The 1083438-nt window shown below is 45.9% G+C and overlaps 7 protein-coding genes and 2 pseudogenes across 22 annotated transcripts in view; 5 read left to right on the forward strand and 4 right to left on the reverse strand.

Moving 5' to 3' along the window:
* The first annotated feature begins 32826 nt into the window (after positions 1–32826).
* Positions 32827–405539, forward strand: MGAT5 (alpha-1,6-mannosylglycoprotein 6-beta-N-acetylglucosaminyltransferase). Of its 4 annotated transcripts, XM_062199298.1 has the most exons (18): positions 109279–109326; positions 111341–111503; positions 169663–170045; positions 188277–188441; positions 254093–254169; positions 254843–254932; positions 276409–276480; positions 278039–278200; positions 281488–281657; positions 284791–284925; positions 294535–294668; positions 316121–316254; positions 357723–357872; positions 366830–366976; positions 376918–377034; positions 383164–383238; positions 397062–397219; positions 404944–405539. In XM_062199298.1, exons 3-18 carry the CDS (start codon positions 169805–169807, stop codon positions 405140–405142), a joined length of 2226 nt encoding a protein of 741 aa, XP_062055282.1. In that variant the 5' UTR covers positions 109279–109326; positions 111341–111503; positions 169663–169804; the 3' UTR covers positions 405143–405539. The 4 variants fall into 4 exon arrangements, with proteins under 4 accessions (XP_062055296.1, XP_062055282.1, XP_062055301.1 ...); XM_062199312.1 differs by lacking the exons at positions 109279–109326; positions 111341–111503 and adding an exon at positions 32827–32844; XM_062199317.1 differs by lacking the exon at positions 111341–111503 and having other exon boundaries at positions 109310–109326.
* Positions 405540–411156: 5617 nt separating this feature from the next.
* Positions 411157–875913, reverse strand: TMEM163 (transmembrane protein 163). 7 transcript variants are annotated; one of them, XM_062185914.1, is made up of 12 exons: positions 875778–875913; positions 830808–830898; positions 828938–829150; positions 714580–714682; positions 709693–709808; positions 671254–671373; positions 507733–507776; positions 506275–506366; positions 451648–451744; positions 422496–422607; positions 413244–413385; positions 411157–411862 (listed from the first exon to the last, which is right to left on the reverse strand). In XM_062185914.1, the coding sequence occupies exons 7-12, from the start codon at positions 507763–507765 to the stop codon at positions 411802–411804; spliced, it is 537 nt and encodes a 178-aa protein (XP_062041898.1). In that variant the 5' UTR covers positions 507766–507776; positions 671254–671373; positions 709693–709808; positions 714580–714682; positions 828938–829150; positions 830808–830898; positions 875778–875913; the 3' UTR covers positions 411157–411801. The 7 variants fall into 7 exon arrangements, 6 of the variants coding, with proteins under 6 accessions (XP_062041898.1, XP_062041889.1, XP_062041921.1 ...); XM_062185905.1 differs by lacking the exon at positions 830808–830898; XM_062185937.1 differs by lacking the exons at positions 828938–829150; positions 830808–830898.
* On the forward strand, positions 761158–778488 carry LOC133762830 (ATP-dependent RNA helicase DDX18-like). The gene is made up of 2 exons (XM_062195792.1): positions 761158–761177; positions 776109–778488. The coding sequence occupies exons 1-2, from the start codon at positions 761158–761160 to the stop codon at positions 778312–778314; spliced, it is 2226 nt and encodes a 741-aa protein (XP_062051776.1). The 3' UTR covers positions 778315–778488.
* On the forward strand, positions 799579–864837 carry ACMSD (aminocarboxymuconate semialdehyde decarboxylase). 3 transcript variants are annotated; one of them, XM_062185872.1, is made up of 10 exons: positions 799579–799752; positions 807793–807837; positions 820598–820694; positions 822001–822050; positions 823683–823919; positions 828990–829083; positions 831108–831203; positions 832323–832495; positions 858986–859084; positions 863544–864837. In XM_062185872.1, exons 1-10 carry the CDS (start codon positions 799696–799698, stop codon positions 863604–863606), a joined length of 1011 nt encoding a protein of 336 aa, XP_062041856.1. In that variant the 5' UTR covers positions 799579–799695; the 3' UTR covers positions 863607–864837. The 3 variants fall into 3 exon arrangements, with proteins under 3 accessions (XP_062041856.1, XP_062041848.1, XP_062041867.1); XM_062185864.1 differs by lacking the exons at positions 799579–799752; positions 807793–807837 and adding an exon at positions 817335–817473; XM_062185883.1 differs by lacking the exons at positions 799579–799752; positions 807793–807837; positions 822001–822050 and having other exon boundaries at positions 820620–820694.
* Positions 875914–876026: 113 nt separating the features above from the next.
* CCNT2 (cyclin T2) lies at positions 876027–918457 on the forward strand. Of its 5 annotated transcripts, XM_062185963.1 has the most exons (10): positions 876027–876203; positions 877020–877101; positions 895882–896010; positions 898548–898608; positions 900708–900770; positions 904290–904335; positions 905803–905966; positions 911582–911652; positions 912155–913313; positions 913415–913573. In XM_062185963.1, the coding sequence occupies exons 1-10, from the start codon at positions 876046–876048 to the stop codon at positions 913480–913482; spliced, it is 2001 nt and encodes a 666-aa protein (XP_062041947.1). In that variant the 5' UTR covers positions 876027–876045; the 3' UTR covers positions 913483–913573. The 5 variants fall into 5 exon arrangements, with proteins under 5 accessions (XP_062041947.1, XP_062041938.1, XP_062041956.1 ...); XM_062185954.1 differs by having other exon boundaries at positions 912155–918457; XM_062185972.1 differs by lacking the exon at positions 876027–876203 and adding an exon at positions 878962–879094 and having other exon boundaries at positions 912155–918457.
* A 5366-nt stretch (positions 918458–923823) lies between these two features.
* Positions 923824–974923, reverse strand: MAP3K19 (mitogen-activated protein kinase kinase kinase 19). Its single transcript, XM_062199322.1, has 11 exons — positions 974750–974923; positions 972506–972694; positions 970397–970551; positions 967396–967511; positions 962072–962187; positions 955803–955899; positions 936940–936983; positions 932530–934971; positions 930397–930546; positions 927969–928666; positions 923824–923890 (listed from the first exon to the last, which is right to left on the reverse strand). Exons 1-11 carry the CDS (start codon positions 974921–974923, stop codon positions 923824–923826), a joined length of 4248 nt encoding a protein of 1415 aa, XP_062055306.1.
* Positions 974924–998268: 23345 nt separating this feature from the next.
* On the reverse strand, positions 998269–1000632 carry LOC133755860 (small ribosomal subunit protein eS17-like; annotated as a pseudogene).
* Positions 999895–1083438, forward strand: part of RAB3GAP1 (RAB3 GTPase activating protein catalytic subunit 1) — a 115207-nt gene continuing 31663 nt past the window's right edge. Inside the window, exons 1-17 of the mRNA XM_062185999.1 lie at positions 999895–999944; positions 1000050–1000105; positions 1006346–1006421; positions 1023325–1023457; positions 1029618–1029696; positions 1048611–1048730; positions 1050534–1050699; positions 1059183–1059282; positions 1066676–1066757; positions 1067853–1067921; positions 1070138–1070211; positions 1071592–1071684; positions 1072149–1072318; positions 1076257–1076346; positions 1077320–1077492; positions 1079805–1079859; positions 1080097–1080468. Of these exons, the coding sequence (XP_062041983.1) occupies positions 999927–999944; positions 1000050–1000105; positions 1006346–1006421; positions 1023325–1023457; positions 1029618–1029696; positions 1048611–1048730; positions 1050534–1050699; positions 1059183–1059282; positions 1066676–1066757; positions 1067853–1067921; positions 1070138–1070211; positions 1071592–1071684; positions 1072149–1072318; positions 1076257–1076346; positions 1077320–1077492; positions 1079805–1079859; positions 1080097–1080468 (1926 nt within the window). The 5' untranslated portion in view covers positions 999895–999926. The remainder of the gene's footprint in view (positions 999945–1000049; positions 1000106–1006345; positions 1006422–1023324; positions 1023458–1029617; positions 1029697–1048610; positions 1048731–1050533; positions 1050700–1059182; positions 1059283–1066675; positions 1066758–1067852; positions 1067922–1070137; positions 1070212–1071591; positions 1071685–1072148; positions 1072319–1076256; positions 1076347–1077319; positions 1077493–1079804; positions 1079860–1080096; positions 1080469–1083438) is intronic.
* Positions 1025498–1028137, reverse strand: LOC133767449 (zinc finger CCHC-type and RNA-binding motif-containing protein 1-like; annotated as a pseudogene).

The following is a 1083438-nucleotide window of genomic DNA, read 5'->3' on the forward strand; positions in this document are numbered from 1 at the left end:
TCACAGACGCTGAAAATGAGGTCCATAGAATTAAATGATTTGCTGCAAGTGACCCACTCCGTGGAAGAGTCTGGCTACTGGACCAGGGCCTTTTCAAAAATAACTATTTTGGCCAGCGCCGTGGCTTAACAGGCTAATCCTCCACCTTGCGGCACTGGCACACGGGGTTCTAGTCTCGGTCAGGGCGCCAGATTCTATCCCGGTTGCCCCTCTTCCAGGCCAGCTCTCTGCTATGTTCCGGGAAGGCAATGGAGGATGGCCCAAGTCCTTGGGCCCTGCACCCGCATGGGAGACCAGGAGAAGCACCTGGCTCCTGGCTTTGGATCAGCACGATGCGCCAGCTGCAGCGGCCATTGGAGGGTGAACCAACGGCAAAAAGGAAGACCTTTCTCTCTGTCTCTGTCTCTCACTATCCACTCTGCCTGTCAAAAATAAATAAATAAATAACTATATTAATGCCGGCCTCTTCCAAACTCTTCAGACGTAGAGGCCTGAGGCTTCTGATTTAGGTCCAAAGTGGTTTCCAAATTCCAATTCCAGAAGCTCAATAAAATTCAAAGGAAAGTTTGTAAAGAAAGTAGAAGAGAGTGAATCTCGTTTCCTTTCCATTTAGAAAGTGAATGGCCTCCTCCCTTTTCTGATATTCTAGCCCAGATATCCCTCAGATACTGTTTTTTAATACTCTACATGCAAGAGGACCTCAAATAATGTGCAGTGAACACTGAGTCTTCCATGGGTTCCTCTATCATTCCCTCCTCCTTAGTCCCATAACACATTGCCCTTACTATTTCATGATAGTTTTCATAATTTCTCCTGTAATAGCTTATACACATTCTCTTCTTTTTTAAATCTTTATATACAGAAGATCAATTTAGTATATATTAAGTAAAGTTTTCAACAGTTTGCACCCACACAGAAACACAAAGTGTAAAGTACTGTTTGAGTACTAGTTATACCATTAATTCACATAGTACAACACATTAAGGACAGAGATCCTACCTGGGGAGTAAGTGCACAGTGACTCCTGTTGTTGATTTAAAAATTGACACTCTTGTTTATGGCGTCAGTAATCACCTTAGGCTCTTGTCATGAGTTGCCAACGCTATGGAAGCCTTTTGAGTTTGCCAACTCCAATCTTATTTAGACAAGGCCACAGTCAAAGTGGAAGTTCTCTCCTCCCTTCAGAGAAAGGTACCTCCTTCTTTGATGGCCTGTTCTTTCCACTGGGATCTCACTCACAGTGATCTTTAATTTAGGGTTTTTTTGTTTGTTTGTTTGTTTTGCCATAGTGTCTTGGTTTTCCATGCCTGAAATACTCTCATGGGCTTTTTAGCTGGATCCGAATGCCTTAAGGGCTGATTCTGAGGCCAGAGTGTTGTTTAGGACATCCACCATTCTGAGTCTGCTGTGTATCCTGCTTCGCATGTTGGCTCATTCTCTCCCTTTTTAATTCTATCAGTTAGTATTAGCAGACACTAGTCTTGTTTATGTGATCTCTTTGACTCTTAATCCTATCATTATGATCAATTATGAACTGAAACTGATCACTTTGACTAGTGAGATGGCATTGGTACATGCCACCTTGATGGGATTGAATTGGAATCCCCTGACCCATTTCTAACTCTACCGTTTGGGGCAAGTCCAATTGAGCATGTGCCAAACTGTACATCTCCTCCCTCTCTTATTCTCCCTCTTATATTTAACAGGGATCACTTTTCAGTTAAATTTAAACACCTAAGAATAATTGTGTGTTAATTAAATAGTTCAACCAATAGTATTAAGTAGAACAAAAAAAATACTAAAAGGGATAAAGTATTAAGTTGTTCCTCGACAGTCAGGACAAGGGCTGATCAAGTCATTGTTTCTCATTGTGTCCATTTCACTTCAACAGGTTTCCTTATTGGTGCAAAGTTAGTTGTCACCAATCAGGGGAAACATATATTTGTCCCTTTGGAACGGGCTTAATTCACTCAGCATGATGTTTCCAGATTCCTCCATTTTGTTGCAAATGACTGGATTTCTTTTTTTTTTTTTTTTTTTTTTACTGCTGTATAGGAAAGAGCTACTTTAATCAGCTATCCTATAAATTAATGTGCATCATTTCTTATACTATGTTAAAACTGAGCAGATTGGATTTACATTATAGTAACAGCTTCCAAATCTCATTGATGCAACCCGATAAAAGTTTGTCATATGTGTTCCATGTCTTGCATAGATCAACAGAAGGCTCTATTCCATACAGCCACTCAGGGTCCAGCTCACCATGGCTTGACCAGTCATCTTAGTTGTAGCAGTTACATAAAACAGAACAGGAGATCTCATACTGCTTATCTTATACATTAACTCAGAAGTGACACAGGCTGCTTCTGATTAAAGCCCATTGATAGAACTGCTTTTGTGGTCCTTCCCATAGACAGAGACATTTAATCATCTCATGTAAATAGAAGGAAAGGAAAGTCAGATGTGGGTGCTCTGTAGACATCTCTACCATAGAGTAGAATTGTAAAAATGAAGCTAGCTTGCTTGCTGTGGTTGTTAATTTATTTGAGAGGTAGAGAGACAGAGACAGATGAAGAAAGAGCACCCTATGTGCTGATTTACTGCCAGATACCCACAGTGGCCAGGGCCAAGGCTGAGAGCTAGAAACTCAATTCAGGTCTCCCATGTGAGTGGCAGGAACTCAGTTACTGGAGTCATCATCACTACCACCCAGAGTGTATGAGAAGGAAGCTGGAATCAGGAGCTGAAAGCCAGGTATCTGATATGTGTTGTGGCTGTCCTAAACAGTGTCTTAACCAATAGCCCAAACAACCATTTCTGAGCTTTATTTCTAATAGTGATATGAAGATAGATGTTTTAAAATAATGTTGAATAGGATGGAAATTAGACATATTTCAAAGTCAGTGTTCAGTGACTAAAGTACTAGATTATAGTTCTAATCCAATTTTGCTCTCTGATCTTTAGCAAGTTCAAGGACTCAGTTTTCACAGCTATAAATAAATAAAAGATGGGTCTGGGAAGGGTATGATGGGGAGAGGGAGGTGGGGGCAGATTAGCTAATGAGTACAAGGGTGTAGTTAGGTGGGAGGGAGAACCCTGATGTCTGTGGTACAGTAGGACAATAGTGGATGACAACAATTAATTGTGTATCTCAAACTAGTTAGTAAAGGAGAGTTTGTTCTCAACACAAGAACAAGATTAATGTTTGAGGTGATGGATATGCCAGTTATCCTGGTGTGATCATCACACACTGTAAACATGTATTGAAATGTCACACTGAACTCTTGAAAGATGTACAATTACTGTATGTTAGTTAAAATTTTAAAAATACATATTTAAAATGTATGTGATACACAAAAATAGGAGGTTGGATTATATTATTTCCAAGACCCAATCTAACTCAGATATTCTAATATGCTTTAGTAGAAGAGGGGCATTCATCCCAAGAATTAAGAGAGAGCCTATTAGCAAAGACCCCACCACCCAGCAGAATTGTCCCTTTAACACCAACTGGCTTTTCATCCTAAATAAATGGAGAAGCCACAGAGCAGAGAACAAGGCAGAGAAAAGGATCCAGAAATAGCCTTTCATTTCAAGCCAGAGTCAGGCAGGAGCCTTCAGCCGACTGGAGATGTTCACTTAGCTTTTGAGAGATGCCAAAGTCATCTCTTCAATCAAAGAGGATTGTAAGAGAAGCACAGAAATTCTTTAATGTTCTCTGAGCCACTCTCGGGCCTGGGAGCAGGCCCAGGAAACAGTGTTATTGTAACTGAGATGCCAGGACATTTGGCAGTGTTATATTCTTGTTTGGCCTGGTTCGACTCTTTATTTATTGAAGCCTCGGATCTGTCCAGGCCAGAGTTCAGTGTATTAATGTATATACTTTGTCTCTCTAGACAGAAGCCTAAATTGAATACCTTCAGCTTCAGGATAACCCAGTTTGCAACTGAGATATTAACTCTGAAGTTTCCCTTCTTTCTTATTACACCCATCAAGGCATTTTTGGTACCTAGGCTCTTCTTTCCAATGTGATTCTCTTCCTTCACTATCCTAATACCAATTAGACTCTCAATTTAATTCAATGAGCCAATATTTCCTGAGTGCTGGTTATAGGCAAGTTATATGCTAGCCTGAATTGAATAAGACCCAAGTCTCTGTCTCAAGAGGCTAAGAACATTCTGGGGAGACAGACATGGGGATAGACCTCCTCCCCACCCCCACTTCCCACTCCCATGGAGAGAATGGCAGGTGCAGAATTAGAGGTAAACACAAGAAGAGTGCGGAGGTGAGGGTGTGCATCACTGTAGGTGCTGGGCAGTGATGGGCAAAATGGAGCAGTCCCAGCCACTGCCTGGGCCAAAGCATGGTAGGATAAAATGACATTCTACGCTTGGGAACATCAAATAATTTCAGTTGAGTTGAGCATGGAATGAGCGGGAAGAGGTGCAGGGATGAGAAAGGACAAGATCACGGTTGACTTCCAGAGCTGGATCACAGTTCACCTGTTCTCCGAAAATACTTGAAGCTACTGCCCTTCCCCAGGGTGTCTGGAGAATGGATTTCTGAAAGCAAAATGTCTCGTAAGGCTCTAACGTGGACTTTGATGGTGTCAACCAAGGTCTCAAAAGATAATTATCACAGTAAGATAATTCAAGGACGTGTTTACTAACGAAGGGACTCTTAACAGAGATGAAGGTGTGGGAAAGTCTCAAGGGAGAGGGCCATGGGCAGGGGCCAGAGGCAGAGGAGCTATTACCACCATCGGGCCGAAGGGATGAGTTTTGGGAACTCAAAAGGAGAAAGTTGTGAAGGGGTGGATCCAGGGAGAGATAAATTCCCTGACTTCCTTCCCTCATCTCCTTCTGACCTTCTGCTAAATCTCCCCATAGGCCCAAACTCAGCAAAGCTCCAGAGCACACCAACAATGTCCAGAAAGATCGGTAGGTCTGCATGGACAAATGGAAAATGTCCTGTAATTTGGAGCTGGCTTGGCTGGCACTGTTGCTGACTGCAAGAGAGATATTTATGGTTAGGACTCTCCTGCATCACACTCCCCAGCACTCATCCTTTCCTCATGGTCCTTCCTTTCTGGTCCTGGGCAGTGCCTACCTTATCCTTCTTGGCAGCAGGTGTCTACTCTATGGGATATGATACAGGATATGTGCGGTCCACAAGATGGACCAGACAAGTGGAACAATGGTTATATTCAGAGAGAACATCCCTGGGGGAGGAATTCTAAAAGAAGACAGAGGGCTTGGGGTTTTATAGAGGCAAATAAATAAGGGAATCATGGGGGCATGGAGGCAGGTCTCATCTAGGTCCTAGGACAGGTCATTGGTTTTGGTTATTTTCTGGAACACAAAAGGGAGAGCATGGAGCTGGCCATCACTGTTTGCTAGGAACTTAGGGCTAAGGTACAGTTCAGCATTACCAGTTTCCCTTTTCATTCAGGCTAAGCAATTATCATTCGACCCTGAACAACTCAGAAGTGATCACAGACCTTCTGAGAGGGGGAAGCAGGATCTAAAGAGTGGTCTCTGAAGACTCTTGTTGGCGTTGTTCCCGCAAAATCAGTTGAGCCATTTGTTGAGAGGTGGTGACACAGATCAGCCTTTTACAGACATGAGTATCAGGCATCTTACATGGAAAAAAAAGCAGAAATATTATTAGAAATGGTTGTAGTGAAGAGCCAAAGAGTTCAATCTTGAAAGGAATCATTATGGTAGATTGCACGTCAGTGGAGGAAAATCCTTCAGTCATCCTGCACCACTCACTGAGTTTGTTGAAGTCTAAATATTGGTTCTCTGTTGAAGTTATCCAGTCACGGATGGTTCTCAGATAAGGCTGTGTGTGCCATGAGCATTTCACTGGATTTCCTCCCTCAATGGCCCAGACAGCAGACGTCCGGGGGTAAATGTGGCCCATGGGTGTGTGCAGTGATGAATCCTTTGTGGCGTTTGAGTTCGGTCATCAAGAGCTTTTGCAGATCCTGGAAAGAAGGGCCATAGCAAGGCAACCTAGCGTCCCAATCTATAGGAATCTGGGTGTCAGCTTTAGCTCTCCATGGCACCAGGTTGGGTGCGAGGGAGGAAAATTGGAAATATGAGTATGGAATGCTATAGGCAGATACTGAAGGAAACAGGAAGAATTGGAAATTTGGTATGGATTGACAGTTTTGGCAAGGTAATAGGATCCAGTCCAGTTTGCAGGTAATTACCATAAGTGGTTTTTCTACTGAGATAGGGAAAAGGGAAAGTCAAATGAATCTCAACCAGATAAGAGTTTGCCTGTCCATCAACTACCTGCAATTTACAGAGAACAGCCAGAATCCGATAACTTGGAAAGGTATGCTCTAGGCAATGCAATTTTCCACACACACAAAAAAAATCACCTGACTCCTGATCAAAATTAATCTCCAAGAAAGATTATTCTTGAACATAAAATAAAGATGGCGTCATCAGATTTGACCTGATTATTTACATAGGTGCCACAAGAGTGGTAATTTACCTTATATAAATCTTCTCAACTTTGCTTTACTGGACATCCTGAAGGAATCTTTGATTGAACTTTTTTTTGAGAGATAGAGGCAGAGGAACAGACAAAGAGAGGGCAAATAGACAGAGTTTCTATTCACTGTTTGATTTCCCAGATGCCTACAATGACCAGGACTGGACTGGGCTCAACCCAGAATCCAGGAATTGAATCCAGTTCTCCCAATGGATGACAGATACCCCATTACTTGAGCCATTACCGGCTGCAGGCAGCAGCTTTATCTGCTACGTCACAGCACCAGGCCCCCTAACCAATGTCTTAATCACTAGACCAAATATCACCCCCTCAAACTGGACTTTACAAAGACTCTCAAGGGTAGAAAGCCAAGCCAAAACCTTACCACCAGAACTGAACTAATACTACTTAAGATTTGGGTAAATGGCACTCTTTCTGGAGTCCTCAAGATATTCTGTTTCCCAAGCCCCCAGAATGTAAATTTCTTACTTACCTGTAGTGCTAGGAAGGTCAAAACAGGTTTTCTCAAAAGGGCTTTGTAAGCATTAGCTCCACAAAGTCAGTCTTCACCCTTAAAAATGTTTAGCCACATCTGATTAAATAAGCACTGTTCTCAATATGATGTTCCAGGCACGGCACAGTGGCATAACCCATGTTTCCAATCGTGTCCTGCTAGCAGACAGATCACTACTTGAACCTACTGAAATAGCCATATTGCCATGAAAAGAAGATATTTCATAGTTCTGAATTCTGGAGGTGCCAGGTGGGAAGGAAAAAAATAAATGTTTCACTTCTGTTTATAAATGATAATCTACTAAATTATTATGAGTACAGAGAGCTGAAGGAGTTCCTGTATCCAGCATTAAAATATAGCATTAAAAATCAACAATATTCCAAACAAAAGTCACTCATCACCTCATTCAGGATATAGGTAGTTAATCCTTGTTCCTTCTTGCCTTCGGTCAGCAAGTTCACAAACCTACTGGTGTTTTTGACTAAGGCTCCATCCACTGATACATGGTCTCTAAGTCATTTAAGCAAGGCCTCCAGAAGCCTGTAGCCCTAAGCACCTCACAAAGTTTTGTCCACAGGGCTTTGAGACAGTCGTTTTTTCAGAGAAAACCCACTCGGGCCTGTAGTTGACCGGAAGAGCATCAGAGGAAAGCATAGGTTACCTGCCATGACAAAGACCTGACATGGTTGTGATGAACTTATTTCTGATTCTTTTCTTTTTTTCCCAAAGAAACCATTTATTTAAAGAGTACAAATTTCATAAGTACAACTTTAGGAATATAGTGAATTTTCCTATCATACCTGTCCTCCCACCCCCACTCCCACTCCTCCTCTACTTCCTCTCCTATTCTCAGTCTCATTCTCCATTAAGATAAAAAAGGGGGGCTGGCACTGTGGCACAGTGGGTTAACACACTGGCCTGAGGCGCTGGCATCCCATATGGGTGCCGGTTCAAGACCCAGCTGCTCCACTTCTGATCCGGCTCTCTGCTGTGGCCTGGGAAAGCAGTGGAGGATGGCCCAAGTCCTTGGGCTCCTGCACCCACATGGGAGACCTGGAGGAAGCTCCTGGATCCTGGCTTCAGATCTGTGCAGCTCCAGCCGTTGTGGCCATCTGGGGAGTGGGCCAGCAGATGGAAGATCTCTCTCTCTGCCTCTTCTCTCTCTGTGTAACTCTGACCTTCAAATAAATAAATAAATCTTTTTTTAAAAAAAGATTAAAAAAAAACTGTTTCACGACAGGACAAGTGCTGTTCAAATCATTGCTTCTCAAAGTGTCAATTTCACTTCTACAGATTTCTTTTTAGGTGCTCTATTACTTATCACAGATCAGGAAGAACATATGGTATTTGCCCCTTTGTCACTGGCTTATGTATGATGTTTTCCAGATTCATCCATTTTGTGTTGCAAACAACTGGATTTCATTTTTTTTGTACTACTATGTGGTGTTCCATAGAATATCCTGTCTTCAGTTGATGGAAATTTAGGTTGATTCCACATCTTAGCTATTGTGAACTGAGCTGCAATAAACATGGAGACGTAGATAACTCTTTTATTTGCTGATTTCATCTCCCTTGGGTAAATTTCCAGGAGTGGGATAGCTGGAACATATGGTAGGTCTATATTCAGATTTTTGAGGTATCTCCAAACTGATTTCCAGAGTGGTTTTACCAGTTTACATTCCCACCAACAGTGGATTAAGGTACCTTTTCCCTCACATCCTCTCCTGCATTTATTGTTTGTTGACTTCTCTATGAAAGTCATGCTTTCTGGGGTGAGGTGGAACCTCATTGTGGTTTTGATTTGCATTTCCCTGACAGATAGTGATCCTGAGCTTTTTCCATGTGTCTGTTGGCCATTTGGATTTCCTCTTTTGAAAAATGTCTGTTTAAGTCTTTGGCCCATTTCTTAACTGGGTTGTTTGTTTTGTTGTTGTGGAGTTTCTTGGTCTCTTTATATATTCTGTCTATTAATCCTTTATCACTTGTATTATTTGCTAATAATTTCTCCTATTCTGTCAGTTGCCTCTTCACTTTCCTGAGTGTTTCTTTTGCAGTACAGAAGCTTCTCAATTTAATGTAATCCCTTCTGTTGACTTTGGCTTTGATTGCCTGTGCCTCTGTGGCTTTTTCCAAGAACTCTTTGCTTGTGCCTATATCTTGCAGGTTTCCCCAATGTTCTGTATTAATTTGATGGTATTAGGTCATAGATTTAGGCATTTAATCCATTATGAATGGAATTTTGTGTAAGGTGTAAGGTAGGGGTCTTGCTTCATGCTTCTGCATGTGGAAATCCAGTTTTTCCAGCACCATGTGTTGAAGAGACTGTCCTTGCTCTAGGGATTGGTTTTAGCTCCTTGGTCAAATATAAGTTGGTTGTAGATGCTTGCATTGCCTTCTGACATTTCTATTCTGTTTCATTGGTCTATCCATCTGTTTTTGTACCAGTACCAGTTTGTTTTGATTATAATTGCCTTGTAGCATGGCTTGAAATCTGGTATTGTGATGCCTCCAGCTTTGTTTTTGTTGTATAAGATTACTTTAACTATTTGAAGCCTCCTGTGCCTCCATATGAATTTTAGCATCATTTTTTCTAGATCTGAGAAGACTGTCTTTGGTGTATTGATTGATATCACATTGAATCTGTAGATTGCTTTAGGAAGAATGGACATTTTGATGATATTGATTCTTCCAATCCATGAACATGGAAGATTTTTCCTTTTCTTTGTATCTTCTTCTATTTCTTTCTTTAATGTTTTATAATTTTCATCATAGAGATCTCTGACATCCTTGGTTAAATTTATTCCAAGGTATTTGAATTTTTTGTAGCTATTGTGAATGTGATTGATCTTAGAATTTCTTTTTCAGCCATGGCATTGTCTGTTGTTGATTTTTATGTATTGATTTTTAAAATTTTTTTTTGACAGGCAGAGTTAGACATTGAGAGAGAGACAGAGAGAAAGGTCTTCCTTCCATTGGTTCACCCCCCAAATGGCCGCTACAGCCAGCGCTGCACTGATCCAAAGCCAGGAGCCAGGTGCTTTATCCTGGTTTCCCATGTGGGTGCAGGGCCCAAGCAACTGGGCCATCCTCCACTGCCCTCCCAGGTCACAGCAGAGAGCTAGACTGGAAGAGGAGCAACCAGGACAGAACCGGTGCCCTAACTGGGACTAGAACCCCGGGGTGCCAGCGCCACAGGCGGAGGATTATCCTAGTGAGCCGCGGCACCAGCCTATGTATTGATTTTATATCCTGCTTCTTTACCAACTTCTATGAGTTCTAATAGTCTCTTGGTGGAGTATTTTGGATCCCCTATATATAGAATCATATCATCAGCACATAGGGATAGTTTGACTTCATCATTCCCAATTTGAATCCTTTGATTTCTTTTTCTTGCCTAATGGTTCTAACTAAAGCTTCCAGGACTGTATTGAGTAGCAACGGTGAAAATGGGTATCCCTGTCTGGTTCTGGATGTCAGTGGGAATGCTTCCAACTTCTCCCCATTCAATAGGATACTGGCCATGGGTTTGCCATAAATTGCCTGGACTGTGTTGAGGAATGTTCCTTTTATACCCAATTTGCTTAGAGTTTTCATCATAAAAGGGTGTTGTATTTTATCAAATGCTTTTTTCTGCATATATTGAGATAATCATATGGTTTTTGTTCTTCAATTTGTTAATGTGATGTATCACATTGATTGATTTGTGAATGTTGAATCATCCCTGCATAGCAGGGAAGAATACCACCTTGTTTGAGTGAATGATCTTTATGATGTGTTTTTTTATTTAATTGGTCCGAATTTTGTTGAGGATTTTTGTGTCTATGTTCATCAGGGAAATTGGTCTGTAGTTTTCTTTGTTGCATCTTTTCTGGATTTAGGAATTAAGGTGATGCTGGTTTCATAGAATTTGGGAGGATTCTCTCCCTTTCAATTGTTATGAATAACTTGAAAAGAATTGGAGTGAGTTCTCCTTTAAATGTCTGGTAGAATTCAGCAGTGAAACCATCCAGTCCTGGGCTTTTCTTTGTTGGGAGGGTCTTTATTACTGATTCAATTTCTATTTTGGTAATGGGTTTGTTTAGGTTTTCTATGCCTTCATGGCTCAATTTAGGTAGGTTGTATGTGTCCAGGAATCTATTCATTTCTTCTAGGTTTCCCAGTTTGTTGGCACATAGTTCTTTGTAGTAATTTCTGATGATTCTTTTTATTTCTGTGGTGTATGTTGTTACATTTGCTTTTTCATCTCTAATTTTATTGATTTGGATATTTTCCTTCCTTTTTTTTGGTTAGTTGGGCCAAAGGTGTGTCAATTTTGTTTTTGGTTTTTTTTTTTTTTTTTTCAAAAAACTAGCTCTTTGTTTTGCTGATCTTTTGTATTTATTTTATTGTTGTTGTTTCAAATTTGTTGATTTATTCTCTAATCTTAATTATTTCTTTTCTCCTACTAGTTTGGGGCTTGGTTTGCTGTTGTTTTTCTAGACCCTTGAAATGCATTGATAGCTCCTTTATTTGGTGCCTTTCCAATTTCTTGATGTAGGTACCTATTGCTATAAACTTTCTTTTTAAGACTGTTTTTGCTGTATCCCATAAGTTTTAATATGTTGTTTTGTCTTCATCATTTGTTTCCAGATTTTTAAAATTTCTCTTTTGATTTCTTCCATTGACCCACTGTTTATTCAGGATCATGTTGTTCAGTGTCCATATGTTTGTTTGCATATGTTCTAGAGATTTCCTGAGTTGTTGATTTCCAGCTTCACTGAATTGTGGTTGGAGAAGATACAAGGTATGATTCCAATTTTTTTTTTAATTTGTTGAGACTTGTTTTATGGCCTAGAATGTCGTCAATCCTAGAGAAGGTTCCATGAAAAGGTGAGAAGAATGTGTATTCTGAAACTGTAGGATGAAAAATTCTGTAGATATCTGTTATGTCCATTTGATCTATAATGTCAATTATATCTGCTGTTTCCTTGCTGATTTTCTGTCTGGTTGATCTGTTCATTGCTGAAAATGGGGTATTGAAATCCCCCATTACTATTGTATCTGAGTCTCTGTCTTCTTTTAGATCCCTTACCCTTTTTTTAAATAGCCAGGTACCCTGTAATTAGGTGCATATACATTAATAATAGTCACATTTTCCTGTTGAATTGATTCCTTAATCAATACATAGTGTCCTCCTTTGTCTCTTCTAACAGTTTTTGTGTTAAAGTCTATTTTGTCTGATATTAGGCTGCCTACACCAGCTCTTTTTTGGTTTCTGTCAGCATGGAATTTCTTTTTTCATCCATTCACTTTCAGTTTGCATGCATCTTTGTTGGTGAGATGTGTTTCTTGTAGGCAGCAAAGAGATGGTTTTGTTTTTCAATCTATTCAGCCAATCTGTGTCTTTTAACTGGAGAGTTAAGGCCATTTACATTCAAGGTGACTATTGATAGGTAACGACTTTGCCCTAACATTTTCTCTATAAATATTCCCATTTTTTACTTTGGATTTCCTTTGTACTTTTACTGGGAGCTTTCCTTCTTTTACCTTTTTCCATAGTGATAACCATGTTTCTGTGCTTCTGTGTGCAGCACATCTTTAAGCATCTTCTACAGGGCTAGACAGGTGGTAACAAATTCTTTCAGTTTCTGTTTGTCATGGAAGGTCTATATTTCACCTTCATGCATAAGTGAGAGTTTTGCAGGGTGTATTAATCTGGGTTGACAGTTTTTTTTTTTTCTCTTAAGACTTGGACTATATCTCTCCATTCTCTCCTAGCCTGTAGGGTTCCTGATAAGTCCACTGTAAGTCTAATTGGAGATCCTTTGAAAGTAATCTGGTGTTTCTCTCATGCACATTTTAGAATCTTTTCTTTATGTTTTACTGTGGAGACTTTGATTACAACATGTTGTGGGGAAAATCTTTTCTGGTCATGTCTGTTAGGAGTTGTATGTGCTTGCTGTACTTGAATTTGCTTTGTTTCTCCAAATTTGGGAGATTTTCTGTTATTATTTCACTAAAAAGGCCTTCTAATCCTTTCTCTCTTTCCACACCTTCAGGAACTCCTAGAACCCATATGTTGGGTCACTTGATAGTATCCTATAGATTTCCAACAATGTTTTTTAGTTTTCTAATTTCTTTTTCTTGTGTTTGGTCTGACTGTATAAATTCCTGTACTTTGCCTTCTAAGTTGGATATTCTTTCTTCTGCTTCACCGATTCTATTGTACTTTTTATCTGTTCTATTGAATTCTTCAGATTCTTCATTTCTAATATTTCATTTTTATTTCTCTTTAAGATCTCAATTGCATGGGATAAATTTTCTTTCATGTCACGTATGGATTTCATTAGTTCGTGCATTTCCATCTGTTTACTTCTAAGTAATCCTATGATCAATTTTTTGAATTCTATTTCTGGCATTTCTTCAGTTTCATCATTTTCACAATCTAGTATTGAGTTATTGTGTTTTTTGGGGGTGTCATGTTGTCTTCCTTGTTCTTGTTTATTGGATTGGTATGTTTGTTACTTGGCATTTCTGGGGATTCTCGTTGGTTTCTTCTTTAACTTTTCGCTGTGGCGGCTTTTATCTTTGGACTATGTCTGATTGGATTAGTGGAGTGTCTGGTTTCAGGGAATATCTAGAGGTGTGTGGTCAGTATGGCCAGGGAACTCTGTTGAGTGCTCCTGGTGAAGGGCGTGTCTGAGGTGACACACCCAGGTTTGGCATGGTAAATCTCTCTCTTTTTTTTTTTTTTTTTTTATCAGAGGGGAGGTTTCTTCTTGTCTGTTGGTGTATACTCAGCTGAGCTTCTCTCCTTGATGGAGACCAGTGCCTGGGTGCTAGCCCAGTGAGTGTATTATTCGTTTGCTTGCCACAAGGACCATATAAAGGATCTGTGCAGTCCTCAGTATAAGCTCAGATTCCCCAGCAGTGTCTCTCATAGGTAAACACAGCCCTGATCGTGTGAAGCCTCCCACAGTGACTGCCCAATGCCCCAGCCATCCCTTGAGTCCTCCAACGCAGCCTCAGTGTTTTCACAGTCTTGGCACACAAGCCTCCCTCAGTTGTGAGTGCCCAGCCCCGTCTGTTTTCCCCACCAGACTTGGGAGTCTCTGCTTGGCTGGTTGCTGGGCACGTACACAAGTTGGCACAGCTGTTACATGTATCCAAAATGGAGCAGGATGATTGGGGAGAGAGAAAATGTACCCCCTTTGTTTTTTCTCCTCTAATTTGGCAAGTATACTATCCTCCCTCAGGGCTCCAAGCCAGATTCTCTCTAGGTTCTTCCCGCAGCTTTTTCACCAGTGGCTTGGGCTACAGCAGTCTGATCTCACCTTGCTCTCCAACACTGGTACAGAGATTCTCGGCTGGTGGGGTCCTAAGTTGTGTGCATCTTCACCATCCACATAGGTCCACTGTGTCCCTCCAATTTATGTAGAGTTTCCTGTGCTGTTTTCTCCCTAACTCTAACTCTTCCCTGAGATTGCACTCTTTCCACTTTTTAAAAACTATCTCCTCCTAGACTTGAGCAGCAACTCCCTCCCCACTCTGGACCTGATTATTTTCAAAAATGAAAATTCTGATGAAAGTTTATTAGAATAATGAAACACAATGTGCATGTTTCTATGGTGTCCAAAACAAAATACAGCCAATCCAAAATAAGCTTTAGATAAAATATCTATAAAAATAATGATTAATCCTGTTGTCAAGGAAGAGTGGATACTATACCTACTTTATGAAAATGGATGAACATAATCTTTACAGAGAAAAATACCTTTACAAATAGCACATAATAATCTTGAGATGTAATAAACAGTGAGTTTAAGCACATTGTTAGAATATACAGGACTCTATTGAGAACATCAAGTAAAGAGATCCAGTGGCCGGCGCCGTGGCTCAACAGGCTAATCCTCCACCTTGCGGCGCTGGCACACCGGGTTCTAGTCCCGGTCGGGGCACCGATCCTGTCCCGGTTGCCCCTCTTCCAGGCCAGCTCTCTGCTGTGGCCAGGGAGTGCAGTGGAGGATGGCCCAAGTGCTTGGGCTCTGCACCCCATGGGAGACCAGGATAAGCACCTGGCTCCTGCCATCGGAACAGCGTGGTGCGCCGGCTGCAGCGCGTCTACCGTGGCGGCCATTGGAGGGTGAACCAACGGCAAAAGGAAGACCTTTCTCTCTGTCTCTCTCTCTCTCACTGTCCACTCTGCCTGTCAAAAATAAAATAAAAAAAAAGAGATCCAGTAAGTCTGGTCCTAAACATAAATGATGTAAATCCAGTCTTGCAAACCACTGGCCCAAAAGACAATAGATTCAAACATGTGAAGTAGGGACCAAGTAAGCACATAAGAAAACAAATGAAGTGATGACTGATGATGCTATTGGTATCTAATTGCAGATAAAGCAGCAACAGGACCCTGATGAAATACACCACAAGCAGCCAGGGCACCGACCTTTCTCCAGAAGCTTCCCCCACAGCCCAGCATCTCAAGATATTTCTTCCTTTTTTTAAAAAAAGATTGTATTTATTTATTTGAGAGTAGAGTTACAGACAGTGAGAGGGAGAGACAGAGAGAAAGGTCTTCCATTTGCTGGTTCACTCCCCAGATGGTAGCAATAGCCAGAGCTGGGCCAATCTGAAGCCAGGAGCTTCTTTGGGGTCTCCCATGCATGTGCAGGGGCCCAAGCGCTTTGGCCATCTTCCACTGCTTTTCCAGGACATAGCAGAGAGCTAGATTGGAAGAGGAGCAGCCAAGACTAGAATCGGCTCCCATATGGGATGCTGGTGCCACTGGTGGAGGATTAACGCACTGCACCACAGCGCCGGCCCCTCAAAACATTTCTCCTAATAACATCTTACCCATACAATTACTAAGGGGAGGCTAAATGTCATTTCTGATCCAACAGTGCTTTCCATGGAAGTTGTCAATAGTGGTCTATCAAATGAACATGATTACTTCCTGAAACTTGCATCCTACACAGTAAATGAACCTCATGACTTCCAGGGCCTCTCTGGGAAATCCCAGACAGTCTTAGGTATAAAAGGTATCATTTAGGAGCCAATAGAAGAATGGCAAATAACAAAAAGTTATCAGGGTATTTGAACACTGATCAAAATAGGATCATGGGTTACTGAGAACTATGCTTGGTGACCAGTTTCATCAAAGTGATAATAGGAGATTTTAAAAGCACAAAACTGATTCTTGTGGTTAAGCTTTGCATGTCCCAGATCAAAGTGCCTAGGGCCAATGCCTGGCTAGGCTCCTGTCTCCAGATTCTTGCTAAAGCAGACCCTAGGAGCCAGCAGTGACAGCTCAAATAATTAGGCCCATGCCACCCACATGGGAGACCTGCATTGAGCTCCCAGCCCCAGTCTGGGCCCAGCCGAATCCCAGTCATTGTGAGCATTTGCAGAGTGGACCAGTGAATGGGAGCACCCTGTTTCCCTACTTGTGTATATAGACAAGCACATGCCTGCCTGTCTCTCTATCTCTCAAGTAAATAAAAATCTAATAAATAAATCACAAAAACATGATGGTAAAGAACCTTAAGTTAGCTCTTTCGAAAGTTAGAAGATTTAGTTTTCTTAAATAATCAAGGACATGACAAGGTCAGCACAAAGCAAAGCATAGTCTCCTTGTAATACACAGATTTTTTGTTTTCTAGGCAGACCCACTACACAAAATGTAAGAATCACCTTTTACAACCTCTTATCAAGAGCAGGTCAATAATCTAAGAAAATTTTGTCATTTTAGCAGAGAGAATAACTAAAGTCTGGTTTTGAATCAGTGTAATACTTGATGCTGAAACTCTTTTTGAAAATCTTATAAATAAATCATAAAACATGGCCAGCTTTGATCATGGCATAGAAAATTCTATTTCTAGAACTTTCCATAACCATTTAGGTTTTTATCCTAAACTTTTACATTTCTCTTTTTGAAACAACAAGTCATTTTACTTTAGAGCAAAAACATTCTATTTTTTCCTTAATTCAACTTCTCCAAGTGGCCCAAAATGAATTAACAGGCCCACAAAATAGCCTCTCAGCATCGTGAGTGGGAACTTCGGGAGTATCCCACTTATATTAGCAAAAAAAAAATTGTGGAAAAATAGAATTAAAAATTCATTCTGGTACAAAGTATATTAAATCCATGTATAGTTTCTCCACAATATGCATATTCCATGAACTTCTGGAAGCTCCCTCACACAAGCACTTGCCTGTCTCTAAACCAATCAGAACAGAGCTCCTTTAAGAGATTTTATTATCAAGTTGTATAATAGGATCCAGAGGCAGGAAAGTACTACAGACTCACAGACATGTCTAAGTACCAATACGGACAGAAGGCTTTTAGCTTGAATTATATCATTTCAACTATGAATCAAACATCAGCAAGAGACATGAAACTCTTTTAGTTCATATCAAAGAACTGTTCTCATTGCATTGGGTATGAATTTTTAATAGACTGAGCTCAAAACAGACAAGAGACACAAACACACAGGGAAGAGTAATAAGCCAGATTGTTGTCTCTCATACAGCAGAGCTCACAAATGGTCAGACTATCAAACTAAAAAGCAGTTGTCACTGGAAGTTAATCAAGTACTCAAAAAGAACCAACTCAAATGCTTACCGTGCTACCAAAGGACAGGAGCCTGGAGCAGGGCACCTGGAGGCAGCCTGGCCATGTGGGGGCCCCAGCCGGCAGTTAGGAATGGGACACAGTGAGCCAAGGCCTGCTTGCTCAGTGGGGTAAATGAGAATCTGAGGGAGAGGTGCAGCCCCATCTGGGCCACGGTACCCATCACCAAGGACAAAATGCACCCAACGTTGGCGCAAGGAGATGGTTTCATCAGGCTGTTGGTATTGCAAGAGGGAAAATGCCCATCCATGAGGAGTCTCCAGGAAAAGGAAGGGAAGCTGGAGTTTGACGGAATCGGGTAGGTAAGGGGATTGTCAGGATGAGTAGAGGTAGGTCTGTCCCCTAGGGGAGGCTTCTTTGTTTCCTAGAACCACGAATGGTGAGAGGCTTTGCAAAAGAGAATGACAGAGGGATTTCAGAAAGCAAAAAGCGAGGAAGGTTTCTTAGCCGCTGCTGTTTTTCTGGAAGACAGGGGTCAGGTAGAGGTTCATATTGTTGAGGGCTTGTCAAGCAGCTAAATGGAATCTATGATTATTATGGCTATTTTAGTGGCTTTTGACTTCAGCCAAATCCCATTATGGCTATTGTAATCCATTGGAAGATGCATCACAAGAATTCTCTTTTTTTCTTATTGTGTCTAAGACAGATATTAAAGTTAGAAATGATTTGTCTTTTAAAATGCAGCTTCAGAGTGAGTGGCATTCTTACTCACTGGCTGGGCCATGGAGAAGAGAGCTGCTTGTGCAAACGCTGTCACCATCACTGCAGATTCAGGGTGCGAGTTCGCAGTCAGCCTGGGGGAGTGTGGGTGTGGCAGGGGTGCGAGAGAGATGGGGCCAGGGAAAGGTGGCGCTGAGGAGGCGGCCTGGGCCTCTCCCTCAAGTTGGAACCCAACATACACAGGGAGAGGGGAAGATTGTTGGGCTAGGAGTGTGACGTCATGTTGCTGGGAGCCTGAGCCACACGGCCCACTTCTTTGGGTTTGGATTCAGACTGTGCCATTTAGTGACTGTGCAGTCTTGAGTAGGTTACTTAATCTTGGTTTTCTTCTGTTGCAAAATGCTGTTTTTAATGGTATCTGTGGGAGGTCTCTGAAAAGTATGTGGAAAATGCAAATTGTAAAAAAATGCAAAGATTTTAAAAAAGTCTTTTTGCACCCAAATAAATGCATCTTGTACTTCCATTTTCCAGTGGATTTTTTGAAATACTCCAATACTTCAAAGAAGTTTTGTGATCTCTTGCAGGTAAACTGTCCAGAACTCTGCATGGTATATAGTATTACCTGTGACTACTCCTAGAACATCAGCTGTTCCTTTCCGGTACAGCCCTCAGCCAAGTGTTGCATCCTGGGAGCACCAATAGATACTGGGGACCTCCAAATTTCCCAGAGGAGTGGCTCTGTGACACCAATGAGCTTGGAAGCTGAAGGGGTAGGGAAGCGCTCGATTTGATGTTGTATCTGCCTAGCTACTTAGGCAACAGTGACCAGAGTCAGCTGATGAAATGAAAACCATGAGGTTCCAGAAGTCAGTGTGTGATTGACGTCTTGGGGAGAAGATGAGAAATGAGACAGGACAGAGGGCTACAGAAATGATTGCCATTCTATGGCACCAGGAAGTTTTCTTGCAGTGACCTCTTTTTGTATTTCTGCCACAATGAAAGTGGGGAACTACAGTAAAATGGACAGAAAGAGTCGCTAAGGACCTATGTGTGTCTGAAGCTTGGGCTGCAGAAAAAGCCATACAGCCAAGGCAAAGGTGGAGCATATTTGTGTGTTACACCACAATATAAGAAATTCAAAGGGCGGCATCTCAGCCTTCTCACTAGGAGAGACTCACAGAAGTCAGTTTTAAGATTCTTGCCTGGCTCAGACACTGTGCCACCCCTCATTAGCTATGCTAACTTGATTCACTTCTAGGTCCTAGCCCAGTTGAGCAGGGGGATTTTTCCAGAGCATTAGGCTTCTCAAGTGCAAGCGTCTGCTGGTTGTCGACAGGCCTACTGGCATGGTTCAAGGCTTCATTTAAGGGTGGTACTGCTGGGTCATGTTTTTTGTTTTGTTTTGTTTTGTTTTTTTTTGAAGGTTTATTTATTTGAAGGACAGAGACAAGAGACATAGAGGGAATAATTTGTGGGTTCACTCTCCAACCACATGCAACAACCAGAGCTGGGCCAGCCTGAAGCTGGGATCCAGGAACTCCATCTGGATCTCCAGTGTGGGTGGCAGAAGCTCAAATACGTGGGCCATTATCGACTGCCTCCCTGGATGTGTGTAGGCGGGAAGCTGGATCAGAACTGGCTGCTGGTCTCGATCCCACATACTCAGGTAAGGGATGCTGGTGTCCAAAGCAGGGGCTTAACCGGCTGCACCGCAACAACAGTCCCTACAACCATCCTTTGAAGTCATGCAATCAAAATATGCATTCTTTTTCCATTATTCCATTCTTTTTTTAAAGATTTAATTATTTATTTGAAAGTCAGAGTTACACAGAGGAGACGCAGAAAGTGGGGGGAGTCTTCCATCCGATGATTCACTCCCCAATTGGCCTCAATGGCTGGAGATGTGCTGATCCAAAGCCAGGAGCCAGGTGCTTCTTCCCAGTCTCCCACATGGGTGCAGAGGCCCAAGGACTTGAGCCATCTTCCACTGCTTTCCCAGGCCATGGCAGGGAGTTAGATCGGAAGTGGAGCAGCCAGGTCTCGAACCAGTGCCCATATGGGATGCCAGCGCTTCAGGCCAGGGCATTAACCCGCTGTGCCACAATGCCGACTCCCCATTATTCTGTTATTGACATTTACTTTAATTCATGGCCTGAAACCTTTCAATGAAATACCACATACATGCCCCTCACATCTGGGTAGAGGACAAAGAGAACACAGCATCTGAATACCCATGGCAGAAACAGCCATAGGAAAACGCCTGTTTCGAAATTAATTTGGTTAGTGTCATCATTTACTCTGCTGCTGTGTCAAGCCTTGCTTCTGGGGGCAGAGAGGTTTTACACAAATAGATTGTTGGTCCTGTGGGGAGTTGACGTTTACTCAATCACTGTGAGATCCATGACTTTCAGAGCTTCTGTCCATGACCCAGAGTGAGAAATAAACTTTCTAGTAGGGCCCAATGCACACACCCAGCCCTGGAGCTACATCTCTGTGGTGTAAATACCTCTAGCATGGCTCATTTCTAGCTATCGACCTGATGTCACTGATCCTCTGGACATGGGTTTGGAATATACACAATCAGCTGTCAGGACACAGCTACTGTGCAAACACACACACACACACACACACACGAGCAACAACAATTAAGAAATTGCTGAACTTGCAATGCAAAGAGCACATTTTGGGAAGCCCTTTCTAAACTGCCAAGTTAGTAAATCAGAAGAAAGAGTTGATATGCAATATCTGAATGTTTTCTTTGCAGGTTTTCAGAATTTTAAGGTCTTCGGAAGTCTGTCTCAGCGAACACACTTTCTCTTAATTTAATCTTCCACTGGTGATGTAACAATAAAGGTGGTCCTTCTATTTTAAATCACCACCTTCCCCTCTTTTTTTTTCCTGTGGTTCAAAAAAATTTTGCTTCAGGCAAGATGAAATTTTCTTGGGAAGCAATTTTTATAAAACACTAAAAGATTAAGTCTGATACATACACTGTAAAATGAAGGGTTTGTGTGTGCACGTGTTTGTATTTAAATTCATTAGACTCTAGGTATCCTGAACAGCTGAATAGACATCAGTAATTTTCTATTAGGCCTGAAAGTTATTGTATAAATAAAAAGGTTGTATTGTTGCATAACAAACCACCTTTAAGTCATTGGCATTCAACAGAAGGTGTTTACTCATCACGTAGTTAAGGGTTAACTGCAAGAACTACTGGCTCTTAGCTGGGTTTATTCTATTGTAATGTTTAATTTTCTGAAAGGCAGAGAGACAGAAAAAGAGAGATCTGTCACCTAGTGGTTCACTGCCCAAATAGCCTCAATAGCTGGGGTTGGGCCAGGCTGAAGCCAGAAGCCAGAAGCCAAGAACTCGATCTGGGCCTCCCACGTGTGTGGCAGAGACCTAACTACTTGAGCCATCACCTGCTGTTTCCCAAGGCACACATCAGCAGGAAGCTGGAATCAGAAGCAGAGCCAGGACTCAAACTCAAACCCTCTAGCACGAGATGAAGGCCTCCCAACTGGTGTTTTTTCTGCTGTACCAGACACCTGCCCCTGGGTTTGCTCTCCCATTTGGGTTGCAGGTAGGGACTCTACTCTGAGCTGGGGTTGGTTGGGACTGTTCTCTGCTCCCTATAACTCTCATCCCACTCATGGAACCAGTGTAGACCTAGATTGATGGGGGCATCCCTTCCCATGCAGTTGACAATATTCCTAGAGAACAAGAGGTAACTTGAAAAAACCCTTGAGAACATCATTTTGCCTCTGTGAAATAGCCAAAGCAAGACACAGGGCCAAGGCCAGAGTCTAGGGGAGGGAAAGACACCACACTCTCAGAACAAGGGCACTGCATGCTTTCATGACAAAGGTCACTGTTCCAAGGAGGGAGGCAAAAATTTGGAGTGTGTAGCAGGCTGAAAATGCACTCCAGTGTGTCCATACCCTCATGTCTGGTGCCTGTAATTACTACAGGGTCTTTGCAGGTGAGATTAAATTAAGGATCTTGAGATGGGGAGAGTATCCTGGGTTTGCCTATAGGTGCAAACCCCTCGCAAGGATTCTTGTAAGGGGGAAGCAGGATATTAGAGTTGGGAGAAGCACAGTGGATGATGGAAACATAAGGGATGTGCACAAGGTGATGTGATGTGGGGCCAGAAGCCAAGGAATGTGGACTACATCTCAAACCTGGAAAAGGCAGCGAAACAGAATCTCCTAAGGAGGCTTCAGGACAAAACACAGCTCTTCCAACACCTTGATCTCACATTTCTGACCCCCAGAACTTTAGGGCAGCAAATTTACTATTTTAAGCTACTAAGTTTGTGGTCATTTGTTATAGTGGCAATAGGAAATCAGTGCAGATTGGTGTCAGGAAGTGGGGTGCTGCGGTAACACACACCCAGAAATGTGGAAGTGGCTTTGGAACCCTGTCACAGGCAGATGCTGGAAGAAGTGTGAGGAGCATGAGAGCGACAGCCTAGATTGCCTTGGACAGACTATTAGCGGGAATCTGGATGTTAAAGACTGTTGCTGAGAGTTTAAGAGGAAATAAGAAACACATTATTGAAAACTGGAGGAAATCGGATCCTGGTACACAGAAGCAGGAGGATTGGCTGAATTGTGCTCTGTATTTATGTGGAAAGGAAAAACTTGTCAGCAATGTGCTTGGCTAGTTAGTTGAGGAGGGTTCCAAGCAAAGCGTTGAAGCTACAACCTGCTGTATTCTTTATTGCTTAGCATAAGTGTGAGAAGAAAGAACTAAATTAAGGCAAGGACTGTTCAGCAAAATGAACCAGGACATCAGGATTTTGGAAACACTCAGCCTTTCCAGATTGCAAAGGGGGATAAAATTAGGAGATTTTTCTGCCAGGCAAATGCACTCTGGAGAGAGAGCCAAGGATGTGGCAGGACAGTCTTTTGTTAATGCCTGGGAAGAAACAAAATATCAGACTTCTGGCACACAGAGGACTCTTTAAAGAGATTAAACATGTGACTGCTGGATTTGCTCAGCCAGCTCACGGGACAACGCAGTAGAGAGCTGTAGAAGAGTCTCTTTTTCAAATGGATTTTTAAAAGGACTTCTTTATTTACTTGTTTTAAAGGCAGAATGAGAGAGAGAGAGAGAGAGAGAGAGAGAGAGAGAGAGAGAGAGAATCTTCCATCTGTTGGTTCACTTCCCCAAACAACTGCAATGGCCAGGGCTGGGCCAGTCTGAAGCCAGGATGTCAGAACCCCATCTGGGTCTCTTACATAGGTGGCAGGGTCCAAGCACTTGAGCCATCTTCTGCTACTTTAACAGGTGCATTAGCAGGGAACTGCATCAGAAGTGGAGCAACGGGACTTAAACCAGTTTTCATACAGGATACCAGTGCTGTAAGTGGCTGTTCAACCTGCTGCACACAACCCCAGCCCCCAGAGAGGCCTCTTATCTAATGAACTTGATCCCTGTGACATACGCAGAAGATCGACAAGTCTTTTTTTAAAAGGTTTTTATTTAATGAATACAAATTTTCATATGTACAGCTTTTAGGAATATAGTGTTTCTTCCCCCCATTCCCACCCTCCCACCTGACTCCCATCCCACCTCCCACTCCCTTTCCCATTCTATTTTCCACTAAGATTAGTTTTTAATTGACTTTATATAAAGAAGACCAACTCTATACTAAGTAGAGATTTCAACTATTTGCACCCACACAGACACACAAAGTATAAAGTACAGTTTGAAGACAAGTTTTACCATTAATTCTCATAGTTCAAATCATTAAGGACAGAGGTCCAACAGGGGGAGTAAGTGCATAGTGACTCCTGTTGTTGATTTAACAACTGACACTCTTATTTATGACGTCAGTGATCACCTGAGGCTCTTGACATGAGCTGTCAAGGCTATGAAAGCCTTTTGAGTTCACAAACTCTGTCAGTTTTTAGACAGGGCCAGATGCAAATTGGAAGTTCTCTCCTCCCTTCAGAGAAAAGTATATCCTTCTTTGATGGCCCCTTCTTTCCACTTGGGTCTCACTCACAGAGATCCTTTATGCAGATCCATTTTTGCCACTATGTCTTGGCTTTCCATGCCTAAAATACTCTCATGGTGTTTTCAGTCAGGGCTTAAGGCTGATTCTGAGGTCAGAGTGCTGTTTAGGGTGTTTGTCATTCTATGAGTCTGCTGTGTGGACTGCTCCCCATGTTGAAACTTTCTCTCCCTTGTAATTCTATCTATTGTAATTACCAGGCACTTGGTCTTATTTATGTGATCTCTTTGACTTATGGTCCTACCTATATCATCAATTCCATACTTAATATGATGACTTTATCACATAAGATGGGATTAGTGCCACCCAGCTAGAAGGGGTTTGGAGTCCTGTGGCAAGTTTTTAGGTAACCCTTAGGGGTAAGTCTGTGGGAACTGTGTGCTGATCTGTACAGCTCCTCCCTCTCTCATTCTTATTCTTATATTTAACTGGGATCTATTTTCAGTTGACTTAATGCATCTGTGATTAATTCTATGTTAAGTAAGGAGTTCAGCCTGAAGAACCAAAGTGACTCCATTTTTAAACAACAAAAAAAGCAGCCTTCCCATAGCAGACCCGGGTCCTTGTAAAAGCAGGCATTCAGGCATTCCGGAGATGTCAAAGCTCACCAGGGACAGCTAGCTCGGTAGACCAAGGACAGCACAGTAAAGATTGCTAACCAAAGTAACTCCCTGTGCCCAGAGCTTCTGTGCTGTAAGCCCCCACTGTAACTCCCTGTACCCAAAGCTTCCACGCTGTATGTAACTCTTTTTTCCTGCTGATGTAGCCCTTTTTTCCTTTAAAAACTCTCCCATACAAAGACTGGGGCCTCACTCCTTCCTCCGCTGTGCCGGTTGGTTGGATGGGGTCCCTGTCGCGGCTTGTACTCCCGAATAAACCTTGCTTTTGCAGTTCTGTGTGATCCACTCCCTGGGGTCTCTGCGGGGATCTAACAATCTGGACACAACATATTTTTTTGGTGCCCAACAAGCCAGTGGTTTTAAGTAGAGAAAAAAGAAAAAATATAAATAAAACAAAATAATAAACTGTTCCCCAACAGTCAAGACAAGGGCTATTCAAGTAATTGCTTCTCGTAATGTCTGTTTCACTACTACAGGTTTCCTTTTAGTTGTCACAGATCAGAGAGAACATATGATATTTGTCCCTTTGGGACTGGCTTATGATATTTTCCAAATTCATCCATTTAGCTGTAAATGATTGGATTTTGTTTTGTTTAATCTCTGTGTAGTATTCCATAGAGTACATATCCCATAGTTTATCAAGTCTTCCATTGATGGACATGTAGGTTGATTCCATGTCTTGGATATTGTGAATTGAGCTGCAATAAATATGGAAGTTATATTTTATTTGCCAATTTAATTTCCCTTGGGTATATTCTGAGGAGTGGGATGGCTGGGTCGTATGGTAGGTCTATATTCAGATTTCTGAGGCATCTCCAAACTGTCTTCGTAGTGGCTTTACCAGTTTACATTCCCACCAACAGTGTAGATTAGTGTGCCTTTTCCCCACATCCTCGCCAGCATCTGTTGTGTGTTGATTTCTGTATGAGAGCCATTCTAACTGGGGTGAGGGGAAACTTCCTTGTGGTTTTGATTTGCATTTCCTTAGTGATCCACAAATCTTGATGATGTTATACTGGCAGAGACATTACCAGCTTAAATGAAAACAGACAAGACAAAACTTCAAAAGACTGTATGACTTCCAAAATTCTACAGGCAGAAAAAGGGTTGATGAAATTAGTTAAATGAAAACATGTGCTACTCCTTGTTGTTAAAATGAAATATGACAGGGCCGGCGCTGTGGTGTAGCTGGTAAAGCCACTGCCTGCAGTGCCGGCATCCCATAGGGGCAAGGTTCGAGTTCCAGCTGCTCCTCTTCCAATCCAGCTCCCTACTGATAGCCTGGGAAAGCAGTAGAAGATGGTCCAAGTCCTTGGGCCCCTGCACCCATGTGGGAGACCAGGAAGAAGCTCCTGGCTCCTGGTTTCAGATTGGCCCAGCTCCAGCTGTTGCAGCCATTGGGGAGTGAACCAGTGGATGGCAGTCTCTCTCTCTCTCAATCTCTCTCTCTCTCTCTCTCTCTCTCTCTCTCTGCCTGCCTCTGCCTCTCTCTAACTCTGTCTTTCAAATAGATAAATATCTTTAAAAATGAAGTATGAGTTAGAGGGTGGAGTATCCATTTCAAAGAGTGGAGCTGAAAGCCATGGAGGATGAATCTGGGGCCTTGAGATGGAGTTTTCACAGCTAGATTTCCAAATTGCTGGAGATTAGGGATTCCTAATCTTGAGTCTTAGAACCAGATGACTTTCCTCTAGTTTCATGGATCCACAGAGGGAGAGGAATTTTGCTGCAAGGTAGATAATACCCAGAGTCTCATCCATTCTTGATTTAGATGAAGTGATTTGGGGCTTTGGAACTGATAACATCCAGAGAGAATTTGGACTTTGAATTGGTACCCTGATAGGTTGAGACCTGGGGGGATGTTGGGAAAAACTGAATGTACTTTGATGTGAAATGGGTGTGATCATTGAGCTGCAGAGGGTCTGTGGTAGGCTGAATAGTGATTGCCCAAAAGGTCGTCACAGTTGAATTCCTGCAACTGTGAACATTATTGTATGTCCCGGAAAGGACTGTGTGGCTTTGATTGTTAAAAATTTCGATATAGAGAGATTATCCTGGATTTTCTTGGTCCGCCCAAAATAGAATCACAAGGATCTGTACAGCTGAACACCAAGTAGGCGGATATGATGTGATGGCGGAGCAGAGCTTGGAGTGAGGCATTCAGGAGACAAGGAGGCCACTAGGAGAGAAGAGGCGAGGAACCAGAAGGAACCACCTCACACTGATTCCAGCCTAAGACTCATTCCTGACTTTCGACCTAATATTTTGTTGGTGAATTTGTATAATTTTAAGCTCCGACATTTGAGACAATTTGTCACAACAGCAATTGGAAGCTAACATAGGGCTAGTAATACAATCTGTAGGAATAAATCTGCTCCCTGGTTTTACATGTATTGTTGTTTTAAACATGATCATTATTTTTAAACTATTTGCTAGTATTTCAAGACCTGCAGTTTGCAAAGCTTTAATATTCTCACATGCGATTTGATCTCATGTTGGAACCAGCTTGCCTTCCGGAAAGAAACATCTTCACCTTAAACAATGAAAGCCAGTCCATGGTAGCAGGTAAAATACAGAAACGTTCTATAGAGGCAGTTGAAAAAGTTAAAGTGGTGCGTGATGAGGCAGTAATTATTAGTGTGGGAGTGTTGGGAGTCCCTAAACGAAATCTCATAGCTCCGAGTGACCCCTGCTTCCCCCTTCAGTTTTGCTGGAGAAGATCCAGGAAGTGTGCATTGTGAACATAGAAACAGTGGGGAAGGAGAAAGGAGGAGAGAAAGACCTAGGCATCGGTGCTCGTGCAGCTGCGCTGTGTTACCAAGGTGGAGGGAAGGGGAAGGGGATTTTGAAACAATGTATCACTAAACATTCTTCTTTTTTTTTTTTTTAAGATTTATTTGAAAGTCAGAGTTACACAGAGAGAGAGGAGAGGCAGAGACAGAGAGAAAGAGGTCTTCCATACGATAGTTCACTCCCCAATTGGCCACAATGGCCGGAACTGCGCTGATCTGAAGCCAGGATCCAGGAGCTTCTTCCCGGTCTCCCATGTGGGTGCAGGAGCCCAAAGACTTGGACCATCTTCTACTGCTTTCCCAGGCTATCAGTAGGGAGCTGGATTGGAAGTGGAGCAGCCGGGTCTTGAACCAGTGCCCATATGGGATGCCAACCTGGCCCCTGAGGAAAACCACAGCAGTGCTCTTCAACAATACTGGCATTCCCCTAACTGGAGGACTTCTTAGGGCTGCAGCTAGTGTGTCTTCTTCTCGGGGAACATGTTTTGGGATGGACAAGTGCATCACGCTTGAGAAATCTCTTTGAGTATTAATTCTTGAACACCTCCCACTGCATAATACCAACGTATTTCTGGCATCTCACCTTCATGAGAAATTTCACACAGACTCAAACACACAAGACTGGCATCTAATTGGAATCGCATCTCTATCATTTACAGGGTGCACGAGGAAATTGAACTTCTTTGTGCCTCAGTTTCATCTTTTATGAAAGAGGGAGGTAACACATAACTCACAGGTTCCGTATTGGGATTGACTACCTGAATGTATGAAAGTACTCCATAGGAATTTTAGGTGTGCCGGCTACCACTGTTATTTATCCCAGACCCCAAGAACCCCGATTTCAGCAGCCAATCAGGTAGCTGATGAATACTACTCCCAACTTCGCAAGTGAGCACGCTGAGTCTGGAATCCTTGGTGACCCCTCCACAGCCTGATGGACAGCCACATCCTCCCTTCCTTGGTATAGCGCTCTCAGGATCTCTCTCCAGATGTGTTTCTGAGCTTGGCCTCTACATGTTAGGACACTGCCAGTCCTGTGGTGGGTAAGTCTTTTCCTCCAGAATTTGCCTTTCAGTTGACCTTCAGAGGCATGATGGGATTGCACTCTCTGCAGGAGACAAATAAGGGAGGTTTTGGCCTCAGGTATGAGGTTTCAAGGCGACGCCTCAGCCCAGGTCGTTACCGGATCTCAGTCAAGGCAGCAGGCACCTCGTGACTATCCGCACTTGGCAAAGAAGCCAACAGTAGGCTCTGAGGGTGTGGAACACACTAAGACATCGGAATCTCCCATGTTTCTCCATTCACCCCTCGGGGTTGTACTCCGTTCTGTTCTACTCAGTGCTCTGGGTTTCAGAGTGGTCAGGCCACACATTCAAGTGACTGCAAAATTTGGTAATCAGCCTTTGTTTTGAGTTTTTGCCTGTTGGACTTCCCTCTGCTCACAATTAGAAGCTTTCTTGCTGTTGTTTGTTTTCCTGTTTGTGTCAGAAGTCATAGAAAACCCTGGGCTATATGTACTTTCAGTTGAGGATTTGGGAATTTGAATTTGTTAACCTCTTTCTTTAAGCTGTCCAGTTCCATGAAAACAAGAACCTTATTCCTGCAGTCCCTACCTCCTTCAGCTGCCACCTGGGCTCCCAAAAGCTTGATATCAATGCGCACTTTATTCCGGGCCAATACAATTGATAATGTATTTTTGCCACCTAATGCCTGTAAACTGCCCGCATCAAAAACCTAGAAGCAGCAAGGCTGTCAATCCTCAGCCTTGATCAGACTAGATAACCCATCCCTGATGTCTTTTGCTTCCCTAGGGCTTATACATCTATTTTGTAAAAGAAGATTTATTTATTTTATTCAAAAGGTAGAACATTGGGGGTGGGGGATGGAGGAGAGAGAGAGAGAGAGAGAGAGTCTTCCAACTGCTGGTTCACTCTCACATGGTTGCGTCAGCCATGGCTGATCCAGGCCAAAGCCAGGAGCCAGGAGCTTCATCCAGGTCTCCCACATAGGTGCTGGGGCCCAGGGACTTTGGCCGTCCTCCACTGCTTTCCCAGGCACATTAGCAGGGAGCTGGATCAGAAGTGGAGCAGCTGGTACTCAAACTGACACCCATATGGGATGCCAGCATCACAGGTCCAGTTTTACCTGTTTTCCACAGCACCGACCCCTATATATCATACCGTAAATAGCTCTTTTAGAGTAGTGGCTGCTCGGATCTAACACTTCCCCCCTGGTTGTACAGCACGAGGTAGGAGAAAGATGCTGGGCTTTGGAGTAAGAGAAACTTTGGAATCTTATCAACAGTCCCTACTGGTAGGTGTATGATTTAGTTTGTCTGAGTCTTCACTGCTCCTTCTATAAAGTGGGTATGGTAAAATCTGCTGCCCTGTTATATTTCTGACAGCTGAGGATCTAAGTGGCCAACACTTTCAGGCTCATCTGATGTGTGAATTGTAATGAGGGTAATTACAATTCACATAGAGCCTAGTAAGAGATGCCAGGAAACAATGGCCTTGATTGTGTGGCTCGAGTTGTGTTTTCATGTGTCTAATTGAGTGATTATCTGAAGTGTGGTACATGGAACAAATACATGGACAGAAGTGGAGCAATACCGTTAAGAGCCAACTTAGCCATCCCGACAGACGCTGTGGCGCTGTCATGAAATCATCCCCCACAGCTTTCTTCTTTTAACCTAAGCTCCATTCTGCATTGGTAGTGGAAATGCTAGAAAGGAAGAGATGTCCCCCATGGACACATGACCGTGGCCATCAGCTGCCAGGGATGTTGAAACTCCAGCCTGTTATTTGCTTCCTCTTAAGTTTGTAACACACTCTCTCTTGAGAGAACATGATGGAATACATAACTCCATCCAGGTGAGCATCTGTATGTGTACAGTGTTATTTAGCAATGATCGTAAGTTACAATCTTAACTGTGGGAAAAACAATCAAGGTAGAATTGATTTCTCTGAAAGGCGTTGCAAGTATATTATTTATGTAAGTTATTGGAGTATATACTACTAGTATAGAAAATGCATGTATTTTCATATACACGTGAATTTGTATCCTTATACTGTATATTTAATGTACACACACACTTTTCATCAAAATGTTCTGAAATAACCATCTGCAGCATGCTCTGAAGTGGCGGATCCATAAAGTTGGAATGAGTGATGTTTTTCAGAAGTCTTTGGACAGCCAGGTGGTACAATTATTAACCCCCCGTGAGATCTTGGCTTCCAAGTGAGTCTGTTTTGATCGGAGCCTGTAGGATCCAGCTACAGCACAGAGAGTCCTGGCCACCAGATGTCACCATTCTTCTGTTTCCCTCCTGGCGCCTGAAGCGAGCTCGAGACATTTTCTTCCAAGGGACTGAGAGAAATATGTGCCTTGAAATATTCCTGGGATTTCACCCAATGGCCTCAGGAGGAGGAATCCTCTCATCTCTGCAGATTTGCTTGTGGGTTTGGCCCCGCCTGGACAGTTCCCGAGAGCTGAGGGCCCCCAGGCTCAGGTCTTTGGAGGCTTTTGATCAGAAAGTGTCAGAGCCACTTCTTTGAGGCTGAGGTTAAATGCAAGCCTTCCCTGAACCTCCCTAACCATCAGTGTGTTCTTGAGAGCTCATTTACAGCGAGAGAGAGAGAGAGAGAGAGAGTCATTTCTAAGGTCTAAAAATTCCCTGGATCCTCTGTTATTACACGCTTTTGCAGGAGTGAGTGAGCATCAGGGTGGGGTGATTGAAATCTCAGAATGAAGACCCCAGAGAGGACAGTAAATGAAGGTGGTGAGATCCAGAGAAACCTGGACATAAACCCTTAGTGCTAAGACTGGAGGTAAGACTGGTTACAGCACGCCAGGAGTTTGCTGGGGCTACCGCCCTTGCTATTTCCACCCTCGGGTAAGGCACCAGCCCACTCTCCCTGCAGACAGGTGTTACTTAAAACGGATCTATAATGCTTACCAATGTAAATGTATGGCATCGCTCTGGACTTGGTTGGATTTAATATTTCATGTCTGTCAATGTTCTTTGTAGTGCCTTTAGGGCATGAGATGTGTTTTTATTTCTTTTTGAGCTTCAAACAGTGTAAGCGTTCAGCTAGCAAGTCCAGAGGGTTCATGAAACCTGGAGTTGGGGGAGGGACGGAGAAACACAAACGGGACTTATTCACTGGACGCCTACTATGTGCTGGGTCTTGCTGAATACTTTAATACGTTTCTTCACAATAACCTCAAGAAGCAGCATTTATTACACCCATACTTAGGAACTGAATTCCCATGGGTAAATGGCTTGCTCAAGGTCACAAAAATCAAGCGGCAGGAACTCACACGGTTTTATATAATCCGTTCTACACAAGAGGAACACTGAGCCTCGGGGCGTTCATTAAACTTGCTCGCACCCCTCGATGGCTGAGCCCACAGTCTCACTGGGCTTCCTTGGTGGGAAGCCTCGGGTCCCAGGAGGCTTGGACTGCGCCGCTCTGGCGGATGCATGGTCACAGCAGCCCTTGCACTGCCCAGGACCTTGCTGGAGTGCTGGGTTCGGCCGCGATCGGACTGTCTAGCTCGCTGGTGTCTCCCCTTGGGCTGCGGAATCGGGAGGCTGAAGGTACTCGGCGACAGGGTTGAGAGTTTGCAGACGGCCCCTGAGAAGCTGGCGCGCTCCGAATTGGCTGAGCGCTCTGCCGGGGAGGGCGGGGAGTTTGCCCAACGTCCCTGGCCGGAATCCCTGCCTCCGAGAGCTGCGAGCTCAGAAGCCAGAGAAGTTGGAGAGGTCGAGTAGGGGAGGCTTGGGAGAAACTGCGGACAGAATCCCCCCAGCCCTAGTCCACAGAGCCCCGGAGGAGCGACCGCGCGGCGTCCGGGCCGAGTGTGGACGCGCTGCGCGCGGCCCCGCCAGGGCTGGGAGTTTGCAGACCATCCCTGCCGCGGCCCGCTCCGCGGCGGCCCTGCGGCTCCCGCGGCGGCGGCGGCGGCCCCGGGCGCGATCCAGCCCAGGTAGCCGCGCCGCAGGCTCGGGGCCCCGCGACCCCGCGCCCCGCCGCGCCTCCGGCCCCGCGGGCACGGCGGCCGGCGGGCGCTCGCGGCTGCTGCTGCTGCTGCTGCCGCCCAGCGAGGAGGTAAGAGCTGCTGGATCAGGGCGATCGCGTCGGAGGCTCTCCATCCCGGCCGGGAGATGCACGCAGAGGGGACCGCGGGGGACGCGGGCGGGCGGACAGAGCCCGCACCCCGGGCTGCGCGGCCGGCAGCTTCCGCCCACCACCCCTCCGCAGCCTGCGTAGGTGCCCTGGCCGCGGCCGCCCTGAAGGACCCGGGAGTGCAGCCGGGGGTGCATCTTGGGGCGCCCACCTGCCTGGGGCAGCCCATCCCGAAGGGAGGCTGGAGTCCCCCCAGGCCCTATGACTAGGGCGCTTCTGGGCTTTTCAAAGGGGCTGTCCAGAGGCGGCTCTGGCTGAGCCAGCTGGATGCGAGCGGCCGGAGGTGGTAGGTGGGCTTTGGGGCCCCGGAGGAGCGGGTTGGGGTCACGTTGCTGGCGGCCCGGTCGGAGGAGGGGGTCCCCGGGACCTGCGTGCGCAAGGCGGGCTGGGCCGTGGGCCAGTGGGAAGAAGAAGAAAGGCTGGCTGCGGTGCCCCGGAGAGGAGAGATGCGGCGGGCGGGTGCTGCGGGCCGGGGAATCGCCGAGGTCCCGGGGCGCCCCCGGCCCCTCTGCGACTGCCCTCGGGATCGCTACCCCGCGGGCGCGTGAGACAAGGCTGCGGGAGCGCAGAGCCCACACCCGCGCACACACTCCGGGAGAGCATGCTCAGTGCGGCCCTGGGAACTTCCTGCCGAGTCGCCAGCCGCCCCGGCCCCCGCCTGGCCCCGCTGCTCGCAAAGTTGGGGGTGGGGGTGCGCGGGTGACGGGCGCTGCGCCCGCTTGTCGCGGCTCGGCGCCTCCGGCCCCTGCCCTGCCTTTGCCTGGTCTGAGCGCTCTCCCCGCGGCCGCCCCCGCGGCTGGGCACGGGGGCGTGGATGTCATTCTGGGCTCCTCAGGGCCCGGTGGCCAGAGGCCTGGCGGCACTGCCATTGGCCGGGTGCCCCCGCTCGCGGTGCTCCCGCTGCGCGCACGGCCGCTGCTGGGCGAGCAGACGGGTGGAAGGGGGTGTGTGAGCCCGGGGACGTTGGCGCGCACACTCCGGCTGTCACACACAAAGCCCTGGTTTCCTAGCCACGGCGCCGAGAGGGAAGGGGTGGCGCTTGCCTTGTGCAGCGGCGTTTCGAGTGCCCACTGGGTGCTGGGTGTCCCGGGGCTGCGGGAATCAGGCGATGCGTATGGTTTCCGGAGATGCTGGAGTTGAGGTCCGGGGTCTGGCGCTCTGTGGCCCTGCCCAGGGCGGTCCCCGCTGTCTGCCGCCCTCTTCACCTGCTCTGGCCACCCTGGTGGGGAAGGCTGGATGCCCCTGGGACCTTCAGGTCGAGGAGAGGCAAGCAGGTTTTTGTGGGGCCGATGGGGGATGGCAACATTGCACCTGTGCACCCCCAGATCCAGGAGATGCGGAAGGGGAGCCGGTGCCTTGAACTGAACTGCCCCCGTTCATTGCCAGGATCTGAGCCGCTAGGTTGGGTTTACGCCGAAAGACTCCCTATGGTGGCCAATGACGCTGGGTCAGAAAAAAATTCTGATCTGAGATCATCACAGGACGCCCTTGAACTGGGCACCTTCAGGGTTAGGGCAAAGCTTCCCTTCGGAGAGGCCTCATTTTCTCCAGTTTAAAACTTCATGCCCGCGCAGTCCACCCAAAGTGGAGAGACCCTGGAAATCCAGAGGGTCCTCTTAACTCAGCTTCAGGACTGGGACGAGAGGAGAGGACGTTGTTGTTGTGCTTGGCACCTGATGGTGGCAGAGCTGAGGACCTGGGCATAGGGTCTGGGCTTTTTCTTTCCCTTCCTCCTTTGTTCCAGCTGCCTTCCTTGCTTTGGGACGCCTGTGACTGGAGTCTCCGGGAGCCAGGAGTCTGCAGTCCCAGGCTGGAGCTCTCCAGGATTTGCCCCTTACCCCAGCGGCGCACACTCAGTGTTAGGCAAACTGCAATACCAGGTGGGCTGGGGCCTCTGCCAGGGGCATCTGTGCGCTGCAGCCGCTGTCACCAAACAGCTCGTGGGCTTTCTGATCTTCAGAGCAGTGTGCTTTGTGCTTGGACCTGTGACTCCTGCAGTCGTTTAAATATAGCTGCACATCGCGTACATTTTTATAAAACGGCGTGTGCATATGCATGTGCATATGCAGTGTTCTTGGGTGGAATCTGGAAGCTGGAAGGGACCTCAGGAGATCATAGGAATTCATTTTCTCTCTCTTCCCATTCAGTTTTCTCAGTTTAAAAATAAGCAACCAGCCTTCTGCCCAGCTGGCCTCCAAAAGCATTGAAATGCCAGAGTGCCCCGTGACTGTGGCTACTCCCCTGAGCAGGGTGGCTGCTTAGCGTTCGTTCTGGATGCCACTCTGATATGTGACAAGACTTTTCCTGATGCTCCCCGGGTCTCGGAATCTAAGCCGATGCAGAGTCAGGCAGGGCTCATTTGGGCAGGGGATGAGCGGCGACCAGTGTCTGGAAAATTACAAAGAGTAGTCATGAGTAAGATCAGGGCAGCAGAGTTCACGCCCCCTGTCATGCTGTGGGCATTGCAATAGATCCTTGCTCTGCTTTCCCACACCTCTCTAGAAGGTTCCAAGGGGCTCATTTGCCTCCCTCGTCCTTATGCATGCCTGCCTCCTTGCTGTAGGCAGGGTGGAGGCTGGGGGTGGCATCCTGTTTCAGTGCTGTTGGGGCAGCTCCCAGGGAACCCTATGCTGGGCTTTGTCTGTGGGGTGCGCTATGGGGAATGTGAACATTTGGGGAAGGCTCCTGGTGAACAGCTGGTGACTAGTTTTGACTGGTGATCCAGACTTGAAGTTCTTTAAAAATGGAGGAGATACTTTTATATCTGACGGGGGTGGTGTTTGCTGTGCGTGTGACGGTTGAGAAGTTTGGGTGAGAAATAAATAAGCATTTGGAACTTGTCAGTGCAGGTTTTACCAGGCTGCCTTTAAAGTTAATAGTTGCTTTGAAGTATAGAGCCTCATTCTTAATTGCCAGAAGATGGCTCTACTTTAAATTTCTGTTTGAAATTGAGTAAGTGTCTCCCCCAACCCATAAAGCTACCCAAAGTTTCTAATCCAAGTCCCGTCTCTGAACAGGCTTTATATACTGTGTCGATATCAACAGCCAAAGTGCGGCATGGCTGCACCCCTGGCAGCAGTGTGCTCATGAGCGCTTATCCAATGTCCGCCTTTGCACCGTGCCCTGGCTGGAGCTGGGGACAGAGATATCCCTCTTTTAAATTTCCTTCTCCCTTTTAATTCAGCTGACCTTCTCTTTCCCTGTGTTAATGCAAACTAATAGCTCTTGGAAAGCTGTCAGGGTGGTTCCCAGGAGCCTTAGTACCATAACCATGTTCTCAGTGCGGGAGTTGTGACTTGAGCTGTGTGTTTGCCCATCTGGGCTGTGTTCATCTTTATTTTTTTACTCCACAGTTAATTTGATTTCATCAATGGCCTGGAAGACTCTGTGTGTGTGTGTGTGTGTGTAAGGGAGGGGTTCAAAGAGCCCCTTTACTTCTTCCAAATCCCACAGCTCTGTGGTCTGAACACAGAACCTTCTGGAAGGAGACTAGGGCTTTCCTCTTGGGCTGTTTGTCCAGTCTCAGAAATCTGGACAAGTAGGGGCATTAGTTGTGGTGACAGGGTTTGGTGGGGACAGCTGTCCTTGTCACCCTCACTGCCAGGTCTGTGCTAATGCTAGCTGGACGTTGGCCCCCAGGGGTGCTAAGGAGTCTTTCCATAGGCATCTGCCTGTGAACGCCAGTGAGGTGTGCTCCAACGTGCTTTGTTACTAGTGGAGGTTAAGTACTGGTTGCCAGTAGATTTGCCTTTAACTTGCCAGCCTTTCAAGGTGGCCCTAGGGTGAGAACAAGCTCATTTATGGGCATCCCTCTGCGATTTCTGTGGCTGGCCCTTGAAGGAGCCGGGGCCGCCCACCCGTTGCTGTGAGAACTGCCCAGTGGCTCAGTTCTGGGCACAGACTGCTTGTAAGTCCTGTTGCTGGTCGAAAGCTTTTCTTCCTGTATCCCATCCACAAAAGTCCAACTCTAATTGTTGGGGGGGGGGGGGTTCCTTGGTGTCCCGGACCCTCCGGGGGAGTGTGCCAGGCTGGTGCTCATCAGAGCGTGTATGCTTGGGGAAACACTGAGAACATCGGCATACGGAGAATGAAAAACTTCCTCTATCCTTCACATGATGTCACATGTTTCTGTGCCGTCTCATTTCATCCCTATTGAAACACTGAGCCAGACACTGCTCTTCTCAGTTTATACACAGGGAGACTGTAACACGTGGTTGTGAAATCTGGCCAAGGTCATGAACAGCTAGCAGGTGGTAGGGTGAGGGTTTGAATTCAGGTGGTCGGAATCCAGCGCCCACGTTAGCATGTCCCGTGCTAGCCAGCACCTTCTTTCCAAGCCGGCAGTTGGGAGATGCCCTCCGGGTCCCTTGTCTGCCTAAGCGAGGTCATGGAGTTACTGAGAGGGAAAAGGACTTGCTCCTGGTCTCACCAGCAGGTGGCAATGACAAATCAGGGCCTTAATTCTCACCCCTGATGCCATGGAGCAATCCATCAACAACTGATAACAGATATGCGTCTACTTTACAGAGATGGTCTCAGAAGGAGATGTGCAGTGATTTGGCGTCTGTACCCCTTGGCGCCCTCAGTAGGCTCACCCCCAGCTGCACCGTGGAATGAGCTGGGCAGGGGGCTTGGTGTGGCCAACTTCTGTCCCCATCCTAGGATCAATGAACCTAAGCCACTTATGTCCATTTAAGTGAAGTGTTTCCTTCCTCATATCACCCTTCAAGTGTAACATGTTAAGGTTGTAGTCTGGGCTGGATCTGACATTTCATTCTTATGAATTCTGTGGGTCTTAGGGTGTGTGGCCCCACTCAGCACAGATTTCCATTCTGTAGGAGTGCAGGGTGGGTCAAGGGGATTTGACAGGAGTCTCAGGGCTGGCCCTTAACAGTCAATAAAGGGGGCTATGTGGACCTTCCCAAAGGGTCTGTGCAGTCCTAGAAAGACAGCTGACCCCTGAGATTGCCAGACTCCCTCGAATGTTCCTGCTGGGCATTCCGGTGAGCCCTGTTTCTGCTCCTTTTATCCAGTTATACGCCCAGGATTGCAAGAGGCACCCCAGTGCTCTCTCCTGCACCTCATCCTGAGGTTTTCTGGTTAATAAATTCTCTAGCTGCTCCAGGAGTTTAAAGTCTAGACCTTGGTAGGGCTCACGCAGAAGACTGAAGTTCATTTATAGAGGAAAAAAGCAAATAAAGGACACAGTAATTCAGCCCATAGGACCATGCTGGGTTTCAGTTCTTAGGTGGGGAAAGAACAGAGGCACTGAATGAGCTCCAAAGATCTCTTCTGTCCTACTGTTGGATCTTGTATCTGTGGCAAAAGGAGTGTAGAATAAAGAAATAAAATAAAGTTTCTTCAGTGGATTAAAAAAAAAAAAGGTTGAGGAAACATCCTAGTTGTTTTTGGCCTTGTCGATAAACCCTTTGTAGCAGGTAGCTAAAATACGTGCCTAGGAACCGGCCCATTAGTCTCACTCTGTTTGGGGATGTCTCACTTGGTGTGTTTAGAAAGGAAAAGCCTGGGTCTTTAACTTTCAGTCTCTAAATAACCCGCTTTCCTCTAGCCAGCCTGATGTTTTTTTTCCCCTCCTGGGAAATTGAGATTCGAAGGGTAGAAGGTGACCAGGCTCACCGGGCTCTGTGGTTACCTGGCTCAGCACCCTGGGGAGCTCGGCCTCTGTTTACTACCAGGCTTCTCTCTTCAGTTCTGCTTCCTAATGGAGCCCCTACGTTGCAAAAATACGGGAGTTTGCTATCAATCTCCTCGCAGCTGCTTTTTTTTTTTTTTTTAAGCCATCTGTTATTTTCAACTCCAATTTTTTTTTTATTTACTAGTGTTCGTGCTGATGAATTTTCTAAATGACCAATTCTTTTCTCATATACATCTTGCTAGCGATGCCGCCGCCTCGTGCTAAGTGTGATGTCTCTGTTTTCCTGTGGCGCCTTTCTTAGGATTTGTTTCATGAACTTCCTTCATCACCTCTGCTGTGATTCTGTAGAGCAACCCCAGGTGGGGCTGCGATGCCCTCCGTCCCCCCCCCCCCCCCTCAGGAACCTTCTTCCCGGGGTGTCCCCAGCCCTGAGTAAGATCTTTGCAAACACAGCCTCAGACTCCGGTGTCTACCTGGGTTGCCTCATCTCCCTAACAGAGTTCTAGCTGCCATTAACCAGGAATGGCACATTCTCCCCCTCTGCCTCTGTTTGATTTCAAACTATAAATCGAATGTCCCGTAACCCAAAATACTTGCACCCAGAAGAGTTGTAGACCTTGGAAATTTAGGGAGATATTTGCAGTGAGCATCTTGGGGGATAGGACGCAATTCTAAACATAGAATTCACTTCCCTTCATGGGTGCCTTAAACATAGAGCCTCATGGTAATTTTATAATACCTTTAGAGTACCTTTATTCTAGTGTGGCATCTTCCACTTACCATGTCGGTATTCCAACACATGTCAGATTTTAGGGTGTTTCGGACTTAGGTTAGGGGTGTTCACCTTGTATTAGGTTTGCCAGATTAAAGATGAGATTGTCACATGGGCAGGCTTCCCTGGGTGTGATGTCCTATGTACACATGTAACTCTCTTGGGCAAATGGGATTAACCTTCTTCTACAGGGTCACTATTCCCTGTTTCCTTATTTGCATTTCTGGTGCCTAGAGAGCACCAGCTAGGGGAATTGTTTTCCCCTTAGTTTGTTCTAAAAACAAACAAACAAACAAAAACCAAACTCTGGCCCCCAAAAATGCTCAGCAAGGAATATGGAGCTGTCCAGCAGGCAGAGAGTGCAAGCTGCCTGCTTGGCACAGAGCCCAGCACACGGCAGTCACGAGACCAGCTGGGCAGGGTGGACAGTGAGTGACCTTGGACTCCAGCTGGTGAGACCGCTCTGCAGCTGGGTAGCTGTCTTCACATGGGCTACCTCTGTGCTCTGGGATTCCAGTTACTCCTCTGACAACCCATCACTTAGCTTCTCCTACACTTGGGGATTCTGCTGGTGTTGATGCTCCACTGGGCTCAGCACACCCATTCTCTCCAGCTTCGTTCATTGACCCTTAAGAATATTCTTAGATGTGTTCCTCACTTTGAGGTCCTATTTGGTCACTGTGCTTTATTAGAATTCTCTTTTTGAAAACCAACTGGTAGGCTTAGGTAGACATATTTACCCTCACGGGTCCATGAAGTTCGGCACACTGGGACTCAGTGTGTCCACACACTACCATGCTTGTTACTTTATTGTCATCTAAAAAAAAAAAAAGTAGGAATGATCAGGATTCTTGCAGAGGAGGGGCAGCCATCAGTTACATGACGTCTCCTGAGGAAGCTTTGCGGGAAGGATTTTGTTACTGTGGCTTCCCCTGGTACCTGCGTGCCCGGGCTATATGTAGGGGGATTCTTGAAGATACTGTGGATGATTTTATTGTCCTTTTCCATAAGCTGCAATAAAGTGTAGTTCCCATCATAATGAGTTGCTTTGTCTACCTTTCTGCCTTTTGTCCAACTGCCCCTCTGACCAGCTGCCCATCTGGGACGCCATGCCTTCCCGCGTTCTCCAAGGGCCAGAGTTACTTCATCACAGTACAGTGGCTTCAAGAGAGACTTTTCTGTTTCTCCGCTGCCAGCCTTGAGCGGGAGTAGTGCAAGGTGACATCACTCTTCTATTGCTGTTGTAGCAAATAACCCCTCAGGAGTAGCGTAGGCTATACACATTTTGGTTTTTGATTCCGTGGGTGGTGAGTGGCTCACATGGGTCTCCTTGGCTAAGGTCGGGGGCCTCCTTTCTGGAAGCTCTAGGGGAGAGTCTGTTTCTTCTTTTCCAGCCCTTGGAGCAGGGGTGGGGAGCATTCTGCCTGCGGGCTGTATAAGACCTGTGGAATCACCGGTGTGGCCCTGCCAAGGCAGCCACAGGCCTGGAATTCAGTGAATCCACAGCAGAATTATTTTTAAGTGGATGATTCTATATGGCCTGTGAATGATGTTATAAATAGCCAAATGGCCCCTGGCAGAAAAGAAGGAGAAAGGTCCTCCACACCTGCGGGCTGCCCTCCTACCTGAGCTGCTGCCGCCTGCTTTAGCACCGACCACATCAAGCTGTGTCCTTGTCCCGCTGCTGTCACACGGATTCTCCTCCTTCAGCCGGGGAAGTGTTCTGTGCTCCAGGGCTCCATGGGATTAGATTAGACCAACTGGGATAATCCAGGATAATCCCTCAGCTCAAGGTCCTTAATTTAATCACACCTGCCCTGTTTGGTGGCATATTCATAGCTTCCAGGAATCAGGATATGAACATCTTTCCAGGCCATTTTTCTGCCTCCTACATCTTCAAAATTCTGTGTAAGGAATTGGTTCTTTATTCTTTATGCAAAGGAGCTGGTCTATTTTTGCAGAGGAGTTTTACTGTTACAGGAAATTTACCTGTTTGCTTGTTCCTCCCCTATTTGGCAGCTGCTTGCAGAACGCATTCGTATCTAAATAAAGCTTGCGTTCTCCTAAGGCCACACCTTGAGCTGAGGACTTACATATGTCCCAGCGTATGTCCTTGTCAACAGTGAGATTATTACAGTTAGGAAGCCGAGGAGCGAAAGAAACTTGCCCACGGTCACAGAGCCAGAAGTGACAGAGTCTCCGTATGGATGGAAGCTTGCATTCCTAAACGCCTGTATCCTTTTCACTCCATGTTTCTGCCCTACAAGGGTAATGGAAAAACAGAATGAGCAATGATAATGGAAAAACTTAAAATAATGCAAAATCTCTCTGCTTCTGCCTAGGTGATGATAAACAGTAAATATCGCCCAGGGAAATTGATTGTAGTAATGACTCCGATTAATGGCCTGCCCACCTCCACACCCTTTGCTCTGGAACTTCGTCGTTTTTCTTGCCTTTTCCCACTATTCTGCCACCACTGGGGTTGAGCGTGTGACTTGCTCTGGCCAGTGGGATGTTAGGAAGTTCCGGGTATAGAGCATTAAAAATCACCTGCTTGTTTCCCATTGTCGTCTTCTTCTTCTTCTTTTTTTTTTTTTTTTTAGATTTACTTATTTGTTTGAAAGGCAGAGTTAGAGAGAGAGAGAGAGAGATGGAAGGTGGAGAGAGAGAGAGACAGACAGACAGAAGGTGGGGAGAGAGAGAGAGAGAGAGAATCTTCCATCTGCTGGTTCACTCCCCAAATGGCCGCAATGGCCAGAGCTGGGCCAGGCCAAAGCCAGGAGCCAGGAGCTTCTTCTAGGTCTCCCACACGGATGCAGGGGCCTAACCACTTGGGCCATCCTCCACTGCTTTCCCAGGTGCATTAGCAAGGAGATGAATTGGAAGTGGAGCAGCCAGATCATGAACTGGCACCCATATGGGATGCCAGCATTGCAGATGGCAGCTTAACCAGCTGCACCTCAGGGCCAGTCTTTGTGCTTGCTCTCTCAAACCCCTCTTGCCACCATGAGAGCATGCCCAGGCTAGCCTAGTCCCCCCGCAGCTGACCTGTCAGCTACTGTCAGTCTCTTGAGCATGTCTGGCCTAGGTCTGCAGAACTACTGTGTGACCCGCATAGTCCTGTTTTTTAAGGCACTGAGTCCTAGGCAGATGGGCTCTGAGCAACTTTCCCGGTACAGCTCATGCAAGATACCTGGATACATGAGAAGTGATTTTAGTATCCTTGTGAAGATCATTTTGCGTTGTAACAGCTCATTCATGTTCCTTTCAGATGGTGCTTTCCATTCAAGATCTCACCCCTAACACCTGCCCTTTTCCTCCTCTCTTAACTAACATCAAAGCCTTACAATTCTTACTAGCTTCACCCAGCAGTAGACTTGTTTCCCCCTCGCCAACAGTTTATCATCCTCTACTGTGGTGGGATTTGACCCTGCTGGCCAAAGTAAGGGGTTGGGACAGATTATGTGCCTTGCAAAGCCGAAAGTATTTCCTGTCTGCTCCTTGAAGGGAAAGCTCTCTGGCCCTGCACTGGGGTGACGTCACCACGCGTCAGCTTTCCTGACACCCGTCTTGAAATTGCGCTACCAAGCCTGGCAGCTGTGAAAACTGACCCTTCTCCAGTGTCAGGCTCAAACTTCATTTTCTGTTTGCTTAGCTCAACAATACCATTTAGGCTGTTTGGGGTGGGCCTGTGGCCTAACCTTGGAGATGCCTGCATCCCATATTGGAAGGCCTGGGTTCCAGTCCCAGCTCCACTCTGGATTCTAGGTTCCTGCTAATGCTCACTCTTGGAGCAGCAGAAGATGGCTCTAGTACTTGGGTCCCTGCCACCCAGGGGAGAGCTCTGGATAGATCTCCTGGTTCCAGCTTCAACCTGGCCCAGCCCCAGCTATTGTGGGCATCTGGGGAGTGAATCAGAGCACGGGAATTCACTCCCTGTCCATCTGTCTCTCAAATAAACGCAGTGACAATAAATATTTAAAAAATCTTTTCCTATTTAATACCATGCTTGATTGGCTTCTGCAGGAAACTTGAAGCATTTCTAAAGTATTTCACTCTATGTAGGGTTAAGCCCCCCTTTTAATTTAGGGAAGGCTTTTTGATGGAAACTAGCTGGGATTAAAATGGACACAAATTCCAAGGAAGTACTAGTTATTTATTCATTAGACTCCTGCAGTGCCTTTTTTGTGATATAATGGAGCCCATTAGTGGAAGAGGTAGAGAAACTGCCATTTTGACTTTTTTAAGAACACCTTCCTGGCCAAGGGTCCCCATTACCACATTGCTGAATTCGGGTGGTATTATTTCTGAGCGGAATAACATTTAGAGACACTACATCTTTTGCAGTTGAAAAGGTTTTTGAAAAAGATTTTTTTTTCCCACTTAGACTTAATTGGGCCTCCAAAGGCCAAATTTCTCCATTTCCTACATTTTCCAAGCCTGTTGGGAAAGGACACCTTGTTATTTATGTTGAGTGACTTGCAGGATTGATGGGAAAGAGCTGAGGCAGAAAAGGCTTCCAGTGGTGTGGATGCGTCTTCTTAGAAGCTGAAAGGTCAAGTGAAGAATGGTCCCTGGCCCGTGTGGCAGTGAGGATGGAATCAAAATAAATGACCTTGAACTGCAGCTCGAAGAGCCTAGGTAAGAGCTGAGGGATGTTGCCCGAATAGGGTGCGGTCCGAGTGGCTTCCCTGAGCAGTTTGGATGTTGCTGCCTTGCTTAGTTCAGGTGATGGCCATCACTTTGGGTGGCTGGTGGTTGGATGCCTGTAGTTCACAAGCGTTCTTTTCAATCCCGTTGGATGCGGAGGGCATCTGCGAGCCACCTGCTGCCAGGGTTTGAGGCTCTAGGAACTCCGAGGCCCTCTTTGCACTCCTAGCTAGCTGCTTGCTTCTCCTGCTCCTTCGCCTCCTTTTCTTGTCCCCAGGTCAGAACTCTGGGTAAGGGTTAGCCACGTAACACGGTTACTGTTTCTCTTGAAATGCCAGTTCCACTGGAAGTGTCCCCGCAGTGCCCAGTTTGAGCTCAACCAGCAGCAGACAGGGGCTGGGCCCGGGGAGAGGACTGTAGTGCAGGTACAGGTCCTACAGTGCTTTTTGGGGATATTTCAGGAATGTGTGTGGGCAGTTTTCATTGTCTGTGATGGAGGGGTGCCGTAGCATTTGTTGGGTAGGGTCCATGGACACTAAATCTCTGTCTTGAGTGGAAGAGTTGTGTATGCAAAGTCATTCCACTGCCCTATGACTGGATGATCACAGACAAGCAAATAATGAACCTCGATCTAACTTACATATAAGCAACTTACTCTTGCAAATTTAATTTAAACCAATTTGTTTGAGATAGATAGAGCATGCACTCTCTTTCATCAGCTCACTGTTCTGGTGCTCTCAGTTTCCTGGCCGAACCTGGGAACTCAATCCAGGTCTCTCACATAAGTGGCAGGAACACAACTATTGGAGCCATCACTGTGGCCTCCCAGGGTTTGTATTAATAGGAAGCTGAAGTCAAAAGCCAGAGCCGGGCATTGAACCCAGGTTCTCTGATGTGGAATGTGGCTTCTTTAACTGCTAAGCTAATTGCCTACCCATGTGTATTTTAAATAAGTGTTAGTTCTTCCAGTCAATGCAAAAAGACCTTGCTTTGTTTTGCTGGGAAATTTAGCATTTGGAAACATACCACTCAGAAACTCACACCATTCATCACATCGCCACGCCACCTGCGCTATTGGAAGACAGTGTACATTTGTAGCTGACCCATTCAAAAAAATTCATATTAAAGTGCAAGCATCTAATGACTCCATTATGCCTTGTAGAGTCATTGTCCAATGAATTGCACATTGAAAAATGTTAGGTTTGTCCTAAATTATTTTGCTTTTGTTCTCATTTATGTTCTTAGGGCACTCAGGGTACAGTTGGACATTGTGTTGATATTTCAGGTAGTAAAGGGATGTTGGAAGTTTACTGCATGCTGACGGCTTTGGGGCTGATAGAGCTTAGAACACGGCTCTGGGGGAATGCCTTGTGAACTACAGTCAGTCCTCTGTATCCATACGTTCTGCATCCTGAGCTCAGGCAGCTTCAGACTGAAGATGTTCAGAGAAAAACTGTCTGTACTTCACTTGTACAGACTCGTTGTTTCTTGTCATTATTCCCTGAACAATACAGTATAACAAGTGTTACAAGCATTGACATTGAATTAGGTGTCACAAGTAATCTAGAGATGATTTTAAGAATATGTGAGTGTGTGCGGTAAGTTCTATGCAAATGCTTTCCCATTCTGTAAGAAACTTGAGCATCCTCAGATTTTGGGGGTCTTGCAGCCCATCTCCCAGGGATGCTGAGGGATGACTGTGCTTTTCCCCAGCCTAATGATTTAGCTGAATTCATTCTTTTAACGCTAAGCATTTTTTAGAAAGCTAACTGTGGCACATCCACTGGATATAGCAGAAAAAAGGAGTTGAGATTTTAGTTCCAGTCATTCTGCTTCTCTCCCACTCACACTCCTGGGTGGTGGACTCCCCCTAGTGCAGACTCCTCCTCCTCCCCATGTGGTTCATTGCTTTTCCTGGACCCAGGCTCCCTGTAAGTCTCCTTATCATTCTGGGAAAAAAAAACAAAAACAAAAACAAAAAACCCAACAACATAGGAATAGGTGGCTGTTTTAGCCCGTTTTGAGTTGCTGTAACAAAGTACCTGGTGCTGGGTAATGCATAAAGAAAAGAGGTTGTTTGGCTCATGATTCTGTTGGCTGCAAGGCCTAACCAGCCTGACACAAGTTTCTGGTGGGGGTCCCCTGGCTGCATGCCAACACGGCAGATGGCCTCACTTGACAACAGTGGATGGCATTGTGGGAGCACGTGGGAGAGGGTTCTTGTGATGAGAGAGGTAGCAAGAGAGAATGAGCTGAGAAAGTCACACTGGCTTTCTAACAACCTGTTCTTGTGAGAACTATTCCAGTCCCATAAGTCCTGGCTGACTCCTACAAGCCAGGGTGGGTCTCCCCAGGACCAAACCATCCTCCTCATACATAGCTCCCAGCTATGTATCTGTGGGAGACAAACTACTCCAAACCATCACAGTGCAAAAGCAGCTTATGGTCAGTTCCGTAGAACGGTGGCTTCATGGGGACCTGGGAGCTTGTGAGGGCAAATACTATACCTTCATTTTCACTAATGTCTAGCCAAAACATAGCAATCCCTTCACTTCAGAATGTCAACGTCCAATTGCTATAGTATCAGCGTTGCTTTTGACTTTGTCACCACTGGGTATCCACTATTTTCCTATCGTGTTATGATTGGCTAACAGTTGAAATATCACATCACTACACCACTGCTGGAAAGTGATATTTAATACACTAGTGAACAAGCACATCTATTACTGTATCACAATTGTAAAAATATGTTACTAACTGAATTTAAATAAAATTGATTTCCTCTGCAAGCCTTGGTATTTTTATTTTGTACAAAAAAAAAAAAAATCCTTCTGAGAAGGGGTCCTTGTGGTCACCCATTCAGCTCAGAGCTCTGTGGTACAGAAGCTGAGTGACAGAATGGTAGAATGTTCTGGACACTGCCTGTCCTTCTCCCTCCTCCGCATCAGGTGTTGACCTCCCCGGCCCCTCCCAAGGCTCTCAGACATGCATGTGAGTGTATCTCTGGTTGGCTTATATTCTTAGACATGAGCAAAGACCTGACTTCTGCCCATGGCTTACTCTTCTGTCACACACGAGGAAGCAGTTTGTCAGAACATTCTTCCAGCAGGGCTGTGTGAATCCATACCATGTACATGATGCACTGAAAGCCAAAATCGGGGATGGCATGTGGCACAGTGGTTAAGGCAGCATTTCAGATGCCTGCATTCCACACTGGGGAGCCTGGTTTCAAGTTCTGGCTCGGTCCCAATTCCAGCTTCCTGCTAATGTACATCCTGAGAGGCAGCCAGTGATGGCTCAAGGGCTTGGGTCTCCGCCACCCATGTTGGAGACCTGGATTGAGCCAAGCTCCTGGCTTTGACCTGGCCCAGCCCCAACTGTTGCAGGTTTTTGGGGAATGAACTAGAAGATAGAAGATTTCTCCATCTCTCTTTTTTTCTTTCTGTGTGTTTCTGCCTTTCAAATAAATACAGTAAATAACAATTAAAATAAATAAAGCCAAAAATAAGTGATTATCTGAATCCTAAAGATAAGTCTGACATCTGCTTTGGTTTTGAGAAAAACCACAGACATTCTCCAGGAACATTCCCTCTGTACAGACAAGCCCCCTGTTTTCCTTTGAATGGCTCAAGGTTACGTAATCACCAGCACCACTCTAACAGGTGCCCCATTGCCCAAGAAATGGGTTGCATAAATGGCTGCTGGGGTGTTTGCCTGTTTCCCCAGGCTTGTGGGGGAGGGGACATTCCCCAGAGGTTAGGGCCTGGGCTGGAGGCGGGCAGCCCCTCAGGGATGGGTTTCACCTTGGTTGCCAGCTCGCCACCTGGTGAGTCCCGCCTTGAGTGCTGTGCCAGAGCGATAGCTGCGTTTCTGTGTCTGGAGACTTCTGTCTATAGGAAGCACCTGCCCTGGGAGAACTTTGTGCACTGCCCCTTGCTGTCTTCCCGGCACAAGGCCACTGCCGGGCTCCCACGTGCGTCTTTCTCTTACAGCATGTGACTCTGGAGCGTGAGGATGCTGCTTCCCTGCTCGTTGCTTCCTTAGGGGTCACGGTGGAGTCATTCTTCCTAGGTCGTCAACACTCACGTCTCCGGCAACCACATTCAATGGTGGTGAGAAGCATACAGTTTTTTGGTTGTGGTTCTTTGTTCCAAAAAGCATTATGCTGAAGGTCAGAACCCAAGTGTCTCACGTGTTTTCTCTTTATTTTCTGATGGGTGTGATGACTGATTCTACTGCTTGTTGAATCTGAGCTACCCCTTGAAGGAAGTGGGTGCAGGCCTATTAAATCATGTAATTTCTGCTCATAAGACCTAAAGAGAACTTATGTGTATTTAACAAGCTTATTAATAAAGTGACAATACCTCATCGTTGAAAAAAAAGAAAGAATCCTGTTAACTTCCCGAGCTGCTGATTGGTGCTACATATTCGTGTACAAGAGTGTCATGGATTAGACCTATTTTTTTTTTAAAGATTTATTTTATTTAGTTGAAACGCAAAGTGACAAAGAGGGAAGGAGATCTTCCATTTACTGGTTTACTCCCCAGGTGAATGTGACATCTGTGGCTATGCAAGGCTGAATCCAGGAGCCCCGAGCTCCATCTGGGTCTTCCACCTGGGTGGCAGGGGCCCAAGCACTTGGGGCATTTTCTGATGCTTTCCCAGGCACATTATCAGGGAGCTGGATCAGAAGTGGAGCAGCTAGGACTTGAACTTGTGCTCTTATATGGGATTCTGGCACTGCACACGGTGGCTTTCCACACTGTGCCACAATGCCTGCTCCTGGAGCTAATTTTTAAAGTGAGATATATAAGATTCCTTTATCTAGCAACTGTCTGTCTGTCATATCTCTAAGTCCATCATTTTTTTTTTTTCCTTTTGGCTTGCAAAAGCCAGAAGTTCACTCAATTCATTGGCTAAGGGATAGTGATTTCCTGAAGTTGGAAGAGTCCATTGCTCCCCCTGAATGCTGATGGCGTTCACCTGGCCTGCCTCCTGCACGTGTGGCTTGGGGTGGATTTTGATCTTAGTCCTACCTCTTTGGAAAAAGTAAATGATGTCCAGAAGATTGAGAATATAGGAGCTTAAATATCTGTGAGTGCTCATCTCTAGGTCATATGGATGACAGCTGAATTGTGGACACAGGTAGATCCTACTACCACTGTATGGGCCTTATCCCAATAAAGTGTGGAAAATGTAGGTGCTGCCTTCAATGTGGTGGCCAAGAAGATGAGGCCTTCCTATTTGGACATACACTTTCTCCCAAGTGGACCTCTAGAGCCTGGTAGCTGGGCGGTCCCGGACCACACCTTCTGTGGACTGTGAGTTCTCATTTTCACTGAGCAAGCGTGAAACTGTCATGTGGAGCAGTGACGTGTCTTGTCTGCAGTGACTCACATGATATGCAGGGTTACCGTAGGACTGATCATCCAGACCCAGACACGTGGGAGAGTGACAAGTAATGGCACAAGTGGGGGTGTGAGGTCCCCTGCTGCTCAGATGTGGGTCGGGAGTTTATTGCAGGGCTCTGATTCCAGAACCTGCCTGGTTTTTCGTGACAGGCTGTTGGATCGGGCTGCCCTGTCTCCAAATGAAGTGATGAGCCATGTACATGTATTTTTTTTTTTCTGACAGGCAGAGTGGACAGTGAGAGACAGAGAGAAAGGTCTTCCTTTTTGCCGTTGGTTCACCCCCCAATGGCCGCCGCGGCCGGCGCACCGCGCTGATCCGAAGCCAGGAACCAGGTACCTCTCCTGGTCTCCCATGTGGGTGCAGGGCCCAAGGACCTGGGCCATCCTTCACTGCCTTCCCGGGCCACAGCAGAGAGCTGGCCTGGAAGAGGGGCAACCGGGACAGAATCTGGTGCCCTGACCGGGACTAGAACCCGGTGTGCCGGCGCCGCAGCCAGAGGATTAGCCTATTGAGCCGTGGTGCCAGCCAGCCATGTACATATTAAATAACCTTAAAAAACTTTTTGAGAGGCAGAGAGAGTCAGTGAGAGGGGAGAGAGAGAGAAAAAGAGAGAAAGAGAAAAGGAGAAAGAGAGATACCTCCCTTTTCCGGGGTCACTCCCCAAATGTCCACAATGGCCCGAGGCTTCAGCTGGAAACCAGGAGTGAAATCCAGGTCTGGCATGGAGGTGGCAGGGACACCATGACTTGGACCATCACCATTGCCTCCCGGAGCCTTCATTCATTAGTAGAAGCTGGGGCCAGGAGCACACACGCCTTGGTCCTCTGAGGTGGACTGTGGGCGTTTTAGCTGCTAGGCTAGAGGGCCACCCCTGAGTCAGCTTCGGAACAAGTGTCCTGCAGCAAAGAGGAGTCAAAGAGAAGTTGCTTTGAGGCTTTGTAAAAGTTTCCTTTGGCAAGAGCCATGATCCTCCTTCTTGGCAAGACAGAGAATGCGTTTTGCTAGGAAGGCAGGTGGTTTTCCTGTTTTTATTTTAAAGGATGCTGTATGTGAGCATTTGTGGGAAAGACAAAGTATGTTTTGTAAGATTTCCTGTCCAGCGCAAACATCTTCCTAGCCAATGGCTGTTAAGACACAGGGATACCCAGTGGTCCCCTGAGATCCCTGGTGGATTGACTCCTGGTCCCTCCTCGGCAGCTGTGGTTACCCAAATCCACAGAAGCTCAAGTCCCTTATGTATAGGGGCATAGTATTTGTCCATAACTACACACACCCTCCCATATGTTTTAAATCAGCTCTAGATAACTTATGATACCTAATCCAGTATGGATGCTGGGTCAGTAGTTATACCGTCTCGTAGGAAATAATAACAGGGAAAAAAAAAGCATGTATGTGTTCAGCACACATTTTTTTTCTTGACTATTTTTGATCTTTGGTTGATTAAAGCCACAGATGTGGGACCTACAGTTTGGGGAAGATGACTAAGCAAATGTTCAGTAGCGAAAATTTGTCATCACTCTGCCTGTGCCTGTTGCCATCAAGGCAAACATGTGTGCTGTAATCATTCCAATGAGATGTTAAGATACAGAATCCCGGGCTTTAGCCAGATTGCCGTCCCAGCGTTGCCACCCTCTGGCTCGTGACACCATTGCATGCCCCTGTGAGCCTCAGACGAGCGTGTGAACCCGCCGGCCGGCCGAGGCTCAGACTCGAAGATGCCTGCAGTGCAAACTGCTTAGAAAGGGTACTGCAGCCCCCCCACGGAATGTAGCACAGAGCATCGCCTAGCACGCCAGGGTTTGTTTTTTCACAGTGTCATGTTCTCCTGCTCCCTTGTAAGCCAGCTGAAGTGTGAAAGCAGAAGTTTCATAACAGAGCCATTCTGGAAATGCCACAGCCTCTGAAAGTGTCCCGCTAGATTGCCATTTGTCATCAAGTCAGCGGCGCCAACGCATGCCAGGCCTTCCAAAGGCCACTGCCCGAAACCCAGAGCAAGCAGGCGTTTGGGCGAGACTGGTGCACCTGGCTGGACATTTGAGATCCGATGTTCACTTGAGAGCTGTGACTGGGCCTTCGTGCTATGCCCAGATTCATGGGGGATTATGAAGCTTGGCACGTTCAGAAAAGATTGAATGGCGAAGTAGCCCAAATGCAGCTGTCCAGGGATGAAAGCCCTCCTCCCTGTCCCAGCGGCTAGCAGGACTGAAGAGGAACTAGGGGGCCAGGCTGGGAGATTGTTCTTGCGCGTGGGGTGTGTTTGGGCCAACCCCTGGAGGAGGCAGCCACCTCTGGTTGTAGTTGTGAAGGGCTGGGCTCCTCCCCGGGGACATGAGAACCGCTGGCTATGAGACACAAGAGTGGCAGGGAGGCATGAGAAGGGGAAGTGAGGGGAGAAGAGAGGTGGCCTGGGTGGCGAGGAGTCACAGACTGGGGGTACAGGAACCTGTGCTGCTCTGGGCCACCCGCTACTGCTGGGGACGTGCAGGCCGCCAGCCGAGCAGTCAGGAGATCCGAGGCTGCTGCTTTCCTGGCCTCTCGCTTGCGTTGGGAGCCTCTTTCTCTTCTGCAGTCATGGGCGAGTGGTGTCACATGCTCTCCAGTGTGACTCCTGGCTCTGGAAGAGTCTTTGATGCTGAGCCAGTGCAGTATCCTTGTGAGGCCCACCGGTGTGGCTCAGCAAGTACTTTGTGAGGGCGCTTATGTCAGGCATAGGGCTCGCAGAGCGCTCACTCCCACGTCCAGGGAGTGGCCCTGGCAGGACAGAGGAAAGAATGGCAAGTCTCACACAGCCCGGACTGTGTGCCTGTCAGCGTCGGGGTCCTTTCCCTCCACTTTCATCTCTGAGCACTTGGGATCCTCCCAGCCCTGTGACATAGCTGCGACTCTTCTCATCTTACTTCATTTTAAAAAAGGTTTTGTTTACTTTCACTTTATTTGAAAGGTGCAGGTGCAGGGACAGAGAGACACGTAGAGAGATCTTCTGTCCACTGATTCACTCCCGGATACCCACAATAACTGGGGCTGGATTAGGGTGAAGCCAGGAGCTCCATCCAGGTCTCCCATGTGGGTAGCAGGGACCCAGGTATTTGAGCCATCACCTACTACATCCCAGAGTGTGCAATAGCAGGAAACTGGATTGGAAGCAGAGGTGGCACTGGGACCTGGCACTCTAAACGGTATGCGGTTGTCCCAGGGCTTCCTAACTGCTGTGTCGGATGGGTGTTTTGGCCACAGTGTGAAGGGTGGAGGGAACAGAATGCCAATACGGCAGAGGGATCATGGAATTGGAGTGGAGGAGATGGGGAGAGGTGGCCCACACGTGTGAAGACTTTCTAAGTTGAAGCATGTGGACTTGGCTACTGTGCTGTGCAGGTGTTCCCAGGTGGGGACAAAGTGACCCTGAGCCAGCAGGGTAAGGACCAGCATAGATGTGGGTTTAGGCCTTGCCAGAAATTAAGGCCAGGACAGTGGAGTGCTCTACCTTGAAAAGGTGTTAGCCTGGAAAAGCCAATCCTTGGGAATTTTTTTTTTTTTTTTTTTTTTTTTTTTTTTAGTTTTTTTATTTCTTTGAAAGGCAGAGGGACAGAGAGAGAGGGAGAGACAGAGAAGCAGAGAGAGAGAGATAGAGAGAGAATCTTCCATTAGCTTGTTTATTCCCCAAATGGCTGCACAGGCTGGGCTGGGCCAAAGCCAGGGACTCCAGCCAGGCCTCCCACATGGTGGCAGGACCCTAAGTGCTTGGACCATCATCCATTATCTTCCCAGGCACATTGGCAGGAACCTGGATTGGAAGCCGAGCAACCAGGACTCGAATCAGCACTTCAGTATGGGATGCCAGGGTCCCAAGCGGTGGCTTCTCCTGCTGTGCCACAGTGCCAGCCCTAGGAAATTCTTGCCTTTACAGACTGAACAGGAAGAAGTCCTGAATGTCTAGAGAGGCCTTGTTGTGTCCAAGCAGAATAGAGGGGCATGGGTTTTATGGGACAGAGATGCCAGACCATGGTGGTGACATTACTGAGCCTCCAGCACGCCTGGCACAAGTGGGACCTTACACTCATTTTCTCTCCATTTCAGGGATGAGGGAAGGGAGGCATGGAGAAGCTAAGTCTCTAATTACCCGAGGTCACATAAAACATGTGGCCAGAGGCCTAACGAGATAGGGCCACCTCGGTTTTTATTGCTCTGGTCAGACTGCTCTGCAAGGCCTTTGCACGTCCCACCCAAGGAAGCAGAGGCTGGGCTGCGGTGGTCTCGGGGTTTGGATGTGGGGAAGGGTCAAGAGAAGCGTGTGTGTTGTTCAGAGGACCAGAGAGTTGCTCAGGGTCAGTGGAAGAGGGAGCAGAGGCAGACTGTACAGATTCAGGCAGGAGGGAGCCTCGGGGTGTCCAGGGCCGATGGGAGATGAGGATCAGAAGCACAGAGGAGAGGGGAGGCCTCCCTGGAGGAGGCTGTGAGGAATGAAGCACACAGGGCAGAGTGTCTGTGCGACCCGGCCGATGGGAAATGGCCCGGGCAGATACATCCAGAGAGACAGGACGTCAGGGGCTGGGGGCAGTGGGGAATGAGGAGGACTGCTCAAAGCATCTGAGGTTTCCTCTGGGGGTGACAGAAGTAGTTTGCAACCAGGTAAAGGTGCTGACTGCACCACAAAGTGAACGTACTACGTGTCCCTGAACAGTACACTTTTCACAGGATGTGCGTTTTGCTTCAATTCTAAGACGCTGGAGAGGGCAGAAGGGGACAGAAAGTAGTGGTGGCGTCATAGCCCTGTCCCCACCGGTTCCCTGTTGTGTGGCAGTGATGTGGTTATCATCTTCCTGTTCACTAGATTGTAAACATCGCCAGCTCCGGTCCTGTCTGGGTGATGCGGGGCCAGTGCGTGGAGCATCGTGGGTGCTCGGGGGCTTGGTGAGGTCGGACTGGGTGGAAGCCTGGCTGATTGACAGATGCCGTAGTCTGTAGAGGGGAGTGGGGTGAGCGTTGTTGGCTGAGGATAAAGGGAGGTAGAGCTGGCTGAGGACAGAAAGAGCTCCAGTTACTGTGTTAAAAGACCAGGCCATGAAGTAACCTGGTAACGCTGTTTGTGTGGTTACTATGTGTTCTATTTTTTGTTTTTGTGTTTTTTTTTTTCTTCCTGGAACTGTGTCATTGCCTGAGTGCAGAAGAGAAGGTGCGAGTGAAATGAAGCCACCGGTTGTTGTTACAAGGTGGGGATTGTGCTGGGTGATCAAAGCGGTAAGAGGAGGGTGTGGGGGAGAAGATGGCAAATAAATGGCTCATGGGAGGGGGAACTGGGAGGGAGAGGCACTGGCCCGGGAGCGTCTGGACAGAAGAAACGGAGAGGGCCATCAGCATTGGGAGTTGGGGCCTGGACGGCTGGCAGGGACAAGGTGTGCCAGGGCTGTGGCTCGTATGGGGTGAAGGTGAAGGTCGCTGGGCTCCAGGCAGACACCATGTTGTGAGACCAGGGTCTTGACTTCCCACATCTGTGGCTCAAGCCCACCTTTTGGGGTATGGGAAAAAAATTGGAAAACTTTATCTCATACTTATTTTTTTTTCCACTAAAAATTAAAGTCTTAGGTTTTACTAATATTTAATGTTGGCAGTAGTACATGTTTTCTCATTTTGAAATAAATGAGCATATGTTAGGGGTGTATTCTTATTTCTGACTGATGGGATGTTGACTGAAATGGTTTTCCAAGGCTGCTGGTTTGGGAGGTTGGATGGGTGGGTCCTGGGTGACAACTTTGAGTGATGCCACATGGGGGACCAGGTCAGAGGGTGGTTCCTTGAGACAGAGCCCTGCCTTTCGGCACCAGTCCCTTCCAGAGAGGGCAGGAGGTTACCTTGGTGTGCCTGGCTCTTTTTTTTTTTTTTTTTAAGATTTATTTATTTATTTGAAAGTCAGGGTTACAAAGAGAGAGAAGGAGATGCAGAGAGAGAGAGAGAGAGAGAGAGAGAGGTCTTTTATCTGCTGGTTTACTCCCCAATTGGCTGCAATGGCCGGAGGTGCACTGATCTGAAGCCAGGAGCCAGGAGCCAGGAGCTTCCTCCAGGTCATCCTATGCGGGTGCAGGGGCCCAAGGACTTGGGCCATCTTCTACTGCTTTCCCAGGCCATAGCAGAGAGCTGGATCAGAAATGGAGCAGCTGGGTCTCAAACCGGTACCCATATGGGATGCCGGTGCTGCAGGCAGCAGCTGTACCCGCTACCCCACAGCACCCGCCCCATGCCTGGCTCTTTCCCAACCCAGGCCGCAGCACAGATCCCTTTTTAAAGTGATCACAAGCTGTTTGCTGAATGCTCCCCTGTGGCACTCAAATGCTCACCGATGTCAGTAGTTCCTGGAATCCACTCCTCTACCCCACCTTGTTTTGTTTTTGGAAAATTGAGCTACTTGTTTTTTTTTTTTTTTTTTTTTTTTAATTTTAACCTCCTCAGCTACTTCTTGGATGTGCATTGATGTTCCCACCTTTTCTCCCAAGAGACTGTAACTTGGGCAAAGCATGTTTTAGACACTGGGGATGCCATGCTTCTGAGATTTGAAATGTGGCCTGAAGCATAATGAACAAGGTCTGAGCCATGAAGGGCAGGGCAGGGAGCCCGGCCCTGAGCTGCCTGCCCTCTGACTTGGTGGGAACTTCGCAGGAGCTCCTGAGGCCTGTGAAAGTCCCTTAGGCTGCAAGGCCTCCCTGGTGCTGGTTCTTTCTCCTCTTCACACTCCCCATCCCTCCCCCAGTTTCCTCTTGTGCCCCACCAGCCTGCAAAGGCTGCTGGGAAAGATCCCGGGGAAAATAGGGTCTTTGGCTGAGACTTCCTGTTGGATGGTTTACAGAGTCAGCTTGCCCTTTGTCCTGTGTTCTCTCTTCCCTCACTTCCTTTCCTCAATCATCCTTCTACTTTAAGGAGCCTTGGGGGCATTCTTCCTCAGGTTAGAAATGGTTCAATGGTGTGTTTTCATCCAAACTTAGCCTAGCCTCATTATGGCCGGCTGTGCTATCAGGCTCCTTCGCACAGGAGGTTAGCTGCTAAGCTTGCTGCACAGTCTTGCACGTTTTATTGTTGTTGTTGTGTTGCCAATGCCCCCAGCTCTGTCTAGAAAGTAAGGACAGGGTCTCTGTTTGCAGCAGACCCCACATCAGTCAGAAGCAAGCCCCCCCCCCCCCCCCTTCTCCTATCTACCCAGCACCAGGTCTGGATACCCACTCCTCTCTCATTACCCCCCTGGACCTTAGGCACCATATCAGGCTAGAGGGTACCTCCCAGCATTCTCAGCCAATGAGAAATAGCGGAAGGGGCCTTTGTGTGGCAGGGGAAAACAGGACTGAATGTCTGGACGTTCTGGCTGCTTCCACCAGCTGCTCACCGCTCTCAGGACCGGCATGGATAAAGCCTTGTTTTCTACTTCCTTCGGATTTCTGAGTCCATCCTTTGGTGGGCAGGTGGTCTCAGGTGGGCTTATTTCTCACAGTGTTTGGTTAACATTGACACAGCTCATTCATTGTGAGTCTCATCCCACCCAATTAAATGCCTGATTGAGGAACTGATTTCATAGGAGGCAGAAAATGAAATACAAATGTCATCACACTCTCTTCTACCCATTTCACAGATTAAGGTAAAGGAAATGAGTTCCAGGAGCCTGTAGGATAAGATGTCTGGGCGGGGTTGTTTCAGAAGCCCCTCGCTGCTTGTGGAATGAGAGTCTTCCTATTTGAGAACACGGACCTGTTTGGCACATGCCCTGCTGGGGACCTGTGTCTGCGCCTCACCTCTGCCCTCCAACAGCTGGGGCTGGTCACTGCCTCTGGGTTGCCACCTGCCTGCGTGTCAGGTCACCCCGTGCCATTCTCACTTGCATTTCCTCAGAGCGACCTCTTGCTTTGCAAATGCAAGAAATATGAAAACTCATTCTGGAGTCACCAGAAAAATTTTGCTAGTAAGAAAAATAGAACTGCTAGTTACTCAGCTCAGTCTGTTGCTAGGGTAAGTGGGTGTGGTGTCTCCACCCCAGGAAAATCCTTTATCATTTAGCTAAAAATAAAAATAGCTTTGTATTTATAACAGAATGTCAACACATGTTAATGGCATTCTCTCTCTCTCTCTCTTTCTCTCCTTTCCCCTCCCCCTACTCCTCTTTTTCTTTCTTATGATTCTGTAACCTCAGTCGGTTTTGATGTTTTTCATCAATTTATTTCTTTATTAGTAAGATGGGAAAATGGCACAGCATGGATGTGAACATTAGAATAATTCAGGAAAAGAGCCTAGGACTGTACCAAAATGTAATGGCCATTCAACACATGGTAAATGCTGCTTTAGATTCAGATTAAAGGGGAAAAGGGCACTCAGGTTCTCTGCAGGCAGCATAGCACTGTATGAAAAGAAGCCTATTGATGAAACACTTAGAAAGTTTCAAAAAGCCCCTTTTCAATCCCAACATATTGGCACTCATGTGATGGATGTCTTGAGGCAGATAAAACAGTTGAGTCCTTTTAGTGGAAGACACAGGGATCTTTTCAGATGAGGTGGCACTTGAAAAATATTGCTATAATTAGGATATACAGTGGAGTTGGTAGTTGGTTTTCAGGAAATGTACATTTTTCATGTCTTTGAGAAGTCTTACAGAGTTCCTTAAAAAGGGGGGGAGGGATAGGACTCTACTGGAAATTAGCATGTGATGAGGGGGAGGTGATGGGGACTTTCTGTCTGAACCCTTGCTCCTGGTGGTGGAATTCATGCTGGGCTGAGCCAGGCGAGTAGCTCTGTTTATTTTCCCTCTCTTCCTGGGAGACTGTGAGCTTGGACCGGGCAAAAGTTCTGTCTTGATATGCCCCGATTTCTAACTGAAATTTGGTATTTTCTTTGTGAGTATGGCCAGTTGCTCCCTGGAGTCCACGCAGAATTGGTTCCTGGGCCCCCTCTTCCCCTCCCTCTCAGTGAAGGGGGTGGATTCCTAGTAGAGACCCAAATCTGAGGATGCTCCTGTCCCTTGTATAGAATGGCATCATATGGACATATAACCTGTGTATGCCCTCACACATACTTCAGCCTGTTTCTGGGTTATTTATAGTACTTTTTTTTTTTTTTTTTGACAGGCAGAGTTAGAGAGAGAGAGAGAGAGACAGAGAGAAAGGTCTTCCTTCTGTTGGTTCACCCCTCAAATGGCCGCTACGGCCGGCATGCTGCGCCGATCCGAAGCCAGGAGCCAGGTGCTTCCTCCTGGTCTCCCATGCAGGTGCAGGGCCCAAGCACTTGGACCATCCTCCACTGCACTCCCAGGCCACAGCAGAGAGCTGGACTGGAAGAGGAGCAACCGGGACAGAATCCAGCGCCCCAACCCGGATTAGAACCCGGGGTGCCGGCGCTGCAGGTGGAGGATTAGCCAAGTGAGTTCGTGGCCCGGGCCTATTTATAGTACTTAACACAATGTAACTGTCATATAAATAGTTGTTACAGTGTATTTCTTAGGAAATAATGATGAATTAGAAGCCTGTATCTGTTCAGTACAGATACAGTTTTTTCCCCCTGAATGAGTTTTAATCCACAGCTGGCTGGTTGACCGCCTGGACACAGAACCTATGGAATGTTGATTGTTGAGGAAGAGGCTTCGGCATTCCTTGCGATTTCACATTATCTTTTGATTCCACTTTTCTCTGAATTCATTGAAATCCTCTCATCCTGGAAGTGCTTCGACCTTGCTCATGAATAAATCCACATCCCATTATGGCTGCTACAGAGATCTCTCAATGTTTGTTACATTCAGCACTATTTCAAGTGAGATGGGGGTGGGTGTTTGGCCAGTGGGGAAGATGATGGTTGAGACACCAGCTTTTCCAGTCGGAATGCCTGGAGCGAATCTCTGGCTCCTGCTCCTGGCTCAGCTTCCTGTTAATCCTGAAGACTCTGGGAGGCAGCAGGTGGTGGCTCAAGGAAGTAGGTTTCTCTCACTTGCTCGGGACACCTAGATTGAGTTCCTGGCTCCTGGCTTCCGTCCCAACCCAGCACCATCATTGCAGGGGAATGTATCAGCCGATGAGAGCTCCTTGTCTGTCTGTCAGTCTTCCTGTGTCTCAAATAAATAATTTTTAAAAACAATAAAAATTGATTTTTTAAAAAACAATAAAAATCAAATCTTGCTAATTCGTGTATTAACAGGGAAGCATTTATATTAGCATATCACAGTCTAAAACTATTGTAACCAATCCAAGTATGATTTGCTTGATTTGTGTTTTATTTTATGCATTTAAAAATGTTGTTTGGAGGGAACATGCACGGGCCTCCCCCAGATTGATGGGGGATCTAGAGCATACAAAAGGTTAAGTCTTCTGCTCTGGTACTGGGCCCAGATTTTGTCCCAGTGGGTTTCAGGGGTTTCTCAGCCCTCGCTGCCCATCAGAATTACCGGAGGGAGTTTGAAAGCTCCCAGTGCCTAAGCCAGACCCTAGACCAGTTGAATGCACACCTCTGGGGATGGGTTGAGTGATTGCTGTTGCTTCCAGTGGGCAGCCGGGGTTGAGAGCCACTGGTCTAAATGTTCCTACAGACCCATGTATTTCCCTCCCTTCCTTTTTTCTTATCCTTTAAGAAATTAAGCTTCATGTTCCTAGTAGAAAATTTAAACTATGGAGAAGAAGGACACCTTTCTAGAGATAACTATTGTTGACAAAGTTTGTGCATGACCATTATCAACACATAGGAGATACTTCAACAAGCTTGTTGAAATAAAAAGATAAGCGTACTTTGGTACAAAAAATTTTTGAAATCCATGCATAGTTTTTCATGCAATGATTTTCACAATATACATTTTCTGTGAACTATTTGAAGACCCCTTGTATTTTGATGATGAGATTGTGCTATACCTGTTATACCATATAGACATAAATGTTTTTTCACCTGCATCATATAAAGCTTTTCTAACCAATTTTAGCTAAGTTGGTCCTAAGATTCTCAGGGCTGGCATTGTGGCCCGGTTGGTTCAGCCTCTGCTTGTGATGCCACCATTCCATATCAGAGCACTAGTTTGCATCCTAGCCACTCCACTTCCACTCCAGCCTCCTGCTAATGCACCTTGGAAAGCAGTAGTTGATGGCCCAAGTACCTGGCTCCTGTGATTCATGTGAGAGACCTGAATGGAATTTCTGGCTCCTAGCTTTGACTTGGCCCGACCCTGGCCATTGTGGCCATTTGAAGAATGGATAGAAGATCTCTCTCTCCCTCCCTTCATTTCTCTCCCTCCCTCCCTCCCTCATACCCTCCTTCCCTCTTCCTCTGTCACTCTGCCTTTCAAACAAATAAAATAAATGTTTAAAAAGATTAAGATTCTCTTTATTTACCTAAAACTGGGGAGCCTGATCCCTGTGGACTCCAAATAGGAGTGACCGGGAGACTGTGGATCTTGAGTTCCGTCTTCTACTGCGTGATGCGGTGGAAGGGCAAGAACAGTGGCCTTGACATTGGGCCGGCCTGTGGTGTGGGGCTTGGGGTGGTGGATTAGCCACATACATTTCTTTGGATGTGTTTGCTGCCTGACTGCTGGAGATAAATAATGCCTGTATACAGGGCAGTTGTGTCATGTGTGCAAGGCCAGTGGCAATAGCTTTTATCATTGTCCTCCTTGTGGATTGAGTTCCCCGGAGGAACCTGGAATGTTCCATGGGCCCCTCCGAGTTCTTTTTCCTGTAAGTGAGCAGGTGGCAGGAAGCAAAGAAAGTAACAACAGCAACAAAAATCATGTGCACTTATTGCTGGCAGGGCTTGGAGGCCCTAAACCCGTGGTCTGGGTTTGTTCTTGTCATCTGGTTGGATTGGAGTCGGGTTCATGGCCACATGAGTATGAAGTGAGCCTTATCAGCTCTTCTCCGTCTGGTACTTGTACTAGGCTTACAACTTGTAGAAAGGCCCCACATGCTTCCAGACCCACATTGCTGCATTCATCTCGCTTGCAAGATGAGAGCCAGTGTCACAGCTCCTGGCTGGCAATGGCCTTCACCCCCAATGGCTTGAATGAAGACTAAGAAAGGAAACAGTTACAGAGGTACAGGCTGGGTTGGGGGAGCCACCAAGGCTTGGGCTGACAGATCAGTGGAAGACCAGTTACTGGAGTCCACTGAGAGCTGGAACCAAGGAACAGAGGCTGCCCAGCAATAGTAAAGAAAGAATGGTGCTCAGAGAAGTGGCACGCAGGAAAGGTGGAGTCCCAGAGAAATACCCTGACTTCAGTTGGCTGGACCAATGGAAAGCCAGCAGGCAGGGGAGCCCAGGTGATATAGGCTACAGATAGTAGCAGGTCAGAGAGCAAACAGGATAATCAGATGATGAGCACTGAGGTGTCAGACTTCAGGGCTGCAGAGGGCTGAGCCCTTATGGGTCCATGGTAAACCTCTCCTTTCCCTGACCTCGGAGGATCTGGAGAGTTGCTTGTTTGCACCATCTTAAAGAAGCATCATTGAAGCTGGCACTGTGGCATAGCAGGTAAAATTGCTGCCTGCAGTGCCGGCATCCCATATGGACTCTGGTTCGAGACCTGGCTGCTCCACTTCCAGTTTAGCTCTCTGCTGTGGTCTTGGAAAGCAGTGGAAGATGGCGCAAGTGCTTGGGCTCCTGCACCAGCGTGGGAGACCCAGAAGAAGCTCCTGGCTCCTGGCTTCAGATTGGCTTAGCCCCAGCCATTGTAGCCATTTGGGCAGTGAACCAGCAGATGGAAGACCTCTCTCTGTCTCTGTCCTTACCTCTCTCCTCTATAACTCTGCCTTTCAAATAAATAAATAAGTCTTTACAGAGAAAAAAAAAAGCATCATCATCAAGGCCAGTGAGGCAGAGAGAGGAGGAGGCATTATGTTGCACATAAAAACAAAGGGGGACAGGTGTCTGGCCTCGTGGTTAAGACACTGTTTGAGGTCCTCACCTCCTACTCTGAAGTTCCTGGCTTCAATTCTTAGCTTCAATTTCCTGCTACTGCAGACCCTGGAGGCAATGGTGGTAGCTCAAATAGTTGAATCCCTGCTACTCATGTGGGAGATTTGGGTTGAGTTCCTGGCTCTTGGCTTCAGCCCAGTCCAGCTCTGGCTGTTGTGGGCATTTGGGGAGTGAACCAATAGATGAGAATTCTCTCTGGCTCTGCCCCTATAAATAACAACAACAACAACAATACTGCAAAGTCTCTTTCTCTCAAATCAACAACTATTAAAGAAGAAAAGCCTCTCTATTGTGATGCTAGGTTTTCCTGTGCTCTGGCTCCCTTGGGGTCCATGCCAAGTCGCTCATCTGCAGGATTCCCCACCCCATGCCCACAGGCTGTGCTGATCACAGTCTACGATTGCGACTGGACAGGCAAGATGCCAAAGCCACAGGTCAAAGAGATGTTACTTTGGAAGCTCTCTCTCATTGTTCTTGACCCTCTTGCCTGGAGCTTTCCCATCCTTGTCAGGGCATAGAGCTTGCTACCACACTGATGCTCGATAAGCTTCACCAGCCACTCTGCGGCTGGGATGCCCAGTGCTCAAGAGAAGACCAGGGCACTTCCATAATTGGAGTCTTTTAGTCTATGGATTTGTAATTACATTATTTATTTCCATTTTTATTTGAAAGGCAGAAAGAACAAGAGAGAACTTCCATCTACTGGTTCACTCCAGAAATGCTTGCAACAGCCAAATCTGGGCCAGGCTGAAGCCAGGAACCCATACCTCTGTCTATGTCTCCCACATGGGTGACATCGACCTAAGCACTTGAGCCACCCTCTTCTGTCTGTGTCTCCCATGTGTGGCAAGGATCCAAGCATCTGAGACATCCTCGGCTCCCTCTGAGAGTGTGCATTAACTGGAAAGATGTTGGTTTGGAAGTGGAGGAGCCAGGACTTGAACCGGGCACTCCACAGTATGGGATATGTGCATCCCAAGTGGCAGCTTAAGCTGTATACCAAATACCCAATCCTCAGTGTATTTTAAAAAGTGAGCCAGTGTACAACCAGTATTAGCAACACCCTAGAGAATTTTCAATGTTTACATATAAAAACAGAACACTTCAACATACAGAAACATAAGGCAGTAGAATCATGCTTTTTCTGAATGCTACAAAAATATGGGGATGTAGCACACTGTAGGTGGTGTGGCACAGTAGTGGGATATACATGAGCTGGACTCTGCTTCCAAACCCTGGTGTGCGTCTCTGTGAGGTGCAGTGGCTGCACCGGGAGCAAGCATCAGCGGTCAGAATCTGAGAGTGCAGTGAGCCGGGTGCTTGCCAAAGTTGCAGCTCCCCCCACCCCCTGCCCCCTGCTCCTTGCTCTGCACACTTTGATGCTTTTTGCCTCTAGGCCTTTTTAGTTACAGATTTGGAAACATTCAGTGCTGGCTCGGGCTGCATTTTGCATAAATCTGAAGCCCACAGGGCATGGGAGTGGGAGGGACGCTCTCAGGCCCCTTTGTAGAGCAGAGGGCTCCTGCTCACCATCTTGGTGACGACTGAGTCTTCTTTCTGTTACCAAATCATGACATTGTTAGGTCGTTGCTAGTCGGCAGCAACCTCTGAAGAGAAGGAAAGCAGATATAAAATCAGTGCATCTTTATTTTTTTTTTAAATAAGGAACCTTTTTAAAAATGATTTAGTTATTTATTTGAAAGTTAGAGTTAGAGTGAGTTAGAGTTAGAGTTAGAGTGATTTTCCAGCCACCGGTTCACTCCCCAGATAGCTGCAGTGGCCAGAGCTGGGCCAGGCTGAAGCCAGGAGCCAGGAGCCAGGAGCTTCTTCCAGGTCTCCCCCGTGGGTATAGGTGCCCAAACCCTTGGGCCATCTTCCACTGCCTTTCCTAGGCCATTAGCAGGGAGCTGGATCGGAACTTAAGCAGCCAGGACACAAACCGGCGCCCATATGGGATGCCAGCCTTGCAGGCGGCAGCTTTACCTATACCACGACACTGGCCTTTAAAATAATGAACTATTTTTTTGTAAAATCGAGAAGGCAAGAAACTTGACTGATGGACATGGTAAACCATGTTTATCTCCAGGGTACGTGCAGGTGTGACTGAGGCTATCCTGGTAGTTTTGAATGCCTGATTTATTCTCCAGCTTCAGCCGTGTGTCAGCCGGGCATTCATTAAATAGGGCAGTGCTTTGCCAGCCTCACTTGCACAGAAAGGACCACAGCAGCTTGTTAAAAAGGCAGGTCTCTGGGGCCTGCCCTCCCTCTCCAACACCCCGAGTAGTTCCAGAAACAGCTTCGGAAATGCCGCCCTCTTGGGAAAACACATCCCCTTAAGCCTCTTTTAAGGTGCCGGGGCCCAATCAGGAGACATTTGATCTTTTTGTTGTTGTTGTTGTTGTTGCTGGGTTGGAATTCTAACAGTTTTCTGGACTTTTTCCCCACCCGTGAGTTTGAGCCTTGTACTTCCGGCATTGGCAGGAAGTGATTTCCCTGGAGAGAGAGCAGGCTCCTGAGGTCACATGGTAGAGATGCTGTGTTGTGTGAAAACAAAGAAAACCAGCCATCCATCGAGGTGGGTGGTCCCCCGCAAGAGGCCAGCGTCTGCCTGTTTGCAGCCTGTGTTGTTATGAATCCCGTTATAAATGGTAATGCTTCCATTTACTGGCGTGCTGTCTCGGGGGACTTCTCTGCATTGCCTGCTGGGCTTGCTGGACGATGAAGCTCTCACTGAGCCTCCCAGGCCACCCGAGGGCTGTTTGCTTGCAGCAGCTGACTCTACCCCTCTGAGCCTTCGCTTCGTGGCGTGCTGACATGTACGGCTCCTTGGGAGGAGAGGGTGTGCGTGCTGGGAGTGTTGAGGCCTGGATACAGGTTCTCCATCCTGTCACATCCTCCCTCATAGCATCAGAAGCTTCTCAGCCCCTTTTAGGGCTGTAGCTCTTCCTTGCTTTTTTTTTTTTTTTTTAATTTATTATACTTTATTTTTTATTGTACAGAGAAAGCTGCCATCCATTGGTTCACTATCTAAATACCTGCAACAACTGGGACTGGGCGAGCCCAAAGCCCACAGCCAGGGACTCAATCCTGGTCTCGCACATGGGTGGCAGGGACCTAAATTACTTGAGCCATCACTTGCTTCCTACCTGGGGCTGCATTGGCAGGAAACTGGAATGGAACGAGAACCCAGGACTTGGGAGTGGATCGGGAACTCCAGCTGAAGTTCTCTGGGGTGTGGGTGTCCCAGCCAGCATCTCTTGTACAAGGCCAAATGCCAGCCCTGGAGCTCTTTCTTTTGTGGAAAAAACAAAAAATCAAGAGCCCCCCCCCCCCCAAATGAGATGTATTTAATTTAATACTTTCGTAAAGAGGAGAAAGAACATTTTTCACCCACCGGATTTTACAGTATCAGTCTCACAGTACAAAGACTTTGGGCCAGTGAAGGCAGCCAGGGAAGGTGGAGGATGGAACAGTGGCCAGGCAGCCAGCGGGTCTCAGAGGGCAGCTTGCCTGCTTCTCTCTTTTAAGGGGAAGGCTTTGAAAACCCCCAGACCACCTCTTCTCCTGCTGCCCCTTCCTCCATCCCAGCCCGGGACAGGCAGCTCAACGCTGCTGCCCACGGTTCCTCCTTGAGAGGCTGCTCCCGGGGCTGCTCCAGTCTCGTCTTCTCCCTTCCTCTTCCTTCCCTCCCTTCCTCCCTCTGGGGATGTCCTCCTTCCAGGTGAACCTCTGCCTGCTCAAGGAGCCACAGGCATCATCAGCGTCGTCGTCCAGTGCACCACTTGCCCCTTTGCATGGGCACCCGTGGAGGTTTTCAGAGTCAGAGAGACACTCTCAGGTCTGGACAGTAAAATGATGGCAGCTACTTTGGGTTCTCTGTCGAATCAGGCACCACTGCAGCCACTTCCCAATGTCAGTGTGTGTGGTGCAAGTGGGAAAGGTGTGTCCTTCTTGGAGGTGACGCTTGTACAATCCCGGGTCACGTTACAGTCTGTGTTCTCTACCGCATTGCCACCTCCTGCTTCATGCTGCTCACAGAAACAAACTTCCCACTGTCGACTTTGCTGTTACTTTTTTAAAAAGATTTATTTTATTTTATTTTATTGAAGGGAAGAGAGAGAGAGAGAGAGAGAGACAGGGAGAGAGACAGGGGGAGAGATGGGGGGAGAGAGAGGGAGGGAGGGAGGGAGGGAGGGGAAGGATATCTTCCATCTGCTGGTTCACTCACCGAATGGCCACAACAGCCAGAGCCAGCCTAGGGTGAACACGGGAACCTGGAACTCCATCCAGATCTCCACCTGGGTGGCTGGGGCCCGGGCACTTGGGCCATCAGCCACGGCCTTCCCAAAGCATTGGCAGGGAGCTGGATGCAGGGCAGGTAGAGCAGCCGGAGCTGGAACCAGTGTTCATATGGGATGTCAGCGTTGCGGGTGGCAACTTCGCAATGCTGGCCCCTGCTGTTCTTGCCACCGATGTTTGGGGGTTTTGTGTGGCTGGTAGACACCCCAGCCTGGGCTATAGCTGCTAGTCACATGTGGTTCAGAAGCTCCTGCCTTGTCCACAGCCAGCAGGGCTGGGTTATTGTGGCTGTGTTTCTAGTAGGGGGCCCCTGCATGTAGCTGCGAACTTCGGCTTTCTGAACACGGTACTGTGGACACAGCCCATCACATATTCCTGCTTGCCACTGCCGGGGATCAAGTGGGAGCTGCCCACTTGCCAGCTGCCCCGGCTGCTGCTGGAACATGACTGCGGGGACAAATCTGCTCTGGAAGCCCTGGGCCTGTCAGGGGACTTGCTTCGAGCTCCCGGAGAAGTGCTATTGGTTTCGAGTAAAAGTAATGGCCTTTTCAAGAAATTGAAAAGGTGGGTTTTAAATGTTGCTTTTTTTTTTTTTTTTTTTTTTTTTTTTTACATAAATCTTGTTCCTTTCCTAGAAATTTAAGTTGCAAGTAGATTCTCTCATGTGAATTTATAAGTTCCAGGGCCTATTATGAGCTGATATACGTAAGCAGTAAGCATTTATACCGTAGGCCTTAATGTGTATCTTCATTCAGAAAACATTATATTGTCATACCCTAACAGGAAGGAAATCTTTTAATTGCAAAAACAGCAGCAGCAGCCCCAGCTTGGTGAGGCCTTTGCCTTAGTGGTAAGGGAAGCTGTGACTTACTTACGTAAGGAAGTGGTCCTCCCTCTGCCCCGTCCCCCTCTGCCCTCTGGGGCCTGCTGGGCTCCATGCTTGGGCTGTCCTTGCTGTGTCCAGGCACAAAGGGCAGAGGGCACATGGAAGGCTGGCCTTGGAGCAGGGGGCACTAGTGGGACCGGATCAGTTAGACCTGCATGGGAGCTGCAACACCCACTGGCTTCAGTGGCGTCCTCACTGCCAGCCCAGATCTGCCAGTGCCTTTGATTCGTGGACTCCATCCCCACTGGTCAGCAAACGCACACATGTACATGTATATGTACACATGCACACAGATAGGCAGGGCACACACATGTCCACACAGGCATGGCCCTAGGTATACCTACACACATACGCACACAAACACCGCTTGCATACACACATGCCCCCCCTTTTTAATTTTTTTTAAGATTTTATTTATTCATTTGAGAGGTAGAATTACAGTCAGTGAGAGGGAGAGACAGAGAGAAAGGTCTTCCTTCCATTGGTTCACTCTCCAAAAGACCGCAATGGCCAGAGTTGCGCCGATCTGAAGCCAGGAGCCAGGAGCTTCTTCCAGGTCTCCCATGTGGGTGCAGGGACCCAAGCACTTGGGCCATCTTCTACTGCTTTCCCAGGCCATAGCAGAGAGCTGGATTGGAAGAGGCCAGGACTAGAACTGGCACCCATATGGGATGCTGGCGCCGCAGATGGAGGATTAACCTGCTGTGCCACGGCACCGGCCCCATGCCCCCCCCCCCCTTTTAAAAAATTTATTTATTTATTTATTTGAGAGGGAGAGACAGAGAGAAAGGTCTCCCACCTGCTGGTTCACTCCCCAAATGGCTGCAATGGCCAGAGCTGGGCCAATCCAAAGCCAGGAGCTTCTTCTGGGTCTCCCACGCAGGTGCAGGGGCCCACGCACTTGGGAAAACTTCCACTGCCTTCTTAAGGCCATAGCAGAGAGTTAGATCGGAAGAGGAGCAGCCAGGACTTGAACCGACACCCATATGGGATGCCGGCACCACAGGTGGAAGCTTAACCTACTACGCCACAGTGCCAGCCACACACATGCCTTTTTTTACTTAAAGTCCAGTGACGCAGGCCACATCTCTCAGCATAAGTCTAACCCAAGGAAATGGTTGCAGGCCAGGCCTGCCCTGGCTCCTGTTTTATTTTCCAAGCCACAGGTAGGACTTTTCTAGGAATACAAGCCATTCTGACAAACACACTACCGTCTTCTCCCTAAAGAGCCATGAGGCAATCGAGGCAATTAACATGCAGATGCTGCTTGTTCAAGTTTGAGCTGGAATTGTGTTGGTGGAGCTGAGTTTGAGTGGCCGGTGTATGAGGGCATGCCCTTGCGAGCTGTCTGAACCAGCTCTCCCCATGAAATCCTGATACGGAGCTATGGAGAGGCAGGGTGCCGACGTCTGGGTCCCTGCCACAAGCCTGTTTCAGGTTAGTCCCACAGGAGAGGGGAGACTTTAGCGCCTGTCCCCTGTCCTCTGTGGGAAGGTGGGGTGGGGCGAGGGATGACATACTTGCTTCGTTCACAGCCACGAGGTGAGAAACTCATTCAGCAGCCCCCGGGAGAGTCCAGTCTCTCCCAGCCACCCAGCCATTTCCATCGTGTGGACGTGGACGTGGACGTGGACTTGGGCTGTCCCTACCAGCCTCCATAGTGGAGCTTTGGAAGATGCAGTCCTGGTCGGTGCCCTCCATGTCCTACACGATGATGAGAAGGCCGAGAGCTGAGGCTCTGAAGTTGGCCCCAGCAACCTGGCCACTTAGCCCATTTCTGTCCATCCGTAAATGAAGTGATGACACAATGGGGCCTGCTTTTGGGGTTGTTTTAAGGATCACCATGTTTGTTTGTTTTTAAGATTTATGTACGTACTGAAAGAATTACATAAAGAGAGGGAGAGACAGAGAGAGGCCTTCCATCTGCGGGTTCACTCCCCAGAAGCCCACAGCGGCCAGGGACTTCATGCAGGTCTTTCATGTGGTCGCAGGGACCCACACACTTGGGCCATCTTTTGTTATTTTGCCAGGTGTGTTAGTAGGGACCTGGATTGGAAGTGGAGCAGCCAGGACTCAAACTGGTGCCCATGTAGGATACTGGTGTCATAGGTGGCGGCTTTACCCAGTATGACACATGCCCACCCCCACAGCTGTTGTTTTTTTTTGAAAATAAAACCAATTATTTATTTAATTTATTTGAGACAGAGAGGCAGGCACCCAGCCAGCCAGAGGCCTCCTATCTCCTGATTCGCTCCCCAAATGCTCACAACAGCTGAGGCTAGGAACCCAGAAATCTAGAACTCAATGTTGGTCTTCTTTGTGGGTCGCAGGGTCCCAAGTACTTGCACCATTGCTTTCTGCCACCCAGGAGGTGTATTCGAGGAAGCTGGAATTGGAAGTGGAGCTGGGATTTGAACCCAGGTACTCTGATGTGAAACACTGCTATACCAAACACCTGCCCTGTGATCACATTTTTTGGGGGAAGATTTATTTATTTGTTTGAAGAGAGAGAGAGAGAGAGAGAGAGACCTTCCATCCTCTGGTTCAGTCCCTAAATGACTGCAACAGCTGGAGCTGGGGCAGGCTAGGAGCCCGGTCTCCCACATGGGTAGCAGAGGCCAAGGACCTGGGCCATCACCCGCTGCCTTCCCTAGTGCATTAACAGGGAGCTGGATGGAAAGGAAGGCAGCCAGCACGTGAACAAGTGCTCTGATACGAGATGCTAGCATCACAGGCAGTGCCTTAACCTGCTGCACCTCAATGCCTGCCCCGTCCAGATCACAGTTTCATCTGAAACACTTAGGACAGTCAGTGCCTGGCTCATGGTGAGTGCTGAGAATAGGCTATTTCTGTTGTCAGTATGCTACGTACGATTTCAGGGGCGTCCTCGTTAGCTTTGGACTCTAGCACACACTGAGTCATACCTTCAAGGTTCAGCATGATCTGAGGCCAGGTGATGGCTCCTGCTTATCTTGCAGCCCTATTCCCGCCTCCCTCCTCTCTCTTTCCCAGCAGCACTGACGTCTTTCAGCATCTCCAAAGCCCCAATCTCTCTCCTGCCCCAGGGCCTTTTCACAAGCTTTTCCTGTACTGAGCTGTTTGATTCCTCCCTCCTTGGGTGACTCACTCCTGCTCCTCTTTTCCATCTCAGCTTCATTGTCCCTTCTAAAGGGGGCTCCATTGACCCCAGAGGTGACACGCATGCCCAATAGTCTCTGCTTTAAGTCTCTTCCCTCTCCCAGTCCTTTTCTTTCATGGCATTTGCCACAGTTTCTAATCCCCTGTTTGTAGGTTTGCTTGCTTTGAGCTCCTTGAAGGCCAGGTTGGTCTCCGCACAGCACTTAGCAGAGGCCTGCGCCTGCACTGCTCCCCAGCTGTGTGAAGATGAGTGCTGGGGCCCAGCTGAGCCTGTGAGCAAACCCCGTGGGCCCACAGGCTGTATACGATGGCATTGTTTTTGGCAGAGACCCTTCCAGATACATTTCTGGGTCACAGGCCAGCCGTGGAGAGGGTGGGGGTTTCTCAAGCTGCTGCAGGCAGGCAGCAGAGACACCTGCGGACCTGTTAAACCCAGGTGGTTCAGCTGCTCCCAGTGTTTCTGGTTCTGCAGCCCACGGATTTGCATTTCTAATGAGTTGCCAGGTGATGCATCTGCTGCTGGTGTCGGGACCACACTTAAGAGAAGCCCTGAGAGAGCAAAGCAGTTACTCTGCCGTGGCGCAGCGACTGGCTCGATCCTGGAACGCCAACAGGGAAATCGAAGTGAAAACTTGTCTTGGTCTTGTGGGCCATGCAGACTTAGTCTCTTTGCCACTGGTCCCGGTAAGTGTGTGTGAGGTTAGCAACCTCAGAGTAGAAGCTCTTTCCCTGCTTTGTTTGTTGTTGCTCAGGTGCTAAAATCTTGCTGCTAGAAACGGTTCAAGTGCAGCATCTCTCAGGAGAGCAATGTTTCATTCATTCATTCATTTGAAAGGCAGACAGACACACACACACACACAGAGACAGAGATTGTCCATCACCTGGTTCACTCTCCAAATAGCCATAAGGGTCAAGGCCAGGAAAGGCTTAGGCCAGGAGCCTTGAACTCCATCCAGGTCCCCCGCATCGGTGGCAGGAGCCCAAGGACTGGAGCCAGGCTTCACCTGCTGCCTCCCAGAATATACATGAGCAGGAAGCTGGATCAGACGCGCAGGAGCTGGCACTGGAACAAGGCACTCTGATATGTGGGCGTTCCAGGGGACAAGAGCCTCTGCGAAACACCTGTCCCAGGAATGTTAAAGGAGTCCTTGTTAAGGCCCAAAGCCGGAATCTCAGAGGTGGGATTGCTGGGAGCTCCTGCTACTCAGCGCCCTATCAGTGCCCCTGTCCTTGGCCCTTGCTGTCCCTTTGGGCTGACTGGAGCCACGGGAGAGCTCTTACATTCGCCATTGGCCCAAGAATAGGTAGGCTGTGTCTGGGGGGTAGGATGCCTTCTCCATTGTGGCCACCACAGTTGTCTTGGATTTCCAAGACTTTTCTGGGGTTGTCACGCACCTTATCCCACTGTGTGATGGCGTTGGGGGAGGTGGTAGCATTGCCAGAGCACAGCTTTGACTTTGGGGTCCGACACACCCCTGTTTGATGTGCTCCTCCTGCAGGGCAGCACCCCTTCCGGGAACTCGCTTTTCCAGCTTTCTCCTATCAAGGGGGGCGGATGCTCTCTAGGGAAAGGTAGTCTGCAGGGGGCAGGCAGAGCCTCTGGATGCAATGGGACTGAGCTAAAACCCAGGCCTTGCTAGTTGGTGCTGTTGGTGAGCAAGTGATTGAATGTTACTTAAAAAGCCGCAGTATCTTTCATCCTCTGGGGATAGGCTGCCCCTACCTCTTAAGCTTCTTGGGGAGAGAGAGAACTTCTGAAGACTGGTGGGACCCGAATAAAGTCTGTAGCTAGTGGGCTCGGGCCAAGGTTAATTTCTTGGCTTTGACAGAAGATTCGTGGTTACGGAAGGTGTTAGTTAAACTCAGGGGATGCATGTGTTCCCGTGGTCGTGTCATGTAAAAGGGCCTAGGATTCCTTTCTTTCTTCCCTTCCCTCTCACTCACAGCGCACCTGCGGAATGAGTCTCTGGAGGTGAGAATGTTGAATCATCTGATGCTCACACGGAGAGGTGCCTGGTGCTTGGCGCCAGCCCACAACCCTCTGATCGCACGGGAGCACGCACATCCGGAGTGCGCTGTGGAGTTAGTTCAGAGCACTTGCCCGTGAGCAGGGGTCACTGTCTTCACAGTAAGCCAGTTGACTGCAGCTGGAAAGACATGGCTCTGGTAGTGCGGGTAGGAGAGGGACTTCTACAGCTCCCGCTCCTCTCGTCTCTTCTCCTGATTGCTCATGCCCTAGAAGATTCTGTTTGGGGGTGGGTTGGGGCAGCACATCTTTTTTTAAATATTTATTTATTGTTGAAAGCCAGAGTTACAGAGAGACAGAGAGAAGTCTTCCACCCACTTGTTCGCTCCTCAAATGGCTGCTATCAGCTGGAGCTGCACCAATCGGGAGCCAGGAGTTTCTTCTGGGTCTCCCATGCGGGCACAGGGGTTCAAGCACTTAGGCCATCTTCCACTGCTTTCCCAGGCCATAGCAGAGAGCTGGATTGGAAGTGGAGCAGCTGGGACTTGAACTGGCGCCCATATGGGATGCTGGCACTGCAGGTAGCGGCTTTTACCTGCTATGCCACAGCGCCGGCCCTAGGGTGGCACATCTTTTTTAAAGCTCCTTAAGGGATCCTAACATTCTCCTCCCAAGCTGCCTGCTCAGGAGATGGGTGGTGGTTGCATGGCTGCTAACCTCCCTCCCATTCGGCTGAGGAGTGAAAATGCAGATTCCTGAGCTCTGGGGTGCTGTGTTTTCCTAGGAATGGGGATGGATTTGCACTGGACAACGTATTTGTCAGCTGGTGTGGTGGGACAGCCTGGGGCAAGGGTCAGCCTCAGTGGCAAACTGCAGCCTGGGGCTACTGAGGAGGAAGCTGGCTGCAGCTGTTGTGTAGGGTTGGGGGGAAAGCACCGGGCTCCAGACTTGGGTGCACAAGCCTTGCCCTCTCTGCCTCCTGCTAGCACCGGATGACTTGCTAGGCTTAGAGAGGCCATTCTGTCTTCCCTAGAGGTCAGCAAAGGGTGAAGAGGTCAGGGACAGCCGGCAGGTACAGGCCTTGTAGTTGGACGGTCAGGGTTTGTCTACTGGACGACCTCAACCTCTGCTTCAGCACCCTTGGCCGTGTGTGGGGTTCACAGTGGTGGCTGCTGACAAGGGCTGAGGCACACACGGCCTGACCTCAGGCAGCACGCTCTGGTCATCCGCATCCCCCTACACCTGTGCTGAACTTCAGCCTAGGATCCGCTGGGAGGACCGCAGCCGGCTTAATGGTTTCAGCAAGGAACATCTGCGAGCCCCAGGCTGACCTGCCCCGGAACGGAGGAGTGCAGCAGGAGATGGTGGAGGGAGGGAAGTGAGGGCCCGGGGAGCCATGGAGCTGCGCACAGTACTTGGGGCTGCCCAGGGGGGTTGCAGGTCCTTCCAGAGTTTCCAGACCCTGGACAAGGGAGGGTCCCCTCCCTGGAGCTCCGGTAAGCCTCTCTCAGCATGCATCCCGCAGGAGCGGCCATCCATGCAGCAGCTCGCCCAGCAAGTGGCTCTGGGGTGAGGTCTTGTGCAGTGCGTGGCCTGGGCTGTGGGCCTGGGCTCTGGGGACTGGGGACAAGGCTGGGTCTGGGAGCAGGAGGAAGGAAGTGGAGTCACATCTCAGCTCTGTAGGTGCACGCTTCTGGTGGGGACCTGGTTACCTGGGAACTCGCTGAAGTCTGGATGCTGGCCCCTTGCCCTCCTCCCTCCCTCCGTCAGCAGTTGAACGAACCCGAGCCAGGGAATCCTCTCTGGGCCTCCAAGGCCCTGGAATCCAGGGCCCCCAGGATGGGGGTGGGTGGATGGAGGTTGGAGCCCTTGGGTTCATTTCTACTTTGACTTCTCTCCCCTCTGAGTGTTCAAAGCCTTGTAAATTGGACAAACTTATTTTTCTTCCCAGAAAGTGAGGCCCTTGGCTGGGGCTGCCTGTCAAGGGGTTGTCACATTTCATCCACTTGGTTGCATGAACGTCCATCTGCAGTGTGTGGGGGTTTTCTCTCCAAAGCACCGTGGATGCATTTGGAACGACTTTCATCATAGACTCACTTTGTAAGAAAGCAGCCGGTAAGGCCGGTGTATTTTCCTTTGAGGAGCTATCTTGCTGGTGTTTCGTGTAAATTATGAGTTGTTGGGAATATTTGGAGACTGGAAAAGCAATGACATCGAGGCTGTCCCCGGGTTCCTTGAAAGAAATCGGTCTCCTGGCAGCGGGTCTGGTAATTGTCTTGTGCTAATGGTGCTGGGAGCCTTTGCTGATGGCTGGGGTTTTCAGCTGAAATGACTGCCACCTGGCTTTGCGCCGCCCATTAAACAGTTGACTGCAGGTGATGCAGTGATGGGAATGAGCAGCGTGAGGACTTGTTTTTCCTCTCCGGTTGTGTTAGGGATTGGATCAACTGAAAATTGTTCTTAGGGGTGGACATTTGGTGCAGCTGTTAAGACTGGGCTTTGGACTCCTGCATCCCGCATTAGAGTGCCTGGGTTCCAGTCTCAGCTGTGCTCCTGATAACAGCTTCCTACTGATGCGCATCCTGGGAGGTAGCAGGCGAAAGCACCATATTTGGGTCCCTGCCGCCCACATGGGAGACCTGCATTGAGTTCCGGGCTCCTGGCCCAACCTGGCTTCTTATGGGGATTAAACCTGTGGATGGGAGCTCTGTTTCTTGAGAGGTAGAGCTATAGACAGTGAGAGGGAGAGACAGAGAGAAAGGTCCTCCGTCCGTTGGTTCACTCGCCAAATGGCTGCAATGGCCAGAGCTGCGGCGATCCCAAGCCAGGAGCCAGGTGCTTCTCCTGGTCTCCCATGTGGGTGCAGGGGCCCAAGCACCTGGGCCATCCTCCACTGCCTTCCCAGGTCACAGCAGAGCTGGATTAGAAGGGGAGCAGCCAGGACTAGAACTGGCGCCCACACGGGATGCCGGTGCTGCAGGCTGAGGATTAACCTGCACCACGGCATCAGTACCTATAGATTGTTTTTTAATAAAGATTTATTTATTTGAAAGTCAGAGTTACACAGAGTGAGAGAGAGGTCTTCCATCAGCTGGTTCATTCCCCAGTTGGCTGCAATGGCTGGAGCTGTGCCGATCCGAAGCCAGGAGTTTCTTCCAGGTCTCCCAAGTGGGTGCAGGGGCCCAAGGACTTGGGCCATCTTCCACTGCTTTCCCAGGCCATAGCGGAGAGCTGGATCGGAAGAGGAGCAGCTGGGACTTTAACTGGTGCCCATATGGGATGCTGGCACTGCAGGTGGCAGCTTTACCCACTACGCCACAGTGCCGGCCCCTCTTAAAATAGATTAAGAAGTCCTGGCCGGCGCTGCGGCTCAATAGGCTAATCCTCCGCTTGCGGCGCCAGCACCCCGGGTTCTAGTCCCGGTTGGGGTGCTGGATTCTGTCCCGGTTGCTCCTCTTCCAGGCCAGCTCTCTGCTGTGGCCCAGGAGTGCAGTGGAGGATGGCCCAAGTGCTTTGGCCCTGCACCCGCATGGGAGACCAGGGGAAGCACCTGGCTCCTGGCTTCAGATCAGCGCGGTGCGCCGGCCGCAGCAGCCATTGGAGGGTGAACCAACGGAAAAGGAAGACCTTTCTCTCTGTCTCTCTCACTGTCCACTCTGCCTGTTAAAAAAAAAAAAATGTCTTGTGAATATCTCTGGCTGGGTTGCTGACCCTGTATTGGCAGCGTTAAGTGTGTGAAGGTACTTCAGGTTCATGGGAAATGGAATCCAAGGTTTATTTTGGTGCAATAACTTTGAAACGAACGTGTATCCGTTTTTCCTAAGAACTTGCTGTAGTCCCTCACTCCTTACTCTAATCCTTCGAGTGTGGTTTAGGCAGCCCCTGCTGAATGAGTGAATCATTTCCCCAGAGCCTCAGAGCTGGGATTTGAACACAGGCCCATGTCATCTGGCCCGCATGTGGTTTCTTCTGTGCTGTTTTACCTCTTTAAGGAGACTTAGCAGTACCAGGAGCAGGAGGGGAGAAGGTAGATGGTGACACTGGAGCCCGCTGTGCGCCCGGCACTAGGGCTAAGTGCTTTACCGTTATCTCCTCAACCCCAAAGACCTTGTGGGGGAGGCACGGCCATTACCTCTGCTGCACAGAGGATGAAACCAGGCTTTCGAGATGTGAAGTGCCTGGCGGACTGTTGAAGTGGTGCGACCTTCGTGGATGGAAAAATCTGCTGCAATGATGACTTTCGGAGAGGGAATGGGAACTCTGTTTTCAGCAGATTGTCAGATGTGAGGGCGCTTCAGGAAGGGGGTGGAAAATGAAAAGACCAGTTTGTTTTGGTATGCACAGAATCTATGCATGAACAGCTCTTCAGAAACTTTATAGAGCAATGAATGTTGTGAAAAAACGCATAGATCTCAGAGATTTTCATTTGATTGTCCACAGACACGTTGAGGTACCCTGAACGTGCGGAGGATGAGTTGTGTGTAGGGTTCTGGGTGCTGAGTGCTCTCCCCAGGCCCCACTCCTGGAGGAGCTGAGAGCTCAGGGCAGTTACTGCCCTGGGGAAGGGAGAGTTTCCACGGGCCAGGTGGTTATGCAGAGGTAGGTTGGGTTTGGGTCTGTGGAGGATTTAGGAGACGAAAAGGTCATAGAAAAGGGGCCGGTGCTATGGCGTTGTAGGTAAAGTTGCCGTCGGTGATGCCAGCATCCCATATGGGCGCCAGCTTGAGTCCTTGTTGCTCCACTTCCAATCGAGCTGCCTGCTAACGCACCAGGGAAAAGCAGCGGAAGATGGCCCAAATGCTTAGGCCTCTGCCACCCACACGGGAGACCTGGAAGAAGCTGCTGGCTCCTGGCTTCAGCCTGGCCCAGCCCTGGCTGTTGGAGCCATTTGAGGAGTGAATCAGCAGATGGAAGGTCCATCTCTTTACCTCTCCCCTGCTTCTCTCTCTCTCTCCCTCTCTCTGTAACTTTGCCTTTCAAATAAATCAGTCTTAAAGTCTTAAAGTCATAGAAAAATGTATATGATGAAGCAATTGCATGGATTTCTGAATGTTTTGCATCAAGATTTCCTTACTTTTTTAAAATTTGAGAGCGCCTATCCACTGGCTCACTCCCCAAACACCTGTGACAGCTGAGGCTTGAACCAGGAGCCTGGAACTCTGTTCAGGCCTCCCACGTGTGTGGCAGAGACTTGATTCTATGAGCAGTAGAGGAGTCAGGAGGTTGACCTGGGATATGAATCCAGACACTTGGGTATTGGGTATGGGTATCCTAACAGCTAGGATCGACTCCCACTCCTACTCAGTTTTAATTCCGCTTTGCATGAACTGTACGCTCCTATTAGGGGCAGGGAATGTGACCCGAAGACAACAGGGACAAAAGGTAGACTGTCTGGCTTGACTGAGGCCGTGGATTGATCTCGGGATGCTGGGGACTCCACCACCTGTATGAAGTGGGAGGGCCCGGGGCTGCCGTGGGTGGCTTCTCTGGCAGATGTTCTGCAAAGGGCTGCGAAGGAAGGAGGGGAATGAGGCTGGAGCGAGGTCGGCTGGGTTAGAGAGCTGTTGCAACCGCTGGGTTGGGGAGCAGGGCGGCTGCATTTAGCTGCTGCTGCTCAGGAAGTGGTTAGGGCAAGAAGGCTCTCGGGGTCCCTAATTCAGTTGGCTGTGAGCCTGAAGTGAAGGTGTGAGCGGTGCCCGGAAGAGGGGCAGGAATCTTATCAATAGGACTGAGATCCCAGAGGAACCTTGATTCAGGAAGAGCTGACTGGCCTGGGTTCTGAGAGGAGCATGTTAGTTTCTTGCCCCCCAGTCAGTGTTCAGAAGAATGAATGGTTTTGCATTTTTCATTAGAAAGCTTGGAATCTTGGTCTTGTCCTGACTCTGCCAAGTTTCTATTCATTATGTTTCCCTTGGAGGCAGAAAGGCCTGGGTCTGGCCTGTATACCAGTTGGAGTCTGGGACTAGGACTGGGATTGCTGGAATTATCTAAATGACTGCTCCCATGGAGTTGGCAGTGGAGGTGGCATTCTGACTTGGGCCTAGCACTTGGTAGAAGAGGATTGGTGTTTAGAAAGCCAGGCTTATTGTGGGTGTGGAGTCCATTGTTTGCATGCATGGTGGGGGAGGGGCGCAGCAGGGAGCAACCGGGGAGAGAGAAGGAACACCACGTGCAGAGAGCTTGTGGGTTTTAACAGTGGAAGGTCAGATCATTAACCTTGCCTGTGAACAGCTCTGCCTGCCTCACCCTGGCTGTTCTGTTTCAACAGCAGCTGACTCTGTATTTTAGGATTCTTCCCCAGATTGGAGTAATTACCCAGAGTGTCTCAGGTTTTTAATTCCTGGAAGCCTATTTTATTAAAAAATTTAAAAATTTTGTCTTTTGAATTGAAAGTGATTGCATATATTATATATTTGTGGGGTACAAATTAATGTTTTGATTTATACTTATATTGTAGCCTGGAAATCTTTTAAGTAATTCTTTGCAGAGCAGATGTTACCGAGGGATGTAAGGCTGTCTTTTCTAGCCTCTTGTGAGACTGTGATTGCCCCAAACAAGCTTGTCTGCTTGGTAATTATTCTAGCTTTTAGAGAAGCAATTTATTGAGAGCGATTGGTAGGAAACAGTGAGTTAAAAGTTGGTTTCCTAGAATTGTTCTGTGCAATGATTACAAACAAGGGACCAGATCTGGGGACCCTGCCTTGGCCAAGGAGGAATGACAGAGGTGGACTTCTCACCTGGGGAGAGCTTTGATGAAGATGTGCATCCTCAGAGATGCACCTGCCTGGGGGGTATGTGCCTGAGTCTCCGTGTGGTCGGTGGGCATTTCCTGGGTTGTGGTTACATAGGGTGATTTTTCCTGAATGGAAGGACTCCTGATAATTGCTTCTTAGCACTGTCAGTTCGGATGCTGTCTCCTCTACTGTTACCCTTCTAAGTTTGCCAGGTGACTTAAGGAATGTTTAACTTAGGAGATTAAGGCAGGGGTGTTGGTGCTGTGGTATAGTAGGCTAAGCCTCTACTTGTGTTGCTGGCATCCCATATGGATGCCGGTTTGTTTCCCAGCTGCTGCTCTTCCGATCCAGATCCAGCTCTCTGCTATGGCCTGGGAAAGCAGTGTAAGGTGACTCAAGTCCTTGGGCCCCTGCACCCATGTGAGGGACCCAGAAGAGGCTCATGGCATCAGATCGACCCAGCTCCCATTTCTGGTTCACTCTGGAGTGAACCAGTGGATGTAAGATCTCGGTCTCTCCCTCTCTCTGTAACTCTGCCTCTCAATTTTTTTTTTTTTTTTTTTAAGGCATAAAGGCACATGGGCATGGCCGTAGCCTGGCACAGTCTTTAATTAGATTTGCTGTGTTCTGTACCGTGTTGGTAGGCATAAGATGAAAAAATACTGCCCTGAGATATCTATGCCCCTGTGCCTTTGCGTGGAACCGTTGGCCCATGGTGGAGATGTACCTGTCCTAGCCAATGTGGCAGCCACTAGACTCAATGTGACTATTTAGCTTTTGAAATGTGGCTGGTGCATCTGAAGAACAGAATTTTAAATTTTCATTAATTTAAATTTAGGTCACCCTATATGCTAAGGGCCTACCATACTGGATACCACTGAGTTAGCTGATGGCCACAGTTGCATTACTTGTCGCAGTCAGCAAGTCATAGTACTTGGGTCAAGGTCCTGGTGGGTCAGTGTTGTCTGGGAGAGGAGATTTAAGATACAGGATATGCGAATAGAAGTTAGAAAATAAAATTGAGAGCTAGGATAGGATGGTAAAATGTTCCTTAAATGTTGGAACTCAAAGGAGATGAGTGAGTTGGAGCTGGAAGCAGGCAGAGAAGCTTTGGAGGAAGATGCTACGCCCTTCGTGTTCAGGCTTTTTTTTTTTTTGGACAGGCAGAGTTGGACAGTGAGAGAAAGGTCTTCCTTTTTCCCTTGGTTCACCAGCAAGTGGCCGCCACAGCCGGCACTGCGCTGATCCGAAGCCAGGAGCCAGGTGCTTCTCCTGGTCTCCCATGGGGTGCAGGGCCCAAGGACTTGGGCCATCCTCCACTGCCTTCCTGGGCCACAGCAGAGAGCTGGACTGGAAGAGGAGCAACTGGGACAGAATCCGGCGCCCCAACCGGGACTAGAACCCGGGGTGCCAGCGCCACAGGCGGAGGATTAGCCTAGTGAGCCATGGTGCTGGCCCATGTTCAGGCATCTTTAACCACTGTGCCAGATGTCTGTCACCGAGATCCTGAGCTTTCTGAGCCTCCAATCTTCCATTATGCTGTGATATAAATAAGAGTACCTCGGAAGAAGAGGCATTGCTGTGTTACAGCTTTCACAAGGCTCCCAGTGTCTTGGCCCAGGTTCTCAGTACGGGCATTGTTAAGGGAAAGAGGATTAGCTTGTTTACACAAAGCCTCCTGATCCTTGCAGATTGACCTGGTGAGACTGGGTTCTCCAACCTACTCTTAATGGCCCTTGATGAGGAACCTGAGATGATTAGAGTCAAGAGGAGGGAGTGAAGAAGCTGAGTGAGAACACAGAGGGACTCTGGGAAAACTAAGCATTGCAGTGTGAAACCCATGCCTTCGGTCAGAGGTAGGGACCCCTGTTGGCTGGTGTGGAGTGCAGTCCTCGGTGTTCCAGCTTCCATTCTTCCTCCCTGCACTTGACAGCTTCAGCCCTGGGTTTCTGAGCATTCCTGTGTACTTGGTGCTTGGGGTGCCTCCCAGAACCAGTTCCGTTATTGTTCTTATCTGGATTCTGTGTACTTGAACACTTGAGGTTGATTTAGTATCTTACAAGGACTGAGCATTGTCTCCCAGACATCATTAATCTCACCGCTGTTGTCCAGCACAAGTGTGAAATTAATCAGAAAGGGAAGGGGATTAATAACTTGTTGATACCCACAACTCATCAGGCGATCTCACCACAGGCATGGCATTAACTTCTCCAAATTAATACACACCTGAGCAAACGAAAGACATGGAAAATGTTTCATTTGTTTATGAACTGCTCCTTAATTCTTCCTGCTTTTATAATTAGTGAAGTCTAGAGGCCATTCAGTATGGTGAGGTCACCTCAGGACCCATAGAAAGTGCAAAATCAACTATTTTTTCTTTATATTTTACTTAGATGATTGAGATAAAAGCCAGATAGATTGTTGAGATAAAAGCCAGCTAGATGGTTGGTGTGTTCTTGTTTCTTGTTGATTGAAAAAGGTTTGCCCAAACACATGCAATTGTGATCTCTGTTTACAATCAAATAAATTTGATCCCAGGCTCTGTGTTTCCTTGTTGTGACATGTGGTAAGATCAGTTTCAAAGCGTGTGTTGTGATGAGCACATTATGGGAAAGGATGGGGTGTGATAATTACAGCTCTCCATTACGGCTTTTACCCGAGGTTGATAAAGGACAAGCTTTTATTACTGAATTGTTCCTGTAATTACATCAGAAATAACAGGCGGCAGTCACCTTCCATTAGGGGTGTGAGAGAAGGCTCCTCACTATTTAAGTGATCACATAAGGTGCTGAGTGAATCATCTTCAGCCTCATCGTGAAAGATTAAAAATAGGAAGGAACAGTTGACATCATCCTATAGCAGGTTTTTAAGGAACGGGAAAATGCCAGATTGTTTTTGAGCTGTGTGAAGGACTGGCCCAGCCCACACGGTAATAGCCGGTTGGCCGTGACCCTCGAACTTGAGCAGGCGCCCTGATCACCTGGGAAGCTTAGTGGAGCAGGTGCCTGGGCTTCACCTGGGTTTCTGATTAAGTAGCTGGGTGGTGGGGGCTGGATTGTTGCATTCCCGACTTCCCAGATGACAGTTCAAGGGCTTTACGTGGAGAACCATCGGGCAAGAAAAGAGGTAGAACTTGGGGATGGTTCCAAGGATGGAATTTTAAGATGAATTCCTGGGGTAAGTGGTTGCTGGAGCAGTAATGATGCCCTTGAGGCGGCCTCCGTCTGAGTTCCAGTTCTGCTTCCAATTCTGGCTTCCTGCTGATGCGCAGCATGAGAGCCAGCAGGTGATATTCAGGTACTAACATCCCAGCCACTGATGGGGCACACCAGGGTTGAGTTCCCAGCCCCTGGCTTTGTCTTGGCCCAGCTCCAGCTGTTGCCAGTGTTTGGGGGAGGGAATTAGTGGATGGAGCACTGTGTTTCCTGTCTGTGTTTCTCTGCCTTTCAAATAGATAAACTAGAAGTTTAAAAGAGAAGATTAATTCCGTAGTGCCTACTAACATTAATTTGGTGAAAGACTTGAATTTCATTTGGGATGGTTGTGTAGGTTTTGTAAAGGGGAATCTGCTCTTTGTGATATTGTAAATAAACATTAAAAATCATTGTTAACATGTGATCTCCCAGACCTGTGTCACTGAATGTGGTAAAATCTGGGATACACTTAGTTGACAGAGTACTAGAGTTACTTCAAAGAATTCATGGAAAAGTGGAATTCAAAGATACATTTTGGTACAAAAATTTTTGAATTCCATGCATAGTTTTTAAATTACATGCATTTTCTGTGACCATCTAGAAAACTTGTATTATCTACAGTCCGAGTTAGTGATAGTTCAGATGTTTGGATATTTTTTCCTCATCTGTAAATGATCGTTTTTAGGAGAATAGTCTTTTATTGTCTAAATTTCGATTGTGATGCAAAGAGAGACAGTGATAGTGCAAGTTGCCATCTGTTGGTTCACTCCTCAAGTCTCCCGACTGCCTGGACTGGACTAGGCCCAGACTGGGAGCCAAGATGTCAATTTGGGTCTCCTATGTGGGTGGCAGGAACTAATTGCTTGAGCTATCCTGCCTTCCAGGTCTGCATTAGCAGGAAGGGGGAGTCGGGAGCCAGAGGAGGATACTGAACCCAGACTGATGTAGGATGTAAGCATTGTAACTGCTAGGCCAATGCCTTCCTTGAGCAATCATTTTAACTAAGTGTGTTCTAGGTCCCAAGCCATTAAATCGTCATCCTTGTCACATGTGCCTGGCAGAACAGCTGTCGGGGGAAAACAAAGTGTAGTGCATGGGGCCGCACCTGCTACTGTGGTTCTAGAGCTCACACCGGTTCCAGAACCATCCTTCTCCTATCCTGGTACTGTGTCCCAGCTGCTGACTGTTGAGGAGGACTTGCCGACTGAAGTCTGACTGTGTTTCCCTTGCCTTGGCTAGCGAGGCCCTGCTTAGACACAAGGTCACTTCAGAAGCTTGCAGGGTCACTTGGCTGCTATCATGCAGGCTGTGAGAGTTGGAGCCCAGGTGGTGTGAGCACATTGGGGCAGAATTTGATTTGGGGGTACTTGCCATGTAGAGGCACCTTGCAATGGAAGGATGTTGAAAGCTGTGAGTGTTGGGAAACCAGACCTAATTAAAGTTAACATTGTGTAGGTGCTGGTGTCAGAACCCTCTCTAGACTGTTGTACCTGTGCAGAATTTCACTGGGTGGTCAGTTTTGCTGCTCTGGCCAGTGAAAGATGAAAGTTGTGTGAAATTAGTGTTGTGATGATCGGGGTCTTTTTCTGCATGAATATCTGATGCTTGGTAAGGGAGATTGAATGACTTAATAGTCATGATGTGTCTGGTGCTCTGCACACCAGGTGGTCTTACTTGAAAGCTTGCTAGGCGTGGAAATGTTTTGATTGGAACTGTGGACTCCATATTCATGTCCAGGACAGTTTTGTGTTCTTAATTAACTACGTTTGTGTTAAGTATGAGAGAGGAGAGAGGGCAAGCCTGCTTACGATGTGTCCCTCTGTGATGGTTTTTGGCATCTGAGAGTCTCCATCTGGAGAGAGATTGTCCATGGGGAATAAGGGAGGGAAACCTTGAATGTGAGAGTGGGGAAGGCATCCGTTTTGCAGGTTCCAGAGCTGGCAGGCAGGTCTGAGTCCCGAAGGATTGGAATGAGCCACCAAGGTTCTGTGGGATCAGATCCTGAGCAGGTGCTGCGCAGGTGAGCTTTGACTCACCTTGGAGATGCATTGGAGGGAAGGGGGAGAACAAGTCACTGCGTTCAGAGCTTAATGAGCAGATTCTTGTATTTGCAGACTGTTGACAATGTCCTTCATCCAAAATATAAAATGAAGGAGACCCATGTTGACTGAACGTGGGATTCCAGTTTTTTTGGGCTGCTCTGTCACTGTCCCCTGGAATTTCTGCTTTATTCCTCCTCTAAGATTGAATTGCGTTCTCATGATTTTTATTATAAATGGTGTCACAGTTTAGGTAGAATTAAGAAGGGCAGGAAAATCAAAGCACCAACCCAAGAAGTTGAGGGAATTTATTATTCCCTAGAAACGAGACAGTTGGGTGAACTCCTGATGAAAGCTGTGCTGTTTGGTAACTGGGTAGGACAAAAGACCTCCTTGAACATTTTCTTTGTATGTACACCTAGATAGGGCTGCAAATTCTCATGAAAGTTAGGTTCTTGACTGCAGGAAATACTATTTAAGATGAGTTGAACATTAAAGCTTTGCCAAGGCTAGAAGTGAATGGCCTTTTGGTTTCTCAGTGACCATGAATTTTGCAAATGTGCAGAACCAGGGGTTTTGCAGAGGTCTTCATGTGACTCAATATCTTTCTGACTGTTAGGTACAATTGGGACAGAGTTCTTAACTGTGTGGCTGCTGTTAGAGAAATGTAATCCAGAGTTGAAATCACTGGGGAGGTAAAGGATGATGGACTTTTTTTCCCCACACATATCATGAACGTTTTTTGATTTCTGCAGTCTTATCACTGATGTGATTCATAAGTCCCCTACCACACATGGACATGATCTCAGTACTTAAAAAGATTGCAATGCAAAACACCAAATGGAACATCTGTGAAACATCAGTAAGGGCACTGAATGTGCGCTGAGAGCGCTTAGGCCTGAGACACAAAGGAATTTGTTCTGTTTGCCCATGCCACCAAGATTGCTGTCTAGAAACACATCTTGATGACTGACTCGAGTGAGTGGTTTTTTCTGTATCACGATAATCTGTTTTACAACTGATCACTTTCTTTCAAGCTGTCTTGGACAGAGGCCAATATAAAGAGGGGAGCACATGACCACCAGCTTTGGTCATTTCCTACCAACCGTCATCCATCCTGTAATAACATGAACTGAGTGAACCTAGGCTGTTTGCTGAGGGGTGGACCTGGAATGACAGCGGGTTGAGCCTGCAGGTTGCTGTAGGGCACAGCCTTATGGGATGGCTCACAGCTTGTTGACACAGACAAAAAAATGCACACTGTGTTTCTGTGCTCATGGTCAGATAAAGAAGAACATGGCTTCATTTCTACTGTACAATAGCAAAACTCTTTCCAAAGAAAATTGTATGGGGCCTCCATGAAGTCTGAGAAAAAGGTAGGCCGGTCAGTTAGTCTTAGAAGACTGATTGGGTACTCGACTTGTAGATGGTCCCCAGCAGGCCACGTGGTTTTGATTTTTTTTTTGGTCAGGCAGAGTGGACAGTGAGAGAGAGAGGAAGTGCTGGATCTTAGTCCACCCGTACAGGATGGACTGGGTCCGAGGAAAGGTAAGTGCACCGCCGGAGACAATCAGACGCAGCGGGGAGCCAAGTCTAGTAGCAAGGACTCATTCACTTTGTGCATAATAGTACCTTTTATAGCACAAAACTGCAGAGTCATTGGGGCAGGGCTAAGGACCAACCAATCACTTAAAAAATCACCTTATGGGGGGATTTCTATAGGACTAGCCCTATGTCTATACACTTGTTACTAGTTTTGTTACCTCCCCTGATATTGCACAGCCAATTAGTTTTAGTGGTAAACAACTTTGGATTCCGCCCATCTTACTTCCTCTGGGCGCCATCTTACTTGGCTCCGCGCGGCTTCGGTCCGCACAGCTCGGGCGGGGGCACCCGGGGGCAGCTGCACATGCGGAGCCCCCGGGCCTGGCCTGGCCTGGCCGCGCTCATGCCCCACAAGAAAGGTCTTCCTTTTGCCATTGGTTCACCCCCCAATGGCCGTTGCAGCCGGCATGCTGTGGCCGGCGCACTGCGCTGGAGCTCCGAAGCCAGGAGCCAGGTGTTTCTCCTGGTCTCCCATGTGGGTGCAGGGCACAAGGACCTGGGCCATCCTCCACTGCACTCCCAGGCCACAGCAGAGATCTGGATTGGAAGAGGAGCAACCGGGACAGAATCCAGCGCCCCAACCAGGAGGTTCCTCTTGGTTTTATGCTTCTCTTCTGAAAGTCCCACCCATATCAGAAACACACTGCGTGAATCTGCTGAAGATGTTATCTGCCTCTCCCCCCCTTATGGAGTTTTATAGAGGGAAAATATTAGGGAAATCAGAAGCACGTAGTACATGTCATTCAAGAATGGCTTTTCACTGTTTGCTTTTCAAGGTGAAGTAGCTACAAGTAATCTGTTACATTTGAGTGAACAGGCTTCTAATTGGTTTGGCATTATCTCCTACTGTGAACTCCTTGGGTTTTTGTAATAGAAATGTCCATTTTATTTTTTTAAGGGAAAGTGTTTATTGGGAGAAACCCAACAGACCGGAGGGAAGGGGCAAAAAAGGAAAAGAGGGAGAAGGAGAGAGCGAGAGAGAAAGAGAGCCAGGTCTTCAGGAACAGGTTCTCTTAAAACTTTGCCAGGGGGAGGGCAGGGAAGTAGGAGCAGTGAATCCCATTAGGATTGGGGTAGAGCTGACACCGGTGATTGGGCTATGTGGCCACCTGGCTTCCAGCCATGGTGGCGGGGGCTAGAGCCTAGGGTGGTGTCTGGAGTGTAGACTGTGCCATAGATAAGACTGTGCCATTTTACTAACATTCTCCCCTTTTGTTTTTTATAAAGCAGGAGTTGTATGGGATTACATTATCCCCAAAAGTCCAGGAGGGGTAGAGGGAAGTTGATCTGACCTTAGAGCTACTTCCTGCGACATGGGGCGACGAGGTACTCTGATAGCATGGGGTGATGTCTCAAGCCTCTGTCTCCTGGATGGGGAGCCAAGTATATCTCTGTAGCAGCATTTGGCTGACCACTGTGTTGCTGAAGGCCTTGGTTCGTTCCATTATCAACTCCTGTAAGCACTTAAACAGACACTGTAGTATAAAAGACAGCATGAGAATAGCAACCAATGATCCTAAGAGTGGCATTAACCAAGTAATGAGAGGATTTCATAAAGGAGAGGAAATGAGGAGGATCTCTGGACCCTAGTGAGGACTGTTTGATGGACGTGGTTTAAAGCTGATCCCAACCAAGACTGGGAGAAAGGCCACTCATCTTTTGCTGGCAGAGGGGTTTGTCTGTAGAGAAATTCTGAACAATCATACAATATTAAGTGGGGGTGAGGACCATCAATACATATGGGTCAGGAGTAGAACCATTGATGTAAGAGTAGAGGCTATGATTACAAAGGAATGAGGCCCCAAGCGGGCTAGACAGGGTCTAGAACAAAAGACAGAGTCATTATTAGAGGACCTAAGAAAGGTGCTATCTAAGCCACGACTAAGTTCTCCGATTGAGAGGCAAATAGAAACTGACAGAAGGGGCCTGGTGATAATTAGGTGGGCTTTAAGGCCTTGTCAGTTAGGAGGCCCAGACCTACCTATCTCTTCACCTGGGGTACATCCTAAGGGAGGTGTGAACCTCTTGGGGAAGGCACCCTGTTGACTCCCATTACCTAGCTGGCCTGGGAGGAGGGCTGGCCAGGTAAATGCAGGTGGCATCTTCTGCCTGCAATGTTACTGATCCTACGTGGCTGTCCCCTCAGCAGCAGTGGTTACTTTGGAAGCTAGACCGAGAGAAGGGCTTTTCAGCTAAGAGCCAGCAAGTTCTGTGACTCTGACCTGGGCGTCCTTCGACTCCAGGGCAAGAACTGTTCATTTAAAAAACCGTTTGCATGTACCTGGGACTGTGTGTGTATTTATTAGCGTGGTCTAGTTGGGAAAGCATGAAGATTGGTAAACGCTTTGGTTTTAATGCCTCATGAGACTTGACATGAAGAACAGTCTGGAGAGACCTCCTGCTGAACTAATAACTGATGGGTTTGGGTCCTAAACAGCTGGAGCTAGGCCTGGCTGAAGCCAGAAGCCCAGAACTTTATCCTGATCACCCAAGTGGGTGAAGGAACCCAAGTAGTTGGGCGTCATTTGCTGCTTCTTGGGTACCTGAGCAGGAAGTTGGATCAGAAGCTCAGGGTAGCCGAGACTCAAACCAGGCACTCTGATACGGGATGGAAGAGTTCTAAGTGCTGGTACCTGCCGTACCACAGTGCCCACCCCAGGTAGACTGTCTTCAGAAATAATCAAGTTCCAAACCGGGAGAATCCAGAGTTCAAACAAGGTCTTTGTTACTCTCTTGTGGATCAAAGTCCTTACAAAGGAACTTCCAGATGTTCTTGTCCCGGGGATTTCGGGAGCAATTCCTGTTCTCAAGTGGCATATTAATACTGTAGTAAGCAAATACTCTCCATAGCTAGGCACAGAGTCCAGGATACTTGCTCTTGGGAGAGAAGACCAGGAGCTGAGTCAGTTGTGATCCCTAAGGGTAGGGATTGACTCTCCCAGGACCACCCATTACCCTGAAGGTATGTCTCTGGCTGTCTGGTTAAGGCTGTGTGGTGAAATTGATCCTTCAGAGAAATTGAACAGGAATGCTTTATCTGTACAGAGTTAGTGAAGTGACTGGAGCACAAGGCTATTTATTATTATTTGATCCATTCATTATCAAATGCAAATTAATGGGGTGATCCTTGCCAGAGCGGCCTGACCCAGGCCTGACACCCAGGATCGCGGTCGGAGTCTCCGGGAAGCCGTGGAACTGGAGACTGTGCCTTGTGAAGGTTGCACAACACAGATTGCCCTGTGGCCGTATGGAGGAACTGTTGCTCAATGAGCCTGTTTTCCTAAGTCGGCCGTGAGGGGCATATCTTATGGAGGAGCAGTTTGCTAAGTACTTCCGTATTGTGACTGTCGGAATCCTTTGTAGAACATGTTTTCACCACACAGGCTACCCTAGAGAGTTACGTTGGTAAATTAGACATCGAACTTGAATAAGACATTCAAATTTCACAGGCTGAAGGGATTTGGGTGTCAAGGTTATGGCTCCAATAGAATGAAGCATTACATATTCCTAATTCTTGTTTCTTTTATGTGTGTGGGCCTTTGAACATACTTTGTCCGTAACGATCTCACAAGAGAGCAAATACCCCATCAGCCACAAAGCAGCTAAATGTCTTTGTGAAGGAAAGCTTTACTATTAGAACTGGAATGTCATGTGGCTTTTGTGTGCAGCTCATTGCCAAGCTGTCACCTTGAGAATCTGTCCTCCTGGGAGAAGCCAGAGAAACAGGATGTGTCTCCTTGTGAATATCAAAGAGATGGTGACTCTGAAAAGTGGGACTTTTAGTCTATGCATGCATCCCACCCACAGCTTAATGGGAACCAGACAACTGAATGATCTGTGTTCAAGGTCTACCCTCCCTGAGACTGATACAGTGCTGACTGGCAAGGAAGTCGGTTTTCTGCCCTCCAGGGGTCGCCTGGAGGTGTGGCAGCTGGGCGCGCAGGCTGGCACCGCGAGGAGAGGAGCTGGCTGACGGTCCCTGCGAGCCAGTTGCCGTGGCTCGTGCTGTTGGAAGGGCGAATGTCTTTGAGCATTTACCATGCTGTGATTTTTCTGGAAGTATCTGCACCTCCTTCCTGCTCTCAGCTCCGCACCGTGTGGGTTTGACAGCCTTCATGGATCCTGCAGGCGTGTTGGCGTTGTGTGGGCCTCCCGGGCTGTGTCTTTCTGCCACCGAATGTGTTGTTGCTTTCCCCCGTCAGCACACCATACCTAGCTGCCTTGGGAGAGGCCTCTTGGCTCCTTGCGGAGTAACTAGCGAAAGAGCAGCTGTCTGGCAGCCTCCTCCAGAGCCGTCGGATCGGGCTGTTGTTCGCCCTGTTGTTGGAGCTGTTCCCAAGGCAGCAGATGAAGCTGTCATTGACATTTCTAACTTGAAAGTCGTATCACAGATGACTTTACATTTCTTAGGCTCCTTTAAATAACCTTCAGCATGTAAAACGTGTGGCCCGTATACACTCTGGCAGTGCCCCTGAGTGGAGAGTGCTGGACTGCGGTCTGGTGAAGGTGTTGAAGCGGCTCCCTTTCCTCATTTCGCTATACTACAGCATCGTCTCCCTCCTGACCTAGGGAGGAAGCAGTTGTCCTGCCTTTGTGCTTAGTTTATGAGAGGCCATGTGGACCCTGTTTAGATTTGGAAGACCGTTTACTTCCAAGACCAAATACCTTTTGACCTCTGATGGCCACAGAGCCTGGGATGATAGAGGGTACCCCTGGGAGATGGGTAGCACGAAGTTTGTCACATGGGTTGATGGAACCTGTGCTTGATCGGTTGTGCCCTGGTTTCTCAGAAATCCAGCATCTGAGCCTCGTTTCTTGAGACATGACTGGAAGGGAAAGACGCCATGTTGCCGGTGAGAATCAAAGTTCCAGTGCCCAAGAAAGTGGAGAAAGGGCAGGAGGGAATGCAGTGCGTGTCTGTCAGGACTGCAGATTTGGGAGACCTAGGACTGGCCCTGTTCCTCTTGATGCCTCAGTGTCGGGGGTGCGTCGGCGTGCACGCTCAGTGCATGTGTGTAGAGCAACCTTATTTTCAGGTAGAAAAGGTTTTGTTCACTTTGTCCTTATCTGGTTAGTGCAGATATTGAAATACATTAATCAACGAATCCAGATTATGGGATTAAAAGTAATGGAGTTTTCCCATGGGCAGAAAAGGTGCAGAATTTGAGATAAGAAACGGGAATTAGACAGCAGGTGGTAGATGTGACTAACACCCCTTCATTGCACTTGTTCAGACTTCTTCCTGTGGGACCCAGGACATGGTCACAGCGTAAGAGCTGCTGGTGCCTGATCTTGCCTACACAGCACGCACAGCTGGCTGCTTTAGTTAGAGCTGTAGGTTTCCTGAGCCAACTTGAGGGTGTCCACAGCCTTTGGCAAACTGGTAAGCTGCAAAATGTTTGCTGCTGCTTCCCAGCCCTCTGCCTGTGGTGCACATGCGTGTTACAGCACGGGCCTCAGCCCTAGACTCCATCAGATTGCACTCATGTAAGCCACTGTGCGTCAGTGGGGATGGAAACAGCCAGGTAAGACCGTGGGCCAGCTGCAGGCCTCCTCATCCGGCCAAGGGCAGAGCAGCAGGGCAGTGTGTTTGCAAGGAATGCATGGTGCATCTAATCAGCATATTGGTTCGTGGCCAGAGCCTCCCACCTTTGTTCTTTAGCTTTACTTGAAAATACTTCTTCATCATTATTATTATTATTATTATTATTATTATTTGCGAGGCAGAAAGGGGGGCAGGGAGAGAAGAGAAAGGTGAACAGGAAAGGAAGGCTGCAAGATGGTGGTTCATTCCCCAAATGCCTCCAGCAACCGGGGCTCATCAGGTTCAAAGCTGGGAGCTCAGTTCGAATCTCCCACATGCCACATGGGCAGGAGCTACCCAACTACTGGAGCCATCGCCACTGTCTCCCACTGTTGCTGCATTGGTAGGAAGCTGGAGTTGGGGGTCTTGAGCTAGGACTTGAACCCTGGCACTCCTGTGTGTGTGTCTCAGCCACCAGTGTAAACATTTTTTGGTAATATTTGCAATCTCCAGACAAATGCAGAGCCTTAATAAGGTGGTCACCCAAGAACCTACCGCCCACATTCCCTGCCTCTCTGATCTCTCCGTTGACAGATGTCTTCCTAACTTTCTTGTTTGGCTTGATGTTAAGATTATTGCTCTTTTATTCTTGAATGTTCTAACGTATCTGGACTGCCTGGGACCTGGAACTACTACAGACCTCAGCATACCTGCCTTCTGAGGAGATTGGCCTTGCCTTACCTATGGTTTCCTGTGTTCATTCTATGGTGTCGTTGATGTCACGTCTGTCTACTTGGGTACTTCAAGAAGTTTGTGGAAATTTGTGGAAAATGCATATTCCAGCATTTTTTTTTTTTGGTACCAGAGTGAATGTCTTTTCAATATTTTTTCCCCATGAAGTTTTTGTGACACACATGAATTTGCTTTCACTCTTGGTTCAGTGTCAAGGAACTGCGTGTGTGCGTGTGTGTGTGTGTGTGTGTGTGAGTGCGCGCACGTGCATGTGTGAGCGAGTCCTCTTGCCCTCACTACCTCTTGCAGCTGATCAGTCTCTTGGGTCATGGGTAATTCTGTTGGTTCTGCTTCACAGAGGCTCATGCCATCTCCACCCCTTGCGTCATCATGCTGTGGCCACAGGTGACCCGTTTCTTTCCCAAGCCAAGTGGGTGTTTCTCCATGTCTGGACTCCTTGGAGGTATGAGGCAAAGGTCATTGTCCTTGGAGTTTCGGATTTGGAGTGAGGGACAGACGGCGTGTCTGGCAGATCTCCCTCAGGTTAACATAACTGATGTGCCTGAGGTACACCAGCAGGTTTCTCGTCATTTCTTCTGCTAACTGGCCGTCTTCCAGAAGCAAAGTCCTGTGTTACTTGAACTTGGGACCGACCATGTTGCTGTGGCATGACAAATCGTCTACTGAAACCTTCGTTTTGGTTGTAGCCTCGAGGGGGCTTACGAGAGCCAGTGTCCACAGTCGACTCATGTGGGCTCATGAGCGGCTCATGTGGAATCTGACACCTCCTACCTGGAGACGTGTCCCCTCGAAAGGAGGGGTATGAGAGGACTTCCAAAATTTCATAAAAAAAAATGGAATTATGAGTGAAAGTTAATTTTGGTACAAAAAGTTTTGAAATATGTGCCATGGTATTTTCGTAATACCCATTTTCCATGAACTTTTTGAAGCTCCTTGGCTCAGGTGACTGCCGAGCCAGCAGGATTGAGGGGAGGTCCATCGGTGGAAGTAGAGGAACAGTAGCCTTGGGAATTTGGCTGTAGGGTTTTGGGGCTCTGGGTGGCTGAAGAATTAGAATAGTTTTTTTTTTTAAACCTAACTCATCATTTATTGCCACAGTACAAAGGAATTACTACAAAAATGAAATTAAAAAATGGAAGTAAAATATGAGTGACTTTATTATTAGATTAAAAGGTATGATAGTGGGGCCAGCATTGTGGCACAGCTGGTCAAGCCTCTGTCCTCAATACTGGCACATCCCATGAGTGCTGCTTCGTGTCCTAGCTGCTCTGCTTCTGATCCAGCTCCCCGTTAATGCACCTGGCAGGGCATTGTACGATAGACCAAGTCCTTCAGCAGCTGCCACCCATGTGGGAGAACCAGAAAGAGTTTCTGGTTCCTGGCTTTGGTTTAGCCCAACCCCCACTGTTGGGGCCATTTGGGGAGTGAATCAGTGGATAAAAGATCAAAGATCTCTGTCTTCTTCCTTTCTGTAACTCTACCTTTCAAATAAATAAATACATCTAAAAAATGACATAATAGTAACCCCCAACAAATTGCTATAGAAGTTTCTAGAACAGTTACCTTCCACTTTGGCTGTTATCTCTTCACAAACCAGAAACACCTTGTGTGCTGCCACTGCCACTGCCCTGCAGACCCCCTTGTGAGTGGCGTTGACCTTGGCACTGTGGTCTCGGCTCTGTTTCTGCCCTCACGCTGGGTAGTCTACCCTGACTTCTCTGGTGTTGGGTTTTTATGCTACAGTGTAGAGGTGCTGGCTGGTAAATGTGTTGCTGTTCCTCCCAAAGACACGTGGGACTGTGAGCAGGTGCTTGCTCCTGAGCGCCTCACACAAGTGGGTTCTTAAAGGATCTCTTCTGGGAGGGACATGCTGGGGAGTCCACCTGCTCCTGTTCTTTCCCACAGAACCTTACCTGGCTGCCTGAAGAGCTCATTTGAAAGGCTCATGTCCTGCACTGGTGACCTTTCAACAGTGAGCGCGTGTGTGTGGGTGGGTGGGTGGTGTGTGTTTATCTACAGTCATTTTGAATGCTGTGTTTCTTGTCCTTAGCTTTCAGCTGGTACACAGCTCTGTGGTGGGAAAGCAGAATGACCTCATTAAAGAAGCCCTTTAGGGATCTGGGTTAAATAGCCCGTTACTTTTTGAGCACAGGTCGCCCAGAGTCCTCCTGTAGTAACTGTCACTCTAGCTCGCTGGCTGGGAGAGCAGATGGAGGAGCCAGCATGGGACGCTGTGATGACCAGACCTGGCTGTGGTTACTGGCACTTTGTGCTTGCAGTTCACAGCCTAGAGTGCAGGGCAGCTGGCCGCCCCTGGCTGGGAATCGTGCTAGCACTGTGCCTGGATTTCGGTGAGTAGCTGGCATTCCCCTCCTCTGCCCTTTGACCTTCCTCTCATCTACTGACGGGAATCGTACTCCCTGCAACCTTCTTTGATCCAAAGGAACTTGTCTGTCCACCTCTCAGGCCTGGGTGTGATTACAGCCAGGCATGCTGCTTCTCACCCTGAGCGTTAGGGAACAATGGAAGGAAGAGAACGGCCGTTCCCTGGGAATGCATAGCCGGTGACGACACAGGTCCGCGGTCAACTGCCCAGAAGTGCCGACGCGGACTGTGGCAGTGAACTGGCTCTGTTCCCTAGGCTACGCTTGGGGATTTTTATTTTTCTTTTAAATCCAGGTACTTAGGAGTTGAAAGTAATGCTTGATCTTTAGAAAATAAATGGCACTTAAGTGGGTGGAAAAGCATCACCCCACCGGTGTGCGGCAGCTGGTTAGTAGCCCGCGTTAAAAGGTGGCTGAGGTAATATAAGTTGATCAGAATAGTTTTGCCCATGGGCCGCCTCTCTTCTTGCAGTAGAGAATGAAAAACAAAGCAAAACCTGTGTGTGCTCTCCAGGAGAGCAGCATCAGAACATGAGTGTGGACAGAGCAGGTGCATGTGTGGACGAAGCAGGTGCCTGTGTGGGGAGGGTTTTGGGACCGGGTGCCTTCTAGAGCCAGTGTTTGTGGGCTCAAGCAGGGGTCAGTCTGCAGACAGCCAGCCTCTGTGTGGAAGAACACAGTTTGGGCAGCAACCCTTTGTGCAGCTGTGGGAAGGTGTGCACCCTGGCGCCCACGGAGGAGCTGGTGATGTTCACAGAGAGAGCCACCTTCCTGGCAAAGATCCCTAGGAGCTGGAGAGAGGAAGAGAGACCCTGGCTGCCTCCTCCCTTGTGCCCTCCCCAGGTCTGTGGCTGCCTCCCACAGACTGTCCCTGGGAGGGACCATGGCCAGGACAGCCCTGGAAGCATCATTTCCTGCCAGCGGCCAGAGGGCAGGGTGGCAGAGAGTAGATTTGAGAGCGAAGAGGGAGGTGGCTGGCACTGGAGTACAGCCTATGGGTGAGAAAGGAAAGTAGAGCGAGTGAGAGGTGGCTCTGGGAAAGGAGCTTCAGTGCCGAGTCCCTTCTGCGTGTCCTTTTCCCTCTTGGATCAGCCTGCTTGGAATTATTTTCCAGCCCTGGAGAGGAGCAGCTAGGGAGTTGACTTTGGCTTATAGTCTGGAGGTGCACAGGCTGAGATGCGGAGGTCCCATTGCTCCGGGGTCTGACGGAGGCTGGCGGTGGAGGGCCAGTCCGGTGGTGAGGCAGGAAGCAGACATGGGGAGTGCGCTCCACAGCTGCCCTCAGTGTGAGTCTCCTTAGGAAACCACGTCGCTGTCACGGTGCCATCCCAGGCTCTACCCTGACAGCCTCATCCACTCACTGCCTAGAGGCCCCGCCTTTAGGTGCCGTAATTGGATCGCACCTCCACCCACGTCCATCAGTCCATACCGTGAATCTGGTTTTTTAAAATTTATTACTTTCCAGTTTTTTTTTAAACATTTTGCCATATTCACTTCACATGTAAATGTTATTTGCATACACATGTATACTATTTTTTCTTAGACAATATTGGTATCACAGAATGAGGGATTCACGACAGTGACCCTAACATGGGGAAAGGGTGTATTGTCATTTACATGATATGATTTAGTGAAGCAACGGAACTAAATACCAAATGACTTTCCATCCACCCAATTTTTGTACTCTGCGTTAACTTCCACAAATAAGAGAGTGAACAGCAAATGGAAGGTCTCTCCCTGTCCCTCCTTGTCTCCCAACTCTGTAACTGCCATTCAAATACAGAAATACTAACAAAAAATTCATATCTGTGTTTATTGAAAATCATTCATGGTATGGTATGACCTTTTTGGAAATTTATGAATTTTTTCTGTTCATTAAGGAAGTCTTTGAAAAGAAGTGAAAAGCAATTTGAGAGGACTGCTGGCCCCTTCTCCATGCTGACTCTCTCATCTCAAAGTGCCCTGCTTGGTTTCTGTCTCCAGCTTCCTTTGGGCATGTAAATGTGTTTGTTGAATAAGAAATAGGCCTGTGTGTCAAGAATTCAAAGAGTGCTTTAAACACCTGCCCCTCCCCAGGCCCTGCGAAGAGGTGAGCAGTTGGCCTGATTGCTTGTGTCCCCATCTCAGAGGTTCTGACAATGATTCTGAACTGGGAGCATGTTTGCTCCTTTTGGGACATTTGTCAGATGCCAGTGGAGGTTGCTGGAGTGTTGTTGGCATCTAGTGGGTCGAGGCCAGGAGTGCTGCTAAGATCTTACAATGTGGGGACAAGCCCTACAGCAAACACTTCAGTAGCCCAGATCTTTAGTACTGAAGTTGGCAAATCCTGCACTGCCCTCCTGTGTAGACAAGAAGGGTTCTCCTAACGTGTCCAGCACAAAAGCCCAAGCTCGTCCTTGACCTTGTGTCTTAGAAGATTTGTTTGCTGGTTATTTGGCCACTGGTGGTGCTACAGCTGCCTCCTGAGGGTGGGATGCTGAGAAAGGACCTCTCCCAATGCAGCCAGGAGGGGCTGCCTTGTCTGTTGAGACTAGAAACAATCAAACTGACAGCAGGGCAGGCTTTTTTAAAAAATTTTTAACATAGCTATTGCAATCCATGGGGGTAAACAAAATAATTGTTCATTGATCTGAGTTCTGAATAAATGCTGCTGTTATGGTTCAGCTGAAGATTTTTCTGCCATGGTACGAAAGCAAAACTGGCTTTTGGATATGGATCTCTTCCGAGGCTGGGGATACAGAGACATGGCGTGGTACCGCAGCTCCCAAACAGGGGCAGCACCCTGGCAAACTGCCAGTGCTCTACACTGTGCTATGCTGCAAAGGATGGTGCTTGGTTGGTTGAGGAAATGTGCTTTCCAGAGCCGGCACCGTGGCTCAACAGGCTAATCCTCCGCCTAGCGGCACCGGCACACCGGGTTCTAGTCCCGGTCGGAGCGCCAGATTCTGTCCCGGTTGCCCCTCTTCCAGGCCAGCTCTCTGCTGTGGCCCAGGAAGGTAGTGGAGGATGGCCAAGTGCTTGGGCCCTGCACCCGTATGGGAGACCAGGAGAAGCACCTGGCTCCTGGCTTCAGATCAGCGCGGTGTGCTGGCCGCAGCGCGCTGGCCGCGGCGGCCATTGCAGGGTGAACCAACGGCAAAAGGAAGACCTTTCTCTCTGTCGCTCTCTGTCCATTCTGTCAAAAAAAAAAAAAAAAAATGTACTTTCCACTTAGGATTCTGCCAGTTTATGGTGGGGTTATTGGATCATAATCCTGTTGTAAGTTGAACATCTGTATATACACAGATGAAATGGGAGATGACTCCCTAAAATTCTTACAAAAATGTGGCCCTTTAGAGTTCCCCAGAAGTGCTATCTGGGGTGCCACATATGCTACCGTATTTTGGGGTGCCATACAATTTCACCATATGTTTATTAATAAGTCCCCAGTATTAATAAGCCCAAGAGGGTTCTTGCCTAATATTTAGAGAAGAATTCTAAATACCGGCACAGATAAATGAGGCAGCATGGTACATTTTAAGCCTTTATTTAGTGAGAAAGGTGCATAGGAGATTGAGAACTTCATTTAAGAGAGAGGTAAATCTGTGTTCATATCGAGCACCAGGAACCAGCCACGTGGAGGAGCATCTAGGCCAGGAAGCCTAGGGCGTGTGGGAGGCACAGGGCTATAGCCAGCCCCACAGCCAAACAGAAGGGTCGGACATACTGTGTCCCAGGCTTTTAACCCACTTCCAAAGGCACTCCAAAGGGGAGTGGTTAATTAACTTGATTGGCTGGTGGGCACCCAGGTGTGGCCAGGTAGGGGGATGAGGTCACACAGGGGTGTGGCGAAGGCGTGGTCTTCCAGCTCACAAACCTAATCGATTTTAACCTATATGCCCACCTACTTCACAGATACTAAAAAAAGTTTGTGGAAAAATAGAATGAAAGGATGTATGTATTTCAGCACAAAACCACTTTTTGAAATGCATAGTTTTTAATTTTTATTGTACTATGCATTTTCATGACCTTTTGAAGACCTCTCCTACGCATGGGTTTCAAAGATTTTTGCACCAAAATAAGCTTTTTTAAATTACATCTTCCACAGAGTTTTTGAATTACCGTCATGTATTTATAGACACACACTTCAGTTAGCACGCTTTTTATAGCTCTTTAATAATCGTCATAGTCTGCCTGGAAGTGAATTTGGAGAACTCACCATTACAAAGCTGCCCCTGACACATGGACTTGGGCCACATGTTCCTTTGAGAATGAGATGCTAACCATTCAGAATTGCAGGGGCTGCCGCGGCTAACCCTTTATGATACAGAATATTGCTATGTTAAAAGAGAAATTTTCAGCAGTGATAACACAGTTGAAGACAAAGAAGCAGAACTTGAGTTTTTTCGCTTTTACTATTCTTTGTGACCACTGGGAGTTTGTATGTGTGATTAAAATTTTAAATAGTGAGGAAGTGAGAACTTTGTATGTGAAACTGTTTGGTAGGCACAGGTGATAATTCATGGAGGAAATATCTTATTGGACTTTAAAATTGACATTCTTTATAAATTGTCTTACAGTGGAAGAAGGATTCAAGAATGCAATGAGTATTGGTTAGTGTGTGCTTTGCTGTAAATAGTTTTGCGTGGAAGAGGGTTGTCACATAGTGATCTGTCCTGCTGGCACCAGCACTAGGCAGGCCACTGTTAGAGTAGTTGACATCTTTAAGAAAAAGGAAAGAGAATGAAAGCAGACCCAGTTGAGCAATTAGTTATTTATGTTGGTCTGGTTTCTGTCCGTGGAAAACTGCCGCTCTTTGAAATGTCAGGTTGAAATGAGTGCTGACCTGTTATGGTCCTGGTGAGTAGACTGTTGCCCATTGCACCTGCAGTGAGTTATGCTTTTGTATTTGTACAGAAAAAACAGTGCCTGTATCGTTAGTGAATAGCTTGGGGAATCGTGTCAGTCAAGCACACCTGTGCTAGCAGGACCCAGCTGAGAAACAGGACACGTACAGTCTACAGGAGCTCTCCATAGGGCCTTGCTAGTCATTCTCACCACGATACCCACCCCAGGAGCAGCTAAACACTATCCTGACTTCTAATAGAATGCATCCATTCCATCTGTTTTTGGATGTTACATTAATGGAATTATATGTACAGAAAAATAAGATTTTTTTTTTAGTTTATTTGGGAGGTGTGTACACACACACACACACCCGTTCCACCTGCTGGTCTAAACCCCAGTGACTAGGGCAGGGTAGACTGAAGCCAGGATCCAGGAACTTAATCCAGGTCATCCAAGTCTTCCATGTGGGTGGCATGGATCCAATGACTTGAGCCATCACCTGCTGCCTCCTAGGGACCTCACTAACAGGAAGCTGGAATCGAGAGCAGGAGCCAGGTCTCAAACCCAGGCACTCTGAAGTGGGACATGGGCACTCCAGCTGCTGCTTAAGCACTAGGCAAAACACCTACCCCGATAAGACTGGTTTTTAACCTAGCCCTTGATTTTGATTCCAGTTGAAGAGGATGGAACTACTCTAAAACGTGGCAATTAAGCATGTTAGTGACTTTGGGAGATTAACAGGAAGTTTCTGTGTTGTGGATGGTTCACTAATAGAAACATTGGCCTGTAAGGGAATAAAACATAATAGTATGGTGGCTTCTATAATGAAGAAAACAACCATCGTAATGACAACATCGCCTGGTAGGCTTTAGAATTTTCTTTGGAAGGCAGGTGATTGTATAGAAATTGAGTTGATGTGTGTCTTGGAGCAATCAAGTTCATTTGAATTTGGAGTGACTTACAGGGTTAAGGTGTTGCCAGTAAACTGAATACACTATATGGAAGCTTATAATTGGATTTGGGTTGGAAACCTTAGCATTGCAGTACATTATATTTAGGGTATCACTTCTGAGTAGTAAGTGCATCTTAGCTATAGAAACCGAATAGGAGGTTTAGTTGTTGAAGTTCAGACGACGGAATTCTGAACTTGCCCTTGATGATACGGACCAGTTCAGTACTTGGAAATGTTGAGTCATTAAGTTACCTTCAAACTGTTATATAAAAATGTGGCTTTCTTAGCAACCGCCATCCGTGGTGAGAAAATGTATTATCGCTCCCTTCTGGATCTGTCAGGGGCTGGCTTGCTCTATGTGAGCCCTGGCAGCCAAGTCTGGAGCATGGTGTGGCTCCCGTTGGGGTGTTCTGTGGGCAGCAGGCCACTAGGATGTCACAGAAATTGGCCGTGCAGCTTCTGTTGGTCCCGGCAGAGATGGAAACGAACAGTTACATCAAAATTGCAAAGTCAAGGATGTTTGTCTTTGGGAAGCTGCATTTTGGCTCATTTTTTCCCCCTCTTTCTGCAAAAAGCCTTCTCTTTTTTCCTTCTCTCCTGCAGTGGTTTAAAGTCCTCTTTGCTCATTAAAACAGGGAACTATCTTTTATGTCTTACTCTTTGAAGCATATTTGTTTGCAGTTACTAAATCTGCAGTTTGTTTCCTTTATGCATATGCACGCCCATGATGAGGGAGAGGGCATGGTTGTCTACAAAAACAAGGTCAGGAAATGAGACAGGGAGTGGGAATTGTATCATGCTGCTCCGGGGCTTCAGAACTTTGAGTCACCCTTTGACTGCAGAGTCCCTACTCCTGCTGTGGACTTCAGGTCCCCTCGTTTGCTTGTCACTGCCTCCCTAGGGGCCCATAGGCCACTCTCTGCTTCCATTTAAGTCCTTGAGGGTGACAGATGCTGCTGGTACCTCTGCTCTGTGCACCTGCTCTTCTGTCTGCTGGGGATGCCCTTCCTGCAAACTTATTTCCTCCTTCAATACCCCTTCCAGGGTCCTGGCTGCCTTCCTTGATCCTCCCAGATGGGATGAGAAACGCCCTTGTGTTCTTGCACTGTGATGTGCAACATGGCAGTCATGCACTGTGGCATTTGTCCATCACTGTGTGCCTACCCTTTAGAACAGTGTCTGGCACACAGTATGAGAACCTGTAGGCACCAGTAGGTGCCTGTTGGATCAATGGATGGATCCCGTTTATTGTATTATATTATCTATTGATGGATCTGCCTCCCCACTAGTTGGAGGGCGGGGTTCATGCCTCTTCATCGTCACGTACTCAGTGGCTGAACAAGGTGCAGCAGAGAGTCTGCACAGGGCAGGCAGGGCTGGCCTGTGGGGACAGCATTTCAGAGGCCACTGCTCCTGGCCTTGCAGTGGTTTTTATTTAGTCTTGCGGGTGAGGGCAGAACCTCATCCTGCAGCCTAGCGGTCAGTGACAAGGAAACTCTAGAATCTGCAGAGTAAGAATTATCCATGCTTTTCTGATCCCCCAACCCCTTATTTTCCAAATTGACATGCTGCAGTGTATGTGTGTGTGAAGGAGTTGATAAAAGCATTTATGGCTCAGAGAAAATGCTTGACATTGATGTTGATTGCTGATTGCTGATGCAGGAAGACATCAGTAAAACAGAAAATTTGAGAACAGAGGGCCATGCAAAGGCAGTATTAATCATTCTTTAAGGGCACTAATTGCCATTTTGCAGGATTACTGTGCAGCTCAGCGCAGGTCCTGTGTATTGCTTACCTAGTTTCAATTCTGGAGGAACTTGCCTGTGAATGTTTAATTGATTCAGGTACTTGGCCTCTAGGATCACATCATAGCTTGATTTTTTTTCAGTGTCTAGTAAAGAAATTAAGGGTTGGTATGGAGCTTTGAGAATTTTTAGCTTCTCTCCCTCGCCTGCTCAGATCTTTCACTTACCTGCCAGTGAGGGCCAGAGGGTGGCAAAATGATGAACCAAGGAAAGATGGAACCCTGAGCTGAGGGGCGAGCTGGGCTCTGTTCTGCGGTGTTGGGAGATGCAGGTGCTGCTGTCTCGCGTGGGGTGGTTTTCTTAGTGCAGTGGTGCCTGGGCCAGAGGAAGGGACTTCATGTTGGGGGTTTCCCCAGATGTCAGGCTCTGGTCCCTGTGCCAGGGAGAGGAACTCTAGGTAAGCAGCAGAGGTGCCTTGTCTGCTCTGGATCTAAGGCAAAGGAAGCAAAAGACAATGCAGCTACAGCCACAGTCCTTCACACTGCCTATCTCCCCAGATGGGAAAATAGATCTTTCTTGTTTTCAAATATTAAAGAAAAGAGTTACAGAGAGGCAGAGAGAGAGAGAGAGAGAGCAAGCGAGCTACAGAGAGATCTTCCATCTGCTGGTTCACTCCCCAAATGGCCACAACGGCCAGAGCTGAGCCAATCTGAAGCCAGGAGCTTCTTCCAGGTCTCCCAAGTGGGTGCAGGGGCCCAAACACTTGGGCCGTATTCCACTGCTTTCCCAGGCCACAAGTAGAGAGCTGGATCAGAAGTGGAGCAACTTAAGGGGCAGGGCTCTAGGCCAGGGTGAGGGTCTCCTTCCATCTCCTTCCCCTTCAGCGCTGAAATTGAGCTCTAACTCCGACCGGAATCCCGTGAAGGGGGCCGAGCCCTGCCGCCACCCAGCTGGCAAAGCTTCCAGTCACCCCTTGCGTCATGGCAGTGCACCTGCCCCTCGGTAGCTGCGGGATTGGTTGCAGGGCTCCCCACAACCCTCCAGTCTTCAGGTACTCTGGTCTCTTGCTGATGCCACCCCCATTCTGTCTAAAAAGCTCAGTCACGTCCTGTTGTGCACTTCATGTCCTCTCAATGACTTACATCTAATCTGTCATTGCTGTGTTAGCAGCCTGTGTTGTTTAGGGACAGTCTCTTCCTGAACATCTTTATGTGGTCAGGTCTGCGCTTGGTCCTTGTGTGTTTTCCATAATCCACATTTCCAGGGACTTTCCAATGACCCTCTATATGCACAGTTTCAAAATCGGCTCCAGACACCACACTGCACACCCTATCTCCTGCCTTTGCTGTGCCTTCACACCTCAAATCTTGTGTATCTCCTACATCTTCTCTTGCCCATTTTGAAATATCAACATTTCCTGAAATTAAATGCATGTACACACACATGTTCACTTGTTCCTCTTGGACTCTTGCCCTAATGAAGTGTAGGGACCCCAAGGGCAGCCAGGGAGGTGGCCAGGTTTATTATCATGTCTAGAATGTGGCTATGCAAGTGGCAGGTGCTCATAATGTTACTGCATGGCTGAATGAGATGACAACCAATTGATGTCATTATTATGTAGTTTTTATTTGAAAAATGATCACCAGGACTGCTTGAGGTTTTCATGGCTTCATTCACCATGCTAAAGGCATCGACTGTAGCATCAGTTTAATAAACATGGAGAGGTTAACACCCAGGATTTAAATAACAGGGAAACCATGGGAGAGAGGAGATGGGTGCCAGCCATGGAGAGGTTCTGCCTGTGGCAAGGGAGATGATGATGAAAAGGAACAACTTGGAACCTGTTCATGTCTTGCAGGGAAATTTGTCACTTTGATTTACACTCAGAATCCTCTGGCTGTTAATTTGTGCTTTTGTGGGGAATGACATTAAGCGACATAGTTAACCTGTCCCAGTGCTGTGTTCTCAAAGTGTGCTTGCCTGAGCAGGATAATTCTGGCATCGGAGAGCAGCTATTTCCCCAAGGAAACCAGCCTGAGGCCATCCTCAGGATGGAGAATGGGAGCCAGAGGGAGTGGAGAGGAATGGCAGGTGGGGGCCTTGGGGTGGGCAGTGGGCAGCCACAGCCTTGCCTCTGGCCTGGCTGCTAAGGGGCAGCCTCTGGACATGGAGGAGCTGCTCCTGAATGCAGGTGCCTTCCTTAACCTTTGTGCATCTGACTGCTGTGCCCTGTGAAATGGGAGTAATTAGAGGACCTACTCTGTGAGGTTACTCTAAGAATTAAGGCAGTTAGTGCATGTAGAAGGTCTCAGAACCGCACCCAGGATAACAAGTCATCAAGATTTTATCCCACATGGGTGCTGGTTCGAGTACTGGCTGCTCCACTTCGATCCAGCTCTCTGCTGTGGCCTGGGAAAGCAGAGGAAGATGGCCCAGGTCCTTGAGCTCCTGCACCCACGTGAGAGACCTGGAGGAATCTCCTGGCTTTGGATTGGTGCAGCTCTGGCCATTGTGGCTAATTAGGGAGTGAACCAGCGGATGGAAGATCTCTCTCTGCCTCTCCTCTTCTCTGTGTAACTCTGACTTTGAAATAAATCTTTTAAAAAAATTTTTAGCTACGGCACACAGTGTAGTGGGTAAAGCCACCACCTGTGATGCTCGAATCCCATATGGATGATGGTTTGTGGCTTGGCTGCTCCACTTCCGGTCCAGCTTCCTGCTAACGACCTGGGAAAGCACTGACAGATGGCTCAAGTGTTTGAGCCCCTGCCATCCACATGGAGACTCAGATGAAGCTCCTGGCTTTGGTCTGACCCAGCTCTGGCTATTGTGGACATCTAGAGAGTCAACCAGTAGATGGAAGATCTCTCTCCCTCGTCTTCCAAATAAATGAATCTTTAAAAAATGTTTCAGTTACTAAGTAGATTTCCAGTTGTTAACAGATGTTACAAATTTTGTCAAAAGTTGTTTGGACCTGGGTGTTGAACCAGTGTACAGCACTTGCATTCATTGAAAGTGGGGTAGGAGGAGCCCATGACACCTGTTGGTGTGCTGCGACAGAGTTCTTCGGCAACTGTCTAGAGGTGGTGCAGAGCCCTCAACGTAAAATGGATGTCTCCCCCCTTCACAAGCGAGCTGCGAGTAGGGTCTCTGGGCTGTTCACATTTCTGAATGCACAAATCTGCGGGTGCTCATGGGTCAGTTTTATGATCAAAGATGTAAGTCAGGACCAGCAAAATGAAGAGATGCAGGCGAGGTCTGGGAGGGCCCCAGAGGCAGAGCTGTCTGTACTGTGACAGTGAGGTAGAGCATAGCCCTTTGTGCCACATCATGGTATTCACCATCAGAGCTGCACTGAGCATGGTGTCCAGAGAGGTGTTTGTCTTTGGGGGAGCGGTTCATGACGTAGGTATGAGTGACGGAGCACATCCCTGTGGCCAGCGATGCAGTCTGCAGGCCCATCCTGCTAACCCTTGGATCATGCCATAGAGCATCCTGGTGAGCAGCCTCCACCCTGAGCCGCCTCTTAATATAAACCCAGGTGTGTTTCCAGGGTCTCCTGAGTAACAGAGACGCCCCTGTTACTCAAAGTCCGAGGATTTAGTCTGCCCCGGGAGGAACCAGTGGCAAAACCAGTCAAATATTTTATTACACAATAGGGGATTCAGTGCAAGAGAGCAAGACATAGGAAGAACCTGGGAAGGGCCGCTTGGGGCAGGGGGCTCCCTCTTTGCCTCTCTTGGTGCTGTTGATCTAACCCAGTGTCGGGCTGGGCTCCTGGTTAGGCAGTGGCATGTGATTAGCCTTGGTGCCTCTGGCTTTCCTTTCTTTAGAACAACTTTATTTAGTCACATAGTAATTAAGCTGTCTTTGGGGATTTTACAGTGACCTTCTATTAAGGAAACCACAAAGACAGCATTTCCGAAGTTGAGTCTTTTGAGCCTGTGGCTTTGAAACTGCACTGCAGTGTTCTGAGCGCAGCGAGCTGGTCACAAGCTGTTTTTCTGGTTGCCAGATAAACCCTTCGGAGTCAGTGCCCCTCTGGATCCGAAAGGCACGGGACTGTGGCTGGTGCACGGGCACACAGTGCTTTCTGCACGCCATGTTCTTGACTGCCCAGGGGCTGCAGGCTTGGGGCAAGGTTGTTAGCGATTGCTCGCCTGGCGTTCTCCATGCACTTGGATTTCTCAATGAGTGTGCTTCCTGTAAAGAATCTCTTTTTTTTGCCTTTGTTCCTCCAGACTGCATGCTTAGATGAATTCCATGGTCTGCCTTGGCCCATACAATCACAGGCTGTTTTGCCAGAGGCATTGTCATTGTATCTGAAGAGTTTGTAGTCCTTCTCTCCCACACCCACTACCACCCACTCCCCCACCTCCCACTCGTGCACCACTTCTGTGGAGTGGCATTAGCAGTGCCTGACACAGTGAGTGGGCATGGTAAATGTTGCGACTGTGGTTTTTGTTAGTAGTCATTTATTCCCATCTGATTGGCAGATAGGTTACTCAAGAGACAGTGCAACACAGGTGATAGAAAATTTGGTGATAGCGTGGAGTATACAGGCGTTCTTAAATCTTGCTAGTGGCAGTAGAGATTGGTACTGCTTTTCTGAAAGAAACCCTGCCAATGGGACTGCTTCAGAAGTCTAAAATCCTCTTGCTTGGTCGGGTAGTTTCTTTATTCTTTGAAATAACAGTTTTTCAAGTTTTCATTCGATTTGGAAGGCAGAGACTGAAGCCTTCCACTCTAAGGAAATTCATGAAATTACGAAGTTAAGAGTGGAAGACAGTTCTTATTATGGTTTTAAATAGAAAAATTGAAAGCAAAGTGAATGCATAATACCTTGGTGTCATTTGAGTAAAAATTGATCTATATGTGTAGTGGAGTACTGTTTAGTTTTAAAATTGTGGTTAAAAATATTATCGTTGGAAAACATTTGAAATGCGTTAAGCCACAAAAACAGGCTACAAGAAAGCAAGTATGCTGTTTGTGATATCAATGCATGACTAAGTTATACCATACATCCATTTATATGGGTGTGAGTGTGTGTGTGTGTGTGTGTGTGAGAGAGAGAGAGAGAGAGAGAGAGACAGTGCAGTCGAAAGTTCATGGCTAATATAATTAAAAGGAAATTTGATTTTGATGCAAGAAATTTTAAAACCGTGCATAATTTTTTTTGTAAGACATTTTCTGTGGACTTTCTGATGAACTCGTGTGTGTGTGTGCGTGTGTGTGTGTGTGTGTGTGTGATATACCAGAATCTTAGTGGATATCTGATGACTGGTAGCTACAGTTTGTACATTTCCAGTATTTACCCAGTGTTTGATATCGAACACGTGTTCTGTTTCTATTAGAGAAAATAGACTGCAACATCAACTCGGACAAACAAGACTCCAGTGGGTTATATGAAGTTCCAGGAAAGCCAGAACCCAGTGAGGGACCTGTCTCAGGGTGGTCCCCAGCACACAGTGATGGGCTGCCCGTCCCCCTCTAAAGGCTGGCCTCGCCTGCAAGCCCACAGATCCCTCTGTCTGCCCAGCCCCTTCTAGAGCCCCAGCCTGATGGGAGGCCCTGCGGGTCTCTTGGCCTCCGTGGCTACAGAGCAGCCTCTCCTTGACGTGCCCGGAGGCTTTGTGGCTTCTGAAGGAGTTTTCAGGCGGAGGCCCTGTGGGATTTGCTAAGAGGGTGTTTAATCTGAAGTGATGAAAGCTGGCTTCTGCCTGATCCCGTTTTTGGATCCCGTTTCCCATTCTCCTTCAGTCTCCCTGGCATGCTGAGCACAGTCGCGCGTGTCCTTGGAGTTCTGTGCATATCATTTTAAAGGGGTAAAAATAAACTTTGCTTGCTGCTCAGAATTGATCCTGAGCAATATATCTTCTGCCGGACGTGGGTGCCAGATGGTGTCGCACCCCCTGCCAGGTTAATGAATTGGCGTTTGCTGAGAACCTTGAGTTGTTCTTGAATCCTTCCCTGTACCTTCAACACACAATTCTGGGGGTGGCCATTTGCATTTGATTTTTCTCTCCCTCTTCACATTTGAGTTAGGAGAAAGAGGTGACTTTGTAGAATAATTTCCTAGGAGTGGAATTAGTGTTATCTCTCATTGTTGAGAATGTATATCCCTGAATTAATATATGTTGTGCCAACTTCTGAGAACAGTCCATTAGAGCTGTCTGGTGGCGGCTAATACCCATTGGAGTTGGCATTGCATTGTGGGACAGTAAGTTAAGCCACTGTCTGTGATGCTAGCCAGATCCAATCCTGGCTGCTCCACTTCCAATCCAGTTCTCTGCTAATGTGCCTGGGAGGGCAATGAAAGATGGCAAGTGCTTGGGCCGCTGAGCACATGTGGGAGACCCAGATGGAGTTCGAGGCTCCTCACTTCAGCCTCGCCATTGTTGCCATTTGTGGAGTGAACCAGCAGATGGAAGATCTCCCTATCTCTGTCTATACCTCTCTCTGTAACTCTGCCTGTCAAATAATCTTCAAAAAAATACACTACCACTTCCACATTAGGTGGGGCAGGATTATTTACAGGAACTAGTTTGAGGAGGGCCGGAAAAAAATTGATGCTCATGGCTGTAATACCGCTTGGGTTGTGGTGTTCTACACTCCTCCTCAATTATTCATTCTTGCTACAACCTTGGGCGGTAATAAGCAGACAGAGAGTAGAATATTACCTCTGTCTCCACCCATTATTTGGTCAGCAGCTTGGAGATAAGGTGCCTGTGTGCTGTGCAGAAATAATAAACATTGGACTCAATCTAATCCTTTGCTCACATACTATGAAATAAATCGTGGTGCGTGTTGCGGATCCAAGAGTTCAGGCCTGCCAGCGTGAATTTGTGTCTTCTCCCCAGGAGGTCTGGATACCTCGGGGTACGTGGAGAGAATACAGCCTCGTTCTGGACATGAAAGCAAGTTTTGAAATCCTGCCACCAGGCCTTCCTTGAGAGGTAGGTGTCCTTAGATCTGCCCTCAATGTAGTGCTGGCATTGAGGCCCTGGTCGAGTGTCTTCCATGAAATTTTCATGCCTGTCCTTGCCACAGGCGATGTTTGATCATTCAAGTGGTCCATGCTTAGCACAAGAACTTTGTTTCAGGGAGATGATAAAGAAGTTGAAACAGGTGTTTCACCAGGCTCCAGTTCTTGCTGTGCAGTCCGCAAGGGCTGCCCAGGGCCACAGGGGCTAGCAGTACTTTGGCGATCGTGGCTATGCAGGTGACATCTGTTTATTCTCATAGCCTCTGCTCTCCAGTGTCCCCCAGAGCACAGTTGGCCTGGGTGTTGTGCATGATGGAAGTTCTGAGCCTCCAAGATGGAAACAGCCTTTGTCCTGTTCCTGTAAGCTCTTCAGCTTCCCAAGCCGCAGATGGCTGCTCATGCACCTGGGGAAGATGATTTGATTCTGAGTTAGCAGGTGCAGGCACAGACTTGATTCCTTGTTTGTCAATGCCTTGTCCATCTTTGCACTTGGGAAAAAGTTGCGAGTATAAGTTTCCCTGTTTTGGAGGAGGATTTATCTTTTCAAATGTTCTGAAGTGTTCTTTTGATCCAGTCTGGGAACTCTATGTAATAATTCTTTTTTTATCCTCTTAGAGTACAGTTTACTAAAAGAGACCCTAGAAATTACAGAGGGAATAAAAACCCGAAATGCTTAAGCGTCCTATAAATGCTCTTCTTGTCGCACTTGTAGGGTGTGGCATGCAGTGTATATGAGTCTGTTTGCTTCCTAAGCTCCTGGTGGAGTGAGTTTCCTTTAGCCTCACTCTTTCTTGAGTTGCTAGTACAAGTGAATCCCATCGTAAAGCTTGCTTCAAGCCTTTCTGATGCCCGTAATCTCTTCTGTATTTGATCACCGGAGTGTGTGTGACTGCAGTTCTGTGGAAAAACTTCTGAATGGGCCAGAGTCGCACATTTCCCATGGCAGGTTTTATTTGTGATGGTTGCAGTAAGGAGTGAACTTTGATTCTGTGGGCTGGGCTGCAGGACAGAGCAGGACCTGGGAGTGGCGGCTTTGCCATGCCCATGACTGGCTCGTGTCGTCCAGTCACTTCACATGTGTGGCCATCTTGATAAATGGTTGTGGAAGTCCCTCTGGCTTTTAGATAAAGCAAGTCTAAGAATGAGCTAAGCCGTCCTTCTATTTCGGACGTTTCCAGGTGATGCTTATGAAACTATGAAATGAAAACCATATTTTCCCCTGTTTTTCTCTTGGGGCAGCTCCTGCTTAGTACCCTGGAACCAGTATTCTTCAGAGTTGAATTCATTTGTTGCTGAGCGTCATGTTACTCCTTGTTCCACGCCCGAACACAGGGAAATTTCTGTAGAGCAGAGGAGAGGGCGGCTTTGAGAAGTTCATGGAGAAATGAGAGTAAAAGATAACACATCTCCCATGCATTTTTTTTTTGAAGCCTCCTTGTAGGTCTAGATAGACGTTACACTTAAATTGCTATCTGTGATTTAGCCTTGATCTCTGAAAGCTTGTTTGTCCCCTAATTTTTGAAAAGAGATTTTAGGGTGTTGCTTCTAGTACAAGAGACTAGTATGGGGTGTGTGTGTATGTGTATATAGTTTGTTATCTTCAGATCTTAAGGTTAAAAAATCTATATAGCATCCAAGGGAACATTAAAAACTGTTTAATGTATATGCATTTTCTTTTGTATCCAATGTAGGGTCCACTGTCAAAGTAAAAAGATTATTTAAAAGGTGGCAATTGAGATATTTCCAAGTGAGATAGCTCATTGTTTTTCTGTTAAATACAAAACTTTTCCATTAGCTGTGACTTCTAATAAATGATTATTGATGCTCCTAAGTGTCCTTTGTAGTACAATGGCTGTGTCTTCTGTTTAACAGACTTAAAAATCTTAGGGGAATGTGTGTATTTATTTCGTTTATAAGATGTCCTTAACTTAGTGGGTCTGCCTTTGATTTTTAACTTTTTTCTTAATGGTTCATTTACTTGAAAGGTGGAGTGACACAGAGGGAGGGAGAGACTGACATCTTCTATGTGCTGGTTCTCTCCCCGAATGTCCATAACAGTCATGGCTGGGTCAAGCTGAAGCCAAAACCAGGAACTCCATTTGGGTCCCAGGAAAGCAACTAATTGAACCATCATCTGTTGCCTCCCAGGTACGCTGGCAGAGAGCTGGGTTGGAAGTCTGGAGTACCTAGACTTGAACCAGGCACTCAGATGTGGGGTACGGGCATTCCAAGCAACAGCTTAGCCTGGTGCACCACAGCGCCTGTCACTTAATTAGCAGTGACACTGTTCAGTTTCACTTGTTAGTTTCTCATACATTTTATTCTTACTGTCCTGGGGACTGTGCTGCATGGGGTCAGGGAGACCAAAATGAATAAGCCCTTCTTGCTATAAGAACTCGACAGGCTGCTACATTAGCAGGAATATATACCGCTGTATGCTCCGGTCTTTTTCAAAGTCCCCCAAGCCCTTAGGAGTTGGAACATTCTTATTTGAACTTGCCCGTGATGGAGAGAAATTTTCTAGGTCAGGAAGGGCCTTGAAAGTAATGAGAACAGCATTAGCATTGGCAAGATGATGCTGGACTGATTTGTTCCAGAAATTGTGAATAATGTATAGGAGAGAGGACTGGTAGAGAAATTTAACTTGAAAGGTAGATGGGAGGGCTGGCATTGTGCTGTAGCAAGTAAAGCTACTGCCTGCAGTGCCAGCATCTAATAGGGGCACAGCTTTGAATCCCAGCTGCTCCATTTCCGGTCCAGCTCCCTGCTAATGAGCCTGGGAAAGCAGCAGAAGATGGTCCAAGTGATTGGGCCCCTGCACCCACATGAGAGACCAGGAAGAAGTTCCTGGCTTTGACCTGGCTCAGCCCTGGCTATTGCAGCCATCTGGAGTGAAACGGTGGATGGAAGATCTTTGTGTCTCTTGCTCTAACTCTGCTTTTCAGATAAATAAATATTTAACAAGCAAACAAAGGAAAGAGAGATGGGGCATTGATGGCCCAAAACAGCAGAGTTTTTATTTTGCAGGTTCAGCTGTTGAAATGAGAGAGATTTGAGCCTCCTGGTATTCCAAAGAGGAAGATGATAGTGTCTACTGTGTGGTCACGCAGACAGGGGGTTGCAGGGGAGAAGGTGGGAAGGGATTGCTCCCGGATTGTTTTCTCTGCAGGATAGAAGCCCCTGCATTAGCATATAGGTCCCACCGGAAATAATAGTGACTTACCTAAGATAGAGTTGAGTTTCCTTTTATATTACAATGAGCTAGGAGGACTGTTGTGTATTACTCAAGTCTTGAGGGAGCAGATTCCTTCCAAGTGGTGGCTCTGTGGACTCTCATGTCGCTCTCCTTGGGTGGCCTAGGATAGGGGGAAGAAAGGGTGGGAGGAAGGCAAGGGGAAATGGTTACCCAGAAGTTGTATGTGTTACTTCTGCTTACACGCCACGGGGCAGGACTGGGGACGTGTCCTGTGTAGCTGCGTGAGGTGCTTGCCGTCTGCAGCCAGAAGCGCTCTGCTGGATTCCTAGGAATGTCTGAAAGAGAGGGAGAATGGTTTTGGGAGGGCTGTAGCAGTCCAACACAATCCTATTTGGGCCTTGTCATCTGTCGCAGAAGCTGACAATAAAAGGTTGTTTGAAACTCGAAGTCGCCAACGAGGGTAGCCAAGTGCACGTTTTCCAAGTCCTTCCTATCAAGAATGAAGTACTTATTAAAAGCTCTGTCTGCTACTTCCGGCTCACTGAGCCTTACGGCCTCCAGCTGTCTGCTGTGACCTTTGCCCTGGCAGGCAAGGCACTTGCACTGGCCGAACGTCACAGCCCTGGCTCCCTAGCTCTGTCCAGCCCTGCAGATTGCTGGCTTTCCGACCCCGCACTCTGCAGAACTACCAGACAACTGACAGCAATGCCCAGGAAGTTGGCTGGGGGACACCTTTTGCACTTGGTCCCAGCTGGATATGAGACTTGGCTGTCTTAGACCATCTGGACTCCATCCAAAGTGGCTGAGTTAATGAGATCTTTGGGGCATTTCAGTACCAAGCAGCTTGTCAACCTCGGGTTGGGTGAGTGCTGTCAGTGCGCCTGGCCACGCTGCTTACTGTGGTTGCTCCCAAACCTGCCTGCTGGTCAGAGGCACCTGGAGAAGAGGCTACTTAACTTTGTGGGATTCTTTGATCCACTAGATGTAATGCAGGTTCTCAGGGCGATGCCCAAGCAAAGATTTTGTGTTTAAATTTTTATTTATTGACTTGAAAGGGAGAGAGACAGGGGGATCTGTTTATTCACTCCCCAAATGTCTGCAGCAGTCTGGGCTGAGCCATGCTGAAGCCAGAAGTCAGAACTCAATCCAGGTCTCACCACGAGTGACAGAGAACTAACTATGTGCGGTATCACCTGCTGCCTCCTCGGGGTGTGCGTTAGCAGGAAGCTGGAACGAGAAGTGGGATCAAATGAGAACGCAGGGGCTCTGATGTGGAATGTGAGCATCCCAGGGGATAACTTAACTGCTGCACCAAAGGCATGCCCCAGGAATGGACGATTCAGCACCAAGCCTCCATGGGGGTTTGGGGATGGCCAGACTTCCTAGCTCTCCTGTTGATACTTAACAACTCTTGGCAACTGCCTCATGATTTCCTGTCCATGGAGGGGTTTATATTACAGTTTAACTTGTAAATGGTGGGTACTGGGCTGTGTCTGACACTCCGCAAGTGTTCAAGAGACAACAGCGTAGTTTCTGAATGAATGGCATTTGTGTGCAGCTCCGCAGCTCCCTGGAAATGTTTTCTCGTAGCATATTAAGTTGTCTTAAAACATTTCGGTTAACAGAAGGTAAAAATTAGCACACCAGGAAATGTCGCGTGTGTACCATTTCAGAGAAATTAAATACTTTCATATCTTCCAAAATGGTTTATATTTGAAAGTCAATGTTATTCATTCCGGAGTTCTTAGGCAAAGCTGGTGTTTCTTCAGAAAATCCTTTCTACAAAATTTGAGTTCTTTAGAGTGCTGTCATTAGGTAGGAAGTTAGAAACCGGGCTGTGTGTGTAGGAGGGGCCTGAGGAGGACAAGGCACCTAGGAAAGGAGATGAGGAGGCGTTAGTCCGCCTTGGAAGCTGTCCAGTATTTGACAGTGCAACGTCCTGCCCACATGCCTTCACAGGTGGTCCCAGCCTTCCTCCCAAGGAAAGCTCCCCGCGGGAATTCTCTCTGCTCGGCACCAAGTGGGTTATCCAGCCTGATAATATTGGGCAATAAAGCCATCACAGCCAGCCCTCCCTCAAGGAGTGCACCCTGCCAGGATCTCTCCTGCCCAGCCTGCTAACACCGAGTGGTGAAACCTTGGGCGACATTTTTCCTAATTCACACTCGGCGAACCCTTTGTCCAGGAGAAGAGGGAGGAGGGGAAGGTGAAGACCTGGACCCCATTCCCTTAAAAGCCCTGAATACAGACTGTGCTGTCCACTATGAACTCTTTCCTGACCCACCCGCTGCTGGGTCTGTCAGCTGTATTCTCTCCATTAAGCCCTGGAATCTTGCCTTCCTCGGTCAGAATGGCTGGGCACTCTATGAGATCACGTGCAGAGCGGTGCCCTTCCATCCCGACGGAGGCCCTACCCTCTTAACCCTTGCTATCCTGCAGAGCACTCCTCTCTGTCTCACGTCTGAATTCTTTCTCGTGCGATGACAAGAACCTATCCCACTCATCTCTGCGAACGCTGTCTTCCTGAGTGTGCATCTTCACCGTGCTCCCCCAGTTCTCCTGAGGGGTCCCTCCGTGTGCTTTCCTGCTTCCTGACAGGATGCGAAAGCATGCATGGGTCAGGAGACCACCGCTTCTCCCCTTCCCTCCCCAGCATGCAGCTGGAATCTTGAAGTCCTGACCCAGGGGTAAGAGCCTGGGGACCAGCGACTGCCTGAAGGCCACCCTCCTCCCTGTGCACTGTTGGTCAGGTCTCTGATGGAGGCCGGCATCTCAGGGCTGGGTGTTGCTGTATTGTGCTTTCTTGCTTTTATACTTTTTATTAAAACAGTAGCCTGTACCTGTTCTTCTGTTTACTCTGTGGTGATGGAGTGTCAAGTCCCTGTTGAGAAAAACAGCCATGTTTGCCCTCTCCAGTAGGTTGCTCCAACAAGTGTCTTAAGCCTGATGCCCTGTGATTCCCCCCAACTCTGGGATTTTTCAGATACTCAGTGTATATGGTTGTGTTGTGCTGTCATTCAGGGCTGTTATCTTAGGCTTTGCCTAGAATCCATGACTTGTGCTTCTCTCCCCTTATAATTTAAACCTTGAACGTTGGGAAGCTTCTCCCCAAAATCCTTTGCTCGGGAAAGGACTGCATCGTGACTGGCACCGACAGTGGCTCACCAGTTCTCTTGGAGTTGAGGGCACCGTGCGTTGCTCAGGTGCTTTGTAGGTGGAGGTGGTGTGCAGGTGTCAGACATGAACATGGCCTTGCCCCGAGGCAGCTTCAGTAACCCAACAAAGAGGTGTACCACCCCGAATTCACGATGGATGGGTGTACGGAGGTACAGAAGTCTGACACATTCAGTGGAAGCTGTGCTGAGAGTTTGGATTTTCAGACTTCTCCCAGGGGTCACCCTCACGGCATGCTGGGCAGAGGCAGCCTGGTGAACCCTTACACCCTGCAGTGTGCCGTGTTGCTGAGCGGTGCTGTTCAGTAGGTCCAATGTGTCCATTGCATTTTTTACTTAGGCTGTGTTTCAGCTTCTGATGGATTTATTAGGGTGTCACTGCACAGGAAGTTGAGGAGCATCTCCAACACCCATAATCATTAAGAATCTTAAAATTATTTATTAGAAGTACATTTTTGGAATGCCCAAGGATTTATCTTCTCCTTCTCTGATTAATTTCTTTGAAGGTCAGAATGAATAAGGCAGTAATTAGCAGACAGTAAGTCTTTTATCTGGGCATCAACGGCTATTTCTGCTGACAACCTCCAACGAGTGAGCACTCCCAGCTTTGGGGAAGTATCTGAGGATTATGTCACTGGCCGACCTTGTGGGGCGCAGTGGCGGTCATGCAGGAAGGGTTTCATGCCAAGGGAGTGTGGCGTCCGGCCTGAGCGCTTCAGGCAGGGCGGTCTGGAGGCCCCTGGTGGCTTCCATTCCTGTTCTGGAAACTGCTCTGCTCTCTGCACCAGCACTGCCCTTGGGAGGGCGCAGCTGTTCTGTCTGGGAGGCGGCAGCTGTTTGCAGTCCGTGGTGCGAGCGGCTTGCTTTGTTCTCCTCTCTCTTCAGCCACTCTATGTCCCACAGCCTCTGAATGTGGCCAGGCAGGCTCCAGTTTGGTACAGGTCTGATGTCTTTCCATGTTACCTCGCCTGACATTAGCCTTGCTCCATTTATTCAGCCCTTCAGGGGACAGTAGCCCACTGCCAGTGCCCAAGGCCCTGCTTTGAATGGTGAGGATGGAGAAGTTAGGGGTACAGAGGCCATCTCTGCCCTCACTGGGCCTCCCTCCCGCTCAGCTGCAGGTGCTTGTGACAGCCGTGGGGGAGAGGAGTGAGCAGGTGCCTTACAAGGTGGTCAGGGCCAGCTGCATCCCTGCATTCGGGTTGTGACTTGGAGGCTGAGGAGCCAGCCCCAGAGAGAGCTCGCCAGGGAAAGCAGGCAGAGAAGGGAGACCGGCACTTAGGGTGGTGAGAGTGGAGTGAGATGAGCTGGGTGAGCAAGCGGAAGGCCTATCGCCCTGTGCTGTGTTTGGTCAGGGCAAGGAGTTGTGAGTTTGCCTTGGGTGCTCTGGGAAGCCATCAGAGCCTAGGAGAGCCCTGGGAGGCTGCGTAACTAGCCTTGCCTGTCTGTGACAACACTGCATTTTCTACCCCTGTGTGTGCGCTGGACCTCCAAGTGTCAGGTTGTGAATCTTCTTTCCTTGCTAGAGGTGACAAGCCATGCCGTGTCCACTGACCATCGTGCACGGTCAAGGCATTTCGCTGCTGCAGCAGCAGCTCAACTCGGGGATGGCCTTGATATGGGGCTGCCGGGGGAGGCAGGTCCTGGCTGGCTCTGGCTTGTGTTGCCATTCAATCGGGGTTCTTTCTTGATACTTGCTTGTGAAGCAAGGAGCAGGGACGTGGGATAAAGTATTCCCAGGGCCCTTTGTCTCTCTTCCCTTCTCGTTTCCTTGTCCATTTTGGGGCTGTACCGAGAGTTATATCTCTTTACTGTCCTCAAAGAGTATTGCCAGACACCATAAACACTTGAAAGTCCCGTATTACGTAAAGTAATGAGATGCACACCCATGGACTCGATGTTACACAGTGCCCGGATTTCCTAAAAGCTACTTTGGATTTTGAACGCTGATCAAAAACAATATACATTTCAGTTTGAGGGGTAGCTTATATCTTCTCCCTCAATGACCTTGACAAGGGCCCTGTCTGGGCTTGCGCTTGCTCCGGGGCCGTTCCCTACAAATGGACAGTGTGGCCTTCATCTTCTAAGGACCTCTCTGGTCTGGGTGAGCCGGAGTGGCATGTGACCCAGTAGGTACAGCCGAGTGTTAAGTGATCACACAAAAGTAGGTCCAGGGCTCAGCGGGAGCACAAAGAAATGTCACTTGAGAGCGTGAAGAGGACACCACCCACTGTCTTTGAGCAGATAGAGTGGGAGGGGTTTTTTTTTTATACCTATTTTTAAATACTTTATTTGGAAGGCAGAGTGACACAGAGAGGTCTTGTTTTAACTGCTTCCCTCCCCAAATGGCTGCAAGGCCTGGGGTGAGCCAAGCTGAAGCTGGGAGCCAGGAACTCCATCTGGGTCTTCCATGTTGGTGGCAGGGACCCAAGCGCTTGGGCCATCTTGCGCTCTTTCCCAGGTGCATTAGCAGGGAGCTAGATCAGAAGCAAGGCAGCTGGGACTGCAACTTGCCCATGGGGCCACTGTGCCATCCCCAAGGCTGGGATGTTTTAACTCCTGCTTTGACCCATTAAATGAATTGCTTTTCTTTGGCTCTCCTATTGACAGCCTTGTTCTTTTCCTGTTCTTTAATATTCGGGACCCAGTGGACAAGAGGAAAGATGATGTATGATGGGGAGGAAGCCAGCATCCTCGGCAGCACTGGGGTGACCGTGACAGCTGCAGACAGGGTGGAAGGATTATCATGATTTGTCTTCAGATCATCTTCTCCTTTTGCCTTCATAGTGACCTGTGCTTGTGGGATTCCCCCAAGGCGGGCCTTACCATGAGTGCAGGAGCAGCTGTCCTGTGCTAAGCGAGTAGAATGGTTGTCCAAGGTAGTCTCGGTGGCCACCAGGCACCAGCATCTTTATCTGCCCTGGTGCTGCTCAGAAGGCCAAGTGCATGCCAAGTGCAGCCTTTAAAAAAAAAAAAAAAGTTCTTTACAAACAGTGATCAAACCTCTCTCCATACACTTTTTTTTTTTTTGACAGGCAGAGTTAGAGAGAGAGAGAGAGAAAGGTCTTCCTTTTTCCGTTGGTTCACCCCTCAAGTGGCCACTATGGCTGGCGCGTTGCAGCCAGTGCGCTGCGCTGATCCGAAGCCAGGAGCCAGGTGCTTCCTCCTGGTCTCCCATGTGGGTGCAGGGCCCAAGGACTTGGGCCATCCTCCACTGCCTTCCTGGGCCGCAGCAGAGAGCTGGACTGGAAGAGGAGCAACCGGGACAGAATCTGGCACCCCAACCAGGACTAGAACCTGGTGTGCCGGTGCCGCAGGCGGAGGATTAGCCTAGTGAGCCACGGCGCTGGCCTCCATACACTTCTGATAGGCACTGACAGATAATGTGGATTGCTGGCATACAAGTTCGCACTGTTGGGTGTGGTTGCTAAATTAATTACCTCTGTGATTATTCCTTTTCTAGTTGGTTGCCACCAATGAATACTTGCAACTAGTACTGATGAGTATATCCAAAAAGTTCCTAGTATTCTTTTTTTTTTTTTAAATCTACTTATTTGGAAAGTAGAGAGACAGAAGAGTGAGATTTTCTGTCTGCTACTTCAATCCTAAGTACCCCAAAGGCCAGGGCTGGGTCACACCAAAGCCAGGAGCCAGGAATTCCATCTAGGTCTCCCACATGGGTGCAGGGGCCCAAGCACTTGGACCATATTCTGCTTTCCCAGGTACATTAGCAGAGAGCTAGATGGGAAGTAGAACAGTTGGGATTTGAACCCGTGCTCACATGGGATGCTGGTATCATAGGCAGAGGCTAAGCTCGCTGGGGCACAACACTGGCCACTATTGTTGTTATTGAATATCTTCAGACCACTCAACCCAAGAACTTGGCCTTGCCGGTGGCTCCCATCCGTAAGTTACTGTCCTGTTGCATCTCCTTCCTGCTCCTGTGGCCACTGTCCAAGGCTTTGTGTTCAGCTGCTCTCCGTGTTGCTACCTGCTGAGGTCAGGCTGTGTCCTGGCAGGATTTGTGTGCTAATAGCATGAGGACGTGGGGCCTTTGGGGGCTGGGCCGTGATTCCCTCATGATGGTGGGGCCCTCCTACACAAGAGGGAGCTTGATGCTCGCCTCTCACCTGCAAGGACCCAGCTGGGAAGCCCCAGTGGTAAAGGTCAGAGCAAGCCCTGACCGCGCACTAGATCTGCTGGTGCCTTCGTCGTTGAACTTGGCCTCCTCTGAAACTGTGAGAAAGAGATTTCTGTTGTCTGGAAACTGCCAGGGGAATGTATCTTGTTAAAGCAGTCAGGGCAGACTGCCAGCAGCCCAGGGTGCAGGACCCAGGCAGGGGTGCTGCTATGGGCGGTAGGTGCTGGCTGCCGGCCTCCATAGTGGGGTGTGTGTGTGTGTGTGTGTGTGTTGGGGTAGGGATGTCCTTAAGGATCTCCCTTATGAGAAAAGCAGTGTCTGAAGAGCATATTTTAGCCATGATCTTTTGGAGTCTTTGTCAATCCTATTGGGGCCTATTGTCTCCTTTTATAGCATGATTTTGTGATGCTCTCTTGACTATCCTGAGAGTTAAAGATAATGTAACCCAGTGCAATAAGCAATTTCAAAAAAAAAAAAAAAATGCCGTTTCTTAACTTTGTTGTAAAAAAAAGAAAAGAAAGCAGTGCATTCTCAAACAGGTGTTCCCGTAAGGGCATAGGTGAGGTGAAGTACTCAGATCCTTATTTACCTTAAAAAAAGATCTATAAAGGTAATAACTTCATAAACAGTGTTGATTTGGTGACTCATATCCAGGGAGCGTCTTTATAACCAGGGATTCAGCTTTTTTTTTTTTTTAAATGCTTAATAGGTTGTGGTAAAGTTCAGAATAAAACAAAGTACACTCCTTATCTCACTACACTCATATGCGGTAGTTGGATTCTGGGAACATTTTAAATATGTTGAAACTAGGCAAAAGGTAGTTCACCCCGGAGGTCTCCTGGGCCTCCAGGCTCTGTCTCTGCAGGGGTCAGAATAACCTGGTGTGCAGGCTGCTAAAGCAGGATTCTGAGTCCCACCCCTGGGGACTGAGCAGGTATGAGCCTGGGCTCTGCAGTCTGCCCTTAGGATGAGCATCCCTGGTCGTCCCAGTACTGTTGGTGGATCCCGGGACAAGCCCTGAGGATACTGTTGGCAGCTGGTGGTTTTCATTCTCCTCAAGTGTTCTCAAAGGCAGGTCCTAGAGAGAGGCAGCACCCAGGGCTTGCTTACCTTAATGTTTAAAAACTGCTAGCTTGCCAGGTAAGTTAAGCATCTGTTTTAGGAAGAATGATCAGAGTTTTTTTTTTTTTTTTTTAAAGATTTTTTTTTTTTTTTTTTTTTTTTTTTGAGAGGCAGAGTTACAGAAGGAGGAAGAGACAGAGATCTGCCATCTGATGGTTCATTCCCCAGGTGGCTACAATGGCTGGGGCTAGACCAGGCTAAAGCCAAGAGCTTCATCTGGGTTTTCCACATGGGTACAAGGGCCCAAGCACTTGGGCCATTTTCTGTGTTTTTCCGAGCAGGGAGCTGGAACAGAAGTGCAGTGGCCGATGGGGTCAGTTCTGTAGCATAGCAGGTTAAACCTCTGCCTGTGGTGCCGACATCCAGTATGGGCACTGGTTTGAATCTTGGCTGCTCCACTTCCAATCTAGTTCTCTGCTATGGCCTGGGAAAGTCGTAGAAGATGGCCCAAGTGCTTGGGCCCCTGCACCCTTGTGGGAAACCCAGAAGAAGCTCCTGGCTTTGGATTGGCCCAGTTCTGGCCATTTGCCACCATCTGGGGAATAAACCAGCAGATGGAAGTCCTCTCTGTCTCTCCCTCTTTCTGTCTGTAACTCTGCCTCTCAACTAAATAATAAATACATCTTTGAAAAAGAAAGAAAAAAAAAAAATGAACAGCTGAGACTTGAACTGGCATGCCAGCATTGCAGGCGTTGGCTTGACCTGCTACACCACAGTGCTGGCCTCCAGATTTTTCATTGTAAAAACTGCGTGTTGAGAAAGCCCAGGTGCGTGGGCATTTGGAACCCCCGGAGCTCCTCAGGGCTTTATAAAGCCTAAGAGTGTGAGGAGGCCAAGTGATGTTACACTGGAGGGCAGGGGTTGATCTAGACTCCATATGTGACTGCTGCTCATCACCCTGGGCAGGTCGTACTACCTCCACGGCCACGTCATGACTCTGGACGGCCCAAAACTGAGTTCAGTATGACTGCTTCCTCCAATTAAAAATATAAATAAATCTGGGCCAGTGCTGTTGCATAATGGTAAAGCTGCTGCCTGCAGTGCCAGTATCCCTTATGGGCAACCAGTTCAAGTCCTGGCTACTCCACTTCTGATCCAGCTCCCTGCTAATAGCAGGGAAAAGCAGCAGAAGATGGCCCAAGTACTTGGGTCTCTGCCACCCTGGTGGGATACCAGAAGGAGCTCCTGGCTACTGGCTTTGGCCTGGCCTTGCACTGGTCACTGCAGCCATCTGGGGAGTGAGCCAATAGACAGAAGGTCTCCCTCTCACTCTCTGTCTCTGTTTCTCTCTCTCTCTCTCTGTAACTCCATCAAAAATAAATCAAAAATAAAAAGCATAGAAATTCCATTTCCATGACTGTATTCTGGATCAATTTTGTTCATTTTTTTTAACTTTTGATTTTAAAAGAAATGGAAGCATTTTTCTGGGCCCCTGCAGTTTCATGGGTCCTAGGCATACGCACAGGGATTTCTGAACATTCGTTACTGCACCTGAACAGTGCAGTAGTAGGTGCTCTGCAGCTGTGTTGTGGGGGTTTATTCTGGTAGGAAGAAAACTGTGTCCTTACTTGTTGTCTGTGGGTTAAGAGGAAGCAATCCTTGAAGCAGCAAGCCTTTGTCCTGGTGCCCCTAGCAGAATCTGATTTGGTCTTTCCATGCATAATTTTTCTTATTAATTGTGCTGTGTAGATGGAGTTTTTTTTTAAGATTTATTTACTTATTTGAAAGGCACATTTTCAGAGAGGCAGAGGGAGGGAGAGGGAGGTCTTCCATCCACTGGTTCACTCCCCAGATGGCTGCAATGGCCAGAGCTGAGCTGTTCGGAAGCCAAGAGCTTCTTCCTGGTCTCCCACATGGGTGCAGGGGCCCAAGCACTTGGGCCATCTTCCGCTGCTTTCCCAGGCCATAACAGAGAGCTGGATTGGAAGAGGAGCAGCCAGGACTCATACCAGCATCCATGTGGGATGCTGGCACTGCTGGCAGTGCCTTTACCCACTACACCACAGCACCAGCCCTGTTGGATTTTCTTTTCCCTCCAAATTGTCATTCGTGCCAATGCTGGTTTCCTCGTGATTTCACCATCTTTTGGGGTTGATAGCCCTCCTACCCCTTGGGAGACCCATGTGGTCATGCACTCATCCTCCGAGATGCATTTGGGCCTTTCTGTTGCTGGGAGGATGTCTTCCTCACAGGGCCAGAAATCCCGATGTCTGCCTGGGGGCCCTTGTTTTCCACCATGTCCCTTTCTTCCCGGAGCTGTGAGGCTGTTTCAGGAAGCTGGATTGCACCAGCAAGTGACGAGATGCTCAGAGGTTAAGTGAGGGCCTTTGCAAGCTAGGGCTATGAAGCAACAGAAACGAGACACAGCTATGATGCAACAGAAATGAGACACAACGGAAGGCAAGGGTGCCAGCCAGTTGGGGGATGGAGGAGTACTGGCCGTGCATAAAGAGAAAGCAAAGAAGCCTGGAGGAGTGAGCATGAGGATCATGCTGGAACCCAGGAAATCGCTCTTTCTTAAAGAGAAGGTAAAGCTTTTGACTCAATTTATTTTTTTAAAGATTTATTTATTTATTTCAAAGTTACACTAAGAGGAGAGGCAGAGAGAGAGAGGTCTTCCATCGCTAGTTCACTCCCCAATTGGCTGCAATGGCCAGAGCTGTGCCTATCTGAAACCAGGAGCCAGGAGCTTCCTCTAGCTCTTCCCATGTGGGTGCAGGGGCCCAAGGACTTGGGCCATCTTCCACTGCTTTCCCAGGGCATAGCAGAGAGCTGGAGCAGAAGTGGGGCAGCTGGGATTCGAACTGGCGTTTACATGGGATGCCAGCACTGCAGGCAGCGGCTTTACCCGGTGCATTATAGCGCTGGCTCCTTCTCAGTAGTTTACATACTGCATATTGGAGTACCTGGTTTGCATCCTGATCCAGCTTCCTGCTAATTTGCATCCTGGGAACTGTAGGTGACGCCTCAGGTACTTGGGTCCCTGCCACTTACCTGGGAGACTTGGGTTGGATCCTGGGCTACTGGTTTCAGCTTGGCCCAGTCCTCGCTGTTGTGGGCTTTGGGGGAGTGAACCACTAGATTGAAGATCTCTAGCTCCCTCCCCACCTCCCTTCCTCCCTCCCTCCCTCCCTTTCTACCTCCCTTGTTCTCTGCCTTTCAAGAAAAAAGGGAGGTGGAGTGAAACTAAGGAAAACTGCTACAAATATCCTACTCAAAATGACTTGGCGTTGCTCTTGGGTGGTGAAACCACTCAGTCAGCCTCCGGACAGGTATTAAGCTCCTGATATGCATTGTACACCGGGATACTGTGGTGAGAACCGTGATCTCCGTGAACATAGATTCTACTAGAAGGGATCTCATACTGCCTCAGCAGTTAGGACACTCTCACGTATTCTTAAGTATTCTTAGAAGACATTCATTCACTTAGTATGGGAGTATGTGACTGAGCGGTACTCTTGCTAGTGAGGGTGATCAGTTAAACGCTGGAGATGAGGCTTTGGGAAGGGAAGGAGCAGCCGTGTACACACCTAGAGAGGAGCCTTCACCATAGAAGGGGCAGCAGGTACCAAGGCCATGGGTTGGGAATGAGCCTTGTCTTGTTCCAGGAGAGGCTGAGGCCAGTATGTGTCCTGTGTAACAGAGGAAGACTGTGGCGAGGAAGATGGCAGGTGGGCACTGGCCAGATCACGTTAGCCATGGTCTAGTTAGCAGTCTGAGTGCAGGTGGAGGCCCCTGGATCATTTTAAACCTGGGAGTGACATCCGGTTTATGCTTGAGAAAGGAAGATGACTGATGGCATTGTGCACAGGGAAGGCTGCCTGGGGACCACGGTGAGCCAGGGCAGGAGGATGAGCTGGGAGGCTCTGGGCGTAATCCGAGTAGGGGTTGAGGTAGTGGACACTGTAATACATAGATTTGGGGTCCATTTTGAAGGCAGAGCTGCTAGACACTGATGTACATCTAATGAATGTGCATATAATGGCTCGGGTTGGGTCTGAGCTGTTCGGCAGATGCTGATGCCTTCACAGAGGGGTGTGTGTGTCGGGGGGAGGCTCTTTCTGCAAAGTAGAGGCCATGCATCGATCATTGAGCTCATGTGTAGGCACGAGGCACTTAGGACTTGGACCCTGAGCTCACTCGGGGCTCAATCTGTGAATTTGAGAGCCTCGGCTCACACCTGGTGCTCGAAATCACAGGCTTGGGCACACTCAAAACGGGAGAGAATCCAAGCAGACAGGAGGTCCAAGGACAGAGCCCAGGGGCCGGGGGGGAGGGACATGCTACCTCTGGGAGAAAAGTCAGCCCAGGAGCTGCTGCGGTGTTCCGAAGGCAGAATCAGTGGAAAGGAGCGGTTCTATAAATAGAACTCCCCACAGAGATGATAGAAAACCAGCAGTGTCACAAGCGCAGGGAACGAGTGGTGATTAACCAGTGCCTAAAAGTATCTGCTGTGCCCCTGGAAAGCGAGGCCAGCTTCCTAACTGCGGAGTGTGGCCTAGTCGTCCTGTTGCCTATTGCTTGTGATAAGGATCATTGGCTTTGTGGGCCAAGCTCTTGGACGTCTGTGGACGCAGGGTACTCGTTATTAAAAGGAATTCTCCGAAATGATGTCTGTCTGTTGCTACCCCGTGGGCGTTACTTTATGAATTACTCTACAGGGTATTTCAGAAACTGGTGAGAGGTGAGAGACGGGAGGGGGTGGGGGGGACTGAGGAAGCATTCAGAGGCCACCTGCTGCTGCTGCAGGGCATCCTGTCTTAGTAGATGTGGGTCGTGGGGCGGTCATCTCTGCAAACAGGATCCCAGGGCGTTCACGAGAGCGGTATGGATGGGCTGGCTCCATCCGCTCACTCAGGCAGTCTCCTGATCCGTAGCACATGTGTGGGAGGTGGGAGGGTGGCTTACAACCACACACAATGACAGTGTTCTGGTTCTGAACATGCTCTGGAGTAGGTTGAATAATGCTCTTCAAAAAAAAATCTGGCTCTAACTCCTAGTACCTGTTGCTGCTACCTTACTTGGGAAAAGGGTCTTTGCAGATGGGATTAAGTCAAACATCTTGACATTGGAGGGCTCATCTTGGATTATTAAGACAGGCCCCAAATGCCACCAGAAATGTCCTAATAGAGGGTACAAGAAATGTGCTAATAGAGACAGAAGAGGAAAAGGCAGTATAACTCTGGAGGCTGGGGTTGGAAGGATGTGGCCACACACCAACGAATGTGGGCAGCCTTCAGAAGCTCAAAGAGGCCCAGGACAGGTCACACCTTGGAGCTTCTGGAGGGAGCTCGGCTCTGCTGACACCTGGTGTCTGCATAGTGGCACTGATCTAGAACTTGTGGATTCTGGGACAGTGGGAGAATAAATGCCTGTTGTTGCGAGTTAGTGAACGCTGACTTGTTAGAGCAGTTCTAGCGAGCTGATCCCGAGTCTGCCTGGGCCACTTCAGGGCCAGCAGATGTGTGTTCCCTTCTGCAGGCTCCAAGGAAGAATCTGTGTCCTTCCCTCTGCTGCTGCCGGGGGCTGCGCCAGCCTTGCTCCACACGTTTTAGATAACACCTCTTCTGCCGCCGCCTTCCATGTTTAAGAGTCCTTGGGTTCAAATGGGACCTACCTGGAAAATTCTCTTCCAGAGTCTCTGGATTACCTCCCTTAACTCCATGGGGACCTTAATTCTGCCTTGCCAAGCAAGGCAACACATTCAGATGCTAAAGTTGCAACAGGGTCATTAGGAGGTCATTGTTCCCCTACCACAGAGGCGGTTATATAGCAATAGTGTATAGGGTGCAGAAATAATCTTTCTCTCCATAAAATGTAACGTGCCCCGTCTGAGGTTCCTAGGCCTCATCATCTTGTTCCTCTAAATACCCACACCAGCCAGACTTCCACGCTGGAGCCTCCAGATTGGGCTTTGTCTCTCAGGGCACGTGGCAAACCCCGTGATGGCAGCAGAAGGTTACAGAAAGACAGACGTTGACCAGAGATACTGATCATCTGCCTCTGCTGGGCTCTGAAGAGATTGGAGGAGCCCAGCAGTGAGACCCATGTTGGGGGAGGCCTGTCTCCCTGGGAGTGTTGCACACAGCTGTTAGTGAGGTCAGGCACGAGCCTGCGGGGAGCTGTTTGGTCTGTGCGTGTGCCATCGTGCAGTCTCCTGCCTGACAACCAGCTGACCTCAGAAAGTCCGAGCCTTACGGGCTTGGAAAAATCACTTTGCACAGATCAGGGAAGTCTGAGGAGAGGGATTAGCTTTGGACTCCATCGTCTTGCTGGTTTGTGTGTGATAACTCAATGAAGGATGGTGCATCGCAGCTGGCCAGTGATCAGACCTTATTTGAAAGTGAAAAGGGCTTGGCATCTGTAAAAGATGTCACCTTGGCCACACTGTCCTAACCCTGTGAGCTTTGCTGCTGTTTGTCTGACGAGGCCAACCCAGGGCAGGTAGGTGAAGGGCCCCAGGGACACAAGAAGACAACGCTTGGAATCCAAGCCTTCTGGCTCTTGGGTGAGGCTTTGTTTTTTGTTTTTTGAAAGCAGACTGGTGTTTTGCAAATTCCAGGCACAATTCTTAGCATATTCATGTTACCACCTGTACCAGTTATTTAACATACTTGTCTTCGAATGATTTCCAAATCAACTTGAGCGTTATAATTTGGTGTCATTCCATTTGACACCATACACCCAGTGATGCACTTGATGTGCTTGTGCATGTTGCGATAAACACTTGACTATTTGAGCGACAGGAGTATGCGTAGATGACCCACACTCAGAAAAAGCTGTATCAGACCATGCCAGCTGCTCAGGGGGTTTGGCACCCAAGGGTGCTGGCATCTTTGACCTTCATAAAGCTTCAGCAGATGAAATATCTGAGAATCAAGGATTAGATGTGCTTTCATTCCCAGCCTATGGGAGAGAATAAATACTATTTAATTAATGAATTTATTTATTTGAGAGAGAGGTAGAGACAGAGGTCTTGCATTTGCTGGTTCACTCCCCAAATGACTGCAATGGCTGGAGCTGAGCCGATCCGAAGCCAGGAGCCGGGAGCTTCCTCCAGGTCTTCCACATAGGTGCAGGGGCCCAGGAACTCAGGCCATCCTCCTCTGCCTTCGCAGGCACACCTGCAGGGAGCTGGCTTGGAAGTGGAGAGCAGCCAGGACTTGAACAGCACCTGGATGGAGTGCCAGTGCTGCAGGCCAAGGGCTTTAATGTACTGTGTCATCACACTGGCCCCAAGAATAAATACTACTTACTCAACTATTTGTAGCATAAATAATGTAGATATACCATAAATTTTGGTCTGTATCTCATTTAAAAACAGCAAAGGAATATCTTGCATCACTTCTGTATGAAATGCCTAAGGAAACCATGCCTTTGTTAGCACCTGGACAAGTCATAAACCTCAATATCCATGAGTAGCAGAAATGTAATGAATAGAACACGACCCCATGTACCTATTTTGACTTTAAACTTTTTTTATTTTTATACCATATTCTTTGTTTTAATAAAACTTGCCTTACTCTTAGCCTCTGGGGATAATGAAAACAAATATCAAAGAGAACCAATAAGGAAAGGCCTCATTGTGGCATCCTGAGAGCAGGCTGCTGGTGCGCCCTCTGCCGTCGCCTGAGAGAGGCGCTGTGCATGGAGAGACCCCAGCCTCCTCTGCGAGCCTGTGTCACCAGAAGTCGCGCGTTGTCCTCTGTCTCTTGTTTGGCTGTATCTGTTGGGAGGTAGAAGGGCTGTGTATGGAGTTGGCTTACTGCCATCACAGCACGAAACCCCTTGAGATGATTAAGCTGATTCCGGGCATCCCTTGCCCAGCTTTAAGAGGCAGTGGAACACCTTCCCCTTATTCAGAAAGCAGGAATCTAGTTTCACCTGGAAAATCGTAGGGGACAAGTTGTGTTTTCCTCATGCTTCCAGTCTGTTCTTTGTTCTCCATTACCTTCTCAGACTTGTTCGGAAATACCCTTTTATAATTCAATTCCAGTGTATCAGATGGTTATCTTCCAGAGCAAGGGAAGATGCCAGTAAGACCTTGAGACTCGCAAGTCTCCGCAGTGATAATGGTGCACGAACCAGCCTGAATGCTGAGCTCCACGGGGCCTGGGGTGCTGACTGGCTCAAGTCGGTATATGTCCGTGTTATCTTCTCCTTGACCTTGAGATACGTTTTTTATCTTTTTTTTTTTTTTTTTTTTTTTGACAGAGTGGATAGTGAGAGAGAGAGAGACAGAGAGAAAGGTCTTCCTTTGTCGTTGGTTCACCCTCCAATGGCCGCCGCAGCTGGTGCACTGCGACCGGCACACCACACTGATCCGATGGCAGGAGCCAGGTGCTTATCCTGGTCTCCCATTGGGTGCAGGGCCCAAGCACTTGGGCCATCCTCCACTGCACTCCCTGGCTATAGCAGAGAGCTGGCCTGGAAGAGGGGCAACTGGGACAGAATTCAGCGCCCCGACCGGGACTAGAACCCGGTGTGCCGGTGCCGCAAGGCGGAGGATTAGCCTGTTGAGCCACGGCGCCGGCCAACCTTGAGATACTTTTGTGTTCTTTGGGAGGTCTGGACAGGTCTGCATTTTGTTTTCTGAGTATCTTTGCTGAGTGGCTCAAGTTGGTATATGTCCGTGTTATCTTCTCCTTAACTTTGAGATACTTTTGTGTTCTTTGAAGGTCTGGACAGGTCTGTGTTTTTTGTTTTCTGAACATCTTTGCTGACTTGGGTAGAAGTCCCACTTTTGCATTTCCCTTGTACGTGTTTGCTTAGAAGAAAGGAAGACAGTCACGTAGCAGGCTGGTTGCAAACTGGTAGGTTGATAGGAGGTGGCCCAGGTAGCAAAATGCTGGTTTAATCAGATCCTGGACTGGCTTTGCAAATGTCTTGAACACAAAATGTATTAGACACGTGCAAATGAGTTAGGCTCACATGAAGGTCAGTGTGAGCTGCTCTCCCTGGTCCCCAAGCTATCCCTGTCCGTCTTCCACCTGTGATCCTGACCTACCCTGTGAAGGCCAGGATTGAGGAAGGAAGGAGCAAAGTGATCTTAGAATCTTCCAGAATTAGAGCTGAGGCAGCCTGAGCCAACATTGTGCCTATTTTCTTTCTTTATAAAGACTGATGGATTGCTTGGTTGATGGATTGGTTTGAAAGGCAGAGAGGGGAGAGATCCTCCATGCGTAGGTTCACTCTCCAAATGACTGCCATGGCCAGGGCTGAGCCAGGCCAGAGCCAGGAGCCTGGAACTCCATCTGGGTCTCCCACGTGGGTGGCAGGGACCCTAGTCCTTGGACAATCATCCGTTCTCCCTGGTGTATTATCAGGAAACTGGACCAGAAAGGAAGCAGCCAGACTAAAATCAGTGCTCTGTGATGGGCTGCCAACATCACAAGTGGTGGCTTAGGTTGCCGTGCCACAACATAGGCCGCACTTTTTTTTTCCTAAATAAATGAATTGAGGTCCAAAGGATGAAAGAATTTGCAAGCTACACAGCCAGCTGGTGCCTAAGTTGACAAGTTGTCTTTTCAAGAGTAGCCATCACCAGGAACCCAGATGTGGGGGACACACTGTGGCACAGTGGGTTAAGTCTCTGCCTGTAGTGCCAGCATCCCATATGGGCGCCAGTTCTAGTCCGGGGTGCTCGATTTCTGATCCAGCTCTCTGCTAATGGCCTGGGAAAGCAGCAGAAGATGACTGAAGTACACTTGGGCTCCTGCACACACTTGGAAGCCTCCAGAAGAAACTCCTGGCCCAGCCTGGCCATTGAGGCCATTTGGGGAGTGAACCAGTAGATGGAAGATCTCTCTGTCTTTGTCTCTCTCGTGCTCTCTCGCACTCTCTCCTCCTCTCTCTGTATGTCTGCCTTTCAAATAAATAAATAAATCTTAAAAAAAAAATCCCATATCTAGCTGTACTCAAAATACTGGGATTTGAACATAGACCCTACAAGTTCATGAACGGATCTGTGCCACAAGGCTGTCCCCCACCTCACACACTAATCACAAGTCCCTCCTTGTCATTTTTGCTTCTGAGCAACTGGCTATAAATCCAGGGCTCCTACACCTTCCCCCGACAAAGGCAACATTTGCAGGTTTATTATAAAGGATATTTCAGAGGAGACAAATGTGCAGCGAGATAAAGAGGAACAAGGGGTGGACTCTGGCAGGCTCCTGCAGCTCCCATTCCTGTGGGGTGGCACAGGGATGTGTTCACCAACCTGGCACTTCCTTGTTACGTAGGTTTTTTCTGGAAGTTTCTTGATGTGGGCCTGCTGGAGCGGATCACTGGCCTTTGGGGAGCAAGTCTATTTCTTGCCCCTCTTCCCTCTGCAGGGGTTGAGAGTCCAGGCCAAGTGGAATGGAAGATATCAACCCTCCTGGGTACTTTGGTTTTTCTGCCCACTGCCCTGCATCCTGAAGCTATCCAGGGACCTTGGCCACTGAACATCTCATTAGCATACAAAGACTTTTACCACTCTGGAGATCCCAAGGACCTTAGAAGCTCTGTAACAGCAACTAGGGGTTAGGGCCAAATATTGTAGGGGTTAATGGTGTGGCTCACTGGTTTAAGCCACTGTTTTCTATGCTGTAATTCCATATTGGAGAGTCAGTTCAAGTCCCAGCTACTGTGCTGCCAATCCAGTTTCTGCTAGTGTACCCGGGAAAGTGGTGGAATCCTGCGCTCCTGCCATCCACGTTAGAGACCCTGATGGAGTTCCTGGCTGCAGGTTGGCCCAGTCCCCATTATTGCAGGCATCTGGGGCGTCAACCACTATATGGAAGATAATGTGGACTCTCTCTCTCTCTCTCTCTCTCTGCCTTTCAAATATTTTTATTTTTAGAGAAAGACCAAATATTGTAACAAAATGCTTCTATCACAGAGAAATTACAAGGGTTTTAGGAGTTGTGTGAAGAAATACAAAGGGATGGGAACGAATAGTTATTTTTCATATCACATGCCAACAGCCAACCAGCATTTTGATGGTGAGGTGACTTATGCAAACCAAGACCTTTGCTTTTGTTCCTGACTTTTTATCCACATGGAACGTGCATATGGAAATGCACACGTCACAGGTGTGCACACTGATTTGCCATGCAGTGTACCTTGCCTACCCAACCAGGCAGATGAACAAACTCAGCATTGTCAGCCCTTTCTAAGCCCCATCCTGCCTCCCATCCAGCCAACCACCCCGCCTCCAATCCTGACTCAGCTGGTCTGTTTTGTATTCTGTATAAATGAACTCATACAGTACAGGCTCTTTGTGTTTGACTTCTTTTGTTCAGTGTTGTGTTTGTGAAATTCATCCAGATTGTGTGTACAGTGGTAAATCATTCCTTCTCCCAGCTGTATGGTATTCCTTGTGTGCCTGTGCCACTATTGATTGTCTGATTCTACTCTCAGGGCATCTGATTGGTTTGCATCTTGGGGCCATTATGCATAGTGCTTCGGGAAACATTGTAGTGTATAGTGAACATAAATACACATATGTACATGGGAACTTCAGAAAGTTCATGGATAATCTAATTTTGGTGCAGAAATTTTTGAAGTGCATATACAAGGTCCTCAAATTTTGTGGAAAACTGATATTAAACTATGTGTAGATTGCAAAAATTTTTCATATCAAAATTTTTCTTTGAATTTGTTGTTTCCATGAACCTGTTGAAGTACCCTTCTAGATGCAAACTGAAAGTTGAGTATATTCTTAGATGTGGAATTTCAGGATCATGGGGTTACATGTGTTGAACTGTTTTCCTAGTGGTTGTGCCACAGAGGGATTCCCACCATCACATTCTCAATGCACTTGGCATTTCTTGTCTTTTGCACCTTAGCCATTCTGGTGGGTATATTGGTATCTTATGTTGTGGTTTTAATCACAGTCTTTATACTTTAATTTGACAGATGTGATGTGCTTTTTCTTTGTGCAAATAATGGGTGCCATAACCTCCACTGTTTAGACGGTGACCTTAGAAAGGCATTATTTTAAATTTTCAGAGAGGCCGTTATGTTCCAACAGGCTGCATCATCTCAGCCGTTGGGCAAGGGAGGAGTTGGTGAGGTTGGAGTATTGCGCTGAGTGTGACCACGTTCGCCTCTGCGTTTGGTTTGTTAGAGCGGGATCAGCGGAAACAGAGGCAGCTCTAGATCAGGCCGGCTTCCTGGGCGCAAGCTGAATGTATGAGCAGTAAACCTGCACGTTTACAGGTTGATCAGGGCAGCCGGCAGGGGCCAGATGGAGTCCGAAGCTTGCAGGTGCTGTGGTCCTGTGAGAACAGACTTGGTTTCCATGGGAAATGCCCATGTTGCAGTCTCGCTGTCTTCCAGGAGAAAGGATTGTCAAGAATGAAGGTGAAGTCACTGCCAACCACTCGACAGCTGGAAGTGCAACCACAATGCTTCTTTCTTAACACAGGGCTCAGGGTTTTCTGTTAAGTCGAAGCAATTTCATGATCCACAGAATTTACTGTGAAAACCCTGAAAGAATATTACAGCTTGACTAGAAAATAGTGCAGGTGCAGGAAGCTTGCCCCAGACACGTGGTCTTCCTAAGCGGGAAATGTGATTCATCCGCACGCTATCTGCGATCGCCCACAGCGACACCGGACGGTGATTAATGAAGACAGAGTTGGCATCATTTTTTAATGCCTCTCCTCTTGCCATTTCTGCACTTCATCTTGGGATGACCCTGGTGCTTTTTGAGGTGCTCAGTGAAAGTGAGTGGTAGCTTAGGGGGCTGGCATGCCCATTCCTGTGCTTGACAGTAGAGTGCTGTTTGACTGGTTTGGAGCCCCATTCTGTATACAAGAGAAGTCTTCCTTGGCACAGAGATCCTTCTGCCAGAAAATAAACCTGTGATGGGCTTGGCTGAAGAGCATCTTGGGAAGGAAAACAGGGTGCTGCTGCTTCCTGGGACCCCAGGAGCCTGTTTGTCTTGAGCTACCTCAGTGGGTTGTCGAAGGAGCTTGACAATCCACCAAGGGAGACAAGAGCCCTGGGAAGTGGGTAGATTCTCAGAGTCAATCGTGGTTGGTGTGGGGTCGGGTGGAGATGCGTTGAAGAATATTGGCAGGTTTTGGATATGGCTGTCAGAACTTGATGCTATTGCTGCTACTATGGATGTTGATATCTTTTTGGGATGGAAGGGGACAGGTGTGGTCTGGAGGGAGAGAGAAGTATAGGATAGCAAGCTTGTTTTTATAGCTGGCAGGAAGGGAAACAAAATCTGCTTTGAGCACTTATAAGTGTCCAGGATATGCCCTGTGCCAAAACTCTGAACTTTCACACTAGACCAGCATTATCTAATTTGGTCTCATTTCACTTCCATTTTATGTACCCGAAACTGAGTCTCGCAGGACTTGAAGGATTAGCCAGACAAGAGTTACTTGTGAAAGTAAGTGTGGGTAGCTGAAAACTGAACTGAAAGACGGCCTCGGGAGGAAGGGGCATCATGGAAGGGTGCTGGGGCCACCCAGGCATCACTCACCCCCAGCGAGAGCAGTCATTAGGGTCCTTCATTTCAGGAACAGGGCTGAGTTTGGGTATTTCCAGAACTACCGAGGCTATAACCAAGATAGGTTTGGTTGACTGGATTTTGTCATTTTCAAAGGCGTGCTCTGGAGCTCACCACCTGCTGTGGGTTTCTGACTGTGATGGTCAGAAAGAGTAAGACCAGGCTCTTAGCTGTTCTCTCGAAGCAGGAAAACATACTGATCCTTTGATCCACCAGACCAAGTGCCCTCAGTGAAAAAGGCCATTTCTTTTGTATCCTGAATACTGAGCATGGTACGATAGCCATTTTGTTGGCCTAAGGGGGAAGAATGTGGAGAATTGGTGGGAGAAAATGGGATGTAACTTTGAAAGATGTTTTTATACCTTGCTCCTTCCGAAAGGGTTTGATGTTGCCCAGAATTGAGATTCCTTGAGAGCTGGTTCATGGACAGATGCCTATAGGATGGTTAAGATGAAACATCTGTAGATGCATGCTGTTGCTATTCCTGTTGCCTGCCAGAGGTATAATGGGAAGCAGGAAGCAGGCCCCCCCCCCTTTTTTTGGGCAGGCAGAGTTAGAGAGAGAGAGAGAGAGAGAGAGGTCTTGGTTCACCCTCTAAATGGCTGCCACGGCCGGCACGCTGCACTGATCTGAAGCCAGGAGCCAGGTGCTTCTCCTGGTCTCCTATGCGGGTGCAGGGCCCAAGCACTTGGGCCATCCTCCACTGCCCTCCAGGGCCACAGCAGAGAGCTGGACTGGAAGAGGAGCAACTGGGACAGAATCTAGTGCCCCAACCTGGACTAGAACCCCGGGGTGCTGGCGCCGCAGGTGGAGGATTGCCAAGTGAGCCACAGTGCTGGCCAGGAAGCAGGCTCTTGGTCCTGCTCTTCCACTTTGTCTCCTCCTTAAGAATGCCTTTTGAAGTACCCAAGTGCCCAAGGTGATGAGTGATGGTGTTATAGATAAGGGTGATGACAAATGCACATTAACTTAAAGCCAGCTGCTTAGGGAATTCAGAAACAGGGCCAGGCGTTGTGGCTCAGTGGGTTAAGCTGCTGTTTGGGACGCCCACATCCTGAGTGCCAATTTGAGTCCCAGCTGTTGGGCTTCCAGTCCGGTTTCCTGTGGATGCATCCTGGGTGGTGGACTCCAGTACGTGGGCCTCTGCTACCCAAGTGGTAGACTCGGATGGAGTTGCAAGCCCTGGCTTTGTGGGTGTTTGGGGAATGACTCAGCAAATGTGAAATCAGTCCATCTCTCTCTGCCTTTCAAGTAGATGAAAAACATCATGAACATCTAAAACACCAGAAACTCAAATACTTTGTTTAAAAAGCTCACAGTGGGTCACGCTCTATCTCATGAGTTACTGCAGTGCCATGTTTAAGACCTTCTGTTGTCAACGTGGCATAAAATGAAGCCTTACAGCCCTGGTCCCTGAGGAATGTCTCTTGGTAAATGAGGATGTATCTCCATTCGTCACACCCAGTAGCTGTGGCCACGTGATGAGCTATCCCAACACTTCAGGGCCTAACACGGTGAGCCTTTGGTGGTGGTTAAGTCTGCAGGTCAGCTGGGTGATTCCTCTGGTCTCAGTTGGCTTCACTCATGTGACAAGAGGGGCCAGGCTGCTGCCTTGGCTGGCCTTTCTCCCGCGATTGGGTGGTTGGTTGCCTGAGTCCTGTATAGGAATGCTACAGCTGAACCCCCTTCCACGAGTCTCATGTCCTTGCCAGGCTAACTCCGTTATCTGTGTGTCTGTGATTCTAAGAGGTTAAGTAGAAGTATGTAGTAGTTTTTTTTTTTTTTTCTTTTCTTTTTACTTATTTGAGAGGTAGAGTTACAGACAGAGAGAAAGGTCTTCCATCTGCTGGTTCACTCTCCAAATGGCCACAACGGCCGGAGCTGAGCTGATCCAAAGCCAGGAGCCAGGAGCTTCCTCTGGGTCTCTCACGTGGGTGTAGGGGCCCAAAGACTTGGGCCATCTTCCACTGCTTTCCCAGGCCACAGCAGAGAGCTGGATGGAAAGAGGGGCAACTGGGACTGGAACTGGCGCCCATATGGGGTGCCGGTACCACAGGTGGAGGATTAACCTACTGTGCCACAGCACTGGCCCCAATATGTAGTAGTTTGTGAGCGCAGGTTGGTACCTGGCGTACCATGGCTTCTGCATTGGCCAATCTAGATTAAAAGGGTAAGGTTACAATAATTCTTGATGAGAATTGTTGGAATCTGTTTGCTAGGAACTTGGATACAGAGACACTCTTAATGAGGACCACCAGTGCACTCAATCTGCCTCCTCTGCTCACTTATTTTCCTATAATCCTACGTGTGACTCCTGAAGCAGTCCCTCATTGTCTTGTTCCATTCTTTGTTAATTAAAGTTCCTGAAAGACTAACCTTGCATGATCTGTGAGAAGGCTACCAAGGTACATAAGGTACCAGCGATACCTTGCAGAGAGCTGAAGGAGATGGACTTGCCGGTGACTGGCAGTAACTGAACTTGAGGAAGCCTGAGGAAGTCTGTGCAGAGTGGCTTGGGGAGCCAGAGGAAGGAGCAAGCTGAGTCTCTGGGGAGAACAGCTTCCCAAAGGGGGACCTCACTCACCCACGAACTGAGAGCAGAAAAAGACTGAGAAAGAAGGCAAGGAGAGAGAGAGAGCATACAGCAGGTGCAAGGCTTTGTGAGGGCCCAGAAGCACCTCTGTGGCTTGCAGAATGCTTAGTGTACTAAGCGGGGCAACAGAGGCAGGTGGCGAGGCCAGAAGCGTCTACGTGGGGCCCGGAACAGCCTGTCCCGAGGCTCCGCGGCCAGACGGGACTATGTCCTTGAAAAAGGAAGTTCGTAGTGGGTTTCTTTTTCTCTCGTTCCCATGTCAGTGACTCATCCGTTTGAAGGAACAGGCAGCATGGTTATTGCATTGGTCATCAACCTGACCAGCGGAGTATAGTTGGGTGGACTCCACACTGTGCCCTGCCATGCCAGAACGGCTGCCAGGAGATGGTTCCGAATGCTAAGGAAAACTCAGGACATCTAACAGGCACCGCTCAACTCTGCAATGGCTGCTTGGTAGGCAGAGCTTTCGTTTGTTGTGTCTTTAGGCATCAGCGCACCATGAAAAAGCAGAAGGATCACTAACAGCACAGTGGAGTGAGCATGGTGGAGTCTGAGCAGTTCCGGTGGCACTGGTCAGGGTATTGGGTTTGAATTCTGCTTCTGCCTTTTCAAGGTGTGACCGTGGGCAGGTGAGTCAGTATCTGGACCTGCCTGAACCTCGGTGAAGTGCAGCTGGTGCGAGTCTCTCCTGGCACCAGGTTTTTGAGAGGACTAAGTGCAGCCTGGCAAGGCACGTGCATCAGTAAGCACTAGCTCTTGGGTTATGGTCATTAACTCAGTAACGTGGTAATGCCTGGGTTCCTGCTGGGTCATTGTGACTTGGTGAAGGCGGTAAAATCACAGCACAGGTAGGTGCCCACCCCTGCTGGGGTAAGGAGGATTGCAGAATGTGAAGAGCGCTCTGAAAAGTTCCTGGAAGGTGGAATTACAAGTTAAATTTAGTGCAGAACATTTTGAAATCCATGCATAGTTTTTGTGCAAATGCATTTTCTATGAAATTTGAGACCCCCTCATCCCTCACCGCCTCTTTGTGATAAGCAGCGTGGGAAGTCACACGTGACGGTAGTGCACAGCTTTGTGCCCTGCCGTGGAATTCCAGTTCTTCCTCAGCCTCTCTCTTCACCGAGCTCCCCTTTGAAACGCAGCTCTGTTGGGTGCATTCGTTCTCACTCTCTCTTCCCTGTGTACCCCCATGAAATGACCTGTCTGTGCCCTACGTGACTCGGACAAAAGGAACACGCCTTGGGGTCTGCCTTGTGTTCTGCCCTCCTGGACGGGAGCAGGGTGGCTTGATAATGGGGGAGGGGGAGCGCGTGTGGCTCGTGCAGGGGCTAGCAGATCTAGCAGATCGTCTGCACGCAGCCGGAAGACTTCTGTCTGATAAGGAGCTGACTTAGAGGCACACACAGCTCGGAGTTCCCCCATCTCTTGAGTTGTTCGCTTTCCCCTGAGAGGTATCTGCACTGAGTTCCTCTCGAGGCTGCCCTGCAAGTGTGTGTGTGTGTGTGTGTGTGTGTGTGTGTGTGGTGTTTGGCTTTGTGTGGCAGGTCCCTGTCCCTCTTTCCTTGCCTTCATTCTACACTGTCTGCTCCCCTTTTGTTTGGGGATCTTTCTCCTTTCTGCATTTTTACAAATGTTGCTCGCCCTGTTTGTCTCTTGACGTATAGCTGGAAGTCAACCATGGCCTCATTGTTCATTCTGAGCATGTTCTTTTTGGATCCTGCCAGATCTCTTTTGCATTTTTTTTTTTTACCTTACCACCCTGTGCTGTCGGCAGCTCAGTGAGCTCTTTCCAAGCTATTTTTTTCCCCTCATTTTGCCTTTTAATTAGTTTTCCTCTCCCTCATCTCCCCTCTCCCCTCCACGGGGCAGCCCTTCTGTGGATAATCACCAAGATGAGCCCCACGGGATTTTTTGTGTGATTTTTAAGAAAAGGTAGGTCAGAGCACTGCCAGTCCTGGTTATGGTTCCCAGGGTTGTGACTTTGTTTTGCAATTTTTGGTTTCATTTGTCAGCGAGCTCTCTAGTAAGGCATACATCCTGTTGGCATTATCTGCTCTGTTTCGAGGAGCAGGCACCTGGTAGCTCCCAAATACCATGGGGGATTTGTTGCAAAGGGTTTGTATTTCTTTTAACAGAACTTTGAGAGTTAATGTGTGTCCTTTTAAGTCTTTTGGAGGAAAAGGAGCTGCCTTCCTATTACGGATGAGGTTCAGGTACAGTCTTTGAAACCCCTGAAAACACTAATACTTAGTGTCTGTGAATTTGGGCCACGGAAGAGTGTTCATGGATTTTATCAGATTGCTATACGAATCTATGGCCCCCAAATATTAGGATCTGCTGCTGGGGTTGTTTAGAAAGTCTAAAAAGATTTGAATTTATGATGTGCAATCTAAAATAAAACGACAGAGGCTGCAGGCACATAGACACCTGCTTCTAATGGAAATTTGCAGGTGCAAGGAAGCCCCAAGAAGCTATGGAGCCGAGCAGGTTGGAGATTTGTTCTGGGGGAGGGGGTGGGGGCTGTTCCCCTCCAGTGCTCATCCTTACCCCTTAGTACTGAGTGCTCATGGATGGTGACATGCTGGATGCAAGACAAGAAAAAGGCCATTGCCCTAGGACTTTCGGATCTAAAGACACCGCATCAGGCCTTGTCCTCCGTGGCAGGTTGCTCACTCAGGGAGCACGACGTAGATGACAAGGAAAAATGTAGTTGTGGGTTCTTGCTCACAGCCCCAGATCTTTGCTGGTCAAGAGCCATCACAGACCAATGGCACCCACAACCCCGATGGCACCTACAACCCCTGCAGACCCTTCAGCCCCACTGACACGGAATCTGGGGACTAACCAGGGCCCCTTGACAGACACATGGGTGGTCAAGGGGCAAATCTCCAGGCTTAGCATGTTTCCTGGGCAGCAACAGTCGTCACCTCTCTGAGGCCGTGTCCTGTGCATAACCCCTCCAAGTGTCGGATTAAGATCTGATTTCCTGTCATTTTTTTAATGACAAATTCTAATGCAGAATGATTTAGCTATATGAGGGCACTACAAAAATTCGTTGAAAATGGAATTATGAAAACATTGTTACCTTTAATTCCATTCTTCCATGGGCTTTCTGAAGTGCCTCGCATATCTGTATGTCAGTATATGATTTGGTTTTGCACCTGCCTATGTGTGTTCACAGGCAGATACATTGATCAGGAAAAAAATGCTATATTGACTAGTGCTGCCTGGTGGCTGAGGACTGGGACACTTGCATTATGAAGTCAGCAGATGATGTACTAGAGATTGAAGCAGTAACATGCTGCTTCTGCATTTGAGATCTTTGCTCCAGGGACATAAACCTGTAATGGGGGATTTGTATCTCAGTAGATTAAATTTTGTGATAGCATATGGGTTCAGAGGAAGAATGGGTAGCTCTGTGTCCTACTGCTGGGGTGTTCTGTCAGTGTACATGGATAGATGGATAACTATGTAATAAAGACATTTTTAGAGTTTCATCAGATACCTGATCTCCTAGGGGGGTGGGAAGTGGTTCTCATTCCTCCTCACACTGAATGGAGAGCATTTTTGTGTTGTAGTAGCTTAAATAGTCATTTGTTGAGCCAGCAACGTGCTGGAGTCCTGCCTGAGAGTGAGTGTTGACAGTTGGGTGCAGTTCCACTGCTCAGTGCCTTGGCTAAGGATCCTTGGTTCGCACGAAGTGGGATGACGTCCTTCTGTGACTTCTGTCTTTGTGAGCTCCAGTGGAAGGCATGGTGTATTTAAGCGCGGTACTGTGTCTTCCTAATCACTTAGCTGAAGCATGATCAGTTACTGGCAGCAGAATTAGCCCCATTTGAAGACTTAGAATATAGATATTTGGTTCTTCTGATACACAGTTCTTAAGAGTTTTGCAGAAGAGAGAAGTAATAACTCTATTTTCTGTTATAAGAAAGGAACAAAAACTACCCAAGAAACGAGAAAATGCTTGCTGTTAGCCTATTTATTGTCTTTTTTTTTTTTAAACCTCAAAGCTGTTTTCTGCACCATGACTTGCTTTTCCATGCTCCTTTGCTATGGGGTCAAATAAACACAGGATCCAATTCTGTAATCACTAGCTGGGTGAGCCTCGGCAGTGTGGTTGGCTCATTCTCTGACTGCCTTGGGTAGAGTGGGTGCAAAGTGATATTAAGAAGTGAGATACAGCTTGAGCATTCTGAATCCCAAAAAATGAACTCTAAAGTGATCCAAAATCTGAAACTTGAAATGCTGACAGGATGGCCCATGTAGAATATTCCACTCCTGACTTCATGTGTGATGGGTCACGATCAAAAATAAAGATGTATCTAAATTATCGTAGAAAATGACCTTCGGACTCTATATAAGGTAAATATGAAACAAATAAAATTTGTGTTCAGACTTGGCTCCCATCCCTAAGATGTCTCATTCTGTATATGCAAATATTTCAAAAGCTGAAAAAATCCAAACCCTCAAGCATTTTCCATCCCGAGCATTTTGTATGAGGGGTATTCAACCTGCAGTGTAGACAGAGGGTCTGATAGGGTTCATGTGATCATGTTGAGGTCCTAGCATCTCGCAGGCACAGTTGCTAGGGATTGTGAGGGTAGCTCCTGTGGTAAAATACACTGAGGAAAAGGCGCAGGGCTGAGCTGCCTTCCCAGGCTTCCGGTCCTTCAGTGTGACACTAAACAAACTCCAGCAGGGCTGGGCAGCTTCCCTGGATTCAGAAGACAGCATGTGTGTTCCGTGGCAGAGTGGAACGGCAACCCCGTGCTCCCCTCTTGCCAACATACTCTCCCAGGCAACAGTTTGGTGTCAACCACATAGGCCTGTGTTTCAGGAGAGACCAGAAATCCAGGCTTCTTATGAAATCCCCCTGGTTTTCAAGCCAATTTAAAAAGAACAATATGCACTGTGTAGTTAGCACAGCAGTTAAAGACACTGCTTGGGTTGCCTTCATCCCGACCTGGAGTGTCTGAGGTGTAGTCCCAGCTCACTCCTGATTCCAGCTTCCCACTCATGTGCACCCTGGGAGGCAGCAGCGATGGTTCAGAACTCCAGTCCCTGTCATCCATGTGGGAGACCTGGAGTAAGTACCTGGCTCCTGGCTTCAGGCTGGCCTGCTCACGGCTGGTGCAAGCATCTGGGGAGTGACAAACACGGTGGAAGATTCTGTTTCTCCTTTCAAATCAATATAAATGACTCAATATTAAAAAAAAAAAACCCTTGCTGACCTTTGACTTCTAGTTGAACACCAAGTAAGAAGGGTGTGTGTCCCTAGCAAATGTCGCTTTGATGTTCTGGCTCATCAGTGGTGCCCCAGAGCGTGCCTGCGATCGCCCACCCCATCCTCTCTCTGGGCAACAGAACGAGTCCTCCAGGTCTGTATCCAGGGCCTCGCTTCCACTCTCCTGCTTGTGGATGACAGCAGTATGGACCTTGAACCTGCCAGGGCTGTTCTCTGTGAAACAAACCAGTGTCAAAGGCCCCGGCTAGAGTGAGCCCTGTGCACGGCCGTTTTCCTGCTCAGTTCTACTCGCTGCTTCCACACGAAGCTGGAGATGAAAACCTGGAGTCGTAAGATTTAGGGAGCAGCTATCCCTGGCAGGCAGGGCCTGCATGCAACTTGTTCTCAGCAGGGTTTAGCATCTATGAGCACTCGAATGCTGAGCTACAAATTACTGCCTACAACACACACACACACACACACACATAGTACCTCTCAAAAAGCATATTGGCCCCGGCTCCTTTGTTAGATGGCTTTTTTTATAGGCTGTGTTCTGGAAAAGCTGAACTCAGTATAGCACGTATCTTTGAGTTGCATCGTATGCATCCTGGAGTGAGGCTGGCAGGGAAGGCTCCCCTGAGGGGGAACGGCCCTCTGTTGACTGTAGGATTCCCCTTTAGCTGTAATTTCCTTCGGTGTCTGGGATGTCGTGGCTCTGATTCCTGCTAGGTAGGGACCCTTGTTTTCTGACAGCTCCATGTGCTTTGGAGTGGCTCCTGCTGGTGCCCACAGGGTGGAATTGCCAATGGCCATGGAGTGTGGTGGGGGCGCATGAGCTGTCTTTGTCCTTGCGAGACTGGGACCCCACTGCAGAGCTTTGCACCCACCTGCTAGCCAGTAGATACAAACTTACAGCTTGATTGCAAAGTTCCAGAGAGGGAGGAACTGAACCCCCAAATACCAGCCTCATGGTGGTGTCTTCCAAGTGAGAATATTAGCATAGAACCAGAAAGGATTTTACAGAGGGAAAAGTCTTCCTGATAAAAGAGGAAAAGCTAGGATATAATTAGTTGTTTTAAGACCTAGTTGTGAGAAGGTCACAGCATTTGCTTGGAAGCCATTATAGCAGTATCGACACTGTGTGTACGTGTGTGTGTATACACGCATGTGCACACATGCACACACACGTGTATATGGTCAGAACATAGGAGAAGAAGCCTACTGTGGAAGGTTAGAAGGGTGTGGTAACTCAAGGGCCAGGTGAGGAGGATTCTTGGCATTTAGAATCTGGGCGCCTAAAGGAGACCTTTTTCCTTTACTGCTTGTCAGGAGAGGGCACTGGAGAGACATTGCAGGAAGTAAGGCTCTGTTTCCAGGGTCCCCTGTGGTTTCTGGGAAGGCCTTGCCGGAACCTGTGAGGTCTCCAGTCTCCGGTCTCTCTGGCGGTGTGTAGTGGCCAGCAGCTTCCCCTGGTGGTCGGTTGGGCAGTTTTGCAGCAGAGTGCCTCTGAGCAGGTGCCTCTCCATGAACAATTATCCTGGAGCCCTGGGCGGTGCCACAGTGACTTTCTCTGCCGTCCAGTAATTGGGTTTCTTCCCTCTCCTACAGAGCCAAGATTTCTAGCTGGAACAGGTGCTTCTTCCCCAGGTGCCCTTGCTGTGTGCCTCATGGCCACGATGGCTAGGGCTGGGCCAGGCCAGAGCCAGGAGCTTCTTCCAGGTCTGCAACCTGAGTGGCAGGGCACAAGTACTTGGGCCATCTTCTGCTGCCTTTCCCAGGTGCCTTAGCAGGGTGCTGGATTGGAAGCAGAGCAGCTGGGACAGGAACCAGAGCCCATATAGGATCCCAGTGTTGCAGGTGCCAGCTCTATCTATTCCACAATGCTGACCTCGGTTCATGTATGACTTCTTACTAGTCAATATCTTGTTGGTGTAATCCTGGGCTGTAATTAATAACAAATATTCTACACTTTCCTTGTTCATATTTCTGTGTGGTTTCCATCTCCTTTCTGGACCATGACTGACTTGACATACCTTACCCCCCCCCCAAAAAAAAAAAAAAAAAAGTCAGGGCTGGCTCTGTGGCGTAGCAGGGGGACCGCCACCTGCAGCATTCATATGGGTGCTGGTTTGAGTCCCAGCTGCTCTACTTCTGATCCAGCTCCCTGCTAATGCACCTGGAAAGCAGCAGAAGATGGTCCATGTTCCTGGGCCCCTGCACCCATGTGGGAAACCTGGGTGAAGCTCTTAGCTCCTGGCTTCTGACCAGCCCAGCTCTGACCATCGTGGCCACTTGGGGAATGAACCAGTGGATGGAAGATCCTCTCTCTCTGTATTTCTGCCTTTCAAATAAATAAATCAAAAAAATACTATCCAGAAAAATTGAGAGGGACTCTGAAATACACAAAAAAGATGACTTAGTATCTAGTACACCCTTCTGGGCTATTGATGTCTTTCATTTTCTTTGACTCTTCCACAGTTTGACATGATACAGAAAAGTGATAGTGATGGTAATTTCTTTAATTCCTAGAAATGCAAATGAATTTTGCCCAGTGGATGCCCCACCAAACCCTCCCAAGAAACTGTTGTTTCACTTACAGGCTGAGTGTCTTTATCTGAAAGGCTTGGGACCAGACAAGTTAGAGATTTCCCAATTTTTTGGTCTGTGGAATATTTGCAGGACGTAATGTGAGATATGTTAGGAGTGACATTGGTTTGTCTCATTTAGTGTGAAGGTGATTTCAAGCAATATTTTTAGCACACCTGAGTTTGGATTGTGACCCTGTTGGGTGAGGTCAGGTGTGGAATTTACCACCTGATTTAATTCCAAAGGTTTAGGACTTTGGAGCATTTTGGGTTTTTGAGACTGTTGAGGCTTGGCCTGTAGTAATAAAAGGTTTCATTCTTCTTCATTGCCTATATCTTGGGCTATGTTGCATCATCTTTCTGGTTTGTTCATTAATGAGCTGTATAACATCTCTGATACATTCATTTTATATTTGAAAAAGGCTCAGCACTTTAAAATACTCATTCTATAATAGGTATTAAGGAGCTTTTGAGATATGCCTACTTACATTTAAAAATGCCAGAGAAAATGGTGACACAAATGGCTGGAAATTAATCAAATGCATCTTAATACTTTATGACTCGACAGAAATGGGGAAATAGTCATTATCTTCAGAGCAAAAAAAAATTAACTTAATTATGCATTGAAAGTGGAAGATAAGTTTCCTAACATAGCCACAGAATTGGAGAAAATACTCAAGTCACACATCTGATAAAACAATTTATTTAGAATGTGTAAACTTACAAATTAATAACAAAAAGATAACTCAATTAAACATGGGCAGGTATGGTCATTGTGTTGCAGTAGGTTAAGCCTGGGGGCATCCACATCCCATTCAAGTCCCAGTACCATACCCTTCTGATCCAGCTACCTGCCAATATGCCAGAGAGGCAGAAGATGTTGGCCCAAATATGTGGTCATGGCCACCCACATGGGACACCACAATGGAGTTTCTAGCTCCTGGCTTTGTCATGGCCCAGCCCTGGCTGTTGTAGACATTTGGGGAGTGAACCTGTGCATGGAAGATCAGTCTCCCTCCCTCTCTTCCCCCACCTGTCTGTCTCTATCACTATATCTTTCAAATGTGTGTGGGTGTTTGTGTGTGTGTCACACATAGAGAAAGAAATGGGCAAAGCATCTGAATAGGCATTTTCTGAAAAAGAAAAACGAATAGCCAATAAGGATATTAAAAGATGCTCACCATCACTAGTCAATAAGAGTGCAAAGCCACAGTGAGATACCTTTTTTGCACCTACTGGGTGGCTGTAATAAAGATAATAGCAAAGGTTGGCAAGAATAGGGTGAGATTGGAACCTTCATACACAGATGGTGGGAATAAAACATAGTACAGTCCCTGTGGAAAACATTATAGCAGCTATCCAAAATGTTAAGCATGGAGTTACCATATGATCCAGAAATTTCACTCCTAGTTGAAATGAAAACAAAAATACATGAAAAGTTACACACAAATGTTCTTAATGACCTTATTCATTTTAGCCATCAGTTGATGACTAGAGCAACAAAATGATACCTATTCATAGAGTAGAATATTATTGAGCTATAAACAAAATAACATACTGATACATGCTACAATATGATAGAATCTTAAAAACATGCTAAGGCAAAGAATCTTTTTTTTTTTGACAGGCAGAGTGGATAGTGAGAGAGAGAGACAGAGAGAAAGGTCTTCCTTTTTGCCGTTGGTTCACCCCCCAATGGCCGCTGCGGCCGGCCAGGAGCCAGGTGCTTCTCCCGGTCTCCCATGCGGGTGCAGGGCCCAAGGACCTGGGCCATCCTCCACTGCCCTCCCGGGCCACAGCAGAGAGCTGGACTGGAAGAGGGGCAACCAGGATAGAATCTGGTGCCCCAACAGGGACTAGAACCCGGTGTGCTGGTGCCGCAAGGCAGAGGATTAGCCTGTTAAGCCACGGCGCCGGCCTAAGGCAAAGAATCTTTACAAAAAGACCACGTGCCTGATTGCATGTCTATGAGATGTCCAGAATAGGTATGTCTATGGAGACAAAAACGTAGATAGATGGTGGTTGCCTAGGACTGGAGGTAAAGATGAGAGATCAGGAAATAACAAGTAAAGGCATGCCTGAGTCTCTTTTTAGAGGTGATAGAAATGTTCCTGGATCTATTGTTGTAATAGTTGTATGAGTCTGAAAATATACTAAAACCCATGGCATTGTACACTATAAATGGGCGAATTGTATGAAATGTGAATTACATCTCAATAAAGTTACTGAAAAGAAATGTTTATGACCTAGATAAGCGATCTTCCGATAACAGCCACGTTCCTGCGGGGTGAGTGGCACAGGCTGCCTGTGCGCTGGTTCAGAGCCCAGTGACGCTCACGTCAGAAGCTCATCCTGGGCTTTGCTGATAGCTCATCGTAAACATATTTTTCCACTTTCTCATTTAAAAGAGAGAGAGGGAATGAGAAAGGTCTAGCTTGCTTCAAAAGCCCAAAGCAGTCAGGGCTGGGCTGGGCTGGGCTGGGTTGGGCCGGGCCAAAACCAGCCACCAGGAACTCCATTTGGATCTCCCACCTGAGCGGCAGGGGCCCAAGGACTTGACCTATCATCAGCTGCCTCCCCGGGTGCCCATTAGCAAGGAGCTGGATTAGCAGTGAGTACTTGGGCATCCTTTCTACTTGGGGGACAGTATTTCTTCCAGGGAGAGCACTGCAAAGTGACCTGAAGAGCTGCAGGATTTGTTGCTGGTTGTTGCTCTCTCCCCTCCCAAATGGGCCCCCTCCCTCAGGACTCTTTGGTCCCTGTGGGCAATGTCTTGACCCCACACAGGCACTGGGGGCCAAACAGCTGGATTTGTGTCTGACAGTGCGAATGTTCTGCCTACAGCAGGGCTCGGTGGCTGTTGTGGCTCAGCTGTGCCTGGCCCTTGTTGGCCACCCTGCCAAGGTGTTCATCTCCTGGCACTTCATGCCCAGTCACACGAGGAGGGAGGGCTTTGCCTACCAGGCAATGAAGGCTTCTCTCTCAGCTCTGTGTGCTCCGGCACCTCTGGCTGCTGCTTTCTGTCCTCACAGCCCAACTCTCCCATGTTCCTGTCCTGGTGTCTCAAACACCTTCTCCCCAGCTGCCCAAGCAGGAAGCCTAGGGGTCACCTGAGGCTCCTCCTGTTCCTGCATTTCCTCGTCCGCCGATTTGCCATCTGTCGTGTTTCTAGTTCTTGCTCTCTATTTAACCATGACTGCCCCTACACTTGCAGGTCTTAGGGGACTCAGTCCTCACCCAGATTGGCGTGAGTCATCCCACTGGGCTCCTGGGCTTCAGCCTTGCCTCCTCATGATCCGTCCTTTGCATAGCAAAGCGGTCAGATAGGACAGTCTTGTCACTCTTGAATGTCTTCCGTGATGGACGTCAGTAGGGGCTGGTAGCCCTCCCAGAACAGGGGCAGAATTGGACAATCATCTGGGGGACCCTTCCCAAAGTGTCCAGATGGTGTGGACCCCACTTTGGACCCTCCAGCAAGAGGAGGACAGAGGGATTCAGTACCCTGAGAAATCTCGCCAAGCAGGAAGATTCCCAATACGTTCTGCTAAAAAACACAACTTCATTTTGAAATAATTATGTGACTGGAAGTTGTAGAAATAATAAAATAAATCCCTTGGATTCAGTTTCTGCCAGTGGTACCGTTTTCTATATCAGTCCCATCCTGTTTGCACTAGAAATGTTCCAAGTCCCCCAGTGGATGCTTGGGTCCATGGACAGTGTTGAACTGTATCTCTGTGAGATAGTTTGTAAATTAGCCACAGTGAAGGTGAACAGTAACTAAGGAGAAACTAGGAATTTCTATCACTAATTCTAACATACACTAATGAAAGTTATATGATTCCTTAAAATACCTTATTTTACATTTTCCTTTAAAGTAAACACTTTATGGCTTCTCTTAGGCATCTCTTGATTTGTGCTTTTGAGCCAATATTAAGTAAAAGAAGGGTTACTTGAATACAAGCACTGCAGTACTGTGACACTGGGTCTGATGGACCTCAGATGGCAACTAAGTAACTAATGAGTGGGTGGTGTGTGCAGCATGGATACACTGCAGGTGGGGTAGAGAGGGATGGTGCCAGATATCATCATGCTACTCAGAGCAGCCCTGGAAATGAAACCTAACAGTTGCTTTTTTCTGGAATCCTCCATTTAATGTTTTTTGAGCATCCTTGACCACAGATAAGGGGGAATTCTATGTGCTTCAGTACAACATCAAAGCAGGAAATTGACATTGATATTTTACAGTAGACTGAAGACCTAAGAAATGCTTTCTAATGATCATTTTCTCTTTCTGGGTTAAATCTAACACTTCTTGTTACATGAGCTGTTGGATTTTTTTTTTTCTTGACTTCACTGGGACACATCTTAATTTAGGAATGGTGTGGATGTTCTTGATTCTATAAATGGTGGTGGTCATGGTGTGCATTTTGTGTGTGTGTGTGTGTGTGTGAAAGAGAGAGAGCGAGAGAGAGTGAGAGCTTGATAACAACCACTTGTTTATCCTTGTAAAATGTATTACGCCCCAGAGAGCTTGTCAAGAATAAATTTGAGCCATGTAATTCTATCTAGTGACCCTGGGTCCTGTCTTATGTAAAAAGTCGGAACTGCCACAGCAGGTTTTATGCTAGAAAAATAAGACAAACCTTGATTCTTCTTGAATCTAAGATTCAGTTATTTTAAAATTATGTCAGAGTGCATTGTTTCCCAGGCATGTGGGCATCTTGTTTTTTTTTCCTTGTAAAACATCAAGGTACAAAGTTGTCGTGTTTCTGGGTCTAGCTGTGGTCCTCATTCTAAAAGATAATGTCTACTCAGGGTGGGGGTGGTGGTGTCGGTGGCTGTGGGCTGTGAATCCTGAAGAGTAGCTTTGCTATGGAAATGGAATATTATTATGGCCATAATGAATTCAGTGGAACAGCTTGCAGACTCCTGGGGGCTGACCCAGGGCATTGTTTGAAGTAGCAATTTTGACCAGTCCTGCGAGACGAGCTCGGTCACTAAGGGGGGGGGGGGGGGGCGGGCTGGGCTTTCTCATCAAAATGATGGACAAGATAGAAAAACCCTTTGTGTCCGTCACTCTGACATTTTGCTGACACTTGCCTGCGTGATTTGGATTTCACCCAGATCAACTCTCTTTTGAGAAAAGGAACTGAAGAACAGGGTGAAAAAACCAAACAAAACCACAATCTGCTGCTGAATAAAACTGGGTCAGAAAATGCAGACTTGGCTTTTACAGCAGGCGGGAAGGTGGGTTCTCACCCCTGGGCTGGCAGAAACACCTCTGGGGCTTAGAGGGACTCAAGGGACTTTGGCGATCACACCCAGAGCTCATCAAGCATCAGGGACTAGATTTGTCCCATGGAAAATTCAGTCCCTGTCAGATAGATGTTTGACAGAGCAGGGAACTGGATCTCCATTTCTGGAACTTTCCAGAGTGGGCATAGTGCTGGTGTAGGTCAGTGCTGGGATTTGAACCTGGATCTCAAGCCTGTTGGCTATGCCAGCTTGCCCATCTAACCATTCAAAATGAACAGGGTTTAGCTCTTGGCCCTCCTGCATAATTTCGGAGCAGGCTTCCGGTGAGCCACTGTCACGGCTGAGAAGCTGCCTTGTAACCACACTAGACGCTGTGTGCTCTTGATGGTGGGTGATAACCTTAGACCAGGAAGCAGATGGTGCAGACAGTGTGGTCCAACGAGATGAGGAAGTGGAGGGCTCAGAGTTGCTCGTCTGGTTGGTTTCTTGGTGTTTCTCATGTTTTTTTATCTGAATGGGCAAGCGGCTACTGGTGGCTGACGAGGAGGGAAGGGGGAGGTAACAGCTTGAGGTTTTGCAGAGCCATTTCCGAGCAGGGGTACCAGTGGTTTTCATGGGCTGCTTTATTGACCAAAGGGAGCTTCAAGGGCTTTGCATCTTTTTAAGGAGTTTAAATCTTAGTGGAGAGTGTACTGTAAAGCTAAAATTCAAATGTGTGTCTTATTGAGGAATTACAAGGTTTTTGGGATGTGTGCTAAGGGACAGAAATACAGCTATTCAATGAAGGTGAGCTTTAGCGAGGGTGACCAGCTGTCCGGCTTGGCCTGGGACAGGAGGCTTTCCCAGAACAGGGCTTCCATTGCCAATGCCGGAACGAGTTGGACTCTGTAACGTCTTGGTGGCTTTGGTGGTCCTGGCAAGTCATCTTAGACTTTCTGCTTCTGGGAGTCTGCATCTCTCCCACCAGAGGAGTTTTAAATTCCCCTCCTGTTTCTTAGGGTTAATAATTAGGTGTGAATAATTCCCAAGCTTGGCCTGGGTAGAGAAGGAGGGCTGGAAGCCCTTGCTCTTCCAGGTGCCTTGTTGATCAGAAATGAGTACTTGCAGGAGAACAATGGCAGCTGCTGTGGAGAAAGTTGCAACATGGTTGAGCAATTAGGATAAATAGTTGCAGACACCTGCAGTGAGTGGACTGAGGCGGTGAGCAAGATTGTAACCTTCTTGGAGCTCAAAGTCTTGTATGTTGCTTCTGCCTGTCTACTGGAATCCATTGCTTCACTGTGATGACCTCAGGTAAGGTGGTTGTTGCTAACAGAAGGTTGCAGATGTGTTTGGTGTGACTCACCCAGAGTGTTTTTAAAAATTCTAAATTAATGCCAACATGGACAAATACAGAGATATGACCGAACCTCTGGGCTTCTGGCTTTCCTGGAAGGATCGGATCACTCAGGTTGTCTTCCTTGATGTTGTCTGGTGGTTGGGACAGAGAAGTGACTGTCCTTCCTACATACACGGTCTCCAGTTCAACCCAGCCCCTGTCCTCTCCTCTACAGGTTCCCTCCCCTTCTCAGCCCCTCAATTCTACACTTGGTAGTGTATATACCTTGCCATGGTCGTTTTCTACCCTGGTCATACCTTACAATGTTCTGGATGCTTAAAATTATGTTAGCCCTACCCTGACTAGTGGACTCATGATAGAGGGCTAGCATTTGTAATTTGAAAGCCTCCAACGTGATTTTGATGTGCCCGAGCCACAGCTAGTTCTTGGGGTGGGGTTTGATGGAGGGTAGAACCAAAGAAGAGAGGAACTGGCTGAACAGTTGATCTGATCCAGCTCACTGGAGCAATCCCAGCAGAAGCCTTAGCGGAGATAGGTGGAATACAGATTCTTGTCTTTGTGCAAGAAAGAATTCAGATGTGAGGCAGAGAGTAGTAGAAGGCAAGGTAGCAAGGGTCAGTGGATTAGGACATCGGACAGAGCGGATGGGTGCCTCTGCACATGGAATCTGAGTAAGTGTCTGGTCATTCAGACTGGGGGGAGCAAGGTTCTGGAGTTTGATGAAGAGAATACACCTGGCAAGCCAGGCAAGCATCTGAGAGAATACACCTTATAGACCAGGCCAATGTCACACTTTGTATTCAGACTGGGCCTTGGAGAGGGCCATGGGGTCCGGTTCTTCCTGCCCTTTCTGCTTCTCCCCAGCCTCTTCTCCTGAACAAAGGATTTGCTGGGTGCACAATAGGTGAAATTCCTCCCATGGCTTTGTGACTCCCTGTTACCACACTGAGTAGCTCACTTGGAACAGGGCAGAGAGCATTCTCCTAGGGTGCCTGCCTTGGGAGAATGCTGGGACCATCCTTGAAGTTACTGGGGTATGGGCAAAACTTCAGTAGGGTAAAATACTGGCTGCTTCCGAGGCTGCTGGACTCAAGTGGTTTATTCAGGGCACATTATCCTAAGGTGTTAATAAACTCCCCCCCATATTTGTCTGCCCTGCTGGAGGCATTTAAATCATTAATACAATGGCCATAGCTCTCTTTTGCATGGAGTGATTATAAAAGTATTTTTTGTGGCCTTATAAATCCAGTGGTCATGAGAAGCAACTGACATGGATTTAGTGTATTTGAGGCAAGAGATAAAAGGGAGGGAGCAGAGTTAAAATTGACTTCGGTTTTCTGTTGTGCATAATAACTTCATTCACCCATAATTCTCACCGTAAATCAATGTCTGTCATCTGTTGCCTGCTTCCCCTCCCTTCCCTACCACGATCACATTCTAGGCTGTGAGTGTCTTCATCCTACGTTATTTAAAAAGAAGCGGCTGGTAACACACCTGTTCTCCTTTGGCACTCAGAATGGAAGGGACCTAGACAGCACCTATTTGTGCTGCTTAATTTGTTTTGAATATTTATTTATTTGAAAGAGTGACAGAGAAGTAGAGAGAGAGATCAGTCTTCCATCTACTGGTTCACTCCTCAAATGGCCACAGTGACCAGGGCTGCTGAAGCCAGGAGCTTCATCTGGGTCTCCCACATGGGTGCATGGGACCAAGCACTTGGGCCATCCTCCGCTGTTTTCCCAGGCACACCAGCTGGGAGCTGGATTGGAAGTGGGCTGCTGCTGCTGCTGCAGGCTACCCGCTGTGCTGAAATGCTTAGCCCCTCTTCTGCTTAACTTTATGGACAAATTGAGGGTTTTGAGATGTCGGTTGGCTGGCTCAAAGCTATGTCCCCAGTCCTGGATCCCCATGTGCTTTCTGGCGGTGGGAGGGAGGGTGTGTGTGCGTGTCAGCCTTCACTCTGTTTCCCTGCCCCTGCCCCAGCTCTAGGAGCAGAGTGGTATTGCTCACTGCTGGATTTTCCCCAGGTCTGGTGTTGTCTGTGCAATGGAGTTCCCACTACAAGGATGCCCACACGGCCGTGCTGGATTCTGGCCCCTCAAAGCCAAGACAGTCCATAGCAGAGATCTCCTCTGGCAGAGCTGGGGCACAGGTCCTTGCAGGTGTTCACAGGGTCACCTGAAGCCCACCTGAGGATGACAGCATCAGAATCTGGGGAGGAGGACAAAGAAGAGGCTGTTCGGGCCTGTGTTTTTCCTGGGAGAAGTCCCAGCTGTTTTTCATACACCTGCTGACTCCTTGTTTGAAAACAGCAGGCCTCCTGCAAGCTTCCTTGATGAAATGGGGGTGAGGGGTGGGCAAGACACTCAAACGAAAGCCACTTGCGTTTGTTAAAGGCGTATTTATTATGTGCCAGATGGAGCAATTTTTCTCCCTGTGTTGTTGCTGGCCTTGCTCCATTTATTCATTCATAAGTAGGGGCCCTTCTCAGTGTTGAGCTCTCTGACAGGCGGTTAGGCCTGGAGGAACACTGGGGGAGAAGCCAGATAGCAGTGTCACCGACAGCTCTGCGACCTCCTGGCTGTGTGGCCTTGCACGATTGCCTGGTGCTGTTTGTGCAGCAGCTTGCATGCTCTGAACGGAGACAGCACCTACATGTAGGCTTGGAGTGAGCCCCACAGGAGCCAAGGTCTGGTAAGGTCACTGTTACTGCAGGAATTGTTCAGGTAGCCCTAGAGTTCAGAGCACGCAGCTCAGTGAGAACCTGGGACCAGAGGAGCCGCAGTGTGATGAGCCAGTGAGTATGTGGCAAGTGGCCCTGTTTGTGCCTTCCCTGTCCTACCAGACTGTCATTCCTCCCTTGCACCTCACCCCTGTAATGCCTCATTTGTCACTGTCACTTACCAGCTCAGCTGTATGCGCTATTTTTTTTTTTCTAGAAATACTCAGATGTCTGTATCCCCTCGTATTCATGAGTGGTGAGATGTCATGGCTGTGAGACTCAGTTGGGTCTGTCCCCAGGCAGACCTGAGATGCATAGGCCATTTCTCCTGATGCCAAATGTCCCTTCACTTCTGTCCTTTGCTGCTCCGTGTCTCTTGGGCTTTCTTGACAGTTACTTTCTGGTGCTGTCACCTTTATCAGGACTCCCCCCTACCCCCCAATTCTTAAATTCCTAATCGGATTACTCCTGGAACAGAATGACAGATTACCAGGGGAAACCAGATAAGCAGGCTGTTAAATCAATACCCTTGATCTATGCTCAGCGCTAAGTACACAGTCTGGGGGCTCTTAAGGGAAGTTGGATGCTACCGAGCTCCCTTCTGTCACCCTCTCCTGGTGCAAAGACTGTGTGACCATGTGGAGCCCCAGGATGACTGAGGGTCACCTATCTTAGGGTCAGCTGATGGTGACCTTAATTCTATCTGATTGATCCCCTAACAATTCTCCTTTGTCAGGCGGCGGAGCCTACTCCTTGTTGCTATGACAGAATATCTGGAACTGGGTAACTTACCCAGGAGAGGTTTATTTAGTTCAGGGTTCTCAGGCAGGAGTATCTGTGCTGTGGGTTGTAGATCACCTTCCGTGGCAGGGTCTTGGGCCAGAGAGGCAAGCAGAATCTCTGGGAAGGGATGGGGGAGACCAAGGAGACCTGCCGGCGTATAGCAACCTGCTTTCTCCTGAGCTAATCCCTCCCTGTGAGAACTAACCCAGTCTCTCCAGGGGGAGAAGAGTCCATTCACAAGGGCAGTGCTTTCGTGACCCCACCTCTCTCTACCTCCCCATTGGCCAGTTTCAACAAGAGCTTTGCTGGGAATAAACCTCCCTCTGAAACATGGCTCCATTCTGAGTGACTGTGGGGTCTCTAGAAGCGTTTCTGTTTCTGATGGTCATTAAATAAAATGCATATTTACCAGTATGAACCCCATCTTCCTTTCAGATGGAAGAGGTTGGAAGTCAATCAACGTTTACCAAGAACTTGGGTCAGGCAGTTAGTGGCAGTTGAGAAAGTGTTCTCCTGTAGCTACCCATGAGGTTTTTGATTGTCATGTGTTAGGTTATAATAAAAAAATTATATCCACAGTGGATCGTTGGCCAAAGACACGGTGTATTAGAAAAAGTGAGGTCGCCGGCGCCACGGCTCACTAGGCTAATCCTCCGCCTTGCGGCGCCGGCACACCGGGTTCTGGTCCCGGTCGGGGCGCCGGATTCTGTCCCGGTTGCCCCTCTTCCAGGCCAGCTCTCTGCTGTGGCCAGGGAGTGCAGTGGAGGATGGCCCAAGTCCTTGGGCCCTGCACCCCGTGGGAGACCAGGATAAGCACCTGGCTCCTGCCATCGGATCAGCACGGTGCGCCGGCCGCAGCGCGCTACCGCGGCGGCCATTGGAGGGTGAACCAATGGCAAAGGAAGACCTTTCTCTCTCTCTCTCTCACTGTCCACTCTGCCTGTCAAAAAAAAAAAAAAAAAAAACAAAAGCGAGGTCAAAGTATAAGTTGTTGAGGATTAGACTGAGAATTATGCCAACATTGTTCCAAGTTATCCGTTATTGAGCTAAAACTTGTATTTATTGAATCAATATTCTTTTGGCATTTCTTATGGTATTTTAAAATATCGATATTTAGAAAGGGAAAATATTATGACTGCTATAGTCATTTTGTCTTTCAATTTATGAGGATTAAAGATTCCTACACCTGCAGTGTGTTATTTGTAGAGAAAGTGCTTTCAAATAACTGCCAGAAACCACCTGTCTTATCCTGATGCTTAGAAACAAAACAGGAAAACAAACAAACAAACAAACAAACAAAAAAACACCGCCCGGGAGCATTTGGAGTTACCAATTAATCGCACCCTGTCTGCCTTCTGGGTTCTGGACGAGGGGAAGCCCAAGCAGCTAGATGAAGATTAAAACAGTGCCAGTTGTGTCAGGGACACACGGGTGGAAGATGGGGCTTGGGTGTGGGGCTCCCAGCTGTGCCACAGGTAGAACCCACACTCGCACAGGTGCTGGCCGGGCAGCCAGAGGTGGGCTCTGCAGGGGGTTACGGACACTGTCCACTTACCTGGTGGGAGCAGGAGCAGAGTATGTGTCTCCCTAGTCTCTCCCCAGACTAAGCTCCTGTCCCTGTGAGCCCAACGACAGGGCTGTGGGCATGGCAGTGGAGGGGCAGACCCAGGCCCCCTCTCTGATTTCCTCCTGGGAAATGGAGCACATGTCCTGTTGGAACCGTGTCCAGGGGAAGTAAGGCCTTCTCCCTTTATAAACCACTTGATTTGCTTTACAATCCAGATCTGAGAAAGCCAAACACTGGGCATTTTCTTGTCTTGTTTCAGTGCTGGAGCCGGCGATTAGTTCATTGTCTGGCTTTGAATATGCATTTAGTCTGCACATCAAGTGCATACTAATAAGAATGTGAATTTGAAATTGATTGTATTGACGAGTCATGCTTCTTCTAACCTAATTAAATACTACGTGTTACAGGTTAAATGCGCAAAAGGTAATTTGTCATTAGTCATTTTGAACATCAGCAAAGATGGTCTTGGAATGAAGTAGACTCCGTAAGCTTTACTATCTGACTTTCCAAATGAATTATAATTTTACTTAAATATCCTATATTTATTAAATGACTTGAAAAATTAAGACGTGAATAAAGTTGCTGAGGTGTGAGTGTGGGAGACAGAAATTGCTGTTATCATTGAAAGAGCTCATTGGTTACAAAAGATTGGACAAAGCTCACCCCTGAACAATGGATGGCTTGTGTATCCATTAAGTCATCTTTCAAATATAGTTCCTTCAGCACAGTGTTGAGAGGCTGTCCATGGCCATGAAGTCACTCTGATGTGCCCTGGAAAATCCTGGACCTAGAGCCATTTGCAGAGACCTTTAGCTATTAGTTGACAACTCCTACTGCAACATGAAGGCATCTAATTGAGGATGCTCGGTTGAAGACTGCTCCACTTTGAAGCTAACTGGGAAAGTATTTGCGATTGGTAAGCAGGTGGTCTAAAGTGAACACTTCAGCAATTATGAAACAGCAATAGAAACTCTGTCACCCCTCAGTCACAAGCCAGAAGCCACCGATCCAAGTTATATCTTCAATTTTAGCCTAGTGAATCGAAACCCTTTCTTAGTGTCAGCGACCAGAGAGGAGAGCCAGTGGTTCCATGGGCACTCCTGGGTTCCTGATGATAATACTGCGCCATCTGGTTGTATCCACATCCTACTGTCATGGATCCAGTGTTTCAGAAGCACCACTGACTCATTACGTCCTGTGTATGTGATGAAAAGTAGGGGAATTATGCGCTCCATGTCCTCCCACATCCCCAGTGGAAGTTAGCGTCTGATCTGCCTCAGCTCTTGAGCTGCGGGATGAGATCCAGGGTGGTGCTTCTCAGACTGAAATGTGCAAATAGCCTGGCCATCTTGTTCCCATCCCCAGTTCTCATTCTGTTGCCCTGGTGTAGAACCTGGGAGCTCACAGGTCACCCACCAGGGTTTAAACAGCCTGGTTGTGGAGTTGCTGGGTATTAGAAGCATTGGAGGCATTGAGGCCATGACGTTAGCCTCTGCTCATCTCTCATCTTGGGAGCCAAATGCCCAGGAGAGGTTAGTGAAAACTGTCATCACCCAGCCTTATTCTTAACAACCTCTTCCAGGCTGACCTCATGGGGCCGTGGCGTGGACTAGTTCTTCCTGAAAAGCTGGCCGCTTGGGTAGGACATTGGCCTGAGAAGACAGCATATGATTCCTGAAGGAGGAAAACAGCCACCTTGCAGATGGGTTATGTGATGAGCCAGTGCACCTGCCACCTCACTGGGCGGCAGAGAATTTGTCTCCTGAGATACTTAGAGGGATCACCTTTTGGGTCCCGTTAGATAGAACCCATAGGATTGATACAAGGGGCATCTTCTAGTCGTTGTTGTGCCTGATCATGTGTGAAAATGATCTCTGTAGCTTAAAGCAGCTCTGTTGGGCCATTCTTCATATGGAGTAGAGGAGAGCCTCTAGGGGAGGGAGCTGGACACCTGTTTGGAAAAAGCTACCCAGGTGACTGTTGAGAGGCCCTGGGTTGGACAGTCCTGAGCGCTGGAGGCAGCAGGATTTCCTGAGTCCCTCCATTGTGACTTGCGGCTAATTCATCATCTGTGGGGTAGAGGGGCTTGTGATCAGGTAGCAGTCAGCTGACTGACACGCTGGCAGTGTTGGGGAGAGCTGACTTTGGCTTGTGAATCAGGGCACCAGTGCACTTACCAACCAGCATCTGACCACCGAGTGTTGCCCAAGGACAACTCAGACCTGGCTTATCTATGACACAGGATGTGCCAAAGCTTGGGGTAGTGGACACCCCATGGATTGATGGCATCGTTATTTGCAAAGCAGTGAGAAGTTGCCGATCGCGTTTCACTATGGTAAGCCTTTAGTGGGTCACATCAAATTCTGCGCACATGTGTGCATCTCCTTGCTCATTAGCTAGTTTGTGCAATAGCTGACCCCGCCGGTCTTTATCATACCTAGCTTTGGGAGGGCTGTCTGACCTCTGTGGACCCTGCATCCAGAACACTCAGTGCGTCGCTCAGCACCCAGCCCTGGGGCTGTGGGCTGAGACTGCTTGGGTCAGAGGGCTCAGGGGCACTTGCTGAATAAGGAGCTTTATCAAGGGAGCGTTGTGCTGTGTGTTTGAAATGGTTTTCGGGATTTCATTTGACTGGTTCTCCTCATTGCTGTGGCCATTTGGGGCCTGCTGTCCTTTCCGGTGCTTTCTAGATGTGGAGGGTCGCCAGGAGTCTGATCCTGGAGGAAATGGTGTATGTTAACGCTTGCCATGGCATTCCCTTGTGGCTTTACTGTTCTCTGAGTGGGCGAGAATCTTCTGTGTGTTTGGATTCAACATCCTGGAGACACACCCTGTGATCCTTCCCAGACTGTTCTTTGTTCTTAGTCATTTCAGCCTCTCCTAAGCCAGAAGCCAGATGAGAACCCTGATTTTTTTTTTCTTTTCTAAGATCGATTGATTTATTTTTTTTTTTATTTGAAAGGCAGATTGACAGATCTTCCATCTGCTGGTTCACCTCCCAGATGGCTGCAACAGCCAAGGCTGGGCTGGGCCAGGCCAGGCTGAAACTAGGAACCAATAACTACATCCTAGTGTGCCACAGGAGTTGCATGGGGTCCACGTACCTGAGCAATCTTCCACCGCCTTCCCAGGTGCATCAGCTTGGAAGCACTTACATGGCATGCTGGTATCTCAAGTGGTGGCTTAACCAGCAGGATCACGATGCTGGTCCTTTTTTTTTTTTTTTCTTAAAGACTGCCTGGGACTGGCACTGTGGCACAGTGAGCTGAGCTGCCACCTTCAACACTGGCATCCCATATTGGAGTGCCAGTGTGAGACCTGGCTCTTCTGTTTCTGATCCAGCTCCCTGCTAATGTGCCTGGGAAAGCAGCAGAAGATGGCTCCAGATGGAGTTCCTGGCTCCTGGCTTGGCCTGGAGCAGCCCTGGCTGGCTGTTGTAGCCATCTGGGGAGTAAGCCAGCAGACAGAGACTCGGTTTGTCCTCTCCCTCTGATTCTGCCCTTCAAATAAACAACAACAACAAAAATTCTTAGAGACAGAGCAACATGTACATTTGGTCTTCTCTCTGCCTTCCCTGCTGACTTATGCCCTAGGGGCTTTGTGGAGCTGAGTCTCATTGCGACATTGGCATTAGTATGGGCACAGCTGAGGCTTCGCAGTGCTGGAGGGTGTGGAAGAAGAGGATATTAAGTGTCAGCCAGCCTGGGAATGAGTCAGGGATGGGCTCTCTCTTCCTTCTGGGACCTCCACAGCCCCCACTGTTCTTCTGGGCTGGTGATGAAGTCCTGCCTCCCACTTGGGCTTTTCTCCCACTCTGAGCTGAGGTGTGAGTATGCTGTTCTGAGCATCTTTGTATGCCAATAAGATCCTGCTGTTTGCCTCCCCATCAGGGTGGTTTATTTTCCTTGGAACATTTGGCAATGTGGGGAGATATTTTTGTTAAATATTATTGATGATTCAAAATGTGTTTTGAGAGACAGAAAGAGATAAGAAATGATCCATTTGCTGGTTCACTCCCCATATGCCTGCAACAGCTGGTGCTGGGCTAGGGGAAAGATAGGAGCCCAGAACTCCATCCAAATCTCCCACGTGGATGGCAGGGGCCTAGGTTCCTGGAGCTATCACCCACTGCCTCCCAGGATGTTCATGAGCAGGCAGCTGGAGTGGTGGAGCCACAGCTGGACACAGATGCAAGCACTGTGGGTTTGCACAGTAAGCACTGTGCCCATCCCAAGGAGACGTTTTTGGTTGTCCCAGTTCCATAGCTGTGGAGGGTTGTCAAGGTATTTAGTCGCTAGGGATGCTGGCAGGCATCTAACAGTGTGCGCAGGACCACCCTCCAAAACAGGAAGCAGTTACACTGGGAGGGAGGAGCCCCTGGATCGTAGGGATTTATTTCCTTTTTTGGGCACCATGCTTTTTGTTCTTGCTTCAGTAGATTTTTCAGAATTCTCAAGGTTGCTGTGGTGTCATTTTTTTGCCAATGGGAAGTTCTGTCCGCTGTGAAAAAACTATGGACTTGTTGAATGCACCTGTTCACAGACACAGGGAGAGCTTATGGGGTCCAGCAGTGGCCCTTTCTGCTCCCTCCTGTGTTCTCTACCGCTTTAGCCCACCTCCCAGTAATGTTCACTACCAAGACTAGGTCTGGATGAAATCTGCCCAGGTTTTTCTAACTGCTCTCCCTTTCCTCTGCGCCCTCTAGTGGAGACCGCCGCACGTGATATGCAGAGGCCAGGAGGGATGGGAGTGGGGCAGGTTGGGATTCCAGGGAGCAGGAAGGCGTGCACGTTCAGGATTGAGATTCCTCAGCTCCGTTGCAGAGTTTGGAAATGTATTTTGCTGTGGATGCCAGGTGGGGGACCGTGAACACCCACTCAGTGGACAGTCACTGCAAGGCAAATGTTCCCCACAAGTGGGTGGAGTGGGCGTTTTCCTCTCCTTGCAGATTGCCTGAAACAGGACTGTCTGGCTTTGATCCCACGTCTGGGCTGTCTGAAACCCAGACAGTCAAGCAGCCTCATACCCAAGGTGTGTTGTTCTACCTAGTGTCTTGTTACTGGCTTGTTAGTGACTAAAAATAAAACTAGTTGAGCAAGTTTTAAAGGGCGTAGTTTTCACTTAGCGATTTTCCTGTTTCACTTTATGACTTTTTTTTTTCTTTAATAAAGTAAAAGATCTGTGCACCTGTTCCTGGGCAGCGCTGCTGTGTGCCCCTGAGCTCTGTGCTATCCACAACTGGAAGCGAGTGCAGCCGCGGTCACAGCTGTCCGGGATTCACACGCGAGACTCGGCAGCTGCTGCGTGGGCCCTGTGTTGAGGGCCATGTTGGTGTCTGTGGACCTGTGCATTTGGACCATCCAGGGCAGTGCTCCACCTCAGGGCGTCATCCCAGGAATGTGCCCTTGTGGCGGAAGAAGCTGCTTTGCTTGATCCTCCCTTTTTCAAACAACAGAAGATACTCAAGCTTAGAGCTGGAATCTTCCCTCCCTAACTCCCCTCCTACTCCATCTGCCTTCCTTACACCAACCATTCTGTAAGGGTGTATTTGCTTCCCCATCATCTGTGATTCTTCCAGACCCTTTAGGTTGTCGGGACATGGCGGTGGACCCACAGCTCCTTACTATCACCAGGCTGTGGTGCCTAGTTTGTTTCCTTTCCAGAGTTCTCTTCCCCTCTCAGTTTCTGCAGGTGGCTGGGAGACTCAGCTTGGTTTGGGCGAGACCACGTAGTCTTAGGAGGCAGGCCTTGGATACTGGCTTGATGCAGAGTCAAATCAGAAAGCACTTGGTCTTGTGGACCTTATCGTCCCCTGTTGATGGAGAGTCTGCTCTTGGTTATATTTTATTTTCTAAATAAAATTATAAGTAGTCTTGTATCCTGCACGGATATTTTATACAGTTCTATCTGCTTTAAAGGTGAGTCACAAGGCTTGCGAGCTGCCTTGGTGAGAGCAGAATCGGAAGTTTGCTGAGTGACTGGGTTGGCACCCTGCTGACGACTGTATCACATTTTGATTCAAATAATTATGGTGGAGAATGGCTACTACTTTGAACACACTTTGCCAATGGCTAGTATTTGTTTTTAACATTGATACAAAGGCTGGAAAGAGAAGTAGTAGACACTGTTGCAAAGAATAATCCTTAATATCTAAGAATGTTAGTTACTTTCAATAGGAAAGTCAGGTGAGAAGCTTTGAAACTTAGGAAGTATGATCAACCTCGCCCTAACATTTAATTAGGGTGGTGTTCTTTGTCATATGTATGGATATGTGGGACTGACAGTAAAGCATGAGCAAACAAAGCTGTTAAGTTCAGCACTGATTTGCTGCCTGGTAACGTAGAAACCTGAAATTGAAACTCCATGGCAGAAGGAGCCAGGGAAGTTTTGTTCTGAGTCTGTGTAGTAGAAATCGCTGTGTACCAGTACACTGTTGGTCTCCAGTGTCTTGAAATCTGGCATGAAAAAACTGGTTTTAAACATCTTAGAAAAAGAACATATTTTAAGCAAAGAGAAACAAAATTCAAATGAAACATTTGTAGAACCTCCGGGACATCTCTGGGAACCTTTGAAAACCTTGAGAACATGGAACTCCAATCTGGTACTCCTACTCAACCAGCTCTAACAATGTTCTGTGGTGCTAGAACTTTCTTTGTATTGTACGTACAGAAACTGAGATAGGTGGTCTTATCTGGGATCATAAAGTATCAATGGGTAGACACAAGTTGGAGAGCAAGGATTTCCAGGCTCTCAATGCCAGGTTCTTTGAGCTCTTCATCCCCTGTGTTAGCATTTTGTTCCTACAGTTAAAACCCCTGAGAAAAGCTACTAATGAAGGAAGGAGGTTTATTTTAGCTCAGGGTTTGGGAGGATCACGATCCAAGACTGGGTGGCCCCACTGGTCTGGCGTCTGATGAGGGTAGAAGCTGGCAGGGGTGGAGCTTGTGCAAGGAACAGCTATGTGGTGAGCTGGGAAGGAGAGATAGCAGACATGGGGAGAAACGCAACTGTCCACCCTCCATGTGGTCCATCCTCGTAAGTCAATGGTGATTTGATCACTGGGGGGAACCCCAGCAACCTAATCCAATCTACTGTTTCCAAAGGCCCCCTTCAAATACCCTACGTGGGTTAAGTTCCCCCTAATCCTTTAACATAAGCCTGTGATGAGCAAGCCTGTAACACATGGGCCTTCATGGGACACCCAAGCTGTTCAGACCATAGCACCCTCTTTCTGGTGCCCCTGTTGGCATAACGGTGATGAAACAAGAGGCCTTCATGGAACGCTCCCCTGCGAGTTTCCCTCTTGTCTCTTGTCTGGAGCATCTTACTGTTCTCGGGTTATCCCTTACCTTTCTAAAAAGCTGTTTCTGGATTTTTTTAAAAAATATTTTCCAATTTGTTTTTTGAAAACAAATGTTTGAGAGGTAAAGAAGCAGAAAGAGCAATAGCTGGGCTGACAGAAAGCTCCTATCTGCTGGTTTACTCCCCAGGTGCCCACAACAGTTGGGGCTGGGCCAGGCCAAAGCTGGGAAAAATCAGTCCTGGTCTCTTATGTGGGCGACAGGGATCCAGCTACTTGGGCCATCACCTGCTGCCTCCTAGGGAACACATTAGGAGAAAACTAGAATTGGAAAAGCATCCAGGACTCAAACCCAGGTACCCTGACTTTGACTTGGGCGTTTTAAGCGGTATGTTAGCCAGTAGGCCAAATGCTCACCCCTTGGGTCATTTTCCCATTTTCTTTTAATACTTGTCTACCACCATAGCTGATTAGTTTAATCTCATCTGTTCAAGGAAACAGTGATTTCTCACCGCCATGGGACAGATGTTGGGGTGAAATCTTCCAGAGAGTAAGGTGCAAATGCAGCCCTAGAATACCTGGGTTCTGCGGAGGGTCATGGGAGAAGGCATTCTTGGGGGTGCTTGCTCTTTTGTGTGTCGTCACCTCCTTTCTACCTTGCTGTCCTCCTAGTTAGTGAACACTCAGTGAGCCCCTGCTGAGTCAAGGCTTGGCCATTGCTGTCAGTGCTTGTCTTGAGGACCTCACAGACCCCGCGGGAGAGCTGAGCCGGGTGATGCTATAGAGCAGCAGGTTGGAAGTTCCTCCGCGGGAGCGCGAGCTCTCTTCAGTGCGGGGTGGGGTGGGGTGGCGTGCGAGGCTTTGTGCAGGACGCAGGCTGCGTTGTGAGGCTGGAGAAGAGGGGGGATTTCCCACAGGAGCAGGTGAGCGCGTCTCATGAGGGCTCCTTGGGCATTCCTGCTCAGGGTGGGAAGGTGAAGGTAGGCCCTGCCAGCCGCCATGGAAAGACAGAATGCAGTAATCCGGGTGGTACAGGGTGCGGACCGAAGTGAGAGCAGCATGGTCATTGTCCTGTGGGTTGGATAGCAAAGGCTGGGTCTCTGCAGTTGGGGCTGGAATTGTTTCTGAAAGGGGTGAGCATCTCCACCATCTTTCAGCCTTTGAAGCAGCAGTTCCTGGGGGAGGACAGGGCCTCTGAGGACAATCTATTGGCACCCGCAGGCATTGCTTCAGCCATGTGGCTCTCAGTCCCTGGGAACTTGGCTGTTTTTCAAAGGGTTCTTCTGTGGTTTGCGAACAGGCATCCACCAGACACGGCAGGCCAGCAGGCATCTGGATGGAGGTGGATCTGAAAGAGTGGCCATGTTGGGAGCCCTGGAGGCAAACACCTGTGATTTCTCTCTGTCGCCCAGCCCCTGATCAGCCTCGTGCTGGGTGTAGCCTGGTGCTGGCTGTGCTGTCAGGGGCAGAGGGAGAGGCCGCAGTGAGCCTAAGAGGCTCATCTGCCTGCTCCAAGGAGAACTCCTCCGCCTCCTCCTCCCTCCAACTTCCAGGGTGGCCTTGCTTTCTTCTTTGTCGAAAAAGTTTAGTAACATCGGTTTACACGTTGTACTGTTCTCCCATTTCGGGTGTAGAACTCGGTGGCTTTCAGTACATCTACAGAACTGTGCCTATATCACCACGGTCAATTTTGGAACATTTTCGTTACCCCCAAAGGAAACCCTGAGCGCCTTAGCTGTCACCTCCAAATTGCCCTCTTTCCCACTCAGCCCAGAGCTGAGCAGCCGCCAGGGTACTTCCTCTCGCTGCAGCGTTGCCTGTCTTCCACATTGTGCACGGACAGAACCATGCGGTAGGTGGTCTTGCATGAATGCCTTTATTTCACTTGGCATAGTGTTCTCTAGGGGCATCCGTGGGGTCGCATAATCGCTCTTTGTCCTTGTTTATTGCCAAATGATATTACATCGAGTGCATTTACCACTTTGGCTTATTTATTCAGCCCTTGATGGGCATTTGGGTGGTTTCACTTTGGTCTCTCCTGAGGGATGCTGCTGTGAACTCTCTGGTGCACGTTTTTATGTGGATGTTACATTGTTATTCTCTTGGGACAATTCCTGCAAGCAGAATCACTTGAGTTATGGAACTATTTGCAAGATTGTTTTTGGATCATGGCTATGCCAGTTTACATTCCCACCAAGATTTGTTATTACCTGTGTTTTTGGATTCCAACTATCCTAAAGGATATAAAGTGGTATCCCATTGTGGTGCTCATTTGCATGTCCCTTAATGACCACTGATGTTGACTGTCATGTGCTTTTCTTTTTTTTTAAAGTAGGAGAACTCAGACATTTCCTTGCCCAAGATCTTTGACTATGCTTGGGAAGGTGGAAACCAGATTTTTACTATGTTGAGGAGGAGGTGGCAAATAAGCAGTGAATGCTTTTTTATTAAGTAAGGAGTAGCGAGCATACCTGTTGGGGCAGTTAAAATTCTAAGCAGACTCGGTGCCCTTCTGGAGTTGGGTTGATGAGATGATGGCTCTGGGCTGCTCTCCTGACTCTGGTTGCCACCAATGACTTCTGAGATGCACTCTCAGGTCCCTTTTGTGTCCGCTGGGTCCACTTGGCTGGAGGACTCAGCTGGTAGACGATTCGGAGGCAGGCAGATGCTTAGCGTAAATAGCTTCCTTTGAGTCCCTGTCGGCCAGGGACCTCTGTTAATTTCCTGACCATTCCCGGTGATCCCCATGAAGTCCTTTCACGGTACCAAGGCACTCTGTGAGGTCGACTGTCCTGTGTCCTCCTCGTGAGCTCTCCTGGCTGCAGGAGGTGGGGGCATTTCCTCAGTAATGTTGATCGAGCAAGTGGAGCGTGGCTTCCTGTCTGAAAGTTGACGGATGATTCCTGCCAGTGACTGGGGTCCGGTCAGAACATAGAAACAGAAAATCACCCGAAGACTCTGTCTTGGTGTAGCACCTCACTTAGTCAGTCTGGGAAAATCCCTTCAGGCCTGAAGTGAAATTGAGTACAGCGTTATCGAAAAGGAAGTACAACCACAACCCGAGGAAGTGGGCACAGCACCCAGTTCAGGGACGGCCTGCAGGGTGGAAACTGCCCTTGGTTGTGATTCAGTCTCAGGGTCAAGTGGCAGCAGGTGTTGGGTCTGCACTTGCAGAATGCATGAAGGAAAGAACATGGAAGGTGCAGGAGAGAGGCCGCATACAGTGCTGCAGTGCCCCCGCGACAAGCTCACTTAATCGGTGGTTCGCTGTGCCCCTGCGATCATCGTTGTCTTCCAAGATCCGTGCAGACTCCCGACTTGAGATGGTACGGCTTTACGATGGGGCGAAAGCGAGCTCATGCAACCATGCTGTTTCAAGTTTGAATACAGTATCTTATATACTACATGAGATATTCAACACTTTATTATAAAATAGCTCTGTTAGGTGTTTCTGCCCAACTGTAGGCCAGCCTTGTTATGTGAGCATGTTGAAGACAGGCTGGACTAAGGTACAATATTTGGTAGGTTGGATGTGTTGAATGTATTCCATTTTTGACTTAGGATGTTTTCAACAGGCGGTGGCTTTATTGATGTATACTCCTATCATAAGTCAAGAAGCATCTGTGTGTGTGTGTGTGTGTGTCCCTTATAGGCTGTCATGGAGTTCTGCATAGAAGCTGATAAATAGTCCAAGGTGGACACGTGCCTTTAGACTTGGGGCCAGGAAGAGCATACTCTGGTTGGTGCCATGGGGAGGGAGGTCTGAAGTGCAGGGACTGTAGCTGGGACTTGGAGAACAGGCAGGCTGCGCATTGTCATTGTAATCCAGAGAGCGTGGGCAGCCCAGTGGGAGAGCTGCTTTAGGAAGGATGTGCAAGGTGTATGGTGGTGAAGCGCGCAGCAGGGCCATGGCATCTGACTGGACAGGAGCACCTGTACTGTAAGGGCTGTAAGTACTACAGGATGGAGACTGAGGCTCATCCTGTGGCCATTATAGTGGTGTTGTCTGCGGTCAGAAATATATATACCTCAAATCCAGCCTCCTGGGCGAAGGGCTGTGACACTTGACCATCCGAATCACCTAGAAGGCTTAGACGCACTGGCTGCTGGGCCTCACTCCCCAGAGCTGATGCAATGGGTCTGGGGTGGGGCCTGAGAATTTGCATTTCTCACCAGGGGCTAAGTTAGGACCCGTACTTGGAGAACCCGTGGAACCCACCACTGGGGCTGCGTAGTCAGTGTTTGAGGCTGTCTGGGTGCCTGTGATCTGCGCTGTATATTCTGTTGCTTTCTCTACCCCTTCAGGTATGTGTGCTTCATTCCTGGCTGTACAGGGCAGGAGGAATGGTCAGGGGAAGTTGGGCATGGCTTACTGGCCCTGGGGTGACCCTGGAGGATCACCCTGCCACGTGGCCGGCTGTCCCGCTGTCCTTTGCCACATTAATCACCCTGCCCCTTTATTTGCTTATCTCATTGGTTTCTCATAGAAGACATGGTACTAGTGATACAATACTTCTTACCATGTGGGACCTTGCTGGGGATTCAGTCAGCTAAAGCCCAGAAGACGGTTGATCACAGTGCCTGGGGTCTCCCTAGAAATGACTTACCATTTACCGTTAGTTGTAGTGGAACCACCCAGTACTGATGGCTGTGTTGATAGACAAGGGGAGATGGTGAGAGGCGGCTAAACAGAGAGCCACCGTGTTATGGTATTGGGTAGCTTCAGAAGAAGAATCCTTAGGCCTGAAATGTACACATCCCCGTAAAGACATCGTGGTTAGTCTCTCCTTAGGAGCCTGCTCAGCCTCTCCATTGAGTGGTACTTTGTTCCGCAGCTGGATGGTTCCAGGGAGAGCTCTGGCTCATGGGGTGGAGAGCTCAGCACAGCGGTGACCCACATGTAGGTAGCTTATGCTGGGACCCCACTTGGTGGGGAGCCCTGGGTGAGGACTTCATGCCAGCCTGCAATGGTATCAGATAGGATCTGGCTGTGTTGGTATTGAAAAGCTGTCTTTCGACTTCACATTTTGCTTCTTGGTGGGAGTGAAAGTGAGAACCTCGGCAGCGCAGACAGCCGTGTGCTGTGTGTTTCCTATATTGCTACTCGCACAGAGCGAGTGAGTGAGTGAGCTGGGAGCTGCAGCTTGGGCTCCCCGTAGCAGGTGCACAAAGACTATCTCTGTCATATCTTCTCAGTGCCGGGGCACCTGCGAGAGTCATCCTGTCTGCACACCGAGAATGAAAGCTGGCTGTGCTGAAGGAGGACGGGGACCCCCTCCCCGTTCGCCATCAGCCACCCCGGAGGAGTTATGCACTGCCATGCTTACCTCCCCAGCTGCAGACACTGGTCTTTGCCAGATGCACGTTAATAATGACTTTGCGAGCTTGAGTTACAGACACAACACGTGTGCTCCGTGCAGATAGGAGACCGCCCTCTACTTGGGTTTTTGCTGACATTTGGCAAAATAGCTGTCCTTGCCCACACAACCCCCCCTCCCTCCACGTTGCAGAAGTACGTTCCTGTTTTGAATGTGGGCCAGACGGGAGCAGCCGCAGTACACCTGTCGGCACGCTCAGACGCTCACTTCCCTTCCCCTCTGTGTTTGCACACGTCTTGTCCTCCGGCCAGATTTCCCCATCCATAATGACAACATGAGATGCTCAACTGGCGAACTGAGCCAGAAGGAAGTTCCCTTTTTATTTAGAGCTGTTTGAGAAAAAGCACGACTTGTGTCTTACTTGGCTGTGTGTGGCCGTGACCCCTGGGCTAACTCGCCTCTCTCTTTATAGCAGAATGGAAGTGAGGAAAGGAACTCAGCCGATGCAGGAGCCGGAGTGAGAGCAGCGGACTCGCACGCCCCAGCCCGCACCATGAATTCGTGTCTCCCTTCTACGCGCTAGGAGCCAAGGGCAGGTGAAGCTGTAGAGAGCAATGGCTCTCTTCACTCCGTGGAAGCTGTCCTCGCAGAAGCTGGGCTTCTTCCTGGTGACTTTTGGCTTCATTTGGGGTATGATGCTCCTGCATTTTACCATCCAGCAGCGAACACAGCCTGAGAGCAGCTCCATGCTGCGTGAACAGATCCTGGACCTCAGCAAAAGGTACATCAAGGCACTGGCAGAAGAGAACAGGAACGTGGTGGACGGGCCGTACGCTGGCGTCATGACGGCTTATGGTAAGTGCAGCAGTGCTGCCTGGGCCTCTCTAGTGAGTGTGCCTTGATCCCAGAGAGGCCCGCAGAGGCTTGGTCTTGTCCTGGAGTGAGTACCCCTCCCCACTGCCTGCCTGGGCGCTGAATTGGGAAGTTAACGGAGCGCCCTCTGGGGGCAGCTCTTGTAATAGCATGCTTGTTCCCTGGGAGCGATGAGTCAGTGACCTGAGAGTTTGTGTTGATGGGTGCAGCTGAAGTCTCCTCCCTCACACTTTGCTGGTTGGAGTGGTCTCATGTGGGTGTGTGCTCAGGGAATGCTCAAAAGTATTCTCATTATCATTCCCTAAACAGCACTTACTGAGGTCTGGTGGAGGGGAGGAGGGGAGGGTGGGGAGGAATGTTTGATGGATGCCAATGGGCTTCCAGCCACACGAGTGCCTGTGTTCAGCCAGTGCACGGTCATTGGAGCTTAGGCACTCACTAATAGCTTTCATCTTTGGCTTCTGCCAGTTTACTGCTTTTGCTCTTTCAAATTTGAGAGGCAGAGAGACAAAGAGGGAGAGAGACACATACTGGTGAAAGAGAGAGCTCTCCCATCTGCTGGTTTACTCCCCAAAGGCCCTCAACAGCCAGGGTTGGACCAGGCCAAAGCCACGAGCTGGGAACATGGTTCAGGTCTCCCACATGGGTGGCAGGGACCCAACTAGGTGAGCTGTCGCTGCTGCCTTCCAGGCTATGTTAAAGTTAGCAGGAAGCTGGGTTTGGGAGAAGAGCTGGAGCTAGGACCCAGGCACTTTGATAACCGGACTGTGGGCGTTCCGGGTGGTGACTTAACCACGAGGCCAAAATGCAAGCCTCAGATTTTTATGTGCGCACACACACACACATACATGCACACATGCAGATACACACACAGAACTTGGAAGTGCACTTTGGAGTACAACACGTTATGGAAAACCCCAGCCCTCCTGTTATTGGTCCCATGATATCAGGACAGGGCTTACTATGTAGGTGGCCGCCTGTACATATTGTTCAATGGCAAAGGCTGGCCATCGAGTGGCGCCTGCCATGGCTTTGGTGTTGGTGGCATAAAGTGTCGATGAGATGCAAGAATGGGGTCAGGTGAGGTGGAGAAAGATCAGTGTGTGGCTTAGTGACCCACTTGGGAACAGGCCCTGAGGACACAGTGTTCAGGGATGACTCCAGGAGACGTGTAGCAGCTGTGGGTTCAGTTCTCTGCAGCTGGAATTCAAACATGGGAAATCGTATCCAGTTATAAACAGATTTTCCTTTCAAAAGGCTCCAGGAACCTTTATTGTTTATTTTATGTGAGGGTACTACAAAAAGTTCATAGAAGACGACATCAAAAGATAAGTTTTTAGTGGCACAAACATTTTTGTAATCCATGCATATTAAGGGTCATCAAAGAGTTAATGAGAAGGGTATATTATTAAAAAATGTATGAATTTCACATTTTTAACACAAAAATAAACTTTTAATTCCATTTTCTCTATGGACATTTTGAAGTGCCCACATATGTAAATATTTGTCGAGAGCAGATAGTTAGATTTATTTATTTATTTGAAAGGCAGAGTGACAGAGAGAATCTTCCATCTGGTGGTTCACTTCCCCGATGGCTGCAACAGCCAGGGCTGGGCCAGCCCCAAACCAGAAACTCTACTTGGGTCTCCCACATGGGCAGCAGGGGTCTTGGGTCACCTGCTGCTGCTTTCTTGAGTACTTGAGCAGAGGTCTGGATCCAGAAGCAAAGCAGCCTGCAGTGGAACTGGCACTCTGATGCCAGCATCACAAGAGGTGGCTTAGCCCGCTGCGTCACAGAATGACAGTTTCTACAGAGCAGTGTGGAAATTCATTCTCAGTGCTTGCTGCGTGAATGATCACACAGTCCACCTATAATCTACTCATTCCTCCAAGATGGGGCAGCGTCTGATGGATGTAAAAGTAAGACTGCTTTTTTTGAGAGAGCCAAGGCTGCACGGTTTTAGAGTGTGCCCTGTAGGACTGCACACCGGTTTACAACTTCTGTAATGTTCCTGGAGTGGTCTAAGTGAACTATCAAGAAAAAGAGGGAAAAACAAGCACCCAGTGTTGTCTGCTAGGACCACGACAACTTTATCTGCTTAACTCTGTGTCTCACAAAAACTGCAGAAATTATTTATTCCAACTTCCTTTTATCGATAAACCCTCACACGGGAATGAATCTTTGACTCCAAACAACCAAGGAGCAGTTCAACAGGCTGCATCAGCAAGTCTGTCTCTCCATGCTGCTTTTCTCTTGTATCTAATGAAACTGACATGTCGGTCAGTGTGGTCTTTGGGGCTGAGCTTCTGGAATTTAATGGAACTGTGTGTGCTTGAAGTATGTGGCATCATCCCATAGGGGGTTACCTCTGAGCTAGGATGTCTCACCCAGGGCCGCTGACACTTGTGGTCGGATAAGTTTTGGTTGTGGGGGGATCCGTGTGCATGACGCTGGTTTTAGCAGCATCTCTGGGGTCTCCGCCCAGTAGATGCTGGGGGCACCCCCTCTTTGTGACAATCCAAAGTGGCCACAGATGCGCCCTGTTCCTTACCACCTTGGAGAACCAGGGCAGTCACAGTAGAATCAGTGTGTGTTACCTAATGCTGCGCTTTTAAGGACGTTCTCACGTATGTGACTGGTTTCTCATTTCAAAGTTGACGTCTCGCCCTCTCCTTGTTTCCTGGTGTGGGCACTGAACTTGAACTGAGCAAGATTGAACCAGGGGACCGCCAGTCCTGGGAAGCCGGAGAGCCGCTCTACTGCCGTGTGTGCATGGACTCCATCAGCGTAGCGTTGACAGGCAGGTAGTTGTGGCATTTGGTCTCAGATCAAGGTGCAGGATGGCCAGCGGTTTAGCTGGGCTGGCACAGCAGCAATGCGCATGCACCTGTCATCAGTTTGCAGCCTCTTTTCTGCCACAGATGTGGCCCACGTGCAGGACACTGCCTGGGTGCCTGCTTGGGAAAGAGCAAGAGTGGGTCTTGGTGTTAGGATCTGTGTCTGGTTTGAATGGATCCCAGTGAACAGGCAATCTCCACTCCTCTCGCCGCAGAAAACCCTTTCCTTCTCTCATCCCCACACTGGCCTAGTCAGAGGCTCTCAGAGGTTGTAGATGGGTCTTTGCTGTCTGTGGCAGGTGTTTGAAGAGTTGGGGTAGCTGATTTTAGGTGGTTTCTGATTTATTGGAATCGCTGGTTTGAGCAGTAGGGTTCAGCCCTGTGGCCCATGGAACAAATTCAGGCCTCTGTGTGTGTCAATAAAGTTTAATTTGAACATAGCTGTTCTGATTCATTGATGACAAATGCATGATGGAGAAACATGCAGTACCGGTGTTCATTCCACAGAACATCCCAAACCATCAGCAGTCAGCGTGGATTGCTCTGAATTCTGCTCTGGTCGTGGTCCTCGCTGACTCAGCTACTTCCCTACACACCCATGGTGTCAGGCAGAGGGGGCAAGCCTTGCACCCTGCCCCCTGCTCCCTGTTTCTGTGGCTGGAGAACTAGAACACAGCCATGCACAGCCCTTTCCTGTGTGCAGTGTCTGGGGCTGCAAAGCCTGAAATTGTTGTATGTGCTGTCTGGTCGTTCACCAGAAATGTGTCAATTGTGGCCCAAGATCTTTCTACCTGTGGGCGTCGGGGGTGGGGCCTTCATCCTGTCTGTTTCGTGTCTGCACTTGGATTCACTGACAACATCTTCAAATGGTGCCTATCCAAATGCAGTGGTTCTCTGCCCTGTGGTGTTGCTTCCTCCAAGTGGCGGGTTGGGAGTGGTCGTGGTCAGGAGGCTGGGTCATTTTGCCACATCCTGGCTATGTGGCCTGGGCCCCGGAGCACAAGCAGCTTTTTTTTTTTTTTTTTTTTTTGAGAAGCAGAAAGGGGGAGGTGTGAGCACATCCCATCCCATCTGCTGGTTCACTGCCTGCAATGGCCAAGGCAAAGCCTGGCCAGACCCAGGAGCATGGAGTGGATTTGAGGCTTCCGCATTTGGGTGGCAGGGACCCAAGTTCTTTGAATCATCACTGGAGCTGTGCCAGAAATAGGTCATGGGGGTCTGCACCAGCAGCTTACCTGCTGGGCTAACTGTCCGCCCCACAAACTACTTGTAAAGTGGGGTGTCAGTGGGTTTCATCAGCTGCTGAGCCGGGTCCTGTGTGTGTGGTGCCTGCCATGCACTTGCTGTTGGTTGTTATGTGCTCAGACAGTAAGGTGGTCTAGCTTTCCTGTGTTTTTGGTGGGCTGGGTATATTAAATGTGGTTTTGATTTAAAGATCTTCTCAGCTAACAGTTCGGTACATGTAACACCGCGGGCGGTGGAGCGTCGGTAGAAGTTGTGATGGACTGTCTGGCCTCTGGCCCTGCTGAGCCTAGTTGTGGTGATGTGACAAGAATCGTCTTCTGAGCATCTCTGGTATGTGATGATTGAAGGGTGCAGGCAGCCTGTGTGCGGAGACGGAACATTCACTTCTAGGGGGTGTGTGTTGAGGGGGTACTCGTGTGCTTCTCTGTCAGTCCAGAGCGAGTGTGGCTCCCGCCTCCAGCCTCAAGGGGAGCCGGAGCCCTCTGCGGCTGGAGGCCTGTGATCCCAGCCGACATAGCCGCCGTGCCTGCCAGTGACATCGTGGGGACTGCGTCACAGGTGGTGCCACTCTCGCCTGTCAATGGCGTTCTTGTTTCCGAGGTGAAGTGATCCCTGTCTCCAATGGCCTGACCCAGATTTGGATCCCTGGTGGTCACTCTGTATCTAACAGGACAGGCCTGGTTCCCCTCTGTTCTCTGATGGTGATCTGCCCGCTAGGGGTCCAGACTTTCCTTTGGAACCCTGCTTGCTCTGCTGGGCTTTGGGGTGCTCTGTGCTGGGAAAGTGACCAGTGTGGGCTGGGAAGCAGCTGAGGTGCACAGCTTCTCTCTGCCATCCCACCCCTCCTCCTGTCTGTCTGCCACCTGGCTCCTCCTTGCCCTGTGGGGTTTGTGCACCTGTTCTTCCTTACCTTCTGCTGACCCTGGTTCCCTGAGCTGCTTTGGCCTATACTGTCCGGTTTACTGGCTGTGCTCCTAGTGCTTGGGGAAAGGTCTGTGTCATTGGCTGGTATATGCCAGGTGCTGCCTGGGCTCTGTGCATATGCTAGCGTCGAAGCCATTGGCTCCATTTTGGGCTGCTGTGCATTGCTGTGAAACAGTAGTGGCTGCCCTGTGTTGCAGACCCAGATGAGGTTCTTTCTTTCTTTCTTTTTTTGACAGGCAGAGTGGATAGAGAGAGAGAGAGACAGAGAGAAAGGTCTTCCTTTGCCGTTGGTTCACCCTCCAATGGCTGCTGTGGCCGGCGCACTGTGGCCGGCGCACCGCGCTGATCTGAAGCCAGGAGCCAGGTGCTTCTCCTGGTCTCCCGTGTGGGTGCAGAGCCCAAGGACCTGGGCCATCCTCCACTGCACTCCCGGGCCATAGCAGAGAGCTGGACTGGAAGAGGGGCAACCGGGACAGAATCCGGTGCCCCGACCGGGACTAGAACCCAGTGTGCCAGCACTGCAGGCAGAGGATTAGCCTAGTGAGCCACGGCGCCGGCCTCCAGATGAGGTTCTGAGTTCCAGGTTAGACCTCTTACAAGGATTTCCTTCTACCTCTCCTATGAAAAAGAAGGGGAACATTCTCTTACGTTCAATTTCATCAGAGATGCAAGCCTATAAAATAGTTTTGATCTTTCTTTTCCCCCTCTTTTTTCTGGTCTCTGTTTTACAAATAAGGTCAAGGGGAGTTTTCTGAAAGGCTGGCACCTCTATGGGGCAGAACAGGAGACCTCCATGGCCCAGGAAGAAATCCACTGCCTTTGAAGACTGCACCATTCCTGGAGTGAAACTGGGAGGGGAAACCAGTAGCCGGACTGTTGCAGGTGGCCTCGGGCATGGGGCTGGTGTGGTTCAAGAAAGGGCTTCCTGCTTTCCACAGGTTGGAACCCAAAAGCTGCCTCTTGGAAGCTGGAGACTTTCCTAGCCGTCTTGAGGTGGAGATCCAGCCCGCCCAGCATCCCCAGCCCAGCCAGGCCAAGTTCACAAGCATGGCCAGCCTGCTGGGGAGGGCTGGGGAGACATCGGGAGAGTTTTAGACAGGAGGAATCCAAGAAGATGATGGAGCTTGATTCTTCTCCTCCCCTCTGCCCCACTTCCAGTGTGGGTGGCGGAAGGAGCGTGGGTGTGGAGTTTGTCCCTCATCTTGCCTGGCATCCATAGCTTGGTGCCACCCTCTCCCTTTCCCCCCTGTGCCATGTGTGCCCCTGCCCCCATCCCCAGGCAGCCCTCAGCGCTCCTCTATCTCCCAGACTCTGCATTTTCTTCCCTCCACCTCCCCTCCTTCTCCGTCTGTCCCAGGGAAGCACACCTGACCCCTTCCCAGGAGGGCTCAACCTCACTGTCATCTCCATGGTTCAGGACCCTCGAGCTACCTGGGTGCCGTCCTGAGCTTACTCTCCATGCCTGTGTTAGCATCTGTTACTGCAACAGGATGCCTGAGATGAGCTGCCTCTGCAAGAGACATTGATTTAGCTCATAGTTTGAGAGGCTGCCAGTCCTAGTGGCACAAAGCGGGCTCTGGTGCAGGCTCCTTGATGGATGGCAGAGCACATGCATTGGAAAGATCGTGTGGCAGGCCGGGAAGTGGAGAGTGTTTGGGCCCAAACTCAGGTTTTCATTGCAACCCTCTTGGGAGAACTACCTTACTAGGACACCCTTGGCCCTTGACCTGAGAACCTGTCAATGGGCCCCGCCCCTTAAATCTTCCACAGCTTCTCCATGGCGCCACCCTGTGAGCAGCCCTGTAATGCATGGGTGTTTGGGGGCATTTAATGTTGAAGTCATTGCTGAGCATCTCTTTCCCTGTCTCCCAGGGAAGTCTCCCAGGAGCAGGGGCTCCAGTCTGTTTTGCTCCCCACCATGCCTTAGGCTTTGCACGTCATGCCCGGCACACAGTAGGAACCACAGATGGATAGCACCTGTCCGCTGGCAGGATGCTGTGGCTCTCTGTGGGCACACTCACAGCTGTGAATTGGAAATCGCAGTCCTGTTTTCAGTGAAACGGGAAATGAGAAGCAGTCTCCTGTGGACTCTACAGCCAGGAGGCCCCGAGTAGCTGTTGTACTTGATCCTGACGTGGGAACTGGGGCTGGTTCTGGAAGGCGGTTAGGGAGTGTTCCTGTGAGGAGGGTCGGCGAGTGTGCTCCTTGCTAGATGCATGGTGGTGAGCGAGTCGCTGGTCTTTGGGCAGCCTGCTTCCTCTTCTGGAAAGCAGAGGATGTCGCGTTGTGGTCTCATGGGCTCATCACGGGTGTCAGGGATGACAGTGTGCAGAAGCATTTAGGTGAGTGAAGCGTGTTCATTGCATGCGGGTTGTCACTAGCCCCATCCTGTGTACAACCTGCCTCTCCCCACCCACCTCGAATCGTCTATGCAGATGGTTTACTCACTCCAACACCCGGCTCTGGGAATCTGTTCGTGCAGCTGCCCTTAGCCTTTGCAGGGATGGGGCCTAACCAGACAGGAGAGGAAACAGGCCCTGCTCCAGAGGAAGCAAGGTGGCATTGTCACTGTCATGTCCAAAGAAGCTTTCCTTTGTGGGCTGTGAGATAAGCCAGGTGTGTTCTGATTCACTGTTTCATGTAAACAGGGCGTGTGCATTGTTGGATGTTTGTGGTATGGGGTGCTGTGTAGGAAGAAACAATGTACAAGGGAAGGTGGTCGCTGGAGGCTGGTCAGGGCTCTTGGGTGACAATGGCCTTGATGTCAAAGTACCTCTGAGTCCTCGTCCTATAACAAGAGCTAACATTCTTCCCTCCTACTCTGTGGAGCTGGCTTGCTGTTAGCAAAATTCAGAGAAGGGCCCAAAAACTCTGTCCTGGGTATTTACAGAATCCATAAAGCACTTGATGGCATCACTGGCCTGGAAATGATCTTTTCTCAAATTCTGCGGCTTGGAAGATTCCCTGAAATGCTGATGCCGCCTCCTGCAGTTCCCCAGGAATGACATTCACTGCTAAGTACTCAGTCAAGTTCTGATCAAAGCATAAACCTGCAGTTCTAACCCGGGAGAGACATGGTCCGAGATCCTGAGCAGCTGAGCGGTGCTGCTTCTGCTGGGTCAAATGTTCAGCACCTTTTTGTGTTCAGTCTGTTGCTGCCTCAACTGTGGGGGTGGGGTGGGGGGGGTGAAGGCCCATTTGTCAATTCTCCTGCCATGCAATTATCCACTGGGTGGCTTTAAAATTCAAATGAGAGCATGGAGAGGATTCTGGTGGGCATTGGCTTACCGGAGACGAGGACACTGGGTCTAGATAGATCATTTTATGGTATCTGTGATTAACTAGTATTGAAAGTCTTTGTGACCTAGAAAGTAATGTTTTTTTTTTTTGTTTTGTTTTGTTTTTTTTTTTTAATGTGAAACAGATTGTAAAGAAGAATGAAAGGGCTGATATTTAGGGTTAACATACCACTTGGGACTCGTGCATCCCATGTCAGAATGCCTGGGTTCAAGCCTGGGCTCTGCTTCCAGTTTGCTACTAACGCACGTCCTGGGTGCATCAAGCAGTTGCGTCCCTGCCTCTAACAATGTGCATTTGCAGGAAGTTGGAATTAGCAGTGGAGTTGGGACTTGATCTCAGGCTCTGTTACGGAATGTGCGCATCCTAACCAAAGCTGCTGTACCAAATGCCCACTGTGGGATCATATTTCATACTCAGTTTTTAAAACTCACCTTCTGGGGCCTGTGCTGTGGCATAGTGGGCTAAGCCACCTGCAGCACTGGCATCCCATATGGGTGCCAGTTTGTGTCCTGGCTGCTCCACTTCCAATCCAGCTCTCTGCTCATGGCCTGGGAAAGCAGTGGAAGATGGCCCAAGTGTTCAGGCCCCCTGCACCCATGTGGGAGACCTGGGGAAGAAGCTCCTGGCTTTGGATCAGCCCAACTCTAGCCATTCAGCCATCTGGAGAGTAAACAAGCAGATGGAAGACCTCTCCCTCTGTCTTTCCCTGTATCTGTCTGTAGCTCTGCCTTTCAAATCTTAAAAAAAAACAAAAACCAAAACCAAAAACTCACCTTCTTTGTATTTCCTCACTCCATTAGGTATTTTTGATGACTATATGGTTTTCCCTGTAATCCATCCATTCAGTAAATACTTACTGAAATCCTAGTATTCATAGCAGTGGGCAGTAGAGAGAGATGACCACGTGACCCGGTGTCTCTGCCCGCTCTGAGCTTACAATGAGGTGCTTTGTTCTGCTTCATGAAGGGGTGACGAGATGTAATCTAACCTTTTTGTTGGCGCTTTGGTAGATTCCAGTTCTCGTCTGTAATAAATAACGCCATTGTCTCTTACAAATAGCACTGACTTTGGACTCCCTTGATCAGAGTGAACGGACTGCATCCTGATGATCACCGTAACCGCGTTATCTTTCCACGGAAAGGTCACTTTAGCATGAATTTTACAATGTATAACTGATGCGACTTGACGTTCCTGGCAGTGGATGGCAGCAGGAGGTTGAGGTTAATTCTTTTTTCATTAGCACCTTCCTTTCTCATTAACGCCCTGCCTTTTGCTGGCTGCCCCACAACAGCCGATGAAGCTACTCTGTGGCACTGTTGTTCACGCTCTGCCCCTCGGGGCGGCCGTGGTGAAAAGGGATTGGAGTCGGGAGCAAGCACAGATGAAAATGACTTTGGGCAGCTCGCTTGTAGGTCTTTGTTCCTTGCATGGTTGGTTCTGCACTGTTGAACCATGGTAGCCACACCTAACAGCGGAACGCACCCTTGGCTGAGCCAAGAATCCTTGCTCGGTGGTTTCTGCAGGTTCGGAGGTAGTGTTCGTGATGGGCCATGGTGACGATGACTCCATCTTGACTGTGAGTTTGCACAGTAGTGCTGAGAACTGCTTGGGAAGGGTGGCCCAGGGCAAAGAGGCTAGGAGATAGCAGTAAGCCCCACCGTGGCCTTGCTTGGAGATTGCTCATCTGGGAAGTCCGTGTTGACCATCCAGTCTCATAGCTTTAAGTGATAGATCTATAAACTATTTCCCATCTATAAACTGTTTCCCATCAGTGGGGCCATTTTTCCAACTGGAATCCCTTCTCCTTGGATTCTGTATAGGGAGCACAGCAAGTGTCCAAGCTTTCTGTTGCTGTAACAAAATACCTGAGGTTGGGCGGTGTATAAAGCAAAGATGTTTGTTGAGTTTGTACTTTCATAGGCTGAAAAGCCCAAGGTTGGGCAGCCTCCTTTGCTTTGGCCCCTGGTGAGGGCCTTCTGACCACATCCTGACCTGGTGCAAAGCTTTGTGGTTGGGGGGCCTGCCAGAGGGAGGGAGAGCAGAGTCATGTGGTGGGACAGGAGGGGAGAGAGATTGGGGCCAGGCTCCCTGTTACCAGGCAGCGCTTGCAGAACTGAGAGATGAGTGGCTTCTGAGGGCAGTGCCCCCAGGGACCTTAGCGCCTGCATCTGGCTTCCCGGTCTGCAAGCTTCCGCCGCCCCAGCACTGCCACAGTGGGAACCAAGCCTGCCGCACGTGGACCTCAGGGAGACAGGCTTACGCAGTGTTGAAGCCACAGCGGTGTGGACAGGGTAGAGATACCTCTCTGAGTGCTGCGTTCAAGGTCATGTCAGCACCTTCCAGTCCTGTAATGCCATGGCTTTCTAGAAATGGAAGCTGACAGAAGCTGTCAGGACACCTGTCCTCATGCAGTTCAAGCGATCTGGTCATCTATCAAAGAACATCTGGATTGATAGAAACCAAAGCTTACTCCCCCCAGAGGGATATTTTAAAATGTTTCAACTGCTTTGATTTCATCTTTATCGTGTACGGTGAGTTTTAGGAACACAGGCTCGCACTTGTAATGTTGGGATTAAATTTTTATTGGTAAGGCTTTAAAGCACAAACAAAACTTTAGGAGCTCATTAGTAATTGAAAATTGTAATCCTGCAGAGGACACGTTTTACTGCTGTAACAGCCATAAAACACAATGATAAATATAAAATGTTATGCCAGAATCTGGAAGAATGTTTTCATCCTCATTTTCTTATTAAACTCTGTAGAAACAATTCTTCGGTGTACAGTCTTCGTGGATAAATGGGTTACTATTAAGACTACAGCGCAAACAGAAGTACGGCAGTCTTGGTTTACAGTTGTAATAAAACCGTTAGCAGTTTCTGCAGGTTTATCTGGAAAAGATGATGAGGAATAATTTCATCACCTGGAAAGAATTTATTTAGCTTTTTACTTATACAGCTGCTATGGACTGAGTACTACCGTGGGCTAGACACTGGTCTTGGTTGGTAAGGATACAGAGATGGGCTTAGCACCCTATGTCTTGCATGTCTCTTATCAACAGTGTTAGTCTTGTTTTGGACTGCTTTGAAATGGCAACTCAGATAGCAGCTGGAGTTGATCATGAACTCTGCCAAAACAGTGGTTCCCAGCGCTGCTGTTGTGTCAGACCAATAGTCCCAGCAGAGTCTCGGTCTCCAGGTCCCATCACCAACACCACCTTAGAACCAACACTGGCCTCCCCAGTGCCTAGAGTCCAAGGTTTATGGTCACCTTATATTCTATCTTTATGTAAATGCATATGCTATACAAAGTCAGATTCTTTGCTGGTTTTAGCCTTAGATCACTTGATTTGTGTGGAAGTTTCTAATCCAGTATCAGCTGGATGATGCTAATGGTACTGGGTCAGATGGATGGAGTTGACACAGGAATGCTCTTCCTATTGTTTTAGTGGGATTGGAGAGCAAATTCATTCCGAGGGTGGTGGTCATGATAAGCATCCACATCCTGCCTCAACACCATGAATTCCCTTGTTCGTACCATGTCAGAGTCCGAGAAGACCAGTCTGTCACAGGTAGAGCCAACAGCAGAGAGTAGGTCACAATTTCTAATGCACTATAGTTTGAGACTGGATGGAGAATATCTTAATTGTTGATGTTACAATTGCATGGCTACCTGGAGTGTGTTCTGCCTATGACCACCACCAATGGCTATGGGTCAGGTACTCTGTCCAGCACTCCTGTGCCTTTGAATGTGTTTCCTAAAGGTTCCTGCCCTGAGCACTCCCCAGTCCTGGTCTGGCTTCTCCTCGTCTCCTCTAGGGGTGAAGGTAGACTTCCCACTTGACTGCTACCTATAGTATTGGTGGCAGTGCTTCCACGGCATGGAAGTTGCACCTAGAGCAAGCTCCCTGAGTGGACTAGTCTTGGCTTCCCTGTCCTGTAACTGCTCTACCAGTATTCTGTCTCGGTATTTCTGCAGTCGGGCCATGGGACCACAAGGGCTGGGAAAATGCATCTTTCTTTGGTGGTTCTCAGATGGGGGCAATTTTGTCCCTCCAGGGGCAGTTGACAATGTCTGGGGACATGTTTTGGTTGCCACAGCTGGAGAATCACTGTTGTCATGAGGGTAGAGGCCAGGCATCTGGCCTAACAGTTTACAATGCCCAGTCCCCACAACAAAGAATTAGTCGATAAAGCCAAGGTCAGGAAACCAAGTTAACCCAACCCACACCGGAGGGCCGGGGCTCCTGAGGCTGGCTCACTACCATTGCCAGCAATAGCTTGGTGCTGTTTTAACAGGGATTCTGATTGGCTGGTGATCTGGCCTTGAGAGAGAGGCTGGAGCTGGGACAATTGATAGTCTGCATCTAAGGAGTGTTTGTTTTCTCCACTGAGCACGGTTGCCTCTCCTGGTGTGGCTGGCCTCAGGCAATCTTCACTCTGGGAGCCAGCCGATGCAGAGCAGGTAATGAATGGCTGCTGTTCTCCCTGCTAATGACGTGCCAGGGACAGACTGGATCCTGCTGACCCAGGGGCTGCAGCCCCAGAGGGATCTCTTGGGATAAAGCGCTATTTTCTGGGGAGAGACTTCTTTTGGAAGGATGAGAGCATTGTCCAGAGGGAGGTTTGATTTTATTTATGCATAAGGTTACTTTGAAAAGTTCATGGAAAATGAAATTAAAACGTGAGTTTATTTTCATCCAGAAATTTTTAAAAATTTGTGAATAGTTTTTCATACTATGCAAATTCCATGAAATTTTGAAGGCCCTTTGTGGATTTTAAAATTGTTTTGCATAAAAATATTTTAATGTGAAGGAAGGAGAGAGACAGTTTGTGTGATAAAGATTGCATCAATTGGTTCACTCCCCAGATCCCTACAAGAGCTGTGGCTGCACCAGGCTGAAGCCAGGAGTTGGGAACTCAAACCAGGTTTCCCATGTGGTTGGCAGAGACCCAAATACTGCAGCCATTAGCTGCTGCCTCCCATGGTGTGCATTAACAGGATGCTAGAGTTGGGAGCCAGAGGCACGCCCGTATGGAATGTAGGCATGCCAAGTGGCGTGTTAACCATTGCGCCAAATGCATGCCCCCAAAATAAAATTGCAATTTCATTTTCCACAAACTTTCTTGACATCCTCTTATATTTAACAGGCAGTTCTGCAGTGCTTACTGTGTCCCAGGCAGTGTTGGAGACATTCTATAAATATTAACTCATTAAGCCCTCATCACAGCCTAAAAGAGGGAGCCTGCTGATACCAGTGCTTCACACAGAAGCAGACAAAAATGGAGAGAAGGACTGCAATGCAGAAGTCTGGCTGCGGAGTCCAGGTCCCTAACCCCTGTGCTATGCGTGAGAGACCGAGCCTCATCCCTGCTTGGTTCTGCTGCCCAGGTCCTTGACCTCTGAGTGGCCCCAGGGAGGCTCCAGGGAGTCCTGCAGGCCAGAGCCTGGCACTGGTTCTGATGGATTAGCGTGCTCCCTTTTCCCATCTGTAGGATGAGCTCATCTGTACCTGGGGGAGAATGAGAAGGTCCAACAAGTCTGCTTAGCTGCGCCCTGGGCTCACGATAAGCCTTCAGGAAATATCAGTCGCTGTCTTCTACCTGGGTTCCAGTCACAGTTTTAATCCTCTTGCTCCACTGCTATGGCTGGCTGGTGTGTGTTTTCTAATGCTTTTGAGGTGGCCAGTCCGATGCAGCTCCAACAGTACACAGGACAGGCTCAGGAAAATAAACAGTGTTAGACTCAAGTCCTGGGCTGGGATGGTTGGGGGAGCATGGCTGGCCACACGGGGCCACCTGGGGAAGATGGCAGGAAGGCAGGAGAAGATAGGCATCAGGGGGAAGTTTCAGCCAGAGCTTTTAGTGGGGATTTCTATTGGGAAGATATGCCAGGGCAGTGGGAACAGATGAGGCATGGCGGCTTTGAGGATTTTGAGGGCTCTGAGCTCTCGCAGGGTCTCATTGCCTGGTACCTGGTGCACGAAGGCAGAGTGATCCGGTAGGTGGCGGAAGCCGGAGAGGGGAGGTGTGGCTCTGGATAAGTTAGTTTGCATATCATAGACAGGATTCTGGGGCTGGATCCTTCATTATCTTCAAGTATTAGCCCCTGAGAGGCAGTCTCTTCCCAGCCACAAGGTTTTAAAGGGGTCAAAACATCATAACATGTAGAAAATAAGAAAATATTTGCAGGGACCTGCAATGTGGCACAGAGGGGTCAGCGGTTGCCTGCAGTGCTGGCATCATAGTCCACGTCTGATCCAGCTCCCAGAAGATGGCCCACGTATGTTGGCCCTGCCGCCCTTGAGAGAGAGCAGGATAGAGGTCCAGGCTCCTGGCTTCAGGCTGGCCCAGCCCTGGCCATGGCGGCTGTTTGGGAGTGAACCAGTGGATGGAAGGATCCTTCCTCTCTCGTCCTGCCCCTCTCCCTGTCACTCTGCCTTTCAAACAGTAGTAAGAAATAATCTATTTCCTAGACAGCTAGTAACACCTAATTATATAAAAAAAAAAATGAGTGAGCTGTTGCAGATCATTTTGAAGAAGCCCAGTGTTTGATGTGTGAGGTAAGATTATGGCAAGAACGAGACTTCAGGATACAGATGTGAGTTTATTTCTGTTGGAGTTTTCAGTCTGCTCAAGTGTAAGCCACCAAGAACACAAACCTCTTGTTAATTCCATGTCTCTTTGGACCTGGGAAGAGGGGCCAGCCTCAATGCAGCGTGGGTGAGGAGTGCTGGCTGTGGTCTGGGCTGTGAACCCTCCGAGCAGGCGTGTTTATTTCCTGCCCGGATCTGAGCACCTGCTCAGAGGCAGGTAGCCACCTCCCGTGTGTCCTCGTTGAAAGCTCTCTCTCTGCTGCTAGCCACTGGACACTTCTCTAGTCACCCACTCCCAGTTCCTTGTAAATGGATCTGGATTTTATTCCCATGGGTGCCTTTCTGACGCAAGTCAACATCTCCTTTCCTTTTTTGTTTTTTGTTTGTTTTTTTGAGGGGGTAGGGGAAGATCATTGATGCAGTTGGTTTTGATGTTTATACTTAAGAGAGCCACTTCAGAGTGCCGAGTTAGGAGTCAGGAAGCATCAGTACTGAATTTGGAAAGCATCAACAAAGATCCACAGTATTGTTGCGACTGTGCAACTTTCTATGATGCTAGGCATTGTGCTCGTAGAATGGAATTCAAGGCAAGCTGAAGTGTGTGTGACACAGGTTCTGAAACTCCAGGGGCTCAGTGAACCTGCTCACACCACACCAGCTGCTGGGTAGTGTATGTGCGTGTGTTTTCTTGGGGAGGGGTCTCCAAACTTTAATCAAGGAACTCAAAGGGGCTAAGGAACAGTACACAGTAGAGTTCTAGTTTTCTCTGTGTTTTCAGTAAGATTGCATCTGCACCTCCAAGAGCTACTTTTAATGGAACAAGGAGCAGAAAACAAAAGGCATTTTGCAAGGATTGGGCAAGGAAAAACCGCCAAAGTGTCATTTCCTTTATGAAGTCGGCAATGTGTTCCAGTTTGCAGGGAAGAAATGGGGACATAAGTGGCCACACAAACTGAAAGCAAGCAGACTGCTATGGGATGTTCCAAGTCCTTAGAAAAGCCAACCTCTAGTCTGAATAAAGCGATAGCATGCATTTGAAATGCAGTTCCATTCAAGTCCGATATTAGATTTCTGAATAATGCCAACTTCTAAATTGTTTTAATGTCACTAACTTCATTTAGAATAGTCTAAAAATTTTCATTCTGAATGCCTTTCACAAATCTGACAAAAGTAGCCTGTTTACTTCCATTTTAACTGTGCAGTTTTTTTTTTAAAAAGAAAGTCAGAGTTACGAGAGAGAGAGAGAGAGACAGAGAGAGAAAGAGAGAACGCTTCCATCTACCGGTTCACTCCCCAGTTGGCTGCAACAGCTGGAGATGTGCCGATCTGAAGCCAGGAGGCTCTTCCAGGTCTTCCACATGGGTACAGGGGCCCAAGGACTTGGGCCATCTTCTGCTTTCCCAGGCCATAGCAGAGAGCTGGATCAGAAGTGGAGCAGCCATGACTTGAACCAGTGCCCATATGGGATACCGGCACTGCAGGTGGTGGTTTTACCCACTACGCCACAGCACTGCCCCAACTGTTTAGCTTTAACTGGACAGCCAATGAGTATGATGAAAACATCATTAGGTACAAATGACAATGAGAAAAGCTTAAGTGCATTACATTGATGACCTCCGACCACTGTGCACGTGTTCATGTGAGACTACTGGTAATGACCCTGAAGCAGAGGCAATTAGAGATGGAGGACGCTTCCCATGGGTCACGTTGAAGGAGGTCAAATATCACCATCATCATCACTATTGAGGACAAAGCTGCTGCCTGTGGCCAGGATCCCTCTTCCTGAACATTCTCAGAGCCACCTAAGACCCCTCCCGCCGGAATCGTCGGATAACTTTTCCTCCACGTCACTGTCTCCCTTCACCTCGCATCTTCCTCCTCCTGCTTTGCACCAGAGGCTTCGGAGCGTTTTCCTCCACATCATTTTTCTCCTTTCATCAGCATCTTCAGGCCTCTTTTCATCTGTTTTTTTTTTTCCCCTTCGTCGTCTCATTGGACTTGGAATCATCAAAACTATTTTGTGTGTGTCTTCCTTTTCGTCTGAATGATCTCTCAGAGCCTTCCTTTCTTTGAGTCTCTGTCTTCTTATCAGCCTGTATGTGGTGCACAAGATCGTGAACTGCTGCATGTTAATCAGCTGCTGCTCACTGCACTGCAATAGCGAGGCAACTCACTTTATAAAGAGAAGAGGTTTATGCAGCTGGAGGTTCAGGTCCAAGACGCGGTGGCCTCCCTGGTGTGGCAGCTGGTGAGGGCAGCAGGTAGCAGTGGCACGGTGTGTGCATTGGAAGGGTCACATGGCAAGCCAGGAATGAGGGGAGGGCAGAGGGAGGGAGGGAGGGAAGGGGAGGGGGTAGGCCAGATTCAAGCTGTTGTGCCAACTGTCTTATGAGAACTGAGGGCAGTGACCTAAGGCCCCTCCTACTAGGCCTATTTCCTGAACACTGTGGTTGGGTCCTGTCTCCACTCATCCATTTACATAAGATGGAGGGTGCAGCCTTTAGCGTTTAAAGTTAGTGTGGAGTCCCCAGGCTAATTTCCAAACATTGGGGGCTGCCCAAACCACATCGCAGCCCGAGTGGCTTGTGTATGATGGTGTTCCTTTGCTTCCTCCAGAGAGGGTCCCAGAGAGGGCCCACTATCAGCAGGTAGCCGATGCAGCATGCAGGCTGCATGAGACAATGTGCCTGGCAGATAGAGCAGTGCCAGGCACACGGCACATGTTTCATAAATATTTGTGAGTGAACAAATGGCCCTCATCTTTATTCTTGGTATTTTTTCTGAATCTGATTACAATCAACTCTGGCTTTTCCATTATCCCTGGAAATCTGGAACTGTAGCTTTTAATAAGTACTACCACATGTAACCAACAGAAATAAGCTCTTTAAAAAATGGGACACGCTAGAGTACACAACACCAAAAATAACAATGAACTTGAGCCAGAAGCTACTTTGGGGCCCTGTTGAACCTTTGGGTTGTCATTTTGTGTGTTAGTAACCATAGTGTTGGAAGGAAGGGGAACTTAAAACAGCTCAGTGGTGGAAGGCTATGTCATAGAGTTTTCTCTGTGGGCCTCAGAGCTGGAAATAATTTTTTAAGGTGACTCATGTCCAAACATAGATTTTGCCCTAGGCAGATTCGTTGTTGAGTAGGGTCTGAGCAGGTTGACAATGTGATTTGTTAGAATAGGCTTTTTGGGGAGCCATTTGAGAAACGTGGGAGAAGTTTTGATGTCCATGTTAAAGTGGGAGAGGTGGCCAGACAGGTGGGCAGAAGCCAAAGGCGTTTCAGACTATTCGCGTTTTCTTTTACAGATCTGAAGAAAACTCTTGCTGTGTTACTGGACAATATCTTGCAGCGCATTGGGAAACTGGAGTCGAAGGTGGACAATCTTGTCATCAATGGCACAGGAACAAACTCCAGCAACTCCACAACAGCTGTCCCCAGCTTGGTAGCACTTGAGAAAATTAATGTGGCAGGTAAGAATGACGATTCTGTGTCCCGGCATGGTGTCACTTCCTGCTTTGGGAAAAGATGAAAGGAATAATATACATCCCGCCGGCATGGCACAGTCATTGTAAAGTAAAGTTTAAGTCGGTTTATTTTTGAGTAACATATGTTAGATGGCTTTCATGGTCTCACCACGATGTGTAATATCCAGTGTTTTCTCTGACACATTTGCATATAATGAGCTCCTAGAACTCATTGGTATTGAGAAGATTCGTAAGCATGGATTAAATGATACACCGAGGTGATCAGAGAGGCCCCCACCAGTTAGAGTTGCTTCCTGCACCCCGCTCCCATCAGAAAATTTCAAAAGTCTGGTTCTCTGCTCCGCATTGTTAGCGAAGAGCCACCGATGCAGACAGTACCTCCAATGTGTATATGGAGAGAGAAATTCCAGATTTGCCATTTAGGGCATAAATGGCCCCTGTATCAGGCTCACCGCATTATTGTCACCGTGCACTGCACCATGCAATTCCTACAGGGCTGCATTTTGCCGGGCCCCTTCTTGAAACCAGAATGTTGAAAGAGAGAAGGGAAATGGGTTTAAGACCACACCCAGATCATTGCAACCTGTTGCTGTCTGCACTTGACATTGAACTCTCATCCCTGTCAGGCCACTACCCCGGGGTCAGCCCCTGGGCCTGTGCTTGAGAGCCGCCCTTGTTCCAGGGACCACAGTCCCTAGGGACCGTGGACAAAGTGCAGAGTTGGGATTAGGGATAGATGCTTTGGGCTAGTGTTAGAGGCATACTTCTGGTGAATGGTAGCCCCTCTTTAGCTAGTGGATGAAGTTACTTTGAAGTTTTTGGAAACTCTTCTTGGATGCTTCCTGGCATCTTTTTTCCTCTCTCCCTCTTTCTGGTCAAATTTCTCAGCCCCAAATGGAAGATAGCCGCTTGCTTTCCTACCTCCCAATGTCAACGCATTAGGTTGTTACACTTGATGCAAGCTGGTTGTGTTACCTTTTTTGTTGTGTGTTTTGCCTTGTTGCAAAATATATTTTGAATAATCCAGAGTATCCAGCCAAACAAAGGTATTAAAAATAACTTTTAATTACAACACAGAGGCAGTGTCATCTGGGCCATAAATCCCATCTTCCTTGCAGTTTCCAGCAGCTTCTGTAATTAGACGAGAAAACCTCCCACTGTGGTGAGCTGCTTATTAATAAGTGGCAGCCATGCCTCCCCAGCCTCCACTCCCCCGCCAGTGGGAAGTGCTGTTGCGGGGGTCCGATCTGATTCCATCGTGTTTCTACATTATCAGATTTCTGGAAGTTGGAATGGAGAGTGCTCCCCCTAACTTCGCTGCTCCCACTGCCTCTGTCCGAGAGCGTGAGGACCCGTGTGAGCATGGCCGCAGCCTTTCTGTCCTCTGGTAGGGGGTCCTGCTGCCTCTCGCTGTCCTGTTTGTGTGCCAGGCTCACGGACAGAGACTGCCCACCCTGCGCTTCAAGTCGTAGGCACGGGATCGTGGGCAGACCTTCAGGAATGGGAGGGACTTGATGTCTGCTTTTTCACAGGAGATATGAGCCCTGTGTAAGGTGTTAGTCTCACTCAGTTGACAAATAGCCTTGAGCTCGTTCTCGCACCTCCTTTTTCTGGGTGTGCAGGTGCATCCTGCTCTGATGCGCAGCGTTGGCCGGAGTAGGTACAGCTGTGCTGTGCATCCTCTCTCTCCCCTCAGGGCTGGAGGGTTTTTTGTATCTTGTCAGGTAGCCCTTGCATATTTTGAACTCTTGGCCATGTCTGTAGATGAGGGTAGCAAGAAGAAAGATGCAGGTGTAAACTGATCATCCTAGTTCATGAGCAGCCTGCCTGGCTTTGCTGCCCTCGCCCTGATCCATGGCCATGCAGTGCATCCTTGGGGCCTCCTGTCATCTCAGGGATGGCTCCTGAGCTGTGAGAGAGTTCATTTTTATGGGATTCCACTTCTCGCTGAGAGAGGGTTTTCTTCCTGCCTTCCTGCTGTAAGACATGTGGTAATGGCTGAGAAATGTCCTCCCTGGTGTGTCGGTGCTGTTTTCTCTGGTGTCCTATTGCTCACTGATGTTCCTGAGTGCGTACTGTTGTCTCATTGCTTGCTGATATATCTTCTTCTTGGCTATAAACTGCTTCTAGATTGGGTGCTATCGCAGTTGAAGATGGATTCCCTAAATTTGTTTTCTCTAAAGGGACAGCTGTGTGTGCCCTTCATTTTCTCTGTGTAGCTATGTTCTGTGTGGCCTTTACCCCAAGTGGCTTTTCTTTCCAAATTTATCACCCTTGGGCTTTCTGATTATGTGAAAGTGAATGTGCCTTGGGAGAAATTGAGGTGGAAATGAAATTTATTAAAAATCAGGCATCGGCTTACACTGTATTTTTGAGCTCTGTTATCTTGAGGGAGGGGAATCACAGAAATGACAAAGCATATTTTAAAAGGTCCCTTTCCTCTGCCAATCAGCAGTCAGTTTCTCCAAATTTACGCCCTGAAAGGGCTTCACTGCTCCCTTGTCAAAATTACCTACTTTAAGGATGATCCATTAAAAAAAGAATTGTGCCTCTGTCTAGTTTTGATTCCTTAAATGGCCAAGTGGAGTGGGCAGGATGGGTCACGCACCTGCTCACCTAAAACTAAAAGGACCTGCTTTCTGAGGACCGAGACCCAGCCCACATCCTCTTTGTGCTGCCGTTGGTGTCACATTCAAAGCCTTACCTGCTGCAGGTGCACCACAGGTACTGCTCAGGTGGATTGCGTTCCAGGGGAGGAGACTACATTTGCTTTGACTACAGAAGGCGTTTCTCTTCTCCATTTATATTTTGAAGTACTCAGTATCTCATTGCCTTTTCTCAGACCTCAGCAGCTAAGTAGCAGGACTCCCTTTTGTGTTGGTTATTCTGAGCTTCTGTGCAGTTGGACTTGCACCGATTGTGATCCTTACAAGTCCAGATTGTGATCTCTGGGAGGATGGAAGCATTGTCTTTGCTCTCTGTGTGGGGGAGGGGAGTGTCTGTGTGCATGTATTCACTTTATTCTCAGTAGCCTCTTGTCATTTGACACCAGCTGAACAACTGACCGATGTTGACTATGTGCCGAAAGTCAAAACGGTATCCAGTTTATGTATTTCATTGTAATCACTTAGAATTGCAAGGTCAACATGCACACGATTAAAGGTGCAGGCAAAACTGAAGGGACTGTTTTCTGGTGTTTACTCCAAATTGCATGTTTAGCAGGCCTGTATTTTTCAAATACCACTTGTGGCATGCAGCATCTTCCTGTACTCACAGTTGAAGTAGGGTGTATTTGAACTTGACTGCTGTTCTTAAAAACACAACCATATTATTATTCTGACCATCTGAAAATTGAAAATGAAAAAAACGTCCCTGCTGAGTTCCAGGGCTTGCATTGGGAAGTGTCATTTTCTCCCCTTTGTGCTGCTAATGGACCTTGAAATTAAGTTGCACCTGTGCACTTTCTTTGTGTCCCTGTGTTATCATTTGGGTACCTGAAGTGTCCCACCTCTTGGCCTAGGCAGTGGCTCCGCAGGTGCATTCAGTGGGATCCCAGATGAGACACTGCCCGGGAATGGGAGAGAAATGATACTGCAGCATGTAACCCTGTTTGAGAAAGAAATAAACAGGTTCCCTCTGCAACCTGTTACTTCCTGTTTTGTTCTTTGCAAAGGTGGCAATGAATATCTTAATGCTTAATAGAAACTATTCTTGTTGTATTTAAAAACAAAATTATTTTACCCATTTGAAAGGCAGAGTGACAGAGAAAGAGAAGAGAGATCTCTCATCTGCTGATTCACTCCCCAAATGGCCACAACAGCTGGGACTGGGTTAGGAGGAAGCCAGGAGCCTGGAATTCCAGCCAGGTCTCTCATGTGGGTGGCAGGGGGCCAAGTATCTGAGCCGTCTTCCAATGCTTCTCAGGTGCATTAGCAAGGAGCTGGATCAGACGCAGAGCAGCCGGCACTGGAACCAGCACCCATACAGGATGCTGGCTTTGCGGGTGTTGGCTTAACCTGATATGCCACCGTGCTGGCTCCAGTATTTCTGTGTCTTTACAGAACATGCACATCTTTGTTGGTGTGCTCTTCACTTCCTGTGGTCAAGGGTGTTTTGATTTTTATTAAGAAGATGGAAGTTACAAGTTAGCAGCAGTGATGCTGAGCCGTGAAGCGCACGCGCGCGTGCGTGTGTGTGTGTGTGTGTGTCTCACAGGGACCCTCAGTTCTGGATGATTCTGCCCCTCAGTGAACACTGGGTGACATCTCAGGATATTTGTGGCTGTCACAGCTGGGGCAGTTTTATGTAATAGATGGAGGCCAGGGTTGCTGCCAGATGCCCCACCACATGCAGGGTAGTCTTGACTGCCGGGAATTCTCCAGCCCCAGTGGCGATCCGCTGTGGTGAGAAACCCTGATCTACAGGTGGTGTTGGAGTCCGGTGCGAGCTGAGCCGGGGTTTCCCGCTGTGGTCAGTGCAGAGGGGTACCTGAGACTGACACCACGGTTGTCTGATGGCTCTGCTGAGACCTCAAGTTGTTTTTGCCCTAGCAGGGCCGTATACAGGCCTCCCAACCCCCACTGCACTTAGCTTTGCAACTGGACTTTGAGACCTCCAAGGAAAGAGACTTCATGAACTCCCAGAAGATTATTCTGGGATCCTGACCTTAAAAAACTCCTCTCCTGGCCTGCACTCAGTGCATTATTGTATTATTATTATTATTTTTTTTTTTTGCAGTGTGCGTTTCCTTCTTGCTTATAGCAAATATAATTATTTTCTTTTCACGGAAGAGCTGCTAATTCAGAATAATGACGAAGCAAAGTAGTCTCAGAATAGATTTAAATTGCAGAGTGTTTCAGAACAAATGCTATTTTATTATTTTGAAGTAGAGTATATGTGATTATCAGGATATGAATGACTAAATGGAATACATTACAGAAAACCAGACAGGTCCCCAAAGGTCTACTTTACAGCGTGAAATGTATCCTCCACAGCTTGCTTGGAGCACAATTGAAGGAGCTGAGACTGGCATGGTGGGTCAGGGGGATTTGCAAAGCATCTTCAAGGTCAAACTAAGGAATTTGTGGCTCATCCTCCAGGTACTGGTGGCGGAAGAGAGGTTTAAAGGTGGGGGAGGGTGGTTTGATGAAGTCTGTGTTCTCAAGGAATAATTAATGGTCCTATGAAGGAGAGGCACGGGAAGAGAGTGAGATGAGGAGTCAGGTAAGGGGCTGGCAGTTGGTGTAGCAGTTAAAACTCCCCTGGGATGCCTCCATCTCCTATAGGAGGAGTGCCTGCACTGGAGAGCCTGCATTTGAGTGCGGCCTGCACTTTGGGTGACAATTTTTGCTAATGTGCGGTCCAGGAAGTGGTAGGTAATGGCTCAAGTTTTGGGGTCCCTGGTACTCATAAGGGAGTCCTGGGGCTGGCACCGCGCCTCACTAGGCTACTCCTCCGCCTGCGGCTCTGGCACACCGAGTTCTAGTCCCGGTCGGGGCGCTGGATTCTGTCCCAGTCGCTCCTCTTCCAATCCAGCTCTCTGCTATGGCCCGGGAGTGCAGTGGAGGATGGCCCGGGTCCTTGGGCCCTGCACCCATGTGGGAGACCAGGAGAAGCACCTGGCTCCTGCCTTCGGATCAGCGCGGTGCGCCAGCCGCAGTGCGCCGGCCGCAGCAGCCATTGGAGGGTGAACCAACGGCAAAGGAAGGCCTTTCTCTTTGTCTCTCTCTCACTATCCACTCTGCCTGTTAAAAAAAAAAAAAAAAAGGGGGAGTCCTGGACTGAGTCTCAGCTTTGACCTGCCATGGCAGGCCTTTGGAGAGTGACACAGCAGATGGGAAATCTTTCTGTGTCTACCTCTCTGATAAACAAAAATTAGAAAATGAAGTATCAGAGAGTTCATTTGGCGCAGGCAAGAGGAAAAGATTTGAGAGTGGATGTGTGTGAGGCCCAGGGAGACGGGAAGGCTTTGAGACGGACCCGCAGCAGGGTGAAGCTGATGTGAAGGGAATGCTAGCAGATCAGCGCAGAAGATGAGGACGAAGCCGACATGAGTCCAAGGGCGTGGCAGGTGGGATGAAGGGGTGGCCCATTGGTTGAGGAAACAGTCCAGCAAAGAGACGGGGAGCTGTGAACGTGGCAGCCATGCATTGATGTGACCCTGAGGAAAACAGTATTTGGCCTCAATCCCTGTGCTGTGCATCATCACAGGCAGCTACAACTTTGGTTTCAGCATCAGGAGAGGAAGGACCCTGGAAGCATTTGTGAGGCCGGACTGCCCTGGTCCACCCTGGCCTCACCACTTGAGAGCCGTGTGACCCTCCCGTGGCTGTTGCCCCATCTGTACAATGGGGGAAATAACGGTAGTGCCCGCTGGTGTGGCGGTGATGAGGATTCAGTGAGACAAGGAGAGTGCTTAGGAACGCACCTGCCGTGATGTCAGCACCGTAGGAGCGTTTGTTCGTTACAGCTGGGAAGTTACGTGTTTGGGATGTCGACATCAGAATACAACGTTGCAGTGACTAGTTATTCAGATATAGCCGCTGACAGTGAAATTAACGACTGGTGTTTGTGTAATGCTTTATCCGTGAGCAGGTCATTTTGTTGATAACATTTCACTCGCCGTGCTTAAAGCTTGTTTCCAAATTAGCCTTGGTGTCCCTTTGTTATCAATACCGAGAGATTTATCAGGAAGTGCAGGTGGTTGCCAGGAATCTCTGGATTGCACAAGGTAAAACACGTAGAATATATTGGCCTAAACAAAGATAGAGCATCAGGCTCACGCTATTGCCAAGTTCAGAGGGTGCTATCCACAACCTCAGCTGTACCTGGCTCCATCCTCAGGCCGTCTGTTTCGGGTGGAGGTGGAGATGGTCCTGAGGAGGCGACGATAGGTTTTCATCGTTAGCTCCAGTGAAAAACCAGTACTGCTGTGTTCTGGGCGTTCTGCTCATCATCTTGGGAAGGGCTCTCATTGGCTGGCCTTGGGTTCTGTGCTTTTCCCTGACCCAATCAGAGTGCCCAGTGATGGATGCCTCGCTGGTTGGCTAGCCTGGCTCATGTGGATCACCCCTGAAGTGTTGTGGTGCTGCAGAGGGTCCCTAAAGAGATTCAGGGAACGCAGATGAAATTTGTGTGACTGTGAGAGACCCTTGTCACGTCACAGTTTAGACTTCCAGAGGCTTCCTCAGCCTGAGTCAGTCTTTTCTTTCCTTGGGGTTCAAGAATCAGACTTTTCTGCTGTCATTTTAAAAAATCCCTTTCTTTAGAGGGAGGTAGAGAGCAAGAGAGCACACTTCTCATCTGTTGATGGACTCCCCAAATGCTCACAATACCTGAGACTGGGCCAGGCTGAAGGCAGGAGCCAGGAGTTGGAAACATAACCCAAGTCTCCGTATCTGAGCCATCACCTTCTACCTCCCAGTGCGTACATTAGCAGGAAGCTGGAATGGAAAGCAGAGCCAAAGCTCAAATCCAGGCCTGTGAAATGGGATGCCGGCATCTGAACTGCCAGGCCATACGCCTGCCCCTGTGCCACCACCTTAGACACTCCCATGGCTGAGCAGGCCTCAGCCATGCCAGCAACCAGCCCAGCCTCATGTCCTGGTGTGTTTACAGGGTTTATGCACAGCCCCACGTGTCCTGCCATTGCTCAGGCCCCTGCTGATCATCTCCAGGCTTCATCTCAAGGCCTGTCTCCGAGGAGCCTTCCTTGCCCCTCTGCCCACTCAGGTTCTCAGTGCCCTTGCTGTGTGTTCTCAAAACCACCATACACATCTGTGGACTTCTCCATTCTTTGCCGCCCTGCACTGCTGGCCTCTGAGCTCAAAGTCACAGGCAACATCTTGCGTTTCTCTTTGAAGTCCAGGCCTGGCTGGCGGCCTTGGCCAGTGGCGGGTTCTCAGTAAGGGTGTGTCCGTGTGAGTGCACTTCCCGTCTCTGCTGGCTACCCAGTGAGGCAGCCACTGTGTCCTGGAACCCTTGTCTTGAGAGTGACAGCTGTGTTGTCACTTCCACATCCCTGCTTCTGCACCGTGCCGCGAGAACGGCTCCCTGATGCTTTGGGCATTCCTGAAACCTCCTGGAAAGCTGGCTGCCCTGTTATTTAAAGGGTAAATATTTTGACTTCACAACACTTTCTGCAAACAGATCCCACGATGAGATCAGCTGTTGCGCTATTGCATGGTGGCTAAGGATGAAAAAGCACTGTGTACTTACACCCCATGTGGGATCTGTCCCTAATGTGTCGTCTAAAGCCAAGTGATGCTATAACTAGTACTGAAACAGTATTTTTATACTTTGCGTTTCTGTGTGGGCACAAACTGATGAGGTCTTTACTAATTATACACTGAAGTGATCTTCTGTATATAAAGAGAATTGGAAATGAAAAAAAAAAACAACAACCTGGTGTTAAAATGGAAATGGCATAGAAAATTAATTAATTTGAAAAAAAAATTATGTAGGATCTCTGTCTTTAATGTGCTGTACATTGCTATTTAATGCTATAATTAGTAATCCAATGGTAGTTTTTTTCACTTTATGTTGCTATATGGGCAAAATGTTGAAATCTTTACCTAATATATACTAAACTGATCTTCTGTATACAAAGAGAATTGAAAATGAATCTTTACATGAATGGAAGGGGAAAGGGAGCGGGAAAGGGGAGGGTTGCGGGTGGGAGGGAAATTATGGGAGGGGGGAAGCCATTGTAACCCATAAGCTATACTTTGGAAATTTATATTCATTAAATAAAAGTTTAATAAAAAAAAAAAAAAGCAGGTAGGGTTTTACGTAGAGCGGGAGCCACCTACAGGACAGAAGTAGTTGCTTGGAATGAAGCATTCTTGTAGGGCAGAATCGAGGACCCCGTGATCTTAACCCCTGTGGACTAATTGCTGACCCTTCAGGGATACATGGCCTTTTTCATTTCCGAAGGTGAGAGCGTGGAGCCCTGCACGGAATGCTGCTCCCCTGCAGCCATTTGGTGGGGTCTTCCAGGTACACGGCACCCTCAGTGGCGTGCGCTGTGGCGCTGGCCCAGGGAACTCTGGTGCAGCTGTCATTGCTGCTTGGACCATGCCTCTGCCTGGCGCTGTTCTCCACATCGGAGACAGGACAAGCTGCAGTGAGACTTGCTTGTGTTACTCAGAGGCGGCAGATCCCACTTTCCGTAATTTGGCTTAATGAGGTGTGTGTCTCCAGTTGTGATAGCAGCACACAGACGGTATTGATTCAATAGGCCCAGCGCAGCTCCAACATAGCATATGCTTCTCCACAGAGTCCCTCGTCTTTGCCTCTTCATCCTCTACCTGTTTGCCTTGACGGATATTGTACAGCCTGAGACTTAAAAATCCAGGACAGAACCTGAGATTGAAGCTGTTGGGTGGGGGCAGGGAGAAGTGCCTGCCTCCACGTTCTGGAAAAGGTTTTTTTTTTTTTTTTTTTTCTGTTAGGTTAAGGCATTTGTGGGGTGTTCAGAGACTGTCCTCTAAGCTATGCTTTTGACTGTGTATGTCCATGGCTTCCATAATTAGGTGGCCTAGGTGAGAAAGCATTGTTTGGTTTTTATTTATCCATTCCTTTACGTCCCAGGAAAAGAAGAGAGGAAGCATTCAGGGTCAAGGTGGTGTGAGGTGCTTTGCCAAGTTTCAGCATTAGGGAAAGAGGCATCGGTTAGGTTTGTGATGGGACAGGGGTGGAGACCACGGAAGGCTTTCTCTCTGCCCCATCTCGGGAGCATGGTCACAGACCCCAAGTTCACTTTTGTCAAGTGGGGGCTGTGGCTCCGATAGAGCCATCAGGAACTCTGTGTCTGGGATCACTGCCTGTTGGTGCCTTGTCCAAGTCAGACGGCTAGGTCCTGTCTTGGTGTTGTGTTGTTGGTGAGCTTTTCAAGTCAGCGTTGTCACAGTGGAAACTGTCCCATCACCCTGGTGCAGCCGGAGAAGAGCCCTCGACCCAGCACCATTGTGGAAGAGCCACAAGTGAACTTCCAGATAGGGCTTGGGCTGCTGCTCCATGCCCCTCCGGTGGGAGGACTTGGCTGACCAGCACCAGCAAGTTTGTGGGTCAGACACAGACTCTGGACCCTGATTGCCTGGGTTCAAATCCAAGCTCAGCCACCCCTAGCCCAGTGATCTGGATAAACCCAGTCAGTTTCCCTATATGTGAAATGGTGAAGAAGCACCCATGCCATGGTTTTGGTAGGATGGTGAGTCAACACATGAGGAGCCCTCGAGGTGCCAGGCTCAAACTCAGTAAGTTTTGGCCATTGGTTGGCATGATTTTTTTTTTTTTTTAATTTTTGACAGGCAGAGTGGACAGTGAGAGAGAGAGAGAAAGGTCTTCCTTTGCCGTTGGTTCACCCTCCAATGGCCGCCGCGGCTGGTAAGCTGCGGCCGGCGCACCGCACTGATCCAAAGGCAGGAGCCAGGTGCTTCTCCTGGTCTCCCATGGGGTGCAGGGCCCAAGGACTTGGGCCATCCTCCACTGCACTCCCAGGCCACAGCAGAGAGCTGGCCTGGAAGAGGGGCAACCTGGACTAGAACCTGGTGTGCCAGCGCCGCTAGGCGGAGGATTAGCCTGTTGAGCCACGGCGCCGGCCTGGTTGGCATGATTCTTAAGAACTTGAGAGCTGGGCATTGTGGCATCCTATATATGGGCACTAGTTCCAGCTGCTCCACTTCCAATCCAGCTCCCGGCTAATAGCTTGAGAAAGCAGTGGAAGATGGCCCAAGCACTTGGCCCCTGCATGCGTGTTGGAGACCCAGAAGAAGCTCCTGGTCTTGAATTGGCCCAGCACTGGCTGTTGTGGCCATCTGGAGTCAACCAGCAGATTGAAGACCCTCCCCCCCACCTTTTCTCTCTCTCTCTCTGTCTAACCCTGCCTCTCAGATGAATAAATAAATCTTGAAAAAAAAAAAATAAAACTTGAGGGGCCAGGCACATTGTGATGCAGTGGGGCCAGCAGCCACTTGGGATGCCCACATCTCCTACAGGAGTGCCTAGTTGACTTCCTGGCTTCTGGTAGAGCTGTGACTTGATGCCACTGGAAGGCAGTAGATGATGGCCCAAGTGCTCGGGCTCCTGCATTCGCTCTGGCTCAGTTCCCACTCTGGCAGGCATTTGGGAAGTGAACTGGTGGATGAAAGATGTGTGTCTGTGTGTATGTCTGTCTCTCTCCTCCTCCTGTTGCTCCCTCTTTCCCGCTTGCTCTCCCTTGCAATCTGTCACTCTGCCTTTCAAGTAAATAAGTCCTAAACAAACCAAAACCCAACCTTGGGTCTGACCCCTGAGCCGGGTTTGTAGCTTTATACATTTGCTTGTTGGGTGTATAAACTACCCAGTCCTAATATTGCGTTTTATAGAGAAAATTGGATCTGGGAGAGGGGATTTCTGGAAGCACTGGGCAGTCACAGGTTGGAAACAGTGCATGCAGAAATTCCCGTATTAGCATCGTAGCCCCTGACCTCCTGAGCCTGCCCTCTGTGACTAATACCCTGTGGTCAAAGGCGTAGTGCACTCACACTGACATAGCCCTTATCCCGCCAACATGGATGGAACAGTGCCAGGCCTGTGTCGGGCAGTGGAAGTGCAGCTGGCTGGGAAGCCAGGACTGGGTGTGTGGCTGGCAACGTAGAGCTCTCTGTCTAGGAGAGGAGGTGGACTGGGAGCACTGGCAGTGCCCACAGGACCTTTCGTGACCCTCCACCCACAGCTGCTATCAGCCTAGTCCATGAGAACCTGTTGGCTTTGCTTGACTTTAATCATGGGAATGACCTGGGGTTCGAGGGAGGAATGACCTGTAAGAATGTGCAGTGTGACTTTTCACCTGTCACATTGGTGGTGTCCTCTGGTCCCCGTTGTCCCTATCATCACCAATTTGAGTAGATTGGGAAACCGTGTCTGACTTCTGGCTGTACCTACTCCAGAAGAGGAAAGGGGATTCCTGTGCGGGAGTGCTGAGCTCTCCAGGGAAGGGCACATTAACCTGTCTCCACTCTATGCTAATAGACCCTTCGCAATAATTGCTTTCATTAAGTGTGGTTAACATGCGCAGGAAACCTTACAGCAAGATTTGCAGAATAGAGTAAATATTTAAGATTTTATTTCTGGGTGCAGTTGGGTTGGGGCAAAGAGAGGATCAGTAAAAGCTGTATAAGGGTATTTTAACAAGTTTATAGAAAATGGAAGAAAAAGTTAAGTTTAAGGAGTGGGTTTTGCTAGTAGTTAAGATGGCTGTGGGGGGCTGTTGCCGTGGCTCACTTGGTTAATCCTCCGCCTGCAGTGCCGGCATCCCATATGGGCGCCGGGTTCTAGTCCCGGTTGCTCCTCTTTGAGTCCAGCTCTCTGTTGTGGCCTGGGAGGGCAGTGGAGGATGGCCCAAGTGCTTGGGCCCTGCACCCGCATGGGAGACCAGGAGGAAACACCTGGCTCCTGGCACAGTTCCAGCCGTAAAGGCCATTTGGAGGGGTGGGGGGTGAACCAAAGGAGGGAAGACCTTTCTTTCTGTCTCGCTCTCACTATCTATAACTTTACCTGTCAAATAAATTTAAAAAATATTTTTAAAAAAATGGCTGTGACCCATGTTGGAGTAACTGGGTTCAATTCCTAGTTGTGACTCCAGACTCCTACTTCCTGCTAATGCAGACCCTGGGAAGCAATGCTGATGGCTCAAGTCATTGGGTTCTTGCTACCCATATGCAGTAACTGAGCAAACCAGTATACAGGAGCATATTACTTGCCTTGTCCCCCCCATAAGAAAAATGCCATAAAATAGCAAAGATAAGTTTGGATGCCAAAAAACTTGAACCCCATGTGCAGTTTTTTCTTATCACATGCGTTTTCTATGGATTTTTGGGAGCCCACCCCTGTCTGGTGGCACCTGCCATCTAGACACTGTGTGCTGCTCAGCTGAAGTTGCAGTGAACTGGTTGGTTTCTCCTCAGTGGCTCTGACCCTGGGAGGTGGGTGACCTCCTGGAGACACTTCCGAGTTCAGCTTCCACCCTCCGTGCGTTCTGGTCAGACGTGAGTGATGTCCTGACAGAGATAAAAGGTCTTCCCTGTGCTCGCCGGGAGTGCCGTGAGGATTAAGAAGGTGCCCGTTGGCCCAGGGTTGTGCTGGCTGGGAGGCCACTCCTTCCCTGGGGGCACAGGGCCATCAGTGGCAGCTGAGTTGGCTTGGAATGCCCATGGTGAGTGCGTGCCAGGCCGGGCCCTGGGCCTGGGCCTGCCCGGCTGTCATCTGGAGCACCTGGGGATTAAGTCAGCAGTGACGGCCATGGCCTCCAGGCTTCTATCCTGTGTATCAGGGAATAACAGGACTGTGCTTTACAAAGGAAACACTTGGGAAACAGAGCGCTTCTTCCCTGTAGAAAAGGGGGTGCAGTTTTACTGCTGAGAACTTGGAAATGACAGCTATGTGGAAGCTTGACATAGGGAACAGCTTCCTAGGCACCAGAGAAGGCATGCAGCAGGACCAGGGCTTTGCTCCCATGGAGATCATGGCCCAGTGAGCAGGTGCACGCACATTGGCTGGGTCCAGTGCTGATCATACAGAGGGATGGGTGTTTCCAATGCACGGTGGCTTGTCGACGAGAGCCTCTCTGTGGAAGAGACCCACAGCAGAGACTCACTGTGTGGGTTGTCTGGGAAGGTTGTTCCAGACTGAGGGAATAGCCTGCATGATGGCCCTGAGGCGCATTCTTCCTGAGTGTGCTTCAGAAACACTGTTGTGTCCTTTCAGTTGCATGCGTCATATCAAAGCGATAGCTGCACCACCATGTTTATAGCAGCACTGTTCACAATAGCCAGAATGTGGACTCAACCACAGTGTCCATCAGCAGATGGTCACATGGAAATGTGGTATATAAATACAACGGGATTTTATTCAGCTGTAAAAAGAAATGAAATTATATTGTTTGCATCAAAATGGACACAACTGCAACACATGTTGAGTGAAATAAGCTGAACACAGAAAGACAATACCACATGTTCTCCTGTACATATGGGAGCCAAAATTAAAAAAATCAGAAAACAAGAATAAAAAGAAATACCTGTGTATAGCAGCTTTGTGGCAAGTACAGTATTTCATCAAACACGGTTTCAAAACCTTGTCAAACAAATTGTTAAGAATTATATACCACTATAGTTTTAATGGTTTTGTGACTCTTAATGTTCACTTTATACGAGTGAACTTGAACATCATTTCCTTTAAATATTCCAGATAGCCCTTACATATTTTTCTGAACTGTGACCTTGTTGCTTTTTAGTTCTCAAACACTTTATAGTCAAAGGTGTAATGCTCCATTAAATAATGTAAATTAAAAATGTGTTAAATCATAAAATAGTAGGAAAAAATGTATTGCTGTACCTATATAAAAAAGAAAGAAAAAGAAAACCACTGAAGAGAGCATTTTCTGCCTGACCATATCATCTGCCACTGATGCTGGTGGTGGGCTCCGATAGGACACTTGAGAGAGCAGTGTCCCAACAGTGGGAGGATGTGAGGGTGTTGATGTGATGGCGTGAGACTGCAGCGGGATTCGTGTACAGAGACGAGACACCAAGGCCATTAGCAGGAAGTAGTCTTTAACTATCATCTTTATGCTGGCATAAGGCCTGGGTGGATTTCTATCTAAAAGCCTGAGCCGCAGACAAATATATATATATATATATATATATATATATATATATATATATATATATATGGTTTTGGCTTCTTTGTCTCCCTTATGGCTACATACATACATTTGATGGATGTTACAATGTTGCATAGTGGCCACAGGTGTTGATACGGTACTGTGGATGCGTACAGAGTTACTGATGTTTAGCTGTCTAGCAAAGCTAAACACCATCCCTTAGCAGCAACCCAGGCAAAGAGTGAGTTCACAGGCAAGCAGATAACAACTACATTGACCAAGTTTTGTTCCTGGGACAGCTCCCTCCCCTTCTCTTCTTCTGACCTTGGGGAGGCCTCTACCACAGCTTTAATCATGTTGGTTAGAAACAAGTTGAATTAAAAGACAAAGGCCTCTGCCATAAGACCTCCGTGAGGTTGGCAGCTGCTGTGATTGGAGTCTGGGTTCCACCGGATGTGTGCCTTTGGCCGTGTCACGTAGAGAGGTCGGGTCTCAGTTCTGTCATCTGTGGTAGGGAAACGGGCTCACGGGAAGATTGGGAGGCCCACAGCAGAAAGAGTGGTGTAGGACCGGTGTGCGCCAGGGCTCCGTCAGTATGGACTGCTGGCGTGGTGATCAACCCTGTGGTGTCAGCAGTTTAAAAGGCTCCCCGTGTGCCTCTCTTGCGTGGGCTTCTCCAGCAAAAGCACAGGAGCTCCTAAAATTGTATTAGAGACCCCAGTGAGGGGGCCAGTTCTATTCATTTGCCAAAGAATGATCTAGATGGGCTCAAAGCTCTAAAAAAAAGGGTTGCCGTTTGGGGTCGGTCTGGGCCTGCTTTCCTGAAGTGGGTGCGGAGTTTGTGGAGCCCAACTTGTTGTCTCTGTTTGCATTTAAAGCCATTGTGAAGGAACTGGGTTTGCAGATCCAACAACCACTGTTCTCAGCTTCAGGGATGTCGCTGGGTGACCCTAAGCCACTGTGAATTTGTCATTGGTTCCCAGGCTATTTCTGAGCCCTGACCTACATTGGGTCCCAGCTTTCAGCTTAGGGCCTCACAGCAGCGAGTGCTTGGTGACTGAGTCATCATGGCACGCCTGGGCCCAAGATGCAGATTTTGTCATCTGTGCCCTTGACCCAAGACAGAAATCTGGGACACATGGCATTGTGGGGTGCAGTCTGGTCATGTTACTCAAATTCTACCCCTCTATTCCTTTTTTTTTTTTTTTTTTTTTTTTTTGACAGAGTAGACAGTGAGAGAGAGAGAGAGACAGAGAGAAAGGTCTTCCTTTTCCATTGGTTCACCCTCCAATGGCCGCTGTGGCCGGCATGCTGCGGCTGGCGCACTGCAGCCGGCGCACCGCGCTGATCTAAAGCCAGGAGCAAGGTGCTTCTCCTGGTCTCTCATGCGGATGCAGGGCCCAAGGACTTAGGCCATCCTCCACTGCACTCCTGGGCCACAGCAGAGAGCTGGACTGGAAGAGGGGCAACCGGGATAGAATCTGGCACCCTGACAGGGACTAGAACCCAGTGTGCCGGCGCCGCAGGTGGAGGATTAGCCTACTGAGCCGCGGCGCTGGCCCCTCTATTCCTTTTAATTATTATATTTATTGATTTCAAAAGCAGAGAGAGAGAGACAGAGAGAATGAATATGTCCCATCTGCTGGTTCCAAATGCCTACAACACTCAAGTTGGGCCAGGCTGAAGCCAGGGTGTAGAAACTCAATCCGGGTCTCCCCTGTGGGTGTCAAAGACTTGCACATTAGCAGAAGTTAGAATTGGGGATGGAGCTGCAACTGAAATCCCAGCTTTCTGATAGGGGATTGGGTATCCCAAGCAATATCTTAACCATTATCCCAGATGCCTTCCCCTGCCCCTCTGTTCTTAATGAGCTCTCCAGGGAGTGATGGCCGAAGTTCCCCTGGCTGCCCAGTTCCCTCTGTGATGTCAGGGGTGCACAGACATAGCCAATACCACAGTGAGGCCTTTGAGAATGCGACTGTTAGGTCCTGCTGGAGCGTTGGGACATAAATAGTTAATTCCAAAAACCCTGGTAATATGGGGCCCGAATAGTTCATTTCAAGCCAGACAATTTTACTGCCTGGTGCCCCATCAGGCCAGCTCCAACTGCTGCAAAAGGGCCTCTCTCCAGACATACCACACAGACATACCACAGAGACAAAGAATGAGAGCGAGAGAGAAAGATTTTCCACCTGCTGGTTCACTTCTCAATTGGCCACAGCAGCTAGGGGTGATCCGGTGTAAATCAGGGGTCTTCTGCCTGTTCAAAGCCATCTTACCACAGTGGACATGGGTCTCTACTGGTCCACGTGGCCCCCTCCCAACAAGCTCCATAAATGGGCTGTTGCGCACTGCCTGGTGGGCTGAGTCTCTTCTCAGACCCCTGCTTACTGTCCAGCATGAATCTTACTTGCCCTGCTGTCTTGTCTTCAATAAAAGTCTTTTCCACTTTAACTAGTCACCTCCTTGCTGCTTTGAACCCTAAAAAATCCTAAACCTCACAGTGACTGGTGATGCGGCTGGCTGTCATGTGGCCTTCAGCGTGTCTGCTGACCACAGGTTAGGAATGTGAGCCTGGAAACCAGGGACTCCGGGAAGGATTGCACGACTTGGCCCAGGAGGACTGGGACAAAGTCTGCTGCTGTCAGGGCTGATGGGGGATCTTTGCCAGGCCCCCAACCCTTGTTGCTTCTTTCATGGCTAGAGATTGATGGACTTTTAGAAGTGGAAGAGATTGAGATGTTCTAGCATTTCCCCCTAAATACAGGGAATATAACTTCCCAGAATCTGTGGTGGGTGCTCCTCCCGCCTTCTCTGAACAGTTCTGGGGGTGGGGCTTAGCTATCACAATAATCACATAGCCTGGGTCATTAATGAGCCTGCAAACTATGGCCCCTGGCCAAATCTAGCCCACTGCCTGCATTTGTAAATACAACTTTATTGGAATATACCCTTGCTCATTTGTTGACTGACATTATCTATGACTACTTTTGTGCTACAACTGTAGAAGTTAAGGTCATCTTAAAGGCCATTTGGTCCACCATGCTAGAAATTCTGACTCAGTGGCTCTTTGCAGAAAATATGTACTGAGCCCGGATCTAAATGATTGGTGTGTAGTGCACAGTACACTTTGGAAGGGCAGTATACAGTCTGCTGACCCTGTGTGCTGAACCTGTTAGATTTGTGGGGTATTCATAAAATAGAAAAAACAGCCACTATTTATTGAGAGATTCCCATGTCCCGGGCACCAAGATTGATTTTAATTTACCATTTCTTTCCTGAGAGCAATCCGGCAAAACAGTTACTGTGATGGAAGGGGTAGGGAGTGTCAGGGTGGGAAGTACTGTGTAATCTTCCAGTGTGGGTGGAAGACCGTGCCAGGGCTGAGCTGGTAGGTCCGTCTCTCCAGTCCACATTCTCACATGCTGCCCATGGCTGGGATGGTCCAACTTCACTGAACATCACACCCACAGCTCACCCATGGGACACTGTATTTTTAGCTTGCTTTATTTATAGATGTATCTATCTGTTGTTAGAATGATTAGAGAGAGAGCTTGCATTTGCTGATTATCTTTTAAAATGCCTCCTTTAGGGAGACAAAAGTTTCAGATCCGAGAATAGAAGGTAATCAGAGTCTGTATCTTTTTGATGATTTGGATGAAATTGAACATGTTTTCTGGTGCCGAGTATCCATCGTGAGTTTTGATTTTGTTGTTGTTGTTGTTATTCCTTTGTGACTGGTTTTGATTGTCCTTTGATGTTCATTGTAATCAATACAGATACTGTGTTTTTTTTTTTTTTTAAGATTTATTTATTTATTTGAAAGTCAGAGAAGGAGAGGCAGAGAGAGGTCTTCCATCCACTGGTTCGCTCCCCAATCAGAGCTATGCCGATCCTGAGCCAGGAGCTTCTTCCAGGTCTTCCCACATGGGTGCAGGGACCCAAGGACTTGGGCCATCTTCTACTGTTTTCCCAGGTCATAGCAGAGAGCTGTATTGCAAGTGGAGCAGTTGGGTCTTGAACTGACGCTCATATGGGATGCCGGTACTGCAGGCAGTGGCTTTTATCCACTACGCCACAATGCCAGCCCCAGATACTGCTTTTCTAAATAAATAAATAAATAAATAAATAAATAATTATTTTAAAGGCAGACAGATTTAGAGGGAGAGACAAAGAATGAGAGCGAGAGAGAAAGATTTTCCACCTGCTGGTTCACTTCTCAATTGACCACAGCAGCGAGGGGTGATCCAGAGCAAGCCAGGAGCCAGAAACTCCAACAAGGTCTTCCATATAAGCAATAAACACTTGGGCCATCTTCTGCTACTTTCCTAAGCACATTAGCAGGGAGCTGGATCAGAGTGGAGGAGCCAGGACTCAAACCAGCATTCATAAGGGATGCCAGTGGCATCACAGGCAGTAACCCACTAGACCACAACACTGGACACAGGTGTTCTTTGATGTATGATAAAGCCATTTTGGGTATAAATATCTTCAGTCAAAATGCATTTAAATACATAATCTCCCAAACATACTTGAGTAGCATAATGCACTGTAGAATGTTGCTGTTTAGACTCATGATTGTGAGATTGCATGGGAGATGCTGTCACTGTGCAGCATCAGGAGAGAGAGTTAGACCACATATCACTAGCCTGAGAAGGGAACTGCACTGAAAAAGTTCTTTTTACTGAACACATGTTACTTTTGTACTACCACAAGTTGAAAAGTCATTAAATCAAGCCATCATATGTTGGGAATATCAAAAGGTGGGGAAATGGAATTAAAAGCTAAGTTTAGGAGTGTCTGTTGTGGTACAGCCTGTTAAGCTGCCTCTCAGGGTGCCTGCATCTTGTACCAGAGAGCTGGTTTGTGTCCCGGCTCCTCTACTTCCCATCCAGCTTTCTGCTAACGTGTACTCCACAAGGCAGCAGGTGATGGCCCAGGTGCTTGGGTCCCTGCCACCCATGTGTGAGACCAGCATAGAGTTCCAGGCTCCTGTCTTTGACCTGGCTCAGCCAGATGGGCATTTGAGGAGTGAACCAGAAGTCTGCCTTTCAGTAGATGAAAATCAATAAATATGTTTTAAAAAGGTAAGTTTGTGGTACAGTGTGTTAAGCCGCCACTTGTGGCACTGGCATTCCATATCAGAGACCCAGTTAAAGTGGCCCAGCTCCACTTCTGATCCAACTTGCTATTAATGCACCTGGGAAGGCAGCAGAAGTGCTTGAGCCTCTGCCACCCCCTGGAGGACAAGGATGGAGACTGTAGCTTTAGCCTGGCCCAGCCCTGGCTGTTGCGGCCATTTGGAGACTGAAACACTCAATGGAAGATGTTCTGTCTCGCGCGCTCTCTCTCTCTCTCTCTCTCTCTCCAGCTCTGCCTTTGAAATGAATACACATTTTTTTTTAAAGGAAGTTTATTTTACTGCAAAACAAATTTGAAATCTGTGCATGGTTTTCAGAATACACATTTTACAACCAGCACTGTGGCATAATAGGTAAAGCCGCCACCTGCAGTGCCGGTATCCCATATGGGCACCGGTTCTAGTCCTGGCTACTCCACTTCTGATCCAGCTCTCTGCTTTGGCCTGGGAAAGCAGTAGAAGATGGCCCAAGTCCTTGGGCCCCTGCACTTGCTTGGGAGACCCAGAAGAAGCTAATGGCTTCTGATCAGCACAGCTCTGGCTGTTACGGCCAGTTGAGGAGTGAACCAGTGCAATGGAAGATCCCTCTCTCTCTGCCTCTCCTTCTCTCTATGTAACTCTGACTTTCAAATAAATAAATTAATAAATATTTTAAAAATACACATTTTACTTGAACTTTGGAAATACTTTAATATTACAAATGAGGTTTTTCTCAAGAGGAACATTTCAAGAATTGTTTTCTAATTTGAATTTTCTGATTTTAAAATTTAAAATACTCCTGTGATGTTTGATAAACAATGCGTATTTAACATAGGAGGTTTGGACAATACAGAAAAGAATAAAATAGATGACTTACCAATGTGTTATCTAGAGGACACCCCTCTTAACAGGCTTTATTTCATGTTTGTGTTACAGAAGCAAGTGATAATTATGCTCTGTACATAATTTTTAAATCAGTTTTTAGGGGGACATCTTATTTTCCTCTAAAATCTTTACTTTTTAAAATATTTCTTTTATGAGCTTGATCTCCATTATTGTGTTTTCCCTTTTTGTGCTATAAAGATTATAGCAGGGAGCATAAATCTTTGCATCTCTCTTTTCTGGGGAGAAGTTCTTAGGTACAGAATGGTTAGGCCAAATAGGCCAAAGAGTCTAAGCAGTTTTTTTTTTTTTTTTTTTAAGATTTATTTATTTATTTGAAAGTCAGAGTTATGCAGAGAGGAAAGGCAGAGAGAGAGAGTGAGAAAGGTCTTCCAATCCGCTTGTTCACTCCCCAGTAGGCCACAACGGCTGGAGCTGCACTGATCCCAAGCCAGGAGCCAGGAACCTCTTCCAGGTCTCCCACACGGGTGCAGGGGCCCAAGCACTTGGGCCATCTTCCACTGCTTTCCCTGGCCATAGCAGAGAGCTGGATGGGAAGTGGAGCAGCCGGGACTAGAACCAGCACCCATATGGGATGCCAGCGCTTCAGGCCAGGGCATTAACCTGCTGCGCTACAGCGGCGTAGTCTAAGCAGGTTTTAAGTGTACTCTTTATCACATTAGCGCATGGGCAGAATTTCAGAAGTCAAAAGATACAAGGTTGTAATGGAATCAGCCGTCAGCCTCACCCTGCACATTGGTCCTCTTTACCCAGACTTAGGTTCCTCAGATGTAAGTGCTGTGGGCATCGATTCTCCGAGTATTTCCATGTTTCTTGGGAGCCTGTTCATGTTGCTTTGCCTTACATTGCTTTTGTTACATTATGTTACATTTTTGGTCTGCTCAGTGGTCCATGCTTACCCTATGAAGATACTCCTTAACCACCCGGTGCAGTAGAGTGATACTGACTTGCCTTTGTTAGGCATCTTTGTGTTTTTCTCAGAGTTGATGATTTACTTTAGATACTTGTTCAGTCCTGATAAATCATTAAAATAAAAACAGTATCTTACCTGTGGCCTCTGCTGATGGGATTAAGCACAGTCCAAGGCTACTAAATGGAAAATACCAGAAATAAACAATTCCTGGATTTTAAGTAACTTTTATTACAGTGTTTTGATATAATTGTTCTCTTACTGTTTTTATCTCTTACTGTACCTAAGTGATGAATGGGACTTTATCATAAGTACATATGCATAGTGTATATGTAGGGTTAGATAGTAAGTCCACTGGAGGCCTAGTCATAGAGCTGTGTCTAAGGAGGGATGACTCTATTTAGTATCATTTTCTGTGTGCCAGGTGCTTGCCTGGATGCTGGGACTAGATCAGTGAGGAAAACATAATAATCCATACTCTTAACAACATTCAGCCCTGAACTTTCCTCCAGAACGCCTCTGACCATGGCTAACAGGTCCTGGTCTACCGGATGCCCTTCTCACTTAGCCTCTGTCTTCCTGGAGCCTGCTGCCGGCTGACCTCCTGCTTCCTGGGCCTGCTGGGCGGTTGATCATGGGGCTGTTCCCAGTGCCCGTTTCCTCTCTCCTAGGCTGGGTCTCCTGTTTCCTGAATCCCACACCTTCCTCTTTGTTGGTTTATTGCCTCATCCTGTCGTCGTTTCCTGAGAGAGAAGGTAACTGTGGCAGAGAGCTTTTGAGAATTCTTGAATGTTGGAGAATGCCTCCATCCTACCACTACACTGGGCTCTTACACATGTCACCTAGAAAATTCTTGACTTAAGTGGTCATCTCCCTGCAAACATGGGAGCACTTGCTCTTTTGAACTCTGATTCTGAGTCATTTGGCCAAGTCCAGTAGCAGCTCCATGCAACTCCTGTTGGTCTGGAAGTCGTGAGGCGTGCTTTCCACCTTGGGTTCTGGCTTTTCTCCTGTACAGTTTGGTCTTTTGATGGACTCTTTCCAATGGGATACTTACGTCATTCTTGTCTGACAGGTTTTCTCTAATGACTAATTTGATAGTCCTGTCTCTACCACTCCCTGGCCTGACCCACTTTTCTTCTAGAACTCCTTAGCTGGATCGTGTACACCGGCAATAGATTCCCACTCCTCCTTATGTTTAGTTTTTCTCTCCTGTTACCATTCTGTTCATCTTTTTACTTGGCTTTCCTGGAATGTTTCCTCAACTATAGCTGCTCTACACATCCTGTTAATTCTCTTATTTTAGTTTTTATTTCCAAGAGTTTGTATTCTCTGGTCGTCCCCAACTCTGTTACAGCTTAGGTACTAATATCAGTGTCCTCCAAAACCGTGTGTGTGAAAGGTTTGGCACTCCCAATTTGATTTTTTTCTTTTTAAAGATTTATTTCATTTACTTGAAAGAGTTAAAGAGGTAGAGACAGAGATCTTTCATCCACTGGTTCCCTCCCCAGATGGCCACAATGGCTGGAGCTGTGCCGATCTGAAGCCAAGAGCCAGGAGCTTCTTTCAGGTCTCCCACATGGGTACAGGGTCCCAAGGGTTTGGGCCATCCTCCGTGGCTATCCCAGGCCATACCAGAGAGCTGGATTGGAAGAAGAGCACCCAGGACTAGAACTGGCGCCCATATGGGATACTGGCTCTTCAGGCTAGGGCTTTAACCTGTTGTGCCACAGCGTCAGCCCCCCAATTTGATCTTAATGGTGGTCAGAAAATAGAAGCACAGCCCAGCAGTGTTTGTGGCGGAGGGGGAAGATGCTTTGGGGTGTGGTTAGATTGTACTTGGTTGTTAGGATGGAGTCCTGTGATACAGCCATGGTGACTTACCAAGGAGAGACATGGACACATGTGCTCCCTCCTGCCCTATCACCCCTGTGAGTATGTAGCAAGAACGCCATCACCGGGTACCATACCAATGAGGCCACCCAGTCTTGGACCAAGAACTGGGAACCAAAACCAACCTCCTTCCTTCATAAGCAGCTTCTCTCAGGTATTCTGTTGTAGTAACAAAAAGCTTTCTAGCCCAGCATCCAATTGTTCTTGTTCTGGTTTCATGAATCAGTACATTCCTATCTGTCAAATACTACTTCTAAAATATTAAAATAATTTTCTGTTGACCATATCATCTCTTTGTCCTCTGAGTGTTCTTCCTCTTTCTCACTTTCAGTTTGAGTTCCTTTGAGTTCTTTTGTGTTTGAATGTTTTCTCAGGTGCCTGGTGGTCTTCGGGTGCTCGTTCAGGTTTGAGGGTGAGATTGGTTGCACTACTGTGGCTGGCTGGTGGTGAGGGCTGACACCTGCTGGGCTACCTGACAAGGAGGCATGGATGACGCTGGAGGACCTCACAAGTGCATCTCAGTCTTTTCTGTCTCTGGGCATTGCTCAGACGTGGCTCCTTCAACCTTGAGCCCAGGGCCAGAGCCTTGCTGCTCAAACTTAGCTGCAAAGCTAGACTGGAGCCCTTTAAACTTTGGAGTGCAGACCTCATTTCCAGTTCCCTACCCTCTCACTGTTCTCTCCAGTGAGTGAACTCTGGCTGTTTATAACTAGAAGGCTCTAATCAGCCCCGTAAGATTTGATAGACATTAAAATTATACTCTGATCAGGAAAGCATGAGTATCCCGCTTTCACATTCTCTGGGTAAATATTTGATATTTTCCTTGAAAAAAGAACTTTGCCAGCATAATAAATAAATGATCTTTGAAATGTGTTTCCCTGATTACTAGAGAGGGTGAATGTTTTCCATATGTTTTTTTGGGATTTGTGTATTTTGTGAATTTCCTGTTCATGACTTTTTTTTTTTTTTTTTTTTTTTTTTTTTTTTTTTTTTTTTTTTTTTGCTTTGCTTTGCTTTTATTCTCTGAAGTACTCACTGAAGTTTGAATCCTATTGCTGGTGTCTGCAAGTGAAGGTTTCCTTTAAAAAAATTTTTTTTTCCTTTTTGTCGTTCTGTGATTCTGTCTCCTTGACATGTCTTTGGTAGACTCCTGTGATAGTGGAGTAGTGGAGGCTCATAAAGTACTTTTTCGGGCATAGGATAGACATTTCCTGTAGAATGGATCTGTATCGATTTTGCTAAAAGCCTAAATGCACAAGACCTGTTTCTACATTTTCTAGGTTCCATGCAGGAATCAAACTGGTGATGAGCCTAGGGGGTGTTGGTATAAATAAGGTTAATTTGCATTTTCCTCATTGCTGGTTCACACCACATTGGCAAAAGCTGCAAAGTTGCTACAAAGGCCTTGTGGCCTGCCTGGCTGGAATAGTCACCATCTGGCTCTTGGAGAGAAAAGTGACCAGATCAGAGCTACATATGGGTGTGTGGGTGCCTCACACCATACAAGCAACAATTCTGTGAACGATGGAATTGAGAGATGCGTATGTTGGTCAAGATATTTTTGAAAGTCACACATATGAGAGGTCTTGAGAAAGTTCTTGGAAAATGGGTCTTATGAACAAACTACACTTGGGTTTCAAAAGTTGTACCTGAAATACTCTTAATTTGAATTGCATTTTCCCACAAACATTTCAGCAAAAGCTCATAAAATGCAAATGGCTTTTACAAGTAAAAACAAGTACGAGGTCCGGGCAGTGTTTGGTGTGTTTAAGACACCATCAGGGACTGGGGATGCCCACATCCTGTGTTGGAGTGCCTGAGTCTGAGTACTGGCTCCACTCCCAATTCCACCTTGCTGTTACTGCACACCGTAGGAGGTAGCGGATGGTGGCGTAAGTAGTTATAAGCTTGCCACGAGGTGAGAGATTGCATAGAGTACCTGGCTCCCGGTTTTTAAAACAAATAAGCAAAAATAAGCATGATTGTCATGCCTTCTATGAAAGCTGATAGGTAAGACAAGGGCAGTGCCAGCCATCTCCTTGAAGGCTCCATATGAATGTGATACCTGTGTGAGGCTGTCCTCCGGTAGCTGGCTTCCAGAGTGCTGCTGTGGTGACCGCATCCTCCCCTGAAAGCCACAGGTCTCGCTTGCCTCCCTACTCTCCTTCCTGTCTTCTACCGTCTGAGAATACTGGATGCACAAAGTAGGCTTTACCTGCTCAGACTTGTCCCCGTCACTGTTGACACAGTATTGCGAAACAAAATAGGTTAAACACAGGCAAACTATGTTTACCTCTTCCTCCCCCCTCCCCATCCTCCTTCCTTCCTCTTCTCCCCTCTTCTCCCCCCCCCTTCCTTTCCCTCTCCACCTCTTCCCGCTCTCCCCAGTTTATTTGAAAGGTAGGGTGAGAGATCTTCCATCCTGTGATTCAGTCCCCAGATGGCCACAAGAGCCAGGGCTGGGCCAGGCTGAAGCCAGGAGCCAGGAGCTCCATCTAGATCTCCTAGGTGTGTGGCAGAAACTCAAGCACTCAAGTACTTGGCCATGCTATGCTCCTTCCCAGTTGCATAAGCAGGGAATGGGATCAGAAGCAGAGTAGCCAGGACTTGAACAGGTACTCCAATATGGGATGCGGACGTTGCAAGTGGTAGCTTAACCTGCTGTGCTACAATGCCTGCACCTGGCTCTGGAGTCTCTAACCAGCTTTCCTGGTAGACAGCTTTTCACGTGTGTCATCCCAACGCATAGCAGGGGGAATGAAATACGTCCAATGTGACTTCACTGCCAGGAGCTTGTGCCCTATATTTTCTGGCTTCTACCATGTGTGCCTTCTTCCTCTGCTGATTTGTTGTCTTCCTTCTGCTGTAATGAGTTGACTGACAGGTCGTATTGGTGTTCCTTCTATGACTACAGATGCTAAATCCTGAAAGTCCTTCCAGAGCATCCCTGAACTTGGGAGTAATCTCAGGAATTAACTCTCTCCTTGCCCCTCCACGCCATACAGACTAGGAGGTGTCCCAGGGTCCTGCATGCATACTTTTTTTTTTTTTTAATTTTTATTTGACAGGCAGAGTTATACACAGAGAGAGAGACAGAGAGAAAGGTCTTCCTTCCGTTGGTTCACCCCACAAATGGCCGCTACGGCCGGCGCTGCGCCAATCTGAAGCCAGGAGCCAGGTGCTTCTTCCTGGTCTCCCATGCGGGTGCAGGACCCAAACACTTGGGCCATCCTCCACTGCCCTCCCAGGCCACAGCAGAGAGCTGGACTGGAAGAGGAGCAACTGGGACTAGTACCCAGTGCCCCAACTGGGACTAGAACCTGGGGTGCCAGTGCCACAGGCGGAGGATTAGCCAAGTGAGCCGTGGTGCAGGCCCACATGCATACTTTTTAAATTACTCTCATCGAAGGTTCTGCAGAGACTCACAAAACAGACATGGTCCTCGCAAATAGAAACAAATAAATAGGATTGTCATATCTTCTGCAAAAACTGGTCAGGAAGAAGACAGTGCCAGGGGTCTTCCTTGAAGGCGATGTGTGGCTGTGATGCCTGTGTCTGTCTGCCTGTTAATGCCCCTGGTAGCTGGCATGCCCCCTGTCTTTCAAAAAGCACACACTGGAAACCAGTGGGATGATTGGGTGAAGCACCACTCCCACCACCGTCTTCTTGGCCAGCAGATCCTTTGGTGTATGTTCTTAGCTTTGATCTTTTGACTGTTTCTGCCCAGTTCTCTGCTTTTTCTTGCTCAGATGAGACTGCCCTCCATAGTTCCTGGGAGGCTTTGTGGCCAGTGAAGTGGGGAGAGACAGCAGGTGCACTTACAGTGCACACGGATGGACTGGTGGCTTGCTCATCTTCTTCCTCCCTTACACTCTGCCTTCCTGTGTCTTGTCCACAGGCAAGCAGGAGGCATTGCTTGCTCTCTCTGGTCTTCTAGTGCAATTTGGTTTATACTCATCTTAGATCTTGTGAGTGGCTTTTGGAAAACCTCTACAGGTCACCCTTCAGTTCTCTGTCACCTCCATGTCTGGTTCCATGAATTACTAGGGTGCCACCATGAAAAGCTGGATGGTCACATAGTTCTCACTGTGACCCAGGGCCTGCTGCTTCTGTGGCTTTGTCTGATGTGTCCTGTCAGGAGAGCGACATCCTGGAGGAACTGGGTTATGAAACAGAAGCACTTGAATGTGAAGGAGACAGTCCAGAAAACACCCTCAACCATTCCCAGGCCATTTTCAATTTTGGTTGAAATCGTGGTGCAGTGGTTATGTGCCCTCCTATTGGAGAGCTTAGGATCCAGCTTCCTGGTGATGTGCGCCCTGGGATGCAGCAGGTGATGGGTCAAGTACTTGATTCTCTGCCGCTCCCAAGGGAGACTCAAACTGAGCTCCCAGTTCCTGACTTTGGCATTACACCACCCTGGACATGTGCAGAGTGAATCAAAGGATAGGAGATTGTGTCTGTCGGTCTCTGCCTTTCAACTGAAATTTAAAAAGAAGCATGGCAAAGAAGACTTTGGTCAGCACAGCCACACAGAGCGAGCCCACTTAAGACTTAGACTGGATGTGAAGGCTCTTCTAGATGCCAGGTGTGTCGTTCAAAATGAGCAGAAGGCCTAGCTGCAGGGAGCTTGTGATCTCTGGAAAGAGACTTGCCACAGACAAGCAAGTGTACGTGCAGTAGTAACATCAAGTAAGTAGTGGCGTGTGTGATTAAAGAAACAGCAAGGTTATGAGAAAGAAAATTGCCTGGGAATGGTTGAGAGTGCTTGATGGACTAACTGTGTCCCCTCCACAGCCAAGTGCTGAAATCCTAACCCCCAAGGTGAAGCTGTTAGGAGATAGAGCTTTCGAAGGTCATTAGGACATGAGCTGGCAGCCCTTCCCATGAGATTAGTGACTTGATAAGAACAGACCCGGGAGCCTGCTTCTTTCTCTTCTCAGCCACGTGATGATACAAGAAGACCCTCACAACATAGATCTGCTGGTCCCTTGATCTTAGACATCTGGTCTGCCCCACTATGAGAGACAGCTGTTGTCGAGCCCCTAGCCCCGCCCCTAAGCCTGTTGCGATGTGTTGTAGCTGCCCAAGTTTAGGACGGTTGGAGCAGGCTCTAAGGGAGTGCTGTTTGAATGGAATCCTGAAAGGCATTCCAGACAGAAGCAGCAGCAGGAGCTTCTGGGATGTGGGGCGTTCTCAGCACCTTTGTGTGCCAAGGGGAGGCCGCATGGCTGGAGTCGAGTGAGGGGGTGTGAGAGGCATGGGACCCGAGGTTGAGAGTTCTAGGTAGGGTCACCCGTTCGATGTGATGAGAGTGTATTTATGCCAAGGGTGTAGCAATTACTCTGACGAGCTGTTGAGTTTTTTTTTCCCCTAGAAGCTTATAAAACTTAGGTCCTGCCAGACTCTTGTGATGTTTGACATTTGGTTGTCCCTGGTGGCTTTGCCTCTCCCTTTATAACAGCTGTTGTAGAGTCTGGTCCAATCTGGACCCTTCCATGACATTTTCTCCAGAAGATTCCCCCCTACCCCACCCCCAGGCAAGTTCATCCAGCTGCCAGCTGTCTCAGGTCAGGCTGGGTTGACATATTGAAGCCTATCTTCTTTTCTGGTCTGGAGAGTTTACAGGGAAGAAATGAGGGCAATAGAAGGAAACGTTGCTTTCCTTTGGCAGGATGCCCGATGTGGTGAATTTCATCACAGAGCATGTGGGTTTCAGATTCCGTGTGAGTCCTGGGAACTGAGTGTCCCCTCAGGAAAAGTAGAACAGGAAGCAGCAATCCAAGTGCCCACCCCTGCCGGCCGCCTCATTCCCTGGTGGATTCCATGGAAAGGAGCTGGGATTCGGAGACGGGAAAGCGCATCCTGAGACTTGCTCCTGTTGGTTCAGCGCCGACTGCTGCTCCTGCAGCGGCTCCTGTGGTCCTCAGGGCGGATTTCTCCTGTTCTGGAGGATTGTGATGTCCCCAGCCCTGACCTGGAACAGCTGACACCCTTCAGTGCAGTGTGTAGCCCTGCGGAGCAGGAGAGCCTGTTTTTTCCCCAGCCCTGCTACTGATGGATAGATTGCACTTGGGGAGAGGAAACTTAAGTTTGTCCCCTCTTTGCCTTTGTCTCTGCCGGAGCCTGGCCAGAGCCCCAGGCATCACGGGCTGGTCTTTTTTTCTCTACATTAGGATTCACCTTCTCTCTCAGCCTTAGACCACAGCTGGTGGCTGAATGTCCCTCCTCAGCAGGTCTCTGTCCCCCGGCTGATCCTGTAGCCAGGGTTGTGCTGTAGACCCACTGTGAGTGTGAAGAGGTTGCTATGCGAGTGCACCGTGCCTCTTCCTGTTGCTCTTTCAAACCCCTGCATTTGAGCCAGGCCCCCAGGCTGATGGGAGCAGGCAGGTACCTGGGAGGCCGAGCTTTAAGGTGGTCTGCAAATAGCTTTCAGATGAAGGTCATGGGCATTCACAGATGAGTGCCTAGCTCAGGATGAATCCATTGTTGTCACTGGTGAAAAAAAGAAATTAGCGGCCAGCCAGCAGGCGTTCCTCTGGGGGGCCGTGGGTCCTTAATAGACCTTCACACATGACAGGCAGCTCCTTCTCATTTCACAACAACGCATCTTGGGTCCCACTGTGTCCCCGGCCCCTCTTGCCTGTTTTCATAACATGTATATGATAATGAGTGTTACTATTCAGTGAGTGGAAAATATGAAAATTGAAAATGGATGGAGGATTCATTAAATTGTAAATGAATACATTATCAGTGGGCACTTGGTTCCAAGCACTAGGCTGCTTACTCGGGCTGTGGTTTTAGTATTGGTTTGGGGGCAAATAATACAAGCCTTGAATGTTCAAAGAGCTGTGCTGCCTGCCTTTGCTGCTGCTGCTCCTTCCACTTCCCTACCTTTCTCTTCTTTTCTCCTCGCCTGTTTTTATCCTTCTCTTTGCTTCCTGTAAATTGAAGAAAAGCTAAGCAGGAAGAATGTCCGTAGTGGCAGTGGCCAAGTCTCCGGTTGGCAGGCCTGGGGGTGGGTGTGCAGCAGCTCCCGGGTCTCTGTTCCTGACTTTGCTACAGTGAAGTGAGACCACCTTCTGCCTTCGCCCTCTGTCCTTTCTCATACAGAAAACCATGGAGGAGGTGCAACACAGTGGGGGACGAGGCCACAGCCTCTGACATGTCACTTCCTCCCTTTGCTCCTCTGCAAGGTTCCCGCCTGTGTATCCTCTGGATGTTTGGTCCCCACATGATGGAAGCCATGGCGTGTCAGGGCAGAAACGCTGTCCACTTTCCTAATGGCCTCAGGCCTTTGTCTCTGAGTGAGTGGGGAAATCGAGTAGAGAGATGCAGTTCTGCTCTGCTTTCTCTCAGGGACGCCTGTCGGCAGTGCCTCCTGCTGTAGCTGATGGACAGGACGACCCCCTGTGTCCTCCCTGGTATAGCCCCAGGGACCTTATAAGTCCTGGAAAGATCTCCATGCTGGCAGTCAAGTAGCTGTCGTCATTTGCAGTGTTTGCATTTCTTGTTGTTGTTTCCAGGCCTTAATATAGGGATTTTACTGGGATAAGCATTCAGGGTACGATGTTCAAATTTCTGATTATAAACTGACTATGATCTTAGAAATACAAGGGGTCTTCATAGAGTTCATAGAAAATGTACATCAGGGGAAAAAAACACATGGATTTGATTTTTTTTGCCCAAACATAAACTTATTTTTAATTTGATTTTCCCCAAACTTTCTGAAGTACCTTCCTAGACAGTATAACAGAGTTTTAGCCGAGGTGTGTCCCACTTCAGGTCACGTGGTTTTGTCGTCCTGCATGATGAGGGCTCTGGTTTTGGAAAAAGCAAGTCTAGGTTTATATTCTCGGGTGCCCCACATGTTGTTTGGTATTTGTTGGATGTTCTCTGATTTGAAGACAACAGCAAAGAACTGTGGAACTATCCAGAAAAATCTGGAACTGTTATTAAAGTGCTTAGGAGTGACATGTTAGCAGGTAGTTTGAGTAGCACTCCACCAGGATGTTCATTCCGCTTCTGACTTGGCATCCAGATTCTGTCTGAGGACTACAGCGGTACTGGCTGACGTGTGGGTTGTCAGTGCTGCTCCTGGCTTCAGCCGAACAGGGAAGGGCTGCTGAGCGTTTCTGTTGGAACCATGAGAAATTCCATTTGGGCAGCTTCCGTACCCAACAGGAGTGGTTTTGTGATGCTTGAATGATGCCCAGTTGTTTCCCTATTTCAGTTCAGCCTTGTCACATAACAAGTAACTCTCTCTGTCTTAATCTAAATTCTGCTTCAGGGTAGAGGAATGGGTTGGATGATTTCATGGTATTCCTCCAAAATCATAGAAACTGATGGGCTCATGATTTTTACTGGGACCCAAAAATGACTACACTGGGGAGGTAGAAGGAAGGTGGGAGTCTTTGGAATGGTAGAAGGTTTTATCTGGTAGTGTGTGGCAGGCTCATGCCCTATGTGTCCGTCTTGCATTTTGACTCTCAGATAAAAGAACTACTATGGTCTTGGCATTATACTCCCAGAGGTAGGGTGGAGAACAGATTCAATCCATTTCATTTTATGGAGCTTGGTAGACCAAGTTGATTGTGTTGGAGCAGCAATGTTTTCTGTGTGGCTGTGCTGCGGAGAATTGGGGGTGGACATCTGATGTTTGCAAATCACACCCAAATTAAAAGTTGCCTGATTGTATATCTAGCTGAACCTGGGCGTCAGTGTCTGGAGTTCATGGGCACTGAATAAACATCGAATATTAAATTACATGGTTAGGTTAAGAGGGAGTGTCTGCCTGGCTCATTCAATTTTCCTGTTCTTAATATCCTTGGCTTCAAGTTTCTATTGATGGAAGGTTCAATGTTCTTTTTACTTTCTTTGTGGCAAACAACTCAGTCTTACAGTTCTGTTTTATTTCCTCTTCCTTTTTGCCCTTATCTTATTTTTCCCTTTTACCCTGTGAAATTAATTTTAATACTTGAAAAAATTTTTACAGAAGTTATAAGATACAGTAAAAATGAGAGAATCTCCTCATACACTTGACATTAGTCTGCAGATGTTGTCATCTGTCTATCTCACATAACCCTTTCTTCCCCCTGTTTATTTTACTCAGCTAAAATAAGCTTGGTATTAGATTAGGAAGACAAAAAGTCTGTATTCAAATGATAAGAGCCGTAGAAGCCAGAAAACAGAAGATAGATAAAAATTATGATTTTCCCCAACTAATTGGCAGGAAGAAATGACACTTCCGTGTTGCGTATTTCTGGTTCTTTCTTGCAAACACAGTTCAGTTCGGGAGTAAAGATGTTCACTATGGCAGAGGGGTAATAGCTTGGCAAATCTTCTCCAGAGAGATAATGCTAAAACTGGACAAAGTTGTCAAAGACAACCATTTTAGGACTTTGGAGCTTACCCAGAAGCATGTACCACGCTGAGAAGTAATTTCTTGTGAAAAATTCATGAACTGGATTAAACGGCAGGGGTTGGGAGCCCTTTTGCCTGAAGCTGTTGCTGTTCTCTGTGCTAGCTCTCGCCGCGGCGTGGTTCTGGCTGGGTAGGGTAAGCTGGAAAGGCCAGCCGCTCCACTGACAGATGTGGTTAACCTCATTTGGAGCAGAGCACAGACAAATCTCATGTTTGGCAGCACAGTCAGTAGCAGCCATGGTTCTGACAATCGAACGGGAATTCCACTCTGAGCTAGACCAACGATGCCCTCTGCTCTAGGGTGAGCAGTGATCCAGAAGATAAGCCAGACGCTTAGGGTGGGCATCTAAGAGGTAAGACAGTTGCGTGGGGCTTAAATATGCTCTCCAAAAACCTGCTCAGGAGAGAACCGGGCCTGAGCTGTCTTTTCAGCCTAAGCTGACCGTGAACCTGTGTGCACACACTGACAAATACAAGAAGACTCGGCAGAAGATAAAAGCCAGGAGGGAATGACATGCTGCTGAATATTGAATGGGCCGTGAATGGACACACAGATCCGTTGGGAGAGTTGGGAATCTTACTACTTGAGGTATTTGTGTACAAACTCTTAGCAATCATTGACCAACCACTAAGCTGTGCAAACACAAAGAAGATCCAAGCTTAAAACTAAAAACCAAGGATTAACAAACACAAACCCAAGCCCCTGAGAAGAGATAGCAACAAACACCCTGGAGGAAACAGAGTCCACAGATTTAGTGTAGGTAAGTTGCTAAACCAACCAACCAACAAACAAAATAATGACAACATTGTTATTTTGGGAAAATCAGAATCCATGCTTGTAAAAATGTATTCCAAAGTTCATAATTTAAGCCCAAAATTATGAGATAAGCAAAGAAACACAAGTGTATTCTATGGTCAGAAGGAATAAGAGCACTGAGTAGAATAGAAACTCTGTGGGTGGGCCCAGTTGCTGAATTACCAGAGAGACACTCAGATCTGGTATTAGGTGAACCAAGGGAACCCATGTTTTAAAAATTAAAGGTCACTCAACAAATAGACACTTACAACAAAGGTAAACTTTCTAATAAAGAACCTAATGGCTATTAGATTGTTTTTTTAAAAAAAAATTTTTATTTACTTGAAAGGCAGTGTTAGCGTGTGCAACAGAGAAAAAGATCTTCATCTGCTGGTTCACTCCCCAGATGGCTGCAAAGGCTGAGGCTGGGCCAGGCAAAGCCAGGAGCTGCCTGGTGTCCCACGTGGATGCAGGGACCCAAGCACTTGGGCTGTCTTCCATTGCTTTCCTAGGCTCATTAGCAGGGAGCTGGAGCAGAAGTAGTGCAGCTAGGACTGGTGCCCATATGGGAAGTCAGTGCTGCAGGTGGCAGCCTAACCCACTGCACCACAACACCAGCCCTGTCTGTTAGGTTTAAGAAGAAAGTCAGGCCAGCACCGCGGCTCACTAGGCTAATCCCCAAGTTCTAGTCCCGGTTGGGGCGCCGGTTCTGTCCCAGTTGCCCCTCTTCCAGTCCAGCTCTCTGCTGTGGCCTGGGAGTGCAGTGGAGGATGGCCCAGGTTCTTGGGCCCTGCACCTGCATGGGAGACTAGGAGGTAGCACATGGCTCCTGGCTTTGGATCGGTGCAGTGTGCCTGCTGCAACACTGGCCGTAGCAGCCATTTGGGGGGTGAACCAACGGAAAAAGAAAGACCTTCTCTCTGTCTAACTCTGCCTGTCAAAAAAAAAAAAAAAAAAAAAAAGTAAGTTGGAAGGGCTGACATTGCGGCACAGTGGGTTAAGCTGCAAGTGGGAGACCTGGGTGAAGCTGCTGGCCCAGTGCTGGCCATTATAGCCATTTGGGGAATGAACCTGTGGACAAAAGATTCTTTCCCTCTGGCTGTGCCAACCTCCCTCCCTAAAAACTCTGATAATAAAAAATAAATCTTAAAAAACATGAGTAGGTCCAAAGAGGGCATGAGACTTCAGTTTAGAGAGGACCGTGCAGTGGAGTAGGACGGTCGCCTGCCTGGCCAGCAGGCGAGGAAGTCTGAGGTAAGGTTCAGCCTTGCCCCGCCAACCCGAATCCAGGTTTGGGCGGTTGCCCTTTTATGCTCGTTGCCTGGGAAAGGGCCCTGTATTCTCCGAGCGAGCCACACGCATCGGGGTCAAGTGGGCCTGGATGAGAAAGAGCCCCCGCTGGCAGCTATGCACTCTGAGGTCTTAGCAGCCCAGGTCCGAAGCCAGAGTCCAGTGGGCAGCATCTCAGGCAGTGCACAACCACAGGGTTGTCCTGGGGTCATTGTGTCAGGTGCGGAGGTAACCGTTTGTGTCCCAGCAACCTAACAAATCCTAACAATGAGGATTCTAGACAATATTTGAGATAGCAAAAGAAAAAATGAGTCTGGAGTACATAGAATCAAAAGAACAGATTGTAAAACAAATGATGACTTCAGGTAAACAAATATATGTGTAATGGGCCAGAAAAAAAAATTTGAGGAAGTAATGGCTGAAAGCTTCTAAAATTTGACTTAAAATTTATAAACCATGAAGCTCAATGAATTAGAAGTTGTGCATACACAAGGAAATTGATACCTGAATACATCAATTTTTTTAAAATTTTAATGGGTTATTTTAAAACTTATTTTTTACTTTATTTGTGTGAGAGAGAGACAGAGAAACAGACAAATCTTTCTAACTGGTTCACTCCCCAAATGTCTGTAACAGCCAGGACTGGGCCGGTCCAAAGCCAGGAGCCAGGAACTCAGTCTGTGTCTCCCAGGTAGGTGGCAGGGATGTGAGCAGTTGAGCCATCTGCTGCTGTCTTCCCAGGCTGTGCATTGGCAGGCAGCTGTATCAGAACTGAAGCCAGGACTTAAGCCAGGTACCGGGGTACAGGATGCAGGCAGCCCAAGTAGTGTCTTAACCAAAACGCCCAAAAAGCCAAAAGCCCATCATAGTCAAACTCTTGAAAGACAACGAGGAACTGTTAAAAACAGAAAGAGAAAGCCAGCTGATCTCATTAGAAACCATAGATGGCAGAAGATACTATTACAGGAAGTGCTGAAAGAGAAAAAAGTGGCAATTTTTTTCCCCCAGCAAAGCTGTCTTCAAGACTGAAGGCAAATAAAAGCATTCCCAGTCAAAGGCAGCTTTGGAATTTGTTGCTAAGCAGATTTGCTTTGTAAGAAAAACTGACAAAGACTCTTTAGGCTAAAAGTAGATGACAGAAGATAGTAACTTGAACAGAAATCACACAAGGAAATCAAGATTACCAAGGGAGGTGCAAGTGTGTGTAAATAGAAAAGACGGTAGATAGATGTGATGGTTTTCTACAAGATTTCATAAACATAATTCTATTGTTGTTGGGCTTATAATGCATTAAGCAATTTATAGGCTTAGGCACTTAGAAGTTCCAGTTAGTAACTTAAGCTTCTCCAGTAATAAGCTAGAAAAAGAAGAGCAAAGAAAAAACAAAGCAAATGGAAGCCAAGAAATAATCATTATTAGGGTGGAATTCAATGAAATAGAAAACAAAATAGTAGACAATCAGTTGAGGCAGTAGTTAGTTTTTTGGAAAGATGGAGAAACTTCAATATGTATCTACCTGATGAAGTGAAGAGAAGGTAGCTAGGAATTACCAAAATCGTGAGTTTAAGAGTACATTGCTACCAACAACAGAATATTATAATGAAGTCTGTACAATCAAATCAGAGAGCTTTGATGAAGTATACAGTAAGTAGAAAAAACCTCCCTTTCAGACCAAAGGGAAAGAAAGTTTTAAAGTGAGAATATAATTTTCCTCATGGGCATTGTCTACCTTAGAAAAACTACTACAGAACATGCCTGTGACTATAGACTTGTAGTTCAGGCCAACGAAGATTAGAGATGGGACTTGGGCACTCCCTTGACTTGCATCCTTTGGTCTGCTTTAACACAAACCAGGAGGAAAAGAAAGCTAGGCATCAGAAGCAATGGGTGGCAGGCCTATTAATGGCAGATCTGTACAGTGATCTGCCCTCAAGCAGACCCAACAGGCCAGTCCACTGCAGTGGCTTTCAATGTGGTAAGCCTGGGCTTCAGCAGAAGTCAGCTTGTGAAGAGCCCTGGCAGCTCTGCCAAGAGTTGGATCACTGGAAATGGACCTGCCCTGGAGTCGAAGGATGCCCAGGTCAGAGCCACAGATCTTATTGGCTCTAAGCTGAAAAGCCCTTCACTCAGCCCAACTTCCAAAGTGACCACTGCAGCTGAGGGGATGGTCAAGTAGGGTCAGCAACATTGCAGGCAGAACTGTAAATTTCTTGTTAGAGATGCCCCCTGCCTTTACCTGGCCAGCTCTCCTCCCAGGCCAGCCAAGTAATGAAAGTCAACAGAGTGCCTTCCCCTAGGAGGTTCACACCTCCCTTAGGATATACCCCATGTGAAGAGATAGATAGGTCTGGGCCTCTGAATTTACAAGGCCTAAAGCCCACCAGATTATTATCAAGCCCCTTCTATCAGGTTCTATTTGCCTCTCAATCAGAAAACTTAATTGTAGCTTAGACAGCACCTTTCTTAGCTCCTCTAATAATGACTCTGTCCTTTGTTCTAGGCCCTGTCTAGTGCACTTGGGCCTCATTCCTTTGTAATCATAACCTCTACTCTACCACCAATGGCTCTACTCCCAACCTGTGTGTACTGATGGTCCTCTTCCCCACTTAATGCTGTATAATTGTTCAAACCTGGTCAATGCCACTCTTAGGATCATTGGTTACTATCCTCACTCTGTCTTTTATGACCTTGTCTAAATTTGATCAGAGTCGGTAAACTTAGAAGGCCTCCATAGCCTTGGCAACTCATGACGACAGCCTAGGATGGTTACTGGCGCCATAAACTAGAGTGTCAATTTGTTGGGTCAACAACAGGAGCCACTGTGCACTTGCTCCTCATGCGGGATCTCTGTCCTTAATGTGCTGTACATTGTGATTTAATGCTATAACTAGTACTCAAACAGTATGTTTCACTTTGTGTTTCTATGTGGGTGCAAACTGTTGAAATCTTTATACTAAATTGATCTTCTGTATATAAAGAGAATTGAAAATGAATCTTGATGCAAATGGAAGGGGAGAGGGAGCGGGAGAGGGGAGGGTTGCGGGTGGGAGGGAAGTTATGGGAGGGGGAAGCCATTGTAATCCATAAGCTGTACACTGGAAATTTCTATTCATTAAATAAAAGTTAAAAAAAAAAAAAAAGAAATGAGCAGGTTCCTAGAAAGACACCATCTGTGTCTACTGGGAAATCCAAATGGATAGTTTAGTAAAACATAATTAAAATAATCAAAACTTCCCCCAGAAAGAAAAACACAGCTTCGATGATTTCATTGTTGGGTTCCACAAAAATTTTTTTTAAAGATTTATTTATTTGAAAGATAGATTTAGGCAGAGACAGAGAGAGAGGTCTTCCATCCGCTGGTTCACTCCCTGATGGCCACAACGGCCGGAGCTGCGCCAATCCAAAGCCAGCAGCCAGGAGCCTCCTCCGGGTCTCCCACATGGGTGCAGGGGCCCAAGGACTTGGGCCATCTTCCACTGCTTTCCCAGGCCCCAGCAGAGAGCTGGATCAGAAGAGGAGCAGCTGGGACTAGAACCGGCGCCCATATGGGATGCCAGCACTTCTGGCCGGGGCTTTCACCCACTGTGCCACAGCGCCGTTCCCTCTACAAAATATTTAAAGAGACAATAATGCCAATTTTTCACAAATTCTTCCATAAAATATAGGATGGAGTACTCTGCAACTCATCCCGTGAGTCCAGCGTTATTACACTGATACTGAAGCTAGACAAAGATATAACAGCAGACCGTAAACACAGAAGAATATCTAAAATCTTAGTACTGCAAGTCCAGTAACATCTAGAAAACGGTGTGTATTAGGGGCTATGTATCATGGCCAGTCTTTATTTATCCGAGGAATGCAAGGTTAATTTAACATTAAGATATCTATTAATACAATACTTCATATTAGTAGGGCAAAGGTCAGAATCATATGTAGAAAAGCATTTTGAGAAAATCCAGCATTGTCTTGTGAAAAAAATTTTCAACAGATAGGAAGAACCTGCAGGGCACATCATATTCAGTGGAAAAGAACGGAATTGGCCGGTGCCGCGGCTCAATAGGCTAATCCTCCGCCTTGTGGCGCCGGCACACCAGGTTCTAGTCCTGGTCGGGGCACCCATCCTGTCCCGGTTGCCCCCTCTTCCAGGCCAGCTCTCTGCTGTGGCCCGGGAGTGCAGTGGAGGATGGCCCAAGTCCTTGGGCCCTGCACCCCATGGGAGACCAGGAGAAGCACCTGGCTCCTGCCATCGGATCAGCGCGGTGCGCTGGCCGCAGTGCACTTACCGCGGCGGCCATTGGAGGGTGAACCAACGGCAAAAGGAAGACCTTTCTCTCTCTCTCTCTCTCTCTCTCTCTCACTGTCCACTCTGCCTGTCCAAAAAAAAAAAAAAAAAAAGGAATGCTTCCCCCTCAGATCGTGAGAAAGAGAAAATTTGCTGCACTTGCCACTTGTACTCAACAGTGTCTTGTTAACTGTGGAAGCTAAATAATGGGTAGTATGGACTTAATCTAATCAGATCATTCTCCCAGTGTGTAGAGCGATTTCTTAAAATAAAAATTTAAAACAATGCAGATTGTAAAAAAAAGACTGCAAAGTCTTTTTCTGTTTTAAGCCAAATTAAAATCATGAGACCAATTATTTTCTTTGGAATATGGATGAATATTTTTGTGTTAATGTCAAATTGATTATAGATAATATAGTTAAATTTAGAATTATAGTACTATTTCCATTCATAGTATGTTGTGACACATTTTTTGCCAGCTCTGCAGATGACCACACAATCCGAGGAGCTATTTGTAAGGCGAACTGGACATCATACAGGTCAAATTCTCTTGTTATAAGTATTTGATTATCATAATTTAAATCCAGCTACTTAGAGTTTCCAGGTCCAGGTGTTAGAAGTTATTTTCAGTGTGACATAATCTCAAGACCATAGATGGTGTGGGTGGTCCCAGTGAGTCTGTTCGATTGATGGGATTGGTAGAGACCAAAGTACTGTGTCAGGGATGGGAATGGGGGCAGGGGTGGTGGTTCTTGATGGTGGAGGTTGAGTATGTGTGTGGGAGTAGAGGCCCTGGGTGGGAGAGGGGCTGGGTGAGTGTCAGGTATAAACACTGAGATGATTCCAGACCAGAAGCACAAAGGCAGTGTCCGACTCTGCTTCCCCCCCCCCCCCCAGCAGAATGGAAGAAATAAGTGACATTTAAAAGATAATGATTCTTCCCCTTTCCTGGGAAAGAAAAATGTCCCCATTTAAGAATAGCATTCTGACGTAGGGCTTCCCGACAGTGCTTTTCCATCTTGTCCAGAAACACATGAGCTCATTGTGTCTCCTCCTCTCCTGGAGTTCCTGTCTGACCTTTGCAGGTGTTAGCACCACTGCTACCTTCCTCACTTCACATCCACTGTGTCAGCTGTGTGACCCTGTGCTAGTCTCTTTCTCTGGAGAGTACATGTGGCCAGTAACCTTGTGGAAAATATTCTTAATCATTTTTCATTTTATCGTTTTTTTTTTTTTTTTTTTGGTGGGGGGGGAGGGTAAGTCATATGCATCTGAACACAAGCGTGTCCCAATTAGGAGATGGTCAAAATGAAGACCAGATGGAGTTGTAGATGGTTGGGTGCAAGGTAAGAATTTTGTAGGCAGCCTGAAGGTTTCTGTGTGAGCTGGAGCTCCTTTGAACTTTGATGCATAGTGGACAGTTGGCTGAGTAGTATTTGGAGCACTATTGATGGGATCTTCATTAAATGATAAATGGAAAGAAGATTCATATTTAAGGTTTTGTAGCTGTTTGCTTTCTTCTGAAACTTTTATTTGAGAGGGAGACGGACCAATAGATGATGAAGGTCCCATCCGTCGGTTGATTGCTCAAATGCCCTGATCTTGGTTGGGGCTGAAGCTGTGAGCCAGGGTCCTCCACATCAATGACAGGGACCCAACCACTGCAGCCGACACCCACCCGGTGCCTCCCCAGCATCTGTACTAGCAGGTAGCAGGGCTTAGAAGCTGGAGCTGGGAGTCAAACCCAGGTACTCAGTCTGGGCTGGGAGCATCGGAACTGGCCTCTTAGCTGCTAGGCCCCACGCCTGCCTCGATGTTTCAGATTTTTATTTTTAAAGTGTCTCTTTCGGAATGATCTTCATTTCAGCAAGATGAAATACAGGTGTTGGTGAGGATGGCCGCACCTTCTCCTCTGATTCTGTGATGGTAGGGTCAAGCTAAATATGAGCGACACCTAAAAGAACTGCCTTGAGTTTCTCTCGCTCTCATATAGTATTGAGAAAACATGCAGTATTTATTCCCTGTCTCCTCTTTGATTCCTCAAGAGCTTCTTCACACTAGGTGTATATCCACTCCACCCCCTAGCCCCTAAATTTCCCAAGTCAAAACTGGCTTCTTTAATTCTGCCCACAGGCCTCCTACCTCGGTGCCCCCATCCTGCAGCAAGCACTCCCCCTGCCACTTGGCTGGGATTCACCAACCATGGATCTTCACAGCCAGTTCCTGCCTGGCTTCCCCGCTGCCTTGCGCTGATCTTGGGTCACGCTGCCTACCCCTACGTGAAATTCTGCCAGAGTTAGCAAAGTCATTAGTGATGATGAGGAAGATGATGATGATGATGATGATGATGATGATGGTGATGGTCCTTTGATCCACAGCTCTGTTGCAGAGGTTGCTATTGAATCCATTTCTGGGTTCCAGTGTGACCAGAATGGCAATAGAGTGAGAACTGATTCCCTGTAGCATTGTGTGACAGCTGTTTTACTGGAAACAACCACTTTCTGACCATTTAATTTATTAGCTCTGCGAGAGGCTGGAAAATAAGAACAACTTCTAATTACTTCTCATTGATGCCATTTCCCCCACCCCCACTTTTTTTGTTTTTTACCTAGCCGTCTTTTCTTTTTAATTGCTTTTTCGGAGCTTACCCTGTGAGGCAGACGGCCAGGTGCTGCAAATAAGCTGAGCAATCAGGGTTGCGTGTTGTAAGTGGAAGCTGAGTGATTTCCGTCAAAGCCTGCAGGCTGTAGTAGCAGTGAAATCACATCACAGCCTTTCTTCAGTTGGGGGTCTTGAGGGTGAATTACTTCCGGGTACCAGTGACTCTGTCCTCTGGCCTTTAGCTTTTGGAGCCAGTGCTATTATTTAAACCTCTTCAGCTCTGGCCCAAGCACTGTAAGTACACAATTAGCTAGTCATCTCCCAGTACGCGAGATCTGGATGTAGTTCTGAATGTAGTGACAGAGACAGCCGTGTTAGCCACAGGTTGTGCTTAACCTCAAGACTAGCATCTGCAGAGCACGATTCAACTTGGTTTCTGATTACATGCTTGTAACCAACCTGAAAGGGTGCTGTCCTTACCCTGTCAGCCCAAAATGATGTGGGGATTCGTGGAATTCCTTGAAGCTGTTATTCAAGGTGCTTAGGACACACATGAGCTCATTGGAGATGTTCTTCCCCAAAGATCATTGGCAAAGGATTAATAAATGCAGATGAGCAAAGGAAAATCACATTTCTTTCTTTGTATTTGTCAGTTGCATACATTTTTCAAGAACTTAATTTTTATTTGAGAGCAACATTGTATAGAATGCAAGGCACAGATCTTAAGTGTACAATTTGATGAGTTTTGATAAATGTATATATCCATGAAAATAGCACCGCAGGCAAGATATAGAACATATTCATCACTCAGAATGTTCCCTCGTGCCTCTTTGCATACAGTCTCCATCCTTCACAGGCAATCACTGTTTGGATTTCAGTCACCATAGATTAATTTCGCCTGTTCTCAAGCTTCATAAAAATAAAGCCCTACAGTCGGAACATCGTGGGGAATCGGCATCTTTTCCCCCACATCATGTTTTGGGATTCATCCATGACATTACATATATCAGTGGTTCGTTCTGGTTTTGTTTAAAATCACAGAGGAGTAGCACGTTGAATGAACATAGCATAATTGATTTATCTCTTTTCCTGATAGGAACATGAGAGTCATTTCCAGTCTGGGGCTATTATGTATATATGCTGCCAGAAACAAATGAGCCTGTCATTGTTTCTAACTAGTAGACTGTATCTTCATAAAGTTGTTCATAACACTCTTATTACTCTTTGAAGTCTGTAGAAATTGTAGTGACAGCCCTCCTTCATTCTTAATATTGCTAGTTCTTGTTTGTTCTTTTTTTTTTTTAAAGATTTACTTATTTATTTGAAAGATGGAGTTAGAGAGGCAGGGAAACAGATATTTCATCCGCTGATTGACTCCCCAAATGGCTGCAACGGCCAAAGCTGGGCCCATTCGAAGCCAGGAGCTTCTTTCAGGTCTCCCATGTGGGTGCAGGGGCCCAAGGAGTTGGCCCGTCTTCTACTGTTTTTCCAGGCCATAGCAGAGAGCTGGATCAGAAATGGAGCAGCCAGGTCTCAAATGGGCGCCCCTATGGGATGCCGACTCCGTAGTTGGTGGCTTTACCCACTACGCCACAGCACTGACCCCTCTCTTTTTCTTGATCACTGTGGCTTGGGGTTTATAAATTTATTTTTTCAAGGAGTCAGCTTTGACTTTTTGAATTCTTCTATATTTAGGGCAGGTAGTTGGTGCAATGGTTAAGGCACTGCTGGGGATGCCCAAATCCCATATCAGAGTGCCTGGGTTCAAGTCCTGGCTCAGCTTGCCGCTTCCTGATGGTGTAAACTTTAGAAGGCAGCGTGTGATGGTTCAAGTAGTTGGACTCCCACTGCATCCATGGGAGATCTGGACTGAGTTCCAGTTTTCTGGCTTCTATTTGGCCCAAGCTGGCTGTTGAAGGCACTTGGGGAGTGAATCAGCCGATGGAAGATCTCTCTCTGTGTCCCTGTCACTCTGCTGTGCTGATACATTAAGAATTAAACTTTTCTCTATTTGGATTGAATCAGAGGAGCCACATGACTAGGAGGAGCGTGTATGTTAAGGATTTGTCAGGACCAGCATTATGGTACAGCGGGTTAAGCAGCTGCCTCTGATGCAGGCTTCCCATGTGAGTACTGATTCAATCCTGGCTGCTCCATGTCTGGTGTAGCCCCTGCTCTTGCACCTGGAAAGGCAGTGAAGATGGCCCGCTGAACATGGGAAACCTGGGTGGTGTTCCAGGCTCTGGCTACAGCCTAGCCCTGCCCTGGCTGTTGAAGCCATTTTGGGAGTGAACCAGTGGATGGAAAATCTCTGCTTCTATTTCACTGTATCTCGTTGAAAAATAAAGTAGGATTTGTCAAGGAGATTTGACAGTCTGCACTTGGGGGAGAGGTTTTATCAGTTTCTCCAAGGCTGTTGTCTGCGTCTCAGGGAGTTTGAGGTCCACAGGGTGGGTGGCCAGGAAGAGAAGGCAAGAGTGAAGTGGGGGAGGGGAAGGCCTTCAGCTGGGGGCTCCAGGCCATGATCACACAGTGACCCCATGTCTGTCTGTCTGAGGTGTATGGCCCCAAATTGGGGGTATTGGTCTCCTCCAACAGCTGGAGGCTTTTGTCTCTAAACAAAAGAGGCTTGGGAGGAAGCTAATAATTTTAAGTCCTCTCTCATAGATGCCAGAATATTTCTGTTAAGTAGTAAGACTGAACAGGAACTTTATGGGAATGGGGGCTGATATTTATGTTCTCTGTAAAGGGTGAGATATTAAGTAGTCTGGCTTGGCTAATCACATAGTCTCTGATCTCTGCTGTAGCCATTTCATTTGCTTTTGCAGTATGAGTGCAGCTGTAATATGTAAATGAAAGGTGTGCTATTGTCTAGTAACACATGATTGCACACATAGGCAGTGGACCGAGTGTAGACATTAGCCTGTACTTTGCCATCCTCCGGCACAGACATTGCAGTGTGCTGCCTTCCCTGATCACCTTGTGGAGCTCATATTCTGGAGTTTGTGTTTAATCTTGATCCTCCAGGTTTCATAGTCCAGTATCTTATGTCCGCTAGGGTTTTTGGATCAGGCAGTCCAGTTCATAGTATGGACTCTCAGTAACATCTGTGACTCTCTTCATTCCCTTCTGGGGTTCCAGGTTTCCATCTGACGTCCTGCCTCTCTGAGCACACAGCTTCCTTTGTCGCTTCTCGTTGTCCAGGTCTGCTGGGGGTGAAATCTCTCCACTCATTTGTCTGAACACGACTTTTCATTTGGCTTGCGTTTCTCAAGGGCACTGATACAGAAATCTGAGCTGGAAGTTGATTTTTTTTTTCTCAGTACTTAAAAATAAAACTGCTTCTTCATTTTTCATCTTTTTCTAGTGAGAACTCGATTGACTTTTACCATTATTTTCTCTTCTGTAACATCTCTTGTTTCCTCCGGGTGCTTTCAGAATTTTCTCTTTGGCTGTTAGCAAACTTGACTCTGATTACCTTTCTGTTTATCTGGAGTGTGGCTCACTGAATATTGGATCTAAAGTTAATGTTTTTCACCAGATTTGGGAAGCTGTTGGCCATTATTTTATCAAATATTTTTTCTTCTCTTGTCTACCTCTGGGTTTCCACTTACACAAAAGTTATCCTGTGTAATCTTCTCTCCTAGGTCCCTAAGACTCTTGTTTTCCTCAATCTTTATTGTTTCTGATTTCAGATTAGATAATACCCATTTTTTCAAGTTCACTATCTCCAAAACTACCATTAATTATCTTCATTGGCTTTTCCAGTTTAGATAGTAAATTTCATTTCTGCAATGTCTTTTTCTTTGTCCAAGAATCCTGTTTTATTGATGAGAACTTTGTCTTAAATTTTGTTTGTATTTTGATTTAATGCTATAACTAGTACTCAAACAGTATGTTTCACTTTGTGTTTCTATGTGGGTGCAAACTGTTGAAATCTTTATACTAAATTGATCTTCTGTATATAAAGAGAATTGAAAATGAATCTTGATGCAAATGGAAGGGGAGAGGGAGCGGGAGAGGGGAGGGTTGCGGGTGGGAGGGAAGTTATGGGAGGGGGAAGCCATTGTAATCCATAAGCTGTACACTGGAAATTTATATTCATTAAATAAAAGTTAAAAAAATTTTTGTTTGTATTAGCTGCTTTAAATTTTCAATTCTCCAACATTTACATCATTTTGAGATGAGAGGGTATTTCAAAATTTCATGGGAAGTGAAATTAAAAGATAAGTTTACTTTGCTACAAAAGCATTTGTAATCTGTGCATCATTTTTTTTCCGTAACACGTATTTTCTGTGAACTTTTTGAAGATCCCTAATATACTTAGATTTCAAAAACTTTTGTACCAAACATCTTTTCATTCCATTTCTCATGAACTTTTTGAAGGGACCATGTATATTTTTGTAGACTATTTTCCTTGACTTTGGTTCACAACATCCTGTTTATGTACAGTGGATAGGAATGCTTTTTTCTTTTCTTTCACATTTTCTAAAACATCTTGCACATTCACTTCAAGTGTAGACATCATATACATACCCATGTATACTATTTTTTCTTGAAAACAGATTGTAATTCTCCGTCTTCTACATTGTCAGTTCTGTTAAGCTATCACAGGCTTCTCCTTTGCCTCCGCTTTGTTCTCTGAAGAACCCTTAGTTAAGCTGGCACAAGGAACGGGGTGCGAGTCATCTACTGCCACCACCCTGACTTCTGCCACACTCATGGTACACAAGCCAGCGTCTTCTTGCTTCCCACACAGTGACCGCTGTTTGAGGATGGCGAGGAATGTACGCTTCTTGGGTGGTTTTCCCTCTTCCCTGCAGGCTGTAGCCGGAGGGTGGGTGAGTCAGTGTGGTTTATTCTGGATGCCGGAGTGGTGGAGTGGATCTGCAGGTAGTATCCCACCACTGTTCAGGGGCTGACTAAGAAACCAAATCCCGCTTTCAGAACAGACTCCTTCCTGAAACCAATAAATCCCCTGGCAGTTGCAAGCCTCTGTGTTTTATTCTTGGAAAAACCTGAATTTACATTTTTATTAGCCATCGCTGTGAAGTTGAGGAATAGCAGTCCAGTGTCTTAAGAACACAGAGTATAAGAGTGTGCACCCTAGACGTGCACATTACAAGTTGAGTATAGGCTGTCCAAATGTCCATGGTCTTAGCAACAAGCATGTTTCCTTTCTACAGAAAGGACACCTGCCAAGGACTAGGAGAAATTACAGAGAATTAAATTAAAGATAATCTTTTAAAAAATATTTATTTTCATTATTTTATTTGCAAGGCAAATAGAGATCTGGCGCCATCTGCTCATTCTCCACATGCCAACACTAGCTAGGGCTGGACCAGGGTGTAATCAGGAGCCCCAAACTCAATCTGGGTTTCCCATGTATGTGTCAGGCACCCAAGTACTTGAACCATCACCTGCTGTCTACAGGATGCACACTAGCAGGAAGATATAATGGAAGCAGAGAAACTAGACCTCGAAATGAAATTACACTCTAGTAAGGGACATGGGTGTCCCAAGCAGTGTCATTACTACTGCACCAAGTACCTTCCAAATACTTGAGTTTTGAGAGACATCTCTAGCAAAAGATGTTAGCAAGCAGGCTTGGCATCTATGTCTTACACCAGTAGATCTGAGTTTTGTGCAGCTCTCAGTAAACCACAGTAAACCTACAAATGAAATAGTTCTCAGTGTTTCTTCAAGCTGAAATGCAAGGTTTGGTGTGCTTGGGATGTCCATAGTATTCTGTCCTCTGGCTTCTTCTATGTATATTCTCTAGCCTGCTTTTTCTAAAATCAAAAACTTATCTTCAGTAACTCATTACTACTTAAAATTTTACTCTGTGAAGCAAGATGGGAGGTTATAACCAAGCAACCAAAACAGGATGCAAAGCCAAGTTTATATGAGAGTGAAAACAAATTTCTCTTGCTCTCCTATTAAGAGAATGATCCAAGCATTTCCTCCTTGCTTACAGGTGTCTGAGTGGCCATATAGAGTTGTTGTCCTTTTCCCTTAGCTGCACAAAGAGTAACAAATTATTTTTTAGTTTACTTTTAAAAATACTTATTTATTTGAAAGACTGAGTTACAAAGAGAGGAAGAGACAGAAAGAGAGGTCTTCTGGCCACTGGTTCATACCCCAAAAGGCTGCAGCAGCCAGAGCTGGGCTGATCCAAAGCCAGGAGCTTCTTCGGGGTCTTCCCACCTGGGTGCAGGAGCCCAAGCAGTTGGGCCATCCTCCTCTGCTTTCCCAGGTGCGTTAGCAGGGAGCTGGACTGGAAGTAGAGCAACCTGGACTGGAACTGGTGCCAGTGTGGGGTTGGGGCACTGCAAGATGGGGCTTTAACCTGCTATGCCTCAGCACTGGCCCCTTGAAAAATAATTTTTATGGTTATCCTTTCATTTGATTATTGCTTATAGCCCTTGGCCTATATTCCTACTGAACTAGAGTATTTTTAATTTTTACTTGTTGCACTCATTATTTAATGGAATGTTAAACCTTTGACTAATCATATAGTTTTTGTTCTTCAAGTTGTTAATGTGATGTATCACATTGATTCATTTGCAAATGTTGAACCATCCCTGCATACCATTGATAAATCCCACTTGGTCTGGGTGAATGATCTTTCTGTTGTGTTGTTGGATTCCATTGGCTAGTATTCTGTTAAGGATTTTTTCATCTATGTTCATCAGGGAAATTGGTCCATAGTTCTCTTTATCTGTTGTATCTTTTTCAGGTTTAGGATGAAGGTGATGCTGACTTCATAGAAAGAGTTTGGGAGATTTCTCTCCCTTTCAAATGTTTTGAATATCTTGAGAAGAAGTGGAGTTAGTTCTTCTTTAAATGCCTGGTAGAATTCAGTGAAGCCTTCTGGTCCTGGGCTCTTCTATGTTGGGTGGATCTTTATTACTGATTCAATTTCCATCTTGGTAATGGCTCTGTTTAGGTTTTCTATGTCTGCATGGCTCCATTTAGGTAGGTTGTATGTGTCCAGGAATCTATTTCCTCTAGGTTTCACAGCTTGTTGGCGTACAGCTCTTCATAGTAATTTCTGATAATTCTTTTTATTTCCATGGTGTCTGTTAAATTTCCTTTTTCATCTCTAATTGTATTGATATGGGTCTTTTTTTGTTGTTGTTAGTTGGGCCAATGGTGCATCAGATTTTTTTTTTTTTTCAAAAAAATCCATCTCTTTGCTTCACTGATCTTTTTGTATTTTTTTGGTTTCAGTTTTTATTCTCTAATTTTAATTATTTCTTTTCTCTTACTAATTTGGGGTTTGGTTTGCTGTTATTTCTCAAGGTCCTTGAGATGCATTGATAGCTTTTTTATTTGGTGCTTTTTCAATTTCTTGATGTAGGTGCCAATTGCTGTAAACTTTCCTCTTAATATTGCTTTTGCTGTATCCTATATATTTTGATACATTGTACAGTTGTCTTCATTTGTTTCCAGCATTTTTTTGATTTCTTCAATGACTCATTGTTCATTCAGGAGCATGTTGTTCAGTCTCCATGGGTTTGCATATGTTCTAGAGATTCTTGAGTTGCTGGTTTCCAGCTTCATTCCATTGTGGCCAGAGAAGCTGCATGGTATGATTTTTATTTTTTCTTTTCCAATTTGCTAAGACTTGGCTTATGGCCTAGCATGTGGTCTGCCCTAGAGAAAATTCCATGCACTGCTGAGAAGAATGTGAATTCTATGAATGTAGGATGAAAAATTCTGTAAGAATTTCTGAGATCCATTTGGTATGTAGTGTTGATTAACTCTGTTTGCTTGGTGATTTTCTGTCTGATTGATCTGTCCATTGCTGAAAGTAGGGTATTGAAGTCCCCTATCACCATTGAATTGAAGTCTGTGTCTCCCTTTAACATTTATTTTAAATAGCCATGTGACCTGTAATTTGGTGCATATACGTTTATTATAGTTACATCTTCCTGTTGAATTCATCCCTTACTCATTATATAGTGCCCTTCTTTGTCCCTTTTAACAGTTTTGTCTTAAAGTCTGTTTAGTCTGATATTAGGATGACTACACCAGGTCTTTATGTTTTGTTAGCATGGAATATCTTTTTCCATCCTTTCACTTTCAGTCTGTGTGTATCTTTGTTGGTGAGGTGTGTTTGTTGTAGGCAGCAAATAGATGGATTTTGTTTTTGAATCCATTCAGCCAGTCTGTCTTTTAACTGGGGAGCTGAGGCCATTTACCTTCAAGGTGACTGTTGAAGACTGTTGACTTGGCCCTGCCATTTTTTCATAAATATTCCTATTGTCTACTTTGGATTTTCTTTGTTTTTATTGGGAGATTTTCTTCCTTCACCTTCTTTCATAGTGATGACCTTGTTTCTGTGTGTAGCACATCCTTAAGCATCTCTTGTAAGGCTGGACGAGTGGTGACAAATTCTTTCAATTTCTGTTTGTTGTAGAAGATCTTTATTTCACCTTCATTCATAAATGAGAGCTTTGCAGGGTACAGAATTCTAGGCTGACAGTCTTTTTTTTTTTTTTTTTTTTTTGCTTAAGAACTGGAATACATCTTGCCATCCTCTCCTAGCCCGTAGGGTTTCTGATGAGAAATCCATTGTGAGTATAATTGGAGATCTGAAAGTAATCTGGAATTTCTCTTGTGCACATTTTAGAATATTTTCTTTGTTTTACTGTGGAGAGTGTGACTACAATGTGTCATAGTGAAGTTCTATTCTGGTCATTTATTAGGAGTTCTGTTTGCTTCCTGTACTTGGATGTCCCTTTCTTTCTCCAAATTAGGAAAGTTTTTTGTAATTATTTCACTAAGAAAGACTTATAATCCATTCTCTTTCCATGCCTTCAGATACTCCTAAATCTTATGTGCTGGGTCGTTTGATAGTATCCCATACATCTCCAACACTGTTTTTTAGTTTTCTAATTTCCTCTCCTTTTATGGTTTTTTTTTGTTTTGTTTTTGTTGTTTTTTTGGTCTGACTGTAAAATTTCCAGAGATTTGTCTTCTAACTCAAATATTCTTTGTTCTGCCTCTCTGAGTCTGTTGTTAAGGCTTTCCACCCCATTTTTTATTGGATCTATTGAATTCTTCCTTTCCAATATTTCATTTTGCTTTCTCTTTAAAATTTCTATTTTATGGGAAATTTTTTCATTCGTGTCATGTATGGATTTCTTTAATTCATGGATTTGCTTCTGATTACTTCTAAGTAATCCTACATTGCATTTCTTGAATTCCATTTCTGGCATTTTTTTCAATTTATTCATCTTCACATTCTAGTATGGAAGTGTTGTGTTCCTTTGGGGGTTTCAAGTTATCTTCCTTATTCTTGTTTCTTGAATTGTTGCTTTTATTTTTAGGCATTTGTGAAAATACTTTTTTTTCCCCCTGTGATGACTTTTATCTTTGGACTATGCCTCTGTGGCTTAATGGCATGTTTTCTCTTTCAGTTAAAACCCAGAAGTGTGTGCTGGGTGTTTAATACTGCAGGGTGAGGGGAATGTCTAAGGTGACACCCAAATTTGGCATGATAAATCTCCCCTCCTTCTTTTTTTTTTTTTTTTTTTTTTTTTTATCAGAAGGGAGGCTTGTTCTGCTCTGTTGATGCAGTCTCATGCTCACCTCTCTTCCAAGGAGAGCAATGTCCGGGTGCTAGCCCTAGTAGGTGCAATGTTTTTTCATGTTGCCACAAGAATCACACCAACAATCCATGCAGACCTCAGTGTGAGCACGGATCCTCCAACAATGACTCTCAACAGACAATCAGTGAGCCCTGAGTGTGTGGAGCCATCCACAGTGACTGCTCAGAGACCCAGCCACACCCTGCACCCTCCCATGTAGCCACAGTGTTTTCACAGTCTGTCCCAGCATACAAGGCTCCCACAGTCACGAGCACCCAGCCCCCTGTCAATTCTCCCAGCCAGACTCAAGCAGCTCCTCTCAGCTAGCTGCTGTGCACACGGACACAAGCTGGTGTAGCTGTTACGTATGTCCAAAATGGCACTTGCCATCTCTTGGCTAGTTACAGGATGCTGGTGCTGGGTGGTTGGGAAGAGAGAAACATGGCCCCCCACTTTGTCTTCCTCTAGGTTGGAAGGTACAATGTCCCCCACAGGGCTCTAAGCTGGACTCAGATCAGGCTGTTCCTGCAGCTTTATCGCCAGCGGTTTGGGCTGCTGCAGCCTGGTCCCATTTCACTTTCCAAAGCTGGTGCTGAGGCCCTCAGCTGCTGGAATCCTGAGTTGTGCCCATCCACACTCCACATCGATCCACAGTGTCCCTCTCATTTGCATGGAATTTCTTCTGCAGTTTTCTCTATAACTCTTCCCTGAGATTGAATTCTCTCCACTTTTTTTTAACTGTCTTCCCCTAGACTAAAGGAGTAAGTGCCCTCCCTATTCCGCCATCTTGGAATCTCCTATTTTGGCAATGCATAAAATCAAAACAGCCTAGGGATACAACCAGCCTACTTTTCTATGCAGCTTTGTATTTCCATAATTCTTGACTTGCAAGAAAGGAATACAAACCCATACATGCACAAACCATGTATATGCTTCTCTTTTTCTTCTATCATCAGAATCCAAACACAAATAATCTCTGGCAGTTAGGTAAGGACGGTCAGAACCGTATGAGCTGTGTTTATATTGGTCCCGTTGTAGAAAACCCGAAACCCTGGTTGTGGGAGGGCACAGAGGAAGATGTGTGTTTGCTGTCACAGGGACTCAGCTGCATGGTTCTGCTTTACCCCTTCCAGCCCATCGCGTGTGAGAAGAGGGGGAGTCACAGAAGGTTGTGCTCTATCTGGTTGGAGAAGGAGAATAGCTATAAAAACTACTGTAGGCCCCCACATTGAGACCAGCATGAAGTTTTGGAAGTATAATCCTGAATTTTTAATGCCTCCCACCTCCTTTTCCTTGTATTTTCTTAAATCAAAATTGACAGCTGAGGCTGTCTCAAAAAATGTTCTTGTATGTTATTTTAAAAAATACGTACAGAAACATTTTTCTGGAAATAGGATACCAGTACAACTTTTTTGGTTTTGATGTATAAAACTAGAATTCTCCCAAGTTAGTTACTGTTACGACCATTTTTTTGTAACTTCATACATTTATAATACCCATGTGGAATATTTTAGGTTCCTTACATTGTTACTTAAAATACTGAAGAATCTTTCCTTGCAGAAGAAATGATAGCAGAAATTAAGTATTTCATAACAGAAGATAGCATTTACATAAAGATGAATACATGTAGATGTATGCATAAAGAACTCTGATTATCTAAGTCACATTACAACAACCTCGATTTTATGGCCTAGTCTCAGAGCTATTAGGATATATGCAGGGTATACTGTTGTGCTATTACATTCATTTCAAAAGATGGAAACCTTTTTCTTGCCATAAATCCAGAGCATTGTAGTCATTGACTATACTTCACACCCCACCAGGCATTGTGACATGAAATTAATCAGGGTTGGGCAAGACAAGCACAGAGCACAGACAGACAGCAGAACAAGCATCCTGCACCAGTAGATTAAATAGCAGAGTGAGAAAGAGGGTGTGATACTTCATAGTGGGGAGAGCTGTCTCCTTCTCATGACTTCATTGCCGGCAGCTGTCTGGTTCTGCTTGGGAGCTTATTCTGGGGGTGAACAAGGTCATGAATGAGTGCCAGGCACAGGACCTGGCATGGAAAAGTAACTCAAATGATGCAGGGTTTTCCTGGCTCTATTTTTTGGGCAAGAAAACATAGCTTCTCCAAGCTTAAGTAGCCTTCCCAGGTTGTGCGGTTGGTAAGAAGCTGCGGGAGAGGCCCAGCTGAGATCTCTTAGGCAGCAAAGCCCCTGCCTTCCCCCAGAACATAGTCTTTACCAGCATTGTCTGCCGTTCCCGTTCTGAGCTCACGTGTGGTCATGGACTTGAAGAGATGGAGACACAAAGGTGCTTCTCCCCTTGGTCTATTTCAGTGTCAGTTCCAGGAGCAGGTGGCTTCATATCGAGTAGACATCTCGGAAGGTGGATTTTATGGAAGGATGGAGTGACTATTTGAAGATGAGAGAAGACAGATTTTTATATCTTTGTTACTTTTTAGAGGCCCATGCAATGCCATTTTAGAATACATTTGAAAATTTGAAGATTTACCAATTACCTTCAAAATAGGCACCATGGAAGGCTATTTTTTTTCTTTTTCTTTTGGCTGTTTATTTTCATTTACTTGAAAGGCAGAGTGACAGAGAAATAAATCTTCCATCTGCTGGTTTGCTCCCCAAATGCCCACAACAACCAGAGCTAGGCCAGGCCAGTGCCAGTGCCAGCAGCCTGCACGTTGACCTGGATCTCCCAAATGGCAGGGACCCGGATACTGATCCATCATCTGCTGCCTCCCAGGATGTATTATCAGGAAGCTGGATTGGAATAGGGCAGCCATTATGGGATGTAGTTGTCCCAAGTGATGTCTTCACCCATGGCACCATGATGCCTGTCCCAACAATGAGTTTAATTGAAGGCAAATGGATGTTTCAGAGTCAATTTCAGAAAGGCCTTGTAGGGGTGGGGGGGAAGGACAGAAAGAAAAATGTTAGAAGCTGCTCTAATCAAGGAGGTTAGCCATTCATAATTATGTTGATAGTTCTTGTGTCAGAAAATGGCCCTGTCTTCCTTATTGTTAAACACAGTTTCTTTGACTACTGGTAATGTTGGACAAACACATCCTCAGGCTTGATTGATGGTCCTCTCCCCCCGGGGGCACATGTGCACTCCTAGTGAAACACCCTCCTGGCCAAACACAACTCCGCCTGACATCTCTGACTTTTCCTCTTCTTGAGTGTCCCCATGGCATGTCGGTGTCGTCTCTTGGTTCCTGACTGTGGCTGCTCCCTGGTCACCTGAGATAGGCTAGGGTAGGAACACAGAAAAAAAGCAGTGGCTAAACCATTCCCTGTGCCATTTCCACCATGTTTGGAAGGAAGGAAGGTACGGTTTTTAAAGCTAACGTGATGTTCAGATATGCAGGTGGGGTGAAGAATGGTTGGTTGATTGCGTGACCTTGGCCAAGCTACCCAATCTTTCTAAGCCTCAGTGTCTTTTATAGAATGGTGACAATGGTACTTACCTCTTAGGATTCTTGTGTGAATTAACTGAGATAATGTAGATGCTTATGTTGTCCCAGGTGCTGGTGGTACAGTCTGGGTGGTGTTGGTTGACATTATATTTACTGTTGTTCCGAGAGTGCATTTTCTTTCTGCCCTATCTACTCCTGCTTGCATTTTAGACTTCAACTCCCATCTCATGTGTATATGGTGATTATTTAAGGTATGAACTAAGGTGGTAGAGCAGAGACCCAAAAATGTAGTATATGAATGAGCCTGAGGGTGGCTTCTGTTTCCCATGATGATCCTGTAGCCAGCAGTCCAGGCCAACAGAGCTTCCCTTCTCTCCCTGCCATTCAGCATCACACCCATCCCATCTTTCTGAGCCGTTGCATGCCTATATAGGCCCACGGTAAAGTGTCGGAGCTGAGAGGTGGGAGATGGGTGTTACAACCATTGACTCAGCCGGGCAGATTGTTAAGATGTGAAGAGATGACCAGGAATTTCTTCTCATATCTCCTTGGCCTCAGTTTTATTCACTCAATCATAGTGAGTTGCAGGAGGCCCCAGCTGAGTAGCTCAGCTGAAACCTTTATTGTGGGATGAAGGGAGAGATCTGGGGGACTAGAAAATGGCTGCCAAGTCCCAGAAGCCTTTTCTTCCCCTCCTTCTTCCCCCACTCTCCCTGTCCCCACCCCTCACCCCCAGCCCCTGCAGCCGGTCTCTCTTCCCCCTTCAATGTTCCCTTTGTTCACAGTAGTCCCTGTAGATGGCCTTGGGCTCCTCACTGTCTTTTGTGGAGAGCAAATGCTGAGTTGCTAAGTATATCCGAGGTTCCCTCACGGCAGAGATTGTTTTGTGTTCCTCTGCTGGTGTCTCAAGAAGTTACTAAACTGATGGCAGATGGTCATTTCTAGGTATAGTGTTTGTTGAGTGAATCGGTGGCAGAGTTTTGGAACAGCTCCATGGAGATATATTTCATGTATCATACAGTTCACCCATTGGGAGTGTCTGATCCCAGGGTTTTCAGTATATTCAGAGTTCTGCCACTGTCACCACAATCGAGTTTAGAATGTTTTCATCTCCTAGGAAAAAGCGCTGGGAACCTTTGAGCTATCCCTCGTCTCTTGCCTCTCACCTTTAGCTCTGCCAGCCCTCAGCAGCCTCTATCCTGTCTTCGTTGATGTGCCTATCTGAACACTTCATGTCAGTGGAATCCTGCAATATGTGGCCTTGGTGATTTCCTGGATCCATGTGTTGTGGGTTGAATTAGGCCAAAATTAGTATTTTGGGTTCTTGCCTTTTACCTAGAGAAGAATTCTAAGTGCAGGCCCAAACAAGACAGGGAGCATGGTAAGGTTTAGAATTTATTTAGAGAGTGAGATGAATACACAAGGACTTAAGGGCTTTTATTAAGGGTTAGTGGACCAAGAAGGAAAAGCAGGATCTCCATACCAGTCGAGGACAGACAGGAGCAGGCCAGAGAACGCAAGCAGGTGAGCCAGATGCAGGCAAGAGGCTGCAAGTGAGAGGGCTAGCAAGAGAGGGTCAGGCCCAGGGAGCTCCAGGCCTCTTGTTCACTTCTGAAAGGGGAGTGGTTGTATAGTCTGATTGACAGGTGGGTGGATACAAGTGAGATTACACGGGGGCAAGGGGAGGGTGTGGCCTCCAGCTCATGAACCTAGTCTCTCTCCCTGACCAGTCCCATATCACATGGAGCAGGGTGCTGTCAAAGTTCATCCATGCTGTAGCATGTGTTAGCGTGCCATTTTTTGTATGGCTGAATGGTAAAATATTCCACTTTGTGAATAAGATGTTCATTGATTGATAGATACTTGAATTGTTTCCAGCTTTGAGATGGTATGAAGAAGGCCGTGAATGTCCATGTGCAGGTCTTTGTGTAGATGTGTGTTTTCTTTTCCATCGTATAAACCAAGGGGTAGAATCATTGGGTCAGATGACAATTCTGTGTTTAGCTTTGTAAGAACTTATAAAACTCCTTCCCAAAGCAACTGCACCACGTCTCCTTCCAGCATCATTTAAGGCATCTGCTGTTGTCTCCACATCCTTGCCAACCTTTGAGATTGTCTGAGTTTTTGATTGTAGCCGTTTCATATGAGGTGAGGCCAACCTCATCGTGTGTGTCTGCCATGATAAGCTCTCTTATTTGTCATGTCATTGGCAGTTGTTTAACCCCAGCTGTTCTCTGCACACTGAGAGCGTGTGCTTCTAGGAGTGCGATCAGCAACCTTCTCTCCACGTGAGCATTCCTAGTAGCAGTGGCTGGGCACTTGGCAGAGTGGAGAGCTGATAATGTGGGTGGAGTGTGTGTGTGTGTGTGTGTGTGTGATATTTTTATATACGCTGCGCATCATGCTGAGAATCTCTGCCCTAGGGCATCCATTTAATACTACTATGCCAACAAAAGGGGAAAAAATATAAATGCTGACTTAGAAGCTCAATTAGGCAGATAACTCTGCAAACAGAAAATTGACAGTGTGTGATGAAGGGAGATATAAATAATCAGGGGTGTTTTGGCTAAATTGAAATTGTACAGCACTGTTGATTCTTGGCAGTGTGTTTGCAGAGGCATCACAACTTTCTTCATCTTATGTGTTGGTTCCATTCCGGGAAACGTGTGCATAATCAGAAGCTATATTTGAACACGATTTTGTTACTGACATCCATTATATCCATAGTATTTGTACCTGAGCAGTCTTATAGCTCCAGCTTTCTATTTAGCAAGTCTATGAGGCCTAGGATCTGGTTTTTTTTTTTTTTTTTCAGAGGGAAATAAGAACCTGGCTGTCATTTTGTTCCTTAGAGTTCACTCCGAAAATTTCCTACCCAGAGCATGAGTTGTATTGTGCTGTGCAGTCCCTTGAAACAGGATAGTCAAAATTCTCTCGACCCAGGAGGCAAAGGCCTGCATGGAACACATGGCATGCCTCGCACATGGCAGGTGCTCCGTGAATTTTGTCTAATCAGGAGAAGACACTTCATCTCTACAGGCTGCAGGCTGAAGGAAGCAAAGGAGAGGGTGACTAACACAGTTGTACAACTCCCTTGCAGCTCTAAAATCCTTTGACCCAATGATGCTTGCGTTTACAGCTTAGTAGGGTAAAACATGAAACGAAAACAACAAAATGCAAGCCTCTCCAGAGTGCCCAGTAAGGTTGTGCATCCCTGCTCTGAAAATTCCAAACATTTCCTCTCTCGGAGCATTTCAGATTTTGGACTTTTGGAGAAGGAATGTTTAGCCAGGAGAGTCCATGGACAGTATTCTAAATGCTTAAAAACTAAAATCTGAGACAGTTCTGGTGCCAAGCATTGCAGGTAAAGAAGACGGAACTTGTAAGCATTTCTAGGGGCCCATGTGTAAGACTTGCCCATTACTCAAATCTCAGCTCCCCAGTGCCTTTGATGGAGACCCTGGGCCTGGATTTTATGTACTTGACTCAGTTAAAGAAATTAAATCACTTTTTTCCTAGTGCAAATGCTAAGCAGCCTTAAATGATTATTTGCCAAGCTGAGAACGACTGGTGAGGTCATTTTTAACAGGAGCCTGTCTCTAGCTGTGGTTGATTTCTGTGCAATTTGCTGCTGTTAGCTCCTGAAGCCATCAGCACAGGCCGGCTGATGGAGATGCTGGCAAGAGCTGAGTCTCCAGGCTGAGTGCAGAGATGGAGTTGGTTCCCTGCTGTTGCTGAGCAGCTGGGGGAGTGGTGCCCTCGTGTGGGTGCACTTTGCAGGGGCCAGCTGACATGCGTGGCTGCATGTTCACATCGGGTGTGCTGGGAGAAAGGCCACTTTGTCAGGTATCACTGGGAGATGGGAGCCCTAAGAAGGTGGTTGTCTTAGCTGTCACCACTTAGCAGCTGGGTGAGGAAGTTGAACACAGTTTCCTAAAACTTCCAGGGATGGACAGATGGTTATGTTTTTTGAAGTCTGTGGGAGTTATTTTGAATACACCTTTCTTGCTATTACTCTCCATTTTTTGTAATCTCACTTTAAAATCGTGATGGTGAGAGAATTGACACCCTGAACTTGACAGATGCCTGTTCAGTTCTGGGGGAAAGAGTCAAGGGTACTGTGTTCTACAAGTTCTTAGCAAGAAGTGCTGCTTCTAAGGCTTGGTATCTTTGCTGTGATCCACAAAGCTGTAGGACTTCGTACTGGAGCCAGAATTCACTCTGAGATGTTCGCCTCCTGTGTGGGGCTCACTCCCCAACCCCAACACCTGTCTCCCCTTCCCCAATCACTCCCTGCCTCACTTAATCCTCCTCCCCCAGCAGCAAGGAGGCTGGGTCCCTGGTCATGTGGTACCACGTAAGCATTGGTAGAATCAACATTAAGGCTCCCACCTGATTTGCAGTCTCATTTTTATTTGTTTAGTCTTTTTTGTAGACTCTTTTTGTAACTATATTTGCAGTTGACACTGTAGTGAGGAGTTCAGTGGTGAGGAGTAGTTGTTATTAACTCGAGGTGTGTGCGATAGGGGTGCTCTATGACTTTGTGTAGTTGAGAATTGATGGTACTTATACAACAGGGACAAGCATTTGGCCCAGGAGTTAAGACGATGCTTGGGATGCCTGCATTCCTAGATCTGAATTTGAGGACTGGCTCTGCTCTTGATTCGAGCTTCTTGCTAACGTGCATCTTGAGAGATAGCAGGTGATGGCTCCTGTGGGAGTCCCAGGTGGAGTTCTTGGCTGCTGACTTTGGCCACACCCTGCCCTGGCCCTTGCTGGTCTTTGGGGAGTGAACCAGCAACAGGGAGAGCACTCACAGCCTCTCGCTTTGCTCTGTGCCTCTCCAATGGATACATAATTGAGTGAATGAATAAATAAGTATCTTTATGTATGCATGTGTATCAAGCTGGGGTGTTTGAAAGTAGTTTGTCTGGTACCCAGTGACCTTGGATTGCATTTGTAAAAGCATCGGGCAGTTAACATGCTAATTCATTAAAGATCTCCCAAATGGCTAGCCTCTTTGTCAACGCCCCCATTGCAGCAGGGGATGGGCCACGTCCCCTCTGAGCATCAGAAAGGACTCTTGTCTCACTGCTGCCGCTATGCCATGTTCCCTGGTTTCTGGCCCAGGCTTTCATCCTGGCTCTCTGTGACACTTTGCTCTTGTCTGTGGGGTTTGCACCTGGCGTTCGGTGGGTCTGTGCACTTGCTCTGTCCGTTGTTAGGGGAAACACTGCGGAGTCCCCGCTGTGCCTGGGCCACGCCCTGAGGGTGCCTGGGGATGGCTGTAAGAGAGAGCCATAAGGGGCACTGTTCACTTGAGCCCCTCGGGGGACCCAGTGTTGATGTTGGGGCCCCAGGGCGGGCAGCAGGCTCTCAGCAACCAAGGGTTGGTGCTGAGGATTTTAAAGGTTCTGTTTATCAAAAGCTATCAGACAAGGTCACGCTCTTCCTTTAGCAAGATGGGATGGTTGAGTGTGATGGCATCCAAGAGCGGCACGTGTCGTGTGGATGCAGGCTCTATCCCTCCTTCGGCCTCGGCTTCCTGTGCTCTGTCCCCTTGCTTCTGTTTGGTCAGAGATGTCTTTACCATTAACTCCTGCCTTGTCTGCCCTGACCATCCCCCTACCTCTCCATCCTCCCTCTCTCCCTTCCTCCCTCCCTTCCTTGCCTGTCTTGGCTTCCACAGTGCCTGTCCCACCCAGTTATAGGCACAGCTGTAACAGGGGGCCTCTGACCCAGTGCCCCACTCTGTGTGTCCGATGCTTTTACACATCCAGTGCAAGGCTCCTCATTGTCTTCCCTAGCTGCTGTTCTTCAGTCTTGCACATTTTTGATGGAGCAAGCAATGTGTGTTCTCTTAGATAAACCCAATATCCTTGCACCTGCACCATAGGGCACAGGTACAAGTGACTGATAAGGCAACAGCACCTCCATGGCTGCGTAACCTGCCTTTTGTGCTCATACCAGGTTGACAGTTCTGCAGAATCTGTGCAAAGATGCAGTTTTGGGTCAAAGACATTGATTGCAATTTGGGCTGGGAGGGATCAAACTGAACCGTAAACTGGGTTTCTGTTAATTAACTGGGATCAGAAGTTCTTCCACAGCAGGGAAAGTCTTCTGTGAACACACACTAATAAAAGATGTTTGAGTTTTTGTCATCATGGCAGAAACACACTGGAGGGCAATCCTCCAAGAAGGAAACAAAAGCCCTCGGGCTGCACGGAGGGTCTCACCCAGGCTGTCAGGGGAACAGCCCAATGGCCTTCTGGGAAGGCCGTCAGTTCTGGTTCCTCCAAGTCAGAGATGCCTCTCCCACCAGAACCTGCACTGCCATTGAACCAAAGCCTCAGGAAGTCTATTGTCCAGACCCATCACTGGGTAACTCGGTAATGCAGAGAAAACTGATTTGTAGGTGAATGCAGTCACGAAAGAGGCCCTGCTGGTTTTCCTGAGAAGCTAAGGAGAAAGAACAAAAACCCAGGCCTAGCAGGTGTCTCTGCCTAACCTAGTTCTTCCCGAGTCTGGGAGTCAGGCCCCTGGGGGCAGGCAGGAACGTGTTTGTCATTGTGCAGCCAAACTGCTTTCACCGTATCCTTGGTGATCCAGCAAGAAGACACAGCCCTCCCCATGGGTGCCTCGTGCCCTGAGCGGGCAGTTGGATGTGTAGAAAGGAAACAGTGGAGCTGCTCACTGTGGTGGCAGAGACATGAACAGGAGCCTATGCCATGCCCATACCTGGGCAGCAGGGACACGAGGACTTGAGCCATCACCTGCTGCCTGTCAGGACGTGCATAAGCAGCAGGCAGCTGAGAGAGCAGAGGAGCCTGGGGTGCTGGCTTCCCAAGCAGCATCTTCACGGCTACAACAGTCACCTGCCCCGCACATAAAGCTTTATTGGAACACAGCCCCACCACCCTTCCATCCACGTAGTGACTGTGGGTGCTTTGTAGCTGTAACAGTGGAGCTGGGTCCTAACAGAGACTGTGTGGCCAACACAGCCTAAAATATTTACTGTCTGGTCCTTCATAGAACAAGTTGATGAACCCATGGCAAAAATGTTTTAATTCTTTGAAGCTCTCAATGAGGAGGATCCACACCATCCATGGAGGGCTTAGCTTCCTGGGCCCGTTTGTGTTACCACTCCCTGAGTCCTCTTCAGTGCCACCCCCAGCCACCTCATCACCAACGCAGCAGCCTCTGGCTTCTATAACTTCCATCCCGAACATTCTGGAAGTGAAATAGTAGTTGTAGAAGGGAAGAAGGGAGTTTCCCCCACAAAGAGTTCCCTAGGCTGATTATCCCAAACCTGGCCTTGGACAGCCTCTGCTTGCTTTTCCCGGGGCCCCTGCTGCTGCTTTCTTGCTCTGTCCTTGTTGCCCAGAAAGTCAGAATTGCCAACAGTGATGGGAGTAAGAGTCCAGGGCGAGCCCTCTGACCTTGCTGAGGCGCTGTGTCCATCTTCTGGAGCTGGCCTCCACTTGCAAGTGGGATAAGGGGAACCCTCCGTTTATCCAGAAGTGCCTGTGCATTTGGAATACCACGCTCCTGCAGATAGGGAATGGAGTTGTGTGGGGTGACACAGCGAATGACAACTTCTCAACACCTGCTCTGGTCTCTGGTTGTCAGCCCTGGAGTGCTGGGCCAGACTCTTCATAAACGGTAACTTTAATAAGAATGGCAGGAATTGAAGGTGCAGTCATTCTCACCCTATGGATCCTGAAACAGAGACTTTGATAAGCTAAATGACTCCCATTTTAACTATGAAAACAACATTGCCACTGATCCCAGAAAAAGGTAGATGTTGATTTTTATAACCTAGTTATCCTTAAAAAGTAGAAGGCTAGGGCCAGTGTTGTGGCGTAGCAGGTGCAATGCCGGCTTTCCATATGGGAGCCAGTTCAAGCCCTGGCTGCTCCACTTCTGATCCAGTTACCTTCTAATTAGTGTGCCTGGGAAAGCAGCAGAAGATGGCTCAAGTACTTGCGCCCTTACACCCATGTGGGAGTCCCAGAAGAAGCTCCTGGCTTTGTGGCTGTTGCAGTCGTTTGGGGAGTGAACCAGCAGATGGAAGACCTTGCTTTCTGTCTCTCCCTCTCTCTGTCTGTAACTCTTCCTCTCAAATCTGTTGGTCTGTCTGCATATATATAAAGATGACACAAGTCCTTGGGCCCCTGCACCCACATGGGAGACCCAGAAGATGATCCTCAATTCAGCCTGGCCCAGCCCTGGCTATTGCAGCCATTTGAGGAGTGACCCAGCAGTTAGAAGATCTCTCTGTCTGTCTGTCTGTCTCTCTCTCTCTCTCTCTCTCTCTCTCTCATTCCTCCTCCTCCTTTCTCCATAACTGTTCCTCTCAAATAAATAAAAAGTAAATCTTAAAAAAAAGGCTCATTAAAAATGTTGAATCAAGAGGTCAAGAATTTGTTACAGTTTAACAAGAAAACTGGTTTTCAAGGGACAGATAAAACTGAAATCCTCCTTAGCATTAGTTTTAGCCCCAACAAACTATAAGGTATCATCAAATACTTCGGCCAAATAATATTGCAGTCTGAGATCTAATTTCTGATTGGTCTGCAGAGAACTGTTACAGTAAATGATGGTGACATTTTCCAAGCATTTCTTGACAATTGAAAAGATCTAAAAACAGAAGCACATAAGTTTAGGACCATTCTGTTTTCCTACAAAAATTATAATTTTATAGAAAAATAGGATCCTAACCATCCCCTCGTTAAGACCTCTGTTTACTCATGTACATCCTTAAGATAAACACTCAGGTCCTTACTGTGACTTCCCTGGCCTGCCTGTTGGCTCTGGCCTCTTAGTAGTTCACTGTTCTGCGTGCCAGTCGGAGGGCCCCTGTGTCTCACTCTCTCCTACTTCGTCTTCCCCGCTCTGCTTGAATGTCTGGATCCAGGAGGCTTTCTTTGACCTTTGAGACTGGACTGTGTCCTTCCCTTGCTCAGTCTTGATGTCATAATGTGCTACACTGTCACTCAGTTGTTTACCTGTGGTCCCGTCAGACCTCATGGCTTTTGAAAGCAGAGACGGGCAACAGGCATTGTGATGCAGTGGGTTAAACCACAGCTGGGAATACCCATTCCCCATGCAGGAGCGCCTGCTCCAATCCAGCTTCCTGCTAATGTGCCGGAGAGGCAGCAGATGGTGACCCGAGTGCTGGGATCTCTGCCACCCACTTGGGAGACCCAGAGCAAGTTCCTGGCTCCTGGCTTCCGTCTGACCTAGCCCCAGCTGGTGGGGAGTGAACCAGTGGACAGAAGTCTATCCCTCTCCCTGCCGACTCCCTCACCTCTGTCTTTCAAATAGATAAAGAAATCTATTTTTAAAAATGTATGCGTTTGGGGCCGGCGCTGTGGCGTAGCAGGTAAAGCCGCCACCTGCAGTGCCCACGTCCCATATGGGCACTGGTTCGAGTCCTGGCTGCTTCATAGCTCTCTGCTATGGCCTGGGAAAGTATTGGAAATTGGTCCAACTCCTTGGGCCCTTGTACCCACGTGGGAGACCCAGAGGAAGCTGCTGGCTCCGGATCGGCACAGCTCTGGCTGTTGCAGCCAATTGGGGATTGAGCTATCGGGTGGAAAACCTCTCTCTCTCTCTCTCTCTCTCTCTCTCTCTCTCTCTCTCTGCCTCTTCTTCTCTCTGTGTGACTCTTTCAAATAAATAAATATATCTTTAAAAAATGTATTCGCTTTAGTTTTGACTAGTTAGGAGGAGCAGAAACTCACTCAAGCTAACCAGTATAAAGGGAGTTTATTGAAGGAAATATTGACAGCAATACAGACTTTAGTGGACATGCAAGAACCCTGTTTGCGAGAAAGCTGTACCTAATGGGACCAGAGTGGCAGCCACATAGGATGGTGGAGATGTGTCTTCCGGCTCCCTGCTCTGCTGCACACAGCACTGGGTGCCCCTCTTTCTCCTGATGGCTCCTGAGCTGCTGCGCCTGACTTCGTGTAGTTAGCTCAAGACCTCAGCTTGCCTGCACCACCTCCAGGACCCCAACCAACCCTGGTAGAGCATCCTGGCCTGATGGCTTTGTCTCCTTCTCACTGCTTGATTGGTTTTTCCGTCTCCCATTTATGAATTTCCAAAAGGGGTGCTTTTGCTATCCGACATGAGGACCTTGCTTGGACTAGCAATGATTGCAAGCTCTAGGACCACCCCCGGAGTTCCATCCCACCCCCAGCACCGGTGCTGATTCTAGATACCCATTTCCTTCCCATGTGTGTCTCTGTCAGTGTTCCTAGTGACCCGACGTGGCCAGGCCTCAACATGGGTGCCCACCAACAGGGTGCCCACCCCCACCTTCCTCCTACCTGCTTTCTTCAGTGGGACTGTTCAAGAGCAGGACACAGTGTGGTTCCCAATTCCTGTAGTGAGCAGAGCAAAGCCATGGGGAGGGCAGCCAACACCTCCCAGCTCTGGATAGCCCGTCGTAATGCCAATAAAACCTCCCTGTTTGCCCCCCAAAAAAATAAATAAAAAATACGGCAAGTCAGGCTATGCACATGATGGGTCTCTGGCCACCCTGTAGGGGGCTGTGCTTGGGTCTGGTCCTCACTACAGATCGGCCTATCTTGCGTGGAGCTGGAGGGTTCCCTGGGTCAGAACACGGCTGCCTATTGATGTAGACCACTGTGTTTTGTTTTCTGCTTCTCTGCATGCAGAGATGTTAAACTTGCGTTGTATGCATCTCATGGTATTCTTTGCTTTCCTTCACAGATATCATTAATGGAGCTCAAGAAAAATGTGTATTGCCTCCTATGGATGGCTACCCCCACTGCGAAGGGAAGATCAAGGTGAGAACAGAGCAGTGCTTCTTCCCTGCACCATGGTGTTTTCTCCCTCCTGGTTGATACACATGGGCACGTGAACCTGTGAGGCGTGCCACTTCAGGCCTGCCTCATTGCCACCCGTGTTGGACTCTGACCATCACGACACTTTTCTGCTGATTCCAGCTCCATAGAGTTCATCAGACTGAAAATGCCTGGGCCAGTCAGCCTCCTGCTTTGTCTGAAGCTGCCTTCCCGTGTCCTGCCCCAGCCCCAGCCCCAGCATACCTGATGAGACCAACCCCAGACCCATTTACATCATCTGTGTGGGGGCACCTATAAATGCTTGCATGTGCATTGCACCCAAGTCCTTGTTCACACTCTCTGGGTTCTAGGCTGTGTACTGCTGGGACAGCAGTTCTCAGGGGGCCTTTGGAGGCAAGGACCTATCATGCACTTGATCTTGGTAAAAGTCCCATAAACATTGCCTCTCCTGGCCTCTCTACCCTAAGTACCTCTGCTGTGACGCGGCATCACGACCGCAGTTGAGCATTGGTCATCTCGTCCCTGACCCGGTGACTCTGCGACTGTCTTTAGGCCCCAGCTTGAGCCATCCCCTCTGATCCTCTCCATAGAATATGTTATGCAGGTGCACAGGGATTAGGCTGCTCAGAGATGCTCTTATCTGCTCTTGTTTCAGTGGATGAAAGATATGTGGCGTTCAGATCCCTGCTACGCAGACTACGGAGTGGATGGATCCACCTGCTCTTTCTTTATTTACCTCAGTGAGGTGAGTGGCTTCCTGCGGCTTCTGCAGGCAGACCTAGGGTTGAGTCTGCTCTGCAGGTGAGGCTGGGCTTCGAGAAGCTTCCATCCACGTGTTGTTCCTCTATGGAGGACTTGTGGAGGCGCGTCTTTATTCTCCCTGCTTCCTGGAGGGAACAAAAGGCGGAGCTATTTACTGTGTTTTCCTAATTGTTTTGGTTATGATAATGTGCATAACCTGAAATTAATCTCTAAATCATTTTTTGTGAAGATTTATTTATTGGAAAGAGTTACAGAGAGCAGCAGAGAGGTGGACCAATTTTCCATCTGCTGGTTCACTCCCTAGATGGTCACAATGGCCAGTGGTGGGCCAAGGCCAAGCCAAAGCCAGGAGCTTCATCTGGGTCTCCCACGTTGGGGGGCGAGGGGGTCAAAGCACTTGGTCCATCCTCCTCTGCAGCTGGGCTGGAAATGGAGCAGCCAAGGGCTGGTGTCGCAGGCCGCGCCTTAACTTGCTCCGCCACGCTGGTACCCTCTAAACCATTTTTGAAACGCTCAGTGTAGCAGCATTAAGAGTATTCACATGCTGGTGCAACCCTCACTACCATTCATCTCCAGAACCCCTTTCATCCTGCAAAACCAAAACTCGGCACCCATTCTATCATGAACTCCTCTTTCATAACTCCTGGCTCCCCCCAGCCCCTGGCCGCCACCCTGCTACCTTCTGTCTCTGTGACTTCGATTACTTCTGGGCCCATCATCCTCGTTGGATCATAAGTATCTGACCTTTTGTGCCTGGCTCTTTTCACTTAGCACAGTGTCCTCAGGGTTTATTGTAGTCTGTGTCAGAATTTCCGTCCTTTTCAAGCCTACTAATATCCAACTGTGGGTAGAAATAGCATTCTGCTTAACCATTCTGCTTGTACCCTTGGGTTGCCTCTGCCTTTGGCTGCTGTCAGTCCTGGTGCTATGAGCAGGAGTGTGCCAATCTCTGTTGTGCCAGCTGCTTCCACTTCTCTTGGTGTCCCTAGGAGTGGAATTCCTGGATCCTGTGGTAATTCTATTTTTAAGATTTTGAGGAATTGCCATTCTGTTTTTCACAGCAGTCATGACATTTTACATTCCCACCAACAATAAGTGTAAGCTCCAGAATCTCCACCTCCTCACCAATACTTGATATTTTCTGTTTCTCATAACAGCCTTCCTAGTGGGAATGGGGTGCTGGCTCGGTGTGGTTTCAGTTTACATTTCCTTGCTAATTCATAATTCTGAGAAATTTTCCATGTGTCTGTTGGCTAAGTTAATTACTTTGACCTCTTTTAAATTTGCTTTTATCTGGGCTTTATTATCACAAGTACCCTTGAATTTCTTTTTTTTTTTAAAGATTTATTTTGAAAGAGTTCCGGGAGCAGGGGAGGAGACAGGAGAGAGAGGGAGAGAGAGAGAGCTGCCATCCACTGATTCACTCCCTAGATGACCACAATGGCAAGAGCTGGGCCAGGCTGAAGCCAGGAACTTCATCTGGGTCTCCCACATAAGTGTCCAAACACTTGGGCCATCTCTGGCTGGTTTCCCCAGCCATTAGCCGGAATCTGGATCAGCAGTGGAGCAGTTGAGACACAAACTAGTGCCCACACGGTGATTGGCATTGCAGGCAACTTCATCTAGGGCAAGCTAAGGGGAAGGACCCAGCAGGTGAGCAAAACCTGCTTGGTTACCTCTCCCCTCTCCCCTTAATGGATGGGGAACCCTAGGGTCTTTGTGTTTGTTTTTAAGATTTTGATTTATTTATTTGAGAGGTAGAGTTATAGACAGATAGGAGGAGAGACAGAGAAAGGTCATTCATCCTCTGGTTCACTCCCCAAATGCCCAGAGCCAAGCCAATCCAAAGCCAGGAGCTTCTTCCGGGTCTCCCACGCAGGTGCAGGGGCCCAAGGACTTGGGCCATCTACTGCTTTCCCAGGCCATAGCAGAGAGCTGGATCAGAAGTGGAGCAGCTGAGACAGGAACCGGCACACATATGGGATGCCGGTGCTGCAGGTGGAGGCTTAGCCTACTATGCCAGAGCACCAGAGAACAGGTGCTGGCTGCCTTCAGAGGGTGTGTCTCCATGGGCACTCTGCTGCCATTTCTTTTGTATTTGTCCCCTATTGTTGTCTTGTCGGTCTGTCTGTCTCTCCCTCCCTCCCTCCCTCCCTCTCCCTCTCCCCCTCCCTCCCTCTCCCTCTCCCCTTCCCTCTCTCCTTCTCCCCTTCTCCCCCTCTTGCTGCTCTCCTTTGACCCCAAGAGTAGCTCTCCGGTGATGCCATTCAGAAAGGAGGATGCCTCCATTTTTGAGGCTAAATCAAATGCTTTTGTCCCACAGGTTTCCTTGTGCAATTCAGCTGCATCTTTTTTTCTGACAGCAACAGCTTCCTTTGGGGACAGAGACTAACCCAGCATTGCCGCAGGACATGTGGCCCTGCAGTCCCTGGGGTCTGTCCCTCTCCTCCACCACTCTCTGTCTCCCCTCCTCAGATTGTCTAAGTCGTGGACTCCTTGTGTGTGACAAGGTTATTCCATGAGCCTGTCATGGCTGCCTTACAAAACCCAGCACTGATGGGAGTTAAAATGCCTCCCGGAAATGAAGGGAATGGGCACCACACCAGGAGGGAGGCACAGGATGCTGCTCATTAGCAGGCTGCCAGCAAATTGATTTCGCATCACGAGTGTCTTTGTAGTTCTGGAGCAGGTGGCCTGTGGCCTGCCTTCTCATCTTCTCCCCGGGGGATAAGGGCTGGGGCCACGGGGAGCCTACGCCACAAAGGCAGGTCCATTTCCAGTACCTCACCTGCTGAGGACATGGCTTCTCATTGCCTTTAATTTCCTGACCCTATCTTCCTCTGCCCATTTGATAGAATTTAGCCAGGGTCCAACTGTGCCCCGTGATTGACAAGCTGGGCTCATTTGACACCTTCCTAAGGGTCTGCGTGTTGGGGTGGACTGCACTGCCAAGACAACAGCAGAGGATTCGACTTGCCCACTCCTGCTCCTTCTCTGCCCCCCAACCCCCGGGGCTGGAACTGGGAAGCCATGGGCGCGTGGTCCAGACTCCGAGAAAAAGGCACAGAAATCTTGGGACAGAGGTAGCTTTAGGGGAGAATAGGAGGGCCTGGGGCAGGGGAATTGAGGGGAGTGTGGAGCGGATGGGGCCACTTGCTCTGGTGGTCAGGGGCCGAGGTTTGCTTTCAGAAGCCCTGACTGTTCTGAAGCGTGGGATGCTCTTTGCTGGCCCATTTCACTTGCTGCTTATGTCCATGATCGTGTTTTTCTTCTTGTTCAGCTGAGTGCTTTTTGAACTTGTGTTCACTGATTGTCAATATTTGCCCTGCCTGGTGTTCTTAGCACCATGCTATGCGTTCATTATCTTACAGGAGTCCAGTGGATGTGGGATAGGGCATATTAATTTTACTCTGGGTCGATGCCTCACGCAGAGGCCCACATCCTAAGTGCATTTACATAGGTATACAAATGGGACAGGATCTGTTTAACAGTGGGAGAGAAAAATAGACATTCATGTGTCAGCATGGGCTGCCCCACTCAGAAATACCTGTGGTTAAGGGGGCCAGAGGATTGTCCAAAAGTGGGGAGAGGGGAAGAGAGCACCTGCTTGTACCACCGGCCACGGTCCATGGTGTTGGCATCTTTTATGAGGTCAAGAGTGGTGCCTCTACTAGTGCGAAGCCACCTGGAAATGTTACGGTACCTCCATAAATTCCACCTGGAGCTTAATAGCCATACTTCCATGGCATCCCCCTTAGGTCCCAGATGAAGCAGGTGCATCTTGGGAAAGAGGGCATTTTGATTGACAAGTGAGGGGATAGCACTACATTTGTGACCTGAGGGGACGCCAGCTCTCACAGGCTATCTTGCCTGTTCACCACTCATCATTGTCAGAATGGGAGAGGAAGCAGGAATGCAGATAATTGGACCAGGAAGGGGTGGAGTTCCTTCCCCTTAGGATAGAAATAGGAACCTCTTTCTCGAAGTTTTAATCTGAAAATACTCTTGAACTTGACCTTGTAAAAATAATCTGTTTTATTGTAGCATCGTTATAGATACCTCTATTGGCCTATTTTTCTTTTGTTACTGTGATGAAATATCTGAGACAGGCTAAGTTTTTAAAGCAAAGAGATGCATTCAGTTCACACTTGTGGGTGCTGAAAGGCCATTTCATGGCTGATGGCAGTGGCAGGAGTGTTTATGGGAGGAAGGGATCGCATCTCAGAACAGGGAGCCAGAGAGACTGGAGTCCCACAATTCCTTCTGAGGGCAGAGCCCCCAGTGACCTACACCTCCCAGTGTTGCCATACGGAGGATGAAGCTCGCAGCACAGGAACATGAGGTGAGACAACCCGCAGCCATGCCCGTGAGAGCTAGCGAGGAACCTCATCAGCACGCTCAGGGCTGCAGGGAGACAGCCTCACGCCTCCCACGGCCTTCCCTCCTGCTGCTTTCCAAGCTCTGCGATTTGCCAAAGGTCCCTTAGCCTCGCAGCTCTGCGATTTGCCAAAGGTCCCTTAGCCTCGCGACTTCTTCCTTCATAAAGGAATACTTTAAATGCTGCTTGTTTGTAAAGGCCCCCACCCCCGCCGTGAGGATGTTGTGGAGATGCTTGAGTTTCTATGGTAACAGACTCAGAGTAGAGCCAGGCAGCGAGAAGGCACTCAATACACCTAACTGACACGTTTACCAGGTTTAGTGTTGGCCTCACCTGGGGAGCCCTGGGGGCTGCTGCCTAGCTTCACACATTACCTGTGGAACCTTGGTGTAGAAGGAGAATCCATTCCTGGTTCTCCTTCCCCCATGACCTAGTTATTTAATTGTATGTCCCTTGACATCAGTCACGTACAAAATCAACTGCTTGCCTTGGCTCTTCCTTTCTTAAATGACAAACATTGTATGCAGTTGTCAGATGCAATATGGTGTATGTGTCGTGAAGTGGCTAAGGCAGCTCATGCATGCATGCATTGCTCAATGTGCCGCTTCACTTGCGGTGAGCTCCCTGCACCTGGCCCACAGCCTCCGGGTGCAATGCTGTGATTGCATTCCTACTGGCCCTTGTGCAAGGAGAGAAGGCTCCCAAAGCCCATTAGTTCTGTTCTAGTATTTTTTAAATCTTGGGCAGTATCTGTGGCTTTCTGGAGCTGCTTGCTAACCTGGTCGTCTGTTCCTTTTGTCTTCTGCTGTCTTGAAATGTTCCCTGTTTCATCGCTTCTCTGAGCCCTAAAATGTGTGTTTCCTGTATTAGAGGCCAAGTGCCTCTTGCAATTGGGAAAATGATTGGGAGGGACGTGTTCATCTGCTTTGTCAACTTGATCCACACCCATGCCAGTGACTTCATTCCGCTCGTAGTCCTTATCCAGAGAACTGGTTTTTGTTTGCATTTTGAACATCAGCACTTCAACAGAAATCTTAAAAGACACAAAGATGCCTCTCAGAGTGGGTCCCCAGATGAATTAAAGCATCCACATTCTGAGCCATTGCTTTCATTTTTTTAAAGATTTATTTTGTTTATTTGAAAGAGTTACAGAGAGAGGTAGAGACAGAGAGTGAGGTCTTCCATCTGCTGGTTCACTACACAGATGGCCGCAATGGCCGGAGCTGCACCAATGTGAAGCCAGGAGCTTCTTCCAGCTCTCCCACGTGAGTGCAGGGGCCCAAGGACTTGGGTCATCTTCAACTGCTTTCCCAGGCCATAGCAGAGAGCTGGATTGGAAGAGGAACAGCCGGGACTAGAACCACAGCACCGGCCCCCATTGCTTTCTTTCTTTTTTTTTTTTTTTTTGACAGGCAGAGTGGACAGTGAGAGATGGAGACAAAGGTCTTCCTTTTTGCCGTTGGTTCACCCTCCAATAGCCGCCGCGGCCGGCGCATCTCACTGATCCGAAGCCAGGAGCCAGGTGCTTCTCCTGGTCTCCCATGTGGGTGCAGGGCCCAAGGACTTGGGCCATCCTCCACTGCCTTCCCGGGCCATAGCAGAGAGCTGGCCTGGAAGAGGGGCAACCAGGACAGAATCCAGCGCCCCAACCAGGACTAGAACCCAGTGTGCTGGCACCGCAAGGCGGAGGATTAGCCTGTTAAGCCACGGCGCCGGCAATTTCTTTCATTTTATCTTTCTCATGGTTTCTCCCTGTGCCAGTGTCCACTGAAGTATGGCCTTATAAACTTCAAACTTTGACCCTTACCAGCCATCGTTTGGGGTTAAATGCCAGCAAGTGAAGCCATTGGTGTTATCCCTTACAATCTCCCCCTGGCTAACTGATGGGTCGGACACCAGCCTAGGGCTTGGGGTGCGAGAGAAACCCAAGCTGATGCTCATGTTGAAGGGCGAAGCTTGGGTTGCAGACAGCCAGAGCAATGGAATGTCATCGAAGCCCCACTGTGTGCCAAACACAAATCCTCAGCCTCATTTCAGCCTCTCAGCCCTGGTGAGTCGTAGAGACCCAGAGACCCGACAGCTGAAGTCACTGAGCACTCCTCACCCCCGCTCTTCCCCTTGAGGGCAAATGGAACTCAGGCGGTGACTTGTAGTTTTGGATCATTTTGCATTCAGTGCGCATGTGTTTGAAATAGGGTGCTAATTTAGCTAGTTACACTGAATTGGTCTCCATCGCTCATTTTCTAATTCTCTGTGATTTTGATCCCCTCTCCCCCTACACACGCACGCGCACACACGCACCAGCACCAGCTGTCCTGAGGCCGTCACTCATTAAAAACCAGGTGTCAGCCATTCCAAGTGTGGAAGTGAGTGGATGCTTCATTAGGCAGCCTGATGTTTGTGGAACATCAGGCAGTTCATTCTCCATGTCTGTTTCTGTGAGCCATGTAACTAATTCAGTTGGAAAAAAATAGACAAGTGCCTATGACGTAATGAGTCTGAATGTCATTGTCAGGTATATTAGCTTTGGTGTCTGCAGGCTCTTTTCCTGCTATCAGCATTCACAAAATTGAGAATGAAGTTCTTCACCCCTGTTTTATGAGATTGATGAGTGATGCTGAGCTGTTGGGTACTCCCACAGTTTTTCTCTTTACATGGTTGTTCTAGAAACCAGCAGGGTCTACACTTTCCCCAAATTCTTGTTTCGGCAGGCTTTTTAGGCATTTCTGTTGCTACTGCTGTGTAGTTGCTCTGAAGTCATCAAACTGCCCAGTGATTGCTTGGTAGTCTTAGAATGTGTTCAAGTTGTTGCCTCCAATGCTGGTTTGCACTGTGTGTGTGTGTGTCCATCTGTCCTTCAAAAATGAACAAAAGGAGCAATTTCATGTCTTCCTCATTAATCTGTCCCTTCCATTTCATGAACAAGAGGAATAAAGGTCTTTGCCTCTTTCTGTTTTCCCTGGGCAATATGTAAAACTAATATTGGCTGAGCACGCTATTAACCTTGAGTTTAAATTCAGCGTACTTAATCCCTTGATTAATGCCAAGATTAATGCCCAACAGGAAAGGTTGAAAGCTTAAATGTTTGTGAACGCGAGCATGAAATGAAATCCTAATAACCAGTACAATGATTTGGATTTATGGGTTGTGTTGGCTGCTAAAGATAACTTGAAAATAGTGTTGCACAGACTAATTCGTCAAAGTGGGCAGCGAGCAAGAATTGACTGTTTAGGGTGCAGGAAAAAAGCTGAATGAAGAAACTTAAGTAACGTCTCCAGGTGGGTCAGGCAGTCCTTTAAAAACACCACAGGGTGCTGCCGGAGAATAGCGACCCGCATCTCTGAAACGTGGAGCCATTTGAGATAGAAGTTCCTTTTCCATGACATGATTTCTGGGCAGTAAAGCAGGTGACAGATTTATGATCACATTCTTTTCACTTCCTGAGGTCAGCCTTTGGTGGTGTCTCTTTTCATCTACGCGTATCCGTTGCTTTCATTACCTGAGCTCCGAAGACCTCCTTAGGAACAGGATTATTTTAAAACAATCCAGACAAGCCTGGGCTTTAGCAGAAGTCAGCTGTGAAGAGCCCTGGCAGCTCTGCCAGCCAAGAGTTGGATCACTGGAAATGGACCTGCCCTGGAATCGAAGGATGCCCAGGTCAGAGCCACAGATCTTATTGGCTCTAAGCTGAAAAGCCCTTCACTCAGCCCAGCTTCCAAGGTGACCACTGCTGCTGAGGAGATGGCCAAATAGGGTCAGTAACACTGCAGGCAGAACTGTATATTTCCTTTTGGAGTTGCCACTTGCCTTTACCTGGCCAGCTCTCCTCCCAGGCCAGCTAGGTAATGGAAGTCAACAGGGTGCCTTCCCCAAGGAGGTTCACACCTCCCTTAGGATGTAGGCTATATGAAGAGATAGATGAGTCTGAGCCTCATAATTTACAACGCTTTAAAGCCCACCTGATTATTATCGAGCCCCTTCTGTCAGGTTCTATTTGCCTCTCAATCAGAAAACTTATTTGTAGCTTAGCACCTTTCTTAGGTTCTCTAACAACTCTGTCCTCTGTATCTAGCCCACTTGGGCCTCATTCCTTTTAACCATAGCCTCTACTCTACCACCAATGGCTCTACTCCCAACCTGTGCGTACTGATGGTCCTCTTCCCCACTTAATGTTGTATGATTGTTCAGAATTTCTCTACAGACAAGCCCAGCTACCTGCAAAAGCTAAGTGGCCTTTTCTCCCAGTCTTGGCTGGGACCAACTTTAAGCCACATCCATCAAACTGTCCCCACAAGGGTCCAGAGACCCCCCATTTCCTCTCCTCTATGAAATGGTTAATGCTACTCTTAGGATCATTGGTTACTATTCTCAACCCTTTTATACTACAGTGTTTACAGCAAGTTATAATGGAACAAACGAAGGCCTTCAACAACCAGGCGGTCAACCAAATGCTGCTATAGGAATATACTCGGCTCCCCACCCAGGAGACAGTGACCTGAGACATCGCCCCATGTCAGCAAAGAGTACCACCCCATGTCAGCAGGAAGTAGCTTTAAAGACAGATCATTGTCCCTCTACCCCTCCTGGACTTTTGGGACTAATCTAACCCCATACAAATCCTGCTTTATAAAAAACAAAAGGGGGGAATGTTAGGAAACTGGTGCGGTTTTAGTCAGGTGGCCGCACAGCCCAGCTACCTGAGCCAGGCTCCACCCCAATCCTAATGGGATCCACTGCTCCTGCTTCCCTGCCCACCCTCAGGCAAAGTTTTAAAAGGGCCTGTTCCTGCACACGTGCTCTCTTGGCTTCTCCCTCCTTTCTGTCTCTCTCTCTTACAGTCTCCTCCTCTTTTTTCCTTCGCCGCCCCTTCACTCAGGTCTGTAGGGTGTTCCCCAATAAACCCTTTCCCTTAAAAAAAAATAAAGCCAGAGTATTTGGCTCTGACTTCCGTCCCCACAGTCTGTTCCCCACTTGGAACTTCTTCCTGTTTGTGCCTTTCACATGGGACAGCATTCACAATTGGGCTGCTGCCTCTGGCTTCTGTTTTTTTTTTTTTTTTTTTTTTTTTTTTTTTTTTTTTTTTTTTAAAAAAAAGGGAAAGGGAAAGGGTGTGACTTGCCACACCCTAAACCCACTGCCTCTTCTGACTGTTCCTTGAAGTAAGTTCAGCAGTCTGGGGCTTCTCCAGTGTGCTTTTTATATACTTCCGGATACTGCTCCCTGGAATTCCTGTGGCATGTCCAAGACTGTTTATGAAAGGTCCATGTTCCAAACTTTAGTAGTAAAATTGAACAGCATAGCAACCACGGTATATGCTGTGGGGTCCAACTGCGATTTAACAGTTGGCATTTCATGGCCACGCTCTTTGCACTGACAGCCTCCACTGCTCCATTGTTTTTAAACAAATCCGAACAGTCTGTCATCTATAAATAGCTCAATATGTAGCTCCGTAAGAGACTTGTGAAACCTGCAACCACTGCCATTGTAGCTACTGGTGCCACTTCATACATGAAAAATAATCTGTTAGTACACCAAGTGCCAGATCAGTGTCCCTATTTTCTCAGCTTATCAATGAGGTATCAGCTTGTAACTTACAGTTTATATATGTCAACCGGGTTTCAAGGACCATAAATTGGAACTAGTGGTGTCTCCAAGTCTCTCAATTTTAGGTTTCCTTCCATCTCTTATTTCACCCTTGCAACTTTATTTTTGAATGAAAGTCCTCATTTGCCTTAGTTTTTCATACGTGTGTTTCTGTGTAACCCGATTCTTGGCCCCTTTTATTTCCTGTAAATTGATGGTTAGGTTTGAGTCTTGATCAGTCAGGCTGAATATTTATCTTGCAAGGCTTTGTTTTTCACATGGATGGCATTGCACATTTGTGTCGGGACGTATGTGATGCTGCCTGTGTATTTTTTTTTTTTTTAAGATTTATTTATATGTTTGAAAGGCAGAGTGAGAGATTCAGAGAGATCTGTCCTCTGGTTGTTTTTCCAAATGGCCACAACAGCCAGGGCTGGGTCCAGCCAAAGCCAGGAACCAATAACGCTATTCAGGTCTGCAGGGAGCCATGCACTTGAACTATGTTCCGTTGCCTTTCCAGGCATTTTAGTGGGGAGCTGGATCTGAAGCAGAGTAGATGAGACTCCAGCCAGTCCTCTTATATGGGATGCTGGTGTCACAAGTGGTGGCTTGACCCACTGCACCTGCTTATTTGGTGATGTTAGCTGTCATTCATCAGTTCATTAGAGGCTCCTTAATACAGAGTAGTACCTCTGTGGAGGCACAGGGCTCCTCATCTCGTGTTTATCACCCTCCTAATTCATGTAGCAAGCCTTTATTTCCTTCCCATGTCGCATTGGTGACCAGCACTTTGCTTTTATTATCATTATGACATCTCTGGCAAAAGGAAATATTGTTACCTTTGAACTGTTGACTATTTTTCTTACTGACTCTTCAGTCGTCCCTGCCTGGGCTTGTGGGAACCTGTTCATGTTGCCTTCCGAGTCCTTTTGCCCTGACCCTGGTGATTCTTAATAGTTTTCTTGCTCTCTGGTATGACAACGTATTCTACATTCATCTTACCCAGTTTCTGCCTTAAACCTGGGTACCAGCCTGTATCCAGGGGCTACCTGGTTCCTCTCAGTAGGAACTAAAGTTTGGGGACCGCAAATGTTCCTTGCTGAGGTTATGTTTTGTGAGAGGAGATAGCAACATCAGAAAGGTAAAGATCTAAAATCTCCTAGGGCCATGGGGAAAAGTAAAATGGGGAAGAAGTACTTAAGAAAGTGATGGTAGTGGCAGTTTGGGATAGAGTGGTCAAGATAGGCCTCCTGCCAAGATGGTAAGGGGATGATGTTTGAAGGTGAGAGAGTAAGAAATGCAGACATCTATCAGATGTTTGGCAGGCAGTGGGAACACCAGCTCCAAGGGCCCTGGGGTGACCATTAATAGCCAAGATTAATACAGCCACAAGAAAAATAATCTGCCGAGAGTTTGTGTCACTTTGTTGTCACGTATGGTGGTGCCTCAGCATTTGTGTTTGTTGAATGGATGATTCTGTTCAAAGTACTTGTAAAAATAGGCAGCATTGGGGCCGGCATTGTGGTGCAGCAAGTTAAGCTGGTTCGAGTCCTGGCTGCTCCTTCTGATCCAGCTCCCTGTTAATGTGTCTGGGAAAGCAGTAATGGGTGGCCCAAGTACTTGAGGCCTGCACCCATGGGGGAGACCTGGAGGAAGCTCCTGGCTCAAGATTTCAGCCTGGCCCAGCCCATGCTGTTGGAGCCATTTGGGGAGTGAACCAGTGGATGGAAGATATATCTCTCTCCATCTTCACTTCTCTCTCTGCAACTCTGCTTTTCAAAAAAATAAAATCTTTAAAAGGAAAAAAATAGGCAGTAGTTTTGTTGTTGTTCAGAACGGGTAAGTTCTCACAGCCACAACTTCTCTCAGCTTGGAAAGAAATATCATTGTCAAATCTGCGACATTAGTGTCTGACAGGCATGCAAGTAGAGACATGAAACCAGTATTTTGAATGCTTCCTACCAATTTCCATAGGATGTTCTGTAATATTGTATCTATCAGAGTATGAGGGTTGGATTAGCATGCTAGGATGGGACGGGCCAGCTATATTAGAAGGCATAGCTTTTTTCCCTGTCATTCATTCTTATTACCACATACCATCACATGGCCAGGTCCGCAGTGAATCCAAAAGAGAGGCTGTATTCCTCACCTCTAGCCTGTGACTACCTCCTAAAATGGGGTGACGGGACCTGTGCAAGTGTCCTCAGTGTGGGTGTGGGCTGGATGGAACCAGTCTTCCCAGTGTGCCTGGTGCAAGCTGGTATAAGAAGCTCCTCTGTGCCGTCTGTGTGGCTGACTACCCAACAATTCATTTGCTGCCTCCCCTGTGTAATGGAAAATTGACTTTGCTCTTCGTGCAGCACTTTGGGATGGATTTTTCGACCTCTGTGTCAGGCACTCATTAGAGGCCCGTGGTTTTATGGCACACTGAAAACTGACCTGCGGCTTCCCTTGAAGTCCTGCCCCTTCCCTCAGAGCCTGAGTGGAATTCTTGGTGGATGACACCAGCGCTTGGCTGTCCCTTGCACACAGCCCGTCTCATGCTGTGTGTCGATAGCTTTCCTGCCCGCTGTGGGGAGAGGCGGTGGTACAGGTGACCATCGTCCCCCGCATATCCACAGCTTCACTTTCCATGGCGTCTGGTCCCTGGGGTCTGAAAGTGTTATATGGAAAAATTCTAGAAGTAAGCAATTTAAATGTTTTAAGTAACTCTTCATAGCCTGATACTAATATTGTCCTTGAGTATTGTTACCCCGTTGCCACTCCTGCCTGATGGGTGAGCTTTGTTGGCGGTGGGTGCATAGGCAGTGGGTGCCCTGTAGGGTTTATTCTGGGCACAGCATGTCTTAGCTATGTGGAGCGGAGCTGATCCCTTGTGGGTAAGGAGGGATTCCTCTGGAGCCAACACCTGCGACCCACCGGTCTTTCTGGATCTCATCACTGATCTGTGTGGCTTTGCGTTTTCCCTGGAGTTGCTGCCTGGATTTGTCCTCATGGCATCCAGGAGAAAGCCGCCCCACCTGGCTGGCTGTGTTGTCAGGAAGGTCCCGCTAGTAAGAGAGAAGTCATTGGGAAAGGAGCGTTACTGGCAGGACGATCCTGAGTGCTCCAGTAGTGTCTGATTGCCTCAGCACTCGCCCGGTGTCCGTTGAGGACCCACTGTGTGCCAGGCATGTGCTCAGGGCTGGGGTACAGTGGTGAATGGGACAGGTGATGTTTCTGTCCTCAAGGGACGTGAAGCAGTAATTCAGTGCATCAGATACTTTCCACGGGAGGGGAGCCAGAGCACAGACGAAGTAGGGTGAGGGGCTGGAGTGAGCAGGCCGGGAGGTGGGGGAAGACTTGTCTGTGAGCATGGTGTGGAAGTAAGCGAGATGTGGGATGCTCTGCAAAGTACAGTGTTGCAGATAGAGGGGTCAGCAAATACCAGTGCCCTGAGGTGTTGGATTAGCAGGTAGAATACAAGACACCCAATGAAATTTAAATTTTTAGGTACATAACACATTTTTTTAATGTATAAGTCTGTGGAAACAGTGCACAGGGCAGACTTGTACCAAAACAGAAAAAAAAAAATTTGTGATTAAAATATAACTGAATATCATTTTTCTTTGTTTGTCTTCTCTAAACTTGGCAACCCTGCTGAGATCAGAACGAGCTTGGCATGGTTTGGGACTTGGCAAGGGGGTTGGTTTCTGTAGAGCGGGATGTAAGGGCAGAGGTCAGATCCCGTAGGACCCTGGTAGAAATCCTGGGCTGTGTTCTGAGAGCAGTGAAAATCCAGTCAAGGGTTTGCAGATGTGTGGACGTGACCTCATTTAGACTTTTGAAACAGTGGCTCCTGCTACAAAGAATGCACATGAAGGGCAAGAGGTAGAAGCAGAGAATTGTTAGCAGTTTCATTAACCGTACTGCCCCACAGTGGGAACACAGGAAATCATATAGAAGATTTAGGACACAGCGCCCTCAGAGTGAAGATTGGACTGTGCTTACAATGCTCTCGGAATCAAGTGTTGGGAGTGTGGGCTTAGTGAGTGGTCATCAAGTGCACCTGCTCCGGGCCTGGGCGATCAGCTTCAGTCCTTCACGTGTTCCCTCCGTGCCTCCATGTCTTCTCCCCTGTGATAGCCTTTCCCAGAAATTCCTGGAAAGACCGAATGAGGCCACGAGTGCACAGGGCTGGTCCCCGTGTGGGCTCCCAACACATCCACATTCGTAGTCTTTGTTCTTGCCCTTCATCTTCCTCCCCGCCACCATCCCCACCCAAGATGCCAGACCACTTAGCACTTACAGGAGGAGACATCTTCACCATTTCCTGTTTGAAACCTGAGAAAGTAGAATAGACAGGGGTTAATATATAGTGGATGGAAATGCTTTTTATTTTAAAAAAAAAAATCTTTAGCATGTCCCTTAATAAGTGATTTTATTTGGATCCATCAGGATAACAGGTATGGGGAGGGGGCGGGGGGAGAAGGAGGAAAGGGGGAGGGGGGAAGGTGGAGAGAGATCAGTGTATCAAATGAATAGATAGTAGTCACCTGTATCCATATACACAGAAGTAGTCTAACAGGATGACAACATGAAATTCTGGTCTTTCAGGATACCAGAGTCACAAAGGTTTCCCCGTCCAGCCCCTTCATTTTGTCAGTGAGGACACATGGAAGCCAGGCAGTTGAGGCTGCGGACCCAGCTGTTGGCAGAGTTGGCTATGGGATCCGTTTTGGTGGATCCCAGATTCAGTCCTCTTTGTCTGCTTGGTAACTCTGCTGTTGCCTGGCCTCCGGGTGACCTTGATGTGTCCCGGGCAGGGAAGCGGAAGATTTTGGTTATCACCCAGGCTGTCACTCAGTCACGGGACTACCTCGGGAAAATCCCTTCCAGCTTTGATTTCCTCCTGTGTAACAGGATGGAAAGCCCTGTATTACTTTTCATGTCTGTGATGACATAGTTGTGGTGAGTAACTGTGTAAAGAAAACGTTTGTGGAGCTTCAGCGCCAAGGTCATGTGGCCCCCTCGCTTTGGTCTCTGGTGTGGCGGACAGCAGTGGCAGAGTGTGAGAAGCAGGAAGCCGGGAGCAGGTGCCTACCTGTGTCTTTGTAAAATCAGGGAGATTTCATCGTGGGAGCCGCACCCTAACAACCTAAGCCAAACCAATCACCCCTCGAAGGTCTCACCTACTAATACTGTGATGGAATTAGGTTGCTACCATCTTAGTACCACTAACCTAAGACGAGGAGCTAACCTCTAACGTATGGACCTACGGGGGGATGCTGAACAACCAAACTTGCATCCATAACCACGGCATAGGGGTCTTAGGAGGGGAAGTGATGGAATGTGTGCAGGTTTTTTTGAATTTGTTTCTAGAGAACATGGAATATTACAAGCCTGCAGTAAATGATTATATGTTTGTGAAATCTCTCTCTCTCTCTTTTTTTTTTTTTTTTGACAGACAGAGTGGATAGTGAGAGAGAGAGAGAGACAGAGAGAAAGGTCTTCCTTTTTGCCGTTGGTTCACCCTCCAATGGCCACCGCGGCTGGCGCATCTCGCTGATCCGAAGCCAGGAGCCAGGTGCTTCTCCTGGTCTCCCATGCAGGTGCAGGGCCCAAGGACTTGGGACATCCTCCACTGCCTTCCCAGGCCATAGCAGAGAGCTGGCCTGGAAGAGGGGCAACCAGGATAGAATCCGGCGCCCCAACCGGGACTAGAAACCGGTGTGCTGGTGCCGCAAGGCAGAGGATTAGCCTGTTAAGCCATGGCGCCGGCCATGTGTGAAATCTCTTTTAAAATTTTCAACTGGGGCCAGCGCTGTGGCATAGTAGGTTAACACCCTGGGCTGAAGCGCCGACATCCCACATGGGTGCCGATTCTAGTCCCAGCTGCTCCTCTTCTGATCCAGCTCTCTGCTATGGCCTGGGATAGCAGTAGAAGATGGCCCAAGTCCTTGGGCCTCTGCACCCACATGGGAGACCTAGAAGAAGCTCCTGGCTTCTGATTGGCGCAGCGCTAGCCGTTGCGGCCCTCTGGGGAGTGAACCAGCAGATAGAAGACCTCTCTACCTCTCTCTGTAACTCTGTCTTTCAAATAAATAAAAAATAAATCTTTAAAAAAATTTTAATATTCATTGTAAAAAATAAAATTATAGTGCCAGGCTTTGTGGTGTGGGGGTCTATGCTGCAGTTAGGGATGTTCACAACCTGTAATTGGAGTGCCTGGGTTTCAGTGCCACCTCCTCTTCTGGTCCAGCTACCTGCTGATGCTCATTTTGGGAGATAGCAAATAAAAGCTCAAGTACTTGGGTCCCTGCCACCCACATGAGAGATGCTGATGGAGTTCCTGGCTCTTGGCTTCAGCCTGATTCAGCCATGGTTGTTGTGGCCTTTTGGGGAGTGAACCAGCAGATGGAAAATTGATCTCTCTGCCTTTGAAATCAATAAAAATAAGTACACTTTTAAAAGTTACAATATGCAGAGTAGAAAAAAAGAAAATGGAAAGCAGCCATAATAGCATTACCCACAGATAATCTTAGACTTATCTTAAACATTTTTCCCATTTAGTTCTGGTAACATTTAGTACTGTAAAATACAGCATGAGGCCGGCGCTGTGGCTCACTAGGCTAATCCTCCTCCTGAGGCACCAGTACTCCAGGTTCTAGTCCTGGTTGGGGCGCCAGATTCTGTCCCGGTTGCTCCTCTTCCAGTCCAGCTCTCTGCTGTGGCCCATGAGGGCAGTGGAGGATGGCCCAAGTGCTTGGGCCCCTGGACCCACATGGGAGACCAGGAGGAACCACCTGGCTCCTGACTTCGGTAGCGGCCATTTGGGGGGTGAACCAACGGAAGGAAGACCTTTCTCTCTGTCTCTCTCTCTCTCTCACTGTCTAATTCTGCCTGTCACAAAAAAAAAAAAAAAAAAAAAAAATCCAGCATGAAATCTATAAATCAGCGAATTTTTTTTTAAAGATTTTATTTATTTATTTGAGAGATAGAGAAAGAAAGGTCTTCCTTCCTTCCTTCCACTGGTTTACTCCCCAGCACCGATCCAAAGCCAGGAGCCTCTTCTGGATCTCCCACGTGGGTTCAGGGGCCCAAGCACTTGGGCCATCTTCTGCTTTCCCAGACCACAGCAGAGAGCTGGATTGGAAGAGGAGCAGCCGGGACTAGAACCGGCACCCATATGGGATGCCAGCGCCGCAGGTAGAGGATTAACCCACTGCGCTGCAGTGCTGGCTTTTCTTTAGCAAAACCAGTGCACATCATTCAAGAAAGAAGAAGCCCTAACAGGGATGGATCCTTCCTCTTTGAAAAGAGCAGAACCTGAAAAGTGATCCCTGTTAAATATAAGAATAAGAGAGGGGAGAGATGTACAATTTGGAACATGCTCAATCAGATTTGCCCCAAATGGTAGAGTTAGAAACATACCAGGGGATTCCAATTCAACCCCATCAAGGTGGCATGTACCAATGCCATCTCACTAGTCCAAGTGATCAATTTCTGTTCACAATTGATCATAATGATAGGACTAAGAGTCAAAGCGATCACATAAACAAGACTAGTGTCTGAAAATACTAACCAATAGAATAAAAGGGAGAGAACGATCCAACATGGGAAGCAGGATACACAGCAGACTCATAGAATGGTGGATGTCCTAAACAGCACTCTGGCCTCAGAATCAGCCCTTAAGGCATTTGGATCTGGCTGAAAAGCCCATGAGAGTATTTCAGGCATGGAAATCCAAGACACTCTGGCAAAAAAAAAAAAAAAAAAAAAACCGACCTAAATGAAAGATCTCTGCGAGTGAGATCCCAGTGGAAAGAACGGGCCATCAAAGAAGGAGGTACCTTTCTCTGAAGGGAGGAGAGAACTTCCACTTTGACTATGACCTTGTCTAAATAAGATCGAAGTTGGCGAACTCAAAAGGCTTCCATAGCCTTGGCAACTCATGACAAGAGCCTCGGGTGATTACTGACGCCATAAGCAAGGGTGTCAATTTGTTAAGTCAACAACAGGAGTCACTGTGCACTTACTCCTCATGTAGGGTCTCTGTCCTTAATGTGCTGTACATTGTGATTTAATGCTATAACTAGTACTCAAACAGTATTTTTCACTTTGTGTTTCAGTGTGGGTGCAAACTGTTGAAATCTTTACTTAATATATACTAAACTGGTCTTCTGTATATAAAGAGAATTGAAAATGAATCTTGATGTGAATGGAAGGGGAGAGGGAGCAGGAAAGGGGAGGGTTGTGGGTGGGAGGGAAGTTATGGTGGGCGGGGGGAGAAAGCCATTGTAATCCATAAGCTATACTTTGGAAGTTTATATTCATTAAATAAAAGTTGAAAAAAAAAAAAAAGAGCAGAACCTTACTGCAGAGGTAGACCGTATTATACCTGCCTACATGCGTGAATTGTAGTTTTGCTACTTCCGCTTTTGCCCTTTAAATTCCTGCTTGAGCTGTATGAGGTATCTGTATGTGTGCATGCTTTCTTTTTCCTTAAATGGAATGAGTCCTTCTTCCTGTGGACCTGGAAAGGAACTCGTTAGACCTGTTAGGATTTCAGAGAACGCCTGGATTCACCATGCTCGTGATGAAGCCGCAGAACCTTTTGAGTTCAGAGAAGGTTCAATCATTGGGAAGCGCTATGTCACAAACGGAATGGTCTCTTTGTATCTCCCTGTTGACGAACAACGATTTGCAGGCCATCGCTCTGTGGAATACGCATGCGTGTTCCTAAGTTCCCGCCTGGCTGTGCTTGGTCTGTTTCTGCTGCTGCTTGATTTTGTGGCCTGAGGCAGCGCCCTGAGAAGATGAGCTCCTGTCTCAGGAGTTGTGCCTTCACGTGGGAGGTTGTCAGAGTAAGGGTGCTGCGCCTCTATCGATTGCTGCGTGCGAGTTGCTGTGAACTCAGGCACTTTGCAATTCTTGTACTTACTGCCGTGAATTATAGTACTTGTAGAATATCCGGTCTCTTCCCTGGCGGACGACTGGAGAGCTTGCCCAGCCCATCAGAGCAGAGATGGGGGTAGACAGTGGTGTGGGTGGGAGGGAGGGGGAGGCCAGTGTGTCCTTGCACTGAGGGCAAATTCGAAGTCTTGGCCCCGGGAAGAGAACTCCCAGGGCCACAGCTGGGAAGAACGTGTCCCAGGCAGTAGGGGAGGGAAGATGGCCACCTGCAGGTCTAGGATGCTGAAATCTTGAGTGCTACAGAAGAGGGAGCTGCTCGGACAATTTGAAACACAAGACAACTTCCAGACGTTGATGGAAAAATATAATTAAATAAATCTATGTTCGTGCAAAAAAATTTTGAAACCTAACTGTAGTTTTTTTTAATAATATGCATTTTCCATGAGTATTTTTTAAATAGTCTTGAGTGCATGAATTTAAAAAATACATTTTTCCCACCAAAATAAGCAAATGTTTTAACTGCATTTTCCACAAACTTGTCCAAGTGCTTCCAGGTCAGCAAGGTGGTGGGCTCCCTCTGGGGTTTCCTTTATTGGCAGGATTTGTGGTGGTGGGGGTGAGGGCATCTGGACAGATGAGACACAAAACACGGGGATTAGGAAGCCGAGCTCTGAGCCCTGAGCAAGATCTTGGCTGAATGTCACTGCTGGTGCTCCTAGGAGAGTGGTGCTTATCGGAGGCTACTTGTTTCCATGCTGGCAGGGACTGCCTGTGCTGGCTGGCTTCCAGCCCTGGTAATCCTCTGAGGTTTCAGGAAGAAAAGAAATGCTTTGTTGTGTTTTCCTTCTCCCCAGTGGGTAATTGGTTTACATGGTATTGAATTATTTTGTTAACCAGTTATCCTATCACTGTGTACCTAAACAACCTTGCAGCCTGCCCTCCCCTTCTGTGTTAAGTTGTCCATAATTGATTTTTTCCACCGTGGGGCATGCATGGGCAACAGTGAAATTTCTTGCTAAAAGCTAAATGGGACCAACTGTATTATCTGGATGTGCAAGAATGGCCTTGGAGCCTCGCAGAGTAGTAGCCAGTAGTTAAGTGTAGGAAGAACTAAGACAAATGCTCGGCTTCAAAGAGGTATTCCTTAGGATGAAGGAGTCCATCGGGAAGTTAGATTTTAGGTGAGCACCTCAGATTCTATTTTCATCAGCAGATCATGGAAGACTCTTGTTGGTAACTTGCTTTGTCAGTACCTGGTTTCAGTAACTCCTTCTTTTTCGCTGATTTCTCTGTTCATAGGCTTGTTTCATCTTTCCCCATCAGGCTATATCCATGAGGATTTTTTTTATCTTGATGGGCTGCTACATCACCGTGGTTATTTAGCACCAAGTTTGTTTCACCTCTGTGCCTTGCTTGCTCATCCCACCCACTTTTTTTTTTCTTAGAGGTTGAAGATCTTATATCAACACTGCAATCCGTTTCTGGACTTCTTATAGTGAACATGTGTTATAGAGATGCCTTATTGAGACCGTTTACAAAAATGTAATTGAAGCTAAATAATTTGTTCTGACCTGAGAAACTGAGATGTGTGCGGTGCTGCTGGGGCCAGCTGATGCTTTGGCCATCGCACGTGTCTTTTCGGATGTTTTTCCATTTACTGCGCTCCAGTTAGTGTCTTGTGTGGTCATGTTGCTGTAAGGTTATAAGATCGTGGCAAGTTAGGGTTTTCTTTATTGATGAGTAAAAGTCATTTCAGCTTTCCCTATGGAGAGTCCTTTTGAAACTCCAAAGTCATTCCCAAACATGGCAAATGTCTCCCTTCACTGTATAAGAGAAGAACATGGAGCTTTTCCCATCCAGGGTCTCAGCCCTCCCCAAGCTTCGCAGGCCTCTGCTCATTGCTTTCAGATTTGCAGTAGCAAATGACTTTATGCAAATCACACCAATCATTTCTAGTCCTAGTAAAATTGACCTTGCATGATGAGTAATTTCTAGATTGGTGCAACTGACATGTTTCTTGGAAAACTCATGTGGACCTAGAGAGCAAACCTTGCCTGACTGCTCCGCTGACCGGGGGTTGGGGGGGGGGGGTCCTGTGGTCACCTGCACAGCCCTGCTGCCTCAGTGATGCCGCCCCCCGACCCAGGGTATCCTGCACACTCTTAACTTTCAGCTGTGTCATGGAGGATACCAGGTCGTTGCTGTCCGTTTGCTTAAATAGCCACACAGGGACCTTTCCCTGTTTATGCCCTTGCAGCAGCGTTCATGTCTTGTTTCACTTCTTCCGTAAAACCCCCTTCTTGGTGGTCTGCAAGTGTGAGGATTAAATGCTTAAGGAACTGTCGCTGAGAAGTCCCTGGGGAGGATGGGTGTACAGGGCGATCCCATGTTCCTGCTGAGCCTCCGTGGTTGTCGTGGTTGTTACCTTGTCTGAGAGGGCACCTGGATCTGAATTCTCTGTCCGCAAGCATGAAAGTTTGGCTGATAGCAAAGCCCGCGTTCACAGAGCGCTCCTTGTGAACCGCTCTTGATGCTTTGTATGTACGTTGACTCATTCATATGTGGGCCAGCATACTTAGTGTCGCCAATGTCTGTTTTTTCAGGTTGAAAATTGGTGTCCTCATTTACCTTGGAGAGCAAAAAATCCCTATGAAGAAGCTGATCATAATTCATTGGTGAGTGATTTGGGAAAGTTTTTGCTTTGCCGTGTGCATTGGCGTCAGCCCCTGAATGATAAGTGTGCACTCTTCTAGAAGTGCCATCTATCATCTCGAGCAGTGTTGAACTGAAGGACTTCTTCTACCAGTCCTGTGGAAGTTTGAGTGACCACATCATTCAACCATTGGGCATAGGTTTATTTACTGAGCGATTCTCTAACTGCTGAGCTACTGATAGGAATGGGAGCTGGTACCACACATGGAAGCCCTTGGTTAGCTAATGGGGGTGTGGTCTATCATGTGCTACCACGCCCACCACTGTAAACCAATTAAGAAGAGGCCATCTCAGCCGTCAGGGTCAGAGTGGGTTGCATACAAAGAAATGATGCTGGAGCTGGATTTAAAATGATGGCTGAGTTGATACAGAGTTGAGAAGAGAAGGGTGCTTCTGACAGGGAAGTGGAAGCTTGGTGTCCTAGAGTGTGGTTCCATGGGACAAGCCAGAGGACACTGGAAAAGTTAGCACGGGGCTGTGAGAAGCTTTTTACACCGCATTGAGTGCCTAAGCCTTTATTCTTTGGGCCAAGGATCAGCAAACCTTTGCTCTCCAGATAATAAATGTTTCCTTCATGGCAGGCCGGTTTTGCCGTTTCAGCAGCCAGACACGGTCTGTAAGTTAAGGGGTGTGGCTGTATGCCAATACAACTTTATGCACAAATAGGCAATGAGGAGGATTCGGCCCAAGGATGGTAGCTTGCTGACCCATGCTATTGACTGGGGATCGTGGAAAAATCGTTCAATCCAGGAAAGGGGACTTTTCAGAAAGACCTGTGTTGAACTGCTCAAAGTTAGATTCCGTGTGGTTAGGGGGTTCTGTGAAATAAATCGTGCTATTATCTTTTGTCTCAGTTCTTCCAGTCACTGCATGTATCCAGCTATGCTATCCAGATTATTAGGAAAAAAAATTCTGCAAGGCTTTTAAATTATTCTGGTCTGTATTTTAAATTGTGTTCAGCTGTGGTGGCAAAACCGTATTCCTGCCCTTTAACTTCATTAGCAAATCATAAGTTTCTGTTTGTTTGGACTGGGACAAAACTGAACGATGAGCATGTATTTCCGTATTTAACTTTGAGGACAGAAAGAGCCTTGCTGGCATCCTGCGCCATGTCTCTGGTATCCCATTAAGAATTGATTTCAGTTTTCCCAGGAGTCGTCTGCCTGGCCATAGAGCCAAGTGGCACCGTAAATTTGGACCCAGAGAATTTCAAGGTACATCAAGCACACTCGTCGTAAAAATTGAACTTGAGTAGCTCAAGGCTTTGCGGTGACTGTGCTGCCTCTCTTGATTTCTAATTTTCTAATGATGTCCCTTGCAGCAGAGCAGCCGTCTGGAGTCCCTGCTTTCATCTGCAATGCCGGGATGCATAAGTAAAAGCTGTGCAGCCGACGGGACTCTCTCTCAAAGCCCTGGATGTAACTGACAATCTCTTTCAAGTTTTCAAATGTCACATCATGAAAACCATTATGCTTGCTGGCGTTTTATCTTCTATTCATTTTATGAACTTTCTGTTTCCAGGCAGAAATTCGGACGGATTTTAACATTCTCTACAGTATGATGAAAAAGCACGAAGAGTTCCGATGGATGAGGCTGCGGATCCGGCGCATGGCTGACGCGTGGATCCAAGCGATCAGATCGCTGGCGGAAAAGCAGAATCTTGAAAAGAGAAAGCGGAAGAAAGTGAGTTCCTTACTAATTCAGTTCCGTGAGATGCCAGTTTGCTTTGAAAATGTAATTTTTGCTTGGAAACAAGACAGAGAAACATCCTGTCTCTGGTGGTAGTCTCGTGGGGTGAACCTGCTTAGTCTGTGGGACAGTTGCTTTTGGGTTTGCTGTCCCCAGTTGCTCTTCCTTGGCAGGTACCCAGTGAAGCTTCTTGGATGATGCTAAACAAGGTATTGGCCTGCGAGATTGTCCTTTGACTCACCTAACTGTCTCTGTCGGACTAACAGCAACCTTTCTCTCATTCACCTGAATCCAGCCTTCTAGAACTTTATATAACATCATTGGGACAAATACAGAATTAAAAAAAAAAAATTTAAAGATATAATTTATTTATTTGAAAGGCAGAGTTACAAAGAGGCAGAGACAGAGAGAGAGGTCTTCAATCCGCTGGCTCACTCCCCTCATGGCCACAACAGCCGAAGCTGGGCCTATCCAAAGCCAGGAGCTTCTTCCGGGTCTCCCACATGGGTGCAGGGGCCCAAGGACTTGGGCCACCTGCTGCTGCTTTCCCAGGCCATAGCAGAAAGCTGGATTGGAAGAGGAGCAACCAAGACTTGAACTGGCGCCCATATGGGATGCTGGCACTGCAGGCAGCAGCTTTACCCGCTACGCCACAGCATGGGCCCCAAGAGGGAGAACATATATATCTATATCTACATATACAAATAGATATCTACATATACTCATATATATAAGATAAATGTTTCTTGTTAGTATTTTTTTAAGTGGAAAGATAAACCATGGAATTAAAAAGATGGATGGTGGTGATGGTTGCACAGTGTGAGTGTACTTAGTGCTTCTGATGTGTACCCTCAAAATGGGAAGTTTTATGTTGTGTGCATTTTACCACACTAAGTTAAAAATGGGCAAATGGAAGAGAAGGAATCGCAGGGAGATGACAGCTATGGAATCTGGGTTTGTCTGGAAATACCTTATTTTGTGCATTAGCCCTGGAACTGTTTTATGTTAATAATTAAACAAAACAAAATTTAATTGCCAAAAACAAAGAAGTGCCATACCTAAAAAGCACAAGGAAAAGGAAACAAATGACCTGACGACACGTCCACTCAGTTCAGATGTGAGCACACGGAGAGGACTCATTTTCTGGCCTTTAGAACTCATAAAATGGAACATTTCTGTTGGGATATCGTGACAGGCAAAAAGAACTACACCGCTGTCTCACTCTACCAGTTGTGCGATTTGTTACAGTATTGATACTCCCATTCTGAATCTGTTGTGAATATTGGGAAATAAATGAACAATGATGTTAGTGTCTTTGAGAAAGTTGATTTTTTTTCAGTGTAGGAGGCTTGAAATAACCAAGTGTTATGTGAGAATGCTGTAATTCTGAATTTACATCGGAAATATTGATAGGATCTCATGATTTATTTAAAATTTGAGGAAAAGTAAATTTCCTAGGTATGGCTACTGAAAGGCCTACAAATACTGATTTAATTAGAGACCCCTGAGCTCCAGAATGTGATCTTTAAATGTTGTTTACTCTAGGTAGTACAAGAAGCTGTTGGAAAAATGACTCATTTGAGACGAAAGTTATGTAGGGTGAGCTTAGAACATTGTGTCCTACCTAAAAGCTCAGAAGCCAGTTTAAATGGCTTCTCAGACGTCGGATACTCCATGAGGATAATGACTGGGACTTATTGAAACATATGAAATATGCTTATATCCACGGTTTGATTTTATAATTAAAGAACCAAAAAGATGGTGGATCATCATTAGAGTACGCTAGAAAACAATTTGTAGTTCTAAAAACTGGGAAAGAGAAACAAAGTTTTTATCAGACTAATTTTCTGTAAACTGCCCCTCAGGGTGACCCAGGAATCAGTAGGCATAGTTGCTCTTCACTGAAATGTTCCCAGCCAAAGAATAAAGCAGGGTTGATGGGATATTATGCTTTTGTAACCAACCTCTGATGGATTATTAGCTCTTGTTAGTGGTTATCATTGGCTGCTAACATACCCAGATACAAGACATGTTCCCATGGCACCACTTAGAAAGTTGATACCAAAAAATTCTGAGTTAAAATGTGGTCGTGTCTGTAGATACAATTATTAGTTTACTATAACTGCCAGGGATTGAAGAATCTATTATTCAATGCCCGAGGATCACAATCAACAAAATCCAGAATGTAGGAAACCATATTGGAAATATAAGCCAATGTCTTTGGTAAATTATACATTCTCTCTTAGGATAAAAGTGGTAGGGGACTGTGTATATTAAAGAAGGATAAGGAACTACAGTGGATGTGCTTGGACTTCTGAATCACACAACTGCACTTAAGAAATTAAGAGAGTTTAAGTGTGAACACTAAGTGGATATTGGGTGATACTAAGGAATTGGCTTCTCTAGGGAAAAGAGTGGTGTTGTGGCTGTATTTTTTAAGCAAAGGTTTGTTTCTTCTAGAGATACATGCTGAAATATCTACAGAGATAGGACATGGTGTCTAGAATATGCTTCAAGATAATCTGGAGCAGTTGGGAGGAAATGAAGAGTGTAGAATGAGATTAGGCATGAGATTGCAGAAGCTGTGTGGTCAGTACATGAGGATTGTCTGTATTGTGATGTCTGCTTTCTGTGCACTGGAAATTTGCCATGGTAGAAGATTAGAAATACTCTACCTGTAGGAAAATGCCCAAGATTTTTGAAAGATACTATATTATCTATGTTGACTTTCCTTAATCCCGATTTTACAGATATTCTCCGAGTATTAAAAGCAGTGTTATCACTGTACCTTTTGCTCATAGCTGTACCAAGTGCAATAATGATGCTATTTCTGATACTTAAGATGCCAGGATCCCACATCAGAGTTCCTGGTTTTGAGTCCTGGCTCCTGCTCCTGACTCCAGCTTCCTTCTAATGCATACCATGGGAAGCAGAAAGTGATGGGTCAAGTATTGGGGTTTCCGCTAACCATGTGGGAGACCCATATTGAGTTCCTGGCTCCTGGCATTGGCACAGCCAAGCCCTGGGCACTGTGGTTCATTCAGGGAATAAACCAAATTTGCTTTCTCTTTGTCTCTGTCTCTAACTTTGAAAGAAAAACAATTTTTAAAAATGATTCCCTTCCCTCCTTTGCACTTCTTAGAAAAACAGTTCATCTCACAGTATCTTCCATTAGAGGGTAAGCATGACTTTGGAGTCAGATGGTTACTTGTTGGTGCATTACTGCAGAGTGTGTACTTGGTCGTGTACGGCTCAGAAGATGTCTCTTTTTTGTTTTCCAGGTCCTGGTTCACCTGGGCCTCCTGACCAAGGAATCTGGATTTAAGATCGCAGAGACAGCATTCAGCGGTGGTCCTCTTGGTGAATTAGTTCAGTGGAGTGATTTAATTACATCCCTGTACTTACTGGGCCATGACATTAGGATTTCAGCTTCACTGGCTGAGCTCAAGGAGTAAGGAGATTACTTTTCAATTTTAAAATCTGAATACACACAAAAAAATGTAAACTCTTAAAGCCCTCTATTAGTGTGTAATTTCTTGTGGAGGAAAATGAAAGTGATAATTCACTAAACAGGAGATAAGAAGATTATTTTCAGGAGCTAAATACATACACTGTGAAAAGGATAATATGTTTTCATTGTAGCTGCAGGCTCCCGAGGCTTCATAAATGAATGCCTGAGAATGCAAACTAAGGAGCTTATTCTTTGCTGTTACAGGTGCTTCCAACATCTGCAGCACAGGACATTATTGACTTTGCTAATTCCCTGTCTCTTGGTGCAATTCATACCATTGCCTACTCAACATCAAGCTTTCCAAATCTGAAAACAGGGCAGGTTCCTGTTTATAATTTAATTTGGATAAAAATGAGTTTCCTAAAGGCCCGGATCCAATCCCTTTTCAATTAGCCAACTTCCAACTCCAAGTCTGGTAACTCTACCTGGGTTTTCTATAGCACTGATATTTGCCTCTCTCTGTAGCCTTTGAATCCCTCTCCGATTGACACAGCTGGCTGAGCAGGAATTCAGCTCTCTTTCACTCTTGGATAACTGCCCATGGAGACTTTCTACCCAACAGCCAGGTTACTGTATATTTTGTCAAATATTCGTCAAATATTTCCAGATAAAATAGCTAGGTGAGCATTCTGGAGATGAGAGGGGTGTTCTAGCCAAATATATCCCGCCCTGTTCCTCTTACATCGTGCAGACCCAGAGAGGCCGCACGTGTTAGGTCCAGGATGCACACTTGCTGGGCAGTTGTGTGTTGAGATAAAAAGAGTAATACCAGCCATCACTTGTTCATGATTTTCGTATGCCAGGCACCATAATAAAGGCCGCAGTTCCCACAGTGGTATCAACACTGTGACCGCCATAATGCTGATGATGACTCTTAACAGTTAGCCTTTGTTGACTGCTTACTACTTGCCAGATACAAGCACTTTAAAGTGTTTTATTGAACCCTTACTGCCTCAGCATTGGTGCTGCCACTGTCAGCATTTTAAAGGTAAACCGGCAAGGAGTTGTTGGCAGTAACATGGATAGTAGGTGGGAGAGCCTGGGTTTCAGCTCTGTGTCTACTGACTGTCACCACAGATCCGTGGCTCCTTTCAGGGCTGAGGTCTTCTGCACACGTAGCCACCACTCTGTTCCTTTCAAGGGCTGCCTCCTGCTTGCTTGAACACACATGGATGGGGTAGGCACGCAGTCGCTGAAGAGGATGCATTCGTAGGCTTTGCATGTGGTCATTCAGTACCTTCCGTGGCCACGCTTTCTGTACGGGACATACACAAGTGACTAGCATGTGGTCAAGGGGCTTGCAGTCTGTTGATAATTACAACTAATGTATGACAGTGTAATTATGCAAATTACAGTTCTGTTAGTGCTAATTGAGGTATAGATGCTGGGATGTAAGCACAGGGAGTGCAGGAAGCAATAGTATTCACTCTGTTTATCTCATAGGACATACAACACTGTGGCTGCTCATATAACTGTTTATTGAATGAGTGGGTGTGTGAACAAATGGAGTACTGTGGCACTCAGGGATGAGTGACAAGTGGGGAGATCAGGAAAGGCATAGTAGGGGTTCATTGAGCCGACCCTTCGTGCAGTGATGAAAGAAACATCTGTAAGAGCTCTTTGCACATGGAGACCAGGACTGAATGTGTTTTATTGAAGGTAAGTTAGGCGAAGCAATGTAGAACAGTGGTCCCCCAATCTGCTTGCATGTTAGAATCACCCAGGGGTCTCGTTTTCAGTTTTATTTGAAGTTTGGGGATCTTTGTAAATGGCCATGTGCAGTCTATAGCCTGGTGACAGCACCAGCTCTAGGGTAGGACACAGCCATTATGCTCTGATGGCCCAGGTATGCCAAGGGACAGACAGGACTGGGAACCCCCGGATGCAGGCTGGCCTTGTGGTCAGCACAGTGGGGCTCAGCAGTTTGTGGGAACACAGCCACATCCATAGCTTCTTGTCTATGCCTGCTGTCATCCTACAGTGGCAGAGCTGAGTGGTTGGGACACAGAAAACATGACCCGTGACAATTAAAGTAGTTCATTTTTCTGCCCCTTTACACAAACTTTTCTGCACCTTTACATAAAATCTCTTCTTGGGAAGAAACTGGTCCTAAAGAGCTCTTAAATCTTGGAAACCCAGAGGAGAGGGGGAAGGGGGCCTGAGGCGGCCCCGTACAGAGCCGTAGAACTCAGAGTCCTGTGGGTGACTCTTGAATTTCCGGGTAGGATGTCCACAGCCTGGTGAAGGATTCCTGTGGGGTTTGAGTCAGGATTTGAGGCCACACTGACATCTGGTTTCTGAGCGAATGGCAGTGTGGGGAGCTGTTCCTAACTGCCCCACATGAAGTTGGTGTACTGTCAAGTGCATGGTCACTCTCTGAGTGCTGGGGCGCTTTTGTATTTCTGGATGGGTGGATGGTGGGTGGGACAAAGGTCGTGTCCAGTATTTCCAGAAAAAAATCCCTAGAGTGAACATCCTAGAGATGAGAGGGGTGTGGAAATCACGTATGTCTCATCCTGTTCCTATGGTGTTGTATATGACCTTGGATCCCAAAGAAGTCTCTTGTGTTAGGTGCTGGTTGTGTAATAGTGTCTAGATGGAAAGAACACTTTGAGTAGGAGAAAAACTAGGGGACACTGCAAGAGAGTACAGAAAAAAACAGTACTCTAGAGGTCAGAAATTGCACACATTGCCAGAAAGAGGTGTTGGATCAGTAAAAAAGGAAGAAGGATATTATCTTTGTACCCAATTCTTTGTTCTGGAGGGTAAGGAAGTGAAAGATTCGGAGAGATGAAGTTATTCGTCCACGGTAGCACAGCCATTACAGAGTGCAGGTGAATTTGCACCCAAGTTGGGTTTAAAGGCTGTGTTCATACTCGCCATTTGCTTTTTCAAGAGTTGGAATCAGCAGCCAGGGTTGGCTGAGTTTGAATAGGTAGCAGATGGGGAGGGGCCAGGCTGGCATCCCTCAGAAGGATCTGAAGGGTGGTGATGTGCCTGTTCAAGTTGGCACATGGAATGTCTCAGACTAAATGATGTCCGTTTTACCCTCTCTCGTCTGCCTTTTCCCTAGAATAATGAAGAAGGTTGTAGGAAACCGGTCTGGCTGCCCGACTGTAGGAGACAGAATTGTGGAGCTCATTTATATTGACATTGTGGGACTCGCCCAGTTCAAGAAAACCCTTGGACCGTCCTGGGTTCATTACCAGTAAGTCCCGCATGCTGTTCTTACTTACGTTTTCCGCTCTTTTTTGTTCATACGGGTTGCATGGTTGCAGGCAGAAAACGCTTATCAAATGTCATCTTTTCAACTGTATGGAGGGCATTTATCTTTCCTAATTGAAATTCACATTCTTCCCAGTGATTTTCTACCTTCCAGGGCCATTTGTTATTTTCATTGATTTCTTGAAAACACAGAACAAGCATCCAGCCTCCTTTATACCTGCCCTGCTCCTTAGCGGTCCCTCTGCCCACACCAGTCTCACCTGCTTAATCAAATAAGGATTCTGATAAAATATGACAGTGCCATTTCTCGTGGTCCTCAGATTGGGAACGATGCTTTATTTCTATTACCTTTTCCTTCGTCAATATTCTTGTCATTCTCCAAAGGGGGAGAGCTGGGATCTCATGTCTGCGTGCTGAGGTCTTGGGCTTTTCAAGACAAACCCATGGGTAGTATGACCATGGGGCATGTGTGCTGTTACTTAGTTGAGTAGCTGAGCCTTTCCTTGGATGTGGGTTTGAGGTCCTGATTCAGTTCTGGAATAGATTTTCCATAGTACACAAGTAGAACACTAAATGACATCGAATTACATTTTGAAATGTATTAGCTTGTTTTCCATCCTTGTGAGAAAAGGCTGGTTTAATGCTACTCTCTGTATCTTCAACACTGGCAGGCAGGTTTGACCACGTGAGAGTAGCTCTGAGCCTCTACCTTCAGCAGGCAAAGGCACAAAGTTTGAATTTAATGATGATGCTTTTTAAATGTTTGTTTAGTTGAAAGTCAGAGTTAGAGGGAGAGACAGCGCGAGAGCCCATCTGCTGGTTCACTCCCCAAATGGCCACAATGTTGACCTTGGCCTGAGCCAGGCTGAAGATAGGAGCCATGAAGGTTGTTCAGGTCTCCCACATGAGTGCAGTGGCCCAAGCACTTGGGCCATCTTGTGCTGCTCTCCCTGGTGCGATACCACAGAGCTGCACTGGGAGTGGAGTAGCCGGATTTGAACTGGCACTCATGTGGGATGCCGGCACCACATGTGGCAGCTTAACCTGTTGCAATGGGTAGAAGCTGCCAACAATAATACTTTTTAAAGCGGTGTCACGTGTTCTTGTTTTGGCTATCTACTTCTTAATATAGTCGATAATGCTTTTATTTGTGGCCTATAAAAGTTATAAAGGTGAATAAATCTAAACAAAAATTGTATTTTAGTAGTATAATGATACTTGAATTTGGGTGAAAACCTTGAAGACTAGGTAAACACTGTACCAGTTGATAGTACATGTTGACTTACGACTTGAGCAGTGTTTAGTCCTAAAAGAACACTCTAAAAATCTTTCAATTATTTGGGCTCGGAAATCTTTGCATGTGTTTCTTTCCTGTTATTGAGTAAAGAGGTTGATGTGACGTCCCAACTTAACCATTCGGTAAGTTCTAATGGCCTAAGCTAGGTCCTCCTCACTCAGGGTAGAGTTTAATATGATTAACTTCAGCTCCCAAGGTATGTGTAAACAGAAGTGAAAACTGAAGATTCGGCATCCTCTCCAAACCAGAGGTGGGGAAGCTTGGAGAGAAATGCCCATTGTCTGTGAATTTCTGTGAGATCATCTTTGCAGCAGCAAGAAATTTTTCATTCAGCAGTGAGCTCATAGCTTAAACAAAGGCATTGAGATTGATAGGAAAAGTAAACAGCACAGTCCTAGAGTTCCATTAAAAAAAAAAAAAAAAGCCAACTTTAAAATTTGTTTTGGGCCAGGATAACAATCTACCTCTGACATCAACTTTTTCCTGTGCTTTGGTTTGTCTTCTGCATTAACTCTTCATGAATCATGGACTATCAAATTTGTTCTGAGTTATGTGGGAATAACCTTCTTTATTGCTGGTTAATAGGCCAAGATATAAATACTTTTTTTTTTAAAGAAGCTCAACATGAAAAAAAAAATGGTAGAGCTGTTTTCTGGCATCTTTTGAATGGCAGACATCTGACTAATGTGCAGAGGAAGCTGGGCAGTAGGGCCCTCCCAGCACTCACATAAAAAGGGCTGTTTGGACAGGAGAGTATTCTCGGTGGTAGCCCTCAGGTCAATTACAGAGGATGCTGTCATTATTAAAATGGTTGCTGCTGATTGGCATTTGATTCTTGATGGAAGAAAAGGCACCATCTCAGAGGGAGTTTTAGGGAAGAGTGTTATATTTTGTCTGCCTGTCTTTACTAAATGGTCTATGCTAGTGGTATTAGCTGGCAGGAGGTCTGTTAGTGTTCCAGCCCTGTAGCCTTTGTGCTGTGATGTAGCTAAGATTCCATCACAAGGCCAAGTAGGTCATCTAGAAAGTTTCTAGCTCATTTCTTTTGCCTTTAGAAATTAGAAATTGTCAGGGCTCTGTATTCATTTTGGGAGATGGTATGTGTCCCATTAAATGTAATGTTGTCATTTGAGCTTTTGATTAGGAGCAAAGGCTTGAGTCCTGTTGATCTTAGAAAGTTATTGGGAAATTCTACCCAATACTGAGGGCCCCTGGAAAGTCAATTAGACACTTATTGAATACCTATATGAAGCTATTCTTCAAGGTACTGAGTAACTCACAACCTTTTTATTTCATGTGAGGTCTTTGCTGAGCATTGAGGACACACATGAGTTAGTAAGTAAATGTATGGAAAAAAGCATATTATGACAGAATTGCCTGGGTTTGACACTTTTTTACACCAAAATAAGTTTTGTTTATTTTTAATTTATTTTTTCTCAAGCCTTTTATTTAAGGAGTACAAATTTCATAAGTGAATTTTAGGAATATAGTGGTTCTTCCCACCATACCCACCTTCCCATCCTCACTCCCATCCCACCTCCTACTCCCTTTCCCATTCAAGTCCCATTCTACATTAAGATTCATTTTCAATTAACTTTATGCACAGAAGACCAACTCTATACTAAGTAAAGATTTCAACAATTTGTGTGCACGCACTCTCACACACACACACACACACACAAAACTGTTTAAGAACAAGCTTTACAGTTAATTCTCATAAAGCAGCTCAATGAAGACAGAGGTCCTGCATGGGAAGTAAGTGCACAGTGACTCCTATTGTTAATTGAATAATTAACACTCTTATGTATGATGTCAGTGATCACCCAAGACTCTTGACATGAGCTGCCATGGCTATGGAAGCATTTTGAACCCACAGTCTCTGTTACTAATTAGACAAGGCCATAAGCAAATTAGAAGTTCGGTCCTCCCTTCAGAGAAAAACAGATCCTTCTTTGATGGCCACTTCTTTCCACGGAGTTCTCACTCACAGAGATCCTTTATGTAGGACATTTTTTACCACAATGTCTTGGCTTTCCATGCCTGAAATGCTTTCATGGGCTTTTTAGCCAGACTAGAATGCCTTAAGGGCTGATTTTGAGGTCAGAGTGCTATTTAAAGCAATTGTCATTCTGAGTGTATTATTATTGCCAGACACTTAATCCTACCTATATGATCACTTTAATGCTTAAGATGGTATTTTTACCATCCAGCTTAATGGGATTTGGAGTCCACTGGCAAGTTTTTAAACTGTGCTCTTAGAAGTAAGTCTGTAGGAATGTATGCAGAACTATGCAGCTTTATAGTTAGAAACTTCCTCCTCTCTTTCTTATGCCCGCTCTTATTTTTTACTGACATTAATTTCAATAGGCTTTATATACATATGATTAACTCTATGTTAAGAGTTCAACAAATACTATGAAGAAGTAAAAACTGTTCTTCCACAATTGAGACAAAGGCTATTCAAGTCATGGCTTCTCAAAGTGTCAGTTTCACTTCTATTTGCAGATGACATGACTCTATATATAGAGGATCCAAAAAGAGTCCAACAAGGCACTATTGGAACTCGTAGAGCAATTTGGTAAAATAGTAGGATATAAAGTTGACACACAAAAATTGACAGCCTTTGTGTAAACACAGACCATGCCATGGCTGAGAAAGAACTTCTAAGATCAATTCTATTCACAATAGCTACAAAAAATCAAATACGTTGGAATAAATTTAACCAACGTTGTCAAAGATCTCTATGATGAGAATTACCAACATCAAAGAAAGAAATACAAACAGATACCAAAAAAAAAAAAAAAAAAGGAAAAAAATCTTCCATGTTCACGGATTGGAAGAATCAATAGCATCAGAACTTCCATTCTTCTGAAAGCAGTTTACAGATTCAATGCAGTACCAACCAAAATACCAAAGACATTCTTCTCAGATCTAGAAAAAATGATGCTGAAATTCCTATGGAAACAGAGGAGACCTTGAATAGCTAAAGCAATCTTATACAACAAAAACAAAGCTGGAGGCATCACAATACCAGATTTGAAGACATACTACAGGGCAGTTGTAATCAAAACAACCTGGTACTGGTACAAAAACTGATAGATAGACCAATGGAACAGAATAGAAACACCAGAAATCAATCCAAACATTTACAACCAACTTAAATTTGACCAAGGAGCTAAAACCAATCCCTGGAGCAAGGATTTGTCTTCAACAAATGGTGCTGGGAAAACTGGATATCCACATGCAGAAGTATGAAGCAGGACCCCTACCTTACGCCTTACACAAAAATCCATTCAAAAGGGATTCAAGACCTAAATCTATGACCCAATACCATCAAATTATTAGAGAACATTGGAGAAACCCTGTAAGACATTGGCACAGGCAAAGACTTCTTAGAAAATACCCCAGAAGCAAAGGAAATCAGAAGCCAAAATTAACAAATGGGATTACATCAAATTGAGAAGCTTCTGTACTACAAAACAGGAAAGTGAGGAGGTAACTGACAGAATGGGAGAAATCACTTGCAAATTATTATTATTATTATTATTATTATTATTATTATTATTATTGACAGGCAGAGTGGACAGTGAGAGAGACAGAGAGAAAGGTCTTCCTTTTTGCCATTGGTTCACCCTCCAATGGCCACCGCGGCCGGCGCATCTCGCTGATCCGATGGCAGGAGCCAGGTGCTTCTCCTGGTTTCCCATGGGGTGCAGGGCCCAAGCACTTGGGCCATCCTCCACTGCCCTCCTGGGCTACAGCAGAGAGCTGGCCTGGAAGAGGGGCAACTGGGACAGAATCTGGCACCCCAACCAGGACTAGAACCCAGTGTGCTGGCGCCACAGGCAGAGGATTAGCCTATTGAGCCGTGGCGCCGGCCGCAAATTATTTTTAATTTTTTAAAGTGTTACTGATTTGAAAAGCAGCAAGAAGCACAGATCTTTGATCCAGTGATAGATTCCCCAAATACCTACAAAACTTTGGCCAAAGCCAGAATTTGCCAACTCAATTCAGGTCTTCCTGCATGAGTGCCTTGAACTCAAGTAGTTGAACCATGACCTGCTGCTTTCCATGGCGTGTATTAGCAGGAAGCTTAATAGTGAACAGAGCCAGGATTTAGCCCCAGGCAGTCAGATATGGGATGTGGGAATCCTAAGCAGTGTCTTAACCACTGCATCAAATCCCTGCCCTAAATTTGTCCTGAATTCCATTTTCCATGAACATTTTAAAGTACTCTCATACTTGAAGATATAAGTAGTCCAAGACATGCCAGTGTTTTACATCAAACTTCAAACTAGAAAGTATATCCTGACTGAGCTTGTGAGCACCCATCTTAGGGTAGTGTTCTGGAGAGCAGAAAGAATGTTCCAGGAGTCCCCATGGCAGGAAGGCCAGTTGCCTTGGGCATCCAGGCAGATATTTCCTTAAGTCAGGAGTCTGCTCCTTTTTCTCCAGATACACAGAAGGTGTTACAGAGATGGCCTCAATATTAACAATACAAACGCAGTTCTAACACAGAGGGAGAGAGTGCTTGATGAAGGAAAACTAATGTTAGACTTCCTACGTCATAGAAAAGGTCTGTGTCTTGTCAATGGTTTTAAAAACAAACCTAGATAAGCTAGAAAATAAACAATCACAGGGCACCTCTGTGGTGTAGCAGGTAAAGCCGCTGCCTGCAGTGCCGGCATCCCCTATGGGTACCTGTTCAAGTCCTGGCTGCTCCACTTCCCATCCAGCTCTCTGCTATGGCCTGGGAAAGCAATAGAAGATCGCCTAAAGCATTGAGAACCTGCACCTGCATGGGAGACCCAAAGGAAGCATCTGGCTTCGGATCAGCACAGCTATAGCTATTGCGGCCATCTGGGGAGTGAACCAGTGGATGGAAGACCTCTCTCCCTCTCTCCCTCCCCTTCCACCTCTGCCTCTGCCTCTCTGTAACTCTGCCTTTCAAACTAATAAATAAGTATATATTTTTTTAAAAAGAAACAATCCCTAAGCCAAAACCTCAAGGAAAAGGACATAGAAACAGCCCATCACTGGAATTGTCCATCCCTGAGAGCCCACATCATGGAACTTACATCTGGGTGCTCTGCCGAAGTCCAGGCCCAGGAGATGGGCCCTAGCAGTCAGCTTGGTCATTGGAGTCCAGTTGTCCAACTAAAACTAACAATGATAAAACTTCAGGTTCAAACCATGGCCCCAGCCAGAGCTGGAGGGGCATGTAGACTCAGTCAATGGCCCCTACGTGGACAAAGCCAAGGCCTTCAAAGCAAGGCTTCTTAGGGCAGCTGGCAGCCCTCTGCTCCCTGTGGTGTCTCCACAGAGCACAACACGAAGGTCTTGGGTTGGGCACTGGTGCTGGTGAACCCCAGCGGGCAGGAGCCAGGTCCTGTGGTGTCCATGAGGGTGCTCCCCTTTCCTCCCTCCTCCCACAGTGACCTACACAGCCCTGCTGTTTCTGAAAGGCCGCCAGCCTTCCCCGGAGAGATAGACTGGACCAGCAGTTCCTTTCACATCCCATTTTAAGAATAAAAACTAAGTTAAGAAAAAGGTAGGGATGGGAGGCAGACATTTTGGTGCACGTGTTAAGCCACTGCTTGGGACTCACACATCCCATATCAGGGTGACAGTTCAAGTCCCAGCTACCCTGCTTCCAGTCCAGCTCACTGCTAGTATAACTAGGAAAGCAGCAGAAGATGGCCTAGGTACTTGGGCCCCTGCCACCCACATGGGAGACCCAGATGGAGCTGCAGAGTCCTGGCTTCAGCCTGGCTCAGGCACAGCTGTTGCAGGTATTTGGGGTGAAGCAGCAGTTCTGCCCCCCACCCCTGTCTGTCTTTCAGATAAATATATTTTGTAAAAGGAATGTTTTAGTAAGGAGGGGTAAGTAGTGTTTTGAGTTACTTGGAAAGTAGGGACTATAGGCCCTAGGAGGTCTCTGGGTGCCTGACATTTTTTGCTGGACTGTGGGCTACCAGTTCTGTCTGTCTGTCGGTTGCCAGGCTGACGCTGGGCCCTTGTTGATGTTGTGGGAGTCGCCACCGTGATGAGAGAGTGTTGGGTGAGAACCACTCAAGAATCCCACACGAGGAAGTTCTTTCTGGGGTCAGCTTGTCTTTCCCTCTGTGTTCATGGCCTTCTCTCTCTTGTCTTCCCTCCCTGGGCAAGTAGCAGCAATCCTGATGAGAAAATGAGCACCCAAAAATCTCAATTCATGTTTATGCTTTTCAGAAAATCTGGTGTTTGGATTTTTTTTGTTAATAAAAGTTGGAAGAAAGACACTGTAATGGGGGGAAAGGAGGAATGAAGCTGAAGCAGACCCCGAGAGACTGTTGGCATCATCTGATTCTAGAATGTGGGCTCTAGCCTGTCCTTACGGCATGCATACCAGTGCAGTGAAAGGTGGAAGTGGTGTACCCACAGCATCAGAGCTGCTGGAATTGGCCATCCAATGTGCTGAGAATCGGCCGTGAAATCGGCCCCACCAACATCGATCTGTCTTGTTTCGATGTGGATTCTTGTCTCCTGATGGGTGGTTCTTGGTACACTCTTGAGGGTTTTTGTCCAGAGGACCAGCCAGCAGATGCTGTAGACTTGGTGGGCCATGTGTGGACTCTGCTGGAGGCACTCGGCTCCGCTGTTGGATTATGAAGTCACCATGGACTGTACACCAGCAGAGGGGGTGTGGCTGTGTCCCAGTGCGGCTTGACTCATTGCTAAATGTTTGCTTATTTGCAAGAACAACAGAGAGAGACAGTGACAGATCTTCCATCTACTGGTTTGCTTCCCAAATGCCCACTAAGGGAGGGCTGGGCCAGGCCACAGCTAGGAGCCCAGAACTGTAGAATTTCCTCCCGTTCTCCCACGTGGGTGGCAGGGACTCTAGCTTCTGAGCCATGTGTACTTCCTCTCAGGGTGCATTCGCTGGGAGCTGGATCAGAATTGGGACTGGAACCGCCGCTCTTAGATGAGAGGCAGGTGTCCCCAGTGGTGGCTCAGTCCCCTGCACAACACTGCCAACACCTGACTTCAATGTGGAGTGTGAAAAATTTGAATTTTGCATAACTTTCACGATTGACAAAAATACTGTTTTGTTTTTTTTTTTTTAACTGTTAAGAATGTAGAGGTCATTCTTAGCTCTCACGCCATACAAAAATGGGCGGTACAGCACATTGGGCTTACTGTGGTGTCAGGCATTGGTAGGAAAGCCAGGGGAAACGGCTTCCATTGGCTTCTTTAGGCGCTAAGAGAAAGCAATAAGCTCCTTTTATTATCAGATGCATAAAGATCACCACTGTCCTTAAATGAGATTCTAAAGCATCTTAGTCCATTCCGTGCTGCCTGAGCACTAGAGGCTGAGAACTCCAAGGTCCATGGGTCCATACCTGGTCATACACAGCACAGGGCATCAGCCAGTGAGACAGAGCAAGTGCGCTAGCTCGGGGCTCGCTTCCTCCTCTTAGAAAGCCACTCATCCTGCGGTTGGGAACCCCCCACCCTGTGACTTCGTCTCACTCTAGTTACTTTCAAGGCTGCACCTCCAAATGCTGCCCCCATATGAATTTTAGGAATCAGTTTATTTTTTTAAAGATTTATTTATTTAGTTGAAAGTCAGAGTTACACAGAGAGAGAAGGAGAGGCAGAGCAAGAGCAAGAGAGAGAGAGGTCTTCCATTTGTTGGTTCACTCCCCAGTTGGCCTTAACGGCTGGAGCTGCGCTGATCTGGAGCTAGGAGCCAGGAGTTTCTTCCAGGTCTCCCACGTGGGTGCAGGGGCCCAAGGACCTGAGCCATCCAGGATTAAGTTTCAAACACAGGAGTTTTACCACTTTACCAAAATCAAATGCCCTATTTAATGGAAGTGATTGTTGAGTGATGACTGACAGAGATAGTACGTATCATGCCCTTTAAACAGAATATGCCTATAAAGATGGCAGATCTTTGTTTCTTCAGTAACTGTTGTTTGGCACCTGCTGTTTACGCAGCCCTGGCTAGGTGCTAAGTGCACAGCCATGAACAAGCAAGTCCTCTGTTGCAGCATTCTAGAAACTTCTTTAACCTTGTTCAAGTCAACCCACCTGGAGCAGGTGTTATATGGTGTGAGAGGGCTTGGGCTGTGCAGTCACAGTTGTAGATGTTTGGCTCTACGGAAACCTCCTGAGTCTTGGCCGGTCCTATTTCTAATTAAACATGTATGTCTGGTTTTGGTAGCCCCTGAAGTAAGGGCTGGAACATTTACCTTTGGACAGTGGGGTCAGGGGTGTGGTTTCACACAAGTGACGGCTTCTGTCTTTCAGGTGCATGCTCCGAGTCCTGGATTCCTTTGGCACAGAACCAGAGTTTAATCATGCTAACTATGCCCAGTCCAAAGGCCACAAGACCCCTTGGGGGAAGTGGAATCTGAACCCTCAGCAGTTCTATACCATGTTCCGTGAGTATTTCTGCTTCATGTGCTTTCCAGGGTGCTAGTGGCCATAGACATCCCCCTGCCATCTCCTGTGGGTCCGTGCCCAGGATGCTGAGCCATGTGCATGTGTGCTGCTGAACCTCATTCCTAGGGAATGACTGAATTATTTTGTTTAAAAGGGAACTGAAAGTCCTCGTGAGTATTTTGGAATGTTCTGCAGAAAAAAAAAGTTCAGTCTGAGTGTTATTGGGGACATTTGGGGAAAGACTTTGGGCTGCCTTTGGATTGGCAGGTGCTCAACACGTCACCTACCACGTAGATGGCAGCTAGGTCCCTGTATCATTCAAAAGGAATGAGATCTTCCATGTGGATTCCTTTTCCAAATACCTAAACCTAGATGAGTTAAATATCAAACTCTCAAGAGTTGCACCTTTAGAAAATGGAACTATTTTAAGCTCAGTCTTGTTCTCATGCATTGTTAACAGCAATTTTCTTTGTATTCTGTTCTTCTGGGTGGTGGTGCTGGGCTACCTGGCCCCTACTGGGAGCCTCTTAGGAATTCTCTCTTCTTGCCCCTAGCCTCCTGACAAATAGATAACTGTGGACTCTGAAGCCAAGCTAAATTGGACAGTGTTTGTGCCTCAAATAAATTTACTTTTTAAGTCAGTAGACCTTGGAGATGAGGTCAGTCCACTTGTGGAAATGAAGTTTGTGCAAGTTAAATGTTGAATGTGAACACTCCAGTTGGAGAACCCTGTTCTCCAGCGCCCCCAGCACAGTGGTCACGGGGGTTTCCAGTCTAGAGTTAACTTCTGTGGTCTGCATCTGTGTACATTGTGAAGATCTGAGGGATGCCGCCCTGCTTTTCCCCCTATGCAGCCCCTACAGGTGCGCCTCTTCCCATGTTTACGTTACATAACAGCATGTGGCGGACAAATGCTCAGGTGCCCAGTATGAGACAGGAGAATTCAGAAAGAGGACAGATAATGAGGGGAGTAACCGTAAAAATCCGCTCAGGCTCAAAGGTTGTGTGTAGCTCAGACTGGTGAGAGTGTGCTGCGTTGTGTTGTGAGCAGTCTCATTCCTGGAGTTCCGTCACCCTGCCATTGCTGCCTGTCTCTAGGGCACAGATCAAGGGCCAAACTAATTTTTGGCTCATTAGGTGACAGATGGCTGACAGCATGATGAGACATGGTTGGAGTTAGCCTGTGGTCTGCTTGGCAGTGTCATGTTGAGAGACCGGGATAAGATGACCAAAATAACCTATTATTATTATGAGCACAGAGTGACCTGTGTGTTGTGTTGAGTGAAATGAAATGATACCGGTGTCCACTGTGCCTCTCACTGTGTCCAGGGTGGGGGGAGTAGAAGTTCTCTACAGCAGTGTTGGATGTGAAGTCCTCCAAACCCACTCTGTTCTTCACGGGTGGAGGGTTTTCTTTCTCCTCCTTGACTGAATTGAAAGAAACTCACAGCTTAAAATATAACTGAAGACCAAATGATGAACTAATTTCTATTAACCTGGGGAGAGGGAATTAATTTCCTACCTGGGACTCAGAAGTCAGCAAGGGGGCTGGTATTTAGCCTCATGATTAAGACTTGTTTCAGAGCCCTGTATCCCATATCGGAGTACCTGGGTTTGAGTCCTGATCCCGCCTTCCAATTCCAGCTCCGGCTAATGTGCACTCCATGGTAATGGCTCAAGTAGTTGAATCCCTGCCACCCACAGGCGAGACCTGTATTGAGTCCCCAGGTTCTGGCTTCTGCCTGGCGCAGACCAGGTCATTGCAAGCATTTGGAGAGTGCACCAGCGGATGTGTGATCTCTCTCTTTTTCTGTCTCTTTGTCTCTCTCTCTCTCAAGTAAAAATAAAGAATGCATCAGATATCAAGCCAAAAATTGATATATTCGATGGATGTTTTTTTAAAGAACCTTATGGCGAAACAACAGCAACCAGTAGCACTATGAGTAAAAGCAGCTACATGTTTTGACATTCCATTCATGGTGTGAAGTATTTATATTGCCACTTAAAACTGCTGGAGTTAGGAACCAAGATTTCCGATGTGGAAGAGATGGAAAGTACTTTAAGAGCACAGGGAAAGCCAACTGAACATTAGTTTGAATAGGAAACATCTGGAAAGAAGTGCCCAGTTCTTTAGGGAGAGCAGCCGAGTGGCAGTGAGTCCTTGGCAGTGAGTACCAGGTTGGGATTCCTCATTGCCTTTGTCCACTGCCAGGAGCCACCTCCCGGATAAACAGCTGATGCCAGACCTGAAGCAGGAAATGTACAGGATGGGACATCTTATGTCAAAAAGCAAGGAGGGGACGGCGCTGTGGCCTAGCAGGTAAAGCTTCCACCTGTGGTGCCGGCATCCCATATGGGCACTGGTTTGAGTCTCAGCTGCTCCTCTTCCAATCCAGCTCTCTGCTTATGGCCTGGGAAAGCAGTGCAAGATGGCCCAAGCGCTTGGGCCCCTACATCTGCGTGGGAGACCCGTAGAAAGCTCCGGGCTTCAGATCCTGGCCATTTGTGGTGTGGACTAGTGAATGGAAGACCTTTCTCTCTGTCTCTCCCTCTCACTCTAACTCTACTCCTCAAATAAATAAACTTAAAAAATAAAGAGACCAAGAAGGACCACTGGGGTGGCATCAGAAGGAATAAGATACCAAAATAGGGTTGTTAAAGTATCAGGACATCCGCTCCAGTGAGTGAAAAATAAATGACCAGACCACATTGATCACGCCAAACAGGAACACCCACCAAATGTCAGTGGGTCGCCTTTCTAAGTTGCTGAGACACCAACTCATGCGTGTGAAAAATGAAAAATCCAGCCTTGACCTTGACTTTTTAGTGAAGATTGTATTTGAAGGTAATCAAGTGGTTGATGAGGAAGAAGTCGTTAACCATGGGAAATCACAGTTAATACATGCAAACCGAATGAAGAATTAGAAATCGAACGTCTCCAATGAATGCAGCAGTCGTCGGTGCTGGCTGAGTAGATGCCGGGAGAGCACAGGCTGGTGCAACATGTCCCCAGGGATGAGGCTGTCTTGAAGGGAAGGAATATGGAAATGAGTAGGGAGATGAAGAGATGTGAGACACGCTGAGGTGTCTGGGCTGGAGAATCTGCAGCAGAGTTCTGCCTTGCAGAATCTGCCCTCCTGGGTGTGTCCTTGGAGACAGGGGTAGGATGCCGTCCAGCCCTCTCTTTCCCATAGAGTTCTGCCTTCCTTTGCTTGGGTAGATGTGGTTACTCTGGTTGTCTGAAGGGAGAGGCCATTGCTTTGAATAGAAGAAGAAAGTGCCAAAAGAGTCTTAATTCTTGTCAGTTTTTTTTTTTTTTTAGACATTTATTTGAGAGGCAGAGATTACAGACAGGTCTTCCATCCGCTGGTTCAATCCCCAAATGGCTGCAGTGGTCGGAGCTAGACCAATCTGACGCCAGGAACCAGGAGCTTTTTCTGGGTCTCCCATGAGGGTACAAAGGCCCAAGCATTTGGGCCATCTTCTACTGCCTTCCCAGACAATTAACATAGAGCTGGATGGGAAGAGGAGCAGCCAGGACTAGAACCAGTGCCCATATGAATTCCAGCGCCATAGGCAGAGGCTTAACCTATTATGCCACATACAGCGTCAACCCCTCCTTGTCAGCTTTTTAAAAAAAGAAATGAGTTTACTAGTCCTTAATATGTGAGAGGTTTTCAGAAAGTTCATGAAAAACGTGCATTCTGAGACTATGCATGGATTTAAGGTTTTTTTGGTTTTTGTTTTTGTTTTGCAGCAAAGTGAACTTTAATTCCATTTGCCCATTTCTTTAGGTCTAAACAGTTTTGAAATCAGGCATAGTTTTTTCATAATAGGCGTTTTCCATAAATATTTTAGAGATTCCTGGTATGCATTTCAAAACATTTTTGTACCAAAACACGCTGATTTTATCCTCCCCCTTTTCACCCACTTTTGAAAGTGCTCTGTGTGACTGAAGTATTGAAAGCACACGTACTTGGGGTCTCCTTAGATTGTGCCCTCCTCGTGGAGTGTGCAATGAGAAGTCTGCAGAGAGAGCTCTGCACTGGTCGGTCAGGCCATCAGGCCCACGCCTCTGTGTCTAGGGTTCTGGTCCCCCTGCAGCAGAGCCAGCCTGGAAGGAGGGAAATGAAGATTCACCACTGGGGCTGTTTATAGGAGCAGTGAAATGAAATATGCTGGACCAGAACCTGTTTGCTCTCTTAAATACCCCTAGCACATTTCTCATATGAAGTCCTTCTCTCCTTCTCCAGTCCATTTTTTTTTTTCATGGAATTTCTACAGCCTTAACAGCCTGGCTTTTCTGCATCGTTTTGTTCCAGTCTCAGGAGTTCCCTGGCGCTGACTCGTGCGCATTCCCTGTGCAGTAGGGCATGGCCAGGTGTGCCAGCATCATCTTCCCAACTTCCGGTGGGGTTGCTGGTCAGACAACACTATGTTTATTACATTTACAGGATTAAAAAAAAAAAATTGAAAGATGAAGTTGGGGAGAAGAGGGAGAGCTCTTCCATCTGCTGGTTCACTCTCCAAATGGCCTGGTGGCTGCGGCTGGGCTAGGCTGAAGCCAGAAGCCATGAACTCCATCCCGGTCTCACACATGGGTGCAGGGCCAAGCACTTGGGCCATCCTCTGCCGCTTTCCTAGGCACATTAGCAGGGAGCTGGATTGGAAGTGGAGTAGCTGGGATTTGGACAGGCACTGGGATGCTGGTGTTGCTGGCAGCAGCTCAACCCGCTGCCCCACGGCACTGGCCACCGACCTCATCTACTGAATGTGGCCTTTTCCAGGAAGCTGCTAGATCTGCCTGTCCCTTCTCCTAAGCTCTAGCTTCTGCTTTGTTCTCTTGTTCATTTTCTCACAAGACTTCTGACCTAGGCCTTCGAATTGACAGCAGAGCCAGCTCAAGGGAGCTCAGCTTGGACCCAGCTATGCTTCCGCAAAGACTGTGGTGCCTTCTGTGTGTCCATGCGTCATGTCCAAGTGCCAAAGCAAAGTGCTCCAGACGTTAGGCCCCCTAGCCTGGAGCCCCCATTCCTTTCTCTTCTCCACCTTACTCCTCCCATGCCCCACGCCCCAGCCCTGGACTCTGTGAAGACACCCCAGCCCCTCACTACTGTGCCTCTTTCAGGTCACCACCTCAGCAGTAGTAGTATTTCCTATCAGATTCCACTCCAATGACTTCTTTCCAATTCAACTGTAAGAAGAATGGTAGCCCTCTGACAAGACCCCAGGAAGCCTTCCCCTAGCAAAGGTGGGTCCCTACCCCAAGTATAACCCTGGCATCTCTTGCACACAGATGTTTTCACGTGCTTGTAACACGCATGCTAATACTGCGTATCCTTTCCTGCACTTGTAGTATCCTAACTTATTTCCAGGTTCTACTCAAATTTGGGAAACTGTTGTTTCCAGAGCTGCTTTAGAGGCCACTGAGGGGCTGTTTGTCTTGGCAAAGCTTTTGTGATTTCTTGTCGGGGATCCACTGCTGCATTCTCCCTGCTTGCCATGGACTTGGCCTGGCTCTGTGTCTAAGTTACTCAGTCTCTATCTTTACTATGTGTGTTCTGCTGGTTTTAAACACCTCAGTGCCTCTCTCTTATTTCATCCAGACAAGGTGCAGTTTGCTTCAGTAACCGTGAGAAAAAAAAATCTACCCACACAGAAAAATAAAATAGAGTAAGTTTGCCTATACCATTTAGGAGAGAAAAATAAAACCTTCGAATTGATAACTTGCGCTGTGAATTACCCTAGGTGTGGATAGCTGTAATTATCCATGCTGCATGCATTTCCGTGGCTTCATGTGGTTCTGTGGAAACATTGGCCATGGTGCAACATGGTGATCTAACTGAATTTTTTGCCATCTTTCTCTGGAGACCCACTGAAACGAGCAATAGGCAGACATTGTGAGATTCCTCGTCTCTGGTGTCGGTCAGGTTGCATCTCAGACCTTAGGTATTTTTAATTTTTTTTTTAATTTGAAAGAAACAATTAGGGAGAAAGATCTTCCATCTGCTGATTCACTCCCCAAATGGCCACAACAGCTAGGGTGGGCCAGACTGAAACTGGGAGATTCTTCTGGATCTCCCACATGGGTGGCAGGGTCTCAAAGACTTCGGCCATCCTCTGCTGCTTTCCCAGGCAGATTAACAGGGCACTGCATCAGAAGTGGAGCCTTAATCTACCATGCCAAGTGCCAGCCCCTTCTCAAATACATTTTAAAACATTGGGGTCAGCATTGTGGCACAGCTGGTTAAGCTGCTGCCTCTAGCACCAGCATCCCATATGAGCACAGGTTCAAGTCCTGGCTGCTCCACTTCCAATCCAGCTCCCTGCTAATGTTCCTGGGAAAGCAGCAGAAGGTGGTCTGAGTACTTGGGACCCTGCCACCCTCCTGGGAGACCTAGATGGAGTTCAAGGTTTCCCCCCTCCCGCCTTTCAAATAAATAAAAAAGAAATCTTAGACGAGAAACCAAATCTGCCTAACAGCCTTGCTGTCCATGTGTCTACTGTAAATGTTCCTCATCCCCAAGCAATGATTGTTTGTGTAGCTTGGTTTTAGTGATATTTGTTTCTTGAGTATGTGCAATGCTTTGGCCATCATTCACAATGTGAAGGCACCAAACAATTTGCCTGCTGTGTGCTCACGTTGGGTATCACAGTCCAGGCTGGGAAATAGGCTCTTTGGTACTCAGGGAAATTAGAGGCTGAAAAGAGAGCCGTAACTATGAACTGAGTAAAGCAGATTGAGCCAAGAGAGAGAGAGATCTTCCATCCACTGGTTCGCTCTCCAAATGGCCACAAAGCCAGTGCTAGGCCAGCCTGAAGCCAGGAACCGGGAACTCCATCCTAGCCTCCCACGTGGCTGGCAGGGACCCAAGTACTTGGGCCATCTTCTGCCTTCCCAGGCACATTAGCTGGGAGCTGGATCAGAAGCAGAGACAGCACTTAATTCCAGGCACACATATATGGGCTGTGGGTGTTCCAAGAGGAGGCTTAACCCGCTGGGCCACAATGCCCGCCTCTGGACCACACCTGGAGACTCATTGCCCTCCCTGGAGCAGGCAGGTGAGGTGAGGAGCACAGGTTCCAGGCCTAAAGGACTTTGGAAGTCCGGCCTCTGCCGTGTCACCGGCTGCCTTCCGCTGTGGTGGGCCAGTTAGAGGGTGTCTTCCTGTTTATCCCCAGGGCAGGGGCGTGCACGCCATGTGACCTGGCCCTGTGCAGAACAGCTAGGCGGATTCTTCGCATTCTGCCCTGCATGCCAGCCACCACTGCTCCGACCCACTACCTTTGGCGTTCGGCAGTTGACCTCTGGTGGTGGCTTTGGCTCACGCGAGCCAGCAGAGCAGGCCTACCGTGACACTGGCAGAGCAGCCGCATGGTGTCTGGTGGCACTGAAGCCTTCTGCTCAGTGTGGAGCCACCAGCACAGGGCACAGCCTCTGCAGACTCCGCCGTGCTCTCTCACTCCCCTCCACCAGCATCCCCCGAGCAAGGGTATGGTAGGACCAGCGCTCTGAGCTTCCAAGGTGAGGGGGGCACGGAGGAATATCACCCACCTGCAGTATGGGGGCCTGGAGTTTCCTGAACCGCCACTGACACCCAGCAGCCTGGGCACTGTCCCTAGGGCATCCTGATGAGGTTCTGGAAGCTTCTTCTCTGGTCTCAGGTGAACACCTGGTTGCTCCATGGGCGTCTGGGTTCACCTGCCCACAGACGTCTTAAATCTCAGCTCCTGTTGTGAGTCCTCCACTGTGTGGCCCAACTGCTCAGTGCTGTCATCTTGCCTCTGCCTGCCTGCCTGCCGGCCTCTGTATTACACGTTCCCAGCCTCCTCTCCGGAAGAGCCTGGCGTCACTACCTTTGGGGAAGCAGTTGTAATGAAAATGGAAACATAACGCGGCTTTCTGTGAGCAGTTTTTACACCAGATGGCTTATTCTTCTATCACGTCTGCTTTTATCATGGGAATCGGCAGAAATGTCACGAGGGTCCTGGCAGCTCAAAGTCTTCCGTGACGTTTTATAGGACGCTTTTCAAGCTTACCAACAAAATCGGCTGCAATGTAAGCTGGAAACGTGCAGCCTGGTTGGTACCTTTGACAGTTCGCTTTGCTTGATCTGGGTTATGTCCGTCCGTCCACCATTTATTTATTTATTTGGGATATACAAAAGAGCCTTTATCTAATTCAGCATGACTTTGTTTTTTAGAGATTTATTTATTTGAAAGGCAGAGTTACAGAGAGACAGAGGCAGAGAGAGAGAGAGGTCTTCCCTCCGCTGGTTCACTCCCTAGATGGCTGCAATGGCTGGAGCTGCGCCGATCCGAAGCCAGGAGCTTCTTCTGAGTCTCCCACGTGGGTGCAGGGGCCCAAGGACTGGGGCCATCTTCTACTGCTTTCCCAGGCCACAGCAGAGAGCTGAATTGGAAGTGGAGCAGCCGGGACTCAAACTGGCATCCACATGGGATGCTGGCACTGCAGGCGGTGGCTGTATCTGCCACACCACAGCGCCGGCTCCAAGCATGACATCATTAAGTAGAGTTCGAGGTTGGCTTGCTTACTTGTGATCTCCAGCCCTGGATTATTTTTTCTTATTTATTGCCTGTGTGTCCAGCTGCAAGTCCTCAGTGGAGGGATCACCGTTGTTTGCTTGTGTGTCCTCGCCGTTTCGCTCCCTGCCTGGATCATTCTCAGTGCTCGTGTGCTGAATGTTGAATGCAGGGCAGCGTGTGGAATCCTGTGACATCCAGTTTTCCGTGTCACTATCTCTGATCTGTTTCCCTCCTTGCCGACATCTACTTTGTGGCCTACAAAGGCGAATCTAGTAATTTGTCAATTCCGGAGATGCTAACGTAACACTGCTCATCTCCAGGGTTGAGGCTGGGATCTGGGATGGAGTAGGAAGCAATTGTGGCTAGTGATGAATTCCAAGAATGGCTTCGGTTTTGGAGCTTGTGTGCTAAGAGCACGATGCTGGAGGTGCTTCCGGCATGGCCTGCTGTGGCCTGCTAACGTAGGTTTCCCATTCACGAAGTTTCCAGTTCACAAAGCACTCACAACATCCTGACTCGGTTCCTTCTGGCCTCTGGCAGTCAGGCACGTGACACACGGCCTGTCCTCAGGCAGCACAGCGAAGTGTGATCGGGGCTTGGACTCTCCGTGGTCACAGAGAGCAAAGGAGGGGGGCTTCCACTGTCGTGGAGAGTCAGGAAACCCCTCAGCTGGAGCCAGGCTGCAGCGTGCAGGGGGTGAAGATTTCCAGCAGGAAGCCGCCCTCAGTCTCATACGTGTTTCCAAGCAGTGTTGTAGCAACCTATGTTTGCCAGGCAGCACAGAGCGGTGGATTGGGGCTGGGAGCAGAGAGGAAGGGGGTGTGGCTATGAGTGTGGAGGCCACTTAGAAATCCACAGTGGTGTTTATGAGGGAGCAGTGACATCTGATATATGTTGATGTCAACAGGAAGTAGAAGCATCTAAATGTCCTGCAGTGGGGCGTGTGTGCTATGATCTCTTTCAGATTGGCTTGGTCACACGGCTATGTTAGCTCTTGTCCCTGGGAGTTGTTGATGCCCCGTCTCGGCAGATTGGGGGTGAGGGCGGGGCATGGTGTTGTGATGGTCTCCTTTCCCCCCGCTTACCTCTCAGTCGGAGTCACTCTCGGGGGTGCCGTGCTCACTGGCGTGCACAGGAACCATCTGCAGCCCTTACCCCTCCCTGCTTTCACAGGCAGCACTGGGAGCAGGCATTTCCATCCATGTCTCACGTGGAGGGCCTGGGTTCCACGTCTGACTCCAGCTATCTGCTAATGCAGACCTAGGAGGCAGCAGTGATGGTTCCCGCCACCCACAGGGGAGTCCTGGATCACGTTCTCGGATCCTGGCTTTGGCTCAGCCCAGCCCTGGCTGTTGTGGACATTTGCAGAGTGAACCAGCAGATAGGAGCTCTCTATCTCCCAGAAAAGCAAAATAGATAAAAACCGTGGCACTGGCTAGGCATGAGAAATGATTAGCAGGAAGTGAATCTGCTAAACCCGTCTCTTCCCCTGAGCCCTGGTCAGATAGCATCCCCTAGGGCCATGTGAGCACCTTGGGAGGCCCAGCGAGTGGAGGGAATCCACGACAACCACCTGCGTGGAACAGAGCCGCACGGTGTGGGGGAAGGGAGGTCCGTTGCTCAGAGGGCGCCAGCAGAGCAGGGTGACAGGGCACCCCCCTGGGACAGATGCGTCCAGGCGCAGCACGCACGGGTGTGCAGTGACGTGCTGTGCTTATGACCCAGAAGGACGTCTGGGGCACGTTGTGTGAGTGGAAGATGATTACATGGGGAGATGTAATGGGATCCAGTTCCAGTGTGAGGATAAAAAAGATCTAGAAGCCGAAGGAAGAGCCCACGAATGGCAGTCGTTTCCAAGCAGTGAGATGATGGGCGGCTACTTTCTTCCTTATCTCTTTCTCTATTATCTAAAAAACCAAAAATGTACACTGAAGATGTTTTTTCTGTTTTAAACAGGAAAATGAATAAAAGCAGCTGTGTAGAGGGGAAAGAAAAGCTTGTTTATTGCAGAAGTCTTGGAAAACTTGATGAGGCCCAGACTAAGAAGGGCGGAGAGGGGGGTGTGAATTGATGGACTTGGGGAGATTGGTCTCCCCAAGACATGGGGACCGACCAGTCTGTGGGCTACAGAAGGAGCGAGCCCAGGCTGGTTCTGGGGTCTCTGCTCTTAGTGACCCAGTGGCGTGGGTGTAACTCAACATGCCTTGAGGTGTTCGGGGCTTGCTGGCAGAAAAACAGCCCTTACAGATGTGTGCGACTGAAGGAAAGGTCAGTTCTACTTAACAATTTTTTTGAATTATAATTTAAAAGAAGTCATGGTGACTTGCTAGATAATATGTTGTGCCTGAGCAAGTGCCAACAGAGGAGCACATACATTGATAAAATTTGACCGGCCTTATTGCCAGCAGTGGAGAGTGGGCTCATGACCTGAAGAACTCTCGACCCTGAAGCTCAAAGCAACAGGTTTTATAAAGGCAAAAACCACCAAAGCGGGGGTGGGGGTGAGGAATATGTAGTTGCTAGGATTGTGGGAATACATGGTTACTAGGGTCAAGTTGACCCAAGGCCTATGGGAAACTACTATCAATTACAGTCTTGACAATACCAATTACGATCTTGACATTAGTCCAGGTATTGACCTAAGTTATGTGTGGGACATAGACAAATTACAATATCGGCATTAATCCAAGTATAGCCCTTTTTTTTCCCTCCCTTAAAGATTTATCTATTTTAAAGGCAGAGTTACAGAGAGGCAGGAGCAGAGAGAGAGATCTTTGATTCGCTGGTTCATTCCCTTGATGGCTGCAATGGCCAGAGCTATGCTGATTTGAAGCCAGGAGTTAGGAGCTTCTTCTAGGTCTCCCATGCAGGTGCAGGGGCCCAAGGACCTGGGCCATCTACTGCCATAGCAGAGAGCTGGATCAGAAGTGGAGCAGCCAGGACTCCAACTGGCACCCATATGGGATGCTGGCACTGCAGGTGGTGACCTTACCTGCTATGCCACAGCGCAGCCCCCAGCCTATCTGTTTTAAGCTTGAGAGATGCTAGAGTGTCTGAGTTCTGCCAAGTGGGTTGTTGTATACTATTATTCTCTTAGTTTTAGACCGTAGTTGGTTTCAGACCATGCTCTCACAGTGGGGGGTGCTTTGTCAAGATGGACTCTCGGGTGCTCTAAAATGGAGTCCCTCCATCAGGGTGTCACTTCACACAGTGTAGGCTTCATTTGTTGAGTACACAACAACAACTTAAGGGCAACAACTCTGTTTTAATTCCTGAATTCCTACCATAGACCCTAGTCTATGGGAAGAGCACTCTGAAATGTTGACACAAGAATGAGTTATTCAAGCAAATAGTGTTTTCCTGTGTGTTTAAATGACCTGCAGTAGTTTGAAGATTTATGGAGTGCAATGTGACATTTCAGTACATACTTACAATGTGTAATTGGCATGGTTGTCATCTTGAGCATTTATCATGTCTTTGTGTTGGGAACATTCAAAGTCCTGTCTGCTAGCTAGCTTGAAATATACAATTAGTTGTTGTCAACTATGGTTACCCCACTGAGCCCTACAAGTTATTCCTGTTATCCACCTATGCTACTTAGTAGGATTTCTTTAAAGTAATCGTGACCATAATTTGCTTAGTTAACACATCAAACCAATGTATAATCACTTGCAAATTGGTGCTTCCAAAGTGTTTAAAATACTTTTCTTTAAAAGAAAAATTATTTGAAAGAGTTAGACAGAAGAGATCTTTGATGGCTCATTACACAAATGCAGTCAGCAACCAGGGTTGGACCAGGCTGAAGCCAGGAGCCAGGCACTCCATCCGGGTCTCCTGTATGGGTAGTTGGGACCCAAACACTTGGGCCCTTATCTTATCTGCTGCCTCCCAGGCTCATTAGCAGGAAGTTGGCTTGGAAGCAGAGTCGGAACTCTGGTACTGTGACATGGGTTGTCGGCATCGCAGACAGGGACTGAACCTGCTGCACCACAATGCCCGTCCCATTACTGCTTTTCTCAGTAAGAGAAGATGTTTCCCTGAAATCGTCATTATTATTCTTTTAGTTGGGAAGAGGTTTATTTTCATTCGCAGTCTTGGAGGCACCCAGTTCAAGATTGGGCAGGCCTCACTAGTCCGCCCTCTGGTGATTGCATTCTTGCAATCTTGTAGTCCCGAATCTACACGGAACATCACATGGCAAGAGGCAGCACAGGTGTCTGTGTGTCCCCTTATAATGCCACCGTGATCTGATCATGGGCCCCGTTCCAACAGCCGAATTCACTCTTGTCACTGCTCAAATGCTCCACCTCTAAATATTACAGTTCAATTAAGGTTTCACCTTCTTAATACAATTAACTTATAACTTCAGGATTTAAACGTCTGCATGAGTTCAGGAGCTGGTCTTGTTCAAATCATGGCCCTTTTCTTTCTTCCTTCCTTTTCTGTTTTTCAGCTTTGTGTGCATTTGTTTACGATAATGGTAAATTCGAAATGCGTACAGAAGACAGAATATATAGCGAGCACCCATGTATCCACTGCCCCAGCTTCAACAGTTATCAACTCATTGCCAGTTTTATTTGAGCTCTACTTCTGCCAGCTTCCCATCTGTACTGTCTTATTTTGAAGCTCATCATGACAGCATATCATTTCATCCATAAATGCATCAGAATATATCTCGAAAAGGCAAAAAACTTTTGTTTTAAATGGGCCATAATAGAGGGTTGTCATTCCTAGATGGAAATTTACTAGTATTCTTCCTTTTAAAAATATCTTTCATTTTTTTATTTATGTACTGGAGAGGCAGAAAGAGAGAGGGAGAGGTTTCCTCCATGGGCGTTGGTTCACTTACCAATCACTGCCCCTGGCTTCAGTCTGGCCGTGCCCTGGCTGCCCTGGGCATTTGGGGAGTCAACCAGTGAATGGAAAAATCGCACATCTCTCACCCGCAGCCTCATCTGTGTCACTTTGCCTTTCAGACAAACAAAGGAATCTTTTTACGAAGTGTGTAAGGTGTGATGTATCATGCTGTTCTGTTTTCCCCACGGTGAAACTTCGTGATATGGCCAGTGGAGGCTGACTTTCCCTCCTGTGCTGCTGTCCTCTGGCCTCGTGGCAGAGCATTAAAAATATGCTGTGTTAGGGGCCGAAATCTAGTGTCTCACTCACTAGATAGTCTACACAAGGGAAAGAAATGTCCAGTCTACCTAATGCGGCAGTGGTTCTCCTCGTGGTCATTTACAGGGACATAAATCCAATTTGTGCTTAATTTTGCCACATTTTAAAAGTTGTTTTAAAACAGAACTTTCTGGCCGGCGCCGTGGCTTAACAGGCTAATCCTCCGCCTTCGGCACCGGCACACCGGGTTCTAGTCCCGGTCGGGGCGCCGGATTCTATCCCAGTTGCCCCTCTTCCAGGCCAGCTCTCTGCTATGGCCTGGGAAGGCAGTGGAGGATGGCCCAAGTCCTTGGGCCCTGCCCCCGCATGGGAGACCAGGAGAAGCACCTGGCTCCTGGCTTCGGATCAGTGAGATGCGCCGGCCGCAGCGGCCATTGGAGGGTGAACCAACGGCAAAAAGGAAGACCTTTCTCTCTCTCTCTCTCTCTCTCTCTCTCTCACTGTCCACTCTGCCTGTCAAAAAAAAAAAAGAACTTTCTGTCATGCAGAATGAGTCTTATCTTAGTTTATCCGTTTGTTTCAGCAAGTTGCCCTAAAAATTTGGAGGTTTAAAACAACCTTATTCTTTTAGCTCTGAAAATTTTATTGAGGGCTGGTGCTGTGGCACAGCAGGTTAAAGCTGTGGCCTGCAGCACCAGCATCCCATGTGGGTGCTGGTTCAAGTCCTGGCTGCTCCACTTCTGATCCAGCTCTCTGTTATGGCCTGGGATAGCAGTAGAAGATGGCCCAAGTCCTTGGGCCCCTGCACCCACGTGGGAGACCTGGAAGAAGCTCCTGACTACAGATCAGCACAGCTCTGGCCATTGAGGCCAATTGGGGAGTGAACCAGCAGGTGGAAGACTCTCTCTCTCTTTCTTTCTCTCTCTCTCTCTCTCTCTCTCTCTGGCTCTACCTCACTCTATAACTGTCTTTCAAATAAATAAAATAAATCTTAAAAAAAAATCTTATTGCGCTGTTTGAGGAGAGTGCTCCCACGTCCTGGTTCACTCTTCACATGCCTGAAATAGCCGGAGCTGAGCTAAGGCAAAGCTGGGAGCTGGGAACTCAATCCAGGTCTCCCACAGCAGTAGCAGGGACCCAAGTACTGGGGGCATAAGTCTGCTGCCCAAGGCGAGCATCAGCAGGAAGCTGGAATCAGGAGTTGGAGCCAGGAGTTGAATCCAGGCACTCTGATGAGAGACGGGAGCACCCTAACGGGACTCTTAACTGCTGTGCCAGATGCCTGCCCTCAGCCATTTGATTTGGATTGATCCATTAGGAATTCTGAAGGGGCTTCCATGGATGTGCTTAGTCTGGGCTGAGGCAGAAAGAGTAAGGGGGTTGGGGTTGGAGGGCGGAGTCTACCTCCATGATGGCTTCTGGACTCACACGTATGGTGTCTGTCTTGGGCTCGTGGTGCACACGTTTCCTGGAGGGCCTTTCCCCGTGGGCTGGGGTTACCATGGTGTGTTAGCCTCAGAGTGGCTGCTCGTCTTACATGACAGCTGGCTTCCATGACAGAAAGCGGAAGCTGCCAGCCCCTGAAAGACTGGATACGACATCATGTTGGCTGTGTTGTAGGATCAGCCCAGCCCTGATCCTAGAGCGTGAACGAATAGACGAGATGGGTGTGGTGGGCGGATGTGTGTCCATTTTTAAGTTGATAGATCATCTTTCAGGTATCGTTTGCACACGGGAGGCTTGAATCACATTTCTGGAGTTCATCAGGAGCCCATCCCAAGGCCTGCTGCGCGTGGATCTGTGTGATTATCTAATTCTGGCTTATGGGCCTCACAAATATGGAGGATTTTGAAAAAAATAACTAATGACAGTCACATCACCTTCCATTTGATGGCTGGAAATGTCTGTGTTTTATCTAACCAAAACTATTTTCCTTCTCAAAACACCACAGAATATTCATTGGAAGAAGGCTGGAAAGTAGCTATTTAAGTGAAAATACTAAGAATTAGTGTGATGAAATTCTGTAAAAAACCAAAATCAGTGAAAGCCACATTTATACTATCTCTTATACTATCTCTTCCTATATATTTGTGAGTTATTTCAGTACAAACCCAATACATACCTTAGGTCTGAGGGTGAGCCTTGGGTGTGTTTGATATCACATAGCATCAAGATAAAAGGGAATACTTAATTTTGGCCTTTTAACATCTCTGGGTAAAAGCAAAGATTTCTTGACGGTGAATCAAGTCTGTGGTTGCCTCACAAGCTGAGATACCATGCCTGCCTGTTGCTCAGCTAGTTAACATTGAGAATATTGTTTAATACTGAAAATTCTTTTTCTATTCCAAATTATTTTGGGTTGACTGCAGTCTCATTTTATGCTCACTCTCCATTTCGTCAGCGTGATAACAGCGTGCTTCAGTTTTCAGAGTTAAAGTCCACTGAGGGCACAGTTAGAACTTGCGCCGTTCAGTTATATATGGGTACACGTGTCTGGGCACCCACACATATATACTCATAGAGAATTTGTTCTTGTTTTACTTATTTTTAGTACACCGAGTCTTTAATAAATGAATATCTACTTAGATTTCTACTGTAGAGGAATACGTAGGATTTTTTTCTATGATTTAGTTTTTCCACAGTGCTTTTTTCTAATTTGATGGTTGTAATCTTCAAATTGAACACATGCAGCCAAGTTTGGGTTGAGCCAGAGTGTATCTCATTTGCTAATTTCGTAAAAGGTTTCATGACATACCCTGACAGATTGGAGACATGTGGAATGATCCCTAAATGCCGGACTAAGGATCCTTAAGTCAGGCGAGTGAAGATGTTCTCTTGGCATGCCAAGGCTTGCGTGATGAAGTTTAGCACTGCGAAGACGGGCACAGTGACCTGAAGCAAGGTCCACAATGGAAAGAGCTGCCTGAACTTATTTTCAGAACATTATTGATGTTTCACAAATCTCCTGCAGTCTGTAGCATGTAAAGGTTTCATTGTGGTCCCGTGTGCACAAGGCACAAGCAGCTCGAGAAACCCAGGGTCTAGGGCATATGAGGGGCGTTCATAAGATTTGTGGAAAAGTAGAATTTGAAAGAGAAGTTTCCAGTTCATGCCTCTCGTTTTTTAATCTCTGCCTGGTTTCTTCATAATGTCCGTTTTCCATGAGCTCTGTATAAAGACTCCTTGTGTATAATTGGAGGCTCGTGTGTGCTGTAGTTTACCTTACCATGTGATTTGCCTCTGAAGCCTGGTTTACCACTGAGTTCGCAGGGTTCAGAAGGTGGAATATTTGGACACTAAGCAGTGAGGGTTTTGAATCCCAGCATTGCCATTTCCTGATACATAGACCTGAGGTAGCTTAAGTAAATCTTGTGCTGTTTTCTCACGTGCACAAACATCTTACAAGGTTGCCGTGAGAATAAATTGAGACACTATCATACACTCAGCACGGAACTCAGAACATGCAATCAAACATCAGCTATTTTTTTTAAAGATTTATTTATTTATTTGAAAGTCAGAATTAGAAAGAAGGAGAGGCAGAGAGAGAGAGAGGTGTTCTATCTGCTGGTTCATTCCCCAATTGGCTACAACGGCCAGAGTTGCACCAATCCGAAGCCAGGAGCCAAGAGCCTCCTCCAGATCTCCCACATTGGGTACAGGGGCTCAAAGACTTGTGCTATCTTCCACTGCTTTCCCAGGCCATAGCAGAGAGCTGGATTGGAAGTGGAGCAGCCTGGTCTCGAACCGGCACCCATATGGGATGCCGGCACTGCAGGTGGCGGCTTTACCCCTTACGCCACAGCGCCGGCCCCAGCTATTTTTAAAGCCCCATGTATCTTCTGGGATGGAGCAGTTACCTGCATCTCACTTGTGGGGTTTCGTAGTTTTACCTTCAGTATAAGTATCTACTCTTTGAAGTCCTCCCCTCACCGCTCAAGTCTGTGTACCCATCTTTAGCAAGGGCCAAAGGGAAACTTGGCCTGCGATTAGATCTCCCTGAGAAGGGTGTTTCGGAGAACCTCAGCTTGAGCGTGTGGCATTGGACGTGCTGTGCGCAGTGTCTTGCGCGCTGGGGTTAAGGCCAGGGCGCTGTCTTCACTTGTTAGCAGCACACACCTGCTGCGAAGCCACCCCATCACCCAGAGCCCGTGCTGGCCTCAGCCTGTACTGGTTCCCTGCTGGGGGGAATCGCAGCAGAGTGAACGCTCCTGCTGATGGAGCTCAGGCTCCTGTGAGTTCAGTCTTCCCTGGGAAGAGACGTGGGGTGTGTCAGTGCTGCCTGCATTTCTCCTGAAGTCTCACCAGAGGTCCTTAGACCAGACGTGCAGGTTGTGACACTGCGAGTTCCCTTCCCGCAAAGGGAGGGAGGGGTCGGTGCCAGGATTCTGGGTCACCACTGACATGGAGGAGAGCTCGTGTGTGCCGTTCCTTCTCCCTCATGGCGCCAAGGTGGCCCTGGTGCCGATTGTACCTGTGGTGCCACAGGTGCCTGATCTTCCTCATGGAAGCTTCTGGACTCCCTCTCACCTCTCTAGCTGCAAGCCAAGGGGATCTGCAGCTGAGAAGTGTGCACTGATAGGTGTTCTTGTTTCTCTGGGAGCATGTAGTCATTTTTGTTACAACTTAGGATAGTCTAAGTAAGTGTTCCACCTGCTACATAATTTTGTTTGTGGTTTCTTATTAAAAAAAAAAAAAAGGCCCATATAGGGACTGGATAACTGAATTGCAGAAGCACTTATATAAAGCACAAGGCTGTAACTGCCACTTAAATTTAATGAAAATAAAAATCATGATTGGGGCTGGCACTGTGGCGTAGCGGGTAAAGCCGCTGCCTGCAGTGCCGGCATCCCATATGGGTGCCGGTTCGAGTCCCGGCTGCTCCACTTCTGATCCAGCTCTCTGCTATGGCCTTGGAAAGCAGTGAAAGATGGCCCAAATGCTTGGGCCCCTGCACCCACGTGGGAAACCCAGAAGAAGCTCCTGGCTCCTGGCTTCAGATCAGCACAGCTCTGGCCTTGGGGAGTGAACCAGCGGGTGGAAGACCTCTCTTTCTCTCTCTGCCTCTACTTCTCTCTGTGTGTGACTCTTTCAAAGAAATAAATAAATCTTTAAAAAAAAATCATGATCCCTGGGCCAGCATTGTGACACAGTGGGTTAAGCTGCTGCTTGCAACACTGATGTCCCATGACAAAGGGCCAGCTTGAGGCCAGGCTCCTGACCCAGCTCTGTGCTGACACGCCTGGGAAAGCAATGGAAGATGGCCCAAGTGCTTGGGCTTCTGCCACCCATGTGGGAGACCCGGATGGAGTTCCTGGCTTCGGGCTTCAGCCTGGTCCAGCGCTGGCTGTGTAGAAATCCAGCAGATGGAAGATGTCTTCCCTTCTCTGGTCTCTCTGTCTTTCAAATAAATAAAACTTTAAAAAGAAAAGAATTCCCAAGTTTAAAGCATCAGATTCTAGCGCTCATAGAGTTTTACAGTGAACCAGAAGTTGCATAGGGAGGCGTTTCCAGCTGCCATAGACCTGTGGATGCGCTCAGGCACTCTCCCCATGTCCACGCCAGCTCCTGAAAGAGGGAAAGAAAGGAGGAAGCAGCTGGTGCCTGTTGGTGGTGGTAGAACTTTCTCAGTCCTTGAGTTTCCATTGCCCTTGCCTCTGGACACTGTTCAGAACTGCAGCAAGGAAGCAACAGATCGCCCGGACCCAGCAGAACTCTCGTCACAGCCTGGGGCCGCCTCGTTCTGTCGCCCCCATTATGCAGTGGCCTGGATGGTGACAGCAGTGTTCATGCAGCTCCGTGTGTCCCTGTGCCTCACAGCTGTCCCCAGCCTTCCCTCTTGGCCCAACTCCCCTGTGCAGGGCTGATGAAAATGGGTTGGAGTGTCCCATTTCTGGCTGTCTTGTGTTTCTTTTTCATGTTTGTTTATTTGAGGGGTAGAGATCCTGTTTGCTGGTTCACCCTCCAAGTTCCACAACAGACTGGGGGTGGTGGGGTATTGGTGGGGGGTGGGAGGGAAGCCAGGAGCTGCTAACTCAATCCAGGTCTCTCATGTGGGTGGAAGGGACCCCGTCACTTGAGCCACCACCACTACCTCCCAGGACTCCCAATAGCAGGAAACTGGATTCGGGAGCCAGAGCCATGAATTGGATCCAAGCATTCCAATGTGGGGTATGAACATCTTACCTGCTAAGTGAAAAGTCTGCCCATCTGTTCTTTCTGCAACTTTTATTTAAAGGGCAGAGTTAAAGCCAGATCTTCCATTCTCTGGTTCACTCCCCAAATGGCCACAATGGCTGGAACACGCCAAAGGCAGGAGCTTAGAACTCCAGCTGGGTCTCCCATGTGGGTACAGGGGCCCAAGCACTTGGGCCATGTTCTGCTGCCTTCCCGTGTGCGTTAGCAGGGAGCTGCATGGGAAGTGGAGCAGCTGGGACTTGAACCGCGGCCATCACTGGCAGTAGCTTAACCCACTGCACCCATCTTAAAAGTTTTCCAGGCCACCATTGTTCTAGGGAAAGCACTCCTTAGTCCTGAGAAAACCAGACGACAGCACAGGGACCCACCTCCCCTGCGTGTAGACCACCCCTTGTGAATGGATATAGTTGGAGCTGTCGTATGTGGATTTTACGGAATCCTGAGGGTTTTCAATTACCGAGAGGAATTTGGTTTCATGTTATTTATAGCTGCTCTATCCAGGTCAGAACCAAGCAGAGCGGCTACTTCGCTTAATATTGGCCATCTCTGCCTGGCCATCTCCTGAAATAATGAGAATTCTCTGGACAGAGTGACAGGACTGAAGGAGGGGGTCTCAGCTTAGTCAAGAGAAAATTGTTTTCTAATTGTCACTTTCTGGACAAACTTCTTAAAAGCAAATGTTTGGAAAGAACGCACAATTGCTTTTCTCCTTGGTTACGTATTGAAATAGAAAGGTTGTAAAACCCAGGATGAGAGAGACCGAAGGACACCCTGTTTCCTTAGAATAGTCTACCCTGTAGCCACCATTCTTTTGCAGTAGCTGGCTTTCAAGAGGGTTTGCATTCCAGCCAGCTTTCCGTTTTCTTCTATATTCATCCCGTGCACCTGTTTGGTGTAGCGCCATCAGTACCGTCAGGCGTTGCTTAACAGATGCGGGAGGTTGTTTGAGAGAAACATGTCACTGGGTTTTCTGTCATTGTACAGGCATCACAGAGGATACCTGCACAAGCCTTGATGGCCAGCATGTCACCTGGCAGTATAATCCCATGGGACCACTGGCATATGTGTGGTCTGCTGTGGCCCATGACTGTACATGTTGTATTGGTGGGTTATTGTTAGCTGAGGTGAAGGGTTGGGTTTACAGTGCCCGCTTTCCCCCAAACCCCTTTTCCCGACCTGGGTGCTGAATGCGGCTGCAGTCACATAGGTTGTGTGTGGTGCCCACTGCTGTTCAGAACCGCCGGTCAGCCATGGTCCCTACAGAGTTCTGGCTGTGAAGTGGCGGCTCTGGATGACAGCCTGTCTGGCCTTGTACAGAGCAAGGAAGGAGGGGCAAGGTGCACAGCTGAATGAGCTTGAACGTTGATTGTCCCCTAAACAGCAGGGTTTGCTTCAGGTTCATCCATCATGGGGAGAATTCTTCATGTGAAGGTTGTGCTGAGTGTGAGCGTGGAGGGGAGTGGGGGAAAGGAAAAGGAACAGGGGGCAACGAAAACGGGCAGGTGCGTGTGAGATCACAGCATTAAGTTTGTCACTTGTTGCTGCTTCGTGCTGGTGGCTGCCTAACCTTCTTGTCCTTTCCTTCCCACGTCAGCTCATACCCCAGACAACAGCTTCCTGGGGTTTGTGGTGGAACAGCACCTCAACTCCAGCGACATCCACCACATTAATGAGATCAAAAGGCAGAACCAGTCCCTTGTGTATGGCAAAGTGGACAGCTTCTGGAAGGTGAGTCACTGTGTGTGTGTGTGTGTCTCACTAAGAAGCTTGTTGGGTAATTTAATTTAACTTTGATCCAGGGAGTAATCAAACCAAGTGCCCGGGGCTTAATGGGATCTGCTCAGCAGTAAACTAGAATGTTGGCAGATTCGGCGGCTCAGCGCTTGGGTGTTTCGCCGCGTGCGTGCAGCGACCCGCTTCGCTCTTTGCATGTCAGGAGTGCATGCTGCAGTGGCTTTCACATCTTGTGCAGTTGCTCTGGGTTTCCCATCCATGGATTCAACTAACTACAGATGGAAAAATATGAAAAAGCAATGGCGTCTAGTTCAGAGTTGCTTTGTTTTCATTATTCCCTAAACAATACAGTGTAAGTGCTGCATATAGAATAAAATGTGCATTTTGTTTAGAATTTTTAGTAGTCTAGAAGTGACTTTAAGCATACAGGAGATGTGTGCAGCCTGTTGTGCAAAAACTGTGCCATTTTATGTAATGGACTTGGGCATCTGCAGATTTTGGTGTCTATAACGGGTCCTGAATGAATCCCCTAATATCGAGGGACAACTGTGATTGCCTATGAGAATCGGGGCCTCCAGGTGCTGGGTATCTCTGCACAGAGACCTTTGCTAAGCAAGTCTTTTCCTCTGCCTTCCGGAAAGTGTTTTGTAAAGGTGAGCACTCCTTTCCCAGGGTTCATCAGGCCTTGGCTTTCTTGGGGCTGTAACTGATACTCACGTAACCTGGAAAGGGAGATGTCCATGGGGCTCCCAGTGCGCAGTTTGCTCAGAGAGGTCACCGGAGAAGCAGGCCTCCTGGCCAGGGAAGGAAGCAGATTTTCCCGAAGCCTTGGGCTGCTGAGCCCTAGAGGGCGCCTTCACACCCTGGCATGATTGCCAGAGCGCGCCTGGGGGAGGTATTGCAGGAAAGGAACCGGATTGGGTGTGGCCTGTTGACAGGTGATAGGAATCAGTCTGTATGGCATGGCTACCTCAGTGGCCAAACTGCAGAATTTTTCTTGAGCCAATGTTTTCATAGAACACATCTGTAGGATTTCGGAGCAAACTTGTTACTGAATGCAAGAATGTATCACTTGCCAGAATGATCGTGAGTGGGGATCTCATGCTACATGTCCCCTGTGGAGGAAGGTAGAGATCTTACAGCTGATGGCCACAGTGAGGTAGAGGGTAGAGAACTCTAATGGGTTCTGTGCCCCCTCCCCAGGTTCAGATAAGGAAAAGCAGTGCTCGCCCTTCGGATCTGCAGTGCCGACTGCCCTAAGAGGGAATCGGCCTGTCTCTAGAGAAGATGATGGAACTCCAGATAACTGTCATTGTTAGAAACAACCAGAATCCTGTTTTCCTTTGGTGCAAGTGTATGCCCCTCCCCAGAGGGACATCTGGCGATGTCTAAAGACTGCTTGGATTGTCATGTCTGGGCAGCTGGTATCTGGCGGACGGAGGCCAGGGGTGCAATGAGCGTCCTACAGTACACAGGACAATTCCTTGGGCGCAAGGTATTAGTTGGGCCAAGCATGAGAAACTCGGGCTGGTGAGTGAGAATTATTTCCTATATAGATTATCATACACTTTGTGCTCTTCAGTGAAATGACTCTAGATTAACACCGACTCTTTAGGGTGCGCCCGTGAATTTATGCATCTTGGCTTATCTTGTAGTAATGTGGCCTATATTGACAGCACATTTTTCAGCAGGTTTTTAGCCCAACCCAAGTTAACAGGGCATATCGGGTATTCTCATTGTCAGCTTGGTTGGGGCATGAATAGTTTTAGGGCAATTTGAGCTCTTAAAAGGTACAACTCGCTTTTCCCCTCCACATCTGCTTGAAGAAAATAGCTTGCATGTCCGCATGGGCTTGACCTCGAAATTATATCCCTCCTGCTTTGAAATCAAGTGCAACCACCACCTAGATGCCTCTGGCAACTTTTCTGTCTTTATCTAGGAAAAAGCCAAAACAGTACGTCGGTTCTGAGAAAGCTTTTGGGTTCCGTGGTTTGTATAAATTAATACTGCCATTAAAAGGCCGGCTTCCTTGATGACAGTCCGAGTCCCAGAAGCGACTTGGACTTTGCTCCAGCGACTCGGGATATGACCTGGAAATCTTCCTGGATTTTGAGGTGTTAACTCTGCAGGTGACCTCACCTGCATACCGGGAGTCACCCAAGGGTTACAAAAGGCTCAGTGGCGGTGTGTCGATGTGCGTGTTTGCCTGAATACTGAAAATTGGGTGTAGTAGGTCAGTTTGATTATATCATTCCAGTATACTATGCTAGGAAAGAATGAGAACTGTAAAAATTTTCACAGGAATTCAGAATATCATCTACAACATGTGAACACAGCACAGGATCCAGATGGCCCCATCTTGGGGTCTTCAGTGAACACACAGAACGAAGATGTACCCTGTATATCCGAAATAGTGTCCCACAGGGCTTTTCCTAGCAGGAGGTTCTGGGAATGGTTTTCCCATCCCGCGTCTTTTTCTCCCTCCCCCCATCCTCTCTTGCCCCAGAGATCTTTGGGAAGAGAAATGACACCTGGCAATGCTGGGAGGTTCAGGGTTGCAGCTGGAGCTGATGGATGGGATGATTTTAAAGACCCAGCTTCACCCTCAGATTCTAGGACTCATAGAAATTCTAGAGACCGTCTGTGCTACAGTTCCTCCTCCACTCTGCCCCACCTTCCTAAGGGAATCATCTTACTTACCCAGGCACTAGGGCAGGAGAGGGCATCACGAGACTCCTTCCAGCAACCTTGCTAATTGGACCCGGGAGCTGTCCTCTGACCCCAGGCAGGCGAGCTTGTTGCTGGGTGGATGCACCAGAGGGGGCGTGAGGTCCACACAGACGTCCTTCAGGTATCAGGATAATAAGGAAGAAGGCAGGCCTGATATTGGAAGGGAGAAGGCGCTCGGAGAGAGTGATGCAGCCATCACAGGGAGAGGCACCATGGGAGAAGTGGGGGTGCTTTGGGGGCCCGGCAGGGAAGCACGGCAGGCTGACAGGTGCAACCCTGCAGCCCTGGAGTCCCTGGCAGCTTGCTTCCCTGGCTTACGCATTTGCGCTCTGTCTAACCAAGTGCTTTCTCTTCCTCATGGTCCTCTCAAGGATACCCACTAAGCTGTATGGCCGTATGGGTCTCCTTGTGTTCTGCAAGCCTAGTGAGATGTGGAGGCCAGTTAGAGCCAGGCTCCCCGCTCGACCTCCTGACCGAGGTTATGCAGTGGTCTTGTCCTGATCCTATGCTATCCAGCGGACCTTGAACCCTACAGGCACCGAGTGAGGAGCGTCTGTGCCCAGGCCCCGTAGCATCACGTGGGACTGCTTACGCAGTGTTGAGCTCCCACCTCTCTGCTCAGCCCAGAAGCCCACGGCTTCGGGTTCTTAGCCTCTGTCACTGGGGCAGGCTGATCACTGGCCAATTATACCCCAGACGTGCCTGGAAGAAGCAGCTTCTGTCCAGCGAGACCAAATTAAACATCCTTCATTGTCAGAGAATGGAGAATTAATCACCTTTGTACAGAATAGGAGGATTTTTAGAACAGGAAAGCTAAAAATCTATTGACATCTTGCTTAACGATTGCTTTAATTTCTGTGGTTATTTAAAAATAGCCTCGTGAGCACAGTGGGAGTTGAGTGACAATGGCCGGCCAGTATTTTACCCACTTAGGGTCCCGCACGATGTTCATGGGGGCTGCTGAAGCACAAACGTCCCGAGTGCCTCACTCCGGCCTCCGCATCGCCAGCTAGGACGAGGCTGGAGCAACTCGCAAGCCTGGGGAGCGCCTCACAGCCCAGAGCAGTGTACCAGGAGAGGCAGGGGCTTGGGCGGGGAAGGCTTCTGCAGAGCGCTCAGCACCCAGCTGCTGGCCAGCGCGTGACTCAGTCGCCTTTGCTCCTCACCTTGGCCGTCCTGATGTTCATGTCAGGCTACCAGCTGTTCCATCACTTTTTGCTAAGATTCTCCAGCCTCACGTTCCATAGGTGCGTTTGCATACCTTGCTATTCCTAGTCCCTGCTGCCTGGCACCTAGTGTGGAGCCGGCCTGGAGTGGGCAGGATCACACACACACACTGGGTCCTCCTGCCCTGCTGTCTGGTTTGTTTGTCCAGGTACCTGCTGGGCCATGTGGTGTAGTGATCAAGAGCCCAAGAGCTGAGTTTGGATCCTGGTCTTGGGCAAGTTACTTCGCTTCTCTGGGCCTCATTTTTCATAGCAGTAATACTAGGATTCAGTGGTAGTTCAGTGAATTACTATGTATAACATGCGTTGCACTGGGTCTGGCCCACAGTAAGCCTAAATCAATGCTATTGCTGTCTAGATTGGGGGCAGCTAGGCGGCACCATGGTAGGAATGGGTGTGTGTGAGACCTAGGCGTTGAGCTTGTTTGGAACTGGGAGATACAAGCCTGTCCAGATACTCCGATCCAGTCTCTGAGCTCCAGTCCTGAGGCCAAAGCTAGCCCACCATCTGGTTTTGTAACTGAACGTTTTATGGAACACGGGGGTGGCAAGATCATTGTCTCTGGCTGCGTTTGCACTACAATTGTAGAACTGAGTCGTGTCAAAATCCATGTGACCCACAAAGTCCAAGATGTTTACAAGCTATGCCATGCCCCAAGTAAACCAGGTCTCCCTCTGGGGATACATTTATCCACCAGCCCCGGGCACAGATCTCAGCTGATGTCTTTCAGTTTGTAACAGGATTCTTTTGTTTTTAATTAATTAATTAGTTGAATCCAGAGAGAGACATCCTAGCCACTGGCTCACTCCATGCCAGGCTGAAGCCAAGAGCCTAAAACTCAGTCCACGGTCTTCCATGTGGGTGGCAGGGACCCAAGGACTTGAGCAATGACCTTGCCGTCGGGTTAGCAGGCCCTTGAAGCTGCATCAGAAGAACCCAGGGATCCTGATGAGGGATGCAGGCGTCCCAAGTGGCAGCCTCACTCCCACACCAGACGTCAACCACGTGCTTCGGGGTTCTTGATTGTTTGGTGTGTGATTGAGGCTGACAGACTAGCAGTACATGCAAACCTGAAGGGGTGACGTTACTAAAATCCCAATCGCTGTAAGGACAGAGTCCCAGATGCCCAAGCCTGACACTACCTCCTCCACGTTCAGCAAGAGTGTGTCTGTCTGGTAACGAGTGCACTGATAATACAAGAGCCTTGTGTGTTGTTGGCACTTCTGGTAGCCTTCTACCTAAGGCTGATGCCGCTTAAGAAGCCAGGACAATTGCAGCCACTCAGCTCTGTATTTGGAGAGATAGAGGGACTTGAAGTGGCGAAACCAGGACTGGGGTCAGGGTCACTTGTCTGAGGAAGCAGCTCTTATGCCCCTACTGTGGAGGGAGGTTCTGTGTGTGTGTAAAGCTGAGGGGGAGGTCCGCACGGGGACCCACATGTCCAGGAGGATCCCCGGGCAAACACTGGCGCCTGGGCAGGGTGTTGGTGCCGGCTGCTCACGGCAATGGCCGTCAGCAGTAGCCTTGTAGCCAGTTCTGCAGAGTGAAAGCACTTTATCTGAGTAGCACAAAGAGCCCCGGGCTCCACACCCCAGGGCAGGGCTTACCCCAGCCCACCTGGCAACCCCTGAAGTCGAGCAGTCTCCAGTGACCTTGAAAAGCTCCTTTTGATGTAGACCTCAAAGGCCCCCCTCACGCGGCCCCCTCCTCGTAGGTCTGAGAAATCAAACCGCAGAGTTTTCAGAAGCAAGATGCAACTGCTTTCTCCTTCCTGTCCATCTGCACCCTCTTCTCCAGACAGCAGCAGCTGGAGCGATCTTTATAAAAATGTAGATTGGATCACATTACCCCTGAGCTCGGACTCTCCAGGGGCTTCGTTGTAAAGATGCAACGTGGCATATTAACTGTGAAATCCAGCCTCGGCAGCGTGGTTTAGCACGGCCCCCCACAAACCGTCCATGCCTGGTGGGAACCTACTATTCTCTTGCTCCTGGATGGTGGTCGCCATGGCTTGTGTGCACCCTTCCCCAACCCCGGGGGGCCCTGCCACGCCTCTGCAGTGGCTGCTGCCTGCCCAGGCTCACCCTAGGCCCCAGGACCATCCTGTCCCCTACCATATGTCCCCATCCTCATCACAGCACCCTGTTCATCCCCTGTATGCCGTCTTAACCATTGGCAGTCACGTGTGTGGGTCTCTTCTGCTGTCGCTCTTGCCTCCTCAATGGGACATGAGCCACAGGAATGATACCACTGGGCTTATCCAGGTGCCTACCCACTTAATAAAGTAGCTGTTTGACAAATGAGCAAATCGTCTCGGGGTTTAGCTTGAATAGACTTATCTGGAGAACCTGGGATGCAACTTGGAGTGCTTTTTTTTTTTTTAAGATTTACTTTTAATTATTTTGAAAGACAGGGTTACAGAGAGAGGTAGAGACAGAGTGAGAGGTCTTCCATCCACTGGTTCACTCCCCAGATGGCTGCAACAGCCAGAGCTGCGCCGATCCGAAGCCAGGAGCCAGGAACTTCTTCCAGGTCTCCCACATGGGTGCAGGGGCCCAAGGACTTGGGCCATCTTCTACTGCTTTCCCAGGCCACAGCAGAGAGCTGGATTGGAAGAGGAGCAGCTGGCTCTCCAACAGGTGCCCATAATGGGATGCCTGCATTGTAGGCAGAGGCTTAGACCACTACGCCACAGCACCAGCCCCTAATTTTTTTTTAATGTTTTTAAAAGAAGAAATCCATACACAGGAAGGATACTTCAAGTCTTGAATAATTATAAAAAATGCATGAATTTCAGGTTTTTACACCAAAATAAACTGGTCTTTTAATTTTGTGTTTCCACAAACTGTTGGAAAACTCTAGAAAAATGCAGACGAATCCACGCTGACAAAAGCAGACTGGTGGAGAGAGGGAGCTTGGGGGAGAGAGGGCTCTGCGCACTGTCTGGGGTGCGGTGTCCATTTCATGGAGTACACATTTGTCAGCCGTTACAAAATCATATTCTTTAAAGAGGTGCAATCTGTTACATGTCAGTTGACTCAGTAAAACTGTTGGAAAAAAATGAAATTTGCCAAATAGCAGCCTGTAGAAATCTAGTCTTCGGCCCATGTTTGTATAGCTTGCAAGCTCAAATGGTTTTTACATTTTGAAGGTTATAAAAATAAATAAATAAATAAAAGCCTCTATAGCAGAGAGCACATGTGCTCCACAAATTCTAAAATACTTCTCACGTGGCCCTTGGCAGGAGAAATTTGTCCACCCCTGGTGAAATCAATAATTATTCTCCCGTGTTCATCAGAGCCCTGGGAGGCAAGGGGGAGGCTACACACTGTGGGCCCTGCCCCCCAACCCCCAGGGTGGCTGTGACTTATTTGTGGCATAGATTTGAATGTTCCAATACAAATTCACGGGGAAAAGGGGTTAAACTGTTTTAAACCACCAAAAAGAAATCTTGGTCGTCTCTAGACTAGGTGATCTCCGAGTCTAAGGCAAGTCCCGTTCTGAAAATTGTAATTATCTCGCTCACTAATGTGGCTGATTTGGGCTTAGTTTAAATTAATGCAAAATTGGAAGTGGAAGTCATTTGGAGCAATGCTGTTTTATTTCATAGTAGGAATTAACTGCTCTTAAATGCATTGTTTTAATGAACTGCTGGAGACCTTTGTAATTAAGGAATGCACTGAAATCCTTGGAAAGAACACATTTTTGTAAGTAGGTTAAACCTCGTCATCCTGTTTGTTCTTTAATCTACTGAAGCAGACCGCTTTTTTTTCCACCCCAGATAATGCAGAGATAAACCAGATAAATGAAAACCCACCTTATGTCAAATTGGCCTATGTTTTGGTATGCTGCGGCCAGACTCGGGTTTGTCGTATTTGCTGAGAACTCAGATGTAATCACAGCTCTTGGTTCTGGTTCCATGCCGAGGAGTCTTAGGAGGTGGAGTATCTGCTCCAGATTATTTTCCTTGGGGCAGAAGTCAATGAGAACCGAGCTTGTCAGGGCCCTCTGAGAAGGCAGGGCGGGGTTGAATGCAGGGCAGAAGGCAGGGGACAACACTGTGCTCCCTCCACTGCCCCCTCCCCCGCCCAAGCCACTTACAAAGCTCTAGTCACCTGAGCCCACCTCCTGTCTGGCTCAAGACAAAGTGGAGCCTTTTCAGATTCAAGTACAAGCTTGGGCCAGGCAGGGGCAACAGTGGAAAAATCCTATGCAAAATTCATCGCTGGCCTTTAAGAGTCTAAGGGCTGTGTTCAGCAGAACTTAAGCACTTTTCAAAGCTGGCGTCGGCTGCTTGCTGACTGCGAGCTAATGCCGTGCGGTGTCCGCAGAAGCGTGTTCGTCTGCTGAGGATGCGAGCAAGCACAGGGGACCCCGGGGCAGCCTTTGCTCACCACCTTATCCTGGGCGCTGCCCCCTGTTCTAGCACGCTTTCTCCAGTCCTCTTTGACTTGCTGAGGTTTACTTGGGGACCTGTTGGCCTGTTTCAGCCTGGCGGTGCTGCGTGGAGACCGCCCCTGGCATTTGGAGGCGCCCTGCGAGGGGCAGATTCTAATTTGAGCGGTGCCTCACGCTGGCTGCCTGTCCCTGACACTCATTTGCCCTCTGGGTCTCACTTCCCTCATCTCTAAAATGAGGCAGAGGACTGGATGTGCTTCGCTTTCGGTCTCGGGAGTTCCATGATTCTATAACCCGAACTCCTCCTTGGCCTTCTCTAATTCTGTCGAGAGCAAGGGCAAGGAGGAGGCAGCCTTCCTGACAACTTTGTGGGCCATCAGAAATAGGGCAGAGCCGGGCAGGAAGCCTTAGGGGAAGGCGAGGAAAATTGGGCCAGCGGAGGCCCAGAGTCCCTAAAACATAACTGCCCGAGGACAGGATGACGTTCCCACAGCCGGCCGGGCCTCCGCGCACTTAGGAGAGACTGAAGGGATTCATCGAGAGGAAGCTTACGTCGGTCAGCAGTGTGGACCCTGCCAGGAGTGGGTCATGGACTTGGAGCTGAGGCATAGCATACAGAAGGAAGGGGCTGGTCCTTCGTGCTCACGTGAAACCTCCAAACGTGGTGCCATCCCTGCTAACGAGTGGAACAGCCGTCCCTTCCTGTCTCTGCACCCGTGAGTCCACACAGATGCTTGGCTGCTGGGGTTCGATTCCAGTTGCAGGCTGAGTGGCTGTGTGATTGCAGGGAAGCCTCTCTGGCTCCCTGTGCCTCTGTTCTCCGCCCCACCCCCGTAAAATGGGTGGTCATAGCCGTATAGAACAGAATTACAGGGTTCTTAGGGAGGTAACATGTGTTATCAAATACAGGAGATTTGGACAATGCCTGCTGCTCATTAGGGTCTCTATGGATTCTTTTCCTATTAATATGCTTGCCTAGGCCAAGTGCTTTGTAGGAGATGGATGTGGGGAGACTCAGCCTTGCTTTGTGAAAAGGTATTGGGGGGGCCGGCACCATGGCTCACTTGGTTAATCCTCTGCCTACAGTGCCAGCATCCCATATGGGCGCCAGGTTCTAGTCCTGGCTGCTCCTCTTCCAGTCCAGCTCTCTGCTGTGGCCTGGGAAAGCAGTGGAGGATGGCCCAAGTGCTTGGGCCCCTGCATCCGCATGGGAGACCAAAAGGAAGCACTTGGCTCCTGGCTTCAGATCGGCGCAGCGCACTGGCCGTAGCAGCCATTTGGTGGTGAACTAACGAAAGGAAGACCTTTCTCTCTCTCTCTCACTGTCTAACTCTGCCTGTCAAATAAAAAAAAAGAAAAAGAAAAAGAAAAGGTATTGGGAAAAACAGGCATGCTTGGTCAGAAGTCTTCCTTGTGCTGGGAGAGCGGGGCACTAAAGGGGTGGCAGACACCGAGGTTTGCTCTGCGTGGCCCAGGGAGGGACAGGCGCTAGGCTGCAAGGGGACTTGCTGTGCCATCCAAAGATGAGCTGAGCCGCCTGCGGTTGCCGGCAGAAGGGGTCGTGGCAGAGCTTTTGAGACCACCACTACCAGTGCCAGAGGACGTCAGGCTCTGTGTCTTGTAAAGCCCCTGGCGACCCAGACGTTCTGTGTGTGCAGAATGATGGGTGGCGAAGGGGCAGGTGCTAAGGAGACAGGAGGGACCCGTGGGCTTGCAGCCATCAAGAAGATGGTTGCCCACCTGTGCTGGTGTCAGGGTACAGCTCTGTCCCCGAAGCAGTGGGTGCCGTCTCAGACCTGGTGCCCTGAATCCACCTCACCAGCGTTCACGTCTAGCCGGCATGATACTTCTTAAATGGGGGAGTTTGCCATTTGGGAAACTTTACCTGCAAAGCCAGAATCCCCAGCCTCTTTGGAAAACAAACTGCACTCGGATTCCGTCCGTGCCCTGAGTGGGCTGGGGTTGCGTGGTGGCTGCCCCCAGAGGTCGCTCCAGGGGTGCCAGTCCTGGGGCCTCTTTCTCGGGTCTCCATGACCTGTGTGAGTTTCCCTAGTTCGTGGAGAAGGACTCCTTTGGATGAGAGGGATTCCTCTGAATATGGGTGAAGTTTCCGAATAGACTTTGAATGGTACATAGAAGGCCAGGCTTCTCCAGGGCAAGTTACCCTTCAGTGGCCTGTGTGGCAGTCTGACAGGTTTTGAGGCATCAGGCTGGGTGGAGAGGAACACTAAGGCCCACTTTGTCAGCGTGGACCTCCAGCAGCCCGGGCCCCTGACACCTGTGTATGAGACCGAAGGTTTTTCTTCTTACCAGAGCCCAGCCCTGGCGTGCGCTGCCGTGCCTTCCTCTGCCAGGTTGGCCTTGCGATGGGACCAAGTCTTCTCCTTTGGGGTGGATGGGCAGGGTGTGTGGCAGTCCAGCCTACATCTGGGACCTTGACCCTTGTGGCTTACTGCTCCTTTATAATGTGATAAAGACTCTTCCCCTGCTGCTGGTGAAAGCCCGGCCTTGGAACCCATCCGATAGAGCGTCTGATGGCAGCAGCTTCAAGCAGTGCTTGGCTGTAGGTCTGGGCAGGGGGTTCCCAGGGCTCTCTGGAATACCACTGCTGTGTGGGAGATTGGCCAAGATGATTCAGCCTGTGTTCCAGAGGAAAAGCAGGAGGCCTTAAGTTCATCCTTAGAACCTGGGTTGCAGTTAAGAAACGAGCCTGATTCTAAGCACCACTGGAGGCCTGTGAAGCATCCAGGTACCAGGGCCCTCCTCTCACCAGAATCTCCAGTGGGGGAGCCTAGGGAGCTGTATGCTCAGCGAGTGCTCCACACAGGCGAGAGAGAGCACCTGTGCTGGTAGCCACTAACTTCCCTAGATCAGGAAAGCCTTAACATAGGCGGGGTGTGGATTCTGTATAGCCAGCAACCGCCCCGTGCTTTAGCCGGTACTGGCTCTGTCCTTGTTAGACCATGCTTCCTCCTGTGCTCTGGGCCATGGCTTCCTCTGCCAGGTTGCCCTTATGATTGGAACACTAAGGCTTCCCAAGACAACTAACCAGCTGCATGGCCTGTCTCCCACAAGAGCCTGCCCCTTATTTCCATGGTGATGGCCAATCATCTACATTAATCCATGCAAGGTGCAAAGAGCTAATAGGGAGTCCAGTGACTTTCCTCTGGGATGTCCTCAAAACCCAAGAATTCAAGCAACATTTTGTATGGATTTTAGACATTACCAGGCCCTTCCTTGTTGCCTCATGGAGTATGTGTTAGTCTTACAGGTAAAGAAACAAAGTCTTAGAGACATTGCAAAGAAACTTTGCACCCGAAGGTCTGAGAGTTGACTTGATTTCATTCCTTTCACTCTGACATCAGTCCTTTGAAGAAGCCATGCATGTTCCAACAGTCTGAATGGTGAATGAGAGTCTTGGGCTTTGTATCAGATGACAGGAAGTTACAGAGGCACTGGAGGGGCCTGGAGTTGGGGAGTGGTTTTCTTTGTGTCCCTCGTGAGAACCACTAACCCACTGGCCACTTGCCTACCCCATGGGTGACCGGCAGCTCTCCCAGCGGCAGAAACAGCGAAGTGCAAAGGACTGCAGCTGGGCGAAGAGAACCTAACAGTGTTGCGGGTGGAAAGAGGCCCCCGGTGCTCAACAGAAGGTCTGCGGTAGAAGCCAGGACTGGCGTGGGAAGCAGGAGGTGCAGGCAGCCAGCAGACGTCCTGAGGGTGGGGTGCTTCTGGAAGTTTCCCGAATCACTGCCTGCCACTCACATAGCACTGGGATGAGTTCATTCGGAGCTCTTAGTAAACACAGCTGTTGTGGTTGTAACTTGCCTCGAGGCGTTTTACTATTGCACCAACCTGCACAGTTTGGCAGCCAGTATGGGAACAATGGTGTTGAGGGATGGGAAAAGAAGCTGCTGTCAGAGAGAAGAGCAGTGGCTGCCGGCAGACAGACACCACTGAGCAAGTCCACGTGCGTGCAAGCTGTGCTGCTGGGGGGGGGCGGGAGCATCGCCCATAGGGGCCAGAAGGCCTTAGGTGTGCAGGCAGTGAGCAACCTTGAGATGCTGAAGACTGGGGCCGAAGTCATCCCAAAAGAACTGCGAGCTGATGCCATTTCAGTGAAGAAAGGGTTAATTACGATCGTCCTGGAGGGAGACACAGCCTGGATAGAACTTTCAGCCTCTTAATACACCCAGGTCTTCTGTGACTGGGCACAGATTTCTAAGAATGAGCTGGCAGTGTTGACTATGGTATGCACCTCCTAACTGGAGCATCATGTAAAGCACAGCTCCTAGGAGGGGATGTGTTGGATGAGCATTCCAGGCGTGTGGAAGCCAGTGAGGACACGCCTGGAGGAGGTGGCAGCAGGTGGCTGTGCTGGCAGGAGCCCGTCATGTCCTTCGTGATGTACTAGAGCCTGGCAAAGCTGGCTGTACTCCTTCGCGGTTTCCCACACGTCTCCTTGCACTGTCACAGTGCTGTTTTTTGTGTATCCCTGGGTGTGGAAGGATGGCCACTGGCACTTGCACCTTCCCGCCTCGAGGCAGACTTTATAGTGGAAGAGGGACTTGAGTGTCTGAGTTTGGTTCAGGAATTAGAGTCCCTGCAGCTGCCCCAGCTTCATCCTGGGAGAATAATAGCCATCCCCATCAGCCTGCTGGAGGCTCAGCCACACCTGCAAAGGATGCCCTGTGGTCCTTACATCAACCTCATTTAGAAACTCAGCCAGTAGAGCAAAATCATAGCAAACAGGGTAAATAGAAATGTGGGTTTCTGCCTGTTGCCTCAAGAAGAGAGCCTTGGAGAAGCAGTTGCTAACTCTAGGAACAGAATTCCAATGAGCCAGTTGAATGTGTTGGGCCTGTGGAGGAAGTTTGACCTCTTCCCTGTGTCTGTCTACGCTGCCTTGAGAGCAGGTGGGTAAAGCATTAAGTGGCATCCAGGTGACTTCCCAGGCCAGCTGGAATACTGAGCAATAGTTTGTGTTAGAACCTGAGGTCATGAGGTTTGCCCTTATGGAACCTTCTAGATCAGTGCAGGACCATTGTCACTGAGACCATGAAAGAGGACCCTGCAAGGATAGAGCTTGTTGACAAACATTTATGTCAAAGAGATTGGGAGAAGACATTGCAGTGCTGAGCGTTCGTTGGAAGCTGAGCCCATTGTTTTATTACAAGACGAGGTATTATGACACTGGGAAACAGTGATAAACCAATTTGGAAAATATTTAAGTGTAATAATGTGTGTGCATCTAAAATCACGTTTAACATCTATATTCAGCTTTAGACTTTAAGTAAGAATCACATATGCAGCATATGCTCATGAAATCTGGCTGCAGCAGCGCAGCCCCGAGTACGGAGTGAATCCATCTGTTTCTCTGGACTGGATAAAGCGGGACTCCTGGGCCGGCCTTGTGGGACAGCAGAGCTGCAGGGAACACCGGTGCGCTGCCTGTTGAACGGGCATGTTCTTAGCTGGTGTCCTGCGCTCCTGCCCTTTCAGTTCTCTTCTTTACCAGATGGAGCTCCATAGACCTGATGATGAGGGTAACCTGTGAGTGCATCCTCTGTGCAGGGAGTGGCATTGACAGTGACCTAAGTCAGCCCTGTCAAGACAAAGACCAGAGGCAGGAAGAGGCTAGGTGATCCCATTGCTTAAGACTTAAACTAGGCCGGCGCCATGGCTCAACAGGCTAATCTTCCGCCTAGCGGCGCCGGCACCCCGGGTTCTAGTCCCGGTTGGGGTGCCGGATTCTGTCCCGGTTGCCCCTCTTCCAGGCCAGCTCTCTGCTATGGCCCAGGAAGGCAGTGGAGGATGGCCCAAGTCCTTGGGCCCTGCACCTGCATGGGAGACCAGGAGAAGCACCTGGCTCCTGGCTTCGGATCAGCGCGATGCGCTGACCGCAGCGGCCATTGGAGGGTGAACCAACGGCAAAAAGGAAGACCTTTCTCTCTGTCTCTCTGTCTCTCTGTCTCTCTCTCTCTCTCTCTCTCACTCTCACTCTCACTCTCACTATCCACTCTGCCTGTCCAAAAAAAAAAAAAAAAAAAGACTTAAACTGAAGCATGTGCTATGGCCACTGGCCTGGCTTGAGAGGCATGGACCATCTCTGGCAACTTCTTCCTCTCTGTCCGGCCCAGCCTCCCAAATCCTAAGAGCCTGAGTGGCAGAACTCTCAAGGGAGAGTTCTGAAGGGTTCTGGGTGGAGACTTGAAATCCCTTAGGATCTTAGCATTGAGAATCAGTTACAAGGACGCTGCATGGACGTGAGGACCTGCAGAGACGGGTCTGCCTTCACGGGCTTGGAGAGACAGAGGACACACCTGGGCAGGTGAAATAGGGGCACATCCCATAAGCCCAGGGGCGTTTTGAGGGGCAGACAGAAGTGGAGGAGGTGAGCTGGGAGGTGTTGGTGATGGTTTGTGTGTTGGGTGGGGGCAGTCACATCTGATTTTTTCATCACATGGCACACGGTTCCTCAAGGGGAGCGGAGGGGTCTCTGAAGCCAGGCATTTATTTCTTTGTAATTTGTTTTTTATTTGAGAGACTGATAGAGAGGGACAGGGCTCCTATCTGCTCGTTCACACCCAGTGGCTGTAGCAGAGTCAGAACTGGAAACTCGATCTCAGTCTGCTACATGGGTGGCGGAAACCCAATTCCTTGAGCCCTTGCCACTGCCTTCCAGGGTTCTGCGTTAGCAGGAAGCTGGAGTCAAACCCAGATGCTCCGATCTGTGGTGCAGATGTCTTAACCTTCTTCCTGAATGCCTGCTCCCTGGACCAGGGATTTGCATCCTCTGTCCAGGCTACCGGGGAGTTGCATGGGCGGGTGAGGGGTTGTCTTGGCACTATCCAGAGGGCTCCGTGTCAGGGGGCGGAGTAGAGCAAAGCATAGCACTGTTGGTCCAGGCAATCTGTGGTCATTTCCAGTCCTCAGATTCGGCTGAGGTTTGGTTAGGCTTCCGGATGGTGCTAATATACTTGGACAGGAAAATGTTAGAGAGCCAAGGGTTTCCCAGCGGTCCCTGAAGGCAGTGCCATTATCGGCATTTTACCTGCAGGAAACCGGGCTCTGGGAGGCAGGGCTGTGAACCTGCTGCCAGAGAGAAACTGTGTCCAGCACAAAGCCAGCCTTCCCTGCCCTCCCCTCCCCTCCCCCTCTGCTCCCTTTCCTCCTGCCTTTTTCCTGTTTTTAAGAAAATTTAGAACATTGCTAGAGTTAATTACCTAGAGATCATTGCCTAGAGCCCACATCTCGAATTCATCCTAAATCAGTGTCTTTTTATTCTCTTAAGTCACTGATGATGTTTACGTGGGATGAATTGGCAGTTGGATAATGTAAACCAGTGATGGTGCGAGTAGCAACTTGAAGGAAAAGCAGGGGCATGAGCCGCTTTCCTGGACTATTTGGACTCTGTTCGGACCAGGTGTTAACTTGTCCTCAGTAATCTCTAAGCCCAGCACATCTCCAGGGCTGGAGGAGGCTTGTTAATAGGCTGAGGGAGGGAAACAAATTCTCCTCCATCCGCATCCCACTGCTCCCTGGGTGCAGCTTTAACCAGCAGGTCTCCTACCATTTCTAAATGGAGGCTAGAGTCTAAAATATTAAATTGGCTTTTTTATATATGTTTTTAAAGATTTATTTTATTTATTTGAAGGAGAGTTACAGAGAAAGGCGGAACCAGAGAGAGAAGTCTTCCTTCCACTGGTTCGCTCCCCAGATGACCATAATGGCCAGAGTTGAGCTGATCCAAAGCCAGGAGCCAGGAGCTTCCTCTGTCTCCCACGTGGGTGCAGGGGCCCAAGGACTTGGGCCATCTTCTACTGCTTTGCCAGGCCATAGAAGAGAACTGAGTTGGAAGTGGAGCAGCCGGGACTCGAACCAGCACCCATATGGGATGCCGGTGCAGCAGGCTGGGGCTTTAACTGACTGCGCTGCAGCACCAGCCCTTCTTTATATTGAGACAATGTCCTAGCTCTCGTAGACCCATAACCCAAGGATAGGAGCCCCCCAGAAATGAACTCACTGGGCAGCCAGGCTGGGCTTTTCTCCTAGGGCCATCTGAGAGGGTAGGAGTTTTGGGGACTCGGCGAACCCGTGCTCAGCTCCTGACCACCTGTGCTGGAACCAGATCCTTCTCCCTGTCTGAACTGGGAAGCACAGCACGTGTGCTGCCAGGACTGTGCCAGCATCCATGAAGAGGTGGTTCTAACGACACTGCAAACTGTAACCAGCTCCTTAGCTGTACCCGCCAATGTCTTTGAGTCAATTGGAACTGCATTCAGCTGCCAATAGCAAAATACCACAACAGAGAAGAAAGCCAGCATCACTTTTCTTGCATAACAACGTCTGGATTTAGCCCAGGATGGGCCTTGCGGCTCCACTCAAGACCACTTCCATCTTCCTGCTCCGTTATCCTTGGTATATTAGCTCGTACCTGAGGGTCATTAGGCCTCCTGCAGCCCCTAGCCTGTGGTCAAGGCAGAAGGGTTTGGGGCCTGCCACGTTGGTTCCATCAGGAAACAGGAGCTTCTTCAAGGCTGCCCTTTTGTGAGTCACCCTGGGTCACATAGCCATCCTTGGCCATGTGGAAGGCCAGGCAATTGGCAGCTGGGGCAGTTGTGATGGGCTCGTCACTCAGGATTCATGTGTGGCTCCAGATGTTGGGAGTCTTGTGATGAGGGAGAAGGGAAGGGACGTGAGTTTTGTGATCACGGCACACCGATCTGTGCATTTCTGTCGGAGACACTTGAATGGACGAGAGACTGACTCCGAGCCCTGCCTCCCCCAGCTGATGTGACCTGTCATTTACAGAGCTCCAACCTTGACTTTGTCCGTGACGGAGGCCTTTGCTCCTCTCCTGTTTCCTGGAGCACAGGGGCCTTCAGTCCCTCTGGTAGAGAGCACCAGCAAAGTGCTCATGCTGCCGGCCTGCCACGTGTGTCCAAGCAGGGACCTCGGGCTTCATCCTGGCGCTGTCCGTGACAAGATCCTCACGGCGTCCGGCATACATTCTGCCTCTCCTAACCTACCTCAGGCCGGCTCCCAGGGCCTCTAGACATCTCCTGCGTTGGCAGGGAGAGTGAACCAGCCTGCTGGTGAGCAGCTGCCGCCCAGCTCCAAGTGCACGGTTTCTCATGTGTTCTGTGAACACGAGACTGGGCCCTGGAGTTTGGTTTCGAAGCCAGCTCTCAAGCATGGTCAGTAGAGGGTGCCAGAAAGACCCTTCAGGAGGAAAAGAGTTTTGTCTCTCCGGCTTGCCGAGGGGCTGCGGGGCCAGGTGCCTGGAGCAGTAGGCTGTGAGCACACGACTTTGCATCTGGGAAGCTGAGCGTGGCAAGGTTCTCCTGCTCACGCTCGCTCTCTTGCTCTCGCTGCCTCTGATGTACCTTCAGCAGTCAGAGTAATTGAAAGGCCATTCAGCCCAGGAAACAGGTGCAGAGCCCTAGGGACTGGCTCCATAGCAGCTGAGAGTATGAACCATAGGAAGAGAACGAGGGTTGGACCAGGCTCTGCCACTTACTGCCAGTGTGGTCCTCGTGCTGGGCACTGACTCATCCCAGTTTCAGCATTGGATGAGAACAGTACGATACTCACAGGATCTTTTTTTTTCCTTTGGATACATTTATTTATGTGAAAGGCAAAGTGACGCATAGAGAGAGAGAGTCAGAGAAATCTTCCATCTGCTCATTGGCTTCCCAAATGGCCACAATGGCTGGAGCTGAGCCAGGCCAAAGCCAGGAGCCTCTAACTCCACCTGGGTCTCCCACGTGAGTGGCAGGGGCCCAAGCACTCAGGCCCTCCTCGGCTGCTTTTCCAAGTACATTAGCGGGAGCTCAGTCAGAAGTGGAACAGCTGGGACTCGAACTGGTGGTGATGCTGGCGTGGCAGGTGACAGATTAATCCACTGCGCCACCACACCAGCCCTCCTAGGATTATCAAGATTACAGGAGCTAGTCCTCTGATGGTACTTCAAAAAGTTCTTTCAAAGATGAATTAAAAGATACGGATATTTTGGTGCAAAACATTTTAAATCATGCATTTTTTTCCCCATTATAGACTTTTTCTATGAACTTTTTGAAGAGCATTTGTAGCCTTGGATTTCACATTTTTGCACCAAAATCAACGTATATTTTAATGTCACTTTTTTTTACAGATGTTTTTGACATACCCTCATCAGCAGGAACATTTAGTCCCGTGCCTGGAGCGTGGTAGGGTCCCACTGTGGCTCTTGTGGAGACGCCCTGGCTCTCAGGGGGTGACTGTGGCCTTCCTCCGTTCTCTGAGTCCTCACCGAGCACACAGCGGCCTGCAGTCAGGCCTCCTACCTTCCGGCTCGCTCGCTCTCTCACACCCTCTCTGCTCTACTCCTTTCTGACTTCCCTCCTCTTCCTTAGCTCTTTCTTGGGCTTTGCCCCATTCTTCCTCCCTGTGCTTAGACTTGGGCTGTCATAAACTCACAACGGTCTGATGAAGGAGCAGAAACCCGTGGTCGTTTGTTCTGGATGTTTGAGTATCTCATGGTGACTTGTTCATATTCGTTGTCTCCGGGATCCAGGATCCCCCTTACAGTTTTCTGCTTTCGGGAATAAAATGCAAGGGAAGTGTGAGCTGGACGAGTCATGGCTTAGGCACACGCAGAGGTCTTAGTGCACGCGGTGTGTTTCTTGTCCTTGCAAGGAAATATCTGTAGCTTTCGAGGACTGCCCTTTGCCAGCTGGATAAGGAGTTCAAAGATTGAGTTTCATGCTAGCACACCCGCTGCCAGGGCAGCCAGCCAGCACCTGGAGGCCCGGCGCAAACTGTAATGAGGGTCAGTGCTGTCTGTAATAGATCCCGATTCCTTCCAGCAAGGATCCCAGGCTGCACCACAGGCCTCTTGAAGGCAGCACCCACTGGTCTTACTCACATTTGCTTCTGCAGTGCCCAGCCCAGCGCTGACCATACGGGGCACAAACTAAATAACCCAAGAGAATAAAATGTGGACATGCACATGGAAGTGGCCCAGTCCAGCCCCTCTCAGTGAGCACACGAGGACTTTGCACAGAAATGAGCAGAGAGCAGCAGTTGGCATCTTCAGGTTGTGTTCCCATGGTGTTGGGAGTGGGCTCTGGGCTGCACACTTAGCCTTGGCTCCATCCATTGCTCGGTGGCCTCCGGCACATCTTAACCTCTGTTAACCCAGTTTTCTCATCCAGCACCTGAGCCGGAGGGCTGCAGAGAGGAGGCAAGGGGTGTCGAGAAGAGTAAGGGCACAGAGTGAGGTCTCAAGCCAGTTCGCCTGGCAGCTCCCTTCCCTGAGGCAAGGAGGCTGTCGTGCAGGCTTAGAAATGTTTAGCACGAGGAGCAGAGTCCAGTCTCACCTTCACCAACTTTTTAAAAATGTCATCTATAGAACAGGCTTTCGAATTCTCATCTCACAGGATGGTGGACAGGAATAAACATTTGCATGGAGCATAGCTCCTGGAACATAGTACATGCTCAATAAATGGTAGCTATTACCATTTTATTAGCACCAAATGCTCACCATTAACATGCAGACGAACCTCCCTGGCTCTGCCCTGCTGCAGGTAGGAATGGTTAAGAAGAGTGGGTGTGGGTTAGACCCAGACCCCTCCCCTGCCCGCCCCGCCACCCTGCAGAGTAGCCTTGGATGAACCAGCTGGAGGGATTTCTGTGAAGAGCTCATGAGAGAAGAGTGTCAGGTCAGCCCTCATTTCTATGATGACATCTTAATTTAAGGTGGCTGGCACTGTCACGCCTATGGTAGGAAGGTTGCCGTAAACTGTTTTGTTTATGCCCCATTCCAGCCCAGTGGTCTCTGTTCAATTTCTAACATTCCAGAGGAAATGTTCATTCATGGAAACCGTTACCTGTACAGTATGCCAAACACTGTCCTGAGGTCTGGCAGTGTGGAGGTTAACATGCTGTAGGCCTGCCCTCAGGGAGCTTATAGTCTCCGGAGGAAAAAGAAGGCCCTAAACTACTAAGTCATTATGTCGTGCAGTGGTGTATTCTGGGAACACTGATAACCGGGATAAGGAAACAGAATGATGGAACTTGTTCCCAAGCACCTCCTCCCACCCCAGATTCCAGTAAAGTCCTCGCACATAGAAAAGCCTGCGTCAGTCTTGAATGCAACTGGGAACTCTTCTTGAATCGTGGAAAGACTGCGTTCATGGCATTCGCCTGATTAGATCGATTGTTTAGAATGGTTGCAGTCCCAGGTACCCAGGGGAATACCTGGAAAGAGTGAGGAGCTTCCCACTTTCTGTAGAAAGGCAAACAGTTTTCAGAAATCCTGCTTAGGCTGTCAGATGCATATCTCACCTTGCAATCAGCTTCTGTGACCTTGGCCTTGAGGACTTGGTGCTGTCAATCATGTCAACTTGCAGTTCTGTACAAGTTGATTTTGAGCTACTGCTTGAACCCTGCTAAGGTCAAAGTACATGCAAAATGTGTGTTTTTTAATAAGAAGAAGTATTTGCACAATAAATCTTGGTAATGTGGAACAGGTGAGTTTTCAACCAATGAGAAGCACCTTTCTGTGCTGCCACGTGGTCGGGTCCCAACTGCCACTCTTGGAAGTCACCTGAAGAGCAGTTAAAAATCCCAGGGCCCAGCCGCACCGCCCAGGCCGGTTAGATCCGAGCCTCTGTGTGTGTGAGAGGAGTCCCCCGCTGGGGACAGTGTGCAGCACGGGTGCTGGAGATTGCTATTGTGTTTCAATGGGAGGGTGAGGCTGCCGGGCAGGCTTCATCCACTGGGGACCTTGTCAAACAAACGCAGCTGCCACCCCAGGAGTTCAAATGCAGCAAGATAGGCTGGGTATGGCCCAAGGATTGTGGATGTTCTGGGTGACTGTGATACAGTTGTGGTGGGGACCACACATCCGTGGAGCTTTTCAGCCTTTCCCCTGCCTAACGATGTTGAGCCATCCACAGTTGAGAGCCAGGTCACTGGATGGATCTCTGCTTCTCCAAAGGCCGCTTACCCCAGGAAAGTGCTGTGTGTGTGTATCTTCCCAGACCTGGGGACACCACATGCCTGCGTTGTGATTGCGTCATTTCATGAGCTCTGACATAAACTGATGAAATACCAATGTGACAAATAAAAACAGCCTTTGTTTGTAAGCGTAGGTGGTAGCTTTCAAAGAAATTAATAGAGATGAGTCTTCAAAAAGTGCTGTTAAATTATGGGAGTTGAGATGATAGTAAACTAATGGGGAAATCCAGAAAAGTATTGATGTCGCGTTTGCCTGGTTCTGCAAGTATTTTTACGTTTACTTAACATATTCAACACATTGTAGACCTTACATTCTGGTTTTTGGTTAAAAGAAAATGTTCACAGTGCATAAGTATCTCTTCTTTTGTCTTACATGAAAGAATTCCTTTATTATTTTATTGATTTATTCTGAAAGATTTACTTATGATGGTTTAGGTGGAAGGGGAGCTCTTCGATCTGCTGGTTCATTCCCCAGGTGGGTGCAATGGCCGTTGCTGGGCAGACCAGAGCCAGGAGTTTGATCTGGGTCTCCATGATGGTGGCAGGGGCCCAAGTACTTGGACCATCTTCTGCTGCTTTTCTCAAGCCATTAGCAGGGAGCTGGATTGGAATTGGAGCAGCTGGGATACAAATCAGCGCCCAAATTGGATGCCAGTGTCACATGTGGCAGCTTTACTTGCTACAGTGCCAGCTCCAAAAAGATTCCTTCTATTAGCCAATCAACAACTCCCTCTTACATTGAACAAACAATAAAGAGTAATGATGTCTACTATGGATAGGTTTAAATAGCTGTCATGAGGTATTAGATATTTACTTTTGCATTTTACTTTCTTATTTAAACAATAGCAAACACTTTAATGATTTTTTAATTTTTCCTATAAATTATAAAATGCTTCCAGTATTTTTTTTAAGATTTACTTTTTTATTTCAAAAGCAGAGTTACAGAAAAAGAAAATAGATTGCTCTTTGATCTGCTAGTTCACTCCACAAATGTCCCCAACAGCCAGGGCTGGGCCAAGCCCAGAGCCCAGAGCTGCTTCCAGGTCTCCTACATGGGTGCAGGGGCCCAAGTTCATAGGCCGTCTTCCATTGCTTTCCCAGGCGCATTGACAGGGAGCTGGATCAGAAATGGAGCAGCCAGGTCTTGAACCAGTGCCCATATGGGATGCTGGCACTGCAGGCAAAGGCTTAACCTGCTGTACCACAATGCTGGCCCTAAAATGCTTCCAATTTAAATCAAGCCCTGCAAAGAAAAAATTAGTCAAATATCTCCTTGCTCATCTAGCTGTTCAGCTATACTTCATTAAAACAATTAACTTTTGGAATTGTCTTCCTCCCACTGGCTGCCTCGGGCTGTTTCAAATACTGCTGTTGTCTGGTTCTGCCAGTGAGTGTCAATGGTTGTTGATGATACAGAGGTTAATCTCACCATGGATACATCTCAAAGCTCCAAGTCAGCGGTTCCCTACGCTTAATGTTTCTAAATGGTTGAGAAAGAAATCAGAAGAATACATTGGGACTTGTGGAAATCATGTGAACTTCGCATTTCAGGGTCCCCTACAGTTGCAGTGGTACACAGCCACTCATGTTTGTTCATGATTGGGGCTACTTTTGAGTTGCAGTGGCTGAGTTCCACAAAGATCGCAGGATGCTCAAAGCCTAAAATGTTTGTGATGCGGCCCCGCAAGGGGAAGTCATGGGGTCCTGCCTGCAGGCCAGCTGGGCCTGAATGTGTTGTCATTCTGGGTCCTTGGCTCGTCTCTACACTGTTCCTCCCTCCACACTGCCTTTCTTGAGGGTTCACTCATAGCCTGCCTCTAAACTGAATGTGTTGAATGGAACTGGATCGGGTTTTTAGAAGTTTTTCCCTTGCCTGCCTAGGGAGACCAAGCTCCAGGGCTGGGGGAGGTGACACACTGGTTCAACTGCCACTTGCAATGCCCACATTCCAGATGGAATGCCAGTCCCATCTCCACTTCCAATCCAGCTTCCTGCCCATGCCCCTGGGAGGCAGCAGATAATGAACCAAGGACTTGAGTTTCTAACCACCCACATAGGAGACCAAGAACAAGCTCCTGGCTCCTGGCCCAGCCTCAGCTGTTGCAGCCGTCTGGGGAGTGAAGTGATGGGTGGGAGATCTCCTTCTCTGTCTTCCCTCTATCTGTGTGTCAGTCCAAGGAGAATGAGGGAGAAAAGTGTGACTGGTGTCTCACCGCCCTCTCGTCCTTCAAAAGCCCTTCCCTGCTGTCTGTAGATTTGGGAGGCTCTGGGCTGCTGATTGAGGGGGGCTGGCACGTTCCCTGCCGAAGGCTTATTGGTACTCAAATGCATGTTGTCTGCCCTCACCCAGTGGGGATGGAGGCAGTGTGTTCTAAATGCTACTCGACTGAGCCAGCATGTTAAGCCTTCAAGATCAGGGGCTAGACATAGACTAGACAGACACACCTCCCTCCTGCCATCAGGTTTCATTTTCCACTGTTTCAGTTGCCCAATCATCCATGTTCTGAAAACCTTACGTGGAAACTTCCCGAAATAAATGATTGACAAGTTTTGAATTGCATGCCTTCTGAGTAGCGAGATGAAGTCCCGCCCTGCCCCAGCCTGCCTGAGCTGTGAATCGCCCCTTTGTCCAGCATATCCATTCCGTTATTGCAACCCACCTGGAAGTCACTGAGTAGCCGTCCCAGGTGTCAGAGTGGCTCTGGGGGTACCAGAGTGCTTGTATTCAAGTAACTCTTACTTTACTTCATAATGGGCCCATAGGGCAAGAGCAGGGTGCAGAGGAGTGGCCAGGGCAGTAAACCATGCAAGGACAGATCAAGTCTGTTACCTGGTGGCAGTGCTGCAAGGCCTATCAGAAAAAAAATAGAATTTGTACACATTGTTTCTCCAGTGGGTGCCTGAAACTATCCATGAATTCAGGCAACCACTGCTGGATCTTAGAATGTATCGTCTATGGAGGAGGGAAGCTTACTGTATGATTTTTTTAAAGGTTTTAAAGAGAGGAGAGGCAGAGAGAGGGGTCTTCTATCCTCTGGGTTACTCCCCAATTGGCCGCAATGGCCGGAGCTGTGCCGATCCAAAGCCACGAGCCAGGAGCTTCCTCCAGGTCTTCCCTTGCAGGCTCAGGGGCTGGAGCACTCAGGCTATCTTCTGCTGCTTTCCCAGGCCACAGCTGAGAGCTGGCTCAGAAGTGGAGCAGCTAGGACTAGAACCAGTGCCCATATGGGATACCAGCACTGCAGGCGGCAGCTTTACCCACTACGCCACAGCGCCGGCCCCTGTATGATTTTTAAATGCACTTATAAGACTGGATGCTTATAAAAATATCTCAGTGTATGTACAGGGCATGGCAAAAAATGAAAAGTTATTGATATGACATTGAGGGAAGGTCATAAAGCCACTGAAGATGAGGAATACTGAGCATTCTCGGGAGGAAGAAATACACAAGATTAAGTTTGGATGAATGCTTAGTAAAAGGAAGATAAATCTAGCTCTTTGTACCCCCCCCCAACATATACAGTAAAATACTCATTCCAATAGACGGAGAAAATGTGGACCAGTTCATCAGGAGCTGAGTCAGTCAGCAGCAGAGTGTTCTGGAAGGTGAGATAAGGTATAAGAAGCACCTTGTTATCAGCCAAAATCACATCACAGGATGTGTTGGGAATATTTTGATATGGAGACAGAAATTCACAGAAGGGCGCGAGAACAAAAATGTCGATGCCAAGTTCAGTCACGGGTTATGTTTGCTTGTGCAAAATCAGCTTGTGGCCCGGCTATGAAAAAATCAGTGGAGGGTCAGGGTTGAGAAGTTGTCAGAGGCGAAGTGAGAAACGTATCCTCAAAGCATTACTGGGGAATAAAGAAGGAAAAGGGTGACCTCAGAGGAGTTAGAAGGAGTTCATATAAATGACTACATAGATAACACGAAATGTTGATGCTTGGGTCTTCCAAAATGGAGATCTGACCATGAGTGGGTATGTCATGTAAATTAGGAATTGCGTTTGGGGGCTGGTGCTATGGTGTATCGGGTAAAGCCACCGCCTGCAGTGCCAGCATCCCGTATTTGAGTTTGAGTCCTGGCTGCTCCACTTCTGATCCAGCTCTCTGTTATGGCCTGGGAAAGTAGTAGAAGATGGCCCAAGTCCTTGGGCCCCTGTACCTGCATGAAAGACCCAGAAGAAGCTCCTGGCTCCTGGCTTCAGATCAGCTCAGCTCTGGCCATTGTAGCCATTTGGGGAGTGAACCAGCAGAATGGAAGACCTCTCTCTTCTCTCTGCCTCTTCTCTCTCTAACTCTTTCAAATTAATAAATCTTTAAAAGCAAAAAAGAATTGCATTTGGATGTATTAGATTATACACACAAAAACACACAAACACCATGAAATCTCTTAATTTGGAGTTTCCTTTCCCCTCATCTAAGAAAGGCACATGAGAGCTACATCAGAGCTACTTTAATGGGCTATCTTCAGGGACTCAGGCTCTTTGTGTCTCCCAGCCCTGCTGTCTTCATGGTGTTATCCATTCTCAAAGCTACCTCTTGATCCAAGATGTCTGCTGGAGCTCCAACCTTTGGGTCCACAATCCACTTAGGTTGCAAAAGGAAGAATGAGGGATAGAAAGGGCATAGATTTCAAGAGTTCTCGCAGAAGGTTCCAGTCGTTACCCACCCCTAGTTTCTAGGGAGACTGGGAAAGATGGATTTTAACCAGGACTACAGCTGCCCCAAATGAAAGTAAGATTCTGTCCTTGAGGGAAAACAGGATAGCTCTCCATAGCCACAGCCACAAAGGGAATATGTGCTAAGCTAATCTCTGTATTAGATGCAAGGGTAGGGAGGGTAGTGCCCTATGCCCGGGGAGAACACCTGAGTGGGACATCTCAGGATAAACACAAGTTGGGGTGGAGATATAAATAGAGACAACCAAGCTGTTAGCACAGTATGAGCGTGCCAGACGCCACGTGGCCAGATGAAGAGCTCAGTACTTCATTCTCACCACAAATGACTCGGAAGCTAGATTCCATAGCCCGCTGTTTAAGAGCAGTGCTCCCCTCCTGGTCCTGCCACCTAGCTTGCTAGATGACCGTCGGCAGGTGTCTTGATCACTCTGTCCTCAGCTTGTCTGTCTGCACAGTGGAAACAGTAGCCTGTGCCTTCTAAGGTGTTTATGAGGATTAACTGGGAAGTAGCTTGGAAAATCTTCACATAGAGCTGAGTCCACAGGAGGCACCGAGCTGCTTTTTTTTTCTTCTTCTTCTTCTTTTTTCATTTATTTGAAAGAGCTACAGAGAGAGGGAGAGGGAGAGATCTTCATCCTCTGGTTCACTCCCCAGATGGCTGCAATAGCAAGGCTGGGCCAAGCTGAAGCCAGGAGTTTCTTCTGGGTCTCCCATCTGAGTGCAGGGTCCAAGCACTTGAACCATCTTACAGTGCTTTCCCAGGCACATCAGCAGGGAGCTGATCGGAAGTGGAACAGCTGGGACTTGAACTGATGCCCCTATGGGATGCTGGCACTGCAAATGATGGCTTAACATGCAACACCACAATGCTGGCTCCAAGTTCTGTTTGGCAAGAGGTGAAGAGCACCTTGCAGGTGCTTGCCTCCAGCCGCCTCACGCTAGAAGGGAAGGGAGGAATGGTCCTTATGGTGACTCGGTCCTGAACCCAGACGAGTGGCTGGGTGAAAGGTGACAAAAGGGACAGGAATATTGAAAGAAGGTTGCTCGCTGTTAGCCACAGAGGGTAGAGAGCTCTAAAGACAACTGTATGAAATGCACCTTTGAGCGGGAGACTACACATAGGAACCCCAAAAGCAAGGAGGCAGGGTTGTTGCAGAATTAGGATACGTTACACACATTTTTCTATGATCACCACAGACTTGGCAACCAGAAATCCGGAGACGCCGCTGTGGGTGGCCCGATGTCTTGGGGTCAGAGTCTCGGGCTCCGCAAGGGTGCACAAGAGAGGGATAGAGAGAAGTATAGTCCCACAGAGTCAGGGTCGACACGAAAGCATCCTTTCTCTACACACTGGAGTGTTGGAAACCTTTTCTCAGAATAAATCATGGGGATCCATTTTTTGTTATTGCTAGGTTTTTTTTGAAAGATTTATTTTTAAAAGATTTATTTATTTATTACAGAGAGACAGAGAGAGAGCGAGTGACTGGTCGGTCGGTGTTCTATTCACTCCCCAGATGGCCTCATTGGCCAGAGCTGCATTGATCCAAAGCCAGGAGCCAGGAGTTTCTTCCAGGTCTCCCATGTGGGTGCAGGGGCCCAAGGACTTGAGCCATCTTCTGCTTTCCCAGGCCATAGCAGAGAGCTGGGTCGGGAATGGAGCAGCCGTGACTGGAACCGGCGCCAAAAGGAGATGCCGGCACTGCAGGTGGCAGGTTTACCTGCTATGCCACAGCACCAGTCCCTATTACCAGATCTTGTCAGGGAAATTTTCTATTGAAAAAAATAGTGTGATGCACCTGCTTGTACCTATCACCCAGGTTCACTAATTACCAACTGTAGCCAGTCATAGTGTGTCTCATCCATACCCCAATCCGATCCAGATTATTTTGAAGCAAATCCAAAACATCTCTTCTGTCATTGCCAACGATTCCAGAATGTATACATAAAATGTAAGGATTTTAATAAACCACACCAGTACTGCTATTACACCTTAAAATAATTAGCAGTGCATTCTTAATGTTAAAATACAGTGTCCAGAATTTTTAGCTTTTCTCAAGTTTTAGATTGCTTATTCAAATTAGAATGCAAAGAAGAATCAGCCATGGGCTCTGGGTATGTTTCAGAAGTCTCTCTTAATGCAAGTTTTTGTTGAAGAAACCAGGTTATTTACCCTGCAGAGTTGCCCGCAGCCTGAACTTTGTGCTTGTTGTGTACCCTTAGTGTGATTTACCATCTTTCTCTCCTTGTTGTGTTTTCTGAAATGAGTAGATAAGATCCAGCAGCTTGACCAAGCTCAAGTCGGAGTTTTGCAAGGCTGCTTCATAGATGGTCTTGGTATTAACATCTAGAGGAGTCTGATGTCTGGGGATTTAGCTTTTCCGAATGTGAGCCGCCAGTGAGAATCATTCATTCATTAGTACCTGCTGGCAGTATTCTTTTTTTTTTTTTCTTTTTGACAGGCAGAGTGGATAGTGAGAGAGAGAGACAGAGAGAAAGGTCTTCCTTTTCCATTGGTTCACCCCTCAATGGCCACTGCGGCCAGCGCACCACGCTGATCCGAAGCCAGGAGCCAGGTGCTTCTCCTGGTCTCCCCTAGGGTGCAGGGCCCAAGGACCTGGGCCATCCTCCACTGCCTTCCCGGGCCACAGCAGAGGGCTGGACTGGAAGGGGAGCAACTGGGGCAGAATCCGGCGCCCCGACCGGGACTAGAACCCGGGATGCTGGCGCCACAGGAGGAGGATTAGCCTAGTGAGCCACGGCGCTGGCCAACTGGCGATATTCTAATGAAGGGCCTTTATGAACTCACTTCACATTTAGTGTGTTTCAGCCCTTTGCAGCTATTCTTATAGATGCTGTATCGACTGGTAAATTTAGTCTGGAAATGCTAAGTGTGGGCACATTTGCAAAGTCCTCCCAGGAGACAGTTCTGGGCAGCATCTGCACTGAGCTAGCACCCTCTGCCTTTTCCGGATTTGCTCCTCTTTGCAAGGGAAGCTTTCTCGCTTTCATTTTGCTAAGTCGGGTTTCGCGTCATCCTCTGTGCTCCCTCCATATGCTTCACCAGCTGAACCATCGGACCAACCAGCTAGCTAGGTTCCCCGGTGATTAATTTTTTCCTGGAGACCCTGAGGCCCGCAGTCGTGCACATATGGTATGTGATGGCTTGGTGCATAACTGTGTTAATGGTGTGTGAAGGTGACCTGAATAAATTTGGAATCGGAGCTAATGTGGGTTATGGCAAGCTGCTTCTAGAATTAATTCAGAGTTCTTGCATTTTTGTCTAAGTAAAGTCGATGTTAGGTGACTCTCTTAGAAGCTACATGGTCCTGAGCTCAGATTCTGTCAAGGACACAGCAACCAAGCCTTCCATCTTTGGAACCGTTTTTTTTATTAGGTTATATGAGTTTCATGTATTTTGTATATGAAGATTTAGGAACTTAGTGATACTTCTTTGGAACCTTTTTAATGAATGCATTCATTCTGCATTGCCCCACACCCTCTGGGTAAAACGTAAAAAAAAAAAAAATTATGATTCTCCTTTTCTAGATATTCTTTATAAATTGAGCCGGAAAAGGCACTGGTGCGGCTTCATCTGTTTTTCCCACCCTTCCGGTCAGGAGGAATAGACGCCAGCAGAGGCTGACCAGCCCCCTTGAGTTCTTGGGCAAGGAGTCATCTGCAAGCTTCTATCCAGGGCTCCAGATGGACACGTGGTCTTCAGTTCGTTTTTGATTATTGTAGCCTTGTCAATGAAAAGACTTCGAACATGACATCCCATTATATGGATACTCATTTATTGGTAAAAAAAATGTTGAGTACAATAACAACCCGTACATTATGCAAATGTTGAAAGCTCTACAAGCACTTTGATACATTTTTCTTGTATCCCTGTGGATCATCTTGTGGGTCCCACTTAGGAGTCCCCTTCCTAGATTACAGGTTTGAGCAAAGCAATGGTGTCCTCCAAATGCATTTTCCGAAAGCAAAATGCAGCATTGATTATTTTTTAAAATCAGAAAACATGGGAAGAGATGAGTTTTGTTTCCAGGCACACGTTTCTTTTTCACAAAGTACATTTTATTTGAATCACAGGACAGAGCTCCGTAACCATTTATTTAAAGGTTTGTCTTTTTTTTTTTTAACATTGTATTTTTTTATTTGAGAGGTAGTGTTACAGAGAGAGGGGGAGACAGAGAGAGGTCTTCCATCTGCTGGTTTACTCCCCACATGGCCACAGCACCTGGAGCTGGGCCGATCCGAAGCCAGGAGCCAGGAACTTGTTCCCGGTTTCCCACGTAGGTGCAGGGGCCCAAGCACTTGGGCTACCCCCTACTGCTTTCCCAGGCCACAGCAGAGAGCTGGGTCAGAAGAGGAGCAGCCAGGACTCGAACTAGTATTCATATGGATATCAGCGCTGTAAGCAGAGGCTTAGCCCACTACACCACAGCGCCAGCCCCACCATTACCATTTTAAATGTAGAACTTGGGGCAGGTCTCTGAACTGGCCCTGTTGGTGTTACTTACGTGGCGTACTCCAGCCTATCCATGAGCACGACTATGTTCTAGTGCAGTCAGGCAGTGGCTGCGTGAACCAGCTCGGTCAATAGCAGACAGCATATACAATGCCAGTCCCCTCAACATAATCATAGAGCTCAAAACTTCCTGTTGCCTGATAGTTTTACTGTCCCTCTTCTGCATTTAGAGACAGAAATAGTTAACACCGTGTGACAGTTGCCTGTTGTATTCAGTACAGTATCACGTTGTACAGACTTGCAGCTGGGAGTGGTGGCCTAGGTGTACAACAGGCTACAGCCTTCAGTGTTTCCCCATGTCCTGCTTAAGGAAAGCATTAAGAAGAAGGGGCCACTTGGCAGGCTTGAAAAGAGGAACCCCCTCCCCTCCAGGAGTGGTGAGTGACAGACTGGCATTTCTGAGTAGGAAGACAACTCTTGAAAGACCAGGGACCACAGTTCACCACTGGCTTAATCTGTGGGCCATTGTGACAAAGCACCAGAGCCTGGATGCCCTATAGGGCATACGCTTATGCCTCCTAGCTGTGGAGGCTCAGTCTGAGAGCAGGGGTTGCCAGCATGGTCAGGTTCAGGTGAGGGCCTCTTCCTGGTTACATCCTCAGAAGGCAGAATGAGAGTGAGCCAAATCTCTGGTTTCTTCTTAGAAGGGTGCTGATCCCATCCGGGAGGGCTCCACTCGTGACCTCATTCCTTCCCTCCCAAGAACTCCCCATCCTCAGCAGCTGTGCGCATGGGGTAGAGGAAAGTGGCTGTTGACAACTCTCTTCCTTACCCACAATGCTTTGGAAGAGGGAGCTGGTTAGTGCCTGAGAAACCAACTTCGGATGGATGAAGCTACTTCCTGAAGGCACAGGGCCAGAAAAGGGGCAGCGCAAAGTCTGGGAACCGAATTTCCTGGCTCCAGGTCCCTGCCCTGTGATCCTGTTCGTCCTCAAGGCTGAGTGTGTTGGAGCTGGGCCACAGAACCGGGAAATGGAAATATGGGAGGCAGGAGGGAGGCGGAGGGAGTGGGGGAGTGGAAGACCTAGGAAGCGTGGAGAAGATTTTCCAAAATGATAGACAAGAGGGAGCCCTCACCTTTGCTTCCCTGGGGTATTTTCATTGTTCCTGTTTCCAAACCGCTGCCTCTGAGATGCTTCAGCTGCTTCTGCCTGCTGACTACATTTACCGGCAGCATCTCGGATTCGGATGCACTCTAATTAGGCGAATCCCTTTTATTGTTGCTATCCTGGCATTTCAGGAAATCAGGAATGAAGCGAAGACATGTCAAGAGGCCTGTGATTGATGTTGAGGGACGGGGGGAGGGGACTCTTGGCTTCCCTCTTAGAGATCGGCCCCTTTGTGAAAGCCTGGCTGTCGCCGTCCTTTCAAGGGAACCTTGACCGCCCTACTCGAATCAGGGTCTCGATCCTGTCTCAGACAGGACAGAGATTACGCCCGGAATGTCCAAGGCTGCTACTTGATGTGATGGGAGCAGGAAAAGGAAGGGGCCAAGAGAGAGAGCGCGGAGGGAGGGAGGGACGTGGGGTTTAAATGGCCTGGTTTGTCACACGTCAGGTCCCAGCCTACAAGGACGAGTGTTGACACTTGGTGTTCTGGGGGAAGAGATTATGCACATTATTACCGACTGACACATCCATCATCGCGAAGCCGTGGGTAGCGGTGCAGATGGCACCAGGCTGAGTGCCTTGCAGAGGAATTGAGCAAGTGCAGCCTTCACGCACTGGAGCGCAAAACTGGAAATGGGCCGCAGCCATGTGGCGAGGTGGAAGCGAGCCTGAGAGGTGGGGGAGCCTCGGCCTGGGGAGGGGCTGGCGGGGTGGCCAAGGTCCCTGGGAGGGGGGAGGGGGGACAGGACTCTTGCAGGGGGCAGAGCATGCCGGGGCTGTGCTCCTGTATCTCACTGTGGTGCTCAGGATCTCATTTGTTGCCACGAACGCCCGCAAGAGTTAACAGCAATTTTAATCCCCACTCGTTTTACACATCAGGAAACTGAAGCTTGGGAGCTGGCCCAGGTTCCCACCAGAAAGTTAGTCACAGAGCTGAAAGCAAGAGCCAAATGACTTCACCGATGACCCAAAACTGCCTACTAAATTTTACACAACGTGGCCAGGGCCCCCGAAACAGCTGGATGGCTTCGCGTCCGCATAGCAGTGGGGGTGGGGGTGTGCTTGGCCTGCTGCTGCCAGGGCTGTTTATAGACAACCATCCCCAGTCCTCACTCTGGTTAGTCACACACACACACACACACACACACGCCGTGCTGGTGAGAGCTGCCGGCTGGAGGGCGCTTCAGAATGCGTAGTGAGTCTCTGAACAGCCCTGGTGACCCTGCTTCCAGTCCGCGGAGCAATGACAGCTTCCTGGCACCTTCAGCCACGTCTTATTTGGAGCCCGTTGTCCTGTGTGGATTTAGAAGCCACGATCCTCCCTTCCCGTTTCTTTGTTCAGACTGGAGACCAGGACTGTCACCTAATCAGGCGGTGGGGAATCCTGAGCCAAGTGTTTATACTCTTTCCTCTCCCTCGCGCCCAGTAGGTACATAGGAGCAGCCTGCTCTCCAGCTATGCAGCCGGTGCCAGGGATGAATTCTCCTTGATGCAAGAAGAAGTCAAGAAGCCTAGGGTATCACGAGGAAGAGACCCCCTTTCTAAGCCTGTAGACCCCCAGGGGCACCTCAGACCAGGCTGGAGACGAGAGCTGGGTGTCCTTACTCCTCCCGCTTTCATACTGAGCACTGTGTTTTCTCCTGGAGAGGCAGGGATTTGGGCTGGGGGTGGTGAGACAGGGGAGGACAGGCCTTGAGAGGCCTAGTTTCCAAGGGTCTCCCTGAGCCCTCTGCAGCCTGAGTGGGAGGCGCCAAGAACTACTCCCCTCCCCCACCTCCTACCTCAACACACACAACTTGACCTTGAGTATAAATGAGCCAAGGACTGCACAGATTTTCAATTACCCCGCAGTATAAATTATTTCTGCTTCACGGCTGAGAATCCCAGAGATTTGCATGTTGGGGGCTTATCTCTAATCTTAGAATAAAAGAATTGTTCGTTCTTGTTGAAGTTTGGACTTTGGAGCAGACACATGAGTTTGCTGGCTTTTATCTCCCTCCTACATCCCAAGTCCTCAGAAAGAACCTTACACTTTATAGCTAAGTTAAAGGGAAGATAAACTCATTGTACCATATACCTTTTAAGATTTGTAGCTCTCCTGGCATGTGATTTTTGATTACCATATACCCTTAGGTAGTCATGGACTTGAGCTACTTTGCTAGGAGCAGGTGGTAGAACTTGGCACTGACAGCAAGGGATAAGATGGGCAGGTCTTTAGAGGGTATCAGGAGGAGCTGGGCCAAGCCTGAGACTGTGTCCCTTGTGAGCCCCAAAAAAAATTTTTTTTTTTTGTAAAAAAGACCTATTTATTTGAAAGAGGCAGAGAGAGACAGACAGACACAAAGTCTTTGATCTGCTGGTTCATTCCCCAGATGGCTGCAATGGCCAGAGCTGGGCCTATCTGAAGCTAGGAGCCAGGAGCTTCTCCCGGGTCTCCCATGTGGGTGCAGGAGCCCAAGGACTTTGCTCATCTTCTGCTGTTTTCCCAGGCTATAGCAGGGAACTGGATAGGAAGAGGAGCAGCCAGGACTTGAACTGGCACTCCAAAATGTTAATTGTTAAATTAACAAGAGGTACCACTGTGCAGTAACTCCCCGTACAGGAGCTCTGTCCTCAATGAGTTGTATTGAGAGTTAACTGTAAAACTAGTTTTCAAATAGTTTGTGTGTGTGTGTGTGTGTGCGTGCGCGTGCGCAAAATGTTGAAACCTTTACTTAGCATAGAGTTGGTCTTCTGTGTACAAAGTTAATTGAAAATGAATCTTAATGAAGAATGGGACTGGCAAAGGGAGAGGGAGGAGGAGGAGGGGTGGGAATGTGGGTGGGAGGGCAGGTATGGTGGGAAGAATAACTATATTCCTAACATTGTACCTAAGAAATTTGTATTCCTTAAAAATAAATAAACAATGTCAGTGGGGAAGGAGATGCAAACCCAGGGCTGTTAGGATGAGGGAGAAAGGAGGCCGAGAGAGGGGCAAATGACAGGATGGGGAGGTCACCACGCTGCCTCCCCAGGAGTCACACAGAGCGGACAGGGGACCTGGACTCCCAAGCAAATGTGAGAGCAGCCCTTCCTGGCCCGTGTCTGGGACAGAGAAGCGGCGGGTTTTATTTGTCCTTTTCTATCCTTTGTCCCAAAAGCCTGAGTTCATCTGACGGAGGCCCAGAACCTCCCTCGTTCTGGAATGTCTTTCGGAAAGGAGACCCTCTGCCCCATCCCACCATGGAGCTCCCTGGAGAGCAGCCTGGCTGTGAGCAGTGCCCGAGACAGCGAAGGCAGGAATCGGGGAGGGTGCATGGGTGCGCGTCACCACCACACAGGAGCTGCACTCAGAGCTCGGACAGCAAGAGGGGACGGACGCCAGAGTGAATGGAGACAGACTGACAGGGTCTTCATTCAGTGCCATAGACAAGTCCAAGTGCGGCCTTTCAGCGAGTGATGTCACGGCAGTGGTAAAGGACTCCCGTGTCTAGATTCAGTCAAAACTGACACCATGGTTTTGGGTTTCATAGAGAAAAAGCAGGCTGCATCGCCATGGATTTGTAAAAGCTATGGCAAAAAAGGAGGTAGAAGCTACAACTTGAGAAATGATTGAAAATCCATGGTAGACCAAATAAACATCCAATGCTGAGTGTACAAACGTTCTTCAGAATACATGCAGAAAATTGAATTAATGAATACATTTATTTTGGTGCAGAAAATTGAAATTCATGAAATTCATGTCTGTTTTCCATGAAGTTTTGCAAAATGTGGTTGTCTTGTTAGAGTTCTTCTTGCTGCAGAGGAGTGAAGCCTACCTTTATGAGCTTAGCACATGGTAGGTAGTAGGCAGCTCTTGCCCAAGGAAGGGCAAGGTTGCACCTGGCCATGGACTACGAGCGTGCCAGGACGACCCTCCCATTTGGCCTCTTCTGTGCAGGACATTGATTTTTCTCTGCCTGGAGCCTGACCTCCATACAATGATGCACACGCTTGCCTTAACAGGTTGATAGCTCACTGCTGGCACTCCAGAGAAGGGCTGACTTCCACACCCATCCAGTATTTCCTGGGGGGATCTCCATTAGCTCGGATGCACTGGGTGCTCACCACTGGATGAACCAGCTTGGGGCAGGGCATCAGGGTCCTTTTTCTTTTGAAATGACAGGTGCCAAGTGGTTGAAGGGACATTGTGTTTAGGAGAAGGGATATGTATCTACAGCAGGTAGCAAGGGTGTTACTGGGGAGAAAAATGCATATTGCCCACTCCAATCCAAGGCTCAGAATATGCCACTTACCAAATATGCCTACATTCCCAGTTCACCAGCTAACAAAGAAGCCAGGGAATGCCCTTCCATTCTCCAGTTGACCCTGCCTTCTACCTCTTCCTGTCCTGCGGCTTAGTTTGCATTGTTTTTCTAAAGGTCTCTTCCCAAGCCTAAATACCTCATACCAGTTCTGCAGATGTACCTGCCTTGACCACAGCTAAAAACAGCCAAAGATACACTTACTACCCAGCTCGCTGACGGCAGCACCCACTCTCTTTCGTTGCATCCCCTCAAATGAGCCTAGGTAGAGTGAATTTCAAATCAGATGAGTTGTTCTTAATGGGAATTCAGATTGAACTAGAGACGAAGCCTCAGGGGGCTGCCGTTGCTCAGCTGAGACCCTTGGCGGCATTTCCCGTTGCTCCGAGGTGGGGCAGTGGTCCCTGTCCTGTGGCAGGGTGCTTGACTGAAGCTCTCTTTGGCTGCATGTCACATAGCTTGGGAGTCTTAGGGCTTTTGGAAAGGGGATTTTCTTTCCTCTTGCACTCTTACATGAGAGAAGGACAATGGTCAGTGGGACGCCCAACTCTGTGATGTCACCTTCCCGATGGCCTGGTTGACTAAGCTACAGGAAGGAAGGGTGACATCTGCTGGATGCCGCCCCAGGCCCTGCACACACGCACAGTCCATCCTGAGCAGAGACAGCCTCTGACCATCTGCATGGCGAGAGCCAAGCCTTCCGCCCTGGAGAGAGTGGGGAGGGCTTTGGAGACTGGGACAGACTGGTTTTATTTTGTCTTGGTGGTGTTTATTTTTTTAAGACTTTTTTATTTATTTATTTGAGAGGTAGAGTTACAGACAGTGAGAGGGAAAGAGAGAAAGGCCTTCCATCCACTGACTCACTACCCAGTGGCCGGAGCTGCACCCATCTGAAGCCAGGAACCAGGTGCTTCTTCCAGGTCTCCCAGGTGGGTGCAGGAGCCCAAGGACTTGGGCCATCTTCTACTGCCTTTCCAGGCCATAGCAGAGAGCTGGATGGGAAGAGGAGCAGCCAGGACTAGAACCGGCACCCATATGGGATGCCAGCACTGTAGACGGAGGATTAATCTCCTGTGCCATGGTGCCGGACCCAGGTGGCGCTTATTTTAAACTTTCTATTTCTACTAGGAGACACGTATACTAAAAACAATTAAATAAGAGGCTATGATCATGTGCTTTCTGTTGCTGTAACAAAATCGCCTGAGACCAGGTCATGATCAAGAACACAGGTTTCCTTGGCTCTCAATGCCGGCACCTGCTCAGCAGCTGGTGAGGGCCTTCGCACTGCTGCTCACTGTGACAGGGGTGTCACAGGAGAGAGAGCACAGTGTGCTGGGTCAGCTCATGCTGCCTCTTCCTTTGGAGCCCATAATGTCACCGTGGGGGGGCTCATTTAGCCTAATTACCTCCTAAAGGCCCCACCTCCAAATGCCAGAGAACCTGTGAATGTGAGAATTAAATTTCCAACACATGAACTTTCTGGGAGTGCATTCAAGTCGCTGAAGACATCTGTATCCCCACCACCCAGGTGTGTGACTGTTCATGTCTTGCAATATTTTTAAATAGAAAAGTGGCATAATTACAGGCACTGCTGAGTCTCCATCCACCTCCCCAAACCTTGCCTCTAGCCCTGTTAATTAGTACCTGGAAGTTGATGTAAAACATCCCTTTGCGTATTTCTCTGTGTTCTCTGCAAATGTCCAGATGTCTAAAACATTGTCCATGGTTTTGGAGAATGGCTTAAATATGGACAAAAATAGCGTGGAGCTGTACATACTCTTTTGTAGTCATTCTCAACACCGTTGTGTATTTGGAAGAATTAAAGTGTGCTAGATGTTGATTGTGTTCATCCAAGAACAGTTGAGTGAGGATCGGAGCCTGGAGGGGAGGAGACCAGTTAGATGCTGTGAAGGCAGAATCATCAGGGCACTGAGACTAAGTGGATGTGTGTGTGGGTGTGTTGGGGCAGGGTAAGGAGGTGGGGAGAACAGAAGGACAAGTGTGAGTCTAGTCCAGGGACCTGGCTTGGGGACAGCACCAGTCACTGGACTCAGGAACAGACAAAAGGATGCTGGCTGGTTAAGGTGGTGGGTTCCCTTTTTTGACCTGTTGTATAGAAGTAGCTGTATCCACTAGGTGGAAAGGTTCAGGATATTTACTGGAGTTTTTCATTTGTTTTTGAAAGACAGTAACAGAGAGAGAGAGATATCAATCTTCTATCCCCTGGCTCCCCTCTCCAAATGGCTGCAACAGCCAGGTCTGGGCAAGCCAAAGCCAGGAGCAAGGAACTCCGTCCTGGTCTCCCACATGTATGACAGGAGTCCAAATACTTGGGCCATCTGCAGCTGTCTTCCTGGATGCATTAACAGGAAATTTTGGATTGGAAGCAGCAGAGCCCAAACTCGAAGCGGTGCTACAATGTGGGATGCCAGCGTAGCAGGAGATAACTTAACCTGCAGCATGGCAGTGCCAGCCCATGTTCAGGATATTTGGACACGAAGTTCAGAAAGAGATCTGAGCTGGGGATGCCTCTCTGGGTTCATTTAGCATCCAGTGAGCGTGAATTGTGGCAGTGGCAGTAACTTGGTACGAGAGGTTCCAGTGGCACCTTGGCCTGGGACAGATAACAGGGCTCACCCCCACCAGATTCCTAGAGAACTCTGACAGGTGGCAGCAAGATGCCTGAGGTGGGATTCCTCTGCTGTCACGTCGCCTTCCAAGGTTAAGAGTTAGGCTTGAGGCTTTCTGTTCCCATAACCACCTGTTGAAATCCTCTCCTAGGGGAATTTACATAAATCCTCTCTGAAGGTAATTTTTGCTCTCAGACTTTATCATGTCTTGTTAAGTTCATTGACTTTATCATCCTTGACCTACATTTCTTTCTATCTGCCTGAACTTGATCCCTTGTTGTGTTTGAGGGAGCCCCAGCCTTTTCTGGGGTTTGATGGCAGTGCGTGTACAACCTCATCTGTTGTTCCTTCCCTAGGTATTTAGTCTGGGAATCCCAATCTTAAGTCTGTTTTCAGGGAGTATCTTAGGAACCAGATGGGCCCTTCACTGTTGGGCCTGTCACTCAGCACAGACCTCATCTGGAGCCTGTGGTCCCTCCTGCTGCAGAAGGGAGAGGTGCCTGGTACCATCCCCATGCCCAGTTCCTGCTGTGAGACCTGCAGGTGTCCTGGGAGACTCCCTGTGCATGATGGGAGTCCACCCAGAGTAGCTTAAGGGGTCTGGGAAGAGTTTGGATAGTTGCTGGTGTTACAGGATCCAGAATGTTCTGGAGAATTTCGGACAGGGAAGGACTTACAAATACATGGAAACTGTAGCATCTTTGGGCCCTGGTTTTCTCTCTCTCTCCTGTCTCTGCTTTCTTTTCTGAGTCTCTGCTTCTGTTTTGCTTCCTCCTCTCCCTTCCTCCTGCCTCTTTTCCGTGTGTCTATGTGTGTTTCCCTGTCGCTCGCTGGCAGGGTTGACGTCTGGATCACAGTAACTCTGGGTTCCTCTTATTGCCAGCTGTGATTCTGTTTCCTCCTCTCCCTCCCTTCAGTCATTTCTTCTTTCCCCAACCCTGCCCACCCGGCACCAGGCATCTGCAGAATGTACCTGGTCCCTCATTGCCCAGACCCCTCCCTGAATGCCCCTCCTGCTCTGAAGTTCACGGGCATCTGCCAGGGACCTCTCTGTGCACAGGATCCTGAGTTCACAAGACAGGGTCTGCTTGGCTCACTCCACCTGGCTGGTGGAGGATGGGATCCCCTGCAGGTCAGACCCACCCTAAGCTGTTCAGCAGGTTGGGGGCAGGGTAACAGAGCTCCCTGCCTGCTTTGTAAGGGCTGTGGGTGGGCACAGGGCCCTGAGAAGGCTGTGTGGGGGTAGGTGTTACCAATGTCTCACACAAGCACCATATCCTAGAGTCCTTCAAATGAACTTTGACCCAGTGCCAACTGTAAATATGGTGTCACTCTGTACTCGCATATTTAACTCGGGCATCCCGCTGCAGGGCCGGGCTTCTTGATTGCAATGAGAACCTTCCAGGTACCTGAAGTGAAAGATGTGGACTCTGCTGTTTCTGCATCCTGCAGACTTTAGGGCATGATCTGAGACCCATTTCCCCAAGGTCAAGAGACCTCTGCACTATTCCCCAGGGCAGATGGCAGCCTGCCATGGTCAGAGCCTGTCCACCACTCCCCCATGTGGTGCAACCCCTGGTGCCACACCCCCTGTGTCTCTTACCACCCGAAGTCACAAGACTGGCTATTAATAGATTTGCCTGGAGTGTCCAAAAACAGACTTAGAATGAGAAAACCATGTCCCACTTTCCTACAACTGGAAAACATTACAGAACTTGAACGTTACAAATTTCAAAAAAAAATAAAACAACCCACAAAATGCGGCTTGTCCAACTTAGTCACGCGGAAGCCTGGGGAGGAAGAGAAAGTGAGCTTGCTTCCCTGCCACAGGTGGTTTGGATTTAGAAACCTGCCTGGAAATTCACTGACCACGCATGCAGGAAGAGGGTTGCTTTGGCTTACAGCAAAAAGTTGAAGTACTCTCAGGGCTTGCAGGGCTCATCCCGGTTTACAGGGAATCTCTCTTGTCCACTGAGGTCTCCCTGCATATTTTCAACCTCTCTCCAGATCCTGAGCCAATCAGTCCACGTTGTGAGGAACTCCCACCTCCCTGTGACCTGAGTTAGGTGGGATCCAGTTCCCACAACGTGAGTTCGTCCTCACTAGAAATAGTGGCGAGACCTGGGATGTCTCTGTTCCTTGGGGACAGCTTAGCATCTCGGGATAAATACTCCAGCCCAACCTACTGCTGTCTTTGAACTTCCCTTCCCCAACCTCCTCTCCTTTGAGCAAGAAAATGACCCAAAGGAAGAAAGGGGGACCATGCTAATTGACAAAGCAGGGGTTGTAGTTCAGGACAGTTGGCTGTGTGCAGAAGCTGGTGTTGGGTCTTCTGTTGCCTTTAATGTGTTTCTTACTAAACTGCTGGAGCAATCTATTTTAACACATATCTAGTTAGGTCGCTTTAAAAAGAAATTTCAGTAGTCAGATTGCCAAATTCCTGCAGCGTAGTATTCAGAACATCTCTCCCTCTCTCTCCCTCCCTCTCCCTCTCTCTCTCCCTCCCTCTCTCCCTCTCTCTCTCCCTCCCTCTCTCCCTCTCTCTCTCTCTCTCTCCCTCTCTCTCTCCCTCTCTCCCTCCCTCTCTCCCTCCCTCTCTCTCTCCCTGTCTTGCTCTCTTGCTCTCTCCCTCTGTCTCCCTCCCTCTCTCCCCATCTCCCTCCATCTCTTCCTCTCTCCCTTTCCCTCTGTCTCCCTCCCTCTCTCCCTCTGTCTCCCTCTGTCTCCCTCTCTCTGTCCCTCTCCCCCTCCCTCCCTCCACCCCCCACCCCGAGTGGCCCCAGGCACTTACAGTTCTGTGCAATGGACAGGTTGTTAACACCAATGAAAAGAAGAGAGACATACTTTCTGCTTGTGTGCTCTCTTTAGAATAAGAAGTTCTACTTGGACATAATTCACACGTACATGGAGGTGCACGCGACTGTTTATGGCTCCAGTACCAAGAATATTCCCAGTTACGTGAAAAACCACGGCATCCTCAGTGGACGGGACCTGCAGTTTCTTCTCCGGGAGACCAAGGTGGGTTTTCAGTCGCTGTGTCGACGTTCACCAGGCGTGCGGTTCCCAGGCTGGCTTCCCTCGGCGTTGACAATGGGATCAGAATCTTTCGCGCCGTCACTTCAGTGCTGCAGTAGCTCTTAAGGCCCTGTCTGGACGGTGACTGGCCCTGCCAGCTGTCGCTGAGAAGTCCGTGTTGCCGGGGATGGAGGTTGCTGCCGGTTTGTTAATTGCTTACAGGGCTGGGGACGTCCGGCCCACAGCCATAGGAGGCCCATGAAACCAGCTGTTCTGGCTCTGCTAAGGCGACTGCAGGCCGGACTCAAAATTCAATAAATCTGTGGCAAGCTTATTTTTAAGTTGATAATTTTGTATGGCTGACCAGTGATGTTATACATATCCAAATGGCCCTTGGCAGGAGAAAGGTCCCCACCCCCGAATTTTAGCCCAAGAGCATGTTCATGGGGCCTCTAATCTGGGCCGGGGGTCGGGATGCAGATGGGAAAGGTAAGGCCTTTCCTGGGAGGAGGGACCCTGTGATGGAACTAAAGGTTGCACCATGAGCGGGGGTGCCGGACTCCTCCACCCAGCTTGTCCTCATTCCTCCTCTTCCCACAGTACATGCTGGACACTGAAGCTAGGTAATGGGAAGTCCCTCCCCATGGGTGCAAACATCACAAAGGGCATCATGGAAGATGCTGGAAATGAATGGGTGTGGCCGCCCCTGGCGTGTGGGCCAGGCAGGGTGAGTCAGGTGGAAGACAGGATGACAAGTTCGAGAGAAAGCTAGAAACCAACTTGGCTAGTGTAAGTATTAAAATAGTGGCAGATGAACCTTATGAGGAGGCGGGGGTCTGATTGCCACAGCCGTAGGCAGGGTTGAGACTGTGTGGTGGAGGTAGCTTGGGGAGCCACTGAGGAGTATTTGGCTGAGCCGTAGCATGAAGATGTGGTACTTGGACACCATGGAGAAGTCTGCCCAATGGGTTATGTCCTTTCTACATGCTGGATTTGTGAAGAAACCAGTTTAGCCTGGATGGTTGGCTGGCACTTTAAAGTTAAATGATCTCCCTATGTTGATGAGTGAGGCCTCCTCGTTGATGAATTTTATGAGTGTTTACTGAGCAGCTGCTACGTGCCAGGAACCACACAAAGGGCACCGTCATGAAGAAATCAGGTGGATCCCTCTCATGGTGTTTGCCGCAGCATTGGGAAACTTGTCTTTAATAGTGGACTTTTTAGCACTGGTCCCTGTCTGACTTCCTTTAGGGGTTCAATGGCAGAGAGAGGTCGAGCAGATGGCCTCCCATGGCCTGATGGTGACTGCCAATCACTGTGCTGCAGTTCGTTTCTGGCAGATGTATTCACCTGTGGTGCTCTCTTTGATTGCCACAACAGCTAGGAGCGGTGGACAGGGCAGGTGTTACTGTTAACTTTCTGGTAAACATGAGGAAGTAGGCTAGAGAGTTGGACCTGGGATCAAGACACAGAAGTGGCCCCTCCATGATTTTCTTTGTTTTGCAAATTCAAGCTCTGCTAAACCCAGGACATCCCATCCTCAGAAATACCCTCATGGAAGAAACTCGATGGACCCCCACCAGCCAAAAGAATATGTGGCTCCTCTTTGCCTCAGTTTCAATGCATTTTATTCTTTGTACCATCAAGCCATTGGGTGATTCCATGAATAAAGTCGTTAGACACCTGCTTATCTCCTTGGCCAAAGGCCTGGCTTGTTTTGATTATGACTTTGTCTCCCTTCAAGGTCACCTATAGTCCCATGCCTGGGTGTAGCCTCCCCGGCATGACACGTGCCCCCTTCTTCACTGTTGGTTTCCCATCGCCTTCTGCTTTGGTTGACACTTCAGAATCGTCAGGACATCCTCTGATGGTGACGCTATTTTTGCCATTGGCCTCATTTTATTTTTCTCCACTTCGGGGGATGGAAAAAGTTCAAGCTCCTTGAAAATAACATTTGCCAGTGCTGGATTTCAACAGCGTGTCACTGCTGTCTCGCACACTTGTATTAACCCAGCCTCGTGAGTGTCTTGCTCAGCCTTGCAGATTTTAAAAGAACTCTTACTTACCTCCCATCCATTTACCCTGTCAAGGAATAGGAAATAGGCCAAAATTGAGATCCCTAATATCCAGGGGCGGACAAGAATAGAGGACCCAAAGGCCCGGGCAATGATGTGAGAGATTGCCTTAACAGCCAACGGTTGCGGTTTGCATTTTGAACACGAAGGGTGTATATTCATCTCTGAAAAAGTAGTGCCTTCCTCGGTGTCCCTGATCCCATCCCATAGTGGCTGTCCATCTGCCTGGAATATATTAAAACACTGCTCGTGGAATGATGGCTCAAAAGGCTGGTGGATATGACAAGGACACGGCACTCCATCACCTAGACTCCCCTCACTCGCTGGCCACAGCAGCAGGCACTAAAGCGAATGAATCCCGGGCTTTGAAATAATGACATCAAAGACCAGGCAGGCTTTGCGTTTATGACCCCTTCTGCCTCCCTCCTTTTTCGGCCTCCCTGAGCAATTTAAAAGCCATTTATTCCGATGCATGTGAGAAGCGGAGAGCTGGAGCTGCCGACGGGCAGCGGCTGTGGCGTGAAGGAGGTTCACACGTGCCTCAGGCGTGGGACTGGAGAGGGAAGCTGCTCTGGTCTCCCTGAGAGGTGCAGCAACAGACTGATGCTTCCTCAGCTTCCGCCTCCGTGCTGGTCCTCTGCAAGGCATCCTTGCATCTCTGCACCGGGGCAGGAGAGCGTCCGCTCAGTGGATTTTGTCCCTGCCTGCCGCTAGCAGTCTGGCATCATTAGCAGACCCTGGCTTGAGGGAGCCTTGTAAGGGTGGGAGGAGTTGAGTTCATCCGGAAGTCGAGGCTCAAAAGATCAGGTAGTTGTCAGAATCGAGAGGATGCTTCTAAATGGGGTGTACATTCCGGCGCGTGAATTATCTATCAGAAGACTCCAGGAAAGCCACTCAGGCCAGCCAACTCCAGGAGTACAGTTTGCACAGCAACTCGGGACCACCAGTGATGGGGTGGTCTGTTTGTTTTTGTGGCTTTAGTCTCCAGCTCTCTTCATGTGGGTTCTTTCCTCGCCTTCCTGGTTTTGACCTTGGTGTCCACCTCCAACCGTCTCCACTGGGGAAGCTCTGTAACTGTGAACAAATAGGGTGTTTACCTCCTACCCTGGCATGCATGAAGGGCTGGAACTGTGTGAATCGGAGCCAGGCCAGGCGCCCCTCTTTCTACACTGGAGAAGCTCCGCTGCTGCCCCTGTTCATCCTCTACCCCCCTTGACGCAAATCTCCCGACATTCAGCCCTCCAGGAGTCGAGCGGACCGTGACCATCCTGTGTGCTCTGCTCGTCTCTGTCTGCTGGCCTGTGGCACCCACCCAGAGGCCTGGACATGGTGGCACTTCTGTAAAATGCACTGCCTGACCCCATCCTGCTCCATGCCTGCCCCTCACCACCCCCACACTCACACACTCCCCCCAGCAGCTGTGGCTCTGCCCACTGGCCAGGAATGCTCTCAAAACCAGGGTTTCCGGCAACACCTAGGCCCAGACCCGCATGCGGCACCATGAGTGCACAGGGACTGTGCTTTCTAGTCACAGGTACATTGCCTCTGCCCACCTGGCCTCCAGGAAGCTTTGGTTGGAGCTTGGGAACTCCCAAACTGAAAAGCTCAACAATCAGAAAGTATTGAATGCAGACATGATGCCACAGGTGGAAAATGCCGCCCCTGGCCTTGTGTGATAGATCACGGTCACGATGCAGGATGCTGAAACGACTGGGAAAAATTGCATTGGAATAAAGTGCATAGGAAGTGGAAGAGATTTCGTGTGCAGACTGGGGTGCCGCCCCCAAGATGACTCATTTTATGAGTATAAATGTTCCAAAACTCAAGATTTGAAATCCACACTTCTGCTCCCCAAGCATTTCAGATTTAGGGGTTCTTACCTTGTAAATTAGAAAGGTTAAAGAAAAGACTTGAGATCCAGGTGGGATCTGAGGGCCATGAGCCCACAAGTGATTTCTGCCTGTTGTCTTATGAGTCAAGCCTTTGTATACCCCAGGTCTCCCCATCAGGGACCGCTGCCTTTCTGGATGTCTGCAGGCCAAGTGAGTGACAGCCCAAGAGCTCACTTCTCTTTTAGATGCTGGGCAGCCATCTCAAGCAGGGTTCCTCCTACTGTCCTTTAGGTCATTCCCATCCCTTCCAGATGAGGAAAGAAATCGGACAAACACAGACATGCACATTCCTCCTCCCCTGTCCAGTATTTGCATATGGAGGACAAAAAGTGTAGGGTCTGACTTCCAGATGCAAGGCACATCCCCACACCCAGCTACATGCAAACACATCACCCTGTCTGCACAGGGACACCTGGGTACAGCAAAGAGCTAGTCCATTAGCAGTTACTCCTTTTGCTCTTCGTCCAGTTATTTCTGGATACAGAAATGGTTTGGCCAGTGTAGCCCTCAAGGATCATACAGGTGTGCCAGAGGGAACCAGTCAGGTAAGTCACAGTGTGAGAAGTACCCGGGGACCAGGTGGTAATACACAGTAACGCTGCCCTCCTGCAGCCTTGCTGTGATGCTGTGCGTGGAGGCCGTGGTGCCGAGTGCTGTGCGTGACTTGAGAAGTCACTAATCTGACTGGGGTGAACCTGCTGCAGAGGGCAGAAGCTGCCTGCCAGCCACGCTTTAACGCGTTGAACACACTGGTGTTGTCAGGTGCACATGACCGTGGGGTTTACTGGGACAGTGACAGCCTTTATCTCCACCTTGACCATGCCCTGGTGCTAAAGCACTTTCCATGCATTCTGTCTCCTCATATTCCAAACCCGGTGCTGCTGGTACTGTTATAATCCCGTTTAAGAAAGCAGAGGCCAGAGCTCTGGCTGTGACTAAGCCTGCGGCTGCCTCCCTGTTGGGAGGACCCGCTGTGGAATGTGAACCGGAGAGGAAAGGTGTAGGAAGGTGGCCCCAGGCGGCGGTGCCTGAGCTCACCTCCACTGGTAACCTACTCAGGCTGGCCCAGCATCTCCAGCCTTAAACGGATTCCCATTCTCTCCTCCTCCCATGCCAAAATCGGCAGATGGCAATGCATTTGCTTTTGTCTGGGGATTTGCAAGTGACTGACTGGGGCACAGGAACTTTGCATCTTGATGGTGCTGGAGTTCCCAGCTGTAGCTTGGTCCAGCTTTTTTTTTTTTTTTTTTTTAAGATTGCTTTATTTATTTGAAAGCTGGAGCTACACAGAGAAAGAAGGAGAGGCAGAGGCAGAGAGAGAGAGGTCCTCCCCCCAACTGGCTGCAATGGCTGGAGCTATGCCGATCCAAAGCCAGGAACCAGGAGCTTCTTCCAGGTCTCCCGTGCAGGTACAGGGGCCCAAGAGCTTGGGCCATCCTCTACTGCCTTTCCAGGCCACAGCAGAGAGCTGGATCGGAAGTGGAGCAGCCGGAACTCCAACCTGCACCCACATGGGATGCCAGCACTGCAGACAGTGGCTTTATCTGCCACGCCACAGCGCCAGCTCCTAACTCTGTTTTTTTTGTTGTTGTTGTTGTTTGATTGTTTTGTTTTGTTTTTTGTTGTTTTTTTTTTTATTTTTAGGCATTTGAGGAGTGAACTAGCAGCCAGGAGCTCTCTATCCCTGTCTCTCATTAATTCTTATCTAAATATGAAGGGATTGTTTTATAAGATTTACTGATGTATTTGTTAGCCTCCCAGATGGCTGCAGTTTCTGGGTCTGGGCCAGACCACAGGCCAGGAGCCAGAAATTCATAGCAGGAACTCAAGTACTTGGGCTCTTATCTGCTGCCTCCTGGACACATTAGCAGGGAATCCGATCTGAAGCAGAGCAGCCTGTACTCAAACCAGCACTCAGATATGGGGTGCGGGCACCCCAGGTGAGGCTTAACCTGCTGCACCGCACCACCAGCCCCAAGGAACCTCTGTTAGGGGCTGTACTGAGTGATAGAAAACAGTGCCATTTCTCTTTGTCGTGTAGCACTGTCCCATGGCTGAAGTGTGGTGCTTGATCTCTCTTGCTTAGCATCGGTTCCAAATGTTCACAGAAGAGCCTGTCGTCCCTGTGCCTAGAACTGCTCGGTGATGGAGCTGCAGGTGCAGCCAGGGAGCTGTGCCATCATCTGGAAGGTGCCCATCCAAGGCCTGGCTTCTGAAGGCAGGGCAGAGCACACAGCACATAGGGTCGGCTTTCTCCTGGGGAGTGGGGCCTCGGCTCGCGTGTGCATCCATGCCGCGTGTCTCTTGCCTCCACGCTGCAGAACTCTGAGTGAGCACCATGAGGACGGAAGCAGAGCATTTGGAAGGAGGGAAATGTTTTCGTGTGGTTAAGGTGCCCACGTGTGGCCAGGCCAGCAGCACACAGAGGTTTGCCGACAGTGGTGCTGAGTTCTCTAGGCCTACTCTGTTGTCTTTCCAACCACAAATGCGCTCTGTGTCCTGAGCCCATCTGCTCCCCTGTAATGCACAGGTAATGAGTACACAGGAAGCAAGGGAAAAGATTGCTTATTGACAGAAATGACCAAAGAAAACTGTTATTTTGGTCTTTCCCAGTAATGCATTTCCTGCAATCCTAATTAGTGTGATGAGAAAACTCATTGCCAAGATATTGTGTGGTGTTTGCTTAAGCTTCATTCTAAAATGGTGAGGCTTGGGAGAGTTGGCCCGAAGTGTTTACTTTATGTGTACAGAGATATTCTGGTGCCAGCGGGGCAGAAGAGATGGTGCAAATTGCTATTCAGTTATAATTAAACCGAGGTCGCATTCAAGCCCATTAAGCAACAGCCCCAAATCCTTTTAATTAATAGGTTCACACTGGTTGGTCTGAAGGAGCTAATTAAATTTTTTTCCCCAAGATTTTCTGTTAAATAGATGAGCATTGTGCCTCATGCATTAACTGCAGAGTTGTTCTTTGCAATGTGGTGGTGATGAAGGGATCAGCACTTCGTGGTAGGCCCTGATGTTGAGAGGTGGGGATGCACTGTGGGCGGCCATACAGAACCCAGCTGCATCTTCTAGCACCTGTCTTCTCACAGAGTTGCAGATCTGGATGCCCTCTGCCTTCCCACTCCCCACCACAGCCTGAGCAAGCTCATCTCATTTCCCCTCGACGGCCCACACGTCCTCTCCAAGGTCAGAGAAAAAGCAGAACCTAGAGGTCTAACGTCTCAAGGGTGATAAACCTGGGTCCTTCATTTTTAATCAAGCAGGAATGTCTAGGAGCTGGCTCTCTGCACCATTTCATCCCGTGACTTCTGCTGCTGGCAGTCCCAACTCCCACCTCTGAGCCACAAGCCCCGCCACCCCTAGTGCTCCTAAGCTGGCCTTGACAGTCTCATTTCTGTTTGCTGAATGAGTAAGATGGAAAGTGCGAACCTGGGGATGGTGTAGAGATTGGCCCTTGTCTGCAGCCCCTGGGCCCCTGTGGCCATGCTCTCCCTCACCCCTGTGGTCTCTGCGGCTGCTTTCTCCCAAGGGGAGGGTGCCCAGGCAGCAGGTGGAGCTCTGCTGGCCCCTCTCCCCAGCTCCCTCCCCTAGGAGTGCTGCAAGCAGTGAGATCCAAGGTTTGCAAGAAAAACAAGGCACTTCCTCCCAAACACCCAGAAATGTGAACCTCTTGCCCTGTATCAACTAACAGAGGATCTAAGAGGACAGTTTTTTGCCCTAGAATTTCCCTGGCGGCTATGTAACTCTCCAAGGTTTCAGCCATGGCATGCTGCATCCTCCTGTGTGCCCAGGAAGACTTAATTTTAAATAATCATTCCGTGAAAGAAGCTGCGAAGATGGCCGAGCAGGGAGAGGAGAAACACCCCCAGCCATATCCAGCTGGGCAGATGTCGCACTAGGAGCTGCATCTCAGCGCTGGCCCCATGGTGTCCTGCACACCAGGGCTGGAAAAAGCCACTGCCTTGGCGCCCACTTGGCCTTTGTCTCTTGATGGGCTTCTGGGGACTGGAGCAATTTTGGAACTGGTTCCTTGGCGTGTATGGGACAAGCTCACACTGGATTCGTTCATTCATTCTTAAATGAATATGAAGGAATCATAAAGACTTATTTCCGTATGTATTCAAAAGGCAGAATAAGAGATCTTAACTCCCTCAGGGCCCTCCAGCAGCCTGACAGGTGCCCTCAGCGAGGCATTTCTGGGAGATGCTATTTCAGTTTTAGACCCAGGAATGCTCGCCCGCCAGGCTGCAGCTCTTCCGCTTTGTCACAGCGGCTCGTGCTGCTGTAGCTGTGACCCGGACTTGGAACGCGTGTTTCTGCTGCCATCTGTTGCCTGCCGTGGGGAAGGCACACCGTTTGCAACCCCAGGGAGGGAAGCAGCCTGGCAGGGTGAGCAGCTCTGCGCCCGTTCCCCCCCCCTCCCACCGCCACCCTCCCCCACACTGGACAGGGCATGCTGGTGGGCCCCAGTGAAGAGCCCGCTGTGAAAACCTGTGTTTACCGCCCTACCATCATCATTTGACTGCAGTTGCCTTTGAACTGCGATCAAACCACCCAGTGACCTCTCTCTGCCTCCGCCCACAGCCCTGAAAGGGCCCTTGTTCCCTCGGCTCAGTGAAGAAAGCTTCTGTTTAGTTAAGCGCGTGTTTTTCCAGTCGTGTCTCCCGGTGAGGTACAGAAAGATGATTGTTGGGTCTCGCTTTTTGTGGTTGTCTCTTTCTTTTAACCCCTGACCTCCCCACCCCTCCCCCACCTGCTTCCTCACTTTCTTAGCGAAGGAGGGGCGTGCAGGAAGCTGCGCAGATTGGATCTGAGAGATTGGATCTGATGCTTTTCAGACCCCGGTCTGAGCCGACTTCTCTACAGGGCCTGGGACCTTCCAGCGTGTCCGAGGCACACACAGGGAGGCCTCAGCAGAGCCCCCTGCAAGCCAGGGATGCCAGTCCTGGCTGATGTGTTTACGTGGTGTGTGTTTTCTGTCCTACAGTTGTTTGTTGGACTTGGGTTCCCGTATGAGGGCCCGGCTCCCTTGGAGGCCATTGCAAATGGATGTGCTTTTCTGAACCCCAAGTTCAACCCGCCCAAAAGCAGCAAAAACACAGACTTTTTCATCGGCAAGCCGACGCTGAGAGAGGTAAGCATCTTTGGGAAGTCGTTCTCTGTGCAGTTACACGGATGGTGGCTATTTACAGAATGCTGCTGTGTTCCTTGGTATCTGTGGGGCATTGGTTCCAGCTGTCCCCACGGCCCCCCAAATCTGGGGGTGCTCAAGGCCCTTGCATAAAACAGCACAGACCCTGTGCATATCCTCTGTATGCTTTATTTTTTAAAGAAGCTTTATTTTATTTATTTGAAAGAGAGAGAGAGGTCTTCCATCTTTTGGTTCACTCCCCAAGTGGCTGCAACTGCTGGAACTGGGCCATTCCAAAGCCAGGAGCCGGGAGCTTCTGGGTCTCCCATGTGGGTGCAAGGGCCCAAGGACTTGGACCATCTGCTGATTTCCCAGGTGCATTAGCAGGGAGCTGGATCAGAAGTGGAGCATCCGGGACTCGAACTGGCAACCATATGGGAGGGCAGCACTACAGGCCTGCGCTTTAACCCACTGAGCCACAGCGCTGGCCCTCACGTATACTTTAAGTCATCTGTAGATGACTTAAAATACTGAGTATAAGTGTTTGTATAGAACTATTATATTGTAGAGTGTTTAGGGAGTAGTGACCAGCAAAGTACATGTTCAGAGATGCAGTTTTTTCCAAATGTTTTCAGTTTGTGCTTGATTGAGTCTGCGGGTGACAGACCCACGGATTGGAGGCTGACGCTCTTATTAACTTCATTCAACATGGTGAGGTGGGAGGCGGGGCATGTGGCGTGGCCAATCTTGAGGCTCAGAGAGATGAATGACTTGATGGTATCGCCTTGTTCATTGGTGCCAGGCCAGGATTTGAGCCGACATCTGACTTCACAAGTAAGGCAAGTCTATCTTAAGGTGAACACAGACGTCCTAGCCTTCCGGTTATCTTGTGCTTGGCTGTAATGTAAGTGATAAGGAAATCAACACAGGAACAGTTATTTGGGGGAGAATCTTCTGTCCTTGATAGGCTGTGAAGGGTAAAAGGCTCAAAGAGAGTTTTCAAGGGACCATCGCCCTGAAAGACGTGCCGTGGGTTGCTGCGGTGACTTGCCTGAATGTTAGCTCACCACTAGCAAGCACCATCCTGTGCAGCAGCCCTGCCCAGCAGGAAGCATTCCAAGGCCTTCTTTGAATGGCCTTCAGAGCTCTCCTGAACATCCGCAGTGGCTGATGGATCGCCAGGGTGGTTGGATTGGATTCAGGGCTGTAAGCAAAGGTCATTCACAACAGAGTGTGAGTGGTCAAGCTGATGTTCCCGTGTCTGGTCAGGTATGCACAGGTATGTGCAGGAAGCCATGGTTGGTTCTCTTGAGATTTCTGTGTGGTTAGTGAGTAATGCTATAAGCTGCGTGTGCACAGGAAGCCAGAGCTGTGTCCCGGTCACTCAGGGCCTTGCACTGAGGCTGTTAGCCTTATGGGCAGCCTGCCCGTGATGTGTCAGCAGTACAGGAGGAATGTTTGGGAGGCACACCTTTCCCAAGTCTGCTGCTTTTAAACCCTTCAGTTTCCCAACTCTGTCCCCCAAAGAGCACATGCAATGAATTTTCAATACATACTCTGTATAGATGACTCAGATCTCTCCAGTTCATGGAATTGATTACGTTGAGAGTTCTTTTCTCTGACCCTTCCTGTCTTTCGTGAAATGGCAACAAGAGACATAGGAAGGGCAAAGAGATGCGTAGGTGACCTCACAAAGGTTAACCTGGGGCCCAGGTAAACCGCTGACGTAGGCCCCTTGTTTGCTTGCTTGCTTTTTCCTGCAGCTGGTCACATACATTTGAATTCTTTATTTCGATGAGTGGCACAGAGATCAGGACCAGTCAACCATGGAAGGGCTCTTTCTTTGGACAGATTTAAAAACCACCTCCCCCGTGCTGAGAACATCTCAGTGTAGGAGTCGATGCTTTAGGAGGTGATGACTTCTTCGGAGTTTTGGATAAAAAATAGACTAACAAAAATGATCCCTAGGGTTTTTTGTTTTGACAAATAAAAGTTGTGTGTGTGCGTGCATGTGTGTGTGTGTGTGTGTGTATAGTACAGTAACTTGATATTTTGATAAATGTGTACATCAGGAACTGAGCCCTGCAGTGGAACACGTTGGCACCCCTGTCACCTTACACAGATGCTGTTTTTGGCGTAGTGAGAACACTGAAGATCTGCCATCTTGGCAGACTGCAAGTGTACACTGCGGTATTGTGAGCCCGCACTTACTCATCTTAGATAGCTACAACTTCGTACTATTTGACTATTTTAGATTCTGCGTACAAAGGAGATCATGCAGTATTGTTGTATATCTATATCTGACTGACTTAACAATGTCCTGGAATTTCTTTTGTATTGCAAATAAGATCTTCTTTTTTTTGAGGCTAAATAATATTCCATATGCATGTACTCAGACACAATTTCTTTATCATTCATCTGCTGGTAGCCACTTAGGGAGTGTCCATGCCTTGCCTACTGCGAATGGCATGGCAGTGTACATGGGCTGCAGATGTCTCACTGATGTACTGATTTCAGTTCCTTTGCCTGTGTATCCTACAGTGCGATTGCTGGATCATGCATTAGTTATATTTGAATTTTTTGAGGAACCTGCTCTTTTCCATAACGACTTTACTACTTCACATTTCTGCCAACAGAGCTCAAGGGTTCTCTTTTTACCACTTTCTCACCAACACCTGTTAACCTTGTGTCTCATAAAAGTCATTCAAAGAGGCATGAAGTGATACCTCACTGGATTTTGATTTGCATTTCTCTTGTAATTAGTGAAGTTGAACACCTTTTCATGGAGCTATTTGTTTTTCATCTTCTTTTGAGAAGTATCTATTCAAGTCCTTTGCTTATTTTTTAATTGCATTATTTGGTGTTTTGTTCTTGAATGTCCTATATATTTTGGATATTACCCCCTTCTCAGATGTATGGTTAGCAAGTGTTTTCTCTCGTTCCATAAGTTCCCTTTTCATTGTGTTGGTTAATTCCTTTGCTGTAAAGAGGAAGTCCTGTTTGTCTGTTTCATGCTTGTCATTTTGGTCCAAAATTTCATTGCCCAGACTTGGTGTCAAGAAACCACTTCACTAATTTTTTTCTAGTGGTTGTAGTATTTTAGCTATGTATGTAATTGAAGAATGCAGTTTTATTCTTCTGCATGGAGATAGCCAGCTTTCTTCCCATCCCTGTAGTGTGTTCTTGGCACCCGTGTTGAAAACTGAGTGTAAACGAGTAAACTCATTGGTCTTGGTTGTTATGCAGAAATAATCTGTAGGTATAGGAAATCTCTGAAGTTAGACTTCTACTCAAATTGTATTACAAATTTGTAATTGCCCATGTCTTTTTTAACTTTCTTGGGATAAAATATACATAGTAGAAAAGTTACCATTTTGATCATTTCTAAGTGTTCCATTCACTGGTGCTAGGTATTTTCTTTAAAAAAAAAAAAAGATTTATTTATTTGAAAGAGTTACAGAGAGAAGGAGAGACACAGAGAGAGGTTCACTCCCCCAAATGATTGCAATGGCCAGAGCTGAGCCCATCTGAAGCCAGGAACTTGTTCCAGGTCTCCCATGTGGGTACAGGGGCCCAAGGACTTGGGCCATACTCTGCTACTTTCCAAGCACATTAGCAGGGAGCAGGATCAGAAGTGGAGCAGCTGGGACTCGAACCAGAGCCCATATGGGATGCCGGCACTGCAGGTTGGGTCTTTAACCCACTGTACCATAGCACTGGCCCCGGCGCTAAGTATTTTTCACAGTGTTGTGGGACCATCACTACCATCCATTTTCAGAACTTACTTACCATCCCAAATAGACATTCTGTACCCATTAAATAGACACTCCACATTCTCCCTTCCCCAGCACCTAATGACCTCAATTCTACTTCATCACTGTGAATTTGCCTATTCTAGGTACCTCATATAAATGGAATATATATGTGTTCCATTGCGTCTGACTTATTTAGCATAATATTTTCAGACTTCATGCTGTGGTGTTATCAGAACCGCATTCCTTGTTTAATGCTGCATAGTCCATTATAGGTATTCATCACTGATGGACATTTGGATTCTTTCCAATTTTTGCCTATTGTGAATACTGGGACTTCAAAACTTACCATACCAATATGTTTTGAGGCCCTGCTATCAATTTTCGGGGGGCCTATATCTATAAGTGAGATTGTTAGAATGTATGGGGTTTTTTGTTTGTTTGTTTGTTTGTTTTGAAGCAAGTGTAGCCATACAGAAAAATTAGAAAAATATTAGAGTCCAGAGAGCCCCTCCATCCAACTGCCTCTGTTGGTACCATTTTACAAAGTCGCGTAGTTATCAAAACCAGGAAATAAATACTGGCTCTGTGATATTATCTAAGCTGCAGACTCCATCTAGACTTGGCCAGTTTTTCTACTCAGGTCCTTTGTCTGTTTCTGTATTCAGTTCAGGGTCCCTTGTTGTATTCCCTTGCCATATCTCCTCGTCTCCTGCAGTCTCTGACAGTTCAATCATTCATTGTCAGTCGTGACCTTGATGTTTTTGAAGAGTACGGATGAGGTTTTTGGTACACTGTACCTGAGTGGGATGGGACTGCTGTATGAGGTGATGCATTTTGGGCAAGGTCACTGAGCAGTGATGTGACCTTCTCACTGTGTGGGGTCAGGAGATGCACAGCTTCGATATGTGTTGTGACTGGTGACATTCACCTTGATCATTTGGATACAGTAGTGTTTGCCAGGTTTATCCCCTAGGAAGTTACTGTTTTTCTCTACCTCGGGGACAGTGCTCTGAAGCTATGCAGATAGCCTGCATCTCCAACTTGTGCCGATGTGTTTATTGAGCCATGTAAGAGCTGGCCTGGAAGAGGGGCAACCGGGACAGGATCGGTGCCCCGACCGGGACTAGAACCCGGTGTGCCGGCGCCGCAAGGCGGAGGATTAGCCTAGTGAGCCGCGGCGCCGGCCATAAAAATGTATTTTAAACATTTTATTTATTTGAGAGTTCTAGGCAGAGGCAAAGAGAGAGGTCTTCTATCTGCTGGTTCACTCCCCAGAAGGCCACAATGGTCAGAGCTGAGCCAGTCCAAAACCAGGAGCCAGAAGCTTTTTCCAAATCTCTCATTTGGGTGCAGGGGCCCAAGCACTTGGGCCACCTTCCACTGGTTTCCCAGGCCATTAGCAGAAAGCTGGACTGGAATTGGAACAGCCAGGACACAAACCAGCACCCATATGGGATCCAGGCACAGGCAGTGGCTTTACCCACTGCACCACAGCACCAGCCCCAATTTTGTTTTTGTTTTTCTACTGGATTAATTTTTCCAACCACGATGCCTGCTCACAGGAAAAAAAAAATTCTCTAATGCCTTAAGTAATAAAGTCCAAATTCTGTTCCAATATAAATTAGATCTCTATCCTTATCTTGGGAAACACTGGTTGATTCTCAATCATTATTCTGACATTCTGTAAACCATTAGAAATTCTCTAGCTTCAGGGTTTGCTCCCCCCCCCCCCCAAAGAGCACTCATGTTCTCCTTGGAGATTTAATAGCCACTCTGAAGTAATGTCTCATATTTAATAAGATTTTCATTACTTTTACAAACTATCCTCCGGTAAATTTAGTGATGGACACAGAGTGAAGTCGCTGAGGTCAGGCAGTCCTCAGTAAATTAACAGCGAGGACCGTGGCATTCAGGGGCCTGAGCGCTCACAAAGGCCTTCCTCGTAAAACCACGTAACCTCCATAAACGCAAAGGCATAAATGATAATGGCTGCGCACTTTGCCGCTTCCAAGTGCTTGGAGCAACCTTGTAAATAAGCAGGGGCCCTGAAAGGGGGGAGGGCGGAGACAGCACTGATGTGCAAATCCTGACATTGGTGGCACGTTTCCTTGACCCTGGTGCCAGTGGAAGAGCTAATTAGTTTGTTCTCCAGGCCACAAAATGAAAACAGTGTGACATTGTGCTCATCTCCAGAAACGGCCCAATACAGGCATAAATTCAGTCCTAGGGCTTTTTTGGTTTTTTCCATGTTGGCAAGTTTTAAGAGGGTGATTAAAAAGGCTGCTGTAGGGATCAAGCTTTCGGTCGTCTTTGTTGTAAGAACTCAGTGTCATCCTGTAAATTGTCTTCATCCTCTGTTCAAAGCGAGAAAGTGGCTGAAGGATCCGGATTGGAATTTCGCTCGGCTGCTTTCTGGCTGTGTGGTTTGGGGGAAGCCCAAATCCCTCTCAGCCTCAGAATCCTCACTGATACTTGGGAAACCTGGTCACTAACGCATGCCCAGGGGACTGGCAGCAGGGCCTATCCAGCCTGGGGCTTCGTCACTGTGAGTTGAATCCATAATACACACAGAGAAGAAATGGAGGCTTCCACAGTTCCCTGGGGCTGCTGAGGGTCTGTGGCCTCTCTCACTGGACCCTGGAGCCTGGCAGAAAGAGAGGGTGCGTGGCAGAAGGCTGGGGGCTGAAGAAGTGAGGGAGGCAATTGCCTTAGGGCAGCAGAGGCAGGTGCAGGGATGGGCTAAGCTGCTGCCCTGAGAGATCGCCAGCAAAGGCTCGCAGCCGGGACCCTGGGACTGGTGCCTTGGGTGTGCTGCCCTGAGTAGTACATCCGCTGGTGTTTAGCATACAAAGAACGGTGGCCAAGAGCAAGATGGAAAGGTGCCAGGGAAGTCGTCCAGCCTTCTGAGTGTCCTGGAGTCTGAAGGAGAGAGAGAGAAAGGGCCAGCTTGGCTTCTGAAGTCAAGGCCTGTACCTACCAGGCCCAATGCTTCCTTTGTATTTTTTTCTAAAGATTGATTTATTTGAAAGGCAGACTTATGAGAGAGAGGGAGAGACAGAGATCTTTCATCTGCGGGTTCACTCCCCAAATGGGCACAGTGGAGTAGTTGAGGTGGGCTAGGCTGAAGCCAGGACCATGGAACTCCATCTGGGTCTCCCCCATCACTGGCAGGGGCCTGAGGCCCTGGGCCATCTTCTGATGTTTTCCTAGGTACATCAACAGGGAACTGGGTCAGAAGCAAGACTCAAACCTGCTCTCCCATGGGATGTTGGTGTCGCAGGTGGCAGCTTAATCCACTGTGCCACAATGCCAGCCCTCAGTAACTCTTTTTATAATAAGCATATCACTTGCTTTTCTCTGCTGTGGTGAAATATGTAAAAGATGTAACATTTACAGCATATGTAATTACATATATAAATTCAAAAAATTATTTCCTAACGCCAATATAAAGAAGACACAAAAGGAAAATAATTGCCAGTGGGGTACAGATTGAATATCCTTTCTGAAAAGCCTGGGACCAGAAGTGTTTCAGTTGCTGGATGTCTGGGGACTTTCGAGTGCTTGCATATACATAATGAGGCATCCTGGCGAGCAGACCCAAGTGTATTGTCAGCTTTTCATCATTGCAACTAAAACACCCTGGAGGAGCTACTTACAAAGCAAGAAGGCCTGTTTCGGCTCATGCTTTTAGAGATTTACAGTCCCAAAACCGGATGCCCCGTGCGTCAGGCAGCCGATGAGGAGGGAGGCTGGTGACAGCTGACTGTACGCTGAGAACGCTCACGTGGCAATCCAGGAAGCAGAGAATGTGCGGCCTGAACTCAGCTTTTATAACATACCGTCTCAAGAGGGCCGCCGGTGACAGCACGCCCCAGTGGCCCGAAGATCTACAGGGCCCACTTCCAAGATACCATAATCAGGTCTTGGCCCCGCCCCTTAATCTGTTCAAAGTAGTCCATTAACCATTCCCATAAGGTTTTGGGAACCAAGTCCCTGACATGTGGGTCTTAGAGGAGCACCCAAGCTGTCAATGAAACCATCACACGGGGGCTGGGATTGTGATAGTGGGTTAAGCCACCACCTGCAATGCCAGCATCCCACAGCTGAGCCCTGGTGAGCTCCCAGCTGCTCCACGTCCAATCCAGCTCCCTGCTAATGTGCCTGGGAAAGCAGCAGAAGACAGTGCAAGTGCTTGGGGCCCTGCCACCTGCTTAGGAGACCTGGCTGGTGCTCCAGCCTCCTGGTTTTGGCCTGGCCCAGCTCCAACTCTTGTGGCCTTTTAGGGAGTGAACCAGCAGATGGAACAAACCATCACACCAAGTGTAAACATGGAATTCCCTTTACCCATAAGGTAAATGGAATCATTTTATACATGCTTACTGCACCTGCATATTGACTGTGACCTGTCTCACATGAAGTCAGGTGTGGACTTTCCCACTTGTGATGTCCCATCAGCATTCAAAAGGTTTCAAGATTTACAGCATTGGGAATCTTTGGATTAGGGATGCTCAACCTGTAATAACGTAGTTCAGCAGTATGTAGCTAGGAACTGTACTATGCCAGGCCCAAGAACTGTAGTAATTATGTGATGTCTCATTCCTCCTTCTCATGTGTGTATGTATTTAAAAAGAATAAAATATTCAGCTGAATATAGTCAGCCTTTTTGGCTTATAATTGGCATTATGAAAGAGTAGCTAAATATGAACACATTGCGTACACACAAATGTATACGTAACTGCCATCAGCATGATAGCTACAAATAGGAACCAATCCTGATGTGTTTTACTGGCTCTGATACCTTGAATGGCATTGACGTTGCTGTCACGATTTTTCTGAAACACTGATAGCTTATTGGTGAAGTCCCAAATAAAGCATACTTATATGATAATTAGACTCTGGGAAAATTCAGTGTGGATTAAAACTGTGTCTAAGAGATTTAGATTCAATAGACTCACATGCGAGCCCAGCAGGGCACATGACAGTGGCGTGGCAGGTGCTGGACTGGACGAGTTGGTTCTTGTGCTAGACTCTGCTGTCCGTCAGGAGACGGGGTGGAGCTCTCCTTTCCATGCATAGATGGAGGGCAGCACCTCCTTCCGTGGTCATTGTGGAAACTGAAAACACACCCGCAAGTGTCCAGGATGCTTCTTTATATCACGACCTTGCAAGCATGCAAGAGCAGCCATGGGAACATGACTGAGCGGTAATCCCAGCTGCCTTAAACACTGGGCTCCTGAATACCTCACACCTCAAGGATACCAGCATGTACACTTGCTTTCTTTGGCCACACTTGGTTTTTAAAATAGAACCACCATGTTTTGCTGTTCTGGTTACAAGTTGTCTTTATAAATGTAAAACTCTAATGTTATTAATGATTGATTATTCCTGAAGCCATCCTAAGAATTCTTTGCTTCTCCAAGGACTTTTTCATACACACCATTCTCATCCTCCTAAGCCTTACAGGATTGGTTCTTAGTGTAATTTTCTATGCTTACCTGTGTGTCGTAGCTAGGATAATGCATGCTGGTTTGATCTACGTGATGGTCAGGGTTGGGTTATGGCTGAGAGTAAGTGTTCCTTGTGGGGAAGTGCTGCCTTGTCATCTGATTATGACATTGCACCTCTTATTCCCAGTGGGATTCCGGGTGTGAAGCCATCACTGTTTGTTTTACCTGCTTTGTGGATGCTTAGGAGGTTTTGATCCATAAGGGGAAAGACCAGAATGTCTTGGTACCTATGCATGTATAACTCAATACCATAAAAATTATCAGGCTGGGATGGGCAGGTTTTGGGGTGCAGTGGGTAGAGGTGCTATGATGTCTGCATCCCATAGGGGAGCACCAGCTTGAGTCCCAACTCCTCTACTTCCAATCAAGCCCCCTGCTACTGTGCCTGGAAAGCAGTAATGATGGCTCAAGCACTTGAGGGCCTGCCACCAACTCCCAACATGCGGGAGACCCAGAAGGAGTCTCCTAGCTCCAGCCTTGCCAGCCCCAGCTGTTGCAGCCATCTGGGGACTGAATCAGTGGATGCAAGAGCTCTTATTTAATGTCTCTCCCTCTCTGTCACTCTGCCTTGCAAGTAAATACATCTATTTTAAAATATAAAATAAACAAAAAGCACAGGAAGTATTTTTTTGTTGTTGAAAAAGTCACTGTGCCACTGAGGCATTTGGTGTTTCTTTTCCAGCTGACGTCCCAGCATCCTTATGCTGAAGTCTTCATCGGCCGACCGCACGTTTGGACTGTGGACCTCGGCCACCGGGAGGAAGTGGAAGATGCAGTGAAAGCGATTTTAAATCAGAAGGTGGTTGCTTGTGTTTCTACTTGTCCCCATGAGTAATGGGACCTGAAATGTGTGGAGAGCATCCCAGGCCCTGGGTTTTAGCAAGTGCAGCTTAATCACCTCAGCTTTGCCCTGGAGTCAGGAAACAGCAGAACTGTGGGATTTGGCCTGGGGAGTACACGGGCGTTCTGCGGAACGGAAGCAGCTGGTATCCAGATGTGACCGTGGGTTCTACAAGTCCCGTTAACGTGGCTCCTGGTGTCTCTTGCCCGGCAGCTGGGGCTTGGGTCCTACTGGATTCTTTGATCTGCTTGTGTTGCACTGTCACAGTGGTGAAAGGCTAGGCCTGCTTCTCTTAAGGAGAGAAGCTGCAGCACTGAGGAATTATGGGGAAACATTCTTACAGAGATCTGTCCGTTGGGATTTTTATTTTTTTTATTTTTTATTTTTTTTTTTTTGTCCTAAGCAATTTATAGAATCTTGTAAAAACTTCTTAACATTTCAGAACCCATGTCAGCAATGTAGTAAGTACCTGCTGTGCACAGAGCGCCCCTGAGCCTTTCCAGGGGAAGAGGGTGTTACTTCCATAAATGTGAACCAGGTTGGCTCCTGCCTATAGAAAACTGGCCATTGAGTAAGGCTGAGTTCACTTATCCCAAGACTGCCTTGGCCTCCCTAAAGTCCACACAATCTCCTGTACTTGTACTTGGGTGCTTTTTAAGGTTCATGGAAAATGGAATTTAAGAAGAAGTTTATTTTGGTCCAAGAGATGTTTGAAATCCACACGTATGATTTCGTGAACTTTTTGAAGTTCCATTGTTATGTTCAATGTGGAAAGCAACATGCAGAATCCCTAGGAGTGGCAGTGGTAAGAGGTTTTCCAGAGAATGCCATGTTTAATTCTTAGAGGATGAGTAGGAATTTACAGGACAAAACTGAAGGGGGGGCAGGGCACCAAGGCACTGTGGAGAAAACAGGAAGAGACTGGGAGTGCTTACATCTCTGGAGGTGCAGACAGCTTGCCTACACCAAGGCCATCTTTCCCCCTAGGGAGATAGAATGGGATTTTCAGCTGTGGCCCACTGTGCTGCTGATTGTACTTCATTCACACATTCCCGGGGTGGGGGGCAAGAACACCTGATACATCATCTATGTCCTGCTCCCCTAAAGGAGGTCTTGTTGTTGGGCTTTGGGGTAGCTGCCAGCAGGTGCAGCAGCCGTCTCCATCTCAGCAGTTTGGAGCTGAGGCTCGGCTACTTCAGAGGCTGAGCTGCTGGAATGGCCTCAGATATCTGCCCGCACCTACCACTTCCCCACCTGAGCACCAGTCCTGTGGAGGACGAGGGCGCTGTTTGCTTCAGTCTCCAGGACCCTTGGTGCATTAGTTCCCTAAGACTGTCACTCAGAGTACTGCAAACTTGGTGGCTTCCAACAACAGAAATGTCCTCTCTGGTAGTCCTGGAGCCAAAAGTCCAAAGTCAACAAGTCAGCAAGGTCATGCAGTGAGTGAAGACTCTGCCTTGCCTCTTCCCGCCTCTGGTGGGCCCAAGTGTCCTGTGCTTGCAGCTCCTGAGTTGTCATCCCTGCCTCTTCTTGCATCATGGGGCTTTTCCTTCTGTGTGCCTGTCTTCTCTCCTCACAGGCGACTAAACACCCTAACTCAGTGTGGCCTCTTGTTGACTTCGGTACACCTGCAGCATGTTATTTCCAAATGTGTTCACAATCATAGGTACCAAGAATCAGGACCTCAACACAGTTTTGGGGACAGAGTTCAGCCTACCACACTTTAGTAAAATGCTGGTGCCCCTTTGAAGGAGTCATTTAAAGGTTGGGATCATGGCATAAACTTTAGATCTTGGGATCCAGAGCTTTTTTGGTTTACCAGGTCCCTTTGTCAAACCACGATTGACTGGGAATGCTCACCCCATTGAAGCTGTTCTCTCTATTCCACGGAAATGGTCAGTGCACCACAGCTTAAAACCTCCCTCAGCCTTATTCCAAAAATGACTTCATGCCATTTTAATAATTATAATGGTAGCTTATGTGTCAAGAGAGTCTCGTTAATGAGCTTTTTCACATTTAATCCTTTTACAGTTCTGTGGAATTGGAAATATTATTCTTGTTTTATAGGTGAAAATTAAGGCTTCAAAAAGGCATGGAATTTACCCAAGGTCTCTCAGCCAATAACTAGTAAAACCTCAGCTCAATTCATAATTAGGTCCTTTTGACTAGTTTGTTTAAATAATTTAAATTTTAAAAAGGAAAAAAATCATGAAATAGAGTACAGGCAAAGATAATAATGGGAATTAGAGATAAAGAATGATATCAATAAAAAAGCATAAAAATCATTATTCTTAACTAACAATAAAACCAGTTTTAGAAATGGACCAGATATTAGAATTATCAGATAGGAACTTTGAAAATGCTCTGATGAGTGTAGTAGACAGTTTGGTGAAAAAAGTGGACAACATAGTGACCAGATGGGGAGTTTGACCAGAACAATGAAAACTTGTTTTTAAGTCAAATGAAAAAAAAAAAAAAAAGATAAAAATGAAGAATTCTTTTAGTGGGCTTATCAGCAGACCATACCCAGCAGAAGAAATATCTGAGTGAACTTTTGAAGACTGGTCAACCAGAAATTCTACAAATTGAAACACAAAGGAAAAGGGGTATGAATGAAGAAGAGGATGTAGACTCTGTAGAGTGGTATCAAGTTGCCTAATTTATATGTGATTGGAATCTCATAAACATAAGGAATTGGCACAAAAGAAATATTGGAAAAGACAATGAAGTAGAATTTTCCAAAATCAATGAATGGCATCAACCTATAAGATTCTAGGAGCATGGAGAACTCCAAGCATGATAAATACAAAGAAAAAAGAATCCAGATGCATTATAATCCAACTGCTGAAAAGCAAACATAGGGGGAAATTTTGAAAGCAGTGAGAGAAAATGTTATTACAATGTTAGGAGACTAAAGCATCCAACTTCTCATCAGATACAGGAGACGAAGAAAGGGTCCTTAGGAGCCAGAGCTCTTAAATAAACCGTGGTGAGGATTCTGGATTTAATAAGTTTGGTGTGGGAAGGTTTTTGTTTTTGTTTTATATTTATGTATTTGAAGGTACAGTTATACAGAGAGAGAGGAAGAGAGAGCTGCCATCTGCTGGTTCACTCTCCAGATGGCTCCAGTGGCCAGTGTTGGGTTAATCAAAAGCCAGGAGCCAGGAGCTTCTTCCTGGTCTCCAATGTGGGTACAGGGACCCAAGCACTTGGGCCATCATCTGTTGCTTTCGCTGGCCATTAGCAGGGAGCTGGATTGGAAGTGGAGTAGCTGGGATTCAAAGCAGTGCCCATATGTGATGCCAGCATTTTATGTGATAGCTTAACCCATTAGACCACTACCCCACCTCCAGTGGGAAGTTTTGAACAGGGCGGGTGACATGACCTGATTTACTCAGAAAAATTGCAGCCTCTGCCGAACTCAGATTCCTATGGTTGCTCAAACCAGAGGAGCCAAGACAAACCTTGATGTTCTGGTGCCTTCTAAGAGTGTCTCGCAGTGAAAAACGCCAAGCCAGCTGTTAGGCTGGGCCCTGAAAGGTGCCTCGGGAAGGCTGATCTCTGCGAGTAGCTCCCTTGGGAGCTGTAACCTGGTGGAGAAACGTGGGTGGATACTAGTGGAGACGGGACAGGAAACCTCATAAGAAGGAGGTCAAGCAAGCACTCCACCGTGCAGCCTGCAGGCATCCTTCCTGGGGCCCTGGCCAGTTGGGTAATAGTCCTTTTTCCGGAAAGCAAGATGGCTAAGAGTATTCCCTTATTTCTCCCCAGCTGGCCCTACTCGGGTTGCTTGGCCACTAGATGTGGCTTTAGCATTCTCTTTCATCCTGCCCTCAAGGAGGTCTTGCGTTGTCCCTGAAGGACTGGTAGACTGAAAACTGCCCACCCTCCATGCAACAGCTCCTGCCTTGGGGCATACCAGAGCTGCCTTTGCCTGAAATCAGAGGTCTGGGAGCTTTCCCACCTAGAGAGCACTGTTCACATTGACAGCCGGATGGCCGGTGAACTCACAGACACAATATAATTGCCTTTTTTTTTTTTTTTTTTTTTTGCTTTCCCTTTGTAGGAAAACTGACCTCATTTCCTTTTAAATGGCAACTTGGCCCAAAGGCAGTGAATGAGTCAGTATCCCTTTAGGTAACCCGGGCTTAGTTTGTAGGAGAACAGAGGAAGAGGAGTAAATACACAGTTCTGTATTTACTGTGTTGAGCTCTCTGAGTTAATTCACTTCCATTTTATGATGGATGCCCTCTGGAATAGGATGTTGCAGTGACCCTGTGATTCCTATAGCAAATCTAGATTTGTTCATCTAGCACCAGATGGGCCACTCACACTGATTTTGCTCTAGACATTCTACTTGTGCACTTGAAAAGGAACCCAGATATGCCTTATATCCCATTGCGGAACATTTCTTCTGTTCCTTCTATGGAACGTTGAGAGGGGACATGTCTCTAAGCCAATTATAGAAAGCGTCTAGACTCACTCATGGATTGGATCAATAAATATCCTTTAAAATCAAAGAAAACATTAACATTTCCTGGGAAAAGCTGTCTGGGTGACAGGGCCCAGTAAGTTGAAAAGCTTGGACTAAGGAGGAGCAAGCTGATGACACAAGAGGTGGTTCTTGAAAGGATGTTGAGCTCTTCAGAGACTAGAATAGGGTGGCCTCCATTTGGGCATAACCATGGGCCTTGATATTCCAGAACATACAGCTTGGCCTCTTTTAGGTCTGTCTGGACAGTTGTGAGAGGGCCATCCTCCATGATTGACCATCTAGTTGTGGGTCTGACAGTATTTTGAGACTTAAGAAGATTGCAAGTATAGTATGTGATTGAACACATAAGAAATGCTCACGTTCTGAAGGGCAGAGAGGATGCCCTGAGACCAGTTGTTTGGCTCCCAGGAAGAACGTCCCCATGGTCAGCAAGCCTCAGCTCACATGTTTGGTCTGGTGGTCCACCCTGTAGGTTCAAGATAAGTGCACTTCAGTGGGGCTGGCGGGGAGTCCCGCCCTCTTATTGTTGGGCTCCCTGAAGCTGTAATGGACTGTGCTGCTCATGTTTTTCTTCCAAATGCATGTCCACTTCAGACTGATAACGTCTCACATCACAGGCCTTGGTGGTATTGGCACATGGTATGTGGCAGAGATCAGCCTGTGTTTCTTCCCTTGCCTTGGGAGGCGTCATGTTAATCAGATGCCTCCCCCACCTCAATGAAGCATCTAGGGTTTCCTGCTCCCTTCAAATCAAGTCTGGTTTCCTTGGCATAGAAACCTGAAGGCTCTCATGGAGATCTGTCTCCTACCCGGCCTTATCTCACCAGCCTGCATGATCCTAAGCTCCAGCTTCCCGCTGAGCCAGCACTGTCCCATCTCACAGTACGTGCTCTACCTGGAGCGTCTTCCCCCTCTGAGCTTGGGAGAACCATAGTGGACCTTAAAAGCCCACCGGAGCAAAAGTGTGCTTGGACCTCTGGCTTCCCAGGATCCCCTAGGCGAACTCTCTGTGGCACATCCCAGCTCTGCGTTTGCGAGACACCGACTGTGGATACCTGCTGACCTTGCTTCTAACACAGCCCAGTGATTTTCTTGTGGGTCCGTCCTTGTGTGCCTTTCTCAGAGCAGTGACCATGCATCCACTCACTCAGATGTCTTCTAAGTTCCTGGATGTGCTGTGCTATGCTCAGTACTGGGGTGCAAAGATGACCTACTAGCTATGGACCCTACCCCATGGAGCTTACCCACCAGCAGCTGGTGACCACCACATTTGTTGAATGCCTAGTAGGTACCAGACCCTGAACTAAGCACCTTTCCCCCCATGTAATCTCTACCAAAGCTTAAAAGATGTGGATTTTCATAGCCTTTTCCAAAGAGGTACTTGAGATGTAGAGGTGATAGGTAGGGTGCCGAGGGTCGCACACCTAGGAAGCAGAGCGAGGTTGGGAGTGTTGTCTGTTCATGTCCAAGTCTTAACCTCTGATGAGGCCATCTCCAGATGTTGGCAGGTGTGGGTTGAATGAACGTGTGGAGACCTGAGAAGGGCAGGCGTCCTGGGTCCACCCTCTCACGGTGCCCTGTTGTTTCTGCAGATTGAGCCGTACATGCCATATGAGTTCACGTGTGAGGGAATGCTCCAGAGAATCAACGCTTTCATCGAGAAGCAGGTAAGGCTGCTCCGAAGTCTCCCTTGGCTTTGTCCTGCCTCCTGTCACCCCACAGGGCTGTCGAGGACTTGAGCAGCTGCCGTGTTTCTGTGGTTACTTCTTCTTCTGGAAGACTCCAGAAGCTGTTGGAATTCTAAAGGGAGCACTCTCCTGGTTTCCCTAGGGAGCCAGTCGTCTCAGAAGACTCAGGAGGGGAGGGGGCAGGTGGATGGCTCTTTGCACCTGCCATGGCTTCATCTGTCACATGAGGGCAGCGACCATTTCTAAGCATGTTTTTCATAACATACATTGAGTCACCCTCAACATGGTGGGAACTTTTATTGGTATTCAAAAATCTTTTAAAGCAGAACCTCTTTTCAAAGGAAACTAGGATATAGAAAACGGATAAAAGCAGGACTTCGGTTCCAAAGGGAAGAGTGCTCAGAGTCCCACCACCCCCAACAGGCTTTGGAAACTACAGCACATGCTCCTAGGAGCGTAGTCCCAGAGTAGCACTGCTGTCATTTTAGAACATTTTAATTCCTGGGACTTCAAAGGCAACGCAGAGCTAGAAGTAGGCAGACTTAGAACCCCTTCGGCAGAGTCCAGAAAGTAGGGGCTGCTCTTGAGGGCAAAACAGCGCATGTCAGGACGGTCAGGGCCTTTGTACAACAGGAGGTGGAATTGTGCCAGCTGCAAATAGAAAACGGGTGTGAACAACTCAAGGAGGTTGGATTGCAGGCCCAACGTGGATTTTAGAGGGAGCCTGAGCCTGTGGCGTGCAGCTGCTGAGGGAGGGCCAGAGCCACAGGGTGTGCGCTTCATGGTGGTGGTGTGCCTGATGGTTGGAGTCTTTGCCAGTGGCATAGGGCAGCAGGCTTTGCAGCCCAGCCATCTTGGACTGCTAGCACCATGAGTTTCTGGTTGTGTGACTTGGGGGTGTTACTTAACCTCTCCGCCTTAGCTCCCCCCCTCCCTTTCTCATTTATTTATTTATTTGAAAGGCAGAGTTACATAGAGAGGAGGAGAGAGAGAGAGAGAGAGAGAGAGAGAGAGAGAGAGAGAGAGAGATTGATTGATCTTCCATCCGCTGGTTCATTCTCCAAATGGCTACAATGGCTGGGGTTAGGTAAGGCTGGAGGCAGGAGCCAGGAACTTCTTCTGCGTGTCTCATATGGGTGCAGGGATCCAAGTATTTGGTCCATCTTCCCCTGCTTTTCCAGGCCATTAGCAGAGAGCTGGATCAGAAGTGGAGCGGGGCAGGGGAGGGACTTGAAACCAGCCGCTATATGGGAAGCTGGTGTTGCAGCTCAGTGGCTTAACCCACTATGCCACAGCGTCAGCCCCAGCTCACCCTCTTCCTAGGACCTGCTTCATTGGGAAGTAGCAAGTTAGGCTTTAATGAAGTGCCTAGAATAGGACCTGGTACATGGTAGTCATTAATTGCAAACTAGTGCTGTTCATTATTAAGATATTATTCCGTATTGTACCACATAGTGGTGTATTGCAATATACTGCAATATATTATTATTAGTATTACACAGATATTACTCATCAGACTTTACTGTGGGAGCTAAACATTTGAATCATTATCTCTTTCAGTCTTTTTCTGATACTGGAATTACAATATCATCATTCATTCCTCTAGCAAACACATTCATACAGATTCAGACAAGCCACAGTACAGCAGTCCCCCTTATCTGTGTTTAGTTACACCCGGTCCGCTGAAGTCCAGAATGTTCAGCGAAGAATTCCAGTGCAGTACAACACACTTTGAGAGACAGAGATCACATTCATACAACTCTTGTTACAGTGTATTGGTAGGCTTGCCCTATTTTATGTTATCAGCCTCTTACTATACCTACTTGATAAATTAAACTTCATCAGAAGTATGCATGGAGAGGGAAAAAAAGTATGAGGACAATTCATTTCCTAGAAAATGAAATTAAAGAAGTGTGTTTCAGTGCAAAAATTTTGAAATCGATGCATTTGGCATATCTTTTAAAAGTTTGTGGAAAATGTATATTATGAAAAAAACTGATGGGTTTCAGACATTTATGCACCAAAATAAACTCGTCTTTCATTGCTTCTTTTTCCATGAACTAATATATATGTGTGTATATATATATACATGTATATATGCCATGAACTCATATATACATATTTATACATATGTAAATATACATGTACTGCTGTACTGTGGCTTGTCGGATACATGGCACAGATCTGTTTTTGTAGTTGCCAGAGGTATGATGATATTGTAATTCCAGTGTTATAAAATGGCTGGAAAGAGCTAATGATTCAAATGTGTAGCCCCCACAGTGAAGTCTGATGAGTAATAGCTGCATAATAACTATAATAAAATATTACAATGTATGTATGAGCCAGTTTCAAGCACCCACTGGAGGCCTTGGAACATACACCCTGCAGATGAGGGGGAACTGTTGTGCACTGTCCTGTTTGACCCTCACAGTGCTCCTTCCGGGTGGTGCTGTTGACACCATTCTCTGGATGATGGACGCCCAAGTTCACAGTCACAGTGATGGCAGTATGTGGAACCCAGTCTTGATGCAGGTTTGCTGTGAGGCCAGATCTGTGCCAACAGCATTTGCCGGGGCTCTGGGCAATGGCAGGGGTCTAGAGCTAGGCTTCCTGTCTCCTTGTACCTGAGGGAGCTGCTCGCCCTTCCTCAAGGTGAGGAGTGGTTTCTGAGATCTTTGGGCTCTGGCCGTGGTCTCAGAGACTGTCGAGGTCTTACCAGGATCCGTGCAGCTGCTTCCGAAACTCGCTTCCTCATTGGCTGGTTCCATCTGCTCCCAGGGATAACAGTTCCTCTCAGTAGGCATAGGCGACTCCTGCCCAGATCCACTGGAAGACTTCAGTGTCCTTCTTCACTGAGCTCAGGGATCACAAGTCCTTACAAGTTCTGCAGCCCTAGGTTCCCTTCGAAAGCAGGAGGGTCTCGCTCTCCAGACAGACCATGGACATGCTCCATAATGCACAGGCCGCACCAGGCTTACTCACCTGCACATCCCACAGGTGCACCATAATTACCAGTCGAAGGAAGGAAGAAATGAGTGGGTGAGTGTGTGTTTTATTCATGTGTGCCAGGACTCAGGAAGCTCGTGTTGGGTTTTATGATTTGGGAAACAGGTAGCTGAAATTGTCTTCTGAGAAACACAGTAATAAAACCGCCACTTCCCGTAACCCTGTGGATACAGACATTTTTGTGGAGGTCTGCGGTTCACAGGAACCCAGAGATGTCCCCATTGCTGCCGCTGTTGGTTCATTCATCCACGCTTTAGATGTTTATCTGTGTGGACTGCGCTCGCAGTCGGGGAAGAGAAGATGTTAAAGACCTGGTCCCTGCCTTAGGTAGTTTCGTGTTTCTTGGAGAAGGCAGCCGAGTCCACAGCAATGGCGATGCTCTAGGGTAAGCCCTGTAGTAGCGCTGTCACCAGGATGTGTTGGGGGGGAGGGTATCACCTGGCGTGCAGGGTGGGCAAGGGCTTCCTGCAGGAGGTGAGTCCTGGAGACTCACAGGGCTGTGGGCAGGACTGAACATGTCCTGCCTCCCAAGGAGAAGGAAAAGTCAGGATGAACTACAGGGAGCGGAGCTCTGACTGAGCGAGCAGAGGTGAGCGGCAAGCCTGGGGGAGGAGGCGGAACTTTTAAGGTGAGCTTGGCTGCCACGTTCACGTTTGATCCGGGGACAACGGAAGCCAAAGGTTTAATACGGGATGAGCGCTGCGGTGCTCTCAGATTGAAATTGTAGAAAAATTCTAGGAATCCTGCGTTTCAAGCATTTCTTATTAAACATTCTCCCAGTGCTGCCAACCAAACAGTAAAGGGCCCTGTGTGTATGCCGGGGATTCTGGTGCCACAGAGAGGCCAGGAAGCTAATATCCCTCGATTCCCCCTTAGTCTTCTCCCTCTGGCTGCTAGCTCTGGGCCCCAGGAGCTTTGAGCCTGGGGTGTTCACGATTTTTACAGCCAGAAGATATCTTCAAAGAGTAGCTAAGAGAGGGAGAGAAGGATGCTTCGGGTGGAACAGGGAAGCCTGCAGCCCCACGGAGGGGCCTCCTGTGCCAGAAACCACAGGAAGCACAGCAGTTCCACGTAGGCTGTTGTCAGGCGATCTGTGCAGGAACACGGAAGCTTTTATCGCAGGAAGCTTTCCACGTCGTCCACCGCGCTCACCCAGGGCAGCGGGAGCCGCCGGAAGCCGATTGAGAGCATCCAGGGTATCCGTGCACCGTGGAGCCGTCACAGCAGAAGACCGGGGTGCAGGCACACAGCGGGACAGAATCCCTGCTCTGGGAAAAACCTCCCATCACCCCTTTTACTGTAGGCAATGCTGGTGTGGGCTGCACACGTCTTCAAATCGGCACACGAAGCGGGGCACGCTGCAGCAGGGGGCAGGCAGTGCCAAGGTGAAAATCCCTTGTAGTCCAAGATCAAGCACTGCTGTTCCCGAACCTGACTGTGGCCCAGCCTGGTGGGATTTTTGTTCTGTGGTTTCTGGAACGTTTTGGGTATTTGCCTCAGGCCGGGGAGCATGACGGGTTGTTTGGAGGGCATGGCTGTGTTCAGACTGATTTCTGAAAACCACATGAATGTTTTGCAACCCCTGCTCTGCTTCCTGCAGTCCGCACAAATGCAGAGGACAGCAGTCGCCGTTGGCTTAGTTTGTAACCGGTCAGGTGAAAGTGTTCTGGACGTCCCGAGGGACAAAAAGAGCTCACTCCAAGGGCAGCTGGGGGTGGGGGTGGGGAGGGGTGGGTGCAGCTTCAGCTTCTGGGATGTCTGGGACTCAAACTCACTGGGAAGAGTGTGGATACCAGGAGAAGCCTCCTAGTGTAGCTGGGTGGTCGGGGGATTCGGGGATGGTGGAGGTGACAGGTTGCCGGGAAAGAGAAAAAGGAACACAGCTTCGGGAATGGTAAAGGTTGTTTTTGGCTGAGCCCTTCCTGCTCCCAGAGTGCCTGGGCGGGGAATGATTAAATGTTGCACCCTGGAGCCGGGCAGCCTGGGTTCACCTCCTGTCTGTGGCACCGCTGTCTTTGACCTCGGGCAAGTTTCTACCCTCTCTGTGCCCTTTGCTCTGTTCTGAATGGGGACAGTGCTCCCTCCCCCAGCAGACTGGCAGAGCAATCAGTAGGTTAGTACCCACTCAGGGCTAAGCACCGTACCTGGCTCATGGAGGTGATCTGGAGCCCAGGAACTAACCCAGGTGTGTTTTTCCAACAGTTTCGTTGAGGTCGGTGGGTTGGTTGGTTGGTTGATTTTTTAAACATTTATTTATTTATTTGAAAGGCAGAGTTGCAGTGAGACAAGGAGAGAGAGGTCTTCTGTCCGCCGGTTCACTCCCCAGATGGCCACAGCAGCTGGAGCTGGGTCGCTGCGAATGCTCACGTGCTGTCTAGGTGTGGACATGGGTGTGTTGTTCACTAGAGCAGCTCCTAGCAGTCGAAGGGTGAGGCATGTGGTACATTTGTATTTAGTTCTTTCGGGGACGAGCTTGCTGGCCGTGGATGTGCAGGTGTAGCGGGCTGCAGAGCCTGGTCCCGCTTCTAAACGTCACAGCCACCTTGCTGCTGCCTCCAGGAAGTAGCCCTGGGGCACTTGGGAATGGTGTTTGCTTCCTCTTGAGGGACAGACAGTCCAGGCCAGGGAGCCAGGCACCAGCCAGCAACCAAGGTGGCCTTCATCTGTCAACACGAGGGGGCCGCAGAACATTCCTGGAAAATGGAATTAAGAGCTTAGTCTATTTTTCAGCAAAAGAAACTTGAACCCCCTGTGTAGGCTTGCCGTCATAAACATTTTCATGACCATTTTGAGGACTCCTTGTAGGCATGGATTGCAGAATATTCACCAAAATTAACTTTTGATTCCATTGTGCATGGACTCGTTGAAGCACCCTCATGTTTATGAACAGTCTGTCTGTGCCAGGCCTCGCATTTCCCAGCTGTAACATCAGTGGCAAGTGTGCCAAGTAGCTGTCCGATTGTGGCCCTTAGTCCTTTCTCTGGCCTGCAATCTAACCGCGCCAAATCCACAATCTCTTTTTTTGGTCAATTCCCTATCCTTGCTTCTTCACAAAGATGGGGAACCTTTTTTCTTCCATGGCCCATTTGGATATTTATGAAATCAACTGTGGGCCATGCAAAATTATCAGCTGAAAAATTAGTCTGGTATAGAATTGTTGAAATTCAAGTCCCACCCACAGTTGGCTTGGCAGAGCCAATCAGACCAGATGATTTATTGGCCTTATACAGCCACAGGCCCTACATTCTCCGCCCCTACAGGCCTTCCTCCAGACCTACATATCTGAGCTTGTCTCCTTCATTCCAAACCATGTGGGTTTCCCTGGAAATCCACTGGTATCTCATATATCTCAAAAAGCTAATGGAAAAATAAAATTAAAAGCTAGATTTATTTTTGAGTAAAAGCAAATTGAAACCCATGCAGTTTTGCCATAATATACATGTTCCATGAACTTTTTTTAAAAAAGGATTTATTTATTTGAAAGGCAGAGTTAGAGAGATCTTCCTTCTGCTGGTTCACTTCCCAAATGGCCACAATGGCTGGAGCTGGGCCAATCCAAAGCCAGGAGTATCTTCCAGGTCTCCTACATTGGTGTCAGGGGCCCAAGCACTTGGGCCATATTCCACTGCTTTCCCAGATGCATTAGCAGGGAGCTGGATCAAAAGTGGAGCAACTGGGACTGGAGCCAGCGCCTATATGGGATGCTGGTACCACGGGTGGCAGCTTAATCCACTATGCCATCGTGCTGGCCCCCAAAGAACATTTTAACCTTCATATGCAGATCCCAAACTTTTTGCATAAAAATAAACTAGCCGGTTAATTCCATTTTTTCTATGAACTGTTTGAAATACCCTTATATTGTGGACTTAATATTGCTGTTAAAGATTTGGCTGTATGGCCGGCGCCGCAGCTCACTTGGCTAATCCTCCGCCTACGGCGCCAGCACCCCGAGTTCTAGTCCCGGTTGGGGCCCCAAATTCTGTCCTGGTTGCTCCTCTTCCAGGCCAGCTCTCTGCTGTGGCTCGGGAAGGCAGTGGAGGATGGCCCAAGTGCTTGGGCCCTGCACCCACATGGGAGACCAGGAGGAAGCATCTGGCTCCTGGCTTTGAATCAGCGCAGCACACCGGCCGCAGTGGCCATTTGGGGGGTGAACCAATGGAAGGAAGACCTTTCTCTCTGTCTCTCTCTCTCAATGTCTAACTCTGCCTGTAAAAAAAAAAAAAAAGATTTGGCTGTGGCCAGGTTGGGTGATTATTTGTGGAAGAGACCTCATCGTGTACCATTCACATCCTCTGTCTGGCTTTTCTGTTCCTGCTCTTCTGCTATGTTTCAAACAGGTCAGCCTTCCCACGGGACACAGGCCAGCAGGAGGGAGAGACACGCCGGCCTCTGCACCCAGGGCTTCCCTCCTGAGCAGCGGCCCCACCCCACACAAGTCGCCTCTTGCTGTCTTGGGATTTTTGTGAATGTCTTCTCTGAGCTGTCACTTCACCCTCGTTCCAAAGGCAGTCCCCACCCCCTCTTCACGGAGACACTTGTGTGCATTTGTTGCAATCGTTGCTTTTTCTCATACATTGGTTGGTGCAGGAACCTTTCCTCTTAGGGTTGATGGCTGCTGCATGGATGTGGCTGCATAGTCAAGTGCATTTCGGAGCAATCTGGCGACTGGCTGAAAAAGTTGTTAGAGAGGATTGCAGATGGTCTGTGTTCTGCGTGGGCTTGTTAACTACATTGGAAATTACTGTGTATATCTCATTCTGGCTGCAGAGAAGCCTCACTGGGTTGGAATGGTCTCCTTTTCTACTTCTGCTACTATCAAAGCCCCAGGATGCCAAAACCATTCAATACGGCTCAACATTTCAATACTGCGTACCAATGCTGTGCAAAGCACCAAGTTGGTGGCAAGCCACTAACTCCTATTCAGTCTACAAAACAACCCAGGAGTCACCACCTCCTGGAAGCTTTCTGTACTTCCTAGCTCCCTACTCCTCCCCTTCCATTGGAGTGAATCCCTCCCCTCCCCTCCCCTCCCCTCCAGGACGCCTTTGCATCCTGTTTGGTCACGTGTTGTGCACTGTTCTGTAATTCTGGAAGCTTCAGCCTCTCTCACTTAGGCCTTGCTTTGAACTCTGAGCCCAGGGACTGTCTCCTGCGTGCTCATGCTCCCAGCACCCAGCATTAGGTCTTGTTAGTCATTTGTAGTTTTGATTGAATGAATGAGGAAATCTTCATGGCCAGCTTATCCGAGTGGCCCCTGCGGGCTTGCTGCGCACAGGTGCTTGTGTCTCGCCCCTCTCCCATGCGGTGGCATTGCCTGACTGTGTCTTTGCACCTGCGTTGGCCCTGCTGCCATCCATCCCTTCTCAGCCCATGTGCCCAGGACCTCCTGGGCCCCACCTCCTAGTTCCTGCCCACAACACAGACAGACACATGTGGGTCTGCAAAGTCACCTGCAGCCACCCAGAACTCCCTGCTTCTGCAGGACCAGGCTCCCTTCCTGAGCGAGCTCTGCCTGGTGTGTCCTTGCCCGCCTCGCTGCTCTCCTTCTCACTGGGTCTTCTCCCACCTGCCGCCTTCTCAAGGATGCATCAGGTGCACACCCTCCCCACCATAGTCTCACTTCATTTTTTTTTCTAGAGCTTTTAACAGGTTATATTCAATTTGCTTATTTTGTTTTCTTGTCTCCCTCTCTGAATGCAAACTCTGTGAAGGCCAAAGGTTTTGAGGTTCCTTTTGTTCACTGCCCAGAAAAGCGTCTTGCGTTTCAGAATGGTGACAGGCAACAGGTGGATGCTGTTACCTCTGTGGGCACTTTTCTGAGCACTTTGCACACTGTAACCCATTCTGTTTCTTCTGCAGCCTTGAGGGGTGGAGGCGGATACTTTCGTCATTTTACAGTTGAGGAAACTGAGGCCCAGAAAGATGTCACCAGCTGAGATGACTCAGATAAGAATTGGCAGAGCTGAGATTCAAACCCAGGCAGTCTGAGCTCTGAACCTTTGGGCTTCCCTACTTCTCAGCAGCTGTGTTTTGGGTGGGTGGTGGATGGGTGGATCCATGCTTACAGAGAGCAGATAAGGCAGGTTGGCAATGCTGCATTAGCCCACATTGTGCTAGCCCATGCTGTGCTGGAATGAAATGCAAGACCACAGTCATCTGTGAGTAACCAGTGAGGTACGCACCTGCAGTGGAAAGATGCTAACAGCCAGGGCTCCCATTCCAGGGGTGCCCTGGGCGCAGCTGGGCCCAGAGAGGGCTCTCTGTAATCTAGTCTTCCCAGGTTTTAACACCCTGAGAATCCTGGACAGCCTTAGCATGTTGTCTGTGACATCTCAGGGTGCCTTCTTGTCATTCACTTCGTTTTATCTTAAGAATGAGTTAAGGCATGAAGGATCGATGGTATGATTGTCCCCAGGCCCCCTGAGAGCCATCAGAGCTTGAGAAACTTCTATGAGGTCCCACAGCTGGGAGCCAGAGTCTGCGCCCAGACCCCCAGCGCCCTGCCCCCTCTCTTCCTGCCCTGCCAACCAGTGACACCTTCAGGGCCCCTTTGTTCACGGCCAGGCTTTCCGGTGCAAAGGACCATTCAGAAGGTCCTGCTGCTACCTTGCTAGTCCTGGTCCCCAAAACAGACTACTGCCAGGGTTCCCATCCATCCACCCAGTGAGCACCGGCAAGGGTGACCGGAGCCCGTGTGCTCCCGTGCAGAATGGAGCTAAGTGTGCCTCTTGGAGGGGACCTCAGTCAAGAAGGCTGGCTGCTTTACTAAGAAGCAAGCAAACCTGGCGCAGCAGCCGCACAGGATGGCTTCAAAGCCTTTCCACGCTCAGACCTTGTGGCGCCACCCTGTCCAGCCTAGGTACAGTGTGTGATGCTTCCTTCATCTGGGGCTGTTCCGTTTCTACCTGTGCCATCTGTGGAGTGCCTCAGGCCGTTGTGGCCACAGGCATCCCCCCAGAGAGGGGTCCGAGGAGGGAAGGGAAGGGAAAGTTTGTGGGGTGCCTGCCATTTGCCAGCCTTCTGCTCAGCTCCGTGCTCACAGTCTGCTGGCATCGCTCTCTGGAGACCAGCCCCAGACCAGACCAGACCGCAGAGCACGCCCAGAGCCCCACGGTGGCCAGGCTAGGCTTCAGATCCGGTCCTCTGGCAATGCATTCCTGTAGCACAACGCCTCCTTGTTAAACAGAGCAGGATCTTGTTCCTAGCTTCAGTCTTGCCCTCTTAGTACTGTTCCCTGTCCCACGGGAAGCTGAGAATGAGTAGGGAGCAAAGTTTCTTTGTCCACAAACTCAACAGGTGTGGAGCTACTTCTCGTGGCTCTAACGATCTGTAGGTGTCACAAGAAGAGACATTCCACTGCTTTCTTAGGAGACTTAAATGCCAGACTCTGACATTTCAGCCTTGATGGGTCTTCCATCTCCCTAGCTGGAGCCTGAGTTGGGCCAAGCTAAATCCAAGAATCAGAGAAATTATGATTTGGCTTCCTCTGATACAGTTGCTGTGGGCTGGATTTGCTCACCTGTCCCACACAGTCGCCCAGTAGGCTTCAGTATGTTCGATTTCCTTTCTGTGTCTATAGAAGTAATGCATTTGCTCCTAGAGAGTTGTAAGGAAAGTTATGCATCAGACAACAACAGAACCTCCTTATCTTTTCCAAAAGCCTGTGCACCAGCTCAGCTCTGCTTATCAAGAGCTCCAATGTGCCTTCATTTTTGCTCTCCAGCGATGCTGGGATGAGTGGCATGTCCAAGGCCGGCCACTGGGTTTCCCTAAGCTATCATGTAAGAACGTGTGTTCATTCTCAGGGTACCACGGCTGTGTGCAGTCTGCTGTCTCCCTTGGTACCCAGCTGTACGTGGCTGTCCCACCCCAGGCTTAGCTCTGCATCCTCATGACCAGAAGGTGGCAGAGGAGGGCCTCCCTGCCCAGGGCTGTGTCTCTGGTGGCGCCCAGGACTGCGTGGGTCCTAAGACACTTGACCATTGACCATGGGTCTCTCTCAGAAGACAGGGCTGTGTCCTGATATCCCTGAGTGATCCCCTGCTTTCCTGTCATCTAGAATTCGCAGACCCTCGTGACACGCTGGCTTTAGCTGCAGAATCCAGTTCTCGGCTTCCTGCAGTAAAGTGTTTTGCTTGTTCACCGCCACTCGTTGCGGCTCAAGTGGCCAGGTCCCCTCGTCTCGGATGCCGGAGGCCGGCAGCAAGCTTGCCTGAGCCACCCGTGGGAGCCGGCAGCAGGTGCTCAAGGCCTGCCATGGCCTTGCTGGGCAGGGAACGGTAGTCCTTCCTTCACTGAGGAGGTGGGGACAGACGGGAAGAGGCAGGCGCCTTGGCTATGATCAGAAGCAATAGGTCCGCTTTCCTGCTGAAGAATCTGGGCAGGATGTTACCTTTCTGTTCAGGGCTTCACAGAGCTGCTTAGGGAACCTAGGGGTGGATACTGGCCCCAAGGCCAGCCCACCTGCAGAGCCTGAGGGGAGGGAAGCCTTGCCTTGCTCATTTTTTGTTGGCTTTGGCTCATTAAAAGTAACACAAATGCAACATTTAAAAATCTGCAAGCAGGATGGGAGGCCCTCCCTCTGAGAGGCAGCTCCGCCAGCCTCTGTTTCCTAGGGGCCTCCCTGGGCAGGGTGAAGTCCCGCCTGCCTCTCCACATGACAAACAGGGGTGGGGCACCAGACATTTCCTGTGTGTCCCAGTGCCAGCACTCCCGGCCCTGGGGTGATTCACCCCCAGCTGCTCCGCACAGAGCTGCCAGAAGACACGTGAGGAAGCAGAGAATGTTCTAGAAGGTCACACGTGGAGAAGGAAGTCACCTCAGCACCCCTGAGAGCCTGTTGCTCTGTGTGGCTTCTCTCCGCGGCAGCCACGCTGACCACAGGTGTCCTTGGAGCAGTGCTTCCGCGTGCCCGTGGGTCTCGTGTCTGTCCCTTTTCCCAGGCCACAGAGGGGACACACGTGCTTCTCCCTCTGCCTAAGGCTTTCACTTTGCAGCATTTCTGAGAGGTGGTTCCACGTCAGCACAGGGACACCTGTCTCTTTTTCGGTGTCATTTGTCTCTCTTTTTATATATTTTTTTCTTTTTAAAAAAAGTTTTATTTACTTAAAAGGCAGAGTTACAGAGAGATAGACAGAACTGTCTGCTAGTTTACTGTCCAAATGGCTGCAACAGCTAGGTCTGGGCCAGGCCAAAGCCAGGAGCTAGGAGCTTCCTCCAGGCCTCCCACCTGGATGCAGAGGCCCAAGCTGTTGGGCCATCCTCCGCTGCTTTCCCAGGCCACCAGCAAAGAGCTGGATCAGAAGTGGAGCAGCCAAGACTTGAACAGGTAACCAGATGGGATTCCAGCATTGCAGGCAATGGCTTAACCTGCTATGCCACAGAGCCGGCCCCTTTATCCAAATGTATTGTGAGTTTGGCTTAACACGTAGTAATTCTCACAGTTGGAGCACAGTGCACTACCTCAGTACACATACACAGCATACACTCATCTAAGTGGGAGGTGTGACGGGCCCTGCCATTTCCGCACTGTTCCTTCGTGTCTGGAGCCTGCAGGCTCTTCTCTGCCAGGTCTTCATTGACTGCTGCATACATGACCGTGAACTAGAGTGGGCACACAGGGCTGTGGGATACTAGCACTCCTTGGCCGTTATGGCCTTAAAGACGCCATGAGATTGTTCTGAGTCATTGGTTCTCCTCTGACAATTCTGCCAGGCTGTCCCTGCCCTGCCGGGTAGCTCTCCTCGCACGTGATTTCCTCTCTGGCATTCAGAACCCAGCTCCCAGCTCCCCCTGGAGCTCCTGAGGGCTGGCCCGCGCCAGGTGGAGTTCAACAGACAAGGATGGCTGCTCAGGTCCCCAGTACCTTGGCGGGCAGGGCACCCGGGGATGTGGAAGAACCCCGCCAGGCTTCTATCAGTCATGTACTGGCAGAGTGGGTTCTGGCTGCCAGGTTGTCCAGGTGCTGTTGTCGCTGGTGCCTTCTCAGGGCTGTGCTGAGCACAGCTGGAATGAGAGCTGGGCGCCCCATCCGACAGAGTCCACACTTCTGCTACTTCCTGGCCCTCTGAGCCTTAACCCACCTGGGTCCTCCCTGCACATGCTGGCTTCCTCCACTTCTTCTGGATCCTGAGAGTGCTTGGCCCTGCCCGTACAGGGCCTGTGTGTTCCTGCTCCTCCTCTCACGCCCTGCTCAGACCATTTCTCTCCCAGTGGAATTATGGGATCATTTCCAGTCGGCGAGCACTGAGTCTCTCCCAAGGATGTGGCACTGTGGTAACCAGTGTCAGAGATGGCATCTCACAGCGTCAGCACCTTCCCTTTGAGATAAACTAGCACTCGTGCAACCGTGTCGTAGCAGGTGACTGCCAAAGCAAAGAGACACTCAGTGCCTTTAGAATCAGACACAGCTCAGCAGGTAGAGGGAAGCCTAAGGATGGATCGTCCAGGGCGGAGGCAGTCAGGGGCCGTCTGATGATCATGATGGTGGTGGTCATGAAGAGTAGGCATGCTTTAGGTGCAGGCATGGTGCTGTGTGCAGTTACAGGTGTTACCCGCCATCCTCAGGCCCTAGGTGGGGGATGCTGCATGGTCCCCCTTTTGGGGATGAATAGTGTGGTGGTTAGAGAACAAGACCTGGCCCAAGGACATGACTAACCCAAGTCTATGGCTCTCCACACCTCCCCTTTCCTGCTGTCTCCTAGTGGCTGACCCCCATGGTCAGGGCTGCTTGGCAGGGCTGGGGAGCCGCTGTGGAACCCTCGGTCCCTTGGCTGATGGCTTCGTTGTCATTCCAGGACTTCTGTCATGGGCAAGTGATGTGGCCGCCCCTCAGTGCACTGCAGGTGAAGCTAGCTGAGCCCGGGCAATCCTGCAAGCAAGTGTGCCAGGAGAACCAGCTCATCTGCGAGCCGTCCTTCTTCCAGCACCTCAACAAGAACAAGGATGTGCTCAAGTAAGTGGCTTGGGTGGGGCAGGCCCTGGCCACGGCTCAACCTCTGTGGACACCAGCTGACCTTCTGTACCAGACCTGGGCTGAGAGCCGCACGGTGTCAGTTCTCGGTTCCAGGGCTTTAGGGGAAAGATGTGAGAAGGGCAGACTGTGGGAGGTGTTCCGTGTGCTGACGCTGGGCCAAGGATGCTGGGAGGAGAGGTGGGCCTGGACCCACCTCTCGGGCCCCTGGTGGCCCCCAGCAGAGCTGGAGCAGTGCAGGAGGCAGGTGGTCATCTTCCACCCTGAAATCGGAAATCTATGAGAAACGGGGAGAAGGAGCTGGAACAAGATGCCCACAACAAATTCCAGGTGCTGCTTTCTGCCTCGGTGCCCTTTCCCTTTTGAATTTTCTGCCTGACTTTTTGGGCACGTGGTGCATCGCAGGGGAGCAGGCCTCACTCTGCTGGGTCCTTGCAGGGCAGGTAGGTGGCACCCATGGGTAGTCCTTGAGTTCTTTCTTGTTTGTTATTTTTAATTGAGAAGATGTGTTCCATCTGCTGGTTTGCTCCCTACATGCCCCGAGACAGCCAGTGCTAGGCTGGAGCTAAAGCTGGGAGCCAGGAGCTCAATCCATGTCTCCCACATGGATGGCAGGGGCCCAGTCACTTGGACTGTTGCCACTGCTTTCCAGGGTCTGCACTGGCAGGATGCCAGAATTAGGAGTGGAGTCAGGACTTGAACCCAGGCATGCTGATGTAGGATGCAGGCCTTGTAACCGGTGCCGTAACCATTATGCTAAATGCCTGCCTGGCCTGGCCTGCTTCACCTTGACTTATGTAACAAACACCTGGCCCGCCTGGCCTGCTTCACCTTGACTTATGTAACTTGTGCTTGTGTGACTTTTAGGATGTACTGTGTTGTTTTTTTGTTTTTGTTTTTTTTTTTTTTTGCATCAGCTTTTTTTTAAAGATTTATTTGTTTATTTGAAAGCTGGAGTTACACAGAGAGGAAGAAAGACAGAAAGAGAGTCTACCATCTGCTGGTTCACTTCCCAGATGGCCACAATGGCCGGAGCTGTGCCGATCCAAAGCCAGGGGCCAGGAGTTTCTCCCAGGTCTCCCACGTGGGTGCAGGGTCCCAAGGACTTGGGCCATCTTCTACTGCTTTCCCAGGCCATAGGAGAGGGCTGGATCAGAAGTGGAGCAGCCAAGACTCAAACCAGTGCCCATATGGGATGCCAACACTGTAGGCGGAGGCTTTACCCGCCACAGCGCTGGCCCCAGCATTCTGAGTTTGGCCTACACAGTTCAAATATTCCCATGTGCTATTGCCTCTGGCCTCAAATTCTTGTCCCACCAGTGCTAAATCTACTCTCCCAATTTTCATCAGACCCAGGCTAGTCCATATGTTGCTTGATTCTCTAGTCTCTCCCCACACCTCACCATACCCGGAATAGCTCTGATGAGGCTTTTCCTCCAAGAGACCGGCCTAGAAAAGACACTGCTCTCCCAGCTCTGAATACTCAGTGTACTGCTCGTGCTGTCCCAGCCGTGAGGAGGGTGTTTAAGAAAAGGAGTGGACCTGGAGTTTGGGGCTTTGCTGTCCTGCACTCTGACTGCACACTCGGAGTACCACAGACAGCGAAATGTCCAAGGGAGCAAAGTTTATTTGGCTCATGGGTCAGAAGGCTGGGAACGGTGCTGGCATCGGGCAGGGCCTCAAGGCTGTGTCATCCCCTGGCAGAAGGCAGAAGGGCAAGAGTGAGCGAGAGCCCAAAGGGGCCGAAACTCGCTTTTGTCACAGCCCACTCTCGAGGCAGGTGGCCCCCTCCCACAATAGCAGTGTTAATCTACACACTGCAGGAACACATTCAATCCAGAGCTTGTCCCCTTCGAGCTGCTGGCCGATGGGGGTCACCTGTGCACGGTGGTCTGAGCTGGGCTGGTCCCTGTGGCTGTCATTATCCTCAAGTGTGGGACCAGACCCTGTGCAGAGAGAGGTGCGCCTCTGGCCTCTCCCCAGCAAGGAAGCGCTCCCAGGGAGGGAAGAGGGCATGCTGTTCTTTCCCATCCTTTTCGCGGGAGGACCAGGTTCCGAGGCGGCCCCCTCTGAAGCAGCAGACTTAATAAGCTACGTCCGATCCTCCGCCTTGCGGCGCCGGCACACCGGGTTCTAGTCCCGGTCGGGGCACCGATCCTGTCCCGGTTGCCCCTCTTCCAGGCCAGCTCTCTGCTGTGGCCAGGGAGTGCAGTGGAGGATGGCCCAAGTGCTTGGGCCCTGCACCCCATGGGAGACCAGGAGAAGCACCTGGCTCCTGCCATCGGAACAGCGCGGTGCGCCGGCCGCAGCGCGCTACCGCGGCGGCCATTGGAGGGTGAACCAACGGCAAAGGAAGACCTTTCTCTCTGTTTCTCTCTCTCTCACTGTCCACTCTGCCTGTCAAAAAAAAAAAAAAAAAAAAAAAGCTACGTCCGGGGACAGGGCCCCAGTGGGACTTGGGAATGGCCCAGCTTCCTTTGCTGCCAAGCAGGAGCCGGGGTTCTTCACCCAGGCACTGTCATTAGGCCTGGCTCAGAGCTTCCCTAGGCGAGGGTCTCAGCGGGGACAGGAAGGGGAGCCAACAGCCGAGTGAGCGACCAGTTCCCCCCATCCCATCAGTTTTGCCATCTGTCAAATGGGAACATCTGCTAGGCAATGGCGAGATCACATCCTGGCCTTGCTAAAGACCAAGTAGAGTGGGTTTTTCTTCCAGAGGGCTCTGGGCAGCAGAGTAGACCCAAGGCTGCCAGGCCCAGACCAGGAAAGCTGGTCCCTGGTCCAGCCTCCGTATGCCACGCAGAGTCCACAAAGCAAAGGGACTCGGGTAGAACTGTCTCGTGTCCACGCTTGGAGCCATAGGGCTGCTCTTCCCGACCTGTATCGCGCTTTAGAGACAGGGAGTTCATCAGCAGGAGGCTAGAATGAAAGTAGATTTCACAATGAAGCCATCTGAAGTGAATTCTGTGATGGTAAGAGCCCTACTGAATCACTTTAGGTGCATTTGTAAATACTGGCGACCTGGTGACACTGGAATGCTCCCGCTTTCCAGCTGTCCGCCGGTCTACTGAGTCACCCTCAGTATAGAGGTATCCTTGCTCTTCCATATTCGTGGCCAGTTAGCAGTTAGCGCTCTGTCATCCAGGGCCGCTCGTTGTGCAGCGTGGGGCCTGGGGCTGAGCCAAGCTTAAGCCCCTTTCAGTCCTGGGTGTCTACGCTCCTTACAGACCACCTGTCCTGGTTGTATCGTGTGAATTTGACAGGAGGATACTTCAGAAACTTCGTGGAATGGAAGTGTGAAAAGATAAAAAAAATGTTTGAGGTTGTGTCTATGAGTAGATCCCATAAACCGAGCCCTGGGTTGTGGTCTTGAACCTGGGAGAACTGGGCGAGTGATCTGCAGGTGCGTGTGTGAGTCTAGGATGGTTGAGTGCTGGGGAGGCCCCTCTGGGAGCCTGTATGACCTGGCCTCCAGTCTAGGCCGCACGTGTGGTGGTGGGGGAAAAAGAATCCCAGGAATTCCAGGCGGACTCAGCCCCACATAGGAAGATGAAGCCCAGGTAATAATTTTGCTGCCTCTTAAAGGTGCACCTTTCAAAATCTTAATTGCCGACAGTCCCCAGCTCAGCCTAGTTTGACTCTGAATGTTTTGTTTTGTTTGTTTTTGCCTTCTCCATGGCGTGCAAGCTTTATGCGTGCAGGGCATGGGTCAGATTTGGGGTTTGGATCTCTGCCCCGGGGGTTGGCACCTTGCCTCAGGATCCAGCAGCCACAGCTGCGGTCAGCCCTGTGAACATTGGGGGACGCAACGAACGCTCTGCCCTGGGCTGTGTTGCTAAGTCATGTCAGGTGTGGCTCTGCGGCTTGCCCGTGGATTTGTGGGAACGCAGCCCCACTCCGAGTCACCAGCGTCTCGGGTGGGAGTTCTCGGCCGCAGCCTCGGGACTGGGAGTGCCGTGATACCTGAAGAGGGGACGCAGGCCTGAGCCCCAGTGGCCACCAGGTCAGGAGGGGCTGGCGGCCTTGGTCCTGTCACCTGGAGCTGGGTTCTCAGCCTCACTCCTGGGACTGCCGGGAGGAAGGGGCATACTAGGGAAGGCACTGTTACTGTGTTACCTTCTTCTCCTTCAAGAGATGGAAAGTGTAAAATGGCAATTGTGACCATTAGATCCCAGCTGTGGGGAAAGTGCTGAGGCCGATGGGGATAGGCGGCTCCTTGTGGGGGAAGGGAGAAGTGCGTGGGGGCGGGGCAGATACCACAGGGACAGCAAAGCAGACAAGGCACTGGGCGTGTCCTGAAGGGTGGGGGGCGGGGTCTCCTGCGGGGCTCAGGCCACCGGGGTAAGCCACTTCTCCCCGCTGACTTTGGCTCTGGTTATGCACAGACGTTGGCGTAGCCTGCCTGCCCGCCCAGGGCTCTGGGGGGCTCCTGAGCAGAGACAGACCAGTGCCAGACCCCAGAGGATGCTCAGGCCACGCATGCCCACAGCACTGTAGGGGAACACGTGGCACCAGGTCTCGCCTGCGTACCTGAGACTGTGTGTGGGCTCAGCACGAGGGCCTGGGCAGGGCCTGGAGCTCCGTTGAAATGTACACGCACCTGTGCGAGACCCCAGGTTTTTCGACTCTTGAGGATGACAGCTCACAGTGGGGTCAGAGCAGTCAGAGCAGGAGACTTCCATACTTGCCGTGAGCAGTGTGCCGGGCACAAGGCTCTCATTAAGGCACAGCAGCTGCCGTAATTCACCCAGCTACACAGTGTAACAACAAGGCTGTATCCCAAGACCAGCTGTCTGTCATATGTGACGCAGGTGACATGCAGAATTGAGCGCAGTTTCCCTTGGTCTTTGCTGGCCATTCTGGGCCACGCAGGACCTGATAACCCCAAGTCTGATTCATCTTTTCTGTTAGGAAATCCTTAACACTCTCACTTCCCACATTCTGGCCTGGGTTTCTGGTCTCATTAGCAGGTGCAGCAGGAGCCCGGGGCCTGCAGGGGAGGGAGGCTAGAGCGCAGGTGACCTGCTGAGTTCCAGAAGCCACAGGGGCTTCAGCCACTACTGAGCAGAGCCAGCCTGGCAGCCCCGCAGAGTTCCCAGAAGCCCCCTCAGGTGTGCCAGGAATTACCTGGTTAGTGCGGCCAGGGGAGGCAGGACCCAAGCTGTGGACTGGAGAAGATGAGAGTGGGAGTAAGAATTTGGAGGCTTTCCGGAGGCAGGGGAGATCTCCATACCCCCATCCTGACCCACTCCCTGACAGCAAGAAGTGAGACCTCCAGGAGTGGTGCAAAACAAAGTGTGGGCCATCAGGCAGGGAGGCACAGCTCAGCTGGCACCTGCCAGCCCACGGTGATCCTGACCGTGACCATGACTGTAATAATCACGAGCACTGCGCTTCACAGACAACCGACTCAGCTATTGTCTGCCAAGTGCCAGAGAAGCACCGATGAATGCAGTTAAGAGATGTGGCTCCCCATTCTACAGAAGAGAAAACCGAGCCACAGAGAGGCTGTTGTTGGTCCAGTGTCACCCAGTTTTTAAGAGATGAAGCTGGGACTCAAGCCCAGGTCTCCCTGCCTACCCCAACCCCCCGCCTTGTTGTCTGAACTCAGGGGCATCCCCGATTTCCCTTGGTTTCTATACAGGATATCAGGTAAGGTCCCTGCATTCTCAAAGGGTCATGGTGGGCGGAACCAGTGCATTCCAGGGAGAGGGAAAGATTTGGAGCTCTTCCTTGAGGTCAGAGGCCAACACCCTTGGGAACAGAGAACATCCAGAGTCTCCTTAGCCCCCCAACCAGGGTCCTAGACCCAGAGAGTGAAGCTGCCAGCTTCCCCAGACCACACAGCTGTTGGGAAGTCATGGCCAAGCAACAAGAGCACAGACCAGGAACTCTGGGCATACACGAGCCTCAGTGCCCGAGTCTGCCGCTGGGGTGCCATCGGCAAGACTATAGGTCACCTGCGATGCAGCTAAGGTCCAGGACAGCGTCGTCTTTCTGGGTGCTGTCCAGAGGACAGCCTATGGCTGTACACGGGAACTTCAATAAAGCTCAAGGAAGATGACATTAAAAGAGTGCAGGTTTGTTTTGGTGCTAGAAAAATTTTTGAAATGTGTGCAGTTTTTTTCATAGCATGCATTTTCCATGAGCTTTTAAAAATGTTTTAATTTTGGCCGGCCCCGTGGCTCAACAGGCTAATCCTCCGCCTAGCGGCGCCAGCACACCAGGTTCTAGTCCCGGTTAGGGTGCCGGATTCTGTCCCGGTTGCCCCTCTTCCAGGCCAGCTCTCTGCTATGGCCCAGGAAGGCAGTGGAGGATGGCCCAAGTGCTTGGGCCCTGCACCCGCATGGGAGACCAGGAGAAGCACCTGGCTCCTGGCTTCGGATCAGCGTGATGCGCCGGCCGCAGCGGCCATTGGAGGGTGAACCAACGGCAAAAAGGAAGACCTGTCTCTCTGTCTCTCTCTCTCTCACTATCCACTCTGCCTGTAAAAAAAAAAAAAAAAAGTTTTAATTGAGACAGAGAGAGATACTTTCTAGCCACTGGTTCATTCCATCCCGGGATCCAGGAACTCAGTCCAAGCCTCCCGGTGTGGGTGGCAGGGACCCAACTACTGGAGCCATCAGCGCTGCCTCTCGGGAGCACATTAGTAGGAAGCTGGAGTTGGGAGTGGAGCTGAGACTTGAACCAAAGACAAAAGCCAGTGTCTCAAGCACTGGGCCAAATGGCCACATGACCATGTTGCAGACACCTTGTGTGCATGGATTTCAATGTTTTGCACCAAAATAAACATCTTTTGCTTCTACTTTTCACAAACATTTTGGAGTCTCCTTGTATAATAGGAGTCTTTTTTATTTTACTTTTTAAATATCTATTTCATTTATTTGAAAAGCAGAGCTACAGAGAGGCAAAGGCAGAGAGAGAGAGAGAAAGTCTTGCATCCACTAGTTCACTCCCCAAATGGCCACAATGGCCAGAGCTGGGCGGATCCGAAGCCAGGAGCTTCTTCCAGGACTCCCATGTGGGTGCAGGGGCCCAAGGACTTGAACCACCTTCTGCTGTTTTCCCAGGTGCATTAGCAGAGAGCTGGATTGGAAGTGGAGCAGCCAGGACTTGAACCAGCGCCCATATGGGAAGCCGGCACCGCAGGCGGCAGCTTTACCCATTATGCTACAGTGCCACCCCTGATAGGAGTCATTTTAAAGCCTTTTCAAGGAGGCAGCCATTGCTAATGCTTTATCAACTGCCTGCACTCACACTCACACACACACACATGCCAGGCTAACTGCCCTGTGCGTCTTGTCCCTTGAGCTTCCTCAGGGACAGCTGTCGCGCATGCTCCTGCATGTGTATCTCGCTCGTTCTTTTTCATCGGCTGCCGGCAACTCCGAAGGCACAGAGGGGTCCTAATTTGTGAGCAGTTCCCCACCTGGGAGTATGCAGGTTGTCTCTGTTTTTCCCATCGCAGATGATGCTAACCTGAACACAGCCCCACCATGCATGCATCTGGCCCACACATCTTTCTCAGGACCAGATCCCTAGAGATGGAGAATCGAGGGGGTCTGGGGAGGGCCCCATTTCCTTCCTACAGCGGGAGAACTGTGCTCTCCGAACCTCAGCAGGCTGGCTGTCAGGGTGGGGCCGGTGACAAGTGTGGGTTCTGTCCCCTGCGTCTCCAACCCGTCACCTCTCTCTCTCTTCCTCTTCAGGTACGAGGTGAGCTGCCAAAGCTCAGAACTGGCCAAGGATATCCTGGTTCCGTCCTTCGACCCCAAGAACAAGCACTGTGTGTTCCAGGGGGATCTGTTGCTCTTCAGCTGCGCTGGCGCCCACCCCAGGCACCAGAGGATCTGCCCGTGCCGGGACTTCATCAAGGGCCAGGTGGCGCTGTGTAAAGACTGTCTATAGCAGCCACTGGTTCGGGCTGTGCTCATCCTATGGGGAAAGCGGCCACGCTGGCCCCGTTGTGGGCGGGGCCGGGAGGCCCAAGTCATTCAGGGACTCTGGCCAGAGCCTGAACTGTTTGATCAAAGGTTTTGATTGGGTTTTGCTCCTGCTGGGGACGGAGCATCCCAGAGGAGCTTTCCACCGAAACAGAACGGGAGAGCAGTGGCCCGGCCGGGAGCCTGGCTGATCCCTGTACAATGAATGCCCCGTTTCTATTTCTTGTGGAGCACCTGTTGGGGGGGGGACTGTTGGTACAGCTGCCCCAGGGTAAAGAGAAAGCCTCAAGATTGGTTTCAAATGAAATAGGAAGAATGGAGCCAACTGGAAAGAACTTTTGTCCTATTCCTAACCCATTAACTTATTTATTTGGGCGGGCGGGAGGGAGGGGCGGCGGGGAGGGCGCCGGGACCCAGGACACGTTTCTTCTGTTCCTTCCCACTGTTAATCATCACTTTTACACTACTGTCATCTGTCTGCTTCTACGGGGTACAGGAAGCTGACGCGGGCTGTGCCGTGGGGCAGGCTTCTCAGAGCAGCGGTGGCCAGCAAGAGGAATTCTTGCATCAGGACCACCAGGCTGCCCAAGGCGCAGATCCTGCACACGGCAGCTGACTGTGTTACCCAGAGAGCCCACCCAAGGGACCAAGGACAGGGCTGCTTTCCTCTGTGTCTCCTGCCCCTCTGCACCCCCCCCCCGCCCCGCCCTCGGTTGCCGTTTCTCATTAGACTCCCTTTAGGAGGGAAATGCAGGATCGGGGGAGTACCTTGGTTAGCTTGTGGTGCGTTTGCCCTCCCACTGCAGGCCATCAGGTGGAGGGCAGGAGAGTTGCAGGTCTCAGAGCCGCTCTTGGAGCTGGCTGGCTGGCTCTCAGGCGCCCAGAGAGCGCAGTCTGAGCTGTGGGGGAGGGGAGTGGAGTCGCGCCTTTGGAACTGGTAGCACCTCTGGAGCTGGGCTCCTGGCTGGCCGGCTTGTGTCAGGTTGTCCAAGTCCAGGAATTGATGTTTGCTTGGGGAGCAGGGGCTCGCTCAGGATGAACTTGGTGCGCTGTGCTGACTGCTGGTCTGTGGGTGCAGCTTGCGAGGCGTGGGAGTCAGCCGCTGGCTCCTCCTCCAGGTGTGGTTGTGCTGCAGGCAGCGAGCAGCAGCGTGGAGAAGCCCTGCAGGTTGGCCTGATCCCCTGAGACCTGAGAGCCCACCTTGCAGAGCCCTGCCTTTGTGTCCACGCACACCCCACTGAAACCCTGCTTGCCGGGCTGGCTTGTGAACACCGTCTCCCTGTGGCGCAGGCGAGTCCCTGGCCAGAGCCGCAACATCACCCACCCTGCCCTTGCTGGCAGTCTGGCGCCCCCTGCCTGCCGTCTTGGGCAGCCTCCGCCAGGACCATGGGGCAGATGCTGCCTGCTGCTTGGTTTCTGTCCCAGTGCATGAACAGCACCAAGTAGGCCCTCACATCCCTACATAGTGGATCTGAAATGCACCTTTAGTGGAGAGAATGGTGAAGGTGTAGGGCAGGTAGCTGGGGTCTGCTCCCCGCCACCCCCCAGGCTCATATGGCCCCTGAGCCAACCTTCCAGGGAGAGTACTGTGCAGGGGTCCCGAGTCCTGGCAGAGAAGGGCAAAGGAGACCTCGTTGGTGACAGAGTGTGTCTCTACTTAAACATTGCACAGTGTCCCGCAGTGGGAAGGGAGACAACGGACACCCCTCCCCTGTAAGCAAAGGCCTCTTGGCTGCATGCTATGGTAAGAATTGGCGTGAGCTGCCAGACCTGCAAATCCTGGGCCACCACTGCCCTCTCCTGGGCTCTTCTGGAAGCTTCTAACAGGATGTCAGTGCAGGCATTCATCCAGCAGGGGGAGCCTGCGGGCTACAAGTGATCCCTTCCGTGGGCACCTTAAGCAAGAGACCTGTTTCAGCAAGCACAGGAACGGGGAAAGCCAGGCTGTTGGAGGGCAGCTCCGTCCCTATTGCAGTAGCTGCAGGGCTCATCTGCTGGCTGTCCTGGAGCCCAGGGCTTCTGCACCTTCCAGGTCCTTTTCTCCAAGTCCCTGGGGTGGGTCAGGCAGCTGGGAAGAGCACTTTGTCCCGTTTAAAATTCCCTCTCACTCTCCACGTCCCTTCCCCTGCCCAGTACTGGCTGCAAGTGGGGCAGCTACTCCTGGGGGTAAACCTGCACTCCAGTTGTCAAAGGCGTTATCCATAGATTCAGTGACCCCAGAATGTACGCCGGCTCCCAGGCCCCCTCAGACTTGACCTAGGTCTGGCTGGTGACCCCTGAGAGGAAATTGGGGAGGGGGCTAACATTTGCCCTGCGTGGAAAAGAGAGTGTGGGCTAGGAGTCCGCAGCCCTTTTCTTCTTGCCAATCCTAAGAGGATCTTCAACCAGTGTGTGAGTGCTGACAGTTCCCTAGGGAGAAGAGTTCCACTGGAATAATGTCTTCTCGTGCTGTGATCATGTCTTGCCTGGTCTTTGGGGTTATATTCCCCGCTTTGTGAGCTTAAGCTGTTAAAGTGGGGGAAACGTGTCTCTAACTTAGTGAGAGGGAGACAGCGTGGCTAGGAGCGAGGCTCCTCAGAGGGGAGACTCGTGTCTTACAAGGCAGTCACCACCTCCTCTCTTTCCTGTTTGCACACGGACAGCTGGAGCCGCTGTGGGCGTCTTTGCTTGGATTGGGTCTTTGTCCCTGCCTCTTGTTGTCGTTTGCTTTTTATGTTGGCCCTGTGTTTGGAGCTGTCAGGGACGGCTCCTTGGCGGTGTTTGTTTTCCTGATGTGCCTTTTTACTTTTCTTTGGGATTGGGTTTTGGCATCTGTGTGCTGCACAGGCAGGGCAGGTCTGTGGGTCCCTGTAGATGCTGGGGTGGGCAGTGCCACAGAGCATGTGCATGTGAACATTCGAATCTACCCCCAGAGGCGGTGGGAGGCTGTGCAGATCCCAAGCAAAGGGCTGGCTGGCCCGAGCCCAGGCTACGCCCTCCTGGACTGCATGGCCACACTTCTGGATTGCCTCGGGACCACTGGTTGGGGCTGTGCGGACGGCCTGAGCGCCCTCTGCCCCCACACTTGCTGTGGTGTGGCCAGGTGGGAAGGCCAGCCTCACATGAGGGCAGCACTGACGGGTATGAGGCCCCAGGGTCTGCACCTGCTTTTTGGTTCCTCAGTGAGTGCAAGACTTCATGAAAGAGCATAATGAGCTTCCTGTTGGGGAGCAGAACCCCAGCATGTCTCAGTGGTAGCTGTGTGCTGGATGGAGCCGATTCCGGGTGGTGGTCCCAGGCGAGTGTGGGCTTTCTGGACCAGCCCAAGGTAGTTTACCTTGGCTGTTGTATGTCATCAAACACTGCCACCCTCTCCCACGTCCCCACCCCCCAAGTCTTGATTTAAAAAAGTATATTTTGTTAACGACGGGCTCTGTTGTATGTCTTACTATCCCAAGCCTGGATTGATTTTATTTATTTAAAAATATTTTAATGTCCACATTGGCTTTATTCTAATCCCAGCCATGCCTGTGGGGCGACCGCAGTAGCTTCCTGCTCATAAAGAAGGCTGAGAAGGTATAAAGAATTGTTGGCCTCAACAAAAAGTTTTTATAGCAAAAGCCCAAATTAGCTGTATAGTCTCAGATGCATTAAGAGAAAAAAATCACCCTAGCTTCTTAGCACTTAGGGTTCTGTAAGGATTCAGTGTTTAGCCCAGTGCCTCGCACATAGTAAGTCGTAAATATTGTTAGTAGCTTTTCCTAAAACTTGAGAAATACGGAGCTGAGCTCACTGTATTGTTAACTCAAGCCCAGTGTGGAATTACTATTCCAAGTTGAATGTCGTAGGCGTCCCTGGTATAGAGTGGCCAAGCTCTGCAGCTGCCCTGCCCGTTGGGATTTTTCTGTGCCCTTGAAGGCACAGATCAGAAAATGTGCCAGACTTCAGCCCCAGCGAAAATTATCAACTGGAGCTGAGAACAGTTAAGGATGAGCTTTGGCCACCTCCTAGACCTCAGCCCACTCCTGCTTTCTGGAACATTCCATGGGATTTGAGGAACATTGAGCTATAAATTGTACCCCTTGAATCATGTGTAACTCTTTTCCTACGAAATGCAATAACAGAGGCTTTTCTGTGGTGTTTAGGGGAAGGGATGACCAATGGATCCTGCACATTCCCCAGGAGGCCCCTTTGCTGCCCCCTGCTGGCCGGGGTGGCCCCTCTGGTCCTTAAGGATCAGACTGCTAGGCTGGTTAGCGCTCACCTGTTTCCATGGGATTCCAGGTTAATTCCTGGGCCTGGTCCCAGAGAGAGCCAGCCAAAGAACTGGAGCAGGGATGTGGTCTTGTTCCGATCCGGATCCAGGGGCTGCTCCTGGTGTATGTGGTTTGCCCAAATCCCCTTGGCGTTTTGTTTTCTTGGGGATTTTGCCCCTTCCTCACTGGTGTAGTTGAAGTTCATTTCCTGCCCTGTCTGGACCATCATCATGAACTAGGGGAGACTGGCTGGAGCCAGCGTCCTCGCCAGATCCCTGGGTCTGCTCTTCACCTGAGGGGCAGCCTGCTTGCTCTGTGGGTGTCATGCCTGCCCTCCATCCTACCAGACCCACACCCCCGACTTGCCCAGCCGGAGGCCACGTGTTTGTGTAGTGGATGGAGCCGTGGTCTGTGGACGGCAGGGGCTACTCCAAGGGCATCCACAGAGCTGGAGGCCTAAACAGCTCGCTAGGACAGCAGGTCCGGAAGGTGAGCAGAGCCTGTCCACCCGCCAAAGCTCGGGAAGCATTTTGGTGACTGTCTTCCCCAGGAATTACCAAGACGATAGCATGAAATTGATGCCAAAGGAGATGGTGAAGTCCCTTCTGCTGTAGCTGCTGTCCCAGCCTCCATGTCTTTAAGCTAATGGCCGTTTGCATCAGCGTCTTTAAACCAATCCTGGTACAACCATTTTCTACAGTTCACTTCTGGGGTTTAAGTAGTGCAGGATTCTGCAAATAAGGTGTCACTGTCCAAACGTACTGTACTGGCCTAGAGAGCACTGCTTTGTTTTCCACTGTTGTAGAGAAAACTAGGGAGAACTTTATTTTTCAATAAACTTTTCTTGTGTGACAGGTGGAAGTGATTTGTCGGGGGGGCTGCACGCACGGTGGGAAATGCACACCACCAATCCCCATAGAGCGCACTTCCTGTCCTACCTTCCCCTAGAAGGGGCTGAACCAGGGAACAGTGGGGCCCGGAGCACGGGGTTACACAGCAGCCTTGGGAGCTGGGGGTTTGCCTACAGGTGATGGCTGGGCCCTGCTAGGTGTGAGAAAATGTGACGTGGCTGGGCCGAGCAGTGGAGTGTCGCCTCTGGGCCCTTCAGCAAGCTCAGGACAAAGGAAGTGGACAAATGTTTACTCAAGGACAGGCATTGGGCATGATGGTGAAGTCAGTTGCTATTCCCTCGCCCCTGCACAACAGTGTGTACGTTTGAGTTTTACCTCTGCACCTGCTTCTAATATGCACCCTGGGAGGCAATGGTGATGGCATAAGCCACCCATGTATGAAGCCAGGAGTAAGATCCTGGCCCTGCCTGGGCTATTACAGGCATTGGGGGAACCAGTGGATGGCTCATCTGTCTCTCAAATAAAATGAAAAAGCTTTTTATTTAAAAAGATTTAGAGACAGTATCCTCTGCTGATTCACTCCCCACCCGGATGGCCACCATGGCCAGGGCTCAGCCAGGCTGAACCAGGCACTTCCTGCTGGTGATGGTGACACCCCTCAAAGATGACCTCCCTGTCCCACACCAAACAGGTCAAGATCTTTATTGTTCGGACACTGCTGCCTGGATAGGCAGTGCTGAGAGCGAGCCAACGCCCATCACATCAACTCAGAGCGGGTCCTCAGAGGCGTGCACTGGCTCTCAGACGGTCGTCGACGAGCGCCACTCACCACAGCTCACAGACGCAGGCATATACAGATAGACTATGTCATTTATTACAAATAAACTGTACTTTCACATCTCTCCGAAATGGGGCCTGTTTATACAGGGATGTTCAGGGTCGTGTGCTTATTTAGCGCGTCCATGCAAAGCTCATACGTGGATCACTAGGTACTTTAAAAAACAGAACGGTCTCCTTGGGAACAAACCGTCGGTTTAGACTGAGGATTAGTAAAACAGTATGAAACTAATGCAATGTGTTGATAGAAAGGAGGGAGGGACATACGGATGGTTCTGGGCTGGGAGAGACACAAGGGCACATCTTCCCCACACGCCTGCCACATTGCAGAGCCTGCGGGACCCTGGTGTGCCTGGGGCCACAGCCGGCCCCAGGGCGGGGGCCTGGGCCGCACCCATCCGCGGCAGGCGAGAGCACCACAGAAGAGCTTTCTGCCGGCCAGAGATCCGATCTTACCCGCGAGAACCACCTGACTCCAGAAACCAGGCCAGGTCGCTGCCGGCTGCGGTGCAGGAAGTGCGTCCCTTCCTAGGGGTGTGTCTGAGGGGGCAGCGGAGTGAGGGGCAGATCGTGACCCGTGATGACAAACCGGATGAGAGAAGACTTCCAAAAAAGAAACGATGTGCTGTTCCACAGTGGCACCATCTGCCTGCGTGGACGCCGCCACGGCGCGTGACCGTCTTCCCGCACAGCGTCCGCCTTTATTCGAACATCTCGTAGTGCCGCGTCTGCCTCACCCTCGGCACCATGTCGATGAGGAGTCTGCACGGGGTGAGAGAGACAAGGGCATGGTCACCTCACACGGCCCTGTAGCTTGAGGGCTTGGGAATGCATAGACGGAGCTGCCATTTCTAGGCTCATGGATGTACCATGATCACTATGGTATACTTCCACATTTTTCTAAGAGTACAATTCTTTTCAGGCATTCATGTGCCTCGCCCCCATCTTCATTCCAGAACACTCGTATCATCCCCTAAAGAAACCCTACGCCCACGGGCAGTCACTGGGGCTTTACCCTGCTCTCCTTTCCCCCCAGCCACCAGCAGTCCATCATCAACCTGTGGGTATCTCACAGAAGTGGACTCGCACAGGATGCAGCCTGCTGTGACTAGCCTCATGGCTTAGGCTCAGTCCCAGGGGAGCATGCCTAAGGACTCCGTTCCTTTTGATGGCGGAGTAATAGCCCCCTGGAGGGATCCAGCCCTTCTATGCACCCGTCAGTCGGTGGACGATTGGGTGGCTTCCCCCTGGGCCTACTGGGAGTAATGCTGCCGCTGACGCGCACGTCCAAGCTTTGGGGTGGCTGTGGGTCTCACTCCTCTGGAGGGCCAAGCAGGGAACCGCTGGGGCAAAGGGCACCTGCACGGCTAACACATCGAGGAAGTGCCACGGCCTTGGTGCAAGCAGCAGAACCCCTGTGTGTTCTCAGCAGCCATGGAGGAGGGAGCCACATCCTCACCATTGTCACTGTCCCCTCCTCTTGGCCACAGTCACCCTGCAGCAGCGGGTGGCTGGGAGTGTGTTCACACTGAACCTCTTACGAACAGTTCTCTGGAAGGCTGCCTGCAGCCCGCAGGGTGGATCCCGAGCCAGGGCTGTCCTCACGCACACTGAGAAGAGGCTCCAGCTTCCTCTCCGCGTGGCCTGTCTACACTGACAGAGAACCTTGCACAAAGGGAACTGAAGCCTGTGGCCCTGCCTTGGCCGAGTGGCGCTCAGCAGCCTCCGGCAACTCGCTATGCGGTGATGTGCGTGCAGCAGGTGCCAAAAAAGGGCTGTACAGGTAAGGATACCTGGTGAAAATGCCCTCTGGGGGCATCGTGGAGCCCCTGCCAGACAGAATTAGGAGCATCCACCTGCAGCTTATGGAGGATAGGAGGGAGCAGCAGTCAGTGGACTATGAAGATACCAGACAAAAGTAAGCCGGGGTGGCCTAAAAGCCCTCAACCTCTTTTCAAAGGCCCTGCCTCACTTTGGGGCAGCCCCCATGCTATCTGATCCTCACCAGGGACAATTTCAGTCACCTGACAGGTGTCAGGTCCAGACAGGACTGGCAGGATCCTGCTCGGTCATTGCCTGGCTGGGGGCATGGGGAACCGGCCCGCATGCTGCAAGGAAAGCCAAGGTGAGAGCAGGAACGTACTTGACCCCGTAGGCAAATATGGTGAGGCCAATCAGCACCCCGATGCTGCCGTCCAGGTACCAGACCTTGGCATTGTGCTTGAACACCTCCGCGCTCAGGAGAATGGAGAAGCCCATCACGCCGCCCACGAGGGAGTTAAAGCCTGCAGAGGAAGCAGAGGGGGCTCAGGCTTAGCCACTGAGAAAACTGCCCGAAGCCCAGACGTGCGCCATATTCACCCCATGAACGGAATGTGGCCACGAAGCTCCCTCACGGGTGAGAGCCACTACCTGAGACACCCATGGCACTCGCCCATTCTGTACATGGCTCCAGCCCTGTACAGCTTAATTTCTCTTCCACGCACTCATGCCTGCATGACAGCAGGGGTGTGGCTCCTGCTGGGATCCACAGTGCCCGCGAGAGTACCTAGCACACGGCAGACGTTCAGATCGTTGGTGATTCAAATCTGCTGACTGTCCACGGGCCGTGGGCTAAACTGGGTGCTCAAGATGTACTGTCATACACCGGGGTCCCCAACAATCCTGTTCCACTTTCTGCAGTTTCGATCAAGGACCACAAGTACTGAATAGAAAGTTCCAGAAGTACAAAATTCACATGTTGTAAGTTGCATGCCACGCTGAGTAGCTCCAGGAAATCCCACACGGCCCTATTCCGTGTATCCAGGCTGTATGTGCTACCCTCCTGTGAGTGAGTGAGAGCTATCTCAGTTATTGGGTCGACTACCGGGCCGCGGCAGGGTTTGTGTTCAAGTCATCTTCTGTTACTTAAAAGTGGCCCCAGTAATTGTTCTGTTCCATCACTGTGATCTCTTACTGGGCCAATTTTTAAACTAAACTTTCATAGGTTTGTAAGTAAAGCAAAATGCCCACACGTAAGGTTCCATACTAATCATGGTCTTTGAATCTGCTAGAAGCCCTTGTAACATCCACCCACTGATCAGGGAGAGCCAGCGGGCAGACCCCAATCCTGATGAAAAAACTAAGGGCGGTGAGGTCACAAGGACCCACCAAAGTCAGCCCAACTGTGAGGGGCAGGGCTGGGATTCGGCCTGATGCCCCGGCCTTGCCCTCCAGAGGTTTCCACTCTATCCAGAAGAGAAGTCTGGAAGCATCTCCATGGTCGGAGAAGTGGAGCTAACCGCTAGCCACTGCCCTCTCCCCTCCGCGGCACCTCCTAGCTCCCCACAGCTTCACGTCTCTTCCACTTTACCTGCGAGTGCCTGGGGGGCCCCACAGGAAGGGAAGGGCGTAGCGGGCCTTCTGGGTTCTCTCTGCAGAGTGAGCCCCAGGGTGTGCCTGCCTCAGCACTGGGGGGGGGGGGGGGTGCTTTTTGGAGGTCACCATAACTCCACATGGCCACGTGAAACCCGGTCACTCTCCCTCCTCCCCTAAGTACCCTCCCTGTGCCCGCCTCCCGGAGCTCCCCAGCTGTGCTCAGTCCTGCCTTTGCTCTGTGCTGGCTAACGCTTCTGTCTCAGCCTTGAGCTCCCACCTCTGGATTCTCCCTCCATAGCGGTCAGCTTTTCATCACCGCAACGAAATAGCTGAGAAAGTACAAGAAGAAAAGGCTTAATGACCTCACAGGTGTGGAGGTTCAAGTCCAAGATCCGGCCACCATGTTGGTGGCCTATGGTGAGGGTGGCAGAGCTTTTGCCAACACAGGCTCAGCCGGTGCACAAGGGAGCGGCTGGGCCCAAGCCAGCTTCTATAGCCAATACCCTTGAGAGAATCACCTTCTAGGGACTGTTACCCAGGGGCCCTGGCAGCTATAGCGCCTCCTTCTCTACTCTTCCCAGTCCATGAATCCAGGGTTCCCCCATTTCTACCTCTTGTCCCGACCATTCCTTCCACCTGCAACCCCACTTACCTAAGACTCTCAAGCAGAACACGCACAGATCTGAAATCCTGACTCCAGCCCCCACCCTCACGCTCCAGCTACCTCGTCTAGGGATAGTGCCGACCCCCACCTCCCCACCCCACCCCCTCCTAGGCCAGAAGTCATGATGCCTGCCCTGGGCTTCTCTCGTACCTGCCACCCGCAACCTCCAACACACGTGCTCAGCCTCTCTCCCTCTCACAGCCCTGCTCCAGCATGGACCTCTGCCGCACCTCCACCTCCTCCCTGCATCTCTCCAGGCCACGCAGCCAGAGGGGCCCTCGGCAAACAGGCCGCAGCCAAAACCCTCCTCAGAGTAACCGCCCGTCACTACTTGGAATTCTCAAGGTCACCCCCACTCCGCTACACTCACTGCAGCAGCCACACTGCCTCCCTCTGCCCAGGGAACCAACCACCCCTAGCCCAGACCCCTCCTCAGGCTGCCGGGCAACCCCCAGGCCCTGACCGCTCCGTCCCCTGAAAGCACTCCCCTTCCAACTGCTGCACCGGCTCATCACCTCCTCCCCTTCCCACTGCTTTCTTTTCTCCCCAGCTCCCTCGGCACCTACTATGCCCTTTGTACCTTTTTTCTTTTGCCTTATCTCTACGCCACTAGGAACCTGAGCCTAAGGACAGGAATGCTGTCCCTTTCCTGCCTGTTTTCAGTCCCAGAATGGAGCCTGCATTTATCATGAACACATGAGCCCTCTATTAATGAATGAATGAACAGATGGAGGAAAAGAAGGGAAGGCATGGGCGCGGCCTTAGCAGGACTGTCCAGAGTCCCCTCTCCCAGGCTCCTCCAACAGGCAGGAAAGTGGCAGAGGAAGGGTGAGGTTCCCCACACTGCCACTAGATGTCCTCTTGGCTCCACCAAGCCACCTGCTCTGCTAGGCAGTGCACGGCCCACCCAGGAGCTGGACAGTGGAGCACTCCCAGATGGGTCAGGCGGACGGATTTGTGCCACACCCCCTCCTGCACCTGCATTTCCCAGAAGCTCTGACCCGCTCTGCTGGCCCCCTCTCTCGTGATGACAGAGCCCAAGACATCTGAGCAGCACTGAACATGCACACGGGGACTGGGAAACACACCCTCGTCCACCCCACCACCTCCTGCAGAATTTAGGTGCTTCTGGGGCCACTGCTGTGGTGCAGTGACTAAAGCCGCCACCTGCAGTGCCGGCATCCCATATGGGCGCCAGTTCGAGTCCCAGCCGCTCCACTTCCAATCCAGCTCTCTACTATGGCCTGGGAAAGCAGTAGAAGATAACCCAAGTCCCTGGGCCCCTGCACCCACGTGGGAGACCCGGAAGAAGCTCCTGGCTTCAGATCAGCACAGCTCCAGCCATTGCAGTCAATTGGGGAGTGAACCAGCAGATGGAAGACCTCTCCCTCCCTCCCTCCCTTCCCCCCCCCCAACTCTGACTTTCAAATAAATAAATAAATGTATCTTTAAAAAAAAGAATTTGGGTGCCTTTACAGCCAGGGTCACTCCTGAGCTCCAAGCCACATCCACAGACTGCCTGTCACTCACCTCTCTGGTCCTGAACCCACAAGCCTTGCCCTTGTCCTTTTGGTGAAAACCAGAGGGCTGTTTCCAGGAATACATTCCGAGATCAGTTTCAGGACATGGAGGGGCACAAAACAGTGGCCGAGGCCCTCTCGATGACAGCCACCAGTGTGGCTTCAGTGACAAAATCAGAGTCTGTGTGGTGAGGCACAGCAACACGACACAGGATATTGGCATCAAGGTTTTCACGCACCTGAGAAACCATCTTAGATGCTGGATGTCATCGAGAGAGGAGGGAGCAGCGACAGAGCAGTCACGGGCAGGCCCCTTGGGGTAGAGGGGTTCTGGACTCGTGCCTCAGGCACCATGGGCCCCTGGAATCCTACTTTCTGGTATTCAGTTGTTGTACCCAACCACTTTACCTTAAATTATAAAAGCTGGCTTTGGACCAGTCCCAACAGCATAAACACCTGTCACAGAAGTAGCCATGGCAACCAAGCCAAACCAGATTTACCTATGGTGTCCACTCTCTATGCACCCTGCTGATCCGCTTCCTGGTAGCAGGGACACACACCAGCAGCTGAGGGTCTGGCTGAGTCAGCCTGACGCCAAACACGCATCACTAGCTTGGGGACCGGCCACCCTGCCGCCCAGCAGAAGCAGTTTGCCGAGTCTGCTTCCTCTTGGAGAGAAGGTGCAGGCTCAGCCTGGCCCAGGTACAGTCCCGGGAACTCGCTGCACAGGCCCTCCACCCGCATCCTGCCACGTCAGCTCCCGTAGGGGGGGGATAATTGCACACCATTGTCAGTTCTGCTAATCAAAGAGCAAAGCCCAGATCCCAGACGGCACAATTAGCGCCAGGCTGCAGTGACTGCTGGGATTTCACCCTGACCTGCCACTCCACTCCACAAGCGGCAGAGGGCGGTGCACACCAGGCAGAGCCCCATAGGGGTTCCGAGCCCGGAGGTGGGGTACTGCCTCTGCTCCCTGCAACATTTCTGAGTCTCTCTCATCAAACCCCCAGGGCCCCTTCATTCCTGAGCCCTGGTTCATTTCATAAATATCCCCCCATTTCCCGCTTCCACCCTCAACCCATCCAAGCCAGCACCACCCCTCTCCTGGGCTCCCCACAACCCCCTCCCTGTTTCTCTCTTCTCTCCCTCTGCTCTGTTCTCCATCACTGATGAATGGAAGGCTCTGTGGGATCCATCATGCAGGGTGCCCCATCCCTTTAAATATTTGGCAAAATATCTGAACTCCTACCCTTGCCAGGGCTGCTGGGACCGGTCCCTGCCTACTTCTCAGGGGCCCCTGGCCGCCAGGTGCCCCCAGCCTTACTCTGCCCTGCCAGAGGGTCTCCTTATGCCAGCACAACAGCTCTTCCCCACTTGTCACCTGTCTGTGGGGCAATGGCCCCTTTTTCTTTAAAGGCCTGGTTCAAGGGCGTGATGCAGCGCCGCTCACCTAAGCAGTTTTGTGGGTGAAAATCACAGTCAGAAGTGATTTAGCGCGGGGCAGATAATTAGACATGAGCAATGGGGAGGGGCCACAAGACCCTCCTCCAGGGGTGAAGCCAAGGACGCTGCTCCCTGCCTGGGACCCACCCAAGACCGCCCACTTTGTGGTTTAACTTGTGGTTCAAGTGTCCTGATAAAAAGGGAGCCCAGCCAAACTAGACAAGAAGTCTAGTTTGTAGCCACACAAGCAGAGAGCTCAAAGGTATGCAACTCCCAGATGTCAATCACAAATGCCAGTCACCAGCACCACGGCCACGTCACCAGGCAATGCCCCTCATATTTCCGGGATAGAAGCCCCAAACCAGGAAGAAGGGGGCCGCGTGTTCTCTTGTCTGGCCCGTTCCTCACTTGGACTGCACAAACCTTTGCTTTACTATCCTTACTTTGGTCTCTCTGAACTCTAATTCGTTGCCCTAAGAACCGCAGCAAGCTGGCCACCACCACTGATGACCGGTGGGTTCTCCTGTTTACCTGTGTGAAGTCTAAGTAGACATTTCCTATCTGGGATGTCTGTGACACCACGGAACAACCACCAACCAAGGCAGAAGGCCCACTGTTTCCACGAGATGGGGGTCCGTGCCCCATGGTCATGGGCAGAGTCTGGGGGGTCCAGTGTCATCGCTAGGGTCACATTCAGGACCCTGGGGAGCTTTTTAAAAGATTTTATTTGGAGGCTGGCACTGTAGCATACCGGGTAAAGCCTCCACCTGCAGCATTAGCATCCTATATGGGCACCGATTCCAGTCCTGGCTGCTCCATTTCCTATCCAGATCCCTATGTACCTGAGAAAGCAGCAAAAGATGGTCCAAGTCTTTGGACCCCTGTACCCACTTGGGAGACCCAGAGAAAGCTCCTGGCTCCTGGCTTCAGAAGGACCCAGCCCTGGCTGTTGGGGCCATTTGGGGGAATGAACCAGCAGATCAAGGATCTCTGTCTCTCCCTATCTAACTCTGCCTTTCAAGTAAATAAAATGTAAAATTTTAAAAAGATTGATTGATTTGAAGGGCAGAGTTAGAGAAAGAGGGAGAGACAGAGTGAGGTCTTCCATCCTTGGTTCACTTCCCAAATGGCTACAACAGTTGGGCCAAAGCCAGGAGCTTCATCTCCTACATGGGTAGCAGAAGCATAAGTACTTGGGCCATCTTCTGCTTTCCCAGGCCATTAGCAGGGAGCTGGATCTAAAGTGGAGCAGCTGAGACATGAACTAGCACCCACATGGAACACTGACATCTCAGGCAGCGGCTTTACCTGCTTACACCGCGGTGCTGGCCCCAAGGGCATCGTTCCTGCTGAACGGATAAAGACGCCAGGCCTCTGCAAGCCGGCAGGGCTTGGAGACCTACAGCTCACCCAGACATGGGCAGAGCAGCAGCTGCTGTGGGCCGATCACTGGGAGCTATAACACTGCTCTGCCTGGTGCTGCCTCCCCAGGGAGTGCCTGCCCCTCATGTTCCAGGCACAAGGGTACTTGGAAATATTTTTGAAAATGCAATCAAAACATACGTCTATTTTGGTGCAAAAACACTGAAATCATGCATACAAGGAGTGATCAAAGAGATCATGGAAAATATGGATTATGAAAAAAAATGCATGGATTTAAGTATTTTTTTTGTCAGAAAGATCCCCCAGGTTTGCCCAGGCTGCAGTCTCAGTGTGCTCACAGCATCCCCATAGGACTGAACTCCAAGTTCATAGGATTGGCGCTGGTAGAAAGAGTCCACCTTTTATACCTGAGGGGTATAAAACCACCCTACCCTTGGCCTCCAAGAGTGGTGCTGCACAGCGACAGGGCAGACACCTGATCCTACATTGGCAGCTGCCTGTCCCTGACCCAGAGCACACGGCACCAGGCAGAGAGACAGGTGCAAGGGAGACAGGTACAAAACCCTGCTGACCCAGTGATACTGCAACGCCATACTCTAGTGGCATCAAACCAGGATCTGGTGTGAGCAGAACCCTCCCTGCTTGCAGCCCAGCAGAGGAAGGCAATGTCAAGGTGAATGGTCACCTAGGCATTGCAGGGGCCTGAGCCCGGCTGCCTGCAACACAGAGAGAGGTCTGAATGCTGCCCAAAAGCAGAGCAAGGGGCAGGCATGAAGTCCAGCGATTCAGACGCTTCCATTCCATGTCAGAGTACCTGGGTTCAAGTCCTGACTCCCACTTCCGATTCCAGGTTCCTACTAATAAGAAGACAGCAGGGGGTGGCTCCAGTAGTTGAGTTCCCAGCACCCACATGGGAGACCTGGATTCCCAGTTACCAGCTTTGGTCCCTGACCCTGTCTGTAGCATTTGGAGAATAAACCAGCAGACATGAGCATTCTCATCTTCTCCCTTTCTCTACCACCCAAATAAGTGATTTAAAACAAAAACCACATTTAAAAAATAATAATAATAAAAGCAGAGCCCTAAAGAGGAGGCCTCAGTCCCAGCAGTCAATGCTTTTACTGTTTTAAACAATTTTTGTGATTTAAAAGTCTTGATTGCAAATGGGCTGCCCGGGCCCAGGGAGAGAAGCTCCACCTAGCAAGGGCTGAAACAAACAGCATAGAAGTGACTGCCTACAAAGGGGCTACAGAGATGTAGGTGCAGCGCTGTGCAGGAGCACTGGGCACAGCACGGCCTGCCTTCCAGGACAGGTGCTGTTCCTGGTCCCAGGAGTGGAACATCCACGCCTGGGCTCCATCTCAATGCTCTAGAGTCAGAATCTTCGGGATTGGGGCCCAGGAACCTGTGAAAGGTACTTGGGGGGTGGAGTGGGGGTTATTATTAGTGAGAGAGAAAGAGAGCAAGAGAAGGAGAGAGGACTTCCCAAATGCCCAGGGGCTCAGTCCAAGTCTTGAACCCAACTATACCTGAGTTATCACCTGCTGCCTCCCTCAGCCTGCAAAAGCAGGAAGTGGGGATGGGAAGCTGGAGCCAGGACTAAAACCCAGGTACTCAGTGGGGGACAGGGGCACCTTAACTGAGGTTGAATGCCAGCCCACAATCTGTGTTTTTAACAAACAAGCAATTTGATATTGCTAAGCCTGTAAGTGCTCAACTAGGGGTGGCCTGGTTCTGCAGTCAGGGTGACAGGTCACGCACCCCCACCTTCTGCAGCCATGTTCAAAGGAAGCCCCACCCACACGCTCACACACAGGTGCTGCTCTGCCGAGGTCAGCTGTGTTGCACAGCTGGGGTGCACCCGGGCCTCCCCAAGAGATGGCACTTCAGACTCACAAGTGGGGAGTGAGGGGCTGACATAGGCATGGGGACTGTGGCTCCTAGGAAAGGACAGCCACCCCATGCAACAAGGGGACCGCAGGCCCTCCCCTCCCCCGGGTCTGCCAGCACACCTGCCAACAGCTTTGCCCACCTCCATGGCTGGGCTCTCCGGCCTGAGCTCAGTTCTAGGGTGGTTACATCACTGCGACGCCCTGACCCGCAGCCCGCTGGGCGGAGCTCAGCTCCACATGTACCACGGGACCACCACGGGAGAGGATGAGGGGGCAGAGGCCACGCTGAGTCAGCACGCTCCATCATTGAGCAAGAGGGGCCCTCCGCACGGTTGGCCACCTGAGCCCAGACCACCTGCCTCTGCACCCAGGTATTCGCCACTAGAGAGACTTGTCAGTTTGGGGCAAGGAAGGAGGGGGTGTGTTTCTTAAAAAATTTCCAACTCTTCCTGCCCTATTTTATGCAGATATGGCCACCAACCCATGAGCTTTAGTCTTCTGACTCTGCCACTGTGCTGCTACAGCGCAGCTCTGCGCATGCCCAGGAGTGAGCAACAAAACAGCCCTGTGATGCTGTCCAGCAGACCTGTTGTAGACGCATCAGTGCTAGTCTGGGCGCTGAAGCACACTTTGCTGGGTTCACCCCCTTCTGTCGTCCCGCAGGTCCCACACGAAGCTCCCCATGACCCACGGGAACTTTCCCAGGGCCCTGGGTTTTAGACACAGGACTCACGAATCTTTTCACCCGCGTGGGCACCTGTAATTGCACACTGAACTCCAGGTGAGCATCTCACGTAGCTGGAGCAGAAATGAGCATGGAGAATTCACAAAGGAAACATTTACAGAGCCCAGAAAAGACACGAGCTCGCTACAGGGCACAATGCCCATAAAACCAAGACTCTGAAAGCCCTCTGAGCTGTCAAGATCTTCATCTGTTACGAGGTCAGGGTGGAGGTGACTCCTGAATAGTTTATTAAATTCCAAGGGCAAAAGATATGGGAGCCCTGAGAATCACTCGGCAGTTTGGGAAGAGGACAGGTGGTGGGGAATGGATTCCCGATGGCAGAGCTGCCCTGGAGGACATAGAAGCCAACAGTGACCCAGGCAGCTCAACCCCACACCACAGCCTTACTCACCATCTGTTATGAGTGCTCTGCTGGTGAGAACCTTCCCCAGCATAAACTTCAGCACGGCCAGGATGCTGCAAAGGATCCCGCTTAAAATGGAGACACTGAACAGGAAGTCATCCTGGAAGAGAAAGTTTCAGATATCAACAGGTCACCTCGGGCTGCAGCAGACCCCTTGCCTTGAGCACCAGCTGTCCCCCAGCTTCAGCTGGGTGTGTTGCCACCAGGTGGGGGTGTGCCGCCCGCTTAGCATATTGTTGCCCATGACACTGGAACGAGGACAGGACCGTCAACAACAGATCCTCCAGGTTTAGGTTTACTGAGAAACTCAGGATGCATTTCTTTTCCTGCCTTGCACCTTCCCACTACTCTGCCTAAGTGAGTGCCGGTCACCGATCAGTAACAGAGTTGGTCAGAATGTGAAAAACAGGGTCTTCCAGGCAGGGCTTTCAGCAGATAATTCACAAAGCAGTCGACTGGGGGCTTGGGGGCTGCACCACCTGCCTGAGAACCCTTGACTACAGAGCCAGCTCAATTTGTCACAGGGTCAGTTATGGCCAGAGCTACCGAAAACTCTATTTTTTTCCCTTAAAGTCACACAAGGCAATTAACTGAGAATTCAAATATAGCCATCCAAGTGGAGAAAACGGCATCTAAAAATACAGCCCGCTCTTGACGCGATCTTAGCACTTCCTATACGTTATTACCTCCCCTTTGCAAGCCAGTGAGTCACATATGCAAAGAGCAGCACTGCCTGGTGGCGCCAGGGCTACCACGCTCCTCTGCTGAAGCACCTATGCGTCAGTCCCATGAGACACCACCTCCAGGTTCTCTAATAGCGAAATACAGCTGTCACCGCTTCACACACAGGCAGCGGCTCAGAACGCTCCTTAAGCAGGGCATCTTAATGAAGTCACTAAGCTAGTGACAGAGCCTGGGAGGCGAGAGCCAGCCTCTCTCCCTGGGCCTGAGACTGAGCAAAGCCACTTCGAGCTCACTTCATGGGCCACGGGATGTCTGTACAGCATCTCCCCAAAAGGCTGAGCAATGGTGGGGGGTTCATGATGATGGTCACCGATTCTTTGCTACTCCTTCTTCTCGGAGGCTTAATCACCCAGCCCACCCTTTGCCCTTGAGTGAGCACTGGCCTTGGTGACTCAGAAGGAAGGAATAGGTATGGAAAGGACCAAGAGTAACCTCACAGTGGAGACACCAGCGGGCAGCACCTTAGCCAACAAATCAAGATTATCATCAGCACCATGAATAAGCTATGTGGATACCATGTGCTCCATGACACTGCATGGCATGGTGGGACATGACATGACGTGACATGACATGACGTGGCATGGCATGTTGCGACAGGAAAGGTACTTTCCCTCCATGGTGTTCTACCCCAAAATCCACAACCTCAGCTTCATCATGAAAACACATCAAACAGGCTACCACACACCTGGCAGACAGTCCTCACACAAGTGAAGGCTTTGAGAGACAAGAAACCATCACAGACTGTGCACTGGGGAGACGTGACAACCAGTTGTGTCCCAAGGTCTGGGGCTGGATCTGGCAGCAGAAAAGACCACATGTGGAAATGGCAGGCAGAAAGTCTGACGTGAGCGACTTGGGGGAGACTACAGGGCAGGAACCAAGGACCCTGCTCTTCCCCCAGGCCCACCCAAGACCACCCGCTCTGTGGTTTAACTTGTGATTTATTTATTTTTTAAAAAAGATTTATTTATTTGAGAGGTAGAATTGCAGACAGAGTGGGAGGGAGAAACAGAGAGAAAGGTCTTCCATCTGCTGGCTGCAACAGCCAGAGTGGGGCCAATCCAAAGCCAGGAGCTTCTTCTGGGTCTCCCACTCGGGTGCAGGGCCCCAAGGACTTGGGCCATCTTTTACTACTTTCCCAGGCCCCAGCAGAGAGCTGGATCGGAAGAGGAGCAGCCGGGACACGAACCAGCACCCATACGGGATGCCAGCGCCGCAGGTGAAAGCTTAGCCTGCTACGCCACAGCACCAGCCCTAGTTTACCTTGTGATTAAAATGTCCTGACAAAATAGGAGCTCAGCCAGACCAGAACAGTCCAGGTTACAGGACGAGTGCAACAAGGTCCATTAGCATTAGAATTAGCATTGTAGTTTTGCCCTACCTCCATGGACATACCCCGTGGGAGCCCAGAGGTATGCAGCTCCCAGATGTCAATCACATCTACCAGTGCCAAGCACCCACCAGTGAGCCCTATCCCTGAGCTTTGGGGATTAAGGCCCCAAACCAGGGGCTGCACAACTCTTTGCTCTGTTGGCAGAAGGAATCTCCACCAGCAACAGGAATCTGGGGAAGCCAGACAGAGCCCATAGTTCTGTGAACAGTGTTGCCAGCTTGAAGACCAGGCCAACGTCCCCTGGGTACGTGGGATGTTAACTTCAGGGCAGGCTACGTGGAGGATGTACTCTCCACACTGCCTTCAAGATTCTTCTACAAATCTAAACTCATCGCATGTGCATACCTGCTTTAGAAGCCATCACCTCCTCAAACTATCAGTATGGACTGTGCCAAGCCTGGCCTCTTGGCAAATCCTGAGTCCTGCCTGTGCACGTAGCTATAGAGCAAGGGCCCCCCACAACGGGGTGGGGGGAGCTAAGAACCCCCAAATCCAAGCTCCCTTTGTGGAAGGATGAGGCCTAACGGTGGAGAAGGCGCCTGGGAAAATAATGCACACATTACAGGACAGTATGAATGCTGTCACCCCAACACTCAAGTGTTGACACCCGATCCCCAGTGTGACGGTCAGAGGAGGCAGGGGCCGCGAAGGGAGTCATGCAGGTAGAACCTTCACGAAGGAGAGCTGAGCACTTACAATAGATGCCCGGTGAGCTAACTGGTCACTTCCTCCCCGCGATGACGCAGCAGGAAGCGCCACGTACGAACAGGGCATCTGCCCGCGACCTGATCCTGGACTTCCCAGCCTCCAGAACCGTGAGCAGTAAGTTTCCTTCATTTAAAAGCCTCCCAATCTATAACTGAACTATGAATGAACTAAGACGCACAGTTAAGGAACCCCACATCAACATGGTCCCAGGGACCCGGCACAGCCTGGGAGACGAAGGCCGTCGGTTCAGTAAAGTGCAGTACAGTCCCAAATTCCGCAGCTGAAGTCTCACTTCCCTTACCCAGGGCCACAGCCTCCCTGGCTCTGTTGGATCTCTCCTCATTGCAAAGCTCTTGGCCAGAGGTGGAGAAAGTCGGTGCTCACCCCAGGCAGGCTCCACGGAGCAGAGGTTGTGCCAACTTCCCTCCTCCAGATACATGCGAGGCTGTGGCTCTGACAGTCCTCTCCCAGCTCACTGCTCAAGGGAGGCTTGGCCGACCGAGGCAGAGGCACGTGCCAGGCAGACCCTTGCTCATGTCTCAGCGCCCTCGCTTCCTGGGGAAACACACCCCACCTCGTGAATCTCTGTTCTGACTTCCACAAGGGAGACCTGTGGGCCCTGAGAAGCTGCTGATGTGTGAGAGAAGGCAACAAGTTTTGCTAACAGGTCCATAAAACAGTATCCACTCCTAAGCTAGTCCCCGAGATAGCCACGTTAGGTGTAACGGTGATGCCTGGACAACGTGCGGTGAGCGTTCCTGCCCAAGGAATGCAGGGAATTATCTCCTAGAAGAAAGGATGCATGGTGAGATGGAAAGGAATGTCAGAGACCTGTTGAAGGGGAGGGCTGTTCAGGGCCCTTCCCGCACCTGAGAAAGAAGCCCCATCTCAGAGCAGCCGACAGACACAGGGAGATGCCATGGCTTGCCCGGGAATCACTCGGTAAGGCGCAGGGCCTTGAGTTGTTCCCAGCTGTCTACTCCACAGCGTGGGCTCTGAAAACAGGGACAGCCATGTCCTCGCTGGATATCACTGCCCATGATCCCCAGCACTGGGCTCTGTAACGCCCCACAGTTGCACCTTCACTGAATAACGAAGACAAGGACAAAATAAGGGTTGAAAGGAATTAGCCATTCATGCAGAGCCAGGGATGCGTGCACATTACAGGTAAATTCTACATACATTAGGTCCATGTCAAAGCTTTTTAGAGCCATCTTAAAGCCACTGAAGATTGACAGACTTGACAATATAAAACTTGAAAAAACATTATGCAGGGAAAGGTCACATTCACATAAAGGGAAAACATCACAAAGGGTCAGTCCTCTCAATACACAAAGAGCTCAGGGAACTCTAAGAAAAAGACCAGCAAAGTTACATGAAATGGACAGAGGACTTGGGCAGAAGAGTTAAAAGTGAAGGAAATTTTAAACATAGGAAAGATGTTCAAACACCCTCATAAAAGAAAGAAAACAAAACTACACTAAGAGCTAATTTTTGACCTAACCAAAAGTATCACAAGGATGTTAACAAAACAGGCTTTCAAACAGCTGTGATGGCCGTGCCAAGTGGCCCAACCAATATAGGGGACAGATTGACAATTTTTCAGCAAAGTTCTATCTACCTATCTATCTCCCTTTGACCAAACCACCTGCTTATGTGAGTTTCTCTCACTGCTATCTATACCTGTACATGTATGAAAGTGATAGTACATACCTACATATGAGTTTCTTTCACTGTACATATGTGAAAGTGATAGTACATACTGTAGTAGTCATGATAGAATTGGAAAGAAAACAGAAAAACCCAATATTAAAGGTAGAGATTACAACACTTCATTCTGAGTTACTGATAAAATAAGTCTGCAGAAAATCCCTGAGCACATAAAAGCCCTTAAAAACACTATCAATCAACCTGAACTGACATTTATGGGCTATCTACCCTATTCTTGTAGGATGCATTGTTTTCAAGTGCACATAGAATTTTCATTACCGTACACCACATTCTATGCCGTATAACAGAGATCAAAAAAAAAATTGAAACCATACAAACTATATTCTCTGGCAACAATGGAATTAAACTAGAAACCAGTAACAGGATGAAATCCTAATCTGTGGAAATTAAATAACAGAATAACCTGTTTCTTAAAAGCATGGGAGTCAAAAAAGAAATCACTGTGGAAATTATAAAATATTCTGAAGTGGAAAACATGCAAAAAGAGCACTTAACAATAGTGCAGCAAAAAAAAAAAATGCTTAGAGGGAAATTTATAGTGAAATATTTAAAAGGCCTAACATCAGTGTTTCAAGTTTCCCTTTAGGAAAAGAATAGAAGAAAATAAAATTAATCCCAAAGGAAAGCAATACAGATAGGAGCAGAAAAAAAGGAATCAAAAAGAAAGAATCAATACAGAGAGAAATCAGAAGCAAAAACTTGGTCTTTGTAAAGATCAGCAACATTGGATAAATCCCTAGGACTTTTCTGGAAAAGAGAGAGAGGACACAGTTACCACCATCAGGCAGTGAGAAAGGCACATCATTACAGATCCAACAGGACAACAAGGAATAACAGAACCACTTTTACACCAACAACTTAAAGAGAGACAAATCAAAGCTATTCAGGAAGAAATAAACTGAAGAGGCCTGTATCAGTTGAAGACATTAAAATGTAATCAAAAACCCTCTTCACAAAATCTTTCAGGTCAGATGGCTTTACTGATTAGTTCCACCATACATTTAATCATGTAAAGAAGAAATAAAATCAGTTCTCAAACTCTTCCAGAAAATAAGATGAAGAAGAAACCATTTTCAATGTACTTCTGAGGCCAACATTACCATGACAATAAAACCAAAGCATCACAGGCCTGTGCCGCAGCTCACTAGGCTAAGCCTCCACCTGCGGTGCCGGCACCCCGGGGTTCTGGTCCCCGTTGGGGCGCTGGATTCTGTCCCGGTTGCTCCTCTTCCAGTACAGCTCTCTGCTGTGGCCCAAGAAGGCAGTGGAAGATGGCCCAAATGCTTGGGCCCTGCATCCGCATGGGAGACCAGGAGAAGCACCTGGTTCCTGGCTTTGGATCAGCGAAGCAGGCCATAGCGGCCATTTGGGGGGTGAGCCAACAGAAAAGAAGACCTTTCTCTCTGTCTCTCTCTCTCTCTCTCTCACTGTCTAACTCTGCCTGTCCAAAAAAAAAAAAAGCATTACAAAAAATAACAAAAACAAAAAACACCACCACCACCAAAAACAAAAAATGAAACAAACAAACAAACAAAACAGCAACAACCAAAAACAACAGACCAACAGCTTTCAGGAACTCAGACATCTAAGACCTTAATACAGTTTTAGTAAAATGAGTCCAACAATAAAGAAAAACGGGAATAACTCAGAATTTAAAAGGGCTTACCCTAGGAAAAATTCACTAAACCATCAAAATAATTCACACATTAACAGACAAAATTAAAACCCGGAAAGAACATTCATGGATATACACTGTACAGAAAAATTAATTTGAGGGGCCAGCATTGTGGCATAGCAGATAAGGATGCCACCTGCCAGGCTTGCATTCCACAGGGGTGTTGGTTTGAGTGCCAGCTGCTCCACTTCTGATCCAGCTCCCTGCGCCTGGGAAAGCATTAGAAGATGGTCAAGTGCTTGGGCCCCTGCACTAACATGGGACACCTGGGGGAAGCTCCTAGCTCCCTGCTTCTAGCTTCTGTCTGGCCCAGCCCGTTATAGCCATGGGAGGAGTGAACCAGCAGATGGAAGAGTAATCTCTCTCTCCCCCTCTAACTCTGACTTCAAACAACTCTTTCAAATGCATAAATAAATCTTTACAAACATATATTGGCCATTCTTTAACAAAGTTAAATATACACTCAGAGATTCAGTAATCTGACTTCTTGGTATTTATCCAAGAGAAATGAAAATATGTCCAAACAAAGACTTGCATACCGATGTTCTTACCTGCTAATTTCATTCCAAAACTGGAATGAATAGGAGCACTGGTTAAGATGCTGCCTGGGATCCCTGCATTCCCCATCACAGTGCCTGGTCCACTTCTGACCCAGCTTCTTGCTAATGCACCCCCTGGGAGGCAGCAGCGTATGGCTTAGGTACAGGGGTACCTGCCACTCACGTGGGAGATCTACACTGAACGCTAAGCTCTGGCTTCACCTTGGCCCGGACCTGGGTGTTGAGAGCTTTTGGGGAATTACACAACGAATAGAAGGTCTCTCTCTCTCTCTCTGTATTTGCCTTCCAAATAAATGAAAACATAAATAATATGAAATAAACTGAAGGTCTTCTAATTGGTAAATGGACCACATTGGGTTTTACTCAGTAATGAAAAAGAATGAACTACAGACCCATTTGGCGTGAAGCCTGCATTTCCAAAGCAGTATGCTAAGTGAAAGAAGAGAGACACAAGAGACTACACACTTCAGAGAGGGGAACACGGAGCAGCAGGCTAAGCCACCCTGGGGTCAGCAGCATCCCTCATCAGAGTGCCAGTTCAAGTCCTGGCGACTCTGCTTCTAGCCCGGCTTCCTACGAATGCATCCGGGAGGCTGCAGATGATGGTCCAAAGTGCCTGGGTTCCCACCACCCACTTGGCTCCTGGCCTTGGCCTGACCTAGCCCCGGCTGTTGTGGGCATTTGAGGAGTTAGCCAGTGGACAGGAGATTCTCATTCTCTATAAATAAACAAATAAATATTTTTTTAAAAAAACCTCGTATGAGTCCATCTATAGGGCATCCTTGACAAGGAAAACTATAGCACCAGAAAGCAAATCAGCTGGGGGGAAGAGCCAATTAATCATTACAAAAGGGCATGAGGGGATGTTGGGGATGATGGAAATGTTCCACATCTTTATGGTGGCGGTAGTTTCATGACGATACACATTTATCCAAAGCCATCAAACTGTATATTTAAAAGGATCAATTTTGTTTTATGTATTCCATCTCAATAAAACTTTAAAAAAAAAAAAGCTAATTTATCTCAGGCATCCCTAAGAGACACTGACTTGTAGTTACACAATCTGCCTCCGCATATTACCCTAACACACCCACGGTCCCAGCACGAGGCAGAAGACAGACATCTAACCACAGTCACGACGAGGATTAGATCCGAGGCTGAGGGGTCGCTGGTGGGACACGGACACGGATGGCCGACTTCCAGGCATGGACTGCCTATGGATGCTCTTCCACTCCTTTTTCTAGTCTTACCTCGAGTATTTGTTCAGCATTTCCTGGCACCTCTCCTCTGAGAACTGACTGTGTCTACTCCTTGCCCGCCCTGGACCCTGCTCTCCCGGGTCCTGGGCACGCCCTCGCCCTGTTCCCTTCATCATCCTGCTGCCTCTGAGCTCCCCGAGAGGAGGGGCCCTTTCTCTCCTGCCCCAGTACCCATGCACACTGCCTTCAAACACAGCCCTGAGATGAGCCAGTGCGCTGCCCGGGAGGGACGTGAGCATCCCAGGAGACAAAGGCTCTTCTGGCTAGCAGTGTTACGGAAGGTGCAGGAATGTTTATTCGTGCGGTCATTTGTCATTGTGACCCTTGCCTAGTGCACGCAGGCTGCTGTACAATACCATGGACTGCAGCTCGCTGATGACAGACATTGGTTTCTCTTGGTTCTGGAGGACGGGGGCCCAAGGTCAAGTTGTAGGCAGATGCCCCATCCGGTGAGGGTTGCTTTGTGGCCTACTGATGACACCTTGCTGTGTCCTCCCAAGGTGGGTGGGGCAAGGAAGCTACCATGCTCACTTTAAAAGGGGGGGGTGGCACTATGGCATAGGGTGTAAAGCTGCCACCTGCAGTGCCGGCATCCCATATGGGTGCCAGTTCAAGTCCCAGCTGCTCCACTTCCAATCCAGCTCTCTGGTATGGCCTGGGAAAGCAGTAGAAGATAACCCAAGTCCCTGGGCTCCTGAATCCATGTGGGATACCCGGAAGAAGCTCCTGGCTTTGGATCGGTGCAGCTCCAGCCATTGCAGCCAATTGGGAAGCGAACCAGAGGATGGAAGGCCTCTCTCTCTCTCTGCCTCTCCTTCTTTATCTGTGTAACTCTGACTTTCAAATAAATAATCTTTTTAAAAAACTATTTTTTTGAAAGGCAGAGTCACAGAGCAAGAAGGAGACAGAGATCAATCTTCCATTCACTGGTTCACTCCCCCAATGGCCACAAAGGCCAGTCCTAACCCAGGCTGAAGCCAGGAGCTTCATCTGAGTCTCCCACGTGGGCGGCAGGAGGCCTAGGCACTCGCATCATCCGCTGTGTTCCCCCAAGCCATCAGCTGGGAGCTGGATTCAAAGGGAGCAGCCGGGACAAGAACCAGCACCCACACAGGATGCCAGTGTCACAGACAGAGGCTTTACCCACCATGTCCCAGTGCCAGCTCCTTCTCGGCCTTCTTTCTGAGGGTCCTATCCCATTCATGAGGACTGTGCCCTCAAAACCTAATCACCCCAAAAAGCCCCCAGCTCCTGAAACCATCGCCTTGGTGTAAGGATGTGAACATGGACAGCAGGCTCAGTAAAATCATCCCCAGGGTGAGGCTGGGGGCGGGGGGGGAGGCAGAAGGGAGAAGGCTAAGCTGATCAGTTTTCTAAGGACCAAACTGAAGCCACTAGTGGTACCTTAGATGGAAAGCAACAGGCCCCGGGGACAGTCTTGCTGAGCAGCAGCTCTTTATCTCTGGACCCCTGGAGGGAAGCAGGTCCCCGGGGGAGAGCAGGGCTGGACTTGCGGGAAAGCCCAAGAGACTTGGGTGGGGCAGACTCTCAGGCTTCCGTGATGATAAGGGAGATGTGGCCTTCGGGGACTAATGAGGTCGTGAAGGTGGAGCCTCACCTACAGTGTTAGCCACGTTCCTGGTAAGAGAGGCCCCGCAGCTGCCTTGCGCCTTCCCCGCATGGGCACACAGGGAGGAGGTGCCATGTGTGAAGAGGAAGTGCCCCCTCGCCAGACACGGAATCCACGTGCTCCCGGCCTCCCCGCCTCTGCCCCTGGGAGAATCAAGCAGGTGCTGCGCTCACGCGGCTCAGGGTACTACATTCTGTTCCAGCAGCCAGATCGGGCTAAGACCCCGATGGCAGGCAGCCTGGGGGCCGCCTCCTGAGCCTGCTCTCCACACGTCCCCCGCCTTCCACACTGCGCTGCCACGAGCCGAGCCCGGGGTCAGCCCCCGCAGTGGACTGTCCTTTCCAAGAGCTTGTAACACTTGCACTCTAATTTGCATTTTCATTTCCAAGTCCACTGGTCCCGGTGTGTAAAAAGCAGCACCCTAACTCGATGACGCAAAATGCTTCCAGAGGAGTTCCAAGAACCTGACGGACCCCCAGGGTGCAAAGTGCGCCACATTCCCAACTGTGGTCTCTGCCAAGACCAGCCCTGTCCTGCCTTGGAGCACAAGCCACAGAGACACACGATCCAGGGCCCCAGGACGGAGTACACCAGGCAAGGTCAATAAGCCGTGAAGAAACCACACAGCAGGAAGGGCTTGGGGAGGAAGGGGGGTGACTGCCCCAGCGTCACAGAGAATGGGTGCTGAGCTGTGTCCCGAGACCAGGGCTCCCAGCCACCCTCCAGCAGCCTGGCACTGCCCACCCCGTCTAATTCTCTCAGCCCACACTGCAAGGTGGGGAAAGCCATAGGGTTAATTTGGGGGATTCAAGTGCAATCTGGGGAGAGCTGGCAAAATCTGACCTGGGTGAGGCGTCTTGTGCTGATGTGTGATATTAAATACTGCAAGCCAGCCCTGGAGACCTTGGTCAGCCATGCCTGGGTCTCACTGGCCTCGTCTCTGGGAAAACGTGGGGCCTCTACACTGCACAAGACACGATCTGGGGAATACAGGATGACGGTCCCCAGGACCTGGAGTACAGTGACTTTTCCACCTCCCCTCAGAAAAGCCAGATCCAACCAAACCAACTGGATAAAGCTGACCTCTTAACACCCTGTGGCTCCCACTCTGCTCCAGCCACCCTGGCCTCCTCCAAGTTCCTCAAACATGCCTTATGCCAAGTTCCTACCCCAGGGCCTTTGCACATACTGTTCCCTCATATCCACATGGCTCACTCCCTTGTCTCCACCACCTCTGTTTAGAACCCACTTTCTCAGTGAGGTGGTCTCTGACTACGATCCCTTCCATTCGTCTGAACTTGTTAACCAGCACACATCAGTTTCAAACACACATGCTAACACTGAAAATTAATAAACTTGAAAACTTGGTTGTTCCTCATTTGAACAGCCACGTTCAAGTGCTCAGCACGGCTCTGGGCCATCATCTTGGAGACTGCAGGCGCAGGACAGTTCCACGGTCACACGAAGCTTTCCTGATAATGCTGATCTGAAAACAAGTTTGTTTTTCCCTTGCACTCGAGATAAAAGCATTAAGTGGCTAGAAAGTGGAACAGACACGTGCAGGACAGGAGCAGCTAGAGGTCATGACCTGGCAAATGGACAAAAGTAACAGATAGGAGACAGGACCCAGGGCTGAAGTCCATCATGTGGACAAACGCCCTGCCTCCAAAATGTGCCCAGGGTTTTCAGACATTACCATATACTTTTCCACTGATTGATTAACATATTTATTAACTAATGATTAACATAAATATTATATAAATGTAAATAACATAAATGATTAATTAACATAAATATTTTTGACATTCAATGTGAAAAATTCTATCAGTGGTATAACTACCCCCAAAACAAAACAAAGAATATGCCCATTATCACGGAAAATCCCCGGATGTCCCCCTCTCAGTCCCTTGCAGCCACTTTGAGACTCGTGTCTCTGTAATTTCTCCTATACTTGAATTTTACACAGAATGGAATCACGCGGTATGTGTTTTCCAGGCTGGGTCCCTTTGTCAGCACCACATGTTTGAGATCCGGCCACATTGGGGCAGATCTCCGTAGTTGCTCATGTCTGGAAATGGAGCCCCCAAACACTGCTTGGAATGCAGGTGCCAGACATGAGGAGGCACAGTCTCCCAGCCTCCCTCCCTTAGCATAAAGCGCCGTTGGCATAAAGTGTCTTTTGGTAGTATGAAAATTCACTCATTGGATGGAGGCAGTGGTACAGCCAGCCCTACAAGAATTTGATCACTGGAGTCTTAAGGTCATTTGCTTCTCTAATGGGTAACACACTGATGACCGGTGTTGTCTCAAGGGGTTTCATTTAGGGACCTCCAGGTCCAGGCAGGGGAGCTCTAGGCCCAGGGCTGACAGCAGCTACCACCTGCATGTATCCCCCAGACTGACTGAAGAGCACAGCACCACCGACCAATCAAAGGAAGGCCACAGGCACCACCAGCCAACCAGGAACTCAGACAAATAATACCTATACTTCCTTCCACCACCTGACAACTGGCTGGTTTCCTGTGAGCCGGGTGGCAGACCCAGGTGTGTTTCTTGGCCCTCCCTGCGGAAGGGTTCCAGTCAGCCCATCTAAATGGCCCCCTGCTGCATCCAGGCATTCACAATTAGATTCCCCGTGGAGCCCAAAGGTTGTTGATGCAAGAGACAGGTGAACAAAGACAAGGAGCTGATGGGGTTGAACAGCCTCCCCTCACTCAGGAGACCATCTGCCTCCCCGTGAACTGCACTTTCAGGTCAGATGCTGGGGTGACGCAGGCTGTGGCCATGGAGCCACTGGACCCGCCTCTTCCATCAGCTTCTAGGAGTGCAGGTCCAATCCCTGAGCTTGACCGTGGCCGTCAAGATGTCTCAGGGCTAACTCTGAACCTGCTCCAACTTGCTGGGCTAATAACAGACCCCAGTGTCTCCGCCATCAGTTGCATCCGATATCCCGCATGTCAGAATAGAAGTAGTGATGTGCATTAGCACCGTAATCCAATTCCATCTCCTGACTCTCACGGGCATATATAACAGCTAGCCTTTATTTCGAGTGGGTCACCAGCCTGCCGCCCCTGCTCACATTGTTACATTGACTTTCTCTGACCTCCCTGACACCACCACCACGTCCCCTACAGCCTCCTCTCAAATTGCATTCGCTCACAGTGAAACCCTGTGTAGAAATGAGATTTTTTTCATCAGTGCCAGCTGTCACCTCTTACTTTAAGCGTATTCCTTTTCAGCGGCGACACTGGCAGCTGCGATGCCAGGGCACAGTGACCTGTGGCCACGGACGCCACACAGAGGCCATGTCTGGACTCCACAGGGCCCCTTCCCCGCACACCAGCCCTGTCCTTTTTCCTAAGCTGTGTGACAGCGAGGGGGGAATACGGAGGCTTGCTTATGCCTGCAAAAAGGCGTCCTTTGCCTTCTAATGAGGACAAATTCCAAGCCATCGTGACACGGCGTGTGTCAGAGGATCACCTAGGGAAATGCCAGCGCTGGCTGAATAATACATGAATATCGATTTATGGCCCCAGGTGAAATGGAAACAGCCACCCTTGTCCTCCCGCCTTTTCATCAGCTCCCCTTCGGCCGGCAGGGGTGGAGGAAATTGCGCCAAGCAGGAGCCCTCCATTTCCCCTGCCTATTAAGCGATACTGACAAATGGCCACAGGTTTCCATTCCAGTGCTTAACAACTTCTACAGTTAGCACAGGGCCATCTGGATGTCGGAGCACCTGTGTGATCTTTAGACAAACAGGTGAGTAGCCAGCAGCCGGCTTGCAGGAAGCCAGGCCCAGCTGGTGGCCCTGCAACATGTTGGAAAGGGAGCTGTCCACTGCTACGGGCACCAGGAAGCCCATGAGGGCAGCGTCCTATGACGTGGCAGAAGGGGGGGAGCAAGCTGTGCCAGCTGCAATGTCACAGTCATGGCAGGGACACGGAGGATACTCGGGGACGCTCGGCTGTCACTCTAAGACACAGTCTGGCTTCCGTGACAGGAGGCATCAGTCAGCTTGCTACTTCCTGACACAAACCAAGGCCCCCAAGGCTCTGAGCATCATCAGGGAATCTGAGAGGAGCCACCTTGGCTGGACTCAGCTACCATCCTCCACTGGTCACCCGCAGGCATTTCAAAGCAATGACAACCCTGGGGAGCCCTAACACTGGGACCAAGTGCAGCTTCCTTTGAGTAAACGCCTCCTAACAGGGATGCACAGCCTCTCTGGAGAGCTCTATTCTGGGGATAAAGTGGGACCTCGAGTCTGCTCCCTGTGTTGGCATGAAGGACACCCCAACATCCAAGTTCCAAATGAGATAGTACCGAGTATCAACAGGAACAGTACAAGCCTGCACTACTTTGTCAATGCTCCTAAGAAATGAGGCTCTCTTCCAGCACCCTCTCCTAACCCTGAACAGAGAGGTTAAGGAGCCCCCTGCCAGGACCGGGCCACGCAACTCCACAGGGATCCCGCAGGCATGCAGGATCTCTCCAACCTGAAACCCACTGCCATTCACTCCTCAAAAGATAAAGCGTGCTCTTTGGCTAACACTGCCTCATGGCCCTGATTTTCAGTTTTCGTCAAATAAAATGCAAAGGACAAATAATTCACAAAGCTGCGAGCATTCGCTTTCCACATTGGAAAGTGTCTTAACATTCAGAAGGGATTCCAGCTCAAGTGAGCAGAATGAACACATCTTCAATGCTCGGGAGCCCACTACATGGCAGCGCAAGGTGTCTGAAGGCATGAAACCAGAAGGAGAAAGAAACCAGAGCGGGGTGATAGTCGCCAAACCGTGAGCCTGGGGACGAGACGGACGCATGGCGGCCACCTCGGCAGAGCGGTGAGATGTCTCAGCAACTCTCACCTCCATGATCCTCCGCCAATGCTCAGGTCTTGATGCCACCAGGCATCCCAGGGACGGGGTGAGAGAGGCGGGACCCAAAGCACACGGCGCATTCCGTGACGAGGTCCTTAAGCTCAGACCTGTTCCAGGATTGCTCAGAAGGCGCTGGCTGCTGATCCCAGCAGGGGAGAAAGCACTCGTGTCACAGGCAGCAAAATCAAGGGTCTGCAGTGGACACACCAGAGGCAGCCAGGGCAGGGAGATGACCCGGAGACGAGGAAGCGGTTACTAGGGTTCCCCTACTGCCTGGAAAGTACCCTCGAGCAGGAGAACAGAGAAAAAGATTCCACGTGCATGAAATAGACTTACAAAAGGAGCAAATTACATTAACACATAGTAAAATATTCAAAATTAAGCTATAGTGATAAAAGTACTTCTAAATGAAGGCATTAAATAGCAACACCTAAGAGCACATCTAAATAGTAATTTGAAGTCATAAAGCACACACAATGTTGAGATATGCCAAAACCAACCTCAGGTAAAAATGCCTGGTTTTTATTGGTGACAATGTCACAAGCAGTCTCATTTGACAAATGTGGTTTACTGTCCAAATTTATGAAATGCTACATTTCAAGTCGATGCTGAAAGAAAATGCAGGCACATTTTTCCAGTCTGAGTTCCTGGATTCCTGAAGTCCATCTATGGACCCCCGTGGCAGGTTAAAGACCCCAGCCCTAGCATGAAGCCCACGCGGAACGAGCACCACGTTTACGTCAGACACTCACACACTAGGTTACGGTGTTCCCACCAGTGGCAGATGCACATGGCAAAGTGGCTCTGTGAGACTGTAGCTCCTACTGACCTCAGAGCCATCTCAGGACACGTAGGTGTCCCCTCTGACGTCTGCATGAGGACCAAGCTGCCCAGTGAGACATTTCTCAGGAGGATCCCTGTTGTGAGCCAACACATGGCTCTATATATTCCGTACATGTTCCTAACTAGAACCAGACAGCCAATAATAACCAGATACTGGGGAAGCTATCTGAAAGATGGACCAAAACAAATAGAAAAACAGCACTTGGAAAAAGTAGTGGGTGAGGAGAAGACCATGTTCAAAAGTTATAGTCGGGGCTGGTGCTGAGGTGTAGTGGGTAAAATGGCAGCCTGCAGTGCTGGCATCCCATATGGGCGCTGGTTCAAGTCCCGGCTGCTCCACTTGTGATCCAGCTCTCTGCTATGGCCTGGGAAGGCAGTAGAAGATAGTCCAAATCCCTGGGCCCCTGCACCCATGTGGGAGACCCAGAAGAAGCTCCTGGCTCATGGCTTCATATCGGCACAGCTCCGGCCATTGTGGACAACTGGGGAGTAAACCAGCAGATGGAAGACCTCTCTCTCTCGTTCTGTCTCTTTCTCTCTTTCTGCCTCTCTGTAACTCCTCCTTTCAAATAAATAAATAGAGCTTTTAAAAAAATAACATATTCAGGGTGATGCTGAAAGAAGCCATACAAGGGCCGGAGCTGTGGCATAGTGGGCTAAGCTTCCACTTGCAATACCAGCATCCTATATGGGCACTGATTCGTATCCTGGCTGCTCCTCTTTTTATCCAGCTCTCTGCTGATGGCCTGGGAAGACACTGGAGGATGACCCAAGTCCTTGGGCCCCTGGACCCGCATGGGAGACCCAGAGGAAGGTTCTGGCTCCTGGCTTCGGATAGGCCCAGCTCCAGCTACAGCAAGTTAACCAGCCAATGGAAGACCTCTGTCTCTCCCTCTCTCTGTAACTCTGCTGCTCAAGTAAATAAATAAATCTTTTTAAAAAGCCACATATACAAGGATGCTTCTAGAATTCATGGAAAATGGAAATTGTAAGTTTATTTGGGTGCAAAAAGTGTTTTAAACTCATATACAGTTTTGTTTTTTTTTTCCATTATACACTTTCCCCACAAAGCTCCCTGTGCATATGGGCTGCCTCACCTGCACACATCCCCACCCAGCACACGGGAGAAAAGCAGTCACAACTATATGAATGTGCAGGGGGAGCCTGGGACAAGCTCTGTCAGTGTTCTCCCTCCCTCCCTCTCTCAGAGATATAAAAATGGCCCCGGCCAGGTCCCAGGCTGCCTCTATGGATTCCCTCAGAGATAAGCTCCCTTTGGTCATACCCCTTTCCTAAGTGTGGTGCTAGCCTACTGCCTGGTACAGACAATGGCCTCGTGCATGCATGCGTTCATTCGTTCAACAAACATGTATGAGTTCCCATCACTTGCCAGGGCCTTTGAGTTTCCACAAAGAGATAAGCAACAAAAATTATACTGCCAGATGCAAAGACCCTTAGAGCAAGCGCCGTGAGCCATCACAGAGCACAGAAGAGACAGACACCTCAGCTGGGGCTGGGTGGGGTTTAGGGAATTCCAGATGGAGGGGAGACGTCAGATAGACGGCTAGCGCCCTGGACCTGGGGCAGTGCTCTCCCCCCTACAGCAGGAGGGAGGCAAAGCAAGGGCCAGGGTTCTTCACAGCCCCCTGTGCACAAACCTGCCCTCTGCACAACAGCCGACCACGCAGAGAGGAAGAAAGTCATTCTGGGGACCCTCCCGGCACAGCTGAGGGCAAGTTCCCGAGGGAAAAGAGCCTGGATTCAGTCTCCCTTGGTCTCAGACTTTCTCAACTCTGCTAGGGCACTGGGAGGATCAGAAAGCCCACTATAACAGGAATATTGAAGGGTTAAGAATAGTTGCCCAGTTTCCCAAAACTCCTCCCTGGAAAGTAGCAAATGCTTCCCTAACTACACTGGTGCCTTCATTGCAGGGTCTGACCACTTCTTGGCATTTTGGCCAAGATCAAGTGCATTGCAGGGTCTCAATGTCTAGCCAGGGGCACAACACTGCCAAGGAGTGGCACTGCCCAGCGACTGGAGGACAGCATAAGCAGGGAGAGGAAGCACCTCCAGCTGCTGGGAGCACTCCCTGCCCTCGGATGCACCATGTGCACCCAATCAACACAGAGCTTGGGGAACGGAACACTCAGCGTGATTCTCTCCAGTAGCAGACAACAACCTGAGAGAGAGAGAGAGAGAAAGAGAGAGAGAGGTAATGATTGTGTTGTTTGTCTTATACTTAGAGAAGTGAATGAAAGCAATAGTTACCTGAAGCTGTTAAGCAAACACTTTTTGAAAAATAAATTCTTCAAAAGACAAGAAACTGCTCTCCCAGTCTCGCAGAGAGAAAGAAGTGCTAAGTTGGTTTGTTCTCACATTCCAGATAGAAAAACAAGTCCTAAGAGATGAGATGAACTTCCCAAGGTTAAGCACAAAGGTATTTGAATAGCAAGTGCCCCACCTTGATACACCAACCCCCATCTGCGATGAGCATCCTACACAGATGCCTCCAGAGCGGGCTGCAGGCGGTCCTCCTGCCTACCTCCCTCTCTCCATCCCTCCCTCTCTCATGTCCATTTCATCACCCTGACCCAGCACACCCCAAGAGAAGTCTCCATGGAACCAGGCGAGTCAGATGCCCCCAGGCCACCGGGAAGATGGTAGGCGGGCCAGGGATCACTCCCATTCAAGAGAACATGGGGAATTTCAGATGCGGAGTGCAGTCAGAATGTTCTGGGAGACTGAGTGGGTCTCCATCAAGGAAACCGAGCCAGTTCTATGAGATTGTCATGAGGGCAGAATTCCTCACTGCAATATCTGAGGGACATCAGGAGGCAAACCACGGGCCAGCAAAGGGCCTTCAACCAGGTGTGCAGAGACGGCTCTGCCTTTACCAGCTGTCTCTAACACTGATACAGTGTGGTCTATAAGGGGGGCATTTTATTTCTTCACTTGAGCCCTTGTCTCCTTGTATTAAATGCCTCCTTCAATAAGCCAAAAGAGCCTCCTTTTCTGAGGTTGGAAAACACAAACAGGCATAATATACAGGAAAACAGCAACATGGCATATTCTCATTAAAACCCACGGCTTCCAGAGCGAGGCCCAGAGAACCAACCGGAGCCACCGTGCGGTCATTTCCTAGGTAACATTGGCGCTAACAAGGAAGGCACACTGCACGCCAAAGACCAGAAGGATCAAGTTCCCCTGGCCCAGAGGCTTAAGGGGATTAGCGCCCTTCGTGGGTGCTTCTGGCAAGATCAGTTAGGCTGATCCGCAAAAGCTCCTGTTAACGCCAGCCTCTGGGGACAGCTGTCATAATTAGCCTGCTACTTACACGTTCCCCTCTTAGCATGCCCACTCTCTTCTCCTACTGTCCACTTACTGTGTGGCTTCTAACAGTGCTGTCAACACCCCGGGCACTAAAGGCATGGGCCATCCTAGGGAAAATAAAAAGCTCACTCCATAGCAATTTAAAATATGTGTCCTATATGTCTCTGGACGGGATTCCCTCCTGAGCAATGCGAGGTCATCTGTGGCCAGGCACAGCCCCTGGATGCACACTCCGACCAACTTTGATGTGTGTTGTATACATGTGAAGCCATCACCAAAAGTAGGAACATATCTCTATTATTCCCCGAAGTTCTCTCATGATTCTTTCACATACACACACACATACACACACATGTTCTCTCTCTCTCTCTCTCTCATCCTCAGGTAACTGCTATCTCCTCTCTGTCACTTTGGACCAGTATGCAGGGAAATTATAGACATGGAGCCACACAGGTTAGACTTCTTTTGGCTTGCTTCTGGTTCCCACCTGAATCATTCTAATATTGTTATGTGTTGTGTGGCCCATAGTGCTTTAAAAAAAAAAGATTAATTTATTTGAAAGAGTTACAGAGAGGCAGAAGCAGACAGAGAGTCTTCCACCTGCTGGTTCACTCCCCAAATGGCCACAACGGCCATAGCAGAGAGCTGGATCAGAAGTGGAGCAGCCGGGACTCGAACCAGTGCCCATGTGGGATGCTAGCACTGCAGACGGTGGCTTTACCCACTATGCCATGATGATGGCCCCCCAATAGTGCCTTTGAATTGCTGTGTGGTATCCCACTGTATTAAAACACTGTAATATGTTTATCCATTCACCTGCTGAAATACTCTTAGACTGTTCCCAATTTTTAATATCAGAACTAAAACCGCAACAGACATTTCTTTTGCAGCCTTGTATTTTCATTTCCCCTTGGGTATTTCCCTGAGGGTGGGGGGTGAGGTCATACAGTAAACAGATGTTTGACTTTTTAAGGACCCTCTGAATTACTTCTCTGACATCACCGTACCATTTTACTCTCTCCCCATCAGCATATGAGAGTGGTAGCTGCTCCACACATTTTTGATCTTTGTAGGTTATTGCAATTTTTAAAATATTAGACTTTCTTTAAAATTAAAGGCAGAGAGAGAGAGAGAGAGAGAGAGAGAGAGAGAGAGAGAGAGAAATCTGCTGGTTCACCATTCAAATGCCCACAACAACCAGGGGCTGGGCCAGGCCAAAACTAGGAACCGAATCTGGGTCTCCCACATGGGTGGCAGGGACTCAGTTATTTGAACTGTTAGCCACTGCCTTCCAGGGTATATTTAGCAGGAGGGCAAAACAGGGGGCAGAGCCAGGACTCCATCCCAGGCACACCGATGCAGGATGCAGGTGCTCCAGGTGCCCTCACAGTCCATTCCAGTGCTTGCACAGAGCTTTCAATTTGCAATTCTCTGATGACTGACAACATTGGCAATCTTTTCATGGGCTTGTTGGCAATTCGCTTATCTTTTCTGGCGAACTGTGTGTACAAATCTTTTGCCAATTCTCACTGGTTGTTTTCCTCTTAAGCTGTTTGGTACACATTCTAGATACGAGACATCTGTCTAATACCCGTGTCGCTGGGCTACCTTGTCGTTTTGTAATTTTGTAGTGTAATTTTGTGCTGGAACAGCAAAGAGTTTTGATTTTGATGAAGTCCAGTGGTCAGTGCTCTGGTCTACAGTGCACATTTTCATACTGAATCTAAGAAACCTTTTCCTAGCCCAAAGTCCTGACAATTTTCTCCTTTGTTTTCTTCTAAAAGTTTTGGTTTCAAGTTTTACATAAAGGCTTATGATCTGTTTTGAGGTAATTTTTGCTTAAGGACTGACATCCATTTTTGTCCATTAGGCTATCCAGTTGATCCACAACTATGTGCAAAGACTTTTGTTTTCCCCACTGGAATGCCCGGGGACCTTGTCAAAAACCCACTGACCTATGTAAGCCTATTTCTGGAACTTTCCATTCTCCTTAAATTTACCCAGCCAATCTTTATCCACCTTTGTCAGTGCTCAGCTTTCTTCCGTTTAGAAGCTGTGGGTTCTTGACCCTAGGATGAATGAAGAAGTCAATCTTCTATGGTAACGGATTAATTCTAAGAAGGATGGGACGCTACTGACCATCTGGCACTGGTTTCTACTTTTGTTTGTGTAGTGCTATGGAGACAGAGGTAGGAGGACACTGAGGACCTTGATCACATATGATGTTTTTTTTTTTTTTTAAATATTAGTCATGGGGGCCAGCTCTGTGGTGTAGTAGATTAGGCTGCCACCTGTGACAATGGCATCCCATATGGACACCAGTTCATGTCCCAGCTGCTCCACTTCCAACCCAGCTCCCTGCTAATGCATGCAAGAAAGCAGCAGAAGATGGCCCAAGTGTTTGGGCTGCTGCTACCCACAAGGGAGAACCAGATGGAATCCCAGGCTCCTGGTTTTGGCCTGGCCTAGCACTGGCTATATTAGCCATTTGGACAGCGAAGCAATGGAATAAGGCCTCTTTTTCTATGTATGTCTGTCTCTCTCCAACTCTGCCTTTCAAATAAATAAGTAAATTTTTTTTCTTAAAGACAGTAAAAGGGAGAACATCCAGCCCCTGGACAGTTCAATACAACTTCATCTTCCAGAACGGAAGGCGCTGCAGGTCTCCAACTTGCTTCCACACCTCTTGTCTCTTCCATTATCAGCCAGCACTCATTCAACACTCATGTGCTAAGCATATCACCTGCATTATCTATCTCCATCTGGTAAACAAAGAAACTGAGGCAGGGAAAGGTTACACTGCCTGCTCCAGGTCCCCCAGTTAGGAGCCGCAGAGCTGTGATTTGAACCCTGGTTTTAGCGCCTTATTAAAGCCTACCTCAGAGTGCCCGCTGCGTACAGAGGGAGCCTTTGGAAACTTGCTCTGTGCCACTGGCTTAACACTGACAGGTGGCCCGGGTGGGTGGCAATTCTGTGAGACCCCTCACCTTGCTTCCAACCTTGACTACTGTTCCCACACTTGTTTTCCTACCTCCAGGGGATGCCAGGAAGAATCTACTGCCAGAGGTGTGCTGAATGGAGGCAGGGTTTGATGTTGAGATGACAACAAGAATGCAAAAGAAAGGCTAAGTGTCTTTAGAGAGGGCGCTTCCAGATGGTTACGATGGGGTGGCAGGGGCTCGAGTGTCTGTGCCTGGGGTGGGAGTGGTGGGCGCGAGTGAGTGAAGACACCAGGAGGAGCAGGGATGTGTACAGAAGCCAGGCTTCCGGGCAAGAGCTCAGGTCACCTGGAGGCATGGAAAGCCCTGAACAGGATCAGGGCTGAGAGGACGGGAAGAACCCAACTTTGCACGAAGAATGGGCACGCAGGCAGGTGGCAGGCCATGCTGGCCCTATTCCTCCTGCCTCGTAGCAGGCAAAGATTCATGAAAACAACATCCTAAATGGCTCAAGAACATACAAGGTACTTTAAGAAGTTCATGGAAAATGGAAATAGAAAGTTTATTTTGGTACAAAAATTTTGAAATTCGGGGGCTGGTGTCATAGCATAACAGGTTAAGCCGCTGCCTGCAATGCCACCAACCCATATGGGTGCTGGTTCATATCCCGGCTGCTCCATTTCCAATCTAGCTCCCTGCTAATGGCCTGGGAAAGCAGCAGAGGATGGCCCAAGTGTTTGGGACTACGCAGCCACCCAGGAGACCTAGAAGCGGCTCCTGGACTCCTGGCTTCAGCCTGGCCCAGCTCTGGCCATTGTGGCTATTCGGGGGAATGAATCAGTAGATGGAAGATATCTTTCTCTATTTCTCGCTCTCTAACTCCACTTTTCAAAGAATTTTTCTTAAAAAACTGGGAAATTCATGCATACAAGGGATCTTTAAAAAGTTCATGGAAAATATGCATTGTGAAAATAAGTCACAAATTTCAAAAGGTTTTTGCACCAAAACAAACTTATCATGTAATTCCACTTTCTGTGAACCTTCTTCTTCTTTTTTTTTTTTTTGACAGGCAGAGTGGATAGTGAGAAAGAGAGACAGAGAGAAAGGTCTTCCTTTTTGCCGTTGGTTCACCCTCCAATGGCCACTCTGGCCGGCGCATCACGCTGATCCGAAGCCAGGAGCCAGGTGCTTTTCCTGGTCTCCCATGTGGGTGCAGAGCCCAAGGACTTGGGCCATCCTCCACTGCCTTCCTGGGCCATGGCAGAGAGCTGGCCTGGAAGAGGGGCAACCGGGATGGAATCCGGTGCCCCATCCGGGACTAGAACCTGGTGTGCCAGCGCCGCAAGGCAGGGGATTAGCCTGTTAAGCCACGGCGCTGGCCCCGTGAACTTTCCTGAAGTACCCTCATAGAAGTAGCTCCTCTAACCCAAGCTAGAGGCCGCACATGAAACACTCTGCAAACATACAAGCCTACGAAGCTGAGAACCACAGCTATTTCCACCGGTAAGATCACCGGGCCACATTCCCGGCTGGGGACTTGCAAACCTGAAATTCCCTCTCCCCGGGGTTTATTTGCAGCTTTGCTCAGGAGAGTGGTGTCTCACCGGAGGCTCCTGCAGGAACTGTGTGGAAGCCCCAGTCTGCAGAGCCAGGGTAGTGTTGGAGCGCGGCACACATTCAGCAATACTTGGTGAACAAGTGCACCAAGCAAAGAAAAGGTTTTCCCCCTGGAAACCACCCTCCCAGTCTACAGGGCCAGGAATGGAAACAAAGCTGCTGACCGGACATTTGCAGGACAATCAGAAACCCACAGGGGCTCCGTGGTCTGGCTGGAGTGGAGCAGCTTCCTTCTGGTGACTGGGAGAGAATTTAACGCCAAACTTCAGAGGTGAGACAGACAAGGGGAGGCTTACAGGCAACCTTGCTTGCAACGATAACAAAGTAGAACCTTGCTAAGCAACTGCTGCTGACTGTTTTTCCTTCCCCCCTTTCGCCTCCTCTCCCTTAGCTTGTCTCTCCCTCCAGCCTTCCTCCCTTCTACTCAGAGACCCCAGTGTAAACAGCAAACAAAGATATGAGCAAGAACAGAGGTTGGCCACAACCAGAGGGCACCTGTGGCTCTGGCTGGTTCTTCAGCCCCACCCCAGACTGGAGACTGGAGAGCAAAGCCCTGTGGGAGTTTGCCATGATGGCCTCTATCATAGCCCTCATCACCACGTACCCAGGGTACCAGCAGGTGGACCCCTTCTCAAGTGGGAGCTCCCTGGGAGCAAAAGCCAAGTCCTGTGAGAAGCAAAAGGCTTTGCAGAGCAATGAAAACCTCCAGCTGTGGTGCCGGCGCCATGGCTCACTTGGTTAATCCTCTGCCTGCGGAGACGGCATCCCATATGGGCGCCAGGTTCTAGTCCGACTCTCTGCTGTGGCCTGGGAGAGCAGTGGAGGATGGCCCAAGTGCTTGGGTGCCTGTACCCACATGGGAGACCAGGAGGAAGCACCTGACTCCTGGCTTCAGGTCGGTGCAGCGCGCCAGTCGTGGCGGCCATTTGGGGGGTGAACCAACGGAAGGAAGACTTTTCTCTCTGTCTCTCTCACTGTCTATAACTCTGTCAAATAAATTTTTTTAAAAAAAGAAAAAGAAACCCTCCAGCTGTTATTGCCATTTCACTCTGCATATCTAGTGCCCCAACAGAGCCTCCATAGGCATGCAGACACCCAGACGGGAGCCAGTGTTACCAGTGCAGCCCATGGCCAAACAGTATTTACTGCCAGGTGTGACCAGTTACCATGGTAATCATCACTGGAATCAGTATTATTGCCACACGTGGGGCCCAGACCCAGCCTGAGTGAGATCTCAAGGCAAACCAGTCATATTGGGCGACTGATGGCAGAAGCAGGGAATGAGCTGGTGACTGATCAGGACACAGAAAGCCCAAGGGCCACGCCGGGACTTGTGAGAGCTGCGAATCAGAGGCCATGTGACCCGCTTCCTGTGTAGAACTGTGAAGCAGTTCCACCATACACACAGCACTTCCACAGTCACCCTGCTGCTGTGTCTCACGAGCTCTGTTGTGCAGTAACGGCTGTGGCCCATTTCGCAAATGTGGACACTGCTCTCAGAGCACGTGTGACTCGCTGAGGTCACAGCATGAGGTCAGCTTTCTCTAGATGCGTTCAGTGCTGGAGACAGCAGCCCACGGATAGGTACAGCCACCAGAAGCCCAAGGGAGAGCAGCGCCGGCCTCCTCCAGAGAAGCCGGGCAGGACCCGAGAGGCCAGGGGCACCCCACGGTCAAACATCGGAGCACCCACAGCCAGAGGAAGACCAGGAAGCCTGGAGAAGGGGCTGTGGAGCCCAGACCCAAACGACTCTGATAAGCACTTCAGAAACCTCGCAAGGCAGAACTGTAAAAACAGCAGCTCCCCACAGAAGTGCTGTTTTCCAAGGCAGCGTCACTGGTTGTCAGTGCGCTACCCACGTGACCAGGATCAAAGCCTCCGACTTCAGCACTGTCTCCAAGTTACCAACAAAGGGACCAAGTGTCAGGATGGGTGTGTGCCTGGCCCACAGGCAGGCGGGTTAGAAGGGGCGGAGAAGAGAAGAATCACACCCAGGATGGGCGGCCCACATCCCCCCCCCCCCCCCCCCCCACTCCATGCTCCACAGCCTTGCTAAGGCCAGTCCTCTATGCGAGTCCACACACCCTACGATCCTCCTCGTTCAATACTTGTCCCATTGCATCTTCTGGTGCTTCATGGTCTGCCTGCTTGTGAGTTTTTCAGGAGGCAAGGTAGTGGGGGCTCAGCCTGACAGCCCACGTGATAAGAGGAGCAGGTGGCAGGTGTAGCCAGAAAGGCCAGGGTCAGGAGTATGAGCAGAAGACAGGAGGGCCAGAGGCAGAACGCCAATGGACGGCAGGGCTGGGAGGCCCATAGTGCTGTTATAGATAAGGAGACAGGAATCAGAAAAAAAGTCAGATGAAATTTGCCACCACACCTTCCCCCAGGGCTGCCTCTACAACTCCTCCTGTGGCCTTCAATCCAAAATCACCCCTGTGAAAAGCTGCTCTCCAAAACCAGCAACAGCCAAAAATACCCAACATGGTTCTGCTGACCACGTTCCCATGATGACCTGTAGCTAAGTATCCTGCAATTGCAATAGGATTACCATGGTTGACACTCCTACTCCCATCATGCACCTGACACATGACACTTCCAAGACTTCCTAAAAAGTCTAGGAAACGGGCAGTTGCAGGATTTCTGGAATTCTCTACCCTTTCCTGGAAAACCCTACCCAAAGTAACACCCCATGTATCTCCGGATCACCCCCAACCTTGTGGGGCACAGCTCACTGTAAAGCTTGCCTATACTCTCTGGTGAGTGTGTACTTTTGTGCTTTTTTTTTTGTCTTTTAGTTAAACTTGCTTCTAACTGACATGATTAAAGTTGTGGTAGAGCCCTTCCCAAGGTCAGAAGAAGAAAAAGGGAGGCATGTGCCCTGGGAATGAAAGTCAGTTGTTATCTGCTTGCCCGAGAACGTTCCAATCACAGTTATTGTCTGCTTCTAGGTAACCATTTCAGGTTCTGCTTGCTAGTACAGAACCATGGAGTTAACCGGCCAGACAGCATGACTCAGTATGTGTGCGGAAAAAACATCATCAATAGCTATGTGCACATGGCCATTGTATCAGTTTCTGTGGCCACCATGTAACATTATAACATCCAATCAAATGTATGCGTGTAGCCATACAAGGGAGACAAAGAGGATAAAACCTCTTATATACAGGAAATACTCCCGTTTGTTTGGGACTCGGGCTTTTGGATAAGAAGTTCCATCTGGGTTTTATGCTCGTGTTAAATAAAGAAGACTACTTCCTGTTAAAAGACCTTGGTGTCTTGTCTCTGTACACAAATCCTACTATACTTTGACTTTGTTAATACATGTTATTTCTCTGCTAACCTTTATCTAGGTCTCATCCTCAAATTCCCCTGTGCACCACAAATAAGAACCCAGATCCACCCATCCCCCAACTGTGCCAGGAGTCAGGTCAGCCCTGGAGAGGCGGCAAGGGTTCTAATCCAGGTGCTGTCACCAGCCAGCTGATGGCCTCAGCAAGATCTCTTCACTCACAGAGCCCTGGTGTGGTAAGGGAAAGAAGCAATGCCACCTGCTCTTTCTATTTCTATTTCACATTAAACACAGGTGTCCACTCTTTCCTGGAAACCTGTGGGACCTGACAACCCAGGGCCCATATTCCAGCAGGATAAGCCGGAGGAAGGCCAGACCCTTCACCCAGGCACACATTCCCAGGCTGCTGCAAACCTGCTGGCATCCCCTACTTTTGTCTTAGGCTGGCTTCTACAGTCAAGAGAGTTTGTGATTAAATGAAGGACTATAGATAAATGCTCACTTTGAACAACTACAAGTCAGGGGTTGGAGGCCTGGCTATGGCTTGCTGGCTGCTAGAAACTTCTAGCAAGCGAATCTGATGACCTGAAATTGAAAAACCATTGATTATGACCTGGCAGCATTTGCCTGGCCCCGTGGGCCACCAGCTGACTAGAAGGCCTCCTGCCTTCACCTGATGGATGAGCCTCAAAGTTCCCAGGTTCATCTGTCGTAACTCTGAGGGCTTAAAAAACAAAGGCACCTTCCATCTTTGCTCCAGAGTAGTGATGGGATGATCATGAATGGGTGCAATCTTTAAATATCACACCAGAACCGATAACAGACAGGCAGGCCCAGTCTCAGGCACCCTGTGGAACTTTCTCAGAACACCACCCGGAGCAAGGCATGAGACGCCCTGAAATGGAAATGAGGGAAAAACTGTGCATGGATTGCAATTTTTTTGGTACCAAAATAAACATCTTTTAATTCCATCTTTCCATGAACTTTCCTACACCTTGAAGTGGAATTTAAGTCTGTGTGTTGCTTTTCTTAAGAGCACGAATAGCTTGGGAAGATAAAAGACTTCCCAGCTCACAGTGGTTCAGCTATCAAGAGCAAAAGGCAGGCAGGCCTCAGCGAGGCCCCGTGAGCACAGCCGTCCATCCCATGTTGTGTCAGCCCTGCGGGAAATTAATTTTTAATGCCCAAATAAATGAATGTGTCCACTGGTGTAATGCTGAAAATTCCTAGCAACAAGCATTTCTTAGAGTTGCGGAAGGTTTCCAAGCCCTGAAAAGTGCAAAGATGTTACGTAGGGGACATCTAACACATTATAAAGAGAGTCACATTTAATGTCACATTTAATGCCTTTGGGCATTACTTGACAAGAGGGAATGTGGACTGGCAAGTTCCATGCAGCAAAAGGATGGAAGCGTCCAAGCAGGAAGATCGGGGTACCAGGAGACAATGAAGACAGTGCAATAAACAGGAGCCCGCACTGCAGACAGCTCCCCCTCTACCAGAGATCCCAGGCCAACAGGAGGGCCATCCCGACCTTCACACCCATCCTTCCGCCCTGTCACCGACACCGCCTGTGGTCCCAGACGGTTGTGCAGATCTTGATGGATTATTAAAAGGATTGCTTTAGCCATGATTAAAAGACAGTGGAGAAAAACTTAAAGTGGCCACTTTAATGTTTCTACAAAACACAGAAATTTCCACCTCATGTCCTACTCCCCATATACACACACACACACACACGTATGCACGCAATACCTCATACCAAAAGCATTAACATGAATTTGCACCAAAGTAAAACTAAAGTCATTTTGGCCTCCTATAGGAGGGTGCAAAGAGCCAAACTCAGGTCCCAAGAGAAGAGCCCACATCCTGCATCTAACTCACTGCAACCGGGACACACAGAATCGTTGCAATGGCACCGCCTTCATCTCCTAGTTCCCAACTGGCTGCCTGCCGTGAAGACTGCAGGATGGGAGACTATAGAAATATCTCTTTCCTCAGCATTGCTGAGGGGAGGGAGGGAAACGATCAGAGTGCAGGTAATGACTGTCACCCAGAGGACAAAGCCATCAAAGACGGATTTCCATATGAAATTGTGACCTGCAGTTTCTACAACCAAAATGTCAGCTGGGCCAGAAAAACTAATGTGAGTAGATTTATATAGTAAATTAAGGTGAAAAGGAAAAGCCAAAAAAGAATTTATGATAATAATCATTGGGTGCAGAAAAACAGATGCACACAGCTCACACTGGGTTACGCTACTATACAGAAACGATCTTGTTTCTCTATACAAAAAAGCTTCCTGCTTTACGACCAGTGAAAAGGCGTAAGAGGGGGGAACACAGAACCCAGTACCAGCTGCACTATGTGAAGTGTCTTCATCTGCCCCTGTTCTGTCGAGTCATCTGTATTGCTATGAGTTCTCAATCCCCAAAATCTCTCTCGCTCAACCTGCTCGCTCCCCCCAGTAAGCCAGGACAGGAGGTCAGGACTGCTGACGGTGCTGCTAGGAAAGATCGTTAAGGAGGAAGAAGCACCTTACCACTTCCGGGAGCAGCTTCGTTGAAAGGTCATGGATGGCTTTGACCACTATACATATGGATGACAGAAGGAATATCACCCCTAAGATGACACAGGCTCTGCAGAAAAAAAAATACAAAAACCATTGAGATTCATTACTGGGAGAACTCCACGTGGCTGAGAGGTTGACACAACAAAGATGACAAGGACAAAAGCTGGGAGTCCAATGCAACTGTTATTTGTCATACCCACATGGTGACTCCCCACAGTCCCAGTCACTTCAGGAGAACACAGCTCAGGGTTTTAGCTACAATGTCAAACTCTATGGCAAAGGGGCTCTCCGTGCTACACAGTCTCAGGGCATCCCACGGATGCTGGCAGGCAAGGGTCTCCAGCGCCATGATATCCACGCCTGACCTGGGAAGCTGTGTGCTTCCTTGCGTCCCAGGCTAAATGGCAAAGAGCAGAGACACCTGAGCTCTATCGCTGACTGGTCAAGGAGCTAAACCTCACCTAGCCTTGGTTTCCTTACCTTCCAAATCAGAATGATATTCCCTACCTCAGAGATAGGACTTGATGCACAAAACATAAAACCATAACCCATTCATGTGGGCTTACACAAAGGCAAAGTGTGCTTTGAATGTTTCCAAGTACGACATGATAGGATACTTTGGATTTTCTTTGTTCATTACTTCTAACTTTTAATTTATTTTATTTACTTGAAAGGCAGAGCAACAGAGAAAAATCTTCCATCTGCTGGTCTACTCCAGAAACATCTGCAACAGCAAAGACTGGACCAGGACAAAGCCAGGAGCCTCAGACTCCATCCAGGTCTCCCAAATGGGGTCCAAGTATTTGATCCATCACTTGCTTTCTACCAGTGTATTAACAGGAGGCTGGACCAGACGTGGAGGAGCAAGGGCTTGAACCAGCATTCCAACAGTGAACGCAGGCATCCCAAGCAGTGGCTCAACCTGCTGCGCCCCAGCACTTCCCCCACCCCATACTGTGGACTTCATCAAGGCAAAAAGGAGGAATGATTTGGCAGTGACGAAAGACAGAGTATGGATGTTAAGATGGACGGAATCAGAAATGGAAGGAAGGAAAGGTGAAGTCCACCAAAACACCCAGCACAGCACGAGGCAAGTGAGGGTGAGGCTACAGCAAACCAGAAGGTTCCCAGCTGGGAGCGGGGAGAGGACCAGGAAGGCAGCCTATGGGCTCTCAGGACAGACACAACAAACCTCCAGAGCCAACCAATGAGGGCTGCGTAACACAAGAGAAAACCACCAAATGAAAATGGAGAGAAGAAATGACAAGAATGCCCACCGTCCGCTCAAGATCATTCCTGTCCCAGCCTGACGCCTCTGCCACGCGGCAGCCTCCTTCAGTCCTGGCCCTCCAGCCACCGAATCCAATCAGCTGCCCTTCGCTGTCTTGGATTCCCTTCTCGGACCTAACAGCACGGCCCCAGACTGCCCACCTCACGTGGAAGTGGCACACGCTCACAATCCTAACAAGGCCCCCGGTACAGAAGTCAGGAATAAAAGCAGGTCAACAGGGCTGCTCGAGTATGCTCACTAGGCTTCTAATCCACACTCGAGTTGTAGGTTTTATATTAAAAAATACAAAATGAATGAGTCATAGCTGATTGTGGAAAAACACCAAAAAGAACCCAGAGATGGAAGGAGAAGTGCTGACTGGGCGGGGAATCTAGGGACAGACTTGAGTAAATGAATGAGCTGCCAGGATGCTGGGAATCCCCATAATGAGCCCCCAGTGAGAAACATACCCTCAAGGGAAGGAAATGCTAATTCAGGCAACCAGCACTTGCTGGTGCAGCTACTGCCAAACAGTGCATCTGGGGCTGGCAGCCACAGTCCTGCAAGGCCATCAGGGATAAAGATGCTGTGGAGACAGGGATGCATGGAGGAGCACGGGGCACCTGCTGGAGGGCCCACTGGTGCTAAGGTAACAGTGCAAGATGAGATGCCAGGGATGTGGAGTCCAAGGCTCCCACACAACTGGCTCCTCACTACCAGCTACGCACATTCCAAAGGCCACTACGGACCAGCTAGCTGTGCTCAGCGCTAGGGGTCACCATCTCTACCTGTGAACAAATGGGCCACTTGAGGTTCAGGTGCAGGAAAGCATCCTATAGCCAGGCTGGGTCTCCAAGGCAAGTTCTGCAACATGGTTTCCCCTACCCGTCTCCATTCAGAGCCTTCCTGAGAATTGGCAGAGAGTTTCTCTTTGGTTCACTGTTTCCGGTCGGTTCCGCCAGCATCTCAGCACCTCCCAGCTCTGAGGACACCTGTTCCTCACCTTGGAAGCTTCATTTTTTTTTTTTCAAATGTTGCCTGGAGACGATTTTAGTCCTGCTCTAGCAGCAGTGAATCCAGACTGGTGCATTTGTTTAGAAGCTCTGGACAATTCTAAGAACGTGGGCTTGCACCCAGGTGAGGCCCTGCCTCTGCGGAGCTTCCACTATGGGGGTAAAGCACACAGCAGCTCCCTGGGAGATAGGTGGGGAGGCGTGGTCATCCCGGCTGTGAGGATTGAATTCGGTCCCAGGGCCCCTAAGAGGCTTTGCAGAGCACCTGTTCAGTGCCCAGCTTTCTCTCCCTGAGCGATGAGGGCAGCCACCACTGTCTGCCAGACTACCTACAGGCAACTTGTCACCACACTCTCAAGGAAGCCTCCAGTCCACACTGCCAGCAGGGGAGACAGAGCAAGCACCTGTGCTTCTCCCTAATGGGGAAGAGCGATGCTGTGGGAACCGGCTTTCACCACATCACTACAGCGCATGACAATCCAGTCAGGGTTCTGTTTACGTCATTAAGGAGGCAACTACGATGGATACAAGGGCCTTGCTACATAATTTCTGGTCTATACCTCTTTCATGAAAACGACACTTCTTCAGGGCAAGAGCCCGATTGCTCAGTGTCTTCAAGGGCATGAAGCAGGTGCTCCATGCTCCCGCAGAGGGGATGTCATAAGCAGCCGACGCATCCCTGATTTGTACATTTCTCCATGCACTCTAACAGGGCACCCAGTGCTTACCAATGGGCACAGGAGGAGGAATGAGACTCCTTGCACTCCAGCCAGGCGCCCCTGCAATAGCCACACAGTTATGCAACACCAGAACAGAGCACACATCGAAAGAAATCTGTGACTTGGCTTAAAAAGCCGATTTTAAATGTGTTAGAAATTGGAGACTTCAAGATGGCGGAATAGGGAAGAAAACGGGCTGCTTTTGAACAGGGGGACGTAGCAGAAGAAAAGTGGAGGGCGTGCATTCCCAGGAGAGTTGGAGAGAATTTTGCAGCGGAAATTCTACAGAAGGAAGAGGGACGCCGTGGAGCAGCGTGGAAGGTGCACACAGCAATGTGCACAGCCACCACACACGGCCCCCTGCAGCCGCGACCTGGAGGCAATGCCAGCTTTGGAGAGAGAGGTGAAAGCACAGTGTGGTAACCTGGGCCACAGGTGAAAATGCCTGAGAGACAGCCTCACAGCCCACACTGGAGCCCCAGCGAGAAGCAGGGCATCAAACTGGTCCACTGAAAGAAAAACGCATTTCTTTCTCCCCATCCCCTCACGAGGGCATCCAGCAATGGGCGGGGAGAAGGGGCTGTCTTGACACCAGTAGAGGCTGCAGCAGCTTTTGTGTGTGCATGTAACCAGAGGGAAAAAGCTGTGCTCCTCACTGACTTTGAGTCTGGCTGGGAAGGTTGGCAGGGGGCTGGACACCCACACAGGCCTGTGAGGTGCCCCCATTCTCTCAACACATCACAGGCTCTGGGGCTCAGGCTGCCAAGGTGGAGCACCCACAGACAGCTGGCTCTGAGAACATCTCTCTCTGTGGATCCTTTGCATCCCATGACTGTGGGAACCTTGCATGCTCTGACTGTGAGAATTCTACGACTGCACAATAGGGCACAGGACATAGCTGGGTCTCTGGGCAATCACTGTGTCTGGTGTCAGAGGCTCGGTGCTCTCTGACCAGGGTAGGTCATCTCAGAGGGTTCTTTGCTCATGCTGAGGTCCCTACAGACCCTTTGTGTGGTTCATGTGCCAGCATGGATGGGGGTTTACCCACTGTGTGCTAACCCTGGACACCGATCACCTTGTAAGGAAACAGGTTGTGATTAGCCAACAGGTGTGATCATACCCTCTCCCCTGCTGAAAATAGAGATCTACCACACCCAACTTGGATGCCATCCTGGATACTTGCCTCTCCCCGCAACCCAGAGCACTAACTAGAGCTCCCTGGCCTAACCCAGTACGTGTCCCTGGATATTCACTGGAAGAGCAGACACTCCACTAAGCCACAGAAGCATAGTTCAAGGATAAAATCCATCAGAGGAGAAAACCAACAAGTATTTCTACAAATGCCTAAAAGCAAAAGCAGAAATTCAAGAAACAAGAATAAGGAAAACATGACTCTCCCAAAAAACACACAACACTTCAATATTAGAAAGTGAAGACAAAGAGGTTGGTAAAATTCCTGAAAAGGAATTCAAAAGATTGATCATAGGATACTGAGAAGCAATGAGAAGCAAATTCATGAGTTATAGAATCCATACATGATACGGATAAAAAATTTTCCAATGAGATTAAGATTTTGAAGAGAAATCTCTGTACTTAGTACAGGATTAATCATATGTATATAAGTTAATTGAAGATAGACCTGCATAATTTCATAAAATTGTATTTATGAAATGCATGAAGTTTGTATATCTTAAATAAAAGTTTTCTGGGAAAACATTTTAAAAATATCTAGAAATGAAGAATTCAATATGTCAAATAAAAAAATACAGTGGAAAGCTTTAACAACCAACTTAGTGAGGCAGAAGAAATAATATCTAAGCTAGAAGACAAATCTTAGGAAATATCTCATATAAAAAAAGAAATTAGAAAAATTAAAAGCAATTTGAGATTTATGGGATACTATCAAATGACCCAACACATGGGTTTTAGGAGTTCCTGAGGTGTAGAAAGAGAGCAGATTAGAAGGCTTATTCAGTGAAATAATTACAGAAAATTTCTCTAGTTTGGATAAAGAAAGGGACATCCAAGTATAGGAAGCACATAGAAATCCTAACAGACACAACCAGAAAAAATCTTCACCATGATGCACTGTAGTCAAATTATCCACAGTACAACATAAAGAAAAGATTATAAAATGTGCATGAGTGAAACGTCAGATTACTTTTAGAGGATCTCCAATTAGACTCACAACTGATTTCTCATCAGAAACCCTATAGGTTAGGAGAGAATGGAGAGACATAGTTCAAGTTTTAAGAGAAAAAAAAAGAAATCAACAAACAACAGATGCTGGTGAGGATGTGGGGAAAAAGGCACACTAATCCATTGTTGGTGGGAATGCAAACTGATAAAGCCACTATGGAAGACAGTTTGGAGATTGCTCAGAAACCTGAATATAGCCCTACCACATGACCCAGCCATCCCACTCTTTGGAATTTACCCAAAGGAAATTAAATTGGCAAATAAAAGAGCTGTCTGCACCTCAATGTTTATTGCAGCTCAATTCACAATAGCTAAGACATGGAATCAACCAAAACGCCCATCAACAGAAGACTGGATAAAGAAATTATGGGATATGTACTCTAGAGAATACTATACAGTAGCAAAAAAAAAATTGATATCCGGTCATTTGCAACAAAATGGAGGGATCTGGAAAACATCATGCTGAGTGAAATAAGTCAGTCAAAAGGGACAAATATCATATGTTCTCCTTGATCTGTGACAACTAACTGAGCACCTAAAAGGAAACTTGTAGAAGTGAAACAGACACTATGAAAAGCAATGATTTGATCAGCCCTTATCCTGACTGTCGAGGAACAGCTTACTATTTTATTCTTTTTAGTATTTTCTTTTTCTACTTAATACCATTGGTTGAACTCTTTACTTAACACAGAATTATTCTTAGGTGTTTAAATCCAATTGAAAATTGATCCCTGCTAAAAATAAGACTGGGAATAAGAGAGGGAGGAGATGTACAGTTTGGCACACACTCCCTCGGACTTACCCCTAAGGGTAAAGCTAAAAACTTGCCTTGGGACTGCAGATCCCATTAAGTTGGCAGGTACCAATGCCATCTTACTAAAGTGATAAGTTTAAATTCATAACTGATAGTAAAGATAGGATTGAGTGTCAAAGAGATCACATAAATAAGACTAAGCATCTGCTAATACTAACCGATAGAATTAAAAAGGAGAGAACGATCCAACATGGGAAGCAGGACACACAGCAGACTCATAAGATGACAAATGCCCTAAACAGCACTCTGGCCTCAGAATCAGCCCTTAAGGCATTTGGATCTGGCTAAAAAGCCCATGAGACTATCTCAGGAATGGAAAGCTAAGACACTGTGGCACAAAATGACCTAAATGAAAGATCTCAGTGAGTGAGATCCCGGTGGAAAGAAGGGGCCATCAAAGAAAGAGGTACCTTTCTCTGAAGGGAGGAGAGAACTTCCACTTTGATTATGGCCTTATCTAAATAAGGTTGGAGTTTGTGAACTCAAGAGGCTTCCATTGCCTTAGCAGCTCATGACAAGAGCCTTGGGTGATCACTGACATCATAAATAAGATTGTCAATTGTTAAAACAACAACAGGAGTCACTGTGCACTTGCTCCTCATGTAGGACCTTTGTCCTTAATGTGTTGTACTATGAGGATTAATGGTAAAACTAGTCTTCAAACAGTACTTTATACTTTGCATGTCTGTGTAGGTGCAAAATGTTAAAATCTTTACTTAATATAGAGTTGATCTTTTGTATATAAAGATAATTAAAAATGAATCTTAATGAAGAAGAGGATGGGAGAGGGAGTAGGAGATAGGATGGTTTGGGGGTGGCAGGGTGGGTACAGGGGGAAGAACAGCTATAATCCAAAAAGTTGTACTTAAGAAATTTTTATTTATTAAATAAAAGCTTTCTATAAAAAAAGGAGGAAATAACCTGTCAACCCAGAATACTGTGCTTGCAAACCTCTCATTTATGAATGAAGGTGAAATAAACAGAAATTGAAAGAAATTGTCAACACTCATCAGTGCCTTACAGATGATGCTTAAGCATGTGCTACACACAGAAATAGAGAATGACAGTCATCTTTATGAAAGAAGGTGAAGGCAGAAAATCTCCCAGTACAAAGGAAATCCAAAGCAAACAGTAGGAATATTCAAGGAAAAATGGCAAGGCCAAGTCATTAGTTATCAATAATAACTCTGAATGTAAATGGAATAATTTCTGCAATTAAAAGGTACAGACTTCCTGACTGGATTATAAAACAAGACCCATCTATTTGCTGTCTACAAGAAACACATCTCACCAACAAAGACACATACAGACTGAAAGTGAAAGAATGGGAAAACATATTCCATGCTAACAGAAAGCAAAAAAGGGAAGGTATAGCCATGATAATATCAGACAAATTAGACTTTAACACAAAAACTATTAAAAGAGACAAAAAAGAGGCATTATATAATTATTAAGGGATTAATGCAACAGAAAGATATGACTATAATAAATGTATATGCACTCAATGCCAGGGTGACTGGCCATTTAAAACAATGTTAATGAATCTAAAGGGAGATAGACTCTCCAATACAACAGTAATGGGAGACTTCAACACCCCCCTTTCTTCAATGGATAGATCAACTAGACAAAAACCTCAACAAAGAAACCACAGAGCGTGGGCCTGCACTGTGGCATAGTGGGCTAAGCCTCGGCCTGTGGCACCAGCTTCCCATATGGGCATTGGTTCTAATCCCAGCTGTTCCTATTCTGATCCAGCTCTCTGCTTACAGCCTGGGAAAGCAGTGGAAAATGGTTCAAATGATTTGGACTCTGTTCCCCTGTAGAAGACCTGGAAGAAGCTCCTAGCTCCTGACTTAGGATCAGCTCAGCTCCAACCATCTGGGGAGTGAACCAGTAGATAAAAGACCTCTCTCTCCCTCCCCCCCGCCCGTCCTTGTATGTGTGTGTGTATCTCTGCTTCTCAAATAAAGAAATAAATCTTATTAAAAAAAGAAAGCACAGAGCTTAATCTACAATACGGAACAACACCTAATTCATATCTATAGAACACCTCATCCCACAGTTGAGGAATATACATTCTTTTCATCAGTGCATGGAACTTTGTCTAAGATAGACTATATACTAGGCCATAAAGCAAGTCTCATCAAATAAAAAAAAATCAGATCATACTTCATATCTTTTCTGACTATAATGGAATGAGGCTGGAAATTAACAACTTAAGAATCTCTGGAAAATATATATATACATGGAGACTGAATAATACACTCCCGAATGAACAGTGGGTCATAGAAGAAATCAAAAGGGAAATAAAAAAATTCCTGGAAAAGAATGCAGATGACAAGACAACATACCCAAACTTACGGGATACAGCAAAAGCAGTGTTAACAGGGGAGTTTATAGTAATTGGTGCCTACATTAAGAAATTGTAAAGGAACCAAATAAATGAGCTGTCAATGCATCTCAAGGGCCTAGAAACACAACAAACTAAACCCAAAACTGGTAGGAGGAAAGAAACAACTAAAATTAGAGAACAAAAGGGCCGGCGCCGCGGCTCAGTAGGCTAATCCTCCACCTAGCGGCGCCGGCACACCGGGTTCTAGTCCCGGTCGGGGCACCGATCCTGTCCCGGTTGCCCCTCTTCCAGGCCAGCTCTCTGCTGTGGCCAGGGAGTGCAGTGGAGGATGGCCCAAGTTCTTGAGCCCTGCACCCCATGGGAGACCAGGAGAAGCACCTGGCTCCTGCCATCGGAACAGCGCGGTGCGCCGGCCGTAGCGCGCCTACCGCGGCGGCCATTGGAGGGTGAACCAACGGCAAAAAGGAAGACCTTTCTCTCTGTCTCTCTCTCACTGTCCACTCTGCCTGTCAAAAATTTAAAAAAAAAAATTAGAGAACAAAATGAAAACAAAAAATACAAAAGATCAGTGAAATGAAGAGCCAGTTTTCTTGAAAAAAGAAACAAGATTGATACACCTTTGGCCCAATCAACCACAAAAAAGATGGAGAAGACCCAAATCAATAAAATCAGAAATGAAAAAGGAGATGTAACAACGGATACCACAAAAACAAAAAGAGTCATTGGGAATTACCACAACTAGCTACATGCCAGCAAATTAGAAAAGCTAGAAGAAATGAATACATTCCTGGAAACATATAATCTACCAAAATTGAGTCATGAAGACATAGAAAACCTAAACAGACCAATAACCAAGACAAACAATGAATCAATAATAAAAATTGTCCCAACAAAGAAAAGCCCAGACTTGGATGACTTCACTGCTGAATTCTACCAGACTTTTAAAGAAGAACTAATTCCAACTATTCTCAAGCCAATCAAAACAATTCAAAAGAAATCTTCCCACCTCCTTCTAGGAGGCCAGAATCACCTTAATTCCTAAACCAGAAAATGATACAACAGGGAAAGAAAAGTATACACCAATATCCCTGATGAACATGGATTATAAAAATAATAGCCAAGGGCCTGGTGCTGTGGTACAGTGGCTTAAAGCCCTGGCTTGCAGCACTGTCATCCCATATGGACACTGGTTCAAGTCCCGGGTGCTCCACTTCCAATCAGCTCCCTGCTAATATGTCTGAGAAAGCAGTGGAGATGACCCAAGTGCTTGGGTCCTGGCCACTCATATGGGAGACCCAAAAGAAGCTCCTGGCTTTAGGTCAGCTCTGGAGAGTGAACTAGCAGATGGAAGAACTCTGTCTCCACTTCTCTCTGTAACTCTTTCAAATAAATAAAATAAAATCTTTTAAAAAAATACTAGCAAGGCTGGCACTCTGGCATAGCAGGTAAAGCTGCCACCTGCAGTGCCAGCATCCCATATGGGCACCAGTTCAAGTCCTGGCTGCTCCATTTCTGATCCAGTTCTCTGCTATGGCCTGGGAAAGCAGTAGAAGATGGCCCAGTCCTTGGGCCCCTGCACCCATGTGGGAGACCAGAGAGAAGCTCCTGGCTCCTGACTTTGGATCAGCACAGCTTGGCCATTGCAGCTATTTGGGGAGTGAACCAGTGGGATGGAAGACCTCTCTCTTTCTGCCTCTGCCTCTCTGTAAATTCCAAATGGCCACAATGGGTAGAACTGAGTTGGTCTGAGGCCAGAAGCCAGGATATTCTTCCAGGTCTCCCACACGGGTTCAGGGGCCAAAGCATTTAGGTCATCTTCCACTGTCTTCCCAGGCCGTAAGCAGAGAGCTGGATTGGAAGAGGAACAACTAGGACACGAACAGGTGCCCACATGGGATGCCAGCACTAGAGTCAGAGGCTTAGCCTACTGTGCCAGAGTGCCAGCTCCTTAATCATATTTTTAAAAGATTTATTTATTTAAAAGGCAAAGTGAGGAGGAAAAGGAGGGAGAGAGGAAGGAATCTCTTCTATCTGCTGGTTCATTTCCCAAAAGCTCACAAGAGCCCAGGCTGAGCCAGACCAAAGGCTGCAGCCAGGAACTCCATTCGGGTCTCCCATGTAGGTGGCGGGGTCCCAAGCACTGAGGAGATCAGCTGCTGCTCTCCCAGGCACATCAGCAGGGAGCTGAGGCAGAGGCAGAGCAGCCAGGACTCAAAGTGGCACTCTATTATGGAATGGGGATGCCCTAAGTGGCAGCTTAACCCACTGTACCACAATGCTTGCCCCATCATTATACAATCTTTACAAATTTATTCCATGAATATGCTCAAAAATCTTTTCTTTTAAATGAGCTTCAAATTCAAACGAGCCACTGTCACCCTTCCCTCAACACTGCTGCAGCTGTGTGTCACAGCCCAGCTGCTCCAACAGCCCAAAGCAGCTATTAATAGCAGAGGCTACGATGCCATTTTTTCACATTTTTATTAATAATATATTGTTTACACAGCCGCTCTCTCCTCGGGCACCCAGCATTCCACACATCAGCTCAGGGATTCGCAGGAGGTCACTCGCTAGATCCGGGTTTTTGTGTTTGTTTTTTTTTCTATTGTATAGCCAGGGAGGGAGAGAAACTAGTTTCATAAACACAGGAGTCAAAGATTAGGGGGCTTCCCCAAGGTCCCCCAAGAAGTCTGATGTCCACCCAGAAACAGGATCCAGGTCAACCGACTCCCGTCCAGTTGCCAGCCCGTCGAGCTCCAGCTGCCACCCGGCCACCCACGTCACATCACACACCACAGCCCTGGCGCGACTGCAGCCTCCAGATGTTATGAAGATTTGGGTCAGGAACAAAGGCTGCAGAGCTGACTGCTCTGCATTTGTAATCATGAGCTGCTTCTAGTATGGGGGAGACAGCCTAGGGGGTCTCAAAGGTCACTGATCCCACAGCACAGGGGGCCTCCATGCAGAGAGCTGGCATGGCAAGGAAAGGCCACTGAGTAGCCGGATCACCCTGACCAACACAGACTTCTTGCTGTGTAAACCTGGAGGGGAACTTTATGACCTGGAAAGAGGAAAATGATGCACCCTCCCTTTCTGTGTAATCCTCCCATCAACCCAGAGTGACACGGAACTGAAATTCCCATTGGAGAAGGGCGTGTCACAGTGTGGTCCACAGATTACTAGCATCAGTATCATTTGGGAACTTGTTAGAGAAGCAAGCTCAGGGAGTCTACCCCAAACCTACTGAAGCTAAAACTCTGAGGGTGGGGCCCAACAACCTGCTTTAAAAGTCCTTTATCTGGGGCTGGCACTGTGGCATAGCTGGTTACACCTGCAGTGTTGGCATCCCATATGGGCACTGGTTTGAGTCCTGACTGCTCCGCTTCTGATCCAGCTCCCTGCTAATGTGCCTGGGAAAGCAATGGAGATGGCTTAAGTGCTGGGGTCCTGGCCACCCCTGTGTAAGACCCAGATGGAGCTCCTTGCTTCAGCAAGACCCAGCCCCGGCCACCGTGGCCATTTGGGGAGTGAACCAGCAGATGGAAAATTCTGTCTCTCCCTCTTTCTGTAACTCTGCCTTTCAAATAAAATAAATATTTTTTTTTAAAAAAATACTCTCAGCTGACTCCATTGCACACTCAAAGTTAAGAACTTCAGTATAAGACATATTTAACATCTGAAACAAGACCAGAGAAATCTAAAGAAATGGTTAAAGCCACTTTCAAAGATGAACAATGGTGACTTGCTACAGATGCCTATGGCTCATTGTGCATAGCACTCTAAATCTCAGAATTACCTTCCAAATAAGCATTAACTTTTGCCTCCAAAATTCCAAAGGCACACGTTCCATACAGATATTCACATCCAAAATGATGTCAGAGATCACTTCTCGGCCTCTTGGCCAAGATCAAGTGCAAAATGATGTCAGACTGGGAGGACAGTTCCTTGTCAACTGTAGGTGTAAAGGCCCGTGGATCACATTAACAGTGCCCACATCCTGTCACACCCTGACACGTCCCGACATCCCCTCAGATCCACGCAGCCAAGCAAGGGAAGCTTCTCCGATCCCCTCTAGTTTGCAGCAGTTGTGAAACACACCATGGCCCCTGGGATTCACCAGTGCAGTCTACAGCTTAAGGGGTGATTGTCTCATGTATCCGCTTTTATCCTGGCCTCCAAAGCACTCGTCGTCTGGGGCATTGTTCAAATGTGAAGCAAAAAGTTTGACTGTGTGGCTGCAAACTGTTGAGATCTTTAATTAGTACATACTAAATTGATCTTCTGTATATAAAGATAATTGAAAATGAATCTTAATGAAGAATGGGATGAGAGAGGGAGTAGGAGATGGGATGGTTTGTGGGTGGGAGGGTGGTCATGGGGGGAAAAACTGCTATAATCCAAAAGTTGTACTTTTGAAATTTATATTTATTAAATAAAATTTTTTTAAAAAGAAAGAAAAAAGAGAAAACTACAGGAGAGTCAAGTGGTGGAAGCCTGACAGTGCTCACGGGTGCAACGCTTCTAAAGTTGTTTTATTCCAGCCAGATCCTCTCCCCCTCTGTGTGTTCTGCCATTTCAACTAAAGCCACACAACCAAATCAAATTAGAGGCAGGATAAAAGGAAGGAGAAGGAGCGAGGAGCAGTGTGAGTCATTCTCCATTCTCTCTGATGTCCTGCTAGACAGGCCCCACTTCCTTCCAGGCTCCAGCTCTCTCTCCCTGCATCACCACACATACCCACCTGCTCTCCTCTTCACAGTCTTACCCATCTGCATGCCAGGCCCTTGGCCCTCCTGGGCCCTCGAGCCTCATTTCCTCTCGGCACCCCGTTCCCATCTCTCTCCTCTGTCTTCAGCTTCATCCACCTGCTGTGCCGTGAAGACTCAGGTGAGGATGTCATTGACTGGGCCCAGCAAAGGTCACTGAGGTGGTGCACCCTTTCTCCATGGTGAGAACACGCATCTCAACACGCAACCACTAAAAACCGCTCCTTCCTCAACACATGGCCCCTTGCTTATAGCTGTCATAGACATACATCAGCTGAAGAGAAAGCAACCAACTGAAATCCCACCCAGGTAGGACTTCACTCCTGGCTGCCGCCTTAGGGATACAAGTCCAATTGAAGAATTTGTTAACGAATGACTCTCTAGAGCAGTCTGATAGTATTTTCTGTGATGTAAGTGTTCTATCCTGTGTTGTTCAACACAACAGCCACTAGCCACGGGTGGATATCAAGTACTGAAAATATGCCTACAGCAACTGGAGAAATCAAGTTTTTTTCACTAGCCTTAGCTAATTAAAATTCAAATGGCCATGTGTGGTTAGTGACTACCATGTTGGACAGTACAGTCATAAAGGCTCAGAGATAACAGAGGCTTCCCAAAGAAATCTTAGCTCAGAAGTCACTTAACACTGGGGGTCTGCTCTAGGAAGGGCATTTGGTATCACCCCCCCCCCCAGTCAGTGCGTCACTTCCTATCCCTTCAGGAAACCCTTCCAGCCCCCAGGTTACACGCCAAGCCCCCCTCTTGTTCTCCTCTACATTGACCAGTCTCCAGCCACAGCAGCTCCCCCATCAGGGGAAACTGTATTTTATAAAGGGAAATGAAACACCAAGCATTCGCATTTCAAGTTATCATCCCATTGTTCAAGGATATTGTTACTCAGGGAAAAATGACTATGACTACATCTGGAGAGGTAAATGCAGGATAGGTGGCACAAAGACCCACAGTCATTGAGGTGGAACACACACGTGTGAACCTGGGAGTCTTTGGAGGGGACAGAAATCACCGAAGGGTTTTAAGGAAGGCAGACCCGTATTGTGACCTGGCCTTTGCAAAGACCCTTCTGGCTGTGGTTGGAGGCTGGGAGAGCTAAAGGGAAAGAAACTAGCAGCAGGACAATCAGCTGGGAGGCAAAGTCAGTAGTCAAGAAAACAAAGTGATGACTCCCTACAAAGGGACTGTGACAGTTCAGAAGAATCAACATGGGAGGACTCTAAGAGAGAATCAGGAAGACCTTGGTGACTGACGGACATGGGCAGAGGAGGGGAACACGAGGACAACCCCAATTTTGAGAATGTCCAAAAGGCACGAGATGGTGGCATAGCCAAGAGAAGGCAGTGAGGTAGACTAGGAAGCTGTCAGAGAGTCTAGCCTGCAAATCGGCACACTTGGGAGGAACACTGAGATACCCATGCACACTGACCTGAGCTGGGTACACTGACCTAGGCCCCCAAGCCTCACACTGTTATTTATGTGGTATAGAGCGAGGAATAGAGAGAAAGCAACAGGGAGCAACCCATACAAAGGCTTTCAAGTGCTGCCTAAGACCTCTACTATTGCACAATGCAAGGGTATGCAGATTGGAATAACTTGGGTCCTGAGTCTAAAATCAATCAATAAAACTAAGTACTGTGCTTTCAGGCAAGAATCCACCATGGAGCTCACACGGGGAGAGACAGACAGGAAACATGTGAACAAGCAAGTGCATTACGTACAGAAATGCAAAGCAGAATAATGGGGGAGAATAGAGTGTTATAGCTCCATGGTCACACTTCTATGGGGACGTTGACCAAAGATTTCAAGCCCTGTACCTACCTGGGGAAGAGCACTCTGGGTAGACTCAGGACATCCCAGGAACAGCAACAAGGCCAGTGGCTGGAACTCAGGGGCCTTGCAGGGCATTATGGTCACAGTAGGAATCTGGGCTTTTATTGATCAAATAGAAATCAATGGAGGACTGAGCATTGACAACACAATCTGACTCAACATTCAAGAATTCACCCTGGCCATTGTTTTGAGCACAGACCAGAGGGTGCCCAGATAGAAGTAGAGAGACCAGGGGAAGTTAGTTGTAAAGACCCTGCAAACAGACAATGCTAAAGTAGGAGAGGTCCCAACAGGGAGGCAGGAAGGGGCTGGGTTCTGCACGTTCCTGGGAGAACCATGTGGATGGCCAATGTTTAGTGTACTTGAGCCAGTGAGCTAAGAAGTGGGCTGGTGTGTTTGAGAAAGACTTAAAAAATGATACTCCATATTTCAGGCAAGTAAGAACATGTAGAAATCTCACTAGTTCAGCAAATGGCTATTCAAAATGAAAGTATTTTCAGTGTCAGGTCAACTATCTGTGCATCGGTTTCAATATTTTTCTTAAATATTTACAGAATATGGAACCGCTCATCCATGCATAGAAAGTCCAGGCAGATACACAAACACAGCAGTGACAGCCTTGCTGAACACAGAGGCTCAGTTCCCTCCATGGCTTACTAGGTTTTGTGTGCATGCAAATCGTGCTCTTAAGCATCAACAAACACAACACCAAAATTGAGAGGGAGGGAAGTATTTACCGAGGGCCTGCCACATGCCAAGAAGCCTGCTAGACACTAGACACGACGACAAGTAAGACGAGGACCTTTTCGTCAACAAGTAGAGGGAGGGAACATTTGCAGCTCTCGGGATTTTTTCCTAAGGGAGGAGACTGTGAGCAAAACTGAAGGCTAGCTGGGTGTGCAGGAGTGAAGAGCACATCTGGGCACAGGGAAAGCACGGCCCAGGGCATACTGAAGTCCTTCTTCATGATCCTTGCCACCGCACATGTACCTCGCACCGGGTACCCACCTAGGGAGCAGGCCACCCGCTACTGGAGGGCAAACTTCCCAGGCCAAGAGAAGGGTGAAGCTCTGAGGCGGAAGCCTGCCTGAGTTACGGGGAACAAGAAAGTGGCCAGTGGCCGAACTGGAGGGAGAAAGAGGAAGCATGTCAGAGGTGCAGGGGCAAGGGCAAGGTCAGGGGTAGGATCTGAGAGCCACGGCAGGGCCTGAGGCCTTTACAGAGACAGGAAACCACAGGGGACCGGAGGCGCATAGGGCGTGATGGTCGCGTCTTCACAGGATCTTTTCAGCTTTTCAGGCACACAAAGGAGAGAGCAGCGTGGAGGCAGTGCCTGCAGTACCTAGGCCAGGCAAAAGCATGACCAGTGGAGTTCTGAATGATGGTAGCCAGGAAGGGGCGAGTCGTCGGATCGATCCCGATTGTGAGTTGGGGTCTATTCCGGAACAAGTTCCAACGATTCCGCTGACAAGGCCAGTGAACACTGAATGTGATACTAACAAGGGTCCAGAAGGATTTCAGGCTTTGGACCCAAGGAAGGAGGATGGAGCTGCCATAGCCTACAACAGGAAGACTGCAGCAGAGGTCGGTTTGGCGTTGTGGGGAGAATGGGGGTTCACTTTCGGACACACCAAGTTAGGGGTGTCTGTGAGAAGGCAGCTGGAGACAGGAAGTTAGATTCAGACAAACATTTGGGTGGAGACATACACTACAGTCATCAGAACACAGACTGTAGCTAAGTCTTCAACATGCACACGATCATTTTTGTCAATAAAATCACCAGCATTGTAGGGAGACTGGAGAGAACCTCCATGAGGCAGCCCAGCCAGGAAGCTGGGTAGAGAGGTGGGAGGGGGCCAGCCCCAAGGAGCCTCATGTGCTAAGCTCAGTTGTGCAAGTGTTCTTGTGAACACCAGGCAGAGCCCGAGAACTTGGCAAAGCGATGAAGGTGATTACATTTGCATTTGCTACAGCAGACCCCGGCAGTATTCGCGGTGAGCACCTGCTGGCCTCGGTCTGCAGCTCTGCACCCACTCTCACCGTCACGGGCCTCCATCCTCCTTCCAGGCTCCACCCTCCTGGAGGGAGGGCTGTGAGTCACTGCACCTGACCCAAGAGGGGCCGGTCAGATTCCTTCCCTGGACCCTGAATCCAAGGTGAGAGACAAAAACCAGGATGACTCACCCCACAGCAGGGGTGGCGAGAAGGCAGAGCTCAGCTGGAATGGTCAACCACGCTGTGCTTAACCAGCGTCCCCTGGGGAACGTGGCACTGACTTCCCCAGAGCAAGCGTTCCAGAAGAAACAAGCAGAGCTGCGATGCCTGGAGGTCATGCAGCATTGTTCTAGACCTGGACCGTTCTGCTGACTGTAAGTGCGTCACAGACGCAGGGGAGGAGAACGAGACGCCAGCACTTGACAGGGGAGTGCCAGGGTCACACCATAGAAGACCACGTCGGAGGCAACATGCCGTGCCTGGTCACCTTCAGTAAATACAAACACCAGTGACCACAGCCATGAAGAGGCCAGGGCTACCCCCACACACGAGGGCAGCACATCTGTTTCCAGAGTTTCTCTCGCACCAGGGTCAGAGGCCCACATGACAACAAATGTTCTCAGAAGATACAGGCAGTTAGTTGTAGGCCTGTGGAAGAAGTGTATCTTTGTTCATATCAACTTGATCTCAAATACACACCCCTGACTTTGCCATGAGGTTTGCAGACCTCTGTAGGGGGGAAGAGAGTTGTATGAAGTACTTGAAAAAGCTCAAGAAAAAATGAAATTAAAAGATCAATTTTGGAGGGCTGGCTTTGTGGCGTAGCGGGTCAAGCCTCCACCTTAGACACTGGCATCCCCTGTGAGCACCGGTTCGTGTCCTGGCTGCTCCACTTCTGATCCAGCTCCCTGCTAAGGGTCTGAGAAAAGCAGCAGCAGAGGGCCCAAGCGCTTGGGCTCCTGTTCCCTATGTGAGAGACCTAGAAGCTCCTGGCAGTGGCCTGGCTCAGCCCCAGCCATTGCAGTTATGTGGAGAGTGAACCAATGCATGGAAGATATTTCTCAGTGTATCTCCCTACCTTTAAAATAAATAAATCAATCTTTTTCTAAAAAAAAAAAGTTTTGGGGACAATAAAATTATGCAATAGTTTTTTTTCTTAATATACATTTTCCACAAACCTTCTGAAGATCCTTCAAATGCTTAGAGTTTAAAAGTTTTGGACCAAAATAAATTTTTATTTCGATTTTGCACACTCTTTTTGACCTACCCTTGTATACATGTCACTCATTCTCAGGCCCGGCCATGTGACTTGCTTTGGCCAACAGAGTGGAACTGACATCCATCGCACCTGAGCAGAAGCTCCAACTGTGCAGGGTTGGGTGAGCCTCATTGCTGTCCAGCGGTCCTCAGTGAGGAGCTTTTCCTTCTGCCCGAGACCTGGAAGTAGTCCGTGCAACAGGCCACCGTCAAACCTTGGCTTACTTGGGAAATGATTACTGTACTTGTACGTGTCACCGAGACTCTGGGGGCTGTATTACTACTGCAAGACACAAGGTTCTTGGAAGACAAAGATCTTGGGGCTGTGCAATACTTGGAACAAATGCGGGGGGCAGTTGCTTGTTTGAGGCCCATTGTGGAACGCCTGTCTGAACCACCTTGAGTTCTAGTCTGTCCTCAAAACAAGCAGTTCCAAGGCCACTGGAGGTACAGAAAACCACTTCTTGTGTGCAAAACCTTGCAGAATCAAGAAGAGAAGAATGGCAGCCCCTGGTGGTTTCTGGAAATCTCACCCATGGTGGAGGCGTCAGGTACCAACCCTACCACTCTTCCTCTGTGGGAAGTGTGGAGCTCAGCCGTCTGGGCGGGCAGGCTTCTTGGCATGACTCGGTTAATTGAATCTTCTCTCTTTTTATCCCTACAACAACCCTCTATCATTTCCTTAGTAACCTATTCTCCAGTGTTGCCAGTCGGCTTGATTACAGTATTTAAAGTAATTGGCTTAAATTGCTTATTCACTTTGATCTGCTTCTGGGAGTGGATCCTGGAAGAAAAGGCTTTTTTTGCAGAATAACGTTCACAGCAGCATTATGTATATTTAAACATGGAAATTCTAAATGTGTCGTGAAAGGAGTGTTTGACACAGCACTGCAATTGACAGTCAAGTGTCATTGAAACCTTTTTGCTGATAGATGGCTAAACTAATTATCCAAGCAATAAATGCTAAGTGAAAAGGCAAGATATAAAATTGTATGTAAACAGGGGCTAGCAGCGTGGCCTAGTAAGTAAAGCCACTGCGTGCAAGGCCAGAATTGCACGTGAGTGCCACTTCCATGTCCTGGCTGCTCTGCTTCCCATCCAGCTCCTGCTAATGCACCCCGGAAAGCAGTGGAAAATGGCCTAAGTGCTTGGGCACCTGTCACGCCTGTGAGAGACCTGGATGAAGCTGCTGGCATCGTGGCCATCTGAGGAGAGAACCAGCATATGGAATCTCTCTCTCCCTCTAATAAATAAGTAAATATTTTTTTTAATTGTACATAAACAGATCAGAAATACAAGAGGTCTTTAAAATGTTCATGGAAAATGTGCATCACATCTTAATTCCATTTTCCCATGAGCTTGTTGAAACACCCTCATCTGTAAAGCTAAATGTAAGCACAAGGGGACAGTTTTGGAAAGAAATCTCTGTAACATTGTAAGGTCAGAGGATGGACTTGTTCCCATCTTCTGTCCTGAATGCTATACTTTTGTAATAAGAAATTTTCTAGAAATGCCTTCCCTTGCGGCATCACTTTTAATATTTCCTTTTATTTGTATCTGCATAGGACAGAAAATGCTGGTCTTGATCATGCCTCCAATGTGATGGCCTGCATTAATCAGATTTGTGTGAGCACCTGCTATCTGCCCTGTATGGTGAGGGGCTTGGGTGTGGAAAGGTCTGGTGGAGCCACAGCACCAGTGCTGGAGCCATGCAATCAACTCCCACTGGGCTCAACTGCTCACATCTCCTTGCCCATGACTCAGTTCCCTTATGAGAAAAATCGGAAGGATAAAAATAGCACTTCCCTCCCTGGATCATTATAATGGGAACAATGCCGTAAGATGATGCCTGATGATATTGAGTATACATAATACTTTGGATAACAATTCTAATAGAATCTTCTTCCATCACTGGGCCCTAGGGCCCAGTCCTCCAGGTATGAAGTTCCTAGGGCAACAATCTCGTGGCACGAAGGTAGGAGTGTGCACCTTACAGAGATGTCTCATGGCTTCTTTGCATCCCGGCACCATGGGATTGATGTTTGAGTCATTGCTCTCCTACAAGGCATTAGGAGGGTTGAGAGAGAAGATTTAGGGAGAAGCAGAGACCTGCCCAGGGCTATAGGCTAGTCAGCAGGATGGCTGTGTGGCACAGTGATTCAGACACTGCTGAGGACTCCCACATTCCGTTATCAGAGTGCCTAGGTTCAAGTCCCAGCTCTGCTCTCCAACCCAGCGTCCTGATAATGCACACCCTGGAGGCTCCAACACCTGGGCCCCCGCCACCCACATGGGAGACACAGATTGAGTTCTAAGCTCCTGGCTTCAGCCTGGCCCAAACCTGGCTGTTGTGAACACTTGGGGAGAAAGAAAAGTTCCTCTCCCTCTCCACCTTTCAAGGTAAATACATTTTTTAAAACATTTTGAACTAGCAGTAGGCAAGCTGAAATCTCAATGTGAGGCTTACAAACCAAACTGGATTCTTCTTTTTCCGGGTATTCTGTCGATCTAAACAAACACGCCCGAGTTTTACATAGCTTTGTGTAATAATTTTTCTAACATAAACAGCAGCATTTCTGGAGTCACTGAGCTGTGGTAAGGCTCAGGAACCCTGGATTCTAGATCAATCCTTGTCTTTAACCAGAGATCATTTAGGAAAACATTGCCAGACCTTAGTTTCCCCCTGTTAAAAAATCCATTCCTTTAAACACCAACATCCTGACATCCTGAAATTCTACTCTGAATGTAGCCATGGGAATTCTGGCTCATTAAGGATTCTTATTTTAAATCAACAGGTTTGAGCACAGATTTATTTGCATTACCCAAATGTAAGAACTGAACAGTGGGGATTATTTACCCACTGGCAAGCGAGGAACAAAGACGAGTCTTCCACTGAGCAGTCTGCCAAGTGCAGGGTTCCTCTCATCGATTGCTGCAGGCATCAGGAGGGGAAAAACACGCACCATGGTTTTGGCTAGATCTCACTTACTTCTGCGACTTCTCTGTGATGCGCACACTCTAGTTTTTGAAGGGCTGACATTTTGCAGGGTAAGAGAAAAAAAATGGATAATACAGAGAGAGCACATGAGTATGAAAGGAAAATGTTCTTTAAACCTTGAGCTGGGAAGCTGATTTTCTCAACAGAACAATGATTTACAATTATTTTAAGGATATTCATTCACTGGTACCTTACTGTATGATAAGTAGGGAACCACATATATTTGATGAAACCCAATGTCTTTAACTGGAAGGACTAGTTCCAGAAAATTCTGGAAGGTTAAGTTATAATGAAATCTCTTAGAAGAATCACAGAATGCCAAGGCTTCCCTACAAAATGCAGATCTGCACATCAACAGGCTATGATTTTGGCCACTGTATCAGCAGAGCTGAGGAAGACTTTAAAGTCTGAGTCCATTCCTGCCCCGAAATTCTCAGAGATCTAGGGTGGGGCCAGGAAATGAAGAGCCCAACAGGTGTCTCAGGGCACCCTTCTGAGAAGCAAAGACACAGAATGAGATGAGAAGAAGATGGTGGATGCCCAGAGTGTAGGCCTTGAGTAGTGGGCAAATAAGGTCAACAGCCTCGCTCAACAGTTGTAAGCATGTTGCTTGAACCCCTTGAACTGTGAACATATCTGTGTTATGGGAGAATCATGAGGAGTTGCTGGGAGAGTATAGGGCACTCAGGTGTTTGGCCTGTGGAGCTGGTGCTCACTGGCCCAGAGGAGCAGCTCTGGCCCTGGCAGTCTCAGAGTTGGGATAACTGCTATGCTCTTCCTGTGTGAAGTGTATGTTCACCGTCTGTGCCCAGAGGTTCGTGTGGCCTCTAAGTTCATCACTGCTCCTTCAAAACTGCCCACCCCCAATTTGGTTCTTTGCACTGGTTGGTCCCAGCTGCTGAACCTGGAAGCCTTGTGGCCATTTCCTGCTACCCACCAAAGGGAAGCCATAGCCTCAAGGGTCCCAGAATAGGTTTCCCAACATTCGCATGCTTGGCGTTTAGGACTGGATCATTCCTTGGGTGGGGGCCATCCTGTTTATCAGCAGCCCTGGTCTCTACTTGCCAGATTCCAGGGGCATCTGTTTCCAAAGGGTGACAGTGGAAGACGTCTCTAGACCGTGTCCTGGGGGCAGAGGGGAAAGGGTGAAGGGGTGGGCCCGAAATTGCCCCGGGCTGAGAATCATTGATTTAGAGCCATGGCTGTGCCTTAGAATAATGAAGTTCTCAAGCCTTTTCCTTCCTAACGAACACCACCCAGAAAGCTTTATAAAAAACTAAGTCAAAACTCTTGACACCTGCCTGAGCCCTTATGCAGAAGTGGAGTTAGAAACTGTAAGAAGGGTCCCCGTGGTACCAACGAGATGGTTCAGATGAACAGTTTAGGATGCAAAAGACTTATCCTATCCTGGGGCTTTGCCAGGGGCTCTGGGTGAAGTTACTCATTACAATCTCATTCGAAACCTGACTTTAATACTGAGTCACAGGGTTAGTAATTGGGAAGTGGGTTTGTAGAGGAGAGTTATTTTGGAATGTCATAGGAAGATCACTGTCTGGCCCAAGAAAACGAGAGCACTTGGTGTGTGGATCAATTACATCTGTGTGTCCTCCAAACAGGAGGTCATTAACAAACAAACAAAACTGTGTGCCAGGCACTCTGTTAAACAACCCTGCGTGTGCGTGAACTCGCAGCAGTCATCCTGCTGTCCCCATTGTGCAGACGGTGAGAGCCTGGCACAGACAGCAGTTAAGTAGCTAGCGAGCGCTGGTGCTCTCGTGTCTGCAGACATGGCTTCCCGGGCCTGTGCCCTGAGCAGAACTTGACTCGAACAGGGCTTCCACTGTCGTTGCCACGAATTGGGGCCCTGTGCTGGATTTCGCAGGCAGGGTTGTGCTTGCTAATTCCTTATGAAGGGTCATCTTCAGTTAATGAATTGACAAAGGAGTCATTTGTAGGGTATCAATTCTGGATTTGGGAGAATGCATGGACGCATCAGTTATTGAGTGACATTGTCTTACGGGAATGGTCTCCCCCTGCCTTGCTTCTCTAAATGGTCTTTGTAGAGTTAGACAAATGATAACAAGATTTTCTTCCTCTGTCACCAGTTTGTCTTTGAATTGGTGTAAGAGCTCAGTTTCCTGATGACTACGTTGCAGGTGGGGTTGGTGATGGGAACTGTTTTTCCCCTTCTTTGCACTACAAGCAGATGCTCGGGTTCTGTTGCACAGATAAGGTTAGTGCACTGTGTATTTCTCTAGTAACAAAAACAAAACTAAGGGCCAGCATTAAGCTGCCACCTGCAGTGCCAGTGTCCCGTATGAGTGCTGGTTCAAGTCCCGGCTGTTCCACTTGCCATCCAGCTCCCTGCTAATGTACCCGGGAAAGCAGCAGAAGATGGCCAAAGTATGTAGGTCCCTGCTACCCATGTGAGAGGCCTGGATAGAGTTCGTGGCTCCTGGCTTCGGCCCCAGCCACTGCAGCCATTTGGAGACTGAGCTAGATGGAACACTCTCTCTCTCTCGGTCTCCCTTTCTCTCCATCTCTGTCACTCTGCCTTTCAAATAAAAAATCTTAAGAAAGAACACTACAGAAAAAGATTTTGCATGTTTTCACCATAAAGATATGTTAGGTGTTGGAAAAGACAGGTGCGTTTGCCCTCATAGACATGGTATCAGTTACATATACGTCTAACATTTTGTGATAACCCAGGAAAATGGACCGTTCTAATACGTTAATTTTTAAAAACTTCCAACGTGTTCTTGACTACCCTTGGGTACATGATTTCCCACCATTGCTTCCTTCCCGACACTCATGCCACTCACCCTGCAGAGGATGTGTTGTGTTTGAAAGCTTGCTTATGGGACCAGGATTGTGGTGCAATGGATTAACTCACCACTTGCAATGCTGGCATCCCGTTATTGGGGCACCAGTTAAAGTCTCAGCTGCTCTGCTGCTGATCCAGCTCCCTGTTAATGTACCAGGGAAAGCAACAGAATACGGTCCAAGTGCTTGGGTCCCTACCACCCATGGGACAGATCCTGATGGGGTTCCTGGCTTCAGCCTGGCCCAGTCCTGGATGTTGGAGCCAACAGGGGAGTGAACTAGCAGATGGAAAATCTGTCTGTCTTTTTGTGTCAGTCACTCTGCCTTTGAAATAAGTAAATGATTTTTAAAGCTTATTCACCACACTTCCTGTCTGCCTTTCTGATGGAACTTGTTTAGAGACCTGAACACTCAGTATCTCTTCCTCCCGCCATTGCACCTCCATTCTTCAGTGTCAGCCACAGGAAAGATAAAGAGAAACCTCTCTGGGTTTATTTGGCTGCAGGAAGCTCTTGGCTTTCTCGGTTCTAAACTCCTCCCTCCCTTCTGTGGCACACGCAGGTGCACCTTTAAGGCAGCCACAGACCTAATGTTGACTTACTGAGGCGCCACCTATGAAGCTATAGAAGATTCTGGAGACGGCCCCAGAAGGAGGGGAACGTCTGTGAATTTCAGAGGCAAAACATGCCATGATTTGAAGGAGGGAAAGACTTGCTTTTTGGTTTCGTTTTGTAAGACTGATTGATCTGGCTTGGTGTATTTATAGTCTCACCTTTAGGTATGTGAGTATCTTAAATGGTGATGGAGAATTGTGGGCCACAAGTGTGCCAAGGACTGTTGCTTTCGGTTGGACATTTGGGTACAGGCGAATGTCCTAGTCCTTGAAGAACCTGGACAGATTGCATTTACAAAATGGGGAGACTGGAAAGTGCTGCCCCGGGTCTCTATTTGGTTGTTCCCATCAATCCTTTCTCTTTGTCATGACAACATGCTGACGTTCTAAGTTCTAAGTTCTTCCTGGAACTCCTCTTGCCCGTGACTGGGGACTGAAACAGGGACCTGGCTGCAGGCAGTTGATTGGACAGTGGTTCCAGGAGTGATCCTGGAGTGAGGGATGGGGGAAAACTTGAGAAAGGAGGATAAGTGCTCTGAGCTGAGTTACCACGGTCACTTCTGTAGGCGGCACGAGCTCCATCCTACCTTGGCCTTTGGGAGGTATACACCAGGCCACCCTAGTGGATGCCGTGTTGGGTCTGTGTCAGATACTACAGGGGCCAGCAGGCCCTGGAAGGAAATTTGAGCTGGCTTCGAGGGTGTGATGTGACAGCAAAAGCACCCCTTTTTGCATCATTGCCTCCTGCAGTCTTTCTAACCTCGGGAGTTCAAAAAGCATGCACCTTACGTGTCTTTACTCTGGAATGCCCTTATATTTATTCAGCACGTTATTAAATTCTTTAATCTCTGCGTTCTTCAAGTAGGCAGGATGATAGTCAGTATATGAACATTAACATTGATCTTTCTTGTAAAAGATTTCTTTATTGATTTGAATAGCAGAGAGAGATCTTCATTCATGGGTTCACTTCCCAAATGTCCACCACAGCCAGGGTTGGGCCAGGTCAAAGCCAGGAACTCCATTTCGCTTTCTCATATGAGTAGCTGGAGCCCACGCACTTGGGCCATTAGCCACTGCCTTCCCAAGCTTGTTAGCAGACAGCTGGATTGGAAGCAGAGTAGATGGGAGTCCAACTGACACTCTAGTGTCTTCAGTCATGTAAAAACACCACCAAGCCCATAATCTCAGAAGACCAATGCTGAAGCAGGTGTAGTGGCGCAGCAGGTTAAGGCTGAAGCCTAGAATCTCCTGTGGTGGCCTTTCTGTGTCAGACACACATCACTGCCAGGCCAGCTACTGGGAGCTTATCTCCTCCAGGGCGCAGGGACTGGCTCCAAGACACAAATCCCACCGTCTAATCTCAGTAAGAGAAAACAAAGCAAAACACGATGACTGATCCAAGAGTAGGGAAGCACTCGAAGTTTTTTTATTTTATTTGGAGGAATTGGAGGAAGCCAGCTCTGAAGGAGCTTCCAATCGGTGAACGCAGCAGGTGAGTAGGAGACTTCACTAGTTTGGCCCTAGCATCCTCTGAAACTCTAGCCCTCTAGGGCTTTGTAGATGCACGTTTTGGATAACTGCCCCCACCCCAAAGCCCACAACCAGAAATTACAAGGGCTTACTGGTAAATAATTCACCATCTATGTTGGGGGTTGCAGACATAACCGTGACTTTACTAATCATGGCCTTTATTTTGCCAACAACAGAAACAGCCTTGTTGAGACAGGACGCCAGCCACATGGGGTCAATGATCATGGGAGCAAATAAAGAGGAAAGACATTTATTATCCCCACCATAATTATCCTACTGGTATATGGAAGGCCCATTCCAATTTGTCCTACTGTTGCAGGTACCCTGTTTTGCCCTCATCTGTTTGCCCAATGATTTTGAATTAAAGTATTCTGCCTTTTTTTTTTAATACAAGAGGGAGGGGGGTGTGGGGACCAAATCCAATGCCTGTCCAAAGCAAAGTGCCGTGTTGCTCTGAGCAGCTTGTGTGCAGCCCATTCCCTGCCTAATTACCGGCCACTGGTTTCCTAACAGACAGAAAAGACGGACACCACCAGCTTATATAAAGAGGAGCTGGGTAATTACAACTCCCCTATTCAGTCTGCCCCATTAATTCCAGAGGTAATTCAACCGAATTAGAGAATGAGGGCCTCACGCCAAGATGGATGCGTGTGTACACAGTAATTGTATTAACCATTAACAAAGTTTTGTGGGGAAAAAAAAAAAAAGGCCTTCCAGTTTAAAACAGTGACACAGATAGGCAATCTGCTTCCTTCACCAGTTGAATAGCTTGTTGGAGGATGGGGGCAGGAGTGAGCTATCACTAGCCTGTGAAGACCACAGGGAATAAAAGCATCAGCAGCCAGTCCATGAAAGGAATTATTCATGGGCTTGGTGAAAGGTCACATGCCAAAAACTTCAGTTAATAGCAAAGAGCTGAGGTGTGGATCTCAGATAGACGAAAGAAAATTCCCTTTAGGAATACTAACAAAGCCATCACTGATAGCTCCCAGAACCCGGGGCTGAGAAAAGCTAGAAATGCATCCTGTCTCCCCTTCAACTTCTCAGGCCTCTGCTGCTTGGTGCCCATCCTGCCACCCTTGTCTGCCTTAGACAAAGGAGCCAACAGTTCATGCACCTGGGTACACATTTTTCTAGTCGTTGGGAGGCCTCTTCCGAGCATTTAGGACCCGTTCAGAGGTGGACACGTGGAACAGAGCTTCCAAGAACCAGAGTAGTCCTTGAGCAGGACAGAGGAGAACCCAAATCCAGCCTCGGTAAGTCGCATTATTCTGGTGGTCCTGCCCCTGCGGAGGCTGGTGGTGCTCACCTCCAGCAGACATTGGACCCTGCCTATAGATATTTCCAGTTCTCCTGACTGCGGGGTCAGTGGCATTGAGTGGGCAGATACCTGGTGATATAGGCAGGCAGAGAGAATAAAACCTATCAGGTTTGTGAGCTGGAAGACCACGCCTCCACCACGCCCCTGTGTGACCTCATGCCCCTACCTGACCACACCTGTGTGCCCACCTGCGGATCAGACTAATTAACCACTCCACTGTGGAAGTGGATTCAAGGCCTGAAACACGGTGGGCCCAGACCTTTTTTTTCCCTTTGCCCTTCTGTTTTTCCCCTCGCTGCCCTGATGCCCTTGCTGCCCCACTCCTTCAGGGCGCATGGCCTATGGGCCACCCATTCCATGTTTTCTGGCTCCTCCACATGGCTGGCTCCTGGTGCTCGGTATGAATCCAGATTTCCCTCTTAGACATGGCCCTCACTCTCCTATGCATTTCTCTCACTGCATAAAAAGCTTAAAAACTTACCATGCTGCCTGGTTTATTTGAGCCAGTACTCAGAATTCTCTAAGTGGCAAGAGCCCACACGGCTTATTCTTATGGGAAATATTAATAAGCAAATTGGTATCACAGGGATGTTGCCAAACAGTCTACAACACACAGGACAGCCCCACCACACACACACACACACACACATATCATGGTACCCATCCCCCCACCCCCGCCCTGCAGACATCCCGGAGCTGAGACTAAAATATCTTGATCCACTTTAACATTTCACAGCCTTGCAACCCAGTGTGTGAGTCTCAGACCAGCTGCAACAGCAACATAAGCTGGGATCTCACCAGCATCCCAACTTCTTGAGCCAGCATCCACATTTTACAAGTCCACGCAAGCACATTAGAATGTGAGCCGCACTCCTGTGGAACAACGGTTCTTAAACCAAACTGCCCCTTGGAGTCCTCTGGGTTGCCTGATGCTTGTGATCCAGGCTCAGACGGGTGTCCTTGGTCTAGGAAGCAGCTTGGGGCCTTATGAGTCTACAGAGCTCCTTGGGTGACTCCAATGTGTAGCCACAGTAAGAACCACTGCCCTCAAATGCTCCTACGTCGAATCAGTGCAGCATCAGCATGACCCAGGAGCTTGGCCTCATTGCATCTCCAGCACCATCAGAGACTGTGGGCTGGGGCCTGGCAGGGTGCGCCAAGGGGACTAGACCCACGTGAGGCCCCGACCAAGGTGCCACCAGCTCCCGCATCTCCGACACCGCAGGTGCAGATGTCCCGGAATCTGCAGGCGAGTTCCCACCACTCTGACCGCAACCTCGTGAACTTGGCCAAGAGACACCAAATTACTCCTGAGGCTGAGGACAAAGACCACACACCCACGAAGATGGTGGACCTGACTTTGCCGATGTGGCCTGGCCACACCCAACCTGGATGGTGGCTCTGAACACCCACACCTGACTGCAGTGCGGGGGACTTCGTGATGTCCATCGGGGCCAAATGCCACTGCCTGCACAGCTCAGCGAGGTGGGGTTTGCCTGTGGGGAGAAAGAGGCAACAGGAGAGCACCAAGCTCACCAGTCATGAAGATCACGGTGTGTTCGTGTGGGCCGAGAACTGAAGCTCTGTCTGGATCCCAAGAGATGTGTGTAGCTACTGATACCCCTGTGCTTTCCTAGTCAGAGTTAGCCATGAAAAGGGTATCTATAAAAACATATGAATAGGGGCCAGCGCTGTGGCGTAGCAGGTAAAGCCGCCACCTGCAATGTTGGCATCCCACGTGGTCACCGGTTCAAGTTCCAGTGCTCCACTTCCGAATCAGCTCTCTGCTGTGGCCTGGGAAAGCAGAGGAAGATGGCCCAAGTCCTTGGGCCCCTGCACCCATGTGGGAGATCTGGAAGAAGCTCCTGGCTCCTGGCTTTGGATCAGCACAGCTCCAGCCGTTGCAGCCATCTGGGGAGTGAACCAGTGGGTGGAAGACCTCTCTCTCTCTCTCTCTCTCTCTCTCTCTCTCTCTCTTTCTGCCTCTGCTCTTTGGTAACTCTGCCTTTCAAGTAAAAATAAATACATCTTTAAAAAAGCATATCAATAAAAAAAATAGGGGGCCAACACTGTGGTGCAGAGGTTTAAGCCACTGCTTGTGATGCTGGGATTCCTATATGGACACCAGTTCGAGGCCTGGTTGCCCCACTTCTGATGCGTCTGCCTGCTAATGCCCCTGGGAAAGCAGCAGAAGGTGGCCCAAGTACAGGGGTCCCATGTGGACCCCTGCCGCCCACACAGAAGACCAGGATGGAGTTCCAAGCTCCAGGCTTTGGCCTGGTCCAGCTATGGCCATTGCAGCCTTTTGTGGGAGTGAACCAACACACAGGAGATCTCTAACTCTGCCTTTCAAATAAATAAATACATCTTTAAAAATAAAAAAAATTATATGCCACACGAGTGACGCCTTCCTCCCTATGACGCTGTAAGTGCTGCACCAAGGCAGCCCCCAGCGGGAGGAGATGTTCTGCTTTTGGGCTTGCCCTCCGGGCTGAAGGAACAGATATAGCACTGTTTGCAACCACTCAAAGGAGCTCTGACCTCCACTTTGTATCTGGGTGTGAAAAGGAAAATTCCCTAAACCAACTCAATGTGGTCGAGTTTATTTGAGCAAAGGCAAACAAAACAAAAAAAGGTTCACACACCAGGCCGTGCCCAGAACCAGAGTAAATGCTGAAAACACCAGCCCACATGGTGATCAGATGGCATCGACAGAAAACCAGAAGGGAGCAAATGGAAAACAACTCAGCTGGCTGCAGCTTGGTCAATCAACCAGTCTGGTGGCCACGGGACTTCCTGCCATCAAGCAGAGCTCGGTGACCACTGTTAAACTCTACCATCAGCTTCACCTCGTGAGCCCAGGGCAGTTGCCCAGTTCAAATCCATGGCCTTCCCTAAGTTGTATTTTAAAAAGGAAAGAGCCAGTTGAAAACACAGACTGCCTCCTCCCTCCCTGACACTCCCATGTGCAAGGGGGACACCTGTGTCCCTGTGTCACCTGCTGCTGAGGCCTCCCTCGGCAGCTGGCAGGACTGGACGGGCGCTGCTCCCTAATCACTCCACCAGACCCGGAAAAGCATGCCAGGGATCCCTGGTTTAAGAGAAGGGGGGTGGAAAGTAGGGAGGAAAACCGCTTGAGAATAAGGAGGCAGGGGTGGTGCAGGCACTGCTATGAGGCAGCAGGTGAGGGGAGGGGGCCCTGCCGCGGGACAGACAAGAAGGCTGCATAGATGGTTTGCACCAGGGCACAGGTGCTTCCAGGTGTGCCTGCTCCTAGCACTGCCCCGTTCTGGGTAGGGAACCTTTCACAGCTGCTCCCAAGTTAGGTTTGCTCAGCCTATAGGAGGTCAACATACAGGACTACTTTTAATCCATGCATTTAACACCAGCTTTTCTGAAGCCAGTGGAGAGGGGTGGAAGGACATTTCTCCCCCTGTTTAATCAGAGAAAAGGGAAGGGACATCTCAGGACATATCTAGCACGACAGGGGAACTCTATAAAACCACTCAAGATTGGTAAAATATTTCGTGTACAACAGTCATCAACATCAGAAACCTCTCAGCTGGACAATTAGGCCACAGCGCCTGCCCGACATGAGCCTCTGTAATTAACGGAGTCTCTCCATCTAGAAGAGCTACTTGACAGCAGGCCAGGGACAACACTCCCACCATGCCGTGTGCCACGGGGTGCTTTGGAAAACCACTTGCAAACCATCAGCATTTGTCAAAGTCCATGTCTGGTTTTGTCCTAACATGGACATTAGGTTTCAAGAAGAATATGGTAAAAGCTTATTCTCCAATGAAATGTCCATTGGGAAAATATACTAAAGACTTAATGAGGGGCTGGTGCTGTGGCGCAGCAGGTTGATGCCCTGGCCTGAAGCACTGGCATCTCATATGGGCGCTGGTTTGGGTCCCGGCTGCTCCTCTTCCTATCCAGCTCTCTGCTATGGCCTGAGAAAGCAGTGGAGGATGGCCCAAATCCTTGGGCCCCTGCACCTGCGTGGGAAACCTGGAAGAAGCTCCTGGCTCCTGGATTCAGATCGGCTCAGTTCCGGCCGTTGCAGCCATCTGGGGAGTGAACCAGCAGATGGAAGACCTCTCTCTCTCTCTCTCTGCCTCTCCTCTCTACATAACTCTGACTTTCAAATAAATAAATCTTTAAAAAAAACACCAAAGACTTCATGAAAGCCCTCTGCAGCAGGCGAGTTCAGGGCTGTTCTTCAGGACATGTGAAGTCCCCCATCATTCACAATCTGAGCCATGACCACGGCAGCAAGTCCCTATAAAAACTCCTCATCTCAACACAGAAAGGGGCCAATCGTGTTGGAGAGAGCCATCAGTTCCAGGAAGAACAAAGGCTGCATGCCTCATCTCCTCTCCCATAGTAACAGAGCATCTTCCAGACATGACGGTTGGCTTTGCCAGGACCAAACCTCACCTCCAGGTAATCGGCAGCAGCATCATTCTCTCACATACACGTATACACATGCATACACATGTCTACATGTGTGTGTGCACACTACCACATATACACAGAGAGAGAAGCAAATAGAAAGGGAGGGGGGAAAGAGACAGGAGAAGAGAACTTCATAAAGAAACTTCAGAGTGACTAAAATAACAACAAAAAGAAACCACTTCTGAGGAACCACAGAAAACACTCCAGAAGAAATACAACAAACTCTTAACCTTTGCAAAGGACACTTGCCAAAAATAGACACCACCCCCCCAGCCCTAAATCCTGCTATAATACAGCCTGGGGCAGGGAGTGATAGGAGGCCTGGCCACGGCAGGGAGTCATCAAGGCACAAGGGCTTTATAATTTCCAGCAAACTATGTGGCCCGAACACCACACTGCAGGGCTGTCCAGTTCCTGCTCTCCCAGCATCACAAGCAAAGACAGAAGCCTTGCCCTAGCCCCAGCAGTCATTTCTGATCCTGGCTGAGGCCGTGAACACTGGCTAGGCAATGGCCAGACTGAGAGAAAGGATGCTCATCTGTCAGCTGCCGAGACAGCAAAGGAAGCTCTCTGATGAGCGGAGGTTTCAGAGGAACCATAGAGAAAAAGTTACTCAAAGACACAAGCACAAATACATACACTGGACCCACATCCAAAATGGGCCAAGCCTTGAAGAGCCTCTTGTGTTATCAAGAGAAAAAGTCTTTTTCAGTGCCATTCTCAGCCAAATTCTCAGGTTGGCTGCAACCCTAGAAAAATGCTCATTGTTAACAGGAGACAAAAGCTAGGACAGCACGACCTCCACTAAGCTTCTTTCTTCTGGCCTTGCAACTGGACAGGGCACAGAAAAGAAAATTCAGTGAGCAGTCCAAGCAGAGAGACTCAAGTACAAACACCTGGCCACTCCAACAGCATCCACGTCCCACACTCTGTTATCCCAGACCCCGAAAGAGCAATCCATGTTATTGTGGAAAATCTGCCAAGTCTTTGCAAAAGGACTGGGGAAACAGGAAATGACTCTTGAAGTCTAGAAACAGGGCTGGATCCTTTTAAGTAGATCTTAGATATTAAAGATTGGTAAATGTCTGATGGCTACGCCTAAGGTGGCCTATTCAACAGATTTATTATAAACATTAAGAAGATGTCCAAATGGGTTCCCCAGGAACAAATCAAACCAGTCTCACTCCATTTCCTGTATGGACGGCTTCCTCAGCGCAGTGAGCCAGGAAACTGCCTGGTGTACCATCATGAAGACAGGTGCAACTTTCTAACAGTCCTATGGGTCTGATGGAGAAAGGAGGGCACAGTTAGGTGAACTCTGGTTGGACAAACATTCTGGAAGATCCTGATTAGTCCATCAACTTGGAGTAGGGACTCTAGGATCATGTCTTTAAAAGCCTATAAAAGACTATAAAAGGAAACTCACAGGTGTCCAAGCAGGGGCCTGAAGGGCCACCATCCAGGGAGGAAAAGAGAAAGAAGGCAAAGAGATGGCACCAGGTACTCAGAAAGGCCACTGTCACACTAGCAGCCAGGCCAGGCCTTCAGAAAGCACTTGGATGCAGGAACTTCTAAAAGCTGATGGAGGGGCCAGCACTATTGGGTAGCAGGTAAAGGTGTTGCCTGGGATGCCAGCATCCCATGTGGATGCTGGTTCAAGCCCCGGCTGCCCCACTTCAGATCAAGCTCCCTGCTAATGTACCTGGGAAAAGCAGTGGAAGATGGCCCAAGTACCTGGGGCCCAGCCACCCATGTTGGAGACTAAGATGATGTTTCAGGCTCCTGGCTTCAGCCTGGCCCGGCCCTGGCCATTATGGCCATTTGGGGACTAAACCAGCAGATACAAGATCTTTCTCTGTCTCTCAGTCCCTGTCACTCTGCCTTTCAAATAAATAAAATACATCTGAAAAAAGAAAAAGAACCCATCCTTCACAGTGGATACTCTGATTCTACTTTCCAGGAGTTATGAGAGGGGAAAAATGCCCCTTGACTGACTTCCCAATAAAAAATGACCACAGAGAAAGTCTCCCTCAGTAAAGCTACCCACATTGTTTTTATTCTCTAGAAGCAGAAGGGAAAAAAAGGAATGATTAATCTCAGTTTTTTTAATTTAATAACATATACCTTCTTTGCAACTAAATCTAATAACCTGGGCTTCTCTCTGGGGTTGGAGGGGAAATAAATCAAAGTAATTATTTCTGGAAAGTAGCTAACGTGCAATTAATTCTCTCCCACAATAAAACCTTTCAACACACGCGACACACACCCTTCGTTTGTAATGGGCCAATCCAATATTATAAAGTTTAGGATCTAAGGAAAACCTGGCTTACATTCTTTTCCATAATCCAACTATGCTTTTGCTCATTCTGACCTGAACTCTAACAGCTTTCATCACCAGCTTACATCACAGCAGAAAAGAGAATAAGAGACTTCACATTTTACATTGCCATAAAAAAAAATCTCCTTTTCAAAAGGCCATTGAAATATATCCTTTGTCTAATATTCTGAACCTACCTCCCTTGCTAGTGAATGGGCACAAAGAGGCAATAAACAGACATAGGACAGACCTAGCTGGTTTCAAAGCCTAGTACAAGTGTGTATATTTGGAACAAGACCATGACCTCGTATCTTTGACAAACCAAAAGCCTGTCAGCCCATCTATATCTGAAAGTCAGCTGGTAAGGCAGGGGTACCTACCCAGGCCTGCTTCTTGCCTCTTATTAGGGCTGGATGCACCATGAACAAAGAAATTGTTCTCCAAAATGTGCATAGCAGGCCTCATGGCCAAACGACATGCAGCAAGCCCCACGTGCTGAGTCCTCCCAAAACCTCGGCAAGGCCAGTCTTCCTGGGCTGTCTTAGGGGCCGAGTATACAAATACACGCTAGAAATAAAAACTTCCGGGGTTTTCCCTGCCAAGGCCTTTCCTAACTAAATCCCCCTCCTTGAGCGCCTTTGCTTTCGATAGGATGTAGTATTTGCAAAATGTAGACTCGTTAATAAAGCAACGTGTACTCGATCTTGAACATGCTTGCCACTGCCCAAGTCACATTTCTAGAAACGCAGAATCCCCGGTTAATTAACCAAAGGGCAGCCGCAGCGTCGTGTAGTCTTTTGTTTTCAAGACTGTCCCTGGCTTTAGTTACACATGATATTAAGCAAAGCAACCTAATACAGACCTGCAGCTGTGCCCACACAGCGACGGGTGCCTGGGGAATCCTCACTGCTTCTTGTGCATATAAAACAGGTGCATTTACCATTCCCTACATATGTTCGTCATTCTTTCGGGCATTTGGGGCTGGCAGTGTTTCTCCTCATAGCAGCTACTCCATGAACAATCAAGATCACAGATCTGCAGCAAACAACCCCCCCCCCCACACTTGGGGGCTCACAGGTCTCTCCTGCAGTGCACACCCTTGCCAAAAAGCCAGCTTTCGTTCTCAAGCAGAATACTGATTGGGCTAGCACACAGGAAGGGATTTTGAAACTCACAGTTTAGTTATTTCTTATTCAAGAGCAAAGAGCCCCACAAGCACAGGGCCTTACACAATCAATCAAGAGATGTGCTTAAGTTGGTGCACAAGCCAGAAATGGCCTCACAGCTTCAAATAGTGCAAGCTGGACAGACGTGCTCAGACTTCCCAATAGGTGGGTAAATAAATTAGAGCATGGCCAAGAGCAGAACTCCATGAGGTCATGAAAAAGAATGGCTTAGATACACGTGCAGGAGATTTTTAAGTGTCTTTGGTTTTACGTTAGGAGAGAGAATCAGGTTTCAGAACAACATGCAGAGAAAAATCCCATTTTCATTTACACTCACTGTATATGTGTGTGTGCCAAGCACGTAGGCATCCAGCACATCTTACCTGGAAAGAAAATCTTCTGGAAGCACACACACCCACTGCTCGTTGTGCTCATCTGGTACTGGTGGGTGGCAAGTAAGTATGCATGAAACAGCTTTCATTTTTGAGTTTACACTGATTTAAAGGTATTTGATCTACAAATATGTACCACAATTTTTTTAAAACGTTCATTTATTTATCTGAAAGGCAAAGTTACGCAGAGGCAGAGGCAGAGAGAGACTTTCCATCCTCTGGTTCACTCCCCAAATGGCTGCAACGGCCAGAGTTGGCCCACCTGAAACCAGGAGCTTCTTCCTGGTCTCCTACGTGGGTGCAGGGGCCCAAGCACTTGGGCCATCCTCTGATGCTTCCCAGGCCATAGCAAGGAGCTGGATCGGAATTGGAGCAGCTGGGACTTGGAACCAATGCCTATATGGGATGATGGCACTGCAGGCAGCAAATTTACCCACTACACCATAGCCCTGGCTCCCAAATATGTATCATAATTACAATCAGTGGGATGAAAGGAAAGAATTTCATTTTGACAGCAATAATATAGAGCCTCACATACTCATGACAATGTCAGATTCCTCTTATAACCAACCACCTGCGCTCTCCCAATTTAATTATATAACCAGATCATGTCAGCCCCCAGGCTTAATACCACTCATGGCTCCCCACTGCTCTTAAAGGGAAAGTACTCGCTCAGCATCCCATAGGTCCCAGCTGCCTGTTAGTTGAACACTAACAGATTCAGGCTCAGCACTCCGGGCTGGTCCCCGCACGGGGTCTCCATTTGCAGCAATCTCGCTGTCCAGGGGTGCTTTTCTTCCCGGCTCCTTCCTGGAACCCCAAGTATGGCGTGGTGTGTCACTTCCCATGGTGGCCTTCCTGACCCCTGCCTTCCAGACGCCTCTGTCACATCACCCTGCTTTATTCTTCTGCAGCCCTTGCTCCCTCTGCCATTGCCTAACTCCTCATCTTGTCCTCCAAGGTCCCTGAGAGCAAGGAGCTGGTTTCCTCCTGGTACCTTGAAAACTCCAGGGCACATGATGGACAGGTTGGAGACAGGCGTTAGACACGCATCTCCCGGCAGGAGTTCATCTGCGAACTTGGGTTTTTTCCTGAACAAATTGTACCTTCTCAAACAACATGCAGCCACATTGACAGAAAACCTAGGCAACCACAAAGCAGCGCCTGGGTCATCACTCACTGATCCAGAAAAGAGAAGATGACCCAGAAACTCCAAGTCAGCTATGAAGCAGGCAGCCAGTCATGCATCAGGGAAGCCCCTCAGCACTGAGTTTCCCATGAGTCCCCGCTCTGCTAGCAGAAAACTGTGGCGCATCCCTCACTGACCACCTTCTCCTGGGCTGTCAGCCCCAAAGCCAATGAACATTTGAGGAGGGGCAGCTGTTCAGCTGCACTAGTCTTAACCAAAGCCAGTGAAGTCTCTTGCTCAAAATACGAGTTAAGGGAGGCACTGAGAACCAGGCCCTCATATCCCAAGTGTCATATCCTAAGCTCATCAATGCGGCCTTCTCATCACTACTATTTTTGAAGATTACCGATTTTTTCATTCTGGCATAAATGATTCCTGTCAGAACCCGGTGCTTCCCTAATCTTAGCCTCAGTCACTCTGGAAGGGGAGAATTTGGACTCGGATCTCAAAAGCGGGCAGTCAGTGCACTGTGTGTATCGGAGCCTTTCACACCACTGACGTATCGTGCACATGGGTTCCCTCATTAAAAACGCACACACGAGAGCACTCAAAGAAACTCTTGGCTGAAAATGCAAAGAAACAAATTTCGGTGGCTGCCAACACCCACGCTAAATGATCCCTTTGTAGCAACAAACACCACTGCAGAGGGAAACGGAAATCGTGCCTGTTCGGTTGCCCTAAGCAAGCTATGGAGGGGGAGGGCTTTTCACGCTTCCATTTCAAGCCTGGCGCAACCTGCTGAAATTTCCCTCTAGTTGCTTGGGTTTCAGAAGTGACGAGAAGGAGGGAGGCACGAACAGGGGTTACTGACAGGAGGGCCTCAAGAGCCGCAGGGACAGGGCAGTGTGTTCTCCAGAGCTCCTGCCCAGCACTGAGCCTACGGTGACAACGCTGCACTGCACACTTAGGGTGTGAACAGCGCAGGCCTCCATGTAAGTGTTTCTCATTGCAACAAGACAAAACTTAAAACAAGAATTCTATTGTATTTAATACATGCCACTTCGATATGTGTAAGTTTTTATATATGCATCTAGTTTATATTACGTGTATGTACTGTTGTGTATATGAGGGTATTCCACAAAGTTGATGGAAATAAATACAACTGTTCTACAATGGGAAATGGAATTAAAACGTAACTATTATGGTGCAAAAGTTTTCTGAAACCTCTGTGTAATGTTTCCATAATAATTTTTCATGAACTTGAAGAGCCCTCATATGCCTGGACTTCACATTTCTTTACTTTTAAAGATTTATTTTATTTATTTGAAATACAGAGTTAGAGACAGAGTGAGGGAGAAAGAGAGGCAGAGAGAGAGAGACACAGAGAGAGATCTTCCATCCTCTGGTTCACTCCCCAAATAACCACAAGACTGCGCTGGCCCAGGGTGATGCCAGGAGCTTCTTCCTGGTCTCCCACATAGTTGCAGGGGCCCAAGCACTGGGGTCACCTGCTGCTGCTCTCCCAGGTGCTTTAGCAGGGAGCTAGATTGGAAGTGGTGCAGCTAGGACTCGAACCGGTGCCCATATGGGATGTGGGTGTCACAGGCAGCTGCTGAACTCGATACCCCACAACGCCAGTCCTTAGACTTTCAATTTGTCTTGCACAAAACCAAAATTATGCGGTAATTCCATTTTCCACAAACTTTCTGAAGTCCCTTTATACCCAGAGAAGCTCTCTAACCTTTAGAACACGTTCTCTTTTTATCCCTTTCCCAAGGTACCTCCCCCAAGACAGTCAAACAGTCAGTTTGCATCTTAAGAGATGAAGCAATGGCAGTGAAGGGTGGCTATATGATGTGTGGCAGAAACAGACCTAAAATAGCCATTTTAGGGGAGGGGGTTCTCAAGTTGGGCGAACAGCTTCTCTCTGGGCTACAGGGAAAAATCAAAGGAGATCCTGTCCACCAATCCCTCAGCTCACAGAGCTGTGGGGGCGACTCCAGTGTGGGGAGAGGCAGAGCTGTGCACACACACACACACACACACCCCGCATAGCTCAGAAGCACACCAGCACACCAGGCAGCAGCACACAGCGTCTCTGGGCTTCACCCATGCGCAGGACATGCACAGAACTGTCTGGAAATGAAGGCCACGCCAGGCATGGGGCCCAGCCAAAGGCCTGCAAACCCAGGCTCTCCCAACGCCGTCCCAGCTCCTCAGCTCTAGGCAAGCCACTGGGTCCCTGTGCGCTTCCATTTCCTCTCCTGTAAAATTAGAGCAGAAAACCTGTATTTTCTAGGATTGTTCTGAGGACTAAATAAGACAAATTGTAGCAAACACTCAGACAGTGCCCAAGCGTACTAAGAAAATCACTCATGGAGACTGTCCTGGGAAGAGAGCTTTGAGACCAAAACCTATCAGTCGGAGCAGGCATGATTCAGGGACACCCTCAACTCCCAGGCCACGGTCCCCTGTCAGGCTGCAGAAGCCACAGCTGTGTCTAGGACCTATAGAAACTCAGAAAATAGAGTCAAAATGGGGGCGGGGGGGTGGTGGGGGAGGGACAGGGTTGTGGCCTGCAAAGCCAGCATTGCATATGAGCATATGTCATTCCTGTGAGTCTGCTTAACCTTAGTCCCCCATGTGCCATTCCAATAAAGCCCCAGGGGTGGGCAGTGTGGCACAGCGGGTTAAGCCATGCTTGGGACACCTGCATCCAACATCAGAGTGCTGGTTCTTGGCTCCTCTGTTAGTGCACCAGCTTCCCGTTAATGCACCTGGGTGGGCAGCAAATGATGGCCTAAGTACTTGGGTCCCTTCACACTGGGGAGCCAGATGGAGCTCCTGGCTGCTGGATTCAGCCTGGTCCAGTCCTCTGGGGAGTGAACCAGCAGAGGAAAGATGTCTCTCTCTCTCTCTCTCTGCCTTTTGAATAAATCAATGAAAATAATCTTTAAAAAAATAAAATAAAGCCTCCATCTCCAAGGCCAAGAGCCAGACTGGGCGGAACTGTAAAGAGACCAGGAGGGTATACATCCGTGAGGCAGAGGGCTTCCCCGAGGAAGCTTTTTGGAGAGCGCCACTTGCTACTTCATTAGCACGACTGACACAGCTTCCAAAGAGTCTGCGGGAGTCAAGACCAGAAGTCAGGCAAGGGGATTATTTTTTCAAAACACAAAGTCTTCCAAGTATACATCAGAACAATGAGACACCACTCACACCCACTAGAGTGGCTGGCATCACACAGGCAGTGCTCGGTAGGTGGAATGATTGGAGCCCCCATGCGCTGTCGGTGGGGATATAAAATGCTGTGGCCACTTTGGAAAGCATTCTGATAACCCCTCCAGGGTTCAGCACAGTTACCCCATTAGCCAGTGTGCTCTGGTCTGAATGGTGCACCACCCTAACATTCACACGCCGAAATCTGAATCCCTAAACTGACTGCGTAAGGAGGCGGGGACTTGGGGGTGAGTAGGGCATGAGGGTGGAGTCCTCACGAATGAGATTAGCGCCTTTGTAGAACAGGCCCTGCCAAGCCGCCCGGAGCCTTCCACCAAGTGCAAACACAAGCAAATAATGCTGCCAGCAAACCAGGACATGGGCCTGTACCACACGGGGCATCTGCCTTGACCTTGGGTTTCACAGCCAGCCTCCAGAAATAAGTTTCAACTGGTTGTAAAGCTACTCGCTCTCTAACATCTTATAAAAGCCACCCAGAGTCACACACTCAGCAATCCATTCCTAGCTACGAGCCCAAGGAAAAGGAGGGCCCACTCAGATTTCCACACAAACACGTGCACACAAATAGTCCCAGCAACATTCTTTGTACAACCAAGAAGAAAAACAAAAGTGTCCCTCAAATGATGCCTGGGCCAAGGGCGGCACACCCCATACAGGACTGTGCAGCAACAAAGGCAAGAAAGCGGCAGTGGCACATGCTACAACACGGGTGACCGCTGCTAGCATGAAGGAGGAAGGCGTGATGCTCAGCCACCCAGGACCACAGCATCTAGGAGTCCATTTCAAATGGGCCAAACTACACAGATGGAAAGCTGATTTTGGGGCCTGTGCTGTGGTGCAGTAGGTTAATCCTCCACCTGTGGTACCAGCATCCCATATGGGCGCCAGTTCTAGTCCTGGCTGCTCCTCTTCTGATCCAGCTCTCTGCTATGGCCTGGGAAAGCAGTAGAAGATGGCCCAAGCCCTTAGGCCCCTGCACCTGCATGGGAGACTGGGAGGAAGATCCTGGCTCCTGGCTTCAGATCAGTGCACCTCCGGCCATCGCAGCCATCTGGGGAGTGAACCAGCAGATTGAAGACCTTTCTCTCCATCTCTCACTCACTGTCTGTAACTCTACCTCTCAAATAAGCAAATAAGATTTTTTTTTTTTTTAAAAAAAGTCAATTAGTCAATTGCCTGGAGCTGGGAGGGAGGAGGTGGAAGGGAGGTGGACTGGCGAAGGCTGAGGCTATGAACATGTTGTAAGATTGTGGTGGCAGAAGCACAATTCTGTGAATAAGCCAAAAGCCGCTGAGGCACACACTTTAAATGAGCAGGTAGTATTCCATGTGAATTACATTTTAATCAGGCTGTGTAAAGAAACCAAAAACAAACCTATCTCTATTGTGCCTGGAAAGCCAATTGTTAAAAATAGCCCCCACTTACCAGGACCTTCTATGGGTCAGCCACTGTGCCAGGCCACTTGTCTATATTATCTCATTTGCTTTTCATAATAATCTGATGAGGTAGGCAGAAACTATTAAAATCCAATCCAGTATTCCTTTAAGTGTCTATTTAGCAACATGAATCAGCAGAATCAACCGACAGGCTTGCTGGTAAAATCCACGCTGACCAAGAGCTCAAAGGCAAGAGGGGAGGGGGGGGAAGAAGTCACCAGATTCCCTTCGATGCAATAGTGAACCCCCAAAGGCAGGCTGTGTGCACTGAGAAAAGTGATCGCACGCCCAACACGCAGTGACGCTTGTAGGTGAGGTCCAACAGCACCCACAGGATAATCTGGCAGGTGTTAGCAATGTCAAGGAGGCGAGGGCTTGTTTCCTTCATTCCCCCCAAAGGGAAAAGTATGCGTGATGTGAAGGCAGAGGTCATTCTATATACCTTGCACAACGTTTGTCAGAAAATTCCAAAAGTATAAGGAATAAAGCAAACATTGGCTATAACCAACACCCGATTTTGATTAGTAGCCAACGGCAAGCAGTAAAGTCAGATTGCATTCAAATTTTCTACCAATGCACTCAGCACAGAATCTGGAGATGGAAATGAGAAAATACTCACACGGGCCATCACAATCTCTAACCCGAAAACTCCACAGACAGCTGAAGCAAAGAAGCCCGCAGAGTTTGTCTCTGCAGATAAACATCCCAGAGAGCAAAGAACCTGCCCCAAACTCCAGCTGACAAAGAGGTCCCCAAGAGACAAAGTCCTCCCCGAGTCCCAGCTCTGCAGAGAGGGCTGGACTACAGCCGGGCACCGCCGGAACAGGTGGCAGCTCACATGAAGGTACAGACAGGGCTGGACTACAGCCGGGCACCGCCGGAACAGGTGGCAGCTCACGCGAGGGCACAGAGAGGGCTGAACTACAGCCAGGCACTGCCGGAACAGGTAGAAGCTCACATGAAGGCACAGACAGGGCTGGACTACAGGCGGGCACTGCCGGAACATGTGGCAGCTCATGGAGGACAGCACAGTCAAGGATGGTAGGATGACAAGCGCCGCAGCTTCCAGGCTCATCTTTCCAAAGGGTACCCATGCTCAGGGTCAAACAGGGGGCCTGTCCACAGTGCTGGGCTCCAGCACCCCCGGGAACAGAACACGCTCAGTTCGGCCATGGCCTTGTCCTAGCAGCAGGTGCCAGAGGCGAGGCCACAGCTATGGATACAGGCCAGCCGCAGAGCTGAGCCTCAGCCCAGCCTCACACAAACCGGGCCGCTTCAAAGAACGTGGAAGGAGTCCAGGCTACTGCTGAGACCAACGATCCTCACCTGCAAGGCTTTGGAGCGGTGGGAGGGCTGGGGTGCTTGTCACGGCAGCCATTTGCCCGGGGAGCTGGGCCAGGCACGCCAGCACCTGGGAATGCTAACCCAGCCCTGAGCCTGCCCTTCGGTGGCCCAGGCCGTTTGTCTGTGTCTGGCTGGCTTCCAGACATTTCCTGCTTTGCAGACTTAGAACCAAAGCCCAGGACTGCACTTCAGGTTGGATAACATTATAGCTCCAAACACTTCTGGATCCAAAACCATGTTTATTCTCCTTGCAGTTAATTTTAGGTCACACCTAATTGGTAGCAAGGTGCATCTCTAGGAGGGAGGGGACAGGACTGAAAATTGGTAACAGCAAATGATCATTCAGAGAGCTAGGGTAGCACAGTCAGCAGTGCAAGTAAGACCTAGGTTCAGACCCCAGCTCTACCCGCTACAAGCCAAGAGCCTTCCCCAGTGGATGGCAAGAAGCTCCCCTGGCCCAGGCAGAGCCCAGCACAAAGCCTGGCACAGACCACGTGCTCAGTAAATGGCAATTACTGTTGTCTCAATGAGAACTGTCAAACTGTACACAAGATGAAGGGACTCCATTTCTTTTTCTCTACTTCTGCAATTCTTTGATGCACACCTACTACTCGCTAGGCATGATCCAAGAGATTGGGCTAACAGAATAAGACATTTAAGTAATACTCTTGAATTGGTGAGCTCAAAGTCTGATGAGGGGAATAGATAAATATACTAATAGATAAATTTAGTTAATTAGATCTATGAAAGAAAAATAATCATGACTGCCTTTAAAGAACATGTGGAGGGGCCAGCGCTGTGGGCTGTGGGCTAAGCCTTCACCTGCAGTACTGACATCCCATATGGGTGCTGGTAAGTGTCTAGGCTGCTCCACTTCTGATCCAGCTCTCTGCTAGGGCCTGGGAAAGCAGTAGAAGATGGTCCTAGTCCTTGGGCCCCTGCACCCATGAGGGAGACCAGAAAGAAGCTCCTGGTTCCTGGCTCCAGATCAGCTCAGCTCCAGCTGTTACAGCCAACTGGGGAGCAGACCAGCAGATGGAAGACCTTTCTCTGTCTCTCCCACTCTGTAACTCTACCTCTCAAATAAATAAATCTTTAAAAAAAACTGTGGAGTGGGAGCCAAGGCAGAAATGCCTGTCAACAATGAAGTTGTACTTCCTTAATCACCTGGGGGAGCCAGAGCCTGGAAACGGTGCCCGAGTGGAAATAAAAGGCTTTTCAGTTCCATCTCAAAGTCTGGCAACTCATTCCTCAGAAGAGATGCAGACGCCCCAGCAGCCTACGAGAAGACGTTCAACTCATTGGCCACTAAAGACTCACACATTAACACGGACAAGTCAATTTTCTGCCTAGACACCTGGCACAGATCACAAAGGCCTGTAGCACTTGGGGCCAGCACAGGGAGTACACGGACATCGCTGGGCTCACTGGGGCACTGGGAGTGTGACCTTTGTGGAGCACAGTTAGACAGCAGTTGTCAAAGTTATGCTAGTGTATTCTTGAACCCAGGCTCCTGGCAATTTATCCTAAAGAAATAAGAGGAGCAGCATTCAAATACAAATGAGTAAGGAGAGTCATTTCAGATTGCCCCTAACCCACATCTCTAGTAGAAACACGCTTAAAGAGACTAAAATCATACACAGAAAGCCACAAAGCTGTCAAAAATCACACACTACCTCTATACAGCCTAAGATGGAAAGATGTTCAGAACATGCCAGGTAGAGGAGGAGAAAAACAGTTTGCAAAAGAAATAATGTACAGAGATCATCCATATGTTAAAACAACAAAAACAACAACAGCAACAAAAACATGTGTAGGGGCCAGCGCTGTGGTACAGTAGGTTAAAGCACTGGCATCCCCTATGGGCACCAATTCTAGTCCCAGCTGCTCCACTTCCGATCCAGCTCTCTGCTATGGCCTGGGAAAGCAGTAGAAGATGGCCCAGGTGCTTGGGCTCCTGCACCCACAGGGGAGACCCGGAGGAGGCTCCTAGCTCCTGGCTTTGGATCAGCCCAGCTCTGGCTGTTGCGGCCATCTGGGGAGTGAACCATGGGATGGATGACTTCTTTGTCTCTACCTCTCTCTGTGGCTCTGTCTTTCAAATAAATAAAATAAATCTTAAAAAAAAATGTGTAACCATGTGTACATGTGGGCACATATACACATGTTAGTGCTAAGTGTCCCTGGGAAGCCCTGTAATAAGGGAATTTTTCCACACTCCTCTTAGCTTTATGAATGACCCCATCTTTCTGTCATGACCATGGACTATTTCATCTTGCCCCCACACACATCTCATTTCTTTGGGAACAGATAATAAAATCAAGGATTCCAGACACAAACTTCATCACCTCACTTCAAGACTACCCTGAGTCCCTAGGACAAAGCTAACTTTTTAAATACACTAATCTGTTTGGGATTCTTTATTTTTCATTGCAGTTTTTCTTAAAATTGATTTATTTGAAAGACAGAGGGATCAAGATGGGGGACAGAGAGACATAGATTTTTCATCCGCTGGTTCACTCCTCCAAGTGGCCACAATACAATAGTCAGGTCTGGACCAGACTGAATCCAAGAGTCAGGAACTCCATCCAGGTCTCCCGCATGGGTGACTGGGGCCCCAGGACTCTGGCCACCTCCTGCTGCCTTCCCAGCCGCATTAGCAGGATGTCAGGTGTGAAGCAGGGTAGCTGGGACTCAAGTCGACACTTCAACACGGAGACAGCATCCCCAGTGGCAGCATAGCCTGCTGTGCCGCAATGCCAGCCCCTCTTTGCCAATTATTTTGTCCCCTGGTCTTGGGAAGCTAAATAAAATGATAATGTGACAAACTCGTGTAACCAGAAAAATAGTTGCAAACTGTCAAAATAGAAAATAAGTCATCTCGTAATCTTCTAACAGATACTGATGTTACATTTAATGCATCCTCACTGCCATTCGGTAGCTGTCAAAACCCCATCTCCTCCCTTGTAACAGATGAGAAAACTGAGGTTTTAGAACCCCAACAGATCACTAAAGGTTGTAGCATGGGTGACAGGTAAAGTACGGCTCTGAGGGATTCTTCCTAGGGATTGGATGCAGTACTTCAAAAAGTTCATGGGAAATCGAATTTAAAGATAAGTTTATTTTGGTGCAAAAAAAAAAAAATTGGAAATCCAAGCATAAAGTGATTTTCAAGAAAGTTCATAGAAAATGCATACCAGGAAAAACAACTGAGCAGATTAACTGCTGCCTCCAATGCCAGTAGCCCCGATCAGAGCGCCTGGTGGGAGTCCTGACTGTTCTACTTCTGATCCAGCTCCCTGCCAATGCACCTCGGAAAACAGTACACAAGATGGCCCAAGTATTTGGATTCCTGCCACCCATCTGAGAGACTCACATGGAGTTCAAGGCTCCTAGCTTCAGCCTGGTCCACCCCCGGCTGTTGCAGCCATTTTTGGAGTGAACCAGTGGATGGAAGATTTCTTTCCATCTCTTCATCTCTGTCACTCTTCCTTTAAAATAAGAAAGGAATAAATCTTTTTAAAAGCACACATGGACTTCAAAGGTTTTTGGGTGCCAAGATTAGCTTATTTCATGTTATTGTTTGGAAGTATACTCATGCTCATGTCCTAGGACTCTTACAACGCAGCACTCCAAACTGGGCAGCCTGAACAACACAGAGCTTTGGCTTTCCCATTCAGAAGGCTGCAGGTGCAAAGCTCAACCTATTGTTCAGGCATGCTACTCTCTCAAACATCTCAGTCTTTGCCTCTCTGGGCTTCTGGTGTTTGCCACAATTCCTGGCACTCCTTCGCTTGTGAATGTATTGCTCCATTCCCTGCCTCCCTCATCACAAGCCGGTCAAGGTCAAGTGTTTCTATCTCTTTTATCTTCCTCTAAAGAAGCTAATCAAGTCTGATTGCAGCCCACCCTAGTCAAGCATAACTTCACCTTATCCTGATTCCATCTACCAAGACCCCATCTCCAAATAACATTTCATTGTATTGTCCTGGGGTTAGGACCTCAACTCATCTTTTCAGGGGACACACTCAACAGGAGCAAGCCCACACTGCCTCGTTGGACACACCCACGGCACCAGACCCCGTTAGTGTCATGTCTGTTTCCTGTGGGTTTCACAGGTCCTTTTAGGTATGGAGGGCTAGGGACAGTGGAAGCCTGCTACAAAGGCCCTAGCTCATCTCAGATGTCTCCACTCAACTCTGAAGTTACTTGTTCTTCTGGCTCGGGTTTCCTGCCTTGAATTAAAATACGGCCAAGGCCTTTGTCAACAACAATAGAAAAAGATGGAGTACATGAGATCCACTTTCCCAGAGCCTGATTTACAGCAAGCTCGAATGCCCAAGGAGAGAGCTGAGAGATGTGGTTTCAGTTTACTATGTTCCCGGTGCAACTCGCTGCTACCACAGCTCACTCCGATGATCAACCCATCGCTTCTGACTGTGTGGGCTGCTTGTCTTACTCTACCACGGGGAGTCGTTTCCCAAAGCAGCGAGGGGGCTGGTGAAGCTGCTAATCCAATCCATTGTGGCCATTTGGGGAGTGAACCAGTGGTTGAAACTTCTCTCTCTGCCTCTCTCCAAATCTGCCTTTCAAATAAATAAATAAATCTTTAAAAAAAGACTAGTGTCAAGCCATCCTGGCCACTAACAGCTCTCCAGCCAAGGCACTCTGCTCAGCAAAACAGCAAAGAAAACAAAGCAAGCACCCTGGGCAGGAGCCAGCGCGACACAGGTATTTCCCGGGAGAGACACACAAAGGCTCCATGTCTGTCCACGAACGCCCATCCCAGAGCTCTCACGTTCACTTTCCCACGTGCTCCTGAGCACAGGGTCACTCACAGGTACCTGCAGGCTGCACTGCCTGACAACAGGAAGAAAGCCTCCGCCTCTCCATCTCAGGGAGCTGACTGATCGCCTCAAGAGACAGCTGGGACTGGGGCCCCTCGTGCGGCCCCACCTGTGCCACGATCCCATGCAAAATGTCAGCGGCCCCCAGCGAGCACCAAGCTGGACCTTGGTGGCAAGCGTCCCGATGGCCCTCACTGCAGCGGGAGGCTGTCCTTCCTGTGGTTTATACCGCGCCTACCCAGCCGGCTCAGATAGGCGTGAAATTCCCTGCCGTTCTGCCCTACCAGCTTCCTCCTTTGCTAATTTCTCCCCACGCCCGCCCTCCACCTCCGGCACCTCTTCGCTTCCCTCAGTATCTCTCCTTGCCAAACCCTCTGAACTTTGAATATAGTAATAACTTCGCCCTTTGAAAATAGGTTGAAAAAGGATTAAATGATCTAAGGAGGTCTAGCTAACAGGGTAGCCATCAGCCGCATGGGAATACCTAAATTATTTATAATTAAGTTAAAAATCCAGCTGCTCAGCAGCTCCAGGCACGTGGGAAGTGATCGGCAGCCGCCTGTGGCTAGGGGTTATCAAACTGGACAGCACAGATGGGGAGCCCGTCCGACAGGGCACAAGGTCTGTTCGACATGTCTGGTCCTAAGCCGCAGGTTGAGGCCCCTCTTGGGAGTGCCTGGGGTTGAGTCCCAGCCCTGCTCCTGTACCAGCTTCCTGCCAGTGGATGTCCTGGGAGCCAGCAGGTGATGGCTCAAGTACTTAGGTCCCTGCCACCCATGTAAGAGACCCACTTAGAGTTCCTGGATCCTGGCTTTAGCCTGGCCTAGCCCCAGCTGGTGTGGGCATTTGGGGAATAAACCAGTAGATGGAAGATCAATCTCTTTCTGATGCTCTGCCTTTCAAATTTAAATATAATCTTTAAAAAAAAAAAAGGACAAAGACAATTCTCGGCTCCTCCTCCTGAAGGGGTGGTCCTGCCACCATGCTCCTTTTCATGTCCCCACAGAGGTCTTGTATACCATGAACAGGAGGGATGAATGTGAACCTGTTGTTTAAAATGTAACAGTGGCTTTTTGCACCATGATTTCTTCACTTAATGAAACTTGAAGATGTAAATGTAAGTGTTCAAACAGCTCTTCATTCTTTGTTGTGGCTGCAGGGCAAATCGCTGTCACCACGACAGCATCACCATCCCAGCCTCACCTCCACTGTCACCATGCCAACATCATCCCAGCCTCACTTCCACTGTCACCATGTCAACCTCACCATCCCAGCCTTAGATCCACCACCATGCCAATGTCACCATCCCAGTCTCACCCCCACTGTCACCATGCCAGCATCACCATCCCAGCCTTACCCCCACTGTCACCATGCCAGCATCACCCTGCCAGCATCACCCCGCTGTCACCATGCCAACATCACCACCCCAGCCTCACCCCCACTGTCACCATGTATGTCATTGTCACCATCCTAGATTCATCCCTGCTGTCACTATGCCAATGTCACCATCCTAGCCTCACCCTCACTGTCACCATGTCATTGTCACCATCCCAGCCTCACCCCTGCTGTCACCATGCCAGCATCACCCTGCCAGCCTCACCCTACTGTCACCATGCCAACATCACCATCCCAGCCTCACCCCACTGTCGCCATGTCATTGTCACCATCGCAGCCTCACCCTGCTGTCACCATGCCAACATCACCATCCCAGCCTCACCCCACTGTCGCCATGTCATTGTCACCATCGCAGCCTCACTCTGCTGTCACCATGCCAACATCACCATCCTAGCTTCATCCCTGCTGTCACCATGCCAATGTCACCATCCTAGCCTCACCCTCACTATCACCATGTCATTGTCACCATCCCAGCCTCACCCCTGCTGTCGCCATGTCATTGTCACCATTGCAGCCTCACCCTGCTGTCACCATGCCAACATCACCATCCCAGCCTCACCCCACTGTCGCCATGCCATTGTCACCATCGCAGCCTCACCCTGCTGTCACCATGCCAGCATCACCACTCTCTGCTCACCCTTGAATGGCCTGCTCCCCTTCCCAGCACTCTCATCCCACTCCATCCACATCTTCACCTTATTGCCCTAATAAAAGCCCAGTTATTTCTCAAAGAAGCTGCTTTCCCGGGCTTTCAAGCACAGGCAGCCTTTGCTCTCTCATCTACATTCTCACAGCCTCTTTTTTAGCCTTACTGCTGCTTTCAAACCACTTCTCTGGCTCCCTCCCTGACTGCTGCCAGTCACCAGCAGACTAAACCACTCACTGCACTTCTCCTTACTTCTCCCTGAGTCAGCTTTTCCTAACAACAACACAATACCCAAGGCAACTAACTTTATAAAGACAGAAGGTTCACCGAGCTCACAGATGTGAACTTTCTGGCCCAAGACTGGGTGGTCCAACTGATGGGGCATCTGATGAAGGCACAGATGGCAATGTGCAGATGGAGGGTCACAGGCGAACCAGGAAGCAGGGAGAGTGGCTGGGCCCAAACTCGGGCTTTTATAACAATCCCCTCTCAAGAATTATCTTCCAAGGGCACACTCCCACTAGACCCACCTCCTAAACACTGTGTGGATCAAATTTCCACCCTCTTAGCACCATTGACCTATGCCAGTAGATTCAAGTCCTGTATGAGTTCAGGGCCAAATCTTTAAACCGTAGCACCCTCTAACCCTCTCTCCATTTATTGCTGACAAAAGCACCAACCTCACTGCTTTCATATCTTCCCCAAATTCTGCAAATATTCCTGTTAACTTCAGTCCCTGATGGAGCACCCACCCAATATGTGGCCTCACATGTGTCCCTGACCTCTGGTCCCCACCCTACATCTACACCCATGAAATCTTGTTCTTGCATATCTCACTCTCAGATCAGTATCCCACACAATAAATCTGTGACACAATGAACACTTCTCATCTGTGGTGAATATTCATTCATGTTGCCATTGTTCCTCCTTCCTGCCTTGCCCAGTGTGCATATCTGATCTACTGAGTCCCCCTCCCTTGCAAACATTCTTAACCCTGTCTCCCCTTCTACCAGACTCACCTGTTAAAATCCTGACTAGGGGTGAACTAGATTCTCTACCTTCTCCATACCAATATTCCTCACCACACAAAAGGGATAAAATTTGGAGATTTAAATAAAAATAGCTAATTGGTAGGATTATACAATGACGTGACTGCTATGGAAAATAACACTGAATTTCCTAAAAAGAAGTTTAAAGACTTTCCTAAAAAAGAAGCTTCAAGAACTGTTCATATAACTCAGCAATCCCACTTTTGGGTATATATGCATGAAAATTAAAAGGGGAAACCTCAAAGAAATTTACATGCAGCACGTTCACCATCACTAGGAAGTGGAAGCAGTCTAGATATTCATCAGTGGATGAGTGGATAAATGAAATGTAATAGACACATACAACGGAATATGATTGAGCCTTTAACAAGAAGGAAATCACACTTTCTACAAGGTGAATTTGCCTTGATATTATTCTAAGTGAAATAAGTCAGTCACAAAATGACGAATACTGTATGGTTATATTTATATGAGGTATCTAAAGTAGTCAAGCTCACAGAAACAAAGTAGAATGGTGGCTGCCAGGGGCTGGGGTGTGGAGAAATGGGGATAGAATTTGTTTTCCAAGATGAAAAAGTTCTGGAGATCTGTTTAACAATGCTGAATATAATTAACACTACTTAACTGTGCACTTAAAATGCTTTGTGAGAAACTCTGCATTGTATTTTACAAAGTTTAAAAAGCGAATACACTATAGGGGCTCCAGTCTGTGATGGTGTTGAAGCCATAATCTCTTTCTCTGAGCATCAAACACCACATCACACCCACAGTCAGTATACATCATTAGTGGGTGGAAAGGTCAAGGACTAGCTCTGTTCTCTTGCCCCAAGCTCAGGTTCATTCTAAAGCTTTGGGTCCAACTGAAGAGTACAGGAGATGGGGGTGGGCTTTTAGCTCAGGGTTTAACATGTGGCTGGGGAAACCAGCACTCCACACTGAAGTGCCTGGTTGAGTCCCACCTCCACTTCCCATCCAGCTTCCTTCTTTTTAAAACTTCTATAAGGTGAACAAATTTCATGTATTTCATATACACAGATTTAGGAATATGGTGATACTTCCCACCCTACCCTCCCTCCCATGCTCTCACTCTCTCCTCCTTCCTTATTTTTAAAAATTTTTACAATGACATATTTTCAGTTTATCTTACCATCATAAGCATAACCCTCCAGTAAGTAAAGAACTCAACAAATGGCAAAAAGGAAAAAAAAAAAAAAAAAAAAAGCACTGTTCCTCAGTAGTAGAGACAAGGGCAGCAAACAATAATTAAATCTCAAAACTTCTCTCCTACCGGTTACTTTTTTTTATACTGTATTAGTAACCACATATCAGGGAAAACATGGTATTTGTCTTTTTGTCACTAAGTATGAAAACCATGGGGGCAGCAGATGATACCTCAACTATTTGGTATCCTGCTACCCATGTAGGAGACCAGGTGGAGTCAGGATCCTGACTTCAGCCTGGCCCAGTCCCAGCTGTTGTGGGCCATATGGGGAATGAACAAGTAGCTGGAAGATTTCTCTTTCAAATCACAATAATTTTTTTAAAAAGAGAAATTAAAAACCAGCAGGATATTTCTCAATTCCTTCTAAGATTATTCTTTAGCAACTAACTCAAAACGAGTGGATTTTCCAGCTATGCCCCTAGTATGGAAACATTGGCTTCTGAGTTGTCAGTAGGTTCAAGACTTTTTTTTAACTTGCATGGGATATGCCAGAGATTAAGACTTCAAAGCCAAGAATACAGAGGATCGGAAGTGTTATCTTCATCCCTACATCAGGAATCTCCAAACGAACTCATTGCCATCAACACATGGGAACTATCAAAGCCACTCCTGAGTTTCTGCATTTTATGTAGTAACACATACCTTTGTTTTGTTCCCTTTTGTTTTTCAACTTTCTTTTTTGAGGCTTCCTGTTTGGGGATCAGCAAAAGCAGCGAAACCAAAGACATGTCTTGTTATCAGTCTGAATCCTGGAAAAGCTCCATGTCACCTGGTCAGTGTTCGCGAACTTCCAAGATAAGAGAGAAGCCACAATGATTTGTGGCTCAGTGACTAATCTGTACAAAATTCATCTCAGCAAAAAAGGAAACTAAACTTTAAAAAGCAAATTGGAGGGGCCAGCATTGTGGCACAGTAGGTAGAGCCGCCACCTGCAACACCTGTATTCCATATGGGCACCAGTTCAAGATCCAGCTGCCCCACTTCTGATCCAGCTCCTTGCTAATGTGCCTGGGAAAGCAGCAGAGGATAGCCTGAGTCCATGGGCACCTACACCCATGTGGGAGACCTGGAAGAAGCTCCTGTCTCCTGGCTTTGGCCTGGCCAAGCCCCTGCAGCCATTTGGGGAGTGAAGCAGCAGATGGCAGATCTCTTTTTGTTCTCACCTCTGAGGACACTGCCCAGTAGAAATATAACGTGAGCCTCATATGCAATTTTAAGTTTCTGGAAACCTCATTTAAAAAGGAAACAGAAGCAAAAAAATTCATAGTTTAACCCAATATATCTAAACTATTCTGATAGCAAAACAATATTTTAAACATTAATAAGACTTTCATATTCTATTGTTCTTACTAAGTCTTTGAAATTTTGTATGTATTTTAGACTTACAACGCACCTTAGTTCAGACAAGTGTGAATGCATCACACTAGCAGCAAATTAAAATTTGTGCTCATTAATCAATAAGTTATGGAATCACCTTCCCAAAGTTCTCATTTGCCACATTCAATCTCAAATCATTGCTGTGTGCACTCCCTGGAACCTGAGGATGACCCAGCATCCCATTCAAGAGCACCTTCTGTCTGGGCCCCAGCACGAACCACAGCAAGGGGGCATTTACTCATCGGTGTCCCACATGCTGCAGAGACGGGTAGAGCTTCTGCCCCGATACACGCCAGTACGTGCGTACACATTTAGGCACACGTGTGAGTTACTATCTATGCATTTGATTCGGGGGTGGGGTTGCATTTTCCACTCTTTGAAGGATGAATTGTTTTGTTTTTCAGATGAGGAAATGACATACAGAGCCGTCACAGAGCTGGCAAGGGGAGGCCTGGGAAGCCCAGAATTTGACTCTCAAACCTGTGCTCATTACTACCCTGGGGGCTTCAAAGGGCATAGTGGGATGGCAGTTGGAAACAAGACATCTTTTATGGCCACAAACACAAACTGCTCTAAGTCAAAAATCTCCACTCACAAGACGAAGCAACATAGCGAGAGGGATGGAAGGCAAGTATAATAATTTAGACTGCCCTCGAGATGTCTTCTGGGAATTACAGTCATGAAATCATCACACTTGGAAGGAAAAAATGTGTAACAATCCAAGAGAACCTAGAGTCCAATAATGGAGAGCGAGAGGGAGGGTGGGTTGATGAAGGGATGGTCTGATGGGTGGATGGGTAAATGGATGGGTGGATGGATGCATGCATGTGTAGACGGACAGATAGACAAGTATCACCCCAGGCTCAGGAGCAGAGATTATAAAAGGTGCATCTCTCTGAGCACCCCAATAGGGTCCTTTCATGTGACATCACAGCTGGTGCTCTCCAAGGCAATCTGGGGACCTTGTTCTCATCACAGGACAAAAGCTGCAGGGTGAGCTGCGCAGAGGGCCTAATTACTTGCAGGGGTTCTGCAGTCTGGGAAGAGACAAGGATTCACTTACATGTACTCCCTATGGGCAGAGTGTACAGCAGCCGCGTTGCTGTACCGCCACAGGACGATCGCCGACGACAGGACGTCGAGGATGGCGTCGAACTAGGAGAAGGAGACACACCATTAGTGGCTTCCCAGAGTCAAGAGGGCCCGACTGTGAAGACGCAGGGCAACTGTGCTGGGACTCAGACTATCTGAGGGAGTGACCCCGGAGCAAAGACGCTTCCGTGGTTACGGCACAGCCACTGGTGACCCCCATGGGGAAGCCCCAGGAGTCTGGAGCCTGTGCACCCAAAATGTGGCCTGGTGGCAGCATCACAGTCCCTGTAATGTGGCAGATTCTGCTTCTGGGGCCCCAGATCTCAGCACTCCAGAGCTAAGGGGTACATAGAAGGTTGCACTGCTCTGTAACATGTGCAAGTGGTTTCCCCATGGCAGGCCAATAACTTCATCATTTTCCTGCATGTCCCAGGAAATAAGGCTTTGGGGTGGGGATTTTGCCTTGAGCTCTCAATGGGACTGGGGACCGGTTGTACAAGTGAGGGTGACCCAGGGTCCCAGGAAATCTGCCAAGACTTTGAAATTAGATACAATAGTCCATGCTTTTGTTTGAAGGTGAGCCAAAGAGCAATTGAGTGCAGGAGAACGTGTGTGTGTGTGTGTGTGTGTGTGAGAGAGAGAGAGAGACAGAAAGAGAGAGAGAGAGAGAGAGGGAGGGAGAGAGAGAGAGATGTATGTGTGTTTCTGGGGGGTTGTCCACTCCGAAGGGTGGATGTACATTTTTATCAATAGACTGCATCCTTCATAGGATTCCAAGAAGTATCTGCAATGCTCTAGAACACCAAGATCTTACATCAAAGGACCGCAGCGCACTTGAGAACAGGCATGCCTCCCCTGGGGAAGGCATGGCTACAGGTGCACAGGGAAGGCTGGACGGAGCACCCTGTATGAGTCATTGCACCACACCACACTTCTCATTAGGAAAGTTACAAGCGCCAGCTCTTTCTCCAAGAGCCATGAGGCAAAGTCCCCTAATCTTTCAACAGACCCAGCCTGTGAAAACAGAGACTGGCTTTCTGGGACCGACTCTCCAGAAGCAGGCTGGGCAGCCAGCTGACCTCTGGCTGGGCTACACACATGTCAGTGTGTGCACCCTGCCTACACCAGCCAATGGCTCACTCTGGCGCAGGCCAGGCCCACATACAACCCAGAAGGGAAAGGGGGCCCAAAATCTCCCAGAGCATCCTCTCAGTCAACCACACTGTGGCAAACGTGGTGGCCTCCGTCTATGCTTGGGAACCATCTAGTCCTCACAGCTCAACTTCTCATGGGTGCGGTTTCAGTAACAGCTGTGTTCCTCCTGTTAAGCTCTCAACTCCAACCACACTCTGCTCTGAGGCTGGGGCAGGGTCTGGGGGCTCAGCAAACACGTGCAGGACTTCAGGGAAGTACGTTTCAGGTTACTTACTGCAAACCCAAAAGCAGAGGCGCTGTACCTCATAACGGAGACAGCTAAAAAGAAAGAAAATAGCATTCAGAATATTTTAAAAACCTCAAGGACAGTTTGGCTCATTTGTGAGTATATTCGCACATCTGATATGGCCTTGGAAACGGCAGTGGGAAGGTCCCAAGAGGATACGATTTAAAAATTAACCACCCTTATGGAATCTGAAAATTAAACCAAAAAAGTACAGAGTGAACAGAATAGCTTTGCAGACTCCAAACCACTTGTGTGCTCTCAAGCTCCATAGGGTGGGCTCCAGGACGAAAAGGCTGAAGCCGTCGCCACTCAAAAGCCTCCTGTGACTTTGAGAATTTAGAGACCAGGAACAGAGAACTAGGAACTGGGTAAGACTTTCCAAGTGACACAGCAATAACCCAGACTGTTTCCATAATAGGGTAGTGAGCACCAGTGTCTCATGTACACACGAGTGCTAACAGCTGGGAAAGGCTTCCGCCCCCAGAGTTTAAAATCCAGTGTAGGCACCAGTACAGCTGTTCATAACAATATAAGTGAGCTTTAAAAAACACACGTCTAGGGGCTGGCACTGTGGTGTAGCAGGTTAAGCTGCCGCCTGCAGTGCCGGCATCCCATATGGATGCTGGTTCTAATCCTGCCTGCTCCACTTCTGATCCAGCTCTCTGCTATGGCCTGGGAAAGCAGTGGAAGATGGCCCAAGTCCTTGGGCCCCTGCACCCATGTGGGAGACCCAGAAGAAGCTCCTGGCTCCTGGCTTCAGATCGGCACAGCTCTGGCCATTACAGCCAATTGGGGAGTGAACCAGTGGATGGAAGACCTCTCTCTCTGCTTCTTCTCTCTCTGTGTAACTGACTTTCAAATAAATAAATAAATCTTTTAAAAAAATAAAGGACACACGTCTAGCAAAGTAGATGCTATAATTATAATTAAAATGTATTCTGTTTACATTCAAAACTGGAGGGGCAAGTCGATTGGGTAGCACTTCTGCCTCATTCTGTTTTGTGCAGAAATTATGTCCAGGGGCTGGCGTCATGGTGCAGTGGGTTAATCCTCCGCCTGCGGTGCCGGCATCCCATATGGGCCCCAGGTTCTAGTCCTGGCTGCTCCTCTTCCAGTCCAGCTCTCTGCTTTGGCCCGGGAGGGTAGTGCAAGATGGCCCAAGTCCTTGGGCCCCTGCACCCTCATGGGAGACCCGAAAGAAGCTCCTGGCTCCTGGCTTCGGATCAGCATAGCTCCCGCCGTTGCGGCCATTTGGGGAGTGAACCAATGGAAGGAAGAACTTTCTGTCACTCTCTCTCGCTATCTAACTCTACCTCTCAAATAAATAAATAAATAAATCTTTAAAAAAAAAGTCCAACTTCAAAACTTGTTCTTCAACTGAATTAGGGCAGCTCTCCAAACAAAAGCCGTATATCACAGGCACAAGTCCCTATCCAATGAAGACAGGAACAGTACCCCTGGGGCCAGTAAGCTCTGAGATGGCTCCTCCCTGGCCAGGGGCTGCAACAGGAGAGGCGGGGGCGGGAGACACAGAGGTCTGACCCGTGTGGACTTCCACTCAGCTCACACACAGTCCCTTCCGTGGGACCTGCTTGCCTCCCTATTCACAAGGTGCAGAAACAGGCCCTGGGCGGCCATGGTGCACAAGGCTCCCCACCCCCAGTCATCACAGGGTCATCTGACCCAAAGTGGACCAGTCTGTAGTTTGTGCCTTAGAAATTGAGACTGGGAGAGCATCTCATTGGTCTATGTAATTAGAATTGTTGGACACACGGGAGCTGGCACCTGCCATCGTTTGCTGTAAAGACAGAAGAACAGGAAGGCAGGGATGCGGCACAGGCAGCAATGGGACAACAAAAACCACCGGCTTCTTAACACCGCCACGCCCTTCCCGACACTCACCCACAGTCCAGTCCTCCGGCTGTGAAAGGTGACAAAAACCACTAAATCCTTGACCTTCTCTGTTTCTGACAGGAGCTGCTCCCAGTGTCCCTGCTGCTCTGACCACCACAGGAGACAGCAGGGCCAGCTGTGCACCGTGACCAGCTGCAGCGTTCACGCACAACACAGACGTGGTACTGTCCAAGGGCACTGGACCCTCTCAAGAACACCAGCTCCTGGCTGCAGGGGCAGGTGCAGGAGGGGCAGCTGATCCCTGGGGAGCTGCCCCGAGCACCACAGATGCCCTACAGAATGCTGAGCCTGGCTCACAGGCAGTGTTCACCCTCTGCTGGTGTGGGGTAGTGACATTTCACAGAAACAAGTCCAAGAGGTACTCGGACTTTTTTTTTAACCATGTGCATTCCAGGGGCTGCTGCTATAACAGCAAGGGCAACCTTTTAGTGTCTATTAGCGTCTTGTGCAGACGCTCAATCTTTTTAACAGAGGAAGGATGGTTTCTTGGCTGGAGTGTCTACTCCGAGTCTACCTGTGCCCTCCAGCCTGGGCCACACAGACAAGGCACAACTGGAAAAGTGCTCCCCTCCACGCGCCATCACAGAAGACCCTGGAGTTTATGAGCAGTAGATCACTGGTGTAAAATGTTGGCATCTAGGGGCAGGCATTTGATGCAGCCATCAAGATGCTGCTAGGGATGCCTGCATCCCACACTGCAAAACGTGGTTCAAGCCCCTGCTCCTCTGCTTCCGATCCAGCGTCCTGCCAATGCGTATCCTAGGAAGCAGCAGGTGATTGCTCAAGTATGGGGTCCCTGCCACCCACCTGCAAGACCAAGACTGGGTTCCTGGCTTTGGCCTGGCCCAGCACTGGCTTTGCAGACATTTGGGGAGTGAACCAGCAGATGGGAGATCAATCGATCTTTTTCTCTCTGCCTTCTAAATAAAATTTAATTAATTTCTTTTTTTAACAAGAGATTGCATTTGATTTCATTGAAAGATCAGACATTACATACTGTGAGGTTTCCTGGACTCACTCAGAATCTAACACCCATGATTACAAATCTTCTCAGAATTACATGGGCAGGTTCTTCTGGTGTGAGTGAGTGAAGCCTGCCCAGTGCACATGTAACTAAAGCACAAGTGGTCTATCAATACTGCTCATACCAAGAGAAGTGCGAGCATGAGGGCTCTGGGCAGCCCACAGCCTTCAGAGAGGCCCATCACTTACTTGTGAGTTGCTTCCATCTAATTTCCTTGACGATACATGAGAGGAATGCCACAAATTGCATGGGAATCAGGACAGCACTGAAGGGCCCTCCACCCGGCCTTGATCCGCCAGCTCCCCTCGGAGGCCAACTCCAGCTCTCACTACTGAGCAGCAGTCAACAGCCATTGGCACAGGAACCAAATGCAAGAGCTCGGATGGCCTTTTAGGAATTTGAGGGTTGTCAGCTAATAACTGCATTGTCTTTAGCCCATCACTCACTAAGGCACATCCTAACTCCCAGATAAGAATGAACTCAGTGGAGAAGATCCGGTTAGCCTACACGGCTACTGCTCTCCTTGAAAGATATAGCAAGTTGTGGGGTGTTCATCAGGACGTTCACAGCTTTCTTCATGCACACGCCAAGTTCCTGGGCCAGAATGACTACCCAAGGCAGGAATGTCACCATGAGGCACCTCTGGAGAGCCAGGCACAGCTACCTGAGCGTAGCCAAAAGCCACCAAAGAGCCAGCAAAGTCCAGCACCTTCCACAGAGAATGACAAAGCCCTTTCAAGATCAGAAAACAATGCTGCACCCTGGCAACACTTGCCAAGAGCCAGGCAACCTGGCAGCCTGCAATCGGAGCTCTCCCATGAAGGCAGCCCTCAGACAAAGCAGGGGCCATGGAGGCGAAGGTAGTGAAGTCACCTTGGCGGTCAGCCCATCAGTGCAGGGCCTGGTAGCAAGCCCTGCAGCTGCTCCAGAATGGAGCACCTGACCATCAGCAGCCTCCAAGTTCATCTGGAGAGCACCTTATCAGAATCCCCTAGGGACATTCTCGACAGTTTCTGCTCCTCACGTTTAGAACCTGTTTTCATTGCTCATAACTTAACCATACACGCAGGGAGCTGGTGGCGACTGATAGCCTACAAGGTAAGCAATTATAGGCTACCAACAGCTTCAGCTGATTCTCCAAGGATTGGGGAACTGGGTTCCCCACCTCTTGCTCCCCCATGGTGACGATGCAGACATGTTAGACTGGACTGACATTAATCAAAAATACATGCCAAGGATGCAGCCAGGTTCCTCATTCTTTATCTGCAGGCTTTTTTCTTTTTCCTAAGGCACAGAATCCTCCAAATGTTCATAGAAAACATGGAGAGAGCTGTTGGTCAGGGCTTGCCCAGGTTCTATTCCCCACACTGGAGACAGCATCTCGACTCTCTCCTGGGGGAGAAAATGGCACCTGCCCAACCACAGACAAGGTGATGTGAGTGTGTGGACATCATCCCTACTCTATCTCAGTAACTCATCCCACATCCAAAGTTAAGGATTCAAAGATGGCACAAGTCAGCTTGAGCCAGTGAGAACCTGTCTCAAATATTCTGTTAGAAATATTAAGTCAGGGAGTGTCTCCCTCAGAGGGGATTTTAGAGCTGTAGGAGGAGATCTTGAGATTGATAAATAGCATGTCTCCGAATGAAGTCAACACACAGGAAAGTAGATGCTCAAGAGACACTGATCAGGCTCCTGATAAGTTCAAGTCCGCCTGAAAACTGTCCCTCTATGTCTCAAATATGTTACTCATTAATTTCATTCATTTGCGTACTTTAGTTTGAATGGAATTTCTATCACCTGTGACCAAATGAGTCTTTATCAAGACTTTGACCCAATAATCCCATGTCCAAGAATTTATTTTAGTGCCTAAGAAACGGAAAAACACTCCACACAACAGGCTTCTAGCAGGTTCATGGGATTTATAGGAGCAAAGATTGGATGCACTGTGGATGTGCAGTAGTGGGGTGATGATCACCGTGCAGCCCATTCAAAGAACAGTCTGTAGGAGAGGTGACATGGTGCAGCAGGCTAAGCCATCACTTGGTTGCCCACATCCCACATCAGAGTGCTGGTTCAACTCCCAGCTATTCTGCTTCCAATGCAGCTTCCTGCTAATGCACCTGGCAAGGCAGTGGAAGATGGCCCAAGTACTTGGATCCCTGCCACCCAGGTGTGAGACCAGGATGGAGTTCTGGGCTCCTGGCTTTATCCTGGCTCAACCCCAGCTGTCGCAGGCACTGGATAGTGAACCAGCATATGGAAATGTGTGTGCATGGGGGCTCACTCTCGCTTGATCTCTCCCTCCCTCCCCCACCCCATGTCACTTTTTCAAATAAGTATATGCCTATATGTACTATATATACACCTATATATGTACTATATATATGCCTATATACCTATATGTAACAAATATGTAACTATTTACAAAGAGTACTATCAATGTGTACATTAATGTATTGGGTAAGATAATGATGTAGCATGGTGGGTGCTACAGGTTCCAAGTGCCACGGGAAAGGACAGATCTGGGACAGAAGTTCTGGCTAGTGCATGTGCAATCTGAATGGCAACATCAGAAGTGGCTTCACCTAGAAGGTGACATTTCAGCAAAGATCTGAACAATGTGAAGCACTGAGCCATGCAGTTACTTGGAGGAAGAACTTTTCAAATAATGAGAAGAGACAGTGCAAGGGTCCTGAGGTAGAACATGTGACAAGAACATCAGGCCATTTAGGCTGAAGCCAAAGGAAGCAGGAAACTATGTCAGACAATAAGGGCAAGACACAAGATGTAAGTGACGTGTCTAGCTCTATAGTACAACTATGCTTTTAAAATGCATTGAAACAAATTGAAAAGGAGGGAGTCAAATTATCCCTGTTTGCAGATGACATGATTCTACAAACAGAGAAACCAAATGACTCCACTAAAAGACTATTGGAACTCCTAAGAGTTTGGTGAAGTTACAGGATATACAATCAACACACAAAATCAGTAGCCTTCGTATACACAGACAACGCGATGGCTGAGAAATAACTTTTAGGATCGACACCATTTACAATAGCTACAAAAAACTTAATTACGTTGGAATAAATTTAACCAAGGATGTGAAAGATCTCTACAATGAAAACCAAAAAACATTAAAGAAAGAAATAGAAAATAACACAAAAAAAGGAAAAACCTACCATGTTCATGGATTGGAAGAATTCGTATCATCAAAATGTCCATATTACCCAAAGCAATTTACAGATGCAGTGCAATCCCAATACCAACACCAATGGCATTCTTCTCAGATCTAGAAAAAGCAATGCTAATATTCATATGGAAACACAAGAGACCCCCAAATAGATAAGACAATCTTAAGCAACTAAAACAAAGCCAGAGGCATCATAATACCCAATTTCAAGACATACTACAGGGCAGTTATAATAAAAACAGCCTGGTACTGGTACAAAAAACAGATAGATAAACCAATGGAACAGAACAGAAACACCAGAAATCAATGCAAACATCTACAACCAACTTATATTTGGTCAATGAGCCAAAACCAATCCCCGGAGCAAGGACAGTCTCTTCAAATGGCATTGGGAAAAATTCGATCTTCATATGTAGAATATGTATGGCTACACCTTACACCTTTCATAAAAATCAACTCTAAAGGGATCAGTTGTCTAAATCTATGACATGACACCATCAAATTACTAGAGGAAAACATTGGGGAAACTCTGCAAGACATTGGCACAGGCAGACCTCCTGGAAAAGACCCCAGTAGCACAGGCAATCAAAGCAAAAATAGACAAATGGGATTACATCAAGCTAGAAGCTTCTGCATTACAAAGGAAACAGCAAAATAAAGATACAACCACCAGAATTGGAGAAAATATTTGTAAAATATGAAAGGATTAATATTCAAATTATGTAAAGATAAAGGAACTCAATAAAACAATCCAGTTAATAAATGGACAGAGGACATAAACAGGCATTCTTCAAAGGATGAAATTCAAATGCCCACCAGACACATGAAAAAAACTCGGGATCACTAGCCATCAGGGAAATACACATAAAAACCACAATGAGGTTTCACCTCACCACAGTTAGAATGGCTCTCATACGGAAATCAAAAAAAACAGTAAATGTTGCTGGGGAGGTGGGGAAAAGGGTACCCTAATCCACTGCTAGTGGGAATGTAAACTAGTACAGCCATTATAGAAGACAGTATAGATTCCTCAGAAATCTGAAAATAGATCTATCATATAACCTAGCCATTCTACTCCTGGGAATTTACCAAAGGGCAATGAAATCAGCATAACAAAGAGCTATCTGTACCCCCATGTTTATTGCAGTTCAATTCACAATAGCTAAGATATGAAATCAACCCAGATGTACATCAACTGATGACTAGATACAGAAAATGTGGTATATACACACTATGGTATGCTACTCAGCCATTAAAAAAAAAAAAAATCCTGTCTTTTGCAACTAACAAAAAAAATGGATGCAACTAGAAACCATTATGCTTAGTAAAATAAACCAGTCCTGAAAAGACAAATACATATTTTCCCTGATATGTGCTAACATATATAGAGTATAAAAAAATGTAATGTTGGGGTCAGCACTGTGGCATAGCAGGCTAAGCCTCTGTCTGTACTACTGGCATCCCATACAGGCACTGGTACCAGCTTCAGCTGCTCTACTTCTGATCCAGATCCCCAGTAATGCAACTCGGAAAGCAGTGTAGGATGGCCAGATGATTGGGCCCTTGTACCCACATGGGAGACCTGGAAGAGGCTCCTGGCTCCTTCCTGGCCCAGCCCTGGTCGTTGGGGTCATTTGGGGAGTGAACTAGCAAATGGAAGATCTCTCTCCTCCGTCTCCCCTCTCCCCTCCCTCCCTCTCCCCCTCCACCCTCACTGGAACTCTGACTTTCAAATAAAATAAAATGCAGTATGAGTGACATTGACATTTTGAGGTTTTTTTTTTTACAGTCTTTGTCTATACTCTTAATGAACAGTGGTTTTTGCTACTTACTTCTTGTTGAATTCTTTATTTGGTGGAGGGTTAAGCTTATGATTATCAAATACACTGAAAGTATGTCATAACAATTTAAAGAATAAAAAAGGAAGGAGGAAGGAGGCTGAGAGTGTGGGCGGTAAGGTGGGAAGTATCATTATGCTCTAAATGTGTATTTATATCAAATACATAAAATGTGTTCACCCTATATAAACAAAACGTTAAAATTAAAAAAACATAGAAGGGAAAACTGGGAAAAATGCATTGAAAACTAGAAAGATATTTTCTCAAAACAGTAATGAATCTTCATAAAATGGGACTATTTGGGAAGCTTTCTATTTAGTTTTTGTTTGTTTGTTTTGTTTTGTTTTGTTTTTGTATTTTTCACATTTGCTACAACCATCAGTGATAACCATTCAAATCAGAGAAAGTCAGTTTTATCCGGCAGGGAAAAAAAAAAAAAATTATCCAAGTCATAGGAACACAACCAAGGGTCGCAAACAAGAGCGGAAATGAGGGGCTGCCCCGTAAGGCTCTGAAGGCTCTGGCTCACAGAAAGCACCTTGCCACACATGCCTGGACTCCTCTAGGTTCCTGAAATCCATCTCTCTAGGCCCCATCACCCACATGAGTGGGTTGCTAATGGTCCAAAGAGTTTATGAGCATACGAGGGAGGACCAGGGAGGGCCAGAGAGGCCAGGGTGTGACACACAAGCAAAGCATCTCTTCAGGGCTGGGCACAAGTTTGCTTGTCCTCCACTTCTACTTTCATTTACATGTCAAGAGGGTAATGACAGCTCCACTCCCAGCAGCACACACAACAGACATCTTAGATAAATATTTATACAGGTCTGGTTAAAAGACCAGAGCGTCTTTAACTAAGCCTCACTCATGCCAGGCCACAAAGTGCCATGAGCTGGAAACTGAAATCCAAACAGAAAGACAGCTGGAAAATGGACAGGACCCAGGCAATCCATTGTTCGGGAAAAGCCAAATGCAAATCCCACAGCTGAATAAGCAGCAGGCTTTGACAGGGCACAGAGCAAGGTTGAGACAAAGCGCCTTGGAAATGCACAGAAAGGCCAGGGTACCAGCAAGGCAAGGGGGAATCAATGCCACTGACAGCTCCCCCACAACATTAAACAAAGAGTGCCATTTCCATTGCAGGCGAGACTTCCGGCAACAATGAGGACCCATCTGTCATTCTCCCCAAGGTCACACAATAATTACCTCGACCCTAGCACTCCTTAGCAATACCCCAGGCCCCTTAACACTTCCAAGTTGCTAAATTATGTGACCAGGAAAGCCCTGTTAATAAATCAATCCTACTTTAATTACAATGCCTGTATCACTCAGACGCCTGGCAACACCCCCCCCCCCCCATACCCATGTAACAAAGCTGCCTGGAGAACCACCTTTCCATCACACACCTGCAATGGATGCTCTCAGGCCGGCCGAGACCCAGGCAGCACAAGAGATAGGACAGAGAGGTCAAAGTTCTATTCTATTCGGTTCTAGTCCGTTCTACTCATTTATGGTTTTTTTTGTTTGTTTGTTTGTTTTTAATTTATTTGACAGAGTTAGACAGTGAGAGAGACACAGAGAGAGGTCTTCCTTCCATTGGTTCACCCCTCAAATGGCTGCTACGGCTGGAGCTACACCGATCTGAAGCCAGGAGTCAGGTGCTTCCTCCTAGTCTCCCATGCGGGTGCAGGGGCCCAAGCACTTGGGCCATCCTCCACTGCAACTCCCGGGCCACAGCAGAGAGCTGGACTGCAAGAGGAGCAACTGGGACTAGAACGCGGCGCCCATGTGGGATGCCAGCGTCGCAGGTGGAGGATTAACCAAGGGAGCCATGGCGCTGGCCCCTCATTTATGTTCTAACTTGCTGCAGTGGGACCTTGAAGGGCTTGCAGACAGTCTCTCCCACTCAGACAAGATGGTAACACACTGCAAAGAACGAGTGATGGGATGCTGAATTCAGTCACTCCTGAAAGGGAAGAGGGAAACTACTGGAGAAACAAACGAACAAGGTGGCCGCTTAGCTCATGAAACTACTCGCCTTCAGCTGCGGGATGGTTGCTTTCTCTGTTACTTGTCCAAGCAAGAATTTGCAAGAGGGCTGCCCAAGGGAGAAACCCAGAAGTTTTTTGTTTGTTTGTTTGTTTTTTGGTCTCCACTCCAACATTAGCTACCAGGGTGTTTAAAACAGGAGACTTCATATTCAACAAAAACAAAACAACAGATACCAATAAAAAAAAAATCAACTTCCACCTTTGGCTTCTCTCAGTAAACAGAGCAGCCTTTGCCACAGCAGGGCCAGCACTGCGCGTGGATGGGGCATGTACTCTGTGCTGCTTTCTCTGCGGTACTACTGCCGTTCTGCCTCACTCTCCTCCTGCCCCACCCAGCCTGGCCCACTCGATTCTCGGCCTGGCCAGTGCCTTCTATTCTGAGTACCTGTGTGGCTGCTAGCAACTTGAAACTGGTATCTAGGTAAGTTTTCACTCTCTGTTCCCATTATTTCTTTTTTTTTTTTTTATTTTTTAATTTATTTTTTTTTTTATTTTTTGACAGGCAGAGTGGATAGTGAGAGAGAGAGAGAGAGAGAGAGAGAGAGAGAGAGAAAGGTCTTCCTTTGCCATTGGTTCACCTTCCAATGGCCGCCGTGGCCAGCGCGCTGCGGCCGGTGCACTGCGCTGGTCCGATGGCAGGAGCCAGGTGCTTCTCCTGGTCTCCCATGGGGTGCAGGGCCCAAGCACTTGGGCCATCCTCCACTGCACTCCCTGGCCACAGCAGAGAGCTGGCCTGGAAGAGGGGCAACCGGGACAGAATCCGGTGCCCCGACCAGGACTAGAACCCGGTGTGCCGGCGCCGCAAGGTGGAGGATTAGCCTAGTGAGCCGCGGCGCCGGCCAAGTTCCCATTATTTCTAATACGATTCAGAGCCTCCTCTGACAGGCAATGCCCCCTGCCCCCTCTGCCCTCCCCTCTCAGCACACAGACATGGCCCTTGTCTACCCCCAACTGGCTTAAGAAAGGCTGAAGTCAAGGGTGCATCCTATTTGTCTCTATCTCCAAGCCTGAAAGCACACGCATACCATTAGAGATCAATAAATGCTTAGTAAACTAAACTGGACCAGAGCTAAAGACGCTCTAAAACCCAAAACTGCATCTGGCTTTCATTTAAAATGCAATGATTAATTCATGCCAGAAACTCCAGTGAGTGCTATGGGCACCAGAGCCAGCAATGGCTGGGATGCTGTCACCCAGGGTCATCCTTGCCAGGCCACTAAGATGGCCTGGTGCCTGGCACTGCCGATGTCATAGTACACATGCAACCTCTTTGGTTTAACCAGCTGCTCAAGGAACATTTCAAAGAACAGAACATATTGCGAGGAAGAAGAATACACTGAATAAGACCTTAAGATTTAGCTTAAAGAAACTGTGCTGAATAAATATTTACTCATTGGAGCTGAATCGCAGTCATTAGAAGACCATTAACATTATCACTCAGGGAATACTATTTTTTTTTTTTTTGCCTGTCACTTTACATTCACATTCTAGTACTTTTTTTTTTTTTTTTTTACATTCAGGGAATAAAAGCAAAACATATTGGGACAGAGCCCTCTTCTCTCCTCCCTCCCCACCACTCTCCTCTATCAAACCCACAAAAGCTCAAGAATGGAAAACTAGAATACAATGATCCTAGGAGGTAAAGATTGGTCAACCCCAAGGTCCCTAAGTTATAAAGTTTATCCACCAGTACACTAAAATTCGCACCACACAACAGGAATCCCATGGTTCCAGTGTCCCCCCAAAGCTTCATGTGTAGACTTCATCTCCACTGCAAGATACCAAGAGGGTGGGAACTAAACTGGGCTATAGCATTCAGAATTGGGCCCTCAGGGAGGTGACTAGGGTTCCATTAGGGTGCAGTCCCCAGAATTTAACCTTGTGGCTTCAAAAGAAGAGGCAGAGAGACCAGATAGACACACACACATGCATATGCTCTGTCTCTTGCAACTCCGTCAGCCAGAAGGCTATCATCTCCAGAATCATAAACTTAACTAAATCTGTTTTCTTCAGGGAGCAGCCTGCCTGCAGTATTTTGTTATAGTAACCAACTATGAACTAACATAGTAAAGATACTGAGAGCTGATAACACAACTCAATTAAATCATAGTCAGAGCTCAGTTTTCCACAATTAGATGGCACAGTCATCAAGAGCCCCAACAATTATCCCTATGATGCAACAGCGTGAGCTAAGTTGTAGCATCTACCCTTGAACCTTTTCCCCATATTCCACACTCTGGAGAGCAGGAAGTACAGTCAAAGGAGAAATGGCTCAGACACTGGAATGTGAATCAGGCAGCTGAGAAACAAATGGCTTTGAGAACAAGGGGAGCTAAAGTTCTACCGTCGGCCAGGCAGCGAGACATTCTCCAAGGCAGACTGAGTGGAAAGTGTCCTGAGGCAAAAAATAACCAGATTGAAGCCGTCTGCTCCTCCCTCATGCCCAACTCTCCATAAAGCCACAATCATCACAACATTGAGGTAATGGAAAACTGGCAGACAGAACCAGGGAACTGGTTAATGCAGTAAGGCCATCAGACATAAAATCAGAACACAAGTATCAGTTACTCTGTATTAGTCACCAATAATAAGAAAATTCAGTTTTCAACAATATCAAACACATCAAATACCTAGAAATAAACTAATGAAAGAACATGTAACACCTTTACCCAGAAAAACAAAAAATTAAAATTAGATTAAATACATGGAAAGAAATACCATGTTTGTGACTAGGAAGACTCAATACTACCAGTCAAAATTCTAGGTTTCTACAGACAGAATTTTTAGGATGATGCTAAACTTTACATGGAAAGTGAGGAGGATCAAAATATCAGCACAAGACAAACACATAAGCATGGTCACTTGGCTTATACTCAAGACAGACAGTTCTTTTCAATAAATTGTGCTGAGCCAACTGGATAGTCATATGACAGAATCTTGACCTACCTCACACTTGTAGATGACCTGTAGATATCAATGTGCAAGATAATATAGGAAATATTGTATCACAGATTACTTACCCCAAGATTTTGAAAATAAACACAACATAAAAGCCTTCAGCAACAAAGATCAGTAACTGAACTACATTCAAAGAACCAAGTGGAAGAGCAAACAAAAAGCCACAGAACGGGAAAATAAATTTAAAATATTTAGAACAACCAGGGGACTTGTATCCAGAATATATCAAGAAGTTTGACAAATGATTAAGAGAAAAACAATTCAATAGGAAAATGGGCAAAAGATTTAAGAAGATTTTCATAAAAGATGATACAATGATATAGTAAGCACACTAGTCATCAGGGAAGACAAATTCAGAACCACGGAGAGATACCATTACAAAGCTAAAAAACGACTAAGAAAAAACACTGACCACTTCAAATGCTGGTGAGCACGCAGAACTGGGAGTCTCAGAAGCAGCCAGAGGATATGCAAGTTTGTACAGACATTTTCAGAAACTGGCTGCCAGCATTTATGGAAGGTGATCAACCTCTGTGAGTCAACCACACAGATTCAACAGAAATTCACACCTATGGACACCAGAAGATGCTTACGAAAGGGTTCCTAGCAGCATTATTTACAAGCGGGAAAACATGAACAACCCAAATGTTTGTCAATAGTGGAAAGATAAAACAGTAGTGTGTTCACCCAATGGAAGACCACATAACAATTAAATGAATTACAGCTAATCAGAAGTATATGTATGAACTGCAACAAACAATGAGAAAAAAAGCCAACAAAAACATTCAATAAACTTTGTATGATTCTGTCTCTGAAATATTCACAAACAGACAAAGCAAAAATCAGACGACAGTGACAAAAATGGTGACAAAAATCAGAACAGTGGTTACTACTGGGGAAGGGATCAGTGACTGGGAACAAGAGAAGGGTTTCTTTTTTAAAAAATTAATTCATTTATTTGAAACTTAGAGTTAGAAAGAGAGACTGTCAGAGAGAGTGAGAGAACCTTCTGTCTGTTGGTTCACTCCTCAAATGGCTGAAACAGCCAGCACCAGGCCAGGCCAAAGCCAGGAGCCAGAAGCTTCTTCCAGGTCTCCCACATGGTTGACAGGAACCCAAATACTTGGGCCATCTTCTGCTGCTTTCCCAGGCCATTAGCAGGGAGTTGGATCAAAAGTGGAGCACCTGGGACAGGAACCAGCACACCGGTCTAAGAGAAAGTTTTCTAAGGTGGGAAGATGAGTGTGAGTGAAAATTAAGCTATACAATTTTATCTGTCACTCTTTGGTATGTTTATTTGCTTTAGTTTTAAAAGAATATAGGCAAATCAGTTTAGAAATAAAAGTTCAAGAGCCTATAAAGTAAGAAAGGGCATAAAAAGGCAACTTTAGAAAAGGAATATAAAATGGCCAATAGGCATAAGATGGAAAAAATGAATAAAAGAAAATGAAGATTAGTTCTACTTTGACCTGTTAAAAAGGTAGAAATAAGGGCCAGCATTGTGGTGGAATAAGTAAAACTGCTGCCTGTAGCATCGGCATCCCATATGGGAGACGGTTCTAGTCCAGGCTGCTCCATTTCCAATCCAGCTCCCTGCCAATGTACCTGCAAAAGCAGTGGAAGATGGCCCAAGTCCTTGGTCTCCTGCACCCATGTAGAGAACTGGAAGAAGCTCCTGGCCCCTGGCATCAGATAGGCCCAGTCTTGGCTATTGTAGCCATGTGGGGAGCGAACCAATAGATGGAATTCTCTCTCTCTCTCTCTCTCTCTCTCTCTCTCTCTCTCTCTCTTTCACAGCCCTGGCTGTTGCTGACATTTGATGAGCAACTGAGCAGACAAAAATTTTATTTTGTACCTGTTCTTTGTCTCTGTCTGTATGTCTGTTTGTCCTTCAAATAAAAACAAATGAAAATAAGTCTTTTAATGTATGGTGCACATTGTTTGAACCCAGCATTCGGAATTATATTCTATCCTTGTACTAGCACAGGTGTAGGAAGAATACATACAAGAGTCATTACAGACATGTAGCAACAAAACTGACCACCGAGACATCCCTTAACAAAGGAGTGATTCGCTAAACCATCATTAGCTCATACTATGAAATATCATTAAGCTCTTAAAAAAGATTGTGTTATGCTGCAGAATAGAGTGAGGAAATAAATTAAGGTAATTAATGGAGTATTAAGGCCTCTGTGTGTGTGCATTCACAGGTGCGTACAGACACACTTTCACATACATGCAAGGTACATTTCAGAGAAGCTACTGAAGGAGCCACGGATGATGATTACCTCCAAAGAAGGGGACTGGGAATGTGAGGTTGAAAGTTAGCTCTTGGCCTCCTCTTAGACCCCTTAGGTTGCTTTCAATATTTTACATGTACACCTGCACGTATTTCCATGGTGAAGATAGTGGTTCATAGGCCACAACCAATGAAAGCAACCTAACCACTTTCCACATGTCACCGCAAATCAGTATGTTGTTTCTCGACTTAAACTAGATTTGACAAAAAGGGCTTGTGCAGATGGAAATTTAAGTCTACACTCCACTATACAGTTACAAATCAAACAGATCTACTATTTGTCAATTTCTACAAAATAAAATTAAAAAGAGTCTAGGGTTTTCCAAAACTAAAAAGTTCCCAAGATATCTTTTTTCCCCCTTAGCCATGAACTCTTTCCTTCCTCGTTGAAGATAATGCTAATGGAGAATCAAGACAAGTAAGACAAAGGCAAGTTTTTTCAATGGTCTACTGCCCTGGACATCAACTGGGTAAATACAAAGACTGGGTCTCCACTTGGCTACAGTGCCTCTCCTGTTAGGGGTTGAAAACTTTTGTGTTCTCCTTTATAGAGTTTGCCATCATATTTGCCATAGTTAACTGCATAACCGTCACATTCTTCCCACTTAGAAATAGATTCAAATAAGATTTATAACAATAGCAAGTGATTTATTTATTTAACAGACATAACACATTATTTGAAAGATCATGGTAACTGATCCACTATCACCAGCTTTCATTAACCTTGAACATGAGGCTATGCAGAGGTAGAAATAAGAATGGACAAAAGGAATCTCAAGTCCAATTTTTCAATCAATAAATGTGCTCTGTGGGCTTTCTCAAGTGAGAATGGAACAAAGACAAGGTGTCACCAGCTCTATCACACCAACACAACATCACAAGAGAATCAGGGTCATCAGCACAAGACCAAATATGGTAGATATAACCCCCAGACATGAAATTGTAGACGCCCTGTGATGTTACTTTGCCAGAAGCTCATAGAGCCAGAAATCCATGGTTATCCAGACACAGTAGCTGGGACTGAGCTCTGATAGAATTTCACAGATGGAGAGCTCCGTTTCTGGCATTTTAAATAAACTGGAACACTTTCCCAGAGATATTGAGCTATAAATCAAAGAGGAATCAATGTTGATGCTCCAAAAGAAAATAAAAACAAGGAGTCACAGTTTGCCTTGTTCCAACGACAATAATTCTCCCTTGATGGTGTCAGATTTATTTCTACTCAGTACAGATATGTAACTCATAACCAGGCCACAGAACACTAAATTAAACATTTCCAAACTCTGCCATGATCAGACTATCCACTTCAGGGCTTTTCAAAATATAACCCCTAAAGCACCACAACAGGTCTCCTCATCCAGCCCCTACCTCATTGCAATCAGACCAACTTCCTCCTAACCTCTACTAAAAACTAGGGCCCCATCAAAGATGAGCTAAAAAGAGCACTGGGAAAACACTTTGGGAAATGAAGACTCTCCACCCACATTCATGAGAGGCAAGGCCTTCACACTAGTCAACATCCTGTAGGCAGGATTGGTATTCTACCCATAAGCACAACCAGAGTCCCTAATCCAGATTGAGCCTCTACAACAATTGATGTCACCAGGAAAATAAGGGCATATTCTGTTTGCATGCTCACAGCCACTGACCACCAACAACTGATGGGGAACCCACATGGTTCAGCTCTCAGGCGCCACGCCCTTTTTCCTGGACAGTCCTTTCTGCTCACTCTGCCTTCTCTCTGACTTAATAAAAAAAAAAGTCCACTTTCTTAGGGCAAAGGGCTGTTCCCTCTCAATGAGGTGGCTGATGCTAGAATGAATCTGCCCTCTTCCACTGGAGAAGAGCTCGTGACCAGACTGCACCGTGCCCCGTCCCCTAGACACAGGGCCTGGACAAGCACTCGGAGTGCCTGGAGACTCGGGAAATGCTGAAACAGAAAAAGGTTTTTGTCCTCTTGATATTATAAACGGTTAGGATCATTCACGGTTACCCACGTGGACAGCTGGCCCAAAGATGAAATACAGGAGACACACACAAATCAGAGAGGAGAAAAGAGAAGGGAGAGAGAGAGAGATACAGGATTCTGACAGATGAGCCCATACCTTCTACACAAATGCTTTTTTTTTTTTTTTTTTAAGATTTATTTGAAAGTCAGATTTGGAGAGAGAGAGAGAGAGAAGTCTTCCATCTGCTGGTTCACTCCACAACCGGCTGCCAACAGTTGGAGCTGCGCTCACCTGAAGCCAGGAACCTCTTCTGGGTCTCCCACATGGGTGCAGGGGCCAAAGGACTTGGGCCATCTTCCACTGCTTTCCCAGGCCATAGCAGACAGCCGGATCAGAAGTGGAGCAGGCGGGACTCTAACTGGCACCCATATGGGATGCTGGCACTGCAGGAAGTGGCTTTACCCATTACACCACAGTACCGGCCCTGCCAATTGCCTTCTGCGATACATTCTCATTTAGTCTGCTTAAATACGGATGACGGATCCCCACTGTCTGTCACTGGGACATCCTGCCCCGCGCGCACGCACACGCGCACGCACACGGACACACGTTTCTTTCACTGACAGCACTTAGAGCTCCGGCTCATACTATTCCCTCTCTCCTCTTGGCATCACCCCAAAGACAAATTAGGAACCAATTCACAGGAGGATGTCTTCAAACATAAGCTCTCCTCAAATTAGACGCCTCAGTCTTCGGAATGCAATTACGTTCAGTTGAGAAACAGGACTCACCAAAATGTAAAACACACAGCTGGGATCACGGTTGAAACGGGCTGCGCAGCTACGGTCTCACTTTGACTTGATCCTTTCTCGGTTGGGTGATTTTCTCACAATGCTAAGTATGTTAGATACATACTAACAGTTGGCCAGCCAGGCCATGGTCTGACCACCACAGAACGGGGTGGGGTGGGGAAATTCTTTCAGTTCACCCCCACTTGTCATGAACTTTTTGTCACTACCAATTTAAAGAGGTCTAAAGCCTAAGGTACTGAAATAATTCTTAAGGAAGAAACATCCAAAGAACTCTGCTTAGCAAAGAGATGTCCACGGTTTCAGAGGACGCATGTCAAGGATTCCCCAAAGCTATCATAGCTCTGGTGACACACGAGGACCCACAGGTCTCAGTGTATAGCCACATCAAGGGCTAAGGCTTGTTTTAGCAAAAAGATGCAAAGCAAAATCTGTCAAGGTAAAGGCGCACAGAACAAAGTGTGGGTAAGACTGGGCATAAGCTTCTAACAGAGAGGACAGAGCCATTCCTCCAGCAGTAAGTTGTGACAATGTGTGCAAAGCGCTGTTTATCAGGGCTGCGGTGAAAGATCCTGCCAGGGATTTTAAGAGGGGCTCACAGCCTGGGTACTCTCATCTAGTGTGTAGAATTCCAGACTCCAGGGAAGAAGGCAAGCATTCAGCATAAGCCTTAGGGTTTACAAACAGGTTAGACACCATGAGCCGCTCTTCCTTAGAGGACGTGTAGCATCAGTGGGGGAACTGTTTAGCCAAGTTGCACCCTTGTGAGCAGGCTCTCCTAAGGCTGGGCAATCTCAGGCCTATTCTGTGAACCCTCTCTGCACAGGATCACGGCTTGCTGTGTCACATTCCAGAGCACAGAGCCCTCCGAGGTGAGGCCACTTGTACGAAATCACACAGCCAGGTTAGAACTGGCACCCAGGTGTGCAGGGCCACGGAGAAACGAAAGCATCTTCACTCTGACCCTCAGCCTCCAGTCTTCCAAAGCCCTCGGTCCGCCTCAGCGTGGAGCCTGCAAGCGAACTGAAGGCAAAGACACCTCTGTTCGCAACTCACAAATTCTCCATGGCAACGTTAATTACCCAATAGCTTCAAAGTTTCAAGGGAAGGAATAAAAATAATGTTCAATATCCTGTCCCTGCTCTTAGAAAGAGATACCTCTCCGATTCTATTTAATTACATTTGAAAATACCAGTTCCTGATCACCTTAATTAAAATCATACATTTTCACTTAAAGCTGGAAGAGTCCTTAGAGATGGCGTATATAGACTGACATCTTTAACTGGGGCCAGGGAGGGAAGGCACTTGACTGACACCCCACTGTCAATGACTCCTAAAAGGCGGGGCCAGACTCTCCCAGGCGTGCCGTCAGCCACGTGCCCTTCCCAGCACACACCGAGCCAGGCTCTCCGAGCTCGGAAGACGGTGCGTGCTTATTATAGGCCCTCAAACGCTTCATAATCCGAAATGAACTCCCCTTGGCGACCTCTGCAACACAGCCTGCATCACCCAGCGAGAAGCTAATGTGTCTCAAAGTGGAGCTGAAAGATGATTGCTACACCAGGAGGGCATTTCCTATACCATTTTGGTGCTATTTTTAAGCGTCTCCTTTTAAATAGAAATGGTCGTGCAGAAGCACACACAGAGCTGGCTCTGCAAAGCTGCAACATGCCCCACAAGGAAGCCGAGGCCTGGCCTCCCAGGGACCTTCCACACCCAGTCTGGCTCCTGAGCCATCCGATTCTTTCAGGCACAAGCAGCCTGAAAAAACAATTAAGGGGCTGATATCCGTGATCCGAGGAAACAGCCATTTAGCTCTGTCCAACACAGCATTATCATCACACCACACAGGGACACAGATGCCCAGTCCTTTCTCTACCGCAGAGTCCCACTGTGTGTCAGCTGGCCACCAGAACAACCCCACTGAGCAGAAGGGCGTCCTATTCTAGCCTGACACGTGCACCACGTCAAAGACCTGGGGGCCGGCACTGTGGGTGAAGCCACTTCCTGCAGCGTCAGTATCCCATACACATCATGGCGCCAGTTCCAGTCCCAGCTACTCCGCTTCCAGTCCCGTTCTCGCTGATGTGCTTGGGAAAGCAGTGGAAGATGGCCCAAGCACTCGGCCTCCTGCCACAACAAGGGAGACCCATGTAGCGTTCCTGGCTCCCAACCTCAGCTTAACCCAGCCTTGGGGGTGGTAGCCATTTGAGGAGTGAATGAGCAGATGGAAGATCCCTCCCTCTGCCACTCTGCATTTCAAATAAAGGAAAGAAATCAGATTTTTCAAAAAGACCTGATGGAAGAAGGGTACAGTCTAGAAAGTGACATTGTAGGGATATCAGGAAAGTGTGAACCAGTGTTCTTCAGTGGGGTACCTTTGCACCCAAGGGACACCTGGCAATGTCTGAGATACTGCCGGTTGTTTCAACCAGGGGAGGGAGGCTGTAACTTGCCTCAAGTGGAAGACACCAGGGTGCTGCTAAACACCCTAGAAAGCTCAGGACAGCACCCACAACAAAGAACTACCCGGCCCCAAATAAAGGCCAACTCGGAGCTCTTGATCTTATGCAGATCTGTGATGCAGAGTCCGTACCATTTTAGTGTCAAGTTCAATGACATGCATAAAGACAAGACAGGATGAAAAACTGAGTTTGATTAGCCAGAGGACTCTGGGTCTCGAAGATCCTACAGAGAGCTGCAGTTTATTTTTTGTTGTTGTTGTGGGAAGGCTTGCATCTTTTCATTTTTGCAAAACTGCAAATGTGAGCAGAACAGAGTTGGCCCAGGCAGTCCTCACCTATCACGTGGCCTGTGTCCCAGAGCCACCGGCAGCCACTCAGCAATTCCTAGTTTTTATTATGTTACTGAGAGTTTTAAGTCCAATTCTAGAAACCAGGAGGGAAACACTAGAAACCATCAGGAGTAAGAAAGAAATCCTGTGTCACCAACCAACGAGGCAGATCTTGAAGACCTAAGAGACATGGGGGGTCAGAGAATAAAAATACCTAAGAACTGCAAAACAGTCAAGAGTTAAGATAGCAAAACAGAGCCAGGGCACAGACTCCCAAAAACCTAGGAAGACGTGTCCAACTGTTACCTTCTTTCAGCTAGTTCTTGCCAGTCCTCTGGCATCCTTCAGGTTTGCACCACGACAACACCTGATTGAATGAAGATATTACCTGAAGACCAGCTGGGAGGGTTCACTCATTAACAGGATGCATTGTGCTACAGGTTTCTCAGCTGCAAGGAGAGAGCAGACTGCGTGGAGGCTGCACCAAGAGCAACGCCACCACAGAAAGAGGCACAGGCTGGTCACTGTCCCAGGACTCCCAGCTCAGGGTCCGATGGTGCCAACACTCTGGCCACTGGGCGTGCAGAGTGAGCACCCTGGCAGGTGGCTGCCATCCACACCCAGCACAGAGGGATTTCTCTACCCTGCACAAAGGTGACCCATGGGCTAGCAGGGTTGTGACTACAGCATGGAGAAAAAGCCAGGATCCACCTGCCACGCAGGGCCAGCCCAGATGTGTGTGTGTCTGGGGACAACACAGAGGGACAGTGTGGTGGCCCCAAGCATGCAGCATGGGAGGCCAGGTGCAGGGGAGGCAAAGAGGAAGCTGTGACCTTCTTGGCCCTGCAGGATTTTTCTTGAGCTTCGCTTGAGGGGGCAGAATGAAGAGGAAGGAAAGGCTTTTAAAGCACAGGTGCCGGCAGCTCGGGGTAGCTATACAGAGGCTCAGCCTTTGTGTTTCATCTACAAACTGGGACCTGATGAGGCAGTTCTAGAAACAAATCCATCTGAGCCATGGTCAAGGCCTCTCTCCCCATTCCCCAGCATTCCTGCTGCTGTTCCCAAGATCCAGACTGCTCCCCTCTCTGTTGTCATACTAGACCCTGGGGTCCTGCTCACACCTGCCTTTATTTCTGCAGGCTGCTTTGTGTGCAACACTGCCAGCACAGAAGGGGCTAGAACAATCCCGGGCCCCCAGCTCACAGTTTCGCTGCACAGGCAGACACATATGCAGGGCTCTCGGGGTCTTCCTAGTTCCGGGCCATCCCTCTGCATCACAGCCCCCTGAGTTGTGTCACTGGTCACACAGTGGTGACTGTCCAGCCCCCTGAGAAGGAAGGAGGACTCCACAGTGGCAGCAGAGAGGAGTCCAGTTCAGCTGGGGGATAACACAAAGCATTTCAGAGACAGGCAGGATGCCAGCAGGTGCGCACCAGAGGGTGGGGATGCAAGCAGAGAGAACATCCTATGTCAAGGTCAAGGCATGTCTGGGGAAGACAGGTCTCTAAGGACTGACTCCCAGGAGGGTCTCTGGGCGCCGGCAGGGCCCTGGGACCACCCATAGAGGCAAGCCCAGGGGTCTGCAAGGGGAGTTTTCCAGGGAAGAGAAAATGAGGAGGAACCTTGACAAGCAGGGAAGAGTGAGTTAAAGGATAAAGCACACCCTGGGCACAGGCAGAGGGAGATCCAAAGGACTCCTGCAGGGTGGTCGGGGTAGTGGGCCATAGAACAAGTCCCTGCACACAGGGTACTGCGCTGGCCAGCTGGGGGAGGGGCCGGGGACACGGAGTAAGAATAGAGAGGATGTGAGGATTTTGGAAACTCCTGGAGATCTCAGGGAGAAAGACGCTAAAAACTTGGCTGTGGCTGTGACCTGTCTGTAAAATGCTCCAAAGCGGTTTCTATCACCAGAACAGCCAGCTACCGTTCTATTTGTCACCAGCCTGTAAATTAGGAAAATACCGTGCCACTGCTGCTTTGCTGTAGCCACTGTGTTGAGAGGAAGGGAGACTGCACCCCTAATTAGAAGGGTTCAGTCCCAGACTGAGCCTAATTTTAGTCTGCAAAATAAAACACAAAAGAGCCACCATTAAGTGGCGGTAAGAAGCTTACCCTTGAACCAACGGCCCAGCAGGACTCCTCAGAGGCCAGGGCTTTCTTTTTTAGGAGAAAAAAGGATCTCCCACAGGAAAGGGGGCCAGCAGGAGCCACACATCAGGGCCTGAGCGTCTCCATGCACAGCTGACAGCTTCAGGGCCAGCAGTGCGCGCTTTCTCATATCTAATGCACCTGCGAGGATTTTCAATTCCCAACAAAGGTCAGACTGGGCACGTCGCGACAGGCCCACCTCCATCCCTTCCTGCTACAGAGGCTCTCACAGGACAGCAGGTGAGGACAAGACTTTTTAAACTTCTTAAAAGGAACTATTACTGAACAAAGATGCTAAGACTCACCTCTTGCTTTTCCTATGCACAGCCGGCTCTTCCCGAGCCTCCCAGCACCTCATCTTGCACTGTCACAGCCCAACCACACACTGTGTGCAGCGTTCTCCCCTGCTGGCCCAGAAGCTTCCCAGGGGCCACAACGCTCCTGTTCCTATCAGCGAGTCTCCCTCTGTGGGGCATGAGCGCAGCCACGGCGCGGCCAGGCCAGGCCCAGCCCTGCCCGGGGGGCTCCGCATGCGCAGCTGCCCCCGGGTGCCCCCGCCCGAGCTGCGCGGAACGGAGCCGCGCGGAGCCAAGTAAGATGGCGCCCAGAGGAAGTAAGATGGGCGGAATCCAAAATTGTTTACCACTAAAACTAACTGGCTGCGCAACATCAGGGGAGGTAACAAAACTAGTAACAAGTGTATAGACATAGGGCTAGTCCTATAGAAATCCCCCCATAAGGTGATTTTTTAAGTGATTGGTTGGTCCTTAGCCCTGCCCCAATGACTCTGCAGTTCTGTGCTATAAAAGGTACTATTACACAAAAAGTAAATGAGTCCTTGCTACTTGACTTGGCTCCCCGCTGCGTCTGATTGTCTCCGGGATCAGGAGGCTGGGGAACGGCGAGTGGTGCACTTACTTTTCCTCGGACCCAGTCCATCCTGTAAGGGTGGACTAAGACCCAGCATCCCTCCAACTCACATCAGTACTAGGCTAAGTGGCCAGAATAGACATCTAGACCTTTCTCGAACTAAATGAAGGTGATGAACATTTAGATCAATAGCCATCGAGGGTACTGCCAAAGTCTTGTGGGAAACGGGGAGTGAACCACTAGATAGACCTCTCACTCTAACTGCACCTTTTAAATAAATACATCTTTAAAATTAAAAAAACACACAAAGTAAATTTATTTCAGTGCAAAACATCTTTGAAATCCAGGTATGTCTTTTCATAACATGCAATTTTTAAGATTTATCTATTTATTTGAAAGGCAGAGTTACAGAGAAAAAGAAAGAGTTCTTCCAACTGCTGGTTCACTCCTCACATGGCCACAATGGCCAGAGCTGGGCCAGGCTGAAGCCAACAGCCAGGAGCTTCTTCCTGGTCTGCCACATGGGTGGAGGGGCCCAAGCACTTGGGCCTTCCTCCAATGCTTTTCCCACTACACAACACTGGCCCCCATAACACACAATTTCCATTGACTTCTTTATGAAAATTTTCTGCACCAAAACAAGCTTGCCTTTTCATTCTATTTTTCACTATTTTAAGTGCCCTAGCATAAGGCACAAATCTTGCCCGGCTCCTCTCGGGAGCCCAGACCTTCGTCCTGCGTGGCACACATCATCACTCTTCTGCAGGATGGTCGCTTTACCTTCCCTAGAGAGTCCCCTGTAACTGCCGAGGTCCCGGGATGAAATAGAAGCCGCCCAAGATGGCGACATGAAAAGGTCCTCACTTAGGCTTACATGAGAGGTGAATGAGAAAACGGAGACACTGGGGCACCAGAAACGCACACCAGTGGAAGCTGGTTTACTCGTAGTGACAAGGGGGAGGCGACAGCATCCCCAGAGCCCAGCAGGAACCAGATCCCTGCCAGAGGAGCTGCCCAGGGAAGAAGTGAGGTGGAGCCAGAGACGCAGGGCAGCCGGCCTCCTCCTCACCCAGGTGCCCTGGTCCTCGGGCCACATCGGGCTCAGCCGGACTTCCCCACTTACCCAGGGGAGTGTCCAGGGGCTGCTTACTTCTCTCAGAAAGAAGAGAAGCTGATGGCTGAGTGCTTGTGTTAACCCTTCCGCTTTCCTGCTTTGATATTCATTGCATCATTTAAAACTAAGCAGAGAGAGGGTAGTTTTGAGAGGAGATACGTGGCTTCTAGCAGGCTTTCATTAACCACAGGATTCAGCTGGGAGAGGACAGAGGGCACATATAAATTCTGCTCACACTATTTCCTTTTCTGGATTTGCCCCAGTTCCAAAGGACTGCTCTCCCCAAAGCCAGGTGGACAAACTCAGGCATACCCAGCTCGGGGACCAACAGAACCTGTGGTTGATGTTAAAGCCGCTACTACCATGGCTTAGAGTTTCTAGAACTGGCAATGAAATTCATGACATTCACGTCAGCTGTTTACTTATGCTGTCCATGTAATACTGAAGCATTACCCTCATGGTTAGATTTTGCATGTGCAATATTGCATGTGGCCATTCAGAATAGACTAGTTTGACCATGAATTGCAAATGGCACCAGACAGCACTCCTCTGGGTACAAGAAATAGGACAGATCCTGTGCATGACCAAGGTAACACTAACACACTCCTGTGAGTTCTCTGCTTGCAGCTCATGCCAGTAACCAGACGCCAGCCTAGCCTCAGGAGCTCTGGTCATGGAAGACCTCCCAAGCTACACGGATGAACAACTGGGTTGCGTGTGTGAGTGTGCATACACACGCATGCACAACAGCAATTTTTCCACAGCTTAGCCAAGTGAAGCTGGACTCTTCTCAGGAAGAGAAGTTAAAAAAAAATTCTGATCTATTCCCCCAAACCTGATGTTCTGGAAAAATGAAATACTTATTTTGGAGGCCAGCATTGCAGCACGCTGGGTTAAATGTCTGCCTGGGATGCTGGTATCCCATATTAGTTCCAGTCCCAGTAGTTCTGCTTCCAATCCAGCTCCCTGCTAATGCACCAGGGAAAGCAGCAGAGGATGGCCCAAGTGCCTGGACTTCTGCCACCCACATGGGAGACCCAGATGAAGTTCCTGGGTCCTGACTGTTGCTGCCATCTGGGAAGTAAACCAGTGAATGGAAGATCTCTTTGTCTCCCTCTCTCTCTCTGTCAATCCACCTTCCAAATAAAGAAATACATCTTTTTTTTTTAAGTCTATTTTGGTGCAAAAAGCTTTAAATCCATGATTACAGAAGCTTTCAAAAAGTTCATGGAAATGCATTTCATGAAAAAATTATGCATGGATTTCAAGATTTATTTTTGTACCAAAATAAACTTATTTTTAAATTCCATTTCTCCATAAACTGTCTGAAGTACCTTTGTATTGTCCCCCCAACCCCAGATTCCCTACACCACACAGATCCAAACCTCCATCCTGGACATCAAGTATTTAAACGGAGAGACAACCACAAAAGAAAATACATGATTTGATTATTCCTATGGGAGACCAACAGGCTTTTCCAATCAGTGTAGCAATTGGGAAGGAACCAAAAACCAGCAGGATGGCTCAGGCCCCGCTGATGGAAGGGTGGGTCTGGTCCACTGTGTTCCACCCTAACTTTCTACAGCTGTGACAAGCTTCGCCAAACACCTCCCTTCCCCCAGTTCAACTCAACTCCCTTCAAGAGGACACCATTGTATCTCCAGGGGGCAATTATTACCACAGAGCTTTCAAGGAGTCCTGGTAAACTCTCCAAGTCATCAAAACTTAGGCACAAACTTCAAACAGTTTGTGGAGAAATGAGATCAAAGATAAATTTATTTTGGTGCAAAAAAAATTTGAAATGCATAAAATGCATACACAGCCTTTTGTACAGTTATGTATTTCCCATGACATTTCTGCACACCCTGCCCTCCCATCCACCACAGAACTTGGAATTCTTTCACACACGCGTTTGTTTTCCTCACACTCCCAAGTCCGATGGATTTAGAACCATCCCACCCTGAATCAGCATCGACAGGTAAGACTCAGAAGCCATAATTGGTTTTGGTATTCCATGGCTTTTGTTTGTTTGTTTGTTTACATAAATTTGAAGCTTCTCATACTAAGCAGCTTTTTAAATAAAAAAAAAATGGACAGAGTCACTGAATTAAGGAGTTCTGGATTCATCTAAGTGTTCCTGTTAGTAGTATCACCTGAATTAATCACATACAACTCTCCTGTTCCTAACCGCTCCCTCGACAACAGTTAAGGTGGAGGGTGAGCGCTCTCTTCCTGATAGGGACTCAAGCTGGTGCTAAGGATACGGGGGCACTAGGCAGGAAGTTGGAGGGAAATGAGCTGGGAGATTTTTCCAATTTCTGTCTCTAGTCCTGCACCTTAACTCCATCCCCTTACATGTCATTGCAGTGCCCCCACTTTCCCATGATGCACCGAGTCTCCCCCTCGCCACCCCACACACCAGGGAGAAGGCACCATGGTGAGCATGTGTACCTACAGCTTGCACGTGGGGAAGCCGAAAATCCCAGACGACCTCATGCGCATTAAACCCCGCCCAAACTCCACCCCAATTATGTATTCAATCAGGGCACCACTCCCTGCCCCATAAAAGGGAGCCCTGGACAAGCGGCCCCTCCCTTGTTGGCCTTCTCGCTGCTCTTAGTGGGCGGACCTTTAGTCTCTGACCCTCTCATGGCGAGTGTCTCTCCTCACATTGCCCACACTCAGGCCTGAAGGTACACTCACTCCCTCACTGTAAATAACCCCTGCTCGCATTAGGGCCTTCACCTGTGCCTCCGCTTTGAACTCTTACAGGCTCAGAGCCTGGAATCAAAACTAGGAGCCACGGCTTTGGGACAGACAGATCCGGATTTCAATCTAATCGTGCCCTACAACAGCCGGAAGGATTAGGCAAACTGCTTTCTAAACCTGAACTGTCTGAAAAATGAAAGAGTAACTCACAAAGTTATGCAAATTTAAAGGGATGAAGCCAATTCGAAATGCTTATGGAAAGGTGGAATTAAAAGATGTTTATTTTAATGCGAAACAAATTTGAAAATCATGCATAGTTTTATCAGAATACACATCTTCCAAGAATGTTTTGCAGGCACCCTACTAAATGTCCAATATCAATCACATAATAATTCACTGCTCATCACGGGAGCCTTTCCAGCTAACAACTTGGCCAATGGTAATGATTTCTTCCTTTATACACAGCATAAAAGATATCACATGACACCAAATTGAGAGCTCTAGTCTGAAAAAACTAAAGTATGACAAGAAACAACAACAACAACAAAAAGAAACAAAGATCAATTATTCAGCCAATATATTTGGCAAGACTTGGTAATGAAGTAAAAATCTCAAACCCAGGCTTTCATGAAGCACTTTAATAAAGCACACAGACTTTACCTGTCCAGTTACGTGATAATAAATTTTCTCAACCTGAAAAGCTGCACTTTCAAAGCCTGTTAAATGCTTGCTCTCTGTACCTTCAGCCATGACTTTTGCCATCTGGGAAATGAAGGTGAAGGCGTTAGAATTCACCAAGGGTTAAAGGTTAATTAGGCTGCGTCAGCCCTGAGAGTCATGGCCACCAATTTAACAGACGTAACTCCATACGCTGGATTTTAATTAAAAGGGTTAAAAAAACTGTTTAGGAACCAAACCCAATTGTCAAGCCCAATTAGTCAGGTTGATGGAACATACTTTGTGGTACTCTAAAATGTTCCTTTTGCAAAAGAAGCATAAAATAGAACCCTCATTCAGGACCTCCCTGGCTTCCCCCACATCCTCAAAAATACATGGTCCTGTACATGTAATAAACTTTACCCGTTAATTTATTGTGTGCAGGATGTCATTCTTTGTGTCAAATGATTTTTTGTTGAAAAAAATCAACCTTGGGGCCGGCGCCATGGCTCACTAGGCTAATCCTCCGCCTTGCGGCGCCGGTACACCGGGTTCTAGTCCCGGTCGGGGCACTGGATTCTGTCCCAGTTGCCCCTCTTCCAGGCCAGCTCTCTGCTGTGGCCAGGGAGTGCAGTGGAGGATGGCCCAAGTGCTTGGGCCCTGCACCCCATGGGAGACCAGGAGAAGCACCTGGCTCCTGCCATCGGATCAGCGCGGTACGCCGGCTGCAGCGCACCGGCCGCGGTGGCCATTGGAGGATGAACCAACGGCAAAGGGAGACCTTTCTCTCTGTCTCTCTCTCTCACTGTCCACTCTGCCTCTCAAAAAAAAAAAAAAAAAATCAACCTTGAAGTGGGCCTAAGGGCAATACTTGTTTTTTTATATTTACTTGTTTGAAAGGCAGGGTAAACAGACTAATTTTTCATCTGTTGGTCCACGAATGCCTGCAACAGCCAGGTCTGGGCCATGCCCACGCCAGCAGCCCAGAATTCCATTCAAAACCAATACATTTATAGTCAAGGACCACTCCTGGGTGGGAACAAGGTGTTGAGGGTGGTTCAGGCTCAGGCCAGTTGTGGCTAACCAATCACTCCAGGAGGTTTTCATGAGATAATCCTCCTTGGCTCACTTCAGTTCCAAGATCCTATAACAAAGACTTACAGTTCCTGCCCATCAAGATGCTGGAGCTGATAAGAGGAGTCAAGGCAGGAAGTTGGTACATTCAGCGATGGAAGGTCACTGAGCAAACCAAGCAGGAAAGAGTCTGGAGTCCGTTCTGTACCCTTTGCATCCTGAGACACCATTTCTCATGGACCCTGATCTTCCTTTTCTTTTTCCTCTTCTTTCCTTTTTTTAAAACCAAGCTTCTAGTATCTAAAGTAGTTATTGGAAAAATAACAGTCTCCTTCCTCTTAAAGAAATACCTTTTTTAAATGACTAGAAAATACAGAGCACAGAAACAACTTTCACACCTTCTTCGGAAGCGTCTACATGCAAACAGCCTCAACAATGCGTCAGGCTCTGAAATTCCCCACTTCACTCTAGTTGGAGAAATTGAATGTCAACATTCATATTCATCGCAGGAGTGGGTCCGTGTCCCCCCAGATACAAGAACAGCAGCAGCCAGCCCACTCTGGCTGCGCTGCTGCCCTGACCCTCCCCGACACTTGCCTCAGTAGCCTCCCTGCGACAGCAGCTGGGAAGCTTCACTCTCTTTGGATGGGGCTGAGGGTGGTGGGGGAGGCCTTTACGAAGCTGCTGGAGAACAGTATACTCTTGTTTTCCCCATCTTCTCCCCTTGAACATGTCAGCGTGTGTGGCCACAAGGACACAAATTTACCACACTAGCCACAGAACACAACTAAAAAGGCAACTGGTCTACCCTTTAGTGTCCCTTCTGCCCTTGGGCTACTTACTCCATTTTAAACGTTCAGTGCCAAAACTTCCAGAGGACAACAATCTGAGAAGGAAAAAGCTCCAGGGCTGACGAGGCCTCTCACGTACCACCGCGTGGAGAAGGCCAGGGCTACCAGACACGGGACAGCACATCATCTGCCGATGAGACGAACTCCAGGGCCAATGAAGCTGAAGCTGGGAATTCCAGAGAGCAATGCACCTCCATCAAGCTACCTCCACCATAGGCTTGAAAAACTTGAACAGGCTTTTAAAAAAAATGTATTTGAGGAACAGGGGGTGGGGGAAGCTCCCATTTACTGTTTACTCCCTAATGCCACAACAGAGGACTCAATTCAAGTCTCCCACACCGGTGCCAGGGACCCAAGTGCTTTGAGACATCACCACTGCCTCCCAGGGTCTGCATTTGCAGGAAGCTGGAATTGGGAGCAGAGCCAGGACTCAAACCCAGGCATTCTGACGTGGGACATGGGCGTCTCAACTGGTGTCTTCGTTTCTAGGCCTGACACCCACCCCTAACAGGTCTGAAATAGCCCAGCACTCAGATACTCACTTAATTTCCCAAACCTCACGGCCTCTTCCCCTACCCCTATTCTGCCCCAGCCACCCTGGCTGCCAGGCTCCGGGCAGGGCTCTCCTCTCTGTGGGGCACACTCTCTGCCCAGTTACCAGCATGCAGGTCCCGCCATCTTCCCTGCGGGTCACCTCTCTCGGTGTGGCTTTCCCCACCTCAGTAGTGACCACACCACTTCTTTTCTGTCCTTCTCCACCCCCTTTCTGGCTTCATTTTTTCCCATGGCAGACTTCCCAGTCTAATATGTATTTTCTTTCTTTTTCTTTCTTTCAAGTTCCATAAGAACATGGATTTTCATCTGTTTTGTTCGCTGTTCTATACCGAGGGCCCAAAACCTACTGGGCATACAGTAGGTACTAAAGAGATGGGCTCCAAGTGCCAGGGTTGTAGTGTATCAGGTTAAGTCCCCACCTATGACTTTGGTATCCCACATGGGCACAGATTAGAGTCCTAGCAGGTCCACTTCGGATCCAGCTCCCTGCTAACGTGCCTGAGAAAGTCACAGAAGATGGCCCAAGTGGTTGGGCCCCTGCATCCACATGGGAGACCTGGACAAAGTTCCAGGCTCCTGCCTTCAGCCTGGCCCATCCCCAGCCATTGAAGGTATCTGGGGAGTGAAACAGCAGGTGGAAGTTCCTTTCTCTCTCTCTCTTTCTTTCTCTTGATCCTTCTCCGTGTAACTCTGTATTTCAAGTAAATAAAGCACTTAAAAAACAAAATAAAAATATGTCAGTAATAAAAAGTAATCATGAAATTAAACACTCTTTTTCAAACATTTATTAACTATAAATAAATCCCATTCGTTTTAAGCCTTATAATTGTCCGCCCCTCCCCCCTCAGGGAAGACTTTCACTCATAGAGTTTATACTTTTTGAAATAAGAGCTCCATGATGTCTGCAAAGAATAACAAACCATGTTGTGAGAACCTCCAAACAACATTCAAAATTTAATTTTTTTTAAAAAGTATTTATTTGAGTGACACAGGGAGAGTTCCCATCTTCTGGTTCACTTCCCAAATGCCCAGCCAAGCCAAAGCTAAGAGTCAGGAATTCAGGCTAGGTCTCCTACATGTATAGCAGGAATTGAATGACCTGAGCCATCACCTCTGCTTCCCAAGGTCCACATTGGCATGAAACTGGAATCAGGAGGCAGAGCTAGGTACTGAACCTAGAAACTGATACAGGACATGGGCACCCCAACCAGCATCTTAAGTGACAGACCAAACACTCACCCCGCCAGTGTTCAAAATGTAGATCATCCATTGTAAGAAGTTTTATAGCTGAGTCAAGGTATACAAATGCTACTGAGACCTTCAGATGGTACTTGGAGGAAGAGCTGTTTCCAGGGCAACTTCCTGTCCTTTGAGGAATCGCTTGATCTCAGGCCAAACCCAGGTTAGTTGGCTAGGTCTACAGTGAAAAACAGGGGCTTCCACAACAACAGAAATGTATTGTCTCATGAGCAGGAAGTATGAGCGCAAGGTGTCAGCAGTGTTAGTTCCTTCTATGGCCACAAAAGAGAATCGGCTCCATGCCCTTCTCTTGGCTTCTGATGTTTCTTGACAATCTGTGGCATTCTTTGGCTTCTGCTGCCTCACCCTGCTCTCCACCTATGTGTTCACAGGGCCTTGTCCTTGTGTGAATGTCTGTGTCCACTTTTTCTCCTTTTTTTTAAAGACTTTAGTTTTAGGGGCCGGCACTGTGGCATAGTAGGCTAAGCCTCACCTACTTTGCCAACAAAGTGTCGGTTCTTGTCGCAGCTGCTCCTCTTCCAATCCAGGTCTCTGCCTATGGCCTGAGAAGCCAGTAGAAGATAGCCCAAGTGTGTGGGCCCCTGCGCCCACATGGGAGTCCTGAAAGACGCTCCTGATTCCTGGCTTTGGAACAGCTCAGTGGCCGTTTGGGAGTGAACCAGTGGGTGGAAGACCTTTCTCTCTGTCTCTCCCTCTCTCTGTTGTAACTCTACCTCTCAAATAAATAAAAATCTCAAAAAAAAAGAAAAAAAGACTCCAGTTATACTGCTTAGGGCCCACCCTCCTCCAGGGTGACCTCGTCTTAATAACTACATATGCAAGACTCCTATTTCCAAATAAGATCACATTGAAAAGCACTGGGGGTAGAGTTAGGATATCAGCATGTGAATCTGGGAAAACACAACTCAACTCCCAACAGAGCTGCTGACACTTGCAGGCCTGTCTTCAGGGTCTGCCAGTGGCATTGGTGCAGAGCACAAAACAAGACAGCCGTAAGCATCAGTATTGGCTATTACTGGGGCTTCAATTAACCACAGAAGTGAAAGAAATGGCAGGAGCTATTAGAGCAAGGCATCATAAGTGAAACATTAGCTGTATGTGGTATTTTAATCCACCAGAAAAATGTGCCGGCTCCTAGGATCCTTTCTATACCTATGAACAATGGACAATGCATATTGCCTTTCCTAATGACATGGGTGAAATGAGAAGATGGGAAAACAGGTGCAGAAAGGGTCAAGCTTTGACTTAAGATCTAGGCACCTTAGCCTTTAAAGTCCAACAGAAAAGGATCTAAACAAGATCTGTCTTTGACATTGAGCCAAAGTTTCATCCTCATCTGAAAAGCTAAGTTGACAATACCACCCACACAAACCTGAACCACTGCACAGCTCACAGCCCCCAAAACCAAGCTCTGGGCCAGGCCCCATGCATGTGCCCATGCCAAAGGCCATCAAGGCAGGGCACCCAGTGAGTCTGTCTCCTCCTCTCTGCTCCCAAACTGGAATACGAAGACGCTCAATAAGAGAGCAACTCCTTGACTAAAGAGTCCCAAATGCCACCCACAGGGCTCCTGGCTGATGGGATTCCTTTCACTGGTAACAAAGACTGAGCTGAAACATGATGTCAAAAACCTGGACTGCTCCAGAGGCATCCTCCTGTGCACTGATGAAGAGGTATTCAAACAAATAACAAGAAGGGATGCACTTCAAATCCAATTACTGCAGAGTGTTTATAGTTAATTTACTTTTAGGAGGAAAACAACTTCATAGCATTCCCTGTTGTGTACTGTGAAAAATAACCCTGTCATTACAATCTCTCTGTAAATCCCCACATCCAAAGGGAAGTAAAGTGTGACAGAAGCCCAGGGAAAACATGAACAGGAGTCCCTTTGATGTCAGCTGGATTCCTACCCAACGTGTGACATCCTCATAAGCCAAAGTCCACTGACACTTCTGGAACCAGAAGAACTCACAGGTGAATGTGGAGACTGTTGGTCTCTTACCGAATATCCAACTCCAAGTAGAGCTCTGAGAAGGACCTGGAGAATCAGCCAGACCATGGGCCTGGGCAGCTGTTAAACTGTTAACGGGATTCAAAACCATTTTCTGGCCATTCTAGATGAAAAGAATAGGCCAGAGAATAAGAAGAGGAGAAAGAAACAGAGAAGTGATCCTGCAATGGAGGCACAGGCCACCACTGTTAAGTTCTGCCTTGTCACATCTCCATTTAGGCCAGAGAAGCAAAGCCAGGCAAGAGAGCAAATTATTACCTTGGAGCCCAATCTGCAGATCCTAAAACAGGTGAAAGTGAGGCAGTGTCCCAGCTAGAGGGAAGACACAGCCATCCTCAGAGATGAGGAGGCACTGAACCAGCCAAGCCACCAACTAAGGCAACGGCAGCTCCTCCCGGAAGGAAAGTCTCCCATTCACACATTTGTTAGATGCTTACTGCATATAAAGATGAGGCAGAAGAAAACCGAAATGAGATGCAAATGGGTCTTGAGCTCTAGAAATCATACTAGTAAAGCAAGCATACCTCAGTGTAAGGTTTGTCTCTCAGAGCAGTGCAAGGGTCATGGGATTTATTCTTTGATGGCGGCAGAATCAAGAAGGACTATATGGAAGAAGTAGCATTTGAACTAGCTTGGTGGCAAGCAGATATGAAAAAACCAGGTTGAGGAGGAGGCCACTCCCAGTGGTGGGGAAAGAGGACCAGTTGGACTGAAGTGGAAGGCTCATGAAGAGTCTTACACAGGAGACGAAGTGATATGTAGTATGTTACAGAAAACAAGAGATGTGCCTTAAAAGGTTGACTGTGGCCCTGCAAACCCAAGGATGGATGGGAAGGGGCAAAGGCTGAAGGCAGAGAGTGTGATCATGAAGCTGTTGGCACAGTCCATGTGCAAGGTCCTGACAGCCGGAAGTAAGGGGTACTAGAAAGACAGCAAGGACTCAGGTGAGCTCTGAGGTACAGACGGGATACACAGGATGCTACAGATATTGACAGTGAAATGGCAGTGGTCAAAAAGAGGCCAAGCCGGTGCCACGGCTCACTAGGCTAATCCTCCACCTTGTGGCGCTGGCACATCAGGTTCTAGTCCCGGTCGGGGCACCGATTCTGTCCCGGTTGCCCCTCTTCCAGGCCAGCTCTCTGCTGTGGCCCGGGAGTGCAGTGGAGGATGGCCCAAGTGCTTGGGCCCTACACCCCATGGGAGACCAGGAGAAGCACCTGGCTCCTGGCTTCAGATCAGCGCAGTGCGCCGGCCGCAGCGGCCATTGGAGGGTGAACCAACGGCAAAGGAAGACCTTCCTCTCTGTCTCTCTCTCTCACTGTCCACTCTGCCCGTCCAAAAAAAAAAAAAAAAAGAGGCCAACACACAAAGAAGAATGACTCACTCAACCATCACCGAGTGCCTACTGCATATGGTACCCTGGTGATAAAAACATGGGTAACACAACCCTAATCCTCCAGAGACCTGGCAGAGAGAATCAGTAGCCGACATAAAAATGAAAACATCTATTGGATTTGGGCCTGAAGGATGGCAGTCTTGCTCTTACTTATCAGTTGCTTTAGACTTAAAAATTTCCATTACCTCTCAAGCCTTCTTCCACCCTCCAGTCCCAACCCCACTGATTCTTAGTTTTTCTACTAAGAGTTGTTGACATACTACACTCAACCTAATACTATGAAGCTGCAGATTGGAATCCGTATTTTCAGAAAAGAACCAAGTGGAGATATAGAAAGGTTAAGTAACTTGTCCAAGGTCACACAGCCAGTCAGTGGCCAAACCAGTTTGTTGGCCTGTAACCCCATGTAGTGACCTGCCTCCACCGCTCCCACCCTCCCTTCCTGAAATCTTCCACCCAGGCCTCCCTCCCTCTCTGAGAGCCCTCAGCTCAGCCTGACTAGCACCACTCCACAGCTGAGCCACTGGGGGCTGCTCCTAATCCTACTCCTCTGGTTTGGTTTCTTCCAGTGCTCACCCAGTGCTTCCAGGTAAATCTGCCCCCAACTAGGTTTGCCTTACACTCTTCCACATACAACTGATTATCGCTCCCCTTTGTCTACCAAAGAAAGCTAAAATTCCAGTCTGGCATTCAGGACTCCAACCACTTGTCAAATGCCATCACTGGGATGTGTTGCTCACTCCCAATCAGCTCGCAGAACAACAACCACATCATGTTTTCCTGCAGCCTCCAATGTCCATAAATATGCACATTTCAGATAGACACAAGCAGATACAAATAGATAAATTTCTCCCACTCCATCCCCTCCCTCTCTCTATACATAAATACAATCGTGCACCATTAAATGATGGAGATACATTCTGAGAAATGCATTTTTAGGTGATTTCATCATTGTGCAACATCATAGAGTGGACATACATGAATCTAAATGGTCTCATCCACTCTATACCTAGGCCATATTGTATAGTCTATTGCTCCTAGGCTACAATCTTGCACCACATGTTACTATACTTAATACTGTAGGGAGTTGTAATAGAACAGTATTTGTGTATCTAAACACACGAAAGGTAGAGTAAAACACTAGAGGAAGAGTGGGCATTATAGTGGTTAAGACACTGCTTGAGATGCCTACCTGCCATACTGTAGGAGTGCCTGGGTCCTGCTCTTGATTCCAATTTCCCACTAACGTGCACCCTAGGATGCAGCAGGCGATGGCTCATGTACATGGGTCCCTGCCAACCACATGGAAGACCCTGATGGAGCTTTGGGCTTCTGATTTCAGCCTGACCCAGGCCCTGCTATTGTGCGAATTTCAGAAGTGAACCAAATAATGGAAGATATTCTCATTCTCATTCATTCATTCTCTCTTTCTCTCTCCTTTCAAACAAATAAAACCTAGAAAAAATTATTAGATTATTAGGAATTTTTCAATTTTCTTAGAATCTTTTTCTAATTTTTTAAGATTTATTTATTTTATTTAAAAGGCAAAGTTACAGAGAGAGAGAGAGAGAGAGAGAGAGGTCTTCCATCTGCTGGTTCATTCCTCGAGCTCCACAATGGCCAGAGCTAGGCCAATCTGAAGCCAAGAGCCTGGAGCTTCCTCTGGGTCTCCCATGTGGGTGCAGGGGCCCAAAGACTCAGGCTATCTTCTATTGCTTTCCCAGGCCACAGCAGAGAGCTGGATCGGAAGTAGAGCAGCCAGGACTCGAACCGGTGCCCATATGGGATGCTGGCACTGCAGGAGGCCACTTTACCTGCTACACCACAGCGCTGCCCACCCCCCTCCCCATAATCTTATGAGACCATCATTGTATAGGCAGTCTGTCATTGACCAAAACATTTGCGGTACATTACTGTGTAAATGGAGATCTAGATATAAGTACATATATTATATATCCTTGGGAAGGAGTAGATTAGAAAAACAATATCACAAGTGTCACCTTTCATATAGCGTGCTACTCAGTGTTTCCCCAGAGTCACACAGCACCTTCAGGCTCCAAGAACTTGCTTCATTTGAGAACAGAAAATAAGAAGCTGTTAGGGAGCCAATACAGGACACTACCCATACCTGGCTTACGTGGTCCCGATTCCGCTGCTGTAAGCTCAGAGAAGAGAGAAGAAATTCACGGGAAATGACGAGCTCTAGGATATGGGTGGATCACAGCTTGAGCTGGCCCAAGGCTAGGTGAGGACAGAACACAGGTAGCAAAGAGGAAGACAGGTACTTTCAGCTCCTTGGAAAACACACAGAATTTCTGAAACTTGCTCTGTGGCTCTCACTGAACTCATTCACCATTTCACTGTGAGGTGGGTGCTGGGCACCCTACTTGGCAACACCGCATTCCACATGGGAGGGCTGGGTTTGAGCACCAGCTCCTCCGCTCTGACCCAGCTGCTTACTCACACACCCTGGGAGGTGGCAGATGGGGGCTCAAGGACTTCCAGGCGCCTAGCCTCAGCCCTGTCCCAGCCTGGCAGCTGCAGGCATTTGAGAAGTGAACAGCAGGTGGAAGATCTGCTGTCTGTCTGTCTGTCTGTGTTCCTGCCTTTTAAATGAGGTGAAAATAAATGTTACAAAGTTTTAGAGGATTTCACCAGGAGCCCCCTTCCTGCTGCACCGAGCCTGCAGCTACAGGGAGGCGAGAGGCAACACCATCCCTGGAGGCTGAGCAGGGACAAGGACAACCCAAGCAGATGTCCCCTCTGGCTCTGCAATTAACATCTTGCAGGAGCTAAGCAGGCAGCTCCGATGACACTCAGACACACAGGCCTGGTGCTGTCTGCGGTTCTGTGGGAGGAGATGGCCTGAGGAATGGCTCTGAGAAGGCTTGCATGTTCTCACAGGCCAGGGGGATGCCAGGGTCTCGGGGGTGAGGACAGGCAAGGAGTGGGTGGGAGGGACAGGTGCGGGGGGTGGGGGTGTCAAAAGGTTGGCTGAGTACAGAAATGCCTGTTCGCCATTAGTTCTCCAATCAATCCATCTGGATCCAAGCCATTCAGAACGTGGGCAACTAGGGGTTAATCGCCTCCAGTGCCTAAAAGCTTGATTCATAAAAAATTGAAGATGGCTCCCGACTCTGAGGTTTTTTACATGCAGAGGTTTAACTCCGTAAGATGCTGGCTGCCCTGTAGCGATTAACCCCTCTGAGGGCGGCCGGGCCACCAGGCTCAGATATCCCCCACGGTCAGGTGGAGCTGGGGGTCATTTCATGAAGTCTCTGGGTTCTCCAGGTGGAGAATGTAAAGGTCAAGGACAACTGACTAAAGGAAAAAGGCAAGGCAAGGCTCTGGCTGGGGTCCAACAGGGCACAGCGGGAGAGCTAAGATGGCAGGACTGCCCACTCCACCCAGCAGCAGAGAGGCCGGCCTCTCACTCGCCCCAGAAACACTTCCAGTCTGCGTCATTCCAGCTCATCACACAGAAAGGAAGGAGAGCAGAGCGGGAGCGAGGCCGGGCAGGGCGAAAGTGTCCAGCGTGCAGGCAGCCCACAGCGTGATCCGGCGGTGGCCAGGCTTGCTTTATCCCCGTTACCTTTACTGAGAGTCTGCAGCGGTGTGACACGGTCTGCCTTCTGCCAGGCGGTAATTACATCCCATAACTTATTAAATAAGAAATCCCATCTCAAAAAAAAAAAAAAAAAAAAAGACCATGACCACTAAAAATAAACGTGGAAGCTAGCTATTTATACGCTGCCTGTCTCCATGCCCTCTCACACACACAGCGGGATACAAAGAAAGACATATGCGGCACACAGAGCTGCTCTCCTGGTCTCCAGGAGCCCAGGGTGCGGCAGAGCTGTGAATCACAGAGGCACACCCACTGGCAGCCATCCTGCTGGCTGAGCCTGTTAGCTTCGGTCCGTTCCCATCCACTCGCTGAGAGCCTGAACAAGTGAATAGCATTTCATCACGCGTGCCAATGCGCCAGATTCAGAAGGAAGCGCAGTGGCCAAGACTCTGAAGCCCACAGAACCTGAAGAATATAAACGAAGGTGCCGCATGCTACACCGACTCAGGGGCTCGCCCCCCCCCCCCACCTCTAGAGAAGAAAGAATAACAATTTGGAAGGGGGAAAGGGGTTGGCAAAGCAGCTTATTAGTAGGTTTCATGAAATAAAAATATATTAAAAAATCTATTTCCAGGCAGCTTGGTGCACGTTCAGAATGATATATGATAAGCTATACACAGATGGTAAATTATACATTACTTACTTGCCAGATTAATGGACATTCTTTTTTTAAAAAAATTATTTTATATATTTGAAAAGCAGAGCGGCAGACACGGAGGGAGAGACAGAGAAAGGGATCTCCCATCCACTGGTTTATTCCGCACATGGCTGCAGTGACCAGGTCTGGGCCAAGATCCACACTAAGGAGCCAACAACTCCATCCAGGACTCTCACGCGGTTGCCAGGGGCCTGAGTACTTGGGCCATCTTCTGCCATCTGCTCAGGCACATTAGCAGGGAGCTGGATTAGAAGCAGGGCAGCCAGGACACAAACCACTCCATATAGGATGCTGGCATCACAGGTGGCGCCACAGTGCTGGCCCTGGAGTAGTGGACACTCTATTCCCTCTGAAAAATGTCCTAAACTGACCCAGGCTGCTGTCCCAGGGAGCTCACTCACTTTACCAGTTTTTAGCCAAGACATGGTATTGCCTGCTCCCAAACCTCCTTATGTCAGTTGAACTAAATATTGACAGTAATTAAAAATAGTTAGCACTGAGGTCTGGTGTTGTGGCTCAGCGGGTTAAAGGTTAACTCCTGCAGTGCTGGCATTCCTTGTCGGCACCAGTTCAGGTCCTGGCTGCCCCACTTCTGATCCAGCTCCCTGTTAATGTGCCTGGAAAAGCAGTAGAAGATGGCCTAAGACTTTGGGCTACTGCACTCACGTGGGAGACCCGGAAGAGGCTCCTGGCTCCTGGCTTCGGATTGGTGCGGTTCCAACCTTTGCAGCCAATTGGGGAGTGGACCAGCGGAAGGAAGACTTCTCTTTCTCTGTCTCTACCTCTCTCTGTAACTCTGTCTTTCAAATAAATACAACAAATCTTTTTTAAAGAAAATAGCACTGATTATGTCCCAGACAATGTTCCAAGGGCTTTGTATTAGGTGACACAATTCTCACTGCAACCCCAACAGGCAAGTATGGACATGCCCCCTGTTTTAATAATGAAAACATGAGGCCACAGCCCAGATTGAAGCTAGCAAGTAGCAGTGCTCAACCAAGAGCTGAGGCAGCCTGGCCCTACGGCCCATGCTTTTAACTGCACGACTTTGTGCCTAAATACTGAGCAAACGAATATACTTGTGTGCAGAATTAACAGAGTAGGGGTGTCTTTGAATTAAATTAAATGGGAAGGGAGGAAGGGAGGGAGGGAAAGAGAGAGGGAAGAGGATGGGAAGTATTATATTCTTAGATCTGAATCTAGGAACTACACTGAATCTGTTCTCTTTGTGGTTGTAGCACATTAATAGAATTGTTGAGAGCTGTGCTGTAGTAATCATCAGGCATTTGCTCTGATTCTGGGAATTGTATTAATAAATTCCTTTAAAAATAATCAAATAAAATCAATGCTTTGGAAAAACTTGCTAAAGCCACTCTCAGAAGTACAGCTGACTCCATGCCATGTGTGGGCAAGGGGTCTGTGAACAACGGTGGGGAAAAGTCATGAAACGTCAGAATTCTGGGATCAGATGCCTTACAAGGATGTTCAGTGCCCACTCTGCTGTATCCCCATGCAAACGGAACACCTGGGGCAACACATCCCAGCTCACAACAAGAAGTTCAATCCAGAGGTCCTGACACTGCACCCACTTCCCAAAAAGGGCTTCCATGCTTTAAGTATAGACATCCACGCTCTAAGCACATAAAGTGTAGGAGCATGATGTCAACGTTTATGTCCTGCAAATCTGCTGTGGAATCCTGATCCTCAGGGTGATGGCATGAGGAGGTGGAGCCTTTGGAAGGTCATTAGATCCCAAGGATGGAGCCCTCATGAGCAAGATTAGTACCCTCATAAGAGGGACCACAGAGAGCTCTATCTCTTTCCGTCATGTGAGATTATACATTTTTATGTACTTATTTTCATTTTTTTATTTGAAAGACAGATGGATCTTCCATTCAGGGGTTCACTCCTCCAAATGCCCTCAACAGCCAGGACTGGACCAGGACAAAGCCAGGAGTCAGGAAGGCAAATCGGGTCTACCTAGTGTGTGGCAGGAACTCAAGTACTCGAGCCATCACCTGTTGGCCTTCCAGGGCGTGCAGGAGCAAGAAGCTGGACCAGAAATGGAGGAGCTGGGGCCAGCATTGTAGTGTAGTAGGTAAGGCTGCCACCTGTGATGCCAGCATTCCATATAGGCGCTGGTTTGTGTCCTGGCTGCTCCACGTCCCATCCAGCTCCCTGCTAATGGTTTGGGAAAGGCAGTAGAAGATGACTGAAGTGTTTGGGCCCCTGTACCTAAGCGGGAGACCCGAGAGAAGCTCCTGGCTCCTAGCTTGGGCTGTCTCAGTCCCAGCCATTGCAGCCATCTAGGGAGTGAACCAGTAGATGAAAGATTTTCTCTCTCTCTCTGACTTTCAAATGGATACACAAATCTTTAACCAAAAAAATGAAGTGCAGGAGCCAAGACTTAAACCAGGCACTCCTATACAGATATGAGTATCACCAGTAGCACCTTAACTGCGATGCCAAATGCCCATTGAGAATATAACAAGAAGATGACAGTCTGCTGCTTGGAAGAGAACCCTCACCAGAACCTGACCATGGACCGTGGACCTGCACCTCAGACATCCAGGCTTCAGAACTGTGAGAAACAAACCATGTTGTTTGTAAGTCACATAGTCTATGGCACTCTGTTAGAGCAGCCCGAACTAACTCAGAAAGTTACAGCACAACATTGAAGATACCAGTGATCCCAGCTTCACCTCCCCTTCTTACTAGCTAAAACACTGGGTCCTATAGCATCAGGAAAGAGGCTACACACATCTCTCTCTCTCTCCCTCTCTCTTTCTCTCTTTCTCTCTCTCTCTCTCTCTCTCTCTCTCACACACACACACACACACACACACACCAGGAACCTTCAGGAGCCTCAAAATCAAAAATGCCACCTAAACGATTCTAGTTTTGCTCCATTGGAAACTAAGTTCCTTGAGAACAGGTGTTTGTCTGCTTCATTCACTTCTGTGTCCCCAGACCCCAGAAAAATGCCCAGTACATAAAAAGCAACCAACAAGTAGTTTTTGAATGAATGACTTATAACTGGATGACCAGTGATTGTATGTAACTAGGACATTGGTGCACTGAAATGAGACCTCTACAAGCAAAATGGCATATTAAATTTGAACAGCTGGCCTGGCCGTTGCCGTGGCTTAACAGGCGAATCCTCTGCCTTGCGGCACCAGCACACTGGGTTCTAGTCCTAGTCAGGGCGCTGGATTCTGTCCCAGTTGCTCCTCTTCCAGGCCAGCTCTCTGCTATGGCCCGGGAAGGCAGTGGAGGATGGCCCAAGTCCTTGGGCCCTGTACCCGCATGGGAGACCGGGAGAAGCACCTGGCTCCTGGCTTCGGATCAGCGCAGTGCGCCGGCCACAGTGGCCATTGGAGGGTGAACCAACGGCAAAAAGGAAGACCTTTCTCTCTGTCTCTCTCTCACTATCCACTCTGCCTGTCAAAAAAAAAATTTTTTTTTTTGAACAGCTACTGAATTCTCCACAGGTCATGAAGGTGAGTGTGGCTTCTATGTGACTTCATTGTTAGGTAGTAGTAGAATTTTTCCCATGTCTCCGACCCAACAGCATGTCAGGAAAAGCAATGACAGATGAGACAACATCCACTGAGGACCAAAAATGCCACCCGACGAAAGGAAGAAAAGGGAGTAAATACCTGTGGGCCCTCTACGTACCAGATACCTCCAAATACACCCTCGTTTTAAAACACAAAAATTAATAAAGCCCTACCTCAATAAGAGTTTAATATGCTTCCCTAATAGCCAGTATTCCCTTTACAATTTGGTTTTTAGTAACTCCAGTAAAGTATTTCCCAGTAGACTTGAAGAATGGGATAAAAATGTCACAGCCACTCAGCAACGACCCCTCTATAAATACTGAGAGAATGCAGCATTGATAGGCACGTTGCTGGATAACGGAAATAGATGTGATCTGCTCAGAATCTGCACCCATCAGAGTTACTTCTTCCGAAGGCTTTCCAGGGAGAGGAGCAGGACACACGGCAAGAAGCACAAGCCAGGGGTTCAGAAGGCCCTACCAGGTCCCTGACAACCCCATGGCATGCCGCATCCAGCAAAGCACAGCCTCTCTGGGCCCCAGCTGCACTGGCTCTAAGAGGACAATACGTTTGTCCCATGTGCTCTAAGATAATTTTAGGTCTTGGTCCATCACATGCAGAGTGACAAGTAACAACAACTGGGGCTTGTTAGGGGGTGGCAATAAGCATGGGTGAAGGCCACGCTTGAGATGCCAGAATCCCATATCAGAGTACCAGTTTGAGTCCCAGCTGCTCCACTTCCAATCCAACTCCCTGCTAACGTGCCTTAGAAGGAAGCAGTATAGTCCAGGTTTTTGGGACCAACTACCCAAGTAGGAGATCAGGATAGTTCCTGGCACCTGACTTCAGGCTGGCCCAGACCTGGCTGTTGCAGCCATTTGGGGAGTAAATGAGCAGATGGAAGATCTCTCTGACTCTCTGTTTCTCTGTTTCTCTCTCTGATGCACTGCCTTTCAAATAAATAAACAAGATTTTTAAAACATCAATGGGGTGGGGGGGGCACTGTGGCACAGCAGGTTAAAACCCCAGCCCGCAGTGCTAGCATCCCATTTGGATACTAGTTTGAGTCCTCGCTGCTCCTCTTCCAATCCATCTCACTGCTATGGCCTGGGAAAGCAGTAGAAGATGGCCCAAGTGCTTGGACCCCCATACCTGTGTGGGAGAACTGGAAGAAGCTCCTGGCTCCTGGCTTTGGATCAGTGAAGCTCTGGCCACTGTGGTCATGTGGGGAGTGAACCAGCAGATGGAAGACCTCTCTCTCTCTAGCTCTACCTCTCTCTGTAACTCTTTCAAAGAAATAAAATAAATATTAAAAAAAAAACATTAATTGGGGCTATGTTATGACCTTCATGAGCCCTGGACAGTTTTGCCTTCATAGCCAAAATAAGAAGCACTCATTTGAAAAATATTCAACAATCATTTAAAAATTAAAAATTCTACTTTACAAATGCATTTGTATAAAGATGAGGATATTAATATTACCTATCAAAGCATCTTCTTTTACTTACAAACTTTTTCTTCTGGAAAATATTTTCATGGTGTGGTGGGAAATGACAGTCTCTGAGCACTGCGCCCATCATGGCTAAAGGAGGAGGCAGCCCTTGTCAGAGCCAAACCCTACTTCAAGGGAAGAAGTAACACCCATCCTGCCTGCCTTTCAAACTGGATGACACAAAGGCTGGGTTCATACAACAGGGCCATGGGATCACAGGGGCACTGTGGGAAGATTCCTCCAGCAACAGGCGCAACAGGAGCAGGAGCAGGCAGGGCTGGAGCCCTGGCAGCCAGTGAGGTACAAAACAACCCAACAGTTGCCTAGGACAGACTAAGCCCTGAGCGTACCCAGTGACAACTGCAAGGCAACTGCCAAGGTTGCAAAGGCAACCCTGCCAGCGAGCCCGCCAACCGTGGCCTCTGAGCCTCCTCCCTCCTAACCTGGCTCCCAGACTTTCTGGTCTAAGTGGTTTAGACCCAGGTCACCCAACAAACGCTTATGGAGAGGTTCCCCTGTACCAGCCACTGTGCAAGACACTCCTCCTGCTTAATTATGCCAACACAAACAGAGAACCCTGCTCAGGAACACTGTTCCGGGACAACAAACAATAAGCACATACATAAACATAATATATGCCTAAGGTGGTAAGAACTATAAAAAAAATAAACGTCGAGCAGAAGAAGAAACTCGGGATGGATGTGCATGTTAAGTAGCATGGACTAAACACCATTGCTGAGCTCACTAAGAAGGTGAGATTTTGGCAAAACCATGCGTGAAGGCTGGGAGACACAGATCTGAGGCAACAGCATTTGAGAAAAAGGGTATGGCTTGAGCAAAGGCTCAGGGGTAGAAATGTACCTCCCTGACCACCAACTGCCTCCAGCCAGTTTGTCCTTCAAGGAGAAAACGAAAATGTTAGCAGCAGCTGAATGCACTTCGGACTTTAAACACAGGATGGAGGCATGAAGAGCTCATGTGAGCACGCTGAGTCTGAGGCGGCCAGAAAGAAATCAGATGTATAGACTTCAGCACTGCAGAGAGAGGCCAGGGCTGGAGGTAAGCCTTGGGCAGTGCTCCCACTGCCTGTGCACCTCCCATCTGAAAATCTGAAATGCTCTAAAACCCAGAACCTTCTGAGCGGCAGATAGGGTGTAAGGAGCAGGCAGTACAAGTTTAGCTGGGCTGGAATTCTCATGACCCTCAATGTAATGTTTATCTCTTTAACTGTCAGCTTGACATGCTCCCTTTGCCAGGAGGCACCTGTCTCATCCTGGACCAGGGCACGTGCTAAGACCACACCCTGTGTAGACGACCCCTACCTCATGAAAGAGGCTGCAGAGCAGGGCAGGTGGTTCTCTTCACCACGGAGCGCTCTCATTTTGTTTCTTTTTCACGGGCAGCCCTGTGGCCCACTCACGATGGGCACCTCTCCGTGTGGGGTGGCCCACCCTCTCACAGAAATATATGCTTATTCCTCTGCTGATAAATAGATCCTGCTTCTACTTGTGCACCGTACTCGTCTCCCCTTAGAATTCTTACCTTTGTGTGAGACAAGAGCCTGGGGTGAAAACTAAAATGATTACATTGACACTGACACCACGAGGGGAAAACTCCACACCTGACCTCATGTGATGGGTTGCAGTCAGAACACAGACACAGGGGCCAGAGCAGGTTGAGCCATGGCCTACAGCACTGGCATCCCATATAGGCCCTGGTTCAAGTCTCAGCTGCTCCACTTCTGATCCGGCTCCCTGCAAACGCACCTTGGGAAAGCAGCAGAGGATGGCCCAAGTCTCTGGGCCCTACATTCATGCGGGAGACCCGGACAAAGCTCCTGGCTCCAGCCTGGCCCAGCCCCAGTCATTGTGGCCATTTGGGGAGTCAATCAGCAGATGGGAAATCTCTCTCTCATCTCTGTAATTCCACTTTTCAAATAAATAAATAAATCTTTTTTAAAGAAACAGGCATACTGAAAGTACTGTGTAAAATAACCATCAGTCTCAGTGTGCACTTGGCTCAGTGGCTAAGACACTGCCTGGGATGCCCATATTCCATATGTAAGAACCTGAGTTTGAGTCCTAGACCCCCTTGTGATTTCAGCTTCATGCTAATGTGCACGCTGGTTCAATGATGATGGTTCAAGTACTTGTGCCCTTACTACCCATGGAGGAGGTCCAGACTGAGTTCAGGGCTCCCAGCTTTGGTCTGGCCCACCTCAGTTTTTGTGGGCGTTTGGAGAGGACAGAAGGATGGAAAATCTCAATTTTTTTCTTTCTCTTTCTCTTTCAAATAAATTGATTTTTTTTTTTAAAGAAATTACCTTCAGGGGCCGGTGCCTCGGCTCACTAGGCTAATCCTCCACCTGCGGCGCCAGCACCCCGGGTTCTAGTCCCGGTCGGGGCACCAGATTCTGTCCCGGTTGCTCCTCTTCCAGGCCAGCTCTCTGCTGTGGCCCGGGAGTGCAGTGGAGGATGGCCCAAATGCTTGGGCCCTGCACCCCATGGGAGACCGGGAGAAGCACCTGGCTCCTGCCTTAGGATCAGCGTGGTACGCTGGCCGTAGTGGCCATTTGGGGAGTGAACCAGTGAATGGAAGCTCGCTCGCTCGCTCTCTCTGATTTTCCTTCTCTGTTTCTGTAACTCTTTAAAATAAAAATGAATATTTAAAAAAAATTACCTTCAGGCTATGTTTATAAGGTATACAGGAGAGAAAACATTCATGCATTTTTGTGTGTCTAAAGTCCACCCCCAACATATCTTATTATGTATATGCAGACATTCCAAAATCCAATAAAGTCCAAAATGTGAAACACTTCTGGTGCCAGGTGTTTCAGAGAAGGGATGTTAACCCATAGAGCCCCAGGTCCCTGCCAGGTCCCCTGCCTGCCACACTGGCTGTCCCACCTCCTCCCCTGCCTACCCCTGAGACAAGGTGTCTGCCTCAGCTACACTGGTCTCCCCACACCTGCTCCCTGGTTCTCAAACTTCAACTTCCACTCACACACTCATGAGTCCCTACCTACATCTGGAGTCTTCTGCCTCCTGCGCTGGAACCCCTACTGTGTACATCTTCCTAATGGGGTTCAGGCATCATAAATTCAATACTACTTTTGAGTCCTTGCTTCCAAAGTGACAAAGAAAAGAAGTTACAACAGTCACGCCAAAAAGAGCTGCAGCCACGTGCAGGCTATTTCACTACATGAACTGTATTACATGCATGCAAGGACAAGGCCATTAAAGATGTTCATCGGGGCTCGCGCCGTGGTGCAGTAGGTTAATCCTCTGCCTGCGGTGCCAGCATCCCATTTGGGCGCCGGTTCGAGTCCTGGCTGCTCCTCTTCCGGTCCAGCTCTCTGCTGTGGCCTGGGAAAGCAGTAGAAGATGGCCCAAGTCCTTGGGCCCCTGCACCTGCATGGGAGACCCAGAGGAAGCTCCTGGCTCCTGGCTTTGGATCGACGCAGCTCCAGCCATTGTGGCCAATTGGGGAGTGAACCAACGGATGGAAGCCCTTTCTCTCTGTCTCTCTCTCTCTCTCTCTCTCTCTCTCTCTCTCTCACTGTCTGTAACTCTACCTGTCAAATAAATAAATAAAATAATCTTTAAAAAAAAAAAAAAAAAGATGTTCATCATCCAAAACACAATGGTGTCTACCACCATCAGGAACATCTCCAAGTGTCTTTGACTCCCATGTGCTTTCCAAGCCATCTGTGAAGCTACATTATTGTGTGAGTTGTGCCACTTGTATCAAGGTCATCAGAAATCCACCTCGTGAAGCCAGAAAGGACCTAACATCACCACTCCAATGTAGACCCACCAGTGCTGCCCCTGGGAAAGCAGCAGAAGATGGCCCAAGTGCTTAGGACCCTGCCACCCACATAAAATACCCAAGTGGAGCTCCAGGCTCCTGGCTTTGACCTCGCCCAAAACTGGCCATTCCAGCCATTTGGGGAGTGAACCAGCAGATAGAAGACCTGTCTTTGTCTATAACTCTGCCTTTCAAATAAATAAAAAATAAATCTTTAAAAATAAGATAAAACTCATACACCCACTGGCTTCACCCACGTTTCCACAGCTCCCACACATGGTGACTGTGACTGCCTTTCCAAGTGACCGCTGGGAATGGTCCTTGGGCCTGGCTGCACATTAAAGCCAATGGGAGAATTTTACAAATTCAGGGCCGCTCACCTGAGGCGGCACACGGGGTATATCGTTTGAGTTCCCTGGTGGGCCTAATGAGAAGCCTGAGTAGGGGGGAGGACACAGCAGGAGGGGCTAAGAGGCGGAATGCAGACAGAGGGGTGCCCTAGAGCCTGCAGTCACAACCACAGATTAGGCCGAATCATTACGTCCCAAGAGTTTTCGGTGCGTTCCACTCCTAACCTGTCTGGAAAAAGGCGGGGCAGCAGGATGAATTCAAATTAGCACATACGAAGCAGCACACACAGCCAACGCTTCAGATATACATCACTGACACTCGATGCTTTTTACTCAGTTACCCAAGATGTTTCCTATGACCGAACGTTGGTCACTCGGCCTCTCCATTCAAGCTGTGATGCTCGCCCCAGAGAATACAGGCTGTCCCAGGACAGCAATGACCCATTACCTATGCTTGGGTCTCATGTAATCTTGCCACTCACTCATTCAGCCCTGAGCATCTCCTTGGTCCTCAGGCACAGTGCTAGGGATGCAAAATAAGTAAAACAGACAAACAACAATCCCTACCCCTAAGGCAGTCACAGGCTACTGGGAGGAAACAAAAATGTAGGCAAACAAACCAAAAAGATAATGAAGTGTTAAAGGTGTTAAGTCAGCTTTGACTACTGGGGACAGTGAAGCCACGAAGCTGAGCATGTCACATTTAACTAGCAGGACAGGGAGCTGGAAAAGGAGCACACCCAGGCACAGGCAGCTGGCCTGATCTTGGGACTTTCGAGGTGCTCACTGAGGGGGGAAGTAAGGAGGATGACACCAAGGAAAGGCACTTCAGAGAATGCAAAGCACAGAAGAACTCAAGGCCAAAATCACAGGCATGGTATTGTTCTGTCTGGACTCAACCCACTTAACACATTTTATGTTATGTGCCTATTTGTAATCTAGAAGACACCTGATATGGTGGACTTTGAATTTGAACCAAAGCATTCCTGAGAGAGAAATGCCAATCCCTTAAGAACCACCTGCAGACCCCTCAGCTGACTACCAGAGCAGGTAGGAAAGAGCTCAGTACCATGCGGGAGGGAACAGGAATAGATGGCAGACAGGTGCAGGGGAGTAATGCAAACACTAGCCACAACCACAGCCCTGTAAATGAACCCGGAGTCTGCCTGAAAACATTGGCACATTAATTCCATTCCCTTCCTCCCAATAGGGGAGATGGGAGAAACACCAGACACCCAGCCAGACAGTCCCCGCCCAGCTGCCAACACAGGATGTCTGCCTAGGAACCCAGACTCGGCAGACTAGATTTGGAGTGCCCTAAAGAGCATTTCCGAGACATGGTGGTCATTTGTCCTGACTAGGAAAAGCCCTAACTCCAGTGTATTTGTTGAAAACAATCAGCAGTATCTGTATGTCAATAGTAGCTGAGGCATAAAAAGATTTGGGGGGAAGCCCATGTTTACCCTAACGGTTAAGATGCCAGTGTTCCAAGCCACAGTTGGTGTCCCACCTCTTCTTTCTGACTACAGCTTCCTGCAAACACAGACCCTGGGAGGCAGCAGCGATGGTTCAAGTCACTGGGTTTCCTGCCACTGCCTCAGAGATCTGGATGGAGTTCTCAGCTCACAGCTCCAGCCCCAGCTCAGCTCAACCACTGTGGGCACTTGGGGGTGAACCAGAGAGTGGAAAATCTCTCTCTCTCTCTCTCTCTCTTTCTCTGCCTATCAAATAAACAAATAAGGCAGTAAGTAAATAAATGGAAAGTACTAACCTATTTCTGGGGAGACAGAAGTCTGCACACATGTGCAGAGCTGTGTGCATTCCTAGGAAAGATCTGAGTGAGATCCAGTCTCCCACTGAGAGCAAGACCCACAAAAGCAAGATGCAAAGGCCAAGCAGGGTTGTAAGGTGCCAGGGCACTGAAGGTCGATCCCGACACACACACACACACACACACAGCTCCGTGGAAAAACTCGGAAAACTCATTAAAGGCATTTGAGGGAATCTCTGAGTGATCATTAACTAGTAACTAAATTACCCAAGCAGGGACCAGAGATCCCAGTAATCACACGTTACAGGAAATATAGATGATCCAAACTTCGTCCTAAAAAGTCCCCCCCGCTCAAAAAAAAAAAAAAAAAACAGCAACAATAAATCCTGGAGAGGGTATTTGTTGTTGATTTCCGAGTTGTCAAATTATATTATTTTAAATGTTCTACCTTCAACAAAATTTATGAGGCATGTGAATAAACAGAGTCTGGCCCAGTTAATAAAAGCCATCGCTGAGGATTCCTGGTGTCGGACTTACTGAGCAGATACTATAAATCAACAGTTGTAAATATGCTCAAAGAACTAAAGGGAACCAAGTCTTTAAAAGTATCACAACAATGTCCAAGCAAATAGAGGACATTAGCAAAGCATATAGAATGTTTGAAGTAACCAAATACAAACTTCAGGGTTGAAAAGTAAACCTGAAATGAAAAATTCAAAACAAATGGTTAACACCAGGTCTGAGACAGAATTGGTAAACTGAGGATTGGTGAACTGACATAATCCAGTCCAGGAATAGAAAAGGAAAAGTTGTAGAAAAATTAACAAAGTGCAGAGACCTGTGAGACAAAGATATTAACGATGCGGAATGGTAGTCCTAGCAAAGAGAGGAAAAAGATGTTTTAAAAATTGAATCCAATAATGGCACAAAACTTCCAAACACTCATGAAAATCATTAATCCAAAAATCCAAGAGGGTCAATGAACCCTAAACAGCACAACAGAAAGGGATCTGCAACTATGACAGACTAATGTCAAAATGTTGAAAAGCCAAAGGCAGTTAGAATATCTGGAAAACAACAGGAGAAAAATTATTTATCTTATATAGTGGGACAACAGTGCAATTAGTGGTGGACTTACCATTACATGAAAACCAGAAAGCAGTAGAATGACATATTCAGTAATGTCAATTTTTTAAAACTTTTATTTAATAAATATAAATTTCTAAAGTACAACTTTTGGATTATAGCGGTTTTTCTACCCATAACCACCCTTCCACCTGCAAACCATCCCATTTCCTACTCCCTCTCCCATCCCATTCTTCATTAAGATTCACTTTTGGTTATCTTTATATACAGAAGATCAACTTAGTATATACTAAGTAAAGATTTCAACAGTTTGCACCTACACAGACACACAAAGTATAAAGTACTTTTTGAATACTCATTTTACCATTAATTCACATAGTACAACACATTAAGGACAGATATCCTACATGGGGAGCAAGTGCACAGTGACTGTTGTGGTTGATTTAACAATTGACACTCTTGTTTATGAGGTCTGTAATCACCCAGGGCTCTTGTCATGAGCTGCCAAGGCTATGGAAGCCTCTTGAGTTCACCAACTCCGACCTTATTTAGACAAGGCCATATTCAAAGTGGAAGTTCTCTCCTCCCTTCAGAGAAAAGTACCTCCTTCTTTGAAGGCCCGTTCTTTCCGCTGGGATCTCACTCACAGAGATCTTTCATTTAGGTGTTTGTTTTTTTTTTTTTTTTTTTTTTTTTTGCCACAGTGTCTTGGCTTTCCATGCCTGAGAAACTCTCATGGGCTTGTTAGCCGGATATGAATGCCTTTAAGGGTTGATTCTGAGACCAGAGTGCTGTTTAGGGATCTGCCATTCTATGAGTCTTCTGTATACCCTTCTTCACATGTTGGATCATTCTCTCCTTTTTAATCCTATCAGTTAGTATTAGCAGACACTGGTCTTGTTTATGTGATCCCTTTGACACTTAATCCTATCTTTATGATCAATTATGAACCGAAACTGATCACTTTAACTAGTAAGATGGCATTGCTACATGCCACCTTGATGGGATTTTTTACCATTAGGAGTAAGTCCAAGTGAGCGTGTGCTGAACTGTACATCTCCTCCCTCTCTTATTCCCACTCTTATTTTTAACAGGGATCAATTTTCAGTTAAATTTAAACACCTAAAAATAATTGTGTGTTAATTAAAGAGTTCAACTAATGGTATTAAGTAGAACAAAAAAATACTAAAAGGAATAAAATAGTAAGCTGTTCCTCAACAGTCAGGACAAGGGCTGATCAACTCATTGCTTCTCATAGTGTCAGTTTCACTTCTACAGTTTCCTTATAGGTGCTCAGTTGTCACAGATCAGGGAGAGCATATGATATTTGTCCCTTTGGGACTGGCTTATTTCACTCAGCATGATGTTTTCCAAATTCCTCCATTTTGTTGCAAATGACGGGATTTCATTTTTTTTTTTTTACTGTTGTATAGTATTCTCTAGAGTACATATCTCATAATTTCTTTATCCAGTCTTTTGTTGATGGGCATTTAGGTTGATTCTATGAATTTTATATGTAGCAAAACTGCCCATCAAAAATGAAGGCAACCAACAACAAACAAGTAGAAACTAAATTTTTTTAAAACGCAACATCACAAATGCTCTAAAGAAAATGGAGTAGGCACAAATGGAACAACAGATTTATAATGTGTATGTTGAAAATTAAATGATGCTGATAAGGAAATCAAAAATGTAACTGGAAGGGCCGGCACTGTGGCATAGCAGGAAAGGCCGCCGCCTGCAGTGTCGGCATCCTATATGGGTGCCGGTTAGAGTCCCGGCTGCTCCACTTCCAATCCATCTCTCTGCTATGGCCAGGGAAAGCAGCAGAAGATGGCTCAAGTGCTTGGGACCCTGCACCCATGTGGGAGACCCAGAAGAAGCTCCTGGCTCCTGACTTCGAATTGGTGCAGCTCTGGCCATTGTGGCGAACTGGGAAGTGAACCAGCATATGAAAGACCTCTCTGTGTCTCTCTCTCTCTGCCTCTCCTTCTCTCGCTGTGTAGCTCTGACTTTCAAGTAGATAAATAAATCTTTAAAATATATATATATATATATATATAAAAATAAAACTGGAGAAACTTAACATATTCCTGGTTTAAAAGACCAAACATAGTAAAGATGACATTTTTTCCCAAATTAATCTATGGTTTTAACTCAGTTCTGACCAGAATCCCAGTAAGGTGTTTTGTTTTGTTTTGTTTTGTTTTTTGTAGACATAGACAAGGTTATTCTAAAATTTATGTAAAAGAGAAATGTCCTACTAACCAAAACAGTGAAGAAAGAAAAATAAAATGGCCAGAATCAATACTTCCAATGTTAAGGCTTATTACTGAAGCATAGTAACCAACACAACATAGTACTGGAAGAAAGACAGAAAAATAGACCAGGGAAACAGAAGAGAAAGCCTAGAAACAGACTCACACAAAAATGTTCAATTATTTCTGACAGGGACACAAAATTAATATAATGGGGAAGGGATAGCCTTTTCCACATACAATGGGGGAGAAACTGAACATCACAAGACAAAATAAGCAACAGGCAAGAATAGGCAACCACAAACACCTTAACCCAAAGTTAAATCAACATAGATCATAGACTTTAATGTAAAACAAACAAACAAAAAAAAAAAACCTAAAAACTTTTAAAGATATAATAGGTAGAAATATTCAAGATCTACAGCCTGGCTGTGGAATCCTTAGACTTGACACAAAAAGCATCCTCAATAAAAGAAAAGGCTGATAAATTGAATCTCATTAAAATTAAAAACAAGGGCAGCCATGTGGCCCAGCAGGTAAGATACCAACCAGTTAAACACCTGCATCCCATATTGAAGTGCCTGGTTTTGAATCTCAGCTCTGTTCCTGATTCCAGCTTCCTGCCATCTCACTCCCTGGGAGGCAGCAGGTGACTCAAATGATTGAGTCGGACACCAACACATGAGACCTGGACTGAGTTCCCTGCTCCCAGCTTCAGGCTGGCACAACCCTGGCCACTGGAGGCATCTGGGGAGTGAACCAATAAACGGACGTTCTCTCTGCCTGCCTTGCTCTCTCTGCCTCTCAAATAAATAAAAGGAATAAATAAAATGTTTATATTAAAAATCAGTTTGTGAAAGACTGTTAGGAGGATGAAAAGACAAATCAGAAACTGACAGAAAGTATTTGCAAATTGCTGCCTGATAAAGGACTTGCATCTAGACTATATAAGGAATTATCAAAACTAAACATTAAAAATCAATTGATCCAACTAGAAAATGGGCAAAAGATATTATTAACATAGACACACACACTCACACATGAGTGCGTGGCATAGCTGGTAAAATTTGAATGAGTTGTACTGATTGTACCAACGTCAACTACTGGTGGTGATACAGTACTATAGTTGTACATGACATTAACATTGGGGGAGGCTAGGCTAAATATTCATGAGACTTTTCTGTATATATTTTTTGCAACTTCCTTTGGATTTATAATTATTTCAAAATACAGTGTTTTTTTTTTAAATGAAAGCAAAATAAAGATATCTCCAGCCAAATGGAGACTTAAAGAATTTGTAAGTACCAGGCCTGCCTCATAAGAAATTCCAAGGGAAGCTGAAGAGCAGTGACTCCATATGGTAACATGAACGCACAACAAGAAAAAGGACACTGGAGAGGGCGGCCATGAAGGCGGAAGCAGAAGGCTGTGTGGGGGCGGATGTTTGGCACAGCAGTTAAGCGGCTGCCCGGGATGCCCACAGCCCAGTTCAGAGTGCCTGGGTTCAAGTCCGAGCCAGTTTCCTGCTAATGTGTACCGTGGGAGGCAGGAAGAGATGGATCAAGTAGCAGGATCCCTGTCACCCACACGGAACACCTGGATTGAGTTCCCACCTCCTCTCAGCTCTGGCCATTGTGGCCATTTGCAGAGTAAACCAACAGAGAGAAGACTGACTCTCTCTCTCTGTCTCTCTCTCTCTCTCTCACTTTGGTATCAGTATAATGTTGGCTTCAAAAAAATGAAACACAAATTTTCATTCAAGAATAAAACACTTAGAAGCAAAATTAACAAAAGTATGAAAGTTACACACTAGAATCCACAAACATTACTTAATGTAAAAATCTAAATAAAGAAAAAAAATCCATGGTTCATATCCAATGACTTGACAATTATCTCCAAACTGATCTATAGATTCAATACATACACTATGAAATACTAAGTTTCTTTCTTTCTTTATTTTAAGGTTTGTTTTATTTATTTGAAAGGCAAAGTTAGACAGAGAGAAAAGTAAAGACAGAGAAAGAAAGAGAAATCTTGCATCGGCTGGTTCACTCCCCAAATGCTGCAACAGCAGGGGCAGGGCCAGACTGAAGCCAGGAGCCTCATTCAGGTCTCCCACGTGGGTGCAGGAGCCCAAGTACTTGGGTCATCTGCTGCTGCTCTTCCCAGGCCATTAGCCAAGAGCTAATGGAGTAGAGTTACCAGGACAGAAACCAGCACTCATATGTGATGTGGGTGTCACTACACCACAATGCCGGCCCCAGCTTGAGGGTTTTCTATGAAGAATAATGCATTGTATCATTTGGAAATCTGAGATCTGCAAAAATTATTCCCTATACAAGATGAGAATTTTTATATGGCACTATCATGAAATAATTACTAGAGTTGAAGACTATTTTTAAAAAAATTTACTGGAGCTAAAGCCATGGCACAGTAGGCTGGGGCTTCACCTGCAATGCCAGCATCCCATATGGGCGCCATTCTAGCCCTGGCTGCTCCTCTTCCAATCCAACTCTCTGCTGTGGCCTAGGAAAGCAGTGGAGGATGGCCCAAGTGCTTGGGCCCCTGCAGCCTCGTAGGAAACCTGGAAGAAGCGCCTGGCTCCTGGCTTCGAATCGTTTTGGCTCAGCTCCAGAGGTTGGGGTCATTTGGGGAGTGAACCAGCGGATGGAAGACTTTTCTCTCTGTATCTCTGTCTCTCTCTGTAACTCTGCCTCTTGAATAAATAAATAAATCTTTTAAAAGACTATCTAAAAGGCAAAGCAACAGAAAGAGAAGGATCTTCCATTTTGCTGACTCATTCCCCAAATGACTGCAACACCAAGCTGAATCCAGGAGCCAGGAACTCCATCCAGGGTGCCTACACTGGTGACAGGGGCCCAAACACTTGGGCCATCTTCTGCTGCTTTCCCAGGTACTTTAGCAGGGAGCCGGATCAGAAGTGGAACAGCTGGAACACAAACCGGTGTCCCTATGGGATGCTGGCAACGCAGGTGGCAGCTTTATCCCCTACAGCACAGAGCCAGCCCTGAGAGTTCCAGCTTTTAAATACACTTGTTATTGTCTGTCTGGATCATAGTCATTGTGACGGCTGTGTAATGTTTTATTGTTTTCATTTGTATTTCTCTAATTACTAAGAGCATGTACCATCTTTTCATGTATGTGTCTCCTTTGATGAAATGTTTATTCAATCCATTTGCCTGTTTATTTAATTGAGTTGTGTGACTTCCTTTCTTGAATATTGGGAGGCGTGCATGTTCCAGGTCAAGCACGTCATCAGATACACAGTTTGCACATACTTCCTCTCAGCATGTGGCTCATCTTCTCATTTTTTAGTGTCATCTTTTGTAGCACAGTAGAGTGTTGTTTGGATGATACAGTTTATCATATTTCTCTTTTATGAATTTATGTTTTTGGTGCTAGATCTAAGAAACTGTGGCCCTTAACCCTTGAACATGACTATTTTTTGCTTATTTTCCTCCGGAAGTGTCATGGTTTCAGCTCTTAGATGCAGGTTGGTTATCCATTTGTGTTAACTCTCGCGTGTGATGCAAGTTTTATGTGTGAGCTCAGTGAATTTTTCTTCTTTGCATATGGATGCGTAGTTTTGCCAGCACCATGTGCTGAATGGCTGAGCTCTCTTCCTATTGAATTGCATCAGCAACCTGGTTAAAAATAAATCTACTATAAATCAAAGGTTTTCCCCCGAGGCCTACCATTTTATTTCACTGACAAATATCTCTGTCTTCACATCAATGCCAGCCTGTTTTGATTCCTATAATTTTACCATGCTCTAATTAGATGGTGTAGGTCATCTAACTTTGTTCTTTAACAATTGCTTTGGCTATTTTAGATCCTTTTCCATTTCTGCAGAAATTTGAGGTTCAGCTTGTCAGTTTATATTAAAAAAATCAATTTAGGGGCCAGTGTTGTGGCATCATGGGTTAATCCACACCTGCAACACTGGCATTCCATAGGAGCTCCTGGCTCCTGGCCCAGCCCTGGCCATCACAGCCATTTGGGGAGTGAACCAGCAGATGGAAAATCTCTCTCTCTCTCTCCCTCCTTCCCCCTCCAGAACTCTGCCTCTGAAATAAATACATTTTTAAAAATAAATAAATGAACAAAAAATAAATAAAAGCTGGACCTGTCATATCCCACTGGTGGGAATGTAAAAATGGTGCAACTACTTTGGAAATCAGTCTGCCAGTTTCTTAGCAGGATCCCGTCAAGCCTTACCATTTGACTAAGTGTAGAAGTTCATCAGTTTTTCATCACTGTAAGGAACTCTCTGACACAGCCTACTTTTGAAAGAAAATGAGATTTATTTAGCTCACAGCTTTGGAGCCTGAAACTCAAAACAGAATGATGCAGGTGTTGGCAAAATCCCCAGAGTAGATGCTGGAAGGATGTGCGAAAGAAGGGTCCCTGGCAGGCCAGGCAGCAGGGGACGAAGGTGGGCCCAGGCTCAGGTTTTCATCAGCAACCCTCTCATGAGAACTCAAGATATTATACAAGAACTACCTTCCAAAAGCATGCCCTCAGTGACCTAAGGGCCTCCCACTAGGCCCCACTTCCTAATGGTTCCATCACCCCGCAACCCTGGGAACCAAGCTTTTAACATGTGGTTCTTTGGGGAAAAGAACCATAGAACTTGGAGCAGCATTGTGGTATAGCAGGTAAAGCCACTACCTGTGACGCCAACATCCCATATGGGCACCAGTTCATGTCCCGGCTGCTCCACTTCCAATCCAGCTCCCTGCTAATGTGCCTGTGAAAGCCACGGAGGACGGCCCAAATGTTTGGGCCCCAATTACCCATGTGGGAGACCAGATGAAGATCCTGGCTTCTGGCTTTGGCTTGTCCCAGCTCTGGCTGTTGTGGCCATCTGGGGAGTAAATAAGTAGATGGAAGATTCCCCCCCCCCCTCTCTCTCTGTGTGTGTCTCTTCTGTAACTCTGACTTTCAAGTAAATTAATTAATCTTTTTAAAAAAGAACTGTAGAACTCAGCAATTCCACTACTAAGAATTATCCAAGAGAAACTGGAACTACACATCCATAGAAAGCTTTGTATACAAATCTTCATAGCAGTATTATGCATAGGAGCCCCCAACTAGAAGCATTTCAATGTCCATCAACTGAAGAGCTAAATCATATGAGGTGTATCTGCACAAATGAGCACTAATTTTTTTTTTAACAGGCAGAGTGGACAGTGAGAGAGAGAGACAGAGAGAAAGGTCTCCCTTTGCCGTTGGTTCACCCTCCAATGGCTGCCGCAGCTGTCGCGCTGCAGCCGGCACATCACACTGATCCGAAGCCAGGAGCCAGGTGCTTCTCCTGGTCTCCCATGCGGGTGCAGGACCCAAGCACTTGGGCCATCCTCCACTGCACTCCCGGGACACAGCAGAGAGCTGGACTGGAAGAGGGGCAACTGGGACAGAATCCAGCTCCCCGACCGGGACTAGAACCCGGTATGCCGGAGCCGCAGGCGGAGGATTAGCCTATTGAGCCATGGTGCCAGCCTCAACTGAGCACTATTTAACAAAACTCTACTTGTTGCAACACAGATGAAACTCAGAAACATGAAGCTAACTGAAAGAAGCAAAACCCAAGAAACTACATATTGCAAAGCTCTATTGTTGGAAAATTTCCATAAAAGGTAAATCTAAAAATGGAGAAAGAAAATTTGTAGTTACTTGGGGATCAGAGCAGGAAGTGAATCCAAGTGGGCATCAGGGAACTCTGGGGGATGATGAACTGGTTTACAACTGGATTACAATGATGCTTGCTCAAGGTTACAAATTTTCCAGCTGGCAAATTTATGATGTGTAAGTCATACCTCAATAAAAGCCATGGCTTGGGCGAACACAGGAAATATGCCTGCTTCCCATCACTATATTGCTCCTGTGAAGATTATTCCCTTTAGGGGGTCAGTGGCTTCACTTTCATACAGGATGTTAATGCCTGTAATGGAACATGACAAGGTCTGTTTGCTCAGTCACAGCAAAGGCTATGTGTTTGCACCACCAACATACTAGGGGAGAACTGAATGGTACTAAAGCATTTGGCTTCAGTGTGCAAAAGACACTGAGAAAATGTGGTCTGTTTACTCTGTGCTTAGTCAAATGGCGTTGGTTTCTCCCAATTCCAACAAAAAATAGATCATGCGGAGAAAACTGCACATACATGGTTCATTCACATCAGTGTGTATGTTGGTTTCCATTATAGGAAGTCAATTTGAATGGGGTATTGTTGCATTGAAGCACAGGCCCGGACCTGGGTATTTTAGTTGAATTCATCTACCTAACATTAAATAAAATCTCCACTTCTCACCATAGGAAAAGAGACAAGGGCAAAAGCAGAAAGAAGGCATTAAAAGCACACAAATGAGCAAGCAACCTCCAACCTCTGAGCCAAGCATCATCGATTTCACAAGAGCTTTGATCAGACATCTAATCTCATCCATTCTCATTCTCATTCATTCTCATTCTCTCTCTCTCTCTCTCTCTCGCTCGCTCTCTCTCTGTCTCTCTCTCTCTCTCTCTCCCCCCTGAAGGTTTTTGATTGTGGTGAAAAGAACAGAAAAAAAAAAGAAAAGAAAAACAAAGGGAAGAAACTTCATTTTCTGTGTGTGAAGGTGTCTGTGTTTTCTTACATCACAATGCAGACTGCAGGCAACTCAGATGGTCGCAACTCAGCTAAGTCTATATACTCAGTACCATACTTACATTCGTCTACAACTCCCACTTCCACGTCGTCAGTCTCACACCTAAGGACAAGATGCAATGAAGAATTCTAAAATGTTATACATGGAAAGAACCAGAAATATCTCAACATCCAAACTCCCCTATTTTATTGCTAACGATCCAGACACAGAGGGCCCAAGAAATCAAAACACAGACCACCCCATGACATTTCTGAATAACCACATAAAGGGTATACAAGGGAATAAGGCATCAAACAAAACTGAGCCTAACCTTTAGAGTCTGATGAGTCTGTACTTCTGGTAGCCATGACCAACAGCTACATTGGGTGTCAATTCTGGGGGCAGCACCACAGCCCACTGGGATGACACCAATTGTCCCACTGGGAGGACAGCCTGTCTCCCCAGCCCCGTTACCATACCTGAGCTTCTCCATAGTGTATGGGCTTTCTATTGCTGCTGCAAGGAAATACCATAGATTTTATGGCTTAAAACTACACGGATTTGCTAACTCATAGTTCTAGAGGTCAGAAGTCCATTATCAGTCTGATTGGGCAAAAACAAAGATGTTGGGAAGGTTACATTCCACCTCAAGGCTCTGGGCAGGGTCTCTTCCATGCCCTTTCCAGCTTCAAAAGGTACTGCATTCCTTGGCTCCTGGCCCCGTATAACTTCGTCCCCTGCTCTGTCGTTACATCACCTTCTCTGACCCTCCTGCTTTCCATCTAAAATGAGCGTGCTGGGTACTTTGGGCCCTCCTGGGCCATCCACAACAATCTCCCCATCTCGAGATACCTCACTTAAATCCTGTCTACAAAGTCCATTTTGCCATACGAGGCAACAGGTCCGTACGTTCTGAGATGAGGACTAGGACATCTTCAGAGAGCCATTATTCAGCCTATCACACCTACTTAAGAAACATTCGTCATGAACATGAATTTTAATGTACACCCAGTGTTCCACCTTATGAGTCAACCACATATTCTCCTATTCTTTCCTGTTTGGTTTTTTTAAAACATTTTGTTTTTATCAACGATGCTGACATAGATCATATACTGTACAAACATTTAAGCGCTCCTGGAGTTATTTTTCAGAACCACAGATCTGAGTTCATGCTTAAGGTTCTGGAGAAATGCCTTGCAAACTGGCCTCTGGAAAGACCTTTAATTCGCATCCCCAACAGCAGCAAAGAACGCCAATTTCACATCATGGTTGCCAGCACAGAATATTACACTTTTTTTTCAATCACTGCTAATTTGAAAGGAAATGTTAGCCTCATGTTTAAATTTATATTTCCTTTCTTTTCAGTGATGTCATGTTCTATATTTTTAAAATAAAAAAATTTATTTATTCAAAAGGCAGAGAGAGAGAGAGAGAGAGAGAGAGAGAGAGAGGTCTTCCATCTACTGGTTCTCTCCTCATGTGGCTGCAACCACTATGGTTGGGCCAAACCAAAGCCAGAAGCAAGGAGCTTCTTTTGGGTCTCCCATGGGAAGCAGGGGTCTAAGCACTTGGGCCTTCTTCTACTGCTTTCCCAAGCACATCAGCAGGGAGCTGGATCAGAAGTGGAGCAGTTAGGACTCGAACCAGCACCCATATAGGATGCCAGCATTGCAGGCAGTGACTTAACACGCTGAGGCACAGCGTCTAGTATGCTGAGACAGAGTGCCATCTCTTATATTCTATATATTATATTTGTTGATCTGTATTTCTTGTATTTATTCCTTTGACTTTATCTGCTCATATCTTTGCTGGTTTCTCTAAAACCATGAGGTATTTCTTCCCAACCATTTGAAAAATATCTGTCTTAAGCTTATTAAACTTTTACATTTAAGCCCCTGCAGATGTCTTTTACAAATATTCAGTTAAGGGTCTGGCACTGTGGCGCAGCGGGATAAGCGGCCACCAGCAGTGCCAGCATCCCATATGGGTGCCGGTTCGAGTCCCGGCTGCTCTACTTCCAATCCAGCTCTCTGCTATGGCTTGGAAAAGCAGTGAAAGATGGCCCAAGTCCTTGGGCCCCTGTACCCACATGGAAGACCCAGAGGAAACTCCTGGCTCCTGGCTTCGGATTGGCACAGCTTTGACCACTGCGGCCAAATGGGGAGTAAACCAGCAGATGAAAGACCTCTCTCTCTCTCTCTCTCTCTGCCTCTCCTTCTCTCTCTGTGTGTAACTCTGACTTTCAAATAAGTAAATAAATCTTTAAAAAATATTCAGTTAATCAATTCCTTCTTGCATTTATTTATGGATGTCTGTGACTAAAGGGCTAAATCTTTATTTAAAACTGTTTTAATTGTAGGCTCTTCTCTTTGGTACATATCTTGCTTTGTTGTTTATAAGCTTAAACTGAGTTATAATGGAACATCAAACTGCAAGTAAAAAACTTTATATATTGGGCAATTACTTAGTATAGAACATTTAAAATGAGACAAAAACCATATAAGAACTAGGTGAGTTATATTTTACACCTAAGTATTTATATAATCAGCAAACTATGGCCTGCCGAATATTTTAAAATTGTATATGAACTATTTAAGAAGGGGGAAAAAAGAAGGCTATACAACAGAGATGGTATACTATAAAGATAAAATATTTACTGCCTGGTCCTTTACAGAAAAAGGCAATTCATATGAAATGCATTTTAGTGTATATGGCTAAGAATGTAAATCTGCTTTTTAAAAAAACAACAAAAATCTGTCCCAAGACTGTTAATTAAATTCATCTACTCTTCAAATTTGAAATGCTACTTTACAACTCAAAAGAATAGACAGAAATAGCCAGGATTCATACCCCAAAAACCAATAATCTCTCCAATTACAATGGATTGCAAAGCAAATTAGTAAGATGTCACTGTACTAAGCAAAGCCTTATTACATATGACATTGGAGAGGTTGTGGGGAAATTGTCAGTGCTGAGTTTCCTAATGAGAGTATGAAGACAAACTTCTGGGAGGAAATACTACAAAAACTGTTACAAGTTAAAATCTAGGGGATCTTTCCATCAGCAATTTAAATTTTATAAATTTGTCCCATAGACAATTAAAAGAAGTTGATAAGACAATGTGTGTTCTGCTACTTCTTGAAGTATTGTTCTCTATAGCAAAATTCCAGAAAATTCCTACATGCCTATCTGTGATAGTTAACCCTATCATGACAGGGTTAACTCAGCAGATCTGGATTGCTCAGACCCAGCAAAATCCCTAAACAGATCTGCCTTAGGACTGCCCTTGGCCGGCTCCTAGGAGACAAACTCTGAGCCTTTGAAATACTCTGCCTGGTCAGAGCACTCGTGTGTGCCCAAGGCCTTGAAGGAGGCAGTCCCAGTTTCACCAGTATATTAACAATGAGATATATGGCTGAGAATTGTTTTTGCTCACGAAGGGCTAGAGTGTAATTAACTTGCCCTACTAAAAAGTCCTGGGCACCAAGACTCAGGTTGGTATTGCATTCTCACATGTCATTGCTGGGAGAACCCAGCAGGTCCATGTGGCAGCACACACATGGTTTCTCATCCCTTTACACCATGCAGGAAGTGCCTGGCCCCTTTCTCTGTAATAAACCATCGCTATTAGGAAACCTCAATTAACAGACACATGTAGGGGCCGGTGCTGTGGTGCAGAGGGTTAAGCCACCTCTTGAGACGTCAGCATCCCAAGTCAGAGTCGGTTCGAGTCCCAGCTGCTCTGCTTCCGATCCAGCTCCCTGCTAATGGCCTGGGAAAGCAGTGGAAGATGCCCCCAGTGCTTGGACCCCTGATACCCAGGTGGGAGACCTGGAAGGAGTTCCTGACTTTGGCCTGACCCGGCCCCAACTATTGTGGCCATCTGGAGGGCAAGCCAGTGGATGGAAGATCTCTCTCTCTTTTTCTCTCCATCTCTATAACTCTGCCTCTCAAATAAATAAATCTTTAACTCTGTCCAAATTTTAGGAAATGTTTGCATATTTACTTCTCCAAATAAACTTTAGCATCACTCTATCAAGTTCCCCAGTGAAATTCCATCAGTACATCCATTGCAGTTATGTGCCTGGGGTTCACACAGGCACACAGCCTCATTAATAAAGAAGATACTAGTTCAAATGTTCGATTCCAAAAGGGTTGGCTCAAAAGTGACATACAGAGCTTGTGAAAACAGGATGTGATGGGCAAACTGGCCAGTGTTGACCGGGCACTCCAGACAGAAGGATAAAGTAATGGGAATGGCTACACTGAAGCCTATTCCACGTGCCATCCTATAGAGAACATGCTGAACTGTCCATCAGTGTCAGCATTCACAGGCCCCCTGAGGGCATCCCCTGTGACAGGTGACTTCACTCATGCAGCTGACTTATGCATGCTGCTACGTGACAGGACTGTTCAAAGGGCTGGACAGAGCGATACTCTGGGTTGAAACTCTTTTCACCTAATAGCAGTGTGAGCGTGGGCAGGTTATCTAACCTCCCTGATCCCCCTTTTTTACATCTGTAAAGTAGGACTATAGTTCTCTACCTTTGGGGATTAGCGTGAGGATCAAATGAGCCATCCCATGATAAATTTGTAGGATGTGGCAGATCCCAAAGAAATGGAAGTTATCCTCAGGACCAATGCCACTGCCACACGACCAGCCTATTTCAAAGCCACAGCTCATTTTCAAAAGGCAAGAACAAAACCAGCTCTCACTAACACTCCTTGCATTTCCAGCATTTTCAAATCATTGACATCTCCATACGACGGTGCTTGAAAAAGTTCATGGAGAATGGAATTAAAGATAAATTTATTGCGGCAGGCACTGTGGCAACATAGGTTAAGCTGCCAATTGGAATGCTGGCATCCCATATCGGAGGGTCAGTTCAAGTTCCTGCTATTCCATTTCCAACCCAGTTCCCTGGAAAGCAGCAAATGATCATCCAAGAGCGTGGGCTCCTGCCACCCACACGAGAGGCCAGGATAGAGTTCCTGGCTCCTGGCTTTGGCCTGGTCCAAAGTAGTTGTAGCTATTTTAGAAGTAAACATGTAGATGAAAGGTTCTCTCCCTCTCCCTCTCCCTCTCCCTCTCCCTCTCCCTCTCCCTCTCCCTCTCCCTCTCCCTCTCCCCCTCCCTCTCCCTCTCCCTCTCCCTCTCCCTCTCCCTCTCTCTCTCCCTCTCCCTTTCTCTCTGCTTCTTGCTCTCCCCCTCCCTCGCTCCCCCTTCCCAACTTCTGTCACTCTGCCTTTCATACAAATACGACTTTTTTAAAAAAAAGTTGATATTGTTGCAAAAACACTTTTAAATCTATGTATACAAGAGGTCTTCAAAAAGCTCACAAGAAGGGGCTAGCATCATGGCATAGAGGGAAAACCTGTCTCTTGCAATGCATGGCATTCTACATGGGCACCAGTTCGAGTCCCAGCTACTCCACTGCTGATCCAGCTCCCTGCTAACGGTCTGGGAAAAGCAGTGGAAGATGGCCCAAGTGCTTGGGCCCCTGCACCAACATGCTCCCTGGAAGCAGCTTCTGGCTCCTGGCATGGACCTGAACCAGATCTGGCCATCGCGGCCCTATGGGAAGTGAACCAGCAGATGGAAGATCTGTTTCCCTCTCTCTCTCTCTAATTCTGACTTTGAAGTAAATAAATCTTAAAATAAAAAAGCTCAAAGGAAATGTGATTTTATGAAATGTAATTTATGAAAAATTCATACATGGATTTCAAAATATCTTGTACCTATAAACTTAACTTTCCATTCATTTTTCCATGAACGTTTTCCAAATTGTATATCTGAATTTCCTTTACGTGGTCCCTTGTCTCCGAAAGAGCCCTGTGCAGAGAAAAAGAGAAGCAAGAAGAGAAGGGGAAAACCGGCAGCCAGAATGGGAAAGAAAGACGTGAGCACAACAGCCTAGACACAGCCCAGTCGGCACAGTTGCCTCGCTCAGGCGCTCTCTTGTGCCCTTGGGAGTCCAATGCCCAGGCCAAGAGGATGGTCAGATAGAAGACATTTCTGAGGGGCTGGACAGGGGCCTGACAGCCAGGCCCTCTCTCCCAGACACCTCTGGGCCCGCCTGGGTTTGAATGATGCTCACCTGTTGCCATGGCAACCCTCTGTCAGAGGCACACCTCCTCCAGGCCACAAGGCAGGCAGCATGTCCTCTTTCTGGGATGCTCCCCGGACCTGACTGCCTTAGGCACGTGCCCTGCAGGGGAGGGGTGTGAGGCAGCGGCGGGGGCTTCTGCCTCTTCATCTGCAGCTCAGAATTCCACAAAAGCCTGCCCCCAGCACACGCCAGCGCGAGCTAAGACAAGCTATGCTAACGATAGGAGGGAAACATTTTGACAGCTTCACTCAGCTCAGTGTCAAACACGAGCACAAAAGAAAAACTGGTTCACTGAAGAAAATCCGCGACCCGGTACCACGAGAGCTGAAAAGGAACGGATTCACGGCAGCCGGCACCTCTTCAAGGCCTAGCAAAGGATCAAAGGTTTGCCACCAGAGCTTGGACTAGAGCAGGCTCCACCCACACCAAGGTGGGCACTGCGGTCCTGGCTTCCGCGGGCAGTTGAGAAGGGTGCAAGATGAACACAGTGGGAGGCTCCATCCACCAGGCAGCAGAAAATTCTAGAAGCACAGGGAACCAGGACAGCCGGGTTGTCTGTCCAACAGAGAACGTCTCTCCACCCGCTTCACCAGACTGAAAAAAGAAAAGGACTCAAGCCCCTGTCTCCAGCTTCAAAGGTGGCCTGTTCCTCAGCCTTCCTCAATGCCACAGCCCTGGAAGGGCCTTGCCGCTGCCGCGTGGCCCACAGTGGGAACTGAATGTCCTCATCCTCTAGGGAAATCGAGTGGTTCAAGGATGCTGCACGCCTGAAAAAGGAGTATGACTGTCTTACTGGTGACACAAAGGAATTGTACCCCAGGACGGAAACTGCTCACCCTGCCATCAAAAGGTAAAACAGCAGGGAAACCTACTCGCACAGAGATAGATGTATTTGTCTGTATTTTCTTCTCCTAAGCCAACAAATGGATGTGTTTACGATGCCTGAAGATGTCTGTTAGGTGACGGGCAAAAGCACGGAGCAGCAGATGCTGCTGTTGCCTCCCCTCTACCTTGCCCTTAGAACTCTAATTTTGGGAATACAGCAATGTGTCCAGGTAAGGCTGCCTGATTCTCAGGCTACCTCATGACCAGAGATGGCCATGCGACCACAGCTGGCCAATAAGATGGCAATTAGGGGGACAAGTATTGGTCACAGTGGCGAAGATGCTGCTCTGGGTGCTCACGTCCCATATCAGAGTGACTGCATTCAAGCCACGGCTCCACTCCCAATTCCAGCTTCTCACTCATGTGCTCCCTGGGAGCCAGCAGGTGATGGTGGGCGAAGTACTTGGACCCCTGCCGCTCATGTGGGAGACCTAGATTGAGTGCCCAGCTCCTGACTTTAGCCTGACCCAGCCCTGGCTGCTGCAAGAATTTGGGGAGTAAACCAGTAGAATGATCTCTCTCACTATCTATCTCTATCTCTCTCTCTCTTTCAAATAAATTCAAAAAAGATGCCAACAAGGGAGGTGTGCTCTGACCTTGGTACTGAACCCTCCCTCTCCTTTCTACCTGGCAACAACTACTCTATGAGCATGAGAATGAAGCTCACGTACCACCAAGCATGGAGAAGCAAAAGCTGGTGAGCCTGGCGCCCAGACAGGATGGGAGACAGCGTCTCCCCGGACACAGACAAGGAACATAGCTTCTCAGTTGGCTAAATTGCCCTGGTTAGGTTCCCTGTCACCTGCAGCTCTACGTCATCCTTAATGCATAGACGAGCAAAGAGGAAAACACTGGATTCTGTCTGGGAATCGTGGCACCTGAGAGCTATGTCATCATCAGTTAATGGCCCCACAGTAAAGATCACTGTGGGCACCAAATCATCTCAGACTTTTAAGGAAATATTTTTCATTCTTTTACACATTCCTGTTATTTTTATATTTTTGCCAATCACTGCAATTATGCCAAGTTCTTAGAATGTGTTTCTGAGTCCATTCCAAAATTGCAATTCTCTACATGTTAAATTAAGTTCTCTTTGTGTTTTTCCTGATGCTTTCCAAAATTCACCTGGGACGAGAAGGAAGGAGGAAGGCAAGAAGCAAAGGAAATGATATTGATTTCCCAACTTCAGAAGCATCCGTGGTGAAATGGAACCCCCTAGTGTCCTCTACTTCCAGGGAATCCAAACTGATGTTAGCACCCTAAAGAACAAGTGCTGTGCCTGCCACAGGGTCCCCCTTTGTCTACCTGACCAGTCACAATAATTCCACAGCCACGTCCTTTCTTTGGTTGGCTCTGGTGAGTTTAACAAAACTAACTATCCAAACTGTAAAGTGCATTTACATTTGCTGTTCCCAAGTCATGGGAAATTCTTGCCTTCACACTGTACAGGTTCTACCCTTTCTGAGCTGCAGGAGCTGCCCCAAGAGCACCTATAACTGTGGTCCTTAGGGATTCAGAAGAGGAGAAAGGAGGCTAGTGTTGTGGCATAGCAGGTAAGCCACCATCTGTGATGCCGGCATTCTGTATGGGCACTGGTTGGTATCCCAACTGCTCCACTCCCAACCCCACTCCCTGCTAATGGCCTGGGAAAGAGCAGCAGCAGATGGCCCAAGTGTTTGGGTCCCTGCCACCTATGTAGAAGACCCAGAGGAAGTTCCTGGTTCCTGGCTTCAGCCTGGCCTAGTCCTGGTTGTTGTGGCCATCTGGGGAGTAAACCAATGGATGGAAGATTCTTTCTCTCTAACTCTGATTTTTAAATAAATCAATAAATCTTTTAGGAAATAGAGGAGAAAAAAGCTTTCACGCTTAATTCATCTGGTTGTTTAAAGCCCATGTTCATTTCACATACAAGGATACTTTAAAAAGTTCATGGAAAATGGAATTAAATGATAATTTTGTTTGAGTTAAAAAATTTTTGAAAACTGTGCATAGTTTTCTCATAATATGCATTTCCTGTGAACTTTTGGAAGACATCCCACATATGCACAGGTATCAGAATTTTTGGTGGGGCCAGTGCAGCGGGTATAGCCACTGCCTACAGTGCCAGCATCCCTTGTGGGCACTGGTCCGAGTCCCGACTGCTCCACATCCAATCTCGCTATCTGCTATGGCCTGAGAAAGCAGTGAAAGATGGCCCAAATCCTTGGGCCCCAGCACCCACATGGGAGACCTGGAAGAAGCTCCTGGCTCCTGGCTTCGGATTGGTGCAGCTTTGGCTGTTGCGGCCAATTGGGGAGTGAACCAACAGATGGAAGACCTCTCTCTCTCTCTCTCTCTCTCTCTCTCTCTCCCCCACCCCCGCTGCTGCTGCCTCTGCCTCTGCCTCTCTGTAACTCTGCCTTTCAAATAAATAAATAAATCTTTTAAAAAATTTTGGCATGAAAATAAATTTATGTTTCAATTCCATTTTCCCTTAACTATTTGAAGTGTTCTTGTACACACAGGGTCCACTTTCCCAGAAATTCCTCCCTGCAAATTTCTTCAGATGTTCTCATAAGAGAGCAATCTGGAAAAGTTACCGATCCATGTGACAAAGATGGAACTGATTCTAATTGCACACATTTCATGATTCTGTAATAATGTTCATTATTTCCATTTACCTTAATGCTAATGAAATGAAATAAAGTTGGATTTCAGAACTCCAGTTGGAAAAAGAATGCCTCTGACTAAATTAAATTATAATTATAAAAATCAGGCTTTTATAAGAGTCACTCGCTTAACCAAATTGAGATTTTAAGTTATTGCATGCTCTACCTCAGGATTCCCAAGCACATGCTAATAACAGTCAGGATCAGCTCCTCCTTTGCCTTGGGGCTGCCCTGCACAGTTAGGCTAGTTAACAGTACTCTTGGTCAGGGAGTGAAGCCCCCTTCCAAGTAGTGACCATCAAAACTGTCTCCAGACATGGCCAATGTCACCCATTCCTACCGCTGTTCTACCTGGGAAGGGCATTTATCCAACCCACTCTATAGCTGGAAGACCAGAGCTCAGAAAGGCCAAGAGCAAGTTCAATGCCTCCCAGGGCAGCACATGCCATGGCAGCCACTTCTGAGTCTTCCAAGTTCCATCATGCTGAACTGGATGGTGTCAGGATCTTGGCTGCAGACAAAATATGCCAAAGCATATTTTGAAGAACACATCACAACTTAATTGGCATTATATTATGGATGCTGGATTGAGAAGTCTGTTAAATTTCATGACCAAACACAGGAGATTTCTTCTATAATCTCATTCAGAGAACTCAGCAAATGTTTATTAAACATTTCCTAGGCATCTTAAACATTAATTAAACAGAAAAGAATTTCTGCTCTAGTGCATTAGCAGTCCAGTGGAGAGACAGTAAGACGAAATCAGCAGTCACCCCAGCATCCTAAAGTCTACGCTCCATAAGCAAAGTTGCAAAGCAGTAATGCAGAGGCTCAAACAGCAAGGGATTTACATTAACAGGGAAATCAAAGACACTGTGGAGCAATCAGCAACTGAAAGGGGATTTTGGGGACAGAAACAGCAATCTAGAAAGAAGTAATAACATGAATATAGGGAGTAAGGGACCTCTTACGGGGACCACAGAATTGCCTAATTGCCTGGACCTCAAGGGACATGAGTAGGCAGTGAGGCTAGCAAAAACAACTGGCAGTCATGTAAAGCCAGGTCTTGCATGCATTTCTGGACATCTGTTTTTAATTAGTTAGTCAATAAAGAACCACTGAGCTTCTAAGCAGATAAATGATAGAAGTGAATAAAATCATTTCACTGTAACTGCATAAAATAAATTAGAGATGGAGTGGGGCCAGCAGCCATCGCTGCTATGAGAAAATACCTGAGACTGGACAGTTTATGAATAAAATACATTTATTTCTCACAAGTCTGGAGGCTGGAAAGTCCAGGATCCAGGCCCCAGCAGATTCCGAGCCTGGTGAGGGTTCCTCCTCTGCTTCGGAGATGGCCCCTGGCTGTGGATCCTCACGTGGCAGAAGGGGAGCACCCGTCAAACTCCTTTCTAAAGGCACTAATTCCAACGATCCCTCAAAGGTTCTCTGCCTCTGAATCCCATAATGGGGATTTGATTTCAACCCTACCTTTAGAGGAACACATTGAAACCAAAGCGGGAGACTTGAAGCTCAAGTCTGGCCAAGAGGACAGTGTACGTCAGTCATTCCCAGTCTGTAGCACTACAGAGGTCAAAAGAGACTATTACACCAGTCTAAGCAAAAAGCACTGTGCAGGCTGGTCCAGGGTGGAAGTAGCAGGACTGGGACAGTTAGGCAACCAGGTGAGATGACACAAATACAAGCTGATGGGAGGTGAGGGAAGGTGCCATTCTCTTCTGAATCTTAGCATGTAGGAGAATGATAGCTCTGAGGTCAGGGGAAGAACTGAGCCTATGGCAGAAATGAATTTGACCTCTGAGGAAGGTCAAAGAATAGAAGCAAAATGAGAAAATGGAACAATGGGAGGGAACTCTGGTAAAAGATCAGGATGGTGATTTTGTACAGAACGAAAAGCAGGTTACCAATTCAGAGTCTTCTGTATAAACCCGGCTCTTCTAGGTTTAACCGTAGGTAAGATCCTTAGAGAAGACAGCAGGGAATAAAGGTCCTAGAGAATATCTAAGTTTAATGCACAGGCAGATAAGGAAAATATGCCACAAGGGAACTGCAAACTCTAAGCAGAAGACGTGGGGGAGTCAAAAGAGGCAGCGGAAGTTCAAATGCACTGAAAGATCAGGTAGAATGTGACACAAACAAAAAATTCCATGTGTCCTCCTGGCTGGGCGTGGTTCTGATGAGGTGGCAGCGCAGCAGCAAGGTATGAGACTGTCCTCTGGGTTCAGACAGACTCGGCTCATAATCGGGCTTTCTGGCACCTGCCATTTAGGGGATGCGGGACAAGTTACTAAACTGCTCTGTGCCTTACTTTCTGCAATAAAATGAGGCCAACATCATTTCCCACAGATCAGCTGTGGGAAAGTCAAGTGTGGGAAGCCCTCAATTTAGTGCCTGATCCCACAAACAGAACCCGCTATGCAATACCAGCTCCTTGTCCACCACTTCCCAGGCCAGAAGAGTAACGGGCGGTAACTCAGTGCTCCCATGCACCAGGAAGGACAGGTCAGTGCAGCTCCTGCTATCTGTCAGATGACTGATATGTGAGAACACTTCAAAAAGTTCACAAAACATGAAATTAAAGGAAAAGTTTATTTTGGTGCAAAAAAAAACCAAAATGAAATCCATGCTTATTTTATCGTGATATCTATTTCCCATGAACTTTTTGAAGACCATTCATATATACAGATTTCAAAATTTTTGCACCACAAGTAATTTATCTTTAATTCTATTTTCCAGCAACATTTTTAATAACGCAAGTCCTTGCATGTAACACACACTTATTAAAATACTGATGCTAAGTTATACAAAATTGCACCAATTTAATGAAGGCATTTAGTTTACATTTGGCCAACTAAACATAACATTAGATTAGTCAATTTAAATATTGTGGCTGTTGTTGAACAGACACACAATCTTTTTTTTTTCTTTTTTTTTTAATTTTTTTTTTTTGACAGGCAGAGTGGATAGTGAGAGAGAGAGACAGAGAGAAAGGTCTTCCTTTTTGCCGTTGGTTCACCCTCCAATGGCCGCTGCGGCCGGCGCATCTCGCTGATCCGAAGCCAGGAGCCAGGTGCTTCTCCTGGTCTCCCATGCGGGTGCAGGGCCCAAGCACTTGGGCCATCCTCCACTGCCTTCCGGGGCCATAGCAGAGAGCTGGCCTGGAAGAGGGGCAACCAGGATAGAATCCGGCGCCCCAACCGGGACTAGAACCTGGTGTGCCGGCACCGCAAGGCGGAGGATTAGCCTGTTAAGCCACGGCGCCGGCCAAGACACACAATCTTTACACCAAGACATTAATGCATACAGAGCAATAAGGCATTAAATAAAACAGCGACAATTACTGCACATTGGCCTTGTGACCAAAACACATGATTAAAACTACTTCCCACATTCACATCCTCCAATACTCCACATTCACAATACTCCTCCACCACTTAACTTCTCAACCAAAACATTACAGAAGTGAAACAAGCACTAATAGGCACAAGAAAAAAAAAACTGTATATTTGGTATTGCGAATACACTTAAGCTTGTCTTGACAAGAACATAACAGAAGAACCAAACATGGAGAAAATATGATCATAGTAGAGAGGGAAAAGAAAGTGAGATGACCACACAGTTCAGCAAGGAATCACAAACTTTTACTGACAAGCACCAGACAGTAAATACTTTAGGCTTTGGGGGCTGCATAGTTTTTGTTGAAACTACTCAACCTTACCCTTGCATTGCAGCCATGTAAACAAATGAGCATGTCTATGTCTTCATAATAATTTATTTACACAAACAAGCAGTGGTTGGGCCTGTAGGCTTTAGTTCGCTCACCTCTGCAACCAAAGACAATAAGGCCAAGCAAGGGCAATGTTCAGAAACCCCTAACTCTAGAGGGAGCTGCTACCTTTAGAGAATAGGGATGTGAGAAACCAAACTCTGAAGAATCACAGCAAGAATAATCTTAGATGTGACACTGGCTTCACATGCTTAGTGTTGCGTTGTTGTTGAGATGGGAAAAGGCAGAGCAGAGACAAAGAGGCTGACTGAATGACACAGACATAAGCAAGCCAGAGAGACACCTAAGTAAAAACATCAGTGAAAACCCACCTGCACTGCAAATTGACAGCACTACACCATCCCTGACTCCCAGTGAAGCTTCCTAGGCTGACCTAAAAATAAGAACCCCATTTCCTGGTGACAGAGATTATACCCAATGCCCATTAGAGGCTTCTTCCAACCCTTCGCTCAATGATCCTTGCATCTCCCCCTTTATTCATCCCAGGCCAGAAGTTCCCCTTAAAATGCCTCCTATTTCCTTTGCTCAAGGAACAGCAATCATATATTCCTACAGACTTACTTCTAAGGGTACAGTTTAAAAACTTGTTATGGGACCCTAAATCCCATTACGCTGGATGGTAAAAATGCCATCTTAAGGGTTAAAGTGAACATATGGATAGGATTAAGTGTTAAAGTGATCATATAAATAGGATATAGTGTCTGGTAATAATAATAGATAGAATTAAAAAGAAGAGAATTTTCCAACCTGGGAAGTAGTCCACACAGAAGACTCATAGAATGACAATCGCTTTAAGTAACTCTGACCTCAGAATCAGCCCTTAAGGGTTTCCTGGTCTGGCTGAAAAGCCAGTGAGAGCATTTCAGGCATGGAAAGCCAAGGCATTGTGGCCAAAAATGTTCTACATGAAGGATCTCTGTGAGTGAGACCCCAGTGGAAAGACGTGGCCATCAAAGAAGGATGTACTTTTCTCTATAGGGAGGACAGAACTACCACTTTGCTTATGGCCTTGTCTAAATACTGAAGGAGTTTGTGGATTCAAAAGGCTTCTATAGCCTTAGCAGCTCATGTCAAGAACCTTGGATAGTCACTGACATCATACGTAAGAGTGTTAATTATTAAATTAACAGCAGGAGTCACTGTGCACTAATTCCCCATGTAGGACCTCTGTCTTCAATGAGTTGTATTATGAGAGTTAACTGTAAAAGCAGTTCTCAAACAGTTTGTATGTGTGTGTGTGTGTGTGCAAACTGTTGAAAGCTTTCCTTAGTATAGAGTTAGTCTTCTTTGCACAAAGTTAATTGAAAATGAACCTAATGGAGAATGGGACTGGGAAGGGGAGAGGGAGGGGGAGGAGGAATGGGAGTGTGGGTGGGAGGGCAGGTATGGTGAGAAGAATAACTGTATTCTTAAAGTTGTACATATTAAATTTTTATTCCTTAAAAAATAAATTAATTAATTTAAAAAAAGAAGGAATAGCAGTCATCCTTCTCCATCCATTTCCCTGCAGCCATCACTTGAGTTATCATGTGAGGTATCTCAGAATGACAAGACACATTAAGATCACTGGGCTGACCAGGACTGCTCTAGGGACTGAACCAAATGGAGTCCTGGGAAATCCCTTCACTGTACTGGAGAAGATACCAAGACAAATGGCTCTGGTCTTATCAGCACGTTATTACCATCTTTAGCAGGAGAGATAAGATAAGGAAAAACAGCTCACAGAGAAAGAGATAAATCCAGATACAGTCAAGAGCTTCTAGCTGCAAGGGCAGTGACTACAGTCTCCGCCTATACAACTTCACCTCCCAAGGTTTCAGTTCCCCACAGTCACCAGTGGTCAGAAAATATTAAATAGAAAATGCCTGGGGCTTAGGTTGTGTGTTGTCACTCAGGAGCCATCTCAGCTATCACATCAGTGTCAAGTCACTGCAGCCTGTGTGTTCAAGTGCGAGGTGGCGACACTGGGGACGCAGATATGCCAAAGAGAAGTTATAAAGTGCTTCCTTTAGACAAAAGGTGGAAGTCTTGATTCAACGAGCAATGGAAACTATATGCAGAGGCTGCCAAGATCTACAGTAAGACTGAATCTTCTGTAAAACTGGTGAAGAAGGAAACAGAAATCCATGCTAGTTTTGCTATTGCACCTCAGACTGCAAAAGTCACACCCACAGTGTGTGATGCACGCTTAGGGAAGATGGAAAAGGCATTAAATTATAGAGTTCGGAATGAGCTGCAATTTCAGGCATCCACCTGGGGTCTTGAAACACATCTCCTGTGGATAAAGGCTACTACTGTACTTGCAGCTGGGAGCAAAGGAAGATGAGTATCTCAGCCAGCCTTGAAAGGTAGGCAAGATCTGGAAAAGCAAGTGGAAAAGACCACCTGGGCATGGGCACACACTCAGGTCAACAGGCAGAGGCCCCATAAAGGACAGCTGGATGGATATTCAGAGGGAAGAAAGGCACATGTTGATTATTAAAATCTTCCCCAAAATTCCATCTCAGAGTATGTCTGCTACCCTTATCCTTACTTTCCCACCTTCGACAATTGTGGCATCATCTCTCCAGCACCCTGTCTCCCTCTCCTTTCATGGGACTTCCCACATCTCCACAATGCAGTATCTAAAGTGACAACACAGGGCAGCAAGATGCACCAGAGTCTGGTCTGGCACTAACTTTGGTGTCCATAGACGGGGCTGTGCTCACACCATATCACACTAAACCAGTGGTTAGAGGCCTGTGCTGGTCTTCACTGGCTAACAAAGCCCATGTGTTGAAAACAAGGTTAGAAATACCCATAGGCACTAAACCCAAAAGCACTTTCATGGAAATGCTTCAGGGTTTGGAAATCTAGACCTAACTTCTCTAGTCCTTAAGTAGTACCTGAAAGCTTGATTATTTATTTGCCAAGTTTTCTTTGGAAAATAATTATACATACATATGAACATGCTTTTAAAATGTAAAACATACAAAACAGTGTAAAGTAAGCCTGCACTGATAAGTGATGAATATTCAAGGGTGTATATAAATTCAGTCTGCTTTTCTAATACAAATAGAAGCAGGAAAGTATTAATAGGGACACTGTTCAGCTCCTTATCTTTTTTTTCTCCAGTTCACCTTGTACTTTGGAGTTTGTTCCATATCAGCAAATGAACATGAAAATCATCACTATTTATAGCCACAGGGCATTCTATTCATTATACGGCCAAATGACGGACACAGAAGTTCTTACCTATGGCTGCTGTTAGAAACAACATGACAGCAAGCACTACTGCATGTCATTCTGCATACACCTGTCTGCTTAAATCTGCAAGATAAATCCTAACAGACAAGGAAATGCTCAAAGAACAGGTTCCTGGAAGAGCAGGAAAGGCAAGAAAAAGAGACATCTTTCTCAAGGCGGGCAATCTGAACAGAAGAGAAGAGAGCAGTGAAGGAGGGGAGTTCCACAGACACCTGTTGAGTGAGAACGGGCCAGCAAAGGCAGAAAGTGCCACGAGACCAAAGAAAGAGGCCAAGTCCAAGATCACATGAAGTGGAATTTATCAACGGTACTTAGGGTCTCCGGGAGCTGCGAGACAACGGGTACACAAACCACGAGGCAGGAGAAAACGGGTGTCAAAAAGGAGGATGGTCCTGGCTAAGACGGGAACGCACCTGGACTTTCTCAAGAAACAGTCACATCCCAGGCCTGGATAAGGGACATGCCAGGGTCAACAGGCAAGGCCAGCAGGTTATCTTTTTATTTGTTTGTTTTTTTTTGTTTGTTTGTTTGTTTTTGGTTTTTTTTGTTTATTTTTTTGACAGGCAGAGTGGACAGTGAGAGAGAGACAGAGAGAAAGGTCTTCCTTTGCCGTTGGTTCACCCTCCAATGGCCGCCGCGGTTGGCGCGCTGCGGCTGGCGCACCGCGCTGATCCGATGGCAGGAGCCAGGTGCTTATCCTGGTCTCCCATGGGGTGCAGGGCCCAAGGACTTGGGCCACCCTCCACTGCACTCCCTGGCCACAGCAGAGAGCTGGCCTGGGAGAGGGGCAACCAGGACAGGATCGGTGCCCTGACCGGGACTAGAACCCGGTGTGCCGGCGCCGCAAGGTGGAGGATTAGCCTAGTGAGCCGCGGCGCCGGCGCCAGCAGGTTATCTTAATGACTTTGGCTACGCTATCGCAGGGCTTGGAATGACTGTCAGGGTTACCTATAGGGCAAGAAGGCAGCTGTGTCCAAAATGGCGGCGGTCCTGTCCAGCTGAGTCCCTACAAAGGGCAACGATGGAGCAGGGCCACGTGGGAGGTTCCAGTCGTGAGCCGGTGAGAGAACGTCAAGGGCAGGGTCATGGAAAGAACAGGGAAAGGGATCCGGCAGCCACACCAGGAAGCCTGAGAGGAAAGACCTAAGAGAGTTGAGAATGGGCAGTACAGGCAGAGAAACAGGGAGGGCGGGAAGGAGAGCAAAGAAAGGGGAGAAGGAGCGGCCCAGAGGCTGGCAGAGGGCATGGGTGCCGAACACGCCCCTCACCAGGGGGATGCCGGCCCGGTGACTGACAGAGAGGTCCGTGTGGCACGCAGTGACTTGAGATGACTACAGGACGCCAGGGAGGCTTTGTAAACCGAAGACCGGCCCAGTCTCAGGTAGGTTCAGCCACAGTTTCTTTTCTTGGTGGGTTCTGGTTCTAGCACCAATTTCCCACTATGAGCAACTTTTGCTGCCATTGGAGAGGCTATGAGCTACGAGCGTCCAGTGATTTTTCCGCAGTGAGAGAGACTTCTAACAAAGGCTCACAGCAAAATGTCACCGGCACAGCTGCCATGTAAATGTGCTGTGATTCCCGTAATCTTGTCTGCGGAGAACTCTTTTCGTCTGTTACAGCAAACCGTCTGCTAAATCAGAAATAAAGATCTAGAAAATGCCACAAAAACAGACGACATGGAAGTCTGCCCTACGCTTGGGGTAGTAGATACTTCTGAAACCACTGTTAGAAATGAAAGTTCTCTGAGTTTGCCCCTGGCCTTGCCTCCCAGGGGAGGGAGACACTCTTCTTTAAATCACTCTTATTGTCAGGGCAGTAATGCATTAAACCCAACAAGTTACTTCTTTCAGATATTAAATTACCATCTTACTTCTTTCCCAAGTACAATAGGCACTTAAATTTCAATTTTCCTTAAAAAAAATCATTCCCCCCAATTGTAGTTGACCCAAGACATACTATTGTTCAAAGTAAGAAAGCCCTGGTGTGTAAAGAACCGTATCTGCCGTCAGCACTTGTGTAAAACTCAAGGAAGACGAGGGGATGTGAAATGCCAAGTCAGAAGGCACGATCGTAAACAGTTCCAAAGACAGGAAAAGGAGGTGCGAGCCATTCCGCGAGATAACTGGGTCTGAGAGGCAGAGCTAAAAAAGCAGAGTCCCTGCCTTCACTAACAGCAAACAAAATGATGGAAAATAAGGGCACCGCCATAAAAAAGGGAATGGGTGAAACGTCACCCACCAGCCTCAAAAATGAAAAGACAAGACATGTTATCTTCAGGGTATCCAGCCTCCAGAGGGTGACAGCATTCCAAAAAACTCGCACCAACACGCTGCAGTTTAGAGAGAAGCAAGATGAGTAAATGCATAACAGCCTAGAAAAGACAAGCAAAATGGAAATGGCGAAGATGAGTCTTAACGGTCCCTGTAGCATCTCCACCGCTCAAGAAAACTGCTAAGAGTTTGTTATCTGGGCAGCTTCCTATGCACCGGGTGTGAGCCAAGCTTGAAAGTAGTTCCTACCCCATAAGAACAGACACATTGTTAACTCTGAAGAGGCGAATCCTGGCTTCAGACTTCCAAGCAAATCTCAGAAGAGAAACAACTCAGGTCATTCAAAAAGAGCTGCACGTATCATGCACCTTCCAGCAATACTGAATGTCCTCAAACTGTAGCTCAGAAAGAAAAGCAAAGAGGAAGGATATCATGGAAAAGGCAAGCTTCAATTTATTAAAGCAAAGAATAGGTGTAGGGGTCTGCGTCGTGGCTCACTTGGTTAATCCACCTCCTGTGGCACCGGCATCCCATATGGGCACCAGGTTCTAGTCCCAGTTGCTCTTCTTCCAGTCCAGCTCTCTGCTGTGGCCTGGGAGTGCAGTGGAGGATGGCCCAAGTGCTTGGACGCCTGTACCCACATGGGAGACCAGGAAGAAGTACCTAGCTCCTGGCTTCGGATCGGCGTAGCTCCAGCTGTAGCGGCCATTTGGGGAGTGAACCAATGGAAGGAAGACCTTTCTCTCTGTTTCTCTCTCTCACTGTCTAACTCTATCTGTCAAAAAAAAAAAAAAAAAAAAAAAGAATAGGTGTAGACAGAGCTCTCTGAGCAATATAATGACAGCAACGTGCATCAGGCAGGAGAGAAAAAGGTGCACAGCAATCTTGAGAAATGATTTGAAGGATGCACTCTGAGATTAAAACTTAAACTAGAAAAACAAAAGGAAACTGCCTCTGAGTGCACAATCTTGGCAGTATTCAAAATTGACCTAAAGAGAGTTAAATAAACAACAGCACAGAGTGCAGAAACAGGCCCTCATAGACATGGTTAGCTGATAGTCAACAAAGGCACCAACATAGTCCAAGGGCAAAAGGAAAAGCTTTTTAACAAATGCTGGTGGAATGAGCGAACACAGACTCCAACCATACACACACACACACACACACAGAGTGAACTTGGAATAGATGGTAGGCACAAATAGAAAAGCTAAAACTATAAAACTTCTGGTAGAAAACATGAGAAAATATCTTTGAAAACTGAGGATTGGCAAAGATTTCTTAAATAGAATATAGAAAGCAATGCCATTGAGAAATTAAACTTTAAAACTGCACAGCAACGGGTATTACTATGAAAATTAAAAGGCAAGTAATAGACTGAGGGAGAAAATATATGCAACATATTTATCTGATAAAGGAGTCCCTAAATATATATATATTTATATTTATATAAAATCCATATTTTATATAAAATATAAGCAAATATATAGTAAACACAACAGTTGAAATCAAATGGAATATTAGGACATGTTCAAATAACTAAAAAAGGGCAAGAAAGGGCAAATAGAGGAACAGAAACAAATAATAAAATAGTATATCTAAAGGAAAGCAGATCAATAATTACAATAAACGTGAATGCTGTAAACATATCAGTTAAAAAACAGGGACTGTCAGGATTAAATTTTTCAAGTAACCCTACAAAAAACTAACTTGAAATGCAAGTATATCAATAACAAAATTAAAATGGCAAAAACAAATACCTCAACATAAATTGAAAGAAATTTACAGTGGATGTATTAATATCAAAATTTTAATATTGCACAAAGTAGATTTCAAAGCAAAGACAACTACCAAAGAAACAGAGGGAGAGATACATAATGATGAAAAAGTTAATTCCTCAAGAAAATATAACACACTAAATAAATGTATATGCACCTCATGATGGAACATCAAAACACATGAATGAAGAATGCAAAGGAGAAATAGACAAATCAACCGTTAGAGTAGGAGCCACCATAGTAGCACGATGGATTAAGCTGCGGCCTGTGATGCCAGCATCCTCTATCTGAGCCCTGGTTCAAGTCCTGGCTGCTCCACTTCCAGTCCAGCTCCTTGCTAATGTTCCTGGGAAAGCAACAGAAGATAGTCCAAGTCCTAAGGCCCCAGTCACCCATGTGGGAGACTTAGATGGAGTTCCAAGTTCCTGTCTTCAGTGGTGTGCCACACAAGGAGTTAAACCACATTTTGCAATGCTGGCTTTCCATATCAGGTGCTAGTTCCAGTCCAGCTGCTCCGTTTCAGATCCTGACCCCTGTTAATGTGCCTGAGAAAGCAGGGAAGGATGGCCCAAGTACTTGGGCCCCAGGCATCCATGTGGAGGACCTGGATGGGGCTTCTGGCTCCTGGCTTCAGCGTGGAACAAAGTCTGGTCATAGTAGTCATTGGGAAGTGAACCAACACATGGAAGATCTCTGTCTCTCCTCTCTCTCTCTCTCATTCTGCTTTTCAAATAAATAAATAACTTTTTTTAAAAAGCTATTTTCAGTAATATATAGAATTAATAAGAAAACCAGCAAGGACGCAGAACAGAACGCCATGACCAAAACAGAGCTGATATTTATAGACTACTTCACCCCACAACAGAATACACATTTATTTTGAGCGAATATGGAACATTCACACAGATATACCATATCCTGAGTAATAAAACAATCTTAACAATATAAAATAAGTGAAATCATATTAAGTGTGTTGTCTAGCTACATTTTGATTCAATCAATTATGGAAAGATTTTTTTTTTGAATCTTTAAACATTTTAGAAAATAAACAATACAATTCTAAAACTCCAACACTTAAATAGAATGTCTGAAAAAAATTGGAAAATATTTTGGATGATACAAAAATAAAAATTTATCAAAGTTTCTTAGATGCGGACAAAGCAATGCTTTAAGGGACATTTAGATCACTAAATGCTTATATTAGAAGAGGAGGCAGGGGGCCGGTGCTGTGGTATAGTAGGTAAAGCCATCACCTGTGGCACTGCCAGTTCGATGCCTGGCTGTTCCACTTTCCATCCAGATCCATGCCAATGTGCCTGAGAAAACAGTAGAAGATGGCCCAAGTGCTTGGGCCCCTCCACCCATGTATGAGACCTGAAAGAAGCTCCTGTCTCCTGGCTTTGGACCAGCCTAACTCTGGCCATTGTGGTCATTTGCAAAGTGATCCAGCAGATGGAAGATATTTTCTCTCTCTCTCTCTCTCTTCTTTTTTCTCTCTCTGTAACTATGCCTTTCAAATACATAAATAAATATTTTTAAAAAGAAATAATACAGATAAGATAAAAACTTTAAAGAATTAAAAAGAGGAAATAAGTGAAGTCAATGCAGGTTCTTTGAAAAAGAAATCAATAAATACATGTGAATTTATAGCAAAGCTGGCAAACAATGAACAGAGAAAGATATCAATTACTAGTCTCAGGAACAAGGAGGATACACCACCAGCAACCCCACAGACATTAAGAGGATAGTAAGCAATATCACCAAAGACAAACTCTAACTATATGCATCTTCCAATTTCTATCAAATTGGCCAATTCCTGAAAAGAAACACATCCTACCATACCTCACTCAAAATGAAATATATAAACTGAATAGTACAATATTATAGAAATAGAATCCATAATTAAAACTCTTCTGAAGAATAAAATCTCCTGTTCCAGACGGTTTCACTAGCAAATTGTACTGATGTGGAAAAACTCGAGGTAGACAGCTAGTTCATGAGCTGGAGGCCACACCTCCCCTGCCCTCACGTAATCCCACCCATATCAACCCACTTGTCAATCAGACTATGTAACCACCCTCCTTCTGGAAGTGGATAAGAAACCTGGTGAAGGGGAGGGCTGCTCTCCCACTCTCTCTCCCCTCGGGACCCTGGGAAAGACTGGAGGGCCGTCTTTCCCCTTCCTGGCCCACTCTCCCTTAATAAAGCCCTCATGTTCCTGTGTACTCCTCTCACTTCGTAAATAGACTTTATCATGCTGCATGTCATATCTGTGCTTGTACTTAGAAGTCTTCTCTAAGTAAAAGGCAAGAATCTGAAATAGGAGTTTGAGCCTAACCTAGCCCACAACAGTACCAGACATTTAAAGAGTTACTTCTTTAAACAGAAAAACAAAAAATTAGAGACCAATATTTTTTATGAACACAATGCATAAATCCTCAACAAAATAATACTTAAAAACCCAGCTATCAATACAGAAGAAAAAGGCACCATAAACAAGTGAGGTTTATCCCATGAATGCAAGGCTAGTTCAATATGCAAATATTAATCAGTATAACCCAACATATGAACAGTATAAACAATAAAAAATACACTGTCACATCAAATGACAATTTTGAGAGAGAAAAGCAAGATTTATTTAACTCGGAAACCTGGTGGAGTGACAAGGAAGGGGGCTCCAAGAGAGGCAAAACCCGAAGGGGCTGGTGATAGTGGTCATTAGTAAAACTATTTTCTATCCCTTAGTTTGGTTTGAAATGGAGGTATTGCCTGGTTACCGTGCCCATGACAAAGTAAATCTAGATGTGAATTTTCAAAATATAATGTGCATTCATGTTAAAATAAAAAAAACTACAGGTGCTGGCTTTGTGGTGCAGCTGGTTAATCAACCTGCTGTGATGCTGACATCATGTATGGGCATCATTTCATGTCCCGGCTACTCCACTTCTGATCCAGCTCCCTGCTGGAAAATAGCAGAAGGTGGCCCATGTCCTTGGGCCCCTGATATCCATGCAAAAGACTCAGACGAAGCTCTTGGCTCCTGACTGCTGACTTTGGTCTGGCTCAGTCCTGGCCATTGTGGTCATCTGGGGAGTGACCCAGAGGACAGATGATCAATCTATCTCTCTCTGCCTCTCTCTCTCTCTCTCTCTCTCTCTCTCTCTCTGTATCTCTGACTTTCAAATAAATAAATAAATCTTTTTAAAAAATTACAAACAGACTTGTGCAGCCTGATTAGGATATTCACTGTCACCACTCCCTTTTTATCCAACAATATACTAGAAATATTAACCAGTGCAACAAGGCAAGAAAAGGCATATAGATTGGAAAAGCAGAAATAGGACTGCCTTTACTTGTACATGATGTAATTGTCTATATGGAAAATAACAAGGAATCTTAAACACACGCACACACACACACACAAAAAACTTCTGGAACTAATATGTAAAGTTGGGAAGTGTGCAAGACATAAGATCAACACACAAAAATCAACCATTTTTCTATACAACAATAAGTAATCGGAAACAATTTTAAAAAGAATTTATAATAGTTTCAAAAAATTAAATATAGGCAAATCTAGTAAAATATGTTCAGAAACAATATGCTGAAAATTTCAAAACACGGATGAAAGTTGTCAAAGACCTTTATAAATGGAGAAAACACTGTGTTCAAGAATTGAAAGTCTAAACATAGCAAAGATGCAAATATCCCTAAATTCAGCTATGGATTTAACATAAATGCAATCAGATCCTAGCAAAAGTTTTTCTAGATGCAGACAAGCTGGTTTTAAAATTCATATGGAAAACCAAAGAAACTAGAATTGCTGAAACAATTTTGAAAAAATAAAAACAAATGTTTAAGCGGTACATGGTCCATTTCAGAGTCTAACTATAAAGTCCCAGTAATCAAGACAGTGTGGTGTTGGCAAAAGTATGGACAAGTAGGTCAATGGAACAGAACAGAGTCCAGAAACAGACTCATATAAATGTGCTCACATGACTTCTTACACCAGTACGAAAGCAACTCACACTAGAAAAGGTGGTGCCTTTACCGTGTGATGTTAGAATGGTTTTAGGATGATACGGGGGTGGGTGTTGTGGCTGAGCAGGTAAAGCCAAAGCCCACAATGCCCTCATCCCATTTGGGCACCGGTTCAAGTCCCAGCTGCTCCACTTCTGATCTAGTTCCCTGCCAATGAGCCTGGAAAAGCATCAGAAGATGGCTTGAGTACTCGGGCTCCTGCATCCACCTGGGAGACCTGGAAGAAATTGCTGGTTCTTGGTTTTGTTCTGGCCCAGCCCTGGCCATTGAAGCCATTTGGAAAATAAACCAGCAGATGGCAGATCTCTCTCATGCTGTCTCTCCCTCTCTCTGTAACTCTACCTTTCAAATAAATGAAAATAAATCTTTTTTTAAAAATGCTTCAAATGCACAAAAATGAGTTACAAGCTGTATCTCAGATATCAGACATGATTACTTCAAAAGGAAGCAATGTGGAAAATAGAATTGAAATATTACAAAGTTTAAGATTCAAAGTTTACTTTGTTGCAAAATATTCTTGAAATACACACATAAGTGAGGGGTCTTCAAAAAGATTCCCAAAAAAAGTACATTACAAAAAAAATCATGCATGGATTTCAATTTGTTTCACACCAAAATAAATTTGTGTTAATTCCATTGTCCATGAACTTTTTTAGGTACTCTTGTACAAAAAATAATTCAAAATAGATCAAAACTTAAAACATAAAACCATCAAAGCTTTAGAGAAAGACATATGAGAAATCTTCAGGACCTGAAATCAGGCAAAGAGTTCTTAGACATAACATCAACTGCGTGCTCCATTAAAAAAACTTGATAAGCTGAGTTCATCAAAATTAAAAACATTTTTCTGCATATAAGGATAATAAAAAAACACAGGCTCCTGAGATTTGCAAAGCCACTTCAGTAAAAAGGATATACAGCTGCCAAGTAAGCACATGAAAAGGTGCTGGCTATCATTCCCCTAAAGGAAAGGCAACCTGAAACCCTGCTGAGATAGCCCCACAGGCTATTAGAATGCTGCCCACCAGAATGTGGAGCAACTAGAACTCTCCTGCCATACATAAACTCACCATATGGCCCAGCAATCCTACTCTAAGCACTGATCCTTCTGCCAAACCCAGTAGCGGCCCAAATCTACACAGGTCCCATTCATGTAGGGACCACTGATAGCTGCTTTCATACTACAACCAACAGAGTTGAATAGGTGCAACAGAGAACACATGGCCAGCAAAGTCCAATATATTTACTATCTGGTCCTTTATCAAAAAAAAAAAAAAAAAAACTAGCAGTTGTCTTAAAGAAAATTTATGTTAATGCCAAAAAACCTACATGCAAATATTTGTAGCATCTCTAGTCATAACTGCCAAAAACTGGAGCCAGCCCAAATTTCCTTCGATAGAAGAATTGATAAACAAACTGTGGGGCCTCCCTACAATAGAATACTACTCAGTACAAACAGAAGCAGACTACTGATGCACACAATTTGGATAAATCTCAAAGAATTAAGCTGCGTGAAGGAAGTCAGTATCAAAAGGGTCATACACAGTACAATTCCATTATGTGACATCCTTGAAAAGACAAAACACAAAGACAAAGAACAGATCGGTGTTGCCAAGGTTTCGGTGCAAGGAGTGGATACAAAGTAACTTCTTGTAGGATAATGAAACTATCCTGTATCCTGATCATGATGATGGTTATGCAAATCTATATAAGTACCTTAAGTCACAGTACCATGTAACTAGAAAACAATATGTTGTAACTCTATGTAAATTTAGAAAGTAAAATCTTAAACAAAGTAAGATTTTCCTCTAATATGATTCCCTTGTAGAACATATTTGTCCACTTACAGCATCTGAGGATTAACATCTAGACATAGTCTCAATGTGTTGCTTATGGAATAGATTTTTGTTGTTGATCGGTTATTTTCAGCGTTATCCCTTGTTCTTCATCTTTCAATTACATGAACAATCTGGGCCAATAGAAAGAGGCCAGGGACTTGAAGCCATTGTATCTGGATTCACACTGAAGGCACACAAGAACCTGTTCCAGGACACCCCAGGAAAACACACACTCATTGACAATTCTTCCTCATGATCAGTGTCCGCCTGGAATCCTGTAAGTGCTACTGGCAAATCAGCCGAAGTTCATTCCCAGTGTGGGCCCCCCTTCCTCCAGTTTCCCAGTGTGCTCTGTCAATGCCAATGAAAAGCACAACACTGCAAGGCCCCCCCTGGGGCAGGGACAAGAAGATGGGCTCAGACTTGCCCATGATCAGTGGTGTGTTCTTGGCCCAGTCCTTCGACTTCAGCATGCCTCCACGTGCCCGTTCACAAATGGAAGACTCCTACTAACCCTCGCATTTCAGTTCAAATTGAGTTTATGTTGTTACCCACCAGCCCCTGAGTCAAAATTCGTTACATTCATTATGTGCAAGAAAATTGATATGGAGGGAGAATTTATGTCCAAAAGGAAGTCACAAAAAGAATATTCTCAGCCTTTATGTTATTTAACCAGGAAGACGCTTAGCTCTCCCCAGCATCGTGTACCTCTCAAAAGGAATCAGAAACTCAGAAACACATACAGAGAATTCTCTTTAACAGTTCCTGAGCGCTCTTGTATGGCGGGACTGACGTCACAATCTCATTCTGTCCGCACTGTGCAGTAGGCAGAGGAGCTCAGTGTACACAGTGCGTCTGCCAGCACACCCCACAGAGGGACGGATGTGCTCGGCACCCTCTTGGCGCGATGACAGCAGCCAACAGACCAGAAGCACCTGCCCAGCACCAGAGCCAAGCACTTGGAAAACCTCGCAGTGATGTAGATAATAGTCAGGTTATGAAGAATCCCCATGCAGCAGGTAACAAGAAATGCCTGTGTTTACATTTCTGTTAGAACTGTATACACAAAGATGGACGAGGGAAAGACAACAGCCCCAAAGGGGCAATCTGCGTAAGCTTCCCTGCTTCTGATTCAAACAGCCTTTCTGAAATGGGCGGCATGATTCACAGGCTAAGAACTTACTTCCTGCCAACAGCCTGAGACTGTAATATTTCTTGTATCCATCTAGCCCTTGCTAATACAGGAGGTAAACAATTCACTTCAACTGGAAGAAACACTTCCTGAGGATATTACTAGAAGCCAGTGGCACAGGGCTGAAAACATCCATGGTACTGAAGAATCCTTCCAACTACAAAGGGGTTATTCTCTATCCATTAATTCATAGTGGGCAAAACGAAATAAAAGAACTGAATGTCAGAACTCTGGAGACATAATTCTTTGACCTGTGACATAGCAGAAGAAAAGTTTAAGACATTCTTAGTCTATCAAAGCAAAAAGTGTGTGTGACAAAAGAACAGGTAAAAAGCTTGAAGAAGCTTTCTACATAGTAAGGTGTATCTATAATGTATATTAAAACTCATAAAAAGATCAAGGTTTTATGAAATCATCGAATAAAATAAATAACACACAATTCACAGAAAAGGAAATAGACGTTTGAAATATTTGCGGAATCCTCATGCTGGGTGGAACACAAATACTCCACCCCCTCCCTTCCTCTCATGGCCCAGTGCTCTTGACCAATGTTGGGTACTAACATCAATGACCAGCACCCAAAGACCAACATACGAGAGCTAGCTGCATTAGAAATGCCTACAATCTCTTCTGCAACGTAGCTCGGTGTGACATGTAAATAAGATCTCAATGAGGATTTTTTTAAAACAAGCACGCTCTGTAGTAATGAAAAGGAGGAATTTAGGAACATAACAATCTGGTTACATTTGGGTAATTTCTTGGCTGAAAGACGTCAGTCTTAAATAAGTATGAAATAAAAAGAGAGAAATTGTTCCAATTATTTAAAACTTGCAAGTACATTGAAATTACATTAACATAGGGATGTGTATATTAACAGCCAACAATTTAGTGAGATTTAAATGCCCACCAGCACTGGAATGGGTAAAATAACATAAGGCCCTTCTACAGAACACAACACTGCCACAGTAATAAATGTGGTGGGGCCGTATATTCTGGCATGCAGAGATGATCACAATATACTGCAGGGTGGGAAGAAAGAAATACAGGAAAATATGCACAACATAACCACCACATTTTTGTTTGAAAAAAACATATTTCTGCACTATATTTTGTAGGATTTCTTATGTACATCCATGCAGACAAAAATAGCTGGAATGATATTTCAATACTAACAAATAAAAATGATCTTGGAAATCTTAATTCTTAACTGTATACTTTCTCTGTCATATGTATTCTTTTTAATTTATTTTTATTTTTTGACAGGCAGAGTGGACAGTGAGAGAGAGAGACAGAGAGGAAGGTCTTCCTTTTCCGTTGGTTCACCCTCCAATGGCCGCCACGGCCGGCGCATAGGGTTGATCCGAAGGCAGGAGCCAGGTGCTTCTCCTGGTCTCCCATGGGGTGCAGGGCCCAAGCACTTGGCCCATCCTCCACTGCACTCCCTGGCCACAGCAGAGAGCTGGCCTGGAAGAGGGGCAACCGGGACAGAATCCGGCTCCCCAACCGGGACTAGAACCCCGTGTGCCGGCACCGCAAGGTGGAGGATTAGCCTATTGAGCCGCGGCGCCGGCCTGTCATATGTATTTTTAATAGCTTTAAAAACTTAATCATTATTGGGGCTGATGCTGTGGCGTAGCAGGTAAAGCCGCCACCTGCAGTGCTGGCATCCCATATGGGCACCGGTTCAAGTCCTGGCTGCTCCACTTCCAATCCAGCTCTCTGCTACAGCCTGGGAAAGTAGTAGAGGATGGCCCAAGTCCTTGGCCCCTGCACCCACGTGGGAAGACCCGGAGGAAGCTCCTGGCTTTAGACTGGCACAGCTCTGGCCATTGCAGCCAACTGGGGAGTGAACCAACAGAAGACCTCTCTCTCCTCTCTCTCTCTCTCTCACTCTCTCTTTCTCTCTCTGCCTCTCCTTCTCTCTCTGTGTAACTATGACTTTCAAATAAATAAATTAAATCTTAAAAGTTTAATTATAATGATTAGAGAGAGAGAGATACAAAGAGAGAGCTCTCATCCCCAAATGCCCAGGCCTGGGTCTGGTCAAAGCTGGGAGCTAAGAATTCAACCCAGGTCTCCCACATGGATGGCAGGACCCAAGTACTTGAGCCAACACCTGCTGCTTCCCAGGGTATACATTAGCAGGAAACTGGAATCAGGAACAAAGCCAGGATTCAAATCCAGAAACTCCAGTATGGGATGGGACAATCTTAACTGCTAGGCCAAACACCTACCCTCTGAATATCTTTTAAATGAAAAAATCAATTGTTTATATATTCAAGTGCCAAACAAATAAGCAAAAATTCAAACAGTAATACTGACGCTGTGAAGTTACAGAAGATGATGAAAATCAAGCTTAAGTGGTCTAGGTAAGGGTTTTGCCTTTTTTTTTTTATAGGTTACTCTTCTTTTTTTTTTTTTTTTGACAGGCAGAGTGGACAGTGAGAGAGAGAGACAGAGAGAAAGGTCTTCCTTTTGCCGTTGGTTCACCCTCCAATGGCCGCCGCGGTAGCGCGCTGTGGCCGGCGCACCACGCTGTTCCGATGGCAGGAGCCAGGTGCTTCTCCTGGTCTCCCATGGGGTGCAGGGCCCAAGGACTTGGGCCATCCTCCACTGCACTCCCTGGCCACAGCAGAGAGCTGGCCTGGAAGAGGGGCAACCGGGACAGGATCGGTGCCCCGACCGGGACTAGAACCCGGTGTGCCGGCGCCGCAAGGCGGAGGATTAGCCTGTTGAGCCACGGCGCCGGCCTATAGGTTACTCTTAACAGGTAGGAATGAGGTTGAAACACTTCATTGTTACTTCCACTGATGAGTGCTCTGGTGGTGGTCTCATAGCTATCACGTGCCTATTCCTGCAGGCACCAGGCAGCACACTTACCTTCAACTACGTATAGACAAACGTCCATGGAAACAGGAAGCAACATCCCGAAAGACAGCAGGGCACGCAGACAGCAGGCAGCTAAGAGAAAAGCCCAGTGACTACTCTGGCAACATAACAGACCCAAGTCACAAAAGCTCGTTTTCAGTTCCGGATGCTATCTGCTTTTGGAGAACAAAAGCAACAGGAAAGGCCCTTCTGAAGTTTTCTGTAAGTGACAAAATCTTCCGCCTCCCCCAGCACTAGGTAGAAAGCTAGTCAACTTATTAACCTGAAAAAAAAAAAAAAAAAAAAAAAAAAAAGCATGTTTTTGATGAGATCTCAGGATAAATGGCCTGGCCTTGTTCTGATGAGCTGAAGCCCCCATTGTCACAGCAGCAGGAGAATGGAGTGCACATTCCAAAGCTGGAAGCACACAAAAATCATCTCATATTTTTTTTTTCTGAAATGCATGTTTATGAAGCTCTGCTCTACAAAGGAACTCAAAATACTTCAAAAAGAACAAGGACAACAGGCTTTGAAGTCTGAGCGTTCAGGAAGATGTTCAAGGTTGCTGCCGCCCCCGCCCCACTGGCACAGAACCTAGGATGATGCGGGGTTGCAGGCAGGGGGACTCTGCAGCAGCCCGGCTGTGCCACCCCCCACCCCTGCTCCAGTAAACAAATGGGATGGGAGGGAGCTCCTGCCTCCACTGGCACACACGCTTATCCATCCACAAACACACTGAAGCTTCCAAAAGTACACAGAAACACATGGGTTGCAAAAACCAAGCATGGATTTTTGCCCATCACCTTACCTTTTAATTCCCTCCTATTTACCAAGCACCTACCCCTCTGTTCTATGCTTGCAGGATGCCATGGTCAAAGACAAAGACAACTCCTGTCCACAAAGACAAGACTACAACTCAATGTTTGCGAAGAAAACAAGACAGGGTGGTCTGATCAGGCCAGGCCTGGGTGTGCTGGAGGACAAGGGAAGGAGGATACACCAGCTCAGTGTTCCCACGAGGGCCAAGGGGTAGGCAGGTGCCAGACCATCCAGGACCTGGAGACGGTGGGGAAGAATTTAGGATTTTGTTTTAGTCCGATGAAGAACCACAGTGAGAGAATGCAAATATTAATTCTAACTAGAAAAGATGACTATGTGTTAGGGAGAGGCGGGGAGAAGACAGCTTGGAGGGTCCTGGAAGCAGGGCACACAGACAACCAGGCAAGACCTGAAAGTGGCCCAAAGCAGCAGAGATGGGCAGGAAGGGAAACATTCTGGGTTCTTACTGATAGAATTTGCAAATGAATGGGATACAGGGTAGGAAAAAGGAGTAAATCAAGATGCCACGTGTGAAATCTCAGAGATTACTTTGAAAGAATTTTTGTTTTTAGCCAAAACAATGCCTATCCTGATTCAAAAACTCGACAGGGCAAGCTTTCAGATTCCGGTCTACGGTAGGTACACGGTTGCCTCATCTTCTAAACACATGCACCTGCTACCCCACAGCTTGCTTTCAAAAGTCAGCTGCCCGAGATCCGCGACACAGTCAGTCCACAGGAGAGACAAGCAGCAGAAATCAGGCCACTGGACATAACCGAAACGGACACGCGTGTCCAGAGACATGGCTGAAGACTGCCCAAAACACTGCCCAGTCACCTACTACGAAGGCAGGTGGGGAAACAGCTTTTTTTCTGACGGTTCAGAAAGGCAAGGAGGCCCTGGAGTAAAGCACCTTCACCCTGCTGTGCTTTGAATGGGTCACCCTGAAGTCCAGGAGTTGTACATTTGGTCCCAGTGATGCAGTGTCGGAGGTGGGATTTCCAAGAGGTGATTCGACTACGAGGTGTCCCACTGCATGAATGGTTTGGTGCCATTATGGCAGACTGCCTTTCTCCTCTCTCCTCCCCTCCTCTCCCCTCCCCTCCCCTCCTCTTCCTCCTGAGGTCTCCTCTCCTCCCCTGCCCTCCTCACCCTCCCCTCCCCTCTCCTCCCCTCCCCTCCCCTCTCCTCACTTCTCCTTCCCTCCTCTCCCCTCTCCTCACCTCTTCTCCTCTCCCTTCCCTTCCACACTCTCCTCCCCTCCCCTCCGCCCCATCCCCTCTCATCTCCTCTCCCACCCCTCACCCCTCCTCTCCTCTTCCCTCCCCTCCCCCCCCCCCCCAGCTCCACTCTCTTGTCTTCCCCTCCTGCTCTCTGTCTCTCCTGGAATGATGCCGCCTGATGAGTTATTACAGGACAAAAAGGCCTCCACCAGATGTCAACACCTTGATCTCAGACTTTCTAGCCTCCAAAACTGCGAAAAAATACTATTTGTGCCTCTTCAGTTGGCAGTCTCAGGTATTCTTCTACAGCATCACAGAATGAACTAAGACACACATCGCAGTGCATAGCTTTCAGCAGGAGAGCATAGATGAGTGGGTGCATGAATCGGCGCCACTCCCCAGTGCAGCAGGTGTCGAGGGAGTGCACGCAGGCCCATTCACAGACTTTCAAAGTTCACATCTGCTTCATGTCTCACATGAGATGTGGCAAAATTAGTTAAGTTTTAGAGGCTTAGGATACACTGAGGAAGCTACTGACAACATACAACCTGTTTAAATTTACAGAATAAAGCTTATCACCCTTTTTAACTTTTTTCACTCACACATTAAGCAAAAATGCATAAAGCTCAGGCATAATACACATTCTTTCTTTTTTTTTTATTATTTGATAGGCAGAGTTAGACAGTGAGAGAGAGAGAGACAGAGAGAAAGGTCTTCCTTCCGTTGGTTCACCCCCCAGATGACCGCTACGGCCGGCGTGCTGCACCGATCTGAAGCCAGGAGCCAGGCGCTTCCTCCTGGTCTCCCATGCGGGTGCAGGGCCCAAGCACTTGGGCCATCCTCCACTGCCTTCCTGGGCCACAGCAGAGAGCTGGACTGGAAGAGGAGCAACCGGGATAGAATCCGGCGCCCCAACCGGGACTAGATCCCGGGGTGCCGGCTCCGCAGGTGGAGGATTAGCCTAGTGAGCCACGGCGCCGGCCCACATCTTTCTTTTAAAGATTTCTATTTATTTATTTGACAGGAAGAGTTACAGACAGAGAGAGGTCTTCCATCTGCTCGTTCTCTTCCCAAATGGCTACAACAGTTGAAGCTGAGCCGATCTGAAGCCCAGAGCCAGGAGCTTCTTCTGGGTCTCTCATGTGGGCAAAGGGGCCCAAGGACTTGGGCCAACTTCCACTACTTTCCTAGGCACATTAGCAGTGAGCTGGATAAGAAGAAGAGCAGCCAGGACTTGAACTGGCGCCCCTATAGAATACCGGCACCACAGGCAGAGGCTTAACCACTATGCCACAGTGCTGGCTCCTAGGCACATACACATTCTTGAAAAGATATTTTACCAGTCCAAGATTAGGAGCATGAAGGCTCTAGCTCTGCAATATTTTCTGGAGAATTGTGTGATTTTAAAACAGAAAGTTTAATGAAGTCAGAGTCAGAAATAAATAAAATATTACAGTTTTTAAAAGAAGTATTCGGGGGGGGGGGGGGGTGCAGCACTGTGGCGTAGCAGGTTAAGCAGCCGCCTGCAGTGCTGGCATCCCATATGGCTGCCAGTTTGAGACCCAGCTGCTCCTCTTTCAGTCCAGCTCTCTGCTGTGGCCTGGGAAATCAGGAGAAGATGGCCCAAGTCCTTGGGCCCCTGCACCCACATAGGAGACCTGGAAGAAGCTCCTGGCTCCTGGCTTCAGATCAGCACAGCTCCGGCTGTTGCAGCCATCTAGGGAGTGAACCAGCGGATGGAAGACTTCTCTCTCTCTCTCCTAACTCTGTGTAACTCTTTCAAATAAATAAATGAATCTTTAAAAATGAAGTATTCAGGAGTATATTACTTTTCATTCACCCAATTTCCACCTCTGGAGCCAATATCCAAACATATAAAGTAGTTTTTCCATTTCTTTTTTTAAAAAAAAAAGAAAGAAAGAAAACTATGGAATGATTGATTTAAAAGCAGAAAGCAGAGTTCACAGAGAGAGGGACAGACACAGAGAGAGATCTTCCATCTGCTGCTTCACTCCCCAGATGCCCACCAGAGCCGGAGCTGAGCCGGCCTGCATCCGTGAATGCCACAACCCCATTCAGGTCTCCCACCTGGGTGACAGGGACCCAAACGCTGGGGCCATCATCTGTAGGAATCTGGGTCAGAAACTAAATAGTCAGGACTCAAGCCAGCACTCCCAAACGGGATGCCAGTGTCCCAAGCAGAAGCTCATCCCAGTGTACCACAATGTCTGCTCCTGGTGTCTTTGTCTTCAGGATGGACATGTGGAACTAGGTAGAAAGTGATCTCTTCATACGTAAAGATGTAAGGAAGGTCTAATAAAGGATGAGAAGTGTATACACCCAGCTCAGACCTCGTGCAGGCAGGGCCAGAATGGGATAGCGCTCCAAAAGAACACACATTAGTCATAGGTTCTGTTCTTAAGATCATCCCTCATGTGAATACAAAGGCTGCCCACAGAAAGCACAAGGCTGGCTGTAAATACAACTGACAGGTTAACAGTGAGTCAGTCTGCACTTGGCAGGAGAGCAGTTGTTAGCCTCCCCTTTATACTTCTCCCCCAGGAAGGAAAAAAGCAGGGAGAGAGGAAATTGCTTATTTGTTTTCATCTCTTGGCATTGTTGACCTGAACACCATTGCTCCTCCAGACTTTTGTGGGTCATGGACTTCCTAAAACAAAGGAGCAGTGAGGAGGTTTCCCAGGCACGTCCGCATGGTACCATGATAGCCAAACTTCTGTCCTGTGCCATGTCCAGCCGGCATGGGGCTGCCTGCTCACCTAAAAACAAAGAACAAAAAAAGCAAACCCTGTTTGCCCAGGGAACAGCATGCACCAAGCACTTTCCACTGGGCGCCTTTTGGAGGAGCTTCCCTGTGTCGCCCATGCCGTGGGCCACTGCTGACAGCACAACTTTTTTTTTTTAAGGTTTATTTATTTATTTGAAAGTCAGAGTTACACAGAGAGAGGAAAGGCAGAGAGAAGGAGAGAGAGAGAGATCTTCCATCCAATGGTTCACTCCACAACTGGCCGCAACAGCCGGAGCTGCGCTGATCCGAAGCCAGGAGCCTCTTCCAGGTCTCCCACACGGGTGCAGGGGCCCAAGGACTTGGGCCATCTTCTACGGCTCTTCCAGGCCACAGCAGAGAGCTGGATCGGAAGTGGAGCAGCTGGGTCTTGAACCGGTGCCCATATGGGATGCCGACATTTCAGGCCGGGGCATTAACCCTCTGTGCTCCAGTGCTGTCCCCAGGACAACTTTAATCAGGTCCTTGCCACAGGCCAAGTGGATTCTTGGGCCTTGGAAACTTGTACAGGGTCTCAGGGCCATCAGGTTCTCTGGTACAGGCAACCCTGTAGCGTAGGCAGCCACACTTGACCCAGTGGCCTGGGAACCAAGCCTGGCTGCAGAGAGAGAATTAACCAGATCCGTGGAGAGGCACAGAGGTGGGAGACAGAGGCTGGTGCCCCTCTGTGCAGGAACAGCCCTCTGATTAAGCCCAGGCTTTGGCTTATGACAGCTCACACTGGTTTCTATCACTTACAAATGTCAGTCTTAACAGTTCAAAGCCTGCGGGGTGGCCCCTGAGGCCCTTGGTCTGGTGAGTGAGGCAGGACGGAATGAATGCAAAGCCCTGAAGACTCAAAAATTCACAATTTCCCATTAATGTCTTGCTAACCGCTGGAAAATGTAACGATCATAAACCCTTTGTAGAGACCCTGACCCTGGCTATTTGGACCAGTCCTCCATTTGGTTGGAGTCTGGAGAATGACATCCTAGAAGTCATGGTCAAGTGCTCTGAGCGTGTGCCCCATAGGTCCCTTACTGCCTGATGCTTCTTGCCCACTGTAGCCTCATTTTGGTGCATTGGCAGGTCTCTGTTGATCCTGAAGATAGGCACGGATATTGGGTAGTTCTGCATCCTCCCAAGTCTTTCCCCACCCTGCTAAGCAGACTGCTTCCATTCCCAGGTGAACACAGAGAAATGCTGCGTGTAAGGCAGCACGCCCAGGCCACCCAGCTAATAGTTAACAAAACCAAGACTCCCCACCTCTGAGTCCTGCCCTTCCCACCAGACCTGAACCCCTCAGATGCCCTAGAAGGTACCAAGGGAGATGCTCTCCCTCCACACTGCCTCAAGGCCTCTCAAAGAGAGGAATACGCTATCCAGGCAGCCTGCTGAGCCCTAGCCACCCTACAGACACAGATGTCTGCAGCACCCAAACTAAATGGCATTGACATCCCTCGCTTCTCCCCTTCTCCCTCCTCTCACGCCATTTGCATCTAGCCCGTGCGCCCCTCTGCTCCTTCATCAATTCCAGGTCTGGAATTCTCAGAGCAACTGTCATGAGCAGTAAGGGCCGCAGGCTCCATCATGGGTGGTCCATCTGGGTCTTGTAGCCACTTCATATCCCCGGCGACAGAGCAAGATGCCCAAAGCTCTGACTATCCTTTCCCCTGCCCTTGTCTCAGGAGATAGTTTCCAGCGACAGGCTGAGCTATGAGAGTGCAGTATCAGCCTTTGCATGCCTAGAGTCACCCAGAGGGCCTGCTAACACGTAGAACGCTGGCCCCGCTCCCAGCAGCTCTGATTCTGCAAGTCTGGGATGGAGCCCGAGAACTGACATTTCTAGAAAGTTCTCAGGTGTGGCTGGCTAAGGAAGGACCTCCAAAGATATCCAGGTCCTAAGCCCTGGGACCTCTACATGTTACCTTGGCTGGCAAAAGAGACTGCACAACTGACCCAGTTAAGGATCTTGCGACAGGGAGTTGATGTTGCATTATCTGGTGGGCCCTGACATTAATAGGCAGAGTATTAATTGACAGAAGAGAAAAAGACAAGGCGATAATAAGAAATAGATTGGATTGATATGGTCACAAGCCAGAGAATGCTGGCAGCTTCCAGAGGGTAGAAAGGGCCAGGAATGGCTTCTCTGCTGGAGCTTCCAGAAGGAACCAGCCCTGCTGTCCTCTGACGTCAGCACCTGTAAGAGTCGGCTCAGACCTCTGGTCTCCGGAACTGTCGGAGAACAAAGCGTGTTCAGCCACTACATTCGTGGTAGTTTGTGACAACAGCCACGGGAAACTAAAACAGCAGGGGATGCTGGTGGCTAGTCAGGATCTGCACCTTGAGAACCACAGCAATCCATCTATCCCTGGCCACCCCAATGCCACTCTGAAGATCCAGGTCCGTGGGAACTGTCCCCCGGAAGACGTGACGATGATGCTCCACAGCATGCTACAAGGTGAATGCACACCACACCTCATCCCCTCCCTTCTCTTCAGCTCACAGAAGGGGAAAGAGCATGGCAAAGTGGTTCCAGAGCCAAAAGCAAACCCCGGCTCTGCCTCTCACTGGCCCGGGGCTTAGCCAGGCCCTGAACTCCACAATGCCTCGATGTCGGCATCGGTAATGTGGGCACACATCCCCAGCCATGAAGCACCACCAAGAGTAGTGAACAGGGCCGGCGCTGCAGCTCAATAGGCTAATCCTCTGCCTGCGGTGCCGGCACACTGGGTTCTAGTCCCAGTCGGGGCGGCGGATTCTGTCCCAGTTGCCCCTCTTCTAGGCCAGCTCTCTGCTGTGGCCCGGGAGTGCAGTGGAGGATGGCCCAAGTGCTTGGGCCCTGCACCCACATGGGAGACCAGGAGAAGCACCTGGCTCCTGGCTTCAGATCGGTGCAGTGCGCCGGCTGCAGCGGCCATTGGGGAGTGAACCAACGGAAAAGGAAGACCTTTCTCTCTGTCCCTCTCTCACTGTCCACTCTGCCTGTCCAAAAAAAAAAAAAAAGAGTAGTGAACAGACGGTGTGTAAGCTCTGCTTGGCTCACAGAAAGCACTCTCCAAGTATCCACAACAATTACTTCTGTGACTTGAAACTGCCTTTAAAGTAGCTGGATGGGGACACCCCGCCCTGCCCAGCAGAAGCCTCCAGGTTGACAACGTGCATTTTTTGACCCAGATTATTAAGTAGCTCCCTCGAGGACCTAATCCTTTCATCTATGAATTAGCAAACTAACAAAAAAAAAAAGTAGGAAGTTTAAAAAAACCATATCCCCTCCCCTGCACTGCACACACAGCAAATCAGACTAAGCCCCACCCACAGGCAGCATCACAGCGGCAGATCTCTGCCTGCTCATTCCTCCTAAGGTTCTCATGTCTCCCCAGTCGTTCCCACACCTGATACAGACATAGGCAGAGAGGTGGTGTTAGTAGGAGGAGCTGAGGTGTGACAGCATCACCCTGCTCCCTGCCTGGCCTGCTTCTCCCTGTCAACTGTGGTGACAGCCCCACCAACGTGCACGACAGCTCCAGGGCCAGTGTGGCAGCTCCAGGGCCGCACTACTCAAACCCCACCCCTCTTTTCCTGCACCATCCAGTCCCCCCTTTCACATACTAGCCAAACCCCTCCCCTTCCGTTTCTGCTACAAGGTTGCAAACTTAGAAAAAAATCACCAGCTGGAAATATCTAATATAGTGACCTACATTGAGCTTTAGGTCATTTTAATGACATTATAATAAAATAACCATGTCTGACACGGACACTCCCATCATGCACCTGACACCATGACATTTCCAAAATTTCCAAAAAGGGGGATAGAAATGGGCAGCATTCAAGCCCTGTCCCAAACTCCGCCCCCTTAGAGTAGTACACTAAGCCTCAGCCCAGACACCACTCATTATGCCTCCTGACAGTACGAAAAGACAGCTCCAGCTCTTGTTAAGGGCGGCTGTTCCTCTCTCAAGCCTGCCTGCTCTCAATCCTGAGGGTGTATTTTCCCTTTAAATAAATGTTCCTCTCTGTTCACCTTTTCCTACATCTCCGCCTTGAATTCCTTCTTGCAATGGAGGGAAGAACCAGACCAAGCTTAGCCAGGGGCCACCCCACAACAATACCACAGTCCTAACTGCCATAAACAAAACCCGATGTCCCCGGCACACCCCAGAAACTCCTCCAGCACCTGCCCCTGCCCACCTCTCTGGTCCCATGTCTCACGGCTCTCCTGCACACACATCCATCTACCCCAACCCACACTCAGAGTGCATTCCTCCTGCTGGCTCCATGGAGCCCACCTCCTCTGCCCTGAAAGCCCCTCCTGGGTGCTCTCTCCTTCCTCACAGCCGCAGCAGAGAGAGCTGCTCCAGAGAGCAGTCCTCCCGGCCCTGTCTGGGAGGTGGGGTAAGCCCAGCTGTCCCTGTTTAGGAAGCAAGTGGGAGAAGGGAACCTGGGCCTTCGTCATCACAAGGTAAACATTCATGTACAGCTAAGAGCAGGGACTGCCGGGATTCAAATCCTAGGTACACTAATTCCTCAGTTCACAGCCTAGAGCAACTGACTCCTGCTTCTTCCCCTATAAGAAGGACATCGTAATCGTAACTGCCTGCCATGTAGGATTGCATGAGGCTTAAAGGAGATCACCCGCATACCAAATGCCGTCTCACACACAGGAAGCGTGCAACACATGTAAACTGTCGCCAGAACACATGTGCACTGAGCGCCCCTTTCAGAGCCACCTTCCTGGCCGTCTGTCTTCTGCCCCATCGAAGCTTCCACTCCCCCAGATCTCCAAAGCCCTCCTGTGATGCGAGGGCCTCCAGAGGCTGGGTGTGAGGCACACTAGAAACATCCACTCGCCTCTCATGGTCACCTCTTGGTGATCCCAGCAGGAGTGTGGCCTACAGCTCGAACCTCCTCATTCCCCAGACGTGGCTCAAAAGGTCAACGGTCCCCAAATCAGACCTACACCCAGTGAACGTCCCTTCTCATTCTCAGGACAAACAGAACAGGATGTAGCAGAGGCCGGTCATCCTCCAACAGGGGCTCACACACAGTTAATTCAGTATTTGTCCCTCTTTCTCCTGTAGCAAGGAGACCTTGGTTCTCAGCTGGGCACGTGGTATCTAGAATAAAGACTATTTCCCGGCATCCTTGCAGCAGAGGTGGCCATCAGATGGTGTGAGAGTGGGCTGCCGTCTCTCCAAGTGATCCTCTTACAGAGAATGGCCAAGCACTCTCCTTCCTTTTTGGACATGCACTCTGAGTGTGGGTTGGGGTAGATGGATGTGTGTGCAGGAGAGCCGTGAGACATGGGACCAGAGAGGTGGGCAGGGGCAGGTGCTGGAGGAGTTTCTGGGGTGTGCCGGGGACATCGGGTTTTGTTTATGGCAGTTAGGACTGTGGTATTGTTGTGGGGTGGCCCCTGGCTAAGCTTGGTCTGGTTCTTCCCTCCATTGCAAGAAGGAATTCAAGGAGGAGATGTAGGAAACCCATCTAATGCAGTCAACCTTCTAGAGAAAACAGGACACAAAGGAAGGGACCAGCATCTCCGATACCCTGCAGTCACTGCAGCAGCCCTGGACAGGGCAGGCCTGAGCTGTAGGTCAAAGCCATGACCATTTGTGGTCTCCCGTAGCAGCTGAACCTACATGCCAAACATAGAACTGCTTCTAAAAGCATCTGCTAAGGAAAAGTGACACATTGCAGGCAAAGACAACATCATATGAATTCTCCCAGAGCGACAACTTGGAAGAAAATACTCATTAAGCTAAAGTGCTCATGTGTTATTTAATGAGTCACATGGTGAACAGTTCATCATCCCATCTCCTGTGATGGGAAGAAGAAACAATCTAACGGTTAAAATCCACCACTGTCACCTAAACACGTCCAGTGCCATCTGTGACGTCTTCTTTTAAAGACCTTTGTGAATAAAGTGTCAGGCCAGCCGCTGGAGCTCCGGTGTGGGGGCCCAGCTCTGCCAGCAGCCGCAAAACCCGTGGGTCTCACTTTCCCCATCTGCAAATGTTCACTGAAGCTGAGTGACTCTGAGGGGTCAAGATCAACACCCTCCAAACCATAGAAACAAACGGCCCACTAGCAGCAAGTGGAAGCAGAACCAACGCTGTAAGGATGGAACATGAAAAACCCAAGCCCAAAAGAGCTGTCCCTCAAACTGCAAGCCACTGCTACCTGATGACCCTTCGTCCCGGTCAGCACGCAACCAGCTCCTGGAACAAGCCGAGAATCCACCCACGTTCGCTCCAGGGCACGTCTCCCCTGCACTGAAGTAGCACGGTTGGTGCCAAGCGGAGGCAGGGGAAGGACTGAGGGCAGGGGTGGGGTCTATAGAGCTTTATCCCTTGTCCATTGGGTTTAACAGCCTCCCAACTGCTCAGAGCCCAAGGTCAAGTTCCCGAGTCCCAGACAGCCAGTCCTCATTTCTCCTGCATCTCTGGTTCCTTTTTCACCAAAGAACACAAAAGTTATGAAAAATGGGCTTCTTGGTGCCTTTCTTCCCTCCATACCGCCACACAGGCCCACACACAGTAAGCACGTATGTTTTAGATATGATCGCCTAAGAACCCAGCCACAAAACAACACACCAAAGGGGCAAAGTGAATACATCATTTTTTTTAAAGTTTGTTTACTTGAAAGTCAGAGATAGAGAGAGATAGGGAGAGATAGGCAGAGAGAGAGAGAGAGAGATCTTCCATCCACTGGTTCATCCCCCATATGCCCATATGGCTGCAATGGCCACCACTGGACCAGGCCTAAGCCAGGGGCCAGGAGCTTCTTCCAAGCACTTGGACCATCCTCTACTGCTTTTCCCAGGTGCATTAGCAGGGAGCTGGATCAGAAGCGGAGCATCCAGGATGCAAACTAGCGCCCCTATGGGATGCTGGCATCACAGGTGGCAGCTTTACCCACCCATGCCACAGCGCCAGCCCCTGCATTCTTTTCATTAAAAGGCAAGAAGGGCCTGTGCTCACACGTGGAAGGTGAAAACCCAGCCACTGGGGCCCTTTCTGCACTCAGGCACTGAGAACCACGTTCCCCACAGGAACTATGCCACCCGGAGACTCACTGCCTCGCAGCCTCCAGCCCGGCCAGCGGAGAATCAAGCCAGAAGCTGGAGCGCCCTGCAGCCTCTGCCTCCACACAGCTCCTGCCAGGAGAGCAGCGCCCAGGGCTGCTCCCCTTCACTTCTGAAGAGCAGGAGGGGCGGGGAGCGAAAAGAAGTCTTTTGATCTCTTCCAGGATGTGCTGGACCTGGAGGGACCGCCTCCCTCCCCAGAGCAAACACCAACCACTTCTGATGCTGCTCCTAAGGCGGATGTGCTCCGGAGCTGCTTTTTCCCCTGGGCGAGTCCCTCCCACCTTGGCCGATGGCCTGGGCATCTCTCTAGACCTAGTGCTACCTCCAGCCCCACGGGAAAGAACAAACAAGGATCCAGAGCCCCGGCTGCCTCCGCCTCCTTTTCTTTTGGCTTTCAGCCACGGTGAGGGAAACTGGGCTCTCCAGCAGGCACCGCCCCTCTCCAAGAGCTCACACCTTCTCACCTCCCGGCCAGCTTTAGAACATCTTGTCAGCCTTGAATTTCACAACCCTACCTCCTACTAGAGTCCACCGCACCTTTTTAAAAAAAAAATGTAAGAGTTTAAATTTTTACTTGAAGATCTTGAGAATTGCACAATCCCTCTCTCAAGGTCACTCAACACACCTTGTGGCATTTCAAAGGGGAGCTGGGCCACCTCCACAGCTGGACACGAGCAATCCTCCTGTACTGAGAGCCGGACCACGGGGTGGGGGGCTCCCCCATGCCCTCTCGCGAGCCTTCCTCCACCCTGACGGCCACATCCCAGAGCAGGCCTCTGAAAGCCCAGCGTGAGGCTGGCTTCATAACAAATAAAAGCAAACCAAGACTGGTGACCTTCACTGAGTTGGCCAAAGCTTGGTCAAATCCAATAGCTCAGGGCAAGAATCGCAAAGGATACACAAAGAGAGGAAGGAAAAAGAGGAAGAGGTGTGCCCGGAGCCAGAGACTTCACTACCAGACAACCTAAGGCAGCCTGGCCTTTTGAGTGAGTTAGGCTAGACCCTGAGATCACCTGCTCCCCTTGGTAACTGGAAACCTTTCCATAGAGAGCTGCCGGCGTGACGGGAAGTCCCTGATGTTAAAGGACTTTGAAACCAACACCACAGCAGTGCCTGCATACAGAAAACGCCCATCTGAGATGCGCTGGCTCATTTCTCTTCTTCCTCTCCCTACAGCAAGGCAGGCACGCAGATCTGTCCTGTGGAAGCTCCGATCCTTGCGCCTCTTGCTGCTTTCAAAGCTTCCCTTGGAGGTGGGCTCTGTACTCCCATTCGGCCAGCTCTGCAGCCTGGGGACTAGGCCAGCGTCCCTTCTCCTTCCTCACCTGCAGCACTAGCTCTCAACAAAGGCCCTGAACCCTGCCTGGGTTTCAGAATCGTGGTTATTAGCAACGTGGGTTCAGCAGGCCCATGCCACACTGTCAGGGTGGAGACCCGCCCCCTCCCCAACTCCTGGCTCCTGCAGACTCTAGATCAGTCACTACCACTTCTTCCCACACTACGTGAACCCAGCCACGGATGCCCAAGGACCACACTCCCTCCCCAGTGGCCGGCACCCCTCTGGCTACACAGGAGCACACTGATCACTGTGCCCACGGCTGGTGACCGAGGCATCCCTCCACGGTCCCCACCGAAGGCTGCTGCAGCTCTCTGCCCCTCGCTGACATGGCACCAGCTACTGGGTCCTGGGATCCCTTTCTTCCCATCACTGGCTTTGAAACGGAAACACCATCGTTAACCATCCCCCATCGGCTCACTCAACTCCCCACCTCCCTGGAATAATGAGGACGACGGGGCAAAGTGGAAGGAACACAACAGTTGCATGAGTCCCACCCCTGATGGGCCTGATATAGGCTTTACAGCCGCACCTGCCTATCAGGGCGTAAAGCCTAGCTTTCCTCCTTGCTAGCTGTGCAACTCAGGGCAAGTTACTCAGCCTCTCTGGAATTGGGCTGCCTCATCTGTAAAATGGGGTCATAAGAGCAAACTCTTATCAGGCTACTCTGAGGATGTATTAAGTTAATAAGTGCCAGTGCTCAGAACCCAGCCTTCTTATTGGTTTAACACACATACACACACACACACACACACCTTATTACCTGTTGCTACTCCAGTCTTTAAAAAAAATTCTTCAGGCAGGCACTGTGGTGCAGCAGGCTAAACAGCATCTGATATTAGAATGCCAGTTAGAGTCCTAGCTACTCTGCTCTTCCGATCCCGTCTCCTGCTTATGAACCTGGGAGGCAGTGGATGATGGTCCATGTACTTGCATTCCTGCCACCCCTGTGGGAGTCCCAAATGGAGCCCGGGGCTCCTGGCTTCAGCCTGGCCCAGCCCTGCCCTGGAAGTTATAGGTATTTAGGAAGTGAATCAGTAGATGAGATATTTCTATCTATCTAACTATCTATCTATCTTCCAAATAAATAGATACATAAATACATCTTTCCCCAAAAAATTTTTAAATAATCTAAGTTGTGATCATTTTAAGAGTTAACTTCACTGCAGAGCAATAGGGTAGAAGGGTATCAGATAAGGACAAACAAAAATACAGAGAGATGGTTTCTGAATTTCTGTGTGTCTATTATTAGAAACTGTTATGCTCACATACTGAACACTACACACTTCCATTTCAATGTCCCAGAGGTCCTCATGACATAAACAATCCTGATTTTACTGCCTTCACCCATCCCACAATAACCCCTAAACCATCCTATATTCCCTAAGTCCACTCATATGGCCTTCCTCCATCCAGCTGGCTAGCCAATTACCCTCCACCCTGCTCAGCCAGGCAGATACTCAAGTTCTGCCAGTTCTACTCCCTGCAGCTACCTTACACCCAGCCCCACTTCTCTGTTCCCACTGCCTGACCCACACTCCTCTTCTCTGGTCCCCATTGCAGTGGGGGCATCCTAAGGATGTCCCTGCCTCTACTCAGGTACCCTACCCCATGTCCAGGGCCAGTTTTCCAAGCGGTAAACTTAATCGTGTCATTTCCCTAAAGTTTTTCAGAGAAACACCATCATCCACAGCTGTAGCACTGAATTTTTGACTCACAAATTCCATAGTAATATGATAAATCTCATAGCCCCTCTCCATCGAAAGTGTACACATGCCTAAAATTTTACAGGCAAGGTCAAATGGCACAGGAACCCCTGGTGTCCTTATGTCAACCCTGGAACAAGAAATCCTGAACCACCAGATACAATGCCACTTCATAAGTTTACACAAGGATTCGTCAGCAGGCTACAACTCCACATCCACCTTCATCTCTAGCTACTTCCCACCCTACACCAGAAGTCAGGCACTAAGAGTGCCCTGAAGATCCCCCAGCACCCCGCATTCTTTCATGAGTTCCCCTCCCCTTGAGAAGTAGAAAACTGTGCAATGCTCAGATGTGGAAATGAGTTCAACAAGATGATCAAGCCCACAATAAACTAGCAGTGCGTCTGAAGTCATGTGGTAGATAAAATAATGCTTCCCAAAGACGCCCACATGCTCAGCCTAGAACCTGTGGATTCATCGCTGTGCATGGCTAAAGGGACTTTCCAGGTGTGATCAAGGTAAGGATCTTGAGGTAATCCTGGATTATCCAGGTAGACCCAACAGCGCTGCGGGATGCTCCTCAGGGACAGGGAGGCAGGAGCATCAGAGAAGATGAGCCATGGAAGCAGGGGTTGGAGTAACGCAAGTGCCAGATAAACAGGGACCTTGGGAGCAGCTTCTGGAAACTGGACAAGGCAGAAAGCAAATTCTCCAGAAGGAAGGCAGTGCTGCCAGCACCTTGACCTTAGCCCACTGAGACAGATGGTGGTCTTCTGACATCAGGAACTGTAACACAAAGCCATGTGTTGTTTTAAGGCACTGTGTTTGTGGTCATCTGTAACCGCAGCAATAGGAAAGTCATACAAGGTACTACATAGGACTGGATTATTCTGCATTCTTATGACATGGCTATTTAGAGCTCTTGAACTCTAATATCCTGAGCACCCATCAATAGGCGACTGGCTCCATATACCACGGTGCCTACACCCCATGAAGCACCTCGCAGCCACCAGGAAGGGAAAGGTGGCTGTTTGTCTTCTGCTCACTCATACACACACAAACGCACACTTGCGGCAAGTGTATATATTCTTCCAAATTTCAGGGTGAATTTTCTATACATACAGCATATACTATTATACACACTGCTCATTAACCTGACTTTTGCTCTTACTACAAGAGCACTTCAAAAAGTTCATGGAAACTGAATTAGAAGAAACTCATTTGAGTACAAAAAAATTGGAAATCCATGCATAGTTTTTTTCATAGAATACATTTTCCTTTGGAAGACCCTTTGTACGCTACATCACAGGTATCACCCTAAGTTAATGGAAAGGTATCCGCTGTTCATTTCTGGAAGAAATGATTAGGTGTCAGCTTTAACTTTCTCCATAACTGAATTTTACAGTATGAACCATCAAAAAGAAATGCATGAGTACATTTCCAACTGGGGAAAAGATTCATTCTCAGAAAATCTTCTGTGTTGAAATGTCATGTTAATCATTACCAAAAAGGGTGGAAAAATCAGAACAAATATTAGTAAAATTTAATAGAACACTCACATCATCGAGCTACCCTTCTTTTAATACAAAAAAAAATATATCAACCATGTACGTAGACATAATAAGAATTCTTTCTGGGTTTAAACTTTAGCTAGTTGGATCACATAAGGTTCTCCCCAAATCTCTATTATTTCCACAATTTCCAGGGTGGCTGACTATCTAATTACTAATCTCACTGAGAGATGTTGACAAACGAACACATGGGAACAGCAGTCAGACATGGAACCTTAATTTCTCAAGGGACTGATATGCCCAGCTCATAATGGGAGGGATATGAATAATTCATATATTTCCTGTCGGGGAAAAAAATGACTTAGAGAGATGTAAGCCTAAATCTGATTGAATTAATTAAAGAAGATGAAGAAGTATAGCAGGTTCTGTTACTTCATTTCACAAGTTATTGTGGCAAATTTCTACTACAATCACAAAAGGGCAGCCTCCAAATAATGGTCCCAAAATTTGGGAGTGAAAATTTTCCTTCTCCAACGGAAAAAAGGTGTACAAGAGCAATCACTGACTACTGGCAGACATCTCACAGAGCACGGCTCCCAAAAGGCAAGAAGACCCCTCAGGGTAACCCCCAGGACCCAAACACACGTTAGCCAGATACCGATACCTTCCACAGAAGGAACTGGAACTGGGGAGCCTGACACAGTCCCATGGTCAGGTCTCCTGACCTCACTCAGCCCTTAATTCAATGGTGAGGAGAAGAGCTGGCTTCTGCGATGTGAGGTGCAGGGCGTGGGGCCAGTGGTATGATAGCAAAGAAGAGGCGGTGCTGGCTGCAGCTTTGTCAGTGTCCCTGGTGTCAACACACCCATGCCACTGCCAATTTCAAATACCAACCTGATACCCGCCAGTTTGCAAAAATCCTGAAAGTTGAACCATCCGCTTTCATGAGTCTGTGCACTCCAGTTCACAATCCAAGCATCCCTCCATCCTTGCTCAAAAAATAAATAATACAAAGTGATCTCTAGATGCCTGAAACTCCACTCACTCTTAGGGGCAAAGCCTTGTCTTTCCACATTTTCCCTCTTCAAAGGACAGGCTGTTCCAATGAGTCAACCATACTGTTTAGCATTGCAGTGGACATACATGGAATTATATGTATTTCTTCTTCTAACAGCTTTATAGAGAGATAATTCACACATCACACAATTCATTGACTCAAAGCTTACAATGCGATGGTTTTTAGTGAATTCAGTGTTGTACATCCAATACATTCAACTTCAGAACATTTTCATTATTCCAAAAAAGAGACTTTTCAGCCCTTAGAAGTAGCCTCTCACCTTCCCCCAACATCCCCATGCTAACTCTTTCTATCTTTACACATTCCCCTATTCTGAATATTTTACATAAATTTCACAAATCAACATTTCACATAAATTGTGTCAATATCAACCATATGTTTTAAAATATAAAAACATTTGAGATGAACAGACCATAGGAGCTCAGCACTGTAGAAGGCAGAGCTAAACAAGAAACTTAACCAAAAGAAACCACCTCCCTGTGACTGTAGAATCGAGACAACACCATTGAAAGGTTGAGAAAAATGGCAAGGAAATTCAACACATCCATTGCTTTCTGCCAGCATTTTTTTTTTCTACAAGTCTCTGAAAAAGACATTTCAACCAGACATAGCCAGCCCAGGAGGAAGAGATGGAAAATGCCAGTAAGATGTCCAAATTTCACTCGTGCGATTTGTGATGCTCCAAAATCAAAGCAGGCCACTTCCAGTGACCCCGCTCCTCTCTTCCGCCCACAGCCGCTCCGGCTTTGGCTACACGGAGAATGCCGGCTTTGAAGACGATCCAGATCTGCACAATGGCACACAGGCTGCAGGAGGAAAAGAAGCCCCGGGGACTGCCACCAGGGCTATTTTTAAAGGCACCTGACCTCCCCATTTTCCTTCCTAGGAACAAAACCCCATCCCTGGTAAGACAAACATTATACAAAAAAACTAACTGCAATCTATGCAGATAAAGGCATAGGAGAGATGAAAATAAAGGTGGCAGTGGCCTCTCAAATCATTTTTTAAAAAAACTATTATAATTGAACACAGTTTGTTTTTTAAAGATTTATTTTTTATTTATTTGAAAGGCAGAGTTACAGAGAAACAGAGAGGGAAAGAGAACTTTCTACAAGCTGCTTCACTCCCCAAATGGCCACAACATCCAGAGCTGGGCTGATCAGAAGCCAGGAGCCAGGAGCTTCTTCTGGGTCTTTCCACATGGGTGCAGGGGCCCAAGGACTTGGGCCATCTTCTACTGCTTTCCCAGCCCACAGCAGAGAGCTGGGTCGGAAGAGGAGCAGCCGGGTCTCGAACCGGCATCCATATGGGATGCTGGCCCTGCAGGCAGCAGCTTTATCCACTACACCTCAGCACCGGCCCCATAACTTGATTTTTTTTTTTAAGCTACACCATATATTGGTTTTACAAGTAAAAGAAAAAGGCGAATTTCATCTTGGGGGTAGGAGTGACAGCTTTAATCTCTGAATGGTCTTTTTGTAAGAAGTTCACCCCAAAGCAGTTGAATACAAAATTGTCGGTATAAGATGACCATAGATAGCTACATGGTTTTCAAAATGGATTAAGAAAGATGATGAGGTGAACATAAAATATTAACAACTGGCTGCTATTGCAATATGGAAGAGTAGAGGATTCTTTTCCAAGTGTCCAAATGCTGTGTTACTTTTAAAATATAATGTTGTTAAAAGAAAAAAAAAGTAGCTAGGTCATCTCTCCCTAAATGAAAGTACTGCTGGGTTCCCTGTTCATAATGAAAGAGACAGCAGCCCTTCCACTGCCACCAGAGGAGGGAGCAGATGCCCTTCATTCTCACAACAGCAAGGAGTCACTGCAGCCCAAGAAGCACCCTGTCCCGCGCCCGCCAACACCCGCAGCACCTGCTCCACCTGCAGCACCCTCCTTGTGTGGTTTCTTTCTGGTCTCAGGAAAGCAGATCTATCCCAAGCTAATTGATGCAGCAGTCTCAGGTCCAGACTGTCCATTTCCTACTTCTATACTGGGCTATGTTTTTCAGATTTATTTGCTTATTTGAAAGGCAGAGTGACAGAGAGAGAAATCGACCTTCCATCTGCTGGTTCATTGCCTAAATGGCTGTAACTGCCAGGGCTGAACTAGGCAAACGCCAAGAGCCAGAAACTCCATCTGGGTCTCCCATGTGGGTGGCAGAGGCCCAAGCACTCAGGCCATCTTCTGCTGCTTTCACAAGTGCATTAGTAGGGAGCTGGATGGGAAGTGGAACAGCCAGGACTCGAACCAATGCACATGTAGGATGCCAATGTCACAGGGAGCAGCTTTGCCCACAGTGCCACAATGCCAGCCCCTAAACTGGACTATTTAAAATCATTTTTGTCACATCTGTCCCTTCTCTAGTGACACAGATATCTTTGCTTGGCCAAACATTTAAAGTCAGTTTTCTGAATCTTCTAAAGGGCCCATCTGCAGCCTGCTGGGTAAAATCTGGTCTCAGCAAAGAACTGTGAGGAGTCAGTTTACTAAGAAAACCCATCCTCCACCATCCTGCAGTTAATGTCAGCTCACCCCAGCAGGTCCTCAGCCACCAACCATGCTGTTAAGGCAGAAACCCCCTTACCCACGATGTTTCCTCTCAGTTATCTTCCACCGACGACTCCCACCCCGCTCCTTGGCCATAAATCCCCACCTGCCCATGCTGTGTTTAAAGTAGAGCCGAGGGGCCAGCGCCCTGGCTCAGAACGTTAATCCTCTGCCTGCGGGGCGGCATCCCATATGGGCGCTGGTTCTAGTCCCGGCTGCTCCTCTTCTGATCCAGCTCTCTGCTATGGCCTGGGAAAGCAGTAGAAGATGGCCCAAGTTCTTGGGCCCCTGCACCACATGGAAGACCTGGAAGAAGCTCCTGGCTCCTGGCTTCGGATTGGCGCAGCTCCGGCCATTGGGGCCATCTGGAGAGTGAACCAACAGAAGGAAGACCTTTCTCTCTCTCTCCCTCTCACTGTCTATAACTCTACCTGTCAAATAAATAAATACAATCTTTTTTAAAAATCAGAATGCTGAATCTGTTAAAAAAAAAAAAAAAAAGTAGAGCCGAATCTCTCTCCCACTGCAAGACCCCACTGCCGTGGTCCTTATGTCGACCCATCACGGAGGTCCTGAGCAGTCTGCCTCCCTGGGCTTAAACACTGAGCCACTGTTTCTTTAACAGTGGTCCGGCAGCAAACACCCATGGGTAAAGGGAGCCATCATGTGCCTCTATCAGCTCGGGTTTCACTGCGGAGGTCTGTGCCAGGACACAGAGGAACCTCACTGTTCAATCAGGCAGATGTTCCCCAAGGCTCAAGGTCGAAAGAGCAGCACGTGGATTTGTTACTCTCTTCAGCAGCCTTTTCAGACATCAAGGGTTACAAACAGTTCCCGGAAGAACAGGAAAAGGCCTCTGTGTATTTTAAGTGACAAGGCGACGTGGGGCTATTCACATGTACATGTCGCTTCTCTGCACCCAGATAAGTGACACGCAGTGGTTGTACTGGCCGACCAGTAGAGAGGCTGGAGGCCGGAGCAGACCCCACGCCAGCTACTCACAGGCTGTGTCCCAGGTTGCTCCTGATACGCTCATCCCAAGGAAAATACAGAGAACCTGTACAACAGGAAGTACAGCAGGGACACCGAGCTGCCAGGTGCCAAATTCAACAGCGGCCCTGGCACACTCACAGTACGTTGGGGATGTGTTCTGATTCCTCCGAGCGCAAAGCCGAGAATCAATACATGCCTGCCGAATAAATTAATCCTTCCGAGTTACTGGCTTTAATTGCTTTAAAAGGAATCTCGATCGAGCTGTTTTGTTCTAACCTCAAGTAGATGAGCTACATTTTAATGAGGCTACTGTATTTGAGAACAACTGCTACTTCAACTGCTGACGTAGCAACCTTTATCCAAGCAAAAAACCTCTTCCAATCTCTCTCCACGCACAGGAAAGTAACGGGTGGGGACACAGAGGTGACAGCCAGGATGCTTAACGACGGAGCTCCGGCTACGCAGCCAACAGAGACGGTGCCTGCATCTAGGGCTGGAGCAGGCTGTGGGGTCCAAGCCAGGCGTTAGCCCTTTTGATCTGGGGTAAATAGGCAGGCAGCTAGATAGGTCTGAATGAGCTGGAAGCCTGCCACACCCCCACTGTACTGCCATCCCTTTACCTGTCAATCAAGATGCCATCTTCCCAAGACGCCCCTGTGTCTCATCCAGGACCAAGAAGGGGACAGAAGGTTATTTAGCTCCATGTGAAGTTGATAGGGGCATCACAAAATTCCCAGGAGGCTTCACACATGTAAGGGCACCACCCCCTACTCATCAAAGGGATCAGCAACGGGGAAGGGCTGGAGATGCTATGGAGGTCTTCTCCCCTCACATCTCCCTTTGGGCCATCCTCTAGCCCACTCCTAATGGTCATTTCTCCACAGTCACACGTGCACGGTGTTCACTTTCTCACCTTTTGAATGCATCTTGTTATTAACATGTGCACCTTATAAATGCTTGCACTTGGAATGCTTATCTTTGTGTGAGACAAGACCTGGAAAAAGATGAGAAGCTACTCATGCCCACAACACCTTCAGCTACAGGCCAATGGATGTGCCCAGAGGATCTCAGGAGTACGGGTGGGTCCACCGTGTGTGGCAGTGTTTAACGCCCCACCCCCACCCCCACCCCCGCCCAGTGGTGTTTTAACGAGTGGCAGGGCCACCCGGCATGGATGCACCCACCACAGCCAGCTGTGTGGTTAGCGTGTGTGTGTCTGGGATCACACACGCATGCCCAACCTCCGTGGACTGTCCCCCAGCAGGACAAATTCCCTCACTTCAGGTGCCTGCATCGTGAAATTAGGAGTAGTCTTCTTCAATCAGAGTGAGATTGGTCTCTCGAGAGGTGACAGGCACATACCATTGTGCTCACTCACACCAGCTATTTCAACCACTTTCCTACCTGCCTGGCCCTTGTGAGTATTTATAGTCAGAACCATTTCACCCAAGTGCCAGGGAGTGGCAAAGTGTGCTGGGCTGGAAGGAAGACCCGGAGGGACGGAGATGCAGACTGATCCAGGGCCGTGCTAGGATCTTTCCTAAGGCATCTTCTTTGATTCTCACACCTCTCGTGGAAAGAATCACAAGGGAGGGGCAGGGGACAGGCAATCTGCCGGTGCTTAAGATGCCTCTTGGGATACCTGCATCCCCTGGCAGTGCCTGGGTTCAAGCCCCATCTCTGCTCCCAATTCCAGCTCCCTGCACACTCGTGCATGGGTCCCTGCCACCATCTACGTAGGAGATGTGGATGGAGTCCCTGGTTCCGACCTTTGACCTGGCCAGCTTTGGCTATTGTGAGCCTTTAGGGAGTGAACCAGTGGGTGGGAGATCTCTCTCTCTCTCTCTCTCTCTCTCTCTCTCTCTCTCTTTCTCTCAAATAAATAAAAAAGCATTTTTAAAAATGAAAAATAAACTGAGGGTCATATACCCATTCTATTATCAATGATCAAAAAGACATAGAGAGACAAGGTTACAAAGCTTTTAAGTAGCGCATGTCTAGAAAGAAACTTTCTTTAAAATAAAAAAGTACTTATTTATCTGAAAGGCAGAATTACAGAGAAAGAGAGAGAGAGGGAGGGAGAGACACCTGATGCCCATATGGGATGCCAGCGTTGCAGGCAGCGGCTAACCCACTACACCACAATGCCAGCCCATAGATAGAAACTCTCTAACTGCCAGTTCCTCAGTGTCAGCTTTTACCACCACCCCAAATTCTCAGAGGTGACAGCCTCACCAGCAGGGTGCCCCTACCCCCACCCCAGCTCTGTGGCCATCACTACTCACTCTGGCTTCCCCAGCAAGCACAGTGACTCCACTCTTTACCTGCCAGAGTAAGTTGAATTTAAGTTGCTCTTCAAATCTTCATTCCAGCCAAGATACAAAGGAGCCAAGCCATACAGTAGGCCCAGAAAACACCTGTCTCTGTGCCAGGCGGGTGGAAGGCTAGGAAAGAACCATAGCTGAAGTCGTAGTTGACTGTTTGGGAGTTATGTAAATGGCTGCATGAGAAACTAAGGTTTTCTACCTAATGTTTTGGAGCAAAACATTTTAAAATTTTAAACATTTAAAATTTAAAACAGTAAAACATTTTAAACAAGGTCTCGAAAGGATTTTTGTTTATTTTCTAAATAATTACTGTTTCCTTTTCATGGAATTTTCATTTCAAGTGGATATTTATCCTCCAGGGATAGATAAAAGGAGTAAATAAAAGGACCAAAATCAAAGAAAGGATTTAACCCACAAAAGATGGGAGCTAAAAAAAGAAAGAAATAAAAAAGAAAAAAAAAAAAACTTGGGCTTTAAAGTTACTGGTCAAATTTAGCTAAATGTCCACCTCTTTCACTTTTGTTGTTAAACAAATCATCAAAACTTATAACTCTGATGTTCTACTTCCCCAGTGTTCTATTTCTAAAGGCACATCCCAAACCACATTAAAGAGTGAGGTTTCTCTCCATCTTCCTGACAGTCCATCTGTCTGCTGGGCAGAGAGTGGCCACTCCCTGGCCCCATCAGGGGGGGGGGGGACAGCCTCCTTCCTCAGCCTTGTTCACCCTGTCCCTGTCTAGGGAATGAGAGAGGGTGTATCACAGGTGCACAGAGGGGCTGTGCTCGAGCCACAGAGCCCAGGTTCAAGCGAGCTCCACATGTCAGCTGCGTGACTCGGAGCGGGTCATTAGTCCCTCCATGATTCCATTTCTCCGTGGAAAAGTGGCCAGGATTACATGACAATATGGAGAGAACTTAGAAGATTACTGGAACACAGTAAGTGCTGGATACAAATATATCACCAATACAACCACGGTGGACCAGTTGAACGAAAACAGTTCACCAGAACACAGCAACTGGTTCTGGATGGGAGCAACAGCAAACGTGTGCCTTCACTCATCTTCATAACCATGTGGCTCAACTACATGAGATTCCTGGGTCATGAGTTACTGTCACTTCCTAGGTCACCTTCTCTGCCCTTCCAACTTTTACCCCACTCTCATCGAAGCGCCTCCTTTCTGCCCACATCCAGCAGCCACCCAGCTGGGCACCCTGCTCTGTCCTCCGGAGTTACATGGTGGCCTCTGACATGCACACACACATCAGGTCATGCTTCACTCTAGTCTGATTTCCTCCAGGGACTGCGCTTGGTACAGACACAGCCTGTGCTTTATGCCAGGCAGGCTGGCCTTCATCCTAGGTTCTTGTCAGACTGAACTAAGCACCTGCAAGTCCCAAGAGGCTTTGGAGGAACTCTGCCTCCTTGCCCCATTACACACACACACGCACACACACACACACCATAATGCAAACAGCAACAGAAGAATCATCTCTCAATCCTATTACTTGGCAGACATGCCACCTTCTCTTGGCAGAGCAGCACCCACAGTATATTCCTGGTTTGCAAACCATCCCTTCTGCCTTCCTCCCCAATCCCCACCACAGTGACCCCCATGTCTAGCACACAATAAAACTCAATCAGGGCGTGTGGAATAGACAGATGGACAGGTAACCAATGAGAACCTTCTTCTAGGGACAAATCAGCCTGACATCTGTAAACAGCCAATTTGGTTTTCACAAGCCCAAATGCATTCTGGAGCTCGGCATATTTTTTTTTAATTTATTTGACAGGTAGAGTTATGGACAGTGAGAGAGAGAGACAGAGAGAAAGGTCTTCCTTCCGTTGGTTCACCCCCCACATGGCCGCTATGGCCAGCACTGCACTGATCTGAAGCCTGGAGCCAGGTGCTTCTTCCTCGTCTCCTATGCGGGTGCAGGTGCCCAAGCAGTTGGACCATCCTCCACTGCCCTCCAGGGCCACAGCAGAGAGCTGGACTGGAAGAGAGGCAACCGGGACTAGAACCCGGCGCCCATATGGGATGCCAGCGCCACAGGCAGAGGATTAACCAAGTGAGCCAAGGCGCCGGTCCCCACCATATTTTCATAAGTATAAATGTGTGGCCCAGGTATAGAGGAAACCTTAAGAACTGTTGATTTGGGGGAGGGGACACACTTGACACATGGAAAACAACCTTACTTCAGCAAATTCTTATTTCAGAGATGCCTGAGAAAACAGATACCAAGTCTGCATGCAAATAACAAAAAAGACGCTACCCTATCTCAACCCTGGTTCCTCATCGAACCCCAGCACAGAAAGTGCCTGCAGCGAGTTTTTCTGGCTCTCCCAAGCCTGGAAATTGGGATATATAAAAGTTAGCCCACTGGGAACAGAACACCTCATGGGGGCGTTGGAGACAATTTCCTTGCAGAACCCAACTGAGAACGTCTAAGGGTGGGAGACCTTCTCAGAAATGGGTAAGTCATCTTCCCGTATCACTTCACCAAGCTACAAACTCTTCTTGTTTGGGGAGAGGCCAAGAATGCATACCAGATTCTACTCAGCTTAGGTTAAGGTGTCAAAGCCACACTTCAGTAAAGAACATTTCACACCTTTGTGGTATCTTCAGGAAACCAAGGTGATTGTTACCCACGCTTTATCACCAATAGCCGGAAGAGAGGAGGCCCAAGTCCTTAGAAACACAGGCTGGCTGGTAGAGCTGCAAGAGATTTGGGAGAGTTCTTCATTTTTATCCTTTACAAAAAACACTGGCTACCAAGACATGCCTAGTAGAAGGGCCGAAATCATTCACTGCCAATGGGAATGCACATCGAGTCACTTCGGAAGATAGCTTGGCAGTTTCTCGCAAAACAGGAAGCAAGTGCCCCGTGGCATCCACTCAAAGGAGCTGAAAACACATCCACACAAAAATCTTCACACGGAGGTTTTCGGAGTTTTATTCATAATTGCCAAAACCTAGACGTCACCAGGATCTCCTTTAGTAGGTGAATGGACAAACTCAGCACATTCAGACATGGCCTACTATTCAGCACTAAAAAAGAAATGAGCTACCAAGTTCTGAAAGGCATGGAAGAACCTTCAACACACACTGCGAAGTCCAAGTGGCCACTCTGAAAGGGTTTCATAGGAGACAACCCCGACGTGATGGCATTGTAGTAAGGCCAAATCCACGGAGACAGCAGAAGGATGAGTGGTTGCCGGGAACTTGGAGGGAGGAAGATAGGAGTAGGCAGAACCCCAGGGATTCCTAGGGCAGTGAAAATGTTCTGTAGGCTACTCTCATGATAGATACATGCCGTTATCCATCTCTCCAAAGCCAAAGAATGTACACCACCAAGAGTGGGCACTGACAGCAGCTATGAACTTCATTGAGGTAATGATGATATGTCAACAAAGGGTCACCAACGGTGAGAATACTGTTAAGGGAAGGCTCTGCATGTGTGGTGGCAGAGGCTATTTGGGAAAACCTCTGTACCTTCCACTCAACTTAACCACAAACCTAAACTGCTTTTCAAAAAAGAAAAACAATTGGGGGGCTGGTACTGTGATACCACGGGTTAAAGCACCATCTCTAACACAGTGCTCATGTGAGCATCAGTTTGAGCCCCAGCAGCTCCTCTTCTCATTCAGCTCCCTGTTAATGTGCCTGGGAAAGCAATGGAAGATGGTCCATGTATATGAATCCATGCTGCTCTTATAGGAGACCTGGATGGAACTCCAGGCTCCTGGCTTTGGTGTGGCCTAGCCCCAGCTGTTACAGTCTTATAAGGAGTGGACCAGCTGATAGAAGAACTCTTTCTCTTTCTGTCTTGTTCTCCCTCCCTCTGTAACTCTGCCTTTCAAATAAATAAATCTTTTAAAAAAAGGTCTTCAATTAAAAATGAAAAATGGAAACTAAGCTTCAGGGCACTGAAATGATCCCCAGAATCATTTGGTTCCGAACCCTGAGGCCTCTAATATTCTTGCCACCACACTCAAGTCCTTTATCTAAAAACCAAACTCATTTGCTAAGCCAGAAACAACAACAACAACTTTTCTCATTATAGAGAAATCAGGGGTGGCAATTACAAAGTATGGGTACCACGACACTAGAACCTAACTCTGCTTGTGCAAGGTTCTGCAACTCTACTGGTTAAATCTGTAATAAGCAGTGCTAATTTTTGGGCATGCTTAATGGCTGGCAGCATGTGTCACTCATCCCTGTGGCCCCAGCAGAGCCCCAGCTAAACCTCAGGTGTTCAAGTAGACACAAGGAGAAGGCAGTTTATCAGATTTTGCTGTGAAAACAAATATGACCATGACCAGGTGCAAGGACAATGAGAGCCCTGGAGTGACTTGTTCCAGCAACTCCCTGTACTTGAAGTATCGACACCAAGGTCACCAGCCATGGAAAACCCAGGACAATGACCCAACATGGGTGACCATGGACTCTGTGAACCGTGTGGTCTCCGAAGAACACAGTTCAACTCACAGTAAATACAAAGCAGTTCAAATGGGTAATTTAATAACAATGACTGGTGACAATTATTGCCATTTACTTGTGTTGTTCACTCACCTCATCCCTGAGGTTAGCAATATCATCATGCTCTCCAAATGAGGAAAGCAAGACCTATTAAAAGGGTCAGTAACTCACCCAAGGTCCCAGAGCAAAGGAGCAGCACTTGGTCCTAGCCTTGTGAACCACATGCCTTCCCTCATTCATTCTCTTGGCAAATGTTGAACAGATCAATATCTATCTACTACTAACTGAAGAGACTCATCAAGCACAAACCTTTCCACCCAGGGGTTTCTTTAGTGAGCATTATCAACACATCGGACTACCAGCCACAGGCAAACTGAAATGTGCCTCAAATACAACTGTAAGCAGTGGCATTGTAAGGCAATCAATTCTAAAAGTGTGAACAAAGTCTGCAGGATCTTCAAAGAGCTGAATCTCCTCCCAAAGCCAGGTTCAATGGGACAGGCATTTTGCTCTGAGGGAAGCCCTTGAACATGGGGACCATGGGAAGCCCCTGGGGTTAAGCCATCAGCCAGGGCTGGATTTCAGGGAGACAGACAAAAGGGCACAAGTACAAGCTGGAATCCTAGAAGCCCCGTGTTCTGGGAGCACAAAGAGGCACCTTAGCAGCAGAATGAATCAGCTCCCGAGGACAAGGCCCACGTAGCACAAGGCACTGCAAGAATGTGCATTCCCGCCGATCTAACTATCAATCTTCACGTCCTCAGCTCACTAACGTCATAGCTAGAAGCCTTCCCCTGGGTGCTGAGTTGACAAGGTCATTGGCGGAGAGGGTGCCCTTTAGGGGCCAAACAAACAGCCTTATGTTTAAAGATTCTGGCTGAATCAGTTCCGAAGCCTATCACTCTGTCTTCAAGATGTCTGCCCCTCACAAAAAGCTCTCTCCAAATTTTCCATTTCATTTAATTGGCCTAGATTTCCACTAAAAACTCAGCACTCAAGACTTTCTTCATCTACACAAGTTGTTAGAATATGCTGAGTAACATGTAATTTCTTTTTGCAAGAGGATCCGTGAGGAGGTAGCAAACAACAGACCAACAACCTTGTTGGTAACTAAAATCTTTTGTCAAGAATAAATTGGGAGAGCAAGCTTTGCTCTGTGCAAAGTGTAGCAATCCAGAGAGGTAGGAACACCAAACTGTGGAAGTTATTCTTGAGTAATAAAGCATAGTTAGCACCATATTCGCCCATTTGAGTTATAAAGGAGCTTTCCAGAAAAGTCCCCATCATGTCCAACAGGAGCCTAACTAGAACTAACGCCCCCTGCCACCACAGCTCTCACCTGTGACCATCAGCATTTCAAGCAATCACTACAAAACTACGTCAAAAGGAACAGGGTAGGAAGAAACACAGTCAAAACAAAGAAAAGACTCTCTGTCTACAAATCAATCGGGTGACCATCACACTCACTCTCGGAAACCACCACCTGACAATCTGGATCAGATTTTCCACCACAAATCCAAGAATAGCAAATAGGTTTTCCATTCACTTGAACTTTTTCGTTCCAAGAAATGGGATATCTAACCCCAACTTGCCTTAAACAAAAAGGAAATGTATTGACTTAGTCAAACACACACACACACACACCCCACACGCAAGTGCATACACATGTGGACACCAGAGTCTACAGCAAGATTAGCTACAGGTCTGGCTTGATCTCTGCCAGTTTCTGTACCTATCTGTCCTGAACACAGAAATGGCTGCCACAGGGCCGGCGCTGTGGCATAGCAGGTTAAGCCACTGCCTGCAAAGCTAGCACCCTATAAGGGCACCGGTTCAAGGCCCAGCTGCTCCACTTCCAACCCAGCTCCCTGTAATGGCCTGGAGTGTGTGCTCAGCCTGTGAGGCCCACACTGTCAGGATGGTGGGGTGGTGGCATTCCTCAACAAGAAGCCCTGGAGACAGTTTTGGTGCACATGTCCATTGATTAACAATCAGGCGCAAGCTTTTATGGGGCAGGCAGAAGGGAAGTAGCTAATTCAGGGCAATATTAATTCTATAGGATAAAGCTGATACTGGCACCTCTATGCTTCTCCAATCAGCTTAAAGGTCAAATAGCCTATGTAAACAAGAACATTTTTACCAGAGCTGAACCAATAGGACTTGACCAATCTTGAACTATGAACCCTCAAAACCAAACAACAAAATGAACCTCTTTCCTTCTATAGTTAGCCTGCCTGGGTATCTCATTGTAGTAATAAAAAGCCAACTAATAGGTGGACTTGTTTTCAAATATCCAAGCAAGCACACGCTCTCCACTCAAAAACATGATTTCTCCGAGGCACTGCATGGACAGTCCAAAAGCAAAGTTTACCTTCCCCTGTACTTTCACACACACCGTCTATGATTTATCAAACTTCAGCTATATCACTGATTTCTAAAAAAAGTCACTACTCTGACTGAAAGGGGGATTTAATTCATCACAGGAAAAGTCACTGACTTCTTTCAAGTCTTGAGCAAACTAGAGGAAAACCCAACTCCTGCCTATGACTTCACCTCCACACAATGAAAACCTTCCTAACCCTGGTTCTCTTTACACTGTTATTGTCAAGGCCAAAACTAATGAGACCTTGTCCAAGCAAAATTACAGCTGTTACCACCAATGTAAGGCCTAATACCAGCAAAATGCAAATACCAGTGAAACCCAAGTACACTACTAAAATAAAGACAGAGCCTGAAAAAGATTCTGAGAGACAATCTACTCGTTCATTTATTCAACAAAGCTCACTGCCTGCTACCTGCTCCAGGCAGGCAGCACCCCAGGTGCTGGTGACACAAAATAAGAGGACAGGGACCTGCTCCCATGAGAGAAGGCCCTACAGAGGGCAGTGAGGGCCTGAGCAGAGAACAGCCAATGGCCACACAGCCAGGCTCCAGGGAGAGGAAGAGAGCCCACTGAAATGCCCAGTGAGCTCCAGACAAAGGGAGCAATGGCGCCTTGTCAACCTCTGCACTGCCTGTGTCTTGCAGAACAGAAAAAGTCTTGCCCATGCGCAGTGTCTTCCATTCGGTGAGCTGGGCAGGGCCGGCCTGCATCTCGCCGCAGGCAGGAACCAAGTCACTAAGCTTAACTGAGGCACTGAATGTAAAGAAGCCCTTGTGCCCGCATGCAAAATGCCCTTCTCCACGCAGGGTTCAGCAGCAGCAAAGCTAACACTTTGCTTTCTGTCTGTACAACTCCTCTCTATCCTCTTTGCTGGTTCTGAACTTGGGAAGAGAAAATGGATGCCATTTATAAGATTTTAAAAAAATAATAAAAATGCACGCATACCACACAAATGCACAGCACATATAAGCGGGCACACACATATGCATTTATTCTCTTGTTTTATTCCAGAGACACAGACAGTCTTTCATCTGGGGTTGGGCCAGCCCAAAGCCAGGAGCCAGAAACTCACTCCACATCTCCCCATGGGTGGCAGGAACCCAACTACAGGAGGAACCTACTGCTTCCTAGGGTGTGAATTAGAAGGAAGCCAGACAGGAGCAGAGCCAGGACTCAAATCCAGGTATTCTGATATGTTACCCATTTCACTGAACCATTTCACTCAACACGTGCCCCCATATGTGATTTTTTCTTTAAGATTTGTTTATTTATTTGAAAGGCACAGTTACAGAGACAGAGACCGAGATCTTCCATCCACTGGTTCATTCCCCAAATGGCCACAACAGTCGTGGCTGGGCCAGGCCAAAGCCAGGAGCCAGAAGCCTCTTCCGGGTCTCCCACATGGGAGCAGGGGCCCAAGCACTAGGGCCATCCTCTGCTGCTCTGACTCGAACTGGAGCTCCAGTATGATATCACAGGCAGCAGCTTAGCTGACCGTACCACAGTACTGGCCCCCTACCTCCCCTGGTTCATTCCACCTAGATGTACCAAGGAAGAGCCCTGTGCGGACACAGCAACACGAGGAGAGAGCCTTCAGCAGACACCTTCCCTTTCTGCATTTTGCTCTCAGCATTCCAGTCTACAGAACTGCAAGCAACCAGCTCCTGTGTTTCAGCCAGCAGTCTGCAGGGTTGTGGCTGTCATATACAGTCTGCTACGGTTGCCTGAGCTGGCTAAGGTAGGGGGAGGGGGCAGAGAGCAGAATTTGGAGATGGGCTCCTTTAGGGGTAGGAAGAAGACAAGGAACGAGTGAAGACTCCGAGGCCTGGAAGACGGGGAGAATATGTTTGCTTGCTGTGGTTGTTGTAGAGATTTACAACAAACTGGACTGGAGTCAAGTATTGGTGACTGTGACCCTCAGGAGCTGGTGGGAGGAGCCTGTTCTTTGTTCCCATTGCTTTCGGGTGACTCCTGCATCCCTTGGCTTGTGGCTGCACTACTCCAGTCTTCAAGGACAGTGCATCTCCATGTCTCTCTGTTCTGTCTTCATAACGCCATCTCCCTCAGCGCCAAATCCCCTTCTGCCTTGCTCTTACTATACACTCGTGATGCCTCTTAGGGCCCACCAGGATAGTTCAGGATAACATCCCCTTCTGTTGCCATATGAGGGAACAGGTGTGTGGGCCCCTGTCACCCGTGTGGGAAATGCACATGGAGTTTCAGTCTTCAGGCTTAGGCTTGGCCCATGGCTGGCTGTTAGAGCCATTTGGGGAGTGAACCAATAGATGGATGATCTCTCTCTCTCTCTCTCTCTCTCTCTCTCTCTCTCTGTCACTTTGCCCTTCAATTAAAATTTTTAAAACTCTTATTTAAAAAAAAAAAAAAGAAGAAGACACAGGGAAGGCAAACTCTCTGGTAACTGATAAGGGTACAACCCCATCATAAGACCCTCATCCTCATGCTCTTATCTAAATGTAATTCTCACCCAATGGCCTCGCCTCCAAACTCCACCACACTGGGAGTTAGGCCTTCAACATGTGAGTTTCAGGTGGACGCAACTCAGTCCACAGCACTTGCTCTCTCCTTTTCAGCATCCTAGGCTGTCTTATTCATCTTATTTCCAACAAAACACTCTCAAGTCCATCTGCCCCCATGCCTGTGCCACTTTCCAGCCCTGCCCTTCCAGTGGAGCACTGGCTGTTTCCCTCCGTAATTACTGCCACACTGTACACCTGGCATCTCCCGCCCCCTTTGGCATCCCCTGCCGTCAGAGACTCTGCAATCTCCCCATGCTCTGGGCTCTGGAGCACCTGCAGCCTCTGTCTTCATCCAGAAGCCTTGAGCATCAGCCAGTCCTGGCATGGGCCCTGCCTGAAGAGTAAAAGCAGAAAATACATAATCAATTCTTAAATGTTTTTTTTTAAAGAAAGATTTATTCATGTATTTGAAAGTCAGAGTTACACAGAGAGGGAGAGAGAGGTCTTCCATCCAATGGTTCACTCCCCAATTGGCTGCAATGGCCAGAAATGTGCCAATCCAAAGCCAGGAGCTTCTTCCGGGTCTCCCACATGGGTGCAGGGGTCCAAGGACTTGGGCCATCCTCTACTGCTTTTCCAGGCCATAGCAGAGAGCTGGATGGGAAGTGGAGCAGCCGGGTCTCGAACCAGTGCTCATATGGGATGCCGGTGCTTCAGACCAGAGCATTTACCCACTGTGCCACAGCGCCAGCCCCCTCTTAAATGGTTTTAAAACTCCAGCAACTTCAGATGATAAAAAGTGGAGCAGAGCTTCAGCATGAAGGAGCTTCTAAGGCAACCCCTCCCTGCACTGGTGTAAATCTATGTGCATTCCACACCTCTGGAGGTAACAGGTCGCCTAGGCTCCCTGCTGATGACATAACATGGAGGACCACTCTGAGCAACGCTTTAAACAGGGCACCAGCGGGTCCAGATAGAGTTGATCAAGACTGTGGGCTCTAAAACACATCCCACACGTGGACTAGCCGAGGAGGCCAAGAGGATCACCATTTAGAAGAGGTACTAAGACAACACAATGAACTCACACTGAAGATCTCTGGGAAATGGAAACTCAACCTGGGGCTGGCAGCATGATCTCTATGGTCAAGGAGTGCACACAGAGGCAAATTCTGTCATCCATGGGACATCAGGAAAGCTTCAGAACTTCTCTTAGTCCCCACAACAAAATGGGCATGATAGGGCTACCTGAGAAAAATGTGAGGATGAAGCGTACATGTTTGGAAAGCACTTAACACAGTGCTCAGCATATATGTGCTTGCTAACTGCACCCAAGAAAACACTAAGATATCATAGGGCCAAAGAGAAACTTCCACCCCACCCTCCAGCCGCTGGGATAAACTGACAAAGACAGAGGGAGACAAGGCATACAAATGCACTAATATGCAAAATGGGAGGGAGAAAGACACAGGAGGATGCTCACCCACCAGCCCAAAATTATTCAGATGCTTGCATACCCCTGTTCCATAGGGCACGTTGGTTGGTCATAAATGCTTTTTAGGGGAAACTCAGAGGGATTAGTGAACATCCAATGGCCAGGCACAAGGTCCATTTGTCCTGCTGAACAGACAATGTATAAAAGATTCTCTTTGGGACAGAAGTAGAGGAGAGTGGCGTGTGAGAAAAGTCTGTCCAGGTACACTGACAAATTTCCATCTCTCTTGAGATGCAAGTTTAGTTACTGAGAACACAGGGAAGGGAGCAGAGGTCAGTCACTGCTTGTGACTGCAGGACCAGACGCTAGGCAGGGAGGCTCAGAATGCCTCTCCCCATGCTGGGATGGGGAGAGACAAGGGAAGGTCCAGGAGACCTTGACTCTGAGGTTGGGTCTAAGGCCTCTCAGTCTTGGGGTATCTCTTTCTGAGCCAAACAAAGCCGTGCACTTGTCACTCAGTGTCTGCAGAACCCCTGTGGCGACCAAAACCCGTGGATGCTCTAGACCCTTAAACAAGAAAACACTTGTAAATTTAGTATCCAGCAGCACAAACTGGGTCTCACTAAGCTACTAGAATCCCAGTACTAGATGTGTCCAAACAAAAGCTAGACAAGCATTAGAACTGACCCAGAGAGAAGAGAACCTCTGAGGTGGGTAATTTAGACTTGGAGGTTTTGGGGTAGGACGAATCTGCCCACTGCCCGTCGGCACAGCTAATACTGTGGGACCGAAGGACCAGTGTCACAGCATGGTGACCTGAAGCCAATGAGATTCTCTTACAACCAAAGTGTATTTGTCTAGAAATGCTTGTTCTTGCATTGCACGACAACAACAACTTCATCTGTAATTTTATAATCATTCCTGCAAGCGCTCTCTTTATGGGACACACAGAGGTTAACCTTCTGCATCTGTGAGATTGGTGCATCATTACTGTATAATAAATATCTGTTCAGTAATGGTATCGCATCTCTTCATGTGCCCTAACAAATACCCTGTGATTAGACTCAAACTCTCACAGGATGGCCATATACAACACATTACTCTTTTTTTAAAAATTGTATTTATTTATTTGAGAGGTAGAGTTACAGACAGTGAGAGGGAGAGGCAGAGAGAAAGGTCTTCCATCGGATGGTTCACTCCCCAAATGGCTGCAATGGCCAAAGCTGTGCCGATCCGAAGCCAGGAGCCAGGTGTTTCTTCCTGGTCTCCCAGGCAGGTGCAGGGGCTCAAGCACTGCTTTCCCAGGCCACAGAAGAGAGCTGCATTGGAAGAGGAGCAGCTGGGACTAGAACCCAGCACGCATATGGGATGCTGGTGCCACAGGCAGAGGATTAACCCACTGCACCACAGCGCCGGCCCCAGCACACTGCTCTTTAAAAAAATAAATCAATAAATAACAGCTGGTCTGTCATTTTGAAAACATCCTTCATCAAGTTAACAAGGGTTACTTTCCATCTAAAAATACTATAATGCTTCTTAGTGCAATTGACGGGAATGCCAGAAATCTGCCTGGACAAATAAAGGCATAATGGAAAAGGCAAGAAATACAAACTCATAGTTTTCTGGAAAGATGGAATGGTGGTGATAGTTATTTTTTTTAAGATTAATTTTCTTTTTATTTGAAAGAGTTACACAGAGAGAGAAGAAGAGGCAGAGAGAGAGGTCTTCCATCTGCTGGTTCACTCCCCAATTGGCCACAATGGCTGGAGCTGCGCCATTCCAAAGCCAGGAGCCAGGAGCTTCTTCTGGGTCTCCCACGTGGGTGCAGGGGCCCACGGACTTGGGCCATCTTCTCCTGCTTTCCCAGGCCATAGCAGAGAGCTGGATGGGAAATGGAGCAGCCGGGTCTCGAACCTGTGCCCCCATGGGATGCCAGCATTTCAGGCCAGGGTGTCAACCCACTGCGCCACAGCACCGGCCCCCCCCCCCCCGCCATGAATTTTTTGAACTATCTTGCAACTTCCTTACAAATCAAAAAGGTATGCTTCATTTTATTCGGACATTTATGAAGAGTTCTAAACCAATTCAAAAAATTAGGTTGCCAATGATGACTCCACTCAACATAATGAAAACCCAACATTTCTATCAGTCTTCCCTTATAACTGCTATATTCCTGATGAATCTACATGTACATACTCATGTACCTATTTAGTTCTTATTTCAAAATACCAAGGAAAATGTCAACAATGCAGTCTGACTCTTTTCCTACTTCTCTTGGATCCAAACATATTCATTACACCCAGGTGTGAACAACAAACTAGTTGTATCTCTTAATACCATCATACCATGCATTTATATATTTAAATATTTTTAACATTTTCCTTCTTTTTGTTTCTCCATTATGAAACATTTAAGTTATAATACTATTGTTATAAATAAATGTAGATAATAATATGTATAAGATAATAAATAAAATAATTGGTAATAAAAAGGGTATATTAGAGCTAAAAAACTGCTGCTATATGGAATATATGAAGACAGTGCAATAATACAGCCATCAAACTTCCTGTTAATGGACATCTGTCTCCCTCCTAGAATTTTGTTGTAACAAACAAAAGTACTAGAACAATCTCCTTATATATGTTCTTCCTTAAATGCATATAAGTTAACACACGTTGTAAAGTTGCATGCATTGGAAATCCTACTCAGTGGCTCACCTCTGTATTAAAAGTATTTTTGATGCACCAAACTGTTAATCTGCTTATAGTGAAACTTACTGATGTTTTCCTCATAGTTTGTGCTTTTTGAGTCTTAAATTTAAAAAATTCTACTTCCATGCCATATGGATAGTCTCATATTTTCACTGGAAATTTATTTCATTTAATTTAGGTTAGAGACAGAGAGAGTGTGATCCTACCCATTGGTGCACTCCCAACATGTCCACAATGGTCTGGGCCAGGCCAAGGCCCCAGCCAGAAGCCAGGAACTCAGTTTGAGTCCATCACCTGGGTGGCAGGAGCCCAGTCACTTGAGTCACCACTGCCACCTCCCCAGGTCTGCATTAGCAAGAAGCTGGAGTGAGGATCTGGTCAACAACCGCTGTGAGATGCACGCGTCTTAACCGCTAAGCTAACTGCCCACTCCTGCCAAAAAACTTTCCAATTCTTGCATTTCAGGTAGGGTGGCTCAATTCACATGGAATTCACATTTGTATACGAGAGAAGGAAACAGAGGCTTATTTTCATGTTTTCTGTACAGTCAATTGTGCAAGTATCACTATTTCTCTCCCTGATGTGTGATACTACCTCTATTATACATCCCGTTCCTTATATTATGGCACCATTTCTGGACTTCCTGTTCAAATTTTGTCTGCTTGTTCCTAAAAATATCACAATCTCAACGGTTCCAGGTTTAGAAGTTTTGACAAGTACATGCACCTTGTTCTTTGAAAATCACCTTGACTCTCCTTAGCCCTTTATCCCTCTCTCTACATTTCGGCACTTACCAACTATATTTTTTTTACCTATTGGAATTTTTAATGTAATTACACATATTTAGGATTATCTAAGGAGAAATGACATCTTTATTATACTATCTTTCCCAATCACCAACATGAGATTGGTCTCTTACTCTATTTTATTCATTTTAATAGAACATCATAGTTTTCTCCATTAAGGCATTGCACATTGATTAGACTTATTCCTTTTGGTTTATTACTACAAGAAGTGATACCATTATGAAAAGCAAATATTCTTCTTCTACTGTGTTGCCATTCAAACTGATTGAAATGTTTTTCTTCTTTTAATGGAGTCTTCAGAATCCCTTAGCTTTTCTACATAGAGAAGACTATGATATCCATGAGTAATGAGGTTACTTTTCTCTAATCCATATATTTTTTATTTTTTTTTAGCCTACTGCGTCAGCTAGGATTTAATGTACAGTGTTGAAGAGATATGGTAATAGCAGAAATCCATATCACCATTCTAGGTTTTAGGAACTGCTTCTAATACATTTGTTTACCACTGATGTTTTAGGTTAGATACCTCTTATCAGGTGAAATTCCTTTTCTCCTTTGCTAAAAGTTGTAAACTCGCCTCAATTCTACCAGATGGTTTTCTCATATCTAATGAAAGATAAAGATGCTATGATTGTTCCTCTTCATTTATGAACATGGTGAGTTACATAAAACATTCTAATTATAGCATCTGACCTTCCTGCGTTGGTCAGCTTTTCACCACTACAAAGAAACATCTGAGAAAAGCTAACTTCCTGAAGAGAAAAGGTTCATTTTGGTTTGTAGTTTCGGAGAGTGCTGATCCAAGACTGGGCGGGTCCCATTGGTTTGGCCATCAGGTGAGGCCTGAGGATAGCAATGGCTCAGCAGGTGCTCAGGGGGGACTAATCACAGCGTGAGCAAGGAAGCAGAGAACCATCTCTCTCTCTCTCCCTCCCCTATATATATAACATATATAATATATATTATATATATAATCTGGAGAACTACCTTCCAAGGGCATGCTCCCATTGTCCCAAGGACCTCCCACTAGATCCACTTCCATGATACCATAATTGGATTAAACTTCTAATTTCTTTTTATTAAACATGTATTCATTAGGCAAGTAAGAGTAAAGAATTTAAGACTGGGGCATGTTACTGTCTGCATGAGTCAGGGAGCTTTATCCTACGTAAACCACAGCCAATTCCTAACATGAGCACATGTAGTGGTATTTATTTATTAATCATTTTGTTACATAAGCACAAGCGATTAAGCTTTCTTATACCTCCAAATTTTTGGATCTATATTCATGACCTATAAATCTCCTATTGTCCTTGTAAGACCAGTCTCCAAACGATATTGAAAGATTTTCTTCTTTTTCTGTAGAACAGAACATATGAGATTGGGATTATCAGATCCCAGAATATTTGTAAAAGCACCCATAAAACCACATTGGTCTGGCTGAGTTTCACAGCCATGATACTATTGACACTTGGGGTCAGATAATCCCTTATTGCAGGGTGCTGTCTCGTGCTCTGTGGGGTGTTTAAGAAACGATCCCAACTTCTATCTAATAGAGACCAATAGTGCCTCCACTCCCAAGCTGTAACAACCCATGTTGCCTGACATGCCAGATGTCTCCTGGAAGAGAGCGGGTTATCACAACCCCTCATTGAGAACCACTGGTCTGGATTGGCTTTCTCCATCATCATAGACCATTCGGTTCTGTCTTTTCCCTCTTGAGTCAATCACAGAATGTTATTATTCCAGGAAAATGTACATTTCATCTAAGCTTTCAAATTTATAGGCATAAGGTTACAAATAAGTTTAATTTCCTATTTTTTATTTTACTAATTACAATCATTTCATTTCTTTTTTTAAAAAAGATTTATGTATTTATTTGAAAGTCAGAGTTACACAGAGAGAGGAGAGGCAGAGAGAGAGAGAGAGGTCCTCCATCTGATGGTTCCCTCCCCAATTGGCTGCAACAACCAGAATGGCACCGATCCGAAGCCAGGAGCCAGGAGCCAGGAGCTTCTTCTGGGTTTCCCAAGTGGGCACAGGGGCCCAAGGACTTGGGCCATCCTCCACGGCCTTCCCAGGCCATAGCAGAGAGCTGGATAGGAAGAGGAGCAGCCAGGACCACAACCAGCGCCCACATGGGATGCCAGCGCCTCAGGCCAGGGCATCAACCCGCTGAGCCACAGCGCTGGCCCCTCATTTCATTTCTAATTACCTTTCAATAATTCCTTTTCTTTATTTAACAATCTTACCAGAGTTAAGTTAGGTTTATTAGTCTTAAGATAAATAGCTTTTAGTTTTCTTGATTTTTATCTTTTTCATTAATTTTTATTCTTAAATGTGTTATCTCCTTTCTTCTCTCTGTCATGATGCACTGTTTTTCTGTTTCTTAGCCTTTGATTAGGACAATTTTGCTCCTCAATTTTTAATTCCTCATTTAACTTCTAATTTTATTTTAATACTTAATACAACTTTAATCCTGGATTCACTCAGAAACATGTTGCTGAGGTGGGTGTTTGGTCTAGCAGCTGGAACGCCCACATCCCACAGTGGACCATCTGGTTACAAGACCTGGTTCTGACCCCTGACTCCAGTTTCCTGCTAACTCAGACCCAGGAAAGCAGCAGATGGTAACTCAGACAGAGGAGCCACCATGTGGGATATCTGAATTGAGTTCATGACTCCCAGCTTCAGCCTAGTCCAGCTCTAGCCACTGTGGGTATTTGAGTAAGAACCAGTAGATAAAAGTGTGTTAAGTCTTTCTCTCTCTCTCTCTCTCTCTCTCTCTCTCTCTCTCTCTCTCTCTCTCCTTCATCCTTCGTCTCTCAAATGAATGAAAAAAAATTATTGTCAATGCGGAGGGGCAGGCATGTGGTACAGCAGGTTAAAAGCCATTGCTTAGAAGGCCCACATCCCATACCAGAGAGCCTGGTTCACGTCCCTGCTACTCCATTTCCAATCCAGCTTCCTACTAATGTGAGCCATGCAGAGAGCAGATAATGGCACAAGTGGTTGGGTTCCTACCACCCACATGGGAGACCCAGGCTCCTGGCTTCAGCCTGGCCCAATCCTGGCTATTGCAATCATTTTGGGAGTGAACCAGCATATGGAAGATACCCCACCACCACCGACACTCTGCCTTTCAAATAAATTAAGTTTTAAAACAAAGTATCTCAGAACTTTTTTTTCCAAGGTTTACTTATTTATTTGAAAAGCAGCAGAGAGAGAACGAGATCTTCCATCTGTTGGTTCACTCTCCAAATGCCTGCAACAGCCAGGAGCAAGAAACTCCATCCTGTTCTCCCATGTGGGTTCAGGGGCCCAAGATCTTGGGCCATCATCTGCTGCCTTCCCAGGTACATTAGCAGGAAACTGGATTGGAAGCAGAGTAGCCAGGACTTGAAATGGCACTTTGATATGGGATGCTGGCCTGGCAAGAAACTGTTTAACTTGCTCTGCCACAACACCAGCCCCTAATATAAATTTTCTTAAAGTATAACGCCATTTAAAAAGTGTTGCTTAATTTTGGAACATATATCATAATATATAGGGATATTTTAGCTGTATTTTCTTATAAATTATCATTGTATTCTGGTTAGGGAACATTGCAAAACATAGATACTTTGCAATTTGATGAGACTTTCTTTGTTGTAATGGAAGTGGACAGCTTTTATAAATGTTTCAAGATGTTTAAAGATACTTGCTGGATGCATGGATCTATAATGACCCTTAAAACTTAAGGTTGCAATCCACTGGTGTAGGATAAAATCAATCTGATAGGTTAAAAGCACATTTTTAAATGAAAGGAGATTAAAATGATCAAAGTATATTTTTTCACTTTTTAGCAATCCTGAAATCAAGTAGTTCACACAACCAGCAGCATGATAAGAGTTATCTCCTAGGAGTACAAAAAGCCATGTTACATATTATAATAAAAAAATCTTAAATATGATGACATATAAGATATATAACAGCACTTCAAAAACTCATCAAAAATAGATATATTTGTATAAGTTTATTTTGCAAAATATTGTGAAATCATGCATATTTCCTTTTCCACTGTGACAAACCCTGTAAACATGGGTTTATGTATTATAGGTCATATATGCATTTCTTACTACAGACAGCAATCAAAAATGTTTGCAAACCACTGAATTACATGAGCCTTCAGTGCCTTCACTAATTTTTTTGTCTCTTCTACCAACTACTGAAAGGTGAATTAAAAATATGCCATTGTAATTACAATTTGTTCATTTCTACCTATAATTTTATCAACTTTCAGTTGTATGCTTTAGGGTTTTATTGTCTGAACTATACAAACTCACAACTTTTTAAAAATCTTCTAAGTCAAATGGAACTTCTTTATATATAATAACATGTTTTATTTTTAATAATGCTCTGCCTTCAAATCTATTATCTCTGATTAAAATAGCCATACCAAATTAGTTTTTTTAGTATTTGCCAGATGTGTCTTTTCCTATACATAAACCCATGGTTTTAAATTTATCTTCTGTTGTACTGCTAGATTTTTTTTTTTTTTTTAAATTTTTGACAGGCAGAGTGGACAGTGAGAGAGAGAGAGACAGAGAGAAAGGTCTTCCTTTTGCCATTGGTTCACCCTCCAATGGCCGCCGCGGTAGCGCGCTGCGGCCGGCGCACCGCGCTGTTCCGATGGCAGGAGCCAGGTGCTTATCCTGGTCTCCCATGGGGTGCAGAGCCCAAACACTTGGGCTATCCTCCACTGCACTCCCTGGCCACAGCAGAGAGCTGGCCTGGAAGAGGGGCAACCGGGACAGGATCGGTGCCCCGACCGGGACTAGAACCCGGTGTGCCGGCGCCGCAAGGCGGAGGATTAGCCTGTTGAGCCACGGCGCCGGCCTGTACTGCTAGATTTTTAAAATCTACCTCTGACTTTCAGCTGATGGATTTAATCCATTTATATGTTTTGTAATTGCTGGAATGCTTGGATTTGTTTATCCATTTCATTTTGTACTTTCTTATGTTTTTTAATGTGCCATTCATTTCATTTATGCTACATACTAAGTGATATAAGTTTCATAATTCTTTTCTCCTCTAATGGTTTGAAATGTTTGTACTCTATCCCTCCTATCAAATCCAAAATAGTTCAAGATATCTCTAAAATAAATGACTATCCTTTATTTCCTGCCTTCCCTGCTTCTGAAATTTTTATTTATTGATATTGGAACCTATCCTATCTTCCATGTACATTTATAAACAAGAAAGAAATGGATAATGCTGTTATACATTCTGGGTAAGCCTCTCAGATCTAAATTTTGATTCATTAGCTATTTCTCATGAGTTTCTGGCTCGCTTACTACATTTTTTCAATATAAATTGTTCTGTTGGATACCCCATAGGAAAATATAGCAGAATGGCTCCTCTCATTTACTTCTTGATTTAGAAACCCCATAAAGTGGGGCTAGCATTGTGTCATAGTCAGCTAAGCAGGTTAAGCTGGTACCTGCAACATCAGCATCCGATATGGCATAGGTTCGAATCCCAGCTGCTCCATTTCTGACCCAGCTTCCTGCTAATGTGACTGGGAAAGCAGTAGAAGATGACCCAAGTACTTGGGCCCCTACACCCACGTGGGAGACACAGATGAAGCTCTTGGATCTTGGCACCTGGCTTCAGCATGGCCCAGCCCTGGCAGTCATGGCTATTTTGGGAGGGGGCCACTGAATAGAAGATCAAATCTCTCTCTCTCTTTCTCTCTCTCTCTCTCTCTCTCTCTGCCTCTCCTTTTCCCTGTAACTCTGGCTTTTATACAAATAAATCTTTAAAAAAAAATAAAGCAAGACCAGGTGAATTTTTAAAAAATGCAAACCTAGTTAAAAAAAAATGGAAGAGTCATCACAAAATGACTTTCAGAAGCTAGAAAAGATATGGGGAGGTGGTAACTGATTCAACAGACATCTGAAAGCAAATTTCTAACACAAAGTATGAAAGCAAAATAACAACCCAATTTACATCTCAGGATACTCAACAAAAACAAGGACTTGGAAGCACAATACATTAAAGAGAACAGTAGGGTGGGCATTCGGCATAGAGTTAAGGGACCACTTGGGATGATTGCATCTCAAATCAGAGTGTCTAGGTCTAGTCCCAGCTCTACATCGTTCCAGCTTCCTGTTACTGAAATTTTGGGGGACAGAAGATGACGGCCACCACACAGGAGACCTGGATTGAGTGCCCCAGCTCCCTGACTTGGCCTGGCCCAGTCCTGCTGTGCTGGGCATTTGGAGAGTGAACCAGCGGATGAAAGCTCTTTCTCTCTCTCTCTGGCTGCCTATCTCTCTGCCTCTCTAGCTCTCTGCTTCTTAAATAGAGATTTTAACTAAACACAAGATTGACAACAGGAGATCTGGCTCAAATCCTATTTTAAAAGCAGTTCAGATTTCCTCCCCAAATCTGTAGAGACCCAATTCTTGCTCAGCCCTGACTCTCCTATCAGACCCTGGAGAGGGCGCCACAGACTCCTGTTTGAGGGACCTCAGCCAAAGGTGGGGAAGCCAAACTGAAAGTGACTGACCAAGACACTCGCAGAATATCGACATCCCAAACCTCATCCCCAACTCAGCTCTCAACATTCAGGTAGTGAGGGGTTCACCCCCTCCCACCCACAAGCCCCCCAGGCAGAGAATGGGAGTACACATGTCTCTGGCCAACCTGGCAGCCCAAGAAGGAGGATCTGAACATCAAACTAGAATCTACAAACCAAGCGACCCAACCAAGTCGCCCTACAGAGTGCACCACCTATTTGCGGGTCATTCACAGGCTCACTGGACCCATATAAGCAACTACCCAGGATCACCACTCACAGGATTTCCCCAGCCCCCAACACAAACGACTAAGATCAATGCAACAGGAAAGGAAAAGGCACCTTGAAGGGTGACAGTGCAAAAGACAGGAAAATTTGGTGCTTTTTTTTTTAACTCTTGCTAATAGTAACAAAAAGATAAGAAAGGGTCTATTAAAAGGAGTCATAAAACAAGGATTATATGACTTTTTTAATAACTTAATATATGACTTATAAAAAAACAATCTTGGGGCCGGTGCTGTGGCGTAGCAGGTAAAGCCACCACCTGCAGTGCCAGCATCCCATATGGGCACTGATTCGAGTCTCAGCTGTTCCATTTCCGATCCAGCTCTCTGCTATGGCCTGGGAAAGCCGTAGAAGATGGCCCAAGTCCTTGGGCCCCTGCACCAGCATGGGAGACCCAGAAAAAGCTCCTGGCTCCTGGCTTCGGATCAGCACAGCTCCGGCCATTGTGTTCAACTGGGGAATAAACCAGCAGATGGAAGACCTCTCTCTCTCTGCCTCTCCTTCTCTCTGTGTGTAACTCTGACTTTCAAATAAATAAATAAATCTTTAAAAAAGTAACTAATCTTGAGAGGCAGAGTGACAGAGAGCTCCCATCTACTGGTTCACTTCCCACATGCCTGTAGTAGACCCTGTTTAGGGCCAAAGTTGGGAGCCGGATACTCAATCCAGGTTTCCCACGTGGAAAGCAGGGACCCAAACACTTGAGCCATCACCTGCAGCCTCCCAGGATCTTCACTGACAGGAAGCTGGAATCAGGATGTCAAACCTCGAAACTCCAATGTGGCACACTGGCATCTCAATGAGCATCTTAACCACTAGGGCCAAATGCTCATCTCAAATGATTTTTAAATGGAACACACTCAAAATTAAAAAAAAAAAAAAAAACAATGGATAATGGAAACAAAAAGTACAAAGGGATGGAAATTAAGGACCCACATGGGTGAAAGAGACCCCCACCACCACCACAGCAGTCCCATGCAAAGGATTCAGTCTCAGAATAGTTTAGGACTTTAACAATAACATCAGAGATTATGACAACATGGAGCAAACAGTTCAGAACTCTTAAAGAACATGACGTCCTACTGGAAATCAATCAGTGTCAGACTGGATTAAAGACATTTCAGGCTCCGCATGGCATGAAAGCTGCAACTCCATGTTTCCTGCTGCGCCCCGAAAGAGACTAAGGCAGAGAAGAAGAAAAAAGGTCTGCAGGAAACAGGGGGCCCAAGAGAAGAGAGGACTATAAGGACAACGCTGGGATGCAGCTTCGTAACAGGTAGAGAGGGAAACTGGAGGGGTTGGCATTGAGGCGTAGCAGGTTAAGCCACTGCTTGTGTCGCCAGCATCCCATATCTGAGCGTCAGTTCAAGTCCCAGCTGCTCCACTTCCCGTCCAGCTGCTCCCTAACACACCCAGGAAGGCAGCAGAAAATGGCCCACATACTTGGGTCCCTGCCACCCATGTGAGAGACCCAAATGGAGCTCTGAGCTCCTGCCTTCGGCCTCTCCCAGATCTGGCCATGGCAAACATTTTCAGAGTGAAACAGTGGGTGGAAGATCCCTTTCTCCATCTCTCCCTTTCTCTATAATTCTGCCACTCAAAAAATAAACAAATAAAAAGGAAACCAGAACAGATTCAAGGAGGGCAAATGGCCCCAGTGTCCTCTTCTAGAAGACACTGACAGCAGCACTTACGCAACCGAAAATGTCCCGGAGAAGCTGAGATCAGAATAGAAAAAGTTGAATTATGAGTTTAATAAGAAATAAACTCAGAGAAAAGTCATCATGGGAACAAACAAAACAAATATTCAAACCAGAAAAGAAATAAAGAATTATGCAAGAAGTCACCCCCGTGTCAGCACACGGCTCGATGAGCAGAAAAATACAGTCCTTGGAAGGCAAAGCCTAACCAGTGCGCAAGAAGGGCAGGGCTGCGAGTCAGCGGGCTTGTGGGGGCGGGGAGGGTGGAAAAGGAGATGACACGCGTCCCCCTTCAGTTGGGGAAGTCAATTAATAATACCTAAACTTGAAAACAATCAAGACTTTGCGCTAGACGCCTATTGCTATGCACACATAAGTAAACTAAAGAATGAACTACAAGAGGGGCAATGGTTGCCAGGAGGTGAATAGAAAGGAAAGAGAGAGGTTCGTGCATGTTAAAGCGTCAATTAGAACCACATTCCTACTTGGTTATTTTCTTTTTTAAGATTTATTTATTTGGAAGTCAGAGTTGCACAGAGAGAAGGGGAGCCAAAGAGAGAGAGAGGTCTTCCATCCACTGGTTCACTCCCTAATTGGCTGCAAGGGCCAGAGCTGTGCTGATCAGAAGCCAGGAGCCAGGAGCCAGGAGCCTCCTCCCACTCTCCCACGCAGGTGCAGAGCCCCAGGACTTGGGCCATCTTCTGCTGCTTTCCCAGGTCATAGCAGAGAGCTAGATCAGAAGAAGAGCAGTCAAGACTCAAACCGATGCCCATATGAGATGCTGGCACTGCAGGCGGCAGCGTTACCCGCTACGCCACAGTGCCGGCCCCAATCTACTTGGTTATTTTCTAGTTACTCTTTTCATCATTATTCCTTGCGTGTGCGTCAATCCTTTTTGATTATCTACTCAGATTAAATATACTTACACGTATTTTGCAGATTTTGTCAGATAATTCTCTGACCTGTGATTCACTTCTAATCCTGCAATTTCTTTGACTCTCCGCCAGCGGGGGGACCCTTTCTCATGAGCTTTCTATAATGTTCAATTGCAAGTTCATCTTCAGTGGGGCTGCATCTGTGCTTCAATGGCACAACCGGGCAGGCTCATCCCAGCTTCCACATCCCTGTGGGATCAGCCTCCAAGGTAAGGGCTCTACAGCTCAACTTCCCTGCCAAACCCTGCGTCCCTGGCTCCCTTCAGATGTTACTCCTGAGAGCTGCCCCCAGCCCCAGCATAGCCCCTACAGTATTCTCAGAGTCTATTTCCCAGGGAACAGACCTATGTCAATTTATATGAGCCTCTACTCCTACATCAATGGCTCTACTCCTGACCCCTGTATATTGATGGTCCTCTCCCCTACTTAACCTTGTATGATTGTTCAGAATTTTTCTAAGACAAGCCCTGTGGCCTTTCCCCCAGTCTTGGTTGGATTCAGCTTTGCAGCCTCTCTCTCCTCACTAGTGATCTCAGGCACAGCTTTGGGCCATGTTATCTCAACTCCAAAACAACCCCAACAGTCACAAGAGGAGGTCACTAGGTCCACTGAGACCTCAGCTGATGCCATCTGAGGTCTCCAAAGCCATATCACCTACCAGGCATGGTGCTATAGAATAGACTGACCGTAACAGTGTTATTACATTAACCAATCAGGCCAGGTAAAACCACATCCATCCAACAGTCTTCACTAGGGTCCAGAGACCCCCTCATTTCCTCTCCTCTATGAAATCCTTTCATTACTTGGTTAATGCCACTCGTAGGATCATTGGCTGCTATTCTCACACTGTCTTTTATACTACAGTGTCTGTTTAAGTGTTTACAGGAGGTGATAATGGAACAAACCAAGGCCTTCACCAAACCAGGCAGTCAACCAAATGCTGCTACAGGGATATACTCGGCTCCCCACGCAGGGGACAGCAGTTTGAGACATTGCCCCATGCCAGCAGAGTACCTCATCGCCCCACCTCAGCAGGAAGTAGCTCTAAAGACAGATCATCATCCCTCTACCCCTCCTAGGGGGTATTAGTAAAGTGGTGCCGTCTTATCTGTGGCACCATCTATCCCCGGACACCCTCCTAGGCTCCAGCCCCCATCGCAACTGCTGGAAGCCAGGTGACCAGATGGCCCAACCACAAGTGTCAGCTGTTGGGAGCCACTGTGCTGGGTTCCCTGTATAGGCCTTTGTTTAGAATAACCTTCAACTGTATTCCTGTAAGGAGGAGTCACTAGAAAATTCCATGTGTACAGCTCACTGATGTGGTTAGCGCCTGGCCATCTGGCTTCCGTGCTCTCTTTCTTATACCTTGATAAGCATATCTGCTAGCTGTAAGACCTCGCTGTAACTCCTTTTCTCAAACTGATACTGATTCCTGTGAAATTATTCCTTTGAACTATGTTGTATGTTGTATGTTGTATGCTTACCCTCGACTGTTACAATCCTTGCCCTGTATTATATAAGCTGCCTCCTTCTCCAATAAAGTGAGACCTTGATCAGAATACTGTCTTGGTCTCCCTTCTCGTGTCTGGTTTGTCTCTCCATTCAGGTCTGCCCTCCTCGTGTCCTAGTTGATTACCCCACGGGCCAGGGCAAGTGGCGCCCAACGTGGCGCATGAGGAACGGGAATTGAGCTGAACGTCGCTGGAAAAGCCGGCTGTTTCATTTAGGTCGCCGCCTCTTCTCATAAGAGCCACCGCAGACAATTCATCTGTGATACAGGCCCGGAGAAGGCGAGTGAAGACCTGCATAGTGGCCACCGCGTCCTGACCCGTCCGCGATACAGGCTACGAGGGTAAGTGGAGCGACAAAACTATGGGACAAACACTCACTAAGCAAGAAATGTTTGTAAAAGGGCTAGAAGCCTCACTCAAGGCACGAGAAGCAAGGGTTAAAAAAGGCGAGCCATAAAACAGTTCATTAATGTTATAGGAATAGTCAGTCCTTGGTTCAAAGAAGGAGTCCTGGATGAGCAACATTGGGATTTGCTCGGAAAAGATTTAAATGTGCACTTAAAGAAACAAAGCTAGCCGTGACAAAGGCTGTAAAAACTTTATTGCAGATATAGAGAACAGGGTTAAAGAAACAAACCGTAGAGCAATTTATCAGTGCTGTTGAAAAAATTAGTCCTTGGTTTGCTGAAGAGGGTGTTGTGGATAAGAAACACTGGGAGTAAAAAAATATAGATCAGTGTACACTGGACAGCCCTCACCCTGCATTTAAATATTTCACTTGAAGTAAATGTTACCTGTTGTGAAATTAATATTACTATGTAAAATGAGGAATTGTGGTGACAAAGTGTCCGGACTACCCATTCTGTTTTTGTATTATGTACTAACTCTACCCTTATTATTGATAGGAATGCTTGGACAGATTATGCGTGGTTTGCTTTACAAAAAAAAAAATGTAAATCAAAATATGCCACAAATAGTTAAGATTCCACAAACCTGCAAGAATGTAACAATTACAGATAATAAGAGGCTACTATCATTATGGCTAAATGGTTATACCCACCGTGTTCCATCCGCTGAAAAATTTGTTGTCTTATCAAAAAGAGATGTTGCAAATATTTAATGAAACCCAAATCACTAATTTTAGAGTAATGCAAAATGTTAGCGCATTTGTTAATTGGACTGTGCACCTCAACATGTCTGTTTAACAAGTAACAATGCCTCAGATCTCCATGCCATGGGATTGTCTAGCCAGTTCTCAGGCTGTCTGCAGCAGCTTGAGTTGTTGTATTGGAATGGTACTGGTTTTTTTATGTCCCTGACATGGGTGCCCAAGAAGCTAATTCCCCCTCAGATATGTTTCAATTTATCCTTAAAACGCCTTAAATATTATTGTGTTTGTTGGATGTATACTTGTATGAGAAATTTATATTCTTATGATGATGTGTTAAGTACGTCTATACCTCGATGCAACCCTAGGGCCAAATGTAAGGACAGATTTTTGGGATGGAGAGGCTTGTATCTAGGTTCGGCTCTGGTAGACAAGTAACTTTGCTGCCGGATGACCTTCTGCTCCTTGGGAGCCTGGCCAGTTCCTGTGCAGAAGGATAAAGGAATGTTTCTGATAAACAGGTGGGCATGCTTCGTGTCTTGGCTCTCTGGCCAAGATCCGGGACCGGACGCACTGCTTGCCTAAAATCTTAGCAATGAGCCACCCTTGTCCTTGGGGGCTTTAAGAGGGAGCCAGAACAAGCCTCTGCTGCTGCTGTTCCATCCCAGGGGAACACGCAGTCAAGCTGAATGTTAAACATGCCCATGATGATTACTAATGATGTTTAATTCTCAGTATGGCTCCTTTTCCGGTGCTGTGTGAAGACTGCCTAGTGATGACCACAGTACTGTAAATTCTACAAAACATAAGTACAATGTGAACATAGATCGATTGGCTATTGTGGCTGAGGTGTTCTGTGACAGTCCCTTTGAGAGATTAGCAAAATGGATTAATTTAAAAACAGGACATTCAGGACCTGCCACTCTACTTGGTATGTCATTACAAAAATCAACAAGGAGGGCTATGCCTGATAAATGAGGGTGCTATAAATGTGAACAACAGGAATATGTGCAAAAAAATGTCCAAAAGTTAAAGATAAAAATAAGACTCCTCCTGGGATTTGCCCACGGTGCGAAAGGGAAAGGCATTGGGCCAATAAAGGTTACTCCAAAACTGATAAAAAAAGGTAATTCATTAAAAAAATAAAGTTCAAAAAACTAAAAACAGGGCTGGCCCCCGGCCCCATCCCAACAAAACCAACACATTTTTGGGGCCATGACATTTGTTCCTCAGCAGAACACCCTAAATCCATCAATTCCCTCCACAGAGCCACAGAAGGTAGTGCAGGACTGGACCTCAGTGCCACCTCCTATACAGTATTGACTCCTGAGATGGGCCCATAAGCCCTCCCTGCTGGGATTTTTGGTCCTTTGCCAACTGGGTTTTTTTGCCTCCTACTGGGCAGATGTAGTACAACTATGAAAGGGTTACAGGTTTTTCCTGGAGTTATAGATGCTGACTTTACTGATGAAATTAAAAATTATGGCTCAAGCCAATAATGTAATTGTAACCTTAACTCCAGGACAGCATATTGCTCAATTAATTCTGCTCCACTTATCTTCAATTGGTAAGTCCTTCTCAAATAAAAGAGGAAATAAAGGTTTTGGATCTTCTGATGCTTATTGGATACAACCCATAACTAAGAACTGACCCAAATTTTCCTTAAAATTAAATGAAAAGTTATTCAAGAGTCTTTTAGATACTGGAGCTGATGTCTCTGTTATTTCAGCAACAAACTGGCCTACAAATTGAAAAAAAAATTACCATAACTCAATTATGAGGTATTGGTCAGAGTTAGGGACTAGAACCAAGTTCAGAGTTGTTACAATAAAAAGATAAAACAAACAATACAAACACATTTTTGTTTTGGACAGGCAGAGTGGATAGTGAGAGAGAGAGACAGAGAGAAACAAACACATTTTAATCATATATTCTAGGAGGACTGCCCTTTAACCTATGGGGGCAGGATGTTTTAACACAAAATGGGGGCTTTAATGTGTAGTCCAAATGAAGTTGTTACCGCTAATATGCTTCAACAAGGTCATTTGCCAGGTAAGGGTTTAGGCAAACAACAACATGGCATAACATCTTCAGTTACTCTGTCAATCATGACTGAAGGGCTTAGGTTTCCCTTGATGACTACTGATCAACCAGTGCCCCATGCGAAAAAAATAAAATAAAAATCAAATAATCCCATGTGTGTGGATCAGTGGCCTTTACAACAAAAAAAGATAAATGCTGCACAGATATTGGTGGAAAAACAATTAACAGCAGGACATATAGTTTCCCCTAATTCTCCTTGGAATAAATAGTCCTATTTTTATCATCAAAAAGAAATCTAAAAGATGATGGTTACTTCAGGACCTTAGGGCTGTTAATGCTACTGTGGAAATTATGGGGGCTTTACAACCAGGTTTACCATTGCCTACTCAATTCCAAAGGACTCTTATATTGCAATAATAGATTTAAAAGATTGTTTTTATACTATACCTTTACATCCAGAAGATTGTCCCCGATTTGCTTTCAGTGTTCCATCAGTAAATTTTAAAGAACCTATGCAAAGATACCAGTGGAGGGTCTTACCTCAAGAAATGGCTAATAGCCCTACTTTGTGCCAACAATTTGTTGATGCTGCTCTTCAAAAAATTCGCAAAATATAGACTTCAAGATGGCGGAATAGGAAGGGAGCACACTATTAGTCCGGGGATCGAGACAGGTTAATAAAAATGGAGATACCGCAGGGTCAGGGAAGAGTAGGGGATGAAACAGCAGAGGAAACTCTTCCGGAACTAGTGATTCACAGTGGACCTGCCTGGAGAGCGTGGGAGCCCAAGTTCGGGACACCAGCGGCGGACTCAACGCACCAGTGCTGGAACGCAAGGTGAGCCGAACCTCAATAGCCCGAGACACCAGCGGGCAAGCAGAAAGAGGAGACTAGAGGGAACGAGGCTTGAGACTCCGTGGGGAAAAGTTCACCAGGCTAACTAGAAGAGAGAGAGGGAAAAAAAAAAAAAAGTGACCGATACGGACACGAGTTTCTCTCCCTCCACTCACCCCTCAAAGCCGAGCAAGACAAAAAGCAGGCGCCATTTTGGACATACATCATAAGCAGGGCGACCTCAGGTCTGCACCAGCCCTGAGCCTAGCAGAAAAACCTGACTCCGGGGGGAGGGGTGAAATAACAGGAGATTAGCATCTAACTTGGCAACCCAGTGGGAGACTGCAGGAGAATTGGAGCCCACACTGAGGGCAGCACAGATTCCCTGTGTGGTCCTTGGGAAAGAGCTTCTGATCTCTGGCTCCTGTGGGTATATCATTTGCCTGCTAACTACCTCCAATTACGTTCAGCTGTGCGGAATTACTTCCCTTTTGAATCAAAGAAAGAAAGAAAGAGATTTACCACACCTAACCTGGGAGTGTCATCTTTGACACACCCTCAACCCTGAGGAACCAAACACAGCTCTCAGGCCACACTCATCTCAGGCCTCTGGGGCTCCACCAAAAGCAGACAGTCCACTTGATATAGAGCCATAGTGTAACAAGAAAAAACACCACAGTGAAGAAACCAAATATCTCCAACATGCCAAACAACAAACGCAAAAACCGAGGTAACAAGAACAAGGAAGACACTATGATGCCCCCAAGTGAAAAAGACACCCCAATTCAAGATTATGAAGATGATGAGATCGAAGAAATGCAAGAAGCGGATCTCAAAAAATTGATAAGAACATTAAGAAGTTCTCAAAAACAAATTCTTGAACTACAGAAATCATTAATGGACAAGATAGAAAATCTCTCTCCTGAAAATGAAATATTAAGGAGGAATCAAAATGAAATGAAACAACTAGTAGAACAAGAAACGGTGATAGTGACGAGAAATCATAATGAAATGAAGAATTCAATAGATCAAATGACAAACACATTAGAGAGCCTTAAAAACAGAATGGGCGAAGCAGAAGAGAGAATATCAGACTTAGAAGACAGAGAACAGGAAAGGAAACAGGCAAACCAAAGAAAAGAAGAAGAAATTAGAAATCTAAAAAATATTGTCGGGAATCTACAGGATACTATTAAAAAACCCAACATTCGGGTTCTAGGAGTTCCTGAAGGCATGGAGAGGGAGAAAGGATTAGAAGGCATTTTCAGTGAGATACTAGCAGAAAATTTCCCAGGTTTGGAGAAGGACAGAGGCATCTTAGTACAGGAAGCTTATAGAACCCCTAATAAACATGACCAAAAGAGATCCTCACCACGACATGTTATAATCAAACTCACCACAGTGAAACATAAAGAAAAGATCCTACAATGTGCAAGAGAGAAATGTCAGATTACTCTCAGAGGATCTCCAATTAGACTCACAGCAGACTTCTCATCAGAAACCCTACAAGCTAGAAGGGAATGGCGAGACATAGCCCAGGTACTAAGAGAGAAAAACTGCCAGCCCAGAATATTATATCCTGCAAAGCTCTCATTTGTGAATGAAGGTGAAATTAAGACTTTTCATAGCAAACAGAAATTGAAAGAATTTGTTGCCACTCATCCTGCCCTGCAAAAGATGCTTAAAGATGTGTTACACACAGAAACACAGAAACATGGTCACCAATATGAAGGAAGGTAAAGGAAGGAAACCTCACAGCAAAAGATCACAGGAAGCTCAATTTCTCTTTGACATAGAATTAAACTCTGATACTCTGTTAAAGCAATGTGTTAAAATAATCTATTATGTTCTCTTGATGTCTGTTAAATTCTAATTGTTCAAAAACAGCTGAATTTTTATTAAGAGCTATGGGTTATTTAAATATGTGCTTATTTTCAAAGATTTGAATAATCACCTTGTAACAATGATCAAATTTGGTCTATGTTATGTCATGATTTTAAGGAATCTTATTTCAACCAGATATTTTGGATTTTGAGCCTTCTTGGCATTCTTGACAGGCATTCAAAAAATCAAAGTTTCAAACAATCTGGTCTCTAAAATTTCCAGCAAATATTGGACTTTGGTTTTTCCAGTTTGGGCCCAACTGAAAAAATCGAAGGACCTATGTCTCTCATCTTATAGAGACACCAACTAATCGGGCTATTTGGATTATATTAGAAGTACTGTCAAGATGTGATGTGGTACCAGACTTTAAGTTTCTATAATGGAAAATGCTATTAATACAAATGTTTGAGAATTAAAAAGTCTAATGATCTTGTGTTACTAGACATGATAGTTATCTTAATGAGAAAGCCCCAGAGGCCTAAAGGGTTAAATACTTGTAAAATCCTACAGGTGCTTTCAAAAATACTGTGAAGTAAGCAAGTGCCTCTTGTTTGTTGATGAGTTTATAATTTTAAACATGGCAACTTAAAGTCTTTTGTCATCCACAGTTATATATGATGTGCTGCTCATAAAACTAAAGCGTTGTTGGTTCTGTGTTTAGCTGTCCTCCTATAGGTTCCTATGGACTTTTTCCAGCCACTTCTACTGTATTCAGTACTTTGGGATGGCTCTGTAAACAGATGAAGCCAATAATGTATTAACAGTACCAACTGAGAGAAAGTATGGTTAACTGAGGTTACTAAAAACAAAAAGCAATTCAAATCAATTGGCAATCTACAAAAAGAGTTAAAGATTTTAAAAGCTATTATTAAAATTGCTATATTGGTCTATTATGCTATGTTATATGGGTGTACATATTGTATGTCCACATGGGGAAATTTTATTAAGAGTTTCATTTTAAATGGCTTATAGATAAGATTGTCCATAAATTTAAGCTGCTAAAATCAATCAAAGATACATTTTAATTTGTGGGACCTGAATCTGTGTATCATATGTTTCAAACTTTTTGGTAGAAAGAAACTAAAAACATTTTAGATGATTGTGCTTAAGTTTACTGGTTAAACAAACTACACCATGTTAGATATTTAAGAGGTGTTTTCAAATACATGATTCTTAAAATTTATAGAAGGCATTGGAACTTCTGGTAAATGTTTTCTTAAGTTGTTATCTAATGGTTGAAACTGTTTACTAAGTATTCATGTGATATTGCTATTGTCAGCAAGCGATCTAGGACTTGCTCCCTCATTTCTCTATTCTAAGCCCAACTTGTTCTTTCATTTCTCTATTCTCTTCAAGGTAGGAAACTAATTCTATTATGAAGGAATCTGTAGGATGCACAATTTAATCTTTAGACCTTATAAAAGAGATGGCTAACATTTTTCTGTAATAGCATAGCCAAAATAAGAGTTTAAATTTTAATCTCATAGCTAGATTCACTTCGCCATCAGCAAAGTATACAGTAAGTAGAAAAAAACCTCCCTTTCAGACCAAAGAGAAAGAAAGTTTTAAAGTGAGAATATAATTTTCCTCATGGGCATTGTCTACCTTAGAAAAACTACTACAGAACATGCCTGTGACTATAGACTTGTAGTTCAGGCCACTGAAGATTAGAGATGGGACTTGGGCACTCCCTTGACTTGCATCCTCTGGTCTGCTTTAACACAAACCAGGAGGAAAAGAAAGCTAGGCATCAGAAGCAATGGGTGGCAGGCCTATTAATGGCTGATCTGTACAGTGATCCGCCCTCAAGGAGACCCAACAGGCCAGTCCACTGCAGTGGCTTTCAATGTGGTAAGCCTGGGCTTCAGCAGAAGTCAGCTTGTGAAGAGCCCTGGCAGCTCTGCCAAGAGTTGGATCACTGGAAATGGACCTGCCCTGGAGTCGAAGGATGCCCAGGTCAGAGCCACAGATCTTATTGGCTCTAAGCTGAAAAGCCCTTCACTCAGCCCAACTTCCAAAGTGACCACTGCAGCTGAGGGGATGGTCAAGTAGGGTCAGCAACATTGCAGGCAGATCTGTAAATTTCTTGTTAGAGATGCCCCCTGCCTTTACCTGGCCAGCTCTCCTCCCAGGCCAGCCAAGTAATGAAAGTCAACAGAGTGCCTTCCCCTAGGAGGTTCACACCTCCCTTAGGATATACCCCATGTGAAGAGATAGATAGGTCTGGGCCTCTTAACTTACAAGGCCTAAAGCCCAACAGATTATTATCAAGCTCCTTCTGTGAGGTTCTATTTGCCTCTCAGTCAGAAAACTTAATTGTAGCTTAGACAGCACCTTTCTTAGCTCCTCTAATAATGACTCTGTCCTTTGTTCTAGACCCTGTCTAGCGTACTTGGGCCTCACTCCTTCATAATCATAACCTCTACTCTACCACCAATGGCTCTACTCCCAACCTGTGTGTACTGATGGTCCTCTTCCCCACTTAATGCTGTATAATTGTTCAAACCTGGTAAATGCCACTCTTAGGATCATTGGTTACTATCCTTACCCTGTCTTTTATGACCTTGTCTAAATATGATCAGAGTCGGCAAACTTGGAAGGCTTCCATAGCCTTGGCAACTCATGACGACAGCCTAGGGTGGTTACTGGCGCCATAAACTAGAGTGTCAATTTGTTGGGTCAACAACAGGAGCCACTATGCACTTGCTCCTCATGTGGGATCTCTGTCCTTAATGTGCTGTACATTTTGATTCAATGCTATAACTAGTACTCCAACAGTATTTTTCACTTTGTGTTTCTATGTGGGTGCAAACTGTTGAAATCTTTATACTAAATTGATATTCTGTATATAAAGAGAATTGAAAAGGAATCTTGATGCAAATGGAAGGGGAGAGGGAGCGGGAGAGGGGAGGGTTGCGGGTGGGAGGGAAGTTATGGGAGAGGGAAGCCATTGTAATCTATAAGCTGTACACTGGAAATTTATATTCATTAAATAAAATTTAAAAAAATTCGCAAAATATATAGCAATTTATATATTATACAATATATGGATGATATTTTAATAGCTGGACCCGAGAAATTTTTGGTGATGCAATGTCTGATGGTAATAAAAGAGCAGTTATCTGGTTTTGGTCTTATCATAGCCCCTGAGAAAATACAACTTCAATATCCTTATCAATATCTAGGCTTCCAATTGTACCCATGAAAAATACTTTCACAGAAAGTCACCTTACAAGTGGATTCTTTACAGACTTTAAATGATTTTCAAAAAACTTCTAGGGGATATTAATTGGCTTTGTCTACATCTCCACCTCACAACAGGAGACCTAAACCTTTATTCGATATCCTAAAGGGAAATAGTTCCCCTACCTCCCAACGGTGCTTACTCCCGCAGCATGCCTACCCTGGGAAAAGGTACAACAAGCCTTATCTCAGAGCTTTGTTTCTTACATTGATTATAATCAACCTTTAATTCTTATTATTTTGATTACAGATTATTTACCCACCGCTCTGTTGTGGCAAGAGGCCCCTTTACTTTGGATGTATTTACAGGATACCCCTAAAAAGAATGTTGTACCACATTATAATGCAATAGCTAAGATTATAGCTAAAGAAAGACTAAAATGTAAAAAATAAAGCTGACATGAGTATGTCAACCATATACTAACAAACAGCTAATATGGCTCCTGTCTTTCAGTGAAGACTGGCCTCTTGCATTAGCTTCTTTTTCAGGACAAGTTCATAATAACTATCCAGCAGATAAAGTGATACAATTTTTATGACATCATCCCTGTGTATTTCCACGAAATACAAGCTTTCAACCCTTAGAGAACGCTGGCTTGGTATTTGTAGAGGGTTCCAACACTGGTCAAGCTTCTGGAATTTGTGATGGTCCCCGTGCAGTTATTAACACCCCTTTTCATCTCTACAGCTAGTTGAATTAGCCGCCGTTACACTTACATTGCAGTCTACTTTGGATGTAGCGGTTAACATATACAGCGATAGCAAATATGTGTTCCTATCGGTGCCTCAATTGGAAACTTGTTCATTTCTTCCTGAATCCTCAGCTTCTTCTCCTTTGTTTTCTTGCATTTGCACTGTCATTCGACAGCATACCTGCCCTTTCTCTATAGGTCATATTCAAGCACATTCCAATCTCCCTGGACCTTTGGTAGAGGGCAATCGTTTGGCAGATTCTGCTCTCTGCATATATTCTATTGATACAGCAACAAAAGATCATGTTTTACATCATTTAAATGCTCATATGTTACGTTTAAAACATAATATTACTTAAAAACAATCTCAACAAATTGTAAAATCCTATTGTACTTACTCCATCCAGTTACCAGTACCTCACTTTGAAATTAATCCTCACGGTTTATTCCCCAATCAACTATGGCAAATGGATATTACCCACTTCATACAATTCAGTAAACAAAAATATATACATGTGTCTATTGATACTTGTTCTAAATTTATTTTTGCTCCCTTACATACAGGTGAAGCTACAAGACATATTATTGCCCATTGCTTACAAGCTTTTGCTTCCCTAGAAACTCCAAAACAAATTAAAATGGATAATGGACCTACTTATATTTCCGCCTCTTTTAAAACTTTTGTGTAACTTTTTTTTATATCTCATGTTACTGACATTCTTCTAATCCTCAGGGTCAAGGCATTGTTAAATGTACACATAATACTTTAAAGCAATATTTTAATAAAATGAAAAAAGGGGAGTTTGGGGCTTCTGCCTTCTAACAAATGGCTCTCACATGCTTTATTCACTTTAAATTTTTTCACATTGGATACAGATGGTCGTTTTGCAGCTGATCAACAATGGCATCCACAAACAGCTGCGAAAAGAGCAATGGTGAATGCAGGGATCCTATCACCAATCACTCAAATGGACCTGATCCGGTACTGGTATGGGACACGGCTCCTAAGGGATGGGTATTTTTATGCAACCAATTTGCTTTTACATCCTTAGCCCCTGATGATTTTCACAACTTCTCATTGGGCCATGTGGCCCCGATGCTAACATCTGTATTTCCAAAGACACAACAGCGACACTCATTAGCTGAGAACTGTGATGATGATGTCATCTTAATTGGAGACCTGCCTTTACCATGGCTATATAGCTAGTGGGAGTTCCTGGATAATGATCGTGGACTATGAAGGCTTGCATGTTTGGTGACCAAAACCATCAATCTTACTGCTACTGCGCTATCCAATATAGCTGAAGAACTGGATCAAGTTCTTCCAGGGGTACTCTTAAACCGAGCAGCTATCGACTATTTGCTGTTAAAAGATCATATAAGTTGTAAATCTGTACCAGGGGGATGTTGTTTTAACATTACTAACAATATGCCACATAGAGTCTGTTACTGATATACTTAAAAGTAAAATGCAACATATGTTTATTACTAACCCCCTAACATTTGGAGGAGTTCAATGGATTCATTGGTTATTAATGCTGGCTGGACCGCTACTGCTTTTCCTACTTTGTATGGGATGTTTTCCATGTGTTCTGCAATTTGTGCTAACCTCGCTACAGTCTGTATGGACTGACATTCATCATTTAAAACTTTGTACCAAACCTCTTCTGTAATCAAAAATAATTGATATTGGGCTATATGTTTCATCTCTCGCCTAATGTCAGGCTGGTCCGATGGTAGTGGGTTGTCAGAACTTATTAACATTAGTGTCACTAAAGTTGGTATACAACCCCCCACTGCTAAATTTGACTGGCTTAAAAAAATTAATCATTCTTCAACTGCCCTATCTTAATAAATGAAAAACAACAAGTACTACAGCAAGGTATTCTAGATAATCGTGCAGCCATCGATTATCTTCTCTTATTACATCACAAAAAATGCAATCAAATTAAAAATATGTGTTGTTTTAATCTTACTGATAACTCTCATAGTATTACTAGTGATATCCAAAAACTCACAAAACTTGCTTCTCATTTTACTCAAGACAAAGGGTCCGAAAAAGTTTATTCAATTGGCTTGCATCTTGGCTGCCAAATTTCTCCTGGCTTAAAGAACTGTTTGTGGGGATTGTAATCTTCCTCATAAGCCTCCTTACCGCCTATCTTGTCGGCAGGTGTTTCGTGTATTTTCTAACTAGGCCTTGGAAATCCCCCAGAAGATAAGACAGTGGGTAGTCAATGACGGGTAAGATGGGTTGCCGCACATATCAACCTAAGACAGGAATTCATCGATGACGATGGATTCTGATGACGGGTAAGAATGTGCAGGTGGAACCCACAACCTAAGACAGGCACCATCGTTTGCTTCATTATAAAATAAAAAACAGCACCGCTTACAAAAACGTAGCAGTATAGCACTGATGACATGTAACCTCATCTTGCTATATACAAAGAAGGGGGAGATGTTGGGAGCCACTGTGCTGGGTTCCCTGTATAGGCCTTTGTTTAGAATAACCTTCAACTGTATTCCTGTAAGGAGGATTCACTAGAAAATTCCATGTGTACAGTTCACTTATGTAGTTAGCGCCTGGCCATCTGGCTTCAGTGCTCTCTTTCTTGTACCTTGATAAGCATATCTGCTAGCTGTAAGACCTCGCTGTAACGCCCTTTCTCAAACTGATACTGATTCCTGTGAAATTATTCCTTTGAACTATGTTGTGAGATGACACCTGCTTGCCCTCGACTGTTACAATCCTTGCCTTATATTATATAAGCTGCCTCCTTCTCCAATAAAGTGAGACCTTGATCAGAATACTGTCTTGGTCTCCCTTCTCGTGTCTGATTTGTCTCTCCATTCAGGTCTGCCCTCCTCGTGTCCTAGTTGATTACCCCGCAGGCCGGGGCAGTCAGCTCCACCCCCCACCCTAATGGGATTCTCTGCTCCTACTTCCCTGCCCCTGGCAAAGCTCTAACAGGACCTGCTTCCCGCACACGTGCGCTCTCTCTCTCTCTCTCTCTTCTTCACCCTTTCTCTCTGTTGATCTCTTCCAATCTCCCCCCCCCCCAAGCTTTCTTCCTCACCCCTCCCCTCGGGCGTATCAGACTTCCTCCCTCAATAAACACTTTCCCTTAAAAAAGACTTATATAAGGCCATGATTATAAATTCTAATGGAAAGGTGCCCCCATGCTCATCCCATATGGAGCTATACCAAGGCAGGTGCGCCCAGCACTGTCTCCCTGGGCTGAGGGTGAGTGTGTTTATCCTGGTCTACCCATTCATTGAAGGTGCTTTGAAGGCATTTCCTGTTTTCTGGAATCTCAGCTCTCTACACTATTGCTACAGGTCAAACTATTTCTCCTCAAAATTCATATGTTGGGGGCAGATTTTTGACTCAGTAGTTAAGACAATTCTCAGGACTCTCAAATTCCAAGTCAGATTGCCTGGGTTTGAGACCTGGCTCTGATTCCACCCAGTTTCCTGCCAATGCACACTCCGGGAAGTGGCAGGTGATGGTCCAAGTACGTAAGTTCCAGTCACCCAAGCAGAACAAGATGCAGTTTACAGCTCCTGGCCTTGGCCTGGCCTAGCCCTAGCTGTTGTTAGCATTTGAGGAGTGAACCAGGGAATGGGAGATCTCTCCTTCTCTTCTTCTGTCTCTCTGCCTTTCAAATAGATAAAATAAATAAATAAAATTTTTTCAAAAAATTCATAATTTGAGGGGCTGACCTTGTGGTATAGCAGATTGAATCACCGCCATTGACACTAGCATCCCATATGGGCACCAGTTCTTGGCCTGCTGCTCCACTTCTGATCTAGCTCCCTGCTACTGCACCTGGGAAAACAGCGGAAGATGGCCGAAGTGCTTGGGCCCTATCACTCACATGGGAGACCTGGGAGAAGCTCCTGGCTACTGGCTTTAGCCTGGCCCAGTCCTGGGTGTTACTGCCATTTGGGGAGTGAACTAGTGGATGGATGCTCTCTCTCTCTCTCTCTCCCTCTGTAATTCTGCCTTTTAAATAATTAAATAAATCTGTATTAAAAATTCATTCCTCCAGGACCTCAGAATGGGACTGTATTTGGAGACCAGGGCCTTTAAAAAGGTAACTGAGTTAAAATGAGGTCACTGGGCTGGGCCCTAATCCCACATGACCAGTGTCCTTGTGAGAAGAGAACATCAGGACACAGATATGGAGGAAAAGCTGCAGAGGGAGGCCTCGGAAGAAACCAGCCCTGCTGACACCGTAACCTTGACCTTCACACTTGATCTTAACCAAGAGGCCGAGAAGCAATAACCTTGACCTTCTATCCCTCCAAGCTTCTGCTGCTTACACCACCGGCGCTGGCACTTTGCTATGGCAGCCCCAGCAGACAGATCCAGCTCCGTGCCATCCCCACGTGGACATCATAACCCACGGCCTCTTACGGAGACCCCAGCCTCCTGCCTGCCCAAGGGAGCCTTAGCTTCTATACTCACAGCTCAGACTTGTGTCTTACTGTTTCTCTGGTGAGGTGAGGCCGGGGTCTCCTGGGCTGTGGGCTGTCTTTCCCCAACAGGTCAGTGACACCCTTTCCTGAGCAGCCCTGCATGTGCGACAGAGCAGCAGGTTCAGGTTGCCCCCCACCCCCCCCCCCCCCAGTGCCCTGTCATTGGCTCAGACATCTGGAGAACACAGCTGCCCACCCAGGAGTGGGCTCTTCCAGGGGACAGGCTGTCCTGTGTCTTTTTTATTTTTTTAAGATTTATTTTATTTATTTCGAAAGGGAGAGTGACACACACAGAGAGATCTTCCATCCACCAAAATGGTTCACCCACCAAATGGCCTCAATGGCTGGGTCTGGGCCAGGCCAAAGACAGAAGCCTGAAACTCCATCTGGATCTCCCATAGATGGGGACCAAGCACTTGGGCCACCTTTTGCTGCTTTCCCAGGCACAGTAGCAGGGAGCTGGATCGGAAGCAGAGCAGCCGGGACTGGAAGCAGCACTCTGATGTGGAATGCCAGCAACACAAGCAGCAGCTCCACCCTCTGCACCACACCTGTCCAACTGTCCCAGCTCTTGGTGTCCTCTGGACAGTCCTGCACCAACAGACACTGCAGACTGGAGGGAGAAGGTCACCACGTGGAAGTAGGCAAGGACCATCGAGTGGTAAAAACGATGGAAAGTGAGGGACAGACCCCTTTATTGGAGGGTTCACTCCCTCCCTCAGGCTTCATCTGTTCCTTCCAAATCCCACTAGTCCCACTTCTCAGGCCACAGCACAGGACCCCAGGGAGCCACCACTTGTCCTAAAGGGGCCACACCAGACCAAATCACAGCCCAGTGACAAACAGACTAAGAAAATCCCTTGTCATCCAACTGGCTAACAAATGCAGCTGCAAAGAGGCCGAGCAGCAGCAGCAAAACCTCTCACAAATCTCCCAAGGGAGCCCAAGCAAGCAGAAGCGGACACCCGCCCAGCCTGAGGAGCTGAGTCCAGCTGGGCTCGCCCCCACCTCCCCAGTATCACCACCACGGCTGTGCCGCAAGGACACCCTCGTGCAAATGCACCAGGGCCACATTTTAATTAAATGCTGTGTGCACAAAGCACCAAGAAGAGAAACAGAGCAGGCAAGCAGCTGCGGAGACCCCTCCTCCACTCCCGGCCAGAAACAGCAGCTCATTGTGAGTGTGCAGACTCTGGAAGACGCGTTCTAATCACACCAGGCAAGGCCCTGTCTACAGACGCCTGGATCCTGCAGCCCAAGAGGAGGTGGAGGGAGAGGGGACAGAGAGAGAACAGAGCAAGAAGGGGAGGAGAGGAGAGGGAGAAGGAGCTCCTGCAACCCAGCTATTTAGAAGATGCCCAAGTTGCAGCTCCTCCTTGCTTTTATTCGCCTGAAAATGCTGCAGTTCCTTTGTCCGGGATGTGCACCTGCTAACACGCATCCCCCACTCGCTGAGCCACAGTGGCCTCAGCAGGGAGATGTGAAAACCGGCTCCAGGCCAGCCAATATCTGAGTTCACTGCCTGCAGAGGGTAGGGGCCCCCACACTGAGGAGGCTTTCAGAGGGCACTTCTAAAATTCATGGGAAATGGAACTGAAATATACATTTTCATGTAAAAATGTTTTTAATTCAGTGCATACTTTTTCTTATAACCTGTGCTTCTCCATGACTTTGAGGAGACTCCTTATATCAGTGCAGCAAGCAGTAATGCAGCAATTCTGATATCTGACATCCAATTTCTGACCTACTGGTATCTACGGGGCTGTGGGGGAGGAAAGGGCACGTAAGTCAACCCGCAGGGCCAGGGATGGTTTCCTGGAAATGGTGTTCTTTCATCTTGCTTTTGAGGGAGGAGTGAAATTTAGCTACAGAAGGAAGAGAGGAGTCATGTACAAAGGGATCTGGGAACAGGCGGTGAGCAGGGGCTTGGGAACAGGCAAGAGGCAGGCTGCAGCATTTGGGGACCATAAGCAGCACTGTTTTAAAAGATTTATTTATTTATTTGAGAAGCAGAATTACAGAGAGAGGGAGAGACAGAGAAAGAGGTCCTCCATCCGCTGGTTCACTCCCCCAATGGCCACAGTGGCCTGAGCTGGGCCAATCCAAAGCCAGGAGCCAAGAACTTCATCTGGGTCTCCCACGTGGGTACAGGGGCCCAAGCATTTGGGCCCTCTTCTGCTGCTTTCCGCAAGCAAATTAGCAGGGAGCTGAATTAGAAGTGGAGCAGCGAGGACTCAAACCAGCACCCATATGGGATGCAGGTGCCACAGGCAGAAGAGAGCCAGCCCCACACAAGAAGCATTTTTGGGCTAGTGTAGAGCATAGTTGGGGGACAGGACAGGATGAGTTCAGCCAGAAGGAAGGCGGCAGGATCACGAGGGAACTCTTGGGAAGCAAAGGAGCCTGACTGTAATACTACTCCAAGGACAGGCCTTTTGCTCGGTGGTTAGGATGCTGCGTGGGATGCCTGCACCCCATATCAGAGAGCCTGGTTTGAGTTCTAGCTGGTCCATTTCCAGTCTAGCTTCCCGCTAATGCGCACCCTGGGAGGCAGCAGATGATGGCTCAAGTACTTGGGACCCTGCCACCCATGTGGGAGACCTGGACAGAGTTCCTGACTCCTGGCCCTGCCCTGGCTGTTGTAGGCACTAGGGGAGTGAACCAGCAGATGGAAGACCTCTCGTTCTCTTTGTCTCTTTCTGTTTCTCTGACGTTCAAATAAAAATAAATGAATCCATAACTTGAAAAACACTACTCCATATGCCAGGCGCTGCCAGTGACATGGAGCCATTGACGAAGTGACCACGGGGCACGAGGGAAGAACTAGAGGCATGGTGAGCTGTCAGGGTGGGGCTCCTCCCTCCTGGTCTTTCATTGACTGAGGACACTTACAAACAGCAAGTGATCCCCTGCGACACCACCGGGATGTGGCTCTCACACTTCCTACCCACATCCCCCACCCCACTGCACCACCCCTGGGTCAGCGGCAGCAGGCAGACATGCACAGGGAAGTTACCCCCGAAGATGCTGCACACTGGTTCTACTGCACCCAGCACCGTGGAGACCACTGCTTGTGAAGGGACCGCTGCTGTTCCGAAGAGCAGCGGGGTAAGATAGCACATGGAACAGGAGTAGCAACGGGAAGGCGTGTGTGAGTGCCACGCTGGGGCTTGCACAGGCCCAGGAAAATGTCTGGACCAGCACACAGGGCACTGGTACCAAAGCTTGTCTGCAGGAGCAGCACTGGGAGAGAGAGAGAGCTCGTGGGGTGGGACAGAGGGTGCATCTCTGGTCGCATGGATCTTTATCAGGTGCATGGGCTGCTTTGTTCAACAAAAGCAAATGCAAGGCCAGGAAACCACACAGAGCATCATTCTTCGAGCTGAATGCAAGCTGCCTACTGCAGGCTCTGGTTCACAGAAGTATTTCCGGGCAGGGGGCTCTAAGGGGCACAGGCACAAGGCTTCCCAGAGAAGGGGACGCAGAGGGAAAACACGCCAGGGACAAGAGGTGGTGCTGAGTGCATGTGGCCCGGGGGGCCCCTCTGAGCAGTGGATCTGCCTCTGTGGCATCCACCATGGGAGAGCCACCAAAAAGCTGAGCTTGTCCAACGGACAGGGGCGCCAGTCCTGAAGAGTTTGCAGTGTGCAAGAAAGGGAGGCCTTTGCAGCCACGGACACAATTTCAGATGCTGCCCCCAGAAATCTTGGGCCGGCCCGTGCATGTCTTCTGCTTACCAGGGGTCTAGCAGTGGGAGACCACCTCAGAAATTCCCATGGAAGACTTGGCGTCATTTCATCTCACCGCTCTACTCCCGGCCTCACAATTCAGAAATAAAAAGGACAAGTACGTGTAACTCTCCCACGCAAGGGTCCACACTTGATGTTAGAATCAAACATCTTCGTTTTGAATTTTCACATATAAAAAGGACACCAGTCCTGCCAGAAATTTGTTTCTACTTCTTCAATCGGCTGATGCACTGCAGTTTTGAGTGATGTTTTCTGAGACAATCTTGGACTGGAGTACTTTTTATTTTTAATGGAGCTGTGTATCCTTGAAAAGGATTTTCCCCTGAGGATGTCACAAATATATCTTTATTTCCCACAGAACACGTACAGAGTGCCTAAAAATTAACTCACACTCAAACCTCAAAAACAGTCAGCACGCATTTGCCTAAATCATTCTAACAAAGACATCAGTAATGTCAAAACTCTGGGTTCGGAAACAGCACTTCTGTTCTCTCCCTCGCCTCATTATTAAAAGACTTTTTTTTTCACGTTTGCTCATAACAAGATTGTCATTTTCCATGCTGCCTGCCGATTATAAACAGAATCAATTTTAAAACCAAACGAGGGCTCTCTCTGAAATATTCAAGATGGATCACCATCTGGTTTTATATCAGCATTTGAACAGGTCCAAAATCGCTGTATTATCAAGTATTATCAAAACTAGTTCATATTGCTTTCAAAGCACAAACTTTGAAAGTCCATCAAATTTTCTAAAGTAGATCACACAGGTGACTGTCAATCACACTCACACACGTAACTGATTTAGATGAAATAACTCAGTAATACCGACCGAAGCTACTTTCATCCTTAGGCCGGGTCAGAAACTATTAACTTGGGAAAACACAGTATATGGATTACCTGCAAACTTTGACAAGGTAAAAGTTAACAATCTGTGCTCACAATGTACATCATATGTAAAAATGGGAAACTTTCAGATAATGGAGAAAAGAGATGCCCCTCAAGTTTATCCTAGGGTACTTGTAAAAGTTCTTTGAAAAGGAAATTAGAAGTTCAGGTTAGGAGTGGGAGTTGTGGTGCAGCAAGTGAAGCTGCCACCTGGGGCTCCCGCATCCCATGTAGGATGTTTTCCCAAGTTAATAGTGCCTAGGGTGGAGCCCCACCTCCGCTTCCAATCCCAGCTACCTGCTGATGCACACCCTGACAGGCAGCAGTGGTGGCTCAAGTAGTTGGGTCCCACCAGTCACATGAAAGACCGGGATGGAGTTCCTGGCTCCCGCGCTGGCCTAGCCCAGGTGTTGTGGGCATTTGGGAGATGAATAAGCCAACGCAGGATCTTGATCTCTCTCTTTCTGCCACTCTGCCTTTCAGTGCAAAACGATGGAAATCCATGCATATGAGGGAGTCTTCAATAAGTTCATAGAAAATCCATATTATGAAAAACCATGCATAGATTTCAAACATTTTTGTACCAAAACAAACATCTTGTAATTCCATTTTCTATAACCCTGTTTGAAGTCCCCTTGTATATATCCAGCCCCCTCATATCCAAACACAAAAGAGACAACAGCATTTCTTCAGAAGATGCTTAGCCAAAAACTAGCATCTATGGGAAACAGAAAAACAGCAGTTGAGTAGGTGAAGCCAGGAATTCCAGCCCATCTCAGTAGACCCAGCTCTGAGATACGGCTGTTACCAAGTCCGTGGCCATACGGGGTACCCAACTGTCTCCAGCAACTGGAATTATTTACAAAACAAGTAAGACTCAAGTCTAGTATCTAAACAAAACCCTAAGAGAAATTTATCATTTTTTAAGAAATATTGTCCATCTATCTTATTTTTTAAAAAAGGGTTCCAGAGAGGCCGGTCCTGTGGCATAGCAGGTAAAGCCGCTGCCTGCAATGCCGGCATCCCATGTGGGCACCAGTTCGAGTCACAGCTGCTCCATTTCCGATCCAGCTCTCTGCTATGGCCTGGGAAAGCAGCAGAAGACGGCCCAAGTCCTTGGGCCCCTGCACCCACATGGGAAACCCAAAAGAGGCTCCTGGTCCTGACTTCGATCAGCTCAGCTCCGGCCACTGTGGCCATTTGAGGAGTGAATGAGCGGATGGAAGACTTTCTCTCTCTCTCTCTCTCTCTCTCTCTCTCTCTCTGCCTAACTCTGACATTCAGGTAAATAAATAAATCTTTAAAAAAAAATAAGGTTCTAGAAATCTGTCTCAGGGGGCTGGCACTGTGGCATAGCAGGTAAAGCTACCATCTACTGTGCTGGCATCCCACATAGGTGCTAGTTCCAGTACCCACCACTCCACTTCTGATCCAGCTCCCTGCTAATGTTCCTGGGAAAGCAACAGAGGATGGCTCAAGTGCTTGGGCCCCTGCATCCATGTGGGAGACCTGGATGAAGTTTCTGGCTTCTGGCTTCTGGACCAGCCCAGCTCTGGCCATTGCAGCCATTAGGGGAATGAACCAGTGGATGGAAGATCTCTGTGTGTGTGTGTCTCTCTCTCTCTCTCTCTCTCTATATATATATATATATATATATATACACACATATATATATATATATATATTCAAGTAAATAAATAAATAAATATAAAAAATTCTGTCTCCGTTTATTCATTTAACAGTTGTAAGGACTGAATGCATGCAAGGATGATGGATGCTCTTCCTGCCCCTGGTTTTTTCCATCTGCAGTGGTAAGAAGATAAGACCATAGGCACATAAATACACAAACGCAGTCAGTTTGTCTTCCCCATGATTAATACCCCCTGCCAACACAACACACACACACACACGTGCGAGCACACTTTCTCATGAGCACACACTATAACAATTTCTCTGCCACACTTCAGCACTCTATCTAGTAATTCTATAGCAGTTCTCCTAAAAAGTGCTAACTGTTCAACCTGTCCATTTCACTGGATAGGACAAGGTTCACTAAGCCAGAGTTTTCCATTTCATCCATTCTCTACCAGCTACCTCTTTGGAGAATAAGCCTGGGGATCTCGGGGACACATTTAAAAAAAAAAGTTAGGGGTGAGGAGTGGGTATTCTGGACAGTGGGCTAAGCTACCACCACTTGAGATGCCAACATTCCAGACTGAGTGCCTGGTTTGAGTTCCAGTTATTCCACACTTCCAACCCAGCTTCCTGCTAATGCGCCTGGGAGGCAACAAATTATGACCCAAGTGCTAGGTTCCTGCCACCCACACAGGAGACCCCGATGGAGTTCTTGGTTCCTGGCTTCAGCCTAGTCCAGCTCCAACCTAGCCCAGCCCTGGTCTTTCTCTCTCTCTCTCTCTCTCTCTCTCTCTCTCTCTCTCTCTCTCTTTCTCTATTTGTCTCTTCCTATCTCTCTGTAACTCTTTCAAACATATTTATCTCAATCTTTAAAAACTATGAAAGGGATTGCAAAAAATGACTGTCAACTTGTAAACAGCACTTTTAAGAGGATTTTAACTATTTCGTACTATAAACACATTTAAGAATCTAAAGAGTAAAACCAACAACTTTCACAACAGACAAGTCCAAGAGTTTAAAATATGAAACACACACACACACACAATAAAGCTACTCTACAATTAAAGTGAGGGAAAATATAATTCATCTTCTACCTTTTTAGGTTTAACTTAACCAAAACAAGTCAAAAACAACTTATGAACAAACTGAATGTACTATAGAAAATAACGGGCATCACATTACAAGCTAATGTCAACATTTTGTAGGCAAGAAGTTAGGGAATTTAAATACTTGCTGTAGTAAAGGGGTGAAATCATAAAAAGAAAAGGAAACCTTTCCCACAAAGCAATGTTGTAATTCTGAACATTACACATTGTTTAAACAGAAGTGGAACAAGATTTTTAAGACAACCAAATCGATCAGGTAAAACCAAAATTTTCTCATAATTTTTCCCTATTAGGAGACTTAGTTACAGCAAATGCAACCTTATTCTCCCGAAGGGAAGACTTGCTCATTATTTCTCTCCAGTCAGGTCCTCAAACATTCACACAATGAAGTCCTAACAGCTTTATTAGGCACATGGACATGTCTGAGTAACCATTATTCTGTTAGTAAACCACCCGCCTTCCTTCCACTCCTCTTTCTTTACATATGTAAATCACAGTGTCGGATCCAGAGGCCCCCACCAGCCACCACAACCAAATTATCCTCCAGGGACATCAATCTGCCTTGTTATTCTTGTTTCAGCATTCAAAAGGGAGGGAGCCGGAGTAGCTCTTTTCAGGAATCAAAATTCCTCTTGATTAGATTTCTGGCTGGCTGGTAAATGTTTATCCCCTCTAAAAAATGCATTACCCTCTGCTTCTAAATGTTTGGCTTTTCTAGAGCCAAGCTATGGCCCAGCGTTCCCAACATGAATTGCTTCAAGTAATGTATGCCTAGTTTTGCAGGGAGCATTTGGTCAAATTCTAATATTCCCTCTTGGGAGCCAACTGCATCTTCCTGCAGCAGATCTAACCTTGCAGAATAGAATTTTAAATACACACACACACACACACAGCCCCATCTTCCAGCAGACATAGTCCTTTCTTTCTCCTACTCTGAAACACCTGATATTGTGCTTACTGCTCAAAGATCTTCTTGCGAGGTAATAACGGCTTCATCACGAAATGCACAAGACATTTTTTTCTCTGGCATTAAGAAAAACAACAACAAATAGAGCCACAGTTTCTAGCCAAGGTTGGGCTCTCACTGGCAATGCTCCGGCCTGTGAATCATCACACGATTAATAAGAATAAATAGCACACGCACATTTCCACAGGAGGCAAATGGTAAAGGAGAAAACACATGTCACAGAGTACAGGATCATCTGTGGGCAGGAACCACCCCATTCCCTTAATTGTCATCATTGTTTTTGCTTCCAAGGCCACTGACAACTCCAGAGAAGCACCTCCCATTTTCCTTTCATTAAAATGTACACGTGAATGCACCGAAAACCTTATATCATCTGGGGAAAGGAGAGCGCTCACTGCAATTCTACACTCATCATGTTGCTAATATTAGGCTCGAAATAAGCATCTCGAGGACATGTCACGTGTCACGTAGCAGCTCAGGTGGGAGGCATCGGACAGGAGATCGCTGCACTCCCCTGCCAGTGAGAATGCACCTCCACAAGGCAGCAGACCAGGCTCTGCCTTTCTTCCCCTTAACACCCCTTCCCTCTGCAGCGGACAGAAGCCATTTTACTAATTTATGAGTACCCCGACTATCCAACCATCTCCAAAAATGTGCTCATCAATAACAGTCAACGCAGAGCAAAAGCGCATCCCGCAGGAGTTAGAGCGTAAGACGGGCAACAGCGCAGGCATGGACCCGCGAGGCTCCTGATGGACACTCACTGAAGGCGGCCACAGCGAGGGCCAGCGTGACGATAATGGAGAACCAGGAGACCCACAGTGCCTTCTTCCGGTAGTTCTGGGCTTCGTGGGGTTTCAGCCGGGTGCTGCTTTCTAGTAAGCCTGACAAAGGCAAGGAGAAAAGGAAGTCAGACATTTCCTTGTTAAGAAACCCACGCCAGAATGGCAATTTCTTATCCAAAGATTGCAAACTGACAGTCGGTGGGCCAAGATGTGTTTTGTTTGGCCCATACTGTGTTGTAACAATTAGGAGATTTCACATGAGAAATTAGGCTTGCTGGCATCCCTTGAAAACTCTCAGGCTCTGGCAAGGTGACACGTGCAACAGGACATGTACAAGGTGACAGCAGCTGTCCCTTTGCAACTCTGCAGACCCCAGCATTCCCAGACATAGCACCCCATGCCTTTCCCCCACCGCTACCTTCCAACAAGGAAAACAACAGGACATGCAGCTGGCATTCAGAGCCCTCAGCTGTGGGCACCGATTTCCATGGACCCACCAGCACAGTCCCAACAGGTGGATGGGCCTTTGCCCAGAGCAAGGAGTCAAGAAGTACAAATGCTTTTCTTGCTCCCTCAGACAATTCACAAGAGAAGATGGCCATTTTCTCTTTAACCACACCCAACAACAGCCACCAGGCCCAAACTGTGACAGGGCTTCCAAAGTTTGTGGAAACATATATTATGAAAAACACTACATTCAAAAAAGTTTTTGCACCGAGTTAGCGTTTGGTGCAGCAGTGAGGAAGCCATTTGGGACAGCCCACATTCCATACTGGAGTGGCTGGGTTCAAGTCCTAGCTGTCCTGACTCCAACTTCCTGCTAACAGGTACTCCGGAGGCAGCAAGTGATGGCTCAAGTCCTTTGTTCCCTCTGAGAGACTTGGATTGAGTTCTAGCTCCTGGTTCCTGGCTTCAGCCGGGCCCAGCCCCTACAGCTGTAGGCATTTGCAGGGTGAACCAATGAATAACAAATATCTCTCTCTTTCTCTCTCTCTCTCTCTCTCTTCCCCTTTCAAATAAAATAAGTCATTAAATTTTCTTTTTAATTTTTTGCACCAAAGCAAACATCTTTCAATTCCGTTTTTCACAAACTTTTTAAAAAATGTATTTGAGAAAAGAGAAACAGAAAACGTCCATCTGATGGTTCATTTCCTAAAGACCCACATCAGTCCTGCCCCGGAGACCAAAGCCAGCTGCCTGGAACCCAAGCCAGGTCTCCCATGTGGGTAGCAGGAACCTAATCATGAGCCACCACCATCAGCACCTCCCAGGGTCTGCACAGGCATGAGGCTGGAACCAGAGTCAGGCTGGGCATCAAGACCCTGTGCTCTGACACTTAACAAGTACATCTCAACCACCATGCCAAATGTCTACTCTTCTACACAATTTTTAAAGCATCATGGTACCTACCATGTTTTCTTCTCTCAAAACTTTATACCAAGCCCATATTAAAAAAAAAAAGAAAAGAAATCCTCAGACTATTAAAGTGAGAGAAAGCTGATAAAACCAGAGTTATCTTTCCAGGCAAGCCAGTCTTGTAGGCTTTGAGCATTGAAAGTCTTTGACGACAACAGAAATTCAAAACGATGCCCAGTCTATGCCCAAGTTCAGTTGCCTGGGGTCAAAGGCTAAAACTTTTTCAGGTTGCCCTTGATGTATGGTTTTGTTCTTCTCAGTTGAAAACAAATTGTATATGGCATCTCTCAGTTACGAAGGAAGCCAAAATTGCAGCTCTGCCTTCTGCAAAAAAAGGAGCCTCCTGCACCATCTCCAGCTGCACAATCCACACCTTTCCTCCCATAGGGCGAGCAGCTGTAGCACAACAGCTCACTCCACCTGCTGCAGGAACTGGTATCACAGGCCAGGCACCCACACAGCATGGGACACAGCACACCTGCAATTCACATCAAGACAGCATCCTTTCTCTCTTGCTAGGCACACACCAAGCTTTGGGTTGCCATAGGAGCTGAAAGGCTGTGTGACACCTTTCCTCCCCCATTAGAAGGGTCACAGCCAACAAAGAAACAGGCTCACAGGAGAAAAAGCCTAACAAGCATATTTAGTCAAAGTTCTACGTGACGCAGGAGCCTTCAGAAACAAAGACCCCAAGGCTCACTCAGTGAAGAAGGAGCAACTGTGTGGGAACGTGACCAATGGGAGGGCCTGGCCTGATGCTAACCGTCCAAGGGGGAGACGCAGCGAGGCCTGGGGTACGGATACCTCCTTCCCCCTACTTCTAGGGCAGGATCCCTTCTGGAATGAAGGTCATCACACAAGGCAGATCTGGAAATTTCTTTAAGGTCAGCTCTTAGTTGGGGGTGGGGGGAGGTTGCAGTAACAGTTCTAGCGTTAATAGCCATCTCTATAGGAGAAGGGTTTTAGTTTCTATGACCCTCCTTGAGAAGGAGGAAGTCTAATTTTTGCGGACTGCATTGGGGAGAAAGAGAAGCAGGAGAAAGGGCAGGAGGAAGCCAGAAAAAGACTCTGCCTCTGAGGTCCTGCCAGCATCCCTTGGTTCGAGGAAATCAGTGAGTCAAGCACCACCCTTTAGGGTCTTGTTTTCTAAAAAGCTGCAACCTGTTCACGAATTTGAACAAGGACGCTGCTAAAACTTCTCAGTTCTATTTCTTGCCCACACATGGGCATCCCTGGCGAGCCCTGCAAAGGCAGGAAGCATTGTCGAGAAGGCTGCGCAGTGAGCCCCGCGTACCACCCAGAGGATTTTTAAATGATCAAAACCTCACACTGGAGCAATGCACCAGGAACACACTCAGGAAGCACAAACACCATCTCTACCACCTCACTGCAAGGAGAGAGAAATGCACTTGGAGAGAGAAGGCAAACACCTTGTCTCTCGTCAATCCTGCCCAAGCTATCAGGCATAGGAAAATCACAGGTCCCTTTGTCTACTTCTTCCTTACATGCTGAAAAGCATCTCACTCCATGTGCACCTGCAGCCCTGGTCGTCTCTGGCTAAAGTCGCAACCTAGAACAAGCGGATCTCATACGCCCCAGGAATGCATTTGTCTGCTCCCAAGTGACATAAGAGGCTTCCTCTCCTGGCCAGTTGGATTTTCAGGGGAAGCAAAGCTGAAACAGTCAAGTACTGATCCAAATACGCAGTCCGTTTGGTAGGGATTTTGACAGCAACTATGTCAAGAGGTTTATCCACCAGGGGCAAAAATAAGTTTCCTTGTACCAGTAGCTCCATGTTCTACAAGAAGTGACCACGATCTGTGCTCCCTTTTATGCTATAACTTTTATTCTTCCCTCCAAAGCCAGCTGGTTTCAACAACCAGCAACAACACACGATCCACACATGCAGGACAGTCCACACTCCTTGTCCACCAGTGGAGTCCCTGGAGGAGTTCAAGGTGACAGTCCACATGGGCTGGATGGCCACCAAGGTGGCCCTGGGGTCCTTTCAGCAGGAAGACTGGTGAGTCTTCTGCAGACCGCATCCTGTGTGTGTCACCTCCGTAAGATATGATTTTTTAATTAAAAAACAGAAATGGAGCCCAGTGGGAAAATTGTCCAAAAAGAGAGAGACTTTTCCATTCCTACCTAACTCTATTTATTTCCTAGCGATTTTTTTTTTGTCTGAACATATAACCAACACTATATGTGGCAAACATCCCATTCCACAAAGAGAAGCGGAATAGGATGGCCCACCAAGACCTGGCCAAGAAACGGCCGGTGCACACAATGGTGCCTCTACCCCGTGTCAGATGCGGGTTCACTCACCAGTCATTAAGATGTGGTGAGGATTCCCAGGGTTTTCAGGAAGGCGGCCACCAAAGGTAGAAGAATGATGTGGTAGGGAGGCAGGATAACCTAGGGAAGCTAAGACAAGCCCCCCGTGTGCACACAGAGCTGTGTCTTCCCCTAGCCTGGATTCTTCAGGCAAATTTCCTTTTTTTAAAAGATTTATTTGTTCAAGAGGCAGAGTTACAGGGAGAAAGAGAGAGGGAGAGACAGAAAGATCTTCCATCTGCTGGTTCACTCCCCAAATGGCCACAACGCCAACAGCTGGGCCGATCCGAAGCCAGGAGCTTCTTCCGGGTCTCACACGTGGGTGCAGAGACTCAAGCACCTGGGCCATCTTCCACTGCTTTCCCAGGCCATAGCAGAGAGCTGGATAGGAAGAGGAGCAGCCTGAACTCGAACCAGCACCCTTAAGGATTGCCAGCGCCACAGGCCAGAGGCTTAGCCTACTATGCCACAGCACCAGCCCCCATAGTCGAATTTCTAATCTTGCTCCAATTTTACTATTTGCCACATAGGCCTGGCAATACTAAGCATACAGTTGGATTAACAACCCATCTCCTTATTTATGTGGGGGCAGCAGGAAGCAAATCTATGTGCAGAGGTCGGGGCCATCAACTGCTTCCATACCGGCTAGAATCTGTTCCAGTTGCTTTCCCCTTAGACTTTGCCATCCTTGTATTCTGAGAAGGGGGATTTTTAGTAGATGGAGAGGTAGTGGAAAATGCCGAAGCAGCAAAGTCCCTACAGCTAAGCTGGGCCCTAAGGTCTGAGACAAAATAATAGGAAAACATTTTGGGGGAGAGGGGAATGCCTAAAATCAACTTGGCCTGTTTTCTATGTGTTTACGCCTAACGCACAAAGCACTTGCTCCGTGAAGTACAAGGCTCAACCACATAGCCCAGCAGTCACTGACATTCCAAGCTAGCTCGGTTTCTGGGCACCAGCGCATGTCACTTCCAAGGGGAAAATGCCTCCCAAGTCCCCAAACCCTGGGTCATAAAGCAAGTCTTTGATCAGAGTGAGAGGCACTCTGCAACAGGATCCTGACGGCTCAGGAGGAAGTCGAGACAAAAGACAATGCCAAATACAGGCGCAGATCAAGGGTACCCATCCCCCAAACACATACCCTATAGGTATCCAGGCCTAAAGAAGGCAAGCCAGGCAGCACAGAGAAACACAGCAAGCCATCGGCCAGGCTTCCTCCCCCGTGCCCCCCAAACCCTCTCCCCAGGAGGAAAGAGGGTAACAGCCCGGGAACCATTCCCAAGGGACGCAAAAAAAAATCCATATGGGAAAGATGCGGCCTGCATGAAAAGAATAACAATAACAAGCACTAATACAAGAAGCCTCCCCAAGTCATCTCCTGATTTATTTAACCAAAATGACCTGCGCGTCTGTCATTAACTCTTCACCATCAGGAGCGAGCCAAACAAAAGAATGTGACAGTGGCTCTCAGCTCTCCCTGCCACGCACGCGGCCGTGGGCTCTTTGGGGGCCAGGATTTGCCAACAGAGAGGCTGTGTGCGACAGGCAATGCCTTCACACAGGGCACTTGTGAGAGCCACCATATAATGCAGAATGAAAGTCCGTTGGTCAGTAGAAAATAACCCGAAGGATGAATCCAGTTTTTTTTTAACAGCCGAGTGTGAGCTGCAAAATAATAGTAAATATTAACTCACATCTATCGTTTTGCAGGGTGGGGTGAAAAAGAAGCCGGCTCTTATAGATGACCCGCATGGCTACCAAAATCAATCTCAACTCACGGCATTCTTCCCCAGTACAAAATCTTTCTAATTCTATGATATTAGGTGCAGGGCGCAAAGGCAATTATAGCACACCCCCAAGTAAGTACTAGGTTTCCGTGGCTGCTTGCCATGGCACCGGTGCCACCGATCTTGGGCTCTGCAATGCTATCTAGTTAGGCGGGCTTCGGAGCAGAACCGCAAAGCTAGGTGCAGAACTCGTTGTAACTGGAGCCGCTCCAGATCGCGATGAGCGGATCTGCCCATTCTCGGGGAACTGCCTTTTCCATGTCATTTTTCACTTCTGATTCACATGCTGCAGTTTAGGATTTCCAAGGAGAAAGAAATCGTGCATCCGAACACGAATCCGGAATAAAAATGTACAGGAGATTCTAAGAATAGGACAGAAACCTGCTAAGACTAAAATACACTATAAACCCGCCACAGCCGATCAAATACAGCTTCCAAGAAAAGGGGGTGGAGATGCCAAGAGCCAGTTCCCCGGGGAGAGCTTGGGCTGCAGGGACCCCGCTTCGGCCCCTCCGCGGTTTCAGCAGAACCCTTGTGAGGGGTCCAGTTTGGAAGCAGCAAAAAGCAGAAAGGGTGTAGACGCGGCCAGGAACTGGGCTCCCCCGGCGAGGAGGAATCCAAGCCAAAAGGAAACGAGCGAGAGACAGAGGAGCGGAGGAGTTGCGCGGGAATGAGGTTGCCCCGTTTTCCGAGTGGGCCACTCCCTGGGGGCACGGGTGGGCGGCCGGCGGCTGCATCCGCCCCCCACCCCGGGAAATGGGCGTTTGCGGGGTTCCAGGCCAGGGTCCAGGAAGGGCTTTCTGCGGGGATCGGAGATGAGCGCTCCGAAAACTGCCAGGTTTCAGTGACATCCGTCCACAGGAGGTTAGTGGTCCGATCCCAAATGCTTCCTGCCTCACCCATCAGACATGCGGGCAGTGACCCTCGGTGACCCGGGTGCCGGTGCGGGCCTGGGCTGCCCAAAGGTGCACGGCAGCCGGGGCCCGGGCTCACACCCGTCCACGAACCCTTTGCTGGAGCAAGCAGCCCGCTGCCGGCGAGACTCAACTCTCAGAAGGAACTTCCCCTGGGAGCCGAAGCTGGCAATGAGCCCGGTCCCTCGGAGCCGAGCGGGACCCGCAGTCCCCCGGGAGCGCTCGGCTCCGCAAGCAAAACGCCTCCCGCAAACTTTTCGATGGGTGCCGGCTCGGGCCGGCGGGGAGGAGGGCGCGGGCCCAGGCGGGGTCGGCCGGGAGGCAGCCGGGTTCTCCAGGCTCGGGGAAGGAGTCGCTGCCGAGGCGGTGCCGGCCGCAGGAGGTGGGGCGGGCTGTCTGTCTGTCCCTGCTCTCCGCGCCTCGGCTAGAAGTCGGCGCTCCGAGCCCCCGCGTGCTCCGAGACGCCGAGCCCAGCGCCCGGCCCTGCCCGGCCCTCGAATAGCGAGCGGGAGGCGAGCCGCCCCGGTCCGCGGCAGGGGCCCGGCAAGCCCGGGGCGGTGCCCGCTCACCTCGGTCCTCCAGCCCGTCACTGAACTGGCCGCTCTCGCTGATCCGCGGCTGCCGCTCCTCCTCGGGCTGCGGCGGCTCGCGCGCCGGGGTGCCCAGCGGGCCCGGGCTGGGGGCAGCCGCCAAGGGCGTGTGTCCCCGGGGCGGCGGCTGGACGGCGGAGCCAGGCGGGCTGCGGCGCTCACTGCCCAAGGCCGGCTCCATGGCGCCGGGCTGCGGATGCTGGAGGAGGCGACGAGTCCGAAGTGCGAGGCGCCGCAGCTCCGAGGGGCTTTGGGAGGGACGGACGGACAGACCGCGTGGAGAGGGAGGGAGGCGCACCGGGCTGGAGGCGGGGGAGGCGGGAGAGCCGCGCGGCTAGAGCGGCCGGTGGCGGAGGCTGGGGCCGCGTTGTCGCCGCCGCGCTCCGCCCATGGGGGCAGGTGCGGGCGCCGGGGACCCGCCCCAAGGCGCCGGCGCCGGAGCCCGCGCACCGAGGCGGCTGAGGAGGGTGGAGTGGCTCGGTCGGGCCACGAGCGCGGACGCTAGGGGGACCGGCCTAGGGGTGCGAGGGGATGAGCAGGCGGATCCTGCAGTGCTAGGAGCACGCGACGAGGGACCCGCTCCACCTGCGCCGCTGGGTGGTGCCGAGGGGACCGCTCGCGGTCGGCCAAGCCAGCAGGCAACTGAGCGTTACAAGGTCCGCGCCTGGGCCTCACTGCCCGTCCGTCCCTTCGGTCGTGGGCCTTCTCGGGAGCTTAAACTCTCCTCCCAGTGTCTCTCTCCAGCACCAGCTTAGCCAGTGGACCGGGTGTCAGAGACAGCGGGCGGCTCTGCCGAAGGTGCTTGGACCCCCGCGGCACCCTCTCGGGCCTTGGTTGTCCCATCCAATTCTATGGCCAGCTTGTCATCTCCCCCATGAAAATCGTACCGGTCTCCAGGACTGCTCCTGTGTCCCTCCCCTACCTGCCCCTGAGCTCTGGGCTTTGCGCGCCTCTGCCTGCGCCGCCGCTGGTACTTGGCGCTGGGTTTCAGCGCAAAAGAGAACGCACCATTTTCGAAGCTTCATCTTGGATATGTAGGTTTCACTATCCAAGGTTTAGAATCTAGATTTCATCTTTAGTCTCTAAATTTAACCAGAGCACCCTGAAATGCCTCACATAAGGGAGTCCGCCCTAGTGGTTTTTTGGTTTTTTGTTTTGTTTTGGTTTTGGTTTTGATTTTGGGTGTTTTTTTTTTTTTTTTTTTTAATTTTAAGAGTAGCGGGTTTCTTTTCTCCTTGCTTCTTTGCTTAGAATCAAAATCGGAGAATGATGGCCGTGCATCTTTGGTGCAGGGGAAGCAAACCTAGAAGCGGGGAGAGGGTCTCATTTTGCTGGGAAGGTTCCATTTAGGAGATCTGCCTTGGCCCTTCACCTTGGCCATTTCACTTCACCTTTGTGACCAACTCATTAGTAAACTGAGGTCATTTCAAAGGCCCCTTCCTACTCAGATTTTAAAAATAAGAAACAACCTTCAGACGCTTGCAGACTCCTAGCCCCCCACTATCTCCCTCCAGGTTATCCCATTGGGTCCTTCTATCAAGGGCTCTCAAAGAACCACCTGGGGACCAAAAGCAGCCAAGCCTCAAGACCACTGGAGACTGACCTCATGGCTGATGTGACTGGCCTTGCTAGGACCTGGGTGTGGGTGTTTTTTTAAATCACCTCATTCTGAATCACCTGGATGTTTGTTTTGTCTGTTAATGCCTATTCCTCCCTGGCTCTCAAATTCTGATTCAGTAGAATTCAGGTGTTAACTGGGAATCTTTGAAACCCACTGACTCTCTCTCTCTCTCTCTCTCTCTCTCTCTTCTCTCTCTCTCTCTCATCCAGAGAGCAAGCACCACTGTGCTTTCCTCCGGCCCCTCAGCTGGGTCTGTGGTCCAGTGCATGGTAAACATGAATGTGCAGGTGGACATGTCGGGGCTCAGAACACAGTACCCCCAAAGTATGCCATGCCTCAGCACACTCAGTACTCCAAAGCAAAAGAGGCTCTGAAGCAATTTTAACTGTCTCCTGCCCTTCTTTCGAAGCTTCCGTTTCTCCCCGGAAGCTGTCCATAAGAAATTTGAATTCTTCTTCTCCAAAGTGGGTCCCAGAAACTAGGACGCCTCTCCCTCAAAGAAAGCCATAAAACCTAGAATCTTATCCTACCCTTCCCACCTTTCTGTTTAAGAGCTGGCCGAAGAGATCCTCTGACCTACGCTGCACAATAGTACAGCCTCAAATCCTCACTACGGAAGACCTCTGTCCTGAACCCAGGAAGGAAGAATGCCACGCAGAGGCCAGAAGAACCCACACGGACAGAGTTCACCCGTCCAGTCTGTTACCCTTAGATCACACTCTTTGTTCATCACACTTGTGCACAGTTCTCCATTCTCCACTTGATCGAAGTATAAACATGGATAGCTTTCCTGGTCCTTGGGTCTTGGTTTCTGAATGCTCCCGTGTCACTTGACAGTTAGATAACACATTTGTTATGGTTTTCTTTTGCTAGCCTTCTTTAGCTATAGGAATGTCAGTCGTGGCCCTTATGATGGGCGGGGGAAAGTATCACTCCTGCTAAAATTGGGGATCCTAGTTAAGATGCAAATTCTCAGCTGTTCTGAGATGGAGGTAAGATCTTGCAGTTCTCACAAACCTCTGTTGCGGCTGCTGCTGCTGGCCTGGAGACCGCATACTGACGAGGAATGATCCCGGGGTTATTTCTTATTCATGGGATAAATATATTTCCCTTCATGTTCCAGCTGCCCTGATTCAATAAGCCACTACTGTCTGCTCCAGAAAGATCCCTCTGACTCCAGCTCACCCCTGGGCGCTCCTTTTCTGAACTGCAAGCGATTTAATAATTCACTGCATATTTCACATGTAGGGCAAGGCTGGTGGTGCTTGTCTGATCCACATTACCCACTCACATACACCTGCCTGGGTGCCAAGGACACAGCCCTTGCTGATTAAGTAGAAGATAATATTAGCTTACCTCCTTGAAGGACATGCGATGTGCCAGGCACTTTGCTAAGTGCTTTGCATGCACTGTCTTCCTCACTCAGTTACTACTGTCCTCACTTGATATAGGTAGAAACCAAGGCAAGGCTCCTTAGCGCTACAATCCGCAGCAGCAGTGCCCCCTAGGGGAGCATCTTGGACATTTTCAGGTTCTTAGGTTTATCACAATGAGGGGTGGAGGCAGCCACTGGCATTCAGAGGGAGTGCCGGGGATGTAGGAGACATTGTCCCACATGGCCCTCATATGGCAGTTAAAACGTGCTGCTTCTTTGTAAAAATATATTTTTAAAGATTTATTCATTTTATTTAAAGGCAGAATTACAGAGAAAAAGGAAGAGACACGCAACAGCCAGGGCTGAGCCAGGCTGAATGCAGGAGCCAGGAGCTTCATGTGGATCTCCCACATGAGTGGCAGGTGTCCAAACACTTGGACTGTCTTCCACTGCTTTCCCAGGCCATTAGCAGGGAGCTGGATCAGAAGTGGAGCATCCAGGACATGAACCCTTGCCTATGTGGGATGTCACCATCACAGGCAGCAGCTTTGCCTGCTACGCCATAATGCCAGCCCTTAAAATGTGCTTCTAATTATATTAGAACTTTAATTCTGTTTCACATATAAACAAATATTTGTGTACCTTTTGAACATACACAGAATTTTCTGGAGCTGCAACTACTGTTAGGTCTAGGAAAAACAGTCCTCTCTTCACAACTTTGAAAAATCAGGACACGGGAGCCTCTTCCACTCACGGCATCTGGGTCAGCAATCAGCACATCTGTGTTTATGCCACGTGTAACTGCCGTGGGCAAGCAATCCCTAATGTGCACTAATATATTTATTTAGCTCTTCTTTCAAAATGTCAGAAATAAAGAAAAGGTGTCCATGGTAATCCAGAATCTTGTCTTTCTACTCATCAGTTGTAAATCCTCACAACTCTATAAAAGCGGGTACAGTATTATCATACCCTGTTGTAAAGATGAGAAAATTGTGGTACAGGTTAAACAGCATTGCTAAGGAGCTCCTGAGTCTAGCTTTTAGCCACTCCACTGCTTGACTTCTGTGGAAGATCCTAAAAACGACCTAGAGCAGCACGGCTTCTGCCGCTGATGCTGTGGCATCAGATTTCAGAGTGAGGCGGCAGACTAAGTGTGTACTTGTTTCACTTTGTTACATGTGTGGGCTTTGGGAAACCAAACAGAGGCGTGATATTCATCTTTTGCAAGTCTTGAAGAATCTTAAGCAGTACCTGAGAGTTAGGGCCACCCTGGCTGACGTGAACCCCAGGACTGGGGCTGCCTGAGACCTGCCCTATACTGCTGTGATTCTAAGCTGACTGCCAATGTCAACCTCAACAGCCTACACAGCAAGCGCCCTAAGGTCTCCTCTTGGAAAACGGGTAGTGTGTGTCTCTGCCTGTGCCTGCAGGTGTATGTGTTGAATTTATCAACTCCCTTTCCATTAAAAAATCATGATAAACTAGGGCGTAACAGAACATTTGGAGAAACACATTTATTTGTGATAAGCTTTAAGAGGCTTTGTGTGCAAAATGTTGTACACTCGATCTTTCATATCTCTGTGTGCATCAACCAACCCTGCATTGAAAAGATTTTTTTTACAAATTGTGTTTATGCTGAACATGTATAAATTTTTTTCTAGTTATTGTTCCCTAAACAATTAAGTATAACAACCATTTGCATAACATTTACATTGTATGAGTTATGATAAGTCATCTAGAGATGATTGAAAGTATACAGGAGGATATGCATATGTTACATGCAAATACTATGCCATTTTATATAAGGGACTTCAACATCTGCAGATTTTTCCTATCTACACAGGGTCTGGGAACCAATCCTCCTTGGATACAAGGCACCACTGTAATAGGAGACATACAACAAGAATTCCTGCAGCCAGCATTGTGGCACAGTTGGGTTAAGCCATTGCCTGTAATGCTGGCATCCCATATGAGAGCCAGTTGGAGTCTTGACTGCTCCACTTTCGATCTAGCTCCCTGCTAATGCACCTGGGAAAGGAGAGGAAGATGGCACAAGTAGTTGGGCCCCTGCCACTCTCCTGAGAGACCCGGATGGAGTTCCAGGCTCCTGGCTTCAGTCAGGCTCAGTTCAGGCCATTATGAACATTTGGGGAGTGAACCCACAGGTGGAATCTTTTGCTCTCTTGCTCCCTGTCTTTCTGTCTTTCCCCCCTCTCCATCACTCTGCCTTTCAAATAAATAATTGTTTAAAACAAAAGAGCCTACAGTCTAAGCAGGAAGGTACAGTCACACAGGCCAGACTTTGTCACTCCCTCTATGGGACAGTGAGCTTTCACATTACCTACAAACAATCGCCAACGATAGGGCAACCAACTCATCCCGCTTAGCCAGAGACGTTTCTGGAAGTTCCACGTCCCGGAAATCTCCCTCAGTCCCAGGGAAAGTAACACAGCCAGCCACCCTCTAGGATGCTTTCACAGATTTTGATGAACCAGCATCCCCACTCCTGAGCAGTGGCATCAGAACCTCCAGGATGGGGCCCGGGCGTGTTTGGAGAAGACCTCCAGGTGAGTCCAATACACAGGAACCAAAACAACACCCGGGGCACATCAATCACCTGGTGATCTTGGGAAACTGCAGGTTTTAATTTAGCAGGTCTGGGGAGGAGCCCAATTTTCCTACCTTTAACAAGGTGGCTGGCATATCAGAGCTACTGGGGCCCCGCTGAAGAGCCAGGAATATACAAACAGTCGATTTTGTTTTTATTTGAAAGTCTATACTCGAGACAGGAAGGGGGCAGGGGTGAGGACAAATATAACAAAAGGGGAAACATGAAAATGGAAGTAGCTAAGGATACAGGAAAGAGAGCAGGCAGGTTCAAGGACACCTTCGCCTCTGGATTTCTCAGCACTCAGCACACTCAAGACGCTGCGGGCACTGAGCACACAGCTGAGGCTCATCGGGAAATGCTTCGTGGGAGTGAGCTCTAACAGGGACTTGGCAAGGATGGGGGTGCCTCCCAGACAGCACTGGACATGAAGGATCTGGGACAAGAGTAGCAAAAAGCCTATGAATACACAGAGCCACCATTCTCTCCATACTGTGGTTCCTTTGGAGTGAAGACGATTGACATGGGGCATTGTGAAGAGACTTCTAGTGTTGTTGGCATTTGCATTATCATAATTCATGATAATTTGCATTTGATTTGCGTAATTTCCATTACCAGTTTTTCTTAAAGTAAAAATTACAATTTTGGATCCAGAATGACCAGATCTATTGGGCGGGATGGGTCAGGCAGGCTGTGCTGAAGCCAGGCAGCAGTTGCCAGGGGCTACTGCCTGGGCAGGACTCATGCGTCATCCCTGTGAGCTCCACGGAGAATGTCAAAGATGGAGAGGGGCAGGGGATGACAGAGGATGACAGATAAACTTAGCTGCATCTGACATGAGAATGGGGAGTACACACGCTCGAAAGTGTTTCGTTTTCTTCTGTTCATGTTCAGAAAATAAATCTTTTCAATGGCATCCCCTCCCTCTGATCCTCTTCCTACCCGTCTCTGGCTGCTCCTCAGAGCCCCAGACCCATCCATCCAACTCCTCCAAATATCCCCCAGCTGAGTAAGCCCCCCAAATTTAATAGCCCCCAAGTCAGAACCCCAGAATCTATGCATGCTCAGCCTCTCTTGACTGGTAAATTACAGCACCATCCAGCCCATGATCTGGAGTAAGAAGCCTAGAAGTAACTTCACTTGGCTCCTCCTCCCACAGACATGAACAAATGACAAAGCTCTGTTGTCTCCACCCTCTGAACAGCGCTTGCATCTCCCATGCCCGGCTCCTAGTGCTCTCTGCAGACCTCCTGGCCAGTCTGTCTTCCCCTGGCCTGGCCACCTCCAGGGCCCTGCACACCTCTGCTACAGTGCTCTTTCCAGGAAATTGCTCTAAAGACATTGTCCCTCTGTTCACTGTTGTTGCTAAAGTGAAGCCTCAAATCCTTTGCGTGGGTGGAGGAAAGCCTCGCTCTCTCTGTCCTGCCTCCCTTCTCTCTTCCTGTACTGTTCTGTCTCTCCCCCTGCCCTCCAGCCTACATCTCTCCAATGGGGCAAAATATTTTTGGTTTCCTCAAATGGTCTGGATAACTCCATCATCCCTCTGTATAGCTTTTTGCTGTTCTCTCTTCCTGGAACAGTCTTCTGGGCTCTCCCTCAGTCCCAGTCAAAAGCAGGCACACCCTAGGACCTTCTACTCTCTTGAGATTTCCAGTCTGCACAAGTCTTTCCTGATACATCCCCCACTAAGGGGCGCCAACTTGTCCTCTGTTTCTCTCCTACTATTTATATCCTATACATACTTCTAGTATAGCCCTCATAACATTTTTTTTTTAGATTTATTTATCTGAAAGACAGAGTTACAGAGAGAGGAGAGGCAGAGACAGAGAGAGAGGTCTTCCATCTGATGGTTCACTCCCCAGTTGGCCGCAACGGCTGGAGCTGCGCCGATCTGAAGCCAGGAGCCAGGAGCTTCTTCCCAGTCTCCCACATGGATTCAGGGGCCCAAGGCTTTGAGCCAACTTCTACTGCTTTCCCAGGCCATACCAGAGAGCTAGATCGGAAGAGGAGCAACCAGGACTAGAACCGGCACCCATATGGGATGCTGGCGCTTCAGGCCAGGGCTTTAACCCATTGTGCCACAGTGCCGGCCTCCCCTCATTACATTTTTTAAGGTTTATTTATTTATTTGAGAGCAGAGTTACAGACAGAGAGAGGGTAACAAAGATAGGTCTTCCATCTGCTGATTCACTCCCCACATGGCTGCAATGGCCAGAGCTGGGCCAAACCAAAGCCAGGAGCTTCTTCCAGGTCTTCTATGTGGGTGCAGGGCCCTAGCACTGGGCCACCTTCCACTGCGTTCCCAGGCCATTATCAGGAAGCTGGATCAGAAGTGGAGCAGGGCCGGCGCCATGGTTCACTTGGTTAATCCTCTACCTGCGGTGCTGGCATCCCATATAGTGCTGGGTTCTAGTCCTGGTTGCTCCTCTTCCAGTCCAGCTCTTTGCTGTGACCCAGGATGGCAGAGGATGGCCCAAGTGCTTAGGCCCCTGCACCCACATAGGAGACCAGGAAGAAGCACCTGGCTCCTAGCTTCAGATTGGCACAGCGCCGGCAGTGACGGCCATTTGGGGGTGAACCAATGGAAGAAAGACCTTTCTCTCTGTCTCTCTGTCTCTCTCTCTCTGTCTCTCTCTCTCTCTCTCTCTCTCTCTCATTATCTGTAACTCTACCTGTCAAATAAAAAAAAAAAAAGAAGTGGAGCAGCCAGGACTCGAACAGGCACCCAAAGTGGGTGTCAGCACTGCAGGTGGTAGCTTAACCCACTATGCCACACCACCGGCCCCAACCTCATAACATTTTATTTCTCTAATTCTGTTAACATTTCCGTTTTTAAAAAAGGATTTATTTTTTATATTTGAAAGGGTTAGCAACCGAGACAGGGACACACACACAGTGACAGAAAGAGAGAGATCAGTCTTCCATCTGCTAGGTCAAAGTCACTCCCAAAATGGCTAAAACAGTCAGAGCTGGGTCAGGCCAAAGTCAGGAGTCAGGAACTCCATCCTGGTCTCCCACGAGGCTGGCAGGGGCACAAGCACTTGGGCCATCTTCCACTGCCTGCCCAGGCACACTAGTAGGAAGCTGGATCGAAGTGGAGTAGCTGGGATTTGAACCAGTACTCTCATATGGGGATGCCAGTGTCACAAGTGACAGCTTAGCCCACCGAGCCGTAATGCCATCCCTAATATGCCATTTTTTTTCTGGAGGCAAGAACACAGTTTATTCATCCTGTTGTTTAAGGCATTTACTTCAATGTAGGAGGCAGAAAGTAAGTGTCCAGAAAAAAAATGGAGGACATGAAGGCAGAAATGAAGACAGCTGCAGTTGCTCCTCTGCTCAGCCTTAGCTAACTGAGCCGACAGGAGAGTTCGGACCAGATCCAGCAGCAAGCCACTGCGTCCCAGCTCATCAGTGGGAAAAGGAAGAGTGCATTGTGCTAGCTGTCAAACTGCCAAGATTTTCCTCTAGGAAAAAAAAATGTAACTTTGTATCCCCCTTCTTAAAGATGACAAACAACCTCCCCTCCCGCTCCGCAGGTACCAGGGCAGATGCTGTTGACATTCCAGAATTTTTTTTTTTTTCTTGACAGGCAGAGTGGACAGTGAGAGAGACAGAGAGAAAGGTCTTCCTTTGCCGTTGGTTCACCCTCCAATAGCCGCCGTGGCTGGCGCGCTGCAGCGGCGCACCGCGCTGATCCAATGGCAGGAGCCAGGTGCTTCTCCTGGTCTCCCATGGGGTGCAGGGCCCAAGCACTTGGGCCATCCTCCACTGCACTCCCTGGCCACAGCAGAGAGCTGGCCTGGAAGAGGGGCAACCGGGACAGAATCCGGTGCCCCGACCGGGACTAGAACCCGGTGTGCCGGCGCCGCAAGGCGGAGGATTAGCCTAGTGAGCCACAGCGCCGGCAACATTCCATAATTTTAAACTTGACCCCTTTTTAGTCTCTTCCCAAAAAGCATGCAATATTTTGTGTAAATATTCTATTGAAGTTTAACGTATATGTAGGAAAGTACAGGAATCTTAAGGTTACAGCTCAATAAATTTTCACAAGGTGAACACACGTGGAACCACTTCAGTAAACCAAATATTATCAGTGCCCCCACAAGCCTCTTCATTGCCCCTTCTCAGTCACTAACCACCACCCCCCTGGCCCTCATGAGTAGCCTGGAATATTTCCAATGTAGCTCTAACAACTATTTTGTGGAAAGTTTCTGTATTTCACTACTGCATTTATATACTTCTCAAAGTTTTTAAAGATAAAATAAAGCAATACATGCTCATTGTAAGAAGTTGAGACTTAACAGAAGTGCAGAAGTATAGAAAGTAAAGTGAAAGACTTTTTCCCATCAACCTTCCAGCCACACACATACACCATTCCCAAAGTCAAACACTTGGGACAGCGCGGTGTGTCTAACAGTTCACACTATATAACAAGCAGTGGGAAACTCAATTTGAAGTGGCTGAAACAGTAAGAGAATGTATTGGCTCACTATTTAATAGTTTTCTGAGTCAATGAACACCGAGGTTGTTTCCAGTGTTGTTATTGCCAACAATGTCACATCTCAAACAGAAACTGCAACGAGACTCTGCAAGTGCAGCGGCAGGTCAGGTGCTGGGATTTCTGTAATCCAGCCACTCAACTACGGCAGCAGAGACTCAGTTTCTACCTCCTCGCTCTGCCTTCCCAGGTCCCAGCTTCATCCTAGTGGTGGTCACCACGGGCCGGAACTCAGCTGCCAGCTGCCGGGAAGAATGCGCACTTCAGCAGAGCCGGGTTCAGGGAGGGAAGGAACAGCAAAGAGGGAACAAGAGAAAATGGCAGCCATGGGGTCAAAGTCCGAGGGTTTGGATTGGGCCAAATCTGGCTACAAGGCACTTTCCAAAGCCTGCACAATTCCCATTCCTGGGTCAATCTTTGTGAATGGGGCTAACAGCTGGAGCTGGGTGTGGGGTCAAGCCCACCCAAACCGAATACATGGCTATCTGAGAGATCTTCACAAAGTTCATGGGAAACTATGAACATTAGGAAAAACTACGTGTAGATTTCAAAAAACCTTACATCAAAATAAATGTATTTTTAATTCAATTTTCCATGAAAGTTATGAAGTACCCCTTCATGCACAATGGGGGTAGTTAGAATGGATCCTAGGCAGGCCACCATCATATGCACCGAATATCCTCTGAGATCTTTTGTGTGTCCAGAATGCTCTCCTGTCCATGAACACATAACAGGATCACACTACTCCGCAACTCACTATCCAGCAATTTTGTATACAAATAAATCTACTTGGGCTTTTAAAGTTGCCAAGCACCATTGAATAAAATAAAGCAATAATTAAAATACTTTCTAATTGATGAATGTTTAGATTATGTTAAACACTTCTTGTACAGTCTATATTATTAATTCATTATGAACAATATCTTAGAAAATACAGTTTTTGAAAGGGTTAATTTAAGGTGGTTTGGTTGTATCTGAAGTTCATGCCTTTGAAAGTCAGCTAGGTACATCTCCATCTAGTCTCCTTCCAAATAATTGCCTTTGCGTTTGCCATTCACTTAATACAGATAAGAGCTATCCTGCCTTTGTCAAGACAGTAGTAAATAGTTCATTTTTGCTTCACTGGCGAAGAAATAAAAGCCAGCTGCAGTGACCAGCTTCAGATTGGGAGAAGGGAAAATATTATCTTGTCAAGGAGAAACCCGAATTGGATGAAACAGCAAGATGGAAATGAAGCACAGGGTCACCCAGCCCCCTCTCCCATCTTCTAGTCCAAACCCCAAATCCAAACACAGGCAGCCTCCTAACTAGAAAGTCACCTGGGCACAGTTTGGAGTCCAATACAAAATGGTTGATATGCAAATTTTTCTTGTCTCATTCAACCATAATCACAAATCTTTATTTCCTCTCTGGTTAACACTGCGTCCAGTTTTGATCCCTTTTACTCTTTTCCCTGGCTTCCCAGGGAAGAGCTGGTTCAGCCTTCAATGGGCTGTCCCAGGATCCAGTTCTGCCCTGTCAGGTGCTTTCTGAAACCTGAGCTCAAACACTCCTGCTGCAGCTCTGGCCTGCGTGCTCTGCCTTTGCTAGGAATGTGGTGTTTATGTGCTCTCCTTCCTGGTAGGTGTCAGGGCCCATCTGTCTTGCTCTCCCTTTGCAGCTCTGGGATAACTATTCTGGACTGAATTGTGCCCCTCTACCCCCAACATTCACAGGGACATGGAAATCCTAACTTCCCAACCCTCACAGCATGGCTGTACATGGAGAGGTAATTAAGGCAAACTGAGGTCATTCAGGTGGGCCCTAGCCCAGTACCACAGGTGTCTTTATGAAATGGGGAGACAAGGACATGGGCTCACAGAGAGGACAGACCATGGAAAACCTGGGTAGGTGTTTATTGCACTACCAAGAGCCAAGAGAGGAGACAATCTGAGTGTCTATAAACTGATGGATTGGTAAAGAAAACGTGGCACATTACTCAATGGAATACTACTTAGTCATGAAAGAGGCTGAAGCCGTGTCATTAGCAACAACATGGATGAACCTGGAACACCAGGTTAGGTGAAATAAGCCAAGCACGGAAAGACAAATACTGTACAACATCACTCACGTGTGGAACCTCAAATACATGCTGTCATAAATGTAAAGAGTAGAGCAGTGGTTGCCACAGGCTGGGAGAGGTAGCAGGGGTGGCAAGATGGGGTGAGGGTGGTCAATGTGTGCAAAGTTAGAGAGAAGGGGTAAGTGTTGTGGTTCCGCTGCAGAGTAGGGAGACTGAAGCCAACAATAGAGGGCATCTCTCAAAATAGCTGGAAGAGAAGGTCTGAAAGACTGTCATCACAAAGAAACAGCAAACAAAAAAAAAAAGGTGAAGGGTATGCCCATCACCCAGAATGCATCACTACATGTATCACAACATCACAACACCATAGTGTGGGGTGGGCATTGTGGAACTGTGGGCTAACTGTTCATACTTGGGAAGCCCTCATCCAAGATTGGAGTGCTGGTTCTCATCCCTGCTATTTTACACTTCCAATTGAGCTTCATGCTATTGTGCCTGGGAGGCAGCGAAGGAAGGTCCACGTTCTTTAGTTCCTGTCACTTGCGTGATCAGTTGGAGTTCCTGGCTCCTGGTTCAGAGCTGACCCTTGTGGGAATTTGGGGAGAAGACAGCAGCAGATGGCAGACCTCTCTCTCTCTCTCCCTCTCTCTCTCTCTCTTCCTCTGTTATTTTGCCTTTCAAATAAATATCTCTTTCAAAAAACCCCCATCAAATTGCACCTCAAAAATATGTACAATTATGGTAGAGTGGCAAGATGGCAGAATAGGAAGGGAGTGCACTGATAGTCCGGGGAGAGACAGTTTAATAAAAGTGGAGATACTGCAGGGTCAAGGAAGAGTAGGGGAAGAAACAGCAGAGGAAACTCTTCCGGAACTAGTGATTCACAGTGGACCTGCGTGGAGAGCGTGGGAGCCCAAGTTCAGGAAGCCAGCGGCAGACTCAACACACGAGCGCTGGAATGCGAGGTGAGCCGAACCTCAATAGCCTGAGACACCAGCAGGAAAGCAGAGAGGAGATTAGAGGGAACGAGGCATGAAACCCCATGGGGAAAAGTTCACTAGGCTAATTAAAAGAGAGAGAGGAAAAAAAAAAAGTGACTGATACAGACATGAGTTTCTCTCTCTCCGCTCACCTCTCAAAGGCGAGCAAGACAAAGAGCAGGCACCATTTTGGACATACGTCATAAGCAGGGCGACCTCAGGTCTGCACCGGCCCTGAGCCTAGCAGAAACACCTGACTCTGGGGGTAGGGGTGAAATAACAGGAGATTAGGATCTAATGAATGTGTGGTGCTAATGAACTGAGACTGTGAAAAAAGAGACGGTGGGGGAGAGAACTCATGGAATTCACGTGAGTACTCTCCAGAGACGCTACAATTTGGTAACCTTGGCAACCCAGTGGGAGTCTGTAGGAGAATTGGAGCCCACACTGAGGGCAGCACAGATTCCCTGTGTGGTCCTTGGGAAAGAGCTTCTGATCTCTGGCTCCTGTGGGTATATCATTCATCTGCTAACTACCTCCAATTCCGTTCAGCTGTGTGGAATTACTTCCCTTTTGAATCAAAAAGAAAAAAAAAAAAGAGAGAGCGAGTGAGAGGGATTTACCATGCCTAACCTGGGAGTGTCACCTTTGACACACCCTCAACCCTGAGGAACCAAACAGAGCTCTCAGGCCACACCCATCTCAAGTCTCTAAGGCTCCATCGAAAGCAGACAGTCCACTTATTCTAGAGTCACAGTATAAAAAGAAAAAACACCACAGTGAAGAAACCAAAGAATATCTCCAATATGTCAAACAACAAATGCAAAAACCGAGGTAACAAGAACAAGGAAGACACTATGACGCCCCCAAATGAAAAAGACACCCCAATTCAAGATTATGAAGATGATGAGATAGAAGAAATGCAAGAAGCAGATCTCAAAAAATTGATAAGAACATTAAGAAGTTCTCAAAAACAAATTCTTGAACTACAGAAATCCTTAATGGACAAGATAGAAAATCTCTCTCGTGAAAATGAAATATTAAGGAGGAATCAAAATGAAATGAAACAACTAGTAGAACAAGAAACTGTGATAGTGACGAGAAATCATAATGAAATGAAAAATTCAATAGCTCAAATGACAAACACATTAGAGAGCCTTAAAAACAGAATGGGTGAAGCAGAAGAGAGAATATCGGACTTAGAGCACAGGAAAGTATACAGTCAAACCAAAGAAAAGGAGAGGAAATTAGAAATCTAAAAAATATTGTCAGGAATCTACAGGATACTATTAAAAAACCCAACATTTGGGTTCTAGGAGTTCCTGAAGACATGGAGAGAGAGAAAGGATTAGAAGGCCTTTTTAGTGAGATACTTGCAGAGAACTTCCCAGGTCTGGAGAAGGACAGAGACATCCTAATACAGGAAGCTCATAGAACCCCTAATAAACATGACCAAAAGAGATCCTCACCACGACATGTTGTAATCAAACTCACCACAGTGAAACATAAAGAAAAGATCCTAAAATGTGCAAGAGAGAAACGTCAGATTACTCTCAGAGGATCTCCAATTAGACTCACAGCAGACTTCTCATCAGAAACCCTACAAGCTAGAAGGGAATGGCAAGACATAGCCCAGGTACTAAGAGAGAAAAACTGCCAGCCCAGAATATTATATCCTGCAAAGCTCTCATTTGTGAATGAAGGTGAAATTAAGACTTTTCATAGCAAACAGAAATTGAAAGAATTTGTTGCCACTCATCCTGCCCTGCAAAAGATGCTTAAAGATGTCTTACACACAGAAACACAGAAACATGGTCACCAATATGAAAGAAGGTAAAGGAAGGAAACCTCACAGCAAAAGATCACAGGAAGCTCAATTTCTCTTTGACATAGAATTAAAATCTGATTCTCTGTTAAAGCAATGTGTTAAAGTAATCTATTATGTTCTCTTGATGTCTGTTAAATTCTAATTGTTCAAAAACAGCTGAATTTTTATTAAGAGCTATGGGTTATTTAAATATGTGCTTATTTTCAAAGATTTGAATAATCACCTTGTAACAACGATCAAATTTGGTCTATAATATGTCATGATTTTAAGGAATCTTATTTCAACCAGATATTTTGGATTTTGAGCCTTCTTGGCTTTCTTGACAGGCATTCAAAAAATCAAAGTTTCAAACAATCTGGACTCTAAAATTTCCAGTAAATTTTGGACTTTGGTTTTTCCAGTTTGGGCCCAACTGAAAAAATCAAAGGACCTATGTCTCTCATCTTATAGAGACACCAACTAATCGGGCTATTTGGATTATATTAAAATACTGTCAAGATGTGACGTGGTACTAAATTTTAAGTTTCTATAATGGAAAATGCTATTAATACAAATGTTTGAGAATCAAAAAGTCTAATGATCTCGTGTTACTAGACATGATAGTTATCTTAATGAGAAATCTCCAGAGGCCTAAAGGGTTAAAACTTGTAAAATCCTACAGGTGCTTTCAAAAATACTGTGAAGTAAGCAAGTGCCTCTTGTTGGTTGATGAGTTTATAATTTTAAACATGGCGACTTAAAGTCTTTTGTCATCCACAGTTATATATGATCTGCTGCTCATAAAACTAAAGCGTTGTTGGTTCTGTGTTTAGCTGTCCTCCTATAGGTTCCTATGCAATTTTTCCAGCCACTTCTACTGTATTCAGTACTTTGGGATGGCTCTGTAAACAGATGAAGCCAATAATGTATTAACAGTACCAACTGAGAGAAAGTATGGTTAACTGAGGTTACTAAAAACAAAAAGCAATTCAAATCAATTGGCAATCTACAAAAAGAGTTAAAGATTTTAAAAGCTATTATTAAAATTGCTATATTGGTCTATTATGCTATATTATGTGTGTACATATTGTATGTCCACATGGGGAAATTTTATTAAGAATTTTATTTTAGTTAGCTTATAGATAAGATTGTCCATAAATTTAAGCTGCTAAAATTAATCAAAGATACATTTTAATTCGTGTGACCTGAATCTCTGTATCATATGTTTTATATTTGTTGGTAGAAAGAGACTAAAAACATTTTATATGTTTGTGCTTAAGTTTACTGGTTAAACAAACTACACCATGTTAGATATTTAAGAGGTGTTTTCAAATACATGATTCTTAAAATTTATAGAAGGCATTGGACCTTCTGGTAAATGTTTGCTTAAGTTGTTATCTAATGGTTGAAACGGTTTGCTAAGTATTCATGTGATATTGCTATTGTCAGCAAGCGATCTAGGACTTGCTCCCTCACTTCTCTATTCTAAGCCCAACTTGTTCTTTCATTTCTCTATTCTCTTCAAGGTAGGAAACTAATTCTATTATGAAGGAATCTGTAGGACGCACAATTTAATCTTTAGACCTTATAAAAGAGATGGCTAACATTTTTCTGTAATAGCATAGCCAAAATAAGAGTTTAAATTTTAATCTCATAGCTAGATTCACTTCGCCATCAGCGAAGTAAACAGTAAGTAGAAAAAACCTCCCTTTCAGACCAAAGGGAAAGAAAGTTTTAAAGTGAGAATATAATTTTCCTCATGGGCATTGTCTACCTTAGAAATACTACTATAGAACATGCCTGTGAAGATGGCGGAATAGGCAGGGAGGACACTTAGTCCGGGGGGAAAGAAAGTTTAATATAAGTGGAGATACTGCAGGGTCAAGGAAGAGTAGGGGAAGAAACAGCAGCGGAAACTCTTCCGGAACTAGTAATTCACAGTGGACCTGCGTGGAGAGCGTGGGAGCCCAAGTTTGGGACACCAGCGGCAGACTCAACACACCAGCGCTGGAACGCGAGGTGAGCCGAACCTCAACAGCCCGAGACACCAGTGGGCAAGTGGAAAGAGGAGGCTAGAGGGAACGAGGCTTGAAACTCCGTGGGGAAAAGTTCACCAGGCTAACTAGAAGAGAGAGAAAAAAAATAAAAAAAGTGACTGATACGGACACAAGTTTCTCTCTCTCCGCTCACCTCTCAAAGACGAGCAAGACAGAGCAGGCGCCATTTTGGACATACGTCATAAGCAGGGCGACCTCAGGTCTGCACAAGCCCTGAGCCTAGCAGAAAAACCTGACTCTGTGGGGAGGGGTGAAATAACAGGAGATTAGCATCTAACTTGGCAACCCAGTGGGAGACTGCAGGAGAATTGGAGCCCACACTGAGGGCAGCAGAGATTCCCTGTGTGGTCCTTGGGAAAGAGCTTCCGATCTCTGGCTCCTGTGGGTATATCATTTGCCTGCTAACTACCTCCAATTACGTTCAGCTGTGCGGAATTACTTCCCTTTTAAATCAAAAAAAGAAAGAGAGATTTACCACACCTAACCTGGGAGTGTCATCTTTGACACACCCTCAACCCTGAGGAACCAAACACAGCTCTCAGTCCACACTCATCTCAAGCCTCTAAGGCTCCACTGAAAGTAGACAGTCCACTTAATATAGAGCCATAGTGTAACAAGAAAAAACACCACAGTGAAGAAACCAAATATCTCCAACATGCCAAACAATAAACGCAAAAACCAAGCTAACAAGAACAAGGAAGAAACTATGACGCCCCCAAATGAAAAAGACACCCCAATTCAAGATTATGAAGATGATGAGATCGAAGAAATGCAAGAAGCAGGTCTCAAAAAATTGCTAAGAACATTAAGAAGTTCTCAAAAACAAATTCTTGAACTACAGAAATCCTTAATGGACAAGATAGAAAATCTCTCTCGTGAAAGTGAAATATTAAGGAGGAATCAAAATGAAATGAAACAACTACTGCAACAAGAAACTCTGATAGTGACTAGAAATCATAATGAAATGAAGAGTTCAATAGATCAAATGACAAACACATTAGAGAGCCTTAAAAACAGAATGGGCGAAGCAGAAGAGAGAATATCAGACTTAGAAGACAGAGACCAGGAAAGGAAACAGGCAAACCAAAGAAAAGAAGAGGAAATTAGAAATCTAAAAAATATTGTCGGGAATCTACAGGATACTATTAAAAAACCCAACATTCGGGTTCTAGGAGTTCCTGAAGGCATGGAGAGGGAGAAAGGATTAGAAGGCATTTTCAGTGAGATACTAGCAGAAAATTTCCCAGGTTTGGAGAAGGACAGAGGCATCTTAGTACAGGAAGCTTATAGAACCCCTAATAAACATGACCAAAAGAGATCCTCACCACGACATGTTGTAATCAAACTCACCACAGTGAAACATAAAGAAAAGATCCTAAAAGGTGCAAGAGAGAAACGCCAGATTACTCTTAGAGGATCTCCAATTAGACTCACAGCAGACTTCTCATCAGAAACCCTACAAGCTAGAAGGGAATGGCGAGACATAGCCCAGGTACTAAGAGAGAAAAACTGCCAGCCCAGAATATTATATCCTGCAAAGCTCTCATTTGTGAATGAAGGTGAAATTAAGACTTTTCATAGCAAACAGAAACTGAAAGAATTTGTTGCCACTCATCCTGCCCTGCAAAAGATGCTTAAAGATGTCTTACACACAGAAACACAGAAACATGGTCACCAATATGAAAGAAGGCAAAGGAAGGAAACCTCACAGCAAAAGATCACAGGAAGCTCAATTTCTCTTTGACATAGAATTAAACTCTGATGCTCTGTTAAAGCAATGTGTTAAAGTAATCTATTATGTTCTCTTGATGTCTGTTACCAGACTTTAAGTTTCTATAATGGAAAATGCTATTAATACAAATGTTTGAGAATTAAAAAGTCTAATGATCTCGTGTTACTAGACATGATAGTTATCTTAATGAGAAAGCCCCAGAGGCTTAAAGGGTTAAATACTTGTAAAATCCTACAGGTGCTTTCAAAAATACTGTGAAGTAAGCAAGTGCCTCTTGTTGGTTGATGAGTTTATAATTTTAAACATGGCGACTTAAAGTCTTTTGTCATCCACAGTTATATATGATCTGCTGCTCATAAAACTAAAGCGTTGTTGGTTCTGTGTTTAGCTGTCCTCCTATAGGTTCCTATGCAATTTTTCCAGCCACTTCTACTGTATTCAGTACTTTGGGATGGCTCTGTAAACAGATGAAGCCAATAATGTATTAACAGTACCAACTGAGAGAAAGTATGGTTAACTGAGGTTACTAAAAAGAAAAAGCAATTCAAATCAATTGGCAATCTACAAAAAGAGTTAAAGATTTTAAAAGCTATTATTAAAATTGCTATATTGGTCTATTATGCTATATTATGTGTGTACATATTGTATGTCCACATGGGGAAATTTTATTAAGAATTTTATTTTAAATGGCTTATAGATAAGATTGTCCATAAATTTAAGCTGCTAAAATCAATCAAAGATACATTTTAATTTGTGTGACCTGAATCTGTGTATCATATGTTTTAGACTTGTTGGTAGAAAGAAACTAAAAACATTTTAGATGGTTGTGCTTAAGTTTACTGGCTAAACAAACTACACCATGTTAGATATTTAAGAGGTGTTTTCAAATACATGATTCTTAAAATTTATAGAAGGCATTGGACCTTCTGGTAAATGTTTGCTTAAGTTGTTATCTAATGGTTGAAACGGTTTGCTAAGTATTCATGTGATATTGCTATTGTCAGCAAGCGATCTAGGACTTGCTCCCTCACTTCTCTATTCTAAGCCCAACTTGTTCTTTCATTTCTCTATTCTCTTCAAGGTAGGAAACTAATTCTATTATGAAGGAATCTGTAGGATGCACAATTTAATCTTTAGACCTTATAAAAGAGATGGCTAACATTTTTCTGTAATAGCATAGCCAAAATAAGAACTTAAATAATAATCTCATAGCTAGATTCACTTCGCCATCAGCGAAGTATACAGTAAGTAGAAAAAACCTCCCTTTCAGACCAAAGGGAAAGAAAGTTTTAAAGTGAGACTATAATTTTCCTCATGGGCATTGTCTACCTTAGAAAAACTACTACAGAACATGCCTGTGACTATAGACTTGTAGTTCAGGCCACCGAAGATTAGAGATGGGACACGGGCACTCCCTTGACTTGCATCCTCTGGTCTGCTTTAACACAAACCAGGAGGAAAAGAAAGCTCGGCATCAGAAGCAATGGGTGGCAGGCCTATTAATGGCTGATCTGTACAGTGATCTGCCCTCAAGGAGACCCAACAGGCCAGTCCACTGCAGTGGCTTTCAATGTGGTAAGCCTGGGCTTCAGCAGAAGTCAGCTTGTGAAGAGCCCTGGCAGCTCTGCCAAGAGTTGGATCACTGGAAATGGACCTGCCCTGGAGTCGAAGGATGCCCAGGTCAGAGCCACAGATCTTATTGGCTCTAAGCTGAAAAGCCCTTCACTCAGCCCAACTTCCAAAGGGACCACTGAAGCTGAGGGGATGGTCAAGTAGGGTCAGCAACATTGCAGGCAGAACTGTAAATTTCTTGTTAGAGATGCCACCTGCCTTTACCTGGCCAGCTCTCCTCCCAGGCCAGCCAAGTAATGAAAGTCAACAGAGTGCCTTCCCCTAGGAGGTTCACACCTCCCTTAGGATATACCCCATGGGAAGAGATAGATAGGTCTGGGCCTCTGAACTTACAAGGCCTAAAGCCCACCAGATTATTATCAAGACCCTTCTATCAGGTTCTATTTGCCTCTCAATCAGAAAACTTAATTGTAGCTTAGACAGCACCTTTCTTAGCTCCTCTAATAATGACTCTGTCCTTTGTTCTAGGCCCTGTCTAGTGCACTTGGGCCTCATTCCTTTGTAATCATAACCTCTACTCTACCACCAATGGCTCTACTCCCAACATGTGTGTACTGATGGTCCTCTTCCCACTTAATGCTGTATAATTGTTCAAACCTGGTAAATGCCACTCTTAGGATCATTGGTTACTATCCTCACTCTGTCTTTTATGACCTTGTCTAAATATGATCAGAGTTGGCAAACTTGGAAGGCTTCCATAGCCTTGGCAACTCATGACGACAGCCTAGGATGGTTACTGGCACCATAAACTAGAGTGTCAATTTGTTGGGTCAACAACAGGAGCCACTGTGCACTTGCTCCTCATGTGGGATCTCTGTCCTTAATGTGCTGTCCATTGTGATTTAATGCTATAACTAGTACTCAAACAGTATGTTTCACTTTGTGTTTCTATGTGGGTGCAAACTGTTGAAATCTTTATACTAAATTGATCTTCTGTATATAAAGAGAATTGAAAATGAATCTTGATGCAAATGGAAGGGGAGAGGGAGCGGGAGAGGGGAGGGTTGCGGGTGGGAGGGAAGTTATGGGGGGGGGGGAAGCCATTGTAATCCATAAGCTGTACACTGGAAATTTATATTCATTAAATAAAAGTTAAAAAAAAAACATGCCTGTGACTATAGACTTGTAGTTCAGGCCACCGAAGATTAGAGATGGGACTTGGGCACTCCCTTGACTTGCATCCTCTGGTCTGCTTTAACAAAAACCAGGAGGAAAAGAAGCTAGGCATCAGAAGCAATGGGTGGCAGGCCTATTAATGGCTGATCTGCACAGTGATCTGCCCTCAAAGAGACCCAACAGGCCAGTCCACTGCAGTGGCTTTCAATGTGGTAAGCCTGGGCTTCAGCAGAAGTCAGCTTGTGAAGAGCCCTGGCAGCTCTGCCAAGAGTTGGATCACTGGAAATGGACCTGCCCTGGAGTCGAAGGATGCCCAGGTCAGAGCCACAGATCTTATTGGCTCTAAGCTGAAAAGCCCTTCACTCAGCCCAACTTCCAAAGTGACTACTGCAGCTGAGGGTATGGCCAAGTAGGGTCAGCAACATTGCAGGCAGAACTGTAAATTTCTTGTTAGAGATGCCACCTGCATTTACCTGGCCAGCTCTCCTCCCAGGCCAGCCAAGTAATGAAAGTCAACAGGGTGCCTTCCCCTAGCAGGTTCACACCTCCCTTCGGATGTACCCCATGTGAAGAGATAGATAGGTCTGGGCCTCTTAACTTACAAGGCCTAAAGCCCAACAGATTATTGCCAGGCCCCTTCTGTCAGGTTCTATTTGCCTCTAAATCAGAAAACTTAATTGTAGCTTAGACAGCACCTTTCTTAGCTCCTCTAATAATGACTCTGTCCTTTGTTCTAGACCCTGTCTAGCGCACTTGGGCCTCATTCCTTTGTAATCATAACCTCTACTCTACCACCAATGGCTCTACTCCCAACCTGTGTGTACTGATGGTCCTCTTCCCCACTTAATGCTATATAATTGTTCAAACCTGGTAAATGCCACTCTTAGGATCATTGGTTACTATCCTCACCCTGTCTTTTATGACCTTATCTAAATATGATCAGAGTCGGCGAACTTGGAAGGCTTCCATAACCTTGGCAACTCATGACAAGAGCGTAGGGTGGTTACTGGCCATAAACTAGAGTGTCAATTTGTTGGGTCAACAACAGGAGCCACTGTGCGCTTGCTCCTCATGTGGGATCTCTGTCCTTAATGTGCTGTTCATTGTGATTTAATGTTATAACTAGTACTCAAACAGTATGTTTCACTTTGTGTTTCTATGTGGGTGCAAACTGTTGAAATCTTTACTTAATATATACTAAACTGATCTTCTGTATATAAAGAGAATTGAAAATGAATCTTGATGTGAATGGAAGGGGAGAGGGAGCGGGAGAGGGGAGGGTTGTGGGTGGGAGGGAAGTTACGGGAGGGGGAAGCCATTGTAATCCATAAGCTGTACGTTGGAAATTTATATTCATTAAATAAAAGTTAAAAAAATATGTACTATTATGTGTCTTAAGAAAATCCCCATGCCCAAGCCCACCCCAGGTAATCCTGATTAACTCATCTAGGGTGAGGCGTGGACACCAGCATTTTAAATACATTTCTCGGGAGATTCCTAGTTGCAGCCAAGTGACCCCCACCAGCTCAGACCCACTGCAGCCTCCGCAAGTCAAGCTGCCACTTTTCTCCCTGAATTGAGCAGGAACCACTACTGGCTCCCTCTGCTTCTACCTGTTCTGCTTTCCCTGCCCCCTCATTCTGCACGCGCAGCCGGAGGAACAGTGCTCAAGTACAGGTTAGTCAGCTTCTTGTACCCGCTAAAAATCACCAGCTCTTCGTTTGTTAGCCTGTTGTTGACACGCTCCTCAGCTGGAACCCAAAGCTGTCCACGTGGCCTCTGAGGGCCTCTGCACCTTTACATCTCTCCCCTTCCCCCTGACCTCCAGCCACTCTCCTGTCCTGGATTCCCCAAACCTGCACCCTTCATTGTCCTACTCGCAGGATTGCCCTCTGCCTGGCTATTGCCTTCCATCAGTGATGATGTGATCTGGTAAACCCTACCTGACCCTCTCCCCACACCCAGGCTGGGAGATGTGCCCTCCTCCCACCAGAGCATGCAGGAATCACACTGCATTGTAATTGCTTTTCCCATCTGTCTCCTTCTCCAGACTGCTTGTCTTTTCTCCCAGCTTCCCTGGGTCCTAACATAGCACCTGGTATGCAAATAGGAATTGCATCAATGGCAGAGTTCCTTGAATGAATGAATGAACACCTTGTTTGCTCACTCCCAGTTGTATGCTCACCAAAGACAAGGTATGACTCTGGGCTGGTGAGTTTGCACGTGAAAGGCACGCTCTAGGCTAGGCCCTTTGCATTCTCTAAGAATTGGCTAGCCCCAGGAGAGGCGGCCTCTTCTCAGTAAGGAAAGTTTAAGATGTCAAAACATTGCAATAGGGGCAGGCATTCAGCCACTCAGTTATGCCACGAGTGAAGACTCCTGCATCTCACATCAGCGCAGCTGGATGCAAGCCCTGGCTCTGGCTCCTGACTCCAGCTTCCTGCTAATGCAGACCCTGAGTGGTAGTAGTGATGGCTCAAGTGAAGGGCCCTGCTACCCACACGGGAGAGCTGGATTGAGTTCCCTCCTCCCAGCTTCAGCCCACCCCTGTCCTGGCCACTGTGGCTATTTGGGGAGTGAAACAGTCGATGGGTGCTCTTTCTCCCTTCCTTCTCTTCCCTTCCCTTCCCTTCCCTTCCCTTCCCTCCCCTTCCCTCCCCTTCCCTCCCCTCCCCTCCCCTCTCTCTCTTCCTCCCCACCCCCTTCTCTGCCTCTAAAAATATTTTAAAACATTGCAATAGGTGTGGGTGTTGTGGCACAGCGAATTAAGCCCCTGCTTGGGATATTAGCATCTGATATCAGAATGCTTGGGTTCAGGTCACATCTCCACTTCTGATCCAGCTTCCTGCTAATGCACACCCTGGGAGAGAAATGAATCAATGAATGCAAGCTCCAATGAGTTCTCTCTCTCTCTCTCTCTCTCACTCTCTCTCTCTCTCTCTCTCTGCCTTTGAAATAAATAAAAGTAAATAAGCTTTCAAAACACACTGCAATATACATAAAAAATTAAATATCTTTACAATATAATGGGGAAGGAAACTCCGGCTAACAAAGGGCCTTGCTCCCCAGGAGTGGCTCCTGGGCAGTTTGCACCTTTACCCTGCAGTACCCAAATGACCTGTCCTTAAGGCTGTGCTCTGTCAAAGTCTTCAGGATGGGTGGCCACCTCACCAGCTGGTTTGCCAGTTTATTCACTGATGTATCCCAAGTGCCTGGGACAGGGTCTGCTATGAAATTGACACAGTTACAAAGTAGATACATATGGGGCCGGCACTGTGGTGTAGCAGGTAAAGCCACTGCCTGCAGTGGTGGCATCCCATATGGGTGCCATTCGAGTCCGGGCTGCTCCACTTCCCATCCAGCTCTCTGCTATGGCCTGGGAAAGCAGTAGAAGATGGCCCAAGTCCTTGGGCCCCTGCACCTGCATGGGAGACCTGGAAGAAGCTCCTGGCTCCTGGCTTTGGATCGGCACAGCTCTGGCCATTGTGGCCAATTGGGGAGTGAACCAGTGGATGGAAGATCTCTCTCTCTCTCTCTCTCTCTCTCTCTCTCACTCTCTCTCTCTCTCCTGTCTCTCCTTCTCTCTGTGTGTAACTCTGACTTTCAAATAAAATAAATAAATCTTAAAAAAATAAAACCAAAGTAGATACATACTTGTTGTCCTACTAAGTGTAAATGAACAACCCCCTTCTTCAGATAACTCAGTCTTTCTCAGGACTGCACAGGCTTGTCAAACCCCAAGTTCCAAGGAAGCTTTGTTGAAAGGTTAATACGAGGTTTCCTTCCCTCTTTCTCATGTGGAGATGGAAAATGATAGGGATGCATTGGATAGAAATGCGTAAGATCCTCAGATGAAAGCCCCTTAATCGTTGTGTGGGGGCGGGGGAGGGGGGGATCTGTCCTGACAGTACTTTAATTCGAAAATAGCAATCCCCACCTCAGGAGACTGTGAGGTTTTTGTAGCTGTTTATAAACTTGAAAATTGGTTCTAATTCATCATCACCTGTTAGACAAGTTGCTAATGACCTTGACTTCCAGGTCCTCTCTGAGTCATTGAAATCAGCTCCAGCTGTTCTACATACAAACAAAGTTTGACAAGAAAGATGTCTTCTGTGACTTCTTCACCTAATGGAAATGAAGAATCAAGTGACCGGGTTCTAGTTCACCTTGGCCTATCTGTGAGTCTTTATCCTGCCTTGACTTTCTAGCGTCAAAAACGTCCATTGATATTTATGTATTCTACCTATTGAAGTGCAACCCATATCCAAATATCCCTAAAAGCAGAGACTAGATATCACTGGGACCCAGCCTCCCATTCTTAGCCCAAGGTGTCCTGCCTGTGGTTTAGGATCAAAAGGAACTCACTGAATTGAGGGAATAATATAGCTGACCCTACCTGGTTCAAGAAGCCATTTGCTTCTCCAATAGATAAAACCCATTGGCCAGTATTGTCCAGAGGGATTTGTTTCAGGGAATCCCAGGTCCAGCCAAGGACATGCCAGGTCTGAGGCAGAAGGTAACTCCCTGTATGTAACCCACCTGCTGCTCCCCCTACCCCCTCATATCAGCAGACTAAAGCCCACCTGGCTATCATAAAAATCCCCTAAAGAGCACAGCACCACTGGCCAATCAGAGGAAGGTCACGAGCACACTGACCAACCAGGAACCTGGACACGAACTGATCATGCACCTCTCAGCCTCAACTTCAGTCTATCAGAACCTTCATCCCTAACCCCATGGGGAACCCGGGAATGAAGCACTAGGGGCCAGGCTCCTTGCTCTGCGCTTTGTAATAAGCACCTGCTTTCTTCCACCACCCCAACGTCTGATTGGATTTCTGTGCACCAGGCAAGTGGACCCAAGTTTGGGGGGGTCTGCAGCTACACCTTTAACTCATTTGGGAGGTTATTCTGCAGCACTAGGTCCTGAAGAAAGCCAAGAAATTCACTGTGGAGTGCAATATGAGAGAATTCTCTTACATTCCACCCAGGCTCCCATTTTACAGGTGCAGAATTTGAAGTGCAGTAAGGTATATCAGTTTCCATAAAAAAATTACTATGAGCCCGGAGACTTAAATAATACGAATTGCGTGTCTTACTATTCCGGGGGCGAAGTCTGAAATGAGTGCCCATATGTGAAATCGCGGTGTCCACAGAGCTGGCTTCTTCTGCAGGCTCTGGGGAAATCCACCGCCTTGCCTCTCACAGCACCTGGAGGCAGCCGGCACTCCTCACCTCCTGCTGCCTGCTCCCACGCTCTTATCACCTTCTTCTCTTTGACTCAGATTCTCTGCCTCCATCTGATAAGGACCTTTGTGTCTGTCTTTGCGATAGTCTTCCCATCTCCTGATTCTTATTTGTTTCATTTATTTGAAAGACAGAGTTACAGAGAGAGAGGTCTTTCATCTGATGGTTCACTCCCCAAATGGCTGCAATGGCTGGAGCTGAGCCAATAGGAAGCCAGGAACCAAGGAATTCTTCGGGCTCTCCCACATAGGTGCAGGGGCCAAAGGACTTGGGCCATTCTCTGATGCTTTCCCAGGCACATTAGCAGGGAGCTGGATCAGAAGTAGAGCAGCTGGGACTTGAACCAGTGCCCATATGGGATGCCGGAGCTGCAGGCCTGGGCTTTAACCCGCTGCGCCACAGCACCAGGCCCCCAATCCTTAATTTAACAGCACCTTCCAAGACCTTTTTGCCAATGAGGCCTAAGGGAAAAACCATGGGTGCTGGAGACTAGAACCTGCATCCCTGGGAGCCCAGACTGCCACACCTGCAGAAGTTAACACCACAAGGACAGAGCCAGGCAGCCAAAGACCAAAGCCTCTCATCTGCTCCACTTTATCTTTCGCCTGGCTGTCAGAGGAGGCCTGCCTCTCATTTGAGAGGGAGTAAAACTGAAGGGAGCCCCCATCCCAGGTCCTGCAAGATTGGGCTACCACCCCATCGCCCGCTCCCTAAGAGCTTCTGCCACGGCGGGAACGCCTACCTCCCCCTGGGTCCTCCACTCCTGCAGAAGCTCTCTGCCTGCTCCTGGTCCCCTCCCACCCCAGGCTGTTCCACGCACCGGACTCAGCCCTTTCCTTCCACGTACACACAGGTTCCTTCATTCCAACTTCTCCACAGGGGAGTCGCCCTGGTTACAGGTGCCTGCTCCTTCTACACGCCCCACATGTCTCTTCTCTGCCTGTGTCCCAGGATCACTCCTCTGATGCATGATGTAGCCTCTGGGGCAGCTCACACTGAGGCAGGAGGTAAAATCAGCCCACAAGAAGTGGTCACATCCAGGTCTCTGGAAGGCACCTGTGACCACACATTTGTACCTCCCCACAGCGCCTCTGGCCAGGGGTGTCCTTACATTCAAAAATGGATGCACCTGCAATGCTCGTTTTCTTCCCACACTCACCAAGAAATCCCTCCTACTATGAACTGAAGGCCTGTGCCCCTCACCGCCCCCAAAATATTCCTATGCTGAACCCCTAACCTCTGAGACGATGGGGTCTTTAGGAGGACATTAGTGCCTTTAAAATGAAAGGTTTTTTTTCGGTTTTTTTTTTTTTTTGACAGGCAGAGTTAGACAGTGAGAGAGAGAGAGACAGAGAGAAAGGTCTTCCTTCTGTTGGTTCCCCCCACAAATGGCCACTATGGCCGGCTGCGCCGATCTGAAGCCAGGAGCCAGGTGCTTCCTCCTGGTCTCCCATGTGGGTGCAGGGCCCAAGGACTTGGGCCATCATCCACTGCCTTCCCAGGCCATAGCAGAGAGCTGGACTGGAAGAGGAGCAATCGGGACAGAAGCAGCGCCCCAACCGGGACTAGAACCCTGGGTACTGGCGCCGCAGGCGGAGGATTAGCCTAGTGAGCCACGGCGCCGGCCATTAGTGCCTTTAGAGAAGAGACCCCAGAGAGAAGCTCCTCTCCGCTCCGCTATCAGAGGTGACAGTGAGGACATGGACATCTAGGGAAGCAGGCAAGCCTTCACCAGAATCTGAACCTGTGCACACTTTGACCTTGGGCTTGCCAACCTCCAGAACTGTGAGAAAGAAATTTCTATTGTTCACAAGCCACCCAGGCTATGTTAATTTGGGACGGTCATCCAAATGGACCAAGCTATTCCTTCAAATCTTTTAACAGTAAGCAGTCATTTTTGTTGCCAAAATAAAGATCATTTTTCAAAAATATTATTTATTTATTTATTTGAAAGGCAGAATGGCAGAGATAATGGGAGAGAGAGAAAGAGAAATCTTCTGTCTGCTGATTCGCTCTCCAAATGCCCACAGCAGCCAGGCTGGGCCAGGCTGAAGCCAGGAGCCAGGAACTGCTTCTGGGTGGCAGGAGCCAAGTATTTGGACATTATCCCACATCTCCTAGGTGCATTAGCAGGAAACTGGATGGGAAGCAGAGGAACCAGAAATTAGAATGGCACTTCCATATAAGAGGCAGGTGTCCCAAGTGGCGGCTTAATCTGCTGTGCCAGAATGCCTCCACCACCACCCCAAATAAAGATCTAGCCTACAAATTCTGCTGGTTAAGAGTATCCACTATCTCAACTCCACATGCAGTGTCGTTGACTGATAACAGAGCCTCTTCTGAGAAGAGACTGTAATGCAGGGAGAGATGTGAGCGCCTTAGATGCAGAGAAACACCTGGCCTCCACCCAGGCCAGCACTGTAGCCAAATCTCCCATCATCACCAACCCCTTGCTCAGAACTTCCAGGGGCCAGCATTGTGGTGCAAGGAGTTAAACCTCCACACGCAACACCAGCATGCGGTGATAGCCCAAATGGCTGAGCCTCTGCCATCCATGTGGGAGTTCCTGGCTCCTGGCTTCAGCCTGGTCCAGCCCTGGAAGATTTCTCTCTCTCTCTCTCTCTCTCTCTCTCTCTCTCTCTCTCTCTCTCTCTGATGCTCTTTAAAATAAGCAAATAAATCTTAAAAAACAAAACAAAATAAGCTTTCAGCCTTACCCTGAGCTGATCACTCTTACCTCTGGGGGAATGAGACAAGGTGAGGAAAATCAGAACAGGACAGAAGGCCAGTTGGTGATCCCCTCTGACCAGGTTCTGGCTGGCGCAGATCCTTAAGCTCTGGATTGCTTTCGGGCTCATTCAGAACCGGGTCAGTTTTTTCCCAGGTGTGAGACCTGGTCATTCTCCCCCTCCAAGCCAGGAGACCTGACTTCCGGCCCTCACTCTCACTTTCTGATGTCTGCACTGCTGCTCTCCCGCTGGGGGCCTTAGCCGGTCCCCTGAACTTCCTCTACCTTGACATGCAGCTGTGCTTAGTGTTGTGAGGTGCAGCAGCCAGAAACTCACTGGAGGCCTGAGGAGGTGGGAAAGACGGGGCGATGGACCCAGGACTACGCCCGTGTGGAGGTGACAGCGGCTCTCTGCGCCACCTCTAGGAGCTGTTGCTGTCTGGATGTTGGTTCACTCGCCATCACCTCAGAAAGCCTTCCTCCAGGTGCAGGAAGGATGGCCACTGCTGGCCCCAGGTTCGAATGCTTCCAGCACCTGAGAGGCAGGAGGCTGCCTTTCTCCCCTAGTTTCTACAAAACACAACCCTCCAAAGAAGGGCTGTGACTGTCCTGGCTTGATCCCGTGTGCAAGGACACCTCACTCTGTCAGGGGTTCAAAGCAGACTCAGCCGCAGCTGTAGCCCCATCACCATTAGGACAGCTGCGAGGAGCACACGGAGCCCCAATTTCTGCAACTTGCATGCTTGGGTCTAGTCCAGAGAGATGGAACACTCACGAACTCAGACACCACAACAGGATCACACATGGGTAGGCAGCAAGAATCTGCAGAAGCCTAGGGCCAGCTAGGAAAGCTGCCGGGGGCAGGGCGGTTTGGGGGAGGGTGGAAGTGGAGTCCTGTATGCGCATGCCTCACATCTCACTGAACCTGGGGACCCTGAAAGCACTCTGCCCATGGTGCCACTCACAGATGACTGAGCACCGGCGTTACAGAATATCCTGTGACGGGGTACGAGGACATTTCCAGCTCCTCATGGGCTGTTGCACTCTCAGTAGTACCCGCCCAAGAACTGCGAGCAAGAAAAGGAAGAGCTAGACTGGCCCAAGTCTGCCAGGGTCCTGTCTTCGAGGCAGCAATGTGTGCTTTTCTAAGCTAAGCTCTGTAACCAGCAGGGGATGGTGCCCTGGTCCAGCCTGGGTCATGTGCCCCCACGTGGCTACTGTGGGTGGTTGGGTGGGTGGGGACAGTATGTGCTATTAATAGAAGGAATAGGAGGAAACTCATGTTGGACAGCCAAAACTCCATGGTACCTCTGCCACCAGCTGGGTCAGTGAGTGCCCAATAGCTGTAGTCCACAGTGAGAGATGGAAGACCATGAGACAGAAGCCAGGGGAAGAATGAAGATAAGAACGAGTGAGCCCAGAGGTGTGTGACCTGGGAAGTGGCTCATCTAGTTCTTGGGAGGCCGCAGCTTCCAAGAGGGAAGCTGAAGAAGAATACTCCTACATGGCCAGAAAGCCCAGAGCCATGCCACACCTCCGGTGGTGAGGTGCAGCACCTACAAGGGTGCGCCTCCAGCCACCTCCAGCTCCATGTTCTCCCACCCACTGCAAAATTCCTAGCGTGAGTGATCTCAAGAGAAGGGGCATGAGACAAGCAGGACAGAAACAGAGGGAAGAAGCCAAGAAAAATCTAGGTTCAACAGAATTCTAACCCCAGCCTGATCCCATGGGAGTCCCATTGCTCAGAGACCAATGGCGGGAGTGATTATCAGGCCTAAAGAGAAGGAACCTCTTGCACCCGCTGTCACTTTTTGCCTGGGGCCACCCCCAGAGGAAAAGCAGTCATTTGTAGGCACCTATCAGCTGAGAGCTGAGCAGAAGGAAGCAGCTATGCGTAGCCAATACTCACGGCAGCTGGGTGCCTGGTGCACTGAAGAGGATCTAGGTGAGGCCCATAGGCAGGGCTACTGTGAGAACGTATACCCAGTTCTGGGAGCTATTGTTGTCATCATCCTGATGGTCTCCCTGTGGGACAGAAGCATAGTAAGCATCACACAGTGCATGATTCTTGGCCAGAGACCGCACAAGCATGCATTGGCTGCGGGAGTCTAGAGTCACAGTCGGCGCCAGCCCCAGTGTGGACTACTCATGTGATCTGGGGTGCATCATTTAATCCCTTTGAGCCTCAGGGTTCCGATCCATAAGATGGGCTAATAACCAGAGCCCCATCCTAGGGCCTGTTGCAAGGATGACGTGAGATCTGGGACGTTCTTGGTGCGGTGGTTGAAGCAAGAGGACTTGAGTGGCCCTGGGTTAAGTATCAGCGTCTGCAGTGGGGGCGCCTAAGGAAGCCAGTGCTTGTCTGGAGGTCGTGAAGATGCTGCTTCACTCAAGAACAGGAGAAGGCATTTGCATTATGTAAAAGAGGAAGTCCACTGTGGTTAAGGAAGACAATCCGCGTTCAGAAAGAGGATGTGAAAGCGCCTCTGAAGACAGGTGCGATTCATCAAGACAGTGCCAGCATGCAGGGCCTTAGCTTGGCAGCAGCTCCTTGAGCCTGCGCGGGTCACTGCTCAGAACCGAGGGGCCTCACCCTGGGCTTCCGCAGAGATCTGTCAGCCGGAGGTCACCGCCTTTAATTTCATGGGTCAGCTTTCCCTGCCTGTAAGCTAACAGCAAGGACGCATGACAAGCAGCAGGTGAGCCTGCGACTCTGATCACTCTGGGGCCGCCCGCCTCTGCCCTCAGCAGCTGTGTGACTATTAACTGGATACTCAGTGTCTCTAAGCCTCATTGCCTTCTTGGTAAACAGGAGAAAATACTACCTCCTTTTAGGGCTGCTTTAGAGAACTACATTACAAGGCATTTACAATCATTTGAATCACTACCTGGTGCTTCCATCAGCGCCTTTAAATCAATGCCTACTTCCTAAGAGTAGCTATTATTGTTGTTATTGATGTTCATTTGTTCAACCAATATGTATTGATCATGCCCTATATGGCAGCACCGTTCCTGGAAAAAGGAAAACCCCGGCGCAGAAACCACAGAAGGCACCTGCTAGGAAGAAGTAGCAAGGATCCTATAGAAGGAGAGATATTAAATGAATAAGCAAGCAACACTCCAGGAAGTGTTATGCATAGAATTAACATAGGGTTATGGGATAGAGAGTGACAGAGTAGACCCGTCAGCCTGGCCTCCGCGCTAGAATGGCCTCTTTGAGAAGGTGAGGTTCAAGTCGAGATGGGCACGATCTTGGAAAACGATCTTGGGAAATGACCGGTGCAAAGGCCCCAACACGGAAGCATGCTGGGCACGGTGGGAGCAAGCTCACTATGTCTGAGGGACACACCAAAGGCCAGGGTGGCTGGGGTACAGTGGAGAGGGTTGAGGACAGGGGAGAGGTGAGTCTGGAACAGCGGGCAGAGAGACCATGCAGAGTTTTATAAGGAGCATGGATCTTAATCTGAACGGGACAGGAAGCAATAGAAGGAATCCAAGCTAAAAAGAGATATAATCTGAAATAGGCTTCTGCAAGTTCTGGTAATTCCATGCAATATTTAAAGAAGCAGTAACATCACCCTACATATCTTTCAGAATATTGAAGATGGGAAACGCTTGCCAATTCATTATACGAAGCTCGTATCATCCTAACTGAGGGAATCTGGCCCAGAAGCAGGCCAGACTAACTCCACCCCACAGCTCCTGGCCAGCACGTACACACTAAACAAAACAGGAATGTTCTTTCTCTGTGGCAACCAGGTGTACAGCTGCCTTCCCACTAACTGTTCAGGGACTTGGCTTCCTGTTTCCCCTTTGTCCTACACTCCTCTAATTTCTCCTTTTATCCTCATAATCACAGTGCTCCTATTCCTACCATGTGTAATTAACATATTTCAAAAGTTCTTACAGGAACGAACGGCTGCTATATCCCAAGTCATCATGCAGGAACAGCACAAGACTGCACTTCTTCAATCAACCTGGTCCAGGGTACAGATACCTGGCCCCATGTCAACACCCCGTATCAGCAGGAAGTAGCCAGAAAGAAACCAGTGCCCCACCTCCCTGTCTCTACTCAGAGTCAGGATTGATGGAACGAGGACGTCAGCCTCACCCATCTTAGTTCCCTACCTGGAAGTCAATCAAATTCCCCAGTGGGCTCCTTTCAAGGGGCCAGTTCAGTCCCACACCCTGTACTCTTCCCCTCCCCACCCTCTGCTTTCCTTCCCAGGCTTGAAAGTCTGCGAAAAACCTGGAAAACCTGTAAGAAGAAACTCACCTCTGCCTACCGGCCCCTCCTGAGGATCCTTAGCCCACCCTGAGCTACGTAAGACCCAGCCCTCTGGAAGACTGGGCCCTCTGCCATGTGTTCAGTCTGTGTGCACACTGGCAGTTGGCCACCTCTGCAAATCTGTTTTTCTTCTTGAATAAATTCATCTTGGCTATGAGTTCGTATCCTATCTCCTCTTTGTTCTGCTCCGCTTTTCCCTGCACTAACAACAAAGCCAGGAGGGCATCACAAGAAAACTGAAGACTAATTAATCTCATGAAAACAGTTGCAAATATCCCTAACAAACTGTTAGCAGCCTGCACGCAGCACTGTGTAAAAAGGATTGTGCACCATGACCTAGAGGGAGTGACCCCAGGAATGCGAGGCTGACCCAACATCTAAAAATCAGCACATGTACCACACGTACCACACCTTATTAACACCACAGAGGACAGCCCTACATGTTCACTTCAACAGATGAGAAAAATGCAACATGAAATGGGACGGCTGCTATGGAAAACAGTGAGGTAGTTCTTCCAAGACTTAAAAACAGGATGACCACGATTCAGTAATTCTGCATCTCAGTGTGCATCTAAACTAGGGACCTGAGTACACATTTCTACACTCCAGACATCCAAGTTCAAAGTAAAGCAAGTGTCCTTGGACGAATGAATGGGTAAACAAAATGTGGTCTGTACCTACAAAGGAATACTATTCAGGCCTGAAAAGGAAGGAGGGACAAACATCTGGCCTAGCAGTTAAGATGCCGATGCAGAGGACTGTGTCCCACATTGCAGTGCCTGGGTTCTATTCCAGCTCCAGCTTCCTGCCAGTGTGGACCCCAGGAGGCAGCAGATGGTAGCTCAAGTACTTGGGTCTCTGCCACCCACATGAAAGACCTGGATGAGTTCTTGGATCCTGACCTTGGCCTGGCCCAGCCCTAGCTGCTGCAGGCATTTGAGGAATGAATTGATGGATAAGAGCTATGCACCCCTCCCAGTTCAAATAAATTAAATAAATCAAACTTTTAAAAAAGAGTTCCGGAGATGGATAGGGGTGATGGTAACACAATGATGTGAATGTACAAGGGTACATCACAAAGCTCATGAAAATGAATATTATGAAAAAGCTATGCATGGCTTTTGAAAGTCATTTGTAACAAAAGAAGCTTAACTTTTAATTCATTTTCCATGAACTTTTCCAAGCATCCTTGCAGTTAAGACTTACTGAGCAGGCCGGCGCCGTGGCTCAACAGGCTAATCCTCTGCCTTGCGGCGCCGGCACACCGGGTTCTAGTCCCGGTAGGGGCACCGATCCTGTCCCGGTTGCCCCTCTTCCAGGCCAGCTCTCTGCTGTGGCCAGGGAGTGCAGTGGAGGATGGCCCAAGTGTTTGGGTCCTGCAACCCATGGGAGACCAGGAGAAGCACCTGGCTCCTGCCATCGGAACAGCGCGGTGCGCCGGCCGCAGCGCGCTACCACAGCGGCCATTGGAGGGTGAACCAATGGCAAAAGGAAGACCTTTCTCTCTCTCTCTCTCTCACTGTCCACTCTGCCTGTCAAAAAAAAAAAAAAAAAGACTTACTGAGCTTCACACTTAAAATGGTACATTTTATGGCATGTGCATTTTATGGCCCACAGCAGGGGCTTCACCAGATCCCCCTTAGCTCAGGACTGCAGAGCCTGGGTTTCCCATTGCTTCAGGCTGAAGAAATGAGTGACGTTTCCTCTGATGTTCCAGCTGCGCCTTCAGAGTTTGATTCCAATTCCAAACATATTTAACGTTGAACACTTTATTTTTTTTTTAACTTTTATTTAATGAATATAAGTTTCCAAAGTACAGCTTATGGATTACAATGGCTTCCCACCCCCATAACTTCCCTCCCACCCGCAACCCTCCCCTTTCCTGCTCCCTCTCCCCTTCCATTCACATCAAGATTCATTTTCAATTCTCTTTATATACAGAAGATCAGTTTAGTATATATTAAGTAAAGATTTCAACAGTTTGCACCCACATAGAAACACAAAGTGAAACATACTGTTTGAGTACTAGTTGTAGCATTAAATCACAATGAACAGCACATTAAGGACAGAGATCCTACATGATATTTTTTTAAGAATTGATTAATTTTCTATGCAATTTCCAATTTAACACCAAGTTTTTTTTTCATTTCCAATTATCTTTATATACAGAAGATCGATTCAGTATATAATTAGTAAAGATCTCATCAGTTTGCACCCACACAGAAACACAAGGTGTAAACATACTGTTTCAGTATTAGTTATAGCATTACTTCACATTGGACAATACATTAAGGACAGATCCCATATGAGACGTAAGTACACAGTGACTCCTGTTGTTGATTTAACAATTTGATACTCTTGTTTATGGCGTCAGTAGAACACTTTATTTTTTAAAAGAGGCATTTGAAAAAAATCCAACACCCTTCATGATAAGATCTCTGAACCCCATAGAAAAAGGAGACATCCTCATTCTGATAGAAGGCATCTAAGGAAAAATCTACAGCTCACCTCACGCTTCTTAGGAAACACTGGCTATTCCCCTCAGAGATCAGGAACAAGGCGAAGCTGGCCCCTGTCACCACTCCTATCCAACACTGGACTAGCAGTGCCACTGCAAAAGACAACATAAAGAAATCAAACACTTCCAGATTGGAAAGGAAGAAGTTACACTGTTTTTATTTATGGGTTATATGATTTTGTGAGTAGAAAAGCCTGAGGAATCTATCTAAACAAAAACAAAAAACTCAAACTACTAGAACCAATATAGTCACAAAAAGTTAGAAATCTGATTTTTTAAATAAGCAAAGAATTTGAATGGCCATTTCACCAAGTATATTCAAATAGCTAAAGGACACATGGAAAGATGCTTCACATCATTAATTGCTGGAGAAATGCCAGTTAAAACCAAAATGAGGGGCCAGTGTTATGGCACAGAATGTTAAGGTACCACTTACAATGCTGGTATTCCGTAACAGGGTGCTAGTTCAAGTCCTGGCTGTGCTCCTTCTAATCCAGCTCCCCGCTAATGCACCTGCTAACCATGTGGGAGACCAGGATGAAGTTCCTGAGTCTTGGCTTCAACCTGGTCCAGATCTTGCTGTTGAGGCCATTTGGAGAGTGAACCTCTCTCTCTCTCTCTCTTTCTCCCTCCATCCCTCCCTCCCTCCCTCCCTCCATGTGCATGTGTGTGTGCACACACATGCACACATGTGTGGCTCTGTCTCTCCCTCTCTGTTGCTTCACCTTTCAAATAAATAAATCTTAAATAAAAATCCAAATGGGATATTACCAATTACCTAGTAGAACCATCAAAACAACTGACAATATCAAAAGTTGGCAAGGATGTGGAAAAACTAGAGCCCTAAATACTGACAGAGGAACATCAACTAGTACAGCCATTTTGGAAAATTTTAGAAGTTTTTCAGAAGTTAAGCATGTACTTACCACACAACCTAGCAATTCTACTGCTATTTGCCCAAAAAAATGAAAAATAGATGTCCACAAAAAGACAAGCATGCAGATATTCACAGTAGACTTACTCCTGACAGCTGCAAACTGGAAATGATCAAAATGCTCATCACTAATGAGTAATCCAAGTGCAAGGTCTCCACCCAATAGGATGCTCTCAAGCACTAAGAAGGAAGTGAGTATTGACCAATCTGCAATGTGCACGAATCTCAAAAACATTTTGCCAAGTGAAGGAAATCAGACATAAGCAATCACATAGAGTTTGAATCAATGTATGAGAAATTTCCAGAAAAGGCAAGTCTATGGAGGCAGAAAACAGACTTAAAATTTGTCTGCAAACAGGTGACATCCCTGTCTGGGGACATGGAAATGTTTCCAAACTAGATTGTGGGAAAAGCTGTACAACACTATAAATTTACTAAAAACAATTGAATTGTATGCTTACAGTGGGTGAAATTCATTGAAGAAACATATACCTCAATAAAAACATTCAGAAAACTTGGGGTAACTAGTAAGTGAAGAGAGCTGTTGTCATGATCTCAGGTGAAGGTGATGCTGGAATAAACCAACAAATGGTGGAGCCTTGGGTACACTGTGCCGGACTGAAAGGACTCGCTGATGGATTAAGCACTTAGAGGGGAACTGCATAGTAGTGGTGGTTGTGGTTGTATTTTGCCCTGTAGAGAGCAGGCATTGTGGTTAAATTCTGAGGGTTCCCTGCCGAGGGCTGAGAGCTCTGGCATATGTGTGGATGGATGGATGTAGACGTGTATATGCCTTGGTGGGCGACAGTGCTTTGACAAGGACAGCTACTGGATCAGAATTTCAAGGGGTTGAAATTCCCTGGGGAGATTCAGAAACACAGCAAAGCTTGTAAACTGATCTGCTACAGGCATTCTGAATTTACAAGTATTACGCAATACATAAGTTTTGTTCATGGATCTCTGTAAACGCATGTCCATCTTGAAGGTCAACTGCATAGATGTCCTGTTACCATTCACTGTCCCTTGGTCCTGAGAAAATCCAGATCCAAAGTCCTTCCTAAGGGGAATGTCCAGCTTGCTCTGTGTGCTCTGTTCTTCCACTCTTAATTCCCCTTCTCCAGAATGGTGAGCTCTGCTCCCAGGACAGAGGGCACTGCTTGGGAGGGAAAAGTTTGGACAGTGATGGTGTCTGGATTTCCCAAGCCAGACCCATCCACGTGGGAACCTTCAGAAGTGACCTAATCACCACTCCTCCAATAACCACAGAAATCTTTTGGAATTAACTGAATTCACACATATTCCCAACAAACCCTGTAAACTGGTCTTTCTTTCTTTTCTCTCTGACCATATCTGCCCCTTCTAAGATCATTGATAGGAGATTTGTGAACTTCTTTGAATCTCTGTACCCCATAACTAGCAATTAGCTTATTTGTATAGGGAAAGTGGAATAAAGTCAGCAAGACCAAGACTTCTTGATGGCACATTAGCGTCACTGGGGAAGTATTTAAAAATTGCTGATGCCCTGGCCACACTCCAGATCAATTCTGTCAGAACCTCTGGGTGGTAGCACTGGGACATGCCCAGGTGATTCCAGAGTGCAGCCAAGGCAAATAACCACTGATGTAAGTGATCATTAGGGATCCCTAGAGCCTTTTCTCTAATCTACACAAGGGAGCCTCCAAAAAGTTCATGGAAATGCATATTATATTTAAAAAAAAAACTATGCTTGGGTTCCAAAATTATTTTCACATTGAAATAAAATCTTATCATTCCATCTTCCATGAGTATTCTTAAACATTTTTTAGAATTTATTTTCATTTTATTTGAAATGCAAAAAGAGAGACAGAGAGATCTTCCACCCATGGATTCACTTTCCCAGATACTCCTAACAACCAAGGCTGGTCCAGGCCACGGTCAGGAGCCCAGAGCTCCATCTGAGTCTCCCACATAGGTATAGGGACTAAAGTACTTAAGCCATCATCTGTTGCCTATAGGATGTGCATTAGCAGGAAGCTGGATCAGAAGTGGAGCAGTCAAGACTTGAACCAGGCACTCCAATATGGGATGCAGGCATCCCAAGTGACAGCATAAACCACTGTGGCAAACACCTGCTCCTCCATGGACTTTTTTCTTTTCTTTCTTTTTTTTTTTAAGCAAAACTCATCTCCCTGAATTACATGTAAGACCCTGCCTTGGTATCTCCTAAACTAGAATAAACTACTGGGGCAGATGTTCTGGTACCCGTTTCAAGTTCTGGCTACTTGTGTGCTTCTGATCCAGCTTCCTGCTATCTGCATCCCGGGAGGAAGCAGGTGATGGCTCGAGTACGTGAGTCCCTGTCACCCCAGGGGAGTCTCAGACAGAGTCCTGGCTCCTGGCCTTGGGCTGGCCCAGACCTGGCTGTTGTAGACATCTGGGGAGAAACCAACAGATGGACGATCTCTCCCTCTGCTCCCCATCGCTCTGCCTTTCAAATAAACCAATAAACCTTTTAAAAACATTTTTTAAAATTACCACCTTATAGGCCGGCGCCGCGGCTCACTAGGCTAATCCTCCGCCTAGCGGCGCCGGCAAACCAGGTTCTAGTCCCGGTCGGGGCACCGATCCTGTCCTGGTTGCCCCTCTTTCAGGCCAGCTCTCTGCTGTGGCCAGGGAGTGCAGTGGAGGATGGCCCAAGTCCTTGGGCCCTGCACCCCATGGGAGACCAGGAGAAGCACCTGGCTCCTGCCATCGGATCAGCGTGGTGCGCCGGCCGAAGCGCGCCTACCGCGGCGGCCATTGGAGGGTGAACCAATGGCAAAAGGAAGACCTTTCTCTCTGTCTCTCTCTCACTGTCCACTCTGCCTGTCAAAAAAAAAAAAAAAAAAATTACCACCTTATGAGCAGCAGGGGTCACATCTTTTAAAGACATTTCCTAGAAGCCTCCAGAGTCCTCAGAAAGGTGTTGATGGTTTGCTTTTCCATCCTGTGTTTCTGCTAAATGGAGTGAGCTAAAGACAGGACATGTTGACTTGGCAAAGCAGAGACTGTTTTTAAATGTTAATGTGACCTTTGGATTGATCAGATGTCAGCATGAGGTAACAGAATCCTTAGAAATTCGTAGGAAGCTAACTTGGAAATGGAAATATCTAGATAGCTTAATTCTCTTTGGATTTAGGCATTGCACATTATTTTAATAGAGATTTTCAAAAAGTTCATGGAAAATGTATACTATGAAAAAAACTACGCATGGGTTTCTTTCTTTTTTTTTTAGACAGAGAGAGAGGTCTTTTTTTTTTTTTTTTAAGATTTATTCATTTATTTGAAAGTCAGAGTTACACAGAGAGAGGAGAGGCAGAGAGAGACGGAGGTCTTCCATCTGATGGTTCATTCCCCAATTGGCCTCAAAGGCCAGAGCTGCACCTATCCAAAGCCAGGAGCCAGGAGCTTCCTCTGGTTCTCCCACACGGGTGCAGAGGCCCAAGGACTTCGGCCATCTTCTATTGTTTTCCCAGGCCATAGCAGAGAGCTGGATGGGAAGAGGAGCAGTCGGGACTCTAACCGGTGCCCATATGGGATGCCAGCACTGCAGGTGGCAACTTTACTGGCCATGCCACAGCACCACCTCCTGAAATGCATTTTTCTATGAACTTTTTGAAGTGCCCACAGAAGTGGCATCAATCATTCCTAAACCTCTACAAAAAGTTTGAAGACAAGAAGAATGGCACAGAGGGTTAAGCTGTTGCCTGCAATGCCAGCATCCCACTTTGGAGCACCATTTTCAGTCCTGGCTGCTCTGCTTCCAGTCCAGCTCCCTGCTAATGTACCTGGGAAAGCAGCAGAAGATGGTCCAAGTGCTTGGACCTCTGTGTGGGGAATCAGACAGGAGTCCCAAAGATGAGTCACGGATCACCGCTTACCCAACAATCAATAGGAGGTGGACCGTGGAGAAATTCATGGTCGTCCCAAATGAGTTACAGAGCACTGCTAACCACAAATAAACTAAATTAAGAATGGGGTTACTTATGCTAAGCTAGGAACTGATGACATCACTTATGCTAAGTTTAGTGTCTGCCAAGAAAAACATCTCCTTATCAGACTGAACAGACGGCTCTGGACAGTCCGATAATGTGTGTGCTAAGGACGGTAACCTCAAGTCCCCTCAATATAGCATGGTAATTGGCAGCACCCGAGGGACACAGCTGATGTGCCCTGTCCTAGACAGCGGATTGGTGGCACCCCGGGAAATTCCGAGAAAGAACGCGACTGATTGACACCCGGACCCCCACCAGGGGCCTTTCCCCTGGAGTGGCAAGGATAAAAGGAGAGCTCTTCTCACTGCTCTCCATCCTCTTGGGGAACATGGCCCAGTATGTGTGAACCTCTGGATCTCCACGTACCTGGAGCTGAAAAGCCAGCTCGCTACTCTGTAGTGGCACAAGGCGACTAGGGGACCAAACTCCACCAGAGCCGACGCCTCGACAACTCTTATCAGCCTGCTGCCAGACTCCACCTCAGAGCTGGACCAGACCTCTCAGCAGGGGACCTCTCCCACTCAGCGTCTTGCTGTCCGCCTGGGAACCTTGAGCCTACTGCCCAGGGTGAAAGTCCTCCCACAACTTCCTGCCTGAAAGTGACCGTTCTGAGCTCCCTCTCTCTCCGAGTGGTAATGGAGACTTCGGACTCCGGACTTCGGACTTTGACTTTTCGAGACCATGATACAAACCTTGAGAACGCAGCATTTATAATGATATTAGCCATGTGGAATATGAAGGAATGTGCCTCGATCCTATGATTAAGAATAATGCTGTATGCTTGGCTGCACTTATATTATTATAGTTGGATTGCCTTTGAGACTGCTTTGATGCTACGTGTATGTTAAGATCTGTGGATTAATGAATATAACCACATAGACTGGTATGCAGTAATGAAGTCCTAGTGTGAATTGGCGTGAACAATAAAAACCTTTCATTGGAAAGACAGTCTTGTGTCCGTGTGTTCTTTCATCCCTGTACTCCAACACATCGCCCTTAAGCACTGTAGAGCTGCGTGATAGTGGGCACTCACAACACTCTGCCACCACGGAGGAGACCCAGATGGAGTCCCAGGCTTCTAGCTTTAGCCTGGCCAAGTTCCTGACGTTGTGGCCATTTGGGGAGTGAACCAACAGATGGAAGATCTCAGTCTCTCTCTGTCTCTCCTTTTCTCTCTGTCACTCTTTCAAATAAATAAAATTAATTTTTTAGAAAAAAATTTAAAAAGAGAATGTCTGAAAACCTCAAATTGCCTTCCTCGCATTTTAGCCACAATAAAATTGTAACCTCGCACAGGCTCTCCCATTGCAGTCCTTGGCACTGTGTAAAAACCTCATGTCCTCCTGGAACTGCCCCTGCACACGTGTATGCCCACCACATCAGTATACCCCCTGGGCAGAGCCATCACAAAACAGATGCTCCTCAACTCGCAGTGGCATTGTGCCTCGACGAACCCAGCATCAATCTGAAATACCGTACATCGGAAATGCACTGGAGACACCTGACCTACTGACCATCACAGCTCAGCCACACAGGGCACTGCAGTCCTGCTCGCTCACTTTGGCAATCACGAGGCTGGCTGGGAGCTGCACTGGCTGCTGCTACGAGCACCGTGACAGCATCCTACCATACACTGCTAGCCCAGGAAAAGACTAACATTCAAAGTTCGAAATAAGGTTTCTACTGAATGCCTATCAGCTTCAAACTGTTGTAAAACTGAAAAAAAAAAAATGTCAAACCATCATTAGTCAGGGATAGTCTACGTATCCCTACTCTGATTTTTTTTTCCTCACAGCCCTTGTCTAAGCAAGTATCCTCTCTTTCCTGGATGGTGTTTTGTTGTTGTTGTTATTTGTTTTTTAGAATTATTTTATTGATTTGAAAGGCAGAGTTACAGGAGAGGGGGGAGAAATTGAGAAAGAGAAGTCTTTCATCTGCTGGCTCACTCCCCAGCAGACAGAACTGGGTGAGGCCAAAGGCAGGAGTCAGGAACTCCATCCTGCTCTCTCACATGGGTGGCAGGGGCACAAGCAATCATGAATGGTGGTGAGGGATGGGGTGTGCCTAAAGATGGAAGAAAAGGAGGAGAAAGATTCAGACCTTAATGGTTTCAATGAGCCACAGAAACACCCGGAACTGCTGGGTTTCATCCTGAACAAAACATTCTTGAATGTCCTTAGGAATGAAGCCAGGCTACTCAAGGATCCTATTACATGAAACCCAAAGCATCTGTTTCGAAGATTTATTTATTTATTTATTTATTTATTTATTTATTTAAAAGGCAGAGTTACAGAGGGAGGGGAAGAGAAGAGAGAGAGAGAGGGGAATCTTCCATATGCTGGTTTACTCTCCAAATGACCACAACAGCTGGAACTGGGCCAAGCAGGAGCCTGAGATTCCATCTGGGTCTCCCATGTGGGTGCAGAGGCCCAAGGACTTGGGCCAACTCCTGCTGCTTTCCCAGGCACATTAGCAGGGAGCTGGATCAGAAGCGGAACAGCTGGGACTCAAACAAGCACTTACATGGGATGCCTGTGTGTTTAAGCCCCTGTACACAATGTAGGCCACCAAAGTATTTAAGATTAAAATAGATAAACAGACAGATAGATAATTCATTCATTTGGGAGAGAGAGAATCTTCCATCTACTGGTTCATTTCCCCTAATAGTCACAACAGCTGGGGCAGGTCCAGACAAGTCAAGAGCCAAGAAATCCATCCGGGTCTCTCACGTGGGTGGCAGAGGACCAAGTACTTGAATAACCTTCTGTTGCTTTCCCAGGCACATTAGCAGGGATTGACTAGGAAGCAGAGCAGCGAGCATTCCAGCCAGCTCTCTGATACGGGACGCCAGCATTGCAAGTGGCTGCTCCACAGCACCCATCGCCAGTCAAAGCATCCTGACACAGAAGCAACTTACCCAGGACACACTGCTGGGAAGTGGCAGGGCCAGGCTGCAAAGCCACATGCTTGCTGCAAAGCCAAAGTGAGCGGATCTCACCCGTGCCCCACGCCTGGTTCTATTCCAACCCTAGCTCTGTAAGAAGCTGCAGTTGAACAAGCCTCGCAGCTCCCAGGCCAGGGCCGGCACTGTGTCCAGAGCTGCTCTTCTCACCCTCCTGGGCCAAAGCTTCTTGCACATGGGCTCTGCGGGTGCCAGGTTCCCCCCTCGGCTCTGTCAGGGGTGGCAGTCCACATAACTACCAGGGAGCCTCGTGGGAAGCCGCCCAGCCTCAGCTTGCACTGCCTGCAGCTCGCTGTGCTTACTCTGCAGCTTGCTCTCAGCCTGACTTCTGGACTTGGAGCTCAGCAGGAAGATTCTTCCCCTGAGCCAGCATGTTCTCTTCTGGGGGCCCCAGAGATCCCAGCCACTCATCCCGCACTGTCCCCAGAGGGCTGAGGAGGCATGACTGGAGTGTTCTCCCCTTCCCACTCCTGCCCACTCCTGCTCCAACCCCACACCCCGGAGGCTGGTCCTTACAGGTTGAAGCAAATAGGTACCGTGGGATGCCAAAAGCTTCAGCCACCTTCAAATGACTTCCCTGACAACCTGCTACCAGCTCAGCAACTCCACCTTTGGCTAGTCCAGGGACACACAGCAGTATCTGCAGACTGTATCTTTCACCCAGCAAATATACTGCTTAACAGGCCCGGCAGATCACTTCCTTGTTTTACTCGAGACTCTGATATGCTGCCTCCTTCATGGGAAATAAAACCTATCTCTGTTTACAACAATGGACTTTGAAAATGTAATTCATTTTTATTCCTGTTTCTCTTTCTCAATGGTCTGTAAACTCCGCAAGTGGGAGGAGCTTTATTTTATTTTATTTTTTTTACTTGCTATTGTAGGCTAAGCATCTAGCATGGTACCTGGCTCACAGTGGCTGTTTATAAATATGTATGGAAAGAATGAAGGAACTGCAGTACAGTAGGGTATGAAAGGGAGACAGGCAGTGGAGGCAAGTGGAAATAACTCACTCTTTCAAGGAGATTGGCTGGGAGGGGAGAGAACGGGAGCTGGCTAAGGAATGACATGGGGGTGGGGGCTGTTGCCACTGCTGTTAATGTGGGAGTTGGGGAGAGAGGGATAGTATAGAAGGAGGACTTTCAGACCAACACTGATCACTGCCGACTTCGAGAGGTGGCATCTACTCTGTTTTACACGTAAAGAGTGTGGTGCACCAGCCCAGCTGCACGTGAGAAGGCAGTGATGCCTGCTGGGGAGGAGGGCAGACCGGGCACACTCAGAGCACAGTGTGGCTGTAATGTGGTGCTTATCCTTTGATGCTGGACAGAGACATAGACAAGGACTCAAGTGGGAGGCAGGAAATTAGGGCATGTTTTGCCCTGTGGTATGTTTCTCTTTTATTTTATTGTATTGCATTTTGAAGATTTATTTTATTTATTTGAAAGGCAAAGTTACAGAGAGAGAGAGAGAAAAAGAGAGAGACAGAGAGAGAAAGAGAGAATCTTTCATCCACTGGTTCGCTCCCAAGATGGCTACAATGGCTATGATTGGGCCAGGCTGAAGCCAGGCCAGGAGCCTCTTCCAGGTCTCCCACTTGGGTGCAGGGACCCAAGAACTTGAGCCATCTTCCTCTGCTTTGCCAACAGGGAGCTGGATCGGAAGTAGAGCAGCCAATACTCAAACTAGCACCAACATGGGATGCACGCACGGCAGGCAGCAGCTTTACCTAGCCATCCAGCTTGGAGAGGGCTGGGGCTGAAAGAACATGAGGAGGCTTTGGAAGAAGAGAAAGTTGACTAAAGACAAATGAGAGATTGCAACTATGTCTAGAGTTTCCAGACCTGGGTCATAGAGAACTGACAACGCTCAGTGGGAAAGAGGGGAAGCCTGGGACGTGACACAGGGCACGGGGGAAGGCTGGAAGGTGTCTTCCATGTACAACCTCCTAGTCTCAATAGCACATAACCCGTCTGTAACGAGCTGTCTGGACTCAGGGATCATGGTCCTAGGGGGACTATTACTTACAGTGCTTTGACAGCCCAGCCGGCAACCAGTGGAAACCCATCTATTCTCCAAAGTCCCTAAAATCCTGAGCTAATGCCCCACGCAAACCTCAATGTCACCTCCCGCTAGAAGTACTTAGAACCTTTGTCTGGGAAAAGTACTCCCAGTTGTGGATCCATGGACCAGGAACTCCTGTGCCCACTACCATCTGTCTCTGGGGCTCTCTCCCAGCTTCCCTGTCCCACATGTGGTGAGAGTCCTGCACACACAGAGGCTGCAATGCCCTTCACCCAGCAGCCACTGGACCCTGCAAGCATTGGAACCAGACTGACCGCTCCCCAGGGCTTTGTGGAGCTGCACAGCAACATTAGTGCCAGCACCTGCGTTCGAGGGGGTACCCCCTTGACGGAGACATCATTTCCACATCAGGACATTTGACCATGGAAAGGGCCTTTGGACTCTGACCCGGCAGTGTCCTAGTGCTAGGATTTTATCAGGCTAAGACATCTGCACAGAGGCGTGAAGATAATGTTTGAAGCTGTTCACTGAGGCACTCCTTCTAATCAAGAAAAACTGGAAATGATGAAAATATTCACCCATGGGAGAATGGGTCCATTAGTTATGCTATCCCTGTGTCCCCATGCAGAGGAAGGTCCCCATGTGACCTCTGAAAGGATAAAGTAGGCTCACAGACAGGGACATGGTGTGTGATTGATGAAAAAAGTGGGTTAGAAAGAGGATGTGTGATAGGAAGTTAGATGCGGATCTAAAAAAGAAAATATACATGTGAATGTGTGTGTGTGATTACCAATGTGCTTATTAAAAACACCTCACAGGATGAATGCCTCATTATAGACAGTGGTTACCTCTAGAGGAAGGATTAGGAGAGAAGAAATCTGACTTTCATCCTGTCCCTCATAAATTATAAAATTGCCAGAACCATTTTTACAACAAGCGTGTCTTACATCTATAATAAAACAGGCTTTTAAACCAATCTGAAAGGATATTAGTCATTGTAAATATGTTAGTGCATCATACATTAATCTATAAATATATAATGTTCTCCCAATGAAAATACCAACGTTAGAGCAAGCTGATTCTCAAGTTCCTATGGAAAAATAAACAAACTAGAATAACTAGAGATTTTCTGAAAAGGAAGAAAATGACAGCAGGTATTAAAATGCCCTGCCAAAGCTGCAATAATTAACAGCATTGCCTGGGTTGTAACCCATGCATCAGGATTCAGCTTGGCATGGCCAGAGTCTTTCTGGTGGTGGGTGAGCACCAGCTTGCCCTTGGGCGACCCTGACAGCCCATCCCAAGGGTTGTGACAGGACAACTGAAGTCGTTAGCACAACCTTCAAGCTTGTCTTGCCAGGCTGGCACCTGCAATACTCCTTATTGAAGGCCTCAATTGTTCCTGTTTCCTGACAAAGTCCAGGTGCGCTTAGGTTAGCCCCTCATGACTCACTGGGGCCACAGGGATCCAAGACCACACTTCTGTCCATCAGTCCCCAGGAAATTGTGTTCTGTGTAATCTTGGATCTGTCCTCTTTCTTTAGTGTCATAACTTTCTGCCTCACATCCAGGGTTCTTCTGAACCATCACACATAGAGAGGTCAATTCAACAGAAGAGAGTCCAGATATAGACAGATTCTTCTGAAAAATTGTGTCGGGTAAAGATGCCACTTCAAACCAGTGGCAAAAACCAATCCTTCGGTAAATGGGGTTGGGACAACGGGGTTGCTGCTTTGAGGGGAAGAAAAGAACAGAACCCCTCATTTGAACCCTGCACCTGGTAAATGGCAGGCAAATCTAGATTTAAACATAAAGGATAAGAGTTACCAAGGTATTAGGACAAAGTGAAGCATCATGTGAGACTCTTTAATCCTACAGGAATACAGAGGGCTCTTCTAAGCAATGCACACAGCCAGGGAGTCATACAGGACGTTACTGATGTGTTTGGCTTGACAAGATTCAACTTTTCCTGCGTGGCGATAAATGTCATGAGCAAAGCAAAACAAACCGCAGACCGGAAGAGTATCTGCAAAATGCAGGAGGGGTTAACTTAATACACCAGGCACTTCTAACTCAATTTTTTTAAAGATTTATTTATTTGAAAAGCAGAGAAAAGAGAGAGAGAGAGAGAGAGAGAGAGAGAGAGAGAGAGAGAGAGAATCTTCCATCCACTGGTTCACTCCTCAAATGGCTGCAATTGCCCAGGCAGGGCCAGGTTGAAGCCAGGAGCCAGGAGCTTCTTCTAGGTCTCCCATGTGAGTGCAGGGGTCCAAGCCCTTGGGTCATCCTCTGCTGCTTTCCCAGGCCATCAGCAGGGAACTGGATTGGAAGTGGAGCAGCCGGGACTCGAACTGGCACCCATATGGTATGTTGGCGCTGCAGGCTGAGGCTTTAACCTGCTGAGCCACAGTGCCAGCCCCTCTAGCTTAATTTTTAAAAGAGGTCAATGAACCAATAGAAAAATGAGAAAAATCATGAATGGAAAATACACAGTAATATAAATATGAATACAAAGGGTGCATGGCCACATGAAATATGATCCTTCTCACACAAAACGACACAGCATCATTTTTCATCTACTAGGCTGACAAAGACAAAATATTTAAAATAAAGTTTTAGTGAGGCCAGGAGAAAACAGACTCCTGCCTTGCTGGTAAGGGTAGGTACACTAGTGTGGATGTTCTGCCCAGCAGTGCCTGTTTTGAGTCTCCACTCCTCCATCTTCAATCCAGTTTCCTAATAATGTGCATCCTGGGAGGGAGGAGGTGATGGCTGAAGTGTCTGGGTCCTTGTTACCCACATGAGAGACCCAGATTGAGTCCCAGGCTCCGAGATTCAGCCCCAGCTGCTGTGGGCATTTGGGATGTGATGTAGCAGGTAGAAGATCTCTCTCTTTCTACTTTTCAAATAAAATAAAAATAAATGAAGAAATGCTTACAAAGAGTTGTATATCTTCATGGAAGGGAATTAGGCTATATCAGGATAAAATATGCACCTACTCTTTGACTCCACTCCACTTCTGAGAGTTCTCCTTTCAGATATACATGCGTGCAAAGATGTAGTCACGCATCGCTCAACGACAGGGACACGCTCTGGGAAATGCGTTGCTAGGAGATTCTGTCATTGTGTGAATATCATAGAGTGCATTTTCACAAACCTACATGATGTAGGTCAATCACAAAATGTAGCCTTTTGATGCAATCAGTAGATGCAGTAAAGATGGGATATAGGAACTGCTGCCAGTATAGCACAGAACATTGTTTTCCTGTCAGCTTTTTTTAAATAGAATACACAATATGATAACAATAAAAGTATAGTAACATGGTCACTTACCATTATCAAAAGTAGTCTGGAGGCCGGCGCTGTGATATAGCAGGTAAAGCCGCTGCCTGCAGTGCCAACATCCCATATGGGCGCCGGTTCGAGTCCTGGCTATTCCACTTTCGATCCAGCTATCTGCTATGGCCTGGGAAAGCAGTAGAAGATGGCCCAAGTGCTTGGGCCCCTGTGCTCACGTGGGAGACCTGGAAGAAGCTCCTGGCTCCTGGCTTTGGATCAGCTCAACTCTGGCCGCTGTGGCCAATTAGGGAGTGAACCAGTGGATGGAAGACCTCTCTCTCTCTCTCTCTCTCTCTCTCTCTCTGCCTCTTCTTCTCTGTGTGTGTGTAACTCTGACTTTCAAACAATAAATAAATCTTTTTTAAAAAAAATCAGTCTGCATTCTTGTATTATAAAATATTCTCACTCATTATCAAGCCTTATGTACTGTACATAACTCTATGTGCTATACTTCTATACAACTGGCAGCCAGTAGATTTATTGACACCAGGATCATCACAAGTGAGTAAAGCACTGTGCTACAGTGTTATGATGGTAACAATGTCATGAGGCAACAATAACTTTTCAGCTCCATTATAATCCTGCAGGACCTCCATCATTCACAGGCCTATCACTGACCAAAAAGTTAACTATGTTGCGCCTGCCTGTATACTCACAGTTCACAGAACAAAGAGTAGACACAACCTGTCTACCACTGGGGAACTGGTCAGACAGGCTGAGGCATGTCTAAGTCCAAGAATGGAACACTTATGGAAAAGAACCCTAGCCTCTTCTGTTTGCTAATATGTCAATTGTCACATTATTACTTTCTAGTGACAAAAGCAGTGAACAAAGCAGTGTATGTGTTAAACTGCAATTGGTAGACAAAAGGAGAAATTATACCTGTACTCTAAAAATCTCTGAAAGCCTACGCCAGAAACTATGGTATTTGCATCTCTGGCGAGAGACCAAGAACAGAACATTTGTGTAGAACAGAAACTTATTTTTATCATATGCTTCATTCAGACTATTTGAATCATTTACCAGGTACATGCATTCATTTTTCAGTTAAGCAAACAAAATGTAGCTCAAAATGCAGCATTAGAGATCATTAACTGAGTTCAAACCTCCCATTCTACAAACAAGGCAATGGAAGCCCAGCCTAATGTCTTCAACAGATGTTTGTGCACACTGCCTTCTTTTCCCATTGCCACAGCAACAAATCACCACCCACTCAGGGACTTGAAGCCATACAGACTCACTCTGACAGTTCTGCGGGTCAGAGGTCTAAAACAGGGTGTAGGGCCATGTTCTTCCTGGAAGCTCTGGGGGAGAAGCCATTCACTTCCTGGCCTTATCCAGCCTCACGAGACTGCCCACATTTCTTGGTTCATGGCCCCTTCCAGAATCTCCTTGCTTCTAGCCCTGCCTTCATCATCACATCTCCTCTGGCCCTGGCTTTGCCTCTTCTCCCCTCCTTGTTAGAAGGCACCCATGGCACCCATGTGGGTATACCCAGGTAACACAGGATCATCATCTCTCCACATCAAATTCCTCATCGTCACCACATCTGCATGGCAGCATTCACTGGTTTGGGGGTGTTGCGGTGCAGGCATCTTTGGGGACCTACCTCGAGTGCCTTCATTGTGTTGGTGCCTACTCTGACCAGGCGCCGAGGATACAGCAGCAACAACAGCCACACAACCCCTGCCTCATGGAGTTCACACCCAGCTTTGGGGGGAGAGACAATAAACAGCATGCTAGATGGTGGTCAGTGCCCCCAGAGAGAGGAAGAGAGCAGAAAAGGGAGTGAGGGACAGTTGAGACCGGGGTGGAGGGATTTAGAAGCAGAGAGCCCTCACTGGGAAGAAAATATGGGTGTGAAGGGCTGGAGGAGATAAAGGGACAGCCAGGACAGCAAATGCAAAGGCCCTGAGGCTGGGGTGCATCTGCTATGTCTGTGGAGCAGGTGACAAGTGTGGCTGGAGAAGAGGTGGGCAGTGCTGAGAGGGGAGGCCAAGCTGGCAGCGAGTAGCTGATGTGCCATTTTGGAGGCCATATCAGAAGCCTACCATTTACTTGAGATGACCTGGATGGAACCTCTGGAAGTGTGAGCAGAGGTGTAACAAGATCTGACTTACTAAACTTCTCCAATAAAGCAAGAGAGGAAAGCAGGAAGTGACTGCGGTCTTAGAAGGTGTGGGTTAAAGCGGTAGCAGCGGAGGTGAAGAGCAACAGTTTGATTGTACAGGGGGTGGGGTAAGGTATCCATGCCAACCGGATACAGATGGATTGCATGTGGCATGAGAGAGGAAGTTTCAAGTCCAAAATGAGGCTGAGGGTTTGGTCTGAGTGCCGGAAAGACAGAACAGGCAAAGGCAAAGCAAGAATCCAGAACTCCTGGCTCTGGTCCTCCCACACTGGGGGCCTGAGGTGGAGAACTGTTTGCATTGCTTATTTTTTGCTTTGCTTAAAAAATAATTAATTTCTGTTTTCTTTTTTACATTGTCATTTGAGAGACAGAGACACACAGAGATCTTCCATCTACTGGTTTACTTCTCAAATACCAGCAACAGCAGGGGCTGGGCCACGCCGATGCCAGAAGCCAGGAACTCCAACTAGGTCTCCCATGTGAATGGTAGAAACCTAACTACTTGAGTCACCCCTGCTGTCTCCCAGGGCACACAACAGCAAGAAGCTGGAATTTGGAGCACAGCTGGACCTTGAACCCAGACATGGTGACATGGGACAAGGGTAACCCAACTGGTGTCTCACCCACTAGCCCAAACACTCTTTTAAATAGGAAAGTAGTTCATGTTCAATTTACAGACTTTAGAAAAACTACTAGAACATCAAAAATAAAAATGACCTATACTTTCATTAACCCATAAAGAATCCCTTCAAACCATCTGCCATCTTTCCTTTCAGACTCTTGCCAATGTGGAGTAGGTATTTTGTATGCCACACACTGACCAGGCAGTAGGAGCTGATTTGGGGTTTTTAGTTTAGAAAGGAATGAGGGAAGAGAAGTGGGTGTCTCCCTGAAGCAAGGGGTGTCACTGCCCCAAGCGCAGGCTTCCTACGTGGGGGTGCTTAGTCTTGGGTGATGGTCGGTGCCCAGGCCTGGGCTGTGTGCTGCCTGGGCTCTGCCACCCTGGGCAGGTGAGGGGGCCAGGGTTCTGACAGGTGCCCTGGCTCCTGGTGTACGAGCAGGTCACAGGCCTCTGGCTGGCGGGATGGCCTCGCAGACCTGGTCACTGCACGGCTTCCACGCTGCCCAGGAGCCAGGTAAGGGAGAGGCTGCTGCTGTGACAGCGGGAAACATGCTTCCTTCCCCAGCTGTGGGATGCAGGAGAGGTGATTCAGCAGCGGTTTCCCAGTGGAAAGAGAAAACGGTCTCAGGCCAAAGAGTCGGAGAAAGTCTCGGGAATTCATTTCGCCTTTTCGGCTCCCAGAACATCTCCTTCAAAGCAGCGCTGTCACCTTTCTATTCCTGGCCCCGCACGAGGCGTGGAACTCACGGCCTGCCCGCCTTTCTCCTGGGTGTCATTGAGTGTGAGACCCAAAGTGTGAGTCCCCAGGGCACAGCTGTTCCAAATACCGCTCTGCAGGGGGGCAGAGGGGCTGGCCCCTCTCTGCCCTCCGCTCACCTTCCCCGCTTCCCCGCCAGGACCAGGAGGCCCAGGGACCCCAGACCGGGGATTCTCATAAGCATGGGCGTGAGTCATGCCCAGCCTCCGTGACCCCAGGACACTTAGCCCTACCTCCGCGAGAGCCCTGCGGGATGCTCTGCGAAAGCACACCTGGGCCCAGAGCCCACCCAGAGCAAGCTCCTGCTCCTCCCTCCCTCTCGGCTTCCCCACCTGCAGAGAGGGCATGATGATACACGCCCCAGAGTATGAGGCTGACCAAATAAAAAGGCTGCAAAGCCCGGCCTGTGCCGGGGCCCCAGCAAGTGTCACTTCCCTTCCCTGCTCACAGTGGCCAGCCTGGTCCACGCGGACTCCCTCCCTGGAGATGTCCTCTGGCCACACACCTCTCCTTCAGCATCTGCCATAGTGCTCCTGAAAGGAACAGTTCATTGTCTTGGAAAAAAAAAAAGTGATGCCACATGCAACGGCTGAAAGTTACAGTTCAGAAGGTTCAGAATAGAAATGACCTGGCACGAGAAGACTAATTCGGGGAAATGGGACTGTGCCTCCTCTGGGGCAATGCAGGTCACTCAAGAAGCTGCCTGCCTCCATGGCAACATTCAACAAGGAGGGGGCCTGCAGGGGTCTGCGGATAGGGAAGGAAGCACTGCCCTGTGGTCTGGGGGTCTCGGATCAGAGCTGCTGCATGGGGCCAGGCGTGGCCTCCAGGAGAAACATGCATGTGGGTCCCCCAAGTGGAGCCCTGCTATCCGGAATTGCATCATCCAATCATCCCATGGACCCTGGCAGAGCACCTGGAGACAAGCTCGCCCAGCTTCTTCCACGTGGGCCGCATCTACAGATACACAGCAGAGAGCAGTGGCGAATGAGAAACAGCTTCCAGTTAAAGCTCAGGTTCCAGTTTCAATGATTCCCACAAATGGGTACTCAGTGCCTGTGGTGTGGCAGGTGGGATCAAGGCCAACTGCTCCACACAGCACCATGTGCCCCTGCGTGCCTCCTCGGCAGGCTCCACACCAGCCACCTGAGCTGCAGTCACTCCCTTGACCACCTGTCTCACATCTGCAACCTCCACACACAAGCCCTTCCTTCTTCCCCAACCCTCAAGCCCATTCTTGTGGCCCCGTTTCACTGTGGACAGGTAAGAGGACCTAGGTCTACATTTGGCCTAACTCTGGGCTGGAAGTCCCATCCAGAAACGGGGACTTTGGTAACAGCAAGAGACAGCTCTGCAGAACAAATATCCCTGCTATCCCCAGGGACATGCTCCTGTGCCTGTAAACTGCCTTCAGGATTTTGTCATAGGCCAGGCATGACTCCCCACAGGCTGGGGCCTTCAGGTGTCTCCCAGCGCATCAGTTGTCCCAGTCAAGACCTAGTACTCATGCTTGGGGCCAGCACTGTGGCATAGCAAGTCAAAGCCCTGGCCTGCAGAGCCAGCATCCCATATAGCCAACAGTTCGAGTCCCAGCTGCTCCACTTCCAATCTAACTTCCTGCTAATGCACCTGGGAAAAGAGTGGATGGCCCAAGTGAGAGATGCACCCACGTGAGAGACCCACAAGAAGCTCCTGGCTCCTGGCTCCTGGCTTCGGATTGGTTCAACTCTGGCCATTGCAGCCACTCGGGAGTGAACCAGTAGATGGAAGACTTCTCTTTCTCTCTCTGCCTCTACCTCGCTCTGTAACTCTACCTCTCAAATAAATAAATAAAATGTTTTTTAAAAAAGATTTATTTTATTTATTTGAAAGACAGAGTTACAGAGAGAGGTAGATACACAGAGAGAGAGAGAGAGAGAGAGAGAGAGAGAGAGCGAGCTCTTCCATCTGCTGGTTTACTCCCCAGTGGCCGATCCAGATGGCATAAGTGGCCGGAGCTGAGCCAATATGAAATCAGGAGCTTCTTCTGGGTCACCCACCTGGGTACAGGGGCCCAAGCACTCGGGCCATCCTCCGCTACATTCCCAAGCCATTAGCAGGGAGATAGATTGGAAGTGGAGTAGCTGGGACACGAACCAGGGCCTATATGAGATTTCAGAGCAGCAGGTGGAGGCTTAGCCTACTATGCCACAGCACCGGCCCCTAAAATAAATCTTAAAAAAAAAAAATAAAGGGGCCGGCGCCGTGGTGCAGTAGGTTAATCCTCCGCCTGCAGCGCCGGCAACCCATATGGGCGCCGGTTCTGTTCCTGGCTGCTCCTCTTCCAATCCAGCTCTCTGCTGTGGCCTGGGAAAGCAGTGGAGGATGCCCAGGTCCCTGGGCCCCTGCACCCGCATGGGAGGCCAGGAAGAAGCTCCTGGCTCCTGGGTTCGGATTGGCCCAGCTCTGGCTGTTGCGGCCATTTGGGGAGTGAACCATGAAAGGAAGACCTCTCTCTGTCTCTCCCTCTGTCTGTAACTACCTCTCAAATAAATAAATAAAATCTTTTAAAAAAAAATTTTTTTAAAAAATAAAAAAAATAAAAGACCACATGCTCCAGCCGTGATTACCTGGCTTCCTTCAGAAGGGGTGCAACGAATGCCTCTGAATCGGTATTTCCACCAACACTTGGCTGATCAGAAGAGCAGGGGCCAGCGATTGCTTTCTAATGGTGAAATCCAGGACTTGCTGACTCTCCTGAGTCCTGGACAGGCACTCTCAGTGGTGAACATGATGGGGTGGAAGTCCTTGGTCTGGACAGAATATTCAGAGACGAACAATTACAACACAGCTTGCTAAATAAGGCAGGCAGCTTAGAGAAGACACAGCAGGACTTCGAAAGCTACAGGCACAATCTCCATGGGGCCCTGAAGATACGGCACAAGTGGCAGGGGAAGCAGCAGGTGAAAGGCATTCAGAGGAGGGGCCAGGAAGGGGGCCCTGCAGGAAATTTGACTTCTTTTTATTTTTTTAAGATTTACTTATTTTATTTACTTGAGAGGTAGAGTTACAGAGAGGGGGAGGAAGAGACACAGAGAAAGGTCTTCTATCCACTGATTCACTCTCCAAATGGCTGGAACAGCCAGCGCTGGGCTGATTCGAAGCTGGGAGCCGGGAGCTTCTTCCAGGTCTTCCAAGCAGGTGCAGGGGCCCAAGGACTTGGGCCATTTTCTACTGTTTTCCCAGATCATAGCAGAGAGCTGGATCAGAAGTGGAGCAGCCAGGACTCAAACTGTCACCCATAAGGGATGCTGGTACTGCAGGTAAATATTTAACCTACAGCACCAGTCCTAGGATTTTATTTTATTTTATTATTATTTTTTTTTAGTAATGAATTTTTTGTTAGTGAAGGTCAAGGACAGACCATAGCAGAAGAAAAGAAAAATGGGAGACAAGACCATCAGTGGTGTGACTTAAAATTTTGTTGTTGTTGTTGTTTTATAAGAAGAGAGAGAGAGAAGGAAAGAGAGAGAGCAAGGACTCTCATCCACTGGTTCACTCCCCAGAATGCCAGGGCTGGGCCAGCCTGAAGTCTGGAGCCAGGAACTCAATCCAGGTCTCCCAGGTGGGTGGCAGGAACCCAACCACTTGAGCCGTCACTGCTGCCTCCCAGGGCCTGCATTAGCAGGGACCTGGAGTCAGGAGCCAGAGCGGGACATGGTGGACATGGTGGACATGATGGACACTCTGACATGGGAGACAGCGTCTTAACTGCTGTTTCCACTGCTAGGCCAAAAGCCCGCTCCTATGGTGTGACATTTTTTTTGAGACGAGCCCTTTTAGGATATTTGCCCATAATATCTCCTATACACAGTCCATGATGAAGGCATTGTGAGCTGAAGGCCCCTTATCCCCTAATCCTGGTACTTGAAAAAAAGAACGCGATTTATCACTGCTGGCAAACCCTGTGGCCACGCAACTCCCCACCTGTCGAAGCAGTGGCCTTCTCTCCTTCAGATCCCACTGGGACCACAGAAGTCACAGCTCTGCTTTACCTTTCAGACAGACTTGACGTCTGTGGGGAAGATGCTAATCTTGGCAGCTGGGCTTTGTTGAGTGACAAAACTATTTTCTAAATTCTGAAACGTCCCTTTAAATAAGAGGAAGCAAAACTTGGACCACAGAGGAGGACAGAATTTGAACAAGGGGAAAACTTCAGGAAGGGGAAAGTGAGAAGGGGCCAAGAGATCAGATGCGAATGTCCTGGTTTGCCCTGGGGGGTTAGAAGCTTCCAGAAGGAAAAAGACGCCCACTCATGTTCTGAGAGTCTGAGAACACTGAGGGCTCTACGCCAGAGGGGACTGCAGGGAACTCTAAGAATCGCACACGGTTAAGGGCCCTGCGCCAGATGCTGTGAGGGAGAGACAGAGCAGATCCATGCAAGGGGAGAGAGAGGTCCCAGTGGACCAGTCTACACACCCCAGAAGGACCACCCAGACAAGGACGTGGCAGTGCTAAGAGAACTGGTAGACCAGAGCAAGCCTGGGCAACAGAAGAGGCCACAGAGCTTGGGACCTTGTGACTGAAGGCTAAATTTCAGCAGCGACCTGTAAAATTCCAGCCAGCAGTCACTTACTCTGCAACATCATCGGGTGAGATGCTCTCAGACCCCGCAGGATGAGAGCCACCTAGTGGAAGGCAGGGGTAATGCAGAAGGCCTGCAAGTCCACCTCCACCCCTGAGCCCCAGCAGAGGGGGATTCCAGCCCAGAGATTGTGAGCTGGAATCCACAGTTTACCCACATGGACAGTTTTAAACTGGAAGATGCCGAGTTAAATTTAATAACTGAGGGGCCGGCGCTGTGACGCAGTGGGTAAGGCCACCACCTGCAGTGCCAGAATCCCGTGTGGGCACTGGTTCAAGTCCCAGATGCTCCAGTTTCTGATCCAGCTCTCTGCTATGGCCTGGGAAAGCAAGATGGTCCAAGTGCTTGGGCCCCTGCATCCACGTGGGAGACCCAGAAGAAGCTCTTGGCTTCTGGCTTTGTATTAGCCCAGCTCCAGCCATTGTGGCCATTTGGGGAGTGAATCAGCAGATGGAGAGCTCTCTCTCTCTCTCTCTCTCTCTCTCTCTCTCTCTCTCTCTCTCTCTCTCTGCCTCTGCTTCTCTGTAACACTGCCTTTCAGATAAATAAAGAAATTTTAAAGAAAATTTCATAAGCAACTGTGTTTTCCTCAGCAGGGGCAAGGAGGGGATGGTCCCAAGCAGGATGGGCTCTGTGAGTGATAAGGTCTCCATATATCATCATTTTTAAAAAGATTTATTTATTTATTTGAAAGTCAGGCTTACACAGAGAGAGGAGAGACAGAGAGGGAGAGAGGTCATCCATTGGCTGGTTCACTCCCCCATTGGCCGCAACGGCTGGAGCTGCACCGATCCGAAGCCAGGAGCCAGGAGCTTCTTCTGGGTCTCCCATGTGGGTGCAGGGGCCCAAGGACTTGGGCCATCTTCTACTGCTTTCCCATGCCATAGCAGAGAGCTTGATTGGAAGTGGAGCAGCCAGGACTAGAACCAGCGCCCATATGGGATGCCAGCGCTTCAGGCCAGGGTGTTAATCCGCTGCACTACAGCGCCGGCCCCCATATATTGTCTTTGTGTGACATTTTCGTGTGTAACCTTTCATCCTGCTTCACATATGTAAGAGAGCGAGCACACATGAGGGGGCTCCAGAAAGTTCATGTAAAATACATATTTTGAGAAAACTATGGATTAAAAAAAATTAGGCACCAGGATAAACTTCCTTTTCCACAAACTATTTTAAAAACTCTCATGTGTATTTTCACACACATACACACACATGCATACACACACAGGCTTTTAAATTTCTTCTGTGGCAGAAATTACCATGCCCCCCAAAAAATCTGCTCCAAAGTATCATTGTGAAGGTCAACTTTCAACTGGAAAGAGGGAGGACTCAGCTGGGAGGCAGTGGTAGGTGAGCCAGACCTGCAGACTCCAAACCCCAGATCCACACCCACTAGCTGCGACCTCACCCAAGTCACCTGTATCTCCATGCCTCTGTTTCCTCACCAGCAACTTGGGAACAGCAGCACTCACCTCCGAGGGCTGTCAGGGGTGGTATGTGAGCTGATATCGGAAGAACTTGTAGTGCCTGGCACACAGTCGGTGCTGGCTAAGTGTCTAACAAATAGACTTAGCTCCCAGAGCCTCGAACTCTTGGGGGTCTTTCTACTGAAAGGCTAATGTGGGATAATAATGGAGGATTTTTAAATTCCTTTTCTGGAATCTGGGCAGGCCCTCTGACTACAGCCCTCCTTGTCCTCTGATCTCTCTGTCTATACCACAGATAGAAGATTCTTTTGTCTGTTTCTTACACTAAATGAGTAAGACATCTGTGAAGTGCTTTGAGCGCTTTGAGAAGTGTAACATAAATAAACTAGTCTTTGAGGCATTTTTGGTAATCTCTAATGTTTAGCTGTTACGTGCTTATTGTTTTTTCTCCTAGGATTCTCCACTTATTTGGTAGCTGAAAAAAGAACAGAAAGAGAAGAAAGAATACCAATCATTCAAAAATACATTTCAGGATGAGCAGTTTTGGTGCCATGGCTTAAGCTGTCGCTGTTTGGGATGCCCACAGCCCAAATCAGAGTGCCTGTGTAAAGTCCAGGCTACTCCAAGCTTCCAACTCAGCTTCCTGCTTACGTGTCTGGGGAGCAGCAGCAGATGGCTCAAATACTGAGGCTCCTGCCTCTCACAGGGAGCCGCAGATGGGGTTTCGGTTCCTTGCCTCAGCCTGGCCAAGCCCTGGCTGATGTGGGTGTTTGAGGAGTGACCCAGAGGAAGAAGACCTCTCCCCCCACCTCTCTGCTTTTTAAATAAATAAATCATATATATGATGTTTCATGAAGTGTTTGTCATTTAAATCTCATAAAACTAAGAGCTGAAAGGCCTATAGTGTGTGTCTCATATATTTTCTGGGAGATTTTTAAAAACATATTTCATCACAATGGTAACATTTAACACATGAGAAGGAATTTCCCTTAGATGTGAGTCCAGAAAATTAATCTGACATCTTTCTAAAAATAGAGATGGTTTCGTTCTTGTGTGTCCTTTTTTCTATTTTTAAAATTCCACAACTCATTTATTCGCCTTTCCCAGATGTTAGCTGGGAAAAGAAAAATCTTTTCTGAAAACCTAGCTAGAAAAACTCACAGATACACAAAAGTGTTGATAACACCAAAGGTGCAACTGACATCAAAATCTCACCAAAGTCAACATTTTAAGGCTTTTTTGTCACCACTTCAGCTTTCATTATTACATGCATAGAAATCACAAGGTATGTACCTGTGAGAATTTCTTGAATTAACAAACATCCAAAATGTAGAACTAATGGGGATGACATTTAGGCTCTGAGGCAGAGCTAAAATCAGATTTTAAAAGGCTGGTCAGCTGCACAATGCAGATACTGTTTCTAATCTAGTGCAATGCCCACTTCATCGGACACGGATGCTTCTTGAAGTGGCAGGAAATTTGGGGTTTGGGATATTTTTAGAACGGGCAGTTCCTGCTCTGCTCCCGGACACACACATGAATCGCATTCTGCCACCTCCGCGCCTGTCACCTAAAGCGTTGTTTGTCCAGCCGGGTCATGACCCCATCAAAGGCTCTGACATCAATGTATGGACAAAGCCAGCATTAAAAGAAAAAGGGACCAGCGCTGTGGCATAGCAGGTGAAGCCGCTGCCTACAGTGCCGGTGTCCCATATGGACGGCGGTTAGAGTCCAAGCTGTTCTACTCCCAAACCAGCTCTCTGCAATGGCCTGGGAAGGTAGTAGAAGATGGCCCAAGTGCCTGGGCCCCTGCACCCATGTGGGAGACCCGTAAGAAGCTCCTGGCTCCTGGTTTAGGCCTGGCTCAGCTACAACTATTGCAGCCATTTAGGGAGTGAACCAGTGGATGGAAGACTTTTCTCTCTCTCTCTCTCTCTCTCTCTCTCTCTCAGTGTTGCTTCTGCAACACTGTAACTCTGTTAAACAAATTAATAAATCTTAAAAAAAAAAAAAAAACAAGAACAGGGGGCTGGCGCTGTGGCCTAGAGGGTTAAGCCGCCACCTGCAGTGGCAGCATCCCATATGGATGCCGGGTTAAGACCTGGATACTCCACTTCCGATCCAGCTCTCTGCCATGGCCTGGAAAGCAGTAGAAGATGGCCCAAGTCCTTGGGCCCCTACACCTGTGTAAGAGACATGGAAGAAGATCCTGGCTCCTGGCTTTGGAACAGCATAGCTCTGGCTGTTGTGGTCAACTGGGGAGTGAAACAGCGGATGGAAGACCTCTTTCTCTGCCTCTACTTCTCTGTAACTCTGCCTTTCAAGTAATTAAACAGATCTTTTTTAAAAAAAAAAAGAACAAGAGATAATAGTAGCATCAGGGTAGTGCATTAGACAATACTGAGAAAGAAAGTTTCATTTCAGTTTTTATGTGTTGAGATATAAAACAAAATATGTGTCTAAGAGTGAATTGCAGTTAAAATATTTGAAAGCCAATGATCAAAGATTACTACATGTAGATTTTCCAATCAGTATATCCCACTAGAAGGAGAGGATATTAGTATAAACCTAATTGAAAATATCTTTTTCTTGGAGAATTGTGTTTAAAGAGTATCATAGACCTTGAAATGATTCGCATCTTCTAAACCATCTTTTAGAGTTAGTCCATCTTTCTGAATATCTATTTATCTTGAGGGAGTAATTCAAAATTCAAAGACTTTTACACAAAAATATTCACCACACTGTTTGTTACTTGTGATACTGGAAACCATGAACAGCTTAACTGCTCAATAATAGCAATTTCAGAACATGAAGACTGGTTAAATATTGTGCCATCATTAAAAACAGTATTTTCAGAGGATTTATACTAACGTGAGAAATGCTCATAATATTATACTGAATTTAAAAAACACAAGGATTAAAACTGCTCATGTCGGGGCTTACATTTGACCTGGCAGTTCAGACGCTGGTTGGGATGCCTACATCCCAGATCAGAGTGCCTGGGTTCAATTCCTGACTCTGCCCCCCACTCCTAACTTCCTGAAAACGCAGACTTCGAAAGGCAACAGGCGACAGCTTGGGAGACCTGGATTGAAGTCCTGGCTCCCAGCTTCGGCCCAGCTTGGTCCCAGCCATTGCAGGCATCTGGGAAATAAATCAGCGATGGGTGCTTGTGCTATCTGTCTCTCTCAAACTTTTAAACATTGCTCATCCTATCTTATCTTAGCACAAAACTAGTTATAAGGAAAATGCTAAAGTAGTGGTTTTCTGGGCAACCGAGTTATGGGTGGTTTCATTCTATCTTTCCATAGTTTCCAGGTTTTCTACAGTGCAAGTGTAAAAAAGGGTACTTCAAAAGGTTGCTGGGAAAATTGAATTAAAATATAAATTTACGCACAAGCATTCGGTCTGGCAGTGAAGGAACTCTCATCCCTAATCAGAGAACCTAGGTTCAAGCAACAGTGATGGCCCGAGGGTCCCGCCATTCACGTGGGACATCATATGGATTGAATTCCTGGCTCCTCATTTCAGCCTGGCCCAACCCAGCTGTGGCAGGCACTTGGGGAATGAATCAGTGGATGAAAGCTGTGTGTGTGTGTGTGTCTGTGTGCCCGTGCACGCACATGCATCTTTTCGGCTCTGCCTCTCAAGTAAACAAATAATAACCATCTTTATTTTGGAACAAGATGTTTTGAAATCCACACGCAGTTTTTTCATCCTATGCATTTTTCACGAACTTTTTGAAGATCACTTGTACACCTATTGTTTAGGGGAAAACGTGTTTCCCTCCACTCAAGAGTTGGTGGTATTTTGTTAGGTAGCAATGTGTGCTTGTCACTGCTTTCGCAAAGATGACATTGGCTGACTCTGCTGTTGGGCCCGGTGAAAGTTCCCTGTCTTAAAATGCGTTTTCATGGCACCATGTTTTACCTTTTCCCTGGGTGACTGACGCAGAAGCAGCAGCAGCAGGGCCAGAGTTTCTGGGCTCCCCAGCAGCAGGCCGTGTACGTGCTCTTCCTTCCCCCTCTTCGAGAGCTGTTCCCTGCTGCCTGCAGCAAATGATCACCAGCCTGGTGGCCTCGTGGAGGTCGGAATTCTGAAATGGGTCCCCCTGGGCCCAAATTTAGGTGTCAGCAGCCTGCGTTCCTCCTGAAGCCTCTCGGGGAGAATCCGTTCCCTTGCTTTTCCATCTGTGCTCCTGGGGTCTTTTCCTCCAGCCTCAAAGCCAGCGTCATAGCATCTTCCACTCTGCTTCTGCCCTCGCCTCTCATTCTCTCACTGTGACCCCTGCCTTCCTCTTCATACAGACCCCTGTGGTTACTCCGGGCCGGCCAGGATCATCCGTGGGCACTCCCCCTCCTCAACCACCTTGTCCTACTGACCTCAGCACAGTCCCTTTGGCCACAGACAGGACATACTCATGCGTTCTAGGCATTAGAACACGGACATCTGGGCCTGGGGCCGTGGCCCTCATTCTCTGACAGCCATGCTTAATAGAACATCTGAGAACTGCGGGGATTTCGGCTCTTGTAGTAGAGTGGTTCGAAATTTCACTGGCCCAATTAGCTGTCCCAAACGCAAGGGGACTTTGTGGCTTTCCCACAAGGGGGCGCTATGCATTAACAACAATGTCCCTCACCCGGCACAAAGGTGGGCTAGAAAAGAGACGGTAACAAAGCTAATGGTTACTTGGCAACTCTCTAGCACAGGCAAGGTGCAGAACCAACATAAGTGGATGCCACAGGCCCTGCAGCTGCGGCCAGGGAGCCTTTCTATTGTGTTTTTGGTGATCAGGAACACCAGAGAACGGAGATTATGGGCTCAAAACCTTTACGGGTTATCACGACTTCCTTTTGCTTTTATATTAGAACGTTTAAAGTTCCTCAAGTGATGTCACATTTAGAAAACTTAGAAGATGCAGGGAAGCAATTTTTAAATGTCACTTTCTGTGCTTAAAAAGTGAATGCAAAGTAATTGTGTCCGTGTTCTATCTATTTCTAACATTTTTATTTGTTTATCTTAGATGCAGGGAGAGAAACAGAGACAGAGAGAGCTCTCGTTTGTTAATTTACTCCCTAAATGCCCACAATGGCTGGGGCTGGGCCCAGGCAAAGCCAGGAGCTGACAATTCATGCCGGGTCTCCCACGTGGGACCCAAGCCTCTTAAACACTCTGCCAAATACTCACCCTCACTGTTTCATTTTGTAAAGACTTTATTTTTTTTTTACTGAGTTGTGGATTTAGATAGTTAAAATACATTCAAAAACAATAAGAACACTTGGTTATTAAGTATCTTCATACTTACTGTTTTGGGCTTGTTAGTTTTAAACTCAATAGGGTGCTGATTGGTTTTTTTATTTGTTTATTTTATTTGCTTGACAGGCAGAGTTACAGAGAGAGGTAGAGACAGAGAGAGAGGTCTTCCATCCGCTGGTTTGCTCCCCAGATGGCCACAACGGCTGGAGCTGTGCCGATCCAAAGCCAGGAGCCAGGAGCTTCTTCCGGGTATCCAACGTGGGTGCAGGGGCCCAAGCACCTGGGCCATCTTCCACTGCTTTCCCAGGCCATAGCAGAGAGCTGGATTGGAAGAGGAGCAGCCAGGACTAGAAATGGTGCCCATATGGGATGCCGGTGCTTCAGGCCAGGGTGTTAACCCACTGTGCCACAGCGCTGGCCCCAATAGTGTGCTGATTGTTAAAAAAGCTAATTTCAGGTGTGGACATTTTGGCTGAGAGGTTAACATGCCAGCTGGGATAAGGCCTGGGTTTGGTGCCCACCTCCAGCTCCTGCCCCAGCCTCCTGCCAAGATATACACTGGGGGGCAGCAGGGATGGCTCAAGTGGCTGGGTCCCTGCCACCCACATGGGAGACCTCTAGTGAGTTCCCAGCTCCCAGCTTCTGGCTGAGCCTGGCCCAATCTCAGCCACTGCAGGCATTTGGAGAATGAACTAGAGGATACACTTGCTCTCTCTCTCCCTCCCTCCCTCCCTCCCTCTCTCACTGTCTTGCTGTTTCTAAAACTAATTAATACTTTTTAAAAAATTAATGTCAGTCTTACTGGGTTCTAGAGCCACAGTTGTCTGCAGGTTTGGATGCTAGCTTTTCTTTCACAGTCTCCAGTGGGTGTTGCTAAAGCTGATAGATGAAATAAAATGCCAGCATTCACAAGCCAATGAGCCTTTTAGTTCCACGCCATGGACAAAAAAGTAATTTGATTCTTCCCATCTGTCTCTTCATTTCCTTTACATTTTTTTCCCTCGTAAGACATTTTCCTGCCTGAAATAGTCTGCCTTCCTCCACATTTCCCTAATCCCTGCCCACCCGCTCAAACCCCAGCTCAAACACAGCCTCTTCCAAAAAGCCGGCGGGAACCCAGAGGCCAGAGCTGATCTGGCCCTTCTCTGAGTTTCTCTGGAACTGAGGGTCTGCCCCAAGTCTGACATGAGTCACCCAGGGGGTTCCCAGGCATTTTCACGGGACCTGGCGTTACTTTTCCTATCTTTTGCAGCTTGGGGAACCTCATCTCAGGTGTGGCAACCATCCCAAAAGTCTCCCACAAAGTCAGCACCAGTGTAGGACCCACCCAGCGCCTTGTGCACAGGTTATTGTTGCAAACACGTCTTGATATTTTATAAAGAGAAGAAACTTTTGGATGTTTGTGTCTTTTCACCCTACATACATTATATATGGCTTGAAGAGGGAGATATATTTACTTATGCAAAGTACAGCAGACATCCATTGAGTTCCTACTATTTGCCAGATGCTGGGCCACGTGCTGGAGATGCAAGGATAAATGAAGAGAATCCTGAGCGTCTACGTTCTTAGCGTCTGGCACCGGCCAGAGAAGAAAACCAGCAATGGCCCTGCAGTGTGAAGCATCCTAATGCGGTGAGACGGCAGGGGGTGGCCCACACGGCTCAGGAGACAGGAACAGCTTTCCAAAGAAAAGGTGCCAACTGAATCCTGAAAGCAAAAGCGGGCAAAGGGGAGGAGACCCAGCATTCACCAGCAGATCCTATGTGCTCTAGATGAGCCAAGTGCCACCCGGGGTACATCATGGGGTCCTCATAGCAATACGTGGGGAGGGCTGCTACGATTCACCTACTGCATTTCACCATCCATTACTGGTAACAGCAATCTCACATGAAAGGAACCTCAAAAGTTCAAGAGGGAACGGAGCTGTGACGCAGCAGATTAACCCACTGCCTATGACATCAACATCCCATAGGAGTGTTGCTTCAAGTCCCACCTGCCTCACTTCCAATCCAGCTCTCTGCTAACGCACCTGGGAAATCAGTGGAAGATGGCTCAAGTGCTTGGGCCCCCACCACCCATGTGTGAGACCCAGATGTAGTTCCTGACTCCTGGCTTCAGCCTGGTCCATCTCTGACTGTCGTGGCCATTTGAGGAGTGAACGTGTGGTTGGAAAATCTCTCTCTCTCTCTCTCTCTCTCTCTCTCTCTCTCTCTGTGCCTTTCACATAAATAAACCTTTTTTTAAAAAATTCACGAATGCACAGGCGCTGTGGCATAGCAGGATAAGCCACCCCCTACAGTGCCGGCATCCAATGTGGGTGTAGGTTCGAGTTCCTGATTCTCCACTTCCAATCCAACTCCCTACTAATGTGCCTGTTATAGCACAGAAGATGGCCCAAGTGCTTGGGCCCCTGCATCCACATAGAAGACCAGGAGGAAGCTCCTGTCTCCTGGCTTCGGTCTGCCCAGCTCTGGATATTGTGGTCATTTGGAGAGTGGATGGAACTAGTGGATGGAAGACTTCTCGCTCTGCCTCTGCCTCTCCTTCTCTGTAACTCTGCCTTTCAAATAAATAAATAAATCTTTTTTTAAAAGTTCATGAAAAATAGAATGAAATGATAAGTTTATTTTTGTGCAAAAGATGTTGAAATGTTTGCATTTTTTTCATAATACATGATAACCATGAATTTTTGAAGACTCCTTGTAGGCAAGCATTTCAAATTTTTTTGCACCAAAATAAACTTATCTTTGTTTCATTTCCACAAACCTTTTGGATTATCTGTGTATGTAGCATTTATGTGCTGACACTATTCCAAACCCTTCATGAAGGTTACTTGGTTCATCATGCATTTAAATTACAATAACTCTGTGGAGTAAGCACTGTTTCATAGGTAAGTAGAGAAGGCGCAGGCAGGTTAAGTAACTTGCTCATAGTCACACAGCAAATGAGTGAGTGGGCCAGAATTAAACTAGGCAATCCAGCTCCAGAGTGTGTGCTGCTACCCACCTTACTATACAAATGTCTTCTATTAAAAAAAATTTCGCGGTGTGCTGGCCGCAGCACACCGGCTGCAGTGGCCATTGGAGGGTGAACCAACTGAAAAGAAAAACCTTTCTCTCTGTCTCACTCTCTCTCTCACTGTCCACTCTGCCTATCAAAACAAAAAAAAAAATTATTTATGGGGCTGGCACTGTGGTGCAGCGGGTTAACGCCCTGGCCTGAAGCGCTAGCATCCCATATGGGTGCTGGTTCGAGACCCGGCTGCTCCACTTCTGATCCAGCTCTCTCCTATGGCATGGGAAAGCAGTGAAAGATGGCCCAAGTCCTTGGGCCCCTGCACCCACATGGGAGACCCAGAAGAAGCTCCTGGCTCCTGGCTTTGGATCGGTGCAGCTCTGGCCATTGTAGCCAACTGGGAAGTGAACCAGCCAATGGAAGACCTCTCTCTCTCTCCCTCTCTCTCTCTCTCTCCCTCTCCTCTCTCTGTGTAACTCTGTCTCTCAAATAAATAATAAATCTTTAAAAAATATTTTATGTATTTGAAAGACAGAGTTACAGCATGGCAGAGGCAGAGAGAGAGAGAGACAGAGATAGAGACAGAGAAAATCTTCTATCCGCTGGTTCCCCAAATGGTCACAATGGCCAGAGCTGAGCCAATCTGAAGCCAGGAGTCAGGAGCTTCCTCCAGGTCTCCCACACAGGTTCCGGAGCCCAAGCACTTGAGCCATGTTCCACTGCTTCCTCAGGCCGTAGCAGAGAGCTGGGTCAGAAGTGGAGCAGCCAGGACTCAAACCAGTACTCATATGGGATGCTGGCACTACTGCAGGTGGTGGCTTTACCCACTACGCCGGCCCCAACCCCAGGCTTTTCTAAGAGGTGATGAGCAAGGGGGATATGATCCCACTGGCTATTCAGGAAGGTCTCTCTGGGACAGTGTGGGGAGTAGAATGTCAGAGCCCAGATCCGAAACAAGACATGGGTAAGAATGGACAAATATGAGGGCACTTTAAAATGATCATGGAAAATGGACTTAAAATCTAAGTTATTTTGGTGCAAAAAAAAAAATGTTTTTTTTAAATCCATGCTTATAAGTGGGCCTTTGAAAAATAAAAAATGCATAGTATGAGAAAACAATGGGGGCAGCCACTGTGGCACAGTGGGTTAAAGCCCCAGCCTGTAGCGCCAGCATCCCACATGGATGCTGGTTCTAGTCCCGGCTGCTCCTCTTCTGATCCAGCTCTCTGCCTGGCCTGGGAAAGCAGTAGAAGGTAACCCAACTCCTTGGGCCCCTGCATCCATGTGGGAGACCTGGAAGAAGCTCCTGGCTCTTGGCTTCGGATCAGCTTAGCTCTGGCCATTGCAGTCATTTGGGGAGTGAACCAGCAGAGGGAAGACTTCTCTCTCTCACTTTCGCTCTCTCTGGCTCTCTCTGTAACTCTGTCAAATAAATAAAATAAATCTTTTTAAAAATGCATAGATTTCTAAATCTTTTTTAGGCCTAAATAAAATTATCTTTTCATTTTGTTTTTCCATGAGCATTTTGAAGTCCCCTCATGCTACAGATAATATGGGAGGGTGGCAACATATTGGATGTGTGTCTGCCTTGACCCCCCAGCCCTAGTGTTGGACCCAAGGAGTAAACTTTTTTAACTTTTATTTAATAAATGTAAATTTCCAAAGTACAACTTTTGGATTATAGCAGCTTTTCCCCACATAACTTCCCTCCCACCTGCAACCATCCCATCTCCTGCTCCCTCTCCCATCCCATTCACATCAAGATTCATTTTCAATTATCTTTATATACAGAAGATCAATTTATATATACTAAGTAAAGATTTCAACAGTTTGCACCCACACAGAAACACAAAGTGTAAAGTGCTGTTTGAGTACTAGTTATACCGTTAATTCACATAGTACAACACATTAAGGACAGAGATTCTACGTGGGGAGTAAGTGCACAGTGACTTCTGCTGTTGACTTAACAATTGACACTCTTATTTATGGCGTCAATAATCACCCAAGGCTCTTCATGAGTTGCCAAGGCTATGGAAGCCTCTTGAGTTCGCCGATTCTGGTCATTTTTAGACAAGGTCGTAGTCAAAGTGGAAGTTCTCTCCTCCCTTCAGAGAAAGGTACCTCCTTCTTTGATGGCCCGTTCTTTCCACTGGGATCTCACTCACAGAGATCTTTCATTTAGGTCTTTTTTTTTTTTTTTTTTTTTTGCCAGCTCGTCTTCGCTTTCCATGCCTGAAATAAGGAGTAAACTTTTTATCCTTGAGGAGTTTGTTTGTGGTAGGAAGCTGATACATGACAGAATTTCAACACTGGTTCTAGGAAGAAAAACTTTTTTCTTTGTTTTATTGATGATTGTGAAACTTCTAGAGAAATTACTTTCTGAGAAACAGCACTTCATTAACAGTTGCAGAAAATGTTCCAGGGCCCGGCGCTGTGGCATACTGGGTAAAGGCACCATCTGTAGTGTCAGCATCCCATTTGGGCGCTGGTTTAAGGATCCGGCTGCTCCACTTTCCACACAGCTCTCTGCTACAGCCTAAGAAAGCAGTAGAAGGTAACCCAAGTCCTTGGGCCCCTGCACCCATGCGGGAGACCTGTAAGAAGCTCCTGGCTCCCAGCTTCAGATCAGCACAGATCTGGCTATTGCAGTCATCTGGGGAGTGAACCAGCAGATGGAAGACCTCTCTCTCTCTCACCTCTCTCCCTCTCTCACTCTCTCTCTGCCTCTACCTCTCTGTAACTCTGCCTTTCAAATAAACAAATAAATCTTGAAAGAAAGAAAAAGAAAGGAAGGAAGGAAGGGAAGGAGGGAGGGAGGGAAAGGTTGCAGATGGTTCAGGCCTTCTGAGGTCAGTGCAATGGACTCACCACTAACGCTCCCCCACATTCATACGTTCACATCTTAATCTCCTCTGGTACTAGGTGCTGTCTTCAGGAGGTAGTCAGACCAGGAGGGTGGAGCCTATGTGAATAGGTTGAGCGCCCTTACAGAAGGGATCTCAGAGGGCTGCCTTGCCCCTTCCCCTGTGAGGATCCAGTGAGAATCCATCATCTATGGAACAAGAAACGGGCCTGCACTTGACCCAGGCTCTGCCAATGCCTGATCTTCAGCTTCCAGGCTCTGAAACTGTGAGAATAAGTTTCTGTTGTTTCGGTCACTAGCCTGCAGTATTTTGTGATAGCAGCCCTGACTGATTGAGACAGTTACTCACCTGCTACCTTCTTTCTGGGGCTGCTAGGGGAAAGTCTGCCGCCTGGGATCTCCCACTTGCTGGGCTTTTCTCTGCACCCAAGACATCCATGTCTGTGTGCAATACCTAGACCGGGGACACGGCTTGCCAACTGCGTACACAGAAACCACCCATTCCTCCAGCAGGCAGCACTAACCCAACAGCCACACTGCACAGCAAGGGAGCAGTGAAGAAGAGTGGCCACCAAGGCCCTGCTGGCTGGGAGCTGGGTATGCAAAGGGGGTTCAGTCGCTTCCGAAGACCACAGTGTGGCAGAAGCAAGTGAGTGTGTTGCTGGGAGGCCAGGCACAGGACAAAGCTAAGGTAGTATAGGTCTTTCTGTCTTAGAGATGCAAATCCTGACAGGACATGGGATAGCCTTAGCCCAGGGGAGTAACTAGAGAACTAACCTGCAGCACTCTCTGGGATTCCAGTTCATAAGTGGACCCCCCCCCCCACCTGCAGTATCTACCCTGAGGCTTCCAATTTGTCCAGCTTTTGTAGGCTCAATAGTGTTTGCTGGTCTATCACGCTATCTGTCCCAGAACACTGATAGCAGCAAAGGGTAACTATCTGCTCATCACCTGAAAGGTACCTGGGCAGATGCTCGACACAATGCTTCGACATCACAGTGGGAAGCACGAGCTGTCTGAGAGTGAGAGACACACTGACAGTCACGGAAAGAGAGCAAAGGACCACATTCCCTAGGGACTGGCTGAGAGACATTTTCAATGGAGAATGGACGGGACAGAACAGAGACTCCATGTTGGAGCAGCAAGGAGAGAGGTCAGACATGCAGCAGCCATGTGTACCCCACCACCAACTCCTGCAGCTGGCGCCCGACTGCAAGGTGAGAGGAGGCTGCCGCAGCCTGCACCACTGGCGGCTTTGACTGAGAGAGAATTCCAGGGTCCCTGCTGACTTTGAATCTGGCCTGGGGAGCCAGCAGGGGGCAGGGAGGCCACACTGCTTTCCTCCTCTGCTCCCAGCAAAGCACCTGACTCAGTTGGTTGAGGTGAAGCTGCAACCAACGCCGTGCTGACTTGGGGAATGGCAGGTGGCTTGCTCTGGGGACACGGCAGCTCTCAGGGTGGACAGCAGACCCCCAGCACCCTGTGATTGTGTCAAGAACCTCAGACGCTTGTGCCTCCACCACATGCGAAAGCAATCAATCGTAACCACTGGAGAAGGGTGGGAAATGTGGCAAGGCCTCCTGTAATCCCAGTCATTCCAACCCAGTTTTGTTTTCTTGGCATCATCATGTTGGCCAAACCAAATACTGTTGATCCTCATTGCTTGCAGATTCTGTATTTGCAGAGTTGACTGCTTGTTAAAATGTATTTAACCCCCAAATCAATACTCGACTGTTTTGTGTGTCATTCCCAGTCATGAACTGGGCAGCAAAAAACCTCAGTCTCCTCATGCACTCCTTCCCAGCAAACATCACACAAGATAACTCCCTGCCTTCTTTCAGCTGACTACTGTAAGCAAATACCCTTCCCTCGACTGAGTTAAGGCCACATTTTTGTACTTTTTCTTAGGACTTCTGCTCTTTCAAATGGCCAACAAGGTGTTGTGGCACAGCTGGTTAAGCCACCACTTGCAACAATGGCATCTCATATTGGAGTGAAGGATCAAGTCCTGGTTACTCAGCTTTCAATTCAGCTTCCTACTAATGCACCTCAGAAGGCAGTGGGAGATGCCCCATATATGTCAGCCATTGCCACCCTACTGGGAGACCAGCATGGAGTTCCTGGCTCCTGGCTTCAGCTTGGCCCAGACCTGGCTGGTGCAGTCATTTGGAGAGTGAAACAGCAGATGGAAGATCTCTTCCTCTCTCTTTACTCTGTTACTCTGCCTTTCAATAAATATTTCTTTAAAAAAAAATAAAATGGCACCCAAGGATAGATCCCAAGTGCATTTCTTAAGCATAAGAAGTTGGAATGTGCCTAACAGAGAAAACAGTGTGTAAGATATTAAATAAAATGTCTTTAAACAGAAAGCAAGGTGAGATTGATTCCCTGATCAAAAACTCCTGTCATCTGATGCTACATACACCCTAACCCTGGTTTCCTCTTAGGAGCAATGATTCAGTTTGCTACTTCAATGTTAGCCATGATTTAAAGAACCCGATGACCAGGAATAACAAGAATCACGTGTATCTGAAAGCACTTCATTTGACTGTCAGTCTGGTAACTCCTACTCAATAACCTGGTTCTCAAAGTTTTATCTTGCAGCATTTTGAAAGTCTGATGTATGGTTGGCATTGGGATGCACAATAAAGTACCAGAGTCTGTGTACAACCTTTAAATTATTAAATGAAATTTGCAGTGGTCTGTGTTGTAATATCACACCCTGTAATGCCCTCTAGAATGGGGGAGGGATGTGTCAGTCATCACAGTTCCCACAGAAAAAATGTGGAGATAGCCTTCCAGATCTTCTGTCTGCGCTTTCTGTTGGCTAAATCCAACTGCACACCAGCTGACAAGGGGAGCCAGGGCCAACCTCCATAGCACGAAGAAGGGTGAGGGGTGGTCTGGCGGGAGCGTCCTGTGGGAAGTATACCAGCCCAGGGACCCAGAAAGCAATGAGGCAATCATTTCATAATTAACATACAGATACACACTAAGTGCCCCCAAAGGAAAAGAGCCTGATGTTCTGACTGCTTGGAACACAGGAGTGAGGTCTGAAAGGGGGCAGGGAGGCAAGGAGAAGCCAAATAGAGCTGAGCTGGTGCCTGAAGATGAGTAGGAAACAGCATGTGCAAGGCCTCCAGAGAGGAGGAGCGGGTGCTCTCAGGGAGCTGCTATAAGAACACAGTCACTTGTTTGAGATCAACTAAAACTTTTTAAATGTGCGTGGTTTTCAAGCCAGAAAATCCCCTTATTTTAGGAAAACAAGGTTTCTATTCAAGGAAAACCCTTTACACTAAGACACAAAGCAGCAAGAACCAGATGTGGAGGGCAGTAGCGCTTGGTACAACAAAATTCTGTATGGTATGTGTATGCACTACGGAGAACCACTCAGCTGGGAAAGGGAAGGAGAGGACAGGAGAGGACAGGAGAGGAGAGGAGAGGAGAGGAGAGGAGAGGAGAGGAGAGGAGAGGAGAGGGGAGGGGAGGGGAGGGGAGGGGAGGGGAGGAAGAACGAAGGAAGGAAGGAAGGAAGAAGGAAGAAAGAAGGAAGGAAGGAAGAAGGAAGAAGGAAGGAAGGAAGGAAGGAAGGAAGGAAGGAAGGAAGGAAGGAAGGAAGGAAGGAAGGAATCCTGTTTTTTGCAACAAAATGGATGCAACTAGAAGCCATTACACTTAGTGAAATAAGTCAGTCCCAAAAAGACAGACATTATATGCTTCCCTGATCCAAGGTAACTAACAGAGTACTCATAATGCATTGGAGGGCAATGGACGTTTTAAGATTCAATCATTGTTTACAGCCCTGTCTCTTCTGTTGAGGAACAGTGTTTTGTTTTGTTTTGTTTTGTTTTGTTTTTAAAATACCATTTGTTGAACTCTTTTACTTAGCGTAGGGTTAACTTTATGATCATTAAGTAAATTGAAGGTAGATTTTTGTAAAAATTATGAGTGGGAATGGGGGGAAAAAAGAGAGATGGAATGGGAAAGGGAGGAGGAAGTGTTGGAGCCTGGGCAGGAAAGAGGATAGGGTGAGAAGTATCACTATGTTCCTAAATCTCTAGATATGAAACACATGGAACTTGTATAACTTAAATACAATTAAAAAAAAAAATTCTGGAAACAGCCTTTGTCCATGCACAAAGAATGGTAAAATCCATCTTATGAGTGGCAGACAATTAAGAAGGCTAAAGTAGACTTAGAAATGGTAAACTGGAAATATCCAAAAGACTCAGCGGAAGCGGGATAAAGTTAGGATAAAAAGGATATTTGAGAACAATATAAAGGCATGGTAATGTTTGTGTAAAAGTCATCTATATTTATATACACATCTACAAATGTAATTGCAATAGGGAAGGTCCGAATGGATGCCCCCAATATGTGAATGGGGGCAAGAAAAAAATGACTCTTTTTAAAAAGGTTTATTTACTTGTTTATTTGAAAGGCAGAGTAATTGAGAGGGAGAGAAAGAAGATGTTCCATCTGCTGGTTCACTTCCCAAATGGCCACAGCAGCCAGGTCTGGGTCATGCCAAAGCCAGAAGCCAGGAACTCCCTCCAGGACTCCCATATGGGTAGCAGGGACTCAAGTACCTGGGCCTCCATCTGCTGCTTCCCAGGTAGGTTAGCTGGAAGCTGAATCAGAAGATCAGAAGCAGAGATAAGACTCAAACCCGCACTTCAGTGTGGGGTGCAAGTGTCCCAAGTGGCAGCTTCACTTGCTCTGTTGCAACACATGCCTCAGAAAATGAACTTTGCTCCTTTAAAATCTACCTATTGACTTAGACTCTGTTTGAAGATTTTCCAAGGTAACTTATGTATAATTCTCATAATTAAATACAGTGATCTATTTAAAAACAGAAAACGAGCTTTTTTGACTCAAGTGTTGCTAGCCTCTATGAGTTTTACTCTAGAAAAGATAAGTTCGCATAAACTAATTACTTCCTCTGATTCATCTTAATCCTCAAAGATCCTTTAGGCAAGTTGTTTTATTTTTTTGTTATTTATTTGACAGACAGAGACAGAGACAGACAGAGAGAACTCCAAGCTGCTGGTTCACTCCCCAGATGCCCACAACAGCTAGCAATGGCCAGGTTAAAGCCAGGAGCCAGAAACACAATCCAAGCTTCCCGTGTGGGTGGCAGAGATCCAGTTATTTGAGCCATCACCACTGCTTCTCAGGCTAAGTGTTAGCAGGAAGCTGGAGTCAGGAGCAGAGTCACAAATCAAACCCAGGCACTCTGAAATGGGATGCAGGCATCCCAACCATCATCCTAAAGGGCCTGGCCAAACATCCACCCCAGGTCAGTGGTTTTCAACCCTGGCTACACACAGGAATAAACCAGGGAGCTTTCAAAAATGCTGGTGCTCAGGTCTCACATCCAGAAACTGAGTAAACTGGTCCAGGTAGGCACCAAGCAAGCAGATTTTGTAAAGCTCTTAAATGATTCCAGTATGCAGCCAAGGCTGAAAACCCCTACTCTTTGGTATTTTTATCTCATGAGTCTTAAAAGGCAAAACCTGGATGAGAGATTTTAGTATCTTGGAGCTGCCATACCCTTGCAAAGACTAGTAGCTGGAATGGCTTTTGCTAAACCCAACACCACCTGACACTATGAGTTCAGTCAGAGTTAGCAGGTGCACATGCTGACCTCAGAGTTGAAAAGATACCACTGACTACCCAAAGACTGTGGAAGGCATTAAGTCAGGGACTTTGAAGACCAACACAACTATGGAGGACTATGCACTTGGTTATTTCTTGTGTACCTGCTCTACTCTAGGCCCTTCAGAACAGGACACAGACTCTGCAGTCAAGGAGAGCTGAGAGGGTCTGCCAAGACCGCTGAGGGCAAGCAATGCTTGAGGAGTGCCCTAGGCTGAGTTTCCAGGCTGGACAGGATGTATACTTCTTATGTACACAACTAACTGTCCATCTGAGGTTTAGCCAAAGCAGGCTGAGCCTGTGGGAAATCCAAAAGAAAAATCAGACCTACCTGTATGCTTAAGATATGTACTGTCCATTTCTAAGACACTATGATGGAGGTGACCATTGGAGAAGATGGGTCACTCACACAGGATGAACTGTCCTGGTGTCCAGGTGTAGAGAGACTTAGTGTCTCTCTACAATTCATATGTTGAGGCACTAACTCCTTGGGAGATAATGAGACTGAGATGAGGTTATGAGTGTAGGATCTTCATGATGGGACTGGTGCCCTTATAAGAAAAAAACAGAAGCCGGCACTGTGGTGTAGGGGGTAAAGCTGCCACCTGCCGTGCTGGTATTCCATATGGACATTGGTTCCAGTCCCGGCTGCTCCACTTCTGATCCAGTTCTCTGCCTGGGAAAGCAGTAGAAAATGGCCCAAGTCCTTGGGACCCCTGCATCCATGTGGGAGACCTGGAAGAAGCTCTTGGCTCCTGGCCTCGGATTGGTGCAGCTCTGGCTGTTGCGGCCATCTGGGGAGTGAACCATTGGATGGAAGACCTCTCTACCTGCCTCTGTCTCTCTGTTACTCTGCCTTTCAGATAAATAAATAAATCTTTAAAAAAAAAAAAAAAAGAAAGGCCAGAAATACCTCTCTCTCTCTCTCTGTCTCTCTCTCTCTCCTATGTATGACACAGAAAGATGGTAGCTATCTGCAAGCCAGGAAGGGAACCCTCACCAGAACCTGACCACACTTGCCCCTTGATCTCATACTTTCAGCCCAGCCTTGTGAAAAACTCACGGCTGTAGTTTAAGCCACCCAGGCAATGGTATTTTATTATATATATAGCAGTCTGAGCTGACTGAGGCACCTGGGATAGGGGACTTTCTGTTTTATAACAGGGCAGTCCTGACAAACCGTCCTTGGTTCTATGAACCTTGGCCGTTCTGTACTTAAATCAGGAAGGTCCCAAATAACTCAGGATGAACTGGTAACCAACTCACCACATATGATGCTCCTATTTCTAAATGGGGCTTTTGTCCCTTTTATTGGACAAAGGCAAGATCGCATTGCTTCGCCCACGCGGTTTTGCCCCTGAGATGGAAGCATTTGCAAACAAAGGTTAATCCTCCCTTGGCATAAAGATCGCTGCTTTCAGAAACTAAAAGTGGAAGGCTTTTTCTCATGAGCAAAACTTTCAATGCTTTCATGACTCTGAGTGTGAGGAAATGGCCCACAGAGGGGTGCCTGACATTGTATTTATTTTCTATTAATAAACCTAGGCCTCTCTTGAGGCACCAAGGTAAGCTTGATTAAAGTTCTCTTGCAAATGATCACCAAGTGGGATCCTTGCCTGCAATTCAAAGTCAAGTGCAGCTCCTTGTCAGATGGTTGCTGGGAGATAGCCTAGGAGCCAAGTCCCCATCTCCTGTGCCATGGTAACGCACAATTATTTGCTCCTCCTCCATTGTCTGGTAGGAGGCTAGATTTCTGAGTGTAGTGTGCTGCCCTTGAATGTTTAGCTTCATCTGGCAGAGAGTAAAAGAGCCCTTCTAACCTTCCTTCTGCACAAACCGAGCTCCCTGTGTGGTGCCAGCCTAGCACTGACTTTTCCTTTGTGATCTTGCCCTGCGGCTGCCATCATTCTTTCTCATCCTCTCGGGGCTTCAGCAAGACACTTCTGGAAGCAGAATACAGTACTCTTTGAACCCCTAAAAGCACAATATTCCTGTAAATGGTGGCTTCTCAAACAGCAGGTAAACTCTGTAATGTTTTCTGACCTAATAGCAGGAAGTGTGTTGAACCTGGAGTTGATGGAAATAGGGCTCATGGAGTGGCTTGGCCTCTCCATCGGTAAACTAGAGGTGCAGATTACTGTAGAGATTAGATGAGATAGTATATGCCATGCTCTTGGAACACTGCTGGCACATAGTAGGTGCTCAATTAACAAGTATACAGAAAGAAGGAAGTTATCATAAGTTGTTAGAAGCTTCACTGCTGTCAATCCCCGAGTTGCCCTATGTAACGGCATCATGCTGGCCCCACGTTGAGTTGCCTTCAGGCAGAGCTGGCTCTGAGGGATGTGATAGAGCAAGCAGGACCTGCCCTGTCTCTCCATTACATCACTCTGTTTTTCTGTTTTCTTCACCCTCTGAGAGGTACTCTCTCAGCCTCAGGCATCAGATGTGCAATGCACCACCACTCCTGGTTGACTTCCATCTATGAGAATGGATGCATGAATCCAAATGGCCAACAGACACATGAAAAATTGCTCAGGATCACCAGCCATGAGAGAAATGCAAATCACTACTGCAATAAAGTTTTACCTCACCCCAGTTAGAATGGCTCTCATGCAGAAATCAACAAATAACAAATGCTGACAAGGGTGTGGGGGAAAAGACACCCTAACCACTGTTGGTGGGAATGTAAACTAGTCAACCATTGTGGAAGACAGTATAGAGATACCTCAGAAATCTGAAAATAGATCTACCAATGACCCAGCAATCCCAGTCCTGGGAATTTACCCAAGGGAAATGAAATCAATATATGAAAGAGTTATCTGTTTCTCCATGTTTATTGCAGCTAAATTCACATAGCTAAGATATGGAATCAGCCCAGATGTCCATCAACTGATGACTGAATAAAGAAATTATGGTGTATATATACACTATGGAGTACTGCCTTTTGCAACAAAATGGATGCAACTGGAGACCATTATATTTATTGAAATAAGCCAGTCCCCAAAAGACAGAAACCATATGTTTTCCCTGATCTGTGGTAATTAATAGAGTACCTAAAATGTAATTTATACATTGTGAAATTGACATTTTGGGATTTGATGACTATTTACAGCCCTTGTCTCTACTATTGAGGAACAGTGTTTTTTTTTTTCTTCATACTATTTATTGAACTCTTTACATACTGTAGGGTTAATGTTATGAGTATAAAGTAAACTGAAAATAGATCTTTGTAAAAATCAAGAATAAGAATAGGAGAGGGAGGAGGAAGCAGGGTGGGAGCATGGGCCAGAGAGAGGGTAGGGTGGGAAGTATCACTGTGTTCCTAAATCTGTGTATATGAAATACACAGATTTGTATACCTTAAATAAAATTTAAAATAAAAAATAAAAAGAGAGAATGGATACATGAACATGTCATATAGTTTAGTTCTATTGAGTTTTATCCAGGGGTGAAAATCAGAATTGTTTACAGCTTGTTACAAATCCAGATGTCCAGGTCCCAGCTAGAGAAATCCTCATTTGATTGTACTGAAGCAAGACCCAGGCATCTGTATTTTTTAAAAATTCCCCAGATGAAGTGAAATGGACACTATAAGAAACAATGACCTGATCAGCTCTTGTCCTGACTCTTGATGTACAATGTAATACTTTATCCTTTTTGGTATTTTTTGTTGTTGTTGTTGTTCTAGTACTAGTGGTTGAACTCTGTAATTAACACACAATTATTCTTAGGTGTTTAAATTTTAACTGAAAAGTGATCCCTGTTAAATCTAAGAGTGGGAAAAAGAGAGGGAGGAGATGTACAATTTGGGACATGCTCAGTCGGACTTGCCCGAAATGGTGGAGTTAGAAATGTGCCAGGAGATTCCAATACAATCCCATCAAGGTGGCATGTACCAATGCCATCTCACTAGTCCAAGTGATCAATTTCAGTTCACAACTGATGACTCTGATAGGTCTAAGAGTCAAAGGGATCACACAAACAAGACAAGTGTCTGCTATTACTAACTGATAGAATAAAAAAGGGAGAAAACAATCCAACATGGGAAGCGGGATACACAGCAGACTCATAGAATGGCAGATGTCCTAAACAACACTCTGGCCTCAGAATCAGCCCTTAAGGCATTCGGATCTGGCTGAAGAGCCCATGAGAGTATTGTAGGCATGGAAAGCCAAGACACCATGGAAAAGAAAAAAAGAAGACCTAAATGAAAGATCTCTGTTAGTGAGATCCCAGTGGAAAGAACGGGGCCATCAAAGATGGAGGTACCTTTCTCCGAAAGGAGGAGAGAACTTCCACTTTGACTATGACCCTATTGGAATAAGATCAAAGTCAGCGAACTCTAAAGGCTTCCATAGCCCTGGCAACTCATGACTAGAGCCTAGCGAGATTACTGACGCCATAAACAAGAGTGTCAAATTGTTAAATCAACAACAGGAGTCACTGTGTACTTACATCTCATGTGGGATCTGTCCTTAATGTGTTGTCCAATGTGAAGTGATGCTATAACTAGTACTGAAACAGTATGTTTACACTTTGTGTTTCTGTGTGGGTGCAAACTGATGAAATCTTTACTAATTATATACAGAATCGGTCTTCTGTATATAAAGATAATTGGAAATGAAAAAAAAAAAAAACCTGGTGTTAAATTGGAAATGGCATAGAGAATTAATTTTTAAAAAATATCATGTAGGATCTCTGTCTTTAATGTGCTGTACACTGTTATTTAATGCTATAACTAGTACTCCAACAGTATTTTTTCACTTTGTGTTGCTATATGGGGGCAAACTGTTGAAATCTTTACTTAATATATACTAAACTGATCTTCTGTATATAAAGAGAATTGAAAATGAATCTTGATGTGAATGGAAGGGGAGAGGGAGCGGGAAAGGGGAGGGTTGCGGGTGGGAGGGAAGTTATGGAAGGGGTAAGCCATTGTAATCCATAAGCTGTACTTTGGAAATTTATATTCATTAAATAAAAGTTTAATTAAAAAAAATTCCCCAGATGGACAGACATTTGGTCTAGCGGTTACACCATAAGTTAGAACATCTACATCTCATATCAAAGCACTAGATTTGAGTCCCACATCCATCTCCTGATTCTAGTTTCTTCCTTATATGTGCCTTGGGAGGCAGCAAAAACTGGTTCGAGTGGTTGGGTCCCTGCTACCCATTTGGGACACCTGGACTGAATTCCCAACTCCTTGCTTCAGTCTGGTCCAGCCTTGGCTATTTGCAGGCATTTGAGGAGTGAATCAGCAGATGGAACTCCCTCTCCCTCTCTCTCCCTCTCCCTCTCCTTCTCTCTCTCTCTCTCTGCCTCTCAAAAAAACTCAGAGACAAAACAAAAACATTTCTGCAAGTAAGTCTGATGTATTGTGTATGGTGATAAATATCTACATGCCTTTCTGTGTTCTTATTTTCTTCTATTTAACAAGGAAGGCACACATGATGTATATACTTGTAGGACTTTTTAATCCCAAGCCCATGAATCTTGGGAAAGATAAAATACCATAAAGAAAAATACCATTGAGAATGCCTTCCTTATGCCCTGGATGCACTTTTTTTTTTTTTTTTTTTGACAGGGAGAATGGACAGAGAGAGAGAGATAGACAGAGAGAAAGGTCTTCCTTTTTGCCGTTGGTTCACCCTCCAATGGCTGCTGTGGCCGGCGCATCATGCTGTACCGAAGCCAGGAGCCAGGTGCCTCTCCTGGTCTCCCATGCGGGTGCAGGGCCCAAGGACTTGGGCCATCCTCCACTGCCTTCCCGGGCCATAGCCGAGAGCTGGCCTGGAAGAGGGGCAACCAGGATGCCCCTATGAGCCCCACATCCTAGATCAGAGTGCCTGGGTTCAAATCCTGCTCTGTTCCCCATTCCAGCCTCCTGTTATACAGACTCTGGGAGGCAGCAGAAGACAACTCAAGTAATTGAGTCCCCACCACAAATATAGAAAACTCAGATTGAATTTCAGGCTCCTAGCTACAGTCTGGCTTAGCCCCAGCTTTGCAGGCGTTTGGGGAGTGAACCATGATTGAGAGATCTCCTCTCTCTGTCTCTCTTTGACTTTGTGTGTGTGTGTGCGCATGCATGCGTGCCTCTCCAATAAATATATTTTTAATTTTATTTTGTTTATTTTTAAAGATTTGTTTATTTATTTGAAAGTCAGAGTTACAGAGAGAGAGACATAGAGAGAGAGATCTTCCTTTTGCTGGTTCACTTCTCAAATGGCTGCAATGGCCAGGGCTGGTCTGGGCAGAAGCCAGGAACCAAGAATTTCTTCTGGGTGTCGCATGTGGGTGCAGGAGCCCAAGGACTTGAGCCCTCTTCTGCTGCTTTTCCCAAGCACATTAGCAGAGAGCTGGATCAGAAGTGGAGCAGCCAGGACGTGAATTGGCACTCATGTGGGATGCAGGTGTCACACGTGGCAGCTTAACCTGCTATGCCACAACGCTGGTTCCCATCAAAAAATTTTAAGGCTGGCGCCATGGCTCAACAGGCTAATCCTCCGCCCAGCGGCGCCAGCACACCGGGTTCTAGTCCCGGTCGGGGCGCCGGATACTGTCCCGGTTGCCCCTCTTCCAGGCCAGCTCTCTGCTGTGGCCTGGGAAGGCAGTGGAGGATGGCCCAAGTGCTTGGGTCCTGCACCCGCATGGGAGACCAGGAGAAGCACCTGGTTCCTGGCTTCGGATCAGCGCGGTGTGCCGGCCACAGTGCACCGGCCGCGGTGGCCATTGGAGGGTGAACCAACGGCAAAAGGAAGACCTTTCTCTCTGTCTCTCTCTGTCCACTCTGCCTGTCAAAAATAATAATAAAAAACAATTTTTTAAATGACATTTCCTGCCTCTGAGAAGCTCCTAGAGCACCGAGGAAAGTGTTCACCATGATGATGAGGTGAGAGGACAAGTGAGAGGACCATATGAATGATAAGGCCCGCGATGCGTACAGCCTGCATGAAGTATGGGGGCCATAGCGAGGCTGCTACTGCTTACCTATCTGGAACCCCTTCCCCCCACCAGGAGACTGTAAGCCCCTTGAGAACCCTGAATGTCCTCATATAGGTTTCTCTCGGGTTCAAGGTTTGCAAAGGGTGCAGGGAGGCAAGTCAAGGTTTTACAGGGCCCGAAAAATATACAGCTGTGAAATTACAAAATTACTAATACATAATTGGATAGAAGCATGCATATTCATTTAGAATGTGAAAAGAAACCAGAACAACTATGGGAGACTTGGATATTGCAGCCCCTTTAGTGCTGGGTGCCTTTCAGTCATTTATCACAAACACAGAGCAGCACCTCTCCTTGCTGACCAGTCTGGCTGCCCACATAGAACTCTTCCCTACCCAGCAGCCATTGGGACTCCAAGGGCCCTGTAAGTGAGGGGTAGGGGACTTCAGGATAAAGCACTTCACATGGAGTATTTCCTCCTCTGCTTCTCCCATGGACGGTCCCAGCTCCACATGTCTCCCTGTCTCTCCCTTCCCTTGCCCATTCAGACCTAGGAGAGATAAGTGCACCGAGTGGTTTCCAGCCTTGGGGTACTTCGCCACCCCAGAAGCTTCTCCACCACTCCTTGCCCACAACTTTGGAAATAGGCCCTTCAAATTAAAGTCTCAAAGAGGGGCCAGCTACGTGGCACAGTGGGTTAATCCTCTGCCTGGAGCACTGGCATCCAGTATGGACACCAGTTCTAGTCCCGGCTGCTCCTCTTCCAGTCCAGCTCTCTGCTGTAGCCTGGGAAAGCAATGGAGGATGGCCCAGGTGCTTGGGCCCCTGCACCCGCATGGGAGACTGGGAAGAGGCACCTGTCTCCTGGCTTCAGATCAGCGTAGCTCCAGCCGTAGCGGCTATTTGTGGGGTGAACCAGCGGAAGGAAGACCTTTCTCTCTGTCTCTCCCTCTCACTGTCTATAACTCTACCTCTCAAATAAATAAATGAAAAATCTTCAAAAAAATAAAGCCTCACAGACATTCTCTCCTAATTTAAAAGCACCACTGTGACGTTTGGTTCACGTAGACTAGGAATGTGTTACTGTCTATGTCACATGGGTAAGCTCTATGTATTACTGGGTGATGAACACTATTATATTATGTACCCTACATTCTATATATGGTGTCCTTATGATGAATGTACACACTACTCCCAGCTCATTTTAATTCACTGGCATGAAAGTTCATCATTGCTCTTCCAGTGACAGAGATACCAACACCAATAGAAACCTAAAACAGAAAAGAAGCAAGCCAGGCCTTCCCCTTGGAGCAAACCTATGATGACCTGCAGACAATGAGCCAGCCCCTTCCAGTCTCTACAGTTAAGTCCCAAAAGCAAATGAGGACTCACAGTCAACCTAGGTCACCTCCGGCTCAGGGGCTTACGCTGCTCAGTGGCAACAGGGTGAAATCTTTGTTTTGAGCAGAGACAATTTGGCAATAGGCTCCAGCAGGACATGTGATAAATCAAACCACCTACAGCCACTGGCACTGTAAAAATGTACCAGAACAAGTAACATGCAGAGTCATCCTGGCACTCCAAACTTTAGCCAGTAAGCAGAGTTTCAACATGACAAGGGGATCAAGTTTCAGTGATGCAATCAACTCAAATTAACTGAAAACAAAACAAAACAAAAAGAGATGTGCTAGATAGTTGCACAAAAAAGTCCAGGGGGCAAGTCTTACTTCAAATGTTGCTGGATTAAGGTAACACTCAAATGATGTCACCAGGAATCGACCTCAATCGATCTCAATCTCTCTCTCTCTCTCTCTCTCTCTCTCTCTCTCTCTCTCTCTCTCTCTCTCCCCTCCCATTTCTTCTTCAGTTCTACTTCCTTCAGGGTTGGTTTTCTTTTCATAGAGGCCCTTCCCAAGTGGTGGTGAATACCCTACCAATTTTATACGCTACCAAAGAGACAGCAACTTTCTCCTTGGAAACAGTCACTGGTATGAGGCCAGGTCTGGCTCACATGTTCATATCTCTAGCAATGTTCCTGACTGCCATCCAGGATGGAACTACAGGGTATGGTTATCCCCACTGAAACCACATGGAGGGGCCAGCACTGTAGCATAGCGGGGGAAGCTGCTGCCTGCAGTGCCGGCATCCCATATGGGTGCTGGTTCGAGACCTGGCTGTTCACTTCCAATCCAGCTCTCTGCTATGGCCTGGGAAAGCAGTAGAAGATGGCCCAAGTCCTTGGGCCCCTGCACCTGCGTGGAAAAAGCTCCTGGCTCCTGGCTTGGGATCGGTGCAGCTCCGGCCAATGCAGCCAACTGGGGAGTGAACTAGCGAATGGATGACTCTCTCTCTCTCTCTTTCTCTCCGCCCCCCCCCCCCGCCTCTCCTTCTCTCTGTGTATAACTCTGACTTTCAAGTGAAATAAATAAATCTTTAAAAAATAAAAAGAAAGAAAGGAAACCACATGGACTATGACAGGGGGAGGGTGAGTGGATCCTGTTACCTACAGAAGAGAAAGAAATCCTAGAGAGGAAAATACTACATACATGTAGGAAATTATGGCTATATAGGCACCAGACTGGGGCTCAAGGACTCAAATCTTAACACAGATACTGGGGCCAGGCTTTTGAGGGTCCTGCGGTTGTTAGGTAGTGGAAGGAAGCATCCCAACCTGGCACATGACCCCAGACTATCAGGTCATTTTACTTCTCAGGTTTTAATGTTCTCAGCAGCAAATCACAGGTAATATAATGCAAGATAGACACTGTAACTATTGCCCAGAAAGTCAGAGGGGCATTAGAGCATGGATGAACAATTTTAGTGAAGGCCCATTTCTTGACTTGTAGGCAGCATTTCACAGGGAAATACACTTAAACAATGTGTAGTTGCAACATGGAATCAGAGTAACATTGATGTATTTTTGTTCTATTTACAGTAAAATCTGTTGACCTACCTACATTTTGAGTGATTTTCTAGAAAGTGTCTGTTCTCTGAGTTATGCAAATCTTGTACATCTTCACACATTTGACTATATACTATTTTTGTAAAGATTTTATTTATTTATTTGAGAGGTAGAGTTACAGACAGTGATAGGGAGAGACATAGAGATAGGTCATTCATCTGCTGGTTCACTCCCCAAATGGCTGCCACGGCAGGAGCTGAGCCGATCTGAAGCCAGGAGCTTCTTCTGAGTCTCCCATGCAGGTGCAGGGACCCAAGGACTTGGGCCATCTTCTACTGCTTTCCCTGGCCATACCAGAGAAAGCTGGATCAGAAGAGGAGCTGCCAGGACTAGAACCAGGGCCCATATGGGATACCAGTGACGCAGGCAAAGGATTAACTCACGCCATGGTGTCGGCCCCTATATACTATTTTTTTCCCAAAAAACAGAAACAAAAAAAAAAAACCTTATATTTAAGGAATACAAACTTCATGGATCTCATAAGTACAGCTTTAGGAATATAGTGATTTTTCCCACCATACCCGCCCTGCCACCCACATTCCCATCCCTCCTCCTCCTCCCTCTCCCATTCCCAGTCCCATTCTCCACTAAGATCCATTTTCAATTAACTTTATACTCAGATTAACTAATATATTAACTAATATATTCCTACCAGTTGTATCAAGAAGGTCTGTCAAGTGTTGGGAAGCTGTTGAACTTGTGCAGACACATGCCCGTTTCCCCAAATTTCAGCTACTGCTTGCAACCTAAAGTGTTTTCATTGGTGAAAATATTTGTTGATTTCCTTCAAGTCACAAATTCATTTTGTTAATTTTATTTTAAATATTTATTTATTTCTTATTTTTGAAAGGCAGAGAGAGAGAGAGAGAGAGAGGTCTTCCCTCCACTGGTTCACTCCCCAAATGGCTGCCACAGCAAGAGCTGAGCCAGTATGAAGCCAAGAACCAGGAGTTTCCTCTGGGTCTCCCATGTGGGTGAAGGGGCCCAAGGACTTGAGCCATCTTCCACTGCTTTCCCAGACCATAGCAGAGAGCTGGGTCAGAAGTGGAGCCACTGGGACTTGAACTGGCACCCATATGGGATGCTGGCACTGCAGGTGGTGGCTTTACCCACTACACCACAGCATTGGCCCCCATTTTGTTAATTTTAAGGAAACTGTAAAGTATGCACATAGTTTGTCTGCAAGACCTTCTTTTATGTAAAAATATCATTTGATGAGAAAGATGGCTAGTTGAGCTCCTAACTACGTAACACACAAGTATTGCTCATGATATATATTCTTCAAGAATTCTTGATGTAGACATCTCATTTTGCTACATAGAATACTAAAAGATCTATAATCAAAAGCTTAGATTTGGGGCAGCTGGGGTTCTGGCACAGCAGGTTAATCTAGTTGGCAGCACTGGCATACCACATCAGAGTGACAGTTCAACTCCTGACCACTCCACTTCCAATCCAGCTCCCTGCTAATGCTCAGTGGAAGGTGGCCCACATACTTGGGCCCCTTTCACCTGTGTGGGAGATCAGGGTGGAGTTCCTGACTCCTGGCTTCAGCTGTTGTGGCCATTTAGGGAGCGAACCAGTGGATGGAATCTCTCTCTCTCCCTCCCTCTCTCTCTCAGTTGCTCTGTTTTTCAAGTAAATAAGTATTTTAAGAGTTTAATTTAACACAATTTTAAAAATTTAAAAGTTTTCTATTTGAGAGACAGGTAGGGATGGAGGGCTCCTTTTCTCTGGCTTATACCCAAAGTGCCTAGAACATCTAGGGCTGGGATGAGGCCAAAGCCGGGAGCCTGCTACTAATTTCCAAGTGTTGATTTGGCAACCTGTAACTTCACCAAATTTTTTATTGGTTCTAATAGTCTCTTGGTGGACTATTTTGGTTTCTTTATATAGAGAGACTCCTGTTGACTGCAAACAGGAATAGTTTTACTTCCTTTCCTATTTGTATGCCTTTTATTTCATTCTCTTGCCTCATGGCTCTGGATAAAATTTCCAGTACTAATCGAATAAGTACAGTGAAGTGGACATCCTGGTCTGGTTTCAGGTTGTGGGTTTGTCATATATAGACTTTAATACGTTGAGCTATGTTCCTTCTATATCTAATTTGTTCAAGGTGCTTATCATGAACACATGTTGAATTTTATCTATTGCTTTTTTTTGCATCTATTGAGATTCTCATTTGGTTATCATCCTTCAATCTGTTGACATGATATATTATATTAATTGATTTGCCTATGTTGAAACATTCGTGTATCCCTGGGATAAATCCCACCTGAATATGAAGAATAATCTTCTTCAAGATTTACTTATTTGAAAGACAAAACAACAGAGTTGGGAAGGCAGGGAGAGAATCTCGCATCTGCTGGTTTATTCCCCCAACTGGCTGCAACAGCCAGGTCTGAGCCATGCTGCAACCAGGAACCAGGAACTCTAATCCTGGTCTCCTATGTGGGTGGCAGAGGCTCAGGTACTTGGGCCATCTTCCATTGTCTTCTCAGTTGTATCAGCAGGAAGCTGAATTAGAAGCAGAGTAACCAGGATTTGAACTGGCACTCTGATGTGGAATGCAATCAGTAGCTTAACCCATTGTGCTAAAACATGGGCACCAGAATGATCTTTTTGATGTGTTGTTGCATTAGATTTCCTAGTATTTTTGTTCAGAATTTTTGCATCTATGTTCATCAGGGATATTGGTCTCTAGTTTTCTTTTGTTGTGTCTTTGTCAGGTTTTGGAATCCAGCTAACAGTCTCATGGAATGAGTGTGGAAGAATTCCCTCTCTTTCAATTTTTGGGAATACTTTGAGGAAAATTTGTATTGGTTCTTCCTTAAATGTCTAGTAGAATGTATCAGTGAAGCTATGTGGTCCTGACTTTTCTTCATTGGAGACTTTTGATTACTAATTCAATTTCATCATTCATCATTGATTTGCTCACAATTTCTGTGTCTTCATGGTTCAGTCTTGGTAAGTTATGTATATCCAGAAATTTATCCATTTCTTCTAGGTTTTGCAATTGTGGGCAAATAGTCCTTAGTGGTTCTTTGTATTTCCATGGTATCAGTTGTAATATCTCCTTTTTCATTTCTTATTTTATTATTTGAATATTTTCTCTTTTTTCTTAGTCTAAGTTTTATCGATTTTATCTTTTTTAAAAAATGAACTCTTCATTTCACTGACCTTTTGTCTTTTTTAGTTTCTGTTTCATTTATTCTACTCTGATCTTTATTACGTCTTTCCTTCTGACTTTCAGCTTGATTTCTTCTTGTTTTCCTAGTTCCATGTGATTCACTGTTAGGTTGTTTATTTGATATCTTTCTTTTTTATGTAGGCATTATTGCTGTAAATGTGCTTCTTAGTACTGCTTTTGCTGTATCCTATACATTTTGGTATGTTGTCCTTCCATTTTCACCAGTTTCAAGGCATTTTTAAATTTCTCTTTTGGTTTTTTCAATGATTTCTTTCAGAAGTATGTTGTCTAGTCTCCATGTATTTGTATAATTTCTAGAATTTCTTTGTTGTTGATTTCTAGTTTTTTCTTTTCCATGAATTGGAAAAAAATTGTGATACAATTTCAATTTTTTTTCTATTTGTTGAGACTTGTTTTGTGATTCAATATGGGTCTGTCCTAGAGAATATTCCATATGCTGATGCAAAGAATGTATGTTCTGTAATTATTGGATGGAATATTCCATAAGTGTCTGTTAGGTCATTTGGTCTCTAGTGTAGTTTAGCTCTGATATTTCTTTCTTGATTTGTTTTTGGTCTGTCTATTAATGAAAGTGAGGTATTAAAGTCCTCCAGTATTGCTACACTGGAGCTTATCTATCCCTTTAGATCTAACTATGCTCTTTCTATAAAATTAGGTGCATCAACATCAGGTGCATATATACTTACACTGGTCATGTCATGTAGAATTGATCTCTGGATAATTATACAGTGACATTTGTCTCTTTTTCAGTTTTTGACTTAAAGTCTATTTTGTCTGATAGAAGTATAGCTACTTCTGTTCACTTTTGCTTTCCATTTTCATGGAATATCTTTTTCTATCCTTCCTCTTTTGGTCTGTGTATGTCTTTAGTGGTGCAGTGAGTTTTTTGTAGGTAGCACTTCATTGGCTCTTGTTTTTTAATCTATTAAGCTACTCTGTATCTTTTAATTGGGGAATTTTTTTATGTGAAGGTTACTACTGATAAATAATGATTTAGTCCTGTCATTTTAAAACATATTTTTTGTTTATTTTGAAGATTTTTTACACTTCCCCCCTTTTTTAAGATTTATTTATTTATTTGAAAGGCAGAGTTATAGAGAAGCAGAGACAGAGAGAGAGAGAGAGAGAGAGAGAGAGAGAGAGAAAGAGAGAAAGAGAGAGAGATCCTCCATCCATTGTTTCACTCCCCAAATGGCCACCACAGCCAGATCTGAGCCAATCCAAAGCCAGGAGCCAGAAGCTTCTTCCATGTCTCCCACGTGGGTGCAGGGGCCCAAGCACTTGGGCCATCTTCTACCGCTTTCCCAGGCCACAGCAGAGAGCTGGATCGGAAGTGGAGCAGTTGGGACTCAAATCAGCGCCCATATGAGATGCTGGCATGGCAGGCAGCAGCTGTACCCACTATGCCACAGCGCCCTTTCTCCTATTTTCATTATGGTTGTTAACTTTCTTTTGTTTTTGTATGTAGGACTCCCATAAACATCTTTTGTAAGGCTGGTCTGGTGGTGGTAAAAAGTCTTTATTTCTCCTTCATTTGTGAAAGATAACTTCACTGAGTAAAGTATCCTTGGTTGGCAGTTATTTTAATTCCATTCCTTCCTGGCCTGTAAGATCTCTGTTGAAAACTCTGCTGTTAATACAATAGTGGTTACCTTAAAAGTGATCTGGCACCTTTCTCTTAAATTTTAGAATTCTGTCTTTGTATTCTACTTTCAGAGTTTGACTATGATGTTTTGCAGTGAGGATCTTTTCTGGTCATGTCTATTTGGGATCCTGTGGGCCTCCTATTCTTGCATGTCCACATCTTTTTCCAGCTTAGTGAAGTTTTCAGTAATTGAATAGATTTGATAAGCCTATATTCTTCTCTTCACCCTCAGGAATACCCACAATTTAAATATTTCTTCATTTAATGGTATCCCAAAGGTCTTAGTGTCTGTCTTAAATTTTTTCTAATTGTTTTTGTCTGACTGGTCTATCTCCTTTTTTTTTTAAGATTTTATTTATTTACTTGAAAGAGTTACACAGAGAGAGGAGAGGCAGAGAGAGAGAGGTCTTCCATCCGATGGTTCACTCCCCAATTGGCCAAAATGGCTGGAACTGTGCCAGTCTGAAGCCAGGAGCCAGGAGCTTCTTCCAGGTCTCCCACGTGGGTGCAGGGGCCCAAGGACTTGGGCCATCTTCTACTGCTTTCCCAGGCCACAGCAGAGAGCTGGATCAGAAGAGGAGCAGCCAGGTCTTGAACCGGCACCCATATGGAACGTCAGCGCTTCAGGCTAGGGCGTTAACCCACTGTGCCACAGCGCCAGCCCCAAGACTGGTCTATTTCAAAAGGTCTATTTTTTAAATTTTTAAAAATTTATTTATTTATTTTATTTATTTGAAAGTCAGAGTTACAGAGAGAGAGAGAGAGGAGAGTCAGAGGGAGAGAGAGGTCTTTCATCCAATGATTCACTCCCCAATTGGCTTCAAGGGCCAGAGCTGCCCCAATCTGAAGCCAGGAGCCAGGAGCCTCTTCCAGGTCTCCCACGCAGGTGTGGGGGCCAGAGGATTTGGGCCATCTTCTGCTGCTTTCCCAGGCCATAGCAGAGAGCTGGATTGGAAATGGAGCAGCCAGGCCTCGAACCGGTGCCCATATGGGACACCGGCACTTCCGGCCAGGGTGTTAACCCATTGCACCACAGAGCCAGCCCTCAAAAGATCTATTTTCAAGTTCAGATATTCTTTCTTGTGCTTGATCTAGTCTGTTTTTTGAGGCTTTCAACTGAATTTCTTATTTTACTCACTGAGTTATTCAGTTCCAAGATTTCCATTTGGTTCTTTTTGTTTGATTGACATCTTTCAACTGTTTGTATTCTTTTGTATCTCTCTGAGCATCCTTACAATCATTTTTTAATTCTTCATCAGGCAGTTCATCAATCTCCTTTTCTTTGAAGTCTGTTACTAATGCATTATTGTGCTCCTTTGGGAGAGTCAGATTGCTTTGCTTTTTGTGCTTCCTGAGTTTCAACATTGATATTTGTGCATCTGGCAGGTTATTTGCCAAGGCCCACTTTACTATGGACTGCTTGCTTTTAGGTGGTCTTGCTCTTTGCTGTCTGCCTGAGTTTGCAGGAAGGATGGTGGAGACAGTCTCCCAGCCACTGGGCTGACACCAAGCTGGGTTACATCTGAGTCTCATAGTCACTGGGCCCTGAGCAATCTCAGGATGTATGTCAAGTGCTGTGTGATGCTGATGATGATACAGGTTGAAATGAGTCTGTCCCATCAAGATACAGGTTTCTGCCTGATGCTGGGGCAGATCTAGAGGCTGCACCTGTGAGCACTGGGAATAAAGTCCTCTAGGCTTTATATGGTGCTGGTTCTTTGTGCATCAAGGCGAAGTTCGAATTTCTTTTTGTCACCCTACTTCCCATGACTGGAGTTTGACTCCACTGTCTGCTGGAGGTTGGGGAAGGGGTGGTGGATGCTATCCCTTGATTTTCTGGGTAATGAAACTCCAAATCTGAGTCTATAGGTGCTGGCCTTGAGGCAGAGGCCCTGGGGCTCTGTCTGACTCTAAACTTCACTGTAGCAGGCCTGGTATTGGGTTTCAAGTCTATCACCTGGACTTCATTTCTTCTCTCTTCCCCAAGTGGGAGGCGTTTCTCCCTGAATTAGAGCTCAGGGTAGGATGACCTAGCAACTCTTTCCTTCTTCAATGTGTTCTCTTATTATTTATAATAACCTCAGGCCCTGTGGTCTCCCACAGGCTTCACTGGCTCTTGTGTAGGTGACTTGGTGCATGAAGAGCTGTTTGAGTTGATGTCTCTGTGGGGAGATGTTCACCAGAGCATGCCACTCAGCCTCCATCTTGTTCCATCTCCCCCCTTTTGTTTTTAATTTTTTTCTCCCCTTTGTTTTATAAATTGAAGGTGCATAATGGGGAAAACACAATCCCTGCTAGTATAGTTCAGTACTGCTGTCTTGATTTCTACAAAGGATCAATAGTTTGAGCCACCATCACTTTTGCACTATCAGTGCAAATGTCAACACAATGAAAAAGGCAAATAACATCCGGGTATTATTATATAGTTTTAATGTACACTGCTGTGTGATTTTTCTCTAGTTGCTGTCAACTGTTAGAGCACTGAGTGGGAAAGCAATTGGGCTTTAATGAAGGCTTGGGTTCTGCCGGGGGGACCATGTGCATCAAGGATGTTTAAAGGGAAAGCATATTGTGTGAAATTTAGAATATATATGTTGAAAAGAACGTAGTTAAGAAGGGGCCCATAGATAGTGAAGGATGAAGGTAAAGTTCCAAGTGGAATGGTAGCCATTGAGCTATCAGAACAACCATAATTTGTGGTAATTTCTTTTTTTTTTTTAAGTTACAGGAAACCATTCTTTTTTATTTTTATTTTTTGACAGGCAGAGTGGACAGTGAGAGAGAGAGACAGAGAGAAAGGTCTTCCTTTTGCCATTGGTTCACCCTCCAATGGCTGCTGCAGCCGGCGCATTGTGCTGATCCGAAGCCAGGAGCCAGGTGCGTCTCCTGGTCTCCCATGCGGGTGCAGGGCCCAAGCACTTGAGCCATCCTCCACTGCACTCCCGGGCCATAGCAGAGAGCTGGCCTGGAAGAGGGGCAACCGGGATAGAATCCGGCGCCCCAACCGGGACTAGAACCCCATGTGCCGGCGCTGCAAGGCAGAGGATTAGCCTGTTAAGCCACGGCGCCGGCCAATTTGTGGTAATTTCTAGCCCCAGTTTTGACCCTCTGGCATAGTAAGAATGGCTGATAATAATAAGAACAGTAGTTGGCATTTATTGAGACACTATACTAAGAATTTTACAAATGTATATAATTTAATCTTTATGTCAGTTCTGTAAGAAGTTATCATGATCTACATTTTGCTGACAAAATGGGAGACAGATTTAGCAGGATTGAATATTTTACTCCAGATCACTTTGTATTGGAATTGGGTTCCTTTTTTTCTTTTCTTGTTTTGTTTTAAAGATACATTTTTAAAATTTATTTATTTGTTTGAAATACGAAGTGACAGAGCGAGAGGGAGAGACAGAGAGAGAAAGAAATTGTCCATTTTCACTCCTCAAATGGCCACAAAGGCCAGAGATGGCCCAGGCCAAAGCCAGGAGACTGGAACTCCATATGGGTCTCCCACATATGAGGCAGGGATCCATGCACTTGCCTTTGCTGTTTTCCCAGGCACATTAGCAAGGAGCTGGGTCAGAAGCAGAGCAGCCAGGACTTGAACTGGTACTCCTAGATGGGATGACAACTGCAAGTGGCAGTTTAACTCATTGCGCCACAACACCAGCCCCTGAATTGGGTTTCAAACCCAGGTCTGCAGACCCCAGAGCCCAGCTTTTTCCTCCTTATGCAATAAATTCCTCTCCACCAAAGGCCAGGACATTTAGAAGTCAGGCTTGTGGGGTGAGCATTTATTGCAATGATTAAGACACCACTTGGGGCCGGCGCTGTGGCGCAAAGGGTTAATGCCCTGGCCTGAATCGCCGGCATCTCATATGGGCACCAGTTCTAGTCCTGGCTGTTCCTCTTCTGATCCAGCTCTCTGCTATGGCCTGGGATAGCAGTAAAAGATGGCCCAAGGACTTGGGCTCCTGCACCCGCGTGGGAGACCCAGAAGAAGCTCCTGGCTCCTGGCTCCTGGCTTCGGATCAGTGCAGTTTCGGCCGTTGTGGCCATCTGGGGAGTGAACCAGCAGATGGAAGACCTCTTTCTCTGTCTCTACCTCTCTCTGTAACTCTGTCTTTCAAATAAAATAATAATAATAATAAAAAGGCACCAGTTGAGTCACCCACATCCCATACTGTAGTCCCTGGGTTCAAGTCCCAGCTCCTCTTCCATTCCAGCTTCCTGCTAATGCATGTCTTGTGATGTAGCAGATATAGCTCAAGTACTTGGATCCCTGCCATGCATGTGGGAGATCTGGTTTGAGTTCTGAACTCCTGGCTTGGTTGTGGCCCAGCCTTGGCTGTTTGTGGACCTTTGAGGAGTTAACCAGCAGATGGAAGATCTCTCTCGGTCCTTCTTTCAAATAATAAATACATGTTTTTTAAAAAATTAAGAAAATATCTTTAAAATGAAAATTACAAAACATTTTAAAAAATAGAAGACATCAGGGAGAGCGGCAAGATGGCGGAATAGGAAGGGAGCACGCTAATAGTCCGGGCGAGAGACAGGTTAATAACAGTGGAGATACTGCAGGGTCAAGGAAGAGTAGGGGATGAAACAGCAGAAGAAACTCTTCCGGAACTAGTGATTCACAGTGGACCTGCGTGGAGAGCGTGGGAGCCCAAGTTCGGGACACCAGCGGCAGACTCAACGCACCAGCGCTGGAACGCGAGGTGAGCTGAACCTCAATAGCCCGAGACACCAGTGGGCAAGCGGAAAGAGGAGGCTAGAGGGAACGAGGCTTGAAACTCCATGGGGAAAAATTCACCAGGCTAACTAGAAGAGAGAGAGAGGAAAAAAATAAAAAAAGTGACCGATACGGACACAAGTTTCTCTCTCTCCGCTCACCTCTCAAAGGCGAGCAAGACAGAGCAGGCGCCATTTTGGACATACGTCATAAGCAGGGCAACCTCAGGTCTGCACCAGCCCTGAGCCTAGCAGAAAAACCTGACTCTGGGGGGAGGGGTGAAATAACAGGAGATTAGCATCTAACTTAGCAACCCAGTGGGAGACTGCAGGAGAATTGGAGCCCACACTGAGGGCAGCAGAGATTCCCTGTGTGGTCCTTGGGAAAGAGCTTCCGATCTCTTGCTCTTGTGGGTATATCATTTGCCTGCTAACTACCTCCAATTACGTTCAGCTGTGTGGAATTACTTCCCTTTTGATTCAAAAAAAGAAAGAAAGAAAGAGAGATTTACCACGCCTAACCTGGGAGTGTCATCTTTGACACACCCTCAACCCTGAGGAACCAAACACAGCTCTCAGTCCACACTCATCTCAAGCCTCTAAGGCTCCACTGAAATCAGACAGTCCACTTAATATAGAGCTGTAGTGTAACAAGAAAAAACACCACAGTGAAGAAACCAAATATCTCCAACATGCCAAACAACAAATGCAAAAACCGAGGTAACAAGAACAAGGAAGACACTATGACACCCCCAAATGAAAGACACCCCAATTCAAGATTATGAAGATGATGAGAGCGAAGAAATGCAAGAAGCGGATCTCAAAAAATTGATAAGAACATTAAGAAGTTCTCAAAAACAAATTCTTGAACTACAGAAATCCTTAATGGACAAGATAGAAAATCTCTCTCGTGAAAATGAAATATTAAGGAGGAATCAAAATGAAATGAAACAACTAGTGGAACAAGAAACTGTGATAGTGACGAGAAATCATAATGAAATGAAGAATTCAATAGATCAAATGACAAACACATTAGAGAGCCTTAAAAACAGAATGGGCGAAGCAGAAGAGAGAATATCAGACTTAGAAGACAGAGAACAGGAAAGGAAACAGGCAAACCAAAGAAAAGAAGAAGAAATTAGAAATCTAAAAAATATTGTCGGGAATCTACAGGATACTATTAAAAAACCCAACATTCGGGTTCTAGGAGTTCCTGAAGGCATGGAGAGGGAGAAAGGATTAGAAGGCCTTTTCAGTGAGATACTAGCAGAAAATTTCCCAGGTTTGGAGAAGGACAGAGGCATCTTAGTACAGGAAGCTCATAGAACCCCTAATAAACATGACCAAAAGAGATCCTCACCACGACATGTTATAATCAAACTCACCACAGTGAAACATAAAGAAAAGATCCTAAAATGCGCAAGAGAGAAACGTCAGATTACTCTTAGAGGATCTCCAATTAGACTCACAGCAGACTTCTCATCAGAAACCCTACAAGCTAGAAGGGAATGGCGAGACATAGCCCAGGTACTAAGAGAGAAAAACTGCCAGCCCAGAATACTATATCCGGCAAAGCTCTCATTTGTGAATGAAGGTGAAATTAAGACTTTTCATAGCAAACAGAAACTGAAAGAATTTGTCGCCACTCGTCCAGCCCTGCAAAAGATGCTTAAAGATGTGTTACACACAGAAACACAGAAACATGGTCACCAATATGAAAGAAGGTAAAGGAAGGAAACCTCACAGCAAAAGATCACAGGAAGCTCAATTTCTCTTTGACATAGAATTAAACTCTGATGCTCTGTTAAAGCAATGTGTTAAACTAATCTATTATGTTCTCTTGATGTCTGTTAAATTCTAATTGTTCAAAAACAGCTGAATTTTTATTAAGAGCTATGGGTTATTTAAATATGTGCTTATTTTCAAAGATTTGAATAATCACCTTGTAACAAATTTGGTCTATGTTATGTCATGATTTTAAGGAATCCTATTTCAACTAGATATTTTGGATTTTGAGCCTTCTTGGCATTCTTGACAAAAAATCAAAGTTTCAAACAATCTGGTCTCTAAAATTTCCAATAAATCCTGGACTTTGGTTTTACCAGTTTGGGCCCAACTGAAAAAATCGAAGGACCAGTGTCTCTCATCTTATAGAGACACCAACTAATCAGGCTATTTCGATTATATTAGAAGTACTGTCAAGATGTGACGTGGTACTAAATTTTAAGTTTCTATAATGGAAAATGCTATTAATACAAATGTTTGAGAATTAAAAAGTCTAATGATCTTGTGTTACTAGACATGATAGTTATCTTAATGAGAAAGCCCCAGAGGCCTAAAGGGTTAAATACTTGTAAAATCCTACAGGTGCTTTCAAAAATACTGTGAAGTCTCCACTTGGCCCAGTCAGATGCGTGGGACACCGGGCACCTCCGCAGAAGCCCGTGTCGGGTCTCGCGGTGTCTTTCTCTGCCAGCCACGTCCTCGTTCTGCAGCTTGAAAACTCTTCCCTCTCGCAAAACCTCTGACGCCCTCTCTGTATTCCTGTCGCTCCCGATTTTAGGTTACGAATTCCGAAGACAACTTTTGTCAAGGGCCTCAGATGTGAGCCTGTCAGAACCCCAGAATGGAGACGTGCCTGAAGCAGCAGTGGCAGGTGGGAAAGCTAAGAAGTCCCTGAAACACGCCATGAGTGTGGGCCTGTCAGAACCCCAGAATGGAGACATGCCTGAAGCAGCAGTGGCAGGTGGGAAAGCTAAGAAGTCCCTGAAACGTGCCACAAGTGTGAGCCTGTCAGAACCCCAGAATGGAGCCTTGACTAAAGAAACAGTGAAGAAAGTAAAAGTTAAAAAATCCCCCCAGAAATCTGCTGTGTTAACCAACGGAGAAGCAGCAACAGAGTCGCCCGATGCAGAATCAAAAAAGAAGAAGAAGAAGAAGAAGAGAAAACTGGTGAATGATGCTGGGCCTGATACCAAAAAAGCAAAAATTCAAGAGGAAGGCACCAAGGCTCCTACAGAAACAGAAGACAGTGTGGAAGCACCAGACAATGAGGAGGATGACAGTGAGGCTCCCAGCCTGCCCCTGGGACTTACAGGAGCTTTTGAAGATAGTTCATTTGATTCTCTAACTAATCTTGTCAATGAAAACACTCTGAAGGCAATAAAAGAAATGGGCTTTACAAACATGACTGAAATTCAACATAAAAGCATCAGACCACTTCTGGAAGGCAGAGATCTTCTAGCAGCTGCAAAAACAGGCAGTGGCAAAACCCTCGCGTTTCTCATCCCTGCAGTTGAACTTATTGTTAAGTTAAAGTTTATGCCCAGGAATGGGACAGGAGTCCTTATTCTCTCACCTACTAGAGAACTGGCCATGCAGACCTTTGGTGTTCTTAAGGAGCTGATGACTCACCATGTTCACACATACGGCTTCATAATGGGTGGCAGTAACAGATCTGCTGAAGCACAGAAGCTTGCCAATGGGATCAACATCATTGTGGCCACACCCGGCCGGCTCCTGGACCATATGCAGAATACTCCTGGGTTTATGTACAAAAACCTACAGTGTCTGGTTATTGATGAGGCTGATCGCATCTTGGATGTTGGATTCGAAGAGGAATTGAAACAAATTATTAAACTTTTGCCAACACGCAGACAGACCATGCTCTTTTCTGCCACACAAACTCGAAAAGTTGACGATCTGGCAAGGATTTCTCTGAAAAAGGAGCCTTTGTATGTTGGTGTTGATGACGATAAAGCTAATGCAACAGTGGATGGTCTTGAGCAGGGATATGTGGTTTGTCCCTCAGAAAAGAGATTCCTTCTGCTCTTTACATTCCTTAAGAAGAACCGAAAGAAGAAACTGATGGTCTTCTTTTCATCTTGTATGTCCGTGAAATATCACTATGAGCTGCTGAACTACATTGATTTGCCTGTCTTAGCTATCCACGGAAAGCAGAAACAAAATAAACGTACAACCACATTCTTCCAGTTCTGTAACGCAGACTCTGGGATATTGCTGTGTACAGATGTGGCAGCAAGAGGGCTGGATATTCCTGAAGTTGACTGGATTGTTCAGTATGACCCTCCAGATGACCCTAAGGAATATATTCACCGCGTAGGTAGAACAGCCAGGGGCCTAAACGGACGAGGGCATGCCTTGCTCATTTTGCGCCCAGAAGAATTGGGTTTCCTTCGCTACTTGAAGCAGTCCAAGGTTCCATTAAGTGAATTTGACTTTTCTTGGTCTAAAATTTCTGACATTCAGTCTCAGCTTGAGAAGTTGATTGAAAAGAATTACTTTCTTCATAAGTCAGCCCAGGAAGCATACAAGTCATACATCCGAGCTTATGATTCCCATTCTCTGAAACAAATCTTTAATGTTAATAGCTTAAATTTGCCTCAGGTTGCACTGTCTTTTGGTTTCAAGGTGCCTCCCTTTGTTGATCTGAATGTGAACAGCAACGAAGGCAAGCAAAGAAAGAGAGGAGGCGGCGGTGGGTTCGGCTATCAGAAAACCAAGAAAGTTGAGAAGTCCATAATCTTCAAGCACATTAGCAAGAAACCGACCGACCGCCGGCAGTTCTCTCACTGAAGACACATCTTCCTTTGATCTTGAGTAACTTGGTCCTGGAATCAATTTTTTTCCTTTTCTAACAAAGGAATTTTTGTAGCCTTTAAATTTGAACTCAACTAATGAGTGTTCATTGGCTCAGGTTGCAAACAATGAACGCGGTGATTTCCAGCAAGTCTTGTATTTTTGAGATTTGGGGGCATATAAAGCAGACTTTAATTAATTTCTTGGTTGCCCAAGGGCAAAGCAAGGAATCTTTCTCTTTTCTGATGATATGGTATATTGATTTTAAATATACTTCCCTCTTTATGTCATTGTTTTAATGTAACTTTTTGTACATTGCCCTCCTGATAAGTGAAGTTTTTTGTGGCATGAGTTGCTAGATACCAACGGGCTTTTAAAGTGACCTCGGGTACTGACAGCTGGTGATGATGCACAGATAGTCTCAGTTTACTGTTTTGGCGGTAGTTGTTTGCTAGACCTTCCGGTGTTTCTGACCCCTCCCGAATGCTGCAGTGTGAAAGCAAAGAGCGAGCTCTGGGAAGTGCCTAGGAAGCACCTTAGGATAAAGGTGGTACAACTTTTACATAGTCCTGATTTTAAAACTATGAACCTTTGAACCTCTCTCAGTATTAGAGCGTGAGATACAAGCTGTTTGAATATGGAGGGGAGTGGGAGGTGTAGGGTTGAGAGGACTGATCTCATTTGCATAAATGCAGGTATATTGTGCTGTTCATTGTGGTGACTCAGCAAAATAGACCTTCCTGAGAAACAGTGGTTATTCTCATTCCAGTGTTACTCATGCAGTGGACTGGATTTTGGTTAGGCTTTCCAACTTGGCCCAGTAGTTGGAAGACCAGACAGCTATCTGGAGACTGAAAGCCAACCTGCCTGTATTCAGGGCTTGGCCTGCATTACTGTTGGTGAGAAAGAGTAACTCTTCCAGGTCTGTGAAACAAAAAATAGGTTGGCAGTGAAAACTGGAAATGAGCAAAGTCATAAAATAGCAGTCAGTGCTGTAATGAGGTTTTTTGTGGCAGGAACACTTGCGTTCAGTTTTGTGTAGTATGTACATACAAAAGAAGTATATTTTGTGGTTCAAAACCAGAGTATCTAGCATAGTTTTGCTGTTTGGCCAGCTAATATTTAAAGTCACATTAAGTCCACTGAGACCAGGAGCTGCAGAGGAAACGGTTTGACAAGTAGCATTCCAGGATGAAAGGACAGCCCAGTGTCCACCTCTGCACTTGACTACTGTTTCCCTGGCTGGACCTGACCAGGATGTTACACCTTGGCTGCAGGGCTCCTGGTTTCTTCACTCCTGACGCTTAATAACTATTTCAACAGGACCTTGTTTTTCTTGCCTCATAAATAATCATGTTTCAAAAAATACACAAAAGCAAAGGGAAGATTTAATCACTAAACAAGAGTGAGCATAAGTACTCTTGAGATTTTGGTGTGTGACCTTCCAGATTTATGTATGTGTGTTCATAGTTTTTTAATTTTTTTGTCAAAATGAATTCATGCTTCCCTATTGTGACCATCTTGTTTCAAAGCATATTATTTTCCTATGTCATTAAAGAATCCTGTCCAACTTGTATTCCAAAAAAAAAAAATACTGTGAAGTAAGCAAGTGCCTCTTGTTGGTTGATGAGTTTATAATTTTAAACATGGCGACTTAAAGTCTTTTGTCATCTACAGTTATATATGATTTGCTGCTCATAAAACTAAAGTGTTGTTGGTTCTGTGTTTAGCTGTCCTCCTATAGGTTCCTATGGACTTTTTCCAGCCACTTCTATTGTATTCAGTACTTTGGGATGGCTCTGTAAACAGATGAAGCCAATAATGTATTAACAGTACCAACTGAGAGAAAGTATGGTTAACTGAGGTTACTAAAAATAAAAGGCAATTCAAATCAATTGGCAATCTACAAAAAGAGTTAAAGATTTTAAAAGCTATTATTAAAATTGCTATATTGGTCTATTGTGTTATGTTCTATGTGTGTACATATTGTATGTCCACATGGGAAAATTTTATTAAGAGTTTTATTTTAAATGGCTTATAGATAAGATTGTCCATAAATTTAAGCTGCTAAAATCAATCAAAGATACATTTTAATTTGTGGGACCTGAATCTGTGTATCATATGTTTTAAACTTGTTGGTAGAAAGAAACTAAAAACATTTTAGATGGTTGTGCTTAAGTTTATTGGTTAAACAAACTACACCATGTTAGATATTTAAGAGGTATTTTCAAATACATGATTCTTAAAATTTATAGAAGGCATTGGACCTTCTGGTAAATGTTTTCTTAAGTTGATATCTAATGGTTGAAACTGTTTGCTAAGTATTCATGTGATATTGCTATTGTCAGCAAGCTATCTAGGACTTGCTCCCTCATTTCTCTATTCTAAGCCCAACTTGTTCTTTCATTTCTCTATTCTCTTCAAGGTAGGAAACTAATTCTTTTATGAAGGAATCTGTAGGACGCACAATTTAATCTTTAGACCTTATAAAAGAGATGGCTAACATTTTTCTGTAATAGCATAGACAAAATAAGGGCTTAAATAATAATCTCATAGCTAGATTCACTTTGCCATCAGCGAAGTATACAGTAAGTAGAAAAAACCTCCCTTTCAGACCAAAGGGAAAGAAAGTTTTAAAGTGAGAATATAATTTTCCTCATGGGCATTGTGTACCTTAGAAAAACTACTACAGAACATGCCTGTGACTATAGACTTGTAGTTCAGGCCACCGAAGATTAGAGATGGGACACGGGCACTCCCTTGACTTGCATCCTCTGGTCTGCTTTAACAAAAACCAGGAGGAAAAGAAAGCTAGGCATCAGAAGCAATGGGTGGCAGGCCTATTAATGGCTGATCTGCACAGTGATCTGCCCTCAAGGAGACCCAACAGGCCAGTCCACTGCAGTGGCTTTCAATGTGGTAAGCCTGGGCTTCAGCAGAAGTCAGCTTGTGAAGAGCCCTGGCAGCTCTGCCAAGAGTTGGATCACTGGAAATGGACCTGCCCTGGAGTTGAAGGATGCCCAGGTCAGAGCCACAGATCTTATTGGCTCTAAGCTGAAAAGCCCTTCACTCAGCCCAACTTCCAAAGGGACCACTGCAGCTGAGGGGATGGTCAAGTAGGGTCAGCAACATTGCAGGCAGAACTGTAAATTTCTTGTTAGAGATGCCCCCTGCCTTTACCTGGCCAGCTCTCCTCCCAGGCCAGCCAAGTAATGAAAGTCAACAGAGTGCCTTCCCCTAGGAAGTTCACACCTCCCTTAGGATATACCCCATGGGAAGAGATAGATAGGTCTGGGCCTCTTAACTTACAAGACCTAAAGCCCACCAGATTATTATCAAGCCCCTTCTGTCAGGTTCTATTTGCCTCTCAATCAGAAAACTTAATTGTAGCTTAGACAGCACCTTTCTTAGCTCCTCTAATAATGACTCTGTCCTTTGTTCTAGACCCTGTCTAGCGTACTTGGGCCTCATTCCTTTGTAATCATAACCTCTACTCTACCACCAATGGCTCTACTCCCAACCTGTGTGTACTGATGGTCCTCTTCCCCACTTCATGCTGTATAATTGTTCAAACCTGGTAAATGCCACTCTTAGAATCATTGGTTACTATCCTCACCCTGTCTTTTATGACCTTGTCTAAATATGATCAGAGTCAGCAAATTTGGAAGGCTTCCATAGCCTTGGCAACTCATGACGACAGCCTAGGGTGGTTACTGGCGCCATAAACTAGAATGTCAATTTGTTGGGTCAACAACAGGAGCCACTGTGCACTTGCTCCTCATGTGGGATCTCTGTCCTTAATGTGCTGTACATTTTGATTTAATGCTATAACCAGTACTCAAACAGTATGTTTCACTTTGTGTTTCTATGTGGGTGCAAACTGTTGAAATCTTTATACTAAATTGACCTTCTGTATATAAAGAGAATTGAAAATGAATCTTGATGTGAATGGAAGGGGAGAGGGAGCGGGAGAGGGGAGGGTTGCGGGTGGGAGGGAAGTTATGGGAGGGGGAAGCCATTGTAATCCATAAGCTGTACACTGGAAATTTATACTCATTAAATAAAAGTTTAAAAAAAATAGAAGACATCAAAAAATGGAAAAACTTTCTAGTTTATGGATTGGAAAAATCCATAAATTGGAAGAATCAAAATGTCCATACTACCTAAAGCAATTTATAGATTCAATGAGATCCTAATCAAAATTGTAATGAAATCTTCTCAGATCTAGAAATAAAGATGCTAAAATTCACAGGGAAACATAAGAGGCCCTGAATAGCTAAAGCAATCTTATACAACAAAAACAAAGCATGAGGCGCCACAAAACCAGGTTTCAAGGCATACTACAGGGAATTTATAATCAAAATAACCTGGTACTGGCACAAAAATAGACACGTAGACCAATGGAGCAGAATAGAAACCCAGAATCAATCCACGTATCTACAACCAACTTATCTTTGACAAAGGAGCTAAAATCAATCCCTGGAGCAACGACAGTTTCTTCAACAAATGGTGCTGGGAAAATTGGATCTCCTTGGGCACAAAGTAAGACCCCTGCCTTACAGCTTACACAAAAATCCACTCAAAATAGATCAAAGACATCTATGACCTGATACCATCAAACTACTAGAGAAAATTGGAAAAACTCTGAAAGACATGGCATAGGTAAAGAATTCTTGGAAAAGACCCCAGAAGCACAGGCAATCAAAACCAAAATTGGCTGGCGCCGTGGCTTAACAGGCTAATCCTCCGCCTTGCGGCGCCGGCACACGGGGTTCTAGTCCCGGTTGGGGCGCCGGATTCTATCCCGGTTGCCCCTCTTCCAGGCCAGCTCTCTGCTATGGCCCAGGAAGGCAGTGGAGGATGGCCCAAGTGCTTGGGCCCTGCACCCGCATGGGAGACCAGGAGACGCACCTGGCTCCTGGCTTCGGATCAGCAAGATGCGCCAGCCGCAGCGGCCACTGGAGGGTGAACCAATGGCAAAAAGGAAGACCTTTCTCTCTGTCTCTCTCTCTATCTACTCTGCCTGTCAAAAAAAAAAAAAATTGACAAATGAGATTACATCAAATTGAGCTTATGCATCACAAAAGGAACACTCAGCAAAGTGAAGAGGCAACCAATAGAATGGGAGAAAATATTTACAAACTATGCAACTGATAAAGGGTTAATATCCAGAATCCATAAAGAGCTCAAGAAATTCAACAACAACAAAACAAACAATCCAGTTAAGAAATGGGCAAAGGACTTGAACAGTCATTTTTCAAGAGGAAATTCAAATAGCCAACAGACACTTGAAAAAATACTCTGGATCACTAGCCATCTGGAAAATACAAATCAATACCGCCATGAGGTTTCTGCTCATCCCTGTTAGAATGGCTCTCGCACAGAAACCAACAAACAACACTGGTAAAAATGTGGGATGTAAACTGGTCCAGCCACTGTGGAAAACAGTATGGAGATACCTCAGAAATCTGAATATAGACCTATCATATGATCCAGCCATCCCACTCCTGGAAATTTACCCAAACCAAAAAAAATCAGCATATGAAAGAGTTATCTGAACCCCCATGTTCATTGTAGCTCAATTCAAAATAGCTAAGATATGGAATCAACCCAGATACCCATCATCTATTGACTGGATATATATATATATATATATATATATATATATATATATATATATATATGTATATACACATATACATACATACTATGGAGTACTACAAAACTGTATAAAAATATGAAAATCCTGTCATTTGCAATAAAATGGATCCAACTGGAAACCATTATACTTAATAAAATTAGCCAGTCCCAAATTCATGTTTTTCCTGATCTGTGGTAATTAACAGAGTCCCTAAAATGTAATGTATTGGAGTGAAATGGATATTCTAAGATTTGACAATTGTTTACAGCTCTTGTATCTTCTGTTGAGGAACAGTGGTTTTTTTTTTTTCTTCGTACTATTTTTTGAACTTCTACTTAGTGTAGGGTTAATCTTTTGAACATTAAGAAAAGATCTTTGTAAAAATTAAGAGTGGGAATTAGAGAGGGAGGAGGAAAAAGGGTTGGAATATGGGCAGCAGGGAAGGTAGGATGGGAAGTAACATTACATTCTAAATCTACATATATGAAATACATGAAACTTGTATAACATAAATAAAAAATTTTTAAAGAATTTTTAAAAATTAAGAAGTTAAGCTTGGTCAGCCTTTGCCTTTATAATGAGTGGATGTTTGTATTTGTGAAATGATGAGAAGGAAGAACACTCCAGGGTGAGGACCTTATAGACAGATAAGAAATGGACACATGGGGTTGGCACTGTGGCATAACGGGTAAAGTCACCACCTGCAGTGCCGGCATCCCGTATGGGTGCCGGTTCCAGTCCAAGCTGCTCCACTTCCCATACAGCTCTCTGCTATGGCCTGGGAAAGCAGTAGAAGATGGCCCAAATCCTTGGGCCCCTGCACCTGTGTGGGAGACCTGGATGAAGCTCCTGGCTGCTGGCTTTGGATCAGCACAGCTCCAGCCTTTGCGGCCAACTGGGGAGTGAACCAGCGGATGGAAGACCTCTCTCTTTCTCTCTCTCTCGCTCTCTCTCTCTTTTTCCCTTTCTCTATCTGCCTCCCCTTCTCTCTCAAGTAAATAAATAAATCTTAAAAAGATAAGGAAGTGCGCACACATGACTTTGTCCTTGCTGTCACCTCCAGTTTCTGCTGTAACAGTTGCTTTACTTCAATATAAACTAAATGCTTTTCTGCTTGTATATTCTTAGCTTTATTCCGGTCCGTTCCTTGGTCCATGGACATATGACTCAATGACATGAGACTAGAAGAAAGTGGGACAGACTATTTGCATGCTAATTTGAAACTGAAAATCTTTTTTTTTTTTCAATATACAAGCAGATGCATTTTCTTCATTGAGATACAAAGCATATGTTTTGAATAAGAACAGATTGTATTACTGATTCTCAAAAGTTGACAAAATAATGGCTTATGAGTTCACAATTTTATGTTTTCTTTTTTGTTAAAAAGATTTATTTATTCATCTGAAAGGCAGAGTTAAAGAGAGACAGAGGCAGAGGCAGAGAGAGAGGTCTTCCATCCAATGGTTCACTCCCCAGATGACTGCAATGGCTTGAGCTGCACCAATCTGAAGCCAGGAGCCAGGAGCTTCTTCCAGGTCTCCCATGTGGGTGCAGGGGCCCAAAGACTTGGGCCATCTTCCACTGCTTTCCCAGGCCACACAGCAGAGAGCTGGATCAGAAGTGGAGCAGCTGGGACTCGAACCAGTGCCCATATGGGATGCTAGCACTGCAGGCATCAGTTTTACCCGCTATGTCACAGCGTCAGCTCCCACATTTTCTTAATCACTATTTTTTGTCTAACAGACATGCCTTCTTTCTGTCTGAGACACACAGCCTTTATTTTTTTAAAAATGGATATTTTTGCATATGCTTTATATTTTTCTCTGAATTCCATTTATTTCTTCATATATTAAAACTTTTAAATATAAGGAGGGTCTACTCTTGTGACCAGGTAGTATCATACTCAGAGACCAAATGACTGATCCCCAAACAGTACCTCTATCCTTTTAGTCTTGTTGGAAATACAAGAAAGGAAAGAGTAAACTAACTTCCACAAGCGACTTCTCTACCTTGGTGCTCTTAACAGCCTGTGCAGGAGGTAGTTGTGGTGGGCAGAATACTGGTTCCCCAAAGAAGTGTATATCCTTAGCCATGGAATATATTACTTTGCAAGGCAAAAAAGATTTTTCCAGATGTGATTAAGCTGAAGATCTTGAGACAGGACAGTCACTTTGGATTATCTGGGTGGGTCCTATATAATCATAAAAATCATGATGAAGGAGACAAGAGAGTCAGAGAGAGATGTGACAATGGAAACAGTTAAGAATGATGCAGGGTCCCAGGCCTAGGAGTGCAGGCAGCCTCTAAAAGCTGGAAAAAGCAAAGTAGCTAACTCTGTTCCTTATGCTTCCAAAATGAATGCACCCCTGTCAGCACCCTGATTTTAGGTCACTGAGACTCATCTTGACTTCTGATCTCTAGACCTATAAGATAATAAATTGTGTTATTAAAGCATCTAAGTTTATAGTAGTCATTAGAGCAACAATAGGAAACCTATACAGTTGGAAAGCATTATTGCTCCCGGTTAAGAAATGAAACAATAGAGCCAAGTGTTTGGCACAGTGGTTAATACATTGGATTGCCCACATCCCTGGTGCCTGACCTATGCTCCTTCTTTCTCACCTACCCCACCCCCAGCTCCTCTCCATGCCACAGTGGGTCTTGAAACACAGCCCATGTGTACAAGCTCCATTTACACACCCGTAGCAGCTACCACTTGGCTACCCTTTGGGCCTAGGGGTGTACACGCAGTGGCACACTCTGTGCTTGGGAAGTTAGGTCCAAGGACCCACATAGAACCTGGAAGCAGACTCAGGGCCACTGGGGATTCCAGGGCCATGGTCTACAGGGAGAGAAGTGGTTACAGGTGGGCAGGTGAACACAGCCTCTTGGCTTCTGGGACTCCTCACTCTAGAGGATGGCTGAGGCCAGAAGAAAACCAGATCCAAAACACACTAAAGCACAGGGCCCAGAGAAGGGATTCCTTCTTCTCAAACCCAAAAGAAATACTTTCTGCCCCCAAGAAGTGCTCACATAGATAGATCCTGGGAGAAGGACAGAATACAAGGTTCAAGCTCAGTCAATGACTTGGTGAACAGAAGGGAGCAGTGAGGACAAAGAATCATGATGAACCCAAGTGTTAGACAAGCAAACAGTGGGGGAAGTAATTAGATTGGACATAACATAGCAGCGATACTTTAGTCAGGTCTAAGCTTGGATTTAAATGGCTGACAATTGAGCAATGATGAAAATTAGCATTCTTGTTTTTGTTGTTAATGTTGTGAGAATATTTAGGCACCCTGCACACAACTGACACCTAGAATTCATTCACTCATGGCATGCAAGTCCATTCCTAGTTTGTTGGAGGCTCTGTGGATTACAAGGAACTCAATATCCCTCATGTACCTAAAGTAATGGGTGTTTATTGTTAGTCTACGATGGGATGGGTCCCATTGCTAACCTTGGTCTACACCAAGAATTCCCCTCACCCTGTCAATTAAAAAAGATTCTGACAGGGCCTTCTCTATCTGTCTATGCCTGTTTTGCTAAGTCAAATCTCCATGATTCTGAAGTGCAAAATTGGGGGGGGGGGGGAGAAAAAGAAAAAAAAAAGGAGGAGAAAAACTAGAAATCCAAAAGTTGGGTCTGGATAAGAATTGGGAACATGAGACTTCATGTGAGAATAATGTATTTAAGGAAATTTTAAGAAGTTGTATCATGGTCTGTGTGACTCCTTCATAGTGTTTAATAAATACAAGTTGGAGACTTGAGTTACTTTGAATTACATTTAATTGCTGTAATAAACTCTGTTTATTGACTTGGTGATGTGGTGAGACCCCACAGATGAGGGTTTCACAAGTTGACAGCATGTACAGAATAAGGAACCTAGGAAACTTAGAGGGACATAGGAACAGCCATACTAATGCACTCATGGTAGCCAGCACATAATGCAGCCTTTAATGTGATTTAGAACCAAAAGAAGCTTCCACAACCATCATCTTATGAACCCTCAGCCTCAGACTGGTCAATCCCCTCACACACCACTATGTGACTCAGCTCATCTGTACCTGTACTTCTACTACTTCTGCCTGACCAACAGGGCCTTCCTCAACCCCTGGTTCCTGTGATCTCATGACTTCTGCACGCACTCCCTTTCTGTCAGTTATTTTTAGTGTTAGCCCCTGTGTGCTCATTAGAGCAGTTTCCAAATCTTCTGGCTGTCTTTCCTTCTAAGCACATGGTAAGATTGCATTTATTTGCTCCACTAGGAGGTATGTTTTAGTGAAATATCCAAAGATATTCTGTGGACACTGAAAATTAGTGGAACTGACATATATCATTTCCAGGGGAAGCTTTATGGGCCAGCATGTGCATCATCATCATCTCTCCTTTCCCCCTGCCCTGTTGGTCTTTCTGTCCACCTGGGGCTCAGAGGGAAGAAATCAACATTGTGGACCAGAGCATGCAACTGTGTGGGGACACGAACAAGAAGATAAACCTTCACACTGTTAAACCACTGAGATTTGAAGCTTGTTACTGCCATTTAAACTACCCTACTCATTCTCAAAATGTGGTCCCTAAATCAAAAATAGCAGCAGCAGCACCTGAAAACTTGTTAGAGATGCAGATCCTTGGATTCCAGGCCAGACCTAGTGAATCAGGACCTCTGGGAGTAGAGCCTGACAACCTGTACTTTTAGTAAACAATGACAATTATTCTAAAGCTCACTAACATTTTGAAAGCCACCAACCTAACCTATCCTGACTGGTTCTTCTTCTATCACCAAACATGTGATGTGCTATATCCATAAATAAAATTCACAAGGAGAGAATCTGCTTGCTCTCACTGAACCACTGGAACCCTACTGGCAGAGTTCTTGTAACACGCCACCTCAGGGACCACTGTCTAGACCATGAACTGACTGTGTTGGGGCACATGCCCCCTGTGGTTCATCAGCCTTAGCCCCAGGGCCAAAGTTTGGAAGGAGAAAGGAGGGTTATGGATTTGGACAGGGCCACAATCTGCATGTGGAGCTGTGGAGTTGGCAGGCACTATGATTGTTCTCCTCGGTGTTATAACAAATATAGGTTACAAGAAAACCTAGGAGTTTGTATGGGCTTTACTGGTTTATCTTTCTCTTACCTACTTTAGCTTGCCCTCTGCCAACCACAAAGGAAAGTTTTTAAATGTTAGCCCAATCTTTCTGAAGTTTAATGCATATTAGAATCACTTAAGGAACTTCAAGGACCAAATCTGTGAATTCTGAATCTAGTTTGAGGGTATGTATGCACCTGGTTTGGCAAATAAAAATATAGGACCCCAGTTTAATTTAAATTTCAAATAAATAATGAAACTTTTTAAGTATAAGTATGTCCTATAAAATATTGGAGATAAACTTTCACTGAAAATATTATTTATGTTTCATCTGAAGTTGGAATTTAATTAGGCATCCCTGGGAAACTAGGAGAACTGCAGTGTTAGTCAGTTCTCATCACTATAACTAAGTACCTAATAAAAGCTATTTATGAAGGAAGTTTATTCTGGTTCTTGTTTTTTAAAGACTTATTTATTGATCTATTTTAAAAGCATAGTGACAGAGAGAAAGGGAGAGGCAGAGAAAGAGAGAAATCTTTCATCTTCTTGTTCACTCCCCAAATGGCCACAACAAACAGGTCTGGGCCAGGCTGAAGCCAGGAGCCAGGAACTCCATCCTGGTGTCCCACATGATGGCAGGGGCCTGAGTACTTGGGCCACCATCCATTGCCTTCCCAGGTACACTAGCAGGAAGCTGGACCTGAAGAACAGCAGCCAGGATTGAGCTATCATCCTGATATGAGATGCAGTAATACAAGCGACAGCTTAATCTGCTGTGCCACAACACCAGCCGCCTGTCTCGTGGTATCAGATGTTCATAAGCCACGATCAGGAAGGTCCCATTGATTCTGCCATTAGGTGAGACTGGAGAAAGGCAATGGCGAAGCACAGGCAGATGGCAGATCACACGGTGGGCCAGGGAGCAGAGTGGCCAGGCCCACCTTGGCTTTGATAACTGGCCCTCTCTCCAGAACTACCTTCTGAGGGCACACACTCAGTGACTTAAGGACCTCACACTAGGCCCACCTCCCGAACACATCACTGGATTAAGCTTCCACTTTCTTACTACCGTCAACTTATGACTTTGGTGATTAAACGCCTCTAAGAATTCAGGAGTCAAATCTTGTCCAAACCACAGCAGGTGAGAAGGGGCAGGACGGTGGGAGGTGACTATCAGTACTTGTAAAGTTCTCCCCAGTGACTACCACTGGAGGTTTAAGATTTAGATCCAGTTTTGCCCAACCTGTCCTCAATCCCATGAGAAACAGTTATGATTTTCTATCATTAGAGCCCTAAGTAAGTACAGAGTGGGATTCATTATCTTTTCAACACATACCAAGCAGCAGATTTTACATTCATTTATTTCAGCCTCTCCCTTTTATAGTATTGGAAAGGCATGCAATGACTGACACCCTAGAACTATCATTATGAGTGAAAAGCACATAATTTCCCATTATGTAAATACCTACCACTCATTTCTGAATTAGTCATCAGTTATGATAGTGAATGAAGAGGCTGAGTCAGAGAAGAGGTGATACTGGATTCAAAGTCACAGTGATAAAAATGATTAAACTCAAGTGCAACACTAGTTTTTAGGATGGCACTCATATATCTGATTTTTTTATTTATTTGAAACTCAAAGAGAGAGAGATTGATTGATCTTACATCCACTGTTTCACTCCCCAGATGGCCACAAAGGTCGGGACTGAGCCAGGCCGAAGCCAGGAGCCAGGACTCAGGAACTTCATCCAGGTCTCCCAAGTGAGTGGCAGGAGCCCAAAAACTCAGGCCGCCTTCTGCTGCTTTTCTCAGGCTTCTGCTGCTTTTCCAGGGAGCTGGATCTGAACTGGAGCAGCTGGGATACAAAATAACACCCATCTGGGATGCCAGTATTGCAGGCAGTACTGGACAATATCTCATTTTATCTTTTAATATTTATTTATTTATGTATGTATGTACACATTTGAAGGGCAAAGCAAGAGAGAGAGAGAGAGAGAGAGAGAGAGAGAGAGAGAAAGAGATCTTCCATATGCTAGTTCACTCCCCAAGTGACTACAACAGCCAGAGTTGGCCAGGTCAAAGTCAGGAGGCCGGAACTTCATCCTGGTCTCCCACATGGATGGTAGAGGCCCTATCACTTGGACCATCTTTTGCTGCCTTTCCAGTAGGAGGCTGTATCAGAAGCAGAGCAGTGCTCTGATACAGGATGCTGGTATTGCAAGCAGTGGTTTATCCCATTGTGCCACAACACTAGCCTAATATCTGGTTTTAAGTGAGTGGATCATTTTGACTCAGTTCCAGTAGGCAAGTGCAGAACCTTATTAGGTTACTCTGATTGGGCAAAAAGCTAGTGCACTCAGAGGAGATCCTGGAATGAATCACAATTCTTGGTTCCTGCAGTTGATTGCAAAAAAAGTTTACAGGGTGGGTGTTTGGCACAGCAGTTAAGCATTGCCTGGGACACTCACACCCCACAGTGCAATGTCTCAGGTCAAATTCCAGCTCCATTCCCATTTCCAGGATTCCTGCTAATGTGTACCCTGGAAGGCAGCAGGTGATAGCTCAAGAACTTGGGAACCTGCCACTCAGAGACCTGAACTGAATTCCCCACTCCTGCCCTAAGCCTGGTCCAGCTCTGGGTTATTGTGGGCATTGGAACAGTGAACGGGTGGATGGATGATCTCTCTATCTCTGTGTGTCTGTCTCTCTGATTTTCAAATAAAAAGAGGAGTTCAGGAGGCAGCTGTGGGGTTATTGACTCTGTTTTGAGGAAAACAGGTAAACTATGCCATGTCTAGCTTATCACAGTGAGATGAGACATTGGATTAATCTATGACTAAAATGACTCAGAGAAGACAAAACATTGCGTTTCATGGGAAAAGATGGCATTAATGATGGTGACTTTTGAGAACAGTGACAATAGGACACATCAGAAATTCTTTTTAATTATGCTTTTATAAGCCTTTCAAGAGATCAGTGTATTATCACTGCATTAGAAAACATTTCAGAGATAAAAAGTCGCTCACAATCTCACTACTCTAGTAGAAGTGCAGCATGCTTGTGACTGCTTTTCTTCTAGACTTTAAAAATCACTTGGTATATTTCTACCTGAGTATCAATTAAGCATTCTGAAAGTACAACCACACAGTAGCCCTGATGCTACTGTGGCAAGTCACCTAGCATGGAACTCAAATGCCATTTTAAAACTGCTTCTTCCTTTGTGAATCTCCAACTCCGTCTCTGTGGATGCCCTCCCTTCCCACCCCATAAAGACCAGAAGGAACAGCAGCTCAATACATCTTAGCCCCATCAGATCCTTTCAGATTTTCCTTTGCCCTCCAATGGTCAGAAGATCCTTCCTCTCCACAGCAACCTCCACCTGCACTCTAGTGTCCGCCACCCCCTGCCCCCTGAGCCGATCTTTCACCGGCTTCCTGGTCCCCACCGCTGGATGCCTCCTTGGGTAGCCCACATCCATTGATAGCAGAACCCAAGCAGAGGGAGATTATCATTCCCAACCACCCTTCAAAAGCCTCCCTATCCATGTAATCACACCTAGAATTCCTAGGTGAACTTGCAGTTTGACAGGTGTGTAAATATACAGATGAATACAAAATATAATTTTTTTCTAGAATTCCCATCAACTGTTAATACAAGTCCCATGCCATCAGAAGTTATTTCAGGATTTCTCTTGCCCATACAATTTTCCTTGAAGTGCAGTCTAAATTCTGGTGGGCTTGTGTAATAATATGAAAAGCAGCACCTAGGGGTGGGTACTTAGCCTAGTGTTTAGGATGCCCACTTCTCACATCAGGTGCCCAGGTTGGACACCCAGCTGGGGCTCTTGGGGGTTCCAGCTTCCCGGTAACGAGCACCCTGGGAAGCGGCAATGATGACTCAATAGTTGGGTTCCTGTCACCCATGTGGGAGACCTGGATTGAGTTCCCAGTTTCCCAGCTTCATTACTTCCAGTTGTTGTGGTAATTTGGAGAGTAAACCAGATATCCTTCTCCACTCCCCTCCCCCCCCTCCCCTCCCCTCTCCTCTTCTCTCCTCCGCTTTCTTTCCCTCCCCTCCTCTCCTCTTTCTACTTCTACCCTCTTTAAAATAAAAAAGCTGGAGTAAGTATTTGCCCTAGCTATGACTGCTGGTTAAGATGCCTACATCCCACACAGAGTACCTGAGTTTGAGTCCTGGCTATGGCTCCTGATTCCACCCTCCTGCTAATGCACACCCTGGGAGGCAGCAGCTGATGGCTCAAGTAGTTGAGTCCCTGCTGCATACATAGAAGACCTGATTTGAGTTCCCAGCTCCTGGCTTTGGCCTGGCTCAGGCTCTCAGGCCCAGCAATTGCAGGCACCTGGAGAGTGAACCAGCAAATGGGAGCTATCTGTCTGCCTGCCTGTCTCTCTGTCCTTCTGCCTCTCAAATAAAAAACACTGATTCCCCTTATATACCACTTACTCTCTAATACCCATTGTTTTATGTGTCTTCCATGTCTTTACACATTTAATCCTTGCAGTGGCCCAAAATTCCACTATTGTTGGCCCTTATTGCACACAGGAAAACAAGTATGTGGAGAATTAAGTAATTTGCCCAAAGAAATAAAGTTTGCAAGTCTAGCCTGGAGTTCCTACTTTGTCATCCTAGACCCTCTGACTTCCTTTGGTAGTCTACGGCATTAGCAAGAAAAGGAGGTATCTGGTTTGGGTCACTATTTATGTTGGATTTGTTGAAGCATCTTCCTCCCATCATTAACACACACAGCTACCTGCTGGCTCATTTCTCAGCCTCCAGTACAAGGCCCATTGATGCCTGGCTTGCTTTCAGCTCTCTGGCCTTGCTAAGCCTCAGGTGCTGTTTACCCATCTACAGACCTCTTGCTTCAGACTCAACAGTCAGCAGTTTCCAAGGTTCCACTATCAGATCAAATCCCCCAACTCACCTGAAATTTCTTTCTTGCACCCCAATCTAGGACCTGCCTCTGGAAGGCAGGGCTTAAGGATACCCTCTTCTGGGACCCACAGTAGCGACACACTGCCCTCTTCTTCTCTGTCTCACTTTTACTTGCTCTTTACGTAGTCAGAAGTAGGTTAAAATTTACTCTCAACCCTGGGTCCTCCCAAGTCTATTGCTTAAAGTTTTGCCATTGACCACTGAGGCTAAGACTTTTTTAATAGAAAACTTTTATTTAATAAATATAAATTTCAAAAGTACAACTTTTGGATTATAGCAGCTTTTCCCCCCATGACCACTCTCCCACCCACAAACCATCCCATCTCCTACTCCCTCTCCCATCCCATTCTTCATTAAGATTCATTTTCAATTATCTTTATATACAGAAGATCAACTTAGTATATACTAAGTAAAGATTTCAACAGTTTGCACCCACACAGACACACAAAGTATAAAGTACTGTTTGAAGACTAGTTTTACCGTTAATTCTCATAGTACAACACATTTAGGACAGAGGTCCTATATGGAGAACAAGTGCACAGTGACTCCTGTTGTTGATTTAACAATTGACACTCTTATTTATGACATCAGTAATCACCCCGGGGCTCTTGTCATGAGCTGCCAAGGCTATGGAAGCCTCTTGAGTTCACCAACTCCGGCCTTATTTAGACAAGGCCATAATCAAAGTGGAAGTTCTCTCTTCCTCCTTCTAGGCTAAGGCTTTTAAAACTTAAATCCAAGCTGGCCTCTGCTTTTATCCTTATTTTTAAAAAAGAATGTTTGGTTACTTATTTGAAAGACAAACTAGCTCCTCTCCAAATAGCAAGTATTGATAAAAAGGGAAAAAATATCAAGAGTGCCAAAACCCAGGAGTAACAGAAGAGGACTCTGCTATCTTTGAAAACAAACTTGAACTCACACACAACTTTGCTAGCATCACTTCTCATCCCTGTGCTGTTACAACGAGATGTTGCCCCTTCTGCCATTAGGGGGCAGAAGTAGTCAAGAGAGGCTGTAGGGGCCGGCATTCGGCCCAGCAGTTAAGACGCTTCTTGAGGTGCCTGCATTCCATATCTAAGTGCCTAGGTGCAAGTTCCAGCTCCACTTCCAATTCCAATTTCCCACTAATGTACACTCTAGGAGGCCACAGGTGATGGCCCAAGTAACCCTGCCACTCACAGGAGAGACATGGATTGAATTTCTGACTCTTGACTTCTGGCTGGCTCAGCTCTGGCTGTTGTGGCTGTTGTGGATTTGGGGAGTGAACCAGTGGATGAGATATCTGTCTCTTTTGTCCCCTCCCCACCTTACAAATAAATAAAAGAAAATAAACATTTAAAGAGGGAGAGAGAAAGGGAGATGTTTTTCCCAGAAGAGTTGATATTTAAACTAAATGTTGAGTCATAGATAGGAGTACCCTTGGCAGAAAGAAGGGCAAGAAAAGATCATTCCAGACTCTAAAGGCCAAGGAAGTAATTAATTAAGACAAACTGGGAATTCGTGACTCTGGGGAAGGCACAAAGTGTTCCCTGTGGCTGGAGCATAGGGCACAGTGGCTAAACATGTACACAGTGAGGTGGAAAAGTACATCTGGAGTCTTGTTTCACATGGATGCTTGGACTTAGCAGTGACCAACCGTGGAAAGGGCTAAGCTGGAAAGAGATGTGATCCTTTTGCATTTTAGAGAGATTACATTAGCCAAAAGAGGCTTAGGGATGGATTACAGTGGGCTGAGACTGGAGTCAAGAAACCATCGGTAGGTGACCAAAGGGTGCTGGAGAGAGATGATGAGGCCTGCAAGTGAGATGAGAGAGGAGGGAACAGCACTGGGCAATACAACAGGGCTACAGTTTTTAAAATGGTTATTTACTGGGGCCAGTGCTGTAGTACAGTAAGTTAATCCTCTGCCTGCAGCACTGGGATCCCATATGGGTGCCAGTTCTAGTCTAGCTGCTCCTCTTCCACTCCAGCTCTCTGCTATGGCCTGGGAAAGCAGTAGATGATGGCCCAAGTGCTTGGGCCCCTGCACCCATGTAGGGGACCCAAAAGAAGCTCCTGGCTCCTGGCTTTGGATCAGCTCAGCTCTGGCAGTTGCAGCCATTTGGGGAGTGAACCAGTGGATGAAAGACCTTTCTCTCTGTCTCTACCTCTCATTGTCTGTAACTCTACCTCTCATATAAATAAATAAAATCATTTGAAAATGATTATTATTGATTGTGGAGAACAACAGACAGAGAGGAAGGAGGGTGGCCTGAATACTTGGGTGTCACTGAGAGAGAAAACACAAGAAAAGGAAAAGATATGGGGTAAAGAATTTCATTTTGGAATGAGAGCTTTCAGAAGTGGTCTGTTCAACCGGTGGAGCTGCCCATCTTCTAGTGCACCACACAGGCCTAGCCAAGAACACAATCACCATGACCACCACAGAGTGAGACATGCCCCTTCCCATATTCCTGGCTCACATAAACTCGGGATTCTTATACAGTGCAGAATGAGGAGGAGAGAAGCCCCTTAATTAGAATGCTAACCTATGTCTTGCTAGTATTTACATATGGTGGACTAACAAATGGATTATGTGTAGTGATATAATTGCTAGGTAATAGTTTCATCTGACTCAAGTAATAGTACCAGAACTCTAAGAAATCAGTGGTGGTTCTATTTTGCAAATCATTTTACAGAGACTAAGTAACTCATCCAAGACCATCCAGCTAATAAGTAGTCAAGGCTGAAGTCAGTCCTTGGTATTTGAGCTGATTATAGACATTATACTAAGGCCAAGAGAAAAGAGCTACTCAATCTACTCTAAACAATTTTTTAGGGGCTGGCACTCTGGCATAGCAGGTAAAGCCGCTGCCTGCAGTGTCGGCACCCCATACAGGAGCCAGTTCAAGGCTCGGCTGCTCTACTTCTGATCCAGCTTTCTGCTATGGCCTGGGAGAGCAGCCCAGAGAAGATGGGCCAAGTCCTTGGGCCCCTGCACCTACGTGGGAGACCCGGAAGAAGTTCCTGGCTCCTGGCTTCGGATCAGCGCAGCTCCAGCCGTTGCGGCCAATTGGGTAGTGAACCAGCAGATGGAAGGCCTCTCTCTCTGCCTCTCCTCTCTCTAACTCTGACTTTCAAATAAATAAATGAATCTTAAAAAAAAAAAAAAAAAGATGGCTTAGGGCTCTGTGGGCTAGGCTGGAGGTTAGTTTTCTTTCTTTGTGTGATGCTTTTGAGATCTTTGGTGGTTCCTGGGCATTGGGACTCCTCCCTGCAGCTCCCAGTAGATCACGTTCATTTGATTGACATAGGAATAATGGAGCTACATATATTGGGGTGGATGATTAGCATTCCTTCTGTTCCTTCTCTGCTTCTTTTTCACAGGAGGGGCAGGAATCCTTAGAGATCCCCTTTTTGGCCAGTAGTTTCTTTTCTCTAGTCTATTGTTTCACTAAGGATCTAGTGATCTAGACCATTCAAGATTTTCAGCTTAAAGTGAGAATTTTAGCTTTGTACAAGCCCATAATATGATCTTCCATTCCCCTGTAGGATGCTAATCCCCAAATCTCTAAGAATTCTGAAGCCACACTGTGTGGGTTCAAACACAGGCTCTATCACATAGTGATGGACAAGTTAAATTTCTCTGGCTTCTCCTTCTACAAAGTAGATAATGGTAATAGTTCCCATCTGTGGGACTGTTGTCAGGAACAAATGAGCTGATATGATTAAAGTACTTGGAGCAGTGCCTGGCCCATACACATTGCTCTACAACTGATTGTACCCCTGCTGGGTACTGTCATATGCCTACATGTTAATGTAAGGCTCATTCATCTGGCTTTAGCTCACTGACTTTTAAAATGGATTTTTAGAATTTCTTTTATTTTCTTTCATCTGAGCAACACTGAAAATTGTACCTGTTATCATTTATCCAGATTTGAATTATAGTAGCTGGGCTTTTTGACTCCTTGGTCCCTGCATTGTGCAAGCTGAGCTGAAGGGAGAATCCCAACGCAGAGTCAAGGCTTTGCCAGGGGCCCCGGGGTCCCTTTAACATTGTTTTTTAAGATTATTTATTTGAGAGGCAGAGTGACAAAAAGAGGGAGACACACACAGACATACACACACACTTACACAGATATTGCATCTGCTGGCTTACTCCCCAAATGACAACAGAGCTGGACCAGGCCAACATTGGAAATGTGGAACTCCATCCTGGTCTCCCACATGGGTGGCAGGGGCCCCAGTACTTGGATCTTCATGTGCTGCTTCCCAGGGACATTAGCAGGGAGCTGCATCAGAAGCAGAGCAGCCAGAACTCAGAACCATGGTTCTGATATGGGATGCCGTCTTCACAAGCAGCAGCTTAGCCCACTGCACCAGAACACAGTCCCCCCTTTAACATTTCACATGTTCTGGGGGAAAGGGTAGACACAGAACAATAAAGAGCTGTTTGGGTCCAGACTTTCTTTAGAGGCGGGATGGTGAGCCCCACGTTATGCCCGGGGGAAGCCCACCCCAACTACTCTGACAATCCTCAAAGGAAACAGCTACTGTCTTCTTTCCCTGACTCTTGGGCTGTGTGCAGTTACACATTACAGCATGCATATCCTCTAACCTCTCACTCAACTGCATATCCTTAGCACATACTAGGTCTTAGTACCTGTTTATTAAATGCATGCATGAATGAATGAGTGAAAGATAACAGAGGAAGAATATATATGAACAGTGCTCTCTTTCTATGATTTAAAAGCAAAAATGAAATCTCCCCCACAACTTCTCCATATGATAAATTTTCTTGGACAAGCAAGTTGTTAAATATTCTTTAACGACATGGAAGTAACTAACTGAACAAAAAGCAAAAGCATCAAAATTGCTTGCTTCTGGGGAGTGAAACCAAGGCCAAGGATCTGTCACTTTTTTTTTTTTTTTTGACAGGCAGAGTGGATAGTGAGAGAGAGAGAGACAGAGAGAAAGGTCTTCCTTTACCATTGGTTCACCCCCAAATGGCCGCTGCGGCCGGTGCGCTGCGCTGATCCGAAGGCAGGAGCCAGGTGCTTCTCCTGGTCTCCCATGGGGTGCAGGGCCCAAGCACTTGGGCCATCCTCCACTGCACTCCCTGGCCACAGCAGAGAGCTGGCCTGGAAGAGGGGCAACTGGGACAGAATCCGGCACCCCGACCGGGACTGGAACCCGGTGTGCCGGCTCGCAGGCGGAGGATTAGCCTATTGAGCTGCGGCGCCGACCAAGGATCTGTCACTTTTCTTAAAAATCTCTCTGTATTGTCTGATTTTTAACCATGTACTGTTAGATTTTTAACTATGTATATCTTGAAAAAAAAAAGTTGAAATATGTGAAAACAAAGACTGGGCAATTTTTGACTTGCTATAACCTAAAGCACCCCTCTGTACTTTTGACATCAGAGGGAGAGTACATTCCTTTTTGACGCTTTTTTTTTTTTTTAATTTTGTGCTCAGAGTCCTGATTACCAAAGAGTGTTGACCCAAAGCCAGGTTGTCAAATAAACAGTGCTTTGAACTTTAATAAGGCAGTTCCAATGGACCAAGACTGGACTGGGCAGGCCTGCTAACTGGTGCCTAAAGTAGTCATAAGGAGACTTAGTATATCCATTAACTCCACAAATCTCACAGAGATCCTCTAATAGCAAAACTCCTTTCCTTATATGCTTCTCCTCTGATCCTGTGGAGATGAAAATTGACATCCATAGTCATATTCTACCAAAAGAATGGCCAGATCTAAAACAGGTAATGATGATTAATTTGTTGAATTACTTTTGGAACATTTCCAGAGTTTCTCAATGCCTCTATTTATAGACCTTTCTCTTCTCTGAGGAATTTGATGTTATCTTTCTCTGCTCCTGGGTGGTTTTAAATCATTTGTTAGCTCTGATTTCCTAATTTCTAAAACTGATTTTTACATTTATTTTGAAAGCATTGGATCAAAGAAGTAGTGCTTTCTTCCCCTCGAATGAAGCATTCTTTAATATTTCTGGACAATTTAAATGAGGCAGATTTACTTCCTTTAAATCACATATTCTGCTGCTGGGAAGATACATGCCAGCTACAGAATTTAAAGATTTGTTTCAAGTAAAAGACTATTAAAAATGGAATGTGATAGGTTTTAAGGACTTCGAAAATACATCTCTCTTCCAGAATGTTTAAAATATGGTTTAGAAGAACCAAGCTTTGTGAAATTCTTTTAGTCTATTTTAGGATGCTGTCTGAAACCTTTCCTTTTTGATCTGTAAGCTGTAAATTCTTGTTATGAAGAACTAGGGAGTAGGTACATCAAAAATCCCCAGAATAAGTGACATACAAAGGTTTTGCACAATGCATGTCTCTAAAGAGTATTCTCTATGCTTCTCTAAAGATGGAAATGTCCTTTGGTCATTAAGAACTTTTGAAGGAACACTCAAAGAGGAAGGTGGGAAACATGATAGAAATTTTAAATTGGCTTAGTGTCAGGCCTTCCCCAGTCTTTGGCATTTTGCTAATACTTTCACACCACTGAAAATGTTTCATCTCTTTTGTCCCAAATGGGAAAAAAATGAATCAGCCTCAACTCTAATTAAAATGTGGTTCACTGTGCAAGTAGATCCAACTATTTAATTCTCATAATTGTCTCCTGGAAGAACATTCATCTTGAGTGTTTCACTGCCCATTGATACCTTAAGGAAGATGAGTGGTGGGAAGTGCATATTGAAAACTACAAGTGACGCTGAGCCATCTTTGAAAGCCCATCCTACTATAGCTAATGGCAAAAACAAAACCTATCCTTCTATGGCCACGATCCTGCAAAAGGAGTCTAAATATACTAATGCAGGAACATGCTGTTTTGAATACTATTTTCCTCAGCAGATTTTGCTAAGGTGTAAACACCACTTCACAATGTTGAGGATTTTATGAAGGGAAGGCACCAGTTATCATGGGAGCAGGAGCATGACTGGCTTTTCTGGGAGTTGCATGCAGCTTTCTACTTCCTACAATACTCACCATTTCTATCCTTCATTGATGAGTATTTGCCTAATGAATGATACAACAAATAAATTTGTTAATTTATGACACAGGCTATGGAAGGAATGGTATATTCCCCAATCTGAGAGTTTTAGAAAAAAATCCAAAGTTTAGCATTTGGTATTTTACAATAGCCCTTGGTATATCCCAGAAAACAGTATTAATTCAACATGATGGTTTTTCTCTTCATTTGCATGTCAAAGAACATGCACAGGAAATGCTCTAGGAATCACCATGATAGTCTTTAGAGGCTACCACCTACCTGAACACTTGGCCAAGAAATCTGGCCAGAAAGGCGCATCCTCCAAGACCATGTTAGAGCAACAGGGGCTTAAAGCTCCATAGCATTCACATCCTCATCTGGTCAAAGGATTCTGAGGCTGAAAGAGTCCTGTGGTCTTATATGTAGTCATATGTTGGAATCCTCATGCATAGGTGGTAGTATCAGGAGATGAGGCCTTTGGAGGTGATTAGGTCATGAGAGCAAAGCCTCATGAATGGGATTAGTGCCCCTTACAAGAAAGGACCAAGAAGTTTATCCATCCCTTCTACCATGCAAGAGTGAGGAGGTACCTCCAGACACTCAATCTGCCAGTGTCTTGATCTTGCACATGCCAGATTTAAGAACCATGAGTAATAAATGTCTGTCCAGTTGATGGAATTTTGTTACACGAGCCCAAATGCAAGACAGTCATAATTCAGATGTGCAAGCGGTCATTGTTCAGATATTTCCATCACTTCAGGAAGAACTTTTCAGTTTCTTCCACAAGCAGTTAAGGTACATTGTGCAAAGAACCTGGTTGTTCTATCAGTTCTTGTTGATTTCTCAGTGTGGAATTTGGACCTAAAATCAGTCTTCAGAATTGGCCAAACTGATTAAAGCCAACATCCAGAGAAATCCCTTTTCCTGGGGAACACATTCTTTAGGTTCCTTGGGAAGAATAATTGTCTTCCCAATAAACCTAGGTCCTGATGAGACATTCATTCCCTCTGGGCTTGTCCCTAAGTAAGCTGCAAGTACCAAGATCGCCTTCATATGCATTCAACTTTCACCATCTGGAAGACCACAATGCCCTAAATGGTGCCTCCAATTGGCTAAGAGGGGACAACTTGGAATCAGTATTCTGTGCCACAACCTCACCTTCCCCCTGATTTGCTGTCTCCCACCCCCAAGCCTGCCTCCAGTTTGAGCAGAGAACCTATGACCAAAAGCTAGCAATTCCCAGGTATACCACCCATTCAGGGTGCCAAAGGCATTCTTAAAACTGCTAGGGAACTGAGAGACACAGAGCATGGGAATGGCCTTAGATGCGTGTCCTAGAGTCTTCCCTGGGACATGTTCAGCTGGCTCTTTCCCCTCCCATAGCCACCTGCTGCCTGAGAGATCGATGGGGGTTGTCCCGATAAGCCAACCCTTCTCACCTCCAGGAGTCTCAGATGCTGCAAGCAGATAAATGATACACTTCGAAATGATAATAATAACAGTCAAAATACTCTGTACTTCCAAGGAGATAAATAGGTAGGCAGATAGACAGATACATATAAGAAATCTGAGTCCCCTAAAACCTTGTGACATATGCAAATAAAACTCATATTAGCAACACTGAATGATGAATGAGGTGCTTGAGTCCCAGAATGGACCCTAGAATGCCAGAGTACATGAGACCACACGGTCCCTCCAGGGCATGTCCACTCCACCCACCTTGAGAAAGTGGCCCAGAACATCACTTCTGTCGGGAACATCCCGCTTCCCTCTGCTCCCCAGTGCCTCCTCAATTACCAGCCTGTCCCCAACCCCTCACACTCACTGAGTGCAGCTTCATCACAGGGTCACCGGAGCCTGGCTTCCCAGCCTTAAGTCAAGCAGTTCCGTCAGTTACATGTGAATGCTAGCAAGCTGTGGGTGAGAAAACTAGCAGAAAACACAGCTGGACTTTCAAACTGGGACAAGCAAACTAGAGATACACTGAAATGGGGCTGGGACTCCCCTCTCCCACTTCCAGTCTGTATGGTCAGAATGAAATGAATATTAAAGTGACACTAAACTGGGGTGAGCATTTGGCCTCGTAGTTTGGATGCTGGTTAAGACATCCACATTCACTATCAGAGTACCTGGATTTTATACCTACGTCCAGTCTTCACTTTAGCTTCCTGTTAATGCAGACCCTGGCAGGCAACAATGATGCTGTAGGCATTTGGGGAATGGCCCAGCAGGTGGGCCCTAGCTTGATCTGTCTCTCTCTCTTGCTCTCCCTACCTCTCAAATAATTTTTTTTAAGTTTTTTTTAAGTAACATTAACTGGAACAGAAAAGATATTATTTTAAAACATCAGTGTCTAATCTTTTCCCGCTACTTTTTTCAAACTCCCCAATAGAAGAACGAAAAAAAAAAAGAGTAAGTAATACTTTTATTTTAAAAGAGAAAGTTCCTTTGGAAGAACTAATATCTCCTTTCAAACTGCCTTTCCTTCTTAAATATTAATAGACACACCTCCATAACTTTGACCTTCTTGTGCAATGAATCAACACAGCCGGGTTGATGATTAACTACTAGTTACAAATGACCAGGGGTGAAGAAATCTTTCATTTTCACTTGCTAATGATGAGCTTAGTCAGAGTGACAGCATCCTTAAAAAAAAAAAAAAAAGAATCCACCTGTCCACCTGAGGTGGAAAGACAACAGATTTGGGGGCATTTGGTTAAATTCTTTCTGATGAGTCAGGATTCATATTTTCTGCTGTGGCCCAAGAGGCCAGGGAGGAAGAAGTTTCAGGTTGAGCTACAATGAAATCATTTACAGTAATGACGATGAAGATGAGGCTTTCCTTTTTCCTTCAACAAGACTTTATTGACCGCATTCCCTGTGCCCAGTGATAATGTCATGGGCCTGTGCATCTTAATCTTGATTCCAGGTTCCCACAGAGATAAGAATTCACAGCAGAGGAATAAACACAGTGCACAAGTGAAAGAAGCATTTAAGAGAGACAGAGAAAACTACACTCATGCATTAAGTGTGGACCAGCCTACACAGATATATACCCATCATGAGTGGGCCAGAGTTCCCCACGGTGGGGGAGAGGGGTGGCCAGAGAAGGACCCATACATATGGTCCTGAAGCCAAGAGCAGTCTTTTTTATGAGATAGGAAGTGGTGCTCTAATCAAATATACAACTTGGGTAGAGTTCAGACTACATAAGGCTTTGTAGGGGGGTTCACAGCACCTTCACGTGGAGCTTAACTTCCACATGGCCATCATGGTGTCTCTTCCTTCCTGGTCCTGGATAAGACAGGTATATCATGGGAAAGTGGGCACATGGATGGCCAGGAAAGCAGGTAGAGTTACAGTAAAGAGTTATGCAGAAATTGTGATAAAATATTCCAGCTCAACTATTCCTACCTGATCTTCCTGCCTAGTTTACGCATATCAATAGGGCTTTCAAAGATTCTTCTAATAAGGTAAAAAAAAATTCTAGCCTTTAATTTAAAAGTCAAATATTTACTTATTTTTTTAGCAATGATTGAATTGCCCTTGATCACTATAAGGTTTTAGGAGACAAAAACTCAGACAAAATTTGACTTAAAGAACCATTCTGAGGGAAGAGATGTCAGTTTCATCACCCATGAAGTGCATGCCACTCCGTCCATCTACCCTTACTCATAAATACCCATTTCAGAAATGTATTCCCTGAACTTTTAAAACTGGCTTTTATTCTTCATGCCCATGAATGCCTATGGGATGCTGGTCATTGTGAGTCAAACACATTCAGACTGTAAATGCCTCCTGGAAAATGCTGTGACCATCATCACTCCCAGAATCCTATATTTTAGACCCCAGGTATGGTTCAATCTAGGATGAGAGCTAGGGGACTATGTGAAGCCCAGACTCAGAGCAGAACAAAGTTGGCCTAAATAGATTGGGTCTCTGCTAGGAGCTCAAGACGTTACTTGAACACTATACTTTCCAAGAAAGTTGGGGAGAACACAAAGTGACAGAAAGCCTCTTCCTACAATGCTCTCCTTAGTGTCTGACTCCAGGGCACTCCACCCAGGAATAAGGCTCTCACTAATACTGCAGCCCCCACCCTATCACCCCCTGCCACCACATCAACCATCATTGCCACCACCACTGTCACCTTACTGTCCACCACAGCCATTATTACTACTGCCTCATCATCTTCATTGTCATTGCCATCATCACCTCCACCACCACCACTATTGTTAGCACTGAAGAAACCCTTTTTATAAGCCAGGCCCGGTGTCAAATGCTTTGTATGAATTTTCTCAGTTAATTACCTAAGTTAATTCATTTAAAACCCTAAGTCTCAGCCACTCCTGTTAGTCTCATGTTACACATAAAGAAACAATGACCTGGAGATGTTGTTACTCCAACAAAGTCAAGAGCTTGGAAGAAATTCGTTCCAAGGATCCCTCTGCTCTGCCTTTCTCTACTTCCCTGCTCTTCCCCAAATGGAATACCTCTCTAACCTGCTAACATATGGGCTAAGTTCTTTAGAGAATTTCGAAAAAGTAAGAAAGAAAGTGAGGAAAACCAGAGAGAAAGTAGGCAAGGAGGAAAGAAGGAAATAAAATCTGCTCTTCTAATTAAGAATCAAATTTCAATGACAAATTTCTGAGTCAAGAGGGTAAGTCTTAAGTTTGCTTTAAATTGTCACTGATCGATGTCATATTACACCCCTCCTGCAACATCTCTATGCAGCTTTTTCTCAGAGTAAGGAATGGAGAAAATACAAGCTTGAAGGGAAAGCAGTAGAAAGGTGGGGGCCCAAGCAAATGAGAAATTAGTGCAAGGAGAAGAAGCTGGGCCCTGGGCAAGTTTCCTTTGGCTGCTCAGCCTGCTAAACAGGGGCCACAAATATCCAAAAGGGAGGATGCAGGTGGATTTCCAGAGTTAATGATTATTTGGAACTAGAATTCAAGAACAGACCTTAACCCTGGGTATGTATATAAGACTGATAGAAAATTAGTCCAATAAGACTGATAGAAATTTTTAATCCAAACTTTAAGAAGTCTGTTGAGGCAGAGCCCAGTCACAGACACAGACACAAACACCCCATGCTGTACTGGAGTTCAGGCTCAGACCTTCCCACTCAGCCTGGAGCTGAAAAGGTTGCTAGGAAGAGGGATCCACCAAGATCCGATTCCCTTCAGACAACTTTCCTATATCAAGACATAAGACCCAACCATTGTCACTTGGTCTCATCGAACCACAAGGGATAAACTGAGCTGAGATCCAGCTTGCGTAGCTGATGGGTGAGAAGCTGTTGACCAGTTCTTTCATGTAGTTGTCACCTGCTTCCACACCTCTGCTTGCTTTATCACACTTTGACAGCAATGCTTTGGAGCACAGAAATCCTAAACACAGGAAGTCCCTCTCAAATCCAATCCCAGACTACCTTTGCAATCTCTGTCCCTAACACCACCCGACCCATTTCTATGAACTTTTCAAAAGTTGTATTTGTTTATCTGAGAGGCAGAGAAAGAGATGCAGAGAGAAAGATCTCCAGTCTTCTGGCTCACTCCCCAAATGTCCACAACAGCGGGGGATCTAGAACAAGGTTGAAGACAGGAGCTGAGAACTCAATCCAGTTCTCCCATGAGGGTGGCAGAACTACTTGAGGCATCACCACTGTCTTTTAAGGTATACATTAGCAGGAAACTAGAATGAGCAGCAGAGTTGGGTCTCAAACCCAGGTACTCTGATATGGGATGTGGGTACCCCAGCCAAATGCTGTCCCTCCACAAATTTTTTAAAGTACTCCTGTATAATGGAAACAAAAGTTTCATGAAGCTAATACTAATTACATGGTAGATATTCTATTCTGCTCTATCTATTCCATTCCATTCCTTTATTATCTTAGCTTGTATTTTCCAGGAAGCAGACCCTGAGACAAGGATTCAAGTGTACATAGTTTACTCTGGAGGTGACCCAGGAAACACTACATATGGGTGAAATGAGACAGAGGGGAAAAAAGGCAGCCAGTGCTGCCCAGAGGAGACTGTGTGTCTCACCTCTCAGCTCTCCTGTTTGAGCAGTGGAGTCCCTTGTATTCCATGTGTGTATATACAGACTCCCTCAGTCATCAGTGAATGGCTGCTTAGTGGGGAGACTGAGCGAAGACCAATTTTCTGGTACCTTGATCTGCTAGAAGGGCTTGATTGAAGCAGCCTCCAGGAGCAAAAGGGAGCTCTGTGCCCACCAAGGAAATGCAAGTCCTGGCATTTGGAGATGGGCTAGTGTGCACAGAAGTGTTAAGGGGAGGGAATACAACTGGGAACCTGACAGCATCCGCTACCCATACTACTTCCTGCTTTTAAAACATGTAAGTCCCCATCCAACAAGTCTATGTGATGGTTTGCTCACAGCTGGCACCCCGAAGTTGGAAGAGCAGTGTGCTTCCTGAAGAGCAGTCCTCCTGGCTGGTGTACTCCCAGCGCCTTATGAAAGGACTTGAGTTGACACATGACCAAATATTTGTTACTGTTATCTTCACTTGAAAATATCCAACTGCATTAGCAGAAAAGATAAAACTCATGTTTCTGAGATTCAGAATTTTCTTCTCAAAAAAATATACTTAAGAGAGGAAAGTTGACTGATTTCTGTATGAACACTAAGTGATACTTGGGTAGGGGGAAGACAGCAGGGTGATGCCTGAAAGGATGGGGCTCAGGACCCTGTGCTCTGAGGCTGCCCCTGACTGCTGCCCTCTCTTCTGTGTGCTCCAAGTCTGACTGTGCCTCTCTCCACTGCAGAGATTCGGCTACGGAGGCTGGGTGCAGCTCCACCACCACAGCAAGGTGAGTCCCTCTCCAAGTGGGAGCGGGAGTGGGGCCCGGGGCCCCCTGAGCCTTGAGCTACCTCACGGCAGGTGCTCCAGAGAACTCATCTCCTCTACCCTCATATTAACTTTGCAGTAGGCAAGAAGGTGGCAGGGGGATTTCCCAGAATTCTTAGAAAAAATGTGCATGCCTTCAAAGAGCAGCACCTAGAAAGGTGAATAGGAACTTGGGAATCCATTAAAAATTCTTTTTTTTTTTTTTGCACTGTAACCAATTTTATCCATTATTGCTCTGCTGCAAGGAAACTACCTGTTTTCTCCCCACAGGCTGTCATAGTATACTAAGGCTGCCCAAATACAAGGAAGAGGTAGCTGTGAGCACACGCTAGAGAAATTAAGCTCTGCAGATGAAGGGAAGGAGCCACTGTTATTAAAGGTTTAGTTTGATAAGCACTCAGCCATGGCTGGTTCCAGGCTTCCTCAAATTATGGTTCCTTGGAGTTGGTTCAGAAGTACCTGGAAACTTGGGGAAAATGTATATTCCTGGGCCCCCCCACACACACCTATCAAATCAGGAACTCTGGCGATGGGGCCAATAACCTGCATTAACAAGCCCCCACCGTTATTCTGATTCACACTCAAGTTTGAGAATCAAAGGCTCAACCATTCATTTGTTCACTCACTATTTTTATTGAAACTTGTTTTGTGCCAGGCCCATCAATCTAGACACTGGGAATGTGAACTAGACATATATACTTCCTACCCTCATGGTGCTCAAATTCTAGGCAAACACAAGTCAACATGATCCACTCATAGAATGGAAGTAAAAACATTGCTCAATAGTGAGTGATAGGCTGGCTATCCAGTGACCCAGGAAGCCCTTGGAGGATAAGAAGGCAAAGCCCAGAAAAGCATTCCTGGCTGAGGTAAAGCAGTGGCAAAGACCAAGTTCGAAAGAGGTGATTTATCCTAGAATGACATTCGGTGTAAATAACACTCTGACCTCAGAATCAACCCTTAAGGCTGATCTGGCTGAAAGGCCTGTGAGAACATTTCTGGCATGGAAAGCCAAGATTCTGTAGCAAAAAAAATATCGTACACAGAGGATCTCTGTGAGACCTCAGTGGAAAGAAAGGGTCTTTAAAAATCAAAGAAGGATATACTCTTCTCTGAAAGGAGGAGAGAACACCCATTTTGCTTATAGCCATGTCCAAATACCGATGGAGTCTATGGTCTCAAAAGGCTTCCATAGCCTTGGCAGCCCATGGCAAGAGCCTCAGGTGATCACTGACGTCATAAATAAGAGTGTTAATTGTTAAAGGAACAACAGAAGTCACTGTGCACTTACTCCTCATGTAGGACCTCCATCCCTAATGAGTTGTAATATGAGAACTGACTGCAAATTTTGTTCCCAAACTGTACTCTCTATGTTGTGCATGGGCATGGGTGCAAACTGTTGAAATCTGTGCTTAACATGGAGTTGGTCCTCTCCGCGGCGCAATAGGCTAATCCTCCGCCTGCGGCACCGGCACACCAGGTTCTAGTCCCGGTCGGGGCGCCGGATTCTGTCCCGGTTGCTCCTCTTCCAGGCCAGCTCTCTGCTGCGGCCCGGGAAAGGCAGTGGAGGATGGCCCAGGTCCTTGGGCCCTGCACCCACATGGGAGACCAGGAGAAGCACCTGGCTCCTGGCTTCGGATCAGCGTAGTGCGCCGGCCGCAGCGCGCCAGCCGCAGCGGCCATTGGAGGGTGAACCAACGGTAAAGGAAGATCTTTCTCTTTGTCTCTCTCTCTCACTGACTACTCTGCCTGTCAAAAAAAAAAAAAATCAAACTAAAAATGAACCATAATGAAGAAGGAGATGGGAGAGGGAGAGGGAGGTGGGATGGAAGTTGGGTAGGGGAGGGTGGGTATGGGGGAAAGAACCACTGTATTCCTAAAGTTGTATCTATGAAAAAATGCATTCATTAAATAAAAACTTTAAAAATAAATAAATAAATAGGCAGTACGTTATCACTATCTACAGTCATCCTACTGTGTAGTAGCAACATCTTTCTGCTATCTAATCATATCTTTGAACTTGTTTATCAGCCTTCTCCCACCCTTCCCTTCTCCTATTCTCCCCATCCTCTGGGAACCACCATTCTACCCTTAATTTTTCATTCTACAAACTTTTTCTAGATTCCACAGCAGTGAAATCATACAGTAACTTATCCTCCTGTGCTAGATTATTCTACTACACATAGTGACCTCCAGTTCCAGCCATGTTGTTACAAATAAGTAGATTTTATCTTTTTTTGTGGCTGAATGATATTCCATTGTGTATGGGTGCCAAATTTTCTTCATCTATTTATCAGTTGATTGATAGTTAGGCTATTTCCACTTATTGGTTATTGTGAATATTGAATGTTTGCAATGATAGATATGTTTAACATGACTTGATCATTAAACATTGTATACATTATTTCAAAACATCACCTGGTACCCCGTAAATATGTATAATTGCTTTGTACCAGATAAAATAAAATTAAAATGAGGTATTAAAAAAAAGAAAGAGTTGATTTGTTCAAGGAACAGAAGCAATGGGACTGAGAGACAGTCAAAGGAGATGGTAGGAAATGGGCTTGATCACACAGGGACTTGGGAGACATGCTAAGGAATCTGGGTTTTTTTTTTTTTTCTAAGCAATGCAAATTCTTTGGAAAGGTTTTAATGGCTTTAAAACAGCCCTTTGGTTGCTCCACACCAGAGCAAGGAGACAACCCAGTATTTAGAATTCGAAAATTCTATTTTCCTAGATTCCTTTGGTAAACAAACATTTGCTGCCCCTGTGACTGACTTAACTTAGAGATTCCTGTTACCTGAAAGGTCTTTCCAAAACATTTCTCTGATTTGCCCTATTTATTTATTCTCTACTTAACCTTTGGTTTTTCAATGCTCCTATAATGAAGTCAGGGATAGTTGTTTGCCATGGTAAAGACTTGCTCAGATTTGAAATATAGAATTTGCTTTTGGTTGAACATTCATAAAATTTAAGTAAGACAGCCCTTGGTTTATAGGACAATCTAGTAGGAACTACATGGGGTGTAGGTGGAATTACACCTTGATATCCAGAATACCTGAGAGCATTTTAAAAGCTTCAACCCTGGAGTATAGATATAGGGCTCATTTCAAATCCATAGGTCAGCAGCATGTAGAAACACTCGCTGAGTTTCCCAGGACCCTCTAAATTAATCTGTGGGAGCCCTGACCTCCAACATAACGGTACTCAGAGACATGGTCAGGCGATTAGGTTAAATGAGGTTCTGATGGTCCTCCCATGATGGATAAGAAGGCACACCAGAGATCTTGCCCTCTCTCCACTATGTGAGAACACAGCATGAAGACAGCCATCTGCAAGCCAGGAAGAGAGCCCTCTTCAGGAACTGAATCAGCAAGTGCTTTGATCTTGAACTTCACAGCCTTCAGAGCTCAGAGACAGAAATGTTGATGAAGCCACCCAACCTCTGGTGTTTTGTTATAGCAACCCAAGACTAAGATCCTCTGCTCTTAAGATGATTTTCTCCTCACTGGGTAGGCAGGCAGACACCCAAATGGACAAAGAACATATCTATAGCAGTAATTATGTGATGAATGAGCAAAAAAGACAAGAAATCAAAAGGGAATTCAGAGGAGGTGAGGTGCCCAAGGCAGGAAGCAGTGTTCAGAAAGGTAAAGAATGGTATCATGATAGAGCCAGTGACCATCTAGTCCAGAGTGTGCAAATATTGCTCATGGTAACAGTCAATATTGTTTCATGAAACTTTTATCTCCATTTGTATCTGTATAAATAGATATTTATATATAGATATCCTGGGTCACCTTGAAAAATGTATTTTTAATGTGTGATCACAGCCAAAATTGGCTAAAAGCCATTGATAGAATCCAGTGTCCTCGTATTATGTTCTTATTTCTAGGATTAATTTTTATTACATAAGTGATATTGAATAAATTCTCCTTTAATACTTTAAGCCATTAGAAATCAATGTATAATTTCCTTGATGAGCACTTCTCATCCTCAGAAGAAACTCCTATTAACAGTTTGATGGGTTTCTTCAGATCTTTTCCTGTAGTTACACTTCAATATGCATGAACATGTAGAAATGGCAGTATTATTTCACATGTTTAAGTACAGTTTTAGCTGTATTGGTGAGGTTCCAAACAGAGAACAAATGACATATTTAAATTAGAATGCTTTGAAAAGAGTTAAGGAAGACACTGTTTATAAAGGAGCAGGTATGTAAGGAAGTTACAGAGGCAGGCAGGGATTAGATCATGCAGAGTTTTATAGGTCAGGTTAAGGAGTTTGGATTTTTTCTTTGGGGTAATAGGTATCCATTCCAGAGTTTTAAGTGGGGTAGTGGCAAGACTTGAGTTGGGGAACAAAGTTTACTCTGATGGCATTGTGGCCACTGGATTGAAGAAAGACAACAGCAGAAACAGGAAGATCAGGCCGGAGGCTGAGCAGCTGTTTAACGAAAGGGGATGGGGACATGGACCAGGGCTAAGCAGTGGACAGACATGGACTACTGCAGGACATATTCTGAGATGGAATCAGTGGTATTAGGAAATGGATTAAATGGTAGTATAGCAGGCAGAGGGAAGTGAAATGACAATGTTGTCTCAGAGATAATGCAGGCAGCAAGAACAGAAGTGGTCAAGCCAGGAGGACAAGGAGGTCAGGCAGAGAGGTGAACAACAGGCTGAGAAAATCAGGTATGAGGTGGTTGTAGCAAGGTCTCCCTTTGGAACCTAGGAGTATGGGACATGGAGTGATGACTAAGTTTGCTTCCTGGTGACAGGGTCTAGGCCATTTCTGCCAACTCTGCACCTCAAGCCCAACCAGCAAGACAGCTGGCATGGTCTGGAGGAGTAGCCTAAATTCAAAAATATATTTCTGATAATCCATGCAGTGTCAAACATTTGAAACACCAGCCATATTTGAATTTATTTGGAAACAGCATGAGAACCAGAACTCAAGAATCAGAAGTTCCATAGATTATGGTCACTAGGACTCTCACTCAGAGTTGGAGATTAGCATGCAGGAGGTGGATCAGGAAGTGCTTTTGGTGTAGACACCAGGAGAAGGAAAGAGATGGAGGAAGGATACAACAGAAGGCAACTCAGTAGAGGCCTCAACTGAACCTACAAGGAGTTCTGAAGCTAATCTTCAAAACCCTCCCAAGTTTGTGGTGCAGGTTGGGGTAAGAAATATGGGAGAGGAGTCTCCACATCTCATGTCAATCAGTCATTAGAAGTGAACTCTTCCCTGAAAACAGAACAGGACCTTGAGGGAGGCAGCTCTCTTCAGCCAAGGCCATCCAATGGGGGCTGAGAGTTCTCTTCTGGCAATAGTCCCAGAAGCTGGGAAAATAGGCTCTTTATTCCTTTTTTTTTTTTTTTTTTCTTTTTGACAGGCAGAGTGGACAGTGAGAGAGAGAGACAGAGAGAGAAAGGTCTTCCTTTTGCCATTGGTTCACCCTCCAATGGCCGCCGCGGCCGGCGCGCTGCAACCGGTGCACCATGCTGATCCGAAGCCAGGAGCCAGGTGCTTCTTCTGGTCTTCCATGCGGGTGCAGGGCCCAAGGACCTGGGCCATCCTCCACTGCACTGCCGGGCCACAGCAGAGAGCTGGCCTGGAAGAGGGGCAACTGGTACAGAATCCGGCACCCCGACCGGGACTAGAACCCGGGGTGCCGGCGCCACAGGCAGAGGATTAGCCTACTGAGCCACAGTGCCGGCCGCTCTTTATTCCTAAAGGGGGATCTTGGTGGCCCACCACACCACTCACCAGAGAAGGGCCTTGTACATATTTATTCTAAGTCCTTATTTTATGGTGTTAGGATCTGAAATTCCAGAACAGTGAGTGGTTCACACACAGAATTCCAGACTGCTGACTCTCACAGTATCACACTTTCCACTATACTATGCTGTTGTTCTGGCCTGAAAAATAATAATGGTGTATTTTAAATGGATTTTATGGATAGTTATGAAGGCTTGGAGGAATTGTTTAACTTTAAAAACTTGGTTTTCTTTCAAGAGCTTGGGAAAAAATGAGACTGAGTTCTGGGTCACATAATTTAGAGCATTTTGCTCACATTACATGGTTTAAGATCTGGATTGGTATTGAAGTCAATGTTAGAAGAAAAAAAAAGTGACCTAATAACCTCCTATCTCCTCCCTGAGAAGGAGGTGCTGACCCCTGAGGCACATTTATGGCCTTGTATAAACACAGGATTCCTGAATGTAAAGAGGCATTAAGAATTGATTTTTCTCTATGGCTGTTCAAATCTCAAAATTCTAGCTAAAAAAAAAAAATGAGAACTGGGGCCCTATTATAAGGGCACAGCTGTTGGGTAGCAACTTTCATTCAGAAAGAATGATCATTGCTATCATTCAATGTTCTTACCATGGATCCAGGATGAAGGTTGTGGAGAGAGAAGTTTTTTTTTTTTTTTTTTTTTTATAGTCAATGGTAGATATTTATTGAATACCTACTATATGCTAGGGACCATTTTAGGAACTTGGAAATTCAACAGTGAATAAGGTAGACATAGTTCTCGAGAAATTGTTTTCTATATTTTGTGTGCAATTTGGGTAGTGACAGTGGGCATAAAGTTTTTACTCAAAGTTTTTACTCAATCTCTTTACAGGGAATTTAGATTCCAATCATTCTAGCAAATTACCATTCAAAGGCCCTCAAATAGCATCATTTAGTTTAATTATAGCTTGGGATACCACCCAAAGTGTAAACACATTTCTCTATATTATCTTTTGCTTTCAAAAATTTCTCCAATTATATTTTTTCTTTTTATTTATTTTTTATTTTTTATTTCATAAATGTGAATTTACAAAGTGCAACTTTTGATTTGTTGTGGCTTCCCCCCCCCAACCTCCCTCCTTCCCGTGCCCCCACCCCATCCCGCCCTTTATCGAGTTTCATTTTCAATAGAGAGAGAAGTTTAATGAGTCTAATTATCCTGCTGTATAATGAGGGCAAGCTGTGGCCAGGGAGTGCAGTGGAGGATGGCCCAAGTTCTTGGGCCCTGCACCCCATGGGAGACCAGGAGAAGCACCTGGCTCCTGCCATCGGAACAGCGCGGTGCGCCGGCCACAGCATGCCTACCGCGGCAGCCATTGGAGGGTGAACCAACGGCAAAAAGGAAGACCTTTCTCTCTGTCTCCCTCTACTGTCCACTCTGCCTGTCAAAAATAAAAAAAAAATTTAAAAAAAAAATTTAGGTATGATGGGAAGAATCACTATATTCTTGAAGTTGTATTTTTGAAACTTGTACTCACTAAACAAATGGTTTCTTTGGGGGGAAAAAAAGATTTATTTGAAAGGCAGAGTTATAGAGAGAAAGACAGGGAGAGCCAGAGAGAGATCTTCCCTCCACTGGTTTGCTCCACAAATGGCCACAAAGGCCAGAATTGGGCCAGACCAAAGCTAGGAGTCAGGAGCTTCATCTGAGTCTTGCATGTGAGTTCAGGGGCCCAAGTACTTGAGATGTCTTCCACTGCTTTCCTAGGTACATTAGCAGGGAGCTGGATCAGAAGTAGAGCATCCAGGACTTGAACCGGTCCCCATATGGGATGCCAGCACCACAGACGTTGGCTTTCCTTGCTATGCCACAGCGCTGTCCCCAAAGATCAAACTCTTTAGAAAATTATAGTAATTAACTTTTGTTGATAAGATGGACACCAACTGCCAAACTATCAGCCTGGTGGGGTAGGAATTGGATTCATGAACCTAGGTTCTTGCCTAAGTATCTGCTAAGTATCAACTAAGTATCTGGCCTTGGACAAGTCACTGCACATCATGGACTAACTGGTAAAATGCAAAAGCAGAACTAAATGATCCAATTCCACTTTAACATGCTCTGCTTTGTCTGAAGTAGAAACTTACTCAGACATCTCACAGAGAAACCCAATTTCCTCTCTTGCATTTGACTAATATGGTGAAATCCTGCCATCATTTATCGAGCATGCTGTCTGGTCAGATGACAAGTCCTTTACAAGCATTCTATTAATGAATTTTCTGTACCAGCAGGTGTTTTTAGTGGCAAACAATAGAATCCACTCTGGCTAATTAATTAGAAAAGCAACTCACTGAATTCCTGGGCCAGAGATCAAGTTCAGAGGCTGTGCTGATAGGAACAGTGTCCCCATCACACCCAGTGAGCTGCTCAACTGGAGATGTGAGTGTTACCACTTCTTGTCACATACTGGAGAGCAAGTGTCCTGTTACTCCTGAGATTGGAGATTGGAAGCTTTGCCAACACTGCCCCAGCCATCTCTGATCCCCTATCCTCAGATGGACTCTGCATCTCCCTGCTTCCTCACACTGTTCACTTCCAATCCAAAGTCACAGGTGGATGCCTGTGATTGGCAGTGCCCAGAGCACACGCCAATGTATCAGCTACAAGGGCAACTTGGAAAGCAAATTTTGGATTCTACCTTAGGAAGGCAAAATCATAATGTGAGCATTTCTTCATACGTAGGAAGTGTTCCAGGGATGTAGAGTGGTCACAAGCATGACACGTGTAGTGATCCACATTTTACAGACAGACAGATACATAAAGTAAAGAAAGCTTAAACTCCAATGGCCCACAACTTAACTAGATACACTGATTGTAAATAATTTAATGATTTTATTTATTTTTATTTATTTATTTTTGACAGGCAGAGTGGACAGTGAGAGAGAGAGAGACAGAGACAGAGACAGAGAGAAAGGTCTTCCTTTACTGTTGGTTAACCCTCCAATGGCCGCTGCAGCCGGCGCACTGTGCTGATCCGAAGCCAGGAGCCAGGTGCTTCTCCTGGTCTCCCGTGTGGGTGCAGGGCCCAAGCACTTGGGCCATCCTCCACTGCACTCCCAGGCCACAGCAGAGAGCTGGACTGGAAGAGGGGCAACCGGGACAGAATCCGGCACCCGGACCGGGACTAGAACCCGGTGTGCTGGCGCCGCAGGCGGAGGATTAGCCTATTGGGCCATGGCGCCGGCCAATAATTTAAGGATTTTTAAGCCCAGGTCTATCTGAATGCAGAGACCATGGTTTTTGGCACTCTGCTGTACTGGGTAGTTTATGGGGATTCAGCTTTCCTAGTAAGGAAGAAAACTAAAAATTCTGATTTGCAAATCAAAGTTTCCCAACTTTTTTCTCCCTTGCCATCACTCCTCTTCACTTCCTTCTTTACCAAATGGAAAGACATATGTTTCAATTTCTTATTTGTGTGATTAGTATCAGTCATGACTCTTGGTTGCAAACAACAGACATCAACAATGGTCAGTTTTAAGAAGAAAAGAAAATTTTCCTAAGTATTTTAGGCCCCTCAAGAACTACAAAATGTATGCTGATCAAGCTCATGCAACATGAAGAAACTTAGAGAAGACAAATGACTGATGCCACAGCCCAGGCCACAACACCAGAACAGCCTGGCTTGGAAGCTGCTGCCCCCAAATGGATTCTGGACACTGCCACCAGCACCACTGCCAATGGAAATTGCACACGTGCCCATGGCTGAAATCACTGGTGGAATAAGCCCAGCTATTTCCATCTTTTTGAAGCACTTGCTGTTGATTCAAAACCAAACCCTGACCAGCCAAACTTGGGGTGAGGTAGGCAAGCTCCAAAGCTTTGGCTTTGTTATTTTTGTTCAAGAATGCTTTGGCTATTTGAGGTCTTTTGAAGTTCCCTATGAATTTTAGAATTTTCTTTCTATTTCTGTGAAAAATGTCACTGGCATTTTGATATAGACTTCATTAATCTGTAGATTATCTTGGATAGTGTGAGCATTTGAACAATATTAATTCTTCTTAATCTATGAGCATATCTTTCCATTTGTGTTTTCTTCCATTTCTTTCATCAATGTTTTATAGGTTTTAGTGTACAGATCTTTCACATCTTTGATTAAATTCATTCCTAAATATTTTATTTGTTGATGCTTCTGTAAATTGGATTGTTTTCTGGATTTATTTTTTAGATAGTTTATTGTTAGCTTATAGAAATGTTACTGATATTTTAAAAAAGATTTATTTTATATATTTGAAAGGCAGAGTTAGAGAGAGAGAGAGACAGAGAGAGGGCCCTCCCAACTGCTGGTTTACTCCCCAAATGGCCACAATGGCTGAGACTTGGCCAAGCAGAAGCAAAGAGTCAGGAACTTTATCTGGGTCTCCTACAAGGGTGCTGGGGCCTAAGGACTTGATCCACTTTCCATTGCTTTCCTAGGTGAATTACCAGGGATCTGGATCAGAAGCAGAGCAGCTGAGTCTTGAACCAGCACCCATATGGGATGCTGGCACTGCAACTGGTGGCTTAACCTGCTGTGCCACAACACCGGCCCCAAAACACCAGTGTTTGCATGTTGATTTTGTAACCCGCAACTTTATCAAATTCAGTTCCAAAAGGTTTGGGTTTTTTGTGGAATCCTTTGGGTTTTGTAATATCACCTCATTTGCAGAGACAATTCAACATCTTCCTTTCTGATTTAGATACCTCTTATTTCTTTGTCTTACCTAACTGCTCTGGCTAGAACCTCCAATGCTATGTTCAATAGAAATGGCAAGAGTAGGCATCTTTGTTTTGGTTCTGAGCTTAGAAGAAAAGCTTTCAAATTTTCATCACTGAGTAAGATATGAGCTGCAACACAGTGTTGGATACATCCCTTCCTTTTAAAAAAAAAGATTTATTTATTTACTTATTTGAAAGTCAGAGTTACACAGAGAGAGGAGAGGCAGAGAGAGAGAGAGAAAGAAGTCTTCCATCTGATTGTTCACTCCCCAATTAGCCACAACAGCCAGAGCTGCGATGATCCGAAGCCAGGAGCCAGGAGCTTCTTCCGGGTCTCCCATGCAGTGGCAGGGGTCCAAGATCTTGGGCCATCTTTCAGTGCTTTCCCAGGCCATAGCAGAGAGCTGAATGGGAAGTGGAGCAGCCAGGATTCAAACTGGCTCTCATATGGGATGCCGGCACTGCAGGCGGGGGTTTTACCCACTATCCCATAAAGCCAGCTCCAGGTACATTCCTTCTATACCTAATTTATTAACAGGGTTTTTTTTAATTACAAAAGAATATTATAATGTATCTAATGCTTTTCATGCATCCATTGATATGATTATACAGGTTCCTGAGCTAATTTAAAATAAAACTACCATATGATCCAACAATTCCATTTATGGATATACATCTAAGCGAAATGATCAGTAGGCTGAAGAGACAGCTACACTCAATGTAGAATATTCACAATAGCCAAGACATGGAATTAATATAGGTAACCATCAAAAGATGAATGAATGAAGAAAATGTGGTGTATATACACAATGAAATACTACTCAGCCTTTTAAAAAATGGAAATCTACCATTTTCAATTATCTAGAAGCACATAAAGAACATTATGCTAAGTGAAATAAATCAGTCATAAGAAGATAAATACTGGGACCGGCGCTGTGGTACAGTGGGTAAAAGCCCTGGCCTGAAGCACCAGAATCCCATATGGGTGTTGGTTTGAGTCCCGGCTGCTCCTCTTCCAATTCAGCTCTCTGCTATGGCCTGGGAAAGCAGTAGTAGATGGTCCAAGTTCTTGGGCCCCTGCACCCACATGGGAGACCCAGAAGAAGCTTCTGGATCCTGGCTTCAGATCAGCTCAGTTCTGGCCATTGCAGCCATTTGGGGAGTGAACCAGAGGATGGAAGACCTCTCTCTCTCTCTCTCTCTCTCTCTCTCTCTCTCTTTTTCTCTCTCTTTCTCTGTCTCTACTTCTCTCTGTAACTCTGTCTTTCAAATAAATAGAAATAAATTTTTAAAAAATAGAAGATAAATACTTCATGATCTCACTTATATATGGACCTTTTTTTAAAAAGTCAAACTCATAGAAGCAGTGAGAAAAATGAGCCCCCAGGGGCTGAGGGGAGTGGAGAGATAATGGGAAAATGGTCAAGGGATACCAAATTTCAACTAGACAGTTGGAGTTAATTTCGGGAGAGCTATTGTGCAATATGGTGTCTATAGTTGATAACAAGGTATTGTATGATTAAAAATTACTAATAGATTTCAAGTATCTCAGCACAAATAAGTAATAGATATGCTAATTAGTATGATTTGGCCATTCCACAATGTGTGTGTGTGTGTTTTTTTTTACAGTTTGCTTTACAAAGGCAATTACACAGGCATGATGGCCATCAGAAGTGAGCAGTACAGTGACTAATTCTGCTCATTGTTCTGTTCTAATTCTCTTCATTGCCTGCTTTCTCCTGTAGGTGTTCAGATCAGTGCACCCTCCTCTGTTGAACAAACCACTCACCCTCGCTATCCTTATGTTGCTTCATGATAAAACAAGAGGGTTTAACTAAAGAGTCTATCTCAAAGGCCCTTTCCAATTTTAAAATGTAATAGATCTAACATTGTCCAGACACTGAGCCATCCTCTTAGGTCTAATAGCCAGGGGATCAGACTGGCAAGGCCATCAGCCATCCCCAGTCATGTAGCCCAGAAAGGCCATGACCATGACCTCACTGTCTCTATGTCCAGCCACTGATACCCACAGAGCACACCCGCCTTGAACTCCAGTTCAAAAAAGACCTAAGGAAGAAGAGCTGAATTCCATTAAATGAACAAATTTCTACTTCTGTAAAGCTTAAGTCAAAATCCCTAAAAATGTAGAAACACGTTCCAAAGCATATAGGGAAAGATTAATCAAGTGGGGTTTGGTTGCCTTTTGCTGATGTGAGTATTCTGCCCTAGGGAGAAGCAAAAATGATGAAAGATGGGAAGGTCTTCAGAGTGGTCCAAGAGAACTGCTGGGATCCAGAAGTGCGAATTAGAGAAATGGACCAAAAAGGTACTCGTGATGAGAAATGCTACCAATATTTGCATCTGATTGAAAAGCAACGTCTGCTCTTAAAGCCTGCTGGCCAGCCTCCATGATTTAGGTGGTGACAATTAACGAGCCCCTTTTTTTCTGCCAGGCCAGGCTGTTCTGGCTTCACTAGGGAAGAAGAGAGCCTTCCGCCACAATGCTTTTAGAGTGTGGATTTAAAGTGTTTTTAAGTCAGTTAGACTCTGCCTTAAAAATAGTCTATACTATCAAAAAGATAAAAATGGTATTTTATTATTTAAAACATTGTTAAATTCAAATTATAGTACTTATCATAGAAGCAATTAAATGACTAAAAATTAGAAAGCACAGGTGAAGCGTGCCAATTTCCTGCCTCGCCAGACTTAGGATCCCATTCCTTTCTGTAGTTTTTCCTGGTGAACTACACACAGAACAGCCCTGATGACACAGAAAGAGTGGAAGCAGAGGCAATTAAAAAAAGTTAATTAATTGTGTACTCTCAGAATACTGTACAATGGAATCAGTCCAGAAATTTGAAAGAAGAGGAGGAAATTTTTGTTTCAAAGCTGAAGTCACTATTTCAAAGAACCACTTGCATTCTTTATATTTAAAAACCAACTAAGTCCCCACAATTTCAAAGAATTTCAAAGTCTACCTGAAATAAGATGTGATGACCCTGTTATGCTTCCACTTGCTACTCCCTGGCTGACTGTGCTCTCTCTATTAACAATTAGCACTGGATTTAAGTGGCATTCAAATGCACTTTACAGAAAGCCTACAGCAGCTCTGTAGACCATTCCACAGAACACAGTGTATGTAGCCCTGTTCTAAAAGTACATTGGGTTTGGAGGGGAGCTAGAAAAAGAACATGATTTCCAGACCTAGTTATTCCAGATCACAGAACTCCATCTAGGCCCACTTGGGAGCTTAATCAAATGTGCGGGGAAGGTGACTGAGTGACACACTCTGCTATGCATGACCTGAAACAACTGGTAAAGAAATGTGTTGCTTCAAAAAGATGTTACAGGAAGGAGGGTAAAAATGAACCCTTGGCAAATGGGATCAGTTAAGTTTTTCTGGAAGGGTCTCATGTTTGTCCTCCCTTCACGCCTCTCCCTAAAAGCTGGGGCTGAGAGGTAAGGGAGACCTGGGAGAGGGCCTGAAACAAAGGGTGGGGAGCAGCAGCAAGAAAGGGCGGGCAGGAGGAGGCTGGGGTGGAGGTTTGCAGGCCTCCTGTTCTAGAAAAGACAGAAAAAGTACCCAGGTTGTTCTTCTCACCAGCTTTGCCTTTCTTTGTGTCTGTGTCTAGGAGTAACGGTGCAAGCTCTTTCCACAGTTCCCATCATGTTTAGCTACTGGGTGAGTTAAAACCCCACACCATCTCCTTGATCGTGAAGGCTCATGTCCAGCTCCCCAGCAAGTGGACAGATGCCTCAGTCTGCATGTTAGTCCTACCAATCCCCCATCAAATGTCCTCCCATCCAGAGACCAACAGGGTCCCTCAGCTTCTCACACTAGCGTCCCTTTCCTAGCCTGTCTTCTTAGCCATGGCCACGCTCCAGCACAGCAGCCGGTAGCCACATGTTGCTATGTGACTCATGTCATAATTCCACTGGCCAGCATGGTTCTAGCCCAGCCCTAAAATCCCTCCAGAACTTGCCTATCTAGTGACTCATTCCTGACATGCTCTGCTGTGATTTTGGTGTGGGAACAATAATCATAGCCTAATATGTTGCCTCTCTCAGGAAATATACAGCTCAATAACAGAGCATTAGAATTGTAGGCCTTTTGCCAAGTGAAGAAATCTCAAGTACTAACATGTCAGGCACAATTTCAAATCTGTGGAGAGACATTTTGTACTGAGTGGAGCATACACTAAGCACCTGCTCAACCAAGCAGATAGTCATGCATGCTGTGACTTAAGGAGAATGGAAATATCACCTGCCCACAATACTGTCCCCACCTGTGTTCATAAATCCAGTATTAAAGACTCAGTCCTTATGTGTCCCTATGATAGAATCATTACTTATAATAACGTACCCCAGAAGTGGGTAGTTAGCCTAACGGTTAAAACATCCATGTCCAATAATGGAGTACCTGGGTTGGATTCGCAGCTCTGGCTCCTGATTCCAACTGCTTGCAGTACAGAGCCTGGGAGGTAGTGGTGATCTCTCTATTAATGGGTTCCTGACAGCCTGTGGGACACATGGATTGTGTCCATAGTTCCCAGCTTCAGCCTCAGCCCAACCCCAGCTGTTGTAGGCATTTGGGGAGTGAACCAGTGGATGGGAGTTCACTCTGTTTCTGCCTCTGTTTATCTCAAATAAAAATTTAAGTAAAATGAAATGTCCTTAGACTTCAAAATGCCTGAATTTACCAGATTCAGTACTATTCTGATGGGACAACTGGTACTGAGAAACGTATCAAGTTCCCAGCCGTGGGGTGGGGACAATGGGGTGACGTTGAAAGGAAAGAAAACAATGAAGAAAGAAGTGAGGGGAACAAAAAGCATTTTTCTAGGACAACCCTGAGTGTCATAGCCAACAGCAAGGACAGGAAGGAGGACAGGCAGGGACAGAAAGGGTCGGTAAGGCAGCCTGGCCTCCCTAAGAAGGCAAGACAAGGAGGGGTCTTGACTGTGGCTTTGGGCACTTGGCCAGGCCCAGCCTCCTGGCCATAGGGAGGCCATGGAAGATCTGTTCATGGTTGGTAAGGACCCAAACTCAGTCCACATGCAGCCTGAGGATGCCTGGCTCAGCCTTCTGATTCCAGCCTCGATTTTTCTCATTAATCAGCAGGACAGTAGATGCTTTCCTTGAAAGTGCAGTCTTTACAAAGACTGGCTTCGGGGTCCGACCTGTGCTTCAGTTCTCTGAGGAGCAAAGGCATGGAGAAGGATGAATACTTTAGCTAAGAAGGGGTAATGTCCAGAAAAAGTGTCTGAGGAAGTAGGTTTTGAAGATGTGGTTTTCTCTTTCCTGTCTCCACCAGGCCAAACCTCAGGACACTTTAGACTTGTGCCGGTTTTTAAATGATGACCTAGCTGCCACCATTGCAAGACACCCCAGGAGGTTTGTGGGTCTGGGGACACTACCCATGCAGGCCCCCGAGCTGGCCGTCAAGGAGATGGAACGCTGTGTGAAGGAGCTGGGCTTCCCCGGGGTCCAGATCGGCTCCCACATCAATGAGTGGGACTTGAATGAGCAGGAGCTCTTCCCCATCTACACAGTGAGTAGCAGAACTCGCGTGGGCAATACACAGCTGCAGAACGCCCAGCAGGGGCACCATGCAGAGGGCTGACAGGGAGATGAAGGTGCCACCACTCTGGGAGGGAGACTGAGATGCCAATGATTTAGATCTGCTAAAACCCCCCCGCAAAGGACCGGGGCATTCTACAGAAGTGCACTTCTGGGTGGAAACACTTCCTAAGCAAGGCCTAAGTTAACTCAGTGATGAAACCTCTCTTCTTTGGATCACCCTTGCTGTCTTTTTAATCTTTGATTTGGAAGTCCAGTCCCTCATCATAGCCACTACGCATAAGAACCATGTTAACGGCATGCACTCCCCCCGCCAAAAAAAAGAAAAACCAGAGTATTTATTTTTGCTTTGAAAAAAAAAAAAACTAATACTTTTCCAAATTATGAAGTAATTTTTAAGAAACTAGAAGATACAGGCCAGCGCTATGGCTCACTTGGCTAATCCTCCCCCTGTGGCACCAGCACCCCGGGGTTCTAGTCCCAGTTGGGGTGCTGGGTACTAGTCCCGGTTGCTCCTCTTCCAGGCCAGCTCTCTGCTGTGACCCAGGAGGGCAGTGGAGGATGGCCCAAGTGGTTGGGCCCTGCACCCACATGGGAGACCAGGAGGAAGCACCCGGCTCCTGGCTTTGGATCAGCGCAGCACCAGCCATAGCGTCCATTAGGGGAGTGAACCAACAGAAGGGAGACCTCTCTCTCTCTCTCTCTCTCTCTCTCTCTCTCTCTCTCTCTCTCACTGTCTAACTCTGCCTGTTAAAAAATTTTAAAAAAGAAAAAGAAACCAGGCCGGTGCTGTGGCTTAACAGGCTAATCCTCCACCTTGCAGCGCCAGCATACCGGGTTCTAGTCCCAGTTGGGGCGCCGGATTCTGTCCCGGTTGCCCCTCTTCCAGGCCAGCTCTCTGCTATGGCCCGGGAAGGCAGTGGAGGATGGCCCAAGTGCTTGGGCCCTGCACCCGCATGGGAGACCAGGAGAAGCACCTGGCTCCTGGCTTTGGATCAGCGAGATGCAGCGGCCATTGGAGGGTGAACCAACAGCAAAAAGGAAGACCTTCCTCTCTGTCTCTCTCTCACTATCCACTCTGCCTGTCAAAAAAAAAAAAAAAAAAGGGAAAAGAAAAAGAAAAAGAAACTAGAAGATACAGAGAAGCAAACATCACCTATAATCCCACAATCCAAAAATAAGTAGCCACTGGTAGTTTTTTATCTGTTTTTTATTTGCATATACCTATATTTTCATGAAATTGGAATTCTGTTACACATCTGCTTTTGTATCCTAATTGAGAACTCCTAACCTAAATGAAAATTCTCTTAATGTGTGATTTTAAATAACTGCAGAATATTCCAGTGTATGGATATGTTTTGATTTATTTAACCAATCATCGGTTTAAGTTTTAAGCCATATATTTTAAAAATGTATAAAAATATGTAATGAAAAATAATTCCATGAAAATGTTAACATTTGATGAAAGTAGATGGTGAATATATAGATGTTCATGGTACTATTACTCATGCTTTCTGTATTTAAAATATTTCATAGGAAAATATACTTTCAAAAGTCCATATCATCCTTTTCTGAAGCATCCAACTTCAAGTATACATAGTCTTGTAGTCCTCCTCACCAGTTTCCATCAGAGAGAGAGAGAGAGAGAGAGAAAGAGAGAGCAAGCTTCCATCCGCTGGTTCATTCCCCAAAAGCCCACAATAATCAGAGCTGGGCCAGGCCAAAGCCAGCAGTTCAGAACTCAATCCAGTTCTCAAAAAGGGATGGCAGGGAGCCATCACCTGCTGCCTCCCAGGGTGTACATGGGCAGGAACTGGATCAGAAGAACAGCCAGGACTCAAACCAGGCACTCTGATATGGGACACAGGCATCCCAAGCAGCAGCTTAACCACTGCATGACACATCCGCACAGTCCCCTCTACTTTCTAATCTTTCTATAACTAAAAGTGCTGTCCTCAGTACCAGGATTCAAGACACAATTCTTATCTCAATTACATCATTAAACTTCTAACTTTTCCTTTAGAATTATAGTAGTGTCATTTTCTATTATTTTCATTGCAAATGCAAAATCTTTAGTAATGAGTTAGATAGATGTTTGTGGACTAACCAAACACTGTAATCACTGATCATTTATTCATTTAATATTTATTGAACTCTAACTATGTGCAAAAATTTTTCCATGTGTGTATCTATGGCGACTGCCCACCAGTTGGGGACCTGCCTATTAAATTGCCTCCTAATGACCTGAAAGATTTAATGTTCCTCTAAATATTGAACTCCCTGATGTTTATTGGCTGCAGTGGCTTAGCTGATGCAGAGAATGTTTTCTAGAAACATTAATGAGCTTTGAAAGAGGATTTATTTACTTCTACATCCAAGTTGTTTCATCACAGTGTGAGAGAGACTTCAGCTGCAACTTGTTTTATTATTCATTGGAATTGGGTTTATGAATTGCTAAAAGGCTTAGAAAGCAATCCCAGCCAGTTGGAGTCCATATAGATATTTTCATTTGTGTGACTTGCTTGACTCATAGATTATTCTAACTAGGCTGTTGTGGGGGGCTGCCAGTGTCTGGAGGGATTCAAGAGCATGTCCTGGCCCAACTGACCCAGTTGACGTGTGATGTCCTGGCCCAGCTGACCCAGTTGACGTGTGATGTCCTGGAGCAGACTGCATGGTTGTTTGGTTAGCCAGGCTTACTGCCTCACTGCTCGCTAGCTTATGTCAGTAATGTGCTCAAACAAAGAAGAGAAATTACCGTGAGCCAAGTTGGTTTTGTCATTTCAAGCTGAGCCTGGCACTCTAAATGCATCTAACTACAACCCTTATCTCCTAGAGTGTCCTTCTTGGTGAGTGAACCCGATCACACATGCTCAGGTCAGCATGAGGCAGACACAGTGGTAGCGCCAGACTGTTTATCGGTCACAAGACCTGAATTAGCTACCCAGCCTCTCTCTGCCTCAGTTTCCTCCTCTGTAAAATGAGGGTAATAAGAGTTCTGCTCAAAGGATTTTTTTTTTTTTTTGACAGGCAGAGTGGATAGTGAGAGAGAGAGAAACAGAGAGAAAGGTATTCCTTTTTGCCGTTGGTTCACCCTCCAATGGCCGCTGCGGCCGGCGCATCTCGCTGATCCGAAGCCAGGAGCCAGGTGCTTCTCCTGGTCTCCCATGCGGGTGCAGGGCCCAAGCACTTGGGCCATCCTCCACTGCCTTCCCGGGCCATAGCAGAGAGCTGGCCTGGAAGAGGAGCAACCGGGATAGAATCCGGCGCCCCAACCAGGCCTAGAACCCAGTGTGCCGGCGCTGCTTGGCGGAGGATTAGCCTGTTAAGCCACGGTGCCGGCCCTGATAAAGGATTAATTAAAAAGTCTAACAGCTTTTGGTACATGATACGTTCCCAGTTAATGTGAGTTCTGATTCTGAGAGTATAAGTCACTTCTTTTTGCTTTAGCTACAACCTGTCACAGTACACATGGAGATCAGAAATACTTGTTAATTTGAATTGAATAGAAATGAACCATTACAGGGACACATTATACAATTTTGTTTTGTTTTGCTTTTTAGTTTAAGGCAAAGTGACAAGAGAGTTGGAAAGATAGGGGTGGGGCAGCAGGAGGGAGAGAGAGATCTTCCATCCACTGGTTCATTCCCCAAATTCCTGCAACAACCAAGGCTAGACCAGGCTGAAGCCAGGAGCCAGGAACTCCATCCAGGTCTTACACATGGGTGGCAGGAACTCAAGCACTTGGGCTATCCTCCACTGTCTTTCACACACATTAGCAGGAAGCTGGACTGGAAGGGAAAGTAGTACTCAACCCCAGGCACTTTGATATGGGATGCAAGTGTCCCAAGCCATGGCTAAGCCAGCTATGCCATAATACCTGCCCCAGAATAAAGTTTTATCCTGATGAAGAGTCAAATCCCACTGATATACCATTATCAGAGACTTCTGCCAAACCCAAACTGTCCCAAGAAGTCTATATACTCTTTCCAAACAGCATCCACCATCAGGCACCAGTTAGCTCTTATATTTCTTTTGCTCCCCAGAACCTGTTGAGTTAGGAGTTCCGTCTTCAGTCTACACTTTGTTTGCCACTTCCAGAATCCCTTGCTGTCCAAAATTATTTTTCTATTTTAAAAATGCTTATTTACACAAGTCATATTGCATCAGCCTGATTAGCACAAATATTTATGTATGAAAGCAAAATGAATCACTCCAGCACTCTAATACTTACATATTTTGTTTTAGGGAAAATCCGTTTTGAATCTTTATAAGCTCTAATATTCAATGCCCACTGAGGGGACTTCTTTTAATTAAACACTTGGTTGGATGAAGGTCACTCCATCCAGATGGTATTTCCATTTCTCAGAAGGCCCTGGAACAGGTTTGCCCATGACATTCATCTCACTACCTGCCTGGCTGAGGCATCAAGAGCTCTTTCCTCTAAGGTCATCTCATCACAGATGCTTTTCAGGGACTCAGATGGTTGCTAGGGGCTGTGTAAGTGCCTACAGGCCCCAGAAATTCCCACCCAGTGTTGGGCTCTAATTGGATGATGGGTCAGGCCAGCCTGGTCCCCCACCCTATCACTTTCTCACATTCCGCAATCTCAGGTTTCCAAGTGGAAGGGGGAGTACTCCACCCTGGCTCTATGTGTAGTCTTGGCAGTCATTCTGAGCCAAGTAGGAGTCAGGAGGGAAAATTTCCCCTAAATTCAAAGTACAGGGTTAGTCCTTGGGCATTTTGCTACCAAATGTTTGAGTGACAGATGGTTCCTGTGACTTGCTTTGTCAACCAACATATTAATTTCATCAACCTCAATGATAAATCCACCTATGTCCTCTGTTAATTCTAAGTATCGTTCTCATTTTCTAAGCAGGAACAGAGTTTGTCAATGAATCTTTTATATAGGTCAACTTCAGAAGTATTTTAGTTAATTTATTCATATCAATGTAGACTCAGAGAAAACCAGTTTCCCTAAAACAGTACCTGGTATTTCCGGGCTTATCCAAATAACCTCTTTCCCATTGCTTCTTTGAAGGCAGCTGAAAGGCTGAACTGCTCCTTGTTTGTGCATCCCTGGGACATGCAAATGGATGGACGGATGGCCAAATACTGGCTCCCTTGGCTTGTAGGTTTGTGTCAGCATGGGGTTCAGAATAGATGACTAGCTCTTGGGTTTTTCCAATCATATATAGAAACCTATTATGTCAAAGACAGAAGGAATAATTAACAGGGTTGTAATAGCAACTATTAGTTATGGGGCTCTTTCTCTGATAAGTGTTGTATATATTACCTCATTTGATTGTAATCAAATCCAATAAGATCTTGAATAAATCACATCATAAATAAAATATGTATGAGGGTACTTCTAAAAAGTTCACAGAAAATGGACATGAAAGATCAGTTTATTTTGGTGCAAAAAGCTTTGAATTCCATGTATAATTTTTCCATTTTCCATGAACTCTTTGAAGAATACTAATATGCATGGATTTAAAAGTTTGTACCAAAAGAAAATGATCTTTCAATTCCAGTTTTCCATGAACTTTGTGAAGTATCCTCATATTTAACCTATGAGGCTGATATTATAAAGACCATTTTACAGATGGAGAAACTGAATCGTGGAGAGGTGAGGAAACCAATGTATTTAGTAAGGCAGCTGCTTCAGCATCTGGAAGGAAGAAACAACTGAAGAGGCCCATGTTGTCCAGTTTTAAACAAACTCTCATCCTGATTCACATAACTTTGACAATCTTATAGTTATTGCACTTCCCCACATCAAAAATGAAGATGAGCTTTTGCATATAGTCATGTCATTATTAATTTATGTAGTACAGACATACCAATGCCCTCTGGTATGCTAGGCCCTATACTAGCACTGAGGATATATACAGGAACAAAAATCTCTGCCCTCATAGAACTTATATATGCTGATTAGAGAATAGAAATGATAAACAATGACTCAAGTGAAAAAACAAATAGTCAGCCAATTTCAGAATTTTATTCTGGATACAATGATGGTCTTAGTGGGTTGGAGGATTCCCAGCAGGGAAGCATCACGACCCAACTAACACTGTAAATGTAACTTAACTTTTGGCTCCTGGATGGAAAGTGGATTGATGGGTATGGCTCAGATAATGGAGAGCAGAAGCTCAGGACTAGTTGGAAGTGATGATGTCCATGTACCCCCAGCCTTCACGAAGTTCTACACACAAGCCATTCCCAGGTGGATCTGAACGCATCATGCTTCCAGAATTCCCAGGAAGCTTGGGAGCCAAGAGTGTCTCTGCCTCTGGAGTAGCAACGGGCACCCAGTGAAGCCTCATACCACAGCTGGAAGCATCAGGCTTCCAATGAAGGCCCAGGGCACAGCCATGCAGAGCTAGAGAGCTCAAAATCACAGTCTGAAAAGCACTCATCTGGCAAAGCAGTCCACAGCTCTAGTAGCATCACAAAGCATTCAAGATAATTCACTTTCTCCCGGTTATTTTCAACTTCAGCTCCAAGAGGCAGCAAAGATGTGGCAAGAACATAATAAGAGTTAATATCCAGTGAGCACTCACTGTCAGGTGCTGTCCACTGAGTGCTCAGAACAACTCCCTGGCAGGAACTCACCGTTATTACCCCCCATTTACAAATGGGGAAATTGAGACACAGGCAACTCATATTTGCTGAGTGACTACAATGTGAAGTTCCAACCAGGCGCTTTGCTGATGTCATCCTTTGCGAGGCTCCATAGCAGACTTGCAGGATGGACAACACTGTCCCCATTTCACAATGCCAGCTCCAGGACACACAACAACTTGTCAAAAGCCAAGAGGCAGAAAACTGGAGGAGCTAAAGTTCAGCCTAGACTTACAGTGGTCTGCATCCAAAACTGAAGTAGCAGAGTCAAGACAAAGGCCAGGTCCTCTGTACTCTCGGTTGTTCTGCCCATTAGACAACTCTCCCTGCAGTGGTAAATAGGAAGCTTCAGATGGGTCTCCTTGTGGAGTAATGACTTCCATTCACTCAGACCAGCCAGGGGCACAGAAGCCCCCTGTATCTTAGTACTGACAATTCCCCAGCCATCAGCTGACAGTACCCAGCATTAACGCCACTGAGCTTTATCTTGTTTGAAGTGACAAGTCCTGAGCCTTGTGACTATTTCCTCTTTCAGGAATGCCTGCCGAGACTACCATGGCTGTTTGCTCCATGATCATGGGTGGAGTCTTTGAGAAGTTTCCTAAACTGAAAGTATGTTTCGCCCATGGAGGTAAGACTCCATCTGCATTAGCTCAACTACCACAACAAAATGCAGATTAGGTGGCTTACAACAAAAATGTGTTTTCTCACATTCTGGAGGCTGGAATTCCAAGATCAAGAGTTGGCAGCTCTGGTTTCTAGTGAGAGCTCTCTTCCTAGGCTGCAGATGGACACCTTCTTGAATTCTCACATGGCCCTTCCTCTATGCATGCAGGGGAGGGGATAGAGGATAGGGAATCACAAAACAAAAACTCTTCCTCTTAGTAAACATACATCAGTCCTATTGAAGTACCATCTCATAATCTCATATAACCTTAATTTTCTCCTTAAAGGCCCTTCCTCCAAATACAATCACATTGGGGGTTAGGGCTTCAACATATGAATTTTTGGAAGGGATATAATTCAGTCCATAACATCTTTCCAGCCATGATGCTAGTCACATGATGTGTGAGTACCAAATTCTATTTTGGTAGGCAAGTTTAGTTTGGCTTGTACAGTTTTTTTCTTTTTTTATTTAAATGCCTCTACTCAGACCACGTGCTCTCCAGTCTGCAATGGTCCCTATCATTCTCTCATTTATAAATAGGCCTATTTCATTCATTTACACTGCCTGCCTCATCCCTGCAGGTAAAGGAATTTGTGACTCTTGGACACACATGTGCACACATATACACTATCAAACTGTCTATGTTATTCACGAACCTACTTTTGTTTCTCAATGGCAAAAAGAAAACACCTTTCCATGTTAGTAAATAGATCTCCATCTTTACTCATGCCTCCATGCACAGCACCACATTTTATGGCCATATCATCAGGACTCATATAGTCCCCATTGGATAGGTTGTCTGGGTATTTTGTTTTTATAACCACGTTATATTTGAAACTCTTAACCAAATATCTTTAAACATTCGTCTTCTCTCTTAAGGATAAATTTTTCAAATCTGAATTTCTAGATGAGTTAACGTCATTTCTTCTGTTTCATCTCCCAGCATTTGGAACCCAGTAGTTCCTTTGTGAATCAAACATGATCTCTGTTAATCAACTGGACCTCTCATCACATATAACATAAATACTAGAAGAAATGCTTTCCAATCAACACTAGTCCTTCAGAAATGGTTTTTACCTACAGGTGGTGCCTTCCCCTTCACAGTGGGGAGAATCTCCCACGGATTCAGCATGCGCCCAGATCTGTGTGCCCAGGATAACCCAACTAACCCAAAGAAATACCTTGGTTCCTTTTATACGGACTCCTTGGTTCATGATCCTCGGTCTCTTAAGCTGTTAACAGATGTCATAGGCAAGGTAAGCCAGGTTTGCCATTTGGATGGCTTAGGGGGAGAAGCTTGCTGTAGAAACAATCGACTACTCAGCCTGTCTCCAAAAGATGGATAACAGAGGAGTGGGCATTTGGGGTAGCAGTTTAGATACAAGCTGGGATGCCCATATCCCATAGTGAAATGCCTGGGTTCAAGTCTCCACTCCACTCTTTATCCCAGCCTCCTGTTAATGCATATTCTGTAAGGAGTGTCAGTATTTGGGTCCCTGGAACTCATGTAGGATTGAGTTTCTGGTTCCTGGCCCAGCTTCAGCTTTTGTGGACCTTTGGAGAATTAACCAGTAAATAGGAAATACTATGTGTCTCTATGTCTTTCAAATGAATAAATAAAAATATTTAACAAAATGGATGGAAGTAAAGGCATTAGAAGAAGAAGGACAGTGAGGCTTGGGATTAAGATTACTTGCATAGGAGATCCTCTTTAGGGTCTTCTTCAACACAGAGTGCATAGCATCAGGGTATGTATTATATAAGACCAAGAAAGCCCGGATAATCCACATAGATGGGTACTTCCCCCAGATCAACTTCTCTTCTTGGGAGCTCATCCCAAATGACAAGCGCAATGTGGTAAGCAGAAAAAACAATCAGTTCTCAGATTCAATTAACCTAGGTTACAATACTGACTTAACCTTTTCCTAGTTGGTTAAATTGTTAATGCAACTGTCCTTATCCACTATATGGAGAGAGCAGAAACATTAAAGTGGGGGGAAGTACAAGGCTGAGAAAAAAAGCACTGGACAGGGAGTCATGTGCCATGCCCAGAAATGCCTTCCTGGAACAACACGGCCTTGGTTTTGAAAATGGTTTTCTCATTTCATCAAAAGACCAGCACAGTGATACTTCAAACCTCTAAGAAAAGTATTTCCTCTGTTTGGGTATGCTGGCAGAACTCCCTATTGGTAGCAACTCTCCCTTTAAGTAGGCTCTTCAAATGCTAACTCAGCAGCTCAGACAATTTTTAGGGCAAATGTGAGTTAGTGAAAAGTGTGAAATTTTTAGAATTTAAATTGCTTTGTTACTTACAGATAACTATAGAAGGTTTCTTAATTTTCCCAAGGCAAAAATCTTTGGTGTTTTCAGAAGTATGTGGAATAGTTAAATATTTACAATATTTTAAAAAACCCTAGCGATTTTTAAAACTTATTTAGTAGATAAAGAGGCTCTTCATTTGAAACTTGCACGTAGTAGTCCATCTTCAACACGGAACCCTCATCTCTGGCTTGGGAAGAATCACTGGAATATAAATGCTATGTATTCTAGCTTACAGATTAATTACGTGGTTGAGCTGTGTTTCTCAGTCATCCAGCTTTGTTTTGTCCCTGTGAAGATGGTGGTTAGCAGTTGACTGTGACTACTGATTACTTCTTGTTTGCATGGAGAGAGGAGGGAGGCAATGGGGAGATATGTAGGAGGGAAACGACAAAAGGGTGAAGCTCAAGGAGACTTTGTGGTCCTGGACTTTGAGCAACGGAGGAAAGGAGAAAGGTTAAGTGGTGTGGAATTGGGGGAAAGGTCATCCTCATTCCACCGCATCAAGCCAGGTACCCCCTCCTAATCTTGGCAATGGAAACAGTAGGAGAAAATGCCCTTGGCAAATACAAGGCCCATCTTCTGAGGGACACCATCAGCAGTGAGGGGTATGAACAACACCTTCAATCAGCGCTCAGGGCAGTGCACATTGGCAGAGGGCTGGAGCACACAAGAGCATGGCAAGCACCTCATGGGAACCAGCAGATAGACCAGTCAGTGAGCACATGGGAGGGGACCCCTGCCTTGAACCCCTAGAAAAATTAAGAGGGCACTCTGCAAGGTTAGTAGGATGAGATCTTGCATTCAAACTGTGAAGGCTTGGGCTTTTGCAATTTGGGCATCAAAAGTAAATGTGATCTCATTTTATGGGAACTCAAAGGCTAGAGGTTCCAGGACACAGAAGCAGTATATATTAATAATTCAGAATTCTCTTTAAAATACTAAGGCTTCCTCATTCTAGTTAGATTCATTTGAGCAAATTCTCTTTCAAAGACAATCTTCAAATCAACAGTGAAGGAACGTCCTAGCAGAACATCTGGACTAGGGAGCTACCTGTCCAGATTAGAGTAAGAAGACACAGAGCTATAAGGGGAGGTCTCTAGGAAAGGAAAAGATGGAACTGATGGATTCTTGGGGCTGTCTGAGAACTGGAAATAATTACTGTTAGATACTTAGCAGAGCTGTTGATGTATTAGGAACAAATAAGCAGTACACACATAGAAAAATATGCAAATGAAAGTAAAGGAAATAATGAACTCCAAGAAAACAAAAGCTGTATGAGAACGGATAACTATTGTATTATTTGACTCAGCAGTGAGCAGTGTTTATAGTCATAATAATGTAAATACTAAAAAATGGTTTAAGTCACAATTATAATTCTATTGGGAAAACAGAGAAATTGGGGTAAGAACAGTGACCATAATGGGAAATCAGTAAATACTCTTGAAAGCTAACAACTTGAGAAACAATAGCCCAAGCTCACTTTCTGGGAATATGAAGGTAGTTATCAGAAGATGCAAGTTAAAATGGTAAAAGTGGCTGTTTGGGGGATGTGAGTTTGGAAAGTGGGCACAGGACTGCTTTTTCATTATGGAGACATTTTATCAATATCTGTTTAGCTACATATAGATGTTGATTTGATAAATCAAAATTGTAAACAATATCATAGGCTAAATCAATAAATTCATGAAGGTTCTTCAAAAAGTTTCTGGAAATACATATTATGAAAAAACTATAAATGGATTTCAAAATTTTTTGTACCAAATAAGTTTATTTTTTGTTCCATTTTTCCATTAACTTTAAAAAACAGATTTATTTACTTATTTATTTCTGTTGAAAGGCAGAGTGGCAGAGAGAGTGATCTTCTATCCAGGAGTGGACTACTGTGCCCCAAGTGCCTGCAACAGCTGGGGCTGGACCAGGCCAACGGCAGGAGCCAGGAACTCCACCTGGGTCTCCCACATGAGTGGCAGGAACCCAGGTACTTGGGCCATGATCTGCTGCCCCCAGGAGCGTTAGCAGGAAGCTGGATCAGAAGCAGAAATAGGACTCAATCGCAGGTACTCCAGTATAGAATACAGGTATCCCAAGCGGCAGCCTAACCCCATGTACCACAACACCAGCCCCTCCATGAACCTTTTGAAACATTGCATGTCAGATATGTAAACACCAAAACCATTTTGAGCACCTCCTATTCCTAAAACACTATGCTATTTGGTAAAGGAGGACTTAAAGTACATAATGTGTTGGCATCCTTCCATGCCTAAAACTCTTTGATCTTCATCTATGTCTACTCATTTTTAAAAACAGTTGCAGAATCAGGGGCATCCCATATCAGAGTGCCAGTTCAAGTCCCCAGCTACTCTGCTTCTAATCAACTATCTGCTGATGAACCTGGGAAGTCAACCAGTGAATGAAAGATCTCGATCTCTCTCTCTCTCTCTCTCTCTCTCTCTCTCTCTCTCTCTCTCTCCCCCTTTCAAATAAATAAATAAATCCTTAGAAGACAAAAATCTAAAAATAGTTGCAAAGAATGCTAATTAATGCTATTAGTTGATCACTATAAAAACATAAAAAAGAAAACTATTCATGACCATATAAAATATACTATATGTATTTATATTTTTTTTAAAGATTTCTTTATTTTATTTGAAAGTCAGAGTTACACAGAGAGAGTAGAGGCAGAGAGAGAGGTCTTCCATTCGCTTGTTCACTCCCCAATTGGCTGCAATGGCTGGAGCTGCACCAATCCGAAGCCAGGAGCCAGGGGCTTCTTTTGTGTCTCCCACGTGGGTGCAGGGGCCCAAGGACTTGGGCCATCTTCCACTGCTTTCTCAGGCAATAGCAAAGAGCTGAATTGTAAGAAGAGCAGCCAGGTCTCAAACCAGTGCCCATATGGGATGCCGACGCTTCAGGCTAGGGAGTTAACCTGCTGCACCACAGCGCCAGCCCCTATAAATATTTATATTTAAGTGAATGCATTTTTCGAGAGATCAGTCATCTACCTGTTATGGTTACATCAGAATGTTGGCTAGCCACTGATAATCTATTACTGCATATATAATTATCCTATACTTAGTGGCTTAAAACAATAAACATTTAAAAGAGCACTTCAAAAAGCTCATGGAAGATACAGATTATACAAAAATCATGCATGGATTTCCAATTTTTTTGACAATTTCTTTCAAACTTCCATTTCCATTTTTCCTTCAAGTTTTTGACATTTCCTCATATTATCTCTCATGGTCTCCATGTCAGGAATTTCAGAGCAGCTTAACTGATTCAAGGTCTCTCAAGAGGTTGCAAGCATAGTGTCAGTCAGGACTGCTTAAGCAGGGCTAATGGATTCATTTCCAAGGTGGCTTTTACCGATGACTGGCACACTGGTACTGGGTGTTGGCAGGAGGCCTCCGTTTCTCCCTAGGTGGGCTTCTCCACACAGCTGCTCAGGAGCCCTCACAATGCAGCAGCTGGATTCCCCCCAGAATGAGTGCTCTGATGAAGTGGAGAGTGGGATGGACAGACAGTCAGAGATGGAGCCCGTGTGAGGCAGGCTCTACCCTTTTTATGACCTGCACTCAGAAGCCACACAGCACGGCTTCTGCCACACTTTATGCATCAGACGTAAGCACTAAATCTGTCCTACACTGAAGGACAGTAGAATGAGGCACCACCTCCTAGAGGAAGGAACTGCAAAGAATCAGAGGACACTTTAAAACCACCACATTCCATCCTGTGGCCATAAATTATTTATCCAAAAAATCCTTACCCCTACCTAGACTGCCTCAAAAGTCTCATCCGTTCAAAGCACCTAGACTTCAAAGTCTAGGATCTCGTTTGAACTTGTGGATATGCCTCACAATGTACAACTCCCCTCAATCTGAGGAATGTTAACTAGAGACAAGTGTCTTTGCTCTCCGCCCCCATATAAAATGGCAAGACAGGCACAGAATAGTTGTTCTACACCCTCCCATTCCCAAAGGAGAAAACAGAAGATTCAGAGTAGTCATCAGTCATTTGCAAATCTGAAATCCAGCAGGCACGTGTTGGGAGTTGCTTGATGAGAACTCAACGCATAGGAATGTTTCACCACAGTTCTCGCTTATACCCGAGCCCTCCCTTTTCCATGAACATTAGCTTATGACCGGGTTTTTATAGACTGCTTCATGACTGTAACAAGTTTTGGAGCCCAAAGACATAATTTCAGGATCCCAGAAGAGGCAGTCATGGTACATTTCTGTTCTTCTAGTCCAATACAATTCTTTTTAAAACTTTGTGAGTCTTTTATGAATCTTACTAAATGTCACATCTTTAGGTCAAGCCTTACCCACAAATCTCTGAGAAGAGTCCTCTACCTTGGGCTTCTGCTAAAGTTGGGGGTCAACATCTTTCAGTTTCCTAGAAGACCTTATTGTTGGACTGTCACTGCCTAAATTGTTTTTTGAGTCACTGCCTAAATCTTTGGGGTCATAACAAGGAGAGAATAGTTATAGGTTGGCCTTACTATATTTTTCTGGTTGTACCATGGATTTAATCCTTGCCAGAACTCATCTCTTTATTTTAGCATTATTTGCCATTGGAGTGCCATTGGTGGGGCTGTAAATTCTCAAACCCAACAATTCCTGGTTCTTTTATGTTTAACAGTTCTTCCTTTAAGGTGCTCCTCTTGCATTTTACTACAAGCAGCAAGAAGATAGGCAGCATTTTTAATTCTTTATATGGAAATGTCCTTAGCTACATCACCCAGTTCTTTAAATGTATTTTCTACTGTACATATTACTATAAATGATAGTATTGCTACATTTTGCCCTGTAGAGCAAGCATCATCTTTTCTCTAATTTCCAATAACATTTTCCTCATTCTCCCTTTGCCCTTTAGTCTCTCACTACTCTCGAGGTCCTTCCACCCTCCTCCCACCAGTCACTTCAAGGCCATGCTCCTACTTTTAGGTCCTTGTTATTGCAGCACCTGTTTCCAGGTACTATATTCTGTGTAAGTTATGTATGTATGTAAGTATGTTGCTGCATAGCAAATTAACCTGAAGCTCAGTGCTTTAAAATAGCAATGAACATTTATTATCAATGGGTCAGGAATTCAGGAACCCCAGGGCTGGGTCATTTGGGTTCAAGATTTTTCCTAAGGTTCAATGAGATGATTGCAACCCACAAATACCCTCCTCCTTCCCTCTCTCCTCTTCCTTCTTTTCCTTGACTGTGTTTTATATGAACACTACTTACACTAACTTAACCCCAAGCCCTCTATCAATTGTGTAGCTCTCCTCTCACACATTAAAAACAAATTGGGTAGAGTAGTTTATTGATTCTATATTCTTAAGGAAATATCTTCAGGAACCTTCTAATTTGTTCCAGTATGGACTGAGTAGCTACATAGAATTGCTACACAGCTGTCATCCTGAAATATGCATTCACTATCATCCTGAGAATTTCATGTTCTCTCTCTCTCTCTCTCTCAATCCCTCCATCCCTCACTGGGTTCCTTGTCTCCTTAATCCCACAATTGTCCTACTTCTTGGTTTACTCTTTAATTTGGAGATGGCATCCTCCAATAAGCTTCTGAGAAAGGGAGTATGGTCTCTGAAATTTCTGAAATTTTGTTGCTCTAAAAACATCTTTATTTTTCCCTTACAGTAAGTTAATTTTCTAGATACGTAATTCTTTCTTGGAAACCACTTTACCTCAGAATTTTAAAGACATTGTCCCATTGTATTCTGGATCTAGGGTTGCTTCTGAGTAATGTAATGTCATTCTATTCTTTGAATCTTCCATAAAACCTAATTGTCTCCCCAACTCTCTTCAATCCTTCAAGACTTTTTGTCCTGAAGTCTCACAGTGGCTTTACTTATTGGACATTATGCTAGATATATGGTAAGCCCTTTCATTCTGGAAATTTTTTAACTACTTCTTTAATGATGCCTTTCCTTTTGCCTATCTATGAATTCTTATTATTCTGAAGTGAGACCTTTCTGTCTTATATTCCAACTTTTTGAATTTTTGTTTTATTCTCCGTGAGATTTCATCAATGTTATTAATATAGCCTTCTGCCGGCGCCGTGGCTAAACAGGCCAATCCTCCGCCTTGCGGCACCGGCACACCGGGTTCTAGTCCCGGTCGGGGCACCGGATTCTGTCCCGGTTGCCCCTCTTCCAGGCCAGCTCTCTGCTATGGCCCGGGAGTGCAGTGGAGGATGGCCCAAGTGCTTGGGCCCTGCACCCGCATGGGAGACCAGGAGAAGCACCTGGCTCCTGGCTTCGGATCAGCGCGGTGCGCCGGCCATTGGAGGGTGAACCAATGGCAAAGGAAGACCTTTCTCTCTGTCTCTCTCTCACTGTCCACTCTGCCTGTCAAAAAAAATAAAAATAATATAGCCTTCTATTTAGCTGGTCTTCTTTTAATTTCTAAGAACTTGTTGTTATGTTTCTTGTTCTCTGAATATTTTTTAGCATTCTATTCTTGTTGAGTGGATGCAATACCTTTTCTTATCTCTCTGAATATAGTAAGAGTTTTTGGTAGTTTACTTATCCCTTCAAGTCTCCCTCTAAATAGTTTTTCTTTCTAAATAGTTTTTAAAAAGTATCAAATTTTCCTATTAAATGATTTCTTCACATATCTGTACTTTGGACAAGTAAAATGTTTCAGTATCTAACTCTTGGGGCAAACAGAGGTAGTAGCTGCACAACAGTATGAATGTGTTCTATGCCATTCAAGTTCACAGTTTTATAATGGTTAATTTGATGCCATTTGAATTTCACTTCAATTTTTAAAAGAATGAAGAGGAGTGAAGTTAAGCCTTTCAACCACTTCAACAAAATATTTCTTCATATGTTCTTTATTTTTTAAAGACTTATTTATTTATTTGAAAATCAGAGTGACACAGAGAGAGGAGAGGCAAAGAGAGAAAGAGAGGTCTTCCATACGCTGGTTCACTCCCCAATTGGCTGCAATGGCTGGAGCTGAGCCAATCTGAAGCCAGGAGCCAGGAGCTTCTTCTGGGTCTCCCACATGGGTGCAGGGGCCCAAGGACTTGGGCCATCTTCCACTGCTCTCCCAGGCCATAGCAAAGGGCTAGATCAGATGTGGAGCAGCCGGGACTCAAACTGGTGCCCATATGGGATGCCGGCCTTACAGGCAGTGGCTTCACCTGCTATGCCACAGCACAGGCCCCAATATGTTCTTTATTTTTAAAAGAGAAACCAGAAATTCCTGTTATGCTAAACACAAAGTGTTTCTCTCATAGGGAAAGAAACAGTTCACTCTTAGGAGCAACACTGTCATTTTTTTTACAATAGGATGAATGTGATAACATCTTAGGCATTCAATGTATGGCTCAGAATATAAACAGGCTGGAGATCAATAAGGCTCAATGGCCACAGAGTCTTCATCCCTTTGCTGTGTCTTGCAAGTCTTTATGACTTAGGGCTACTCTACCCAGGGGACTCTAAAGGGTTAGGATGACCTGGATGCACTGAAAAGGTTCTTTATGATCAAAGAAAATTTGATTCTTTCCAGAGCTATGTAGGCAGTACAGCCTGCCATCTTTGTTAGGGATATCTCGAACATGGTTTCAAACACAAAGGGCATCTTGCCTAATTCCCATGTAACTTGATATTTACATTTATTTTAATACTTCAGTCTCTAAGTTCTTTGGTTAAATGATGTTTTCGTATACACAACAGTCCTCAATAGTATAGAACCTTTATTGGATGCTTGTAGGCTTCCTCAGGATATAACTTACTGTCTTCTCAAACAGCTGTGGTAGAGGCAGAATTCAAGTCCTAGCTCCAACACCTGTTAATGAGATGGCCTTTAATATCAAGTTACTGGGGCAGTGGTGATGGTTCCGGTGCTCGAGTCCCTGGCACTCATATGGGAGTCCTGGATGGACTTCCTGGCTTTCACCTATTGCTGCATTTGGGGAGTGATCAGTGGATTGGAACTCTCTGTCTTTGCCTCTCATAAATCAATAAGACAACTGAGTCTCCTAGACAAACTGCATCAGCATCCCTGGGGTAGAGCCCAGTGATTGCATTCTTTCGTAAAGATTTATTTACTGGGAGCCATTGTCATAGAGTAGTGGGTTAAGCTGCCTTTGATGCCAGCATCCCATGTGGGCACCTGTTTGAGACCTAGCTGCTCTACTTCCCATCCAGCTCCCTTCTAGTGCTCCTGTGAAGGAAGTGCAAGATGACCCAAGTGTTTGGGCTCCTGCATCCATGTGGGAGACCCTGAAGAAGCTCCTAGTTCCTGGCTTCAGCCTGACCTGGCTCTGGCCATTGTGGCCATTTGAGGAGTGAATTGCGATGAAAGCTCGCTCTCTCTCTCTCTCTCTCGCTCTCGCTCTCGCTCTCTCTCTCTCTGTGACTCTGGCTTTCAAATATTTTTTTTTAATTTTTTAAAAATATTTTTGTAAAATAAGATTTATTTACTATTATTTGAAAGGCTGACTGACAGAGACATGGAAAGACAAAGAGAAAGACAGAAAGAGAGAGAGATTTTTCCATCAAACTGGTTCAGTCCCTAAATGGCCAGAATACCTGAGGCTGGGCCAGGCCAGAGCCATGAGCCAGGAACTCCATTCAGGTCTCCCACATGAGTGGCAGGGGCTCAAGAACTTGTGCCATCTTCTGCTAGGCCCTACCTCTCCCATGGGGCCCTCTCCTCTCTCCGTCTGAAATCTGAGAGAGGGTGGGAGAAACCTGCATGTTTCCCACCTCCTCCAGGATGAAGGAACACTACCAACAGCTGCCTTGATGACTTAGGAAACAAGAGCTGTCTCAGGCCAGTTGAGGGAGAATTCAGAAAGAAAGGGTCAGTGTGTGAGTAGGTGCCCAGATGCTATGAGACCCTGTTGGCAAGAGGTCTGAGTCCAAGGGCAAGAGATGTGAGCTGGGCCTGAAGGAAGAAGCAGCCCTTATGGCAAATCTCTATTGACTGCAACTGAGAACAAACAATGAAAAACTTTCCCCTGGGCAGGGAGCAAGTCCATTAAAGCTCAGCTGGATTAGTCAGGCCATGCATGACTTGGACAATTTGGCCAGGCCCTGGAACTCTGGTCAGAGATATGGCCAGATTCTACTGTGATTTCAGAGCAGCCATTTAAATGTACTTTTATTGGAGTAGGCATTTGGTAAAGCAGTTAAGATAAACTTGGGATGCCCACATCCCACATCGGAGTACTGGAGTTTAAGTCCTGGTTCCAATCGTTATTCTAGCTCCCTGCTAATGTGCACCATGAGAAAGAGTGGTAATGGTTGAAGTAGTTGGCGTCCCTGGCACCCATGTGGGAGATCTGGATGGACTTCTGGGCTCCCGGCTTTAGCCTGGCCCAGACCTAGCAGTTGTGAGTATTTGGAGAATGAATCAGCAGATGGAAGGTCTCTCTCTCTCTCTTTCTCTGTGTGTCTCTGTCTCTCTGCCTTTCAAATAGAAATTTTAAAAATATATCAAATCATTGACTCCTCTCAGCCTCAATGGGGGGATAATGACTAAGCAGAGTTGACATGAAGACCCAAGAGAATACTATGCCAAAAGACTATACAAATGTCAGAGATTTCTGTCACTTATTCTAGTGCTTCACAAACAGTAGGTGTTAAATTGATGTTTGATTGAGCTGCATACTGATTTTGGGGAACTAAAGCTAATCTCACTGACTAGATTAAACCAAGCTCTTTCTCTAGGAAATAATGTCTCAGGGAACAAGCCAAATCCTTGGTATACCAGAATTTTTCTAACAAGCTATGTTGTATTTACTGCAAATGCTGCTAAGAGATATGTTAATGAGAAAATAGTAAATTGTTCCTTTTCCAGAAGAAAAATTAAACTCTCTTCCACTATTAGAAATTATTTGGTCAGCCACATTTAGGGTTTGCAGCATTACCTGAAAATGTGAAAAAGTTATGCATTCTAGGAGGTGAGCAGTTTATTTCTCTTCTCTGGCAGGAATATTAATCACTATTATTACCAGCTCAGTAAGTCTTTGCCCTCATAATGAGCTGTGTGCTGTTGGGAGGAAAATATATGTTGGAGCATAATGTTGGTGCTGAGAAATCCATCAAGATTACCCACTGCTTTAGTGCCTAATAAGGAGAGCCAGTATCTGTCTAGAAGGTAGAATTTCAGGATCCCACACGAGGCAGCCAAGGCACCTCAAATGCCCACCAATAGAATTATTTCTTAACAGAGTCTTTAGAAAGGTTCTAATAAAAACACAGATGCTGTGGGAGGCTACATCAACAGAGTTTTTTTAAAAATTGGTTAATTATATAGTGGATCCCAGAGAATAGAATCTTTTTAAAAAAAATTATTTCTTTACTTCAAAGGCTATTAGAAAGAAAGAGAGAGATCTTCCATCTGATGGATGACCACAACAACCAGGGCTGGGCCAGGCTGAAGCCAGGAACCTAGAACTCCATCTGGGTCTCCCAAAACAGGGCAGGGGTCCAAGCTCATGAGCTGTCTGTCACTACTTTCCAGACACTTAAACAAGGTAATGGATTGGAAGCAGAGCAGTCAGGACTTGAACCAGCACCCATGTGGTAGTGACTTAACCTGCTTTGCTACAACACCAGCACCAGTCACGGAATAGAATATTAATCACATGGAAGAAAGTTCAGCTTTTAGGGAACCAGGATCTGGTATGTTTCTTAGGAACCTTGGGGCCAGTGCCATGGTGCACTAGGTTAATCCTCCACCTGCAGTACAGGCATCCCATAAGGGCGCTGGTTTAAGTACTGGCTGCTCCACTTCTGATCCAGCTCTCTGCTATGGCCTGGGAAAGCAGTAGAAGATGGCCCAAGTCCTTGGGGCCCCGCACTTGTATGGGAGACTTGGAAGAAGCTCCTGGCTCCTGGCTTCAGATCGGCGCAGTTCCAGCCATTGCAGCCATTTGGGGAGTGAACCAATGTAAGGAAGACCATAATCAATTTGCAGCTATTAGATAACCAATGATAGAAATAACAACAGAAAAAGCATTTTTAACCCAAGTATTTTTTAAGCATCTATGAAGTAGAGACAGGGAATAAGCAGTAGAGTACATGACCTTCATTTTTTTAAAAAACATTTAAAAAAAAAAAAGATTTATTTATTTGACAGGGCTGGCACTGTGGCACAGAGGGTTAACACCCTGGCCTGAAGCGCCGGCATCCCACAAGGGTGCCAGTTTGAGACTCGGCTGCTCCACTTCAGATCCAGCTCTCTGCTATGGCCTGGGGAAGCGGCAGTAGATGGCCCAAGTCCTTGGACCCTGCACCCACATGGGAGACCCGGAGGAATTTCCTGGCTCCTGGCTTTGGATCAGCGCAGCTGCGGCCATTGCAGCCATTTGGGGAGTGAACCAGCAGATAGAAGACCTCTCTCTCTACCTCTCTCTCTCTCTCTCTGAGAGAGAGTTATACAGAGAGAGGAGAGGCACAGAGAGAGAGAGAGAGAGAGAGAGGTTTTCCATCCACTGTTCACTCCTCATATGGCAGCAACAGCCAGAATTGAGCTAATCCTGGCCGGCGCCGTGGCTCAACAGGCTAATCCTCCGCCTTGCGGCGCCGGCACACCGGGTTCTAGTCCCGGTCGGGGCACCGATCCTGTCCCGGTTGCCCCTCTTCCAGGCCAGCTCTCTGCTGTGGCCAGGGAGTGCAGTGGAGGATGGCCCAAGTGTTTGGGCTCTGCACCCCATGGGAGACCAGGAGAAGCACCTGGCTCCTGCCATCGGAGCAGCGCGGTGCGCCGGCCGCAGCGCGCTACCGCGGCGGCCATTAGAGAGTGAACCAACAGCAAAGGAAGACCTTTCTCTCTGTCTCTCTCTCTCTCTCTCACTGTCCACTCTGCCTGTCAAGAATTTAAAAAAAAAAAAAGAATTGAGCTAATCCGAAGCCAGGAGCCAGGAGCTTCTTCCAGGTCTCCCATATGAGTGCAGGGGTCCAAGGACTTGGCCCATCTTCTACTGCTTTCCCAGGCCATAGCAGAGAGCTGGATCAAAAGTGGAACAGCCAGGACTCAAACCAGTGCCCTTATGGGATTCCGGCACTGCAGGCGGTGGCTTCACTCACTATACCACAGCTCCAGCCTTGACCATACAACTCTTGAGGAATCCCTTCCCCTCCTCCATTTCACCTGCTGCTATCTCTGCCCCCACTGAACTAGAAACTCAATTAACAAGAATTCCATTTTTAGCTCTTTCAAGCCTACTTCCCTCTCCCTTATAAAATTACTAACAAGTTCTCAATAATTAAAAGTTTGCCAGAAGTGGGGCCAGCGCACTGAGAAAGCCATGATATGAAATGGAAGAATTCTTGACTGGAAGCAAAATTAATTCCTCGATTTCATTTCCATGCTGATGAAGTTGACAAATGTAATATAAGCATGGGACTTTTAAAAATTATGTTGTATTTTGGAATTGTAAACAGCTTTAGCAAGAGGAAGTTAGAAATAAGGACAAATGAACCTCCAGTGAATATGAAGCAGACAGTTCAGACTGAGATCAGCTGTTGGCACAGATGTGCACAGACATAACTGGGTCTTCAGGGCTTCTGTCAGCAGGTGCATTTGCTTGGTTTCACACAGTAATGAATACAGAAATCTAGAAACAGACTGGTTAGCCTATCATGGCCTTCCTCTAAATTTTCTAATGTACTTTTCCACAATACATCAGATATTTGCAAACCTAGGAAAATATTTTTTGGTAGAAATCAAAATGTCATCCTCACAGCAGCTCAAATTTAGAGTACTTAAATGCATTTAGTATTTCAGGCCTAGTTACAATCAGACTTCCTTGTTACATAAATTCAAACACTTATTCCTTCAACCTACATACACCGATAAATCAATTCTTAATTTGATTACAATCATGTGTCAGAATTTTATTCCAAACTTGTCTCAAAAGAAGCCACTTTCTGCAGAGTCTAATTCAAAGAATCCATCCTTCTAGAAACATTTATAGGGCATAAAAATGGTTAGCTGTGTTAGACTGGATTTTAGGAAAGAAGAACAAGAAATATAGCTAATAGCTTCTTTGTATTTTTTTAAAAGATTTATTTATTCGGCCAGCGCCGTGGCTCACTAGGCTAATCCTCCGCCTTGCAGCGCCGGCACACCGGGTTCTAGTCCTGGTCAGGGCACCGGATTCTGTCCCGGTTGCCCCTCTTCCAGGCCAACTCTCTGCTGTGGCCAGGGAGTGCAGTAGAGGATGTCCCAAGTGCTTGGGCCCTGCACCCCATGGGAGACCAGGATAAGCACCTGGCTCCTGCCATCGGATCAGCGCGGTGCACTGGCCGCAGCGCGCCGGCCGCAGCGGCCATTGGAGGGTGAACCAACGGCAAAAGGAAGACCTTTCTCTCTGTCTCTCTCTCTCTCACTGTCCACTCTGCCTGTCAAAAAAATTAAAAAAAAAAAAAGATTTATTTATTTATTTATTTGAAAGACAGAGTTACAGAAAGAGGTAGAGACAAAGAGAGGTCTTCCAACCGCTGGTCCATTCCCCAGATGGCTGCAACAGCTAGAGCTGCGCCAATCCGAAGCCAGGAGACAGGAGCATCTTCCGAGTCTCCACACCAGTGCAGGGGCCCAAGGACTTGGGCCATCTTCCACCACTATCCCAGGCCACAGGAGAGAGCTGGAATGGAAGAGGAGCAGCTGGGACTAGAACCAGCACCCATATGGGATGCCAGCACTTCAGGCCAGGGCATTAACTCACTGCACCACAGCACCAGCCCCCTCTTTGTATTATTGGTTAAAGATTCTACACCGGTCTCGAGATTAGTATAAACACGGCAGGCATTTGGCCCAGCACTTAATACGACACCACTTGGAACAACTACTTCCCATATCAGAGTGCCTGGTTCAAGTTCCCACTCCACTTCTGATTGCAGCTTCCTGCTAATGCAAATCCTTGGAGACAGCAGATGATGGCCCGAATGTTTTGGTCCCTATCACCCACATGGGAGACCTGGATGGAGTCTGGGTTCCTGGTTTCAGCCTGACCCAGTGCTGGCTATTGCGGGCATTTGGCGTGTGAACTAGTGGATAAAAGATCTCTCTTTATCTCTTTGTCTGTCTACATCTCTATGTCTGTCTGTTTCTCTTTCTCTCTGCCTCTCAAATAAAATGAAAATAAATTAATTTAAAAATTTTAAAAAGACTAATATATTCCTCACTCAGTATCCAAAAAGGTAGGTTCCAGGACTCTCTGCAGATACTAAAATCTGCAGATGCTCAAACCCTTTATAAAAAAAATATACTTTGCAAATAACCCTTGCACATTTTCCTATACATTTTAAATCATCCTAGACTACATATAAGACTTTTTTAATGTTTGTTTATTTATTTAAAAGCTAATAAACCCCCCATGAAAAGCAGCACGTCACAATCATACCACAAACTTTTGTTCCAGTTCCCATCTGGGACCACTTCCTTCCTCACGCTTAGTAGGGGCCACTTATTTCACTCTAAGGAATTTCAGCTTCACCTTTTGAGCAATGGAAATTTTTTTTAGATTCATCTATTTGAAAGGCAGAGCTACTGAGGGAGAGGGAAAGGGAAAGAGAGAGAGATCTTCCATTCATTGATTCACTCTCAAATGGTCACAATGACTGGGGTGGAGCAGGCCGAAGCCAGCAGACTGGGCCTCCCACATGGTAGCTGAGATCGCAGTACTTGGGCCATGTTCTGTTGCCTCCCAGGAGCATTAGCAGGGAGCTGGATCAGATGCAGAGCAGAACAGACAGGACTCAAACCGGCGCTCCAGTATAGGACGTCCATGTCACAAGTGGCCGCTTAACCAGCTGCACCACAATGCTGGCCCACAACGGGAAACTGTTGAAGGATGTTAAGCATAGATCCATTGTGATCAATCTACTGTTTTTAAAAGACCATTCTCTAGTGTTTAGTGATGACTTAAGTACCTGAGACTGGAATCTTGGAGATGTGTTTGAAAACCACAGTATAAGTCCTGCTTAACTCAATAAATAACCACTGGATACCAGGCCTGTGCTCAGAGATGGAGATAGTCTCTACTTCAGTTTTTTTTCTTGTTTAAAAAGATTTATTTATTTATTTATTTGAAAGGCAGTGTTACAGAGAGAAAGGTAAAGTTATAGAAAAAGAGAGAGAGAGAGAGAGAGAGAGAGAGAGTCCATCCACTGGTTCATTTCTCAATTGGCTAGAGCGGCTGAAACTGGGCCAATTTGAAGCCAGGAATCAAGGGGCTTCTTTCAGGTCTCCCACATGGGTGCAGGGGGCCCAAGGTCTTAGGCCTTCTTCTGCTGCTTTCCCAGAAGCATTAGCTAGGAATTGTATCAGCAGTGGAACAAGAAGGACTGGAACTAGCATCCATACAGGATGCAGGCGCCGGGCGGCTTTACTGCTATGCCACCCACAGAGCTGGCCCTCTGTACCGCTTTTTAGCTGATTGAAGGAGATGAAGACACAAACCTGGCTCCACCACACACTAGCTTGACTCTAGGCAAATGAGCTATCTTTGTTACCTCATCTGCTCAATGGGATAATAATAGGACCCACCCCACAGGAACTTATACATGATTCATAAAGTTTACATATCTACATAAACATCTATACCAAGAAATCATAGACAAGGTGGTGAAAATAAGTAATCGTTGAATCTGGGTTAAAGGTTAAATGGCAGATCCTTGAATTTTCTTGCATTATTTCTGTCAGCTTGACAAACTGTCAAAATAAAAAACTGCCCTCCTCATTAATGAATCAATTAAATAATAAAAAAGTTTGGGCTAGAAAGGTATTCCAACAGAGGACTCAATCCATTAAAGTCAGCAAACCATAAACTGCTTGGTGGAACTAGAACACAGTGTGACTCAGTAAAGGCTCCCACAGAAAAGAAAATGACACAGTGACTTGGGAGAACATAAGGGAAATTAAGGAAGGGACTCCTTACACAGGACTGGGCTATTACAAAAGCTCCACTACCATTCCAGGCCAAAACTTAAAGGCAGAGAGGGCTCTGTAAAAGGGCCTGCTGAGGGGCAGGCATTTGGCACAGCAGTTCAGATGCTGCTTAGCACAGCTGCGTCCCACAGCAGAGCGCCTGGATTGCAGCACTGGCTCTGCTGCTGATCCCAGCTTCCTGCTAACGCACACTCTAGGAGGTGGCAGGTGAGAGCCCAAGCTGTTGAGTTCCCGCCACCCAAAAGGGAGACCCAGAAGGAGTTCTTGGCTCCTGGCTTTGGCCTGGCCCGGTCCCAACTGTTATGGGCATTTGGGGAGTGAACGAACCAGCAGATGAAAGATGCCTCTTTCTGTCTCTTTTTCTGTCCCTGTCTCTCTTTGCCTTTCGAATAAGAAAAAAAATGGGAGGTGACAGGAGTTGGAGGGAGTCTGGATGATTCCATGGGAGGGAGCTGGGGATAAATATTTTTCTCCCATTTTCCAACACCCTGCCTGCATTGCTCCTTAGCTAGACCCACAAGGAAGGTGGAGATGAAGGGAGCCTTCTGTGTAGTGCTACAGCTCAGCCTCCAGGGGACAGACAGGGGAGGAGGAAGATGGAGAGTAGACTGGAGATTTCAGAATGTAGCAGGATTGGGTGGGGGAGACAGCCAAGGTAAGAGAGAGAGAAAATGAGCATGATGTTGAATATTTAGATGAGGCATTTAATATTAAAGAGCACATTGAGTGTTAATTGTTGGTGAGGCAGCCAAGAGGTGTTTGGCAGGTAGCCACATGCTTAGGGCTTGAGGTTTAGGAACTAGCACCTGTTTAAGGGTGATGTTGCCCAAGTAACACAAAAAGAAGGACAGCTACACTAGGAATTAGGAGTAGTTAACAGGGCCAGCGCTTTGGTGCAGTAGGTTAATCCTCTGTCTACGGTGCCGGCACCCCATATGGGCACCGGTTCTAGTCCCAGCTGCTCCTCTTCTGATCCAGCTCTCTGCTATAGCCAGGAAATCAGTAGAAGATGGCCTAAGTCCTTGGACCCTTGCATCCGTGTGGGAGAGACCCAGAGGAAGCTCCTGGCTCCTGGCTTCGGATTGGCCCAGCCCTGGCCACTGCAGCCATTTGGGGAGTGAACTAGCAATGGAAGACTTCTGCCTCTCCCTCTCACTGTCTTTAACTCTACCTGTCAAGTAAATGAATAAATAATCATTTAAAGAAAAGAGTAGTCAACACCTGCAGTTTCTACTTTTTCACCATTCACTTTTTCATCTAGTACCTTTCATTTTCCCTGCGTTCACCGCAAGTACACTTAATAAAGCCACCAAATCCAACAGCCACTCTTCAGTTCTTCTTAAGCAATACTGAGTAAATACCTTTCTTCAAATATCTCCTGTTGAATTTTCTTCCAATGCCACTTTTTTTGGTCCTTGATTCACCTCACTCTGCTTCTTCAATGCAGCCTCCCGCTATCCTCCATTTCTGCACCTACTACACCCCAGCGCTGATATTCCCTATGGCCCTGTCCCCTGCCCTCATCAGAAACCATGGAGGACAGAAGGCAGGCAGCAGGAGACATACTTAAAGTAATGAAAAGGAGAAAAATATATAAACTTAAAATACTTTTTAAAAAAGAGATTTATGTATTCATTTGAAAGACAGAGCAACAGAGACAGAGACAGACAGAAAGATCTTCCATCTGCTTGTTCACTCCCCAGATGGCCACAACAGCCAAGTCTAAACCAGGCCAAAGCCAGGAACTGACACTCCATCCTGCCTCCCATGTGGTGGCAGGGGCCCAAGCACTTGATCCATCTTCTGTTGCCTTCCCAAGAGCATTAATGGGAAACTAGATCAGAAGCAGAGCAGCTGGGACTCAAACCAGCACTCTAATATGGGATGCCAGCATGGCAAATGACAGCTTAATCCACAGTACCACAATGCTGGTCCCAAACTAAAAATCCTTTATGAAGCCAAACTACCCTTCAAGAGTGAAGCAGAAATTAAGACATTTCCAGATAAATAAAAACTGGGAGAGTTTACTACTAGTAGACTACTATACAAGCAATGTTGGGGGGCGCAGGTGTTTAGCCTAGTAGTTAAGATGCCTGCCTCTTCTATTGAAGTGCCTGGGCTCAGTACCTGCCTCCGGCTTCTGACTCTAGCTTCCTGATAATGCAAGACCCGGGAGGCAGCAATGATAGCTCAAATAGTTCACTTTCTGCCACCCAGTGTGTTAGGTGTAAGATATAGGTCCAAAGAAGGTGTGGAGACAACTGGTCAAGATGGGAAAGGACCACACAGTAATGTCGGACTGTAGCCCACTTGGACAGCAAGTGGGGAGGTCAGAAGTAAGGCCTCAGCTCCTCCGAGTTGAAGGCAGATGTCCTTTTATGCTCTTTGCCTAGGAAAGGGTCCTGTGTTCTTGCAAAGACCCACATCCACTGCGATCAAGTGAGCCTGCATGTGCAAGAAGCTCCCATGGCAGGTGTTTATTAGAATCAACGATGTACATACTCTGTGGTCTTATCAGCCTATGTCCCTGGCAAGGAACTATAAAACAAGCCAGCAGAATTTCAGGCAATGAAATACCACAGTGTCATTTTGCTTGCACACAATTCTATCAGGTGCAGAGTTAACCATTTGTGTCCCATTGGCCAAACAACAATTTGAGAGATCTAAATCAAGTTCCCAGCTTCTGGCTTCAGCCTAGCTATGGCCATTGTGGGCTTTTGGGGAGTAACCAGCAGATGTGAACAATCTTGTCTGTCTCTCAAACAAATAAATAAGTATTTTTAAAACAAATGCTAAAGGGAGTTATTCAGGCTGAAAATAAAGGACACTAGGCAAAGAAGAAATCATGATGGAGATGAAAAAATATTTGACATGAATTCAGTACAAAAACATAACATCTCATGTGGAAAATGTATATCTGTAAAATGCTTATAATAAAAAAGGAAAAAGACAGAAAAGCCTTGGTTTGTACCTTAAGAAAGAAGAAAAACAGAATAAACTAAACCCTAAGCAAGCATAAGTAAGGATATAATAAATATTGGAACAGATATATAAAAGAAATATATCACAGAAAAACAGTAGAGAAAATTAAAAAAAAAACTTGGTTCTTTGAAAAATCAACAAAACTGGTAAACCTTTAGCTAGGCTGATCAAGAAAAATAAAAGAATACCCAAATTACTAATATTAGAAATGGAACAGGAGGACATTACTATAGACCTTATAAAAATTAGAAGAGTGATAAGTGAAAACTATGAGCAATTATATGCCAACAAATTAGATAACCTAAATGAAATGAAGACAGTCCTAAAAAGACTACTGAAGCTGACCCAAGAAGAACAGAAATTCCAAATATACCTATAATAAGTAAAAAGAGACTAGGCCGGCACCATGGCTCACTAGGCTAATCCTCTGCCTGCAGCGCTGGCACACCGGGGTTCTAGTCCCAGTTGGGACACCGGATTCTGTCCCGGTTACTCCTCTTCCAGTCCAGGTCTCTGCTGTGGCCCGGGAGGGCAGTGGAAGAAGGCCCAAGTGCTTGGGCCCTGCACCCGCATGGGAGACCAGGAGGAAGCACCTGGCTCCTGGCTTCAGATCATTTTGGGGGTGAACCAACGAAGGAAGACCTTTCTCTCTGTCTGTCTGTCTCTCTCTCTCTCTCTCTCACTGTCTAACTCTGCCTGTCAAAAAATAAATAAGAGACTAGATTAGTAATTTAAAGTTTTTACTTATTTCTTTTTCATTTTACTTAGAAGGCAGACAGAAAGACAAAGATCTTGCATTGGCTAGTTCACTCCCTAAATGACTTTAACAGCCAGGTCTGGGCCAGACCAAAACCAGAGGGCTGGAACTCCATCCAGGTCTCCCAGGTAGGTGACAGGGTCCCAAGCATTTGAGCCATCACCTGCTACCTCCCTGGGCAATATAATCCACAATATTAATAGAATAAAGCTAAAAAACTATACAATCATCTAAGCAGATGAAGACAATTCATTTAACAGGATCCAATAGACCTCCATAACAAAAATTCTCAACAAAATAGAAGCTAACCTCCTTAAATTGATAAATCATATCTATGAAAAACCTATAACTGGTTTCATTCTTAATGGTGAAAAACTAAAAGGCTCCACTCTTATCACTTCTTTCAGTATGGTACTTGAGGCTCTAGGCAAGGCAATTAGAAAAGAAAAATAAATGAGGGCCCGTGGGTTGTGGCGCAGTGGGTTAATGCCCTGGCCTGAAGCACCAGCATCCCATATGGGTGTCGGTTCGAGACCTGGCTGCTCCACTTCTGATCCAGCTCTCTGCTATGGCCTGGGAAAGCAGGAGAAGATGGCCCAAGTCCTTGGGCCCCTGTACCCACATGGAGACCTGGAAGAAGCTCCTGGCTCCTGGCTTCAGATGGGCACAGCTCCAGCCATTGTGGCCAATTGGAGAGTGAACCATTGGATGGAAGACCTCTCTCTCTCTCTGCCTCTCCTCTCTCTATATAACTCTGACTTTCAAATAAATGAATAAATCTTAAAAAAAAAAAAGAAAAGAAAAATAAATAAAAGGCATCCAGATTGGAAGGACAGAAGCAAAATTTCCCCCTTTTACAGATTATATGGCCTTATATATAGATAGAAAATAATAAAAAATCCACAAATAAACTATTAGGTATAGATTAAAAAATTGTTTTCCTATATACTAGCAGTGAACATTCCATAAATGAAATTAAGGACACATTGTTTAAAAAGAATTAAACCTTCTGAAAAATACAAAAAGGAGAACAAGACATACACTATAAACTAAAAAATACTGTTGAAGAAAATCAAAGAAGACCTGAATAGATGAAAACACAACTCATGTTCATTAATTGGAAAACTAAATATTGTTAATTGGCAACACTCCCCAAATTCATCTACCAATCCAAGGCAATTCCTATACAAATTCCAGATGCCCCTCCCCCCATTTTGGACAGAAATTGAAAAGTTAATCCTATAATTCAAGTAGAAATGCAAGGGAACCAAAATAATCAAAACAACCTTCAAAAAGAACTAGGTACCGCACCAGCATCCCATTTCAGAGCACCAGTTGGAGTCCTGGCTGTTCCACTTCCAATCCAGCTTCCTGCTAATGTGCCTTGGAAAGCAACAGAAGATGGCCCAATTACTCAGGCCCCTCCAAACCCATTGGAGTTCCCAAATGGAGTCCCTGGTTCTTGGTTTTAGCCATTTGGTGAGTGAATGAGCAGATAGAAGATATCTCTCTCTGTCTCTCCTTCTCTCTCTGAATATAAAAGTATATCTTAAAAAGAATGAATGAATGAAAGAGAAAAGAAAAGAAAAGAAAAGAAAAGGGGGGCCAGTACTGTGGCATAATAGTTTAAGCCTCTGCCTGCGGTCCCAGCATCCCATATGGGCGCTGGCTTGTGTCTTGGCTGCTCCTCTCCCTATCCAGCTCTCTGTTTATGGCCTGGGAAGGCAGAGGAGGATGGCCAAGTGCTTGGACCCCTGCACCCATATGGGAGACCAGAAGAAGCTCCTGGCTCCTGGCTTTGTCATGATCACTGGGGAAGTGAATCAGCAGATGGAAGGCGTTTTTCTCTGTCTCTCCCTCTCTTTATCTGTAATTCTGCCTCTCAAATAAATAAATAAATTCTTAAAAAAAGAAAAAGAACAAAGTTGGACTCATATTCCCAATTTCAAAACTTTCTATACAGCCACAGTAATCAAGACCAAGCAGTATTGGCCTACAGATATCACAAGGATCAATTAATTTTCAACAAGAGTCCAAATACAATTCAATGAAGAATAGACAACTGAATATCCACATGTAAAACATAATAAAACTGGATTCCTTCTTTACACCATACACAAAAATTTACTCCAAATGGATCAAAACCTTAAAAGAGCTAAAACCACAAACTACTGGGGGAAAAATAGGTGTAACTTTGGACTAAGCAATGATTTCTTTGATATAACACCAAAAGCACAAACATTCAAAGAAAAAATTGGATGAAGATGTCACCAAAATTAAAAACGCTAGTGTTTCAAAAGGTAATTCTAAGAAAGTGAAAATGATAATCCATATTATACAGAAACATTTGCAAATCATGCATCTGATAAAGCTATAGCATCTAAAATACAAGGGTACTACAAAAAGATTTTCAAAAACACAATTAAGATTTAAGCTTATTTTGATGCAAAAACTTTTTGAAATCTATGCATATGAAGATTCTTTAAAACTGTATATAAAGAAGTGAAATTGACAATGAGATGCGATGACTTTGAACATCCCTTGCCAGTTTTTTTTCATAATAATATAGAGTTAATCTTATGTTTATAAAGTTAATTGAAAATAGATCTTTGTAAAAAATAAGAATGGGAATAGGAAAGGGAGGAGGAAAAAGGGTGGAAGTGGAGGTAGGGTGGGAAGAATCACTATGTTCCTAAAATTGTATTTATGAAATGCATGAAGTTTATATACCTTATATAAAAGGTTTCTGGGAAAAAAATAAAATAAAAATAAATTAAGAATCACAGTTCACTCTCCAAAAAAAAAAAACTTATATAAAATCCGTATTATGAAAAAGCTATGCATAAATTTCAAAATGTTTGCACCAAAATAGACTTATCTTTTAATTCATTTCCCATGATTTTTTTGAAGTATACTTGTATATAAAGAATACTTATGACTCAGTAATAAAAAGATAGCAAAATGGATATGAACAGACACAAAAGATATTTTTTAAATATTCAGGCGGAGTTTAGTGAAAAGAAATAATGATGAGTCCACCTGACAAGCCAGTCGGGTATCTCAGTAAACATCTGAGAGCCCAGTCTGCATTCAGACTGGAGTTTTTACGGATTTCAGAATGGGCCCTCTCCCCTCTTCAAAGGATCTTTTTTTTTTTAATTTTTTATTTATTTTTTTTTTTTTACAGTCAGAGTGGACAGTGAGAGAGAGAGAAAGACAGAGAGAAAGGTCTTCCTTTTTGCCATTGGTTCACCCTCCAATGGCTGCAGTGGCGGGCGCATTGCGCTGATCCAAAGCCAGGAGCCAGGTGCTTCTCCTGATCTCCCATGCGGGTGCAGGGCCCAAGGACTTGGGCCATCCTCCACTGCCTTCCCAGGCCATAGCAGAGAGCTGGCCTGGAAGAGGGGCAACCAGGACAGAATCCGGCGCCCCGACCAGGACTAGAACCCGGTGTGCTGGCGCCACAGGCGGAAGATTAGCCTATTGAGCCGCAGCGCCGGCCTCAAAGGATCTTGATAGAGACATTTCTGTAAAGAAGACATACAAATGGATCAGGAAGCATATGGGAACGTTTTCAACGTAACTGATCAAGAGAAATGCAAATCAAAGCTACAGTCAGATACCACTTCACATGCACTGGGGTGGCTATAATCCAGAGATGGACAATAACAAGTGTTGGTGTGGATTTGGAGAAACTGGAACCCTCCATACACTGCTGGGGAGAATGTAGATTACCACAACTACTGTGGAAATTACTCAAACTGTTAAAAATGGACATATCTTACAACCCAGCAATTCCACTTTTAGGTACATACCCAGGAGAAATAAAAATATACGTATATACATAAACATACATACACACACACAGGTGCATGCAAACTTGAATACAAATGTTCATAACAGCATTATTCATAACAGCTAAGAAATAGAAACAATCCAAATGTTGCTCATCTTATGAACAGATAAACAATTGTGGTATGTCTATACAATGGTCTTTTTAATCCAAAAGAAAATGTAGTATTCTATTACAACATGGATAAATCTTAATACATTGTAACAAATGAAAGAAGGCCACATGATTCCACTTATTGAAAATGCCAGAAATAAGCAATTCTGTAGAAACAGAGAATAAATTAGTGTTTTTCAAGGACTAAAGGAAAGAGAGAAAGGGGAGTCACTTTTAATTTGACATGAGGTTTATTTGGGGTGATAAAAATGGTATGCCATTAAACAAGATGAATAAGACATTTTTAATGTTCCAGAATCAGTGGGATTACACAAACTCAAGAATATATTAAAACCCACTGAGTTGCATATTTAAAACAGTGAACTTTATGACATGTGGATTATACCTCCAAAAATTTTAAAAAGAAAAGGGCATCTCCTGATTCTGAAACCTTAGCCCTCCTCCATGGAGGCAAAAGCAGTTACATGTCTCTTAGGTACCATTCCTGAAGTAGAGCATATAAATAAAAATATATATGGACCTGTGAGAATCTTCTTAGAGAAATATGAGCGTAGCAGAACATTGTTTTGGATTTTTTCCCCTTCTTTACAATATAACTTCAAGATCATTCCCCTTTACCATATAACTTGGAGATAATTCCATTTTAGCATAAAGAAGTACTCTTAACTTTTTAGTGTTGATAGTCTATTATTTAGTTGGCTTTTTTTTTTTTTTGGACAGGTAGACAGTGAGAGAGAGAGACAGAGAGATAGGCCTTCCTTTACCATTGGTTCACCCCCAAAATGGCCGCTACGGCCGGCGCACTGTGCCGATCCGAAGCCAGGAGCCAGGTGCTTCCTCCTGGTCTCCCATGCTGGTGCAGGGCCCAAGCACTTGGGCCATCCTCCACTGCACTCCCGGGCCACAGCAGAGAGCTGGACTGGAGGAGGAGCAACCAGGACAGAATCCGGCGCCCCGACCGGGACTAGAATTGCGGCGCTAGCCAGTTGGCTAGTCTTCTAATGTCACCAAAAATGTTGCAACTTATCTCTTTGTATATAAGTGGCACACAGTTAAGTTTCTGGTTCAAAATGTGTTTTTCTTATTTTTATTTTGATAAACTATCATTACTGCTTTAAAGTTTCTCTCCTTAGATTATGAGGTCCCTGAAACAAGATCTATGTCTGTCCTTTACCAGGGTACATACAGATTCCAGCATATTCTCTGACATACTGCTTCATAAATGTGTAGATTGACAAGGTTATGTATTTTGTTGCACAAAGTATTAATAGGAAATTTAACACTATCATTCAATAAACCATGATACAATTTATAGAGATAGGAATTATTTGTGAGTTTCTGTTTTCTTGTGTTGCTTTTTATCCAGTTATTTGCTTTTTATTTTTCTTTTCTACCTCTAGGATTTTTTTCAAAAACTTTTGGATAAATTGCAATGTAAGAGAGAATACTTAATTTCATCTAAATATATCAGTATGTTTTATGCAATGTATGCATCTGTCTCATATTTCAGCACTGTGTATTTCAGGTATTTTTTAAAAAAGGAGGAAGATGGTGTGATTTATAAATTTAAGAAATTTAACAGCGACACCTGCTGGAAATGTTATCAAAATAAATTTGACCCATTAAATCTGAAATTTTAGAACAGTTTTATGTCTAGGAATATATTTGTTATTTTACTATTGGAGTGTTTGTAAATATATATATATACATATATATACATATATATATATAAAGTTCACAGGAGGTTCCTTGATATTCTACAAAAGGATGGATAAAATATGTTTCCTTTTTTCAGGATAAAGTAATTTTGGGAACAGATTACCCCTTTCCACTAGGTGAGCTGGAACCTGGGAAACTGATAGAGTCTATGGAAGAATTTGATGAAGAAACAAAGGTACATGCCTTTTACTTCAAGTTCTCCTTCCTGTAATTCCCTGCTCTAATTGGGTTTGGGTTCAGAACACTTGGACATATGGTAACAAAACACAGAGGAACCATTACACTTAATAGCCCTACAACTATTACCTTGTCTCCAGAAATAGCTAAACTACTTCAGAGCATGGGAACATAAAATAGCTGAAAGTCAGAACAGTAGATCTCAATTCTGGACACCAAGGAACAAAGGTATGAGGAACCATATCATAATAATGTCTTGCATATTAAGATGGATCATAAGAAAAATGTCTAAATTATTACTTTAATATTTCTGTTACAAATCAATCTCTCGAGTTATATTGACACTAGCTATATAGATAGGGATAATAAAGTCTCAATAACAAGGACCTAAGAAATCACAGTCCTCAAGATTGTGTGCTGGGGGGTGTGGGTGTGTGTATGACTTTGAAGGTGGATAAAAGATACTAACATGTGGTGTAAGGCTACCACTATTATTCTACTCCATAGGCTCCTGAATCACGAGTTTACAATGAGAGGCAGAGTCCTCAGATTACCTCCCCTCTGCCATCCCCTTCCCCGCTCCATTCTAAAAATAAATAAATAAATAAATAAGTTCTTCCTAAGGACTTCATTGGCAGTCACTACCTCTTGTCAGAGGTCAGAGATGGTCTAAAATGAGACCATGGGGATAAACTCTCAATAAATCTTATAAAAGTCTTAGTCATAAACCTTTTACATAATTCTTGGCTTTCTTCTAAATTTACAATCCAGAAGTTGCCTTGAACTCTCTCTCTGCTTTAACCATTAGAGAAATACCTCATTAAATTCTCTCAACAGGCTTGAACACATGAACAAATGACAAGAGTTCATGTTGATCTATGCTAGTTGTTAACTGGAAAAACACCTTAGTATTTCACACAGAAGTATCCCCTCCAGAACTGACTCATCTTTAGGCACTGAAAGTCTTGCATTGTCAAACATTTACCTATAAATTAAGAGGTTGTATTAGATGTTTTTAATTTTTTTAAGATTTATTTGTTTATTTGAAAGGCAGTTACAAGAAGCAGAGGGAGTGGGGAGGGAGGGCCTCCATCCACTGGTTCCATCCCCACATGGCCACAACAGCCGCAGCTGAGCTGATCCGAAGCCAGAAGCCAGGAGCTCTGTCCTGTTTTCCCATGTGGGTGGCAGGGGCCCAAACATTTGGGTTATCTTCTGCTGCTTTCCAAGTACATTAGCAGGGAGCTGGATCAGAAGTGGAGCAGCCAGGACTCAAACCAGTGCCCATATTGAATGCTGGCACTGCAGACAGCAGCTTTACCCACTACGCCACAGTGCTGGCTCCAAAATGTTTTTAATTTTTTACAACAAATGTTGAAAATGGAAAAAGTTACCCAAAATTAAGAAGAGATCAGATTACCTCAAATTCCCTGATTAATACTTTATTGGAATAATAATTATTGTTTTATACCTTTATTGTTTCTTATGTGCTTATCCCTCTCAAGTTTTTTTTATATAAAAATATTATACTGTCATGAATTCACAATGACATTCTATACAAGGTAACTCATTGTAACACTGGAATAAAATTCTAGAAGCAGCATTTATAAATAATATATCATATAGTAGAATCTATGCAGCCATAGAAATATTAGAAATAAATTTCCGGCCGGCGCCATGGCTCAACAGGCTAATCCTCCGTCTGTGGCGCCGGCACACCAGGTTCTAGTCCCGGTCAGGGCGCCGGATTCTGTCCCGGTTGCCCCTCTTCCAGTCCAGCTCTCTGCTGTGGCCCAGGAGTGCGGTGGAGGATGGCCCAAGTGCTTGGGCCCTGCACCCGCATGGGAGACCAGGAGAGGCACCTGGCTCCTGGCTTCGGATCAGCGCGGTGCACCAGCAGCCGGCACACTGCAACCATTAGAGGGTGAACCAACGGTAAAGGAAGGCCTTTCTCTCTGTCTCTCTCTCTCACTGTCTACTCTGCCTGTCAAAAAAAAAAAAAAAAAAGGAAGGAAGGGAGGGAGGGAGGGAGGGAGGAAGGAAGGAAGGAAGGAAGGAAGGAAGAAATTTCCAGGGGCCGGCGCCATGGCTCACTTGGTTAATCCTCCACCTGCGGTGCCGGCATCCCAAATGGGCGCTGGGTTCTAGTCCCAGTTGCTCTTCTTCCAGTCCAGCTCTCTGCTGTGGCCCGGGAAGGCAGTGGAGGATGACCGAAGTGCTTGGGCCCCTGCACCCACATGGGAGACCAGGAGGAAGCACCGGCTCCTGGCTTCGGATCGGCATAGTTCCGGCTGTAGCAGCCATTTTGGGGGTGAACCAACGGAAGGAAGACCTTTCTCTCTGTCTTTCTCTCTCTCACTGTCTAACTCTATCTGCAAATAAAAAAAAAGAGAGGAAGGAAGGAAGGAAGGAAGGAAGGAAGGAAGAAATTTCCAGGGGCTGGTGTTGTGGCATACTGGGTAAAGCTGTCACCTGCAATGCCGTCATTCCACATGGGCGCCATTTGAAATTCCACCTGCTCCACTTCTGATCTAGCTCCCTGCTAATGTACCTGGAAAGCAGCAGAAGATAACCCAAGTGTTTGGGCCCCTGCCACCCACGTGGGAGAACAGGACAGAGCTCCTGGCTCCTGGCTTTGGCCTGGCCCAGTTCTGGCTGTTGCAGCCATTTGGGGGAGTGGACCAGAAGACGGAAAATCTCTTTCTCTGTGTCTCCCCATTCTCTGTTGTTTGTTTTTCAAATAAAAAATATTTATTTTAAAAATTAGATAAACCCATTTGATGAGCACAGCAACACTGGGAGGCCCATAGGCAGTGTGCCCTACCACAGAGATGTGAAGGAGGAAAAAAAGACTTGGAGGTTGAGTGATTTGCCAAAGGTGCTCTAACTGCTGGGTTACAGCACATAGATACAGCCCCCAATCCCTGGACCCCAGGATCACGTCTGCACCCAACACAACAAAGGATACCCCCTCCAAAGGATACTTGGGACCAAGCTATTTTAAGAAGTAAAGCAAATAGTTGCTCCAATCACTTCTGAAATCTCTAGAGGAGGATGACCCAAGTGTGCTTCAGGGAAGAACCCTGCTAAGAGGCCCTCAAATCATCCACTCTTCAAGGCTGAGATCCATTAAAAGTGCAGATGTCTCACAACAGCATACAAACTTCCTTCCAACTCAGCTACACACCGGATACAAATCAACAGGATAGCACAAAGTTGCCCCTCAAATCATTTCTTCCTGCAGATTTGATACTCTATGGGGAGGAGTAGGTAGAGAAAAACTGGAGAGTCCTCTTCTCCTGTGCAATCTATGAAATGTACTGATTTTTACCCTCATCTGAAACCCTTCATCGATAGACTTCTGCTCTGAAAAAGCTGACCTTGTATCCAGGGCCACATGAAAGGACCACGCATACACTAGGAGTAGGGAAGCGGCTTTGTGACGTCTGGGCACTGTTTCAGCCCTCTTGTGCTACAGACCTGAAGTGTACTTTTCTCTCTCTTCACCTCCAAATAGTCCTCAAGTGCCACAGAAGGGACCACTAAAGGGTTCCAGAGAAGGGCATTTCACTAAGAGGGCTCTTCCTCTCTGGGCTCATGCTGAGGCACCGCAGGTTAAGCCACTGCCTGAGACACCAGCTCTAGTCCAAGCTGCTCCACTTCCAATTCAGCTCATGGTTAACATGCCTGGGAAAGCAGCAGGGGACGGCCCAAGTACTCGGGCCCCTGCCACCCACATGAAGACCTGGATGGAGTTCCAGACTCCTGATTTCAGCCTGGCCCATTCCTAGATGTTATGGTATTTGGGGAGTAAACCAGGAGATGGATTCATTCTCTCTCTCCCTCTCTCTCTTTCAAAAACAAACAAAACAAAACAAAACAAAACTCTTCCTCTCTTCCCACAATGAAGTTTCAGATTTAGATTTCAGACAATTGGGCAAACAATGCCCCAAGAGGATTTAGATAAGAGATTCACTGTATAACCTACTAAAATTTTTCTCTCATATTGGAGAGCTGATTTTGAAAAACCTGATAAAGACTCTCAGTAAAGTACTTTTAAAACAACCAATAAGGACAGGCATTTGGCCTTGCAGTTAGGATCTCACTTGAGATACCCACAACCCCTCTCAGAATACCTGGGTTCAAGTCCTGGCTCCATTCGTGATTCCAGCTTCCTGCTAACACACAGGAGGCAGACGTAATAAGAAGTTGGGTCCCTGCCACCCATATGGTTTCTGGCTTGAGTTCCTGAATCCCAAGCATCTGTGGAGTAAATCAGTGGGTAAAAGATTCTCTCTCTCTCTCTCTCTCTCTCTCTCTCTCCCTCTCTCTCTCTCTCTCTCTCCCCCTCCACCCCATATCTGTGTATGTATTTATGACTCTCTCTGCCTCTCAGATAAAATTTTTAAAATTTTTAAATAAATAATATTTTACAATAAAATCTTTTCTTTTTTCAGGATAAACTCAAAGCTGGCAATGCCTTGGCATTCTTGGGTCTTGAGAGAAAACAATTTGAATGATTGGATTCACTATCAAAGCAAACTTTCAAGAAGATATTTCAAAAAAATATGTGTCATACATACGTTACTAAAATCCCATTAAAACTACTTTACCCAAAAATAGAATATCCCTAAATATCTTAAATTATTCATAACAAAAATTATTCTCAAGTGTTTTCATTCTAAAAAGCAGTACATTATTTCTTGTGCAAATCAAAAATTATTTTCCCAGTGTCTCTCTAATTTGTCTGGAAAAGACTATTTTAATGTCATTAATGATTTATTTAGAGTAAGAACAATACCAGATTCATCTTTCAGGTCTCACATCTGGTTCTCCATTTTGATCAAGGATATGTAAATTGGGACAAATAACCTGTTTTATTCTTCATTTTAAAATGTTTATTTTTATTTATTGTCATCTACTTGAAAGGTAGAGTGACAGGAAGAGAGAGAGATCTTCCTTCTTCTGATTCACTCCATTTTTTTGCTTTTGTTTTTTAAATTTCTGTTTTAAACATCATCACTTATATTTAAACATAAATACATATTATTAAAAGTGTATTGAGGCTGGTGCCATGGTGCAGTAGGTTAATCCTATGCCTGTGGCGCCAGCATCCCATATGGGTGCCAGTTCTAGTCCCGGCTGCCCCTCTTCCAATCCAGCTCTGCTGTGGCCTGGGAAAGCAGTAGAAGATGGCCCAAGTGCTTGGGCCCCTGCACCCACATGGTAGACAAAGAAGAAGCACCTGGCTCCTGGCTTCAGATCAGCACAGCTCCAGCCATTGCGGGCACTGGAGAGTGAACCAACAGAAGGAAGACCTTTCTCTCTGTCTCTCCCTCTCACTGTCTGTAACCTACCTCTCAAATAAATAAATAAAATATTTTTTAAAAAAAGTGTATATGGGCTGGCACTGTGGCTTAACAGGTAAAGCTGCCACCTGCAGTAGTGGCATCCCACATGGGTGCTGGTTTGAGTCCCGTCTGCTCCACTTTCAATCCAGCTCTCTGCTATGGCCTGGGAAAGCAAAAGAAGATGGCCCAAATCCTTGGGCCCCTGCACCCACATGGGAGACCAGTAAGAAGCTCCTGGATCCTAGCTTCATATCAATGCAACTCTGGCTATCATGGTCATCTTGGGCGTGAACTAGCAGATGGAAGACCTCTCTCTCTCTCTCTCTCTCTGCTTCTGCCTCTCTGTAATTCTGTCTTTCAAATACATAAACAAATCTTAAAATAAAATAAAAGTGTATGAACACAGAACAAAAAAGTAGTTTGTACTTAAGCAGGGCAAAACCAGGGTAGTCTTGTTCTACTCACTTTATTTATGGTCACACTGGGAGGGGTGACAAATACCTCTGGCTGAATTCTAAAAATCAAATAAATTTTTCTCAAACTACCCTCTTATTTTGGATCTTTTTCCTTGTATTTTTCTAGAAAATCAAGAGTTGAATGTAGACACATAATCTGTGCCAGCCCTTTTACAGAGTAAAAAAGAGATCTAATTCTTACTGAACTATGTTCACCCCAACCCATTATTTCCACTTTATACATGTAGTTAATTGCTCCATCTCTTTCTCGCCCTTCCTGTTGCTTCTAGGATTCTACCCCCCCCCCCAACTCTGCTTATTACTTCAATCTGCTTAAAAAGAAAAACAATTTTGAGCAAAGCACCATGTATTCTTGTATTTTCCCTCCTAAATCTCCGAAATGTCTACCCCTTTTCAGTTATTCTTTATTTGAGCACGTTGACCATAGTATTTAATGTTTCTCATGGAAGTAACCTGATCACTTTACCTGCTATCATGTATATATTAAGTGAATGGGTATAGTCGTCTACCCAGATATCCATATACTCATATCCACAGTGTTTTTCTATGTGCCAGGACTGTGGCAACTCTCCAGGAACTAGGTATACAGAAGTAAAGAAAAAGGATAAAATGTCTTCTCTGACAAAGCCTACAATCTGGAGGGTGAGAAACATAAGGAAGGGAGAATGCAAAGAGGAAAGAAGGAAGGAAATTTTACTTCTACTGATAAGCACTATGAAGAAATTAAAATAGAGAAGTGTGATAATCACTGGGAGAAAGAGGGAGGGTAAAATATGAAATTGTGGTGCCAAAGAAAGTTTTGTAGAGGATTTTGAAGTGAAACTTGAGTGACAGAAGGGACAGACATGGTGAAGAGCCTTCCAGGTGATGCGTAAAGACTCTGAGGCAAGGAGCTTTGTAGCTGGATTTTGTGAGCCTGGGAAAGAGACACAGACAATGAAGCCCAAAAGCTGACCAGATCAGTAGACCACACTCAACAGTTCAGATTCTTATATTAAGTTTCATATGAAGCCATTTGATGTTTAAACAGGTCTGTGTTGCACCCTGGCTTGTGTAAAAAACAAAACAGCTACATAAAGAATATTAAAGGGGGTTGAGAAAGGAAGTAGGGAGAATAGGCAAGAAATGACATTGACTCAGGCAAGACTAGGGATGCTGAAATGATGGATTGAATGTAAGGAAGAGGAAAGAAAGGAAGGAAAGAAATCAACAATGACTCATGATATGTGTGTGTAATGTGTGCACACCATGGTTTATTCAAGCAATCATTATATTTGGACATTCAGATAATTTCTAATATTTTACAAATATAAATAATATTGCAATGGAGGTTCCAAGGTGGCGGAATAGCGATAGGACAGTCCAAATCATGCAGGGCAAGATTAATATCTAAAAAGGGTAGGAACTACACGTTTGCGATAAAGCCATGGGAATTCACAGGGGGAAGCCCAGCAAGAACAACAGGGACAGCCCAGGTCTGTGTCAAAAAGACAACCTGTAGAAATGAAATTGACACTTTGAGAAGCAGTGATGTTGAACAGCCCTTCTCTTGACTGTTGAGGAACAGCTTCTTATTCTATATTTTGCTTATCTTTTCCTTTATAATACTTTCCATTTTTCTCTTTCATATGATTCATTGAACACTATACTTAACATAGTTAATCATATATGCATAAAGTTAATGAAAATAGATCTTAGTAAAGAATAAGAATGAGAATAAGAAAGGGAAGAGGAAGGGGTGGGTGGGCACTGTGGGAAGAATTTTCCAGATCCTAAAGTTGTAATTGTGAAATGTATGAAGTTCACAACTGCAAAGCATTATAGTCCTACATACATTCCAATGGACTTCCTTCTAAGAGTACAGCTTAACAACTAGCTATTGAACCCTGAAATCCCTTAAGCTGGCTGATAAAAATAGCAACTTAAGTGTAAAAATCAAATGGAAAGGAATAAGTGGTAAAGTGACCATATAGACAGGATCAAGTGTTTAAATGATCATATAAATAGGACTAAGTGTTTGGAAACAATAATAGAATTAAAAAGGAGCGAAGGCTCTAACATGGGAAGTAGTCCATACAGCAGATTCAGAATGACAATTACTTCATAGCACCTCAGAATCAGCCCTTAACACATTCCAGTCTGGCTTGCAAGCCCAGGGGGACATTTCAGGCATGGAAAACCAAGACACCCTGGAAAAAATGTCCTACATAAAGGACCCCTGTGGGTGAGATCCCAGTGGAAAGAAGTGGCTACCAAAGAAGGATGTACTTTTCTCTGAAGGGAGGAGAGAACTTCCACTTTGCTTATGGATTTGTCGAGCTAGCAGATCCAAAAGGTTTCCATAGCCTAGGCAGCTCATGTCAAGAGCCTTGGGTGATCACTGATGTCACACATAAGAGTGTTATTTGTTAAATAAACAGCAAGAGTCACTGTGCATTAACTTCCCATACAATACCTCTGTCCCCAAAGAGTTGTACCATGAGACTTAATAGTAAAATTTGTTCTCAAGAATCATTTTCATTTAGTGTATTAACTGGAGGATATTATTATGTCTCATAAGTTATAGTTATGTCTAAGAGCTCACAAAAGATGTATCATCCTTGGGTTCTTTTTAAAGACAATTAAGTTTCTAAAGGGAAAGAAGGGGGAGGAAAGAAGAGAAAAAAGGAAGGCAGAAAAAAAAAGTGAAATCACCTTCGAGACACAGTAACATGGAACAGCCCTTGTCTAGACTGTTGAGGAACAGTTCTCTTATCTTTTTCACTCCTTCTTTCCTTTTTTCTTTCTTTCTGTTTCTTTTTCCTTCACAGATAAACAGGAAAGGGAGGAGGAATGGGGGAGAGTTGGTGGGAAGGCAGGTATGGTGAGAAGAATTACTATGTCCCTAATGTTGCATATATGAGATACACACAAATACACAAAATAAATAAATGTTAGAAGTAAGAAAAAATAATACTGCAATTACGTTAGATTCATTTCCCACTTCATTCATAAACTACAACTGTGGATCAAATATTTAACCACAAAATACTAAACTGCAGAGATACTAGAAGAAATGATGAGTGATTCCTATTTAAGTGGGTGTACAGAAGGGTTTTCTGACTATGAATTTCCTGGGTACAAGATCCTGGGGACATTTAGGCTTTTTGATGTTGTTAATGGTATTCAACTCATCCATACTCTAGAGGCAGATGCTTTGATACCTAGATTTTTAACATTAATTTATTTTCATGTTTTTATTTCAAAGTCAAGTAGACAGACATGGAAAGATCTTCACTCCTCTGATGACTACAGCAGCCAGGGATAGAACAAGCCAAAGCCAGAAGCTCAGAATTCAATCCAAGTCTCCCTCATCAGTAGCAGGGACCCAAGAATTTGAGTCATTTTCTACCTTCCAGGGTGTGTATTAGCAAGAAGCTAGAATCAAAAACAGAAATAGGATTCAAATCCAGGAACTCTGATATGGAATGTGGAAGTCCCAAGAGGTGTCTTAACCACTGCATCAAATGCCTCATCCCATAATTTTCCCCATCTCCAAAGGAATCAAATTTATCCATTTTTTGTGTTATTCTTACAATAACCATGTACAATTCAATATGGTGGATGTTCCATATATAAGCTGCCTCCTTTTTAATGGCTGAATATCATGACTGAAAATTACAGAGGTCCCATAATATCTAATCCCCAACTCATGGACATTGAAGTTTCTAGCATTTTGCAATGACAACTACTGCTGAGAATACCTTTATGTATATGTGGAGCATGTTTACATATGCTTACTTCCATCTGTATATCTTCTTTGTGTTCATTCATATCTCTTGCTATTTTTTAAAATGAAGTTTTCTGCTTTCTTATTGCTGAGTTTTAAAAAGTTCTTTGCATATTTTGGATACAAGTCCTTTATCAGAAATGTATTTTCGCAAATATTCCCTCCGTATATTTTTATTCTCTTACCAGTATCTTTCAAAGAACAGAGGTTTTCACTTAAAAAAATATTTGAAAGAGTTACAGAGAGAGAGAGGGAGAGACGGAAAGAGTTCTTCCATCTGCTGGTTTCCTCGCTAGTTGGCCACAACCAAAGGCAGGATCCAGGAGCTTCTTCCTGGTCTTCCACATGGGTGGCAGGGACCCAAGCAATTGGGCCATTTTCTGTTGGTGTTCCCAGACCACTGGCAGGGAGCTGGATAGGAAGCAGAGCAGCCAGGACTCAAACTGGTACCCATATGGGATGACAGAGTAACAGATGGCAGCTTTATATGCTACACCACAATGTAGTGTAATCTTCAGGCTGACCCTGAAGATTTTTAATTTTAATAAAGTTCAGCTTAATCTAATTTTTCTTTCATGGACTGTGATTTTGGTGTTGTAGCTAAAACTTCATTGCCAAATGCAGGGGCACCTACAGATTTCTCTTATGTTATCTCCTAGAAGTTCACTTTGAGTTAAATTCTGTGAAAAGTGTAAGGACTGTATTTGGGCAATTTCTTTAAATGGATGTCCAGCTCTAGCGCTGTTTTTTATATTTTAAAGATTTACTTATCCATTTACTTTTTTTAAGATTTATTTATTTATTTATTTGAAAGTCAGAGTTACATACAGAGAGAAAGAGAGACAGAGAAAGAGAGGTCTTCCATCCACTGGTTCACTGCCCAATTGGCTGCAATGGCAATAGCTATGCCGATTTGAAGCCAGGAACCAAGAGCCTCCTCCGGGTCTCCCACGCAGGTATAGGGGCCCAAGGACTTGGGCTGTCTTCTACTGCTTTCCCAGGCTATGCAGAGAGCTGGATAAGAAATGGAGCGGCCGGGACCGAACCGGTGCTCATATGGGATGCTGGCACTGCAGGCGGTGGCTTTACCTGCTATGTCACAGCATCGGCCCCTATTTATCTATTTACTTCAAAGGCAGAAAAAAGGAGATAGGGTGTGGGAGCACAAGGAAAAAGAGGTCTTTTATCTGGTGGTTCACAATCTAAATGGCCCCAAAAGCCAGGTCCTGGCCAGGCTGAAGCCAGGAACTCCATCCTGGTCTCCTACATGGGTGACAGGGTTCTAAGTACTTGGGCCATCCTCTGCTCCTCTCCCAGGCACATTAGCAGGAAATGGGATCAAAAGTGGAGCAGCCAGGACTTAAACCAGAACTCTGATATGGAAGACCAGTATCTTAAGTAAAAATTGAATCTGCTGCATCACATGGGTCCCATTTTTGCTTATTATTTTTGGTGTGTCTATTACAGAGTTTTGCTTAGTGGTTACCATGAGATTTACCAAAAGCATCTTGTAATTATAACAAGTTATTTTGAAACCAGTAACTTAGCATTTATTATATAGAAAAAAAGAGAAGACACTAATTGTATTCTTATATTCCATTCCTCCACACATTTTGCATTTTTGATGTCCTATTTTACATCTTTTTATGTTGTCTATCTCTTAACAATGTGATTTACTATTATCTTTGTTTTGGATTTTTAATCTTCATATTGAAGATATGAAAGACTTATACAACATGTATAACTATTAGTTTTCCACCTTCTGGTATCTTCTTTTGCATGAGTGTCTGCTTCTTTTGATTTGAAGAACTCCATTTAACATTTCTTCTACACAGGGATGGTGATGATAACTTCTCTCAGATTTTCTTGTATGCAAGTATTTTTCCTTTTCACCTGAAGGATAGCTTTACTGGCAACAGTACTGTTTAGTAGCAGTTCTTTTTGCTTTCATCAGTACTGTCAAAGTCTCATCCCCCTCCTTCCTGGCCTGTACAATTTCAGCCAAGAAGCCTGCAGTCTGGTGAGTTTGGACACCTATGTGCTATTTTTCTCCGGGGCCTTTGAGAATCCTCTTTATCTTTAAAATTGGATAGTTCGCTTATTTGTCTTGGGGTATATTTATATGAGTTAAGTCTGATGGGTGAACTTTGACCTCCCTGTACTTGGATAGTTGCCCTTTTCTCTAGGTTTGGATGTTTTTGTTATCATCTTTTTGAATATGCTCTCTGCCCTTTTGGCCTACTCACATTCCTCTTAAACCCCAATAAGTCAGATATTTTTATGCTGTACCAAAGTTCCTTTAAGCCTTTCATCCCGCCAAATTCTTTCTTTTCTCCTTAAAGTTTGCGTTTTCAAAAGCCTATATTTGGCCAGCGGCATGGCTCACTAGGCAAATCCTCTGCTTGCGGTGCTGGCACCCCGGATTCTGTCCCGGTTGCTCCTCTTCCAGTCCAGCTCTCTGCTGTGGCCCGGGAGTGCAGTGGAGGATGGCCCAGGTCTTTGGGCCCTGCACCCACATGGGAGACCAGGAGAAGCACCTGGCTCCTGGCTTCAGATTGGCACAGCGCGCCAGCTGCAATGCGCTGGCCATAGTGGCCACTTGGGGAGTGAACCAATGGAAAAAGGAAGACCTTTCTCTCTGTCTCTCTCTCTCTCTCTCACTAACTCTGCCTGTCAAAAAAAAAAGTCTATATTTGAGCTACTTGTTCTACTTGATCAATTCTGCTACTGATGTCTTCTATCACACTTTTAATATCACTTAGTGTACTTTTCAGCTCAAGGACTTGTTTACCCTTTGAAAATTTACTAAAAAAAAATGTTCTTCAGAATTGCTGTTAAGTTTCTGTGTTCGAGTATTGAATTACTTTGTGTTTTTCTAAGGATTCTTGAGCTTCCTTAAAATAGCTCATTTGAATTTTGCATTGGAGTCTACAAATATTAGTCATTGTGTGGTTTCTGGCAGCTCATTTTGTTAGTCCCCTAAAAGTTCCTGATGCTTACTGACATGTTACCTGCACAATGAAGGATTAGTTTTTTTTTAATCTTCATAATCTGGCTTTGTGCATGTGCTTCCAAAAATTCTAAGTAGCCTGCTAATTTTTGAGGCTGAGAACACTTGTTTCAACACTAGGTGGCACCCTAAAATGAGGTTTACTGCAAGTCCGCTGTTGATGTTTCGGTGCTCGAGAGCATCTCCTATCTAAGGTTTGTCCCCAATTCACCGTTGGTGTGTTGTTCAGAATGAACTGAGGAAATGCTTAAAATACAGTAGTCTATTCTTGTGACCCTCTATGAGGGGCTGAGGTAGGCTTAGAGGCTTTGTCCAGTTAGTAGCCTATGTTCAGGTACCACTAGAATCTGCTGTCCCTGGACCTCATTGTGAAAGGACAATCCCACATCTCTGTTCGTCCCTCAAGTGTACAATTACTCTATTCATGTTGTGCTGCCAGGGGTTGGAGGATAAATGGGACAGGAAGTCCATGCCTACTAATACGGCAATGCTAGATCACACCAGGAGCCTACAGCCTGCTAAACCCAGCCAGCTCAGCACACAGGATGGACGAGGCTCACAATATTTCAAGACTGATACAATCAGCTACAGGTGACAATGGCCAGGATTTAAGTTTGATCAACCATGGCCATGGGTCACTACTTGGCACAAGGGTAGGTCCAGAATTCCCAACCACAGGCACTGGTCTGGAGACTCTGACCATTAAGACCTTCCCAGTTTTAGGTTTTACCAGCCAAGTACTTAATTCCCCAGCAGCTAGCACACTGCTCCTTGCTCTCCACCCAAAGCTGGAGAAGTGTTGAAGACACTTCCTTGGTCACCCAGGCAGACATTAAATTGGATCACACTGGGTCCACTGCTGAGGGCCTTGTACAGCCTCACCAGTGAGTACCAGACTCATACCAATCTGTCTTACCAGGGTGTCAGTCTTCACCTAAAGAGACCTCAGGAAGGTCTGGCTATTTTACCTGTGAGTAATAGCCTTTGGACTCTATCTCATGCTAAGCAGGACTTCAACATTTTCCCACCCTATTCCCCAATGACAGGAGTCTTATTCCATTGTCTGCCCAAGGTTGGGGAAGAGGAGTGGAGACAGGTCCTTAGATACCTGGCTAAGGAGGGTCCAGGTACTGGCCTGCGAGCAGGGCACATGGTGCTCCACACAGCACTGGATTTTACTACAGCAGGCTTAATAAGGGATTTCAAATTTAAGGTCCAGACTTGTCTCCCCCAAACAAAAAGTAAGGTATCTCTCACTATGCTGTGCTTTTTTTAAAAAAAAGATTTATTTTATTTATTTGAAAGACAAAGTTACAGAGAGAGGTAGAGACAGAGAGAAAGGTCTTCCATCCGCTGGTTCATTCCCCAGATGGCCACAATGGCCGGAGCTGCACCTATCTGAAGCCAGGAACCAGGAGCCAGGAGCTTCTTCTGGGTCTCCCACGTGGGTATAGGAGCCGAAGGACTTGGGCCATCTTCTACTGCTATCCCAGGCCATAGCAGGAGCTGGATTGGAAGAGGAGCAGCTGGGACTAGAACTGCGCCCATATGAGATGTCGGCGCTTCAGGCCAGGGCTTTAACCCACTGCACCACAGCGCCAGCCCCTATGCTGTGTTTTTTTTTTAAGCTGAGGGAGAGGTGATGTGGGTAACTTTGTCCTACTACCTTCTTTAATGTGTCATTTCTTATTATTACACTAAAACCAGGTTCTATGTCCTCTAACCTGGCTTCTTTAGCTTTTGTGAAGCCGGCTTGGTATGTGAATAGCCATACCAATTGGTATCTCTGAGAGGAGACTTGCTGGAGCGTTTTACCAAGCTGCCCTCTGGCTTCAGCATAATCTGCACACTTTGTATTTCCTTTGCTTATTGTATTAGCTAGGATACCCTGTGAGTACAATGTTGAAAGGAGTCTGAAGAGAAGATAGTCTTGCCTTGTATGTTAGCTTTCTGTCGCTATTTGTAACAAAATACCTAAGGCAACTATCTTTATAAAGAAAGGAAGTTGGGGCACAAGCTGTGGTGTAGCAGGTAAAGCTGCCACCTGCAGTGCCAGCACCCCATCTAGGCACCAGGGCGCCAGTTCAAGTCTCGCCTGCTCCATTTCCCATCCAGCTCTCTGCTATGTCCTGGGAGAGCAGTAGAAGATGGCCTAAGTGCTTGGGCCCCTCTACCCATGTGGGAGACCCAGAAGAAGCTCCAGGCTCCTGATCAGCTCAGCTCGGGCTGTTGTGGCCATCTAGGGGGTGAAGCAGCAGATGGAAGACCTTTCTCTCTCAGCCTCTACCTCTCTGTAACTCTGCCTTTCAAATAAATAAATAAATCTTAAAAAAAAAAAAAAAAAGTTTATTTTGGCTATGGGTTTTGAAGGTTCAGTCCAAGATCAGGTGGGCCCTACTGGTTCAGCCTCTGGTGATGGGGATCTTGCTGGCAGAGTCCCAGGGGACACACAGCAAGCAGGAGTGTGTCTATACCTATGTGATCGTTCATTAAGCTGAGATGTAATTGTGGCTGCTCCACCGTAAACCCAATCAACTCATCTCCTAAAGGCCCCACCTAAAACACCATAACTGAATTAAGCTTCCACTCTCTTAGTTCCATTAAGAGGGAGACCCAGAAGAAGCTCCTGGCTCCTGGCTTCAGCCTAGTACAGCTCCAGCCATTGCGGCCATCTTGGGGAGTGAACCAGCAAATGGAAGACCCCTCTCTCTGCCTCTGCCCGTCTGTAATTCCGCCTTTCAAATAAATAAATCTTACACACACACACACACAAAAAAAAATAAAGAATCTAGTTGCTCTCCATTAAGTATTATGTTAGCTGTATGGTTCATGTACATGCTTTTTATTAAGTTGAAGGATTTCTCTTCTATTCCTAGTTGCCAGGTTTTTTAAAAATCATGAATGGGTGTTGAAGAGACTTTTATAATGTCGCTTTAAATCAATGTACCCAGAAACAGGTAAGCAACATAAAGTATGAGGCAAAAAAGTGGGCTAAGAATTGAAGTAATTTAAGTCACCTGTTTGTAACAGCTGCCTACTGATTCATATTCCAGTGCAACTGGGGCAGACAGCACTAAGACAAAGCAGTATGTTGAGTCCAAAAGCCCCAACACCACCTAGAAGTGATGTCACTTAGCACAAGTATGTGGGTGCAGGGGTTAAGGCGCAGCTTGGGATGCTGGCATCTGGAGTGCCTGGTTAAAATCCTAGCTACCACACCTCTGATCCAGCTTTCGGCTAATGCACACCCTGGGAAGAAGCAGATGAGGGCTCTTGCTCCTGGGTTCCCGCCACTCCTGTAGGATATTCCTCATGCCCCAGCCCTGGCTGTTGTGGGAATTTGAGAAGCGAACCTTTATTCACACACAACAGGATTAGCTTAGAGCCAGACAACACCCGCCGGCCACAGTGCTCTGTGGCACTCTTACAGGGTCAATAAACGGGCTTACTCAACAGGTTACTGCAGCCTGTTACTCCAGCCAACACCAAAGATAACATTTCTGCTGGGCTCCGCTTGCGCTATCTGCTTCTCCCCAGCCTCTACTCCCAGAAACCACAGCTCAGTTTAAAGGTACAAGCTCAGTCTAAACTCGGGGCCCAGATTAGATTCAGCTCCTCCAGTGACTAACTGCATAGTTTTTGTTAACTAAAAACCAAACCACAGCCCGCGTGACGTGGGAGTGACAGAAGATGATGTAGCGGGGGTGGGGGGTGGGGAGGGACACCTTGGCGCGGACAAACCAGGAGCGGTGCTTCCTAGGGGCGCAATCCCAGCTAGCCCCGTCCCACAGCCACGCGTCGGCTGTAGCAGTCGAGACGGCTGTCGCACGTCGCCTACGGACCAAGGCGTAAAAAGAAGATGGAGGGTGCGGCGTCACGCCGCGACAAGCAGAGGTCTCTCGTCTCAAGGCGTCGTCCGACCAGTCACCGGGACTTCAGAGTCCACGCCCAGACTGCAGGGCGCAGCCGCGCACCCGCCTCTCCGCCCACCCGGCCCGGGCCCGGCCTCTTCCCTCCTCTCCGCCCCTTCACCCCAACCCGACACCCGGCATGCACCGCGCCGACCTTATCCTTCCGACCCCCACCTGCGGCGCCGGCCAATGACAAGCGGCGCGGAGCATTGTGGTCCCGTGCGCGACAGCGAAGTCGGCGGCCCCAAAAAGAAAGCAAAAGACTAGGGCGAGCGGGTAGGGCGGCCCCCGCGCACGCGCACGGGCGGCAGCGAGGGTGGAAAAGGGGCGGCGCGCGGCCTACGGCGAGCGAAGTGGGGCGGGGTCGCGCGGCCTTGGCGGGGAGTCCGCGAGCCGGGAAGGGAGGGGGGCGGGCGAGGGAGCGGGCGGAGGAGGAAGTGTCATGGCGTCGGGCCGTGGAGCTTCTTCTCGCTGGTTCTTTACTCGGGAACAGCTGGAGAACACGCCGAGCCGCCGCTGCGGAGTGGAGGCGGATAAAGAGCTCTCGTACCGGCAGCAGGCGGCCAACCTCATCCAGGACATGGGACAGCGTCTCAATGTGTATCCTTTCCTGTTCCTGGCCCTCCGCCGCTCACGCCCTGTTTCCCTCACCCGCTTGCCGGGCCTGGTGTCCCGTGAACATGGCGCCGCGGCCTCGGCCTTCGATGGGTCTCGGTCGCGCCGTAAGGGAAGAAGGGCTTGGGCTCGGGCGGCCGCGAGGGGCCAGAAGAGGGGGAGGACGAGAGTCAAGTTCTGGGAATGCGGGCCGGGAGGCTGCGTTGTGTAATCTCTGGGGGGCAGCGCGTGGCGGCGGCGGCGGCGGCGGGGAATGGGAGTGCCGCCCAGGCCGGAGGGGGATTTTACAAGATGTTTGCAGAAGACGAGCGACTGCTTCGACTTCTCCCCGTCGGAGAAGGGGTTGGGAAGTCGGGAGGTTACGGTTCCTGGAAGGCTTGGGCGTTCGCAGCGTCTCCCCGCGCTGCGCGCAGGCTTCATGGCGGTCCTCGCGTACCCTGGGAGCGCACTGGAGGTCTTTATGGTCTTGGCGTGGTTTTGTATGGGTGTGTGCGCGCGCGCTTCCACTGTGTGAGGCGGATCAGTCGTAGCCATTGGTAAACACATCCAGGGCTCTGTTTCTAGCCCTCTGAGAGTGGAGTGCTCAACAGTTAGGATTGTTCCTGTTTGTTTGGCGTCGAGCTTGTCCTCTCCCTTCTCCCCTCCACCCTGCAAGCATTTTTTTCTAGCTTCGGGTTTGGGTTTGGTTTCGAGTAAATGGGAGGCATTGGGAAAGAACCGCAGACCGGGAATTTTCCATCACGGTTGTTTTGGAAATGAGATCTTGTGATTCTCAGATATTTCCTAAATGTTACATTCCAGCTCTCAGCTTACAATAAACACCGCGATTGTTTATATGCACAGGTTTTATATGCACCATTCCTTCACCAAGTTCAGTAGAAATGTAAGTACTGTTTTTTGGTCTGTTTGTACTACCGCTAGATTGTAAAGTAAATCGATTGCGCAGGAAAAAGTCGGTCATTGATTTTACTGTTGGATTTAGTGTTCTAAGTTAACGGCTTTTTAAAGGTGAATCGCGTGATAACGTTTTGCTTCACACGCACTTTTTTGTTCGTGTGTTTTTGAAGTTTATGATAAACTAAACTATAAGGGACTGCGTTAGGCTTTGCTTGGCCTTTCAAGGTAAAAGATAAGTAAGAAACAATTCTCTGCCCAAAGAACTATTATACTGGTTGTCTTTACTTTTTATAGTGAGTATTTGATTAATTTCGCTAGTAATATACTGTATAATTTGGGTAAGCCTAGATGTTCTGTGATGCATGGTAATTCCGTTGGGCTCAATATTGTTTCAAATATTATGAATGGGATTGTTACATTCTTTGGAAATGACACTTTAAGAGAGCTAGCTGTTCAGAAATATTTCTGTTCCCAACAGTAATTTCCTAAGATGTTAAACATTTCTGTTTCTCACATTAGTATTAGTTGTCTCCTTAAATTTTTAATGATTCAAAGGTTAACATTTACTTCCAAGTACACTGTGTCAGGAGTATGTTTGTCTATGTTTGACATATAGCTTACACTTGAATACCAAAGTACTGATACTATACACTACCTGTAAATCTTGGCAACTAGAATAATGGCGCTTTATTTTAGGAAAGACAGTGGCTTTGATGTCTGTTCTTCACAGAGTAAGATGCATACTCTGGTAAATTGATTTACCAAAAAAAAAAAAAAGATTGGATGTTTAGAAATGTTTAATCCTGCCTTTATTCTTTTTACTCCTTTTTGTAACACTTTTTTCTAGAATGTTATCCTGGAAAAAGTGTGTAGAAAAATGGACCATGGAAGACTGATAAGTTATGGAGGTCATTAGGACCCTGTTTGTTGAAACAAGTCTTAGAAAAGGTCCCTGATAAAATATTGTTATTTAAATGGAAGAGAAACACTCCAGGGTTTATTTAGGTTGATTCCTAGTTTACTGTTTGTTGATCAAAAATCCGATTTGGTTTATCAGATTGGCATATAGGTTTGTCTTGAACGTTATATATTTTTGTATACGTTTTGGTCTCTTGCAGTCCCCTGTGCTTCTACTCTTGCTCTATTGAGTAAGTGTGAATCTTGATCTGCTTTTGGTTTCCTGGTTATTTGTTTTGCACAGCAGTTAGGCCATTGATGGTGTTGTGGATGAGAAAGGAAGCCATTCATAATAATATTCAGATTAAGGGAGTTAAATTTGTATTTAAATTGTCTCCAAAGGCAATAGTGGACTAGTGAATAATATAAATTTTTCCTTAGTATCTCGGAATTTTACTTTCCTTAAGTAGTCCTGAATAATGTTGGTAGAAAGTACAGATGTCTATGTATGTAGATGTTCTATTTGCTGAACTGGGTTTGTTTCTTCTTGCAGTAAATGCTCTCACCCCAAGTCTTCACTTGTTTGTGGTCTGGTTGGTGTACTTTAAAACAAACACCTTGTTGAAAGCCAGAATTTAGAGCTTTAAATTAACTGGTGAGCCCAGGTCATTTGCTTTCTAGCCTTCTATTTCTAGCTTTCTATTTTGCCTAAATGTCATCATTCAGTAAGAAGCCAGAGAATTAATTTTTGTTGATCATAGTTAACATGATAATTGAGATCTCATGTTAATTTGGTTTGAGAAGCAACATTGTACCTTTGGTGTCTAAGTGTTGTCTTTTTTACCTTCATTACTATTATATCAAAAATGGTTTGAATATTTGTGTTGGTGTACTTATATCAATTGTATGGTCTTATTCTTTTATCTCCTCCCTCCCCCGTTTTTTTTAGGTTGAAGGGGGTAGTCTCAAATTGAATATGAGTCACTTTTAAATTCATATTCTCCCACATTAGGAAACAGCTTTTTTGAAAGTTATAATGGAATGTCATAGTAACTATGAAAAGCAGGAGGCTTCACCACAAAGTAAGCTGAATACCATTTGGCAAATAAATTTTATGGAATAGCAAACTTGAATAGTGTTGTGTATTTTACAAAAAAAAAAAAAAGGGCATCAGCATGTGTTGATAATCCAGAAACTGCCTTGTTGTTGTTGAATTCTTTTGTCATTCTCTTGTAGAATTGAGTCCCTATCAGCAGTAAATGATTTTGCTATGTATCTTAGATACATTTATTCTGTTCACTTGGTGCAGTGAAGTTTATGTAATTGGGCTTAGTAATTAAAAGAATTACTTTGCTGGATCAAGCTCAAAATAAATCTAGCGATGTATAAGAACTCTGGGGCCAACAGTGCCCCCAAGGAATATCCTAAATGACCACATCTTCTCTTGTGTCGATCTTGACTCAACTTATATTAGAAAATCTGTTCATTATCTTGATGTGAATGGAAGGGGAGAGGGAGCAAGAGAGGGGAGGGTTGCGGATGGGAGGGAAGTTATGGAGGGGAAAAAGCCATTGTAATCCATAAGCTGCACTTTGGAAACTTATATTCATTAAATAAAAGTTTAAAAAAAAAGAAAATCTGTTCATTAATCTGGCTTATCAAGTTTATGATGCATTCATATACCAATTCAAAGTCTAATGCATTTTCTTAATATCAGGTAGTAAAGAGCACAACATCTTCTAAATATTTTTGTTGGTCCTATTCTATTGTAGCACCTCTCCAATTTCAGCCTTCTCTTTAATTGGTTCTACTGCCTCTTTTTTTCTTGAACTCCAGCACTTAGAACTTAATGTTGTGGTATGCAAAATTTAATTGTATTGTGATCCTTTTTAAGACCCCAAGAGTATTTGAGTTAAGCGGGATACTGAGAACTGATAATGACTTCTAAGAACATGCCATCTGTATCCTGAGATTGATTCTATACATCTAAGTTAGATTTGTCAGCTGCTTCGCACAAAATTTGAGTTTCTTTTTCAAAGTTACAGAGAAAGAGGGAGTTTCAGAGATCTTCTGTATGCCGGCTTACTCCCCAAATAGCCCTGATGAAGCCAGGAGCTTAGAACTCCATCTGGGTCTCCTGCTGGATGGCAGAGGACCAAGTACTCTAGCCATCTAGCTCTCTTCTGCTGCTTTCCTAGGCACATTAGCAGGGAGCTGAATCGGAAGTAGCGCAGCTAGGACTTGAACTGGTGCTCGTATGCAATGGCTTAATCCGCTGTACTGTGACGCTGGTCCCTGATTACCACTTTTTGCCCACATTCTGTATTTTTCACTTGAATTGACTCTTAGGGCGTCATTTGAAAATTGGAAGATAACTTTTTAAATTTTTTTTTAACAATTTGTTGTTTATTTGAGAGAGAGGTACAGAGAAAGAGACAGAAAGGTCTTCCTTCTGCTGGTTCACGGATGGTGGGTCTTTATCTGTTGGTTCCCCAAAGGGCCACAAAGGCCAGAGGTGGGCCGACCTGAAGCCTGGAGCCAGGAGCTTCTCCTGAGTCTCCCATGCAGGTACAGGGGCTCAAGCACTTGGGCCATCATCCATTGCTTTCCCAGGCTGTAGCAGAGAGCTGGATGGGAAGTGAAGCAGCCAGGACATGAACCAGCACCCATGTTGGGTGCTAGCACCTCAGGCCAAGGCTTAGCCTACTATGTTTTAACACCAGCCTGATAACTTTTTTTTTTTTTTTAAAGATTTTATTTGAAAGTCAGAATTACACAGAGAGATATTCCTCAAATGGCCACAGTGGCCAAGCTGAAGCCAGGAGCTTCATCTGAGTCTCCCACGTGGATGCAGGGGCCCAACCGCTTGGGCCATCTTCCACTGTTTTCCCAGGCACATGAGCAGGACGTGGAGCAGCCGATACTCCAAATGGCACCCATATGGGATGCCAGTGCTGCAGATGGCAGCTTAATCTGCTACAAACAGTGCCGGCCTCTGGAAAGTGACTCTTCTTGTGTTACTTTCTTCTCTTGTATAGAAGTGAATGACTTGGAAGAAAGCCATTCTATTATCTCTATCTAGAGAAGTACACACAATCCACCCCATTGTTGGGGGGGGGGTCATTTATTCTTTGTTTTGTTTTCTTTTTTTGGCTTTACTCAGTGTCACACCAGTGACTAGAAGAGTGCCTCACGTGGAGAAGATAGCAAATATTTATCAATGGAATGGATCCATTGTTGGTCACAGGTCTGTGGAGTGAATCCTATCTATATGAGTATATTTTCTCCCACATAATGGGGTTTAAAATATTATCTTTTGTTACAAAACATACATGGGCATATGGTAAATAAAAATGGTACAGAAGGGGTTATGGTAAACCTCCCATCCAAGAGTCTTGAGTTCCCACCCCACCTTATTAACCATTTTTGTGTATCCTGTCAGAAATATTTCTTGCTTGCAAGCATGTATGTATGTATGTATCTGTTTCATCACAGAAAAGTTTATTTTCTTCTCTTTTCACAGTTCTTCCATCCAGTACACAGCAATGTGAGAATATGCAAAATTGCATATATGCTAGCTGGGATTAGTTGTCACTACTTAAGGGATAGGAATTTTTTAAGATGGCACTGGAAGGGAGAGTATAGACTTGAGCCTGTGGTTCTCAACTTTTGTTGATTTTTACCCACAAAGGAACATTTGGCAATGTCTGCCAACAGTTTTAATCATCATGATCATCACAACTGGGTGAGAGGGTGCTTCTGGCATCTGGTAGACAGAAACATGCTGCTAAGCTTCCTGCAGTGCACAGGACGGGCCCTGAAACACACAAAGTTGTCTTGTATAAAGTGTTGTTAGTGCTGAGGTTTAGAAAACCCAGCGTTAACAAAGAATTAAGTCTGTGAAGGAGAATGCTCTAGGCAGAGGATTACCAAAGCTTTGCTGTCTCCACTAGATTTTGATGGCTCCGTAAATTTTATCACGTTAGTAAGAAATCACCTGTTAATCTGTAATTCCCCTCAGGTGCCTTCGTATTAACAGCGATTACATTTGTAATCTTTTATTTTTTTAAAGATTTATTTATTTGAAAGTCAGAGTTACACAGAGAGAGGGAGAGAGAGAGAGAGAGAGTCTTCCATCTGATGGTTCACTCCCCAGTTGATCGCAGCAGCCCAAGCTGCACCGATCCTGAGCCAGGAGCTTCTTCTGGGTCTTTCACGTGGGTGCAGGGGCCCAAGCACCTGGGCCATCTTCTATTGCTTTCCCAGGCCATATAGCAGAGAGCTGGATTGGAAGAGGAGCAGCCGGGACTATAACTGGCGCCCATGTGGGATGCTGGTTCTTCAGGCCAGGGTGTTAACTCGCTGCACCACAGCAACGGCCCCTGTAATCTCTTTTTTAAATTTAGAACTTTAGGGATGCTCTGGTATTCCTAAAATTAACTTTGTTGTGGCATCTCTGACATTAAAAAGAGATTTGATAGACCTTTTGGTGCTTAATTTTGTCTTATTTCATTAGCTTTGGTTTATTTAATGATTTCATGGGAAGAATTGGATTTATTTTTAATCATAGGGATTTTTAAAAATACATTTGTAGCCAGCGCCATGGCTCAACAGGCTAATCCTCCGCCTAGCGGCACCAGCACACCGGGTTCTAGTCCCGGTTGGGGCGCTGAATTCTGTCCCAGTTGCCCCTCTTCCAGGCCAGCTCTCTGCTGTGGCCCGGGAGTGCAGTGGAGGATGGCCCAAGTGCTTAGGCCCTGCACCCCATGGGAGACCAGGAGAAGCTCCTGGCTTCGGATCAGCACGGTGCGCTGGCCGCAGCGCACCAGCTGTGGCGGCCATTGGAGGGTGAACCAACGGCAAAAGGAAGACCTTTCTGTCTCTCTGTCTCTCTCACTGTTCACTCTGCCTGTCAAAAATAATAATAATAATGCATTTGTAAAACTTAGAAAAAGAATTTTAAAAATACATTTGTAAAACTTAGGATTTTTACTTTTTTTTGAAAGGCAGAGAGAGTCTTCCATTCATTGGTTCACTCTCCAAATGCCCACAACAAAGTTCAGGCCAGGCTGAAGCCAGGAACTAAGAACTCATCCAGGTCTCCCTTGAGCTGCCATCTGCTGCCTCCCAGTTAGCAGGAAGCTGAATCAAGTGTAGGAGCCAGAACTAAACCAGGTGCTCTGGCATGGGGTACAGACATCCTAGGTGGTAACTTAGTCAACCAATCTGCCAAATGCTCACCCCTAATAGTTAGGTTATTTGACAGGTGGTTTTTAAATATTTATTTGAGGTTGATGTCCTCTCTCTCTTTTTTTTTTTTTTTTCACATAAAAACATGGGAATTACAAAGGTTAAATATAGCTTGTCTGAAGTCACACAGCAACTGTGAACAAAAACAAGAATCACACCCAGATTTAGACTGTGTACAAAGCTAACTATATCTACCTCGAATGTCTTACTGGGACCATCTTCACAGGCCTGAAATTTCTCACTGATAGCAGTATGTGTAAAGCCTTTGTGGTGTGCTTGTGATTGACATCAAAATTATCGAGATACGTCTTTAAAGATACATTTTACGGTGCTTTAGATGGAGCTGTGCCTCAGAGCAGGATATTTGTGTGAGTCCTGAGGTTCTTTGCTTTAAGTTTTCCCAGGTGGTACTGATGCTTGCTAAATGTGAATACCACTGGTGAATACCACTGGTTTTAATTTTGCTTTTGTTATACTCTGGTCATGCTCTATAGGAGTCAAGTTGGCATATGTTTTATTCTTTACCTTCTAAAGCATCTTGTGAAATCTAAAAAAGATCCCACTATGTAACATTCTCATTCTCTTAGGTGTATTTGTCTTGGGTGAAGTGTTCTTACTGGGAAAACAGACTCAGTTACTAAGTGACTTGTGCAGATTTTTTTTTTTTTCTTTTTGACAGGCAGAGTGAATAGTGAGAGAGACAGAGAGAAAGGTCTTCCTTTTTGCCGTTGGTTCACCCTCCAATGACTGCTGCGGACGGCGCATCTCACTGATCCAAAGCCAGGAGCCAGGTGCTTCTCCTGGTCTCCCATGCGGGTGCAGGGCCCAAGCACTTGGGCCATCCTCCACTGCACTCCCGGGTTGTTGTTGTTTTTAAGAGTTATTTATTGGGGCCCGGCATTATGACGTAACAGGTTAAACTGCTGCCTGTAGTGCCACCGTGGGCATCAGTTTGAGTCCCAGCTGCTCCACTTCTGATCCAGCTCTCTGCTGATGCACCTGTGAAAGCAGCAAGAGATAGCCCGAGTCCTTGGACCCCTGCACCTATGTGGGAGACCCAGAAGTTCTTTGTTCTGGCTTTGGCCTGGCCCAGCCCTGGCCATTAGGGAAGCCAATCAACAGATGTAAAATCTGTGTCTCTTACCTATTAAAAAAAAAAAAAAAGATTTATTTATTTGAAAGGCAGAATTACACAAAGGAAGGGAGTGACAGAGAGATCAGTCTTCGATCCACTGATTTACTCCCCAGATGGCCCCAACAGCCAGTGTTGGGCCAAGCTGAAGTTAGCAGTCTAGAACTCCATTCAGGTCTCCCATGTGGGCACAGAGGACCAAGAATTTTGATCATCCTCTGCTGCTTTTTCAGACTCATTAGCAGGGAGCTGTATTGGAAGTAGAGCAGCTGAGACTAGAACAGTGCACGTATGGGATGCTGACGTTGCTGGCAGTGTCTTAACCTGCTGCTCCCCAGTGCCACCCCATACCTGTGATTTAAACAAAATTGTTTTGCCTAATCCCGTACTGTAGTTCTCACTTTCCTGCCTCAGTAGGTTTAAGTAGTACAGCACCATGTGGCTACTGGTGCCAGTGATGTCTAAGAAAATACATGAAGTAAATAGTGAAAATAAATCAGATTTTCATTGGCTCAAGTCATTGAACTAAATACAGAAAGGTCTTCAGATTCCTCTTTCAACAGTCAGTCTTAGCAGTTTTGCATTGTGCATCTAGTTTTCCTGGAGAGCCTTTCTCTGCATTCCTGTGATTGTGCTTATCAACCTTTATGACTAGGTTCAAGTTGCAGCTTTAAGTATACCCCCAGATAACTCTAGTTTTCCACCTCTGAATTTCTGTCTCTGATCTTACCTTGAGTGCTGTTCACATCCTATTGTATTCCATCTATTCAGTGTTCTTTAATGTACAGATATGAGGTAAGTTTTTAGTTATTGTTTTTTAGGGAATAATTAAGTCCTTGAAATGTGTTCTGTTAAATAAAGAAAGATGATCCATCTAGGGTGCATTTATGAATAAGCATTACAAAGATTATCTAACATTCTTGATTTAATTTTCTCAAATTAATCTGTGGAGCACCTCTAGAAAATTTTCCAAAAAAGCTTCAAATGTTATTTTGAAACATGATGCTCTTATCTGCCTAGTTATAGGTATGTTGGCCAAAGGAGTATAATGACCTCTGTATTATAAAAATCTTTAAATTGCTTGTTTATGTGCTGCTTAGTCCATTTGTCCCAGAACTACGAAATACTTCTTAGTCTGTTTTGTGGTGCTGAAAGAGAATACCTGTGATGAGTAATTTATATTGAACAGAAATTTATTGATTTACAGTTCTGGAGGCTAGCAAACCTAAAATCAAGGCTCCAACATCTGACTAGGGCCTTCTTGCTGACTTACCACATAGCCCAAGGTAAAAGGGCAAGAACACAAGAGAGTGAACTCCAGGGCCCTTTTTATAAATCCATAGATGAATACAGTCCTTGTGACCCAGACACCTCCCATTAGACTTTTACATCCCAGCAGTGTGCCATTGGGATTCAATTTCCTACACACAGATTCTAGGGCGTACATTCAAAGCATCACCATTTTTAAACAAATAGAGTAGGTTTTTACATTAACAATTATCAGAGAGGTCTTCAGAAAGTTCATAAAAAATGCTTGTCTTTGAATTCATTTACCACAAACTTTTTGAAGTACCCTTTTGTATCGAGTGTTTGCATTGGCCAGGACCCTCAAATATCAGTATAAAGTAAAAGTAAAAGTGGGGGAAGGTTTATAGCATGGTATGTAAGCTGCTGTTTCCCAGATTGGAGTGCCTGGGTTCAAATTCCAGCTCTGCTCCCATTTCGGCATCCATTGATGGGAACCCTTGGGAGGCAGCAGGTGATGACTCAAGTACTTGGCTCCCTACCAGCCACTTGGTGGACCAAAAAGAGTTCCCAGCTCCTGCCTTCATGCTGGCCCCAAGTATTTGGGGGAGTGAAACAGCAGATGGGATCTGTTTGGCTCTTTTTCTCTGCCTTTCAGATAAGTAAATACTTTTTTTAAAAAAAGAGTAAGATTGAACTCATGTTTAAGACCATTTCAGGAGTACTGTTTTTAGCGCCTAAAATCGGTTAATTTTTAAAGTGAGAGTTCAGATCATTATTCAAATGTAAACATTGTATACACATTCTAGGCAATAAATGATGGAAATCTCTTTACCACCCTACAATAGGAGGGGGCTTCAACAACTGTAAAAGCAAAATTAAAAGAAATGAATTTAATTGAAGCCCCCTTGTATTTTGGGGCATTAATCTAATCTTTTACACCTAAATAAGTTAAGGTTTTAGTTGTAAAGCTGGCAATATTAAGTACTCTTTTTGTGACCTTGTTTAAGGAAATAAATGTCATGTGAAGTTTTCCTCTAAATTATTTTGATCTGAGAGCTGGTGTTGCAGTGCAGCGGGTTAAGCTTCTGCCTTCGACACCAGCATCCCAAATGAGTGCCAGCCAGTTCAAGACCTGGCTGCTTCCCTTCTGAACCAGCTCTCACTGATGTGCCTGCGAAAGCAGCGTCATATGGCCTGCATGCAGTTCCTGGCTTCAGCTTGGCCCTGCCCCAGCCTTGCGGCCATTTGGTTTGTGATCTCTCCCTCTCTCTAATTCTGCCTTTCAAATAAATAAAATTTTTTTTAATTATTTTATCTGATACATAAAAAGGAATGAGAGAGAACTAACAGTTCAGTTACTTGTTCAGCATTAAAATTGTAAAATACAAAGTTAATGGTTGTATGCTATATATTCACATGATAGTGGGACCATATTATTTCACAGACATTGAGTGCATAGTAATGTGACAGATAAGGAGGCTTTTTTTTTTTTTTTAAATAAGACATGAATAGTACTTTCCCTAAGGGACATCATACATTGTAGTGGATGAGACATAAAATACTGATGGTTTACTTTAAACTTGTCTGCCTAATATGGAACTGGCCAAAGACAATAATCAGTTTGAGCTGTTTTGTAATAACCTATAAAAATTTTTCTCATGGTATATTTTCATGTTTCATTCTCTTCAGATTGGCAACTGTGGGTTTAAAACTGGCTGTCTAGTCTCATAAGCCATTAAGTGGTTACTAAACTATTTGAAATATGGCTATTGTACTGTTATAATAAATTTTAGTTTAAATTTAAAAATTTAAAATAAAATAATTTCCCATTAAATACAACTTTGTTGTGGTAGACTGTGTTTCACTTTGTTGAAATATTAGCGTCTGAATTGAGATGTGACATCAATGTAAAATACCAAATTTGGAAGGGTTAAATGGGAAAACATAAAATCACATTTAATATTTTTTATATTAAGTAGACATTTGTATCCATCAACAAATAAAATGACTTTGGGGTTCGCAATATAGTAATTTGTTCTCCTGACAAATTGCACATTTAAACATTTTTAAAATGAGGGTTCCTTGGATGATAAACAGAGACAGAATGGTTCTTTTCTGGTCAAGAATCTGAAGGTACTGAAAACGGATACAATTCCAGGCTTGAATAAAAATAGCCAAAAAGAGGTTCTGGTGTTGTGGCACAGCAGATTAAGCCTTGGCTTGGAACTCCTGCATCCTATGTTGCTGTGTTGAGTCTTGAGTCCTGTGTTGAGTCCCAACTCTGCTTCTGATCTAACTTCTTGCTAATGTTCCTGGAATACAATAGAATATGGATGGCACAAGTACTTGGGTTCCTGCCGTTCAGGTGGGAGATCTGGGTGGAATTCCTGGCTCCTGGCTTCAGTTTGGCTCAGCCCTGACTGTTGAGGACATTTGGGGAGTAGACCAGCAGATGGAAAAATCTATAGCTGTCTGTCACTCTGCCTTTCAAATAAATAAATAACAAAACTTTAAAAAAAAAAAAAATCCAAGAGGGAAGGGAAAGGAAATTGTGAGGATGTGGGGCAACCTTTAAATGGTGTTTTGTATTGTTGTGGCTCAATAATTGATGTTTTTAATGTCTAGTAATGGTTTGGTTCACTCTAGGTAGACTTATAAATCTGTTCAAATTATTTTTCTTAGCCAAACAAGCAAATAAGTGATTTTCTGAAATACTTGCATAATTGAAATGTGATAAGTTAATCACTGTTTAAGAAATGAGTACTAATTCAAGTTTTAAATTGGCAGATGTGTGGTAAAGTTATACATGATTAAGATGCACACTTGTATACGGTCAACTGATTTTCAGTGAAAGTGATGCTTGATTTGTAATGCTTGATTAGGCTTTGGCTTCCTTGAGATTTCCTTTGCTGGTGTGCATTTATTATATCTATTTAAATTTGAATACCATAAAATTCACATATTTAGGATACATAAATGGATATGCATACAAAGTTGTCCAACCATCACCATGTTCTAAAGATAGAATATTTTCATCTACCCAAAAAGAAGCCCTGTACCCATTAGCTATTGACAACCTATCCTTTTCCCCTTCCTAGCCATGGGCAACCACTAACTCATTTTCTGTCTCGATATAGTTTCCTCTTTTGGACATTTCATATAAATAGAATCCTGCAATATATGGCCTTTTATGTAGCATGTTTTCAAGGCCCATGCATGTTATATGTAGCACATATTAGCACTTTATTCATTTCTAATGATGAATACTATTTCATCTGTGCTACAGCTGTACATCTTTAATTTATCAGGTGATGGAAATTTGGGTTAATTTCCACTTGTTGGCTGTAATGAATAATGCTGCTATATACATTCATGTGTAAGTTTTTTTTAAATATGATTTCTCTTCTTACTAGAAACCTGAGAAGTGCCCCCCTTTTTAAGATGTATTTTGTTTATTTTGGACATGTGTATTTCCATTTCTCTTGGATATATTCATATACCCAAGAATAAGATTGTTGAGTTATATAGTAACTCTAGATTCTAGTAATCTTGTATAGCTTTTTGAAAACACTTTGAGGAAGGGCCAAACTGTTTTCAAAAATAGGCATGCTATTTTACCATCCTACAAACAATAATAATAGTTTAGTGCTAATTTCTCTACATCCTCCAGCACTTAAAATTATCTTTTTATAGCCATCCTGATGGTTGTAAAATGGAATCTCCCATTCTATGCATTCTTTATATTTAGGTCTTTCATTTATTTTGAGTTAGTTTTTGTATGTAGTGTAAAGAAAAGGTTCATTTTATTTTGTTACATACAAATATACAGTTGCTCCAGCACAATTTGTTAAAAAGACTAATCTTTGTCCCACTGCATTGTGTCAACACTTTCATTGAAAATCAGTTGACCATAAATATAAGGGTTTACTTCTCGACTCTGAATTATGTGACCATGATCCATATATATCTACCCTTGTGCCTTGAAAGACAGAGTTACAGGGAAGGGGGCCTGTGAGAGGAAGGAAGGCAGAGGAAACAACAGAGATCCTCCCTCTGCTGGGGTGGTCCAAAGGCAGGAGTGGGAGCTTCTTCAGGTCTCCCACTGCCCCAAGTGCTTAAGCCATCCTCTGCTGCTTTCCCAGGAGCGTTAGCAGGGAGCTAGATTAGAAGAGCAACCAGAGACTCAAAGCAGCACCCGTATGGGATGCTGGCACTGCAGGCAGTGGCTTTACCTGCTACGCCACAGCGCCGGCTGCACTCATACAGCCTTGATTACTGTAACTTCTTGTAGTAAGTTTGACATTCAAGAAATCTGCCAACTTTTTCTTTTGCAAGATTGTTTTGGCTATTCTGGATCCCTTTTCTTTCCATATAACCTTGTCAGTTTCTGCAAAAAATACAGCTGAGATTTTTATAGAGGTTACATTGAATCTGTGTATAAATTTGGAAAGTACTACTGTTTTCACTAAGCCATCATAAGAGAGGTGAGGTGGCCTTTTGTAACATCTGGTTTTGTTTGTTTTTAAGGTTTATTTATTTGAATAGCCAGAGGTATAGAGAGAAAGGGACAGGCAGATCTTCAGTCTGCTGATACACTCTCCAAATGTCCATAATATCCAGGGCTGGGCCAGGTCAAAACCAGGAGCCAGGAATTACTTCTGGGTCTCCCACATGGATGGCCGGGGCCCAAGCTTTTGCTGCTTTTCCAGGCACTTTAGCAAGGAGATTGGAAATGTAGCAGCCAAGGCTGAAGTTAGTGATCCCATGGGGTACCAGTGTCCCAGGTGGCTGCTTAACCTGCTGTACCACAATGCTGGCCCCTTGTATAGAATATTTGAAAACCTATGCAGTGTTAATGTTCTTGTTTCACAACAGTATATGAGAGTCTTGTTTTTGACTGTTTATTGTGGGTTAGTATGTGCTATGCCTATATAATGGAAAGTAGAGACTTAACTATGAAATGCTAAGTATACTTTAAATAACTTGGAAAATGCAAGATCATATGAAAGTACTACCAAAGGCTTATAGAAAATGGAATTGAAAGCTAAGTTTATTTTTGGTGCAGTCCATACAGTTTTCCTTAATACGTATTTTCTATGAATTCTTTGGAAGATCCCTTGTATTCATGTATTGCAAAACTTTTTGGATCAAAATAAACCTAATCTTCCAATTCCATTTTCCATGGACTTCTTAAGGTACTTTCATATTAAGCATATTAAGTTTACTGTTTGGATTTTTTTAAATGTTTGTTCATTTTTATGTATTTGGAAGGCAGAGCAACAGAGAGAGATAGCTCTTCCATCTGCTGGTTCACTTTCCAGATTCCTGCTACAACTGAGGCTGGGTCAGGAGGAAGCTAGGAGCCAGGAACTCAAGTACTTCAGCATCATCTGCCTCCTAGGCACATTAGCAGGAAGCTGGATCAGAAGCAGAGGTGGGACTGTAACCCAGGGATCCCAGGCTCTCCTATATGGATTGCCAGCATCCCAAGTGGTGACTTAACCCAATGCATTCCCATGCCTACCCCTCAATATACTCTTTTAACTATAATGTGGTCACTCTTTGAAAATCTCTTAATCAGTACTGCTTTTCAGTATTTTTCAGCCTCCATTAAAGCAGCCTTATTTTAAATGTAATTAGATGTCCCAGTCTTGTTTTTATTTTTATGCTCAACATAGATTTTCTTACATGTCAATATTTCACTCACACATAATTATATGGTTAACAAAACAACTAAAACACCAGGCTGGGTTAATAACATTATCTGCAATATTATAATTCTGTTTTCAGTGCAGCAAAGTTAAGGATTTTAGTTTGAGCAAAATGATCTTTCTTTACAACTGGGCCTTTTGACTTACTCTACTTTTTATCTTTGTTGGAGACTGGACCTCCCTTGTCTTTCTTTACATCAAAATTCTACTTATATTTTCATATTCTAAGATCTTCTGTCTGTGAGTCTGTACTAAAGTTATACCACTACCACTTTCAAAACTATAGTTTTGAAAAAATAATTTCCAAATTTTGAGCTGTGACAACCAGAGTTTGTTGGGTATTTTTTAGTGGGTCCCTTTTAAAGATACTGAAAATAATTGCCCACATCTTCATTAGACAGCTAAACATCTTATCGTGTTTAGATGTTTAGGGCAGTTAATGGGCAGGGAGCAAATGGCTCATGGCATAAAGATGAGACACAAGAACAGACTACAATGAGCCTTTTGTTGATATCAAATTGAAAGCAAACTTGAAGGTTTTTTTATTTGCTTCTCTTGGGGCTTTTTTGGATTAAGAGCTTTAAAGTTGAAAAGTAATAAAAAAGATATGACTAGATACTAAGTACAAATGTACACACAAATCCATATACAAGATTAATTAATAAAGGAATAAAAACTAGAATAATTCATTTAGAACTGACCAATACAGCCATCATTGGTGACTTAGAAATTACCTAGGTTTTTATTAATTTAACCTGTCCTTGTCTCCAGTTATTAAGGTTGAAATCAGCAATGGACAGTGAAGAATGTCAACAGAAGGGGGACACAAGGGCCAGGAATGGGCAGGAGGAGAAAAGATGGAGAAGGAAGGGAGTCAGATCAAGAGGTAGGAATGGCAACAGAAGAGTAGAAAAGGAGAAGGGGAAAAGGATATGGGTGTAAATCATTGAATTAATGTCAGGTGTCATTAACTCCAGTGGTCAGATATGCTTAGTTAGCACTGAAACTGAATATTTAAAGAATTAAGTTTAACCACAGAAGGAAAAAGGTGACCAAGAAAGAAGTAGATTTTTAAATAAACTTTTAAATGACTTCCTAAATTTAAAATCAAAGCTAACAATACACAGTTTTTAAGTTTTTTTTTTTTTAACACAATGATAATAAATACTTGCTGTTAGTTGAAGCACTGTTCTGAGTGCTTTTAGTATATATTGGTTCATTTAATCCTCACTACAACTTTATTAGCAAGTACTGTTTCTCCCATTTTACAGATACAGAAACTGACACAGAATAAATAATTTGCCTAGAGTAGGCAGATAACAAAGCCAGGATTCCATGAGACAGTCTGATTCCTGTATTATAGCTGGCTTCATCATCTCTACCTCCCCCTCTCCATGATTTGTGTGGTATATCTGTAGAAATGTGTCTTATTTCAAGAATAGTTGAAATAGTTTTGCGTCTATTACAGTAACAAACTCTGGACACCATTTAAAAACCAACTTCCCTTCATTTTCTTTGTAATTTGAGAAAGTTTATAAACTTAAGTATCAACACTGATCTGATTAAGCAACACTGCATGATTCCTTTCCATAGTAAACTGTCAATTTATATTATTTATTTATTTGAAAGGCAGAGTTACATGAAGAGAGAAGGAGAGGCAGAGAGAGGTCTTCCATCCACTGGTTCACTCCCCAGTTGGCCGCAATGGCCGGCACTGCACCGACTCGAAGCCAGGAGCCAGGAGCTTCTTCCAGGTCTCGCATGCGGGTGCAGGGGCCCAAGGACTTGGGCCATCCTCCACTGCTTTCCTAGGCCATAGCAGAGAGCCGGATCGGAAGTGGAGCACAGCTGGGACTCGAACTGGCGCCCATATGGGATGCTGGCACTGCAAGTGGCGGCTTAACCTGTTACGCCACAGTGGTGGCCCCTGTTGTTACTTTCAAAGGTGTACTCACCTTTAAAATCCCCAGGACAACTAGCAGTATTTCTGCTGTCCAGAACATTCAAAATTCTTTCAAGCTACATAACAAAATCAGTTTTCCATACAAAAATCAGTAATGCCTAGTTTTATCACCTTCCTTATTCATCCTTAAAATTAAAACCTCACATGGATATTCATGAAGTAATTATCTAAACTGGTGTTTTGTTTTGTTTTGTTTTTACAGCCCTGATGGAGTAAAATGTTTGCAGGCTGTAGAGGAGGAAATGTGAATGAAGTTAGTGGATTTCACCAGGAACTTTGGAAGAGTGTTGAGTATTAGTATTCCATTAGAGGAGGATGAGAATTGAGTCCTGTTAGAGGGAATAAAAAGACTTCTGTGGGGAGTGTGGGGAAATAAACCAGGAGTCTACCCTGAAGACCAATACTTTGGCTCCCTGGATGCTTTTATATTTGTAGAATTCTAGAATCATCAGAACTCATTCTTTGTTCTCTGAGACTCTTCTAAGGAGAAGACCTGTGCAGGTTGAAAGTGTTTCTAGGTACCAAGTTGCCGCTAGTACTGAGAAGTGTGAAGAGGGAATTGCCAGGGCCGGCGCCATGGCTCAACAGGCTAATCCTCCGCCTAGTGGCGCCGGCACACCAGGTTCTAGTCCCAGTCGGGGCACCGGATTCTGTCCCGGTTGCCCCTGTTCCAGGCCAGCTCTCTGCTGTGGCCAGGGAAGGCAGTGGAGGATGGCCCAAGTGCTTGGGCCCTGCACCCGCATGGGAGACCAGGATAAACACCTGGCTCCTGCCTTCGGATCAGCGCGGTGCGCGCGCCGCAGGGCACCGGCCATGGCGGCCATTAGAGGGTGAACCAACAGTAAAGGAAGACCTTTCTCTCTGTCTCTCTCTCACTGTCCACTCTGCCTGTCAAAAATAAATTTAAAAAAAAAAAAAAGGGAATTGCCTTTCAGTGAACTAAGAAGTTCTGGATCATCTGTCAGTTATGATGGAAATTACTACATTTCAATCTAATTTGACTTTTGTATTGAACCACTGTTGCTTTGCTCTTTGATAAATAGTTGTAGCTTTGAAGACTGGACTAGCCATTCCCCTCTTACATGTGAAATGAGATAATAAATGAGGGATTGTGGGAAATTGTCTTCATTTTATGGAGTGTTTCTTTTAATTACTGATGTTGACATTGGCTTTTGGAATACTTTGAATTTACTACTGTTACTTTTATATATGTATTATTGACATCTCATTCATTAAGCACATATACTGAATAGAAGCCAAACAGTGCTAGATGCAGACACAAACTGGGTCTTCGTGTTTAAGTGACTTCCAAACTAAGTTACTGTTTTCCATCTTTTAATTTTTAAAACAAAATAAGTTGAAAGTATTTAGTCCTCTTAAGGAAATGTTTCTGATTGTTGCGAGTCAACCTCACTTGATTTTAGGTCTGTTTTAAAGATTTATGCAATAGGAAAAGAACTTCTTGAAGTCATGTTCATTCCATTTACTCATCTACAAGTGCAGTGAGAAGGTCAGTTTCAGATCCAAAACCCAGTGATCAAATTTTGTGTCATGTTTTAAATGCTTTCCTCTCCGAGGAAAGGATCCTCCTTACCTGTGTCAGAAATGCTCTCTTGTTGTTAACTCCCTAATTCCTGTGGTGTCATAATTTATGCCTCTTTCCACCTCCATTTTGGCATTGTTTCTTTATAGTAATCAGTAATCCTAGGATGTAGTGAGGATCATTTAGAAGTCACTTTTCCATGAAATTTCATGAATGTAACTTAAAAATGTTAGTTGTATTTCAAGTATGTCTGTTTTCCAGATCAGCAATTAGTGGTTTATTGCTAAGTTTTTTAATAAATATTTATTCAGAATTGATGTTTTCCTGTCTTAGTGTCTTTGTAGTGCTGTGTTTTTATACTTCTACCCAAAGAACTAATGTACTAAACTAAAAGAACTTGCTGATTTCTGGATCTCCACTTGGCAGTGTTTCTACTCTGTTGGTTTATTTTACATTTATACCTACCTTAGTTTTCCATCTACTTTATTGAAATAATAAAGGCATTATGTTGGCAGTTTTATTTGTGGGATTCTCTTACTTTGCCCTGTAGTTCCTTTTTTGCCCCTTAAACAAGATTATGTAGCTCTTAGCCAAACAGTGACTCATTGCTTGATTTAAAAGGACACTAGGAAGTGGTGACTGTGTGCCTAAAAGAGTGAGAGTGTAATGGGTATGCTTATTCACTCTTCATCTTTTTGGTTTTTAAAATATGGCATTATTTTGTTGGAGGTTTCCTTTTTCCCTTTTTGTCTACAATGTAGATTAATCCTTAAACTTTCTCTTACTTAGCTAAGGTAAAATATTCTCCCCTTTTCAAAACAAGTAGATTTTATAGATTGAGATAGATAACTAGTTTAATTAATAACTATTGAAACTCTTACATCCATCTTGTCATATGTAACATAGTTCATAATATTAATAATTCAGTCCTTCCTTGCACACCTCCCCACCCCCTTGGAAAGTAGAGGGATTTCACAAAATGTATTTGTTTTTAAATCACCAAATTTTTATGTTTTCTGCAGATAATATCACCTACTGCATTATTTTTGGCTGCAAAAGTGGAAGAACAGGCTCGAAAACTTGAACATGTTATCAAAGTAGCACATGCTTGTCTTCATCCCCTAGAGCCACTGCTGGATACTAAATGTGATGTATGTAAAAATTGGGATTTTGATTTTTGTTTTGTAAATCTGAAACTTGCTGAATAGAGGCTTAATAAAAATGCAGTTCAATCAGTGTTGCCTTCCTTGTACTGCCAGGCTTTGATTCAAAGGTACTTCAAAGTGTTACATGTATTTTTATTTATCCTCCCAGCAAACCTGTTATATACTATGTATATATACCACAAAGCAAATATCTCTGAAATCAAATTGTTAGCAGATAAGAGTAGAAAAAATTCTAGTTTACCTCTAGAACAGTAATCAGAATTTTGAAGAGATGTTCCTTTATTTTTTTTAAGATTTTATTTATTTATTTATTTGAGAGGTAGAGTTATAGACAGTGAGAGGGAGAGACAGAAAGGTCTTCCATCTACTGGTTCACACCCCAAATGGCCACAATGGCCAGAGCTGGGTTGATGCAAAGCCAGAAGCCAGGGGCTTCTTCTTGGTCTCCCATGTGGGTGCAGGGGCCCAAGTGCTTAGGCCATCTTCTACTGCTTTCCCAGGCCATAGTAGAGAGCTGGATTGGAAGAAGAGCAACTGGGACTAGAACCCATGCCCATATGGGATGCCAACATTGCAGGTGGAGGATTAACCTACTGCACCACAGCACCAACCCCTTGTTGCATTATTAATGCATATAGAGCACTATTTATCATTCTGATGTATACTTTTTTTAAAAAAAAAAATTTTATGTGTTTCTACAAAGGGTAGAGTTACAGAGAGATGGGAAGAGAGGGAGATCGTCCACTGATTGACTCCCCAAATTGCCTCAACAAATGCTTCTTCCAGATCTCCCACATGGGTGGCAGGGGCCCAAGCACTTGGGCCGTCTTCTGCTACTTTCCCAAGAACATTAACAGGGAGATAGGTGGGAGATGGAGCAGCCGGGACACAAACCAGAGCCTGTGGGGGATGCGATTGTTGTAGGTGGTAGTTTAACCCACATTTGCCACATCTCCAGCCTCTCTGATATATACATTTTACTATGTTTTTGTGAGCAGTGTTTTTAACATTTTAGTTTTTCTGAAGAGTAATGCTAGTTTTTGAACATCTCTATACCTATATTAGTAGACTTTATTTGTAAGTACCATTTAAAATTTTTCTGACATCTAAAATGGAAGCTACAATTAATGGAACTTTAAAATCATTTTTCTAGCATTTTTTATTATAGGTGAGTTGCTTAATCGAAAACCTTTACCCAGGGAATGACTGCCAGATTATAGTAATTCAGTTTGACTTGGGTTTAATGTCTAGATTAGTTGAAGCTTTGATGGAAGTATGTCTGGTTTTATTAATGACAACTTTTATTGTAGATATTGGCTTTAATGGAGTGAAACATTAATGTAGCCTACCCATTAAATAATAGGGGATTTGTGATTATTCAAAGATAGTCCAACTTAGTGAATACTTAGGGAATGTTTTTCAAATCATAGAAATCCGTTTTAAAAATCAGCTCTTGGCTTAGTGGTTAAAGACACCAGTTAGGATGCCAGTGTCCCATATTGGATTCTGAGTTCCATTCCTGGCCCCAGCTCCTGATCCTCTTGATTTGTCATATAGTTCCTGCATTAGGAGGAGCTCCAGCTTCCTCCTAATGCAGGCCCTGGGAGGCACTATATCCAAGCATTTGAGTTCTTGCCGGCCACATGGAAGACCTGGATTCAGTTCCCCACTCCCAGCTTCATTGTGAGCGTTTGAGGAGTGAACCAACAAATGGGAACTCTTGCTTTTGGCCTGTTTGCCTCCTGAAGAAATAAATGTAAAAGGGAGAGTGGGGGGAAGTCAGCCAATGACCTTTCAAAGTGGAGAAGAAGTAAAAGGCACAGCTATTTTCTGAGTTAGCGGTATATTCTCATGTAAGTGAATATTTATTTACATGTAATGATCAGTTGTCATGATCTTACTAAGAATGGAATAGCAGAAAATTTTCATTTCCTTTATTTCCAGTAAGAGAATAATTTCTTCAGATTATGTCTCCATGGGGATATACTGTATGATATATTATTTTGGTATTTTATATCTTAAGTGTTTTTCTTGTAGTCTGGTGATTTCAGTTTTTATTTGAATTTGTCTTTCCTAAAGAAAGGAAGTTAATTCTGAAAACACTGAATTAGCAGTGACTTTGAAGGAGTTACTGTATGAAATGTCCTAGAGTATATTTGTAATCTTATTCCTTGAAGGCAAGTTTCAGTTTAATGTTCTTATTTGGGCTGGTGCTTCTGTCCTTAATGTGACTTTAGAAGCACCAGTGCCTGGGTAGATGTCCCTTTTTCAGCTAACTTGTCCCCTTTCATATTACTGTTATCTTTAGCTTGTTATTTCCTTTTTTGCTATATTTATATTTTCTATTTTAGAAAGTAATTCATAGACTTGGCATAGAAGATTGACCTATCATTCTCACTTTGTTTCCCCCATACTTCCAAGCTGCTGTGGTTCTTTTGTAGTCAGTCTGTAATTGCTGTGAGATTTAATGTCTTGTGATCTAGTATGTTTGTCTTACACATTTTAACATTTTTATCTGGCAGGCTTACCTTCAACAGACACAAGAACTGGTTTTACTTGAAACCATAATGCTACAAACACTAGGTATGTACTTAATGCCAGTTGTTATTTTGTATTCTTCAATGGAATATTATAAAAAAATGAAAATTTCTAGAATGATTTTATTATTGAAAAACATTATTTTAAAACCGGTTTTGGACCACAGTGATATTAACTAGTTAAAATAAGGAAACCAGTTTTCTAACATTTCATTTCGTTTGACATGATTTAATTGAATGGTAAACATAGCCTGCAGCTTGATTTCTTAGGCTTTCAGATCGTTGAAGTATAATGCTTCAACCTGTTTTGCACTGGAGAGTAAAATGGCCCTCTAGGCTATTGCCTATGATTGTGATATAGACAAATATAAATGGTAGTCCCTGCTCTTTTATAGTTGGTATTTAATGAAAATGTCACATCATGTTTAATGTGACATAGTAACTATTTAAATGTTGATCATCCTTTTCCAAAAGTTACATTTTCATAGGTAAGATTCATTTACACTAATCTTTCACTGTGTTACTGCTGAGGAAACTGGAGCCCAAGAAGGTTATGACTTGTCTAAATAGTCTTCTAGGAGAACCTAGCAGGGCATGGTAGGAAAAGCATGGGCTTTGGGGAAATCTAAATTTAAATTTGTAGCCTGTGATCAGCTTTGTAAACTTGTGGATTTGTAACTGTTTTTGTTATTTATTCCTCTATTCCCAAAAGTTGAATAGAAATGTGATAAAGCACAGCTTCCCATCATGACAAATTCTTTTTATTACAAAAGTAGCTTGTTTGAAACATAACTTACCTAATTTTTTTTTTTTTTTTTTTTTGACAGGCAGAGTTGATAGAGAGAGAGAGACAGAGAGAAAGGTCTTCCTTTTTGCTGTTGGTTCACCCTCCAATGGCCGCTGCGGCCGGCGCATCTCGCTGATCCGAAGGCAGGAGCCAGGTGCTTCTCCTGGTCTCCCATGCGGGTGCAGGGCCCAAACACTTGGGCCATCCTCCACTGCACTCCCGGGCCACAGCAGAGAGCTGGCCTGGAAGAGGGGCAACCGGGATAGAATCTGGCGCCCCAACCGGGACTAGAACCTGGTGTGCCAGCGCCGCAAGGTGGAAGATTAGCCTGTTAAGCCACAGTGTCGGCCCTAAAATATTTTTTAAAGGCCTAGAAAGTTTTTGAATTTTATTCCCAGTAAATTTGGCATATTATTGTTTTACATAGAGATAGAAATTTTTGAAAGGCAATGGCATTTATGTAATAAAATTTAAAATGAAATTGTGAAGTGATTAAGAATTGTTTATAACATAAAATTATGTCAAACTCATGTTTATGACACATTCTTAAGCTTAGAGGAAGAATGGCATTATTTTAAGGGAAACATTGAAATTTAGAATATATACCTATGTTTTTATTTAAAATATTTTGCATGTTGAAATATAGTAGAAATATAAATAGAGCACACACCAAATCTTCTTGAATCCATATTACCTATTTTTTAGGATTTTATTCATTTACTGCTTCTGAAGGCACTAGATATGACTTCCACTTCTAATAAAAGCAGAAATTCTGCCATACCTAAGGGTTGATTGGATATTGGAAGCTTTTCAACATTTCATCTTTGGTGTTAGTGGTGTTAGAAGCTGGGCTTTAAAGAATCTTACTTGCCCTCTGATTTAATTATTAGTGAAGTAGAGTTAGTAAGGTAACTCACTGACACCCTTTGTTCTAATGTGTCATAAAAAATTTAAGACTGTATGATTTAGAAGCTGATTACTGCTGCTGTTATCTAACACATTTATAAAAAGTGTTCTTTTCACATTTTTTGAAAGGTATGGAATATTAAGTAGAATGTGTGCTTAAACTATGGAACTAGTTTTAACTTAAGGATACTAAATTAATTATAATTCAGAATTTTGTATAAATACAGTCTTTGAACTTTAAATAACTGTTTTCAAAATTGAGATGTACTTCAGAAGAAGTTATTTCTTATCTTTGGAGGTATAATGAGCATGCCAATGATGAGGAAGATTTAAAACTTTGTCTTCCATTTTTTTTTTAATAATGTATTACACATTTATGATCATGAATGGCATTTCTCAAGCCAGTATTGTAATGGTAAATGATTGGGGAAAAAAAGTGCTTTTCATTTCAGGTTTTGAGATCACCATTGAACACCCACACACAGATGTGGTGAAATGTACCCAGTTAGTAAGAGGTAAGTGATCTTTGAAACTTTTAAGATAAGTATTAGTGTTTTTTTTCCCATCTATATTTGATTTGGATGTTTTTTGTTTTTTATTTTGTTTTCTGCCTTTTGTTGGATTTTATTAAAGTGGGGAAATGTCATTTTAAAGTTTTTGGGTTTTTTTGTTTTGTTTTTCTTTTGGTATTCTGTATCTACTTATTCATGTACTTCTCTCCTGTGGTTTTGCCTGGTATGTTAGCTTCCTTTCAACTTAGGTGAGAAACTCATTTCACTAAAAGGTTGGAGGATTTCCAAGTTCTAGGATTCTCTCCATCCCCCATTTGGCTACACTAGTCCCACTTCAGTTAATATAATACTTAAGATATAGGCCATTGGTGCAGAGGTGCAAACAGTAATACTAATTTCTGGTTTATGTCAAACTTTGATTTACTTCCATAAAAGTGACAACAATTTAAAAATTTTGAGGCCAACCTCAAATTGTCAAGATAAAAATTGCCTCTGTCAACACATTTTTTTATTTCTCATTTTTAGGAATATATGTCCCATATTCATTTGAACAAAATTGATTTAATACATTTTAAGTTCTTTAGCATGACTTAAAATGGAGAAATAATTGTAAAGCACAATACATGCAGTTTGTGATGTGTCTGTTAAACCTTATATCAAGAAGTAGGAAGTTTGGGTATTGCTTACTTTAGGACTTGTTAAGCATGAGGTACACTTTTCTATACCTGTTAATGAATCCTGTATATCCATTGTGGTATCCTTAGAAATATTTTTTTTACACAGATATGTGTTGTACTGCTTATCTGCTTTGCTGTTTCCCATTTGAAGTGTTAGGTACTCAGAGCATCTACTTAGAACTTTTAGTGTCTTTTTCCTGTTACTACTTTTTTGAAAGTGAAATTTTGCAGTTTTTTTATTCTTTTACCACCAATCTTAGATTTATCCTAAGCAAAATAGGTTGAAGGCCTTGTTTTTAGTATCAAATATTCTCACATTTTATCCATTCTACTTTGAATTCATTTAAAACCTAAATAATATTTTGTTGTGTTAATGACTACATTTTAGAAAAAACTCTGATACCATAGTGTTAGAAGCTAGATTCCTAAAATTCTATTTATTTTTTTTCTTAGTAGCACACATTATCATGTGTAAATTAGAACATAATTATAATTCCTCTGTTCGTGGTTGTATATATTTTATAGTATATTCTCATTTCCAGTATTACAGTATAGTATAGAATTATATAAATAGCTATAGTGTTGAATTTTTTTGAAAAAGCATAAATTAATTGTGTTCTGAAAATTTGAAAAGGGTTAAGCTGAGCTTTTTAACAATGATAGGGAACTATTTAAGTTTATTTAAATTGAGAGCCTAATGAAGAAAGCCAGAAAGATATTTGTATGTTTTTTTTAAATTCTTTATATATAATTTAACTTAAGTACAACTGGATTCCAGATTTTTACTCATCAAATTAGAATCAACTTTTTTTTTTTTTTTTTTTTGACAGGCAGAGTGGACAGAGAGAGAGAGAGAGACAGAGAGAAAGGTCTTCCTTTTGCCGTTGGTTCACCTTTCAATGGCCGCCGCGGGCATCGCACCGCGCTGAACCAAGGCAGGAGCCAGGTGCTTCTCCTGGTCTCCCATGGGGTGCAGGGCCCAAGCACTTGGGCCATCCTCCACTGCACTCCCGGGCCATAGCAGAGAGCTGGCCTGGAAGAGGGGCAACCGGGATAGAATCCGGCGCCCCAACCGGGACTAGAGCCCGGTGTGCCGGCGCCGCAAGGTGGAGGATTAGCCTGTTGAGCCACGGCGCCAGCCTAGAATCAACTTCTTTTTTTTTTTTTTTACATGTTCTTATACATCTAAAGACTGTAGAGACATGAAATTTATTAATTTGTAAAACCAAACAAATTTTAAATTAAAACATTTACCAAAACTACAGATTTGATACATCATCCAAAATGAAATATTTAAATCTGAGGGGTTTCTTTGTTTAATGTTTAAAATGTGACTGATTCTTTAAGTCAAACCATGCATATGTTTAATTTCATTTTGTCTGACTAACATTGCCAGTAATGATCATTTATATCACCATTTAAAAATATTCTTTCATATCTGGTGTCTTTTTTCTTTCCTCTATTACAACTTTGAGCTAACAAACGAACATTAATTACCCCCCTCCATTGTTCTCTGTTCAGTAACTGTTTATAGATTATTGAATTTAGATATATTCCGAGGTGAAAATTACTATGGCAATTTAGAATTGTCTTTTCCTTCCTTCTCTGTATATTTCATTTGACTCAGGGGGTGGAGGAGGGTGGTAAATAAACTTGATTTCTTTAAAGTCCTTTTTTCCTCCCTCCAGAGATGAGAGAGTTGATATAATGCTACTTTGCTACAGAACTGGCTGATGTCATTTTACAGGGACCTTTCACTTCTGTGATTTCTCCTTCCCTCCCCACCAGGAAAGAATGCCATACTTAAGTCACACTGCCTCCAAGACATCTGATGCTTTGATACTCTTCCTTAGCACAACTCTGCTAAACCCAAATCCCTTTTGTAAAACCTTACTTGATGATCCACATGGGGCAACAGGGATTACAGGTGCCATGAATAAAACAAACAAACAAACAAAAAACCAATAGGAGTGGGGAAGGAATTTGAGGCCTGTTAGAGAGGGATGGAGTTGATGTGAACTGATTCTAGGTGAGCGTGATTATGAATGTTAACGGGGAACATGGGGGAACTCCAGCAAGAGTGTTGCTGTTGGGAAGGATAAAACTCAGGAGAAGGGGAGGGGAGACTGGAATGTCTTAAGAAGCAAGGTAACTTTTTTCTGTTGGGGACCTGTGTTGAAACATTCTGATTTTCCCTAGAGTACCCTTATCTTTTCTTAGTGTTGCCTTTAATTAGTCTATAATTAAAAAAAAAAAAAAGAGTAATATAGTAGTAATTCCTATGTCAACACCCTTATTATGTTTCTACTTTGCTTATTCTCTGTTGATGCTTAATGTAAGCATGAAAAAATGAGCAGTTTGTGCTTTGAGTTTTGGGGGGTGGGGGTTTTATTTTGTTTTGATGGAAGTATTTAAGGCAACTTAAATATGATGACTGAGGAATAAGTCTGGCAGGCAACTCTTTGTATTTTGTATTAGACTTCAAAAATCTTTTCTTCTTCTTCTTCTTCTTTTTTTTTTAAATCCAGGAGAATGCTTTATTGCAACTTTTAGCTGACTAGATGCTTAACTTAGTAACAAGTTTAGCCCTTGTAACTGGCTAGCTAAAAGCAAATCGGCTTGTTTCTCAGATCTTTGGGGGATAGCAAGAAACATTTGAGTGAATGTTGTTGAAGATTTTCAGTAGTATAGAAAATGATGGCGCTCTTGTGATATTTGTAAGTAGTAAGTAAAATTTACTTTTTGTGTACAAATCTTTGAAGTTTTTGTTGTGTTGAGAACTTTTTGATGGTAGCACGTTAACGCTGATAGTATTGTCTTCGTTTTTTTTTTTCTTTTCTTACAGCAAGCAAGGATTTGGCACAGACATCCTATTTCATGGCTACCAACAGGTTGTTATCCTGACCCTCTTTGTTGCACTGTTGTAGCACACTATAGCTTCCTTTAATGCAGGGCCCCCTCAATGTGTCTCTTACCCTTGTTGCAACAGGAGACTGGACCATCTACTGTGGTGGTACCTTCCTGTTTGCTTTGCGGTGTATTGTACAAGGGACTTTGGGCACAGAGGGGTTAAATGCACAATGTGAAGTGTAGTGGTGCTTTCTGATGACATATTCTCGATTTGTGAGTGCATAAGTCTAAAATTGGTAGCCTGAATAACAGCTAAAGATTACAAAGAGCTAAACTTAACGTAGAAATTCGAGCAACTTGGTAAGTATAAAGCTATTTCTAGTTTACAATTATAGTTAAATGACAGTTTTTTTTAAATTTCACATTGATCCAATCTTTAAAGTTTTTTTAATAAATAAAATTTATGTAACATAGGATTTTTTTCTAGATAATACCCACTAGTAGTAAATTAGAAGTAGTCAAGTTCTATCTATACCTGAGTTTGCATAAATACAATTTTTACATAAAGTTTTTATAACATGAAAAATTGTATGTGTTTGTGGCTGATCAGTCAGCATTTCATCAGTTCTGAAATGGCACTGAAGCCTTTCATATCTAATTAAAATTCTCTTTGAGACTGACTATATTGGTGGTTTAAATTTGTTTTTGAAGTGGTTTGAGGAGAATAGACCAAAACAGTTTCGGTTGATTCTTAATTTCTTGTGACACTTGCTGAGTTCTATTTTAAAATGTACTCTGGCAAATGCCAATATATTTTCTCAGGTTTACATTGTTGGGCTTTAACCTCTGTCCCTAAGAATTTTGAGTAAAAAGGAAAAGACCTCAGTTAAAAACAGTGGTGAGAAAAGACTAGCTATGGCATGTCATGTGCTCAATTTTTAGTAAATAGTGGAAATAGAAAGGTAGTTTTGTAGTATTTAGCAACATTGAACTTCGAAGTTGATTGGCAAAAGGTAAGTTTTCCTTGTGGCTTTGCTAAAAGAAGACAGAGGTTTACCTAGTTAAGTGTTAAATTCTTTTTGATTTACTAGAGAACTGTGTGTTCAGCCACATCAAATAATATCCCTCATCATCATGTGACATAAAATCACTTTGTTTACTTTACAGATAGTCTTCTTTTTCTTTGTATTTTTGCCTTGGCATTACAGAATAAAAATATTATTAAAAAGTTTTAATATTTTATACTTTATATTCATATTCATATACTGTCTTCCTCTTGTTTTTTAAAACACTTTGAATTTAGATATAAGAATAAAATTTTTAAGTTATTAATATTTTGTAACTGTTAACCCTTAATTTAATAAAGTAAGATTTTGTACTCTAGATTTTAATAAGAAAAGTTTTCTCTGTAGTTTTGTTTTTGCTTTAATCTCACTGGTAAATGTTTTTCTTTGTTTTACATATTTGAATTTCTGTGGCTCTCCATTTTCAAATCTGCCCTACAACAGTCTGCATCTTACTACCTTCTGTCTCCAGTACAAACCAACAGTGATAGCATGTGTATGCATTCATTTGGCTTGCAAATGGTCCAATTGGGAGATTCCAGTGTCAACTGATGGAAAGCATTGGTGGGAATATGTGGATCCTACTGTTACTTTAGAATTACTAGATGGTAAGTAGAGAGAAGAAATCTTTTTATTTTTTTATTAGAACATTTGTTCAACTTTTATTATAGGAAAGGTCTGTGTACTTTATATAGGCTTTAAGAATAATAAATTCTTAATTACCCATTGCCATTTGAACAGTTCCACCCAGTGCAGCACATATCTACACACATGTATATCACAGTTGTTTTTCTGCTAAATTTTCTACTAAAGATTGTTTTTCTACTAATGTTTTTAAAAATGTGTTTATATTCTGTCATCCAAAAGGCAAAGAGAGAAGTCTTCCATCCCCTAGTTTACTCCCCTCCACAAATGCTGTAACAGCTATGGCAGGGCCAGGAGCTCATTCTGGAGCTATCTCATCAGTGGCAGGGACTCAAGTACTTGAGCCATCATCAGCTACTTCCTAGGGTGGACATTAGCAGAGCTGGGACTTGGCAAGCAGCGCCTTAAATACTATGTCAAAGGCCCACCCCCATTTCATCTGTTGTGTTTGTTGAAGATAGGACTCTAGGGGCTGGCACTATGGCATAGCGGGTTAATAAGCTGCCACCTTCAGTGCCGGCATCCCATATGGGCGCCAGTTTGAGTCCCAGCTGCTCCACTTCCAATCCAGCACTCTGCTAGGGCCTGGGAAAGCAGTAGAAAATGGCCCAAGTTCTTGTGCCCCTGCACCCATGTGGGAGACCCAGAGGAAGCTCCTTGCTCGTGGCTTCAGCCGTTGCAGCCATCTAGGGAGTGAACCAGTGGATGGAATACTTCTCTCCCTCTCTCCCTCTCTCCTTCCCCCTCTCTCTCCCCTTCTCCCATTCTCCCCCTCCCCCCCCTCTCTCTGCCTCTCCTCTCTGTCTAACACTGACGTTGAAATAAATAAGCATTTAAAAAGGGGGCAGGGGGACGGCCTAGAAATTCTCAATAATTCTATTTTAAAAAAAGAAGATGATAAGGACTCTAAAATCACAAGTATAATGATTTAACAATTAACCACTACTGACCATTTAAAGCCCCTACAGGACTTTTACAAAAAGTTTATAGATTAAAATGCTGTAGTTGATAGGACAAGAATATGTGTTTAAAGTATAATTTTGTTGAATTTAAAATGTGTGGACGCTAGCTGGTGTGATGCTGCAGGTTAAACCGCCACTTAGAACACTGACATCCTTTATCAGAGCACTGGTTTGACAGCGCTCCACTTCCAATCAAGCTTCCTGCTAATGCAACTGAGAAAGTAAAGGACAATGACCCAAGTCCTTGGGCCTCTGCCACCCATGTGGGAGACTCGAATGGAATTCCAAGCTCCTGGCTTCTGCCTGTCCCAGCCCGGGCTGTGGCAGTTATTTGGGGAGTGAACCAGGGAATGGAAGATCTCTTTCTCCCTATCTTTCCCAGTCTCTCTCTCACTGCCTTTCAAATAAATAAAATAATTTTTTTTAAAAAAAGTATAGGTCCAAAGTCAGGCATTAATGGTATAAGATGTGAAGCAGTAAGCTAATTTTCCAGGAAACTTTTTGTGCTCTTTAGTGCCATTGTTGCCTTACGGTATCAAATATGATTAGACAAAGGGCCAGCACTGCGGCATAGTGGATGAAGCTGCCACCTGTAGTGTCAGCATCCTCTGTGGGCGCCGGTTCGAGTCCCAGCTGTTCCACTTCAAATCCAGCTCCCTGCTAGTGCACTCAGGAAAGCAGCAGAGGATGAACTAAGTGCCCCTGCACCCACATGGAGACCCAGAGGAGGCTCCTGACTCCTGGCTCCCAGCTTTGCCCTGGCCATTGTTGCCATTTGGGGAGTGAACTGGAAGATGGAAAGTCTCTGTCTCTCCATCTCTGTAACTCTGACTTTCAAATAAATTTTTTATTATTTTTTTATTTAAGGTAAACAAATTTCATGTAATTTATATATACAGATTTAGGAACATAGTGATATTTCCCACCCTTCCTCCTCTTCCCTCTTTCATCCCCTCTCTTAATTTTACAATGATCTACTTTCAGTTTACTTTATACTCACTAAGTAATTCAGAGTGTCAATTTCATGCCTATACATTATATTTTTGGCACTCTCAGTTACCACAGATCAGGAAAAGTTGGTGTTTGTCTTTTGGGGACGTGCTTATTTCATTAAGTATAATGATTTCCAGTTGCACCCATTTTGTTGCAAAAGACAGCATTTCATTCTTTTTTATAGCTGAGTAGTATTCCATAATGTATAAATGCCATAATTATCAAGTCATCAGTCAGTGGACATCTGGGTTGATTCCATATCTTAGCTATTGTGACTTGAGCTGCAATAAATGTGGGGGTACAGATAACTCTTTGATGTGCTGATTTCATTTCCTTTGGGTAAATTCCTAATGATATATCTATTTTCAGCTTTCTAAAATATGTCTATACTGTCTTCCATAATGGCTGTACTCATTTACATTCCCACCAACAGTGGATTGGGGTACCTTTTTTCCCACATCCTTGCCAGCATCAGCTGCTTGTTGATTTCTGAATGAGAGCCATTCTAACTGGGGTGAGGTGAAACCTCCTTGTGGTTTTGATTTGCATTTCCCTGATGGCTAGTCTACCTGAGCATTTTCTCATGTGTCTGTTGGCCATTTGAAGTTCTTTTGAAAAAAAAAAAAATGAATAGACAAGTCAAAATTAGGGTATAAGTTCTATAAATTAAAATTTTACAGTCTCCCAGTAAGAAATTTCTCTGATGGAGAATTAAGAAAAGGTAGCTATCAGAGGTGGCAGATTCTTGGACATGAGTCAGGTAATGTAGATTATTGTTAACTGTTTCATAAAGTGAGAAGTGTGAGTAGATTTGATATGAGGCCTTTTCAGTAATATCTTTGATGTTTCTTTAAAATAGAGATCTGTAGGATGGGAGTTAGGCCTAGTGGTTAAGGTACTGACATCCCATATCAGAGCACTGGGATTCAATAGCTGTTTAGGAGTTTATCAGTCTTAAATAAGGATAGATTGCTTGCTTTCTCTCTCTCCCCCACTCTCCCTCCACCTTCATCTCTCCCTGTGTCTGTGTATGTGTGTCTAACTTTGCCTCTCAAATAAATTAAATCTTTTTAAAAACAGAATAGTATATACACACGATGCTGAAATAAAGCCCATAAAAAGGAAGTACTCTGCCATTGCTTTTAGGTCATAGATAACGGTTTTCATTGTTTTGACATAACTGGAGCCATAAAGATCCCTCTGCATCATTCTGAAAAAATTCAAGTTCATTATTTGCAAAGCAAATGAAATAGGAATCTTGTAAACTTAACACATTTAAGACTTTCAGCATATTGTGGAGCAGCTATTTTGTTTTAATCACATACCAAAAGAAAAAAGTAACAACATTTAAGGTGTGAAGATATATCTGAGTCTTATCATGATGACTGAATTATTGTTGCTATTGTTTACTTAAATAATCCACAACCTAGCTGTAAAGGGTTTTGGGTGTATATGGGGAGGTGGTTCTTTTTTACACTTAATGAATGAGTCCTTATATGTGGTTTTGTATTTTAGATTGTTCTCTTTGTTAGTATTGAAGGAGAAGGGTCTCTTACTTTAAGCATCATACTGCATTTCTCCGTTTTTTTATTAGATTATTTGAAAGATTATTGTGTTCCTCTGCTATCGAGCTTCATATAGTAGGATACTTAAGAAAAGGGGGAAAAAAACCAAGCTTTTGTGTCTGTTGTCTACCAAAATTTGTGTTAAGAGGTTAATATATGTTTAGTGTTTGACAATTAAGCTGTTAAATAAATTTAATAAAAACAATTTGTTACTGTTAGACTCAAAAGTATCTTCTACTAACCACATCTACTAGTGTAAAGTAAAAAAATTGCCCTTTTTTTTATACAAATTAAAAAGTAGAGGTTTAGACATTTTGTTTTATCCTAACTAGATCAAAAAGCCCCCTGAGACTTTTTAGTAAGGAACAGCCATGAAATTATCAAGGAAATTACATCCGTAAAAACTAATAGTTAAATTTTGGGTCATATGATAATTTTAGATAGCTTTCATGCTTGAAACATATGACATACTAGTGTGACATTTTTGCATGTTGTATGCTTCTTTGAGACCAACTCAGTATTCTTTTAGTTATTGTCAGTCTTAAAATTTGCCTAGAATAGTTTACAGAGAAATTTACTGCTTAAGAATAATAAATGAGTCTGTAGTCTCTTGGCAGATGTTCCCTCCACACTGTTGAGGTTTTATTGGCATTACTAAGTGATACTCTAAATCATTTGATTAATGTTAATATATATCTTGAGAGTGGTCAGTAACTATTAGTGATACTATTTTGAGTTACGAAACTATAATTCATCCTGGCCACACTGCTTTGGAAAAATGGATCATCTCATTATAAATCTAAATTTAAGAGAACTGATAAAAATTATGACCAGGGTAGTTTGCTGATAAATTAATAGTATTGATTAGTAGGAAGTATGTTATTGTGTATAGGTGGAGGAATTTCTTTTTTATTATTACCTAATATTATATAATTACCAAAACCAGGAAATTAACATTGGTATAATACTAGTTATTAAACTACAGATTAAGTTCAGATGTTCTTATTTTTTCCTAATCTAGTATTTTGTGTTTTATTTAGTTGATAAGCCTTGTTAGTTTCCTAATATGTGACAGTTCTTCAGTCTTATCTTGTCTTTTGTAACCTTGACACTTTGGAAGATGTTTATTTTAGAGTGTTCCTGAAGTGAGATTTGTCTCATGTTTTCTCATTATTGAAATTATGCGGGGCCCAGCGCCGTGGCTCACTTGGCTAATCCTCCACCTGCGGCGCCAGAATCCCATGTGGGCCCTGGGTTCTAGTCCCAGTTGCTCCTCTTCCAGTCCAGCTCTCTGCTGTGGCCCGGGAGTGCAGTGGAGGATGGCCCAAGTGCTTGGGCCCTGCACCCCATGGGAGACCAGGAAGAAGCACCTGGCTCCTGGCTTCAGATCGGCACAGCGCGCTGGCCGTAGCAGCCATTTGGGGGTAAACCAACGGAAGGAAGACCTTTCTCTCTGTCTCTCCCTCTCACTATCTGTAGCTCTGTCAAATAAATTTTAAAAAGAAGGAAAGAAATTATGCATTTTTGGCAAAAAAAAAAAAAAAAAAAACTTCAATGGTAGGTTGTACTGTTTGTCATGCATCTTAGCAAGGGGTATATACCACATTGATAAGTCTTTTCCAAGGAAATGACAACCATGCTTAGTTGGTTAAAGATAGTGTCTGCTGGCTCTCTCCACTGTAGTTATTATGTTTTTCTTTGTAATTATTAAATATCTCTGGGAAGACACATTGGGATTATACAGATATCCCTTTTTTTGTAAAACATTTTGCTTACTGATGTTTAAGGATCTGTTGATACATCTTGCCTGTAACAAATATTGCTGTATTTGCCTAATAGAGACTTTTTATTTGGTAGAGATTATTTTTTGTGCTAATCAATTTCCAGAGACTTTGAGAATACCAGTTCAGAGTTGTATCTACTTCTACATATGCTCAAGGTTGACTATAAGGATAACTGAAGTAGATGAGCTCTTAGAGTCCCTTTTTAATATTGCCTTGAGAGGAATTAAATACTAAAAGTACCTTCTAAGTTTTAAATTTTAAATTTTATTTTTAGAGCTAACACATGAGTTTCTACAAATATTGGAGAAAACGCCTAGTAGGTTGAAGAAGATTCGAAACTGGAGGGTAAGAGAATTGGCAGGATGTAACACAATATTAATTTGTCACTTATCTAATAACTTTATAGCTAAACAATTTGAATTTGGTTAAATGAACTTTCTCATAAATAATTATAGTGTATCATAACCTACATGCATTCCTAGATTATACAACTATCATGTCCGGTGGACTTTGCTAAGTACTTTATATGTTTTTTTTTTTTAATTGTCACAATGATTATGTCAGGAATACTCAAATGAATTTACAAATGGAGAAGCTAGAGCCTAGACAAGTTAAATTACTTTCTGAAATCCTGGGCTAAGATTTAATTTGTGCCTGATTCTAAAACCAGTGTATTCAGCTTTTTATAGTCTTCCCATTATGCCTCCAAATAAGACATTTATTTACTGGCAACAAAATTTTGAATCCCAGGTGTCTTATTTCTGTATATTTAATATAGAATGTTCATAAGCAAAGAGATGTTGTATTAAATTCCTTTGCTATCACTGCCCTTTTGTGTTTTAAATAGGCTAATCAGGCGGCTAAGAAACCAAAAGTAGATGGACAAGTATCAGAGACACCACTTCTTGGTTCATCTTTGGTCCAGAATTCCATTTTAGTAGATAGTGTCACTGGTGTGCCTACCAACCCAAGTTTCCAGAAACCATCTACATCAGCATTTCCTGCACCAGTACCTCTAAATTCAGGAAATATTTCTGTTCAAGACAGCCATACATCTGATAATTTGTCAGTGCTAGCAACAGGAATGCCAGGTACCTCATACAGTTTGTCATCACACCAAGAATGGCCTCAGCATCAAGAATCAGCAAGGACAGAGCAGCTCTATTCACAGAAGCAGGAGACATCTTTGTCCGGTAGCCAATACAACATCAACTTCCAGCAGGGACCTTCTGTATCACTGCATTCAGGATTACATCACAGACCTGACAAAATTTCTGATCATTCTGTTAAGCAAGAATATTCTCATAAAACAGGGAGCAGTAAACACCATGGGCCAATTTCTGCTACTCCTGGAATAATTCCTCAGAAAATGTCTTTAGATAAATACAGAGAAAAACGTAAGCTAGAAACTCTTGATCTTGATGTAAGGGATCATTATATAGCTTCCCAGGTAGAACAGCAACACAAACATGGACAGTCACAGGCAGCCAGCAGCAGTTCTGTAACATCTCCCATTAAAATGAAAATTCCCATCACAAATACTGAGAAACCTGAGAAATACATGGCAGATAAAAAGGAGAAGAGTGGCTCGCTGAAGTTACGGATTCCGATACCGCCCACTGACAAAGGGGCCAGCAAAGAAGAGCTGAAGATGAAGATAAAAGTCTCGTCCTCAGAAAGACACAGCTCTTCTGATGAAGGCAGTGGGAAGAGCAAGCATTCAAGCCCGCATGTCAGCAGAGACCATAAGGAGAAGCACAAGGAGCACCCTTCCAACCGCCACCACACCAGCAGTCACAAGCATTCCCATTCACATAGTGGCAGCAGCAGCAGCGGTGGCAGTAAGCACAGTGCTGATGGGCTCCCACCCACTGTCCTGAGGAGTCCTGTTGGCCTGAGCAGTGATGGCATTTCTTCCAGTTCCAGTTCTTCAAGGAAGAAGCTGCATGTCAATGATGCATCTCACAACCATCACTCCAAAATGAGCAAAAGTTCCAAAAGTTCAGGTAGTTCATCTAGTTCTTCCTCCTCTGTTAAGCAGTATATATCCTCTCACAACTCTGTTTTTAACCATCCCTTACCCCCTCCTCCCCCTGTCACATACCAGGTGGGCTACGGACATCTCAGCACGCTCGTGAAACTGGACAAGAAGCCAGTGGAGACCAACGGTCCTGATGGCAATCATGAGTACAGTACAAGCAGCCAGCATATGGACTACAAAGACACATTCGACATGCTGGACTCGCTGCTCAGTGCCCAAGGAATGAACATGTAATCACTTGTTTAGGTCACTTTTTTCTTTACTTTTTTTTAATTTAAAAATTGTTGGAATGGAAAACTTCCTCCTGATCTAGCAGTGGTAACACCTGCTGTTGCTGCCACTGCTTCAATATTTGTAAGTGCTGCTTTATTCTTCATTCTGAAAAGAAGAGATTATAGTAAACAAGTTTTTATCTCCACATATGATAGTGTTATAAATACTGCAAAAGCATGGAAGGTGCAAAACTCAATATTTCTACAATTGCAGCTGAGAACATTAGGATGAATGGCTGGCTGCTTCTAGGAATATAAGCTGCCTCAAGCATTGGTTATTTATAATTTGAATACTGTAGCTATTTTTTGTTGTTGCTTGGCTTTTGAATGAGTGTAAATTGTTTTCTTTTGTGTATTTATATTTGTATGTATGATTTGCATGTTTCAATGATAAAGGGATAAAACAGTATACTGACAACTGTTTACAAGAAAGTGGAGAAAAATGTACATACATTTTTGTATGTTTAGATATTACCATAAATACTCAGGATTGGAGCTGCTTGTAAGTATAACAATATACAGAATAACTTTATTTTCTCTTGTCAGAGTCCATCACTAATCTAAAACAGAAGTGGCACTTTTTCATGTTAACCTTAAACTCTAGGCCTTACCGGAAGCCACTGAAGGGGGACACTTCACTACCAGATGGGTGTACAGTGCCACACATGGTATGGTCATTTACACTGTGAGGCATGGAACTTTTGCCTTCAGCGGTTCTGACCAGATAGGCTACTGAAATAGCCCCTAGTTTTCTGAAGGCTTGAAGAGGAAAAAAAGTTTACATACTCTTGATGTGAAGTGCATTTAAATGTTTGTTGGCTTGTTGCAGTGCTATAAAACAGAGCTGTTAATAATGGTTGTGTGGATTACTGTGATTTGAAAACTAAATTCACAAAGACTTATTTACATAGTGAAGAGTTAGTTTTTTTCTTAAAGAACTTTAACACTACATATTTTATTACCAGTAAACAGGGATCACTTTTCTTTTAGCATTCAGAATGTCACCATATTCTTAAATATATTCCTCCCTTGAAGCGTGTTTGTGTGTGATGCCATATTTCTTTTTCAGGTAAATGCAGTCTTCCTTACAAAAATGAAATTATACCTATGCTCTCTCAATTCTTTTATATTCTAACAATAAATAAAAAGGAAAGATCACTGTGCATTGTACCTGTATTTGTAGCTTATGGTTGTTATCAGGAAGCTCTGTAAAAAATGGTCAGCCTCCAGACAAGCCACTAGTGGAGGTTTTACATTTGTTTGCACATCTCAGAATATTCCTGTTGACATCAAGTTTGCACAGTCATCTGACTTCTGATAAAACTATAGACTTGTTTGAATTTGACTTAAGCAAACCAGTAATACAGCTCTTGCTTATCAGTTAATCTTTACTTTAGTCTCTGGTAAATCTTGGAGCTGTTGAGTATCTTTGGGATGGGTTGGATTCAAGTTCTGTTGAACTTAAAAGCTGTCTTATTTTTTCCTTTGTGTATATGAATTATTTTTTTGTTACAAAGCCACTGATAACGTGCACAGTTGTAATTTTACTCAAGTGTGTTGTGGTTGTAAATATTGAGAGTTTGATCTTGTGCTTTACTTTTATTTAGTAATTACCTAATTTGCCAGTAGCTTTATTACTTTTTTTAAGAGAATTGTTTATTGTTTTGTCAATGTTATTTGAACTTGGGATACTAGGAGCTCTTTCTAGGGCCTTTGCCTAGCTAGCATGTCCTAACGTTTGTTCTTGTCTTGCATAACTTGAGTATTCTCTGTCATTATATGTAACTTTACTGCTCTGTATGGCATAATCTTGTATCCACAAACATGGTAATTTTGATGCAGTTCTTTTACAGTGGTACATAATCCAAGGACTAGTGTAGAATTAAGCTGAGTACAAGATGAGGGGGGGAAGGGGTTTGTTCTTGGTAATTTAGATGTGAAACCTCTACAGAGCTATCATGTGAAATGACATTAGGGCAGTTGTGCTACTGTATAATTGGGGGTAATACCAGGAATTTTAATAAGATTTTGTAAAGAATATCCAGAAAAGTAGTGAACTTATTTTCAGTATGACATAGAAAACAATGTGAATATTTAAGGTCTGTGACTATAGTTAAACTTCACTAAGAATTTGCAGAATTGTTTTGAGATGTGGGAATAAAGGTAATTTTGTTGAATCTTTATTGGTGCTAATGATGGACAGTTAAAAAGGTAGCTAGTGTATATTGTTATGGGTCAGTACTTATTAGTACTTCCAAAATGAATTTGAAATGCTATGTATTCACTTTTCACTCTGTAAATGTAATTCTTTACAATTACTTTATTTATTAAAGGGCAGCCAGTTCTAATTTTTACAGGATTGTGTGAGCTATTCAAACTCTTTAACCTCTGAACAGGATATTAAGCTTCCAAAACTACAGTGGAGATAAATGTGGAGACTGAAGTTTCATTTCCATTAAAGGAAAACCCTTATTCATATTACCATGAATTTGCTTTAACCATCTCATTTGCGTAAAATAGTTAATCTGCCTCATCCCATTAGGCTCTACCAAAGAAAAAGACTCAGAGGAATGAGCACGATTAATGTGAGTCTTCTTGTAAGTAGCCATAAATAAACCAAAATAGTGTCATCAGATTTAGGGATGAAATTCCATATGTGCAAAGTACTGTTAAGGTGATAACGTTTTGATGAGATTTTTAAAAAATATTAAAAAGCATTAAACATCCTATAAAAGAGTGACTCATTTTTAAGTTGTGTTTTCCCAGGATCACAGACTTGTTACCTTTATGCAGAAGCATGTCACAAACAGGCTTTATTTACTTCTACCTCTTTAAACAAGTTTTCTAATACTGAGCTCTCGTGCCCCTTAAATATTTGCCTTAGCTACTTTAAAATACATTTTCAGAACCAAAGCAAGGGGTGTTTGTTCACAGAAACATCCTCAGAGGTCTGCATAGAAAAATGGCAGCAGTGTCCTTCAGTGGTAAAACCTTTGCAAAGCTTCCAGGTTGCAAGTACTTGAGTTCTGAAAAGCCACATCTTCAGCCCTGGGTTTACCTTAGGGAGGGATCACCTGTGCATCTTGATCTTCCTTTTATGTATTCAGATTAGTTATGGTTAAAGCTATTAGGTTTAGAGTCCACTAAAGAAAGTTTTCTACCAAGAGGTATTGTTTCTTCAGGAATGTGATGAAGGGCTGCTTATATTAATACTTTGTACTGACGTTGTAATCATGTAGGATACCTTTTAAACTAAAGAAATGACTAGTTGACATTTACTTCAGAGAACCGATTTAAAATGTTTTTGTTACCAGACATTCTTGCCTTAAAATAAGGTTTCAAGCACATTTCTTTTATATTTGAGAATTTAATTGCAAATTTGTATTCCTTAAGCAACATTAGAAACAAACCACTGCATTTATATGCATTAATATTATGCAAGTAAACTTGGTTGAGTAGATACTTCAAGGTTTTGCATTTACTGTGGAAGTAAGGGTGGTGGGTTGTTCTGCTTGTTGTTTAAGCATGATGACAAGTGTAAAGGAAGACAGTATTGTTCTTAAAAGAGCTCACCTTTCCCAGTTTTTGTCTAAACAAAGTAGTGTTTCTCACTAGCTACTGCCCTTAAATTTTTGCCCGGTGATTTTTAGGGTGTCTGCTGAGAAGATTATGAACATTCTTGTTAAGGATCTATTTGATTTAGTATTTTCCTCAATGGTGGCAGTCTCTCTCAAGAGGCTTTCTTGAGAAGCAGTAGGGTTTGCTAACACTAACTCCATTTCACCCAAATGAAGAATCAGCAACTCCCATACTCTGGGGAGACTTAAATTAACCAAGTTCAAGACTCCTGCCCATTTGTTTAAGGCAACACTGGTTTAGACAGGGTTTGTTACATTGGAAAAGCAGCACATTCTGTCCCTGCCCTCTGGGGGTACCAAGTTCCAAGTCTGATAGGTTAATTTGAAAGTTAAGATCTTTGATCATATCTCAAATCAATGAGTAGCTCCATTGTTGTAGCTAATGTAAGTCAAATACAAAATTTTCTTGTTTTCTAAGAACAGTTTGTCTTGAAACGGCATCCACCTTTAGTAGAGATGATCTCGCAGGTGAGGCTGGAGCACTCAGAGCACTGTAGCATGGAGAGCATGCTTGTGTTCACTCCGCATCGTCGGTTTGGGCCCAGCCGGCTTTTGCCTGTGGCTTCCCTTTTTCTGTTCTGTAATTCACCATCTGTTCTGCCTGACAGATTGGGTACTTTAATAAGCAAGATACATTGAAGGCTGCATGGCTAGGAGTAATCTTTTGTCATAAAAGTGACTTGTTCACTGTGATCCATTAATCACAAAAGTAAATTCTGAGGGCTAATTTCCTAGCTTTGGGAGGGAGCCTCACCTAAAAACCCTAAATATAGGTACTTGTTTAGTAGTTTGTTTAATTTGGGTTGCCTTTTTTAAGTAACAGTACATTCCTACTTTTTTTTTTTTTTTTTTTTTTTTGACAGAGTGGATAGAGAGAGAAACATTCCTACTATATTAAGTCAGGAATACATTCTTAACTAAGATGTGTGTGTTTCAAGCCACTCCACATGGTTAGAAAAACTTGCTTTGTGTGTGCTCATTTGTTGTTACCAGTGATTGAGATTTCGTTTTCTGAATGTACTCAAACCCCTCCACCAACTCCACCATCACCACCACCAAGGACGATTGAATAGGTTGCTTGCTGATAGAAAATTGAATTGAAAACAGGAATATGTGTGTATGGCATGAATCAGTCACTGAATTTCAGCTTCTCAGTATCTATACAATTATTAATAAAATTTGTTTATTGACACCAGAAATCCAAGGCTCTAACATGTCTTGTTGAATTGATGTGAATCAGAAACAACTTTGGATCCCTGGGAAATGTGGGAAGTAAGATTTCTGATACAATTAATATTGAAATAGCTTCAGATGCCCAGAGTGTGGCCTCTGGGATCAGGTGGACCACATTCTTGTCACAACCTAGTGGTAGAATGACCTTGAATGAGTTACTTTGCCTTGACCTCTGCAAACTGTCAGTGCCTGTTCGTGTGAGGTTATGGTTTGAGTGGTCAGGGAGGGCCAGATAAAATCATTGGGATTTAGGAACATCTGAAGAATAGATTGGGGATACTGAATGTAATAAAGAGGGCCAGTCCCCTTGCAACAAGCTTGAATGCATTACTACATGTCTACTGTTCCCAGAATTCACTTTTAAATTATTGATCTGCTTGGTGCACCTATTGTTGGAATTCCTGGGGAGGGGGGGGTCCCACCTCCTCTTTGGATCTATGATGAAGCAGGGTCGTAGGCCCCTGCCACCTACATGGGAGACCTAAATAGTTTCTCGCCCTTATATGCAGCCTAGCCCAGACCTGGCTGTTGTAGGTACTTGGAGAGTGAAACACCAGAATGAAAATTTCTCCTTGGCTCTGTAATAAAAACTTTAAAAATAGATTCATTATGATTAGTATTTTAGGCTTTTCTTGTTTAACTTCTTGGGTCACTGCCATAAAAGGTGAGTAGTTCACTTATCTGGGTCACTGCCATAAAAGCTAAGGGTAGTTACTTATCTGGAAGGGGAGTTATCCATCAAGAATGTTGGATCCAAGCTCCGCTTCCCACTGGGTTTCCTGGACCTTCCACTCATGAGAATATAAAACTGACTGGAATAACTTTTAAAAGAGAATGAGAATAACAAAGTTACTTCCTCTAAAATGCATCTTAAGCCCAAGTGTAAAATAAGTGTCTTTAAGTCACATTAGGAAATCTGTCTACACCAGTAAAGACTTGTCCTGTTAGCATAGAATAAATTGATTGGTTTTACTTAAGAACTTTTTGCAGAGTTAACTGCAGTGTTCATCCAGGTGTGTTGCTTATTTTTTCCCCTGGCTGTCTTCGGTGTGTAATGAAAGGCATCACATGTATTAGCACTAGTATATCTGCATATTCCTGCCTCCCACCACCTCCCAGAATAATGTAGGTCCTCACTAATGAGGGTGCTTATCAGACTGCCGAGAGCTTACTTGAGCCTCTCTGTCCAGGAGTGCACTCACCAGTTTGGTTTTTCAAGTCAATGCAAGAATGCGTTATGGATAACTATGAGCCTTAGTAGTTGACAGCTTCGAGATGCTCTGACAGAAGGAAGTATGTTGCCTTTCCTCGGGACTGTTGGCTGTCAAGTTTTCACAATGTTACGGCATACACAAAACTAACAATAATAGATGCTGCCTACCCCTGGAACTGTAAAGTCAGAATTGCCATGAAAGGGTGTTGTTTTTTTTTTTTTTTTTTTAAATCAGCATCTGCAATTAAATAGCTACTTGAAGCTGATTTAATAAGGGGCTGGTGTGTGGCATAGCAGGTAACTGCCACTGTAACACTGGCATCCCATGTGGCGCCAGTTCAAGTCCCAGCTGCTCCACTTCCAACCCAGCTCCCTGCTGATGGGCCTGGGAAAGCAGTGGGAGATGGCCCAAGCCCTTGGGCCCTTGCAGCCACAGAAGAAACCCAGAAGAAACTCCTGGATCCAGGCTTTGGCCTGGCCCAGTCTTGGTTATTGAGGCCATTTGAGGAGTGAACTAGCAGATGGAAGACTGACCTCTAACTCTACCTTTCAAATAAATGAAATCTTAAATAAGAGCTGAAGACCGGGTCTGGCAGGTGATAAAGATTTTTTGGCTGCTCCTTGAGCAGGTGAAGTGGGTTAGTCTCAGAGCTGCTTGATGACCAAGAGCCAGGGCTGTTGGCAGTGCCCCTACAATGAGCCACCACACTGCCTATGCCAGAGCTAACCCTGTGTGACGGCAACTCCCCTAATTCAGCCACTGAGAAGAGTCAGTAGTGCAACGCTAAAACATACCTAAGCAGACACTGTAGCAGTACTCTTGAATTTTACTGGGAGGATTAAGGGGTCTGTGGTTGAGTTTGGACACAGCATAATGCAGGTGTGTGAAAACTCGGGTCATTTGTTTGTGATGCTCATGGAGGGGGATGGCAGTACTGCTAAGTGAAAACTGGAAAGCTTTTCACACCATGTAAGTGATACTGGGGAACCAGGCAGGGAGTTAGGGATAAGTGAGCTAGAATTGTAGCCAGTCATGCATTGCAACTGATCATTTACCTGTAGATCCAATACATCCACTTTGCCATGGAAGGAGGAGATGTCATGATGGCCACATGGAAGCTAAACTCTTATGTGGAGGTGCCAGAAAGCCTCAGGCACACCAAACTCCACCCAGACTGCCCACTTTGTATATGCAGTAAGGGCACCACTCGGTATCAGAAAAGAGACTGATAATGTAGGAGGGGCCCTTCTGCTCTTGATCACGCTTGGGGACTTCTCATGTCTCCCCTCCAGCCCCCGATAGGCAGCTCTCCGGCCCACTCGTGACAGATATTTCCATGTGGTGTGGCCCACACACTTACATATCCTGCTCTCGCTTTACACTGCTGCTTTGAGTTCTGTGGGGGCATGAGCCTGGAATAGAGATCAAGATACACAGTTCCATTACTAAAGTACTCAGCATCACAGTGTGGGTCAGTGAATTTGTCAGTGTTTCCATGGTATTTTGAGTAAAACCAGGATGCAGTTGGTATCGTTTATAAACTCAGTCTGGGAGGCAGCAAAGAAAGGATCGTTCAGGTCAGACAAGCCAGGGCTGGCACTGTGCTGCACTGGGTTAAGTTGCACTCTGCAGTGCCAGGATCCCACCTAGGGGCCAGTTTTGAGTCCCAGCTGCTCCACTAATGATCCTGCTCCCCGCTGATGTGCCTGGGAAAGCAGCAGAGGACAGCCTAGTACTTGGGCCCCTGCACCCATGTGGGAGACCCAGAAGAACCTCCTGGCTCCTGGCTTCAGCCTGGCCCAGACCCTTTGTGGTCATTTTGAGGGTTGACTCAGCAGATGGAAGCTCTCTGTCAGTCCTGTCTCTCTGTTAACTCTTCTCAAATAAATAATCTTTTTTAAAAATCATACTTACAAAAAAAAAAAAAAAAGATCATCGGGTGGATAGCCTTGAGAAGGTTGGTTAGCTGTGAACTTAGAAGTATTCTCTACTAGTAAAGGCAGAGTGATACTACCATCCCAGACAGCAGCCGGAGTTCAACGTGCCTTTTCCCTGCAGACCCACATTCTCCAAAAGGAGGCTGTGGTGGAGACACACATCTGAGCAATGGTAATGGAGATTGTAATACCAAACAACTGCTCATATCTTAAAATGGATGAGTCACAAAAACAACAGAAAGCTCTTGGAACTGAGGCCTGCCTAGTGAAAATGTCAGCATTGGGCACCAGCATTGTGGCATAATGGGTTAAGTCCTGGCCTGAAGCACCGGCATCCCCTATGGGCACTGGTTTGAGTCCCAGCTGCTCCACTTCTGATCCAGCTCCCTGCAATGCACCTGGGTATTCCACAAAAGATGTTCCAAGTCCTTTGGCCCCTGCACCCACATGGGAGACCCGGAAGAAGCTCTTGGCTTCGGCCTGGCCCAGTCCTGGCCATTGGGCCATTTGGGGAGTGAATCAATCTCTCTCTCTCTCTCTCTCTCTCTCTCTCTCTCTCTCTCTGTCTCTCTCTTTACCTGTTCCCAACAGATGGAGTTCCTGGCTCCTGGCTTCAGCCTGGTCCAGCCTTGGTTGTTGAAACCATCATTTGGGGAGTAAACCTGAAGATGAAAGAACCTTCTGTTTGTGTCTCCCTGTGTCTCTCCCTGGAGGATGCTCTGCCTTTCAAATAAATACTCTGTTAATTGCAAAGTTGTAGCAGTCTTCTTATGTATTAATACAAGAGGGTAGGTTTTGACACCAGCCTCATGTCTCTTCCTGGGATCTGGACATAACAAACAAGTCCACTCCCTGCCTTTTCCCCACAGAGTTTAAAAGGCTTGCACATAAACAATAAACTACTCCAAAATTCAGTATAACATTCAGATTTTTTAGAGAATGTCTTCAAAATGAAAAAAAAAAAAAGCCCTCATTTCACAAAATTACATTTTGAGTCTTGATAGAAAAGCAAAATAAGGAACACATCTCTTAACTGCTCACAAAATATGAAAAAAGTGGCAAATTTGAGAGAAAGAAATTAAGATGACACCCCCCGAAGATCCACCTAATGTTAGACGCTGGCCAAAGTAAAATCTGTTTTGACCTCATCTTGACTGCATTTCACGTTTGTTTTTCCAGAACTTCTAAAAGAGTGTGACAAAGTCTGATACCTGTGATGGAGGACAGCTACGGTTGGTTTATAATGGTGCCTTCTTGATGTGATGGCAGCCAATAAAAAAGAACGTGGTTACAGCTTCAGAGAAGCCAACAGTAACAGAAACCTCCGCAAACATGTTTAGCCCACCCACTTAAAGGAAAAGGACTTGTAAGAGGCCTGACAGGTCGCACTTCTGGAAGGTTCGCCGACATTCTGAAAATGAATGTGTGTGAAGAGTGACCTCACAGAGGACGTTTTGTTCAGATGCAGAGAGAAAACGATGCGGAGCCACTCTCCCTTCAGCAGATCCCCAGCTCCTATCCTACAGTCTGGTTCAGGCTTAGCTAGTTCTAGATGTGCTAATGACCTAATTCAGTGTGCAAACAGGCGGAGTCCTGAAATCACACTACAGCTCATTACGGGGAAGGCAGCCTCAGGTTTGTGGCCTCACCTTAAATGCTCCAACTCCTGGGAGAGTTCTGAGGAGCGCTGGGACCCTCGATCGTGAGCTGCCAACGCCTTTAGCTACTCCTGGGCGATTTAAAGTTAGGATAGCTGCCCCTGTAAGCAATCTGGCCTCTCTTGTCATTTACTTTCTAGCCTTCCCCTCGTCTCCTTTGCCAGAATTAAGTGTCTACTCACCAAGCAAGAAAACAAAAGGTGTTTTTACAATTTATTTTAAACTCATGACATTGAAATTAGCCAAAAATAAAAGGAAAAGTATAAAGCAAGAAAGACTAGTGTAAACACTGGAATAAGTTTCCCTGTTTTAAAGAAAATTTTCTTCTCATGCACATGGGTAATTATACCCAAGGCTTCTGGAAGCTAAAATGAAACCGAGTTAGTGACGCTGCAGGATCTGGTTAAGTTGGGTTAGTTTGAATTCCCGGTGGGCAAACAAAGGTCCCTTAACCGTCACTCCCCGCAGTGAAGCAATAACAGAGCATCTACGGCGGGACTGGGAAGACGGTCCGGATGGATGTTCAGTGGCTTCTCTTCAGGAAGGGGTGGCTCAGGAGCTGGAGAGCCGAGGGTCGCTCATGCTGGTCCCTGAGAAGGAAACAAGTCTTAGAAGGAGAGTGTCACGTGGCTGCCGTGAGCTCTGCGTGGCTGGGATGCGGAGTTTAATACCGCAGGCACGGCCTCTGACAGGCTAGGGTTCCGTCCTTAACTTAAGCAAGGGGTCCAAACTCTCCTCGTCAATAACATGGCAACAACAATAAAAACCGAATTCTTTAGGAAAATTAAATAAGATACCAAAGGACTTCAAAACATCCATGGAAAATGGAATTAAAAGATAAAGGGGGGGGGGGGGCACTGTGGCACAGCGGGTTAAAACCCTGGCCTGAAATGCCAGCATCCCATATGGGCGCCAGTTCTAGTCCTAGCTGCTCCTTCCGATCCAGCTCTCTGCTATGGCCTGGGAAAGCAGGGGAAGGTGGCCCAAGTCCTTGGACCCCTGCACCCACGTGGGAGACCCGGAAGAAACTCCTGGCTCCTGGCTTTAGATCAGCACAGCTCCGGCCGTTGTGGCCAACTGGGGAGTGAACCAGCAGATGGAAGACCTCTCTCTCTCTCTCTCTCTCTCTCTCTCTCTCTCTCCCTCCCTCTCCTCTCTCTGTGTAACTCTTTCAAATAAATAATAAATCTTAAAAAAATAAATAAATAAAGTGGAGCCAGGTGTTCGGCCTGGCAGTTAAGATGGCAGTTGGGAGACTCTCATCACGTGTGGAATCGCTGGGTGTGCCAGGGCTTGAGTCCTGGCTGGCTCCCAATTCCCCAGCTCCCTGCGAATGTGCACCCTGGAATGAAGCAGGAGATGGCTCGAGCTCTTGGGTCCCTGCCATCCATGTGGGAGACTCAGATTGACTTCTCAGCTCCCACTCCCTACTCTTAAGGGCATTTGGGAAGTGAAACAGTGGTGGGAGCTCTCTGTTCTCTCTCTCTCTATCTATCTATCTATCTCTGCCATCTCCCTGCAATATCTATCAAATAATTTTTAATGAGTATATTCCATGAACTTTTTGAAGTCTCCTCTGTATACAAGCTCTTTTAAAATTTTTTTAAGATTTATTTTTATTTATTTGAAAGATAGAGTTACAGAGAGAGGAAGAGAGAGAGGTCTTCCATCTGCTGGTTCACTCCCCAGATGGCCGCAATGGTCAGAGCTGAGCCGATCCGAAGCCAGTGCCTCCTCCTGGTCTCCCATGCAGGTGCAGGGACCCAAGTATTTGGGCCATCCTCCACTGCCTTCCCGGGCTACAGCAGAGAGCTGGACTGGAAGAGGAGCAACCGGGACAGAATCCGGCGCCCCAACCGGGACTAGAACCCGAGATGCCGGCTCTGCAGGCGGAGGATTAGCCTAGTGAGCCGGGGCACCGGCCCTCTAACTCTGCCTTTCAAATTAATTAAGAAAAAAAAAGACATTGCACTCAGAGCCATCTTAAAAAAAAAAAAAAGAAAAAGAAATGAACTGCAGTGATTAATTGCAATAATCCAATCTGGAGCACTCTTAGATGAGCATCAAGTAAAGGAAAACCGCTGGTCAGCACTATTGTGGCTTAGTTTTCTTCTTCAAGAAATTATAGTCAATGAGCCAGTTAACGAACCAATGACGTGGTCAGTAGCTAGCTGCGATACCATATGTCCAAGGCACTCTCTTAGGTAAACTGGCTATCTTTTGATAACTTTAAAAGCAAATTGACCACTGGATCATTTTAAAGGTGAAAATGGAAATAAAAACAGAAATAAAAATGTAAAAATAAAAAGTTTTAAAAACGGAAATAAAAAATTTAAAATTAAAAAATTTCAGTTTTATGCGTTATTTCAAAGCACAAACCGCTCACCATCTGGAGGCCCCTTCTCCTAACTTCAAAATCTCATTCTTAAAAGTCCTCTCCTTGCCGCCTAACTGCCACCGTATTTCTTCTATTCCTGCCACTGTCGCTAATACAGTCAAGCTCAGTAGCTTTTTTCCCCCAACATTCATTATTCTCCTAAATTCTTAACCACTCACCTGGAGACACCGTCCTCTAGATAACACTGTAAATGAGCCAACAGTGCTGTCCAACAAAATGAGCTCCTCCCTGTCACCTCTGTGGCATTTGCAGTACTAGCTCCTCCCACCCGAGACAGTCTCTGCTTAGACTTGCTGGAACTCTGCCTGCTTGGTTCTTCCAGCTTAGAGCAACTCCGCCTCTCCCCCCAACCCCCTTCCTTTCTGCAGGTCCACAAGGACTCCATGATTTACCCACAAACCCTTTCAAAATCATTCGCCTCGGCCCTCTCGGTTTTTTCACTGCCCCTCATTATTGACTTGATACTGATTTTAAATAAGAGCTTCCAATTTTAATGACTCTCCTAGGCTCTAATTCCATAGTTCAAGTGTCTCTTTCGATGAAAGGGGCCCTTTTCAACTTTTTTCTCTATGCTCATAACTTTCTGTTATTTTTCCCATTATCCGCAGCTGGTTGATAGGACAACCAAGAAGTCCTATCACTGTCCTCCATCAGCAAGTCCTGGAATCCCTCTCCTACAATCCCACTGCATCAACACCATCAGCAGTCCCAGCTCTGGGGGCCTGCAGTGTATTTTCTACCCTGAATCCTTTGTAGCGCCACCCTCTTCACTCCTATGGCAGCAAGGTTGAACTTGGCCTGACTTCCCACAATGTTCAGTGTGCCAGCAGCCAGACCCCACTGCCACGCCAATCCACACTGATTTCTCTCTGCTTCCTCAAGTGCATTTCTGTTCCTGGCAGGCCTTGTTCCTGGCCTTAAGATTCAGAGGGAGACCAAGGTGGGAGAGAGGTAAATCCGCTGGCAGACAGGGAGACCTGTGGATTCTGAGAGTCATTCTAAAAGGGAAAATAGGGGCTGGCACTGTGGCGGGCACTGCTGGCATCCCATATGGGGGCCAGTTCATGTCCCAGCTGCTCTTCTTCCAATCCAGCTCCCTGCTAGTGCACCTGGGAAAGCAGTGGAAGATGGCCCAGGTGCTCGGGAGACCCGGAAGAAGCTCCTGGCTCCCGGCTTCGGATAGGCCCAGCTCCAACTGCTGCAGCCATTTGGGGAGAGAATCAGCAGATGGAGGGTCTCTCTCTCTCTCTCTCTCTCTCTCTCTCTCTCTCTCTCTGCCTCTCCTTCTCTCTGTGTGTAACTCTGTCTTTCAAATAAATAAAAACGTTTTAAAAAAAGAAAAAGAATGGGAAAATGAACCTCCTGGGAGTTTGGGGATACCCCATGTGCCTGCTAAAAGCCAGGGCACTGGGGTTTTCATCTAGGGATAAGAAACCACACACACACTTCCTTCAAAGACAGGAAATTAAGGTTCGGCCTCAGGCTTGCTGTCCTGTAGGTAGGTATCACGCCTGCCTAAGTAGGTAGGGTTGTTTTGCTCTCATCTTCTTACAGGGGTCCAGGAACCCCAACACAACTCGATCTCCTGCACTACACACACACTACACACACACACACATTAACCAGAACCATCTTTCTGGTTTTTTTTATGTTTCAGTCTCTGAATTCAGATTTCATAAGAGCACAGGATGCCTGAGTCGAAGTTTGAAAACCATACCACTAGTTTGTCTCTATGTTTCCTCATCGTTCTAACATTTTACCCAGAATTTTCGGCCATGGAAATGAGAGAGGATAAGGAACGGCAAAGCAGGCAATTTTCTAGGGCTTTTCTGTTTCCTCAAATACTCCCCAACGTGACACTTGAAACATTCCAATCTGAGATTTGCTGCTTTGGCTCAAAATGTTTCCCTTCAACTTAAATGCAAGGTGATGTCAGCTCTCCAGAGCCAGTCCCTAGGAAGACATCCAGGTGGTGAATAAGTAGATCTTTAGCGCACTTCGCAAACCCATTGATCTGAGGAAGTATCGTCAGGGCCTGATAGGATGTGTAATTGAGGCCCTGCCCCCCCTGCCCCCTGCCTCCCTACCCCCTGTTCCAACAACTGGCACAATCGCCCATTGCCTGGTGATGATCTTCTCAGCACCAAATCACTGCCTACTTGATTTCATAACCAAAACGGAGCTTTTACTGGGCCCCTGGTTGCAAGGCGGATGTCCGCTGTTCACAGCCCCTGGGCATTCATGCCCCCAGCCTGTTTCCAGCTTCTTACCTGGTTAGGCACATGCGCACGAAGTCCGCTGCGTTTTCGGAGAAGTGGTCCGGCAGGGAAGGCATCAGTCCCCGGTGAGCTCCGATGTAAAACATGGCTGCCATCCTGTCCATGGAAGCCAGCGGGGGCTTTCCCGTGGCCATCTCAAACACAGTGCACCCAATGCTCCAGATATCCGATTTCCTTCCGTAGCCAGACTCACTGATGACTTCTGGGGCCATCCAGTATGGAGTCCCGTGCATGGACTTAAGCATGTCACTGTGGGTGCCATTTAGGCCTGCCCAGGCCAAACGCTTGGCACAGCCAAAATCAATCAGCTTTATGATTCCCGTTGGCATGAGCATAACATTATTCCCTTTGATGTCGCGATGCACCACACAGTTCTCATGGAGATAAGCAACGCCTTGCAGAATTTGTTTTGTATACTTACAGAACACCATCTCCGGCAATGGCCCGAAGCGGTTTATAATACTCGAGATTGAGCCACCAGGGACAAACTCCATGAAAATGCTTACAGTGTTCTCTTCCAAGCGCGTCCCCAGATAAGCCACAATGTTGACATGTTTCAGTGCTTTCAGAAGCTCTACTTCTTCCTGAAGTTTCCGGTACTCTTTTTCAGTAGCTACTTTATCAGAGGTATCCAGAGCCACCTGTTTTACAGCTATTAGCTGCCCTTGGCTAGTGAGACCACAGTATACCTAGAAACACACGTGCACCTCATTAAATCCAAATGCTATTACTGGCTTTCACAATGCCTCATGTGACATACTTCACTCTCCTTCCTCCCACGTCCTTGTCTTTTTCAAAGTCGATACACCCCTACCCAAATGCAAAAACATTTAAACAAATGCAGTGTTTCGGCAGCACCAGCATGGGGATGAGTGGCATGGGGAATGAATACCACATGGGCTTTGAGTCTAACGGCTTGGATTGGTTAGAATCTTGGCTTCCCCTTTCCCGGCTGTACAACTTTGGGGAAGTTGTGTAACCTGTTTGACTTCAGTTTTTCGCATCTGTAAAACTGAGGAGGGGCTGTCGCTGTAAAAGGTTAAAACTCTACCTTCAGTGCCAGCATCCCATATGGGAACCGGTTCAAGTGCCGGCTGCTCCACTTCTGATCCAGCTCCCTGCTAATACACCTGGGAAAGCAGCAGAGGATGGCCCAGGTGCTTGGGCCCCTACACCCACATGGGAGCCCCATAGGAAGCTTCTAGGTACTGGCTTTGGCCTGACAAAACCCCAGCTATTGTGGCCATTAGGGGAATGAAATAGTGAATGGAAGAGCTCTCTTTCTCTCAAACCTCATTTCTCTGTATTTTCAAATAAATAAATAAATAAATTTTAACCAAAAAAAGTTAAAAATGAAACTGAGGTTAGTATTTGCCTCATGGATTTTTTTTTTTTTTGACAGGCAGAGTTAGTGGGAGAGAGAGACAGAGAGAAGGGTCTTCCTTCCGTTGGTTTGCCCCCAAAATGGCCGCTACGGCTGGCACGCTGAGCCGATCTGAAGCCAGGAGCCAGGTGCTTCCTCCTGGTCTCCCATGTGGGTGCAGGGCCCAAGCACTTGGGCTATCCTCCACTGCCTTCCTGGGCTACAGCAGAGAGCTAGACTGGAAGAGGAGCAACTGGGACAAAACCTAGAGCCCCAGATGGGACTAGAACCCGGTGTGCCGGCGCCATAGGCAGAGGATTAGCCAAGTGAGCCGTGGTGCCGGCCTGCCTCATGGATTTCTTTAATGGCTGCATGAGATGGTGGCTTGAGAAAGCTCCTCAACAAGTAAATGAGATAGGGTTAGTTCTTCTCTAAAGCTCTATGGAGAGACAAGGAGGCGGGTGGTGACAGTCACTCTTGTGATGTGATCTCAGTGGTTTTGTGTCTTCCCACCTTCTCCCTGAGTCCCCAAAGGTCCCCAGTGAGGGAAATTGTACACGACTTCTTTGGAGGCCAGTCTTCTGTTTACATCTATGTAAATACTAGCCAAAGTACTAGACTTTTGACCGTCTTAACCTGCAATTCACAAAATGTAAGGAACACTTTTTTCTTTCTCTACCCAGCAATGACTCTCCCAACTCCCAAGAACATATTGGGCTGTTGGAGGGAGAGAAGCTTTTTTTCATTGAACTTGAACCTGGGAGAGTGAGAGGCTGGACATGCAATAGCCACTATACCACCACGTGGAGCCCGAGAATGAGAGCAAATGAAATGACATTGTTTGGGTTCTGAAACCACCTGTGCACAGAGCCCTACCTACTCAAGATCTTTCTGTTGCATAAGGCAACAAATGTGCTTTCTCTCAAGCCAGTCTGGGTTGGGGTTTCTCTTTCAACTGAAAGAGTACTAAGTACATGAGGGTGGGCAGATGGGGAGTGGAGAGGATGGTGAGGGAGTAGGGGGGGTTGGAGAAGGGGTAGGAAGTACTGAACTTACTGTGCCGTAGGCTCCCTTCCCAAGGATCTCACCCTTGGTCCACAGGATAGAGTCTTCATTCTTTAAACTAGTCTCAGAATATGTCTTCTTTTTATTTGCATTGAGAAATTGCTCCTCTCTGCCATGTATCCTGAACCCATTACTGTATGTCTGTAAGAACGAGACAAAGGAAGATCAGTAATAAACTCTGAGTCACTGGGATGTAGAGAAGGGATGGAAAGCAGGGCTTTCCACTGAGCCAGTGGATATAAGACCTCTCTCTGTCATTCTGCCTGCCAAATAAATAAATACCTCATTTACTTATTTATTTATTTAATAAAGTACAGTCCTCCTTTCAAACCTGTCCATGGTCATTCTTATTGTGCATGTATAACTTCCCGAGACAAAGATCTCCTAAAAACAACCTTGTAGGGGGCAGGTGTTTGGCCTAGCAGTTAGGACACATATGTCCCATGTCAGGGTGCCTTGGTGTGATGGCCAGCTCCAGCCCTGATTCCAACTTCCTACTGGTACCAACCCTGGCAGGCAGTGGTGATGGTTCAAGTAATAGATTCCTGCTACTCCAGTGGGACACCTGGATTGAGTTCCAGGCTCCTGAGGCCAATGTGGCATTTGCAGAGTAAACCAGCAGACAACTGCTGGGTCTCTCCCCCACCCCCCGTCACTCTGCTTTCAAAGAAGTAAATGATAATGGCGATGCAGAGGCACGTGAAGGCCATTTAGGAACAAGAGATCCTGCAGGGCTGCCTTCCTCGCGAGTATCCACCTGCCTCCCAGGGGCCATTTGTGTTTCTCCTACTCACCCTGCTCACCCTGCTATGTTTCTATCCAAACTAAAGTCTAAGGACAGCTTGGGGAAGAAATGGTCACAAAAGGCCAGAATTTGACTCCATGATTACAGTGGAGTTAGGAGCTGATTCTGTGACTGGCTTGTTGATTGCTTCTCCAGTTTAAAATGGTGGAATGGTAGGCTCATCTCTGGCAACAGAGGTGTGCACACACCTACCTCCATCTCCCAAATCCCTGTCTCCTTCCTCGCAGAGACCAAGTCCCCCTAGAGGGTGGAGTTGGCCTATTCCCATTGCACATTGGTATGGGTATGAGCTGGAATCAGGATGGCTAACCACCACACACCAGCTGCATGATTTTCTAAACCTAGATTTCTCCATCTACAATTGTAGTACCTATAGGACATTGTAGTACCTATAGGACATTGTAGTACCTATGGAACTCTTACGAAGTAGAAAAGGAGACAATACGATGTGTCTCGCTCTCGTGTGTTAAGGTCTCAGCAAACTCAGCTACTACTCAACTACTAAAAATAATTGTTCCTGATCCTGAAATCATGCGAGTACCATGTGATATAATCTGAATTAGAGTTCAATAAATACCATTTCAGCTTGACCTACCATTCCTGTGTTTAAAATTTGGTAACGGGAGGCTCATGGATTTCATCGAAAATTAAAACAAACCAAACCTACATCTATTGATGTTCTTCTTCCCCACCCACCCCTACATCCTGTGTAGCAAAAGTTGTAAACTCTTTTTGCCCCTCAGGAAAATTGCTTCTTCCTCCTTCAGAGCAATGGCTGCGTTCTGCACATCACTACACCCCCAGTTAGCCCAGGGACAGAGACACAGGAAGCATCAACCATGTTTTTGTCATAAACCAGCTGAGAGCAAATGTTCTTGCACAGGGAATCTTCGAGAAATGTACATTTCATGTCTTCATATGAATAACATGGTGAGTTACCACAGGGTCTGTGTGCATTTCTTCCTGTCTCACACATACCTAACCTTCGGCAATGCTCTGCCTATTATTCTCTCTCGGCTGATAATTGAAACAGTATCTGCTGCAGATTGGAAATGTCATCACTAATAAAATACTGACTTGTTTAAGTAGTTGTGCTATGTTAATTTACTGTAAGTGATGCCATGGCAGTATTGAGTCCACTACGTTCCACTGGTCAGGCAGTATAATGAATACATCTTAGCCTGGAAGCCAGGGGACCTGGACGCCAACCTTGTGACCAAACACTGACCCCTGGAAGACACTATTTGTTTAGGGTTTATGCTTCCTGATTTGCAGATTGTCCCTGAGGCCCTTCCCAGCCTGATTCTAGTTATACCAACCTGTGTTTTGACATTTGCTGTGGCTGTGCCCAGTTCTTTGATGCTGTGTCCTCTCCCACCAAGGACAAGACTGAGGTTTTCAGGATCTGTTTCATTTGCCATCATTTGACAAGAGCTGTTATCTTTCTCATCAAGAGCTAACAGTTCTGCAGCTAGGCAACCCAATAGCTCATCTGTCAATTCTTCATTCTTTACTGAGTCCAGACTTTCTGGGGAAATTGAATTTGCAACACCTAAAGTGTCTCCAAATGTCTGGTATGTGATTGACTTATTTGCAAAACTATCATGATCCGCGGGATGTGTCCAATGTTGGTATGTTGGGGAAGAGGACCTTTCCTGTCTCTCTTGGAAAGAGAAACTCATAAACATTTTAGAGTCATCTGAAATGCTATCAAACTCCAGATCATCAGCTAACACTTGGCTGGCATTTATTTTACCAAGAGTTGCCATAGTCTGCTTTTCTTGCAATATGTGTTTGTAAGAACTCTTCTCACTGGGCACTGCCCAGCTGTTTTCTGAGGGGACAAACACGGTCTGCTGGTGCAGCCCTTCAAGCTCTTGCAGATCGCTAAGGCTCACGGTGAGTATCTGATTGCTAGAAAAATCTCCACTAGTAGGCTCTTCTACGGAGACTTCTTCAACAGGGGATAAATCTGAGCTAGGAAGGAATTCGTTCTGCTCGGTGGACTTCTCAGGAGTCTGAGCCAGGTTCGTGGGCTGAACTTCATCTTGGGCAGATCGCAAGTCATTTTCTGATGATTTTGTCTGTCGATCTGGTTCTGAAGTAGCAGCACCATCTTCAGTGTCTCGGAGGTTGCTACCTACAGCCCTGCAGCCCTTTTCTTTAGAAATTAAAACCTTGTGCTTTGGTTTAATGCCAAGTGAAGCCTTTGGGGGTTGGGTACGTGGTCTTCTCTGGGCAAGTCTTGTTCTGCTATTGCCGCTCCTCTCATTGTGTGAAGACCGGCATTTACTGGTGGTAGATCTGCCAGATGGAGCTGAGCATATCTCACGGTAATACTTGTTTTCATGCCGTTCAGCTTCTCTGATGTGACAGTAGACAGGGGTACCAAACATTTCATAGATTCCTGGTCCATCGGCAGCTGAGTTGATTTCTTTGAACATGTCGCTGTACTTAAGATCTAGGTAATTCAGTCTCGGTTCTGTTGGTTGAACAGAGAGAGGAACTTGTGATTTTTTTATTCTTGGATTTTTACAGATGCAAGGAAATGATTGCTTTTTAGGTTTCTGGGTCCAGTGAATTGATTCCTTCTTTTCTATCTGTGGCACAATCCTTTGAAATCTAGGCAGTTGCTGAGGCCTAGGGTCAACAAGTCTCAAAGCAGGGAAAACCTGAGTTTTTATGCTGGCTTTAGGCATGGTGGTCTTAATCGAATCTTCAATGGAAATCATGAAATTGTGAGGTGTCCTGTTACTTGTTTTGGTCTTTGACTCCAATTTATTCCGATGGGTATTCACCTTATGCTTGTCATTTTCTGGGTGTGCAAGTGTGTTAAAGCTGTTGCTATGAATGGGGCCCTTTCTTTTTTGGAGCCTTGGTTTGGCTATAGCTGGTTCCTTGGGGGTTCTACCTCCTGGGAAAGTGACTGGGATAAGAGGCACCATCCCATTCACTTCTAGTTTGGTTTCCCTTGCTGTTGATATTTTTATGTTTGTCTGCACGCCATCATGACCTTCTGGGACTTTCCCAGTGGGGTCATCAGAGGCTACATTGGTCAAGTTTTTAAGTACAGTAAGTTCTTCTAAACTGTCGTTGGATTCCGTTGCTTCACCTTTACATAATGAAGTGCTTTTTGAATCAGATTTTCCATTTCTAATCTCTTCATCCTGGTTAGGAGTTATTCCTGAGTGCTGGGCTTCTGGGAGCTTACTTGGAATGGCACATACAATTTCTGAATCTTGGTCACAGCTTCTGACTCCTGAGCTCTCTTCCTCTCCTGATGAAAGATATTGACAATTCTCTTCTGCTTTTTTCTTTCCACTACCATGGTCAATATTCCCCTCTGTGTCTGTAGGAATGTTATCTTCCTCACAATTCCCAAAGGCCACCAAAGAGTGCCCTTTCTCAAAGTCAGAGATTCCGGCGTTGTCCCATCCGTCTGCTTCCTTGGATTGCCAGCTCGTCTCCCTCTCCAGGTCTTGTCTGTGATGGCTAGCCTTGCGGAAAGAGCACATATTTCTTGACCAAATGGAGTGATCAGAAGACCTGAGAGTCTGATCCACCAGCACCTTCACTGGGGCTTCCTGCTGCTTGTGTGATGGACTAAACGCATCAGATTGACTAATGGGCTCTGAGAGCTTAGGAATGAAGGATGTTTGACTGGGAATATGTCTTTGTCTCTCCTTTGGAAATTTGTAATTTGGGGGAATGGTCAAGACACCCGATCTCATGGGCAACAGTGACAATGGTGGCAGAGGGAACTGAAAGGAAAGAGAAAAGAAGCTATGAAGGAAGAAACTATAAACATAAGTAAAGTCACTTGAAAATATTCTAATATTCTCTTAAGAAAGGCATTAAAGTACAAAGCTATCTTGGAGATCACAATTTTAAAATTAAATTTTCCTTCCCAGGAGATTTTTAGAACCAATAAAAAATACTTTTTAAAACCAAGGTTATTATAAATGCAAAAATTTATGGTTCTATTATTTTGAATGAAGGTGATACAATGTAAAGATTAAAACCTCATGATATGAGCCACTTTGTTTCTTTTCTCTTTTAACTTTCCATAGAATTAAGATCTTTTAAATTAAAATAAAATTTATTTGTGAGACACAGAAAGAGGTAGAGAGAGAGGTAGACAGAATGAACACTCCTCTGCTGATTCCCTCCCCAAATGCCTGCAGCAGCTGGATGTGGGCCATGGTGAAACCAGGAGGAGGAAACACAATCCAATTACTTGAGCCATTGACACTGCCCCCCGGACTACCCCCAGAATCCCCAATGGCAGGAAGCTGGAATGGGAAGTCGGAGCCAGAAATTGAACCCAAGCACTCCCATGTGGGATGCAGGTGCCTCACCAGGCTAAATGCTTGCTCCCCGATTTAAGATTTTTTGAAATCCCAGAGAGCAGTTAGCAATGCTCATTGGATTATTGACTGGTAGGAATGTGTACCTGGGACATAGCTACTCGTCACTAGGTGCTGAATTGTGGAGAATGGCTTCCAAATGAGCCACAGTCTGCACTAGAAAATTAGTGATCCCAGATGGCATTGCATTTGCCTTTGCCTTGCAACTGTTTTCAAACCAAGATAGTTTTTATTACCATCAACCTCTAGAGGTCAGTGTAACCCAATGTATAATATTCATCTTGGCATTCATTACGCTATAAACCCCCGTGTATACAGATTCGATACCTAATTCAATCTGAATACATGGAGAGCTTCATAAAGTTCGTGGAAATGCCCATAATGAAAAAATTATGAATGGATTTAAAAAAAACTTTTGGCACCAAAATAGTGATTTTTAAATTCCCTTTTCCCACAGATGTTGAGGAGCACTCGTATTTCACAGGCGTGAGTCTGTGTTTAGCTCCCATTCTCTTGCCACTTGGAAGGGGGAAGGAAGAGGAACCTGACCCTAGAACCTCAGGCATTAGAAGATGCACTGCAATGTAGTCGATGGGGAACTTTTTTCTGCCAAGAGCCATTTGGAAATTGATCACAGCATTTGTGGGCCATGCAGAACTATCACCTTACAAATTCGCCCACTATACATTTATTGAATTTCAGGTTGTGCCTGTAGTTGCCTTTGCAGGGCCTGACTTGATGACTTCACAGGCCTTATACAGATTGTGACTTGGACGGTCCCCACCCATGGATGGTGATCTTTGCCTTTTCTCAAAACTGACTTGGGAAATAAAGGCAGATTCCTCTGGTGCTTAAACATTTTCCTAGTCACACACATTAACTTTTCTTAAGGCCAGTAAACTCCTTTGTATCACACTAAGCAGTACCTATACATCAATAATTTTTCCTCAACCGCTTACGGGATACAGATGGCTGAGAAAACGAAAGAACTGCACTATCTCTCTAAAAGTTTGCTTTAACAATTAGAAAACTAGGCAACTCATTCCACCACTGGATGAAAAGGATCACCTAATTTCTAGGTAGGTTAAAAAAAAAAAAAAGCAACTTGACAACGTGGCCGTGAGGGCTGTGCACCTGGTCACGGAGAGAACAGGAAACACCACAGAACAGCCATGCACTTGAGAAGGCATGGTTTTCCCAGGGACGATCTGCCGCTCTCAAAACCCTTTGTGAGTTGTTTGTTGTTTTTCCAAGATATAATTTCTGAGGATTTGGTTCTGAATTGTTTGGGGGAGTTTGCCTCTAACAACAAAAGTTCCTTGGTTTTAATCCTTAAGCCAAATATACTAGAATAAAGCTTACCTCAATTCTGCGGCTACTGTACTTTGGATCAGATGTAGAAAATTCTACAAGAAAACATAATATTTGGATATTTTTAGTTGTAGATTGAACATGCTCTGAAAACCAGAGTTTTGGATGGAGTCATCTAATTGCCATGGTTTGAGGAACAGTTGTAGAAATTGAGAGTTTTTTTCCCCGTGGAATCCACATGGAAGCAAGTATGGGATGATTACATAAACTTCAGGCTACTGCCACTAGGAGGGCTTGTTGTCTTATACAGTAGTCCCCTTCACTGCAATTTCATGATCTGAAGATTTTAAATGGAAAGTCCCAGAAATAAAAATGTATACATTTTCAATTGCATAACCTTCCGAGTAGCAGTGTGATGAATTCTTGCTTCATTTTGCTGGGTCCTGCCTGGGGCAGGAATCGTCTCTGTGTACACAACCCACCTGCTGGGCATTTGGAGGCCCTCCAGTTATCAGACCCCCAGTCAGGGTGTCGCAACAGTGCTTGTGTCCAAGTAACCCTCAGTAAGACCCAACACCACGTCATGACCATCATCCTCCTGACTTCAACTCATCACTCAGCACTGTATCATCTCATATCATCACAACAAACCAGGTGAGCACAGTACAAAAAGGTCTTATTACAGTAGGCTGGGATAATTGCCCTATTTGATTATTATTGTTGTTACTCTCTTCGTGTGCCTGATTCGTAAATTAAACTTTGTCATAGGTGTGTATGGATGGGAAAAACATATTAGATATCAAGTGTGATGCTAGCTACAGTCTCAGGCCTCCAGTGGAGGTCTTAGAACATATCCGTTACAGCTAATGGGCCTATTGTACTAAAATGTACTTTCCAACAGGAAGCACGAGGTCTCTGGGTCAGAGGACAGAACACTGACCACTCAGAGGGCGTCACAAGGCCGGTTCCCTGTGTTGGAATGAGAAGGCCATGCCAAGATGGCCGCTGGCAACTCAGAATGAATCCACAGCAACAGTTCCCCACATGCGACATGATGACAGCCAGGTGTGTCCCTGCATGTGTGGTAGGTTGCAGCACACAGGAAAGAGCCTTGAAACCCAGGTGTTACAGGGGGTGGGGGGACCCACTTTTCACTCCAGAGAAAGTGAGACCTTGACTTTAAAATGTAAATAGGTGTCTTGAAGACAAAGCAGAAAAATGTCTTCAAGTTTTCTTACCTTGGAGTGGAAGTCAACAGCTCCTGGGGAGCTGGTCTTTTAAGTACCAACACTTATCAGCCAGCCAAGCATCTTTTAGGCTGGTTTCCTAGGGCTTTCATTTGGGAAGCCTGGACTGTGCAGAAATGTGCAAATATTCGTGTTTAACTGCCTCCCAACAGCTAAATAACTAGATAGGTCATAGACTCTGAAAGGCTGGTGTTCTGTTTGTGATGCCTGCATCCCACATGAGCTCTGTCTCGAGTCCTGGCTGCTCCACTTCTGATCCAGCTCACTGCTAATGCCCCTGGGAAAGCAGTGGAAGATGGCCCAGGTGCTTGGGCCCCTGCCACCTACATGGAAGACCCAAACTCAGTTCCTGCCTCACAGCCCCATCCATTGTGACTATTTGAGAAGTAAATCAGCAGATGGAAGATTTCTCTGTGTCTATCTTTCCTTTATCTCTCTCTCTCTCTAAATCTGCCTTTCAAATATACAATTTTTTTTTAAAAAATGAAAGAGGGGCTGACGCTGTGGCATAGTGGGTAAAGCCACCTCCTGAAGTGCTGGCTTCCCATATGGGCACAGGTTCGAATCCCAGCTGCTCCACTTCTGATTCGGCTCTCTGCTATGGCCTTGGAAAGCAGTAGAAGGCAGCCCAAGTCCTTGAACCCCTGAACCTGCCTGGAAGAAGCTCCTGGCTCCTGGCCCCTGGTTTCAGATCAGTTCAGCTCTGGCTGTTGCGGCCATTTCAGGAGTGAACCAGCAATGCAAGATTTCTCTCTGTCTCTCTCTCCTCTCTGCCTCTGCCTTTCAAATACAATAAATAAATCTTTTTAAAAAACGAAAGAGGACATAAGGAGTGTGGGGGTGGATTTACTCAGTGGAATAAAACCTAAAAGTTGTTCTCTTCTTAACAAAAAGGTGTACTAGTCCCCTAAACCCCATCCACCATATCTACATTGGCCAATGTCTCCAAGGTCAAAACAGATCACATAATGCAGCCTGTTGAAACCCTTGCTTAGTGTATACTAAGTTGATCTTCAGTATATGAAGTAATTGAAAATGAAACTCGATAAAGGGCGGGATGGGAGAGGGAGAGGGGAGGGCCATGGGAGGGAGGGAGGTGGGGGGAAGCCACAACAATACAAAAGTTTCACTTTGTAAATTCACATTTATGAAATAAAAAATTAAAAAATTAAAAAGGTCACATAAATGGATGAAGTGGGACAAGCAGGTTCAGTAGTGAATTGAGATCACAAGCCCCAATTGAAGGGCAGCATTACCCAGCTCTGACCGATGGAGTCTAATCCAGATGGACAACCTAGCGTTGCTAGATCTTCCAACTGTCAAGAGAAGCCAAAACAATGCAGATTTTATGTGAAATATCCCTCTTGTTTCTTTTTTTTTTTTAATGCTGTGAAAGCCAAACAAAATACTTCTGTAGTAGGGACAGGCTGTCATTTTGAATTTTCGCTTACAGAGAAACAGATTTCATGAGGGTGTGACAGAGGTAGAGCAGCCAACCTCAGGGGAAAAGCAGTTACCTAAGAGGAGGACTCCAACCGGAGGCAGCAGAGGCATCCCCGCACACCACAGCTGACTGAGGCCCTCCACCCTCTCCCCTCGATTCGTTATGCACTGGCTCAATACATAATGAGTGTCTACTGGCTGGCCAGCACTGTCCCAGAAGATGGCAATATATAGCTGTGAACAACAGACAAAAATCTTTGCTCTCATACAGAGCATTTTAGAGGTTAAGATTTTTCCATGGAAAAGATATTAGCAGTTAATCCAGAAATATAACTGCATGTTATTTATAGTGGGACCATATGAATAACCTCCTCCTCAGTTACCAAAAATCCCACAAAAACAAACAAAAAACCTTTCAGGGGCCGGTGTTGTGGTGCAGTGGGTTAAGCCACCTCCTGTGACATACAAGTTCCATATAAGTGCCAGTTCGAGTTTTAACTACTCTACTTCTGATCTAGTTCCCTTCTAATGCACTCGGGAAGGCAGTGGATGTTGGCCCAAGTGCTTGAGCCCCTGCCACCCACGTGGGAGACCTGGATGGAGTTCCTGTCTCCTGACTTTAGCCCAGCTCAGCCCCAGCCGTTGTGGCCATTTGGGGAATGAACCAGTATAGGGAAGACCTGTGTGTGTGTGTGTGTGTGTCCATCTCTGTGTAACTCTGCTTTTCAAATAAATTAATTAAATTTAAAAACCCTTTCATGTATTATTACCATCCAGTGTTGGTCAGGAAGGATGTAGAAGGAAACCTAGCCTAAAAGATTTCTAGCAGGAATGTAGAGGTAGTATCTCTCTGTAGGACAGTTGGCAGTATGTGCTGAAAGCTTTTAAAATGTGTAGAGTGGGATGGGAGTTTGACACCTGCATCCCATATCACTGTGCCCAGGGTTTAAGACCCAGCTCCAGTCTCTCATTCCAGGTTCCTGTTATGTGTGCCCTAGGAAGCAGCAAGTGATGACTGAAGTAGCTGGGTCTTTTCTACCCACATAGGAGACCTAGATTCCTAGTTCCCAGGTTCACCCTGGGCAAGCATTGAATGTTATAGTTATTTGGGGAGTAAATCAATGGAAGGAAGGTATCTCTCTCTCTCTCCCTGTCTCTGTCTCTCTCTCTGTGTCTCTCTCTCTCCCTCTCTACCTCCCCCCCTCTCTTTACCTTTCTTTTTTCCCCCCAAAGAAACATTTCATTTAAGGACTACAGACTTCATGCATTTCATAAGGACAACCTTAGGAATATAGTGATTCTTCCCACCATACCCACCCTCCCACTGACTCTCCCACCCCTCCTCCTCCTCCCTCTCCCATTCCCAGTCCCATTGTCCACTAAGATCCATTTTCGATTAACTTTATACAGATGACCAACTCTATACTAAGTAAAGAGTTCAACAATTTGCATGGTATAAAAAAACCAAATAACAGAACAAAGCAAAACAACTGTTCCTCAACAGTGGAGACAAGGGTTGTTCAAAGTCATCGCATCTTGAAGTTAACTTCTCTTCTTCTTCTTCTTCTTCTTCTTCTTCTTCTTCTTCTTCTTCTTCAAGAGACTTAACTTTAAAGAAGCACCCAAGAATGATACATCTTTTGGGAGCACTTTGACATAATTATAATACAACTCTCTGAGGACAGAGGTCCTGCATGGGAAGTTAGTGCACAGTGACTATTGTTGACATCAGTGATCACTGAGGCTCTTGACATGAACTGCCACGGCTATGGAAGCCTTTTGAATCCACAAACTCCGTCAGTATTTAGACAAGGCCATAAGCAAAGTGGAAGTTCTCTACTCCCTTCAGAGGAAAGTAATCTATCTATGATGACCACTTCTTTCACTGGGGTCTCATCCACCGAGATCCTTCATGTAGGAATTTTTTGCCTGTGTCTTGGCTTTCCATGCCTGAAATGCCCTCATGGGCTTTACAGCCATGACTTAAAGGCTGATTCTGAGGTCAAAATACTACTTAAGGTGATTGTCATTCTATGAGTCTGCTGTGTGGACTGCTTCCTATGTTGGAGCATTCACTCCTTTTTATTTCTGTCTATTCTTATTACCAGACCCTTAATCCTATCCTTATCACTTTAACACTTAGGATGGAATTTTTACCACCCAGCTTAAGGGGATTTGGGGTCCCATGGCAAGTTTTTAATGTATACCCTTAGAAGTAAGTCTGTAGGAATGTATGCAGAACTATACAGCTTTATAGTTACAAACTTCATACACTTCATAATTATAACATTAATAACATGGTGATTCTTTCCACAGTGCCCACCCTCCCACACACACTCCCAAACCCTCTTTCTCCTCCCTCTCTTATTCTCACTCTTATTTTTTACTGACATCTATTTTAATTGATTTATACATATGTGCTTAAATCTATGTTAATTAAAGAGTTCAATAAATAGTATTAAAAAAAAACCTGTTCCTCAACAGGCAAGACAAGGGCTGTTCAAGTCATTGCTTTTCAAAGTGTCAATTTCACTTCCACAGATTACCTTTTAGGTGCTCTGCTAGTTATCACAGGTCAGGGAGAACATATGGTATTTGTCCCTTTGGGACTGGCTTATTTCACTAAGTATGATGTTTTCCAGATTCATCCATTTTGTTGAAAATGACCAGATTTTTGGGCCAGTGCTGTGGTGCAGTGGGTAAAGCCACCACCTGCAGTGCCAGCATCCCATATGGGTGCTGGTTTGAGACCCAGCTGCTCCACTTTCGATCCAGCTCTCTGCTATGGCCTGGGAAAGCAGTAGAAGATGGCCCAAGTCCTTGGGCCCCTGCACTCGTGTGGGAGACCTAGAAGAAGCTCCTAGCTCCTAGCTTCATATTGGCGCAGCTCCAGCTGTTGCAGTCAACTGGGGAGTGAACCAGCAGATGGAAGACCTCTCTCTCTCTCTCTCTCTCTCTCTCTATCTATCTCTGTCTCTCCTTCTCTCTGTGTAATTCTGACTTTCAAGTAAATAAATAAATCTTTAAAAAAGAAAGACCAGATTTCATTTTATTTACCATTGTGTGTAGACTACAGGCACACAAACAGTGAGAACTCAGCATGGCAAGTGTCAGGACCCTATCGGGATCCAGAGGAATAGCAATTCATCCTGTCTGGGTGGGGAGGTGGGGTGTGGCTCAGGAAGACTTCCCAGAGGAAGTGGTATCTCAGTAAGACTGAAGGATGGCATAATGTTCCAGCAGAAAGAACAGTAGTTGTTTAAGGAATGGAAAACATTCAGTAGAGCTAATGATTACCATACTGCTGAGGAAGAGGGGCAAGATAGGCTGAAGAGACACTGCTGAGAGTAGGGACTCCAGGAACTATCCTCACCTCACTCAAAGGGTGGACGTGGACTTGGACTCGGCAAGTGCTGCGAAAGTGAGACTTTTTTCATGGTCTTGCAAGATCAGGTGTCTGGTGGGTGGGCACACCCAGAGCAGTTACATTAAACAATTTATTCTCCATCATGTGGATCCCTCCCCTGGTTCCCCATTGGCTTACACTATGGGGTTCCAGTCTTCCTGGATGTCAGCTAGGTTTTACCATCTCCATCTGTTCTAGTTTTGTTGAGTTAACCACCCCAATGTTCTATTTGCTCAATGCCCTTCGGCTTTGGGACTTTCCAGATGCACGCACTTTTGCAGTTTACAACTTAGCTGCTATGTTAGGTTGTAACTTCTCACCCAAGTACAAGCTGTTCTGCTAGCTAGTTGTTAGTAATTTTTTGCTCATAGCTGAACAACCTACTTTGAAAATGAACCAAATCTCTTTACTTTTCACAGAACCAACTTTGTAGACTTTGAGGAATAAGGCCTTGGGTCTAGGGTGGACATTTTGTCCTGTAGTTAAGATGCCCCCTGGCATCCCATATTGGAGAACCTGGGCTTGGGTCCTGGCTCACTTCAAAATCCAGGTTTCTGCTGATGCAGATGCTGGGAGGCAGAAGGTGATGGCTCAAGTGATTGGGTCCCTACCACCCATGTGGGAGACCCGAATTGAGTTCTGGACTCCTGGCTTCAGCCTGACCTTGTCTTTGCTGTTGTGGGCATTTGGGTATTAAATCAGCAGATGACAGATCTCTACCTATCATTCTTTCTCCTTTTCAAATATAAATAGGTAAATAAATAAATAATTTTTAAATGCCACTTAAATTGTACCCTACTTCCCCAAATCCCATAGTAATTATTCCATTTTTTCTTGTATTTGCTGAGATGGATCATGGTTTCTCTGGTGTGCAGTTTCTTACTGCAATAAGCCAATGAATGCAACTTGTTGGGTTATAGATTTGTTTCTGTTGGTTTAGGCTGATTGGTTTAAGAGAGTGGTAAGTAAATACCAGAGGCAACATCATCCCAAGGAGAAAAACAGGCATCAGTGCTACTATCTGGCTAATAAGTCTGGGGCCCCTTGTAGCTGGAGGTTGTATGGCAGGGATCTAGCAATGAGGCTAAGGTAGACTCTGGTCAGCAATGACCTTGGTATCTCACAGTAGCATATTCAAGTCCTTCTGGTGGAAAGCATCCTGTTCATAGGCCACCAAGATTCCCACAGATAAGCGTCAACCAAACATGAGCTCACAATAAAGATTTTCAAACCCTCAAGAAAAAGGATCGACAATAGCACAAGTCAGTAGAAACCAGAAACAACAAATTCAGATCCCAGGGATTTCCAATTTCAGAATTATCAAATACAGCATATAAAAATAACAATGTCTCAAATATGTGCAGAAATAAAAGATGGAATCATCAAAACAACAAGACATTCTCAGTATTGAACAAGAATATTTGGAAAAGAGACAAGTGGAACTTTTAGAAATGAAATATAATTGTTGAGATCAAAACTAAATTGAAAAAAAAAAAAAACGGATCTATCACAATGGTACACCCTTACACGTCTACCACAATGGCTAAAGTTCAAGAAGACTGGCAACATCAAATGTTCCTGAGAATGTGAGCAACTGAAACTTTATAGGTAGCACAATTACTTGGGAAAAGCTCTGGCTGCTTCTTAAACATTGCACATTCACTCACCCTAAGATTTTTACTTTCAGGAATTTACCCAAGAGAAAGATCTTTACAAAAAGATCTGTACAAGGATGACCATAATAAAGCAGCATTGTGGTGCAGTGGGTTAAACCACTGGTTGTGAGGATGGCATCCCATATCAGAGTCCCAGTTCAAGTGTCTGCTGCTCCGCTTCCTATCCAGCTCCTCACTAATGCACCTGCGAAAACAGCAGCAGATAGCCCAAGCACTTGAATTCCTCACACTCATGTGGGAGACCCAGATGAAATTCCAGGTTCCTGGCTTCAGCCTGGCCCAGCACTAGCCAATGCAGACATTTGGGGAGTGAACCAGCAGATGAAAGATGCCTCTCTCTCTCTCTCTCTCTCTCGCCCTCCCTCCCCCCCTCAACATCACTCTGCCTTTCAAGTAAGTAAAACAACTCTTTAAAAAGAATGATCATAGTAATTTTATAACAATTAAAAAGTGGAAGCAGCCATCAACAAAAGACTGTGGTACAGTCATACAGTGGAATACTATATAGTTGTAATACAGAGAAGAGAAAAAGAAATACTAACATATAATCTAAACTAGATTCTAAATCCAGGATGTAGGTAATTCAGGAGAGATGGAATCATAAGATGCAATTTGTAATTCTGTACCTATTTAAAAAGCATCCTTTCAAAAGTTGTTCAAACCTGCGTTTTAGATTATACTCTGAAGTCTGATTCTTCTGACATACAGCATGTTGCTGTCTAATCTGTACCTAACCCGTTACAGTTCAGATGGCCTTTCTGGTTCCATGGAACATTCTTCCCTGAAATACACACAGGGCTTTTTCCTCTTCTTCAGGTGTTTACTCAGGTTACCTTCTTTATTTTATTTATTTGAAAGACAGAGAGATAGACACAGAAAGAGATATCCCATCTGTTGGTTCACTCCCCAAATGCCTACACAGCCGGAGCTGGGCCAAGCTGAAGTCCAGAGCCAGGAATTCAACCCAGGTGTCCCACAGGGTGGTAGGGGGGCAGGGACCCAACTACCTGAGCCATCACCTCCTTCCTTGTAGGGTCTGCAGTGGCAGGAAGCTGGAGCTGGGAGCTGGAGCTAGGACTCACATCCAGGCCCTGTGCCATGGGACACAGACATCCCAGCCATCATCTAAACTACTAGGCCAAACACCTGCCCTCACTCAACCTACGTAAAATCTCAAACAACCTGCTCAGGTCTGGATGTCTGTGTTGCCCCCAAATTCTTCTATTAAAATTAGAATTCCCAAGGTGTTGGTATTGAGAAGTGAGCCTTGAGAAGATGATGAGGTCAGGAGAGAGAAGCCTTCCTGAGTGGGTTGAGTGCCCTTATGAAATAGGCCCAAGGGACTCCATGCTCCACTGTGGGAGGACCCAGTGAGAAGCAACCACCTATGAACCTGGAAATGGGCCTTCTCTGATGCAAAATATGCTTCTGCTTTGATGTTGAACTTGACAGCCTCTGGAACTATGAGAAACAAACTTCTGTTGCTTTGAAGCGCCTCTGACTGTGGTATTTTGTTACAATAGGCCAAGTGGACTAAGACACCGCCTCGTCCCCACCCCTCCCCCACCCCACCCCCGTTTATTCTTCTCCATGGCATTTATCACTGTGTGTTACTGGGTTACTGGTGTAGTGCCTGTGGCCCCCACCCCCAGGAACATACATCCCACCAGGCCTGGGGTCACTGTTGTCTTGTCCACTGCTGAGTCTCCAGCATTCCCACCAGGGCCTGGCACAGTAAATGAAGACCTGCTGACCCAAAGAATAAAGAAACTGCCGTGGAATTAACTGCCCAGCTCACCTTCAGATTTTCTCTGCTGCCCCTTCAGAAGATGAGGGGCCTCTTCTGGGATGACAGACGTGGAGATATTTGGTTCTGAGCAAGGTCTTGGCAACAGAAAGCCCAAGTTTGCACAGCAGAGCTCCTGGGAGCCTTGCTCTTCCTTCAGAAGCAGAGGCGGCATGGCCGGCGTGCCTGTCCTCGGGTCGGTGCTGTCTACTTCCCTTGGAAGAGAAAAAAACGGGCACGTGCTTGCTGTGGGCGCGCTGAGGCGGCCCGACTAGAAGGGGGGATGCGGTTTGGCTGACACTCGTTGGCTCTCTGGGGCCCAGTGCAGCCCACCATCATTAGAAAGTCAGAGAACTATTTCCACATGGCGTTGCCAAGCAGAACGGCTGTGTCCTCGGAGAACACACCCCCTGCACTCTCTGATGTATCCCAATCTCCTCTGCTCTCGGTGCCCAGTAGCATCTCTGGCCTGGATTCAATTTCGGCCCACTTCCTGGTCCCCATTTCCTAGAGCAGAGAGATCAAAGGCTACCCCATTTTCTCTCCAAAGTCCTTGGTTAACCCAGTGCCACTCAAACTACCATTGATGAAGGACCAGTTTTAAAATTTTCCAATCCGTGTGGACTGATATTTTTGTGTATTATGGTAAAAGCCGATCACTACAAAAATTAGAGAAAACATACATGTGGACTATAAGCCCCAATTTTTCATTGTCTGACCAATGAACATAAAACTACACTGTCAAATTGCTATACACATTTTAAATTTATTTATTTTATTTGTGAAACAGAGACAGAAAGAGCTCCCATTTGCTGGTTCACTCCCTAAATAGCTGGGCGTGGGTCAGGCCAACGTTAGGAGCCAAGAACTCAACCTGTGTCTTCCACAGGAGAGGCAGGGACCTAATTATTTGAGCCTTCCAGGGTGCAAACTAGCAGGAAGCTGGACTTAGGAGTGAGCTGGGCCTTGAACCCACACATACAGGATGTAGGCATCTCAAGTGATGTCTTCACTGTTGTGCCAAATGCCCACGCCCCCCATACAACCTTCTAAGTGGTTCCCTTCATGTTCTGTACTGACCGTGTCATGGAGACAACAGGACCAAGGACCCACACTTTGGGTAGCATTGCTCTAGAGTAAGTTCAGCAAACTGTGCTCATTGGCTAAATCTGGCCTCCAGCCTGTTTTTGTAGTTTTACTTGGATCACTACCAATTGTGATCCAATATTGTTTACCTATTATCCATGGCCGCCTTTGAGCTACACCTGCAGAGCTGCATCATTGTGACAGAGGCCACATGATCCACAGTGTAATGACGAAATAGTTAGTATCTTGCCCCTGCTACAAAATATCTATTGTGACTCTTATTTTAGAATGTTTGGAGTGAATTACTAAAATTGTAGGTTACCATACAAGTATCATTAAAGCCTTACCTAATAGTTGAAAGAATACCACTTACTTGTTTTCTTCGAAATCTTGGCTCCTTTCTTGGGAATGAATGACCTCTCTTGGAAAAGTCACAAAAATCTCAACACCTGTTGAAATGCATGACAATAGTAGAAGAAGGAAGATAGTGATGAATTTCAGCAATAAGCAGAAGAAATTTGTTTCTATTCAGCTAATTTCTTCTTAATGATTACAGAAAGGACATTAACTAGGGGCTTAGTTTAACCATCTTTGTGTCTTTCCTGCCCAGAATTGCGATAGGTCCCAAATAAATGCTTGTTTAAAGATCAAAAATGCATTAATAAAATTTTCCAGATGTAAAATAAAATTCTATAATGCAGAGTACTATGCTGTGGGTGGGGAGAAAGTGTGTAAAGTGACTCACAACACCTGCATCTCAGAGCTGGTGAGACAAGTAAATGGGGTAATTTATGTAGCCCTAAAGGAACCTGCTTATATTTACAACTTTGCTCATCTCTTGTCTAAGTCCAATAAATAATTTCCTCTAGAACCTGAAGACAGCAAGTTTCAACCTGTGGAATTGATGCTTGCTTATAATTTAATGTGTAAAGCAAATTTATGTAAAAATCGGCCATGAGTCACTCTACAGTTGCCTGTACTTTAAGGTTTATTCACTCATTTTTTTTTTTTTCTGTTCAACAAACTTTTATTAAATATATGCTCTGTGCTGAACATATAAATAACATGCAACTGTGGTCCTAGGAGAGACCACACACACACTCACAAAAAAAAAAAAACAAAAACAACTTGTGTTAGGAAAAAAAGATGAAAGATGAGTGGATTATGGTATCTGGTCCGGGCCAGCACCTGGCGATGTCGTATAGTGGGTAAAGCCACCGCCTGCAGTGCTGGCATCCTATATGGGCGCCAGTTCAAGTCCGGCTGCTCCTCTTCTGATCCACCTCTCGGCTATGGCCTGGGAAGGCAGTAGAAGATGGCCCAAGTCCTTGGGGCCCTGCACCCATGTGGGAGACCAGGAAGAAGCTCCTGGCTCTTGGCTTCGGATAGGCACAGTGAATGGAAGAACTTCTCTCTCTCTCTCTCTCTCTCTCTCTCTCTCTCTCTCTCTCTCGGCCTCTCTGTAACTCTGACTTTCAAATAAATAAATAACTCTTTAAAGAAAAGAAAAAGAAAAAGAAAGAAAGATCTGGTCTACAACCTCCTCTGCCACTTCCTGGCTGACCTTGGGAGAATTACTATTGTCATTGTCATTAGCTCAATTAACCCATTTTTATTCTTTTGAAAGGACTTTGGCTACTCTGCCAAATACATGGAAATCAGCATAGTGAAAGCTTTTTAATTGTTCAACTTTTGTACCTGTGCCACTTGAGGTCAGTGTGTTAAAAAAAAAAAAAGAATTGTTTAAAATCCAGCGAATGATTACAGAATTTACTGACTGTCATCCAACAGTACAATTTGTGGTACAATGGAAATATATCCAGCTCAGGTTCCTTCATATTTGTCAGGACAACTTGATTGCATGTTTTCTAATATTACACAATAGCAAGGAACTTCTGTTAAAAATGATGTTTCCTTGGACTGGCCCATTGTCATTTAACTTTTCAAAGCTCCTGTCACCACCGTAGATGGAAATGAGAGGCTGGGAATTACAGTGTTGGAAGGAACTGAGAGCATCTACTCCAAGCTGTTTATTTCAGAGACAAAGACACTGATAACCGTGAGTTTGGGTGATGTGTTCAAGGTCATTACCCAACTGGCAAAGAGAATAGGTGTCCTTCAGGACGTTTTTTGTAGTCAGCCTTGACTGTAGAAACTCAATTGCCCTGTTAGAGTGAGAAAAACACAGCCTACAGTCCCGGTATCTAGACTGTCAGTGAAACACATGTCCTGGTACAAAGGCTAGATGCACTCAGGCTGAGGCACTTCAAAACATCCGTGGAAAAATGAAACTAAAAAATAAATTTAGGGGCTGGCATCATAGCACCGATTAAGCCACTTCCTACGACACCGACATCCCATATGAGCACCGGTTCAAGTCCCATTTGCTTCGTTGCCAATCCAGCTCTCTGCTAATGTGCTTGGGAAATCAGCAGGTGATGGCCCAAGTACTTGAGCCCTTGCCACCCATGTGGGAGACCTAAATGTAATTCTTGGCTGTTGGCTTCAGCCTGGCCCAGTACCAGCTGTTGTGGCCATTTGGAGAGTGAACCAGCAGATGGAAGATCCTTCTCTCTGTCTCTCCCTCTCTTTCTGTAACTGTCTTTAAAATAATTTTAAAAAGGTAAATTTGGTTTTTTTGCAAAATCAGGACCAGTGTTGCAGAGCAGGGGTTAAAACCACTACATGGAGCACCAATGTCAGCCCCAGCTGCTCTGTTTCTGATTCAGCTCCCTGCCAATGCAACTGGGAAGGCAATAGATGATGGCTCAAGTGCTTTGGCCTCTGCCATCCACATGGGAGACCCAGATGGAGTTCCTAGCTCCTGGCTTTGGCCTGGCCATCTGGGGAGTGAATCAGTGGATGTAAGACCTCAATGGATAGAAAATTGCCTTCTTTTCTCTCTCTCTTTCTCTGTTGCTATGCTTTTCAAATAAATAAATAAATATTTTTAAAGTTCAAAAAGCAACACAGGATTTTTTAAAAATGCATTCTCCATGAAATTTTTGAAGAACCCTCACATGCATGCATTTCAAAAATCCTTTTGCACCAAAATAAACTTATCTTTTTAATTCCATTTCCCATGAATTTTTTGGGGGGTTGTTTCTGTCCTTTGCTATGGAAGTTAGAAAACTGAGTAGAATGCACTCGCATAAGCACATATCTAAGAATTACTATATTTCTATAATTATGGAGAATGAATAAACCAAGAATGTTTTCAAGCACATGTAATCCATCAAAAGTCTGTTAATTGATTTCTTTTTCCAAAGCAAGAAACAAAGATAGAATAGGCGAGTAGAAGAAATATCTGTCTTTTTAGAAATTGTTAGAATAGCTGCCATCCGGCCAGCGCTGCAACTCACTAGGCTAATCCTCCACCTGCAGTGCCAGCACCCCGGATTCTGTCCCGGTTGGTCCTCTTCCAGTCCAGCTCTCTGCTGTGGCCCAGGAAGGCAGTGGAGGATGGCCCAAGTGCTTGGGCTCTGCACCCACATAGGAGACCAGGAGGTGGCGCCTGGCTCCTGGCTTTGGATTGGCGCAGTGTGCCAACCATAGCGGTCATTTGGGGTGTGAACCAACGAAAGGAAGATCTTTCTCTCTGTCTCTCTCTCTCTCTCTGCCTGTCTAAAAAAAGAATAGCTGCCATCCCAGTGTTAGTCTCAAATAGAAAAGAAAAAAATTTACAGAATATACTGACTCTGAAATCAACTAGAAACATAGACTTTTTTCTTGATTCTGTCTCTTGAATAGTTTGAGTGGCTAAAGTGTTGTGAATTACACCTCTGAACTTACCCAGTGGGCCAGGGAAGAACATGAATTATCACAAGTAAAAATAAAACACTCACCTGCTTTATCCTGAGTGTATTTTTTCACATAACGAGGTGTAAATTAACCCCATCAAAAAATGCTACCTTAGAGCAAAATTAAAAAAGCAATATTTCACTCCAGCAAAAACATACTTTCTTCACCAACGAGGTGAAAATGACATTCTAAAAAGGTCGGTGAGGGATCATTAATTTGTTGTTAGTGTTGAAGCCACTATGCAAGTGGAAACTTAAAATCTGGTCCAGTTGAACTCATTCAATGAAGAAAAATTATTTCCTCCAGAAAAAATCTTACTTTCCCTTGTATTCTCCTTGTTTTTTTTTTTAAGATTATTTTTTTACTTATTTATTTGAGAGGTAGAGTTACAGAAAGTGAGAGGGAAAGACAGAGAGAAAGGTCTTCCTTCCATTGGTTCACTCTTCACATGGCCACAACGGCCAGAGCTGTGCTGATCCAAAGCCAGGAGCCAGGAACTTCCTCCAGGTCTCCCATGCAGGTGCAGGGGCCCAAGGATTGGGCCATCTTCTACTGCTTTCCCAGGCCATAGCAGAGAACTAGATCAGAAGAGGAGCAGCTGGGACTAGAACTGGTGCCCATATGAGATGCTGGTGCCGCAGACGTAATATTAACCTACTGCGCCACAGCGCCCGCCCCAAAGTGATGTGCTTTTATGATTGACTTGTGAGCACCAAGGCTCAAAATAGCTTGACATCCTCCCCACGTTTTGGTAATTCCCTAAAATGTGAATCTTAATATAGACTTTAAAAAAAAAAAAACTATATGGGAATGGGCATTTGGTCTAGTGGTTCAGATATCAAACAACGGTAGAGACAGGAGGCAGGAGCCTCAGGTAGATGTCAGGGATCCAAAAGGCCCAAGAGATGGAAACTCAAGCCTGACATACAAAGGGACATGCTTTGAACAAAATGCCTCACTGCTCAAAAACAAGATAGAGAAACAAAACAGGATGCAGTTAGAGCTGGACCCTTCCAGCTCCAGCAATGAGAACGTTATGAGGGACTAAACAACGTGTTCACATGACCCGGCATGTGAACATGCCCAGAGAATAAAAGCCCCTAGACAGCTTCTCTTTAGAAGTGTCCCCACTCAGGAACCCCTCCTGCTATGGGAGCTTTCCTTTGCTGTTTTACTCACCCGTCTTCGCTGGTGCTCCTCATTCCTCATGGTCACAGGATAAGAACCCAAATGGCTAGAACTACAGTAGGACACCTGAGCCCACATCAGAGTACCTGGCTTCCGTTCTGGCCTCTAACTCCTGACCCCAGCTCCCTGCTGATGTAAACCTTGGGAGGCAGCAGCGGGGGCCCTAAAGTAATTGGGTTTCGGCCGCCCATGGGTCTGAGTTGAATTCCCAGCTCCTAAGTGGACACAATGGCAGCCAGTTTGAGGTACAATTATGGGACTTGCTTCTGAAGATCTAACCTGGAATCCTGGTAAGAACTGAATGTTTATGTGCCCCACCCCCACTCACATATAGACACTCAGGCCTCATGCAATGCAGCTGTACTTGGAGACAGGTTTTTCAGGAAGAAGTTAAGGTTACTTGAGAGCGTAAGAGAGGGGCCCCGATCCCTAGGACGAGTGTGACCCTGTGAGAAGAGACAGCAGACGTTGCCTGCTCCCTCTCTCTGCTCACACAAGGAGGAACGGCCATGTGAGAGCAGCGCAGCCACATCACGCCAGGAAGAGAGCCGCTCGCCAGAGCTGCTCCCTGGCAGGACCTGGATCCTGGACTGCCAGCCTCCAGAATGCCCGGAAAACAAACGTTTACAGCCGACACGGCCCATTCTGGTGTTACTTTGTCATGGCTGCCCAAGTGGATGAAAAGACAGTTTCCATTTCTGGCCTTTTCAATAATTCATGAACTTTCTAATATCTTTTTAGAAAAAAACCTCCTTTTTTACGCTAACAGAGTAAATTTTTTTATTTGCAACTCAGAATCCTGATGGACATGTGTGGTGTCAAAAAAATTTCTCCCTCTCTCCCTCTTTCTTAGCCCATTCCATCACTCTGCCTGTCAAATAAATCAATCTTTAGAACAAAATTCAGATTAAATTAAGAATGTTAAGCACAGTCATTTTAGGAAAAAGACGCTCATTCACTCATGAGGAGAGCAGATTGACAGGCTCCATTTCTAGTCTACAAGGTTTAGGGCTCATGTTCTGGAATAAATTTTGTGAAATGGGAGATTTTTGTACTAAGGAAAAGATAGGGTTTTTTTTTTGGGGGGGGGAATCCATAAATTGTATTTTACACATTACGACCTGCAAAGCCCACAATACAGTACGTGCATGCAGCACGAACACGCAAGATCTCTATACAGAACGTTAAGGTCTATAGGAGAGACCTAACATTACAGACTTCATACATATTCTAACTAGTGATGTTCCCTTTTTAATGGAACAAATGACAAGCATTGACTGAATATGTGTACTGACAGCAGAATAAAATGTCACACGGTATATGCAAAAGGCCTCCACAACGTGTGAAACTTTACGCATTAATATGTCCCATTGTCCTATCTATAGGACACCTATCAACACTTAAATTGAGTAATGAATAGACCTCTATTGACACTTGGAAATAAATGCCAGTGTTATTGAAATACTCTCTGAATTGAAAATTTGGGACTTAGTGAGTTAACAACTTGGGATATTTTTAAAATAATATGTAAACAGGATCTAAGGAGATGAGATCTAAATGGATATTTAAGATGACTACAACATACCATACTTTGGGACAGAAAAGAATGATCAGCTCAGCTGAAGTCTCTATCCACTGTGGAAGCAAATTTCATCAGAAAGATAATTGTGTCTTTCCTACTTGAAATACAAGCCGCGAAAGCTTGGGCCGGCAAGAGCTTAGTGGAGATGCCACAGAGGTGTTAGGGTTCCCATACGGAAACCAACACTATTGCAAATCAACTTGCCAAGGCATCCGCAGGTGGAGCAGAATCAATGAAACATCCCCGGAAGACGCCGGGGACTTCCTCGGGCTTCTGCAGTCTAGGAAAGGCGGAGACAGACCACAAGGACCGGTCAGCAGGGGCCACGGCGGCTGATTTTAATCAGTTCTTCCAGCCTTCGTGGAGTGCCCTTGAACTCTTCCGTGGTCATTCTCTGCCTGCAGTCTGCGAAGACATTCCGAGTGGGGGTGAGGAGGAAATGGCAGCCTTCTGGGAGGCCCGAGGCCTGAGAAGCACCGGCATTTACCAGGGCAGCTTCCCCTAAGGGTGAGAAATGGAGGCCAGAGAACTGCCAGGGAGAAACTGTGGACGTTGGACAGTGGAGGTGGGCAGTGGGCAAATGCAAGAGTGGCAGCTGCTATTTTCCAAAGTGAAAATCTACTGTCTGGTGGTCTGCTAAGCGCAAGGGCAATCTATGACGAGATCTTAAAAAGTGCACGGAGAATGGAATGAAAAGATTAGTCCCTTTACGTGCAAAAAATTTTTTGAATCCATGCATTGTTTTCTCGTCATACTCATTTTTTATGACCTTTCTGAAGACTCCTTGTATGCATGGATTGCAAAAACTTTTTGCACCCAAATTAACTTTTTGGTTATCTTCCTTCCTGCCCGCCTTCCTTTCTCTCTCTCTCTCTCTCTCTCTCTCGAGAGAGAGAGAGAGAGAGAGATAGAGCTCCCATCCACTCACCCACTCCCCAAATACCTGCAATGTCCAAGGCTGGGCTGGGCTGGGCTGAAGCTGGGAGCTAGGAACTCAGTCCAGGTCTCCTTGTGGGTGACAGGGATCCAGCTCTGGAACTAGCACCTGCTGCCTCCCAGGTGCACATTATTGGCAGGAAGCTGGAATCAGGAGCTGGAGGTGGGTGTCCTCACCCAGGCAGCTCCAGTGTGGGATGAGGCATCCTGACAGGCATCTTAAACTGCTAGGCAAAACATCTCCCCCAAACGTATTTTTAAGTGCATTTTCCCCCCATGAACATTTTTGAAGTGCCCTCGTATTTGCAATGGTGTTGTGGAAAATTTCAGACAAGTCCTGGAAAAATAAACGACTGAGACATGCAGCTTTCTGGCCTGGTTCACTCCCCTACCTTCCCCTCAACAGCTCAGGAACAACAGCTGTTGGAGAACTGTGTGCTTCTGGAAGGGCACACAGCCTTGGAGCTGATGGAGATTCTGTGAGGAAAGAAACTGGGAAAGGATGATATTGGCCAAAGCAAAGGGACTGGGGGCGGTTTCAAGGGACCGGCCAGAAGAGGGCTGCTGGTAGGGCAGGATAAAGGATGCATGAAGGATGTGGGTTGCCCAGATTGGCTGATCCAGACCAGTGGCTAGGATGATGAGTGGTATTGGGTAGCCCTTTGTGTTTCCAAAGTTCTGCTCTGAGCATTGCTGAAATTAGGGGGGAAACTCAGATAATCAATGTATCGGTGTGCACACATCAAGGACAAAAGCCAGATACCTTCTGTTCTGGGCTGCCAGCCTTGTAGCTCACCGCCAGGGTCTCCTTCTTCACTAACGAACGTGGAATGACTGCGGTTCTCATCTAGGTCAGAGCCCTGCAAAATCATAAACGCTCAGTTCTTCAGTGTACTAATTTGTGGGCAGAGTGTTGATTTTTTCAGGGCGAAGTTTTGCACCGTGGATTCCTTTTAAATGCGATCAAGTATTTAGGACTAAAATAATGGGTGAGTATCTGCCCCTGGAGCGCCCTGCTCAGACAGCCGGGGATGTGATTAATTGCATAATCATAAGGGAAGATCAAAGCTGAAATCACATACACACAGAGAAATTCCTTATTTTATACTTTATCATTTCAGAATCCAGGCTGCTAAGCTGCCACAAATTCCATCAGAGTGGCAAACTGGAAAGAATCCTTCGGCCACAGTCACAGCGAATAGCATCTTTTCCTCACTGCCCGCCCTGGGCATCGTTTACCAGTGGTGGGGATGGAAAGCCATGCCCTTGTGGGAGCTGCAGATAGAACCCCAGACAGAACGGAGGCTGAAAAGCCGATTAAAGCTTTTCCTAGCACGGCTTCCTGATCTAATCATAGCGCGAACTTCTCAAACTGCTTTTTTACCCTCTAGAAAACACTCCTTATGCTGACAAACCAGGTTGAAAGCCAACTTGATTTCTAAGAAGTTCTCCAAACTCTCTAAAGAAGCAAGGTTTTCTTAGTAGGATTCTTTGTTGTTCAAGGGTCCTTTCATTAGAAGTTGTTGCTGGTGATTTTGTGCATTAAAATTTCTGGAACCATGACAGCTGCGAGTGGTAGTTAAAGCGTCCCACCACAGTCTGGAGGGGACAATTGGCTCCCTGGCTTCCAGGGTCTGGGGGAGCCACTTCTTTGAGGCAACTGTGGGATATTTTTTTTTAATTTTTAAATTTTTTTTTATTTTTTGACAGGCAGAGTAGACAGTGAGAGAGAGAGAGAGAGAGAGACAGAGACAGAGACAGAGACAGAGAGAAAGGTCTTCCTTGTGCCGTTGGTTCACCCTCCAGTGGCTGCTGCGGCCGGCGCATCTCGCTGATCCAAAGCCAGGAGCCAGGTGCTGGTCTCCTATGCGGGTGCAGGGCCCAAGCACTTGGGCCATCCTCCACTGCCTTCCCGGGCCATAGCAGAGAGCTGGCCTGGAAGAGGGGCAACCAGAACAGAATCCGGCGCCCCAACCGGGACTAGAACCCGGTGTGCTGGCGCTGCAGGCGGAGGATTAGCCGCAACTGTGGAATAAAAAGGCTTTGCCCTAAATTCAGATACCTTTTATCTGACAGTTCAGGCAAATGGCTACTCACAAAATATCTCTGATCTTTCGTTCATTAATTCCCAACAATTAATGGAAATCCAGGGACAGATGTTAATAATCATAGGTTGACTTTAATTATCATAGGAAACAATAAAAGTAAAAGCTTCCACTTATAGTGCCATTAGAATATTTTGGTATTCAATCACAGTAACTTATTTGTTACAAGTTACTTTTCTCCCTTTAGAGAAAAGTACCTCCTTCTTTGATGGCCACTTCTTTTCACTGGGGTCTCACTCACAGTAGGACTTTTTTTTTTTGCCATAGTATCTTGGCTTTCCATGCCTGAAATGCTCTTGACCAGAATGCCTTAAGAGCTGATTCTGAGGTCAGAGTGCTGTTTAGAGATATTGTCATTCTATGAGGCTGCTGTGCAGACTGCTTCCCATATTGGAACATTTGCTCCTTTTTAATTCTATTATTACCAGACCCTTGATCTTATTTATATGAACCTTTTAACACTTAATCCTATCTATATGATCACTTTAACACTCAAGTGGCATTTTTACCACCCTGCTTAATAGAATTTGGGGTGCCATGGCAAGCTTTTAAACTGTACCCTTAGATGTAAGTCTATAGGAGTATGTGTAGAACTATATCGCTTTACAGTTACAAACTTCCTCCTCCCTCTCTTATTCCCACTCTATTTTTTACTGAGATCTATTTTCAACTGGCTTTATAGACATATGATTAACTCTATGTTAAATAAAGAGTTCAACAAATAGTATGAAAAAGAGAAAAGAAAAAAATGTTCCTAGACTATCAAGACAAGAGCTGTTCAAGTCATTGCTTTTCAAAGTGTCAATTTTGCTTCTACAGATTTCCTTTTAGGTGCTCTATTAGTTCTCACAGATCAGGGAGAACATCTTGTCCCTCCTCATCACTCTTCATTTTTATGAATATATATATGGGACTGGCCACCTTATTGTTATTTGAATGCACATACTTTGATTAATGGAAAAGTTGGAGAGTGTCAGATGCTTATGAACCATTTGAATTTTTCTTTTTTTGGTATATATGGTTTTGTTCATACTGTTAAACTAGAATACTCTATGTGATCTCATAATATATATTCTGCCATATCATATAATCAAGTGATGCAACAAAATCTTTATGCTAAACTTTAGGGAAGTAGCAGCCCTCATTTGGGAGTGTTGAATAAATAGCTGGTTCTCAGCTGTTCCATTGGTTTGTCAGTTGGTCCTTGAGGAAAAGTAGGAAAATAGCAGAGTGTGGTACACCAACCTACGGAATCATAGCGGTGATTAGCATTTACATTTATGATGCCAGTCTCTGTTCTAAACATCTTACAGATACTGACTAACTTAATCCTCACGACAGCTCTAAAGGTAGGGATGATTATCTTTGTTTCCAACGCCACACAGCTATCCAGTGATAGTCAGGATTCAGAGCTAGACTCTGAGGTCTGATGCCAAGCTTGTAACCTCCGTGCAGTCTTGGCACTACGAACAGTTTGAAACAAAGAATATCAACAAGAAGGAGAAAGAAAGAAATCAATAGCAATCAGCAAAATAAAGAGAAAGGATACCCAAACCTAATTTATACATTTTACACAGAAAAAAAAAAAAAAAAAAAGATGTGTGCCAACAGCAGGGGCCTGGTAAAAATCTCTGCCCTGAAATAAACTGAAGACACATAAACACCACAAACAAAAGGATTAGTTTGAAGGTGATCCTGAAAATGAAGACTCTAGGGACTGGTGTTGTGTTGTACTTGTTAAGCTGCCACTTGCGGTGCTGGCATCCCATATCAGAGTGCTGGTTTGACGACTGGCTGCTCCTCTTCTGACCCAGTTCCCTGCTAATACACCTGGGAAGGCAGCAGAAGATGGCCCAACTACTTGGTCCCTGCCATCCATGTGGAAAATCCAGATCGAGTTCCATGCCTAGCTGTTGCAGCCAGGTGAATAAATGGATGGAAGATAACACTCTCTATCTCTCTCTCTCTCTCTCTCTGTCCCTGTCACTCTGCCTTTTAAGTAAGTAAATAACTCTTTGAAAAAGACAATGAAGACTTTGAAAAAGGGGTGGACGCGTGGTGCAGCAGGTTAAGCTGCTGCCTGGGCTGCCCAGACCTCATGTTGGAGTGCCAGTTTGAGTCCCAGTTACTGTGTTTCCTGCTAATGCATCCTGAAAGGTAGCAGTTGACTTGGGAATTTGGGCCTGTCACCCTTGTGGAAGACCTCAATGGAGTTCCTGGCTCTTAGCTTTGGCCAAACCCAGCCTTGGCTGTTGTGGGCATTTGGGAAGTGAACCAGTCTATATTTCTCTCTCTCTCTCTCTCTCTCTCTCTCTCTCTCTCTCTGTCTCTCTCTCTCGTTCCCTCTCCCTCTCCCTCTCCCTCTCCCTCTCTTCTCTGCTTTTCAAATAGATGAAAATAAATTTTTTTAAAAGACTTTAAAACAGAAGCAGGGCCGGCACCGTGGCTCAACAGGCTAATCCTCTGCCTTGCGATGCCGGCACCCCAGGTTCTAGTCCCGGTTGGGGCGCCGGATTCTGTCCCGGTTGCCCCTCTTCCAGGCCAGCTCTCTGCTGTGGCCAGGGAGTGCAGTGGAGGATGGCCCAAGTGCTTGGGCCCTGCATCCCATGGGAGACCAGGAGAAGCACCTGGCTCCTGCCTTGGTTCAGCGCGGTGCGCCGGCAGCCATTGGAGGGTGAACCAATGGCAAAGGAAGACCTTTCTCTCTGTCTCTCTCTCTCTGTCCACTCTGCCTGTCAAACAAAACAAAACAAAACAAAAAACAAAAACAAAAACAGAAGCAGTTCAGAATTTTCTTTTCTTTTCTTTTTTTTTTTTAAGAGAAAAGGTTTATTGTCAAGTGGGGGAAACCCAACAGGCGGCCTCTCTGCATGAGGGAACAGTGAGAATTTTCTAACATATGGTTTGGTGTCACAGGAGTTGAATTGAAATAATAACAACCTAATAGTGAGTGAAGGAGAGAAACATTAGATTAGCAAACCCCTCACATAGATGGATTTCATAAACCACTGACAACAACTCAGAAAGTGAAAGGTGGTCAAGAAATGGAACGTGGCATTCTCACCTGCACACAATGGAGCCCCAGAGCCACAGGAGAGAAAAGCAACGTTAAAATTGCAGGTAATGAAGTTTGGAAAGAAGATTCTTTTAGATGGAAAACCACTGGGAGGGTCTATAAAGAGCATCTTGAGAGCAATCCTCCCAGCATGACAACTGCTTATGTTTGTGCACTATAAAGAACTATTTCAGACAGCCAAAAAGAAAAGCAAGCACCCATTCAAAGAAAAGGAGGGAAAGATAACCTTGGGGCTTGCCATTGAAGCCCTAGAGAAAGCACTAGAGAAGAAATGGCAAGCCCAACAGTGGAAGAGTCTATTCAGCCCTCAAAAAGGAGTTCAACTTTTATTTCAACAACAGTAAGAAGAAATGCATAGCAAAAGTTCAAAGAAAGTTCTGAAGTTGAGTGAAAAGAATACTAATATGAAGGGAGTTTTGGTCCTTTCAAAAAGACAATTGCATAAGTATATTCTAGAAAATGAAAAGCAAATGTGTTTTTGTTCATCAATTTATTTAGGCATCACAGAGACAAAGCTGGAGAGAGAGAGGTGGACACAGGGAAAGAGAGCTTCCACCTGCTCATGCATGGTTCTCCTATGAATCTTTTGAAAGTCCTTCAAAGAGAGTAGTAAGATTTTTAACTATTCAGGCTAAGTGAATTTTTTTAAAGAATTATTTTATTTATTTGAAAGGTGGAATGGCAGAGAAAGAGAGAGAGAAAACACTCCTATCTGTTGGTCACTCCCCCAAATGGCTACAATACCCAGGGCTGGGCCAGGCCTAAGCCAGGAGCCAGGAACTCCATCTGGGTCTCCCAAGTGGGTGGCAGGGGCCCAACTACTCTATTCTCCACTGCTTTCTACCAGAGAATTGGATTGGAAACAGAGCAGCCAGGACTCAAAGCAGCACACAGCTTAACCTACTATACTACAAAGCTAGCCCTTAAATTAATTCTTAAAAACAGTCAAAAGGCAGAAATGAGTATGCCATGCAAAGTACATCTCCAGGTCGCTCTCTGGGCAGTCACTGTTACCAGTTATATACCTTGGGCATTATTCTATTTTCTATGGGTCACAATGTTGGTTACTAGTATTGTATGGTATAGTATGGTACTGTATTGTATGGGACATGTTGTGGAGTCATTCATTGGAATGATGATCACACGAGGTACCCCTTTATGGTCCCCAATGATGGAATTTATATCAGAATAATGATCTCTATTTCAGTATTAATGTACATAAAGACTAGCTATATTTAATTGGTATGAGTTCAGCTGCAACAATCTGAAATTAGACACATACAGGTATGGGCTGAATGTTTGTGTCGTCCTAAAATTCATCCAAACCTTCAGTGTGATGGTAGTTGAAAGCGAAGCCTTTCAGAGGTGATTAGGTCTTGAGGGTGGAGCCCCTGTGATGATATTAGTGTATTTATAAAAGAGACCCCATAGGTCTAGCCAGCTCTCCATCCACCACGTGAGAATACAATGACAGGCGGGCAGCCTGCAACCTGGAAAGAGCCCTCACCAGAACCCAACCATGTTGGCACCTTGATCACAGACATCCAGGCTCCAGAAAAGTACAAACACATTTCTTTGTTTATAAACTTCCCAATCTATGGTATTTGTTAATAGTAGCCCCAAATGACTAACACACACACACACATACACGTACATTATGTATAAGTTTCAGAATAGATTAGTGGGTTACTGCTCTGACATGAAACTAATTGTGATTTAAGTTTTTATTATTGCATTAAGGTGTATGATTATTACCTATGATTATTACAAAATATCGAAGCAACACTGATGGTGCAGTATGTGGAGCAGGTTTTCCAGCCTTTGTTAGCTTCTTTAAAGAAAGCATCTTACCTCACTTTCACTGATGCTTTGCAAGATTATGTTTTGAGTTTTGGTGACTGTCATTACATCCGTTGGAGAAGAGTTTGTATCATGACAAATGTCAAGCAATGATTCAGCATGTGTTTCTGATGGAAGAAACAGAAGAACGTATGTTGGTAAGATTCACCTCAAGCAACTGCATAGGAAATCTAGCTCTAGGTTCTAGAGTCAGCCCCATTTATCAAAAATTTTCCTGAAATAGGGTCTGGGATCCTGTTGACCCTTCAGAGAAATAATTTTGACAGGAAGAAGTATGAGAACAGGACAAATCCATGGAATGGATGACTTACAATTTTTAGAACTCAGTAATGGTAGCTATCATTATTTAAAGAGAGAAAAAAATTAACAGTTACTTTAATTTTGAGCAAATAATATATTTTTGAGAGTTAAAGGAAATCAGGCAACAGCTAAGTGCCTACCAAGCCTTAAGCTCCGGGGAGAGTTGAATGTAACCAAGAGTCACATTTTGCTTTGATATAAACCCGGTCACCTCACTCTTAATGTCCTTGCTGCAACATCTCTGTGGATGCTGGAGTGTGAGGAAGAAATTTTTTTTAAAGATTTATTATTTATTTGAAAGTCATAGTTACACAGAGAGAAGAGAGGCAGAGAGAGAGAGAGAGAGGTCTTCCATCCGATGGTTCAGTCCCCAGTTGGCCACAACTGCTGGAGCTGCGCCGATCTGAAGCCAGGAGCCCACTCCAGGTCTCCCACGTTGGTGTGGGGCCCAAGAACTTGGGCCATCTTCTACTGCTTTCCCAGGCCATAGCAGAGAGCTAGATAGGAAGTGGAGCAGCCGGGACTCGAACAGGTGCCCATATGGGATACCGGTGCTCCAGGCCAGGGCGTTAACCCGCTTCGCCACAGCGCTGGCCCAGTGAGGAAGAAATTTTAACCATTAAATCTGTCAGCAGCTGGCTCAGGGTGTGGCACCCTCTTCTGCAGGGGCCCACATGCACAGGAAGGACATTGTCCCTCATGTTTCATGAGGATTAGCCCTCATCATGGTAGACAGAGCTTCTTGAGGGCCAGTGCTGGGCATAGGAAATTAAGCCTCTGCCTGCAGTGCCGGCATCCCATATGGATACCAGTTTGAGTCCCAGCTGTTCCACTTCCGATCCAGCTCCCTGCTAATGGTCTGGGAAAGCAGTGGAAGATGCTCCAAGTCCCTGGGATCCTGCACCATGTGGAGGACCCAGAAGAAACTATGTTTGGATTGGCCCAGCTCAGGCCATTGTGGCCATTTAGGGAGTGGAACCAGCAGATGGAAGACCTTTCTCTCTGTCTCTCCCTCTCTCTCTCTCTCTGTAACTCTGCCTTTCAAATAAGTAAATATATTTTTAAAGATTTATTTATTTATTTATTTGAAAGGCAGAGTTACACAGAGAGAGAGAGAGGAGAGGCAGAGAGAGAGAGAGAGAGAGAGGTCTTCCATCCGATGGTTCACTCCCCAGTTGGCTGCAACGGCCGGAGCTGTGCTGATCTGAAGCCAGGAGCCAGGAGCTTCCTCCGGGTCTCCCACGTGGGTGCAGGGCCCAAGCACTTGGACCATCTTTTACTGCTTTCCAAGGCCATAGCAGAGAGCTGGATTGGAAGTGGAGCAGCCAGAACTTGAACCGACACCCATATGGGATGCCAGTGGCGCTTCAGGCCAGGCGTTAACCTGCTGTGCCACAGCGCCGGCCCGAGTAAATATATTTTTTAAAAGTTTCTTGGTCTATTTCACTTAACTGTGAAACACCTGTATGACTTGTCCAGGGTAGTAAAGTCTTAGGGCTGGCCTAGTCAGTGCACGAGTTTCCTTCTCTGAATCTCTACCTATAGCCCTTTTGTGGGAAGTACGGATGATCACAATACAATGAAACTAACAAGTTAAATCAGAGCTGTGCAGCCCACCCAGTAATTTTTTAAAAAATTAGATCACATACCTTTTGTTTCTGGTGAGTAAAAGGGGAAATACCATTGAATTAAATAGCTATCAACAGTTATCAATTCAAACAGTTGCGGTTAACAGATTTGTTTTAGGCAAAGCTGCTGAGTGGAACCCCTAACAATGAGCTGGACATGACATTTGCTCTACAGCTGTCAAAGATAAAGGCCCTCAGCTCATCCCAGCATAACTTCCCACCTTGCACTAGAAGCCGTATTAAATGTATAGCATTCTGGGGCCGGAACTGAAGTGTAGTGGGTAAAGCCACCGCCTGCAGTGCCGGCATCCCCTATGGGCACTGGTTTGAGATCCAGCTGCTCCACTTCCAATCCAGCTCCCTGCTAATTGCCTGGGAAATCAGCGAAGGTGATCCAAGTCCTTGGGCCCCTGCACCTTCATGGGAGACCTGTAAGAAGCTTCTGGCTCCTGGCTTTGGATTGGTGTAGCTTGCCGTTGCGGCCATCTGGGGTGTGAACCAGCAGATGGAAGACCTCTCTCTCTCTCTCTCTCTCTCTCTCTGCCTCTCTGTAATTCTGCCTTTCAAATAAATAAATCTTTTTAAAAAATCTATAGAGTCTGAACACAAACAGTTGATTCCCAGTCAGTTCCCAGGAGTCACTGCTGTCATTTGTATCCCCTTCTGCTACCCTGACCTCTTCGAGTAGGCGTGGGCTCTTCACAACAAGAACTCCCTCTTCCAATGTCTGTTCCACTTATCTTTAGCTGAAAAACATTGACTCTGGACTCAGGCTCTTCCTTTCCTCACTACGTTTTCCTTTCTTACTCCGTGCAATCTATTTTCTGCTTTCATTTTGCCCTTGAAACTTCTCCCTTCCTCCCCATATCTGTGATGTAATCTTTTTTCCAATTTGACATTGTTTCCTGCTTCTTTCCTTCTTAGGACTTTCTCTGTCTCTCTTCTCCGGAGTCTCAAGGTGCTCATCTCTCCGTAAGGGTGTGTGGGTAATCCCATGGGACCCCACAGCCTGGCCACTGGCAGGCAGTGGAGCTCCAGGCTCATTTCCCCCATCCCCCTTCCTGTTGGAAGCCTTGTGGCTGTGCCTTTGTGGTGAGAGCCGATGAGCAAGCCCCACATTCCAGATGAGCAACTCCCACATTCCGGATGTAGGCCAATTGCACAAAGGAGCCCAGGGGCCTACGTGGCCTACGTGACCTATAAGTCGATTGGTTAGGGGTCTTTTGGCATGCTGCCCCTTCTGCCCTACAGAATTGCTGTTACTACCCCAGGATTTTTCTCCCCCTCTTACCCTATAAAAGTCTGTGCCTGATCGCTAATAAATGGACATGCTCATCAGGCCTGTCTCCAGTGTTTCTTGTTGAGAGACACCATCGTTCTTCCAGCCCGACAGCTGAGGGTCTTACACAGAGAGACCTCAAGGTGGGTACACCTGCCTAGTTCAACCCTCTGCAATTTCGCCTCATCATCCATCCTTCAACTATCTCATGCACTTTCAGGTCCTCATAAACTTTCTGCAGAGAACTCCCAACCTAACACCTCAACCCCTCCTTATCCACAACCCCTGTCCTACAGAAAGTTGCTGCTCAAAAGTCCCAACCTTCTCTCAAAGTCATTGTTTTTTAAGCTCATTACCCACCCACCCCCCATTCAATACCTTTACCAAATCAGAATATTATGCTATCTTGTTGGTTGTCTTTCTGTCTCTACATTGTTTGAGGCCTGAAATTTTATTTTGTTAATTTATTTTTCAAAGATTGATTTATCTAGTTGGAAGGCAGAGTGACACAGAGAGGGAGAAACACAGACAGAAAGAGGGATCTCCCATCTGCTGGCTTGCTCCCCAAAGGCTGGCAATAGCCAGAACTGGGTCAGGCTGAAGTCAAGAGACAGGAACTCCATCCAGGTCTCCCCCGGGGGTGGCAAGAGCCCAAGCACCTGGGTCATCAGCTGATGCTTCCCAGGCACATTAACAGAAAGCTGGATCAGAAGTAGAGAAGGGCTGGCACCATGGCTCACTTGATTAATCCTCCGCCTGCAGCTCCGGCATCCCATATGGGCGCCGGGTTCTAGTCCCGGTTGCTCCTCTTCCAGTCCAGCTCTCTGCTATGGCCCAGGAGGGCAGTGGAGGATGGCCCAAGTGCTTGGGCCCTGCACCCGCATGGGAGACCAGGAGGAAGCACCTGGCTCCTGGCTTCGGATCGGCATAGTTCCGGCCGTAGCGGCCATCTGGGGGGGGGGGGGTTGAACCAATGGAAGGAAGACCTTTCTCTCTGTCTCTCTCTCTCTCACTGTTTAATTCTATCTGCCAAAAAAAGAAGTGGAGGAGCTGGGACTCAGTGCTAGGCTCTCTGACATGGGATGTGGACATCCCAAGTGGCAGTTTAACTCGCTGTGGCACAGTGCCCACCCAGGTCTGCAACTTTACAATCAACTTCAATGCAACTCTCAGCTTTAGCTTCTGCGCCTTCTCCACCAGCTTTACATCTCGAAGTTCTGTGAATTGTTCTTTCACAATAGACTCGCCATACCCAATACTGAGCACTCTCAGGTACACTCTTTATGGCGTTTCTAGCTTCTTAACGGAGATGTCTGCCTTTTCCCTGAAGTCCATTCTACACAGTAAGAACAGGTTAGTTCTCCTAAAACATGGCTTTCATCGTCCTCAGGTTTAAAATTCCTCAGTGACTCTGTTTTATTGAGGGAAACATTTGTCCTTCAGCCTAACATTGAAGCCTGTCCCCAGCCACTTTATGGATTTGATCTTCTGTTTCTCTTTTCTCTGATGTGAATGTTTGGTTCCAGGCTCCCATCGGCCTCAGGGATTGGTTAAGCTTACTCATAACACACTGCTTCTACAGTACAAAAATCAAGTCCTTTCCTCTTTTCAAGGATCCCAGTGAGACTCACCTGTTCAGGAAACCTTTACAGGTATACACCTGTGCCCTGCTGAGAAGCCTCAAACAACAAGTCCACCCGACAACAAAGACAAGCAGCCCTCACAAGTCAGCGGCTGCTCAGTGGCAGGCTTGTCACTGCACCTTCCCCTGCGACCGGGTCTGTGCCTCTGCTCAGGTTCTTCTCCCCATCATTAGCAAACCTTCCCGAATCTCGCCCAGGCTTCAGGAACCCCTACCCATACCCCCTTCCCTTTCAAGTTCACAGCAAACTCTCTTCTCTGACTTCAGTGACATGTCCCTGACCACTCTTCCCACTCTCAGAAGTCTGGAGCTGGCATTAGCCTTACAGCACCAGGGGCCTGCTCAATGAGCAGCTGTAGGCTGGGTTCCTTTAAGTCAATCCATCAGACAGATGTGGGAAAAGAAAGACTCCTAAGAGGGCTCTTTTTCAGTTAAAGAATTGCACACATGGAATAAAAATATTTACCTGGTTTTGGCATAGAATTCATTAGAATGTCCAATAACTGCTGTCTCCTCAAACTCTCTATTTGTGACACATAATGTATTGCTGATTTTCCACTAAAATCGCAGAGTTTGGGATCTCTAAGGATGAAATCAACATCAAAGATTACTTAGTTAAATTTGCTGAAAATGAAAATCAGTATGAGAGGAAAAACCACTGACATCAAATAAGTAAAAGTTTATGCAGTTTGAAGATAATTACTTAAAAGTGTATAAAATAAAGGATGACATTTTTAAAGATGTTGAATGAAAGGGATAAATCTCTACCTTACTCCCATGCTGAATCTCCATTCTAAAAACATCTAAGATTTGCAGAAAGCATCCAACTTTGAGAAAAATTGTCATAATTCTTTTTTTTTTTTTTTTTTGACAGGCAGAGTGGACAGTGAGAGAGAGAGACAGAGAGAAAGGTCTTCCTTTGCCATTGGTTCACCCTCTAATGGCCACTGTGGCCGGCGCACCGGGCTGATCTGAAGCCAGGAACCAGGTGCTTCTCCTGGTCTCCCATGGGGTACAGGGCCCAAGCACTTGGGCCATCCTCCACTGCACTTCCGGGCCATAGCAGAGAGCTGGCCTGGAAGAGGGGCAACCGGGACAGAATCCGGCGCCCCAGCCGGGACTAGAACCTGGTGTGCCGGCGCCGCAAGGCTGGGTATTAGCCTGTTGAGCCACAGTACCTGCCTGTCATAATTCTTTAAGGGTATGTAAATCAAGTAAAGATAAAAATATCTTGATAACCTGCTATCCTATTATCCTAAATTGCTCATTTGATTTTTTTTTTCCCAATGACTTGGCTAACTGCTGACTTTTATTTATGTTTTCTAATACTAACTGCAAGTTCTTTTATCACTCAAAAATGGTGGATAGGATAGAATCACTCTTCAAAATTAAGCTGATAATGGGAGTGAGCATTTACCCTAGTGGTTAAGATACCCAGGTGCAACATCAGCGAACCTGGGTTTGATATTCCCAGCTTCTTGCCAATGCAGACCCTGAGAGACAGCAGTGATGGCTCAAGTAATTGGGTTTCTGCCATCCGCATGGGAGACCCAGCTGAGTTCCCAACTTTGACTCTGGCCTAGCCCGAGCCACTGTAGACATTTGGGGGAATGAACCATGGTTCAGAATGCTCTCTTTCTGTATTGTGTTGAATCTTAGCATAAACTATCAGTTTAGAGAAATCTAAAGAATAAATGATGAGAATGCTATTAACAGATTTTGGTGAGGGAAACAATGATAAAACTTGCTTTATTTGTCATGTTCCAAGAAGGAGCAGGTTGATCATGGTCTCTGACCTAAAACCTTTGAATTTGAATCTCTTTAATGCTATGGTACTGGGTAATGTGTTCTGCATTGTCACAATATTCTCCTGTGGTCTTATCTCCATCAAAGGTCATATTTCAAAAGAAATACTATACTGCCACTGCCCTACTACATGGCCTTTAGCAAGTCACTCAACTTGTTGGGTCTCAGCTTATTCATCTGCCTGAATTAGTGTTTCTACACACAGCAGCCTTGGATCTCCAGCCTTGTAGACTCCACTCCAAACCTATTGAACACCGTCTTTGGAGTGGTGTCCAGAAAACTCCAATTTTAACAATTGCCTCTGTTGTTTCCTAACACAAAAGTCTATGGTAGCTACAAAATTCCATTATACTCACTGATCCTTTTTAAAAAGCTCATGTCCTTGAAGCTCTCCCCCTCTTTTTTTATTTTTTATTTTATTTGACAGAGTTAGACAGTGAGAGAGAGAGACAGAGAGAAAGGTCTTCCTTCCATTAGTTCACCCCTGAAATGGCTGCTACGGCCGGCACTGCGCCGATCTGAAGCCAGGAGCCAGGTGCTTCCTCCTGGTCACCCATGCAGGTGTAGGTGCCCAAGGACTTGGGCCATCCTCCACTGCCCTCCCGGGCCACAGCAGAGAGCTGGACTGGAAGAGGAGCAACCAGGACTAGAACTCGGCGCCCATATGGAATGCCGGTGCCACAGGCCAGAGGATTAACCTAGTGAGCCATGGCACCGGCCCTCCCCCTCTTTTTTTTTTAAATGAAATTTATATAAAATACTGAGAAGGAGCTTGAACCATCTGTTCTTATTTGATGACAAGATATCTAGGTAACATCAGTAGCAAATTGCAATACTTTTTTTTAAAGAAAAATTGTTCACCTTCTCCCTCTTAAAAGAGCATTTGGCATGTAGCCAGTTTTTTTTTCTTTTGACAGGCAGAGTGGACAGTGAGAGAGACAGAGAGAAAGGTCTTCCTTTGCTGTTGGTTCACCCTCCAATGGACACTGCAGCCAGGGCACTGTGCTGATCCGAAGGCAGGAGCCAGGTGCTTCTCCTGGTCTCCCATGCGGGTGCAAGGCCCAAGGACCTGGGCCATCCTCCACTGCACTCCCGGGCCACCGCAGAGAGCTGGCCTGGAAGAGGAGCAACCAGGACAGAATCCGGCACCCCAACCGGGACTAGAACCTGGGGTGCTGGCGCCACAGGCGGAGGATTAGCCTAGTGAACCGTGGCGCTGGCCATGTAGCTATTTTAATGTAACTGAAAATCACTGTTCTAAACTACTTTTGATAGATTGACAATGCTTTTCAAAATAATTAGTAGTGTATTAGAGTAAGCTGCTGCATACTCGAGAATTATTTGATGTTCCTAGTAACTACTAACAGTCATTACCTAAACAAGTAAAGAGTTGGATACCATAATAATAATATATACCAAACTTTGACATCTGTACGTCACTTTGCAATTGCAAATTTCCTCTTATGATGATGCATGTGCATTTGATATATTCAAGGGTCCTTCCAAAAGCTCATGGAAAATGAAATTAAAAGATGGCGCCAAATTTCCAGAAACTTTTGGAAGCCCTCTCATATAACCGAAAACAATCTAGTTGGCATGTGATTTCTGTAACAATGGAATAGACACCTGCTGGCAGGTGCTGGCCAGCCACTCATACTCACGCATGGTGCCTGAGGAGCTCAGACAGAACTTCCACAGGTCTGTATGCTGTTAACATATCAAGACTCTCAAACAGGTCCACATCTCTCACAGCCAGCATCAGAGGGGTCAAGCCATGTTGGTTTGGGAAATTTATGTCCAGGAACTCTTCAGATTCCTTTAAAACACGAATCTTTATTTCCATGGTGTTTTTACTGTCTGGCTCTTGTTACTAATCACGGCATTGTCATTACTCGGCCAATTCTTATTTTAATGTCAATATGTTCTTTCTCAAAATCTATCCTGAAAGGGAGGTGTTGTGGTGAAAGAACAGAAGCCTGAAAGGCAAACTTGGGTTTCAATCTCAGCTCCTTGAGCTGTTTATTTAGCTTCCCTGGTTCGTGATATCAGGAGCACCCTGTTCAATGGCGATTAAGTCATTTTGGTAAAATAAGGGACATCCAGTTAAATGATGAGTAATTTTCATTTGGGGTATATTTATAGTGAAAAAAATATTTGTTGTTGATCTGAAACTGGAATTGAACTGAGTGTCCCAATTTTATAAGCAAAAGGCAGCAACCATGTCTGTTGGCCTTCAGAGTCCTTACTTGGAAAGTTGGAAACCCAGTGTCTTCCTTGTAGGTTGCTTTGATGATTAGAATGGAGTCTGAAAGGCACTGATGAGAGTATGTAACACGCAGTAGGTGCTCGGTAAACATTACTTGAATGAATGAATGATTTACAATAATAAGGCAGCTCATTAAATTGTATTTTTGTAGTCAAATGGAAGTGGGTATGTAGATGTTACTTGTAGCTTCAATGAAAGTGAAATTTACTTCGAATAAAACAGCACTGAAAAACTACAGGAAGGCCAAAATATCCAAATTGTTTATTTTGTAGACAAAACAACCCACTAATTTCCATCTCTACTCCACTTTACACCAGTGTCTCTACCTCAGCTTCTCTAGGGGACAAAGTGATAATGATATCACCTCAGAGGGGTGCTGTGGGAATTAGTTAATTTTTTCATACTCTGGGAAGAAATCACCTCTTATACCAATGTTTATTACTAGTTAGAACCAATAAAAAAGTCTTGAGTTGTTAATAGTCTTGCAACAGCACATAAATCTGTTGCTTAAGCTGTGTATCCAGTTACAGGCATCAGTTTATTAAAACTGAGCAGAAAACGTGGTTGTGTAAACAAAAAATCAGATTATAATTACAGCTGTTGAAACTACCATTAAAATAAAATTTATTGTCTTTCAAAAAATTTCTAAGCCTTGGTTCACCATATATGTCAACCTTAGACTAACATTTGGTACAACAAAAAAGATGTAAAGTGGCCTTTGGTTTTGCTACATTTATCCTTGAACTGTACTGAATGTGACTAGAATGTCATTCATTTTCCTTTGTCTGTTTGTGTCTTTACCATAGGGACATGAAGAAACTGTTTCCTAGCAGCAATTGATTTCCCTTCAGTTGGAAGATCACGTGGTCTAGACAGTACCTCTGAAGGTGAACGCCAACAGTAGACAAATGCAGGTTACTAATAATTAATGCCCTTGATTATGCATATGATCTTACATGATGCTTGAGGGAAAAAGTAGCTGGAAGTAGAAAATCTAAACAAGAGGATCGATAACTCAAGAAGGCAGCATTTTATAAAAGGTATCCTCTTAACTGCTTTAGTCACAGTAACTATTATGTAAGGCACAGGCTCTCTGATTCCCTTTTCAAGAGCAAGATAATAACTACATTTGGGCCCAAAGGGATTGAAACAGCAACTGTGCAAATGGCAATGATGTCAAGGGAGCCGTGTAAGCAAGTTGACAGCGGTCCTCCGAGGCTTCCTGCGGGCACATCATTGCCCAGGGGTGCTTCGGGACTTCTAGCATCCAGCTGTAGGAAGGTGGAAAAAAGCCACTGCTAGATTCTTTCATTATGTTGTTTGCCACCCCCACATCCGGTCTGATCCTGTTCCCCACCACCCCCAAGCACAGATTTCTTGGTTGAAACTTTCTGGGATTGCATTCGAAAAGAACCTAATTTTCTTTCAAAGGAGTCACATGTAGTCTGTGCCCTCCTTACCATCCAAGCACTCAAAGGCAGAAGCAAACATCCATGTAACTTACCAGTAAGTGCTGAAGTTGTTCGAGATCGCCTTGCCATGAACTCTGTAGAAGTTGCCTTTGAGGAGCCTGGGCTCCATTGATAGCCAAGAGCTGTCTTTGGATGTCACAACTAGCCACGTGCACCGCAGTCAGGTTGCTGTAATTGCAGAGGGTGATATCTGCACCCTTTTCCAGAAGAAATCCAACAACCTGCAACACAACATTCTTATTTTTCAGCGCTAACCGTATTTTCAGAGCTGATGTGGCTCTGACTCATGATATAGGAAAAGAGAATGAGAAGGGAACAAAAGCAGAGGATTGAGTTAGATAAAGGTGGCCACTATTTGCCTTTTTAAATGTGGTGAAAAATTCTCCGTATGTGGATGATATTCTGGATACTATTTTCAAAGACTAGATATTGTAATTTATGTTAAATTCACAAAACAAAGTTTTATAATTGTCTATAACTTAGAATATAAAGCCCAAACATTGAGGTTTATATAATCTTGACTGCTGCAAATATTTCTGCAAGTGCTTCCAGGGAGACAGTTTCAAATAGTTTAGGAGTGATTAAATTTTTAATTTATTTGAGAAGCAAAGTGAGACAGGCAAACATAACCCCCATTCTCTGGCTCATTCTCCCAATTCTCACAGCACCCAGGTGGGTGGCAGGAGTGAAATCATTTGATTTGTTACTGCTGCTTCCTAGGGTCCACATTACCAGGAAGCTGGAATCAGGAGCAGAGCTGGGTACTGAAGGTGGGCTCTCTGGTATGGGATGCGGGCATTCTAATAATGTGTTAAGTGCTAGGCCAAATATCAGCTCCCTGAAGAGGTAATTTATTCAACAAATATGGTTGGGGCCAGCACTGTGGTGCAGAGGGTTAATGCCCTGGCCTGAAGTGCCAGCATCCCATATGGGCGCTGGGTTCGAGTCTTAGCTGCTCCACTTCCCATCCAGCTCTCTGCTATGGCCTGGGAAAGCAGTAGAAGATGGTCCTTGGGCCCCTGCACCGACTACTGTGGCCAACTGGGGAGTGAACCAGCGGATGGAAGACCTCTCTCTCTCTCTCTGCCTCTCCTATCTGTGCAACGCGGCACCAACCCATTCATTTATCCTCTTGTTAAATATCAATTAAACACCTAGATATGTCAGCCACCTTGCTAGGAGCTGGAGATACAGTTAGAACACAGAGGATGAAGGCTGGTGCTGTGGCTCACTAGGTGCCAGCACCCCGGGTTCTAGTCCCGGTTGGGGCGCCGGATTCTGTCCTGGTTGCTCCTCTTCCAGTCCAGCTCTCTGCTGTGGCCCAAGAAGGCAGTGGAGGATGGCCCAAGTCTTTGGGCCCTGCACCCACATGGGAGACCAGGTAGAAACACCTGGCTCCTGGCTTCGGATCAGCGCAGCACGCTGGCTGTAGCGGCCATTTGGGGGGTGAACCAATGGAAGGAAGACCTTTCTCTCTGTCTCTTTCTCTCACTGTCTAACTCTGCCTGTCAAAAAAAAAAAAAAAGAACACGGAGGACAAAGTCTCCTTCCCTTTTAGGTCTTATTATTTGGTTATTTATTCCTAGTTCCCTACATCAGGTTTAAAGTGTTTTTTAAAACAGAGAATTCAGGGGGTCGGCACCGCGACACAATAGGTTAATCCTCCACCTGCAGCGTGGGCATTCCTTATGGGCGCCAGTTCTAATCTCGGCTGCTCATCTTCCAATCCGGCTCTTTGCTATGGCCTGGGAAAGCAGTGGAGGATGGCCCAAGTGCTTGGGCCCCTGCACCCATGTGGGAGACCCAGAAGAAGCACCTGGCTCCTGGCTTCGGATCAGCGCAGCTCTGGCCATAGCGGCCATTTGGGGAGTGAACCAACAGAAGGAAGACCTTTCTCTCTGTCTCTCCCTCTCACTGTTTGTAACTCTACCTCTCAAATAAATAAATAAGACCTTTAAAAAAATAAAACAGAAAATTCAGTTCCAGATACATCATGATGGAGCAGAGGGTAGGGAACGAAGAAGAAAAACCCAGGATCCTTTATGTGGTTCCATTTGAGCAGTAGCTCCTCGTGGGTGGCATTATTGTGTGATTCACCTCTGTATACACTGTGAAGTCTCGTCCCTGGCCTTGGACACAGCAGGCATATCTGTGGACTGACTGATGGCACCTGTCTAAATTTAGGATGTCTCTTTTGTGCAGATGGGGCATAACCCTGTTCAGAATTCTTAGCTTGGGAGAACACTTATCCCTGGGCCCAGCACACCATGTGTTACCTCTGTTAGATTTTCTTCTGCTGCAGTTATGAGGGGTGTATTCCCAGTCTCTGGGTGCTGAAAGTCAAGGTTTCCGAGAATGGAATGGACATTAGTAATATGATCACAGATGAGCTCCACATCACCTTTTGAAACGACTTCCAGAAAATCATGAATAAGTTTATTTTTATTCATCATGCTAACTCCATATAATTGCCTGCAGGAGAAAAGAAATTACTTTAATTATATGGGAGCCAACAAAGCAATGGGTGGCTCCAGTGTAACATTTTGCCTTTACTGTCACCTGTTTGCTTTTTCATGTGTAAAAATATTATAACAGTTTTAAATACCATTTTGCAAAAGCGAGAAACCTTAAAATTCTGCCAGGTTTTGCATACCTGTGTTAAATTAGGTACAACAATAATTTCAACGTTACTTTGGAAGATCCATGACAGCACAGGAGAAGAAAGGAAGAATCAGCAGCGAAAGAACACAGGCTTTGGAGCCTGCCAGCACCTGATTCAAATCCTTTCTCTGGAGATGGCCAATTACACGATGTTGAGCAGGTTGCTCATCTCCTCTGAGCTTCATATGAGGGATGGACATTTGGTGTGGCACTTAAGATGCTGCTTGGATATGCCATATCAGAGTGCCTGGGTTCTGCTTTTGGCCTTGCCTCCAATTGTGAATTTCTCTAATCAAGACCTTAGGAGGCAGCAGGTGAGGGTTTTGATAAAGTCCCTGCCACCCACGTGGGAGAAGTGGATTGAATTCCAAAACTCCCGGCTTCAGTCTGGCCCAGCCCTGGCTGTTAAGGGCATTTGGAGAGAGAACTAGGAGATGGGAGATCTCTGCCTGTCTGTCTATCTCTGTCTCTTGCCTTTCAAATAAATAAAATAATTAAAATGGAACTGACAGTCTCTTCTTTGAAAGGTTAGTGAGGATATGAAATACTATCTGTAAAGTGTATGCACATTCTATAGATGAAAATTTGTGTTGCATTTTATTTCCTTTAATGTTGCTTCTTGACCTCCCTATAGTTGTTTTCTTTGTTGAAGTCCTGTGCTCCCCAAAACACTGTCAGTTTCTCAAAATCAGGGGTACTCCATGCCTCACCCTCTTGCATGTTGCATAATTTCACCAAAGTGAAAGTCACTGAGGAACATGGCGGCCTTTGTTCTAGATTTCCCAGAAAATTTTAAGTATCCCATATTTATTTCCCAAATCTTTTAAGTACCTCTTACATGGCAATGTTGAGGTTACCAAATTACATCCCTATCCCCTCTATGGAGATTCTTGCTGCTAGAAACAACAAAGGATCCTTTCTCACACTCCATATTCCAACTTCTGCTTCTGGCATCATAATCGCTGTGTGTAGTCACATGCTGTTTCATTAAAGGGGAGTTTACTTGCAATGACCTGGCATTGGGTTGAAAGTGAAAGAACAAGAGGCTCATTACATAGTGCTGCCTTGTGTGGGAAACTAAGAAAAATACACAAGTCTAGACTTGATCTTCAATTTTCTAAACACACAAATGCCTTCAGAATTCATGGACTAGACTACATAAAGCCCTCTTTTTCAAAAGAGAATGAATTCATTATTCCATGAATTTGTGATTTCATTAGGAAGAGACTAGATGCCCTTCAGGAACTTCCATTGACCTGTCACTACAGAAAATAACAAGAATAGCCAAGGGAAAATACAAAAAGAACATGAGGATTGAGCACGCACACAAACAACAAATAATGAATCTTATAGACGTCCGAGGAATGGAGTGGTGGTATAGCCTGAGACATTCCCCTGATAGAAGGCATCAACAACATCTGGACAGCCAAAGAAGAGGAGGGAGGGCAGTACTGACAGGGAGAGGCATGAACAAGGGCCTCTACCCAGGGCCGAGGAGGAGAGTAGCACTGAGAGGGATTTACACTGTATTTCCCCTGCAGGCTGGGAAGCCCATGGAGTGTTTCGTCTATTGCCTTTTAGAAACATTAGTACTTTAGGAAGATCGGGGCAGCATGTGGCAAAGCAGGCCACATGTCCAAAGCCTGGAACAATATCTGGATCTCCCACATGAGTCTCAGGGACCCAAGCCCTTGAGCCATTTTCTGCTGCCTCCCAAGGTGCATCAGCAGGAAGCTGGATCCGAAGCAGAGCAGCCAAGACCGGAAGGGCACTCCAACACAATGTGGGCATCCCAAGCAGCACCTTGATCCACTGAACCAACTGACTACAGCACAGTTTCAGGTTCACAACAAAGTGGAGCAGAGAGTATAATATGCCTGGCTCCCAACCCCTCACTGATCTCTTCACTATCAACAGCCTGTATCGGAGTGGCACAATTGTCACACCTGGCGAACTTCCAAACACAGTACTATCACACATTCTTTTTTTTTCCTTTTTTCTTTTCTTCCTTCCTTCCTTCCTTCCTTCCTTCCTTCCTTCCTCCCTCCCTCCCCCGCTCCCTTCCTCCCTTCCTTCCTTCCTTTCTTCCTTCCTTCCTTTCTTTCTTTCTGGTACAGTTATAGACAGTGAGAGGTAGAGATAGAGAAAGGTCGTCCTTCTGTTTGTTCACTCCTCAAATGGCCACAACAGCCAGAGCTGCGCCGATCCGAAGCCAGGAGCCAGGAGCCAGGAGCCAGGAGCCAGGAGCTTCTTCCAGGTCTCCCACGTGGGTGCAGGAGCCCAAGCATTTGGGCCATCTTCCACTGCCCTCCTGGGCCACAGCAGAGAGCTGGATTGGAAGAGGAGCAACCAGGACTAGAACCTGGCGCCCATATGAGATGCCGGCGCCGCAGGTGGAGGATTAACCAAGTGAGCCACGGCACCGGCCCCCAAGCAAAGTCATTCTTTATGTGAGGGCTCGTGCTTGGTGTCTCTTCTATAGGTGAATGAATAATGACGTATACTGATCCCTGTTATATCACAGATACTTTCATAATCCTAGAAGTCCTCTGTGTTCTGTCTGTTCTCCTTCCCTCCCCCACTAGCCCCTGGCATCCAGTGATCTTTAACTGTCTGCAGGAGGCTCCTTTTAAAAATCAAATTGCTCAGAGATTCCTATGATCGGAGGCCTCATAACAAAAATGGCTTGGTGATTAGAATTCCATCCACAAGCCACTTTATTTTCTAATTGACATTTCTCATTCCCAACTTGTTTTTTCTTTTGATTTAAACTTTCTAGAATAGATATTCATTTTCCCCTCCACATTCGTTTTTGTTTTCAAAGATTTATTTATTTGAAAGGCAGAGTTGGAGAGAGAGAGAGGGAGAGACAGAGAGAGAGAGCTTCCAACAGCTGGCTCACTCCCCGAATGCCTACACAGGAGCCTCCCACATGGGTACAGGCGCCCAAGCACTCTGGCCCTCTTCTGCTGCTTTATCAGGGAGCTGGATCAGAGGTGGAGCAGCCGGGACTCGAAAAGGAACCCACATGGAATGCTGGCGTGTCTGGCACTGGCCTAACCCACTGTGCCACCACACTGGCCCCTTCACCCACTATTTCTAACAAAGAATGCTTTGAAGTAGACAATGAATTCCTCAAGCTTTTCCCTACCTTTATTCAAAAGAAGTTATATAATAATAGCAATAATATGATAACAGCAATGATATCCAACATTTATTAAATGTTTACTATGTGCCATACATGGCTCTAAATACTTTACGTGTATTTTATATATTTAATTCCAAATATTCTTATCTCTAGTTTACATATGTGAAAAAGGAGGCATAGACCTTGGCAAAAATAGGATTTCATACTGGAGAGGTGAGAGTGTTAGTGCCCAGGAAGACTTACTGGAACTAGTATTTATGTGTGTATTTTTAATTTTTTTAAGAGATGTATTCATTTATTTAAAGGTAGAGTGACAGAAAGAGGCAGAGAGAGAGAAAGAGCACTAGGGGCCACCATTGTGGCACAGCAGGTGAAACTATTGCTTGCAATGCTGGCATCCTATTTGAGCTCTAGTTCAAGTCCCAGCTCTTCCACTTCTGATCCAGCTCCTTGCTAATGCACCTGGGAAAGCGGAGCAAAATGGCCCAAAATACTTGGGTCCCTGCCACCCACATGGGAGACCCAGATGAAGTTCCATGTTCCTGGCTTCGGCTTGGCCTAGCCCCAGCCATTGTGGCCATTTGGGGAGTGAACCAGCAGATGAAAGATCTCTTTCTCTTTGTCTCTCCCTCTCTCTCTGTAACTCTGCCTTGAAAATAAATAGATCTTTACAGAAAGAAAAAAAGAGAGAGAGAAAGAAAGGAAGGAAGGAAGGAAGGAAGGGATGGAGGGAGGGAGGGGCTGGCGCTGTGGCTTAGCCAGTAAAGCTGCCTCCTGTAGCGCCGACTTCCTGGTTTGAGTCCCAGCTGCTCCATTTCCAATCCAGCTCTCTGCTATGGCCTGGGAAAGCAGTGGAAGATGGCCCAAGTCTTTGGGCCCCTGCACCCATAAGGGAGACCTGGAAGAAGCTCCTGGCTCCTGGCTTCGGATTGGCCCAGCTCCAGCCATTGTAGCTGATTTGGGAGTGAACCATCGGATGGAAGACCTCTCTCTCTCTCTCTCTCTCTCTCTTTCTCTCTCTGGGTAACTCTGACTTTCAAATAAAATAATAAACCTTTTAAAAAAAAGAAAGAGGAAAAGGAACAAAAAAAGAGAGATCTTCCATCTGCTTGTTCACTCCCCAGATTCTCACAGCAGCCTTCACTGGGCCAGACCAAGGCCAAGAACCAGGAAGTCCGTCCAGGTCTCCCATTCAAGTGCTTGAGCTAGCATCTGCTGCGTTCCCAGGCACAGGAGTAGAGCTGGATGGGAAGCTGAGCAGCTGAGACTTGGACTCCAACTCGTACTGCGATAGGAGATGCAGGTGTCTTGAGTGGCAGCTTAACCTACTGTACCTAAATGCCTGCCCCTGTTTTTAAATTTGCAAATAGATTTATTTGCGAGGCAGAAAGAAAGAGAGGGGGGAGAGAGAGAGTACACGCTCACACTCACTGGTTCACTCCCCAAATGCCTCCAACAGCTAGGACTAGGCCACGCTAAAACCAGGAGACTGAAGTTCAACCCAGATCTCCCACATGGGTGGCAGCAACCCAATTACTTGAGCCATCATCACTGCCTCCCAGGGTTTATTAGCAGTAAACTGGAGTCAGGAGTCAGAGGTGGTAATGCAGGCATTTGGATATGAGATGCAGGCATCTTTGCTGCTAGGCCCAAATGCTCACCCCAGAACCAGTATTTAAAGCAACATTTGGCTGGCGCCGTGGCTTAACAGGCTAATCCTCCGCCTCGTGGCGCCAGCACACGGGGTTCTAGTCCCGGTTGGGGCGCCGGATTCTATCCCGGTTACTCCTCTTCCAGTCCAGCTCTCTGCTATGGCCCGGGAAGGCAGTGGAGGATGGCCCAGGTCCTTGGGCCCTGCACCCACATGGGAGACCAGGAGAAGCACCTGGCTCCTGGCTTCAGATCAGCACGATGCCCGGCTGCAGCGGCCATTGGAGGGTGAACCAACGGCAAAAAGGAAGACCTTTCTGTCTCTCTCTCACTATCCACTCTGCCTGTAAAAAAAAAAAAAAAAAAGCAACATTTGTGCAAGTCTGTTTTCATTTTTGTATTTGGACCTTAAGTAGATGAGGATGAGTACCTGCTTCATTAGGCCTTGTCAGGTTTTCCTCTTGTTTTATTTTGTACCCCTCCCCCCCCCTTTAACCTCTGATCTTCTCTGCCTTTCAGGAACCAAATGAATTGTGCTGGAAAGGTATCCTAAAATGTGTATGTATGGTAACAAAGATATGGTGCTATTGCGTGTGTGTATGTGTGTGTGTGTAGAGGTCTTAAGAGTATACAAGTAATACTGTACTAATTGTACAATTTGTTACTTATTTTTAAATTGAACATTTTGCTTTTATACTTCATCTTTGTACTCCAATGCACCTCCCAGTTGATATACTTCCACCAAATTTTATTATCTCCTCCTTGGGTGACAGACATCTATGCTGTCTCCAGCTTCCCACTCCACACACTGTGATTCATAGCTTTGGGCCTTGTTATGCACCATACAAAAGTTTTTTTTCTGCGGCAAAGGGGTCAAGTGCATTTAATTTCACTCCCTGTCTCCAGATTGTTCTCCAGAAGGAGGTATCAATTTACACTCCCACCAGCAGGGCTTGTTTTCTTGAAGAAGGGAACATTTGGTTAACTGTGGTCACTCAATCTTCATTATCCTAATCATTAACCTTTAATAAGCTGTGAACCTGGAACTTCACTAAGGCCAGAGGAGCAGATTATATTATCAAAATCAAACACCAGAAAAATTTTGAAGCAAATAACATATCCATCCTAGCAAATTGCTTTACAATTTGGATTTATATATATGAGAGTACTTTAGAAAGTTCATCCAAAGATGTTTATTTTGGTGCAAAAATTTTTTTATATCATGCATAGTTTATTTTTTCCCATAACATGAATTTTTGCCAACTTTTCGAAGACCCTTCATATGTTAGGGAGTTTTGGTTTACCTCTTTCCTGTAAACTTTAGGAGAGAGTATTTCACAAGTAGTTTCTAGCATCTAAAATAAAAATTTAGATTTAATCAAACTTAAATCAAATCACCACAATACTGGGCACATGGTCATTATCTGATCATCTATGGAGTCTTAACACTAATTACTGACTGGAGAAAGATAATAAACATCAAATGAACACTTAGCAATTTTCTAATGCAGAAACAATTTTATTTTTAAAAAAGTTTTAAGGTGGATAAATTTTGTGTATTTCATATATGCAGATTTAGGAACACGGTGATACTTCCCACCCTACCCTCCCTCCCACCCTTTCTTCTCTTTCCTCTCAATTTTTACAATGATCTATTTTCAGTTTACTTTATGTTTTTTAACTTTAATTTAATAAATATAAATTTCCAAAGTACAACTTTTGGTTCAGTTTACTTTTTTTTTTTTTTGACAGGCAGAGTGGACAGTGAGAGAGAGAGAGATAGAGTGAAAGGTCTTCTTTTACCGTTGGTTCACCCCCCAATGGCTGCTGCGGCCGGCGAACTGCGCTGATCTGAAGCCAGGAGCCAGGTGCTTCTCCTGGTCTCCCATGTGGGTGCAGGGCCCAAGCACTCGGGCCATCCTCCACTGCCCTCCCGGGCCACAGCAGAGAGCTGGACTGGAAGAGGACCAACCGGGGACGGACTCCGGCGCCCCGAACAGGACTAGAACCTGGTGTGCTGGCACCGCAAGCAGAGGATTAGCCTATTGAGCCGCGGCGCCGGCCGGTTCAGTTTACTTTATACTCATAAGATTAACCCCACACAAAGTAAAAGGTTCAACAAATAGTATGAAGAAAAAACATTGGTCTTCAACAGTAGAGACAAGGGCTGTAAACAATAATGGAATCCCAAAATGTCCACTTCACTCCTATATACTACATATTAGCTATTCTATCAGTTACACAGATTAGGGAAAACAAACAGTATTTGTCTTTTTGGGACTGCTTATTTCACTAAGCATAACAGTTTCCATTTTGTTGTAAAAGACAGGATTTCATGCTTTTTATTCCATAGTGAATATACACCACAATTTCTTTATCCAGTCGTTAGTTGATGAACATCTAGGTTGATTCCCTATCTTAGCTATTGTGAATTGAGCTATAATAAACATGGGGGCACAGATAATTCTTTCATATGCTGATTTCATTTTGTTTGGGTAATTCCCAGGAGTGAGATGGCTGTGTCATATGGTAGATCTATTTTCAGCTTTCTGAGTTATCTCCATACTGTCTTCCTCAATGGCTGTACTAGTTTACATTCTCACCAACAGTGGATTAGGGCACCTTTTCCCCCACATCCTCACCAGCATTGACGGTTTGTTGAGAAAGCATTCTTTCAGATAACAAGCACAGATTCACATAGCTTTTTACAGCGGGCTTCCTGTCCTCTTCCGACCTTCAATCTGTACATTTCCATTTAAAGTTTTTTTTTCATAAGATAACTTCTCAGTTGTCTACTTAGAATTGCTTTGAGCAGTGATTTTTAAGCAATAATGTTTCATTCCACAGAATTTTCTGCTTTAGCATCTATTGATGCCCAGTCTTTTTAACTATATGCATAGATTATTTACCTGTAAAGTCAAAACTTATTATTATATAATATATTTAATTTGGAATCTTATGTGATAAGCTGAAAGCAATAGGAGTCCCATTCTATGTTAAGAGATCCTGGCCAAGAAAACAGGTATACAATGTTGAGCGGTTACAAGAAAATATAATCTGTAAAGTTTACACATGTGTTGGTGTTGAAACTAAAATAAGATTTTGACCGTGGGTATAAGTCAATGGAAGCAAGTGTGTTTATGTATCTTTCTTGTTATCACTAGGCTAGCCTGTACTCTAGAACTATTGGAAGGGATTGTCATAATATTTAAAAGTCAAAAATTGCTTATGACAACTCTATGCAGATCACTCATTGTGATTAGCAGCTGCTTTCCTCTATCAGTTTACCTGATATTTCTCCTCAGGGAGTGCTTGGGGAGAAAAGAAAGCTGCAACATAGCTATTATCCGAAACAATATGAAAAGTGAAGATTTACTTGACTTACCTATGGGGTGTTTTGCCAAGGGAGTTAGTTCACAGCTGAAGAAACACCAGCCAACATCATCCTAATTCATTGTGGCACTGATTTCTGGGGCAGTTTTTAACCCACACTTCAGCCAGGGATCCGTTGAAAAGCAGCATAAGTTTAGATTTTTTTCTCTGATTATTTTCCAGTATTACACAGCCCAAATGCTTTTAGAAATTAATAAGTTTCAAAGCTAGTTCTTCCTGCACAAACCCTTCAGTTGTTTGCAATGAGACTGTTTAGTTTACAGGCTGTCACCCAGGCAACCACCCACTGTGTGTCTAGCTTGGAGAATTGGAAGCAGGACAATCTCATGCAGGAAAGAAAACAAGAGCTGAGACACGTTTCCAAGCTGCTGTTTCAGTGAATCAAAAAGTCAGACCTCCATGCATTCCCTTGGCTGACAAAATTGCCATTGTCCTTATCCACTGAGACTTTCTATGGGAAGTCATGCCTTGGTAATCCCTGCACTGTGCCAGTAGGGTCCCTTTACAAGTCTGAATATAGGTCACAGAGTGAGCAGTCAGCTGGTTGTATTTTTAGACTCAGACTTAAGAAAGCACCAGTGGGTAGAAATCCTTACATTAGAACATGCTTCATGTCTCGACAGGTTTGTGATGTTTTGAAGCAAAAAGCTTCATTAAATGGGCTACAGTTTTGTCTGACTCCTAAGTGGCAATAAACCAGGCTAAAATAGCTTCAGGTCACGGACTTCACAAACATGCTCACGAGGAAGCAGACTCAGAGCGCTCCACACCGTAAGATCACCCGGCGTCTGTGGGCGGCCAGGTGTTCTTCTGCCACGCACTGAAGGATGCAGGGGATTTCCCTTCTAAAGATGCTCTTCACTCACTGGGGTACACATGGTATAATAGCAACAGCTAACACTTGCTGAATACTTACTAGGTTAGTCCTTTACAGGAATGATATTACTGAACCCCAGAGCAATGCTATAGAGCTGATATATTAACCACCATCAATCCTACGTTATGGATGATGACATGGAAGTTTAGAAATTTAAACTAATGAATGGAGGAACCAAGGATGAAATAGCCTGACAACAATATTTTACTGTGCTAACACAGCAATGTGTGTATGCGTTACACACACACACACACACACTCACACACATGCTTCTCCAGTGAATGAAGACTTTAGGGTAAAGATTTCTGGGTTTACATAGACTCTTTCAATTCAGTCTAAAGCAGTTTAGCACTGATCTGAGGCTGTTATTCTCTCTTCTACTTTCTGCACTCCAGCTTATTTCTGGCTCACAGCTGGGATAGTACTCTCTCTTAGGTTCCATGTCAAGAAGAAGTGGTGAGTGCTATAGTTTCTGACTTTTAAATTTCTGCAGGGTGATCCTTGGTTTCTTTCTTTCTTTTTTTTTTTTTTTCATTTTTAAAAAAAATTTTTTTGACAGAGTGGACAGTGAGAGAGAGAGACAGAGGGAAAGGTCCTTTTCTGTTGGTTCACCCTTCCTCCAATGGCCGCCTCGGCTGGCGTGCTGCGGCCGGCGTACAGAGCCGATCCAAAGCCAGGAGCCAGGCGCCTCTCCTGGTCTCCCATGCGGGTGCAGGGCCCAAGGACTTGGGCCATCCTACACTGCACTCCCGGGCCACAGCAGAGAGCTGGCCTGGAAGAGGAGCGACCGGGACAGAATCCGGCACCCCGACCGGGACTAGAACCCAGTGTGCCGGCGCCGCAGGCAGAGGATGAGCCTAGTGAGCCGGGGCTTCGGTCGATCCTTGGTTTCAAGCTGGTGTGTAATCGGTGAATTTTTTATTGGTTTCCCAGAGTAATCCTCTTCTCATTCTTTCCTGAGGATTTATTTATTTGAAAGAGAGAGTGAGAGAGTGAGAAAGCAAGAGAGCGAGAGAGATGTTCCATCTGCTTGTTCACTCCCATCATAGCCAGCTGTAATCTGGGCTGAAGCCAGGAGCCAGGCACTCTAACTAGGTCTTTCACATGGGTGGCAGGAACCTAAGCTGATGGGCCACCATCTGCGGCCTCCCAAGCACACTGGCAGAAAGCTGGATTGGAATCCCCGAGGAACTGGGACCTGAGCTAGACACTGTGCTGTGGAATGCAGGCATCCCACGCAGCAGCTTAACCTGCTGTGCCATGATGCCTGCCCTTGGTCTCTCATTTTGAGAAATAATTGCTTATTCAAATCATGGTGAGTGTGTCTGTGGTTTATTTTTTTTTTAAGAAATTCAATTTTTCAGAAGCAGTGAACAGACACAGCAGACAAGGACAATATCAAGGACAATATTAGGCATTAAAGATACCAGAGAACTAGACCTAGGACATTAGTCTTTACTGGTTCATCCCCCAAACTGCCGCAATGGCCAGAGCAGGGCCTATATGAAGCCAGAAGCCAGGAGCTTCCTCCAGGTCTCCTACGTAGGTGGAGGGGCCCAAGCACTTGGGCCATCTTCCACTGCCTTCCCAGGCCATCAGCAGGGACATGAACTGGTGCTCATATGGAATGCCAGTGCTGCAGGAGGTTGCCTAACCCACTACGCCACAGCGCCAGCCCAGTGGCCTGCTTTTATGTTAATCACCTCTTTAGACACCCTTTCTCCAAATGTAGTCACACCCTGAAGGACCAGGGATTAGTACTTTGATACGTGAATTTTGGTATACGTAACTCATCCCATAACAGGGGACATAGGTAGTCTACACAGAAAAGGTAATATCTGAGCCTGAACTTGAAGAACAGTCTGCCAGATAAACTATAGACAAGGACATTGGAAAGAGATTAAAAAATAGCATGTCCAGAGGAACGAGAAAGCACAGACTGTTGAAAACACTCTGTGTGTGTGTGTGTGTGTGTGTGAGACACAGAATACAGAATGCAGAGGGGAAGGGTGGGAGGTTAGGTTGTTTCCAGCTGAATTGTGAGGGACATTAGAGTTTTTCAGGGAGATACATGAAAAAAAATCTGAAGTTTAGAAAGATCCTCCTGATATCAGAATTTAACATTAAATTTTAAAGATAGAAAAGTTAGAAGATTGTTATACAGAGTCTGGAAAAAGTGATTGTGACCTAACCTAACCAGGATAGTAGGAAGAGCTAAGTCAAGCAATTAAAACAAAGCAAAGCATGTGGAAGGTTTTCCAGAAACACAGTGGGCTGGGTTATCTAAGTTAATTCTTCTATGAGTAACAAATAAAAATTCTGAATAAGGTACTCTAGAATTTTTAAAAGAATGTAATGGTGGCCACAGTGCCAGCACTTCTCACCATCTCTTTTTAACCAGCACGTAAGGGCAAAAGAGAAGAAAGAAGATAAAAAAGAAACAAAAATACTAAATACTGGAAAGGAAGAAACAAAATTGCCATTTCCACAGTTGATATGAATGTATATGTAGCAAATATAAAAGCATCTACTGACAGTTTTTAAGAATTAATAAAATAATTTAACAATGGGATTTGATTTAAAAAATCAATGTACCAAGACCAACTATATTTCTATATACTGGCAAAAAAAGAAAAGAAAACTTTTGAAAAACTACCATTTATAGTATTGTTAATAAACATCTAATAACTATGAATAAATCGAATGAAATATGCCCAATAGGTAAATATTTATTTTTAATAATTTAAAATAGTATATTTATTAAAATATTTGGGAAAACTATAAAATGTATTTCCATTGACTTCAATAAAATATAAACATATAGTTATCCATGGATTAGGAGGCATATATTGCAAAGATGTAACTTCTTTCAAATGATCACAATCAAAACTATTGAAGTCATTTTAGGGGTATTAACAAGCTGATTGAAAAATTACCGTCATGTCTCATTTATTTCACTTTCCTTTACTGCATTTTAAAGACACTGCATTTTTTTTTTTTTTGACAGGCAGAGTGGACAGTGAGAGAGAGAGACAGAGAGAAAGGTCTTTCTTTTCCGTTAGTTCACCCTGCAATGGCCGCTGCAGCCGGCGCGCTGCGGCCGGTGCACTGCGCTGATCCAAAGGCAGGAGCCAGGTGCTTCTCCTGGTCTCCCATGGGGTGCAGGGCCCAAGCACTTGGGTCATCCTCCACTGCACTCCCGGGCCACAGCAGAGAGCTGGCCTGGAAGAGGGGCAACCGGGACAGAATCCGGTCGGGGCGCCGGACTAGAACCAGGTGTGCCGGCGCCGCAGGTGGAGGATTAGCCTAGTGAGCCGCAGTGCCGGCCTGCATTTTTTACAAATGGAAAATGTGTGGTAACCTCTGTCTCCACTGAGACTGTCAGTGCTGTTTTTCCATGCATACTCACGTTGTGTCTCTGTGTTACATTTTGGTAATTCTTGTGATACGTCAAAATTTTCCTTATTATTCTATCTGCTATGGTCAAGTGTGATCATAGATTCTTGAAGTTACTATTGGAGTTGTTTTGTGACACCACAAACCATGTCCCACAGAGAACAACAAACTTACTTGATAAATGTTTTGTGTCTCCTGACTGCTCCACTCACCAGCTGTTCCCCCATCTCTCTCCCTGTCCTTGGGTTTCCCTAGTCCTGAGGTGCAAAAATATTGAAATCAGGCCTATTAATATTCCTACAATGCCCTGTAACTGTTCAAGTAAGAGGAAGAATCTCCTGTCTCTCACTTGGAATCAAATCTAGAAATGATTAAGCTAAGCGAGGAATCCATGTTGAAAGCCAAGATAGGCCAAAAGCTAGGCCTGCTGCACCAGATTTGCAAGGTGTGAATGCCAGGGAAAAGTTCTTGAAAGACATTAAAAGCACCTCTCCAGTGAACACACAAATGATAAGAAAGTGCAACAGCTGATATGAAGAAAGTTTTAGGGGGCTGAATAGATTGAGTCACAGTATTTCCCTAAGTCAAAGCCTGATCCAAGGTTAGACCCTCTTTCCTCAATTCTGCAAAAGCTGAGAGAGATGAGGAGGCATGTTTATAGCTGGGCCCCTGGCAAATTCGCTGTTATTTGCTAAGAGGAGAGTCTTTATCCATGGAATGCTTTTTCAGGACATCCCTACCCTGGGATGGCTTATGGTGCATATATGGATTTAAGGATCCTGGCTTCCTAAAAAATGTCAGATAAGCTATTCAGCCATATGACTATAAAATGGAAACATTTCATTACAGAAAGCAAAGGTCTGGATACTGCCCCCAGCCTGCTCCCTGCTTACCTATTCCTGTTGATTGGTTGCATTTGCTTTCCTGGAATTGTTAGTAAAGCTTGAAACTGGGTAAGATCTCTGATTGTGGGAGTCTGATGTGCCAATATGATCCTTTGTGTTCTCTCTCTCTCTCTCTCTCTCTCACACACACACACACACCATGCTTACTGATACAGTCATCTTTGAAAAATGCCTTTCAATCTCCTCCAATAAGTAAGATCAGATACTGATATTCTGAAGGCAAAAGAACAGAAAAAATAAAATTATAAAGACAATAAAGACGGTATTTCTGGTGGAAAGAGCCCTGGAATACAGGAATTAGGATTACAGAACTCTCATCTTCGTCTTTTTATCCCTGTGATGAGCTTAGTTTTTCCATTTACAAAATGAAAGAGTTGAACAATATTTTTTCAGAAATCCCTTTGGGTTTTTTTTTTTTTGACAGGCAGAGTGGACAGTGAGAGAGAGAGAAAGGTCTTCCTTTACCGTTGGTTCACCCTCCAATGGCCGCTGCAGCTGGCGCGCTGCGGCTGGCGCGCTGCGCTGATCCAAAGCCAGGAGCCAGGTGCTTCCTCCTGGTCTCCCATGTGGGTGCAGGGCCCAAGGACCTGGAGCATCCTCCACCGCACTCCCGGGCCACAGCAGAGAGCTGGACTGGAAGAGGAGCAACCGGGACAGAATCTGGCGCCCCAATCGGGACTAGAACCTGGCGCTGCAGGCAGAGGATTAGCCTATTGAGCTGTGGCGCTGGCCTCCTTTGGTTTTAAAAAGCTGGAATTCTAAAACAGTAAGAAAAGTAATTTCTTTATACAGAACTAAGAGAGAAATAAGAACCCGGACAATGGTCTAGTCTTCCTCTGGTGGTCAAAATGTTTGAAAGTCCACCCTCCTTTAGATGCTCTCGCGAGGGCATAGGTGTCTCCCAAACCCCACTCTTCTGTCCCACTGCTCGCTTGCTTGCTCTCTCTCTCTCTCAAAAACATTTATTTATTTACTTGAAAGTCAGAGTTTACAGAGAGAGGGAGAGAGTGAGAGAGAGCAGGAAGGAGAGATAGCGAGAGAGAGAGATCATCAATCCACTGGTACACTCCCCAGATGGCCAAAATGAAGGCTAGGGGTCAGGAGCTTCATCCAGGTCTCCCACGTGGTGGCGGTGGCCTGAATACTTGGGCCACCTTCCATTGCTTTCCCAAGTCATAAACAAGGAGCTGGATTGGAGATGGAGTATCCAGGAAATAAACTGGCATCCATATGAGATGCCAATGTTGCAGGCAGCAGCTTTATCCACTGCACCACAACACTGGCCCCCTTGTGTCCCCACCACTGGTCTCTTTAACCCAATAGACTCTCCCCAATCCACTGAATTCCCATGTCATTTTGTACCTGTATGAGGGTACTTCAGAAAGTTTATGAAGAAAGGAATTAAGAGATAAGTTAATTGTGCTGGAAAAAATTTTGAAATCCATGCATAGTTTTATTCTTAACATGCATTTTCCATGAACTTTTGGAAGACCCCTTGTTATGACAGTTAACAGAGTCAGCATTATTTTAGAGTTTTCTCTCGCCATTCAAATGTAATGTCTGAAGGATGAGGAATATGTTTTAAATGCCTTTGTTTGCTGCATTAGTGATTTATATATACAATGTTTTCAGCAAATGTTTTGAACTGAATATACCCTCAGGGAAAAATAAAAAACAGTGGAGAATTTCATGCACTCGTGTTTGCTCACTATAGGAGAATCTCTAGTTTTCAACAGAGCTGTGCTTTTACTAATTCTGGGTAGGAAGAGGGGAAGAGAAATGACGTCAAGGAATACTAGTGCCAGGTGAAAGGCTGTAAGGTGGGCCTGAAAGGGATCACAGTTACAGTTTGGAGGCCAATGTCGTCTGTATGAGATAATGGATAATTCTGGAATGCTTGGGCAACCTCAACTATTGAGTAGGAGAGGATTAAAGGATTTGAAAGTTCTACAAAGAGCTTTTCTGCTGAGGCAGCAGCGGTTTGAATGCAAGCTGCATCTTCTGCAGATTAAGCACAACCTAGTTGTCTCTTGTGACATGGTTGTGGAAAGAGGTGAGAGTTCTTTTCAGAAAGTCCATGATGAAGCCTGTTTTTTTTTTAAAGATTCATTTATTTTATTTGAAAGGCAGAGTCATAGAGAGGCAGAGGCAGAGAGAGAGGGAGAGAGAGAGAGAGAGATAGGTCTTCCATCCACTGGTCCACTTCCCAGATGGCAGCAATGGCCAGAGCTGCACCGATCCAAAGCCAGGAGATTCTTCCAGGTCTCCCATGTGGATGCAGAGGCCTAAGGACTCAGACCATCTTCCCAGGCCATAGCAGAGAGCTGGATCAGAAGTGGAGCAGCCAGGACTCGAACCAGCGCCCACATGGGATGCCAGCACTGTAGGCGGAGGCCCTACCCACTATGCCACAGCGCCAGCCCGGAGCCTGTTGTTTTAAAGAAACATCACCTTCCTAGGAGTATTTTACCTAAAACTTCTCCTTTTCTACCTAGAAAGTGGTGGAAGGAGTAGCGTGTTAAAGGAAGGAAATAAGGTCGACAGGACATCTCAGTGGGCAGAGAACAGACTTAAAAGGTAGTTGAGATCCAAGGACCACAGCAGACTGGAAATATATGAAAGAGATCGAGATTTCCTGTGACTCTGAAAGGGTCGTTATCCAAGGTATTTTGAAAATCAGAAAACCATTGTGAGCAGAAAAGTCTTCAATTCCATGATATGGGGCCAAAGATGACACTCTTTAAAGTCCTGGCTCCCAAATATGGTCGACCATCAATTTTATCTGGAGAGATTTTGTAAAATCATGGATTCCTGAAATCCCACTGCAAACACGCAAGACACTTGGAATCACTCTTTATAGGTGAGGAATACAAATTTACACAAGTAAAATCATTTAGCTTCACTAGCAATCAGGAAAAAGCAAATCAAACCACTTTTTGCTCATCATGTTAGCAAAAATGCATACAACTCATAATATTAAACATAGGGAAATATGTACTCTTGGACAGTATCTTATATTCTAAAAAAATGCAGTCCAGCAAGAATGGCTGAGGCTTATGTCTTTGTTCTATCACTCGCGACCCAGTGTTCCTACCTCTCAATATTTAGCATACAGTAATTCTCATACATGATCACTAAGATCACTAGAATGAATTTTTACCTTTAAAAAAACCTTCATTCTGGAAAATTTTGAAGTAGTAAATGGTATAGTACAATGAATTCCTATAAGCTCATCACCCAAGTAAGACTTTTTTTTTTTAACAGAGGTAACTAACAGTCTATATATCAAGCTGTAGGAGGCAATGAAGCAAAAACTCATCCATCTTTACTTCAAATTTTGGAATGCTGTGCAGAGGCACAAAAAAAAAATAAAGGAAAGAGCTTTACATAATGTCTTATGTGGGCTCCAAGTCACATAATTAAGTCAAAAATTGAGTTGTCAAATAACATGTATAGCATGATTCTCTGTGATAAGGAGGTTCAGAGAACATGCCCATGGAGCCGGCCCTACCTCTTACCAGTTGTGTGACTGGGCAAGTTGTTTACGTTCTTCTTGTCTCAATTTCCTCATTTGTAACATAGGGCTGTATGGTAATAGTGTCTCCCTCATAAGATTATTGTGATAATTAAGTGCGTTGATAGAAGTACTGACTTAGCGTGTTCATATTAAGTGCCAGACATCCTTATTTGTGAAAGAAATTGATTTAGAAGAAGGTTAAAAACTATCTTTACAAACAAATTATAAAAAGATACTTATATACGTGCATATGATAGGGTCGGAAAAGATGCACACTTAACTGAGATCAGTGATTGTATGTAGGTTGTGTAAGTGTTGAAAAAACAGTCAAGAAGATCATTTACTTTATGCATATCATTTGAGTCTTTTTCCATGAGAAAACATTCCTATTGCTTGTATACTATTACAGCAGTTTAAAATAAAATACGGATTCTCAGGCTCTACATTTGGTGACAAGTATCTCCAAGAACAGACATAAATGGAAGATGCCGGATTAAGGGCAGCAGCATAGCGGAAGCTGCAGAGGTCGAGATCCTTAAGCCGTTGTAACTGGACTGGGGAGAATGTTCAAAGGATCTGAGGAGGGGCTCGGCAAGCATTTGGAGATGCTATTGCTGCTAAAGTCCTTGAGTGGGGCTGGTGCTGTGGTGTAGCGGGTAGGGCCACCAGCTGCAGCAGCTGCATCTCACATGGACACCGGTTCCAGTCCTAGCTGCTCCACTTCCCATCCAGCTCTCTGCTATGGCCTGGGAAAGCAGTGGAAGATGGCCCAAATCCTTGGGCCCCTGCACCCGCGTGGGAGACCCAGAGGAGGATCCTGGCTGCTGGCCTTGGATTGGTGCAGCTCCGGCTGTTGCAGCCAACTGGTGAGTGAATCAGCAGACAGAAGACCTCTCTCTCTGTCCCTCTCTCTGCTTCTGCCTGTCTGTAACTCTGCCTTTCAAATAAATAAATAAATATATATTTTAAGTAGTGTCTAAGAACAGTGTGACATGGAAGGTCAGGCTGAGGCCTGATACTTTGCATTTATTAATCATCTGTAGCTGGAATAATTCACCATCATAAACAAGGAAATACTGGTGATTAAATAAGATTATATGTGTAAAATACAGTAATTAGTTGTAGATAGGTGCACACACATATCCATGCTCAGCAGAATAATTTTATTTTCTAAATCTGCGCTACATTCTTATGACTCTTTTCAGTTATTTTGTCTCCTACAGTCTGATTCAAGATCCATTTAAATATCTTTAAAAATAGAAGCCTGTTACCATGCCTGTCCCATCTGAAACTGCCAGATAATAAGATGCAAGCTTAGGGAGTGAAGCTAGGTGCTCTTGACTTATTATAGGCCTCGAGAATCATGCAATGACTTTATACTCGAAGCTTTCTGATGGCAGGCACCTTGTTTTTAGTTTTTCATTTTCCAGTTTCAGGACCAGGACCAGGCATATGGCAGTTGCTTCTAACAAAGAGTTTGGGATGAAGAAATGGCTGAATGCAGGTGAGTGAATGAAGGCTGCATTATTGCTTTCGAAATTCTCACATGGGTAACTGTACTGCTTTCTGTTTCAAGAAATAGTGGACTGCATTTTTTTAGAATATAAGATAGTGTGTGTGTGCCTGCTCTGAAAAGTCGCTTGAATATTTTTCTACCTCTGATTTTCTAAAAAGCTCTAGGAAGTTGGGTAACTATCACACATCCTTTTCTAAGCCATTTTATAGTTACTTACGTCTTATCTCTTGGTGTTCAGACTGTGGCAACTCAGCGGGCAGGGATTATTTGAATCCCTCCACGGGATTGACCACCGTGCCATGACAGTAGGCCCTTGATAAATATGACTGAATAAACGGGGAGAACAGTGTCTAATAATGTTGGTGCAGAGAATTTCCCTCCAAACGGTTCCCTGCTCTTGTCTTCTGTCTTCCAGCTGCCCCTTCCATGCAATCATTCTCATGGAAGAATCATGAAGAGTATCCAATTCTCCCCTGCGCAGAGCCCGTCAAGACAGATGAGGATGGTACACTCCCCTGGCTGCTGCTCCTTTCACAAACAATGTTTGCTCTATCACTAAGACCTAATTAAACTGTTATGCCCCCCACTTTTCTCTGAGGACTAAGCTGAGGGTGATTTTTCCAGGCTTCTAATCTCCTAAATTGCCTATGTGGCAAAATATCTCCCTGTGGCCATTATTGGTAACACCTTGAAATAAATGAATTATGCCAGAGAGGAAACACACTTGCATGGAAAAGCCCTTGCCCTTGGATGTGTAGCAAAATAGCTCAATACCCAAAGAAACACAATCTTTTCTGCTTTGTGAACCAGTGAAAATCTAATAAAAGTGTGTCTCCCCTGAGTATTTTACATCATTAGCATGCTGGATTCACACTTCACTTTAACAAATAACTTATTTTAAAAATTTCTCCAGGGAGAAGACATGGAGCCAAAAATATCTTGGAAGAAAACTTTACCTAGCAACCTGATAAGGCTGCTTCATACAATTTCTAAAATTTAACTTCATGCAGCAAAGTCTTTGGGATTTTTTAGTTTCCGATTTTTGTAGGTCCTGAAACTTCTTAATGGCTAAGCAAGAAGAAAAAAAACACAGTAATGCTCTAGCTGTGAGTAGCACTTTATGGTTTTTGTGGTATATTCATTATAAATACTGTTGCTAAAATTGATCCAGGACAGCATGCTTGCCATTTTACCTATGGACATAGACCTTGATCTTTGCCACAATGCTACACATTAATATGTTTTACAGATTCAATTTTACTAATGGAGAAATTGGTTTAAATGAAATAAGTAAATTGCCCAAGGTCATATAGTTAATAAAAGACTAACCCAGATCTGCCTGACCTTAAAAATCATGGGAGGGGCCGGCGCTGTGGCCTAGCGGGTAAAGCCACCGCCTGCAGTGCTGGCATCTCATATGGCCGCTGGTTCGTGTCCCTGTTGCTCCACTTCCAATCCAGCTCTCTGCTATGGCCTGGGAAAGCAGTAGAAGATGGCCCAAGTCCTTGGGCCCCTGCACCTGCATGAAAGACCCAGAGGAGGCTCCTGGCTCCTGGCTTCGGACAAGCGCAGCTCTGGCCATTGTGGCCAATTTTGGAGTGAACCAGCAGATGGATGACTTCTCTCTCTCTCTTTCTCTCGCTCTCTCTCTCTCTGCCTCTCCCTCTCTTTCTGTGTGTGACTTTCAAGTAAAAAAAAAATCTTAAAAAAAAGATTTATTTATGTATTTATTTGAAAGAGAGAGGAGGAGAGGGAGAGGGAAAAGGAGAGGGGGAGGGAAAAGTAGAGAGAAAGATAGAAGTCATCCATCCGCTGGTTCACTCCCCAATTGGCCGCAACAGCCAGAGCTGCACTGATCCGAAGTCAGGAGCCAGGAGCTTCTTCCCCGTCTCCCACTCGTGTGCAGGGCCCCAAGGACCTGGGCCATCTTCTACTGCTTTCCCAGGCCATAGCAGAGAGCGGGATAGGAAGTGGAGCATCCAGGACTCGAACCAGCGCACATACGAGATGCCAGCACTGTAGGCAGTGACTTTACCCACTACACCAAAGTGTTAGCCCCATAAATAAATCTTTAAAGAAAATCATGGGACTGACTGCAGTTAGCAAAAATCTTTTAGTGAATAAAAATTCCTTTTCCTTTCATATGTACAAATTTCACTGACTCTATCCATCTCTTCCTTTCTCTTCACACAAAAGGCCAAGCGGTAAGCAGATGCTTCATTTCCTGTTTCTGTGGGTATTCTGAACTCCTCGGACTGCCTTGCTGCCCAGCTCCAGAGGGCGCTGTTCACAAGGTTCTCTGTAGGTGGTCTCTCCCAAGCAGGACTTAGACTATGGTGGAGTGGTGAACCCTGGCGTTCCGTGTCCCCCAGCTGGGTGGATTTCCTCCCTTCTCACCTTTTTAAGAACTGTCTCCTTTAGTTCTCCCACCTCCCCTTCATCAGTCTCTCAAGCTACTCCAGCAAACAAGCCTGCCTATTATCCACTGGCCGAAAGGCAAACACCTTGGCAAGGTCAGCCAATCAACTTCTCTGCTCTTCACTCTCATTGGCTTTTACAGGAGTCTACAGTTAGCCATCTTCAATAGCGTCCCCTCTCTCAGGTTCACTGCCAACTCTTCCCTGCTTTTTCCTTTCTGTTTTCTCTACCATTTGTTTCCCCTCTCTCTTGCTGGATACTTTCCCTGTATCCATTCTCTAAACATAACCTTTCTTCAAGGCTTTACATGAGGTGCCTTTTCTCCTCTTTCTACCTCCTTTTCTGTAATCACCTCACCTATTCTTGTTTTTTAAGATTTATTTATTGGGGTCGGTGTTGTGGTAGTAGGCTAAGCCTCTGCCTGTGGGACCAGATCCCATATGGGCACCAGTTTGTGTCTCGGCTGCTCCTCTTCTGATCCCACATTCTGCTTACTGTCTGGGAAAGCAGAGGAGGATGGCCCAAGTCCTTGGGCCCCTGTACCCATGTGAGAGACCTGGAAGAAGCTCCTGGCTCCTGGCTTCAGATAAGCCTAGCTCAGGTTTTTGCCACCATTTTGGGAGTGAACTAGTGGATGGAATACCTTTCTCTCGTCTCTTTCTCTCTCTGTTCGTAACTCTACCTCTCAAACAAATAAATAAAATCTTCAGAAAGATTTAAAAAATAAAAAAAGTTTTATTTATTTATTTGAAAGGCAGAGTTAGAGAGAGAAGGAGAGACAGAGAGAGGTCTTCCAAACACTGGTTCACTCCCTAAATGGCTGCAATGACTGGAGCTGGGCCAACTTGAAGCCAGGAGCCAGGAGCTTCTTCTGGCTCTCCCACATGAGTGCAGGAGCCCAAGCACTTGAGCCATCCTCTGCTGCTTTCCCACACACATTAGCAGGGAGCTGAATCGGAAGTGGAGCAGCTGGACTCGAACTTTTGCCCTTACGAGATGCCAGTGCTGCAGGCGGGGCTTAACCTGCCACAGTGCCAGCTCCCTTACCTAGTCTTGCAATCTGAAATACTATTTCAACTCCCAAATTGATATCATCACCCTAGTCTTGCCTCTGAATCCTATTCCTATATTCAGTATTTTTTCCTCAACAGCTCCCCTGGAATGTCCTGCAGGCCTGTCACGTGTCACATCTGCCAAACTGAGCTCTGGTCATTTTCTCGCTCCTTCCAGTCTTCCCCATCTCAGGAAACGGCAGTACCTTCACACAGTGGTTAAGGCCAGAGATCTTAAAAACAGTGATTCTGCTTTTCCATTATCCCCAAGTTCAGTCCTTCAGGAAACCCTGTCTATCCTGTCTCCAAAATCTGTACATATCAAATGTGTTCAACTTGTCAGGTGACCTCTCTCATCAAAGCCTCCACCCTACCCGTCCCTGGATGCATGAGCAGTATTTGGCCATTTCTACTTCTTTTGCCTTACTCCTATCTCTTCTTCACATTGCATCCAGACTTATGCAAAATTGTAAATTAATCACACGGCTCTTTTGCTTAAAACAGTTCAGTGACCTCAATAGTACTTCAGATAAAGTCCAACCCTCGTCTGGAAGGCCCTATGGGATGTGACCTACGTCCACCTCTCTATCTTAATTGCAAACATTATGCTCCAGGTACAAGCCCCTTGCTTAGTTCACTAGACAGATTGGACTTGCCCACCTTTGAGCCTCTGGACAGTCTACTCCCTCTGCTTAGAAGTCTTCTCCAACTCCAACCTGGTTATTTCCATCTTTTCCATCAGTTCTCCTCCAAGAGTTGTCTTCTCAAGGTTATCATATGTCATTGCTGGCCATGCAGCAAATGTCCAGTTTTCTTACCAGACTCCAATTTCCTTGAAGTCAGTGACTGTATCTACAATACATCTTCATATCTCTGGAGCCTAGCAGAGTGATTGGCTTCTATTAGGTGCTTAATAAATGCTCATAACTGAGTGAAGGTACAAGCTGAGATCTCTTGGGGGAGACTGCAGCAGTAGTAACACACAGCTCCTCTCTAGCAAAGTGGGTGGAAACTAGGAGGGACATCAAGAGGTGGGAGCCCAAGGGTTGCCATCGGCAACAACCATCTATTCTCAAAATTCTGCCGACCTTTAGTTTTGTCACCTGCTCTACCTACATCACCAAGTTTTTGATATCTCTAACTGATTTTATGTATTTTCATTACTGCACTTTCCATAGTTGTGCTTTGCAGTCCCTAACCTCCAAATGCCTTCTCCAAGTCACAAAGCTCAGTGAGACTAAATTTTTGTTGTTATTGTTACCTTGAGTTTATTGAAAACATGACACTGTTAACAGAAAGGTTGAAACGGCCCCACGTGGCATTTTGAAATTCATCCCCACTGTACGCTGAACGATCTGCAGGCTGGACAGCCTGCCAAAATCCAAAAGCTTCAACATTTCCTTAGTGTCAGGATCTACCTCGGTGATCTGATCCAGGGCTGAGACCTCAGCGACATAATTCTCTCTCCTTTTTCTCTCCGCCTCCTGCAGCATGATGGAGAGATCTCTAAGCGGGCCTCTCTGAATCCGCTTCATCAGGGGTGTGACACAGCCTGCTATCCTGTGCGGAGCTTCTTGCAGGGAATGATGGTGCTCTCCTCGCACATGTCCTTGCCGGTGTGGAAGTCGTGCCCACGTGAGTGCAGTACTTCTCAGGGTGACCCAGGCTGCTTTCTTCATGGTTTCCGTGTGAATGTGGTCCATGTTGGCAGGTCCTGAGTAAAAGATGAGACTTATTTTTTTATTCCTTTAAGTATTAGCAAAGGTAGAGGAAACAGTATAATAAACATGTTCCTAATCTTTATTTCATTCTTAGACATTTCCACTATTTTAAAGCAAATTTCAGACAAGACATCATTTCATCTATAAATATTTCAGTATATATAATACATTTTTTTTTTAGATTTATTCATTTATTTGAAAGGTAGAGAGAGAGAGAGAGAGAGAGAAATCTTCCATCTGCTGGTTCACTGCCCAAATGGCCCCAATGGCCAGGGAGGGACCAGGAGGAAGTCAGGAGCCTGGAACTCCATCTGGGTCTCCCATGTGGGTGGAGGAGCCCAAGGATTTGGGCCATCTTCTATCGCTTTCCCAGATGCATTAGCAGGGAGCTGGATTGGAAGTGGAGCAGCTGGGACTTAAACCAGCACCTATATGAGATGCCTGCCTGGCAGACAGCAGCTTAATCTGCTGTGTCGCCAGGTCAACCCAGAGATATACTTATTTATTTATTTATTTAAAAAAATTACTTATTTATTCATTTGTAAGGCAGTTAACGGAGCGATTTTCCAACTGCTGGTTCATGCCGAAGTTACTGCATTAGCTGGGCCTGGGTCAGGGTGAAGCCAGGAGCCTGGAACTACATCCTGATCTTGTGCGTGGGTGGCAGGGGCCCAAGTATTCGGCCACCTTCTGCTGTTTTCCTAGCAGCAATATGGGGGAGCTGGATTGGATGTGGACCATCCAGGACTCAAACTGGCACTCCTAGCTTCGTAGGGGTGGTTTAAACCCACTGTGCCACAAAGCCGGCCCCTATGGTTTTATTTTATGACTTAATCAAAGTGGGTTAAGTTCCTCAAGGGTATTATAGTAATTAGCTCAGTACCTTGCAATCAATAAATAGAAATTGAATGACGAAAAACCCAATGTGCATTAGGTTTTCTAATACAGTCTTATACGCGCGACTCTAGGCCCTTATCCTTTCTTTTGTTCCCTTCCTGTACTCATTATTCCACAAGCAATTTTCAAAGTTTATTAAACCAGCCAGACTGGCAGTCGGGCCCCCGGACACCATCAGAGGGCGGGGATGTGAAGAGGCCCCGCCTCTCCCGCCGCCGCCGCCGCCGCCGCCGCCGCCGCCCCCTCTCCGCTCCTCGGCTCTTCTTCCCAGCAGCCCTAGCGCCCGCCCGGCGCTCCTCAAGATGGCGGCCGACAGTGAGGTGAGATCTCTGCTTCTTACTTCCAAAAACCTGTCACTGTGTAAGTTCGCTCCTCAGTGTCATCTTCCGGGGCTCAGTCTCTGTGTTTCCTTCCCCCTCCCGCAGCCCGAGTCCGAGGTATTTGAAATCACGGACTTCACCACTGCCTCGGAATGGGAAAGGTGAGTGAGCCGCGTCTTTAGTTACCCTGGGCCCGGCGTCTCGCAGCTGCGTCCTCACCCAGACACAGGCACCCTGACGCCACTTCTGTGGGGAAAGTCGGACAGGCCCCGGGTCTTCGCTTCGTGTCCGCTGTGGGCAGCTGCGGACCACTTCCGCGTCGTGCGTCTCGCAAGGACGGGCCCCGGCCCGCCCCGCGCAGCCAAAGCCCTGAGACTCGGGCTCTCAGAAAAAGTTTGTTTGCTCTGCTCTCTGGGCGCTGGCCTTAGAGCTTTGATTGTCTGGTTGCCGCCCACCAGCAACCGAGGGTAGCACCGCCGTTCCTGTTGGCAGTTTAACCCATTTTGTTACCGTAAGCAGTGAACTTGGCAGCCGGTTTTGTGTTTTGTTTTTTTTCTTCCCGTCTACGTTGGTCTGCCCCTTTCCGGAGGAAGCCTTGCTTTAGAAGACGGGTGGCTGCCCATCTGCCACACGCCCACCGTCTCCATCATGTCTTTTCCAATAACCTTTTACAAAGTCTGCATATGGCGTGAGAACGCCTTGACTCAGGTTGCTGCATTTCGGTGGGTCATGTGCCCGGGCTCCCTGTGCCCCTCCCACTCGGAGGAACAGCTGTCAGGGTGTCGCCCAGAGTCACAGAAGCCCTTCAGTTTTGTGGGTGCTGAGACCAGAATTTAGACGGTTGCACCGCTTTATAACCTTTCTGGTGGGACTAGGAATTTTGTGACTTTCCTGTCATACAAATGATCGCTGCTGGAAGGATGTTTTGACCTTTAGTACTCTCTAGAAGGAAGAATCACTAAGACATACCCACCCTGGCTCTAGAGCTATACTAAAAACAAAAACAAAAACAGAAAAAACCCCAAACAAACAAAAAAACAAACTTGATTTATATGGTAAAACAAAGCAACAGTTAAAATGTGAGCCAGTTTCTGCCAGCTATATAATTTAGATAAGTGTGGTATTGTTGTGGACTATGATTTTTGGAGACTTTGTAGTAGAAAGGATAGGAAAGGAGCCTTTAGAGTGTCAAGTGGTTGGTTAGACATGAGAAGGGACTGACAGGAGTGCAGTTATAGGTGAGAATGAACCTTTGGGATTTCATGAATACATCTTCACGCAGGGAAGGCTGTCTATTAGAGGGCAATAGGGTCCTAGGGAAGATGGACCAGGGTACAGCCTCCAAAGCTAAGTAAGAGAATCCACATTTGGTGCTTTTGATCAGTAGTTCTGCAGTTTTAGTGTGTATCAGAATTAAAGATTGCTGAACTCCACTCTTAGAGTTTCTGATACTATGGGTCTGAGGTAGAATCCCACAACCTTTTTTTTTTTTTTTTTTAAAGATTTGTTTATTTTTTTTGAAAGGTAGAGTTAGAGAGAGGCAGAGAGAGGTTTTGCATCCGCTGGTTCACTCCCCAAATGGCCACAGTAGCTAGAGCTGTGCCAGTCAGGAGCCAGGAGCTTCCTCCAAGTCTCCCATGCAGGTGCAGGGCCCCAGGACTTGGGCCATCTTCTGCTGCTTTCCCAGGCCATAGCAGAGAGCTGGATTGGAAGTGGAGCAGCCAGGACCCGAACTGGCACCCATTTGAGCTGCCGGCACTGCAGATTGGTCTGCTACTTAACAGCACCAGCTCCTCCCAAAACTTTCTGGCATAGTTACAGGTAATACAGATGCTGCTGGTCTTAAGGTGATAAAGAGAGTGGCCAGTGTTGTGGTACAGTGTGTTAAGCCACTGTTGGAACATTGGCATTCCATATCCTGGTGCTCATATCCTGGTGCACATTCCAGTTGTTCTGCTTCTGGTCCAGCTTCCTGCTAATGTGCCTGAGAAAGCAGCTGGAAGATGGCCCATGTGCTTGAATGCCTGCCACCCATGTGGAATACCAGGATGAAGTTCTGGGCTCCTAACGTTGGTCTGGATCAGCCCAGGCTGTTCTGACCATTTGGGGGGTAAACCAGGAAATAGATGATTGATCTCTGTCACTCTGCCTTTCAAGTAGATCTTAAAAAAAGAAAAAAAAGAACTATAAGCTTGTGATTATAAAATAAACTGAAAGTATGTGATTGTAAAAAAAAGAAAAACCTATAGATATAATGAAATGATCTTAGAGTTGCCAAGTGACATGATGATAATTGTTTAAGGACACAAGGTAAAATGAAGGTGAGCAGCTTACCTTATTTGGTGTTTATAGTGAGGATGTTGATTTGGTAGAGAAAGTGAGGATAGAATAGGGAATTGTAAGGTAATTTCAAAGAAAATTCAGGTTAGATGAGCTTGAAATACGTAAAAATGTGAAGAATCAGATGTGGAACTACAGTTTCTTACCTGAAGAAGAAAGATAACAATGTCAAAGTGAGAAGAGTGCAGTTTTGGACCTGTTGAATTTGAAATAATGCCTTGAAGGTAGATAGAAAAATCTAAGTAGAATCTTGGGAAAGTCCAGGTGAGGACATAGAGCTTTGAAAGAAAAAAATGATCACTGTCCCCTGGTTAAATATTTACATACTTAAATTTTAAAAGTATTCTGAAGTAGAATATAAAATCCTTTAGTTCCTCTTGGAAATAATTAACACAAGAGAACTGTCACAAAGTAGGAAATTTATTTTCTTTTATGCTCTTGCTTGTAGAGCGAAGCAAATGTTCTATAATTCTTGAGAAAAATGTTTAGACTTTGGAATCTTTTTTTTTTTCTAAAGATTTATTTATTTATTTTAAAGGCAGAGAGAGAGAGAGGTCTTCCCTCCGTTGGTTCACTCCCCAAATGGCTGCAGTGGCTAGAGCTGGACCAATTGAAAGCCAGGAGCCAGGAGCTTCTTCTGGGTCTCTTACTTGGGTACAGGGGCCCAAGGAGTTGGGCCATTTTCTGCTTTTCCAGGCCATAGCTGAGAGCTGTATCGGAAGTGGAGCAGTCGGGTCTCGAACCAGTGTCCTTATGGGATGCTGGGACTGCAGGCGCCGGCCCCTAGAATCTTTTGAATTTTGAATTTAATGCTTGAAAGTTAGTTCTTGGTCAGTCTGTTACGAATCATAAAGACAATTTATTGAGAAGACTAAATAGAAGCCCATAACTCTTTATCATTTGTCCATTGAAAAAAATACTGGGGCAGGCAGTATGGCATTGTTACTTTTATTATAACAATAATATTTCACAATAGAGTGAAAAATATCACCTGTAAATCTACCACCAGGCAGTAACTACTGTTAATTTTTTGACATATTTCCTCCTAAAATTTCTGTGTTAACTTTGGATCAAGCCATATTAATACTTCTTCTTTTAACATTTAACAATTTCTTGTTTCTTCAAAACACAATTTAAAATAAGTTGAGAGAGACAGAGACTGATGGAGAGCGCTCCCATCCCTGAATCACTCCCCAGATGCCTGTAACAGCCAAGGCTAGGTGAGGCTGAAGCTGGGAGGTCTCCCATGTGGGTGGTAAGGACCTAACTAGTTGAGCCATCACTTGCTGCTTCCAGGGTACATATTAGTAGGAAGCTGAAATTAGGAGTAGAGGCAGGACACAAACCCAGGCACTCTGGTCTTCAATAACACAATTTTTTTAAAATTTATTTTTTGACAGGCAGAGTTAGAGACAGAGAGAGTTATAGACAGTGAGAGAGAGACAGAGAGAAAGGTCTTCCTTCCATTGGTTCACTCCCCTATTGGCCACCATGGCCAGTGCTGCACCGATCCGAAGCCAGGAGCCGGGTACTTCCTCCCGGTTTCCCATGCAGGTGCAGGGACCCAAGTACTTGGGCCATCCTCCACTGCCTTCCCGGGCCATAGCAGAGAGCTGGACTGGAAGAGGAGCAACCAGGACTAGAACCCGGGGTGCTGGCACCGCAGGTGGAGGATTAGCCAAGTGAGCCATGGCGCCGGCCCAATAACACAATTTTTAATAGGTATTGTATGTTCATCCTTTGAGTGGTTATATTGATTTAGAACGGTTGGCTGCAATTGGATATTAACATAGCTTATTAATACACATACCCAGTTTAAAAACACAGTTTACCTTTATAAATGCAATCTACATTTCACACAAATTTTTGCTCATTTTTGGATATATTTTAAATACTCTTTTTTGTAAATATGTAGCTTTATTTCTGGTACACTCATTTTCTAAACTAATAATAGTCATTTGACAGAACCTTCCCCCAAAGTGAAATTAATATATGGATTAATATACCTCCTTTAATTTTAAAGAGGAATTAAATGAGAAAGTTCAGTTGGGTCAAATTCTGATTTATTTGAAAGGCACAGTGACAGAGAGAGTGAGACACAGAGCGAGATCTTCCATCTTTGGTTCTTTCCCCAAATGCTCACAGCAGCTGGGATTGGGCCAGGCTGAAGCTAGGAGCTGAGAACTACATCCAGGTCTCTCATGTGAGTAGCAGGGACTCAAGTCCTTGAGCCATCACCTGCTGCCTCCCTGGATGCCCATTAGCAGGAAGCTGAACTCCGAAGCAGAACTGGGGCACAAACCCAGGCACTCTGATGTGGGCGTTATAAGTGGCAGCTTACCCACTGTACCAATTGCCCTCCTCAGTTATTACCATCTTAAACAGAAACATAAATTAATTTATAATGTCACTGAAGAAGAAATATGGTGTCTTTGAATACAGTTTGACTGGAATGAACAATACTGTGGCAATACTTCCTAGGTGTTTTGGGGGAGCAGAGTTGCTGTTAGTTTGTATCGTACTTACATAAAAAATAAGCTTCTTAGAGTAATAATCTGTTTTCCTGAAGGTGTCTTTTAATATGTATTACCACCACTGAGGTTGACAGTTTTTATTTGCTGATGTTAAACATGTTGCGAAACAAAATGTAATGCTCCTTTTTAGTAAGTTTTCTTGGTCTTTAAATTTAAAGATTGAACAATTGGGGCCGGCACTGTGACACAGAAGGTTAATCCTCCACCTGTGGTGCCAGCATCCCATATGGGCGCTAGTTCTAGTCCTGGCTGTTCCTCTTCCTGTCCAGCTCTCTGCTATGGCCTGCAAAAGCAGTGAAAGATGGCCCAAGTGGTCCCTGCACCCACGCGGGAGACCCAGAAGAAGTTCCTGGCTCCTGACTTTCGATTGGCACAGCTCTGGCTGTTGGCAACCATTTGCGTAGTAAACCAGTGGATAGAAGACTTTTCTGTTTCTCCCTCTCACTGTCTGTAACTCTTACCTCTCAATACAATAATAAAATCTTAAAAAGATTGAACAGTGCCCAAGTCCTTGGGCCCTGCACCCCATGGGAGACCAGGAGAAGCACCTGGCTCCTGCCATCGGATCAGCGCACCGGCTGCGGCGGCCATTGGACGGTGAACCAACAGCAAAGGAAGACCTTTCTCTCTTTCTCTCTCTCTCTCACTGTCCACTCTGCCTGTCAAAAAAAAAAAAAAAAAAAAAAATTGAACGGTGCATAGTTTTTAAGTCTGGAGGTCAGTTTTTTTTTTTTTTAAAGCTAACCGAGTTCTTGTCAGCTGTCCTCTAAAACTTGTTTTGTGTATTTATTTATTTTAAAAGATTTATTTAATTGAAAGAATTATACAGAGAGAGGAAAAGACAGAGAGATCTTCCATCTGCTGGTTCACTCCCCAAATGGCCTCAATGGCCAGGGCTGGGCCAGACTAAAGCCAGGAGCCAGGAACTTCTTCCAGTTCCCCTAGGTGAGTGCCATCTGCCACTACTTTACCCAGGCACATTAGCAAGGAGTTGGATAGGAAGTGGAGCAGCCAGGTCTTGACCTTGCGCCTATATTGAATGCCAGCTTTGCAGGTGGTGGCCCCAACTGATTTTATTTTAATGAACGAGGTTCCAAGATGTTTTCATTATGGGGGATGTGGGGAGAGCCAAATCAGGCTATTTCTAAATACATTTAAAAGAAAAATACGTCTGTTATTTTGAAGTAGAGGAGAAATTAATGATTTTATAGTTATCTTTAATAGTATTGTTTTAGTTTTTACTTCTGTCCAAAATTTATTGTTTTCATTTTAATAATTTATTCTTAATTTATATTTTATAGAAGGCAGAATGCTTTTGTTAAGTAAACAGTAGACTTAAATGAATCAAAATAAAAAAATCCTTGAGCTAAATCTTTATTTTTATTCTGTATCCATTAACATAACCACGTTAAATTTACCAAATATTTTCTAATCATAATGTTAAAATATTAGAAAACTTTTTAAAGAAATTGTATAATAGGAAAAATGTTCGATTAAACATTTAAAAAGCTTTTTTCCCCTCCCTAGGTTTATTTCCAAAGTTGAAGAAGTCTTGAATGACTGGAAATTGATTGGAAACTCTTTGGGAAAGCCACTTGAAAAGGTCAGATCTATTTGTTGGTGTTTCTGAGTGTTTACTTTGAAACCTCAATTTTTAAGACATTTGCTGCATTTTACACATTTTAATTAAATTTTTTTAAGTTATGTGTAACCTAGAAACATATATGGCACCTGGAAAAATTTGGATTTGAATCTGTGGCAAGTGATATTTTTAAGACATTTGTGAACTGTATCTTGAATAATAAAGTTTTATTTATAATGTCATTCTTTGTGAGTGATTTTATTTCTGTTTCTCCTGATGTTTACTTCTTTCTTGCCTTCTCCCTTAAAATGTTAAAGTTTTTCATTGATCAGAGAAAAATTGAAATTACCAATTTCTTGGATAGAGTATTTTTCTTAACTGAAGAGGAGAAATCTTGATCTTACAATTGACATGTTGTGGTTAACAGATATTTTACTCAATTTTTGTATTTTATGATACCACTAGTAACATGCCCTCCCCTCCCTGCCCTTCTTAACTTAGGAATGTTTTGAGGATTTTATTTAAAAATGAAAAAAATGGTCTTTGAAATTGAGGTAGAACTTTAATTCTTGTCCAGATTAATTGATACTTTACTCATAAACTGCACTTTGAATGTTTTCTGAAGGATGTACTCAGAGAACAAACAGATTTTTCTGGATTGACTACAATTTGATTTTAAGCTTATATAGGGGTTTAGTTTGTTGGATAGATTCTTTTTTTTTTTTTTTTTTTGTAACGGGCAAAGTTAGACAGTGAGAGAGACAGAGAGATGTCTAATTTCCATTGGTTCACCCCCCCAAATGGCTGCCACCGCTGGCGCACTGCGCCGATCCGAAGCCAAGAGCCCGGTGCTTCCTCCTGGTCTTCCATGTGGGTGCAGGGCCCAAGCACCTGGGCCATCTTCCACTGCCTCCCCGGGCCACAGCAGAGAGCTGGACTGAAAGAGGAGCAACTGGGACAGAACCAGTGCCCCAACTGGGACTAGAACCCAGAGTACCAGCACCACAGGCAGAAGATTAGCCTAGTGAGCCGTGGCGCCAGCCAGATAAATTCTTTTGAAGTAAAAATGTTCATTATTATTATAAATTTATTTATTGAGTAATAATTAACTGAAATTTATCCCTCTGTAGGAAATCTCAATTTTTTTTTTTTTAAAGATTTATTTATTTGAAAGGCAGAGTTACACAAAGAGAGAGAGAGAGAGAGGGAGTGCACGCACACACAAGTGAGTTTTTTCATATGTTGGTTTATTCCCCTAGTGACAGTGGCCGGAGCTGGGCTGATCCAAAGCCAGGAGCTACGGGCTTCTGGTGGGTGTCCTACATGGGTGCATACTTGGGCCATCTTCTGCTGCCCTACTAATGTGCTGGATTGGAAGTAGAGCAGCTGGGTCTCAGTTGTGCCCATATGGGATGTCAGCACTGGCCACAGCACCATCCCCAGGAACTCTCAGTTCTTAATATTTGCTAGGATTTTTCAGCTTTGTGGTATTAAAAGAATTGGTGCGTATAAGCAGGAAATGTGACATTACATATAGAAATCACACATCATTAAAGATTTGTTGGAATATATAAATATAGGGATATTTCAGATTATTCTATTCCACTTGAAACTGATACATAATAACAATTGATACATATGCCAGTAAGACTAAAGGCAAAATAAACAGGATATAGCTGGAATGGGAGATGATTTGCACTGCTAAAAAGAGCTAAATCAGGTACTTCTGAGCTCTGATATTCTTATACACGTACATACAGTTATTGGTATGTGCTGGATGTGAGGAAATAGTCAACAGGGTCTGTGTTGCCACTGAATGTGAATTCTAGTGGGGGAGAAATGTAATAGATAAGATTAACATTTTAGGTGGTAAATTCAGTTTCGGGAATTAAATGAGTAACATTTAAGTAGATAGTGTATTTCCAGGCATGTAGTAAAAGCTAAAGATGTATTAGTTCCAGCCTGTTTTTCCCTATTAGATAACTACTTAAACAGGTGTGGAAAACATGAGCAAGTTTCAACATGAACTATAACTGTGATGAATAAAATTTTTAGAACTGTCAGGGCAGAGATTATTTGTCATATATTTGTCAATCCAGCTTCCTGCTAATGTGCCTGGGAAAGCAGCAGAAGATGGCTCAAGCGCCTGGGTCCCTGCACCCATGTGGGAGACCTGGAAAGCTCCTGACTTCGGTCTGGCCCAGCTCTGGCTTTTGTGGACATTTGGAGAGTTAACTAGCAGATGGAAAATCTCTGTCTCTCCCTCACTCTCTATAACTCTGCCTTTCAAATAAATAAAATAAATAAATTTCTAGAAACCTACTATATGATCTTTCTTGGAGAATGTTCCATATGTTGCAGCTGTTGGATGCAGATGTCTGTTGCGTCCAACTGGCCCAAGGTGCAGTTTAAGTTTGTTGCGGGTTTGGCCATTGTTGATAATGGTGTGTTAAAAGTCCCCTACTGTTACTGTGTTGGAGTCTGTCTCTCCTTTAAGTCTATTGATATTCCTTTAAATATTTAGGTGCTCTGATTTTGGGGATACACACACACACAATTGTTACTTTCTCTTGATAAATTGACTCCTTTATTATTATGTAATGATTTTTTAAAATGCTTTTAATTTAGTCTGCTTTATCTGATACAAATGTGGCCGTTCTTGCTTTCTTTTTGCATTTTGTTTGCATCGGATATTTTCCATCATTTTGCTTTCAGCGCAAGTGTATCCTTAGAAATAAATTTCTTACCAGCAGCATATAGTTAGGTCTTTTTTTTCCTTTTAAATCCATTCAGCCAGTATGCCTCTTTTAATTGGAATATTGAATCCATTCACATTTAAGATAATTGATATGTAAAGTCTTACTACAAATATTTTCTTGTTTTCTTTTTTTTTTTAAAATTTCATTTAGTTATTTGATAGGTAGAGTTACAGTGAGTGGAAGAGACAGAGAGAAAGGTCTTCCTTCCATTGGTTCTCTCCCCAAATGGTCACAACGGCCGGAGCTGCACTGATCCGAAGCCAGGAGCTAGTAGCTTCTTCCCGGTCTCCCATGTGGGTGCAGGGGCCCAAGCACTTGGGTCATCTTCTACTGCTTTCTCAGGCCATAGCAGAGAGCTGGATTGGAAGAGGACCAGAACCGGCACCCATGTGGGATGCCGGTGCCACAGACAGAGGATTAACCTACTGCGCCATGGAGCTGGCCCCTCTAACTTGTTTTCTAACTTTTTTTTTCTTCTTTTTTTTAATGGTGAAAAAGCAAGTATTTACAATTAGGCGGTTAGGTTAAGTTTAGATGATCCCAATTGTTGCTAACATCCAAAGCATCATAATCAGGAGCCAGAGGAACACATACCTTCTTTGCCTCAGGTCTGATCCAGGTATTGACCTTGGCCATGTCATTGTCATAGGTTCTTCACAGCCTGTTTGATCTCTGGTGCTTGTTAGTTTGGACATCCACAGTGAACATAGTGTCTTATCTCTTCTTCATAGCAGTTTCAGTGGTCAGTGGGAACTTTATGAAGGCATAGTGGTCAAGCTGCTTTCTCCCAGGTGCTCTTCTGAGGATTTTTGGGCTGCCTCTGGAGCTGTGGTGTTTTGGGCTGCCGGAAGGTAGGTAATGTGCAGATCTTCTTTCTGTGGCTATGGAAGAGTTCCTTTGCTTCAGCTTTGGCTTTGGGAGGGGCAGTAGCTTCCTTCTTCAGCCTTGGTGCCATCTTGGTGAAAAAGACTTAAAGGTTTTTTCTAGTTGTTTTCTTTCTTCTCCTTCTCTTGCAGTCTTCCTTTGTGGTTAAATGTTTTTCTCTAGAGGTATGTTTTAATTACTTGCTGATTATTATTTTTTATGTGTTTTTTATAAGTTTTTGCTTTGTGGTTTCCATGAGACTTATAAAAAATTTCGAATATAAGAAGTTGCTTTGGAATTACAATAACAGCACTCATCATAAAGATAGGAAAAGAAAACAAAAGGAAGAGGAAAAAGTAATTAAAGCTAAACTTGCACTCCATTACCCTTCACATTTTTAATTTTTGAATTTTACATATTTTTATATTGCCTATTTCTTAGCATATTAACGTAGTTAGTATTTTTAATTAGTTTTTCACTTTTCACGCTAAAGATATAAATGGGTTATGCACCATGTTTACAACGTTGCAGCATTCTGAATGTGTATAGTTACTCTTACTAATGAGTTTCATACATTTCAATATTTTCTTTTATTTGTTAGCAACTCTTTAAGTTCAGAAAAGCCCTAATTTAGCATTTCTGCTAAAGACAGATCTGGCAGATCTGGTAGTGATAAATTCTCTCGGCTTTTGTTTTTCTGGGAATGTCTTTTTCTTTGTTTCTCTCTCTTTTTTTTTTTTAAATGAAGATTTATTTATTTGTAAGGCATAGTTAGACAGATCTTCCATCTACTGGTTCTCTCCCCAAAGGGCTACAATTTCTGGGGCTGGGGCTGGGCCAGACTGAGTCCAGGAGCATCATCTCGATCTCTGGATGGGTGCAGGGGCCCAAGCTCTTGGGCCATCCTCCGATGCTTTCCCAGGCGCATTAACAAGGGGTGAGTTGAATTGGAAGTAGAGCAGCCGGGACTCAGACCAGCACCCACGTGGAATGCCAGCATTGCAGGCAACAGCTTGATCTGCTGTGCCACAAGACTGGTCCTTATTTTTCTTTTATTTCTATAGCTTTACTGGATACAGTATTCTTCGCTGGCAGTTTTTTTCCTTCAGCATGGTGAATGTCTTGTCTCACCCCTTCATGGCTTCTGTGGTTTCTGCTGCGATGTCTGTGGTCAGGCAGACTGGAACATCCTTACATATCACTTCTGGAAAAAAAAAATTTTATTTTATTTGAAAGGTAGAATAACTAAGAAAGGGAGAGAGGGAGAGGGAGGGATCTTTCATTCACTGGTTTACTCCCTGAATGCCTGTGATAGCCATGGCTATGCCAGTCCAAAATCAGGAGCTGGGAACTATAACTGGGTCTCCTATGTGGGTAGTGGGAACCCAAGTATTTCAGCCATCATCCACTGTCTCCCAGGAGCATTGACAAAACTGGATCAGAAGTGTAGAGTAGCCAGTACTGGAACCCACACTCTGATGTGGGATGTGGGCCTCCCAAGCAACAGCTAAACACGATGCACTACAACTCCAGCCCCAGAATTTTTGATGCTATAAACAAAAAATAACATTTCTTTACTTACTATGTGCTAGACACTTTCTGAGCACCTTATATGTATGTCATCTAATCCTCACAAATGTTCCTGGAGGTTGGTATTGTTATTTAATTGTCATTGTTGTCAATGATTTGTGATTCTTTCAAGACTCAAAAAGGACTATCTCAAGTTTTCCTTATTAGGGTATCTAATAACCCTCTGGAGCTAAATTATAGTTGGAAGTTAAAGAACTTTTGAACTGAGCCTTGATACCATCCTCATCTCTTCTAGTTTTTAGCAGGGTATTCTTGATCTGAGATGAGGTGACTTAAGAAGAGTGGATTTTATATAGAAGACTAGGGTTTTTTCTTTTTTAATTATTTAATTCAGGTTTCTGTTAATTTCAAATGGTCTTGATCAAAATATATTTGCGACTGCTTAATTAATATATAGAGCTGGAAACTGCCATGGAAGTGTTTCAAACCATATCACATAATTATATCACAGCATACAGCAACTTCTCAAATACAGTGAATTGTGGATAGCATTGCTAGCCTTCTGGATTACACATGTCTTTCATATTTTTTTGCTATCTTTTGACATCATCATTTGTGTTCTTCAGGAGACCAGCTGTCTCTTAGAATTGAGTTTTACTGAGTTGTCATTTGTGTGCTGCTTTGCCAGGTACTTCCGTGCTTGGTGTTTTTTTTTTTTTGAAAACCACTTTGAAAAGTATAGAGTTCTAGGACCGCTTATGACCAAAGAAACACTTGGTTTGTTTTATTTAAAAAAATAGATGAATCTCCAGTAAGTTATTGTATGGAATTGTTTTTTAAAGAATTTTTATTTGAAAAGCAGAGTCACAGACACACAGAGAGAAGGAGAGACAGAGGTATTCCGTCTGCTTTTTCACTCCCTAAATGGCTGCAACAGCCAGGGCTGGACGAGGCCAAAGCCAGGAGCCTCTGGCTTCTCTGGGTCTCCCACGTAGGTGCAGGGGCCCAAACACTTGGGCAGTCTTCTGCTGCTTTCCCCCCAGACATATTAGCAGGAAGCTGGATCGGAAGTAGAGCAGCTGGGTTTTGAACTGGTGCCCATCTGGGATGCCAGTGTTACAGGCAGAGGCTTAACCTACTATGTCACAATGCCGGCCCCCATATCTAAATTTTTTACTTTATTTATTTTTTAAGATTTTATTTATTTTTAAGATTTATTTATTTCTTATTTGAAAGGGCAAAGTTACAGAGAGGCAGAGAGAGAGAGGGAGAGGGGGGAGAGAGAGAGAGAGAGAGAGAAAGTAAGTCTTCCATTCCCAAATGGCCACAACAGCCAGAGCTGGGCTGATCAGGAGCCAGGAGCTTCTGGGTCTGCCAAGCGGGTGCAGGGGCCCAAGGACTTGGGTCATCTGCTTTCCCAGGCCATAGCAGAGAGCTGGATTGAAAGTGGAGCACCTCAGACTCAAACTGGCACCCATATGGGATGCTGGCACTTCAGGCAGCAGCTTTCCCTGTTACACCACAGCGCTGGCCCCAATCTAATTTATTTTTAAGTTGTATATTTTTTTTTATTTGAGAGACAGAGTGAAAGAAGCAGGGAGAGATCTTCCATTGCTAGTTTACTCCTCAAATCACTGCAGCAGCCAGGCTCTACCAGGCTGAAGCCAGGAGCCCACAACAACATTCAGGTTCTCCTGTTTGATGGCAGGTGTCCAAGCACTTGGGCCATGCCCTGCTGCTTCCCCATGTGTATTAGCAGTAAGTTGAATGGAAGTGGAGTACTCATGACCTGAACCAGTACCCTGATATGGGATGCCAGTGTTGCAAGCTGGGGCCTAACCCCCTGTACCATAACACCAGTCTCTTCTCCTCCTCCTCCTCCTCTCATCCCTTCTTCCCCCCCATCCCCCTCAGGTGCATTAACAGGAGGCTAGATCAGAAGTAGAGCAGCTGGTACTCAAGCCATCACTCATGGGTTGCCAGTATTTCAAATGGTGGCTTAACCAACTTTATCACAGTGCTGGCCCCTATCTTTATTTTTAAAGATTTCTGCACATAAAAATTTAAAACTGCCTGGGACCTTTGAAGACATAATAGATAAAAATTATTGTGATTAGAATTGAATTTTCTTGGCTGGCGCCATGGCTCACTTGGCTAATCCTCCACCTGCGGTGCCGGCACCCTGGGTTCTAGTCCCGGTTGGGGCCCTGGATTCTGTCCCAGTTGTTGTTCTTCCAGTCCAGCTCTCTGCTGTGGCCCAGGAAGGCAGTGGAGGATGGCCCAAGAGCTTGGGCCCTGCATCCACATGGGAGACCAGGAGGAAGCACCTGGTTCCTGGCTTCGGATTGGCGCAGCGTGCCGGCCACAGCGCACTGGCTGTAGCGGCCATTTGGGGGGTGAACCAATGGAAAAGGAAAACCTTTCTCTTTGTCTCTCACTGTCTAACTCTGCCTGTCCAAAAAAAAAAAAAAAAATTGAATTTTCTATTTAAAATATTATTGAGATGTAATTATAAAGTTCACCAACTTAAAGTATACATTTCACTGGTTTTTAGAATATTGACAGAGTTGAACAACCATCACTATAATCAATTTTATTTCTGTTTAGTTGAAAGGCAGAAGGACAGAGTGAGTGAGGTCTCCCATCCACTGGTTAACTCCCTAGTAGCCTGCAATGGCTGGGTCTGGACCTGGCTAAAGCGTTTTGTCGCTGGCTGCTTTCTCTACACATTTTCAAGGTTCATCCATATTACAACATTTATCAGTACTTCATTACTTTCATTGTTGAATCATATTCCATTATATGAGTATCCTGCATTTGATGTATGAATTTGTCTACTGATAGAAATTTTGGTTCTTTTCACGTTTTGGTTACTATGAATAGTACTGCTGTTAGCGTTGATGTACAAGTTTTTGTATGGACATATGTTTTCATTTCTTTTGGGTATACCTACGTGTAGAATTTCTAGGTCATATGGTAACATTACCTTTTGCAGGACTAAAACAGATTATTTTTCAAAGGGGTTGTTCCATTTTACATTCTTTCCAGTGGTGTATAAAAGTCTCAGTCTCTCCATAGCCTCACTAACACTTATTATTTTTTTGTTACAGCCATCATAATAGATATGAAGTGATAGTTCTTTGTTGTTTTGATGTTTTTTCCTAATTGCTGATGATGTTAAGCATATTTACATGTTTTTATAGACTGTATGTCTTTAGAGAAATATCTTTTCAGATCTTTTGTCTTCTTTTTTTAAAATATTTATTTTATTTGAAAGAGTTACACAGAGAGAGAAGGAGAGGCAGAGAGAGAGAGAGAGAGAGAGGTCTTCCATCCACTGGTTTACTCCCCAACTGGCCGCAATGGCCAGAGCTGCACTGATCCGAAGCCAGGAGCCAGGAGCTGCTTCTGTGTCTCCCACACTGATGCAGAGGCCCAAGGACTTGGGCCATCTTCTACTGCTTTCCCAGGCCATAGCAGAGAGCTGGATCTAAGTGGAGTAGCATGCACTCGAACCGGTGCCCATATGGGATGCCGGCACTGCAGGCGGCAGCTTAACCTGCTATGCCACAGCACCGGCCCCCCTTTGTCCACTTTTGAATTGGATTGTCTTTTTATTATTCAGTTGTAAGAGTTCTTTATATATTCTCTGTGTGAGTCCCTTCTGAAATACATAATTTGCAAATGTTTTCTCCCATTCTCTATATTGTAACATGTATCATGACTTGACCTTTTACTATTGTAACATCAGTAGTTTTAGCTTGTAAATTTTGATCTGAAACTCATTTTTAGTTAAATGTTTTTGTCTAGTGTAAGAAAGGGGTCGAACTTCATTCTTTTGTAAGTGGACTTGGAGTTGTCATAATTAATTCAAGGTATAGGGACTACCTTTTAGATTGTTTGCTATTTCAGGTTGTTAGACTTGATCACAGCATATATATTATCCAAATATGTGTAGTACAGTAGATAATGTACCAGTTATTCCTAGGATCTGGAACATATAGGGGTTATTATAAGTAGTGAAAACAATTAGTTTCTAAAATGCTTATTAAGTGTGTTGGTGCTGTTAAGTACTGTGCTGTGAAGATGGATAGAGTATAGTCTGTGTACTCTATAATGTAGTGGAGTAATAGATATAAATAATTAAAACAAGGTGGTGGTCTTGTGGTTTAAGCAAGATGCTAAGAGAAATCACTAACTGCTTGAAGGTAAAGCAAATTTACTATAAACATTTAGGTTGAACTTTGAAGAATGAGTAATAGAGAGTGACAGTGAGAATAGCCTGTGCATAGGTGTGGGGAAAAAAAGCATGCTTCAGGAAACAGAAATTGTTATAACAGAGTAGATTGAGGGTAGCTGTGAGAGTTCAAACTGGAAAACGGTGGGGCCAAAAAAGACGGCTTTGGATTTCTACCAGTGTGGGTACTTGAGGTGCTTGTGATGGAACATTTGTGTATTCCAACTTCTAAATATAATGTTTTTACATTCTTCTGTCAGTTTCTTTGTTTAATCTACATAATATATTATTGTGCCAGTAATCTGTTTAGAAATAAAGATAGTCATTCCTCAGTATGCAAGGGGGATTGATGCCAGGACCCTACAAATACCAAAATCCAAGACTGCTCAATTCCCTTTTATAAAATGGTGTAATATTTGCATATAACCTATATCTATCCATCAACATACTTAAAAATTTTTTATTTGAAAGGCAGAGACAGAGAGGTCTTCCATCTGCTGGTTCACTCCCCAGCTGGCTGCAACAGCCAGAGCTGGGCCATATCCAAAGTCAGGAACAAGGAGCTTCTTCTGTGTCTCCCATGTGGGTGACAGGAGCTGAAGGACTTGCACCATGTTCCTCTGCTTTCCCTGGCACATTAGCAGGGAGTTGGATTAGAAGTGGAGCAGCCGGAAATCAATGCTGGTTTCCATATCGAATGCTGGCATTGCAGGAGGTGGCTTTACCTGCTGTGCCACAATGCTAGTCCCATGGGATGCAGGCAACTTAAGCAGCAGCCTAACTGCTGTGTCAGATGGATGCCTGCAGCCTGTATCTTTGGCTTTTTTTGTTTAATGTAGTTTTTTTTGTTTTGTTTTGTTTTAAAATTTATGTATTTATTTGAAAGACAGAGTTAGAAAAAGCAAAAGGCAGAGAGAAAGAGATGTCTTCTATCTGCTGGTTCACTCCCCAAATGGTCTCACTAGCCAGGGCTGGGCCAGGCCAAAACCAGGAGCTTCGTCCAGTTTGCATGGGTGGCAGTGGCCCAAGCACTTGGGCCATCTTCTGCTTTCTCAGGTGCATTAATAGGGAGCTGGATTGAAGGTGGAGCAGCTTGGACTTGAACTCGCACTCTATGGGATGCTGGTGTTACAGGAGGTGGCTTAACCCACTGCACCCCAATGTTCAGTCCCTTAACATTTTTTTTTCAAGATTTTATTTATTTATTTGAGAGGTAGAGTTACAGAGAGGGAGAGACAGAGAAAGGTTGTCCTTCTGCTGGTTTATCCTCAAGTGGCTGCACAGGCCAGAACTGAGCCAATCTGAAGCCAGGAGCTTCTTTGGGGTCTTCCATGTGGGTGAGGGGCCCAAGCATGAGGGCCATCTTCTATTGCTTTGCCAGATCGTAAGCAGAGAGCTGGATTGGAAGAGGAGCAGCCATGACATCAGGTGGTCCCCATATGGAATGCCAGTGCCCCAGGCGGAGCCTTAGCCTATTACCCCACAGTGCCAGACCCCCCTTAACATGTTTTAAAAATTTATTTGTGTGAAAAGGGTGTTGTAGAGCAGCAGTTAAGCCCATGCTTGTGGTTCCCGCTTCCCATATTGGAGTGCCCAGGTTTAAGTTACTTCCAGTCCAGCTCCCTGCTAATGCTCACACACACACAGAATCTTCCATCTTTTGATCACTCCCCAAATGGCTGAACAGCAGGTCTGAGCCAGGCTGAAGCCAATAACCAGGAACTCCATCATTCTGGTCTTCCACATGGGTGGCAGAGAGCCCACGTAGTTGGGCCATCTTCTGTCTTTTCAGACACATTTGCAGGAGGCTGGAACAGAAGCAGGGCTGCTGGGACTCAAACTGGCACTCTGATATGGGATGCCAGGATTGCAAGCAGAAGCTCAGCCTGCTGTGTCACATTGGTCCCTCGAATTATCTTTTTTAAAATTAAGTCAGAATTAGAGGGAGACACAGAGAGAGAGATCGTCCATCTGATGATTCATTCTCCAGATGGCCAGCCCAGCCAGGGATGTGTCAGGCAGGAGCTTCATCTGGGTCTCCTAGGTGGGTGGGAGGGACGGAAACACTTGAGGGACGGAAACACTTGGACCATCTGCTTTTCCCAAGCCATTAGCGGGCAGCTGGCTGAGAAGTGGAGCAGCCAGGAGACAAACTGGCTCTCATAAGGGATGCTAAGCCACAATGTTGGCTCTCATAATTAATCATCTTCTTAACTTACATGCCTCTTGATAAATACAAGTTTTATTATAATGAAGTTCATTTTTCTCAATTTTTAATTTCATTGTCAATGCTTTTTTTAATACTGGTAAAAGCTGTGCCTCTCAAGATATTCAAGATCCCATGATACTCAGTGTTTTTTTCCATATGAGTACCTAGGTTAATTTCAGGACCATTTGTTGAAAAGACCATCTTTTTTCTTCCACTGAATTCTAGTGACATCTCCGTTGTAAAATCAAGTATAAGTTTGGGTGTATGAGAGTGCTTTGAAAATTTCCTGGATAATGGAATTAAAGAGAAGTTTGCTTTGGTGCAAAAAAAATTTTTTTAAGGTTTTTTTTTTTTTTTTTGAGAGGCAGCATTATACACAGAGAGAGAGAGAGAGAGAGAGAGAGAGAGAGATCTTCCATCTGCTGATTCACTCCCCAAATGGTTGCAGCAACCATGCCTGGGCCAGGCTGGAGCCAGAAGCCAGGGTCTTTTTCCCTGTCTCCCACGTGGGTGCAGGGGCCCAAGGACTTGGGCCATCCTCTGCTGCTTTCCATGGTGCATTAGCAGGGAGCTGCAGCAGCTGAGACTCAAACCAGCGTCCGTATGGGATGCCAACATTGCAGGCCATGGCTTAACACACTACACTGCAGCACTGGCCCCTGATGTAAAAATTTAGATATGTTTGCAAACTGTTTTCATAGTACACATTTCTATGAAGTTTTGAAGAGCTGTCTTACCTCTGGACTCTTGTTATATATTATTGATCTTAGGATCAATACTACACTGTCTCAGTCACTGCAAAAATAAGTTTTCAAATCAGGTGATATACTCATCAAGATTTTTAGATATTCCTTGTCCTTTGGATTTTCGTATTAGTTTTAGAATCAGCTTGTCAGTATCTACAAATGACTGCTTGAATCTGGATTGGGTTAGTGTTGAGTTTCTAGGTCAACTTGGGGAAAATTGACATCTGTGTATTTTATTTGACAGGCAGAAAGTGTGGGGGAGGAGGGAGAGAGAAAGAGGGGAAGGGAGGTAGGTATCTTGATCAGTTACTTAATTTCCCAGATGCCCACAACAACCAGGTGTGGGCCAGGCCAAAGCCAGGAGCCTGGAATTCAGTCTTGGTCTTCCATTGGGTGGTAGGGACCTCTGGTACTCTAGCCATCATCTGTTGCCTCTCAATGATAAGCTTTAACAGGAAACTGGATCACAAGTTGGGGAGATTAGAGTCGAACCAGAAACTCTGATATGGGAAACAAGTGCTCCAAGCAATGTCTAGATTGCTGTACCAGCCCCCACCCCAAGAGAACTGACATCTTATCAGTGATGTATCTTTTAATCCTTGCACATGATTTAATGTTTCATAACAGTGTTTTCAATTATTTTTAAGTAGAATTCTTGCTCATTTTTTATTAAGTTTATTCCTAAATATTTGGGTTTTTGTGGTAAGAGTGAATTTTTTTTTTAATTTTCACATTCCAAATGTTTGTTGTTAGTATATTAAGACCACAGATTGCTTTTGTGTATGACACAACTTTGAAAACTCAATTTTAGTGATTTTTTGACAGATACCTTTAGATATTCTATGTACATAATCAGGTAATCTCTGAATAGTTTTATTTTTTCCAACTTGTATGTTTCCTTTTATTATCTTGTTGAAGCCTTCAGAAATTTTTTTTATTGTTAATTATTAGGTTAATTTTGATGAACTAGAACTGCATATCTGGTTCTAATAGTAAATTTATTGTGTACTGGAATTTGGTTTCAAATGACTTTTATAATGGATTAAAGGAAGGATATAAGAATGATGTTTCTTGGCTAAGTTAAATTATCTTTATAAATCTCGATACAGAACCTGGATGCATTCTCTTTATTGAATACAACCAAATCTTCCTAAAAATAGCTGTTGGTAAGGTTGATAGCAATACTCAAAATTCAAGATTATAGTCAGATAATATCTGTATATCACTTAAAAAGAACATTTCACCGGCGCCGTGGCTCAACAGGCTAATCCTCCGCCTTGCGGCGCCGGCACACCGGGTTCTAGTCCCGGTCGGGGCACCGGATTCTGTCCCGGTTGCCCCTCTTCCAGGCCAGCTCTCTGCTGTGGCCAGGGAGTGCAGTGGAGGATAGCCCAAGTGTTTGGGCTCTGCACCCCATGGGAGACCAGGATAAGCACCTGGCTCCTGCCATCGGAACAGCGCGGTGCGCCGGCCGCAGCGCGCTACCGCGGCGGCCATTGGAGGGTGAACCAACGGCAAAAGGAAGACCTTTCTCTCTGTCTCTCTCTCTCACTGTCCACTCTGCCTGTCAAAAAAAAAATAAAAATAAAAAAAAAAATAAAATAAAAAAATAAAAAAAAAAGAACATTTCATCTTTCCTGCAAACTTGAAAAAGGGAATTATTTCCCACAGTTTGGACTTCGCTTTCCATAGTTTTAGTCTTAACTGCTGTATATTGGATATTCCTCCTAACCTGTGTTAGCCTATACCAAAGGTATATGCTTTAATTTAACACAGGTTAGCTTCATTCAAGAAAGCACATAAAAATTATGATTTTGATATATATCACATATGGCTATTCTAATAAATAGATTACTGTGTGATGAAATTACATAAAGTACCCTTAGGACATTTAAAGTGTTTTAACTTAATTCACAATTATAAATACCTTGCCAGGGGCAGTGTAAAACATTCAGGTATTATATATTAGGTACAGTGGTGAAAACATTTAAAAAATAATCAGTAGCCTACAGAATCATTGCTTATTATGCATTTTTCCATCTAATTGGGAATATGTTGTTGCCAAGTTGCTTGGTTGGTGTTTCCTGCCTCATAGTGGTACTATGTTGTAATGACTGTTTACCTCTGCAGTGGAAAGAATAGCTGTGGGAGATTAGAGGCCACTCTGGGGATATATATATATATATGTAGAGAGAGAGAGAGCAAGAGAGCGAGCGCTTCTATCCACTGGTTCATTTCCCAAATGGCCACAACTGCCAGGGCTGGACCAGGCCAAAGCCAGAGCCAGGAGCTTCTTGTGGGTCTCCCGTGTGGGTGCAGACACCCAAACACTTGGACCATTTTCCACTGCTTTCCCAGGCACATTAGCAGGGAGTTGAATCAAAAGTGGAGCATCTGGGACTCTAACCGGCAGCACCCATATGGGATGCCAGTGCTGCAGGCTTCAGCTTTAACTCACTGAGCCACAGTGCCAGCCCCTACAGAATGCTTCTTTATGAAGTAGTTTCTGGTGTTGAATTATGTTGTGAGCTGTTAATATATAATGATGTTATCAGAGTTGAGATTTTCAAAATAAAAGTATGTTTTATTGCTATGTATTTTCTGATTTTAAAATTTATAAAATATAATCTTTTCAGTTAATGGTAGGGAGTCAAGGGTTAGCCTAGAAATTAAGAGACCTGTGTTCCATTCTGGGGTATCTGAGTTCAATTCCCAGCTCTGGCTTCTGACTCTAGCCTCTGGTTAATGCCAATCTTTGGAGGCAGAGGTGATGGCTCATGTCATTGAGTCACTGCCACCCACCTGGCAGATTTGGATTGAATTCTGGATTCCCAGCTTCAGCCAGGCAGGGCCCAGCCCTAACTGTTGCTGGCATTTTGGGGAGTGAACAAGCAGATGGGAGCTTTCTCTGAAAAACTTTTAAAAAGTAACATATTGGGACTGGCGTTGTGGCGCAGTAGGTAAAGCTGCCGCCTGCAGTGCTGGCATCCCATATGGGTGCCGATTTGAGTCCCGGCTGCTCCACTTACAATCCAGCTCTCTGCTATGGCCTGAGAAAGCAGTAGAAAATGGCCCAAGTGCTTGGGCCCCTGCACCCACATGGGAGACCCAGAAGAAGCCCCAGGCTTCGGATCAGTCCAGTTCCTGCCGTTGCGGCCATTTGGGAAGTGAAGCATAGGATGGAAGACCTCTCTTTCTCTGCCTCTGCCTTTCTGAAACTCTGCCTTTCAAATAAGTAAAAAATAAATATTAAAAAAAGTAACATTGATTCTGCTATTGGTAGAGAGATTTTGAGGTTTTTGGTTTGCTTTCTTAATTTGAGAGGCACCCGGAGAGAATGCTCCCATCTGGAGGTTCAATTCCAAAATGCCTGCAGTAGCCAGGGCTCTCACTTGAATGGTGGAAACTGGAAGACTGGAGCTGTTACCATTACCTCCCAGGGTCTGCATTAGCTGGAAGCTGCAGTCAGGAGCTGCGGCAAGGTATCAAATCTATGTACTCCAGTTTGGAACATAGATGTCTTAACTACTAGGCTGAAGACCCACACTGGTAGAGGCTTTTGTTTGCATGTGAAGAGGTAAGGAATTTACTGTGGTTTTATAAAGAGACTCATCTCACAATAAAATTACTCGAAGATTACAATTTTTGTAAGTTAGTTGGTAGTTAATATTGTAGGGGAATTTTCTTTTTAAAAAATCACTGTGGGGGCCAGTGCTATGGTGCAGTAGGCTAAGCCTCTACCTGTGGTGCCAGCATCCCATATGGGTGCTGGTTAGTGTCCCAGCTGCTACTCTTCTGATCCAGCTCTCTGTTAATGGCCTGGGAAAGCAGTGGAAGAGGGCCCAAGTGCTTGGGTCCTCACACCTACCTGGGAGACCTGGAAGAAGACCTGGCTCCTGGATTCATATTGTTTCAGTTCCTGTTGTTGTGGCCATTTGGGGAATGAACCAGCAGATGCAAGACCTTTCTCTGTGTCTCTCCCTCTCTGCAACTCTGTCTCTCAAATAAATAAATAGAATCTTTTTAAAAAAATATTTTATTTGAAAGAGTTACACAGAGAGAGAAGGAGAGGCAGAGAGAGAGGGTGGGGTAGGTCTTCCATTTCACTGGATCACTCCCTAGTTGGCCGCAACGGCTGGAGCTGTGCTGATCTGAAGCCAGGAGCCAGGAGCCTCTTCTGGGTCTCCCACATGGGTGCAGGGGCCCAAGGACTTGGGCCATCTTCTACTGCTTTCCCAGGGCATAGCAGAGAGCTGGATCGGAAAGAGGAGCAGCTGGGACTTGAACCGGCGCCCATATGAGATGCTGGCACTGCAGGCGGTGGCTTTACCTGCTATGCCACAGCACTGGCCCCCCCCCCCCCTTTTTTTTTAAATCATTGTGAGAAAACCTTTATAAAGTAAGTTCATCTTGGTTTTGTTCACTTAGGTGTTTTTCTTTGTCTTTTATTATGTGGAGGATGACTATGAGTTGAAACTTTTAGATTAATGGACAGAAAAAGGGGGAAAAATACCTTGTGGTTAATAAACTTAATTATGACTTTTGAGTAAGGTGGATATTTTTCTATTGTTAAATACAGGGAATATTCACTTCTGGCATATGGGAAGAGAAATCAGATGAAATTTCCTTTGCTGACTTCAGATTCTCAGTCACTCATCATTATCTTGTACAAGAGTCTACTGATAAAGATGGAAAGGACGAATTACCAGAAGGTAAGTTTTTGTTACATATTTTTAAAAATCTTGACTTGGTTATAATTTTGAATTAGGAATTTATTAATACAGTAGTATCTGCTGGAAATATTTTATAATATGCAGCTAATTTTTTCATCTGTGAAGCAGAGAAGAATCACAGCACCATTCACTTGAAAATTAATTAAGTCAGTGTGAATTATTGGGTTCCTAACATGTGCTAGGTGTGTGCTAAGCCTTATCGCACTCAAACTATATTCAAGTATGGTAGATAGGATCTGTATGTAACAGTAATGGGAGATAGAAAATGATAAATGGCATCCCAAGGCTAATAATATGGTACTGGAGTTCAGAGGAAAAAAGATCCATTTTAATTGAGAAAGATCAGAGAAAGTTTTATGGAGAATTAAGCAGGGAACCTGAGCTTTGAAGGATTACAAATAAAGAGAGATTTTCTGTTGATTAGACAGACCGTGGGAGTTTTCCTGCCACTCATGTGCAGTTGATGGTTCCTGCTTCAATCTGGATTGAGTTCCTGGCTCCCGACTCCTGGCTTTAGCCCTTTAGGCTGTGGCAGGTATTTGGAGAAAGAGCCATCAGATGGAAGCTTCTACCCTTATGTCTAGCTGTCTCTCTCTCTGCCTCTCAAATAAATTAAAACAGTCTGGCTACATTGCATAGCAGGTAGAGCTGCCATCTGTAATGCTGGCATCCCTTCTGGGCCCTAGTTCAAGTCCCAGCTAATCCACTTCCGATCCAGCTACCTGCTGATGGCCTGTGAAGGCAGCATAGGATGGCCCAATGCCTGGGCCCCTGCACTAACGTGGGAGACCCGGAGGAGGCTTCTGCCTCTTGGTTTCTGATTAGGTCGTTTCCGGCCATGGGCATTTGGGGAGTGAACCAGCAGATGGAAGATTCTCTCTCTCTCTAACAGTGCATTTCAAATAAATAAATGAATCTTGTAAAAAAAATTTTTAGGGGCCAGCGCCGTGGCTGACTTGGTTAATCCTCCACCTGCAGCGCTGGCATCCCATATGGGTGCCAGGTTCTAGTCCCGGTTGCTCCTCTTCCAGTCCAGCTCTCTGCTGTGGCCCGGGAGGGCAGTGGAGGATAGCCCAAGTGCTTGTGCCCCTGCACTCACATGGGAGACCAGGAAGAAACACCTGGATCCTGGCTTTGGGTCGGTGCAGCCGGCTGTTGTGGCCCTTTGGGGAGTGAACCAATGGAAGGAGGACCTTTCTCTCTCTCTCTGTCTCTCTCTCTCTCTCTGTAACTCTGTCAAATTAAAAAAAAATTTTTTTTAAGAACCAAGTACCTTTCAAAAATAAAATTTAAATTTTTTTCTTTTAAAAAAGTTTATTAACATTTATGAAGTTTTTCTAGTATTAAATTTCAGAAGTCATGTAAACCAACCAGACATGAATAAAGTTTTATAATAAACATCTCAAATAAATAACTTTAATATCTTCTTCTCATGTGATGACAACAGTATTACTATAATAGTATTTTCTTATTTTTATTAAAATTTACCTTTCTCAAGATTATTACTAGCAAATTCTGATTTTTAGTACAGTATGTATATCTTATTTGAAATACTTGGGACCAGAATTACTTTGGATTCCAGGCTTTATTGGATTCTGGATTATTTGCATATACATAATGAAATATCTTATAGGACCTGAGTCTAAATACTTCATTTATGTTTTATATAAGCTTTATATACATAGCCTAAAGGTGCTTTTGTACAGTATATGTAGTATTGTTGTACATGAAGCAGGAATTCCATGATGTGGGACATCCTACTTGGGACATTATGTTGGCATTCAAAATTTCAGATTTTGTAGTGTTTCACATTTCAGATTAGGGATGCTCAAAGTGTACTGTACAAAGGCAAGATGGAAACATATTTTGTACTTCTATATTCTCTTGAACTGTTTTCTAGCAAAAGAACTATTTGGTATTAATTGTTCTTATGCTTTATTTCTAAAAGTAACCTTAGTCCTCAGCTGAACTTTGTGCTCCAAGGCTTTTTTATTTTAAGGGTATTTACATAATATAATTTTAATCACTAAGCTATTCCTCATCATTGAAATAACTGTTTTTCTTTATCCTCAGGCATCTTGAGTCATCTGATATTGAGGGGTGTCCTGAACTGGGTTTCCATTTTTTTGTTCTTCAGTTTTGGCTTGCTGGAAGCATATGGCCTGGCAGATGCCATCCAGAGCAGGGTCTTCTCCTTCATCTTCTGTTTGTTCTGCTTCCTCAATTTCTTCTGGCTCAGGAATTTCATTCCTTCCTTCTTTCCTTCCGTCCGTCCGTCCGTCCATCTCTCTCTCTGTCTTTCAAGGATCACATTCTCAAAGCATATTTTTAGGACAGGCATAACTTAAGTATCTTCTTTCCCCACATTCATAACACTTGGATTTATCAAAGAAATTTCTTCTTTGGATGAACTCAGCTGCTCTTCCATTCATTGTCAGTAGCATTGCTTGCCTTTATCACTCTCCCAAATAAGAATTTGTTGTTTATTGCCCTGGTGCAGTTGTGTGCAGAGTCTTTATCCAAACACAAAATGAATGCAATTCCTTTACTCTTCCTGGTATCTTTCATTATTGTAACATGTAACTTCAACATTCTTGGAAAATATCCAGTATAAGACATTGTTTGTCAGTGGAAAAGGCAAGTTAGACACATACAGTTTGCTCTTATTTGGGGCCAGTCCACCACTCAACTTCTTCACATGGGATGGCACCGTATTAGCCCTCTGCCCAAATCGCTTCTCAGCCTTTTGGCTAAGATCAAGTGTAGCCCTTGGCCCAGCTGGCTCACTCCTGATTCCTCCTGCCCACTCACTGTGGCCTGGGCATCTTGGGTCCTGGCAGGAGCAGGCACTGAGAACACCAAAACTCTAGCTTTTCTACTGACTAGTTCCTTGGCCTTTCTAAACTTGTGTTACCTCATCTGTAAAATGAAGTAATACTACCTAGAGGGTTAATGCAAAGATTTAATGAGGTGTTTATCTCATGACCCATGTCAGGTATGCAATAGGTGGTACTTAAAATTATCACTAGGTCATATCATCCAGAATCATCTGTCCTTTGATACACTAGAGTATAACAGTTAAGTTATTGAATAAATGTGAATTTCAGAGATGTGAATCATATACCCTTCCTTATTCGCTCAGAAAATAAGTAGCCTAATGTATTTTAAAGTTTTCTTGATTAAAGCAGGTTATTGTTTGTAGTCATTTGACTGAAATATCTATGCCTTTTCCTGTGTAGGAATGACATTATCTTTTCTGTTATTTACTTTTTACAAACAAAACAATAGATAATGTCTGCATTCAGATTCACAAAATAGGACTGGTAACATTAACCATGCATACACATGCAAAATATATTTATTGAGCAAAATAAAATTATCAAACTAGATAAGGGGAAGAGGGAAGTATGTATAATTGTTGAGGCGTCTGATAATAACCTAGGAATTTCCATGCCCAGTTGTCTGCTTCTTAATGAAGGAAACTGTTCAAGGTGGAGAAGCTTTAAGGGACATTAATTTGAGGAAAGGGCATACATCAGGGTATACCTGTTGTAGTAAGAAGGCTTTGAATAATTTCTTTCTTTTTTTTTTTTTTTAAAGATATTTTATTTTATTTGAGAGGTAGAGTTACAGACAGTGAGAGGGAGAGACAGAGAGGTCTTCCCTCCATTGGTTCACTCCCCAGATGGCCGCAACGGCCGGAACTGCCCCGACCTGAAGCCAGGAGCCAGGAGCTTCCTCTGGGTCTCCAACACGGGTGCAGGGGCCCAAGGACCGAGGCCATCCTCCACTGCTTTCCCAGGCCATAGCAGAGAGCTGGACTGGAAGAGGAGCAGTCAGGGCTGGAATCAGCGCCCATATGGGATGCCGGCACTGTAGGCGGAGGACTAACCTACTGTGCCACGGTGCTGGCCCCTAGAATCATTATTTCTAACATGAACATACGAAGGGGACTGTGGTAGAAGATGAATGATAGTTAAGGTACTGTTACATGTGTGTGGACTGTGCAGGTCACTTTTAATTTGGTTGTGATTAAGCCGTAGCCAGTGTAGTAAGTTACAACCAAAGTTCCACATTAAAAACTATTATCAGAGATCTGAATATTTGAGCACTAATCTTTTATTGGAGTTGCTTATTGCTTTTGGTTAAGTAGAGCATGAAGTCTCTAGTGTTTTCTTATATACTCTTAGAAAATTCACAAAATAAATATTTGCTAAGCACTTAAAGCTGTACAACAAAACAAAATCTTTTTTATGAATACATTTTTATGCTTTGAATTTATGGATTTTTGAGTGTACGTAATGATCATTGATGTTAGTGTCTTCTTATGGATAGCAGTTCAAGTGCTTAAAGATATATTGGTTAGATTTGAGAAGCTGGGTAGAGATTTTACAAGAATATTTAAAATGTCCAGAGAGCCATAAAAAGCTAGCTGAGGGATGTAATATGGAGGTTACAGATCTCTATGTATATTTTTGTTTTAATTTTACTTAAGGTATACAAACTTCATGGATTTCATATATGCAAATTTAGGAATATAGTGATTCTTCTCGCTCTTCCCTCCCTCTCGCCTACATTTCCACCCTTTTTCCTCTTCCCTCTCCTATTCCCAATCTTACCATTTACAAAAGATCTATTTCCAGTTAACCTTATATTCATAAGACTAACCCTACACTAAGTAAAGAGTTCAACAAATAGTATGAAGAGAAAAAAAACACACACTGTTCCTCAACAGTAGAGACAAGGGCTATTCAAAATCATATCTCAAAGCATCAGTTTTACTCCGATATATTGCCTTTTAGGTACTCCATTAGTTACCACAGATCAGAAAAAACATGGTGTGTGTCTTTTGGGACTGGTTTATTTCACTAAGGATAATGGTTTCCAGTTGTATCCATTTTATTGCAAATGACGGGGTTTCATTTTTTTTTTTTTACACAACTGGGAAGTATTCCATAGTGTGTATATATCATAATTTCTTTATCCAGTCTTCAGTTGATATATATCTGGGTTGATTCCATATCTTAGCTATTGTGAATTGAGTTGCAATAAATGTGGGAGTACAGATTATTTTTTCCATATGCTGATTTCTTTTCTCTCTAATTTTTTTTTAAAGATTTATTTATTTATTTGAAAAGACTTACACAGAGAGAGAGAAGGAGAGGCAGAGAGAGAGAGAGGTCTTCATTTCGCTGGTTCACTCCACAATTGGCCACCATGGCTGGAGCTGCACCAATCCAAAGCCAGGAGTCTCCCACACAGGTGCAGGGGCCAAAGCACTTGGGCCAGCTTCTACTGCCTTCCCAGGCCATAGCAGAGAGCTGGATCTTCTGTAGAGCAGCCAGGACTCGAACCAGTGCACATATGGGATGCCGGCACTGCAGGTGGCAGCTTTACCTGCTACACCACAGCACTGGATCCTTCTATGTAATTTTGAAGTAGGGACAAGGGCAAACCAAAGAGAACAGATTAAACAGGCTTTCCAGTCAAGATGAGTTTGAGTTGATATCAAAGCAATTTAATATGCAGATAGGAGAGATGTATCTTTTTTATAGGCTGGCTTTGTTTGAAAGGAGGAGAGAGAAGACCTCTCTCCTCAATTCGTTTTCTTTTTTAACTTCTAGTAGAGCATTTGAGTTCATCACTGAGATTTCACTTTGTTTTTTAAAGAAAGTTTACCTAATTTCGTTATTTGAAAGGCAGAGAGAAAGATTGATTGACTGATTTTTCCATTCAGTGATTCACTCCCCAGCTATCTACAACAGCTACGTCTGGACCAGGCCAACCGCAGGAACGTGGAACTCATTCTAGGTTTCCCTCATGGTGGCAGGGACCCAAAGAGTTGAGCCATCACTTGCTGCCTCCCAGAGTGAGAACTAGCAGGAAACTGGATCAGAAGTGGAACCAGAATTCAGAACCACAAACTCTGCTATAGGATCTGGGTGTCTCAAGTAGCATCTTAACATTTGCGCCTCATGGCTACCTATCCCCAAATCTTAAAGCTAGCCCTAGATGTAAATCTTTAAGTTATTGCAAAAACTACATGAGCTAGCAAGACCTGTGTTTTCTCAAAGCATGTTATAAAATTCTGCCTTAAAATGGACATAAACTAACTTTTCATTATCAAATGGTTTTGTAGATGTTATTCCACAGTCTATGCAGGATTTGCTGTGTATGAATAATGACTTTCCTCCAAGAGCGCATTGCCTGGTAAGATGGTATGTATGCATTTTATTCAGATATCTTTCAGTATGTATGTCAGGGAGCCCTAACTTTCCCCAGGTTCAGTGAGTTGCTAGGAGAACTCTCAGCATATAATTATACTTACAGCTGATGTTTTATAGCAACAGGATGCAAAGCAAAATTGGCAGAGGAAAAAGGCACATGAGGCAATGTCCAGAGGGAGTCCTTTCCTAATGGAGTCATACAGGTATACTCAGTTCCTTCAGCAACAAGTTATGACAACACATGTGAAACCTTGTCAATCAAGGAAGCATGTAAGATGCTTAGCCCATGAAGTGTTGCATTGAAGGCTGGTTATGTGGATATCCTCTGACTGGCAGAAGGAAATTCCAGATTGCAAGTAGGAAAGAATGTACTTAGCTTAAGACATATTATTTACATGAACAGTAAAGACACAGTGAGTAACTTTGATCAGTCCTAGGTATGTTAGGAATCCTCCCCACATCTGCATTCCCAGGTGCCAGCCAGGAACCAACCTTGCAAGCAAGTTTTTCTAAGGATAGCTGTCATAGGCCTGCTCTTTACTCTCTTCCGCACAGTATATTTAATAATCTAAGGTAGTACAGTACCTAACTACTAGCATGGAACACTTAAATATCATAGGAAACTTAATATACGTTGTTGGAAATTGAAATGTTGATATTGGTTATGAGATAAAAACTCATGTTTAAATTATAAACATGATATATTAATGTAAGACATGTATAACATTTAAAAGTCTTTTTGATATTTTTCAGTTATTCAAAGGATAATTTTGGAGGAGACCCCAATGTTAAAACATGCCACACTAAAATGTCCTTAATATGAATATAAGGTTAAGACAGGAGACTGAGTTAATGGAATTTTACATATGGAACTTAAATTATTCCGTTGATGCAAGTTGATCTTTTGTTTTTTTTTTTTTTTCCCCCTTTTTTTTTTTTTTTTTTGACAGGCAGAGTGGATAGTGAGAGAGAGACAGAGAGAAAGGTCTTCCTTTTTGCCGTTGGTTCACCCTCCAATGGCTGCTGTGACCGGCGCATCGCGCTGATCCGAAGCCAGGAGCCGGGTGCTTCTTCTGGTCTCCCATGCGGGTGCAGGGCCCAAGGACTTGGGCCATCCTCCACTGCACTCCCAGGCCATAGCAGAGAGCTGGCCTGGAAGAGGGGCAACCGGGATAGAATCCGGCGCCCCAACCGGGACTAGAACCCGGTGTGCCGGCGCCGCAAGGCGGAGGATTAGCCTGTTAAGCCACGGCGCCGGCCTGATCTTTTGGTTTTTTACCAAAAGGTTAATTTAATTAAAACCAATTAGGTTAATTCTAATTGAGGGGAAAATTATACCATGTTTTTTCTTTTTTTAAAATTTGATTTTTAAAAAAAATTTGATTTTTATTACTATAGGAAATGAACTGTGTATCACATTAAAAATTATTTTCAAAAACATACACTGAATAATATTTTTAAAACTGTGAACTTAAGCAACTTAAAAAGGAATTTAATATTTTAAATAACTCATGTAATCCTTCCAGATTCTCTTCTGATTTTTAAGGATATACATACATTTAATATGACTGAATATATCAGAAGACAGCATAACATCAAACATCATAGGCTTTGCCTGCATTCATTCAACATTTTTTTGAATAGATATTTTTCAGCCAGACATTAAAATATACAAATTTAAGTTTAGTTCCTAGCTGTATACTTACTATCCTTGCAACTTTGGGAAGTTTGTTTCAATGTTGGTGAAGTCAGAATAATAAATAATATGCACCTTTTGGGTAGTTTTGAAGATTGAGTACAATAATGGGACATATAACAGGTTTCTCAAAGTCTGAATACTATTATATGATTTTTGTTGAACTTTATAATATATATTTCCAAAGCTGTTGGCAATAATCCATGTCTTTCAAGAGCATGTCCTCAGTGACCTAAGGACTTCCCACTATGCTTCACCTCCTAAATATCAAAATTGTGTTAAGTTTCTACCCTCTTAATACTTAACGACTTTGGAGTCTAAAACCTTACATACATTAGGTGGCTGAATTGTATTCAGGTAATAGCATACAGTAAGTGTATCTTTAACTTTATAAGAAATTGTCAAAAAAAGATTTCTAGAGCAGCTGTATCGTTTTGTATTCCCACCAAAATGTATGAGAGTTCTCATTGTTTTACATCCTCATGAGCTTCCTTGATGTTAGTATATTTAATTTTAGCGATTCTAAGGTGTGTCATGGTATCTCATCATAATTTTGACTTGGATCTTGAACATCTTTCATGTGTTTATTTGCATATTTATGGTGAATTATCTATTTAAATCTTTTGTAAACATTTTAACTTTTTGTCTTACTGTTGAGTTTTTTTTTTTTAAAGATTTATTTTATTTTATTTGAAATGTAGAGTCACAGAGAGAGATACAGAGTGAGAGATCTTCCATCCACTGGTTCACTCCCAAAATGTCCACAGTGGCCCAGGCTGGGCCAGGCCAATGTCAGGAACCAGGAACTTTTTCCGGGTCTCCCACGAGGGTGCAGTGGCCCAAATACCTGGGCTGTCTTCCATTGCTTTCCCAGGCAAATTAGCAGGGAAATGGATAGGAAGTGGAACAGCTGGGACTCGAACTGTTGCCCACATGGGATGTTGGTATTACAAGTGGCAGTTTAACTTGCTATACTACAACACCAGCCCCTTACTGTTGAGTTTTGAGAGTTTTTATATTCTAGGTATACATACTTTTTAGAATGTTTGACTTGCAGGTATTTTCTCCTGGACTGTGGCTTATCTCTTCATCCTCTTAGCATTGTCTTTTCCAGAATAAATTTAAGTGGATCATATTTTTGGTGCCAATTTGCAAAACTTTTTTTTTTAAAGTTTCTTTTTAATTTTGTTATAATTGAAGTTTCAAAAAAGTTGCAGAGACACAGATTGTGCCGATGTATCCTTTACCAGTTTCGCTTGCTGTTCACCGATTGTATTACCATGGTACATGTGTCAATACTGAGGAACCTATCTTGATATTCTATTTATTGCTTAACTTTTTTAAACTAATTTTTGCACTAATACTCATTTTCTGTTCCAGGGCAGAGGCCAAGATACCACATTATTATTATTTTTTTTCTTTTTTTTGACAGGCAGAGTGGATAGTGAGAGAGAGACAGAGAGAAAGGTCTTCCTTTTTGCCGTTGGTTCACCCTCCAATGGCCGCTGTGACCGGCACATCGCGCTGATCCGAAGCCAGGAGCCAGGTGCTTCTCCTGGTCTCCCATGCGGGTGCAGGGCCCAAGGACTTGGGCCATCCTCCACTGCACTCCCAGGCCATAGCAGAGAGCTGGCCTGGAAGAGGGGCAACCGGGATAGAATCTGTCACCCCAACCGGGACTAGAACCCGGTGTGCCGGTGCCGCAAGGCAGAAGATTAGCCTGTTAAGCCACGGCGCTGGCCTGGATACCACATTATGTTTACTCATTATGTCTCCTTAGTCTCTGGTCTGTGAAAGTTTCTCAGACTTTCCTTGTTTTTCATTACCTTGATTGCTTTAAGATACTGGATATTTCATAGAATCTGTCTTAATTTGGGTTTTTCGTATTTTCCTTATACTTAGACGCTAATTGTGGGTTCACCAACGTGAAGTGCCCTTTCCATCATGATATTAATTTTGATAATCTGGGGAATTCTTCCATGTTTTATTCTAAAAGTTTTACACTTTATACTTAGATCTATTACCTTTTTCATAAAGTATGAGGCTTAGGTCAAGGTTCTTCTTTTTTTTTTTATCTTTTATTGAATGAATATAAATTTCCAAAGTACAGCTTATGGATTACAATGGCTCCCCCCCCCCCATAACTTCCCAACACCTGCAACCCTCCCCTTTCCCGCTCCCTCTCCCCTTCCATTCACATGAATGTTCAGTTTTCCCAACACTATTTGTTGAAAAGAATATTCATTCTTGGGGCCGTCACTGTGGCGCAGTGGGTTAAAGCCCTGGCCTGAAGTGCTGGCATCCCATATGGGCGCTGGTTCTAGTCCTGGCTGCTTCTCTTCCCATCCAGCTCTCAGCTATGGCCTGGGAAAGCAGTAGAGGATGGCCCGGGTCCTTGGGCCCCTGCACCCGTGTGGGAGACCCAGAAGAGGCTCTTGGCTTCTTACTTTGGATCAGCGCAGTTCTGGCCGTAGTGGTCATCTGGGGAGTAAACTAGCGAATGGAAGACCTCTCTCTGTCTCTACCTCCCTGTAACTCTGTCTTTCAAATAAATCTACAAAAAAAAAAAAAAAAAGATATTCATTCTCTATTGAATTACTTTTAAACCTTTCTCAAAAATCATTCAGCCATAATTGTGTGGGTGTATGTCTGCCTGCTGTTGGTTTCTGTAATTTTATTCCAAATCTTTAAAGTAGTGATACTTCTAGCTTTCTCCTTTTCAAAATTCTTTTGGCTATTCTAGTTCTTTCATCTTTCCATTTCCATTTTAGAATTGGTTTATAGATATTTAAAAAATCTTGCTGGAATTTCATTTGGACTTGCCTTAAATCTGTCAATCAGTTTGTGAAGAACTGACATCTCTACCATGGTGATTGTTCTTTTTGTGAACATGCTAGATCTCTCAGTTATTTAAATCTTCTTTGATTTAATTCATCAGTGTCTTACGTTTTTTAGCATTCAGATCCTATAAATGTTTTGTTAGATTTACACTTAATCATTGATTCCTTTAAAGTAGCTATTATAATGGTATTATTTTTTTAAAAATTTATTTCCGGTTGGTTGCTAGTGTGTAGGAATCTGACTTGTGTGTCTTGACTTTATGTTCTTTGGCCTTGCAAAACTTATTTGTTAGTTCTAAAAGGAATTTTATAGTTTTTATGGGTTTCTCTGTGTAAACAAGTTGTGTTGTATGTGAATAGTTTTAATTCTTCCTTCTCTTCTCTGTGTCTCTTATTTTTTTAACACTGGCCAGTGCTTCTGATAAAATGTTTAATAGGAGTAGTGAGTATAGATGACTCTGTCTTGTTCCTGATCTCAGGGGAAAGCATTTAGTCTTTTACCATTAAATATGATGTTAGCTTTAAGTTTTTTTGTAGATGCCCTTCATCAGGTCGAGATATTGTCTATTCTTTGCAGAGAGTTTTTATCATGAAAGGATCTTGCATTTTATCAAATGCTTTTTCTGTTTATATTGATATGATTATTTTTTTCTTTAGATTTTAGTATGACTTTAGTGATTGATTTTTATATATCTAACCAGCTTTTGCATTCCCCACTTTTTCTTTGCAGTTTGTGATTGTGTATATATGTATATATTGCTGAACTTGGTGAGCTATTTTGTTGAGGGCTTTTTTGTCTGTGTTTGTGAGTGAGTAATACTGATCTATTGTTCTGTTTTCTCATACTTCGGTTTTAGTATAAAAGTAAGGCTGACCCCATAATATGAGTCAGGATGTCTTTTGTTTGCTATTTTCTGAAAGAGGTTATGTAAAACTTATGTTACCTTTTTAAATTGTTTGGTAGAATTTGCTGTTGAAGTTGTCAGGCCCTGCAGTTGTCATTTTGTTGAGACAGTCCCTGCCAAAGTCCAGGCTTTAAGTAGGGCTACAGTTCCAGTTCCTAGCCTCATGTATATCTATATTCCTTATAGGTGGTTCAAAATGTTACAGTCTTTGCATGACTTGGATTGATAGGAAATTGCACATAGATAACACTTGAGCAAATCTAAAGGAAGTTAGGATATTTAAGTTATATAATAGACTGGTAACATCCAAAAGTTATGCAGCTTCCTAGTCCCAGTGTCTTATAAGCAAGACCATACTTGTAGATATGTGTGATATTGTGCTTCTGGAAGTATAGTTTCCAGGCCTGGCCTTATTTATTGTGAGGTTGAGACACTCTTTTTTAATTTATTTTTAAAATTTATTTTAATGATAGAGAGATGGACATATCTCATCTGATGGTTCATTTCCCAAGTCCCTGCAAACAGCTTGAGGCTGGGCCAGGCCAAAGCTAGTAGCTAGGAATTCAATCCATGTCTCCCATGTAGGAAGTAGAGATCCAGGTACTTGAGTCATCAGCTGCTGCCTCCCAGGGTGTGCATTTGCAGGAATCTATTGTTGGAAGCAGAGCCAGGACTTGAACCCAGGCACCCTGATAGGGGCTGTATGCATGCTAAGTGACATACTTTTTTTTTTTTTTTTTTAAGATTTATTTTATTTATTTGAAGCAAAGTTTCAGAGAGAGAGAGAGAGGGAGGGAGAGACAGAGGTTGTCCATCCACTGGTTCACTCTCCAAATGGCCACAACAGCCGGGACTGGGCCAGGCTGGAGTGAGGAGCCAGGAGCTTCATCAAAGTCTCCAGTGTGTGTGCAGGGGCCCAAGCACTTGGGCCATCTTCCAGTGCTTTCCCAGGCTATTAGCAGGGAGCTGGATTGGAAGAGGAGCAGCTGGGACTCAAACTGGTGCCCATATGGGATGCTGGTGCTGCAGGTGGAGGCTGAACTCGCTGTGCCACAGTGCTGGCCTCCTAATTGATGTTTTAACTAAGTGAGGCCAAAAGCCCATCCTGTGCAACATTCTTGAACATAGCCTAATATGCACATCTGGCAAAGACCCCTACCCTAAACTGTACACCTCATCAATCTCAGAGTTGTATAATCGACCTTATGACAACTAGGCTAAAATATATGGTATTTTCAGAAATAAACAGACTTCTGAATAAACAGCATAGTTTTACAGACATCCCTGTGAGGGAGTCATACTAAGAATATTTTAGCTGCCAAAAGACTGATCCTGTAAAACCCTATCTCCTAGTCCCTACCTGTTGGAGTCTGCATGTAAAGCTGATAATTACTGGGGATTCTTCAGAGTTCTGTCTTTCAGTTTCCTCTATGTTTCTGTCACTTAGAAGTCTCCTGTGCATTCTTTCAAATTCAGCCCTGTATTTTAAAGACATTGTCATATTTGATCAGGTACTTCTGTGTGTTTTCAGAGAAGTAGAATCTGCCTCATGTCAGTCCTATTGTGAAAACTTCTGGTTCTTTCCTCATTTAATCTTTCTTAAAGATTAGACAGCCAACAACCAGGCGTTTGAGAATTGTTTGAAAATTAAGCTTATTGAAAGTATATAGATTATCTTTCATTCAAGAAACATTATTTTTAAAGTCTTTACTGCAAACCAGGCACTGGGATACCAAAGATAAAATATGGCCCTAGCCTCAGTCAACTCTGTGATTAGTAGGGGTACAGATTTGGGAACAGACAGTAGCAACACTGTGTAATAAACACTCCAAAGGGCACAGTGTTTGATACATACTCATAGGGAGTACCCCTAATTCAGACAGAGCAGGTCAGTAAGATCTTTGAAGGTGAGTTGATATCTGAACTCTAAAAGACAATGGAAAGTAAACTAGGTGATGGTAGGTACAAAGATAAGTGAGGCAGGAGAGAATTAGAGGTGGATGAAGCCTAACTTGAAATCTTGAAATAATTTGATAAGCCTAGATAATAGCAGTAGCAGATTGGGAATGGCAAATGATTAGCACTTTGATCCTGTATTTGAATATTTTAAGCCTGATGTTAACTGGCATATTAAGAGGATTTTATACTTGTTCATAGAATATTTAAATTATAATTATAATAAATTTCATAAAATTGCCAAGGATACAAATTACCTATGTTTCTTAGCTTCTGAAAAATAGCATACATAGAGGTTTTTACCAGTATTTTCTTTTTTAATGAATACCCTTTTTACTTATTTAAAGAGAACAGATTTCATGTATTTCACATATATAGGTTTTTTTTCCTAAAAAAAAAAAAAAATATTTATTTATTTACTTGAAAGGCAGAGTTACAAGGAGGCAGAGACAGAGAAGGGAGTGTGGGGGGTCTTCCCTCCACTGGTTCACTCCTAAAATGACTGCAGATGGCCAAAGCTGGGCCTATCCAACGCCAAGAGCTTGGAGCTTCTTCCAGGTCTCCCATTTGTGTGCAGGAGCCATCTTCTGCTGCTTTCCCAGGCTATAGCAGAGAGCTGGATTGGAAGTGGAGCAGCCAAGGCTCAAACCGATACCCATGTGGAATGCCAGCACTGCAGGTGGCAGCTTTACCCGCTGTGCTACAGTGCTGACTCCTCATATATACAGTTTTTTTTCTTCTTCAAGATTTACTTATTTATTTGAAAGGCAGAGTTACACAGAGAGGAGAGGCAGAGAGAGAGAGGTCCTCCATCCACTGGTTCACTCCCAAATTGGCCGCAATGGCCGGAGTTGCGCCGATCCAAAGCCAGGAGCCAGGAGCTTCTTCTGGGTCTCCCACACGGGTGCAGCGGCCCAAGGACTTGGGCCATCCTCCACTGGTTTCCCAGGCCACAGCAGAGAGCTGGACCGGAATTGGAGCAGCTGGGACTCGAACCGGCGCCCATTTGGGATGCCAGCACTGCAGGTGGTGGCCTCACCGCTACACCACAGTGCCGGCCCCTTGTATAGTTTTAAGAACATAATACTTCCCACCCACCCTCTTCCTTCCTTTCTTATTTTTCTTTTATTTTTTGTGATGACATAATCTCAATTTACTTTATAATCACAAGTTTAATCAGCTTTTTTTAAAAAAGTAAAGACAGTGTAAACTGAGATATAAAGTTGAAAATGCATGACCACAAGAATTTGTGGATGCTCTTTCCCCAGATAGAATCTATATTAAGTTTTGCACTGGGCTGAATGAAAATTAAGAGGGTTTGAGTGTATTTGAAAGGAAATAAAGGCAGATCAAATGAGACCAAGAGACCAGGGCTGCCTCTACTGCAAATTTCTTTCTTTTCAAGGAGCAGTGTACTAGATTACTGGATTATTAGATGTACTAGATCAGACTGCAGCAGCAAGCAGCCCCCAATCTCAGTGACTGAGACAGTACAACTAAACTTGGGGTGGCAGATGTTTGGCACAGCAGATCGGATGCTGCTGGGCATGCCCACATCCCATATTGGAATGTCTGGATTTCCAATACAGTTTCCTGCTTCCTGTTAATGTTAACCCTTGGAGGCAGCAGATGATAACTCAAGTACATTGGTCCTTGCCACCCTCTTGGATTAAGACTTGGATTAAGTTCCTGGCTCCTGGCCTCAGCCTGGCCCAGCCCTGTCATTGCAGGCATTTTGGGAGTGAACCAGCAGCAGATGGAAGATCTCTTTTTGTCTCTATGCCTCTCTTCCTTTCCAGTAAGTTTTAAAAATAAGATTTTGTTAAAAGTATTTATTTATTCATTTGAAAGGCAGAGTTAGAGGGAGAGGGGGAGGGTGATTGAGATCTTCCATCTGCTAGCTTACTCCCCAAATGACTGCATTGGCTGGAGCTGGGCTGATCCAAAGCCAGCAGCTGCATCTGGGTCTTCCACGTGGGTGCCAGGGCCCACATACTTGGGCTGTCCTCCATTGTCTTTCCAAGTACATTAGCAGGGAGCTGGATCATAAGCAGAGCAGTCAAGACTTCAACCGGCGCCAACATGGGATGCTGGCACCAGAACCAAACACAGAATTAAACTTAATGTAATACTAAAGCAACAACAGTGAAAATTTGAAAACCATTATATAAAATTAGATTTATAAATTCAGATTTATCTCTGTATAATTAGTATAAGTTGACCTTGTCAGAATGAGATAAGTTAATATATCATTAACATATTTTCAAATCAAACTTTCAGAAACAGATTTTGGAATTTATGTCAAATGCTCAATTTTGTTAGTTCATATGTGTTGATATGCATCTATCTTTTTAGTTTTTTTTAAATGAAGTACGTGCCAGCTTAACTTTTTAAAGGATGTTTTATGAAAGTGGTCTTTAAAAGATAATATCACTTTATTGTCATGATATGACTTAGTAGAATCTCTATCTCCCTATATACCCATCCTTTCAAAACCTAATGGTTGTTTCTCAAAGCTTTTATTAGGGATTTATTTGATTGGTATTTCTTAAAATTATATAAATAGACATAGACTTTAGTCTTAACAGACATTTATGCCTACATGTAAATTCATGAGACCACTTTTGAGTGAGATTTTAATAGGATTGTGTGAGAGGCAGGATGATTACTCCCTAACCCCAAGAGATGTCCACATCCTAAATTCCAGATCCTCTGAATATAGGTTAAATCACAAGAAGGAATGAAGGCAGCAGATAAAATTAAAGTTGTTAATCAACTGACCTTATGATAGGGAGATTTATCCAGGATTATCTGGGTTGACTCAGTTTATTCCAAATAGTTCTTAAGTCAAAGAGACAAGAGCAGGCATCTGACCTAGCAGTTATGATGCTGGTTATGATGCCCACATCCCATATCAGAGTGCCTAAGTTTGGTTCCTGGCTCTAGTACCCAATCACAGCTTCATGCCTTAGTAGATGCCAGGAGGCATCAAGTAATAAGTTCAAGTAATTGATTCCTTGTCACCCACATGGGAGGCTCAGATTGAGTTCCTGGGTCTGTATTCCAGCCTGGCACAGCCTTTGCATTGCAGGCATTTGAAGAGTGAACCAGTGGACAGAAGCTCTCATTTTCTGTCTCTGTATCTCTTTCCCTCTCTTTCTCTGCATCTTGAATATATATATTATATAGTTTTTAAAGTCGGAGAAAGAGGGGACCGGTGCTGTGGTGCAGTGGGTTAAAGCCCTGGCCTGCAGTGCTGGCATCCCATATGGGCACTGGTTCAAGTCCTGGCTGTTCAACTTCTGATCCAGCTCCCTGCTAGTGCACCTGGGAAAGCAGTGGAAGATAGCCCAAGTCCTTTGGCCTTTGCACCCTTGTGGGAGACCCAGAAGAAGTTCCTGGCTCCTGGCTTTGGGTCCGCTCAGCTCCAGCTATTGCATCCATTTGGGGAGTGAGTCAGCAGGTGGAAGACCTTTCTCTTTCTCTCTGTCTCTACTTCTCTCTGTAATTTTGTATTTCAAATGAATAAAATAAATATTTAAAAAAATATAGAAGAAAGAGGCGAGTATATAGCAAGAGTGATATGATAGGAAAATTCAGCTTTGTGTTGTTTTGAAGTTGGAAGAGAGCTGCCAGCCAATGAATGAGAGCAGTGTCTAAAAATTACTAAAGTGAGTGCATCAGTTGTGATACAGCAAGTTAAGCTGTGCAGGGATGCCTAGACTGCATATTGGAGTGTTCAAGTACTTGTACTTCACTTCCCACCCAGCTTCTTGCTAATGTTCCTGGGTGGCAGCAGAAAATGACTTCAGTTCTTGGGCCCCTGCAGCCCATGCAGGAGACCCAGATGGAGTTCTGGGTTCCTGGGTTGACTGTTGTGGGCATTTGGAGAATGAACCGTAGATACGGGACCTCTCTGTTTCTGTCTCTTCTCTGTGTGTCACTATGACTTTCAAGTAGATAAACATTTATAATGAAACAAAAACTAGACAGGCATGGAATGAATTCTCTCCTAGAGCTTTGTTGATTTAGGCCTAGTGACACCCATGTCAGATCTCTGACCTACAGAACTTTAGGTTGATAAATTCGTGTCTCTCTCTCTCTTTTTTATTTAAAGGTTTATTTATTTTATTTGAAAGGTGGAGTTACAGAGAGGCACAGAGAGAGAGAGAGAGAGAGAGAGAGAGAGAGAGAGAGAGAAGTCTTCCATCTGCTGGTCCACACCCCAAATGGCCACAACAGCCAGAGCAGGGCCAGTCCAAAGCCAGGAGCTTCTTCTGGGTCTCCCATGCCAGCACTGGGGCCCAAGCACTTGGGTCATCTTCCACTGCTTTCTCAGGCCATACTCGAACTGGCTCCTAGGATGGATGCTGGCACTGCAGGCAGCAGCTTTATCTGCTGCACCACAGCACTGGCCCTAAATTTGTTGTGTGTTTAAGTAACCCATTTTATGGGACTTTGTTACAGTAGTGATACAAACTAATACAGAAAGCATGAGAACTATAAATGCTTGGGGAGGCTGTACTCAGAGTGGGAAAAATACAGGAAAACATAGCTGAATTTAACTGAGGACAAAATTTGTATGTGTTTTTGTCTCTGTCCAGCCTTGTCTTTGGGCCGTAGAAAGCTTCAATTACACTTTATTGGTCCCCGCTAAGGAACAGCAGCAGTAAGCTAAAACACAGTCCAGAAGATGTCTTTTAAACTGTAGTTGAATAATTAGTATGGCTTTTAAAAGTGTTTGTCTTTGTGGTTACCATTTATTTACAGGGCCTCTGGTAGTGATGGTACAAAATGGTTGGCCATTTCTTCCTGGAAAAAAGTTAATAAATCCAGACACATTATTTTAAAATAACCATTTGTGGCATCTTTTCTTGTTGCTGTTCTTATTACCTCTCCTTTCCTTTGTAATCTGTGTTGGTGGAAACTGTAGCTTTCCAGTCTAGTCTGGCCACAGAAGCTACCAGCTCTGTTGCCTTATGGGTAGACATGATTCTCGGTAGAGGCAAAAATCTGTAGCTTTGCCAACTAAAAATAGCAGTTGGATGGAGAACAGGTGGGGAAAACATGAATCTTCGGTAGGCCAAGGTTACAGTCCCGGCTCCAGGCAAGTGGTGGCTTATTCAGAAGCTTAACAGAGAGATCCTGTATGAGAGCCATAGAAAGGTTGAGGTAGACTCTTCATGTCCTTGGATGACATGAAAACTACGTATATGCAGTGGAGATCTAAGAGAGCTCAAACATAACTGTAATGTTTGAAAGTAAAAGAATTCAGCAGGGTGCTTAGAAAGCAGAGCTGGGCTTATTGATTACAGTGCAAGGAAGCAGCAAGCAAGCACGTCAGGTAGGGGCTTACTACTGCTGTAATATGGAAATCTGTAATGTGTAATCAGGAAGTACATTTGTAGTCACAGTCTTTTCTTAGGGTGACTGTTGCCATATGCTTGCAAGGTGACATTGGGCAGCACAGCCAGAGGCAGTCCATTATAGTATGGACTACAGTGTAAGAAGCGTACTTCAACTACAATTATTTTCTCTGTTAGGTTTTTCTGTGGTGTGAGAGGTTTCCCCAGGTAGGTGATTTGTGTCTTTGCATGGAGCTGTGGAGGCTGATACTCACACCATTAGCTTAGGAGACTCCATCAAATACCTGGGGCCACCCTCCACAAGAACTGTTTTCAACTTAGAATGCATGGTACCATTGTGTTCTTATCTCTCCTTCCTTGCTATCATCTCCTTATTTCACAACATATAATGTTCTCCAGGTTCATCTATATTGTGACAGGACTTGATCTTTTTAGTGGCTGAATAGTATTCCACTCTGTATGTGTACCACAATTTCTTTTTTATAGAAAGCTTTTATTTAATAAATAAAAATTTCATAAGTACAACTTTGGGATTATAGTGGCTCTTCCCACCATACCCACCCTCCCACCCCCAAACCATCCCACCTCCTACTCCCTCTCCCATCCCATTCTTCATTAAGATTCATTTTTAATTATCTTCGTATACAGAAGATCAACTCTATACTAAGTAAAGATTTCAACAGTTTACACCCACACAGGCATACAAAGTATAAAGTACAGTTTGAAGACTAGTTTTACTGTTAATTCTCATAGTACAACACATTAAGGACAGAGGTCCTACATGGGGATCAAGTACACAGTGACTCCAGTTGTTGATTTAACAATTGACACTCTTATTTATGACATCAGTAATCACCCTAGGCTCTTATCATGAGCTGCCAAGGCTATGGAAGCCTCTTGAGTCCACAAACTTCGACATTATTTAGACAAAGCCATAATCAAAGTGGAAGTTCTCTCCTCCCTTCAGAGAAAGTTACCTCCTTCTTTGATGGTCCCTTCTTTCCCCTGGAATCTCACTCACAGAGATCTTTCACATAGGTCATTTTTTGCCAGTGTCTTGGCTTTCCATGCCTGAAATACTCTCATGAGCTTTTAAGCCATATCTGAATGCTTTAAGGGCTAATTCTGAGGCCAGAGTGCTGTTTAGGGCATTTGTCATTTAATGAGTCTGCTGTGTGTTCTGCTTCCCATGTCAGATTGTTCTCTCCTTTTTAATTCTATCAATTATTATTAGCAGACACTTGGCCTTATTTATGTGATCCCTTTGACACTTAATGATCAGTTATGTTCTTAAATCCCATGGCAAGTTTTTAGCTTTACCCTTAGGGTTAAGACCAAGGGAATGTGTGCTGAACTGTACATCTCTTCCTTCTCTTATATTTGTAACAGGGAACAATTTTCAATCGGATTTAAACACCTAAGAATAATTCTGTGTTAAGTAAAGAGTTCAACCAATGGTATTAAGTATAAAAAGAAAATACTAAAAAGAATAAAATAGTAAAGTGTTCCTTGACAGTCAGGACAAGGGCTGATCAAGTCATTGCTTCTCATAGTGTCAGTTTCAGTAATACAGGTTTCCTTTTAGGTGCTCGGTTGTCACAGATTAGAGAGAATATATGCTATTTGTCCCTTTGGGACTTGCTTATTTCACTCAGCATGATGTTTTCCAAATTCCTCCATTTTGCTGCAAATGACTGGATTTCTTTTTTCCTTTTTTTTTTTTTTTTAAACCACTGTGTAGTATTCTATAGAGTACATATCCCATAATTTCTTTATCCAGTCTTCCATTGACGGGCATTTAGGTTGATTCCATGTCTTAGCTATTGTGAACTGAGCTGCAATAAACATTGAAGTGCAGCTATCTCTTTTATTTGCCAATTTAATTTCCCTTGGGTAAATTCCGAGGAATGGGATGGCACGGTCATTTGGTAGGTCTATATCCAGTTTTCTGAGGTATCTCAAAACTGTCTTCCATAGTGGCTTTACCAGTTTGCATTCCCAACAGTGGATTAATGTGACTTTTTCCCCACATCCTCACCAGCATCTATTGTTTGTTTATTTCTGTATGAAAGCCATTCTAACAGGTTGAGGTGAAACCTCATCGTGGTTTTGATTTGCATTTCCCTGATGGCTAGTGATCCTGAACATTTTTCATGTGTCTGTTGGCCATTTGGATTTCTTCTTTTGAAAAATGTCTATTGAGGTCCTTGGCCCATCTCTTAAGTGGGTTGTTTGTTTTGTTGTTGTGGAGTTTCTTGATCTCTTTGTAGATTCTGGTTATTAATCCTTTATCAGTTGCATAATTTGCAAATATTTACTCCCATTCTTATGGTTTTCTTTTCACTTCCCTGAGTGTTTCTTTTGAAGTACAGAAACTTCTCAATTTGATGTAATCCCAGTTGTTAATTTTGGCTTTGGCTGCCTGTGCCTCTGGGGTCTTTACCAAGTAGTCTTTGCCTGTGCCTGTATGTTGCAGGGTTTTTCTAATGTCTCTAATAATTTGATGGTGTCAGGTTGTATATTTAGAACTTTAATCCATGTTGAGTGGATTTTTGTTTAAAGTGTAAGGTAGGGGTCTTGTTTCATACTCTGCAGGTGGAAATCCAGTTTTCCCAGCACCATTTGTTGAAACCAGAAATTGGTTTTAGCTCCTTGATCAAATATAAGTTGGTTGTAGATGTTTGGATTGATTTCTGGTGTTTCTATTCTGTTCCATTCGTCTATCCATCTGTTTTTGTACCAGTACTAGGTACTAGGCTGCTTTGATTATAACTGCTCTGTAGTATGTCTTAAAATCTGGTATTGTGATGCCTCCAGTTCTGTTTTTGTTGTATAAGATTGCTTTAGCTATTCGAGGTCTCCTGTGCCTCCATATGAATTTCAGCATCATTTTTTCCAGATCTGAGAAGAATGTCTTTGGTATTTTGATTGGGATCGCATTGTATCTGTAAATTGTTTTTGGAAGAATGGACATTTTGATGATATTGATTCTTCTAATCCATGAACATGGAAGATTTTTCCATCTTTTTTGTATCTTCTTCTATTTTTTTTCTTTTAAAGTTTTGTAATTCTCATCATAGAGATCTTTGACATCCTTGGTTAAGTTTATTCCAAGGTATTTGATTTTTTTTATAGCTATTGTGAATGGGATTAATCTTGGAAGTTCTTTCTCAGCCATGGCATTTTCTGTGTATACAAAGGCTGTTGATTTTTGTGTATTGATTTTATATCCTGCTACATTGCCCAACTCTTCTATGAGTTCAAGTAGTCTCTTAGTGGAGTTCTTTGGATCCGCTAAAGAAAGAGTATCATCTGTAAATAGGGGTAGTTTGACTTCTTCCTTCCCAATTGTATCCCTTTAATTTCTTTTTCTTGCCTAATAGCTCTGGCTAAAACTTCCAGTACTATATTGAATAACAGTGGTGAGAGTGGGCATCCACGTCTGGTACTGGATCTCAGTGGGAATGCTTCCAAACTTTCCCCATTTAATGTGATGTTGGCCATGGGTTTGTCATAAATTGCCTTGATTGTGTTGAGGAATGTTCCTTCTATACTCAATTTACTTAGAGTTTTCATCATGAAAGGGTATTGTATTTTATCAAATGCTTTCTCTGTATCTATTGAGATAATCATATGGTTTTTCTTTTGCAGTTTGTTAATGTGGTGTATCACATTGTTTGATTAGCAAATGTTGAACCATCTCTGCATACCAGAGATAAATCCCACTTGGTCTGGGTAGATGATCTTTCTGATATATTGTTGGATTCAATTGGCTAGAATTTTATTGAGGATTTTTGCATCTATGTTCATCAGGGAAATTGGTCTATAATTCTCATTTTCTGCTGCATCTTTTTCAGGTTTAAGAATTAAGGTGTTGCTGACTTCATAGAACTAATTAGGGAGGATTCCCTCCCCTTCAGTTGTTTTGAATAGCTTGAGAAGAATGGGAGTTAGTTCTTCTTTAAGTGTCTGGTAAAATTCAGCAGTAAATCCATCCAGACCTGGCCTTTTCTTTGTTGGGAGGGCCTTTAATACTGATTCAATTTCTGTCTTGGTTATGGGTCTGTTTAGGTTCTCTTCATGGTTCTATTTAGGTAGGTTGAGTGTGTCCAGGAATCTATCCATTTCTGATAGATTTCCCAGTTTATTGGCATACAACTCTTTGTAGTAATTTCCGATGACTTTTTATTTCTGTAGTGTCTGTTGTTACATTTACTTTACCTTCTCTAATTTTATTGATTGTGGAGTAATATATTCCAAGTGCTGAAAGAAAGAACTGTCAACTAAGAATTCTATGTCCACTGAAGATGTTTTTCAAAAATAAAGGTGAAATAGTGATGTCATATAAACAAAGACTGAGAAGTTGACTGGTTCGCACTAAAGGCAACAGACAAGAGGGAGGAGATGTACAATTTGGGACATGCTCAATTGGACTTGCCCCAAATGGTGGAGTTAGAAACGTGCCAGGGGATTCCAATACAATCCATCAAGGTGGCATGTACCAGTGCTAGCTACTTGGGCCCCTGCACCCACATGGGAGGCCAGGAGGAAGCAACTGGCTCCTGGCTTCGGATCGGCGCAGCGCGCCGGCCGTAGCAGCCAATTTGGGGGTGAACCAACAGAGCGAAGACCTTTCTCTCTGTCTCTCTCTCTCTCACTCTGACTGCCTAACTCTGCCTGTCAAATAAAAAAAAAAAAAAAGTAAATGTTCTTAATTATACATATCTAGAGAGTAAAATAAACTGGTAAGCAAGCAATACCTTTCATAAATTATTTTCATTTAAAAAAATTGTTAAGTGTGGGGCTAGCACTGTGATGTAGCAGGTAAAACTGCTTTCTGCAGTGTTAGCATCCTATATGGGTGCTGGTTCAAGTCCTGGCTGCTCCACTTCCGATTTGGCTCCCTGCTAATGCGCCTGGGAAAGCAGTGGAAGATGGCACAAGTCCTTGGGCCCCTGCATCAGTGTGGGAGACCTGGAAGAAGCTCCTGGCTTTGGATTGGCTGTGCTCTGGCCATTTGGCCATTTGTGGAGTGAACCAGCAGATGGTAGATCTCTCTTTTTTTCCCTCTCTCTTGATCTGTAACTCTGCCTTTCAGATAAATAAATCTTTAAAAAAAATTTATTATAGGTGATTTTTTTGGCCTAGTTGTTAAATCACTGGTTAGTACATCATGTCCCACATTTGAGCACCTGGATTTGGTCCTTGGCTCTGGCTCCTGATTTCAACTTCCTGCTAATGCAGACTGTGGGAAACAGTGGTGATGGCTCAAGTAGTTGGATTCTTGCCAGACATGTGGGAGATCTGGATTGAGTTCCTGGCTTCTGGCCTTGACCTCTGCCTGGTCTTTGGCCAAACTCTGTCCCTTACAGACATTTGGGAAGTGAACTAGTGGCTGGGAATTCTTTTCTGTGTGTGTGTGTGTGTGTGTCTGCCTCTCAAAAAAATTTAAAATATATAGATTAAATTAAAAATATATAGATTAAATTAAAAAATTTAAAGTATATAGATGATTGGATGGGAGAGAAATTTTTAGTAGTCAAGATTACCAAATAGACCTTACATATTTGTGATGTTTGGCAGCAAATTTGTGATTTTAGGTGACTAGGCAACTAAATGACAAGTTTTTGTTATTGTAGATGTTATAGCAAGAGCTAAGTTGTTTTCTGATAATTGTGTGACTCCTATTCTGTGTTATTGAGTGAAAGAACACAAGAATTCTTTAGCATATTAAGTAAACTTTTATACAGTAGATGTACATCATGACTGATAATTATTTTCCTGCCATTTAGGGACTTTCAAACATTACCATATTGAAAGACTAAGTACTGTCAGTGCTTGCTTTCTTTTATCTTGCAAACATATCTTTAAAGGTGAAACCATTATTTAACACTTTGTGATTTTATTAGATTGCTTCTAATTTGTCTAGAGAATAGAAGGGAGCTAGTAGGTAAATGAAGTTAGTGCTTCTTAACAAAAATTTAGAATGTTGTATATTCAGCTGCTATTGAAAAAAAAGAAACACCTGTTCATACTTTGGCTTGTTAAATTTCCTATAAGGAATTTTTTTCATGTTTTTCAGTGAGTGGACTTCTAGATCTTGAAGCTTTCCCCGTTCAATGTAGTGTTTCCTTTTTTTAAGGTATGGGCTGCGTGAATTTGTGGTGATTGCCCCTGCTGCACACAGTGATGCTGTTCTCAGTGAATCTAAGTGCAACCTTCTTTTGAGTTCTGTTTCCATTGCATTGGGAAACACTGGCTGGTAGGTGGACATTTTAAAATACCCAGGCTATACACTAAAAGCTATTTTTGATGATAACTTATGAAGGTACACTGTTGTAAATATTATATTTTAGGGGTAATTAGAAACAGTTCGTATACTTACATATTCTTATACTGGAATTTGGTGTGCAAGGACAGAATTAATAAAACCCTTATGGAGGTTATTCCTAAAGGGAATCTTAATGAAAAATTTGTTGAAATGGAGAATAAATAGTACTGTTTTTGTGCTTTGTTTTCAGAAACTTACTTTATTAAATTGTCTTCCCAAACAAATTTTAAAATGAGTAATTATAGGTTGGAATAACTTTTTCAAAATTTTCAAGTATTTTTAGATCCTGTTCTTAAATGGGTATATTTAAGAACATGAGGTTTGCTTAATCACTGTTTGGAAATTGTATTTAATATATATATCTAACAGACCAAGACACTCATAATTTTTAGAGTGGAGAAAAATTTATTTAAGTGGTTGTGATTTGTAGTCTATCCTAAGTGGATATAGTATGGACATTTTTTAAAAAAGAAATGATTAGGATGTTTACTAATATAACATTATTAACTCAGAAATGTATTGTTATTGTTCTTGTTATTCAAGATATTTATGTTCCAGAGAGTTGCCACAAACACTGAATTACCAACTTCTGAACCATTGATCACATGAGAAATAGAGAATTAGATTCTTGCAAGCCGGGTTAGATTCTTGCAAGCCTCTGGTCACATTTTGTCAACTAATTAATATATGTGGGTACTTTATAAAGTTTGTGGAAAAATGGAACTAAAAGGTAAGTTTATTTTGGTCCAGAAAATTCAAGTCCATGTGTAGTTTTTTTTAATAATACATATTTTCCCCAAATTTTTTAAAAAACACCTCGTATGTATGATTTTGAATTTTTTTGCACCAACCTAAACCTTTAATTCTTTCCACAACTTTTTGAAGTACCCTCATATAACTTTTTGTATTTCTGTTTAAATATTCTTTATCTCATGTATATATTGATTAATTAATAATTGAACTCCCAGCCAATAGTACTATAACCTACCTGAACAAAGCTTATCTAACTCCTGTAAGGCATATTATAACCATCTTTAACCTAGGAACACTACCTTCAACTATTGCTTTTGGGCCATTTTGAAGAGTGAAATTATAAACAAAAAACACAAGAAATGTAGCACCAGTAGATCATGAAAAGGGCACTTGTTTGAGAGCTAAAACAAGAAGGTAAAGAGTGTTCTTGTTTGCCCTTAGTTGGGAACATGGATGTTAAGTTAGGTAACTCTGATTTTGTGTGCAAATGACTGTGAAAATGCTATGCATATTGGTTTGGGATTTATAAATAAATTTTACTATTTAGTTTGCAACTTTGGAAATCTGTAAATAAGGAGGATCAATTCTATCTTTAAATGATAAACCATAAAATACTATTTTGCCATAATGTTGATTTAGTACATATTATTTAATACTTGTAAATAAAATACTTTATTATGAATTTGGAACACTAATATGATTGCTTTTATTCAGGAAAGTTTTCATTATGCTGTTGCATGATTTTACCCACTTAATGACAGTGTTCCTAGTAACGTACCATTATATGATCACTTCTTCAGTTTAGTAGTGTAAGGAGAAGGGAACAGTCTCTGATAAAAATATAGACCTGTGTTTTGTAGTGTTGGTTGTTTAGTGCTTTGAATATTTGAATTAGCATAATTTAACACAAGATAAATTTGATATTTGGATTATTCAGTGTTTAATGAACTTACATTCTATTCCTTTTTAATCATATCCTAGTCAGGTGCCACTCTTTGTGCAAATTCATCACAAATGGCGAAGAATGTATGTGGGAGAATGTCAGGGTCCTGGTGTCCGAACTGATTTTGAAATGGTTCATCTTCGAAAAGTGCCAAACCAGTATACTCATTTATCAGGTCTGCTGGATATCTTCAAATCAAAGATTGTGAGTTGTCATTGATACTGTCAGTCTTATCTGGGATGCACATAAAAGTACTCATTTGATGACTTTATGAAATTAAAGAAACATTTCTCTATAATATCAGTAATACAACTGATTAGAAGAAAGCTGTAATTGACTACATAAATTACTATGTGTATTTAAAGAAACAAAATACTTAAATGGATCTTTTTATTGAACTAATTTAGTCAAAGAAACAACTGGGTTTTTTTCCAGTTGTTCAGTCTGTCAACATTTATTGACTGTTCACTTCTACTCCTTATCCTTTAGAGGTAATATTGCCAGTCTCCCCAGCTTAGTGGGCTTTAAGTAGCTGCTCACTTGTTCAAACCTCTTGGAGACATGAACCTTTTTTTGGTTCTGAATTGCTTTTTTTTTTAACTTTGATTCAATTTGATTTGAGATAATCTGACTTGTATTCTGTAAGTGAGAACTGTAGGGTATATTGGGATGTGAAGAATATATCTCTAGTGTTCTATAAAAACACTGTCATAGGCCGGCACCGCGGCTCACTGCAGTGCCGGCACCCCGAGTTCTAGTCCCAGTTGGGGTGCTGGATTCTGTCCCGGTTGCTCTTCTTCCAGTCCAGCTCTCTGCTGTGGCCCGCGAGTGCAGTGGAGGATGGCCCAAGTGCTTGGGTCCTGAACCCACATGGGAGACCAGGAGGAAGCGCCTGGCTCCTGGCTTCAAATCAGCGCAGTGCGCCAGCCGTAGCAGCCATTTCAGGGGTGAACCAGCAGAAGGAAGAGCTTTCTCTCTGTCTCTCTCTCTTACTGTCTAACTCTGCCTGTCAAAAAAACCCAAAAAACAAAAAAAACAATATCATAAAGATGTGGAGGACTTGGACTTGCCTATGCTGCTCTGGGAGAAACATTAGGATTTAAGTTGATGTGCTATTTGTGAATACCTATAGAAAAGAGAATAAAGCTAGATAAACCTAGAGAAATATTACCCTTAGGTTATAAGGATGCCAGTTTAAATTTGGGTTATTTTAAGTGCTAAAGTTAATAAGTGATCAAACTTTTTATTTATTTTTTTTTATTTTTTGACAGGCAGAGTGGACAGTGAGAGAGAGAGAAAGGTCTTCCTTTACCGTTGGTTCACCCTCTAATGGCCGCTGAGACCGGCGCATCGCGCTGATCTGAAGCCAGGAGCCAGGTGCTTCTCCTGGTCTCCCATGTGGGTGTAGGCCAAGGACTTGGGCCATCCTCCACTGCACTTCCGGGCCACAGCAGAGAGCTGGCCTGGAAGAGGGGCAACCGGGACAGAATCCGGTGCCCCGACTGGGACTAGAACCCGGTGTGCCAGCGCTGCAGGCGGAGGATTAGCCTATTGAGCTGCGGCGCCGGCCAGTGATCAAACTTTTTAACAGTTTTTTATACATACAGTATTACTTTATTTTATTTTATATATTTTTTTATTTGAAAGGCAGAGTTAGAGGGAGACAGAAAAAGAGAAATCATCCATCTGCTGGCTCACTCCCTAAATGCTTGCAATGGCCAGGGGTAGGCCAGGCCAAAGCCAGGAGCCAGGAGCTTATCTGGGTCTCCCACATGGATGCAGGGACCTAAGCACTTATTCCATCTTCTGCTGCTCTCCAAGATGCATTGGGAGCTGGATCATAAGTGGAGCAGCCAAGACTTGAACTGGCACCCATATGAGATGCCTGTGTTGCAGGCAGTGGCTTAACCTGTTGTGCCACATCATCTGCTCCAAGTGATTGAACTTTCCTAATAAACTGACATTATATGATACATTGAACAGGGTATATCATTATCTATGTACCATTCATGCCAAAATGTTTAACTTAAATCAGGATGCAAGGAAGTGATCACATATTTCCAAAGTGATACTTACTTTGGAAAGTGACTGATCTAGACTTCAAAATGTCAGTGCCATGATAGGCAAAATAAAGGGTGGGAACTGTTTAAGGGAGACTAATGAGATCTGACAGCTAAATGCAGTACATAATTCTTGATTGGCTAGGTGATCCAAACAAAATAGTTGTAAGGACAAGATTAGGATAACTGTGACTATTTTAATATGGGCTATGTATTAGAAAATATCAGTGGATAAAGCATTTAGGGATGAGTGTTAAGAACTTATTTTTAAAAGGTTTAATCAAAATATTACATATATTGGCCGGCGCCGTGGCTTAACAGGCTAATCCTCCGCCTTGCGGTGCCAGCACACCGGGTTCTAGTCCTGGTTGGGGCGCCGGATTCTATCCCGGTTGCCCCTCTTCCAGGCCAGCTCTCTTCTATGGCCCGGGAAGGCAGTGGAGGATGGCCCAAGTGCTTGGGCCCTGCACCCGCATGGGAGACCAGGAGAAGCACCTGGCTCCTGGCTTCGGATCAGCACGATGTGCTGGCCGCGGCGGCCATTGGAAGGTGAACCAACGGCAAAAAGGAAGACCTTTCTCTCTGTCTCTATCTCACTATCCACTCTGCCTGTCAAAAATAAAAATAAATAAATAAATAAATAAAAATAAATAAATAAAAATATTACATATATAATAATTAACCAACTTGGTGAAAGTTACATGTTCACTGTACTGTAGTAGTTCCTTTATCAGAGGAGAATGCAGGTGTGATTAGTACCAAACCATATGTTTTTTCCTGTGCATACATACATACATACTTAGGCACAGTAAGAGATTAACAAAAATAAAGAACAATTATAACAATACAGTGTCAAGAAAGTCACATGAATGTGCCCCGTTTCTCAAATGTTCTTATTGTACTATTCTGATATCTTTTTGGTGCTGAGGTGAGCTGACACAGTGCTGTGGTTCACTGTGAGTTAACTGAAACTGGGGAAAGCGAAACCTGGGGTAAGAGAGAACTACTGAGTTTTCCAGCCTTTCTGAACGTTTGACAATTTTAAAAAGAAAAAAAAAAAAACTACGAAAAAAATGCTAAAATTTCTTTTTTAATAGGTATTATTTATTAGATATTTAGCATTAGAATTTATTGAGAAAAATTTGTTTTCAATGTTAAGGTGTTAATTAGTATAATGGTAGGAATAATACCACCCAGATAAATCCATTCGATGTTTTAAAAAAGTAATGCATGTACCAGGTTAGGAGATTTAAGTAAAGTAAAATATTCTTTTCATCCATTTCCTTACCTCAAAGTAACTGCTGTTAATAGATTCTTGTGGTATCTCCATTTAACAAAATCATAAAAGCATATATATTTTAGAGGGTTCCACGTATATACCTAATTTTCTTTCTTTTTTTTTTTTTTTTAAGATTTATTTATTTTGCTTGAAAGTCAGTTACCCAGAGAGAGAAAAAGAGGCAGAGAGGGAGGTCTTCCATCTGCTGGTTCACTCCCCAATTGGCCGCAAGGAATGGAGCTGTGCCAATCCGAAGCCAGGAGCCAGGAGCTTCTTCTGGGTCTCCCACATGGGTGCAGGGGCCCAAGGGCTTGGGCCATCTTCCACTGTTTTCCCAGGCCATACAGAGAGCTGGATAGGAAGTGGAGCAGCCGGGTCTCAAACCTGTGCCAATATGGGATGCTGGCACTGCAGGCGGCGGCTTTACCCGCTACTCCACAGCACCAGCACCTATAGCTAATTTTCTTTTCAAAGGTCTTCTGGGCTGTGAGGTATTGTAAGTATTGCTTAATTCTGCATGTAGTATTATGGGAAATTTTTTAAAAGGTGGGCATGTGTTAATTTCTACTTCATTAGTCTTCTTTTTCACTGATTAGAAGTCCTCAATTTTATTTAAAATTTTTAGGTCAAGGGGCCAGCACTGTGGTGTAGTGGGTTAAAGCCCTGACCTGAAGCGCCACCATCCCATTTGGGCACTAGTTCTAGTCACGGCTGCTCCACTTCAGATCCAGCTCTCTCTATGGCCTGGGATAGCAGTAGAAGATGGCCTAAGTCCTTGGGCCCATGCACCCACGAGGGAGACCCGGAAGAAGCTTCTGGCTTTGAATCAGCACAGCACCGGCTGTTGTGGCCTTTTGGGGAGTGAGCCAGCAGATGGAAGACCTCTTTCTGTCTCTACCTCTCTCTGTAACTCTCTTTCAAATCAATAAAAATAAATCTTAAAAAAATTTTTTTAGGTCAAATTTCTGGCCAGATGCATATATTCAGTTTGTTCTTTCTTTTTGAGAACACATTAATAAATATTGTTTTATGATCCTTTTGTCACAACTCTGGGTAGCTGACTTTCTGTGTTTTGTTTTAAGATTTTATTTATTTGAGAGAGAGTTACAGACAGAAAGAAAGGTTTTCCATCCTCTGGTTCACTTCCCAAATGGCCACAACAGCTGGAGCTGGGCCAGTCTGAAGCCAGGAGCCAGGCGATTCTTACAGGTCTCCTGTGCGGGCGCAAGGGCCCAAGCACTTGGGCCATCTTCCACTGCTTTCCCAGGCCATAAGCAGAGAGCTGGATCAGAAGAGGCCCATGGACCAGCACTGTGGCATAGCGAGTAAAGCCGCCACCAGCATCCCATATGGGCGCCGGTTCATGTCCTGGCTTTTCTACTTCCGATCCAGCTCTCTTCTTTGGCCTGGGAAAGCAGTAGAAGATGGCCTAACTCCTTGGACCCTTGTACCCACCTGGGAGACCTGGAAGAAGCTCCTGACTAGTGGCTTCGGATCGGCACAGCTTTGGCTGTTGCTGCCTATTGGGAAGTGAACCAGAAGATGGAGGACCTCTCCCTCTCTTTCTGCCTCTCCTTCTCTCTAACTCTGACTTTCAAATAAATAAATAAATCTTCTTTAAAAAAAAAAAAAAAAAAAAAAAAGAGCAGCTGGGACTGGAACCAGTGCCCATATTTGATGCCAGCACTGCAGGCGGAGGCTTAGACCCCTATGCCACGGTGCTGACCCCATGAATTTCTGTGTTTTGAAACCAGGGATTATCTTGATCTGTGGAGTTTGACTTACATTTTGGCTGTTTATAGTTATACGCTTAAAAAAAGGATTCCTAATCTGCTGCTCGTCACGAGGCAGCAGGTCTGATAGAGCTCCTCAGGGCCAGCCTGGGGAGCTCAGGGGCCAAGCGGGATGATGTTAAAGTTTTTGACAAACAATATGACAAACTGATGTAGTTTTAACAAAACTCTCTTTTTCATATAGTTTAGGGTGAATTGTAGTACAATAGTTGAGACCTGGTTGGGTACATCAGGAGTTTTGCCTGTTTAAAGCTACCTAATATATGAACCTCCTCCTTTACTAGCTTTATAAAAATTACGTTTTAACATCTATTTTATGTGTTCATTGAGACTGATGTTTCTTTTCCCTCACACAATAATTCCAGCCCACCTGGTAGCCAGTGGCTTCCAATAAAGCCAAGCAGGTGTGCCTTCCCTAGTGTATGGCTTAAGCCGAGGGGCTTGCAGTGCCCTCACCCTGGTCAGAGTCCTTTTGGTTCCATTGAATGCAGTCGATCATCGCCTTTGTCACCCTGGAAGCTCAGCAGACATGTTCCTTAAGCTCCACTTAGCCCTTCAGATTTTGTTTTCTAGGAACCACAGAGATAACGCATTTCATGTTTGAGCCTCGCTGTTTCTTTAGGGAATCTCTATAGTTACCTGCATTGCTTTGTGACTGGAGCAGAGTGACTGTGTTATGGCTTCTAGACCATTTGCACCTTACTGTGGGTGCACACTTATTTTTTATCTACACCTGAATAAAAACTTGCTAGAATCTTACCTTGCTTGCCTAGGACATGGCAACCCCAAATTAGCTTTTATGTGGTTATCTACCTTATATTCTAAGTTCATATTAGGTTAATATTCAGATAAAGCTACTGTAGTGACATTTATGGATGCTACTGCTGAGCTAAATGTCACTCCTTTACTATCTGAAGTGGTTTGTAGACCAGCAGCATTAGCAACACATGGAAATGAATTAAATATTGAGAATGGTATTGAATCTGCATTTTCCCTAGATGATTCCTATATACATTTATACCCTATTCTACTTAGTATAGATTAATCATTATGAAGAGAAAATGAGATCATAGGATGTTTGGATGATATTTTTATGATTTTTGGTGAATTTAAAGATAAATCTAAGTTCTCTTTTGTTAACTGATTTGTTTATATAGTCTGTTTTGCATGAGTGACCTATTTGTCTTAGTCTAAATTCTGATTAAGTATTCAAGACTGGCTGTAATTTTTTTTTAAAGATTGTATTCTCAAACCTAGTCTTAATATTATTTAAAAAGTGAGTTGGGGACCAGCATTTTAAGCCACTGCCTGCAATGCTGGCATCCCATACAGACACCAGGTTTGCGTCCTGGCTGTTCAACTTCTGACCCAGCTCCCTGCTGATGTGCCTGGGAATGCGGCAGAGGATGGCTCAAGTGCCTGGGCTCCTACACCCATGTGGGAGACCCAGATGAAGCTCCTGGATCTGAGGATGGAAGATCTCTCTCTGTTTCTCCTCCCCTCTCTCTCTAACGCTGCCTTTCAAATAAAATATCTTAAGAAAAAAAAAAAAAAAAGTTCATGGAGAATGAAATTAAAAGTTAGCTAAAAATTAAAAAAAAAATTTTTTTTAAAGTGAGTTGGGGTTGGGAATTTAGCCTAGCAGTTAAGACGCCTTCCTTCCATGTCAGAGTAACTACATTCAGTTTCCAGCTCTGCCTCCTCCAGCTTCCTGCTAATGCAGACCCTGGGAGGCTGTGGTGATGTCTCAAGTAATTGTATTCTGCCACCCACATGGAAGACTTAGATTGCATTTCTAGCTCCTGGCTTTAGTCTTCCCCTGACACCCCCATCCCAGCCCCTACCATTGTGGGCATTTAGGAAGTGAACCAGCAGGTGAGGAAATGTTCTCTCTAAGCTCTCTCTCTCAAATGAATAAGTGAATTTGGAAAATAAAAAAAAGTGAGTCACCTTTTTTTCTCCCCACATTGAATGTGTCTGAAATGAATAGTATTAAACTATTTCATAATTTAAATTGTAAAAGATATTTTGAAAGAATATTTTTGCTTTATGTTATTTAATATCTCCTCTCATTAGTAGTAGCAGTATTGTGTAAGCTGCCTTATTTTAAAGTAATTTGCTCAGAGATATTGTTTTTAAAGCATTTTTAGCTTTACAGCCTTTTCATCAGATGAAAACATTTATGGAAGCAGTAATACAGAATTATGAAAATGCCTTATACACATAAATTCATAAACATTTATAATGATTCTTTGAATAGTTTACTTTTCCAATTTTTAAAATTGAGTCTGACATTTGCTAATACTATTTCTTACTATATGTTCTTCCTTTTTGATCATTCCTAATTCATCTTTTGAGTGAGAATTTCTTTCATAAAAATAAAAAAGATATATTTATTTATTTGAAAGCCATGTTACACAGAGAGTAGGAATCTGCTGCCTTACTTCCCAAGTGGCTGCAGTGCCAGGGCTGGGCCAGGCAGAAGCCCAAAGCTGGAAGCTTTATCTGGATCTCCTATGTGGGTACAGGGGCCCAAGTACCTGAGCCGCCTTCTGCTTTCCCAGGCATATTAGCAGGGAGCTGGATTGGAAGGGAAGCAACTAGGACTGGAACTGGTACCCATATGGGATGCAGCAGCTTAACCCACTACACCACCACGCTGGCCCCTGTCCATTAATATATTTTAAAGATTTTATTTATTTGAAAGGCACAGTGATAAAAAGTGACCTTCCATTTGCTAGTTTATTCCCCAAATGGTCATGACAGTTGGAGCTGGGCCAGGCCAGAGCCAGGAGCCAGGAACTCCATCCAGGTGTGCCATGTGGGTGGCAGGGGCCCAAGTACTTGGACCACCTCACACTTCCTTCCCAGGCACATTAGCAGGGATCTTGACTGGAGGCAGAACAGCACTCCAGTAAGGTATGCCAGTGTTGCAGGCAGGCAATGGCTTAACCCAGTATATCACAATACCACCACTTTTCCTTTTTTTTTTTTTTTTTTTTTTTAAAGATTTATTTATTTTATTTGAAAGGTTTACAGAGAGTCAGAGGTAGAGAGAGTGAGTGAGAGGTCTTCAATCTGCTGAGTCACTTCCTAAATGGCCGCAGTGGCCGGAGGTTCGCCGATCCAAAGCCGGGAGCTAGGAGCTTCCTCTGGGTCTCCCATGAGGGTATAGGGCCCCAAGGACTTGGGCCACCTTCCACTGCTTTCCCAGGCCATAGCAGAGAGCTGGATTGTTAAGTGGAACATCCGGGACTCATATGGGATGCGGACACTGGAGGTGACAACTTTACCCACCACGCCATTGCACCAACCCCCTCCCCCTTTCCATTTTTAATGGCTAGATTACACACACTATTGTGTAACACTATAAACTGAAAATCCATGTTTCGTAATGGTTGTATTTTACCTATTCCTTAAGTTTGAAATTTTGTTGTCGAATTTAATAGAATAAGAGTACTCACATTAAAATGGTATTATCTTTGCGTACACTGAATTTAATAGAGTAAGAGTACTCACGTTTTATATGGTATTGTCTTTACGTTTGTTTTCTAGGGATGTCCTTTAACTCCACTGCCTCCAGTAAGCATTGCTATTCGATTTACCTATGTACTTCAGGATTGGCAGCAATATTTTTGGCCTCAGCAACCTCCAGGTGAGATCATGTAGAACTGTATTTAACTTACTGAATATAAATAGAGAAGAAAGAAAATATGTTCAGAAATTAAAATTGCTTAGCTATTTCAAAGCTTTACTGTAGAAGTATTTGTAATTCATTTTTTTTATCTTTATTAGGTAAAGATTTCAACATTTTGCCCATATAGCAACATCAAGTGAAAAAACTACCATTGGATTACTAATTATAGCATTAAATAGCAATGTACAGCACATTAAAGACAGAGATCCTACAATTCATTTAAAATGTAATATTGCTGCTTTCATTGCCTTGTCATTTTTTCTCTTAAAGAAAAGTTCTGTAGGTTTTCTACAGATAATATTCCTTGGTATTTGACAATCTGTCTTGGGAAGCTAATATAATTTTAAAGCATCCCCTACTATAGAACATCATGTACTGTAAATTCTTAGGTAGTGAATGATTAAAATGTCTGGTTTTAGAATTTCATAAAAGAAGTCATTCATAAGCTGAGAAACAGATATGCAGAAAACCTCATAGAGAATAGAGTTTGAACAAAAGGGCTAAATAAGGAAGGCAATGAAGAAAAATAATACGTATACACACACATTGGGAAACAAAAGGATATTTAACTTGCAACATCATGGCAGGCACTTGGCCTAGCAGTTAATACACTGGTTGGGGCACCTGCATCCCAGTTTGGAGGGCCTGAGTTCCAGTCTTTACTCCACTGTCTATTCCAGCTCCCTTCTAATACACAGACTGTGAGAGGTTGTAGATGTTGGCCTAAGTAGCTGGGTCCCTGTCAACCATATGAATTCCTCACTGATAGCTTACACCAGACCGTTGGGACATTAGGGGAGTGAGCCAGCAGATCAGAGTTCTGTGTCTGCCTGTTTCTATCTCTCAAATAAATAAAATAGTGAGAAAGCTTTAAAAATATATTCAAAATTAATTTGCCTGCTTAGATATTGATAAAGGAATTTAATCAGTTTTTAATTACTCATTTTAATTAATCATTAATTGTTAGCCTGTGATAGGCCAGGCTTTGCCAAGGACAGGCTTTGCCAAGGACACAAATATGAGTAAGACATGACCTAAATTCTGGAAAATTATAAGGATTTTATTTTCTTAAACATTTTTCGGTCTATCTCCTCCAAAGAGATATGAAATAGTATTTTTTTCTGTTCATTTTTCTCTACCAGTTAAAATCAAATGTAATATGTGTTTTCATTTCATGGTGCCTGGGGAAAATTTAATTGTAGCATGAACTCCAGCTCTTGCTAGTTTTAAGTGAAATTGCCAAAATAAATAGAAATGTGGAATATTTCTGGGCTCACACAGCTTCTGGGACACTTCAATTTCTAGGGCTGCTGATCCAGTGCCTTTCACAAGCATTTGATTTTTCAAACGTCTCTTGAAAACAAATAAAACCTCATATAGCTTCAAATGTGTGTACTGTTAGGATGTAAGGGTGGAAAAGGATACATAAAATGAGCTCCCAAAAAGTACTCATCATCTCTCTCCCCACCAACCCAGAAATAATGTATGCTTAGGTACTAAATTTTGTTGTTTCTTTGGTCATAAAAGTCCAGTATTATGCATGGGGGAAGATGAGGTCTATTCTCCCTACTTGCCTATGTGAAAGGAACAGGTTTTTTTTTTTTTTTTTTTTGTTTTGTTTTGTTTTGGTTTTTTTTTGCAATATTTAGGAGATAACATGGAGTTGACTTTTGATCAAAGGGCAAAGTTGATAGTCTGAAGTTAAAGTGGAAGCCTTTGGTGGCAATGAAAAGATTAGTAGTTTCAAATGAAGCAGAATATCTTTTCATGAAGTTCAGAATATCACCCTAGAATTCCTCAACTGAAATATAGCGTCCTCAGAACTTTTATAGAAAATGCAAATTGTGAAAAAAACCTGTGTATGGATTTCAAAAAAGTTTTTGCAACAAAATAAATTGATCTTTGCATTCTGTCTTTAAAAAAAAGAAAGAAAGAAATTTCAATATCTACTCCAGCTTTTATTCTTTCTAAGGCCTCTATTAAACAATTTTAAAGATTTCCCATGTTGATATGGTCTGCTAATGATTGAAGATGCCCAAGAGCTGGAATCCAACATTACAGTTTTGATTACCAAGACGGTCTCTGTTAGTGTTCTATTGAAAGATTTGGATTGAAAGGCCATAAAAATTCTTGTGTTTTTTTATTTATTTTTTTTTAATTTTTTTTTTTTACTTTTATTTAATGAATATAAATTTCCAAAGTACAGCTTATGGGTTACAATGGCTTCCCCCTCCCAAAACTTTCCTCCCACCCACAACCCTCCCCTTTCCCGCTCCCTCTCCCCTTCCTATCACATCGTGATTCATTTTCAATTCTCTTTATATACAAAAGATCAGTTTAGTATATATTAGGTAACGATTTCAACAGTTTGCCCCCATATAGCAACACAAAGTGAAAAAAAAAATACTGTTGGAGTACTAGTTATAGCATTAAATAAGAGTGTACAGCACATTAAAGACAGAGATCCTACATAATATTTTTTTAAAAATTAATTAATTTTCTATGCCATTTCCAATTTAACACCAGGTTGTTTTTTTTTTTTTCATTTCCAATTATCTTTATATACAGAAGATCGATTCAGTATATAATTAGTAAAGATCTCATCAGTTTGTACCCACGCAGAAACACAAAGTGTAAAAATACTGTTTCAGTACTAGTTATAGCATCACTGCACATTAGACAACACATTAAGGACAGATCCCACATGGGATGTAAGTACACAGTGACTTCTGTTGCTGACTTACCAATTTGACACTCTTGTTCATGGCGTCAGTAATCTCCCTAGGCTCTAGTCATGAGTTGCCAGGGCTATGGAAGCCTTTAGAGTTCGCTGACTTTGATCTTATTCCGATAGGGTCACAGTCAAAGTGGAAGTTCTCTCCTCCCTTCAGAGAAAGGTACCTCCTTCTTTGATGGCCCCGTTCTTTCCCCTGGGATCTCACTCACAGAGATCTTTCATTTAGGTCTTCTTCTTTTTTTCTTTTCCATGGTATCTTGGCTTTCCATGCCTGCTATACTCTCATGGGCTCTTCAGCCAGATCCGAATGCCTTAAGGGCTGATTCTGAGGCCAGAGTGTTGTTTAGGACGCTGCCATTCTATGAGTCTGCTGTGTATCCCACTTCCCACGTTGGATCTTTCTCTCCCTTTTTGATTCTATCAGTTAGTATTAGCAGACACTTGTCTTGTTTGTGTGATCCCTTTGATTCTTAGACCTATCCAAGCCATCGAATGTGAACTGAAATTGATCACTTGGACTAGTGAGATGGCATTGGTACATGCCACCTTGATGGGATTGTATTGCAATCCCCTGGCACATTTCCAACTCCATCATTTGGGGCAAGACTGATTGTGCATGTCCCAAATTGTGCATCTCCTCCCTCTTTTTTTCCACTCTGAAATTTAACAGGGATCACTTTTCAGTTAAAATTTAAACACCTAAGAATAATTGTGTGTTAATTACTGAGTTCAACCACTAGTACTAGAACAACAACAACAACAAATACTAAAAAGGATAAAGTATTACATTGTACATCTAGAGTCAGGACAAGAGCTGATCAGGTCATTGTTTCTTATAGTGTCCATTTCACTTCAACAGGTTTCCCCTTTGGTGCTCAGTTGTCGCCGATCAGGGAAAACAAATGATATTTGTCTCTTTGGGACTGGCTTAATTCACTCAGCATGATGTTTTCCAGATCCCTCCATCTTGTTGTTTTTATTTTTTGACAGGCAGAGTGGACAGTAGAGAGAGACAGAGAGAAAGGTCTTCCTTTTGCCCTTGGTTCACCCTCCAATGGCCGCCGCACCGCGCTGATCCGATGGTAGGAGCCAGGTGTTTCTCCTGGTCTCCCATGGGGTGCAGGGCCCAAGCACTTGGGCCATCCTCCACTGCACTCCCTGGCCACAGCAGAGAGCTGGCCTGGAAGAGGGGCAACCGGGACAGGATCGGTGCCCCGACCGGGACTAGAACCCAGTGTGCCGGCGCCGCAAGGCGGAGGATTAGCCTAGTGAGCCGTGGTGCCGGCGCCATAAAAATTCTTAACATTTTCATGTGAAGAGTCTTTGGGTGATCACTGATGGCATACATAAGAGTGTTACTTGTTAAATTAACAAGAGTCACTGTGCACTAACTTCCCATGTAGGACCTCTGTCCTCAAAGAGTTGTATTATAATTATGTCTAAGTGCTAGCAAAAGATGTATCATTCTTGGGTGCTTCTTTAAAGTTAACTAAGTTTCTAACGATAATGAAATTAACTTCAAGATGCAATGACTTTGAACAGCCCTTGTCTTGACTGTTGAGTAACAGTTTTTTGTTTTTCTTTTTTTCTTTTTTTTTTTTTCGTGCAAATTGTTGAACTCTATACTTGGTATAGAGTTGGTCTTCTGTGTATAAAGTTAATTGAAAATGGATCTTAGTAGAGAATGGGACTGGGAATGGGAGGGGGATGTGGGGGAGAGGTGAGAGAGTGGGTGGGTAGGTGAGTATAGTGGGAAGAATCACTATATTCCTAAAGTTGTACTTATGAAATGCGTGAAGTCTGTAGTCCTTAAAAGGTTTCTTTGGGGGGAAAATAAATAAATATACATTAAAAAAAAACAATAAGGAAAAGGGACTGATATGTAAGTTAGACACTGTGGTTAGCATTTTATATCCTATTTTGTGTAATTTTCATTTTACATGAGATAGGAATTATGTTTCTTAGATATACATGTTTCTTAAGAGAATATAAATTTCTTTAAAGTAACTGGCCCAAGGTCAAATGGCCACCAAGTCATAAAGTTTGCATTTGAACTCTAGTCAAACTCCAGATCTCCTGTTCTTTTTATCCTGTAATGTTACTTCTCAAGTTTTAATTCAGTTAAAATTTTTGTACTGTTATATTTCAGTAATAATTTTAACATACTAATTTATAAAAATGTGCTTATTGTAAATTTTGAAGCTTTTAAAAATTCACGTCTTGCAGTAATGCTAATCATTATGATCATTATTATTGTAACCATTCTTTAGTTGGGAAAAGGAAAAAACTGGACCTAAGAAAACTTACTGAGTCAAGTAATCAAGCCATATTAAAGACTGATTTTAAAAACTTAGAATATTAATAAATGGCAAGCATGATTTTAACAAATCTGGGGAGTGTTTGTAACTCAACAGTAGACTTTAATTTTAGGAATTCCTGGTATAAATTGTCAAAAGCCATCATCTGTATTATTTCAGGGAGAAATACATCCTTTGAATGTCTTTAAGAAGTATTTATTACTACCTCAGGAGGGATGTACTAATGGGGTTGATGTACCCACTAAATTCTCTGATTTCAGATTCTATTTATAATTTAAAGGAGAATTTTTCTTGAACTTTAAATTTTCCATCTGCTGTCATCCAATGTAGAATTTTATTAATTATGACAAATTTGCTAATTTGTTATTCAGAAATTATTGACAGCAAAACTGATGAATGTGGCTTGATAATTAAATTTTAAATCCTAGATAATCTTTCTTTTTAGATGATATTAATCATATTCTTAGAAAATATGGAAAGGTTATAGGGATAATATCCTCTTATGTAATATTTAAGGAAATTTTAGAAGGATAAAAGTTAGAAGGCATGACTTGAATGAAACAATGCAAAAATAAAGAATAAATGTACCTTCTTACTTAATGTTCTTGTTAGTGGGTGAAGCCTTTAATATTTGACTGTATGTGTTCCATAATAAATGCTTTTGGGGTTGGTGCTATGACACAGCTAGTTAAAGCCCCATTTTGGGAATGAAGACCTCTCTCTCTCTCTCTTTCTCTACACTTCTGCCTTTCAAATAAATAAAAAATAAATTAAATTAAATGCTATCTTGGCTTTCCATGCCTGCTATACTCTCATGGGCTCTTCAGCCAGATCTGAATGCCTTGAGGGCTGATTCTGAGGCCAGAGTGTTGTTTAGGACATCTGCCATCCTATGAGTCTGCTGTGTATCCCACTTCCCATGTTGGATCTTTCTCTCCCTTTTTGATTCTATCAGTTAGTATTAGCAGATACTTGTCTTGTTTGTGTGATCTCTTTGACTCTTAGACCTATCAGAGCTATCAATTGTGAGCTGAAATTGATCACTTGGACTAGTGCGATGGCATTGGTACATGCCATCTTGATGGGATTGTGTTGGAATCCCCTGGCACATTTCTAACTCCACCATTTGCGGCCAGTCCGATTGAGCATGTTCCAAATTGTTCATCTCCTCCCTCTCTTTTTCCACTCTTAGATTTAACAGGGATCACTTTTCAGTTAAAATTTAAACACCTAAGAATAATTGTGTGTTAATTACTGAGTTCAACCAATAGTACTAGAACAACAACAACAACAACAAATACTAAAAAGGATAAAGTATTACATTGTACATCTAAAGTCAGGACAGGAGCTGATCAGTTCATTGTTGCTTATAGTGTCCGTGAGTGAGATCCCAGTGGAAAGAACGGGGCCATCAAAGAAGGAGGTACCCTTCTCCGAAGGGAGGAGAGAACCTCCACTTTGACTATGACCCTATCGGAATAAGATCAAAGTCAGCGAACTCTAAAGGCTTCCATAGCCCTGGCAACTCATGACTAGAGCCTAGGGAGATTACTGACGCCATGAACAGGAGTGTCAAATTGTTAAGTCAGCAACATGAGTCACTGTGTACTTACACCCCATGTGGGATCTGTCCCTAATGTGTCATCTAAAGCCAAGTGATGCTATGACTGGTACTGAAACAGTATTTTTATACTTTGCATTTCTGTGTGGGCCCAGACTGATGAGGTCTTTTCTAATTATATACTGAAGTGATCTTCTATATATAAAGAGAATTGGAAATGAAAAAAAAAAAAAAAAACAACCTGGTGTTAAAATGGAAATGGCATAGAAAATTAATTAATTTGAAAAAAAAATTATGTAGGATCTCTGTCTTTAATGTGCTGTACATTGCTATTTAATGCTATAATTAGTAATCCAATGGTAGTTTTTTCACTTGATGTTGCTATATGGGCAAAATGTTGAAATCTTTACCTAATATATACTAAACTGATCTTCTGTATACAAAGAGAATTGAAAATGAATCTTTACATGAATGGAAGGGGAAAGGGAGCAGGAAAGGGGAGGGTTGCGGGCGGGAGGGAAGCTATGGGAGGGGGGAAGCCATTGTAACCCATAAGCTATACTTTGGAAATTTATATTCATTAAATAAAAGTTTAATAAAAAAAAAATAAATTAAATTAAATGCTTCTAAAGCTATAGTTTTCCATAACGCTTAACCTAAATAGATTAGATTATTATTTGTCTTTTTCCTCTTTTTTTTTGTGCCAAATACTAGAATAATGTTTCTTTTGTTTAGATATAGATGCCCTGGTAGGAGGAGAAGTTGGAGGCTTGGAGTTTGGCAAGTTACCATTTGGTGCCTGTGAAGATCCTATTAGGTAAGATCCCATTAGGTAATTAGATTTTCAGCCTATCTTAAATTTTTGGATCATTTTAAATTCATATTGATTTTATAGTGCTTTATGATACTGTGAACTATTGTAATGAGTACAGTGCTGGAAATTTATAACTACCCCTGCTTTCTTTATTGCATTTACAAGACTTTTGGAAATGTAGTATTCATTTACCATAAGAATTTGGCCAACTGTAGTCTTTGGGCCAGACCTGGCCAGTAGCCTGTTTTTATATGGCTAGTGAGCTCAGAATGATATTCACACTTTAAGGATTATTTAAAAACAAACAAGAAGAAGAAGAAGACAATGTAACAGAGCCTGTACATGGTTCACAGTGCCTAAAGTACTTATCCTGGTTCTTTGTAGAAAGTTTTCCAACTCCTGATGTATAATATGAATTTTCGAAATTGAGAGACAATTCACTGACCATAAAATTTATCATTTTAAAATGTGTAATTTAGTGGTTTATAGTATTTAGAGAGTTTGTACAATCATCACCACTGTACAATTCCAGAGCATTTTCATTACCTCAAAAAGAAACTCTTCACCTTTTAGACATAATCCCAATTTCCATAATCTTTCTGGCTCCTCCAACTCTAGGCAAACATTAATCTTTCTGTCACTGTGGATTTGCTTGCTCTGGACATTTCATGTAAATGGAGCCATACAAAATGTGGACTTTGGTTTTTTTATTTAAGCGTAGTGTTTTTGAGGTTCATCCATGTTGTAGCCTGACTCAGTATTTCATTGCTTTTTATGACTGTAAATATGCCATTGGATGGATATACTGTATAACACATTTTGTTGATCCATTCATGTTTGCATTATACTTTTGGTTATTATGTGTAACATGACTTTTTAATGTCTGGAAAACATTAATTTCATATGAATGTGGTACCATTTGCTAAACCAGTTGTTTTCAGTTCCTTGTTTTATAAGTAACACCACTTTTATCGGACTTGCATGTACATTTTTGGTTATATCTTTGGAATGTATTTCTAGAAGTTGAATTAGTGTATCAGGACTATATGTATAATATGTTAAAGCTTGTAGATATATTTTATGTTTTGTTTATTTTAGTGAACTTCATTTAGCAACTACATGGCCTCATCTCACTGAAGGAATCATTGTAGATAATGATGTTTATTCGTAAGTATGTTAATGGTAATATGTTGAGATTAAAAAGCTTAAACAGAATAATTGCAAAGTGGTTAAAAATTTTCCTTTTTTTGTTTACATCAGTTTCTGATGAGATTAGATGATTTTTCTTTTCTTTTTTTAATATTTATTTATTTGAAAGAGTTACACAGAGAGAAAGAAAGAGAGAGAAAACTTCTATCCTCTGGTTCACTCCCCAGATAGCCACAACAGCCCAGGCTGAGCCATGCCAACACCAGGAGCCAGGTGCTTCATCTGGATCTCCCATATGGGTGTCAACCGCCCAAACACTTCTGCTGCTTTTCCCAGGCCATTAGCAGGGACCTGGACCAGAAGTAGAGTAGCCAGGACACAAACCAGCACCCATATGGGATGCCAGCATTGCAGGCAGCAGCTTTACTTGCTGGCCGCTGATTTTTCTGTTTTTAAAGTAACTTTTTAGACCCAATAATATGTGTTAGAGATGTGTTTTAGTTTTTGAAGATAAGATCCTTAGTTCAGGAATAATGAACAGTTGAATTTGTGTTTTAGCATAGAAGTTTGAGATTGGATGCATAATTCTTTTGAACTTTTCTTTGCTAATAATGAAGATTTCATGAAGTGCTTTGAAGAGATGATAATCATCAGAATGTGGGGGAATAATATTGATCATTAAACATTGTAAATAAGAAAATATCCATGCTCTCTACTCCTGTGCACTGGAAGCAACTTAAAAGTTACAGCAAGCATTATTTAGAAAGAAGATAAACAGGACATGCTTGATGCAGAACAATGAGAAATAGGACATTTTTCTTTAGTTATTAAAGTAAATTTGTTGTATTTGCTGACTGTGAAAGTAACACAAGTTCTCTTTTTCAAATAATTTAGATGTAAATAAGAAAGTTAAGACTATTTATAATATCCTTACTCAATAATCACTTATTATTTTGGTGTACTTTTTAAAGTTTGTATATTAATTTCCTTTATTCATTTTAATATATAATTTTATATCTTTTATGCCAATCAGTATAAATCTTTGTTGTTATTCTTGAATTGCTGCCATAGTATTCCATTAATATAATATACCACACTATAGTATAATCTGTTTGAGAAAATAGGGCACATTTGATCTTGTCTAAGTTTTATAGTCTCTTCTTTCTGGTAATAGTGAAACAAAGAAAAAAGTTGTCTAAGGTGATTTTGTACATTTGCTTGTTTTTCATTGTTTTTTTGCATTAATCCTAAAATGTAATCCTCTTATTAGGTTATATTAGTACGTGTTACCTTTTCTGAATGATTTTATTTGTGTTTTATTATTTGATGTTTCTTTTTATGTGTTTGTCTAAGAACTTTGATTTCTTAAGATTTTATTTATTTATTTTTAAGGACTTACTCTATTTATTTGAAAGGCAGAGTTAAAAAGAGAGAGGAAGAGACAGAGAGAGCAAGCTGTTCCATCCTCTGGTTCACTCCCCAAATGGCCACAATGGTCAGGGCTGGACCAGATCAAAGCCGGGAACTAGGAGCTTCATCTGGGTCTCTCAAGTGGGCGCAAGGGCCCAAGCAATTGGACCATCTTCCTCTGCTTTCCCAGGCACAAGAGCAGGGAACTGGATGAGAAGTGGAGTATCTGGGACTCGAACTGACACCTTTACGGGATGTTTGCATTAGAGGCTGTGTCTTTACCCACTATACCACAACACCAATCCCAAGATTTTATTTTATTAATTTATTTTTTGTTATTTGACAGGTAGAGTTATAGACAGTGAAAGAGACTGAGAGAAAGGTCTTCCTTCCATTGGTTCACTCCCCAAATGGCTGCTATGGCTGGCGCTGCGCTGATCCAAAGCCAGGAGCCAGGTGCTTCTTCCTGGTCTCCCATGTGGGTGCAGGGGCCCAAGGACTTGGGCCATTCTCCACTGCCCTCCTGGGCCACAGCAGAGAGCTGTACTGGAAGAGGAGCAACCGGGACTAGAACCCGGCACCCATATGGGATGCCAGCGCCGCAGGCAGAGGATTAACCAAGTGAGCCACGGCGCCAGCCCCTACCAAAATTTTATTTTTAAGAACCTTATCTAAATGACTATGTAGCTTGATAACAGTTGTATGTGAGGGAGGCAGAATAAATTGCTTGTCCTTTTATTTAATGTTTTACTAAACAACAATTTGATCAGTTTGTGGATCTTGCGGATTTTCATTATTTGGATCTTTAATGTTTTGCATTTCAGTGATCTGGATCCTCTTCAAGCTCCTCATTGGTCTGTTAGAGTTCGAAAAGCTGATAATCCTCAGTGTTTGCTAGGTAAGATACGTATTGTGTTCCTTTCCTGAAGTGTTGCCAGTCTACCTGTATTTTTTACACTTTATTTTCCCTACCCACCCCCTGACAGTTTTTTTTTTTTTTTTAATGACCTCCTCAGTTAGCACTGTATAGAAAAAAACTTTGCCAACAGTAGTGAATCCTTTTTGGATGATACTAACAGAATTTCTTGTCTTTCAGTTTTAACTAGGCTATACTACATCTCAGAATTTCCCATTATTCTCTCATTATTTCATTTTTATTCATCTGGTGGTTTTATATTACTCCCTTTACTTCTGTTCTGGTCAGTGGAGCCTCATTTGCTTTTGTTGTCTGTCTTGACATATGTGATAAGAAGAGCATTAATTTTGACAGACTTAGAACCCATCTATAAGATGATACCACCTCTGCAAACCTGTTTTCTAATATGAGAAAAGAGGTGTGAATAAAAGATGATGTTATATAAAGACCAAGTGAAGTAACAAATGGAAGTATGTAGAAAATGTAGCTATTCAGCAATAAACTCTGTAGTAAATTTCACACTCTTTCCTCTCATAATAAAAACTAAAACATACCATTAATATGCAACAGAAACTGAAATATCTTCATCTTATCTCATTTAATCATCTGAAATGTCTTTAGAGATTTATTTTTAATGTTTTAATGGATTTTTTTTTTTTTTTTTAACAGGCAGAGTTAGACAGTGAGAGAGAGATAGACAGAGAGAAAGGTTTTCCTTTTTCGTTGGTTCACCCCCAAGTGGCCGCTATGGCCAGCGCTTTGCGGCTGGCGCGCCACGTTGATCTGAAGCCAGGAGCCAGGTGCTTCCTCCTGGTCTCCCATGCCAGCGCAGGGCCCAAGCACTTGGGCCATCCTACACTGATTTCCCGGGCCACAGCAGAAAGCTGGACTGGAAGAAGAGCAACTGGGACAGAATCCAGCGCCCCAACCAGGACAAGAACCTGGGGTGCCGGCACCGCAGGTGGAGGATTAGCCTAGTGGGCCGCAGCGCTGGCCGATTTTTAATTTTTTTAATCGATTCAGAATGCTAGTCTTAGAGGGACAGATGGAGACATGACTTCTCTTCATGCAGTAATATTCTGTTAACATATGCAACTTAATAGACAGTATTTGTCTCTTTACAGTTTGTGTAAATGTTTGATATCATTAGATATAGTTATTTTTCCTTTTATTATGGAAGGAAATCTAAGGAATTATTTTTAATAAAAAAGGAAGGAACAAAGCTACCTTTGGAAAAACTAAATGGCTTATTTTTCTACCATATGTTAGTTAATAGCTTTTGTGGAAAGACATATGCTTTAATTTATAGGACTGATTTCTTTCAGTTTAGTGTCATAAATGAATAATGGCTTTTCTATGTAGGTGATTTTGTTACTGAGTTTTTTAAAATTTGCCGTCGAAAGGAGTCAACTGATGAGATCCTTGGACGATCCACATTTGAGGAAGAAGGAAGAGGTGACGTACTTTTTTTTTAAATGTTATTTTCAAATATGTTACCCTCTTTCTTTAGCACATTTTTCCAGCAGATTTTCATCTGTTTTCTAAGTTTTGATGGACTAGACAGGTACTATTTCTTTCCAGGTTTATATCCAGAGCTTGTTAAGACATTAAGTGCATTTATGAAGTTTTTTTTTTTTTTTGCATCAAAAATGTAGGATATTTTGAAAAGCAGAGTCTTGATGGTTTATTTTTGATGTCCTGTGGAAAAAATACCTTTTGTGACACCTTTGTAACATTCATGCTTCTATATAAAGCTTAATGTAGTTATTAAAATTTTATAATTCTGAATCCATCTAAAACTAATAAAAAGAATGTCTAAAATATTGTATACAATCATCAATTTACTCAGCATTTTAAGATATTTTATAAAGGTTGCTATGGTTGTTGGTATCATTTGTACTTATGTCTTATTTTTATAGAAATTGCTGATATAACTCATGCTTTGTCAAAGTTGACAGAGCCAGCACCTGTTCCAATTCATAAATTATCAGTTTCAAATATGGTACACACTGCAAAGAAGAAAATACGAAAACACAGAGGTGTAGAAGAATCACCACTGAATAATGATGTCCTTAATACCATTCTCTTGGTAACTAAGTGTCCTTTCTTTCTATGTCTATGTATATGAGCATTTATTCATTATGTATTTAGTCCCTTCTTTATGGCAAGCAGTGAATTGAGAATGTACTGGTAAGATGAATGAAACAAAGTGTCCACAGTTAGAGAATTCCCACAAATTTAGTGGAAAGCAGGGAAGTAGACAGTAGCTAAAACTTAATGTGGCCAGTGAGAAGTCTAACAAAGGAGCTGTAAGAACACAGCAGAGAATATGTCTATCTCTGGGCCATGGGAATCAGCTAAAGCTTTGTAAGGAGGGACCTTTGAGCTTTATCTTGAAGTAAAAGCTTTAGAGTAGAGGAAGAGCAGAGTCCCTGGGAATGTTCAGAGATGAAACTGAAGAGCTAGCAGGTAACCTGCCATCTGAAACAGTGTATCTTTTTTTGTTTTTACTTATTTTGAAGATTTATTTATTTTTATTTGAAAGAATTACAGAAAGAGAGAAAGGAGAGAGATCTTCCATCTACTGGTTTAGTCCCCAAATGGCTTTATCGGCCAGGGTTGGGCCAGGCCGAAGCCAGGAGCCAGGAGCTTCATCTGGGTCTCCCACATGGGTGCAGGGGCCCAATCACTTGGGCCATCTTCCATTGCTTTCCCAGGTGCATTAGCAGGGAGCTGGATCAGAAGTAGAGCATCTCGGACTTGAACAAGCACCCAGATGGGATGCAAGCACTGTAGAAAGTGATTTAACTGGCTACACCACAGTGTCAGCCCCCAGTTTTTGTTTTATTTTGTTTTATTATATTTGAGAGGGAAATGGGGGGATGGAGAAAGAGACACAGAGAGATCTTCTATTCTCTTCTGTTCCATTTGGTTCACTCCTCAAATAGCCAGGACTTAGCCAGGCAAAGCTAGTCCCCTGGAGCTCCATCTGGGCCTCCTCCATGAGTGGCATAGACTCAGTGCTTGAGCTGTCATCTCCTGCCTCCCAAGGTGTGCATTAGCAGGAAACTGTAATTAGAGGTAGAGCTGGGACTCAAACCAGGCTCCCTTACGTGATGCATGCGTCCCAAGCAGCGTCTTAACTTTTAGGCCAGATGCCTGCCTCCTGAAGCACCAGACTTTATCTTGGAGTTTAATATATTTTAAACAGAAGAGCAATATAATCAGAGTTGTATTTTTAAAATGTTCCCTTGACAGCAGTCTAGAGAAGGTTTTACAGTGATGAGCATTGAGTAGAGGGTTAGGATGGCTTCTAAGTAAGTCATGATGGAATGCCAATCTGACCCACACCGGGGCTTAATGTTGTCTCACTATCTGACTTTGAACAAGTCACTTCAGTGTCTCATCAGTGAAATGAGACTAATGAAACTTGGTAATCTTGTGAGGATTAAAGTTCGGTGATATTATAATAGACATTGGATAAATGCTAGCTATTATTATTGTGATTATAGTTAAAATCATACGTTTCACAATTTGTGCATTAAGACCGTCTTGGAAAAATCTTCATTAGTAGTGTAATGAAAAGAAAACCAGACCATGGGGCTGTGTTGTGACACAGTAGGTAAATTTGCTGCCTGTGATGCTGGCATCCCATATGGGCACTGGTTTAAGTCCCTGCTGCTCCACTTCTCATACAGCTTCCTGCTAATGCCTGGGAAAGCAGCAGAGAATGGCTCAAATACTTCAGCTTGTGCACCCGTGTAGGGGAGATCTAGAAGCAGCTCCTGGCTGCCAGCTTTAGACTGGCCCAGCTCTGGCTGTTGGCAACCATATGAGGAGTGAACCAATGTATGAAAGATTTCTCTTTCTCCCCCCACCCCTTTATCTCTGTAACTCTGGCTTTAAAATAAATAAGTTTTAAAAAGAAAAAAAAAGGGATACAGGGCTTAGAAACGTGTTAAACTTGTCCTTGAGCAAGACTCTTAGCTAGATTTTCAGTTTGTACATCATGAGATGTTGGTGGTGATATTTAGCTCACATCATGGTATGAGAATAGGATCTTGTTTGTAAATAGGCCTCGTACTGTCTTTTAGCATACAGTAGTTCTCATTTTTAAAAATCTGTTGTGCATGTTCTGTAGTATGTGCTAAAGTATATGTAGTAAGAGGAATACTTAGTAGTACCACAAAACAGTTGGAAGGCACATAGTAAAAAGACTGAAATTTCTTTTTTTTGACAGGCAGAGTTAGATAGTGAGAGAGAGAGACAGACAGAAAGGTCTTCCTTTTCCGTTGGTTCACCCCCCAGATGGCCACTATGGCCAGTGCGCTGCGCCGATCTGAAGCCAGGAGCCAGGTGCTCCCTCCTGGTCTCCCCTGTGCGTGCAGGGCCCAAGCACCTGGGCCATCTTCCACTGCCTTCCCGGGCCACAGCAGAGAGCTGGACTGGAAGAGGAGCAACTGGGACAGAATCCGGTGCCCCAACCGGGATTAGAACCCGGGGTGCCAGCGCCGCAGGGGGAGGATTAGCCTAGTGAGCCATGGTGCTGGCCAAGGACTGAAATTTCTGTAGAGCAGTTTCCTTCTTATTTACATATCCTTTGGATTTTATTCAAACTGTATACCTTATGGAGTTTTTGTAACATTTATTTCTGGTTATAAATAATGTATTATGTTTGAAAAATCAAAAAGTATAGAAAAACAAACCCATAATTATCATTTTGGTGTATATCCTTTTTCCTGTGTATTTTCTTATTATCTATTAAAAATTATAACATATATTCATTTTGCTTCTTGGTTTTCACAAAATGCTATACTATAAACATTGCTTATGTCATTCAAAACACTTCCTATATATTTTTATTTTTTATTTATCTAGGTTTATTACCTAGAAACCTTTTATTTAAGGTATACAAACTTCATGCATTTCATAAATACAAATTTAGGAACATAGTGATTTTTTTCACCCTACTCCCTTCCACCTATACTCCCACCTTCCTCCTTCTCCCTCTCGTATTCCCATTCACTAAGATCTGTTTTCAATTAACTTTATACACATGAGATTAACCCTACACTAAGTATAGAGTTCAACAAGTAATATTAAAAAAAAAAAAACAAAAAAAACTGTTCCTCAACAATCGAGACAAGGGCTGTTCAAAGTCATTGCATCTCAAAGTATCAATTTCACTTCTATAGATTACCTTTTAGGTACTCTGTTATTACCACAGATCAGGGAGAACATGTGGCTACTTATCTTTTTGGGACTGGCTTATTTCACTAAGTCTGTTTCCTAGTTGCATCCATTTTGTTGCAAATGACAGGTTTTCATTTATTTTTAATGCTGTATAGTAATCCGTGGTGCACATATCCCATAATTTCTTTATCCAGTCGTCAGTTCACAGACATCTGGGTTGATTCCATATCTTAGCTATTGTGAATTGAGCTGTACAGCTTATTGTTGTATGCCATGAAATTTTTCTACCACCCTTACCTGCCCATACACAGACACATAACACACCTACCATGTAGAAAAGATACAGTGGTCATTACAGAGTTAGACTGCTTCTCACTTTCCAAGGGTATCTCATGTTTAAGTATCTCTTTATCATAACTTAGTGCTTCATATATGAAAACCTGTGGATGGTAGGACTTCACAGATTATCATGGACATATAGGGATTTTTTTATAGTTTTAGGTTTTTAATAATATTAACAATTTCAGTAAAACTTACTAGCTTTGCAGGGGCATGAAATCAATGTTGAAGATATTTTACTTTTATACAGTTAAGACCACATGGGTATTTTTAAGAAAAAATGTCTTATTTCTGGAACTGACAAGTCACTGAAGTTTTGTGTGCTTTCACAGAAAAATAAAAGAAATTTGAGAATGTAGAACCAACTGAGTGGAATAGTAAGAACATTCCCACAATTTCAGTAGCAGAAATCATTGAAAAGTCAAATAGGGTTATAAAATCAACAAAAATGGGATGTGTGATCTAAAATGCAATTGTTTTCTTTCCTCCCCTAAGTTCTTATTCCCTGATGCTGCTTCTGAGAAACCAGCAGATGGAACTTCTTCAACAGACAATAGTAACCCTCCATCAGAGAGTGAAGACTATGTAAGCCGATTCAGATTTTACTATTACAGTATTTTAAATGTATTAAGTTTCTGGGTGTTGCTGTGTGTCTAGGTTAGTAGTCTAAATATCTTTTTATTTTAAAAGTCATCTTTGGAAAATTGAGTTGGAAATCATGTCCTCCACTAATAATTACCTATTATAAAACACTGATGTATCGAGAATTTTTCTGAAAATAATGAGAAAATAGCATAAATGTACTGTGTATAGTAGCTGTAGAATTCTCATTTTAGAATTCTTGTGAAATCATTAAATTTATGTTTTGTAGCAGATTCTTCTGTATATTTCAAATGAGACAGTGAGTAGGAAACTTCTTAATGGAGTAAAATGTGTAAAATGCAGTAAGATTTTCATGTTTCTAAGCCTGAGAAATAAAAATGACAGTTTTAAGGGATCTTCAAAAAGTTAATGGAGAATGTGTATTATGAAAAAGCTTTATGGATTTCAAAATTTTGTACCAAAGTAAACTCAGTTTTTCATTCCATTTTCCCACAACTTTTGAAGTTCCTTGTTTATCAAACTATTTACAGTAGTTATTATTGAAAAGTAGGTTTCATGAGGTAAGGGGGATTGGCAAAGGCTTTTATACTTTTCATTGTATACAGTTCTGATTTTGTTTTGCTTTTTATTTTTACCACAAGGGTGTACTTTTTGTATTTTAAAGATTTTTAAACAACATGAAATTTAGAATACTTTTTTTAAAAGTTCATAAGAAAATGAAAGCTGTGGTTTTAGTATCATCAAATTATAGCTTCACTTCTTCGAGTGTAATAGAACGATGGAAAACATGAAACTGCCTAATAACAATCTCAGCAGTAGTGTGTTAGGCATTTGGTAAAAGCTGGTTTTGGAAAGATAGGTTTATTTTAGCATTAAAATTTGCTCTACTTACTTTTTGATTATACTTGTAAGTATGTTAACAAGTTTTGATTTGTTTCTGTTTTATTAAATTTAGAATCTCTACAATCAATTCAAATCTGCACCATCTGATAGTTTAACATACAAATTGGCTTTGTGCCTTTGTATGATCAATTTCTACCATGGAGGGTTGAAAGGAGTGGCACATCTCTGGCAGGAATTTGTTCTTGAAATGCGCTTCAGATGGGAAAACAATTTTCTGATTCCAGGGTAATATTTTCCATTTCAAGTTATTTAGATAGGATTTTTTGTTTTTAGCAGACATTTAACTTTGACCCATTCCCTTCTAAGAAATCTGTCTCCAGAAAGTGGTGAGAAGCATGAACATGATTTATGTTCAGAGGTGTTCACTGCAGCAAACATATAATAGGAAAAAGAGAACAAAACAACCTAAATATCAAACATAAAAGGATATTTAAATAAATTATGTTGTACTTGCACAATGGAACATTTAGAATCCATTATAAATTTTTTCTAAGAATCTTTAAATAACATAAAAAGTTTCTGATGTTTGGATATAAAGTAAAATGTGGAATTGTCTCTACATGTACCTTTTTTTTTTTTTTTTTTTTTTTTTTAAGATTTATTTTAGGTGCTGCTGCCTGCAGTGCCAGCATCCCATATGAGCATTGCTTTGAGTCCTGGCTGCTCCACTTCCAATTCAGCTCTCTGCTATTGCCTGAGGAAGCAGTAGAAGATGGCCCGAGTCATTGGGCCCCTGCACCCACATGGGAAGACTTAGAGGAAGCTCCTGGCTTCAGATCAGCGCACCTCTGGCCATTGGGGCCAGTTAGGGAATGAACCAGCGGATGGAAGACACCTCTCTCTCTCTCTCTCTCTCTCTCTGTCTTTGTCTCTGTCTCTGCCTCTGCCTCTCCTTCTCTCTGTGTGTTACTCTTTCAAATATTTATTTCTTTGAAAGTTGGAGTTACGGAGAGAAAGAGACAGAAATCTGCCATCCACTAGTTCACACCCCAAATGGCTACAACAGCCAAGGCTGCTCCAGGCTGGAGCCAAGAGCTTCATCTTGATCTCCCACATGGGTGTAGGGGCCCAAGCACTTGGGCTATCTTCTGCTTCTTTCCCAGGCATGTTAGCAGGGAGCTGGATCAGAAGTGAGCAGCCCGGATCGAACCAACACTCATATGGGATGCCAGTGCTGCAGATACAGACAGTGACTTAACCTGTTGTGCCACAACACAACCACTACACCTGCTTTTTTTTTTTTTTTTTTAATTTTTTAAAATATTTATTTATTTATTTGAAAGGCAGAGTTATAGAGAGGCAGAAAGAGAGAGAGAAGTCTTCTGTCCACTGATTCACTCCCAACTGGCCGAAACTGAGCCGATCCAAAGCTAGGAGCCAGGAGCTTCTTCTGGGTATCCCATGCCGGTGCAGGGGCCCAGGGACCTCTGCCATAGCAGAGAGCTGGATCAGAAATGGAGCAGCCAGGATTCGAACTGGCACCCATATGGGATGCTAGCACCCCAGGCAGCGGTTTTACCTGCTACACCACAGTGCCAACCCCTTCTACATGGGCTTTCAATCATGCCCATATATATATACATATATATATATATACATACATACATATATACACACACACACATATGTATAGAAAAATGTTTGGAGAAAATACAGTCAAATGATAACATTATATTTCCCAATTATATGTATTTTTATTTTAGTCTTTGTAGTTTTCTAAGCAGTATGTATTATGTATTTTCTAAGCCATAACATGTATTTTGTTTTGAGGGAAAACATCTTTAGACTTCACTATAATTTCAGATATTAAACATTACCCATAATTTTGGTACAGTTATATTTTGGTTTTCGCTTAATCAAATGAAAGATTTTAGTTAGCATGTCTGTATTGCTGTGGAGAATCATGATATGAAAATACAAAATGGTGATTGATCCAGAAACGTTTATGGTCTTTCATTTGCCAGTCTGTGTAGCTGGATTCTCTCCTAGCTCTAACCAGTTTGCTCTGGAATGTATTACTAACCCAGAAGTGTTATACAATGTGAAGGAGAATCGCCTAGCTTGCTGGGAACCTAGTAGTTAAAGACTAGAGACAGTATGGGGTCTGTTTGGCAAAACAGAGGTAGAATTCTTGGTTTTTATAGTAAGAATCCACTATGATAATTGACAACTGAATATATAGACTGATTGACTTTGTATGATATGAAATATTGTATGCTGGCTATTTCCAGGGATAAATTTGGAGATTTTTTTCTCATTTTAAATTTGTATTAACCTGAAAACTATCACTAGTTTGTCACTATGTTTTGAAATATGTTAAATTTGCTGTTGATGATTTGTAGACTAGGAGGATAAAATGAATGTTGGTCTTTTCATTAAAATGTGCTCCCCATCTGGGTCTTAGTTACCCTGCCTATAGAAATCTGATTTTGATTGCTTATCAATAGAGCTAAAAATTTCAGTACTATAAAAAATAAGTATATCTGAAGCATTTTTACTAAAACTTAACTTTCTTTTCTCATTATTTTATTTGATAGATTAGCAAGTGGACCCCCAGATCTAAGATGTTGTTTACTACATCAGAAACTACAGGTAAAGATGTCCCACAGACTATATAAATGTGGTCTTGACTTCATCAGAGCTTATTCAAATACTTAATAGAATAATGCATTATAGGCTATTCTCATTGTGCTGTTGTCTGTTGCTTATCACTGATGATTCACATCAAGGGTGAGGGTTAGAGAATGAAAATGAATTATTCAAGTGGTGAATAGATTTTTATTTTTGTGTAACTAATTCAACTATAAATGTTATTTTTGTTTTCTTAAGATGTTAAATTGTTGTATTGAAAGAAAGAAGGCCCGTGATGAGGGGAAGAAGACAAGCACTCCAGATAACATCACTAATACATGGTCAGTGGATGCTAGAAAAACTGGAGACCAGCTGGGGCCAGATAATCTCAATGATACAGATAAGGAGAAGGGAGAGATGGGAAAGTCTTGGGATTCCTGGAGTGACAGTGAAGAAGAATTTTTTGAGTGCCTAAGTGATACTGAAGAACTTAAGGGAAATGGACAAGACAGTGGCAAGAAAGGAGGCCCTAAGGAGATGGCAAATTTAAAGCCAGAAGGACGTCTCCATCAGCATGGGAAACTTACACTGCTGCATAATGGAGAACCTCTCTACATTCCAGTAACCCAGGTAGGATGCGCTGTTTTTCTCAGTTTATTTTGTTATGTATGTAATTTCATTCTGGTAGGAACTGATATCTTAGGGTAAGGGAAATTCCTTATAAAAAGTTGATGTTTAAAGATTTAAGATTTAAAATCTTAATAGGTTTTATTTTTTAGGTCATGCCATGTTTGAATTTGAGAAATGTTTTAAAGTTTATAGGTAGATAGTATCTCGTCATGTATAAGGTTTCTATTTCTTAAACTGAGTGGTAGATACACAAGTGTTCGAAAACAAAATCCAAAAATATGGAAAGGAAAAAACAAAAGTAAAAATTATTCAATTATTTTAGTCTTTATCTCTTCAAAAATATACTTTGGAGTAATTTTATACTGTTAGGACATAGAACAGCAACATTGCCAACCCTAAGAAAGAAGAGTTTTTTTGTTTTGTTTTGTTTTGTTTTCTGGACAGGCAGAGTGGATAGTGAGAGAGACAGAGAGAAAGGTCTTCCTTTTTGCCGTTGGTTCACCCTCCAATGGCCGCTGCGGCCGGCGCATCTCGCTGATCCGAAGCCAGGAGCCAGGTGCTTCTCCTGGTCTCCCATGCAGGTGCAGGGCCCAAGGAGTTGGGCCATCCTCCACTGCATTCCCGGGCTATAGCAGAGAGCTGGCCTGGAAGAGGGGCAACCGGGATAGAATCCAGCGCCCCAACAGGGACTAGAACCCGGTGTGCTGGTGCCGCAAGGTGGAGGATTAGCCTGTTAAGCCACGGCGCCAGCCAGAAGAGTTTTTGTTGATTTGTTTTCGTGTAAATAATAAATAGCTATGTTGTGAAAAATTCAATCTAGAAAAAGATGAAAGCCAGTATCCATTAACTCATGTCTAATCCCTAAAAGTATAACCTCTGTTATTGGTTTGGATTATATTTCTTACACCCATTTCTAGGCATTGGTACACATTTCAAAAAGTTCATGAAAAAATGAAAAATTCATCTTGGTCCAAAAAAAAACCTTGAATTTCATGCATATGAGGCGTCCTTTCAAAGGTCAAGAAATGGGGCCAGTGCTGTGGTGTCCTGGGTTAAACCATTATCTACAGCACCAGCATCCCATGTGGACACCAGTTTGAGTTCTGGCTGCTCATCTTCCGATCTAGCTCTCTGCTATGGCCTGGGAAAGCAGCAGAGGATGGCCCCAAGTCCTTGGGCTCCTGCACCCACATGGGAGACCCAGAAAAAGCTCCTGAATCCTGGCTTTGGCCTGCCCCAGCCGCAGTTGTTGTGGCTGTTTGGGGAGTGAGCTAGTGGATGGAAGATCTCTCTCCTCCCTTTCTGTCTCTGCCTCTCTTCCTGTAACTCTGGCTTTTTTTAAAAAAAAAAAAAAGATTCATTTTATTTATTTGAAAGAGTTAGAGAGGTAGAGACACAGAGAGAGGTCCTCCATCCGCTGGTTCACTCCCCAGATGGCCACAATGGCCGGAGCTGTGCTGATCCGGAGCCAGGAGCTTCTGGGTCTCCCATGTGGGTGCAGGGGCCCAAGGACTTGGGCCATCTTCTGCTTTCTCAGGCCATAGCAGAGAGCTGGATCGGAAGAGGAACAGCCAGGACCAGAACCAGCACCCATATGGGATGCCGGTGCTTCAGGCCAGGGCTTTAACCTGCTGCACCACAGCGCCGGTCCCAACTCTGGCTTTCAAATAAATAAATAAATCTTTAAAATGAAAAAAAAAAAAAAAGAAAGAAAGAAACACATATTATGAAAAAATCATGGATTTTAAAATATTTTTGTGTCAAACATTTTTTAATTCCATGTTTCGATGAGCTTTTTGAAATACCCTCATACTGATAGATATTTTATGGACTTGTTTTTGGTTTTGTGTGTTTAAGATTGATTTATTCAAAGGCAGAATGACAGAGGAAGGGAAAAAAAGAAACAGATCTTTCATTTGCTGGTTGACTCCCCAAATGGATGCAATGGTCAGGGTTGGGCCAAGCGGAAGCCAGGAGCCTGGAACACCCCCAGCTGGGTCTCCCATGTGGGTGGCCTTCCTCTGTTGCCTTCCCAGGCACATTGGCAGGGGACTGGATCAGAGTAGCTGGTACATGAACTGAAGCATGAACTTTGTCTTAACCCTGCTGCTCCATGATGCCAGCCTGTTTTTGTTTTTAATTGTGTGCACTGGTGTGTAACATTTTGTTTAACAAATATGTCATGAAGATCTTTCCATGTTACTACATCGTAGACTCCTTAATTTTTCATTGCTGTATAATATTTCATGGCTTAGACGAGTTTTGTATTTCATTTAACCATTCCCCTTTTGATCACAGTATTTGTTCTATGCCAGTTTTACTTGTACCTTGTATGTTCCTGTATGAGTGCTGCTTTAAGGATGATAATGAGAAAAGGAATTGCTGGGTAAACCTGCATATGAGTTACTAACTTCCCTTTTCAGAAAAGCTGCATCTATTTTAAACTTCCATCTGTGCTGCATGTTAAGGGAATAACAATTCTCTCTCCAATTTTCCTTCCTCACTTTCTTTTCACAAGTACCTAATATATGTCAACTATTATTCTAGACTTGGGGAATTTGTAACCAGCTAGACAACAAGACCTTCACAACTGTAGTACTTTACTTTTGAATTTTTAAATAATTGATGTTACTTTTAAATCATTGATGGTATGAATCATAGAAAATTTTGTCTATAATGGTCAAAAATCAGTGTTTTAGATTTCATTTTCCTGATTTTTGATAAATCTAAGCATCTTTTAAATATTTATTGAGCATCTTGTCCTGTGAATTGCCTTTCATTTTTTCTTTTAGGTTGCTATCCTACTCTTAATTCATATGAGTTCTTCATGTTTCAGATATAAACCCTCATATACTCGTATATTATATTTTCTCCTAGTCATTTTTTTTGAATTACTCATTAAGAGTTAATACAGTGTTGTATAGAGTTTGGTGAATTATTTCACATTTATATGCCCAGGTAACTACTTCC

The sequence above is a fragment of the Lepus europaeus genome, chromosome 1 (assembly GCF_033115175.1).
Source record: "Lepus europaeus isolate LE1 chromosome 1, mLepTim1.pri, whole genome shotgun sequence".
Lineage (NCBI taxonomy): Eukaryota > Metazoa > Chordata > Mammalia > Lagomorpha > Leporidae > Lepus > Lepus europaeus.

Coding starts and splice junctions, on each gene's coding strand:
- MGAT5 (XM_062199312.1), top strand. CDS start 169,805: ATGGCTCTCTTCACTCCGTGGAAGCTGTCCTCGCAGAAGCTGGGCTTC. Junction 294,669..316,120: donor GCAGTTCTATACCATGTTCC/GTGAGTATTTCT, acceptor TTCCCACGTCAG/CTCATACCCCAGACAACAGC. Junction 316,255..357,722: donor AAGTGGACAGCTTCTGGAAG/GTGAGTCACTGT, acceptor TGCTCTCTTTAG/AATAAGAAGTTCTACTTGGA.
- TMEM163 (XM_062185895.1), bottom strand. CDS start 513,907: ATGGACATTTTGATGATACGAATTCTTCCAATCCATGAACATG. Junction 507,777..513,864: donor TCTTCCAATCCATGAACATG/GTAGGTTTTTCC, acceptor CTTTCTTTTTAG/CTGTCTCCGTTATGAGGTAC. Junction 411,863..413,243: donor ATATTTGCCTACGGGGTCAA/GTACGTTCCTGC, acceptor CACCCCGTGCAG/ACTCCTCATCGACATGGTGC.
- LOC133762830 (XM_062195792.1), top strand. CDS start 761,158: ATGCGTACAGCCTGCATGAA. Junction 761,178..776,108: donor ATGCGTACAGCCTGCATGAA/GTATGGGGGCCA, acceptor AATACTGTGAAG/TCTCCACTTGGCCCAGTCAG.
- ACMSD (XM_062185864.1), top strand. CDS start 817,351: ATGGAAATTGCACACGTGCCCATGGCTGAAATCACTGGTGGAATAAGC. Junction 822,051..823,682: donor CCATCATGTTTAGCTACTGG/GTGAGTTAAAAC, acceptor TGTCTCCACCAG/GCCAAACCTCAGGACACTTT. Junction 859,085..863,543: donor AATTTGATGAAGAAACAAAG/GTACATGCCTTT, acceptor TTCTTTTTTCAG/GATAAACTCAAAGCTGGCAA.
- CCNT2 (XM_062185954.1), top strand. CDS start 876,046: ATGGCGTCGGGCCGTGGAGCTTCTTCTCGCTGGTTCTTTACTCGGGAA. Junction 877,102..895,881: donor TCACCAAGTTCAGTAGAAAT/GTAAGTACTGTT, acceptor TGTTTTCTGCAG/ATAATATCACCTACTGCATT. Junction 911,653..912,154: donor AGAAGATTCGAAACTGGAGG/GTAAGAGAATTG, acceptor TGTTTTAAATAG/GCTAATCAGGCGGCTAAGAA.
- MAP3K19 (XM_062199322.1), bottom strand. CDS start 974,923: ATGAATAAAAATAAACTTATTCATGATTTTCTGGAAGTCGTTTCAAAA. Junction 962,188..967,395: donor GAATTCTATGCCAAAACCAG/GTAAATATTTTT, acceptor TTCTTCCATCAG/AAACACATGCTGAATCATTG. Junction 928,667..930,396: donor GGAAGGGAGCCTACGGCACA/GTAAGTTCAGTA, acceptor GTGTGTTTCTAG/GTATACTGTGGTCTCACTAG.